General features: G+C 40.7%; 1 protein-coding gene, 1 non-coding gene and 1 pseudogene across 6 annotated transcripts; 1 reads left to right on the top strand and 2 right to left on the bottom strand.

Annotated features, from left to right (window-relative positions):
- Positions 1-33,339: 33,339 nt before the first annotated feature.
- On the bottom strand, positions 33,340-959,454 carry LOC109676529 (neurotrimin). 5 transcript variants are annotated; one of them, XM_074066323.1, is made up of 11 exons: positions 959,068-959,454; positions 689,478-689,598; positions 440,967-441,051; positions 210,347-210,579; positions 153,514-153,639; positions 55,403-55,537; positions 53,207-53,327; positions 48,822-48,973; positions 45,776-45,811; positions 40,431-40,463; positions 33,340-34,328 (listed from the first exon to the last, which is right to left on the bottom strand). In XM_074066323.1, the coding sequence occupies exons 2-11, from the start codon at positions 689,554-689,556 to the stop codon at positions 34,228-34,230; spliced, it is 1,101 nt and encodes a 366-aa protein (XP_073922424.1). In that variant the 5' UTR covers positions 689,557-689,598; positions 959,068-959,454; the 3' UTR covers positions 33,340-34,227. The 5 variants fall into 5 exon arrangements, with proteins under 5 accessions (XP_073922424.1, XP_073922423.1, XP_073922426.1 ...); XM_074066322.1 differs by lacking the exon at positions 689,478-689,598 and having other exon boundaries at positions 959,068-959,453; XM_074066325.1 differs by lacking the exons at positions 45,776-45,811; positions 689,478-689,598 and having other exon boundaries at positions 959,068-959,452.
- Positions 531,770-531,891, top strand: LOC141421119 (small nucleolar RNA SNORA32). Its single transcript, XR_012445793.1, has one exon. It is a non-coding gene; the product is annotated as a small nucleolar RNA SNORA32 (small nucleolar RNA).
- Positions 944,591-944,709, bottom strand: LOC141421185 (U6atac minor spliceosomal RNA; annotated as a pseudogene).
- Positions 959,455-975,866: the final 16,412 nt, after the last annotated feature.

The following is a 975,866-nucleotide window of genomic DNA, read 5'->3' on the forward strand; positions in this document are numbered from 1 at the left end:
ATAGATGATTTGGTGCTTCTCCCTCACAGCTTTCGATAGTCTTTGCTTCTTCTCTGTACTTAATGTTTTAACTATAATATGTTATGGAGAGGTTCTGTTTTGTTCTTGTCTGTTTGGAGTTCTAAAGTTCTCCTGTACCTTGATGAGCATGCTTTCACAAGATATGGGGAATATTTTTTGCTGTTTCTTTGTTGATTACATTGCCTATGCTTTTAGCTTGCACCTCTTCTTCAATCCTCATGATTCATAGGTCTTTTAATTAAGTCAGAGTTCTTGGATATTCCATTTGTATTTCTTCATTATTTTTCCTTTATCTTCACTCATTTTTCTATTACACCTACTTTGTTTTCACGCCCTAATATTTTGTATTCCATTTGAATCAGTCTACTGGAGAGGTTTTCAACTAAATTTTTTATTTGGCTTAAGGAGCTTTTCATTTGCAGAGCTTCAATTTTTTTCAGGCTTTCTATAACATCAAATTCCCATTTCATATCCTTCTGTGTCTTCCTTATTTCATTTAGCTGTTTATTTGTATCTTCCTTAAATTAATTCACCTGTTTACTTATATCCTCTGAACTCATTTAGTTATTTGCATTCTCCTTGATTTTGTTGAGATGTTTATATGCCTTTTTCATCTCATTAATCATTCTTATAATCATTCTTTTGAGCTAAAAATTTGAGGTTTCATTCCCTTCACTATCATTTGGATCTTGTGTTGTGTGATTTTTGATCTTTGAGGAATCATATTCCCTTGCTTTTTCATATTTTATATGGTTATATGTAGTCAATTCACCTTTAGTCAACTCATTGGGATTTTTAGTCACCTAAAGCCTTTTCATTGAATATTTTCTATGTTCTGGCAAGATGGAGTAGTGGCAGACTTAATGTGATGTTTCTCACCACTGGCTTAGAAGTATAACTCAGCAATAACAAATGAACCAATTCAATACCAAACCAGATATTTACATGAGGTAAAATACCATTGACAACATTATTTATACAATCAATCATGTTATATATGAATGGGACTAGCACTGTTATGTGTTACAGTAAAGGGTTAGAAAAATAAAATTTATTTGCGTAAGGGTAAAAAAATAGGTAGTAAAAATAAGGCATTGAGTGAAGAAATAAGGAAGAAGGAAGATGGGGAGCAGTGGAGTGAAGTGTGATGGTTGCAGCTAAACAAGTACTGGTGTGTAGGAATATTGTTCAGCTATCATGGAAAAGGGTGCAATATTAATGGACTGCAAAAGCATAGAAAGGTTATGAATAATAAAAGAAGGAGGTAGAATAAACCAACAGTAGAATTCTTGTAAACAAGAGATGAGAAAAGTGAAAAGAGGCAAAGAGAAAAAAATGATAATATATAAAAGATATAAAACAAATTTTAAAAAATTTAAAGGGCAGTATTTCTTCCTTGTTCAGGAGGAAATGGTGTGTCTGCTAGGTTCTATCTATACAATGAATGTTGTTCTCCAATCTCTGACCTTCTGTTTTCTGCCTTCAGTTCTTTTGTTGTGTTTATCCACATAGCCTCTCAGGGCCCTGGAATGATCAAGTGCAGCCTGGGACGAAGGCTGTGGATCAGGGGCAGATGCTTGGGTGAGGACGGGCAAATACTGTAGAGTAGTTACAATTTCCAGTGTTTTGGAATTCTCTGCCAGGGTTTTATGGGGTGGTTCATAATTTGTGGGGTAACAGTCTGGATCTCATGAGGGAGTTCCTAGATATAGCTAGTGGGTTAGAAATTTCTCTTCCACTCTTGAAGCCCATATGTTTCATTGAATAAGGAGCCCCCAGCTTGTCCACAGTGAGCTTCTTTCCCCTTTTCTACCTAAGCCTCCAGTTTTATGTTTCATTTGGAGGGTGAGCAATGAAGGCTTCTGTCACTTGTGTGATGTCACTTGTGTGATACACACTGTACACATACATTGCTTGGTTGGATGGTTGACATGCCTTTCCTTGTCTTGAGATAGAGACCAGGATGCTGATCTTTAGCCAGATAGTCTCCTTACAACTATGCCTTTCTTTAGGTAAAAACTCTGATACTGAGAGGCTTCACCCCCTCTTGCCAGTCTGGAACCACATGTAGGGGACTTTAATCAACCTGCTTATCCAAAAGTTTTCTCAGAGGTCAGATGTATTTGCATTGGATCTCAGCACTGTAACTGGTTCAGTCCCATGAGTTTGTTTCCATGCTGGCATTTTTGCCCTACATGGTGGGGCACAGATACTGGTTAGCTTCTGTCTGGTGGCCTGGGCAAAGCTTGTTGTCCCAGAATCTAATCAAAACAGAAGCAAATCAAAAAAATAATAATAATGGGCTTGGGAAATCACTGGGATAGAACATAAGGTGGTTTTGTACTTTTAGAGATTTAGTTAAGAGTTCAGTATTTTTAAAAAAATTTCTCTTGATATTATCTGTCCTTACAGTGGCACTGTACTCTAGCTTGCTAAGTCCCATTTCTCCTTTCAGTCACATACCTTAGGTTTTATTTCTGGCTTGTGGGAAAACTGAAAATGGCACCTGTTTGTGATCTAGCATCTTCAGAAAAATAAAGCAAACAAACAACAAAAAAACCTTACACCAAATTAAAAAAAAACTGAAAGTGGATTAAAGATCTAAACATGAGGACTAAAACTGTAAAACACTTAAAGGAAAATTTGATGATACTGGATTTGGGAATAAATTTCTGAAATGATAACAAAAGCTCAAATAGAAAAATTTTAAAAATAGGTTAATAAGACTAATCCAAATAAAAAATAATAGCCTTTAGTACATCAAAGGACCACTATCAACACAGTAGAAAAGCTACCAATGGAATGGGGCAAATATTTTTGAAGTATATATCTAATAAGGGATCAACATATGGCTATATAAAGAACTTCTACAAATCAACAACAAACAAAAAACTCAACTAAAAGAAAACTACTTGAATACATATTTTTCACCAAAGGACATAGAAAAATGGTCTAAGCATAGGATAATATGTTCAACTTCACTAATCACTGGGGACATGCAAATCAAAGTCATAATGAGATATCATTATACACATATTGGATTGAAAACAACAATAACAAAATCCTGAAAATCTATTAGTGAGGATGTGGAGAAACTGGAACCCTCCTGAATGCTAGAGGAAGAATAACATGATGCAGCTGCTCTGCAGGACAGTATGGACGTTCCTAAAAATTCAACACAGAGCCATCATGTGATCCAAAAACTCCATACCTGTGTATACATCCAAAAGAATTTAAAATACAGATCTAGCAGATATGTACATGCTCCTAACGGCATTATTCACAATGGCCAAAATGTGAAAACAACCTGAGTCCATTAGTAGATGAATGGATGAGTGACATGTAGTATAAAAATACAATGGGACATTATTTGGCCATAAAAAGGAAAGAGATCCTGATACATGAACCTTAAAGACATCATTTAAGTGACATAAGCCAGTCATGAAAGGACAAGCGCTATACAATACCACTCTATGACAAAAGTCGAATGGTCTTTGGCAGGGGCTGGTGGAGGAGAAATTGAGAGTAATTTAATGAGTAAACCTTTTAGTGTAGAATGAAATCGAAATTCAGTGTGGAATGATGACATTGTTTAGAGATGGATGGAGGTGATGGTTGTACAACAATGTGAATGTACTTAATGCCATTTAACTTAAAAAAGGTTAAAATGGTAAAGTTCATATTACATAAGGAGTATAAAGAGTAAAGTATAAAGAGAACATTATAAGCCCTAAATATTTTGAGTCCATCTTGGTTAAAATGAGATTAAATCATCAGGTGCTAGTTTCAATGTCAAGTGATGAGAAATTCAAGTAGAAGTTTTGTGGATGTAAAGATTTTCTAACTATGTGACATAAAGTTTCTAAAAATTGAATCTATTTTTTAATCTATATTTTGTCATGAAATTGCTTTATTGGTTAATTTAGTTAGAAGAAATTTTCCCAAGAGATTCTAAACAAAATAGTTCATATTTATCCCATAAAATCTAAACCTAAGTTTTAAGGCTATGATTACTATAATGCTTGTTTTTGATGTCAGTTGTGGAAAATTGTATATATTCATTTTGTATTTGTTAGAGAATAACCTTATATAAACCTTATAATATCTATCCACTGATTAAGTCCTCAAAGATCTTGTTATAATTAAACACAAACATGTAAGTTCTCTTGGAATTAGAAAAATCAACTGTGAATTGTTTCTTCTTGCATGTATCTATGCAAGTAAAAAATGAATGTGATAAGATGAAGTTTTAAAACATTATATGCAAATGTACATTTTCCAAGACAATGAAAATGAAAAAAGTGACATAACTAAGATACAGACTAGAAAATATTATGAACATCTCTGTTATCATCACCATTAAAATATATATATATATATATATATACACATATATATGTTTGAAGTACATATATTTCAAATTATTTTATGACATATATTTCATATTGTTTTGCTATGTAGAAAACGAAATTAACTCCAAAAGAAGAGCAAACTAAATATATCAATAACCATGAAGGAATTATGCCATTAGTTTAGCTGGATGCCAGTGGCTCATGCTTATAATCCTAGCTACTTGGAAAACTGAGAATGGGTGGATTACTGTTCAAGGTCAGCCTGGGCAAAAAGTGCATGAGACCCCTTTCTCAATCAATAGCTGGGTGCAGTGGCAGGTGCCTGTCATTCCAAGTTTCTTTTGGGAATTTAAATAGCAGTGCTGGGGAGAGTATGTGGGTATGTGTAGATCATGGTTTCAGGCCAGCTCAAGTGAAAAATCTTGTGAGATCCCATCTCAAAGCTGGGGCATAGTAGCCTGTAACTGTCATCCCAGAAACAGTGGAAAGCTTAACAACTTGAAATAGGATCACAGTCCAGGATCTCCTGGGCAAAAAAACAAGACCCAAAAATTAACCAGAGAAAAAAAGGGCTGGAGCCATGGCTCAAGTGGTAGAGTGCCTGTCTCATAGCCCCAAACCCTGAATTCAAACCCTAAACAAAACCACACCAAAGGAAACTAAACAAAAATATTAGAGTCTTCTCCATAAGAAAGGCAGCAGTTGAGTTCACCAAATGTGCTATTAGGAAGTAATTTCCATCTTACAGAAACTCTTTTATAGTATAGATTTTTATTTAAGGCAAGACTACATAACTAATTTTAAGTGGTAATATAATATTGACCCAAACTGGACAATGACTATAAAACACTAGAAGCTAATCTACCCTATAAACATAGAAGCAGTGCTCTTAAAATGTTAAAAATAATAGTATAGAAAATACATCATGACTAGCATTTATTCCACATGTGCAAAGATGCTCACCATAAGACTAACTAGCAATTTACCATATCAATAAAAGAAATAAACACTATAATAGCTGAATAAGTGTCAGAGAATAATATGATGTAAATTAATGCTCAGTTTTCACTAAAACAAGTTCTTAGCAGAGTGTAATAAGGAAAATTCCTTATTAGCCCTATCTTAACCAATGTCTTCAGCTGTATATAGGCCCCATTCCCTCTAACCTCTTACTTACTTGTGGACATTACTTCTATAATCTTCCCCCATTGGCCGTTTTCCACCAACATACAAACACAATATTCTCTTTCACTGTTTTTCTCCCTCTCCCTCCTGCCTGATCGCAACAGCTTTAGTTTCTCAATCTCTTTTGCAACAAAACTCAAAAGACATCTGTATTCACTGCATAGATTTCTCCCCATTCTCCCTTCAAATCTCTTAAAGTGTTGTGTCCCATCATTGTATTAAAAATGATCTCAAAGTCTCAGATGACACCCACATTATTACATCCAGTGGCTACTTCTTTGACCCATTGTTCCTGACTAGAACAATGGATTCCACTTTACTCTTTGTTACACATTTCTTCATTTGGTTTCAAATGTGTCATAGTTTCTTGATTATCCTCCAAACTGGCTGCTTTTTCTCCCTGCCCTTGTCGGTTCCTTGTATTCTCCATAACCTCATAATTTTAGAGTGCTTTGGGCCCAGGACTCAGATTAATGGTTTCATCTAATCTTACAATTATTGTAGCCTATTTTGGAGTGACACTCAAGTCATATCTCCAGCCAGTCTTCTCTTACAAACAACATATCAACACATCAAGCTTTCCAAAGTTGGACTCTTAATTTTCTACCCCTAACCTATTCACTCTTGGTTTCTCCCTTCTCTGTTGAGAGATTTATCTGTTTAGTTGCTTAGGTCAAATGTTTTGGAATATTTCTCAATAGCTGAGTTTTTCTAAAACATACACCCAAGCATACACACACACACACGCACATACACACACACACCGCTAATCCAACAGAAAATCCAGAATTCAGTCACTTCTTAATTCCATTGTTTTTGAGAACTATCTGTCTTGCCTATTTCCCCTCTGCCTGGAATACTCTTCCCAAGCTGTCTGCAGGGATGACTTTCTCATGTCCTTCACATCTTCCTTCAAATAGCACCCCATTAAGGACTATCCTGCTGATGTCATTTAAAATTGCAGACCTGGCCTTTTAAAGTGCTGTTAGGGTTCAAGACATGCTATCCAAAATATGGCACCTTGGCATACTGATTATCTTAATCTGGAGGAAATTAGAAAGTCTACAGAGGCAGGCCATAAAAACTAGTAAGAGATCCTTCTCCCCTAAGCAAATCATAAAACCTATAGGACCTTCTACCAAAGTAGGTTATTCTAAAGGTGTGCTTGCTATGCCTGGAGGAAATAGATATCATCGAGGGGCACAGGGAAACATCTGAACAAAATAGGCCTTGCCAAGTTCCCCAGGTTTGTTATCATTAGATCACACCTTTGTCTTCCAATCACACTTCTGCACAACTGTCTCCCAAAATGCAATTTTCCCTGTTGTTTCAAGTCTTCATTTCTGAAGGCTCCCATATCACATAAAACTTTCAATACATGAAACTATGACTTTTCTTGCTAATATGTCTTTTGTTATAGGGATCTCAGTCATGAATCTCTCAATGATTCAGAAAAAGGAATGTTATATTTTATGTAAAATTTAATTAACTAGTTTTAGTTTGTCACCTGATATAATACAGAGTACACAAGGGAACTAATATTTACTGTTTGGTATACTGTATATTTCAAGCACCTAACAGGATCTATTATATGGTAGATTTCCAACGAATATGTGAGGTATGACTGATTATTAAGTATTTTGCACCGATGCATTTTTATTATAATGAAAGTACAAAAGCTTGGACAGAAGAAACTCATAAAATTTATGATAGTAATTGCTAAGATAAAGTAAGAAGGGGGGGAACAAATGATTAAAAACAAATCGTGCTGCTTCTGAGTTTATAGACTGTCATAGTTATGTAGAGATGTGCAATAAGCCATCCAAAAGCTGGGTAACTTAAAGAAGCCATGTATTTTGTTCAGTGGGCAAGCTGACTAGAGTCTGGACTACCCAGTACAGGTCTGGCAGTTGAGACTTGGTTGATCTAAAGGGTAGCCTGAGTGGAATAACTTAGCCCTGCTTCTCCCCATGTGGCCTCTCATTCCTCAGTAGGCTTACCGGGCTTCCTTACATGTTAGTTGTGGAGTTTGAAGAGAGCAAGAAGAGGGACCAAGTCCCAGGGGACTTTAAAGCCTTGGCTTTGTAACATTTTCTGACATGTGTTAAGTCTAAGCAAGTCCCAGTTTAGTCCAGATTTAGAGTGGGAGGGCTCTCAGGGTTACCACCTCCAGGGGAATGAATGAATATAAGAATAGAGAATAGAGAAAGGTGCCATTTTTGAAATCCATTACAGACACCAAAAGAACAGTGCCACTGATGTAAGAAAAAACACATTAAGTAAATATAAAATATGCATGCATACATGCATATACATACATTTTAAATAATAAGACAAATGTTAATCACTTATTGTGGAAGAGAGCAAAGCAATTGGCAAGGAGTGTAAAAATAAAAGCTTTTCAAAAATTGTTCTGTGACATTTCTAACATAGTTACAGGTTAGACAGGGAGTAGATGGCTTAATCTCTTTCTGTCTTCTGTTTTAACCTAGGTATTGCCAACAGTTGGCTCCTTTGGTTGGAAGATTTTCTTTGGGAATGCAAACCTAGAGCACACTTCACTTTCTTACAAAATAATATTGAAAGTAAAGCAAATTAACTTATAGTTAGCAAACTACACAGTGACCTAAGGTGGGTAGGTAGATCGATGAAAATAATAAGGTTGGGATTAACCTCAAGATCTCAAGGTCACTGTTTCCACATCTCACCCTGGATAAGCTGGAAGCAGAGCTCATTTTATACATCCTTCAGCTTCCAGGCTTCTCAACTCACTCCAAAAAGAATTCCTTCTATTCTTAAAATTTGTAATGATATAGATTTCATATCCTGCTTTGAAAACACATTCCCTGCCTCTCTCTACTCTCACAGTCAGTGAATTTTTTTCTTAGGTCTAGCCTATATTTGTGTTGCTGCCTTGTGCTAATTTCCTGTGGGGCCATGACCTCTGTGGAGATGGCAAACACAATCCTCCCCACAATATTCTTTCATGGATCAGATAGAATAGGCTGAATTCCTTTTACATTTCTGCACATCTCTCCTGAACCGACTAAGATTCAGACTAGACATAATACAAGGGTCTGACCAATAAAACAAGCACAGAAAGGATCAAAACATTGCCAGTTTTTGTGGGCAATTCATGCACTGATTAGCCCAGATGGCTTTTACCTTGGATTTTTTTCTATAGCAGTGCCATATAGCAACCTCACTTGTTACTACAGTCTCTTCAATGTCAGATGTCCTCATGGTAAGCTAGAGGCAGTGAGAGGGATCACTGTACTCAGAACCACAGATCCCCGTTTAAGTTCAGGCTCTACTGCTTATTTGTGGTATGACCTTGGCCAAGTGGCTTAAAATCTCTGCCTTACACTCCTGATTGTAAGGATAATAAGACCTACCTCTCACCTCCCTCAAACTTGATGGAGAGAATTCAATAAAATAATGTACCTGAAAAGCACCTTGTGAACTATAAACCAATAAAGTTCTACTCACCAGCTCCTCAGCACAGGGCAGCTAGCTTTATCACAGTTCACCATAGGTTAAAAAAATGTTCACAAAATCTTTTTTCCAAGGCTGTGAATTGAGTGGGTTGATAGGGTTTATAAACTCTTATCTGTAAGTTGGAACATGTTTTTGTTACATTTTTCTTTATAGATACTTCTGTGAATACAAGGATCTTAATGCATCTTACAAAACTATGATTTTACTCAGTAAATATTTAACACCTAGTGACTGTGTGTGCACTGTGTTAGTGTGGGAAGATATAAAGATGCATAGTCTTCACAGTTGTGGATTCATAGTCAAAGGAAAGAGCTGAGAAGTAAATTCTTGTATAATGTGCAAAATACTGTCACCAAGACATGCACATATGATAAAATAGTTAACTGCCCTTTATTGCCAAAACAGAAAAAGACAAAAACTGCTTAAATATTGTATTTAGACCTCTCTTTTCTGTTTTTCTCTCACCCATTTGTACCTTCCATTTCCTCTGTGTCCTGAGCTAATCAAAATGACCTATGGTTTTTTAAATTGATAAGGCAGTCTCTGGTTCCTATGAGTTTGACTGTGATACTCTGGCATGCTCTTTCCTGCATTACCTAAGTCAAATCTGAGCAGAGTCTTCCTTTTAAACGTGTTTAAATTTATGTTCTCCAGTTAACTTGTAGTATGTGTGCATGTTAATGGGGTCCAGAGTGATGTTCTAACACATGAACAAAGTGTGCCAGGTCATATCAGAGTAATTAGCATTTCCCTCTCCTTATCATTTGTTGGTATTTGGAGCCCTCACACTCCCCTCTTCTAGATTTGTATAAAATGTATATAAGTTACTGTCATATACTCATCTACTGTGCTGTGGAACATTCTCTTCTGTCCCCACTTGAGACAGCAGAATGCTGGATGACTTGTCCTCATGGATCTGGAAGATGAGGTACAGGGAATGACAGTGAAGCAAAGGCTCTGATCTTTAATGAAGGGAAATGATCAGTGGGTCGATGGATGTGGGGAACAAGGAAGAGCAGAGTGTACATCATCTCATGGCCTGAAAACAACGGCTTAGGGATTCTGAGGAAGGAAGAAGCGATTTGCAGGCAGCCACAGTGAGCAAAGAGTGTACTGTCAAACCCAGAAGTTTGGGGGAGACAGTAGGGGAAAAAAGCAAGAATCCATTTGAGAGGGGAACAAGAGAGGTAGTATATCAGGAGCAGTGAGGGGAATACCATGAAGATCATGTTTAGAACAGGAGCTCAGGATGCCATAGGATTTCTGCTGATAGTAAGTTCCAGACAAGAATGTGAAGGTGGGGGAGAGAGGTGGAAGATTGGAGCACAGGAACAGCTGTCTGAGTGACTTGGAGATCTGGTCTGGGTGGCACAGGCTTATTTGGGAGGTATAGATTTCTGTAGGTGTGAGGAGATAGGACTGTGACACTCCTTGACCCCAGTCGACTATCTTGGTGACTGTTTCTAAGAAATGTTCAACCTGGAACTTGGAACTGAAATTCAGAATCTTCTGCTGCAAACCATGTGACATGTGAGCCTTGTGGACTGCTTGCCACTGGGTCTTCTGTCATGTAGAGGAGATGGTGTTACAGTGGGAAGGGATGTGACATGCAGGGAAAGAGAAGTGAGCGTTCCTGGATACTTCAGATTCCTGGTTCTAGCTTCTGAATATCTAGCTTTCTTTTGCTTTTGAAGTTACACAGAGCTTGTAGAAACTTCCTCTTCTGGTTCAAATGAATTCAATTTAGCTATCTCTCAGTTACAATCAAAGAAGCATATTAACCGAATTTATAAGGAAAAAAAATCATCGCCAAAATTCGCTATATTATTACCAACAAATTGCTTTTGACATGCCTCAAAATGGATTGTAGCACCACTAATTAGTACAGACAGTTGAAAACTACTTGCTTCACAAAGTGACGGCTCCAGCTATGTCCCCAGATTGCTAGAGATGATACTTGGCTCTTGTCTTCTGCAGACTAGATAAGATACCCAGGTGAAAGAACAGCAGTCCTGTTTACTTGAGCTGTGTGTAATTGGTGACTATCTGATTGTGATAGATTCACTGTTTAAACTGGGTTGTGGTTTCCCCAATGAGATGTGGTGATGAGCTGCTGTGACACGGACACTGCTGCAGAGACACTTACTTTCTGCGTCCATTCCACACCCACAAACACACCTGAGCAGCCCCAACACCCTACCTCACAGGAAAACATGCTCCTTGAGATTTTGCCTTAGGGAATAATATAGAACTACTGCCATGGTTTTCATATTGTGTTTGGTGTACAGTGATGCAGGCTAACGACACTCAATCTTCCTTAGAAGATTAATTAAAATCATCCTATGAGAGAGAGAGTGGCAGTCCTCTAGTTACTCCATGAAAAAGGGTGACCCATGCTCTGAGGCAATCAACCTGCTGCCAGGACATATGGAAAGGAGGAGGATAGCACCACCAGGTCACTCAACTGAAACCAGAGGTTTGTCTTTTCCCCATGTTCCACCCTCATTTCTGGAGAAGAAATTTAAGTTCATTATCTCCACTGCCTCACTTTGCTTAGTCATAACTCATAGTCCTTGACCCTCTCATGTTGAAAGAAAATTAAATAACAACCTGTCTTCCACACAGGTGAAATGGAGACTCCAGTGATACAGTAAGTTTGGTACTACATATTAGTAATGGTGTTGCTCTGAACATCTAAATGTAATCCATGTGACTTGTTCCATCAGTTTTGATTGCAGATGTATCCATATCGCTTTATATTTTCAGTTGGTTACCCAAGAGCTATTGTGCTCAGCACATGAATGGGAAGTGCTGTCTCTTCTCTTAAGGGCTCTCCCTCCTCAATTATCCAAGATCAGAGGGATCCACTCATTCCCAAAGGGGAAGAAGATAGGGGACCAGCACTTTTCTCTAATGCCAGGTGGAGAAAGAACAGAAACTCCTTACTGTTCTTCTGTCCTTCTTTCCAGCTGCTGTATGTTGTCACTGTTAAGAATGACAGCCCTTGTCTGTGCTGCTGAGAGGTTTTTGCCAGTTGAAATTCTTGCTAGCACTGCAAGGGAGCTTGGTCTCCAACTCCCCAGGTACACACTTGGTCACTTTCCTTCAAAGCACACAGCCATGCCAGGTGGCTGGTCCCAGGAGCTGGCCATCATGGCAGAAACTATCAGACCCCTTCTTCCCAGGATTCTTGGATCTAAGCAAATATTCTGTCTAGATTTTCCTTTTCCTCAGGGTAATATCCTTCCTTGATATCCAACTGTGGTCATGTCCATTTGTGCTCCTAACTTGAGGTCTTTTAGAGGCTGCTTGTGACGTCCATTTAACAAGCACCACACATCATTTTAGTTGCAGTTCAAGAGACATTTGTTAGTTTTGAATGCCTATGAAGGAATGGGGGGTGGTAAGCAGAAGTGGGCAAAGAGAGATTGATTCAATCATGATTCAGTTGCAAGACAACCTTGGCTGACTTGGTGGGGAGCTCTGGAGGAAGTGTGGGTATTCAGTTTTCCTTCCAATGTGACCACACAGTTAGCCAGTCACCACACTGGGGCTGCTCCAGAAAGCCTTGCTAACACCTTGGGTTAGCTCAGTGAGACTGATTTTGAACTTCTGATTTCCCAAGCTATAAAATAACAAATATGTTGTGTTAAGTTGCAGTGTGCCTAGTAATTTGTTACAGGAACGATGGAAGACTATACAGCTACCTTAGTCAGAATGGACAGCCCTTGCAGAGTGGCAGACTAGAAGGCTGGCAGCCATAAAGGCTGTCTGCTCTGCACATGTGCTGACTAACAGCTTTTGTTCTGAAGGGTGTCTAGGTGATACCTCTCCTCACCTACTACTAACATACTTACTGGAAGTCATGCTGGGAATAAAGCAAAGATTTGAGTTTCCCAAAGAGAGCCACTGAGATGAGGCTTTTCTACCTGAATTCTGGCCTTTTTGTCATGAGTGGGCACATTCCTTGTCCTTATCAGAAGTCCTTCCCAAGCTCTCTGTGTCTTGAGGCTGGCAGTTGTTTTTAACATCTGAGAGAGAGTCTGGAAGCGAGTTCTGACTAGGTAAATGGGTCTGATTTACTGGACCATCTCAAGTGCCAGTCTTTAGCCATAGTTCTGGGTTTTATACCCATCTCTGTTTCCTGTGTGGCTGGAGGGAGCCCCATACCCCATACTTAAACTCTAGGCAGAGTCTACTACTAACAACAGTACCAATTACAGCGTAGTAATTCACCATTGCTGGCCTACACAAACACTGTGTGCATAGTCAGTGCACTTCTCTCTGCCCAGGTGGTCCACATCTGCCATGACCTTGCCAGGGACCAATTTACCCAGGAAAAAGACATCACTCAAGGAAGCTTTTCTGAACTCCCTTACTTGAAAGTCACAGAGTGACTTCTGTCTTGGGTCCTTCAAGTTTCTCCTCATCCTCTTGGAAGGTCATTTGCTTCAGTATCACAGAGAGCAGATTGTGCTTCAAATGGCCTACTGTGGTGAGCTGAATAATGACCCCATCAAATCCCAAAGAATTCAGAGTCTTAATCCCCAGGACTTGTGAATACCTCACCTTATTGACAAAAAGACTTTATGTGTGTGATTAAGTTAGAGATCATGAGATTGGGAGATTATTCTGGATTGTTTGGCTGAGCACAATGTAATCACAAGGATCCATATAAGAGGGAGGAGGGAGGGTGAGTGTCAGAGAAAGGGATGCAAGAAAGGAAGCAGAGACAGAGGCAGAGGAGAGCTGGAGATATCCTGTTGCTGGCCTTGTAGTGGGGGGACATGGGTATAAGGAAAGGCAGCCAGGTGTCCTAAAGAAGCTGGAAAGGGCAGGATGACCCTTTCTGAGCCTCAGGAAGGACCCAGCTCTAGCCTTACACCTGGGAGACTGATTTGAGACTTCTGACCTCCAGAAATGTGAATTAATGCATGTGCATTGTTTCAAGCCATCGTGTATATGGCGATTTGTCACAGCAGCAACAGAAAACTCATACACCTACTTTACCCAGAACGGACCGCGTTTACACTCAGAGTCTTGGTGCTTTTTGGACACATCTGTCTTTGAGAGTTAAATGGTGCTCTTTCTAGAGTTGATTCCTATAGAAGTAGCATCAAGGACACTTCACTAAAGAATTGAACCCTGCCTTCTAGAACTCTGTGTTCTCCTTTAGACCTGTCACCATGGGGACTATTGTTTTCTAACACTGCTAAAGAGTGGTTTTCTGACTCAATTGCTTGTTCTGAGGTTCCTCATAAGAACAGTAGTGCAACAGAAGTGAGTCTATGCTCAGAGAGCCCTAACCAATACTGGCTGCTGCCCTCACATAAGGCTTTCCCACTATTGACTGGCGTATCCCTCCCTCAGGCCAGAGCTGGGCTGATGTGGCTGTGCTGATCACTCCTATCACTCAGGAATCTGTCACAGGTGCCCTGCCACATCCTCCAGTATCAACCTTGACCAGTAACTGTGACTACTTAGGTCCTAGTGTGATCATTCAGAGTGCCATTTCAAGCCAAAGAATCTCTAGCATTCCTAGGCCTCTAGAACCACCCTGTGCTACCCTCTGCCCCACCTGTCATTCAACACCTGACTGATGCCTGCTCTGGCCCCTGTTTCATGGTAAAGGAAGTTGGTACACAGTTTCCTCTAGCCTTCACATGACCAGCTGCTCTCTAATTTGGCAACAGGGACTAAGGCTTTACATTTTTGAGGTCACAGATGACCTTTTGTGCAGAGTCTTGTAGGTTTTTTAAAATTATCATCCTTTTTTTTTGCCTGCCAGTCTTGTAGTATCTAAATAACTGGGGAGAATCATAGCTTAAGATTTTTCCTGGGCACAGCCACTGCACTTAATAAAATCTCCTGAAATGCCAGTGTTGTTAGACACTTCTCTGGGCTTCACAGTTGCCATATGGGACACATTGTGGTGTTCATAAAGTATAGACACAACTGCTGAGCTGGTAGCATATCTGCCTCAACCTCCCTGCTAGCTAAGCAGTCTTGTGCAGTGATAGAAACTGTGTGTCCACAGATACTGGCATGTACATTACCTTCCAGGCCCTTCCTCTTCTAATGTTTTGGAGAGATTTTTTGAACAACATTAGAGAGTTCATTAAAAAAATGTCTAGGTCTAGCCAGGTTCTAATAGGATGACCCTCTGGGACACTAATGCCACAGAAGGTAGCTCCAACAACTTGTCTCTTCTTGTTCTGTGATATGCCATAGACCAGCTGAAAAAGGTAAATCTGGGCCCCGTGAAGCCATTGGGCAGTTTGCCAGATGTAGTGGAGGAAAAATAAAAAGTGCTTCTGGCTCTATTGTAAAACTAGCATGGTGCAAATGGGTGCTGGTGCCAGAATCCCCCAAATCTTGTATCAGATCACCAAATATACAAAAATATAACCTATGATTCCAGGCTCATGCTTATGGATGCCCTATTAATTTTGTGGCAAGAACACTCACTGCTGGCAGGCTAGACATATGGTTCATGCCTGTAATCCCCAATACTCTGAAGATGGAGATGTAAGGATCAGGGTCCAATATTGACCCTGGACAAAAAGTGCAAGACCCTATCTGAAAAATAAACTAAAGTATAAAGGACTGGAGACATGGCTTAAGCAGTAGAGCAGTTTCCTAGCAAGCATGAAGCTCAGTTCAAAAACCAGTTCCTCAAACAAACAAAAAAACCCCACTTTTGGCCTGGCTGCTACATGTATGACTTCAAGTCATCACAGCCCTTCCCTGACCCATGACTCCCTGCGTGGTTTGCTTTTACCTTTCTCTTCTTGTATCACACAAAGGTCACAGCTGCTGCTGTGACCTTCTACTGTGGCTTCCTTGATAATGTTGGCAACCAGTAATCAGAGAAAGATGGTCTGCCATTTCTACTGCTCTTTGTTCCCTCTGGGACAAGGCTGACTCATTGGGGCACCTCTGAATGAAGCCTCCTTTAGGAAGACTGGTAGCCCTATTTGTCCTTCTGAAACAGTGAATAGGACCTAGTGTGTTTTATGAGGACAAAAGAGTGCTCCTGCCCAGGGTATGCTGGCCATTGGAGAGGAAGCAGGCAGGGTGCAGATGAGTTTCACAGGAACAGTGCTGGCTGGTGTGGATGAGGACCTCACAGTGAGTATAGCATTGTTGGGTGGACCAGCCTCCAAAGAGGCCACACCACAGGGAGTGGCACTGCCGGGTATCCATGGCTATGATAAGAACCAGGGCTATTCACAGCTTCTCTGCTACAAACTTGGCTTGAGGGCACCATTTCTGCTGGGCTTCCAGGACGTGTAAACCTGGCAAGAACGTCAAGGGAAGCCTCAGTCATACTGTGTTCCTCTTCAAACCAGGATGCTGGCTGCCCAGTGGGAGGGGTCAAGATGCTCCAGGAGGTGGTTCACAGTTTGTATCTGGACTGAACTCTAGCCACCCTCTTCCCAGACTTCAGAGCTCTGCATATTTGTCTGAGGACATCTCTAGTTTTTTCTGTTGCTGGTGTTTTTTCCTCTCCTCTTCACTTCTCTTCCCCTCCCCTCCTCTCCTCTCTTTCTTTTTTTTGGGCAGTGCTGGAGTTTGAACTCAAGGTCTGGTGTCTGACACTTGCTAGGCAGGTGTTTTACCACTTGAGCCATACTTCCAACCTTTTTCTGATTTGGTTATTTTTGAGGTGGGGTCTTACATTTGTGCCTGGGCCAGCCTGGACTATGGTGTTCCTATATATTCTTCCCATGTAGCTGGGTTGACAGGCATGTGCCACCATGCCCAGCTTTTATTGGTTGAGATGGGGGTTTCATGGACTTTTCGCCTGGGTTGGCCTCAAACTGCCATCTTCTCAATCTCTGTCTCCTAACATGTCAGGAGTACAGGTGTGACGTATTATGGCTAGCCTTTTTTGTTTTGTTTGTTTGAGACATGGTCTCACTATGTAGCCTAGGATGGCCTCAAACTTGCAATCGTTCTGTAGCAGCCTCCTGAATGCTGGGATTACAATGTGTACCACCGCTCCCTAATGTGTTCATTATCATCTTCACTCAACCAACCCTCCTGTTCCCAGCTCCGTGCTGAGACCTTGCTTGAACAATGTGATTCTTCTGCCTTCAGTCCACCCTGGCCCAGATTCACCCTGACTCATCCTTAACACCACCATTTCTATGTCCTTTTGTCCAGGAGGTCTTTTCTGATCACTTAGAGCACATTAGGCCCTTAGTTCTTTCAAAAACTCACACTGTACTTTTCTTTTGTGACAATTATATATTGCTTAGTTTAAGCCAAACTATTCAAAGTGCTTTAAATACAGGTGTTCCTCGCCTTACAATGGGGTTACACCCTAGTGAACTCATCATAAGTTGAAAACATCCTGTTGGAAATGTATCTGAAGCGTGTGGTATGCTAGTTTAGCCATACCACACTGTAGATACTGGTCAGTTCCCTCACTGTTGATGGCTGACTGGGAGCTATAGCCTGCTGTTGCTGACCAGAATTTGGAGAGAATCTGATACCACATTTCACTAACACAGGAAAAGATAAAAATTCACAATTCAAAGTGTGATTTTTTTTGCACTGTCATAAAGTCAAGCAATCATGAGTCGAATCATCATAAAGTCGAAACTGTCTTTGTGGTTGACTCTTCATTTAATCCTAAGAAAGCTGTGTCATAGGTACTTAGCATTTGAGTAATTATCAGAAAGATTTATTAATTAAGTATAGCCTCCTGCTGGTGTGCAAAGGTCATGAAAAGCATGACAGACACTATCTTGTTCATATTCCAAGATTTCTGGGCATGGGGCAGATGAATGAATAAAAGGATACTGTAAAGTCCTGTCATTTCTACTGTTCTTAAATGGAACATCCTTTGTGAGTAGGGCTTGGGTCACACCCACTTCTATATCCTTAATGCCCAAAAGTACTCTGAGCAAGAGGGTGCTCACCATCTGTCCTTTGGGTGAGTGAATGACCTCCCCAGAAGCCTTGAAAACAGCACCCGCTTTGTCTTTCACCTGTGGAAAGTGAGCCTGCTGAATTTTGGCACTTTGTCATAATCCTGCACTTGGTCTGCTTTTGTTTTGAATCTGGATTCTCCTGCTTTGCCTGTAACTGCTTTCTTTCACCCTCTGTGTGCACCATGTTGGAGTTAGCAGGAGGGATTTATTTCAGACAACTATCAGGGCTATTTTGAGGCCTGCAACACCCTCCAGAAGACCAGAACACAGGTGTGCATAGGGGACACTACCTCAGATCTCTGCTAGTGCTGATCAGAGACAGGTAGCTGATATTAACGGCTGGCGAAAGTCCTCTCAGGGCTGTCTATGATTATATATGGAGCAAACTTGATTCCTTATTTTGTCTGTATTTGAAACAGCAAGTGATCACACTGAGCAGAAAGCCTCCTATAGATAGGGGCCTATTAATAGACATTCATTAAATGCCAGAAACATTTAGACATTGTACCAAAACAAAGAATTAGATAAGGTCTCTGCTAGAATATTGGCTCTTCCCAGGAAGCAGAAAAACTAAATTCATTGGGTTGGTGGGGGAAAAAAAATCACAGGTAAAGAACATAAATGCAGTCAGGGTTCTGACCCTTTTGAAAGAACTTCTTACATATTTCCTTTATATGGCACGGTTTATATATAGTGTGTGACTTTCACCATCCTAAAAGAATTTGTAAGCTGTTGCCCCAAAACCCTGGCAGACAGGAAAATTGTAATAATGGGCCATTTCATTTGACCTTTCTGAGCCTTGGTTTCTTTATTTGTAAAAGTCAGACTGGAGCAGTTAATACTAAGGACAGGGCAGAAGGGATAGTGTCCACGTGGGTCAGGTGTGTACCTCAGGTGGATACTACTGTGCCGTTACAGGAGTTACTCACAGATTGAAATACTTTCACACTAGCTCTTCCCTGAATGCCCTTGGCGTATGTAGACACCCTAGCTACTCCTCCCTTAGCACCCCCTTGATATTTCCATAATCCAGCTATTTACGTAACATCTCGGGGCTTTGCAGAAGCAGGTGGTGTACCTAGGAGGGTGGTTAAAGATAGCAAGATTCATGGAAGGCTTAGAACAACGATGTGCTTGGGGTTAAGGCAAACTACCCATAGACCATGAAACACTGCAACACTGGGAAGCAGCTACTATCCCTTGACCCAAAGGGGCAAGGCCATGGAGGAGTTATTAGCATCTAGTTAGATCTGTGGCCCTGGGGAGAGCAAACTGATGGGAGCCAGGCCCTTTATAGAGGAACATAACCACTGCCGACAACTTCAGCCCAGCAGGGAGGGGCCTGAGGAATGAATAGCCCAAACTCTCTTTTCTTTCTCTTCTGATCTCCTGCAGGTGCCCCCTACCAGCAGAATCCAGCCTGGAGCTAGACCACCAGTGGCCTGGTTGAGACTAGCAGTCAAGTTCAGCCTCCTAGGCATAGAGCAGATTGGAGAAGAATGGATAGTTGATTTACAGGGCCAAAAGGAAGTCACACAAGGCTACATATTTAATGCTTGGCAGAGCAGAGTTTCCCAGGCATTATCCTGTAGGAGTGGAGCCTGTCCTGGCCCTTCGATGCCTTGCCACATCACTGTGAAGGATTCATTTAACTTCTGGCCTTGGGTTCTGGCCAAGAACTGGGTCTTGGAATGTTACTCCCTCTTCCCTCCCCCTTGTATTCCTTTCCATTATATAGCTCTTTCCTTTCATTAGAACTTTCCAATCTAACAAGGGAAAGAGAGTCAAGTTTGCCATATTAGCTCTCCTTTACCCCTCCATTTGCCCTCCCTCCTCCCACTGAGACCCATCCTCTACCAGGACCTGTTTTACATTCTTGTCCTTTACTTTTAAAAATACATACACATTGGTCAAAGATGTTTCACCATGGTACATTGTGCTTTAACCAGATTAACCCCCTCTGTTACTCTCCCTTACTCTTCCCCCCACCTCCTGTTATTCAACACACTTCTGTGCATTTCATTCTTATACAGATGCAATGTATTTTGATGTTATTCACTTTCTATCATTCTCAATCTTTCTTTCATTTTTTTTTTAAGTATGGAACACAAAAGGACTCACTGGAGATCCAGACCAGCAGCAGGGCTCAGGGGTTATAGCTGGGTGTTTGCAATCAAAGCTTTATAAGAATCACCTGAGCATACTTGCCAATGCAGTTTTCTTTGTATAATCTCTTTGTTAATGGCTGCTGAAATTGGCAATACTCTAGCAGTGCATGGGTCTCAGCCATATTTCACTCTCTCTTCTCAACTAGAGAAAGGCCTAACTGCTCTGCTCATTTTTAGCTGGGAGCCTCCCCTGCTGTCTAAATCTGACTTTTCTTCTTGCCCCTACTCCTTGCATTCTACTCAATGGCTTTCTCTGGCCCTTCCAGCTATCTGTTTGTCTATCCCTAGAATCTGTGTGATGGCACCATTTGGCATGCTTTCATGTGCTACTGTCATTTATTTTTTTAAAATTAATTGTTCTATACTGAGGATTGAACTCAGAGCCTCATACTTTCTAGGCAAGTGCTCTACCATTTAAACCATGCTCCCTCCGCAGCAGTCCTTTGACTTTTAGTTTGTTTTTCTGATAGGGTCTTGTGCTTTTGCCCAGGTCAGCCTCTGACCACAATCCTCCTTTGCTTCCAGAGCAGCTGGGTTTCTAGGCATGCACCACTGACCATGACTCTGCTGCCTTTTTAAAGCAAGTGTCTCTTTTATGTATCAGTACTATAATGAGGAAAGTGCTGAGAGGGAAAGAAAGTGAGATGCTGAGAAGGTCCTCTGAATCAGCAACACACTTGATATAGTACTGAGTATATGGTATGGCTCCCAGAGGAAGTCAAAGCCACTGGTTGGTTGTACTGGGCTCCTCTGGTTCAAAACCACCTAAACATTACATGCCAGGGGCCCTGTCATCATACCCACCAGGGTCTTAAGACTCCCTACAGGGAGAAGCCATTTCTCTTCACAATCTTCTTTTGCTAGATGTGGACAGTGAGGAAGGTCAGGTGTTAAGAACTATCTCCTTATCCCTCATCAATAGAAGACAAGTGGTGTTGTGTGGTCAAATATATTTAAGGATATTCTCCTCATCTGAAGACATAAACAAAATTTGCTCACCCTGATGATTTGCTGCATTTCATACTGCATCCTCACACTGGTGGGAAAAATGTGTGTCTGTGCATCTGGAGGAACCACAATGTCTGTGCTTATTGCCTTTTCCATAACAGACAGAAGAAACTAACCCTGACAAAAGCCGCAGCAAAGCCTGGAGGAGCTCTCATGTCAATTTCAGTTTAACCAGGTGTTGCTCTCCCTCTTTCAGTTGCCTCCCTGAGATTTTCTTTGCTTAGCAACAACCTCAACTTTTTCTAACAGCCTCTCCCTAAGCCTCAGCAGTAACTCTGGAGCTGCCAGCAGGGTGGAAGCCTCTTGGATTTAAATGGAATCGAAGGTTAAAGAAAAAAACAAAAATCTCCCAGAGGTTAGAGGCTCCTGGAGGGTCTTCCAGCCTCCGGCATCACAACTCTGTTTCATGGATGGGCTGCTAATCTGTTTCACATAAAGGGCTTGTCACCCACATTATATTGATAGGTTTTAGCCACCTGCTCTTGCTCAATAGTGCTAAGTTAGCCACAGAGGATGTGTTAGGGGCATGCACCTCATCCTGGCACTATTCCACTCACCAGGAAATCTCACTTGGAAAATTCATCTTCATGGGAGGGGGAGAGGACGGAGATCTGTGAAAGTGTTTTGAGTCCCTGGGAGACCAAAAGCAGGCAGAGTGCTTGTCAAGCAGTATTTTATTTAAGTTCCCTGGAGATCAGCAGATTATTCCTAGAAATTTTCCAAAGCCCCAAAGCTTTCCAAAGGCCTTTTAATTAGCATGGAATGTCTTGGACAGAGGTAACCACCCAATGGTGAATGAATTTTTGCATCTACGCTGCTAAAAGATGCTGGGCCCTGGGACAAAGCCACCTGAGTGCTGCAAGCCACAGCTCCTGCAACCCATTCCTAACATAGACCAGTGATAATGCCATCCCCTTAAGAGGCACCTTGAAGGATACTTGGATTGAGAGGGCCCAGGCAGAAGTTTCAATCTGCTCCCAGGTTTACCTTTTATAAATGCTAGCACACATAGCACACGAGCACATGATAGTACACTAGGGTTAATGGCCACAGGTGTTAGCTCAGGGCTCCAGCTGCCCAGGCCCTGCCCTGTTGATTTCCTCTAATGCAGTCATTATATGCTTGGGTATCATGGAACATATTATTAGTGAGCTCTGCTGTACAATGGCAGACTTACTATCACTCAGAAAATCATCTCCAGAATTTTCTCAGACTCTTGAGCCAGCATCTCCTTGACTAATGCATGGCTTTGTACTTATCTGACATTGTCATTTTAGAGCCTTGAGAATATTCATACAGAAATACAACTAAGAAGATGCAGAGAGTGGAAGGCCATGTGTCTCTCTACTCAGTTCTGGAGAGGTTTCAGTAAGATAAAATGAGGTGGTGTATGTGAAAATACTTTACAAATTGCAAAGAAATTGATGGATATAAAATTTTAATATTATAAGTAGGGCATGATTACATAGGAAGATATTCTTCACTTACCGATTGTGATGCTGCAAACCCACAAATGTCCAATCCAACTCATCCATATAAAGCCATGAATAAATGCAAATGAAAAGAAAGGCAAGTGTCATATCTACCTGGTAGAGGTTTTTTTCCCTTTTACATAAGAAAACATTGGGTTGTGCTTAGTAGTGCATGACTCACAGAGAAGAATAATAATGATGACAAAAATTAGGAACATCTAGTTCAGATCACCTACAGTGATGGAAAATACAATGAAATTTAATGCCTTAAAAAATCTCACAAGAGCAGTTTGGAAGAAATACTTGAGGGACTAAATATTTAATAGTAAGATATGTTTTAAAAGTATGAGTTATTCTAATGTAACTTTATCTGAACTTCTTTTTGTTACATAAGTTAAAGTATAATTAACTGAATTGCTAAATGATGATGGTAATGACTGCTTACATAGCTTTCTACCAATATTTCCATGGTGTTCAACATATTCTGTTTGTGTTGTGTCCTAGACACAAAGCCTAGAGTAGAGATGTCTAGAATAGCTCCCCTGACCTATATTCCGATCCATCTATTCAGAATAGTTCACCAAAAAGATAAAAATAGTTCTCTAAAAGCTTTCAGTTGTGAACCAGGTGTTGGTGGCTCATGCCTGTAATCCTAGCTACTCGGAAGGTAGAGATCAGAAAGATCATGGTTCGAAGCCAGCCCAGGCAAATAGTTCTTGAGACCCTATCTTGAAAAAACCTTCAGAAAAAGGGGCTAGTGGAGTGGCTTGAGGTGTAGGCCCTGAGTTCAAACCTCAGTACCCTCCCGCCGCCCCACCCCCCAAAAAAGATCAAAAGTTGTCAGTTGTGAGACACGACACTATTTTACATACCACCAAGGGAAAATGCTGCCAATTAAAATATGATTTGCTATTTATTGCAAGACACATCTCCAGCGTCAAAGACTTGTAAGTGAAACTATGCAGAACTGAATGAAAACCAAAGTTTTAAAGGTAGCATCCTATGCTTGCGGGTTGTATTAGACCACCTGGGTAAGGAAGGCCCTGCTGCACCTCTGCAGATGTTGAATATTCCGTGTCTGAGTGTCCTTATCTAATATTAGGATCAGGGAAACAGCGATAGTCAAAGAAAGCTGTCAGTATCAAGGAAAATAAACGGGGTTAACATCTACAAAGGACTGTGGAATGATAGTTTTTTTTTTTCTTTTAAAATGTTACTTCAGCATTTGTGTGAAGAATGTTTAGCAACAGGGACACCAGGGAGGAGCTGTTGTGGACGAGGTACATGGTTCATGCAGAGTTTCAAGCAGTAATGAGGGTTCAGATGAAGGTGACAGTAATGTTTGAGAGAACTGAATATGTATCTGATACAGATGGAAATGATAGAATTTTCTGATGGATTACATGTGGGAGAAGAAGTCAAGGACTCATCCTAGGTTTTAAAGTGAACCAAGTTTGAGGTGGTAATATCTATGAAGAAAAAAATAAGAAGAGTCACATGTCGTGTTTCTGATTTTTGTTTGTTTCTTTTTGTTTTTTGTTTGCTTCTTTCTGGGGTCTGAAGCCAGGGCCTCATGCATGATAAGTCCACTGAGATACACTCTGAGGCCCTGAATTCTCCCTGTAGCCCTCCCCTGAGTATTCTAATTCAATGGGTATCCTTAGCTGTCTGCATTAAGTTTTGAAGATAGCCTGTCTTGGAAAACGCATAGCCTTTGTATTAAAGAAGTTTACCTATAGTACATTGTGGTGTGTGAGAGAAATGGCCGTTATACTGGTTGGAATTCAACTACACATAAGGAAAAAAGTACCTGACAAAAGGAGTGATCAACTGAAATGACAGATAGGAAGAGAATAAAGTTGGGTGGGGGGATGTTTTCTCTGTCGAGCTAGTCTTTCCTTTTCAGGGCCTTTGTACTTATGGTTGTCAAGTCTTTCTGCTCTTCCCCCTTTAACGCGACCGAGCACTTCACTTCTCTTCAGCTTCTTCAGTGCAAACCTCACCTTATCAGGGAAACTTCCAGGCCTCTCAGATGGACTCTGTATGCTGCGTGTGTTCATAACATCCACACACAGCACACTTATTCTTCTGTGTGTGATGTAATTCTATTATTAACTTTCTCCTCTGCTAAATTGGAAACTTCTTGAGAACAGTAAGCGTTTTGATTTTGCTTGTCATTTTATCCCAGCACCTAGAACGGTGTCTGGATATAGTAGGGCCTCAATAAATAATGGGAAGTAAATAAACACATGTGGCTTCATATCAAGTCCCAAGTATAATTAATTTTCTCCTCATAGGTGGCAAAGTCTTGCATCTTTGATTTCTAAAATGGTCTTTTTGTGACCATGTACCAGAAATAAGAATGAAGAAAATATATTCCAGAAAAGAGATGATATGATTCAGAAAAATTTCAAGGCCAAAGAAAGTCCTTACATAGACTCAAATGTGAGCAAAACCAAAAATCTATCAAATTCCTTTTTCAACTCTTGGGGAAATCCTAATGTTCCAAAACCATGTTTTAAAGCCCTAATGTGAGGTTATTGTTGAAGAGAGAAATTTCACGAGCCTGTATTGAGAACCTCTGATAACAGAAATCACTAGCCACTGGGTAACTGAATTTAATACTACCCATTTCTGTCCTGCAAGGAACTGGGTGTTGAACTTGGGGCCTTGTGCTTGCTAGGCAGGTGCTCTACTACTCGAACCACACCTCCAAGCCCTCTTCAAGGAACTTTTGAAGTAATGCACCCCATGGATACCTTGGTAATTGTTCTGTGTATGTGACTAATATATGTTACTTGGCAATTGACAAAAGCTGAATAAATGGAACAAAAAATATGTCTCTATGTCTATTTCGGGTCCTTGAAATCTACCCAGTTGTGTAGAGAATGCATATTCCCAGGTGTGGCCAAACAGTTTTTTTCTTTCTTCCAAGTCACAATATTACTCTCTAAATGCCAGGTGTAGACAAAGGGGTGTGAAACAGCCAGGGGAAACTTGAGCGTTGTTTTTCAAGTTGGTTGTTCATAGATATCTTTGTGAAGTTAGTACTGTAAATGTAAGATATACTGGGGAAGAAACGGGAAAATTGACGAAACAATGGGAAATGTGTAGGAAATGTTACTGAACAAGATATGGGAGTTATTTAGTCCAAAAGACTTTCTCATTGACATTTCAGGGGCATGGCTCAACTCTGCTGTGCATGTTTATGTCTACTCACAAATTCCAGTGTCCTTCCCAGTGTTCTGGGGCTCAGGCCACCCTGGGCCAGAGGTTCCACCTGACTGATAAATCTTTATATTTTTTAAGACAAGGAAGAATGAGATGTTAATGCAGATGTTTCTAGGGTGCCAGTGTTTGGAAAGAGTGATTCGCTATATGGCTTGGCAAAGCACATGGATTAAAGCAAACACACTCAGGAGGCGAGGGTGTCCACAGTATTTGTAAACAGCAGTGTTGACGCACCTGCCAGGAGTGGCTGCAAGCTCCTCGTAATGAATTTACTGCCCTCGTGCTGTTGTGATGAAAGGTGATTACTTCTGACTAGTGAGTTACACGGTGGAATATTGATTTCCTTGTTCAGAACTAGGGCTGGGCAAATAGTTTGTCTGACCTTCTTACATACATGCTATGCTGGCTAGGGTTGGTTCTGTCAAATGCTTAGTAGCTGGAGAGAAAAAATGTTTCACGCTTGGAGGGGAGCAGCCACCTATTATCCAGAACATGAAGAAGAAAATGCTAGTGAAAAGGATGGAGCATCCCCCATATTCTGGAATTCTAACGTATTTTATTATGTGAATTACGTTTTATTGAATCAAATGCCTGACCTCTGTGGGCTGAACAGACATAGGAAAAAACAGTGTTGATTTGATCTCCTTGGCTAAGTGTAGGCTATGAGCTCTTTCAGTATCACTAACTTTATAAATAAAAGCACAAATGTTTGTTTTTATCAAAATTGGTGAGATTGTCAGAGTTAGAATCATCTACTGAGAAAAGCCAGTCAGCAAAAAAAGTTTGGGGCACAGACCATGTGTGGTTAGAACATTACAGACTTGATTTCTAAATGTTTGGATTCTAATCCATCTGGAACTCTCTGGGTGATTTGGAAGTACATCCTACTTGCTGTATGTTTAGTTAAAAATTAAAGCATACTTGACCAATTTTTTACTTAGTATATATGGCAAATATAAGCATCCTATGAGACAAATCCGGTGCAAAATGTCACAATAAGTGCCCTTAATTGTGAGGTCACTGGTGAAATAGTTCATGAATCTCCAGAAATTTTAAAGTGTTTTGTGTGTATGTTTTGTGTGCATTTTTTAATGTCTTAAGAGTATACTTGTATTTTTTCTTTAGATTATGAAAGAGCAGCTAATGTTCAAAGGTGTGAGAACCACAGCTTTTCAATCTTTATGCTATGCCATGTAAAAGGGCAAGTGGAGTGGAACATAGATACCTCTTGCATTCCTTCAACAGTGCATAAGGCGCTGGACTTTTCTTATTTAGGGAAATAGGTGGAAGAATGCAGAAGTCCCACAGGACATCAGATCTCAGAAGGTCTTCTGAGACCAACATGTCCAACTTTCATTTACCAATGGGGAAATGAGACCTGGAAGGTACTAAGCTTATTGCAGGTCCCACAGCTTCCTGAGCCTGGGTTTGGGTGAGGGTACTGATTTCATAATTTCTTTAAGCCTATTCTTCAGATAAATGGGAGAAAATTAGCATGCAGTAATACTATGGCTCCCGTTAATATTCAGAAAAGGATTGTGTTCTCTGAAAGTCTGTCTAGGAATCATGCCTCTTGTTACCAGTGGGCAAGTTTCCATGCCTCTTGTTACCTCTACTCTCTAGCACTCACTTCCAACACAGTCACTTAATGTATGCATATGTAGACCTTTGCACACCTATGGACTCAGTGACTATCTGGATTTCTTTTTCTATTGTATAACTTTATTTTCATTTCTCTTTCTTGTTATAACACTCCTGCATTCAATAGACAGTGACCATCACTCTGTGTCTAACTTCCCAACTTTCCTTTTTTCTTCTCTTTGTTCCTTGTCCTTTCAAGAGAAGACAAGGACCCCTCACACATGTGTATGCTTCCTGGTCTGTGCTACTCATCCCTGTCATTCATTCCTATCATTTTGTATGGTTTGCACAGAGTAGTTGGTAGCTACTCTGGTCCTTCTACCAACTCTGAAGGAGAAGCATCAGAATAAACTGAAGCTTAAAGAGTGGCTGGATGCCCACACCTGGAAGGAGGTACCTGGGCTCAAACATCTTCCACTACCTCTCACATCTCAGGCTCTTCACTGAGGAGTTATGAGTGCAGCTCTGAGTCTAGGGGGCAGAATAGGACAGTGAAAAGAATGCAGTAAATTTAGAATCCAGCCTACAGTGCACAAACATGTCAAGTGCAATCTGCACAGATATTCCTGGGCCCTTGAGCCCAAGACATGTGCAAGTGATGAGAAAGCATCATTGGAAACCTTATCTGGAGACCTCTCTTTCATTCCTATTTACTGTTATTCTAAATAAAGAGGCGTGGGGATAACAGGTGTGATTTGTTTGAAGAAATAAGCAATTAAAACCTTGTGTGGCAGTGCACACCTGTAATCCCAGCATTTGAAAGGCTGAAGCAGGAGGATTCTGTGTTTAAGGCCACCTGGGCTACACAGTGAGACCCTGTCCTAAGCAAACAATAACAACAACAAAAAACAGAATTAAGCAATTAAGTAATTAAGCAACACACGCACACACATACACTTGCACATGTGCACATGTGCACACTCCCAGTGGAAGCGCTGAGGATTTTCCTGTTCTTTTACTTCCCCCAACTTCATAATGCACTGCAGTTTATTCTCTCTTGTCTTATTTATGGCATTTAGAGGGTAGCTTGGGGCTAACATTATTTCCCGCTCCAGAAAATTCACTGTTCTTATTAAACAATGTTCCTTTCTAAGTACTGCAGAGTCTATCAATGTCTCCTTAAGGAGCCACTTCAAGTGGTTATAGAAATGGCTGACATGGTTATGCATCTTCCCTTCTCAGGAGCCGTCCTGGAAGTAAGGACACTTCATTGGTTGTAGAATTTGCCAGAGTCACACCTTCCAATTGCATGGATCAAAAGGCTGTTTTCCTATTTTTTTTCCTTACAGAAATCTTGTAAAACCTGAAATCCCTTGAATATTCATTTTCACTCCTTTTGACACAAGGTCTTGCTATGTGGACTATAGCTTGCCATCCTCCTGCTTCAGACTCCAGAATGGAGTGCTTGGAATATGGGCATGAATCATCCTGCCCAGTTTTTGAATACTGAATTTGGAAGGTACGTAGAACCTCAGCAATTTCCAATCATAACATTTTATATAAAAAATAAAGATGGGAATCCAGCCAGCTAGCTATAGGTCTGGATTAGAGTCCAATTTTACTGGTAAACAACACAGTTCTGCATCCAAAACATAGCACAAATACTCAGAAAGTCCAAAATCAAAGATTCACAGGAAACAACATAAGTGCTATGGCTACTCTGGGAAGTTTTAATCAAATAGATGATAGATGTATGGGCAGAAGAAAAATTCATTTAAAAATATTAACAACCTCCAAAATGTAGAAATAAACTCACATGCATTCACCACTGCCAGAAGAAGTTATTCATATTATTTGTAGGCTTGCCTGGGCACAAAATCAACATTCAAAACTAAAGCCAAACCAGGTCATCTTCAGAAAGGGTAATGCACCAAAATGTATCAGACATACATGATAAGAACTGAGCTTAACTTGTGCTCAGGAATTTGGGAGTCTTTTCTACAAATGGCCATGTGAGTCTGATCATTTGATATAGATCTGAAGGGAGACTCATAGAGTTGTGGGAAACAGAGATGTTAAGAATCAGGTGTTATTCATAAATCATGAGGATATGAAATTGCATTTGTTGCTTTAGGGGTGAATAGAGTTGGATCCTTATGGACATAGTGTTTGAATTAAGAGTAGAGAGGTAAGAACTGATGCTATAGAATGGCTTCACTGAGCAGTTAGGTGAGAACAAAAGAAATACTAGCAATGAACAAGGTCTGAGTCAAATTTGCTCTGGGATTTGGGTTTAAAAAAATCTTAAAAAAAAATCTTAAAAGTATAGAAAAATAGATAGTCCTTCTTTTCTCTGTCAGATACCACTAACCTAATTCACTTTATGCTGCTGATCTGATGAAGGATAAATGACTGGCTTGTGGGGATACCATTGGCCAGTTGTAGCATAGTGACACTTTGTTTTGTGTGAGCAGAGGCCTTTAGTTTTCCATATCCCTCCTTTTGCATATATTTTCTCCTTTGGTGACAAACACCTTACATTTTTCCATTGTAATACTGGGAAATCACTGATGCTTTGCTGAACCCACATTTTACATTTTTAATCAAACCAGTGCATTCAGTAGAATCTTCTGATTGATAAATGCTACTGCTTTCCCTTCTAACTTCATGGTTCAGGAGATATAAGATAAGCATGGGTCAGGGTAGCACAATGAGCTAAACCTCAATCAGCTTGTAATGTTAATTTGTTTGCTAACTTATAACCAGCTTGAATAGCTTGTCAGCTGACATTAATCATATCTGTCATCATCAACATCCAGAGAAAAAGACATAAACATGAGTGAACCTCTGGCTATGAATAAAGTCAAGCTTGGTATGTTTAGCAGATAAGAAGGCAGACCTGGGTCAGGCACTTGAAGTGTTGAGGTCGACATGCAGGGCAATTATGTCTTGCATCAGTAGGGAGAGATTCGTGTATAGGGGCTGGAGAGCCACTGCACGGCTGCATGGCTGGAAACGAGTAGCTATTCCACGGAAGATAAATGGGAGTCTACAGGATTGTTTGGCATGAGTGACTAGGGACTGTGTCTCCCCACCATCCCTCTGCACACAAGAGATTATCATGGGTTGAAAATCTGTTATCCTAATTGTGGCTCCCTTCAAGGACATCCTAATGTTAAGGGGAGTGGAGTAATCCTAAAGTATGGTAGTGACATATCTCTGAGTAACAAGGAGTCCAGTATACTTGAAATTCAGGCCAGCTCATAGCAATAGTCTCCCATTTGTGCTTGTACCAACAAGAAAGTCCCCACAGGTTCTATTCTGGTTGATTTTTTTTTTCTTTACTCAATTCTAATGAGCACTCTTTTGCCAAACTTTTGTTTCCAGCAAACACAGACCAAGAATTGCACCTTAAGCTCCTATAAAACCCTGTACTCTTGGATTGAACTTTAAATTAGATTGAAGGCCCAGGTGGGATTTGACCTTTGCCATAGGTTCCCATGTGTTCCTTCAGCATTTTGGGGATCCTGAGGCATGGTAGGCAAAAGCTGAGAGGAAACCATCCTGAGACAGGATTGGGGAGTCTCTGAGAACTTATCAGTCATGATGAGTAGAAGTTGATCTACAAAGAACATGCTCTTGTATAACCAGACCACTGAAGAGCCATGAGGCAAGAGGACTATGGAATTGATACATGGATGGAATCAAGTCTTACTCATCAGTGTCATTTACAATGTGGCCCTGAGTGAAACCCTCCTGGGAGAGTGGTCATGGGGTGACTTGAAGCATGGTTAGCAATAGTAGAGGTTACCTCTGCTAGTAGATGCTTGCAGTCTAGTTGATGCTAGAAGATATCTAGTAGCATGTATTTGAAAGCAGGAGCTCCTCTTCAAGTGGAGGTTGTGTGGACTGTGCCCTCTTATTTTAGGGAAGCCTATTAAGCACATCTTTGCAGGTGCACACCAGGAGGTTTCTGGATGACAGTTTGGATCATAGATGTCACCTGTATTTGTCCTACTGTAATAAATCATGATCTGCACATGAATCTTCCAACCAGTGTCTGCAGAAGTGCCAGGCATGGGAAGGAGAGTAAACCTCACCCCAAGTTTTAATTGTAAATAGACCCAAAGTCCCTTACCCTCAGTGGTTCTGGCACATAAGGAAAGATGACATTAAAGCAGTCCAAATATGTGGGGCTCAGCCACACCATTCCTCCAGGAAGAAGCTGGGATATCTGGCAGCAGGGGTGGGAGTGCAGTGGGATGGAAGAATTGCACAAAGAATGTCTCAGTTTTGCTAAAGCAGCTGGAAATGGTAACAGTCTTTTCTGAACATTCTGAGTTCTCTCAGGCAGAATTGACCCCTGAACTCACAAATGCAGTAATTCCTGAATGTCACTGACCCAATTTCTGTCACAGTGAGTATTTTGCTACTTAATCAATTAGAGAAAGTTAGAATTACTTGAATATTGTGCTGTATTAATATCTACATTCCTCTTTCTGGCTAGAGGTGAGCTTTGGGGGACAGGAGACAGACATGGACAAAGATAGACTAGTTGATGGGATTTGGGATTATTTAATTCCAATCACCATGAAGTTTTCAGGTGTGTGTGTGTGTGTGTATGTGTGTGTGTGTGAGTGAGAGAGAGAGAGAGAGAGAGAGAGAGAGAGAGAGAGACAAAGAGAGAATAGAGAAAGAGAGAGACAGAGTCAGAGAGACAGAGAGTCAGAAAGAGACACAGAGAGAGACAGAGAGAGAGAGACAGAGAAATAGAGAAGGAGAGAGTCAGAGAGACAGAGAGTCAGAGAGAGACACAGAGAGAGAGAGAGAGGCAGGATTATATTCTCCTTCCTCTTAGGAATCATCAGAAGCCATGGACTTGAACTTTTACCCCATGAGGAGAAAAGACGTTTGAAGATTGGCAGGTGCTTGCAGTCTTGATCAGGAGCTCCTGAAGGCATTGAAGTTGCAGTCCCTTTGCTGCTTTAAGGAGGTCAGAAGCCTCATGACCCTCCTGTCTGTCATCATAGCACTGTCCACAGTAAGCTCACCCACCCAGGAGAGGTCCCAGATTCCTTCCTCCTCCTATTTTTCAACCCCACCACCCTCCACTGCAGAATGAGTAGCACAGCAGGTGAAGAGGGACATGGAACACTTTTTAATGTCAAGTCAGAGACAACCCCTCCCTCCCCTCCCCCAATCCCAGTTTCCCTCATCACATCCAGGACCCCTCCCCGAGGCCTCTCTGTTCCCCAAACATCAGGGGAGGACAAAAAAGGTTACCTAAAATCTGCATTTTTTTTCTCTTTCATACACACTCACACAAAGGTGGAAAATTAAATAAAATAAACCAAGAGGATTAAATTCTCCAGTGGTCACAAAGGCATCAGGGATTCCCATAATGGGCTAAAACAAGCGGTTACTGGCGGTTTAGTTGGTTCAGTTGCTGTCTGTTAATGCCCCAGGGGTGATGGAGAGGAAAGCCATAGGCTTCTGCCTCAGAGAGCCACACCTGGAAAGATTCTGCGCCTGGTATTAGCTGTTGTTCTTTTCACTTTTTATAAGTCTCTGACATGTATATAACCCAAGAAAATAAAAAGGCAGGAGCTGATTACACAATAACCAGTAAACTCTATCATCTTTTAGAAGATCAACACACAGCTAACGCCATATACAGCATGCAGTAATGTCTGAGAAAGGACCCTGCTGAGAAACAAAATGGCTAGAACTCTAACAAAAAAAATATATGCATATATATACTGTATAATATATGTCATTAAAAGAAGCATAGCCAAGAACCCAAGATACAGTGCAGACCAACTTTCCATTTCTAAACAGTATGTAGACAGCATAGTACTGTCTGCATGGAATGCCAGGATAAGGAGGACTCTGACGCGCTGGTGGAAGTGTTGGTTAAATTGGATGTGTTTTTGGTGGATCTGTCAAATCCTCACCAGGTGGTTAATGCCTGGTGTGTGGTCCACCAGTTGTAAACCTAGGTAAGAAGTACACTATTCATTCTTAATGTTTAACAAACACACTTATTTTCACCCCTCTCATGTGTGTATTTTTTAGTTTTGTCTTGTTTTTTTTTTTTGCACTAAGTTCTAGACTCATATCAGAAAATATAATTAATAAAATTAATAATGAATCAGAATCCCTTATTATCCATGATGTCCATGTAGTAAAATGAAAAAAAAAGTGAAACATCTTTTGTGACTCTTGTTTGTTGGATTGTTGTTGCTGTCAGGCTGTCTTGCTTTCATTTTCTTTCTTTTTTCATTTCACATTTCATGACACTCGGCGTGGTGACACAGTCTACCAAAGGGCCAGCTACAAACGCATTTGGGCCCACATGTCCCACTCTGTGCTCATCTCTACGGACAGATGGAATTTGTGATGGCCGACTCCAGAGTGTTCCACGGGGGCACTTGGTGGGCAGAGTGGCTGAGCCCTTGCCCACCCTGGCAACTGAGAGGTCACACAGTGCAGCTTGTGGGTGGGTCCAAGCTGGGTGTGCATTCTTCCCATTTGGGAAAAGAAAGAAAACTCAGTGGTACCTAAATATCTGCAAGGCAATTTTCAATTTCTTTTTTTAAACTTTTTTCTTTCCCAAAGTATTCTTTGTTTCCCTCCCTCAAATTTCTGTCCCATTAGCTGTGATTCTCTGAATTTCATTTGATTCTGACTTGTTGCTGTCGTGTGGCCGTGCTGCAGTGTTGGAGATGCGGTAGCGGCAGCTCTCCCCAGTGGGGAAGGGGTGCTCACATCAAAATTTGAGAAGCAGGTGTAAGACCAGAAGAGGGAGGAGCCAAATGCAGCCTGCCCTCCTCGACGTCCCATTGTTCACCTCACTGACAGCTCCTGGGCCTGTGGGGAGAGAACACATGTGTCATGAGCTGCCTGCTATGAAATAGAACCCGCCCTCCCCACAAGTGGCCTGGACTATTGGCATCAGGCATTGCCTTTGCTAAGATGTCCCTCTAAGTGGAGTGTATGGTGTTTACAGCTCCAGAATTTTCTCCAGCTCCAATCCCATGGACACACATTGTGCAAGGGAAGACCTCTCTTGCAAGGAGAGACCAAGTATGTCCGGGTGGCCGTTACTTCTTTGCTGAGGCATAACATGCTAAGGTCATGGCCTAGGTTCAAGGTCAAAAAGAAAGTACAGATGAAGAAATACCCTATGTAGAGCTTCAATAAAGTTGTTTGCCTCATCACTCAGCCCCTCTGAGCTCTGCCTGCCTTAGACACTCACAGAACCCTCCAGGTGTTCAACCTGCTGTTAAGGAAAGGACCTGTTGGCCAATACAATCTGTCTGCCTCCTGCTGCTGCACTGCAAGCACAGAGGCCATTCTGTCAATCACCCTGTCTTACAGCAGGCGCTGGGCTCCACCTGGAACACTTGACCTCTTTCCCCATCCGGACAAGGCAACAGCAAACTTGGTTCATGTATCACATGCTTAAAAGGCCCAAAGCAGTCCACATAGGGTGAGGTAGGACCAAGCAAGGAAACAGGAAGCCCTCTGCTATGTGACATGGATATAATGAGGGACTTACGTGGACACTGGGGTTTAGAGGCTGCCTCAGGATATGCCTGTGGGGTAGGGGACATGAACAAGACATTTCTCTAAGGGGCACATATGGCCTGCAATCAAATACTCTTTGAGATGGAGCCAAACACAAGACACAGGAAAACTGCAAGGTCAGAAAAACTCCCCAGAACCTTCTTTATGGTTCTCAAAAAAGAACAAGGGCTACTTGGCCCTTGTGGCCAAGAACCCTCATGATAAATGGAACACTATCTAACTTTGGATTAAGGACCTAATGAACTGGAATAACTACTTGATTGGACCTATTCTGGTGTCCTTGTTGCGTGGAATTTAATGGCGATTTTTCAAGTTGGTGGTCACACTCCTTCCAAGTCCCTCACAGGGAGAGGCACGATGAACAGAACCACAGAGCCTGTCTGCCTAACTTGGAGGCTCAGTGCCTGAGTTACTTCTGGTTAAATCAAATCAGAATCAAACTGCATTTCTTTATTTCACATGGTATCACTCTGTCAAATCCTAGAACTTCTGACTGGGTTACTGCTCATAGGATTTTCTTTCTTTTTTTTTATTCCTTTTTTTTATTATATTCATATGCACATACAATGTTTGGGTCATTTCTTCCCCCTTCCCCCCCACCCCCCCGCCACCTCCCTTACCTGCTTACTCCCTCCATTACCCCCCCAACCCCTCGCTACCAGGCAGAAACTATTTTGCCCTTATCTCTAATTTTGTTGAAGAGAGAGTATAAGCAATAATAGGAGGGCCCAAGGGTTTTTGCTAATTGAGATAAGGATAGCCATACAGGGAGTTGACTCGCATAGATTTCCTGTGCATGTGTGTTACCTTCTAGGTTAATTCTTTTTGATCTAACCTTTTCTCTAGTTCCTGGTCCCCTTCTCCTATTGGCCTCAGTTGCTTTAAAGTATCTGCTTTAGTTTCTCTGTGTTGAGGGCAACAAATGCTATCTAGTTTTTGGGTGTTTTACCTATCCTCATACCATCCTTGTGTGTTCTTGCTTTATCATGTGATCAAAGTCCAATCCCCTTGTTGTGTTTGCCCTTGATCTAATGTCCACATATGAGGGAGAACATACGATTTTTGGTCTTTTGGGCCAGGCTAACCTCACTCAGAATGATGTTCTCCAGTTCCATCCATTTACCTGCAGTGATAACATTTCATTCTTCTTCGTGGCTACATAAAGTTCCATTGTGTATAAATACCACATTTTCTTAATCCATTCATCAGTAGTGGGACATCTTGACTGTTTCCATAACTTGGCTATTGTGAATAGTGCTGCAATAAACATGGGTGTGCAGGTGCCTCTGGAGTAATCTGTGTCACATTCTTTTGGATATATCCCCAAGAGTGGTATTGCCTGGATCATATGGTAGACCAATGTTTAGGTTTTTAGAAGCCTGCAAATTTTTTTCCAGAGTGGTTGTACTAGTTTACTTCCCACCAACAGTGTAAGAGGGGTCCATTTTCCCTGCATCCTCGCCAATACCTGTTGTTGGTGGTGTTGCTAATGATGGCTATTCTAAAGGGGGCGAGGTGGAATCTTAGTGTGGTTTTAATTTGCATTTCCTCTATTGATAGGGATGTTGAACATTTTTTCATGTGTTTTTTGGCCAATTAAATTTCTTCTTTTGAGAAAGTTCTGTTTAGTTCACTTGCCCATTTCTTTATTGATTCATTAATTTTGGGAGAATTTAGTTTTTTAAGTTCCCTATATATTCTGGTTATCAGTCCTTTGTCTGATGTGTAGCTGGCAAATATTTTCTCCCACTCTGTGGGTGTTCTCTTTAGTTTAGAGACCATTTCTTTTGTTGAGCAGAGGATTTTATTTCTTAAACCTTTGGCATGAATCTTTGGTCTTGGTGCGGTAGCTAAATGTAGTCCCAAGATCAACAGTCACAGGCTGTCCAACCTCACACTGGTTTAGGGTCTAGTTCACAGGATACTCAAAGCCACACGAGTGCCATTTCAAGAGAACCCAGAGAAAACTGTTGTGCTCTTTGCCCTGCAGGGGTGTGAATTCTGGACTTTACAAAACTGAAGTCATCCTTGGGGACATGGGAAAAAGGAGTATGCCTGTGAAATTCTTGAGGTCTTACATTTCATTTCCTTGCCACTTGGGACTGTTTACTAATTGTTCATGTCTTCTAAACATAGCTGCTATGTTTCTATACAAACCACCATCAGTGTCCCCACTCCTGTTATCCACAGAACTTGCCTTAGAATCAAAGGATAGAAGCCAGTCTTGGCAAGTTCAGTGGTGAGGGGCATGTTCTCTCCTCTGAGGAAATCCTTTCCCTGTGGGCCACACCAAGACCTTCCTTACCAAGACCCTGCCTGTGTTGAGGCTGAGGCTTCTAAGACAAGGACTGTGTCTGAGTCCACTTGGCCCAGCAGACTTTTGTGGGAACCCAGTTCTGGGTCTTTCCCAGACAGGAGACACATTTTGCCTTCATGTGGATGAGTCCAAATCTATCTTGCGTACCTGGCACTTGTGCTCCTGCAAGATCCAGAGATGTGGGCACATGGCTCTTTTTTTCTTTCATCTCCTCTGCTCTTCTGAACACTACCATACTTGGTTTGAAACCCACTCCCTACTCAGAACCAGCACCTCTGTCCTCTCCTTCCCAGCTCCCTGCCATGGCCAAGAAGACACCCAGTGATAAAAAATGGAAAACAAATGGTCAAGTCCCAGAGAGCACTCAGATGTTCCTGCCTTCTTTCCTACATTCCCTCCTTTCAGGCTGACCCAAAGGAGAGCCACAAGCCAGGTGCACAGCCCAGCCAGGACCCCTGTCTTGGTCACTGTGTAAGTAAAGACTGAACACCTTATTTCAGTCTGGGACTCTGCAGCTCAGGAGGTGCATGCATGATGCCAAGTGCCCCCCTGTGGGATGTCACAATGGCCAGGCAGCTCTCCCTTTGCTCAGTCACATTGCTATAGTCCCTTAGAAGCTCTGCTCCCTGCTGGGAAGCACCACAGGGAATCTGTAGACATGGGTCTTAATTCTGTGTCAGAAGACTCTTCCTACAGAAAAGAGAAAGGCCACAAGGGCCTGTGCACACACCCTCTTGCTTGTAGCCTGGACAGGCTCCTGGGGCTGGTACTCACTGTGCATGGCTATATCCAGCCTACTACTTCCTCCACCTATACATACTCCCTCACACACACTCCCACCACTCTGTCTGTCTCTGCAGTACATCCTGGACGGAGCTGGACCAAAGAAGCAGGAAACAAAGGGAGGGATTCAAGAAACCCTCTCCCCACACAGCAGGACACCCATATTCTCTCACTACAGAGCAGGACCCCACATACCCTTTCATAGAGTACAACCCTGCAAACCTTCCCAGCACAGAGCAGGACCCCCCACAACCTCCCATCACAGAAAAGAACCTCACATGCCCTCCCACAGAGCAGGACCCCTCATGCCATCCTACAGATGACAGTCTTCAGTGTCTCACCTTTCCATTCACAGAGCTCACAGGGTACGCCTGGCCACCCGCTGCCTCACCCCTCACATTTTTTCTTAGAGTAATTTTAGGGTGAGATTTCTATAATTTCAAATTGATTGTGCTGCTAATCTGAGTCCTACAGCCTTATCAGAAATGCCCGGCTTCTTGGTAGAACATAACACGTTGTGTAATCTGCTCCTTTGGGGTCTCCTCCTGCCATGCCTTCTTCTATGCCCCTTGTCCAGAGCATGTAAACGCATGTACACACATAAATTTGTGCACGTACACAGGCCAGCACCCGCTAGCCATGCTCTCTTTCTTTTCCACCCTCACACTGCTTGTGCTTGCAACTAACTAATTTCCATTCTCTGTTCTAGCTTCTATTCTGGCCTCAGTCACCCCATCCTTGATTTGGTCAGGATTGCTCTCTTGGTACCACCACCCTACATTCTAATTCTCTTTCTTTGTCTGTCAGCTGTCTTCTCCCGGGCACTCTCAAGCTTAAGAGCAGGGTCTATGTCATTGGCCACAGCAGGTATTCAATAAGTGTTGGCAGAGGACCGAGCACTGGGTCATGATGCTACATCCATGTTTCCTTGTCCTGTGCTTTTCTTTCTCTTAAGATTATACTTGGAGGAAAAAATCAAACCAAATGAGAAGCAAACTAAAAACTCTTTTCCTACCTTCTTTCCTGCTTCACCTCAATTTCCTCTCCTGGATGTCCTTACTCCATTTTGCTAACTCTATTCAGGAAAAGTCACTGAAAATTCCAGTCTCGAATGAATGTCTGCACAGAAGCTAAGCCATGCGGACAGGGGAGAAAGTGAAGTGCTTGCAGTTGGAAAGATTTATCACAGCTCCCAGTGCTACTCAGGGAGTTGCTAAGGATTACATCCCTTTCTAATAGGAGGAAATTTAACTTCAGACAGACTAAGTGGGTTTCCCACAGCCCCTTGACTAATGTCTTCATATCCAAACACACCTTTCTTCCTCATAGCTCAGAGTTGCCTGTTTGTGAACTCATGTTTTCAGGAAAGGAAGAGGGGAAAGAATGAGACTCAAGGTAGGTCCCACTGGTTAAGATGGCACCCCAGACAAGCACTGGCCTGCCCCATCCTCAGCGAGTGCTGCACTGGAGAACATTGTGGGACAAGGCCTTTTTGTCCAAGCAGGTGTGACTCACAGTTTCCTAAGATAAGAGAAAGCCCCTCTCAGAGCCAGTGCTGGCACGAGTAACAGCTTGGCCCATCTGCTTAGTGACATGGCCACCCAGATGAGGCCCCTGCTCTTCATCCAGTCACGCCTCCCCTCCACATTAGATGCCTTTATTGCCTCTATCTCATTAGAGAGCTGAAGAGGCCTAAAGAGACTAATTACAAGGACAGTTAGGGTCCTGGAGAACTGTGATGAGTGTCAATTACCCATCGTAAACATCTGTCAGGAATGAAAGCCTCAAATAAGACACATTTTATTCCTGGCCAAATGACTCACCCAAGAACCTCCCCCTTCCTCCCAGGTCCCCTCCCTCCCACCACTTCCCTTCCAGCTCCCAGTTAAAGAGAGAAGAAAGAAGGGGGTAAGGAAAGGGCAGCATGCAAGGCGAAGGTCTGAGAAGATCATTGCCTTAGAGCATTCGTGTGCAAGGAAAGAGGCAGGCCTGGCGTGGAGAAGCCCAGAGCTGGAGCTATTCTGGTCACTGGCAGGTGCTTATTAGTGCCTCCAGCAAAGATATGTTAGACTGTGTGAGTGGAAGCTACCCAAGGAGGATGTAATGCCATGGAGGGTGGGGTTAATCTAAATTAACACCAAGATGCTCAAGGTCAGGCAGGGCTCTTTCTGGGCTGCTTCCTGGGGTGAGCTGAGAAAAGAAGGCCTCTTGAAAGAAGGTGAAGAGTTTTACAAACCCCAACCCACCCAGGCAGCAGCTGCCTGAGAAATAAATATACCAACCTTGCCAAGGGGTCAGGGCTGTAGTTTTCACTTCTAAAAGAAATTAAAAACAAGCCACTGTTAAGGCAGAAAGTAGTTGGAGGCGCTTCCTTTGCCCTCACATGGTTTTAGAAATTAAGCTGGTGTTTCTGGCCCAAGAGCTTCCCCATGACTCTTGCACCTGCCTCTTGATGTCCTGATCATAGTCCAGCACTCATAGTGACCCTCTTTGGTATTCTGGGGCAGCTAGACATGAACAGCAGGCCAAGGAAGGGTGTGAATGATGGGAAGAATCGACCACAGACTGAAGCAAAGCCAGAATATCCAGGTGGTCTTAGTAGGAGATTCCCTACAGGTTTGCAGCCTAAGGTGTCAAGACAAAAATCTCTGTTTGGATCAACTTTCTATTGTCATCAGACTACCCATCAGACTAACCTCTAGTTACTAAAATTTGCGGGTGTTAACTTTAAAATGGACTGCTATAGAAGCTTGAATGTAGGTTGCCCATGCTAGGTTTGAAACCAAAATGTTTGACTTGCATTTAGCCATGCATTTTAGAAACACTGGTGAGTTTGCTCCCAGGTGCCAGAGGAAGCAGACCCTCTGATATTTGACTTCTATTGGCTAGTCAGCCAATCCCATGCTGGACCCACAAGACTTCCTCACTCTGGGCCATCTGAGGCAGGGACACCCACACCTGTGCTGCTCATTTGTACTTGTTGGCATCCCTTGTAGACATGCCAGGATGCCAGCTCCTTTGTTGAAAGATACCCAGTTCACCAGCTCCAAGCTCTTAGAACAACCCACAGAGCCTCCTCACCTTTTCTGAAGATGGCAGGTGTCTTGTCTGGCCTGAATTTGTAATGATCTCTAATCTTTTACTTCCCTTTTTAGAGCTAGGGGCTTCTGCAGTGGCTCACCTGAATCTAGACAGGGTGTGAAATGTCATAAAAGCCTTTGCATTAAAGTGATATTTTGGGAGTCTATGTTCTCTGTGCCTAAGTCCTCACATACAGAAACTCGGTCTAGATATAGGGCATCCTAAATGCAATTACAATGTTTGTTCAGAATTATATGCACTCAAACTCTAATTCTATGATGTACCTGTTGATGTAAGTAGACATTAGCAACCCTGAGAAGCCATTCTAAAGATATAAAGATGTAAGAGATCAACCGCCAAATGTTTTGCAATTGAAGGAAGGTCTGATGTGAAACTAGGATGACAATGAAAAGTCAGCTGTGATGGTACCATGTTGTCTGTGTACTTAGCAAGGACAGTTGTTCAAATGTTTGCTGGACTCTCCAAACCAACCCAGAAACTAAAGAATATCTCCCTGTTCACAGAAGGAGGAAGGACAGTCAGAGAGACTTGCAGCAATAAAGCAGTAATACAGCTTTTGCCTCCAAGCCAAAGCAGTGCAAATGTCAGGTATGCATGGTGGAGGATCACCCACAGTGGTGGTGGTGCTGTTTCAGTCAGGGCTGTAGGAAGGGCAGAGGAAAGTTTCCATTTGAAGTATAGACTAATGGAAGGCACAATGCTGCTTTAGCTTGGTACCAGTAGAGGTTTTCTATACAGCAAATGTCTAAACACTTCAGCTCAATTGTTCTTATCTAGCTTTTCCCAGAATCTCCAACACACTGTCCTTAAAAGAAGGTCAACTCTTCTGCATCCACAGAGGTAAAGAAAAATTTGACACTCTTCCTTGACCATAGTTAGAATTTATTCTCGGGATTTCCCAGGTAACAAAGTGTCAACTCTTCCTGGTAAACAAAGTGTTTGTTTTGTCCTTGCTTATCACACAAAGGGGAAATGCAGACATGATGTTCCTTCCTTCCAGCTCATTCTCTTTCTTTTGGCACCAAGAATATTGACACAGTCCTCTAGGCCATGATGATATGCTATGGGTTCAAGTTTCCAGAAGTAAAACTTGGTGCAAGACTTTAAAGTCAGTTCTAGCCATAAACTCAAGTCTTTAAGTCTTTAACTGATCATCTTAGCTGTCAAGAAAAGAAATAATCCCTGAAAATCCAAGGAAGTATTTTCTTCAGCAGGACCTTGGCTAAAATTTAACTTATCTCTTCATTAATGATACATTAACAAGAAGCCAGGTAGAGTAGGACAAAAATGGTCAAGAGAAAGACAAAAGGAAGGGAAGGAAGGAAGGAAAGAAGGAAAGAGGAAACAGGAAGAAAGGAATGAAGGAAAAAAGGAAGTAAAAGAAAAAGGGAGGGGAAGGGAAAGGAGAAGGAGAAAAAATTGAAAAAAGGACCCCTTATGCATGTTCGAAGTCTCCAGTCAGTCAATATTCAGCATCTCTGCTCAATCCAGAAGGGATTTTTTTTTCCCATAGCTGAATCTTTTCTACTCATAGCTGAGTTCAAGTACTCAGATAAATTCAGGACTACTGTCTAATGCTAATAGGCACGGGAGAACTAGGTGAAAAGGGATACTCAATCTTCAGGAAAGAGAGTAAGGGATTTATTTTTGCAGTTTGTTATTTTGACATCACATGTCATAGACATTCTAACTGCTGGATGCCTTGGTGGCTTGCCTGATTAACTATCTTTAATCCTCTGCAGGGAGGAACTGATTATCTTTTTTGTTGCAATTGTTTCTTTCTGCTATCTAGAGTCTATTTTAGTTTCCCATTCTTAGTAAATTGGTTTGATGGTCACTGTGAGGTTCACACACATTAATCAGCCAACCTTTCCTAGTCCACTGATAACATCAAATCTGATTTAATACCTAGAAGATAAAAGACAAGAGCCTGTGGAGGGGAAATGAGCAGCTCTGGAGCCGCTGAGCTTGCAGCGTGGGCCCCTCACACTTGCCCATGCAGAAGTTCTGTGAGAGATGGTGGCATAGCCCTGAGTCCTTATTTATCACTGAGAGAGACTTATGCTACCAAATATTAATACTGGTATGTGACATGCAATCTGTTGTGTTTGCAAAAGAGAAGCAGAGAAATACTTCAAGGGTGGCAAAAAATGCTGAGGAAGAACAAAATTCTCTTATCAAAATCCTTCTACACCATCCAGATATTAGGTAGCAAAATAGCTTTGAACTTCTCTTAAAACCAAGAGTTTCCTGTCAGTGGAGAGCCACATATTCACATAAATCTTTCTAGTGTTTCTCAGATAAGATGAGTATACATTGGAGGTGCTGCCTGAGAAAATAGGTACCTCTCGATTCTATTGCAGACTAGCAAAGGAAAGAGGAAAACAAACACAGTGTGCCCAGATGCAAGATTGGTTTCCACAAAAGTATTCTTGATTGTACAATGGAGTTCTGAAGCTATCCTGAAGACCACAAGAAGTCAATTGTCAGAACATTCCAGATGTCTACAATGTATCACTTCTGCCCTGACCCATTCCCTACACCCTATAAGAAGTTTCCTAGGATGAGGGATTGAATACCCAGAGGATTAGAGAAAAATGTTGGCAGAGAGATCTTCTCACAAAATGACAGTGAGGTAGCCCAGCTCTGTCTCAGCAGGTGGATTTTGATAATAACTTCCCTGGCTCCCAGTCCCATGCTTATCCACCAAGGAAAATGATCTTCTTATATTTTTGTCTTTGGTTGATTTTGTTGCTGACAACTTTGGTGTGGAGTGATGTTCCTCATCAGTTGAGTACAACCTCATTAAATATTAGCTGCTTAGAAACTGCTATCTAAGTTTGGCATGGTAGCACATGACTGCAATCCCAGTAGTCTGGAGGCTCAAGCAGGAGAATCTTGAGTTTCAGGCCAGCTGGGACAACCTAATGAGACGCTGTCTCAAAACACCAAACAAACACACTGCTATTTCCTCTTAGAACAAAGCTCTAAGTGTCAGAATTAGGTTTATATCTTCTGAAAGCCCATCCATTGAGTCATCTGTTATAGTGTCAGTCCCTCACTTCCTTCTGCTATTTGTGTTAGTACTTTTTTACTGTCTCTATTTTAGATCTGTGAACATACCTCATACCAGGGTTCAAAAACATAAGCTGAATTATAAGTTGAATCTGAATATATCCATTGACTTTCCTTTTCCTTCATCATTGTTTTATTTTCCTTTCATGGTTTATCACCATGTTACTATACATAACTACGGTGAATAATGCAGCCTTGACTCTTTTCATGACAACAGTATTTTTCCTCATCTGTCGTACAGCTCCCCCTGTAATTCATTTATTTATCTCTCTTCCTCCACCTCCCAGGTCTAATGCCATCCTCCATGATTGTCTGCACAGCCACAATGTGAATGGATGAACAGGATGGGGATTGGGTGGGGTGGGGTGGGAAGAAGGAGGTCAGAGGATAGGGCTGGGAGATGGGATGAGCCATTCCCCTCATTAACTTCATAGCAGCCCTCACACAAAGCTGTCACTGGGGTCAGCACTGTCCTTAAGAGGAGAACAGTAGCATGTAGCACAAATTTTATTCTATCCCTCAGTCCAAATGTTTTGTCATGCTCTCAATGTGTCATGTATCCTAGGCTAATAGAACTTGAGGAAATTGGAGGAGTGTCAATCAGTGGCAAGAGATTCAGGAGTCACACGTGGGTAAGGGCTCAGAGTAGAAGAGGTTGTCAAGGGGCTGGGAGAAGGATATGAGAAAGAAATGAGGTAAGGACCCCTACAGTGTTCCATGTAGGGAATGTCTAGCATGAAGGGAAATCCTTGTCTTTCAGCTTGGATCTGAAGATCCAACATGCTTAACTGGTTTCAAAACTTTTAGTGGTTTCAGATGAGTGTTGGAACAACTCTGTAAAGCATATAAGACAGATCTATTATTTTTATAAGAGGAAATTAAGTACAAATAAGGTTTAGTGAATTACCCAGGAACAGAAAAGTCCTAAAGTGTGGCTGCACGAGACATCCATAGTGGCCCCTCTGGATCATTACTTGTGGCACCGTGCCTATCTTCTTCCCTTGGAGAACCTGTGAGCAGCTTGAGACATTTGATGGAATATTTAGCTCATCATGAATGTGTCTGATGTGTTGTTGAGGGACCATCAGAAGGACTCTTGTCAGGAAACTGCTCAGTTGGTTGCAGTTGTCTTCCTAGGGGCTCAGATTTACTATCTCAATCTTTTTGCCTTCATGCTGATCTCCAGGTTTGAGATTTTAATTCTTTCTCCCCACTCCCTCATCCCCCAGCCTTCCTGGGACAGTGTGGCCAGCAGATTAGTAGAGAAGAGAGCTGTGGTTGGAGCTTGACCAGATCTTAATACCCTCCTTAAACAACCTTCTACCACCACCTTCTGAGAATCTTTACAGCTAGGAATGCTGGGTAATACACAGCAGGGGAAAGGGAGAGGAGTGGGGGCCCTGGGATTGAGGGGAGGGCAGAGAAAACATAAAGCAAGGGGGATACTGACCTTGCAACAAAGTTGAGCTTGTAGGCTCATTTAGTTCTAAATCGGGTGAGGGACATACAGGAGAGAAAAATGAAAACAAACACATATATTATATACAGTAGCTATATATTTGTCATATATAGTTTGTATACTGCCTCTCACAAGCATTTCTAGATGAATGGATAAATAAAGGAAGACACAAAACCAAAGGTGGTAGGACAAGGTGCAGCAAAGGATACAGTGAAATGCTTTATTTATACTACATGGATGGATGGCTGGGAAGGGAGGGCACAAGCCACTTAATGTGTTTTTCAGTGTAGATGGATTCACTCTTAGCTTGTGCTGAGCTGAGATACTGATGTGACAACAGAGGACCAAAGCCCCTTTCCAGGTGAGATTCCCCCCCCCCCCCACAGCCTTACCCCCATTGTTTCACCTTGGGAGACCAAGTTCAGGAATGTCTGATCCTATGACACCATGATTGGAACAAGGTCTCCCTGGAGAACTATGATTCAGAAATATGAGAACAGAAATCTCAAGTTCACTGCCAGCTCTGTGATCCCAGATATCAGGTGCTCAGAGACCCTTTGGTTTGTGATGGGAAGAACCACCCTGCTCCTGTTTGGCTTAAGTACCGCCAAAAGAAATTGATCACAATGGAAATTTCCTATTCCAGCTTCCTCACTTTTCAGTGTCATATGAAAAGACTATGTAGTTTACCTATGAGTTGGTGACAAAATGATGACAATTTAGCTGGTTTTCTTTAACCTTATGACAGAATGAACTTCATTATGAATGTTGTATATTCACATAAAATAAATGCTGCTTTCCAGTCTGCCCAAGTCTACTTGATGGCTCTTAATGGAAAATGACATGGAAAATTCCCTGATAAATTTGTATTTGTCACAAGGCCTCATTGACAGTGAGCCTCAATAATGAGCTTAAGAGCTACAGTAATGTCTGGACTAGACTTGGCTCCAGCCAAGGGGCTGGAAATGTTTATCTTAAACATTAATGGAGTTTCAATAATTCCTGAAGAATACACCCATATAGCATTTTTGTGTTGGGCTCCTCAGGAATGGTCTCTCAACCTAGACTGAAAAATGGCATTGGTTTCTGATGCATGCAACTCAAAAAATGTGTAAACCTGAATCTTAGAGATTTAGAATGTTGCAGCTCTGAGATCTCCTGCAGTAAGAATATCCCCACCATATATCCTGTTCATCTTTGTTTGACCCAGTCCTTCTAAACTTATTTGCAAAGCTACCATCACTTTATAATGCACTTTATAGAGAGGCCTGGACTCCAGAGAGCTAGCAATAGCAGGAAAATTCCAAAGATGCACAGGGTGAATGCTCTCAGACCAATGGGTGAATGAAGGGAGGAGAAGTTGTAATTGCCACACATGGGTCTGCTGAAAAGAGCATATTTGTGACACATTCTCCACTGCTTTTCTTGTCATAAATGCCAGGTATTTCACTCTTGAAATGTCTGCTGTTTCTCCCTACTCTGATCTTGAGATGGCTTAAGGGGAAGATGCCAGGGAATTAGACTGTAGTGATAACGTCAATGGCAAAACCATTTCATGCTTCCAAATCAGAAGAGAGAGATCAAAGAAGGAGGGAGGCTCTTTACAAAACTGAGGACTGAAGTAGCTGCAGAGCATGAAATGGGAGGGGGCTGAGGGATAAGATTCACCAGGCATGGGAGGATTGGCCCGTTCCTTTCTAATTCTGGTTCTCTGGGCATGCAGACAGACACATGCCCCAAATCCAAAAAGTCCTGACAAATGAGAGGAGCACTTGTAACTATCCCTGTGCGAGAGATGCCAGACAGATCAATCACTCTAATCACAGATCTGCCCATTCTGAGCTGTGGACTCAGGGGTCAAGGGCAGCCTTCCCTTTCCCAGACCTCTCAGATAAAGCTGGGCGTTATTTCATGTGTGGAATAGGAGGCTGGGAGGATGTTATTTGGAAGTAGAGATGGCAAGATAGAACATGCACTGTCGTCAAGGGCATCCAGCAAGAATTTATGTTCATGCCAGTTGTCTGTTAAATTTGCTCCCTCCACACCAATCACATTCGAGAGTGCTTCTTAACATGGGACTTTGGGGGAACTGATTTGAGAAATTCCAAACTCACTGAACTTGATGGAGTATGGAGTAATTTGCTCAAAAGGGAACCAGAAATTAATCATGTAGCCTATAGGGAGGATATGCATCCATCAAAGGATTAAAGCCATCGCCAGACTCCTGGAGTCCTGCTTGATGACAGACAGGAATGCAGGCTCACTTCTGAATAGACACTGCTCACTGAAGGGTGGGATGCAGGGATCTGCCGGAAGCTTGTTTACTCGCTTCTGGTACCAGTATTGTCAGATATGAAATGAAAGCACACAGCTTTGCTTTTACATATTAGTCCTTTGATAAATAGCTGTTTAAGGAATCAATTCATGCATGACTATGTGGCATCATTCCAGATGAGAGTGTGGATGGACAAATGTCTTACCCAGTCTCTGCATATCCACTGACACAAATGGGGGAAATACTCATTTTCTATCTTTCTTATCTTTTTCCTTCTGAAGTTAAATTTATTAAGGATACCAAGGCCTGTGATTCTACTTTTATGGATATAATTCTGATTCTCTCATGTCCCAAAGGCTGGGAAAAGTTCCAGAAAAGAGAACATGTTATATTAACCCAGTGAGCTTGTATTAAAATATTAGGTGCTCTTCCTGGCCTCTTTATTATTATACCCAATTATAATCCCCAAGTCAGTTTAGGAGACATCACCAATGGGGATAAGTGTCATTTTTGGCACCTCAAAGTTGTCCTTGTCTCCTGTTTTAGGATTTTTGTCATTATAGACTGAAATGAACATTCTTTTTCCATCCCCAATGCATACTTTCATATATGCACGAGTTCCCTTCTCTCTCTCTCCCTCCCTCTGCCTAAGTCACTTCTGATACTCTTCCTTCTAGACCCTCCTTCCCAGCTTCTCCCTTCTGGCAACACTTCCATCCCACTTCCCACTCTCTCAGTGTCCAGCTCAGGGCACAGTCTCACCAAATAGCATGATGCTGGCATTGGTGTGGCCCAACTTGTTGGAGGCCACGCAAGTGTAGTTCCCATAGTCATGTTCTGAGACATTGAAAAAGATGAGTTTTGAGAGGAAAGGCCTGTTTTCCACTTTGACTCCCTTCTTTCCTTCAATCAGTCTAAGGCAAAAAAGAGACAAAACAAAAAAAGGAGGTAGTTAGTTTCTCTCACAGACACTGGAATTAATAATTTTCTCATCATTGCCCCATATGACGTCATCATGACCATATTTCTTCTACTCAATGACACCATATGTTCATACAGGATGACCTATGACATGTATTTCTCTATTACTCTATCTGTGTCTAGTGATACTCTTTTCAAGATATCTTACTTTTTTATTCCCATATTTAAGTTCCCTGAAGCCAGGTGCATCCTTTTTTCCTTGCTTTCCAAGCCTGTCAGCCACACCACAACAAATACAATGTGCCAACTATGTGACACTCAGAACAATGTCATTCACATAATAGAAGCTAGAAAGCATGGACTTATTTGATGCTGCTGATGGTGATAATGAAGACAGTGATGTTGATGATGATGACAATGATGATGATGAAAAACTCAAGCTTCAAAGAGAAGAGTGACCTGAGGGGTTTGAAAGAACAATGTTTTGTAAGCACCTAGGCAATAAAATTTCTTGTTAAGCACTTGAGGCATTCTATCAATAAGACATAATTTTTTTGGCTGTGAAGAGGAAAAGAAGTCAGAGATTATTTTCTTATCATGAGAGCCTGAGGGGCTGGAGAAGAGTGATCTCAGAGTACCACAGGGGATCAATCTAGGAGAGATTCAAAGTTCCTAAGTATGTGACTTCATAGTGCCAGGTCAATAATCCATTATGACAGGCCAATATGCCACAGGGCTCATATTGGTTATAGAGACCACTAAAGAAATGTTATAGATAGTGAGTGGGAGGAGGGAGTCGTACTTACTTATAGAAACATGGATTTCATTCCTGGGCAGATAGAGACAGTAAAGTGAAAGGAGCAGTAGGAATCAGAAGGGCCATTTCCTCTACCTTAAGAGGTTGTTAGGTAATTATAACTATGGATCTACATTAGAATTTGAGACAAGACCTTTTATTTTTGAAAAATTCTAAATTTTAATAGAATGGACCTTAATCCAATTTTTTGCTTTCTCTGAAACAATTTGTATTCCTTGCCTAGACGCTGATTATATCCTTCAGGAAAGAGAAATACTACTGAGAGACAAAACAAACAAACAAATGTACACCAAACAAACAAACACAAACCTTCATTATGAAGGCTAGCAGGAAATATGGACAAAACCTCAGTTGCCTATTTAGGACTGGCTGGAGCAGGCCTGGCTGTGAGTACACAAGTCAAGTGGGTACATGTGGGGAAGGGCACAGAGGTGTGTGTTGGGGCAAATGGCTGGCCCTGCAATCATCAACTCAAGAAAGACGATATTTAAGGCAGAGATAGAAAGCGGAGCTAAGGAAGACAACAATGAGAAGATGCTTTGGTGACTATCAAATGTCATTCTGTGTAATGCATTTTTCTTGAGTTAGACAAGAGGACTCCTCTCTGTCCCTGGGTCACACTATGCTTTTGGCCTAGAAGACAGCTGTTTTGTCATTGTCAGAAGTTCATCTCTGTGAGATTACAGAATGGTGTTTTCCACCCCCAGAACAAAGGGTCGCCTTAATCAGAAAAGAGAGGCAGATTTTGGTTTGAGATCTTACCCTACGTGCGTCCAGGGAAGTGAAAAGGTTGGTTAGTTAGTGGGGCTTGTCACGCTTTTCATTATGTAGATTGTCCTCTGTGAGCCTTCCTCTCTCAAAAGCTAGGGGCAATGAACTGACTTGAGTCCACTGACTATGTCACTGAAACGCTCACACTGTGGAAGAAGGCACCCTACTGTGAGACCAGAGGCCACTTTCCTATTTCCAGCTTGTTGTGTAGCCACTGATCCCCTAGAGGGCGCTGTCCCCGAGCTAGGCATGTCCATTGCCACTTGGACAGCCTTTCTGAACAGGGAAGAAGCCTTCACATCAGAACCAAGCTGTGAATTAGATTTTGGCTCCACAGTGAGGAGAGTCTTACTGAAACAGGTTCCTGCTTGACAGTTCTGAAGCATCTTTATCTAAAGTCAGTGTAGGGTGGCCAGCAGTGCTTTGCAGCACTTCACAGCTCCTGGGATGACACACGGTCCTCTTCTCAGGCATTACACATCTCCCATCCTGAATTGTCACTAGGCTTCAGTTTTTTAATGAAGCTGTAGGCTTTTCAGTGCCACTCTCCCTGTTGGGTGGACGGTCGTGACTAAACATGGAATTCCATTTCCTCTTCTGATTGATAACGTGTACAGTAGCAGGCAAAGGGGTGGCATGACAATGAAGCCAAAAGGCTTCGACCGTAACCTTTGAGAATACTGCCTGTTCCCACCCCAGAGACACCTTCTGTTTCCTCCAGAAGTCTGCTCATTTCATTGAAAACAGGAAAGGGATTAGAACTGTCCTTTCCAGGGAATAAAATATGCATGCCCCTGAGACCTCTCTGGTAGAACTTGCCTGGCAGGTAGCCCTGGTGGCACAGATAAGACTGGCTGAGACAAGGACCACAGAGGCAGAGATGTTCTTCTCAAGACAGGTGTCAGGAGGACAGAGAACACAGGAAATAAGTAATAAGTGAACAGCCAATGGAAAATGGAGCAAAGCCAATGGAAAGGGGAGCAAAGGAGAAGCCAACAGAGAAACTTGGACAGGAGAAAACAAAGTAGCCTGAGCCAGGCTCTGACCCAGCACTGGGGTACCAGCAGTCTGGCTCCAGGTCCTCCTGGGGAAATGACACTGGAGACAGTGCACTCTCCTAGGACCATCATTGCTGTGCTAAGAGGAGAATTCTCCTTCCTTTGTCTTAACGTTGGCCATTTTTGCTCAGTTTTCCTCCATACATTTTGAGATCTTGCTTTCCCCCTGTGTTTTGTTTTTATTTTTCTCTCACAAAGAATTAGGATAATAGGATGCAGCTGGTTAATTTTCACTTAGACCTAGATCAATGCACAGCTCAATAATTTTTTGTTTTGTATTGTTTTGCTTTTTGATTCTGAAACTTTAAGCTTCACTTTTTCTCTACAATAAGAAGGGTGGTGAGGAAAGAGTCATTTTTGTATTCTTGAAAGAAGTACAAAATCCAGGTCTATTCCTTCTTTATTTCTCTGTGAGTTTGTTTTTCCCCTTTCTGCCTTGTCTGTAAAATGGGTGAGACAAGTTCATCACACCTTAGTAGAAGCTGTCAGATTGTGCCCTTAAAAATGAAAAGTTTCCCCACAGGAAGGATTCGATCTTATGACTAAGTGACTTGGTTCTAAACAAAATTCAGACATTGACTCAGAAACCAGAAGAGCTTTTGTTGTCTGACTGACTGCATAAGGGAATAAAACCAACATGCACTGAGCCCAGCCTGTATACTATGGGCATCACTCTGCTCACTCCTGGCTGGATTTTTCCCCCACTGTTCTTCTCAGACTGCTCTCTTTGTTGTTTTCCCTCTCAGCTTCTCAGCTTCCATCCGTCCTTCCTCCACCCACATACACCTCAGGACTCTGTCTCATTCCCACCGCCACTGCCTCCACTTTTGAAGTGAAAATATTCTGAACACAGTCAGCACTTTCAGCACTTGCACATTTATTTGTTGTTCATCCACCTTAAAATAGCTCTTTGATAACAGTAATTGCCACATTGCCTGGCTGTACTGAGCCACTGACCCTGCGCTGACATATGCCATTTGATAACTCCTTGAGATGATCATCTTGAATGACTCACATGATGGCTACAACAATGGGCAGGAAGGGAACAGTCCCGATTCTTTTCTCCTACAGAGAAAGAACAACCTGGGCACAAAGGGAGGGCTCAGTCAGGTCACGGACTCTCACAAGCGTTCTTGATAGTGACTGGAATGGCAGTGGACTCATGCTAGCTACAGGTAACTTGAGAGCCATTCCTTACTCCTTCACGCAAGCTTAAGAGTCTGTTAAAAATAGCTGCTAGCAGAACACATTATTTTCTTGGTCTATAAAATTTTACGGGCCTGACAATGGTGCTGGTGGCCTTTGTTTAGTGATTTTTGCTTTCTTAAAAATATGTTACCTTTCAGGCCTATTGGTTGGCAAGTGGTAATTCTGTATGGCAACATTAAAAACCTAGTAGAACTTTGTTCATGTTAAGAAAAGGCTTATTTGCATGTGATTCCCTCCTACAGATAAAAGGACTTCAGAAGGGCTTTGAAAAGAAATTCGTTTGCAGCCGGCTGCAATCAGGACCCTAAAAAAGAAAGCTTTCTTCTTCTTGGGTGGGCATGAGGAAAGGAAAAGAGAAGAGGGGATCTTACCTTTTGTCATCCTTGTACCACTGGAATTCTGCTGAGGGAACTGCTGAGGCTTCACACTGCAATGTCCCCTTCTGTCCCACGGGGACACCTGTACCCTTAGCCTCTGAAATATATGGTGGATCTGCAGAAAGATGTTCCAAGTGTTTAAAATTGCATTTTAAAATGAGAAAGGCTTCCTCATTCACGGATTTTGTTTCTTACTCTCTGCCCTACTTCTGTTTACTTGTTGTGTCAGCTATGCAAATTATGCCAGAGAATGAAAACATTTTCAATGCTATTCTAAGGAAAACATCATCTGCCTAGCATGTGTTGCTTCTGATCTCCTTTGTGCCAAGGTGGAATGACCAGCTATTCAGACATATTTCTTGTTTAAGCTTTTTAACTTTCACAGGATGGTGACAACCCATCAGTCCTACACCCCATGGTGTTGACAGTCAGCACCTTTAATCAGCCTGATAGAATTTCTGCATGCCAGGTTCTTGCCAATGTATATAACCTCAAACTATTCAAGTCCAATCAAAAGCTCAGTTACAAGAACAAATATTCACAGAGAAGTGCCTAAAGGGTATACAGATCAGTCATTCTTGTAGGTATTCTAAAATGGATCCCCAAATCAAGCCAAGACAAAATTGGTGAGCATTTGTTTGAAGGCTTCATCTAACTGCTCTTGGCCTTCCAACAGATTGCACTGAGAGGTATTAAAAAACAGACACAGTAAACTTGCTGGTCATTGCAGGGAAATCATACACAATGTTGTTGACTGTGTCTCAAAGAGCTCCATTTGTGGAGACCCTGAAGATAATTTCCTTTAGGGTCTTTGTCCCTGGAAAAGCAATATTTCTCCCAAGAAAAATTCTTTTTCCCTTGTGGACAACATAAGTCTTAAAGCAAATGATATCTCTCTTTGCTTTAGCAATGTAAAGCCAAATTAAGGATAGGAACCTGACAACCTGGTGGTATATATTTCATGTGCTGATTTTCACCCTTTTAAGCTCTTACTTGTCTTTCTTTTGCTTTTATTTTTCTTTTACATTTTAGGTTCATTCTGATAAACTACAAGTCACCTCAAGCACCTTTAAAATTGTGATAGGTTGAAAAAAATGTGATAGAGTAAAAATATGGTAGCATTGATATCCTATTTATTTGTTTCTTGAAGTGCTTCACATTACCTAGATTCAAATTGAACAGAAACCAAAGTACTAAACAATGAGCATCCATCTATGCAGAATAGCTTTTCCTATTCCCACCCTGAGCAAGTGCTGAAGGAGACTGGATTCCTATTGCTGTCATAAGACGTCCTGGAAAGTGAATAGCAGAGAAAACCTTGACAATGTTGTGGGGAAACAGTAAATGTTTGGAAGGAGTCAGCCGGAGGGTGAACGGGAGAGACGGGTATGAACTGGAGTAGAGTCAATGTCAGAGAGAACTGGATAGTTGATAGAAAAGAAGGAAGGATCCAGGTCAGTTACTAAACTCCTGGGATTCCATATCCATTAGTAAAAACCAAATTTTGAGATACATCTTCTCATATCAGTATGTGCATCTATTTGTATTTAAATTATGTATGTATCCCATGCATATCATCATCTGTAACTATGAAAGGATGAGATACCTTGACCATACTGCACATAGACATATTAGTATTTCCTTTATAGCTTCTAGCACACAGTTTTTGTCCCACTATGGAGATATCTGGTCTGGGGAATAGAAGGTTCTCCTTACATTGTGTGAGTAAATTATGGGGAAAACTTTGGATTTGAAGATGCATTTATAAAAATTTTGTGCTAAAAATCATTTATTGATCTCCCAGCTACATATGTCCTTTGGTATTATAGTAAATTCCTTTCAGTTCCTTCTTTTGCTTGTTTTTTTTTTTTTTTCTATTGGAAAAAGGGTCTGGATTTATGGCCTTGAATTTGCTACATAGCACAGGCTGGCCTTGAACTTTTGATCCTCCTGCTTTGGCCTCCCAAGTACTGGAATTACAGATGTGTGCCACCACAACAGCTTTCTGCTACATTTTAAAGATATGTGACACTGTAACAACTTAAGGTATCAAAAACTTGATCATGATGGACTGGTTGCCTTTGAAAGCAGAACGCAGAAAATGATGCTGCATTATGCTCTATCCTGAGTCAGCAAGTTGGTCTGCTGGTCGTGACGGTGACAGGGCGGGGAGCTGGCACGACCACTTACAGTTCACGGTGACCTTTACTCTCCGTACCACTGGTGCGGCCACATCATTGGAGGCACTGCATTCATAGTCCCCCGACTGCTCCCGGGTTATGCCCTGGATTTCCAAGTATTCATCTTCACTCACAAAGCCAACAGCTGCAAGAGAAGAAGTATGTGTAGTGAAATAGGAGAAAGAAGCCAAAAGGTATACATTAAAAAAGCGAAGTGTAAAATGGTTACATCTGCAGAGAACTGTGCCACTTGCAAGTTCAAATTCTTAGAAACTAGGAAGATTCTCCTTTCCTACCTCTCCTCCTCCTTTCACTACCAAGGCTTCCTTGGCTTCCCCATGGACCCACTGCAACGTTTATCTTCTTAACTGAGCTAAGCATGGTGTTGAGAGGATTAACTGGTTCTCGATAAGTGATTAACAATTTTGATATTTGCACGGCATCTCACCAGGTGTTCAAGCTCTGAGATCTGAGATGGCATCTTCACTCTGGTCTCAAGGTTTCATTTAGAGAGTGCTTTGAATGTAGAGCTGTTGACTGCATCCCTCAGTGTGAATCAATCAAAAGTGACGCACTAGCAGTGATGCACTGCACACACACACACACACACACACTTACTTAGTGGAGCCACAATGGCAATAGAAGCACTAATGTAATAAATGTAGCTTTGTTTTCAGGTTAGACAATCAACTGGATGGGCAGAAATCAATTTTCTAAACTGTGATTTGCTGGAGCTCTTAGCTACAGGATCCTAAAGACAACAAATCAACAATGGGACCCACACTTTATGCTGAACACAAGCAGGACAGAAAGTAAAGAATAAGAAAATTTGGATGCAAATTTTACTCCATCACTTAATCATCATGAGACTCAATTTCTTCAGTAAAAAAAAATTTGAATAATCATAAGACCCTCTACCTTCTGGAGTCTATACCTGAAGTCTAGCCTAGAAGACAAGTTTCAAGTTTCTTTCAGAACTACCTGAGCCTTAGCTTCCTTGGCAGAAGAAAATAAAGAACAAAACTAACTGCTTGCATTCTGGGATTATCCTCCCTAATCTGTGAAATGAAGATAATTAGGATGACAATATTTTTATAGCAGGATATTAGTAAAAGTAAGAGAGGGTACTATGAATAATTCTGGGACAATAACTTGAAACTGTTTCTAGCAACTGAGAACACTGTGCCAGGCACAATATACATAACAGTCCCAATACCTCACATGGTTATTTAGAGCAACAAACAAAAAATATTTGATATACATGAGGAATTTTGAAAATTCTCATGTGCCAAACACTTGCTGATGTATTTATTCATCTTAAAAACTTCCTGGAGATGCTGGGGAAGGTGGAATGAAGCTACATTCATATGGATAGTGCCAGAAAGAGAACAAAGAGACATTTCTCTCCAGGTCATAAAACTCTTCCATAACGCCACATCTTCCTGATGACCCCAAGCATGAAACTGATAATTATACCAAACTAATAAGACAGAAAGAATGAAATATGTATGTGTTAGTTGTACTGGTTCCATGACAGTGCTAAGATCACTTTTGTCAAGATAATAATAATAATAATAGCAATAAAACACTGTCCTATAAAGAATGGGCATTACTGTCCACTCTTCTGCCACTCTTTGGTCATGGTAAGTCTATGCCACCATCCAGTAATAAACTCAACCAGAGCATTTCCTCACATTTCCTTTAGGCTGTATGGAACCTGCATTCACTATATAGTATAGAAACTTTTCCTCTGTTTCTTATAGGGGAGAAAAAATTTAGCCCATACCTATTACAACAAGCAAATAAGAGACATTAAATTCACAGGAAGCACTCACATGTCAACTAGTAGAAAACAGGCCCAAAAAGTCAAGCATTTGGAGGAGACCATCAACATGAGCCCACCAAGACTCATAGTTCTGAACTGTGAGAAATTTTTGATTTTCTTAGTAGCCTTTATTAATATTGTTTAATACACATCTTCAGGGGAAAATGCCAACCTTGGTTTGAGAAAGGATGAAAGAAATGAGCAAAGGTTTCAGTGAAGAATTTGTGGATTCCTCTTATGTTGCCGTTGTTTATTTGCTACCAACCCCAGGACTGCATTTGTCAGATCTTGCCACGCTGGAATGCTATAATTACTGTGCAAAGCATCTCAGAGACCAGTGTCACACTTAATATTCCCATTAATTTTAAATGGTAGTCCTTGGTACATATGTGTGGCAATTGGTGTCATATTTTAATTAGGCTTGCCCTACACCATCTGAAATTAATAATAGCTTGAATTACCAGTGTAATTTATAAATTAACAGTGTCACAGCATTAGGAGATAAATTAGCTCTGGACAGCTGTTTCTGGATAGAGCTCCAGTGTCACAGCAGTGATCGGTAGGACCTCAGGTGTCCAGGGATTGTGTGGTACATCTCCAAATCAAAGAAACAAGAAGACCCAGGGTTCTCTTGGCCTCTTGTTCTTCTCTGCAACTAAAGTCCATGCACCTCTTAATTCTGCCATCCAAATACGCTCTTTTGTGACCAAACTGAAATTTTCAGAGGCCAACCTGTGATAACATCCAAAAAAGATATCCTTTTGATCATTCAAAAGGACATCCAAAAGAAGCAGCATTTTGGAGGATTACAGTCATAGGATAAAATGCAAGTACATAAACGTGAAAGTCATCCAAATGAAGAACTTATTATGGTTTCTGCAGGGACACAGAGGTGTATGAAGGCATGTATAACTTAATCTATTTTTGCCAGGTGATCTGTAAGGAAGGAGTTGGATGGCTTAAGACTTGGGGGAGGCATATGGTCTCTACTTATCCAGATTCCTACTACCAGAAGGAGGGGATTTACACTCAAGTCATCCTACAAAAACCAATGAGGCTTGATTCTACTGCCATATGTTCCTAGATCAAGTATAGAATTATAGAGAAGCTACAATGACTTCAGTGATCATCATTGAAGGCTTGTGAAAAGTAATTTAATATATTAAAGTGCTCTATGAATTTTGGCTTCCACTGTCATTATTTCCACCATTCTCTTGGCATACTTTTTCCTGTACTAGAATTAAAACCAGAGTGAAAGATGACCACTATCCACACAGGAAGGGAAACTTTGAATTAGCACAATGAGGCTCCTCTCGGTGCTGCTTAAAACAAGGAAATGAGCTGCAAAACCACTGAACTGAAAGAAGAATTTTTAAAGAATCAAGGGAAGGTTCCACCCAATAGCATTGTGCTCTGGGTATGAATTGATCAATGCTTTGCCACTAGTATGAAGAACTTACACAGAATATTGAAAGGTTAAAAAAGCAGCTCAAATTGCTACAGGATTCTTAGAGATACACCAGTGGAGAAGAAGCAAACAATTGATAAAACCTGATGAAAAGAACCTCTTCATGGTTCCTTTTAAGTCTGCTTTCTCTTCTAAAGGAATTGCATCCTTGGGTTGAAATGACACTTATCTTCCTAAAATACCATCTTCACCTTCGTCATGTCACTCCTGTTCAGACACTACAAGTGGCTCCTTATTTTCTATAATATCAAACACAGACTCCACTTCCTTATTATCAAAACTCTCCTTAAAGGATCCCTGATCTATACACCCAAATTCATTTAGCATTAGTGATGTGAAGAAGGCAATGGACCATCATTGTAAAGAGCAAAAGTCTGGGGCTAGATGAAGCTAATTCTCTACCTTCTCATTTCAGGAATGGTGAGTTATACTAACTCCTCTGCTTCATTATTTTATTCCTCTGCACAACTCAGAATAGTAGTATAAAAATATGGGCTGTGGCAGGTGGAGAAGCATGGGATAAGTTCTCTTAGGGGTTAGTACTGAACACATTACTATTTGAGCCACCAATACTATCCCAACTCTGCAGTTTTTCACCTGGACACATAAGATGATATCATCTTCACAGATCATTCTTATCACCTATAAAGCTATGTTTTTTCTGTCTATCTAAGGTAAACAGCACCTATATTTCAACTTATAACTTGCCCATGAAAGATCTCTAATTCTGTATGAATTGTGTTCCTCCAAAAAGATATGCTTAAGATGTAACTATCAGTACCTCAGAATGTGCCCGTATTTGGAAGAAATCAAATTTAAATGTGGCATGGGGTAGGAGAGACTTTAATACAATAGGATTGATGTCCTGTACAAACAAAGCAACATAGACATACAGAAGGAAGGCAGTGTGAAGACACAGGAGAAGATGTGGTATACTCCAACCCAGGGAAGGCCGAGTTACTAGTAAACACCAGAACCAAGAAGAACCTAGAATTCTCTCCTAACATTGTCAGAGAAAGCCTGGCCCAAACAATTCCTTGGTTTCAGACTTCTAGTCCACAGAAATGTGAGACAATTAATCTTGGTTGTTTTAAAGCACTCTTTTTTTTATCCTGTATGGCTTCTCTGGGACACCAGTACATTCCCTTTTATTTCCAACTCTTGGTGTCTCTTGCTCCCCCACCCTCCCTACATGTTGAGCTCATGGAGTCTTTAAAATCACAAAACAATTCATCTAAAGAACATGAAGGGATATTAATGTTTGCATAATCCCATAGCTGTTTTACTAGGACACATCTTAGTATGTCTACACTGATGAATTCCCCAGAGTGGTTGTTTAAGGTATGTATTTCTGGATCTTACTCACGCCTACTAAATTATAATCTTCAGGGATGAGGAATTTTTGCAATCTTACCAGAAAATTCTCATGTGTAGTCAGATTTAAGGATTAGTAATTTAGCTCAATCCCTTATTTTTCATGTAGGAAATGGAAGTTTATAAGAGTCCATGGATGCGTGTCTGTTTAGCAATAGGGCACACCAGATCTAATCCACTGTTCCTGTAGTTGTGCTGTCTATATTTTTTCATTTTTTTTTAGTTCTTAGACAATGGGAAGTGGGTCCTGGACATCTGTAACTCTCAAGGCACCTGACACCTTGGCAACTAGTTTACATAATTTAAAAACTTTCAATCTCTTGACTAGTAGACACATAACAGGTTAAATTCAATTTTAAAAAGCTAAGGACTCCATGTTATTCACCAGCCTTCATATGGCTTTATTTATAAGACAAAGCCACTTCTGGTAACTCTCCTTAGTGTAACACTCATAGTTCCTGACCTTAAAAATGTATTAGTCCTATTAATTTTCTAACAGAACAGATTTTCTTGCAGTGCTGGGGATTGAACTAAGGACCTTGTGCATGCTAGGCAAGTACTGTAGCACTGAGCTATATCCTCAGCAATATTTTCTTTAAATATGTGATTTTAAAAGGTTTATTGACTGTTTAGTATAATTTATATTTAGTCTTGGGGCCAATTACTTCCTCAGGGGGATTGAATCCTTAATTTAAAAATGTAGATCAATGAGGAAGTATGATTTATCTAACAGAAATTTGTTTTCCAGCCAACTTTTTAGGAGCACAGTTATGTCATTGAGTGGAATATGATAACCAAAGCAGCAGAATGAAGCAAATCCCTACAGGAATCTCTTATTGTCCAAAATGTAAAGGACAGTGCAAACTCAAGTTTCTGAGTTCATAGATTGGATGTCAAAAACCTCTGTCACTGAAAATAATAATAACCACGATTATCATTTTTATAGCAACCACTAAACTTGTCAGGAGAGCAGCTGTAGCTATTGGAGAGGACACAGCTGTCACTTTGCTTAATATTTTTATGGTATATATACCAGCTGAGATAAAAAAATCGATGGACCTCAGAAATTGAAAAAAATATGGAGAAAGCATAGAATCCCAGAGTCTGAAAGTTGGTAGAAATTATATTTAAAATTTAGTTCAGCTACTGTATTTAACAGTGCCAACCTAGGACTAGACCAGCACTCTAGCCACTGAGTCTGCTCTTTTCTCAGTTTGCATCAGGGTGGTCCTCTTAATCCCTGACTAGGCTTCGGGGACAGCTATATCCAGGTCAGGTCAGGTTACCTGGTGTCCCTCTCAGTGCTCTTATGATAAGTAATGAGCATATGATGTTTGGTATTTAGATTGGAGGGAGGTATTTAGATGGTTCTGATGCTGTTTCTGAGGTACACAGGACTGATATGGTAGAGGCATGATTCCTAAATACCAGTTCCTTCAAGCCTGGTAGACTGTTTCATGGCACCATGAACAAAGTGGTTGAAGCTAGACGCTAAAGATGTTTTCGTGAAAGGCTTTAGGGGTGGATCCAGACTTATGTCTACTGGCAAACGGGGGAAGCCTTCCTCATTCACGTCACTGAGAGTTCAGTGCAGTCCTGGAACTTGATTACTGTCATGTGGCATTGTGCTGGTAGACTGGATAAGGCTGGAGAAATGTGGGCTGCACACATAATCCACAGAGCAATATCTGTGGCAACAGGCTGAAACTATCAGCATTAAAACGTGTTTCCACAACATGTGTGAATGATCTACACGGAGCGGCTTCTGAGGGCTTGACAGAAGGCTGGAGCAAAATGACTGAGACGTGATAGAGACCATGAGCCTCACTTCCTTAGCTACATGTGGGGCAGCCATGGGTTCTGATCCTGTCACTGTGCCCTGTGATAGCTTGATAGCTTACATCTCTGAGCTCTGAATTCCTCTGAGGTGAACATCATACCACCTCACAGGACATTGTGAGTGTCATATGAGTAAGTAGGTGTACTTAGAACATAGTAAATGGTCAAGAGCAGGTAGCTATCACAACCATTATTTTAGTGGCCTGTACTAAGTTTGAGCCCATTTTAATATACAAAATCTTTGCTATAAGAAAACCTCAACTTAGAAATGAGAGGATTATGAAATATCTGCTTTGCTAGTAGGAATATAATAATAATAAACTTTACAAAGGATTCATCACATATCCTTTAATTAGAAAATTCTACTCCTTTTTACTTAAAATAGAATTGGATTTACAAGAAATACAAATTCTCAGGATCATTTTTTCTAAAAAACAAAAGCAAATATACTTGTATAGTCCAGGTTAGATCAGCTGAGGATTTGAGAAGTGTTTCCTGTGATTCACAAATAAGAGGTTACAGATATGCTACATGCACACACATGCATGCACACACACATTCATCCTTAATTTTCCTTTAGATACAGAGAACAGGGCTGGCAAAAAGAGAATCTGGTGATCTCTCCAACATTGTCCAAATTTAAAAGATGTCTTTCATAGAAAACATTCTGGAAGACCAAGCTTACTTTGCCTGTTGTAAACTGTGGTATAAGCCGGAAACAGATGATGAAAAATTACTGTTGACATTAAACATAGCAGACCAGACCATCTTTGAAAAAGGAAACAGGATGGATTGTTCTAGATGGTCGGCTTCCATTATGTAAGAGGAGACTTCCTTAAACAAGTTAGTGTTGGTTAGCTGTAACTCAGGAGCTAATGTAATAGTATGTACCTGTAGCAATGTCTCCAGGTCATTTCCTAGATGCCTGTCTGAGATTTCTATTTCTTTTGGATTTGTCTTATACCTGGGAGGTTATTGTATCATTTCTTGCAGAATACCCTTTCTGTTGGATGCATAAGAATTGATTTTCACTGGGCATGGTGGCTCATGCCTGTAATCCCAGCACTCAGAAGCAAGTTCACCACCAGCCTGGGCTAAATAGTGAGACCCTGTATCAAAAGAAAAAAAGATTTTGACTGAGTTCCTTTTCTTGTTGGAACTTCATTTGCACCACATTCTGCACACAGGATAACATTTCCCAATCAGTTTCAATGTTCATTAGACCTCCTCAAGATAAAAATGCAAAGTGATAGTCAAAATTAATCTGTTAACCTGATTTCATCATAAAGCAATAAATATAAATTCAAATATAAACCGATGTCAACTATAAATTGCATGTGTGTGTATTTATATAAATATACATATATATCAGCAAAACACTTAGCATGGATCCTAGCATATATTAAAAACTCATTTGATAGTTGGAACTGAATATATGTATATGTTTGAATATGTATGAATATGCATATATAAAACATAATATTTTATAGGAACAAAGGAGGGAGAAAGGGATTTCCTTAATATTTTTGACTGAGAAATTTTCTGGAAATAATAATTAAAGTGAAGCTGCAGTCTAAAACACAATTAGAGAAAAGTGAACCGTTTGTACCACACAGAGCCAGCCCCATCCCTTCCATAATGACAGGGACCTAACTTTCCAGGTAGATGCAGCTTCAGAGGCTGTTTGGCCCTGGGAGCTGTGAGCTCCTCATTGTGGGCCTTCTCAAGAGGCCTGTCAACTCAGTTATGCACGCAGACCTTCTATTATGGGTGATGATATCAAAGTCAGAAAGCTCACAGCTGGATGTTCAGAGTTCACAGCTTGATGTCTGGAACCCGGGTATTTGCAGTAGTGCAGCTGATGGCTGCTAAAAAAAATAAATACAAAATAAATAAATAAATCAACTTTTGATTTGTAAACTCAGCCAATTTGATCTGAAAGACACTGATAGGGGATAAATATAGAAGCTGGTGGTGTCATGTTACCTCAGACTCTTGGCTTTTGCTTTTCCTACTTCTGACTCTCTAGAGATGTGAAGAATTGAATTGCTTTGGAATTGCTTGCCCAGATTAATTTAAGGAAATTCCATTTACTTAAGGGGCTCCTAAAATGTGTGTGTGTATGTATGTGTTTTCCCTAAGAAATGATTCCATAGCTTACAAAAAAAGAGATCTTTTTGAGGATACAACAAGATAAATATCCACTATTAATATGGTCTTTGGATCCACTCAGTGATGGTTCAGAATTGAACCTAATCATCCCATGCCTATGCAGAACAAAAAGTCCTCAAAATATTGCTGATAATAGGAAGAAAACATTAACTAAGGTTAAAACACAGTCAAATGTATGTTTCATCAAATATTTTGTGTTGGTTGGGAAGTAAAGTAACTAATATATAATACTTTTGAAGTTAGGCATGTATTTATTTCTTTTTTAACTTAAAGGGGGAAGGTCTTTTCCCATAAAGGCCTAGGTTGAGAGGCATAGAGTATGTGAGACTCTTCCCACACCCACAGAGGCCTGTGCTCACTGGGTGATGGACCCTTTGCACAAACAGGGAGGAGAAGACACAGCTTTTCCTTCACAAGCAGCACTCTCAGAAGTGAGCAGAATGCAGGTAGCCCTGAAGAGTCCCATTACTGGTGACCATTTGAAGCAGAAACTTAATGATAATGTGACCGCTTGCAGGGGGTAGGCAAGAAGTAGGCAAAGTGGGATGGGATCATAGCTACGATTAAGATAGATGATTTACAAGGAAAGAGTAGGAAATACTCTGGAGTTAGTAGGTATAGGTAAGAACTTTCTCAACGAAACCCCAGCAGCACAGCAACTAAGAGACAGCATAGATAAATGGGACCTCATAAAACTAAAAAGCTTCTGTTCATCAAAAGAAATGGTCTCTAAACTGAAGAGAACACCCACAGAGTGGGAGAAAATATTTGCCAGCTACACATCAGACAAAGGACTGATAACCAGAATATATAGGGAACTTAAAAAACTAAATTCTCCCAAAACTAATGAACCAATAAAGAAATGGGCAAGTGAACTAAACAGAACTTTCTCAAAAGAAGAAGTTCAAATGGCCAAAAAACACATGAAAAAATGCTCACTATCTCTAGCAATAAAAGAAATGCAAATTAAAACCACACTAAGACTCCACCTCACCCCTGTTAGAATAGCCATCATTAGCAATACCACCAACAACAGGTGTTGGCGAGGATGACGGGAAAAAGGAACCCTCTTACACTGTTGGTTGGAATGTAAACTAGTACAACCACTCTGGAAAAAATTTGGAGGCTACTTAAAAAGCTGGACATCGATCTACCATTTGATCCAGCAATACCGCTCTTGGGGATATACCCAAAAGACTGTGACACAGGTTACTCCAGAGGCACCTGCACGCCCATGTTTATTGCGGCACTGTTCACAGTAGCTAAGTTATGGAAACAGCCAAGATGCCCCACTACTGATGAATGGATGAAGAAAATGTTGTATCTATACACAATGGAATTCTATGCAGCCATGAAGAAGAATGAAATGTTATCATTCGCTGGTAAATGGATGGAATTGGAGAACATCATTCTGAGTGAGGTTAGCCTGGCCCAAAAGACCAAAAATCGTATGTTCTACCTCATATGCGGACATTAGATCAAAGGCAAGCACAACAAGGGGATTGGACGTTGAGCACAAAATAAAAGCTAGTGCACACAAGGGAGGGGTGAGGATAGATAAGACACCTAAAAAAATTAGCTAGCATTTGTTGCCCTTAACGCAGAAAAACTAAAGCAGATACCTTAAATGCAACTGAGGCCAATAGGAGAAGGGGACCAGGAACTAGAGAAAAGGTTAGATCAAAAAGAATTAACCTAGAAGGTAACACACACGCACAGGAAATTAATGTGAGTCAACTCCCTGTATAGCTATCCTTATCTCAACCAGCAAAAACCCTTGTTCCTTCCTATTATGGCTTATACTCTCTCTACAACAAAATTAGAAATAAGGGCAAAATAGTTTCTGCTGGGTATTGAGGGGGTGGGGGGGAGAGGGAGGGGGCAGAGTGGGTGGTAAGGTAGGGGGTGGGGGCATGGGGGAGAAATGACCCAAGCGTTGTGTGCACATATGAATAATAAAACAATAAAAAAAAGATGGATGATCTAATGGATACATTCCATCAGATTCAGAGCAAACACTACAAGGTACCATTAATGCTAGAGATAGAAATACTGTCTGTGCATTTCTAAATGACACAAAGATGATGATGCATACTTGACCACTTGTATAAGAGAATGACTGGTGAAACGAGACAGCAGTAAACATAGAAAAGCAGAAAGAATATTGAAGTAGGATCATCTGGTCCCAGAGAGAAAGGCAAGCATGAGTGAAAACCCTTGTATCTGTTATATGTAATGACAGTCTTTGACTATGAAAAAAAATAAATGTTTTCAAACAGTTCTTAATTTTATCTACCAACATAGCTACTTCATACCAAATCGTACCTGAAGCATGTGCATGTCCCAGCCCACCTGTTTGTGAATTCCTTGCCCCTCTGCTCTTAGTTCCATTACACACAGGTGGAATTTTCAAGCACATGAAATCTGTTTCTAAAAGGAAGAGTGTATGGAAGAGAAACTGATTTACTATCAGAGGATACACTGCCAGTGCTCCCTTTCTTCTTTTCATTCATATGAAATCTAAATGTGGGCATGTACCTCTGGGTCCCAGACAAGAGCAATGTGTAAAACAAGATAAGCGTGGTGTCCTGAATCCTGGTTGTGGCTATTAGGAATGAGGTGATCTTGAGTAAGTGATTAAGCCTTGTTCCATCATTATTTGTAAAATGCTGATACTTTTCAATTACTCATATGTCAAGTTTGAGAATTCTAGAATTAGACAAATTATAGAATTTGTGCCAATCCATAGAAGAGTGATTGACACATGGAAAATAATTGAAGTTAGAAAAAACAAACCACAAAAGGAGTTAGGGATACTCGGCCCTAAACAGTGGCATCTCCTAAGGCTGTCGCCTTTCCTAAGTTAAACTTTACTTTCAATCCTGTCCTACCTTGCAAATTACCAGCTACATTCACTGTTTCTCTATCAGCATTATCATCTCAGGAAGGCCAGCTCAATACCACCCTTAACAGCCACTGAGCACCTTAAATACATGGTGCTCAGCCACTGTGGTACAGACTTACCCTCCTGCTCTCAAGTCTGTTCTTGGCCCTGTGTTGACTGATCTCTATTGGGAGTTCTGCCAACTCCCCTTTCTCCTAATATGAAACAGTCACATTTGGTGTCTCTCTTCCTCTTACTTCTCACCTTCAACCAACGGCCATGCTGTTTTCACCCCCTTCAGAGTTTTCCAATCTCTTCTTTTCTTGTCCTCATCATTTTGACTGTCTTCATTCGGGCTCTCATTATCTATTCTGGATATTGATCCTCTTCACTGACCCCCATGTCTCCAGTTTTTTTATTCACTCTATTATTGCTAAAACAATTGCCAAAAGTAAGACTCAATCTCACTGCTGCTTAAATCCTGTCTCCACTTCACTTTGCTTCTGGACATGGTATGTAAAGGCTTCTTAGGAGTTGGCTCTAGCCTACCATTCCAGATTTGTTTGTGACCAACTCTTTCCTCCCCTAAGCAACTGAAGACACCAGCAACATTCTTAAAATATACTAAGCTGTTTATTATCTGTGCTTTTGAAACTTCTTGTCTGGAATCTAATACCCCTTTTGTCCATTTCAAATGTCTATGCAGGCTTTGAAACCATCTTAGACAGCATGGATCTGGGAGCTGTGTCTTGACCTTGGAACTTCCTTACCTTCTTTCCACACAGTTCATGATTTTGTTTGTGTCTAGTCGTATATTAATCACACTACATTGTTCTCAACCCTGATTTCTAAGATGGAAGTGGATCTTTTATTTATCTTTATGTTGCCAATATTTACATAGATGGCACTAAATGATGATAAGGTCAAAGACTTAATGAATGAACCAGACAAATATAATTTTTGATAACTGATATAGCTACCATAATGGACTATTTAGAAGGAAACACCAAATATCTATTGTGTAACATTTTTCTTTCTTTTTTTTGTGGATGTGTAATTAAGGCCTGAATACATAAAATGACTTCTCAACATTTTCTAAGGTTAAAGAATTTTATTCCACATTTTCTAAGGGGAACTTTTTAAAAATCCTTCATCAAGCCAGGCCTGCAGTGAATAAAAAAGACAGGTTTGGCTATCTCCACAAATATCCTTAGTCAAAAACTCTTGTAGCTAATGTCCCTGCTTCATCTGGATGAGTTGGGATGCAGCATGCCCTAATCAGAAGTGTCGCACAGAGTTTTCTTATGTCATCAGCAGTCCTCAATCCAGTTGAATATTTTCTGAGTAGAATCAACTTGGTGATTCAGCTCTGTCTATCTGTAATTAGTAAGGGAATGATTGCAGGAATGTGATTAGGCTCTTTACCTTCCTGGGACAGGCAGGGGAAAAAGTGCTGCCGTCAACACAAAATGGGCTTCTACAGAAAAAGCGGTAGCCTCTGCTATGGAAACACTCAGCTCACGCCATATAAAACGTGGTTCTGGGCAAGGAATGGAAGCAGCCATTGGGAGAGCTGCCTCCTGTGAGAAAATACTGAGCTGGAACAAATAAGTCAGTACAATGCTCGAGGGTCAGTTCTACCCTGAACACTCTGTCACCTGATTCCAGATGTTTACAACCTGAAATGCATGGAGACCAAGCAAACGGCCACACAAAGGCATGTGCTCATGTGATACTCCTTTTAGATTTACAGTTTTGCTGTGTCTTTTCCACCTCCCCATTCTCAAGTGCTCTATTGAAATTGCATTAATGCCCATGCCCCAAATCTTTTAAAATCCTAGTAATTCTGCCCTTCCCACAATTCTAAGAGATGGGACTGAGGAACATTTGAGTTGATCAGCATCCAAATTATCATTGGTTTTTGAAGTGAAAAAATATGAAAACCTTTTACTGATGGGTCTAAAATTATTTTTTACTTTGCTCTAACTCAGTGTCAGGAGACTAATTGCCATATCTGAGACCTGATTGGCATCTTCCATGGTGCAGTGGATGGTGGATAAGAGATCATGAGTTAACCAATGCAGTAAGCAGCTGATAAGAGTACAGAAGAAAGGAGAGGAGAAGAGAGAGGAGGGGATAAGAAGAGACAATAAGAGAGCCAGAAAGTATAAATAGTTGATAAAATTACATGTCAAACGGAAAAAGCAAATGGTTGCTAAAGGCAAGGAATGAAGTGGTTGCTAAATGCAATTATCCAGTTGCTTAGGTATATCAGAAGCTCGCTCCTATGACTACTGTATTCTAAGGAAAGCTCAAAATCGTTGCCTTTCCTCAGGGAGTAGTTAGCCATAATCACTTTTGAATACACCTGTAGGAAAGACTTGCCTGAACATCATTGTAGCATTTTAGGATGCTCTGAAGACCCCAGCACTGGACTGAGTAACAATACTTCTCCAAGTGACCAGTCCTCTAGAATTAAGGTCAGCAAGCTTGTTTTGTAAAAGATCAAGTAGCAAATGTGTTAGCAACTACTGACCTTTGCCATGAAAGCACCAAAGCAGACAGAAAATATATTAGTGAGTGAGTGTGACTGCATTTCTATAAAGTTGTGTTCATAGACAATTGACACATTGTTCATAGAGACAATTTCATATAACTCTAACATGTTACAGATAGTTCAATTGACACTTAGTAACCACTGGGATTGACTCCAGGACCTCCTGAGTATCCCCAAATTCATGGAGGTTCTAGTCCCTTATAAAAATAATATAGTCACACATATTAATTGTATAAAGTGATTTTATTGTGTCACGTCCGTATGTGTATACCATATGCTTTGATCAAATTCACTCATCTATTACTGTTTCTCATTTCTCTATATTTTAAATTTTCCCTACATTACTTACAATGCCTCAGACATTGTAAATTCTATGCAAATGGTTGTTAAACTATATTGTTTAGTGAATAAGAACAAGAAAAATCATCTGTAGATGTTTTTTACAGAGACAGTTTTTTTGCCAATGTTTTTGGTCATGGATGTTTGAGTTCATAGATGTGGAACCTGTGGACACAGTGGGCTGACTGTATTCTTCTTTTGGTTGATAGTCACCTATTCAAAAATGCAAAAACCCATTCCCAGCTTGCAGGCCATATAATAAGGGGGCTGTGAGCTGAATTTGGCACATGGGATATAGTTCTCTACCCCTTGATCTAGAAGTCCCAATTTCTCTATCCATCACCTATTTCCCTTAGTCTCATAGCCTACCTACTGTTCATCTAACCGTCATCTAACTCAACTCCTCACCTTTCCCGTCCTTTCCCGTCCTTCCCAGATGCTTCCATCATGCACTCCGGAACCACGATTTCATGATCAGTAGCTCCTCCATGCCCTCCTATTTCTAGGTGATACCTGCCCCATACTGTAGGGCTGTGTCTGGGAGTACAAATGCCCCTGCATACCTGTCAAGTGGAGGCTACCATAGTTATTTTATTGCTGCTTGGTGTCTTTCATTTCAGAAAAAAACTTCAGATTCCATTTTTTCAAGTGTTGCAGTATAGAGAGACATATCTTCTAAATAATCACACAGTACTTCCTTTTAATCAGGTTTCTGTTCTCCACCGACCTCCTGACCCATTTCTCCCCATGCACTGACTGCCTTAGCTCCTGGCCTGGAGTCTCCATCTCCATTCCCAATCCTACCATTATTTCCAGTGACTCCATAAACCCAAGCAGTCAAACATCTTACTCTCACGTTCTCCTCTTCCTCCCTCCCTCCCTCCCCCCTTCCTTTTTTGGCAGTACTAGGGATTGAATTCAGAGTCTTGTGCTTACAAACTTGTGCCATGCTCCCAGTGTCTTTTCTGTTCTTAGTTATTTTTTAGCCGGAATTTCGAGTTTTACCTTTGGCTGGCCTCAGACTGTAATCTTTCCTGCCTATGCTTCCACATACTTCAGATGACAGATACGTACCACCGTGCCCAGCTTATTGATTGAAATGGGGTCTTACTAACTTTTTTGCTCAACCTGGCTTCCTGATCTCTGAGTTCTGAATAGCTAGGACTGCAGGCACAATTCACCATGCCCAGCTGTACTCTCATATTCATTTTTTCCTCAGTTTTCATTAGCATGCATTAATAGTGCAAGGAGGTTTCATTGTGATAATTCCAGAGCTGCATACAGTGAACTTTGAACAAGTTTATTCCCATCTATTATATTCCCTCCACCCTATTCATTCCTCCCAGCTTTTTCAAACCATATTTGGTGGTTTCATTGATCTCCTTATCTCTGTGACTTTTTACATCACTTACTTCAGTGACCTCTTTCACATTTATACCTGGAATTTGCTGGAAACTGGGCCACTTTTGAAGTGATGATTTTGAGCATCTCACTCTACCCATGACAAATGTCTTTCCCAAACATTTGCTCAGAGACTTGATGGTAACAATTACTTTACCTCAGCGAGGCCTCAAAGCCACTGACTGTACAGTTTTAGTCCTATTTTTACTGTTACATCCCTCTTGATAAACCTTAGCCTTTTTAACCCATTACTGCAATTGCTCCCAGGAAAATATATCCATTCTCTCACTTCTATTTCTATTGCCAGTCCTTCCTACTATTAAACAGCCACTTTCTCCTTTGTTCTATACACTCCTTCCCTTTTCACCCCCTCTTCCCTTCTCAGCTTTCCAGGGACATCACCCCACCTATTACCTCCACCTTCTCCTTCTGTAACACCATCATTTTCACCGATGTTCTTCTCTCACCTATCTGTCTCCGCACACTGTGTTCCACTGACCCAGTATTTCACAGCCTCTTTTCACAGCCAAGCTGCTTGAAATGATTGTCCAAATGTGCTAGCTCAAATTCTTCACCCTACATTCATACTTCAACCAGTCGAATCTAGCTTTGTTCACACCTTTCCACTGAACCTACCCATACCAAGGTCACCAGATGACTGCCATGTTGACAAGTTCATTGCACACATTTAGTTATTATCTTAAAAGATTTCTTAGCAGCAATTTTATAGAGCTGACAACTAACTTCTTCAAGTGACTTTCTCTTGACTTCTATAATGTCATAGTCTCCTACATGTCATTTGCCTCTCTGGATACTCCTTCCAAATCACCTTTGTGTATTCCCTGATTTTGTCCAGCTTCTATGCATTAGGAGTCTTCTGAGTTAAGTCTTAGACCTTCTTTTTCTTTTCTCACTGCCAAATCATTTCCCAAGCAATGTCATTTATCCCGTGTCTTTGAACATCCAGGTATATGGCAATATTTCATAAATTTCTCTACCAATTTTTCTTCCACTAGCTCTAGACTTACATAGGCAAAGGTTGACATGGCTGACATAAATGGGCACTTGAATGTCTCACACCACCTTAATTTTATCTGTCCATCACATAAATCTTAATATTCCTTTTCAAACTTTCTTCTCCTTCAATTATTCTCTTATTAACTAGCAACCCTCCCTATCGACCTCATTGTCCAAACAAAAGTCCTAGGAGTGGCTGTCAACAGTTCTTAACTCCAACACTATGTTCATTATCGAGGATGATAGATTCTACCTTTAATATAGGTCTTGAATCAATCTTTTTATCTTTTTCCAACCTGTATGACATTATACTTCAGGGACTACTGAAATTGCCTGTGGGACTTTCTAATTAAAAAAAAAAACCCATTTACAGATATCTATTTGGATTTTTTGCCACAATAATATTAAGTCGGTATTTATAACTGATCCAGGCAGGCAATACTCAGCATAAATTCCTACACGGCTTTTTATGATCTTAATCTCTTTCTCTCTCTCCCTGTGGTACCGAAGTTTGAACTCACAGTCTCATGCTTGCTACGCAAATGCAATACCACTTGAGCCATTCCCCCCACTTGTTTTTGTTTTAGTTATTTTTGTTTTGGATAGGATCTCTCATTTCTGCCTAGTGCCAGCCTCAAACCAAAATCCTCCTACCTATGCCTTCTGCGTAGTTGGGATTACAGGCACATGCCACCATACCTGGCTTATTTGACAAGATGAGTCTTGCTAAGTTTTTACCCCTTGCTGACCTCAAACCATAATTCTCTCTATTTCTCCCTCCTGAGTAGCTGGGATTTCAAGTGTGAGCCACCACATCCATCCTCTCTTTAATTCTCTATCATTTTTCCTTCACATTTTTCTATACTTGGTTCATATCTGGCGGAAATAACTTACAATTCCTGCAGACGCCTATTTTATTTTTGATCCCTGGCTTTGCTCATATTATCACTCAGAAACATCTCTCTCAGGTTGTCTTATGTGTCTCTCAGGTCACAGCTTAAATTTCCTCTTTTAGGATAGCCTTCCCTAATCCTTGGAGGCTCCCCAGGACAACACTCACCACCCACTCACCATATTCTGGAACCACACAGTGCTTTTTCTCCATCAGCACTTCCTGAATTATACTGAAATCATGTGGTTATTTATCTCTCTCTCCCTTCCGACTAAAGTCCATTAAAAGCTGATCATATTTCTGTATCTGTAGCATACAGTTATTTACAATATATAGTTGCTGAGTGAATAAATTAATAATGAATAAAAGTAAAGCTGATATGCTCCCTGCTCTCAATAAATTTCGCTTCCTAGGTTAACATTAATTCTTTGTCTAGACGTTCATGGACAGGGGTGATTAAAGTAATTCACTCAGCATCCAAAAGCATATTCGGAGTCTTCAAACAAAGGACATCATGCCTATTAATTTCTTTATAACTTATAACACTGTGCCTGGCTCTGGAATGGTATTTTCTGTCACTTCCAGGTCCCAGTTTCCCTGCGTTGATGACTTAGCAAAGGCAGGAGGGTGGAAGGGGCCTGCCCACTGATGTCACTCAAAATCTCACCTGCATGGTGGTACTAAGCATTACAAGTCATCTGACCTTCACTTGGTTGGACCATACTTATTTTAAATTCTCTATAGGGCTCCCGAGGCCACTTGTGATGAAGCTAGCATGCTTCGCCCCCATCCTTTCCACTTATTGCAATTGGACCAAGTCTAGGACAAAATTATCTGCAGCTTCTGAAAAGCAGAGACTAGCAGGCAGACCAAGGAGGGATAACAGAACTTGAAGAAAGAACAAAATGGTGGCAAGTTTACCTTTATTTTCTTTCCTCTGATCTGACTTAGGCTAAGAGCAGCCAGAATCCTGAAACTGTACAGCAGATGCCGACAGCAACAAACTCTAAGACAAACTCTCTTGTTGATTTGAGGACAAGGAAAGGGAAAGCTTCCAAGATCTGGACAGTGGGAGGGCATTTTGGCTTTCAGTTTTCCCCGTGGTCCTGCCCAGAGAACGAAATCTCACCTGCAAGCTGCACTCATGCTAGAGCAGTGGTAACTGTCACAGTAGCTGGGACTGCATAAAATGTAAAAAAAAAAAAAAAAAAATGTATTCTTATTCATATCCAAAGGAACTGGAAGAAGGGACCCCTGTGGTCAAAAGTTGTGTAGGAATACTCCTTACGTCTCTCCTTCTCTTTCTTCTCACCACAATTCTTTGAAGTTGGAACAAATCACAAGAAATTAGTAGCATTAAGGTAGCAAGGGTGAGGAGTGGAAGGAATGGTACTGTTGCTTTCTAAGTACAGAGAGGAAGGAAGCACAGAGCTGGAGAATGGGGGATTACAGAGAAGACAGAGCCCAAGAAAGAGATTTGTTAAAGTAGAAGATAAAGCTCAGGTTCACCCTTGAATGGGTGTAGAACTGACCCAAACAGCATGCTGTACATTCTGAGAACTGAGCTCTTTTGTGCAGCACACCAGGGTACCAGTTGGGTAGGACTGGAACAGCTCGGAAAGTGCAGCTGGTATCAGAGCCACAGTGGCTCAAGTCTGGACTTGGGTCACAAACCTAACTGGGTTAATAGGCTTCTAAAACAACAATTTCACCTCTGGATATATCCTCAGAGGACGTTAGCAGGATCTATAGTCTAGTGACAAAACCTTCTAAATGTGTATGAAGTAACAAAATCACTCATAATACAAAGAAGAAGGAGAAGCTAAACAACACATAAGAGAAAACACAATAAACAAATACCAACTTAGGGAGGAGCTGTCTGCTACAAAGTAATCAACTTAAAATCAGGTAGTTATACATTTACTCCACTCCTTATACATACATACATACATACATACATACATACATAAAGGTAAACATCCCAGGATACAAATGTGAAGGTAGAAATTCACAACAGAAAACTAGAAACCATCCACAAGGAACAAGTAAAAAAAAAAGAATTAGAACTCAGTTTTAGGTATGAACTCGATGGAGAAAATGGAGATGACAAAGAAAGGCAGTGAACTTGAAGATGAACGGAAGTGATCCAACCTGAACAATAGAGGCTGAGAGGAAGAAGGGCAGTGAAATGAGGGTTTTGGGGTGATGAAGCTGTTGTGGATTCTGCTCAGTGCTACCGGTGATGGACCTAGAAGTCTCATCACGCATTGAGACATGCACAGAAATGTGCACTAAAAAGTCACTTAGTTTAGTAGCTTATAGTGTATGGCACATCGTTGGTGCCAAACAATTTGTATTTTATGTGTCAGAATCTTGGATTTCCCTGAGTTTTTTGGCTTCTTGAGTTCTACTTGTCCTTTAAGTAAATCTGAGAAACTCAGTGTTCTTTCCAAGAGCTTGGGATGTCATGGTTTGCTCACATCACCTTGGCTTCCAGGGCTCTTGGTTTTATTCTTCACTAAAAATTCTAATCTTCGTTACGTGCTTTGTGTCTTGCCCAGGCTGTCTGCCCTCAAACTGGTTAGAAAATGGACTGCTTCAATTCCCAGAGGAACACTGACTCTAGGCCCTGTATATGTAGCAAGGTTTTTTGTCCAAAGGGGAGACTATGACTGGTGCAATGGGTCAAGTGGTAGAGCAACTGCCTAACAAGCATGACCTTGTGTTCAAAAGTCAGTACCACCCAACAAAAAGGCGGAAAAATATATTTCACAAAGCATATCAACGACCTAGAATTTTAATACTTTTAACCATTCTGATCTCCAGGAACAATACATACTGTCCCTTTCAACAACCTAATGCTTATTGAATGAGTAGCCCCAATTGTTCCTCAACTTCCTTCTAGGTAGACACATAGAAACCAGCGACATCCTGATTTTACCTCTGGTTGTAAACACCCATGTACTCTATTTGAACATGTGTACAAACTTCATGCTATAAAATTTTATTTGAGACTCACATGCATGTTCACACATGCACGTTAGCACATTTTTCTCTAACACAATACTTAGATTTGCCGTTTAAATCCATTTTCACATCTTCTATATGAGGAAACATGAAGTCACAGTCTGTGGTTCATCTGCACTTGACTCCCTGAAGCCCTATTCTTTAGGGACTGTTCGACCTCCCAGATCACTTTCCAAAGACTTTTTAGTGTTTTTTTCACACAAACCAGTTTTTTCATTCTCAATAATTCACAGAACTTCAGTCTCAAATTGCTTGTCACATGTACAGCTCCAGGGATCCCTGCTCAGTCACATGTACACCCAGTGTGGCACACAGGCTTAGTGCAGGAGGAGAGAATGCTGCTCTCAGACTGTTAGGGGGAAATGCACCTAAATGGAACATCTGGATCATTGTTCCTTTTATTATTCGTTCAATGCATTATGAAATACAAGCATTTGAAAATCATCACATACTCCACTTAGCAAACTCACAATTCTGATTCTGACCTCATTATTTCACCATTATTTGTGCATGAGAAAAGCACTCAACTCTGCACCTAACAGAAACCTTCCCTAAAGAGCTTAGGAATTGCTTAGACAGATCTGACAGGGAGGATGATGGATGAGCACTGGACAGCATATTCTCTGTTATCAACAGCCTGAGGGATCTCAAATGGTCCAGAGACTATTTTGAAGAATAAATACATGCTAAGAGAGAATAGAGAGAAGTCTTTGTTTATGTATCAAAGAAAGGACTTTCTATAGTTGAGTCATTTCAAGAGTAAGAAGGACATAGCACCAAAGAAGTAAAATATTTCAAAGAAAGATCAATAGGCAGAAGCACAAGGACAAGAAGAATAATGTGCTTCTCAGCAAGTTCATGAGCAAGGACAGAGTTTTTTCAGGTTGATGAGTCTGTCTAGTTTGGCTTTCAGTGAGATGCTATATAGATGGTGGTCAGGAGGTTTTGATACTGTGTGGGATTAACTTAAATACTAGTAACGTTCAGTGTTTCTGATCCTGTTTCACTGGAGGCCATAGAGTTAACCAGTCATTCTGGCAACCAAAAATACCTTCATGCATATGCAAATATCCCCTGGGAATGGTGCCCACTGTGAACCATTGAGTATGAGGTTCTTCAGATATAGTGATGGAGTATGAAAAGCTCTAGTACAACAGAAGAGCTGAGAGGCAAGAACGTGTGGGCCACATTGCTCAGAGGCACTGGTGGTAGTGGGGAGTAAAGTATATGTGACTGTGCTCTTTATCTAGTTGTTTCCTTACTGTCTCACCTGTGTTACTCCTGAACCTTCTTCCAATTTCCTTCCAATACGTCTTCCAAGAAAGGACTGGATACACATCCATCCCATTTGGAAAGAACTTCTAATGGTTGAAAACACTTCTCTTCAGACTGGCATAGAGTGACAACTGCTATAACAAAGAAATGACCTATGCTGTCATAGAACTGCATAGTTTAACTTTTAGATTGTCTTGTCCTTGTATTACTTTGAGTAAGTTACTTATTCTATGCTCTCTTCAAAATTGGAAGAAAATAATGCCTACTATGAAACTTAGAGATAAGCTTCCATATTATAAATAAATGGAAGTATTCTGTCAATTGTTCTCTATTGGGTAGTTTTTAGAGGTCATTATTTCACAGAAATTAGAAACTCAAACTAAAGGTACATCAGCCAGCAGCCAAGCCTCCTGGGCCAGTTTTTGGTGTAATGGGTCTCCTTCACAGCTGGAAACTTAGTTTGCAGGTGTCTATGACTCTGCCTACCTATGCAGCCATGCGGAGATCAGCCCCATTTGTCTCATAATGCAGCTGGGAGAAGTCAGAGTGGTTACATTAACAAGATTACCATCTACAAGAGAGAAGGTGGACTGTGCTCTGAATTGTAAAGACCCTGGTGGAGCAAGACTCATCTGTCAGGGCTCGGACAGAGACAGACAGCTTGGGAACCCAGCAGCAAATAGGGTCAAGGGAGAGCTGGGGAAGATGCATTTCTTTCCTGAGAAAGGGGAGTGGTGATATAAACAATAAATGATCTTTTGCATGTCCTTTGGTTACAAGAGCTAAACCTGTTTTGCAAATGAGATGTCTGGGGAACTGCTATAAATATGACTCAGGAAGAAACAGAGGTAAGCGTGTAGTGGTAACAGGTCTCATGGAAAGCACAGCTGCACTGTCATAGCCACATCTGGGTTGTCCAACAGCACGCATCTGGGTGCTCTGGAAAGAGGCAGCACACTTGATGAGGAGAGGGAGAAGCTAGCAGGGTCAAGGCTCGGAAGGACAGCTAGTAAGGCAGAGTTACAGGATCTTTCATTCCTGCATAGTGAAGATACACACACAATTACATAAACAAAAAGAGATACAAAACTCAGAGCAGTGGCTTCCCATATTCTTTTGAGAACAGGGTGGGTACAAGACTGGTGGGGCTGTGGATGAATCAGAGTGGCTCGTAATCAGTGACACTGTGACAGAAGAGGGTAGGGGCAGGACCCAGTTCTCAGAGACCCTCTCTTGAGAGGTGAAATGCAGGTGAAAGTCAGTGGGGAACAGGGAAGAGAGAGTTAGGTGGGTTGGAGAAGAGCTCTGCCCCTTCTTCAGGTCTCAAGAGGAGAACAAAGAACAAATCCCCCCCACTTCCAGCACTGCTGGAAGGTGGGCCCAACTTCTCCATCACTGACTGTGCTTTTGCTACCTTGTTGATGAGGTGGTACAAGGCCTCAGTTACTCCACGCCCACAGCATCAGCCTGATGACCTTGACAGTCAGGGTCTAAGAGTGTGTGGGAGCTATTGTATTTGGAGAACTGGAGGGGGAATGCGGTGGTAACTGGGTGTTATGGCTGAGTTTTATCCCCATCCCCTTCATATTCCGAGGTCCTACTCTCCAGTACCTTGGGGTGGGGGTATTTGAAATTGGATCTTTATAGAGGTAATTAAAATAAAATGAGACCCTTAGTGTGTACCATAATCCAATGTGGCTGATGTCCTTACAAGAAGAAGAAATCAAGACATGGACACAGACAGAGGGAGGACCACATGCAGACCCAGAACAGGGTGGGGGAAGGAGATAATCACAATGGATCCTCTGGGTGATGACAGAATGGGGGCTTGTCATTCAGCAAAGCTGAATGTGTCATTTGAGCCACAAGTATTGGCAGGAAAATTCTTACTTTCTCAGAAGCTCCTAGTTTTACAGTAAAGGCCCATTTTAGCCTTGCCCATCTTGGCCTTCCCTTCCAGCCCTTTTCACAAAGACACTGTCAGTCCCTGAGACTGACTTAGACCAGGGTGCTTTAAAGAAGAGCTTAGAGAAGAGATAAAATAACTGAGGGAGAACTGGATGTTTCTTTTATTCTTTTTCATGAATCTTTAAAAACTCATCCTCTTGGACTATAACCTTGATGCAAATATTTTTAAATGGCAATTTTCTTCCATCCAAATCCATACTCAAGCATTAATAGGCATCATATTTTGCTTGCCTCCCTGACCTATTTTATCTCTGACCAGGATGCTATCACTTTTTTGGGGGGCAAGGGAGATGTTGGGGATGGAACCCAGGACCTCCGAAATGCTTGGCAATTTCTCCAACACTGAGCTACATCTCTAGCCCATAACTGCACTTCTTGACAAAGACGATGAGACACCATGTCTTGTATGAGTCAGTGAATCTGTGCTTCACTAAAAGGTGGTACTACTTGTCTTGAGCCATTCTTCTAGAATTCCTGGGCTGGCTAAAAATAGATCATAACTTTACTAACTTGAAAATAATTAGAAATTAACAATTTGCAGGAAGTTTAGTTTATACACTAAATAATAGGAAGTGCCCCTGTTTTATTTCTCCCAGTACATATTATTATATGCATGTGCTGAGAAGTTTATGCAACTGTATGTCTACTCAAAAACTCAGTAAAAATTATACATACCAAATGAGCACACAGATATGCCACTTGTACTTAGGAAATTAAAAGTGAATGCACTGGTATTCATAGACAGTGAGAAGATTTTGGGTAGATTATATTCTCTCTTGAGTAGGCTAAATATTCAATTTATCATTTTACTTACCATATTTTTTTTCTGTATGGTGTTGGGGATGGAACCTGGGGCCATGCACATGCTAGGTAAGTGTTCTACTGCCACTGATATACATCCCCAGTCCCTATTTCTAATTCTTTGCTTTTTTCTTTTTGAGACATAGTGTTGCTATGTAGCTCAGGTTGGTCTTGAACTCTCAATTCTCCTGCCTCAGCCTCCCAAGTGCTAGGATTAAAGGTGTGAACCATCACACCTGGCTTCCTACTCTAATTTAAAACAAACAAAACAAAAAAACAACCAAACGTCAGCCGGGAGCTGGTGGCTCAGGCCTATAATCCTAGCTACTTAGGATCATAAGGATCATGGTTCAAAGCCAGCCAGGGCAAATAGTCCACAAGACCCTATCTTGAAAAAAACTCTTTATAAAAAACGACTGGTAGAGTGGCTCAAGGTGTAGGCCCTGAGTTAAAATCCCAGTACTGAAAAACAAAAAACAAACTTTTACCACTGTAAGCACAAAGGAAAAAGTGAATTCCAACTGAGTTTAAATTTCTCAAATATTTAATTAGTCTGATTGGAATGAATGATGTCTCATTGTTTTGGCAATGAACTATATTTTAGAGCATGAGCTTCTCCCATAACCTAAGCTGACCTTGGAACACATTTATGTTCAAAAAGCTGTATTGGGGCAAATAAATATCCTTTATTTGGGGGTGGGAGTTGGGGTTGTCTTCAGAAAGCTCCTAAGGATCAGCATTATACATTAGCATAAAAAAAGTGTCTTTGTGTAAACTTGGAAACCAGAACAATTTATAGCCATTTCAAGTTACCCACTTGCTTCCAGACACAAGCTGCTCCCCAAACAGCTCTAGCTCAGCTACTTGGATGACAAAAAAATTTCTGAGGAATATTTCACGGACATTTTTAAAAATGTTTACCACAATGCAAATATTGATGTCTCAGCCCAGTCAATATCACAATTTATTGTCCTTCAATATCAACATTGAGCCAGGTTCCCTATTGGTCAATATTTGCACTCAGATAAATAAATCTTTATACTGACTTCAGCAGATGTCGATAGCTACTTATTCCAGATAAGTAAAAGTAAAAACAGGAAGCATTATTTATTTTTTTGAAGTAAAATTGCAACTAGTTACATAAAGGCCCTGTGGCATTTCTGAAATATCAATATGTAGTTACTCTTGGCAATAAAACATAACGGTATTATAAGATGCAGGTTTAAAGCACACTATTTGAAATTTTAGGAGTAGGACTTAATAAAAAATAAATTTCGTCTATGTTATTAATATCACAATACATCTTTCTAAGACTTGAAAGAATTCTCAGATTTCTTATTCTTTTCATCCTGTGAGAGGTTAATTTTTGATATTATCCATAACTTGAGCCCTCCTACATGATGTGATTAACCTTTACTACAGATCTAAAGGAAAATATGTCCGTGCTTGACTTATACATGAAGCAAACACATACCATCCAATAATGCTTTGGGCTACATATTTCAGGCTTTGAAATCAGGCTTTGAGGACTATATCTAGACATCAGATTTCTATATTTCTACATGTCTGTTCTTATAGACTGGGGTTCTGTTGATGAAAGAAGGTTCCAGAGTCATTGCCCAGTAGGTACACAAAGGCACCAGTCATCTGTTAGGAAACAACACATAGCACTGATTGAAGACAAACAAAGCTTATGTGTTATTTGCATTGGTGAAACTGTGAAAAACATTATATGTATGTATATTAACAAAGTTATGTGTATATATGCATATGTATATATATGAAATGAACACTTTTTCTTTTGGGAGCCACATTTCACTTTTGCATGCATAGAATTTGTTTATATAGACACTGTCAGACATTTACTTTAAAATGATATTATACTAATAAAAGTCGCAATGTTACATCCCTGTAAGAAAATTTCAGGTTTGTGATTATGCATCACTATTTAATTTGCAGACAGAATGGACCAACAAAAAATTTAACCAATCAAAATGGAATCGTGTTCTGAATAACCATTGGTCACACCCAGAGTCATCCTTTATTGTGTTAGGAGAATTCTGTTACTAAATGAATGATGCTCAGTGTTGATGTAGCATTTTTTAAAGCAAGTGTATGTCAAATAAAATTAAATGAAGATTTATGCTCATTATAAAAAAAAGTCTACAATGTGATAGGGGCTGAATAAAGAAAATGAGGATTAAAAAAATAAAAGCTGCCAGAGGTAAGAGAGTATTATTTGTTTCAAGTATGGTTTTCCGCTCAAGGCTTTGTAGCCTAGTAACCACCCCATGAGCAATGGTGGCTCTCTGTGGGATGGCTACACATGGTAGTAACTAGGGGAACATACAGAGAAGACTTCTAGGACAGCAGATGACCGGAGATACTTCCTTGGCCTACTCTGCAGGTTCTCAGGCTAGTGTCACCTGGGCTCAGCTAGGTGACCTGCATAGCACATGTCTGATGGACATTCTTGGCCTTTCATGATGTTATGTTAGTATTTTCACCTGGGGATACTGACATCAACAGTCCTTAAGATAAGTCAAGGAAGCTTTGCTAGCAAACCTCACATTTATTTATTTACATTATGCAAGATGGTAAACCACTATTCTAGCCCTAATGTACCAAAGGATTTCCTTTTGATAGTAATTGAGATCCATGAATGGGCATTTTCTCTCATCAACCATTTAGCAACCCTTACTGAGCACTCAGGATCCTTGATAGTTTATTTAAAAATGATAAAAGCGAGAGCACACAAGGGAGGGATGAGGATAGGTAAGACACCTAAAAAACTAGCTAGCATTTGTTGCCCTTAACGCAGAGAAATTAAAGCAGATACCTTAAAAGCAACTGAGGCCAATAGGAAAAGGGGACCAGGAACTAGAGAAAAGGTTAGATCAAAAAGAATTAACCTAGAAGGTAACACCCATGCACAGGAAATCAATGTGAGTTAATGCCCTGTATAGCTATCCTTATCTCAACCAGCAAAAACCCTTGTTCCTTCCTATTATTGCTTACACTCTCTCTACAACAAAATTAGAAATAAGGGCAAAATAGTTTCTGCTGGGTATTGAGGGGGTGGGGGGGGAGAGGGAGGGGGCGGAGTGGGTGGTAAGGGAGGGGGTGGGGGCAGGGGGGTGAAATGACCCAAGCCTTGTATGCACATATGAATAATAAAATAAAAAAATAAATAAAAATAAATAAATTTGTAAAAAAAAAAATCCTGTACAAGCTTTGAATCCCTACTTTGGGTATCAGAGGTTTTATCACATACAACTTCATTTGGAAGATTCAAAATGAAGTTGTGTTAACAACAGCATTCTATTCCAAAGATGATGACTAGCATGTAGTAAGAGGTCCTCGTCATTATTTGTTGAATGAGTTAATAATTTAAGGATTTTTGAGATAGATTCCTCAACATTTGCCTACAGATAGTTATGTAATACAACACTTATGGCACAAGTTCGTATAATACAGTTCCTATGACACCATGTGCTATTTTTGTATTGGAGGTATATAGAGGAAGGAATGCAGAGTATTAAGTCCAGAAGTCACAGAATTCTTGTGGTTTTTTCATTCTGGTAGTTATGTGTATTTTGTGTGGGTTGAGGTAATTTTTCAGGGAAATATCCGCCGAAAATGCAGCACTTAAATTGAAATTTTTTCCCTTTGTCTTTCTTTCATTTTTTAAAATTAATTTATTCATATGTGCACACATTGTTGGGGCCATTTCTCCCCCCCCCCGCCCCCCCGCTTCCAGGCAGAACCTGTTCTGCCCTTTTCTCCAATTTTGTTGAAGAGAAGACATAAGCAATAATAAGAAAGACAAAGTGTTTTTGCTAGTTGAGGTAAGGATAGCTATACAAAGAGATTCCTAGCATTGCTTCCATGCACAAGTGTATTACAACCCAAATTGATTCATCTCTATCTGACCTCTTCACTACTTCCCAGTCACCTTCCCATAGTAGCCTCTGTCGCTTTAAGGTTTCTGTATTAGCTCCTCTGCAGTGGGGACATCAAACACTTTCATGTTTTGGGTTTCCTACCTATCCCCATACCTCCCGAATGTGCTCTCCCCTTAGCGTGTGACCCAAGTTCAACAACATTGCTGTATTTCCCATAAATCTAAAGTCTAAATCTAAAGTATTGTGAATAGGGCTGCAATAAACATAGGTGTGCAGGTGCCTCTGGAGTAACCTGTGTCACAGCAGTGTATGAGGGTTCCTTTCTCCCCACATCCTCGCCATCACCTGTTGGTGGTGGTGTTTTTGATGACAGCTATTCTAACAGGGGTGAGGTGGAATCTTAGTGTGGTTTTGATTTGCATTTCCTTTATGGCTAGAGATGGTGAGCATATTTCATGTGCTTTTTTGCTATTTGAATTTCTTCTTTTGAGAAAGTTCTGTTTAGTTTAGCTGCCCATTTCTTTATTGGTTCATTGATTTTGGGAGAGTTTAATTTTTTAAGTTCCCCGTATATTCTGGTTATCAGTCCTTTGTCTGATGTATAGCTGGCATATATTTTCTTCCACTCTATGGGTGGTCTCTAAAGTTTAGAGATCATTTATTTTGTTGTGCAGAAGCTTTTTAATTTTATGAAGTCCCATTTGTCCATCCTTTCTCTTAGTTGCTGAGCTGCTGGGGTTCTATTGAGGAAGTCCTTGCCTATACCTATTACTTCCAGAGTATTCCCTGCTCTTTCCTGTACCTAACTTCAGAGTTTCGGGTCTGATATTAAGGTCCTTGATTCATTTTGAGTTGATACTAGTATAGGGTGATACACATGGATCTAGTTTCAGTTTTTTGCAGGCAAATAACCACTTTTCCCAGCAGCATTTGTTGAAGAGGTTGTCTTTTCTCCATCGTATGTTTTTGGCACCTTTGTTAAAAATAAGGTGGACATAGCTGTGTGGATTCATATCTGGGTCCTCTATTCTGTTCCACTGGTCTTTATGTCTGTTTTTATGACAGTACCATGCTGTTTTTATTGCTATTGCTTTGTAATATAGTTTGAAGTCAGGTATTGTGATACCTCCAGCATTGCTCTTTTTGCTGAGTATTGCCTTGGTTATTCTCGGTCTCTTGTGTTTCCAAATGAAAGCCAAATACAAATAAAAAGGCTGGAAGATAAAAAGGGTAAATAATTCTTGACAAGGGCAATAGCATATGCAAAGGCCCTGGGGACCAAATAAATATGATGTTTTATGAGGTGTTTAAACATAGTTGGTTGAGTCTGGAGTTTAAGTTGCAATAGTGAGAATTATGGTAAACACTGAGTGTGGACAAGTAGGCAGGTAGGCTAAATATGGCAAGAAAATGGCTTTAGGAAATTCCTGAGAAACATGGAAGCCATTTGTAAAAACTGAGGAAGAGAGTAATATAAACAAGTATATGTGGTAGAGAGTGATTTCTAGGAGCAGAGTGAAGGATGAAGAGGAGAACAAGTCTAAAGACAAAGAGATTAGTAAGAGACATAGGGAAAGGATGCTAGCAAGAGACAAGATGCATCTCAGTAGATTTTAAGAGAATCTAATACAGTGATAGGAAATTCTTAAGAGTTAGTTGACAGGACCTAAGGAGTGATTGAAAAGATGTATGGAAAAAAAGGAAGAATCTAAAAATTTATAAGTTTCTTCTGAGACAACAGAATGTTGGTGCCATTCCCTAAAATGTGGAGTAGGAGACAAATACTACATTGAGGACATTGGAAAGAAATGATGAATTCCATTTGGATAATCTAAGGCTAAAGTAGCTATGGGGCATGTGTGAGGAAGGGCTAGTAAATGATATATAGATTTTGAGCTCAAGAATGAAGTCCAAGATACATAGATCTGCTTGTTAAATGTGTATTTGAGTTACATTACTGGTGATAGTTTTGGTTGGGAACTTGAATGAGAAAAAAGGAGAGAGTGTAGAGTGGAAAAAAAAAAGAATCCATCTTGGAGCCACACGGAGTTTATTAATATGTAAGTATTACATAGAAAAAGCATCTATACTATGATTAAGAAGGAAATTTCAAAGAGAGAGACCATAAACATTATGAGGCTTTGGCAGTGTTTTCCAACAATCTCTCCCATATCACATTGATTTGACAACCTACCATTGTGAAGAGAAGTCTAGCATCCCTCCCCTTGGCACTTGGATGGAACTATGACATAGTTTCCACCTGTTTTCTAGGAACCCACATACCTTGCTCTGAGAAGCTTAAATAAGATCATGCATAGGGCTACCAAGAGAGACCATGCATAGGTGTTCTGGCTAACAGAGGAGGAGCGGTCTTAGCCTGGAGTCATTATAAAAGCAATTAGGTGAGTGAAAATGCCTCCAGATGATTCTATCTCCCAGGTGTCAATTCATACCCAGGCTTCAGGTCTTCCCAGCTAAGGCCCCAGTCATCATGGATGACAGACCAACTGACCATTTGTTCCTGGTCCAAACTTCTGATCCAAAGTATCTCTAAGCATTATAAAATGGTCAGTTTTTACCAGTAGACTCAGAAGTGGTTTCATATGCAACATTAGCCAAATAGACCAGAATCCAACAGGAATTCTTGAGAAGTAGTGAGCAGTCTACAAAGCAATAGAAAGCAGCAGAAACCATGTCGGATATGGAAGAAGTGGCTACTGGCTTTGGCATCGAAGAGGCCCATAGTAATGTGTGTTCTATAAGGACCTAAGCAGTGGATGAGGTCCAAGGAAGATGAGGTAGAAGAGGCATTGATCTTCAGAGAATTTCTGTTATCCTTCAATAACTATAGGGTGACTTGTCAGTACCAATATCCTCTACAGTTATTAATAACCATCTATAAAAGGTTAATTGGCAAATGTGCTTGCGTTTCCTATAATTCAGAAAATAAAAGTCTTTCTTGTCACAAAACTCTAGCACAGGAGAATGTTTTTTCTTTGAAGATTTGTTTTCATTTGGTATACATAGCACCCATGTTTTATTATTATCAATATTCTGAAAATACAATTTTAGTTATTGTTGTTGCTGGCATATTTAAAAATAAACCCCAAACATTATATTATTTTCCTGGGATATAGTTCAGAATATCTTTGTTTTAAAAAAAACACAAAAGCAAAAAACTTTGTATTTTGTAATAGCTTTAGACTTACAGAAAAATTGCAACAACATGGCAAAGAATCTCCATCTACCCTTTATCATTACCTTTAACATTCTCCAAGTGTTAATCTTTTACCCTATTCACGTTAGTCAGAATATACCTCTTAAAGTTACCAAATATTACCAAATATAATTCTATTTGGTAATTATTATATTACCAAATATAATTAAGGTGTTTGAAGAAATTAATAATGCTTTATAGTGATTGATTTTTCATTCAAGTATTCTAAAAAGTTTCATTATTTGCATACCTACTTTGTTACACATTGTGCTAGATATATACATGGAGAAAGAAGGTAAGTTAAAGAAAAACACTGCAAAGGATGCCAAGTGGTTTCTTAGAGAAAATCATCTTTCAGCTCTTTTATACTTGATGATAGAGGCCTTCTCCTTCAATTCTTGGTCACCTGGTACCAATACAGTATGTGCTATCATCTTATCTCCTGTTTTGGGGGGAAAAAGTATCAAGTAATGGTGACATCATTAAATTATAAGTAGTTGATAAAATAAATATCAAATTTAAATGAGGAAATAAATGTTTTCCAGTTTAGATAAGAAATGAGGAAAGAATGTGTACTCTTACCATTTCCATTCAATAAAAATCTTAACTAGGGCAAGAAGACATGGTATGTAGGAAAGGAAGAGGGGAATTACAGATTAGAAAGGAAAAATGTAAAACTGTTTCTTCAGGTGATGTGATTGCTTATGTAGAAATATAAGGAATCTATAAAGCATTGCTGGAACTATTGAATGAATGTGGCAATGTCACAGAATACAAGGTTAACATACAAAAATCAATTATATTTCTTTATACTAGCAATAATGTATTGGAATGGAATAACTCAATAGTGGGTCATAGGTCCCTAAGACCACCCCAACTCCTCAGAGAGATTTGCTAGGAGGGTTCATAAACCCAACATGCAGTTGTACACTGGCTAAGATTTGCTACAGAGCCTTGTTAAGAATATGCAGATGGGTCATAAGGAGCAAGAGTCAAGGGGAGTCCAATGAACCTTCCTTATGTTCTTTTCATCACGAGAGGTTACACAGACCTGACTTTTCTCCTGAAACAAAAATACAGCAACACATGTGGTGTTTCTTCCTAAATAAGCTCTTCTGAGACTAGGTGGGCAATGTATTCACTTGGAGAGGTCACATAGATACACTCCAGCCTGCCAAATGAGGTTTGTATAAAAAATGCAAGACTGGTTGACATCTGGAAATCAGTTAATGTAATGCACCATTTCAAATGAATAAAGGACAAAAACTACATGGTCCTCTCAACAGATGGAGGAAAAAAAATCTGACAAAAATCATCACTACTTCATGATAAAAACATTTAACAAGCTAGGAATAAGAGAAAACTTCCTCAGTAAATGTTGAAAAACTGTTTCCCCTAAAAGCAAAAACAAGAGAAGGATGTTTGCCCTCAAACAGTTCTAGTCAACATTGTACTGTAGGTTCTAGCGAGAGTTAACAGGAAGAAAATAAAACAAAAGCCATGGAAATTGGGAAGGAAGGAGTAAATCTATCACTATTCACATATATGACGTATTTTTTTATACACAAAATCATAAGAAATTCACTAACACATTACTACTAGTAATAGATGAGTTCAACAACCTTCCAAGATATAGGTCAATACACACAAATCATATATTTCTATACTCTTTCAACAAAGAATCTGAAAATGAAATCACAAAACAACTCCTTTTACAATAGAATCAAAAACAATGAAATAGTGAACAATACGCTTAACAAAAGAGTACAAAACTTATTCTCTGAATGCTACAAAAAAAATTGAAATTTATGGAACAAGACCTAAACAATTGAAAAGACATCCCATGGTCTTGAATCAGAAGTCTTAACATTGTTAACATGGCAATGTTCTCCAAATTGATTTATAGATTCAGTGTAATTGCCATCAAAAATCCCAGCTGTATTCTTTGTTGCAATTGACAAGCTAATAATAAAATTTGTGTGGTAATTCAGGAATCTCACAATAGTCAAAAACAATCTTGAAAATGAAGAATGAATCTGGAGGACTCACATTTTCAGATTTCAAATCCTACTACAAACTACAATAATCAATACACATGTATAGACATGCAGATCGATGAAAGTCCAGAAGCAGCATCCCTGCCCCACATTCATGATCAACTGATTTTAGAAAAGGATGTCAAAACAACTCATAAAGAATAGAATAATCTTTTCAGCAAATGATATTGGGAAAACCAGATATCCACCTGCAAAAGGATAAAGTTGTACTTTACCATCTGCCATGCACAAAAATTAACGCAAAATGAATAATATAGGATGTAAAAACTTTTAGAAGAAATCATAGGGACAAATAGTTATAATCTTGGATTTTATTGTTAGCTACAACACCCAAAACACAAGAAACAAAAGGAAAAAAAATGAACAAAATAATTTAAAAATTTGGTGCTTCATTTATCTTTGACAAAGGAGCTAAAAATATACGATGGAGAAATAGCAGCCTCTTCAACAAAAACTGCTGGGAAAACTGGTTAGCAGTCTGCAAAAAACTGAAACTAGATCCATGTATATCACCCTATACCAAGATTAACTCAAAATGGATCAAGGATCTTAATATCAGACCCCAAACTCTTAAGTTGATACAAGAAAGAGTAGGAAATACTCTGGAGTTAGTAGGTATAGGTAAGAACTTTCTCAATGAAACCCCAGCAGCACAGCAACTAAGAGATAGCATAGATAAATGGGACCTCATAAAACTAAAAAGCTTCTGTTCATCAAAAGAAATGGTCTCTAAACTGAAGAGAACACCCACAGAGTGGGAGAAAATATTTGCCAATTATACATCAGACAAAGGACTGATAACCAGAATATACAGGGAACTTAAAAAACTAAATTCTCCCAAAACTAATGAACCAATAAAGAAATGGGCAGGTGAACTAAACAGAACTTTCTCAAAAGAAGAAATTCAAATGGCCAGAAAACACATGAAAAAATGCTCACCATCTCTAGCAATAAAGGAAATGCAAATTAAAACCACACTAAGATTCCACCTCACCCCTGTTAGAATAGCCATCATCAGCAACACCACCAACAACAGGTGTTGGCGAGGATGCGGGGAAAAAGGAACCCTCTTACACTGTTGGTGGGAATGTAGACTAGTACAATCACTCTGGAAAAAAATTTGGAGGCTACTTAAAAAGCTGGACATCGATCTACCATTTGATCCAGCAATACCACTCTTGGGGATATACCCAAAAGACTGTTACTCCAGAGGCACCTGCACATCCATGTTTATTGCGGCACTATTCACAATAGCCAAGTTATGGAAACAGCCAAGATGCCCCAGCACTGACGAATGGATTAAGAAAATGTGGTATCTATACACAATGGAATTTTATGCAGCCATGAAGAAGAACGAAATGTTATCATTCGCTGGTAAATGGATGGAATTGGAGAACATCAATCTGAGTGAGGTTAGCCTGGCTCAAAAGACCAAAAATCGTATGTTCTCCCTCATATGTGGACATTAGATCAAGGGCAAACACAACAAGGGGATTGGACTATGAGCACATGATAAAAGCGAGAGCACACAAGGGAGGGGTGAGGATAGGTAAGACACCTAAAAAACTAGCTAGCATTTGTTGCCCTTAATGCAGAGAAACTAAAGCAGATACCTTAAAGCAACTGAGGCCAATAGGAAAAGGGGACCAGGAACTAGAGAAAAGGTTAGATTAAAAAGAATTAACCTAGAAGGTAACACCCACGCACAGGAAATCAATGTGAGTCAATGCCCTGTATAGCTATCCTTATCTCAACCAGCAAAACCCCTTGTTCCTTCCTATTATTGCTTATACTCTCTCTACAACAAAATTAGAGATAAGGGCAAAATAGTTTCTGCTGGGTATTGAGGGGGGGAGCGGGATGGGGTGGAGTGGGTGGTAAGGGAGGGGGTGGGGGCAGGGGGGAGAAATAAACCAAGCCTTGTATGCACATATGAATAATAAAAGAAAAATGAAAAAAAAAAAAAATAAAAAAAATAAATAAAAATTTGGTGCTTCAAAGATTACAACCAGAAAAAATGAATGACAATCCAAAGAATGGGAGAAAATATTTTCAAACCATACATCTGATACGAGTTCTAGATAAGAAATATACATAATTCTTAAAACTCATTAAAGAAACCAGCCTAATTAAAATGGGCAGAAAATTCAAACAGAGTATGCTCCAAAGAAGATGTATAAATAGCCAGTAATCACATCAAAAGACGCTCATATCATTAGCCAACAGGGAAGTGAAAGTCACAGTGACAATGAGAGAACACTTCAATCAACCCACTAGAATGACTGTAATCACAAAGATGGAAAAGATGAAGTGTCAGGTTGAATACAGAATTACTTGGACCACAATATGCTGCTGTGAGAATTAAAATAATACGGCAACTTTGGAAAACAGTCCAGTATGTTCCTAAAAAGACTAAACATGGAGGAAGCATATAACCCCATAATTCCACTCCAAGTTATATAGCCATGAGAATATACATACACACAAAAACGTGTGCATCACAGTCAAAGCACACGACTGATGAATGGATGAACAAAATGTAGACCTACACAATAAATTGCTTATTCAGTCATAAAAAGGAATGAAGGACTGATATATGCTACAACATGAACCTTGAATATATGTTAAATCAACAAAGCAAGTAACAAGGGACCACACATTGTCTGATAGCATTTTTATGAAATGGCCCAAATAGGCAAGTCTACAGATACAGAAAGTAGATTAGTGGTTGCTTCAGGACTTAGGAGGAGTACTGGATTGGGGTAGGGTGAGGTAAAATATAACTTCTATAAAAGATTTCTTTTATGGATGATAACACTTTTTAAAAATGATTGAATTATACAACAAACCATTGATAGTTACATAGCTCTGTTAATATACCCTAAATCAGCGACTTATACACTTTTATATGGATGAATTATAATTATTAAACATAATTGTAATTATGTTTCACATATGCTAGCAACTGTATTTATTTTCTTTATTACTTTTTACTTAATTTTCACACCACAAAAGAGACACAATTCCAAAAAGCAAGGATGTGGAACAAATGGAAGGTTCATACAATTTGAATGATAAAGGGGCTCAACTGCTCTTTAAACTGTCTTTTTTCTATCTTCTGAAATTTAACATACACTTACCATGTGACACAGCTGCTTTCCTCCCTAGAATTTATTCCAAAGATATAAAAAACTTGTCCATAAAAACCCATAACTACTTGAGTAAGGACTCAAGTAGACTCAAGTAGTCATTACTATTAATAACAGTCTGAAACTATAAATCACCAAAATTTCCTTAAATAAATGCATATATTAAAAATTATGGTAACTGATCATTTATCAGATGTAGGTGGTGTTACCCAACTATAATCCTAGCTAGGCTGAGGCAGAAGGATCACCAATTTGAAGCCAGCATGGTCTATATAGAGAGATCTTATCTCAAAAAAACAACAACAATACACAAATAAACAAATAAGGTACATTATTGTGATGTAGATTACATTACAACTTGGATATATCTCATAGACAAAATGCTTAGAGAAAAAAGTTTCACCTCAAAGAATACATACTGGGCACTTACATATGCAGTACATAAAACTCTGTCTAAATTATGGAAATCACATTGGTTGTTGCCTGGAGCTGGGAACTGAGAAGAGAAAAAGTCTGCAAAGGAGCATGGAGTGTTCTCACTGCATAGAGAGGTTTTATATCTTGATTAAGGTGGTGGTTACATGACTATACACAATTTGTCAAAAGCCATCAACTTTAAAATGTTTGAATTTCTTTGTATGTAAATTATAGCTCAGTGAAGTTGATTTGAAAAAAATGGCTTGATGAAAGAAATGACCCATCTCTCAGAGGTACTTGCAGGGCTGGCTCCTGAATGATGGGATTTCCAGAAGATTTTGAAATTGCTGGCTTGCCCGGACCCTCCAATCACACGATGACTACACTTTCTTACCTGTGCAATTCTCAGGGTAGTAGTGTGTCATGCAGAAAACATTAAACCAGAAATCAGAAATCTTGATTCCAACTCTTGCTATATCATTTAAGGCTTTGAAATTTTGGTATAAAACCTAGCCTATAAACTATTCTCCTAACTTGTTGCATAGCTTGAAGTAAATGAAACCTCTATAATTGTCTGCTATATTAGATTGGGTTGTTATTGTAAAAGTATTTGATCAACACAATTCTACAAAGAGAAGTAGTGCATTCTAATGAAATGTTTGTATTTTTTATAGAGGAGATAATGGCCTGGTGGTCTAGCCCAGGAAGCATGACACCTGGCTTGTTACGAATTGTCTCATTCTTTTTCCATTGAAGCAGAAAGGGAAGATTCAGCAACTTTGGGACAACATTAAAAAAAAAAATCACTAGTATTGTCCTCTCTGTTCTTCTGCCCAATCTCTAGATTATGCAATGAAATGTAAATCGAAGTGGAAGACAAGTTGTTAGGCAAGTGAGGTACGCAGGAACTTTCCCTGATTTTAGTGTGTTTTTTCTAGGCTTCCCTGATTCAAAACAGTACCAGGTCCTTTCTCTTGAGCGTTACCCTTTCCCTCCCACAGCACTCCCTCTTGTAGTTAATTATACTAGACACGTGGAATCTTCCTTCATGTTCAGTTTTGCTTTTCTTGCCTCTATTGTGTTGCTTTTGCTCTGGAGTACAGAGGGTAAAGGTGTAGGAGGTGCAGAGAGCCATGTGACCTTTGGCTATGTGAGGCTGAGACGTCCTGACTGAGCCTGTCTGATGGTCCCTCAGAAGCATACTCCCCTTCTCTGACCTTCACCAGACTGCCCAGAGACTCTCCATCCTTTCTCTTCTTAGAACCATAGTCCATGTTATTGACCGCACAGAACTTTTTATTTATTTATTTATTCTTTTATTTATATGTGCATACAATGTTTGGGTCATTTCTCCCCCATACCTTTTCCCCTCCCTTACCCCCCTTCCCCTCCCTCTGCCCCCCTACCCCCTCACTACCAGGCAGAAACTATTTTGCCCTTATCTCTAGTTTTGTTGAAGAGAGAATATAAGCAATAATAGGAAGGACCAAGGGTTTTTGCTAGTTGAGATAAGGATAGCTATACAGGGAGTTGACTCGCATTGATTTCCTGTGCATGTGTGTTAACTTCTAAGTTAATTCTTCTTGATCTAACCTTTTCTCTAGTTCCTGGTCCCCTTCTCCTATTGGCCTCTGTCGCTTTAAAGTATCTGCATTAGTTTCTCTGTGTTGTGGGCAACAAATGCTAGCTAGTTTTTTAGGTGTCTTACCTATCCTCATACCTCCCAAGTGTGCTCTTGCTTTATCATGTGATCAAAGTCCAATCCCCTTATTGTTTTTGCCCTTATTCTAATGTCCACATATGAGGGGGAACATACGATTTTTGGTCTTTTGGGCCAGGCTAACCTCACTCAGAATTATGTTCTCCAGTCACAGAACTTTTTTTGAACTACAATATTAGCATCAGGCCAACCTGACTTTTAAAAATGATGCAAATTTACCCTAAATTAATCTCTCCATCCCAAATGCAGACACACACACACACACACACACACACACACACACACACACACACACTTGAAATAGTCATCAGCCAACCCTAGACATATGGGCGGCCTTTCTTCTCACTAAACAAGATCTTATGCCAAAACAAAAATAAAGCAAGATGCAGAAGGTGTTTGATGATTATATGTGTGCTGCTAAATTTTTATTGAACTATTCAAGGAGTCTGAATTCCTCATTTAAAAAAAGTGCTATGCCTACATTTAGATTAAAATCAAATAGCATTGTATATGGACTGGCCTGCACAGGGCCTGGCCTGAACAACACTCAACAAACATGTTCACCTTTTCTTTTATGCAGACATGGGGCTGCAATCCATGCCTTAAAAGTTGCACTTATTAGGGAAAATGTGATTCCAGACATTCACATGGAAAAACCTTGTTTAAGTGAGGCTATCACTGTCATATAGATGAAAGGTGAAGAGTCTGGTCTAAACCTGTTCCACTATATAGTTCTTATTGTACCCTAGTACAGAACGTGGAGCATTGTAAACACTCAGTGAATTCTTGTTAGATCTATCCTTTGGAAAGGTTGCAACAGTGAACACTTGGGCTAATACTCTAAGACCCACCCTCTGCCTTTGAAGAGGAATGTAGTGGCTCATGTCTATAATCTCAGCTACTCAGGAGGCAGAGATGGGGAAGATCACAGTTCGAGACCAGCCTGGGCAATAAGTTAGTGATACCCCATCTCAACCAATAGCTGGGCATACAGCCTATTCCTGCCATACCAGCTATGTGGAAAGCATAAATAGCAGGAGTGTTGTCCAGGAAAGCCCAGGCAAAAACATGGGATCCTATCCCCAAAATAACCAAAGCAAAAAAGGGCCAAGGGTGTGACCCTTGTGGCAGAACATCTTGCCTAGCTAGTGCTGAGTTCAAATTCTACTACCACCAAAAAGAGAGAGAGAGAGGAAGGAAGGAAGGAAGGAAAGAAAAAGAAAGGAAGGAAGGACAGTGTGTTCCTTGTAATATGTCTGACAGAAAAAGTCTTGTATACCAATGAGGAGGCTTCATGGATAAGGTATTATTTCCAATGAATTTTTTAAGTAACAAAAAACTAGGCATTGAGACAGATAGAAAAATGCCTAAAATGAGGGGTTGGATGTGGATTTGAAACCAAAGCCACTGGACATTGGTAAAGAAAGAGCAAGGGGGGAGATTATGCAAATTGCAGTAGATGTAAAGAGAGTCCTGGATAAGAAATGTACACATGTGAATGATAATGTACCCTCCAGTGATCTTTACAATATTTCAGTAGCATCTCTAAGTAGCCAGCTGTAATATATTGCACCGTGTTTTTCAAATTAATTGATTTTGTGCTCCTGGACTACATTTTTAGTCTTTCATCTCCTGAATCTTTGCTATGAGACTAAATGAGCTTTTCCAAGGAAACCTACTTTGATGTAGTTCCTCTGGGGAAAGGAAGAACAGTGTGTACTTATAAGATGCTTCTTGGACTTATTATAAGGTGCTTACACATGAAAACGATGACAAATGGTGGCGTCCCTTCCATCTTTCCTCTATGGTACCTGATCATCCATGGCTGCTGTTTTCCAGCAGTTTGCTGTTTGCCAGTTTTCCATGGTGAGGGCTGACAGATCTAATGGCTACACTCTTTGTGGAGATCATTTGGTTTCAAATGAAACATCTATAATCAAAATCTATTAATGAACTCCTCTGGTTTAGGAGTTAACTAAGTCATTCAAGCATTATATATACTTATTCCAAAACAGGTAATTAAAATTCATCTACTCATACACCACAGTGTTCCTCTCTGTCATTCTTCCCACCGAATCTAAATTGTTGTGAGCCTATTTGATCTGTATTACCAAGAAAAATTACAAATACAGATAATCTAGGGCACCTGGATTTTCTTTCTCAGCACCATGTCTAAACAGCCAGAAAACCCCATTCAAATCATATAATCTTTCTGGGTTACCTATCTAAAAGTTAGATTATGCTACTATCTCAGGGAAAGAGAATAAATGGCTTTCTTATCATTCCATGTGACTCCTGTTTGACTCTGAACAGAGAGATAGTGATGGAAATAATGGCTAGGTGGAAGATGAGACTTATTTTCTGCCTCTCCCCATATTGTACTGGTGGCCTATTGTGCTTCTGAGCTGTTGTGTCCTTACTCAGGGTGCACCCCACTCTGTGGTTACAAGGAGGAGGCCTTGGCCAAAACTGTAGCACGGAACAGAGACCCTGGCCTTCCCCAGAGACGAGAGACACCCATACCAGCTCCCTGGCTATACTACTCTGGCATGCTGGGAGCCTGGCTAACACTTGGGGTGTGCTTCAACCAGCCAGAGTCTGGAAATGGGGAAGAGAGACTTGACCAATCATTGTTCTTCCTTCTCACAGCAGATTGGCTTTAAGTGCAGTTCTCCTACAGTTGTCTTGAGAGTTCCAGAGACCAAGCAATCACTGTGTTAGTGAGAAACTGGAATCAGCCTGACCAAGGTGATCCCTTGTACTTGTACTCCCTCCTTCTCTGCCTTATTTCACAGTTTTCTTTATACTTCCTTCCTAGGAGGAAACTCTTCATCAGGAGTTAGCAGATAGGATTTTGGCCAAATATTCTATTTCCTAGGACAGGTGGAGAATGCTAATGGTGTTTTTCATGAACAGCAGCAGCTGGAGTCCATGGTTGAGATCTGAATCCCAGCTTTGTCACTGGCTGGATATGCTTCCTTTTACCCAATCCTTCTGTCTCAGTTTCCTTGCATGTCATTTGGGGAGAATAATAGTGTGTACCTCATTTTGTTTCTTATTAGAATTGAATGATACTACACAAAAATTGCTTAAAATAGTGCCTGATGCACAATGAAGACTGTCAGTGGCCAGTGTTGTCGTAGTAATCATCATCATTGCCATCACTATCTCCATTATTATTTCTATTCTGCTGCTTTCTGAAGTCCTCCTCAACTGCCACACTTCCTGCTTTTAGCCTAGCTTTCCATCTACCCTGTGACCCCAGCCTCCTGACAACATATTCCCTTCAGTTTCTGGTAAAGTCAGTGCTGGCTTTTTGCAAGCAAAGAATTCCGACTGGTATAACATGGCTACTAGCTTGGGTTTGGGAGGCAATGGTGAATTTGAGTGTTTCCTGCAATAAAATCAGAACAGATTTGATGTCAATTCTGAGCCAGACAGAATTTTCCCAGGATCACAGAGCTGGAAAATGGCAGAGCCTGAAGTAAAACCTAGCTTTGTCTGCAGAAGTCACATCCTTACGGTCACACCAGAGGTTTTTGGAGGCTTTATTTTTTTTTAATAATATCTGATCTTTTATGAGTGTTAGCTATGCTTATAATGGTTGAGATACATAATATCATTTTAATTCAAAATGCAGCACTAGGAATGAATAGTACATCCTGATGTCGTAGTATTGAAAAGACAATTCCTACCAGGAAGGTGACAATTTCTGGCCCATGGTGTTCACAAGAAGACACAGTGGATCCAGTGCTCTCACCTCAGCCAACAAACCTCAGATTTAAAGACCCACTTGTTACCTCTTTACATGCAGTCTCATTTCAACACTGAGCACGTTATTCAGACTCTCATGATGGAAGCGATCAGGTGCATGCTGCTAGGACTGAAGTGTGCTGAGGCATTCTCTCAGTGCTGCCCATCTGTCTGCTCTCTGCTTCTTAGCTGCCCACTTAGGGTAGCATTTGTAAACTTTCTGCCATCCATACTCTTTCCCTTCTCCTAGGTGAAGAGCTCTGAATTGTAAATATCAGGAAGAGCAATGTCAAGAAGGACCTAAAACCACTCATTAATTAATGTGTGAAACTCTGAACAACTTACTCCAGATCTCTGTCTTCATCCACGTGCTTATGACCTAGCATGCGGCTCTGTGTGGCAGTCAGGAATGGGGTGAGACCGTGCTTCCAAAGTTACAAAACTAGAGGTTTGTGTGGTCCTCCAGGGCAGGCAGCAAAAAAGTGGATGTAAATACACAAGCAGCTGTTTGGTTGTCTTTGGCATGTCTGGCTATTGGACACATTGCAAGACCTGAGCAATGAGATAATAAAGTTGAAAACACTTGGGAAGAAAAGTGGTATGTAATCGTAAGATATTACTTGCTTCACATGTGACATGCCTAGGAGGAACTCTTCTTATTTAGATTCATGCATTTCTTTATATCTTGACTTTACCTTTTAAAAGAATACAAGATAGTTTACAAAAATACGTAACACAATGTGTGTGTGTGTGTGTGTGTGTGTGTGTATGAAAGCCTGCCTAAGCAAAACATGAAATGATGAAGACATAAAAGAAAACATTGGCAGATTTTATTACAGTCAAATCTAAAACCATTGTATGACAAATTATACCACAAAATAAACTAAATAACAAGAGAGACTGGGAAGAATGTCTGTAACATATATAACAAAGGGTTAACATCTATAATACATATAACACTTCCACAAATCAGCTTTTAAAATGATAAACAATTCAATAGAAAAATGGATGGAGAACATGGACAAGCAATTCACAGAAGACATGCACATACCCAATAAACATATGAAATATGAAGAAATATACCCAACAGCTTCCCTACTAACTAGAATATGCAAATTAAAATAGGTACAATTTCTTACCTATCATGTTGGAAGAAATGTAAACTATTGAGAGTATCTTTTATTGGTTAATGGTTAGGTAAATGGCATTTCCATGCATTGGTGAGATTGCTAACTTATAAAGCCCTTTTAGAGGGCAATTTGGCTGGCAGTATAAATATTTAGAATAAACATGCCCCATTACCAGGCAACTCCATAGGAAACCAGCCTATGGAAATATACCTTGTATATACACACACAATCATTATTTTGTGGGATGTTATGCTGGGAAATACTCTTTGAAAGAGTAAAATATTATAAATTACTAGGCATCACAAAGTTAAATTAATACCATGAAGGTCCTATGATAAGCTTGGTATCTCTAAAGTAAATGCCATGTTGCTATGTGAATGTACATGAAAAAAATATGGTATATTGTTAGGTTTAAAAAGTGTGCTACAGGATTTTAAGTACAGTATAAATTCCATTTGTATGATATGATTGACATGTTATATATGTGCAGATGTTTAAATGAACAGAAAATTTAGAAAGATAGTCATCAAACTATAAAAAGAGTGAATGAGGTTTTCATTAATTAAAGACATATTAACAAATATTACGTTCCAAATGCCAAACTATAGTAGAGAATGGTACTGAGAGGGGTGATACTGTAACAAATATCTAAAATTGTGGAAGCAGCTTTAAAACTAGATAATGGTTAGAGGCTGGAAGAGTTTTGAAGTGCATGATGGATAAAAGCTGGTATTAATGTAAGGGACTATTAAGGTGCCTCTGGTGAGGGCTCAGATAGAAAAGAGAAGAGCTGAAGAGAAAGCTTCCATATCTTTAAGAGGCTGCATAGATAACCACGTGCATGGTGTTCACAGGAATGTGGATGGTGAAGGTTATTCTGATGAGGCCTCAGGCGTGTTCTCAGAACATGTTCTTGGAAACTGGAGAAAATGTCATAGTTGTCATTCAGTGCAAGGAAATGGGCTGAGCTGTACTTGTGTTCTAATGTACTGCAGAAAGTAGAACTTGTGAGTGATGGAGCTGAATATTTAGCTGAGGAGATCTCTAAACAATGTGTTTAAGCAGCAGCTTGTTTCCTCCTGGCAGCTTAGAGCAAGCTGAAATGAGACATGAATTGCAGATGAAATTGTTCAGAAAGAACAGCCAGAACATAAAAACTTGAAAAATTCTCAGTTGGTCCACATTACAAAATGTGAAAGTGTGGAAGAGAGCATGATGAGAGCGGCAGACTGGCCGCTTGAAAAGGAGATTATCCAGGTGTGAACCATGGATCTGAGCCTGAGCAGCTATCTTCACAGGAAAACTGCAGCCTGAACAACAGGGGACTGAGTGAAGGAAGTGTGTCTGCCTCTTGGATTTTGCAGGATGATACCACTGAGCTCTTTACCTATGAATGTGCACTATTCCTCAAGACAGGGAAGAAAGACCTTGAAGGTAATTCAGAGATTTGCTTCCCTGAGCAAAGGCAAGGGAAGCACCACCTCAGGTTTCAGAGAACCACAGGACCTCATGCAAAGCATTTAGATTGGGGGCCATCCAGCACCAGGGGGTGAAATGTGCCTGTGAAGAGCTATGGGAGCAGGACTGTCTCCTAGGGGGTCTGGAAGACTGATAATTCAAAGAAGGATTATTACTGAAGCTTTTGATCTCTTGGAGTTTGCCTTATAGTGTGAGCTTGCTTGGGGCCCATCACCTCTTCCTTCCTCCCTCTTTCCCCCTTTGGAATGGGAATGTCTCATCCATGACTATCCCACCACTGCACTTTGGAAACAACATAACTTGTTTGGGTAGACAGGTTAACAGATGGAAAGCAATTTTTGCCTCAGGATGAATCATACCTCATCTTCATTTAGATGACAATGGATGAAACTTAAGACATTAGACTTCCAGGCTCATTCTGGAACGAATTAAGACTTTTGAGGTGGCCTGGATGAAATGAGTATATTTTGCATGTGAGAAAGACATCAAATTTTGCAGGTTCCAGGGCAGAATTTTCTGTCTCTCAGAAATTCATTTCTTAAAGATAATCCCCATCATGATGGTGGTAGAGGTTGGGCCCTTAGCAAGTGATTAGTTTATGATGATGGAGCCCTCAAGAATAGGCTTAGTGCCCTTGTAATGCGTTAGGAAAGAGATCACCTCTCTCTGTAATGGAAGGATAAAGTCAGAACTCAGTCACCTGCAGCCAGGAAGAATCCCCATATAGGTCACTAAATGAACCAATGCCTGCATCTTCAGCCTCCCAAAATCCAGAACTGTGAGAAATCAGACTTTGTGTTTTTGCATCTCAGTCTCTGCTATTTCTAATAGCAGCCTGAGATGACTATAGTAATTAGTGAACACATTAGGTGAATGTCTAATCCTCAGGGAACATACAATTCAATGTGGGGAGACAAATATCATAAACATACAGTTTATAGGAAGTGATAGCTACTTAATGGAAAGAAACAGGGAATTGGGATAGGAGTCCTAGGATGGGAGATGAACTGATATAAGACACTTAGAGAAGGTCCATTGATGCAACACTTGTATGTAAGCATGAAGAAAACAAGAGAGGCTGTGCATGATCCCAGCCTCATGGGAAGCAGAGATTGAGAGGATTATTGTTCCAGGTCAGCTGGGGCAAAAATTAGTAAGACCCTATCTCAACAAATGGCTGGGCATGATGGTATGCATCTTTATCCCAGCTATGCAAGGAAGCACAAAGAGAAGGATTGTGGTTCAGGTTGGCCTGGTATCAAGTAAGACCCCATCTGAAAAGTAACCAAAACAAAAAGGGCTGGTGGAGTGACTCCAGTGGCACTGTGTCTGCCTAAGAAACACAAGGCCCTGAGTTCAATTCCTCATCCTCAGTACCACCACCAAAAAAAAAAAAAAAAAAAAGGAGAAAGAAAACAAAAGAAAGAAGAAGAGAAAATGATTGAATGAATCATGTAGAAATCAGAGGAGGAGAGTACAGGAAGATGGAGCTGGGTGCAGTTGACCATTAGGCTGACTGGGCATCATCCAGTGGCAGGTAAGGAGCACAGGAAGCAGAGTTAGCACATCAGTGTACTACTAGGCAGATGCTGTATCCCTGAGGCTCCTGACTACAGGGTGCAGAGAAGTCCTGGGAACCTGGTATGCAGAGAAGCAGGGGACAGAGGCCTGGATCAATAGGAGGTTTGCATAGGTGAGGAGAAGTCAGGAACTGCTAACAGAAACCCTAGTGTGGTTTCTGAATTGCTGGCCACCAAGGGACCAGCTATAGACCCTCTGCCTGCTGGACTCCCTAGATCTCAGATAAGGTTAGGTAGGGGAGGCCAATGAAGTAGACAGCTGAATGCTTATGGCATGGACTGGCGTGGGCTTAGATTTGGGGTAAGACCCAGCAATTTGGAGTCTCCTTCATTCAGTGGGAGCCTCCCTAAGGGTGCCCCATATTAGCAGCTGTAGATTGAGCCCAGCCACCTGCCTCAGCTCGGTTTCAAGTTCCTGAAAAGTTTCCCACTGTGACTAGTCAAACATGATCTGTCTGCTTTCTCCCTTCCTCCATTCACAATATTTATACTCATTTCTTTTATTGAAATCTTTCTGCTCCTGTTCTATTAAAATGGTTTGACTGGCAGCTCTTATTCTCCTGAAGCCTGAAACCCATCTATACTCCAGACAATGAGGTACAAGCGCTCTGTCTTCTATTATGCTTGGTGGCCTTCTATGGGCCAACCTTCAATCTTAAAAGGCATGTCACAGATGCCTCAGTCTAAACTAGGTCTGGGAACATGGGCAATTGAACCACCAGTTCTGCATTTAACCATTTCTGACCAAACAAAGGAAAAGATCCTGTATCTTTCCTCTCCCGAATGGGGACGCTTGCCCCATGGTCTGCCCCACTCCTCACCATACAAAAGCACCACGAAAGGAAAGAGGGGGCTGGTTTTCAGACATCAAATTGCTGGGGCTGGGTTTCTGTGTGCCTTATATGTACCAGTGCTGGCATTTCAACCCATGTCTTGTGCGTCTCCCTTAATCTTCTTATAGTCCTTGCCTCCCACCATGGGGTAGAGATCATGACTTTAAGGGTGAGGAAGCTGAGGGTGGGGAGATGAAGTAATATGTGAAGACTCCTGAGAGCTGTTTGGAAGTTTGAGTATAGAAGTGAAACCACCTGTAGTCTCTAGGCCAGCAAATGGCTCTTCTCTCTGTGAAAGGCTTACCTTTACTACAGGTGAGGAAGGGGATAGTGGCATTACCAGGCTGTCCCTAAAGAAATGAGCCACCCATCTTACCTTCATACCTAGTTAACAGACAGGCTGAGGAACACACAGCTGGGTGGGTGGAGCCAGCAATGGCAGCTGACTCCTGAGTGACTTCTGAGCATGAGTTCCTGCCATGACATCATGGGAATAGAAGCTGCAAGTGGTGCTTTGTGGCCACAAAGCACCAAACCAATGTGACCCAAAGTGGTGCTCAGTAGGAAAGAGGCACAGCTCCTATAAACCACCTTCGAAACCAGGCTGAGGCTTACGACTTAATGGTTTGGGGCCCATTTGAACAGAAGGTTTCCTGGTGTTCTACTGCCAACACCTAAAAACTCAGCTGTGTTTCAGGCCATGCCCTGGAGATGAAGGCTTTCCCATCTGTGACCCTCTTTTGCTATAGATCTTAAGCCAAAACAAGTCAGTTTGGCCAGATTGTGAATAAAATCATCCTTTGAAATATTTTATACTCTAGTAGCACATACTACAGACAAGTCCAACTCGAGGACACAGATTTTGTACTCAATGCTGTCGAGTGCCATGCTAATGGCTTTTCAGGCTATGTTTTATTCATTTTCTATTTTCTCTAGATTCTAATATCATACACATTTTAAAGCACCTTTGTTCAACATAAAACTCTAGAACTTTCTTAAAAACAAACAAGCCAAGAAAGAAAAGTACAGATTCTCAGAGCATTACAGAGACAGCATGATGTTTCAGAAGTCCATTACAATAAAAACCAAACTACTTAGATTCTCTCCTCACTTCTGCTATAATAAACTGTGTGACTTCAAGAAATTCATTTACCTTCTCTGTACTTGTGCTATCTTATCTTTAGAAAAAGGCTAAGTTATATGTTTTCTAAAACTATCTTTCAGATTTAATTTGATTCATCTATGGACTCCCCTGGTAATTAAAGAAAGAAAGAGTGTCAGTTTAATCCAGGTTTTGAATTTGAGCTTAGGGGTACACTGATCAGAGAGTCTTCGAATACCTTACATGGGGGACTTCTCCCTCCCTAGTTTCATTGCCCTATATGTTTTCTTAGGGCAAGTCTCCCCTTCTCCCCAAGAAAATTCCTTCACCCACTGATTCTACTCAAAGATTCACCACTGTCCTTGTTGACTTCTGATTTCACAGCAGCACCATACCCAGTCCGCAGTTGCTCTACCTCCTTTATTTTCCTCTGAATATCTTCTGAGGTTGCTCACTGAGTCCCAGAGTCTGTTTCCTTTAAGTTTACACACAGGAATTTAAGACTTTTTAGTGTTAATTCCATCAGAACTTCCATTCATTTTAGATGGTAACTATTGTAAAGGCACAATCATACTAGAAAGTCACATGTTTTGGGGCAAAGAAGGTTATAGATCCAATATTCGTATGTATGTATTGCTCATTTCCTACCACCTGTCCATTTGATGATAATTCTCAGAGGGATTGGAGAGCAATGGCTAATAATTCCCACAGTTAAGTCTTGGATAGTCTACATGTAGAAAACTTATGCCAGCAAAAGCCTTCCAAAAAACTCTTCAGGGTTTACTGAATTGGATACTCACTCAATTCCACTGAGCATTCAGCTTGACTCACATGCATGAAGGTTGTCTGTCACTGTCGTATTGTTGTTCCCCAGAATAATGTGCTTGTGGATTTTTGACGAGCCGTTAGCATCATCCTCTCATGTGCTTCCTGTCTGCTTGTATGGAGTGGAAATGGTGGCTCTGGTAACAGGTTCATTGTAGATCAGTTGTATCTTTACACTGTAGCCCGAGGTAGTTTTTGCTTTTCCTCTTATGGTCAGTGATGATTGAAGGATGGCCAAATTCTGTGAGCTCAAACACTTAGGAAATATGCAGACAGAGCCCTAGGTTAGCAACCACACTGCCATAGCACACAGATATCCTAACTGGCTCAGGACTTGCCCAGTTTGGGGGCAGTATAAAAAGCATAGACATTATGTAGGGTGGTGTATTCTATTTGAGATGCATCACCAGTCTAAGAACTGACCAGCTGGTGACATTGATCACCCCCTAGAAGATGGATGGAAAACTGAGAAGCCATTTAAGCCAATGTCCAATGTATTTTATTCATGATCAACTCTGAACTTGAGGAATATTCACCAGAACAGAGTGTAATAACCCATAGACAGGGAAAGAAAATGATTAACAACTGGAATGAGGACAGAACACAGAAAATTTGTCCTTCTGTCCTATGTCTTTTCCGCCTGATGAAATAATACCCAGTTGAGCACCAACAGCTACCAGCACATAAGGCTGACTGTTCTCATCTGCATTCTGATTAAAGATGGTTGGTGGCTTGTCCCCTCCTGGAAGATGGACTCATGCTGTCCCCAGCCAAGCTCTCTGCCTGAGAAGGGCTGTATTAGAAATGCCTGAGCAGCTGTCCATGTGTTCCTGCTTTCACCAAGTGCAAATGCATCTGGTGGGTTAACCCACAGTAAATGCCAGCTCCATTAGTATGGCAGGTGAGCAATCTATTAGGAAATCGAAGACCCCTCCTCATTATAGGAAAACAAATGAGCTGTGTCTCACAGGGAGCAAAGAGATGGAGGAGATCTTTTATAAAGGGAGGCAATGAGCTTTGAAGTTAGACAGAGGTGATTTTGAACCTGGCCCTGCCACACACAAATCAGATGGCCGCAAGCAATTGCTTTAAACTTTTGAAGGCCCTCATCTGAATGATGGGTAAAAATAATTCTGAACTTGTGGGAATGACAGGATTGAAAGAGATTGAATGTGAAGAACACTCAGCCCAGAAGTGAGCCAGAGTGAAGAATTGCTAACCTTGACCGCCGCCCCCACCCCCATCCCCCCAACCCGCCCTGTCACAGCCATGTCCCCCAGGAGTTCCAGGAAGCATTGCTTAACAGGATGAGGGATGAGGACCAGCCCCTCCCCCTCATCTCCCCAGCCTTGCTCCAGCTCCCTGGGCAGGATGCTGCTCACTCAGCCACACAGGCTCAAGTTCTAGTCCTCTAGGTACTCCTTGCAACTAAGGCGGTTTCCAAACTTCCCCAAGTACTTCTCCCCAAGTCCTTACTACCTTCTCCACCCAGGAGGGCTTGGGAATAGAGTCCAGCCTTGGAGAGATGTAGACTTACCCCAAGTTCTCCTTTTATTATTTCCTTCTTGCAAGGTGAGAGCGGACAACGTCTCAGAATGAAAGATTCTCCTCCATGCCCTCTCTCAGCAGAGGCCCTAATTCATTTTTCATGGCCCCTTGCAGTGACAAAAGCCGCTGCCTTCTCTCTTGTAAGCGTGCTCCGTGCAATAAGTCAAAGCTGATGTGCATTTTCCCCCTGGGTGCCAGAGTGCGCTTTGATTTAATTTGCCCTGTTGTTTGGCATGGAGCCTTTGCCAGCAACTTTCTTCACAGACCTAAGGAGGCAGGGCCCTGACAGGGATGGGGCACAGTGACAGATGGGGTTCAGTGGGTAGTGTTTAAATAATTTGCTGCAATGATAAAGGAAATATTCAAGAATGACAGCTGCTCCTGTAAAAAGGCAGACAGACAGACAAACACACATCTTGTTTGTAGAGCTGGGGCCCCATTGACAACATGGGCCCATGGAGACTGGCTCACTCTCCTTGGGCTGGAATTGGCAGGAGGCACAAGTGAGTTACAACAGGCTTTGGAAACGTGGGGTTGATGAGCCTGTCTCAGCCTCTGTAGTCAGTGAAACATGTCTCAGGCTTTTCTACAGATGCAGCCACCTCCACTTCCACACTGTTCATTCCAGAATGGGCCCTGCCTGTCTACACAGGCCCAGGAGAAAGCAACATTAACAACAGCACATGGGAGTCAGGCTGAATTTGGCAGCATTCCTGGAGGAGCAGGGCAAAGAGTAGGAACTAAACAAGAAGAAGAAGAAGAGTAAGAAGTAGGCAAGTTCATTGCTATGGTTTGGGTATGGTTTGTGTATGGAAAGCTTGGTCCTGAGTGGTGATGCTAAGAGGAGGTGGGACTTTTAAGAGGTGGAATCTAGTGGGAGGTATTTAAGTCACTAGGCCCATGACTTTAGAAAAGATTAATAGTTCCCAGGAGATACCAGTTAGTCCCTAGTCTCACTCTATCACCCCTTGCCTTCCCATGTGGTCTGTTGTGGATGCGTTCCTATCATGATGGCATCTGCCATGAGGTGATGCTGTCAGTGGAACTTTGCAAGAGCCAGTGTACACTGTTTGGACATTCAGCCTCCCAAATTATGAGCTAAACAAACCTGTTCTTTATACATTACCCAGTCTCAAGGATTTTGTTGTAGTAATAGAAACTGGACTAATACATTTATATAATGCAATGGTGGAATGTAACTTATTGGCTCAGTCAGAGGGTAAGTGTATGTGTTGTAGAGGTCCCAAACTGCAGGCAGTTAGTTTGGCTATGGTCCTGGGCTAAAGATGGCATTCTAATTCCAGCAAATAATGAACATTATACATTCCTGGTGTGGTAGCCATAATTATTGTAGGGGGTAGGGGGCAGATAAGTGGTTCCTAAATAAAGGGTCACACTGACATGGGAGGGTCACACTGGGATTTGAATATAATATAGAAAAGGTACTTGGCAAATAAGGAACAACCATGTTGGGTCCACTCCATGTGTGCAGGTGGTCATATGAGGACACCACCCCCTACACATGACCCTGACCCAAGAGTCCACATTTGCCTTCTAAGAGGGAATATGTGCAGATGTGATATAGGGAGAGAGAAGAGAAGGTAGATGTGTTCCAAGCAGAGGTATACTCATTGAGTATGTCTGTTTGGTTTCTTTTGTTCTTTTTTTTTTTTCCTCTTTTTTTCTTTACTTTTGATTTTTTTCTAGCAGATTTGGGTGTGAGATACATTTGTGAGAAAAGCATGGCAAAGATGTATTCAGGATCTAGCATGCTTATTGCAAAGATGATTGGGAAGACAGCTTAGGAGAAAAAGATACAAGGTGGCACTGGGATGAAGCAGATGAGGTGGTTTGGAAAGAAGGTGGGTAGCCAAGTGGGAAGGCAAAGCTGGGCAGGAAGTAGAGAAAATCAGACATAACTGTCTCTAGCCAAGAGTAAGCAGCTGAAAGTCAAAGGTGACCTGTATGGTATGAAAGAGGAGAGGAGTCACACAGGAATGGAATCTATTTGCTGGCTTACCTGTTGCAAATATAACAGCTGTGGCTCTCACCATCCCCTTCTCTGACTGGGCAGTGTGCTTCATTCTGACAGGTGAATTGAGATTTGCCTGTTGGCATTTTCTGGATTTTGTTTTACAGCTAATCAAACAAACATTAACCACCTGGGAATCAAGAAGCTGAGTTCCCTGGAGCAGCCGAGTGACACCTTGACCTTTCTGAAGGTACAGATGGAACTCCATCAGAGCCACTTCGGCAACAATCATTTAAAGGGCTTAATCAGAGCTGTTGTTGGCAGTCAGGAGGGACATGCTGTCATATGAGGAGGAAGTTTGGATTACAAGTGAAGAAGGCCAAAGAAAAGGCACACATGATAAGAGGAGAAAAGATCACAGCTGAGTGAGAGTCAAAAAAAAAGGCAACTCCCATTACCTTCACTATCCTTCACTCTACCTCTTTCCTGGCTATCCAATGGGCATTAGAACCCTGAACTCTGCATCTCGTTGTGAGTAGAGTGAGGTTATAGGTCGTGGGCATTGATTCTAAACTGGGGGAGATTATTTTGTCTCCCAGGGGTCATTTGGCACATCACAATTGGGAAGTGGCGTCACTGGCTTCTTGTGAACGAAGACCAAGCAAGCATACTGCTAAATACCTCATATTGTGAATGGCCGTCACAACTAGAATCTCTTGTCCACATGTCAACACTCCCAAGGTTGATGAACTTTAGGCTGCAGAATACAAACAGTAGCAACAGTGGCCCCAACAGGAACTCATCCAGATCCTTAGGAGAAAGGTTTTGGTTTCTTTTAACCCACCAGTCATTACCATCTCCACAGAATGGTGGCACTCTGGTTTCCAGCAACAAAGACAGATCAAGAGAGCAAGAGGCTCCACACAAATGACAAAGGAATTGGAGGTAGGGGAGCATTGTTGGAGAAGGAAAAATATATAAAGAAACAAATGAAAATGAGGGAATAATGGTAACAGGAAAGAAATGGTAGAAGTATCTTGAGATCAAAGTAACATAAGAAAAATGTCATTGGCAGGAAAATGAGAGAGCGATCATAAAGTGTATTTGCAGTGGATCGGTTAGAGAGATGTGGGGATAACAAGTTAGTGTTATACAAAGGGCAGGGAAAGAGAGGAGAAAACAAAACTACAGTTCTAGACATAGGAGAAGATAGAAATCACAGAAACAATGGGTAAAACATCCCAATGACAATGGATTAAGAAATGAGAATTAAGAAAGCATGAAGCTAGTCATTACAAAGAGTGCTGAAGTGAACATGGGAATTCAGACATGTCTTCAACAAACCAGCTTCAGAATCTTTAGAGTAAATACCCAGAGGTGGGACAGCTGAAAAATATGGTAATTCTAGTCTAGGTTTTTTTGAGAGACTCCCATACTGTTTTGTATAATGGCTATACTAATTTGCATTCTTAGCAACACTGTGCAAGCCTTCCCATGCGCCTCAATCCTGCCAACACTTATCTTTCATATTTTCAACAGTAGCCATTATGACACTTATGAAATTATATCTCATTGTGGTTTTAATTTGTATTTCCCTAATGATTAGCAATGCTGAACATTTTTTTCATGTATCTGTTGGATATTTGTATGTCTTTGTTGGAGAAATGTCTAGGCAGATTCTTGGATCATTTGTAAATGGGCTTTATGTTTTCCTGTTATTCAGTTATTTGATGTCATATTTAAGTACAATCCATTTTAACTTGATTTTTGTAACTGGTGTGAAATAAGGGCCCCATTTCATTCTTTTGTAGCTGAAAATCCAGTTTTCCAAACAACCAATTCTTAATGATACTCTTCTTTTTCCATTGCATATTCTTGATAACTTTGTCAAAAATCAATGGGCCATACCTATATGGGTTCATTTTTAACTCTCTATTCTGTTCCACACATGTCTACTTTCTTTCTAGTTTCCTTCAATTTTAATAAAAGAGTAATTTGAAATTAAGTATTCTTTTAGCTTATTGGTGCCTTGCATTTTTTATTATTCCATATGAATTTAAGGAATGCATTTATTTGTGACTCTCCAATTTCTTTCATGGACGTTTTATAGCTTCCAGTACACAGGTGTTTTACCCCCTGGGTTAAGTTTTCCCTAAGTATTCTATTTTATTCTTTTTAACTATTGTACATGGGACTATCCTGTTGAATAGCTTTGTTTTAGATAGTTGTTTCTGATTTTTGTGTGTTGATTTTGTATATTGCATCTTGATTGTGTTTATTAATTCTAATAGTTTTCTGTAAGATTAGCTATATGTAAGATCAGCAGACAGTGACAATTTCATTTCTTTTTCCTGTTTGGGTACCTTTTATCTTTCCCTTGTTTAATTGCTCTCAAACTTCAAATACTATGTTGAGTAGTGATGGTGATGGGGACATCCTTGCCTTTCTTTCTAAATCTTAGAGAAAGGCTTTCAGTTTTTCACTATTGACTATAATGTTTGTTGTGCATTTCCCATATATGGCCTTTATTGTTTGGTGGTACATTCTTCCTATTCCTAACTTGGTGAGAGTTTTTCTTATGCAATGATGTTGAATTTTGTCAAATACTTTTTCTTCATGTAAGGAGATGATCTTTACAGCAGTGTGCACAATAGCCTCAGTATGGAATTTTTTAATCCAAGTGTTCATCGCTGTATTAATGGATAAAGAAAATGTAGTATGTGCACACAATGGAATATTATTCAATTAAAAAGAGGAAAATTCGGTCATTTTTAACATGGATGGAACTAGAGAACAATATGCTAAGCATTACAAACCAGGCATAGGAAGGCTTGTTCTTATTTAGGCATGGAATTTAAAACAACTGAATTCATAGAACAGAATGATGGTTACAGAGGCTTGGGAAAGGAAGGAATAAGGAGATAATAGTCAAAGAGTATGCAATTTCAGTTAGACAGGTGGAATATGTTGAATTTTTTAGTTCTGTTGCACTGAATGATGAATATAGTTAATAACAGAGTGCTGTACATTTCAAAATTCCTAAGAGTAAATTTCAAATGTTCTCACAACAAAAAATGTTAAGTATATGAAGTGATGGATATGTTAACTAGCTTGATTTAATTATTCCACATTGTATTCATAAATCATAACATCACTTTATACCCCATAAATTTATACAATTATAAATTGTCAATTTATAGTAATTAAAAAAAGAAAGAAAGAGGTGTAGAGAGGTGGAAAAGGGGAGGAGAAGATGATAACATCACACTGTAGCTAGAACTGAGCTGAGCACCTAGTCTGTCATTGTGTCTGAGAACTAGCAGTGCCTGGCTGCCAACTTTAGTTAGCAGCTCAAATCTAGGAGAGTTGGAGGATTGGAGGCTGGGATTCTGGGGAGTAAAGGTCACCAAGTGAGTTTGAGATGTTCAGTTCCTCCACAGAGTGAGTTCACAGTTAAGCTCTCAAAGACAGTCTGACTTCTCCAGACTCCACATTTGAGAGACCTGGGAAATCTGGGATGATAATAGCTCACCTCTTTCCTTTTACTGCCCAGTCACTGTGCGAGGCCCTCAGCATGCACAGTGGAAAGGGCAGCCTTCATTCTTCATATGTCGAATGAGCTGTGTTAGGAGGGGGTGTGGTCCTCACCGCCATCTACACACTGTAAGGTGAGCATTTTCATGATTCTCAGCCTGACAAACTCTCTAAGCAGAGAGGGAAAACAGCTCTTCAATGGGAGACTGAGTAACTAGTTGTTGTGATCATATGAAATCTAAGACAAGCTGGCCACTTGATTATGGGCAAGTCATTTCACTTCTTCCATGTCTCAGTTTTCTCATTTGCAAGTGGGGAAAAACAAACAGGCTTGATCATTTTCAGGTTATTAAAGTCTCAGTTTTCTCATGGATGAAATGGGGATAACAGTATTTATCCTAGGATCATCATGAAGATCACAGGTAATTCGTGGAAAGAACACCTAGGAGATGTCACAGGCTTTCAGTAAATGAGGGTCATTATCATTGCCAGAGTTTGTCAGCTGCCAGGCCCTGGGATTTGCTCACAGACACCTTTCTGGAAACTTGTTGGATAGAAAAATCCCTGGATAGCAGAGAGAAAACACTACTGGCTATTACTGTACAATGAATGTTTTCCGCAAATTCTGAGTGCCATTCAGTATGTCACTGCAATCAGTACTCTAAAAAGAAAGACTGTCAAACAAGTTTGAGGAAGCTTTGGGTTCAATGGATGAAGTGCTGGCCTTTTCAGAATCTTGCCTAGGTTGGTATGTACCATAGATTTCCAGAGAGAGCACAGAACACACACCATTTCTTTAATTTGTTGACCAAGGTACATTTTCTTCCCTACAGAAATACATGTCACCTCCTGATGACAATCAGTGCCATTCTGAACACAGCTTCAGAAATAGTGGTGAACATGGACATACTCATCTTGCTTACCTAGTGATAAAAAGACCCAAGTGGCCACATATCCATACCTAAATTTCCCACTGATAACCACCAAGGAGTATCTCAAAGCTGCAAGGAGTCTCTGGCTTTTTTCAATCATTATCTCATACACAACCAGCCTGGCTTCACAACCTTCCACCTAGCACTTCTTCGTAGGCTCTCCCCCAGAAAACCGTGGTTTTGTGTCCTAGCTTTCTTTTCCTGCTGCCCAAACTCCATGCAATAGTCATATCTTGCCCTGCACCCTTTCTAGAAGTCTCTGTTGTCAGAAGAGTGAGCAGTTGGACAACCTAGGACATCAGAATGATGAAGCCAGTTCTGACTTCAGCTGGCTCTTTTGCCTGTGTGCTTACATGGTGCTTATCCAATTAAGAATTTGTTATGTGATGCCTGTCAGAAACAAATGAAAGAAGTGGGGAGCAGGGGCTGATAGGAAAGTAAGTCCAAGGGCTGATTGTAGATAAATTTCCAATTTTTCATAAGACAGAGAGCAAATGTAAAAATAAAGAGGAAAAGGTGGCATGCCAAGTCAAACTGAGACTGGTGAGCAGCCTTGGCTGAGGGGGGGAAAAAAGGGAAGAGGCTTTGGTAGCAAGGGGCTTTCTAGGCATTCCTGATTTCCAGTGGACATCCATACCAGCATACAGCCGGCAGGTCAAAATCCTCAGGCCCAGGTTAATCAGAGCTTTGCCTCTTCTCTGAGGGTGCCAAAAGCAGTAAGAGGCCTTGTCTGTGTCCTTACCCTTCCTTTGCCATTTTACCTTGCCCTGTCTGAGAAGCCAGCAAATTCCAATCCAATCCATAGAAGCAGGCATAGAACTCCACAAAGCACTTTCATATGCACCACTGAACCAGTCAAAAAACATTTTTTATTATACTTATGCTTTCAATAATCCTGTGAGGTGGGCAGTGAAAGTTATTGGTCTCATTTCACATTTAAGTAAACTGAAACTCAGAAAGATGAAAACTGTTTACAAAGTCAGACATGTGTTGCTCTTCCCCTTAAGTACGGTCATCACCACAAAGAGAAGTTTCAGTCTGCCAGTGGAAAGATGACATGGGTTATGGGTTAAGAATTCTTTTCATCTTACTTCTGGAAAGCACAGACTGGGCATTGGGGCCAGACTTCCCACTGAAGATAACTGAATGAGCTGGATGAGACAGTTCACATCTTTCTTAAAAGCTTTAGAGAGTTTCCTTCCTGGTTTGGAATTACTAGACCCTAAACTAAAGGAAAAACAGATAGCAAGAGCTACTTTGTCCCTGACCTGAAGGCACTGCTGAGTCACACACATTTCAACCTTTGTTTGACAAGCCCCAAAGGCCAGGGGAACAGGAATCAAAGCCAAGGGCCCCAATGAAGTGGAGAGTCTAATAGGAAACCCCTTATAATAGGTAGAGATCTCAGCGGGCTGAGCCCCAGGATGGCAGGAAACTATAAGCAGAACATCCTTTTCAAGAAACTGTATTATGGTTTGAATGATCTGGGCTGTCTAGGGAGCCAGAAGTCCTTAGTTTAGTTTAAAGTGGCTCTAAATAGCAAGTCTTCAAGCCATTTTACAGAAACAAACACAAGTCATTTCTGAAAGAAGGTACTTTCATCCTGGGGCTCAAATTATTTCACTTTTTAAAAAAAAATACAATGACCTTCACACAGCAAAAAATAACCAGTTTCTCTTTCTCTCCCTCCTCCTCCTTCTCCTTCTCCCTCTCTCTCCCACTCTCTCTCTCTCTCTCTCTCTCACACACACACACACACGTACAAAATAACAAGAATAAGAACAATATAAAAAAATACAACAGAAAACAAGTCAAAATATGTCAGTGAATGGAATGATGAGACATAGACAAAAACAGCTGTGATTATTTTAAAGAAATAAATGACAAAGAAATTTTCATGGAAAATAAAATAATAAAGAGCAACTAGCATATTTGAAGAAAAACACAAAATAGGGCTTCCAGAAATAAATGCATTATAAATATTATACAGAAGTAAGTATATAAAATATATTTAACTAAAATACATAATCACACAGTTTATAAAAATATACAAAAATTACAATAGAAAAATTTAAAGCAAGGTGAGACACAGCTATAAAAAGACTCAGTTAACTGAAAGACAAGTGAGATAAAATACCCAATAAGTGAAATAAAGATGGAGTCTGCAAAAGAATTCATAAGATCATAAATTGGCAGAGAAGATCTAGCCACATTTAGGTAAGGCTCTCCAAAATGAGAGAAGAAACTGAAGTGGGCACAGGAACCAATACTTGAAGAAATCACAACTGTGAATTTTCAAAAACCATCAAAATCATCAATCTACAGATTCAAGAATACCAACAAATCTCAAGCAAAATAAGAAAAGAAAAACATCTATACATGACACAGCATAGTGAACTTGAAAAAAGACAAAGATAAAGAAAAAAATCTTATAAGAAAGAAGGGTTGTTGGAGGCTTGGGAGAAAGATAGATGACTGTCCTGGAAGCAAACATTAGATGGCAGTTACCTTCTCAACGAGAGAATGGGGAGTCAAAGGCCATTATTAAGCAGAAAGAGATAACTTCAAACTGAGCATTCTATACCCAGGAAATGCATCTTTCTGGAATCTAGACAAAGACATTTTCATTGAGAGAAAATGTTTCACCAGCAGAACTACACTAGAAGAATCCTGAAAGAAAGTTCTTTAGGCAGAAGGAAAATATTACAGATGGAAGGACAACAATTCTGGGAGTAATGTAGACCAAAGAGTGTGATGGATATGTGATAAATAAGAAGTGTAAAAAACAAATATATAGTTAGTTGGCTGCATGCCAACAATGGCAATGAAGCTGGGATGGAGATGGGTTACATCAAAACATGCTGGACATGCCTAGACTATGACCTTCACCTTTGCTACTTCTGGGATACGTGTCACTTTCAGGAGTAAATTCTACTCCTGACTTCTCAGCCTATGTTATTTTCATGATACTACACATTTTAAGGGACTATTTCCATTATTCATGGGAGAGGAGAGTCCCTAAAGGATGGGATAGATTGATGACATCTAGGAATAGAAACCCTACAAGCTGATAGGAGAGACCAGGTCACCTGCCACCAGTCATTTTGGACATCACAGCCATGAAACAACCCTCTGCATCCAGGATTAAAACCCTATCACTTTCCTGCAGGGACATGACTGCCTCAGCTGATCAACTGTTGTGGACAATTGCTGGTTTCTCCAGGAGCCCCTTCTCCAGCTGGCAGAAGGACACCCCAACTTGGGTGGTCATTTTCTCCATGAGGGTCAGGACACACCTTTATGTATGCACACACACACACACACTCACACACAGACACACACACATACACACACACTTTTTTCTACCCTTCAGCCTGGACTGACCTGCATTACACTGCATTCTTGTCTTCCTTCATGCAGCCCCTTTGGGATATGCTTGCTTTACTGACACTGGCTCAGTGGGGCTCTAGAGAGCAAGGAGAGGAAGGACAAGGCCCAGATCACTCTCAGACATGAAGGTGCACACACAGAGCTGTATTGACACAGCTTGTGGGGAATTTCTGGTAGAGTTGAAGCTAGACAGACCACCAAAACACTGCTCAGCCTCTATGGCAGGGAAAATGCCAGTGCCAGACACCCTCCTTTTTGATCCCTGAAATAGATGACATTTCCCCTGGGAAAAGAGCCCTGGCCATCATCCTCTCATGTGCACTGCCCATCAGTTGAGGCGGAGATGCACACTGGTGGTGTGATTGGCAGAGGAGCTGAGGTAAAGCCTGCATAGCAACAGCTGAAAGTCTCCACGCCTGGTGGCTGACAAACATCCCCCTCCTGGCATGTCTGTCACACTGAATTTACTGCATGCTGTTGAAATTGCTTGATTTGGATCTGATGCCTGGTGGACCAAGGAGGGCCACCAGCTTGATAGGATGGTCATCTCACAGGGAAGGGCATTGGCACAACTTGGCTACTGAGGTCTTCTTACTAAAATACCTTTGAGAAAAACAAGCTACACTTCTGATTTTCTTGGCAGTACTGAAGGAACCTAGGTCCTGGGCTAGACCAGGGCCAAGCTTGCCTACCTTCCTCTGTAAGAGCAAGCAAGGCAGTGTCCCAATCAAGCAGCCTCCTGGTGCTCAGATGAAAGGCCATTTTAAATAACAGTCATGTATTAAAGCAAGGGGAAAAGAAAGGGAAAAAGCCCTCAAGGGCTATAGCAGTGCTACAGTTTTAAATTATAGTGTAGGAGGATAAAAATAAAAGAGAGAGAGAGGAAGACAGAGCAAGGGAAAAAAATTGCCATTGTTTTATGAAGCAGATGGGAAAGTTCAGGGGATCACAAAAAGACTATTATTATCTCAACTCTACAGTGACAAGCCAGGAGAAGGATGCATAGTTTTTTCCTGTCTCTCCCTGAGAATGGGACACTGGCAGAATTTATTTTGAATGCAGTTTAAGGGCAGGATTTCTGAGCAGCCAGGGGTAGAATTAAAGATTCAGCAAGCATGCATATTTTGAGAGCACTTTCTCTTAATTTCTCCATTTTCTGCCATGTTTAGATGCTCTGGGCTGTGACCACTTAATGCCATTTCAGGTCCTTTCCAGGGCCTGTGGAGAGAAGGTCAGGTTCTTGGAGAATCCCAGGATTTAAGCATTGAAAATAACCATTTCCTAGGAGTTAATTTTTCCAAATTCATGGTTAAGGGAACACAGGTGGTAAAGGTCAATGACGGAGCAGTTGTCAGCTAAATTTTCAGGTCCAATAAATTAAAGGACTCAGAAAATAGAAAAGGGAGAGAGAGCAAAAGAGACCAAGAAGGAAAAAAAGTGAGAATGAACTAAATATGTCCAAGGGACTAAACTCTGAAATTTAGAGAAAGAACAGTTATTCCTAAATGCAGGACCACCACTCCAAGTTCAGCCTGTTTTGGGAAGACCTTGGCCACACTTGCTCCGGTAATCTTTGCTTTATGAATGTCTCATATCATCAGTCTTAACCAAACAATTTTGCACATAATTACATGTTTAGTTTTTCTTAGACATTTATTCATTTGGTAAACATTTATTAGAAGAGACATTCATGAAAGACAAGGGAACACACTATTACTGAGCACTTACGTTAAGTATCTTATTGCATGTATCCCCACTAATTTCTTACAAACTGTTTTTGAGGAATCTATTATCCCCATTTTAAAGATCAGACAACAAAGGCCCAAGTAGGGCCAATAGGATTCAGCCAGCGTCTCAAAGCACATATGACAGCGATTGAATTGAGACCCAAAGCTGTCCAGTTCTAACGCTTATGCTTCTAGACTCCAAGCTGAATCCAAGCTTGAGGAAGAGGGATGCTCCACAGTCCCTGCCTAAAGAGATATCACTGTCTCTCTAGGGAACTGGACATGCAAACTGATGACAACTACTGGGTGATGAGTGCTGGAACTGAGAAGTGTGCACATCGAGTTCATGAAGATCCCTGTACTTGGGGGTGAAAATGGGTTCCCAGGAAGGTTGTTGAAAGCATAGGCCTTTCAAATGTCTCTGGAAGGGCTTCTAGACTGAGCACAAGATTTGAGGACTAAACGGAGGTAAAGGTTGGGGTAGTGGGAACAGCATCTGCAAAACATAAATGTCTGGATCTGCCAGAGGAATCTGCAGCATAGTGTGAGCAAAGATGGGGAAGGAAGCTTGGGCTTAAGCAGTGCACTCATGCCAGATGGGGAGGTTGGACAATGCCGGCCTTTGTTGTTAAGGCGTCTGTCAAGTCAGAGATTGAGGTGAGCAGGGATGCAATTGTGGGAAAAGACAGGTTAAGTTAAAAGAGACAATTGTCTCCGACATCTAACTGCATGTGTTTAGGATGTTGCCTGGAAGATTATGTCTTTAACCACTTTGCAATCTAGGTCCAGATCACTCTGACCTCCTTCTTGTCTACTCCCTCCTCTTAGCAGGTGCGTGTTTCATAAATGCAAAATTATCTGAATATTATCCAAAGCAAAGCACCCAGAAACCACAAAGAGGAAGTCACCCTGTTAGGCACAATATGTCTGTGGCAGAGGGAAGGCAAGGGTGTACAAGGCTCCAGATCAAAATAAGGGGTTCCCCTCTGTCTCTACCTCCAGGAGCTCAGCTCTGTGACCTTGGAGAAGTTACTTAATGTATTGCTGTGCTCCTGACCATAAAGGAGGGATATCAAATGACTATCCCAGTGGGCTGTTGTAAGTAGCCAAAGGCTGTGGATATTTTTGGCTTTCTATGTGCCAAAATCTTTCTATGTACAGATGAGGGCATACATGTGTACTTGCACACACACATACTTTTTCTGGGCCAGCTGGCTGAGCTGGGAGGAATCTGCACCTAGGTGGGGGTGTGGCTGGTCCCCTCTGTTTGATTCAGCACTTTAGTTGTGACAAGCAAGTTGGTTGACTCTCACCAGGGCTTAGCCAGCTTCCCTCCCACTTGCTAACAGGCTGTAGGAGACTGTGTGCCTCAGGCAATGAGACTCTACTTGCTCAGGCTTGGCTTCCTATTTGCCTCTCATTCCTCTCCAGCCTGGGGCAGCTCTCACATCAAACCCTTCTAGGACAGGGGCACCTGGCCCTGGGGGAGGAAAAAGCCTGACACAGCAGCTGGGATGCCTGGAAATGAGCTCTAGAGTCTCTCCTGTGTTCCACCTTGAGGCGCTCCTCTGGGAAGCACAGAGCGGTCCCAGCTGTGAAACTGACACAATTCTACAAATTTTGGGAAAGAGAAGTCAAGCATTTGGTGGGAGGAACCAGCTTCCTGACTGAGTATAGATAGTGGCATGAGCAGGGGTGAGTAATGATCCCTGTTGGCCAGCTGCAGCAGGCAACATCTGTCCTTTGGACAGAGCCTTGAACTTATTCCTGCCTGGCATGGGGTCTGCAGACAATGGGACAGAAACTCTCCCAATTACTGATGCTCCCAACCCATTTGTCACCTACAACATCATGGTTACTTCACTGTGTTACTGATGTGACTACAAAGACAGTGTGCATAAAATGCTCTGCCTGATCTCTCATACGCACGACAGCTATGAGCTCCACTTGGGTTGCTCTCTCCTCTGCAGTCCCCTCTCTTCCCTCCTGCCCCAGCATTACCTTGCCCTCCATTTCTCTGTACTTGAACTTCCAGTCTTGTTTTGCCTCCTGTTGGATTGTTTTCTATCGGCCTTGAGTTGCACATTCTCTGTCATTCTAGACCTTTCTGCTGCCTCTACAGCCTGTTTCCTCTCTTCTACCATAGACCTCTGGCCATGCAGCTTCTCAGCAAATGTCCCACCCATGCTCCAACAAACCTCTGTCCTCTGCTAGGCCGGGGAGGGGTTGGGAGCCTCTCTGCCTAATCCTGCAGCCATTGCTCCAGTGCACTTAATATTCACGACAGATAGAACATTTCACGGCGAATTGGACGCACATTCAACTGGAAATGAAAATTTTATGACTGTTCTCACTCGGAGCTGCAGATTACACCAGCTGAGAAAACACGGGCACAAACGTACAACCTGTGAACTGTAAAGTATATTAATAATGAAACCACAGCCTGGGAAATGAAGGCTTTATTCTGTTTATATTCTGCTCCATTAATAGAAGGCACTTCAGCTAGCTCCGCCCCATTAGCCAGCAATCTGTGCAGTGAGCAAACTGGGCTGGAAGGCTGGAGTTGGAGGTGCTGGGGGCGCCCTCCTGGCCTACAACACCATGGCTGCAGAAACTCCCAGAGAGCATGCTGGCTTTCTCCCAGTGACAGCCAAGGGTTTGCGCACCTAGCCATGCATATGGCTCCTGTGCACAGAGAGGCTAGTGTAGTTTTATTCAAAGGACTTAAGTCCTCATTAGAATAGCAGGGCTGAACGGAGAAGGTCCCCAACCCATCCAGGAGCAGGAGGGTCCATTAGAGCCTACAGCCAGGGAGAAGTAAGGTATAGTCCAGTGTTCAGAAGTTTTTAGCAGGGTGTCAGTGATGCACACATATAATCCTAGCTACCTGGGAGACTGAGATCTGGAGAACCAGGCTTGTTCAAGACCAACCTGGGCAAATAGTTCACAAGACCCCAACTGAAAAATAAACAGAGAAAAATGGACTGGAGGTGTGGTTGGAGGGGTAGAATGCTTGCTTTGCAAGCATAAAGTCCTGAGTTCAAACCCCAGTCCCGCAAAACACAAAAAGTCCTTAATGTCAGATATTGAATCACAACCTTCATCTCACCTGAGGTTCACATTCAAAATACAGATTTCTAGTCCTCATCCCTAACCAATCAGTCTGTGGCATTATTTGACAAAATCTGAGAAATATTGTCACAACTCCAGATAGATTGATGATACCGTCTTTGCCCGGTTATCTCCAATATGCAATCATTAAAACTATAGTCAGAGTCCGGCACCTGTATTCCTTCAGGTAGGGCTGCACTGCCTGAGCCCTAGGACTACGCAAGCATACATTCTGCAGGCTCACTTGGGGCAGAGTTAGACCTGAAGCCTGGGTGCCCGAATGACTCAGCAGCCTTCTTCCTTCTGCTTCTGCTCACTGATTGGGTGGCTGCCTCTGAGGCATGTGCCACAGGTGTAGTAGAAGCCCCAAGCTCAGTGTGACAGAGGGCATTTCTCCCTCCCTGTCAGCCCCAGCCTGGGATGATTTACAGATCTGCAGTGTAATTAGTGACAATTGGAAAGAATTCAAGAATCTGATGAGCCCATCATGGGAGCTCATGAGATGGGCTGGCAGATGGCAAAGACAAAAATGAACCTGGGGACCCTTCAGTGAAGGAGGATCTGAACCCTGGCAGCCTTCTTGCTCAACATCTCCTGCCTCTGCTTGGGGCTTGGGAGGGCTGTGGACCATTCTGCAGGACTGAGTGGTCTGTGTGTTGCTATGCCAGTGCATAACTCTCCTCTGGACTACTGGCAAAAGCTCCCACTCCTTCCCCTGACCCTCCAGGCCTTGTAGTCCCATCAGTAGCACAGGACTGGTCACGCTGTTGGGCAGATGGCAGTCCTGGGCAGTGGTCAAAACACTGTCCTAAGGTGCTGGAGTACATTGGAAGGTCATCTTGCTGCATTTGCTGCTTTCTGCAGAACCATCAGAAGTCAGTAAAAGACAATATCACAGGCTTCACATCCATATTGACATATCAGTCAACAACAAGAGGACAGTGGTCCTACAAGACTGTAGCAGAGCTGAGAAATTCCTATCAACTGGTGATGACATGTCCATCATAGGACAATGCATTTGCTGTGAGCTGGTGTAAGCAGACCTGTGCTGCCACTTTTATAAAAGGGTAGCACTTACAAATTAGGTACAGCACATAACACATGAACATGATAATAAAGGGCTGTGTCACTGCATTACTTAGTTACTACACTTTTTATCACTGCTTGCTATATGTCTTCACTGCATGAAGAGGCCAGTGGAGTGATTGACCTAGACCCTTTTGGTTTGCATGAGTACATATATGATGTTCAATACAATGACAAAATCACTCAGTGATGCAGTGTTCAGAGTGCAGCCCCACGTTGATCAGCATGTGACAGCACCAGCTCCCATTCCTGAATCCTGTGCACCAATGATAGGCTAAGCTCCTGCTTTTGATTTGGATTTTATCAAGGGACGATAGCCTGAGGAAGGACATTAGCTGCACAGTGACTGCTGTCCAGGTCGACCATGCAGAGAATTTTTAAAAAGTGTAAGAGCAGAGAACCAATGCATGCTCAGCACAGTGAAAGGCACATGAATCTTTAATGATGCCCCACAGCCTGTGGACATTGGGTAAATACTTTTGGACAAATTCAACCACATGAGGTAAACCACATGAGATAAAACCTTTTTATCTGTGAACCTAAATCCTCCAAGACAATTTGGGGTCTATTTCTTATTAGGCTCTTTCAGAAAGTCCTACTCACTGAGTTCAATTGCTCATGCCTATAACCTCAGCTACATGGGAGGTTGATATTAGGAAGACTGTGGTTCAAAGCCAGCTAAGGCAAAAAGCTAGCATGATTCCATCTCAACAAACAAGCCTGGTTGTGGTGGCACACACTGTAATTCCAGCTATATAGGAAGTGTAGGTAGGAAGTCGGAGACTGGCCTGGGCAGAAAACCTAGGTGAAAAATAACCTAAAGCAAAAGCATGGCTCAAGTGGTAGAGTTCCAGACTATCAAGGGTGAGGTTCTGAGTTCAAACCCCAGTACCTTTTAAAAAAAAAAAAACCCCACTTTCAGACTTTAAAACCTTGTCATGAATTTGAGCAATGACTTGTTGGTAGTGATGTGTCCTCCCAAATTAGAAGCTGCTGTAACCAGATGTCAACTGAAAACCTTCACATGTTTTTCTACTTTTTCAGTGCTAGGGATTGAGCCTGCTAAGTAGGCAAGGGCTCTACACCTTGAGCCACACCCCAGCCCACACCATCACACATCTCCAGCTAGGAACTCTGTAGGCTTTTTTTAAAGTCTGAAGGCACAGGTGGGTATTTCTGCAAACTCAGTCCCTGTGTCTGATGTCACAGTGCTGGAAAACAGCACCCCCCCGTGTCCATGTTCCAGGACAGCTGTGCTCCCTCTGCTGTACCCCAGTGCAAAACACTACCATTTATGCAGAGCACATCATGGAAGCTAAAATGAGCTGGAGCTGGATTTCTATAGCTGAAACAACCTGATGTTGACAGAATGAGGACGCATTTCCAAGCTCAAAATTCTGTAATAATACTCCAGGGAGTCATTGGCAAAGTTTGGCCAAAGTATAATTAGTTTGCACAGCTATTAGAGGCTGATAAAAGGTTTTAATTTGTGGAGCGATCTCCCGAATCCTAGATATTCTATAGCTGCTCTTGCTTTTCTTTCAAGTGGGGTGACTACTTGTGCTGTGGTCCATGTGAAACGTGTGTCAAAGCCGTCATAGGCTGAGCTGGCCTGCTGGTTTCTGAGGGGGAGAAAGGAAAGCAGGGATTTCTTGGCTCTTTTCATAACCAGGATAGAGAAGAGGCAAGCGAGGTGCACAAATGATGTCCTCCTCTTTCATTGCTTTTTTCTTTCTTCTGTTTGTGGTCTGCCCTGCTTTTTCACTAAGAGAAACCTTTTTGAAATGTAACATTTGTCTTTACAAATTGAGAAGCGTGGAGAATTTACTCAGGACAATCCTCTATTTCCAGGGAAGGAAACCACAGTCATTTTCTTGTGTGTACTTTAATTGTGAAGATGTGGTTTCCCTTGAGAATGAATAAAGAAAGATAATAATGCATAGAAAGGAGGCTGGACTTGCAGACGGTGCCCAGGATGGTGACAGTGACTGGTTGATTTGAGGGTAAGGATGGAGAGACTTGCCGAAGCCTAAATTCTTCCGATTAGCTGAGAGATAAACAAACATGATAAAAGTAACCAAGGAGATGGTATCAAACCACCACAATCTATCATGCCGCCACAAAGTGCACTTGAGCGAAGGCTGGGATTGCATCTGATAGCATAATACAGGTTTTACCCACAGCAATTTGCCTCTGAGGGAGAGGACACTGCACACACACACTGAGACCATCACAACAAAGGCTGGTTTATGTTTTTCTCAAAAATGCTGCTGCTTTGCTGAGGAGTCTACTGTGTGGGCAACTGGGCTTGATGACTGCACTGGGAACCAAGGAGGTGGTTGAGGGGCATCCAGGTACACTGGTGGCCAGAGGCTCATGTAAAACACACAAAAAGGAACAGTGCATGTTCACAGTAGCTTTTAAGTAAAGCCCCCAAGATATTCTGAGTCCCAGGAGTGGGAGACAAATCATGGACAGCTTCATTTTATAAAGATGTATGTGACAGGTCATGGCAGGAAGTGAAGACCTCTGGATACAGTCACTTAACAAAAGGGTGACATTTGTCTTCACAACTTTGGAAACTCTGATTATTTGTCCCTTGTGAATAGTTGATACATCCCAGTCGTTAATTTGGCTCATGAAACTAGACAGGGCTGGTTATTGGGAGGGGATGAGGACCAAATAATATTAACCTTAACTACATAGTACTGTATTCAACACATTGTAAAGATCCAATAAAAATGGTTAAATTGGCACCAGAAACTAGTCACTTGATTGATTATCAACCAGATATGTGTTCATGAGTCAAAAGAGAAACACATTACCTACAAGATAAATACAATATGTGTATATATTTCTTGATTAAAGCTTCTATAAAGAAAATATCTTAACACAACTAATAGATTTTTTTTTCCTGCACCAAATCTGGGACTTAAACTTGTTAGACAAGCATTCTACCACTTCAGTCAAGTCCTCATTCCTTTTGCTTTTGCTTTGCTCTTCAGATATGGTCTCAGGCTTTTGCCTTGGCTGGCCTCGGACCATAATCCTTCTACCTCCTCTTCCAGAGTCCCTGGGCTTACAGGCATGTACCACCATGCCCCGTCCTAGAAACATTTTTGAGTCTTTGATCCCTTGCATTCCTGATTAACTATTTCAATTCACCATTCTGGTGTGTCAAGTTGCCTTTTATTGATGACATCTCTCATTGTTTGGAAGTTTTCTTCTCTATCTAATTTCATCCAGCAAGCTCTCAATTGAACCAATTTTCTTCAGTGAGGTCTCCCAGTTTTGGTTGCTTGAACAAGGCCAGTAGCAAAGCATCTTCCACAGGAAAATGTAGTCTCCAGCAAAACAGTTGCTCTATCAACCTAGGCAGAGGGTTCTATTCATGCTTGAAGCAAACAATCCTTCATTGAAATATATTTTTGAGATGTAATAATGAAGTCAGTATTGTTTGGTTTTGAAATTGGGAACCTAAGACAAAGAACAGTTGTTAGGTGACTCCCTGAGAAGACTGGTACTGTCACCCTTTCAAAAGTATAGCTAGGTTATACTCCTAGTTTTCTGCTTGAATTCAGTCTTCCTTTTATCAAGAAAAAGAACAATAATCTGCACAAGGAAAATGGCTTGTGGGGTTGGGGGCAGGAAATAACGATTAGAATATGCCAATGGTCTCACAATAAATTATTTACATGCTTGCCTCTCCTGTTAAATTACAAAATCCCTGAGGGCAGGAACCATGTCTTGTTCATCTTCACTTCTGCAATCTATTTATTTTTCCAGCTTCACTGGAACCTAATAGATGCTAAGTACTTTTGCATGCATGCATGTGTGGATGAATGAACAAATGAACCAGGAAAGGTACAATGTTCCCAATCAATTCAAATGCTATTTGAACACTAATGGAAGGAAGGGCTGGGGCTGTGGCTCAGTGGTAGAGAGCTTGCCTAGCATTCATGAGAATATGAGTTCAATCCCCTGAAACACAAAAGCAAACACTAGTGAAATAGTTAAATTAGTGAAGTCCTTCTTTAATTATAATTAAAATTTAAAAGGAAAATTATTATTGTTATTCTAGTTGTATAAATAATAACACATACACATTATACTTCATAGGTATGCCCTGAGATAAGTTTTCAAGATGGATACAATGAGAAGCTGTGGCAGGTAGTTTCCAGGAAGCTTTCCTACCCTTCATGAGGAAAGACCATCTCACTGTGTAGCTGTCCCCTGCTTCTCCTCATCTGTCTGTTGTGAGATGCTATGGTCACTTTAATATGCCAACTAGAAAAGAAAAGTTAAAAGTGCTCAGAAAATGGGTTCTGCAGACGCACAACTCCTGATCTGGGAGAGGGGAAGTACATGCTCACATCTAAACCATCGTATTTCCTTTGCACCTTCTCAGGTATTTTGGACCAAAGGAACAGAGGATGTGTGCGTGCCACTCCTGCATCCTGTGGCCCACCCATTCCACCAGTCATTTGCTATTGCACACACACCCATGGGTATGGATTTTTCTCCTTCACTCTTTCCTCTCCTCTCCCCTGGATTCCAGCCCCTTCTCAAAGGATGTCTCTCATCCTTACTGATTAAGTGCACATCAAAAACAGTGGCAGATTTACAGGTTAGGAGTGATTTAGTGGAGAGCATTGCAGCCAAATTAATGCTAGCCATCATGTAGTTTACCTCATTAAACAATGCACACCAAGATCCTGTCTGCTATAAAACAATTGGTCTCTGAAGCCCAGAATTCATCTTCCAGGGTTGCTGGGAGATAATAAATGGGTAATATTCCAGTGATAATGGTAATGGAGTCATGGCTCAGAGCAAATATTATGGCAAAGTAGTAATTATTTCAACAGTAAACAAGGGGATGGTTGAACTGCTGATAGAATTCCAGCCTTTTGAAATGGTTCAGTTAATTTGCCTGGAGCCAAGGCCTAGGACTGGTGAGAGAGTAGGATGAAGTTTTCATCCACTGCCCTGGTGCTGCAAATCTCACTCTGTCCTCTGATTTCCATTGGCTGTAGAGAATCAGTGATTCCCAAGTTTCTGCTGGTGTCACTTCTGACTTTTAGGGAATGGCAAGGATGATGGTTCTGACCTCTGCCTTCAGATTCTGATAAGCATGGATGGGACTAGATATAACCTGTATCCTTTTCCAAGGATCCTCAGTCTGGGATGTTGAGACAAAGTGGGGCTTTGGGAGGGAGTTAAGATGTTAACATATCTTACAGAAAACTAGGGACCTTTACCTCACGGGCTTCTCCAAAGAAGAATTTTCTCCATTTTAATAGGTTGTATGGCCCAAAGGCAAAGTCAGCAATGTTTTAGGACAAAGCTCCAGAGTTTTGTGATTCTGGAAGCAACCAGGCAGAAACTCAGAGATCACCCTAAATTACTGAGATCTAGAAGGAAATTTTGACATCATATCATAAACTTTGGGCACTGGAAAGACCCCCATTTGGGCAAGACCTTTGAGCCTACCTTGTCTTTGGCCATAGAAAGAAAATAGAAAGGGAGGGGCGCTCCAGGGTGAGAAACTGAACAATATGAGCATTTATCATTTCCTTCCATGATGTGCCTGTTCTCCAGTCATTTATTGGTAAGTAATGGACTGTCCCCAATCAACCCAGATTTCATCAGTCTTGCAATAGGTTATGGTCAGACTGTGTTTGGGTCAGGGCCTTGACAAGGCTTCCTCATCCACAGATAATAGTAGCTGGGCTTGGGGATCTGGTCCTCTGGCCTCTTCCTCTCTCATGGATCTCTCCATATGGTAACCTCTGCACCACTGGATTTTCTGTGTGTTGGCCAAAGTTTCCCTAGTGACTGTCCTGCAAGCAACCAGCAGAAACCATGTGGTCTTTGTAACCTGCCTTGGACATCACATAGCTTCACTGTCACCTTGCTCCATAATTAGGAGGGCATCACTAAAGCCAGCTCATAGGTGAGAGAAGGAGAATAATATTTCAGTTGATGGGAGAGGTCTCAAAAGATTCTTTCACACTTTGCAAGATGAAGACAGCCCAGTGACCCAGTGTGACTTCTTTTCTGCCTTTCCATAGCAGTACCATGGTCTTTGTCTCCAATTTTGATTCAAAATCTTCTCATTACTCCATCCATCTCTAAGTTGATTCAAGTATCCAAAGGTTTCTCTTCATGATTTCATCATAACACTAGTAATCAGAATAGCTGCTGTGAGTTAAGTGCTCCTTTATGCAAAAAACTGACAGAATAATTATGTAGTCCTACATATATGTAATTCCAAATTTACAAATAAAGAAACAGGTTGACAAATATTAAGTAGAATTCCTAAGCTCCAAACAGGGCTTTTTGACTCCACAGCTCTTTCTGTGCTGTTTTCCTTCTAAGTAAAATTATTTTCTATAGATACCATATAGGCTATTGGAAAGTAGCTACCACAATTATTATTATGTGACTTTGGCTCAGTGTTTTTATCTGTAAAATGGAGATTACAATGGTACTTACCTCATTATCAAGATTAAATGTGATCATAGGTATAGAGCACTTTGCACAGGCTTGGCAGAGAATAAACACTCAAGAAAAGTTAGCTAATGGTGCTTTTTAATAACTTTAATGAGAGCAAAATCACTTTTCAAGCATAGGTTTTATTTTTGTAAACAGCCATTTGGATTAAAGTTTCATGAACTAGATGAGTGTGATAAAATTGTATTATATATATCAAAAACGTGATGGTTGATTTTTAAAACTAGCTCTAAGGCATTTCCAGGAGATATATTTGAAAGTTTCCCAGTACTGGCAGTATCAGCAACTGCTTGGATGTATCACAAAGTAGTTCTGATATTTGTCAAAAACACCATATTGTTCAAATAAACTACATAAACAAAGGTGAATATTCATTAGTTTGTAAGTTTCCCAGGGGTTCACTTAAAAAAACCCTAATGATGGGATAATAAACAAACCCATATAAAACTTTGTGGAATTGTCTTGGAAAATGCACCCAACATTTGAACTCTGTCAGATGTTGATTCTTCTTGTGTGGACAGTTCCTGGGTCTCACGTGGTCCTGCATAAATTATCTTGGCTAACTGATAAAAAGCCTAGAGGACTCTTGCAAGTACACAAGTTCTTAAGCAGTACATAGGGAGGGGGAAAAACAGAAAATAAAAAGAGAAGATAATTTTATTTTGACAGGTCTCCCACTTTAATGCTACCAAAAGTACTCAATTCTAGGCATCTGCTAATTCTAAAACATCACCACTTTTCAACTCAGTTTATGCATAACAGGAAGAATCTAGGTGCTAGAGATGCATGGGGACTAAACACACACACACACACACACACACACACACACACACACACACATGCAGTCACAGAGTATGCAATCAGCAGGATGGGTGTTTGATAGCACACTCTGCTTCCTGTTGATGCATCCTAGGAATACGCTAGCAGTTTTCATTCTGCTATGGGTTTGGAAGACGATTTGGTGATGTTTGAAGAAGATGCCAGCAGAAATGACTACCTTGGCATTAAAAACCTATGTGGGCTGACTTTAGGATCTGGGCTTTCATCCAGAAATGATCCCATTGACAACAACTAGGAAATATCACGTCTCACTTCTGTTAAGGAGATCCTTAACATGATATGGAGTTCTGCAGCATACAGAAAAAGGGAAACTCTAAACTAATAAATACAGACTTTCTCTTAAAGTTAGAAGTAGCCCGAGATATACTATGTTTGCTGATAGGTCACCCAAGGCTTAGACTTCCTGAATTCAATATCTAGTGTCTTCTGAGCATAAATTATGAGAATTCAAAGTTGAAAATATATATCTAGAGTTTGTTTATAAGATTGCTCAAAACATATTATACATTTTTAAAAGTAGAAAAGTTATAAAGAAGCATATACATGGCACCTGTCATTCCAACAGTTAGCAATAGTCACCAATTAGTGTTTTTTTTAACCAAAAATTTAAAAGTCATTTATAAAAGTGAGTGGCAAGATTTCAAAATCTATCTCAATAAAAAAGAAATTTCTATGATAGACTTATCCTTTTCTCTTGTTCGTCAAATTATTATTACTATAATATGCAAAGTATACTTGAAATTATGAAATCAAAATAATGGGCTTAGAAAGGCTATGAATCTAGGAGATACTGGAAGAATTTAAAGCATGTACTGTATTAGGAAGACTTTACTGACCATGACCTTCCAGGTAACTTGAGGTCTGTCACCTCTGCTTCACAAATCTGCTTAGTTCTACAAATACATTGTGGATAGAAATAGAGAGAAGGAGGGAAAAAGTGAGGTAGGTACTGGTGCTGGTCAATGCTGAAACCAGAGTGATATGGAGTCTCCAATTATACATTCTGGATGGAAAGTGCTGACTAATGCTGGGGTGTTCCTCCTAGGAATATGGTGCCCACTTCAAAGTCTGCTAGTGAAGACACACCCATGGGCGACCACAAAATGCTTCATGCTACAGAAGAAAAAACAAAAAATAGCAACATTTGCTACAGTTTTTGTGTCCCCCAAAGCTCATGTGTTGGAACCCTAATTCCTCACTATAGTCGTGTAGTGGGAATACAGTGGGAGGTGGAGTATAGTGGGAGGTATTTGGGTTATGGGGAAGGAGCTCTCATGGCTGGATTAATGTCTTTCATGTAAGCAGAGTTTAGCTATTGTAAGAGCAGGTTGTTTAAAACTGAGTTTAGCTTGTTAGGCTTTCTCTTGATTCCTCTCCCACTCTGAGATCCTTTTCACTTTCCACCAATGCTATGATGCAGCAGAAGGACTTGTCAGATGCAGCTGCTTGATCTTGGACTCACCAACTTCCAGACCCAAGAATTGAACAAACATTTTTCCTTTATAAATTAGTCAGACTCAAGTACTCTCCTATAGCAATGGAAAACATACTAACACAGCTTCAAAAAAGCTTCCTCATGGGTAGAATGAAAATCAGCAACTGACAAGTGAGCATGTTTTAAGCTGACAAAACCAAGGACCCAGGGTGAGCACTGAAATTTCTTTAGCCCACAGACAATGCAGACAAAAATGACTAAAAAAAATGTGGGTAGGGTTTAGAACAGTTTGAGTATCAGGTAAGGATTCATTAGGGAGTAGGCAAGAAAGCAAGAGAAGTCAGTTGTTGTGGACAGTTGTGTATATCTATGAACCAGGGAACAGTTCTTGGGAGTGGCATAGGGCCACATTGGAAGGATAAAAGTATCCAAGGTTTAGAATATTCATGAGAACCTCTGGACTGGTACATCACAGAGTGATGAGAAAGAACACCAAGGAAAGGAATTTGGATAAATATAGGAATTTCAACAAAAGTGATAAAGACTTCCAGGAGTCATTCTTCATGCAATGCAAAAGGGGGCAAACTTCTCCAAAGGATCAGGGGACAAATATTTTTTTAGTTTTGTAGATCCTAGCATCTAGTTGCAATTACCAAACTCTGATATTGTAAAACAAAAGCAACCATGAATAAATGGGTGTGATTGTGTTTTAATATTAATTCATTTATAGACAGTAACATTCTATTTTCAAACACTATTATGCTGTAATTACTTTCAACTATTTAAAAATATAAAATTCATTCTAAGCTCACAGGCTGTTCAAAGAAGTTAGCAGATCAGATTTGGCCCACCTGAGTTATTCTACCAATCCCTGGTGTAATAAAATAAGGCAACCAGAGCCAACACAGGCTTTGCATCCTTTGGAGGGCAAAGCTCCTGATAGGATTATAAAACTAGCATCAATCCAAATGTCCCTTTTGCCCTGTGATTTTCCTTTTGATCTCTGGTCTGCACATTTGTGTCCTAATGTTCTGCTCCTTTTGAACGAGTTTCTGATTCAACTGAACTCACTCTCTCAGACTGCATCCTTTGTAGCATTTGTGAAATGCTTAGGTGAACTTTCAAATTAATTGCACTGTATAAATAAATGTAAGACTTAACAAAAGATAATGAGAACAGATGATAATTGCTGTTGTTATAACAATGGTCATAAACACTGGTTACATTATTTGCTTTTTGAGTTTGTGTTGCAAAAACGCAAAAACATCTTTGTCTTAGAAGATTGCTGTGGCGAAGATAACACCTCTTCTCTCTGCCTCTTTGACTTTCTTGGCATTGCCCCAGAGGATATGCTTGATTAATGGAGACCTTCTGATAAAGGACAATGCACATAATGTCTTCCTGTTTACGAAAGTAACTGCACTGTGTTGTTGCTAATCTTCCTATTCTGATGCTATTTTACAGATGAGCTAACAGAGGTTCAGCAGGTTAATTGGTTTGTTAAAGGTGACCCACTTAGTAATTGGCAGAGCAGAATCAAACCAAGTGTTCTGATCAAAGTGCTATTCACTTTCCAGTATTCCTTGTCTCCCTTTGAACGTCACCAGTGAGCTGGGATGTTATACTTTTCCCAAGTATAGAACATGGACACGCAAACTGCATTAGTGACTTGTGGGTGATGTGTCCTGTTCCACCAGAGTGCTGTGTTCTGAAGCTTAGTACTCAATACCAGACCATTTGTTGCCAGTTCCCAGCATACTTTTTACTTTCTTTTCTTTTTCTTTTTTTCCCCCTAATGTTTCCCAACATGGTGTATATCATCAGCTGGTGAAATAACTTACATTCCCCCTGGAGAACTTGGCAAGTACCTCCCTTCTTTTATTCTCACAGTGGGACGTTTATAGTCAATATGGATTGAACAGCTCTGAAGGGCTGACTTCTCAGCACTCTCCAGCTATACAGCTCTCTGAGGCGAGACTTGGGTAGTGAGACAATTCAGCAGGAAGTTTTTAATTCCCTTTTGCATCTAACTTGGATCTTGAAAGAGACACTGCTGTGAACCTCCTGGCTTTCTAGCCTTGCCTTACTCACCCTGCAGCCCCAGAGCCCAGGGAGGGTGGCAGCTGACCTCTTCCAATGGCCACCCTACAGCTTAGCTAGGCAGAGAAGACAGAGCTGGTGTTTAAGTATAGATGAGGACAGCAGCAGCTTGACATTATCAGGCCTGTGGACAGTACCTATCCTATTTCCAAACTACTTTTTTTAAAAAGTGGGAATGGGGGAGGTTTTTTTTTTATATCAGGCCTTATATCCCAGCAAACAGGCATCCCAGCTTATAGCTAAATACAGGTAATGTGATGTGGCTAGATTGTTCCTTATCCAGAAATGACAAGACTGTATCTTAATCTAGATAAAGGATCTTTTTAGAGCAAAAGTAAGAATGTGTCTATTTGTGTTTTGTTTGGTAAAATCTGATCAAAGTATTACTCTTTATTAGATTTCAGTCACTTTTGTCACTTCATTAGTTTCTGTTTCAATCTAATTCAGATGCTGCTAGTTGTGAATTTATCTTTTTACCAGTAAAAGAAAGGATGTTAAGAAGACAGCAAGCAGGCATCTGTTATCTGCATTGAGTGAGCTTCCAACATTCATACCTCAGGAAACTGAGAATTTGGTAAAAGTTACCACATTGAAATGGGTAACCTCATATAAAGAGGCCATTTAAGAATAGTTTAAGCCAAATTATGTGTTAAACAATATTGCATTGTGGAAAGGCTTGGAGATGGGCAGAAGACACTCTCCTCATTGTTATGAGCCATATGTTCAGGTTTAGAATTATGATATTGCTGGGATGGAGGTGTATTTCAAGTGGTAGAGTACCTACCTAACCAAGCATGAGGGCCTGAGTTCAAACCTCCACTACTGAAAAAAAAAAAGATATTGCCGAGGACAGGGAGTACCTATTCTTTGTGTTACCTTGACATCACTATTCCGATGACACACTGATGACATTTATTGAGCATTTATTTTGTAACTGGCACAGAGCACATATTTACATGTATTGTCTCATATAATGCTTGTGAGTCCAGCTTACAAGCCCAGAATGTGCCTGGTCTCCACATTACAAGAAGGTGGAGAAGGTGGGAAAATGCCCATGGTGATACTGCTTTGAAAGTGGTATAATCAGAACCCAAGTCTTGATGCTTACCATCTTGGGTCTCTGTTACGTTCTGGCTCTTTCATGCGTGAAAGACAGCATGGAAATATTTACAGACATATCTGGAGCCTGAAGTTCAATTCCCAGCTCCAGTTCTTCACAGATGAATTTTAGCAAATTATTGAACATTTCTGTGCTTTATTTTCCAATTTGTCCAATATGGATAACAACAGTGGCTACCTCTTGTAGCTGTTCTAAGAATACAGTATAGATGAGCTATAATCTGGGCTGCAATAAGAATAATTCTTTTAATATTGTTTTCATAACCTTTATTAACATTATTGCCACCCTTACTTAGTATCTTCCCCTTGATCTCCTTTTACTCAGGTAGGAAGATCTATCTACCCTTAGGTCTGAGCTTCCTCTGCCTTAAAGGCCAGCTTCTCAACTGTGTTTGTGATATTCTGAAAACCAGCACAGACACAGAATTATAGTTGACCTGCTCTTGGAATTCCCCCATACAGATGATAAAACTTAGCACAGTGTTTATGAAGGCAGTTAAAATGGTATGTAGGCTGTTACTCTCTTGCCATATGGTAATAAAGAACAGTAGCTACTTGAAAAGTGAAATTTTCAGACATAGAAAAAGAAGGACAAAATGGCAAATGGTGACTTGAACAATACACTGAAACCTTCCATTTATTCCTTCTGTCGTTGATAGTGGTGACTGTTGGCAACCACTCATCTTAGATGGCTGGCTTTTTCCCAGGGCAAGATTTTGAGTCACAGGATTTGATGTGATATGCATTAGGGCATAAAAAACTATATTCTGAATGTATGCAGAGTTATAAATTCAGGGCTAGTCTAAAATGGTTTAGCAACCAGATTTCTTTGTGAAATTACTGATTTCCAGACTTTTGTTTTTTGTATAAAATAAGACTAATATAATGTAGTCAGACTAACCTCATGTGGTTGTTGGACAATAAAAAGAAAATGTTTTAAAACTTAAAGGTGGTATAAAATATAAATTATATGGATTCTAGCTAAAAAGACAATTGAAATTAGCAACTCCCTCAGTGTCTGGGCTAATTCATCTTTATGTTTATTGTTGATATTTAAACAGGACAAGTAAGAGGTTCAAAGCAGAATCTCTGGAACTGAGTTTTCTGGTTATGTCCTGGCCACATCACATACTAGTGTGTATTTTTGAGCTGATTATCTCTGTGTCACAGTTCTGTAAAGGAACAGCAATAACATCATATCATAAAGAGCTTAATAACATTCAGGAGATAACACATGTAACATACTTAGGAAAACCCCTGGAACATGGATGGAGTAAGTAGATGCTAGGATGAGGAGGAGGAGGAAGAAGAAGAGGAGGAGGAGGTGGTAACAATGATGATGGTGGCAAATCCTCTTTCAGTCTTCCCTTTCATGTATGGAAAGAACCAAACCATTTTATACGGTTGCTGTTTCTCTAATTACAGCCACTTAGATCTTCAGGTATAGACTGCTACCTTCTAGCCGTTCTGTGGTTCCTTACTGCTATCCACGTGATGGAAAAGAAGTAGTGCTCCCATCAAGAGGTCCTTATAGCCATGACAACATGTGCAACACCACTCTACTGAGGATGCCATTGCCATGACAACACCTGAATGACCCAAATCAAGAGATCTAGTAAAGTGCTGCAATGACGATAAAAGATGTACCAACACGGAGGAATGCCACCCTCCAAGGGCAGAACAGGGAAAGGCCCAAGGGGAAACTCACAGCCAAAGCCAAAGGAAGCAAAATGATGGTAAGGAAGACAATGCAATGACTCTCACTAATTTGCTCTCAGTTCTCACAAGCCCTGGGCCTGGGTGGAAAGCAGAGATACTGAAAGATGGGACTAAGACTTTCCCAATCCACTGTCTTACACAATCAAGGTATTTCTCTTTCTAAAGGAAGGAACAGCTCTCAGGTAATGGGGACAAGCAGAGTAGATTTGTTTGGATTCTGAGGAAAGATTTTGGATGAATATGCAGAATCTGACCTGCAAGTTGGGATTAGGAAACTTCTTCCAGGTTGGTCAGCTCTCTGGCATTATTCTACTCTACACACTGAGACTGTCTGCTTTGTCCCTTTCTGACACCAAGAATTAGTGACACCAAGGCAACAGGGTTGTTCACAGAATTCCTAGGGCATAGACTTGTGCAGAAATGAAGTATTTACCCAAGAACCCAGCCTCTCCAACCAGAATAGGCCCTGGGCTGTATTTGTCACTTCTGCTGTGTTTGGTCAGGCTTCCCTTTCCACTCTCTTTGGAGCTGCCTCTGGACCAGGAGCCTGCACATGAGGGGATTATTTCCCACGGCTGGTGAGGTTCCTGCTCTGCTCTTCAAGGAAGATGAATTCAAATACTCCTGCTTCCAGTATCTAGCCATGGAGGGTTAAATCCTGGGGGCTTTAAACTTTTCTGCACTGATCTCTAGGGGTCCGGAGGATAGTCAGAAATTCTATTACATCTGTACATCCCTTCTCATGCATCCTTTACCACTCTAAGCAATGTTTCACGTAAGTGCAGCTATCAGTGTAATCTTCATAGAGGAGGTAGCTGACAGTCTCAACTCCAGAACTCCTAGTGTCAGGAATGGCCAGACATATTAGTAATGATACAACTTTGGCTCCAAATTCTCAGAGCTCCCAAAAGCCCCCAAAGAAATTTATAGGTTGCTCAACAAGTAGAAGGCAATCGTGGTTAACTCTTACTCCATCTGTGGAAGAGAGACATCTGAGGAACTGAAGGCAAGAAATCACACAGCAGTAACAATGATCTTTGAGGAGCCAGGGGTGTCAGGCTGCAGATTGGGCTTTGGGGAAAAATCCTTCTCTGAACTCACATTTTCCTTCAATTACTCTTTATTCTGCTGCCCTTTATAGCAAAACTTTTGGACAAAATTTATTACTCTATCAATTTCTTCAACTTATTATCTCCCTTTCCAATTAATAATTTATCTACTGACTTTCACCAGAATCATTCTTACCAAGTGTCTTGAATTTTGTCATTTCCCAGTCTTCATTTCTTCAGGCTTCTAAGCAACACTTGGGTTGTCAATCACCCTTCCTTTTATGAAGTACCCTCCCCTTTGTGAAGCACCCTCCCCGCTTTGCCTTGCAGATTTCTCTCTTATCTCTCTTGCCACTTCTTACATGGCTGTTGCTGCATCATCATCCTCCTTTTCTTGAAATCTAAATATTGGAATGATTGGCTCAGTACACAGGTCTCTCTGCTTTCCCTCAGTGGGTGAAGATAGCCAGTCTCTGGCTCCAAATATAATCGGTATGTTAATGACTCCTATATTTCTTTTTCTTTTCCTCGTTTTTTTTGTGGTAATGCAGTTTCAACTCATGACTTCATGCTTGCTGGGTGGGTGCTCTAACAATTGATCCATAACTCAAGCCTTTTTTGCTGTGGTTGTTTCTGAGATATGGTCTTGTTTTTTGCTCAGGCTGGCCTGGAACATGATCTTCCCATTTTTATGCTTCCTGTCATAGCTGGGATGATAGGCATGCAACTCCATGTTGAGCTGTTGGTTGAGATGGAGCCTCACAAGCTTCTTGACCAGGCTAGTCTTAAGCCACAATACTCTCAATCTCAGCCTCCCAAATAGTTAGAATTGTAGGTGTGAGCCACCAGTGCCTGGCTATATTTCTTTTTCTAATTCCTATGCCCTTTGACAGCCAACTATCCACTCAGCATTTCTACTTGTATATTTCAAGTTCCAAACTCCTTGTTTCCCCTGATAGGCTCCTCTTGCTATTCTGGATGATTAGAAGTGATCACTACTTACTACCAGTCCAGGCCACATATATGACTCATGCTTCATCCCTCCTTTTTTCTTATAACCTCCATCTCATCAGTTAGGGAACTTTTTAGCTCTACTTTTAGAGTATGTTCCAGATAGAACACAGTCTTGCCATCTGCAGTCCTACCCTATAGCCCACTCCATCATATCTTTTTTCAAAATTTATATTTTTTAAAAAATTAGTTGCACACATTTATGGGGAATAGTATCATGATTCAGCACATGGTCACAGAGTGTGATGCTCAAATAGGGGCAGTTGTCATTTTCCTGGTGAAATCCCAAGACCCTAACTCATACTTCCAGCTGCCCTTCCTCCCCTCGCCCATGTTTCTCTTCAAGCAGTTGAAATGATCCCTTAAACACATTTATTAAATTGCTTCCCTCTCCTGCTTAAAATTTGCCAGTGTTCTTTATAAGAACAAATTCCAAAGTTTTAAACACGGCAGGTGCTGCGGGCCTCTTGGCACTCTTACACTGGGCACCAGTATCTCTGTAACAGCCTTCCCAGTATTCCTCACATCAATATTCCTCATGCACCCCCAACACATGCCTGACTTGCAGCTCTGGGACTAGCAGGAACAACTGTCAAGAAGACACCCCTCTTTTTAAAGGGAGGCTCATTATGACATTTTCATACAAGTATACTCTGTACATCAATCATCTTCATCCCCATCACTTTCTCCCCACTGGTTCTCCTTCCCAAATAGTCTCCCTTGTCTCCCTTTTACTTTCACATCCTTTTTAAAATCTAGATTACACATAGAATAGAAAGCATATGATACTTGTTTTTCTGACTCTGGATTATTTCTCTTAAAATAACGATATCTAGTTCCATTCATTTTCCTACAAATGACATAATTTCATTTTTTATGACTGAATAACTCTCCATTGTGGATATACACCACATTTTCTTTATACATTCATCTGTTGATGGGCACCTAGGCTGATTACCTAGCATGGCTATTATGAATAGTCCTATGATAAACATGGGTGTATAGGTGTCTCTACCCTTTGATTCTTTCAAGTATCTACCCAAGAGTGGTATAGCTACTCTATATGTATGGACCATATGGTAGCTCTATAGAAACCTCCATATTGATTTCCATAGTGGCTGCACTAACTTACATCCCCACCAACAGTATGTGAACACTCCTTTTACTCCCACATCCTAGTCAGCATTTGTAGTTGTTTATTTCCTTGATGATAGCCTTTCTGACTAGGCTGAAATAGAATCTGATTCCAGGAAATAATTTGCATTTCCTTTATAGCTAAGGTTGTCAAACACTTCCTCATGTATTTATTAGCCATTTGTACTTCTTTTGAGAACTATCTGTGCAATACATTTGCCCATTTATTAATTGGATTATTTGCTCTTTTGGTGTTTAATTTTTTGAATTCTTCACATATTCTGGGTATATTAATCATTTGTCAGATGAATAGCTGGCAAAGATTTTTCCTATTCTGTAGGCTGTGTCTCACTCTAGTAACTTTTGCCTTTGCTTTGCAGAAACTTTTTAATTGTATGCAATCCCATTTGTCAATTCTTGTTCTTATTTCCTGAGCTGTTGGAGTCCTATTCAGAAAGCCATTGCTTATGCCCATATTTTGAAGTGTTTTCCCACAGTAGTTTCAAGTCTTACATTAAGGCTTTTGATCCATTTCTAATTGATTTTTTACAGAGTGAGATATAGGATCTAGTCTCAGTCTTCCACATATGGATATCTAGTTTCCCCTGCACCATTTGTTGAAGAGACTATGGAAGATCCTTGTGATATGACCCCTCACCATTTCACTTTGCATGGGGCTCTAGGTCTTGACTCTGGCTTTCAACACCAAGGCACCCCAGCCATGCATCCTTTAACTATTTCTGTTTTACTTTTCTCCATAGCACAATCTTGGCCAATTTATATACTGAGTATGACTTTTCCTCTCACACTACAGCCCCACAAGGCCATGGCTGTGTCCACTACCCATCTAAAGCCCTTCAGTATTCACTGGCATACTTCAAATAGCCAGTAAGTGTCTGTGGAATAAAAGATGACTCATTCTGCCTATTTATCACATCTCTATTATGCTGTATCCTTCGTGTCCAATCTAATAAATCCATTGTCTTTAAAAACAATGAGCCTGGAGTAATTATGATCATTTTTGCAAAAAAGGGAGCTAAACCACAGGGATAAATATGTAGAAATAAACCTGACATCAATTGGTCCTTAATATCTTATCTATTATCATATGAGATAAAAGTCATACAGAAAACACCTAGTTCTTCCCAAGCAGACAATAAAGGTGGTCAAACCTTAAATCTAGGCTGTCTTTTCAGGTAAACCCCCACCCTCACTCAACTCTACACAAAACTTATCACCAGCAGGTTCTGGCAATTATCCCCTCCATAATTTTGAACTACACCTTCTGTTCTCTATTCCTGCTCTGTTGTGATCTTTCACTGTGAACTTTTAAAGGCTTCTTAAAAGCCACCTTCCTTGCCCTGGACCACAAGAAGACTTGACCTTATCACAGCTAGCATAGTGACTTCAGGCTCAGGAACACAGGGTATTTCTTGTCTTGCCATAGACCTGGCTGCAGCTGAAACAAGTGAGGTGCAATTCCAATGTCTTCCACTGGGGACTACTGGGACCAAACCCAACATAGTTCATCTCTCACGGTAGGGTGACTTCCTCCTCCTCACCATCATCCATGCCCTGCAGCTCCATCAATCTCATAGTGCAGAAAGATTTCTTCTAAGCAACCTCTCATTCCCCCACATTCTGCTCCCTGTGCCTTCTGGGACACCAACTACCTATGCAAACACTCCCTCAGATGCTCCCCTCTAGGCTGAACAGCCTTGATTAATAGAAACACAGCTATTTTCTGAGAGCTGTGCCTCCTCTATAGGGCAAGATTGCTGGGTCATTTTTTATGGCATTAGGAGGTTGGGGTTATGGTCCTGTCCTCTCCCCTAGATCACTTGGAGACCTTTCCTAAAACACTTTTATCGAACACCTGCTCCTTTGAAGCTCTTGCCTTCTAACAACGTCACCTCCACCCCTCACCTTCTTTGCTGCCAATGACTGATATCCCAACTTCCTCATGATTTATTGAGGGCTTTGACACTTGGTTCACAGCCATATTTGTCATGATCTTTAGTCATTACAGGGGATTACTGCAATGTTCCCTTTGATGATTTGTCAGATACCTTCACTGTCAGCTACTTGGCCTCAATTTCTCCATGGGCCATCCCCTCATTCTCAGCTGTGTGCTACCCCTGTCCTTGGCCTGAATTGCCATTCCCTGGAATCTGACATCACTAATTAAGAGATCATGTTTCTGATTCAATGCCCCTGTATCTTTCCAGCCTGCTTTCTCAGAAACTCAATCTATCACCCATGTTTGCTTTATCCGATTATGCATGATATCTATAATTTGAGAGGCACCTTGCTAAACATTGGTGCTCGGTGTTCATGGTGGTAAGGAAGAATAAATATTCTCCTTTCCCTCATTAAGTTTATAGTCTAGCAAGGGAAGGGATGAGAGACAGTGTTAAATAAATTGTCTAGAGCTACATGGCTTTCTTTCTTTCTTATCTCAGGGACATGTACTTGCTACTTCTTGAGCCATGCCCCTTGCTCTTGATGAATCTTGATCATGTGAAGAATGTCTTGATTCTTTGGTACTCAGTGTTAGCCTAGTCAGAAATTCTCCTGCTGGAACTACCCAAATGACTCCTCCCTCAGCTTGTGTGGGGGTATCTCATTAAAAAATCAGTGCCTTTCTACCTTATTTAAGACTACAATCTTCTAGCATACACCTAATAATCTCATTGCCTTTTATCCTCATTAATCATTTCTGCAATAATTAGCATACAATGCATATTATAAAGTTTACTCATCCAAGGACTCTTTCTCTGTCTTTCCCTCTATCATATGAGCTTAATGAGAAAAGGGCTATGGTATGCTTTGTCTATTCTTGTATCTCTAATCCTTAGAAAAGTTGTCTAGCACCCAGTAGGTACTCTATAAGAAATTTTCAATGAAACAATTAATCAAAATTGATTCATAAATGGGTTTTCTTGGGGGCAAATCTCACACTACCTGATCTGTTTAAATCTTTTTCTGGGAAAATGGTGTGTGATATAATAAATAAATCACTGGGGAAGAAAGCCATTTGTCTTTATTATGCAGATGACTGACCAAATAACTTTCACTATAGTAACCCCAGAAATCCATTCCAAAAAGGACAATGTAATAATGCAAGAAATTCAGAGAAAGCATGGCCTTCCAGGGCTGCAGGTCAGTTAAATAGGAGGAGGCCTGAAACAGAACTGTGTTTCATGAAGGAATGGTAAGATACAAAGACATTCTTGTTAACTCTGCTAGAAGAAAGAAGAGAAATTTGTGTTGTAGAGGAGGGGAGGGGTGAGCAAAAAAGACTTGGTCACAGTTGAGAATACATAAGGGACCAAGATGATCCTCCCAGGGGAGGAAAGGACTTCATCTTCAGGGCTGAAATACTCCACAATGGGCAGAATATGCTGTGCGGTGGTATTTGGTGAGCCAGGGAGAAGCTGGAGTCTTGTTCACAGAGGAATGGAATTGGTATTCTGCTCAGTCTCTTCCTCCTGTCCTGGTTCTGGTAGGGAAAGCATTTTACACTGCTAAGAAGATGAAGTATGCCAAATACCACAAGGACATGCAGGGAAACTGAATGGAGTCAGATAATGAAAAAACACACCCTGGAATCCGGCAATTTCTTTTCATATCTAAGGCTGTTAAAGTGTAAAACAACCTAATAATAACAATCAAAGCGGAAGACATACATTGTGTGAGTGAATGATAGTATTTAATATGAGGAAAAAATAAATCAACTCAGAAAGCAGCTGCATCAATCCTGTGAGCCTGGACCATCCAGGTGGAGAAGAGGGAATAGAGAGGGCATAAGACACACACAGGCAAGCACAGCTGAAGGAAGGGGTAGAGGAGAGGTCACAGCTCCATTCTGCAGCTACATCCTTTGCTCAGAGGTACTCATCCAAAGAAAGGAGGGATGAGGTCACAGGAAAGGATAGCTTGCTGAGGCTGAGATGAAGCCGCACCTAAAGCCTAGTGTGTGGACAAAGTGTGGATGGATGTGCAAGACTGCTGTGAAAAAGTGTACAACCCAAGGACTGCAGGCCCCAGACTGGTAGGGGGTCTACAACCAGAGACTTGACATGCCCCAGAAAGCTTGAAGAAGCAAGGAAACAGAAATCAAGCAGGAAACCAATACACATTAAGTATGGATTTGAGACTTGGTTTGTCACTTAAGATGTGTGGGCAAATTGCCCCTCAAATCATGTCTTTAGCTCTAAAATAAAAGTGATGCTCCTGATTTGGGCATCTGTAAGAATGAGGTGATACAATGATGTAAACTGAGGGTCCAGCACATAGCATACCATACAGGACTGGCTCTCAACTTGAATCCTGGTGGGCATGTTAAACCCAGCCTCCTGGACCCCACTGTAGAATTTCGAATCAATAGGTCTGGAGTGTAAGCTAAGTGATGCTGCTGGTGGCCCAGGAACCACTCTTTGAGAACTGTGCTACATAGCACAGTAGTTAAATGTGGGCATTCTGGAGGTAGACTGTCCAGAGTTGGATTCCACCTCTGAAACTTGGAGCTGTGTGACCTTGACCCGTTTGCCTGACTTCCCTAAGCCTCATTTAGCTGAGAAAACACCATCAGTTATATCTTTGGTAGAGTAGGCTAATAATGAAATCTGTCTCACATTGTTGTTGTGAAGAATAGATACTGCTATGTATAAATGTTAAGAAGAGTGTCTTAACACATTTTAAAGCATGTACAAATCATTAGCTACTGTTAGTATTGAATGATAGGGACATTGGATGTTATTTACACTCTAGGGGAAATGTAGTCATCGGAGGTCGAGACAAGATTCAGGATTCAAAATTAGGTAAAGCTAGTTCCCCATTATACACAAGGATATGTTCCAAGATCCCCAGCAGATTACTGAAACTGTACCCTATATATCCTATGCTTATTCTTATGTACACATACCTATAATAAAGCTTAATTTATAAATTAAGTACAGTTAGAGATTAAAACAACAATAAAATAGAACAATTTTAACTATATAGTGTAATAAAAGTTACATGTGATCTCAATCTCTGTCTTAAAATATCTTATTATACTGTACTTACTCTTTTTGTCTAGTGATGAGGTGAGATGATTCCATGCCTATGTGATGGATTGAAGTGAGATGAATGACATAGGCATTGTGGCATTAGGCTGTTATTGCTATTATTGATCTTGTTAGTGAATACCATGACAGTTGAACTGATAACCCAAATGGCTACCAAGTGACTAGCAGGCAGGTAGCATGTTGGACAAAGGGATGATTCATGTCCCAAGAAGGACAAAGCAGGACAGTGTAAGACTTCATCACACTACTCAGAATGGCAGGAAACTTAAAACTGTTTATTTCTGAAATTTTCCACCTAACATTTTTGGATCATAGTTGATTTTAGATAACTGAAACTGCAGAAAGGGAGACCACTGATCAGGGAGGACCACTACAGAATATCAGAACTACACAGTTGAAGTCCTAGTGACAAGGACATTGTGAACTAAGCATGACTGCAGTTCTTGGTGGATCCTAGACACAGAACTCCTGAAGCCTTTGGCTGACCTGCAATGGTGTGGTCAAGGTGGCCACTCTGCCTTCTCATTCCCCAGTGCTGCCTGTTATGCAAATCTACTCAGAAATGTCTCTTTTCCTCCCATGGCTGCCATTTTAACCAGACTTTGCATCTTACTGAGCCATGCTGATTGGCATCTGTGGGGAAGACGATTCAATCTCCTTGCTTTTGTTTCCTTTTTTGTTCCATCAAAACAGTTCTGCTTGGTAACGGTCACCAAGCACCGGCATAAATAGCTGAAGACTCAGGAGAGCATGGGGGAGTACACTGTTAGCAATGACTGAATTCAGCAGACATCTGATTCTACAACATTTTTCAAGGGTTTTAAAATAATTGGGTAAAACCACAAATAGTGTCTGTGGTATGCACTCCTGCCCTTGGTTTTTAGACTGAGTCTTGATTTCATATGTTCTCAATTCAGGCGCATTGAACTCATTAATTTCTGCACTAGTCTTTTTATGAATTTTCCCGTCTTTGAAGTAGGACGTTGCACAGCTATAAGATTGCTTTAAACCAGATCATAAATATTAAACTTACAAAACCCTTATTGACACTGGCAAATTTTATACTAACTGTGCCTATCTAGCTGTAATTTTACAGTTAAAGAGAATTACGGAGTTAAAGAGTGAACTATAAACGTCTCCCTTTTTATTCTTTCCCACCTTGCTCTGCATGTCTGTATTTTAACCATTTGTTTAACAAGTTCATGGATCACTTTTCCCTATAAGTGAGACTGTGCACTGTTTTATCTTTATCATAATAAATAGCTTTCTCAGTACAGATCAGGTTCCATACTGTATGTTCATGTTACTCTGAACAGGAGGTCACCACTTTCCAGTCCCATGAAATTACTTCCTTCCCCCACAATCAGTGACCACTGTAACATCTTTTATAATAATAATTTCCTGGTCTTTCTGGAGTAGCATCTTGGGATATTCTGGGAATTTTAATCAAACACCTGTGTTAATTAGAAAGTGGGGTGGGGTGACAGAGGTACTAATTAGGCATCTTTGAGTATTTGTCCAGTATGGCAATTGGCTGAGTTAGGCATTTGTAAAGATTAAATCTTTTCAGAGAAAGGATTCTGCTGGGTATTGAGGGGGTGGGGGAGAGAGGGAGGGGGTGGAGTGGGGGGTAAGGGAGGGAGTAGGGGCAGGGGGGAGAAATGACCCAAGCCTTGTATGCACATATGAATAATTAAACAATAAAAAAAAAATAAACCACTAAAAGCAAAAAAAAAAGAATTTGAATTTCCTCCCCGTCCATTCTTGTCTCATGAACAGAGTGCAGAGGAAGAGGTGGGTCAAGGGTGTGGAAGCTAAAGTTATGGGGCATATATACATATTGCCATGGGGCCAGGTGCTTTACACTGGTGCACCCATTAAATCCTTATCATATCCATGTTGGGAATGTATTATTATCTTTACTCATGGAGTATAAGTCTAAGACTCAGTTTGGGGTACAGACCAGTAGCAAGGGGCAGGGCCTTTCTTACAAATTCCTTTGATTGATTTGGGAAACATGCGATGATCAGCAGTCAAAAATAATGCATCTCTTGATGACATTTCTGTATCTTATTTACTCCCTAATTTTTAATGATTTTGATTTAAATTATGCACCAGAAAGTTTTCATTTTAAAAAGATTAATAGGACTGTTTTTACAGTACAGAATATTGCCTCATTCAACAATCATCTTCAGGACCTTGAAAACCCCAGTACCAGGCACTGGCTATTGAACAAAATGGCATATGGCCTATCCTTGAACTCCATAGCTCCTTAGGCAACTGGAAAGGTTAGGCACCTGTGGGTAACTGTAAGAAGTGCCACAGTTGGAAAAGAAGGCAAAGGGTTGTGGGATCTTGAAGACAAGGGTAACCTGCTCAGTCAGAGGAGTCACCAGAGGCTGTCAAGGGGGTGGCTTGGGCTTAAAGACTCCCAAAAGAAGTAGGGATCTGATGGAAGGTGAATAAATAGTGTGTGCCAAGGTGAGGACATCCAGTGTGTGGTGAATGTCAGTTTATTAGTATTACCACACTGTGTGGGGTCAATGGGGAGTGGATCAAATCATGAAAACTCTTGGTGCCATGCCAAGATGAAATGATGAAAATAACAGCAAAGCTCATCTACAGAAAAGATTACCACTATGACAGCATGACCCAGTGAGGAGTGGATGAGAACCCAAATCCAGGTGGAAGTGCTTTCAAAGCATATCCCTTTAGGACAGCTGTGTACCTTCTGCCATGGAAATGGAGTTATTTTTTATAGCCAAACCTCACAGAAGGCCCACACACTCCACAAAGCTCAGAACATCCCAGCACTGGGCTGAGGCACAAGATGGGAGAGTCACACTTCCCCTCAAGAAGCAAATACTAGGAGTAGACACCCAGGGCAGTACCCATGCCCACCTCTGGGATGAAATCACACATGAAAAGGTGCCTCCTTTTAATTACTCCCCTGGATTCTGATTCTTTAGCAGAAGGAAAGCAGGCAGCTGGCAAGTCTCAGCAGATCCCCCAGGCAAGTAGCCTTCCCTGGCAAGCAACAAAAACCTAAAATCCCAAGTTATTCCTTTTCTTTGGACTCCCTGTTTCTCAGAGATCTGGGCCATTTCCTGGTCTTGTGGCATAGCCATAACTGGGAGTTAATTTAATCATTGAATCCCTAGTTGGGTCAGTGAAGAAAAGATTTACAGCTTGTATTGGTTAATGACAAGGCAACCCAACCAAAAGGAGATTCCAAGAGTTGTCCTTTGAAAGTTCTCTCTCTCTCTCTCCCTCCCTCTCTCTCTCTCTCTCTCTTTCTCTCTCTCTCCTTCTCATCCTCTCCTGCTGGGTGGCTGCCATCTCTGAGAAAGGTTATGCCTTTAGTTCCATTTTGTTCTCTCCTCCCATCCCCAACTCATCTCTGCTGGGGAAGATTTTCTCCTTTTGCCATCCTAATGATCCCTATGCCACACGGGGCCCCTGATGCTGGTGCTGACAGGCTGCTCATTAGTGCCAGGGTGCTGCAGTCAGCCGATGGCATGCCAGAGCTCTGCTCCTGACACTTTTTCACAGAGCTGTCACTGGAGTCATGGCACCTGCCAGCTCTGGTTGAACTCAAGCTGTGATACCTCCAGTGCCAATTAGTGCCTCAGTGTCCTGCTTGCTGGGGAGAAGGCCTTGTCAGTGCTGGCAAATAGAAAAATAGGTGGGTATGTGTGTGGGAGAGAGTGGGGTCGAGAAGAGGGCATTAGCAAAAAACCCCATGTAAGAGTCATTTTGCTGTCATAAACGTGTTGACTTTCCAAAGCTTTCAGAATCAATGGACAGGACAGCCAACTGCCTTCTGGATCCTTTCAAGCAGTTGTAGAATGGGAAGAGATTTGGCCACTGACGCAGGCTGGGAAGGTGGAAATTCAGAGGCTATGTGCACATGCTGCTTAAAGAGAAAGGATTCCATTGCAAGTCCTTATTTCAGACCTCAACAGACATTTGGATCTGCTCTACTTGTGCCCAAGAGTTTTATGTGACCTTGAGACAAATGGTAAGTCTCCCACCACTTTTGTTCACACATCTGGGGTGGAGAGAGACAGGGATGAGTTAAAAATAATATTTTTCCCTTTTTCACTAATTTATTATTTTTCTTTTCTTATCCCAGAAGGAATAGCACATTTCCATGCATAGTTGCTGATCCTCCCTTTCCCTCTCCAGGACTGTCTTATGAAACAGGTTGGGAGCTATGCTTAGACATGAGAGGATTGGAAGCAGTAAGGCAATGGAAGGATCAGGTGCCCCCAGAAGGGCCACATAAGGAGCATGTTGGAGAAACACACCCCAGAACAGTGATGGCAACAAGACAATGTGGCCAACAGGAAGACACTCACAGAAGACACAAATTTAAAGTCATTTGGGAGCCTTCTCTACTCTTGCAAAAGTGAACTTGAAGAAGAATCTCTTCTTTAAGCACCAGTTGAGTCCTGCCACAGCAAGTTCCCTTGTAGGAGATTAAGAAAGGTTGAGATCCTGTGAAGACCAGGTAAATGTGGCAGAGCCTTGCCAGCAGTTTCAGGAGGAAACATATGAGGTCTCCACTGCAAACATCAAAGTGAAGAAGAATTCCTTGGATCAGGATGAAGTCTGCACTGGGAGAACAATCATGTCCCTTTGAGGTGTTTTCAAATATTAATACTGTTCACTGAGTCAACAATACTCCTTGAACACTCTACATACTAGGCATTGTGTTAGAAGATGAATTGTCCCAGGTAAGTGAAACAAAGGTCTGATCTCAAAGAATTCATGGACATGAAGGATGCAAATGAACTGCCAATCCCTGTGAACAAGTCACCAGGTCTTCCTGAATTCTCCAGTTATTATGTTGGTATGGAGTGTTCCTTAGGTAGCGTAGATGAGCAGTTACTGTGTGCTTTTGATGAGAGATAGGTAAAGGTTGTCTCCCACAGAGGGGCCTCCATTGGGCTACTCAGTGATTCCTGATTCCAAAGATGTAGAGAAATGCAAAGGTTAGCAATTGGACTTACTGCTTTATCTGAGGTCTATGGTGGGTTCCCAGGAATGTGAGAATATAGCAATCTTTGCCTTTTTCCTGACGCTCTTACTATTGAACAGAAACTGGCAACAGGGCTCTGAGAACATTTCTATTCTCAAAGGGTGAGGTCCTTATGGTGCATGTGCTCTTGGAGCTGTATGTTGACACTTACAAGGACATGGGCTAGGGCCATTGAAACCCTTATATAAACAGATGGCTTTTTCTTATGAGGACAAGAAGGTGGGAGCTCTTCTCCCTGAAAAAATCAAAACAGGTAAGAACAACATCTGCATATGCCAAATAGGTATACAGAGTAGTGACAGGAATCTTTAGAAAGCAGTGCACTTTCACTTTGAAGTCTAGAAGTGTTCATGAGGGGAACAAGTAAGACATAATGCCAGAAATAACATGGTAAACAATGTACAATCAATGGCTTGGCCAAGAGGTAGAGTGGGAGGCTCTATCTCCCTCTCCATCCTGCCTGAAGACAGCTGACATCTGATCCACCTAATGTAAAGGCCTACTTACCCCTATTGGCCTCCATTCCTACCAAGCAATCTCCCAGACTTCCTTGTATCAAATGAACAAGTGCTATCAAAACAATGGTTAGTATTTCTGAGTTACTTTTCCACACAAAAGGTGGTCAAGAATGAAAACACATTCTAAAGAGGCTATGACTTTATTACAAGGAATGTTATGTGAATTATGATGGATGAAATTAGGATTTTTCAGAAGTGTACAGACCAAATGGATGAGTCTGGAGGGAGACAAGGCAATGAAGTCATCACAGTTGCCCAAAGTTCCCTGATCAGCTATTCATTCGGGGACTTAATGAGTGTGCGTGTGAGAATGATCTTGACTGAACATGATCTACCTTCATGGACCAGCACAAAAGATGTCAATAGTATTCTACCTTTGGAGCCTACAAAGGTGCATATCTTTCTCTCTCAGGAACCCCAGGCCTGTCTTAGTTTATTTAAAATAAGCACTATCTTGGAAACATTTAGTAGGGACAAGTGAAGGCCTGACTGCTAAGGATCTCAGCTTTACTGCAGATTTGGCGGCAGCCCAATGACATCTCTGATCTCCAAATAATCAGTCACCAGGAGCATGGCACCACAGTGAGTCCCAAGGTGATTAGCTACTGCTTGGCATATCTCATCAGCTTGAATCCAGGATGGCTAATCTGGACCCAGGATCAGGACAAAGCTGTTCATCTAAATTACTCTAATCTGCAGGTAGATTCTGATCAGCCTGCTCCTCTCCCCTTGATCTATCTTTTGTTTCCATAGCAGCTAAAACCTCAGTAAAATGGCAGCATCTGGCCCAGGCTCAGGTAAAAGTCCCCTGGGGAAGTGATTCTGCTCGATGGACACAAAAGGGGAACAAAGGACTCTAAGACACAGCAGCATGAACAGCAGTAAGATGAAGGGCAGAGGCTCAGCACTAGTGGGGATACAACAGGTAAGTGTGTGTGTGTGTGTGTGTGTGTGTGTGTGTGTGTATGAAAGAGAGTGAGAACATGAATATAGAAATTGAGGCAGAAATATCTAGGAGATTGTGAGACAAAGGAAAAGTATAGAGCAAAAGGGGCAGGAAAAGGCGATGCATAGAAGAGAAAGGGGGGAAAATACACAAACAAGGACGGAGAACTTACTGGCTAGAGGAGAGACTAAGAAAAGACATCAAACAGGAGCCAGTCTCTTGGCATGAGGCAAAGGAAGTCTATCCCAGTGATAAATATTCTGCGGATTTGAAAGGCACAGCCTGCTCCAGCATCTAATAGTGCTAGAATCCTCCTTCATGGTGATGAACGGCATGCACCATGGACTTAGAAAGTCTCTCCATTTGGATGGCTCCTCCTTCAGAAGTGCCCAGATCTGTTCTTCATCACTAATGATCTCCTGCACAGCTGAGGTTCTTCCTGGATTTTGGGCCAGTCCACACATAAGATGCTTTTTTTTTGTGGCACTGGGGTTTGAACTCATAGCCTCTTACTTGCTAGACAGGCTCTCTACTATTTGAATAATTCCCCCAGCCCCTATAAGGTCATCTCAAAGGGAGAGATTGGTAGAGACACAAGTAGCTCTCACTGATCCCTTTGATCACAGTAATAGCTTAAAGAATGGTGGCATAAGTGTGCCAAGAATTCAGGATAAACACAATCAAGCATTTCACACCTCTTTGGCAACATCTATCATGGCACACTGTCACTTTTGGAGAGGATAAATTCAGTATGTGGAGACCACGATAGTACTGCATTGATTTTTAAAAAATTTCCAAGTGTAGTGGACACTATGATGCACTTGCCCTTCAGGAATAGAGAACTTATGCCTCAGTGAAGGACCATGCTGGGGTGAACAATCTTCAGCTGTTAGCGCCTTGTGGGGACTGTCTTATGTGAAGACAGACATCTGCCTGATTCAAGGTTGCAGCCCTTCTTGGCAGAGCCTAAATGCAACTGACTGCTGTGTTGATACGAAGAGCCAGCCCCATCACCTCAACATAAGACATTTAAGAAGGGTCAACCTGTTCCCAGTCTCCACAGATGTTCCTGTGGATCCCATCATAGTTCAACTTCTCCTTCCACTCAGCCTTGCTTCCTTTCCTTCCATAGGAATTAACCTCAACAGCACTTCTAATAAACTTCTCTTACCAGTCATCTTCTCAGGGTCCACTGGTGAGATACCCAACCTGTGACAAGCTAATAATCTCCATTATGGTGCTTTTGGAGTCCTTAGAGTTGCACTGCCAGCAATGCATATACCTTCACTCAACCATGCATGCAATGACATCATCATTACACACATGCATTTCACATTAGCCAGAGTAAGCAACAGAGTGAGGACATCTTTCACGCCTTTGCTCAAGGGTTATCTTTTCAGAAGCCTTCCTTCACCACCCATTCTGTCAATGCATACTGTTCTAGTTTCTCAATCTTATCTCAATGTTGTGTAATCTTTTTTCCTTTTTTTTTTTTAGTCACCTCTCTCATAACAATGTGAGTTCATGAGAACAGAAATTTTTCAGTTTGGGGTTATTGTTAAATTCCCCAGTGCCTAGAACATCCTGGACTATTGCAAAAATCAATAAATATATAAGAATTAATGAAATGACATTATATTCTTTGAGCCCAAATAAAAGTTAGCTTAATGATGAATGACATCATGTCTTAAATTGTAAAGGTTTTACTACTCAATCCATGACAGCACAAAATGCCCAGTCTGGTCTGCATAACATCTGAACATTTAGCCAAAATAAAATTTGCAATTTAGCCACACATTAAGTTATATTTGTTTTCTAGGATCAATCAGAGAAAAGCAGCAGCAAAACCACAAAAACAACTAATGATCAGATTTTTGGCAATGCTGAAGAGGCACAGACTAGGAAATTTTCCTTTTAGGAATATGGCCATTTACAGCTCTCATTCCTCATTATGTGTTTGTGTTTCCTATCTCTTAAAGCAACCAGCTGTACAGTGCCACCAGAGCACATCTTTCCATCATCAAACTTGACATATGAAGTTCACCCAGAACATCTTAACCACTATTTCACCCATAGACAGCTGTAATTAATTTCCACAGTACTGGAGAGATACTTAGGTACGAATTCTGAAACCTTAGAGGATGTGGCTGTTTTGCCGAGAACACCACAATTCTCTGCAGATCCATGAGTGTAACATTATCAGGCTACTAGAAATGTAGAACCCTTTGGACTCAGTAGCCAGAACACAACCTCCTGTCTATAACCAACAGTGTTACTGTCTCTTATAACCCAATGCAGCAAGTGGTTGGTCTTACCTTTAGGGGAGATATGTCTCCAGGTGACTGTAGGCTCTGGTCTCCCTGTGGCTATACAGGTGAGGCTGATATTGTTCCCTTCATTAATGGAGATATCAGAAGAAATCTCTACAATTTTGGGAGATACTGTGAAGATAAAAAGACAAAAGAAAAATAAAAATCCTTCTGACACTTTTCTTTCTTGTGTTAAAATGGTAGTTGACAGAATAGCCCAAAGACAGAAATATATGGACGACAGTTGTAAGTGATGAGAAATTATAGGAATTGCTTTAAATATGAAAAATATCTCACCTTGAATTTAGTTTATGTTTCTTCCTGTTTAAACCCAATGTCAAAGCACCCAAATGGGACTAAAGTCTACTGCAATGCTGCACTGTTCCTCTAGCTACACCTTCCTGTCTCTACTCCCATCCTACCCACCTCTAACACATGTCCACGACTCATTCTTCTCACTACATTCAGAGATGGTTTTACATAATGCAATTCTGATCATAGTACCTCTCTGCCCAAACAGCTCCAGTTGCTCCCTATTGCCACCTGATCATCACCAGGTTCCTTATCTTAGCATACAAGGCAGCTCAGAGTCAAGCATCAAACCTAAGTTCACAATGCCATCTCTGTGACCCCAACTCCACTTCCCCACTTTGCATCCCCATACATCATCCACTTTCAATAATTGTGCATGTGCATCTATATTGTTCCTTATATCCTCCCTGGAAATCTTCCAGTTTTCCTTTAAGGCCCAGATCAGATGACACTTTTTTAATTGCAGCCTTCATGACCTCTACACCTCTCAGCTCAAATTTAGTTCTGCTTCTTCATCCACATTCCGAGAATATATTATTCAACCTAATGAGGAACTGAAAATAGCATGTTAGCCATAACACATTCTCTTTCTCTCTTCTTCTTCTTCTTCTTCCCTAAGAGAGGAAATGCTCATCTTAATGGGTAAAATTGGAGCAAGACTCTCACTTCCTTTAGTTTTTTGTTTGGGATCCATGCTTTCTTTTTGAAGTCTACATGCTGCTATGCTCTTCCACTTGTTTTCAGAAGCAGCACCCCACTGATTGGGTGCTGCAGCCCTGTCAGTCACTACATGTGTTCACCTGTCTCAGGCTGGCATCCAAATGCAGAAGCTCATTTTATACTCCACATCCAAACCTACTTCTGAAGTATCAGCTTTACTATTAGTCAATGTGATATTGGGGTCCCTATGTGACTACTCATTTGTCGAATCTGTCAAATGGTTTATAATTCAAGTGGATAAGGTAAAGGTGTCATTTATTGAGCCCCAAACTCCAATCATATATACTTCCCCACTATGTTACATCTCTCACCCTCTACACCATGAGCTTTCTGATGGCCTGAACCATACCTGCTCATCTTTGCACCAACAAAAAAGCTCACAGATATTCATAGGATTGAATTATAATGATTATTCCCAACCTGCTCCATGTTCCCAACTGCCTCAGAGGGGGGATCATTAGTATGTATTATTTCATTCCTACTGATACTGGATTTGATACAGTTTTTGGGAAATAAAATGTCCTCTCCATCCAGTGCTCTTACGTTTCTTCATGGTGTGTTCTTTCCTTGAATGAGTATTCCTGGTCTACCTCTCAGTGCAATTCCAGAGCACATGACTCTGCCAGTACACGATGTGACCTACTCTGCTGGAGAACTCAGGGAGGCTGCATGGATACTTTATTCCAAGGTCAGACTGGTGCAACCCCTAAAATCAGATTGCTTTGGAAATTTCAATGCTTGTCTTATACTTGAAGAGCCTTCTGTTCCATTGCTCACTCATTCTTACTTGTGTTGGAACTTTTCCTCCATGACAGGAGTATCTTCTCTCGACCTTCTTTCCTATATCTCCTTCTCCATCATTTTCCTTCCCTCAGGGTCCTACTTGCATCCAAATGGGTGCAGTCATGTTCATAGTCATGTACTACATGTTTGTCTCCATGTCCTATGATCTCACTGCTGGTATGAGCTCTAAGTGCTTGTCTTTGATTGGACCTACTAGAATTGTCCAAGGCCAAGGAGAATTACCACCCCTTCCATATGCCTTCCACATTCCCAAGGGTTGTTATTTCTCTTTCCTAGGGATCCCATAGCATCAGAATTTCTTCTTTATGCATTTAAATTATTCACGCATTACATTTCTCTTGCCTTTCTTTTTATACTATAAATTATCTGACTAAGCGATGTTAAGTAAGAGCTTTATTCATCTTTTCATTTTCAGCTGTCCTGAATTGGGTGCATAGAGTAAGCACCAATTAATCATTTTTAGATTTAAGTCCACATTGAGCTTCAAATAAAGAAGCAATGTGTGTGTGTGTGTGTGTGTGTGCACTCACAGATACACACACACAAGCACACACATACTTGCAATATCAGAAAGAAATAATGGTACAGAAATAATGGACAATGGATTCAGTGAACACTGTAGAGAATCTCAGGGCTCTACAATCTGAGACTTTTAAGACATAACACTGCAAGTTGTGGTTGCATCATTTAAAAAGCTACATTGGGACTTGCAGGACATAAAGGTAATTGATGAGTTAATGACTGCTTGATTTGCTGACTTCCTGACAGATACAAATTCTAAATTCTCTTAGTTCTCTAATTGTTTAACTGATCTTGCAGAAATAAGGACTTTGATGTATTTTATTCACAGAGCTTTGACGGGAGCATTCTGTTCTCCTGAACTCTTCCCCCAACCCAGACAATTACCTGGTTCCTTGTCCAGCCCATTCTTGGCACCCACACAGCCTTGCTAACTTCTTGGAGGACAGACTGCCTGCAGTGTCTCTGATGGCCTTGCAGACATTGCTTCAGCTGTGCAGGTAAGTAATTTATTGATCTGTAAAGCACTCCAAGATGCTCTGCAAGGGATTATGTCACGCCAACGCCATGCAATAAAATAAAAAATGATGGACTTTGTGAACACAGGGTGATTTAGAGTTTGTAGTTGGAAGTGTACTTAAAGTACATTTTAAGTGGAAATCAGGCTGGGTAATGAATTACTCTTGCTTTGGAAGGGCTTACTGGGAGTTCATTTTCCTGGCTTCTTACATGATAGCTAATCTGCTAATCATACACTAGAGAACAATGGACAGTCCCCAAGTAGGATGGAAGGTGGTTTGGGGCCAGAGTTGTCAGCACACTAAATATATTAAATGAGACAATCACACCTCATGCTTGGAAGAATCATCTAGAATTGTCTCCCCCCACTAGCCATTGGAAAGTATCCAACTCACACGGTAAAAGTTGGAGAAATGCTTGCCACCCTTTCAATGCTGCCTCAGAGTAGAGCATGAAGGAGATAACTGCCCCTGGATGAACTTGAAAGGTAAGTCATTCTCATGGCATGGAGCTGAGGTGATTTGACCAGAGATCCAGTCTCAATTATCATAGGGAAATTGAACAATGATGTTAGGGGATGAAGGTACTAATTTCTAGGTGGCAACTTCTGGTACACTGTCAGTACTCAAAATTGAATTATGGGTTTGGAGTATAGCTTAGTAGTGGAACAAGTCCTCAACACAAAGCCCCTGGTTCAGTCCCCAGCACCGAAAGTAAATAAGTAACTAAATAAGTAAATCACTAGATAAAATAGAACTGATAAGGTAAACACTATGGTTTCAGTTAATTCATATTCATAAGGAACACTATGGTAAATGAGTTAGGGCTACTTATATTTTTATATTGTTTCCATGGATACATTCTTTATCTTCCTTCCCCTCACGCAGGCTGTTAGAAACATACCAGGAGTGTGTGCTTCTTTTAATGCACACACTTACTCACTCTCTTGTCAATATTCACAGATCACTCTCCATTTGCCAGCATTGTACAAACTAAGACACAGTCCTTGTCTGCAAGGATTTCACAATCCAGAGATGTAAAAACAGACACTGATGTCTAACCCTTTAAAGGATTGTGATGTAGAAGAATGGATCAGATGATATGGGACACAGAGTTTAGACTACTAAACCTGCCAGGAGATGGACAGCATGGGAGGTTTCTTAGATAGATGATGATGATTTTAAGCTGATAAGTAAAAAGAAAAGTTAATGAAGTCTGGGAAGGAGAGAAGGAGGGACCTTCTAGGCAAAAGAGACAACATAAGGAAAGCAGCATTAGTAAGACTTTTTTGGCTTTGTATAATTATTAATGAAAGTAATTTCCTTTGGAGACTGGGCCAAAAGTCACTCAACAAATATTTTGGGAATACATGCTATATAAAATTGTATGCTAGGTATGAATGCCATGCAGAAACGTACCAGCTTGCTCGGCTCTCTATGAACTTACAATCTCTCTGGGGAAAGGGTACATAGAAACATTTCAGAGAGTTGAAGACTAAATCAGAATGCATCAGAAAAGCGCATGTGAATGAATGTCAAATGAATGATGCAAACAGTAAGCACTGTAAGCTAGTAGGAGGGAAGCTCACAGTAATTGGGAATGTGGGAGATCATTTCACTTCCCATTAGTATCACTACACAGAAATAAAGGCGTTGTTTCAAGTGGGGCAGAATTATGTTGACCCAGATAGGGAGGCAGAAACCTACCAGGTGCATTAAGGTACAATGTCTACCTATTTCAAGTAGGGATTGTGTCCTGGCCCTAGTAGGTTCCAGCTGGGTGTCTTCAACTTCATTTCTTTATCTCACTGTCTCTTGCCTTCTTCATCTACAAAATGGATCTAATAATTCTACAGAATTATGGAGTTCATGAGATTTTTTTTTAAGATTTAAGAAGGTTTCTGAAATGCACTGAAAGCAGTTCCTGGCAATGTGAAGAGCTCAATAAATGCATTTTAATATTGTATGTGGTTGGTAATATGTGTTGCATTGTCAACACAGAATGAACAGTCAATAAATTTATAGGAATTGATGAAAAATGGGATAGAAGATCAATGAGGTAAAGTAGAGCCAGATTGCAAAACAGCCTGAAGGGCTAGGTCTTGGATTTTAACTTCATCTTATAGGTTATGGCAAGTATTTGAATTTTTTAAAGGAAATGCCATAATTTTTCAAAATTTATTTTAAGAAGAAGAATCTGTTAACCATGTGTCAGAGAAGTGGAATAGGGAGAAACTGGAGTCAGAGAAATATATCTATATGAGTGATGTTCAAAGTGTGGATTAAACTGTTGGCTCTGTAAAGATGGAAAGAAAGCAGTGGATTTGAGCACAATGCCAAGGAAAGCTCATGGACACTTAATGGTGTCTTGAAAGGGGGAGAAGACATCAAGTCAGGCAGGAGAACCGCTTCATTTTACAGATCCCTGGATGCGTATTGGAAATACTTTTGTGGAGAATAGTGGTTTGATTGACTCTGTTTTGATCATGCTAATGGGAAGATGGTGAGGGACATCCAGGTAGAATTACCACCCTGTTAGCAGTTGGAGTTATATGTTCAAAGGTCTAGGGTAAGATCCCAGCTGAGAACACAATTGAAAAGTAAACTGCAGAGGAGTGAGAACTGTAGCCACAAATTAAATCTGCCAAGAGTCGATGGTGCCTTCAAAAAGGTCATCTTTTTTCCCACCACATACGTGCATTTGATGTCTCCTGGCTTTTGAGCTCTGAATCTAGAAAACAAACCATTTATGGAAACAGAAAGCCAAGAAAGTGTTTAGGTTATATTTAGGAAGAAAGACTGAAGCCAACTGAGCCACACTCTTTGGATATAGTCCCCCATTTAATATATTATGTTAAGGATTAATCTGGCTATTACTGGATTTTAATTCAAATGTGTAAATAATTAAATAAGATAATTATTAAAGCAGCATTCTGAAGAACTCCTTCCTTGGTTTTGCTTCCACTGCCCAGGTGTTGAGTTTTAATAATTATGTCATTAATAAATAGCAATTTTCTGTTTGTAGCACACAGTAGATATCCTATTAAGTCCAAATTAAGATGCTTTATTAAGCACTGCATGATCCCGTAGGGCTAAGATTGCCCAGAACTGCCTGCCGGGACCAGGTGACTCCACAGGACACCACATGGATCTGTGTCTCCCCAATGGCTTCCATCACTGCCCACAGCACTTTCTCTCATCTGCTCCTTGGTGAGGATCTTAGAGGCCTGCATCTGCTCAGGACAGTTTTCACAGCCAGACTGTTTTGCTGCTAAGGCCTAGGGACCATTGTCTGACAGAATTAGAAGGACAAATTTGGAGGCCCATGACCTTCCTGGTTTCCAGACTTTGCACACACACATTTACTCCTATGTCAACAGCCTGGTGCAAATGTGCAACCTGGATCAGAAAGCTCTCAAGGATGTAGTTGATTTGTTAGAAATGGATTTAGGTTAAGGTAAAATATACTTGATTGGGACTTTCCTTTTCACATCCAGACTGAACAAAGAGATCAGTCAGCCAGGAGCATGAAGCTAGCTCCTTCTTTGGTCTCAAAGGCCTTCCAAAAAGGCCTCCTCAAAAACCACTTTAAGCACTTCTTTAACTTGCCCTTGCTCTTGATATAACTCAGTCTATTTTATTCTTAAATCTGAGCTCCTCAAAGAAGTCTTTGTTGACTACCTTTTCCAAGAGAGTTTCCACACTGGATTGTTTGCTACATAATTGTTGTTGGGCTCTTTTCTTTCCTTCTTTCTTCCCTCCCTTCATCTATCTCTCCCTCCTTTCCTTTCTTAATGGTGCTGGGAATGGAACACAGGGCCTTGAGATGCTAGGCCAGCACTCTACCACTGAGCTACATCCCTAGCCTGGAATTTTCTAAATAAAATGTAAGTGCCATTGTAAAGGAAGAGGATAACAAGCTATCATGTCTGCTAAAGGTTGTGCTCCACATATATTTTTTGAATGAATGAATGAAAATGTGAATAAATTGAAATAACTGTATATCCTCAAGATCTTTAAGTAGCCTCAAGAACTCTCAGGGCATAGAATAATGATGAGAATTATATCTGTTATATAATAGGTATTATATATATATATATATATATATATATATATATATATATATATATACATATTACCTTCATTTATTTAATTTTTCCCTGCATTAACTTCACAAGTAGATATTATTTCTAAAGAAACCAATTGCCCTGGCTTGCTTTCAATTGAAGGGTTTCCTGAGGCACAGGACTTTCAGTCCTAAAATCAAAATGTTCCAGGTAAATAGGGATACCTTATTCACACTAATTATTTCCCACATCTTACAGATGAGTGTACTAATATTCAGAGGGTTCTTAGAAATTGTTCAAAGACAGACAATTGAAAATTACAATCTTGTGTTTTCTTAAACAATGGATTTTATGGGTGAGAAAAATAACAAATGCATTTGGAATCATGAATGCATCATAAAAAATAAGCAAAGAGACACGACCACATATATATTTGTGGACACATACCCATTGTGAGAATGTGTTATCTATTAGATACTGTACAGAGAGTTTAAGGTCACTGTTGTCTTAAAAGAATCCTATGCAATAGTTCTTTTATTATTCCTATTGACAAATGAAGAAATGAAAGATTAGTGGGATTGTAGTAGTAAGAGTTAAAAGTGGGACCTGAAAGCAGGTTATGAGTGATGCTAACTCTATGTTCTTCTCATAAAGTTTAGTCCAGTAGTTGCCAGACCTCAATGTAGTGCTCCTTGAGTCCTGCTCAACACATCTACCCACATATAGGTTCTGTTCCTTTTACAACTCCATGAGAACATCTGTATGCCTTTAGAATATTTAGCAAAAAGAGCCCTCCTTAATGTTATAAGGTAATGGTATCATATCACATCGATGAGACATTCCATCAGTTTCTTGTTTGGAACTTCCCACATTTGCATACCTATCTCCTCCTCTTCCTTATTCTGTCCTTAAGACATACTAAGGACGTTCTTCTTTCAATGTGCTCTGAACCAGAGAGCTACGGCTCACAGCAGCAGTTTGATCTGAAGCAGCCTTTGTAGCCGCTCCTTCTGGTCACCCATGTGTTCATCAGGGTATCTCTATGATGACAGGGAAATCATCAATTAAGTCCATCAGGACACCCACTGATTGAGGTACCTATTTGGCCTATTTTGACAGAAAAGACTAGTCAGACATTCACTTTCTTCCTTCTTCCCTCTCTCACTCCTTTCCCTTCCTTCCTACTTTCTTTCTTTCCTTTTAAAAAAGGTATTTATAAGATACAATGTACCTTCCAATATTGTAGGATCTGTGAAGTCTTTTTTGATAAAAAGAACTCTAAGCTTCATGTCAGAAAACTAGGTATTAAGCCTAGATCCTCCAATTACTAGCTATTTAAACCTATGTAAATCATTTGACTCTTTGACTATATTAATTATATTAATATAATCTTACCTTCTCAAAATAGATATTTTGTGGATCAGATAAAAGTGGGAAAGCCACATTTTAAGCATAAAATATTACTAAGATGTGATCTATTAGGGTTACTAAAAATATGTACCTCTAGATTCCAACATGAAGAAAAATGCAAACTCTGGGTGTGGTGGGTGTTGGTTACCGCTCCTGTACCCTGTGAGCAGATGCTAGGCAACATGTCAGAGGTACTAAAGGTTTATAGACTATTGGCATCTTGAAGTGAGGGCAGGATCCAGCCTGTGATGGGCAAGAAGACCTGCTCTCCTGCAAGGAAAGTGCTTGCTACCTTCTCTACAATGAAGGGAAGGCCAGACTACAGATACTCAGAATTACAAATGAAAGCTTGAAAATGCAGAAAGCTCTTTAATGATATAACCCCAGGCAGACTGTTATTTCTTTTACCAGAACACTTTTGTCATTTCTTACATCTCATTCTTTCTCTCTCTCTCTTTCCATATTAAAACCATTCATGTTTGCTGGAAAAATCATGAAGCCCTGGGAGAAAATCTAGTGATTTATTTGGGATTAGTCATAAACCAGTGGTTCTGAAGTTTGGAATTTGTTCCTTTCAAGATCAACTGAAATGTGGAAGGAAGTTTTTAAGAGCTCTGCTCCCTGACCCAGTTTAGCCATTCCTGATGGAGACATAGAAGAATAAAGTAAACACCATTCATTCATCACTCCATGCTTCCCTGCTTCTGGGCATATTAGTGTAAATTGAATTTCACAGCACCTACCTGTAACCGTAAGTGCTCCATTATATTGGACACCAACTAGGAAATTGCTAAGAAGTGTCTCTTCATCAATTGTTTCATGTGGGAACCTAAAAGAAGTATTGATAATCATGATATGGGCCTACCACCAAGGTAGGAATGGCTGTGTTCCAGCTTCCAGAATAATGGCACGGGCTTTGGGCTGAGTGCGTGTGGCTGGCTTCCCTGGCCTCCATCACCATCTCCAAACAGACTAACTTCTTAGGAAGCAGTTCATGAAGGGAGGAGAGACAGAGTGGAGAGCACAGGATCTGGGAACACTCACTATGCTGAGCACTTTGGGTGTTGGACATTTGCTGCTTCTTTGCAAATGCCTCCCAGTAAATACTTAGCCATGAGCCCCACTGTGTAGGAAAGAGACTGAAGCCAAGATGGTCTTAGCAACCTGCCCAGGTTCATCATGCAGGTAGCCAGACACATTGCAGATTCTCTAATCAGGTGGCCCTAAAAACTAGCAATCAATATTTACACAAACCAGAATTTCTCCAAAATTAAAATGGTGCTACACTGAAAAGGGAATCAATTAACCTGATCCACTATATGATTTTATGGGGAAGAGGAAAAAAAAAAAGCAAGGATTATGTTTTTTTAGCATTCCTCGTGGAAGAGTATTCATATTTGCTGAGCAACTAAGAAGGACTAAATGTTTTCCATATATTTTCACATTTAATCCAGAGCACTGAAGCTTTAAATAGCCACCGAAGTAGAAAGTGGCCAATGTCAGACTCCAGATCTTCCTACAGAGTTTTGGGGATCAAATTAAATATGTAGATATTCTTGAAAGCACTTAATGACTATTAATCACTCTGAAAAAGAACATGATTCTGATTGAGATAATGCTGAGTTTCATAAATTAGTTTGTTGTTTGAACTTAACTGTTTGCTGGGGGTAAAAAAAAAAAAGCAGCCCTGAATTGCTGACTAGGATTTCTTTGTCCTACCTAGCAGCCTAGCAACATCTTTTGACCTGCTTGAATTCTTCACATCCATCTAGGAGACAGGAGCTGGAAAGATGTTTCTGAACCCTCCAGCTTCTAATTTATCCTCATCAGGAGTTGTCTGTCCCTGCAGCTCCCCTCTGCCATAGCCTTTGAAACTCCATTACAGGGCCTCTTTATGCTGTTTCTTTGCTGTCTTGGCATGTGACATCTTACTATAGCTCCCTCTTCCCAAAGTAAGAAGGTACTCAGGTCTATGAAACCCAGGTGGCCAGTTCAAGTATGCTATGTAATGGAAGCTTCCATATCTGAGACTCAGTCAGCTCCTCCTGTCTTCTACAGGGACTTTGTACAAGCTCCAAAATATCATTGCAGGATGGAGATGAGATCCTATCAAGCTTAGGATGCTCTATGGGGCCAACTGTGTCAGGGACTCTAGATATATTTCATTTCCAATGGTTATGGCTCCTCTGTGTCACTTTATTTTCAATAGGGGACATTTTTCTCCAAATTCAGGAATTCATTAGGTAAATCATCCCTTTGAATGTTTTTGCTTCTGTTTAGAAATTCATCTGGAGAAAAAATCCTTTTTATACAGTAGTGTGTGCCATCACCCTGCCCCAGGATGAACTTCATACTTCTGTATTTTGATATAATACAAGTAAACAGATATATAAATATGTATGCATATTTCACCATTATCTCATGGACTCCTGGCCATCCTTTGTTCATATTCTCCTTCTACCTTTAAGAGATGCTCAGGTACCAAGTATTCCTCTCTGCCAGGCTGCTTCATCTAGGTCAGACAGAGGCCAATCAGGTAGAGATGGAGCCCCTGCCCCCAGTGGTCCCCACTCTCAGTACTGCAGATGCCTGCATCTCTACTCTGTCAGTCTGCTGGCTGCCAACAGTGCCAAGCTCACTTACATTCTCAGTTGTCTTGATGGTGTCATTGATACTTTAATTCTTAATTGCTTAAAAGTACTAGTAGTTAGGCACTCAAACACAAGCTATAAAACCATATGCAGAAGGAATTATGCTGACTGCAGTAAGAAGGTCATGGCTAAGTCCTCACCAGCCCCCATCCCTTGACTGCAGTAGGATGCAAACAATTTCATAGATTTTTCTCTTTCCTCTCAAATACCTTCAAGGTTGAGTTCAGAGAGAGGGTAGTTGGCCCTTTGGGGAGTTTCTGCCTCTCTCCAGCAGTAGAGTACTGATATTCCTTATGCCAGAATGGAAACTTGAGTTATACCCTCACACATGTGACCAAGATCTTTGGGAATGTCTTATGGAAGTCAAGAAACATCTCATTATCTGAACTTGAATCCCCAAACCCTGGAGATGGTCCCACTGCTGTCCAATGTTACTTGGCAACTGACTTTTGTTCTGAGTCCTTATTGCCACTAAATCCCTCATAAAGGTTATGGCTGGAGAACAGATCAACATGAAGCTTCTTCCCCTTTCACATCAGGGGTAGAGATGCTGGCTGATGTTAAGCTACAAGTTCTCAGTGAGAGCCGCAGCTGTGTGAATCCCCTGTGAGATGTCACAGTGCTGGAGCAAGAGAAGGGGCACAGTTAGGGAAGGAAAAAATTTCAACATGACTCCTTGTTAATACAAAGCTTGTCAAACACATCACCTAGAAATACCGAATGTCTTTATTAGATTCTTTTATCTCCCCCCGAGATTGGAGGGAGGCACCAGTTGCTTCTCAGTAGAGATGTCATCATCCAGAAACTAATTAAAGGCTATGCAGGAAGCTGGGGCTCTCACACGCCTGAGAACAAAATGCATTAGCAAGCGAAGTAAAAAAAATTACAAGTGAACTTTATATCGAAAAGGGCAAGTTGGGAATTTGACAATAACTCTTCTTTCTCCCTCATCAACTCCCAGCAGGTGAAAGAGAACCCATCAGTATGTCAATGAATCTTGCCACAAGGCCATCTGCTACCAGCATGACTCAGGGAAGGATTTCTCCTGTCTGGGCACCAAGGGCTGGAGAGTGCCTGACCATTATGGTAAATGCAGTTGTGTGGGTTTCATGTTAGCATCTACTTTTATAATTGAGAACGGCCAAAGATGTGCATTTCTAAACAACATTTATTTACTTGTGCCATTCCATCCAAAATGTGTTCAACTATAGCAAAGCATACAGAAGCAGATACTGTGCCTCATGCCTGACAAAAGCTCAGAACCTAAGTCCCTTGTTATCTTTAACAGTGGAATAAACGTCTGTATTCACTAGGTGAGCATTTCTACTCTACTATGCTTTGCAATCAACAAAAATCTCTACCTGCCATTCCATCCTATTCTGCTGATGTTTTGTGATCTTTCATGTTTTGTTACTCATAGTTGTGCATACAATAAAATTCAAAAACCCAGGGTTTGCTATTCAAGAACCTTTACCATTTATCCCTAATCCCACAACCACTCTAAACTATGATGTTCCAGCAATAACATATCTTGCCACTTTCCTGACTTCATATCTTGGTTTGTAATATTTTTCTGCTTTATATCCTACACCACTCTGGCTCCTGAGTGCCACTGCCTGAATCATAAGTTATCCTTTGGTTATAGATATATGCTTATTGTTATCTACTAGCTTTTGATAAACATTGCCTGAATGACTGATAGAGAATGAACGAATGGATGCAAACATCAAATGTTTGATGGCTCCTTTTACCCAGTGAAAAAAGTTTAAAGCCTGTTTGACATATCAGGCCACCTTGCCTCTACTTACCTTTCTACTCTCCTCTGAAGGGACTCGTGATTCTTGGCCAAACAGCACAATTTCTCTCTATCTAAATGACTTAATTTATACTAAAGGCCATCTGCAAATATCCAGAATATCCATCACAGCCAAGAACTCAGGCTTTGGTTCTAAGACTCAAACTCTAGTCCTAGATCTGCTATCCATTACACACACACACACACACACACATACACACACACACATTCAACTTTATTGTGGTAAAATATACATCACAAAATTTACCATCTTTTCCATTTTAAGTGTACAGTTCAATTATTAAATGCATATTTCTGATACATTTAATTTCCCAGTGTTCTCATCTGCAAAATGCATATTATAATAACACACTAAAAGGTGATTATGATAAGTGATTTACATAGTTTATGTAGTACCTAGCATGCCAAGGGATCAAAAACAGAATCAAACACACAAACATGTGTGCTCACTGTTCTAGCTAGAATCACTTTCCCCTATCTCTGTGAAACCAGATTCAAGGTCCTACATCTGGTTCAATCTAATGAGTCATTCTCTGTCTTGTTATTATTTAATCTTTCAGCAACATTTGACCTTGACCTCCCTTTTCTTCTTTGGCTTGGTAATATCACACTATCCTTCTTTTCCTCTTCCCCTACTGACCACTGCTCCTCAGTGTCAAACTCTTAATGGCTTGCAGACTGTTATACTTCCTGACCATGGATCCTCTCCTCTAAGTGATGCTGTCTCCCACCCTACCTGTGCCTCTAACTACCACCATATAATCCTGGTTACTAAGGAGGTTATGCCCCCAGCCCTCCCTCTCCTTTGAGAGTATATACTATATATTCTCATACATAAAGTACTGGATTCCACACTTAAGAGTTATGTGGACATGGTCTTCTGAATCCCCCCCTCTGTAAAAAGGATGATATGATAATGGCTCTTCCCATAGGAATATTCTGGAGTCAGTGAATCTGTACACGTAAAGAGCTTAGAACAATACTAAGTACATGCACTTGCTAAAGCAAATACACTTACTATGTTCCAAACAGAGTCCTTGATTCCCCTTCTCCTTACCTCAACCCCCCTCCTATAATATTCCCCATCATAATAAATCACACAATAACTTATCTGATTGCTCATGACAAAGAGCAGGAGTTTATTTCTCTTTCCCTCATTTTCCATATCCAATTATTAAATCTTATTGGCTTTATTGCAAAAATAACCCTTGCTCTGACTATATATCAGTCTCATATCTCTCAATATAATTTTATTCTCTCTTATTCCCTATATCTATTCTTTCTACTGTTGTTTCTTTTCTAGTCTTCCTATGTATATAGACACTCTGCAATACATCATGAGTCAATCTTTAAAAAAGCAAACTAGCAAAAAATATATATTACAACACATCATCTTCTGTTTAAAATTCTTCTCCAATGGCATCTGATAGTACTTATTACAAAACTCAAAGGTCATACCTATGTCTCCAAGATACTGCATTGCTGCATAGCTAGCCCTGGAGGACATCGCTGACTTTATCCTGGATGTTGTCACTCTGCAACCTGATCTGCTTTCTGTTCTTTGAAAGTGCTAAGCTGGTTTCTTTCTCAGCCTTCGCAATGTCTGTTTCTTTTCCTGAAATGATCTTTCCCCAGATCTTCATATGGTTGGTTGTTTATCATTTAGTTCTCATTTCAAATTGTACCTATTCAGCACCCTTCCTGGTCATGCTGTCTAAAATAACCCAGCCCCTTCCCAATACCTGCTTCAGTCACTTTGCATGGCACACATCACTCTAGGAAATTTGTTTAGTGCTTTTTCTCTTTTCTCATTTGAATTTAAGCTCCAGAAGATGGAAGCTTTATATTGTTACCACTCCACCCACAATAGTGCCTAGCACAGAGAAGGGACTCAATGTATTTTGTTGAATACAAAAGCTTCCCTAGCAAGAATTAATTTATCCTTTCCTTATCTTCCAAAGTCCCTTATTAAAACCTCTCTGGTGAGGCATATCATAATCTGACTTAACTGTTGTTTAAGCACCAATCACCTTTACTAGAATATAAGACTGGAGTAGGTCAGCTCCTTTTTCTGTGCTTCACCTTGAACACTTCCCAGCAGGAGCAGTGTTCCTTGTAAAGAGTGGGACACTACAAAAGACTGACCATTTGCATATTTGAACTGAATCATATGCAGTACCTTATTTGTGGCTCCGTGGTATTAAAAGACATGTTTCTGGTAAAGATTTCCATGGCATGACTAGTGCCACTGGAATGATTAAACCTTTGCTCTCACACATAGCCCAGAAACAAGAAACAACACAAGGGTAGTGCGTGTGTATAACTGTGTGTGTGTGTATATATATATGGATGTGTGTGAACACGTGTTATGAATCAGAACACAGGGCAGCCATATGTCCCATTGCAGAACATGCCACTTGTCATGAAGCTAGAGAAAATGTCACCTTGCTTTTGAGAAGGCCAAGTTCAGTTTCTTCTAAGGCACTAGGACATCAAAGAAAATAATGGCCTATGGGCTGCTTTCCTTTTCTTGAGAAAGTTGTGTTGAGTAACACAGAAAAGCTAAACAAAAACTCCATCACTGAGCAATAAATTAAAAATAGGTCTGTGCTGCCAAAGATAAATCAGCAACTTTAATACTCCTCCCCTGAGCTAGGCATCTTCAAGGAACATAGGACAGGTGTCTCCAACCTGAAGTATTGGTTAAAAAGCTGTCCTTTAAATTACATTTGGGCTATTTCTTTTCTGGCTGGCTGTATTTTTTGTGATCTATCTAGAGGCTTAAAAAGACACATAGCAAAATAAATCTCAGTTCCATTAAGCACACACTATGGACTTGCATATTTGTTCTTATCTTTGGCCTCTCTTCCTATCATCCCCCACTCCCCTGCCCCTTCCCTATGCTATCAAACGCCAGCACCAGAAAATGTTTACGATTACTCCAGACACTGATACTAATCTAATTCCCTGTAATTGCTATTCATCATTATGTAGCTTTCTTTTCTGTTTTATTAAGCTCTCGTGTGTACATCCCACATATCCTATAACTCCAGATAGAAACTCCCACATGTTTCTTTCTAGAGTCAAAATGGCTGGCAAAGGAGTGGGCTCCCATCTACATTGTCAGTCACAGAATCAGGGTCAGTAGAGAGAGCCAAGGGGCGCACTACATTGGGTGCAGATTAGATTAGCACAAGTTAATGCAGTTGTCTTCATTTTCAGTTGGGCCCAAGCCCCTGGTGAGATGAATCAATATTTAATAATTGTGAGATACACTTCTGTATATGTGCAGGGGTCTCCATTTCACTCTCATGGGGAACTGTTTTCAACAACACTGCACGCATAGCATCTCATAATGCCTGGTGCTGGCTCCTCTGGCAATTCCTATTTTTATCAGCAGTACCATCCAGTTTCAAAATGCATAATAAAGATAATAAGCTAACCCCCAGAAGAGATCTGCCTAGACCAAAGTGGTTAGGGACTGGCATGAGTTCATTAAGGAAGGCAGGCAGCAGAATTTTCCTTTCTGGAGATGAGGACTGGAAAGGGGCACACTGGAATCTGGGAGAAGGAACAACTTCATCCCTGAAAAATTCCTTTTTGGTGAAGAATTCAATAGCAGGCCTGGCAGTTCTGAGGGCAGAGCTTTGAGAGAGAAAAGACACAGGCTTCTGCCACCCTGCTCTTCTGATCCCCTCTGTGTAACTAAGCCAATTGCTGTTCCCTGCCTTCAGCTTAGTCATCTAGAAAGGAAGGACTTGGGGCTAGTTGGGGTGTTTTCACTTCAGTACTGTTGACCATTTGAGCTGGATCATTCTTTGATGTTGGAGTCTGTCCTGTTCTTCTTAGGATAATTTGTAGCATTCTTGGTCTTTTTCAAATAGCACCCCCCTTCCTGTGTGTCACACACACACACACACACACACACACACACACACACACACACACACACATACATTCACAGAGTTGAGACAACCAAGGATGATGGCAGATATTAGCAAATGTACCCTAGAATATAAAACCTACCCTGTAGAACCACTATACTAGCTAGTCCTTAGGATGTCTTCCAGCTCTCTTTGACATATGTCTCATTTTCCTTCTTTGGATCATCTCTGCACAGAGATGTTAATCAGAGGCACAGACTTCAATTGTTTGAAAGTATCTCCTACATATGTCTCTCTTGTTGGTTGCCCAATCTGGGTTCACTTTCAATGCCAAGATATACATTGTCTTGTCTGAACCTTCTTGTTAGCCTTAAATGGTCCTGAGATGCCACGTGCATTGTCACATTCCTCAATCTCACCACTCATCACATAGGCTTCCTTTCTTTTTTATTAAGCTCTACTGATCTTGTCCCACAGATGCTCAGTTTCAGTTCCAGAGGCAGATGTGGTGCAGCACTTCCTTCTCACTAACGCTCTCTCCCTGTTTTGTGCTTCACCCATGTCTGTTCAGCTCCATCTCACTGCCCCCTTCTGCAGGTCACGAGTGATGTAGGGTAGCTAGCTGCTGAATGGCTCATTACCCAGGGCAAATTCGTCAGAGAGGAGCCTGAGCCTAAGCACTGTAATGAATCCTTCAATTGGCTAGGAATGAATGCATTAATCTGGGGCTATTAGAGTCTTTTATCAGGCTGCCTAAAATATACTGCCTTTCCCAGGCATACTGAGCAGGCATTTCACCCTAAAGGGATATGTGGGAGGGAGCACTATATTGGCACTAACTAAAACAGAAGAGCTAAGAAAAATATCAAGTGGTGGTAGGAGTGAGGGGAGGTGCTGTGCAGAAAAGCTTGTTATGGTCTTCCAACATACTTACAGACTTTTGATCTTGTTTTTTCAGGGCACTCAATCTTAAAATAAAATTTAAAAAAGATCACACCATCTGAGCAACTTCCTTTACAGAAGACGAAGAAGGGAAGAGAAGCAGGGTTCTCAACAAATCCTCAAAGTTGCATGTTTCCCTAAAACTGCAATGGTGAGGACAGAGAGGCCACTGAACAGATCTGACCTATTCCTGTCATGTACACAGTGGGGATTGTTAGATGGTGCAGACATGGATCCTGGTGTTCAACTGCAGATGATATTCTCCTGGACACAGAGGGAAGGCAAGGGTTGTGTTCATACACCTGTTGCTATCACAGACTCCCCCTCTGAAAGTGTGACCACAGGGACATTCCACAGGGAACCATTCAAGGACTTAAATTGTAGTGTTGTAGTGGTCATAGGAAATCCTACTAGGGGTCACTAGACAGTAACTCAGTAGGCACTGAGCCAGGGACAAGACTGCAGGAGCCCCACTTCTACATAGAGATTTTGGGGCTGCATCATTGATGTCTCAAGGCTTATTTGCTTCCTTTATAAAATGGAAACTATCACAACTGTCTTGTCTTATCTTGTCTTTTTGAGAACCAAATAAGGCACTTTATGCTAACATATTTTTCTATCAATAAAGAAAATATATGATGAATGGTCTCAGTGCTAACACCTGACGGCCAGAATGTCACAGGTCTGAAATGAAGGAACAAAGGAAGGAAGGAAGGAAGGAAGGAAGGAAGGAAGAAGGGAAGGAAGGAGGGAGAGGAGGGAAGGCAGGGAGGGAAAGGAGGGAGAGAAGAGAAAGAAGGGAGGGAGAAGGGAAAGAAGGGAAGGAGGGAAGGAAGAAAAAGAAATGGGAAGGTTGCATAATTTAGTGCCACATGAATGAGGAGATGGATATGGTGTCTTTGTTACCTGCTGCTCTATTATGAATTTCAATGGCCTGCAGATTCCTCAGGGAGCTGGTTTACTAGTAAGGCTAAGAGGCTGTAGTAGAGACCTGAGTGTGGATAGAATCCTCACTGGGGTGGTGTGGGCTGTTGAGAATGAAAAGCTGATTTATTCAAGGGTATGCTGACCATTGACTGACTCCTTAACTTTGTCTGCACTGTTTCCTAATTTGGTGCATCACAGTCTTATTATGAGGATTTATGATCCTCATAGGTAGAATATCATAATGAGAGGGAGTTGAGTAAAACTTCGGCTCATCATAGGAGGCTCCAATGATGGGAAGCGCTGCTGGACAGGCTCAGTGGTCAACTTCTGGTCTCCAGAGGCTCCTGCTGCTGTGTCTTTCTTTCTGTCTTTAGTAAATTTGGAATCAAGTGGGCTTCCCAAAAGCCTAGGATTTATTGATTTCAATCATCCTCTGAACCAGCTAAAGCAGAACACTTTAGATTTGACTTCATTCTTCCTCTAATCTCCAGTTTCTAGGGTGGAAAAGAGATTAATAGGCAAGGGCGGCAGTTATTTTTGATTGGGATGAATCAAGTCCAGTGCAGCTGTCTGCTTTTAAGTGCCTTGACCTATTATTTGCCTGAGCACAAAGCAGGGTCAACAGTCGAAAATCCAAGCCCAAAAATAAAGTGAAAGTAATTGATGCTACCGGACCCTGTGGCCTCCTTTCCTCTCTATCCTGGACTCTCTCCCAGCTTCTGTAAAAGCTGTGCTCTTGGAGAACAGGCTTCCAACCTTCTGCCATGTCAAGAGTCTAGAGCCTATTTTGATAGTTGTGAGAAGCAGATCATTTTTTAATAACTATATTAAAATCAGTATTAGATACTCAGACATTTTTTCTTAATAATGGAGATGTTTTATATTTAGTTAGCAATGCCTAAGATTTGTTTTGGAGTGAATTATCATGGACCATTTATGTAGCTATCAAAGAAGAAAGAAAATAACTACTTTGATATAACAAAATCATAAGCAATAGGATAACTGGAAGGCATCAGCCTCTAATTCTGGGCGTTGCTTCTCATTGGACAAGCAGAGGAGAAGTTTTTGTGTGTATTATACATTTAGGTATTATTTCAGAGTAAGGTGCTGTTAAGAGAAAATTTCCCCTCTTGAGAAAAAACAGTGAAAGGAGAGGTAAGCATTATGGGGAATAAAAAAGGTTTGTTATCTCTTGTAAAAAACATGTGCATAGATGTCTGATCTATGGACACTGGTGTGTGCGTGTACACAGAGCTACATGTGGAAATACCTATACTCAGTGTAGGAGTGAGAGAGCAGTCAAGAGTTAAAAAAAAGGAGAAAATCTAATGTTTAAGCATGTAATAGCTTCCAATGTTGAGGACTGAGAGTCTTGGGCTTTTCTTTTCATTTTTTTGTTCAAAAGTTCTCCTATTTCAATAGCAATGATACTTTATTTTTTACTTAGAGGAAGTGGAAGAATAACAGATCAGATTCCATCACAAGGCTGTCACTATAGATATAAACAATCTCAGCAAAAGAATCTGTTGTGCAGACAGAGTACAGTAATAACCCAAATCAGTAGAAATTAGAATAACAAAAAATGCAAGATGAAAACAGAAGTCCCAGCCACACAGTTTCATTGAAAAAACTGTGGCCTCCAAACCTGCAAATGTGACCTGAGGATGCTGTGTCACAGGTTCACAGTGACATGGTATATTAACAATGCTGTGTTATCTCAACTGAAGTTAACTGCCTAGAAAGGAATACTCTTTTTTGCCAGAAAATTTTGTATAGCTAGTTTTTTTTTTAACAAATTCATAAGGTGGAATTACCTATAGCCTAAATTTTTTTTGGAAAAAAATCAGCACTGAGATTTTTGGGAGTGAATTCGTCTCTGGCCTTTTTTTCCCCAGCTATGAACAACAGAGAGATGGAGGTAAATTTCAGAAGGGATCAGAGGGTTTCATCAGCTTCACTGCTGGAACAGGTGGACGGGAGTCAGGGCATCCTGGGGAAAGGACTTCCCATGTCCTTCTGCCTCAAGGGAGAAGAAGGAGCTCTCTGGAGCCAAACTGATCAGCTTATGCAGTAGTAGAGAGAGAAGTCTTAAAGGAGGGAGCAATAACTTTCCTCTGAGTGCCACTGGAACCCGGTCTGCTTTCCAGATCTAACCAGGGAAGTTTCAAAGAGACTGAACTGGAGGACGGAGTCTACTTTGGAGGTCGTGGCTGGGCCTTTGAATCAACTGGATCTGCAGAGGCTCATTCTGACAGATGAGAGCAGAGGGACAAAGCGAGGAAATCTCTTTCCTAGTCAGCCAAGGGGACCAGTGTTTTGGTAGAGAGTCCTTCTTTTGTGGGTGAACACAGGATATGAGGCAGGAAAACCCCTGCGGTGGCAGGATCACGGTTTGAGTGTGTCCCCCAAAGGTTCACGTGCTGGAGCCATGTGGTCCTCAATGTAGTGTGTTGAGGTGATGGAATCTTTAAGAGGTTGGGGTCCCGTTCAGGGGACATCACCCTCGGAAGGGATTAATGCCACATCCTGAGGGCACAGGGTATGAAGCAAGACCATCCCATGCAGTTGGCCCCTTCTGCAAATAGCCGGTTTCCTCCATATTTCTCTGCCACGTTGTGAGGCAGCAAAGGAGTCCTTGAGAGAATACCAGTGTCCTGTCCTTTGGATCCTCTAGCCACCAGAATAGTGAACTAAGTAAACCTCTTCACTCTATAAGGTACCCAGCCTTGGGTATTTTGTTATAATAACATAAAATAGACAAATACACCACCTAAACCCAGTCTTCTCAAGAGAGGCTCTCAAAAAACAAAAGTAAATTGTTCGAAATACACAATCATCCTAATTCTTATTTTAGTTCAACTTTATCTAGAGATAAAATTATTTTCTACAGTAATTATATAGCTGACACTCACCATGGAAGGCCCATAAGTAAGAGCTACTAGCATTGAAGCAGGTTAAAATGATGCAGGCATCAGGGTTGTAAGGCATCAATGGTTGGAGTTTGGTCATGGGGAAATGTACTGCTGTTTGCTCTGTCTGCAGGGAAGTCAGTGTAGTTCTCCACACCAGTGGATGAAAGTGCTATGACTTTGCTCTTTGTGTTCATCAGATAATGAATTAATTTCAAAGTACCCATTAAATCCTTCACTTTTGAATCAGATCACAGTGCCCAGATGGGAACAGTTCACCCCAGTATTTTCTCAGACCTAATCTCCAGAACTTGATACTCCATGGAATTCCTGAATAGTACAGTATATCCTACAAATAGAAAGGAGGTGCATGCAATTTAATAATGTTAATTTTTTCCAATAATAAAATGTGGTGAGAATTATTTTCTGAAATCATTTGGTTTCTCTGTTTCTCAGTTCCAATGAGATACTTTAGTTTTATACTGGAACAGGGAATGTTTTCAAAATACAATGAAGACAGTGGCACATGGCAGGTAGCCTGATTAAAAGATCATGACTTTATTTTATTTTGGGAAATATTGTCTAAAATTTTCATGACTTCTTGGATCTGAAGTAAAGACACTTGCCCTGGTAATTTCAAGGAACATGAAGCATTTTCAAATGACATCTGTGTTCTTAAAGGGAGGAATTTCTGTTCTGCAATATCTTGCTAGGACATACACAGTCCTTTGGCTCTTTCCTTAATGGTGATTGCAAATTTGGTTCCAGAGTCCCATAACTTTGATGCCCACTGATTTAGAGTTTCTAGTGGAATGAACATTCCTTCAGAAAAAAAGGACTGCAACTTCCCGGTATTTTATGAAAGTTCTTAGCAAGGTGCTGATGCCAAGCACAAACTGGAAATTATTAAAGTTGAGATGCAGGAGTCAAGGCCCTTAAGCACTGTGCCTTATGACATCACTACCAAATGTGGCCAGGGGGACATAATGAATGGATCTTCAATAAGTTGGCATGAGTCTCTGAGTCCTTAAAAATGTGCTCAGCATTGTATCTGTTGGCTAATAATTGCCTGAGCAACTACTTTGGGCCAGTCCTATGTAACAGACATAGGAAGGGACAAGATAGGAGAATTTAATTCAAAGTGTGGCAGCAGGTGTATATGTTAACAAAGTCTGCTATCCAGTGCTATGTGACATACATAGACAAAGTGTGACAAAACACAAGGGTGGTATCAGGAGGAAAATGCAAATAAAGTTATTATGCATTTGGTTCTTATAGGAAATGTGGAAGTTCCCAGGCACCAAAGGAAAGTGTTACAGGGAGCAAAAACAGCATGGGGGGGGGGAAAGCCAGGGCAAGTAGAATCTCAGAAATGCTAGAGGACGAGTTGGTCTTGGTTCTTCTACTATAATGTGAATGATGGGATTTGATGATGGAAAGATAATCTTGGGTCCCATTTTAGAGAAGTTTGTATCCTTTTCTAGAGTTTGGATTTTGTCTCATAGGCGATGGAGCTCCATTGAAGAATTCTAAGTGGATTTGTGCTTTGCAAAGATAAAGCTGGATGTTGTATGGATGGCACATTTGAGAGGGCCTAGTAGGTATAGTTACCACTGTGATTACCACCATTATTCCATATTCACCACTTCACCCAATCACTTACAACTTTTCAGTTTTAGAATTACCTTAATTTTATTGGGTGCCTAATTTGTGAACATACAAAAAACCAGCTGTTTCACCCCAGATTTTACACATGCATAGAGTGAGGCTGGATGTCATCTCCAAGATCATAAGCTAGCGAGTGGTAGAAGTATGATCTGACCTTGAAGCCCACACCCTTAACCAGTATGTGTAGCTTGATTGAAAGTGTAAAAGTCCTCCCTAGAAGTGACATAGGGCCAATCTAAGTGGAGAAAGTGCAGAGTGGAAACAAGTTAAGGGACATTTGGTAGATGGAATGGCAAGAGTTGATGACTTACACAACACAGAAAAATAGATGTGTGACAAGAAGTAAAGGGAAAGCTTGGGAGGACTCTGAGATTCCCAGGTTGGTTGATGTTATGAGTTGGTGTCACTTGAGAAGATGGGAAATACCTACCAAAGAAAAAGATTTACTCATGTGATGTGCATTTGGCATTCTTTTAAGCTACCACCCAGAATCTGAACCCCTCTCTATATTTAAGAAACCCTAGAGAGTAAAAGTTCATTGTGAAATCTGGTAAGATTTCAGAAGTTCCTCCTGTACTCTAGCAGCCAACTCATGGGCAAGTTACCTGGTCTCTGTTGACTAGATGCTTTTGTCAAAGATTTGCCACTACAGTTATTGATACAAAAAAGCAGAGATGGTTGGAATTCATTTCTGTTGAGAGATCTAATATTTAGAAGTATTGGCAGGACCAAGAGAGGTATTAGAGCTCAGTGTTCATTTAGTGCCAACAAGAGCTCCATTTTTAAGCCATGATGACTGTCATACCTTAGGAGCAAGACTTCCTGCTTTGTGATATTTTCTGTGTATTGACCTTCTTCCAATTCCTTAATCAACTCTCTGTCAATTCTACAAGCTCTACAATGTACTTTCAGTCAATGACTTTTTTTGTTAAGCCAACCGGAATCAATCCCTGTTGATTGAAACCAAAAACCCATTTAGGTACAATGGAATAAACAGCATTTCTAAATGCTAATACACCGAGTTTCTATGTTTTTCATTGTGTTCAAGTTGTTTGCAAGACATATGAACCAAGATGATCTGTACACAAGTTGTAATCAACTGAAAAATGTAGAAAAATAATGAGGTGGAACATGCAGGGATAACTGCCCAATTCAGTGCCTTCATGCTAATACAATGACTGAGTAGGCTCAGCTTCAAAGACAAGCAGGGAGAGAGTCAAAGAGGGAGGAGCCTAGGGGAGCACCACCATTTATGTTTCATGAGAATGACTCAGGTGCATCAACAGGAGAAACTGAGGTCAAGTTGTCAGTGCTGGGAGGAAGTCAACAGAGAGTATTTTCAGGAATGGCTGGGAAAGAAAGAACTTCAGGAAGGAGAATGGTAGGTAGCAAAGACATCAGTTTCATAGAAAGAGAACTGAAAAGACACCATTAGTGTTATCCTTAGTACAATAGCTTGTCTTATTTTTTTGTACTTTATAATGAGATCCTAAAGTTAAGTAGGTAGCCTTAATTTATAGTGTGGACTGATTGACTTTATCTAAATAATGATGAGCAATTCATCACTTCTTTCCTCTTCTTTTTCTCTAGAAGATTTTTCTAGAACCGAGTACATGTAGCTTGAAAACCTCACTGGGTTTTAACTCTTCATCCTCTAGTGGTAAGTGGACTGGAGTCAGTGAACTGGCCCACCAACAGTGGAGACCTTAAATTATAAATATATCCAGTTTTTGTGGTTTTGTTTTTCAGCAGTCATGGTAATGGACACCAGGGCCTTGCACAAGCTAGGAAAATGCTCTAACACTAAGCTGTATCCACAAGCCTTAATGTGTCAGATTTATAGTGGCTAACAACTCAGGTCTTTATGTTTGTGGAATTTAAACCCAATTGCCTAACAGAAAAGTCCATAGTGAGATCATTGTCAGTTTTGTGTGTATGTGTGTGTATGTGTTTGTTTTGTTTTGTTTTTGTTTTTTACTTTATTAGGCTTGCAAGTTTGTGAGTTTGAAGTCCTGCAATCAAGGGAAAACAATAACTACTTGTTTATGAGAAGCTGTTCAGTTGTAAAACAATTTCTATTATTTGTCCTCTTCCTTTAAGAATTTCAACAGTTTTTCCCCATTTTTCCATTCCTTTGAAGTTGCCTGCTTTACTTCTTGGCTAATCTCTGCCTTTATTAACAATCCATCACTGTTTAGTAGCTTCTTTAAAGGTCATGTTTGACTTAACATGACTGTCAGTTTCTCTCTGCCTTCCAAATGCCCTCACTAATCATCTCCAACATCTATTGGATTATTTCATCCTTTTAAAAGATGTTCTTATTCTCTTTTATCTTTTCACAAATCATGTAATAATTTATTAGACTGAATACATGATACAGAGTGAATGTGAAGTCTCATATTGAATAAGTTACCTTAGTCTCCAAAGCCAGTCAATCCCTCCTGTATATTCCAAGAGCTTTTAAACTGGTCCCATGGGGCTTTGAAGAGGCTAAAGGAAGTTGTCAGATTTTACAAAATATTTCTGAAAATTATATAAAATACCATTAATATTGTATTTTCAAATGAAGAAATGTAGGGTCAAGCAGCCAGGTCCTAATGTTGTCATACAGTGTCTGCATTCTAAAAGAACACTATGGTATACTAGCACTCAATCAAGGAAATGTCCCATTCTTCTTCAGTTTCCTCACTTACCCCCCAGACAAATCATCCAGATCCATGGATTCTCACTGGTCAAGACTAACTCAGCTTTACATCTTCTCTATCACAATGGATAATGATCTAAATTTAGGCCAAGCTCACTTCTTCCTTGAAATTATGATAATCGAGTACACCAGTTTTGTCTACTCTCCAAACCACCTTCCAAAATGATTTTCAGTGATCTTTTTAGAAATGCAAATCTCATCTGCTTATAAGATTCTAAAGTATTCATTTTCATTTATTTTACTAGTGTGTAAAATCTTTAGCAGGATAAATAAAGCAAGGACTTTAGGGTTGTACCATTTTCATCTCTCCAATCTTATTTTTCATTATAATGCATTCAAACACTGACTCTCTCTCTCTCTCTCTCTCTCTCTGTCTCTCACACTCTCTCTCTCTCTCTCTCTCAGAGTATTTGCCTACTCACTTCTATCTTCTAGCCATTATTACCTATACACTAGATTAAGATAGTTTTCTTACCACTCTCTCCCCAGAATTTTCTCTTATGTATCCGTTTTTGTTCCTTAGATTGGTAAACTATCAGTTTGTATATAACTATTTTTTTCTTCCCCTTTTAAATCTAGATTCAAATCTGGAAGCCTTCCACAACTTCACTCCAGCTTGAACCAGTTAAGATTTGAGCAGTCTTTTGTGTCTGTCTAGCATCTTATGACAGTTCATTGTGTTATATTTTAGTACAGGGTTAGAGCTTCTTGAAAACTCTTTGAGTACAATTCTCTTTCATCTCTGACTATCTAAACAGTATACAATACCTGAAACATAACACATACTCAATAAATTAATGGAAAAAATAAAATCAGGAATACAGAGTGAACTCTGCTTAATTAATGAATTAATGTAATTGTTTGAGCTAGGTAACTAAAACATCTAAGTTCTCTTTGGTTTCAATCCATTAATCCAAGTGACAAGCCATGTGCTAAATTGTTATAACTTATATTTTTACTTAATATCTGAAAAACATTTTCATTCTGGATAAAAAATATTTTCCCTTTAGATGATCTATATCTATACTACAGCAATTCTTATGCTCTTAATTTAATCTTTATTCCTCCCATTGTACTTTCTCATGGACAAATGAATACCTAAATTTTAAGTTTAACAAATGATCCATTAAAATATAAAACACAGTTCTCAACTGTCCAAGTCATATTTAACACAAGATTAAACTGTATATAAAAATCTATCAATTTATTTATAATTAAATCTCATAATTTCTCCAATATATTTGAGGAATCTTATAGGGAAAACACAAATTAAAAGAGTAAACACATATAATAAAGCCCAAGTACAAAGAGACTGTCTCATATGGTGACCATAAATGACCATAAATGTTGATGTTGTTTTGAAACTCCTTTTTGAGGTTCTTGACAGAAGAGCAAAAGAAGAATGATGCTTACTTATATGACGCTTTGTTCAATAAGAAAAAAGACATCACAGCTTTTCTACATAACAAAAGAAATAAGAGAACTTACATATTATTAAAATTTATCTTTCATTCTTTTATTTTTCGAGCAATAAGTATAAGACCTTCCAAACCCTGTGCTTAGCTGTGTGACTTCAGGCAAGTGACATAATCCTGATGATCCATAGTCCCCCTGTCTACTAGAAGACTGTGTTGGTCTTGATGTTATCTAAGACCTCTATGAATTTATGTTGTATAAGAATTTTAGGTTTGGGCATCAATATGGGTATGTATTCTTTCATCCAGTTCAACATGAGTTTTTCAGCAAAGCTTCTGAATTACTGTATTATGATTTCCCATTTCTTTTGCCATGTGTGTGAGGAGGGATGAATTTGCTCTGGAATATTTGTAATCAACAAACACTGAATAAAGAAGAAGACAGGGCCTTGGATTAGGACTGTGTCTTTATTTAAAGGGTTTTGACCAATTGCCTGAGGCACTTGGAATTAACTAGAAGTTTACCAGTCAGGGTGTTAGTCATAGCCATTATGGCAAACAGAGAATCCTGATGTTACCACGACTTTACCCAATTCCCTATAGGGATTCATTGCTTTCAACAACAAGATTTTCATTAGCTTTAGGTATTTTGTTAGTCTGTTTGGTTCGCTGCTCATGTGTGGAATCACTGAACTCAATTATGGCTTCCTGTTTAGTGTTTCAAAGTATGGCATTACTAAGAAGTTGCTTGTTAGGTAAAATTCAAATCTCTTCTGAAGTGTTCTGTATTTTATCTGATTTGTTGTGAAATAATAGCCATATTTTTAGCAACAATAATGATAGCAGTGATGATAACAATACATTATAAAGTCATCCAATCCTGTCTCTTGTTCCATTTTTTGTGGCAACATAAGTGCAAAACAATGTATTAATATCCTAGTACCTGTCAGTTGAAATTGTTAAAACCATTAAATTGGATCAGACTGTGGCCACTGGATTGGAGTGCTACTGCTGAACTATATTTACCTGTAGAAGACCAACTGAATGGGAATGAATGAGAGTTTCTGTCCATGGTGCTGAAAGCAAATAGTCTCCCAGAAGATTTGGTACTAAACAAGTTCAAAGGAACCTCTTATGTTGAATCATGAATGTATTGTAATGTCCTTTAATAAATCAATTACTTTTTGGCAGCAAAATGTCACAGTATTTAAAATTCTGATAATCACCTCCACTTTGAAGAGCCGACGCGTGTTATAATCCACACAATCCTGCATTCTCCTAGAATGCACCAAGGAAAGGTTGAGAAACAGAGAAACAATGAGAAACATTAGGCATGTGTGCTTGGCTATAGTTAAGAGGGGCTGCGATCCTTCCACACTCTCGGCATTCTAAAGAATAGATAGATATAATATAACACATCCAGGATCAGTTTGGAGGTCATATACCCCTGTGCCATATTTGGAAATTTATAGAAACCAATCCCTCAAATATTTATTATTTGTTAAACACCAGTGCTGCCTGATATCTTTTGGTACATGTGAAACCCAGTTTTACACCCTTCAAATGACAAGATATAACAGTATCTTCAGCTCGTTATGTTGCAAAAGGAAAAGAACATGCCTTCAACTTAAAAGTGTTTTATCTCCTATAGAGATGAAAACTCTTTCTGAAACACATTTTTCTGTCTTTTTGCCTTGAAAATTGCTTCTAAATCTGAAACTGACTAAAATGCTCCAAACCCATCTCTTAAAAATCTATGCTTTGTTATTACCCATCCTTTTGCAAACAGCCATACCTGAGGCACTGCACCTGTACACCTCTCCCTCAAGCAGGAGGAACTCTGTGTTTCCCAAGGACAAATAAATGAGCAAGTCTCTTGCATACCACATAGGTTGTTTTCTGCTTATAATCACAAATAACTGGAGGGAAAATTACAATATGATTTGATCAAACAAATCCTTTCATGGATTCATTCAGTGAGTCTTTCTTTAGTGCCAAGCATATGCTGGAACCACACTAAGTGGTGATGATGATATAGAAATAAAACAAATCAGCAGAAACCCTGATTCCTATGCAATGAGGGCAAGAGGACCAATCATGGCATGGATAATTATAAAATACTGTAAAGAATTCTGAAATCTGGACACAAATCAAGAGCTTTGAAAGTCAAGGGGGAACCCAGAGACTTTGCTGAGGAAGAATGGGGTGGAGATGTCTAAATGTGGCTTTTCAAAACTGGTGGTTAATTTCAGTCTTAACAAATGAGGTTCAATTCCTATTTTCATGTTAGGAAGAAAGATGCACAGAATGGCAGAATAGCTACTAAAATTTCTCAGTTATATCCCCATAACAACTCCAGATGACTTGGACTCTGAGTTTTCTGTGGGAAAAAACAAGGGATTCTTCTTCTGCTATGGTTTCTATACTCTGATAGATTCCAAATTTACACAAAGTTGGTGGGGTATACCAAAACTGGTGTTCCTATGCTGGTAGAGTAGGTTTGGGGTCGTAAACAGGAGACAGGGTATGGAGATACATAAGTAATAATGGTGTGGGTGGACTATGTGAGCTGATTGACAAGGACTAAGAATGATTGGACAGTCACTATACACTTCAGAAATCACAGACTCAAATTCCCAAGGCATGTGTCCTCTGCCCACAACTTCACTGAGAACCACGTATATCTTGAAACTTTAATTAAAAATCTTACAGGCATACAGTTTTTGCTAAATCATTTCCTAGTACCAGAACTTTATTACCCACTTTACTTGCAAAGAAGCAAACTCCTACATCCCAAGACTCATTGTTGTTTAACTCCCTCCAGCTTGTTGCAGGGGGAAAAATGAAGGACCTGTTTCCTCTGGATCAGAGCAGCCAAATCAGATAAATGTGAAGTCTTTTTACATAGTAATATTCATCTAAGAAGAGAAGAGGATTTGATTATCATGAATTCTGCTCTATATTCCTCTTCCTGCCTGACTATACCACCCTCTCCAGAGCAACAATAATCTGAACACAAACAGACATGAAGCTTTTCAAAAAATAATGAACTCTGAGGCACTGGAGCCAAAGCGATCATGGTTTAAATGCACAACTCCAGCAACCCAGAGAGGCCATCAATTATACAGCCCAGCCACTGAGGAAGAAAAAATAATATTTCAAAGAGTCATTGCCAGAAAGAGAAAGAAAATGCCACAGAAACCACACCATTCAAAGCATTCAATTCCAAGAGATGACTGAGTAGGGATGAGTAGCTAAATCCTGCTGAAAGCAGCTGTTTCTACATAGAGAGGGGACAAGGGGGGATTCAGAAACTTCCCACTTGGTGTGTCCTTCATCCAACACACCTGAATCCCAAGAGTCCCTTTTTACATTGGTTTCTGTTATCCCTGTTGCATGTAGAAAGTACATTCTTGATTTATCAACTCATGTGCAAATATGTTTGAAAGCCTAAATCAATATATCACCATAAGACAAGTGCTCATTAGTTTACATAACCAGCTCATATCTGATTTAATTTTATTCTTACAACTCTTTTAAGTAAGAAAGTGGCATTAATATGTCTATTTTGCAGATCACAGAATTGAGGTTTAGAGACGGAAAGTGACTTGCCCAAGGTCATCCAGCTTTAAGAGCCCAAATTATCATATAGAATCCACAAAGCTCTCTATAATGTTTCTTTTTTTTTTTAAATCAGGATTGTTGAGACTAAATTACTAAGTGTAATTAAATAATAAATTTGATCTTCTGGTATCTAATTAAGGGCTCTTTTCACTGCTGCTCTCTGTGGAAGGCAGTTTATTAGGGGTTAGCATTGGACTAAATAGGTTTACAAGACATGGTCCAATTCCAAAGACTGAATGACATAGTTTTTGGCTAAAACATTCTAAACTGGATGCTTTGTTTATTTTGCTTTCACTTTTTATGGAAATGTGGAGAGTAATAGTTCAAAGTTTGCCAAAAAGGCTAAATCTATTTAGACTGTTTACTTTACAGAAGGTCAAGACAGTGGGAAGAACAGCAGCTCTGTAACCAGGGGCCTGACTATTCACTATAGCCCGACTCTCCCCTTGGGATACAAGTTTCATTCTGTGAGCCTTACTTTTGTCACTTAGAAAACTGTTTGGTAAAATTAGAAATAAGGGCAAAATAGTTTCTGCTGGATATTGAGCGGGGGTGGGGGGGAAGGGGGGAGAGGGAGGGGGCGGAGTGGGTGGTAAGGGAGGGGGTGGGGGCAGGGGGGAGAAATGAACCAAGCCTTGTATGCACATATGAATAATAAAAGAAAAAAAAAAGAAAACTGTTTGGTAATCCTTGCACTAATTACCTCATAAATGAGTTATGGTAATGGACATGGGAACCAGTTTATAAAGTCAGATGCATACAAACACTGCACATGTAGTAATCTGAATAACTGTTTCCCAAGGAACCTAGGATCATTTGGTGGAGAGGAGGAAATGCCTAGTGTACTGCACATCTGGTGGACTTAGCAGAATACAAGAATTGTGACAGCAATCCCAATTCTCATTCACATTGTCATATAGCTTTGTGGTTTAAAAACATAAAGTCAACAAATGGAAGTAAAGGCATGGCATACAGAGTCATATAGAAGTCCAGAGACTCGCTTCACTATACACTCATGGACAAGCACAGAGAGATTGTTTAAGCTTTCTGGGTTTGATTTCCATAGTCATGCAGTGGAAATGGTGAGGAGACTTAATGCATAAAGTTCTTTTGAAGGTTAAGTTACAAATGTATATCAAGGCTATAACTAGCATCAGGAAAACACAGTGAGAGACTATAATAATTATGTAGAGAGTTACTCACTGTCTCACTTTTTGCAAATGTTCTGTGAACAAAGAGTTGGATCCATATACTGTTTTTTCCCCTCTCTTCTGGATATCTAGCTTCAGACACCAACTTACCTCATGCAGTATTGAGAGGCTTAACTAGTGAATTGTGGTGAAGAACCTTTGTGATGTTTAGATGCTGAGAGTTACAGGATAGCATGTGAGTTGCATGGTGTTTTATACTAGTCCTTTGGTATTACAATTGATCTTGCCTGGTTTCCTCCTACATTGATCTGTTCAGAATGCTCTTGACACAAATGCAATTTTCTGTGGCCAGCAATCAAATTCACCAATCACACATGGCAAAAGCGATCGAAACAAAGGGCAGAAGTTATGCTATTTCCAGCACAAATGATCAGTTCCTGAGTTTCTGACAGCATCCAATGGAAAAATCAAAATAACTTAAGACAGAAATAGCCTGAAGACCCTGGGTCCTCAACTCATTTGCAATATTCCTGTGTGACCTGGAGTCATCATTCCACTGTACAAATGGAAATTATGTATCTTTTGATGCTGAGGAGAATTGGGAGTTGGTATGGAACATGTCTGGCCTTTCCAATAATTGTTTCTATTTTTAATTATTGACATTTCAGTAGATTTTAATAGTTTCCTTCTTTCATAGGTCAAAGTATTTAAAATTCGGGTTATTTTCCCCAAGTCCTGTCTTTTAAAGTGAAGTCTTGTGTGTCCTGGACATATTTTTGTTCATGCCTTGGGAAAAGACACACTTTTAGTGGTGAACATATCTAGAAAAGGTCTAAGAAAAATCAGAACCATAGGAAGGGCAGAGAACATTTGAGCAGATCATCTTGGATTTAATAATTATGAGTATTGCAAAGCATCTTGGTAGATCTGCCAATTGCTAATAAATATCAGCTTTCCAAATTAGTAGAATCCTAAATATATAAATAGCACTATATATCATATGCCTTCTACGCTCACTTCAGATTATTGGGCCAAGATTGGTTACCTATTGGATTTGGACTTGAGTCATCAAAACCAAGACAGTTGGCTGTGATCAACAAGCTGTCTGTGAGCACCAAGGTAGGTCAAGTCTACATGGGAGAGGATGTTGGTCCTGAAGAAACTAAAGTAAGAGATTAAAGAGATCTCAATAAGAAACACAATAAGGACACCATCTTGCTTGACAAGAGAAACATAAAGGAAGGTTGAAGGCAGTCCCTTTCACACAGGACCGTTGTTCTTCCTTTATATGCTGCCGCAGGTATGCCCCACTCTTTTGACAAATCTTAAACTCTTTCAGTGAGTTCTTATAATTCTAATGGATATTTATCCATGTGAAAGATTGGGTAGGGAGAAACACTGAAGAGAAAGGGAAAACAGAAGTATTGAATTGTGCAAAAGGACAATTTAATGGACGGAATTTTTATCTTTCCAAAATTCAGATATAGAAAACTCCCAAGGAATTAGGAGAGGAAGTCTTTCAGAAGTGATTAGGTTCTAAAAGCAGGACACTCAGAATAGTATTCTTACCAATTCAAAAGAAGCTTAAGAGAGATTCCTCATCCCTTCTACCATGTGAGGCTATAGGGAAAAGGAACCATCTGTGAATCAAGAAATGGGCTCTAAATCCGCTATTACCTTGATCTTGAACTTGACAGCCTCCAAAGCTGTGATCAGCAAATTTATGTCATTTATAAGGCACCCAATTTACAGAATTCTGTTCTAGCAGCTTCAATGGATGAAGGCCAGAGATAAGAGGGCAGGAATAGAACATGTACAGGTAAGATGAAAATCAGCATGATATGCTTGTTTGAACTCTGTACTCTGGGGAAAAGGCAGCGAACATCTGAGGAGGGAGGTGAAGACACTAGATGATGAATTATGTAAAGAATATAAAGAAACATGAAGAATTAGAAATTCATTCAATAACATATTTACTGAGAAAAATGTGTGACATTCAGTAAATGATGCTAGCACTCAAAAAAATTACATCTTTTGGGTGATGAGACACAATATAAAGAAGAGAGTTCAATGATAGATCTAGGTGATGCTTGATCTATGTAGTCAGAGGAAGAAGAGAAGAATTAAGGAACATAATAGGCATCTTCAAACATTGTAATCCACATGATAAGGTCAGGGTCCACTTATCACCCATTTTTCTATTCCCATAGTGCTGGACATACAAAAAGTATTTAGCAAATAATTGTTAAATTGAATTAGAAAAAAACCACTAAATCCTTCCAAATTATAGGTATTTTACCTAATTTTAATCTCCTTTCACAATAAACTGATGAGTGGCTATACACAAGCTGTTATAAATGAGAAAGTTCAAACTCTAAGAGATTAAATATTAAGCTGAAACATATGCAGCTGTCAATATTCACTCATTTTGACCTATAACTTGTAGACATTTAAAGAGATAGTAAGATTCAAAATTCGTAGCTCTTAATTAAAAGCCAATCACTTTTTATTACCACAAAGAATTCAGTTTCTTCTATTTGTTTCCAGAAGAAATAACTAAGAGCTAGACATTAATAGGTTTTGGTTTTGTGCGTGTATGTGGATAGTTAATTGCTCATCACTGACTATTCAATTGAAGTGTAAGTGCTATTTACCTATTGACTTACCAATTATGGGAAGAATTAATGTTTTGGAAATGAACTGTGAATATATATAACATGAAATTTCCACAACTTTCAAAGATCATCTCTTATTCCTCAGAGGCCTAAGGTACTGGTGGTATGTGGGATCTGGTGAAACGTCACTAAATTGTCTCTTTCACTTTGTCTTTCATGTTGTTTCTGTCAAATATCCTCCAAGAATCATTGGTTCAATGCCTTCTGACATGGCTGCAGGGGCTCAGTCAGCCTTTGATCATGGCACCTGAAGATGTGCTTTGTCAGGAGTCTGTGACCAATCTGAGCTAGTTGCCTTCCTCTGTATTCCAGTGAAGAGTTAATCAAAGGCATCCCTCATCCTTCTTCTCACCAAAGGTTCTGCCAGGTCCTGGAAAAATTTCCTAACACTAGACCTCTAAAGATGCAGGACCTATTAAACATGGAGAGAAAGATGGGACGAGCTAGGGTCCAGACTGGGCAGTAGTCTCAGCTCTGCAAACATCCATGCATAATGCAATGTGTCCCAGTCCTGCCAGAGCAACTCCATGGATACTTATTTCTTCTTTGTCCACTTGTTTTTCCCATTAGCACTAAGATAAAAGCATAATCTCTTCTGCTTTTTATCTTCAGAATCATTACCTCTATTTAGTTTCAGGCCAATGACAGTGTGGGTCCAGGAAGGTATCAGGGCTGGGGAAATAAATATAGAAGTCACTCCAGCTAAGCTGGCTATTTGGAAATGTCTGGATGACCACTCAATCACTGGCCCTTCAGAAGAAAACAGAACTGGAAATAAGAATGAACCAGATAGCAGAACATGGTCGTACATACTTGAGAGATTGAGTCAGAAGAATCGTAAGTTCATAGCCTGTCCTACAAAGGGAGACCCTGTCTCAAAAAAAAAAAAAAAAAGCAGAGGGTCAAGTAAGTGAAAAGTCAGAGGCTTCTGGGATCACAATCTCTGGTTCAAATCCTTGAACTAACAAGGACTAAAAGAAAAGAGGGAGTGAGGAAGGACAATGGACTGATAATGTTAGGAGCTCCATGATGTCCAATTCTAAAATCAATTCAGCATACCATCTGCTTACTCAATAGTTCTGAAGTGTGAATCTAAAAGACCTCCCTTCTGCAACCATCTGAATCCAAATGAGGAGAGGATGCTGTGTCTGGTATACACGCAGAGCGAGGTTCTGCTTTGTACAAGTGAGGTCACTTCTAAAGTGCACTGGTAAGTCCAGCTAAACCTCATGTCTGGGCTCCTCCCTGTCTTACAGGTAGGTTTTTGTTAGGCCCTGAGTTGACTTAAAGATTCCCCTGGGGAGCTGGCCTAAAAATCAGTTCTAAAAGCCAAAAAAAAAAAAAAAGAGGAGAGCCAGATTAAAGTATCAGCTCAGAATTTATGCTTTGGACTTAAGGTTTAATAATGCAACAGAAAATCAATATTTAATAAAGCAAATGATGGAGAAAAACACTGCCCGAGAGATGAGGCTGCTGCACTGTTTTCAAATGTCTCAGTCCCAGAGGAGGGCAAGTTGGCAGGATGGATGGAGACCAGGCTGACAAGAGAATCTGGCATGCAGACAATCCTAGGTCCCATTGATTCCTATTTTGTTATCTTCTGGGCTCGCTAGCCACTTTTGTTAAAGGGCTGACACAGAATTACAATGAAAGTGGTGTGAGATACTCAATAGATTAAGGGCAAATGGGCCAAGCTAGCCTTCAATTAGCAGTCCAGAATTATCCTGATCTATGCAAGAGAGCCATCAAAGTCCACACTCTCTTTGGAGAAGTGAGGGGGGGAGGATAGGCCTAGAATTGAAGCTCTTGAGCTATACCTCAGGCAACGTCTGTTGAGTTGAACAGGCTACCTCATGATGGAATGAGGGCGTGCAGTAGAATGTACCTACTCAGTACACGTGGCATCTTGAGCAGTGGTTTGAACTCAATTTGGATTCAAACTGGCACTGAGTAATTAATACATCCTAAGAAGAAGTCTGGCTTCTCTCTGATTACTATGTGGATTTCAAAGCATTTCTGAGCGTCAGGAAAACTGTGTTTTATTATACTGTTCTCCTTAATGCATCCATTAAGAGGTATTTGAATATTTTTGGTTAGTCATTTTTTATTGGAAGTTATATTTTTGTTTGGTGGCAAAACAAGCTTCATCCTACCTATTTCTTTCTGGTATGGGTATTTGGGTCATAGTCCATCTCAGATACCTACTTGGCTACAGGAAAGAATATCCAGCCACCTTTACCTGGTTTGGAGAGAGGGTTGGACATAGTCACCTTGAACAAGTTCATTGTGTTTCCTAGTAGTGAAACAATGCATGGTGACTAAGTGTAACACAATAAATTCTTTTGAGCTGTTTTGTCTTCCCTCCATCCCAGGATCCCAGTGTAGCTGGAATAAAGTAGAGACAACTGAAGCCAAAATGTTACTCATAACATAAGAAGCCTCAGGCAAGGTACGTGACAGCCGCTGCTTGAATGGGAATGAACTCATTTATAATGGATAGATTGGCTACTCCCATTTGTTTTCTAAAGAAGAGACACACAGAATGGAGAAAACACAGTGTACTACTTCTTGTTAATGAGGAAAATTCTTTGCAAGTCCTTAATACAACTGTAAATTATGAAGAGAATAGATGCTGAAAAGGGAGGCAGGTCAAGATGAATGAGGAGAAGAAAAGAACTCAGACTCAAAAAGGATTAAGAAAAACTGTCAGTGTGGCTTAAAATTGTGCATGCAAGTCATAGAACTGGTATATAGCAAGTACTTCATTAATTTTTATTGAATGAATAGAAGAGGATAGAATGAAGTAGGACAGCATAGGATGGCATATGGCAGGATAGGATGGAGCATGTTGAAAAGTAGAAAAGTCAATTGGAAAGAAACATGCTATCAGGGATGGTGGGAAATGGAACATAATAGCATGAGTTAGTTGGAACTTAGCCAGGGAGCAATCCCAGCACAGTATCTCTGGTTTACCTTGTGAATAACTGAACATACTACTGAAATTCTATAAATAGAAGGTAGTGGTCTTCTCACATCTCTTACTAGTAAAGAGTTGTGAGATTTTGAATGTAGCCTTGATGCTAGAAATGATGGTCAGTGCCACCATGGCTCTTACCTATTCCTTTTTTTGGGGGGCTTCACATGATTTTGAGACTCTGACAAAAAAATTTGGATAAACCATGCAGTTTAGAGTTCTGAGATCTTCAGGGCCAAATAATGTTGTGATCAATTCATGCTCAGCTACAGAGTACTCTGGGAGAGATTTCTGCCACACACTAATAGACAATGAGGTCTCATTTAGCATGAGTTGAGCAAGAGGGCTGAGTCATTGCAAAGCTGACCTTACAGGTCTAGCAAATTGCATTCAGAACCTCTGGGACTCAAAAAGCTTAAAGAAAGTAGGTCATGTTCTCCTGAATACATTACATGGAACACATAGAACTTCTGCTGAGGTGCTGTGTGGACTCCTGATGGGGTGAGCCACAAGAAATGCTACAAGATCGTCAGAACTACAACCAGCAAGATAGAGTATTAAAGCCAAGGAGAACGTGGGCCATAAAGGGCTTCAGGTGACAATTTTCAACATTGAGAGTAATTGATATATTCACTAAATAGCTCAAGGGCTGCTATCAAAGCAACTGTAATAATAATTTTATTTATAAAACTCCTGCTTCTTCTGAGGTGCTCAGGGCACTGTACAATAGTACCAAATAAATTAAATTAAAGCATGAAATATTAGGAAAACGCAATGAAATCAACATTACCGAGGAGACAAGGAAACCCAAAAAGAAATAACAGGGAAAAGACTTCTCTGCAGGAAGCAGCACTTAGCAGAAAGACGCTTGGGAAAGCAGAAAAAGCTAAGCCTCATAAGGGGTAAATAGACCCATCATTGAATTTCTTTTCACAACAGAAAGAGGTGAAAGCCCCATCTTTCATTTGTGTGATATTGAGAAAGTTTTGAATCCCTCTAAGCTTCAGTTTCCTCATTTGCAAAGTGCAGATTTGACACTGTTATCTCTGCTGAAGGTTGTTGTAAGATTTCAATGAGATTTTGAAAGTTAAGCCTAGTACTTGTCACATGCTGAGGACTAAAAAAAAGTTTGTTTTTACTGTTACTTTAACCATTATGTGAATGATGCATGACACAGGACAGAGGAAAGCAGGTGAAATGGGATGAATGTCTGAACCAAGGCAGAGGCAGCAGAGATGGAAAATTAGGGATGAGGGATACACATAGGATCAGAAGAGTGCATGAGGACTGCTATGGAAAGGGACATCCTTTAGAGGACATGAAATATTATGCATGCTTTAAAGGGTAACCTTTAATCCTTTCAACTGGAGCATTGGGTATAACGTTTAATCATTATTTAAGATTGCTAATTCAGAAGCAAGAAGAATTTGGGTGGTAAGTGAGGTAGGGTAAGATGATTTGCCCAATTGTGGATATACTTTGTCACTTTCAAGAGCAAATTACCTCAGGTCATTACAGACATAGCTTTCTAGTGTTGGATATAAAGTGTGGAATTAGAATAGGCAAAATGAAGGTCCTGGGTGGGCCATTTGCTATCATAAAGTCCAAGTGAGAAGAGATGGCTTAGGTGTGGAGACCAATAGGTGAAGAGAAGCTGAGAGATTAAAACAGCCTTATTGAAAGAGTCTAGGGAGACAAGGGGAAATTTGGGGAGAGTAAATAGTGCTAAACCAACTAAAAGACATGATCTTTAGAGTGCAAACTCCATTCTATCTACCATGACTTCTTTTTCTATTATAATTAAAAGCAGTGGTGAAAAAAATAATGCCTCCTAATAAAAATCATTCCATAGAGAAAAGGTGTACCAATTTTATAGGGTAAGTGTTAACACTAGCACCCATGATCAGCATTTTAACTGTCTTTACATCTCCTTTGGTGATAAGATTGAGAACAATTTGAGGAGGCAGAACACGGTAAAACGCTAGCAGGGCAACATGGGAACACAGATATAAATGCTGGCTCTACCTAGCCAAACCACTGACCAGACACACCATCAGAAAATATTCACTGAGGCCTCATGTTGATGTCAGCTTGCTCAATGTACATTTCAATAGGTTAATGTCATTTTTAATGACTTTATAATCAAATAAAGGACCACACTCAGCTTATACAGTGCTTTTTTAAAATTCAAAGTTGATATTACTTATGATCCACCTGAGTTCATGAGAATGTCTGGAGTGACTGATAATTAATGAATGGACCTTTCCATATAACAAGAAAAAGAAAAGAAAGAAAATTACCATGTGCTGGGCTGAATTATGGCACCATTATGTGGTATCATCTCACACCATCACTCCATAAATTCACCACACAGGGTCTATTATTATCCACATTTTACAGATAGAAAAAAATCTGAAGACACAGATAACCAATTAATCAGCTAATATGCTAATGCTGTGTGTCTCAGTACAAACTCTTACTCACTGTATTGTTTTGTGTTCCCTCACACACACAAGGGAAGACATGTCTTTACTCAGGGGCAAGTAGAAAAGCCCTGGATGAGAGCTGGGTAACATACCATTAGTCCTCAAAACTCCCTCTAGCCAGTGGTATGACCCGGATTAAGAGCCAACTAACCTCTTACATTTTATGTTTTTCCATCTGTAATATCAGAATTTCAGACCAGGTTTCCAATGTGGGTGAAAAATAGAAATACCTAAGAGTTTAAAAAAATAATAATGATACTGTGGCCATACCTCCAATTAACTGAATAAAAATCTCTGGGGAGGACCTCAACGCTGGTGTTGTTTGACAACAGCCCAAGTGAGTAAGTCACTGACAAGGTGGCTTCTGAGGTGACCTTTAGCTCTGAACTGATCTGAGCCCATTGTCATGCTTGCAAAGCCCATTCCTAATTGGGACTGGGTCCTCTGAGTCAGATTAACTTGAGGCTCTGCTCCAAAAGGGGTTAGGACTTCAGACTGTGTAGAGTGAGGTAGCCCAAGTTCAAGTTCTTTCCTGCCACTTACTAATGTGTGATGTTGCTCAGGAGAGCTGGCTTCTTTGTTTCCAGTCAGGGTACTGACAGTATATATTGCACAGGGTTGTTCTGAACATCCAATGAGACACTATACATAAAAAACTTCATCTAGATCCTGGCTCCTACACAATATACTTTCAATTAAGTTAAAGCTATAAATATTGTTATCATTATATGGAAGCTTCCCTGATACTGTCTTCCTACAGCTGCTTTTAACAACTTTAGTGAGATGAGGAGATATGCTTACAATTCCCTATGACTAGACCAACCAAGGGCATCCCATCCTGGTACATAAATGCCTCAGGGCAGAGTGGGTCCAGCAGATTCATTTTTGTACTGTGGCAGCTGCTCTGCTCCATGAAGTTCCTTTCTCCTGACAGTTTTGCCCATGAACAGGACAAGTGACAGTGAAGAGGTAAGCAGAGCATCACCTGAGTCCCACTTCTAAATCATCCCAGCCCCATGCTGATTCCCTTTCTCTCTGTGGTCTCCACATTCACTCTGGATAAATATCACACATCTATTATATCCATGGCCAGTTGTGAATTATATCTGGTTTATAAACAAATGGAAACTGCTCCCAACAAACACACAAAAACATTCCTCATAAACACAACACAAACACACACACACACACCACAAATACACAATGCATTAGGAACAATGCACTCATGTGCCACATATTTGAGTATCAATAAAGAAACCCAAAGCACACCATCTTCCCTCCCTGTGCTGTACAAGGAGAAAATTTCATCTGGGAATGGAAGCAGGTTTCCCAGGAGAAATGATATATTGTGAGTGAAACTGCAGCTCAATTTCAAGATGTGCTTATTAAGTGAGATGAAAAATAAATAAATAAAAAAGCACATCTGATCTTCTGGTCCTCTTCACAATAGTAATGTGAGCTCTGAGTGTTGGAGGCAACACCAAGGGGCCAAACCGGTCCAGAGCTCAGGTTTGCAGTGATGCAAGTGTGCTGGGCCATCAGAGAGAGAGAGAAAGAACAGCAGGTTATGTAGCTGTGCTACCACTGAAGGGTGGCAAAGGACAAGGAGATATCAATGGAAGAGGTAGAAAAAGAGAAAGAGAAGGTAGAGAGGAGAAGGAAATTTCAAGCAATAGTGAAAAAGGGCAGGGACCAAGGGCATGAAGTCGAAGTGAAGAGTGGTGCTGGGGATGTAGAAGAGAACCAAGGATCAGACAAGAGTGTGCCCAGAAGAGCAAAATAGAACACAATGAAAATGAAAAAGAAAAAGATGGTATGCTACTATAGTAAGAAGACAACAAAAAGAATCTGCAGCAGAAAAAGAAAAATAATTTGCTAGTGAGACCAAATAGTAAGCATTCTATCTCAGGAAAGCAGACTGCATCTGGGCCACACTGAGTGCTGTTTTTCTGCAGGTTGCTCACTGGAACTGAGGCTGGGAGTCAGTGAGAGATGTGAACCATGCTCAAGGTGAGAATGTAGCATGGAGCTGAGCTTTGACATTGGGAAGCTCTGGGCAGGCCTGGTTGAGAGACAGATGAGAAATCCTACTGAACAGGGGCTGTTATTCCTAATTTAAGTTTCTTTTGCTCTGAAGGAAAATCCTAAAGTCCAAACAGCTTAGATCACAAGGCCTCTTGTGATGTGGCTTCTGCTCACTGCTAGGTTCTCACCTCTGTCTGTCTGTCTGTCTCTCTCTCTCTCTCTCTCTCTCTCTCACACACACACACACACACACACACACACACACACTTGCTTCTCAGCACTTATGTGGGATGCCTTTCCCTGCTCTGATGGGCCATGCTCCCATTCATTACCTAGTCCCTACACACATCATTATTGTCCTGAAGACCTCACTTTCCTCAGAGGCAAGACCTTCTCCTGGGTCCTGGGGTCCACAACCACTAGTACTTGTCCCAACTCTTCACCTACATTACATTACTTGGCCTGGTCACCCACTACTAGTTCCCAGTAGGAGCTCAATTACTATCTGCCTGGAGAGTGAATGAAAGATAGAAGGGATATTTGTTATAAATGCTTCTTTCTTCAACCAAGGCAAAGGCCAAAAGTTGTGGTAGGAGCTTCTGTGTGTGTGATAGTAGACACAGTGTTGACCTTGCCTCAGTTTACCTCCTATGGCCAACCACTGAGCCTCCTTCCCTGAGTGCTGTGGATGGGCCTCACTAACACGTTGCCATGTGCCCTACAATCACCTATGGGGCTAATCTTACTTTAATTCTAAGGACTTTTTTTTTGACATGGAAAACTCACTTGCCATTTGAGCTACAGAAAACAGTAAAGGAAATGTCTGAAATATGACTTTGTAGCCCCAGGCAAGTTGAGTGCTGCTCTGCTGAAAGTGAGAGGAAGTAGCTACCATGTGTTTGTAGGTATCAAAGAATATGGAATGAGACTGTACTGACTCAGGTATGCAGATCTTCAGTACATCTCTGTTTGTTAGTTTTCATTTGAACAACAGCAGAGAAGCAAGCTCAGAGAGATGAAAACCACACTGTAATTAGAAACAGAACACATCCACTCACCTTATTTGACACAGTTCTCACTAATGAGCATGAACATAATTTAGGATTTGATGGAAGAAATGTACCCACTTTGACCTTCAGCTCTTTCTGGTCCTCATCCAGTCTCAGTCCCAGACGTGTGATCTCCAACCCACCCACACAGGTCCCCTGAAGGGAGCTTCAGGTCCAGTTAGTCTGGGGACAAGTCTCTCCCCTGCCTCTTTTTCCTCCAGGAAATTCCTCTGAAGATTCCTAGGCTGGCAACAGGAACAAGTGGTCAGAGTCACACTGGTATGTCATTCCTGAAATTCTTTGAACTTCTTCTTCTCATTTGCAAATATACTCTCCTACTAAGGCCCTCCTGGTGCCTTATCCTACTATCCTGTGTATTTGAGGCTTTTCCCTTTGTTCATATTAACCTCCTCTCCTCTTGAAATGAAGTGATCTCATTTCAATAATCCAAAAGCTATCTTTTTAGAATTCTATGCTGAGCCACAATCTGGCACAGGGTTTTTCTCATTTGTAAATTTATAAACCTGAGCTTTTATTGAGGAATAACATTAAATTCTACTCACTTTCAGACTTAACAAACCACACATTGAGAGCAAATGTCTTTTGGAATTGGGTAATCCAGGGAAACCAGAGGCATAAGGCTGCCAGATCTTGCCTACTCTTCAGGCTTGCACACCTCTTCCTGTATGTACACTCTCTCCCTGTGTACATATCATTTTCCCTGGTCTACATCCTCTCCCTGTGAGCATACGCTCTCCATATACATATCCTCTCCCTGTGTGTACTTCTTCCTGTGTGTACACCTTCTCCTATGTATATATCCTCTCCCTGTGTGCACAGACTCTTCCTGGGCCTACATTCTCTCCCTGTGTGCACAGCCTGTCCCTGTGTGCCCACCCACTTCCTGTTTGCACATCCTCTTGCTCTGTGCACACAACTCTGACCATTTATAGGTTGCCCTGAGGGCTATTTATTTAGCCCTTCATGGAGAGGGAGATCAATTCAGGTAAGGCACACAGGATAGCATTGCATCCTCTGGGTTCTGGGTTCTCATTCTCTTGCAGTCTCTCCACTGAAGATTCTTTCTACTCCATCCTCCATTCTGATTACAAAGGTTCTTCTGAAATAATTTTTGTGATTTCCTGAATATGAAGACTATAGGAGGACCATCTTTGGGATCAGAGTAAAGGGATATGCTAGAATTAAAGAGATTTATTTTGTACATGTGAGTTTAAGATGCCACAAGAAGAAGACTGGGGATAAAGCCCAAATATAGGAACACTTTCTAGGTATCAAAAGAACATTTAGACACTTTTATCTTTAACTCAATCTCTACTTGCCCAAACCAAATATCATAGTCCAATGCTATGGTCTAGGCAGCAGTGTAGTCCACTCTTATAAAAATTATATATGGCTGAGAAGCTCTTCCTTGCCTGCACCTGTCTTCCCTTAGAGCACTGAAATCAGTCATTTCAATATCAAAAAGTACAGTTTTAGCACTAAAATTTACTTATTTGATCAACTCCTATAGATATCTCAAAGAAAAGGAAATATCTTTATTACATGTACATGACAAGGTGGATCTCCAAAGAGATGCTTTTAAAAAAGAAATACAGTCATACCTCAGTATTCTCAGAGGATTGGCTCCAGAATCTCAAGGATACCCAAGTCTACAGATATTCAAGGCCATTCTATAAAATGGTGTAGTGTTTGCATAAAACCTATGCACATCCTCTTATGTACGTTAAATCATTTCTAGATTACTTATATGTAAGTAACGCAAATGCAATTTAAATAGTTTAGGGAATAATGAAAAGAAAATAAAGACTGTATATGTTCTACACAGATTAATGTTTTCCTGAAGGTGGATAATTTAGAGGCTTTAAGCATTTACTGATTCTCATGGTTTCCCTAAGTCAGTTATTGGGGACCACCCAATATGCAGTTCCAGCTCTGTCTGTCATGAAGAATCAGGCTCATGCCAGATGAGGCTGCAGTGCTCCAAGGGCTAACTAAGCTGGGGATGGAGACTGAACTTTCAAGATGGTCCCCTCAGGGCTGAAAATTCACTCTGGCTTTTGGAAGGAGGCCTCAGTTCCTTTTCCTATTGGCTTCTCCCCAGGGCTATTGAGCATCTTTATAGGAAGAGGTAGCAAAATTTTTCTGTAAAAGACCAGGAAACAACTATTTTAAGCACTGTTGGCCAGATCAAGTCACAGTAATATATGCTTGTTTTTTAAAACAACATTTAAAAAGTGTAAAATCCATTCTTAGCTACAGAGCACAACAAATCAGGGTGGGGGCTGGGCTTGGTTCATGGGTCCCAATTTGCTGATCCTGCCCCTAGAACAAATGGTGCAAAAGAATAAAGTGGAAGCTTCCTTGTCCTTAGAGACCTAGCCTGTGAAGTCATTCACTATTCTGTGGTGTCCTGAATTGAACCCAGGGCCCCACAAATGTTAGGCACGTGCTCTACCACTGAGTTTTGGTCTCAGCTTCTATGTCTCATTTTGATTCAAGGTTAGTCAAATCTGTGGATGTGGAACTTGTATATACAAAGGGCCATCTGTAATGGCAAAAAGTCTGCCCCAAAGATGAGCCTCACTTGACTTCTTTTAGCAACAAAACCTAATTTTCCAGCAGGTTTAGAAGACCTATTTATCCCCCGGCCATCTGGGATTCAAAGTATTGAAAGTCAGTATACTAGCTTCATGTTGCTGCTGTTAAAAAAATTCCACAAAATTTTGTGGCTTAAAACAACAGAGATGTATTCCTTCTCAGTTCTGGCAGCCAGAAATTCAGATCATTTTCACTGGGATGAAATCAAGACATCCGTGCTTCCTCTGTGCCATGATTCTTCCAGCGTCTTCAGTACTGCTGACACGCCCTGACTCACCACCACATCACTCAAATCTTCAATGCCAGTATTTTCAAATCTCTCTTTTGAGGTTTTCACTCTACCTTCTCCTCTGTGTATGTCTCCGGGAACCTGCCCCCTGCTTCCCTCTAATGGTGCACACGTGACTACATTTTGGGCCCAGGATAGTTTACATATTTTAAATCCTTAATTTGATCACATCTGCAATGGCACAACCATACAAGTTATAGTCATGGACCTTAGGGATTAGTATCTGCTGTCTTCACTTGACCATTATTCAGCATACCATAAATACCGAATGAAACATAGTGAATAATCTTAATTATTTCTAAGAAGAAACTTTATAGTTCTATTCATTCTCTAACAAATAGACCCTGAATACCTATTAAGTTCCAGGCATGGGGACAGAATACAAAGTATACATTCCTCTTGTCCTCAAGAAAGCAGACCATTACACACTAAACATACATACACACACACACACACACACACACACACGGACACCCACACACACACAAATTCTCACTGTGGCAGGAATCAGGAAGTAGTACAGGGCTGCAATTCTTGGGGGAGGTGGGAGTGATGGAGGTTAACGATTTCTCTAGGAAAGTTCCTCTATGAACCTGGTATTTAAGTTAATGTTTGAAGGATAAAAAGGGTTAACTGGGTGAAAGAGGAGAGGAAGAGAATTTCAGGCAGAGGGGAGAAAATTTACAAAGATCTGTGACCACAAAGAACAAGAATATTAAAATAAACTAAAAGAAAGATAGTGAGGCAGGGATGTGTTAAGGAGAAGCCCTCAAGGTGCTATCATGTTTGAAAAGATCACTCTGACTGAACAACAGAAAAGGTGGGTGAGAGGAGCAGAGTGGGTGTGGGCTGGAGAGTTATTTTACTTTCATTCTAAAAGTCTGGAGCTGAAATGCCAGACCATCCCGTTTAAAAGACTTCTTCCTGGTCTTCAGGAAGAGCAGAAGCCCTGCTCTTAAATGTAAGGAGGCACCAGTCTGTGAGACCTAGTAGTCCCCTGAATGGCTCTGCCCTAGCAGCTCCTCTTTTCCCCTTTAATTGCTGCTCCCACCACCATTACACATCCTGATCACAGGCACAGCCTCATCCATCTTTGTAGCTGTTCCAACCTTATTCTAGTACTTGACACGTGGTAGTCTGTGTATGTGTGAAAGAGGGAAATAATAAAAATTTCTAATCTTCCTTTCTCAGGCTGGGAAAAAATGGTCTCTGGAGACAAGAGGGGACAATGTCTCTGAATCCCAAGTTTTAGGACTATAAGACCACCACAAGACATGCTCAGACTGGTGAGAAGAAAGGGTATGGTGGTGACTGAGTTTAGGGAGAGTACCAAGCCAGAGTTAGAACCAAGAGAACCAGGAGAGGGATCAGATGGGGAAATGGTCCAGGCAGGTTCCTGGGAACAGGGACATATATCAGTAGTAGATTGGATATGTATTAGCAGTGCAAAGTACTGGATGTGTTTAAAGAAGCCAGATTAAGATAAACAGAAACAAGAACTTGCAAACCTCTATCAGTAGTAAATTATTACAAAACTGAAAGTGTTAATACGCACTTGTGCTCTGCTTCCCTGCGTCTATTGGTCACCTTTCTCCAAATCAGATTATGGAATATATCAAGACATTTCCATGAAGTATTTAATTGAGAATAGTTTAAATAAGTAGGGCATTTTGCCAGGTAATTATTATCAAAAATCAGACTGGAACCCAAAACTCCTAAATCCTGAAATTCACTTCTTTCTACTAAGTATTAAATCCCCAACGGAGCCAACGCCGGGTTCATTGTGCGGACTCCCAATTAATCACAGTGGAAAGCACGACTTGCCAAGTGAAAATCCTCTATTTTGAATTCTTAATCCCCCACCAGCTGAGTTTACCACAAAGACATGAATATATAATTGAGATATAAAGAAAACATGCCACCAAATTAAACTGTCCTAATTTTAAATCAATAAATTCTTTCTCAAATAACATGAAATGAAAATGAAAAGAAAAATGAAGGGCCCCTACAACTCTAGCGGCATTGTGCCACTGAGCCGAGTTCCAGCAGACGCCAGCTGGAGTTCCCACCAATGTTAGACACTCATTCATCAGGAATGTAAGTCTTAGGATATACTCCAAGTGGTGACACCTTCAAGTTTAAGTCAGCTCGGAGATATCTGGAACAGGAAGTCCTCCTCATCTGCGTATGGCTCTCAGGTAGGAGGGAAAGGACCCCTTTCTGCAGTTGTCATTTATCCTTTGCAACATCTTCACCTGCCTAACTATCAGGATGACCCAGCAAAACCCAAAGCTGTGCGCTGTATCTGTGAGTACACAAAGCAATGCACCTTGGCTACCCCATGAGAAAGAACTGCTATGGCCACTGCAATTGAAAACAAACACCTAGACTAGCAATAATTGACTCAGTGGTATACAGGTCTTGGGCCATCTGTCCCCTTTATGTGTTAACCACATAAGGCATACAGAACATATGGAGATTTGATATGTTCTTTCCTTCTAAAACTTGTCCCTTCTTCTCATGGTTCATTAATCCAGGTGTTTATCTTGTTCTAGTCCATTGATAGCCTTTTGGATCTCTGTCCACTGCCACAACAATTTAATGTACATTTTTTTTGAGGACCACAAGGCCTTCTTTCTGAATATTAAAGAAAGCTTAGTCTGTGTTGAAAACCTACATAGCTCTACCTAAAACTGAGATGCAGTTGACCTTTCTAGCCATACCTCCAGAGATTTTATATCAAAAGCCCTGCTCTGTGACCGTGTTAGTGCCTCCACCTCCAATGTGTCATACACTGTCAGATTCTCAAGCTTTGCACATGCCAGTGATCCTACCTGGGATGCCATCTTTTCCCAGAGACCCTACAAATCCTACTCACTACTAAAGACCCTGGTGAAATGTAAACTTGTAACTTTGTCTAATCTTGCAGGTAAATTCAATCAGTCCCTTTCAGTGAATTAATTGCATTTATATGCACAAACATCCTAATTCTTGCTATTTTATAAGATAGGTATTATTTATTAAGATACCATAGAAGACAAGTATTGCTTGTTAGTATTCTGGTCTTTTAAACTAGAAGGACAGGAACTCTATCTGAATCATTATGTTCAAAGCACCTGGCTTCAAAATACTTATGGAATTGAAAGATGTCAGCTCATAGTCCTTAATTTGACAACAGGTAGGCTAAGAGCTTTCTACTCCAACTTCTTCCCAGACCCTAAGAAGCTAAGTATTTTAACTTTGTCAAGAAGAAAAAAGAAAAGAGTAGCTCAAAATTCTTTCGATCTTTTGAGAATCTAAGTCTTCTTACAACAGTCATGACACTGATTCTGCCCTTGAGATCACCGTATGTACATCATGTATGTGTGACCTGAAGAAACATTTTAGGGATATGACAATGAGGACATGCTCTAGGATTAGCAAGATCTGTACTGGTTCCTCATGGAGTCATCAATAGACCTCACAAAACCCTTAATTAAGAATATTTCAGGGACCAGGCATGATGACTTGAGCCTGTAAACCCAGTTACCTAGGAGGCAGAGGTAGGAGAATCATGATCCAAGGGCAGCCTGGGTAATAGCACGAGACCCTATATCAAATGGAAACTAAATCCAAAAGGGCTGGGGGTGTAGTTCAAGTGGCAGAGCACCTGCCTAGCAAGCATAAGGCTCTAAGTTATCCCCTTTACTGCCAATAAACAAACAAATAAATATTTCTTTTAAGTTAGCTTGAATAAATCAACATCTTCAATGTGGGAATGCGAGGTTATAGGAATGTGTCTTGAAAAAGCTGATATTTAGGATCTGATGTTTCTTCTTTCCCCAGATGAATTGATAACCTTTCTCACTTGGAAGCTGCCAATGAAATCAATATCCAGAAGAAACCAGAGCCAGTTTCTCCATTTTGTGATGATAGAATCTTGTATAGCAGAGAGGCAGTTCACACTCCCAGGGAAAAACCACCTAAAGGCTAGGAATGTCCCTAGGGAGTCCTGACTACTTACCTGGAAAGATGCTGCTGCTTGCTGTAAGTGCTAAGAAGTAGCCGGGATCACCAAAACTCTGCTTGGTTAGTGTCATATACAGTGTACAGGGTTTGGGCAGAGGAACCTGAGTGTTATCTACTATTATGAGCAAGGAGGCCCCAGGAGACAGATGGCAGGTTTTCCAAACTGCTTAGAAATCATGAGGGATGAGCCCTCCTAGCCATACCAGAAGGCACAGAAAGTGCCACTAATTAAACCACATGACTTTAATCATGGTGTTTTGCTGAGATCATGTTAGTCTCCCATACTTCAACCTGCCTGGCTGAGAAAACACAGGATACTTCAAGTGGGATCACTGAGATGTAAGTATTGGTCTAGCATTTCTGACAGTCTTGTCCCTCCATGTCCATACTGCTTATAGAAATTTAAAAACATACCAGGGGGAACCGAGTTGCATCGTCTGCATGCTATCTAAATCTTCCAAATTAACTGCAGGCAAAATGCTCTACTTCCTTGCCATTCTCCAGAGTGCTTTGAGGAACACTTCAATTTTATAACGAACTTTAATTTCCCTACTTTTCTAAAGTTCTATGAAATTTAGATTTGGAGTCTTATGATCAAACCAAATGTGCGTTTTCATCTATTTCTTGAATGGGGCAGAAATACTTGGGATCACTAGGAAGTAGTTTAAATGGCCAAGTGTTCCCTGCTGTGTAGACTACTGATACTTCAAGAACACAGGCACACGAAGAAGGTGACTTATATCTATGGGGGATTGGATGGTGATTTTTTTCCTCCACCATGAACTCAGTCAGGTACAGCTTCATAGAAATTGTTGGTAAAAGTTCTTCTCAGCTCTCCAGGAGCCTGATAGTACCAGAAGGGCATGGTGCTTTCTGTTTGATGTGTCTGGAGAGACAGAAATCTTTGCTTTCAAAGTAAGGATTAGATTACATCATTCTCTTTGATATTTTGTGTTTCAAATTTCCTTCTGTTAAGGTTCAAGGTAGGAGGAGTCTCTAGAAATTAAAAGTTATTGCTCCTGTTCTCTTAATCAAAGTAATGAGTTCAGCTTGACAAGGTCAATTAATTATTCAAGATTAGAAAGCAGCATGATTGTATATATCAGGCAGCTAAAAGGAGAGGATTAGGACCAGGGAGGCAATAAAATGTAAGTGAAAGTCAGAAGTGACCAAAGCACTATTGTTTGCAAATTACCTGCTGGCTGGTTGTCTCCCAGCCTAGTCCATTTCTCCCTGGAATTTCAGTAGCACAGGGAATGGATGAAGTGTCCTGGCTTCTTTCCCTCATTCTTGTACCATTCCGCAGACATTTGTGTTCACCTCCTTTTACCTGAGCTTCAGAACTGTTTGACTCTAAAGACAGGTAATTAACTATCAAACAATAGCAGGGATTTTCAGATTAATTCTGCTTAAGTAGAAAGAGGAAAACTCATTTTCACCAAACAAAAGGGAGGGGGGTGATTAGATGCTCTAGTGACAAAAGAGACCTAGATAGGGCCTGAAAAACTGATAAAGAAGCCAAAAGCTTTTTTATTATTATTATACTAATATCTCTGTTTTTATAAGCTCTTCATTCTACTGTTCTCTATCATGCAAATGTTTCTCTGAGCGAGATTAAAGTCCCACAGGTACACAGATCAAGGGTGAGAAGTCAGTTTTCCATGTTCCAAGAAGGAGGGCCTTTCCCAGTTTTCAGCAGACAATGACTGCACAGTTCGCTGTACCAACCCTTACAGGTTTTTAGAAACACAAATAAGGCTTTTGAGATGTGCTCCCTAGCTTCTGGTTATTTGGCAAACAATTCAGTTCCATGGAGTGTTTTATCCTCTCTGTGTTTCCCAAGCTATGGTTTCTTCCCTGGGAACAATGGAGACAGAGGCATGGCCATTTCAAATGTACAAAAAGCTTAATTTGGCAGCAGAATCAAAAAGGTGAAAGGGCTGAAATATTCAGCTAGATTCTAGAAGCAGCCACTTATTAATTAAACTAATAAAGCAGAAAATCCTAAGGTCAAAGGGATGGAAATCATTAGACTCAAACTTTAATAATGGGACTCATTTACTCTGCCCCAAAAGATTATGTTTTGGCCCACTAACTGAATGTGAAAATCCTTGAGTGGTATTTCTTCTTCACATTTTGAATGGTGTATCTCTGTCCTAGCTAAGAAAGAAATTCCAGTTTCCATAATTTTTTCAGAATTTTCAGAATTTTTCAATAATTCTCTTTTGCTTTTCTATGACCACCATCATGTTTTATTTCTATCCTCTCTCCAAAATCCCATTTTCCTTTCAAAATCATACCTGGCCCTTCGAGTCATGGAAAACAATTCTAGCTGTAACCCCTTACTGTCATTACTGGTAATTACTTATAGCACTGTCCCATAAAACTGTCTATGATGAACACTCATGTAAATGTCCCATATTTTCACTGTCCAAGACAACGGCCATTGACCTCATAAAGAAACCAAAGCACAGGAGATGGGGTTATCATGGCTGAAAAAGTGTTGAATTATATTTGATCTTTGTGAATTTAAACTTAATTTAAGATAGCCAATGTGGCAAGTAGTTACTTAACTTAGTTCTCTTCTCAATCTGCTTCCTGCTGCCTTCTTGTCTACCTTCCTTCCATACTGGCTCCAAAGTCACATTCCTCCCCAAGGCTGGCCCTTGTTCCTAGCTTCATATATTACATAAATGGACCAGTCTTATTTTTGTCTGGGTCATTTCTGAATGTTTTAAAATGTCTAATCATCTTAAGCCAAGTTATCCAGGCTCAGAAGACCAAAATTAGCATGTTCTCCCTAGTATGCGGATTACAGACCTAAAACAAATGCAGTAATATTATTGAACATGGGTCACACACGTGCACAGGAGGGATAGGGAAAGGAAAGAAAACCAAAAACCTGAGTGTGGTTGATTTGCTCACTGTAGAGGAGTGAATATAGTAACCTTAAACTGGCAGAGGCCACTATGGGAAGGTGAGTAGGCCTCACTACGAAGAGGTCTGGCAGAGATGAATCAATTTAGATTGTAACACAAACATGCATGGTAACAACATTAGGAACTCCCTGGATAGCTATCCTTATCTCAAACTAGCAAAACTGCCATGGTTTTCTTTTTATCTCTTATGGTTTTTCTTCAACAAAATCGGAGAACAAGAGGGAAGAACAGGTTCTGCTCAGAAGTGGTGGGGGTAAGTGGCCCAAATAATGTATATGCATGTAAGTAAATGGAAAAATGATAAAATTAAAAAAATAAAACAAGTGAAATAAAATGTCTAATCAGAAAACATGGAGAGTGATTTCACCAACAACATCAGTACTCCCAATTAACTAACTTGTTGGGGATGATTTGGCCAAATGTTACACAACTCCATCTTCTCCACACAAAGTGAACTAGCTCTTCAAGGGCAGCTTTTCATTCATCCTTATGTGTGCAGTGCTTGGCTAGGGTCCATCTTACCAGAGTCATATCTCAGTGATTATTGACTGTAGGAAAAATGAAGGAATGAGTTCATGCACAAATGGTGAGTGTCTACTTCTTAAGCAGATACAAAAATGGTGTCATGGCTGTCTGTAAGAACCAAACATCCTGAACCACAGCTGTAAAGAATGAGACAAAGAATGATGGGGTAAATGGGACATTTGATAGTCATGATACTAAAGCTTAAGCAGATTTCACCATACTGTGAAAATACCATTATCTTCCTTCTGTGGGGCTTACTAATATATGATGCTGACTACACCTACAGAAATACACATACACATAGGCAGAATATTGGGTTAGTTCTATGTTGTTGCTGATGTTTTTCTTTCTTTTAGTGATCATAATACCATGTTAAAAACTTAGTATTTCTGACTTGATTCCAGCAAGGTTTGGTTCAGGGTCAAAAGGCAACTTAAATCCAGTCAGATTCTGCTAGGGGAGTTAGGATTTCTGTTCAGTGTAATAAATGATCCCAAGATAAATATATGTCTCTCTTTAATTCTGGATGGTAGTGTATCTTCTTTGCAATACAAAAACAGAGGAATCTGGCTGTGTTTAGTTTGTCTGATTGCTTTGAAGAGGGGGACCAGGTTAGCTCTGAAAAAACTATGGTCCTCTATTCATTAAAGTGTCAATAATACTCAGTCCAGGCATATTGACAGCAGATTAGCTTGGGCTGAGTCTGTGTATAAGACCAATGCCTTTCTTAACCCAGCTTGTTTCTAGATCAATATACCCATCAGCATTTGAAAATTAGCCCAAGATGAGATTCCAATACTAGAAGTCGTGTGTCATACAAAGAGGGGACCTAGACAAGTCACAGATGTAAACACCTAGCTGTGGAGTAGACATTTTCCATTAGCTTGGACGTGAGTAAAGATGGATGTAGACTGCATACCCTCACACTACCCATCACCCCACCTCCTAGTTACTCAACCTTCTCTCTTGAAGTTCATATAAAATGTTAGGTCTTTGAACTATAATTCCAGCCCTTTGCTTCAACAAACATTTATTAAATATTCAATTTGTATAAGGCACTCTACCAAGTGTTTAGGGCAGGAGTATGTGGGTGCATGAGAAGGGAAATGTAAGGAAAAAATGACAAAAATGTGGTTTCTGGCTTTCAAGGAGGCAGTTGCATTTTTCATTCCTTTCTTTTTCCAGCTCCATAAAGGTACTGATTCCTAGAGCAAGCATCTGCCCATAGCTCCTAGTCTTTTATTGTTATTGTTCTACCCAAGGAAGGACTTAAAAGGCACCACTGGGTGCCCCAGAGTATCCATCAAACGTCCCCACAGAGTGGTGATTCTTAAACTTTACTTTGTCTATCTATAATAAAGATATATCTCACACAGAAAATGAATACTCATTGCAATTAAAATCTCATGTAGGAATACCTTCTCTGTGATTTATAATACTCTTTGATCATTTCTATGCTATTCTATTTAAAAATGTTGTTTGCACATGTCAGTATGAAAAAGCACTCATCTGTAGAACCAGTAAAAGAAAGAAAACATCATAATTTCCTTTTGTGAAAAAGGAACAAGGAAAAAATGTAAAATCCTAGTGTGAGCACCCTGACACAGCATGAGGCCACTACTCATTGTTTGAGTGGTATCACCTCTGACCATGTTCTCTTCTTCTAGGGTGTCCTGTTTTGTTTTTGTTTCATTTATGTACGTGTTTCTTTTTTGAGGGTGGTACTGGGGAGTCAACTGAAGACTTTTGCACTTGCTAGGCAAGAGCTCTAACACTTGAGCCATGGTCCCAGTCCTTTTGCTTTTCAGTTGTTTTATAGATAAGGTTTCACATTAACTTTTTCCCAGGATGGCTTTAGAGAGTGATCTTCCTGATTCTGCCTCCCAATTAGCTGGGATTAAAGGCATGTACCACCATACCTGGCTTTAGTATGCCCTTTCTCATCAATGTTCACCCTATCCTACTCTTCAGGACAATTTTACTTTCTCTTCTTTCTTGCAATGGCTTTCCCTTAATTCTTCTAGCTCTGTTGATCATTCCTTCTCATTTTCCTCTAACCAATCATGCCCAGCTATTTGCACTTCTCAGGCATGCTGACAAAGAAGGAAGCTGAGAGGGTCTTCATTGCCCTTCACCTGATCTGTGGCTGGAGACCAGGGGTCTTAGACCAGGCTGGGGAAGCACCTCCAACAGAGCAGCTGGCATTTCATTGCTTGACAACTTTAGCTTCTTAGACAATAAAATGAGTATTCAATCTACTATAAAAGTTGTTTAAAAGTTACAAGATAGCAGCAGTATTTCAAAAGAAAAGAACTAGCATAAAGCTAACATTTAAATAGACTTTCTGTGATCTAGGTCCTCTTCTAAATGTTTTATAAATCATACATGTAAAATTTAATCCTCACCCCAGCACTTCACAGGGACCCCACTAGCTTGATCAGAGCCTCTCCATCAGACAGTAGTCCAAGTGTGGTTTTAAATTCTTACTCAAAAATTAGGAATGTATCTCCTGTTAAGTGTTTTCTGAAAGCATTGGGACCAGTTTTGTTTTGTGGGAAATGATAAACACCAGTCAAAGGTTTGAGAAACAAAGAAAGTATAACTTAGAGAAACACACAAAGAACCAACCAACCAACAAAACTCTAAGCAAATACCTCAAAGTGCAGCAGGGGAGGAGAGTGGTGTGACTGAGATACATAGAATCTGACCCTGGTTTTAAAGAAAAGGTGTAGGATTAAAAGCCAGGGCTGGAACATGTGAGAAGCAGCACACTGGAAACAATTGAGTTGAGTGCAAAGGATGTAGCTGAGGCAGGACCCCAGAGCCTCCTGGTTGCCTCTGCTTTCTTTGAAGGCTGGTCTAGGGCATAGTACAAGAAGAGCATTAAAATGCTGGTCTTAAAATAAAGCAAGCTTGGATTTGGATGGAACATTAAAAAATGCTTAGGGGATAAAAAGCCAAGGAAAGCAATAATTAGAAGATAATTTTCTAAGAAAATACATTATTGGAATAAAAGCGGAAAAAAATCCCTAGTTCTACTTGGTGGGTCAATTATTGGAAAATTCAGATTCTTACAGAAAAATAACAATGAGAAAGGTGTCCTTGCTGAAGGGAATAAACAGGACTCAACTGTTAAAGATCATAGAAAAATTCCTTAATACCACCTTCCACAGCTACCCATTTAGGTCTCCCAGCCAAGCCCCACCCACCTTGTACAATGAGGTGGACCCGAGAGGTCTTTGGGTGGTTATCTGTCTGCACCGAGCAGGTGTATGGGCCCTCGTCATACACATCCACATTCTGGATCTCAATGCTGTATTGGGTTTGGGTGTTGCTCAGGAGGACAACGCGGGGATCCAGGCACCATTTGTCATTCCCAGCATAGAGGATTGTGCTGCGGTTAAGCCAGGCCACCCGGGTGACCCGGTTGTCAATCGTGCACCTGAAGATAAGAACAGACAGATAAGTTAAAATACCACAGAGAAAACAAAAGTCATCAGAGAAAGAGCTCTTCATGGCAAAGCTGGGATATCTTCTTACAATGACTTATCTTTCCCCATTACTCCCAATATACACACATGCATTTCCTGTGTCACGGGTGCAACTTTCTAGAACTCAGCAGCAGAGACCTTGTGGAATCATGGCCTCAGAACTTTGGCTGTCTCAGACTTTTAGGTTCTGAGAAGTTCCGTGCTTCCTAAACCACTGGAGCAAAGGATCGTCTCAAATAACTTCTCCAGTATAAGCTGGAGACATCTTGTATACTCTGAATGCTGGACCTTCCCAACACTACTGACCCTCTCTTGGCGCAAGGGCTCCCAAGATGTGGAATGAAGATTCTCTCTTGCATTACTGTTCATGTGTTTTGAGTGTACTAAGTTGTTCAATACTTGTAACAGCCATGTGGGTATGTTCTAATGGAAGAGGAATTCAAAAACAGAGAAACTAAATAATTCTCCAATTCATAGTTAATATGTGCTGGTCAGAAATCCAGCTTTTAACTACTAACTATTATTTCACTCATCTCAGAATAGCAAGTTCCAACAGAAGGCTTCTGAAGTCAAAACTAAATATGGACCACCAGCATTGCTATTTATCTTCATTATACCCAGGGGCAGAAATGTTCAAATATTGCTAGACTAAAGGCATTTTCCAAAATCTCAAAACTGTTTGCACATGTAAAAATAGATTTCTTTTCTTTTATTTTTGCATCTGGAGTTCTCAAATTGAGGAAGCTTCCTTCTCTTTTCTGTACTTTGAAATCTCCCAGAGACTCTCGCCAAGTCCTCATCATATCTTCTGTATGTATTCATTTCCCTCTCTTGCTACACCAAGTGTGTTCTGTGGCCTTAGGCTAAATTCAACGCATTGTCCTGATCCTAACTATCATGCTAGAAATAGCTGTGTTGCATGGTAACTATAATGATGCCTCACATTTAGACATTCTTTTGCAGTGTACAAAAAGCACTTTCACATTCCCACTGTTGCATTTGATTACTGCAACACATCTGGGGGCAGATGCTATCACCCATTCTCCGCTGTAAAGACCAGGACTACAGAGTTCCAAATGGCTGGATCTTGCCCAAGGTAAGAGAAAAGAAGTATTGTAGCCAGGCCTCTCATCCAGTTCTTCTAATTCCTGGTACTGTGTATGTATGCCCCAGAATGAACAAAGGTGAATTTTTCAGTGGGAGGGGTTTTTGCTTCTATTGAGTTCTCAAAATGATCTTTGACCATAAAAACATCTAAGAGCTACTCCTGAGCACAGTTACTCCACTCTTTCCAACTTTGCCAGGCAATCTCTCTCAAGATGAGACATCTAGTATTGTGCATCTTGTCACACTACCATTGGAGGCTGCAGAGGGACACTTTGTGAAGAGCTCCTAAGGAGTAAACTGCCCAACCACGGACACCTTTGGTCTGGTGTCCAGCAAGTTCTGTGCTGCTTATGGTATGGTCTCACTCCAGCATAGTGCATGGAAATGATGAAAATGGCAACTACAGAAAGGTCAATGGACTATTTTTGTCAGTGGGCATAGGCAACTTATGTCAAAATCACATGAGGGGTTCATAATCTCTACCATGCCTTATTAGCACATTCAGAATCTTTGGAATTCAGAAGTACAAATTTATGACAACAATCCAGTTGGGTCATATATATGCTGAATTTTGAAAGCAACTGGTGTAGAATAGTACCATCTACATTATTTTTGGGGTGCAAAACGAAAAGGCAAACATCTTGGTTCAAGAATTAGGAAGAATTTTGAGTTGGAATGAGCCTAACACTACACCACATGTAGGTTCCTATGCAAATCAACATAGTCATGAAGACAGGTAATGACTGCATCTCAAACTCTACTGTGCTTCTGAAATGCCTGCGGGTCTTGCTGAAATGAAAATTCTGATTCATAGCTCTAGGTTGGAGTCTGAGATTCTGCATCTTTGGTAAACTTTTAGGTGATGCCTATGATGGTCACTGGACCATTCCTGAAATACCATTTCTCTTGAAATGAATTGAGTGCATATTGACATTTGAGAAGGACCCAGGTCCCCTTCACTATGCGGATATGCAAAAGGCAAACAGCTGCTTCAATTACACCTATAAACTTGTTAGAAATTAAGATTCTCAAGCTGCCATCACAGTCAATGAAGTAGAATCTGCATTTTCTTAAAATTGTCAGGTAACTCAAGTGCACAAGAAGTTTGAGTTTGGACTACAGTATACCCCAGGCTTCTTTTCGTCTCTGATGACAATATCTAGAACACTCCCTAAGAGGAAAGGGGCACCATTCCTTCCCTTAAGCTCTGCACAGCCCCAATGATGTTCATCTTCGCCTGAAACTTGGATTTGCTAAATTCCTCAAGAAAGAGAAAACACTATACAGTTTGCTTTATTAGCAATGATCCTGGAACAACATTTACAGCAATAACCTAGTAATCTTCACTAATAATGTACCTGCACAGCATTTATAGCAAACACCTTTGCTAGGGTGTAAGCTGGGAGCTGGTAAAATTCATATTCATGGCCAACACTAATTGAACCTATACCACTGTGTGCTAGGAACTGTGCAAGCCCATTCCATGTACTGCTGGCATCTCAAAAACATGGCAGTGTTCACTTATTGTTGCCAATTTACAGATAAGATTAACTGAACCTAACAAAAATCTATATTGTTGAAGATCACAATGGTATTAATTTGTATGAGGAGTCACCCTAGTTTTTGCTTTGTTTTGTTTTATCTTTCAAATTCACTGTTCTTTTTTCTTTCTGCTTCTTTTTTTTTCTGGTACTGGGGCTTGAACTCAAGGCCTTCACCTGGAGCTACTCCTTCAGCCCTATTTTTGTAAAGGGTTTTTTGAGATAGGGTCTCGTGGGACTATTTCCCTTTGCTATCTTTGAACTGCAATCCTCCTGATCTCTGCCTCCTGGGTAGATAGGATTACAGGCTTGAGCCACCGGTGCCCAGCCAAATTCACTATTCTTGAATATTCTTACAAGGTCTCCAAAAAAAAAAAAAAGAAAGAAAGAAAGAAAAGGAAACCATCTAAATCAGTGGTCATCAAATTCAACGTCCATCAGAATCTCTGATAGCAACTGGCAGTTGCTCACGTTTATAATCCTAGTTATTTGGGAGCTGAGATTGGGAAGACTGTATTTCCAGACCACTGAGACCTCATCTCAACTAAAAAAAAATAAAAATAAAAATAAAACTAGGCATGGTGGATGCGTTTCATCCAAGCTACTAAGCCTAAAATAAGAAGATCATGGTCCAGGTTGGCCTGGGCAAAAAGCAAGAACCCATCTCCAAAATAACAAAAGCAAAAGGACTGGAAGTGTGGCTTAGGCAGTAGAACACCTGCCTAACCAGCATGAAACCCTGAGTTCAAACTCTAGTACCGCCAAAAGAATAAATAATCTCTGATAAAACAAGGATGGCAAGTTCCCTCCCCCCAAGTTTCTGGCTTAGTGGATTTGCATTTCTGTTCTAATCCCAATTGATGCTGATACTCCCTAGAGATCACACTTTGCAAAACACTAATTTCTCTTGTTGGAAACCATTTCCCATTACTTTGCAGGAGAGAATTTTCTTGAAACCAATATGTTCTAGAAGGCCATAAGCAGACTCCTTGTTATTTTTTTTCCTAGCAGCTGAAATTTTATCAGATACCAGTTAAATGTCCATGGTGCAGGAACTGCTGACCAACAGACTCTGAAGTATATGCATAGTTGTGGATTCCCACAACACGGGCATCTCACAACCTCAAGAGGAATACCAAGGGACAGTCCCAGCTTCTGTATGAGCATCTAATTATTGAGAATTGGCTGAAGCAAAAGCCTTCCCACCACACTGCACTGCATTACAGGGCCAAAGAGTTTCCCCTGTAGTCATACAAAGGCTCCACACACAGCCAATTTCCAGCACAGCTAAGAGGCCCTTGTGATATACTATGCTGAAAAGTTGGCATAGCTTCAGCTGCGGTTTTGGGCACATCCAAGGTCATGTTTAGATGTCCAAACTGTCACTACTGGATATCAGTCTTGCTGAGTCTCCATGGAATTAACGCTGGCTTCTGCAGAGATGGATCACAAAGGTAACTCGGCAGCCAACTCCTGTCACCTCTGCCTACCTGCCCCCATCTACCTGTCTCATTTATCCAGTCTCCATAACAATGCAGAGGAGACATTTCTTCTAGAATAAAAAATAAGTTGAAAATAAGCAAAATTGCTTTCTCAGATAGAGTGAATGCCTTGGTTGGTGGGGGGTGGGTAGAAATTTGGGGGTGGGGAGTTCAGTCAACAGGCTTCCTCTTTTCAGATACTGCCCTTTCTTCTACAAAATTACTCCAAACCACACATGGTATTTCACCTTTCTTTGGAAGGTGATAAAATATATGATTAACTAGGAGTGACTAAGGTTGCAAACTCACCCATCCCTGACTAATCGAGGTCAGCAAAGCTGGAGATAGCCACTTGTCAGACATCAAACAGTCACAGCTCAGCAGGATGCAGGCCAGGAACTGAGGTCCCACATGGAGAGGTTGGGACGGGCACCCACCAAACCTTGAAAACTCTCACTTCTCCCACAGTCTTGAGATAAACCAAACTCCTACTTCCACGTCCTTTCTACCTAGCATGCCGTCTGTACAAAGAACAGAAGAACAAATGTCCCTAAGCCTTCTGGATTGGGCCCTCGAACTCCCTATCCCCCCCTCCCATTCTGATAGCCTTCTGTCCTCAGTTTCAATGCCTGGACCCAGCTAAGTCCACCTCCAGTCTTTGGTGCTTCTATAAATGACTTATCCACTCCCATCAGTCCAGTAGCTCTCCCTCCTACATGTGGTCCCTAAGACAGTCCATGGCCTGGCCTATCCAGAATCCTGGCAGAATCCAGACAGAGAAAGAGAGAGGAGGAAAGTATGGAAGGGATTTTTTTTCCATTTCAGAACTAAGGACCAGTGCTCTTCTTTGGGTTTGTGCATCTGTCTACATCTTGTCTGTTTTGGAGAAGTGTCTTCTTGTAGAGAATAGATCTGTTCTATTTGAAAATGGACTACTGAGGCTGCCCCATGTATCAATTGCCAATGCATTCTCTTCAGTGATGAAAAGCCCTACATGTAGTTGGCCAAAAGGAGATCTGTCCACATGAGCATGTGCCCAACCATGCACTGGGGCCACAGACTGTGGTAGAGAAAGCTGCCACACCTGTAATTTTCTACAGCTGCATCTATTGTCCCAAAGAATGAAATATGCAGCCTTCTATGTCCTTAATTAATGGTTTTATTGCACATGATGCATTTATAGAGAAAGGAATAGCACAAAATAGTTAAGCAAACCCAGGATGTGTATTACAGAAATAAAACTATGAATGTATGGACTCAGGGCCTCAAGTTACGTTGGGATTCAGGATGAAAGAAGAAAGAAAGAGAGAAGAACCTGGGAACTGAAAGAAAACTAGAGTAATGTTATCTGTTTGGAGCCTTCTAAAGACAGGCATGCAGAGTGTTGAAAGAAATAGGAAGATTATTGAAGAGGAGAAAAATCCAAGCCTGTCCTTTCTTGATTGCCCCCACCTTAAGATCTGAGGACAATAATGGCTCTAGACAGTGTGCAACCTGCTGGTTCTTTCTATCAAATGGCCCTTTAACTGCTATTGAAAGGCGGCACGCTTGAGACCACAGCAAAATAAGTGCTTCTGTCCTTCACAGCACCTGGTCACAACCGCCTCTTATCCCGTGGAAATGCTCCAGCTCCCTCTGAGTTCTGCTCCTATGAACATTAGCTAATGCCCTGCCCCAGTTCAATCTTCACAGCAAAATATTACCACCGGAATGGCTGGGAAATATCCCTGCCATACCCCAGGGTGCACTTCCACATCTGCTTTTGTGAGGAAGGGTGTGTAGGGGTGCTTCCTCACCAAGACAATGAGAGTCAGACCAGCCAACCCCTTGGCTGTCTACAGTAAAGAGGCATCTCACTAGTGAGCCAACAGATTTTGACCCTACTGGATATTCTGTAAGGTCTAAACTTGTGTTGATCTTTACAGACAAAAACACTGGCCTTGTATCTCCCAAACATTACTATTTCTGCTTTACCTAAGAAAACAGATGTGTTCTCTGAAATTTTTCCTAACTATGGAAACAATGACAAGGCTGACCTGGATAAAAGCAGAAGATACACTTATTATAGAAAAGAAAAACTATGGGGAGGAAAACTAAAAGCAAAAGTGGCTGTGCACATACCACCTGTGATCCCCCAATGCTAGGAGATAGCTGTGGTCAGAGGGAGGGTAAGAGGAGGACCGGGGAAAGGCTCTGAAGTCTGACTGCTGTGGTGAAAGTCCCACCTTTGTTCTTGCTGCCTCTGAGATCTCGAGCGTTATTTCACTTCGCTGAGCTGTATTTAGGTCATCTACAGTGGAAATGATTTTCCTCGTGATAGAGTTAATCAGACATTCATGTGGAACCATGCATGGAAATGCATTGCTCTGTATACTACAGAGACGCAGTAAATGCTATTGTAGAGACTGCTTCATCTTAGCCCTATGTATACATCACATCCCTGACCTGATTGTAAGTTCTTGAAAGGCAAGGGCCATATTTATTTTCTTGTGTGTCCATACATAACATTGTTTAGAGTCTGAAGTACATACTAAATATCTGTCCACTGATAAATTACATCGCCAAAATCACCAATCTTTTATAAATTCCTAAGAGGAAATATGATAGGGCCTATGTCTAAGAAAGGCCCAGGTTAAAGAGGATAATTTTACTGTGCATCCCTAACACAAACACAAATGCACACACTTCCCTGCACACCTACTCAATATTTGTGGGAATCAGCACAAAGGAGCCAGTTCCCTTCCACTGGCTAATGTCTTGGAGTTAAAGCATGAAGGCTTTGTTTTATGGACTTCCAGAAAGATCCTCCTTAAGCACACCTATCCATCTCTCCTTCCTATGCAAGTCAAATAAAGTAGCATAGTCACAAGCAAACTTAGAGGAATTAGGTTGGCCATGACTTTCCTGAAGTAAATAGCACAGTATTTTGATTTTTACTGGGTAACAAACACCCAACACTAAGTCAAATCCTGAAGGCTGGGGTACTGTAATAGGTCCCATGGTATTTATAAGCCATAGCTCCCACAAGCCATTTCTTATTCGATAACTCCATTTATATCCATGCAGCAAAGAAGGACTCCACAGTCAAGTGTGAGATGGTCTGAGAAATGTGAGGGCAATTCCATCATGTCACAATATTCTCCCACCCCCAGGTGCCAGATCCAGACAACTGAAAGCTTTTCTTTCTAGTCTTTTCTCTAATATATTGAAACAAGTCTAAACATAGATGTCTTGAACCCTTTCATGGATAACAAATGTTCCTTGGGGAGAGACCCCAAAACTGAAATTCAACATGAACTCAATCTACCATTTGGTCTTGGGTTCTATGGAATGGTGTCTAAAAAGTTCTACCTCACCCTCTCTGATAGTTTATTTTATGTGTAATTTGACTGGGCTATGGGTTGCCCAGATGGTAAAGAATTATTTCTGGTGCATCTGTGAGAATAGCATTAGAACCAATGAACTAAGGAAGGAAGAACTACCAGTGGGGGCTGGAGTCATCCAATTCACTGAGGATCCCAATAAAATTATTTTTTAAAAAGGAAAAAGGGAAATTCTTAATGTCTGTTTGAGTTAAGACATTCTTCTCCTGCCCTTGGAAATTATCTCCCTGGTTCTTAGACTTTTGGTCTTGGATTGAATCTTATAGTACAGGTCTAAACCAATTTTTATAATCTCTACAAAGACAATAGATAGATAGACAGACAGACAGACAGACACACCACTGGCTCCATTTCTCTGGAGAACACTGACTACCAAACCCACTAACTCTGTACTGCTTTTGGCATGAAATGTACACTTGACTACAAATGTGTATAAATGCATGCACTTGACTACTTCTTGCTGTTACCAGAACACTGTTCATTTGTAGAATTTGGTGATACTTTGATATTTTATTTGGTATGCCCTTCCTTATTGTTTTTTAGACAAATTCCTATTCCTCTACCAAGGCCATGTTTAAATATTATTTCATATTCCAACTACCTTTTCTCTGCAAATTTTTCATCCCCTATACGTGTTCTTCAAACATACTTTATTCTGTTCTGTATTAGTAGCAGCATGCTCATGCTTCATTTTTTCACAATATCTAGAGACCTGGGAAGGCAGAAAGTAGATACAAGTTGAGCATCCCTGATATGAAAATATAAAATCTGAAATGCTCCAAACGCTGAAAGTTTTTAGGTGCCAACATAATGCCACAAGTGGAAAATTCCACACCATAAAATGTTTCGTGCAATCGTGCAAAAAAAAAAAAAAAGCATTCAAAACTTTGTATATAGTTACTTTTAGGCCACAAGTCATGTATGTGGCATGGATGAATTTTGTGTTTAGACTTGGGTCCCATCCCCCAGACATCGCATTATGCATATGCAAATATTCCAAAAAAATCTGAAATCGGAAACACATCTGGTCCCTAGCATTACAGATTAGGCATACTAAGCCTGTATTATTTGTTCTTCTAGTCCAAGGACCCCAATATAATGTTCTTGTTACTTTCAGGGCAATTTAGATATTGGTGAGTGTTAAGGCAGCTCTAGGGGATGGAAGGATTTTGCTATATGCCGAAAAGGGAGGATGAAGTGCTTCAGGCAGAGAACGAGCATGACTAGGCACAGAGGTGCTAGGAAAAGTACCGAAGAGACCATGAATGAGAATGTGGACTGTTTGGAATAGAAAACGTGGGTAAAGAGGAGAAGATGAGTGAAGCTGGTGATTCTGTGCACTGTGATCTGTGTGTCCCTCAGATCCACTGCAGACTGACCTGGGTCATGACATAACTGGTGCCCTATGTCTCCAACTTCCTTGTAGGTTCAGGTAGTGGGCAGCAGTGGAAGAAGATGGGGTATGAGAAGGCGAGGTTAGCAGGTTTCAAAGGTTATGTCGCTCAGTCAAATAACAGGAACCAGGCCAGTGGTCTCTTTACTCAGTGTTGCTCCTTGGTGAGACTCAAGACCTTCTTTCCTTGTCCCTTCAGGCCTAGAAAGAAGTATTTATCATGCCTTCTGTTATCTGCCTGACTGTCCAAGTGGTTTTCCTACACTCTGGATGCATCTTTGTAAATAATCATTTTATTAAACTTTCCTCAAATTACTCAGCTAAGCATGCTATCTTTTCCCTGCAGGAATCCTGACCATTGCAGGTAGATTGTGCAATCCACTGTGAGACTTTTCACTTTATCCTGAAGACAAAGAGCTGCAGAGTGATAAAACCAAGAATTCTGCAAAGGCTCCCTCAAAGAGTCACCAAGTTGTAAACTGCATCAAAATTGAGCTTGTGTTTTTCTTCTGTATTGAACAGCCCTCCCTAGCAAGAAAGGGGCTGGGAAGAAGAAACAAGATTCTAGGGAAAAAAAAAAAATCTTCCCACAGGCTCTCCACCATCTTTGTGCTGTCTTTTATCCTGATTTCACTAGCTGATCTGTATAAAGCCTGTACCCGAAATGGGGTTCTTGTTTTTGTCCTGGTTCTTGTCCTGCATAAGTTAAGCCCAGCCTGACGAAATGTCTACAGGGAAAACACTTCTAATTATTGTCCTAAGTGAACATATTTTACAATTATACTGGGTAAGCCAGGACTTGCCCAGACGAACAGCAATGGAAGGTCTATACCAGCACATGGTGTCACACTAAAAATGGTGGGGAGGGGGCTGGAAATAGCTTCTCTTCCTGTACCAGGACCTGCTATGGCTGAGAAGGCGGTGCCTGCCTGGCAGTCTTGTGCCTATGTATCAGCCATTGTGCAGGTGGTGTGTGTCACTTCTGATCCCATCCCTGGCGCTAAGTCCATTTCCAACTCCTTATTGAAACACACTTCCAGCCCTCCCCCAAGTCAGGATCCTGCCTCCAGCACTTTCTGTTGTCCCGAAACATCATCTATATTAGGACCTGAATATCACCAGGATGGGGAGAAGCTCACAGCTTAGGAGAACGAAGCCACAGCTCAGTCCAACTACCATCCAAACCACACCTCTTGCTTGCCACTCAGCAAGCAAGAAGCCCTGACTTGTCAGCATGCAGACTTCCTGTCTACCTTGTATTCACCTCAGTAACTGTGTATGTCTATGACCATGTATATGTATCATTTTGTATACATATGAATATATGCATGTATAACCATATCTGGGAGATGGAGAGGGTGGGAAGGAAACAATTTGTCTCACAACCCAATAAGAAAATCTTTTCTGCATGGAAAATCACAGTGCACAGAAAGGAAGAACAGGCCAGTGAAAGCTAAAATCCTAGAGTGATGAAGGGGACTCCAATTCTTTCATTAAGTAACCTTGTAAACATACCATTTCACCTTTTGGTGGTGCTCCTGGATATAAATGATTGTGGGAGGGGTGGGTGAAGGGGCAACGAGGTGAAAGTGAGGGACAGCTGGTGAGTGGCCTTCATCCTCCCAGTGGAAACGCTGGCCAGTTGCAAAGCACCATTTCTGCCATCTGAGAGGGTGAGATAGAGACAGAACAGGAGGCAGACCCAACATGCAGATGTGCCTGACCACTTGGAGACTTGCCCTTCTCCATCTATGTCCTATAAAGTACACAGCAGCTTCTGCTTTCTCCAATATCCCTGAGAAGGAAGGAGTCCCTAGGGTCTGGAAAACTAGTATACCCAAGTCAAGGGACTATAAGAACCTTTACATGCAGAAGAGCTAAATGGCACTCTTCAGATAGTTAATTTAGGTTATATGATTCCTGGGAGAGAGCAGGATTTGTCCCACAGAAAGATTAAGCTCCCAGTGGGAAGGAAATACCTTGCTTAGCCTGCTGCACCCAGGAGCTGTTCCTCAACAGGTAGGAGGAATACCTCATCATTTGCATCTTTTCTGTTGGATTTATACAAAACCAACCATGGGCAGATGGTTGTCTAAAGAAATCCTTCTCAGAGTGTGCTAGTCCTTAAGCCAGTTGTATGTGGCAGGTAGACCCAACCTCATCCTTCTCACTTCCCTTGCCTTCTCCACCACAAGTTGCCTCTAAGGAGGAGCTATAGTGAGGATGCTGCAACCTGGAGATAGGCTGGCACTCTTAGTCGGTTCTTTTTCAATCTGTCTTATGTATAAGAGCTGTGAGAACCCTAAAAGTATCTCTCTCAGGCCAGATGGATAGGCTTACAAGAATCCCATAGATGTTTACACCCAAGGGACAGGCATACCTATTGTTTTGTTTCAGTTGCTGACTAGGAGGTGATGCTAGGGAAAATGAGACTCCAGGCTGTGGTGTCTCAGGACTACAGAGAAGTCTGGAGACTCATCATTAAGAAGTGAAGCATGGAGCCAGAAAGCCCATTGGGAAGAGCAGCAGGAAGCTTCTGATTTCTGATCTTTGACTCTGTGTCATGCCCACCCACACAAGTTATAGCCTTAGTGTTCAGTTCAACTCTCTCAGGCCCCTTCTATCATCTCTGTGCTGCACCTCAGTTTTCTGTGTACTTCTGTTTTGATCAGTCCATGTTTGCTCCTTTTTACTGAGGCCTGACTTTAGGTTCTCACAGAGAGCTGAAAGTGCCCTGGTTTGCACCCCTTAAGCAAACATCAGTGCTCCCTCTGTGGGAGGAGAAAGGGCCATGGCCATGTTGTCAGTCTTTGCCTGGGACTGAGCCTCCACTGGACTTCTTATTCTGTCCTGCTTGCCCTAATCCTTCTGCCCCCTCTCCCAGGACCACTCCCTTAATATGTCATCTGCACCTGGGGGAACCAGAACAAAGACAATCTTTTTTGTAATTCTCACTTGATGATGCCTTGAGATTGGAAGGAGAAACCCTCAGGGAGAGGTAGTGTGAAGGATTTGGAAGCTGCAGAGAAGGGCAGTGTCTAAAAAGAAGGGGGTGGCTCTCTATCCAGACATTGGGAGCAGGGGTAGAACAGGTGTCCCCTGCTACTGGACAGAGGATGAAGTTATATATAGCCTGCAGCCAAGCACAACATTAGGGGGAGGTGACTCTCCTGGTTGAAGAAGAGGACTTGGAAGTCCAAGCTCATTTCTGGGTTTTGGGAACTAGAAGGGATACAATACAGTCAATCTTCAGTAATAAAAAGGGATGCCTGTTGGAGGACAGGGGTGTATGGACTAGAAATCTTATGAAGGGTGAGCTCTGAACTCACCTTGAATGAAAAATATGCCTGGATAAATTGATACCAGGTAGAAAATACAAGAATGTTCTTCCCTATGAAGATAATGATGCCTAAAGATATGGATTTGGGGTATGGGGAATATGGTGATGGGGCTGTACTGACAGGAGCAGAGCTGTGAGGACACATAGTCAGAATGCCCAGGAAGAAAGGATAATATCAGCTTGTAGAGGTCCTAGCATGCCACTCTATGGAGTTTGCTCTAGGTTCTAGAGTGAACTGCTATTCTAGAGGTCTGGGGAAGCCAAATGGGAGGATGAAATCAAATTTGGAAAATTTAAAGCAACATCCAAGAGAGAGAAGACAATGAGGGAAGGGAAGCTGACAATTGTCAGTTAAGGCTGTCTTTTCTTGGGAGGTTTATGCACTCCAAAATATCCTTGGTCTCATTCATACAATCATATATTTATCTAAATAGATATTCTCTTAGAGAGACAGGATGGAGTTAAACAGGCTGGCTAGTGGGCCTGTGTATAAGGGGTATTTGTGACTCACAGGATTCCTACCCATTCCTTTTATTTACAGTGATGTGGACAAACTGAGGTGCCACTGAATACGTTTATTTATTCATTTATTTGCCTATGTATTCACTGAGCACTTACTATTTACCATGCATTGTGTTTAGCACATAAGAGATTCAATACACAGGCAAACAAGACAGACAAAAGCATAGTCTATTCATGCAGTAGAGGAGCAAAGAAAGACAGGATATAGTGAAGAAGTCTGATGTTTTCTGACAGGTTATGGGTGTTGTGCAGGAAACAGACAGGCGTTGGGGAAATTAACCTAGTCTAATGGTCAGAGAAAGGCTTATACAAGTGGTGCTTATGGTGAAAACTTTGAAAAGGAATATAAATTCGATTCATGGAGGGACATGGGAGAATACCTACCAGTAAGGAGCCTAAAGAGGTTAAGCCTGCACAGTTATTTTGCTCACAAGCCTAAGGCTATTTAGCTATTTACCTCACAAAAGATTTGGGATGAGAGCTTGCATTTCCTGATTTCTTAACCCAAGATAAAATAATAGTGTTTTGGGGGGCTTGTGAGTTCTGAGAGCTTATGTAATGAACGTTCTGCAAGCTTGAACGTGTGCTGGGCGTTACTCAGATTTTAACAAGATCCCTACCATCTGGAAGTGGCCATGCATTAGTGTATTTTATCTGATATCACCTTAGCCAGCATCTTCATGTTTGAGAGAGGCAGCAACCAAGCCCAGTACTTTTGGCCTGATTTCCATGAACTTGAGATGTCTGGGACTTTATTTCAATATTTGATCTGCTGAGACAAGTGTGGATCTTTTTGTGATTTGGTTTCCATATGTCAAATGGGGGAAAATGGTCTGCTTCCCTCTGCACTTCAGGTTGTAAGGGACAGACGGAGTGTGCACGGAATGAAGAGTGCCAAGGTCTCTGGGAGAGCAAGGAATTGTGTTTGCAAACCTGTTTGAAAATCAGTTGTCCTCTCTCTTCAGTATTGTTTTCCAAGTACAGGCTCCCACCACCATGCTCAACATCACACATTTATTTATTGTGTTTATATGTCTGTGGAGATGCGGTACTCGTTTTTCAGAACAAAACATATTCCTTTCTCTATTTTAGCAGCTTATGATACAAAAAAGATAACAGCTACTTAAATAACAGAAATCAGGGGCCTGCCTAGGTAATTGGATGACAAACACCAAATAGATGCTGAAAGAAACAAGCCTAGTTTTAACCCTCTGTGCCCATGGCCCAACCCAAATAGAAGCAAGAAGCTCTCAAGGAGGGCTGTTTTAGTTTTTTGGGTCAGGTGTTTCTGCCCAGGCAAAAAGAGAAGGCATGGTCTTGATGGATGGGGACAGGGACAGAAGGGTGAGGTGGTGGTGAACAGGTCAGACACACCAGCCAGAGCAATCAGTCCTTCGGTGTCAGAGCAGCATCTGTCATTCTTTCCAAAGTAATTTTGTTCAGACAACATGGCAAATACGTATCTAGTCCTTTATGGGAACTCATGATGCTTTTAATGGTGTTCCCTCTTAAGCAGTCTCTGTATCAAGGGATTCCAATTTGGATATGGATGAGCTAGCTCTTTCCCTACATAAGTTCTTCCTGATCTTGAAACTTCAGCAACAAGCTCGAGTCATCCCTTAACTTCTTTTGGAAGTCCTGCAGGGACCTTGCTAACAAACCTATTTGTCACTCACTTGTTCAAACCCTTCAGTTGTTTCCTCAGCCTTGAGGATGAAATTGAAATAGTTCCAAAGAACATACTAGGATGTGAGATCTGGAGTGCTGCTCATACGTTCAAATTCACTTGGATCTACTGCTTTGCCTGGGATCCACACTAAACTGTGTGTTTGCAATTTTCCTGCAGTGTCCTCAACTGGAATGCTCTGCTGGGCCCTTTGTCCATTTCATACCATGCCCTATTTGTAGATTACTTCCACTTCCTTAGTCACACGCACCTTCTCTGCACCTGTGTAGCTCCTCCTCACCATCACTCTCATCAAGTCATATAGCAATTGCCAGGCTAGTATTTATTTTTTAATCAGTCTTTTTTTGACCTCCCTCTAGACCTGTTGTGCTTACCATGGACTCGTGGCACTGAGTCCACAACCACAGTCAGTTGGTAAACTGTGAAGTGAAGGCACAAGGTAGCAGGCTTCTATCCTAAACCAGGTGTTGCTGAGACAATAGCTGGCCTCATGCACAGCCAAAATCCTGGGCTCTCTCCAACCCTTCTCCATGGTTACTCACAGCAGGCAGACAGGAGCCTAATACGCTTGCATCTGCTAGCACATGTGAGCCACACTAACAGACGTCACAAAGCCCCACTTTGTGCCCCATGGAAGCTTACAGAATCAGAATAGAGATGTAGCAGACAGTGTTTTATTAATTAACCAGACAAATAATAGCTCAAACTTTCCTGGTGCACGACAGCTTGCAAAGTCCTTTCACATGTAATTACTGTCTCATGGAATCAACAAAATAAAGCTGGGGACAGAAGCACATCTCAAACCCTAGATCTGAGGGTATAAATATGTGACCATGAGCAAGTCACCCTCTCCCCCTAGGCCTCAGTTTTTCATCTGTGCAGACTAGGATAATGTCCAAAACTCTACCTTTGGCTCTGTGCAGGTCTCACTAGGCCTAAGCTCAGTAGTGATCTCTTTGTTGGATCCACACAGACCCAACTGCCTCCTGCCTGCCTTCAGATAGACAGGGCTATGTGTCACTCTTAGCTGTTACACTCTTTGCCAAGATGAGCAGAGAGAAAAGGTCTAGGACATCAGGAAAGAACTGTGAAGAGAGGGATGATAATTACTAAAACGCAATAAATGCAAGCAGGCCTTCACTTCTTACACAGATTCTTGGGAGAAAAAGGAGTATAAATACCAAAGAACACACTGTATTTAACTGCAGCAGAACACAGAAGAATCGAGTAAGGTTAATTAGAATATAAATGCATGTAGTAAAATTAGCAACAAGATTGCTCCTATTATTATTGTCATCAAGGGAACAGCAAGCAGTGAGAGAGATGTGAATGGGCACTTCCCTTCCTTCCACTCTTCTTCATCTTAGGACTTTGCATGACTGGTGCAGTGGTACTCCTTATCATCTCTAACAAACTTAACTGATCTCACTCATAGTGGGTTTCTCCTCAACCCACTCTTCCACTGATTTCTAGATGAAAGTGGTTCTGTCTCTTAAGATGATTTCCAAGGTGGGAGGAAGTGGTCCACAATGTATATGAGATGTGAGTAAATGTGAAAATGATAAAATAGAAAAGGAAAAAAGTAAAACACTGTTTTGCAGCAAAAAAACGATGATTTCCTATCACGGTAGGCGTTTCTTATCTGGGGCGGGGGAGATACATTCTATATTAGTTACTTTTCTCATCCCTGTGACTTCATACATGACAGAAGCAACCTAAAGGAGGAAGGATTTATTTCAGCTGTTTATGAATTAAACTGAGAAGTATCAGTTTAATTCATAAACTGGTATCAGTCCTTCTGGCAGGAAGAGGACATGGTGGAGCAGAGCAGCTCACATAATGGCAGAAAGGAAGCAGAGAAAAAGGCAGAGAGGAAGGGAACCAGGCAAGATATAGCCCCAAAGACTTTCTCCAAAGGCCTCACCTCCTATTTTTCACCATCTCCCAACAATGCCATCATAGTGTAAATCCATCAAGGGATTAATCCATTCATTAGGTCAGAGTCATTAAGATTTAACTGTCTGGAAACACTCTTATAGACACACCCAGAGGTGTGCTTTACTGATTTTCTAGGTGTTCCTCAATCCAGTCAAGTTGACCCCTAGTGGAGCCTGAAACTGCAAATAGCTCCAAGCCATATCTACACACCACTGTGTTTTTCCTATACACACAAATGATCAGTTTAATTCATAAATTACACACAGAAAAAGATAAAAATAATAACTAATAACAAAATAGAACAATTATAAAATATACTATAATAAAAGTTATGTGAATGTGATTCTCACTCCCTCAAGATATCTTATTGTACTGTACCCTGGACAAAGGGATGATTCCTAGATGGGATGGAGTGAGATGGAGCAAGATTATATCATGCTACTCTGAACAGCACACAATTTAGAATCTATGAATTGTTCATTTCTGGAATTTTCCATTTAATATTTAAGACCAGAGTTAACTGCAGGTAACTGCAATCAAGGAAAGTGAACACACAGACAAGGTTGGGTAGGCTACTGGTCAGCTGTAGGGATACCAGACTAGACTTCTTTTTCATTCTGAGAATATTTAATGCAAAAAAAAAACTTCTACCCTTGCATACTAACAGAATCTGGAATTAGGTTCTTCTCATTAAGAACAGGATGCATTTTGGTGGTTTTTAGCTTCATCAAAACCTGTTTAAAATGTTCAATGATCAGCAGAGTACTCAGAGGAAGAGAATGTCAATACGGTTATCTGCAGGAGTTTAGATTGTTCTTAATAAGAAGAGTCAAATTGCACCAGAAAGTTGGAGTCAGGTGAGATAGGTAAAAGGAAATGAGGGAAGACAGACAAACAATAGTATCAGCATCAGTAAGGCTGTATATATTTCATACTTTTGATACTCTGCATTCCTCTTTCTTGTCTTACAAATATAGGTATATAAACTCCAATCTGAAATGATTCATGGAGTAAGGCAACTCTTTTGTGTGTACTTGAACAAAAATAACAATAATAACCAAAATCCAATTTTCATTTTTTAACAAGTCTGTCCTTTCATGACTTTGAAGTGCAGTAGGCAAGAAGATTGGTTAATTTGGTCTATCTACAAAATAACCAAAACTGACCTTCTAGATAGGCACAGAAAAACCTACCTATGTTCTCTCTTTACATCTTTTGTTTCAAAATGTATTTTTCCTGTCTTAAAAGAGAAAATAGGAACCTAGAGGGTCTGAGCAGTGGATAAGTTCTGATACAGGTGCTCACTTGGGAAAAACAAACCTGAAATCAGGATTGAGGGATCTGTTTGCTCACTCTTTTTTATCTCACTAAGGATAAAGCAGATACTTTTGATCAATACATGTGCAAGACACTGGAAGACTATCCCTTAAGTTGATTCTAAAACTGTCATTAGAAACTCAATAGAAACAATACTTACATAATCAGATACATTATACAACATTGCTCTTTCTAGAAATACAAACAGGTTTGAATCCCAAGTCCCTACACCACCATCTCCAAACGCCTCTCCTATAATATATAGCCAAACACCCCCCCACACACACAAGCTGCCTTTGCAAACTGTACATTCCAGGAGAATTTTGTAAAGAAAACTCTTCATGTGACCTTCTGGGCCTAATAACACCATTCCACCCCAAAAAAAAGTTCCCATATTGTCCATGGTAATTTCTGACCTTATCAGCTCTCTGTACCTGCATGATTTTCTGACAAGTTAAGGTGGTTGAGTGAACTCCTCGCCCTGCATCTATAAACCACTGGAAGACTCTTTGCGACCTCTGTTTCTCTGTAAAGGAGATGTAAATCTGTAGAGAGTGCAGCCAGTCCGCAATGCACTGAGGATGGTCCCTGTAGAGCACCTGTGTTCTGCTCTCCATAGTGCCTGGGTAGCTTCTTAATTCTACAGATGATAAAGCAGATAGGGCTAGCAACAGCTATGATGTAACATTGTGGATGTTTATTCAAAAGACATTTATCATCTGCACAGCATTGTTCAGAAATTGCACTGCTACTTAATTTGTGATAAATGATTAGCAAACTAGTTTATTAATGTAAAAAACCCACAACTCATAGAGCAATTTCAATTGGATGCGTAGACTTTATTGTATGGGAAATCTGAGAAGCAATCATCCTCACAGGTAGGACATGGTACATCACTTGCCATATGTTGCTCTTTCCATCCCTATGTCCTCACTCTTCATTTAGGTTCCTGCCAAATGCATACTTGTGGTCACAAGGGCAGGGGCAAGTGGAGGATATCTGAGTGACATATAAGAATATCCTTTGTCCACAAAAGGATGAACAGTATAAACCTTTCAGAGAGTCGTTGTCCACATTTCTCAGTCCCTTGGATAGAGAAGGGTGGTCCTAAGACCAGAGTTAGCCTCTGGAACTTGTGGGCTATAAACTTAGATATTACTAAGCCTGGCAGCATGATATCCTTTCTCCTATTAATAGCAACTTCTTCCATTCTGCTTGCCCCAGAAAGCGGAATGAATGAGTCTTGGCTTCAAGTGTAGGAGAGAATAAAACCCAGGATGGTAATAAATTGGAGTGCAGAGTGGCAGACACTGTAATCCTCTGGAATGCTGCTCTGGCTCAAGGAAAAGAACCTCTTTGGGGAACCAGTGAAGGAAATCAATGCCCATAAAAGCATCCAGGACACAAGTAACAGCAGAAAAAACAGATATTCTTGACCAGAACATGCGGCAGATTGCAGGTTGTAAAACAAAATAGAAAGTCATTAAAATGGTGGGCAAAGGGCACAGTTGTGTAATGCAGATGTCACTGGGGACCTGTTAAGGGGGCTCAGGACTTCTCATTAGTCAGGAGGTCAACATTGTCAGGACTCCGTCTGCCGGGCCTTGGAACCCAAATTGTAGATCTCTCTCTGTGCACAAACTGGGGAGAGGTGAGAGATGGTTAGTATCTATTGTTCTTATGCAATTGGTCTATCCGGAAATACATTCTGACCAGCTTATCAGGTTATTAATACGTCACAGGCATGTTGAGCTGTATTCATTTAGGGTTCGGGTTGCTTTAACCAAAGACTTTTCTGGGAACCATGCCAGGGTATGCTTTCTGGAAGGAGTTCCCTTCTACCTCATTTGCCACATTTTGATCCACCAGAGGGCAGAGTCAACCCGTGAGACTCAGGCTTAGGGATCTGGTGGGGCAGTCTGCAGTAGGAAGATGTCTGGGAGAAGGGGCCAGAAAAACAAAGACATGAAAATATTCTTCATCTTGGACAGGGAAAGTGGATTTGCTTTCTGCAATTCTCAGCACAAAAGACTGACAACAGGACTAAAAAGGGACAGGTTAAAGCATCCTTAATGGGCTGTGCCTCTGTTTCCAAATATGCAAGCAAAAGGACAAAGACTTGAGTAATTTGTAGCCCACCCTGTAAATCAACACACATTTGCAGCTCCTGTATAGAGAACACATACCACCACAAAGATGGGGCATCTGGCAGAGACAAGCTACAAGGTCAAAGCCAGCAAGAAAAGAAAAAAGTATTCTCCTGGCTGCTTATCTCCCTCTCCCTCTGCCCCTCTGCAGGACTCACTTCTAGCACTCTCATTCCTTTTCTTTTTTGTACTGACTTGGCTACCCTCTCCAGCTCCTCCTATCTTGGGAGAAATAAAAGTAAAAGCAAAAACAACTCCTAAGGGAAAAATGACAGCAGCTGCTTCCTCCTCCTCCTCCTGCCCCCACCACGGGAGGTAGCTGTGAAGCCCCGGCACACTGCCAGCCATGGTGAGATCTTTGATTTCCAACCCAATTGCCTCATTTTGTTTGCCTCTGCATCCCACGAGCAGCTCAGCCCCCATTTATCAGTGAGAAGAAGGGGGTGATGGTAGGAAGGAAAGTAGAAGAAACACCTTCCTTTCCACAATAAGTAACTGGCACAGACATCTGTTGTCACCCTCAGCAGTGTCCATGGTGAACATCGCACACATGTCACACTACCTAGCCATTAAGCATGACACTCCAAGGCTGAACTGCAGAGAAACAGTGTCTCCCTGCTATTGTTCACAGTGTTCTTGTAGCCACAAGTTCCATCCATCAGGCACCTCTTCTGGGGAAAATGGATAGATTTGAAATCCACTTGATCTTGGTGTTTGTATTTCTGTTCCCAGCACAGGCATTCAAGGTACACGCAGATGGTCAGGCCCTCGCTTAGCTCAGTCTCTCACTCTGACTCCCCCACCTCTCACAGGGGTGCTGTGGGGACTCAAGGTGCTTACAAAAGTGATATTGTAACTTCCCTGGGCTAGAATCCTTCTTCTTCCAACAGCCCACACACATCCCTCCCCAACTTGGACCCCAACCAAGCTCTCTCATACACACACACCATATAGAATATTATCTTCAATTCCCTACACTCTGGTTGCATGAAGTTTCACATAGCTCCCTCAGTCTTCAAGATAGCATAGAAATCATCCTTTACTTATTTACTCAACCAGTCACCAAATAGTTTTCTTTTTTTTCTTTTTGCATCTGCAGTGTGTGCCACTCAGTGTGCTAAGGGAAATCAAAGATGAACAGGACAGGGTGTCTGCTCTTTGTGTGGCCAAAGGCAGAGTGTGTTTTGGGCAGTTGGTGCTTTCTGACTTGAAATGCACACCAGGTATACTTATGGAACATTGTATCTTATACAATGAATGTATTTTATACATTGTATTTTATAACTTATGAAATATGTATTTTATTAATAATTCCCCCAACACACACAACCACTATTCAAAATAAGTTTCTCAGCTCTTTCTGATGCACAAAGAATAGAACCACTATTTAGAGTGGCTAGTGAGTAAGATTAGGTTAGAAGTGGGGAATCAGGTGCAAGAAGACTGGGCAGGAGAGCAAATGCATTTTTCTGAAGGCCTTCTAAGTCACCCTTGTTCATCGGGAATCTAATGTGTAGGTATGAGTCTTCCCAGGAGAGCAGGGCTATACTCAGATCTGCCTGCTGGAGATTATCACTGTTTACTTAGGGGCACTGAGGAGAAGCAGCACACCACTCAGAAGACCACCCAGTTGAGACCACAGGTCTGAGGGACAACTGGGGAAAACGAGAGAATAGTTGTTAGGAATTAGAACCTAAGGCCCTGACTGAAAATGTGAGGGTGGGAGAGATATTAATGGAAAGGAAGTAGACTACAATAATGGTAATAATGATGATGTTTAACATTTATTGGTCATTAATGTGTACCAGGTACAATGATAAGCCCTTTGCACACATTATTTTGCATGATCCGTACAACTACTCTGTGTGATATTTATAAAAATTATCTCCACTTGCCATGCAAAGAAATCGAAGCCTAATAAATGACCTTAGGTAGCACAGTTAATATGTTATAAAGCAGGAGGTATAACTCTGAGGATCCATCTCCAGAACACACATATTGTACACAGCAAGGTGTTCTCCTGCTTCCTAGTCTGGCTTGGGTAGGTGGAGAAGTACAAGGGTAATCGAAGAACCATTTGTACATGGAGGACCTTAACTCTTGGTCATGAACCAGCATGCACTTGGCTCTTTTTTCTTTTGCTTATTCATTTATTCATAGGTGTATACATTGTTTGGGCCATTTCTCACTGTCCCGGCCCCTATCTCCCTCCCCCCACCTTCTTCACTTCCAGGCAGATCCTGTTCTGCCCTCTTCTTCTCCCATTTTGTTGAGGAGAAAACCTAAGATATTATCTCTTATAAGAAAGAGATAATAAGAAAGACACAGGAGGGATTCCAAGATGGCGGCTAGAGGTAGGAAGCAGAAAGTGAGCCTCCTATAGTGAAACCTTGGAGAGATGCTGGAGACACACTTTGCAGGCATAATCACTGAGAAAAGGCATAACTTTGACCCCTCCACACCTCCAGCCAGGGCAGAGAATCTCCACTTCACGTTAAACGGAGAAACGAGGAGGGCCCCTGGGCCGCCAGTGGCCGGCACCCACTGGGAAGACACGGACCAGGTGAGCTTCGCGGTACTGTGGTACCCCCACAGACAAGCCTGTGCCAGAGCAGCATAGCCCCCTGGACAGACTGACCCCCCACGCCAGTAAGCAGGAGCAGGAAAGCTTGTGAAAGTGGCAGTGGGAGGAAAACTGCACAGGAGAGGGGGGAAGACCCACCTCCCACATGAACTGACAACGTAGGGGCAGTGTCACCTTTCCCAGTGCTTGGAAAGGGGAAAGCCTGTAGCAGAAGCTCCCACACAGGAGAACTCTGAACAAACAAAGCCTGTGGGACCAGGTGAGTGCTAAGTTCACCCCAGAGATCTGCATAAATAACGCCACCAGCTACAGCAGGCTGAGAGCAGCAGGCAGGCAAGCCACAGTTGCAGATACCACTCTTAGAACTGTCTCCAGACACTTTTTTTTTCTTTTTCTCCCTACCTTTGATGAGAGAACAACCAAATTACACCTGCAAGCCGAAAAACTTACTGAAACTGTATTGCATTTGAACTTGGGACACTTGGTGGGGCTTTTGTGTGTGTGTGTGTGTGTGTGTGTGAGTGTGTAGTTTTGTTCTACTTTATGCATCCCCTTTGATGAGACAACTACAGAACAACATCTGAGGCACCAACTCCAGGACTGGAGATTGAGACGTACACCCAAATTATTAAGACTGAAACTGCATTGCATATAAACTTGGAAGTTTTTTGGTTTTTTTTTTTTTAATTTTCTATTTTCCATTTTATTTTATTTCATTTTTATATATAGATATTTCTTTCATTTACTTATTTTTTATTTTTTTATCTTTGATTTTCAATCCTCTCTCTGTCTCTCTAATGTCTGTTCAGCTTACTGTCAATTAGTACACTAATACTCCCTGTTTATACCTTTGAAACTCTCTTGTCTGATACCTTGTTCTGCTTTCTCCCTCTTGTCTGTATATTTGTTTTCCCCTTTTCTTTAACTTCTTGCTTTTCATCTCAGCTCACCCTTCCATTCTAAATATTACCATTGTTATTATTACAAGCTAGAAAATACTTTATTGCACACAGTACAGAGACAGTAACAACACCAAGGACAATGACAGGAAGACAGAAAAAACAGGGAAACCAGTTTCCCCACAGCAAAAAATTAGTACAGGAACCAGAGGGGAATGAAGAGAACAGAAACTCAGATCCAGACTCCAACAAAATGAAGATAAACTATGCCAAAGGACCCAATGAAGCCCACAAGAATAATTTAAAAGAAGACATACTACAAGTACTCAATGAGAATTTTATAGAGATGATACTGGATAGGGTCAACCAAAATGTACAGGAGACACTCAAGAAATTCCAAGAAAATAAAAATAGAGAATTTGAAAAAGCAAAAGAAGAAATAAAGGAAACCATAGAAGCACTGTATAAACACCAAAGTGAAAGAGAGAACACAATGAATAAATGGATAAATGAACTCAGAACAAAAATAGACAACATTAAAGAGGAAAACTGCCAGGATATGGAAAACCTCAGAAAAAAGAACGAAACAGAACTGCAAAACAAAACGGAAGGCCAATCCAGCAGAATAGAGCAAACAGAAGACAGAATCTCAGAACTTGAAGATGAAAGGGTAATTAAAGGAAAAACCAAAGAACTATTAATTAAACAACTCAAGACCTGTGAAAAGAAAATGCAAGAACTCACTGACTTCATCAAAAGATCAAACTTGAGAATCATGGGCATCGAAGAAGGAGAAGAGGTGCAAGCGAAGGTATTGTGTAATATATTCAACAAAATAATAACGGAAAATTTCCCAAATCTAGAGAAAGATATTCCCATACAGATGCAAGAGGCCTCCAGGACACCAAACAGACCAGATCAAAATAGAACTACTCCACGACATATCAGCATTAAAACAACAAGGAAAGAATATTGAAGGCTGTAAGAGAGAAAAAACAAGTAACATACAAAGGTAAACCCATCAAAATCACAGCAGACTTCTCAACAGAAACATTAAAAGCAAGAAGAGCATGGGGTGAGATCTTCAGGCACTGAATGAAAATAACTTCAACCCCAGGATACTCTACCCAGCAAAGCTATCATTCAAAATAGATGGAGAAATAAAAGTCTTCCATGATAAGCAGAAACTAAAACAATATGTGACCACAAAGCCACCATTACAAAAGATTCTGCAAGGGATTCTGCACACAGAAAGTGACACTCAACTTAACCATGAAAAGGCAGGCAGCACCAAACCACAGGAAAAGAAAAAGCAAGATGGCAGAGAGTAACCTCAACTTAGGTACACACAATCAAACCTTCAAACAACTAAGACAACTAAATGGCAGGAATCACCACATACCTATCAGTACTTACGCTTAATGTTAATGGACTTAATTCACCCATCAAAAGACACCATTTGACAAAATGGATTAAAAAAGAAGAACCAACAATTTGTTGCTTGCAGGAGACTCATCTCACTGACAGAAATAAGCATAGGCTAAGGATGAAGGGCTGGAAGAAGATTTACCAAGCCAATGGCCCCCGAAAACAGGCAGGAGTAGCAATACTTGTCTCTGACAAAGTAGACGTCAAACCTACATTGGTCAAACGAGATAAAGAAGGACATTCCATACTAATAAAAGGGGAAATAGACCAAAAGGAAATAATAATCATCAATCTGTATGTACCCAATGTCAACGTACCCAATTTCATCAAACATACCCTGAAAGACCTAAAAGCATATATAAACGCCAACACAGTGGTTGTGGGAGACTTTAACACCCCATTATCAACAATAGATAGGTCATCCAAACAAAAAATCAATAAAGAAATCCAAGATCTAAAATATGCAATAGATCAAATGGACCTAGTAGATGTCTACAGAACATTTCATCCAACCTCTACACAATATACATTCTTCTCAGCAGCCCATGAAACCTTCTCCAAAATAGATCATATCCTAGGGCACAAAGCAAATATAAGAAAATAGAAATAATACCGTGCATACTATCTGACCACAATGCAGTAAAAGTAGAACTCAACAACAAAAGTAAAGACAAAAAACATGCAAACAGCTGGAAACTAAATAACTCATTACTTAATGAAGAATGGATCATCGATGAAATAAAAGAGGAAATTAAAAAGTTCCTGGAAGTCAATGAAAATGAAAACACAACCTACCGGAACCTATGGGACCAGGTAAGGCAGTCTTGAGAGGAAAGTTTATAGCCATGAGTGCATATATTAAAAAGATTGAAAGATCCCAAATCAATGACCTAATGATACATCTCAAACTCCTAGAAAAACAAGAACAAGCAAATCCCAAAACAAATAGAAGGAGAGAAATAATAAAAATAAGAGCTGAAATCAACAAAATAGAAACCAAAAAAACCATACAAAGAATTAATGAAACAAAAAGTTGGTTCTTTGAAAAAATGGCAAACCTGACTAAAATGAGGAGAGAAAAAACCCAAATTAGTAGAATTAGGAATGCAAAAGGGGAGATAACAACAAACACCATGGAAGTCCAGGAAATCATCAGAGACTACTTTGAGAACGTATATTCAAATAAATTTGAAAATCTTAAAGAAATGGACAGATTTCTAGATATATATGACCATCCAAAACTGAACCAAGAGGACATTAATCACCTGAATAGACCTATAACACAAAATGAAATTGAAGCAGCAATCAAGAGTCTCCCCAAAAAGAAAAGTCCAGGACCTGATGGATTCTCTGCTGAATTCTATCAGACCTTTAAAGAAGAACTGATACCAACCCTCCTTAAACTGTTCCACGAAATAGAAAGGGAAGGAAAACTGCCAAACACATTTTATGAAGCCACTATTACACTTATCCCAAAACCAGGCAAAGACACCTCCAAAAAGGAGAACTATAGGCCAATCTCCTTAATGAACATTGATGCAAAAATCCTCAACAAAATAATGGCAAACCGAATTCAGCAACACATCAAAAAGATTATTCATCACGACCAAGTAGGCTTCATCCCAGGGATGCAGGGGTGGTTCAACATATGAAAATCAATAAACGTAATAAACCACATTAACAGAAGCAAAGACAAAAACCACTTGATCATCTCAATAGATGCAGAGAAAGCCTTTGGTAAGATCCAACATCATTTCATGATAAAAGCTCTAAGAAAACTGGGAATAGAAGGAAAGTTCCTCAACATTATAAAAGCTATATATGACAAACCTACAGCCAGCATTATACTTAACAGAGAAAAACTGAAACCATTCCCTCTAAAATCAGGAACCAGACAAGGATGCCCACTATCACCACTCCTATTCAACATAGTACTGGAATTCCTAGCCAGAGCAATTAGGCAAGAAGAAGGAATAAAAGGAATACAAATAGGTAAAGAAACTGTCAAAATATCCCTATTTGCAGATGACATGATCCTATACCTTAAAGACCCAAAAAACTCTACTCAGAAGCTTCTAGACATCATCAATAGCTATAGCAAGGTAGCAGGATATAAAATCAACATAGAAAAATTATTAGCATTTCTATACACTAACAATGAGCAAATGGAAAAAAGAATGTATGAAAACAATTCCATTTACAATAGCCTCAAAAAAAATCAAATACCTAGGTGTAAACCTAACAAAAGATGTGAAAGACCTCTACAAGGAAAACTATACACTTCTGAAGAAAGAGATTGAGGAAGACTATAGAAAGTGGAGAGATCTCCCATGCTCATGGATTGGTAGAATCAACGTAGTAAAAATGTCGATACTCCCCAAAGTAATCTACATGTTTAATGCAATTCCCATCAAAATTCCAATGACATTCATTAAAGAGATTGAAAAATCTACTGTTGAATTTATATGGAAACACAAGAGGCCACGAATAGCCAAGGCAATATTCAGTCAAAAGAACAATGCAAGAGGTATCACAATACCTGACTTCAAACCATATTACAAAGCAATAACAATAAAAACAGCATGGTACTGGCACAAAAACAGACATGAAGACCAGTGGAACAGAACAGAGGACCCAGATATATGAAGCCACACAACTATAACCAACTTATCTTTGACAAAGGAGCTAAAAATATATGATGGAGAAATAGCAGCCTCTTCAACAAAAACTGCTGGGAAAACTGGTTAGCAGTCTGCAAAAAACTGAAACTAGATCCATGTATATCACCCTATACCAAGATTAACTCAAAATGGATCAAGGATCTTAATATCAGACCCCAAACTCTTAAGTTGATACAGGAAAGAGTAGGAAATACTCTGGAGTTAGTAGGTATAGGTAGGAACTTTCTCAATGAAACTCCAGCAGCACAGCAACTAAGAGATAGCATAGATAAATGGGACCTCATAAAGCTAAAAAGCTTCTGTTCATCAAAAGAAATGGTCTCTAAACTGAAGAGAACACCCACAGAGTGGGAGAAAATATTTGCCAACTATACATCAGACAAAGGACTGATAACCAGAATATATAGGGAACTTAAAAAACTAAATTCTCCCAAAACTAATGAACCAATAAAGAAATGGGCAAGTGAACTAAACAGAACTTTCTCAAAAGAAGAAATTCAAATGGCCAGAAAACACATGAAAAAATGCTCACCATCTCTAGCAATAAAGGAAATGCAAATTAAAACCATGCTAAGATTCCACCTCACCCCTGTTAGAATAGCCATCATCAGCAACACCACCAACAACAGGTGTTGGCGAGGATGTGGGGAAAAAGGAACCCTCTTACACTGTTGGTGGGAATGTAGACTAGTACAACCACTCTGGAAAAAAATTTGGAGGCTACTTAAAAAGCTAGACATCGATCTACCATTTGATCCAGCAATACCACTCTTGGGGATATACCCAAAAGACTGTGACACAGGTTACTCCAGAGGCACCTGCACATCCATGTTTATTGCGGTACTATTCACAATAGCCAAGTTATGGAAACAGCCAAGATGCCCCACCACTGACGAACGGATTAAGAAAATGTGGTATCTATACACAATGGAATTTTATGCAGCCATGAAGAAGAACAAAATGTTATCATTCACTGGTAAATGGATGGAATTGGAGAACATCATTCTGAGTGAGGTTAGCCTGGCCCAAAAGACCAAAAATCGTATGTTCTCCCTCATATGTGGACATTAGATCAAGGGCAAACACAACAAGGGGATTGGACTATGAGCACATGATAAAAGCGAGAGCACACAAGGGAGGGGTGAGGATAGGTAAGACACCTAAAAAACTAGCTAGCATTTGTTGCCCTTAACGCAGAGAAGCAAAAGCAGATACCTTAAAGCAACTGAGGCCAATAGGAAAAGGGGAACAGGTACTAGAGAAAAGGTGAGATCAAAAAGAATTAACCTAGAAGGTAACACCCACGCACAGGAAATCAATGTTTGTCAATGCCCTGTATAGCTATCCTTATCTCAACCAGCAAAAACCCTTGTTCCTTCCTATTATTGCTTATACTCTCTCTACAACCAAATTAGAAATAAGGGCAAAATAGTTTCTGCTGGGTATTGAGGGGGGGGAGAGGGAGGGGACGGAGTGGGTGGTAAGGGAGGGGGTGGGGCAGGGGGGAGAAATGACCCAAGCCTTGTATGCACATATGAATAAAAATAAATAAATAAAATTTATTTTTTAAAATTTATTTATTTACATGTACATACATTGTTCGGGCCATTCCGCCCACCCCCGTCCCCCCGCCTCCTCCCCACATGGCACTGTTGATGGAAAGAACCCCACCAGGACAGTTCCTACTGCTTCTCAGGAAAGGATGGTTACTGGTTGAATGCATGTCACTGTCTATGGCTCCCTTTACCTAAACAGCTCTATTAGCTTCTCTGTGTCTATTTAGCACACCACTCAGACTTCCAGACTCCCATCACCAACACTGTTAGGAATTGTTGGGTTTCCTAGGACATGTTTGGGCTTTTAAAAGACAGATTTATCTATGTAAACACTCTTATGTGAGAAACATATATGTTTATCCTTCCTATCATCCAATATAGCCTTTCTTCTGTGTACTCCTTTCTCCCCAAGCCACCCCATGCCCTTCTGGTTCCTTCTCTGTCCTTCCCATGGACAGTGTGTTTTATATGAAACTGTAAAATGTGATGACAGCTTTCCTTGTCATTGTGGCCCTCACGCAGATTCACTAGTGATATACAGCACTGACCCTCCGGCAGTAAAGCAGCCTCATTACAAATGAGAGAAAAGACAGACAGAAAGAAGCAAAGCAGGGAGATGGGATCAAGGAAGAGTGGGGCTGACAAGACAGTACACAGGAGAGAAAGAAATGCACATGGGAAGGAAGAACAGAAGGAAAGGCACCTAAAACAGGGAGCAATGGGAGAAAAAGTAAAAGGAAGGCTTGCTGTTTTTCCGATTGTTTGGTTTCCTACCTGATGGATGGGTGAGGGTGTGTGTATTGTCACAATGCAACAGGAATCTAATTCTAAGTAGCACTGTGACAAGCTCTGAACCTGCAGAAATTCTGAATGGGGTATCTTTAAAGGACACCAACTCAGTAGCTCATGAGACTGAGTCAGGAAAGGCAAGTCATGGTGGCCAGGGGATTCCCTTGTGAAGCTGGCATAGGGAAGTCTGCATCCACTCAGGACTCTCATGAGACTCTGCAGTGCACCTTCCCTTTCCAAGGTTGCATTGGCTTCTGATATCTGTTCTGAACCACTTGAAATCAAAGGGACAAAGGCGCCACTGCTAGGGGACAAGGGTCAGCTCATTTACCTCCCCGCCGGGCAGACAAAACCCATCTGTAGGCCTCCTTAACAAACTCATGAGGCCTGGTGGTGGAAAGTGCTGGTGGAGACCTGGCAATGTGTTATAAATATTTGTTCCCACTAAAACCCTGTTGATTTGACTTAACAGCCCCAAGGGAGGCTGATTTGCTGACTACAGAGTTCCCTAAATAAAGCCAGTTGGGAGAGAATCTTTATAGAAACACTCTAGTGGGAAATTCACATCTGCTTTTCCAGGTGTCCCATACACTGGGATGTACCCCTTTTGGCTTCCCTTGTTGTTTATCTCATTCTTCCTCCTGTCTCCAGTAGGGATTAATTCTAATACTAATATGTTGTGGTCATGCATTTAGAGCCTTGGCAGATCCTAAGCTCTCCAACTCCACATTTCTCCAGAGAGAAAGGAAATAATGGTTTATTTTGAGCCAGGGCCTGCGCTAAGTGCACAATGCTGTACCACAGCTTCTCTCAAAACCCTATTCAGCACCTACAATCCTTTACCTACATTTCAAATTAATAGGCAGTTTAGGTGTTCCCCTTTCAGTCTCCTGTATAGATGCAGAGGCTGCATTGAATGCCAGCCCATGGTGTCGAGGTTATTAGATATGCCTGCAGAATGCAGGTAATTTGTGTTTCTGCTTTGTGCAATTGGCACTAATGGCACATGCATAAAACGGAGCCATCTTCCAAAACACACATCAAAGGAATATATTTACTAGGCACAAAGGCTAGAAGCAGAAGAATTGAACTCTAATGATAACATGTTTGTAGCAAAGTGATGCACTTAAGTTATTATGTATGAAAACTATTGGCAAAATTGTCAGTCTAGGCTTATTAGAGAGACAGAGGCGGGAGATGAACAGAAGGGGTGGTCTGCTAGTTAGAATTGGAGGGACATAGTTCTGTATGAGCACATAGATTATCAGTGGGAATGGAAAATAAAATAAGAATTAAGGCTTCTGAGGTAGAATTCAGAGTGAAATAGGAGGGGATTTTATAGGTCAAAAGGTTGGCAAGAATAAAGCTAGGAACAGGATCCTGTAATGGATCAGCTTTTCACTTATATTTTTTGTACTTCATAGCCCTTTCACTTAAATAAATGGAGTCAGGGCATTTTCCATTTAGTCCCTCATCTTCTGCATTTCATCACATGTCTGTCAACTGCAGGCATCTTATACATGACTCTTACTTTTTTTTTTTCAGAATTCCATGCGAGACTCTGGTATCTACTGTTGCTCCAACTTTGTGCATTCTGATTTATATTTTACTTTTCATACTTGAACTTTGATGTTGGTTTGCATTTATAGAGCAGGAAATTAACACCATGACCTGATTTTATATTCAAAGCAAATGAGGTCCTGGGAAGAAGGGCTTATGGAGGTCATTGCTTGAGAGAAGTTTAGTGATTAAGATAAATTGCACATCCTCAGGCTCAGGCAGTGAGACCCTCCCTCTTTATTTCTAAAATGGGAATAAAACCACTGGCCTTTTCTACCTTCCTCCTGTGAACACTGCATACTTGTAGAGAGTTAAATCAGAAGATCATACCAAAGAAACTGTTGAACAGATTTGGTAGTGCAAAAGGTAGTGAAGAAGTAAAATGATTAATGCAACATGTCAGATCATCAAAAAGTAATGATGAATGTACACACACACACACACATACATGATCCACATCAATCCAGCCTCTTCTAGCGTAGATGAGGTTTCAATAGCCCACTCAGATTCCACCAAGGGGTGATGTAAAGGGCAAGAGGTAAACTGGAGTGTTGATTTCTCATCTGTGGACCATCAAGAAAAGTGTAGAAGTTCTCTTTTGCTGCCATTGTCAAGCCTCTGTCTGGGAGTCCCCAGGTCATGATGCTCATCATTCCTTAAAGAACCCTGGGCAGGTAAGGAAATGCTATCTTCTACCTATTGTCAGATGAAGAAAAATGGAGCCAGTTAGCACAGATGATTTATCCAATATTGCATAGATGCCATATCTTTAAAAGTAAAGGTCATTCCTGTACGGAACAACTAAAATTTTCATCATTGCAGGTAATCTGGTCCCTGTGTAGGAGTAACTCCTAAACATTAGTGCCATACCTATGGTAGAAATTAAAAGCCACTAGCCAGGGCCTTAAGGATCTCAGTTTATTGATCTTAGAGGGATCTAACCTCAGCTGGGTAAGCTGGGCTTTGTCACCTCTCCTCACTCTCACTCTCTTCCTTCCTTTTTATCTTCTTGGAATTCTCAAATTCACCACTCCCTAGGGAGAGTGAAAATATCCTGCCATTCCTTCAAAAATCCTTTTGGTCCCACATATTGAGAGAGTTTCAGAAACACAACACCTACATTTGAAGACGCCATTAACTCTGATCAGTTTTAACACCAGAGCTGTTCAACATGTGCAGAAAGAAAATAGCAACATAAACAGGGAGAAACAAAGACAGAAATTAAAAGAAATCATCCACTGAGTTGTAAAACCAAGCTGTGACAGGGAAGAAAGGCAAGTAAGGTTCAGACTGGGGCCTGATGAGTGATGCAACAGCAAATTCACAGAATCTCATTCTTCTCTGATTTCCTATTAATTTCCCGCACTCTACAGCTCTGACGGGGCTCTTTTATAGAGGCATATATTCTTTATATAGCATATTATAAATCTGGGTCGCCTACTGAGCTCTAACACACTGGCAGCCGTACATTCTGACTCCAGTCCATGGGTGGAGACTTGTGGACTGGTAACATCACCCTGTCACTTGAAAGTTCACCTGGCATTGCCTGGGCATAGCCAGGGATTCCATTCCTTGAACAGCTCTGCCTATCTATGATGTTGGTGCACAGGAACTCCAGCCCACCAGCAGTGGTTCTGTGGTGAATAAGACTGATGCACAGGACCAGAGGCCTGCCAGCTCACTTCCATTTTGGCTAAAACTCCCATTTCAGCTCAGGATGGCAAAGGCAAACAACTTAAGTCATTAACCTGCACTAACTCCTCACCCTGCTGCTTTCCATCTTGATTGAAGGGTAAGAAGGTTAATTATTCCCAGGTTCATCCTCAGACTTCACAGACCATATCATTGCTGTTAGCAGGGGACTCTGGTCTGGCTGAACCCAAGTTTTGGAGGTGACAGTGCTAATGAAGTTGGCTGCTGTTGCTGCCGCTGCTGCTCCAATACCAGTCTTTGATATTGAAAGGGTCAGTTGTGAGGTCAAGCTTGTATATCCCCATTTCCAGATACCAGGATCACAAGGAGCAATGGTTTTGACCACTGCACAGTATGCTTGGGACAACATGACCAACCATGGCAGCGAACCCATCGCTAACGGATGGTCTCAGTAGAAAGCTTATGCAGAACAAGCATCTTCTACCTACAGATCCAGCTGTGAGGAAGACAATGAAGCTCTGACCCTTGGGAGCAATAGCTTCTGGAAGTCAGCTCCAGGATCGATAAACTGTTGAGGAGACCAGCTGAGGCCCATGAGAAAGAATGCTTAGGTAGTACAGAATGGGAGCTATGGAAGACAGCACTTCTTTTCATCCATTGGCAATTGAAGAATGAGACTAAGGAAGAATGTGGCAGGCTGGGGAGAGAGGAGCTTCTACTCTATACTATCTCTGCATCTCTGCTCCCCCTCCCCAACTCCTTCACCCTCTTGAGGACATCATCCTTAAAATATATTTCATTTCACAGCTGCATTATGGTACCACAAAATCCTGGGAATCCAATTTAAGAACAGATTACCTCCTCACTTACTTCATTTGAAGCAATTACATGTTAATTTTCATTGAAACCAGCCTAATGCATACCAATCTGATGCTGCAATCTCATTTGAATACTTAAGGGAACATCCACCAGGTTTGGGGCTCCAGAGATTTATATTTAAAGGGCCACTTCATCATTCTGTTTGTTGGTGGGCTCTCATCTATTCTTGGTGCCCTCCCTGAAGCTCCCTGGAATGGAAATTTTCCCATGGTGAAATAAGAACAGATGAGCTTTCTCCACAACTGCAAATAGCTGCAGTTATAAAGGAAGCTTACGTTCTGAGGTTCCTGTCTTTTCTCTGCCATTCATGTGGTGGGTGAGTGTTAGAAAAATACCTCCACCTTGGTTTGTCTTCCTTGCAAAGTCAAAATTCATTCTCCACCATCTGCCCGGGGCAGATGCAATGCCAAGTCCCAGCCTCTTCTCAGCCTCAGTCTATGCTCAACCCTCTCAAATTGTTGATTGCTATATATTGTATTCCCAGCCATTCACCTAAGAAGGAAATAGCTTTCTAGACAAGCCCTGTGCATTGATCTGAACCACTGGTAATTAATAATACTCAGGGACTTTGCAATCAGCTGGTCTTTAGTTTCAGAATTATGGAGGTTAAACAAAAAAAGCTTGTCTGCTCAGTTTATGCATTTGAACTAAAGAAATTCATATTTGAAGCTGCAATTTATCGAGATTATAAGACTATAAAGGACCCTGAAACTATTGAGAATATGCTATCTAAATGCATTTTATATTACAATGTGATTAATCTATGATGACATGGAGATGGGCAGATGGGAGTAACAACATTGACTTCATTCAAGATGGTTCAGAGTTTTTGGTTCCAAAGTACCCAAGTTCTCCTGTTTTGAAGTAGGTATGCCAGAAAAGGGGCTAGAGAGATGTTTATAACTTTTGGCTAAATCTTGCTTGAAGTAGGACAGTGTTTGGGATTATTATTCTGTACAGTGCTAATGTACCAAACCTCCTTCCACTGTGTGTGCATGTGTGTGTGTGTGTGTGTGTGTGTGTGTGTGTGTGTGTGTAGTGTGTGGTGAGAATGTGTGTGTATGCAAAGCCCTTGGTCTTATGGAGCATATGTAAACAAAACAAAGCAACATAAGTCAAATGCATCAGATAGTAAGTGCAATGAAGAACCATAAAGCAGTATGAGAAGGGTAGGAAGTACAGATGGTGGCACTATTTTACTGTTACTGTATGACATTGGCCAAGCAGATTCGAGTACATTGCCTGAGAGTAATAAATGTGCCTAGTAGGTCTATTTCTTGTTAGCATCAATTATGCTAATGAAAGCCATGCTTGCTGAATCAGGGTATTTCAAAGCCCTTTTCCAAATCACAGCTCTACACTTTTGATAGTAGTGATTTGTAGCTCTTTCCACCAGTAGAAACTTAAAAGAAGAATGTGATATGGCCAATAAGTCAAATAATGAGGCAGATACAGGCCAGGGAGAAGGGTCGTGCTCAGAGACAATGGTCTGCAAACTAACACACCTTTCTAATATTTTCAATCTCAATCAACAATAGAAAGAACAACAAAATGGTATTTCCTTCCTTTACGGAGATGGTTTTTGTTTTCATGCAGCAGGACTGAATTCCATTTGCATCGCTGGAGGGTTAAATAGACTGGTAGAATGTAGTGGCAATGCAAAAAGAAAGTCATTTTAAAAGACCACTCATGTTTCCTAATAGACCTTCGCTAATGCAGAATTAAAAACGAATGTGAGTCATTCAAGAACTTTGAACTTCTATGACTTTACTGGAGGCTGGTGAGGTTTTATTTTGTGTGTGGGGTTGGGAGAGGTGGTAATGGGGATGGGACTCAGACCTCATGAATGCTGGACATGCATTCTTTAACTTGAGCTACACCTCTAGCTGGAGGCTGTGTCCTGATCAACTGACCAAACTCAAGAAATCTCAGGAAATAGTCACTCTTGAAGAAAAATTGTCAGCAAAAAGCTCTGTATCATCCTCCATGGGCCCTTTTCCTCTCCCTCTCCTCACTGTGGTAGGTACTTGAGGTATAAAAAACAATCCTTGCCTTGAAGTGGCCATCGATGACATTAAGGACACAATATATGACTACTATGAAGGTTATTAAGTACAAAATGTTATGAGGGGCCAGAAAAGATTTGTGGTCCTTCATATATCTGTCCCCTTGTTTATTCCCCAACTTTGTCTGTCTTCCTCTATATCCAAAGAACCATGTTCCCACATTTCCCTGGTTTCTCTGCCCTCTTCTTTTGTATCTGCTTAGTGGGCAGATGGGCAGGGGAAGGTCTCACCCTCACCCATCCACTTCTGGTTGGGCACCATCTATGGCAATAACCATGTCTTCATGACTCTAGCCTTTCTCTACCTGGTCCCAGCTCCTGCCGACTGGTCTAGCCCCTTCACTCAAACCAGTGGCTCCTCTATGTGGCTTTGAGCCTACAGATATGTATAAATGGGAGAGTATTATAGTTGGCTATTGTTTAGTATCTTGGTTGCTTTACTATCTCCCCATTGTCTTCTATCCATCCATCACAATTTCAACCAAATCTGTCTACTGAAATGCTTATAGTGGTTTCTGGCTGGTATTTGGACCTAGTTCAGGAAATGGAGGCAAAGGGAACTACTCAGAGAGGTACAAAGAAGAGCTCACTTGAGCTGAATTTAGAGCATGGTATAGCAGCCTGTCAAGGGCTGTGCCTGGGACGAGCATTAGGAGGAGGATTAGCATGTTTAGGTTGTCTGGCTTGTCTACACTCTGCCCCAATAGAGAAAAGATCTCGTCAATCTAGAGTTGGTGAAGAAGCTGAGCTCAAAAGGCTTTTCTGTACAGCATTCTGAATGATCTGCATTTCATGGTTCCTGCTATATTTGAGTACAAATCAATGATGGGCAAGGAGTGCACTGGCATTGTTTTGTAAATGAAGTAAACACTGGAACAACGGCGTGTGGTCATGAAAACACTACGTCACAGCTTCTTCAGTGAATCTTGGGTCCAGCATTGGTTCCTAAGGCTCCTATGGACTGCACAGTTACCGATGATAGTGGAGTGGACTGAGCCTCTTTGTGTCTCCTCTTACAGAGTCAGCCATCCTCTTTGTTCAGAAATGCCTCTGGAAGTTTCTGTGCTCCTGACAGGAAAACTTATGCCCACTGTTACTTTTTTTCTTCTGCATAATGCCACGCTTTTGTTTTTTCAGCCTTATTGAGGCATAATTGGCAAATAAAAATTGTATATACTTAAAGTTTACAAAGTGGTGTTTTGATATATGTATACATTGTGAAATGATCACTACAATCAAACTAATTAACATGTCCATCACTTCACCTAGTTACTGATTTCTTTATTGTGAGAACAGAAGTTCTACTCTCAGAAAATTTCAGTGAATCTTAGCAAATACAATACAGTATTGTTAGCCATTGTCACCATGGTGTACATTAGATTTCCAGAATTATCCTTTGTAACTGAAACTCTATACATTTTGACCAACATCTCCCTATTCCTCCCACCTTCCTAAAACCATTATTTTGGTCTCTACTTCTATGACTTTTACTTATTTAGATGGTACATATAAATGAGATCATGCAGTAATTTTCTTTCTGTGTCGGGATTCTTTAACTTAACAAAATGCCTTCCAGGTTTATTTGTTTTGTCAAAAATGGCTATCATAGGATCCAGTGATCCTACTCCTGGGTATATATTCTAAGGAAATTAAATCACCATCTCAAACACATATCTTCACCCTCATGCTCACTGTAGCTTTATTTGCAATAGTCAAGATATGAAAACAACCTGTATCCATCAAGAAGAGATAAGTGTATAAAGAAAATGTGACATATATATATACATATATACACATATATATTTATATACAATAGAATATTATTCAGATTAAAAATAGGAAATGTTATCCTTGTTTTTAAGTTAACTTCTTTTATAGAACAATATAATTCAAGATTTCAGTTGCTGGAGTTGACAACCATTAAATAAATAAATGGATCAAAAGGCATACAGAACATTTCACAGGCTACTTTGTAATTAAGGACTGGCCCTAATTGCTATGTGACCTTGATCAAGTCAAACCAACTTTCTCTTCATCTTAAGAAGGCTAAACCTAATCATCTCTAAGATCCATCACACCAGAAAACAAAGATTATTCTATTCAGGGTTTAAAGAGCAAATATTAATTTCCCCTATTCTTCTCCCCCTATAAGATTTTGAATGTGTTACATGAGAATGAAGAGCAAATAGTCATGGGTTGGGAGAGTGAGGTTGGCAGTGAAGGAAGGAAGCTAAAGGTAGCCAGACGAGATTATGTTAATTAATTGATTTTTGTGGTGCTGGAGATAGAGCTCCAGGCTTCAAGCAAACTAGGCATGCATTCTACCTCTGAGTTATATTGCTGTCCAAACGTGGATTTTTATGAGTATAGTGTCATTACTTTGGGAAACTATTATGAGCAGCATGGTGCTTCTTGAAAATGGTGGCGTGTGTTGGTGACACCCAAAGCTGCAAAGCAAGTGCCCTGCACTGCCCTCTCCTGGTAGATCATATTATAAAGGAGGAACTAAGGGTGTAAGGCTGTAACTTGTGAAAGGGTACCATGGGGACAAAAATGTGCTCAGAGCACTTCTCAACTCTCAGTACAAAAGCCAGCTGTCTTAGCACATGCCTTGTACAATACTTACTCTTTATTTTATACATATTTTCAGATGTCATGTCGAAAGCAAGATTAGACCTTTTCAGTAACATTCCATATTTACACCTCTTTTATTTTTTTAAACAAAAGCCTGTGTCTGAACAGAAACACATCTTTCTAGGATGTCTTTTAAAGAATCCATGGAACAGAGGAAAACAAATGTGTTGATGAAATAAGTTCCACTGTGCAGTATGAAAAGAAGAAAATCCTTCCATAAGATCTGGAAGAATGCCATGAAAAGGGACAAACAGACTGAAGGCTGGTGGCAAAGGCCATGCAGTGGATGAACTGAGTCATCAGGATGGAGCTGCTTTAAGTGGGGCTGAAGTCTTAAGCCTGATGCTCCTTTCAGGATCCTGTCCTATCTGACTTTTGCTGGTTATTTGTCCTTCAATCCTCCTTGGACTTTAACAATGAATCCAAAGGACTGTATAGAATCATTTAAAATAGCCCTGTGGTCCACAAGGTGACTTGGGGGTCTATACATTACAGTCTCTCAACCTATTGGGTTTATTGACATCCCAAAAGGATTTTGCTAACTGCCTGGTCCCTAATGCACCTACTGGAGTAGGGGTGCTACAGTGTGGCTTTGCCTCTAACATTCAGTCAAGGGCAAAGCACTACAGTTGGAGCTCATTGGTCTGGGGTTTGATGAGTGAATGTGAGGCATGTGGGAGCTGTTGGTGCTTCCACCCCAAGGCAAAAGACACTTGATTTGATCAGTTGGGTACACAGGAATGAATGAGCAATGGAGGGAAAATGTGTGCTTGGTACACACAGGCTGGATTGCTGATGAAGAGAATTCAGGTCATGATATTGAGTTAAGATAGCTTTCCTCTTTGTGATCTCTGGATGAAAATACTATTTAAATGCAAATCACAAAGGCATTTATTACAACCATGGTGGTGATGATTCCAAAGTTATTTAAAAAGCAAGTCACTGGTTGAATATCTTACCAACCACCAAGGTGAAGTGCTGCCTCACTGAGGCCAGACCTGGGCTACACAGACAAGGCACATAGAAAAAAATGAACCAGCTCTTATCTTGAACTTGATCAAAGCAATCAGGCAGTTTGCAGTCTGCACAATGAAAACAAAACACACACACACACACACACACACACAGAGGGATGGGCCCAGATATGAACAGTAACTAGGAAGGATGACTATAGGAGCTGCTTCCAAGGTCTCACTGGGATAACCTTTCTTTCTGTAGAAAATCCTAACAGATGGTCCAATAGGCCCAGCAGGAAGGAACTCAAGTGTCTTCCAAGGTTTTTCTGGAGGTAACAAGATACCCTCTGGATATTTCCCCAGTTGTGACCAAGGAGATAATCTCTGTGATCTTTAAAATAAGAAAAGCAAGTTGCTGTTGACTTCATCCAAAGCTAGCCTGGAACAGAAGTCTAGAGATGTGTTTGCAGCCCCTTCCCCTATACCAAGAGATTCTTTGCATGTAAAGCACATGTTGTGTGGAAGGGAACAGTCCCAGTAATTGTTCACTGGGCAGCACAGACATTCAAGTCTTGCCCTGCCAGTCTGAGACACTAATGATTAGAAAGCAAGGCACCTTCTCTATAGGAAGGAAATGTCTGGGGGAGGACTCAGTGTTGTGCACACAATTCTTAGCCTAACATGCTCTTCCAATGAAGAGCCATTGACCTCCCAGTCATGTCCCCACATGAAGACTAAAACATCATTTTTTTTTCCTTTTTCTTTTATTATTCATATGTGCATACAAGGCTTGGTTCATTTCTCCCCCCTGCCCCCACCCCCTCCCTTACCACCCACTCCGCCCCCTCCCTCCCCCCCAATACCCAGCATAAACTATTAAAACATCATTTTTTATTAAAAAGAAACACAAGAGCTTTTCTAAGACGTTGCATTATTTACTAAGTGAATGGTTTCTGAAAAGGTCTCTCTTCATTTTTTCCTTTCTTCTTTTGTCATTTTTCCCCAAGAGGTTAGCCATACCCTTCTATACAACATGTCTTCAAGATGTTGAACTAGGCTAATTGTTAAGGGACATCGGTTTCTTTCATTTACCATTCAATGTGGTATAGTGCATGGGGCAAAGACACAAGATAGCTTCAGCTGGGGTCTGTTTAACGAGCATCAAGCTGAATGGCAGTGTCTCAGCCGTGTCACACACAAACAGGATTTTAAGACGTGAAGACAGTGACGCATTGCTAGATGAGAAAGAAGGGGAAGCAGAAAGTAGCTTGGCCTTGTTTTAGGACAACTGGGGATGGAAACATGAGGGGGTATAGATGACCTTTTATTGTAGGCTGCAGTAGCTATTTGTAGTCTGAGTCATCTCCAGCCACCATTCAGAAAAGTGAACTTTTCCTCTTCTCTTGCCAAAATGCCTATGTTATTTTGGTTTCCTTCTGCCCCAAGCAGACATCACTGACAACCTCTCCAGGAAAAACAAACTTTCAGTAAGCCATCTTTATTGCTACTCATTATTATGAAGACAGACTTCATGCCAGGTGACATTGGCCGGTTGAAAACTATTTCATCTTCTGAAGAAGTGAGATAGGAAGTCATTTGGAGGAATAAATCTGAAACCCAGTGCTTTATTTTTCTTCAGCTGACTTTGATGTTTAAGGCATCTACAACTCTTTTCAGAAGGTCAGTTCATTGAACTCTCACTGATCTTCCTAAAACAATTCTTATCTTGTTCGTGGAGAATGAGACACTGAATGACTACTGGCTTGTTGAGGACTGCAGAGGGCTACAGCATCGAAAGATGGAAAAAGAGCTCACACGCAAATGTACACACAGACCCAGGGGAGGGGGGGAGATCCTACCACACAAGTCACTATCAAAGAGACTTGATGTTCCATTTCCAACACAGATTAAAATGTAAACCATGGTTTTACTTCTCTTATAACAGAAAGTAAAAATTCAACATCCGTGACTAGATATGTGGTACCAGGAGCACCAACTCATGGAGAGAAGAGTACGTGATTTCTCATCCTATCATGTATTAACTTACACTAGTTAAGCACTGGGTTTGCAGTAGGTGTACTAGGCACACTAAGGTTCAGCACACAAAGAACAATGTTCTCCTTTCTGGAGCCTGTGTACTGGTTAGAGGAGCAAGACATTAAGAAAAGGTACAAGTTTACTTCAAAAGTATATATTCTGAAGACAATACACAGTGCAATGGACTGGAGAAGGGTGACATCATTGAGCATAACGTGTGTGTGTGTGTTTGTGTGTGTGTGTGTGTGTGGTTGTGGTCATGCCTTTAAGAGAGTCTGTTTTGAGGAGATAGCATTGGTCCTAACATTTAAGTAGCAATCAGGGCAGCCCAGTGAAGTCCCCAGTGAAGATGTGGGGACACCAAAGAGAACAAGGCCAATGTGTTGAAGGAGGAGAGAATGTGGTGAGTTGTAGTCCAGGAATTGAGAGACCTGTGGGACTGGACCAAGTGGTGACATGGAATACATAGCAGTTAAGGTCCCAGAGGAAAGAGGGGCCAGGTGTTACAGGTATTGAAGCCTTGGTAAGGAGGCTGGATCTTAAGTGTTTGGTTGAATTGTGTGAGGCAGAAGAGCAATGAATACACTGTGTCTACCTTAAAAATATATTTTTTACTTTTTTCTACAGCACAGTGTAAAAGGAAGCTCAAGGTGGCTGGGAGGCCAGTGAGAAAGCTCTCATAGGATTGCTGTTTGATTGTAGTGGATTGAACTAAAGGCTGTGCAAACAAAGACAGAAGTATAGGATGGGGATGTATTTGGAGGTACACTCAATAAAAGTGCTAATGATTAGAAACAAGGGAGATGGTGGGGTATGAAGGAACAATAAAAGATGAATAGAGTTTAAGCTCTGCAATTTTGGCTTGAGCAACAGTATGCAAGGTGGTGTCCTTTCCTGAGATGGAGTACTCATAATTATAGGATTTGACAGTAAAATAAAAAATTCTGTTTTCAACACGCACCTGTAATGGCACCCTTGAATTCACAGAAAGTGTGATCATTATGTTTGTATGGGACTGTCCATCAAAGAATTGATCTTATGAGTTGAGCTTAGTTGACATGTCAGGCAAAAATGTAAATTTATTTCAGAGACTTGTATATTATCTATACAAGTGTGCATGCACAGATAGAGCACAGTGGGAGACACGGGCATGAGTCTTTTGGACGCCAATATTCAAGATGGTGTAGGGGAACAAGAAGTCCCCAAAGAAGTAGCAAGAAGAAAACCAGGAGAGTTTAGTCATGGAAACTAAGAATGCTAGGAACAATGAAACATATCGTAAGTTGTTCCGGTCACAGATTGCTTCACAATAAGCTGCCTTTAATTTGTGGGGGAAGATGCAGATCTTTTACTTGACCTGTCAGTCTACACTGACACATGGTAGGAGGCAGGGTTAACAAACCCTTGAAAACAATTAGCTTTGAAGCATGTGATAGGGACTCCAATTGGAAATCAGAAGTGGACTTTGTGTAGGAGGCAGTGTATAGTCACAATGCCTATTTGCCTTTCCTGTCGCCAACAGGTTAAAAGAACAGTCTCTATTCTAGTCATGAGGGCTATGTGGTGCCTGGAGAATAGAGACCTTTTGAATGAATAAATACACACATTTAGTTTTGCAAGCATTCTGTGGATTTTTCTAAATAAAGATTTCAGATTTAAAGGATAACTCAGAAAGTCACTCTGCCTTCACAAAGATCTGCACTAAAATAATAGAGGCACACACTTCCTCACTGTATTGTATGTGTCTGTGAACATTGCAGTTCCCATCAGAGAGGTAACAATTGTCTTGGAGCTAAAGTCCTTTTGGCTTGTCCCAGTAAGGCAGTGAAGAACAACCAACAACCTCAGAGGCCTTCCCAACACATTACGGAAGGGGTGCTGTGGATGTCTAAGGTGTACTGTCGCCATCCTCAGCTTTGTACTCTTAACATTTTAAACAAACTCAGCTCTGCTTGGGTTTGTTTAAACTCTCTATAGACAGCTCCTAGGTGGGTTGTGGGCACAGACAGATGGGACGCCGGAGAGAAGAAGCTGTGTAAATGCCAAGTGGCCAGAGCTGTGGCCAACCTGGAAACCTTCTGGTGGGTACTTTCATTTACTAATCTCCTGTTCTTGGCAGCTCCTTTGGTGTGGTCACGTGGCTTCTCCACACGGAGCTGCTTAATTGCTGCCAGTGGAGAGTTTGACCCTTCTAATCCAGATGGCTCAAATCTCCCTGGCACAAATACAGCTACCCCTTTCCCACATAAAGCCCACTTGCCTCATTACTTCTGAACAGTCCCCTTTAGATGGAGCCTTCAATGACTATCACCTTGGAGAAACTAAGGTGAACTATCACACCAAAGGCAAAGGGAAGGGAAGGTGGGGGACAGGGAGCAGTGTGGTATCACTCCATATCCTCTTTCATTTCTGGATTAGTAATGTGTTTGTTTATAACTCAGCATTCAAAATAATTGTTAGCTGAAGGCTTTCAAGTGAAAATGTAGGTCAAGCAATGTTCTGTGGGATAATGGCAATTGTTTCAGCTTCAGGGAACATGTAAGTAATTGAACCTCACTATTTCACTAACTTATTACAGACCAGCATCCCCCTTGTTAGCCATGGAGCACATGATCCCAGATTAACCTCAAATGGACTGTTTTAAGGTTCCTTGGCAAAGCAAAGACTGGATTTGCAATTGAAACTAGCAGGGTGCAGTGGATGGCACGGGACATCCCCACCTCTCTTCTAGGCATGAACAGGTGCTATCTAGAACGCCCCTAGTCCATCACCTGGAAAGAATATCAAATTAGGGAGGGAATGCTGGATAGAGTGGAGGTGGCTCCAAGCCAATGTCCCCTAGCATGAAGCAATTGGATCAGCACTCAGTGGCCTGCCCATCAAGGCTGTGTGGTAACAGAAACCTGCAGTGTCAGCCATCCAGTCACAGGAAACTGCCTGGAACCCCAGCCTGGAAAGGTCAAGCCACAATAATTAAGGACAATTAGCCATGTGTCTGCTGCTGGAGCTCCCCAGTTTTATCCCTAGAGGTTGAGGAGCAAAGCCTCTCAGCTCAGTCTCCAGGTCTTGCCTTTCCTCACTGTTTTCTTCCTTAAATACAGTCTTCCATCACTCCTTCTTCCCTTCTCTCCTTTCTTTCTCTAGCTCCTAAAGTTCCTCTTCACTTTCTCTTCTCATGTTTCTCTCCTAATAGATAAATTTTAATAGCCCTCTTTTCTGCACTAGCATGAATGCATTCTTGGTCTAACTGTATGTATTAAATTAATAAACATGCATTTATTTCTCTGGAGCATACCCATGCTTCACCCCCATGAGACTTGTCTATGTTCTGAGACTCTATTCATTCTCACTAAGTGATCTCAGATTCGTGGTCTCAGATAAGGTTCTGTCAGTTGTATTCCATCAAAGGCTAGGGTTGAGAGGAAGGTGATGGGAATCTGGGCCAGACTTTGGCTGAGCTGATCATGCAAAGGCAAGATGAGGTATCCTCATGGTGAAAGGAAGAGGGAGTAGAGTTAAAACAGATTTGACTGGGCCTCCACAGTGTGGTTTGAAGTTGCTCTCTTCATTTGGCTTCCCAGTCAATCAACTTTTAAAGAGTTATTTTTGTAACCTTCATTATTATTTTTGGTTTTGGGAGATCAGGTAGGCCAGGCTAGCCTTGAACATGCTCTGTAGCTAAGGCTGCCTTTGAGCTGTGAGCCTCCTGTCTTGGCCTCCCAAGTGCTGGGATTAAAGTGTGCACCATCACATACAGCTGACCTTCAGGATTGTATAAAATGCTCATTACAGGAAAAAAAATAGATGAACAGTAAGAACACCAAAAAGAAAGTAGGAAGGCAAGTGAGAAAGGAAAGGAGGGAGGGAGGGAACAGGGACCAAGGAAGTTGGTTATCCCATAATCTTATTCAGTTATGTATACTATAAGTATTTTAGAAAATACCATCATACACACACACACACACACACACACACACACACATGTATATAGAGATATATATATGTATTCACACATGTGCAAATTATATCCATAACAATAAATGTAGTTAGGGTCTGCTGGTAGGAAAGCCATTTGCAAAGACAGTAAGGAACAGGAAAGGACATTTAGTGAACTCTTGTTTCTTGCTAGACTACTTCATCTATGTCACCTCATTTAACCCTCACACTAACCCAGAAAGAACTTTAGAGATGAGGAAATGAAATCTCAGAAAAGTTATGTCTTTCCTAGATTCATAGACAGTCAGTGATACAGAGAAGACATAGATCCAGGAGGTAAAATATGACTACTGACATTGCTGTCAGACACAAGCAAATGCTCATGGGATACAAGATGGTAGCTAGACTAGGTGTTGACTTCATTTTTACTAGCCTTCCCCCACCCCATCCATATATAACTGATTTAGGAAGAATATAAAACACAATCCAAAGCTCACTTACTAGTTTTTCTTTAAAATAAATTAACCAGACTGACTGTAGGAACATGGAAAGGCATTTTCACATGCTTGCAAATATCAAAGTTCCTAAGCTCAAGACTGAATTTGTAGCGCTGTGCTCCACAGCACCAAAATGCCTGAGATTAGAAATGCCAGCACAGAAGCAAAGGGAAAATTGGCTGAGCAGCTAAGAATCACACTCCTTCTGTACATTTTATTTGAAGCCTCAGTGGACCCCAAAGATGACAGAAAGGCCTGATTCCAATCTGGCTAGGAAGATGTGCCAATTGGTATCAGTCTGTCAGATCTGTCTTACATAAGCCTGGAGAGAGGCTGAAGTGAGGAGGAGGCGCTCTTGGTACCTCTGTGCATCTGGGGGTCACCTCTAGGAACATCTGCTGCTGGTGTTCCACAATAGGCAGGATAGGGATGAGATGAAGGCAGGATCTGGCAACGTTTGCTTTTCTATGGGGCCAATTTGCATTACAGATGCCACAGGCTCCCTGGGGCTCAAGGAACCAGTGGCCTTTACAGTCCAATTTGGCTCTGCTGTGCTCAGTTAGGAAGGAGAGTTACACTTGATTTAATGGATGGACATGAGGCACATTACGTGTGCAAACACTTGTAAGGGTGTTGGCAACTGCAGTGCCAGAGATGTGGTAAGACAGAGTCTATTCTGCCCACAGCCCTGGGAGTGGGGACTGTCATCCACACAGCAGGGCAGCCATGCTGGTATAGGTTCATGGTATACTTCTAGTATGCATAGCAGTTGCTGTGCTTAAGAATGTCCTTCAGCAAAACTAGGTTGATGATCTGATCTTAGCAGAAATGAAGCAGAGTGAAATTCCAGGAGGAAGACCAATACGAAAACTCTATTTTAGTGTGTAGACTGCAAAACTCTTCCATATTATGTTACATTTGGAATGTAACAAATCTATTATGCCTGAATTCTTTAAGATCAGAGAAAGATAATGCGTTAGTTAATTTTCTGCAGCTTTAACCAAATACATGAGGCTGGGTACTTTATAAAGAAAAGAGGCTTATTTAGCTCACAATTTTGGAAGCTGAAAGTCCTATTACACATCTAGTGAGATTCTGCTTGGCTGCTTAAACACAAGGTAGAGAAGAGAAAAGGCTGCAGAGAGAAGGGACCAAATGTGTGGTATGGCCTCACTTTATAAGAATCTACTCTTGAGAGAGCCAACTCACTCTGTGTGACCCACATTAATACCTTTCAAGAGCTTCACCTCCAAGGACCTATCCACATTCCATTCCACTTCTTAAAGATTGTACCATCTCTCAACATTAACACAATGGGGACCAAACTTCTAGAACACAAACCTTTGGAGGATACCCTCAAAGCATATGCAAACCATCGCAGATACCTTGTTATTTCCTCATTTCCAGAAGGGATATTTTCCCACCTCTTCTCCTTACTCTGAGAATAAATGAGATGGTACCTACCTCTCATTTTCAAGGCTTCCACAACACAGTATATTGTGTGCACCACAAACATATCCATTTTGACACAAAGGATGCCACAGTGGTTGGGATGCTCTGATTCTCTTCTTAGCAATACTTCTTTCCAATAAATGAATGCCAGACATTATGTCTCACACTGGAGTGAAGACAAAGAAAAAAACACAGCCCCCATCCCCAGTGAGTTCACCTTCTAGTAGGAGAGACATGCAAAAATAAAATATATCCCATTAAAATCTTCAAAGAGATCAGAAGACACAGTATACTCTGAAGGCTAAAAGGATGCTTCCTGAGAGAGCTGCCATCTGAGTTCATTCCTGAGGGATGTGAAGGGCCAGTCAAGGAGAAAAAGGGTGGAAGCTATTACAGGCAAGATTATCAAGAGCAGAGACATCAATGTAAGAGATACGTGATAAATGACAGAAACTTTAGGTAATTCCACCCTCCTGGAGTGTTAAAAAGTAAGGAGTGTTGAGATGGGGCTCAGAGGTGGAAATGAGGGTCAGGTTACAGGAGTGGCATGTGCTGTTTCCAGGAGCTTAGATGTAAAACATCCAAGGAGTACCTTAAAAGTTTTTATTTTACATAAACCTACCTGTCATTGTGTACATGATTTAGGAATGGAAGGCTGGGGTTAGGCAAGACAAGGTGGGAGGGAGATGAGATAATGAATAATTGCCATAGTTAAGAAAAGAGGTAGTGAAAAATACAATTATATCCTTGGTGTCAGAGATAGGGATAGGGTGAGAAGGGGACCATATCAAACTGGAAGGAATTGGTAAGAAGTAAAAAATAAGGTCTTGGGTTTCTGGTTTGTGTTGTATAGGACATACAGCCACATACATTCACACACCAAAAACACACACACACACACACACACACACACACACGAAACACTGAGTCCTTGGGTCTCTCCTTCCTTTATTTAGCTTGGTGACAAAGGAAGGATATTCATTCAGATGTTTACTGGCCACAGGCTGCATGGCTCGGGGTCACTTCATCCAGTGAAGAGACAGCAGACATGAGTATAGGACAGAGGAGCAGAAAGTTACTAGAACCCAGAAGTCAAGTCATCAGGTCAGCATGAGTGAGAAGACTGATGTTATGGGTGGACACCACTTAGGTATGGATGCTGCTCAGACATCTCCCATAACCCTGAGTTTTCTTTTGTCTGAATGAGCAGCCTTTCTGTGGTGGAACACAACTGTTGAGATCAATTATAATATAAAGGGTGGGGAGGGCAAAAGAGGAAGAAAACAACCACTCAAGTCCATAGAGGTAGGGAAATTGATCAATGGCCTCAGGAACAATCCATACTAATTATGGTGATAAAAAGCTGTCAGTCAATACCCTGGATATTAAATTTACTGGATTGGAGACAACAGGTCTGCTTTCATTTCCCCCACCATTTTATTTACTGAAACACTCAGATACAAATGAGCATTCAGTGCTAAGATTACATTATTGTTTCACCTGCTTTGAACTGCAAATGCTTTGATAACTGGATTGAAAAAGCTGTCACATTCCCCTCTGTAGTTTCTATGCAGAAGTCTACCTTCACCATCAGATGAAATTTCATTTTGTAAAATCTGACAGTGATAGTCGTCATTAAATCGTAGCTGATAGCTCACCTCACACATCTCAACGTAGCTCAGTGTTGGCATATGTAGGTGAGGGGGTGTGTGTGGGGAAGTATTCAGAGGAAAGAAAGGAGGGGATTCCCTCAGCAACAGGGAACACAGCTATTCCAAGACAGCAGCAAGAAAGCAGCTTGCTGGAGAAAGTTGTGTTTCTGTGAATGCAGCCATTCAAGTCAGTTTGGGACCACGTGCCTGAAGGCAGAGGAATAGAGGCAATGGGTTCATAAGAAGTTAATCCTTCAATAGGCCCACCACCCCAATTCCAGATTTTGTATTTTAATTATCACAGAGGCATGTGTTAGTGGGTACAACTCAATGGGTTCTTGCATAACACAAACGAATCTGCAATACTGTCTGGGCCTCTGTGTTCCCCTGATGTGATTATTTATTTGTTTGCTAAGGCCAGGTCCTTTGGATGCAGGCTAACCATCCCCCAAATCAAACTCTACTCTGAAACACACCACCAAGCACGTATTTTATCAACAATGCCAATCAATATCATAGCCAGGTACTAAAGAAACTCTGGTTAGGCCTAGAGATTGCTTCCTAAGTGACAGAGATGAGGCACCTGAGTGGGTTATCAACCAGGTGGCTTTCATTGGAAAACCTTTTTGAATATAATTAAATGATGCAAAAATAAGCAGGGAAATTACGAAATGTCTGTCATGGAATCCCAGGTTTTTGCTTTTGTTATTAATTTGTAATTATCATGTCCACAAGAATGAGTATTTTTTTCAGCATTTTAGTGCAGGGGCTAAAAGAGGGGCTGGCATGGAGATGAGTAGAAGCAGAATGAGATGGAGCAATATGGGTGCAGGTGGAGAAAGAGCGGGGTAGGGAGGAGGTGGGCACAGGGTTTAAGGTTTGGGTGAGGCACAGGACTGGCTGGCATGGTGCCTACTACTGCTTCAGTATGGAAATGCGGTAAAAAAAAAAAAAAAGCACCAGACCATCACCTGATGGCACATATCATGTGTGACACAGGTTCTCAAGCTGTGTTATATTGAAAGCAGCAAGATGTCTCGTTTCTTAGGGCTGCTGGTTTTAGTACATTGTAGAACACAGACCTCCTGAGAAGGAGCCAGGAGATGTGGGTTAAGAACAACATCCACTGCTAATCTACTTGGGGCAAGTCACCTCATCATTTGTCCCTTGGTCCTTAACACTGAAGCTGAGGAATGAGACAAGATTACTGCTTTCCTATCTCCATGCTGTGAAGTTTTAGTTTGTCATGAAATCAACTAATTTTTATTCAGCAATTTTTAAAATGAAATGAGTAAGACAGATTAGAAAATATCAGCATATGTTGAACACCAGAAGAAGAGCCATGTTTCATGAAATAAAACAGATTTGAACACCACTGGATTGGAAGGCCTCTACCTTCCATTCCAATGGAATAGTGTGTAATTTTATTATGCTAAACCTCAGCAGGTGCCTCCCGTCAGCATCCGCCCAACTTGGGCAGCTCAGGAGAGTCTCGTGTTCGCTATGTTCCCTGGTCAGCGGAGTTCTTTCTCCTGTATCTTTCATTTACAATTTGATTTCACCATGTTGCTACAACTTCAGTTTCGGTAACACTGAGTTAATTAAGACATGATCTCTAAGAAGCAGGTGGTTACAAGGAGATAAGCAACAGCTTCTCCCAGCAGTAAACAGCTGGGGCTCGTGACCAGCTTCTGAGGATCTGCTGCTTTTATAAAGAAGACAAAACTATCATTCCTGATTATATATGAACATCATCTTTGTGTGAATATTTACCAGACTCCTCGGACACTGCTATGGCCATGATCAAAACAATCCAGGCTGCAGGAAAGCAGTGAAGCCATGCATGGATTGCCCACATTGCTCATTGCATGAGGAGAGCTGGAGACTGAAATTGAGGTACCTTTTGCATGCTAAGCTATAAGTCCTTGGTTATGTGGCTGCATCTTCTGGTGGAATTTGCACAAAGATGCTACAGGTTGGTCAAACTTTGTACTTGAAAGGCCATGTTTGGGGTGGGGGGCAACTTTTCACTTCTTAAAAGATTCTTTGTGGGCTAAGATATCCAGACCAGATCTACTTGGAGTTGAAATCAAAGATGGAAAAGACAAAACAATGGCATTAGAGATAGGACACGGCTACCATGTGGGAGCAACTGAGATGTGTGGTCTGGGGCATAAGTCGCAATAATTCTAGTATTTTAGTAAGAAACACCCATACCTTGTGGTTCATAATGCAGAAAGTGGCTATCTTTATGAGAAAACCCCAGACACTGGATGGATCAGGATACATAAATTGTGTTGGGTGTAGTGATGTGTGCCTGTAATCACAGCTACTTTGAAGTCAGGGGTAGGCGGATGGAGAATTCAAGGCCAGCCCAGGTAAAGTTAGAGAGACCCTATCTCAAAATCAAAATGCAAACAAAATGGCTCGGCTGTGGCTCAAATGGTAGTGTCTGTGTGCTTATCATGTACAAAACCATGGGCTCCATTCCAAGTACCACCAAAAAAAAAAAATTAAAATAAAAAAATCCAACAACAAACAAAACAACCAAAAAAATCCCACCAGAATACATACATCAGTAAAGACTGTCGTAATGCAAAGATTCTTCACACAAAAGAGTCTCCTAGGAGTCTTCAAAAGAATGGACCACCTTTTTACATTTAAGACATTATTAGAGTTATTATAAATGAATCATAATGAGGGGGTCAAGACTAATTGTGTAAAGGACAGCATGTTCTTTCATGCACAGTTACATTGTTTTGGCTTTTATGTATATGAAGCAGGCATTATTGCTTTCAATTTTTGGTAAACTACCAATATAGCTACTGATATTTTCAGTTACTAAATTTAAATCACTCAACATCTCATAATTAAAGAATATCCAAGGTATTTTAACTTTCTAAAACATGTCACCTTTCTACTGGGATTAGTGGATATTAATAATAAAGATGTTATAATGAAATACTTGCCATACATCCTTACTTGCATTAATCAGACGAAAGCAGAAGAGTAGAGGAGAAATTTTGGTTCATTATCAAGTCTGTGCTACTGTGGCAAGGCTGACATGATGGTAGACAAATTTATTTCCTTACCATGACCTGTTCGCTATCTGTCCAGGTGGAGGAGGTCAACAAATGTCTGTCCCTTTCCCCCCTAGTTTCTTTATGGAGGAAGGTCCTCATCAGTCTTGTGGGTGAAAAGTGCCAGACCAGACATATTAATGAGAAGAACTTGTGCTATGCACTAGCTCATTCTTCTCTCAACTTTTATGAAGTTTCCATTGCTTCCAAAACACTATATTCACACACATTCTCAGAGAGACTCCCCAGACTGACCCGATCTGGGAGGTTACATAGGCATTATTTGCACATTAAAGTATCTCAATTGTTCTGTCAACACAATAGGAATTAATAACTCAGGTATCATTAAAGAAACTCAAGGTCTTTTTTTTAGTACTGTAAAGGACAGAAGTCATTCCTCTAAAGTTCTGACTCAGGATAGCACATGAGACATTTCCTGGTAATTTAAAACATGACCTATTGTTTCCCAGGGACAACCTGGCCACCAGTGCAACATGGTACTAGTGTGTTCCCAAGAGCTTGGCTGATGTAAGGCCAATGGCCAAGCATGGCTGACTCAGATCTGTGGTCCCCTGGGACTCCAGCACTGCTTAGATAGATCATCCTACAAGAGATCAGATTTCCACATTATGTATCCCCAGGAGAGGAGGCATTAGTGGTGACACAACCCAGCATACACACACTGCTTACCTACTCACTTGAGAGCCATAGGCCATCTCTGAACAGGAACATATGCCTTAGGCAGCCTCTCCGAACCATCAGAAAGAATCCAGTTTATGGGAAAATTGACTGACCTGAAGATGATATTAAGGATATATGTACCATCCCCATGCAAAATTTGCAGAGTGTGGTTGGGTGACTTTTTGTTGCCATCATGTTAAGGGCACTTTTTTAGTGCCTATTATGAGCCAGATATTGACATGTCCAAGATCTCATGATTCAAAATTGGGAAAAGTAGTTTCTTTCAATGCTGTCATTTGTTAATTCTGGTAGCTGATAGTGAATTTACCCAGCAATGTGGGAATGAATTATCAAAGAGAAAAACTAACTATGGAGATCCACGGAGACTGCAGGTGCACTTTCTGATGCCCCTCCTCTCAGACCCTCCACAGTACTCTGTCATCCTGTTGCTATCCTGGTGAGTAGGGCTTTCCAAAAAACTGCATGATGATTTATGGCTTGGTAAATGTCGGCTCCCTTCCAGGCAGGCCCTAGCATAAGACAGAAGGAAGATGAAGAGTGAGGAGACAGTGGGGAAAGAAATCAGTGCTTCTGCTGGCCAAGCAGGACTCAATTGCTCCTTGATGGGTCAGTAATTAATTGCTCCAGAGTGGTGGGTCTGAGACTGCAGAATTGTGCCTTGTGAATAGGCCCTGGAGGGTAGGGGGGAGTTACATTGCTTGTAAGGTCATTAAGAGAATATTATAAGTAATACTCCATGACTCTCTCATTAAATACTAAGTGAGTCATTCAATCTTGGGGTTCTATTTCTATTCCCCTTTCTAAATGCAACTTTAATGATTTAAAATCCCTTCAACCCAATTACAGCCCTGGATTCTGATTAGGAACTCTTGCCCATTGTGAGCAGGAACCATTATCCAGCAGCCTATAGCAAAATTAGCACCTAGAGAGGTTGCACTAGAAAATAAATCTTTCCTTGACATTTCAAGACCGATTCCTGGCCAATTACAACACACTCTGTTACTCTGGTAATGTGTAACTGAGTTGCTTCTTGCAATCAAAGGCCGCTGGTCAGAAAGATAGGGAAAAATCATTGAAGGGAAAAACAAGCCTGAAAGTATGTATGGGGACAAGTCTCTCACAGTGGTGTGTCAGGGAGAATCTGTCACTCAGGCTTGATCACTTTGTCAGAAAGCAGCTGTGGTAGGTTAAAGAGAGTATCAGGCAATGGGGGTTAGGAAATGATACTGCATTTCCTTCCACTGTACTAGCTACAGTGGCTAACACAAAGAAAAAATCTTTGGGGCTCAGGTAGAGTCCAATGTTCAAGGTGTGTGCTCCTGATCAGTCAAAAATACTAGCTGATACCTCTGCTGTGACACCCTTTAGTACTCACACTGGTGGGGGTTCTTCACATTTCAATATGTGTGTACTAAGATACATGTGCTATTCAACTGGCACAAAGTCTAAGAGTGACATATGTCAGTACATGGGTAAGAACCAATCACTTGAACCAGTAACTATGCCACGCCTGGACACAGGGAGGTTGAGAAGAAAGTCCTCAGCTTTTCAGTGTGCACACTATTGAAGAGGCAACATGGACTGAAATGGACAGGTCTCTGTTTCTGTCATGGATGCCCTCTTTGGGTCTCATCTTTTTGGTTCTCTACTCACCCACCTATCACAGTGGGTTCTTTTCAGCTCAGAGATTCCAAATCTTTTTGATTCTTTGCTTTTTGTGTGTGAGACATCACTTAGAACCTACAGCTTCCTAAACAATAGGTCCAAAATGAACCTGAGGAGGCAGCCAGCCAGTCCTTGCAGAACCACAGGGGAGATGGTAAATGGAGAATTCTTGGGAAAGGTTCCTGTGATGTCTGTCTTGGTGGCCTAAGATGCTAATGCTCTGCTGGACCATTCTGAGACAGGCCCTGGGCTGTCTTTTCTTGCAACCTGGATATGAGGGTAAAAGTTGAGAAAGGCAGGGAGAAGCTGAAGCAAGCACTGCAGATAAAGCCTCTAGGACTCTTGGGGCAGCAGGCAGTTGCCTTGATCACGTACCACTGAAACCACACAAGAGGCACCTGCAGTGATGCAGCTCTGATGAGAAGAAGAAGGGAGCCTGAGGGGCCCATTCCAGTTTTGAGCCACATCTTTTTCTCTGACACTCCTCTGGCTCACATTTGGAACATCTCTATCTCTGCCTTCCTTCCCTCTGCTATTAATCTGATGGAGCTGTCATTACAAAGACTCCCTAATTGCTAAAAGCTGATAGTTGTCTCCTTGTTGAGCCCAATTGCAACAAATACCATGAATAAACATCACAATTTCCCCTGACCCAGCAGTGTGCTGGAGAATAAAGTGAGGGCAGTGTGTGCGTGCAAACACACACACACAGACACACACACACACACGCACAGACAGTCTCCTTAAGCATATGGGGGCTGTCTCACCACTGTAACCTCCTTGACTTTTTTGTTCCCTAGCTCTGGTTGTTTCCATGGGAACCACAATAATAATAATAATCATCATAATAAAGGAGGAGAAAAATCCTGCTGCTCTTCTGCTGAAAGGGGCTTCTATTTACCAACACCTGGAGCCCAGTATCCTCAACGGACTGCTAAATTTGAACCAAATATTTCAGCTTTCCCAAACCTAGCCTCATCCTTCAGATATATGCCACTTAAATTCACTTTTGAGTTCTCCCTAAAGAGACAAAGTACTTAAGGTTGAGATTCTGTCAGGGAAAAAGATGAGATAATGAAACAATGGAGTAGCCAGGGATGAGAAGCCCTGCACCTGCCGGGAATGGCTAGTGCTCCCTGTGGGATATCAGAAGGTCTGTCATGGTGCTGCTGCTTTCTAAGCCCAGGACAGCATGAGGCACTAGAGAGAATGCAAGGTGTGGACCAGAAATCCAGCTTGCCAACTTGTTCTTTGTCTTTCTATCCAGCCAGCCAACCAGGAAACAAACATTTTTAAGAGAAAAAAAATCTACCGTACTTTTGAGAATTGATCAAAATCCAAGAGCGATGCTAGTGAGTGTATAATATGACTGTGAAATGGTTACTGTCACAGCCCTCATGGACCATGCCACCTTTATTGATACAGTCAATTAACAGCAATTTGTAGTGTGGTCAGTACCCAGCACAACACCTTCTGCAAGAGCCATTGAGCACGTACCTGTTGACTAAAAGAAACTACTATGATAGAAGAATTTCAAAACACAATGCAACATCTGAAAAGAGAGCTTGTGTGCATGACTGCATGTGCTGCATATTATGCAGTATGAAGGCAGGAAGGAGATAGCTAGGTGAGGGTGTTTTAGAGGAAGGAAGGAGGAGGGTGCTGGACCCAATATCTGGTGGATGAATTGATGGATGGATGGGAAGAGGGAAGAATAAATTGGTCCACTCAATCCAAAGCCTGTGATCTTCTCATGACCCATGCTCTGTGGGCTCAGAAAACATGATGGTGTACCAGGTAGAGGGACCAGTATGTGCAGAGGTCCAAAAGGAGAGAACATGAATGGAATAGGAATGGGTTCAGTATTGCCACAGAAGAATGTAGGTCATGAGCAGTATGTGAGGAGGGACAGTGTAAGTAAAAAGTTGAACACAGGAAGGGAAAACAAGGATATTAGGTGATAGAAGGTTTAAGATCCCTGGGACCAAGTTAAGGAAGTGGGATTTTATCTATTCCAACACAATGAGAAAACTAATGGAAAGTTCTAAAAAGTGAAGGACAGACTCCTATTTTTATTTCAAAGGCTGTTTCTTGTTGCAACACAGACAATGAATTGGGTCAGGGCCAGCCTCAGGTGAGAAGCTGCTATAATAATCCCAATGAGATTAAAGCAAGTAGAATCACCCAAAGTATTATGTGAATGGAGAGAAACGGTCAGTTCAGAGGTGGACATGGAAAGCAGAGATGGATTAGTTGGATGAAACCAAGGTTCTTGGCTTTGTTCTCTGTGTGAGGAATCACTGTATGCAAACAGAGACTGGGGGCAAGATAATAGGCTTGGGTTAGATCTGCTGATCTTAAAGTGTGCCTGTGTCACCACATGGTAATAGTTAGAGGACAGTGATTCAGGGATAGGGGAGAAACCTGGCTGGAGCTATAGATTATGGAGATATCAGCACAAAGGTGGCTGAATTCAACAAGGAGACCAAGGGGTGAACAACATCTTTGTTATTGTCAGAAGATGTAAAGCCTTCCCCCCATCCCTGCTCCCCCACCCCACACACAAAGAGCACTAACGAAGACCAGCCAAAAGGCTCAGGGAACCAGGGAGCTGTGATTTCCAGAAGCTAGGGGACAAATATCAAGTGACTTGAGGTCAGAGAACTGCCTACCAAGCCCTCTTCAGAAAGATACCAGAGCCTAGTGCCATACTGGTGGGTGCAGTATGAGAGGAGTGGCAGGACAGAAGCCAGGTGTAGTTAGGAAGGATAAAATGAGAACTGAAAGGTAGAGAGACTGAGTACAAGCAATGCCTAGGAATTGCTTGTGCCTGTGATGGGTAAGAGAATGAAGCTGGACAATAAATCCTGAAAAGATTTCAAATATAAAATTGATTTACTCATGTTTAATTGCTGAAAAGAAAAAGTAGAAAGTCAGAGATGACAAGCATCTGGAAGGGAAGACAAATTGTAAAACAAGGTTGCATGAAGGTAGGAATAAGAAGGTCTGAGGCTTCACTGGATGGTCCAGCTTTGTGTGGGAAAGGAGACATCTCAATCTCTGGCAGAGGAGAGAAGGCAGAAGGGTGGGGCTCACAGCATGGTGGCAGAAGTTTGTGAGAGAACTTATTGATGACATGCACATGTTTCTTCACTCATTCATACATTCTTTATTCATTCAACCATTGTTTCAACAAATATTAACTGAGCATCTAAAAAATGTGTACTTACTGGGAATACAAGACATACTGCCTGACTTCATGAAACTTACAGATAGTGGTAAAGTCAAATGTGTAATAAAAAGATAAAACATATGCTATTGTTATAATTGAGAAGTATAGGAAAATGATGAAAGGATCCAGAAGTGCATCTCTGAGAAAATGATGTTTAAGCTAAACCTAAAAGGGATTTCCCAAAAGAAGAACAAATTACAGGAAGAGTAATCCTATGGAGTAAAAAAGAACAGCAGGATTAAAAGGGTAAAGTAAAATAGGGAAGACTGGAAAGAACCATCATGGAGAATGGGAGTAAGAAAGAAGCAGGGAAACAGACTTGCTGAGTTGCTGTGGGTATAGTTGAGGTCACAATCAATTCATGGAGGTACTACAGTAAACAAGTTGTGATTTTCTCTGGCAGCACCCACTGTAAACTTTTATGATGTGAATTTTTCTGGAGTTCAGTTTTACTAGAAGAGTGTAATGTAAGGGCAGTAGGGTGAGGACTTTTTGCAATGGTACGTGAGGCTGTGAATTTTTACGTCTAGGCTGGACAGGGAAAGAAGTAAAGGAAGGAAGAAAGTAGGAGATTGAGGGAAAGGATTGTATTGAAGCTTAGGTTCCAATGAAGTCACAGAAAAGAAATAAGTGACTGGGAAGCTTGAAAGAACAGAGCAAGCTTGGTGGAAGCACAGAGAATCTGATTTAGTAACTACATAGCTGAGGATACCAGGCATGATCACAAGGTTGACATGGGATGGAATGCTAAAATGGTAGGGAGGTGAAGTTCACTAGATAGGGCAAGATAACAGATGGAGAGGGCAGGAGGTCTGATGGGTCCTTACCCAGGAGCCAGCAGGTTCTGAGCAGAGAAGGATACTATAATGTCTTGGAGAAGCTTGTTTGTACCTCAGCTTTTGTACACCCATTGTAAAACTCTCTCTGCCACAAGGAAGTTGTCAGGAGAGAGCATGGCATCAGAAGGTTATTTGTAAATGCTTAGCTACTTTGCATATTTAGATTATTTGATACATACAGTGCATTTTTTAAATGTCCATCTGCTCTTGGAGCCCAAATACCTGGTTGATAGCCTCACTCCGTCACTTATTTGTTGTTATGTCCCTTGTCTGTGAATGGGGATAATTCCTGCACTCTGAGAGTGGAAGGTGTTGTGAGAATTACACGAACCACTGTTCATGAAGCATATGGACAAGTGCCTCGCATACTCTACGTGTAAATAACAGACACGCTTTTCATGCTCAGTGTACATGCCATTGGATTACCCCATACACTGTTTTGAAGGTTATCTACTGCTAAAAGAGTTAGTAGATTTGGAACAGCCATGCTGGTTTTTGAAGGAGGTAGTGTCCATACTATGGGAAAGTAAAAGGAGGGCTGAGTAAAAGATGCCAATGCACATCACTAAAGAACCATCATCCATGGGGTTTTTCATTATTGAGAAATTAAATGAGGATTAAATGTTTCTAAGATATGTGTACATGTATAACTATAGTATATCTATCTATGTATGTATGTGTGTGTGTGTGTGTGTGTGTGTGTGTGTGTGTGTGTTTGGTTTCCACATACAAGATAAGCTCCTAAATGATCCAACCTCATTCTCAAATGTCACCTTTGCATGCACCAATCTTAATTTCACTTAGAGCAAAAGCCCAGGTCCAGTCTTTTCGTCTGGAACAATCTGCCCAACAGTAAGCATTTCCTGTTCACAGCATTTACAGCCTGTGCCAAATCCTTTATCTTCTGCTGTCTGTTCTTTAGGTACTTACATTATTTCCTTTACATGAATATTCTCCTTTCAGCCACATTAAATATTCCTTAGCACTGTACAGAGGACAGGGAAGTTTGTCTTAAAGTTTCATATTATCCCTGTGTTTAGCACAGGGCTTGGTACCTATCAGGAACGCAGGTGCTGTTGCTTAATCAATTCTCCTTCCCACTTGTCATAAGCTACCCAACGATTAGATCTCCATGTGACCACTCAGAAAAATATCTCATGAAACAAGTACATTTCACAGTTTTCTAAGATTAAAATCCAAAGTAATAACTGTTAGCAAGAGAAGAAATTTCCATGGAGATGAATTTGAAAAGCTCTTAGGTTAAGCACAAACCTGCAGAGACTGCCCAACTCGCAGACAGAATAGGTCATGGAAGCATAAACAGCTCCACAGAGCCCATGGGAATATAGAGATGAAATGCAGGTAGAATGTAAGTGGACAGATGGTAGCATCACCAGTAGGCCTGACACTCACCCCTGGGCGCAGACATTTTAGCACAGTGTCCAGCAGTAGGCAGAGCTTCCCGTTGGCCTGGAGGATGAGAGCTGCTTTTGTCAAGCAAAGCTGTCTACCCTTGGCTGCTGGGGATTTCATGCAAATGTTCAAACCCAATGATGATCTTTTTGGCATTGGGTTTTGGTATCAAGATAAGCCTGTCTGCTCTTTGAAAAGTAGTCCAGCTGAGTGGGCCATGTGGGCACAGCTGGTGGATGCCTTCTGCAGTGACTGCACATTTAGTCACTTGGCAAATTAAATGATGTCCTATGCTGGCTGGAAGCACATTCTCAGTTGCTTGCCCAATGGGAGGGCCAAACATCATTGAATTTTTTTAGAATTCTTTCATGATAAAACTTACCTGAGCTTTACAATGACTCTTCAGCATGAGGCTCTGAAGGCTTAGAATTTTGGAGCTAAGGTTTTAGTTAATATATGAACAGGAATACAGGAAACTCTTCAAATTTGACCACACCTCCACTTAACATCAAAATACTCTGTACAATGTATATTTCCCCATTAAATCCGTATTCATTTTTATTAACTTAACATGGCACATGAGAAAGTGCTACATTTCAAAATACAAAGTCAACTACAAAAGAACAAGAGATGAGCACTGCTTTAAAAACAGTCCATGTAAGAAAATGAATTTTATGAATTCATTGTTATTAGTTGGCATTAACCCTAGATGAATGAAAAGTTGTAATGCAACTTTCCAAAAGCTAATGGATTATCAGATCATATTACAGGAACATACAATACAAAATGGCAGACAGCATGATACCACTGTGCTTCATATTGGTCCCACCTCATCTAGAACAATCTAGAACATCATGCTCAGGTCAAGTCTGGTGTATCAGGAAAATGTAACAAGAGTAGGATGAAGGTCAAGAAATAGGTCCACATTAGGAGTTGGTTATTAAACTTAGAAAGAGAAGGCACATCCATAATCATCTTCAAAAATGTGAAGGTCTGTCATGTGGAAGGAGAGTCAAACAAACTATTTTAGAACTAATGGGTATAATTTGTAAGAAGGGATTTTGACACACATTCACAAGAAAGAACCCTACTTTTCTTATGATAGTAAGGAATAGAAATGGCTGTGCCATAAGACAGTGATCTTTCCCATCACCAGAAAAATGATCACATCACTAGCAACAATATCAGTAGCAGCATCAAATGGAAGCACGAACTTGGGGCATTAAGGAGCTTTTCTCATATACTACAGTTTATAAATATTGATGCTAAGATTCAAACCCAGGTCCCCAGATTCTATGTCCTGAGCGCATATCTACTTCATTTACCTCATGGAATTTGGAGGATTAAGAGTTGATGCATGTAAAGAACTGGGGAAAGCAAGTGGTAATATGGTAGTCTTCATGAGCACTGGCTATTGTTGTTATTAGTGCCATCGTTCTCATTATCATATGTCACAGATGTTACTGGGCAGGGGAAAGAGCTAAATGGCATCTCATGCTAAGGCTTTCTGGTCCTCTAACAGAAGCCTATGCCCCCCATGCCATGTTGCCTCCCTTCTCTGGGCTCTCTCACCAAGCACGGCCGCCTCATGTGTCCCCTCCATGATGCTGGTGGTCCTACTACCACACAAGGGTCCAGTGTGGTTCTCTGTAAAGTCAGCTCACATACCCTTGAGGTTCTCCAGTTAATCTGAAAGTTGGACTTTTCTTTATTCAAATCCCATTCAGAATTGGCACAATTCCATTTGCTGATTCAAAAAGGGGAAAGAGGTTTTGAAAAGGCTTATAACAAAGGCTCATAAGCCTTACAGATCAAACAGCTCTTAAAGAACAACATTTTGATGAGTTAAGTGTAAAAGAACCAGAAACATACGGATTAAATTCCCCTTGAAATTTGAATGCATTTAAAAATTAAAGGGAAAAGCACTTGGCAGAATGCATTGGGGTCCTTTGCTGAATCTAAAACATTTAGAAAAATGGTTTGAGACATTGTGCCCAAATGAAGCCAGTTTCTATCTGGCTTGCATTAAGTGCTACTTTTTTCCCCCCTGTCTCTTAGGAGACTATTTTAGATCCCCAGTTCCTCTCTGTTTCTTTTCTCTTAATGGCTAATTGCTAATTAGCAAGATATTTGTGTGCTGAAAGAAGCAGTTCATTTTCTGAAATGGCTGGAGCCTACTGCTCAGGTCATCCAGTGGCACTCACCCAGATACCCAGTGGCAAGCGTGTGGCAGCACTGGCCTGAGAAGCTCTGCAGGAGGCTAAGCCCTACTCTCTGTGACATGCTAACCCCTGTGCCATCAATTTGTTGATCGAGGGATGAAACTCGCACCAGTGACTATATCAGTTCCCAGTGACCTGCACCAGTCTCACTAGACAATGCAGCACTCATTTGGAATTCTCAATAAATTGAGTCCTGCAGGTGGGTCTACAGCTAAAGATAAAAACTAGGTTTGCCAGGGAGACAAACTATTGTTATATGCAATGATCATCTGGGGTTGTGGTCTTCAAAGTTAACGGTAAGAGGCAGGCTGGGAGTGATCCCTTCATACAGGGAAAGAAAATATGAGTTCTTTCAATTGTGTTTATTCTTCTCATATTTTTTAATGTGTCTCTTTTGTGAAAGTTTTATCATTTGCTTACTATATACCAATACATTGGTACTATCTATTGTCACTAAATCTAGTGATATTATTGGTGATAGTCAACAGTTGCTCTTTCTGTCATTTCTATGTTTTGTTTGATTCAGTTTTTCCATAGATGGATATAAGCAATCAAAATAAATTCAGAGGCTGTTGTTTGGAGTACAGAGCATTGGCTTTGGATCAAGGTAGATCTGGACTTGAGTTCTTCCTCCATCACCGGTCAGTCAAATGGCCTTGAGGAAGATAGTTGATCTCTCTTCTCCAACTCTGTAAAATAAGAAATTTACTGCCTTTGAAGGCTGTGGCAGGGAGGGTATTGTGGGCTTTAGGAAAATGACGGACTTAACACCCTGGCATAGTTCCTGGCTTATGAGAAATATCTCAGAAAGAGACAGCTGCTGTTGCTGTCCCTTTTGCTGTTCCATTCTGTGGCACAGATTTTCTAAAGAACACCAAAGTTTTCTTGAATCTTTCCTTTAGTAAGAGAAACAGAGTGTACATTTCAGATTGTCATTTTGAATCAGAGAAGGGTTAAAAATGAGAGATCTCAATTACCTAAGCTCATCACATTTATTCATAGGTAGGTATGTATACAGTTTCTAATAAGCAAGGCTAAATTCTAAGTTTTTTCACATTTTTTTCTGAGGGTCTAGCCCATTCACCCCATATGTTTCACACATTATCAAGTCATAAGATTGGCTTATGACAATGACTGATATTTCAGTAGGGGAAAGATGAAGTATAGATATGAAACACTGGATTCGCGTATCAGCAAGCAGGAAAAAAGCAACTCTATGTGTCAATGATTTAAAGAAATTCTCTTTTAGAGGAAGTAAAAAGTAAAGAACTGTAGTCCACAAGGTCTCTTTAAAGAATGTCTTTTATGTTTTGAGAAAAAAATTGCAAGCTAAGAGGGGGGAGACAATAAGGAGATACATAATAAAAGCCAGAGCACATTAATAACAAGATACAATGAACTTGTGATGGGATTTCCCGTTTTACAAAAGACACTCCAAAAATTTCATTTTATCTTCGGTGGGATGCTTTGATATAAGAATTGCTGTTTTATAAATGAGGAGATTGGGACTGAGAGACTCCTTAGGAAAATGTTGGTGTGGAACTCAAAAACATGGAATAATACCTAAAGCACCACAAGTCTCCTATTGCAAATTAGGTCCCCTTCAACTGTTTTTCTGAATCATATCACCTTTCTTTCCCCAACAGAACTAATGTCAACTGAAATTATTGGTTAATTTTTCTTATTTGCTTCTTGTTCTCCCACTCCCCACGAGAATGCTTGTTCTAGAAAATGGGAAACTTGAACAGCTTGTCCACCATGCCTTCTACAGAGTTGCTTTCAACACTTCATGGTGGGGGTCTTGGTTTCTTTCTCCAGCCTTGGATGCCAACAACAATCAGCAAATACAGCCCATGGTCCAAATCCCACATACCCACTGTGTTAGTGAGTGGACATCCACTGGGCCCCAAACATCCTGTTTGACTGCACATTATTCATTGCTGGTTCTGTGCTTTGAGGGCAGATGTGTGCTATTGTAACAAGACAATATCTGGCCCTTTACAGAAAAAGGTTGTTGACCCCTGGTCTGCAAGAATCAAGTGGAAGTTACAGATGAAGAAAAGACATATTTAGCAAGCAGGACAGTTGCTAAAAGCAGGTTACAGCTGTTTCAATAACACACACTCATTAAGTCAGATTAATGCAGCTATTTTGCATGAAATGTATGAGGTAATCAATACTATTGTGTCTGTGGCTTAAAAAAAAATAAATGATGAAAGTATGTCATTGATTACATACCCACCACCACTATCAATATTTACCTTAGTTCAGGTAAATGCCAGCAAGATAAAGGTTACTCATTGCATAAGAAGAAATAGATTTTCAGCCAATTCTCAATCATTCTGAGACAGATTAAAAGAGCTTTGCTGCACGTTTTTCCTGTCTTGATTTCTGCCTTTAGGCTGTTTCACTTTTTCTTCAGACTTCCAGAGGGTAGTGGGAGGGAGTAAAAGGAAAGAACCATCCTTTAATCTAAGCACTGTAAACCTTTCTCGAAAAAGGCAATGTGCTAAAAAAAATCTTTACAGAAAATGAATAAACACCTTATTTTTAGACTTCTATGTAGATTGCAATTATCTATACTCTCCAAGCTAATAATAGCTCAGAAAATCCAGAGTTGTTTGGTGATGACAGGAGCTTTGTTGGTACCCAAGATCATCAGAAATTTTCTTCTTACTTAGATGTGTGACACATGCATAAAAATGCCAATAAAGACAACATGCTTTGCTACCTTAACAAATGCAAAATCAAATGGAATTCTATGTTGGAAGGGAACGCTAGAGGAAATGTATGTGGGACTTTTAATGTTAGGCCACTAAAGATACAACTATACATCAGTTTAAGCAAATTGTTTTCATATTTCAATATTTCCCTTTTAAAATTTTATATTTACTGCGGAAAGAACACTTAATATAAGATAATGCACTTAATAAGAATGCTAAGTGCATGATATAACACTGTTTATGATACGTACAATGTTGTACATATGTATAACATCTTGAACTCATTCATTTTGTGAAATGAAAATTTATGTCCATTCATTTGCACCTTCTCATTCCTCCTCTCTAACCCCTGAAAACCATTCACCTCCTCTTCAGTTGTATGAATTGCTTATTTTAGACATCATGTATAAATGGATTTATTCAGTGTTTGGCCTTCTGTGACTGATTTATTTCACTTACCATAATGTCCTCAAGGTTCATCTATGTAGTCACACACAGCAGAATTCTCTCCTTTTAAAGGCTGAATCATATTCTTATGTAAGTATATACCTCATTTTCTTTACCCGTTCATTCATTAACATATATTTAGGTTGTTTCTACATATTGGTCATAGTGAGTAGTATTGCAGTTTTTTCTGAATTAGAAATGTGTCTTATAATCTCTGTTCATTTAACAAAGTTCCCACATTTCTACTCTTTCAATTGTACAAATCAACAAGTACTTTATACTCAATAGCTCTTTCAAATCAAGCAAATAGATTTTTTATATGAAGTCAAGAGTTAGAGAAATTCATTTTTCAGAAAATATCATTTCTGAATCTAATTATTTCTCCTGATGTAAAATGACCCAGATGGAGGGTCTATATATTCTTACAAGGTCTCACTTCCAGGGCAGGTTTACACACTCACTTGTTTCTTGAGTCCCCACAAAAACAGTGTGGACACTCAGAGGCAGACACAGTCAAAATCCTTACAAAAAGGCCTGTGATTCCCAGGGCGAGGGTCTCTGGGTTAGTCATTGGTTCCTCTCCCAGCATTATTCCTCTGGCCTCAAAAAGCCTACCAAGTACATTCTGAAACTAAAAGATGCCTGAGACTGTGTATTATTTTCCAAACGACCCGTTATCCAGTGGCCTACTGCAAATTAGTTGAGGGAGAATCTGTGCTGAGAGAGAAATCTTTCTGTGACATTTCAAGACTCATTCTCGGCCAATTAGAACTGCTACTGTGACAGTGGCCAGATAACGCACATTCCAACCAACTCCCAACCCTTCAATAGACTTGCAACATCCTCTGCAGGCTGGGTTCTGATGGGAGAGCAGGTATGTATGTTTGTGTGTGGCCAGATGTAAGGTGAACTGAAGAAACAAAGAAGGGTCTTGAGAAACTGCTGACACTCGAAAGCTTTTCATAGGAGGAGGGGCTCCTCAGCCACAGCATTTACTTTGGCCTCCAAATGCAACCTTGGGCCACACAGGAGCGTGGACTCCTGGACAGATGAATTAATGATGCTTTATTTCAAAATGGAATTGACCTTAATGGTTAGCTTGCTGAATTTCATCATAGAGTTCTGGCCTGCAATTTTTAAGAACTGCTTCAGGTCAGGACATGTTGAATCAGTTCCCATGTTACTTAAGTGGCACTATATTCCTCAATTATCTGTATGAAGAAAAGGTGAAGTCATTTCTGCTTCTTACAATATTCATGGCTTGCCATTTCCAAAGCCCATTTTTGTTGGAGGGGTCAGGTACTTTGCATACTTGCTACCACTAATATAGTGCAGTGTTGGGACCGTATGCATCACCAAATCACTCCATAAGCCTGGCTTTCTTAAGTCATATAACATTCTGAAGGCTAACTAGGCACCCCAACTCCCATTGTTCTGGTTGGATAAACTGAGACTCAGGGAAGATAATTTCCATGCTCCAAGTCTCTAAAATAAAACAAAATAGTTTATTTTTATTGGAAAATAAACTTCATAATAGAAACTTCATAATAGAAAAACTCTTATTGCAGTACCTTATTTTTTAATACAGAAGGACACTTAATTTGGAAACCCTTACCCTTGAGCACTGCCAAGTTCTGTTTTCAGATGGCCAAGACAAGAAAGCCCAGCGGCTTTCTGCCTGTCTGCAGGACAGGCAGAGCCAGTGTACCTCTAAGCTAAGGGACTCAGAGACCATCAGCTGTGTGCAAGCAGGCTACATTCGTAAACCAGCCTCATTTTTCAGAAATGACACCATCTTCGGATCTATTCAGGTTTGGCCATAGAGTGACTTTCAGAAAGTGTTTGCTGAAAACTTGTTCTTCCAAAACAGTTCCCAAGAGAAGACCTCTATTCTTCTCAGCAGTAAAATAAAAAGCCCCCTGCCCATAATGCACACACAATCTGCAGTGATGAGGAATTGCAAAAGTAAAAGAAAGAACCAGAGACCCGTGGAGGCAGCTGTAACTCTCTCCTGGGGAGGTTGCAGGTGGTTCTGTGCACACAGCATTCTCTCATTGAAACAGGCCTCCTGTCTTCCGTAAAACTAAAAATAAGGATGGTAACAAGAAAGATTTATCTGAGTCTGCAAGGAAGTTCTGACATTACCAGAATGGCATCTCTCCAGAAGGTCTGTTCTTTCCTTTTCATTCATATCTCCACTTAGCATTTCTCTGAAAATATAGCTAAAGGGAAAAATGCTTTCTCCATGGTTCACAACAACATGACTGCCCAAGCTAGCATACACTCCCTCCAAACTTGGTTAGATAATTACTCACCAACAGAAATACCAAAAGCAACAATCAGTTTCATGCATAAGAGTTTGAGAACCTTTATTGTTCTAAGAGACTCCTAATTATATGTTTCCTCTGGTATCTACCCCTCCCCCTCCCTACTTCCCTACGGGAGACGGAGTAACACAATCAAAGAAGATTCTAAAAAGGCTTGTCATATCCTGGGGTTTACAAGACATGGTATTCAAAAGGCAGTGATGTTAATATTGTTTTATAGTATGCTGACTGCTTGGGGGGTTTACAGCCATCTGTGTGGTTAACCCATTTCTAAGTCAGGGAAAGGGTGGGGGCTGGCTCATTCATGCAGTTATTTTGTCTCTGTTGCTCTGCCCAGTCATTGATTTCAGCAGACCTCATTTTATTTGTGGGAAATATATCTTAGTAAACTTTGGTGCAATAGGCACCTTCTGGTTCTGCCTTAGCCAATTCCTATAAGAGCAATTATCAGAATTAGTTCTGAGTTCTCCAAGAGTTGCGCCTAAGACACCTAAGAGTGTGTGGACCAGGAGCACAGAAGATTCTACTAGATCCACAATCCATAGTTCTTAAAACAGCAGGTCTTTTGCTATTGATGGTGGTACCCAGTTAACATATTAACGAGGTTGTATTTTAGGGTTTATTAAATGACAAAGCAGCAAATTTTTTTATGAATATGATGAAAGCTATGGACTCTAATCCTAGAAAATACATGAATGCATTTGTGTTCTCTCTCTCTCTCTCACACACACACATACAATACATACACACATGCACAGGCATACACACACATGCACACACAATTCTTGGAGGTTCCTGGATTTGTGAAGCTTCTATAAGTCCACCAGTCTCAAATTAGGAGATCTCAATTTATTACAAGTTTAACTTGTAAATATTTAATGTATCTTCCCCAATACTCCCATTATAACCATGTCTAAAGGATTTTAATGATTCTTTGATTTTCTTGCTCTTCAATCAAATGGTTTCCTTACTGATATGAAAGTGTCAGTCCACTACCACGTTGTCCATATACATGCACTGATAACTTGTTATGGTAAGCACTGTGGTAGATCTTATGATCAATTTTATGTGTTAAGTTGTCTGGGCTATAATATCCAGTTATTAATTCAAACACTGATCTAGGTATTTGTGAAGATGATATATAGTTGTGATTAGCATTCAAAATCCAATTGGCTTTAAGTAACAAAGGTTGTCCTAGATAACCTGGGGAAGCCTCAGTCAATCAACTGAAAAGCCTAAAGAACAGAATTGACTCCTAGGAAGAAGAAGAAATTCCATTTGTGGACAGCAGATTCCAAGGAGCCAAAGAGTTCCACCTTCCCTTTCTGATGGACTGACTTGTGAACTTCAGACATATACACCCAGTCCTCACAATCCTGTAAACCAATAAATCCCTAAAATGTCTCCTTCTATTTGTGTTTTTCCATTTAAACGTTGCTGCTATGGATTTTGTACCTGGAAATAGGGTGGTGCTGAAAGAAAGATCTAAAAAAAAAAGTACAGTTGTCTTTTGAATTGGACAATAGGTAGAGCTGAAAGCATTTTTATGTGCATGGAAGAAATATTCATAAAGACATTTCTGGTGAAGTCTCAGAAGGAAATGAGGAGCATGTTATTGAAGAATAGGAGAAAAGCATTTCTTCTTATATTGTGGCAGGAAAAGTTCACCGAACTGCATTCTGCAGTTAGTAGAATGCAAAACATGTAAGAAGTGAGCATGGATAGTAGGCTGAGGTTTCCAAGCCAAGTGTTAAAGGTGCAACCTGGTTTCTTCTTTCTGCTTACAGTACAATGTGAGATGAAAGAAATAAACTGAGGACAGAGTTGTTAAGTAAAGAGGATCCAGCCTTTGATGATTTGAGAAATTTTCAGTCCATTTAAATTGCAAAAGATGCTCAAATTAGGAGATACACTGTTAGCAAAGCAGCTCTGGAGAGAAGGCCAACTGAGTGACTAAACAAGCTGTGCTAGCGGTGAGAAGGTTAGGTGTGTTAGTTACAGACATCAGCAGGAGTCAAAAATGGCAATGGGGTTATCCTGGAAACATCTGTGGAGAACCCACTTCTCTAACGGTTAGAAAGCTTTTGAGAATGTTGTATCAATAAAAACATTGCCAGCATGGGCTGAAAGAAAAGAAATATGACAAAAGGAGACTCACAAAGTTTGGACTCACAAAGTTCTACAGGAAGGGAACAGGCTGACATAGCTGCTGAGTTGCACATCATGCAAGAAAAAGGAAAGGTGACTTCAAGTGATGACTGGGCCCCAAAATCAGACTGCAGGGCTAGAAGACAGTTTTAGGTCCAGAGGTGGAACTACGAGTCACAAAAGATTATTGCAAGGCCTTGCATCCTAATAGAATTTGCCTTGCTGGATTGTGAAAATCCTTGGAGCTGGTAACCTTTTTCTTCTTTCCATTTTCTCTTCTTTGTAATATGAGTGACTATAGCAGTTAATCTATGTGAATCCTGTCACTGAATTTTAAAAGCAGGAAACTGGCATTCTAGTTTCATGGGCCCACAGGTGGATATGAATCTTTCTTTAGGATGGATCATGCTCAGAGCATCATCTATATCTGAGTTGTTATAAAATATTGGATTTACTGAACTAATGATATTTAGGTAAGATTTTGGACATCAGGTGATGTTTTAAAAGTCCAACACTTTGGGGGACATTGAGATGGAGTAAATGTATTTTTCATGTGGGACAGACATGAGTCATAAGAACCCAATGTTTGGCAGACAGTGGTATCTTGAAAAATTTCCCTCAAAAGCAATCCATGTTTTAATGACTAAAATTTGGGTATTAGCTTTTATGGGGGGCGGTTAGAAGTGTAGTTAATTAAGGATCTTGAGGAGGGAAGATTATTCTAGGTAATTCAGATGGATCCTAAATGCAACCACACGCATACTTATAAGAAGAAAGCTGAGGGAGATTTGAACATGTAAGAGGTGATGTGGTGTGACAGTGGAACAGAGAGAGATGTTAAAATGCTGGACTGGAATAGTTCAGTGATACAGCCACAGCCAAGAATTCGGGAAGGTGGAGGAGGCAAGGGACAGATTTACTGTCGGAGCTCCTGAAGGGAGTGTGGTCCTGCTCACACCTTGGTTTTGGTTACTAAAATTGACTTTGGACTTCTAGGCCCCAGATAGTATGAAAAAATAAATTTCTGTTGTTTTAAGCCACAGAGTTTGTGGACAAAACAATATCAATCTCATAGAAAACTGAGATGAAAAAGTCATGAATCTCCCTCATCACAAAATTTGGAATCAACCTGTAGATGGATCCAGATGAATATTCTGCTAATTCCAATGCAGGAATGTCAACAATTAGGACATAAAGATACAACGGCCTTGGAACCATTCTTTGGATAGAGAGGACTGAGAGGATTTGCTGACAGAAGACCATGTGGGAGATGCAGAGGCATGAAATGGCCAGCATCTGCGGAGAGAAAGACGTGTTCAAGTGGAGGAACCATGAGACTCATGGTGTGGAAAATGGTGAAAGGGGATTGGAAATGACCAAAAGATAAAGTAGAGGGATTAGAACAGGCATCGTTCTAGTGAGAGTCTACTGATTTTCAAATTGTGCTTTATGGGAGATATAGAGAACTGTATAAAATTGAATGCAATTGTGTAGTTGAATCTCCCCACTACCCCACTTTGCATTGAAAAAATATATGCATATATATGTATTTATTGTGTGTGTGTGCATGTGTGTGCACCAGAGAACATAGGAAGAGGCAAAGAAAGGCAGGGTGTTGGCATCTGATGGACCTGGGACCGAATGAGGGAACTCTACCTACCTACTGATAAGTTCCTAAACTTTCTTATTTCTGTGTAACCATTGGAGATAAGAGCATCTGCTTCACCCAGCTGTAACATTTAACTACCATTCGTCACACACCTACATCATTACTTGTACTTAATTAAGTAATAACAGGGAGTAAACTAGTAGGAAAAGTTAGCATTCAATTCTTCCACTAGGAGGCTGGACAAATTCAGTTCTGTGCAGAATGTTTAGCTGCTGAATGACATTCCAAGGGCTTTACAGTTTATGAGTTGAAATCCACAGAATGCTTATAAAATATGTGATATCATAACTATGTGTTCTGGAGAAGATCATTATCTGGTGGAAAGACATGAAAGGTCAAAGATAAGTGAGAAGGGAACTAGTTTGGAATCTGCTGCAGAAGATTCCCTCAGAACAAGTTGCTGAGGTCCTGATTAAAGATGGCGTAAGAAGCACATTTCAATTACTGTGCCTTCCTGGTCCTAAGACTCTGTTTGAGAAAGCAGAAAAGTGGCTGGGCACATATGCTTACTCAGTGGCAGGGAAATACTGCATGTGTATGGTGAAGAGTTGTGAGTGGCCTAATTATGCAGGGTTATTCCAGAAAGGACATCTGAACTTGGCACCTCTTCTGAGGAAACTGGTTATGAAATGTCACAGTGTTCAATGGCTGGGAATGTATATAATGCTCACAAAGTCTGCTTTTCATGATTCCTAGTGAACCTAATGGCCAACTGCATATGTTTTTCCAAGAGTCACAACCCTTACACTTTTGTGCACAGAAAGGCCAGTGGAACATGCATTTTCCCTCGCCCTTTCCTGTAAGAGCAGAAATTTCAGCATACATGCACATTCTTGCAGGTGTGACAATGAATTCATAATATTGCATTGGATTTCACAAGTAAGCAGAAACAAAGAAACACATGTGCAATGAATTATGTTCTGGAAAACCAACGAGTGCAGTCATTTTACTAAACGTTCATCAATTTGAAATACTTAGGTGTGATGCTCTGACCACAGATCAAAGTGATGGTCACTTATGCTGCCTTCCCTATAGAAAGTACAGGTGTTATCCTGAAGACAAATTAAGTGGAAGGGAAACATGGGGTTCAAGAGTACAGATCTGTTAGTCTTCTAGCCTGCTCACCTAGCTGTTTTCAGGTTTCTTTTGGCACTGTGTGATCCTGGGCTTTAGTGAAGCTCATTTTAAATCATCCTAAAATCCATGGTTTCAAATCTTTCCCCTTAAAGAAGTTGCTACATTGTAGGAGGCATCACCACTAACTCTTCATTCCTGACAGTCACCTTGAATTTGTCTTTGCTCAGCTTCCTCTCATTACTCACTCTTGAACTTTTAAAAGTAATAAATGACTGTATATGATATCTATGTAGTGTTTCCATTTGTATAACTTGTACCTAACTGTGACTTAGCAGTTACACACATGGCTATGCTAAATTGAGGTTGTTAGGGTATCTATTCATCTATCTATATATCACATATATGTATACATATACAGTATATGTATATATCCTAACTTATATGTATTATAGACATATATGTATACATCCATATTTATATCCATATATATATTCCAGCCCAAGGTCCATAGCCATAGATGAACTCTGGAAGTTCAAATCATAGGCAAACACACATTTTTTCATATACATTTTTATCTTCTGGAGGAAAAAATCACTTTTACTAGACACTTAAAGAGGTTGTGCCACTCACAAAAGACTAACTCTTCCTTTTGGTATATGCTAAAAAAACCTTTCTCCTTTTCTGTACTCATCCTTTCTTTCTCTCTTGTTCTCCTTTTCTTGTGCCCTTCTACCCACTCCTCTCTTCCTCAGATGGGTGTTTTCCCCACATGACTTCCCTGTTTAGTCAACATCATTTTGGGGGGAGGGATGGCATTGGGGTTTGAACTCAGAGCTTCATGCTTGCCAGGCAGGTGCTTTTACCACTTGAGCCACTCTGCCATCCCTCTCTCCCATATTTTAGTTAGCTTTTAGAGTGAATTGTGTGGTGCCTACCATGCTCTGGAACAGAGCATCCTGCTCCTTGAATGTGCACTGCTTTTTAGAACTTACTTTTGAGTAAGTTCTACCAGGTTCTGACTCTGGGGAAAGAACATAAAATTCAGAGAAGAGGAAAATGGTGAGAGAGGCTGGTTTAATGAAAGTGCTCTGTTTGCACTCTTTTGGAGAGGAGGTGAAGTGGGAGAATGACTCACCTAAGAGGATTTCTAATTCTATTCCCTCTCTGAAGGAAGCCTAGGGGCTTTCAGAGCACTTCAGTTTCTCACCTTCTCTGGCCCCAAGAAAACTAAACCAGTAATCAAAGACAATCTGGAAAACAGGAATTTCACTTGGATCTTTGAAACATTAAAATTATGTCAAATGACTAAAGTCTGGGTTTAAAATAACTGAGCAATTAGGGCATGAATGGGGTGGTAGATTATCGAGCCCTGGTAGTTCCATATGTCTCTGAACAGGACAGTGTAAAATTGGGATCCATCATTGCTTTGATTATTCCTTATCTGCTTCTCTCTTAGACCCTCTCTGATAGATACCCTCCAATGATAGATTGAGGAGTCTCAGGAAATAATTTTCTAATCCATCCCATTGCCATTACTTTGATGCTAGGACATTTCTGGAAGAACCAAAGCCTTTCAGTGATTTACTGTGGAGTTCTGACCTCCCTTTTCTCAGACTTCCCATGATCATAGGTTTAATTCTGCCAACTTCCAAACCAAGCTTCCCCATTGCTTCTCCTTAAGGAGAGTTTGCACCCCCACTGCTATAGACAGAATGGTGTGTCCCTCCAAATTCATATGTTGAAACTCAATCACCAATGTGGGGATATTTGGAGCGTGATTAGGTCATGGAAAGTGGAGTCTTCTTGGACCCTTCCAGAAGGGAGGGAGAGCTTCCTGATCCTTCCACTAATTGAGGACACTGGGAGAAGACAATCAATTGCAAACAAGAAAGCAAGCTCTCACCAGACATGGAATCTGCTAGCACTTTGATCTTGGATTTTCCAGGCTCCAGGACTGTGAGAAATAAATATTTGAAGGTACTCAATCTATGATATTTTGTTATACTAACTTGAACTTTCCCTTCTCTCAAGCCCCAAGCTTTCCTTTCCAAATCCAAACCCATCCTGCCTGGCATCCACCCCCACAAACACACAAGCCACTGAGAGCTTTGGCCTTCTGTGTCTTTGTATAATTCACTACATGGAGTTTTTCCTATTCAATAAAGCACTTCATTTCTATTGACTTGCAAAGACCATACACTTCAAGTGCAGCCAAAACAAATCAATGTCACATGAGCCAAATAAATCTTTCTAACTACTCCAAAGAGCTAATGATTCTGAAATCCTCTCACTGTCTATATTTTGGTTAGGGCTGGTTACTTACTATGCAATCCCAAGAATATCTACAATACTAAGTTTCATGTGCAAATGAATATGCCCTAAATGCCACGTTTAGAGAGAGAATTCTTTTTGAAAGATTCCCCTCACTGCAAATATTCTCCATTTCACTCCAAAACATGACAGGCTCTTCATCCATATTCTTGAACAACTTAATTCTTAGGAAAAGTTACTCTTAAAAAATCGAAATTAGGTAGCCATTCAAGACTAGTCTATTAAAGCATTTGCTGCAGAATGAGTTTGAGGGATTTTTCACTTTGCTGTTTGGAAGTAGCTGGGTTAGCACCTGCCAAATCTATTCTTGGCTCTGGTTTGCATGATTAGCCCATCACTCTCCCAAGCTTGAAAATACAAAAACAAACAGATAGAAATTACTATGTGACACCGTTCCCTCTTATCCTTTGCTAGAATATCTTGAAGCAGGTTTACCATTACTGACCTTAGGGTAATTTTTTTGAACCTGGGTGGTAAATTACTTCCAGGTGAGGCAAAACCAGATGGCCTAAACTTTCCTGGAGTTGATTAAAATTATTGTACCTGCTTCAGAGCTCTACCAATCAAACACCAGGGTTTGATTTACCATGGTAACGTCTCAGCCAGTGGCTTCTACACTGTTAGTGGAAGATGTTGAATCTACCAATTAAAACAAGAAAATGATACCCCCTATCTGATTCATACTCTCACATCACTTCATCCTAAGTGTTTGCATAGAGCCAGCTGCTGCTGAACAAAAGGAAAATTGAAAAAAAAAATCTTTAAAAGTGGAGCTCCTGCTCAGTGACATATAGAATAGAAACACAGGTCTGTAACCTTCCTCGCACAATCTACCACTATACAAATACAGAAGGTGCTTGAACTGTATAACTGCCTCAGTCTCATGGGACATTCACCTCCGCTTGGCAAGGAAGCCCAAGAACAGAGAAGGAAGACAATTTTCTTACCCAGGAGATATCAAATGTCTCCTAAGTTAAGCATATGAATTCAACACTCAGTTATTATCTGAGTACTATTAGATTGCCGTGCATTTTCAGTTCCTGTCTTCTAATCCAATACAATTCAATTTATTTCTGTTCAATTCAATTGGATTCCATCTAATTCAATTTAATTTAACACATTCATTAGCCACATACCCTATTAGGTATATGCTGATATGGAAATTAGTTAAACACAATCCTTCCCCACAAGGAATTTAAAATAATTTATCAGCCAGGGTTTGAGAGACCTCTATAATTACAACATGAAAGATACTAAACACCAGTGGGTGTAACACCTAAGGCGTTGATAAGGACATTTAGATGACTTTGATATATTGGCCATTCTATTAAAATGTACACAGAAAGTATGCAAAGGCTGAGAAAAGATTATTTATGCATGGCAGAAAATAGTTGATACTGCTATGAGGTGCTTTACTTCTATAGTTATTTGCCTCATAGATTATGAACTTATCCTAATGTATGACTACCTTGATTTTTTAATTAAAATTGCAACTAGGATAGATATTTTTGAAAGACAAAGGAAAAGAAGCATCAGGGAAACAATTGTGATATGTGTGACAATGTATTTAAGGCAGCATTAAGAGTGAAACAAAAATCTTGCAGCACTTCTGTGTGCGTCCATAAAATGCCACCTTCAAATCACTTAGGTCTTTATTATTTTTTCAGCATGGTAAAAAAAGTAAACATGTTTAGTTTTGCAAAAGCTCAACACAAACATTCACATTCAGACCAATAAGACAACAGTTTAGTTATGACCACTAAAACCATTTATAGACATGTAAAAATCTACAAGGATTAATAACACCATTTGAAGCAAGCAGTACAGTGATTTCTAAATTATTCCGCAACCTCATGTCTAGACCCTTACAGAAATGGAGCACCAGCAGCTTGCAACTGCACAGAGATTGTGTATTTCTAAAGAAATTCAATGGTGTGCATTATGTCTGAGATTGGCCTCCTATGAGCAGTTTCAACCAATAACATGGGATAGGATAAAATGTTTTCTAGGTCACCCCAAATTTCTAGATTCACTTACTTGTTTATCAATAGTAAAAGCTAACTCTATCATCTTTCCATCAGTGGAGACAGTAGACTGAATGGTTCATTTCTTCTCGTTGTCTACCTTCTGTTAAATGTGGACACGACCTTCATTTATTCTACAATGCATTTAAAATTTAGGGATCTCTTTCTCTAAGGTAGACTTGCTTAAGGAAACAATCTGGAAGACAATGTCAACCTTCTGTGTATTTTCTTAAGACACCCTCCCTGAATGCACCCAGCAAATTGAGTTCCCCACAGTTCCACAGCCAATGCCATAACAAGGAGGAGACTTGTAATAAAACACTTAGGTGTAGAAAGAGTATCAGTGCAGAGCCCAAGTTGCTGGACACATTGGAACTATGGGAAGAAGTTTAATGCCAAGGTGTCATCATTTAAGAGGTAACACACCTGGGTGTCAGCCTGTAGAGGCAACTCTGCTCTCAACCAGGGACCTGTGTGTCAGGATGGGGAAATACTCCCTCCTGCATCTATATTGCTAGCACTATGGGCCTTTCTGGATGAAGCCTGGAAGAGACTCCCATTGGGATCTAGGATGAGTACAGGTATCTGAAGGATAAGAAAGTCTGACCTAGAAAACCATGCTGACACTTCACAATGCTTCAGGGTACTCCTTAGAACTCAGGGCAGTAAGGGAGCCCATGAGATACTGCACAGGTTCAAGTCTAGCTGGAGAATTGAAATGGGAACCCTTGACATGAATGTCCCAAATAAAAAACCAGACACAGGTTGCTGGAATTCTAAGGGCTCAGAAATGGAGTCCTGTGATGACTAGTCACAAAGCACCTGCCCCAGACATAATTGATGCTTAGTTTTTTGTCCATATCAATCTGGCTTGGGAAAGGAGACTTAGATTGCTAATTTACAGATATTCTATTCATAGGATCTGAATTTTAGTCTGGCCAGTGTCACATTAGTTGCTGGAAAAGTCAGTCGATGAATCTGGCCTCAATTTCTCCATCTCAAGAATGCAGGTGGGAAATCACACACTTACGATCCCTAGAGCCTTTCCCTGCTCTGCCCAAGCTGTTCTATGACTTAAAGAAGCCCCAGTGCACAGGGGATTGAAAAGGGCTCCAGAGTTTCATCATCCTTTGAGGAGACTGAGCTCTGCAGGGGTCCAGTGCCCTATCTCAGTAGTAGCCTTAATGGCCCTAATGGAGGGATGACTGTGAGGATGGAGGGTCTGGAGACTGTTGTTCAGATGAACTATTTGGCCCATGAACCTAAAGCATCAGAGTAGCTCATGCTTACAAAGGGGCAATAACTGGACCAGGCCCAGGGGACAGTCAGGAGGGAAACTGAAGGTCAAGGCACTGACCTTGGAGCACAATGGCTATGAGGAAGAATGGGGACAGAAATGATGGAAGGAGGAATGGGAGAGATGGAAAGTGCCAGGCTGGGATGAGGGGTTATTTATGTGTTGTTGTTTAAGTTAGAAAGGGTAATTAGCCAAAAAGAGAGTTCTAAAATATTTGCTTCTCTCTCTTCCTCTCTCTCTCTCTCTCTCTCTCATATTATCTCTCTTACTGGTACTTAGGATTGAATTCAGAGTCTTCTGCATGCTAAGCGAGCACTCTACCATTTGAATTATGCCTTCAAAACTTTGTTTCTTTGCTCGTATTTTGTTTTAGAGATAGGGTCTCACTAACTTTGCCCTGGCTGGCCTTGAACTCATGACCCTCCAGCCTCTGCTTCCAGAGTAGTTGGGATTACAGGTATGTACTTCCATGCCTGGAGAGTTCCTATTTTTGATATAAGCCAGCCCATTTAAGTCCCCCTTCAATCAACTTCTATTTCACATCCATCATATGAATTATGGGTATATTGGCTTAATTTCAATTAACTGTCCTCGGTGCACTCTGTTTTCTCCATATGAAATGCACCGATCACGTATCTGTGACATAATACCAAGGAGATGATTGGGTCACATCTGTGACACTTGCTCTGGTAGAGCTCTGGGTATCCGTATGTCTCAGACTCAGGAAAGCAGACAACTTCCCCAGTTAGATTGCAGATTGCATGCTTCCCTCCTTGCTGAATCCCCCACCTCAGTAAACCCTCAGAAAATAAGAGAAAAGAAACATAGTTGCAACATGAATTTGAATAATTTGTGAATGACATGGATGTCAAGGTCTAGGGAATGTTGCAAGCAACATGGTGGCATTAGGTATTCCATGCAGCAGGGGTCCCCAGGCAGGCTGAATCTCTATGGCAAGCAGCAAGACATGGAGTTTCTGACTGATGGCTAGAAGAGATAAAGACTGAGTCCAATATGAAGTGAAGAGCTACAAAGGCAGATGCATTGGGCAGATTAAAAACCCACTATGGCTAAGACCAAGTTCACTGACACACATTTCACTACTCTGTTATCACCAAAACCAGCACACGTTCCAAGAGTGCCACCAGTGGCAGCTCCTGTTTGCTTTCTCCATCAGAGTGCACAAAGACACACACCAATCACTGTTTCAAAGATGTGTTCAAGCCAGAATCATCAAATATTTCATTAATTCCATGAAAAGCCAATGAAGAAACAAAACAAAAGCAGCTCATTGGAGAGAGTAATTTAAATCAAGGAATCAAAACTGAGAGAGCAATGAGAATAAGACTTTGCAAGTAAGCCTGCTACTGAAAGAAAGAAATGGAAACATTGCATTCATAAATGAGAACAGGAGCTGTGAGATAAGCATGGAAGGCTGTGAAAAAAGACATAATTAAAAATCTTAGAAATGAGAAACCACTAGGCAATGGCTTGAGGTTATTTTCCAAGTCATCATGAGACTAGGGAAAGGAAGATGAAATGAAGTAAACGAACAGTGAGAGAAGTCTTTTGCTCCTGGCACTTTGAGGAAGAAACTCAGAAAGAACATTGGTGTTCTAGATATACTTTGACATTTACTTAAAATGTGTATCTAGGATCTACCATGTATGCATGGTCACCCTATACAAAATAAGTGTAACGGTATCCCCTCTGAGATAATCCAGGAGAACACAGATTTTAAGAGAAACATGAAGTCCCAGGATGTATGCAGAGAGAGAGTTAAGGTGGCTCATATCTGCAGAAAACTCAGCATACAGTGAAGACTTTATTTTGGGAGAAGCTTGAGAAACTTCAAGAATTTTTTTTTAAGGTTGTATTCCCCAAAACTAGACATTTGAGAGAACATTGTTGAAAATGTTGAAAATACAAAAACATAGCTGAATCTAGTTGACAAAGTAGGGCAAGGAAACTGTAAGAGATTCTTGCTTATGTTGGAGAGTAAAAAGAAACCAGATTTATATCTACGTTCCTAGAAAGCCAAAAAGCCCATACAGTTCCAAAGTAGCCCATTTATTTTAGGCTTCATCTTTGACAATATTTATTGCATTGTGTCTGTTTTCTTTCTTTTCTTTTTTTCCCTTTTCTTCTATAGCTGAACACACATTCAGATAGCTCAAGTGTGATAAGCACTGATTGAAGCTAACCATTTGCCCTTTTCTGCCTGCCTTATGGTTTCCCTCTTTGCCTCAATTATGTTGTTTATGAAAGCTGTGCTTTTTATCATGGGTATCAGCACTTTCATTTTTCTGTGGGGGGTAGAAAGTAACGAGATATTCAAATAATTGTACAAACACTGCTGTACTAACAAAACAGGTGGAGCTCATGGGACTAAAAGTCTGGCCGCAGTGTTGGGTGGTAGGTCACTCATCAGTGAGACATGCAAGTCCACATTCAGTGCTGGCAGAGTGGCCTCAGTGTAGTGTACTGGAGGATGTGTGGGATGGGCAAGAGTTCAACATACAAGATTGAGGATCATCTGTGCAGGTAAGACCTTGACTGACAATGAGATTAGAACCATGACAAATGAAGAAATTACAGAATTTACAGACATAAAGAATTATTAGGCTGGAGGAAGGGGTGGGGAAGAGCAAGATGGGACTGAAATATAATTGAACGTTCAAGGAAAACATTCAATTTTTAAACCTGTGTCCAGGAGAACCTGATTCTCCTTTCCTCTCCTGTCTCTCCATTCATCCATTCATGCATGCATTCATTCACTCATCCTGTATATTACAGCTTACCTACTACACACCATCATGGAGGCCACAATTTAGTGAAGAAAAGCAGATATGGAATGTTCAACAGATGGCATTTGTTAGTGGCTACCAAACTTGGTTTTAAGGTAGTGGAATCCTTGTTGCCAATGAAATCCTACATTGAAATTCAACAATGTACAAAAACTGAGCTATTCTTTAGGAGATGAGTTGGGAAGATGTTTAGGGACTCAGGTTTATAAGCTAGGGTTCATTCTCATAGCCATTCATTTCCTCTCTCCCACTCACCTACCCTCTTCTTTTCTGTCTTCTTTTAACATTGTCAAAGTTTATAGCACGGGAATATTTAAGTCATATTTTGGTGTTTATTAAATAAAAATAACATCTCTAATTCATAATTTTAGAAGAGGAGTTTGTCACTTTCTATTTCTCCACTCACTGCAAAAATGAATATTCATAAATCGTTCTATTCTTTGTAGTTTCTCACTGTCTCATACCTCTCACTTGAAAACACAACTGCCTTCAAGCTTAGGAACAACAAAAGATCAACTGTGGCTTTCAGGAATGTTCTCCCACAGAAATATAATAAGGACTAGCATTTATTGAGCAGCTTCTGTATATTGAGTCCTGAGACAGATGCTAAAATAGATCATCTCATGTGATCTGCTCAAACAGAGGCTCCTCAATAAGATGGATATCCTAAACCTGATCTAATTCTGATTGACAGACACATACTAAATTGAGGAGATCATAAGTGAAAACGTGCTTAAATTAGCTAAAGTATTGACATCAAAGTTTAGTCTCTCCTACATTACACGTGCTCAGAGCTCTCACATTAGCTTATAGTTGAGCAAAATCCACCCAATACAAAGCCTACGTCATAAAACAGTGTGGAATAGCTCATGTACACAGATGAGGATTTCATAAATAGGACAGGACGCAAGAACACAAAATACAACATCCAAAAGTCACTGACTACATGGTGCATTAGAGTATCCATGTTTCCCTTTGTGATGGCCAAGCTGACTAGTTGCTGCTGCCTGCCGCTGCCCAGCACTGAAAGCAAGTGTCTTACTACATAGCACTCACTAGCCTGGAAAAAGATCAAAATTTGAAGTATGGTTTTGAGTGCAAAGTTTAAAAACTGTAAGTAAGACTACCCTACATGAAGGGTAGGGGCCATCTATAGAAGCCTGTTAAGGAGAGATTATGATGGGATTATGCAGACAAAGAAGAAAAGACTCAGGGACCAAGGCCTTCCAAATCTTGGAAGACAGGGCACTCAGACCAACACCCACTGGGTCTCATTCCAAAGGACTGCTGCCTCCTTGCCTCTGTGCTGCTCTGCTCTCTGCCTGTGTCTCACTGCACCTCTCTTGTAGGTTCTCTCAATCTCTCTCTCTCTCTCACTCCCTCCCTCCATCCTTCCTACTCACACTACCCCCTCCACACACCCCTTTGCTTGGAAATCCCACCTCAATATGCACTTCGAAAGCCCATGTTTACTTTCCTTTCATCCCAGCCTGTTGTCCCAGGCTGCAGCTGTTGTGCCGGATGCCATGGTGGAAGTTGCCAAAAAGCTGTTTTTCTTCCACTCTAATCAACATGTTTCTATTCATTTGTGAGTTGGTGTGTTTGTTTATCTGAGGGGCTCCTGCTACTTGAGTAGGCCCAGATATTGTATTAACTCCTCCCAAGTTTGGCTCTCCAAATGTCTGCCTCAGCCCCAGGCACACAGGCTTCACTATGCTTAGAGAGAGTGCTACTGCATAGGTGGTGGCTTTGAGAGGAGAGACAGAGGTAAGGGGAATAAATGGAACATCTGCTGTCATTATCCTAAAACAAATGTAGAGCCAGTAAAAGGAGTTCAAGTGAGAAGATGGAAAATTAAGATTGACAGTGTAAGAAAAAGCCATGTTTGGTTGGGTCTTAGTGCCAGACTCACCCTTTGCAACAGGCTATCTCCATTTCAAAGCCCAGCTGGGAAACCAGACCTTCTGTGAACTAATTCATTGCTGTGGGTTAGCTTTTATTCATCAAGCCCTTCTGTAGTGCTGCCTCACTGTTTTAAGTAGTTTACAAATATTAGCTCATTTAATCCTCATACAGATGAGGAAAATGAGGCACAGAGCTACTAATGACTTGATGAAGGTTACACTGCTAGTGAGTGCCTAAGCAGGGATTGCACCCTAGGAAGCTAACCAGAAGACTGCAAGTCACTGACCAAAGGACTTGTTTTAGATGTATGCTGAGACCCATAGCCAGTTAATGGGAATTTCAAATTTTGTTTTAAATAAATTAAGAAAAAAAGGCCTGGTGTACACAGGCTCTGCAGTCCATCATTTTTTTACTATGCCACCTTGGACTAGTTACTGAATCCTGAGAACCTTCACTTCCTCATCTATACAGCCAGGTGAAGAGAACATGTTGTGAAAACAGAATGAGGTAACACAGATAAGGCCATCTACATGGTAACTACTGCAGCCAGAGTCACCCTAATTATTATTGTTATTGTTAATGGCCAACATTGAGTGTATGATGGCCTTGACACATCTTTCAAAGGACCTAGAAAAAATCCAACCAAACCAAAAGAAAAATAAACCTATGCAACATATGCATTTGCTATAGATTCAGACTCTCAGAACCATCCTTATATCTGCATTGCCAGCAGCAAGCTGAATGTCTAAATGTTCTCAGCTGTTCGGGCCTCTGAGGGAGTATCCCCAACCTTGGGAGATACCAGCAAGCAACCCCAGCAGCTGTACTCCAGAGTCTCTGGGATCTCTCTGAGCTCTGCTCCTTATCCCCAGTCTACAGCTTTGTGTGTACCCCTGACTTGAGCCTCCTGAGGATGGCCTTAGGACATCCTTTTTGTCCTTCAACTCCTCCTCTAGCCTGAGCTCCAACCCCAGTAGAAAGGGCACCTCAATTTCCACTTTCTCCACTTCAATTCCAGAATCTAAGAATTATCTACCCAGGTTTGTTATAAACTACACATACCAGTTGGGCTAACATTTGGAAGGTCACTGATACTAACTAAAGAGATTATTTTTTTTCACTCAAGTTGATAATGCTTTAAATCTCAAGTTCATAAGTTAGTGTACTCACTCTCTGTCTCTCTTTCCTCCTTCTCAGGGTCTAGGTGGAATATCCCCTATTTTGACTGTTTCTCAGCTGCCACTATAATCAAAGAGATGCCAGCATCCCTCTAACCCATTGCAATCTAACTGTGCCTCCATCCATTTGCTTCTCCCTAAAGTGAAAATTATCACTGTCACCCTCCCATCTTAAAGGAATCTTTTCAGTAGAAATGACAGAATAAACACAGAGTTTCTCAGAGTGCTTCAGAGAGAGAGTTTCTTATTAAAGTGTATTGAAAATTATTTGTCTATTTTCAGTGAATATGACTCCAAATCAAATCATCTGTGTCCATCCAGTAGAAAGTGTAGAAAAATGGCTTTGAAACTAAACCTGGCTGTGTTTAAAGGGGGAAAAACAGAACCATGACTCCAAGGTGGTAATCCTGAGTCTTCCTTGGAGTGTTCACATAGACATGTCGAACCTCGAGCTTTCAAGCAGCAGGAGCAGAGTCTGCCCAGGGGGAACAATATTTTGTCTTGTTTTTTATTTTAGTTTTCATCTGATTTCTTGATGAGTAACCACTATGTTTGCTACTGTAAATAGACCCTCAGATTCAGATACTTTCTTCTGGTGGGGAATTGGCAGCTGGCACTGGAAGGAAATCCACCAATTAGGGTAATCAGCAGGAGGAAAGGAAAGAACACATATTAAGTACCTTCTGTTTTAGGAAACACCTGGGTGGCTATAGAGAAGACAAATCCTCTATTGGAGATTTTGAAGTACGCATTTACTTAATTTTGCAGTAATTATAATTGAGAGGATGGGTATTGGGGGAGGAGAGAGTAGCTCACCTTCATATTTCACAGTACTTTGCTCCTGGTAGGTCAGCCTCCACCCCTTATTCTCCTGCTCTACACTTCCCAGTCCCAAGAGAACACCAGTCAGCTTGGTTCAGAATTTTAGAGTTACTTCCTGTTGCATTGGGAGAACAGCTAGAGGCTCCTATAGGGATTTCTTTTGGCGACTTGATGCTCTTTTCCCTTTATCTTGGCAACGTAAGAAGAGTAGCTGTAAGAGTTGACAAGAATCCCATTCCTGGATCTGTCCATCATCTATTTGTGACCTGACATGTCCTTTGCTTCATGTCCATCACCGGGAGAGTGATCATTTTATGAGTCAGGCCCTGGCATCAGGAATGACTTTGATCAAAACCACCCTCCCCCATTTGTCAGGTGGACAACCTCTCAAAGCCTTTATTCTTCGTTGGCAAATGAGGACAATGACAGTTATTTCCTTAGAGGCTATGATAAGCCTAATCACACATGCTCAGTGCTTACTTTCTTATTATTTTTGCTGTTATTGTATAGCATTGCAATTACCAATTCTGATGCAATGTAATGGAAATTCAGTATAACACTATCAAACACTGCACAAGTAAAATGGGCAACAATGCAAAAGCAGCATTCCTGTTATTTTATTGTTTCTTTAGCTCTTCCTTTAGGTCCAGGCAGAGATGACAAGAGACACCATGAGAAAAGAAATCACAGCGATTACTCCTTTTGCTTATGTGGAGCTTTGAAATTCCTAACATTGAGAAATTATATACTTTTGAAACATTGTTAAATGTGAAAATAAGGATTTAAACACACTCACACACATAAACACCACACACTGAATCTGGAAAACATGACTGTGAAGAGGAAGAATTCTGCTCTTCTCTCTGCCCCATAACAAGAACAGGTGGAGAGGAGATCTCCCAATCAAACAGCATTTTCTTCAGATATGAAACTCATAGTGAATAAGCAATTAACTTTCCCATGTGGTGCCTTTCCTGTCCGTCAGACTCCTGCCATGCCTTCCCGGGAATGTTAGTAGTTATCACGCTTTTGGAATGAACAGGCCACATTCATCTCACTCTCCTCTTCCTTTCCTTGATAAGCATGGCAGAGCTAGGACCTGTTGACAAGGTTCATGTTTTCAACCTATAAAGTGCCATTTACACTATGACTGCCAGAGACGATGGGATATGGTACTCAACATTACATTCGAAGGGGGGAAAGAGGCCTGGGCTCCCAATCCTAGGGTGAACTATGGCGCCTAAGTTAAAAAAAAAAAAAGCAAAAAGGAGGGAAACAAGGAAGAAGGGAGGGAAGAGGGCAAGTTCAATTAGCATTCATGTCAATTCTCCTAGATAAAATTGTAGGATCATAGCTTTGTGGATTAAGAATTAACAGTAAATTTGGTTTTATGACTATTTCTCCCCTGTCTATGTATTTGTTGGGGATTTAAGAAAAGCTTTCTAAACCACATGGCTATTTTCTTAAAAGGCTCAATATTTTTATTTTCCTTTAATAATTTAGTTTAATTTTCTATACAATCCTGATTTACTTTGTTTCCACAATTTTTTTTTGTTTTCACACTTTAAAGGTAAAATGTCTACTACCAATCTAATCAGTCTTCTTGCTCTAGCCCAGATCTGGCCTGGGAGATGAGCACTGGGCCAGCTCATGCAATCAGCCAGTGAACCCATTGGTTGGGTCAGGCCCATTATTTTGGCAGCTTCCAGTGTTGAATCCAATCTTCAGGGATCATGGTGCAATAAGCAATTAGCATCGGCAAGTTCCCCCAATCATTTCTGAAATAGACTCAGCACTTAAGGAAGCTATGCAGCTCTGCGCCTCACCTTCCAGATCACAGCTGGAAATGGAGGTGGCTGGATGGACAGCAAGCAGTGGCCAGGCTTAATGGGAATTCCTCCTGCACCTGCACTCTACAGGATCCTTTAGGGGAGCAAGAAACTCCTGGCTTCTGGGCCAGTCCTGCTGGCAGCTTGACTACCATCAGGAGACCCTCTGATTCCTCTACTCTCACACCAGGGGCCTACACAAGGCAGCCAGCATCACAGGGAAACTTCAAATGCTATATACAAAGAGGGATGAGAGGGAGGATCCACTCACTGAGGCCTGAAACTCCCTTCCTTCCTTTCTGGTCATTATGGTGACTTAATATCTCCAGCAATCACAGGACCCATGCAAACTGAAAACACAAGGAAGCACCATGAGAGGGCAGGTGCAATGAACATCCTGTCTTCAGCACGTCTGCCATGGTGCAACCTCTCAGCCCTCAGTGTCCTCATCTGTGCAGTGATATTCAATAGGATTTGGATGCTTTCGTATCTGTGAAACACTTAGATCAGTGCCTGGCATAAAACTGTCACTCTCATGCTCATTTTGATGCACTGTGAATGAAGAGACAGTGATTAGCTCTATTTTTCTACCAGTGTGACTAAGAGTTTGAGAGATTAAGTTACTTGGCCTAAGTCATGGCTAGAATTCAAACTGAAGTACATCTGACTCCTGAGGGAAAACCCTTAACCAAAAAGCAAGGATCTCTCTTGATCAAGGCTGGTGAGCCAGCTGGCACCAGGACATCCTTCCCATCCCTTGACACACAGCAAGGCTCAGAAGTCATCAAGTCCTATGTCTGGAGTTCGTGCTACAAGGCAGGAATAGTTATGCAAAAGAGGGACAAAACAAGGTAGTCTGCTTATTATATCCCAGAGGAGGCCACATATATAATACAAGAAGAAAAAAATTAGAAGCAGACAAATAAAGCGAAAAGAGAAGAACCACTTGACAACCCTGCCAGCTCCAACTCTGTTGGTGCCATGCTCCTGCCATACTGGCCTTGAGAGTGTGTGTGTGCTCAGTACCTTTCACTCATGGATAGTTCCACACTGTCCCCTTTACCTAACCAACCTTCTTCCTCCTCGGCTGCAATGGCACTCACTGCCTCTGCCTCACAGACTCTCAACTCCCCCATCCAGGCTTTGTCTGCATAAACCCTTTCACAGCAAGCACACATTTCTCCTCTGAAGCTCAGACATTAAGTATAGGCCATTACTTGTGCAACTATGTGATTCTGTCTGCCCTTCATATGATAGTAAGGTCTATGAAGGTGGGGGCAGTCTCTTTCTTGCAGTGAGCACAGGGTCCAGCAAACAAACAAACCATCACTGAATGCATCTCCTCTAGGGACAGACCTGCCAGCATCTTTCTGTGTTGCCAATCTATTTCAGGATTCTCCAAAACAAGGGATCCCTGAAGGGTGGGCACAGATTCAGCTGAGAATGTTCTGTGGCTCCAAGAGGGCAGCAGCTGTGATCACAGTCACTTTGGGGGCCTTGCCTCTGAGAGTTTCAGACTTAGGTTTGCATTTCTCTCTCACTTCCCTGTCATAGGCAGTAGCCCCCTGCCTTGCTGGGGTAATTATTAGCTAGCCACATTGCCATATGCACTGCATAGAAAAGAGTCCCATGCTCTCCACTCTACCTGCCTACCCTTCCTGCTCCCCTCTAAACCTTAAAGTTACCAACTGGTCACATGGCAAGCAACCTCAGATAGGTAAATGCCACTGAGCAAATTTTTGATTGCCCAACTCAGAAATGCAGAAAAGGTCAGTAGGAATGCTGGATACAAAGAGAGAAAAGTAGCATTCAGAATGGCCTGATGATGCCCTCTGGTAGACCACAAGGCTGGGGAGCTTATGGACCGAAAGCTATGGAAAGGCCACACAGAGACATTTAGAAATGGGGTGTCAGTTTTCCCTGGCTGACTTCTTCCTGCCCTGGAGTTCTTCTCTCACTGTGCTCACCTGGTTGAGCACAGCACAGGGCAGGCTCCCCAGCCAAGTCGCCAAGTCACATCCCACCAGTCACCCTACTAGGACCTAAGTGAAAGGTGAGTGAAGCAATATGCATCTCCGGCAATGCTGATGCTACCAGAGTCACAGCCCAGAGCGCACTCCTGTGCTGATGGCTGCTGCCAGAGACTTTAGTGATTTCAGGAACCATGTTTGTAGGGGCAAATTGATCCCTGCTTGCTGGCTGTGTTTCCTCCTGTCTGCTCTTCTGCTTTGTCAACCTAATCCCTGTCCCAGCCCAGCCTTTGCCCTGGGAAGAGCCTTGCTTTAGTGAAAGGAGCCTGGCTTGGATGAAAGACTTTTCTGAGCTTCCCGCGTATAACCGGCTCCAGCAGGAGTGGATGCAAAACCTTCTCTATCCCTTCGTTTTGGATATGACCTATGCAGATGTGAGTCCCACAGTCTCCATGCCTGGGCAGTGTGGTAATGACTTCCTCCAGCGGTCAATCAAAACGTGTTGCTTTATTTCCAGACCCATTTTATACTCTAGTTTTCTCCTTTCTGTGGCTTGTATCTGAGTTGTTCCTTTTGCTTTTTGTCAGAGGTAACTGTGGTGTGTAGCCCTAAAGTCAAAGGGTACATTTCCTTCCAATTATATTTTCCTTCAATTACATTTCCTATGACCTGGTCATTTGTAGAAAAACCAAACTTCTTTTCTCCTTGGATCACATTGAATGACAAAACAAAAGCCACAAAGCCAAGCAGAGGTTCTGCGTGTCAGCCTTGATTCTTCCACAGAAGAGGGATTCACTCCTCTCATTCCTCCAGCCTATACCACACAGATTAGTGAAGGGAGAACCCTGGTTGTGTATTTTAGCCTCCACTAAAAAGGAAAAACCTTGTTTAGTTCTGACTATACAGATTTTGTTAGTTTTGCTTGCTGTTGTGGTGGTGATGGTGTTTGTTTTTAAAATATTTTATTAGCACAAAATAATTGTGTAAAGGGTTTTCATTGTAGTATTTATATATATGTGTGTTCAATGTACTTTGATCAATTTTGCTTATTCTGAGGATGTCAGAATGCTAATGCCAAGGCAAAATGATCTCTGCTGGGATTTCTCAGTACATCCCTGATCATCATGGTGGCCTTCTGGATTCATGCACACACAAATGTCAAACATGGTCACTCTGCTTTCTCACACAAGACTTCAGAGGGACTCTGGAATGATGGCAAGAAATGCAGAATTCTTTGTACTCTGAATAGTAAAAAGGCTCTGTTCTTCTTCTGCCTCAAGAAGTGAACCCAGCATAACTTCAAGGGCTCTCATGGCTCTCCAGTCATCCCTAACAAGCAGCCCTGTTCTTCTGTTCTTTGTGCTAAAGAATGGCTCAACAATTCTCCATATAGAGAACAGGAACTTGCCTATGGAGTGGGCTCAAACAGCTTTACCAAGTACAAAAGATAGCCCAATCTCTCTTTGTGGGAGGATCTTGGTCTCTTTTTTGGATCCAGAGAGAAAAGGAGGATGTTGAGGCATGCCCATGTAGAGCATGTTGTTGTTCAACAACATATGCCTTCAGCCAGGTGGTGCAGTGTGTGTGCCTGTAAGTCCAGCACTCAAAAGGCAGAGCAGGAGGATTGTGAGTTGGAGGCCAGTGTGTGCTATACAGGAAACCCTGTTTGTAAGAAGGGGGAAGGAAGGAAGGAAGGAAGGAAGGAAGGAAGGAAGGAAGGAAGGAAGGAAGGAGGGAAGGAAGGAAGGAGGGAAGGAGGGAGGGGAAGAAAAAGAAGGAAAGAAAGAGAAAGAAAGAAGGAAGGAAAGAAAGAAAACAATACTTTTAGATTTTGCAGGAGAGAGAAACTTGTGCATTGGTCAGGCAGTGTGTGATTGGAGACTGTCATGCTAACCCCTACATTCTCAACTAACCCAAAAAGCAGATAAAGAATGAATGATCTTTTCCTTATAAAAGTTTAAGCATGGATAAGCAAAGCAGGCATTAGAGCATCACCCTAAATGTACATATACCAGGACACAGAGCTGCAAAATTCGTATGAACTAATTATGAATAGAATGGAAGTCAGCACAGAAATTGAGAGCATTAGGGATATAAGGACAATCCTACTCTATATTTGGGGCATCACAAGGTTGGTCTACCCAACTGTAATCTCAATGAAAGGTCTCATATAGCAAGGGATGCAATACAGTCCTCAGGGTCACACTAGAGTGTTGTGCATTGAATGGGAAAGAAACAGAGTTCTCTACGCCTCAAAATAGTTATGTGGGCAACAGTGGGGCACACAGGAAGGAAACTTGTAAAGGATGTTCATTTTTAGTGAAGCTGGCATAGTGTCCTGACAAGTTACTAGGGTCAAGAATAGGCATGTGTCATCAGTAATGCCAGTGATGAGTAGTTCAAACAGACTCATCTCATTTAAAGACTGAGAATTCAATTTGGGGAATTTTGGAATTTTTTCTTCAAAGTGACTTATGGGGGTTGAGACCAAGTATTTGAAGGAAAAAAATAGGCAGAATCTACTACCGAGCCAAATTATTTGAGACAGACAACATATCTCCAGGTTGGCTTAGCGATCTTGCTTAGAATTTGACCATGGCTTGAAAGGCTATTTACTTAATAAGAAAAGGTTCCCTACATGAGCATTCAGTGTCAGACTCCTGCTCATTCTTTCCAGAAGGACTGGTGTCTACATCAACTCCAAACCCACAAGAGCACAGAAGCCTGGTTATGGGCAAAGGAGGCTAAAGTCAAACCTTGAGAAATAGGCAGACTTGGGTTTTGATTTTAGATGTCCACATGACCATGGACAAGAAGCAATCTGTGGGCCTGAGATCCCATAGGTAAAATGGAGATAATCCAGTGAGCCTCATAAAGTTACCATAAGGACTAATTAAGACAAATCTTAGCATAACTTAGTTTTTACATTGCAAATATTCAATATGACTGGAAAAATTGCAATTGATAGGCAGATGATTGACATGTGGATAAAGAAAATGCTCAGCAGCCCTCTCCTTTTGATGGCACAAAGACTCTTCTCCTTCCTCTAAAGAGTGCCTTATATCCATTCCATAGGCTGGCCAGGAAGACACAGAGAAGACAGGGAAGTGCCATCTGGGAACAATGTATTATCCACACTTGGCATGTTCCTGGAAACCTGTTGTCCCCAGGAGAACAGGTAAAAGCCTGACTCTGTCAGAAAAGTGGGGGAAGTTTGCTGGTTGATATTTTATTAATGGTGTTAAAATTTCTTTGCATAAGTCATTAATCATTAGGTCATATGAAAGGCTTATGTTTATTCAGAGGCTATCATAACTCATAGCAGTAAGGACGAGTGGTTTCTCCATTGGCCAGCAGAAGAGCAGGGTTGTTATAAAGGAGTAGATATCTTTCTTCTTTTTCTTGTTTCTTATTTATTTATACTAAAGACACTCAGTTCAACTTCACAAACATTTGTTAAATGCCTCTGACAAAAAACAAATACAATATGGTCTCTCCTGTGGAAAAGCCCAGAATGATAGTAATGATTGAGCGGCAAGTATTCTCAACATTTATTGGGCACTTCATTGGTGCCAGTCCCCATGGTAAGCACTTCATGTCCATTATCTTATTTGTGTTATTTAACCCTCATCACCACCTTATGAATCAGACACTGCTGTTATCCTCATTTTGTAGAAACTGAGTCTTGAATGTGTTGAGTAACTCACCCAAGGTTATAAACAGTTAGGATGGGTATAGTCTGGTGAACAAGACAGACAGCAGCACAGATAAAATTCCATTTTAGATTCTTAACTTTATATAAGCAGCTATATTTCTATAAACAACCTGTATGGAGCCAGGACAGCAGTATTCACTCATCTTTTATTTCTCTGTCCACAACTCTGATAGATTCCACAGATAGTAGACTTACAGGGAAAACTCAAGGAAAAAATTGGCCAACAGTCTTGGGGCCCCTAAGACAGTCAGAAGATGAGCCAGGAACATGGAGATACAGGGCATCACATGCAAGTTGTGACATGGGAAAGAAGTCAGAAGTCCAGAAAGGAAAACCCCAACCTCACTACTATTGATCCATGATGAGAAATGGGCTTTCAGGAAACCCTTGTTGCTGACCTAGCTGCTCTAAAATGGAAGTTAAGTACAACTTATACCTTTCTTGCTGAATTATACTTAGGGAAATGGCTAAAGAGTCACAGTATAGAATATTAAATAGCCATTGATATTATGTCTATAAAATAAACAGCTCACATAGGAGATCATAATGGCATGTTTGTAAAAGAAGCTAAACGCAAGGGAATACACCAAAATAATAACTTCAGAAATCTCTAGGTATAGAATTACAAATGGAGAAATAGAAATGTTATTAATTTTTAAGCAGCATAGTCTAATTACCAATACATTCTTAAGTGCAAGCTCCATTATTGCTGTCCTCTTCTTTTCTCTTTGACTTCTTCTTTCTGTTTCTCTTCCTTCCCAACATCACCTTTTACTCCACTTCCTTTAGATCTCAACTGCCTCACAGACATGCCAGCATTTAACTCTTTAGTGAGTACAAACACATGTAACTGCTTATCACAGGAATAAAGCAGGCCACCAGAAAGCAGAGTGCAATAACCAAACTGCAATGGAAATTTGCAATGGAGTCTGTCTATCCCCTCATCTCCCTGAAGGCTCCTTCCCCAGGCAGTGATCCATGGAACCACATTAGGAGAAAGCATGGGCTTCCCTGGAACAGAGTGGCACTAGAGGACCAGATGGCACCCTGTCATGGAGGCTGAGATACCTTGTGCCCAAGGATACGTTCATGACAGCAAGTGGACAAGATTGTTCCCTCTCATTTCCCAGCCCTGGCCCTCACCATTGTGGGTCACCCCAAGAACACAGAAATAAGAAAATACCTTGAGCCACAAGAAGACACATGAAGAGACACAACGGTATTACTATATTCAAGGGAAGTAGCCTCTCTGTTGAACGTATAAGCCACTTAAGTTCTGCTGTTCTGTATCTTGTGGCTTCAAAATTTCTATTTCTGAAACACAGTGTTCCATTTGTCCAAATTTCCATGTACTGCAGCAGTAATGTACATCATATCATACAATAGTCTTATATTTTCTGGAAAGAATCCATCACAGTTATCACTTGAACTTATGAAGGGCTGACACTATATGACATTGAGTTTTCCTAAGCTCTGCCTCACAGGAGGTAGTGCCTGCAATCCAGTTCAAGTGTGTTTGCAGGCGTGTGCACACACACACTCACACAAGACTTGCCATTTTAAACTGCTAGGATGACAACATTGCCACCTACCCCAGGAAGACAGGGTCTTCTAACCAGAGAATGGCACTTGAGAAAAAGTGACACTGGCCATGTGATATACATTTCACTGGACTAAAACTTTTTATTCTTTGATCTCAACTCTCTCTCTTTCCCCTGCAGGCAACATTTGATACTTCTACACAAGGAATCCTAGAATTTTCCTGAATGTCTTATCCAGGAACTGCTTTTCCCCATGTCTAGCTATGGGGGAACATAATTGAATCACATGCTTGAATTGACCTAGAAGTAGTGGCCAAGGGACATAATGACTGACCACTTTCCAATCTTGCAGAAACTTAAATGAACCCTAATCAACAAACTGTAAAAATTGCCTGAGTCAGGGTCTGTGGCACCATGTAGGGCCCCACACTTCTGAGTCTCTTGCTTTGCTATACAATGATTGAGGGTGCAGGAAGGAGCTTAGCAGGGTCCTGAAGTCAGCCAAAAGCACGTTCCTTCATCTTTGCTGAAATACACATGGTTCTTATTTCAAAAAGTGTCCTTGTTAAGTGACATTGGTTAGAATTATTCTTCGTGTTTTTGGAAAAACAATAACCAGGAATCATATGAACTGGAAGAGGAAGAACTCAGTCAAATCTTAAAGTCAAGCTCAGGTCCTTGATCACGTAAGAGTCTGGGAAGATACAAAGCAGTAACAAGGATATAAGACTGAGCACAGGAGACCTCCACTACTACCAAAAAGAAACTATACTCAGCTAACCCCTAAACCCTAGAGTAATATAATCTGAATCCTGAATTCTGTTTTATGCTATAACATCTTAAAAGCATCCATTTAATCTAGACCTCTTCAGATTTCCACATACACAATGGAAGCATACATCAATAGTGTATGAATAAACTCAGTGAATTAAGTATTGCTCAAAATACTTCATTTTGAGCATCAACTATATGTCAGGCACAATCCTATGTACTGGCAATACAAGGGGAAGAAGAAAGGTAGGGATCCTGTCCTTGTAGAGATTTGATGTAGTGGGCAAAATAGATAGATAGTACATTCAATGCCAAGGTGCAAAGGTATAGATAATTGATGAATTGAAAGGTTACACACTGCTACAGAGAGTGGGAAGATTGACTTCATCTTGAAGACCCTACTCCTCCTTTAACAGGCCCAATCTGCTTTTCTGGAGCAGATCTAACTGCTTTCCTTCTTGCCCATGCTACTTTGTCTATACAGTCTGGTATGTAGTTTGAGGAATGCTGATGTTTACTCTGATGATTACTCTGCCATGCCTTCTGCTGTGGATAAAGTACTGTGATGTAAGACAATGAGCATGTATTTCCTACCATGGTGCCTGCCAGCTTCTGAAAACAGTGTGTCCCAGCTTAAAGCTCAAATGCTCTTAGTTGAAAAGGAAATTCTTCTGTTGGGTGGAGACAATGGAAATGCTCAACAGTGACAGCTGGTGGTCTTTCTTTTGAAGGTGCTCAGCACACTAACATTGTCCACTAAAAAAAATCAATGCCCTGGGGAACCCCAGCACTTGTGACAATGAAAAGGTGGCACTCACATCAGCTTTTTTTCTTATCTTGGTCAAAATTTTCCTCTTTAGCAAGAAGCAACTCAAAATTGTATACCTAGAACCCCTACAGAGGTGCAGTTGGCCAGAAGGAAATATAAACCTCTGTTGGGTCTTTCCACTACAGCAGCCATGTTTGTTCTAGAAAGTTCACAGGCCATGGCACTCTCTTATAGCGTAAAAAGACTAAGAATACTATTTGGTATCTAAGGTCCAGATGAGACACTCCAATTGAATTATTTGCTTTGGACCTGGAGTAAAATGTGTGAATGAGTATCTGCCATTACAGGTGCAAGAGAGAATCCATTTCAGCAATTTGCTACTCATCATCACTTAAAACACCACACAATAATTCAGGACAATTAACAACAAGTACCATAGTGATAGCTAGTGTTTTACAGTTTATTAATCTAATATTATTGTAACTCACTTGATGTTCAACAACATAACAGATATTCTCCCCATTCTACAGATGAGCAATTTAAGCCTCAGAATGGTTCAGTGATGTCAAAGTCACAATGGTAATAAAAGGGAGAGCCAGATTTGGAACTTTGTTTTTCTTGTTCCAGATCCCACAGTCCTTCCCCATCACTCGGGATTGTCTAGCGATGCTGGGGTAGTAAGAGCTATTTGCCCCAGACCCTGACATCAACTCTCCTCCTTCTGCTCCCATTTATCATGAAGAAACAAAACTCTAAATCTTGGGTTTGCTAGCAATTGCACATTCATCCCCACTGAGGGACAGAAATATGTCTTGGGGTATTATAGTTTAAAAATTCCACAAGTCAGCACATTAATACTCAGAGACAAACATAAAATGCATGACTGTCTAAACACGTTTCAGGTTATTTTGAATACATCTCAAGGAATTTGACAAACAAAAACCCTTTGCTCTGTGCACTTCCAAGGGAGCCTCTCCCTCATTTCCACTCTCCTGTTTACCTATACCTGGCTGCTCCTATGGTTTTCTCCTATCCCTTGCTTACAAATTTAAAAACAAACAAAAAAGCAAAACAGAAAATTATTTCCTTAAAATAAAACACTTCTTTATTTCCCTCTCTCTTTGTCACATACACATACAATTTTTTCAAAAAGACAAAAAATAACAAAGAGATACAGGATGGTATGTGTGTTTCACACAAAGAAAGGCCCTAGTCCAGATAATGATTCCTTAAGCTCTTTTCTTTTTAAATGTTGGGTACAGAGGGCTCCAAATAGTTTATTTTTATGAACAGAAGGATAAGACTAACATTCACTGGACACTTCTTATCTGATTTCCACATACATTAGCTAATTTAATCTTTGTAGCAATCAGGGAGCTAGCTATTACCACTTTTTTTCATAACAATAAGGAAATTAGTGCTCAAGTGACAAATTCAGTAATATATATAGCTGGGCATTCATGAACTGATATCTAAACCCACACTGGAACCCAAACACAGACACAGATGGAAATCTACTTCCTTCTCTCAAGACCTGAATGGTTTAATAAGGTCTTCTGTTGATAGAAGAGATGATTCTCAAAAAGGCTGAAGAAGAGGCAACCACAGGAAACTTTGTTCTCAAATTATATCTAAAAATTTTAGAATGAGCTGCCTCTAACCCCACCACACAAACTCACTACTGCCTGTACTTCAGCCTGGGTATGTATGTTGAGAATGGCAGAACAAGGTACCTCAGTGTAAGAAGCTCACAAAAGGCCTGGTAGGAAGACACAATGCCTAACACATGGGGGGGCCAATAATTCTGAATAATATTTCCAACATTTTGTGTCTCAGAGCTGTTCCTAATCTTAGGCCAATGACTCCAAAAATGTGCTAAGGAAGATGAGAACTGCTCTACTGAAAAGTATCACTCAAACTGGTCCATTTCCTGGTGCCTGCAACTTTTATTCTAGCCATGCCTATGGGTTATGTCTTTGGAAATTCCTAGTCAGCCTCTGGCCTTTTAAGCTACTTCATCTCACCCATGTTAACTAGATTAGCTAGTTTCTAAAAGTAATCCATAAGTAATAATGGTGATTTACAATCCAGAACTAGCCTATTTCCCACTCAATCTCCATCCTAATTAATGTCCATTCCATCCATGGCCCATTTTGCAGACAGGTAAACTGTATACAAACAGAAATAATAACAAACCAATGACACTAAAGCAGTCATGCATATTTTGTAAATTACTTTCACATGGGTGTCTTAATCAATCCTCACAAAAATGCCCATGAAGTGAATATGGTAGATATCATTATCATTTACACACAAGGAAACTAAGCCACTGGAAGCAGGTCACATAGTCAAGAGCAGCATGGCATGGTTCACCTTACTGGTATCTACACCCTGCTCCTGCCTTTGATTCACCTCTGCTCTCATTATAGCTCAGGCCCCAAAAAGGACTTGCCCTGCCCTAGGATCCTTAGCTCCACGAATCTTTGTTTGCTTCAGTTCAGGACCTCTGTTTTATTTCCTCTTCTGGTCTCTGCTAAGGATTTCTTCTCTGTATCCTAGTTCCAATGTCCTTCTCCCTCCATCTGTCTTCCAAGACTCAAGGGAAGGGAATCTGTGTTTGCAATTCACTTGGGGCCTTCTTAGGACTGAGGTCTTCAACCAAAACTCATGTATAAACAGACAAAGATGTTGCTTTCAAGGAGTTTACAGCCAAGTAGAAGGGATGCAGCAAATGCCACATTAAGTAAAATGCACAGAACTTTGAGTGGAGCCAACCACACAGGGGAAAGGAAGGTGGTTGGGCCCAGCTTAGCCCACAACAACCTCAGATACCTTGAGAGCAGCAACAGCAGCAGCAAGTGCTGACTGATCTCTAATGCCATGTCAGACACTGTGCTAAAGACACACAAAATCCCACTCTGTCCTATACACAGCTCCAGGAGGGAAATCAGTATCACCACCACATCACAGCTGAGGAAACTAAGGGAAACAGGTTCAGTGATCTCTCAGCTGAGTGAGATTTCAAACAGCCCTGCCTGACTCAAAAGAGTGGGCTGGCAGAGTGGTCTAAGTGGTAGAGCACCTACCCAGCAAGCATGAGGCCCTGAGTTCAAATCTTAGTACCACCCAAATAAATAAATAAAACCCAACCAAACAAAAACCATGCAGTTTTCAGGCACTAACAATGCCAAGTCAGAGAACCTAGTTCCCCTCCATTCCACTCATTAGCTTATTCAGCAGAAGAAAATCTTCACTGCAGATTCAACAGGAGCAAGAGTCAGCCATCTTGGAGACCTCATTGGTCATGAAATGCAGGAGATTAGCAAGTGAGGTCCAGAAAGGTGGATTGATTGAAATAACCCTCTGTCCTTGGTGAAAACAAATTCTGATTGCCTTCAGTCATCTATGATTGAAACAGAGTGACAGAACTACTAATGCCAGAAAGAAATTCAGAGAGACAAAAAAGCCAAGACAGGCAACATAGGCCACATACAAGCTCTGTCTCTTTTACATATCACTCATGTAAATAAGATGATACTTCTGCTTCACCCCATGTGCACACACACACATGCGCACACACACACACAGAGACACACGCACTATAATATTTTGCTTGCAGATTTGCCTGTTTACATAGTTATTTTGGGATCTGTTTGCAAACACAAATTAGTCTGGTGCAATTACTTTGTGCACGGACATGGAGTTATCCGCTTGAGCAGTTTAACAGCATCAAGAAAAACTGCATAGTAGCATATGGCTCTCTCTTTATAATCACAATATTACCTGCACATATTAGTTACATAGCACTTTTATAATTAGTGCCATTTTTAAGTCATTTGAAAGGAAAAAAGGTATTTTAATTAAATCAGCAAGGCATTTTGATGGGACAGCATGACAATGACTCACAGCATTCCATCAACTGAAATGTGATGTGGAGCTAGCACCTTTCTGGCTCCCATGTGGGGGAAGCATTTCTGATAATAACACTGAATATTATCATGCCGTGACTTTGAGTTTCTCTGCCTTCAAGACACTGTGCTGCTTTCTGACTCTTCCTGGCAAGCAGACTTCAGTCATGGGGACACAGATGACTATTCAAACTGCAAAGAACTGCAGTAATGGGCTAGTCTATCTGATCATTGTCCAGAGATGGGAACTGAGGCCTAAGCAGGTAAAAAGAGACTCAGAATCACATGCAGTTGAGTGGGAAACTCAGACCAGGTCCCAGGTCTCCTGGTTTGCAGTCCAGTGCTGGCTTCCACAACCCACTCATATCACTACATAGCTGCCTCATTTTTTAAAAGCAACTGAAATGTCCCATTCAGTTCATTTTCCCAACATCCACAGAAAGTAAACTGGGACCACACTTCATAATCAATTCATAACAATACATCCATAAAAATAAATACCAGAAAGGAGCTGGTCCTAGGTCATTAAGTGAACAGAAAGTAATATTCAAATATCTTCATGTGGTTTCTAGGACTTGTGCTACTAGAAGTGTGTTGCCTGCAAGTAATCATAATTCATTTAAACGTGTTAAGGTGGAAGGAGCCAGGGTGTTTCACTTGCATTCCAGACACATTGTTTGCTTGGTGACACTGGGCAGGTTACTGAATCTGCCCATGATTTCTTCATGATACTGAATTACACACTTAGATGCTTTCCTCTCCTTTTTCCTTATAAAAAAGGATTTTTTCTTCCAACAGGCACAGTGTTATCATCAGCTTCAAATTACAAGAGGCAGTGAAATAATCTTGGGGTGGATGCTGCTATCACGGCACTGGGTGGGATGGGTCAGAATATTCTTACACCCAATTTCCCCCATGCTGCCAAGTATCATATTACTTCCATCCTCTTTTATGGAGAAAATGTGAACTTGGAGCCTAGGGGAGGAAAACCACGGGATGCTGTTATTATTACCAGGCCAATTGAGGAGAACAAATAGCATTGCAGCATAATCAACATCTTATCCCAAATCATGCTGTCCCTCCTCCCCAGCTCACCATTTAACACTCTATGCAGAACAGACTAAACATCCTTAGCAGCATAAGACAGGAAGTAGAGCACAGTAGAACAGGACAAGTGATCGCTGTGTCCATCAGGAACAAATGACCATGTAATAACTTTGTAATTACATGGTAACTAGAACTGATTGAGCCTGTAAATTATACATCCTTGTCACCCCTGGGTAATGATGCAGCTCTATCTCCCATCTACAGAGAGCAGCAGCACATGGTCCATAGCCACTGAGAGATAAGGGAATTCTAGGCTGCTAAAGCAGATTTACTGATGATGATAGGTGGCAGAGAGACAGGCTGAGATCTGGGATTTAATGATCTTCCAGTTCAGGCATTACTGCCTTGCCAGCTATAGCAAGACATCTATTACCCAGCCAGCATTCCCCATCCTTGGAGGGGGACTGATTAAGGTTCCTAAAATTAGATATGAAAGGAAGATGCCTCTGAACACATACCCACAAAAATGTTGCACATGCATGTGGGCACGCCAGCATGTGCACACACACACACACCCCAATAGCCAATTTGCACTCCCTGAAACACTTAATTTGCAAACCTTTGAAACATCACTATTGTGGCATTTCACCAAATATTTTAATACTGGGAAGAATATTGTCTATTTCTATGCAACATTCTCTCTGGGACCATTATGCAGAGGCATTAAGAAATTCCATGTGGTACATCATTCAGCAAATATTGTTTGACAGCCAACTGTGCATACAGCATTCTGCTAGGTGTTAGAGGAAACAAAGAAACATAACACTCAATTCTCTCCCTCAAGGATCTGCGTCCACTTACATAGATAATATAAATACATAAAACGCTGAATTATAATGCCACAAGGCATATATAATTAACTGCCAAATGACTGGTACAGACAATGAGAGCTTTGCAAGTAAAGAAAAGAGGAAACTCACTTTAGTGTAGTGTAATTGTAAATATTGCTTCCTATACATTACCACGAGCATCTCTAAGAGCACAAATACAGTTTCATTTAAGCTCTATTAGAAAGGGACATTTCAAATTTCTCTCGTCAACAGTCCTCTCAGTTTGCCAAAAACAAACAGCAAGAACAAAAAGAGATTTTTTTCATTAATGAAAAACAGAAACTGCAGAAAGAAAAGCATCCAAAACACGGTCATACACTAGTTTAAAACTGCCTATAGGCAAGAAGCAAGGAGATCAAAAGCATGCTAATAATGGCACCATCTTTTAGAGATAGACTGCTTATACCTGCAGTGTATATGTAGCTAATCTGTCCAGAGTTGCATGAACCTTTGCTAATCAACACAAGGATTTAGTAGCTAGGCCAAAATCTGGAAAATTGCAATCATCAACTCAAGAAGCTGCAAAAGCTTTCATCAAGGCATCCAGCCACAGGGCGGTTAAATTGGGGAGCAATCCACTGGGGATCGGTAGGGTCATTTCTCCCAGACTGTGAGGGAAAAAAAGAATCTGCTCTTCTTTCCCTCCTTAACTCTCAACCCTTGGATGCTGTTCAAAACTAGGTGTCAAGGGAGCAGAAAGAGGTTAGCATTATGGTACAGTTATTGCTAGGGGTTAACCAAGATGGGCCCTGGGGTCTTATCTGGATTGGATGGAAACCCATTTGCCATCATTCAGTGGCCCACTTGAGCAAGCTTCTAACAGGCTAGCTTCTTTTCTTTTCTTTCTTTTTTTTTTTTTTTTTTTTTTTGAGGTACTGAGGTTTGAACTTGATGTCTTATGCTTGCTAGGCAGGCTGTCTTACCACTTGAGCCACTCTATCAGCCAACAGAGTGTAGCTTTCCAGCCACAGACCTCTGCTAGTGTTCCTCACTGAAGTGCAATGTGGACAGTCCCACCTGGAATAAACCCTGAAGCTAGTGATGCTGAAATTCAGGCTCCTACTGAGAACTGGCTGGGAATCAAACCTTAGTGATACAATCCAGGAGCAATCAGGTCTATTACTTGGTTTCCGGGCGAGAGGGGGAAAGTGAGAGTATCACATAGCCTACATTTATACATGGAAGTACTATAAACAGATGTTCCTTAGTCTTTGAAGCAGGAGAGAGCACTCCCTGAACCCTTAAGCATTTGCAAAGTCTCAGTGAAGATTTTCTTCCTCTAGAATAAATTAGTGCTATCCCAAAGAAAACATCTTTGCAATAATACAATCGCCAGAACTCAAGTAAGGTTAAAAAGAGTCATGCATTCCAAGTTAACAAGGAATCTCATATGTGTTATTTATCTCTGGGTCATCATTTCTTGGCTGAAGAAATAAAAGGATTGTATGAGATGATTCTCAAGGTCCTTCTCATGCTGAATATTCTATGAACAGACAGGCTGTATTGACCAGTTCTTCAGAAGCCAATGAACAATAATCACATCCTCAATCTTAGGCTATAAATAAAGAATAAGACATTCCTGTCTTAACTAACCAATAAGTCTACAAAACAAATCCAGGAATTCAGGAAGTTGACATATCTCTGACTCCTAAGACTTTTTTTAAAGAATCAAGAACGATCCAGGGACTGTGCTCTGGCTAATTACAACTGATCTACAGAGTGTTTTGTTTGACTTCCCACTTAGGAATTGCCCTTGGACTTGTCTGCTGATGGAATCTACCCATGCTACACTGAATTCATGATACATTTCTATATAAAGGCAACAGAAAAAGAGGAAGCATCAAAATGCTCCTTACAAGTGGGCCACCAATTGACTTCAGGAGACAGTTCCTTCTGTTAGCCCATCTCAAAGGTAGTGGGAGACTAGATCTCTCACTGGAGCCACAAGATCAACATTTACTTTCCTGGAAATAAAGTCTTCTATTTTGCGTTGGAATTTGTCTTCAATAGCAGCTGGAAATCGTTATCACACAATAATGTTCTATTCACCACTTATGTTATCTCTTCAGCTAGGCAGATTGCCAGGTATTTGACTGCCTGATATCAAGTCCATTTGGTGCAGGACAAAAATAAAACCTTACATTGCCCAGAAATAACATGAGGCATACTCATCATCCAGCCTGGGATGATTGTGCTACTTTCTCTTTCTGAGGAGTTGTCAGAATTCATGAAAATTATCCAGTGATACTTGCCTACAGCACTGAGTGAGGGTCTCATTATCCATGTACAGTGGAGAGGAGATAATCGTTTTAAATGGATCAAAGTTATTATGAATCCCAGAAGTGAAGCTGTGAGTTGTAGAAGGCTATGTGTCTATGGGTCGTGCTTAACTTGGGTTGGATCCATTGACCTCATGTCATTTATGTTATACCCAAACATGTTTACTGAGATCCTACTAAAATAAAAAGTACTGTTCTGGGTACATGGGATGCACTGATGAATACCTAGACCTGCCTTGAAAAGTTTAATTTAGAAAGGTAGACCAAAAAGAAGTACATATGCCAGCATAACATGAGGCATGTGACTAGGATGATAGCTTAAGTAATAAGTAAATGTACTCAAACTATGAAATCAGGGGAGCCTTTATCCCAGGATGGGATGCATTCAAAGAAAAGAGGTCAGAACAGCAGGAAGCAGCAGAATAAAGGCAGGTGAGTGGGTCACACTGCAGGAGCCACAGCAGGATAGGGCTTCAGGACAGGATGGGAGGTGAAGCCAGTGATGAAATGAGCACAGAAGTCACACTGGGCATATGCACAGAGCTTGGGAACTTTGGTCAAAACAGCATTACTAAGTGCAGCAGTCAAAATATAGGTTCCAGTTGATGGCAGAATAGAGAGACATGAAAAGCGGAGTATTTTTCAAAAATGTGAAATAAGAGAGCAGGGAGTGGGGAGTTCATTCACGTCTATAATCCTAGCTACTTGGGAAGTTAAGACCAGGAGGATCATGGTTCCAGGCCAGCCTAGGCAAAAGAACTTGTGAGACCCAAATAAATAGAATAAAGCTGGGTATGGTGACAGACATCTGTCATCCCAACTACCGCAGTAAATATAAATAGGAGGAATATGGCACAAACAAGCCCAGGCATACACTGAGATCCTGTGTCACAAAAATACTAGAGCAAATAGGGCTTAAGGTATGACTTAGGCTGTAGAGTGCCTTTCTAACATGCACGAAGCCCTGAGTTCAAACCCCAGTACACCAAAGAAGAAAAAACTCACGTAAAAAGGAAACATAGAGATAGGGAAAGAGAAAGAACAAAACTGGGAGGGCTTGGGCATGTTACATTTTGGAGGAAATTCCACTAAAGAAAAAGTTATAGAGATATCCACATACAAAAGATTACAGAATCAGTTCTCTTACAGAGAATCTCTACACCAGGGACACAAACATGTCTAAGTCGACCACAACTTTTATTCATCCCTATCCAGCCTGTTCTTCTTTGCTGATTGGGGATGCACAAGCAGTTTCTTAGGGGCATCTACACCCTAAGGCCTAATGATCCCTCAGACCTTACATGATTAGAGCACAATTCATTCCTGACCTTGTCCAGTCCTCCCTACTCATCATGCAGGTCCTCCAGTGAAAAGTCTTGGGCTTCTCTTTGATCCCTCTCTTTATGTCATACCCAACATCCAACCTCCTAACAAGTTCTGACAGCTCCACTTACAAAACCAAGACTAACTGTTACATGGTCCCACCTTATGTGCCATGCTCACAGTCGTGTCATCTTTCATTTGAAATATGGCAAGTCTCCTGGTCATCTGCTTCCAATGTGACCCTTAGAGTGTATTCTCCTCATGTTACTCTTTTTTTTTTAAGTTGGAATGTTTCATTTTATTTATTTATTTTTATTGTGCTGGGTGGAGGTAATTGTGGGATTAACAAAAATTCTTAAATGTGTCAAATACTTAGAATTCACTCCCTCCACCATTCTCCTTTTAAATGTCAGAACAAGTCGCTCTTCAATGACTTCTTTTTATTCAAAGAGCAAAGTTAAAGACTTCCACAAAGAATAAAAGTCACAGGCCCTGGCCTCACTGGCTCTTGGGGGAGGACTGGACTATTTGTCATGGCTCTTTATTTCTGTACCTCTCACTTGGGCAGAGTGTTTTAGAGGCCCAGCAGTGTGGACTGGTGCTGGCTGCTGGATGTTTGTACACAATATGTGAGTAAGCTTGATATTTTGAATGTCAATGAGTTTTTCATTCAACACTTCTGTGACTAGTAACTGACTAATTCACTAATTTAATATGGCACTATCTCTCAACTTTCATATCTTTCTCCTTCACTCTAACCAAACCAGGTGTGTATCTTATTTTTCCTGACCCTAAGCATCTCCCTGCCACAGGGCCTTTGCACATGCACCTCTTCCTTGTACTTATCCAGATACAAATGATTTCTTTCATCACTTTCTTCAAAGATCTACTAAAATTTTTTCTTAACACAGAAGATTTCCATAAGCACCACTACTTTTAAACCACCTTTAACAACTTTCCTTGGTTTCTTCTCCTGCATAGTAGAAATGACACATTATAGACTGATTTATTTTTTAACCTATAGGCCAGAACACTACTTTTGTGCATAAAATCTGCTTAGCAATTAAACAAACAATAGTCTAGGTTCAATTCTTCTTATGTTGTAGAGCAGTGTTTCTCTCGAATTATATCACAAAGTGGTGTGTGAGATTATTTTGGGAGGTAAGTACACTTACATTCATATAAATGAATTATGTTTCCTTTTATTTTTGGTAAAGTAGGTGGGCTGATTGAGGGTTTTGAGAGTTAGTGTAAAGGATGGGACAGATAAACAGTAGGAAGCTAAGCAGGCAGGCAGTGTGGGTGCAAATGGTCCCAGTCACCTCGAGAGCCCTTGAGAACAGTTTCATATGACTAGAGAGTTGCTCTGTGACTGATGTTAACAATAATGACCTGAGTAACAAAATAAGATAAATGATATTCTCTATGCTTTGCTCAATAAGACAGAGCAATAATATATTTTAGAGAAAGAACTCTATCAAAAAGGACTGTAATGTTTTAAGTTCAATTTAAAGGATGATGGCTCTGATATATGACAAATTCACTCATGTGGAACACTGCCAGTGCTGCATAAATAAGACTTTCCTATACAAACACAAGGATTTGTAATGAATTTACTGATTATTCCCTCCCTGTGAATAATATACAGAATTGATTTCATATCCACCCCTCTTCTCTAGCCACTACCTCCCTGCTTTATATGGTTTTCTGGTTATTTTTGAAAAAAGTCTATAAAAACAAATAATAAATGTTTACCCTATTACCATTTTCCTTGCCATGAAAAGTTCATGTGTGCCTGGGCATGGCAGTACCTTTAGTCCTAGATAATTGGAAGGTAGAGATAGAAGGATCTTGGTCCAGGGCCAGCCTGGGCAAAAGCACAAGCCCCTATGTGAAAGCAAGCTAAGGCAAAAGGGCCGGGAGCGTGACTCAAGTATTAGAGTGCCTGCCTTCAAGCATAAGACTGTGAGTTAAATTCTCAATACTGATTAAAGAAAAAAGTTCATGTGATTAGTTTTCTGCCAGATGGGCCTCATGGACTGAATTTGTTATATGATAACTAACAATTATTAATTATGAGCACATAAGTTCCAGTTTTTAGTTTTCAGTCTGGCCTCTGAAGAGGCTGGAAGTCATCATTCCCTTGACACAACAGTAAAGGGAGGACAAACTGAGGTAACAGTTCTTCTCAGAGTCCTTAGTGTCTCAGAGCAAACTTCTTCCCAAGACACAGCCCAGTAGCAAAACAAAAAAGCTTTGTGGGAACCAACATCAAGATAGGAAAACTCAGAGGTAATGGATAAATAGCTAGAAGCTCAGTATGCCCAGGTCTGAAAGGTACAAACTGCAGAGGGGCCCAGATCTGGGAGATGACACATGTTAGTGAGTTTTACCAACTGAAGCTCTACAAGGGTCTCACAGAAAGGATCAGAGAAAGATACCATCATGCTTCCAGCAGGTGAGGAAAGTAGTCAATTTGAAACACTCTTGCAGTATTCTATTCTTAAAAAGGCCTACCACAAGAGAAAAGTATATACCAGAGACTAACAACATGGAGAAAGGGAAATACTTAACTCTAGCTTCTTCTAGCCTTCCTGTCTCAACTGAGGGAGCAAAAAGCAAAAAATAAAACTGAAAGACATTGTGAAGATCATATAACCCAAGGGCACACATTCATTAGAATACTGAGACATAATCATAAGACAACAGAAGTCTTCCCTCCCCTTATATCTCACCTCCACATCTAACAATAGCAGTAGGATGCAAGCAAAAGAATTGTATGTATGCAAGCAAAAGAAAAAGTTTCAAGAGAAGAAACAAAAACAAGGACATCAGCAAACAATGAACATAAGCTAAAATTGAGCCAAACAAAACAAAAAAAGCTTAAACTAAAAGTGTGCTTACCACAGGTTAAGTAATACCTTTTATCCAGCATACAATGTCTCCCCTTAAACAAACAAGTACAATGCATACTAGAAGACAAAAAACTAAAACAAAATCAGTTTGAAAAACAGAGTAAGCATAGAACAAAATTCTGATGTGGCAGAGGTTTTGGAAGTATTAGATTGGAATTTTAAAACAACTGTGATCAATATTGCCAAGGGTCCTAATGGAAAAAAGTAGACAAGGTGAACTATTGTAGACAACAGATGGGCAGTGTAAGCAAAGACAGAAACGGTAATAGATAATCAAAAGAAAATGCTAAGGATCAAAAACATCACAGCATAAATAAATAATGTCATTGATGAGTAGACCGGATATGGCCAAGAACACATGAATAAACTTGAAAAACCATCAAAAGATGCTTCCATAACTGAAATGCAAAGAGGAAAAAGGATGGAAGAAACAAGGAGCAAAATGTACAAGATCTGTGGCCCACCTGCAAAAGGCACAGCATATGTTGGAAAGGAATAGAAGAAAGTAATAACAACAATGAATTTCCCAAAATTAATGGCAAACACCAACCACAAATTCAGGAAGCTCATAGAACACAAAGTAGAATAAATATCAAAGTCTACACTTAGACATATCACATTCAAACTACATAAAATAAAAGATGGTGCTTGAAAGAAGCTGAGTTAAGGGACCTAACCTATGAGGAACAAGGATGAAAATTACTTTGAACTTCTCCCCTAAAACCATGTAAACAAGAAGAGACTGGAGTGAGATATTTAAAGTGTCAAAACAAAAGAACAGTGAACCTAGAATTCTGTACCGAGCAAAACTATCTTTCAAAAGTGAAAGAGAAATAAAGACTTTCTTAGACAATCAAAACTTGAAGGAATTTGTTGCTTGTAGACCTGCCTTGTGAGAAAGGTTGAAGAAGAACTTTAAAGAGAAGGATAATAATAAAGATCAGAAACTCTGATCCACATAAAGGGATAATTATTCCATTTCCTCATTTTTATTTATTAGAGACATCTCTATCAACCAGAGGTTCAAATCAGCAAAAGAAAATTAGTATCAATCCATCAAGTCTGATGTAATCTTAACCCAGAGCAAAGATAGGTGACCTTTTAGATCATGTATGACCTCATTGAGGGGAAGTAGAGGATGATCCTCATGGCTTCTGAATGGTGACAATGGCTAGGGGACAGCAGGGGATTAAAGGTTGGGACAATCTGGCCATTCCATCTTTATTAACAGAAGGTCTTCCTCAGGCTGAATTTCTTTTGTCAGGTTCATTCTCAGTTTGCTATAGAAAAATCAGAAAGCAGGAATATGGACGTTTACTCAGTTCGAGGGTCCTATCTTATGTCCAGATCTGAGAGTTAAATTGAACACAAATATGGGACATTGACCTTTTAATTGTTCTTAAACAATTAAATAGATCTTAAAACCATTTATTTAATTTGCTTGATTCTAGTCTGTTTTATGCAAATTGATCTCACAATTCCTGCAAGCATTCTCTAAAAATGAAAACAGAAACATTCACCTTTCCCCAAAACCCTCTCCCTAGTCAAAATTCCAGCTAAAACTGGACTCCTGAAAGCCATAGCAAAAATAATTGCCTTGTTCTCAACACCAGTTGCTGCTGCTAATATCTGTGACTTGTCAGCATTGGAACCACTGGAACCTTGTAATGCTCCCCAACACAGAGGATTTTCCTGAGCACAGTTAGCACATATGAAAGCAACTGACAAAGCTCTTATAGATAAAAGACCAGCAGAATTAAAAAAAAAAAAAAAAAAACCTCTGATAAAAATACAAGAAAGAGCAGAGGACCTCTGTATTTGGGCACTTCCTTCACTAAAGAAGAGCTTCTGTGATACAAGCTGGTGGTGAGCTTACAGTCAGGGATGTCTCCCATTAAGTGGACCCAGAATGGTTTATATACATGACTATTTGCACTCCTGATGAGTTACACTTTCTGGGGAGGTGGAGAGCAATGGGCATTTCACAGCTGTTTAGCAAAACTTTCTGATAGTGGGGGGCAAGAAGTTAACCCAGAGGATACTCTAAGCTCTCACTGCAAGGCAAATGTATTAGAAGTAGCAATATTATTGGTATTAGCAATAATTACAATAATTATGAACATATACACAGCACTTTTGTATTGCAAAATGCACAGCATTCATCATAATGATTAGCATTTGTACAGTACTTTGTGTTTCCCAAACACTCTTTGCTAATTGATTAGATAATGCTGGCAACATCTGGGCAAGGGCTGATACTTTCCTCTTACAGACACAAGACACAGGGAAATGAACTGGCTCACCCCTGCCACATGGTACATCAGTGACAGAGTCCAGATTCCATTTCCAACTTCCCTAATTTGGATTTTATATTTTATTCAAAGTTGAGTGGTCAGTTCTAGTGAAGAGGGAAGTGATTAGGAAATGACACCTGTCACTCCCAAATCCTCTGAGAAGTTGTGAAGTGCCGCTGGGGCCACATGAAATTAATCTTCATGGAGAACTTCAGGGGTGACAGGTATTTCTCAAAAATCATCATGGAGCAAATCAAGGTTCACATCCATACCTCTAACTTAATCAGAATTCTCCAGGAGTAAACTCTGCTTTCAGGGCTTTTAAAAGCTAATCCTCTAGGAAATGCCAATGAGGAGACATAATGGAGTGAGACTGCTGGTACAGCACAGTACTCTCAACACTTAAGGAACATCAGAGGGCTTATTAAAGCACTGGTCTCTTGCCCCATTTTATTAGCACCATCCTAAGAACACCCACACTATTGTGGGTTCACACACACAATGGGGCCTAAAAATGTTCATTTCCCAAATGAAGCTTATTGTCATCCCACAGGATCACTTTGAGAAGAACTGATGTAAGATTTTATTTTGCTATTATTGTTTTTGAGACAGGGTCCTTCTATATAGCAGAGGCTGGCTGGAACTCATCAGCCCACTGCCTCAGGCTCCCAAGTATTGGGATTACAGTCAGGTGCAGCCATGCCTGGTGATCTAAGGTATTTTATATGCAAATATAAGAATCACTAAATTGTTTCCAAAGAGCCCTTAAAGGCCAGGCACTGAGACTTCAATTACTTTACAGACTGATATTGTTAGTTAAATTGTGGTAGATGCTAGACCACTCACCTCTAGTTTCCCTAAGGTCAGGCTGAGAGCACATGAGTGACTAATTACGATACAGGATGGGAAGAAAGGCCTCTCCCATAAAACAGCCTGTTCAATTTTCTATGCTGTCCTACTGCTTAGCTTCCCAACCTCTCTCCCTCACCTCCAGCTGGATTCACTAACTAAAAGATAGTGTGCCACACAGAGAATAGACTCCCACCTGGAATCACGGTTAGCCATTTGGGGCAGAGACAATTAGGCAGGTCTATGCAACCTCTTCCAGGCAGTAAGGGAATAAGAACTGACTTCATTTCATGAAGCCACGAAGATCTCTGGGCTTACTTCTTTCCATAGCATAGTTTAGCCAATTCTAACAACACATGATACTCAATGCACCTGTTGGGTGTGTGTTCCTAATCTTCTGGAAAGATTACTGACAAGCGAGTAAGAAAGAAGCCTATAGAAAATACCCTAAAGAGAGTGAGTGATGGCCATATTTCTCAGATATCAAGAATGTCAAGATGGAGTCAGAAACTGACATTAGGAAAGCCTAAAATACACCCAGGCTGACATAAATGCAGTCAGACTCCACCTGAAAATCCCTGAGACAAAAACTATGAAGGGGAGGGAGCAACCCTGTGTTTGCCCTACACAGATCTTTCAAGACTCAATGTTTGGAGGGAGACTGGTCAGAAGTGACCATGGGACCCTACTGACAAGCCTGGAGGTCCCACAGCCTGAAGGTGTCTGGGAAATGCTAGGAAAACTGTTTTTCAAAACACATAAACAGTCCAGTACACTCTCCTCCCCACCCTGTGTCTCTCCCCTTCAATCCAGTGTCTGTTCCCTTCAGGAAAATCCTGGGGGTGAGCAGACCCCAGGAGTCTGAAAACTCAAAGACAGATAGAAGACACTGGGGGCGGGGAGAGTTGTAAGTGATTCCAAAACAATCCAGAGGACCAGACAACCTTGCTGTCTGGCCCTATCTGGCTCAGTCAATACTCAAGCCACCAGCAGCACCTTGCCAGTTCTTCTGTTCTTCTCTATAGGCCCAGCTGTGACCAGAAGAGCCAATTTCACAGCTGTTCAGCTTCAAACTGTGCTTGTGCCACCCAGCTGTAGTGCCATATTACTTGTGTTTGTTTGCCATCAGCTTTAATTAATAGAGGTTTAATTTCTCAGCATTACTTTGGATCCTCCCAGCCTCAACACCCACATCCAGAAATGCTGTTGTTTTTGCCCAGGTTCCTCTGTGGCATGTGGAGTAAAGCTGGAGATAATGCCCCAGAGTGTTCCATGGGACATGATATATAGAAAAGCAGCGTGTGACCAGAGTCCACAATTAATGAGTCTTCCCTGTACTTCAGGAGCCTCCTAATGAAAGCCAAATCTTCCCTTTGAAAACCCAGGTTGCCCTTTTATTCTCTACAGTAGTTTGTAAAGTCTTCCCACAAGCTTCACATGGAGCAAGCCTGAGGAGCTCAGACTTGATTCCAATCTGATTATCCAACATGGCCCTATCAGCTGAGACAGCAACATTTATCACATTAATAGGAAGGATAGAAGAAAACTGGGATTCCATCCAACAGGAGCATTTTTATCACATGTTGCACTGTCTTACAAATCCAATTATCACCAGCTGAAGGTCTTAACAGCCTTTGGATTTCGGCTTTCCAATCTTAAAGACTGTAATGCACATTTTCTGAGATTCTTCCCTCTATACTTTACTCCAGCAGCTATAGGCACACAGTCTACACGGCAGTCCCAGCCCTGAAGCTTCCTGTGACATGCTTGTCCCAAGTTTAACCAGTGAGCTCCAGACAAGCTTGGGTTGAGGATACCACGTGGCTATTGTACTCAACAAACATGGGCCTGAAACTGACTTTATAGTCAGAAGCAGGAACTTGGAATTCAAACATGGGAAGAATCCTAGGTACTCACAGCAATTATCAAAGATGGGTGATAATCATTTACAAGGCCACATGGGATTATGAACATGGAAAGCTGTGATAACAATTATCAAGTGACTTTGAGGAAACATAATCCAAAACTATAGATATAAATGTCCTAGGGAAGTACTAAACAAAACCCACCAACTTCTGTATGGCAAAGAAAGGAGACTGGCAAATATTCTGTACAAAAAAACAGAGTATAAAGTTGAGCAAAATTGACAATGTCAGTCACTCTGAAAGTAGCAATTGAGCAAAGACAGAGAAACACGTATTCTTATACGGCTGTTGTACACTGGTTAAGAGCCTGGACTCTGGTTTAGGGGCTCGCTTGATTTGGGTGCTGGGGAATGCCACATCCAGGGGTAATGTTGGTAGAAGTGAGAGTCTCAAAGGCAGTAAGTAGGGCCAATGACTTCTGGAGGCTCTGGTCAGGGTTGGACAAGCGCAAGCCTACATTCATGTACAGCATAGCCTGGAAGAAGCTCAAGTTGGCCCTACACCCTTAGCTGACTCACAGGGGGCTAATAGGAATAGAAGAGACAGGAAAGGCTCCACCAGAACGCAAATGCCAGACAGACCATACAGTGGCTTAAAGTTTGAATGACCCACTACTCTTATACAAATCAATTAGCAGAAGACTAAGAGTTTCAAGGTGTTTGAGCAAAATTTCTTAGCTGACAACTCAACTACAGAGACCCAGAGGCAACCTACAGGAAGCTGAGCAAAAACCTGAAAATGATGCAAAACAAACAAGCCAGGCATTAATTACTGTTCTGCATAGTGAAAAAGATAGATTTTCCAGAGTAGCTTAGCCTGTTCACTAAACAAAGAAAGAGAGAAAGTATAGCAAACTACCACATGGGGTGGAAAGGAAGCCAGTAATCAGGATCTAAATTTTCTACAATATATCACACAAAACGTCCACTTAGAATATTGCAGAGAAACAGGAAATTGTGACCCAGGCGCACAAAACAAAGTGGGTTGATTTTCCCTACATGTTGGACTGGGCAGTCAAAACTGCAACTCAGTACTTACAAACATGTTTAAGGAACTAAGGGAAACTATGTTTTTAATATTAAAAGAAGCCTATGACAAAAATAAATCCATAAATAGAGACTCTCAACAAGCAAACAGAAAATTTAAAGAACAAAATGCAAATTCTGAAGATTAAAAGTATAATGAGAGAATGGAATTTTCACTGGAGGCTTCAATAGCAAATGTGAACCTGTGAACTTAGCAATTATAAGAAATGATCCAATCCAAAAAGCAGAGAAGATGGAAGAAAAATAAACAGAGTCTCAGAGTCCTAGCATATATAATAATGGGACTCCCATAAAAGAAGGAAAGATAGAGAGAGGCAAGGAGTAGATTCAAAGAAGCAATGGTGAAAACTTTCCAAATTTGATGAAAAACACTTACCTACATATCTAAAAAGTTCTACAAATCTAAAGTAGAATAACCATAAAATGATTCACACCTTGACATCTAATAATCAAACTTCTGAAACCAAAGAGAAAGAGAAAAGCTTGACAACAGTAAAAGAAAAATTATAGGGGAGCAGTGATCTGGTTGATGGCTGACTTTTCATCTGAAATAATGGAGGCCAAGGAGGGATGACATACTCAAAGTACTGAGAGGGGAGAGAAAAACTGTTAACTAAAATGCCATGTCCAGCAGAACTGTCCTTCATATATAGAGGTACAATGCAGACATTCCCAGATAAACGATTTGTTGGATAGACCTTATAAGTAATACTAAAGAAATGACCAGATGGTGACATGAATTCAAAGGAAGAAATGAAGAGCACAAGAAATGGAAAACATGTGGATTCACATAAAATGCTCTGCAAACATGTGTTTCCTGTGTCTTTTCTTGGCATCTTTAAAACAAAAAATTCAATAAGCTAAAATTATATTACTGCATTGTGGAATGTATAATATATATAGATATATTGCATCTGAAAATAATAAAAAAGGAGGGCAGAACTATATTGGAGCAATTTTTTCCTTATATTTTATAAAAATTTAGTTAGTATTAATCTGAAACAGATTATGAAAGGATAAAATGAACAGAATAATCATTATACTAATCATAAAACACATAACTGAAATGTGTAGCTAAAATGTCACTAAGAAGGATTAAATGTATACAAGTAATATTTATTTGATACAAAAAAGTTAATGTAGAAGAAACAGGAACTTAAAAGACAGGAGTCACAAAGCAAACAAATATCAAAATGTAAAATATAAGTCCTGTCTGAAAAGAATTGCCATTAAATAACCAATAAAAAGACAGAGTTTAGACTCAATACTAAGTAAGATCCTATTATAATTTTTCTAAATCTAAAGTACTTTATATCATTATTTTATTTGCTTGCTTTTGTTCTTTCAGTGCTGAGGATGGAACCCAGGGCCTCACCCAAGCTAAGTAAGCACTCTTCTAATGAGCTACACCTATAGACCACTGAAGTATACTATGATCTAAGGTATATATACCTAAGATTCAAAGCTATAAACATTTGGAAAGTGCAAAGATGCAAAAATACGTTATGCAAACAGTAACCATAAGGAAAGAGGAATCTATATAGGAAAGGGAGAATTTAAATATCAGACAAAATGAAATGTATTTTAAAACTAGAAATATTTCAAAGGCAAAGGGGCATTTCAGAATGATGAAAGGGTTCATATATTAGGAAAATTTAATGCTTATAAATTTATGCAAATCTAAAAACACACCTTCAAAATGCAGAAAGCAAAACCCGACAAAACTGAAAGAAATATGATTGTTCATCGTTTAAAAATGGAAGTTTCAATTTCCCACTCTCAGTAAATGACAGAACCAGAAATCTTGAGCAACATTGTCAGCCAACTTGACCTAACTTCATTCCAAGCAATGCATGAAGCATCAAGTTTGTTTCTAATGAACACATTCTCTAGGGATCATGTATTGTCAGCCAAAATAAGCCTCAATACATTTGAAAGGACTGAAATCATGGAAATTGTGTTCTTAATACTGACCCAACTAAGTTACAAATCAGACAGAATTTAAGAAATCCCCAAATTTTTGGAAATTAAACATTGCAGTTATAAATGATAACTGGGTCAAAAAGAAACAAAAATTATGTTGAGCTGAATGGAAACAAAAACACAGCATATCAAAATTTATGGCATGCTGTTAAATCTGTGCTTAAGAGACACAGCTATAAACATCTATGTTAGAAATGATAACAGGTGTCAATCAATAGCTTACCCTTGAAAGTTAAAAAATCAGAAGAAAAGAGAAAACCAAACAAAATCAAATTGAAAAATACACATAATATTGATTAGAGGAAAATAATGAAATAAATGAGAAAAATATTGCAGAAAGTCAAGGAAAAATCTTTCTTTGAACAATTGACAAAGTTGACTATATTTAGTTTCAAACAACCAAGAAAAAGAGAGGAAATGAGCAAAGTTGAACAGAAGTGGAGACATGGTGCTAAAAGACACAGCTTAGGGGAAAATACTATCAAGAACTTGGTGCTAAGAAATTAGACAACTTTGGTAATAGGGACAAATTCCCCAAATGATACTAATACCAAAATTGACTCACGAAGAAGTAGAAAATCTGAATAATATGGAATCAAGCATTTATAATAGCAATTAATCATCCACGAAGTACATTCAGGTCCATGTGGCTTCACAGATGAATGCTACAAATATATAAAGACAAAAATTGTATAAATTCTTCACAAGTTCTTTCAGTGTACAAAGATGCATCACTTCTCAAAATATTTTTGAGTTGAATATTTCTGATATTAAACCCAGACAAAGAAATTGTAAGGAAAAAAAAAGCTATGGATTAATATCCCTCATGAACACAGATATGAAATTTTCCAATAAAATACTAATACTAATAAATGGGATTCAGCAATATATATATATATATATATGGAGGATTATACACCAATGCTCAGTCGGCCTTATCAGAGAAGTAATGATTTGGTCTCTGAAAATCAATTAAACACAAGGTAAAATAGAATCAAAACAAGCCACATGGTCATTTCAACAGATGAAGAAAACTATTTGATAAAACTCAATACTCATTCATGATAAAAAAAAAAACTCAAGAAAGATGATTAAAAGGAAATAGACACAACCTGACAAAAGGTATGTATGAACAATCCATAGTTAACCTGATACAATGATAAAAGACTGAATACTTTCCCTCTATGAGCAGGAAAGAGGTAAGGGTGTTCAGTTTTGACACTTCTATTGAACACTGAATTAGAGGTTCATAGAGAAAGAGATAGAGTGAACATGAAGGAGGAGGAGGAGGGGGAGAGGGGGAAAAATATAGAGAGACCCAGGGAGGAAGGGATGAAGGAAAGACATATTCAAACTAATAAACAACTTAACAAGGTTGCAGGAAACATCATCAGTATACAAAATCCAACTATATTTCTATAAACTGAAAATAAACAAGGCAAACATGAAATTATGATAACAATTACATTTACAATACCATCAGGAGAATTAAATACTCAGTAATAAATGTCTATACTGAAATACATATAACAGTGTGGTGGGAAATTAAAACAGATCTAAATAAATGGCAAGGCATCCCATCTTCATGGATTTGAATCCTCTATATTGTCAAGATGGCAATTCTCTCAAAATTGATCTATAAATTAAAGTGAAATCCCTATTAAAATCTCAGCAGGGTGGTATAAATTGACAATCTGTTTCTAAACTACATATGGAAATGCAAAGGATGTAAAAAAGCCAAAATACTTTGGAAAAAGAAGATTAAAGTTTGAGAACGTATGCTACCTGATTTCAAACTTACTACAAGGTTATAGCAGTCAAGAATGTACAGTGTGGGCATCAACCCAAAAGAATCTAGGTCAGCATACAATAGAGATAACTTCACACCCATGTTTATTGTAGCACAGTTCACAATAGCCAAGTAATGGAATTAGCCTAGGTGTCCAACAACACATGATTGGATAAAGAAAATGTATACACACATAATGGGATTCTACTAACTCATAGAAAACAACAAAATTATGTATTTGCAGGAAAATGGATGGAACTAGAGATCATCATGTTAAGCAAAATAAGCCAAACTCAGAAAAAAAGTAAATAGTATACTTTTTCTCTTACTTGAGATACCTATTTTTTAAAAGATATGAAAGTAGAAGAGGAATTATTTAGGAAGAGGAAGAGGACCAGTGGTAATGGGAAAATGAATATGATAAAAAAACATTTATATATTTATATATATGTATGAAATTTTCATAATGAAATCCATGTAAACTGTAAAAAAAAAAAAAGAAAGAAAGAATGAGCTATAATGCTGATGGAAACAACTGAATAAATAAATAGGCACTACACACCCAGCTGTCTTACTTTGTTTCAAAGCTCTCCTAATTTCAAATAAATGATCTAAACACCTACTTGAGTACTTTAGTTTACTGAAATCTATTCTAATTCAATAAAAAATTAAGTTGTTTAAAGAATGTGTGGCATACAGTTGGTATACCAGAAATAAGTCCCTTTCACAGGAACAAATAAAGAGTCATAAATCCAATTCATGCTCAATTGAATTTACACAAAAATCCAAGATAAGTCAGTGAGAGCAAAGAATATTTAAATGAGTCTAAACAGTTGACAACTCATATGAATGAAAATGATCATAGATCCTTACCTCATATCAAACACAAACCTTAGATCAAAATAAGTCACAGGTATAAAAGTAGGAGCTAATGTGTTATGATACTTTTAGGAGAAAATCTTCATAACACTTGATTTGACAAAAAGTTCTTAGTTACAACAGGAAAAAATAATGACTTATTTCAGAAAAATGATAAATTGTACTTCATCAAAATTAAAGCCTTTTTGATCATTGCTAAGGAAATGTAAAGACAAACCACAGACTGCAGAAAATATTTATAAATCATATATCTAATAAAAGCCTTATATACAGAATATGTAAATAATTCTTACAAGGTGAGAAGATAAACAGTTCTAGTATAAAGTTGCCAACAGGTTTGAATAGATCCTTCAACACAGAAGATACATGAGTGGTACAAAACATGTGGAAAGATACTCAGTATCATTAATTATTCAATAAATGCAAATTAAAATCATACAAGATACATTTATATACTCACTAGAAAAGCTACAATCAAAAGAACGAACCATAACAAGTGTTGGTAAGGACAGAGAAGACAGAGAACTCTTAAGTTGGTGGCAGAAATGTAAAAATGTTATAATCATTTTGGGAAAACAGTGAGTAGGTTTTATCAAGTTTAAGTAAACTAAATATACAACTCAGCAATTCCAATTACAGGATTCTCCACAGAACTTAAAAAACAGGACAAGCAGGTGATTGCTCATAGTGGCATTATTCCTACTGGCCCAAGCCTAGAAACTATCTGTAGACTAAGACGTACTGAATCACGAGACAAAACGTGTTACATCTTTCCAATGGAAAACTATTGTGCCATAAGATACTATGAATATTAATACATGCTTTATCATGAATGAACTTCAAAAAATTATGAAGAAAGCCAGATACAAATTACATGATTTCAGTTGCATCAAATGTCCAAAACAAGGAAAATTCATAAAGATATATGTTTGCCTAGGTCTGGGAGAAGTGGAGATTGACTGCAAATAGGCACAGGGAAACTTTCTGGAGTGATGGAAACTGGTTGTGGAAACTGGGAGTGATGGAAACTGGGTTAGTAACACAACCGCATATATCTAAAAAAACCCACTGAATTATATATTTGAGATGTTAAATTTTGTGAAATAGTGAAGCCAATGAAAATGAAAGAGTGGGCTGAACCCTTTATCACCTCTATCTGATTCACATTTGTTTCCTCCTCTGTAGGGAGATGGTGCCATCCCTTACCAAAACTAATAGTACCACCATCTTTCTAGATCCCATTTAGTCCTTAATAGGATTCCTGTTCTCCCAACTTCTTTACTGGCTACTCCTTTCTTTGGCTAAGTATGTTTAAAGGATGCTTCATGATAGACATTGCCACTTTCTCATTTTTCATCAAGCTCTAGGTGGACTTCCTTTTCAACTAAGACTCTTAGCCTGACATCATCAGTGACAGCCTACATGCAATAGCTGGTAGACCCCATCAGTTCTTATTTCATGGACATTTCCTTGACAGCATTCTCCTTTAGTGTTTTTGTGACCTCTAGGAATACCACTTTTCAAAAATCACTTTTTAGATAAATTTCGCTGAACCTTAACTTAAACTTTTGTGGTACCTTTTCTTGTCCTATTCTCTATTAACTTGATAAGACTCGCCTGTGTGACAAGCTTCCTTTATCACATTTGCCAATGGTCCCAACACTGGTTATCTCCAAGTGACTCTCACTTCTGAGATTCAGCTCTATATGTCACTGCTTTCTGAATAACTCTAAGTAGATCTCTCATAAGTACCCTAAGCACAGTAATCCTCAAATTAAAATCCATACTCTTTCTTATAAGTGTCTTTCTCCTCCTGTGTCCCTTATTTCCTTCCAAATAGTCACCTGAGTGAGAAACTATTCTGTAATGAATTTGTCCCCAATCTCACACCAGACTGTGGACAAGTCCTGACCTCCTACTTGCAAGTCTCCACTTAGTCTCAGTCTCCTCCCTTACACCCCTTTTGCTACTACCTTCATCATCTTTACCACTGTGCAAGCTTAGCATTTTAAAACAGCTATTTTAAGCTAAGTTATGGAAACAGCCCAGATGCCCCACTATTGACAAATGGATTAAGAAAATGTGGTATTTGCTTACAATGGAATTTCACTCAGCCACAAAGAAGAATGACATTTGGTCATTTTCAGGTAGATGGATGGAACTGGAGAACATTATCTTAAGTGAAGTTGGTCAGGCTCAGAAGGACAAAAACCACAAGTTCACTCTCATATATAGAATATAGACCTAATATAAACACAGCAATATTATGAAACACACTAAGGGGAGGTCATAAAGAAGAGAGGAAGAGTAAAAGAAGGAAACTAAGAAGATGAATATATGTTGATATATTCTCTATACAAGAATGAATATAGAATTTTTAAACTGGCTGAAACCACCATAAGAAACAGACAAAGGCAGAATGGTGAAAAATAGAGGAGATGAACCAACTGGGGTTTTAATACATACATCCATGGAAATATCACAAGGAAATTCCCTGTGTAACTACCTTTATCTTAAACAAGCAAAAATATCATTATTTCCTTTTTTTCTTCTACAAAATTGAAAAACAGGATGTAGGAACAGATGAGGAGGTGGTACCTGTGGGAGAGGGGAGGTAAACGGGAAAGGGGGTAGGAGGGTGAATATGGTACAAAGATGTGTACACATGTATGTAAATGCAAAAATGATTCCTATTGAAAACATTTCAGGAATGGGGGGGAATAAGGAAGAGGGTTGGGGGAGATGAATTCAAGTGTGATATATTTGATACACTGCAAGAACTTTTGTAAATGCCACAACTTCCTCCCAGCACAATAATAAAACATGAAAATAATAGTTATTTTAAATGAATGAATGAATCATTCAATTAATCAAAAGAAAAGGAAAAGAAAAACAATTTATTCTTCCAAGCAAATGTGCTATAAGCTTAGCAAATAAGGTCCTATACGTGCATCAACAATTATGGAAGCCCTTGTTAGTGCTCATTAAAAATAATAAAATGTTTAGAAATGTCCTGTGCCTTCTTTATCAATGTATACTTTTGTCTTTAGACTTGTGCCCAACCTTGTAAAAATACTTCATTATTTCAGACTGTGATAATTAAAAATTCTTAATAATTTGGAGTTGGGCTGGGCTCAAGTCCACTTTTGTATTTATGCAAAAAAGTGTTGATTAATTACACTGACAATAACAAGACAGCTACTTGACAACATAGTGTTAGCCATTAATTAACTTAACTTTATGTTCTTGAAAGTAATAAAATTGCATTTCTTTTAAAAGGCTTTATAATTAGTCTGAACCACACAATTTAGCACTTAATTATATACTGTCTTCTATTGTTCTTTAATTCCTTTCTTTCTTTCTATCCCTCTCCTTTCTTCAAGAGCCCATTTGCCAGCCTGTATATAGAGTTACTACACTTGGAATCACATGTTCCAAGTCCTCTTGACAGATACAAAATGAATTAAAGGGTTTCAATTCTGCCCTCAAGGAGCTTCCTATGTGGGAAGGAAGAAAAAAAATCAGTACATAATTGCATACATGATTGTATTACAAGGATGCAGGCAATTTCTTGCATTAATGAGTTTGAGATTTAAAATCTAAGGTCCTACGAGAATTCACAAGAAAGCAGTTATTACTTCCAATGTGGCAGAGAACAGCATTTGGGGACAAGGAAGGACATGGACATGGTTAGAGAAATGGAATGTGGAAAGGCTCAAGAATGAGCATGCACTAAGACACAGATGCAGTACAGCTATGGCACACATAGAAATCTGCCAGATACATGAGAGAGAACTGCAGCTCCAGAATCAGGGGGTCTCAGCTGGAATACTACTCTACCATTCAGCAGTTGCATGACCTCAGCCAACTAATTACATGCTGAATTGTAGTGTTTTCAACTTTAATATGTGTATTATAATGTCTAGGTCATAGAATTGTTCTGAGAATTAACTGGTATAATGCTTGTAAAGGTCAGGCACATAGTAGGTAATAAAAATGTAAATCACAAGTGCAAATGTCCTTTTGTTTCATGCTAAAAAGTCATGTTAGACATAAACACCCTTTCTGAAGACACTAAGCAATAAATGTTTAGTAAGCACTCATCCAGTTCAGGATGAGTACTGACCTAATTGGCTCCTCTGCCATCATCTGTTTTGCATTTCTTAACAGAGACTCTGCAGGATCCCTTTCATTCCAGAGCACCACAAGCATTCAGATGAATTCAAAGAGAGATCCATGTATTAAACTCCATCTATTTGCACTTCAAGTTTACATGTAAAAAACAGAGTGACAATCTTGTCAGGTAGTTCTTCATCTCAATTTATTTTTTTTTCCAAAACATAGTATCATTATAAAATAGAGTTTTTACTAGAGGTGGTTTTATTCAGATCTTCAATGATATATTTATGGAACAAATTTTACAATCAATAATACAAGAAATGGTTTCATGCTTGCTGAGGCTTATAATTGAACATGTATACAAACCACTCAGCTCCAGAGAATATGTGTGTGATAATGCCCATAAGATATATGTGTATATATATATGTATGTATCAGGTCACTTCCTATTACTGAATTAAGATCAAGGGAACTTAGTGATTTCATATACAAAAAAGTAACTGAGACCAAGGGGAATCTAAGTGTCTTCCCCAAGAGCTGGGAATACAACCCGAATCATCTAGCACCAAATAAGCCTTACCAATTTTTTATTCAAAATAGGGTCCTTTTTCTTTCTTTTAATAACAATTCTGAACACTAGTTGAGCAGCAAAGGAGTATTTTATTCTTGTCCAAGAAGAGTAGGCATAGTAGACAGACTGGCAAATGAACTTCTCCACAATTTGGTGGTCAGGAGGTTATAGATATAGGGTAAAGGAAATGAGGGGAGGGACAAATTAATAATGAAGGAGAAGAATATTCATGTACTTTCTGGAAACAGGAGGAGATTTCCCAGGAGTTCGGTTGCTGACTCCATTCGAGACTGGCAACTGTCATGGGGGAAGGTATCATTTAGCATGCAAATGAAATTATAAAAAAGTAAAAGGGTCACTCTGGCAGCATTCTTGGATCCAGTTGGTCTCTACTAGCCTACCCAAAAAGAGACTTCTTGCCTATATGCATCATGTCCTTAAGTAAGATTAGTGGAGGAGGTAGGCATTCAGCTGGGTCATATAGGTAGTACATGGGACAGAGTAACACTTCAATCAAAAAATTCTAAAGGAAAGTTGCATGTGGCTATGCATTAAGAGAACTACATAAATTTGATACACAAAGAAATGAAGAATGGAAAAATTTTACAGAAAGATACTGACAACTTCCCAAACCTGAGGAAAAATATAATTAGTCCTTCCATGGTAGCTGGTCAAACCACTCCATGGCTATGAAGAATTTGCAGCCATATCTAATAAAAGATAAGCAAAAAAAAAAAAAAAAAGGTAGAAAAATGGGTCACTTAATAAAGAACTTCAAATGCAAGGATAAGACAGGAATGGCATGGGAAGAAAACTTCATTGAAGTTTGCTCAAGGGGAGAACAGTCTCCTAGTACAAAGAAGTATAGAAGGGTACAGAGCAGAACATTCAGGAGCTAGCTAGGAAGCCATTGTGGTGTACAAGAGCAGAACCACCAGTCAGAAAACTGACCTTTCGACTATATCAGTCATCCCTATAACCTGTTATCTACATCCTAACATAGCTGGTCTCAACACAGAGAAATGAAATCCTTAACGGTGACTTTTTTCACATCTGTGTAAATGAAAAGACCTAAAGATTTGAGGCTGCAGCTACCATTACATACGAATTGAGTTTCCAAGACTCAGTTTTGAGTTCTACATATTTTACAAAGATAAAAGTCATTTGTGAAATATTTAGATCCGAATAGACAGTCAATAAGAAACTATAGGAACCAAAGAGCTGTGGTGAGGATAAGCATTGGGATTTTCTCAAATTTCAAGAACAACCGCCATAGAACAATCCCTGGCTTAAGAAATCAGACCATCCAGTCCACTTTTTTCAGTCCCTCTGTGCAAAACCAGATCGTTCAGTGCCCTCCTATAGCCACTTGACCCACAGGGTCAGCAGCGAACTCAGAAAAGTTTCCTTAAATAACAAAACACGCTCTGTTTCCCATCCTTCTGTCCCTTGGAGAACTGGAGTTGTGATCACCTTCTAACAAAACCAAAAAGCAAAACATTCTGATGACGGATGTTTTTAATCACAAATGTAATAACGCATCATGTCTGATGAAAAAGAAAGAGGGCATCAGGAAGACAATTTGGTCCAGGAGTTTAATGACAGCATGTTTTCCAGGAAGGAGTCTCAAAATACCATCTGCCAAGTGCGGTGTGCTAAGCAGGGTTCATAAGTCAGATTTGGGACTCCAAAGACGTCACTGGGTGCTTGTGTTCCATCCTCATGACAGGTAGAAGGTTTTAGAGCCTCAGGAGAGCAGAACCACAGATGACTGGGCACAGTATCCATGCCTGGTAAGGGGCATCCCTTTGTACATCACCCGCTGCCAGGGCATCTGAGCCCCAAACTTGCTCTACATTAGCATATGCAAATTCATGTCACAGACCTACACAGGATGTGGTGTTCCAATCCAAAACTGTAACTGTGTTTAAAGACAGCCAGGTACACAATGAGGAGTAGGTCAGTGAAAGTCAGGGGAAATTGGGACACTTCCCTGGGTGATCAAAATTAACTTCTAGGCACAGGCGATTTCAGGGGAGCACACGGTGTGTGTTTAAAAATGCTTGACAAAAGCAAGCATCCAATTGTAGCTTTTCCTTACAAAAGACAGGGGACTTCAGCAGAGGTAAAGCTTCCAGGATGATGGGCAGAGGGAGGTCTGGGCAGTAAGTCAGCAGGAGGCAGACCATGTGTAGAACACATTACCTACAGCGCTGATTTAGTGTCTTTGAGCTTTTCTTTTAGGATGTGGATTGCTGCCTTGATGCCCTGCTGGTGAATTCTCCAGTTACAAAACATTTTGTAACTTTCATTCGCTTTTAATTAAAAAGGAAAAGGAAACTCCCAGGGCTTCAACAACAGAGAAAGAAATAAGGAAAGAAAGAGGAAAAAAAGAAAAGTAAGAACAGGGAGAGCCAGTGGAATTGTTGGAATCAAATGGTTAGAGAACCTGGATAGGGCAAGGCAGAAAGGATTAAAAAAACAAAACTTGGAAACACTGAAAACGTTTTATTCTTTCTGAGCAATGTGGATTTTGTGAAACAGACATGTTTTTAAGAAGAAATGGGGGCATTTGTAATGTTGGGGAAAAAAGACAACTGATTTTCAGAATGGCTCACTGCCCTTTAGTACTGACATCTAGCTAACACTCCCCAAGCTCAGTGGGGTGTTAGATGATCTATTCTTTCAATACATATCTATCAAACCCATAATGGACTTACACTACACTAGCACTTTAACATTTAGAATATTAAGAAAAAATAAACAAGTGGGGCATAGTGGTGCATACCTGTAATCTCAGCTATGTTGAAGGCATAAGTAAGAGGATTGCTGTCTGACACCGGCCCCAGACAAAAGCAAGACCCTAGCTGAAAAATAGCTAAAAGCAAAAAAGGGCTGGGAGTATGGCTTAAGTGGTAGAGCTCCTGCCTAACATGTGAGAGGCCCTGAGTTCAAACCCAGTAACACAAAAAATAAATAAATAAAAAGAAAAAGAAATATACAGTCAACTATATTAATAGTTTTAATACCCTGAGTGCTACTGGAGGTCAGCTATAAAATCAGGTCCTGAAATTCACAGGCTGTCGTTCCTCACACCAGCCCTGCAAGGAGGGATCATGATCTTCAGCATATAGATGGGAAACTAAGGCTGATAACAATGAAAACTACTGATAACAAAATGTAATCAGGACAAACCTTGCCCAACAGCTTGCTTCCAGGATATGGCAAGTGACAGGGCTGGCTTGAATCTCCCACCTGTCTTAGACAACAGCACATGTTCTCTCCACAATTTCAAAACCCTTTATGGAGGAGTTAAGGGAAAACTAGACAAATCTAAACTCAGTCCTCTGCTTAGTCACACAGTGAGTCAGATGTATTGCTTGCCTTGCTTCTTAGGGGGCTTAACAGAGAGCTGTGTATGTTTCCCCTAATTTCTACACTAAGCTTATTCTAAAATGCTGTCCTGCCTTCTCCCCATATTCCTTCTCTTTGTTGACCTCTCTTACATTAAATGAACCCTGTTCAGGTGTATTTCCATCATCTACCTTATCCCTCCATTTTCAAATGGTCGGTAAAAATTCCTACTCAGTTGATCCCCTCATTCAGCCCCTCCTATTTCGATGCCAAGCTATATGCTTTAGTTTACTAACCAGGATAAAAATGTAGTTTTGCTGGACTCTGTTTGATGCTATGTATTATGATGTTTCCCAAATTCATAAGAACTTTATACACAAAAACCAAAACATACAAAGCAAATGCAAATCAGGTAGATGATTACTCCCTCACAAAAGGATTCAGACTTCTTTAAATAGTAAAATCTGTGGATGCACTTGGGGATATATCCTTTGCATAACTAATGCAAAACAGACAGCAACAAAAGACATTACCAGAAACACCAGTCTGGAGACCTGCATCAGGGATCAATTCATTTAGTTTTCAGTTGGGGCCAGGACCTAACATCTCAGATTGCTGTGCCTCAGATCCTTGAGCCCTCCTAGCGATCCTGTTCTGGTAACAGATTGCCAGTGTTATCTGTGTTCCCAAGTGGTCCTGGGTGTGACCATTTCTTTATTGCTATTTCCCCAAACTTCACTGCAGGTTAACCTTCAAAATGAAAATAAATAAATAAGGAAAAAGAGGAGAATAGAAAAAAAAAAAAGACTGTTGGGAGTCAGGCTTCAATTGCTGCTTATTTTTGAATCAGTATTAGGGTGGGTTAAGCTATGCTGAGACAACCAACATCATCACAGGTGGGAGCGAGGGAGGCATGAGGGGTAGATTCTTTTCATCCACTTACTCAGGGTCCTCCTGAGAAGTCACAATCTCAGAGGGAGGGATTGTTTGTCATGAGAGAAAAAGAGAGAGCTCTGAAGAGCAGACCACCCACCAAGTGGCACGTTATTCCTACTTGCTTCTCATTGGCCGGCTCTAGTTACGTTTTTCCCCCACAAGGGAGGACATTGCAATTCTACTGCAGGAAGTACTCAGGATGAAAAGAGCCCAAGAGATTCAATGAGCGGCACCAGTGACTACCCAGGCTATTTCGTAACTACAAAGGGCAAGGACCTGCAGATTCTGGGACTATGGAGAACAAATATATCATGGGAGCTTTGGTTGACCTAGTCTGTATTAGTTCTTTGAAAGAGAGAGATTCCTACTTGCATCCCTGATTACAACAGCCCCTTAAGTCTTGTCCTCAAAGGAAAGGACAGCAGTGCTTTCCTGAATTCAGAATAGGTGCCTAGTCACACCTGCTTTGTGGGATGCCACCTTCGGGGCTGTCTTCAAGGGTGAGAATTGGATGTAATACGCCTTTCTGAGCTTCTCAGTCCCACAGAGATGACTTGGTCCTAGGAAATTCTTGCAATACAGCCTTTAATCTATTTCAAAAGGAAACTACCTCCTCACACTGTCTTGGCTTTTCTTGTTGTGGGATTCTTTCCCCTTTTTTAGGTAGATTGAAACATTTTCTATTTCCCCAGTTTCTCCTCCCACCACTAGCTTTTTCACATAGAAGAGGAAAAGAAACACAAACAAAACTGTGTTCAGTCAAAGGCAATCCCTCTCCCCTCATACTTTCTTGCCATTTGAGGTTAAGAGATGCAGGGGCTAGGTTCCCTGGGTAAAGTGGTTTATTTTCAAGCCATGAAATGATTGCAAGGTACATTTTTGTCAACTCCTATACATACTTCAGTGCTAATGCCACACACTTTTACTAAAGGAAGTATCAACATCTATTAGTCATGAGAGGGATGAGGCTTCTGGAAGAAAGGAATGCCAAATCAGATAAGTAGAAGGGAACAAGGCTTAATCCTGGCATTATAATAATGGAGAGATCTCTCACTTATTTCCATCAGTGGGGACACAGGGAGAACACTAATAATTGAAGTACATAGATATGGTTAATGTATTTTAACGTTTTTAAATATTCTAGAAAAAAGCATCCTTTTTAGGGGCACAAGGAGGATTGGAGTCAGCAAGGTAATTTGCAAATGTAGGTGAGCTAAGAATATATACTGAAGGATCTGCTGTGGGTAGATCCAAGTGAAATAGAAAACAGGAGGAAGAAGAATGGAATATCTCTTTCGCCTTTCCAAAAGAGGAAAGAAATTAAGGAAAAATGAGAGCAAAGCCACTACAATCAACATGAGAATACAAAAATGGAAAAGGGAAAGAAATATTTGCTAAATCCTCACTACATATCAGGAATATTATGCATGATTACTTCATTTAATACAGAGGAAATTTATAAGATCTCATCCATACAGCTTTCCTTCCAACCTTCATCCATTCATTCATTTAATTCAAATTATTTCAATTATCTGGCTGGCACAGTACAAGGAGTTGGTGACAGAGAGAAAATAAAGAGATCCTACTCTCAAGCTGTTTGCCACCTAATAAAAAGCTGAATAAATACACAACGACCACAGAAGGAAGAAACTGGGGACTCAGAGGGAAAATGTCCTGCTTAAGGTTTAATAGATATAATTGTCCAAGAGACAATTACACCCAAATTACCCACATCTGGCCAGCTGTCAGAATCAGTCAATGGAAATCCATCCGCAGATGTGCAGAAACAGAATGTGTAGTCTTGGAGTCTGGAAATTTGTATTTTTGAAAACCTTTACTGACCTAATCTAATAAGCAGCATGTCAATGCTATTAATGCATAGTGTCACTCCCAGTCCCTTTAATGTCCCCATATTAAATCTATGGATTTAATCTCCCTAGAGATTCATCATATCTATGGATGCTTCTCCCTAGTATCTTGTCATTCTGAGTGGTAAGGTAGAGAAGCAGCAATTTTTGTGGGTGGGCTTATACATCACCAATTCTAAATGTGACTATTAAAATTGTCTTCATTTAAGACCTTAAATATCTTTCCATGCTGCTCAGCAGAGGACAACCAATAATGTCATTAATTAAAAGTCCCCAAGGAGAGCAGTCCTTTTTATCTTACATTCACAGCTATTTGAAAGCTGAATCAATCCTCAAGGTAGCCTGAACTTCACAGGCTCTAAGTGATGGAATCCTACCACAGATATGCCATTGTTCACATAATACAACACATTTGTGTGTGTGTGTGATATGTGCATGTGTGAAATTTCTTTAAGACAAAACTATAACATCTCTGCTAGCATAATGCAGAGGACACTAACCATGGGAAACCAGGTTTCCAAACTAATAGTTAAGCAGCATACACATATCAATGATTAGGTAAGGAAAACAACTAGATAAGGGTAAAGAGACCTTCCAAAGACAAACCATAAGAGTGTGTACTTTCATAGAGTTCTGACTATAAGGAAGAAACAGAAGCTAAAGAAACACACCATGGTTGTTACTTAATAAATGAGACACATTTTTGGCAAATTTAATGATACTAAAAGGAGAGGACTTGAAGCAATTCAATGGAATCTGATTTTGAGCACACATTCTTAACGAGAATAGAACTAATAAGAGCTGTAGTATAAAGTGACAACCCAAATTGTCTTTTCCCTTCTCCCCTAACTCCAATAACCAACTAGTCTCCATACTGTTTAATACATGCCCATTCATATTCTCTTTCCTTTCTTACCTTCCCTCCCCTATAATTCTCCCTGGTGTAAACATTCTAAATTCTTTATATCTATATTGAAAGCATCCTTTAATCTGACTGAGACTAGAATAATCAAAAAATAATTTTGATTTTATATATATATACATATACTGATATATATCCACCAATCTTTTATTAAGGAGATTATGTGACTTGAGAAATGAGGATATGAGGATATGAGCAAGTCCTGGGCCATCCAGAGGGTAAAGGATGCCCAAGAACATGAGAACCTTGAGATGTTAGTGAAACTGGCTGGATGAGAAATAAACTCTAAAAGAGAAACAGCTCAGTGAAGCCAGCTTTGTAAATGGTAAACAAATAAACTTCAGGTTAGGGGCTTATCTACAGAATCTGAAATTAAGTCATTTTCTGGCAAATGGATTGAACATATCATCATGTTAAGTGAAATAAGCCAGACATACAAAGACAACTATAACAAATTTTCTCTCATTTGTGGAAGCTAGAGGAAAACAAAACAAAACAAAACAAAAAAATCATGAAAGTAAAAGGGAGACTACTAGGGAGGTTGATGGGGAAGGAGGAAAGAAGGATAAAAAAGGATAATAGAGGAGGTGAATGTGATCAAAGTACATTATGTGCATGTATGGAAAAGTCATGCTGAAATATATGACAATTTTTAAAAAATCAAGAACATACAGAAGCAGTAGAAGTAAGATTAGATCTTGTGAAAAGAGGAGATTCATTCAGAGCTTGGTATGATCTGAAAACAAACCTACTAGGAGAAACTTGTTGTTTTTGAGTAACTAGCGGGACTAAAAGCACAGTCTCAACGTGTTTCTCAGTGCACACTGATCAGTTAGGGACTTGTTTAACATGCACAGGTTGTGGTGCCAATCACCTCCCTCTGGAGTGAGGTCCAATAGTCTGTACTTGTACAGTAGTCTGTACAAGGCCTCCAAGAGGTTCTAAAGTCCACAGAATGAGAACCACGAGCACAGACCTAAGTCATGCTCAGAATGGGGTTAGAATTAGGGCAGGGAAGGAAATGGAACAAAACTGACTAGGAAAACCAATTACTTAAACAACAGTGGCAGGACACTTGATTGCTCAGTCCACCCTTCACCTGTCTTACGTGGTACCTTCCTAAACTGTCTCTCCAGCCAGAAGACAATCCTTCGGTCAGGAACTTTGACAGAATTGACAATAAAAGCTCCTCAAAGCAAAGCTTTTCCTATCTCCTTTTAAAAAAAGAAACTAATTTCTGTCGTTAATAATTAGTGATAATGGTGACTAACTCTGCTGACCAGCTTGCTATGAGCAGGCATTGGTCAAAGTATACATCATGTATAATACTGATATAATCGTCACTGTTATGAGATTGTTCCTAGTATTTTCCCCATTTTCCAGATGAGTTCATTGAGTCATAGTACCAAAATAATTTATCCAGGATTGCAGAGCAAGGAAATGGAAGAATTTGGATTCAAAGCCAGAAAAATCTGGTGTCATAAAATTTAATACACTGCTTGAAATTCCTAGGGAGAGGAATGATTCAGAAGCATGGATATTAAGAGAAAAAGGTGAAAACAAATCAAAACATAACATAAATTTGTGGATATTGATAGTAGAACACTATGCAATCAAAAACCAGAAATATCCTATTTTGGGGACAAACAAAAAGGCACCATTTCAATTTTCTGTGTAGTGTTTGCAGAGTATTAATTGTATTCCCTTAGAATAACTTGATACTGTAAGGTTAGTCTTGGATCATTGCCACTCAAAGCTCCCCTTCTTATCCTCTTCAGCCCAAATTTTCCCTTCTGGTATCTTCCTAATTCACTTGCTTATCAGCACCTCCCATTCCTGAATTCCTATTAAAAGATATGACATCCTACCAGAGTAATGTTCCAAGAACTGAAAAATTATTAAATTTGATAGCTTTTGTACAATAAAGCTGCTACAGAGAGCCTATAAGAGAAGTCTGATCAATACCATGTCACTTCCCTATTCAAAACATATAGTGAGTTCCTGGTATCAATGGGGAAAAGTTCAAGACCCTTCATCTGGCATTTGAAGACCTTCGACCATCTGCAGGCACCATACCACTAGTCCCAGCTAGGATGAGCACCCATCAGCTCTCCACAGGCCCATTTATTCACTGTCTTCTGTTTCTGCTTTTCATTTTCCTGTCACTGCACTTTGATTCAAATCTTTCCACTTTTCTATATCTTGCACATTCTCCCATGTCTAGTTTAAATTCACCTCCTCTGTGCAGACTTCCTTGATCAACCATGTCTATGCAATTATTCTCTTCTCTACTTGTACAACTCACTACTCATGTATATTTTGTCATCTCATTTCACATTACAGTCATATTCTGAATCTGTGTGCTCTGTGTGTGTGCGTATTACTATAAGTCAGCTGTTTTATGTCCTATCTGCATCAAACATTCTCATCCTTAGAAAGCTCGTATTAAGATCCACCTTTGTTTCCTCTTTGTATCTCTTCCACACCTGATATACTACTTTGAACACAGTAGGCACTGCCCTCAGTAAGTAACTGCTAGGTGGTAAGGGCTGAATGTCCCACACTGCTATAGAAGCATATGATGCTGCTTTTTTCTTTAGTGATCTAAAGTCTCTGCTTTGTATCTTGCAACACCACCCCCCAAATCTGATCCTTGAATTCCTCTTAAACCTCTTTTCTGTTCAAAGTCCTCTCCCGCCTATTCTTCACTAGAGAATTGGGAGCACCACATGCCTACCAAGCTGTTCTTTGTTTCTGTGAGTTTCCTATGCTGTTCCCTGTGCATCAATGCCCCTTCTGTATTCTCAAAGAAAATCTAGGTAAGATTAAACACATCCAGAAAGTCATTTCTTACCCCTACTTCCTCCTGATATTTCATTGCATTTTCCACAATGTTTTGCAAGCAATTGATTACATTTTTCCTGTCCTATTTGTTTATGATTTCCAAGAGGAAAGAGATGGTTTCTTATTTATCTCTGTGTCCCCAGGCACCAGCATACTACTCAGCACAGAGCTATGTTTTGTGTGTTGAATGAGTGAATAAAGTAATGAATAATGAAATAGAGACAAAAGACCAAGGTAGACTTTTATAAATTTGTGAAGGAGTCTATCATTAGCCCAGTGGAGAAGGAGATAAAATTATGCCACACAATGGGATACAGAGGCACGTTAATATGAAAAATGTACTTGTATACATTTACCCTGAGTGCTTTCCACATTTAGGTCATATTCTCTGCAATTCAGCACTGAAATCCACTGGGAAAAATGGTTTATGGTAAATAAACTGAAGCAACCTCCACAAGAATGATAGCATGGAAAAAAATGAAAGAAGGAGTAGCAAAACCAACATTGAAAGGTGAGAGTTTGCAAAGAGATGGTATGAATTCTGTGTTGGCATGAGATTTTATTTCCCCCAGACCTGAAAAAGGGGTGTCAGATATGTACCTGTCTTTGGGAGGGGGCTTCTGAGAAAAATCAGTAGGGTCAGCCTAGACACCAGAATTTTAAAGAAATATACAATGAAGAAGGAAGGACTGGCATGGGGCTTGCCCAGTGGAAGGTCCTCTCTACCTCCTCTTGGCCTGATGGCTTCTCTAAAGCTGGCTCAGCCACAGTGCTTATCCACTGGACACACAGCCTGACTCCCAAAGATGCCTTGGCTTATGGTTCCCTTGATGCCTTAAAAGATTTGATTAAACCAGGTGGAGAAGAAAAAAAAAGAAAAAGAAATATGTTAGAAATCAGCAGTACGCAGAAAGAGGAGGAGGAGAGGAAGGAGAACGAAATCAACCGTGCAAAAGAGAAGGGAAATATAGCCAGAGACATATAAAGCCTGTCAAATCTCTCCACACTGCAACAAAAGCATGGGAGAGATAGTTTCTCTTTAATGAATGCTTTGATCAGCCACAGTTGATATAATAATTATATAAAACTAGAGCAAGACAGAAATAAGATGTGTTTTTCTCTCATGTAGCCTGTAACCTTTGTGATTGGTTCATTTATTGAAGAAAAGAATAAGGCCCTTCAAAACAGAGGCATATGTCAGAAAAGAACTTGTTTTCTCCCCTGACTTATGCAGGAAATTTGCAGCAAAGCCTGCATCCCTTTTCCTCCCCGCCCTGGAAGGACCGTTCTGCCAGCCATGACTCTGAAAATGAACTAATGATGGTAGGGTTTTCCTCACATGTATCGTGCCCTTATTTCTCAGGCTAATACTGCCCCTTAATCCACAGCCTAACAATAGTGCCTTTACTTCCCTCCCTACCCCAAGCCTTTCTCCCTACTTTCGCTGTCTCTCCCACCAATCTGCACTTAGTTGGGCATTTCCCAAGTAAAAAGATACCTCATGCTGCTGGAGGTATTGATTTGGCTAATCTCCAGAAAGGGAGGAGTAAGCATCAATATTTTTTTTAGAATGATACTCCCACAAGCACGTGCTTTATAGAAATAGCAGAGGAGAGAGGTGGTTGCCATGGGAACAGAGGCGGACACACAAACAGGAGGCGCACATTTCTCCTGAGGGGGCACGAGCCAGGGCTCCACCTTGCTTCCTCACCATCAGTGCCTTTCTTGAAAGCTTTCTTCCCTTAACAGAAGAGTCCAAAAATGGGGACGGGTTAGTCCTTTCCTTCTAACTTCCAAATGACAGTTAAATAGTCTGATCGATGCTCAGGTTGTCAGCATCAACCGTAATCATGCAGCTAGCAGTTGTTGAGTCTGGGTCTGAAAAGAAAGGGAGAAAAAAGAAGACCTGCTTCCCCAATCAACATCTTGGGGATCTTAAGACTCATGATATATTTGAGCCACAGCTAGTAAAAAGTTGACAATGGCACAAACTGATCAGCTTCCTGCAATATCCATGCTAGTTTGATTCTCTATCTGGTAGAGCCAATAGGAAATTAGGATGAGTCTAGAGGATGACAGCGCCACTGATCATCTTGATGCACCATCTTGGTTCATCATAGGAGTATGATGGCTTTGTCAAGAGAACTGTACGTAGGAAGAAAGGGAAGAAAGGCAGGGCACACCTGGTGAGAGGGGATATGAGGAGACGTCTGGGTCTCCTCAAGTACGTTATCCTCAGTGGGCATTCTGCAGCCAGATCAACAAGAGTCAGAAATTGTGTCTTTAACACAAGCTGATTAAAAAATAAGTCAATCTGTTTTTAAAAAATTGGGTTTGTACAAATAAAGCCAATCACCTATTTTATAAAATGCATAAAAACAGCCAGTGGATTAAGTAGTATTTTTGCTGCAAGAAATGGCTTCAGGGAAAGATGGCAGGCAAGCTTGTCAGGGGTGGCCCAACCACAGTCTGGCCCATGCGGTGGGACAGAGAGGCCACGGGATGCGGCAGAGCTGGAAGCCTTCCCCTGCCACATGCAGGATGCTGATTTATTGGGACTGGAACAATTTGTCTAAAGCTGTAATTTTAACTACCTCCGTGCTGAGCAGCCAATCAGTGGGCTTGCTCCACGCAGCTTTTACGAGTCCCCATAAAAGCAGCAAAATGAAAACTCAGGGGCCCTTAAAATATACTCCAAGGGTTTCTGCAGTGCAATTGGAGGCTTTTATGACTCCTGTCAGGACTTTTATGACCCCGTAAAACCAGGCAGCAGCCTGGCTTGAGATGAAAAGTGGCCCCACTGTCTTAAAGTCTAAATGGTCTGTACATTTACAAGGCCTCCAGGAAAGAGGGGGAACAGCGCTGGGGCAGGGGGTTCCTAGAATGAAGTCAGGCTGCAGGATAGAAGGACCAGGGTGAGTGGGGAGAGCAAGGGGAGGCAAGTGGGGATTAGAGCCGTGTTTGAGCTATGACCATGGTGTTACAGTTCTTCAGCATGTCAGCACCAAGAAACCAAAATCCTGCTGTTGTTCCCACATGCAATGGTAACTGACAGTAACAGGGGAGGGACAGAAGGTGCCTTCACTGGAAAGATTAAAAAAAAAAAATGAAGCTGCGAGGGAATCACAGACTCCAGAGCACTATTTCAAGGGCATTTTCCTATTATTACAACACCTGCATTACAGGAAGGGGAAAAAAAGATAGAAAGAAACAAAAAGGAAAAAGATCAGAGCCAGAAACACAGCCAAGAGCAATGTAACTATTCCTTCCTGCTCAAAGTGTGTCCATTAGGGTGACAATGCTCATCCAGCCAGCCAGAGCTGCACACCCATGACCCTGCCTGCCTCCTACACCTGGACCCTTTTTGGGTCATTGATTCTGAGAAAACCTGATCCTGTGCCTCAAATAGGAATCTCCAGTCATCCAAGCTTGTTAGCCAGGTTGTGTTCCAGATGGACCCTTTGAGAAGCCAGTGTTATTCTACAGAAGTCCCAGGGAGAGGGACTCCTGAAGTCATATAGTATGATGGTTCCAAGACTGAGGACACAGCGGAGATAGCTGCTGTCTGGGTAGGGAGAGGGACTGGATTCCCTGAGCAACTCCTGGCTGGCTATCAGCCCGCTCCCTAGAACCTGAGGAGGGAGAAGAGATGGAAGCTTACTTCAGACCTCAGAGCTTATTAAAGAAATCAAGAAGAGCTGTATCAGGTTGCCAGCAGAGCATCCACACCTGGTGAGGGCCAGGATGAAGACGACCATGTTCACAATGTGTGATAGGTTGCAGATTCAGGGGATCCCAAGGGTAGGATTGAAAAAAAGACATGAAAGAAAATGATAGTTCCAATGAGTGAGTGTGTTATAAGTGTCCATCTACAGGAGCAGTTCCCTCCATCTAGACCAGCAGGTATGGTAGAGCCAGGAAGGAGACCGTGTCGCAACATCACAGGCTTGGGAAGGTACCAGCACACACCAAGAGAGCTAAGTTGACCTCAGGCTGTAGCAACAACACAGAGCCTGCGATTATTTCTCTTTCATCACTTATGCTCTCAGGAACCTTGAAAGGTGGGGAGTACATGGACTGAAGATGACCAGATCTGGTTATAAATCCCAAGACACCATTACGTATCCCTGAGCGAGGCCTTAATTTCTGTGAGCCTCTTTTTCTTCATCTGTACAGTCGAGATAAAATGTTCACCTCATATAGTCGCTCTATGGATTAAAGGAGATAAGGGGTATACGGGTGGCATTTAAGCAGTGTTCACAGAGAGGGGCTGAAATTATAGGTAGAGGGAGCTGTGCAGTGGCAGCAGCTGTGAAACCACAACCATATTTTAGGGACAGTCACACATCTACTATACCTAGTATGTCAGTCCCTTGTGGGGAATGTTTAACTTTAAAAATTACATATTGTCTAATTGTAGCTGTACTTATTTAGGGTGTATAAAGAGATTTTATGATTTGTTAATACAATGTAGAATGAGCAAATCAAGCCAACCAGCCTACCCATCACCTCAAACAACTGATTGACTTCTGTGATGAGAACATTCAAGATCGTCTCTCACAGCGACAATGAAGGGTGCAGTACTCAACTCTGAGTTTTAGTCACCATGTACTGCAGCATATCTCATAAAATCCAACTGAGGCTTTGTACTCTTTGCTTTGCATCTCACCATTCCCTCCTCCACCCAGCCTCTGGTAGCCACCATTCTATTCTCTGTTCTATGAGGTACGCTCACCTAGGAGCGAGATCATGTGGCATTTGTCTTCCTGTGTGTGGTGATTTCACCCAGCATAATGTTCTCCAGTTTCATTCATGCAAGTGGCAGGCAGAATTTCTTCCCCTTGTAAGGCCAGATAGTATTCCATTGCATGCATTTTTCCCTTTGTTTATTAATCCTATGTGAGGATGAAAACTTAGATTAATTCCATAACCTGACGACTGTGAATAGTGCTGCACGCCAAACATGGGCATGCAGCCATCTCTTCAGTATTCCGATTTCAAATCTTTTGCATAAATACCCAGAGTGGGAGTGCCAATCCTATGGCAATTCTATTTTTAGTTTCTTGAGGAACCTCCATACTGTTTCCATAATGATCGTCCTAATTTACATTCCTACCAACAGTGTGCCAGGACTCCCTTTTCTCCAGAGGAGAATGCTTGGATATTAATTTGCTCACTTGATAAGCGTGTCAGGAATGTATTGAGTATGTCAGGTGCAGTGTGATAGTCCTTTGGGGACAGTAGGCTGACCTACAATTCCTGCCTTAACTCCTGGACTTTCTCATCCATTCTCTTCACAACATCCAGAGTTCCTCTTAAGACACAAATTGACCAAGTCACTGCCATGAAACTTTCTAGGCACTGTTACCACCCACAGGAAAAGTCCATACCCAGAGACAGTTCTTCCAGGCCCCTGTGACCAGCCACCTGCTGAACACCCATCTTTGTTCACATTCTGGCTTTGATCATCTGCTCAGTTTCTCCCAGCCACACACTCCACCTTTCTCCCTTCATGTTCCTGCTAACTCGGGATCTTGGCATGGACCATTCTCTCTCTACCCCTGCCTGCCTGACTCCCCCTCACCCTCCAGGCATCAGCCCAAACATAGCTTCCTTTGAGAATCAATCCACTATGACTTGATGGGGCCAGCTTCTGACCCAGAGCAGCCATCCACTCTCAAACACTTGCATGATTCTCAATTTCCCATTCCATTTCTGTCACCAATACCAGAACTGGAGACCCATGAGAGCAGTGACCTGTGGTCTCAGCCATTGGCCCCGTTCCTGGAAGATAATATGAAAAAAGAAATTGGGAAATATCATTGAATAGAGTGAGACTGGGGAAGGAATCAGGAAATGTTCAGATGGTCAGCCAAGCCTAACATGAAGCTAACAATAACTGAATCAGGGCATTGGCTTAAAGGAAGTTGAAGGACCAATATGGCCAGGCTGCAGAGGTACTTTAGAGGGTAGAGGAATCTGAGGCTGGAATCCTGGCTGACTTTAATAATGCAGTAGAGAAGTGGCAAGGGGAGGGACAACAAACAGTGACAGTATAATACTGCTGACAGATAAAAGTCTTTCAAAAGTGAACTCAAGACCAGAAGTGATGTCTTATGCTATAATCCCAGCTATGTGGGAGACAAAGATAAGAGGATTATGGTCTGAGGTCAGCACAGGAAAAAAGTGTGAGAGCCTATCCAAAAAATAACTAAAACAAAAAAGGGCTGGGGGTGTGGTTCTAGTGGTAGAGCTCCTGCCTAGCATGTGAGAGGCCCTGAGTTCAAAGTCCAGTACCACAAAAAATTAAACTCAACAGATATATGCACGAAGGAGCCCTCGGTGGCTCTAAGTTATCTGGCCATGTGTCTGACAACCAGGTGCAAAGTGGGTTTGGGAATAAGAATTGAGAATGTGAAGGTGAACACAGAGTTCAATTTAGACCTTATTAAATATGAAACCCATGTGAGACAAACAGCAGGAAATATCCAATGGGCAGCAGAAGAAACAGATGCCTATCCAAAAAATGCCAGGAAAATAAACTGAGGAGGTAGTTTATGAAACTAACTCCTAACTGAAATGGCTGAAGCACTGGCTGATAGTACACAGTGCCTCTATGAGAGCCAGAGGAGAGAAGTGGGCTTATGATAAAACCCCGAAAATCAGGAGCATTAAAAAAAGAAAAAAAGAGCACACAGACAAGGAGCTGCTATCCTCAGTAAACACTTGCCAACCCACAGCCTCCATTTGGTGGTCTTGTTTTTGTGCATTCCCTGGTGCCACCACTCATTTTTTTTTCCTAGTTCACTCCTTTTTTTTCATTTATTCATATAAGCATGCAATGTTTGGGCCATTTCTTCCCCTAACCCCCGCCCCCTCCCTTTCCCTCCCTATGCCCTCGCTTCCAGGCAGAAACTGTTCTGCCCTTATCTCTAATTTTGTTGAAGAGAGAGTATAAACAATAATAACAAAGATAGCATTTTTGCTAGTTGAGATAAGGATAGCTATACAGAGAGATTCCTAGCATTGCTTCCATGTACAAATGTGTTACATTCTAAGTTGATTCTTCTCGAACTGACCTTTTCTCTAGTTCCTGGTCCCCTTCTCCTATTGACCGCTGTTGCTGTAAAGTTTCTGTATTAGTTCCTCATGATCAAAAACTATCATGTTTTTTGGGTTTCTTACCTAGTCCCAAACCTCCCATATATGCTCTTGCCTTATCATGTGACCCAAGTCCAATCACATTGCTGTATTTGCCCTAGATCTAAAGTCCGCATATGAGGGAGAACATAGGATTTTTGGTCTTCTGAGCCTGGCTGAACTCACTCAGGATGATGTTCTCCAGTTCCATCCATTTATCTGCAAATGATAAGACTTCATTCTTCTTCATGGCTGAGTAGAATTCCATTGTGTATAAATACCACATTTTCTTTCTTTTTATTATTCATATGTGCATACAATGCTTGGGTCATTTCTCCCCCCTGCCCCCAACCCAAATTTGCCACCCACCCCACCCCCTCCCTCTCCCCCCACCCCCTCAATACCCAGCAGAAACTATTTTGCCCTTATCTCTAATTTTGTTGTAGAGAGAGTATAAGCAATAATAGGAAGGAACAAAGGGTTTTGCTAGTTGAGATAAGGATAGCTATACAGGGAGTTGACTCACATTAATTTCCTGTGCATGTGTGTTACCTTCTAGGTTAATTCTTTTTTTTTTTAATTTTATTATTCATATGTGCATACAAGGCTTGGGTCATTTCTCCCCCCTGCCCCCACCCCTCCCTTACCACCCACTCTGCCCCCTCCCTCTCTCCCCCACCCCCTCAATACCCAGCAGAAACTATTTTGTCCTTATTTCTAATTTTGTTGTAGAGAGAGTATAAGCCATAATAGAAAGGAACAAGGGTTTTTGCTGGTTGAGATAAGGATAGCTATACAGGGCATTGACTCACATTGATTTCCTGTGCGTGTGTGTTTAGGTTAATTCTTCTTGATTTAACCTTTTCTGTAGTTTCTGGTCCCCTTCTCCTATTGACCTCAGTTGCTTTTAAGGTATCTGCTTTAGTTTCTCTGCGTTGAGGGCAACAAATGCTAAGTAATTTTTTAGGTGTCTTACCTATCCTCATATCTCCCTTGTGTGCTCTTGCTTTTATCTTGTGATCAAAGTTTAGTCCCCTTGTTGTGTTTGCCTTTGATCTAATGTCCGCATATGAGGGAGAACATATGATTTTTGGTCTTTTGGGCCAGGCTAACCTCACTCAGAATGATGTTCTCCAATTCCATCCATTTACCAGCGAATGATAACATTTCGTTCTTCTTCGTGGCTGCATAAAATTCCATTGTGTATAGATACCACATTTTCTTGATCCATTCGTCAGTAGTGGGGCATCTTGGCTGTTTCCATAACTTGACTATTGTGAATAGTGCTGCAATAAACATGGGTGTGCAGGTGCCTCTGGAGTAACCTGTGTCACAGTCTTTTGGGTATCCCCAAGAGTGGTATTGCTGGATCAAATAATACCACATTTTCTTGATCCATTCATCAGTAGTACCACCACTCATTTTTGTACCAACATGTATTCCATATTAATTTAATAAACATTGATTGAATACCTCCATGGTTAAAGGAACAGATATCATTCCTGTGGGCTCCCCTAATACTTCATTTATACTTCCACCATATTTTATCACTTTCTTCTATGATCTTTTTACATTAGCCCCCATATCTGGAGGAAGCACGTTGCAAGAGTCCCAGTGGATGCCCAAAACCATAGGTAGTACATACCCCTAAAATATACTATGCTTTTCCTATGCATGTATACCCAGAGTAAACTAATTTACAAATTAAATACATGAGGAGATGAATGACCACAAGTAATAATAACATAGGAAAGCTGTAACAATGCAGGCCTTATCTTCCCAGTAAATTTTGTGCTCTTGGATATTACCTATGTCAGAATCCCCTTCCCCATCCTCAGAATGTTTACTCACTGAATACAGAATGAAGTTTAATTTGAAGGTAAGCAGGATACATATATGCAAATGATAATTAAGAATAAAACTGTTCTCTTCAAGCGTTGACTTGTTACTAGCCAAACCCAGAGGGTGTGTTTGACATTGATGTTTCATACTATTAGCCATCCTGTCTTCTTTATTTTATTCAATTTTTGGTGGTACTAGGGTTTGAACTCAGGGCTCAGTGCTTGTGAGGTAGGCACTCTACCATTTGAGCCATTCTTCCAGTCCTTCTGTCTTGTTTAGACTAGTTCTCTTCTAAGGAGGACATCAAGTCTCCTTTCTCTTATTATGTTGCTATTTATGATTCTCCCTTATGCTTTTCCCTAATCTTCTCACTCCCTGTAAATTTTTCTATGTCTCCAAAATTCATAGGCTTCTTCTCTGTCTTTAATTATAACTACCCTAGAAAATCTGTACACACATGTCTTCATCTATCATTTGCAAACAATGATTACAAAAGCATTATCTTAACTCAGAATCCCATATATCCAACTGCTTCTGGGACTTGAACAATTGGAGCCCCTGTAGGCATTTCAAACACAAGATGTCAAAACTCAGCTCATCATCTTCTACCACAAGCCCCACTTCTCCTCTTCTATCAGCTAATTATCTCATTATCCAAGCTGAAAATATGGAAACTGTTCCAGATGCATTCCTTGTCCCCTAGATGTAACTGGAAGCTACAAATCGCTATTCCACCTTCTAAATATCTCTGCTCTCTATTTGCGTTACTCCTGCCTCACAGGAGACATTTGATCACTCCTGGATGAAGATAGATTTTTCTTTCCAAATTATCTGCCAGACTGGGTCTACCATGATACAAATCCATTTCATGTGGTCTCCTTCTTCCATCTGAGGTGGCCTCTTTGAGATAGAATCTAAATTCCTTAGAATGTTTTCGCATCTATTAGAATCAGTTACTGAACTTTTTTTTTTAAGTTCCCAGATTTTACTTTAGATCTACTGAACAGAATATACTAGGTCTGTTTCCAAAACTCCAGAGGCTAGAATGACAGGCCTTATGTGTATGTTCCTTTGGGACCACTTAACAAATGGTTATTTTTTGTAAAATTCCCGGTCTCTTTGTCTGAGAATATCTTGGGCAACCACTTGTCTCCAGTCTCCTGTCATAGAAGCAAAGCTCACAGTACAACTTGTGAGATGGCCATACTCAGAGGAGAGCACATGTAGTCCCCAGACCCAAAGTTCCAAAACACAAATCCTTTCAAAGAGAATTTGTAAGTGGAACACCAAGAGGAACCTGTTCTTTCTGGGTGGGTACATATGTAAGTCCTAACCTTGGAAGATCTTACCTCTCTGTATTTTTTCATGTGGATTCAAGAGTAAAATAAGCAATTCTGCATAATGAGAAGAAAAAGAACCCATGGAGAGAACAGAATTGAAGTCTGATGCTATTCCTGTCTTTGGTGCCAGTCCATTAGTATTTTTGTTTGTTTTTGTGGTGCTCTGGATTGAACGCAGGGCTTCCATGCTAGACATGCATTCTATCTCAAAGCTTTATCTTCAGCCCCAATCTATTATGGAAGACAAGCTGCAGTCCTGTGTTTGTATTCCAGGAAATCATAATACACTTTTCAGCAAATTATTTTCTTGACTAAGCTTTGGTTTCCACACATGCATCCAAAATCATTCAGATTAATAAAAATGGGCATGATAGCTTCATGCATTTGACTTCAAACTTGTTTACTGCCATCTGCAACATTTCTTCTCCTCCAAAATGTCCCATACTTCCACCGTATTTTTGACATCATGATGACTTGCACATGTCATTTCTTGTCTATCATTTTTTTGGGCATGCTACTGCATGGTACAACATGTCTAGGATGCTCTTCTTCTTTTCTTTGTATGGATAATTAGCTTTCTCATCCAAGAAAATTTATTTCAAGTTCCACTTCCTTTACAGACCCTTACCAGGCCCTTTAAGTCTAGAAAATATATTCTTGCCCTGTGTCCAAAATCAGCTTGTGTTTATAGCTACTGTGGCTTTGGTCACATGTCATTGAAATTGTTGATCCATCTTTCTTCTCTGCATTGGATTTTAACATGAAGAATATAAGGGTTCTACTTATAATTTTGACTCTTCATCATTTAGCACAGTGCTAACCATATAGAATGACCTCATTAATGTTTGTGAAGTGAAGGAGTGAACTAATTAATTAAACATCTATTAATTACTAATCAGAAGAAGGTGTTAAGAGAGGAAAAGGACAGAAAAGTGACTTTCTACAGCCTCTAATGATTCAACCTCTGACTTCTATACAAGACCAACTTGTTATGGAAATACTGTTTTATGCAATGTAGCAGATGGATGTTTTATTTTCTTTTGTCTTTTGTTTTTCCCATTGTAAAGAGAAGAAAGCAGGTCAGAAAGAAGCTACTCTTTTCAATCCTGCTTCCAAAGCTTCTAAGATCATGTAATATCTCTTAGTAAGAATTCCTCAGGAGCTAAACAGGTGTTATACCTTCTTTATAGTACATGCTACAATGGTATATGTACAGCAAACATGAATTGAACTTTATGAGTCAGTTCAATTGTTCTTGTTCAGGATAGAGTACATATATCTCATTCAGAGAATGAGATTAGCAGGTAACTGGGTTCAGAGCCCATCACTATAAAACCAGACTAAGATTCTAAATGAAATAGCGATTCTTTCTCTCTTTCTGTCTTTCTTTATTTTTAGTAGAGCAAGAATGTGAAAAATAGTTTATAAGTTCAGTCCCTGCCTCACAGGAGATGAAAATGTGATCTTTGCTAGCTCAGACAAAATCCTCCATGCTACATTAAGCTTGATAGCAAATTTTGTACTTGCAAGCTTTTATCAAAACTGTGTATCCGAAATCTTAATGCAGGAAGGTGGATTATGTATCTCCTCTCTGTTCAGGTTTACATCAACAGAAACAGAACTAATTCCTGATTTGAAACTCGGTAATTTTAGCAGAATTTATAAAGAACATTGTGGAGGCCCTAAAGAAGAGTGAAGGAACCTGACTTTGCACATACATACAAAGGCATGTACTCCTGAGCACCCAAATGAGAACTTTGCTGCTATAATAAAGGTCATGGGCAGAAATGTACTTTGTATGTGCAAACTAAACGTGAACAATGAAATCTGTTGAAATTTTTTGAAGAAGAGAGGATGTGCAAGAATGACAAAAGGGGGTGAATCTAATTAAGATATACCTTAACCACATATATAAATGTCACAATGAAAACCCTTTGTACAATAATATTTGCTAATAAAAAATTTCAAAAAGCCAAATTACATTGAATGTTCATTATTGGTCACCTGAAAAATTTAAAAGACATATATGAAAATCTGAAATCAAATGCTCTAACATTCTACACCAAAAGAATCTTCATTGTTCATTCTAGTTCCTGGCATCATGTAGACACATATGTAGTGTGGCCACATCAGGAAGAGTACCAGATTTAGATTTAGGCTAGGAAGGAAGATTTACACTTCAATTCAAATCCAGAGTTCTCCATTTATCAGCTATGAGTAGTGAAAATCTTTTTTTTTTAAAATGCTTTTTAGCCTTAGGTTTTCTTGTCCTTAAAATATAGTGAATAAAATCCATTCTGCTAAACTTACTGGTTGCTTTTGAGATCAAAATCAATAAGATTGATTCCTCTACCCCAGATCTCAACATTCTAGCTACATATAATAACAGTACGGGGTGTATTGTTTATTGTTCCAAATATTTGCAGCTTCTCTCCAGGAAAGGATTACACTTTTCAACCACTGACATCAGTTTTTGCCATTTGACTTGCTTTGACCAAAATAATCTTGTGTGTTAGCACAGAATGAAAACTTTCAGAGCATCTATGTGGTTCTGCCATTCTTTCTCCTCTGTTGCACACATAAATATATGTGAGTATGCAATTGCATGTGTATGAATGTGCATGTGTGCAATAACACACCTTTGTTGATGCCAGACACTGAGATATTGCACACAGTTGTTACTGGAGCAGAATTTATCTGAAGCTTTCAATCAATCTTCACTTATATACCACACATGATTAACGGATGCTATTTCCTCTGGAAAACATACCAAAATCCTACAGTTACTTCACTAATACTTAGTGCATTAGCACTTCTCTGATTTCATGAGTTAATTGAAGAATTACTATAAATCAATTTACTTTATGCTGTATATAGCTATTATTGTAATATCATATTGTGATTTAATTCTATGTTGAGTAGAAACACTTTGATAAGAACAAACCACTAAATAAATTGCTGCTGAGTTTTTAAAACAATGGTGACATGTGTATGAACAGTGTTTCATAAACTGAGATGTGTTGCTATGTTAGTAGATACTAATTTGCTGAATTAGTATATTTTGAGAAATTGGTTTTTTGTAAGCTACCATGCTCAGGATAGCATCAGAGTTATCCTCCGAGACTTACAACGTGGAATATCTTACAATGGAATGAGCAGCAGTGTGTCTGGCAACGTATCTCTGTGGTTGAGTACAATACCAATGAATTCTACTACATCTATTAAAACAAATATTAAAAAATAAAATGGTGCAGAAGATTCCAGACCCACTGCAGCTATAGTAGCAGAAACAGGAAGGTGATGTCTCTATTTTATTTGGTATTGATATATTTTAGTTTGTCTATTTACCCATTCCAAAATAATAGACTCATCATCACTATGGCTTAAAATAATGAAATACAGTATTAATGTTTGGGGTGTTATGTCTTATTCATCTAAAGCCTGCTTAAATAGGTGGTTCTTGTTAGATGCTTTCTTGTCAGAGGCCTTTTTTTTTTTTTTTTTGTAAGCTCAGCTGCTTAACTGGCTCTGCCAGCAATCAATTCATCAGACCCAGAAAACTGTCAAAATGAAGGCACTGCCCATGGAGTCACATATATCAATCTCTCTGGAGAACCCCTGATTTAACTAAATGTGGCAATGTTCATTTCACTGGCTTGGGGAAAAACCTAATCTCAGGAAAAAGAGGTAATGACAAACCCCATAGACCTACCTCATAGCCATCATTCATAGGGGCTGCTTGTACAAAGAAAATCCAGGACTGCCAATCAATGTGTCACCAGGCCACAAGGAATAGCTCCACTTTTTCTTACAAATCCCATTTCAAGACAGAGGAAAGGAGAGAGAGCAATTCAGTATCTCTGGAATTGCCAAGCAAGAAGAATGCCAGCTCCTCAGGGACAGTGGAGTAGCGTTAGATACCCCCATGAAAAGGGCTACTTGTCAAGTCAACTCATGGAAAACTAAGTGAATAGTTACCATGACTCTTTTCTATGGCATCTTTTCATTATGCCAATTTATCTTTGTATGCAACAACCTTTAAGTGAAATGCAAATCTTATGGCTTGAATGTTCTTGTGTCCCCAAAAGTCATTTATTGAAACCTAATCACAAGTGTGCCAGTAGTAAGAAATGAATGTTGAGATGGTGTGGTTAGGTCATGAAGACAGAACCCTCATGAATAGGCTTAGTTCCCATACTAAAGATAACCTAGAGCACTGCCTTGTCTTTCTCAGCATGTGAGGACACAGGAAGAAGGCACTCTTTATGATACAATAGACTTTCATTAGACACCAAATCTGCCAGTGTCAGTCTTAGACTTGCCAGCCTCCGGTTGAGAAAAGTAAAATTTTGATGTTTATAAGCCATCTAGTTTATGGTATTCTGTTAGAGCAGCCTGAATGGAGTAAGAAAACAAATATGTTCCTTAAAAGCAGCAACTGTGCTTGAGTCATCCCTCAGCTTTCAGCATGTAGCCCCTCCTGGCAAACGACAAGTACTCAATACTGACTGCATAAGCAAATGACTAATCATTGACTGAGTGACTGTCCAAATGAATAAAGCAATGCATTTGAGTAGCATGACTGGTCTTCAGCATCATCATAAAATACCAAGCATCTGAGGTATTTGACAGATGCCTGGATTATGTGAGAGCTACTGCTTTAAAGGGTGAAAGTTTCATGGACTGTATGATTTTCCTTCTACTGAAATCACCATGCTAGCCCTGCCTTAAACACCGCCTCCTCCACCAAGCACTTCCTTGTCCTCAACATCTGATCTAGGTCTCCAGGATTTTCCATGCAACATGATGAAAAGCAAAGACTTTCCAACACTACTCTGAGCCCATTGGTTTTGTTGTGAAAGTCAAATTAAAATATAGGATACAGTGGGATAGAGTAGAATAGAATATTATGTTTTGCATATAGCAAAGTAAACACTTCTGCTCATACATACAGGCAGTGTGCATGCACAGATGTGCATGTGTATATATGCTTTATTATATTGTGTTACACTTAAAATATGCTTATTTAAATGGGTATATTCAAAATGTTTGCAAATCATTGATATAGATAAACAAGCCAAGCCAACCTAGTGAATACATATTTCTGGTACTTGTTAATTATATGTAACTTTGGACAGATGGCTCTGCCTTCTAGAGCATCTATTTGCTTGTCTATAAAATGGGGATTTTCCTCCTGTTTTTCATGATTATTATATGGGTTAAAATAAATGCAATAATGTAAACAAAGTTTACTTGGAATAAAAAAATCCTCCACAAAAATTATCTGTTTCTCCTTTCACCTTTTACTTCTTGTTTAACAGAAACATACTAAAATAATTAGCAACCTTCCTTGAAGTATAATTTTGTTGGTATGTGTCAGATTTCACCAACTAGAAATTAGATTCCTTAAGAGAAAGGAATAAGAATTAATTATCCATTCTGTGAATACTTACTGAACTCTTTTTATTGCCAGGCATTGATCTAGGCAGTAGGAATAAATCTGTAAACAAGAGAAATAAATAGGACTGGCCTAGTGGCTCAAGTGGTAGAGCACCTGCCTAGCAAGTATGAGGCTCCGAGTTCAAACCCTAGTACCATGAAAAAAAAAACCTTAATAAATAATCCTGATCTCATAGAGCTTTCATTCTATAGAAGGAAGAAAAACACAAAGCAAATGAGCAAAGTACTATTAACTAAATGTTTAGGTACTCATTAAAATAAGTATGTACAACAAAAAAAGTTCTGGTTGTAGTAATGCAATTGTAGACAGGACATTCAGAGAATGCCACACTGATGAATTTGTGCATAAATACACCCCACACATTCCAAGACACACTAAATGTTTAATTAATTAGTTAACTGAAATGATAAAATGGAGGGCAAAAGAAGCAAACATTATAAACAGGTGTTGAAATGAAATGGAACAAAAAATAGATCCTTTCAAAATTCTTTCTGCAGTGTTCCAGTTCCTTTAAAAACTGGAGACAGGAAAATCAAGCTTTTATAGAAAGCATGTTTGAAAGTGGGTATGTTGAAAGAGGATGCAAAATCCAAAACAGTCGACGGTTGCCATCCAATCTCTGCTGTGCTATTTCATGTTAATTGCCAGCATAGACATGTCCCTCAGGGCTGCATCTTTAGTAGCCAAAGGACCTGTCAGGGTTGATGTTTCAACTTTGAAACAGTTTCCAGTAGACCAGATGGGGTTCTGTGGAAAATAGTGTAGGTTTCCTGAGAGATGTTTCTAATTCAAAGAAAAAGCAGACCCCATAGAGATCCAGTGTCGTTCCATCCAAAACAGGGTCAGATTTCAAAGGTCTTCAACTCAGAGGAGAAATGACTGAATACTGGTTCATTATTCTATGTTTACTAAGTGCTCATTGGGTACTTTGGGGCTATTGAGAGTGAGGAGGGAGGTAAAAAAACTAACATTTGTCAAATACACATGCCTGTCAACTTATCATGGGTTTATGTTTCAATAATGCCTTCCCAAGTTAAAAATATCATACACTGAACATGCATTTAATACATCTAACCTACCAAACATCATAGCTTAGCCTACTCTACATAAAGCATGCTCAGACTGTTATAGTAGCCTACTGCTGGGCAAAACCATTTAACACAGTACCTATTTTATAACAAACTATTGGATATTTCACTTAATTTACTGAATACTGTACTTAAAGTAAGAAATATAATAGCTGTGGAGTGCACTTTTATACAACTGCAAAACAGAAAAATCCTAACTGTAGCCATGATAAGCCAGGGACTGTCTACACCTATTATTGGTTGCATCATACTAACAGGCTCCTTACCTCCTTACCAACCCGATTTCAATACAGCATTAACATATGGGAGGAGTTTGTAAAAGAGATTGCTTGTTATTTACCAATAGTTGATTTCTCTTTCTTAGGGACCCCCCTGGCAGCCATTTTCCAAATGCTGTGGAAATTTCATGTGACTCTATGACTGGATTCTGTGCAGTAGAATAAGAGTAGAAGTGACAAACACAACCTCATAACCCTGACCCTTTAAGAACTCTTCCCCTAGGAAAATGTTGCTCACGGCGACCTTGGAAGTCACATATTAAAGGTGGAAAACCATCCTGGAAGCACGGTCCTTAAGTGAACACATGAGGCAGAGCATGGCACCATTAATAACCAAAGCATTACACTGAGATGAATATTGATTAATCCACAAAAATTTGGTAATTTATTTGTTATGAAAACTAGTGTCTTCCTAATTAATACTTAAATTTGTACGAGGAATAGAGAAACTGGACACAATTAAACAAAAAAATGTGTTAATGGCTTGTACTTGGGCAATGAAACAGACAGGATGGCTACAAAACTGAAAATATCTGTTTTGAAACAGCAAAACTTTTGGTGAAACTATCACTGGTGATAACGTCTGCAGTTAAGTCAATGTCTACTAAACCTGTAGCTCTAGAAGTAATGGATGCAAAAGACCAAAGTGTTCCTGTATTGATTATTTCTCTCTCTTTACACCAATGGTTATAAGAGATGATCTCAGGGAAAAAATGTTTCAGTTTTCAAGGAAATGTGTATGTGAGTGTGTATATGAAAGAGAGAGAGAGAGAGAGAGAATTTGAGGTTTTGGGGGGCAATGATCAAATCAAGTCTCTTATCTTCCTTACCAATCCTTTTCTTTCAGATGATCTCAAAGCAGTCACATTAAGAATGGCACAGAAAGAAGGAAGTGATATAGACTTAAGAGTTATAGCTAGTATGTCTTTGATAGTTTGCACATGGCAAAAGGAGCTGGATGAAATATATAGAAGCAGAAGCCTATGACACTTTTGAAGGAATTTGTACCCAAAGAAACTATGAATATACTTCAGAAGAGCCTGTGACTGTGCAATAACTGCCAAGAATCAACACACATGAGCAGAAAATGGGCAACATACACCATTCATTCCCCATGGCTGAACAATAACCACATCTGATGTGGCCATGAATGGCACAAAGTACAAGAACTACTTAGTGGGTGGAGACAGGGGGCCATGGGGAGTAGGAACTTTCTTCCAGGAGAACAGATTCAGGGGTTAAGTAAGGAACTTCTGTAACTGGCATGATAAGCACACCACCACTACCATAAACACTAATTGCTTTATGTCTACAGTTCCCCTTTTTTGATAATCTAGATGGTTTATTGTGATAATCACGCCCTCTTACCCCACTTAAATAGATGTGAAAATAAAAAGTGGCAATCTTTGTATCTGTAGGTAATTTTCCCAAGGAAATCCATACTGGGCACAAAGAATAGAAGCAAAATATCACCAAGTGGTCTTAGTCTTGGACCTGGAGGCAACAGATGAACTGGAATTTTCTCCACTGGGATTGTGTGTGTTCTGTAATATGGGAAGAATGTTGCAAATGAATTTTATAGTCACAATTGCTACATGTACCAAAATCCAAGTCCTACTGTGTTCTTGGCATTAGTCTTTATTCTTTTTTCTAGGCTCTGCTTCACACCAGTGACAGCAAGAAAGAGATGACCTCCAGGGTAAAAGAAATGTTTCCATTTTCAAGAATATGAAGAAAAAGAGAAAGAAAAAGCCCACCATGCTGGACCTTGTTTGTAGGCAGAGTAAGTATGTTAACCAAAAGAATGAAAAGAAAAAAAGAACTACATAACATTATGACCCTTAAAAATTGCCCACAAATGGTCCCTGTGCACTTTTCTCCTTGTCAGAGAACCTTAGATGTCATGCTCTCACAGGTGGCAGCTCCTCTGTCAACTGGGATCCTGAGTGACAGTGTGGGGACAGCCTCTCTTGTTGTCAACAATCAGAAACACTCATTTTATTCTGCTTATTGTATTTACTTGCTTTATTGTCATTATTATTATTATTATTATTATTGTATATATGTGTTACTGAAGATTAAACTCAGGATCTCGCACTTGCTAGGGAGCTACTCTATCAGAAACATTCATTTCAGACTGTTGAGTGAGTAAGACATCAACATATATCATATTAACACAGAGAATTTTGTTTTTTGTAATAGTAAATACAGTATTATAAGTTCCCTTTTGTAGATGCCAAGAAAGGTTTTAAGGACCTAATTTACATAACCTAGAGATCTTAAAAGTGACTAAGGTTGGACCAAAACCTGTGTCTCCCCAATTCTAATACATTCTTTCATTATATCAAACTGTCTTTTACAATTGAAGATAAGAGGATGTACCTGCTCAGTATAAATCACCCTCCATCAGACTACCATCGGATATTGAGCACATGGGTTCTTTCCATGTAGCATGGTTAAAAACATTACTTTTCTTCAAATAGCTAAAAAAGCAGCCAGGACTCAGAGTAAAGATACTAGCTTTGATTATGCCCTGAAAGCTAATGAAGACACCCCTTCCCCAACTGCTGATTCCAGAGGGATTCTTTAGGTAAATGAAAATCATAAGCCATTTGATCCTGAAAGTTTTTCTGCAGAAAGGCAAGATCAGGATTTTTTTGTGTGTTAAATCTTGCCTTGATTAAATTGGCTCTTTTTCTTAGTGAGTTTCCAGAGTACTGAGATACTAACAAGAAAAGGTTTTAATAAGGTCCTAGATTTTAAAGCCATAGGCAACACAGCCTGGGACCTTTATGCTGTGTAATGAATAAAAGCCCCAAATCACTGCTTTTAAAAATCATCTATCTAAGAATTATAATAATTTTCCCCCTTTATTATACCTTCTCTTCCTTTCATTTTAAATGTTCTCAATGTTGCTTGCTCTGAAGGGCATATATTAGAGAAATGGAAACTCTGCTCTTCCAGGAGATGGCCCTGGCTGAAAGTCCCCTCTGATCCAAGTTTCTCTTGCAATTGGCCAAGATCTGTCGATTATCCATCTGCTTCCCCACGCCTTCCTCTTTTCCCTCTAGCCCTGCAACTATAAATCCTTTTGCTTCTCTGACTCCTCTTATCCTTGGTCTTGCCCTTTTTTTCTCTTTCCCTCTCTCACTATTTTGATCATTTTAACAAGGAAACACCACACTGGGGAGCATTGCAAACTTCTCCAATCATGGTTGTTCCAGGGTACAGAACAAACAGAAAGAAGTCTTCCTTTTGCAAGGTGACAGTTTTTACTACCTCAAACTTTCCACCCCCTCAATACTTTGGTCATCGACTTCTTTACCCTTAGGTATATGGCAGTTTATGACAAAATTTCTAACTTCCAGGTGGGTTATGTTTTTTCTCTTGTTTTTTGTTTAGTTTTTGTTTTTATCTCTCCTTTTCTGGACCCTGGAGTACATGCTGGATAGTCTGAACTGAAGTAAAGCACTTTTCAGATCTTATTCTAGCATGGAAACATTAGATAGTCCAACCAGGGAGAAAAATACAAGATGATGTGTGTCCCCTCTGGTCCTCTTTTGCCTCATGCAAACAGCAGAGGTGCCTGGGAACACAGGGCAAGCAGAACGTTTTCCATAAAAGTATTTTATTTTAATCGTGGTACAGCTTCCTGCCAATGAATCATCTCTCAGTTAAGGAAGAAGGGTCTGCAGAGAGCACCAAGACCACTCCAGTTCATGATGGGAGAGGGAGAGAGAGAAATGACTGTAGAGAACTGGGGAACTTCAAGCTATCTGTCACTTGGCTAACCAGAAAGCTATGGGAGTCACACAGAGCCACTTTGTAGGTTCTTAGGTGGGAAATTGGAGCCTACTTAAAACCTAGGCAACCAGAACACAGTGTCAGGACTCTAATTCTTTCTTCTCTGGTCCTCATCAGGCAGCATTATAGATTTGAAAGTGGTAAGAAAACACACACACACACACACACACACATACACACACACACACACACACACACACACACACACACACACTGCATTACTCACTGCTTCAAATGGTTCAGTTGTCTTAAGACTCAAGTCATATTTGCTGAACACCTACAAGGTGCCAAATTTCATCTTGATCCCTTCTGTCAAGATACATAAATATCAATGGGGATTAGTGAAGTTATAAAAGCTTAAAGTTTTTTAAAATTTTTCTTTTTTCGCAGTACTGAAGTTTCAACTCAGGGCTTCACACTTACTGGACAGGCACTCTACCTCTTGAGCCACTCTGCCAGCCCTATTTTGTGTTGGGTATTTTTGAGATGGGATCTCACAAGCTATTTTTCCAGGCAGGTTCTCTTGACCTGCTTCCTGAGTAGTTAGGATTACAGCCATGAGCCACCAGCATTTGGCAAGTTATTTAAAATTATCACACACACACACACACACACACACACACACACACACACACGGGTCCATGCTCCAGAGTGTTACATTAACTGGATGTAATGATAGGAAGGTAAGACTTACCATAAATTATGGAGAATCTGATTTGAATCCCTAGTGTATAGACACACAAGGCTACTTTTGCTATAGGTCATATCCTCTCATGGCATGCTCATATTTCTGTCAGAACTGATCATGCTGAATTGTTCTTATTTCTCTACCTTCTTTTCTACCAATGGACTCTTAAGGACCACATTAAAACCTTTTCTGTTAACACATTCAGAGCTCAGAAAGATTTTTGGCACATCATATGTGCTCAATAAATGCTTGGAAATAAAAGATTATATGAATGGGGTAGTTTCTACTATGTTTGAAAGGATAGTGAAAACTCACTCTGTTTCTACAGAGAACACTGTAAAATTTGGGTAATTACTTAATTTTAAATTTCTGTTTTTTTTTTTAATCTTTAAGTAAGCCATCGTGAAATAATTTGGGGGAATTTAGAAAAATCACCAGAGAGAATTCACTGTAGTTTCCTCTCTTGAAAATTTTTATTTTCAAGTTAGTGTTTGAAAAATAGACAATAGTTGTTTCTAGCAGGATCAATGCAATAATAATATCCAGAGTGAATCTACTTGCCAGTAAAATTCAACATTGTAGAGGACCTACAGGGAGAAAATAAATCAGCCTTATTCTAGATATACTATATGTGAGTTTGTTGAAAGCTTACCTATTTCTTCAGGTCTGACCATGACTAATTCCTGTCTTTGAAATGTATGAATAGAAGTAGTAAAAATTCAGATATTCAATAATATTTTGAATTTTCTTTTGACATCCATTACCCACAATTCTTTTTCTTTGATTATTTGAAAAAATATACCAATTGGAGGCCATCATGTTAAGTGAAGTAAGCCAGGCTCAGAAAGACAAAGGTCGCATGTTTTCTCTCATATGTTGGAGATTGACACAATACAAATACAAACAATATTGTGAAAACCAGGTTACTCTAAGGGGAGATCACTAACAGGAGAAAGAGTAAAAGAAGGAAGTTAAGAAGGTGAATATGGTTGATGTACTTTCTATACAAGATGAACATAGAATTTTTAAACCTGTTGAAATCGCCGTAAGAAGGGGACTAAGGTAGAAAGGAGAAAAATAAAGGGGATGAGCCAATTTGGGTTACAACACATATATACATAAAAATGACACAATGAAATTCCTTGTGTAGCTATCTTAAGCAAACAAAAATGTCTTTCTTCAAAAACAGAGGCCAGGAAGGTAAAACAGGTCCTGTCTGGAGGGCACCAGTAGGAGAGGGAGGATAAAAGGAAAGGGTATAGCAGGGTGAATGCAGTTTATGTACTCATGTATGAAAATGGAAAAATAAGACATGTTGAAACTATTCCAGGAATGGGGACAGAGAGGATATAGGAGAATGATGGAGGGGGTGAATCCAACTTTGACATATTATAAGAACTTTTATAAATGTCACAATGTATACCCAGTACAACAGATGATAATAAAAAATAATTGTAATCCATTTCATTTCAAATCAGCAAGGAGTTGTTTGTCTAGAAAGGGTAATTTAAAGATGACTTAAGGCCAGGCATGGTAGTTTATAACTGTAATCTCAGCTACAAGGTAGATGTGTGTAGGAAGACTGCAGTTGGAGGTTGGCCTGAGACAAAACTACGAGACCCTACCTGAGAAATAACTAAAGCAAAAAGGGCTGGGGTAAGGAGTGTGACTCAAGTGGTAGATAGCTTTCCTTGTAGTCATGAGGCCCTGAGTTCAAACTCCAATACCGCAAAAAACTCAGTTTACCCAGCAGCAATAATGCTATTATCTACCTTTCTGTCACTCCCTGACTGTCTACATTAATTAATATGTGCAAAGAGCAACGAGTTCCTTGTAGAGAACAGTCCTATATATTCACGAAAGGCTATTACCATTAATTGCCATATAGTAATTATGTCCATTATCATATCTATAGACTTGGGAATGCCTGAGTCATAATGTTGGAGTTTAAGTATTATTGAATGTGGATGTCATATGTCTTTCAATGTCACGTCCTTTTCCTGGGCAGAGAGAATGACATATTAATGCTGTCTTCTGGGCAATTTTGAGTTAATAATGAGGCAAGTGGTTCATGAACAGTTTTAAACAATAAACCCGCATTGGATTAGTAGGCAATGAATTGATGGTCACAAAGAGACTGGCTGATCACATCTTAATTATTCAGGGATAAGTTGAGGGGGCTCCATAACTCCCTTTAATTGTATCTCTATAGCCCATATGGGCTGTACGTCACCTTGCCCAGAGGTTTGCCCAATCTTCCAATGCCAGCATATCAAAACACCTTACATCATCACAAAAGGTTCTGAATGCAAATACTTTTCATTCAGCCTTAAGAAATTACTATGTCAATTGTTACTAATGCCATCACAAACTTCCTTTAGTTTAAATCTCAAACTTAGATCTAAAAATTAAATCTAATGCATCCAATGAATGCATTCATTCGGAGATAATTAACACTAAGATTGAACATATTACCCAATAAGCAGACCAGGACATGGTAGAGAGAATGATACTCCACTTTGACTGGGTGACCTTGTCTTTCTCAGTTTCAGTGTACAGCATCGACAAACAGCATGGTGGCTCTCTGCTCATAGACATATAGAATATTAAAGAGTCTTTATCTGTAAAGCCTCTTAGCTTCATGGATTCAAAAGTTCTATGCCTGTTTCCTAAATAGGCTCCCAACTGTGCTCTTCACCAGCTTTTTTGGTAACTGGTAACACAAGGGAAATAGCCAGAACCCAGAGGAGATTTGTGTTTTCAAACTGCATTTCAGTGCCTTGTTTGCCACAGGATATACACAGGTGTTTCTGATGAAAGGGTTTGCAGGCCAGGTATACTTAAGGATGCATGTGAAAACCAGATCAAACATGTGATAGTGCACTTAAAAACTCAGGGATTAGTCCTGCCCTTCAATGTGCAATGTGCACTGCAATTCTCCAAACTCTGGTTATATAAGCAACATTTGACAAACTTGTTAAACTAAGGAAACACGCTTTTGTAAAGCCTGAATAGTTCTACTTGTGGAAAGTAATACCAGGAAAAATTGGATTCCACGGAGCCCTGGGTTCTGCTGTGGTGGCCTCAGGGACAGACATAGGCAGTGAGGGAAAAGACCCAAATGTTATCAGCTCTTTAGCCAGAGAAAGTAATATAGCCTTTTTCCCTCTGATTTTGTTTGTTTTCTTTATTCTCTGACCACAATAATTTCAAACCCACTTGGACTCCATGTTCTAAAATCCCTGCCCTTAGAAACCATTTCTCATTAAAAAACGTGGATAAAATATTATCACTAGCTTCCTTGAGTTTTCTAGATTCAATTTCTGGCAGTTTTCATCCAGGTTTTCATACTCAACAATAAGAGATACACCTTTATTTTTGAAGCAGTCTTTTTACCACACCAAATAAATAATTTGTGCTCTCATCCTTAACATCACAGAGGTTAAACCAAAGCTTACCTGATTTCCCTTGGCCACCTTTTCTGCTTCTGACTATAGAGGGTCCTTGAAGAAGGACCTCTTCTTGGGGCATAGCTCAAGCTATTTAATTAATCTGAGCAGTGTTTTTCTCATTAGCTCACTATTTATTTTCTCCATATATTATTTTGGGCTGTTTTTGCATATCATAGGCCACATGAAGAGTCACTGTACTACATTTTTAACATTTCCTGAGAATGAAGATGTGTTACCACCCCCAGCTTTTTTTTTTCTTAGAACAATTTATACTGCATTGAGTAACAAAATTTCCTGCTTTAGATCTTCTTTGGACATCAGATTTTTATAATACCTGATAAAACCAAATCTCTTCATTCTGATTTTTTGGATGATGAGCCTTTAACCCACATCATACTAGTGCAATGCACTAGTAGCTTACTGCATTCAGGGTTACATGTAAATTAGTTAATGAGTTGGCAAAACCTTGAAGTCAAACCTCTGTTTCCCTTTATGGTAGGGAAGCAGTTTCCCATGAATGCTGTGACTTTGGTTGCCTAGAGCTGCAGAAGCAGTGTGCACCTGAGCGTTTGGTAGAGCCCAGCCTGAGAACAGGGTGATTTGGCATGGGTAGGATAGGCCTTGCACAACACACCAGCTCATTGTTCTCACAATAGGAAGAGCAGATGCTCTTGGGAAATTTGGCAGTTCGACATGTGGAAAACAAAGCCCAGCATTGAAGGAATATATGAAACCGTTAAGCTTAATTGTTTTTGCTTTTTTTGTCATTCCATTAAAATGCAACAAAGTATTCTATCATTCCCCAAATCTACCAAATGGCAGTGGTGAGTGGGGTAGCAGAGAGCAATCTACATACTTCTGAAGAAAGTGGTTCTCAAGGTTCAGTATGTGATAAGCCAAATATATTTGATTTCCAATATGCATGCATGCAGAGAAAGCTTCCAATGGATAGTGCTGACATTGATCTTCAGTGTCGAGGACTGGTGGGGTTGGTCACCCCTGTGCTCATGAGTGAAAGTAAATGTCAGAAAAGATTAACAGCCGTGTACACATGGATATTTTTCATTCTTTGTGTATTCCTCATGCAGCTCTTCATTGTGGTAGCAGTTGTGAGAAATTAAATGTACCTGTGTTCCAGACGGAGTAGAATTATGGAAACGTGTGCTGTGTTACACTGGGGACCTTCATTGGGAATATTTTCAATGCAAAATACTACTCCCCAGCCTGTTTTTCTCTGAAAAATGGGAACAGGACCATGGCAAGACTTCGTATTCTGAGAGTATGTCCTTGCCCTATAGATTATGGAACTCCAGAGAGCATTGGACTTTACTATTTGTACTATTAATTGGATCCATTCATTTGTGAATGTAGCTAGTACTGAACTGAGTGAGGGTAGGGAAAGGGGACTTGACTCTGACGTTCATCTAAGTTATCTGAGTGTAAACTCAGAGGTAAAAATGATACACTGAAGTAGGGAAGAATGAAAAAAAAAGCCACATGAACATTTACAAAATTTCTTAGGACAGAAAATGTGAACAGAATATTGAAAACCTATCACATATAAAACTGTACTTAAAAGCAAGAGCTGTGAGACATCAGTCCAGTGGACCGGACTGCTCCCACCCGATCAACTTGGGACCAGGCAAAACAAAACAAAGACAATCAGAAGATTCCTTCAAAGCTGATTATATGCATGTATGGAAATGTCATGATGAAACTCCTTACTGCATACAATCTATTAGATGCAAATATAGATATGAATTAAAAAAAAAAACAAGAACCCACTGCCTGAATTAAGTCCTCCTTGGGTCCACACCTCATCCCTTCAACTTTACCAACCAAATACACTGTACTACTTTATCCTATTAAACATACTGTTCAACCTTATTCTATTAAACACATTGGAAACTGAGCTTCACCATATTTAAGAATTTCCAAATCAAAAGAAAGCAGCTATCAATTGTTCCAATTGCACACTTCAAATGTATTCAAAAGCCACTTATTTCTGAAATGAAGGACAACAGAACCCCACAGAAACCAGTAAGATCTTCCTGGAGAAACTTCACTTCAGCTGCTAGAGGTACTTGGTACTCTGATGAGGCCCACAGACTTCTCAGCCAGCAATTCACACCTCTGATTCTGCCCAGAGCACAACACAGAGCTCTTCAAAATAAAAGACTAGGCATAACTTTTTTCCTTTTCCTGATGACCACAGACTTGAAATTTCACTCTAGAAATCCACTCTCCTCATGATCCTCTTCTGGTCAAGTGGAAAAGAGGGAAGCTGGGGACTCTTGAATCCAACCAGAGGGTTCACTCAGAAAAGAAAGCTGTTGAGATGGCACACACTCACAGACACAAGTGGAACCACACAGAACAAACACAGGATTAAATGGGGTGGCAACTCCAACACCCTCAACAAATTTATTCTTGTAAAGGTCTAATTAATTAAATTCTTTGTTGTTGTTGTTTTCTTAACTTCTTTGTGATTTATGAATTTAGGAGATTAGACACTTAACCTAAGACAGGATCCTCTTTTTTGGTCCCACCTACTACTTAGATGCAAAAAATTTTAAAAAGGCAGAAATCAGGGAGAGCAAGACGTTATATATTTGAATATTTCCCAAGACATAAGCTGAATCAGATTGTGTCTGAAGAACACAATGTGGTAGCAGAAAATGCACCTATCCATGTAGAGAGAACCCTTTTAGGACTCTGCAGACTAAAGCAAGTGAGACTGAAAGAAGTGTGCAATATAAGCAAACACAAAACATTTGTGATGCACTTCATTCAGCCTTTCAAAAGTTTAATCTGTTTTAGACTATGCTTTATTTCTCAATCAGAATTTGAAGTTTTTAGACTATAAAAACACTCATGTAATTATGGACTGTTAAGAACCTGCCAGGTCTTGTGTATATGTTATTTTACTGAATTTCCATATAACCCTATGAAAAAAAGTGTTTTTTTACATAAAAACACTAAAGTGAAGGGCATTTTAGTGACTTACCAACATCATTTTCCTTATAGATCACTGAATGAAAATTTGAACCCAGGCAGTCAGATCCAGGCACCATATTCACATTCCTTTGTCCTTTCTTGTATTGCACATATCTTTGTGCACCTTAAAAATGTTATACCATGTTCATGGAATAACTGAGAAATGTGAGATTAAAAGCATGAGTACACATTGAAGTAATAAATATACTGCTGGTTACTGTTCAAATTGCCTTTCATAAGACAATTATCCTGGAATATAACACAAGATGAGAAAACATTCCTACCTTAAAAAGTTTTAGACTACTTGTATTTGGGGTAAAAAAAGTTATCACATGCATGATTTGATTACAGTCCACCTAGTCAACCATTGATTCACCCATTTGAATATAAATGCCTATCTATTGTAATCATTATAAGTCTCTATGTTAATCATTTCCTTTAAAGTCAGGAATGAGACAAAGGTGCCCACTCTCTCCATTCCTATTCAATGGTACCGGGATTTCTAGCCAGAGCAATAAGTCAAGCAAAAGAAATAAAAAGGATTCAAATAAGAAAGAAAGAAGTCAAATTATTCCTATTTGCAGATGATATGATTCTACACTTAAAAGACCCTAAAGACTCTACCAAAAAATTCCTAGATCTGATTACACTTTTAGCAAAGTAGCAGGATATAAAATTAACATACAAAAAACCCAAATACCAAGAAATAAACCTAACTAAAGAGGTAAAAGCCCTCTACAATGAAAGGTATAAACTTTGAAGAAAAAAACTGAAGAAGACACCAGAAGATGGAAAGACCTACCATCTTCTTGGACTAGCAGAATTAATATCATGAAAATAGCTACACTACCAAAAACAATCTATAGGTTCCATGCAATCCCCATCAGATTACCAAATTCATTCTTCAAAGATATTGAAGATTCAATCCTAAAATTTATTAGGAAGCACAAAAGAGCCTCAATAGCCAAAGTAATATTGAGTGAAAAGAGCAAATCTCAAAGTGTCATAATATCGGAATTCAAATTATACTACAGAGCCATAGTAACAAAAACAGTACGGTACTGGCACAAAAAACCAGAAACAAAGACCAATGAAACACAATAGAAGACCCAGAAATAAATCCACACAGCTACAGTCATTTGATTTTGACAGAGAAACCTAAAACATACATTGGGAAAAAGACAGCCTTTGCAAATGGTGCTGGAAAGACTGGTTATCTACAAGCAAAAGACTGAAACTAGACCCTTTCTCTCACCCTGTAAAAAAAAACAATTCCAGTTGGATTAAAGATCTTAATGCAAAACTTGAAGCTTTGGTATTGCTACAGGAAAACGTAGGGGAACCTAATGAAGATATAGGCACAGGCAAGTATTTTCTGAATATGACTCTAATCAACCAAAAAAATAGGAATAAAAATTGGCAAATGAGACTGAATCAAATTTGAAAGATTCTGCACATCAAAGGAATAAGGTTGTCTCATCAAAGGAAGAGACAACCCACAGAATGGGAGAAAATTTCTGCCTGTAATTCAAAAAATAAAGGATTAACATCCAGAATATACAGAGAGTTCAAAAAAATCAAATATCAAAAGAAAAGTAATCCAATTAGGAAATGGGCAAATGAATAAAACAGACAGTTTGAGAAGAAATGCAAATGGTTAATAAACACAAAACAAAGTTCAACACCCTTACCAATAAAGGAAAGATAAATCAAAACTTCATTGAGATTCGGGTCACTCCAGTAAGAATAACTATCATCAACAAAGCCAACAAAAACAAATGCTGGTGATGTGAAGAGAGGGTGAGAAAAACCTTCATGTGCAGTTAGTGGGAATGTAAACTAGTCCAGTCACTAAGGAAACAGGTTTGGAAATTCATCAGAAAGTTAAAAATAGACCTAATTTATGACTTACTATACCATTCTGGGGCACATATCCAAAGAATTGTAAATCAGCACACAGTAGAGACACCTGCATGCCCATGTTTATTGCAGCATTATTCACAATTACCAAGTGATGGAATCAGTCTAGATGCCCAACAACAGATGAATGGATAAAGAAAATATGGTATATATATGCAATGAAGTGTTACTCAGGCATAAAAGAAGAATAGAATTATGCCATCTGCACCAGAAATTGTCATACTGAGCAAAGTAAGTCACACTTAAAAAGCCAGCTATCACATTTTCACTCATGCAGAATTTAGGATTAAAATGATAAAATAATGATAATGGCACTTGAGTGCAATAGGGACAGACACTGTTGTGGGTCTCCCTACCCTTTCTGTTTCTCCTTTCTAATGAAAGGAGAAGGGAAATGGAGAAGGTAGTTGGGGGTAAAGTGGATCATGTTATGTTACTTATGTGTGTATGGAGATAGCACAAAGAAAGTCACTAAATATTGTTTTTAAAAGGGAGGGAAGAAGGAGAATGTTAAAGGAATATAAAAGTTGTTCAAAATACACTGTATGCATGTATGCAATTTTCACATGAAACACTCTTATACTATTAATGAATCCTAAATAAACTAATAATAAAAAAAATTTAATTTAAAATGCCTATCAAGTGCCAGTTTCTTCTTTGAATAATTTAAGGTCCAGAAGAACCTTAAAGGTCCTTATATAAGGCTGCTTATAAGGGTGTCAAATGGACTGGAGGAACAGAGTGGATACTTCATAAGGGAAGTGAAAGATAGAGTGAGGAGTCTCCTCTGGGATGGTGAGGAGTTGAGCTGATCCACATGTTGTGGAGTAGGAGCTATTTGGAAGCCTCACATCTAGAGTTTTAGACTTGGAATTCTCAAGGGCTCTGACTTACTACAGTAGTTTTGTGCTCAATACTCCTCACTGTATCGTACTAGATAAATCAAAAGGATTAGAGCAGATCTGAAATCTGGCATTGTTTCCCCTCCTTCTCTTTCATGTACTCATCCTTGGTGACATGGTTGGTTATAAATGGGAAGAGGAAGGAAGAAGCCCTAGTTAGGGGAGTACTCTGGAGAACTTGGATTCTCTTCCAATAAATGTAAGAGTTCTTCATAGCTTCTGAAGAATGAATTGTTCCTTTAGTTAGGCAAACTAATAAGAACCTGGTATTTATTTTGTTGCTGTTAGTGTGCTTACTTATTTAATAATTTGTCTGAAATTTTGTTGGCTTGAACATTTTCAGCCTATTTAGACGATACAAGTGATTTAAACCTCTTTGAAGGAGATGAGCTCACACTGGTGAAGTTGACTCACAATTCACTCAACAAGTCACAAAATTATCAGATTTTATGTAGAATTAAATGTGAGATTTGTTTGTGTGTGTGAACTTTTTAATTCTTTAAAAACATCATCATTAGATCAGGCATGATGGTATATATGTCTGTAATTCTTGCTACATGGGCAGTAGAGACAGGAGGATTGCCATTCAAGACCAGCCCAGGCAAAAGTTAGCAAAATCTTATCTCAAAAACGAGCCGGTCATGGTGGTACACATATGTAGCAGACACTGGAAGATCAGGCCAACCCATGCAAAAGCAGAAATCCTATCTGAAAAACAAACCAAACCCCTAAAACCAAAAGGCCTGGGGGTGTAGCTCAAGTGGTAAAGGACTTGCTACCTAAGTTCTATCCCCAGTACTGAAAAAAAAAAAAATCTTCATTAACTGTCTGACATTATTCCCGGCAACTTACATAGAAATGAAAGATGAGCCAATATTCTAGTTCTTAGAGGTTTATAATCTAAGACTGGAACAGCAGCATGGTCAGAGTACTTTGGTCCAGGGTGTTTTCTGAGAGTTTTATGGCAACTACGATGGCCATATCACAGGATGTTCTACCAGCACAGGTGGATAGAAAAGTAACACAAGACCCAAACAGAAACCCAATTATAATAAACAAAACTGAAGACAAAAAAAAAAAAAACCACTATCCTATTAAGTAGAGAAGCTAAAATAATCCAATAGATCTAATAGAATGGTAAAAGTCCAGGGATAAGAGATCAATGTCATAGACAAGAAAAAGAACCATGCATACACAGATACTTGGTACATGAAAAAGTAGTCTCACAAAACAGTGTGGATGATTGATAATTCAGTAGATGAACCTGGAAAACTGGCTCACAGCCGAAGGAAAACAAAGTCAGATACACATCTGTTGTTATATTAAGATTATTTTATATTATGTTTAGTCAGATTTCATCTTATTTATCTAAATGTAAAAAGAAAGATTATAAAGCTAAAATATTAAATATTTGTTTCCATTGACAGGGATACTTTTGAACACATGCTGTTAGGTAATTCTGTCAGTGGGCAAATATCATGGAATGTATTTACACAGACTATGATGGCTATGATGTCACTAGGTGACATGATCTTATGTAATTCCCATTATTTATGCAGTTTTTCATTGATCAAAATGTCATTGTGTTACATGTGACTGTACCTGGCCAAACACTATTGTAAGCTCTCTATAAATTTCAACTCATTTAATCCCAGTAAAAGTCACAGACTATATCCTTTCCACAGATAGAAAACTGAGCACCATCACTAAGGCTAGAAGAGGTGGAGTTGGGATTTGAACTCAGGCACTTTGGCTTCAGCATATAAATTCTTAGTAATGTACAGTATTTGTTATAGATAAAATATTCTCTAGCATCAACATCTACATCTAATCAGTAATTAATGTAGAATACATTACAAATTCATTCATATCAAAACAGATCTTTCCAGGGGGTGGGTACCAGTGAGAAGAAGGTGGGCAGAAGAAAAGGCTGAATGAGTGTGAATATGATGAGTGTATTTTGTATTCATATATGAAAATAGAAGAATGAAACCTGTTAAAATTGTTCTAAGAAGTGGGGTGAGGAGAAGAGGGAGAAAGATAGATGGGGTAAATCTAATTCAGATATATTGTAAGTACATATGTAAAAAACACAATGCATCCCCCTATATAACTACCATATGCTTCTAAAAATTTGTATGAAAAAGTCAGAAACTCAATCAAAATGTATGCCAAAGAATCATTAATGCACAGAAGAAAAAGCCTTGAAAACAAATTCATGAAGAGTTCAAACTCACCAGTAACCATAGAAATGCAAATAAAAAATGATAAAGAAATAATAATATTTAAATGAGATATCAAAGGCCAAGTGTGGTGTTTCATAGCTGCAGTCCTAGCTACTCAGGAAGAAGAAACTGGAAAATTGTGGATCAAGACCAGCTCACCTCACCTCATGATTAAGACCTATGCCAATCAATAAAATCTGAGGGAGTTGTCCTGTGCCTGTCATCAGAGCTACTCAGGAATCTTAAATAGGAGCACTGCTATCCATGCTGGCCTGGGCATAAACATAAGACCTTATTTGAAAAATATCTAAAAGCAAAAAGAACTGGGGACATGGCTGAAATTCAAACCCCATTACCACAAAAAAAAAGGAAACAATTTATCCCACCAGCAATAGTGTTAAGAAACAGTAATCAGGAATTAGATAAAACTTACGGTTGCTAAAGACTTGTGCAGATGGATACAGCTGCACTCCACTGGGGAGTGCAGACTTGTAAAGTCAAATTGAAAAGCAATATGGTCGTGCTTAATACAATTACGCATGTGGGGTACCATTACCCAGCATCATCTCTATGACTGCTTCACAGTGAAATTTCACATGGATTGTTTCACATGAGGCATTGTTTGTCATGGAACTATTTGGGATAGAGAGATATTGGAAATACACTCTTGGGAAATCAAAGAATGGATGCATCAGTAACATATACATGCAATATACCAACACATTTTATAAAGATTACATACATTTAGTGAATTTTCTGAAATGCATTTGCATGAGCATCCATAAAGAAAGGGGAATAGGAATGAAACTGAAGATGAAGAAGAACGCATTTCTCACGGATCAATGTTCAACTGTCAGGGTGCTACTGTTCCACTGTGCATTGAGGAATGTGATTAACTCAACCCTCAGCAAGGCTGCATTTGCAGCAAAAATAATGAAGAATAAAGTGTGGGACAGGGATGTAGAATGAGGTAATAGCCCAGGTTTAAGAAATGTAATGTCAGTCATGGTCAGCCACGTGGTAGGGCCAACACGCTGCTGACTCCAGCGGCAAGCACGTCAACAGTTGAGATAAACGCTGCTCTAGTCTGTGGGTCCTGGGAGTGAGAGTGATCCTTCAGGCATGAATCAGATGCCCCAGCTATGGAAGCATGATGTCTCTAGAAGAGGACTGGTACCATCAGCTTGACAAATGATTGCCACTTGGGACCAACAAACCAGTGTAGCATTGGTGACAGACCCAAAAGGAAAATTAGTTTCGCCCCAAGCCCACCAACAGGTAGAACATGGAAGTCAGACAGGAAACATAGTTGAATCTCATGAACACAAGCAGCTGACTTAAGGTAAACACAGGGAAATAAGAGCCATGACAAGTGGCTTTTAACCCTGCCATGGTTGATGATTATGATTTGGTCATGATAAGGTGTGACTAAAGTTTCTAACCAGATTACTTTCATTGTCTTTGTGTATGAATTATCATGATTTGTTCCTCATACTAAGATAAAGACAGAAAGAGGAGAAAGGAAAGGTTACCTTGTGATTGCAAGAAAAATTTCAGGCTAGAGGCCAGTTTGTCATTTTCAAAATTTACAGAATATCTATTCTGTGTAGTACTCAAAATTAGACATACTAAGAAAACTTCAAACATAGTTCTGTTCAAGGTCTAAAGTGCTTTCATTCACAATGCAGTATCACCAAATCCCAAACCATGAAACCCTGACATCTACAATGTGGCTTATTCCACAGAAAAAAGAAATGGAGAGCCAACCCCACCTCCCTTCACTCAGCCTCCATAGTGAACAGATTGAAAGACCCTGCTCTCTAGAGTAGACAGATAAATAGCATATGTCAAGAAGACATGGCTTTGGATAATTACAGGAAAACATGAACAAGTACATATAACTCTAACAGAGTACAGCTAAAAGAATGGAATACATTTGAGGATAAGAAGACAAACACCAGGCAGGGGGGAGAAATGAACCAAGCCTTGTATGCACATATGAATAATAAAAGAAAAAGGAAAAAAAAAAAAAGAAGAAGACAAACACCATGAGATATCTCTGAAGAACGTGGTCAGTCTTCAAAAGTCTTTCTGTTATGGAATCCACCATGAATTTATGGTTAACAAAGGCACTTGGGTAAACTTTCTATACTTCTGGATAAATATTCCTGCAAAGATTTCAGCCTTTGTTCTACTATTCCTAAAGCAGCCTACCACATAAATGGAAAATAGAATTAGGACTCTTCTGTTTTTAATCTTGAATTGCATGCTAATTGATTTTTAAAAGCCCTGCTGCTGTATTGTATTTGCCCTGTAATTAACTGTGTTTGATTACAGAAGTTTCAGGTATAGCAGTAGCGTCCCTTTGCCTGCTGACAAATTAATCCATCAGGTAATTCTTAAACACCATTGGTCTTCACTAAGCACAAAGTGCAATAAGAAAAACAGTCAGTAGGGAAATAGTTGAAATAATCATAGGAGAATTAAATAGGTGGAAGGCTGTTTATATTCAGTCACCAAAATGCCCAATTCGAAATGCCTTTGGGGGAAGATATGTGGGATTCACGAGAAACAAACAAAAGAACCCCCTCACCTGGGTCTGTTAGAGATAAATTATCTGCCATAGTTTAAATAAGGTTTGAGCATGTCTCTGAAGGGTTCATGCATTAAGAGCTTGGACCTCAGTGTGGAACCTTTTAAGAAGTTATTAGTTCATTGAATGCACTGCATTTTGAAGGAATTGAGATAGTTTTTGTGAGACCCTGGTCAGTTCTTTTGATAGGTTTGTTATAAAAAAGCAAGCCTGACTACTCTCTGACACCTCTCTGGCTTCCTGTCTTACCAGGTGATCTCTCCTTCTCACATGTGCTCTATCATGATGTAGCACACCCACAGGGGACCTTGAAAGAGGCTGCACCATGTTGTTTAAACTTTCAGCCTCTAAAACTGTAAGTTAGATTAACCTCTGTTCTTTATACCTCCAGTATTTCATTGAGCCAGAAAGCAGACCAATACAATAGCTTATCAATAACTTCACAGAAAAAAGCCTATTACATTCATATTATGACACTTGGGACATCCAGAAAGTTCCAGAAGCAGAGAATAGATAGGAAGACATGGATCCTAAACAGGTAAATGAGGTGACTGACAGATAAGAAACAGAAATGAGCAGCCATTCTGATTCTCCTTTGTGAGCCCTTGAATTTACTTTTCCTGAGTACAAAAGATTTTGGATGATGACAGTTGCATGGCAATCTTTAACATTAATATTTTCAGTAAACAGCTGCTTAGATGGCACTGAGTTTAGAGGAACTTTTTTTTTTCATTTTTCTTTTATTATTCATATGTGCATACAAGGCTTGGTTCATTTCTCCCCCCTGCCCCCACCCCCTCCCTTACCACCCCCTCCCGCTCCCCACCCAATACCCAGCAGAAACTATTTTGCCCTTATTTCTAATTTTGTTGTAGAGAGAGTATAAGCAATAATAGGAAGGAACAAGGGTTTTTGCTGGTTGAGATAAGGATAGCTATACAGGGCATTGACTCACATTGATTTCCTGTGCGTGGGTGTTACCTTCTAGGTTAATTCTTTTTGATCTCACCTTTTCTCTAGTACCTGTTCCCCTTTTCCTATTGGCCTCAGTTGCTTTAAAGTATCTGCTTTAGTTTCTCTGCATTAAGGGCAACAAATGCTAGCTAGTTTTTTAGGTGTCTTACCTATCCTCACCCCTCCCTTGTGTGCTCTCGCTTTTATCATGTGCTCATAGTCCAATCCCCTTGTTGTGTTTGCCCTTGATCTAATGTCCACATATGAGGGAGAACATACGATTTTTGGTTTTTTGAGCCAGGCTAACCTCACTCAGAATGCTGTTCTCCAATTCCATCCATTTACCAGCGAATGATAACATTTCATTCTTCTTCATGGCTGCATAAAATTCCATTGTGTATAGATACCACATTTTCTTAATCCATTCGTCAGTGCTGGGGCACCTTGGCTGTTTCCATAACTTGGCTATTGTGAATAGTGCCGCAATAAACATGGATGTGCAGGTGCCTCTGGAGTAACAGTCTTTTGGGTATATCCCCAAGAGTGGTATTGCTGGATCAAATGGTAGATCGATGTCCAGCTTTTAAAGTAGCCTCCAAATTTTTTTCCAGAGTGGTTGTACTAGTCTACATTCCCACCAACAGTGTAAGAGGGTTCCTTTCTCCCCGCATCCTCGCCAACACCTGTTGTTGGTGGTGTTGCTGATGATGGCTATTCTAACAGGGGTGAGGTGGAATCTTAGTGTGGTTTTAACTTGCATTTCCTTTATTGCTAGAGATGGTGAGCATTTTTTCATGTGTTTTCTGGCCATTTGAATTTCTTCTTTTGAGAAAGTTCTGTTTAGTTCACGTGCCCATTTCTTTATTGGTTCATTAGTTTTGGGAGAATTTAGTTTTTTAAGTTCCCTGTATATTCTGGTTATCAGTCCTTTGTCTGATGTATAATTGGCAAATATTTTCTCCCACTCTGTGGGTGTTCTCTTCAGTTTAGAGACCATTTCTTTTGATGAACAGAAGCTAAACTAATCTAAACTAAATTTTCCAGTAGCATATAATGTGGCCTAGGATGTTCAAGAACCAGGGTCCAAAGTATTCAGTAGCACAGTTCCAGACCTACACATTATAGAAAAGCACACCTCAGGTACAGCACTTTGATTCTTGGCTCTATTTCTTTATGAGATTGTTTAGACTTTAGTTTCTTTATTCCCAATAAAATGGGAGAAAAGGGCCTTATTTAATTCACAAGATCATTTAAGAGTGCATTGTGACAAAACGTATAAAACTGATTTTAAACTGTACCCATTCTTGTTTGGTAAAATGCTAGCTACCACAGTGTAGGAACATGGCTTGGTACCTGACACATCCTGTCTCTACTACATTCCTATATGAGAGATAGGTTTGCAATCAATTAAAAAGTCAAGGAACTTTGGGGAGGGTGACATTTCCCTTTTTATCAGAATGCATTCAGATCTGTTTGTCTAAAAAAATGTCTCCCAGATTGTAAAGATGCCAAGCAGCTAATGAGAAGAGCAGGCTCCTCACCCTACACTATTCAGGCAGAAACTAGTTTTCTGAAATACTGAAAACTCTGTCTCTATTTTCTTTCTCTACAGCTGTCAGCTATACCCCCAGAAAGCAAAGCATTTTAAACCATAGCCATGCCCCAAGCAGTAAACACATACGCACATACACACACACACAGAACACACACACACACAGAGAGAGAGAGAGAGAGAGAGAGAGAGAGAGAGAGAACAAAGACCTTTTTTAGGCTTAAATTATGTTTTCTTTTTTATTGATCTGGTGATTCCTGTTTTGAACTGAGTGAAAGGAAAATTGTTTTTACTGACTTTTCCCTCCTTTACTACATCGTTGCCTCCTCCCTGCTCCCCTCCTCCTCCACTGCCTTTGTTCCGGATTGGTCTTCCTTCCTCCTTCACCATGGCTCAAGCCACCAGCCCCTTGCCTCATCTCCCCTGGGTATGACCCTCAGAATGACATCTATCTAAAATAGGCAAACAAAGGCACCAAAACAAGCCCAGCTGAAGCTTTGAAACTCCTATTTTCAAGAAAGAAATATCAATAGCTCCCCATTGATCAAGAAATAAAGTTTTAGAGCTGGGGATTTAGCTCAGTAGTAGACTGCTTGTTCAGCATGCATGATCCCTGGCTTCAATCCCTAGCACCACAAAAGAAAAAAAAGAAAAAATTCAAGCCATGGACATGACACTTGAGACCACCTGTGATGCTCAGACCTCCCCTCTTCTCTGTCCACTTGTCTCTTGGTATTCTAACCTCATGGTTTTAAATATCATCCATGTGCCAACAACATTCCAGTATAAATCTCCTGCCTAGACATTGCCTCTTCCCACTTGGTATCTCCATTTTATGTTTAATAATCACCTCATTTTAATACACAGAATAACTCCCAATCTCCTACGAACTTGTTTGTCCACAATATATCCTATCTCAGGTATTGGCAACTAAGATAAAAATCCTTGAAGTTATCTTTGGGCCCTTTATTTCTCTCATACACCACACATAGTGCATCAGCAAGTCTTGTTAGCTTGTTTTTTTTTAAACCTATCCAGAATCTGGCCCTAGTCAGCATATGACCTAAAGTTACCTTCCTTACCACATGTGTGACTGGATGGAGGCAGAAACTTTCTAACTGGTCACCTGTTACAACACCAGCCCTCCACATAGCAGCCAGAGCAATCCTTTCAGAACACGTCACATTCAACCACTAGTTTGCTCAAAGCTTTCCAGAGGCTCCTATCTCTCATGGTGAGATATTCCCTAGAGCTGAGCTAATCAATCTCACCTCTCTAGCTTCGAACCTTACCAAGGCACACTTGCATCTCTGGCTGTCCCATTCTTACACTTCTGTCTGACAATCCTTATAAAGCCTATCTCTGCTGCCTGGAATTAATTTCCTAGAGAAATTCATCAATGGTTCCCTCATCCTTTTCAAGTCACTGCTTAAATGGCACTTTGCTAATGGTTAACCCCAAACATGCTATTTGGACCTGCACCTGTGTTGTTCAGTCCACCATTCCATCTTTTGCACCTCAAAGCACAGATCTTCTTTAGCTTAGTGTATACTGTAGTTATATGTTATGTGTATTGCCTCTCATCGCACTGGATTGTAAGTTGCTTCAGGTTGACAGAATTTATCACATTCGTTCAGTGACTTATCCTAAGCCCTTTGAGCAGTGCTTATCCATAGTAGGCACCCAACAAATATTTGTTGAATGAATGAATGAATGAATGGGGACCTATTCTGCTTCAACAACCTTATCTTCTGTTTTCTTCTGTCTAGAATCTTGCTGCAGTGAATGATGTGTCATTCTTTTATCCCATAAACACAAACTCTGTATTTTGATTATGTCACTAGCTCAGCTTCAAGTGCTCTTCCTTCCACTGCCACCACAAATAAATGAATCCCTTCTGGATTCATCTCAGATACCGTTCCTCCCTCCTTTACTCCTCACAGCCTTCCTGCCTCCCCACCTAAACTCCATCTTTTCCTTTTTCCACAGGCATTTTAACATCATTTGTGCAGTATTCACTATACTAGCCAAGGCATATTTGAAACATGAGACACCGTCCCACCTTCAATGAACTGATAGTCCACTAAGGTTTTCACCAATTCCTCTCAGTGATTGAATCACTGTAATGCAAGGTATAGAGTTGTAGGAAACTATTCTTGATCTTAGTGTAAGGATAATAATTCCTACCCTAGAGTGTCAATTGATAGCTACTCTAAGGACTACTTAATAAGTAAATTATATATGGTATCATGTATAATAGTAATAAATAAGCAAATTAAATCACATGCAGATGCTGCATTAGTATAGTTGGTGTTGAGCATTAAAGCACCTTTCCTTTCTCTCCAGTGACCTCATCCCTTCATTACAGCCCTCATTTTTTTCTGCATCACTATAGAAGTTATTTAGGAGGCTGTCTCCTATGACATGTTTAGCCCCTTAGGACCTCCTTGTCATGTATGGCTTTGCAACCATAGAATGCAGTTCAGGAACCAATCACTTCTCCTTTCCTGTGTGACCCTCATTTGTCCCCTTTGTTTCTGCCTATGATCCTCTGACGCTCTTCCCTCCCTGGAAACCCCTTGTTGTGCATTTCATCCTTCTAAAAACTTTCTCTCACTCTCAATGCACCCCCCCCCCGTCACTCCAGCAACCCCACCCCACCTTACATGCCCTTCCTCTTCTCCTTGTTCAGGTTATGGTGTGATCATCCCTTCCTCTCCTACTGATCATCACTCTCTGTCAGCTTCCTGTCCTCACAGACCAGCCAAGGGAAATTTTATTGATCTCTTGGTAATGCCTGAGTACCTCTGAAGGTTAAGGTCAACAAGAGTAAAGCATCCTGCTGAACCACAAAACCTAGCTCTCCTTTAGTAGGAGGGAATCAATTATTCAGAGCTGTCAGACTGTGGGGCACTCTCAATCTGGTGATGCTGAGTAGGAGAATGTAGGATGATCATGTAGAAGGTTAGTGTGGGGAGACCACTACACCCAGGGATGTACAAACCAAGGATTCTCCTCCTGCTGCTGCAAGCTGACAGTGACGACACCACCAGCCACTGGTCAGAGGAAAAACGAAGCCTAATAGAAGCCATTAACATCAAAAAAGTCTTCTAGGCTTTGAATCATGGTCTCTTTTTTCTTATTTCCCACAATCCCATGTGTAGCTCACCTTAATTTCCTTACTTGCACCTGAGGTCTATGAGTTCTGTATAAATAAAAAAAAACCATAGACAATCATGAATTTCACTCATCATTTCTCCTACATCTTAGCTTATTTTGCTAACATTTTAGAAACTCCTTTGTCATTTCAAAAAATATGCTGTACTTCAATTAAACATACATAGGAAATAAAGAGCTGTGAATTAGAAGTTTGGTGGAAATTTTAATGATTTACTCATTCCAAAGAAATATGCACCTTTCAGCAAATGACTCATTCAAGTGAGGTTACTATAATGGGCCCCCCAACTCACCCTTGGGCCTTTCAACTGGTTAAGACCTACTCCCTCAGGACTGTTCTTAAATCTCTCTTCCTCTAGATAGTCCTTCAGTCTGGCTCAGAAACTCCTCCTAGATTATCTACTCTTCTATTATAAAAATTATTGAAGGTTTTAGTATTTCCACTAGAAACAGCATATGATATAGTTGTTAGATAAAGTCAAGAAAACCCTAGGTTTGGCTCCTGACTCCATGGCCCTCCCTTTCCGTTTTCTGATCTATAAAAATGGGAACGATATTAACACTATCTACTCAAATGGTTGTGTTGATGATTAAACAAGCAGGAACATGCAAATCCCTTTGAAAAGGTCTAGCACATTGTGAGTACCACACAAAGTATACCTCTCCTTATTATGTTGCCTAACAAGTGCTGTCAAGGCAGAAATTGTTTACCCAGAACTGGGCACATTGTACTAAGTAGTTGTTAAATCAAGGGATGCTGCAAAGGCAGGGGTAGAGCTCCAGCACTCCCCTGCTCAGGGCCTTTGGAAAGAATCCTTCTTTCATAGTCCTAGGAAACATTCTCTATGGGTGTCTTGCATTTCAAGACTTACTGTGAGCAAGATCTTTGCAGAGAGAACACCTTGAGTGTCTCCCTCCAGAGCACAGGACACATTCTCTCTCCTTTCACTATAATGTTTTCCTCCCAGACAGCTTTGATTACAGCCCACTATAAAAGATTCAGGGTCCTTAAATTTAGGGTTACTTAGCTCTAATACAAATCCAAGTCTCTGCCTGGATTTCTCTGGGTCATATCTAAGTGTTGGGGAAATATGGGAAGCTGATGTGAACTTGTGTGTCCCTTGTCATTGACACTGGAGTCTTGACAGGTTATTCCATTAGCTAGAAGGTAAGGTAAGTTCTCAATTCTTTCACATTTCTGGATAGGTTCTGGTGATGAGAATGGGCTATTGAGAGACATATGGCTTTGTGGAACAGAAAGAATGTGATATTCATAGGCTACATTAGAAGATATGAAATGACTCTATGGGACTCTGAAGCAAATGCTATTTCACACTGGTGGCACAGTAAGTAAGAGTACCCCCTGCCCTACCTATAATAAAAGTTTGGAGGCTGAATGGTGCTAAGAACATAACTTTGAATGGTTTGAAAACATTAGTGTATTAGCCAGTTATGTTATTATAACAAATTGATGTAGACAGAGTGGCTTGAGGGACAAACTTTAATTTCTCACAGTTCTAGAGGAGGCTGGGAGGTCTGAGATCAAGTTGCCTGTAGATCTAGATTCTGATGCAGGCCTGCCTCCTGGTTTTAGATGTCATCTTCTGTGTCCTTATTTGCTGAACAGCAGTGTAAGAGGAATCTCTCTTGAGTCTCTTGTAATAAGAGTACTAATCATATTATGAAGGTCCAACCTCATGCCCTAATTACCTCCTGAAGGCCCCATTGCCAAATGCTATCTCATTAAGAGATTATAAAGTTCTAACGTATGAATTTGGAGAGGACACAAATACACAGTCCATAACAATTAGGATTGTATTTGGCTGAGTGTGGCTTGCTTATTAGCATGTAGCTGCTTTGTCTCCACACCCTCTGAGCCTTCCCTTACCCTCACCTGGTCATCACCAACCTCAGGTGCTTTAGAGGCAAAGATGATGGGTGGATGATGGGTGGGCATGGGACTTAGATTTTGTGGTGCCCAAGGGACCATATGTACCTATGTGAGTAGCCTAGAGAGTTTTGAGGATGGAAAGGGCTCAAAACACTGTGGATCTGTTCCACAGTCATTCACCTGCCCCACATATAGAGGTAGTGGGGTTTGAGCAGAATCCAGAGTGGGGGAAGGAAAGTGAATGTGAACTTGAGCTTTAAGCACTTTAAGGAAATTCAATGTGATTTTTTTGCTTCTATATCATTAGGAACTGATGTATTATAAGCTTTTACCTGTACATCCCATAAGTGGCTCTCTTCTTCATTAGGGAGAGCTGCAGGTAGAGAAGTACTGATGAGACTGCTCCGGCGTGTGTCACCAGGGGACAAGTCAGAAATTAGCACTAGTGCCTTTACACTCTAATGTCCAAAGCTTCTAACCTATAGAGAATGTCCTGTTGAAAAGTTAGAAGCCTTAGTTTTGATGACCAGAGCACAATTTTATCACATGTCCACCAGCTGGCTGCTAAACCCCTGTGAAATGCAATGCCTGTTTGTGAAGTAAAGTTTCTTTGGATTATGTAGATAGCTTTACTGTATCCAACATTCCTGGCATTCAGGGGAGAACTGATATCTCTCTAGCCCCTTGCCACCAAGAAGAAGGCATGGCATTTTAGTACATTCTCTGAATAATGGAGACTAAAGTTGCCTTACTTTCACACTTCTTTATGGGCTCTCATATGAGCAAGCTGGAAACTCTCCAGCAACTTGTAGCAAATGACTCCTAAGACCCCACAATCCTAATGACTTGTATGAGCTACAAATCTCTATGATTGATGATTTTCCAGACTGAAACTCCTGGCAAAGATAGGCAGCCTCCACCCAGAGGCATCTCTGGTGGTTTGGACTTTGCCTACCTGACATGGCTATCAGATACATCTCTTTTGAAAAGCAGCTGTTAGCTTGCTACTGGATTCTTGTTGAAACTGAACACCTTACTTTCAGAGATTTTTAGATTCTCTGGCTTCATATTCCCATTTTGAGATTGCTCACTTAGTACCCAATGAAGGTCAAGATGGAAGAGCTCAGCTTACCATCTTTGCTTGTCAAACAGAACTGGTCCATTCCAGAAGTGCCTAGCTCAGTGGTATCTTAGATTTACATAAAAAGTGTCTGCTATCCCCCTGGGGGAACTTTATCATTCATTCCATGGCATGAAACCAAGCTGACTTAGGGGACCCTCAGTTCCCAGAGATTCCCTTAAACATTCTCACCTGTCCCCATACTATCTGGTAGGCTGCTGGGGCTATCAGCCTTAGCAGCAGTAGAACAGAACCAAAATTGAGCAGTTCATTCTGCTCAGTGTGCAGAACTCAAGGCCATTCAAACAGTTCTGGCAAATACTTCCCTTGAGGAGATTGTTACATGTTCAGTGATTTTTGGACTGTAGTCCATGGCTTAGCTGCTTGATCTGCCATTTAGAAAACCATAGATTAGAAGATCAGAAATCCCTCCATTGGGCCATGAATGGTGGATTGAAATCAAAACAGCTAATCAAACTGCCTGATGCCACATCAAGGGACTGTCCTATCATTAGACTTGCTAGAGTCAAGTTGCTGATGAACACACACCACCCAAATCAACTCCACTAATGCCAGGATCCATCACCCTAGGCAATGTGGCAACAAGTCCATCATCTATGCAGGGCACAGAGTAAAGAACTCTGTTTTAATGCAGAAGCTGCTGTGATATTTCAGACATGGTGACTCTTGACAACAGGTGATCTCCTTGTCTCATTGGGCACATTGTATGGGGCACTGCCCTGCCCACTGCTGGAATATTAATTCCACCTGACTTTTGACCTGAATGGTGCTATTAATGTTACCTTGATTTTGTGGACATTTTTTCAGAGTACCCGGTTGCTACTCTAGTGTGATATGTTTATTATAATGATACAGTTGTAAGTCTTGCAACTAATCTGTGTCAAGCATTGGGTTTTCCAGAACCTTTGCAGTCCACCAATGCCTTTCATCACAGAAATTATTCAATAAAGGGCTGAGAGTGGAAGTGTTTAATGGACTTTCTTTCTTTCTTCCTTATCATCAGGCCTTCAGTGTCATTAAGCATTAGAAGAGTCTCGGAAAAACTGAATCAAAAAGATTTCTGACTCTATTTCCCTCACATCCTACCGGTCCACACATCTTAACAGGGCACTTTGGTCCCTGAATGTGGCTACTCCATGAAAGAAATCATCTCATCTCAGCCACTTCCTAGGTAAAGAATGGAACAAAATAAATGGGGAGGGTTATATAAGCACTTTCTGAAAATTCTGGATTTCTCCCCTGACTTGTTCTGAGCATAATGTCCTTTCTTTCCCCTAAGAGTAACCTCAGGTAAGCATGGTTAGTTCACCCAGAGAAGTCCTTTATATGAAATGACAAGTCCATTACATAAAAAGAATACATAACCTAGGCACACATTTTCCTGTATACTTTAAATCATTTCTAGATGACTTATAATATCTAATACAATATAAATGCTAAGTAAATAGCTGTTAATACTATATTAGAGAATAATGAGATGGAAAATATCTGTATGTATTCAACTTTTTAAAAAATATTTTCCATCTGCAATTGGTTGAAACCACAAATGTGCAGCATGGGGGTACAGAGGGCTAACTAACTAGACCAGGCAGTCCCTGCAAAAACAGGGACTACAATCAAATTTTCCAAATCACTCAGAAACGCTAAGTCTTAACAACCATCCAGGAGAACACAACGAAGCTGTGGCCAACCTACGATCCTGGATTGATAGAAGTATTACTTGGAGGACACAATAATTACGATCAATACTTTCTATCCAGGAGTCTCATATGCAACTTTGAGATTATACTTCTTTAGTGGAAGTCAGAGATTAATTTTCCCTTCTTCTGAACACACTGTGACTTTTTTAAACTGAAGGTTGTTCAGAAAGCACTTTCAATTCTTTCCATATTTAGGGAGACATCACCTTCACCCTGGAAAGTACTTAGATCAGACGTAATCCACTAACAAGAATGGATGACAGAATTTCCCCAGACTGGCATTTTGCACGCTAAGGTAGGGTCTGTAAAATCTCTAGCACATACCACAGTACCTGCTTTTACTCCTTGGATAAGTGGAAAGGTCAGTATAGAAACTTGAAGAAAATGTTTCTCTTTCTTACCTGGGCCCTGATCATTTAGGCCTTTGTTCATAAGGTGAAGCCTGAGACCCAAGGGAACAAAGTTGGGGTTAATAATGTGAAATAGCCTCATTGCAGCATGGAGCTCTATTGATAGTGACTTTAATTAAATTTTGTTAGAGATAAACTGGATGGTCTTGATAACAGCCTCTATCAGCCTGATAAATCAGAGTGGCTGAGGAAATGGTATACTCATGAGAAAATTTACTAACAGCAAACAAGGGGTAAGTACTGTTGGGTGTTATTCTTTATGGGCCTTAATTCTTGTAAATACAAACTCAGACATCTTCCTTTCAAAGGTATTTCTATAAGAAAGAACCTTAAGACGGAGATATCATACTTCTATATGGCACATGGCAGGTTCTTTTACATACAGTGTGATATGGAGTCCCACCAGGTAAATATTTGGCAAGTTTGCTGGTAGTCCTTTATGAAATATGTGGGGTTGCTAAACTTGGGGTTACTCAGCGTGATGCAAGCTAAGAGAGGATACATCATCAATCTGAGCCATAGCTATCATCCACTTGGGACTTGGGGAACAAAATGGACTGGTATATGCATGAAGTTCCTACTGCAGAAGTTCTTTGTCTGTGACCCTGGAGTCTCATGTCTTTTTCTGGCATCTCTGAAGTAGAAACAGCTAACTTGGTAGCCTGTGCTCTGCTTTGGATGAATGTCTCCAAATGTTAAAGGCTTTGTGCCCTGTGTGTACTACTGGGATGTGGTGGAAACTTTAGGGAGAGAGGCCTAGTAGGAGGTCTTTAGGTCATTGGTGCCACACCCTTGAAGGGGATTGTGGAATCGTAGCCTTTCCTCATTTTTGTTCCCAGGCCATAAATTGAGCAGTTTTCTTCTACCATGCACTACCACTACAATGTGTTGCTTTGTGACAGAGCCAACTGATCTTGGGCTAAAACCTCCAAAACTATGAACCAAAATAAGCCTTTTTTCTTTATAAGTTAATTATCTCAAGTTTTTCATTGTAGTTCCATAAAGTTGGGTAACACTTTATGGTAAAAAACAGGGTAAAATTCTAGACCATTCTCAGTTCTTAAATCAGTCACTATGAGGTCGTAGAACGTGTAGGTTTCTGCTTTTATTCCAAAAGGCATAACTCATACTGTTATGTTGAACAAAAATCTAACAGAATGTGCACATTAAATGAGAATGGTCCATAGTGGCACCAAACTCAGCACACACAGTAAGTGATGGGCTCTTCTAAATGTTCAATTGTCTAGGGTTTGTGGACGCCAGTAGGCTGATTGGTTTGCAGCATGCCAAATTTCACATTATCAACTGCATCCTGACTCATCGACATATACCACAATTTAATTTATCTTCTTCAAAGCTCTATATCTTTCTTCAAAGCTTTCTATATCTTTCAGATATAGAAAATAAGCTGAGGAGAGGAGAGAAGTGGGTGTGTAGGTTTCCCTTAGATTAAAGTCATTGATTTCAAGTTGACATGGGAGCTACTGGTGCAAATAAATTTTTGGTTCTCCCAAAGTTGATTTTTTTCACTGAAAATTAGAGTTCTGTGGGGAAAGTTCTTGAAGTCAGTGCTAAATCATGAGTTTGGATTTAGTGCTCACAGTTTTGGCTTACTTCCATGGTATTGTGTGTGACCAGAGCGTGTCTTCACTTTACCCATTTACCACTTATGAAAGAATGAAACATGTCTCAAAGCATCGTGGTGAGCAAAGTTCCCTAACCTGTCCTATGCCCCTTTCCCTAAGGCACTGAGGCATCCAAGACCCTTTCTGGGTGCTTTGATGTTCCATGTCTCTAAAGAGTGCTAAATTGGGTCGGATGTGTGGGATTAAGCTCACCTCATAAAATTTGCTTGAGAAAATCTCAGATCCATTAATGCTTCATAAAAATTTTACAAGGTTTCTGCTAAAGGAAGGAAAACAAACAGAGGTGGTGTCGGCATCTAGGCGCTCTTTAAATCAAACATTCTCTCTCTAATGCATTTTTTTATGGCACCAATCAGAAAAGCAATCAACTGTGAAGCCTGCGGCTTCTTCTACTTCCATTCCTAGAGCAAAATTTTTAGTATCTTTAAGCATTCTACATGAAGCCAAAAGGAAAGTGTCTCTATTAATATTCATATATATATATAATACAAATACACACACATATATATACATATACACACACACATCTCTACCTATCTATCATCCATCCATCTTTATACCTCTTAGAAAATTTCTATCATGCTTAAAATGCTTATATTTATATTAAAACTGCCCATTCTATAATTTCAGATCAAGCAACTAAGATAAGTTGATAAATTAATTATATACCAAAAAGCTCCAGGGTAGGAGAGGGATAGATAAAAACAGTGTACATTTATGACTAATAGGGTAGTAATTTAAATAGTCTTATATTTGCTGCTTTTGTTTTTATTTGTACTGCTTATGGAAATAAGTGACAACAAAATAATACACAAAATAATAATAAACAACTTGACTCCAGGGTTTAAAAACACACTAGTCTTGCGATGGTGGTGCAGACATTTCAGAACGATGTCAGCATGCATGAACGTAAGGAGAAAGGGCAGCTGAGCCTCATCCATAACACCCTGCCCTCTGCACTCCCAAGCAGTGGGATCAAAACTGCCTGTGGCTGGACATCCAGTTGATAAATAGACCTGCTGGAGGGACACTGGAGGGCTCAGGGCTGATTTCCTGAGATGAAATGAGACTGTCCCTCCAGCCCTTATGCCTCCAATTCTGTTACTTTCTTTCAAAGCCAGGGTCTTTGCAAACTTGCCTTTTCATAAGAGACAAGTGACTAAAATATAGAAACAATAATAACACTACCAAATATTGCTTAGACTTTTTTCTTTTATCTTTCATATATATTATAATTACCTGACCCTCAGAACAACCCTGTGAAGTAACTGTAATATCTTAGAAAGAAAACAAGATTTACACTCAAATAAAATATGGTGTGTAGAGTCTAGCCTGGCCACCTGGTGTCTTATATGACCACAGACCTTGAAAAACCTGTTTTCACATATGTAAATTAGGAATGATATTCTCTACCAAACAGGTGAGTAACAGTGTTATGGCTAAGATCCTAAACATCCCCCAAAAGCTCATGTGTAAGAGGCTTGGTATCCAGCTGATGGCACTACTGGGAGGTGGTGGAACCTTTAGGAGGTGGGGCCTACTTGGAGTTACATCATTGATGTCCTGCCCTTGGAGTGGATATGGAGATCCTGGACTCTCTCTCTGTCTTTCCTTCACTACAACCTCTTCACCATTATATTCTGCCTCACCATAGGCCAAAAGCAACAGAGAGAGCTGATAATGGGCTGAAACCTCTGAAACTATAAACCAAAATAAACTTATTCTCCTTTAAAGTTGTTTAACTTGGGTATTTTGTCACAATGATGAAAAGCTGATCAACACAAACAGGATTAAGTAAGAGAACATCTAAGAAACTATCTAGACGGCTTGAGTAATAAAGTGTGTCCACTCATCCTTTTGTACAGAGAAGAAAATTGATGAATGATATGGCGTTAGAAAGGGGCAGTACCTTGAATTCGATAGGTCTGAATCTTCTACAGTTTTTGTTCCATTAAGCAAGGCTTTCTAGCTGTGGCTGTGGTTGACACACAAGTAGATATTGACCTTAGAGAGAGGGGAGAGGCCACTCTCTTTCATTCTGTTCCCATCAATTAGTGGTGTGAGTCCTATCTAGAAGAGAAAACAAGATTCTGAGGGAACAGAAAGGATGTTAATACATGAAACAAGAGCACAACGTCCATGAGCAGGAAGGAAGGGTCCCAGTGACAGCCCTTCTGCACTGTGGCCCAACCCACCTGCAGACAGGAAAGGGACTCCATGCGCAGACAGCGCCTGAAGTGCACAACACTTCCTCAGGTCTCTGCATTCCTAAGAGCGTCGTTGCTTAACACAACTGAAAATCTGCTCAGAGACCCAAAGCAATGATAAAGCATGGCAAAGCGTCTGGGAAATGCTGCTAAAATCACCTCTGCTGAGAAGAAATCAATCCAAATATCAAGCTCACTGTCTGTCTCCATTCTCCGTGCTCCTGAATGCCTTTTTAATGTAGATGACTCTAATTGTATTTAATAACTAAGACTTTGAAATGCTAGAGGTCATCATTCTGCCTTAGATGTGGGGGTACCTGTCTTCTCCCTGCCACTCTGATGTGGCAGAGGAAAGAAGCAAGAGTCCGGAGCAGACTGAAATTAGTTCACTACATACCCCTCTCTGCCTGGTTCAGACCAGGTCTCTATAGTGCTGGGTAATGTAGGTCTGTGGCACTTGCAGACAGGTTTGTTCTAAAGAAAATCAATGGCAGACTCCCTGACACCGGGTATCAGACATCCGAGAGACACTGACATCCCCGCCTGGTCTGGGAGTTCTTGAGCATGTTCAGAAAGAAAGCGCATTCACTCAGCCTCTGCTCCCTCAGGTTTTGTAAATAATTCAGGAAGACAGGACTAGCTATCTTAAGAATAGGCTTCAGGGGCTGCTTTGCCCCAGGATTCTTAGACATCACCAAGTGACCCTCTGGTCATTTTCTGCTGATATTTTTAAAAGCCAAAGAATGGACTTTATATTTAGAAGATGGATATTTTGGTATCAGTGAGCTGAAGTGTGATGTGTCCACAGTGGGGACATTAGCTCCAAATCCCACTGTTGTTAAGTCATAATGGAGCACTGTAGGTATTGGTGGGTGGAGTACCAGCAGGGTAAGATGGGGAATTTTTTATAGCTTTTGTGATGAGCATAATCAGCATAGGATTGTCACAACATCAGTAGATTTTCTAACACACTGTGTTCTTTCATCATTTATGCATCTTTTGAGTTTTTGCAGTTTCTAAAAATAATATAATTGCCCTGAGTTAGCACTTTGTCTCTTTGGTCATCTATGTTCCCCCTTATTTTAAAATCAGTTTGAATGCATTCAATGAGGCATATTTTCTCCCTACTGCCTCTTCAAGAAATGGAAGACCTAAAGGTGGCCATATTGGTTCTTTCCAGAGCCTATCCAGGATCCATGTGTGTAGGTAATTGGGGGGAAAAAAAAGAAAAAAAAAACCACCAAGTAGCCTATCAACACGTGTGAAGAATTTCAAACTCATTACTATTCAAAAAGATGTAATTTAAAACAGTGGCATGGCATCTCCACCAATCAAAGTAGCAAAGCTCAACAAAATTATAATAGTCAGCATTGGTGAGGGAGTGACCATGTAAAGAAATGAGCAAGGGCAATTTGACAGCAGATATCGAAAAGCATTGGGTATTTGCATATTCTCAACCACAACTCCACTGGAGAATTTATCCTACAGAAATAATCATGGCTATGAACCAAGACATTAAAATTAAAACCTTCATTTAAATCATATTTCCAATAGCAAAATAATTGGTAATAACCTATGTCACCAATCACTTAAATTATTACTTAAATAAGTGATAATATTAAAGAGAACATTTTGTAGCAATGAATTATCACTTATAAAGTATTTAATGTTATGAAAAGATGCCATTATACATATGCAATTTATATGACTACTCAACAAAAAATGGTATACATTTTGGTAAATAAAAATATAATTAAGTATGTAATTACATCAAACAACAACTGAAGTGTTAACAATGATTAACTGTGGGGGATGAACTACAGATTTTTAAATTTTTATTATTGTTGTACTTGGGTTACATTGTGACATTTACTAAAATTCTTACAATATATCATAGATGGTTTGAACTGGTCTGTTTTGTTTTAGCTTACCACTGCTTCCTAAAATTTTCTGCAACAAATAGATGATGCATTCAGTTTAAAAAACAACTTCACATATCCTACACACATAGACTGAGCACACTTTGTGCCAGTCACTCTGGGGAAAAATTACTTAAATGCGCAGGCTCCCTGGAAGGTACTGGTGGAAAGAGAAGAGTGTACACAATCCTGGGGTAGCATCAGGGGCCCTGAGGAATCCAACTTGTTGGCCCAATGTGGACAATGTGAAGTACATAAGAAAACAGATCATCATTTCTTTTCAGAGAGTGGGAGCCTGTGAACGTGCCCAGGTGAGGGCTTGGCCTGTGACCTCAGTGCTGGAAGCATAGGAAACTCAGCCACGGCATCAGTCTCTGATCCCCCGGTATCTGAAGGAGAGCTGCAGGCTGGCCCTGTCTCTCCCCAAATCTTGTAGTAATATGGAGGCCCCCTGCTTTGTCTGGTGATCAAGCATCCTGTGCTATTCACAATGCCTATGTTTAGCTCCCCAAACCACTGACCTCTGATTCCTAAAGGACATCCAGTCCCAGGGACATCCTATCAGGTGGCTATTTGGAGAAAAAGGTCTTAAGTCATAACTCTGGTGGCATATAGCCCTGGGGAGCAGCGTTTGAAGATGCTTCTGTATCTCTCTGATTTGACTTATTTAATTGTAAGCCACTAAATAAGATTTCACCTTGTTTATCCCACACCTGGGCTTGAGCACAGTGCTCAGGCAAGCAAGGACCAGACCCGCTTTCTCCATCTCTCAACGGTGGCTTTGTTAGTCAGATTCAGTTTCCAGGTCTATGGTCTCTTTGTGGAACACCATTTATTTTTTTTCCTCTTTTCCTCATTTCCTTATATTTTCTCCTTTTGGTTTATTAAACTCTTTTTACTCTACAATTTTCTTTTTTCCTACTATCTTTTCCTCCTTCCTATTTCATTAAAAGGTAAATTGATATACTACAGAAAGCTAGGTGCCTATGACAGTTTTATATTTTGTCCAACGTTGGACCTCATCCAGATTTAATGCTGCCCAGGCCAGTAATATCAAAGAAATCAACCATATAAAGTCACTAATACCAAAGAAATCAACCATGTGAAGTCACCAATTCAAAGAAATAGCTTGCCTAAAGAAAACCCTGTACATTTGGATTATGTGGTATGAATTACCTATATTCCCAAAGATATTTTTTTGGGAGAAGTGGTACTTGCTATGTAGGTATCTATCATACCCAGTTTTTACTAGTTGAGATGATGACTTTTTGCCAGGACTGGCTTTGAACTGAGATCCTCCCAATCTCTGCCTCCCTCCCAGTAACTAAGATTACAGGCATAAAGCAAAGCACCATGCTTTCCTCAAAGATTTTTATTTGATTTTATAACTATCTACATTTCACTTTATTTCATGACTTCTACATAGATGTGCTGATCTAGCAAAGTCCTGACTCAAAATTGTACACATGCACAAAGTCACACAAACTTGGCTTCTGCCATTCCAAAAACCTCATATACCATCTGCCCTTATGCCGATGGATATCAATTTTATTCCTAAAATGTATTGTGAATATGTCTTATAAAATTATGAAAAAACTATAGCATGCCTCTATTTTTGGAAGACTTAGCACCTCATTTTCCATGCCTTTTGCAAAATACAAAAAAAATGTTACCACGACAACAGACCATCCAGTCTTTTCCTGATGCCTAACAACCAGCCAGTGCCTGACTTCTCTACCCCATGCTCTTCCTTGCCAGTAGCAGTAGGAACTTGAACCTGATGGTTTCTATCCAGGAACAGTGATGACTGGCAACCTCCTGATTTTTCAAAGTTGATAAAACTGCCCCAGATAAAGACTTTGATAAGCGTTCCTACCACCAAAGGCACTAAATCCACATGATCAGAATAACAGCAACAAAATAAGTCTAAAATGCTTCTCCTGTCTGTACTTTATGGGATGGAGGTCTAACATGATAGAATCTGTAGCAAAGCTAGGTAGAGGTAAACAGACATGAAACACTAGCCACTATTGCCATTGTAACCTGAGACCCAGGTCTGTTTATTTATTTTTACTTATTATTTATTTATTTATTTTGCTTTTGAGACAGAGCCTGGATATGTATCCCAATCTGTTCTCAAACTTGGAATCCTTCTGCCTCAACTTTGCTAAGGCTTGGGATTACAGATGTACAGCACCATGTCCAGTTCTGTCTGCTTATTTACAAGGTATAACTCTTGCAAAAAGCATCTCTGTATTGGAATGGTGAATGTCCTCTTTTTAGTGAAAATTAATTTAGTTTGTTGCCTTTGATTTCTACCAATCTTTAAGGTAAAATGGAGTCAAGTATTTATAGCTCATAAAGATATTTTATAAGTACAGAGAGCTATTTGACTGCATGCAAAAAGAATTTGAGTCACAGTGAGTAGCTGAGAGAAAGAAGATAATCACCAAGTTCAACTGCCATGAGTTTGCCTACTTTGATTCATAAAATACTTGCTGAGAGTGCATACCTTTACATGAATACATACCTACATCTTTGTTCATCTATGTACACACAGACCCAGCTCAAACAAGGTTAGATTTGTAGAAAGTACATAGATGAGCAATATAGAGTCCTTACCCTGAATGAACTCAGATTCTGGTAATGAAGCACATTTGCAAGCATTCATAATACAAGTTTGAATGTAGTAAATACTACTAAAAAAATCATGCTCAGATTAAATGTAAGGGGTACTCAGGAGAGGATGTGGTCACTTGAGGAAGGACATGAGATTTACAATCAGGAGTGCTTTCATGGGACAGGGACATTCATTTAGACTTCCCTTGAATGATGCTCAGGATTTGGGGTAGAGATGAAGTACTTCTGGAAAAGTGCTATATAAGGAAAGACACAGATGCAAGAAAGAAGGGTGAAAAGGAGAATTTATGATCAGACAGTTTAGAAATAAGATCAGGGTGTTAAGTTTCTTGCTATGAACTTTTATGGGTCATGTAGAATCTGCTAATACAAATGGCAGCTCTTATGTAATCAAAGCAGAAATCATATTGTGATGCCTTTGGGTAGAAGCTCTTGTGTTCTTCATAGTTCGCATGAGGAAGTCAGGTGTGAATGGGAACTTGGCTTTTACATATAGGATTTTTCCCCAATCTTTGGCACCTAGATGACTCTGCTCTGAGCCTCTATCTTTATTCATATGAAGAAGGGCCCTTACTCACTGGACCAGGATAATACGACAGAGAGGGAGCATCTGCTTCAGAGAAGGATGTCAAGTGAAAGGCAGTAACACTGTCTCCAAACCAGTTTTTCATAGGCTCTTACTTATTATTTAATTTGGCTGCAGTGTATGGAATTAGACTAATGGCTGTTAAGTGGCTAAGGCACAAACATGGTCCATCTGCCGAGAAGGCTCCAGGCCATTGTCTATTTCAAAGGCTACGGAAAAAAGATGAGTGAGATATACTGTTACACTAAGAGCCTCATCAAATGCCTTTTTATTCTCCCTCTGATCTTATTTCTTTCAACACTAGTGATTTTCATGGTGCCATATTAAGAGCTCAAAATCAGGGCCTAGCTGCTGAGCCATTACCAAAGTGGAAATGGCCTATCCTTACCTAAGCTGCAGGATATTGTACCAGAAATCAGCCTCAGAAGCAGAAAAATGATTCAGTCCATTTCAAAATATAATTATGGAACAGTAGCAATGTTCAGAGTACTATGGAGAACATAAGGGAGGATCCTGACACCAAAGTGCTTCCTGTTGTGGAAAGAAGACAGAATATTGGAATGAAGAGTTTTAATATATGGCTGACCTTATCCTAAGCACCAAGAAAACTATAAGGAAGAAGAGCTACATGTCTATGAAGATTAGAAGAGGGTTCATGATGGAGAAGTCTTTTTGATTTGGGTTTTTAGTATATATAGTAGCTTATATTTGTGGAAAATTTACTCTCTGTCAGACAGTGTATATACAGCATCTAAGTGAGCTCTCCTCAGTATCCAATAAGGCCATGGTTTCATTCCTCCTGGACACATTAATAAGCACAGGTTTAAAGAAGGGCCTTTATCCACTGGCCAAGATTTCATGAGACTGTGTGTTCTATCTAAGTTTAAGGAGAACCTAAACATGCAAAGAATGCAGGATTAAAGGAGAGAGGGTTCTGAATGAACAAGGTATGTGAGAGAAAATAGGTGGATATGGTAAAGGTGAACTGTCTTGTTTGGATGAAGCAAGAAGAAAAAGACAGGAGAGTTAAGAAGGAAAGGAAAATTGAAGCCAATGTGCTGGATGCCCAGAAAACTAAGCAAGGGAATTTGGATATTACTAGGTAAACAAAGATTTTTGGTGCAGTGCGAAAAGGAGGAAGGTGCTTAGGGTTACATCTCAGAATGTCCTCTGTGACCTACAGTGTTTAAGGCACATTGCAAGCTGAAGATCCAGTAAGCAAGTGAGGCAAGTGGCACCGAAGACACATTTAAAGGTGTGGGCACAGTTGGATGTGATTTTGGCGGGGGAGACAAGTCAAATTACCAGTAATATTCAATATTTAAAATTGAATATACTTTTGAATATTTAAATATTCAAAAATTACCAATAAATAGTCTCTGACTATCGTCAAGCCCTGGCCTAGGTGGTGAAGACAAGGTGGTGAATAAAACAAACAAGGAAATGTTCTTCCTTTGAATGAGAAAAACAACAATAGAGTATTTAAAATAGTACATGTAGTATGAAACCAAAATGTTGAAAGAAGTATGGGAAGCTAGGAGAGTCTCAGCAGAATGGAAGGAAATTGGAGCATTAGAAGGACAGGATGTACCCATCAAACCTCACCGTGACTCGGCTCTTCAAAGACCTGAAATGACCTGCCAGGCTCACCATGACAGCCTTTGGTGGACCTGGACCTCCAAGCAAAAAGAGGCTTGAGAGTGACTTTGGACTGATAGAGGACATTTTTCATGACTTAGAAGGATGGGCCTTGGAGACTGTGGGAGTGTGAGTCACTGTTCTGGGTACAGAATCAGTACTAAAGGTATGCCAGACCCAAGTCCCTAAATCCCCAGAGGTGCCAAAAATGGTATGTCTCCAGATATGCTGGGGTTTCTTTTTGTGTATATCCTAAAACTCGACTGAGATTGTTTTCCATCTTAGTCAGTAAATAAGGACAAACAGGTGATAAGATTTGAATCTAGGACAGTGTGTTGTTCTTGATCCTGAGGATGCAGCAGTGAATAAAACAGAGCTTCTACTTCATGGAACTGATGTTCTAGTATGAGACAATAGGCAATAAACTGATAAGCAATAAATGCACAAAATATATTCCAATGTTCACTGCAGCATATCCACAAAAGCTAAAATGTGGAAGCAACCTAAATGTACACTGCTGGATGAAGAATTAAAGAAAACATAGCACATTGCAATATTCAGACTTTAAAAAAAAGAAGGAAATCCTTTCATATATGACAACTGGATGAATGATGAGGACATTAAGCCAATCACAGAAGGACAAATACTGCATAATGCCACCTACACATGGCATCAAAAATAATAAAACTCGTAGAATCAGAGAATAGAATGGTAGTTCCCATGGGCAAGGAAGAGAGAGTAAGGCAGAGTTCTAATCAACTGGAATGAAGTGTCGATTGCACAAGATGAATACCTTCTACAGTTTTGCAGTACAACACTGTACCTATAATTATGAATGCTATATTTTACACTTACCAAATATTTTAAGACCACCATGAAACAAAGTGTAAAAATTTAAACAAACATGGACACGTCTGGTGAGAGTAAATACTATGGAATTACAGAGTTGATATGGTACTGCTGTTTTATAGTGGTGGTCAGTGCAGACCTCCCTGATAGGTTGCAATCTTGAAAGAAGAAAGAATGAAACCATTGGGACATCTAGGGGAAGACCTTTCCAGGCAGAGGGAAGAACAATTCCAAAGGCTTTGAGGCTAAATAACTGAACAAAAGCACTAATTTTAGTTTAAGCCATCATTTTTTCTGCAGGAAAAACAAGTTTTCTTTCTAAATAATGCTTTCTCCTTTAAAGCACTCATAACAGTGATTAAAAATAACAGAAATAATATTTGTAGGAGTTAATATTTCTTAGAGGCTTATTTCAGAGGCTCTGCATGAAGTGCTTCCAATGCATTATCTCATTTAAACCTCACTACTAATCCAAGGGGAAAAAACCTCAAACTTAAAGATATAAGTTGACAATCACAAAATGAATAGGTTGTACCACCAATATTCAGATCTGACTGGTGCCAAAGTCACTCCAATAACTGGTACAATGACAACACACACTCCAGGTAACTAAGTATCCATATATGAGGAAAAACGTTACCAAAGGGCTAAAACACTAAAAGAAATTGACAAAATCAGATCAGTAGCAAGGACAGATCTCAGGAGACTTTGTTGCCTTGTAGATACTCTGTTCATTCCCAAGTCTTGATACATATTTGCATGATCCCATCTCTCCCTCCCTTCCTTTGTTTTTCCTTCATCAATCACTTTTGAGTATATGTGGCTGGCACCCTATAAATGCAGAGTCAATGAAGACAGGCAGTGGAGATGTCAGGCTGGTAGAAGCACAGTCTCACAAACTGTGACAATAGATACTAACCTCAAAGGCAAAGGGGTGACTCACAGGACCCAAGAAGTTATCCCACAATTATGTGTAATATAGGAAGGACAAACAATAAAATCAGCTTGGAAGAAAGTCTTGTGCTCCAGTGACAGGCAGAGGAGATGGTGATGTAGGAGGGCATCCTATAAAAAAAAACAATAGTCAAGACTACCATAGTCCACGAGCTGGATCTGGCCAGCTGTGTGGAGTTTGGAGGGAGAAAAAAAAAGCCACAAAAGAGTGCTGCTTTTTGAGCCCACTATGGCACCTCAAAAACTCATGTTGAAATGTAATAGCCATTGTCACCGTATAAAGGGGTGGGACCTTTAAGAGGTGATCAGGTTAAGAGGGCTCCATCCTCATGAATAGATTGATGCAGTCACCTCTGAAGTCTATTCCTGACAAAGGCAAGTTGGACATTGGTCTCCAGTGCTCACTTGCCCTTCTGACACATTATAAAGCAGCATGTGCCGGCATCATGCTCTTAAACTCCCCAGCCTCCAAAACTATGAGTCAAATAAACTTCTATTGCTTAGAAATTACTGGGCCAGGATGGTGGTCATTGGTATAACACATGCTTAGTGAAAAGGAAGAAGAAAGAAAGGAAGCAAACAGACTAAGACAGAACTCTCACACTTTTCCAATCATGAAGACCATGTTATCAAGAAAATCAAAGAAAGCTTTTTGGAAATCATCAGACAAACGTCCACTGTCCCAGATGGAAGGGAGCAAGAAAGGACAAGAGGAATATCAGGAATACATTAGGGCACCTGCAGGGAAAGGTCTCTCTAACTCCTACCATCAGCTGCATCTCAGAAGTCAAGCAGGGAAAATCTACAGAGGATAGTTAATTGGGGAAATATAGAAACAGTTTACAAAATACATGTGTGATGAATTTTTAAATAGCTTACAAGACCATAATACTCAAAAGCAGCATAGTACTGGCCAAACAACAGCTGCCCAATCAAGAGAATCTAGAATTTGATCCGGGTGCTATCGCCATTGTTGCAGGATAAAGAAGGAACTTCTATTAGTGAGAGTAGGTAGATGATGTAATAAGAAATGCTGGGACTATGACCCTGTTTATACAGAAGAAAAATTGGTATCTCCTCCTTTCTTCAAACAGATCAACTATTTAAACATAAAAGTAAATGATTAAAACCATTAAGACCTGGGACCAGTGACTCACACCTGTAATCCTAGCTACTCCAGAGGTGGAGATCCTTCTGATCAACAGGCCAGCCCAGGCAAACAGTTAGCAAGACCCCATCTCAACCACACACTTATCAGACCAGCTACAAGGGAATCCTAAATAGGAAGATCACTATCCAGGCTGGCCTGAGCATAAATATGAGGCCTTATTCAAAATATACCTTTAAAAGGGCTAGAGGTGTGGCTTAAGTGGTAGAACACCTGCCTACCAAGCATCAGGCTTGAGTTCAAGTCCTAGTACCATCAAAAAACAAAATAAAGAAAATAACTCAGGACTAAGATGGTGGTGCATGCCTAAAATCCTATAATCCCAGTACTCTGGAGGCTGAGGCAGGAGGATTGTAAAATTGAAGTCAGCCTGGACTACACAACAAGATGCTATCTTTAAACAAAAGTGGGGAGAAGAAAAGAGGGAAGCAAGGGAGGCAAGAAAGAAAGACGGGAGAGGAAGGGAGGGAGGGAGAGAAAAAGAGTGGAAGGAAAGGAAGGAAGGAAGGAAGGAAGGAAGGAAGGAAGGAAGGAAGGAAGGAGGAAGGGAAGGAAGAGAGGAAAAGAGGGAGGGAGGGAGGGAGGGAAGGAGGGAAATAATTCGTATTGTCCAAAATCTTGAGATAGTATAGAGCACAGATACCATAAAGGCAAAATAATGTTGTATGTAGAAAAATGTATATGACAGACAAAATAAGACTACAAACAACAAATTAGAAAGTAATTTACAGAATGCATGATAATGGTTAAATTACTTTAACATATGATGTACTCTTATAAATCAATAAGAAGAGATGTGGAAAAAAATAAAAACAGGAGCTGAGTGTGGTAGCCAAGCCTGTAATTCTAGCTACTTTGGAGGTGAAGATTGGGAGAATCTCCTTTCAAGGCCAGCCTCAGCAAAATGTTCCCAAGATCCCATGTCAACCAATGGCAGTGTGTGGTTGTACATACCTGTCATCCCAGGTACACAGGAAGCCCAGATAGGAGGGCCAAGGTCCAGGGTCCACCCATCTTAAATGCAACCAATGCAAAAATGGCTGGTGGAGCACCTGAATAGGAAGCTCAAGATCATGAGTTCAAATCCCAGTATCACAAAAAAAAAAGAAGAAAAAGAAACACAGGTAGTTAATATAAGCAAGATGTATCTTAAAAAGAAATAAGCTTCCTAATTAAAGGTATAGGAAATTAAAATTCCTCACCTGCCATCTGGCAAATGTAAAAAAAAAAATTAGAAAAAGCCATTACTGGCCAGGTTTTCAGAAAATTCTGTACAAACCTGTGGGAGTTCACATTTCAATAACCTTCCTGTTAGGTAATTTTATAATGATTCACATACTTTTAATATGTATACCATTAGTCCTCATAACTGTATAGCCAGGAATCTGCTTTTAGAGAGATGTGTATGTCTACATCAAGAGGTTCCTGATAGCCTATTTGGCAGAGCAGAAGAACTGAAAATAACTTGTACATGAATTTATAAGAAACTAGTGAAATACATTGTGGAGCCTTAGAAAGTAGAGTATTATTCATCTAGGTAAAAGAAATAAGCTTAATTTATATGTAGTGGTGCAGGAACATATTGCTCTTACACAGTGAATAAAAGAAAGCACAGATCGATGTGTGGAATATATTTCCTTTGTGTAAGATTCATATTGTGTGCACTGCATATGGTTGGAAATGGATGGAAATGTACCTGCCAAGCTGTGGACTACGAAGGAAAAGTCCCTTCGAGGAAACTTCCTTTCTACTTCAAATTCTGAAGTCTAAGTTTTACCAGTGGGCATGCTTCATTTTCTGTTTTCTTTTCTTTTCTTTCCTTCCTTCCTTCTTTCCTTCCCTCCTTCCTTCCTTCCTTCTTTCCTTCCTTTCTTCCTTTCTTCCTTTCTTTCTCCTCCTTCCTTCATTTCTTCCTTTCCTTCTCTTCCTTCCTTTCTTCCTCCCTCCCTCCCTTCCTTCCTTCCTCTTTCCTACTTCCTTTTTTCTTTCTTCCTCCCTCTCTTCCTCCCTCCTTCCTTTCTTCCTCCCACCTTTCTTCTTTCCTCCCTCCTTTCCTTCCTTCCTTTTCTTTCTTCTTTCCCTTTTTACAGCAACTTTTTTCATTTTCATTTTCTTTTAAAGAGCAACACAGATCCGGAAATCACCCATTCAACCTTTTAGGCAATTTATTTTACTGAGGTACTAACTCTTTATAAAATAAAGGCACTGGTATAACGTCTAACGTTTTCTCAGATGAATGCTTCTAGGATTTGGAAAGAAGATTCTGCTTTAAAAATCACATATGACTGCCTAACCCAAGCTTGCTAAGGATGAGAGGTGCTGAAGCATTCATCAGGAGTCCATTTCCTCATTTTTGCCATCTCCTGTGAGTCTCCCATGCTGCCTGTGTGCCCCAGCTTCCCAGGCCTTTTAATAATGTCTATCTACCTGATTTATATCTCTGATACCCCAATTCCCTGGATCACTTTCTTGTTCTCCTCTGGCCTGAATCTGACTATAGACTTCTGGGTTCTATCTGTCTTCCTCTTACATAACTATCCCCAGTTCATTAGCTGTATACAAAGTATAGATATATTCAATCCATCATCCCACACGCTGCCGGGACTGTGCATGGAATACAGTATCTGCCTGCACCGGGAGACACTAAATAGGCAAGATTGCTTATCGCTGGCAGGGAGAGATTCGCCCGACACTATACTATCTATTTATTTTAATACCTGTGTCTCCTGGAGATTTCAACGTGGATATATCATACTGAGCAATTACACCTAGTTTTCCAAGTGGGACTTCAGGATGGTATCAGGAAAGGTCGAGGAAGGTCATGGAGAGGTCACCCTACAATTCTGAGACTGTGCCACATGGGAAATTAACAAATAATATATGCTATTTGCCCTTTCTTTTTGACAAACACAGACTTGCTGATGACTACCTTTGGGTTACTTCCTTAAATGATTGTGGACATATTGACAATTTAGGTGAAAACGTGAACATCTGGTTAACCTTTTAGTCTGGATGTTCCACTTAGTATTTTCAGCTTATGTATGTGTTAGGGGCTCATTCTAGATTCCTTCCCTTCAATCTTTAACCACCAATTGAACAGAAATGAGGAAGTGAAAACACCAGGAAGTCAAGAAGCTGCTCTTAGCCACACCTGGTAACATAAGCGATTGTTGTTGTTCTCGCTGTTGCAGTGCTGGGGATGGGACCCAGGGTTAGACAAGCGCTCTCACACTGAGCTACATGCCCATCCAACACAAAGGGTTTTAAGTAAATGCAAGGTTGGATAGACCCAGATATGACAGTACTGCAGTGTTCATGCATCTCACCCTGTACTACTTCAAATTAATTACCCAAATGCATCCTTAGATGCTGCAGCACAGTTGTGTGTGCACATGCATGCATGTGTATATATGTGATAGGAGATGTTAAGAAAATAGGGGAAAGAGAGACTTTGTTTCACATAAATAGTTAACAATTGGACTTGATTTATGTTATTTTGTGAATCTCCCTATAAGAAAAATGCTGTAAACCTTTAAAGTACATACTGCTGTTTCCCTGGATTTGTGCTTAGTAAAAGAAGAAAACAAAACACCAACAAAAACAATGAAATCCGACTCCACACCCAATGGGACTGTGCTTAGTTCAAAACTCCAGGCATGAAGCCCAAATAGATCTAGGCTGGGCTTTATCCTTACACAACAGGGAAGATGATAAAACGCATTTACTTAGTCTTGCATCATGAGAGCCAAATGATTCCAAACTGAACTAATCCTGTTCTATCCCAGGAGCAGTGTTTTGGTTCTCTGCACTACATATGTCAAAATGGTGATGCTGTGGCATGATACATTTTCACAACACCCCTTCAAGTGTGATCAGGCATATACTCCAACACATAAATGCTCTGTATACATTTGCTTAAATAAATAATTCATGAAACTACAAATACCTATCCCTGAAGCAGCTTCTAACTCTTAAACACTCGAAGCATGCTCAGTCTCATTTAAACAGGAGGAGATGAAGTACACTATGCAATTCAGATGGAGGGGATGCCAATCCACTGGGATCTATTTCGAATTAGTGAGGAGTTTGCTACTGGATATCAACTCAGCAGGCAGAATTTTATTTCTAGGGTAAAACGCTGAGATAAAATACCATATCATTGGTCCTCACAGAAGCAAACATAGGACAACAGTGTGGACATTCAAGCTGCTGCCTACATCTTGTGCTTGGATCCAAGAATTTCCAGAGTTCTCTCCCACAACACACCCAGTTCCCAAACGCAGCTCATTAAGAACTCACCTCTAGCCAGGCATGGTGGCACATGACTATAATCAGTATAACCAGAGTTCAAGGTCAGCCTGGGCTGCATAGTAAAATCCTATCTCAAAAACTTGCCTCTAACCAGCAAACCCTGCCTCCTGTGTCTAATGCAGTATGAGTGGAAGGATCATGAAGTCCAACACAGAACTCAAGAGGTGCCTATCAGTGTCTGATAATTTTCTCTTAAACATTGACCAATTTTGCTGTATGCTTACTAATTCTGGATTTAAAGCACTTCCTTTTTTTGCCAGGCAAACTGTCTTCACACCAGCCAGTGGCACTTATCTGCTACCAAAAGTATATCGATCCCATACTGATGTTTTAAAATTACCAGCCTTTTCTAAGCTCTCACAAGAAAGGGGGAAAAGGGCATTTTAGAAAAGATTTGAGCAGGATGCATACAACTTTCACATACAAATAATGCCAAAATATGGCTTTTACACAGGATCTCCAGCAAGGAATCTTCTTGAAGGAATATTAGTCCAATAGTAATTTTTACCCTCTTAGGAAAATATGAGACAGAATTTGAATGTCTGTCAGGCTCTGATGCTCCCAGAACATGGAAGAGTGAGGGGATGACCACATTGTGAAGTCATGCATTTGATGATCACCATTTTGAAGGCTGTTCTTGGTTCATTTGGGTTCTAATTTGTAAGACATTCCTAATAACAGAAGTAGCACCAAAGAGGAAAACAAAAATGAAAGTTTTGTTTCTAAAGTTCATTGCCCATGGGAAGTAGACAGACTTGTTGGAACTGAGAATAGGTGCTCAGAGGGTAAAGGGGGAAAAGCCAGAGGAGGTACATTCTAAAGCCTCCCACAGTGATTATCCCACAGAGATAAGACTCTCATCTTAGCTCTGAAAGTCTGTTTATTTGTATCCATCTTCTTCTTTTTTCTACTCTATATTTTTGATGTAATACACACAGTTCTTTAAGTTTGGTCCTTGGACCTGCATCATCCATACCGGTTAAGTATCCATAATTCAAAGATCCAAAATGCACCCAAATCTGATGCATTCTGAGCAGGTCATGACGCCACAAATGAAAAATTCCACCCCGACCTCATGTGATGGGTCACAGTCAAAATACAGGTGTGCTAAAATATTGTAGAAAATTACTTCCAGGCTAATGTAAAAACAAATTTTGTCTTTAGAACTGGATCCCCTCCCCAAGATATTTCATGATGCACATGCAAATATTCCAAAATTTGAAAAAATCTGAAATATTGAGACTTGGCGCAAGCATTTTAGATACAGGATACTCTATCTACCAGAATGTCTCAGAAATATAAATCTTTAGGCCCCAGCCCAGACCTAAGAGTCAGAAGGTTTGGGGTAGACTCAATAAGGACAGAGTTGTGATTCTCACTTGCAGTGAAAATCTGAATCAACTGCAGAGTTTCTTAAAGAACAGATTACCTGGTGATGCTCAGAGAACTGCAGGACAGAAGAGCTAGCTCCAGACCTAACCTCCAACCACCCATTCTGTGCTGTGTCTCAAGCCCAGAATTTACATCTTGAATGTGCCTTTGCTTTAGCTGAATCTCCATCATGTGTGGTTGGCATACCCAGGTTGGCAGGGAATGAGCAATGTAAATAAAAGAGGGCTTCCATCATGGAGATGGAACCTCTGACAGGAAAGCAGTCTCTATGTCAAATACCATTCTATGGGGGAATCTTCTCTAGATTCCCCCATAGCAAAATATATTCCCTGTGCAGAGACAGCACTACATGTCCACCAAGCCACTAATATTCATCTAGACCCAGAGTAAAGATGCTTTTCCCAGTCCTCTTGCAGTTAGATAGAGACACATGGCAGTCCTAGGCTCCATTTGCAGACCTGGCCCCCCAAAATACCACAATAGTTTCTCCCAGAAGAGCTATGCTACATGCATAGTTATTGCATGAGTGAAAACATGTATCCTGGAGGTTTGGTAGGATTTGGAGGTTGTTTATTACAGCAGCTGTCAATAATTACCCCACTAATCCATTCCTCTGTTTTTGCATAGCAGGTCTCTACCTGCCTCTCTTACACCTCACACCATGTACATTACAGTTGGTTGTTTAAGCATCCACTTTCCCTTGAGATTACAGCTTTTTTCACTCCTTGCATTTTTTAAACATCCTGGCCCCTAATAAAACTCTGGCATAAAAATGGATAATTAGTAAATGTCTACAGAAGGAAGGGGAAGAAAGAGAAACGAAGTGAAAGAAGGAAAAAGCCATTATATCATGTAGGGTGAGAGGCTCTTTCCTATGGATTATTATGCAGCCAACATCTGCTCTTTTGAATGGGTCTACACTTCACCTAGAGTGGAAACAGAAAAGTGGGTGGGAGCGAAAATCCATTATTTGATGGGTTTTGTTTTGTTTTTGTTTTGATCACTCCAAATGAATATCTGCTCCCCAATAATAATAAAAACCTGTATTGATTAACTTGTGTGAAGTGCTTCACAAGTTCTATCTGGATCCTCTTAACACCCCACAGGGTTATGGTAAAAGTCAAATAAAATTCTATCAATCATTTAGCCTGCTTTTGTTCTACAATGTTTTGGGCAGAAGTCAAGCCAGTCTCAGGACACTGGAGAGATCAAAGGCACACTCCCTGCCCTCCATGTGCTTACAGTGTCAGAGACAGGGCTAAGTGAAGAATATAGGCCTTATCACTAGGAAAGCCAAATACAGACAAAGTAAACAAGTGATTTAAGTAGCTTACCATGGCCACTCACAGCCATGGAGTATGTGAGGCAGGACTTGAATTCCTATATCATCAGTTCTTCTTGTGCTATTTTCACTCTCCCAAAGGAGATGGTGGCTGGACCAGGATGGCAGAGAAGGGAAGAGTGGCCATGGATGCCATCTATAGACTTGTACTTTTCACTGGTAGACTAACCCCAGGCTAGCTGGTTTCTACTTTGCTGTTTGTAAAAATGACAGCTAGTGAGCGACATCAACTTAACAGATTTACAAGTTACCCATTTACTTTAAATGCCCACACAAATCAAATGTGCAAGAAACTGTGATGTGCCTCTCACCTCATTATGCTGCAGAGTGTCCTTCCACATGCTTTGTGGATGCTCCACATTAACTTGCCCTTTACTCAAAAGAGTCAACTGGGAAGAATCCTTTAATATAGTTTGAGTGATGGGTTCCCTTAGATAAGATATTTTAGTAGCTTGTGCCCATATTTAAAAAGGACACAGACTTTATCAACACATAAAGTATGTCATCAAAGCAAGGTTGGTCAATTTACTTAAATAATCATCTTGTTTCATGGAAGCAGCAAATTTGGAAAACACACAAGTCTCAGCAAATTTTTCTTCTTTGGTAATTATTATTCTCTGGATACATGGAGTGAGAGATCCAGGGTGGTGGCAGATACTCACATACTCCTTTCTACTTCAACATTAATAGGAAGAGAATAGCTTCACCCAGAAAAATACCTATTTTTTCTGAAATAGCTAAAATAAGGAAACATAATAAAAACTTTGGGACGATCATCTGTAGCAAGTGTCTATAGCTCAGGTTAACAGGACTATGTCTATAAGGAATCCCCTGCTGATAGAATGGCAAGCTGTCATATGTACATTGTGCATGCAAACTTGCTTGTGTGTATACTTTGTATTATTTGTAAAACACTGGGGACAAGCAAGTAAATATAGATTCCCTCCAGTAAACTTTAAAATATTTATTCCTCAATTTACACCAATTAGTGTCTTTGCTTGTTTGATATCCAGCAAGCACTTCCTTTGCCTTTCCTTAACCTGGGAGAAATTGACAAAATTTCCTTGCTGTTCCATTATATTATACAGGTATGGAACCACACAGGAGTTGCACATAGCACTTTTCATTAGGTCAACAGCAAAAATAAGAAATTCCTATCAGGGTAGTAATTCAGTAATGTTCTCAGTTTAGAGATTTGATTAGAAATACACCAGATTTACTGCATAGTGGTATCAGCTACACTGAGGTTAAAATGAATGAGGAAAGCTCTCAAGTGAAACTTTCTACCTAGAGTTTAAAATAGATTTCTTCTGTATTATTTTCCTTCTAGCTTAGCTCAAATCTCTAAAATAAAGCCACTTAGACAAAACAGTGCATACAGATAAAAGCCTCAATTATAATACAGTGGCTTATATTAGGGTATGCTCAAATTAAACTCCATCTCATTCTCACATACCTATTGACTACCACATTGCTTCCATCCTACTCAGATTTATGACCACCTCACTTCTGCTTTAGTTTCCCCTATGCCCACATGACATTGTATCATTCAAGGGGGAAAAAGAGAAATTTTGGAAATCTACTTCTTTTTATGCTAAGTTTCCCATACTCTGAACTGTCATGTTGTAAAATTCACAAAAATATACAGAAGGTTCCAGCTGAACAGTTTACAATAATCAGGGTGTTGTGAGAGTAGAAAAAAATAAAAAGGAAACAAACAACAGAAGCATCTTCACACCAGAAAGATGCCTCTGCTTCCTGCAAAGGCAGCCCTCCTTGGCTCTGCCTCTCACCTCTGCCCTCTTTCATCATAATTACTCCATCTCTACTGGAACTTACTCATCTGTATGAAATCATGCTCTAGATAGTGAGTCTCTGAACACACACACACACACACACAACTCACACACATATAATTATCTGAACCTTGATTTATCACTCCAATTACCAACATATCAAAAATTTTGCTTCACTTCTCTGCCACTCTCCTGTAACCCTACTGCCAAGACCTACTGCCAATGCTCATCTCGGTCATTCACATGGATATTTCTCTCTTCTCATTTTCTGGCAGCATCTCACTAAATTGGTGACTCCCTCCTTAAGACATTTTCTTCTCCTGTGTTTTTTTGATACCATGCTCTCCCAGCTTTTCTTCTGCCTTGCTCACTGCAGATTCTCTGCATTCTTTGTTGGCTCCTCCTACCCCACACCCCAGTCTTCAAATATTACAGAGCCTCCAGGCACCAATCCTTCCCCCATCTTTCTAGCTACACTCTCTCAAAATCTTGGTGACTTTATCCCATTTCAAGATTTTACCAACAAATAGAAGTGTATCTTGTTCACATTTATGTCCCCAAGTCTCCTGGCTTTCCCAATTTTCACAATCTATGTGATTCTAAATTAACATCTTCAACTTAGTCAATCTAAAATGGTCCTCTGGTTTTCTCATCCTTCCACTTCTCCTCATGCTTTTCCAGTCACTCCACGTTGTTTAAAAAGAATTCTAACTAACCCATTAGGTGCTCACATCAAATCATGGGAGCCATTCTTGATTCTTTCTATTCTCTCATCCCAAATTCCAGCATCATGTCCTATAGATTTCCTCAAAAATATATATGTCCACTCAGTCCGTATCTCTGTACACTCACCGCAACGCTTTTCGGAATGGCATGGCCACTGCAACCTATTCCCTCATCACCTTATATTTAATATCAGTGAGGGCATTTTACAGATACAAGCAGGCTATCCTTTTGCTGGAAACCACTAATGCCTTCCATGGCACTCACACAAAGTGCAACTCTTCACCCTGTCCAGAATGCCAGGCATGAGTGGGTCCTTGCCTACCCTCTCTGACCTCGTCTTGTTGCACTCCTCACACTTGGCACTGTGCTTGCCGATGATGTCTTCTTTTTTGTTTCCCAAATGTTCCAAGATGGCTGCAGCCACACAAGCTTCGTACTTGTTTTCACTCTCATTAGAATTCTGCTCTTCCTTCCAGGCTCTTTGCATGGCTGCGTGCGCCCAGCCCTCCAGGCTCAGTTTCACTGTCCACTCTCCACAGTCCATTCATGACCACCCTACACCCTACTCGGGGTAGTTTCCATCACATCACCCACTCCTTTTGTTTTCTTCCAAACTTCTTTGTTTAATTATATGTTCATCGTCTATTTTCACCATTAAAATGTGAGCTTCCAAGACAAACAAGAACTTTCTCTCGCTTCCCTGTATACCTGAACAACTTAGAGTAATGCCAGCACATAGTGAACATTCGATGGCATGTTAGATAACTGAAAAAATGAACAAAAAGTACATGCTAGCTAAATTGATACAAAGTGTGCTTATTATTGTCACATAGCGAATATGATCTTGAAGTTCAGCTCAGTAATCTTACACAAGAAGCAGTGAAGTTCAGAAGACTAGCCATATGTAACCTAAGATAATCTCATCTTTTATTTTCTCTTGAAGACATTTTGTTGAATATCCCTTGCAAAATAACTTTAAGCATACTTCATTATAACTCTGTAACATGGTGGCTGTCTAATGGAATATTTTGTAAATATCTACTACTACAAATAAGAAAATATGATTTACTTTTAGAGTTAGACCCAAGTTAAAGTTATAATAAGCATAAGGAAGACCTATGACTAGATCAGTCTATACTTAGAAAAATGGGAATACCCTTGGTGATTCCAGAAGTCACTTGCATATGAAAAATTTTGTGTCTTATATATGACTTTACTATTTCATTCATCTCTGCCCAAGAAATTATCCAAAGAACTACAGTGTTCATGGCAATGACTAGAATGCATCAGAACATCTCACAGCCTCACCCTACTACATGTACATGGTTAATAACGACACCTGTCAGTGGCCCATGCACTATACAGAAAGCTCCATACACTCAGTCTCCGTGAGCCTCACATTTTATCTCCCTGCCGTATCTGTCTAATGAAAGAAGAAATAATGCACAGAATATGGAAAAACATTAATAGTCAGAATAAATTATTAATTCAATTAAAGTATGAATCCAATAACAATTCTTTTTCATTGAATTTATTAAAGGGAATAATTAATTGCTAAGTGAGTATTTAAAAAACACACATAAACTGCTGACTCTACTCCTGAGTGAAATTGCAAAGCTTCTGTTTCTATAGGAAGAATAGTCAGAGAGAAGCAGTGATGTTCCCTCTCACTTTTTCACATTTTCACTGAAAACTACAGAGGTGAAATAGTAGGCAAGATAGACTTTTTCCTTTGGATCTAAGCTAAGGATTGCTATGGCGTGGAATGGAACCTTTGCTTTATTTACTAGCTTTGTTTTCTTGAACATGTTATTTAGCTGTTCTCAGTTTTATTGCCTGTACAATGGGAATCCTAACAATCTGTCTAAGAAATGCACGTAGGCACTTGGACCAGTGTCTGATACACACTAAGGGACTATCTCCCACTATTAATACTGTGCAAGTTCTGTGTGCTCCTCAGATCCATCCATTGAAGAATCATAGGTGGGACCTTCCTCTCAGGGCAGTGGCCAATCTTGAAAATCAGTTTCTGTTGGCCAGTGGTTTCATAACCCACCATTTAGCTATGCCCACATCTTGATTAAAAAGAAAAAAAAAAAGCTACCTGAACAAACTCCATTGTCTTTGAGGACTCAAAATTTAAGATGGGTTTAAAAACACACACTTTACAGTGATAGGTCATTTTTCTGGTATTCTATGCAGAAATGTAAGGTAGTATACAATTAATTTCAAGACAAATTGAAGCTTAACCCTAAAATATATGACTCACTTGAATGTTTTAAGAGACTGAGCATGGTGGGATGTAATTTAATATATTTTAAAATGCTGATGTCTCTGGTTCATCATTCTGAACACAAATTTTTATACTGATATGCTTAGAAGGTAATGAGATATCTACAAATCTGTTCTATGAACACACACACACACAAACATGTAAATATATGATTTGCTTGATTCCTGTCTTTTTTATCACTACTAGTTATTGAAATACCTGATCAAAATTACAATGCTGGTACTTTAGCATTGATCTAACATGAGAACAAAATACCAGTATTAATGATAGTGAATGACAGTAATTATTTAAAAGTGAGATTGATCCCTGTCTTTCTCTGCCTGTTTCTGTCCCTTATTCTATGTGAGAGAGGTTTGAATCCAGGGCTGAGATTCTTCTGCATTTTGGTCTAAAACTCTACAAGGAAGAAGACTACAGAAAGCAGTCCTAACTAAAATATAATATTGTATAGACAAAGAAATCAGGACAACAGAGAATCTATCGGGCCCTGGAAATAAGTGGGGGCATGGCAGAGGTGAACCAATGAAACTGGCTGGAACTCTACCTTTTTTCTTCTCTTGACTATTCCCCCATCACGCCCTCCTGTTGTCCTTTTGTCTGTGGTCAGCATGAATTCGGGCATGCATGCAGAAGTGCAGGCACCACTCCATTCCCAAATAACTCCACCAGGGATCTTTGGACATGGGCCTGCACACAAACTGGTTCTTAGGGAAAATATTTATGACTAGTAAAAACAAGAAATCAATCTCAATCTCATAAGCAAAGTAGGAAAAGGGAGTTTAAACAAAAGTAGGCATCCTGAGTGGGTTTTAAGCAGAGGAAGTGGGTAGTGATGCTTTCTACACCAGAGCATCCATGTTTGATTCAAAGTAGTATTGTGGAAAATTCTCTAAGTACATCTCAAGATGAAAATAGTATAATATGTAAATACCACAATAATGATAATATAGCAAAACACCAATGTTCACTTATTTCAAAATAGCCCGGGTTACAAGAATTGCTTTCACCCACACCCCCTAGATTAACAAATTCATTTCATCTGCTTAGTTTGCTTTACCATGAAGAGCATCTGTAAGCACCTCTCAGTGGTTACTGGCTCAACCCTAATCAAATCTATTACCACACCTAACCTGGATTCTGCATAATCTATAGTAGTTGCCAGTATTCAGTTCTCAGCTGTATACACCACTTCAAAGGACCACTCAACTGCATCTCATTGTGACCAGATAGCTCAGATCACATCACTGCTCTATGCATAAGGCTCTGAAAAGTTCCTGGGTCATCATGAAGCAAAGCCCAATTCATGACCTGCCACCTAGAGCCCTGCAGGTCTGACTGCTCCCACTCCCCATGGTAGATGACTCTGCTCCATACACAGTGGTCTCTTCTCTCCTTCTTCAGCACAGGAAGTCTGCTCCCTGTCCCTGCAATGTTCTCCTCCAGCTTCCTCTCTTATTTAGATCTAGTTCAAGGTCACTTTCTTTTAGACAGAATTTCACTTACTGACCAGCAACCCAGGTGGCCTTGATCACAGCATTTTGTCCTACCTCATATGCTTGCATGCCTTTCTTCACCTATTCCCCATCTCCCTCATGTGACTATAAGCTCTATGAACATACCATGACTCTCTTATTCACTGAAGAGTCATGGCCCATCATATGCACTTACTAAATGAATCAATCAGTGAATGAATATTTACTCTGAAATACTAAATGCTTTATGTGATTCTTTTATTTAATTCTCAAGACATCTCCACAAGTAGAGCTTATTAATTACTATTCTTATTTTAGTCTCCATGGATTGCAGAGCCTATTCTCTTAATCATTCTTCTTTATTCTCTGTATACTACACTAAGCTATGCTCTATGAAATAACATCCCTGATGGTCTGCCACAGTACTATAAAAAGTCTTTACCACCATCAAAGAATAGATAGAAGTGTTTTCTTAGTTTTTGTTTGTGATTTTATTTTATTGTGTTCAAGCTTCTTAAAAATTGGTAATTTCATGCCCAGTGCACAGGATAACTATAAATGGGAAGACTAGTGCCATTGTTAAGAGCACAGACCCTGGAATTGAGCTGTCTAGGATCGAATCCCCATCCAGTCACGCACTAGTCATAAATGGGATAATATGTGAAGTACTTTGCAGAGCAATATTCCCTCCTTCCCTACAAAAGAAGAGTTCAATAAATGTCCACTGGAATTTTTATCATTACTAAACATATTTCTGACTGCACAGTCACCCAGTACATACTCTTCCTCCCTAAGATAGATTGCATATATTTCAATAACCCAAATTTATTGCCTATGGGGCATTGGTATGAAAATATGCTTCAGTTTATGAATGTTAAGAAACAAAGAGAGAGAGACTGACTAGACTGACTGATTTTAGAAAGAGGGAACACTATGGTACTTACTTAACAAAACTTAAAGATTAAACCTGGGAGAATTAATGCACGGTCCAGAGCCACTCATCTTACACTTGGGAGGAAACCAGAGCACAAGGAAGCCAAAGCTACAGTACCCTAATATATCATCTAGCAGCTAGAGAAGGAAACAGTAAGTTTTATGTTTTTGCCCTAGATAAACAAATGCCTTATTTAAATGAGCACATCCACTGGAGGAAAGTAAAGGGTCAGGGAGGTGGAACTCCTTGCTAACACCTGAAGATGACAAAAAACAACAGTCTTGGTTTTAACTTGGACCAAGAGCAGCACGTAAAGGAAACATCTTAAATTGGTCAAGTGTCCCAGAAAGAGCAGAGCAGACATAACCTGTGGATGCATGGGACTCAACATTCAGGCACCGGCCTCCCCAACCTGAGTCCCCATGCTTTCCCTGACAGTCCCAGGCCCAGAAGCCAACTGGCAGTGCCACCACACTTGCAGCAGAAACACAGCAGCACTGCCAGTTTTCAGTGACAAAAGAAGTGTTTACAGCAGGCACAATGACAGCTGTCCGAGTGCCACATTTATTTACAAAATGTTAGTTAAATTACTGACAGTTGGCGCTGTGGAGGAAAAGCCTAGAGAAAAGCTGACACTTCTTGATCTAGTGGTGCTCAGCTCCCAGCCCTGGCTCTACTTCCCTGTCTATTTATTAATTCCATTATTTGCTTGTTAGTTTATCTATTTATGACTTCTGGCTTATTCACCAGCCATTGCTTTTAGGAGGCTTCCTGTGTCAAGGCAGTTCAACTGCTCCATGCAATTTGGTTCCAAAGACCCTATGGCTAAAAGCTGCCCTGAACATCTCTGTTCCGACTGCCTTGCATCCGGTGCCTCCTGCAGTGTAGACTCAGTCTGGGAAGCAGATGGAGGTGTCCTGTGGGCTGGGAGCCAATCCTAGGCCTGTCCATTGCAACACCTACTGACCACAGAGAAAAGTGCTCCAGTATGGACTGTCTCCTCCATCAGGACATCTCCTGATGGCTGTGCTTTGATCAGAGACAGGTTTTCCATGAGGGAACAGATTCAGTGCTTCCATTTTTTATTCTTTCTGACAGAAGCAATTAAGATAGAGGAGGAAGGATTTGGGTGATAAATGAAGATGAACATCAAGCCTCTGCAGGGTTTTAGACACTGAGACATAGTTTAGATACAGTTGGTACTAGCACTTTTCTTCAAATGTTGAACAAAACATATATTGCCATAAACTGTTGTCTTTAACTTTTTTCCCAATGTATCATCATATGTCGAAATAATGCATGTTTTGTTTGACAATTTAGAATAGACAGATAAGAGAAGTATAATTAATTTGGCCTTCTGTAAATATCCTTGTTGGAGTTGGTGGCTTCCTGTGCCTTTCCTGTCTCTACACTGTCTTCATTCTTCTTTATAGCATGTGTCACTCAGTAATGCTTTCTGGGTTCTTCATGAGTTTTGTTCATTGTTTGTATCATTCTACTGCAAGGTAAGTTCCATGATAACGGGGATTTAACTATGTTGCTAAGTGTTGTTCTTCAAGTGTAGCACCTGGCACATGCTTGACAATCCATCACACTTGCTAAATAGAATGGAACCCATCACAACCACCTGGAGCATGCACTTTCCAGTCTTGTCTATTCCAGGCTGCTCTAGGTTCAGGTTAATGGAGGCATGGCTACAGGAGAGGGAGCAATCCAGTGGCCCAGAGCCCCCAGGCCCTTTTGCCCTCCAGAAAAGGATCAGCATTAGTTAGTGACCAGTCCAGTGTTGTGTGGTGGCCTTGACAGCCCAGTCCATTTAGTCCTAGCAGACTCAGGCTCCTTCCAGTGTTGTGTGGTGGCCTTGACAGCCCAGTCCATTTAGTCCTAGCAGACTCAGGCTCCTTCCTGTTGTGACCTCCTCCAACCCCCCTCAGTGCCCCTCTGTGGCCTCCAGCATTGCCCTCACAGATCAGATGACACAGTGACCTTCCAGATCAGCAGTGGCTCCTTCCATGTCTCTCTCTGAGGTCCTGTTTCTAAATGTCCTCCCTAGCTGTTCTGCAGGCTTATTGAGGGTAGGAACATCTGGCACAATGTCCTACACATGGGGACATGCATGCCAAATACATCATGACCCCCATGTAGCTGTAGAGGTCCCAAAAGTCACCTACCCATATTTCTCATATTTCTATTAGACTTTATGACACTAATATCATCTGATTATGAAAAACAAGTCTTAAATTTTAAAAATTTAAGAGTCGTATAAAACACAAGATCACATGACTCATAAATCCACTACCCAGAAACTTCATGAGCAATGGTATGTTGACATAAAATCATTTCTGCTTTTTTAATTCTTAGCAGGCATTTGCGTGCACACACACACTCATGCTCACAGAGCATGAAACCACTTTTGACTCGATGGGATGTGCACCAGTTAATTACCTGAAATGATGTAGAGAAAGCTCTGCCTTTGTTCCTATCCAGGATTATATTAATTTCAAACCAGGAGAACATGCAAAATGTTAAATGAAAAGTATTTTCAGGATAATGTATATAATTTGTTTTCAAATAAAGAGAAAACAATAGACAATACTGGATAATGTAATGTTTAAGCACTGCGAAATACAAAGAAAGTTATATAGGTGGTAAAACTCCAAAGGAAATAAGAAATTAGAATGCTTAAGGTGGTGGTCAACTTCTCCTAGGAGAAAGTGTACAAAATAAGTAGGAACTGAGGTTTCACAAGGAATGGAAGGTTCTATTTCTTAGATTTGGAAGAAAGGGACAGGGGTAGTCAATTTATTACCTTTAATATGAGGTTATGTTACATATATTATATAAAACATGAAACTATGAATGTGTTTCATATGAAATATTTCATGGTAAAAGAAAAGTAATACACATTGGCTCTAAGCATACATAAAATATTGAGCTCCTCAAGTAAGCATTTCATCAAACATCTGCTAACACCTGTGTGATGATCAGGCCCATTGTGAAGTGCTTGCAGGTTCAAAATGAACATGGAGGAAGAAGAACCAGTCACAGGACAGTAATTCTTCCTCACCACCCACCCACTTGAACCATAATGTGTCCACCCACGGGAACTGGGGAAGTAGCTCAGGGGTAAAGTTAATACCTAGAAGGTGTGAGGTCCAGGGCTCAACTGCCAACACTGAAAAAATAAACAAAAAATATTAATAAAAATTTCATTATATCTGGGAATTATATATTTATATGGCCTTTAAAATAAGGGTAATATTTTATCAGCAGTTTAGTGTAATTATTGGGAAATACAGACCACAAATCACTAGTGTGTATGGTATGGTTAACAACCCATCACTAATCATGGCAATAACATCAAAGTTAAGTGAACAGAGCCCTAACCTTTGTGATGAGAGTGTTGAAAATCCTCTCTTGGTCTATTTAGAAATATATAACATACCAGAGTTAACTACAGTCACCCTATTGTGTTCTATAACCCCCAAATATTCTTCCTGTCTAAACGTAATGCTTTCTTTCACTATTTTTCTTTTGGGGGTGCCGGGTTGAGATGAAGTCTCACTAGGTAGACCAGGCTGGCCTCAAACTATTGATCTTCCTGCCTCTACTTCCAGAGTGCTGGGATTACTGCCTGGACTGCTATGCTCAGGTTTAATTGCAACTGAGTACCTATTTATAACCCATCTCTCCACTCTCTTATCCTCCTCAGTCTTTGGTAATCACTATTCTATTCTCTATTCCTATGAAGTTGACTTTTTTAAAAAAGTTCCACAGAGGAGAGAAATCATACGGTATTTGTCTTACTGTGTCTTATTTCACTTAATATAATGTCCTCCAGGTCCATCCGTGTTGTTGCAAATGGCAGGGTTTCATCCTTTGTATGGCTGAATAGTATTCTCTTTATTAAATAGCCACATTTTCCTTATATATTCATCTATTCTTGGACATTCAGGTTAATTTCCAATTTTAGCTATTAAAAATACAGCTTGAAAGAGCATGAAGGTACTGATAGATCTTTAACACACGGATTTTATTTCCTTTGACTATGCAGACTATGCACTCAATAATGGAATTACTGAACCATATGGTAGTTTTGTTTTAATTTTGAACAATATCCATACTATGTTTCAGAAGGGCTGTACTAATTAACATTCTCACCAACAGTGTGCCTTTTTTTCATATCCTAGCCAGCACATTCCATCTTTGTCTGTTTGATAATAGTCATTCTAATGACCTTGATTTGCTCATGAGACCATATATACATGTATTGAAGCATCACATTATATCCCATAAATATTTATAATCGATATATATCAATTAAAAATTTAAAAAACTAAAAAAGTAATTATTTTTCATTTAAAAAGTTTTTAAAAGTAAGCAACAAAGTAAGAATAGCAGCTTATGGCCTCTTTGCCTAAGTATTCATCACACATTATTTCTTTTGGACATTTCATCAATTTCAATCATCATAGGACCATAAGCAATAGGAGCCTGGCAATGTGACTGAGCCTTTGATCATAAATGACAATAAAAGTCTAGAGATGGTCATAGTGTTGATTCATCCAAGAAAGCAAACGGACTGGTACTCCTAGGGAATTTCATGAACCATCAAGGGCATCTTTACAATGTACCAGTTGGAAGTGGCTTCATGCTTTGTGAGTCAAAGTGAGCCTAACAAAAGAGAAAGACTCCCAAAAGGAGCCCTTTCCTCTACAATAGGAGTGCTAATGAGATGGAGGCACAGATGACTGTGGGACACAGAGGAGATCCCCAGGAGGACAGTATCCTGTAGGCCACACAGAGATGCAAATAAAACATGGTCCTTGCTTTTAAAGAGCTTAAAATTTTAACAAGGGTTGAAGATGTAAATAAACATTAGTTATCAAAAAAATGAAAAATACTGTTAATATCCAATATCTAAAATTATCAACCTCAGCCAGTGGCTTTCCATATTACTGAGCATAAAATCCAAAGCAGTCATCGCAGCCACACATCCTGGCTTGGGTTTTGTCCTCAACTCTTCTGTCTGTCCAAGCCAAGGAAAGCCCTGCCTCAGCACTCTTGTCTTTGCTGTAGCTTCTGCCTGGAGCATCAACCTCTCCAAATGTGCACAGGTTCACCCCACCAAACATCACATCTCACTCAAGACCCCTCTGCAGAAAGACCTCTCCTACCTAACAAGGGCATCTGAAATCAGACATACTTCCTCATTTCCCACTCCCTCCTCTTGAGCACATCCAATCCCACCAGAGATTAAGCTGTGTGATTGCTTATTTGCTACTTGTCTTCTAGTCTTCTGGTCTAGAACAGTGTTGGCCACTCAGCAGAGTTGAATAATTATTTCATGAATAAATAACTGATTAATTATAAACAACAGAGTATGGGAGCATGAGAGAGTAAAAGGTGTGTACTTATGGAAAGTTCAAGGAAAAGTGAAATTTATGCTGTCTGTGGGATTCCCAGGCACTTGGGTTTCAATAGCAGAAAGAAAGAGCAGGGAAGAAGGCTATAGAAACTCACAGAGGCTAAGCAAGCCACAGAGGAGGGTGTCTTCAAACACTGAAAGAACATGACTGCAGAGGGACAAAACACACGTGAGACATCACGGAAGAGATTTTGTGTCTGGAAATTTTCTAAGAACCAGAAAATGGATGGGAGAACCAACCTTCCATCATCTTCTATCCAAGCTAAATACTTTTTGCTTCTGCTTTTAAGATATTTTAATATATTAATAATATAAAATGACATGCTTAATACCTAAAAGATACCAGGCACAGCCCTTGAGAGTTTGCATGTTATTTTATGTAATTATTATAAATAATTATGAATAGTAAATGAAATGACCCATGTAAAGTATTTATCACATAATGATAGGTTCTCATTAAATGCTGCTGCTATTTTGGTTTTTGTTGCTGTTATTATTATCATCATCATTCTTACAACAACTTTGTCAGGTAGGATTAAAGATATAATATTCTCCATTATTCCCGGGGAATCTGTTACAAGACCCCACTGGATGCTTGAAATTGCAGATAGTACTGAATCTTTTCTATACTATTTTTTCTATATATAAATACAAAATGTAAAGTTAGGCACAGCAGGAGACTTAGAACAATAACTATTAGTAAAATTCTTTAAAAAGTAATGTGAATGTTCTCTCTCTCTCTGTCTCTCATACACACACATACACAAATATCTTATTTTATTGTACTCAATTTTCTTCCTGTAAGATGTGCAATGATACTCAAATGAAGCCCTTTATATTTTCTCTTTGCCATATCCAAATTGCCAGCCTCGCTACTTTTGTGCTTTGAAACCATTATCAAGTAAAATAAGGGTTACTTCAACCCTGGCACTGTGATGCCATGACAGTCTATCTGACAACCAAGATAGCTGCTAAGTAACTAACGGGCAAGCAGTGTATAGAGTGTGAAAACACTGGACAAAGGGGTGACTCCCACGTGGGCTGGGATGGAGTGGGTCAAGGGGAGATTTCATCATACTATTCAGAATGGCATGCAAGCTAAAGTTTATAAATTCTTTATTTCTGAAGTTTCCATTTAACATTTTCAGAGCATGGTTAACTATGGATAACTGAAACACAGAAAATGAAACTGCAGATAAGGAGTGAGTAAGGTATAATTTAGTCTAAGTACACAGATAAGAAAATAAAGCTTTGGTGGATTAGGTTAATCATATCCCTGCTCAATTTAAGTCCCAACTTAAATTTTACCAATATCACAGTCTGTTTTTTCTACTATGGAATACATTCTCAATTAACATATTTTATGAAGACTTGTAAGAGTTGAGTACATATGTGTAGAATAAATATTTATATATTGTACCTAATCAAGCTGTAAAGAACAGACAGAGAGTAAACACTTGGCCACTTGAAGCTGACTATGTGTGAGCCAATTCTTGTTGCTCCCTTGGAGACCTATGGTTTCATATCTCTGTTACAGTGTCAAAAGCTCAATCCTTCTCTGGGCAAAACACTACACTATCAAGTATCCCACCTTTCCATCTCTTCTTTTTAGTTAGTAGGGGAACTGGTGCTGGGAATAGGAAATTGAAGGTCTGTTGAAAAGTGTATGCTTAAAGGAGCAGTATGCGAGAGAGTGGTGATAACTAAGTACACACAGGCATCCATAGGATGGTCACTCACCCTATATCTTATGTGAAAAAAGGTAGCTTCAGGGGAATTATTTGTGGTGAATAAAGATTATACATAATATATAAATATATTTTATCTATCTATAGCCCAAATATATATTAGGAAATGCATATAATACATGGGTATATGTATCCCAAATCCAAAATCCACCACCTCTCATTTCAACTTAATTCTCTATGTCTCCCACCCACTGCATTTTGAACATCAGACCTGTGTCTCCCAAAGACTGGAAGGAGCTGAGAGAGGAGTAAGATTTTGTGTTTGATGACACCCACCACCTGCACTGTGGCTAGTCCAGCATCTTTGTGTGGTCCTTGGAAGCTGACACTAACTACTAATTGCATACTAATGGTAACTAGGAAAGAAACTACCTTTCCAATATCAAAGGTAACCCCAGGGGTAAGGAAATGTCAAATGCCTAATAAACTTGGTGCAAAATGCTCTAGGGGAGCAATGTTAAATTCTCAGACACAGATAGAGATGATCTAATGAGTGAAAAAAGTATAAAAAGAAAAGAAAACTCCCTTTATAAGCACACACAGTGTACAGGTTTGATTACTGAATAGAGATATGAAATATGTGCTAAATAATTCTCCTGAACAGCTCATTAGGCCTAATCTATCTCTGATTTCTATGAGTCCATTAATTCCAAATATGTGCCTGCTTATCCATACACGTACATTCACACATGAGCATAAAACGCTGGCTTAGTCTCACAACATGATGTGCTGGAATGGCAACAGGTAAAACCTCAAGTTGGATATCATGCATATTTTAAGTGTTTGTAATGTTCAGATAGGACACATAAAAAGGCAAAGAGTAGGGGACAGTAAAAGGTGACGATCTCATAGAAAACAGTAAATCCTCATGGCATAGGGGTGGGAGGTGGTCAGGGCTTCGGATGTAAGCTGTCACAAGACCACAAAGCTATGACAACCAGGGCAGTATTAACAGGGTAATTATCAGGCATCTACACACAACAAATAAAACTGACACAGATGTGAAGCTCTGTATGTATGGGGGATTGTTGTTTAATTTTCATTTCCTAAAAATCAATACTCCTGTCAGCAATTGCTCCTTCGTTTCTAAGTTATAATAATTCTTACAGACACTCAACATCATGAGATTCCATGTTTAAGCTAAATTTATTTTAACGGATATATAAACATAAAAATTATACATATTACTGGGGAATCCTGTGATGCTCCAATATGTATATTCATTGTATAGTGTTTAAATCAGGTTAGCTATCACTTTATTTATCATCTCATTATAGTGAAAACATTCAAAATTCTTTCTCCTAGCTTTCTGCACTGTACAGTACATACCTGTTCTTCTATGGTCACCGTACTCTGCAATAGCACCCCAGAACTTCGTGTCCCTGTTGACTGTACACTCTTCGTTCACTGTATACTCCTCCACTTTTGTGACTTCCTTCCCATTGCAGGCAATGGGAAGGTCATTAAACCTTCTATCTTTCTGTCTAATGTTTCCTCCCATGGGTCTTTGCTGAGCCCTCCCCAACTGTTTATAGTCATGACCAATCTGCAAGCACTGTCCTCTTACCTGTATTTTATGTTCAATCAATTCTTTCTATTATTTATTTACTTATTTATTTACTGACAGCTGAGTACAATTGTACATGTTGTTTACTGTCAAGATTGTTAAGGGGTCTGCAGAAGTGATCAAAATGCAAGAGTACTCTCTTTATCCAACCAGGGGCTCCCAGGAACCACTTTATCAGCCTGGAGGAGAAGCACCTATTCCTAATTGTACTATGCACATTACCACTGGGAGAAGACACTTGTTCTAATGTACACAAAATGCAGCCCTGGTCTCCCTTCACTAAAGAGCATTCTGTAAAAGAGGACTTGAGCTCCTGGAACAGTCCCTGGCTCACAGAAGATGCACAACCCAGAAGAGCACATTGATTTGTTCTCCAAGGATGTACCAAGCCCCTTCTACATGCCAGAGCTACACAGCTCACAGAGGAGACAAGGAAAGGAAGACAAGAGTGTTGGCCCTGCATTGGGAAATCTTGCAATCTGCCACTTTTAGTCAACATTCCTCACACTGCCTCTTTTCCTTACAGACCCTCCCCCCTTCCCACACCTTCCCTTCTTTGCTCAGACTCACAGGTATGTGACTCACTCACCCAGTTGCTTTTCAACAATTTGACCCTGACAGTGGTTTTCTCTCCTTTCTCTTCAACATTTTTAAGAAAATGTCTACAAACCATCCCATCTGTCTCTTTACTGGGTGTCAATGAAAACAGAGTGTTAGAATATCTCTAGCACAAAAGGTTACACTAAATAAGAAACCTCCCGCCATTAATGAGCCATTTGTCATCTGACAGGAATTCTCACTAATTACAGTATGTCTCAGTTATATCCATTATGGAGATGTGCTAATTTGCTTCAAGGTAAAACTTTTCTTTGTCACTGATTTTCACAGGCTTGCAGAGTAAAGCAGACATTTTACTTGTCCAGAGATGTAAAGAGTCAAGCAATTGAAAATCAAACATTTGAGGTTTCAGTTTGAAAAGGCCATGGTTCTCACTTTCAGACACATGCAAAAATCACCAAAAGTCTTGCCAAGAAATTTTAATAAGTGCTTAATTTTTGAATAAAAATACTTGAATATTTTTCTACGTGGCTGAAATCAGAAAATACGAATTATAGCTGTTGAAAGTTGAATTAGCTAGAGTAAAGACAGCTACTCTAATGAATGAACTTCACAATCACAGAATTCTAACTAGACAAAGGCTCCAGATCAACTGGCAGGCAGGTAGGAGCCCAGCTCTGTGCAGCCATTCAGAGACTCAGTTGAAGGAGCATCTGCCACAGAGGATGCAGGTTTCCAAGGTAATTTTGGACATCAACATCCAGATGGTATAAGGAAAAAGAGCATGATGAATTTCACATGAGAGGCTTTTATGGGCCAATCTACACATAACTTTTGCTCACATTTCTTTGGGTAGAATTGTCATGTGATCATACTTAAGTTCAAGAACAACCTGTTAATGCAGTCAAACATTGTGACCAGGGAGAAGAATAAACAATTTGGGCAGTGAGAAGTCTCTTCCTCAAAAGTAAAAAACTGAACCAAGTAGGATGCAGGATGGGACAGTTCCTTCTTACAGATGGGGGAAACTGAGGCCTTGAAATGCTCATTTTTTTAATAGCCTCACATGGGGAGTTGTGAAACAGTGGGGACCAAAACTCAGGTCACCTTGGTCCTAGACCACCATCACATTGCAAGAAAAACCTTGTGGAGACTTTTTTGGAAGCTAAATCCAGCACCAAGATGTCTGTGGAGCTACAGAATATGCCAGTGTCAGGCGCAGCCCCAGTGTGCTATGTCCTGCACTGTGCGTACACCTTGCAATTCTCAGGATCCCTACAGGCTGAGCACTTCCATCTATCCACAGCAGACCCAGTTCATGCTGGGCACCTCTCCTCCATATCAGTACCACTGGACATGTATGAAATGCTGAAATGCCACTTCACTGATGACTCAGAGCACTTATTATAAGGCCCCTCAAATGATGGTAAACTGAGGAGCCGCAAGGTGAGCCAAGGATTTGAAACTAGAGAGGTGTCTCACTCCAGACCCTTCACTTAGCCATTATTACTATAACCATAGGGTAGAATTTCCTTAAGAAACAAAGCTTAAAATAAAGAGCATTGAATAATTTGTTAAATTTCACTTTCTCAGTCTGATTTCTGTCTGCCACTTCTTTGCCTTCCCTCCCCCAAGTTTGTAGACCTTCGGCTAAAAACTAATCCTTAGTTTTCCAGTGTTTATTAGATTTTCTATAAAACCCCCTGGAAAGTGGATATTTAAAAAGCCTTTAGTTTCCACACGTGCCAACTTTATAAAGTATGTCATGCTGCCCTGGTGATTTTTCCCTCTACTTTGACCTAGAAGACACACTCAACATCTGTTCTCAAACCCCTCCCCCCCATTTCCACAGTTTAATAACACCCAAACCTGTGCCAGTACAGAGTTCTCCCTTTCTAATAAAAGATAAGCAATTTTCAATGTTAATAGCCTACTATTATTCCTAATAAATGTTTCATTCACTCAACAAATATCCCTTAATATATCCCATGTTCCAGGCAGTAATTTAGTCACTATAAATGGGAGCAATAAACTCAGTGGCCTGGTGGATCTTACATTCTAGGGGAAGATGCAATAAATAAGTAACAGAAAAATAAACAACAGACTTTTTTAAGTGTTCAGGGCTATGAAGAAAATGACAGCTAGGTATGAGGATAGAGTGATGGAGTGACTGGACATAGCTATGTCACATAGCATGGTCGGAGAATGTTCCTTGAGGATGGGATGTTGGAGGAGGTACATGAGTCCCTTCAGGGCTCCAGCCACACATTAATGTAGCAGATCCTGGCAGTGGGATGGATTCCATGGGTTCCAGGAACAACAGAGAAGTTCAGAAGGCTGCCTCCATACCTAGGAGGAAGGAATGACAGGAGGAATGACAGGCACCAGGAGGTTAAAAAGTCTTTCACTCCACCGAAGTATCTGCACTTCATTTGAAGTATAACTAGAAGCCACTGTAGGTTTTTGAACTATCTGTTCAATTAATGTTCTTAAGTGGTAACTAGAATTAGTTGATTAATGTTCTTAAGTGGTAACTAGAATTAGTTGGAAAAGGGACTCAGGGAGAGTAGAACAGAAGTAGAAAGATGAAATAAAATGCCACCAGAGTAGACCAGGAGAAAGGATGGTGACTTTGATGAGAAAGCACATTTAAGATAGTGAAAAGTGGTCTAATTCAGGATATCTCTTTAAAGTAAAGATAAACTGAACTTACAAATGGATTAGATGTATCACAGGAGAGAAAATAAACAAAACAATTTCAGCTGAATGGTGGTACCAGTTTTGAAGATTAGGACCAACTGAAGAAAGAGACAGTTGTTAATGGCCAGTGATGGGTCAAATCAGGCGATGTCTAAGAGTTGGGAGGCATCTAGTCTGAAATGTCATTTAGTGATAAATGTTATAGGTTCATAGCAGACAGTCAATGTAGGATCAGAGGGCAAAAGTGTGATAAGGATAGAGTGGATGACTGCCAACAGGAAAGGGCAGCAGGGAATATGGCTTTATGGTGTGTGCTCCATCATTACTTTAGATTTTAAGAAAGATGGGGAAGGAAACATTCAGAAGAGACAATGAATATAAAAGAAGGTAAAAGGATATGGGGGGGGGGAAGCAGCCACTATTGAAATGACCTGAGGAATGGAAATAAACCAAGAACAGTTATGTTTCAGCCTAAGGGGGTAGGAGGAATGATGGAGCATTCAAAGAAGTAGCTGGAGACAAACATTTTGCTGGTGACAGATCATGAAGTCCAGAGAGTAGAATGTTTGGGGTATTAGGGAGAGGTTTGTCATTCGTTCTGACTTTTTGGATATACAGGACCATGCGATGGTAAGAATGTACAAGATGATACATGGCCCATGAGCTGGGGATATTTGACTCCAAGGTACTTGATTACAGAAGATAAAAGAGGTCTGCCCTGATGGCAGGAAAAAGAAGGAACCAGTTCCAATTATATCTCTACTCCCATTGGCCTCTTTGGCATTTGTAATGGGAAAGGTGGAGTTGTAACAGAGAAGCAACAGCAGGTGGGTTCAAACACTTGCTCTGTGACTGATGTGGCTCATATCATGTTGGGGGACTGTGCAGTCTGACCAAACCTTCCTCTAGTCCATTATGTATGGTGGTTATTATTTAATAAAAGCCTTTCTTTATAATATCCAAATGTACCAGTTTCTTAGGGCTGTTATAATAAAGTAGCAAAACTAAATAGCTTCAAACAACAGAAACTGTAATTTCATAGCTCTGAAGGCTGGAAGTCTGAAATCACCATGTTGGCAAGGCCACTGTCTTTCTAAAACCTATAGGGAATATCCCTCCCTGGTCTTTTTCTAGCTTTCTGGTTCTTTGCTTGCCATCTTTGGCATTCCTTAGCTTCCAGGTATTAACACTCCAACCTCTGCCTTTGCTGTCATGTAGCATTCTATCTGTGTGTGTTCTTTGTCTCCACATGGTCATTTTTTCTAAGAACACCAGTTACAATTGGATCAGGGACCCACTTTGCTCCAATATGACTTCATCTCAAAAGTCCAAAATCTATAAGGTTCCAAAATCTAACTATGTGTACACCAACATGACACCACAAGTAGAAAATTCCATCCCATGAAACTTTGTTTCATACACAAATTTATTACAAATATTTTATAAAATTACCTTCAGGCTGTGTGTATAAGGTATAAATGAATTCCATGTTTGACTTGTATCCCATCCATAAGATATTATATGCAAAAATGTTAGAAAATCCAAAAACACCCCAAAATTGGAAACGAAAGTCTCAGACATTTTGAATAAGGGATATCCCACCTGTATGTCTGCATTGACTCTGTTCACAAATAAGGTCATATTATGATGTATATGAGATTAGGATATCTATATATCTTAGTTATTTAATTACTTGTTTTGGCAGGGAGAAGGGGAACAACTCAACTCATAACCCCACAGTATGCATGACAACTGTGATAAATTAAAAATAATTTGCATCATTCTTTCTTACTCATAGGTTCTGATGGGTTAGAATTGTTTTAGATTGAGCTTTCCTGAGGAGTAAATTTGTTGAAGGTGATTATTCCAAATGTGAAAGCATTTTTCCACTCTTCTACTACATTATAGCCTGTCTGAAAGCCAAAGAAGATCAAGAAATTATTTTCATACAAACACATCTTCCTTTGACTCCATGGGGCCAACAAAGCTTTGTCTAAAGGTTGACTTCAGTTTTATGATTTTCCATCAGCCCGTTGTTTGATGCTGTTTTTATTAAAAATCCTATTTTAAAAAAATCCATCAGTGAGCTGGTAAGATTAATTCATATGTTCATTTTATAAGACAAAACTCACCCTCTAAAAGCTTTCTAGGTTAAAACATTTCACTCTGACAAGACAGCAAGTTGGCCAAACACTCCCAAATAAACACAAATAACTTGGTCGTGTGAAGGAATGATTTGAGAAAAACAGATTATGAAAGATCAAAACAGATATCTCTATATATAATAGTTCACTGCATTAAACTAACTTGAGCCCTTTGGCTCAAGTTGATATTGGCATTGCGGCCCACCAGCAAATTCTAAAATCAGTTTCTGTTGCCTAAGGTGCTGTTCTTGCCCCAGACTTAGCTAAAAGAAAAATTAGCAAATTCAGGAGGATTACATCTCTATTTCTGCCATCACCATGCAAGCTCTGAGCCTGCCTCCAAATAACCAGGAGATGTGAAAGCAGAGAAGAATTATCCCCAGAGAATGCTAAAGCTGGAAATCCCGTAAGACCCCACAAGAGATGGCATGCCATCACATTTGGCCAGCTGACTTCAGTAGATTATCATGTAAAGATCAGTCCTCCAAGGAAAAAGGGTCCATCAAGCCTGGTCATGAATTCCTGATAACCTACTCCACAGTACATTCCATATGACTTTTCTGGTGTGAAATTCATCTTCAGACCCATGAACTGTCACAACTTGCTATGCAACCATCATGTTAGGAAAAATGAAGAGACACTTTTCTTATCACTCCTTCTCAAAAGTACAATATCTCAAGTAGTGACTTGAACTGCAGATCTGTATAATATAAACAGATGCAAGAAAGAAATCATATAAACACACACACACTCCTCAATTATAGTAGCACAAAAGGGATTTCTCTCTTTATACATCATTCAGGAACACAGTACATCTATCAATAAAGTATAGAGACATGGGTGATTAAGCTAGAATAGTTTATAATGAAATTCATAATGTATGTATATCATATATACTTACATGTACTTAAACATACATTTATAGGCATATGTATATTCACATGTATATGGAGAGAAAGACAATTACAACTATGCGTGAAATAGTGTACATTATTTCATTGTAATCCAACACTTTGGGGTAGGAAATAACTGTCTTTTTTAAACGGAAAGATCATAAACTTTGCCCAAGGAGAATGTGCCTGAGCCAGGGGTAGTGGGCTCCTGTTTCCCAGTCCACCTTTCACCTAACACAGCACTCTGTTTCCAAGCATAGGCCTGCTGGAATATGTCAGTAAGGTTTCATCTGTTGGAAACTTTGTCTCCACCAATTGAACCCCATTAAACTTCTCTACTATTTCTTTCTCTCTTTGGCTCACACATGCAGCTTGAAATTGTATCCTAAACCCAATAAATTCTTGGTTTCCTAAAAAATAGCATTATTTCACCATCTGTATGATGTTAATGGTATTATTTATTGCTGTTGTTATTTACCTGTTTTACAGTGGTAACCCATAAAACTGTTCCTGAGGACACATGACCTCAGTGGAGACATTCAGTCCCAAAGAACAAATAGGCTGGTGTTACACTATTAATTTGTATTTTTTCAGTATACCCCAAAAGAGATGAGAATGGTCCTATCACTATTATAAAAAAGCAAAAAAACAAGAAGGAAACATATAGGTCCAGGCCCATCCATTCTGTCCCAAGGTCATGGCATCCTGATACATTGGCTTGTGGAATCTACATAGAATTGCTTTTACCTAGATTTGCCCAATCCCCATTCCAGAGAAACATGTGGAAATGTTTAAACAATTATGAGTTTCTTGTGTTGCTGATACCTACAGCAACAAGTTGGTGGGCGAACTTGGAATAAGTCTTCCTCTGAACAAGCTCAGGTAGTCCTAGGTGTCTCTGAGAAGAGACCTGCAGAAGCAGGCTGGGTCTCTATGTTTCTATGCTACAAACTAAGAAAACCCTCCATACTTCCAGCGCACTATTCCCAAAACACTTCATGAAAGGAGTTTCTGGCTAGGCATGGTAGAGAATGCCTGTAATCCCAGCTACATAAGAGGCCAAGCTAGAAGAATCAATAATGGTCTGTGACTGGCTAGAGCAAAAAGCAGGAGACCCTCTCTGAAAAATCACTAAAGCAAAAAAACACTGGGGGGGCATGGTTTAAGTGGTAAAGCACCTGACGAGCAACTGCAAGGTCTGAGTTCCAATTTCAACACAGCCAAAAAAGAGGAGCTACTTGAATCCCTAGGAGGAGAGAAACAGATACAAGTGACTGTGTCCCAGGCTCCCCTACCATCTGAGCATGGAATCCAGGAAAATGCCTCATTTGCAGTTTGATTTGCTGGTCCCTCAAATCAGGATAACAACTGTACCCACCTCATGGAACTTCACTAGGATTAAGTAAAGTTCTGCTGGTTAAATGCTCAGCACAGGATCTGACACAGAATAAACACATGCAGAGTCAGAGTTGCAGTATAAGGAGGCAGGTTCTGGGCTGGATGAATGCAACAGTTAAGACAGAACATGGTCAGGTGTGTTTCAGTCACTGCATTACTAGCACCTCGCTGGACCGGCAGGATGCTTTTGCACTTAGTAGGAAGAAAGACAACCTGCCTTCAGGCATGAACAGCCTTCATCTAGAACCCAGCCCATAGCCAGGGACTGGATGTCAGCCCCTCTCACCATTCCAGAGGCATCCTGAACAAGACTGATGATCACTACCTTCATTATATTTGAAGCCATGTAGGTGAACTTCCTGGTCTCTGCCATCCTTTTAAACTCCAAAATGCTCTGCTCTCAAAGGAATAGGAAAGAAGAAACATTTCTACAAAGCAACTGCAGTATAGGTAAAAAGGGCTAGAGAACTCAGCTGTCCCTCAGTACCCAATTCTGGGTTCCAGTGACAACTGGCATATTCCTATTCCTTCTGCCCCAGGATTGGTTGAGTTTTTAGTTTTCCCATTTTAGTTTCTGGCTCTCTAACAGGATCTGTGTGCTTCCTGGAGCCTCCTTCCCCAGGCCCATCTGTCCATGTGCCTCAGAGCCATAGGCCCACCAGCTGGAGGTCTGGCAAACCCTCTCAAGGTGAGGGGAAAGTGGTAGACCCTGAGAGGGGGCGGGACAGCTAGACCAGCACATGCTTCCTGAGTGGCATTGCTATTCTGAAGAAGTGAACTTATGAACAATGGATCAATAGTTCCACCATGAGACAACCACTGCCAGAAGACTCTAAAAATACAGAGGAAGAAGAATGGACAAATTGGTGCTTTACTGTGCCCCTCATCATGATAAAAATGCCAATTTGCCTGACGTTTTCCTGGGGTTGACCACATCATCAGGGAGGAGCATTGCTTCAAATGCTTAAGGTCTTGATAGGGCAGTGATCTGGCAGGAGAAAAACATGTCATGGCACAGATATCAAATAGCAAACAATTCATATAATCCATCTGTATGCTGAACAGAAAGACACCAGCTCAAAAACTTAGGTATATGTGGTGTATTACAGTGCAAGTGGTAGCGGTTAGTTTGATCTTGGTGTCAGGAAAGGCCTCAGTACAAAATTAGAGATAAGGGCAAAATAGTTTCTGCCTGGTATTGAGGGGGTGGGGGGGGAGGAGGGGGCGGAGTGGGTGGTAAGGGAGGGGGTGAGGGCACGGCAGAGAAATGACCCAAGCCTTGTATGCACATATGAATAATAAAACAATAAAAACAAAAAAGGAAAGGCCTCAGTGAGAGGCTTTCCACTTGAGCTTGGGCCAAACTAAGATATAACTGTCTATTGAGACCTCTGGGATAAGGATGTTCCTAGCAGGAGGGATGAAGAGAAGAAAGGCCCTGTAGCTAGAAACTGTTTTCTGGGTTCTTCAAACAGAAAGAAGGCCAGAGTATCACAGCAGAGTGAAGGAGAAGGAAAAGTTAGGAGACAGTCAGTCAGAGTGGTATTGACAAACACTGATGGCCAAGTCAGGTGCTCAGTTTTGGGTTGCCAACATAAAGGAGATATAGTTCTGCCTTTCAGAGGCCTTGGAGCACTGCAGGGCAATCCATCTGCTTCGAAAATAAATTGCTGGGTGCTTTATGTAGTAGGCACAAAGTGCCACAGTGTCCTAAATCTAGAAGACTCTTTGGGTTTGCTCAAGTCTCAAAAACCACTACATTCTGTGTTATTCCATGGAGTTCCCATATCGATACTCCATCTTCATCTTGCACATTTCTCAGACCTTTTACTTTTGAATCATTCAAGAAAAATATAATTCAGTAACAGAGCCTAGAGTCTAGACACATGACAGAAGGGAGAGTTCAGCCTTCAAAACACACAGCACACAGGAAAGGACTCATTTTCTTAGTTGCTGTTTTATTTGGGGAATCTCTGAAATATGAAATGCATTCAGTGCAATTACTGAGGGATGCGCCAACCCTGAATGAAGGCCTCTATCATGCGGTAGGTCATCTCTGGCTCTCAGCTGCTCACTCATGCCTCTGATTGTCCCTCTAACAGGAGCTAGTCCTGCCCACAGAAAGCCTTCCACCCAACATGACACTCAGCACAGGCCATGCAGATCACCATAGACCACCCATATGTAAACGAGAGCACACTTAGCCTCACCATCTTTATTATATTCTGACTTTTCCAGTGTCTTTAGAGCAAAGTCTATACCTCATACCTTTTACATCCCAACACCCAGTTCAGCATCCTTCTTTAAAGAGTCCACTTGATAAACCTTTGGTGGTTGACCACAGTTGAATTATAAAAATAAAACAGTAAAGAAATGTGAATTGAATTTAGGCTGGGGGGATACTTTTGCTTTGTTTTCATTCATTTGTTTAGTAAACACCTGCCAGCACACAGTGATCATGGCATTACAAGGTGTGATCTTTGCTTTGAGAGATCTTCTCAGCCTACACCAAGAAAGACAATTAAACGTTGCAAAAAAAGGTCTAAGCCAACATGAATGAGCAGACATTAAGTACCACTGAGGAATTAGGGGAACATAGAATTCAGTGTGTCGGGAGTTGTGGAAAGAACTCCCAAATCAGCATTCTAGACATGTCACTTGCACTTGTGTGACTTTAGGTAAATTCTTCTTTCTGGGCCTCAGCTACCTCATCTGCAAAATGAGTGATAATTAAGTCAGTTTCAGAGTGAATGATGATTAAGTGTTACTATATACATAAAATGTTTAATAAAATAACAGACCAGTAATTGATAGTATTATTCATCATATTAACATTATCAGTACTTCCTAATTCTAGCTTCAAAACTTCCTTAGTTGTGCCACCTTAGACAAATGATGTTAACTCTTCATATCTCCATTTACGCATGTCTAAAATGGGGCTGAAAACAGCAACTATACCATCGGGTTGTTATTAGGGCTAAATGGTGTTAAGATGTTGAGTTAGATATTGTATAAAACACTTGATACTCTGTAACACACACGAGTGCTCAATAAACCTCTACTATGCTGTTGCATATTCCATTTTATGTAACCTCATCTTTCTTAAAAATATACATATAGAATATTAGCAAAAGGGCAGAAAGAGTGGGACACTGCAAAATGTTTGTACTTCTTTTCATACCGTCAATGTCAATGTCAGGTAAAAGGTTCCCATTGTCTCCACAAAGATCATTAAAGCAAATTGGGCAAAAATAAAACATTTTTTAAAGTTCTGGCATATTAGAATCTGCTACTGAAGCATTTATTCTTTGGGGACTATAAAAGATCCTCAAAGAATGATGCTGGTGAGAACAAAGCAGAATAAAATGAAATTAGAGCAAAAAGTCCTCTGCTGGTCATGAAGAAAATTACAACCCCACAGCAAGGTCTGTTAGGGTGACCATCAGGACACAGCACAGGTGCTCACATCTTCCTAGCTGTAGTTCCTTTTAACTTGGTCATCTGATTAAGCAAGAAGGTGGGGTGGGGGATGAAGACTGCTCCATATTCCACACACACAATAAAAAATAAAAATAAAGTAACTCAGGATTCTAAACCACTAGACTGATGCAACCTGGAATCAGGTTATGTGCAAATTTGCAATTTTTATGAAAACAAAATGCATTCTGAAACTCCTATTTGTCAGTCTGCACACAGATTTAAGAAAATGTAGAGCCTGTATTTGAGGTTTCAAGGCTTCCACTCCACATCAATGGCTCCCCAACCAGGCAGCCCATCCATGTCTAGTGTATTACAGTCTGAGAAGAATAATAAGAATTCAAGGAGATACAAGTGCCCTACACACAGTTTGCCTTGTTAAAACTAGTGCCAATTCCCATTCTAAACAGGCCATTGTCAGTGGTTGGTGTCAGTCAGACCCTGTCCTGTAGGGTTCCAACCAATGAGAGAGTATTCTTCATGCATGGCAGGAAGACAGACAGGCCCTAAGGTTGACACAGAATAAGAGGATATGCTCCAAGGAGGTCTTTTTGTACATGACTGCGTTGAGACCAGCTCTAAAGTCTAAAGAAGATGCCCCATCATATCTTCATTCCTCCATCTTAATTCAAACAAGACCACAGTGGTCTTGTTGGAATATGTGAAAATGAGAACAAATACTAGCACCTGAAAGAGACAGAAAGAGGGACCTCAGGGAAGGGAGAGGAGGAAGCACGGAAGGAAAGACAAAGAAAGAGAAATCAGCCAGTACATGATAATGTGACTTGAAAGAGAAGCTGCTCCCTCCCAGGCCTGTCCCATGGCTCATGGCTCAGGACCTGCTGAATGCAGCCACTCTCTAGAAAGTCCTGGTTCTCAGGAGATTCGGAGCTACCCTCTGGAGACCAGATCTTCCTCCCTCATTTTTCCTACAATATGAGTCACTGTCGAGGCTCATTTTCTATTTATCTTCAGATCTCTATGGAGCTGATTACTTTCCACTTCTCCTTGGGGGGAAAATCCCATTTGTATCTAAAATGTTACCCAAATGATTTTGTCTTTATTTGATCCCAGAAGAGCTCCCCTTGTAACCAAGTGTTAGGGACAAAAGCTGCATTCAGAAAACATTAAATTCTCTTGTCTATATTGCTTTAGAGGTTCATTTCTGTTTTTCTATTTAAGTAGTCTGAAAAATCACTGCATATTTGCAACTACCATGAAATTCCTGCATAAAGGAGATAGGCAGTCATTTGGGAAAGGATACAACTGGATGTTTTACCTTGGTCCAAAGTAGTCCCTAAAGAACTCAGTGAAGGAGGTAGGCTTCCTGAGTTCAGTGGGACTCCTCAATGACAAAGGATCTTGGGATACTTGCAGTGTTGCATAGTTCCTTAAGTCACATATTTTGGGGGCAATGCCCTGATAATTCAACTCTGGCTTACCATGCTGCCTCCTCAAAATTTTGTATCCTATGGTACCAGTCCTGTCAGATATCAGAAGAACAGTCATCGGGGGCAAAACTGTGGACACCAGCACCAGGGTTATCTTCCCAAGAATCTTTATGTGAAAAGGATGAGAATATAGTCATGTTGCCTGTGGTCAGTTCAAAGGCCCAATTTTAAAAACTTTATTAAAGGGGACATACTAAGTCAAAGAGAGACAGCGAACTGGTTTCCATGAAGCTTTTTAACTTCTACTCCATGCTTACTCTCTTTAAAATTCCATAGAGGAAAATTTCCCATTACAATCATTAGGTGTGTGGCCCTCATGTGAGTGATGTAGTTTGTCCACACTGTAAATGGAGTTAGTGTTTCTATAGGCAATCAGGAAGATGGAAAATTGTCCTGCTTTCTACAAAGCATAGCCAAGAATTTTCTTTCCTCCCCTGAGACCAGCAAGCCTTCAACTCAGAAGCCAATCCAGACCCAACACTACATTGAAACCCAGTTTGTGTTCCATGATGAGTTTTGCAACCTACTGCTTTGGGGGACAGCTGGAACAGAGCATAAACCGCCAGAGTCAATGACATTTTCCACGGACAAATCAGACTCCATGACTTCAGCCTCAGAAAGCCACGTTGAGAAGGAGAAAGCATCTCTGCCCACCAGCACATGGCATGAAGGCAGCCCAGACAAATGCTATATACAGTCAGGCCCAGGAAAACAGAGGCTCTGCAGAGCCCAAGAGCCCTGACTGGAAGCTCCTCATGGCATGAACAGAGTAAGGGCATTCACACTACGCCAGACACCTCCTTTGGGACTCATTAACTTCAGAGAAGACTGTCCATGCTGAATTTCAGCCAGGTCCCTAAGCTCAGTCACCAGGCTCAGGGACAGTCAGTGCCAGGACCACAGGCACTCTGTCTCAAAGGTTCCCTGGCCGGCCACACTTCACCTTTACCTAGTCCCTCACCCAAGGTAGCCAGTTTTGGGAAAACAGCTCAGCACCAGAACCTCTGAGCATTTCCTTATGACTGTCACATTCCCAGGCAGAACACCCAGCTCTTCCACAAACCCTGCAGCCCAGGGAACCAGCGACCTCTCTGCTAGCCCAGGCAAGCTACAGTGCACACACCTGCACCCCTGCTCCTCACCCCCAACCCATACAAATCGTCAATTAGTAGAATAGCAGCTCCCTACCTGAGGGTGGCGCTCTCCCCTTGCCGGACCGTCACGTTGTCCATAGCTTTGGGGAAGGTGGCATCTCCGCTGCGCACGGGCACTCCTGTGGGTACAAGGAACAGCAGCCTGAGAGACACGACCACGAGGCACTTCCAGGGCAGGAACAGGTACCCACAGACCCCCATCCTCGTCAGCCACAACTTCCCAGAACTCCGGCAGCCTCGCGCACACGCCCCCCGGGCGAGCACAGGAAGTGGGTGGGGTGGGGAGCGAGCTCAGGGACTGCGCGGTGAACTAGCGGCGACCGGGAGGCGCCGGGAGGAGAAAAGCGCGCAGACTCCTCCAAGTCTAATATTCCTCCCCCAAATCCAGCCTCAGTCTGCCAGCGTCGAAGAAGCAGTTTCCACGGAAGACATCCAAAAGGGGCTTTCTGCTTGCTGCTGCTTGAGCCAGGAAAGGTGGCCGAGAAAAGGGGACGCGCAAGGCAGGCGCACAGGTGCACGTTTCAGGGGCCGCTTCTTCCCATTAACAGTTCAGACATGGCACTTTGGAGAGGAGTAAGCACTTTGGTATCGGAAGGGGATGAGGGTGGGTTTCATCCAGCTTCCCAGACAGGCTCTGCTATTCCCTCAGTTTGAACCAGGGGAAATCCAGCACTTTGTTTTTAAGTTTCGAGGAAGGATCACCACCAGGAACGATCTGTAACAACAGCTGATGGAAAGTATAGCGCGCGGGAGGTGACCAAGCTTGTGCGAGGAGGCGATGGCTCAGCCGGTTTCGTGCAATCCGGAACCCGGGGATCTTGCCGCAGGGCCTCGGTCAACTTCCTCGGAGCCCAAACGCGCGCTGCAGCCTCCGCGATCCTGGCGGTCTCGGCAAGGCAGTGGCCGCAGCGGCGACAGAGACAGGAACGGGCGGGCAGGAACGGACCTAGGTGGCCCCTCGCTCGCTGGCTTGCTGGGGAAGGCGAAGCGCAGCCGGCACCCGAGCCGCGCGGACGCCAAGCTCAGCGGCCGCCCCCGGCCTCCGCGCCGCCTTCCTCCCGCGAGCTGCCCCGACGCGCGCGGGCCCCGACCGCCGGGGTTGTCATGGCAGCAGCTCCATCCCTGACCGCCACTTTCTCCCCGTGCAGACTCCGAGCGAGCGGGCGGGCGGGCACGGACTGTAAGCTCATCCCGGCGGGTGCGGGGCGCGGGGCGCTGGCGCCCACCTTAACCCCCGCCGCGCCGGGCCTAGGCGGTGCACAAGCCCCGTCCAGGCGTTTAACCATTTCCGCCTTTGAAGAGAGGGCACTTCCAAATTTGGAAGAAAGACAAAGTTAACATGCAGACTTAATAAGCCCGAGACATCTTAATAAGGGTCACAAACTAATCGACTAGGAAAGGAAGCCCCTGCAGCATGCATACGTGCACCCTTAAAATGATCACATTAATTCCATTAGCATTTGGAGTGCTGGGAGATGTTTTAAAATAATCTCGTTTTTACTCAGTAATACACCACCTCCTTCAGCCCCTCCCCTAAACTACTTAAAACCCCATAGACTCCGCACCCCATTCTAAATGAATGTCTTCCATGCAGAAAACAAATGTGAAATCACAGAAGCCTAATCTTAGTGCGTGAAACAGGCAAAATCTCATCAAGATGTTGATATAACTCAATAGTGACTTCTTACTCATGATTTGTGTACAATAAAAAGTGCAAATCCTGGAAAAGTGTGTTGGGATGGACAAGTGTGAGTCCTTCCTTTATATAGCAGATTCTGAAGTGTTCTGAGCTTCACACTGTGGCAGCCAATTTCATATTCAAGGTTTTTTTTTTTTATTCTTGAACTCCAGAGAAAGACTAGATGTGCCTCAGTTCCTGTTACTTCTCTCTAGCTGCTGTTGGTCCCTCTATGCCTGCACTATGGTTTCTCCCTTAACATCAGCTCTGAAGGAATGTGGTGTGTTTCCCTTATGGAGCCTAATCCCTGTGCAGGGGGACAGAGCAAGCCAGCTGGCACAGCCATGGTATCACTAATAGGTTCTCTTCTCAGGGATTCCCAGATATGAGCCCCCAGCACTGACCTAAATTTTCCTGGGGATTGAAAAGAAGCTACAGTCAGTGACTTTGCTTTTTCCCTGGACTTACCATCAAATCCAATCAGGATGCTATTAAAAATATAAACTATGAAATTACAGAAAAATGTTCTTCTGCAAAGCCATGCATCATCAGAGACTGGACCATCACAACTGAACCATTGTAACTGTCAGGATCCTGGTGCCACACAGGCCCTTCCAACTATTGAGCAATACCAATCATTTACATGTATGACACAAGCACACTTCACCCACCATATCCCCCTCACACTAACTACTGTGAAGACTAAGGCAGAGATAGACTTTGGAGTTGTGGAAGCTAAACTTCAGGGCTGCAAAGGGAGACTGAAAAGTTTGCCTTTCTGTTTTAAAAGCTGATCAGACAGTACGTACTGAAGTACACTGAAGGTGTCCAATGCTTTGCATTAATTCATCCTGTGCTCATTTCCTCCTTGTCTCCTCTGGTGACTTTTACCGATATTAAATTCTCAGGGAAACCCATGTGCTACCTTTGGCCACTGGGGACCATTTGACATATAGCACCAAATACACCTATTGTCAACTTACGGCAGCAATGAATGACTTCACTATCAAGAAGTAGGGCCGAAAAACACATCTATTGGGAATAGAAAAATGTCATTTATATTTTTGAAAGGGAGGAGGAGAATTAACCTATTTTAGCACCAGTCCATTCTGGCAAGAGCCTATTATATCTCCATTTTCCAATGGGAAATTGTGGAAATAAGAAATTGAATGACTTCACCAAGTTAAGTTATTATGTGAGAGCAGACAGAAGGCATGAGATTACCTGTGCTGATTTTCTGACTGCAGAATTTTTGCTTTTCCCCAAAAGACAAAGAGTCACCTCTAATAACCCCTCAAACATTCTTCCTACTCTCCCATCACAACCCCTCACCTTAAGCACTATCATACCACGTCACAAATGCTAGTCATGAGAAAGAAGAGGGACTCATGGGCTTTGGTGTCATTTTCATACAGGCCTGAGAAAGGCAGGGATGATTCCTTTCATTATAAATTCTAATTCTGTGTCTTGCTCTAATTCCCAGGTAGGGACAAATGAGCATAGTTTTTGCATCTAGGAATGTGGATAATGACGACAACAGGCCCTCCTCAGGGGCCTACACACATGATTAACTCTACAGGAAAATACTTAGAAATCCATTTAAGATGGAAGATGCTTTATTAATACATTTTTCTGCCACTGCTTTATTATTATGTCTAGGTGGAAAAGTAATTCTTCCAAGCTCTTAGGATGTGCAGTTTATAATGCATGTACTTCATCTAAGGCAGCAGAGCATCTTTGTCTCTGGAGGAGAGGAGGAGTGCTGACCTGAAGTATCCCAGCAGTTGCCAGCAGAAAACCCAGCAGAGATTGGGGAACTCTCAGGATGGACAAAGAAAACCACTCACAACACTACATACCTGTTTTGTGGGCCCAGAGATCCGAACTTTATTCATAAATGGCAGTTAAGAAAGTGGTGAAAGGTCAGAGACACCCATGCAATTAACAAGACAGAATCTATTTTATTCAAGCCTGCTATTGAAGTAGTTTGAAAGATGAAGATCAAAATCACATGTCAATTGCTTTCCCATCCCCTAATCCCTAAATACAACCAACACTTAGTGGCTTATCTTATATCCTGTCTCTTGCTTCATAAAAACTGCTGGATTTATTTTATTTTTCCCAGCATATCTGAGTTAATGAAAAAGGGATGACAGTCAGAGCAATTTCATTATTTGTGTTCTTTATAGAAACAACTTCCTCTCTGCCTCCTGGAAAGCAGATTCCTAATGAGCACCACCTCCACCTTCTTCCCCCCATCTCCCTCTCCTCTCCTTCCTCCCTTCTTTCTTGCATACACATAGACTATACACATAAATCAACTTGTCACAGCTTGTCTCTATGCTGACAGCTGTAATTGCTTCAGGTTATAAAAATATCTACAGGACAATGCCTTTGAAGCTCACAGACACACACATGTGCACATATACACACTCCCTGTGCAAAAGAAAACAATCAGAGTCCTTTTAATAATCTTGGGATGCAAGGGAAGGTGGCAGAGTCTGCCATGCAGACATGGTAAGCTGGCAAGCAGGAGTCTATGGAGATCTTCTGGCAGTTCTGGCACCTACATACTGAGGCAAAGTCGAAATGAGAAGAATTCCCTATGAAAGGGAAGTCAGGTCAGCTGGGTTTCTTTGTTTTACTCTGTGTTACCTACTGCCAGATGGAGAAAGCTAAAGAGCTGTGACTATTCCAAAAGAAGAGCACTGGCTTAAGAAATGCCAGTTCTACTTCTTTTCTACAAAGGCGAAAGGCCCCCCTCTCCTGGTGGAGATTTCAAATAGAAGCACTGGCAAGAAGATGAGAAATGCAGGGCAGTTAAAGAGTGGTGTGACATCAAATAGATATTGGGAGATTTAATCAGAAAGAGCAGAGTAAATCTGGATAAAGAGATGCCTTCAGGGGTATAGGGAAGGTCTGGGCTTTGGACAAATTCATGCTATTTTTTGCTTCTCTCTGAATATCAGATCAAAATAAAATCACTGCTCATCTGGGCTGCAGTCCAGATGATTTCAGCAGGAAAAGCAAAAGGGCAATTTGAAGAGGGGAGAGAAAAGAGGTCAGAAATAGACAGAACTGAGAAGGAGGGTATGAAGAAAAGGCAGAGGTGTGGCCATGTGTGGACTTTGAAACCCATAAAACTTTATGAGAGATGCATAACGCAGAGAGATGGTGGGAAGAACAAGAGGAGTTAGACAGAAAAGTAATGAAGAGCAGGACAAAATGAGTCAGAGCAAAGAGCCAGGAAAGCAAAAGGCAGGTACCCCAAGGGCACATCCCAAAAGCAGGAGGCTTTGGGCAGAATCTTTGCTTATGTAGTCTTAGGTCATAGTAAAACCTCACACACAAGGAATAACAGAATGATATATTCCGAAGTGACTTTAGAAGATATTTGATATAGCCCCTGTATTTCATAAGAGAAATATTGAGCCCTAGAAGGGCATAATGTTAATAACAGACAAAGCAGGACAAGAGCTTGGAACTCATGATTCCTGTCTAGTGTTCTTTCTATTACACTTAGCCCACAGACTAAGTAAGGTGTCTGCTTCTACTTCTTCATCTGTGGGTCAGAGAAAGAATTACAGAGGAGAGGATGGTAGCACTGTCAGAATACCTCTGGATGTCCAGTTGTTCACTTGATGTTAATGTATTCAATAAACTAGCAAGGAGATGATGAATGCCTCATGTGGACCAGGGACTGTACTGAGAGTTAGGAAACAAAGAGAAAAGACATGGTCCCTGCCTTCAAATTGCTTGTAGTCCAGCACTCTTGGGTTTGGTAGTGGTTTCATTTGTATTATAATTCACCAGTGCTGAGGTTATAATAATCTCTATCTCACATTCCCCAATAAGCCATGCTGGCCTTTTTCTGACTTTTGAGAAGACTATGTCACTGATATTTGTCCAGATTTCCAGGCACCAACCTGGGTGTGCCATCTTCATGCACAAGATATTAGGATGGAAAGGGGTTCTCTTAAGGACATCTAAACGTAAGAAGAAATCCATCTGCTCAATAGATACGCATTTAGTATGCACTCATGACCCACTGAAGGTTGCGAAAAAGAGAGATAGGAACAAGAGTCACATGTGCCTAACCCTCATGAAGCCCACTCTCTAGCCAGGAAGGAAGATATACAGCAAGCAAAGAATTTCACAAAATAATGGACACATTTGTAATAAATTCTGTGAGGAAGAAATAGAGGAAAGCTTTTGTCAGGAGGTTCATATTGAATCTAGATCAAGAAACATTTCCTTAAGGAAATGATGCTATGTTGATCCTTACTGGTGAGGATGGGATGAAGGGCAGGTGATGCAGGCAAGACTCATAGCAGACAGATATCACAAACTCTATCTGACCCAAGATCAGAAAGAGCCTGAGTAGAAGCTGCCATTTATCACCTCAGATTGTGTTCATTTAAATGAAGGAGGGTACTTTAGAATGCTCTGTCTCCTTCAACACTGACCATACATTCTGTCATCCATTCAGTACATGTGATTCACTAAGAACATAGGTGGGCTTTGGAAGCAGACACAGTAGAAGTCCAGTCTTCATCCTCTCCATTACTAGTGTGGGACCTTAGGAATATAACTCAACCTTGTTTGTAAGCTAATAGCCTTCCTGGTACCAACAGAAAGGGATGCTATGAACCTGAAATGAAAGAACAGGTGTGAAAATTCAGCCCTGGACCTAACCACCCCTGTATTTCTCAGGCTGGGACCAGGAGTTGCTTTTGGCCTGAATTTTCCCATTCCCACTCAGCCCAAGCAGGATGTTCATTTGGGAACCCAAGAGTAGCCTGTGAAGCAGAGCACAGGCCCTGTAGTTCTCACTGGGAGCGGGGCTTCATTTCAAAGACAGAAAAGAAACTTCCTGCTGGGATGTGGTCAGAAAGAGGAAGTCACTCAGCCCTTGCACCACCCACAGCAGGGAAAGTAGTGACCCCATCCATCACCCCCATCCTTGAATGCATAGTCCTCAAATGGCTGTAGTCTGCACACAGAATGCAGTCTGTGGGAAACAGGCTGCACTTGGGAAAGAAGAACAGGTTCTCTCTAGCTGTAGTAGTCTGTGAACTCTGGTCTGTCAATATTCCCATGTATACAAGAAAGGCACAGAAAGAACCAGAAAAAAAGATAAGAATACCTCAACCCACCATGAAGTGAGCCACACACTCTGACCCTCTTCCAAGAGCCTATGAGCCCTTCTCTGCTCCCATGTGCCTGGTGCTGCAGCCAGAACTTCTTTGGTCTTCAACATTTGGTGATCATATAGTGTGTTTGCCTCCTCTCTCCTAATTTCTACATCTCAGGGTAGCATCTCAAGGTTAGCCTCATAGCTACTGTAGAAAAGTTACTTGTGGACATTGACCTGCATGCACATACCACCACCACCACCACCACTGAGTCTAATGTTTATAAGACACAGCCTGACCCTCTGAAATCAGAAGAGCCCCAGGAATGGCAACCTCACCCTGAAGTTTATAGCCCTAAGTGTACTGTCAGAGGAATTTGTCTTGCCTCTGCCTCTACACCCTTTCTCCCTAAACGGTCACCTATTACTCATGTCTCTAGCCTTTCTTGAGGTTTTGTTTTTGTTCCCTAGCTGAAAGCAGCAAGAGAAAAGGCACATTTAAAAGAGATGAGAATTTGTTCAATAATATATGGTTTCAATTATACTTTTTACTGGTGGTGACCTTCATGCAAATATTTTGTAAATCAAAAGACCTCAGTCCTACTTTCAACTCAGCTTATTATTTTATCAGCCCAGATAAGTCACTGTTTTTTTGAAAAAAATTTCTCCTTCATTAGTCAAAAGAACCAACATCTTCTTCATGAACTATGGGTAATTGTGAAGATCTGGCTAATTTACTCCCAAGGACTAATGTACATCTGAAGATTCCAGAATAATTCCAGAGCAAGATGACAACTTGGAGGGGAGGCGTGGGGTCCAGGGCCTGGAATCCCAGCCCCTTGTTTGCTACTTACTGTCTGTATGGAATTACCCACACAGATACCTTTTGCCTTCTGAATGAGGAGTTGGACCGTATGGCTTCAGAGGGCCCTTCCAACTCTAATATAACGCTTCTCAACTCTCTTTTCAGAAGCAGTTTACCCTTCAGATTTACTTATCTGTTCCTCCTGTGCAGACATGGCCTCTTCCTCCTGCCCTTCAACTCTCCCCATTCACCAAGGTAACCACTTCAGTACTTTGTACTCTTGCACAAAGTAATTAATGAGCTGCCCTGGATCTAAGGCAAGCCGTTGGAAGAGTCAAGATGATTAAAAGTCTTCTGATAAAGGGTTTCTTTAAGGAAAAGGAAGTCCCACAATGCAACCAGCAATGTTAATCTTCAATAAATATGCTGTTAATATTTAACTGGCTTTTATTTAAACTTACAGTCACTGTCCTATTAAGTCTAAATTAATTGCCCATTTGGGAATTTTCCCCTAAAGCCTAGCTGGGACAAGGCTGTCTAAAGCATAGTCTATGCTAGCCATAAAGAAAATACTTAAACCATCTTTCTAAGACTACACTATTAGAGTAAGCATGGTCAGAAGAGTCATTACAGATGAAATGGACTAGCCAGGCATGGTGGTTCACACCTGTAATCACAGATACTTTGAAGGTGGAAATTGAAGGGTCAGGGTTTGAAGTCCAGCCAAGTAAAAATTTAGAGATCTCCTCCATCTCAACAAACAAATGGGTGTGCTGGGACACATCTGTAAACTCTGCTGTATTGCAGGTGTGGAAAGGAGGATCTTAGTTAGAGGCCAGCTTCAGGCAAAAATGCAAGACCCTAAGTGAAAAGGGCTAGAGTTGTGGCTCAAGTGGTAGAGTGCTTGCTTAGCAAACTCGAAGGCCCTGAGTTTAAACTCCAGTACCACACACACACACACACACACACACACACACACACACAACTTGACTAGTGAATTGCACAACCTGTGTCCTTTGACTTTCTGGGTCTATATTTTCTTCATGTCTGTGCTGAGGGAGTATTCTGTGTTTCCTGTCTCTACTTCTTTCTCTCTTTATATAACTTCTCTCTCTCCCCCCCTCCCCCGCTTTCTCTCCCATCCCATACTTCTACTTCTACCTCTCCTTTCTATTAATTTTTTCTTAAATGTTGGACTTCAAGTTTTAGACTCACTCTGCTAGGTTTTTGTCTCCTTCTTTCCTGGGTTTTTAAAATAAGCCTTTAAGCTTATTTAGTCTTCGAGTAAGTATTGCACACACGTGTACATGCGCATGTATTTTTATGTGTCACAAAACACATTTTATAATGGTAGTTGTATATAAAAGACTAAGAACTACAAACTAATCTCTGAGTCACACTGCTTTAGAAGGAGCAGTCAGAGTGTAATTGGGTAGAACTGATCTTTGCTACCCCTGAAATCAATCAAGATTTTTTATTATAAATGTGATCCTGGTTGAACCTCCATGATGTTATTTTGCTATGATTATAACACATTTACATTTGCACCACAAACCCACCACAGACTCTCACTCACTCTCTGGTTTCATAAGATCAGTGGCCTAGTAAGACATGTGGATTTCTGACAAACCCCTAGTCAGATGGGTTAGTGCTGTGTCAACTTCAAACCAATGCATCAAGGCTGAAGAGAATATGAACGAACTTTCCTCAAAGAAAGAGGAACTGGAGAGACAGAAAGAGTTCAATCCAAGGTTTCTATAGGTTTAGTTCACTGGCTTAGGTTTATAAATGTTCACTGTTTGCCTTGCAGAACCTGGGGGTGGGGAGTCAGAGATGGGAATGATGGAGAGAAGATATCAAAGAGAAAGTGGACAGGGGGAAAGGCACCCACAGGTTTATTAGAGGACTAAGCATATTCTCAACTATTTGTTAGGGAGGCTTGAATTTGTACTGCTATGGAAGTCAAGTTTTTCTGTCATTGTTTTCCTAACTAAGCTAATACACAATTCACTTCCTTTTTTCTCCCTTACTTCAATCACTGTCAAGTAAGACGAAAGATGCTACCAGATCCTTATAATGTTTTAAATAAATATAAAAAAATCCTTTTGTCAAAGCTTCTTTATTTTACGGATACTTAGAAATTGAAGAATTAATTAAATAAATTTCTGAGTGCTTCTGCATCATTCTGACTTTTACCTTATTTGATCATTTTTATGTGATACCTTTAGGATCAGGGCCTCTCCCCGTGAAGTGACAAATGGTGTGGTTGAAGAATCCTAGCCCTAGGTGTTCTTCCTAACCTGGGAGTCAATCTACTTGGTTTTCCTTCTGGAAAGGAGAGATTCCCCTAAATCTTTTGTGTGCTTCCTCCCTCTAGCTTATCAGAAAGCTGCAAGAAGTTAGAAAGTCAGAGCAGCTTGTGAATGACTTCAGAGAGTGGACTTTTGGTGGAATTCAGTTGGCTTTGAACCTGGGGGAGGGAGAACAGGGAAAATGTTGTGAATGTGCATGTGAATAAGGTAGAATAAGGTACAACATATGAAAATAATTTACTTCAGCTTTCACAACAGTTTTGACAAGGTGTCAGGATCAAAGACGCTAAAAAAAAACAGTAGTTGAGAAGACTATCTGGTTTTTCCCCCAAGGCAGAAAATTAGCTTAAAGCTAAGAGGCAAATCAAGCACAGATTGACACATTTCTATATGGAGAAGTATTAATACTATTATTCCCCAAAGCACTGTTGCTAGGACAAATCAAGTTTAATATTTTTACCAATGATGTGTCAAAGGAAATTCACAGAGGATTCTCCCAAGTTTGCAGAAGACATTGTTTCCTTGAGTAATTAAGTCTTCAGCGGGCACAGATGAGCTACAGATAATCCAAAAAGTTATGTGAATGTACACGAAAGTGGACAAATCCTATTTATAACATGCTGTAGGAAAAATAATCTAAAGGGTGCTTATGAGATATTGGTCTCTGGATGATGGAATAAGAGACAGTGATGTGGAGTGGATTGAGCATGGATATTGGAATTAATGGCCTTGACTTTAAGTCCAAGGTACACAAATTGCCAGTTTGACCTTGGAAATTTTCTTGCCTCTCAAAGTCTCAATTTTCTTCTCTACTAAAAAGGAATATCACCTTCTGATTATATTTGCTGTGAGGATTCATTGAGATAATATGTTCAAAGGATCATTGAAGTGCCTAAAATGTAGTACCAATTCCACAAATGGTACAGTGATTATTCTTTTACAATCCAGGAAAATAACCTTGTAATCAGTCATTGTCAGTGACTCCTGAGTTATGGTCCTTACCACACATTTTAGAGAAGGATACTATAGAATATTTTCTGCAAGTATCAGGATTTTTTTTTTTTTTGCCATAAAAGGAATATTGGGCCAAACATTTTTTAATGAAAGATATTAGAAAAACAGAACCAAAAAAAGAAATACTACTGTTGCTCAAAAATGCTGTATATAAATTCTTCAACTATTGCTTACAATTATTAGCATTGTTGCTCACAAATAATAAAGGAACTTCATGCTTCCAGTTGCTGAAGTCAGAAGTCAAAAGTCACTTTCATTTATTTATTTTTGAGAACTCAAGATCCTTTTGCCTCTGCTTTCCAAGTGCTGGAACCACAGGCTTGTGCCATAACATCAGGTTCAAATATCACTTTCAATCTCTCCTCTCCACCAATTTCTCTGCCTCTCTGTCTCTCTGTCTCTTTCTCTCTCTGTCACACACACACACACACACACACACACACACACACACACACACACACACGTCTACACAACCCCTTCATTCTTCCTCTAAATTATATCTCACATCCACTCATCCTTCTCAATCTTCTCTGCCTTTCTCTTGCCTAAGCCACCATATTTCCTTACTTCTTATCTAGATTACTGAAATTTCCTCTTATATGGATGAGCACCATCAGCTCTTGTCAGATCTATTTTACATCAAAAGGAAGGTTTCCTGAAATCTGACCAGGTTGCTGTCCTGATTAAGCCATTAGTAGCTCCTCACTGCCTTTTGAAAAAAGCCCCACAATCTTTATGCAGCTTCTGAGCATGCAAAACGGGGCTTTTGTGTGCTTTCAGCTTTATCTCCTGACATGTAAGTTCCTACTTCTTGTTATGATTATTTTGATTTCTCTCAGATCTTCTTGCCTAGCTCTGGGCCTTTGAATATGCTGCTCCCCTATCTTTTCTTCTTGCTAAGTTCTACCCACCTTTCCAGTTCTAACTTCCTCATAGAGGGAAGCTTATTCCATCAACTACAGTGGATCAAAACTTTTCAAAAGTAGTTCACCCTATTTACAATTGTTAATTTGTCTTTTTCTCTGTTATTGTCTTGAAGCCTAACACAGTGCTTGGGACAGACTAAGTCTTGATGCATATCTGTTGAATATAAGTGGCTAGCACAAGTGGAGAAAATTCACAAATTAAAATGATTTTATTGGAGGGGTTTCCAGGTTAAGGAGCATTAAAAAGATGAAGATACTTGATATTCATGAAATATGAATATAACATAGTGGCAACACACATTTAGCTGTCAATATCTAGCTAGAAATTTGTTTTTAAATCCTAAGAAGTAATGATAGCAGTTTGAGCATAAAAACAATCATGTCTGTATAAAAGGTTATGCAGGAAAAAATAATAACTACATAGGATAATGGAAGGTTTGGATGAGTGAATGGGTGACAGACCCACACTGGTTTATTAAGTTAGGGGTGTCTGATGTATATCTCTAACTTTTGAAGTATGACTTCCATGTAGAATTGCCACTGTCCAAAACAGGTAAATAGGACATTTGAATTGATGTGACCTGGTGTGACCTTTCTAATGTCAGATTCCCATCTACCCAATAATTCAATTGTCTACATGGATAAGGATAATTGAGTTATGTTCATCTTCTCCTGTGCTTACCCTCTATTGCAAACTGTTTTAGAATGTTTGTGGACACTTGGTAAGGGCGTACCTTAAATGCTTCAAGTATGCAGGAGATCTGTGAAAGCCCAGAGCAGGGGAATCCAGCCTTAGGCAAGACAAGGTGAATGTTGGCTTTCCTCTTCTTCACCCTTGGGCAATTTCCTTTTTGCCTGAGCTTGACTTCCTCTCTTGGCTATTGCTAGGGCCCCCTGTTCCACACCTCACCACTATTTCTTGGACACTGTTTCCTGGTTGACCCCTTGACACGCTTGGCTCCCTCCTTTCAGAGATTCAACTTCTAACAGGAAGAGCTGGTTTATAATATACGTCTTTAAATTCTTGGTCTTATGCTCCCTGCTCTGCCTCATTGTTTCCCTGGGCCAGCCTACTTTCTAGGGTATGATGGGAAGCAATTGGTCGTCCATAGATTTCTTCATTTTTCATTCCAGTAGAAGAGAATTATGACAGCAATCATCTTAAACAGTAGATATCGCACAAGGTTGAGTTCTCAGTTTTATACTCCAGACGATTTGCTTCATAAGGAGGTGTTTAACTATAACTTCATTTGGAAAACTATGGCATTCACTCTCATTTCCTGCAGACACAGCTGAATAACATGCACAGGGCCCCAGAGACTCCACGAAATGGCAAGCCCAAGACCAGAAAGACGAGTTTTAGAAAAATTTTCCTCACATCAAAATTGAAGAAAGTTCATAGCAAAGATTGTTTCTGCTTTGCCCACATCTATTCAATAGGTGTATATTAAGATAGGTGATATGATATAGCACAGACTGGCATACATGGCTACAGACTCCTGGAAGAGACAAGTGGTAGAAATAATTATACAGATAGACAGCAGTTTCCAAGTGAAATGAATTTACAAAGGGAAGTAAGTGTCCAATTATACGAGGAGAGAAGAAAGAGGGCAGTGTCTTATTCATAATTGCTTTATCTTAGTACAGAAAAGCAAAATATGCTCCATAATAAATAAGTGTGAGAAGGAGGAACGAATGAGCAGAAAATGTAAAAAAAATAAAACATAGAACCTGGTATCTCCCATTTTTCTCTAAGGCCCATTGATTGTACCTCCCCACAAGCAGACACCAGTTGCCAAGCCCCTTCCTTTCTTTTAAGAGGCAGTGGGATCCAAAAGAACTGGGATGCTTTTCCCTTGTTCTTCATATTCATAAAACCAAAATAGGAGAGGTTTCTAAATCACATTATGTAAACATTTCCAGGACAGCCATTTTGCTCCTGGGATAGCTAACTACACTCTTATAACAAATCCACTTTAATCCCAACATCCAACTCTGACCTCCTAGCACTTTCCATTCAAGAATAACATTAATACTAATCAGACTATTAGCCAGGGTGCTTGGTTTGAATCTAAAAAATTTGAGAAACAATCTTATAAATTATTTTCCAAGGATATCATCTTTAAGTATTAACAGGCATAACTGACTCTGAATTCTGGGAATTGAGCATAATTACATGGAAATTGACACGACACAAATGCCAAGAATTCTGTTAACCTTTAATATCTTTTAAAAACTCTCCTCTTGTAATTATCGCTTTCCTTTGTTTTAAATGTTACTGATGAATATGTAGAGGCATAAGCAAACAAGAGAGTAGATGGACTGTAGAATCTTGGTCTTTGGAAACTTATAGTTTTCCAGGTGTTCCATAAAACAATAGATGTGAAATAGAGTGTTTGGAATTTGGCTATTTCCGAAAGTTCTTTCTGCCTTGATATTTACTCTGCTCAGGTTCTCTGTTTATAATTCTCTAGACTGAGTGGGAGCTCCTTTGCATTAGTAATTAAAGTGGAAATGAAGGTCCAAGGCTTTGGGCATCTAACGCAGTTCCTGACCTGTTCTGCGTCTTTGTATAAGTTGCCACACCTTCTCAGGACTTCAGATTTCCTTTCTGTAGAGTAAGTGTGATGACATTTATCTCCAACTGCAGCAATATTTGCATAGTGCCGTAAACTTTGCCTAGGACATTTCCATTCCTTATCTCACTGGTTTACAGGAGTCTTGTGTGTTTCTCGCTCCTGTCCAGACCTCACTGCTGCCTCCAAGATTCTTTTGCTTTCTCCTTTTCTCTCTCTACTATTTGCATTAAATCTGAACTCATCCCTCTGTCTCCAACCCTGGCTGTGCATCAACCAGTGCTCTCTTACTAGGCAGGGCAGATGCCTTGGGTAGGTGACAAGGGGATGGAAAGTTGGGTAGGTGTTGGTGATCACCATAATTGGGGAGGTGGTTTATCATGCAATGTGGGTAGCCTGGGACGTTAGATGCTTGGGAATACGCCCACTGTTTACTCATGGATGTCACGTGCCTGTCAAACATTTAGGTGAGTGAAATCTTTTTCTTTCTTTAATCTAAGACTTCAGGCATACTCCACTTGACAAATAAACACACATATCTTGCAAGGTTTTAGTGCTTACTAATTCTCCAGGAATATAACTATCTTGCAAATCAAGGGAAGATTGTTTGAATTGTTCAGATCTTTACCAAGAAGTGCCACTACTTTGGAAAATCACAGAACCAATGGGAATGCATCTAGCTGTGTTTGAGTCATCTGTCGGTCTACAACATAGTTCAGCTGCCCCATTCATGGTGATTCTATATACAGATGCAGCCATGGTTCACTCCCTCCTGTGGTGTAACGGTGCTTACAGATTTATTTTACACTTATTAACAATCATTTTCTATTCTTCTTCTTTTTAGATCCAGTTAGGGTGCTGCATAGGTCATTTTAAAAGTATGTATAGAAATAGCTTATTTTACTTAAGGACCTAAGTTTTGCATAATAATGAATGGTATCATAAAATATTTTAAGTTTTGAAAAAGTTAAATAATAACTGATACTTATGATAGTATGTATACAAGCCAGCTTTATTTTTCTGACATAGAGCTTGTTAATGTCCCTACCTGTTCAGGAAATTTCAGAGGCTTCCCTGCCTCCCTATCCTGTCTATGACATGAACTCTAAACTCCTAAATTTTCTGCTTGGCAAGATGCACTGGAGATCACAAACTAGGTATTTGCTCAGACTTTTGCCTCACAAGGATGCTCTTCTTCCAGTCATAGCTTTCTAAATTCCATTTGAACAGGTTCAGTTCAAATACCTTTTCCTCCATGAAACATTTTTTTAATCCATGTGTCCTGTGCCCCTGTCTCACACTGACGGAAATTGATCCTTTTTTACTACAGACACACAGGTCATGATATAGAACTTAATAAGTATATACACACATGCGTATGTGTGTGTTTCTTTTTATTATAGCAACAGTATATTTGTCTGACCTCACCTACTGTAAGCTATAAGCACTCTGAAGGCAGGTGCTGTTATTTTTGGACCTTTCTGAGACTGAGAAGATTTTGTGTGACCCAGCGCATAAGTTCAATAAATATTCATTGAATTGAATTGGCCTGTCAGTAGCTGAGATGGTCTAAGTACCATTATCTTTATTTTGTGCAAGAGGAAATTGAGCTCAAAATGAGTTCTGAAAGGGTATTTTATGTAGAGCATCAGAGAAGGCAGGCTGTAGAGGTGAAGCATATTATTATCTTCAGCTCAGGCAAGGCCCAGATTTGGTCCTAGGAAAGATCTACGGAGATTAACCTACATTGTCACTGAAAAAAAAAAAATCTTCATTTCTAGATCAGCTTTTCAACAGGGAGGTGTGGGTTAATATGACTTTTGCATACTGTTAATGACAAGAAGTCTTCCACCTTTGAAAGTCTTATGCCCAAATACAGTTGCAGGTTTCCTGGTCTTAAGATTGTGTTCCAATAGAATTCAGCCACATATGCCACAAGTTTCCTGGGAACTTCTTCAGGCCCATGTGATGGTAGAAGGGTCAAGTTCAGCTGTGTGCCTTGGCACAGCGTCAGACTTGGCGGGACCATCCATCACCACTGAAGCCTGCCCTTCTCTCACACTGCTTGAATTGGAAATGGAAGTGGCCTTTTAACAGAACATTGTCTCAGGATTGTGTGAGGCAAGGCTGACAGAGAAAGGAAGATTCATTCCTGACACCAATCATACTAATGTCTGTCACCAAAATGACATTTTCCCTTTAATAATGAAAAATGCATCAGAATAGAGGGAGAATGAGGGACAGAACCACAGCTGTGGTGGCTGCTCCTGGGCTGCAAGTCAGAGGTGGTGAGGAGACCAATGGTCAGTTGCTTACTAAGCAAACCCAACTGCCACCTCGTTTGGATGAGAGGGGTGCAAGCAGATGGAAGTCTGTGGCTTAGGCAATGTCACTACACATCTGAACAATTTCCCATTAGGCCCTCTGCCTAGTTTTCTAGTAGATTTGCCTTCCTTTTTTTCAGACCCCAAACTCAGCACTGCTTTTTAGGGTGCCATATACATATTTCACCGGATTCAGTTTTCCAGAGCTAGTAAACCTCACAAAAATGCAAAACTGCTAAGGGTTCCCAAGACTTCATTTTCATTTTCTCCTATATGTAAGAGTGACAGTTGGGGTTCCCTACCTGCAATGCTGGTCCCTGTGCATATCTGTGGGGATTCTGTTGTTGGGAGTGATCTACAGAAGGGAGAAGACATCATAAAGTCAAAGCTTTATAGACCAAACCTGAATACACCAAGAGGGGAGTACTGCAGAGAAATCAGCTCCTGTTTCCTAATGAGGCAGCCATATTGCTGGCAGTTACAGAGAAGTGACACAATTGCCACAACTGCTCTCAGAGTGACTATTTTCCAACAAACATCAGATCTCTATCTAGAAGTCCACTGATGGTGACATCTACATAAAATCTTTTGTCCTCATCTTTCTTTCCTACTGGTAGAGGGTGCTTCCACAAAAGAGGCTCAAATCAAGAAATATTTCTTGTCTCTTTCGCAGATATGGATGGCCACATCACACAGTAGAAGGACTAGATATTCCTCCCTAATCAAAAAGAAGCAAAAGAAGTATGTACCATCTTCCAGGCCCCCATTATTTTTGTCTTTGATCAAAGTCATGTGACAGTGGGAGAGATGGAGGAAGGTAGCCATCCTCCATCCATGAAATGAAGATGCAAGCTGATAGACACTAAGTCTTGGTTTTTCATACAGGGCCCATCATTGAGGATTTGTATACCCTACCTGGATTCTTTGACATCCTTATTTTTTAAGCCTCTTATAGTAAGTGGCTTGATTACTTTCAGCCAAAACCATCCAAAGTATTCCTTACTATTTCACTGGGGGGAAATCTTGTGTTAACTTGGGAGGACAGTATTTTCAGATTCTTTCATCCAGCTCTAACTGGTGCTGCTGTGTGTTTACGTGGGTTCTCCTGTCTACTGTCAGCTTTCTCTTATTCACTCATTCTTATGAATACTGAAGAATCATCCAACACCAGGGTACTTCTAAAGTTTTTATACTTTCACAACTCTTTGCAACATTAATTAACACAACACCTACTCATTAGCTAGCTTGCCAGCAAAGTGACTCCACACCATCATCTTCTTTATGAAGAAGGAAACTGAGTCATTTATAATCCCTTATTTGCATGAGTGGGCTTCTGGCTCCCTCCTTCCTCCTACATTCTCACTTTCAAATATATTTTAGTCTAGCAATGATGAGATATTTTCAAAGGACTTTCACCTGAATCATTGAGCCCTCAAAGTAATTGATACACAAACACATATTTTTTAAGCCTCTAGCCCTGACACGAATCCCTATAAATAATCAAGACTACACTGTCCTCACCCTCTGTTGGGGTCAAATATGCTTTCTCTGATGTTTTTGGCCTCTTCTGTCTTCTTGTATCCTTTTAGGCAAGGTGAAAACCCCCCAACAAGAGCTCAGAGGTCCAAAATGACTTCTGAGCTCTGCAAATGACACAAAGGTGCTCCTTCAGCAGAAAGAAAGGACATGCCAAGCTGCTCCCAGGGAAGATCTGCAGGCAGCAAGAGGAAAGCTTCCTGTCTGGAAGCTGAAGGGCTGCCCAGTCCCTGCTGTGGGTCACCTGCAAAGTGTCATGGTGAGTCTTGTCAGGAGAAACATACTCTTGGTCCTTGAGGATCCCACGCAGGCCTGCTGGCCCCACTGGCAGAGCAGAGCAAGGACCAAGCTCTCCCTACCCTCCTGCCTGTGATGCCATCTGCTTCCTGGGAATAGAACAACTGAGCTTGGACGAGACAGGATCCTTCTGTTTCCTCCTTTCAAGAGTCCATTCACAGGAGGGCAAGACTTGATAGCCTTTCACAACAGCTATGCCACCACATGCTCACTGGGGGTGCTATAGTAAGCCAACATTCAGCAGACAATGCACTGAGCAAAGTAGAGGAGAAAACACCAAGAAACCTACTTACTTTAGCAACTGGCCAGCACTTCTTAAAAGTAAACAGCGTTGCACACTTCTTGCAAGGAGTTATGCAATATGTGCCCACAATTTTAATTCACATTACTTTGTTTATGGAATGAGAAACTGTTGCAAATGAGAAAAATGATCTCTGCTTTTAGAATTATAATAACTACAGTTGACATCAAAAGTTGGGTATGCATAATATATTATATTTTCTTATGTAGTTTAATTCCCCTTTGTCTACTTTGTCCAGCCAAACCATTTTCCCACTTGACAAATGAGGTAAGGTAAGTTGATAAAGTTCCCACCAAAGAATGCAGAAGATCATGGTCTAAAAATGCACCTTCTAACTTCAAATTCAAGGCTCATTTGCACTTAGTAGCAGTGTAAGGGATGTGGACTCTACCCTTCCTTGAGGAGTACCCTCTGCTGCAACTCATTTGAGGGGATGGGATGGGCTTAGACAGGATGGTGAGAATATTGAGAATGAGAACCACCATCAAGGCTGGGCATAATCATACACATCTGTAATCTGAGCTACTTGGGAGGCCAGAAATAGGAAAGATTGTTACTGGCCTTAGGGAAAAACTTGAGGCCCTTACCTGAAAGATAACCAAAGCAAAAAGGGGGTGGGTACATGGTTCCAGTGGTAGCGTGGGCAAGACCTGAGTTTCAAATCCCAGTACTACAAAAAAAAAAAAAAAAAAAAAAAAAGACATCATCTACAAGTGGGCTCAGTGAAAAAATGTGACACAGAGAAGAAAAAAGGAAGAAAGTCCAAAATGTCTGAGCAATGCAACAAGCCTGTCATTCATCTCACAGCCTGTCACTTCTGAAAAAGCAGCATTTGTTGTCCACAGAACAATAGATGGGACTTATTGACAGCACCAGCCTGAAGGAGCAGGGTACAGGTCCTGGCATAAAGAGCATCATGGGGTGGCTTCCCAGGTGGCCATTGGCGGCCCAGCAGGGCCAATCAGTTGGACTCGAGGCCTGCTGTCTGGGAGCATGTTCTAACGGGGTGTGATGGCTGGCTTCCTTGATCAGGAGGCAGCATGTAGCCACAAGAAATGCTCTCCTCATTCTGAAAGAGGTCTCTTTCTTAGGGATTTAAGTCACAGCACCTTTCATACTCTCTATTCTCCTGGGCAACATCTTCACAAATACCTTTGTCAACTTGTGATGCAATCACCCACCTATGGTACACCCTGCTCCCCCCCATCTCTCCCAATCAAACACTATCCACTCCTCAAGACAGACCCCAATTGATCCTCTCTTCCCCACAGTCCCTTCTGTCACCCAAGTGAGGAAGGTTCTCTCTCTTCTGTATCCCTGCTACAGCACCTAGTGCACACTGCCTGTATACAGCTGGGTGGAAACTTCAGGTATCTGCTGCTAAAGAGGTAAAGTTGTTACTGAGGCCTTGGTCTTTTTATTAGATCAATTTTATGAATGAAATGAAACAGAAACTAAGAACAAAGTCCTAGAGAGCGTGTACAATTGGAAGGTATTTGCGCCCTGGACTCAGTGAAGTACTTGCTTACTAGAATGCAAGAATGAAGGAATGAACAATTCGGACAAATCTTTGAGACCTACCATCCCATGGCCAAGAATCATCTCGCTAGAAGCACATACAGTTGATATGGAAACCTCAAATGACCTCATTTTAGAGATAAACCTCTCATAGAGCATGTGTCTGGGGCGATAACATCAGCCACACACAGTGTCTTTTCCCATCCAAAGCGCATTCTGAGCTTTTTGACAAGCAACTGGGTGATGTGGTGTTTTTATTCAACTGTCCAGGAATGAAAGTTCTTCAGATAATTCTGTATTTATACATAAAAAAGAAATGAACAGAAAACCAATCTAGCATTAATAAAAGATGATTGAAAATTTCTAATATAAGGCCAAAAGTGTAACTGTGCTTTATAGAAAAGGAGAATGCTGACAGATTTCCTTGTCTCCTTTACTGTAAACACACAGTGCTCAGCTCCCACCACCTTCACTCCCTGAACTCAGCAGGCTGCAGGTGGTTATTGCAGGCATGTCGCCTTACGATTAGCATGGCAACACCAACTAATTGCAGTAGTGAGCAAGCTTCACATTTAAGGAAACTCTCAGCCTGATTTCCAGCAGCATTTGTAGGTTCAAATGTGTTTGGGAAGCACTGCTTCCAGGGAGCATGGCCATGTGTGTCTCTACAGAGAGAAAGCTCTGAGGGTCAGGACCATGGTGCATGTGTGCGCCTGCACATGCATACACACTTTTTAGCTAAGCCAGGTGTGTCTGCCTTTGGAGAAGAGATTTGGGTCAGGGAGGAGGGCTGAGTGAAGAGCAAACTTGGCTGGAAGGATGGGCTTTGGGTGTGACCAGAAGGAAGAGTCTGTGAGCAAGTGGCATAAGACTGAGTAAGGGGTTTAGGAAAGATGCTAATTTCATGTTGAACTAGGGAGTTTCCCAGGGTGGAGGGAGAGGGCTCCTGTAGAGACATCCATCTTTGGTTTGGAAAACAATTCATCTTGCAAAATAGGTGAGCTACAGTGCTCTGAGTCCTTTTGTTTCCCTTCTAGGTTCCCATCCTATTTATGAAAACCTCTACCTGGGCCCCTCTCTGCCTCTCCCATTCTGTGTTCTTTTCTCTAGTTTGTGATAGACAATGGGGAGTGGACTGTTGTCCTTAGTAGGGGAAACCAGGCTCTGGGAAGCCTGTGGTATAGAAGCCCCTGAAATAAACCCCTAAAGAATGCTGTTTCCCCTTAGGGACCTTCTAATGTAAGGGGGAAAAAAAATTCCACACAGTGAGACATCAAAGTCACACGCAATGTGACAAAGTGGGTAATTATGTTTTACTTAGCACACATCAAAGGAACAAATGGCTGAAGCGTGGTGTGCATGTATGTCCACCCAGGCATGCCCATGGGAACCTAGTCTGGCCCATGGAAGCTGGAGGTCTCCATTGGGGCTCAACTTACTTGCAGATCTTCTGCCTTAAAAGGAAGATAGGTGGGAACCTCATTTCTGTGAAGTGGAATCTGCCTGGCCATTCCCTTATGTTCCTTTGTTTGGTTTTCATGGAAACCTGTGTTTACGGGGGACCCCAGGCATGCTGGCTACAGACAGATGTTGCTGATCTCTGTCCTTCATCATCTTAAAAATGTGCCTTTTGGGAGTTTTTTTTTGTTTTTTCTTCTAGCAGTACAGGAGATGGAAATAAATTACCAGCATTTCCTAAAATCCAGACACTCCCTTTGGGTGCAGGCGGTGACTCTAAGAAGCCTTTGACAAGGGGCCCATTTACCCTTCAGAGTTTGCTGCAGCTACAAGGAAGAGGAGGTAGAACTGAAGGCACAAATTATGTCCACAGTTCTTGTCACTGCTAAAGAAAAAAAAAATGGATTAAAGCTGGATTCTGTGGCACAGAAGCAAAACCCAGCCTTCTCCCTCACCCATAGGGTCCTCATCCAATCACCCCTTCCCTCCGCCTCCCCACAGGCTGGAAAACTTTGTCACTTTAAAATTTAATTATATAAAATCCTGCTCCCTTTACCCCCTGTGGATGAGCAATTGTTCTGCTATTTCTATAAAACGCCACAGGAAATATGAAAATAGGAGGCAGGATTTGGAGCAAGACTGTTCCTGAATGCCTGTGGTTAGCAGCATCAGAGATGGTTGCAGAGATTTTACATCTGTCACAGGAAAGTGGAAGTGGGGGTGGGAGAGTTGGAGAGGGAGAGAGAGAGAGAGAGAGAGAGAGAGAGAGAGAGAGAGAGAGAGAGAGAGAGAGAGAGAGAGAGAGAGAGAGAGAGAGAAACAGTCACAAAAAGGGAGCCATGATGACAAGATGCTAAAATTGACATTTGACCTGCAAGAACTGAACTTGGGGGCTGAACCAAAAGTAGGGCAACCCCCACCTGTGTCATGCTCGATGCTTAAGGCAGGAAAGCTGGGCTGGAAGATGGGTCAAAGATGAGTCATAAGCTGGAAGGGAATGGATGGTACCTTTCCCTGTGTTACCTGATATGCTGTCTCCCAAACAGTCTGGACAATATCCATAGCCACCTTTGTACTTTAAGCAAAACGCCTTCTGGGAAGCAGTACTGAGTAACAACTAAAAGCAGAGGCAGTGAAACCAGAAACCAAGGTTCCCATAATGGCTCCTTCTCCTACTGTAGGTAGAAATGTGGTAGGTTAATCTCTTCTTGCCATGGTTCCCCCAAATGTAAACAGTGGAGGACAGTAACAGTAGTTCCTTTGCATAAAGTGCCTAGAACAGAGTTATTGTGATTATCTAACAAGAATTCCAGTGCAGCAAGCACTGTGCTAAATATCTCCCTTGCCCCAACATGTTTGATGCATGTTTGCATTGCAAAATTGTTGCCACAAACAAAACAAGGTATCAATTGTATCACATAGTTACCCGTGTTCATGTGGTGAGAATGCAATCTACAGACTCTCTTAGCAATTTCAAATGTACTCTGCATAGTGGCTGGTGACAGTAACTACACTGTACACTAGGTCTCTAGAACTATTCATCTCATAACTGCAAGTTTGTATCCTTAACCAGCACCTCCCCATTCCACTGGAGCTTTAAGAAAAGACAGAGGCAGGATCCAAACTACAGCAGAACAACACCAGTGATGAGCAGTAGTGGATGATTGGCAGGGTTGGTGACAAGAAAAATGGGCCCTGCTTAGAGACCTTTATAGGGCAACAAAGAAAGTTAGGCTCTTTGTCCACCCAGGAAAGGCTTTCATAGCAGATGGTATCTGAATATGGCAGACACTGCTATACTTGCTATCTTTCCTTTCTCTATTCAAACATCTCTGAGTTGGTTTAGGCCTAGCTACAGTCCTGTCCACACCAGCTCCTGATACAGTTGGGAGTGGCTACAATCTGAAAGTGCAAATGTTTTAGGGTTCTAAGACAGTTTTGCTTTTCTTCATCTGGCACCATTCTCTTGCTTCTAACATCCTTTTCTTCTTTCCTGGAAATTAAAGTGAGAATATTTTGAGCACAGGGACAAGAATCTGACACTAACCATTGGGAAGAGAAAATAGAAGAATATTCTGAGATGCCGATGACGTTATGGAGCTGCCCCTGAGCCATACACTGCCTGTGGCTGAGCTTCATGTATAAGGTTGGGTCCTGGACTTGGGATTTTTGAAAGCAGCAGTGGAATGCAGGAATTAGAGACATTCAGGTGTTCTGGCAGCCTCTCCTGTCCATGTAGAAACTCTCTCCATTGCCAGTCAGGAGTGTGGGGGCTTGGTTTTATTAAGAGGGATTTATGGTTTCCACAAGGTGAACCGTTAATACGTGTAGATACATGGCAAGTATTGAGGGAAAGAAAGCATATAACTGGGGCAGAGTGAATTGAACAGATTTTAATCAAACTCATGCTTTAGCTCCATGGAGACCTGCTTGCCCTCATGCAGTGACAAAGTTGAAACTGTGCTGGTTATCAGGGCTAGCATGGAAGAGAGATGTCTCTTGGAGGAGAATGAAGAAAGACCGAGAGCCAGGTGCTTAATCTCCAAAGGAGTGATCCCCCAATTTTCTCCCCTACAGGTGGGGAAGAATGAATTCAGGAGACTTCCAACCCAGAAGTCAGACTGCTGTACACCACTTTTACCAACTTTATCTCTCTGATCTTCAACTGCCACCATGTGCAGACTTTGAAACCTGTAAACTTATTCACTCTTGAATAGGAAATCAGGGGTCCTCGGCCCATAGGGAGCACCATCCCATCAGGGAACTTCTTGCATGAAATCTGTCTCATTTTCCATCATTTAACTACAGCCTGAGTACAAAAAGCTCTTTTGTTATGGTGGCTGATAATGCAATGAGGCTCCATCCCCTCTGTGAGCTAATGACATTTGTGGGGAGATGACAGGTGGGTATGAAAATGAAATTGGATGGGGAGGGGACAATCTCTGGCTCTGTTCCTTGCTCTTTGCTGTTTGTCACTTGGCTCCTCAGGAAGAGCGTGGGATGCTATCTATTAGTCTGTGCATCAGGATTTTCATCTAATTTCATAATGACGATGTTACTCCATCAGATCCTGACGACATGTCAGCAGAAATGCAGAAGGCCATTTTTATGTGTCAGCTGGCTCTCTCTGAGGACCCCACCTGCCCAGAATGGTATAAAACATGCTAGTTCCAGGGAATAGCTCTGCCAGGCTAGGCTAATCTCCATCAGTATGCCAGTTCTCTGACCACTTTTCCTAATAACCAGTTCCTCTCCAGCTGGAATCTCTATGAAGGCAGCACTCTTTCTGTCTATTCGTTGTTGTACACCTGTGCTTAGAACATAGAAGATGCTCAATTTGGATGCATGACTGAACCTTCTTTCTGCTGTCCAGGCTATGTGTGAAACCAAGTCTTTCAGTCACGCTAAATCTTCAAAGCTGAGACTCCATGAAATCTGCTCTACCTCTGAGTTATATTACTTACCTCTTATTAGAGCCTTGGTGTTTCATTTGGACTTCAATGCCTACCAGCAGTACACCAAAAGATAATTTATTTGTGGGAGTTCTCACTTTTCTCAGGAGATCTTTTCTCTAGATACCCAAAGCTAAATAAGACCCATTGGGTAAAAGATATATGCTTTGGTTCAGAAGCCACAAATCTCAGCTCTGACATTTTGAGCTACAAAACTCTGGTAATATTAAAAATGTGTAACACTTTAGTTCCCCTACCTATAAATAAGGACACTGATAGTATCCAGTTCATAGGATTGCTGTGAAGATTAAATGAACTTATTGCTATGAAGAGCTTAGAATAGCTCCTGCCTCATATCAAGCAAGTATTCAACTCAATAGATGTTAAATATTATTATCTGTAGCTACCATATGACCACTACTTCCACCCACAAAAAGGTTCATCCACTTAGGTAGAGATTGAGTACTCCTTCTACTCTCTGTTATCTGGCTAAGGATACCAGATCATTCCCATATGCAGAGTTAAGATGCTGTCATTTCTTTGGTTTTGCTGGAGAGTTGAGGTTTACCTTGAGGCTCTAGCCCAGCTCTGCCCCTGTGGCAAAATAGGAGGAAGCAAGCCTTTTCTTTTGGCTATAGACTGTCATCTTCTCCCTCTTCTCCCTGCCACCTACTTCTTTAATATTTCAGATTTTGAACCTCAGCCAAGAAAAAAATGTGTACTTGCCTAGCACTCATAAAAACAGAATCCTAGTCTTAATTCTGCCACAAATTAATTGTGTACCAGAGAAAATCACTTTTCTTAAGACTTCGGCTTCCTCATCTGAACAATCATGGAAGCTATTCTAGTATTTATTTCTCTTTGAATTTGAAGACTTTCTAAATATGACCAGAACTTTGCAGTCTCTAAGAATCTCACCATGATTGGGACAGGATAAGAGAAGGTATATACTGTGTACACAGGTAGATGTGATTTTTATTTCTCTGATGGGGAAGCCCATAAATTGTCTATCCCTTGCTTTGGAAAGGAGACTGGAGATATCATGACCTTTGAATATGGACTATTAATGTTTTGACTTTTCCTTTTTAATTACTTGAGATGCACTGTAATTGGCATGCAAAGGTTATGTGCTAATGTGTTGGTCTTGACAAGTAGCAAACAGGCAAAGCAAAATCTCCAACTTTCTCCTTTGTGGGGACTATTTGGGACATTTTCTGTGTATGAGGACAGGGGGCAGAGAATTCCTTTATTATTTCTCAGTGGCCATCTCATCTATCCTCAGTGCGAATGTATACTCAGAATATGACACAGGTTTTACTTCCTGGGGAGTATGGTTTTGTGCAATTTTTTGTATATCCTTGCTATCCTATTTAATCCAGCCATTCATGATTTTTCTGAACTTTTTTGACCTACTCTATTTTCTCAGGAAAACATATATCATAAAACAAAGTAGAAATTCCCAACTCTTACCTATTGCTTATTACATGAAGCCTAAACATTTCAGCATGGCATTCAAGACTCTCTAAAATTAGACTAAGAATTGCCTTCCTTAGAACCAATCACAAATTAGCAGGAAATACTAACTCTATCTCCTTTCGTTTTCTGCAAATATGTACTTCCTCATTTGAATTGTGAATAGACTTTGTCCTCATTTATCCCTATAACAGAAGACTTGACCCACTCTTTCTGTGAGACACTCTAGGACTAAAGTGAGCAGTATTCAGAACAAATGTGATAAAGTAACTTTTCTATAATGTTGCAATGATTGTGCCATAATATCCAGATATTAGATCAAATATTGTTCTAAATGTTGCTGCGAAAGTATTTTTAGTTGTGATTAAGGTTTAAATCAGTACTTTGAATAAAGAAGATTACTCTCCATAATGTATTGGATGCAGACCTCATCCAATCACTCAAAAGACTGACCTCTGAAGAAGAGAGCAGGCTGCTGTAGATAGCCTTTGAACTATAGCTGGGACATCAACTTTTCCATAGGCCTCTAGCCTACTGGCCTATGCTGAAGATACTGAAGTTGCCAGTCTCCACAACTTCATGAGCCAATTCATTAAAATCTCTCTCTTTTTCCACACACACATACACACACACACACACCCTCTACTGCTTCTGTTTCTCTGGAGAATTCTGACTAATACACGTGTATAGTCTAACATTGACCTTTCCTTAATGGCAAGACATTCTCTCGTGTACTTTATTGGGATGGATCCTTCCTCTGTGAAGCTTTTCCTAGATTTCAGTCCCTTTTCTAAATCACAGTTAATTTATGTTAGGCAAAGAGAAGAAAGCTATGGCATTATTTCCTACTGGTGAAGGAGATGGCATAGTGCACTGTTCCATCATAGCCTGTAGCCTTTCGTCCTGCATGGAAGTAGTGCAATGCTTACATTTTCACTAGCAATCCCCATCTCACAGCCATGTTTTTTAGGGCTTCTCTCTTTTACCCACTGCATCTCTCATTTCTCCTTAGTAGAGAATAATAGAACATAGGCAAGTACTCAGCAATTAGAATAAATGAATTGTGGGTTGAAAACATGACAATCCTAAAGCCTTCCTGGTCCCCACTAAATGAATGCAGGAATAACTTTTCCTCTAAATTTCCTTAGTGTTTTTTTCAGCTTTTAAAATGGGATTCTCAAATGCATCCAGATATTCTTGCTGTTTGTAAATATTATCCAATGTGTGTGTGTGTGTGTGTGTGTGTGTGTGTGTGTGTGTTTAATGTGGTTTCCCTGTGTAGCCCAGACTGGCTTAGAACTCAATATTATCCTGTCTCAGTCAAGTACCTGGGATTATAGGTATATACCACCATGACTGTGTCTCCAATGTGTTTTGAATACTAGTGCCTAGTGTATTTTGCTTCCTTCTCTGTGTCAGAGGCTGTGTGCCTATGGATGTAGGATGGTGTATATAATTGAAAACTCACAATTGCCTCTTAGGTGGATTTTATTATCCCCAAATCAGAAAATTATCAAGATCAAGCAAATTACCCAGGATCATACAGTTAAAGAGCATCCATATGGGATTCCAACTCAGTGTTTCTGATTTCAAATCTATGCACTTTCCACTACTTCAGTCCTTCGTCAAACCACCAAGAATGGGGTTGCCAAAAAAGTGAGATTTGCCCATGCCCCCTATTTTCTTAGTTTACATATAGTAAGAACTCAGTGTGTATTAATGAAAACAATGGAATGAAAAAAAAATAGCAAGCAAGGGAACACAGACTTGGTTGTACAGCTGAGCATGGGCCTTCATAGGAAATCTGAAAGTAATTAAATCGAGGCTGTAAAATATAGGACATCTGTGTAGAAAAGCAGATCATATGGGAATACACCAATTTCTTTCAGTAAGAAGATTCCTGATCACTTCTTCAGAGATACTCAGAAAGCAGTAAAGTATTAAATTAATTAGTGATAATTAGTACTAGAATGCTCTTTCTGATATTCCTAACATATTGTAAGCCTCTTTTATTTTATTGTTTTAATTGAAAAATAATGGTTGTACATTTTTATTACCCATGAAATGTGATTCAGGATCCCAACATGTTTGCATATGTGGTCAGCACACATCAGGAGTTGACACTGATGCCCCCAGCTTTGGGAGCAGAAGGAAAAAAGTGAGTCTTGGAATTTGTCTTCACAGACACCATGGGAATTGAACAAGAGGAATTTGTTTCCTGAACAGCTACACTATAAATTAAATGCCTGAGGCAAAAGAATTTTTGTGGATGTCATCCTAGGAATACAGATAGCAACTAGAAAGTGGTGGGTTACCCCCACGACCCTTGAATCTGGCAGGAAATTTTCCTTATGCCTATTATCATGCATCTGTCCCTGGTACCTGGCACTGGACTCCAAAGTCTAGAGCCCTGGGCAGGAAACTCTCTGTGTGAGAAGCTTTACTGCTAATCCCCAGCTTAGATTTTCTCTTCCTTAGCTCCAGGCTAGTGCTCCTTGTCCTATCACCTGCTGAGCAAATAAATAATTCCCTTCCCTCATTTGCATTGTTACCTGCAAGGTATTTTAGTCTGTGATCATCTGCCTCCTGAGTCTGCTCTTTCTCCAGACTATAATTTAGCATTAGACCCAGGTTTATTTGCTGTAGAACTGAGCATGCCCAGGAATTCTATTCTAGTGTCAGCAAAGGCTGGAGTCTCCTTAAAGCCTTCCCAGTGGTTCAAAAAGAGGAGAAAATGTCATTTTCAGAACCGGTCTTCTTGGTTCTCTTTATTGAGAGTTTTATGACGTGTCTGTTGGGTTGGAAGAGGTTTAGAGATTTGCCCAGATGGCTTTGTGTGTGTGTGTGTGTGTGTGTGTGTGTGTCTGCGTGCTATGCATGTGGGAAAGCAGAACAGAAAGAGGGAAGGTGATTTTCCTGTGTCTCCTGTCTCTATCTCTCTGAAACACTATGTCTTTACTCACTCCTTTCTTGTAATTCTTGAAGGTGACAAAACCAAAAAGCAAACAACCCCCCCAAGATAAATTAACATGTGACATTACACACACAAACACAAATCTCTGAAAACTCTCCATTGTAAGACAGATAATTCTTTCAGCTTTTCAAGATTCTGAGGCCACAGACCATTGAAACATAAAGACTATATATGGAATCCAGGGAGAGGAAGGGAATTCAGGACAAGTATTTAAAAGACTGCATGAGAAGAGCTACAGTGTGAGCCAAGGATCTTTTGGGAAATTTGTCTGGAAGATGTCAAGTAGCTACATTAAGCTCTTTCTATGATTGGGGGATAAAAAGCAAAATAAATACTTTTAAATATTTTTTAAACAAGTAGAATTAAAAAAAAATTTGAACTCAAAGCCAGTCACATCACTTATATGACACATTCCAGTGGTAACAGGCTGACAAGCAAGAGTTTTTCTTGTCCCCTTTCCTAGAGTGCTCTCTTTTGCACTGTATTCTGAATTAACCTAATTAAATTTACTTCCATTTAATAGCAAGAGTGTTGAAGATTGGTGTTTGGGAGTAGGATTGTGGCATCAAGATGACTCCACATTTTGCTATTTAATGCTGTTTCCAGGAAAAATTGTTCATAGAGTGGAAAACTCTGGCAGATATGAATTTGACCACAAGTGAAGTTTAACAATATTGGGGTGTGACAGATGGGCATGGTGCTCTTGATAGGATGTACTCAGAGAGTGTGGCATCATTTCTGTGATATTCCTGCCAAGATGGAAAATCTGGACTACCTGTTAGGCAACTTCAGACAGACCCTGGGTTAGGGGTCATCCTCCAGAACATGTGGTCCTGATGTACTCAAAGGTCATCAGTGACAGGAGAAGACGAAGTCAACATTCTGGACTGAAGGAGATTAGGTATTATGATAAACAAATTTAATGTGCTGTTCTTGGGATAAAAGCCTAGACCTGAAGGAAAAAGAGTCATTGTTAGGAAAGCTGGCAAAATGTGAGTGAGTTTGGAGAATCAGAAGGTTGCATTGGCATTGCTATTTGTATTTTGATTGGGAACGGTAAGGAAGATAGAATTCTTATCTGGGAGATGTAAACATTAGAATATTTAGGGGTGTTGGGGCTTCCTATCAGGCAAAGATCTCCCTTTCCCTATCCTTCTTTTAAGAGACTCTGGATCCAGAAGCAAAGAACAGAAGTTCAACAGGACAGTTTACTAGCAAGTAAAATGAGCAAGTATGCCAGCTTCACCCTGGTCCCCAATGCCATTGATTCTCTCCTGAGCCCTCTTTCTTTCCCCATCTGTAACCATTTACCTCCAGCTCATAGGATGTCTCTGTCAGTTGGTTATTTTGAGGAGGAAACCTGCCTCAAAATCACCAATGGCAGGTTTCCTCCTAAGGACAGCAGAATTATTACAGAAAGGTTTGAAATAAAATGTCTTCATGTGCCAAAGGAATCAGAACCAAGTTCAGAATTCCTAATACTGAAGTTGATGATGAAGTCTTGACATAGCCTGCATTATAGTTGTAGTGAGAGCACTTGCCATTGGGAAAGGGCTAGCTCTGCCCTGAGAACATGAGATTTCTCAAATCACCTGGCAGGGAGCTGAGCTTTCTGACAAAAATTGGGTACCTCACAATCAAAAGGAGACTGTTCCTTTTTGGTGCCAAGGACAGGTTGATGCAGAAAATAGAAACCATTTAAATAAAATTCTACAACAGGGTATTAGAAAGATGTGATAAAATACACACAACTTATTAAGTATTGTCATCAAGATGAGTTGTGAATCAGACATTTTATGATTTCTGATTATAAATTCCATAAGTGTTTAAAGAAATAAAAATGGAGATCCAATGAAGATTTAAGCATGCTTGAGATGGGTGAATTTCATTAGTGCTTTATGGCTAGTACTATACCTGTGGGCAAAGACAAGAAAAGTCCTCTCAGGGATAGCAGGTATGAGTTGCTGGGTCTCTGGGCTCTGTGGGTGAAATCTTTCTCAAGTAGAACCTTCCTATGGGTTTTTTGAAGCCAAGAATTTTGGCAAGATTCCTTCTGGAAGTATGCTTAAGATAATTGTCTTTCAAACCCCTAAATCACGCCATGGGAAAAGCAGAGTGAGGAAGTGCAATGTGGGGCACACCATGATGTTCCTGACGGACAGCCCTGCTCAGTGCAGATCCTTCACAGAGAAAGGTACAACTAGTCAAAAGAGCAGCTATTGTAGGTTAGATAGGGAGACCCCATTCCAGTAAATAAAGCATCAGTTCAACAGACATTATGCTTTGTGTTCCTATAGCACTTTACAGTTTATATGTTACTTTGTTAAGTCTTGTATTACATCCTCTGGCACAGCCATTGTTACCTTCATTCTATATACAGAGAAAACGAGCCTGTCTCACTCACAAAGTCTGGTTTTTCTCAGCCCCCATTGATGCTGTACTCATAAGCAGTATCTCTTTAATGGTGGTTCTAATACACAAAGAGAAAGCCTTCACAGTGTTAGTATTTGACCTGCTTTTGGCTCTGGAATGTTTCATATGATATTCTTCTCCCAGATTTGTCTAATTATGTTTTGCCCAGGCTAAGATTAAAATTAATTGGTCTTTTCATGATCAGACATCAGGAGTATAATAGGGCCAGGCACCTGGGAAGAGGCTAGGGATAAAAGATTGGCTGTGTATAACCCACAAACCAGTAGTCTGAGTGTGGAGAGAGGTGAATTGGCCTCTCAATGTGTGTCTAGAGGCGTGTTTATTTGTTAGGATATTTATCACAAACTTTGTGTGACAGCAATGGGACAACAGCTGTTGCTTCTCATGCATACACATACATGTATGTGCACAGGCAGCCCCACAGATGGAGAAGCACAAGTGTGTATTCTTCTACAATGCTCATACTGTTTGCTAGATTCAAGAAGTGTTGACTTTTGAAGAAAGACTAGATAAATCAGATCAGAGAGGGAAAAAGAGAAAAAATACCATGAAAGGAAAAAAATCTACTTTCTCCCCCTTTCAAATGCCACAAGAAAATGTCAAGGAAATTGCTTTACGGGAAATAACAGAGAAGTTCAAAACAAAATTGTCAATGTCACTGCCTTGGCCCGACTTTCCTATGTATGAAACTCTTCTTCCCTTGCCTATGGGCTGCTTTGCTTCCTGTGCCATCGTTTGCCCCTATGATGCCTCTTCTGCATCCTCTAAAGGAAATGGGACTGAAAAATAGCCCTTGGAAAACCTTTCACTAAAGGGAATAACAGGGAATCACAAAGGACACAGAAAGGAGTGGGGAGGAGGTTTTTCTCTGCCAGCTGGCCACTTCCTGCTCCAAGACCATTGTCAATTGTCCATGAGAGACCACAGAAAGGGGCGAGGGTCATTGTTTCAAATGCCATCATTATTTTTTAAAAACAATCCTCATTGAATGATTCATTCTGCAAGGCTATGTACAGGTCACTGTAAGTAGGGAACTATGTAAGAATTCTTATGGTTTCCTATTACTTAAAATCCCTTACATTTCACAGTCTTATAAAGGGCTGCCCTGATTTATTTAGGTATAGCTATTTGTTTTTATTTTAAAATTTTCCATCCCACCTTTATTATAATGGCAACCACAGCCGTGCTTATCTAAAGGATATGGAAAAAGAGATTTTCTATAGATTCTCTCATTCCTTCATTCCACATTCAAAAACAAAAATTCAGAGACTGTATAATATACCAGGACATCAACTGGGCTTTAAAGACAGAACAATGGAAAAACCACAGATACTGCTCTCAAGGAGCTCATACACTATTACAAGGAGTGGTATTCAACTCCTCCCACCTTGTTTATCTTTTTAAGTGTAGGGAAATTTTCCTTACATAAAATGTACATATACCCAGTGTATGAGTAAGGAAGTGTGTGTGTATGGTAAAGAGAGAATGTTTAAAGGAGAAAGTATTAGTTCCACTATATGTATGATGAAATAGGCTCCAGCAGTTCTTCCTTGGAACTGTGAATAGACAGAGAACCCAGGATGTGGTAAGAGTTCTGTCTTAGCATTTGTCATTTGGAGCTGCTGCTCCAAAGTGTCCTGAATACAACAGGCACTGGCAAAGTAGTCTCAGTTGCTGCCTCACTGACCTTATTCTTTGTGTACGTAGCTAAAAACAAATTTCTCTCCAATTACAGTTCTCAACCAAGATTCTCATTTCTTTAGATCTCTCCCTGTCACCAAAATCCCAAATTGGTCTGATAATTGATGTTATTATCTTTACACTAGATCAGAAGATCTTTCACAATAATTATGACTCTGATTAATTATTTGGTATATTAAGAATAGCCAACCCCTCACCCCCAAAATAATCATAATTAGTCCTTGCATGTAGATGAATTAGTATAGAGCACAATTTAGGCAGTCTCAGAAGTAATGGAGAAGGATTTATCCAAGAAACAAATTTTGTATTGAATTAATTGTTAGGTTTTGACTGAGAATATACAAGAAATAATAAAGTAGTAAATATTTAACTACTACCCCCAAAATCAGAGTCTGAAAGACTTGAATATGATAAAAAAAAAAAACAACAACTTCATTAGGAATCACGATGGAAAGAATTCATCTTCAAAGAAACCAAAGTCAGTATGAAATGCATGGTCACATGTGTCATGCCCTCATTCCACGCCTTGCTGGAGTTTTGGTCAAAGTGACATCAGTCACTTTGGGTCTGAAGGAGATGTGATGGACCTTTTTTTCTCCAATGTTCTTATTTTCAGACCTTGAACTCTGGGAGCCTAGGTGAGTACTATATGGCCTTTACCTCTATTTTCTTTTTCACATTAAAGCAACCACTAGGTTAGGCACTAAACAGTGTTACTAGTTTTGCATATCAGCATTGTCCCCTGTAAATCTGGTCTAATACCCTACAGCATGATAGTATAATTCTGTCATAAAATCTTAATGGTAACAGCTTTCAATATAGTCACTTTCATCTGATGTTATAATATAAATAGCCAAATTAGATGTGTCCTTAAAATACTAAAATTACACTTATACTCATTGAACATATCATCTTCATACTCTAAAGTATATGTGTATAATTATATACATATGCAAACTCTATTGAGCTTTTGCAAAATGTACTAAAATTTAACAAAAGTAGTTAGAAAATAAGTAACTCTTTGATAATATGAATAGGATGAATGTTTACAAAGAGAACTGATGGACATAGATCTTGGTTGAACAAGCCAATATGGGAGAAAGACACTGGCCCTTTTAGAGAATAAGACAAATGAAAGAGCAAGCCAGAAAGACACCAAGAAATTGACAAATCTGGGCATCCATAAGTATGTCAATATCTATTTCTCCTGAAGCATAATCTTGCTGAAACTTCCAATCCAAACCCAGATGCTGCTGAGCCATAGTAAATGTAAAGAAGGACTTTCCCAAGGTTAATGAAGGGCTGGCCCAAGCTCCTGAACTCTGCTTCCTCACCTGTTCGTGATAATCTGTGCCAGGTCTACCTGGATCTTCTCTCTTTTTGCTGGAAGACATCTGGGGTTTGGTGGAATTGTACCCAATAGAGAATGACTTGGTAATAAGATGTCTTAGGTGCACTAAAACACAATCCAGTAGTACAGAAAAATGAATGAAGCCTGTGAATGTGCCAAGGGAACTCTGTGTATGTATACAGCCTGTCTTTATGAGGAGCTTTGAAATCCCTTGAAGGCACTGACAGTTTCTCCAAGTTTTAGGACTGAAATTGGCCGAAGCTCTTCAGTCTTAATTAGGAGAAGCTGCAGGGAAACAAGAAGGAGAAGACAAAGGTACATGAGGAGAGAGGGAAGACCTAGGGGACCAGTAGTTACAAACACACAGAGAAAAGGGACACATCTTCCCCAGAGAGCCAAGGGCTAGGCGGCCCTCAGGAACAGCAAAGGTGATGAGTCTCCATAGGTGGTGGAGGAGGAGTGTGAGGGAGGAGTTAGGACCGTCACCATGCTTCTCCTTGGATTGATAAAGAGAAAACAAGCACACACATGCAATGTATCCATATTGATAATATAAACAATATTTCATAGCTAATAGCTATAGTTTTTTTTCATCAAAGTAGAACAACCACATTCTACTAACATGCAGTCCTGCTGTGTCAGCCTGCCTATGATACCTCCACTTTCCCAGAAGTCACTCATTGCTTCAGTAGCTTTATTTATTTACTCATGATTTATATTCCATCTGCTTATAAAAAGTGGTCTGAGACAGTTTGTGATGTTAAAATATATATAAAGCAAAATAGGTACAAATGAAAAATAGGGATACAAACCAGTTACAAAAAAACATGTCAAGCATCACCTGGGCTGGGTGACTAAGCACCACCAAATACTACATCTAGCTCTGAGCTGCCAAGTCCAAGAAGGACAGCATATGTTTCTGCTCACATTCTCATTGACAGACACTAAAGAATTCTAGGTCACATGATCACATTAACTCTTTTCTAGTAGTGTTTAGTAGGTGCAGCAATAAATAATTACCTTTATAACAGTGTCAGCTACAGCTTTACAACAAAGAGATGATGATGCTTTTAGATGGACTTTTTTACTTTTGCTCCTTCTGTGGCCAACTTGCAGATTCAGCGCTTACACTAGTTCAGATCTTTAAATAGACACCGTCTTGGCACCTTCTACTACACCTAGCATAGAGGTTCTGAAACAGGGATATTTTTAAATATATATATCCAAGTCTCCATCTCAAATATTCTGAATCATTGGGGAGAAAGGGACTGAAGATTATTTTTCTTAAAAAAGTAAGCATTTGCCAATTTTTGTGTTCATTCTTGATTAACAAATGCAATACTCTAGGCCAAAAGGCTTTTATTTTGATAATTTGTTCTCTGAGAACTGTCTTCTATAATGTGCAAGTTGGTATCTCTTTATGGTCACTTTCTCACCCTGAAGGTTCAAGGGAAATAGAAAGCTTTGAACCTGGACACAACTTGCTAAAAGACCCCAGACTCTAGTCAGCTCCAGACTAGAGACTAGGACTGGAGTATCCCCTATATCAAGTGAGGGCTTCTGAACTTTCCACTCAAAGGAAAGATTCCATCATTCTGAGAGCACTTAATATTCCCCAGGATCCGTTGCTAGAGATTGCAAAGATAGAATTTTGGCCAGTTCACTAGTTTTTGCAATTGTATGATTATCTCATTTCTCAAGAAAGAAACAAAGGCTTAAAAAACTTAAAATGACTTTCTCTAGATATCATACAACAATTAAATGGTAAAATCAATTCAGCTCTAACAACCTCCATTGTCTTTTCACCCTTTCCTGGGAAATGTTTTTCCTTCTCCTGGCCTTTTTCCTTCAAAAGAATGCAAGGAAATGGACTAGCTAAAAGCAAAGCCTTCATCTCAAATATTCTGAATCACTGGGGAAGGGGGTTGGGGTTAAAAATTCTTAAAAAAAATCCAAAAAAAAAACTATTGAGCTGTGTGCAATGATCCCTGGTATCTTAGCTTCACCTCTTGAAGGCTAGGGGCATTAGTCTTTCTGTCAATTTCTCATTTTATAAGATTATTATCTAATCTGTAGAGTTGTGATGTGAATAAAAAAGAAGCCTCTGAGTAACACATTGTCTATGTTCTGGATATACTACTGATCCAAAGCTGCAACAACAATGAAGCCCTTTCAGGTATTGAGTGTGAGACGATGAGCAGCAGTAATCCCACAACAGTCATAACTCAGAGCTGAATGGCCAACCACCCATCCCAACAGGAATCCCAGGAGTCATCTTGGAAAGACATGGGAAAGAACAGAAGTGACGACACAGCAGCAGCTGACTTGGGACCCACAATTAAATTGTCTTCCAAATTCTCACTGAAGTTTTCCTTCTGTTTCTAAACTCTATAATCTTACTAAGAATAAAATAAAAATGAGAGCATAAAACTTTAGAAATAGCATTTGGAAGGCATAGAGCTGGCATTGACTAAGCCATCTGAAGTAATTTTAAAATTTATTTGGGACAAAAGATGAGCAAGGGATGCACAGGCCAATTTCTTGGGAAGCCAGATGTCATAGGCAGAAGAACATCTCAATTCTGTTTTGCTTCTGCATGTGTCCTGAAGGAGAAAGTGAAAATCTCCAAACTATGAAAGGAAGAAAGCAATTTTAGAATTATACAAAGAGTGCCTGAGCTGGGAATTATGCTTCCTCTGGAACAATGGTGTTCCAGTGAGATGTAGGTGAAGATAGGTGGCAATAAGATTATATTGGGGACTGAAAGCCAGTTTTCTTCTTTCAGCAGCCTCTGACAGGACAGTCCCCCTCCAAAAGTGAAATTCTTGCCACTAGGGGACAATGTAAAAATTTAACAATTGGAATTTAATAATCCCAACTAATGCCCTTCATTAAGCATTGTGGAAACAGGAGTCAGAGTGAAGACTGAACACTTTGGCGTTATAGTCAGTCAGTGCAAAAGACTGCGACCCCTTATCTCTAGTTTCTGAGTGGGGAAAAGACTCCTATGAACTATCTTACACTGATGCTTACCTAAGAAAAGAGAAAGTTTAATGTGTCTGAAGCTTGGTTGCTGGGTGGCAAAATTAAGAAGTGGTGGAACCTTTAAGAGGTAGGGCTTGGTATAAGATAATTAGGTCATTGCTTCAGATGTCCTTGGTTCACTCTGTCCTAGACCCTCCCTGGTCTATTTCTCACTATGTGATCCCTCTAGTAGTACTCTTGCCATGATGTGATAGGGCCAAGGGGTAAACAGTTACCCTTCAAAGTGTAATCTAAAGAAACTTTTCTTAATAATGTGAATAAAGAAGAAGGTGAACAACAGTAAAAGGAGGAAGAAAAGGAAGAGGAGGAGAAGGAAAAGGAGGAAAAGAAAAGAACAAGGAGGAGGAGGAAGAGGAGGAGAAGGAAGGATAAACAGTGTATTGTGAAAAGGGGCAAATTATAGCAGAGAGATTCAAGTGAAATGCTGGAAAGACAGGAGCAGAAAATAGATGTTTCTAGTTGATGTTATCAGGATGGCTACATGAGAAAGGAAGCACATGTGAAGGAAGACAGTGGAAAAACTGGAACATTTGGAAATGAAATAAATGAAGGGCAAATGAAAACAGAAAGCATTAACAATGGGACACAGACAGAGCTCAAAGTATACAGAGGAACTAGTATGGAGCTTAGGCTGTCTCATGAAGAGAAGGAGCAAAAGAGCTAAGACAGAGTGGGGCTGGAAAGGTGTGTTGTTTCCAGAGTGAGCTGATCCCTAGGTTTGGGTTTAACTATGGAGCTGGAGATGGAAGAATGCTGAAGTGTCTGGATAGACCCTGATAGAATCAGAGCTGTGCAGAGAAGATTAACCTCCTGGCTGTGTAAGATGGATTGGAGTGGGAAAGACTGCAGGCACACAGGCGAGTTAGGAGCCTGTTAAGTGAGCTCAGGTGCAAGGTAATGAAGGACAGCACTGGAGGGGAGGAAGTCAGAGACGGAAGAGGTGCTTTGATAAAACTTGGCCTGAAAGACAAAAAAAGTGTTGGATGAGCAAGGGAGAGGAAAGCAACAGAGAATTAAGCTCCTTTTTCTCATCTGTAAAACAGGGCGATGTCTTGTACTCTTTAAATTTCATCCAAACTACTACATTCACATTCTCATTTCTACATGGGGTAGGCACAGGCCACAACAGTAGGCAAAGCTTGATCACACAGCTTCATAGTGGAGGAGCACAGCTCTGCGCTCTGCTCAGGGTGTCCTTGCTGCAGGCTGATGGGGTGTTGGCTCCCCAAGCTCCCTCTTTCAATACATTAATTCCTGCTGACTTCTCCAGCAAACCCAGTACAGCCACAGTAGGCAGGATGTCCTTCAAACTTGTACCTCCAGCTCCATCTGCTGGTAGTGGAATCCTTGGTCTGTGGTTGCCTGTAAACCCAGTCCTCATCTTGTGCTCCAACTTTCTCTTCTCACACCTCATGCTCCACACCATATATACAGACACACATAGAGACACAGATACACACACATACAGAGACACACACATACAGAGACACGCACATACAGAGACACACACACACAGTTATACACACATCCAGATAAAAATAGACATCCAGACTTACGCAACAGACACAGATACAGACACACGTACACTTCGGCAGACCTGAAACAGGCACAGACAGACACAAAGTTGTCCACAAACCTCTACACAAACATTTTCATACAGACAGACAACTATACAGACACACACATAGGCACATGCATAGACATTCCATCCTGACCCCCAAGACAAATCAACACACAGACCCACATATAGGTGGAATGTCCCTCACTCCCTCAAGCATACAAGTACGCAAAGGTACACACACAAGACACGTATGTATGTGTGCCCACAAATGAACACAACACTGTCTCCCTCTGTGATGGGATGGTTCTGCTGAGAACACACAGTCTCCCAGCTGTAGCCTGGTGGCTTCTTGCTGCTGCTTCCCCCACTGCTTTCGGGTTTCTGAGACCCAAGCATAAGTTCAACCGTGTTCCCTCCTTGGCCCCGTGCAAAGTGCAAGCAGCAGACTGGCAGGACTGCAGTATTTGAGAGGACACGCAGTTGGACATCTGAAAAGCCAATTTGCTGGTTAATTTACTTTTGTGCTGCTAACTGATGCTGCAATTCCATCCTGCCCTCTCCTCCAAGTTGAAAAGACAAGAGATGGGAAGGTAGTTACTCTTCTTCCCATCCACCTGCTCCCAGTCTCCATCTTGGCAGCAGCACACAGAGCCCTGCTAGCAATCCACAAGAGCTGGGAAGACAGGCTGTGTCCTCCAACGTCTCCCATTAACCTACTTTCCCTGGAGATACTAGTTTGTCTAAGGAATCCTAAGTTCAAATGAATTTTATTTTTAAACCAGAAAAATCACGACACTGTAATGAAAATAACCACTTTTCTTTTTAACCTTTTAAGAAAAATGCCATTCCTAGCCACATCTCTTAATAGCTGCCTCCTGGCGGCTGCCTAAATGATGAATCCACCAACCTGTTTAAAATGTAAGGGAGGTTACTTCAAAAGTAATCTGGGTGCTTCTGACTGCAAATGCAAATGCCTTTGTCAGCGATCTCTGGCGCCATGCAGTGCGCAGGTATTTTTAGTCCACACAGACTCTCAGGGGGACACACGTGCACACTCTGAATTATGTGAGGTGGGTTCTGAATTCTGAATATTTATTCCTTCGGGATTAGAGGCCCTGAAGGTGTGGCCTGCCTGTCCCTGAAGATGAATTGGTCCTGGTCCCTGGTGCCTAAGGCCAGCCTTGTGCCTAGATCCTGTGTCTGAGGAGCCCAACTGAGAAGTGGCCTCTCCATGGTAACTGGCCAGCCTTGCTGTTCCAAACAGCCACTCAGCAACCTGCTGATGAAACAGAGCACACCTCTGTGTGCTGTCCCTCACCCCACAGGACTCAGCTTTTTTGTTGTTGTTTTATTTTTTCTCCATCTAAATTTGGGACACAACTGAATACTGAAAGAAAAGTGAAAAGGCAAATGTCTCTGGGTGTGTGCAAGTGTGTGTGAATGTGTCTGAGGTATTAGTACGGTGTGTTCGTGTTGTAGTGTGTGCGGATATTGTGGCGAGCATGTGTGTAGTACATGTATAGTATATATTCGTGAGTTTTGTGTGGTATGCGTGGGTACGGTATATGTGTATGTGTATGTGTGTGTGGTATGTATGGCTGTAGTATATATGTATGTGGTGTATATGAGTGTAGTATATGTGTATGGTGTTTATTGATATGTGCATAGCATGTGGAGTATATGTGTGTTGTGATATGTATATGTGTTATATATGTGTATTGTGTTGTGTATGTGTGTGTGGTGTATGTGTGTGTGGTGTGTATGTGTGTTTTATATATGTGTATTTATGGTGTGTATAGCTGTAGGGCCTGTGTATGTATGGTGTGTATTGGTATAGTGTGTTTGTATGTATGATATGTGTGTTTTATTTATTTTTTTCTCTGTCCTTTTATTTTATCATTTTTACATTTACTTGCATGTGTATGCATTGTTTGTGCCCCTCCACTTCCGGGCATAACCTGCTGTACCTTCTTGTTCTATGATTTTGTTGAAGAGAAATGTAGGCGATAATAAGAAAGACATATTGTTTTTGCCAGTTTGAGATAAAGAAAGCTATACAGAGAGATTCCAGCATTGCTTCCATGCACTTTTGTATCGCAACCCACACTGGTTCATCTCTACCAGACCTCTTTGCTACTTCCTGGTCACCTTCCTATAGTGACCTCTGCCAGTTTAAGATTACTTTATTCACCCCTCTACAGAGAGCACATCAACCACATTCAAGTTTTAGGTTTCCTTTCCTTTCCCTATTTCTCCCACATGTGTTCTCCCTGATATGCGTGTTTTATGTATGTGAGTCTGTGTGTGGGGACAGCAGGGAGGGCAGGGGACAGGAAAGTAGCCCAGGAGACCAGGGCAAACACATGCACATGACTGTTCTCAGACTTTGCAAGCATTGTTTGGTTTGTTTGGTAGGTCTTGGTTTTGATTTTTAAACAAGCTCGCGTGCAGAGAGCAAGATCATTGTTGGGCTGGGTAAGCAAAGTTTAGTGCTTACCTTTTAAATAGCTCTGGTGCTATTCAACAATACAGACCACAGAAATACAAGTTTGGTGTATGTCTGGTCCCTCCCAACTTCAAACATTGATTAATATTACACTCACAAGCCTGCTCTTAACCAGCAAGCAGTGTGTTCTAAATTCTTGCTTGGCATAGCATGGTAAAACACAATTTGGAATCTAACAGTCATGGGCATTTTTGCTGTTTGTCAGCGTGTGAGCCTGCGTGTGAACCTGCGCAAGGCGCTGGAATTTGTATGCCTTACTATTCTTATTGGAACAGGGTACCAGTACCTGCCTACAAGGTAGAGCACATATACAGTGTCTCATAGCAGAGAATACAATGAAACATGGTAAATGAAGCATGTGGCATATGTCTATCTGCTCATCCAGCACAGGCTGGGTGACTGGAGGAAGAACCTAGTACCATCAACACAGCATGGCCCTCAGGCTGGTGGATCTACTGGGCCTGTGTGGGAGCACAGTAAAGAGATGATAGACAGGTTTTCCTCTCCCCAAGCTCTGGCACTGCCAAGATCAGTCAACCACAGGTTGTCCAGGTCCAGAAACTTTGAGCACAAGGCAGAACTGAGACTAAAGCATGGAAATTGGCAAGAGGTAGATGTCAGCTCCATAGTAGAAGACACATCCTGGTGCTGAGAACTATCCAACAAAGGACCAGGAGGTAATGAGCTCCCTCTCCCCAGTTGTGTTCAAACAACTCCAGGTACTCCTGGTCAGAGGTGGCATATGGGGATACTCTTTCATGTAGTAGCAGGTTCAACTGTATCAAAATCAAAATTGAATGCTCTCCCAATGCTAACAGGCTTTGTTTCTGTGAAAGAGAAAAAAGAGTATTGCCACTCCTGTTTTCCCTTGAAACCTAACACTCTAGAAGTCCCTGGTCTCTGCTGGAGGCAAAGAAATAATAGGAAGCCCCCAGTGTTTCATAGCCTTGCACTGGGGCCATTAAGCAATCCATCAGGGGGAGAGACAGTGAGTCCGAGAGTAAAGTTTAACATGATAATTAGCTTTTGTGATAGTCTTAATTGAAAATGGTTAGTCCAACAGGAGAATCTCTTGGGTCATCCATGCTCATTACACTCTCCAACAGTAGGAGAATGATGCTGTCACGTGACAAACTTCAGTGACCAGCTGGAAGCTGTGCACTAGGCAGAGAAGTCATTTAACCCTCTTTCCCTCTGGAAGTATTCAGCCCATGTTGATTTATGTTCTATTTCAACAATGATCTTGCTCTTTGCACGCGAGCTTGTTTAAAAATCAAAACCAAGATCTACCAAACAAACCAAACAATGCTTGCAAAGTCTGAGAACAGTCATGTGCATGTGTTTGCCCTGTTCCTTTTCTTCCCTAACTCTTTACTCCCAGGGTAGACACATATCATCCTAAACTAACTAGTCCTTCCACTTTGACTTAGGTTAATTCTCTGATTGACTGATCTAACTCAAAATTTGTCACTTTTCATCCTTCTTCCCCTCCCTTCTTATTTCCTTCTCTAGCTCCTCTGAGTTTCTAGGCTAGATGAACCACACATTGGGTCCTCTTATACATTTAATTTCTGGTTCTGCCAATCCCATTCCTAACCCATCAGGTTCACTCTTAGGATCCTCAACTGGTTTATCTGAAACTTGATTGTCTTAGATTACCCAGGAACCATCCCAACTGCAGCTATCCCAACTAGCTCTGAATTTTTTTAACTATGAGTGAATCAAAATTATTTGTAATTCTAGCCAAGCCCACAGGCAGTAACCACTCCTCCCAGGCCATATGTCAGCTCTCACACCTGTTTGATGGGTGGCAAGAGATCTCAAACCTGGGAGACATTTTTAGGAAAGTGAAGGGAGGTGGGAGGATGCAATCTATGACTGTATTTGTACTGCCCCATATTCTGGCCTTGGAGAAGTCAGACAGGGAGGCTTTTAACCTTTTCAAAAGTTATGGCTTGCAGGTAGGAAAAGAAGAAACCCTCCCTAAACCACCCTCACGCTCCAGCCCTGGGTTTTCACACTGGTTTGTATTTCTGCTGTTCCAAGAATAGAATGCTTAGTGACAGCTATGCTAAGGTGTGTCTGAGTGACTTCAATCGCCACTTTCTGGACCAAGGCACTGTGCTTGTTGGAAACACTCTGAATAGGCTCAGCTTGCTGTCTAGGAGAGTCAAAGGAATTCCAATAGCATCTGCTAACCTCGGATTGGAAATAAAGGACCAGGATGTGGAGGCAACAGGACATGAAAACAGAACTATCAATAGCACATTAATAAAATCTTTCCAAGAGACAGGCTCTGAGGAGCACAGGTACAGCAAAGAGAAGCACCATACTAGTCCATTTTTCATTGCTATAATGAAATACTCAAGGCTGTGTATTTATAAGGAGAAACATTTATTTAGCTCACAGTTCTGGAGGTTCAAGGGCATGGCACTGGCATCAGCTTTGCTCTGATGAGAACTGGATGGCAGATGGCATCACATGGAGGGAGCATGTGGGGAGAGATCATATCTCCAGACAGGAGGCCAGAGAGTGAGGCCAGAGTCCCACAGTCCCTTCTGACACTAACTAATGACTTCACACTGGGCCTCACCTCTTAAAATGATTTCTCAACATTGTTGTCACACTGGGAACCAGCTACTAACACATGAAACTTTGGGTGACATGCTCAAACCAGATCCAAGCCATAGCCAGCACCATCAGGTTATCTCTGAGGGAAATATCTGGGGTTTACCCCTGCCCCTTACCATTTGATTGGTTGCCTTCAAGACATATCCTGATGGCTTACGAAATTGTGTTTCCATCTTCCAGAATACTGTGTACACAAGAAGCGTGATTTTACAAATGGAAGAAGTCAATATGGTACGAAAAAAAGAACTCTGGGTTGGGGATAGGTCACTGGTAGAGTACTTTCCTGGCATGTGCAAGGACCTGAGTTACATCCCCAGCATTATCAAACAAACAAAATAAAACAAAACAAACAAAAAACCACTTCTCTGCAGTTTAGTGAACCCAAGTGAAGGATGTCTCATTCTTGTACTAAGTACATGAGAGAAGCCTCTTCAGTTTCCTCATGGTGGATGTGAGAAACCTTGATGTAATGACTTTGCCATACTGTCAGTGCTGAAATTCTAAAATCCTACATGAATCTTTGTGAGACACAGAGAATGAATGTCTCAGGCTTCCTTTCTCTTCTCTGAAAGGCCAGAGAGATTGTCTCTGTACATTTTAGTCAGTTCAGCTAGGTTTATGCTTAAGCCCAAAGACAGACATTCAATAATTCATATTTGGGAGTCTGTAGTCATCTTACACCCAAATGAGTACCAGTTTACATTTTCATGCAAGCAGAAGAGCCACAGCCTTTGCTATCTGGGGAATATGAAAGTTACCCAAAACTCTATTGTGAACAAAAACCTTAATGTAGGGCAGGTTTTAAAATTGTAAATGTAGATATAGAAACTCCTTCAAAATAACATGACCTCATTTAAAAAAAAAACCCTCAATTCAAACATAATAGTTTGGCTATGTGCTCAAACTGTGGTCTTACATTCATTCCCAAAATTAGTGTTAAGATATGAAAAGAAATATGAAGAATGAATAGATAAGTGAGTGAATAAGTGAACCTTCTACCTGAGATCTGAACTCCATGGACAGACATTTTGCCCCAGGGCTAATATGCTCTGTTGATGATGTCTTCAAGGATGAGGAAGTTACTATTATGTCAGGTCTGGTGGATCTTTGTTTTTGTTTTGTTTTGAGGTGGGGAGATCAGTTAAAATTTACTTCCTTAAGCTGTGCTCAAGTTTAGCTTTGTGTTCCCTACATCTTTGGCACCAGTCATGCCCTCAAAGTAACCCAGCAATGCGTATTTTGCTCTTCACATATCTAGTCTTTATTTGGTGGCTATGATGTCATCACAGTCAGAGAATCCAGAGCTCACTGAGAACTGGCTTTATAACAGGTACCCCATCCAGCAGTGAGCCTCATAGATGTAGCTGAACTGGTGTCCTTTGAGCCCACACTAAGAGCAGCCAATGGGGAGGAAGGTGACCTCCAGGCCTCACCTGGGGTTTAAGATGAGTTCTGAGTCTGCAGAGGGGACAGTGACAACAGTGGGCACTTAGGAAATGTGAACACTCCTAATGTGGAGTGGACACAGGATTAACTAGTACCTGCTTGTCTCAAACCACCAATCTGTGCCAGTGATCTGCACCAGCCAGTAATGCCAGCAGCAGATGCATGACCTGCAACGCCTTTTTTTTTTTGCATCCTAAGACATATTCATTAGTGAAATATCAGAAACCTCAGGGGCAGCATGTGCTTCTAATTCATTTTCCAATTGTATAATGAGCCAGGAGTGAATTTTTTAGGGTGAATTTAATTGACCTTTACAGCAACATCAGGCAGATTGGCTTAAATGCTATTAAAGCAAAATGTAACCCGGCGAGACATTCTAGAAGGTTATCGGAAAATCTATCAAGTTGTTTTTTCTTAATTTTCATCAAGAAAGGAAAAGATAGATAGAGGACAAAGAAGGGTGAACAGACAGAGGGACAGAAGGAAGAGACTTAAAGCAGGCATGTGATGGGAAGAGAAGAGAAGAGAGAAATGAAATGCCAGGGGAGGGAGAGGACAAACTCCAGCATCTTATTGCTGGGGGATTATGTTTTAATTCAGAAAGGCTGCTTGAAAATGTGCAATTAAGTACAGGTCACATTGGCCTGTGTCTTTTCAACACTTGGGACTAGGACAGTACAGCCCTCTCTTTATTAATAATGTGATGTTGGTATTTAGGCCCCTTTTAGCTCAACATAGGAGCACTCTTATGGAATAGAAAATGATGTCTTCTTTTGACAGCTGACATGGGTCTTATTTCTGTATCCATTGTCCCCATCACAAGATCAGAAAGCTCGAAAGCCAAGAGTGGGGACTGAAGAAATCCTAGGGTACAAAGGTCATATCCTAAGGGAAAGGGAGGCAGTCAATGACTAGGGCACAAAAGCTCATAGCAAATTGTGCTCAATTCTAGAATCACTGGCATTAGTCTGACCTCTTGAACCCAGGCCTTTCTCCCAAGTATGCTGCAGGTAAGATATTGGAAGATAAGTGCGTGTCTATTTCCATGAACTTTGGAAAAATCAGCAAGAGAGGACAGCTGCATATCACTTTGGCCAAGGAAGTGTAGATTAAGGACTCAGGAGGGAGTCAAGGTGTATAACCTGGACCTGCTACCTGGGAAAGGCTATTTGCAAGGGTTTCCCTTGTCTGTTGTTGGGAAACTTGGATTTTGGGAAGGTAAGGAGAGAGGTTCCCTGTGCCTAGATTGTTTGCTTAAGTAATGTAGTTTATGCAGGATACCTATTTTCCTTCTGGGAATCTGGAATTTTGGTACATGCTAAGCTGAGGTGCCTACATGACCAGCTCCCAGTAAACACCTTGGCCACTTTGTGTGGTGGGGTTTTCCCAGAAAGAAACATCACACATGTGCTGCTACATCATTGTGGGTGGAAGAAGAGTGAGTGCCATGCAACCCAATATGGGAGGCAGATGGCATAAGGAAAGCTGCACATGGATTCTTCCAGACTCGAGATGTGTCTTTATCCCTTATGATACAGCTATATATCCTTACCACAACACTAATAAGTCTTGGAAAGTAGTACAACTGCATGCTGAGTCCTGTGGGTACATAAGGTGGTCTTGGAAATCCCGGACACACCGTCTCACATAGAAAACTGTCCAGCTGATTCTTGTCTTACTCTCTATCTTGAATCTCACATGTGCTTCTGAGATTTCTTTTTGATACTGATGAGCCATGGCCCAATATAGATACATCAGCCCCCAGAAGTGACTAAGTCCTCCCAGTACTATGATGATGCTAATAGATTATCAGAGTTACTCATATACAATAAATATAACAAACACATCTTTCTTTCTGCCCAGAAACCTACAGAGGAAGGGGAGTAGGGAGGATGTGAGAAAGGGGGAAAGTCTACCCTTACTAATGAGAACAACTTTTAATAGTCTCAGATAGAAGGAGAAGAGTATGAAAGGGAAGGGGGACTTCTAAAGGGAAATCTAAAATGTTTCAGATTCTATTTTTGCTTTCATGATCAACATTTCTATCTTCATCATTGCTGTTTGATGAACTCCTATAAGTTAATTAAAGCAAAGTTTTGAGAATCCCTTTATATACATCAGTTTTAGCTAACATTCACAATAAGATGTGGTTTTTAGCTGTTATTATTATTACTAATAATAGCAACAGTATTTCTATTTTTTAAATGAGGAAACTAAGAAAGAAGTTATATAAGATGCCCAAGTCACATAACTGGTAAGCTAAGGAACCAAGATCTCTTTCTGGCATGTTCTTCAGGAAGATAAGGAAGGTCTCAGACAGAGACCTCATATAGTCAGACTTGCAGGGCTGGAGGTGTGGCTCAAGCAGTAGAGCACCTGCCTTGCAAGCACAAAGCCCTGAGTTCAAACCCCAGTTCTGCCAAAAACAAAAACAGATCAAAACTCATATAGTCAGATTTATGAAATGTGATTAAAAGGTGTGGGGAAAGATAAATCAGCCTCCAAGGGACTCTTTGAGGTGGAAAAGAGGCATTCTTATTTCTATGGTCACTTAACACAACTGGATTCCCAGTAGCACATACGGGGGGAACCATCCATAATGAGGACCTTACTAACTCCAGATTTTCAGTCTTCTGCAGTTTTAAAGAAATAAGAGCTTTCTTAAAACCCTAATTGTCAATATCATTTCAACTGGTCAGGATTAATAGATTTTAGAGTTTCTCGAAGACAATGCAAAATATTTACTAAATCTTGAACTGTATAAACATATCTTTGATTCTTAGAAACTTATACTTGGCACCAGGTAAGTGCCCAATGTGTCTTTTGGGTGGGCGGTTCGATGGATGAGTGGATGATGGATGAATGGATGAATATTGAGGGGGAAAATGGACCTTTAAGGAAGGAAAATGATTTCCTAAGAGCAGAATGCCAAAGCCCTGACTGGTACATGTTATGCTGTCTGTGTTCCCAACTTTCTGGGCTGAGAATGAATTAGATTACAGGAATAAAGGTGCTTTGTGCTCTCCCATCACCTTCCACATTTAAAGAACCTGAAGTACTCCCAAGTGAAAGCAGGGCTGGAGAAACAGTGGGGACAGGAATGAAGTTGTCTAGATCCTTTCTAATCCCACAAAATTTGGGGATTTGCAAAGAAAGATTAAGTTCTACCAATTATATGCTACTTTTTCTCACTCTAAGTCCTTCTTCCTCCAGAAGGAATGATTCAAACAAGATAATTTCCAGGTATGGGGCAGATAATAATATCACAAAACACCTTATGCTTTCTAGAAGCTCTAAGGGCTCTCCTTGGGAAGGAGGGGTAAGGAATGGAGAGAGGGGAAGAGATAAGAGATGTTAGACCAGACAACTAAGGGCCTTTCATGGTACATGAAGGAGTTGGAGTTCTTTCCTGCAGATGATGGCACCATTGGAATAAGTTTATCAGATTTCTGTTTTCAAAAGGTCATCCAGCAAGAAGGGGGAGGATGATTGGAGATGGGTGAGCCAGGAGATAAGGAGACCGGTTAGGAGACAATAACATAGACAGACATGAAATAACAGGCCAGGATTAAAGCTTCAGTGATGGGAATAGAAAAGATGTACAAATTTGAGATGTCATTTAGTGAGGGTGAGGGAGAAAGAGAAATCCTGACAGGTGTTCAGATTTCTCTGTTTTACTGACTGCTTGCCCTGTGGGAGTGATAAAGAACAAGACAAGTTTCCTATCTCTGGGAAAGGACGTGGGAGCAGACAAAGATAACTACCAGCAGGAGGTAGCGCATTTTCACTACCAAATGAAAGGAAGAAGCTGTAAGTACCCCTAGAGAACAGAAGAAATGGTCTCTCCCAGCTGGACCCATTGGAAGGCACTGTATGCCAAGCTCCAAAGACAGACAGGTCTGAGATGGGTGACACCTGCAGCAACCCAGGACAGAGTGTGAGAGAGGTTGAAGTTGTGGGAAGCAAGGGCAGTCCTAAGCAGGGGGTTAAGTAACTCAGCTGTTGGACTTTGAAGAGGATAGATAGATGGAATCAGGGAAGATAAAGACAGAAAATAGAGGGTAAAATATTTAAATGACAAGTAAAGGAGTGGGAATTTTATTATCCAGGCCAGTGTTGCCCTAAGTCTGTTCTGGGAAAGGCTTGCATCCCAGGAGATGTTGACAATTGCTTTGTGAAATGAGAGGATTGTGGTTAAATTACATTTGGAAAAGGCTGGATTAAACTAAGTTAAATAGGTTCACTGCTAATAGACTTCTTAGATACTTTAATATTATATATAGAGATGAAGAATAAAGATGATCAAAGGCTATGGAGTAATGAAAATAGAAAGGGAAGAAAAAAAGCACAGAATTGGAACTCTACATGTGGGTTCTAGCCCCAGCTTTATTTTTGCTTGGATGTGTGGTTAGTAAACTATTAAAATCTTCCTGGATTGGCCTAATTGTCCTTGTCTATGAAATGGGCTATTAGACTGACTTCACATCTGGGCATTCCCTTGGTAAATTAGTCTCTGAAGTTGTTCATGCATATTTTATGTGTCTTGAAAATATACATAACAGGATACAATTATCTACAAAGGGAATTAAGGGAATTTGAATCTTAAATGAAATATTTCCTTGATTTTTTGCTGGTTTCATCAGTGACTACTAGATGTTTACTACACTAGATCTTAAGGTTGATGAGTGAAAGTTCTCTGTTTTGTCTTCTTTTTCTTCAGTTATGGAGTTTGAACTCAGGAACTTGTGCTTGCTAGGTAGGCTGTCTACCACTTGAGTCACTCCTCCAGCCCTTTTTTGTTGTTTAGTTTATTTTTAGGTTGGGTCTTACACTTTTTGCCCAGGACTGAACCCAGACTACAATCTTCCTACTTTACCTCACATCTACCTGGGATTACAGGAGTGATTAATCACACTCAGCTTGTTTCTTTTATTTTTTTGAGGTAGGGTCTTTGTAACTTTTGTCCCCACTGGTCTCAAACCTCAATCCTCCCATCTCTCTTTCCACATAGCTGGGATTATATGTGTGTACTACTGTGTCTAGCAGGACTCTGAGTTTTGTTCATCTTTTAATTTCTGGTGTCTAACACAGCACTGGGAACACAGTAACTCAAAACTGATTTGTTCAGTTCAGAATAAATGTGGTCAGCAGTGTGATGGAAAGTATACATGCCTTTATTTAAAGGACAAAATGAACTACTTCTGGATTTAAATTTGAAGGGCGATTTTTGGAAGTGATTTTATGGGGATTAAGAATATTTATTGAAAAATCTAAATATTGTTGGAATCAATGATGTCTAATAAATCTGTTAACTATGAAATTATATGTTATTTTCCCACAGTCTAAGGAAAGGCATTGTACCTGCTATTTCCAAGAACTTTACTACACTTTCGGCAGCAGAGAGGTGTAGGGGAATAAAACATGAGCATTATAAACTGCTAAACAATGGTGAATGGGACCTGGTGGAATGGCTTATGTGGTAGAGCGTCTGCTTAGCAAACGTGAAGCCATGAGTTCAAGCCCCAGTACTACCAAAAAAAAAGAAAAAACACCAAGAATGGTGAATGGATGAGGAGAAAAGTGATACCACACATATGTGATACTCACTTCACCCACCATGGCAGCACCAGTGTCCCTAACACACCATTGTACCCCATTGACAGGGAATCAATAAATAGGCTTTCAGTGTCTAGACAGTTCGAAAGTTCTTCTACTCACTCAAACATTTATTGGACACCACTGTCTGCAAGGATGGGGATCTGGAAGCAAAATGAGAGATCAGTTTAAATATAATCTAACAAAACATTCCACGTTTAGCACTAACCTAGCTACTGCAGATGCAGAGATAAATAGGCAAAGCCTTTGTCCCCACAGAGGTCAAATTCAATGAGGGAGTTGAGGGTCTCAGATAGATATGGAGCTCAAAGATTTCCCAGTGCTTCAAGGGAGACAGAAGGGATCAAAAGAATGATTCTATTGCAACTGGTATCAGGGAATTTGGATCATTCTTGAGAAAGGCATTTAAATAGGTTTTAAGAATGAAAGTTAAAAGGCATTAGTTTGAGGAATAACAGAAGGTAACAAAATGGAGGCTAGCAAGTGTATACAGCTATTAAAGGAACTCAGCACGGCAAGAAAATGAAAAAAACGATTTGGTAGTTTGAGGAAAGGCAAGTGTCAAAAGAAAGGGTTTGTGTGTGTGTGTGTGTGTGAGAGAGAGAGAGAGAGAGAGAGAGACAGAGAGAGAGAGAGAGAGCTGTTTTGTTTAGTGTGTTACAAGAAACTGAGCTTGTTGATATAAAGTGGGGAATATGAAACATTAAAGTTGCCAACTAGAGTTCCATACACAAATGCTCAGCCCCCATTGTTTCTGAAGTTGGTTTGGACAGACCCAGGTAACTTTCCTTCAAATTGATATCCAAACAGTATGGACGTATCCAAAATAACCTCGTTTCCCTTAGCAACTCTCTTCATTCACCTCTTTAGATTGTCAGCCTGTACCATGTCTCAGAGTAACAAGTTTCATGTACTTGCTGCCTGCTGGGGAAAGAAGTACTTCATTTTAATTGTTCTAAATTTGCCATTTCAAAGCTGCAAGTCGTGCCTCCTCATTCTGATGATCTAGAATTGCCAAATCACCTGTGCTCCCTGCCAGCCCTGGCAGTCTGGCTGTGCTCTGTCCCTCCCCAGCACAACGTCCAGATGCTCTGCCCAGTATGGGGCTCAGGCAGTGCCATCTTTTGGCTTGCCGCCCTGGCCATGTGTATCACAGTGGTTTACAGTGCCTCGATCCTACTCTCTCTCCTCCTATGCATTCTCTGCACAGCAGCTGGAGCAATCTTTTAGAGACAGAAATCATGTCACTGTAATCTTCAAAGGTAGGGAAAACATATGGCCCAATTTACTTGGACACTCAGTTTATGCCCATTGTCCAGGTCTAGTTGTTAACAGTGCCTCTTTTACTTTCATAAGTACCCCCATTTGGACAATAAGTTAAATAGTTACTCTACTTAAATTTCCCAAAGTCTTTCCAATGCTCTTATGATGAAAGCTGAGCTACTTACCAGGCCCTGATCTTTTCTTTGTCTACCTCCCAACCTTACTTCTGTCCTCCCCTTCACCACTGGGCTCTGACCACATTCACTTCTAGGTTTTCTTAACACATTGAGCCCTTGCGGATGTTCGAAGACTCAAGCTCGTGCTATTTCCTCTGCATGGAATATAGTTCCTTCTGCTCTTTGCAGTACTGGCTTCCTCTTTTCCTTCAGATCTCAACTCAAATGTCACATAGTCATTCTGAGGATTCTATTGCAAAGTTAGCAATCCTCCCCCGGTAATCACACAGAACTCATTGCCTCTCCAAGTGCACATGAGCAACAGAAATATTCTCTTTTTCTCTTTTCTTAACTTGGTGTTATTTTATGGTTGTGTCTTTTCACTGAAATGGGAGCTCCCTAAAGGAAGGACTTTGCATGTCTTTCTATTAATTATCACATGCCTTATGTGACCCTTATGTGATCTTACCATAAAGGCAGATCAGAAAGCCTCTGGGTGCCTGGGAGTAAGAGCCTCCAAGTCTTTGCTCATGGAACCGCTCCTAAAAACACTGTGAGATGATTCAAGCTGTGAGATTGAAAAACTTTTAATCTGTGCTTTATCACAATGTGTCTGGGTTTGCTTTACCTACTTCCGACAGATTAGGTATGCACCTGCTCCAGACCCTTCTTCTAGTGTCTAACTTGTATTAGTAACTTTCTATACAATTCTGGCAAAAATAAATACTCTATTTATTCAGAACAGGAGTGTATAACTTATTGAGAAAGAAACCACAGTTTAGACATAGTTTTCTGAAGAACTAGCTTAAGAATATCTTTGAAGAAGGGGCAAAGACTTACTACACCTATTAAATGGATGAGATACATTAAGTTCCAAAAGACTAAACTACTGATTTACCATCAATTAGTGCCCAACTTGTGAGACCAACCTGGTTTTCAGAGTCCTAGCCTGGTATGTAAGCAGCTCTCCAAATATTTTCTCCAAATATAGCAGGGCAAATACTGTGGAGACTTTGTACAAAAGCTTTGTAAAAATATAGTCTGGAAATGGAGATAACTGGCCAGGCAGCCCACAAAGGACTTATTGCTGCTTTGGTCTCTGTGTATACTGCTTTTCTGGAGGAAATAGCCCCATGCTACCCGATGTGTCTGGTAAAACTCAGCTTTCTGTTGTTGCCTAAGGACTCCTACCACCATATCTAATTTACTTACTTATGTACTGATGCACATATGCATTGTTGTTACTTCAGTGGACATGGTATTACCATCAACACCTGGCTATGTTTAACTTATTGAATCAACTAGTCAATCACCTAGTAAGATGCTGAGAATCTCTCAAGACAGAAAGGCAATGATGGCTCAGAAGTCAGGACCAGTTTAGGATAGACTCATCTGGGGAGCTTGTTGAAACATAGACTGCTGTGAAAACTCTGAGAGTTTTCAGTTGAATAAGCCAGGGGTGAATTCTTAAAATGTACATTTCTGACAAGTTCCCAGGTAAAGCTGAGCCCTCCCGGATGGAGGAGGGTGAGGCTGGGTGCACATTGAGAACCATTGGTTTGGAATCTGAGATGCCAGCAGTCAGGAGATCAGCCATCCCAATTTGCCTGAGACTGAAGAGTTTCCTTAGAAATGAGATTTTAAGTGCTAAAACCAGCAAAGGAACAAAGGAATATGGGACTTCCTATGGAAAAATATGCTCGTGAAAGGCAGGACTACACATTATTCTACTTTTATTGCCAGCATGAGGCATAATTCTGGGCAAATACTAAGTGTTCTAAAAATATATGCAAGTTTGCTATCTACCTGACAGTACAAATGGATGAATGAGTGGATGGATGGATGGATGGATGAATGGATAGATAAATGAGTGAGTGAGTAGACAGACAGAAAGAAAACACAAATGGATAGATGAAGGGTAGGCGGATGGGTGGGTGATGGATAGATTGATAAATGGATATGTGGGTAGGTGGATGGAAGACTAGATGAATGGGTGAATGGGTGGGTTGGTAAATTATATCTCCTTCCTATATCTACTCCAAGGTGAGCTTGTCTACTCCAGAAATCAAATCAACCCAATCTTAGGGTATGTGGGTTTACATCCAGGTAAGAGGCAGAAGACATGATCCTGACCCAGCAGGTGCTATCTCACAAAAGGACTGCAGATGCATCCTTCTGAGGACTGCTGGCCACTGCCAGGGCAGTGAAAGTATATTCACTCTGCCAGGCCAGCTCTTTCCCCAAGACTTGCTCTCTTGGTAACCTTGCAAAACCCAGAGAAAGGAATGGTTTGAAGTGAAGCAAGGAAAGAAAAGAGTTAAAATTTGAAATGTAAGCTTTTTCTGTTTCAGAAAAATTAAGAATGTAGGAAACTGTTGTATTAAATGTTCAGTATGTTCAGAAAGTAAATACTGTCAGTGAGCAGGCAGGAGATTAAGGTGACAGGAAGAGCAGTTTTTAAACCTGTTAGATATTAATTTCCCATAGATCATTTGTCTGTCCTCTCCTTGTTTGAAGTTCCCAAGGCTGGCGGCTTCAAAGCACACACTGACTTCCATTCGCACACAGCTCATGGCTCCATGGGGAGCCGCCTCAGCAGGTTATAACACTGTCCCTGCAGGAGCCGTCCTAGCACTCTGTCTGTCAGTCTCTGCCTTTTTCTCTATTCCTTAACATCAAGGACAATTCTATCAGCGAGTCCAGCAGCTGGTAATGCAGCCTGCTCATCCACAACATGGTGTGCGTCCCACACTCTGGCTACAAGCAGGCAAATTGATTTAGCAGATGAAATGAGAAGTGATCAAAACCCTTCCTCAGAACTTAAGCCAAAATGACAACTTTTCCTCCTTTTCCTTCTCCACCTTGATACATTATTTCCTCCCTTTTGTTTTACCAAAGTTTTGAGTAACGGGCCATTTTTAGGTTCATCATTTGACAGTTATTTTAATTGTTAATTTGTGGCCATTCAGTGTGCACAATGAAGCAGCTCATGTGAAGAAAGGAAGGATGACAATATCCTAAAAGACGTCACAGAAGAGATGGTATCAGGATAAAAGGTACAAAAGAGGGATGCTGAGCCCTAGTGCAAAGAACAAGAAGACTTACAGAGAGGAAGGGCTTTCTCTGGCACCAGACACAAGAAGCACATTCTTAGAATTTTGACGGTTCTAGGCCAGATGAAATTTGAAATGTCATTCCTTAGATTTACAAAGGGTAAAAACACATTGAATGGAAATGATAGCCAAACAATAAGAGTAATAAAATATTTTTCACTAGAAGTAGGACTGAATTGTAAACAGGGAATCATTGGATCCCTTGGGTGTGTGCTGCTCCATGTTCACTACCAGACCAATAATCAAGAGATCTATGATTCTGAGTATGTTACTGTGCTATGGTACCAAATATTTTGAACATTGGGATCTTCACTCTAGCTTTTCCCTACTTTCATTTAATGACTTATCTATATCCATTTGATACCTATAATTATATAGAACCCGAATCTGAAGACTGTCCTTTAGATTTGATAAAGAAACCAACTGGTTTCTTTTATATATACATATATATATATATATATATATATATATATATGTATGTATATATATATCTTTATAATATAGTCCAAGTATTATAATTTGGACTATAGCAAGTATCAATGCAACTTAGAAGTGGACACCTGTAGCATATGTTCTGAAGAGCCTAACAGTATCAGGATGGCAGTGACAAGATAAGAGTCTACAGAGATGGGATAAGCAGGTAGGAAAAGGGGACATCTCTGCACATAAAACTCGCTTGATAGGCATGCCTGTTGAAAGAAGTCAAAAATAACCCATTGCCTATTCTTCTAATCAAGAAATCCTATGGGTCAGTACCCTCTCCTCAGCACACACCTGAATTAAAGATGGTGTGGTTTGTTTTTAGTAATTTCCTGCAAGGTCATTTATTGACTGAACAATCCCAGCCAAATCCGATGGCACAAGTGACCTGCTGACCTTGTCACCCCCTCCATTTGAACATCGATTGCTGTTGTTCACCTCATTAGATCATTCTCCACAGCAGCCACTACTTGCCCAGAGGAATTTCAGCTAATCCTTTCTTTTTGTTTATTTCTTGGTTTTGCTTAAGTGAATTGAGGGCATTGACCTTGTAGTTGGAAGGACAAGGCAAACTTCTGTGTAAAGAAAAGACACCTACAGTCATTCTTCTGCTATCCTCCCCGCTCTGTTTCTCCCTCATAGAAATGCATGTTCTTCAGGGGCAGAACTCAGCTTCAAAGGGAAAAGGGAGACTTCCTGGAGCATTCAGAGATGCTTGTCTTAGATCCAAGCAGGGCAGGGAAGGTGAGGAGATAGTGCTTGCTTTGTTTTTGTGGTCACAATGGGTTGATATTCTATAACACGCTAGAATGCAAATTTAGCTAATGAATAGGCTAAGTGACTACTCCTTGTCTGTTGTTACTTGTGCAGCAGTCCTTACTTCAAACATTTTCATTGTTAAACCATACACCCAAGGCTACAACTGAATGTGAAGTTGCATTTTAACTGTTAATGGACTGATTTCAAGTTTATATTTGAACTAACATTACCAAACCATTAAAGCCAATCCTGGGCTTTCGTCTGTCATTCATGGTCACTGTAACCTACACTTAGCATCTTAAGCAAATCACGAACTTCTAGATCTGGGGTCTTAACTGGCAGCCCAAAATGAATCTTAGCTAATCTGTAAATACTGCTGAAACTTCATGAAATGTTTTTTGTCATTGTGGATTTTTCAGGGAAGTGCCATTGCCCTCAAAGAACTAAAAAGTTCTATTTGAGTTAAAATGTACTAGAATAACTAGTACATTAAGTTATTGATATAAGTTACAAGTAATTCCAGATATATGATCTAAATCACCATCTCCCTCGAAATTTGTCTAGTACTGAGCTTTACTTCAAACATGCCATTGGAAAGGCAAAATAATGAAGAATAAACACCTAAATATAATGAGCTTATTTACCTTCATAGCACTATTATTAGGTGGAATGATTATTTTCCTATAGATGAGCAACCCTGAATTTTCTAACAGCAAAATAGCTTGTGTAAGTGATGTCACCCACTTGGCAAGTAATTATTTTTAAGGCATCCTTTCCTAGAAACATTGCGGGGTAATATAATAAGGGAGTGGCTCAATAGCACTCCTTAACTGATGAAAACATACAGTGTTGAAAGTACACAATGAACTGTGATGTAATTAAAAGAGCAGAGATTCAGAGGAAGAAGACTTGGACTTTAGCTCTGGCTCTGATCCTTCTTAGGCATGTGACTTGAGGCCAATCTGACATCAGCATTCCAGAGCTAGAATGAGAACCAAGGGTTATGACAGGTGTGAAAGCTCTTTGTAAAATGTAAAGACTATTGAAATGTTAGCGGATAATAGTATTTGTGAAAGGAACATGTACATTAGTGTTGCTATCAAACATCAGAGGGAGGTATATCTCTTCAAGTAGCATCAGCGCAGAGGCAGATATAAAATGGGAATGCTTTGTGGGAAGCATGAGTTCCTTGTAGCAATATCCACCATGACCTTCGTAGCCTCAGACAGCTATAAGGTTATATTACTATGGACCTTACCACATCATCAGGAAAGAAACTTTCATGTAGATGAAAAGGATCTCAAGTAGTCAGTTTCACCTTATCAGATGAGAAGAAAAAAGGATTAACTATTTAAAAGGAATAATAGGGGAGACTCCAACATAAGAGTTATGTCTACTTTGGGATTCCATATGTTTGTTTAGAGCTATTATATTATTTAACAACAATCCAAGAGAAATATGCAGGTAAGGCCTTCATAAAGGGAATTGGGCTGAGAGTTAGAAAAATATATTTAGAATATTTTTTACTTTCAAACCAATTTTATACCTGAAGTTTAGGAATCCCTTAGCAAAATTCCATTTAATGACATAGCATATCTTTATGATATTCAGCAAACTCTATTGTAAAATGATAATATAAAGAATATGAAAAATAAAGTGTTTCACTCATGCATTAAATATTGTACTAATAATATATATTGGATATGCTTCATATGTGGTAACAAGTCTGCAAAATGGTCCCAATGGAAGACCACTCCTGCTTCTTCATATTCAGGCACCTCATATAAATTTTCTCCCCTTCAGTGAAGGCTGGAACTCAGGAGTTGATTCTAACAAAAGAAAACTGCAAAAGTTTTGATATTAGCATGTAGAAGACCATGCATTTCATCTTGTTCACCATCTCTCTCCTGCTCTTTTTATTGCTTATTCTGATGAAAGGAGCTGCTATGTTGGAGCTGCCATATGCAAAGGTCGATCAGGCAAGGAACTGAGGACAGTCTCTGGCCACTAACTTAAGAGGAACCAAATCCTGCCTCCAACCACATGGGTGACATCAGGTGGATCCCTTCTAGCAGAAATGTAAGATAACCATAGCACTGAAGGCACCTTGATTTCAACCTTATGATAGCACCAGAGTCAGAGCACTGAGCTAAACTGTGCCCACCTCCTGACCCAGAGCAACTATGAAAAAATGTTTGCTGCTTTTATTCATTGAAAATTAAGTAATTTATTGCCCAACAGATAATTAATACAGCATATCATGTTATGAATATGTTATGTTCATGTTGTACATGAACATAAGAGCCCTAATATTTTTTCTTAACTGATATTCTGTCCTAAAATTATGACAAAGTTTTTAGAACATGCACACTTTCCATTTTATATTTCCTTGCTCAGAATCTACCCTGGTTCTCTGTTATCCATAGGGCAAAGTTCAAACTCATTAAAATGATCCAAAATCAGTTAGGGGTGACTTCTACCTTCTTCTCCAGATCTATCCACACGACTGTAGTGACACTTTATGTTCTAGCAACAGTGACCATTTGTGATCCCATAAACAAAAGAAAAATTTAGACAATCAGCCTTTACTCTAAACCTTCTGACCAGCTGGGTTTTATTCACCTGTCTCTTGATCTCCTTCTCTACATAAATAAAGCCTGTGTATCCGTCAGGACTCTGATCCAAGAAGCCGTCCCCATTCCTCATAGTTTGAGTTAGGTGTCAGTTTTCTGGCTGCCAATATAACCATGGGCTCATCATTGTTTTCACATGTGCTACTTTTACAGCAGCTGTATGTCCGTGTCTATCTCAGTGCTTAAACTCTTAAATCCTTGAAGATGGATCTGTATCTTATTCATCTATCACTGTGTTTAACAATGCAAATTATTGGGTGAACATTAAATAAAATTCCAAATAAAAGTACTGAACTAATCCCAAAGCTCATCGTGGATAATGGTCAGTTGGAGATAATTTCTGTAAAGCAGAGAGAACAAATTACAATAGGAGAGGGAGGCGACTAAGCAAATAGAACAAACTGCAATGGGAGAAGCAACTAAGCAATTTCCAGCTGAGGTGGCATGTTCTGCCACTTGGAAAACTATTAACATCACACAATTTCTGTTGGGCCATGAAAGAACTGTTCAGACAGAGATTAGTCCATTAGTTGGCTAACTTTACTGTAATAATTATATTTCTGTGGTTTTTACATGGAAGACCTCTATGAATAGAGATTAACCATGAATTCATTGACTTCCCAATATAGGTTCTTGCCATATAGACCTAGATATTACCTGGGTACTAGGAATGCATTCAACATCCCATCTCATCAGACAAGTAAATAGGATACTTTCAGAACTAGGAGCTATATGACAAACAAGTTCTATACCCCTGTTCTCAGTTTATAGAAATGACAGTTTAAGCATGCTTGCCACCTGCATATGGTCACCTGTCTGTAGAAGTCAACACAGGCAAGACAGAGCTTGCTGCCTGGTTAGATTGGTGCTGATAACACAAACAATAGCAAAAACCTCACCTAGGAGATAAGAATAATGACAGTGGAAATAAGAAGACATTGCCTGTGAGTAAAAAGGCAATACACATAGAAGGCATTGTTCAAAATGATTTAAATCTCATCAACTGGCCTGAGATGCAGCTAGAGTAGTGGCCTGCATGCATTTGAAGGATGATACAGAGAATTGGTGAAGTAAAGGGACGACCTTATATGCATGTCTTCTCTTGCTATCATAGATCATAAATACCACTCCCCACACACCCACAATTTTGTTTTTAGTCTCAAACATTTCCCTGGTGCTTGGCTCTGGGGCATGACTTTGGGATCAACTGTACAGCTAAGAAATAGTTCATCAACTCTGGAATGATTTCTGACCTGATGCTAATGCCAGAGCAAGTGGAAAGAAGGGGAGCAGGGGATAATGCTGAACTTCAAGTACATAGGAAGCAAAGAGAAATTATTCTGTTCATGAAGGAACTGCATAATTCCTATGTATTCCTTCTTCTCTGTGATAAGCTACAGTCCCTGACACCTGCAGCTTTGGCCATAGTCGTAGTTTTGAAATCAGGTTCTATTCTTGCTCAGCAGCGGTGCTCAGACTTATTTCTACACCTTCTCTCACCTTGTTTCCCTCTTTGCCTCCTTATTATTTTTAAACAAGTACAAGTATTCTTATTATAAATTAGCATAATTAAAATAATTTAAATATTCAATACTAGCTAATTCATTGAGCTCACCACTGAATAATCACTGTATTTCAAAGACTAAACACTTTATTATTTAATTTTCACAATAACTCAGTATGTTGAATCTCCTTATTGTTTTCATTTTATTGAAAACTATGGTTCCAACAACCAAATGAAAGATGTAGATTTGAAATAATTCTGCAATCACAGAATCAGAAACCACAACCATTATTTGATGATCAAGTTCTTCCTTTATCTCTTTGATACTACAAATACAGTGGCTGAGACTGGAGTCCCTTCCCAGTGCAGATTTTGTTCAGTACCTGGTTGCTCTATGTCTGGCCATACATTGCTCTTCTGTACCTCATTTTAAAAAATCTTATTATTATCTTCATCCCAGATACCGAAGTTTCTGTCTGTCAGTCATAAAGTCACAAGTAGGGCCCAACTTGTACATCTGAGAGACACTGTCAATTCTTCTTCCTCCTGAGTCATGTCACAGTTCCTGAGTTCTATTAGTCCCTTGGAGACCTGTACTATTTTATTATAAAAAATTTTATTAGGTATATTTGTTATACAGGGGGGATTCATAATAGCAATTCCAATTAGACTTATATTACACATTGGTTAGATCACCCCCATCCTCTCTCCCCCTCAACCTTCTCCCTGCCCCACTTAAAGCAATTGCAAGAGGTTTCTTTTTTCTTTGTTCTATTTCATATAAGTATATGAAGTCCATCACCCATATACCCTCACCTTTATCTCCTTCATTCATTCTCCCCCTCCCACTAGTACCCCCCATACACACTGTACCTATTTTATAGTCCTGTCTTTTCTTATCAATATTTCAATTGATGTCAAAGGGGTTTCTCTATCTATCCCCACTGTGGGTATACTTTATTTTGGTCTTTTTATGTACATATGGAATATTTACCACAAATCACTATTTAGGCCATAATAAATGAATCATAACTTTGGGGAGTGTGTGTGTACATGTGCAGATGGTCCCTGGCTTATGATGATTCAACTTACAACTTTATTATGGTGAAAAAATGAGATGTTTGCAGTAGCAGCCATACTTGGAATATTGAGTTTTGATCTTTTCCTGGGCTAGCAATTGCTATCTGAGCCTCTCATGATTCTGGGCTGTTGCAGGAGCCATAGCTCCCAGTTGGCCTCACCATCATGACAGGAATCAGCTGATTCCCTAGACTGCTATGTTGCTAAACTAGAATGTTCAATAAGTTGGATGGATTCAGTGTGTTTCCCCTTATGAAGGGTTTATCAGGAAACAGCTTCATCATAAGTTGAATAGCATCTGTATTTCAACTTTCATTCATAATTAAATTTCATATATGTGAAATACAAATAAAAATTTTAAATGCTTAGAAGTAAATATTAATGGGCTATCAAATGTCAAAATATGAAGGTTCCAGGTAAACAATATATTATGTGATGGATTTAAAAATATGAAGATACAAAAATCAATTGTTTGGGCTAGGTGTGTGACTTAGAGCATTAGCTGAGCATGTACAAGGCCCTGGGTTCCATCACCAGCATCAAAAAAAGAAAAAACAAATCAGTGAGTAATTGTCCACCAACATTGTTAGAGAAGAACAACAGAGGAAATCCAAAGAACATACAAAATAAAGAAAATAATAAAAATAAGAGAAGAAACTACTAAAATAGAAAACAACTAATTTAGGAAGATTAACAAAGTTGGGAAATAGTTCCCTAAAAAGACCAATAGGACACTAAAATCCCTGTTAACATAGGTTAAAAAAAGCCGAAGTAAGCACTATCAGGACTACTATAAATTGGCATGTAACAAATTCAGCAGTCTTTTAATTAACATGAATGATAGTTGCTGGAAAATTTGAAAACAAAAATATGCAAAAAAAATGACTACAAACATGAAAAATAAAATTTTACAGATGATGTTCAAAACAAAATTTTACCAGAAGTTTAAAAACCTAATGATCAGTATCAGGCACAGAAGAATTTACAGATAAATCCTAAAAATAGCACAGCTATAGATAACTCAAAAGTCAAATGAACAAAAATAGCAACCACTCCTTAGACTTGTAACTGAGCTAGAATTGTCTTGATTCCAAAATCAGAAGAGGAAAATTACAGATCACTCTTACCTACAGAGATGGGAAAATCCTAAGAAAACATTAGCCAACTAACTTCAAAGTTGTATTTCTTTTTAAAAGTAAATGCTGGAACATCTTTATTTTTTAAATGATCAAATCATTTTTATCCTAGGAATGCAAAGTTGGTTTAATTTCAGAAAATGTGTTAAATATATAAACATTGTTAGAGAAGAACAACAGAGGAAATCCGAAGAACTTACAAAATAAAGAAAATAATAAAAATATTGCATGAATGAATTTTGGAATTTGAGGACAATGTAGAATAAGGCTTCTCAGACTCTAGTGTGCACGAGACCTAGTTAAACACAGATTGTCATTTCCTTGGTCTGGGCTGAGACCCTGTCTGCCTACCCTGCTCTACCGTAATGCAGATGCTGCTGGCTAGTCCGTTACTCAGTGAGAAGCAGTTCTATAGAGGACTGGTATTAAAGGTGCTGGTTTCCATTTTAGTCAGGAGCCACTCCCCAACCTCATTTTAGAATCTGAATACCATGCTACCCATCTATTTTTCTTGATATTTTCCTTGAGCAAAGTTCTGGATGCCAACAGTACGTTTATTCACTGAACTCCTGGAATGATTGGTCAACTTTTGGGATAAAAAACCCCAGCATTTCCCATTTCAAAAAATACAGAAAAACTATTTTATAAGAGATGATTTGGTTTGATGAAAACTCAAAGAAAATAATGTGTAAGGTATATTTTTAACTTAGAAAAGGCATTTTCTGAAAATATATGATGAATTTAAATATTAGAAGCAAGCACTGTAAAGTCGAGAGCAGAGCAAGAAGGATGCTTATGGTATTGCTTTGATACAGGGGTGGGATGGAGGTCGGCATAAGCATGGTGAGACAAGAGGAAGAAATAAAGATGATGAAGATTAGAGAAGAAAACAATAAACTGCCCAGCGAGATGATTATTTGTATTGCAAATCCAACTGAGTTAAAATATTAGCTACAATTAATATGGGAGTTTAGGAAAGTCGCTCAATATAAGATCACTACATAAGTATCAGTTAAATTTTGAAGTACAAGTGACACATAAATAAAAAATTAATTAAGGAACACTAGCTACAATCACAATAAAAAAAGGTTTGTGGGGAAAACTGTATATAGCATGTATATGAGATTTACAGCAAAATTATAAAACTTTATTGAAAACCCCCAAATGAGACCTAAGTACACGGAAGCACGTAACATGTTTATGGGTGGAAAAACTCAACGTCATAAATAGGTCAAGTCACACGAGATTTTCCTACACATTTTATTTAATGGAACTCTGGTGAAAATCCCAAAAGAATTACGCATGCTACTAGACATTAATTTGAGAAGCATGAACAAAGAATCACAAATAACCATGATGAATCTGAAGTGTAAGATGGAAAGACTCATTCTGCCACATAGTAGGAGGTATTTCAGAGCTACAACCTCTTAGGGTAGTGTGGTAGAGGTTCAGGAAGACAATAATGGACCAGCAAAACAGGATAAAAAGTCCCAAATAGAATCATACCACATGGAAACTGGATTTTGGAAAGAAACAACATGACACATTTTGGGGGAATCAATAAATAGTGCTGGGACCTCTGTCGTGCATCACACACAAAAATCAATTGCAGATAGTTTTTTTTTAAATGAGCAGAATGCAAAAACAACCCTTACCCATTTTTACAGTACAAATAGGAGGGCATTTTTATTTCCGTCATGTAGGAAATTATTTTTTGTGTGCACACATGTATACACATACACTTATAAAGAAAACATAATTTCAGTTCATTAAAATAAAAGAACCTCTACCAAAAAACTCAAACCAAAAATATGAGTACTCACTGAGAAAAAATTAGCTATTGCAATGCATATAGCTAACAAAGAATTAGTATACAAAGTGTGAAAAAAAAGACAAAAACATTTACTAACCAAGAAGGGAAAAGAAGAAGAAGAAGAGGAAGAAGAAGAAGAAGAAGAAGAAGAAGAAGAAGAAGAAGAAGAAGAAGAAGAAGAAGAAGAAGAAGAAGAAGAAGAAGAAGAAGAAGAAGAAGAAGAAGAAGAAGAAGAAGAAGAAGAAGAAGAAGGAAGAAGAAGAAGAAGAAGAAGAAGAAGAAGAAGAAGAAGAAGAAGAAGAAGAAGAAGAAGAAGAAGAAGAAGAAGAAGAAGAAGAAGAAGAAGAAGAAGAGAGAGGAGGAGGAGGAGGAGGAGGAGGAGGAGGAGGAGGAGGAGGAGGAGGAGGAGGAGGAGGAGGAAGAAGAAGAAGAAGAAGAAGAAGAAGAAGAAGAAGAAGAAGAAGAAGAAGAAGAAGAAGAAGAAGAAGAAGAAAACCTTGGGAAAAGTGGGTACTTCGCTAAAAGAAAAACCAAACAGCCAGTAAGCATGTAAAACAATGCTCAACCAAAGTAGTAATCAGGAAAACACACATCAAAACAACAGCGAGGTATCATTACAGGCTCACAAATTGCTGACAGTAACACCCTAGTGAAATGGTAAGTTGGTAAGCAATTTGTCAATATTTGGAAAATATACACACCCAGTAATTCTGTCTCACATGTGCACAAGGAGCCACATGTAAGAATGTTTATTGCAACATTGTTCAGGATAGATGAAAAAAATCAAATGTCTTGCAACAGTAAAGTCAAACAATGATATATTCATAACATGAAACACTATATTGCAATTAAGACAAATGACTGGTTTGTGTATATGTATATATACATATATACACACAAATATACATACATAGATAGATACATACATACACACATACATACATACGTAGATAAAGCAAGGTGTGTTTGTGCACACATACCTGTAGTCTCAGAACTCAGGGGGCTAAGGCAAGAGCATCTTGGCTTTGAGGTCATCCTGGGCTACATAATTAGAGTCTTTCTCACAAAACAAACAAACTACTCAGGAACCTGTCAAACTCAGAAACATGAAGTTGCATAAAGTAGGAAGTAACTGAAGAATATTTGTAATAGTAATGTCATGGAGGAAATGTTATACTTTATTTAAATACATATAAGGATATGAGGAAGGAAGCATTCCTAAATCCATAATTATGGCTACATTTGGGGAGCAAAGAAAGGAGGGAGAATGGACTTACAGAAGAATGAACAGGGGATTCTGCTGATCTGCAATGTATTTCTCTAATAAGGAGGTCCAAAGTAAATTGGTCAAGAATGTTAAGATGTGAGAAAAGTGGATAATTATTATATTTTTAGTATTCATAATGTTCTCTTACATATTTGGGATGTTCATATAAATTTTAGTAGTTAGCTTAAGAGAGTGTGCCTAGAAATGTGCAAAAGTTTCCTTCTCTATGGCCGATGCCTCAGGTACTTCTGTTGCAATGTCTTTTAGGAAAGATCAGTCCCCTGCATTTCCCTGTATGCTCAGCAGATGCTCCATGTTGAGTGACCCCCAGAAGCTGCAGGTTGCAGACACTTCATTGATAGGAAACTCCTGCAGCACTTCCTGTGCTGGATACTCATTTTGTAGCAGTACTAGAGTTTGAACCCAGGGCCTTAAGTTTGCTAGGTAAGTGCTCTACCACTTGAGCAATGTATCCAGCCATTTTTGATTTAGTTATTCTTCAGATAGGGTCTCATAATTTTTGTGTGGGATGGCCTTGGACTGTGGTCCTCCTACCTATACCTATTATGTAGTTTGGATGACGGTTGTGAACCAATATGCATAGCTTGTTGGACAAGATGGGGTCTTCTTTTTTGCTTGGGCTGGCTTGGGAACTTCAATCCTCCTTGCCTCTTGAGTAAATGGAATTATAAGTGTGAATTACCATGTCCTGTTCCATATATTCTTAATACAGCAAATTGTGAGAAATCAAGCAGAAACCACAGCTTGCAAAACTATACGACTAACAAAACAGATAAATTCTGCCAAACCATGACACACAGCACAAACCATCCTAGCTCAAAATATTTTAATACTAGTTCATTCAGACCATTATGTTTCACAGAAAAATAACAATGTATCCTCATGGAACGTGTTCCAAAGAAAAGACCCTAGACTGTTCTAACAACTCAAATTCTTTACAAAGTATGGCCAAACTCTCCTCAATCCCTGCTTACTAACTTTTGCCCTACAACCACTCCAGGGCTTACTCCACCCCTCAGCCCTTAGACAGAGCCTTTTCCTTTGTCTGTTCTAGCCAAGACTCTCTCTAGATGCTGCTTGCCCACGCTTAGCAAGTTCAATTAATACACTTTTGTATGTTCGAGGGATTTCTGGTCATCTCTGAATGAGGAAAAAATAGTGGTGTGGGAAGAGATACAAAATTCACCCATTTCAAGGGGGGAACCCCCCCTACTGGTTGCTCAACTACTTTTTTTCCCATGTGGTGCCTCAGCTCTGTCCCTACAGAACCACTTGCAGATTTCTCAATGGGGCATATTCTTTGATCCCTGTGTCTTTGGCAGTCCTCCCCCTTTAGCCACCTACCCACAGTGATACCCAGGCACCCCTTACTCAGCTCAGCTGGCTCTTTCTCTGAGCTCCTTTATTTGGACTGCCCCAATACCTTGTGTTTCTACATTTAATAGCATTTATTACGTCTATATTTCTGTTTTCTGGGTGTTTTTTAATCTGTCTCGTCTCCTCAATCAGCAATTCTCTTCCTTGACTGCAATCAGAAACAATGGGGAGCAGTTTCTCCCCATTTGTTGGTATGGGGCAGTGCCCCCGTGATTCTAGTTGCTACTGATTGGGAAATCATCACATTGGGCAGTGAGCTCTCTGAGAGCAGAAGTGGTCCTACCTGCCGACTCAGCATAGTGCCTAGCACAGTGCTGGACTCGTACGTGAGTATCAGGGAAGGGGAAGGTCACTGTGGAGAACTACATTCTGATTCTGATGTGAAGTACACCACCGGCTTGCCTTTTCACTGTATCTGGCACAGCACTTGGCAGTGTTTCCCCAAACAATAAAGATAATTCAATTATAGAATGATTGCAATTTATTATCGTCATTGGTTTCCTATTTCAGTCTCTTACTCCAAGCCTGTGAGCTTGTTGAGGGCAGTGACTATGTCCTATTCATCTTTACATCTCCAGAGCCAAAAAGAGTGCATGACCTATAAAATGTCTTGAAAGCGTGTACTTAATTCACTTAACTGACCATAAATTGAGTGATCTCTCTGTAAATGAATAATGAGATTCTCACAGGGGCCTTATGTTGCTGAACAATACTTTCCCATTGGTTCATTCACCATTCAACTCCCCAAATGACTGTCTCGCACCCTCTTCCACCACTAACTCATCCTTCACCCTCAGTTGTGCCAAATGCCCTCACTACCTCCTTCCATGAGAAAATTAGAGGAGCTCGGAAGGGTGCTTCCTTGGACTCCTCACTCCTGCATCTTCCACCCCAACCTCTAGTCTGTACCACCTGTGCAGCAAATCAGACATCCCTTCCCGTGCCTTACATTCTCTCGCTGTGTCATATCCCCTCCCCTTGGGATCATTCCCATTAAATTTTAAACATGTTCTTGTTTATTCCATTAAAACATAAGCTTTTTCTTTTAAGCTTCTGTTGTTTCCTTGCTCCTATTTAGAGGGAAAAGATAAAGAAAACCAATTCTTCATAAAAGTTGTCTCTTTCATTTTTTTCCCATTTATCACTTCAGCATCTTCCTTAAACTCACTTCAGTCAGGTTGTTCTTCTCCTGTACGTCTGAAATGTTCCCAGGGTTGTTGTTGACCTCCCTGTTTTCAACCCAGTGATCTTCTTGGGGGATCATATTTTGTCATGTGAATTTAAGCAACATTATTTGTCAACACAAATGTAGACTTCTGGGAACAGCAATTGTTGCTGGAGTGTGTATGCAATTGCCTGGTCTTTGCCACCATAGGAGTCTAACAGATACAACAATCATTAAGTCCTCCAAATGGAACTCTTGCCCTGAACTCCTAAACTTGCACATCCTTCACCCTTTCAACTGACTGCAAATCTGACCTTCAGTTGTCAGGTTAGATGCTCTGGAGACATCCTTGTTCCCTCCATTTCTCTCACATGACAAATTCAGTCTATCAGGAAACCATGTGCCTCTACCTTGGGTAATACAGGAACTGAACTCAATTGATCACTTCTCAATGGCTTCACTGCCACCACAGTTGCTTATACCCAGTCAAACATAGTCTCAACATAGAAGACAATAAGTCATGGCTCTTCTTAAGCATAAGTTCAGTTCTATGGCTCTTCCCTGAAAACTCTCCAGTGGCTGTCAATCTCTCACAGTAAAAGCCCCCATTCTTATGATGACCTGTAAGCCCCTCCTTTTCCAGCATCATTTTCTCTTCACTTCCTTATTTCCTACTAATCTCCCAAGACTTAGTCTCAACCATACTGTCCACCTGGCCACCCACTGGACATACGAGTGCCCTTCCTCTAGTTCTCGTACTGGACACATTTTCCCCGATGTCTACTTGATTTTGTTCCTTCTCTCCTTGAAGTATTTGTCCTAATGTCATTTTATAAATAACACCTTCCTTGAATACTCTTAGTATGCTAGCCTGCCCTATCCCTGAAACTCTCAATTCCTTAACCCCTTTCTGGTTTTGCATTTTTTTTCCTGCCTAAGTATTTACCTTAAAACATACAACATGAAGCAGACACTGGTGACTCACACCAAAAATCATAGGTACTTGGGAGGGTGAGATTGGGACGATCATGGTTTGAGGCCAAACCTGGGCAAATAGTCCACAAGACTCCATTTCCAAATAACCAAAGCAAAATGGGCTAGAGGCATGGCTAAAGCAGTAGAGTACATGCTTTGCAAGTGTGAAGCCCTGATTTCAAACCCCAGTCCCACAAAAACAGCAACAACAAAAAACATACATGATTTAGTTGAATATTACATTTAGCAGTTATTGTCTGTCCACTTTTCCTTGTAAAGAATCTAAGCTCAAACAGGGAAGGAATAAATTTGCTTTATTCATAGACAAGTGTAAAACACCTGAAAGAATACATAGTAGGTACTTAGTACCTACAGATACCTGTTGAATGAATGAGTGATGGAATGTTTTTGTATTTTCCAAGGCTCCCTTTAAAACTTCATAGACACCTTTGTTTTGTCCATCCAGTTCCAATGTCTTCTATTGGATCAGTCTGAGTGTACATATTATATTACATATAAACATATACACAAAGCCATCTGTGTTTAACTTTCACCTGTTCTATATTTTCCATTGATCAATTTCATATCAACCATGGATACCAGTGCTGAACTGAGCACTTAAGCCATATTATTTCCAACTTCACAATGGCATGGAAAGGTGGCCATAATGATTTACATTTTTAAAAATGCAGAAAATGATGCTCAGAGAGAATTTAGTAATTTGTAAACCATCTATTCTGCGACATGATCATGAATACTGTGGATTTGAATCCAGTATTTTTCACTCAAAGCCATAGCTCTGACCTTGTCCTTCTGCTATTCCTATAAGAATGCAAAACACAAACAAAACCAGACCGTCAGCTTTATTATCCTGCCACTTCCCACCATTAATTAATATAATATAGGACACTCCTTCAGGATGGTTGGCAAGCTAAATGTCTACATGCCTAACAGCTATGACAAACCAGACTTCCTAGAGAGGTAGACTGAGCATGCTCACAGCCCTGTGCAGGCGCCATCCGCCCCCTGAAGCAGCTATGCAGGAAAAAAGTCATCCTTCCCACTTTTTACCTGATGTAAAAATAAATAAATAACTGTGAAAAAAAATCCAATCTCTGTTTGGAGGCACTAAATCCCCTCTCCTTTCCAGATGGCTGGGAGATTTCTCCCAGGTGGTAAATATATTATTAAGAACTCATTTCACCGTGAAATTGACTATTCAAAACACAGACAGAAGTTAATATATTAGGACAACCTGTCTGAAAACTCACGTTAGAGAAAATTTATTTTTGTTTAATATAAAACCTGATATTATACACAACCTCTTCCTAGTTCAGGCAGTTAAAGTCATCTACAGTTAGAACATGTGTCCCAATGTCAGGAATGCTCCCACCAAGAGTCATATGTTCCCGTGAGCAATTGTTGATTACTCCTTCCGCGTGGAATTCATGGCAGTTAAAGATGATGGGCCTCAGACGACACTGGCATAGCCCTTGGGTACACAGTAACTATTGCCATCTGGTAGTTAGGGCCAGGTCAGAAATCCTGAGTTGGCTTGTTCTAGAAGGGCCTTCAGACTGATGGTTAGGGGCCATTTGAGGGAAATGTAGTGGAAGAATTATCATGACTTAGGGCTAATCTGTTTCATCCTTGGTAAAGACTGTATTGATTACAAAACAGAAAAAAGCCTGTGGGAGAGAACCCTGTTGGATATGATTCTACTAAATACTAACTCATTCATGCTTTGTTGATTCACCATTCAATAACTAGACCACTTGCTTAGATTACTCAAGCAGCTCAGTCTATCAGTTTAAAACCTATGTTTTAATGAAAAGCATGTTTTCGGATTTACATTTGATTAGAGAAATCCAGCATGAAGACTCACTAACTATCGAATAAAAGGTTTGAGGGTTAGAGAAAGCCTGGCTGAGCAGATGCCTGGAACATACTGTATCTGGAGGAAGGCGTGAACTTGGTAGAGGCCCCGGTGGAAATGCTTATCTATAAACTGGCTCCCCTTGCCCCAGTCTTTACACCAACATGTATTCATTCCCCAGGATTTTGCTCATAATACTATATACGTTCTTCTCTAATTACACTTACTTTGAGTATTATCAATAATCTAAAGTATAAAGGCAAAATACAAAATAGTTCATAGCACTATGTAATTCATGTGGGCTCTCTTCAGGGTGCAAAAGAGAATTTGTTTCAGAAAGGACTGACAGACTTATTACTAATCACCCAATGAATTTGTTACATATCACCAGTAGAAAACTCTAACTGACACCTAAATAATGTCTATTAAATAATTTCTTAATTTAATTATTTTGATCCAACTTATTACTTAATAAGAATTTGATCAAATAATGCCTAGACTTCTTTTTAAAAAAGGTTCAGAGTAATTAGTAAACCAGTAATTAATAATCCCCTGAGTAATGAAAGCAGTTTTCACATATTTAAATCAATCAAAGAGAGTGTCTCTTGTTGGGTAACCAACTTCTGCACCCACTCAGTAACTGTCCCACCACTTATGTAACGTAGATCGAGCCACCTAGTGAATATACTCAATGCAAACCACTTAACTAAGTTAGAATGTCCAGGATCATATAAACTGAATACTAGAATAGATGTTAAACAAACCTATTAATGTATTTAGAAGACATTAATTCATCCCTTTAGCCTTACATCAGGTATTCCCTGTCTACACAGTGTTCCGAGCAGTACACTTGCTATGGAATATAGAAATGAAAATGTCCTCAACGATGCTTTCAATCCATTCCCCTGGTTATACCTAAGAATATTTAAGGGAAGCTAATAACATGAAAAAGCAAGCATTTTGTCCCACAGAAGCTCCCAAACTAGTTTAACAGAATATGAATTCACTGAGAAGCCTTGGAAAACAGAGTAATAACCAGGAAATGCATAGTGGTAAACATTCTAATCACTTTTATGAAAAGCTGTGTTGGAATATAATACATCTATAGAAAGAAAACTCATCCTAAGTATACATCTTGGGTAGTATTCACGTGGTCAAAATGGTTCCATTACTACCACCAGTTGGAGAAATAGATTACCAGTGCAAAGAAGCCATCATTCTGTCCCTCTCTCCACTCTCCAAAGTAACATTATCTTGTCTTCTATGTGTAGGTTAGTTTTGTCTGTGATTATATTCTACACCAGTAAAATAACTTGTTATGAATTCTCTAGTGTCTGGCTTTTTTGCTCAACATGATATATGTGAAATTTATCCACATCAACTTTTCATCATTTGTCTCAGTGCTTCTTTTGTTTTTTGGTACTGGCAGTTGAACTCAGGCCTTAAAACTTGCTAGACTGGTAATCTATTGCCTTAGCCATACTCCAGACTTTGATGACATGTTTTTGTTTTTGGCTGTCCTAGGATTTGAACTCAGGGTCTCTCTCTTGCTAAGCAGGTGCTCTACCACTTGAGCCACTCCATCAGCCCTTTGATCTCAGTATTTTATAATAACACAATTGGATGAGTATGTACCAACTCAAATTTGTGTTGCTTCCAGTTTGGTGATAAAACAAATCCTGCAGCTATGAACACTTCCATAAAATATCATTTTACAAATCTATCCTTAGATAATGGATCCTGCAAGGAATAATGTGAATAAAAGTTCTCGAAAATTTTGCAAAATGTTTGTACCAATTTGGACTCCCAGGAGCAAGCAACAAGAGCTCTGTTGCTCTGTCCCATCGCCAGCACTTACCATTGTCAGCCCTTTAATTCTAGCCATGTTGATGGATACATAATAATACACTATTGTGGTTTTAATTTACTTTATCTAATGATCAGTGAGCCTGAGTCCCTTTATAGATTTTTGGTTACTTTGGGAAATGTTTGTTTAAAATTTTGTCCATTTCTATTGGACATTTGTTCGCTTATTTTTGAACTGCAGGAGTTGTTTACACCCCTAGAGGTAAGTCTTTTATCATTTACATTTAGTAGGAATATCCTAAGTGCTTGGACAGAAAGTTAAAATCACTGTAGCAGTATTCCAGGTGACACATGTGTATTGTCCTAGAATCTAGGAACATATATACATTTGTACCTGACAATTTTTATTTGCCATTGTGAATGGTTAAGTTGGGACATTAATATTTGCACTATCAACTTTAAAAAGAGAGAAATGGTTCCAGATCTGAGATCAAAGACAAGAGAGTATAAGAGATAAATATTCTGCCATCCCTTAAAACCTCCTGTTCTACTGAGGATACATCTAATCTGAAGTCTGCAAGCCCTGTGAGGGCTTGGATTTTGGAGAGCTTGTTGCTATTTCCCTCAGGGTTGAAAATAATATGGAGCATATAGTGAGAATGTAAAAGATGTGTATTGAACGAAAGAAATAATGATCAGAGTTACAATGGCAGTGGTCTCATTCCAAAGATTTCAGCTTCCCAACACCCACCAATAATGAACAATAAGTCTGCTGTACTTGTTAAATAGTAAAAAAGCAAACATGTTAAGTGACTTATGCCCCAGGATAGACAATATAGTGAGGCGATTTAAATCACAGGCCATAGATAAAAACAATACCCTGGTTTGGATTCTGGCTCTAATGCTAGGTAGCTATGTGCTTGTGATGAGTGGTATAATCTCTCTGCTCCTCAGATTCCTTATGTGTAATGTGAAGATAATAATATTCTATATCCCACTGTGTTGCTGAGAAGATTAAATAAATTAAGATATGCAAACTATTTTAAGGATGCCTGATCCACAGTAAGAGCCAAGTAAGTAGCAGAGGTGTTGATGATGATGAAATGGTGATGATGATGGTGGTCAGACCTCATCCTAATTACTCAGAGCTACAACTCCAAACATAGTGCCTGCCACATGGTGATGACTCAATAAACAGTCGTTGGCTGAATGAGAGGTGGAGGAGTAATCAGATACAGAAAGCCTGCAATTGGCTCAAGAGGGCCATAGGAGTAGAAGAAAGTGAACAGTGAGAAAATACAGAGTAAGAAGGGAGAAGGAAGGGTCAGATGTGGTGCTTTATCCCTATAATCCCAGCTATGCAGAGGCTGAGGTAAGAAGATTGAAGTCTGAGACTGGGCCCAAGGCACAAGACGCTATTTGAAAAATAACTAAAGCAAAAACAGCTGGTGGTATTGTTTAAAGGATAGTGCACTTGCCTAAAAAGCACTGAGCTCTGAGTTCAGACCCCAGTGCCACAAAATAGTGGGGAGTGGGGGAGAAAGTTCTAAGCCATAAGGAATTTCAACCTTTAAATGCTTGCTAAAGTAATGTGAGTGTGGTGGTGTCTGAAACCCTTGCTCTGAGTAGCACAAAGGCAGAGGCATATGGTGAGATTAAACAGAGGCCAACAGAGACTAGAAATCAATGAGCAAAGACAAGACAAAGGGTATCAGGATAAAAAAGAAACCATCACACACCAAATGTTTTTCCTGCTTCTACCCCATCCCCATGCCATGAGGCTGTGTAAATTTTCCAGAAGCTAGATGAATGCCAAACTAGATGAAATGGGGATGATGGTGGGGTGGGGGAAAGAACAAGAAGAATTCATAAACCTTCTGAGAAAAAGGCTTGGTAATAATTAGATGAAGTTTTTTGTCATTGGGAAAAATGGAGTTTTAAAAGAAATTGCATTGTTATAGGAAGAAAAACAAGTATCTATTGTGCGTAACAATTTGTGCCTTGAATGCTGTACCACTTCATCTAACCACCAGGCTCTACTACCTTCTCAGGAGAAAGGAGACAGAGCCTCCACTTTAGACAGAGGGGTTAATGGAAAAAATGGTGGAGCAGGAGAGACAACCAGCAAAGAAGCAAGTATGTGTTCATGTCACTGAGTACTACTTAAAAAGGCCTCTGGCCCTCAGTTAGCCTCAACAGCTGACACACAGGTAAAGCTGGAGATGGCTTGAGTCTCCTGAGCTGGTTGTGTCACATGAGTTTGAGCAATGGCTCCAGTCCCATTGTCCATCAGATGTCCAGAGGCACTCACTCTCTTATTGCCCTGGATGTGGATTTGAGTTTGACATCAGCATCACCTGGTCTTTTGGAGTTTTTCTTCCTGTAGACTCTCATCGCTGCACCTAGCTGTTGTCTTCCATAGGCACTGCCTTCCCATGCATCCCCAGCAAGCCTTGGCCTGGCTCCTGGAATCTCAAATCAAATGACTCTAGATCCAGCCTATGCAAAAATGAAGTTGTGATGCTGAGAACTGAGAGTTTTACCGATACATGGAGCCTGGAGTTCGGGTCCATGAAGGTTTGGGCCACAATCTTGGCCCTGAAAGGTGACCTGTGGAATTGGGCAAGTGTTTTGGTAGTAACATGTTAACTCTCATTTTTTCTCATCAATAAAATAAATAAAAGTATATCTTTTAGAAAATTGATATAAGGATCCAAAATGATCTAAAGCACTAAGTGAAGTGCCCGGATGTGCTGGTTTTCAGGAGTAAAGACAGTTGATAATGGTAGTGGCTGAAGTTGTAGTCACAGTACAACAAAACATCTTAACAACTTCCCTTACAGTTAGCAGAAGGAGTCTGGGATCCATTAGGTCCAAAACATCCCATTGTTACTTACTAGCTGTGTGACCTTGGGAGAGTCATATAAACCTCTCTGTCCTTTAGTTTCCTTAGTAGTAACAAAGGGATAAAATTAGTACCTACCCCTTTGGACAAGCTGAGGATTAAATGAGACAGTGTGTGAAGCACTCACCACATTTCCCAGAGCATAAGGGTCACCCAACATTAGTCATTGAGAGCAATCATAGGAACAGAAAATGGATTAGGTGCATTGAGATGCCTAGTGTGAGTGGTCAAACTCAGGCATCTGTGATGGAAAGCTACAGTCTTCTCACTGTTTCACAATTCTACAAAAATCAAGAGGCTATCCAAGGAAACCATGGGAACAGGTGTCATCTAACACATTTGGTAGGAATTATATTTATAAACTCTGGCTCAAAACAGAGCCAATAGGATAAATTTCGTGAGCTTAATATTTTCTGAGCTAGGTGCTATTATAGAGAAAACTTTATTTTATGGATATTAACTACAACTTGAATCCCTTCATCTCATAAATATGCTGTTCACCCTCTGAGCAATAGCAAATTAGTCTGTAATTATTAAAGAAAAAATTTCATTAGGACAAATAACCTTACAACAGAGGAGCCTAAATTGAATTTTAAAATTAGCTTAGCATTTGGATAGAACTTAGTTTCTAGAATATCCTCTTGTATTATGCAGCTAAATGCATATGTGTATGAACATGCATATGTTTACACGTATATACATTTCATACATCTATATGCACATACATATGTATAATCTCCCTCAATCTATTCCCAAAATACCCCAGAGAAAGAGACTCTACTATTTACCTCCTTTTAGGGCCAAGGAAACTAAGATTTAGGAATTCTTAGTGACTCGTCTGTTCAGTGTTAGATGCTGAATTCCAAGGCTAACTCCTGTCCTGGGCTATCCCAAACTAACCTGCTTTATATCTACACTGAGGGTGAAGTAAGATTAATTTTCAAAGTCCATTGGGGTTTATCGCAACAAAATTTGTCCTGTATTAGGTTTAAAAATAAAGCTCATGGTAAATTCTTTATTGCCTGTGAGTCTATAGAATCATGGTTCCTCTTTAGCATCAAAGAACAAATATACAGGTCAAAGTGTCCTCAGGGCATCCAGGATTTTTTCCTTAGACGTGAGGTTTCTTTGTAATGATTGCTTTGCCAAACATCACATGCTCAGTCCCCTGGCTGGTGAGTCTGAATTCCATCTCTCAGACTCTGACATTGAGTTAGCAAGTGAAAAATTACTCTGTACCCAGAGTGGAAAGAAGAAGCATCATGCATACATATGACCTCTGCTGTTTTGCCTCTTCTAATATCCAGAATGTGGCCTGAGTGTTTGTGCTTGTGGATGAGTGTGTGTGTGGCTTGTTTTGATGGGTGATTTGGGAGTTTGGCAGGTTGTGGAACAAAGTGCGTTCTCTTTGTTCATCTATCTGTACGCTGGAAGATTTTCCTCAGCAGGAGCACTGCCTATTATGGGCTTTTCACATGTATGGATGTGGGGTAGAAAACCAGACCTCTTATTCTGAACCTTCAGCATGTAGATTAATTTGGGGATCCTTATACCTTCATGAATATTTAAAGGGCTTGCATCAACCCTGAGACAATCTGAACACTGAGTTTCTTGGGTAAAACTCAAACTCTTTCATTTGAGTTTAGAGTCAGAGTACCTGCTACCTAATTTTTACTGAAAAGCCATGGTTATGGATGTGACTTCAGACTGCTCTCCTTGGGAATGCAAGGAGTGGCTTGCCAGGGGAAGTGAGATGGAAATAACTTTCTCTACACAGCTGCGAGGCTCTTTGAGTAGTTTACACATTTATAAACATGGGAGTGGGAAGTCTGTAATAGTGGCCTGGACCTTATATAGACTGCATGAAGTTCTGCCCTCCTTGAGATCTGAGGAAAGCTCCAGATGGGGCACGACTACCTGAGCACTCACACACAGTCTAAGCTGGACCTGGGGGCATGGAAAGCACAGGCTGGGGTCAAGCCTCTGCCTGGCCATTTTCCAACTGTGTGGAGGTGGGCTTGGGCACCTCATCTATCTCATGGCAGAGTTTGCTAATCAGTAAAATGGAACACTAGTGATTCCTCATGACCATGCTGGCCTTCAGAGAAGATCAAATTCACTCCTATGCTTTGTAAGTAAGGGAAAAATCTTAATGCAGTTATTAATTTTCAATAGATGTAGACATGGAAAAGAATGCTCTAACCTCTAGGAAGCCACTGTTTTTAATTTTAGAAAAATCTCAACAAGAAAAATTTTCTCTGAGATGATAGGTAGGATCAATGTTGTGGAAATTCTTATCACTAAAGTTAGACTTTGGTAATGGGGAGATTAAGGAGGTTGCATGACCTGGAACTTTGCATGTAAGCATTGTGAATGCATATATATATATATATATATATATATATATATACACATATAAAAAAAGAGATAGAGAAACATAAACATAAATGGTCACATAGGGTGGGAAAAAGTAGTCATGAGGCTAAAAGAAACTTTTTGTTGGCTTTAACCTTTTATGACCATTTGCATTGAATAAAGAATTTCACATGTAAAATTAGGCTGTAGATATTCCAATACTCTGAAAGTGCAAGAGATTCGCTAGTAAGAAGACTGGTGGGGAAAGTGAGCTAGGGAATACAAAATTGTGTTCATTGATTTAGAGTGTTGAGGTGCTGTGAAACACACAGAAAGAAAAGACAATTCATAATACAATTGGAGAGTAATAGTAATGTTGGTGGAGTTGGTGGTGGTGGTGATGGTGGTGGTAGTGATGGTGGTGGTGTGCTGATGGTGATCATAGTGATGGTGGTGGTGGTGATGTGGTGGTAGTGGTGGCAGTAGTGGTATTTGTGGTGTGGGTGATGGTAGTGATCAAGGTGATGGCAGTGATAGTGGCAGTGGTGGTGGTGGTGATGGAGGGGTGAGGTGATGGGTGGTAGTAATGATGGTGGTCATGAAGGTGGTGGTGGTGATGATGGTGGGAATTGCTATTGTTGGTGGTCTGTGATGGTGGTGATGGTGATGGAGGGAGTGGAGGTGATGATGATTGTAGTCATAATGGTAATGGTGCTGCTGCTGGTGGTGGTGGTCATAGTAGGGGCGGTGGTAGGACAAATAATAACAGCTGATGTTTATTATGCACTTGCTGTGGTCACCTCACTTAGACTTAAAAATAGCCATGTGTTGTAGTTGCTTTCACTCTCTTCATCTATGGATGAGGAAAATGTGTTATGGAGAATGTAATTGCTTTTCAAGGTCACATACTTAGGTGTTAGCTAGATACTGGAACTCAGGTAATTTGACTCTAGAGTCATAAGCCTAACCATTTTGCTCTGCTGCCAAGGAAGTGTAGAAAAGTCAGGCTTGGACACAGGTTTATTCCATCACAAAACTGGTTCATGTGCCAATACCTGGGGATGAGAGAACTGGGAATATTATCAACTAATGATGGCAGGGAACTGTTTAAAATACAAAGAATCATAATCTTAAGAGTAGAAAAAGAATGACTTAGAAATTAGAGAGGCAACTGACCACAAAATCTGATCATTTTCTTAGAATATGACATGCTAAATTGAGTAATGATACCAGATAGCTATAATTTACATACCTGTAGGCAACTTGAGCTTCAAGATAACCATTCAATGTGAAAATACACTTTCATTTCACTCCTAGCTGAATTCCTCATCTTGGGTTATTCTGAGTAACCAATGAGGAGAAGAATGATACAGGGAAATTCATGTCGTCCCAATGTTTCAGATTTTGGAGAAAACATGGTCATTGAGAATGGACCCACAGAGGGATAAATGACTAAAATGTTGCTTAATTTACAGTGGGATACATACACAGGAACTGTTAGATATAAATCCTGGGCACACCTAACACTTCACACATCCCTCTTTTCCCCCTTCACAAGCCTATCTCCCCAATATAGAGCGATCACTTGCCACCACCAGTATGTGCGACCCCATGATAGCTCCACGATTGCTTGGTCCTCAACTCCTTGATGGTCAGATCTATCTGATTCTTGCAAATATCAGACTTTACAGACCAGAAATGTCCATGTAACTATGTCTCTTCTAATTTTCTATCATGGAATCTTTCTTTTTCATCTTCATAGTAATTTTCCAACATAATTACATTTTATGTTTGTTGCCTTTTTGCTGTTTATTTTCTCTTTCTCAAGTAGACATTAGGAAATATGGAGGAAGAAATAACATCTTCATTCATCAATATATAACTACACTTTGCTACAAAATAAGTACTCCAAATATTTGTTGAATGAATAAAGGAAATAATGGGTATGCATATGAGTGAATAAGTAAATGTACTCCCTGGAAGCACTACTTTTTCCAGTCTGAACTAGAGGGGCAGAGATTGTCATATTTCTTCTGCACATAGGCTAACTGAAATGTCACTTCCCTGTGTCATGTGAGCATGATAACTAACCTCACACCTAGGTTTGTAACAGCACTGATTCTAAAGGCAAGGCTGATGCTTGCATTCTAGGAACTGTAGAGAGTCAATGCTGGTTATTTGGGGCAGGCTCACATCTTCCTATATTCTTGAGAATATTAAGGCTCAGCCATAGCCACCTGGTTCTCGACCCTTTTTATTGCTGTCAATATCAAAATGAAAAGATCCATTCCTTGCCATACCTCCCTCTGCTGCCCTCTGATCCTCTAGATCCTATTTTCCTCCCATCCATCATGCCATCCAGAGTATTTCCTCCATAAACTGCTCAAGATGTTATGACCCATTCCTTGACTTAAGTGACTGTCTAAACCTGTAGTGCTCCAAGCACCCTGCTGTCTTTGCAACCCCACCTTCAGAAACCAGGGGAGGCGTGGATGTGTCTTTCCTGGTTGTCACTGGCCTTTCCACACTCATTCCCTCTCTGGTTAAAATTGCTTCTTTGAGACTCATTCCATTTGTCACATCCACCTCTATCTCTCCTTGTTGCCAGCTTCCCAACTCCCTTGTCACTTCCCTATTCATAAAAGACTGGAACCTGAATAACTTAGAACTCTGGGTGCTCAGTTCTTGACTTCCTAACTATGAATGACCCTTTCCCAAGTCCATCTCAAGAATCTCCTTACACAGACACCACAACATTTGACATGACCTGTAATTAATCTATTTTTAAAATTGATGACTTAAGGTTCTAGTTTCCTGCCATAATGTCTTCACTATCCAATTTTCTTTTTCAACAACTTCCACTGGAAACCTTCTTCAAATTTTCTGATCTCTGGGTTCAGAATTCTTCTTCTTCCCCCAACTCTTCCCAATCAGTATCCATTCTTTCCACATTTTTCTCCAAAATCATTCAGATTCTATGAACCTTCTTGTCAGTTGTAGTTTTGCTACTGTCTCAAGCTACCTGGTTCCTCTCTGTCCCCTTGTACTATTCTTGCATTTTGAACTGGGTAGGAATTCAAATGTGTGTTTATCCATCTTGATTCTGAATAGCCAAGCATGGCTACTAAATGTCACACAGTAGGGCAATTTGATCCCCACACTAATTTATTTTCACTAATCTCTAGTGAGCTCTCATTAGTATGGGGAACCCCCTTTGTTGCCTGTCCTAGTTATATTCCAACCTGTCACCCTCTCCCACCCATAACTTCCTGTTACTACACCCGTAGAATGAGATAGGATATAGTGTTAAGCAGGACTTTCTCAATTTTTCCAAGAACTGTTAATCACTGCCTACCCCACTTTCTCAGATCAGAGAAATGGTGGTTGTGATCCAATTACCTCTCCCTAAGGATCTACAAAACCTCTGCTCTGACCAAACAGAGAAGGATAGGCAGGATCAGAAGTCACAACTTTGGGGGAACGTGGGATTTGTGATGGAGGGTAAGAAAAAGAGGGAAAATGTCTCTCAATACTCCTTTCTGAAGCAGAGGAGCAAGTATTGCTCAGAAGTTGGTGACTGTCTGCAACAACATTGTAAGTCTTGTAATTGTGCCCTAGTTTATAGTCTGTTGGGCTGTAAAGCCTGCTGACCTGGTGTACATTATTGAAGCAAGGAGAAGAACAATAAGAAATGGAATGACAAGTAAAGGGGACCATGCATGGCTACCTCATGTTCCAGTGGTCCTGGAGACTCAAGCCTGATCTATTCAACACAGCCTATGAACTGCAAAGGAGTATAAGTGCAGGATTGTGGGGTTGAAGCTTACTGTAGATTTCAGCAAACTTAGGCAAAATGTCCAGAGCATCCAAACAAGCGGTAAATTGCCATCAACTGAGGATCAACTGAAATAAGCAATTGTTCTCCGGTTATCAAGAATCTAACATTAACTCAAGGCTAAGATTCCACTAGCTGGGCTACCTAGAGACTCTGCCTGCCCTTCCTGAGGCTGCAGATAGTAAGTGGGATCAAAAGTTAAGAATCACCACCTACAGTGCAGTCAATTCTTCTTTTCTGTTCTTTAGAAAAGACTGTCTTTTTCTATATTCTTTCTTCTTGCACAAACATTATCTATCCACCTAAGGTGGAAAGGTTTATAGAGTGGGTGAGAAAATCATATCCTTGGCCCTATTTGTACTCAAGATATTAAACCAAAATCTGAATTCTTGTGGAGAAGAGGACTTTTAATAAAATTAAAAAAAAATTAATACCAAACCAGACTGGTCAACTTTTTAAAAAAGAAATTGAAAAGTTATGGAATTAAACAGGTATGAAGACTCTCTGTTGGCATAGGGAAAAGGAGATTTTACTTTTCAGAAAAGTTTGAACACCTTTCTGAATCTATTCTCAAAATGAATATAGAACCATCATATCTAGGTTAGGATGTATCCTTTTTCTCTCCCTACTGATGCAATATAGGAGTTGATGTTGCTCTGAGCCAGAACTTTTTTCATGATCCTTCACTTGTATCTCATCCCCTCCTGGACATCTGCAGAATCTCGTGGTGTTGATTTCCCCTTCATTCTTTTGTGTAAGTGGTAATTTCCTACATCAATATAATGTGCTCAATCTATCCATCTGCAGGGTCTGTCCTTTGTCTCCATATCCCTTTCTACTCATAGCCTCATTTCTCTTCTAGCTTTCACATCAAATATCTCAAAAGAATTGTGACAATTTTACCTGTTTTCTCTCCTGTCATTGACTCCTCATTCCACCACAATAAGTATTGCCTATGTCACCTAACTAAGGCACAAATTGGGGGGTACCCCTTCTGCTCCATTTCAAAGTTTTAATGAATTATTTGGTGGTATTTGGTTTGAACTTATGGCTTCGCACTTGCTAGGCAGGTCCTCTACCTATTGAGTTATGCCTCCAGACCTTTTATCTTTGCCTAGTTTTAAGATAGGGTCTTACTTTTTGCCTAGGCTGGCCCAAACTGTGATTCTCTTATTTTATGCTTCCTGCTGTTGGGATGACAGGTGTGTGCCACCATGTCCAGCTTTTTTTCCATTGAGATGAGGTCTTGCTAACTCTTATTAGGGCTGGCCTGAAAACATGATCTGCCCAATCTCAGTCTCCTGTAGAGATGGAATTACAGGCATGTGCCACCATGCCAGCTATTGGTTGAAATGTGGTCTCATAAACATTTTGCCCAGGCTGGCTGCAAACTAAGTTCCTCCTTATCTCAGTCTCTCAAGTAGCTAGGATTACAAGTGTGAACCACTGGTACCAGTCTCCATCTCGATATTGAAATATTTTCTTCCTATGACTTGTATAGCTGTTTTCTTTTACCTCTGTGGCCACTATTCTTCTTTCTCCTACAGGCTTATCTTTCTCTTACTGTCCTGTAAGATTGGCGATTATCAAAGCCCATCCCTGGCACCCTTCACTTAATACTGTCCTCTTCATAAGACACTATTCAACTATGCACAAGGTACATAGTTTAATTTCTGAATGAACTTAAAGAGCAACCATCCCCAAATTTAGATATTCATCCCAATCTCCTTTCTGAGCACCAGAGTCATCCTCAATAACTCCTTCAGATTGCTTAAAACATACCAAATTCTACACAGCTAAGGTTAAATTCAAGACATTCTTGCCAACTCTGGCCCTATGTCAGTAAATGATTCTGGCCTGCATCCAGTTCTCCTCTTTGACCCTGTTATTTCCTTACAACCCAAATCTACCTGCCATTCCTAGTAATTCCTACCTTTTGAAAATAATTCTGATCTACTCTCCCTCTCTACTGTTATATTCTCCATCTTAGTTCACTTTCATCCATCATTTCTCCTACAGATGACTGCAATAGTCTGCCACAGACCTGTCCATACTCAACCTTCCCATAGCTGATCCCTCAGAGTAAAGTCAGGGGCAACTTTTTGAAATGGAAAATTGACCACTATATCCCTCTGTTCAAAACCATAGGATAAAGAGGCAAATCTCCAACATGACCTGTCAGTTTCACAAAAAGTCAAGTGCCTAAAGTGCCATCCTCACTTCTAGTCTCGTTCTCTGCAGGTATTGAAGTTTGTTCGCCCTTAAAATTCATATGCTGAAGTCCTAACCCCAGACATAGACATACACATAGAGAGAAAGATTGTGAAGATGAAGACAGACATCAGGATGATGCTTCTACAAACTTCAACGCCAAACACTGCCAGAAAACCACCAGAGACTGCACAAGAGGCATGAAACTGACTCTCCAACCTCAGACGACCTACTCCTGCCAACACTGTGATCTCAGCCTGATATGCTGCAGAACTGTGAGACCTTTCTGTTGTTCTAGGACACCCAGTTTGTGGTCCTTCACTATAGCAGCCCTAGAAAACTCTTTGTGAAGGTCAGCTGAGCTGGCCCTGTGTCCTCAGTAACTTGGATTCTGCTTCTTACAAAAGAACTTTACAAATGCCCTCTTGTCTGTCTGGAATGGCTCTCATCTCTCTTACTTTGTTAATCTCCTATTAATTCCCCTGTTCCATGGTCAGAGGAAGAATACAGCATAAGTGAGCTCCATTTATTATTCAACTCATTTCAGCTTATAATTTTGCATTATTCAAGCCATTCTTTTACTAGTGCAAGGTCTGTCACAGTTTAAGCAAGCAAACCACATTTGCTGTTTGAATGAATGAATGAATATTTACATAAATACATATTCTGGATTGATTTCAATGCAAACCCAAGCAGAATTAATTGCCTACTCATCCACTTTCTCCTAGTGATTTATGCTTTCCACTATCACAACATTCGCCATATGCCTTCGATTCATTTATCCTGAGTGTCCATCTCATATACTGTGACCTCCTTGAGTGTAGGTTCCGTTACTTCTCGAGTCTTGTGTTCCCAAACCCTGCACCATACTGGGAATTTAGTGGGTGCTCAACAAATGTTTGTGAAACTGAATTATGTTGCAATTGTAGGGCTGATGGATGGCAACACGTCGCACCAATGGAAGGGATAATTACTACCAAATGGTTAGGATTATTTTCTTCTACACTAAGAAGTTGTTAAAATTTGCTTCTCCTAGTAAGTACAGTTATACCCTGTAAGTTCTTCTGTTCAGCCTCAAGCTTATGTAGAAAGAAATTAAATGTCTCTCCCTCAGATTCATTTATAACTTACTGCTCAGCTGATGTGCTTCACAATGCCTTTTGAGAATTCTTTTTAATTCTCTTTATTCCCTATACTCCCTCTTCCCTTAGATGTTTGTAACCCAAGGGAAAGCAAAACACTTAAATGCAACTAACACTGTAATCATACACGGTGTTGAATTGCACAAAGAACAAACAGAAACTGGAAAGTCTTCTGTTGCTCTCATATCTCCCTGATCTAAATTCTTGTATTTGAGCACTTGAAATGCAAACATAAGCCAAAGCAGCCACTTTTTACATTTGGGGTTAGCCATCAAAATTCATTTAGTTCTAGCTGAAATAACATAACCACAATTATTTCTCTAACCCAAAGTTAGGTTTTTAATTTTATGCAATGTTGATTGAGGTGACTAGAAGAAAATATAGAAATCTTGTAAATATTAACATAATAAGAAAATGTTCCTTTCAATTAAGCAACGATAACATAACTATTAATAATAATAATCTTTGTTTCTATATTTCTTTTTATCTGAAGTTTCCAAGGCACATTTAAAGATTGTATTTTATTATACTAAGGTCAAGGAAAAAGTATTATCTATAGTTAACAGACAATAAAAGACATAAACTTGCTAAGAAAAATCATTTAAATGGTTCAAAGCAAATTTTTCCACTCATCCAAAGATAAACTATGCATCTCTTTTGGGCCAAATGAATTAAATGTGTTTATTACATAATTTTTCCCACTACTAATTTAATACTCACCTAATGCCATGGTTGTTTAATCTTTGTGTGAAGGACAAAACTAAGAGATTTAGATAGATTCAAAGAAACTGAGTAACTCAAGAGTAAGAACTGCTTTAGAATTTGTTCTGCTTCCAATAGGTAGCAGAAGAAAATAACCATCTAAGAGTTGTTGAGAAATCTCCATGGTCTTTGGGATGCCCTATGGTGATCACCATTGGTTTATTTTAACTTTCATATTCTTAGATGCTTCTATGGAAGAAGAGTCCAATTTGATTAAGGATCTAGCACATTTGTCCCCTGCATGTTAGCATCAAAAAAAAAAAAAAGAATGTAGCAAACAAAAGAGAAAAGAAAAGGAAAGAAGGAAGGAAGGAGGGAAGTAAGAAAGGTTGGAAGGAAGGACCAGGCAACTATTCTCCATCCAATGGATACTGCTTTTAAGTCTATTCACAGAGACAAGATATTTCCTTGTGTGGTGTATTTATTTGGAATGAGAACAGTCCTTGAACACTGAAAACCCACCTCCACTCCTACTTTCATTTTCATAATTTCCCTTTCTTGTCTGCCATATCCTATGGAATATCATCGAGTCAGTGGACAGCAATGAGCTCTTCACTCAGAACACATCTGAAGTCAACACAAACGTAACACATTATAGTAACAACATGAAGGATGACTCATTGGAGACTATCCTACCTTCCTTGCCTTTATCAGTTACTCATTCAAGACACTAAAACCAGCTGTTATGGTGGGTTGGTATTTGCTTTACAAAAGAAGAAAAGCTCCTTATGTGCACACAATCCTATTCTTCTTATGATTCCAGCATTAATAGCATTTAACTGGTTAGTAATTTTCTTTTTTTAAAAAAATATAATTCATTTATTGCCATTCTGCTTTATTTCTGTACATTTTACACATTGGCACATGGAAAACATCGTTGTATTCCTTCCAGTAATCATTCATTCGAGAGAGCTGCAAGAGAGTTTTTGGGGATGGGGGTTGAGTTGTGGAAGTGTCAGGAGGCCATGAGAATGAAGAGAGAGTGAGAAAGGAGAACGTAGGGTGGGAGAGATGAAGACAGAAACAGAGACAGAAGAGATAATTATCTGGGAGACAGCTGCATGAGAAAACAATGAGACTGGGAAGAAAAAATTGCCATTAAAGTACTGTAGCTTTTTGCCCGGTAACATACAATGAACCTTGACCCCCAGCTTCTCTGATATACTTAAGGGTATATTGATATTGCCACATTTTTATTGAGAGTGAGAGAACAGCTCTTCTTTCTTCCTTCAAGTAAAATTGCACAAATATGCAGTAGCCTCACATACATTTTTGAGTCTTTTATCCACAACGATACTACAGTTAGCCCTTCAAATCCATGGATTCAACCAAACAAATCAAATCTACACTTTTAAAAATTGGGCTTGGGTGTAGCTCAGTGACAGAGCATGAGGTTTTCAAGCGCAAGGCACTGGTTTTAATTCCAGCACTAAGCACAACCAACCAAACAACCAAACCAAACAAAACAATAATGACCAAACCCTTTGTGTCTGCACTGAAATGTATAGATTTTTTTCTTATCATTATTCCATAAACAATAGATTAGAAAACTATTCACATAAGCATTTACATTCTATTAAGTATTAAAGTGTATAGGTATCTGTATGGTGGGACACACTTACAAACTTAGCAATCAGGAGGCAGAAGCTGCTGCATAATGAGAGGCCAGCGTGGTTTACATAGTAAGACCCTACCTCAAAAAAACAATGTATTCTTGAGGACGTGTGTAGGTAACATGCACACACTACAACAATTTATATAAGAAACTTGATCATCTACAGATTTTGGTAGACTTCTGGGATTGAGGGAAGCAATCTCCCGGGGATAGTGAGGGATGTGTGTAATTCCACTAGCTTCTCTGGTCAAGAACTGGTGGCCTAGGAAAGCTGTTTGAAGTCAGCCTTCTTCCCAACCTGTTTGGATGAATCAAAGATGTAAGGGCCAAGTGACTGCCAACTCTCTTTAGAGTCCAAACAGAAGAAGACAGTGTGTTCACAATTCTCCCTGTGAGGAGCTTGCCTCTAGTGGGGCATTCTAGCCATCTACACCAAACATGCAGATCCCAGCATGAATTCTAAAATCAAATCTTCCATTTACTGGAGGACCATTGAGAGTCAAGAGTTTTACTTTATGCTTTGCTTTGCTCCCCACTCATTATGACAACTTTTCTACAATGTATTACTCCCACTTATTGATTATTGATGAGGAAATAGTATCTGAGAAGTTAAAAATTCAATTATGATCACAAAAGTAGCAAAAGTGACATCCCAAATTCAAGATAGACCTTATTATAGAGCCTAAAGGTTTTGCCATTGTCACTACTTGGCTCATTGAAGCTCACACAAGAATTAAAGGAAGGAAAACCAGTCAGCTTGCTGCTCTGGATGACTAACCAGAACATCCTTCACAGAGCAGAAACCATCCTTACTGGGCTACAAAAATGAGTAGGACTGTGATTAGGATCTCACCTATCAATGGCTCAAGGATGAAAACAAAGTCTCCAGTGAAGATAAGAGTAAGTGGTGAGTCCCACGTCCATTAGGATAGCAGTGATCTTGTATGATAAGAGATCAAGGAGGGATTGTGAGGGTAAGGGGTCTTCCTTATTCCAAGGTTTTTGCCTTTCTGACCAAACTAAGGGAGAACTCATTTCTCTATGTTTGGATATCAAATGGGATTAACAACCCCTACATTTCATCTTTTTATACCTTTCAGAGATAGTATCCTTGGAAGCACTTAATGTTTCTGACTGCAATTAAAGATTTAAAATCCAGCAATTCCACTTCTAGGCCTGGGCCTAAAGAGAGGCTTGTGAATGTGTTCAAGGAGGAGTGGATCCAAATATCTGTGGACATGTATAACAGTAAAATTCACGTAGATGGCCTAAATATCCTCTAACAAATGGATTGGTAAGTACATTATTATGATTGATCATACTATGAAATAAGATATACAGTACTGAACAGTAAAAATTATGGAACTTTAGCTAACTTGTCAAGTGGCAGAATGTCATAAATCAGCTTTCAAATTGTGGAATATCCATGGTATGACCTCTGCTTAAGTTTAAAAACAAGGCCTTTTAGAATGCAGTTTCTCGTCTACAGCCACACCACCCTGAACGCGCCCGATCTCGTCTAGAATGCAGTTTCTCATTTGCTGTGGACATGACCATAAAGAAATTTCCCACTAGGTTTTCTATATGCTACTTTGTTAGCAATCAACCTACTGGGGACACTACTGCCCAGTAAAATAACCACGCAATGATTTTTCTAATGGTAACTTCATTGCTAATGAGATTTTGTAATAGTCAAATATTGTGCAACATTGCAACATTTGTAATTGTCTTTCTTGGTTATGTTTTTGTCATGCAGGACAACTGGATTAAGCATCTTTTAAAGAGGGCTATCCTGGAAGAAAAATCAACTTTAAAGGTGACCTTGATGTGCAGTAAAACCAACCAAAATATGTAAAATTATTAAATAATTTATTGACCTTAAATAATTTTGCCTAAAAAGAAAAAAACAAGGCAATCCTTTCTGTGGTTGAGTGACATGTGTTTACGTGATGGAAATGTCCATTAATATCTGTGGGGTGATAGATAGCAAATTCAGAATAGCGAACTTTGTGGGTGAAAGGGTACAGATATGCTGATCAGAGAAGGACTCTCAGGAGGCCTCAGCAGGGTTGCTCATATTTTTCCTTAATCTGAGTAGAAGATGCACTCATTTTTTAATGTTTTTATTTTTGTATGTCTAATATATTTCATAGGAAAAAATTTTAATTGAAAGAAACACAAACACCAACAGGTGGCCATCATTGGGATGGGCAATAATGCCAGTCCCTAGAGAGATGAGAGAACAGACTCCTGACCATGTGGGGATCCTATCACTAGTGGGAACCCAGGTGGCTCCTTTTTGCCATGGACCACTAGCTGTTCTGGTGGTTCACAATGGGGGAGTGTCCAGAAGCAGACAGAGATGTAATGGGGCAAAGACAGAGGGAAATGGAAGATGGAAGAGGGAAGATGAGAGCTGGGGATCCAAGAGATGGGAGAGGGGAGGTGCCCTTGTTAATCTCAACAAGCTGTTGTGGTTAAAAGGACCCATTTCACTCCCAAGCAGCCGCTTATGTGATTACTTCTCTCAGCAGGTTTCAAGCTGCCTGCAATTCTCTGTTAGTTAATAAGAAAAGTGAGAGATGCAACAATTGCCTTTGCTTGGCTGGCTTGTAAAGGCTTTGTCAGTCAAAAATGGAACAAAAGTCCTAATAACACCCTGTACCATGAAGGTGAGTGTCAAGGAACAGACCGAAATCAATTATCTAGGTGAAATTAGGAGGCAAGAGGATCAGTGTACACGTGCACAGAGGTATCCAGACCACATAATCCCATTAACAGGATGCTGGGCTCTCATGGGAGGGCAGAGCCACACAGGAAAATTATAATTAAAAGTAAATAAAGGAAAATGAGTCCCTGGTGGCCTTCTGTCACAGCCTTCAATGCGATGTGGTACCATCTGAAGGTGGCAAGGCTCTGGATGGCTCTTAAGTGAGGCAAGCTTGGAAAATGGGGAGCTGCAAGCTCTCTCACTGGAGTGCTAGTTAATCCTGCTTGTAAGCAATGTTTACTAACTAGGTATGGCATTTGGAAAGTGCCTGTGGTGTGCCGAGAGCTTGGCAAAACCTTCCTGACACAGAATATAGACTGCTCTGGAGATTTTTTATGTGCTTCACTCTTGCTGAAGTATCATTGAAAGAGATATGTAAAAATAAATGAGTGGATGAATGAGTGAGTGAACATGGTGAGTGAACATAGGCGAGTGAGTGGTCCATTGAGTTTTCCCTAGAACCAATGAAGAGTCATCTAGAATGTCTTACAGAAGTCAGATTCCAAACATCTAGACATGGCTCCAATCCAAGTAAACCAGGATCCAGTATATTGCTTGCCCCTTCAGGGGACTCTAAACAAGTAGCTGGGGTTGAGAATTTTTGGATTTCATTTGGATGCACAAGTTTTTGTCACAGACTTACAGAGAGAAAGAACAGTGAGAAATCATGAGGACAGATGGGATCCAATCTCACTTCCACCAACAGTTTTTAGCCTTATGACTTTTGTCCAATATCTGAAATTTTCCAAACTACAGTGCTGTCAAAGGTTTAAAAGAGGAAGGGTGATAATCTTTGGGTCTAACTGCTCTAGGACCTGGAAACCCCACAACCCAGAACTATAGTATAACAGCCAGTTTAATGTTTGCTCTGTGGGAAGATTGAAGATGTGCATCTGATAGGAGGCAGAGACTCAACCCTGTTATTCTCTAAATAGATGCTGGATAGAGGGACAAACCACAGACTATGATAAGTCTATAAAAGTGTTATAGATAATGCTCTACTCACAGTCTTTGACATATTGTTTCTAGCCATATCTCCAGTTACTGAGTGATGGAATGAATGAATGATAGGTACCACTTTGGGGTGAATCAAAGTGTGGCTTTTCTTTGGAAATTGAGTATATCTACCTCATTAGATGTTAAACAACCATCCTCCCCACAACATTCTAAGAGGCAAACTGCTACATACAACTGTGTTCAATGGTTTCTGATATCATACTCCAGCTAGAGTCCCTAGAATCTATCAGTATATACATTTATGGTTTTACATATGAGAAGAATAAGGCCCCTCTTCCAGGAAGGATAAATTCGCACCTAGGGAGATCTTAGTCTATGTTACTAGGTTGAGATCTTTATAACTCCTTTAAAAACTCTCTTCCACTTTGTGTAAGTGCTTTTTACCCATTTACTAAAATCAGTAGGCAAGAATCTGGACTGACATCCAGCGGGGCTCAGGTAGTGAAGCCCTGCAAAGAGATATTGAAAGGTTAGAAGAAATTAATTTTAAATTAATTCCTGGAAGTCATCATAAATGATGCACTGCAGCATGAAGGTGGGTTCTGGAGCAAGAAGGGTGATTTCAGGCCACTGTTCATCTCAGACTTTGTCAGCTGATGACTGGTAGGTGCTAAAAGCTGCTAAAGTGTCTAGAGTGTGCACAGTAAACACCCGGCTCCCAAGCCTATCATCTCCACTGTTGTTGGAGTGAGAAATCTGTTTGGAAGAACATGCAGTCAGGGGATTCACCCTTATTTACAAAGACAGCAAGTGGTACAATTCAAACCCAGCAACAGCAGCTGGCACCAGCCCCAAGGCCTTCGCTTCTCCTGTGAGGTTAGGGAAACATTGAGATTCAGTATAAAAAATGACACACAAGGCAGCAGAGAGCCTTGAGTCCATTATGCAAGGGCTGGTAATTATTGGTAATTGGGATGGAGTGGCAAGAACTCAGTTCTGAACAATGTGCTAACTCAGTTCTGAACAATGTGCTAACTCAGTTCTGAACAATGTGCTAACTCAGTTTTGAACAATGTGCTAACTCAGTTCTGAATGACGTGCTTACTCAGAAAGGTAAAGCCAGAGGAGTGGCATGGGAGAGTAAAGTGCTTCAGCACATTCCCTCACAGGACCCCTTGTCTGGGGACCTAAGTACATGCTGCACATAGATGCCAAGTGTCCTGGGATACTCAGGTTGACTGTCTTTGCCAATAAACATGAGATGACATGCAGCTGAGAGATGAAATGCAGCAGCAACAGCAAATGTGAGGGTGGCACCTGTGCTGGGAGTAGCCACTGAGATGTCCAATGGATATCAAGGCAACTTCAAGGTCAAGCTGAAGAAAAAGACTGAGAAAAGCAGTTTTAGGGTCAAGTGTTTGTTTTTAAAAAATCAGTACTATCCATTAAATTCTCACTTTTCCATATTTCCCTGAAGATGATTTCACTTTTTAAACCAATCTATTCTATGTCTTAAATGTCATGTATAAGCTCTGTGGTCATATTGCTTGGAGTATGGTAGTAATGAATCAAATACATTATTAATACAGAAGTATAATGGTACACTAGAGTGTTTCAGTCTTACAGAGTACTCAGAAAGCCTGGATATGATTGCAAAAAAAAAATGAGACATTCAGAGACAGACTCACCTTAATATTAAGAAAATTAAAATCTAAAATAATAGAAGCAGTGTAATCAAGATTAGGAGATAGAGTCCATGCATGATGACTTTCAGATTTTCACATACCCTATTGCCGTAGTCAAAAATAAAGGTAATCAGGTGCTGTGCCCCAGGAAAAAAGAAAACAGTTAAAAATTTCAGGGAAAGTAAATAAAATATTTGGAAATCCCAAGCACTCAGAAATGTACTCAAAGTTCCTGCAAATTAGACAGCATGAATTCAACACTCATGCGATCAACATTCCTTGAGTGCCTCCTGTGTTTTAGATGAGGTTAACTATGGATTCTTGACCTGAAACTTCAACTCTAAGTCCTCAGGCTGAAAGGAGGTTCAAATGATGCACAGCACAAGTTCACTCTGCAAAGGGCTCCCAGCAAAGTCCTAGAACTGAACATCTTTAGCTTTTTTTTTTTTTCTTTTTTGGCAGCACTAGGGATTGAACTAGTTGCCTCATGCTTGCTAGGCAGGCACTCTTAGTGCTTCAGCCACTCTGGCATCCCATAGCTTCTAAAATTTCTAATTTGGTATGGCAAAAAGTAAGCTCGATCAAGTTCTACTCCAGCTGGGCCATTGTGGCATGATATGGGAGCAAGTCTCTAACAAAGGCTCAGATTCTTCACCTAGCAATGATGAGTTGAACTTCATAACTGTTCATTCCTTTTCTAACTTTAATATCCCATTAACTCTTTGGCTTACTCAGATGTCAACTACTTTTGTCTTTAATCCATAATAAGAAATGCAGTATGCAAGATTTTATAAAAATACCAACTCTCACTTTTCAGAGCATTTAAACTACCATGCAGTCTCAGAGGGTGACTTTCCGCCAGATGCACATTCTACACACAGACCACACCACATGACTCATGATCTGAGATGCATTTGTGAGGAGCCTCTGAAATTTCCCTCCATGGCTTCACTTGGTGTGTTCCAGAAAAAATTCCTCTTCTTCTTCTGCATCTCTGAGTTTTGCCTTGGTTGCTATATAATCCACAACTATAAACTTTTTCAGTGACTAGTAAGAACTCACATTTAGAGATGTGAAAGCTTTCTGAATGGAGCATTAAAGAGAAAAAAAGGAAAGGTAATTCATTTGGGTTCTTAAAACATTGAAGTGGAAACTGTTGTCACACTGATCACTCTTTCCATTCCCCATGGCAGGAGGAAGGCTTCCCTAGCTCCTGACCCTGGCTGAGCCTGAGGCTCTACAGCCCAGCCCTGCATACACACTGGAATCAGCTCCCAGGACTGCCTCCCAGGAGGAAGCAAGATTAAAGGCAGCTGCTTAATCCTCCTGCAAAGCTTCTTAAGTATTTCTATCAGGGTCAGCTCAGCCAATGCTTACTCAACCTGCCTGCAGAAAATGCCCCAATTTAGGCCCTTCTGCTGACTGTCTAGTTGAGAGAATGAGAGACTGGATCCTGATCAGGAGATGAGCTGAGGTGGCAGGAGGGCAGGCAGGAGGTGAGGGAGGGTGGGAAGAGGGGGAGGCACCAAGCCATTCATTCCCATTCAGGATGATTTTTGTCTTTGTGGATCTCATTTCCCCCTCAAAAGGAGTCTTCAAAAATTCTAACACATATTAAAGACCTAATATACTCCAGAAGTATGCTGGGAGATTGTTGTGAGCAGGAGGGGTGATGCCCAGAAGGCAGTCACATATATGCTCTAATGTGACAGACAAATTGAAGTTAGCCAGTGCCAGCAGAAAGGTAGACTGGGAGATGGAGAGGCAGGGGTATTGCGGATGAAAGGGTCATTAAGATCAAGAGGATCCTTCTAAGCTAAGTTCAAGCCTTATCCTGAGGGTAATGGAAAGCTATGCAAGTATTTTTTATTTGGACAGCAATATAGTCACATGTGTACTTTGAAAGAGTTGATTGATGAATAGAAAAAAAGACTGGAAAGAAAGCAAAAATGAAGAAAGATCAAAACTCATTGCCACAGTGGAACTGAGCGGAGGTGGTTGCCTAGGAGAGATAATCAGGATGCTGGAGCACCAGGTTTTATTTGGTGGTTGTTTGGATATGACGTTGAGGAAAAGAAAGGAATCCAGATGAAAGTCCGGGTTCTAGCCTGGGCACTGCATTGGCTGTAGCAACACGGATTGAAGGGCAACTGGAGAGGCGATGGGTTGAGTATACAAATCCAGGCGAGGCATGGAGTGTAGGCAAAGTGCAGAACAGGTAACAAGAACTTGGAGTGGCTTTAAAAGGGATTCCCTCCCACTTTCCTCTCCTACTTGGTTAATGTTATTTACTATGAATTGATTACAGACAGGGACAAATTTAGGAGTCCATTTAGGATGCAGACAATTGATAATTTCTTTACTTTTTTTTTTAAAAAGGGGGCAGAGTTGAGTGAAAATGTACTATCGTCTGAAACTGCATGACAGTGTTCCAGAATCTTTGTTTTCACAATGGCAAGGCTTATGTGTGATAAGAACCTATTTGTGTAGACTCACAGACTGGCTCAGCATAGAACCAGCTGGGGGTGGTACCTAGAGAGAAGCCGGAGGAGGAGCGCCAGGTGCGGGCTTTCACAGCAGCTTCGTTAATGATCTGGAAGAAGAAGTAAACTGCACATTCATGAAGTTTTCAGCTGAGTAGCCAAAACGGGAAACACTGGGGAGAAGAACAAAATAATTGGAGTAAAACCCAAGTGGCAGCAGAGAATAGGGGCCATGTGTACCCACTTTTAAGTTGGTGATTTATTATAAGGGTACCACATTCTTTCTGAAGAGGGATAGGAAGAGTGCTCTATTAAGTTCTTTAGGAGGCACATTAGCTCTACAAAGTCACTAGGTTATGCTTCATTCAATGCTTCATTAGGTGTTAAACGACAGATAGTAATAATAATATTAATCATACATGGCTAACATTTATTTAACTCTTACTGCAGACTTAACACTGAGCTAAGTACTTTACCTCTTTTAATACTCTGAATTCTATGAAGTAGGCACTGTTACAAATGAGATGAAGGTCAAGAGGGCTGAAATGACTCACTCAAGGTTTCAAAACTCTTAAGTGATAAGGACCCAGATCCCTGAGAGTCAGAGGCTCTGGTCCTAACCTATATTACCAGTAGCATTGTAGAATTAATTTGCAACCAAGTTGAATGAGCCCAATGGTTATAACATTGTTATGATTATTAGGGATTAAACTCTGTGTGGGCATACTATCAACATCAGAACTCCCTAGCTTCCTCATCTGTAAAATCTGCCCATGGAAAACTCTTAACCATCCTTGCAGATAAAGCTCAAATATCTCTTCTGTTGAGCATTTCAGACTCACTACGACAAAGGACATAAGTTATTGTATTCCCCAAAGCCCTAGTTCATCCATTACAATAGTGTCATTCGTGATGTTTTGGCAATCATTCCATATATGTGTCTACCTCATTACCTTATGAGAAAGAATCATATTATTCATCTCTGTCTCCCTAATACCTAGCAGAGTACCTTGAACATAGTGAGTTCTCAGTAAATACATTTTGAAGAAAAGGAAGAATGAAGTGATCATACAGTATGAGTACTATTCACTTATGAATAAAAAAAAACTTGGTGTCATGGCAGCAATCATTTGATTACTGAAGAAGTGCATCAAACCCAGCAACTGAATTGATGAAAAGTGAAAAGGTTGGGTAGATCCTCAATTCCTAATACTTAATTACACATAGTGAACACCCACAAAGACATGACTTGAATAATTTTATGATTGCCAACATCTCTTCTTTACCACACAACTGACAAGAGTGTGGAGAAATAAGGCCTGGATTATTAAAAGCAAATGCATAGATATGACAAATCTAAAATATTGTCATATGTACCAAAGAATCTTGTCCTGCACAATAGTCAACACCTTTTAACAGGTGTAGCAAGGCTATTAAGGATGCTGATGATTCTTTAGTATTATCCCCTGAATATCCCTTCTCATTGTTCCTTCTTATATACTCTTTTTTTTTTCATAATAGTTCCTAGAGCCTGTCTTGCTATGGACACATGCACCATGTCTTCTTGGTATAATCTTGCAACCCCATGTTGCCCTCCTTTGCTTTGGTATCTTCTACTCACCTTCAGGCTTGGTTAAGAGGTAAAGCCCTCTGAGAAGTCCTCTCCATTTATCTGAAACCCCAACTCCTTTTGTCCCCTAGGAATACTCTTGGGCATTTTTATGTCACCTCTGTGGCACAGCAGCCATCCTCAAGTCCCAGCATTTAGTTATTTCCTGCTATGTCCTATGCTCTGACCTAGCATCTCATCCACTGCTATGTCCCAAGCATCTAGCATAATGCCTGGTATGTGTCATATGGAGGAGGCAGGAGGAAAAGGAGGGGAGGAGGAATGGGGAGAGGGAGGAAGACAGGCAGGCTATACTTTCCCTTATGTGGGTTGACGAATATGAAGTGCTCTTTAGCCAAACAACTTAGTTCCAAGAGTAAATCCTCATGCCTGAACGTTGAACTGGAGTTGAGCCAAACATCATTATTTGTTGAAAGGATACTTCAGTTTCCCATACTCTCTCATGTAGTAGATATTAACCCATACATGATAATGACAGCCTTATTAGAGTAGAAAATAAAGGGGAGATGGAAGGAGAGGGGATTTCTTTTCCTGGAGAGGCAGAGAAAACCATGAGGGGCCCATGTGATGGGTGGGGAGGCAGAATGGAGTTTTATAGCCAGTATGCCAATCTTTCCTAGTATCACTGTACATACACTGTGAGGTTTTGGGACTGGGAGTAGGTTAAAAACTATGGCATCTTGGTTTGTTGACACCCTCCATTTATGTGAATTTCATACCAGCATTATCTACTGTAAACACTTGATCCAGGGATGGTATGGCAACTTTTAGCAAACCACATTGAAGATGTAGATTTTCTCAGGGGTAAAAGGTGAACGATAACTATAAAGACGATTGCAAATTCCAGATGCTGGCACAGCTGTATTTTAATATTCCAGTACTAGAACAAGAGTGAATCTTGCTATGTGCTTCTTATCTTCCCCTCACATAGCAGTGCTGTCAATGCCATTGGCAATTTTACATGTAAATGAGCCCATCCATCACTCCTTACTCTGCAGCAACTCACTTCTGAGCCTGCCATAGAGTTACACCATTAAATCTCCCTGCTTTACAATATACATCATGACATATTTGACATCAATCGGTGGTGTCAGCCTGCTCACTGTAAACCGTAAACTTGCTCTGCATCCTTCCCTGCATGGGATGATTACACCTGCTTGGGGTAGCTTCCTGATTACAGTGACAAATGGTGACTCATTTCTGACTCATTCTTCCTCCACCTGTTCCCTGCCTCTGCTCCATGCTCCTCATGCCTGCCTGCTGGAGGAGGTACTGGTCAGTGGAAAGTGCACACTGAAATGGCGATTTATACACTTGAGTTGTGACTTTGGCAATTACTGCTTGGCTTTGGTTAATAACTTAGCTCTTTTAAAATGGAAATAGGAAGCTGCATCCTTCATTAAGCTACAAGGAAGTAAGAGATGACTACTGTACTTACAGTTCTTTTGAAGACAGTCCTCGTAATTGATATATTTAAGTATTTCATTTGCAAACTTCAGAATTTTATTATTAGAAGGAACATATTACTTCTGATATGCTGGGATGTATCTCACCACACAGTCAAGTGCAATACACCCAGTGTATCATGGCAATGCACTTGAAATCCACCAGATTGCATATTCTGTGCTTTTATCCAGCAGAGAAATCCAAGAGGATTTTAGCAATATTAAGAGATACTCCAGTGAACTGAGTAGGCAATCCATCTGATCATTCCAGAAGTCCTTTTGCCCTTCCTTCTGTTGGGTCTGAGAGAATAGCTACTTCTCTTGGTTTCTGGCATGAGGACCAAGCCATCTGCTGACCAGTGGAAGCTGCCTCTATCATGTGTTCACTCCAGAATATCTCCTAGGCAATAAATCAGAAAGCTCTTTGGACACAACAAAATATGGAGTAGTAAGCATTCTTAATTCACAGTTACCCTACTCAGATGCAGACCTAGGACTGTCCACTGCTGCCTGTCCTGATTTCTATCAGTCTGGCTGTTCAGGTCTCCTTTTTCAGTGATCTAATTCATTTGCTAGCATTGATAGTGGTTTGTGGAGACCAGAGAGTACAAACCATCTGAAAGACTCAGAGTGGAGGATGTGCTATTGATACACAGCCACAGATCAGAGTGAATGTTGGGATGTTCATGACATGCAGTGTGTTTTGGGGTGGGTGGCAGGGAGTTGAAGAGAAATACAAGGCAACATGACAGAGGTTAGGAAAGGGGATAATTTTGTTTAGGGGATTTAGATGATCTCATGTAGTCATAGGTGGGGTGGTAGAGAAAGAAAGGGAGGAGAAAAGGAAAAAGCAGAGGAGGGGCAGGAAGGGAACAAAAGGAGAAAGTTAGCTTCTTGCTTTCATTCTTGGGACAACCAGAGTAATGAAGCCTCTTTCAGGAGAAGATAAATGGGCAGCTGTAGAGATTATGAGTGAGGTTTTATTGCAGATCAATAAATCTGTGTCACAGATTCCCATCTGGAGGGAGTTTTAATTTAAAGGAAAGAGTGATGAGCTCACAATGACAATAAATCAAAAAGTTGTGTATTCACGTATGCATTAACCTTCTATCAAAACACACATCGATGTCAAAGCAGGAGTTTGGAAACAAATCTTGCAGGTGATTTTAAAGGACAGCCACTGGAGCCCAATAGCTCACCTTCTGTGGGACAGTCAGAGAAGCTGCTGTCTCACTTGGCACCCTGGCTCATGTCTTTGACAAGAACTGCAGGGGAAGCTGAGGATTTATATTGGTGCTGTTAACAGGAATTGCTGGTTGTCAGCAAGCGACAGCTGCCTCAGATCAAAATCAGGACGAGTTCTCCAAAAAGGAGAAAGGAGATTTCACAGCAACAAAACTGAGATAGTAGCTGACAAAAAAGGGGATAGAGGAGGAACATATCTAGAAAATTCTAAAACCTGTGTTCAAACAAAATTTGAAGTAGTAAAACTACTCTATTATTCCTTCCCCATACCACAGACCCCCAGACTTATACTGATGGCCTCATGTGATCATAGCAATGAGCAGATGCCACACAAGGCATGGCCATGGTCTGCTGGCAGAAAGTGCCATGAGATGGGAGAATGTGGATGCATGGTGGCAGCTCTGTGACTTGAAAGAGTCAACCAGACACATGCAGTGTTAATTAGCTACCCAAGATGTTGCAAGAAAGGTGGTGGTATGGGAAGGAGAGATATTTATTTAATAACCAATTGATACAATTATTGCATAGTGATTTTTATGAGTATACATACTTACAGACTTCTGAGTAGGAACTAAAGAAGTTAGTCATTTATTGTCCACCACAAAATCAATCCACCGATGAGTACCTCACTCTGCATACATTCCCCCTTATTCCAGATTCTGTATCCATGTATTCAATCAACTGCTGATCAAAAATATTTTTGAGAAGAAATTGCATCTGTACTTTTTCTTTCTTGTCATTGATCCCTAAACAATAGATATAGTAACTATATACATAGCATTTACATTTTACTAGCTATTCTAAGTAATCTATGGATGATTTAAAATATGCAGGGAAATCTGGGCATGACACACATCTATAATTCCAGCACTTGGGGGCTGAAATAGATAGATTGCAGGTTACAGGCCAAACTGGCCATAGCAAGTTCAATGCCAATCTCGAGTACATAGAGAGACCCTGTCACTAAATACACACATATATACCTACATAAATTATATTAGAGGATGTATTTTGTGTACATTATATGTAAATACTCTTATGTTTTATACAAGGGACTTGAGCAACCCCAGGTTTTGGTATCCATGAGAGGAACAAATCTCTCAAGGATACCAAGGGAGAACTGTATGTGTAAAATTTTATATGTACATGTACTAATATTAATATGTCCACATACCATATGTAAGCACTAATTCCTTTACATTCTATTTCTTTAAAGGTGTGAGACATCTCTATTCACGTCAGCACTGCTACATGGAACATGATCGATATCCCAACACTGATGAGAAAACTGAGACTCCAAAGAATCAGAGAGCTTAGATTTCAGCCTAGATCTGTCTGGACTCACTGAGCAAGCTGATTCTTCTGACCCACCTGCTTCCTGATGTGTGTGTACACATTCATGTATCTAACCCCTGCCTTCCTTTCCAACCTAATTCTTAATATCCACCTTCCTATGGGAACATATTCACAGTGATAAATTTGTACAAGCTTTGCAGTGCTATTTCTCACAACCGAGGTACCCCACTCTCCCCTGACCCCTAGGTTATCCACCTCTCCTTTGGAAACCATGCCCATGACCCTCCGCTGTGATGTTTGCCCTGGCAGCACCCATTCTACTGCACAGGGCTGATTCTTTTTGTTTTCTCTTTATTGGACTAAAGTTTTTATTATAGGTATGACAGCTTAATGTTCACAGGGGTTGTGTCTTATTTATACTTGTTTGCATCATGCTTAGTACAGTGTATGATCCACAGCAGGTGCTTTGCAGAGGGTAAAAGGAAGAATAATTTTCACTAGTGATGCTCAATGAAGAGAATTCAATTCTGACTGAACAAATAGGTACATTTAACAACAGAATTGCAAAGAGGACTCCAGTTCCTGAAGACTTTCAGTTGGACTGCCATTTCCTAATTATTAGGAATCTGTGCATACTTTATAAATGCTCTCTACTATAGCCTTCATGACCCTTAAGCCATCAAGATGGATTCACTCATGAACACAGAATATTTTACCAAGTCAGTTCATAAATCCCAATTCAAAGATCAGTAAAGTGAGTCCTGGAGAGAACGTGGCTTTTTATAACCCAAGGGGTCAGCCCAGCAGCCAAAAGAGAGCCTTATACTTAAGAATTATTGCAGCCGAACCTTGGCTCACTGATCTTCTAATTCAAGTTCAAGGCATGACCCCTCCAGAGTATTCATCTTCAGCCAAAAAAAATCTACTTACTGAGATCTCTGCTGAATACTTTGAAAATGATCATCATTTTAATAAAAGTTTTAATATCATTAATAATCTTCTTTATATCAGTGCAGACTATTTGAAGACTCCAGTTGGAGTCCTTTTGCAAAGAACAGTGTATGAAATCTTATCTGAGAGGTCTAAAAGGACAAAATACAAAGAAGGAGACATTGACAACGATAGTAAAAGCAACAAGTATTTGTTATTTATAAATTGCTTGTAAGTGCCCCATAACACTTTGCAATTGCAGTACATTGAGTGGCCATGATAGCCCCACTGGGCACAGAGAATTAAGTAACTTGCATAAGGATAAGAAAGGGGCAACCATGCTGAATCCAGAGCCCAAGCTGCTAACTATTCTCCACAGGATTGTTATATTTTCTGTTTATTCTTACACTTCCCTATTTGTAGAGAACTTTCTGAATTTTGAAGTAACCTTGCTCTCCTTGTTTCCAATCTCCCCACCCTAATCCTTCTTGGGCCAGAAAGATTTTCTGAAATGACAGTATCCATTTTCAAATACTTTCAAAGGCTCCCGATCACCTGTCAGAAAAAGTCCCAGTTACCAAACATGATTCATGAGCCTCAATTATCTAGATACATTTACATTTCCACTCTTCATCCTGTAATTCCTACTGTGATCACAGCAAGTCACACACTTCCTTGGGAAAGACTTGGTCATCTTCCTTTGTGCTTTCCTATGCTCAGACTGTCCCCATCCTTGTTTCTTTCAAATAGCAACCTAAGTGCCATTTCCCATGAATATCACTCCACAGCCTTCAACTTTGCACAGCCTATAATCTGCCTTAGTAACGCCATTCACAGGCAGCCTCCAGCACTTTCTCTATATCCCTATTATGGTATTTATTTCCTAATAAGTGTTTGATAATGGTTTATGTGTTCTTCTTCTCCATACAAGTTTATGGACTTAAAAGTAGGGACTGTGAAGTTCAACTTTCAATTCCTGTAGTCTTTAGCCTCATTCCTAGAACATACTAAGATCTTTATGAACACTGGTTGAATTTAATTGGTTCTTTTTAATATTAGACAGTGTATGTCATCTGTGGAACACCTGACACGGTCTGATGTGTGTGAGGAGAATTGCACCAGGAAACGCAAGATCTGAAGCTTGCTTCTTGCTGTGCTACTAACTTTGTTGTTGGGCAAATTCCTAGACCTGTCTGAACCTCATTCACTCATTCAAAATGAGAGGGTAGCACAAGATAATATAAATTTGGTTATGTTATGCTTTAAAATCATACCAATTTCCCCATAATCATCATGTATTCAATTGAGATTTATTGAGTACTTTTTCCCACTACAGATGCTGTGCTAGGCTTCAGGGATGTGGAAAAAAACCAAGTTAGAATTGAGAAGTTCACATGAAATCTCATATCAACTTTGTGACCTCAGCAAAGCAATTGTTATCAACTTCACTTTCTTTTTCAAAATAAAAGAAACTAAACTTCAGAGAGCTTCAAATTTGATGATCACTAAGTATTTTTTAAGATTCTGAGTCACAGTTATTTATTAAATATAAGCAATTATTTATAATTTACCATATAGCTTCTTCAATAATTTCTTCAATGAATTTTCATCTAAATTTATAGAAAAACACTATATGGAATTCACCAGATAGTTTAATTAATTGACCACCTTTTAAAAGAATGTTGTCAACTCAATACTGCTTCATTTTCTTCAATGCTTGAATGAAGATGTAACAAAAAATAAGCAACATTTCTGTTAAAGACACAAATTGAAATGATGGATGTCTAATCTGATTTTCCCATAGAAAATATGTTATCATGTAGACTACATTCCTCACCAAAAGTGTGATGTCCATTTTATAGGCATAACCATAAACATCATATTTAATTTTACACAAATAATAAAACCATATTATTTTACACTATAAAGCTTTCTAAATCAGTTTGCTCCATTACATTCAATGAATGTTAGAAGCAACAAAATTATATAAGGTTCTCTGATAGTCACTGCTCAGAAAAGAGATGTGAATAAAATATTGTTCAGTCATTGGGAATTTTGTTCTATTATTGACATTAGGAAAAATACATAAATGTACTAAAAGTCATAAAATGGAAATGCCTTAAAGAATGAAAAACATGAATTAATATTTATCTATAATTTTCTATATTCCTAATGCAATTGTAGACTCTATTGAAAGTATTATTGTACTTGCAAAGTGAGTTATGGTGTTAGAGTAGTATAAACTTTCCAAAATTAAGAAATAAAGGTCTATTTATCTGGGCCAATATTCTATTATAGGTCTACTAACTATAAATTATTCTCTCTCCATATTTTAGAGTTTATGCACACACAGGCACACACACTTTTACATTTGATAAAAAGAGATCAAAGTAGGCATCTTATGAGAGATAATATTTACACTGAATTTTAAATATGGGTAAAATTCTGGTGACTTGGTAATAGAAGAGGAATTCCAGCTTTAAGGAAAGACCAGAATGAAAGCATGGTACACTCATTCATCCCTCTGTATTTGTGGATTCAACCAGCTGCAGACCAAAAATAATTTTTTAAAAGTGCCTGTACTAAACATGTTATCATTCCCTAAACAATACAGTATAATTATTATTTATATAACATTTATATTTAATTGTGCATAAAAGTATATGGGATTATTTGTGTAGGTTATATATAAATATTATGGCATTTTTCACAAGAGACTTCAGCATCTGCAGATTTGGGAACTAATTCCCAATGTATAACAAGGAACACTGTATAACCCCATGCAATAGTAAGCATTATAGATTGGTTGGAAGGTGACAGTTTTCAATGATTTCATGTTTATTCCACGTTAAATGCTGGGGCTATGATGAATAAGGTGGTCAAAATAGTTTGTGCTTTATTGAAGCTGATGTAACATAGATGTCTTAGTCTATTTGCATTGCTATAACAAAATACCTAAGACTGCATAGGGAACTTATAAAGAACAGAAAGTTATTTCTTGTGGTTCTGAGGGCCAGAATTTAGAGATTAATGACCCAGAGGTTTGGTGTGTAATGAGAGTCCAGTCTTCAGTTTAAGGTGGTGCCTTATTGTGTAAGGTGGTTCAAATGGGAGAACACTATCCTCACATGGCAGAAGGGACAGAAGGGGTGGAAAAGGGCCTCAGCTGGTTCCCTCTGGCCCTTTAACAATGCACTAACCCATTCATAAGGATAGAGTCTCATGAATCAATCACTTCCCCAAAGCTCCCACCATCCAACACTGCTACAATGGAGAGTAAATGTCAACACATGCAATTTGGGAGAACATAGTCAAACATCAGTGGTAGAGGTATACAAGGCACTCTGGGATTAGAGTGAAAGAAATGGTTAATACTCTTACGTTGGGTTAGAGAAGACTTTGCAGAGAAATAATCTTTTACTGAGTTTTGAAAGATGATAATGATGTCAGGTCAGCAAGGAAATGGAGTGAGATACTGTAGGACAGGGAAGGTATTATAATGTTGGTAGAGGGAGCAGCATGTTCAAATTTAGAGACATCAGGGAGTATGACATGTCCTAGAAACTATTAAGTATCCAGTGTGGCATAAATGCTTTGTGAATGCAAGAAAAAATAAGGTGAGGGCTAGAAGCAGACCAGAGCAAGCACAAGGAACTTTCAGTGTCAAGCTTAAGTGTTTGGCCTGACTCCTCTCACTCATGCCTGAAAAGATAAGTTGGACTTAGCTTTCCTGGCAAAGAAGGTATCATTAATGGTTTCTGATTATGGAGAACCAGGGTCAGAACTGTGCTTGGGAAGATTAATCTAGAAGAGGTCCAAAGAGTAAGAGACAGAGGGAGAGAGATGAATTAATTGATTGTTCTGATAGTTCAATTGAGAAGTAGTGAAATGCTGCAGTAAGCTGGAGGTGGTGAGATGGACAGGAGCAGTGGGAAATTTCATTGTCAGCATCAACAGATCAACAGAACTAAGAGACAGATTTCATGCCAGAGCAAGAGAGAGAGCTGGTAATATCTGCAGACAGCTGAATATATGGGATTAGATTTCAGGATAAGAGTCAAAGCTGGAAACAGATTTAGGCATCATTCCCACAGAGGTGATAATTGGACAGTGAGAGGTGATGAGGACACCAGGGAAGACTATGTAAAAATAAAAGGGCCAGGGACAAATTCTGGAGGACACCTTCACTTGAGAGTACTAAAAGGCAGGAGAACTAAGCAAGGGGCAGAGACCAGCAAACAGCCAAAGAGGTAGGAGAAGAGCAGAAGGGACATGTATGGAGGAGCAGAAGACAGATTTTGCAGCACAGAGCAGTAGATGGCCAGCAGGGAAGACATGCAGACAGGAGTAGGTTGGATTGAGATTCAGCCAACTTATTTCATAATTAATAAGTTAGTGATAAACTTCAAGAGAGAGTGAGAAAAAGTGTTAAAGGCAGAAAACAGGTGGCAGAGTATGGAGGAGCACAGAAATTGTGGTTAACACTAAGTGCAGAATATTCTTTCACAAATTTGTTAAAGGAAAGAAAATACCACAGGAAATGAAGCTCATTCTCCTGCCATAGGAAAAAAATTATTTAAATTTGCCTTATTTGCTACCTTGCAGCCCTGAGAGTTTTGGAAACTGAGTATGCCTGTAACTAACATGTTCGAACTGTTTGGGAGCGTCATAGCCCATGCCCTTTCTGAACAATCCAGAGCTGCGTCTGAATTGTTCTGAATCTCTCATTCATGTACTCAATCCATCAGATGCTCGTTCAAGTAACAGACATTCTTCCAAAATCTCAACAGTAGCTAAGGCTGGCTGCCGCACCACAGAATGGATTAATCTCAATGCATCATGCAATGAGCAGTTTTATAAAGTGGGTGAAGAAAATAAGAAGGTTTTCATTTTTCAATTTCTTTTGCATCTATCAGGCTATGAGTTAGCCATTTGCAGTGAAGGCAGGAAAGTTAGCCCCATATGCTGTGGGCACACGTACTAGCCATTGCTGTCTGCACTCCCAAATAGACCATGGATCAACAGGTGGAGAGCAGACCTGCTCATGCCACACACACCCTCAGCAGCTCACCTCCTGCACCCTCAATCCCCCACTTTTCTCAGTAGTCTTGTCTGTCCTTGGCAGGGCGATCTCTGCCCACAAGCCTTGGGGGTCCCCAAAGAGAGTGCTGTTCATGGGCACCAACAAGAGTCACCATCCTGCTTGAAGGTTTCCCAAGCTTGGTGGGTACACAGATGGAGGTGATATCGAGGATTATGAATTCTGAGGGAGAATAAGTGGCAGCAGATAAAGGTCCAAGCTGCTGAAGTGCTGTTTTCATGCAAATGACACTAAGTAAAATGAAAAGAGGTGGGGCCTGGCAGGAGGAAAAGGAAAAGGAAAGAGATGCAAGAGAAAAGCTGAATTGATTCTAAAATAGGAGAATTTTCTGTGAGGCATTAACCACTCTTGAAGAAAATGAATAGGCTTTCTCCTCACATTTATTCAATTTCCATGATTCTTTAATTCAGAAGTCTTTTATTTTCAGTTGAAAGATGAAAAACTTCAGGTAAATTTCAAGAACAGAGGATCTCTTTATGGATGTATTGTAATGCTCAGAATGCATTTTGAAGGAGAGGGAGAAGGTGAGGAGAACTCTCTTGAAGGGGAGAGAGGCATCTTTGGAGGTCTCTGTGGTCATCACAGAACTGGATTAGTTGACTCTGTAAAGAAAAAGACACACTAACTCACACACACAAACAAAGGGGAGTGAGAGAAGTTGCAAGTCCTCAAATAGTGTTATGGAAACTGCAATAAGTTTGTAGTAAGGTGGCCTTGTTCTAGTGACATCAGTAATTGGATATATCACTTAACTCTAGTTTCTTTATTTGTGATATTGCATTATAAATAGTTCACATCCCTTCTTTACAGTGAAAACAAGATGGGATTAAAAACATGAACGTATGCAAGAAAATGGTCATAATGGCTTAATATAAACACAAGATGTTAATATATTCAAAAGAGGAATAGAATGTCCCTTGATAAGGACATTTTTTAAGCAACTGTGCTGTGGGAAGACTGCCATGGGATCTCTCTCCATGTGCTGAATGAAGCATGGTCTCTGTGGAGATGCTGAGGCTTTCATGGGGGAAATAAAATGTCTGAAAGTTTCCACAGCAGTGAACAAGAGAAAGGGTGAGTGCAAGCTACCAGATTGTTTCTTGACTCAGGGAGGATCCAGACGTCTAACTGGGCTCTGCCTACCCAGTGTAGCAACTTCAAATAAGCAATCGATCCAAGTGGAATGCAGTATACTTCAGCAGGACAAAAGCATTCTGCCTGTTTCTGCTGTGCTCTGATTTAAAATCTGAACTTCAGAAAAAGGCATTCCTCTGCTTTTTCTCTGTGACTTGGTAAAAATAATACATGTGGCTCACAATGGATTTGATTTGATGCAAAGATGACTCTTGAGTGCCGTGTAAAAGTGCTAATCTTCATCCAACCACTTCTGAATTCTTTAATTTCTCAACATATTAATGTTAACCTCAGTCCTCAAAGCCCCAACATCCTTGAGAATCCCAGAACAGAAATTATAGCAATTTCCTGTAACCAGAATCAAATTCCAAGGTTGAAGAGCATTGGCCAAGTCCTGCCATTGATTCAAACACCCATGTGAAAGATTACGGTGGGCAGCTGTGATTCCATTAAAGGGCGCAATTTCAACTCCACTTCCTTGATAAACAGACACAAGCGCACCCTAAATTGGGCTGGATAGATCTGATTAGGGTAGAGTTTTATGTAGGTTGTGATTTCTACAGGAAAATTGCTGTTTGATGTGCAAGGCCAAATTGCGCTGAAATCTCCTTGCAACCATAGAGGGAAAGAAGGAAGAGGACAGAACACCTAGCCAATTGCTATCATTCAAGCAGCAGGGGAGTCAAGCTGTTGTATTCAAAATATCTGTTAGGTGTGCAGCCAGTGTGTGGCACGGCAAGCATTCCATGCTCAAGGGAAACCGTGATTAAAAGCAGCAAAACCAAGTGTTTAAACAAAGCAAAAGGTGCCCATCTGATTTCTTTAGCCCATACCAATCTTTTATAGGGAGAAGGAAAGATACGGAACTGCCCTTGGGGACTCCTGTATTTCTATGTTTCATAATTCCCACTGAGAGCCTAGGGACTAGGAAAGGATGGAAGTTGCAGCTCACAGCTTTAAAACACACTCTCCAGTCACATGCACAGAATGATGGGCTAGATGAGAGCTAAACCTTTCAGTCTATTTAGTTTGTCTTTAGTAAAAAGGGAAACTGCTTTTGTAGGTCAGCTCTACCAGAGGAGACAATGACAACTGTAATTATTTCTTTAAACTCTGTACTAAGAATTCAAAAATCCTACACCTCTGTGTTGATATATCTGCTTGCTTTTTAAGGGTAAGTACTAATAGGAGTGTTCCATTTCCTCAGCATTGCCTGTTCTTCTTGGCCTCATGCCAAGTGAGAAGAGAATTGGGATTTATTGAGGGTCTAGAATGTGCCAAGAACCACACCAGCTACTTTACATGCATAATCTCATGAAATCCTCCAGTAACCTTGGAGGTGGCTACTGTTTCCCCACTTTCAAATAGTGGTAATGAGTTTCATAAATGTTAAAAAAAATTAAAAAGAAGTGGCCAAGATCATGCAAGTAGTAAGAGGTACAGTAGGATGAAAACTAAAGATCTGTCACCCACATTGAAATTTATGCTATCCTACAGGACTGACACTAAGGCATTACAGGTAAAAATAAAGAATTAAAAGCAGGTCAGTTGAATTAGAATGCTTCTAATCTCTGAAAGAGGCTTCTTAGCTGGAAGGACAGAGTCAATATGAAGACTGAATGAATGACAACAGTACATCATTTAAACTACAGGAATTTAGCCTATGTAAGGCAATAATCCGGTCAGCTTCTGTAAAAAGAAAAATGAATTGACAGTGCCTGTTCAGAGCTTCATAAGAAATAGAAAAATAACTCTAAGGGAAGCAGGGGCTCCATGCATCCTTCTGTCAGTTGATGCAATACTCTATACTATATCCTTTGGGAATGTAACAAATATAGAAATTCATTAAGCATCATCTTGAATATGTCACTAGGTTTTAACTGAACCACTCTGGCACCCCAAAGCAGAGATGTCTGAGAATCCAGGTCCCAGCCACATGAATCTACTGGTTATAAAGCAATAGATTTCTATCTTACAGCATTTCCTCCATGTAATCCTATAACCAGCCAGGAGTAATAGAACCCACTCCAATTATAATTGTGAAACTTTTCTGTGGTGTTTCCCAGGCTCCTATGCATTCACCCATTTACTCACTCAAACAAGCTTTCAGAAGTGGAACAAGTGCTTAATTAAGAGTATCAGAACCTACTTTGCCTACCCAGCAACAGAAGCACTCTTACAACTATACAGGTCTCTGATTTCTTTTCTCCTTCCTCCCTCACAGGTCTCCTGCTGTGTCCACCCCAGAGAAGGACTCCACACGGAGACAGTGTACTTTAGACTACTGCTTTGAGCAAATGGCGCTGGATTCAAAGCTCCAGAACCTGCCTCCCTACTTCTCACAGACAGAGGACACCAAATCTCCAATGACTCAGGCTGAACACCAAATGTGAAGCATTTGTCATTCCCTTGTTGTCACCAAGGACCTTGAATAACCATCCCCCTTCTTCAACCTACACTACTTCACAAATCCTACTTTTATGTTTGGCCCACACATGATCTGAGATATAGAAACATTTAATAAAATTCTCTTGATTCTGATTGGGTACGTGCAGGATTCCTTTGTAATGTAAGGGTGAAGATATCCTTTAGCTCAAATAAGACTATGTGCAGGAGATAACACCCCAGGCATGGGCACTGGCATGGGTAATTTGAAGCACACTCTTTATTAAGAGTCATATAAGATGGGGCTAGGCTGGGTATAGTGTTGATACTTCAAGAAAGATGTTCTTAATTAATTATAAAGGGTGGAAGTTATCTGTTATGAGCAATGAACTTACTTATTAACCAATTAAGTAAACAACTAAGTAACAACAAAAAGCTTTACTAAAAAAGTTCTTGATAATCTTGCTGTCTGCACTTTTTGCTGTTTCAGGATTTTAATCAGAAATTAATTGAATAAATATTAACCCTGGCCTAATTGCTGTGGATGCATTGCTGACGTGGACTCTGCTCCCATGGAACTTAACCATCTAGAGGAGGAGATACCTCTCAGCAATCAGTTAGAAGTTCACTGGGTGTTACCATCTGCTTCCAGAAAACACCTAAGGCAAGTGCCAGTACAGATGGCCATTATCCACCCACAGGGAAGGACTAGCAGGTACTCTAAAAGACCCATAACAATTTCTCAGAACCCATAGGCAGAGATGATCTATCTACATCATATCTGATGTTCCCACCTATGCAGAAATGGACAAAGAGCACATTCTGTTTAATGGAGATAAATTAATAGGTCTTAAATTGTTGGAGGTGAAAGAATAAGGAAGTTAATTGTCTTTCTTTTTAAGATACAAAATCTTAAAGTTAACCTAGCACATAATAAATGCTCGATAAATATTTGTTAATGCTAAAGAATTGCAATCTGCTCTAAATTAATCAGGATTTGGACTTCTCATTCTTGGTGCCCCTACTACTGTGTCCTTCTGGCAAAAGCTAGCTATAGGAGGACAGAAGCAAAGCAGCACTTGGAGAATGCTCCATGTCCTCTCCTCCATAGACATTTTTTTCCTAGCAGAAAAAGGAAAGGAAATTACACCACTGTTCCAGTCCTCTGATATATATTGTTGACAATGCCAACGAGGAGGATGAATAAATGGTAAGAGGAATCCACATATTGCAGTCATACATCCACATGCATCATCAAAGTGAGGAGCACAAGGACCACTCACAGCAAATCCTTATTCATTTATTTTACCAGGACACCCATTATTGCTACCCTTTCCTTGTTTAGGTCTCACATCAATATGCTTGGATAATTTTCTTCTGCTCAGCTGCCAACCTTGGGCAGCAGGGCAGTAGAACATCTGGTATATCCCTAAAGGGTATTAGCCCATTAAGAAAGGTAAATTGATTTTTTAAAAATGTTATAAATCAGCAGTCAAATGAAAAATGTCATTTTAAATTACAAACACAACCGAGTCAAATGCATGACTGCTACTTGTGCACAATTGGAATTATTTATGACTGTTTAATATTTGTTGGGGGGTACATTGTAATTTTAATTATGTGATACAAGGTGAGATAATTATTTACTGGTGCTGACATGGAATTGCCAATAATTACTTAATATTTGTGGGGAAATTATTCAGCAGTTTTTAATTAGTGATACATACTAAAGGGATTGTTATTTTCCAGCAAATATAAAAATCCATCTATGAGAAAAGACACCTGGGACTTACATTAGTAATTGTTCTTAAATGCATTATTGATTTATACACATTATCATACTTGTGTTATTACTTTTCAATGTTTGAGGGATTTTTGCTTTCATCAGCAAAAGAACACAAAAGTAAGGAACAACTCCTAGAGTGGGCCAGCACTAGAAGAAAAGGCATCTATTGGAATAGGCCCCCAGGTATCATGTATTTCCTTAGGTTCTATCTGAAATAAACACATATGTTGCCATAGGCACACACAAATGCTCTTTGTCTATTTAATCTCTTCATTCCCATTACAAATTCCTAGAGGGCAGGAGCCAGGTCTTTTTCTAGGACTTGCATCCCATCTCACTTATAGAATCACACATACAGAGTACACGTTCTTCAAAAACATGTGAACATAGATGTGGCCCAGAGATAATCATCAATCTGTACAGAATGCCTTTCCCTTTTTGGTTGAGGTTCTTTTGTGCCCCTTTGGAAACTACAAGTTAAAAAAAAGTGAGAAAAAAACCCTATCTCACTAACATCTAATAAATGATCTTAAGCCATTTATGTGATATAAAGATTACACAGCAACACCATTACTTACTAAATACATTATTCAGGATCTTTTTTATGTTAAAAAGCATTTAATTAGAATTACATTATTAGAGCCTGCTAAGAATTTCCTTTAGTTATTCATTAAACAAAGAAGTGCTTTGCTAAGAGACAACAAAAGGAAAAAAGTTATTTCCAGTTCATCATTTGCTCAATATTTTGGATGAATTACTAAGGATCACTTCTAACTATTTGTAAGTGTAATAACTCAATTTCTCCCACGCTGACTTGCTTTACCCCCTCTGGGAGGAAGGGACACAGGAATTCATCTTACAGACAGAAAAGGAATTGTCATTGGGCCATACATTATAAGGGCGGGGTATGACCAAGCATTTTCTCCTCTGGGCCCTACCTCACTCCACCTCCATACTGTCTCCTCATCTACTACTGATGCTAAAGCCAGCCCACGATCTTCCAAGCCCCTGTGTGTCCTAACTCCATACACATCCTCTGTGTTCTGCTTTGTGGAGCTGAGGCTCAGACTCCACAAACAGAATTTCTTCTTTGCCAACTGAATTCCTGTTTGGTTCTTCAGTGGGGTCATTAAAAAAGGATGGACAGCAGAAGAGGGGATAAGAGATTGCCCTTTCCAGTTGATCTGTGCTACCCAGCAATGTCCCCTCACCCTGGAAGCAGCAGTTAGTTGCTGCCCTTTCCAGCATCTTATCAACTGCCCTCCCCATCCTCATCCCAGCTTATAGTTGGCTATCTGAGAAGCCAGCAGCATTCTGTGTTCCTTCCCCTAGGGTCTCACTCTAAAATGTGTGCTCCTCTATCTGCTCTTGTGACACCAGGGGAGGTAGCACTACCCCGCATGGGAAGGTCATGTCTCAGCTCTGAGACTCCTGTTCTACAGGTCTACACTGCCTAGTTTCTGACAATCCTAACTTCTACCCTTGATTTCCCTAGCTGCAGAAGAGCTGCCTTTTGCCTTTTCAATCCTCTGACACCCTGTGGCCCATTTCTTCAGATCAGATCCTCTCTGGTAAAAATCTGTGGTGTGTGTTGTTTTCCTGAAAGACACTCATCATCACACTTCTACACATAAGTTTTGACTCATGCTATGCACTTCTGTTCACCATTTCCTGTCAAGGTGAAATATCTTTTCCCTTCTTCCCATCTGGAATGTGGTGGTGCAGCTCAGGCATCCTCTACTACAAGAAAGGTATTCTTCCAGACTCCAACAGGTAGCCCATCTTTCTAGTGCAGAGCACCTTGTGTGCTCTGACCCCGGTGGCCTTCTTTCTCACTCTGAGAACTTGTGGTCCTTTGCCCTCTGTGAACTGTTCCTACAAGGCAGCGTCCTGGTAGATTACTGCATCCCCTGCACTTTGGACCACACCCAGGAGACAGAGGAAATAATGTGCAGATGTACTGTTTGCCTGGTATTCATGTCTACTGCTATTGTACAAGTCTAAGCGGGAATGAAACTCATAAAAGTGTATCCTGTGATCCTGCTCTAGAGGATTAGATTGTCATAAGGAATCTCAGGATGAAAATGTCCTTGCTGTAACCTGACACAGCAGTGTTTTTCCATGAGACAGAATATAGAAAAAGAGCAATGGAGGTACCAGCTTAGGGACAAGATGATCTTTGGTATTAAGTTACACCCCCAGCATATGACCTTATATACCAATAGTGAATTTAATGATAGCCCTAAAATAACACTGTTCCTTTTTTAAGCGATGCTAACATCAACCACTTACTGTGTGAGAACACCCGGATGCTTTGCTGTTTCATTAAATCCTAGCAACATCCCTCTAAGGGAGACACCATTATCTTACCCTGTAAGTGATGAAAAAGAGATACCAAGAGGGCTCTGAGTAGGCTGAGGTATGTGAGACCATCTCCTAGGGAGTAAAATTTAAAGGAATAAGAAATAACTTAGTAAATGAGGGACATGATTTAATGCAGTATTTTTAAAACTCAAAATTAATGGGGAAAAATTGATGATAAACAAAATATGAAAAATTAAAATAAGACCCAATCAGTGTTACCATCTTTGTTCCTTTGTCCTTAGGGTCTGATATGGCAGTGCTGCCAAACACTTCTGCACCTTGCCTCGGCTTGCACATCCAGTGAGGAAAGAAGCTTAGATGCAAATTCAAGATTCCCTCCACTAAAACCTGAAGTACCTGCTACTCACTCCAATGAATGGGTGATCATAATGTATTTTCTATACTAGGCATCACTCATTGCAGCTTTATGGGATTTTTCTTTAGTGTACAATCTAGGCAGGGGCTTCCAAAGCTCATAAATACTTTTCACATGCTATACGAAACTTTATTTTTTCTAAATTCTATGCAACATATCTCTGATTTTAGATGTTATGCACTCTAAGCCAGTGTTTTAAAAAATAACTGCTAAAGGATACAGTTTTGACTATATAAGTACTACCTATTCATGCATCTATTTACTCAACAATAGCTATTAAGTACTTATTTTTATCAATCTATTATCATGATTTATTGAAGCACTTGTGCAATTCAGCTAATGGATGGGTAAAATGTAGAAAGGAGTGAGTTTCTATTTTCCTTAGGAAACTCCCAAGGAACAAGCAGCAAACTATGGATGAGGAGTAAGGGCAGACCATCTATGTCACGATTATGGTGTGCATGTATACAGAAATGATAGAGCAAGGACATGGAAGGTCGGTTTTTGACTGGTGATTATTATGAATTTGTCACCTGCCTTCCATAACTCTACCACTAAGTTAGAGCTCCATTGTCTTAAGTTAGGCCATAACAAAATGTTTACCCTGTGCTAAAGATGGATGTGTTCACAAAATATTACTGTGACTGCCCACCCCGAGAGGCAGAGACAGAGCTACCCACCCACATACAGATGGAGAGAGACCCAGGACATTCTCCTGGACGTATGCATGAAGTTGCACTGTAAACCTCCCAACTCCCTTTTGTGTTTACTGACAAGCACTATCTCTTGCCTGGAGAGTCATCTATGGATTCTGTAGGCTGAGGTGATCACACCCAGCATGTTTTTGTGGGTGGTTATCTTGTCTGTCTCACAGTCATAGCTCCAACAAATGATAAACATTAAGGTCTTTTAATCTTATCTCCCCAGTTAAGCCCTCCAGCCCTCTAATCATTCTTATTGCTCTATGGTAAGATCTTTCCATGTAGCTACCGCTCTCTGATTCAGAAATAGTCAGAAGCAGTACCTGTCACAGAGCCTGGAAAGTGGAGCTGGATCTCCGTCTTATGTCCTGCTGTTCAGATGTATCCATAGGGTCAGAACAAGGACACTTAATATGATCTGCTTTAGGAATATTCTGCCAGGATCTCTTCCTAGCACATGGTTCCTATGTTTATCTTGTGCTAAAGACTTGATGGGATAAGGTTTGCATAATAAAGGAATTTCAGCTATTCTACAAAGGTGTGCCATTGCAGAGCAGTAGAGCGTGCTGCACAGTTGCTCAAATCAGACCACCAAGGATGCAAACACTTAGGTGTTACATCTTTTATAATTTGTTCAACATCTCTGCTATTCAGTTTTAAATCTGTAAAATGGAGATCATGCTTCCTATTTCACAGTTTTTTCATGTTAAAGGAGATAACACAGTCTCATATTATGCATAGAATCTGTCTTTCCTTTTTTCAGTCATTCAATGGCATTGGGTCCCTAGTTTGTTCCAGATATTAAGTGCTAGGAGTAGGGTTCCAAAAAAAAAAGAGACAGTTGTTCAATTCATGAAGCTCAAAAGGTACTTAATAAATTATTGTTATTCTTTTCACTATCATTAGTAATGGTAATTAAAGGCATAATACCTAATTAATAGTGCATTACTATTATTACTAATATGAAAATTACTTTGCAAACATGGCAGGCTCCCTGTTAACCTGTCAAACTCTATTCATAAGTAGCTTTCAATGTTTTGCAAGTTTTTGGATGTAGATGGATAACAGAAATATTAAAACATCCTTCTAATCCATTTGGCAACTCTCACTAAAGCGAGATCCCAGGGCCTCTTTTTTAATGGAACTGCCTCCACTCAACTCCCATATGTTTCTCTGTGTTCTGAGGAGACCAATTCAGATTACTTAACATAGTTAAATGATAGTAACATAAATTAAGCAACTTAATTCAAATAAATCTAATTCATTCTAGAAGTATGCATTTATCTTCTGAACAGATATGTGACTTGATCAGAACAAAGCATTTTAAAGCCTAAAGTTTCTTCCTGCAAATGAAACCCACTTCATCCATGTTTACTTTTTTGGTTTGCAAAATTAAAAGAAAACAATGCCAATTCAAACAGCAGAGACTATGAATGGCACTTCAGGAGGATCTGTGTAAAAATGGCATGACCATTTGTTATGGAAACCTTAGTTACATCCTTTATGTCACAGTGATGTGAGGAACTGCAAGAAAAAAAGTGATGGTTTGGGTTGAAGATGAGCAAGTGGCAATTTTATGAAGAGGTGGTGGCAGCAGTAAAAAGGAATGAAGAATGTGAGTCAAAATGCTGGAAGTCACATGAAGCTGGGATTATTGTGTGACTCAAACAACCAACGTGCAGTCTGGGAACTTGGATTTGAACTAACACTAACTTAAATTTTACCAAGTGTGTCTGGTGAGCTACCACCAGGAATAATGCAAAACCTGGAGGGTCAACAATCTATAAAAAATTTTTATTGCCCAGACGACATGATAGGCAGAGGGACAAAAGATCTTGACCTAAGCTTACTCTAGGACACGCACTTTCTTTACTTATTTTGTGGTGTGTGTGTACCTATGATGCTAAGCATGGTTGAACCATTTCTTCTGTATTAAAATTTTGTCATTTTGAAAGGATTTGAATGCTTTTTAAGACAGAAAAGATCATGGCAAGGGTATCATGCCTAAATCTAGACAGCTGGGTCTCTTTCTCATCATAATAACAGTTGTTAAATATCAACAACAGCCTTCTAGGTGTTAGGTGATGTTTATGACATGTCTATGAGATAGACGTTGGCATTTCTAATTTTTAATAAATACCCCAGAGCTAGGTGAGATTAAATACCTTGTTTCTAATTAAATCAATTAAATCCAGGTCTTCACTTCAAACTATGGCCTTGTTTCAACTCCTAAGGTTTTATCATTTGATCATTGACTCACTCAGTTATTCACCAATGAATTCATCATTTACTTTCATATGTCAAATTCACCAAACTCTCTGGATTAAATGCTGGTTGCCAAATGGCAACTCCTGTTATCCTTGCGAAAATCTTTAAGGCTATCAGAGTTTGGGGTCATGTCCCCCTTGGAGAGTGAGTAATGCTTGTAGAGGAGCATGAAGGGGTTCCTTAGATGTGTAGAATGCTATTGCTTGATTTGTGAGGTAGCTACAGTTTGAAAAAATGAAAATTAAAATATTCGGTTTGGAAAATTTGACTTGTATATGCATGTGAATTTTTCTGTATGTATATATCTATGTATACACATTCAGAAATTACTCTTAATAAAAGTATAAACATGGGGATCAGGCATGGTGGTTCATGTCTATATCCCAGCTAATTGGGAGGTGAAGATAGGAAGATCACAGTTCAAGACCAGGCAAGAAGTTAGCAAGACTCTGTCTCTTCAAATAAGTCCGTGTGGTCATTCATACCTACAATCTCAGCTACCTGTAAGCAGAGATAGAAGGGTTATGGTCCAAAATCAGCCCTGGGCAAAAACAATGCCTTGTTTGAAAAATGAAGCAAAAAAGCCTGGTGATGTGGTAGAGCAGCTTGACTAGGAAGCAGGAAGCAGGAAGCCCTGAGGTGAACACTCCCCACCAACAAAAAAAAAACAAGCAAAATACACACTGTTCTTGGACTTACTGAGATATCAACACAGTGAATAGAAGAAAATAACTTCCTTAGTCATAATGTCTAAAAATCTTCTGTCCATGTTTGGTAGGAGTTGCTTGTTACATACATTATAACTAATTTTATAAGACTTTATTGTGTACTTAGCTTAAACGTGACAGGATGAAACTAAGTCTTTTTTTTTTCATTTTTCTTTTATTATCCATATGTGCATACAAGGCTTGGTTCATTTCTTCCCCCTGCCCCCACCCCCTCCCTTACCACCCACTCCGCCCCCTCCCTCTCCCCCCCCTCAATACCCAGCAGAAACTATTTTGCCCTTATTTCTAATTTTGTTGTAGAGAGAGTATAAGCAATAATAGGAAGGAACAAGGGGTTTTGCTGGTTGAGATAAGGATAGCTATACAGGGAGTTGACTCACATTGATTTCCTGTGCGTGGGTGTTACCTTCTAGGTTAATTCTTTTTGATCTCACCTTTTCTCTAGTTCCTGGTCCCCTTTTCCTATTGGCCTCAGTTGCTTTAAGGTACCTGCTTTAGTGAAACTAAGTCTTGACTTCCTCTTGTTTTTTGAAAGATTTGGGGAACGGTCAATGCACTTGTAGAAAGAAAACCTTAGTTTTACATTTTTCTTCCTCAACTTGTAAATGTAAGCATTACACTAAACCACTTTGAACTTGTTTCCTCACAGTAATACCTAATACACAGGGTGATTTTCAAGATCAAATGTGTTTTGTGAAACTGAAAGCACCAATATCAATTAGTGTCCTTGTTTCTGAGGCTGCTTGCACTCTGGGTTTGCTAGAGATCACTTCAAAGATATTTCTAAAAGATGAAAACAAACTTAAGTGTCATGGTGACCCAACTGCTTCTCTTTTTGCCTTATTTCGAGCTTTAATCAGTCCTCTTGACACACACCTGGGTCTAAAGGGCAGTGTGATGCTAGCAGCTCTGCCTCCATTGCTGTGAAGAGAAGTTACGCAGAACTTACTCCCTGTGTGCTGGAAAGAAAATAGAGATAAGCCTCAGGAACAGAAAGTGGCTCATTTTGGAGTAAGCCCGTCACACAGTGCCCAGTGCAACCTTAGGGGAAGATCAACACCTCAGTATCTGCCTAGTTTGACAGAGCATTTCTGGCAGGTCCTCAGGAAGTCTGAAGGTGCTCAATAGGTGGATGAGCTCTTCTTGCTCCTGAGGCCAGGAGAGTAAGAATGTGCGTGTGTGTGTGTGTGTGTGCTGCCTCACTATTTCTACACTACTGTCCCTGGGGAGAAAAGAACACTTCACTTTTCTCACTTATTTAGTAATTTTATAAGATGACCTGTATCCCAATGTTTTGACAAGAAAATTAATGCATTTAAGAGGGTCTAGCTGTTATAGAATTAGCATATCAATACAAGGAAGACACATGTCAACAAAACAGACTTCTTGAGTTGATGTTGTAAATTAAAACAAACAGGAGTTTCAAATACACCACAGATTTCTGAAGTGAAAAACAATGCTTTCGCAATGAAAAAATAATAATTCTATAGTTGAATAATAATTCAACTATAATTCTAATAATAATATATTATTAGAATAATAATTTGAATAATAATATTCAAATAATAATTCTATAGTTGAATGCCACTGGTAAGATTCAAATTAGTTGCCTAGAATTTCAGGGGCAGAGTATATTTCAGAGCAGAAATTAATGGGGTAAAAAGATGATAGTCATGGGGAAAGGTACAAAAGTTTAGTGTACAAATAAAAATGGTCTCATATGGAGAAAAAACAGGAGAAAGAGAAAATGATAGAAGAAAATGTGGAGAAGCTGAGGTTAGATCTAAGTCTGAATATCGAGTTGGGTTCCCTTTATTTGTGTGTCATATTGTATTCACTTCACTGCATAGGCTTATTGTAATATTGGAATGAAAATCGTGAGTTCTGTATACATACAAAACTTTAAATTCCTGCACAAGAAAGAAACCAGTTATTTACAAAGAAACAAACTGGCATTATACTCATGACAACACAGGCAGTTAGAAGACAATGACACACACACACAGATGACTGACAGAAAATGATTCAGTGTTGGAATTCAGGCAGCGTGCCATTCACTTGCCAAGGGAAAGGAAAGACATTGAGAATATGCAATAATTCAGCATTGGATTCATGCATGCACCCCACCTGTATTAAATGTTCAAGAACAATCCAGCTAGGCCATCCCAAGTTGAAAAGATGAGCCAGACACATTGGTGTGAAACCAGTACCTCTCTGTTTTCTTCTAAGCGTGCCCAAGAATGTGCTTAAGCCCACCCTTGAAAAGAAAGGCATATACTCAAAAACAAATTCCAAAAATTGTCTACAACACGGCATCAAAGCCTAGGACTTCAGGTTGGTAGAAAATTCAGAGGGAAAAGCACCTAAAAGGACACCAAAGATTTCCAGAGGTGGAGGGGCGGGGGAGAGGGATAAAACTTCCAAGCTTCATATTCCACTGAGGAGAACTGAAAGGAAGATGGAACTTTTGATGGGCAAAAGTCAACCATACTGGAGGTATTATATTTTATATAGTTTTTAAATAATTGAGAATAAACATGTGTCTGACTGTGTCAGAAGAGTGTAACTATTCATAATGTAGAATGGGATTTCTAAAAATAGAGAAAGCAATAGAATGAGTGGCAATTAAGGTGTAATAGACATAAATCTCTCTATATAATACAATATGTAAGTCAATTATCCAAAGGAAAATTATTCATAATGCAAGAAGAACTAGAGAAAAAGAGTTTTAATGAAAAACCATGATACAACTTCATTACAATTTGGTGCATGAACTAGACAAAACTGGTAAAAAGGTAGAGGTATTAAGAATATAATTAATCATTTTGTCTCAAATGTAATTTTGTGTCCTTTTATTATATTTATTTGTAAACATGTACTTGTATATGTACAAGAGACAGTTTTAAAAATTGATATTTCACTGATATTTCAAGGAAACTTGAAGAAATTTTAAAAATTAGAGATATTATAGGTAAAATGTTCTGATCAAAATTCTATAGTTTAGAAATAAATAATAAAATCATGATGGAAAACCTTTACTAGAAAATAAGAAACATATCCCAGATTACCTTTGGATAACAAAAAGAAATTGCAAGTTACCAAAGAAGTAAATAAAATAAAAATATCTCACATCTAATCCTTAGAAATCAGGGTTATTTATATTCTTAATTTTCTTCATTATTAATGAACCGAGAGGAAAACAGATGAATTAAATATTCATTCTAAGAAATTAGAGGAAGAAAAACAAAATACACAAACAGATCTAGGAAAAAAGGAATTAACATTGATACAATCATTAGTTAATTAAAAACAAACAAAAGGGAAAAATCCAATAGCTAGTTCATTGAAAAGCTCTTTGGGAGCCTGAGTTAGCAGAAAACAAATTTAGACATGATTTGGAGTGAAAAAAAGAGAAAGAACACAAATAGAAAACACTGATTCTGGACAGATTAAAATATTTTAAGAGAATATTGTAAGAAACTCAATAGGAATGTAGAGAAAACAAATGCTATCCCAGAAAAATGTAAATTACAAAAATTTACCTAGGAAGTGGAATCCTTGGATAGACCTCGTTGAGCACATGCTTTTTTCATAAGCAGTAGGACCAGAAAGGTTCACAGTTGAGGTTCAACTAATGACATTTGAACTATTCCAACCACAGGAAAAAAATAAGACTTACAAATTTGTTCTATAAATCCAGATTATATTAACACCAAAACCTCACAGAAATACTACAAATTGATTTCAAGTTTGCATCTAGATACAAATAATTCTATCATTAATTCCATTAATGATAGAATTGAGCAACTAAAAAATATGCAATAATAAAGTATTATCCCATAGGTAGAGGAACTAGAAGCAAAACAGCAAAAGAATCAAGAGATCACTAGCAATTCAAATTGGTTGAAAGTTATTTCAACTCGGGATCCTTGAAAAGTTATTTCTTGACCTTAATGAAGCTAGTTTCTGTAATCGAAGGTTTGGTCTTGCTTATCAAAGACAGTAACAGCAAGGAAAGATTTAGTATATCAATGCACACAGACTGGCATATCCATGGCTGTTTACAGAAGGACAGGGTTTATAGAGTTCCATTTGCATGATTTCTTCTTTTTACAATTGTTGATATATTACTTTTTAATAATGTTGTTACATATAATAGTTGTATAGGAGGATACATTGTGATATTTACATATGTGCTTGCAATTCATCTTAGTTAGATTTACCCCAACGTATTCTCCCTCATTCCCTCCCTCCGTTTTAGAAATATTTCAACAGGTTTCATTCTTCTATTTTCATAACGAATACAAAATACGTCCACCGTATTTACCCTCATTCATCCTTTCCTTATGCCCACACTCCTCCCCCTGATACCCACCCTTTTGAAAGACCTATTTTACCTTCCTTTTCTTCATTTTCTTTGAGTGTATACTGATGGTCCAAGAGAGTTTCACCTTGGTACTTCATGCCTGTGTACGTCATGTTTTAATCAAATTTTCCTCCCTATTACTTTCTCATTCTCTATCATCATGCTCCCCTAACATTCAATAGATTATGGTGCAATATATTATATTATATTCATGTATTATATTCATGCTTAAATATAATTTCATCACAAAAACTGAAAAAGGACATGACAAAGTTAAGTCTGTTTCCAGTGTTCATTAACCTGGCTTTTTGCTCAATGGACAGAAATAGTCTGCTGCCCACAGACCCTACTGTGTGAATGCCTCGAGGCTATATATAAATTCTTACGAACTGTGTTCATGATGGAGATAGTGTCCTGAAGATACAATCTCTAATTTAAATGTTATCAGCTGGAGCTGGACTTCAGCATATTTTTCTAGTTCTCCTTTCATATCAAAATAACATGATAAATTTAAAAGATTAATCATGTCTTTGTACATTTCAGTCTTTCTGAAACTGCCCTACAGAATATGTACCTTATTGTTTCTTTATCTTGAGGGAACAGGAAGAGATGCTCAGTAATCCTCTGGGTCATTAAACAATGCTGAATTTAACTGCTGCCATTCCCCAGTCTCTGCCTGACTTCAGTCATGTTTTACCCTCAAGAAGGAGCTGGACTTGCTCATCTCAGTGTCACTTTTATCCACACTGTCAACACTACATTTGTAAGGACTTCACGAGCATGCTCAGGGTGAAATACACAGAACGGCACTAGATTTCCATTACTATAACACACACTGGAAATAAGTCAACTCATAAGGAAGAAAGATGTATTTTGCCTCAGGATTTGGAAAGTTTTTGTCCATGACTGATTGGCCCCATGGTTTTGGGCCTGTGGAAAGCAGAAGTGCAAGGTGGAGCAAAACTGCTTACCTCATGGCAGGGAAGTTAAAGAGGGAGAAGGGAAGGGGCTGTGATCCCACGATCCCCTTTAAGGGGATGCTCCCAATGGCCCAAGGACCTCTCACAGGGTCATAGCTCTTAATGGTTCCATTGCCTCCCTGTAGCTCCTTGCTGGAGACCAAACCTTTACACATGGAGCTGTGGGTGACATTCCAAAGCCACAGCAATAATCCCAAATCACAGATGAAATTTACAGCCTCCTTAGTAGCTTATTCATCCTGGCAAACACATCAATGTTCAGTCTTCCTTCAGTGTTGACACTGAAGTGCCTTTGATGAATGAGGGGGCCGGTGATAAGACTTGTCTTAAAATTTTTCAATCTGAGATCATTTTTTCCCAGATTTTCTAGAACTTTGGAAGCTTAACTGAACCCTTGCTTAAATACTTTAGAAGGCAGAAAGCTCCTCCCTGAAGAAAATGCTGGCTCTACCTAAAAGAAACCCTGCTGTCCCCACCTGCTCTGCAGTGAGATAGCCTTCTGTCTGGCTTCTCAACCTTAACAGTGGAATGACATCTTCCTTCCCATCTGGTGTCTCAAGCATATGGCCATCACAGCAACTAATGCCTGCACTACAGGTACCTGGTAGGGAATTCAATCATAAATTGTCGAGTCCCCACACTAGCCAAAGGTTATCATAACATACCTGATATTTGAGAAAGACTGTTTAATAGGTATATCCATAATTGCTTTTCCTTTATTCTCTTCTACTCCTACTAGATGTCAGAGAACAAAATGCCATAACCTAGTGTCTCAAATGGACAATATCAGAGCTCCTTTTATTGGCAGTACTGGGGTTTGAACTCAGGGTTTCAGACTTGCTAAGCTGGAGCTCTAGCACCTGGTCCATGCCTCCAGCCCTTTTTGTTCCACTTATTTTGGAGATAGTCTTGCTTTTTGCCCAGGCCAGCCTGGACCACAGTCCTCCAATTTTCTGCTTCCTGCCATAGCTGGGATGACAGCCACACACAAGCACACCCAGCTGTTAGATCTCTTCCTTAATGACAGCTCTGCCATCTTGGTCATGAAACCAGTGTCTTGTAGAAGAGTTTCTGTTGTTTTTAAAATTCACTTGCAGATACCATTTATCTCATTACTCAAGGTACAGTGTCCTCATAGTAAATTCTGTCCGAGTTCTACTTCAAAAACATATTCCCTATCAGATATCTGGTATGCTGTCTCTCAGGGGAAAAGGGTAACTCAGTGATACTACATCGTTTCTTTGCTAACCTTGACTGCCAAAGGTCCACCTGCAGAATTATCTTTCCTGGACATTTTAAAGAAGCAACTCTCATTTTTGAGAACATTTCTGATCTATTTTTATGCCTGTCTCACTTTACACAATGTTGAACTTGTTAAATTTCATATCATCTTGATTTTTGCTTTTGATCTGACTTTGGCCATGCAGGACTCAAGTGTTCTTCTGTGAATGGTCAGCTTGCTGGACTCCTGCCTGCCAGTGCCCGTGTCCTTATGTTAAAAAACAAGACACCATACAGGTCAGTTTCAAAGACTGTCAGGGAAAATTGCAAATACAAAGGCTGTTTGTCTCCCACTGTGCCTTTCTTTTTTCTTTTTAAATGATGAATCCAGTGAGTTCTTTGGTAAAAACAAAAAAAAAACAAAAAAAAAACCTACAAATATATACAATCTGCCATCCATATCTGCAGGTTCTGCATCCATGAATTCAGCCAGCTGCCAATGGAAAATATTTGAATAAAAAAGTGTTTGTATTGAAAATGTATCTACCTTTTTCTTGTCAATTTTCCCTAAATAATGAGTATAACAACTTTGTATAGTATTTCTGTGTGTTATGGAGTATTAAAAATTTAAAGATGATTTAAACTATGTAAATTATGTGGAATGGTGTGTGCGTTTATATGAGGAACTGGGTCATCTGAGGATTTTGTACCTGTGGGAATCCTGGAACCAAGCTCTATGAATACTTATGGACAACTGCATACACTGTGAGAAAGATTTAAAAGACTGGTTTTTGAAGAGCTAGATTCTATCAAGTAGAGTTGACTAAGTTGCTTATACAGAGTACTTATGGAATACTTTTTTTTTAACTTTGTAGTGGTAAGCAAGAGACATGCATTCAGCAGAAATAATACTTCAAGTTTAATTTTTGATCATTTTTCAGGCTGGTGAGATTCAGTCTGATTGTGTCCTGTGATATTAGGCAGTGGCAGTGAGCCCAGCTCCCAGCCAACTATACTACCATGAGAGAAAATGAGCAACACTCCATGGTACACTGTATTTAAAAAATTACATGACATAATTGATGTTTTTCTTATAAAATAGGGTTTATGTTAGATGATTTTGCCTAACTGTAGCCTAATGTAAGTATTCTGAGCACATGCAATTTAGGATAAACTAAGCTATTATGTTCCATAGGTTAGTTGTATTAAATGCATTTTCTACTTCAGATATGTTCTTTTTTTCATATTTTTATTAATACACACTAATTATACAGTGGGGGTTTTGTTGTGATATTTCCACACATTAATATAATATATTTTAATTATTTTCAATTTATGCAGGGTTTATGGGGATATAACCTCTTCATAAGTTGAGAGACGTCTGTAATGTTTGTCCTTATGTCTAGTTTCCTGGTTCCGAAAAATGGTCTTTTGATTTATTCAGTTTTTATATGAAAGTTTCTTTTCACTATTCAATAGGATTTCATTATATGAATATAACACAAAATTTTATGCATTCACTTTTTTGGTGGATACTTAAATCATTTCTAGTTTTGGGGATATTATAAATGAAGATATTATGAATGTTTGTGTACGTGTCTTTGTGTGGCGGGCATGCTTTTCATTAACCTCAGGTAAATTCCTACAGATTGCTGGGTCCTATGTTGATGTGTATTTAATTTCATAAGAAACTCAAAGTGACTATTTTTCAAAGTGAGTGCTCCATTTTATCATTCTTGCTAACAATACCTGAGAGTACTTGTTCCTAGATTCTCATTAACACCTTTTTGTTATCATTCACATTTTATCTATTCCAGAAGGTGAGAAGTTTCTATCCTGATTTCTGTTTTCTGTTTGCATTTCTTTGAACATTTTCTTTATTTTGAGCTTTTATCATGTGATTCTTGAATCTTTTTTATTGTTATGCTGGGTGGGTGTACACTGTGGCATTTGCAAAAGTTCTTACAATATATCAAATACGTCATACTTGAATTCACCCCTTCCACCATTCTCCTTCATTCCTCTTCCCCACTTCCTGGAGTAGTTCCAACAGTTCTCATTTTTCTACTTACTGTGGTGTATTTGCACCATATTCACCCTCTCATACCCTTTCCCCTCCTCCTCCCCACTCCCACCTTTTCAAGCAGGACCTGATTGTTGGCCTTTTTGAGAAATATTTGTTTAAACATTTTCCCATTTAAAAAAATGTGGTGTTACTTATACTTTACTATTGAGTTATAAGATTGTTTTATAGGTTATGGATAAAAGTAATTTGTCAGATACTTATGTTAAGAATATTTTCCTTCCATTTTGTAACTTGCCTTGCCATTTTCTTTACACATTTTTTTGAGACAGGGTCTCTGTATGTAGTCCAGGCTGGTCTTGAACTTACAATCCTCCTGTCTCTGCCTGTCAAATACTGGGATTACAAGTATGTTCTACCAAGCTCAGCAAGATTTGAATTTTAATAGGTATGTCAGATTTCTCATTGCTGTGATAGAATGACTTACACAAACAACTTAAGAAAAGACAAGATGTGTTAGCTGATGCTTTCAGAGATGTTAGTCCATCCTGGCAGGGAGTGTGTGGTGGAGCAGAGCAGCTCACCTTATGACAGACAGGAAGCAGAACAGAGCAGTACCAGAAAGGGGTCAGAGCAAGACATAGCCTCCAAGACATGACTCAAGATCTGCTTATTCAAACTAGGCCCCACCTTTTATAGTTCTACAACTTTCCAATAGTCTATTCAAATTTTGAGTCCATCAGTGGATTAAACCGATCATTAAGTCACAGCCCACATAACTTAACCATTTCTGGAAATGCCCTCCCATGCATACCCAGAGGTAGCTTTACTAATTTCCTAGGCATCTCAATCCAATCAAGCTGACCACCCAATAAAGATTATCTATCACACACACACACATACACACACACACACACACACACACACACACATCACACACTCTCTCTCTTTCTCTCACATACACACACACACACAGGGATGAACCATTACATTGTGGTTTGATTTCTTATTTTTTCTCTTTTGGTTTGTGCATTTTATGTTGAATGTAAATAATATTTACCTACCAACAGTCAAAAATATTCTCTCTGATTTTTTCTATAAATTTTACAGTTTTTGCACTTATGTTTGGATTTATGATCCATTTTGAGGTGAGCTTTGTCTAGGATATAAGGTAAAAATAAGTGTTTAATCTTTTCCATATGGATATACAGTATTATTTGAGTAGCATACATTGAAAAGAATCTCCCATCCAAACACTCAATTACTGTGGTCTCTTTGTAGAAAATCAGTAAAGCATATACTCGTGGCACTTCTCAATCATCTTCCTGATTTCTACCAAAGCATGTTGAGATTTTGATTAGAATCTTTTTTAACCAATGTGTAGTGGGAAGTGTTGATGTGTTAAGGATATTATCTTTCAATCCATGGATGTGGTATATTATTTCTCCTCTTATCCAGATTTGCTTATTTAAAGAAATGCCATCAACCAGGCATGGGGGCTCATGCCTATAATCCTAGCTACTTTCAAAGTTGAGATTAGAAGGACTGTGTTTCCAGGCCAGTCCAGGTAAAAAAAATGTTTATGTGACTTCATCTCAATTGTAAAAAGCTGGACATGGTGGTGCACAGCTGTCATCTCAGTGAAGTTTGGAAGCTTAAAATTGGAGAACTGTGGTCTAGGCCACCCTAGATAAAAGTGAGACCCTATCTCCTAAATAACCACAACAAAAATGGCTGAAGGAATGACTCAAGTGGTAGAGTGCCTGTCCAGACTTCAAATATCAGTGTAATGCTGGCCTCATAAATTTGAGAACTAGTTTGCTCTTCTGTGTTCCCTAAAATTGTTTCAATAGTCTTAGTATCATTTTTTTCCTTAGCTGCTTGGTATAATTAACCAGTAAAATCACATAGGTCTGGAGTTTTCATGTAGGAACATTTTGATATATGCATATATGTATATATATATATATATTCAAATTTTCTATTTAATTTTTCTGTCAATTTTGGTAACTTTTCTCTTCCCAGGATTTTTCCCATTAAACCTACGTTTCAAAATTTCTTCATACTCAGCTTCTATTACACACTTATATTAAACCTTCAGTGTCTATAGTAATAGCCTTTCTTCTTGCTATTCTCTGCCAATTGTGATCTTATCTGTGTTTTATTTGTCAGTCTTGTTGGGGCTTATCAGTTTTATTGATCATTTCAAAGATGAAAACTTTTGGTTTTATTTTTTCTTTTCTGTTGTGTTCACTGAATGACGCACATATCCAGCAATATGTCTCCACTCTGGCTGGTCAAAGATTAAGGATCTCCCATCTGTCTTGATTACTCAATGTAAAGATCCCTGGCCTGTGTGCATTTTCGCTCTATATGTGCATCTCTTGAGCCTTCACCAATAGAGCTCACAGGACCCCATGACAGTTTCTGTAGCTCTTTGTACCTGCCTCCAATCCAGTCTCCTCAACTCATCACACACTGATCTCTCTGTATTCAACTCAGCAAGACTGATGGGCTTCCAGAATGTGCTTCTAGGCAGAAAGCCAAGTGGGCCATAGGGTTCACCTCGTCTATTTTCATTTTCTCAGGGACTGTAGTCTTCACTGACTGTTGTCCAATGTCTGGAAAAAACTGACTCATATTTTGTGCCATTTTTAGTTGTTTACAGCAGGAGGAAATTCTGGTACCAATTAATCTCTCATGACCACAAGCAAAACTCTGAGAGTCTCACTTTTAACATTCTGATGCTTGCTTTCTGCTTTCTTTTATTAATTAATTCAGCAGAATCCTATGCAGTATTTGCTATGGTGGCACACATTTAACAATAGTAAATTAGTACAAAATATATTTAAATTGGTTTCATACATCACTTTGTTCTTTTTTTATTTATTTCACCTGGTGTTTACTCAATATTTTCTACCTATAAATTAGAATGTTTATTCAACTGAGGAAATGCTTATGTATGTTTGAATATTGTTCCCACTTGGTATGATTTGTTCTTTAAGAACACAAATACTCCTTAAGTCAGAACTGTCATACTTTATGCTTTAATCCATTCAGTTCTTTGTTCTTTTTAAAAATTTTTAAAATGAAACATTCTCAAATGTGTTCTCTGCATCACTGAGTAAATTTTACATTGCTATTTCTGTCCTATACTTCTTCTCTTGCATTTTTGGTTTCTTTAAGTATTCCTTGATATAATGGGACTCTCTTTTATTGTCAGTTTGCTCTTGCATCATCTTTAGCTTTCTCTTCTTCACAAAATTAGGATTTTTTGTCTTTATGAATTATATATAAAATGCTTACTAAAGTTGCCTTCTGCATTCTGTAGTTTAATTTTTTTAAATGTGTTTCCTTCCTTATACCTTGAGTGTCATTACTTATCTTGAGAGTAATGACAGCAGAGATTCTATCCAGTCTTTTTACAAGCCTCTTGTAGCTATTAGCTCTTTCCTTGTATTTATTCATGAAGGAGAAAGTGGGTGAAAATTGGTGGGTGGGTGAATTTTACTCCATGCCAGCATCACTTTCCATCAGAGCCATCAGTAACTTCTCAAATCATAATCTAAAGATCTACTTGAATGGATCACCCATTTCAACCTTGTTAATATTAGACATATTAATGTGTTTTCTTAAGTGCTCTTTTAACAAGGTGGAAGAGGAACCAAGTGGAAATCTTGAGTACTACTAAAAGTGTCAAAAATCTTAGAAGAGAACATTGAACAGGAATTAGCAATGTAGAAATACCTGACTACTCACTATCTGGCATCTGCTAACTGAATTAATGACTCAGACTGTCCTAGTGACCTCAGACCCACACACCCACTTCTTCCAAATATGATTGCCTCAGTCCCACAGGAGTCTTAAGCTCAGCGTGTCCAAAATGGAACTCATAATTTCTCCTGTATTTCCTACATTTGAAAATGACCACTCCATCTCGTAGTCTCAGGCAGACACCATAGATTACTTTTAAATGACTTAGGGTCCCTCAGTATAAGCTTTAGTCTGTTGTTCAAATTCTAGTTTATGTGCCTCTTTTGAGTTTGTCTTATTTATTCCATCCTTCCCATGTCTGCACATTCACTTGTCTGGACTATTAGGATCATGTTCCAACTGGTTTCTCTGCTTTCTGTCCTACCTTTCTTTAGGTAGTCCTTCCACTTCTTCCAATAGTTTTTCTAAGAGCACTTTGATTATGTTAGTATTCAACCTAAGACATTTCAATGCTTTTCCATTCTCTGAGAGTAAAATCCAGATTCACTAATCTCATGGCTCCCAAACATAAAAATGTACCCATGACTCCTGAGGGGATATAGTAACTGCATAGAATCTGAGTCCCCAATATGGGATAGAGCCTGAATTCTGCATGTCTAATGTGTTTCCAGATAATGACCACAATGCTACGTCTTGGACCACACTTTGAGTTGCACAATTGTAAGATATCCTATTCCGATGTGCCTCTAGATTCATTTTCTCTCCACCACTGTACCACTTCCTCTTCACCATTCTTACCTGTTTATAATTCCTAGAGAATTAGTCCTATAATGTCTCTGTTCTGAAAGTTCTTCTCTTTTCCACTTGAAATACATCTCTTCTCTCAATCTTTCATCCAAATTACATTTCATAATAATCTTTCCTTTATCATCCCTGACACACAGGTAGACTTATTTACTTCCTTTTAGCACCATGACTGTGTCAGGCAGCGGCTACTCTTAGAGTATGTGTGATATTTTCATATTTATAAACCTGTTTTTCTCACTAGCATGCAATACTTAAAGGGCAAAACCCACCTCATATCACATGTTCCTAACACATCATCTGCCATATTGCACACACTTCATAAATACCTTTTGTAAGACAGGAGAAACATAAAATAAAACATAAGAATGAGTTGAATGCTAATTGAAAATTTGGGGTATAGCTATATTAGTTTTCTATTACCATACAATAAATTATCACTAACTAAGCAGTTCAAAGGAACAAATATTTATTATCTCATGTTTCTATGGGTCAGAATTCCAAGAGTCCTCTACTCAAGGCCTATCCAGGCTAAAATGAAGATTTCATCATTCTCTATAATTCTCTCCTCAGGCTCTTGCCATTTTCCATGCTCACTGTGCACAGAATCTGTTTCTGTGCTTGTAGAATGGAGGCACCCATGTTCCTGGTAGGTGCTGGCAGGTACACTCAGCTCCCAGAGGCTGACCTTGTGCTTTACAACATAGCCTCACAGGCAATCCACAACACTGCTGTTTACTTTCTGTCAATTCAGCAGAAACTCACCTCACTGACTCCCTGTCACTCCCCACTCTACTAAGATGAAAGTGTGTATGATGTCATGCAATCATAGGAGTGACTATCTAAACAACATTTGCCACCATGGCTGGGCCCAGGGAGTAGCAATAAATAATCCCATCATATTCAGAGGTCCTGCCCTATCACAAAGGCAGAATATCATACCTGAATGTACACCAAAGGGAGGAAATATTGGGGGCCATCTTAGAATGCTCTCTACTGTAATAATTGACTAGAAAAATGGAGGTGCTCGCTACAAGATTTAAGGAGATGGGAAAGGGAGTCAAGATTGAAGAAGAAGACAAATAGAACAGATATTCAAGATATGAGTTTTACTACATTATATGCTAGAGCGAGTTTTCTGTTTAACTTCTTCCTTTTACAAATGAACACAAAATTGAGAAACTTGTAACTAAAGGTAGAAGCAGAATTCCTGACTATCACTAAAGGGTCTTTCATCTGCTTTATAATTCCCTTTTACTCCAACTCATGAGAAAGAAAGAACAAGAAATGGTCTCTAAACTGAAGAGAACACCCACAGAGTGGGAGAAAATATTTGCCAATTATACATCAGACAAAGGACTGATAACCAGAATATACAGGGAACTTAAAAAACTAAATTCTCCCAAAACTAATGAACCAATAAAGAAATGGGCATGTGAACTAAACAGAACTTTCTCAAAAGAAGAAATTCAAATGGCCAGAAAACACATGAAAAAATGCTCACCATCTCTAGCAATAAAGGAAATGCAAATTAAAACCACACTAAGATTCCACCTCACCCCTGTTAGAATAGCCATCATCAGCAACACCACCAACAACAGGTGTTGGCGAGGATGCGGGGAAAAAGGAACCCTCTTACACTGTTGGTGGGAATGTAAACTAGTACAACCACTCTGGAAAAAAATTTGGAGGCTACTTAAAAAGCTGGACATCGATCTACCATTTGATCCAGCAATACCACTCTTGGGGATATACCCAAAAGACTGTTACTCCAGAGGCACCTGCACATCCATGTTTATTGCGGCACTATTCACAATAGCCAAGTTATGGAAACAGCCAAGATGCCCCAGCACAGATGAATGGATTAAGAAAATGTGGTATCTATACACAATGGAATTCTATGCAGCCATGAAGAAGAACGAAATGTTATCATTCGCTGGTAAATGGATGGAACTGGAGAACATCATTCTGAGTGAGGTTAGCCTGGCCCAAAAGACCAAAAATCGTATGTTCTCCCTCATATGTGGACATTAGATCAAGGGCAAACACAACAAGGGGATTGGACTATGAGCACATGATAAAAGCGAGAGCACACAAGGGAGGGGTGAGGATAGGTAAGACACCTAAAAAACTAGCTAGCATTTGTTGCCCTTAATGCAGAGAAACTAAAGCAGATACCTTAAAGCAACTGAGGCCAATAGGAAAAGGGGAACAGGTACTAGAGAAAAGGTTAGATCAAAAAGAATTAACCTAGAAGGTAACACCCATGCACAGGAAATCAATGTGAGTCAATGCCCTGTATAGCTATCCTTATCTCAACCAGCAAAACCCCTTGTTCCTTCCTATTATTGCTTATACTCTCTCTACAACAAAATTAGAGATAAGGGGAAAATAGTTTCTGCTGGGTATTGAGGGGGGGGAGCGGGAGGGGGTGGAGTGGGTGGTAAGGGAGGGGGTGGGGGCAGGGGGGAGAAATGAACCAAGCCTTGTATGCACATATGAATAATAAAAGAAAAAAAAATAGAAGAAAAAAAAAAAAAAAGAACAAACCTCTCAACCTTGGAATAAATATGTGGAAAAGAACTTGACTTTGAAATTAAGTCTGATTAGTCACTCTTAAATTTCTTGCTCAATGTTATCAACTCCAAATGGAATCTTACAGCTTCAGAGAATGGAGTTGATGGCTTTTACAGTAAGATTGGCAGTCTATCTTTTGGTAAAGCATCAGTGTGCATAATCCAGTTCCATTAGTTTCTGCTTAACCTTTCAGAAAACCAGTCACCAACCACCACTATAGGTTTTGGCTCTTCACAGGGGTACCTGTTTCTTTGCTACAAATCCATCTGTATCCTGGGATTTGAGTGACAGGTGCTTAATGTTACTGAATATGCCAGGTTTACTTTTTCATCTCCTGCATTGAATAGGATTAAACTTCTGAGCTGTGACAGGTGATGAGATGACAGTATTATCAGTTTTCAAAATTTTAACACTTGCTCACTCATGGCTTATTCCCTTAGGACAGCTACTTTTCTCTCTTGAAATCCACCAATGATCTATGTATCATAATTCAATATATTCATCCCTCACCATGCAAGCATAATTGGGTCAAACATTTTAGCTCATAGGTAAAAACTCCCACAGGCAATTATCAATTCCCTTTATGATTAATGTAAAAACTATGGTGCTCTATTAAAGGAAATGTATGCTGCAACATTCACAGTCATATACTGTAGATAAACTCTGTCATTAAACTAATACAATGCAAAAATTCCTGAAGCAACCAGGATTTGGTAGCAACTTTAATAACCGAGCATGTCAATTTGCTAGAAAATTAGTGAACTAGCAGTGTTATAAACACTGTTGCTGTTGTAACTCACTTTTGCAAAAATTAGGACAATTTTTGTGTTTTTAATATCATATTTTGAAGCAAGATCATACAATGAGGGTACACTGTGCACAATGGTAGCATTGGTAAAAACCCCATACTTCGTGCTTCAATGTTGACTAACACTAGGATTGCAGAAGGCTGGGAAATTTTTACTCATTAAAATTAGGTATGGAAATGCATAGCTTTTACATTTCACAACTTAGTAAAAATATAAGGATTAATATAATTTGAATGTTCATACAAAAGATCTTAAGGTGTTGTGTGTGTGCATGAATGTGTATGTTTTCTTCCCTGAGATTAGCATTTCTTCTTAACATTAACTTATGACCAAACCAAGTTGTGTAACTCAGGCCCAAAGGGAGGGCACCTTACTAAGGAAGTAGTAGGCATTGGCGAGAATGTTACATTAAAGGTACATAAATATAGTCATCTCCCAATATCTGTAAGGGATTGGAATCCACCTCCTTCCCTGGAAAACAGCAAAATTCAAGGATGCTCAAGTCTCTTATATAAAATGGTATATTATCCGCATATAAACTACATACATCCTCCCACCTCCCACACATTTTAAATCATCTTTGGATTACTTATAATACCTAATGCAATGTAAATGCTATGTAAACAGTTGTTATACTGTATTGTTTAGGGAAAAATGACAAGAAAAAAGTCTGTACATGTTCAGTAAAGATATGACTTTTCTGTGAATATTTTTATCAAGATTGCTTTAACTCATGAATGTGGAACATGTAGATAGGAAGAGTCAACTGTATACTGAATACTTCCTTCATTAATAGAACTCAATAATTTTCTCCAAAGCATTTTTCCATGTGTGTCAGACACATCTTTCTGCCACCAAAACTCTTATTCATCCTTTTATTGGGTGAATACTGTTGTTGCTGGGAAGATGCTGCCTGGACAGAAATATCTTTACAAGAACTCTTACAAATAGGTGAAGCATTTCTTGAGTCTGGAGAAACAGAATCTGGGCAGAGGTGAGATGTACCACTTCAAGGATAGTCCACAAAAGTCTCCTACCCTTCTTTCCTCTGCTGGCTGCTTGCTGAGGACTCAGAGGTCCTAGAACATAGTAGAGTCACAGGACAGAAAGAACCTGGACCTCTGCGTCACCATGTGCAAGGAAGTTAACCTTACATGCTCCAGGAATACTTGAACTAAAACTTATGCGAAGGAAAAATAAACTTTTACTTTGTTTAGGGTATTAAAATGTAGGACTATTTTACTGCAACAGTGAACATTACCCCATCCAATAAAAAGTCAGGGCCTGAAGCACATGCTGTCATTTTTTCAAAAGTCTAAAATATCTGACACCAGCTTAGCAGTTTAGTGGTAGACAGTGAGGAAACAGACCTAGCAAGCTGGAAATCCCTGCTCTGCTGTAGTGAAACATTTGGTAAAACTGTCACCCTTGTTAACATGGAAGACAGACCAAGTGCCTACTGAGTCTGTGCATCTCGGGGAAGTGGTTGGAAAGAGGCAGAATGCTAGCATATGTTGATCTTCCCTTGCTGTGTTTGGCAAGGTATTTTAAGAAAGATGAGAGCAAGTTAGAAATAACTGGTTTACACACAAAAAGAAACAGAATTAAAGTACCAGAAATTTAGTCACACAAGTTTGAAGCTGCTCCTAGAGGACAAGCAATGTGAAACAAGACTGTAAAAAGCCTTTGAGCTACAAAGGCACATTAAAAATTCTCAATTAAACAAGGTGACAAAGCCCTGTAGCTTGGACCAGATTAAAGCTGGAGCTTCCACTCAAGACCATTATTCCAAATAACCTAAAGCTACCTACCATCATCTTGATAGAGAAAGGTTTAGGGGATGGAGGTGTAAGCAGAGAAATAAAACAGGCACCACTATTGTTCCAGAAAAGAAATTCTGATGTGATTTCTGACCTATAGAAAGCCTGGGGGGATAAAAGAACACTGTGTCTTTGTCAAAGCACTTATTCTGTCCCAATGAATATGCCATCCCAAATAATTGCATATTATGCATAATTCCTATCACAAGGGCTCAATGTCCATTTCCCATTATCATTGCTATTTGACAAGGAAATCTTCACTTGGCTATAGGCATTATATAGACACAGTTTTAAAAACTCCTAGATAAAATAGGACAAATATATGGAGTTCTTTTCATGCCATGCCTACATGGATCAGAGCTAGAATATGTACTGAATACTCAAAGGTGCTTAATGAGAGCTACTTTTGAATAGGCGAAATGATGGAAATTAACATGTGGAAGAGATATTCCCTGATGAATACCTGAAGGTGGTGTCAACAGTGGGAGATGGATGTCAAGGAGCAAATATTTTCCTTTGGGGATTTATTAGGTAAGAATAACTAACATGACACAATTTTCATTTATGTTGATTCCTGCTACCCCAAAATCACCAAAACTTCATTTTGTCTTTGCCTGGCAGAGAAGCCCACCTTCAAAGAGGAAGCACACAATTCTCTTTACTTATTAAGCAGATGCTATCTATGCACAGCAAAATATGAAACCTCAAACCAAGTGATTAACAAGTTAAAAGACTGGCTATAGTTGAGCCATAAGGCTCTGGATCTAACAAGGCTCATGCAAGGGCATTTCTACATTTGTGTTTGAGACACAACTGACTATGTTTGGTAAATTATAAATTAGCTATAGGAGTGGCATCTGCCTGATGGAATGCTGTGCTGAGTTACAAGCCAGGGACATTGAAATAGGAGCAATGGTAGGTCCAATTGTCAACTGGACAAGCATTCACCCTTGGAATAGTGGTTTCTAAATCTGATGAACGCAAAACACCAAGAAAGAAGTACATTTGCTAACCCCCAAGAATCCATTGCCATAAAGGAGAGGAAGAGAAAGGGTCAGGGAACATATGGACTCTGTTTCTCTCATGAGACATCACAGGATTTTTCCAGCAAGCTGAGGGAGGTAATCAGCAGTTTTGAAATCTGAATCTGCTTTGAAAACCACAGGCATCTAGATCATTAATGGTACAGTCATATTGAATGTTGAGGCAAATTATCTTCACTTTAAGTTTAATGCATTCCTGGAAACTGCAAGCAGAATGGCTCTGAGGAGTGTCCCCTAATGGAAAGTTGTAGAAAAAAAAAAACTCTTTCAAAATTTCTTTGCGGCCACACAGTTACCTAAAATGGAGGAGGAAAATTTATATTTGGAACACCCAAAAATCTGACATCCTCACTTATTCTGCACGCATTGGCAGCACATAGTTTCTCAGTTGGCCTAGGTGAAATGAAACAAAGTGAAGATTATTCCAGAAACAGAGGGTAGGGAAATGTGTATTATTTTGTCAAAGTGAATTAGGGTGGGATGGCTTTTGAAAATGATTTCTCTAACTCCTTAAGAAAGTGTGTGTGTAATTGTGTAAAAAGTCAAGGGTTAGTGCAAGTGATAAGAATGGACTTCCCCAAGGGGAAGACAGAAATGGGAACAAGGAAGAAATAAAGAAGCACGTCCGCTTTCTCCCTGAGATGTTGCTGTGGAAGAAGAAATTGAGGTTGTACGGGGCAAAACTCAGTGCCTGAGGAGCAGGAAGTGCAATAAAGGCTATTGAGAGAAAGGAAAGCTTTTAGAACAGATGGGATTTCCACTGACATTTATGAAGAATTCACTGACGATTAAGTACTCTAAGCTTGGTGGAAGGTTTCAGAGCAATTTTGGAAGAACAGAAGAAGGCACAGTCAATGACACCAGGGCTATTGAGTATTTTGTTTAAAAATGGAATGATGGAAAATGTCAGGAACTGGAGGTCTTTAACACTATTGAATTCAGGCTTTAACACACTTGTGGGAATCATATAGCAGACAGGATGATGCACGAGGACCCAGACCAACTAATAAAAGGAGGAAGATCACATACTGCTTAGTCACCCTTGGTGAAAACATGGGACAGACTAATGTTGGAACATAACCAGGGTACTTTCCACACTTGGATAAAAGCAATGTTTTTGACAATAAAATGTGTGGCTTTGGTTTGTTAAGGTTATAAATTTGAACTATCATGTTAGACATGTAGCAATGTGGTAAACAGAGGAAAGAAATATGGTGGGTTCGGATAAGGATATCTATTCAACATTTTCTTGTGTGCATGAGTAATGCATTTCTGATTCAAAGGTGCATCAGTATGGGGCTAGTATCGAGAAGTGGGACAGAGAAGATGCAGAAACACAACATCTATGTGGGTCAGTAATGTGAGATTTTTTCCCATGGAAAAATCCACGAGTGTAATTGTGAGGTAGCTGTATTAAGAAAGAAGAAATGTGAGCACAGGTACCTTTCTGCCATGATTTGGATGGATGTGTCCCTCCAAATTTCATTTGTTGCTCTTAGTCACTAAAATGATGGTACTGGGAAGTGGGCTTTGGGAGGTGATTCAGTCACGAAGGCTCCATTCCTGTGGATGGAATTAATGTCCTTATAAAAGAGGCTTCAGAGAGCTGCCTGTCCTTTTTTGCCTTTTGATTCCTTCTGCCATGTGAGAACAAAGCCTTTGTCCTCCTCAGAGAATTCACCAATAAAGTTCTATCTTGGCAGCAGAGACTGGGCTGACATCTTACACTGACCTATTAGCACCTTGGTGATGGACTTTCCAGCATCCAGACCTGTTATGAATAATTTTCTACTATTTATAACCACCCAGACTTAGGTATTCCATCATAGCATCAGAACACACTAAGATACAGCTAGAGTTTGGATCTAAAATGTCCCCCAAGAGTCCGTGTGTTAAAAGCTTAGTCTCTCACTTAGTGCTATGGGAGGGGTGGAGATCTTAAGAGGTGAGGCCTAGTGGGAGGTCTTCAGGTCATGGGGTTATAACTTTGAAGGGGACAGTAGGACCCCAGATGCTTTATCTGAGTAAGTCAATGCCTCAAGAATTCTGCAAACATATCTTCTGTGATATCACAGTAATACACATCACAGCCTTTGGTCTGTCTAACACATCCCTACTCTTCCTTTAAGTGTCACCTCAGACATCACTTCTTCTCTATAACATCCTCATACCTTCCTAGATAGAATTAACCACTCCATGATGCTTTTGTATTTAGTATAAACTCCATGTGTAAGTGTTCTATTATTGCAAAAAAAATACTAAAATAAACTTAATAGCTTGAAATAACTCACATTTATTACCTCATGGTTTCTGTGGCTCACGATTATTCTAAATTAGCTTAGTGGTCTCCTTGGGGTCTTATAAGGATGAAATCAAGTTGTGAGGTGGCCATATCTACATTTAGAGTGTTAAAAGTAGAAAGATATCTACTGTCAATCTCCCTCAGGTTTCTAGAAGAATCATTTCCTTGTAACTGTGAGACCAGGTTCCTGTTTTCTGTCTGGGGTCACTCTCACCTCCTAAGGCTGTCACCTGGGTTCAACCCTGTGACCTCTTCCTTAGGCTATTTTTCTCCAACTCCACAGAGAATATCTGTCTGATTCATTGCCTTCTTTTAGTAGGGTTATCTGATTAGGTTCAGCCCATGGGGTAATCTCCCATTTGATTACAGCCAACTGGTTATTTACCTAACCACAGGGGTGATATCCCATTATACTCCCTGCCCCACTTACACTAAAGAGGAATAGATTACATAGGATTTGTATAAGAGTGAAGGAAGAAGGAGGGGTGGTCTTTAAATTCTGCCTACCGCACTCTAACAAGTCAGCATGTGGCATAATACTCATGTATATTCTAGTTAAAAAAAGATATATTCACACACGATCTCCTCAGAATATAAGCTCTTCTACACTGGGGACCAAGGAGTTTTCAAATCCTTATCAGCACAACTAGCATAATGTCAAGAATATAGTGGATATTTAATAATTTCTCAGATCGATGTCAAAAGAAAAACAACAAGCAAACAAACAGCAGTGAACCTTGGGATTAGTTTTAGAGAAAATATACTTGGAATATGGGAGATGTCTTCTGGCAAGGAGTCCAATCCAGTTTACCATATTTCACTCCGTATTTCTTCAGAAAGCATATGCTTGCTGGGCACCAGTGGCTCATGCCTATAATCCTAGCTACTCAAGGGGCAGAGATCAGGAGGATCACAGTTCTAACCCAGAACTTGGAAAAAACCCATCACAGAAAAAGGGCCGATGGAGTAGCTCAAGGTATAGTCCCTAAGTTCAAGCCCCAGTGCTAAAAAAAAAAGTGTATGCTACTGCCAATACAATTACCAAACTTTCCAAGGCAGGTTGTCTCATGCTTGTGATCCCAGCTACTTGGGAGGTAAAGATAGGAAACTGTGGTTCAAAGCAAAAATCCCATCTCAATAAACAAGCTGGGCATGGAGGTTTGCAGCTGTAATCACAGCTGCACAGGAGGCATAGGTAGGAGGATCAGAGTCTGAAGTGGGTCTGGGCAAAAATCACAAGACCCTATCTGAAAAATAACTAAAGCAAGAAGGGTTGGGGTTGTGGTTTCAGTGGTAGAATGCCTGCCTAGCATGTACAAGGTCGTAAGTTCAAATACCAGTACCACCAAAAACAACAACAAAATTACCAAATGTGTTCAAATATTTTTCCTTAATAATTTAGTTTTTAAATTAGCATACATTAAAAGTACAAGGGGGGTTCATTTTGATTATTCCGTTTGTGTGTACACTATACTTTGAACAAATTCACCCTCTCTATTATATTTTCATATGTGGGAATATATATATATATATGCACACACACACACACACATATATATATCTCAAAGCATGATAAATATACATTGAACCTCTTCAGAAATAGCTGTTTATGTCAGAAATGCAGGGATGGGCCCTCTCCACTCCCTCCAGCGCTTTGAAGTGCTTCCATGGTGCAGAGGTGGCTGTAGAAGGAAGTGTGAGAAGGAAGCACTGAGCCCCAGTGTGGGCACAGTTGGTGCCAGGCACAGCTAGGTCTGAGACAATCTTCTTCAGTGGTTCAATCAGAGTCACCGTTCTTGAAAACATTGATATCTCTGACTCTGAAGTATGAAAAACTTATGAAACAATATGAATTTGTGCCCAAAGATATCCTCATAACATTAGCCTACTGCCGGGTTCAATCGGGCCATGAAGGTGCTCAGAGGCCCTGAACATGTCCCATGAAGCCCTAAGAGGCACAACTGGACAGACTGTGGGATTATCATCTACAGATTCTGGGGCAGTCGTGACTGGAACCCTGGTATCTTCATTTCCAAACTTGTCACCTATGTAATGAACACAGCTCAAAGCCAGACTCTGAGACCTTCATGTCCACCAGTGGACTGAAAGAATCACAGAAAAAGCAAACTGTATTTTATGCAGTCATGAACAGCAGCAACATAACTGACCAAAGCTGTAAAGCGAGATGGATGTGTGGTTTTGAGAATTTCCAAGATGCCCTGTATCAAGAAACTACATATTTTTATTGCCAAGCTTGGGTGTGATAAGCTTTACAGCTGCTGCTGGTGAAACTTTACAGCTCCATCATAGAAGGGGATCCTGGTTTTGCTATGCACATGGGTAGGGAACCTCTTCATGAGAGTCACTAATGCTGTGGTAAATTTAAGAGGCAATGTCATCCAGAGGCTAAGCCTCTGCAAAACCCACTGTCCAGTACAGCAGAAGAACAATGTGTCCTAGCACCAAAAGCTGGGGACTTTGGATATAGAGACAGATATAGACAGTGTCTCTTCAATGATTGACCTTTCTAATCTGACCTTGATATAAGAAATATTGCCTGAAGAGAAATGAGGAGGCTAGTGGTAATACCAATGGTGCTGACTGTGAAGTTACACAGCCAAGTTGCAAAGGGCCAGAGTTTCCCATCATTCCAGGTATCAAGGGCAAGGTAAGGGAGGAGAAATGTCCATGAGGAGACTTCAACTCCTACTCAGCCTCATGCAAAGCAGAACTTGGGGATTTGAGAAACTTGAAGCTATCACTTCCACCTACAGGCTATTGAGTTAATTTAATATACTTTTTCTTATTATGGAATCTCATAATTCAGTGAAGGTAGGGCTCAGAAGTGGTCATAACCTTGGGGCCTTAACACTAAACACTTAATTCCCCTCTGACTTGCTGAAGAACTCATTCAAAAAAAACTGCATTGATTGTCTTTGGGAGCCTGAAAGTTATGTTTTATGATTTGCAATGGAGTATCTTTGCAGCTGAAAAATGGAAGACAGAGAGGGTCAACTGGGTTGGCTACTTCAGACCTTTGGGCTAGACTGGGGCTAGAACCACATGCCCTTATCTTCCCTTTGGCCTGAACCTTCTGCCACTTCTGCCTTCTGTGCAATGGGGAAGTTAACAAAAGGCTGGGCTTCTGCACGTGGCCATCTGGTCTTCTCCAGAGGGGAAATAAAGTAACTGGGGACATGCTTCCTGCTACCTGTTAGCTGGTGGATGAGTTTAATTAAAAAAAACAAATAAACAAAATAGCAATATAGACTGTTTGGAAGGAATGTGTCACATAGTCCTCTTACTTCTGTGAAGGCATATGAGGAGCAAGCACACTCATGTTCCCTTCTTGATCTCACTGGCTCTACACCTGAGAGCAGGAGACCTGTCTGAATGGTCATTGGGACACTTGCTGAGCTGTGAACATCTGGGCTCTAGCAGGAAGGGGACTCTGGGGTATAGGATCCCCTTTTTCCAGGTGCTGAGCAGCCTGCAAAGGAATGGGAGGGGGACAGAGGCTGTACTGCTGGACTGTCTGAGTCTGGATAGTATTTATTGCCCGTAGCAAAGCTCATGTTGTCATCCTTTATCTGACTTCTGAGTATACTTTGCAATTGGTTCAGAATATGTAGACAGGGTGCTCCTGTCCTCCCTCAGGGACCAATGGGAAGAGCACAGCATTTGGACCAAAAGGCTTTTATTCAAGTCATTGACTGTGTCACCTTGAGCACTTCTCACCAATGTTCTGAATCTCCCTGATGCCTCATTTGTGAAAGAAAGTTAATGATATTAGCTCCATAGGCAGGCTTGTGTGAGCTCATATTCAACAGCATTATCCAAATGTCGGTAATTAATGAACTCAACATATCTTGATCTTCCAGAGGAAAAAATGGGAAATGTTTGGTAAATACCAGAAGAATTAGTTACTGATGAATGCTCATTTTTGTTCTTTGCTCTTTAATTTCTTTCTCTTCCATTCCTTCTTGTCTCCTCTCTCATCTTGTTTTTGCGCTGGGGTTTCTCTGCTATTATTTTCAGAGGCATAAGGCTTTAAGATCTTTTGAGTGCTATTCTCCCTAATTGAAAGAGTACTTTCCGTAGGAAACTTTACAGCCTTAAAAGAACTAAAAATACCAAGTCATTGGAGAATAAAATAAGAGCTGATAGAAGGAAAAATGTATAGGGGAGTGTGGACTGGGAGTGACATACTAAATCTAAGAAGGCCTTGGCAGTGAACCTGGAGAGATCAGCACACAAGCATCGGAAAGAAGCCATTACACTCATCCCTGTGGGTGGCTGAGAGGACTCTCCCAGGGTACATGGCTTATGCCTGGCCTTTGTAGTTGGTAACCTCTGTCAAGGCTTAACAACTTTTTTAGATGCTCCCCCCCACCCCCCATATTAAGTTTTACTCTTATTCAATAAAATCAGTAGCTCTTAAATCATTTTATAGCATTACGCACAACAGCAATGGCACACTTTCAAAAATAATACAAAACTGTGTAGGGCATATTATTTATCTAGTCCACACTTCCCTAGAATCTGGGTCCCACAGGTTAGGATTCATGGCATACTCTCTCATTGTTAGTATCAAAAATGCTTCTATTATCTGTACTACAAATAATAAAATAGGGTTGAGATGTATTGAGAAATTACTAAGCATTTCACATGGTGCCTTCATCAGGTCAGACAGCTACAATATTAGATAGTACAGGTGGGTGGGTTAAAAAGACAGGAATTTCTTTTTCCTTTGACAATTTGTATTAATGTGTACTCATTGTATAAAGCAATGGGTTTCATTATAACATATTCATACATGCATACAATGTACTTTGATCGTATTCATCCTCTCTGTTACTTTTTCTTATCTTGCCTCCCCCCTTTCATTTTCCACACCCTGAATAATCCCCTTTCAACTTCCAGGCCTTTTTAAAATCCAATTTCTGCTTGTGAGAGAAGACATCTGACATTTATCTTTCTGAGTCTGGCTTATTTCACTTAACATGTTCTTAAAAGTTTTGTTCATTTTCCTGCAAGTGACAAAATTTCACTCTTCTTTTTGGCTGACTAATAATCCATTTGTTATATATACCACTTTTTTTTCTTTTATTCATATGTGCATACAATGTTTGGGTCATTTCTCTCCCCCTTCCCCCCTGCCTCTTCCCCCCCACCCCCTCCCTCTTCCCCCTACCCCCCTGCTACAAGGCAGAATCTATTTTGCCCTTATTTCTGATTTTGTTGAAGAGAGAGTATAAGCAATAATAGGAGAAAACAAGGGTTTTTGGTAGTTGAGATAAGGATAGCTATACAGGGAGTTGACTCGCATTGATTTCCTGTGCATGTGTGTTACCTTCTAGGTTAATTCTTCTTGATCTAACCTTTTCTCTAGTTCCTGGTACCCTTCTCCTATTGGCCTTTGTCGCTTTAAAGTATCTGCTTTAGTTTCTCTGCATTGAGGACAACAAATGCTATCTAGTTTTTTGGTTATCTTACCTATCCTCATACCTCCCTTGTGTGCTCTCGCTTTATTGTGTGTACAGAGTTCAGTCCCCTTGTTGTGTTTACCCTTGATCTGATGTCCACATATGAGGGAGAACATATGATTTTTGGTCTTTTGGGCCAGGCTAACCTCACTCAGAATGATGTTCCATCCATTTACTTGCGAATGATAACATTTCATTCTTCTTCATTGCTGCATAAAATTCCATTGTGTATAAATACATTTTCTTAATCCATTTGTCAGTAGTGGGGCATCTTGGCTGTTTCCATAACTTGGCTACTGTGAATAGTGCTGCAATAAACATGGATGTGCAAGTGCCTCTGGAGTAACCTGTGTCACATTCTTTTGGGTATATCCCCAAGAGTGGTATTGCTGGATCATATGGTAGATCAATGTTTAGCTTTTTAAGTAGTCTCCAGATTTTTTTCCCAAGTGGTTGTACTAGTTTGCATTCCCACAAAGAGTGTAAAAGGGTTCCTTTTTCCCTGCATCCTCGCCAACACCTGTTGTTAGTGGTGTTGCTACTGATGGCTATTCTAACAGGGGTGAGGTGGAATCTTAGTGTGGTTTTCATTTGCATTTCCTTTATGGTTAGAGATGGTGAGCATTTTTTTCATGTGTTTTTTGGCCATTTGAATTTCTTCTTTTGAGAAAATTCTGTTTAGTTTATTTGCCCATTTTTTATTTTTTCATTAATTTGGGGAGAATTTAGTTTTTTGAGTTCCCTGTATATTCTGGTTATCAGTCCTTTGTCTGATGTGTGGCTGGCAAATATTTTCTCCCACTCTGTGGGTGGTCTCTTCAGTTTAGAGACCATTTCTTTTGATGAGCAGAAGCTTTTTAGTTTTATGAAGTCCCATTTATCTATGCTATCTCTTAGTTGCTGAGTTGCTGGGGTTCCATTGAGAAAGTCCTTGCCTATACCTATTAGTTCCAAAGTATTTCCTACTCTTTCCTGTACCAACTTTAGAGTCTGGGGTCTGATATTAAGATCCTTGATCCATTTTGAGTTAATATTTGTATAGGGTGATAAACATGGATCTAGTTTCAGTTTTTTGCAGACTGCTAACCAGTTTTCCCAGCAGTTTTTGTAGAAGACACTGTCTTTTCTCCATTGTATATTTTTAGTGCCTTTGTCAAAGATAAGTTGGTTATAGTTGTGTGGCTTCATATCTTGGTCCTCTATTCTGTTCCACTGGTCTTCATGTCTGTTTTTGTGCCAGTACCATGCTGTTTTTATTGCTACTGCTTTGTAATATAGGTTGAAGTCGGGTATTGTGATACCTCCAGTGTTGTTCTTTTTACTGAGTATTGCCTTGGCTATTCGTGGCCTCTTGTGTTTCCAAATAAATTTAATGATTGATTTTCAATCTCTTTGATGAGTGTCATTGGGATTTTGATGGGAATTGCATTAAACATGTAGATTACTTTTGGGAGTATAGACATTTTTACTATGTTGATTCTACCAATCCATGAGTGTGGGAGATCTCTCCATTTTCTATAGTCTTCCTCAATCTCTTTCTTCAGAAGTGTATAGTTTTCCTTGTAGAGGTCTTTCACATCCTTTGTTAGTTTTACACCTAGGTATTTGATTTTTTTGAGGCTATTGTAAATGGAATTGTTTTCATATATTCTTTCTTGGTTTGTTCATTATTAGTGTATAGAAATGCTAATGATTTTTCCATGTTGATTTTATATCCTGCTACCTTGCTGTAGCTGTTGATGGTGTCTAGGAGCTTTTGAGTAGAGTTTTTTGGGTCTTTAAGGTATAGGATCATATCATCTGCAAATAAGGATATTTTGACAGTTTCTTTACCTATTTGTATTCCTTTTATTCCTTCTTCTTGCTTAATTGCTCTGGCTAGGAATTCCAGTACTATGTTGAATAGAAGTGGAGATATTGGGCATCCTTGTCTCATTCCTGATTTTAGAGGGAATGGTTTCAGTTTTTCACCATTAAGTATAATGCTAGCTGTAGGTTTGTCATATATAGCTTTTATAATGTTGAAGTACTTTCCTTCTATTTCTAGTTTTCTTAGAGCTTTTATCATGAAATGGTGTTGGATCTTATCAAAGGCTTTTTCTGCATCTATTGATAGGATCAAGTGGTTTTTGTCTTTGCTTCTGTTAATGTGGTTTATTATGTTTATTGATTTTCGTATGTTGAACCACTCCTGCATTCCTGGGATGAAGCCTACTTGGTCATGGTGAATGATCTTTTTGATGTGTTCTTGAATTCAGTTTGCCATTATTTTATTGAGGATTTTTGCATCAATGTTCATTAAGGAGATTGGCCTATAGTTCTCCTTTTTGGAGGTGTCTTTGCCTGGTTTTGGGATAAGTGTAATACTGGCTTCATAAAATGTGTTAGGCAGTTTTCCTTCCCTTTCTATTTTATGGAAGAGTTTAAGGAGGGTTGGTATTAGTTCTTCTTTAAAGGTCTGATAGAATTCAGCAGAGAATCCATCAGGTCCTGGACTTTTCTTTTTTAGGAGACTCTTGATTGCTGCTTCAATTTCATTTTGTGTTATAGATCTATTCAGGTGATAATGTTCTCTTGGTTCAGTTTTGGATGATCATAAGTATCTAGACATCTGTCCATTTCTTCAAGATTTTCAAATTTATTTGATATAGATTCTCAAAGTAGTTTCTGATGATTTCCTGGACTTCCATGGTGTTTGTTTTTATCTCCCCTTTTGCATTTCTGATTATACTGATTTGAGTTTTTTCTCTCCTTATTTTAGTCAGGTTTGCCAGGGGTCTATCAATCTTGTTTATTTTTTCGAAGAACCAACTTTTTGTTTCATTAATTCTTTGTTTTTTTTTGGTTTTTATTTCATTGATTTCAGCTCTTATTTTTATTATTTCTCTCCTTCTGTTTGTTTTGGGATTTGCTTGTTGTTCTTGTTTTTTAGAGGTTTGAGATGTATCATTAGGTTATTGATTTGAGATCTTTCAGTCTTTTTAATGTATCTACTCATTGCTATAAACTTTCCTCTCAGGACTGCCTTTGCTATGTCCCATAGGTTCCAGAAGTTTGTGTTTTCATTTTCATTGACTTCCATTAATTTCCTCTTTTATTTCATCAATGACACATTGTTCATTAAGCAATGAGTTATTCAGTTTCCAGCTGTTTGCATGGTTTTTGTCTTCATTTTTGTTGTTGAATTCTAGTTTTATTGAATTGTGATCAGATAGAATGCATGTATACCACATTTTTTATGCATTAATCCATTGAGAGGCACCAAGTCCAATTCCCTGATTTGATTTTTGTGAATAATGCCCAATAAACATGGGTGTGCCAGTGTCTCTATTTATGCTGACTTAGATTCCTTTGGGTCTATAGTTCTTTGAGGACCCTTCATATGGATTTTAATTCTTTGAGGACCCTTCATATGGATTTCCATAGGGGCTATACTAATTTACAATCCCACAAAAATATATTATGGTCACTTTTTACCCTGCATCCTCACCAGCATTTGTTGTTGTTTGTTTTCTTGATGATAGCACTTCTGACTGGGATGAGATGAAATTTCATTGTAATTTTGATTTGCATTTTCTTTATAGATAATGCTATTCAGTATTTTTTCATATATGTATTAGTGTAGTGTTTCTTTTGAGAACTTTCCTTTCAATTCATTTGCCCATTTATTGATTAGAATATTTGCTTTTTTGGTGTTTAATTTTTTGGATTCTTTATATATTCTGGATGTTAATCCCCTGTCAGAAGAAATAGCTGGCAAAGATTTTCTCCCATTCTGTAGGCTGCCCCTTCACTCTGCTGATTGCTTCTTTTTGTGTTCAAAAGCTTTTTAATTTAAGGCAATCCCACTGTCAATTCCTGCTATTATGTGCTGAACTATTTCTCCTAGTTCTGGAAGATGAAGTCAGGCTGTAAGCAAATGCAGGGTTAGTTGGGGTCTCTCTTCTTTGTTTCCACACATCGTTCTGGTCTCTTCTCATAAAGACAATAATCCCATCATTGTACTCCACATTCATGATCTCACCTAGATCTAATTCCATCCCAAAGGCCCAGCTTCTTAAGGTCATCTTATTGTGGGTATGGATTTCAACATAAATTTTGGCAGGGGAGTGAGGGGTATAAACACATGTCCATGAAACATGGATTATGTCTATAAAAGGTCAGTTATGGCACTTGACTTGCATTTTAAGGTGCTCAGGCTGGCTGTTCTGTGGAGAATGAATTAGAATGAGGCAGAAGGGGAAGGAAGGACTTGATTCTTTCTGGATGGTGTTCAGTACTCACATAGCTTCTTTAAGCTACTGATACTCAGATCTGTGGGGGGACACACAGTACAGCTGTAGACTGCTAACTGGGCCCCACATAGGCACTGCTACCAACAATCCCATGAGGTAAGATTAGATAAAGGAAGTATATTAAGTAATTTGCCTTAGGTACTTAGTAAATCAGGAAGCTGACATAAGAACTCAGGGATTGGTTCTAGAGCCTATTAGCTTTTACATGATACTCACTGCCTTGCCATAGCTCTAGGTACAAAAGAAAATACATGCAGAGAGATGACTTGAATAGCTAACTGATTTCTACTTGATCAGGTTAGTGAATAATTTGAAAATAAAATGAAGCAAAGACTATTAAGGAAGATAGAGTTATGGTAACAAAGTTACTGAGAATAAGGCACAGGAATAGCCTCATGAAGGTGTAGTGAAAGAAAAATGGGAACTAAAAGGGGACAAAGAGGTCTATAGATCTGAATATTTCTGTGCCCTGTTAATCGTGTGGAAGTGACTAAAATGGGATGTTTAAGAATGAAGAGAGTCTGATTGAAAAGAAAAATAGTCAGTGGAAAGGAGAAAGAACACATTGCTATAAATAATGTCACTTATATTTTTAAAATCACACACACATATATATCCCAAGAAAAGAAAATGCTTCAATAAAATGATAATAACCAGAGGACAGTTGGAATAATGGAGGCTGCTCTGAGTTCTTTGGTTGATCATTGTACAAATGAAAGATATTCTTGATAGAATGGGTGCCTGCTGTGTGGCTGCTGGAAATGTAGCTGTTCTGAGTTGCAGAGTTCCCCCTCAAATGTCAAGAAAGGACCTTGACCAGACCTCCCAAGCTTTCTTAGTGATGAAGAGCTGCTTCTGCCTCAGCCACTCAGGGTATCTGGTATAGATGCCCTTCCCTCCCGTGCCCTCTGCACCTAAGCTGGCCACATCATAGTCCTGTGTGCTCATAGCTTCTGGTCCCCAATGACCAAGATACCCTTACCTGGATTTAAGCTATACCAACTCCTTGGATGTTCATAACTGACTCCTTATAAGAAAATGCATTAGCCTTTGCTTCCCATTACATATGGACTATGTAAGTCCTGGGGTACATATGACCACACAAGGACAGATGGACATTGTCTCCTTAAGCAAACATTTCCGAGTCCTTGCTTGTGCCAGTGCTGAGCCAGGTGCTGGAGAAGGGGTGGGGCCATTTAGAAGCCAGACACTAAAGACTTCCTGAAGATTATATCCTGATGATGACATAGGTCAAAACCAAATTACCAGAAAACAAGAAAAACAACTGCTCAGATAGTGGAGGTTATACATGAAACAAATAGGACTTTTTCTAATGAAAAAAGAACATGGGGATGGAGTTCATTTAGATGGAGCTTTAGGGAAACATACAGGATAAGAAAAAAGAAGCAATCCCAGGAACAAGAACTGAGTGCAAAGACCTGGGAGAGATGAGGTAGAGCTCTGCACAGGAATGGGGCCCAGCTTGGGATGGTAAGGGGACAAGGGGAGTATAGGATATTAAGCAGAGGTCAAAGCACAAAGACATCTAGATTTAGGTCAGACAGGAGTCTGGGCTTTATTTTTTATTAGTGTGTATTAGTTGAGCTTTATTTTAAGAGCAATGGAAATCCACTGGAGAGGTTTAAAAGGGCAATAATGGCACCTGATTTGCATTTTTAAGGATCTCAGGCTGGTTGATCTGTGGAGAATGGATTGGAGTAAGGCAGAAAGGGAAGGAACTTGATCTTTCTGGGTGTGGACAGCACTCACAGAGCCCCTTTGAGCTATTGGTACTCAGATCTCGGGGGTTGGTGGCTGAAAACCAGCTGGCTGGGCCACACAAAGGCCTTTGTGTGGACTTTGACATGTCCCTTAATCTGTCTGTGCCTCAATTTCTTCTTCTAGATGATAATAATCATAGAGCCCTTTTAAAATGTGCTGACTAAATCAGGAAAGGCACATAACAAATCTGGCATATAGTGGTTCTCTCACTGTGTAAAATAAATAGTTCTTACTGTTCAGGTGACTTTTGGGGGTCTGTCAGAGGGAACTTTGGTCATGAGTTGAGGGAAGAACAGGGGATTCACAGAAAATAACAACTTCATGTCATGTTCTTTTTCTTAATCTCTCAAGCACTAGCTCCAAAGCAATAGTTACCCACAAGCATCAACTTTACAGTGAGTCATTGCACACATTATTGTATTTGAATCTCACAATAGTCTTGTAATACAGTTATGATTGTGTTGTATTACTATTCCCAATTTGTATATGAGAAAATCATAGTCCATACGGGTTAGGTAACTTGCTCAAGGTCATCCAGTTAGCAGCAGAGCCAGAATTCAATCCAAATCTGTTGGAATCCAAACCCTGGGCTCTTTCCACCATAACAGCTCATCAACCACACAACACCTGCATCTCAAACACACTTTGGATTCTTGGGATTCCAGAGCATCTTATCTCTCAACACAGAGTATCCCAGTGATGGAAGGTCCCCAGGTGACATACGGAAGAAAGAAATCTGCCCACTTCACACTTTATAAAGGACAAAATAGGCCTGTTCCATCTGGCATTCTATAAAATACAGTTTTGCCAGGTAAAGTCTGGAAATGAGGTTGCACCCACTGCTGAGTACCAAATGTTATATAGCTAATTAACCACAGAGACTTGGGAAGGAACCTGTTAAAGAGACCAAATACAGCATGAAGGAAAAGCAAGTGGCAATGTTGCTGCTTATTACAGTTATTGCCATTAATATTAATATTAATACTATTATTTAGTTTTATTATTACTCCAATACATCATTATTATTGCTGTCTCCTAACATCTTCCGTATAAATCTATCACCAAATGTTTTAGAGGTTTAATATTGTTATAGTTATGTAATTAAACAAATAGAAATAATAGTTGCAGAATTGCAGAGTTACATAATTATTGGTCTGCAATGGAAACAATAAATAAAAGTTACATGCCTCAATAGCAGTTACATTAAAAACAATAGAAACATTGAAGGCTAAAGCTGAAGAATTATGTAATGGTTACATAATTAAATAATAAATTATCCTAGAACTATAGGGACATGCACTATATAAAGCAGCTTACAGAATGAAGGAGAAAGGAAATCATTAAGCAATGTAAAAAGAAAAAGAAAAAGATTTGCTTATGGATAGGAAGAATAAAAGCAGTTTGGGCTCTAGAAGGAGGGGTGCTGACAACTCTCCAGCTTCCCATTCTGGATTCAGACATGTATGTAGACTTTATCACCCCCAAAATACAAAGTCTATAAATCACTTGGATGATTTAAAGCCCTTAACTGTATAAGCTTGTCACACATGATACACACTTAATCTCTGTGCTTCAGATTGTCTCAAAATTTTACTTTACTTTTGACTAAATATTACATAACTCACAACTCTTCAAGTATTTGCATTGATTCAATGGCCAGTGAGTGAACATGGATGAAACACTCACTAGAGGTTAAGGATGATGTTATTTTGAAAATTATTGAAACTCAATCACTACATTAAGCCATTTATTTTGTTGTATTACCATGATATTAACTTACCCAAATATTTGGAAAGATTAAAATATCTGGTATTAAATCAAGTATCCAGATGACTGATTGACTTGCTAATATATTTGATCCCAGAGTTTTGCAGTCAGGCTGCCTAGATTTTATATAAAGTTATATTTATTGAGGTCTGGAGTGATGGACACTGTCATCTACCTGAGGACATAAAACAGGCACCTGCTCTAAAGACTGAACTCAAATGGAGAGACTAGAGTGATAGCAACACATTTTGTATTCTGAATCCACCTGTCTCCCTGGATGTCAGCAGTCTTGAGCCCATTGTTGGAATGAATGGCATGATGGGATATTCCTGGGATGCCAACAGCAGGCAGTATGAATAAGCACATGGCATCGCTCAGCAGTGACAATAGGGAGGCAGAAGGCTCCTGTCCAGAGCCAGCAGGGAACGGAGCCATAGTCTGCCCAGTCTGTCTGTAATTCACATTTGAAGGAAGCTCTCATTCTCCATCAGGCTTATTCTGAGAGCAGCCAGGCTGGGCCATTATCATAATGGGGTCACCTGGGAGGCTAGGAATAGACAGGGGAACAGTCTATTGGGGAGAACTAATTGACTCCTGTCTCGTTATTTGGCTCAGCTTGACAGGCAAACCTAATGATTGGAAAAGTACGACCTCAGAAGAGACCTATGCCAAGGAAGGGCCAGGAGGCCACCACACCTGCTGGGCCTGGGGAGGCTGAGCAGACTGCCCAGTGTCAGTCCCATAAGCTTGGGTCACAATTTTCCAACATGTAGCTCCAACATGTCCCTGGTCTATGGGGAGACTGTGCTGCCATCTGCCTGTGTCCTACACAGCCATACTGATGAAGGACACTTAGAATTCAGATCCCTTGCCATCTTTGTGTCCCCATTTCCCAATACCTCATCTTTAAGTCCTGTGAGCAAGAAGATCCTTTTTACCTTTCCCCAAAGGAAGGTGAAAACTGATTCTTGTTCAGGAAAGCAGGGAAGTTAATGTGGTCCTAAGAGCACAGGAGCTTTCTAAAGGGCTCTCCTTGCCATTAGTCCATTGAGCCATGGAAGAACCTGGGCAAAGGATGGTGATGTTCCCTGAGGTGTATGGTGCTCTCAAACTTCTTAGGACTTTGAAAACAAGTAAACCTAATGCATTAGTCAGCTAAGACTGCCATAACAAAATGTTACAGTCTTGGTGACTTAAACAAAAGCACTATTTTTTTTTTTCTAATTGTGAAAGCAAAAAGTCCAAGGTCAAAGTGCCAGCATAGTCAGGGTCAGCCTTCTTGTCTTGAAGACAGCTTTTTCTCGGCATCCTCACGTATTGGAGAGATTTCTCTCTCTTTTAAGCACATTAAAAGGCCCCTCTCTCATAACTATATTTAATCCCTCCCAAAGGCCATCCACAAACGATCATATTGAGGATTAAGTTCACAACATATGAACTCATACAGACAGAGGCACATTCAGTCCCTAATATCTTGCTTCTAATTTCTTCTTCCCCTTTTTGTTAGGTGTAAGCTCCATAAGACTTGATCCCTGACTCTCTATCACCAATCCTACAGGATATGAGTAACAATACCTCCTGCATTTGATGGCAATGAGGGACTAGTGAGTGTGTAGCCTCAACACACTAGTGGCTACTCTTGCTTCTCTCCCCTCCTGTCTGCTCTTTCAAGGGATCTGGATTTACTGTAGCATGATTTTCATCAGTTCCTGTGCTGTGCCCCAGCCCTCATGGGAAACTCCTCTTCTTTTGAGGCTCCCTCCATCCTGGTAGATTTGGCTGGGTTGCACCCATTTTCCTGGAAACAACACAGTCATAAGAATACTCCAATCCCTGGGAGTCAGGACACCACTTCTAGAAATTCTAGGAAGAAATAGGTCACTGCTGTAGGTGCTTAGGACGGATGGTGATCATCTTCCATCATCATGGACACTGGAATCTCCGCTGCCCTGATTTCCCCTGGAACAGGTTTCTCTGTTCTCTCAGCACCCTGGAGTGGTCTTGGGGCCCCTTCTAGGCTTGCTTCAAAACCCCTGTGCCGTGAGACCCAGCGTCCACAGCCTTTCCTGGAGATGGGATCCCACGGGCCCAGCCTGGTCCCGCCGAGCCCACAGACACCATTGCCTGTCTGGGCAGGGCTGTCTCTATTACCACTGTCTGCAAACCGTGCGGTGAGAGGCACTTCCCCTGACGACGTCTTTGTACTGAGCGGGGGAATCAGAACGGAACAGATGTTTTAAGGACTCATTAATCCGTGAAGATAAAAAACCACCCACCCAGCACTTTTTAACAATGTGCCGTGCTGATGAACCAGCATATCGGAAATACCAAAATAAATATAAAATCCCACTGAAGCCTCAGAATAAATCTTAGGTTTTTCTTTTCTTTTTTTTCCCTTGTAACATACACCAGACATCATTTTTAATAGTCAGTGAAGACCCCAACTGGGAACAGGAAGTCTATAAAAACTCACTAGCTTCCTTCTGAAGTGACCCGATGATCAACCGCAATGTGCGTGAATCACCCTCCAATTGGTTCCTGAAAAACTCATTTCGCTCTCCCCAGAACCTTTTCCCTCTCCCCAGAACCTTCTTGCTCTTCCAGCCCCAGCGTTGTCATGTTTCCTCTCCTAACTCCTTGCTGAATTCCAATGAGGTTTTCTAATTAGCCTAATTAATTTTCTGCCCAACTTAATAAGACTGTCTCTGGTTCAGAAATAATTGGACTTCCCAAACACCATTTTCCCTCCCTCCATTTCTCAGTGGTGAGTTGTGATCCAGCCTCCTTTAATAATTCAAAATGAGCTTCTGTTTTTCAGATGATGGGTTCATGTTCAGAGAGTTATTTAGTTTTTTCATTAACACGCTCACATTTCTGTCTCCCTCTTATGAAGAATACCTTAAAAAGCACCAAATTATAAAAACTTGGATCCCTTCCTGCAGAGAGAAGTCCATTTGGGATCAGGGTTTCTATGAATGCTTGCTTTCCATCTTATCAATTGTAGAAAGGTAAATTAATGACCTGGATGAAACAGATTCTGTCCTGCAAAGTTTGGTAGATGCTGTGAAAATGAGCTTTACCAAGCCAAGGGCTAAAATCATAAAAGAAAAAAAAAAGGTTTTGAATACTTTCAGGTAATTGGCCTCCTAGGAAAGAGCAACGTTCGTTCTAACCTCTTATGAATTTGTTAAATATGGCTGTGAATTTGTTACGATAGGAAAATAAAATTGGTGTGTAAACATAAGCGTGTGTTCTCCAGACAAATGAGTTGGCAAAAAGAGGAAAGCAAAAGGGAAAGAGAGAGATGAAAGAAAAGTTGGTAAGCCAATGAAATGTTCCTGTGCCAATGCATGTTTGAATAAGATGGGGAAAGCTGTGTAAATTGCATATTGTCTTCTGTTTGCTCTCAAGTTCCAGAATGGCAGGCAGTCTTAGCCTCTATAGTATTGGTTTTGCAGCCCCAGGAATACTTCACTTGGATCCATGAAGGTGGAATTATTTTCTCATTCCCTAAAAAGCCTCAAGCAGTGTTTAGAGGACTTATAAATATGCCAGTGAGTTGTGCTGGGGTATAGAGAATGCAGGAAGATTGTGAGTTTGCAATCCTCCTTGTGCCTTCTCATTATGACCACCATGTTTGAAGTGGAGTATAAAGATGTGAGGGCTTTGGAAGAATCTCTTCCAAACAATCACTATGAGGGTGCATCTCTTGTTCTTTTCTTTGGATTATCCTAGGGGAAATTCCTCAAAAATGAAATACCTGGAGACATTAAAGTTAGATTCTTATCCCAATGAAAATACTTATTGGAAAATACTTATTTTCCAAGAATCAGTGTTTCAATTAAGACTCATTGAACCATGTAGGTGCTTTAAGAAAAGGTGGTTTAGAAAACTAAGTGAAACGTACTGGTAAACTCATGTATAATAATCTTATATTTAAAATTATTTTTTCTCTCTGTGTCTTTGTCTTTCTCTCCCTCCTTCTCTTCTCTGGAGATGTTTCTCCAGAGACACTATTTTGTAGTGAGTGTGAAGTATGATCCTTTTTTTCAAATGTAAATAACATTCAATTTCAGAAGTATGCCTCTATTATAATCCAACATGATCAGGCTTAGCTACAACTAGCAGGGGGGTAAGAAGACAGAAGTTGGGTTAAAGATTCGAAGTAGAAAACAAATAGTATCATTTGTAGCTGTATGTTTAAATGACATTCACTCTTTGTCACTAAGTAGGATCTTGAAAATGAATACAGTAGTCCATACTGGACTTGAAACCTTGAACTTCCTTCCTTGTTGCTTAAATAAGGCTACTTGCTCTTGGCAGAATCTGTAATGCCCATTACCATTTGAGGATTCTTTGAAATGTGGCCCATTTAACAGCATAGATTTTCCAATGAAGCAGTAAAATATCTATATCTATCTATCTATCTATCTATCTATAGATATAGGTAGATATATCTATAGATATATCTATATAGATAGATATATATCCTATATATAGGCCCTATATCCATGTTTTTTGGTGGTGCTGGGATTTGAACTCATTGCTTGTGCTTGCTAGGCAAGTGCTCTACTGCTTAAGCCATGTCTCCAGCCCTTTTTTGTTTTCAGGTTATCTTTTGTAGATAAGGTCTCTCTTTTTGCCCAGGTTGGATTGGCCTGGGACCATGTTTCTCCTACACCTACCATGTAGCTGGGACGACAGGCATCTGCCACCATGTAGGGCTGGGCTTATTTGTTGAGACAGAGATCTCACTAACATTTTGCCCATGATGGCCTCGAATCAAGATCCTCCCAATTTCCACCTCCTAAGTAGCCAAGATTACAAGAATGAGCCAGCACACCTGGCCCCTAGATCTACATTTGCCCCTAGAATGTACTTTTCATGGTGGCTCTTAAAAAATATTCTCTGTATGTTAATGTTCAGGAGGGTTTCTGTTTCAACTTGGGTAGATTTTTATTCATCTTTGCCCCACTACCCCTACTCTGGTTAAGCTGTTTGGTAGCATAATTAAATGACCCTGTGTCCTGATGTTTATGAATTTCTTAGTGATAATGTCTTGTTAAAAAAAAAAGAAAGCAAAATAACAATAACCACCTGAGGATTTAACTTCAAGTCACCCTGGTGGAAGGGTCAGAATGAAGCCCTAGCAGAGCCTCTGTGTCTCTCCAAGTTAAGGGAAGTAACTTCTGACTCTTCCCCTGTTACGTGGCCTGAATATGGACTGAGCATACCTCTGGTAATGTTTCTAAAATGGTAACAGGAGATCAGTCCCCAAATATTCTCCCACTCACATTTTCCCTGATGATGTACGACAGGTCAAAGGAATGCATCCATCCTGTTGAGATGGGTGTGACAGGCAAAAATTCCTGGGAAAAATGGCACTCCCAAGTGCATCATGAGGGACCAGGAAGGCAGAGTTATGTGTGGCAGGTCTCCATCAGAGGGAATTTATTTATCCTAAAGGTTTTGGAAAAGTGGGAAGGGAGAAGATAAGGGAAGATGTGGTTCTCTATTAGACCTAGAACCGTGGGACCAAAAAAAAAAATGCTAAGGACTGGAGCCTCCTGGCAGGAGCTAGAGTTACCTCCATGGCACTTTTAGGTGGGAATTAAAATCCCAAAGGACACAAAGCTACTTCCAGAGATGCCACCCCTTCTCTTGAAGGACAAATGCCCAGGGAGTTATGGACAAGCAGGGGCTTGTCTGAAGACAGCCTTCCCTGGATGAAGGCACCTGCTGTCACTCAGGAATCCAAGGGGAGCATTTTCACACTGGCTCTACGCTGCATTACCAGCCAAGATTTGATGGATCATAAAATTGCCAGGTCCCCTTCTTAAACATAGGCTGGGTTCTGCTTCAGTGACCTCCCACAGCAGTCAACTGCCTAGCAGACAAAGAAGCATTTCCTTGTAATGGCTGGGAATTTACTGGCCATAAATTTCACCCAGTACCCTCAGGTCTCTGTGTTATTGTCAGGTAAAGCAAGTTAGAGGAGTGGGCAGTTTTCACAACTTCCGGTGAACAGTCTTTCCTTTGTTTCTTGAGATAAGAAAACCCAGGTTGTAGCAATTCTTTAACCTAAAGAAACCCCTTTCAGTTTCTATAGAGCAGGTCAGGATCTTTTCCCTATTCCTTCTCCATTGGATATTGCTTTTCTTTTCCTGAAGAAGCATGAGGAGACAATAGAAGTGACATTTTAGACCCCTTCTTACCCCTGCTGCAACACCTGCCACTTCAGGAACGTCAATGAGAATGTGGATACTGATGGTGACAATCCATCCCCCTTTCCGAATTTGATCTAATGCCAGCGATGAGCTATTCTAGCCTCCTGTCTAAGCGGCAATGTCATAGAGTTTCTGGGAGTTGAAACACTCTTATCTACTGGTGAAAGTACGCAACAGTGGGAAAAGAAAGAGTTCTGTAGGTTGCAGCAACAAATACCCAATCCTTCTATTTGCCACTCCTCACAGAAAACTTTAAATTAGACAATATTATCCCCATTTTGCAGAGATGTTTAAGTAATTTTGTCCAACCTTCAAAGTGAGGAAGACAATCTGGAATTAGAATCAAGACCTGATTTACTCAAAAAGCTACATAGTAAACTTTCCAACTTTTCTTCTGAATGGCATCAGAAAATACAAAACATGTTCAAAGGGAAATCTTTCCGCATATGAGTTCAAAAGCATTCTGTTAATAGTATGACATGCTGAAAAAAATTGCCAGGTTTAGAATATAAAAATACAGGATTCATGAATATGTTTCAATTAAAATGTGTCCCCTATGCATGGGACATATTTATACTAAAATTACTTAGTGTCTATCAGAAATTGGAATCTAGCTGATCACCCACCATTTTTTTCTGGTAACTCTAAGTGCAGTCCACGTGTATCCTAATGCACGAATCCCCCGGCTTCACTTTGCTGTGACTGAAAATGCTGTCAAGGAAAATATAATGACTCTCTCTTCTGCTGTTTTTGCCAGTCTTCATTCTGAGGGTCACTGGACCCTTCTGGACCTTGAGAAAAATGCTATCTAACTATATATACATTTAAAACATGTGGAGTACTTTTAGTTAACTTCATTGAGAATATAACTTATATACATTAAATGTAGCAATTTGTAAGTATGGCTCAAAGAGTTTTGATGAGTGTATATATTGGTGTAGCCACCACCTCACTCAAGATAGGGAGCATTTTCATTGCCCCAGAGTTTGTGTCCTTTGCAGTCAATCCCCATGTCTGTCCAAGTGTCAGTCAAGCAACCACTTGACTGCTTTCTGTATCTATGCGTTTGTTTTGCCTTTTCTGGAATTTCATATAAATGGAACCATTCAGCTTTACAATCTATATTTTTCTGTGTCTGGCTTCTTTCACTCATCATAATGACCTGAAATTCAGCCATGTTGTTGCACCTATCAGTAGTTTTTATTACTCAGTCATGCTCTATAAGTTGGATTTCCCATAACCTGTTTATCCATTCCTACCCTGATGGATAATGGATTATTTCCAGATTTGACCAGTACATGAAAAGGTGCTATTAACATTTGTGTAAAAGTCTTTGTATAAATATATGATTTATCTGTCTTTAGACAAATGCCAAGGAATATAACTGGGTCATATGGTAGATATACATTTAACTTTTTAATGGAGTGCCACACCATTTTTTTAAAGTTGCACTAACATTTTACATTCTTACCATCAGTGCATGATAGCTCTAGTCATTCCACGTTCTCAGCACACATGGTTGTGCTCAGTCTTTTAAATTTTATCCATTATCATAGTCATAAATAAGCTAATCACAGTAAGAGAGAAATGTACTCTGTTGAAGAAGACTATATAAAACACAGTACTGAAGGGTGATTGGGACTTGAGGAGGTAATGATGGTTTGTAGAATAGGGAAGTCTTTCAAATAGGTGTGGAAATCCTGAGATGAAGAGGGCAAAGTGCAGTCCTCTCTGGGCTGGCAACAGGCCCTTGTGACTGAGAATATTGAGGCATTGAGACATTGCAAGGAGCCACCAAACCCTTCAGGTCATAGAACACATTCATGGTGGACTTGTAAGTGGAATGGAAATTCACTGCTAGGTAAGTGAAAATGGCACAAGTAAATTCATGCTTTCAAAATTTCCTCCAGGCTCCAGTGGTGATAAGGATTTGCAGGAAGGTTCTTACCCTGGCAAGATGCTAGTCGGGCTACTGCTATAGTTCAAAGGTATTGTCCTTGATAGGAAGAGTGGAAATGTAAGAATTCAAGATTAATTCTGGAGGTGACATCAATAAGCTTGTGAAAAGGAATGGTCAGTAGGCTCCCAGGTTTCTGGCTTGAGCAGGTAGGTATAAGGAGGCACAAGATAAAGGAATAATAGAAGATGGATAGGCAGAGGACTGCAAGATGAACCAGGAACCTAGTGATGGTTGTAGTGATTTTAGAGCAAGCTGGAGCTGCAACCTGCAGGAAGAAGGTGATAAGCTTGTTGCCAGAGTAATATTTCTCCTGACAGTATGTGACAATGAGTACTTGACTGAATGTAATATCTTTGGGGTCACTAACTAGACACTGAGAACAATTCAGGGCCACCACACACAGAAGTGCAGATTGTGTACTGTCTTGCTTTAACAGCTGTGTACAACAGCCATGGAGAAAGTTGAATATACCTAGTCTCAGGAACAAAAGAAAAAGACATCTTATCAAAAAATAAATTCAAAAATGTCAGGAATGGTGGTTCACACCTATAATCCCAGCACTGGAGAGGCTGAGGCAAGAGAATTGAGAGTCCAAGACCAGCCTGGACTTCATAGAGAGACCCTGTCTCAAAAAAGGTGTTTAAAAAGATAAATTTAGAAAGAAATGTGAGCATTAGGATGACTGGGGTTTTTTCTATGTCAAATTTCAAATAGGGCCCCATTGGTTTGTCAGACAAGGTCAGTGGGACCTTACTTAGACAAAACAAGGCACATGATGCTCTTGAACAACTTTCTTTCACGTGGCATCCATGCAGCTAGTACTAACCAGGAATCCAACTAAACATGGGAAGCAATGGGATATGAAATTTCAGTGTCTCTCCTATAAAGGTGCCAGGAAAAAGCCTCATGATCCTGAATGTAAAATGATGACAGTACAGGGGACTATGTCTAGAATAGAGATGCATCCCAGGGGATAAGAGGTCAAAGTAAAGACCTCAATCTCATAAGTCAAATTCCTGTGATCATAAAAAAGGAAGCAATGGTTTGCTGATACTATTAATTGTGGAAATCGAATCATGGTAACTTCCATTATTCTGGCCCCTTTTGAATGTTCACTGTGCCAGACCTAGCTCTGAGTACTTTGCAAACTTTGTGTCATCTAATCGTTTTAGCAATCCTGAGAGGTGGAGATAATTATCTTCCTTTTATTATATGCCAGGAAACTGGGGCTTCAACATGTTAGTGTGGACAAGGTCATATTCTTAGGAAGTGGCCTAATTGGGGTGCAAACCAGGTCTGTGTGATTCTTAAGCCAAGGTTCCTGATTACTTCAAGATATTTGATGTTGAGTTGAGAACAAATTCACTGGGAATTATGTTGTTTCATCCATTCTGCCTCTTCAGTGCCCACTCCTGTTTCAACCATGGATTAGTTGCGGTGCCTAAAGACTGTTTAGTATTTAGGATCAATGGTCATGTGCTTCAATAGTCCTGAGGACATGTGCTGCTCTGTGCCCTTTTGCCCATCTAAACAGCGTAGGGAGGCAGATATCAGAGGTTCCTCTGCAGAGAAAGGCTAAGTGAGGTGCCTCTGATGTCAACAACTCCGTACTGCTGGAGAAGCACTTCTGCATCGGATAGTGGTCCCCAGGGCCTCAGCACTCCAGGTGAGTGGGAAAAAAAAGAGGTGGAGCTCCCTCTCCCTGCAAGTCTGTAAAAACATGTCCAGATAAATAAATTAAAAGAATAGCTCCCCTCCCTCTGCTGGAACATTCTAAACACAGAAGTCATTTTAACTCATGCAAAATTCACTCAGAATCTCTCTGCTTATAGGAAATGAATACAATCAAAATAAAAGTCACTTCATGGAGAAAGAGGCAGTAAATGGGCACAGAGAGAAGGGGAGCAGGTCACAGGAGGCAGTGTTTACAAAGCCATTAAAGGAGGATGAATAGATCTAGTATGGTCCCAAAAGGCAAAGACATGTGAATTTTCACATATAAATAGAAAATGTGTAGAATGGTATTAATTCAAGACAGAGCTCCTAATGCATGTTAGCTGTTTGGGTGTCTGCTTAGCTGCACTGCCCCCTGCTGGTCGGAATCTTTCTCTGCCGCTGCTATTGCTGTGTAGACTGGGATACAATTGTGTGGCAAGCCTATGCCCACAATTACATGGGGCACACCCAGGACACCTAACCAAGAGCACTTTGCCCCTGTATTACCTAGAATCTACTACAGTATATGGCACATAGTAAACCCTTAACAGAGCTTGTGGAGAGACTCTGAATAAACAGGCTCAGCACTAATACAGAATTGAATGAATTAAGCTTATGCACCTTAATCTTGTATGTACAGTAACATCAAAACTTCTTCAACCCAATAAATTTATTCTGCTAAGAAATAAGTATCAGGTAAGAGTAACATCATCATGTGAGGTGGCATGTGCCAGGGGCTGCCCTGAGAGCGAGTGCCATGGTGAGGCCCATCATCAATCACAGTGACACACACGTTGGCTGTGTCCTGGTGTAGGCATGCTTGGCATCACAGGATAATGAGGAGGTCACCAGGTAGAGAAACAAGGGAAAGGGATTCTATACAAAAAGAATGGAATGTCAGTGGCAGAGACTTGAAAAATTGCAAGGGGTTTTCAGGAAGTCCTGTGGTACTGCAGGACTGGAGGTGGACTGATGCTTGAGAGTCAGATGATACAGAGCCCTCTGGATTCTGATAAGAAGCTGAAGACTATCCTATGTACCATGTGGACGGGTAGAATTGCTCTGCATCTAGAAGTGGCATTGTTTGTGTTTCATTTACATACATCACTCTGGAAAGAATGTGGAAGATGATTTCAGGGGTCAGGAAGTAGAAGAAGGGGACAGAGCCCAGCTACAATGTTATTGCATTTAATAGAGACCCAGGAAGTACTTCAGGGAGACGTCAGTAGTCTGAATAGCAAGGTGAAGACTGAAGAGAGAAAGATTTAGAAGGCACAATCTAACAGCACAGATATTTATGCAGCAACTGGAAGACAGGACAGTGTCTGCAGGGAAATCTCAGGAGAAGGGATAGATCTGCAGGGAAAATTCAAAAGAGATGCTGGGCGTGGGTAGCTTATTAGTAATTCCAACAGCATTCCAGGGATTGAGCCTTCAGTTCACAGGACAGTTTAGACTGCATGAGTAGTTCCAAGAGTTGTTAGTTTATAGACTATAGTAGGAAAAAGTACATTTTCCATCTGTGCCTTGGTTTCCCTCTGGCATATTAACATAAAAGGCAAACTGTTTCTGAGGGATGTGCTGGCTTCTAAGAATCGTTTGTAATAATCCTATCCTATTTGTATACAGCTTTATAATAAAACAGGTGTTGCTTTTTTCCTTACAACAACCCTATGTTAGTTATTTTCATTTAAATTTTGAGTTTCTAAATGATGTGATTAAGACTACTACAGCAAATCAGTAAGGATGAATCAAGATCTTGACTCCAAACCACTAATTCCTTTCTGATGCATCATTAACTCTTTGTTATAATAATTTGTTGACATCATTGCTACTGGTTACTTTTTTCGGGTGGTACTCTATGCTGAAATGGAATGCCAAGCATTTGAAGCAGGATTTAAAAAAAAAAAAAGCAATGTCCCATCATTTATAAAATGCTGAGCTCCTTGGAAGATAAAGGTTATTTAAATGCATAGGCTTATTAATGTCTGCATACTTACAGTTCTATCCATCTGAGCACAACCTGAAACTGCAAATTGTGCAAGAGGATAGAGACAACGTGTTTCATGCTTATCTTGATCTGGAAAATTATGCCATAAGGATGAAGAAAAGCAAGCTTAGTGCCTGGTATATAGTGAAGAAATGCACTCAGGAGCATCCACCTTCTTTCTCTTTGCAGCTTCCTCCTTTCCTGTCTGTAAAATGTCCACCACGTCAATTTTGCTGCATCATATATGGACATACAAGTCAATGGCATGCTCTCCATTGGGCAGTGTTTCACTTTTCTGGGGTTGAAAGACAGCAGCATGTGCCCTAGTCTTTCCAGCATGAAAGAAATGTACCCAACCAGCTCTGTGAAAGATGTCTGTCCCTGATGGTTGCCACAGAGAAATAAATTAAATCTCGTCAGCCCTGAAAGTCACCTTCTGAGAAAAAAATTTTTTCCCGTTCTCCACCATATCTCCTCTACTCTTACCTTGATCTTCCAATTAACCATAGGAGTAGAAGGGTATGAAGACCCCAACGAGAGGGCAAATGAATATCCCCCAATGAATGGCAATGCAGGTTGAGTGTGCTAGAATCACCCGGTTCACCTCACATGTCCTGTTCTGCTGTGAGCCCTACACCAGCCCTAGAGTTACAAAATGCAGCAGAAAGAAAGACAGACTAGAGAATGAGCATGCTTTCTTGAAATGCCTCCTTTGTTAAATTAAAGCAAAACATGGGTTCATCGCCCACTGGGAAGTACTTATCTCAGTGCTACGATTTCTTTTACTAACTGTAACGATAGTTCCCTGAGAGTTAGAGATGTTTCCAAAGAATGGTTGATAAAAATTCTATCATCTTAATATAATACTTTATTATAAAATAAGCATCTTATTTTTTTCTTCACCACAGCCCTATAGCTTAGATGTTTTTGCCCCAACTTTACAGGTAATGAAATTGGGTTTCAATTATTAAGTAACTTGGCTAAGACTACCAAGGCAAATCAGTAAGGGGTGAGCCAGGACTTGGACTCCATTCCTCTGATTCTTTTTGCTTATGTAATTGGTTCCTTGTTAATCATAATTTGGAAATCCAGGCAGATAAGGGTAGAGCAGAGGAGTGTAAAGTACTATTAAAAGGGAAAATGTTCTGATAACAGAAAAAATAGTGATTCTCAAACCATAAGGTTTGTGTGGGGCTTTTAGACTTCTAACCCCTCCTAGTTATTGTATCTCTTCAACGTCATCTGGTAAAGCAGGCAGTCAGTAACAATAACTCTCCCCACTTGCAAAGTAAAGGGATTGGGCAAATCCACTAATATGACTTAGCCCAGACTCCTGGGCTGTCACTTCCTAATTCCCAGAGCAAGACACAGACACTGTTCTCCTTAGGAAACCTTGTGAGTCCTACAAGGAGAGCTCTAGGAAATACAGCCCCAGTAATATAGTCATGATCATGGTCACCCAGGGCCAAAACTCTACACAGTAGTTTCCGGTAGCACCAGCAATTAGAGAACATCAGTGATCTCAGTGGCAGCCCCTGCTTTTGGATGTCAGGCTTTGTTGAAGAATGCCACCCCTTTATACACAAGAATTGACATAGGTTGCATCATCACCATTCATGGACCCACCTGACCCTCTGTTTTTCACTGTGTAAAGGGATTGCATTTACTCAGAAGGTAAACACACGTGCAGCTAGCAGCCCCCAGCTGTCTAATACTTAGCATTCAGTGATCCAAGCAGGTGAGGAATGCTCACGCTGACATACACACAGGGTGATTATGTCAGAAGGACTTAGGGTGGCTAGAATTTGAGTGTCTTTGGCCTTAAAGAAAGTCTCATCTGTCCCATATTCTGTCCCTGTGTCCTGAAGCAGAGGGACTTAGAGTAAGTATGTAGTCTGCCCTTGCACAATTGGAGAGGACGCTTGTGCCTCTTTACAAAAAAATGTTAGAATCTAGGAACAGAACAATCAGGAAATTCTTCTCTCTGTTTTTAAACATTAATTGTCTAATTCATTTCCAATTTTTTAATAGACTTCTCTCTTTCATTTTCTCCTACAGGTTTTCTGCAGACTGTTTGCCAGCAATGTTTGAAATTGAGAGACACTTTCCCTCAGGATACTTAGTTTGCTTCTAATGACAATCATTTCTTTCATATTTTTACTAGTTTAAATAGGAAGGAGAGTTTGATTTCCATGTTCTGTGTTACAAATAATAATAATAATCTCTGTGCAAATGTTAGATGGATAAAAACCACATTTTTGTAGATTTGCTAAATAAAGTCAATTATTAAGTCCCTCTAGATTCCAAATTGCAATTTATTTGTATGAAATGTAGTAATGCTTAGCACTTTACATATCTAAAGTACTTTACAACTACTAACAAATTAATTCTCTCCATAGCCCCTTAATGTTAGAAATAATTAACTCTTATTCACAGATGGGGAAATCAGGAAAGGTTACGAGACGTGCTTCCAGTTGCAAAGAAAGTCTGCATCTCCAAAGACAGGGAGCAGAACATGGCCTGCTCTTCAACTATGGGCTAATTTTAGAGCATCAAGAGCTTCTAGGGTTTCATCTTAAGAGCCAACTGGATACTGGTACTTTATTAGAGTGAGTCAGTATACTCCATAAAGACAGTAGAGAGGGCCACAGGGCTATATGTAGATAGAGTATTAGGGTGAATAGATTAACAATAAAGTACTCTATGTGTTGGGGAGACACAATGGGTACAGCAGTTCTGCCCAAGGTACTGGACAGTTCTAAAACCCAGTTTGTCTGTGCTGTGCTGAAAGGTATATCTAATTCCAGAAAAATAAGAAAAGCCAGTTCCACTACTTCACATAATCTCATAATCTTATTTTGTCTTGCTTATTCTTCTTAAGTTATGGAAGGGAAATACGCAAAGGCACAGTGGCCTGCCAGTGTATTTGGACCTCTATCTGTGTGATATTCCTCACTTCAGGCCAAGCACTTAGTAGAAACCCCACATATGGTAATTCAGCCTAATTGAGTCTGTGATCTGAGCTTATTTTAAATTCACGTAGCAAATTACTCCTTTTAGGGAAAATACTACTAAAGTTCTCATGTTATAATTTGTTTTATTTTTGTTGTTGTTTGTTTGTTTAACAGTATCTACAGAAACTTGCCACCCTGGTTTCTGGAAAATAGCACATAGAGTTTTCAAGGAGGATTTTGCAAACATAAATATTTTAATATGGCTTTTACATTTTATTCTTTCTTCATTTTTATCAATATTATTTCTTAAATAGTCACTAGACACTAGACATGGATATATCCTAGCAAAAGAAAGTGTTTTCAAAATTTGAAAAAAGTCAATGTTAACAATAACCAATGAAGCACAAGTCAGGAGAGGGTTAATAATAAGGAAACAACTTACTAAGTCTTTGTTAAGTGTATGCCCTGGACCATGAAATTTCAAATATTTTTGAGACAATGGCATATACTGTGCCAGAGAAACACAGATCAGGAAAGATGACTTTGAATGAGCAATCAAACAAGGTCAAAGACCTCAGATAGTTCAAACAAATATATAAACAACTGAAAAAAGTAACATGGAATTTATGTAGCTTCAGTGCCAAACACTGGCGATCCCTCTTCACACATCCCCTCCATAGAATTTCCACACTTTCACATTCAATTCATACAAATTTAATTTCTACACTTACCAAATTGCAAAACAAAGTATTATTTTATTTCTCTGTTATTGTCCTTCACCTAGATTTCATTCTACTTAAATATATGGTCCTTTCTATTTTCCTGGCAATCAATTCTATTTACATTGGTTATTCAATAAAGGATCATTTGACTTTTACCTGACGAGTTTTTACCAGACTTTCCCTGGTTTAAATGGAAAAAATAAATGTAAAGAAATAATTATGCTTGCCTCCAAGTATCTGACACATAAGCACCCTTTTACCTAATCCTGGAAATGGCTTGCCTAAAATCACAGACTGAAGGTAATTCAGTTAACTGGCTACTTGTCCAGCCTAGGAAGAAAACAATATCATAATTCAGATTACAAATACCAAAAGATACTCCCACGCTCTTTAGTTGTACTAGCGCTTTCTTTTAAAATAAAAATCATTTCCACTGTCTTTATCACATTACAAATATTTGAACCAAAGGATTGCAAAATGAATAAAATCTGAGCACAGGCACTGAAGTAAAGATGCAAATTATGGAATGAACTAGCAATTTATTACTTGGAAGTATTTTCTAAAGGCCACCAACAATTTTCCCAGGATTTACATTGGTTGGGTTTGTGGATTCAACTTATAGTGTTATATGACTATAAATTCTTATCTTTTGTTTAGCTTTACTTCATTCACAAATTATGCAAACTGTAAGCTATCATTCTCTTCATTCATTCATTCATTCATCACGCACTTATACTCTCTTTGAGTTTCTTCCTTATTTTCTGCTTTCAGTTTGCCATTCCACTTGCAAAGAAATTGTTCACACTATTGAAATATTAAATTAGTTCAAAGTACACAATTTATGTCACACAACCAACTGAGAGAATGAAGAAGGCAAGTCAGTGTTTAGGACCAAAATCCTAATTACCAAAGGTGACCTGAAAGAATGGAGCCACATCTGTGGCTCTGAGGTTCTGGAAATGAGGAGCAGAATCATCAATGGAACCCAGGAACTTCTCAGAGCATGATGAGTCCACTGCTACAGGAGTGTGCAGAACACAAGCCCTCGAGGCCGTCAGCCATGTGTCTCCTCCGGCCAGCCCAGCCCCTGCTGGGCTAGGTCCGTTGCCCCTGGACTCAGCTATTTGGAGGGGCTTGCCAAGCTCCCTCCCCAACACCTTGTCTCTTAAAGGTCACAGAAATGATCAAAGATGATCAAAGCTCCATTGTGACAATTATACTCCTCCCGAGGCCGGCTGCCCTCAGTTCCAGCTGCCACATTCAGGGTCAATAAACTATTATTCTAACCGCTTTTCACAGCCCACTGACTCAAAATTGACTGCCTGCAGCTCTGTTTTACTGCATGGGACAGAGAGAGATAGAGAGAGAGAGGAACTCATGGATTAAAAGGAAGGAAATCTGAGTGAAGAAAAAAACTGCAGGTAATGTACATATTCCATGGATTTTATACAAGCCATTAAAAAAAGCACAGTTTAACTAGTGTCCCATTCTTGTCCAATTAGTAGATAAGAATTATCTATTTTTGTGGATAATAAGCTAAAGTCAATAAAATAATAATGTGAACAACCATTTAGTAATGAAGAAGAGAAATACTTGTTGAGTAGTCATTGTGAGTGTTCACCAGGTATGCCTTAGCCGTCTCATGTGTTTCACATCTAATTCTCCAAACAGGCAATCCTTACTTACTGTCCTCATTTCACAGATATGGAAACTGAGGCACATAGCACCTACTGTCCTCATTTCACAGATATGGAAACTGAGGCACATAGCTGTGGCCAGCTTTCCCAAAGACCTAGAAGTGGGAACTAGCAAGGCTGGAAATTGAAGTCTTACTCCCTAGCCCATGTTTTTAACCACGTTGCCACATTCTCATTCATCAGCCTCGTAAGGAGGTATCCTGCTACTGTAAATAAGAAAACAGTCGGTGACAGAAATAACTTACTCAGCACTCTGCAGGGTGAAGTGTCAGAGTGAGGCTTCAAACCCATGTTTGGCTCCGAAACCATTGATTTTTCCATTAAACAAAAATGTCAAATAATCACTCCTGGGTCTAAGAGACTGCGTTCAGCTCCCTCATTATTGGTGATTCCCTGTCGTCTTGAGGCCCCCTCACTCACAGGACCTTTACCTTCAACTAGCTGTTGTAGATCTGTCTGCATCTGAACAAGCTGGAGAAAGCAGAACCTGAGGCAGACTTAAGCAGCTGCAGATTCCCACCTGGGACTTTGTACAGCACTGCAACCTCCCCTCTCTCCTGCTGGCACACAACCACTCCGATGAGGAGAGAGTCCTGATGTGACACAGCAATGTCTTTGCATCCATCCAATGGAAGCAATGGACTGGCTACTCTGAGGCTTGACAAATCCCAGTACATGGCACTGAGCTCCCTGACTTTCAAAGCTCTCCTCAAGGCATCACAGAAGGACAGGAAAACAAACATTGGCAGCAAACTTCACCCAGTGTATGGTGATAGGGGTTTTCCATAAGGTCAAAAGGCAGCTAGGAAACAAAAGCCTTCCTCTCAATGTTGGAACTTTACTGATACAACAATGGCAACTAATTATTCCTGCAGCCTTTTAAGGCAGACATTCTGATCCCTACTTTTTAGATTGGTAAAATAGAGTTCTAAGATAGGGAGTCACAATAATAATCCATGGTAACACTATGAATACTGTTGTCTTACAAAACAAAAGTTGGGGAGCTGGGAGCCAGTATCTCATATCTGTAATCCTAGCTACTTGGGAGGCTGAGATAGCTGGGTGCAGTGGCACATGCCTGTCACTCCAAGCTACAGGGAGGATGACATTGGGAGGATCACAATTCCAGGCCAGTTGGGTAAAAAAGGTTCACAAGACCTCCTCTCAATGAAAAAAGCTGGACAGATTGGTGCACATCTGTCATCCAGTTACAGTGGGAAGCTTAAAATAGGAGGATTGCAGTCCAGGCCATCCTTATCAAAAAGTGAGACCATATCTCCAAAAATAACCATAGCAAAAAGAGCTGGAGGCAAGTCTCAAGTGTACAGCACCTGCCTAACAAGTGCTACCCCAGGTACCACCAAAATAAATAAATAAATAAATAAATAAATAAATAAAAAGCTGAGTAATGAGGGTGTGAGGAAGAATTTAGATGGCAACACTTTTCCTTTGGAGAGGCCTTATGGCATTGTATCTCAGTCATCTTTACATTGCTACCATGAACTTGGCAAAGGGAGGGATGGTTACTTTACTTGGAAGATGGAAAAACTAGATGAATAGCTACTCTGGGCCAGTGGCAAGGCTGCAGAGATGGAAGCACACATCCCTTGGCCCCCAGTTCAATCTGAGAGGCCATATAATCTCGTTCTTGGACTTTTGCTTATTTGATGCAAGTTATCCACACGTCCAGGTTGATACGGTAAAGTACAAACTAGGACCAAATACTCCACACAAAATCATTTGGCTTCAACATATTATGGAGGCATTGAAGGAATTGAGTTTCATTTGTGAACAAAGATTTTGCATTTACCTTTTGATGTCAAAGCCAAATAAACTGTTTCAGAGAGCAATACACAGCTGATTGGCAAAGGGTAGATGTCCACCTGAGGGCCATAGATCTTAGTATCTAATTATACCAAACAAACATATTGAAGCTATGAAGCAATATACAACCAGTTATGTGAGTTGGGAGACTATGGGGCTATGGTTTTCCTAGTAATTTCTCTAGAATTCACAAAATTGAATAATACTGCATAAAAGCCACTTCGAGTTAGCCTGGAAAATTTTGCATTGGTTCTGCCCTATTTCACAAGTTCATACCAAGACACTAATTCACAGTGACCCTTTTTAGCAAGTGAACACAGACTTCTGGTATTAAGGATGATACAAGCATGACAGTGTCTCTTCCTCCGAGACTCAGCCAACAGGACCGGGGGGCCCTCACCACAGTCCCATTCACACCACACTCTGTGGCCCAAGACTTGAGACATGATTCCTGTGTCCATCTGTGTTTGTCTGGATTGCATGTGTATAATCCAGGAAAAGAATTTGAGGCGTGAGACCTAGGAATGATGGCTAACCCACACCATCCATCCCCATCCCCTCGCTCTGCTGCTAATGAAAACTGCTGCTGCCGGCGATCCTGGCAGCTTCAGGGACATCAGAGAGGGAAAAAAGCCACCGAAAACGAACACGTCAGTTTGATCTACAGTGTAATTACAGCCGTGCTGGGAGACAACACAAATTTGGCCCCAGTGCAGGCATATTTCTTTTTGTCCTGAAATTAATTTTCATATCAAAAAAGAAACCATTTAACTTCTGAAACCAAATAGGACAAAGGAAAGAAAATGCCAAGGATGGCAACCTGGGGCCTGGGTGTCAGCCATGTACTGGGTATTAATATTTTTGACAGAGTTTGAGGAGCGTGGGAATACTTCCCATCCTGCTCAATCCAGGGCAGAAATCTTCCAAGTGGAAGATCTTCGCAGAGGTGAGAGTAGGGGAGACAGGGAGGCCCATAAGAGCAAAAGAGAAATGGGAGAGAGAGCACAGCTCAGGCATCACAAATTCCAGATCTATTATTCTTACCCCACAACCAGGAAAGCAGCAGTAAGATGATGTCTGATGATCTTTTCTGAATTCTGAAGGACAAATGAAGTAACAAATAAGAAAATGATGGACAATCAGCACTGTGGATAGCAGATAAAAATAGATGTATAGTAGAACTGAATAGCATGAATGATTTCTCTTCCATGGAGAAGTGGAGCAGAACAAATACGCTAAAGTCCTTCTGGATCTCTGAGGTTTGATGGCCCTGGCTAAGGGTGGGTCTTCCAAGACAGAGAGGCAGGACCCATCCTTTCTAATATGTAGCTCTACCTCAACTCTCCCAATTCACTGAACTCCTTCCAGCCATGTTGTTTCTTCTCTTAACCCTTCTTGCACTGAGTAGCTGGCACACATCTCACAAAAGCAATTTCAGGAATAAAGGAGCTGTCTGTCCCAAGTGGATGTCTAACATGCTGACCTTGATGCTGCTGGCCTGGCAGCATGGTATCAGGAAGTAGCAGCTTCTTAAATATATGTATAACACCACCATGGCTGTTAAGGAACAAGTAGGACTTTACACTCCCTGTAGACAGCCACTGTGTGCTGGAATCTTGCAATGTCACTACTCTCAACCTGTGTATTTCAAAGTAAACACATGTCACAATAATGTTGACAATATGATTGATTGACACTGAATTCTCAACTCAAATGGACAAATCTCCTTCCAGGATGGAAGCAGGGATGACAAGTCTCTTCTCATTTGTCCTTATCCTCCTGTTGCCCTCTTCTCCCCTTAGGCTACCCTTACAGAAGAGGTGTGATTTCTGTAGTACTTCACAGAAAGTTGATTAAGTTGATCATTGCACCTCTTTTTCTCTTCCTTACGGTGTCCTTGGCTGCCTTGCCAGTGGATGAGAGGCATTTGGCAGGTATGGAGCTGACAGAACGCCACCTCAGAGCCACTTTCAGCTGATAAAGTGTCAAATGAGATGGAACGGAAAGTGAAATGCATTTGAAGAAGCTGCAACACTGGGCTGATGGATAAGGAAGGCGTGGGTGGGGCTGGCTTGCTGCTTCTGCCAGAGCCTCAGAGCTCAGAAAGTGGACAGTTTGTGTCTCAGACAGATAATGCGGTTTTCAGAGTCATCTAACACACTGTGTTTGCTAAGTACTTAGGAACTCATGGACTGGTAGGATAGGCTTAGAGGGTACTTGAAAGACTGGTAAAGGTATGCATGAGTCTGTAAAGAGAGGTATATTTTTTTTCCTGACATTTTGGATACAAAGTAGTTTGGTGACTTGGAAATAACACTAGATTCTAGAACAAGCTATACAGAGATCTAGAAGCACAACATCAATCAAGACCTATGACTTTGGACGAGTCACCTTTTATGGGTCTTAGTTCTCATCTGTGAAATAAAGGTTGCAATGTCAGAGTTGGAAGGAAAGCTTTATATGTACATGAGAAAACAGAGGCTCGAAGAGGGATAATTCCTGGAAGGTCATACTGCTTTGAGTATTTTCATAGCAGTGGTTCAAGGCATTCAAGGATATTTATCTCACAAATGAAAACATAAGGATTTGCCATGTTCCCTGTGTCTGTCAGTTTCCCATTACTGTAATAAAATATCTGAGATGATCTCTAACAAAGAGAAGAGGTATTTTCACTTACAGTTTTGGAGACTTCAGTCTATGATTAGTTGTCTATGTTGTGTAAAGCACATATTTTGCCTGGCTTTTCTGGGATTTCTTAAAAATGTCCATATGCTTTTGGTCTGTAGTGGAACATCATGGAGGAAGCACATAGAGGAGCAAAATTGATCACCTTATGGCTGAGAGTTGAAAGAAAATGAAGAGGAGGGGCCAGGGTCCCTTTTGGTTTATGCCTCCAATGACTTAAAGACCCGCCTTTTTAAGGTCACACCATCTCCCAATAGTGGCACCCTGGAGAACAAGCATTTACAACATAGACTTTGTGGGTCACCTGATTCTTGCTCCAGTGCTCATTCCACACACCTGTAAATTAGTCATCCTGATTTTTGTCACATGATCAAGTTAAGTCAAGAAGCATAAAGGGACCCCCAAAAAACTGCAGAGCACCTGTTAACATATGCAAGAATTCAGCAACCATGAAAGGCAACATTCAGTCATATACTCTTAGTTCAAAGTCAAACACCTGGTCAAGGCATACATGAAACAAAACTACCTTGCTCTAGCACTCAGTTTTGCTTCCAACAAAAAAAGCCATATGTGCCCTGGTTTTTAATACCTATATGCTACATCACAATGACTGCTACATTTCTATTATCAGTTCTGTGTATATGCAGACACAGTTTACTTGGCTTTTGTCAGTAGCTGTGTATCCAAACATTATATCCATTTTTCAGGTACAGAAACTGAGGGCCAAAACCTGTAAGGGACCATATAAAACTAGAGAAATGAAGTATGAATCAGCCTTAAGCTCCACAAAGCTTTTACAAGGTCTGGGCAGCTGTGGTGAGCTCCTGGGAGCTCTGCCAGCAACTAGCCAGAGGGGAAATACTCTTCAGTGTGGCTCACATAATGAAAGAGTTTTCTTTTCTTCATCTTTTTCCCCCTTGTAGTACATTTTTGGCAGCATCAGCTAAATAAGTGTGATACAATCTAGCACCTCTTGAGACCTCTGTGGCAGAAAAGCCATGGAGGAAAAAGGAGAGAGTTTTCAAGTTCTCAGGATTTTGTAATGTATTCCTAGTTGATCTTATTAACACCTGTCACTGGGAACTTAGCCCTTTGGTTAAGTTTTCTTGGCATTTTCAGTATTTGTCATCTCACTACTATTGTTCTTGGTGTTATTTTAATTATTCTTTACTCTTGTTATTGAATTTTAATTGTCTGAGTGGCTCCTGGGTAATGGAGGGAAAAATAATAAAAAGAGATATGGTAATAATGATTGTGAATGGTGGCATGGGAGATATTGTGCCGTTGGTAATACTGATATTGTAACTTGGATTATTAATAATGTTACTAATAGTAACAATATTGAGAGAAGCATCAATCTTCAAGACTGAGAGTATTTTAGAGAAATATTAACTTGTGTCCATTCACACATGTCAGAGTCATGCAAAAGGGAAGAGGCAGAATTCTGATAGTTCATTGATCCTGAAGTACAGGAAACTCAGTCAATACAAGCACAAGGAATAGCTGGAAATCACTATGGATTAAGAGTACAATTAGGGACAGAAATGAAACTTCTTGACCCTGCACCCTGCAAATGGTATGGACCCTCTTTGAGCTTCATGTCTGGACTCTTCTACCAAACACATTTGACCCACAGTTCATACTTAATGAAAAGGTGGGAAGTAGGAAGGCAGGAATGGAGTAAAATAGTAAAAGAAGAAGAGAAAGAGGGACGGTGGGAAGGAGAGAGGCAAGAAGGAAAGAAAGGAGGAAAAACTCACTAAAATAGCTGTAAGTCAAAGGCAGAAAGGATTAACATCAATATGCTTGATGCTAAAGTAAGCCTTATCAAATATTCCAGCTACATTACTATGATACAGTCTATTCAATCACTCTAAACAGGACTCGGTTTACCTAGGGACTCAGCTTCTGTGATGGGGGAGGTATAAAATTCTGAGTTGGAAGTTGTTAGCTAATAAACATATTCCCTGTCTTGCTTTGTTTTCCCTTCCTGCGTGGCTGCATTGTAGTACCCCTTTATTATCAGTTACAAGCTGGATAGGATCTGTCATTTGTTGTCATTTTAAGCATACTTTTAGGTTGTCACTAAGTTTTCCCAAAAAAACTATCTATTGAGGTAGACAAAAAATTATGAATAACACTGTTCTTTATATCATTATTCATAATATCTGATAATTGAAAATTAATTTAATGATCAACAACATGTTAATGTTAAATAAATTACAACATATATTGTTATGAAGCTATTAAAATAACATTTTAGGATAATTTTAATGTCACAGGAAGATGTTAATACATTAAATGGGGGGAGGAGGAGGTGGAAAAGGAAACGGAAAACCATTCTCCTTTCTGACGGAACAATGAAAGAGGCAGCTGGATAGGTCAACTGTAACACACCTTGAACCCATGGAGGGGGATTTGGGCTAATTCACAGAATTGGAGGAAGCATTGTCATTTCTACATGGATGAATAACAGCTGTTAGCTGACAGAAATTTTTTTCATTAAAGCAAGGCTTAAATATTTGGTTAATAATTATATTCATCAGGCTAATGCTGCAAATTAATAAATGATTATCACTGCAATAATGTGATGTAAACATCATACCAACCAGAATCATTCAAAAAATTTAACTGAAACATAATTGGGAACAAGTTACTAAGCACATGAAAAATGCATTAATCATCTCTAGGCCAAGGCCATGCCACGGGAAAGAAAAGTGTCCACACAAATAGACATTGCTAAGAACACAAATAGACTTTCTCTAAGAATACATAAAGCCAACAATGTAAGCATTATGGAATGACATAGCACTTGGGGCGAAATGAGGGGGCATTCTGTAAGCAAAAAGATCCGTGAAAATAAAAATTATAATAGATAAATCACTTTAAAATTTCCTTTGTCTAAATCTCACATTGAGAAGGTTAGCTATTCAATTTGACACGATCAGTTCTGAGTTTTATTATTTATTTACTGTTGCTGTTCTGGAGGTACATTGTGTCATTTATAAAAGTTCTGACAATGTATCATAGCTGAACTCACCCCCTCCATCCTTCTTCTTTATCTTCCTCATCCCCACTCCTGGAATAGTTTCAACAGTTCTCATTTTTCCATTTTCATACACATGTACATAATATTTCCACTATATTTACCTTGTTAGAAAATAACTCAGATGAGGCTGAGAAATAAAGGACAGTCCAGGGAGTGGAGGGTGGAAGGCAGAACCTGTAAGGCCTAAACTGACCAGTGACAGTGGGAAGGGACAAAGGATGATGGATCTTAGAGATTTCCTATGTTCAAATGCACAGGAAAGCTAAGCATGGTGTCTCATACCTGTAATCCAAGTTACTTAGGAGGCAGAGATAGGAAGATCACCATTCCAGGATGGCTCTGGGCAAAAAGCACAAGACTCTATCTGAAAAAATAACTAAAGCAAAAAGGGCTGGGGGCATGTCTCCAGTGGTAGAGTGCCTGCCTAGGAAGCGTGAGACCCTGAGTTCAATCCCCAATACTGCCAAAAATAAATAAATAAATATAAATAAATAAATAAATAAAGGCAGAGAAAAAGATAAGTGAAATACAGAAAGAAGGAATGCAGAGGGAGGTGAATATTTACAAAGTCTAAGCAGTTCTGGCTTGGGCAATTGGGGGGATAAATAACAAATTAGGTTAATAAGCAGCACAATGCAAGTTGGGCTTTGTGCTGTGCTTCCTATCAAACTTGCTTCAGTTTATCTCATTAATTCTCATGACAGCCCCAAGAAAGAGGTTCTTTAATTATCTTCACTTTCAGGTGAACAAGTAGAGGCCCAAGAGTCTAAGTAAAAATGCTCAAGATTGCCCAGTTAACAAGTGACACAGACAATTGAAAACACAGCCTTATTCCTAACCATTGTGCTAACTTAAGTCAAGTAGTTCACAAGATGGACATGCATATGCACAGAGATCAGCACATGACAGAGGCCTGCTGAGGCCACTGCCTGGGCACAGGACAAATGGCAACACTAACCAGCATACCCAGCCCAACAGGCATTGTTCTGGAAAAGAAGAATTCTCTCTGAGACTAAGCTGAGTGGGCTCTTTCCTCTGCGAATGGGTTTTGGTGAACTGAGTCCTGGAGTTCAGCCAGCCAGCTGTCTGAACTTGGTGAATTGCTTCAAGAAACCTTTGCAGTCAACATTCAGGGTCAGTTCTGCTCTTATTGCTTCCACTAAATCAAGGAAGAAATTGAAAAGATTGGCATATGCATGCATGGGCCCGTGTGGAAGTCTAAACAGGTGAAGATTGGTGCCCTAGCTATGACCTTAATTTTCCATTAATGGACCTGGGTGAGGGTCAGTTGTGTTTGAAGTTTAACGAAATGAACTGGGATAAGACAGATAAACAGCAGCAGTTAAGAGCCTTTTCTAGAGGAATTCAGAGTTGATTAAATAACATCATATACAAGGAAATGCTTTGATCTCTCTCACAAATGGAGGATCAGCATCAAACCTAAGTGTTGACCTTCCTGATGAAACTAAATGAGTTATTTTAAGCAACATGAAAAGTAGAGCTGATCCACATCTCTTAGATCTAAAGGAACCGGTGTACATAAGAAAGAGAAAGATTCACAATGCTTGTGATTTTTCATTTGATCCTGTAAGTAGAGCAAAATTAGGGTTAAGAGTTTGTATGTGAAGAACACAGGGAGAGTTCACTGTGAAAGAGAGGGAGGTGGGCCATGCAGAAATTTAGAAGTAGCTGTCAGATGGCTTCTATAGAGTTATGTCTGTTTTTTTTCTGACTTGAAAAATTATAAGGTAAAACAATTGTATTTTCTTAATAAGTTAAGTATTTCATAGATTTTTAAACAAAGAAAGAAGCAGACTTTTAGCTGGATGTACTGAAGCATTGGGTAAAAGTCCTTTATCTATAATTCCTTCTTATAGCAGAACCTGGTAAGAGTTTACTGTCCAGTTTCTGGAGCTGGCAATGACCTTCCTGTGGATTGTTTTATATCAGAGAGGAACCACTGATCTCAGACAGGTTGCTGATCCCAATAGAATTTCTGGTATCTGAAATTTGACCTAGATACCCTAGATCCAGAACTGATTTCTGCAGAAGCTTTTGTTTTCCTCTTTCCCATTCCTTTCTCTGTTTTATTGTCCCAATAGGTATAGCTTAGGAATCCTTAGCTCTTCTCTTTCAACTAGACTTCACAATCACCTGCACAGTTACTGTTATAAAAATTTTAGCCCTGGCCTTATTTGTTTACGTATTTTATTTAGGTCTGTTACTCTGATCTCAAATATAGCATGTTAAAAATTAAAGAGCCAAAAACATACAAATGCCCAATACACATATGAAGGGATCTCAGCGTCATTAACCATTAGGGAAATGGAAGAAAAACACAATGAGACACCCATTCCTATCAACTAGAATGTGAAGGCTGGTAATAATCAAAATGACAGAAAGATGCTAGCAAGTGTTGGTAAGGTCATGGAGACCCTCCTACATTGCTGGTGAGAAGGTAAAATGATGAAGTTACTTTTGGAAACAGTTGGGAGTTCATTAAAAATGTTAAACAGAATTGTCATATGACCCAGCAATTCCATTTCTAAGCATAGGCCCAAGAAAAATTAAAATACATGTCAAGAAAAAGATGTACATGAATGCACATAACAGCATTTTAGTGAAAACCAAAAAATAGAAATATCACAAATTTCTATTAATTGTTCAATTGATAAGCAAAATATGGTATGCCTATGGTGGAATATTATTTGTTAATAAAAGAAAACAAAGTACTGACTCATGCTATAACATGAATAAATCATTAAAATATTATGGTACATGATGAAACTAGACACAAAAGGCTATATATTGGATCATTCCATATATGTGGAATACACAAGTTCTTAGAGACAGAATCCATAGAGACAGAAAGTAGATTGGTGCTGCCCAGGAACTTGGAGGAGGAGGAATCAGAAATGATTGTTAGTGCGTACAGCATTTCTATTTGGGAAATTAATATGGGAACAGTTCCCACCAAAAGTTCTCATCACGCAAACAATGGATTCAAACATGCAGAGTCCTGACTGGTCAATGTCAGGTTCTCCATGTCAAAAAAAAACCCCAAAAGTATTCAAGCTTGTGGACATTTCTATCCCCAACAGGTCAATATCCAGCTCTATTGTAGGCAATTCATTGGTCAGCTTTCACCACTGGAATTGGTGGTAGCCGTTGCCCACCTAAGCTAGCAAAGACTCCCGCTGTGTTAAGATGATCTTACTGTCCCACAAATAGCCCCACATACTTTGCTGTCCCTTTCCTATGAAGTCTAGGGAAAGCCAAATTAGTGTACTGACTTCATCTTATTTTCCTACTTTCATTTCAATCCATCCCCCACTTTTAAAGATATATTTCAGATATATTTTATCTTGCAATATTGTGTGTAATTAGAAGGGGAAGAAAAGTATTCCTGTATAAATTGGCTGCTTAGGAAAGCAGATTCCCCAGGGGGAACATAGAATTTGTCTGCCTAAGGGAATACTGCTTTATCTAAGGTAAAAGATAGTGAATGCTAGGAGCTGACTGAAGAAAGAGTATGAAGAGTAAGGAAGCTTTGCTTACTCTTAGTAATAGTGTAAGAGGGACTTAGGAGTTGGCCTGACAGGATGAAGGGCAGCTTCAAGAATAATGGAATGATGAGTTCTTAGGAGAGAGAGATGATGGTTACAAGGCGTGAAACTGAGGCTGGAGAAATTCCCATGGTCAGGGATGGCTAAGGAAGTTATAGGTTATTTGATAACCAATTTTAAGTTCTTTTATATTCCCTACTATTATCTGTCTCCAGACCCAATAAGCCTTAGGTAAAAGCCTATCACTCACAGCAACCTTGGGCTAGGGCTCATTTGGGCAACTGAGGAAAGGGCTTGTTGCTCTTGGAGTTTCTAGAATGTTGAAGGCTTGCTTCTGCCTCAACACCTTTGTCTAAGGCTGCTTCTTCTGCCTGGGGCACTCATCCCAGGAGATCTGCTTGGCTCATTTAACTTGCCTTCTTCGAGTCATTTCTTCTTCAAAGCTATCACTAGTCATATTACTTGTAACTAGGTTCACCTTCACCAGACTCCAAAACTGAGAGGTGCCAGGAGACAGAGAGAGCAGGCAGACTGCAGGGTAGACCAGGGTAGACATTGATTTGTGAAACCATCCTCTTTCTTTAGACATAATACAAACGAGTGAAACTTGGAAAGGCACACCAGGGAGGCTGGAACTTACCACAACAAATGCAAGGTCTCTAGAGAAAGCGCTTAGCAGGTAATTGTGTAGATAAATGTTTTATACAGCTCTGTACATTTTTCTCCAAAACCACCCTCCATTCTTTCCAGCAGTAGGTAGAATCAGAGAGAGGAGAAAAAGAAACAACACTACCTTTCTGCTTTTGCTTATGTAATTTCTCTTTTCTTTAATGGCTCTAACTTTTCCTGTACAAAATTATTTCTGTTCTTCAGAACTTAAAATCAACCTGCCTCTTTTAGGAGGAACTTATTCCTCATCACTTTCCATTACTTCTATTAGAGCAATTATTTTTAAAAATGTTTTTACTTTTAATTGATGCGTAATAGTCATGCTTATTTATGGGTTACAGAGTGTCATTTCAATACATGTATGCAATGTATGATAATGAGATCAAGGTAATTAGTATATCTATCACCTTAGACATAAATCATTTCTTTGTGTTGGAAACAATTCAAATCCTGCCTACCAGCTATATTGCAGTATTAAACTAATTATTGTCAACCATAGTTATCCTACTATACTCGATAGAGCATTAGAACTTATACCTCCTACTCACCTGCACTCCTGTATCCATTAACCATCCTTTCTCCATCCTTCCATCCCTCACACCCTTCCCAGAATCTGGTTATGAATATTATATTTTCTTCTTCTCTGAGATCAACATTTTCACTTCCATGTGCAAGTGAATATGCATCTTTCTGTGCCTGATTTATTTCAACTAACATAATATCCTCTGGTTCCATTCATGTTGTTGCAAATGACATAATTTAATTCTTGTTTAATGGATGAACAATATCTCATTGCATACATGAACACATTTTCTTTCTTCATTCATCCATCTACAGATAGCTAGGCTGACTCCATATCCTGGCTGCTGTGAACAGCTGCTGCAATAAACAATTTAAAGCAATTCTTGGAGTGAGGTCCTAAAGATCAGTAGCAGCAGCAGCAGCAGCAGCAGCAGGAGCACCTATACTTTGTAGTAAGGTAAATTCTGCAGGCCTACCTCAGATGCATGGAGTCTAGGGGGAGGGCATCTCCACAGCTCTCCCAGTAATTCTGATGCACACTGAAGTCTGAGAACCATTACAGAGAGCAGAGGCATTCTGTCATGGTCTCTCTTCAGCCTCAACACCACCCAAAGGATTCTCATCTCACTCTTAACAAAAAAGAGTATTTTTAGTGACTTGGAGGCTCTACAGGTACATTGGTTCATCCTTTTTCTATAACCATATTTTCCCTGGATCCACAGTGTCCTTTTGCTCACTGTGGCTTCATTGGTGTTTCTAAAATGTATAAGCCTTGCTTCTGCTTCAACATCTTGGTCTAAAACTGCTTCCTCTGTTTGGGGTGCTCTTCCCAGGAGGTCTACATGGCTCATTCTCTCACCTCCTTTGAGTCATTTCATCTTTAAAGCTTTCCCTGGTTATATTATTTGTAAGAAGTCTAATCTCCACCGAGACTACCTACCTGCTTTCTGATCTCTTTTTCTCAACTTATCTATATATATCATGTGTATTTTAAATCCTCAAATTTCATACTTTCTGCATTGCTCTGCTAGAATACAAGCTCAACAGTAGACTTTATGTTTTCCTATGTTTTATTGACATATACTATTTGATGCATGCTGTACTGCATAGCCAATAAATATTTGTTGAGTGTGTGAATTTTACACTCACTTCCTGTTCTTTTTTTTTTTTTTGCTAATGAACTACTGCATCCATTGTAGCCATCATCACCAATTAGATTGTAAACTCCATGAAAAGGGATATCCCATTTTTGATGTCCGTCTTTTCCACTATACCTTGCGCTGATGGAGAATTGAAGATAACAAGATGCTCCTTGATTATGGGACAGCCTATATTTCCCCCTGGATGTTGGATTCCAGAGGGAAAACCTACACCATATCCAATGAACATCAGAAGTTCCCATCCCACCTCTTCCAACATACAGTTCATGTTCTAATCCTGCTTCTTCTTCCTTTTCCAGCCATAATTTCCAGTCATTTGCCCTGTCATGCAAAGAATCTACCTCTCACTGCCTGCTCTCCTTACCCTATGCAGGTCTTGCTCAGGCAGCCTCCATCTGTCTCTCACCCAAGTTCCAGCAACCTGGCATGCAGCTGAGATCTATAATTTATTAGTGTCCTTCTGCTGGGCTTTTGCTTTGTTTCTTTTCTTTGGGCATCATTGGTGCACAGGCCTCAGTCAGCCCCATCACAGGGGCTGCAGGCCCTCAAATGGAGGTCATCTGAGCCCAGCATTGGACTAAAACAGCAACTAGAGATTCTTGAACATGTTGTGCACAGGGAATAAGTTTTATTACTTTAAAAAGTGTCCTGGACTCTCTTCACTACCTTCTTATTTGTGTTTTTCTGCACATATAGTAAAAACACACTTTGTTCTTTGTAGAAACTTGCACATGGCCCCAAGAGTAGGGCCAGACAGCATGCATGAGTTGTCTTCTCAAACCTCAGTAAGCAATATGTGGTTTTAATAATTGTCTGGCAATTAACAGCTGTGATTCAAAGCCTTTCACTTGGAAAAAATAATAATAATTTTACCTCCTGGTTCCAGGAGCCAGATGGGTAGCCAAAGAAAGAAGCCTCCAGCTATGTAACAGACAAGTAGAGAAGGTGAGGTCCACAGGCTCCCTCATCACCTTGCAGCTGGCACAACATCTGGACAGGGGAACAAAGCCACAGTCCAGACACCTGCACACCACCCCCTCAACACACTTGTCCACTTAGTGCTAATTACAGGATCCATTTATAATCTCTGCTATAAAAAGAACTGTCCCTCCCTCCTCTGACTTGTACTAAATGACCTCTTTTAAAAGATGCATGGCCTGATAAGTAATGTCAAACTGGGAAATTATTTTGAAATATCACATGACTGAATTTTTTGGTTTTTTTGGTTCTAAGAAATTGCATTGGCTCTTCGACCTATCTTGCTGCCCCTTTCTCCTGCTGAGCCCCTCAGGGTCAGTGAAGAGCAAAGCACATTTCAAACTCTAAGTGTCTTTAGCAGATATTCTCAGTATTTTCAAAGCTTTCCTCTCTTCTCCTCTCCACTCTTCTCTTCTCCTCTCTTCTCCTCTCCTGTCCTCTCCTCTCTTTCTCTTTGCTGAAAATATCAAGGAAGATAAGATAAAGGAAGAAGTAGATAAGACACAAACTGTCTAGATATATGTGCATTACATTTCTTATTAAGCCCAGTGTTTAGTCTCTTTGAGGCTCAAATTTATCTGCTTGGTTGAAATATACATGATAATGATTTGGTGACTCTTTTATCCTTCAAATATAAAGAGAGATAAGAAGGAAAAATGAAGGAAGGAAGGGAGGAAAGAAGAGAAGGTGGAAAGAAAGAGGGAAGGAAGGAAAGAAAGAAGGAAGGAAGGAAATGAGTGAAGGGGTGAGTGAAAGATAGAAAGGAGGAGGTTAGAGATGATCTATAACCTACCAATTTATCCCTGTTTTAATTTGCTGCATGTATAACATGAGACCATCTTGGGCAAATACCATATAGTGAAGCCATCATGGAGACGGCTGAATTCTGGTCCAGCTGTTGTGAAATATCCATCACTGAGTACAGAGTATCAGTATAACTGGTCCTTGGTTCTGCACTTTCTTATCCAAAGCCAGGAACAATAGCAAAACTGCAGTTGCCTTCCCAACCCTGCTTTGAGGAGCTTAATGTGTTGATGGTTGCCATGGCAAAGAAGCTTAAAAACATCACTGGATGATGTGAATAGCAGAAGATAATGCTTCGTAACTTTCAATGCCTAGACTGTAAAGAGGATTTTCATATTGCCATTGTGTAGCGGGAAGAACAGAAAAATGGGGATCAGAAGAACTGGATCTCAGTCTCAGATCAGCCATTAAAAAGTTATGTGGCCCTGGATAGCATGTCACTTAGCCTCTCTGGGCAGAGTTGTTCCTCTCCTAAAAATCTAAGAAATAGTAATAAATGTAATAAATGTTGAGATTCTCAAAAAAATACTAAAATGTAAATTTTGGACTGAGAGTTGGATTCTGGTCCTTCCTCTCCATTAACCAATGAGATTTTAGATATGTCACTTAACCTTTGAGGATCACCATTTCCTCATTGAGAAAATTAGAGATTAAAGACATGTATTACATGGCTTGTGTTTGTGTTCTGACAATAAATAACAGAAGAGCTGGCTTCAGACTAGAACCTCATAGTGCAAGGTAATGTTCAGGTTCTGCCAGGCCCGAACATTCTTGCTTGCAGTCTATTCACTCGTCTCGTACACAGGAGCTCTCTCCCAGTGTACTGAAGCTTGTCCAGATGAATCATGTATCTCACTGTGACTGTCACTGTGGTCCTCTTCATCCCTAAGTCTATCAGACAGCAAGAGGTAAACCACTAATATCAGCATACTACTCTCATCAGTAGTTTGTCCCTCATCTTTCTCCTTCACTCTCTGCAGAGATTAGCCAAGATCTTGAGTAGTCACTCTGCATGCCCAGCAGTTTGCTGTTACTGACTGTAGTTTTCAGGAAAAATGATGGGCTAGAGAAACAGAATATTCTCTCATCTAAGTGCAGCAAGCTATTTTGCATGTCTAGAGCCCTGAAGAATATTATTTAAGCACATAATGCTATAGACATGATGGGGACCAGATGAATGAAAGAATAATAACAGTGATTATGACTCTATTTGTATATATTGTTTATTGGACACTGTATGCCAGATATTATACTTGATGCTTTTATCTATTCAAACCTCACAATGACATTAAGAGATAAGTAGTGCAATTTTTACCCTACAGATTCAAAGATGGAGATGAGATTTAGAGAAGCTAAGTAATTTGAACAGCATCATTTACCTTTTTGGTAATTAGAGATAAAATCCAGATTCAGACATAGGGACTCCAAAGTCAATACTTGTGACCATTGTGCATATTGAATATTTTTTAAGCACTTAGGATACCAGGTAATGTAGAAAGTCTATTATAAATAGTATCACATTTTATGATCTCAAAAACCTCATGAGAGAGGCATTGCTATCTCCATGTTATGACTGAGAAAATCCAGCTTTGGAAGTCTCCGTAGCTTGCAAAAGGTCATCTAACCATCTAAATTAATCAGAAATCTTGTTCCGTATCTTCTTCACACAAAAGCTACTGTGCTCAAATGAAATGAAAGAGTAGCAAGGGTAGTATTGTATTAAGAAGAGAAATCCTGTGGTCTCCTGATTTCTAATACAGGTTGAGCATCCCTAATCTGAAAATAAGAAATGCTTTAAAATACAAAACATCATGTTTAAGTTAGTCTGTTTTGTGTTACTATAACTAATGCCTGAGGTAAATCAACTAATAAAGAGAAAAGGCTTATCTTGCCTCACAGTTTTGGAGTTTCTAGTCCATGGTCAGTTGCCTTGCTTGCTTTGTCCCTGTGGCAAGGCAGCACATCATAGTAGGAGCCTGTGATGACACAAAATCACTCAGGAAGTAAAAGAGAGAGAAAGAGGGAAGGGCTAAAGTACCACAATCCCTCAATATTCTAAAGACCTCCCACTAGGACTTCTAAAGATCCTACCACCTCCCAAGAGCATCACACAAGTGACCAAGTTTTTAACACATAGGCCTTCAGGGGACATTCAAAACCCAAAGTATAGCAGTGCTCAAAAATTTTTGAATTTCAAAGCATTTGGGATTTTGTATTTTTGAGTTAGAAATGCTTAGCTGGTAAAGCCTATGCAAATAACCCTAAATGCCAAAAACTTTAAAATCTGAATCCCTTCTGGTCCCAAGCATTTCATATAAATTTACTTAATCTGCAGTAATATGACTACTAATCAGCAGAATTACCAGGTTTCCTGGGGTCACTTGTCATAGTTTGAGAAGAAGTATTTTATAAGGGCAACAACAATAAGTACTTAAAAGGAACTTTTTATTGCTCTTTCTAGTTCTAAAATTGTTGATTGAATATGCCATAATTTTCCAAAGGAAAATAAAACAATTCCAATTAACTCTAAGTAAGAAAGTCTTTCTAGGCATAAACAAAGAGGAAAAGAATAATAATAAATAATGACAATAATAATAATTTTGTTACTTGTCACACCAAGTACTCATCTAAGAGCTCTACTCACTTAACCCTCATAAAAGCACTGTAAGGTAAGTATTTATTATAACTTCCATTTTTACCAGTGAGACAATTGAGGCCAAGTAATTTACCCAAGATCTTACTGATAGGTGGCAGAGCTGGAATGTAAACTCAGGCAATATATTTCAAACTCCACATTTTTAACCACTATCATACAAGGCCCTAGAGTCAATATAGTTTATTAACCTACCAGTAGTCATCGTGATGCTAAATTGTATTAGGAATGCAGAATAGTGTCATGGAAATTGTCCAGGCCAAGATATCAAGAAAAATAAGTTTTGAACCTCAACATTGTCACCATCACTAGATTGCCAGCTTTATTGAAGTAAATCTATTAATTTATTCCCTAACCTCCTTCATCATCTATACTGTATATCTGCTGAATTAATGAGCAGATAATTTTTCAAGGTGGAGCTGGTCTTCCAAACTATGTGTGCTTCCAAAGACCAACAACTTCCTACATTCCAGAAAAGTCCATCTGAAAGAATAAATTAAGTATAGACCTGCCCAAAGGTAAATAGTCTTTAGGAGGCCTACTCAAAGACCTATCAAAGATAGACATACTGATTGGAAAATGCTCTATGGTATCTCTGAGTCTACCATTTTCTTCTCTAGGACTGGAGATCCTATTGTTATATAAGCTTATATGAGAATTAAAAGTAATGCCATCCATCAAGCACATAGCACATTACTTGGAGCAAAGTACTTGTTATCTTTTCAATGGCTTTTCTAGAAAAGTGTCAACTGAATTGGTACTAACTGGAGCCTGGTCCAGTTCTCCTCTGCATCACAGTGCCTCTTTGCTCTAAGGAAGAACACACTGGCACACCAGGGATGTGGGTGGGCCCATCTTTCCTCCCACAAAAGTTTCTAAGGCAGCTTACAGCAAAAAATGTGTGAATGGTGAGCATAAACCCAGTCCACAAATGCCACCTTGCAACAAAGGAAGTCCACCATCTGCGCACAGCTAGGCCAAAGTAATTTCCAATTATATTCAACTTGCACCCTTGTGAGTTTCGCCTACAGTTGAAACTGTTTTACTCCTCCACTTAGATTCTAGAGAGGGAATTTCCCAGTGGATGTAATGCATGATGATTTGGCTTCTCAACCCCCATTAGCATTGATGGAGCACAACAGGACTCTTAAAATAAACAGGGCCCCCTTGGCCTCCATAAATGCCTCCACTCTTAGCAAATCAGTGGCGTGGTTAACTTGGAATCACAGGCTTGAATGGCTTGTTGTCAAGTTCCTACAGCACCCAGAAGGCTAATCCAAAACCCATCATTTCTCTTAAGTTGGTCCTCCTGAGGCATTGCACCCTCTACCCCATCAAGCCTGCATGGAGATGAGACCTCCTGCTTTTGATGTGAGCTCTCTCTATGGCAAACTTTATCCAAGCATTCGCAGTCATGTATCCAAGCATTCGCTCCATCTCCACGCCTCTGCCTGAGCGTCCTCTTTGACAAACAGAGCAGGCACTGCCTTGCAGCTGCCTCTCAAGGAGGATAGATACAGGATTTCCTCCAGATTCAGAAGCAAATGGTGAACTTTCACTTCCAGCCAATGTGGAGTAATAGGGTCCAACTTAGCTCCTTACCCCAAACAAGGACAAGAACAACAAGAGGTACTAAGGTTTTTGAGACACTGGCTATCAGGCAATGAAATATAGTAATTTCTGAGAAAAGCAAAACAAATGAGGTGAGCCTGAATTGTCCCAGCTAACTCCTGAAGGACTGCAGGAGGGTAATCAGGCAGTAAGATTCTTGAATGAGCATCTGAGAATCCAGGTAATCAAGACAGAGTTCCTACACTAGAACATCAGCAAGGGAATAGAGGGTCGGAGGTCATAGTGCCCAGCACCCACGTGGAACCAAGAACACTGCTGTTCTGACCAGACAGATCAGACAGACCTCATGAGTCACCAAATTCATGAGGTATTGTGTAGGACACTCTTGAATAACTTGTGCTATAGCAGGCCTGACACTGAATATTGTTCTGATCCCACCAAACAGATCTTAAAGGTAATATCAAAAAAGAAATTGAGTTTTTAGGAAAAAATCTCCCACAAGAAAACATGTAGGCCAAAATGGCTTCATTGTAAATTCTATCATATATTTAAGGAAGATTTTCCAGAAAATTAAAAAAGGAAGGAATGATTCTCAATTTATTCTAAAAGGTCAGTGTTACCTTGGCAACAAAGCAGCAAAGACAGAAAACAAACAATAAAACTACAGACTAATATCCCTCATGAACATAAAGAAACATAAACAACATATAAAAATATATACATTAAGGTCATGTAAGTTTGAGCCCAGAACTATAAGGTTGTATAAGGATATTTTACAAAAAATCAATGCAATTCACAATATTAACAAACTAAGAAAAACATTTGACTATCACAGTAGAGAAAAAAATCACTTGATGAACTCTAATCTATTTATGATTTTAAAAATTTTCAGTAAATTAGGAGAATCTCCTCTATCTGATAAAGGACATCAATAAAAAAGGTGAAGGACTAAAGATTTTCTCTGTAAAATCAGGAACAGGGCAAGAGTGCAGTCACATGACCTTTATTCAGTATTGTGCTGGAGGTTCTAGCTAATGCAATAAAGCAAGAGGAAGAAAGAAAAGGCATCCAGATTGCAAAGACAGAAGTAAACTGTCATTTGTAGATTACAATGTTGGCATTATAAAATATCTGGTGAAATCTACAAAATACTCCTAAAACTAATGACCATGACATGAAAAAATCAATTGTAATTCTACCTACCAACAATGAGCAATCTGAAATTGAAATGAATACAAAGCTATACCAATTTTAAAAAGCATTGGAAAAATCCAACAAACAATACCCAAGGCCTGGGCACTGAAGATTACAGAGTAATAGTACTGAGGGAAATTAAAGGGAACAAGATACAGACTGATATAATTAGTCATGAGACTTTAAACTGCTAAATTCCATTTCCTCCAAATTAATCCATGGCTTCAATATAATCCCAATCCAAATTTCAGCAGGTTTCTATAGTAGAAGTTGACAAAACTCATTTTAAAATCCTTGTGGAAATGCAAAAGACACAGAACAGACAAAAATTTCACAAAGAAAAATAAAATTGGAGGTCTAATACTACGTAACAAAGATTTTGCAAAGATTTGAACAGACACTTCACCAAAGAAGATATATAAGTAGAAAATAAACACCTGAAAAGATGCTGAATCTTATTAGTCATTTGAGCAATACACAATGACATACCACTACACAAATTTCCTATAAAATTCTAAGGGTTGGCAAGAATACAGAGGAACTTACACTTCATATACTATTGATGAGAATGTAAAGTGGTACTATCCATTGTAGAAAATAGTTTGGCAATTTCTTAAAAAGCTGAACATCCATCTACTATGTAATCTAGCTATTTCACTCCTGAGTATCCAAGATAAATACCATAAGCTGTGATACGAATATTTGTGTCTTCCCCCAATTCACATGAAATCTTAACTGCCAAAGTGATGGTTTAGGACGTGAGGCCATTTGGGAAGCAATTAGGTAATAAGGGCAGAACCCACAGAAATGGTATTTGTGGCCTTATAAAATATGCCCAAAGGAATTATTTGTCTCTTCTCCCATATGAGAATGAGGCACCATGTACTAACCAGAAAACACTCCTTAGCAGACACAAAGTCTGCTGGCACCTTGATCTTGGACTTCCAACTCTTCAGAACTGTGGGAAATAAGCCTTTGTTGCTGATGTGCTGCTCAGTTTATGGTATCTTGTTACAGCATCTCAAGTGGACTAAGATGTTTACAAAGATGGCTTGTGAATGCTCATAGTAACTTTATTATCAGTAACGAAAAGCTGGTAAAAACCTGTTTTACTCAGCTTTCTGTCACTGCAGTGAGTACCTGAGATACTCAACTTGTTTTGGCTCCCAGTTTTAGTGATTTCAGTTCAGCAATCATTTTGGCCCTCTTAGCTTTATATCTATGGTGGTGCATCATGGTGGGTGTCACAGAGCAAAATCTCTCACCTCATGACCAGGAATCAAAAAAAGAGAGAAAGAATGGGCTGGAGTCTCGCTATCCCCTTTGAGGACACACTGTCAATGACGTAAAAGCCTCCCACTAGCCCCCACCATTTAAAGTTTCCCCCATCTCCCAAAAGTGCCATTCTGGGGACCTATCCTTTAATACATAGACCTTTGGAAGACATTCAAAATCCACACTAGAGTATAACCCAAATTTTCACCAATTAGTAAATACGTAAACTCATTGCAGTATATGCTTACCATGGCATATGCTTTTATTTGGCAATAAAAATGGATTATTGATACATATAACAACAAGGAAAAATCTCAAAATAATTGTGGTGAGTTGAAGGAGCACACAAATGTGAGTACATGCTATGAGATTCCAAATATAGGAAACTCTAGAAAGTACAAGTACAAAGTAACTTTTGGTTACAGAAAGTAAACCAGAGGTTGTCTGGATGGAGGGCAAGAGTGGAGTAGAGGAGCTTCTAAGAGAGAGAAACTACAAAAAGGCATGAGAAAATTTGGGGGTTAATGGCTATGTTCTCTATCTTAATTGTGATGATTCCACAAACATACACTTACATTAAAACTTACCAAATTGCAGGCTTAAAATGTGTATGATTTATTGTATATCAACTGTATCTCAATAAAGCTTTTAAAATATATAAAGTCAAGAATAATGATTGGTGGAGGGGACAGTCTGAAAAGCTAAAAGCATCTGTGTGTTTGTCCCTATTCACTTTTTATCTAGGTTTTCCCCTACCTCTTCAAATTGACATGCCTTTGGGAAGTATTGATATACTCATTGTGATTTCCCTGATTTAGTCTTATAACTGGGAATAAGAATTCTGTAATTGTTTCTCCCTGCATGGCCTTTCTCCTGGTATGAACCTATTCTATAAAAATGTTTGCATTTACTTTTTACATAATCTGCAGGGGATTTCTAATAACCTCTAGAGTGGGTTGAATTGTGTCCCACAAAAAAAGATACATGTAAGTCCCAACCCTGATACATGTTAATGTGACCTTATAGAGTCTTTTCTGATATAAGAAAGTTAAGATATAGTCTTATGGTTAATTATACCACCTCATATGTTTAAACCCTAACACTCAGTACCTCAGAATGTGCCTATAATTCCAGCACTCAGGAGACTGAGGCAGGAGGACTGTGAATTTGAGGTCAGCCTGGGCTGCATAGACAGACACTGTTAAGGAAGGAAGGAAACTTTGAAAGTAGGATTGTATTTGAAGTAAGTGCCTTTTTAGTTACAATGAGGCCATTAGAATATGTCCTAATCCAATGACTGTTGTCCTTTTAAGAAAACTAAATTTGGACATAGAAAGATATTTCAGCAATTTGCTTTCACAGAGGAAAGACCATGTGAAGGCAAATTGAGAAGGTAGCCATTTGTGAGCCAAAGAGAGGCCTCAGAAGAGACCAAACCTCCTGATCACTAGGACTTTTGGTCTTCAGAACTGTGAACAAATGAATTTCTGCTGTTTAAGCCACCACATCTGTGGCATTTTTTAATGGAAGCTTTAGCAAGCAATTACATGTAGTTATGATGGATTAGGATGGTCCTAAACCTGAAGGTTGATATCGTTGTAGAGAAAGTAGAGGGGAATTTGCTAGGAACACACAGAGAAGAGTCATAGGCAGAGACTGGAACACCAAGGGTTGCTGGTAACTACCGGAAACCAGGAAACAGGTTGGAACAGATTCTCTGTCATAACCCCCAAAAGGAAACAACCCTGCAAGCACTTTGACTTTGGACTTTTAGCTTCCAAAATGAGGAAGGAATAATTCTCTGGATTTTTTATATTATGTGATTTATGGTAATTTGTTTTGGCAGCCCTAGAAATTAACACACTGCCCTGAAACCAATTTTCCCTTCTTACTTTTGGTAATTAACAACTTCTCATGTCTCCAGCTTTAACTGGACATCCAGCTCTGCACACATGCACCACAATTCCCAGACTTCTCACAGTAGGTATAGCCATGTGACTAGGATTAAGCCATTGGCAGGAGAACAAAGGAGGGAGACATTGAGTGCCCTACATTCTTCCCTTTCCTTGCTAACTGGGAATTGGTGGGAAAGGGGATTAATCATGAGACCATTTACTGGAGATAACAGAGGTTCTGTGCATTCCTAGCCCATTTACCTCTGAATGATCACGTAAGAAATAAATAGAACTCTAACTTATTTCAGCCACTATATCGGGGGATGGCCTGTTTACCATCTAATAGCCATATATCTAAAATCATCCTTTTCCATGTCTTGCATCATAAAGTCCTGGTGATTATTGTTGCGAATCTTCCAGAGGAAGCTATCACAGTTTTATAGGCTAGAGGATCTTGTTATTTTCAATTATTAAGCACATGTGACTCTAGGACTGGTTCAGTTATAAAATGAGAATATGTCAGCTGAAATAGCACCACTCTGACCCTAATACCTTGTTTCTTTGTCATGGAAAATAGCAAATGTTGTGAAAGTTGGTCATGTCTCTATAGAGGGACAGGAGCAATGAGGTATCAAATATAGCACAGAGTGCATAAGGTAAAACTGGGCTACAGAGAGACAACTGTGATGAAGATCTAAGATATGCATATTACCTTTGTGGTACTCCAAATGATGACATTTGTTTAACCTGTGTGCTAGGGTAACCTCCAAAATTCATCTTAAAATTTAATCCCAGAAAATAATGTGTTAATAAAATTTGGAGATGGGACCTTTGAGAGGTAAGATTACATGAGGTCATGAGGGCTGGGCACATATGATTGTATTAATGGCTTCATAAGAAGAGGGAGGAAGACCCAGTTTAGGTCTGTCTGATCTTGGGATGTCCTCCACCACTGGAGACTCTGTGGAGTCCCCACCAGCAAGAAAGCCCTGATGATGCTTTGGAACTCCCAAACTCCAGAACCATGAGCTAAATAAATGTTTATTCATTATAAATTATCTGGTCTATGTTATTCAGTTATGACAACAGAAAATGGACTAAGACACTATGATTTGGGGCATTTAATTTAATTCAAAAATGAAAGGGAGCTGGTCTGAGCAAGACTTGTAAACCCAAAAGAAATAAGAAATGTTTTCCTACCCACTTGTGAAGATAAAAGGGAAAAGTGAAATATGCAAAAAGGAAGAGAGGAAAGTTTTTCAAAGACTATTTCTCCAAAAAAATAGAAACGAATGGATTGGGCTAGAGAAGTTAAAGAAAATCACTGGAGACACAATTGCTCCTGGTGACAGGAAGTGTTAATGAGGCATTTAACATTTGGACTTTGCTTAATAGCTGAGAATAAGTTGAGACAGACTAGGCGGAATCATGTAGGTAAGAGGAAGACAATGAAGCAAATGGCTAGAAACAGGGCTTTATCACAGGTGAGTGGCAACAATGCCCTTTGGCACTTAGTGCAGGATTGTTATCTTTTCTCGCTCTTTTTTTTCTTTGCATGCATGGCATTGTGTAGTTTACATTTAGAACTGTACTTAACTACTTGCTTTTTGTTGTTCTAAAAATTACATTTCTTTATAATTACATACCCAGTGTATAGCATGACATCCTTATTTTCCTATACAAAGACAGACTAAATTCCTAGCCCTCTGCTGGCACAGCAGCAGAGGATGAGATGGCATAATCTGGGACACATACCCAACCATGAACATGAACATGACTTAAACCTGCACCCTCTGACCAAGCTTGGCTTCCACTGTGACACTCCATGAACCCTCTCCCCTGTAGTCAGGCCATGATGCCAAAAGTCTATTGAGAACCTATTGTACTCTATTTTTCCTTCCTTCCTTCCTTCCTTCTTCTCTCCCTTCCCTCTTTATTTCTACCCTTTCCCCTTTCCTCCCTTCAAGCTTCCTTTCCTCCTTTCTCCCTTCTTTTTATTATTGCTGTCATTAATCTTTTCAATTTTCACTTGTTTCTATCAAACAAGTAAAATATATCCACTGAAGAAAATTTGAAAAATTTAAAGAAATAGAAGAAGGATGAAAAGGAGAAGAAAGAGGAGGAAGATGAAGAAGACAAAAACATCTATTACTTTCCCCAATTGTGGATAATTGATCACATTTTATTTATAGATCCATATGTGCATATACATGATGATTACTCTATATTTTGCTTCCACATATACACACTTACACATTTATACATATGCACACAGTGTACGACAAGAAATTCATATGAACAGTTAACTACAGAATTCCTCCACTGGAGGTGGGCTGTTTGCCATTATTTGGGAAGATATCTTGAGGGGACAAGTGTTAGAAAGAGAACAGACAACAGACTATGTGCAGTTAAATAGCTCTGCAAAGGGCAATTGCTGCCATTGTTTCTACTCCTGAGAGGGTGAAGAATGGGAAGAAGAAAGAGAAGGAAGGAGGACTTGGAGAAAAGAGAATCAAGGTATAAGTGGCCAGAAACACTCGTTAATGGGACTAGGGATGAGAAGGATTTCTAGAAAGAATATGTATTCATCATTTTTAAATAGTAGGGCAACATGAGATGTTGTCCACCTGCACTTGCTGTTCTTAGGGTCACCAGTGACCTCTTCATTACTAATCCGACATGCAGTATCTAGTCCTTGACCCTTTTCCATATTGTTGGGAATCTCTACAGAACACCTTCTGTTTGTCCACAGTCTCCAAGGTTTTGTTCTGGTTTGCCTTCCATTGCAAGGATTGTCCCTTCTCAACCTCTTTTGCTGAGTGCTCTGCTTCTCCCTGTTCTCACCATGCTCATGTGCCTGGGGCTCACCCCTTGGAGGGATTCTCTTTTGTGCCTAAGTCACTTCTTCTTCTGCTTTCATCCAAGGTCTGTGGCTTTAAATGCTATTTGTCTGAGTTGATTCAAGTTTATCACTTCTTCAAGAATTCTGCCCTAAACCGTCCAAGATCATATACACTTATTAATACAAAAGGAACTTGAAGAGTCTGAGAGCAACTGTTGGTCTTCCCTAACCAAAGCTTTTCCATCCCTGTTAGGTAACTCTGTCCTTCTAAGTGCTAGGACCAAGACTCGTTAGGTCAGCCTTGACTCTTTTTGCATGCAAGTGTTGGTAGTATTATTCATAATAGCCCAAAGTGGAAACAACCCAAATGTCCTTCAAGGGATGAATGGATAAGTAACAATATTTTATGCATACGAGAGAAGGATACACGGCAATGAAAAGGAATGAAGTACTACTCCAACATAAGTGAATGTTGAAACACTACACTATGTGAAAGAAGCCAGTTACAAACTACTACAGACTGGGTGATTGTTTATATGGGAAAATGCCCAGAACAGGGAAATCTACATAGAAACAGAAAATAGGTTAGTAGTTGCCTGGAGCTGGGGTGGATGATGGGTGCTGGATGCAAGCTTTCTCTTTGAGATGATGAAAATTGCCTAAAGTTGCTTGTGATATGGTTGCACAACTATGAATATGCTGTCAATGAATTGTACACTTTATTTTTTAATTCTATTAGAATATATTCATTATATGAGGAGGATTCATAGTGACATTTCTGGTGAGACTTGCATTGTACATTAGTTACATCACCCACATCGTCTCTCTGCCTCATTCCCATCCCCCACACCCCACTTATAGCAATTGCTCTATTTTATAGAGGTATATGAAGTCCATCAACCATGTACCATCACCTTAATCTCCTTCATTCACCCTCCCCGCACTAAACCTCCCATACGCTGTAACTATTTTATAGTCCTTTCTTTGTTATTAATATTTAAGTTGAGTTCAAAGGGGTTTCTCAATGTATGCTTACTGTGATTATACTTTACCTTGGTTTGTTTAGTTCCTTCTGTTACTCTCCCTCACCCCTTTACCTCCCACCCCCTTTTGTCATCAGCTTTCAATACACAGCCTTATAGCCTCTACCTTCATAAATCTTATGTTTTACTATATTACTGATGCTCTATCATTCTCTTTAAATTTTCCTAAGTTCCATAGAGTAGTTCCGCTATTACAAACATGTTCTACATATGAGTTTGTATATAGTCATGCTTATTTTTTAGAATTGATGACCAATACAATAGGAAATCTTGTTGCCTTTGCCTTTAAACTAACCCTGTCTTTTGGCTTCTACCATCATCACTGTCTCCCAAGGAACCTCCTTCCTTCCACTCTTGCACCCTAGAGTTTAAAATCAACATTGTAACCAGAGTGAGCCTTTGAAAACATATGCCATTTAATGTTGCTCCTCAGCTCAGAACTGGAGTAAAGGCAGGTGACTTTAAAATACTTCTCTTCTAAAAGCGAGAGCACACAAGGGAGGGGTGAGGATAGGTAAGACACCTAAAAAACTAGCTAGCATTTGTTGCCCTTAACGCAGAGAAACTAAAGCAGATACCTTAAAGCAACTGAGGCCAATAGGAAAAGGGGAACAGGTACTAGAGAAAAGGTTAGATCAAAAAGAATTAACCTAGAAGGTAACACCCACGCACAGGAAATCAATGTGAGTCAATACCCTGTATAGCTATCCTTATCTCAACCAGCAAAAACCCTTGTCCTTTCCTGTTATTGCTTATACTCTCTCTACAACAAAATTAGAAATAAGGGCAAAATAGTTTCTGCTGGGTATTGAGGGGGTGGGGGCGAGAGGGAGGGGGTGGAGTGGGTGGTAAGGGAGGGGGTGGGGGTAGGGGGGAGAAATGAACCAAGCCTTGTATGCACATATGAATAATAAAAGAAAAAATAAAATAAAATACTTCTCTCCTTATCGCCCTCTGCCTGTCTGAGGGCTCTGCACCAGACACATTAGCCTCCTGCTCTTCGTGAACACACTAGGTGTACTCATGTCTGCAAAAGGACATTGCAACCCTTTCCCCTCCACTGAATGTATTTTCTCCCCAACAAAGACTCTCCATCACTACTTTTGTGTATTTGTTCAAATGCTGCCTTCCAAGTGAGGACAAGTTAACAATCCACTTTAAAATCCCAATCCTCTAACCTCATCCCCTGCCATTCCCATCACCTGCCCAGGATAGTTTTCTCCCTAGCACTTGTCTTACAACACTTGCTATAATTTATAAATATTGTGCATTATATCTATTTCACCTTCACAAAAATGTAAGTGTCCTAAGAGCAAAGATTTTTCTTGTTCAGTTAATTGATTCATTCTAGAGGTGACAATTATTCTTCCCCCGTAGAAAAACCACCAATATATTTTAGCAAATAAATAAAAGAGGTAAATTTTAGCTACCTCATAATACTTGTCATATTTACTATGCCCCTCAGCATCTGAGGAGCACACACCATAGATACCAAAATCAGTAAATGCTAAAGTCCCTTATATAAAATGAGGTAGTGTTTCTATATATCCCATGCATACCATTCTGTTAAATCATCTCTAGATTACTTATAATAATTAATATAACATAAACACTATGCAAAGAGTTTTTATACTACATTGTTTAGGGAATGGTGACAAGAAAAGGGTTTGAATGTGTTTAGTAATTTTTTTAAGTACTTTTGATTCACAGTTGGTTCATTCCATGGATGATTATCCCATGGATAGAGGGCCAACAGTATATCCATTCTTTTAAAGCATGGTATTTAGGCTATTTCCACTATTTTTTGCCATAATATGGAACATTGCAATGAATAGTCTTTCACAAAAATGTTTTACTTAGTTATTTTTAACCCCCCTAGGAGATAATCCTATAAATGGGAACAACAGGTTTAAAAAGTGTTAGTATTTTAATACTTTGTTACATGCAGCCGATTGCTTTTCAGCTTATTTATCCTCCAGCAGTGTTTGAAATTACCCTCTAAAGATGTAGAATTAAAATTTTTCCAACATTGCCAATTTGTGAATCAAAAAGAGACCATCTCAATTTTATATTAATTTGAATTACTTAGTGAAAAGTAATAAAAAGTTTTGGTTATGTTTCTTGCTCACTCACATAATTTTTACTACCTATTCAGATTCTTTATTTTGCTATTATAGTATTCATGGTTTTCTTTTTGATTTTTGGAAGTTCTTCAGATATTCAAGATATCTGTAGCCCATTGTATTGTTAATATATTTACCTATATTAATTGCTTTCTTAATTTTTTTTCAGATAGTTCATTGTTAAGGAGTAGAAATACAAGTGAATTTTGTATATTAATTTTGTATCCTGGAATGTTATTGACCATGTTTATTATTCCTAACAGATTTTTGTTGGATTCTTTAGGTTCTCTCATATGTAAGATCATGTCAATATAAGTAGAAAATTCTACTGCTTTCTTTGTAATTTGGACATCTTTTATTTCCTTTTCTTGCCTAGTCTCTCTGCCTAGGACTTCCAGTACTATCCTGAATACAAATAATGAGAGTAGGCATCCTTGCCTTATTCTTGAACTTGGAGGAAAATCTTTCAGCTTTCACTATTGTGTATGATGTTACTTGTGGACTTATCATATATGACCTTTCATACTTTGAGGTACATTCCTTTTATCATGAAAAGATGTTGAGTTTTGTCGAATTCAAATACTCACACCTGTTAGAATGGCTTTTATGAGAAAAGATAAAATATAGCAGCAAAAATATGGAGAAAAAGAACTCTCTCATACTGTTGTTGGAAATGCACATGAGTACAGCTATTATGAGAGACAGTATAGAAGTCCCTTAAAAATTTTAAAAATAGAATTACTATATTATATAGCACCATATTGAAGAGCTATTTATTTCTATGTTCATTGTAACATTATTTATAATACCCATAGTATGGAAGCTGTATTTGTATCTTTGATGGATAGTATTGACTGTTAATTGGATTGGACTGAGAAATGCCTAGGACATTGGTAAAGCCCACAATAGGATGTGTCTGTGATGGTGTTTTCAGATACAATTAGTTCATGAGAGCTCTGACCTAATGAATCAATCCCTTCGTGGATTCATAATATGATGGCATTATTGAGAGGTGGTGAAATGTGGGAAGTAGTGCTTAGTTGGAGGAAGTAGATCACAGTGGACATGTTTTACCCTGGCCCTTTCCTGTATCTCTTCTTTCTGCTTCCTTTCTGCCATGATGTGAACCATTACACTCTACCATGCCCTCACTGCCATGATGGATTGACATCTCTGAAATCACTAGCAAAAATGAATCTTTTTCCCCTCAAACTTTTTTATGTCAGATATTTTGACCATAGAAATGTAAAGCTAACTGTTCAAGTATCCATCATGGATGAAAGATTAAAGAGAACATGGTATATGTACACAACACAATAGTATTCAGGCATGAAAAAAGAAAAAATTGTCATTTGTAACAACATGGATGAACCTAAAAGAGATTATGCTAAATGAAATATGACAGACACAGAAAAGCAAATGCTCAACACACTCCCTTATGTGTAGAATCTAAAAAGATTAATTTAAAGAACTATAGGAAAGAAATGATAGATACTAACTCTTAGAAGGGAGAGATAGATAGGGAAAGGAAACATGCTGGTCAAAGGGTACAAAGACTTAGCTAGACAGGAGGAATATTTCAGTTAGACAGAATAAGTTTCGGTGATCTATTGCATAACATAACTATAGTTAATAATGAAGTTTTGTATTTTTTGAAATTATCAAAAGAATAGATTTCAAATGTTCTCACCATAAAGAAAGTATATGAGGTGATGGATATGTTAATTAAATGTATTTAATAATTCCATATGCAGGATTGGGTATTGTGGAGCATCCCTATAGATGTGGAGATAGGAATATGGTGACCTGGGACTGGCTGGGGTACAAGTGGGAGATAATCCAAAAAAAAAAAAAAACTAAAGCTAAAAGTGGCTGAGGGTATGGCTCAAATGATAGAGCATTTTCCTAGAAAGTATGAGTCCCCAAGTTCAATCTCCAGTACTCTAACTAGTAATAATGATAATGATGGTGATAATAATAATTTCACATGTATCAAACATTACATTGTGCCCTATAGGTATATATACTTATTATATGTCAATTCAAAATAAGGTAAAATAAAATGTTGCATATCTTAAATTTTGGTGTGTTATTTCCTCATATTTTGTTTGCTTATATCAAGTTTTAAAAAATTTCTTTCGGCGGGGGAGACGGTGGGGACAAGGGGCAGCAGGAAGAAATGATCCAAACAATGTATGCACATGTGAATAAATGAATAAAAAAATCCTTCCGATTACTTCTTTGATGCCTAAGTTGTTCAGAAGTATGTAGTTTAATCTCTACCTATTTGTGGACCTTCCTCCTCTTGTTGATTTGTACTTTTAAACTATTGTGGTTGGCAAAGATGCTAGGTATGATCCCCATTTTTAAAAATTTATTAAGATTTATTTCCAACACATGTCCAACCTTGAAGAACATTGCATGTACACTTAACAATAATGTGTTTTCTGCAGCAGCTGCTGTGTGAAATGCTCTTTATATGTCTCTCAGGTCCATGTGACCCATGACATTGTTCAAGTCCAGTGTTTCCTTATTAATATTCTGTCTGCATGATTTATACATTGCTGCAAATGGGTTATTTAAGTACCTTACTATTATGGCATTGCTATTACTCCCTTAAGTTCTATAAGCATTTATATATTTAGGTGCTTTTATATTGGGTACATATGTATTTACAATAGTTATATCTTCATGAATTGCTAGTTTTATGATTTTGTCTTTTTTTCAGAGTTTTTGATGTGGAGTGCATTGTGTCTGATGTGAGTGTAGCCACTCTTGTTCAATTTTGAATGGCATTTACATAGAGTATCTTTCTCTATTCCTTGTTTTTAGACTATATATGACCTTAAAACTAAAGTTAGTTTTTTGTGTGCAGCATATAGTTGGATCTTGATTTATAATCTATTCAAACATTCTATGTCTTTTTACTGACTGAAAAATTCAATTTAATACATTTATATCTGATATAATTATTAACACATAAGTATTCTGTATGGAAACTTACTGATTACCTTTTTGTTGTTTTTTAGGTTCTCTCTTGTTGCAATGGTATGTTTTGATTACTTTATCTTTTGTATATCTAATTCAGGTGTTTTTCCAGTGTTTACTCTGTTTATTTTACAATAGTATATTTTAAGCTGATAAAAACTGAACTTCAGCTGCAAACAAAAACTCTACATTTAGCCAGGTGTGGTGGTGAATACATACAATCCCAGCACTTGGAAGCTGAGGCAGGAGGATCACAAATTTGGGACCTGTCTGAGCTACATAGTAAGTTCCAGGGTAGGTTGGGCTACATAGTGAGACTCTTTCTCAAACAAACAAACAAACATTATAAACTTTAACTTATTTCACAAACATTTGTTATTGATGCCATAATTTTTACCTTTGTAAAACATATTGTATATCTATAATATGTTATTGTACTTACAGTAATTTAATGCTTTTATAGTAGAGTTAAAACTGGTTTATGCACCATCATCTTCCATATCATTTCATGTTAGTGTCCTTCCATTTCAGCTTGGAGAGCACCCTTTAGCATTTCTTGTAAAGTGAGAGTAGTGGTTTGAGCTCCCTTGTGTTTTGTTTGTCTAGGAAAATCTTTATATCACCTACATTTGTGAAAGGCATTTTTGCTGAGTGAAGAATTCATGTTTAATAGTTGTCTTTTTCCTGCAGCTCTTTGACATCCATTCTCTCTGCCTGTAAGAGAGAAGTCTGCTGGTGATCTCCTATATGATCTCTTAGGTATGAGAAATTATTTTTTTTCTTTTTTTTTTCTCTTCAAATTGGGAAGTTTTCTGTTATTATTCCTTGAAATAAACTTTTTGCCCCTTTCTCTTTCTCTACTCCATAGGATTCCAAAATGCACAGTCTTCTTCTCTTGAGGTTATGCCATCAGGCCTGTGAGCTTTTGTTGCTCCTTTTCATTCTTTTCTCCATTACCTGTCTTTGACATTGATGATCTTTTCTTTTGATCAACAGCTTGATCAAATCAGCTATTGCACCTTTTTATAGAATTTTTTAGTTTAGTCATTGTGTTCTTCAGCTCAGAACTTGTCCTTGATTCTTTTTTGCATCTTCTCTTTGTTGAATTGTGAATTTGTTCATGTGTTTCTTTTCTGATTTCATTCAGTTATCTACCTGTATTCTCTTATAATTCCACTATTCTTTAAGATTATTAGTTTGAATTTGTTAGGCAGGTTTTATGTATAATTTCTTTTTTTTGTTCTTTTTCTTTGGCTTTTGGGGGCAAAGTCTTAACATGTAGTCTGGGTTTACATTGACATTAATCTTCCTACCTCAGCCTCACCAGTAATGGGATTACAGTCATGTACCACCATGCTTAGCTTTTATAAATCAATAAAAATTGATTTATAAAAATCCTAAAATTTTGTTCTTTTGGTCACAAGATGCGTCCTTGATTTTTGTGATTCTCAAGCCTTGCATTTGTTTCTGCACTTAGGCATCTCTTCTAATTTTTAAAGATTGGGTTTGTTAGATAAAGCCCTTTGCCAGTCACCCTGTACATAGATGCTGGGCCTATGAAGTTGTGCCTGGAGCCTGGTCTTATGAGGACTAGTCTGGAGCCTGGAGTCATATTGTCTGCTCTGGTGCTTGGGCAGACTGGACCCTGAGTTCTATGGGGATAAGCATAGATTTTAGGTTTGTGGGTGCCATCTGAAACCCAGGGCTATAGGGATCACCTTGGTGTTTGAAGTCACCAGAGCTGGTCTAGTGTTGAAGTGAGCCAGGAGGGCTACACAGACAGGCTACTGGTGCCAACCTAGAGCCTGGAGTACAGGGATAAGTTTGGTATTGGGGTTCTCTGGGGCTGGTCTGGGGCTGGTCTGGGTCTGGTCTATGGTGAAATTGGGTGCAGGGTCTCTGTCCTGTCACTGGCATGCCTGGGTTTGGGGAGGGTGGGGAGGGAGAAACCTTCCTTTCCATTGTTCTCAATGAATCTTTTCTTATTTCTGGGATTTATCCAGTTGTTGTTGTCCCTCAGCTCCATCCCTTAGCTCTTGTGAAGTGGTTATCATGCATGTCTTGTTTTTCAAATTAGTGTTTCTATTAGGGGACAAGTGCTGGGAGTTCCTATTCTGCCATCTGACTGATGCAACTGCTTTTAAACTTTATCACATTTGACATACATTTGGATTTGATCTTAATGTTGCCCAAATTCATCAGGTTTTCCTTCAATAGTTACATTATCGCTCTGGAGCATGGACAGACCTCCATCCAGAATCCCTATGAAGATTTGTTTATATTTACTTCTAGTTTTACTAGCTTTGTATTTTCTACTTCCTTCTCTGTAATCCAATTACAATCCCAGAGTTGGACTCTATATAAGTTTTTCATTAGCAATCAATATTTAGTGCAACACTTACGAATATCCCCTTATTTCCCAGCTGATTTCTCAAATTGTCACATTCATACACAAAATTCTTACAGTGCATAAATGTGTTTCTGGGAAATCTATTCTGTACCTATTGATTCTTGTTCCTGAATTTCAACAGTTTGTATCATTGTAGCTTTGTGAAATGTTTTAAAGTAGTCGGGGTTGTTACTCATTATCTTCTATTATGTTTCTTTTTTGCAGTTTTCTTGCCTAGGGCTAAAAACATTCTCCCTCCATATGGTCAGTTCAAAAAAACAATATTTTTTTGTTTGTTTGTTTCGGATTGCTTGTAAACAATAAAGTCATTTAAGAAGAAAACTGATACCTTGACACCATTTAAACTTCTAGTCAGAAATATAGTTTGAACCTGGCATGGTGGTTCAAACCTGTAATCCTAGTTACTTGGGAGGCAGAGATAAGGGGGAATAACAATCTGAGATCAGCCTGGGCATAAAGTTCATGAGACCTCATCTCAACTCATGGCTGGGCATGGCGATATATGCCTGTCAGCTCCAGCTACTCGGGTGAAGCTGGGAGGACCATGATCAAGGTCAGTGTAAAAAGAGATCCTATCTCAAAAATAACCAACAAAAAAAGGACTGGTGGAGTGGCTCAAGTGATAGACTACCTATCTAGAAAGTGTAAGACCCTGAGTTCAACCCCTACTAATTCCCCCCCAAAGGAAGAAAACAGAAATAGAGTTAATTTTCCCTTTTTTTGTTTATTTGTTGTTACTGTCCATTTCTTCTTATCTCCCATCTCCTCAAACTCTACAAGTGCTCTTCCCTGCCTCTGGAAGAGCCTAGGTTGTAAGCCAAGCTCTACCATCTGCTCACTGTGTGGTCTTGGACTCCCCCATTCCAAATCTGTCAATTCATCTGTAAAATGGAGTTATAACCACATCTATTGATGGTATGGTTCTAATGATTAAGTAGATTATGTAGAAAATGTTTTGTTCAAAGCTGGACAAACACTCATTATAGGCTGACTTCCAGGATTCCATGCAATCTTCGTCACCACTATCTTTGGACCAAAGGGCATCGGAGAAGCACAATCTGATAAATACAGGATTCAAAGAACTATATGGCCTTTTTGAAGGGGAAACCAGAGTCTGGTGACAGAGACTCTGTTTCTTAAAAAGACTTCCTAATGTCTGAGTTGAACAGAAGGGGAAAGGACTGTGCCATGTCCAAGGAAGAATGTTTCAGTATTTAAGAGTATCCCAATGAAGAACACAGGGAGTTGGTGAGAAGGAAAGCCAAGTCATTCCCACCAAGGGCCAGCTTTATGGGTATGTGAACCATGCAGTCACAGAATGGCCACATGTTTGCTTCAATACTCAGTTGCTGTTACCTTGAAATACCTAATAACTTTTGAACAAAGGCCCTTAAGCATTTTTAGTTTGCTCAGGGCCTCACCAATGATACACTCTGTGCATCTTCCCCCTTTCTTGGTTTGCCTTGCCTTCTATCTGAGGGATAGCCCTGTATCCTCATCTACCAGGGCCAATGACACACCATTAAATTAAGATATAAGATGATACTTAGCACTGTCAAGCCTCAAGTGTACTTGTTGTAAAGAGGATGTGAGAGCAAAGAATATACCTTTTCAGAAATGTGAGTATTCAACATTGGTATGGAGTTAAAATATAGTTTGCAATTTATGAGTTGACTGGATTGTCAGCTCTTAAAATGAAAAAAAAAAAAAAAAACAAGGCTAAAAGCTAGAGCTGGAGCTGTTGGAATTCAATTCCTTTCCATGATTCTGGAGTCTGAAGTTCATAACAGCTGATAAATCAAAGTTACTCACTCTTTCCTTCCTGTCTACCTTGCCTAGATCCTTCTCTGGCAACTAATTATTTTCTTCCTAGGAGTGAGTGAAGGAGTGTAAGAGCAGGAATGGAAGAGAAGTAACAGCAATTGTCCTTTCTGTGCCAGGCATTGTACCTGGGGCTTTGCATATCTTCTCATTTATGCCTCACAATGGCCCTGTGGGGGAGGTAGAATTAACTATATTTTATGGATAAAAAAACCCCAAGTTCAATGAATTAACTAACTTGCCCTAGTCACACACATAGCAGGTGGCCAAAAAAACCAAACCCCCCTCCCACCGATTCCAGCAAAGCAATCAGCAATTGGTGATTGCTCTTTAGCAAAAGCTTTCTTGTTGTTGCTTTCTGCTCTTTGTTTTAGTGTAATATCCTGTTCACAAACCAAAAACTGAGAAAGATGAAGAAACATGTGACTTTTTCCCAAAACACTGTTCTGAAAATCTTCTATATTTTAACATATTTTTTTCTCACAACAAAGCAGGACTTGGAAACTGTAAGTAATGTAAGGATTCATGGCTATGAATTGGCAAAACTAGGATTCAAACCCAAGCAGTGTGACTCCAAATCTTTCACATTATGAGGTGCCACCTCTCTTAGGAAAAATTGGAAGGAAAAGGTTTTGCTGATTGAAGATGGAGTGAATATAGAAAGTATCAAGTACCATTTGCAGGTTTCATGTTTGAGGACTTGGCTGAAAGATGGCTTCAGTTAATGGACTGTGAGTCACAGAAGGTTAAGTTGAAGGTTCTGGGTATTGTGAGCATGAGCCTGGAAAAGCATTCAAGTGAACATGGTTTGATAACCACACCTCCTTTAAAACAGGTTGCAAAGATTAAATGAATTAATACATGCAAGGTGCTTAGGATGGTGCATGGCACAGGGTAAGTGCCATGTCAGTGTTTGTTATTATTATGACCCAGTTAAACAGCTAGGTTGTCATGGAGCCAAGGAGATTATTACAACTCAGTAAGCAATTGGGTCAAATGGAGCTAAGAAGAGAGATCTTGGCTAGAGATTAAAAATCCAGAGTTTATAGATAACTGAAGGAAATGTCTGTTAATTTATAGATAATAGAAGGAAAGAGGATGTCTTACAAGGACTAGAATGAATGAAGAGAGCCCTTGGAAGCAAGCATCAGGATAAACATACAAATTATTTCTGAGGTATTGAATAAAGGCATAACATAAGACATTTTCTGAAGTGTCAACAAAAAGGGAAATTTTCTTTGTATTCTCAATAAAGCCTGAGTTTCTGGCTAGGAAAGACAGTTCTTTGGATTGCAACCAATGCAATCAAAAATAAGAAATGAACCGAGATTACACCAAGGTCTAAAGAAAGGGAATCACATCTAACCAAACATTTTGTTTAGCTAGCATCAGAATTATTGCCTAGAATCATCAGACATGGACAGTTTCTCAGCATCTCAGCTACCATACCCAATAGTAGTATTTAACCCAATTGTAGTATTGTGTGGTGAGGAACCTGGTTTTTAAGTGCTGTGATTTACTTCAAAATACGGAACACATACCCATACCCCTCAGTGTGTATACATATATATTTTTTCCTGTAAACATTGTTGAGGTAGAGTGTACCAACATTAAAATGCAGATTTGCCAAGTGGAACGGTCAACAGATTTTAACAGTTGTGTATAATTATGTATTTGTATAGCCAACACCATAACCCACACCCTTTGGCTTCTTAGAGCCAAAAGGAAGCCTGTTTCAGATCCTTTCCTGTCATATCCAACCTTTATATCCTAAGAGTAGCAGGACTCTGGTCGCATCTTTTTTGCCTTGTCCAATCTTTCTTTCTTTGCCCAACATGGCAGTGCTGGGGATTGAACCAAAGACTTTGTACATGTGAGGCAAGTGTGTTACCACTGAGTTACACCCAAAGTCCAGTCTTCTGATTGCTACTTTGGCTAATGATCTTGGAGGACTCCTAATCTCCAGGGGTCTATGCAGACTTTCTGCAGAAGTTTTTTGTGTTATTTATCTGTGAGTGATGCTTCTCTTCAGAGACCCACTCTTACCACTACTATACACAAAACTTCCCTTACTAAATTTAAATTTGCTACCTCTCTAGCTTCCCAACTCTAGTATAAGCTTATAACAGAGATAGTTTCATCCATAGCCTAAGGGTCTGGCACAGTGTCTCACTGTTGTAAGTTCTCAAAGCTCAATTTATAATTTATTCCTAAAAAGTACATTTTTAATTACAGCCCCATTTCTCCTCCTAGATTAGGCTCAGAAAATCTGAGGCTTTGGTGTTCAAAGCCCTTCTTTGTCCAACATGGAGGTTGGTTGATTTTGTGCTTGCTATTTCTAGTCCACACTGCTGAAGTACAGAGTACTAACATCAAACGTACACATGTTCAGGGAAACAGTCAATCAATTTTAACAATTGTATACTTGGATAGCCACCATCACAACAGAAGATCACCTGTTACAGACCTCCCCCTGCCTTTATTCTCTTATCCAACCTTCCAAGGGTCTTCCATGTCCAGTCGTCTTCAAGAATAGAGTGGAAGTAAGAATTCTTCAGGACTACAAGGCAACGGAGGAGTTCTACACTTCCACATTGCTTTTACCTTTGAACTATATTTCCCTATTGAAACAGTAGTATGATTTGAAGACACAGTATATAGATACTGTTTAGTCGACCTATCTAAACCTCAAAAGCTAGATCATTATTTTTTTTTCTAAACAACTCATTAAGGAAAGGAATGTCCATCAACTTTAACACTTTCCACAGAGGGACTTCTTTTTACCTGTGTTTGGAGGAAACACTCTTTGCTGGTCAAAATTTGACAGCCAGCTTTTTTACAATCCTGTGTTCAGTTGCTACAATTCCTTTTGATCTTCCCAGCACCAAGGTAGGTTAGAAAGATCAGCAGCAACATAGAGATCTGAAAAAGTGGTCATGGTACTTTATGAAAGGAATGCCTTGGTCTTTCTCTCAGCAAATCAAATCTTAACTACAATATAGGAAATAAGTTGAACTTCATAAAGGAAGACTCCTAACAAGGAAACCTGGCACTGGGCTGGGAGTAAGGACACAGGGTGCTGCTTCTGACTTTGATGGGAACTAGCTGTGTGAAAATCATTTTCCTTTACAAATCTGACTCTTCTATAAAAATATTCTTTAGGAGGTACATTTTTCCAGTGGGGAATGCCTGTTCTTTAAAGGAAATCACAATTCATCGTCTGCACAATGGGAATGATTACAGCACCTGCCCTGTAGTGTTGTAATGAGGGTAGAATATGCAATTCTAGGAACTACAGGAAGAAGGGACAGCAGAGTTTATATACAATACATAACTCAACAAACACTAGTCATGATGGTGGTGTTGCTAATGATGAAGGTAATTTGAAGAAAATAAGGGAATTGTCCAAAGACTCCTACAAAGAGGCAACTTAATAGAGAATGGAGAGAGACGAGTTCAACTTCTGGTGATGTAATACCAGTACCAGGTTTCAAAACCAAGGGAAAGAACTTGATGGTATTGACATATAAGGTTGAAACATTTGATAGCTTCTAAAAGTTAGATTAGAAAAAAATGCAAAATTATCATGAGGACAGCAAGAAAATTTGTCTTGACTTGGGTTATGCATGGAGCTTGGTCTCCAGGGAACTTGTAACTGCAGGCCTGGCTGCAAACAGATTTGAGATTCAGAATTGAATTTCAGTATGTTGATTATAATGCTACAATCACCCTAAAGAGGGCAAACATAGAGCTATTCTGGAAGCAAATGCCCTCACCCAGGCCACACAGGTGTTCCAACTCCCACATCTTCCTGACAAAGATGTTCTCATAGTCCAAATTACCAAACACACCAGGAAACAGCTGAGCATAAGCAAGAGTCAGAAATGATATGCCTTTGAACTCCAAGCAATCAAAACACTAAGTTTAAACTGTGTTAGTTAGACTTTTCATGATGTTGACAAAATACCTGACAGAAAAATTTAAAAGAAGGAAAGATTTATTTTGACTCTTGGTTTCAGTCCATGGCAGGATGGCACCATTGTTTCTGGGAATGTCAGGGTGGGAGGAGCAAAGTTGGCCAGCTTAAGGTAGACAGATAGCAGAGAGAAAGAGAGAGTGAGTCAGAGAGAGGTCTTGGACAAAGTACAGACCCCAAGGACAGGCCCCCATCTCAGTGACCTATTTCTTCCAGCCAGGCCCCACCTCCTAAAGTTTCTGGAACCTCCCAAAATAGTGTCACTAGCTGGATATCAAGCTTTGAGTTCGTGAAATTTTTTGACCTGATACTTCATATCCAAACATAACAGAAACTAGGAAAAATTCTCCTTGAAATACTTCAAAAAGCAGAAATCAAATACATCTGAAATAAAAAAAATTTTAAATGTAGAGCCTTAAAATCTACAGCGTTAGGAAATAAACAATCAAGTGCTAAAAATTTTAAAATCTCAATGAATAGTTAAACATTATCACAGAAGACAAAATTACTGAGATGGAGGGTAAATCTGGGGACATTATCCAGAAATAGAGATAGACAACAACAAGTAACAGTTATAGGGAAGACCCAATGCATACCCTACAGACCTTAGAGAGAGAGAGAGCTAAGAAGTGATATTCCAAAGATAATAGATGACTAATACCTCTCTGAGATTACTAAAGGACCAAGCATTAAAAATAACAGCCAATATGGAAAACAATCAAAAGTGGAGTGCGTTGGGTGAGACCGCAGTAGTAGATACAAAATAAAAGGTCTCAGAATTGCCACCACACCCACAGCACCAGCACAGTCCCTAGGGAGGCTGAAAAACCTTGAGAAGCTGTCTGCTTGGCTCTGGAATCATTATCCACACTTTCAATTTCATTCTGGAATTTCAATGACTGTGATCTCTGTGTTTATCACATTCACTGCCATTTTACCCTGTAGTTTCATCCTGCAATGAAATCTGAGAAATTAACAAGCACGGAGCCTGACAACTAAACTAAAAGGCAAGTCCATTGTGCTCCCAGCCCCAGCAAGTCCACTAGAAGCTGCTGCAGCCCCCTCCCTGCTGTGAGCTGAGGGCTGGGCCGCCATTCTCCATACACTCAAGGCTATTACACTAACGCTTTCTGCTTCTTGTCTTCAGTGCCAGGGGCAAGGTGACATTCCTTAAGATTTATTATTATTGTTTTCCATAACCTGAGGAATGTCAGTCCTCTAAAAGCCTTTGCACTGCGTTGATTTTCTAAGTTAACTCTGACTTAGCGTAGATTTATTGGCAAGGTTTACAATTTGCCCTGTGTGTGCACATGAGTGTATCTGTTTGCAACACAAAGGTGAAACAAGAAAGAAAACCAACATTTCTTTAGCTTTAACGTGTGCCATTGCTTGAGTTAATTACTGTCATTGATACCAATTCTTCCAATTCTCATAGAAGATACATAGGAGAGTAATATCATTTATCACACGAGGAAAATGAGACAAAGAAGCTGGGTACAGGGAAACAGTCACTTAGCTAGCATCTAATCCAATGGGAAAGGAAAGAAAAGTGAGGTAGAGGAAGAATAGCAGGCTGGAAAGAACCCAGAATCCATGAGTAAAACAGAAGCACAGTGGTGGGGTGTGGTCAGATCCAGGATTATGGGTAGATAGAAGGTCCACCTTGCTTTTCTAGACCCTAGCAAGTAACTGTGAAGTGTAACAGGCAAGAGTAACTAAAGAAACACCTAGCATTCTAAAGAAATCAACTAATGTGCATCCATAGTCTCAGCAATGCTGTCTTTCTGGGACTGCATTCCACTCTCACCAATGGTCCCATGATATTCCTCTAGTGGGTGCTGTACTATGCTATCCTTCTCCAGTCCCCACGGTGACAAGGGACATCCACAATGACCCAGCAGTCCTTACTGCTGAGGACATTTGCCTGTTCCCTCTGAGATCAATAGCTCTTTTTTTTTTTTTTTTGTCTCAGGAAGAATTAATCTCTTTCCTTGGCTTTGGCTTTGGATTATCCTGGGTCTATTTCATGAACAAGATTTTCTGTTGGGAAACTAGTGTATTGGAATATTAATTCAGCGTGCAGTTTCCTGGGCCACAGTGCAGCATTTCTCATTAACTTCAGCCTCCTTATTCTACTGAAGGCACAGAATGCAGCTCCTGCCAATCTCAGGGCAAGAGCAGTGTACCGAGCACAGATCTGGAGGCTGCAGACCTCTGCAGCTCTGTTGCCTTGGGAAAGGAAGCCTCTCTGAGCCTACAGTCTCATTTGAAAACAGGGTAGCAATCCTGCCCCTGCAGTTGCCTCAGGATTCAGTGGTAAGTGTCCACATAAGCGCAATTGTGTTCGGTGCTCAGAATTTTTGCATTCTGTGATTTTGCATTCCTGCTAAGGGGACCCCCATGGTTCTAAAGGTGGTATGCAGGGTAGGCTTCCTACCGACATTCAGCAGAATCTGTACTGTTCTTCAAAGGGAGGGCAAAGAAGATAGAGATGACTTGGTAGACCATAGCAGAAAAAGTCTGTGCTCTTAAGCCAAAACTTGACTACATCATTTCTTGGCAAATCATGTAGCTTCTGTGAATTGCATTCACACCTGTTGGTCTGCACCTCCTCAGGCTGCTCACAATGGAGCAATTCATGTGAAGATACATGTGGATAAGGAAGTTTGTTACAGTTGTGCTGTGCAGAAGTCTTGCTGGGCTAACCCAGCTCAATCTCCATCACCATCACGGGAGCTACCGTCCTAGCAAACCTGATAACATAACCACCAGCCCACAGCAGATCAGCAGGGTCTGGGTGTCCAGGAAGGAGCATGAATGGCATATCTGGTTTCTCAATGGAGCCCAGATTACATCTTGTCACGTGGTTTTTTTGTTTGTTTGTTTGTTTTAGGGAGGAGGGCACTAAAACCCTTGGTCTGACCGTGTCCAGAACCTTTTAAGGAGACAACATCCTGTTTTCTTCCATCATACAGCACTGCCCTCCACCTCCGTGGTAGTTGGACGTGGAGCAGGTAGGTGCCTGCCTGCATCTCATCCTTCTGTCACTGCCCCCTGGTGGTAGGAGATTGCAATTTCATGGCTCTCCTTGACTGACCCTCTTCGATGGGCTGGTCCTTTCCCAGCATCTCCTCAGCACTGAACAAGCCAGTGGAGTGTACAGTCATCTTTCTGTATTCAGGGGTTCCACATCTGTGGATTCAACCAACCATGGACTGAAAATATTTGCAAAAAATACATCTGTACTGAACATGTACAGACTTTTTTCCTTGCCATTATTCCCTAAACAAAGCAGTACTGAGAACTATTTATACAGCATTTGCATTGTATTAGGTACTATAATATAACTAGAGATGATTTAGAGTGAATGTGAAGATGTATGTAGGTTATATGCAAATATTACACTTTTATATAAGGGACTTGAGCATCCACAGATTTTGGTATTCATAGAAAGCTGGATCCTGGAACTCATACCCTGCAGACCCTGAAGGATGACTGAATTATAATATTGCTTTCTCATCCACCCTGAGGCCAGCAGTTTCTTCCCTGCCTGTGGATCTCTGTACTGTCAGCTGGCCTTACCTCTCCATTTCTGCCCCATCCAATCCTGAGTGATCTTCTAGACAAGTTTGATCCTATCACTCTTATTTAAAAGGCTTTAATGGTTTTCTCTGCCCTTCAAAAAGCTCATGGTCCTTGGCAGAAAATAAAATATGCTCTTTCTGTGACATCTCCTTTGTCTATATTGTCCATTCTCAGCTCTGGAGTGTCATCCTTCAGGGGTACTTTGGCCTTGGAGCTTTCCCAGGGGTCCCGCTCCTTGTCCTCCAGTGTTTACTGAGTGTAAGTTTCCCTTCTGCTTTGAAGGTCCTTTTGTCACCCCAACTTAACGGGTTAACCTCTTCTCCATCCAGACTGATGTCACTGTCCCACTCAGAACTGTCTCTGGTAACCCTTCTCCTACACTCCAAGTTAGGTGCAGGCCTAGGTCCCCTGTGAAAAGACTTTCCCACAAGACTGTATGCTCCCAGACCTGGAAATTACATTTTGTTTGCATTTTGAAAACCTCCATAACCCTAGGACAGAATACAATACTGGCACATGGAACTAGCTCAATAAATGTTGAATGAAAATCATACCTAACTTGACACCTCAAAAAATGGCAAATGCCTCAAGGATAAAAAGTAATCACAATTATTTATATTTGCATATTAATAATAATGACCCTAACTGACCATTTATTATGTGCAGGGTACCACTGGGGACTTAAGTTCATTTTCTCATTTAATGGGCCCCTGCATTATTCAGGGAGCTTCTTCATACACTATCTCATTTAATCTTCTTAACACCCTGGCAGGTGGGAGGTGAGCAGTTGGTAGATCTATATTCCAGATGAGAAATCGGAAACTGGGAAGAGGCAGGCAGATGACCAAGCATTCAAGGGAAACACAAGAGCCAGGGCTTGAGCCCAGTTTTTACAACCTCTCTCTCAGTGACAGTCTGCTATCTTTTATTAATATTCTGCCACCTCTTCCTGACAGAGGCAGGTCCCCAGAGACAAAGCCAAACACAGAAATGTGTTCTACCTGCAGAGCTGAGCTGTAAAAGCAATCATCATTGCTTCTCCTCTCTTGCTTCCAGTTCCTAATCAATTATGGAAGAAATGACAATAGAAAGGGGGATAAGAGCCACTGAGGAGAGACTGCAGTTCATTGAAGAGATCCTGAAGGCTTTGTTCTGTAGCCCCAATGCCCAGCTGGGAACATCCATGCACATATACATGGGGTTTGAGTGGATGACATGGAGACAAAGGAAAAATGACAAACCAAGTGAATTAGTGAAGGTGAAATAAACGGTACTCAGCAACAGATGGGGCTGGTGCTGGGTAATTTTCTCCTGTCACCTCCTCTCAGGTAATAGATAATCCTGCAGCTGCTGGAGTTCCTGGGCAGGCAGTCGCAGAGCCTCAGTCTCCTTTCTGTTGGGAGCCATGCCCCTCATTCCTTAACCTGTCTCGATGATAAAAATCTTAAGAGCCCAAACTTTTTGCAAGACTTATAGTGGCGATTTAACTCAGTCCTAGCTAAGGTTGCTATCTGTCAGGCTGTCATGGTGACAGGCAGATTTGTAAATGCTCTGGCTCCAGTGTCAGGTTGAAGGTGACATTTTTCAGCTGGAGATTTTTCCCCCCATCCCTCACTGAGACAGAACAACTCTGAACTAGGAAAGCAGTCCCCAAAATAAGCATCTGCCCCACAGTCATCCTGACCCGGCCATGGACCCCTGAGCTCTGGGATTGTTGCTGAGTTCTCTGATCCACCTCTGCCCTGACCCACCAGGCTCAAAACTGATTCCCTGTAGGCCAAACATCTAGCCCCACTTTCCCTCCACATCCCACATAGCCTACTTGACTCTGCCGTATATTGATTTCTCTTGGCTGGTGCTGGCTCTGCCATTCCCATTATAAATACTTACATAGATTCATTAACCACAGTACGAAACCCAGAATTTCAACTAACTTCATTTAATGACCTGCCATGCTATTTCTTGGCTGAAGCATCTAAAACTCACCCTGAATGCTCAGTGCCATCATCTCTTTGATTCCTTCCTGGAATCACTAATCCTTTACTGAGTTTCCTTATTAACCCCTTCTCGCCTATGTCTTCATTCTCAGTGTGAACTTAAAAGGTGCCCCATTGAGCTTTGGGTGACCCTGCACTTAGCTGAAATCCTTTCTGAAGCTTGGGAAAGCAGACTCTGCCCCATGCCCTACTGAAGCCTCATTTCTTGGCCTAGACAACAAACACAATGTAAACTTTCTACTCTCGTCTCCTCTCTCTTCTCTCTCCTTCTCTCTTTCTATCTTTAAAAAGGCACTAGCATAAACTGGAGTCATTCAGAAATTGTCTTCTAGTCTTCTAGAGGACTCACTACTTACCCCTGAGCTCTGGGGGTTCATAGTAAATCCTGAGGGAAGGCCTGGGACCCAATATGGAAGGACAGAAGAAAGAGAACTTGTGAAATCTGCAGACATGCGTGCCCGAGACTTCCTGGCCTCCTCTTGGGTTTTCATCCCCATCCTTTGGTGCTCTTCACTCAGGTTCCCTGTGTTCCCCTAGGAAGCCATTCTCAGCAACACAAGCTGTCCACAGGTCCACTCAGAGGGGCACTGGCTACATGTCATCATCTTCAATTTCTTCTTATAAAAAATTAATGCTATCTCATGCTGTGATTTTATTTTGTTTATTTTTTGGAGTACTGAATAAGATAATGTTAAGAAAATCTCCTAATAGGTGTGAGAGCTCAGAGGTTAGCCTTGAGGAGCTCTGTAACTTCAGCCAAATTAAGATGAATAAATCGAATAAACCACACCTTGTGGAGCTGGGAGAGAGCTCAGTATGGTCATTGCCCCACAAAAACTTTGGGTGGGGAGCTGAGCTCTGGGTATGCGAAATTTACCTTACTCCCCTTTTGAGTGACTTACATTACAGAAGTAGAAGAAGTGAAGGAGGGGATAGAGATGAGAAAAAGAAAAAGAAATGGTGGAAAGTTGGGGGTAGGCCTTTCAGTGAAAATAAAGCAGGTGAACTCGGGGCTTCTGGAGAAAAAAAGTGAGAGGGCTGGGTAAGATTGGAAGATCAAACTGAATGGATATTGAGCATCAGTTCAGCCAGGCAGGGGCCAGGGTCCCTCCTGCAGTGCATGCCAGAGAACCCCAAATTCATTTTGCCCTTGTTGGCCTCCCTTTGTCTTGGGTGTGTCTGTGCCACTATTTCCCACACATTTCATCACTGGGGCACTGATAGTTTACCTCTCAGGGAAATGGGGACACAACAGAGCCATGATAGCGCCAAGGAATCAGCAGCCTGCCAGGCTTCACTGGGTAATTCTAACAGTTCCTGCTATAAGCTGGGCTACGTGGGCTGACCCACCTCTGCTGAAACTAGATGCTTTTCCAGGGACAACTTTCCACTTCGTGCCTTAGTATTCTCATCTGAAAAATGGAAGCAGGAGTGGCATCTACCTCTTAGGACAACTGTCATGAATGTCAAGTTCCTAGCACATTACCTTTATGGAGCCAGTGCTCAGGGCCTAGAAGCTATTTTTAGTTGCCGTATTCTGTGTTAGATTTTTTATTTGAAGGAAAACCAGAGTATAAGGTGCTGGCGACTCTAATGACGTCACTATTTCTCTCACCTCATGTCTTCATTCTCACTTCTGCAGTAGGCAGAGGAAGCATCTGTGTAATGAGGTTAGGGAAACTATCCTGGAAGATGAACTTGCTGTCTACAGAAGAGGTGATGTGTTCAGAATAAGCTTCCTCAAAATGCTAGCAGGAGCACCAGGAGCTGTAGGCAGCCTGCCTGCTGCCTAGAGAAAGAGAGAAAATCAAGGAGCCAAGACCTCCCTTCTGATGAGGCCTCTGTACCCTGCCCCGACCTTGCTCAACTCACCCCTTCTAGGCCACCAGCCCCTTCTTGTGGACGTCACCTTCGTGTTTTTGGAGGTCTCTAGAGGAATCAAGTGCTTTCAGGGGAACAGGACTAAAAGCAGCATTTGTGGGGAAATTGAATTCTATAAGACAAACCTTGTAAGTCTCCTCTGGAGATTGAGCTAGCCTTTGAATTAAGACCCTGAGAGTTAGGGAACAGAGTTATTGTCCTGCACTGGGATTAGAAGACACATAAATTCACTGTCCACCTGCTCTGACACTGTGCCTTCTTTGTACCCCTTCCCCATCCTGAGCCAGGCCTTTTAGGACTGTCATGCTTCTGAGGGCTCAGACTACACAGGGGAGGACAATGGAGGGCCAGAGCAGCTCCCCTGCCTCCTGCTTCCCTGCCTGGTCATGGTGCTGGGCCCTACCACACCTCTCCACACTGAGTCCAGGCTATAGCCCAGGCTCACTAGAGAATGGGTTCACTTTTTGCAAGTAAAATGGTTCAGGGTACAGAGGCTTCCCTGGAATGTTCCTTCCTTCCTCTTCCTCCTCAGCAGCCACAAGGCTAGCTGGGATTATCCTTAGCAAACATCAAATTAGTTGGCTGGCACTTTACTGAAGGATATTCATATTTAAAATTAAAAACAAACAAATTCATTTAAAAAACCAATTAACTGGGGTAATGGTACTTGTCTGTAATCCCAGCTACTTGAGTGGCAGAGATAGGATCACAGTCTGAGGTCAGCCCAAGCAAAACCACTAGACGCTACCTGAAAAACACAAACTAAAGGCAAAAGGACTTAGAGTGTGGCTCAAGGGGAGAGCATTTGCCTAGCAAACTCAAGGCCCTGAGTTTAATTCCTAGTACCTCCAAAAACCAAAGAGCAAAACAAAGAGACTACAAGTGTACCTTGCAGAGCTCATGAATGGTCTAGAAATCCTAAGATGGTATCTCCAAAATGAATTGGGGTTCACAGGCCTTGAAATTGGGTGAGATCATTGCTTTCTGGCACTGAAGGCCATGATTTCTGATCAGAGCTGAGTCACATGGCCTGGCAACAAGAATCACAATTTTGTTGCCCTGTCCTGGGGCAGTGGCTGATATTCTCCACACAGGCACTACCTCCACCCCTGGGAAAAGCTCAACTCACATAAATTAAGTCCTGCTGTGGGGCAGACACAGTACAGGCACTGGGGTAAGAACACGCTCCACAGAACAGGGCAGGCAACCAGACAATGAAGAAAGCAACTGGAAGGCAGGGGCTGAAGATCACTGGTCTTGCCTTCGGGGTTTTATAGCTCAAGTCTGAGACTTCTCCAAAAGAGAAATGACACATTCATTGCTACGACTTGAAAGCACTGTTGGAAAACAACCATCTACTTGCTGGTTTTGATGTAGTGATTTGTGCTACACACCCTCCTTCCAGTTCTGCTTTGCAAGCCATTTTGCAAACCCAGGAAGTGCTACAGAGAGGCCAGGACTGGCTGATCCCCTGCCCTGTGTGGAACCTTCTGAAAGGAGCCCTTTCTTGCTCTGAAGCTGAGTTGTCAGCAGAGCAGCTTCCTCAGCACAGGGAGCATGGTGCCCTCTGGTGGCTGTCCTCTGGAGCTGCAGGCACGGCCAGCAGCCCACATCTGCAGATTCTGATCCAGATGTGAGAAGGCCTCTCAGCATGCATTGCACCCCTCTGGGGTTTATTAGCCTGCTGTAACGTCAATGCAATAATAGCCCCAGGGAGGCCATTACACCACTGTTCCCATCCAGAGGAGGTGAGTCCATCACTGACTCCAGAGGCCCTCTTGGTAAATGAGTTTTCTTTTAAAAATACATTCACTTAACTGCTTTGCTAGAGTACACTTGACACTGAGGGAATGCCTGTGTGGGGATGGAGCACACACTGAGGGCCAGGAACCATCTGAGGATCAACAACAGAGGCCAGGAAGGGGCAGGGCATGTCACAACTTTTGCCACCAAGCCCTGGTGGCCCCTTTCCTCCCTGTGGCCCTTAGTGGTGTAGCACTGCAGTTGAGTCATTTTGCTGTTTGGGGAGAAGGTTCCTCAGGAATTCATCTTTGTGTTCACCCCCTCCTACTTCAGCCCCTGCTTCCATCCCAGGGGTATTAATTCATCATGCCAGGCCTACTCTGCAGTCACACCCAGGGGACAGGGAAGACACAGACTATCAGAAGTGCTGATTCTGTACAGGATGTGACAAAGCCCTTCACTCCATAAGCAGCCTGGCAAGTGCCTCAGGTGCACAGCACCATAATTAAGGACTCCTAGGGACTAGAACTGGCCTGTGTCCTTCCAGAGACCCAAGTTAAAAAGGACAAACACTTGAGGTGGGGAAGGGGTCCTGGGAGAGGCAGACCCTCCACAATTCCTGCTCCCAGCAGGTCAGAGGTTCATCAAGAGTGACTGGCTGAACTCAGGCACTGCCACGGGCCATGTTTTATCATGCTTCCTGCAGTTGCAATTTTTATTCCCCCTACCCCAGGGTTAAAGAAATGTCGTTCTTTCTTTTTCTTTCTTTCTTTCTTTCTTTCTTTCTTTCTTTCTTTCTTTCTTTCTTTCTTTCTTTCTTTCTTTCTTTCTTTCTTTCTTTCTTTCTTTCTTTTCTTTCTTTCTTTCTTTCTTTCTTTCTCTTTCTTTCTTTCTCTCTTTCTTTTCTCTCTCTCTCTCTCTCTCTCTCTCTCTCTCTCTCTCTCTCTCTCTTCCTTTCTTCTTTCATTCCTTCATTCCTTCCTTCCCACCTTCTTTTCTCCTTTTTTCTTGTGGTTCTGGGTATTACACTCAAGACCTCACACTTATTAAGCAAGTGCTCTGCATTTTGACAAATAATAGCAGAGGGCCAGGTCATTTTGTGATGTAGGGACATATTGACTCAGATCTGTTCCAGAGTCCAAGCCTTCAAAAGGAGCATCTCCCATTTGCTCCCTTCCTGCCCCAATCCACACTTTGACTGCCTGTCCTGGCCCTGCAGTCTGCTGCTACTCCAGCCCTGCCACCCCATGGCTCTCTGACCCAGCTACCACAGCTCAGCCTGCCTCACTTTCGTGCACCAGGCAGGTCAAGTCTGGGCTATAATTGTTTCTAATTAGCATCTCCTACAGTCAGAACCTTCCCCAACCTCCAGCTCACAGCTAAGTGGTTCTAAGAAGTGGACAGAAATTATTTTCTACCTTTGAAAACATCAAAGGAAATCAAAGGCAATTACTCCATTCTCCCTGTGGTATCTGAGTGGGGCTGAGCCCTTAGAGATGCACAGAGGAGACTCTGAGTCAGATAATTCCTGATTTAGGACAAGAAGAAGTCCCTAGACCTGGTTGCTCTCAGGGGCCGAGCCTCCCTCTAGCCTGTGTGCCTTTCCCCATCCTGGGGGCTAGGGTGGTGGTCTGGTTCCAATCTACCCCTGGCTATTGAACACTCTATGTGTATTACTACCTTCTGTTTCCAATGTAAATTCCTGTGGAAAAACACAACATCTAGCATTTTATGTCAGCCATAGCACTACTTAAATAGGATAACACCAAAGGATTCCAGAGTTGAAATGACTCTGTAGTTACCATGACTAGACTTCAAAATTTTATGTATTGATCACCTTTTTAGTGCCAGTATTCTAGACGGTGTGGATGAAGAAGAGAACAAAGTCCCTGTGGCTTTTGGTTCCTCTCTCCCAGTGGCATTAGGTTGAGCCATTTTGCAACTTGAGAGAAGGGTCCTTAGGTATTCATTTTTGTGTCTAGCTCCCTCCTTCTGCATTCTTGTGTAGACCACAAAGCTGACATCAAACTAATAGGTAAATGAGTAATATGAGCAATATGTCAGGTGTTGAAAATAGCCAAGAGAAACAAGTAAGCAGATTGAATGCTATGCTTCTGTTTCTCAGTGAAGGATAAGGCAGAATTTCTGATAAGGGGCATTTGATGACAGGATTGAGAGAACTGAGGGACTGGAACATTACAAACAGAAAAACAGCAAGTGCAAAGGTCCTGAGGCCAGTATGCTTGGAGCATATGAGGCCAGCTGAAAGATGAAGATCAATGCGAGTGCAGCAGAGTGGGTAGGGGAAGATGAAAAGAGATGAGGTTAGAGACATGGTGACTGACAATGGCACAAATGTTACCTTTTGACTAGTCCTGGGAGATCAGGGAGCTGTCAACCTGCCAGCCCAACCCTGCTCAATCCTGAGACACCTCCTCAAAGTAAGTGTAAGATGGAGAGTCCTCCATCTTAGCTTGCATGTCCTCAGGATCAGGTTGTCTGGGAGGGCTGAGTTTGGTCAGAGAGTACTGGCCTCTTCCCAAGCTGGGTATTCTTGTTATGGTGGCCACCTGCAGGGCTTCTGATTCCACATCTCTAAATTGGGTGGCATCAATCCCTTCTCACTGATATTTTGTAAAATTAAATGAGACACCTCTATAAGCTTACCCCCTGCCCTATAATTTCCAGAAAGTTCTCTCTTGGGTGCAGTCTTCTGCCTAGATGGGTTCCACTTCTGCCCCCTGCACTACACCAAATGGGTCCTCCCCCTATTCTCTCAGCCACTTTCAGTAGGAGGTGACATTCTCTCCTGAGCTCAGGGGCTCCATCAGCCTTGAGACTCTACCTGTCCCTGTCCTCTCTCCCATCTCTGACTAGACTATGGCTATGGTGGTTGTTGTTAGGGGCAAGTTACCACTGCCCTCAACACAGCAGGGGGCACCAAGTCTCTGAGATCCTCTTAGGTCTTCAATGGCTGGGGTTCACATTGCTGCCTCTAGACATGATTGTGGCAATACTGGGGAAGAGCACTCCTCAAAGAAATGAGCAGTGACAGGGAGAAAGGCACCAAGACTATACCTAAGAAGGCCATAGAGCCTCCCTCTGGGGCTAGGCAAGCTCCCACTGTCCATGTGCAGGCCCCAGGACAGACCCATGGGAAGTGAACACTTGGCATGAAGCAAGCAGCAAGCCAGCTGGGTCTAAGACCATGGGAGAGCCCCTGCTAGGGAGCCAGCCCTTTTCTCCCTGCCCACTGCAGCTGCTGCTGAGGGCACTGGAGGAAGAAAGGCAAGCTGCACAGAAGGCTCCTGAGAAAAGGTTTGCCAGGAAGCAGCATTTGCTTTGGGAACCTGGAAGCCCCCCTACCAAGAGTGAGGTCAGCCTACAGTTTTACAGTCTCAGAGACCTTACATGCCACCCAACTTGAAAGACCTTCCAAGATTGCTCTGGACTCGTGGGTGTATTGTCCTGGAGACCGTATCACCCTAAGTTTCTCATCCTCTGCTTTCACTGTGCCTCAGGAATGAGTTCACCTAATTCTCCCAGAAAAATCTGTAAATAATTATTCCAGCATCGCTGATGGGAGAAATAAAGTTGGATTAGGTGAAGTTAACATGAATTCTCTGTCACACAGCCAAGCCAGCAAGTATAGAGTCACAGTAAGAACCCATTTCTGTGGAACTCCTAAGAAGAGGGAATTTGGTTTCATCATGGAGCCTCTTGCCATTGCTTACCCTCCCTCCACATCACTCCTAAGCCACGCATACAGGCTACCTCCCTGTGTGTTCTTTCCTCAACACCAGCATGGCTGGGAACTGGTGGAAAACCACCAGATCCCATCACAAAGGAGAACTCAGCAAGTCCTCCAGGGGACCTTCTCCTAAGACATCCAGATCTTTAGGGTCACTCCGCAGTTCCCAAAAATGTGAACAGTGGTTCTGGCTTGGGGTCAGGCTACCTGCATTCACACTGTAACCTCTCCGTGGCAGTAGCAATAGGGTTTGTCCACTCATGCCCCAGCCAGCCCCGTGATACTTTGCTGAAAGCATTCCACAAGGTGAACCTCTGACACATCCAGGGCCTTTCTGCAACTACAAACCCAACCTACGAAAGATAATTGGGTTCCATTGTGCCTCACTTGGTGATGGGCCTCACGCACTACATCTCCTGTCTGTGCTCAGAAAGCAGCACCCCATCAGTTGTGACCCAGTGCTCCAGAACAGGTCATTTCCCCTCTCCCCTTCACCCCAGGGTACTTGTCCTGGGTTACTCTGCCCAAGTGGCTTGTGTAATGTACACATCCTTGGTCCCTTTCTGGTGGGCCTTAGGAGGCGCACAGACAAGGGGGAGGAAGTTGGGGTGCTACTTAAGTGCAGAATGACTTCCTGCTTAAGAAGATGTTGTGACCATTCTTTTGATTAGGAATAAAAGTGCAGACCTTCCAACTGGGGTTTGCAGTGAGGAAGGGAAGCTAACTTTCAGAGGGAAAGTTCAGTTTTATGAGGAATAAGAATTGTGCAAGTAACTGGGGGATAGAATTTGCACCAGTAGAATTTCTAGAAACTTCTATAGGCCTGCACAGGTGAGAGGGAGTGAGGAGAGGGAGCTGGTGTTGGGATATCTATGGCATTTAAATGTCTATGTAAGCTCCTTCTACTTCACCCGGTACCTCTGCTGGCTGTTAGTCAAATGGACAGAGTGCTGACCACAGGTCCATCTCAGCTGCTCCCGCAGTGACCCAGAGGGGAGGGGTCTGCCCTGTCTTCGCTGCAGGAGCCAGAAGGGATGGGGACAAGAAGAGGAGGTAGGTGAAGAGCTGGAAGGGAGCCCTGCGGACCGAGAGGGAGCGGCAGGTGTTTCAGGTCCAGCAATCAGAGCGCCCTTTCACTTGTGGATACTGGGCAGACTGGAGCAGAGATGAACTCAGAATGGAGCGCAAAGGAAGAGCCCTAGCTCGCGGCAGTGCCATTCAGAGGAAGCAGGTGGCTGTGCCATCCCCCTCCCCCGCTGCGGGGTTTCCGCGCTGAAGGGCCTGCAGGCTCCTCGGTGCCCACCAGGGGGCGCAGCCCCACTACCGCCGCGTCTCCAAGGAAGGCGGAGGGAGCAGGACAGAGCCACTTTTACTGCTATGGCCCCGGAGGCCAAGGGAGTGATGAAAGCAGGAAACTTCCCACTTGGTCCTCTGTGGCTCGCAGACTGCCCTTAGACGCCATAAATTGCAGTTGCTAGTTTATGTGGAGATTCTCAGATGAGCCTTTACACCAACAATTGCCGTGTTTTCCAGGTGGGAAAACTGCAGCTCCACAGATGAAGCAGACAGTGATGCAGCTGTCAGGAGCTGAAAGGAGGGACAGAGATCAAGAAAACACTGAAGCAATCAATGGCACTAGTGTCCCGCATGCCAGGGAGCCGTCTCAGAGCAGATCCAGCTCGGCGCAGAAGGACGTGACAGAGGGGTCTGCAGGCGTGTAGGTTTTGGACCTTCCAGAGACCTGGGACTGTGAGGATGGAGATTTCTGCCTGCTTACTCACATCTCCCCTCCATTTTCTAAACTCAAGTGTGGTGGGCATAGGAAGGTACACATGCGGACACACAGACACACATGTGCACACACAGACACACATGTGCAGTCACACATACACACACACATAGATATGCACAGAAACATCCAAAGAAATACACACTCACACACCCAGAGACACACAGACAGGTTTACACACAGATGCCCAAATGCATGCACACAAACACACAAACATACACAAAGGCACACGTACACAGCACATATATAGACACACATGAACAGATAAATACATAGACACACAGGCAGGTAACACACACATAGATATACATAGAGAAACCCAAAGAGACAGAGACACGCATAGACACGTACAGAAATACACACAGGAGTTCATGTCATTAGGTAGTCTCATTTTCTGCTAACAGCCCAAATCTGGTATCTTTTCTGATTCATTTCAGTGAAATCCAAAATGCCAATTTTATGAGCAGGCTGACACAGGGTAAGGGAAGGCAAAGCGACATGGTGGCAGACGGGGGCATAAATACTGGAAAGGGATGGAGGGTCGAGGCTCCCAGGGCCACCTCTGTCTGGGTTCATGTCACACAATCACCCAGAGAGCTTCATCCTCTTCTGTCCAGGAGGGATTTACTGAATGAAGCGCGATAAAATCTGCCACTGAATATTGCTATAAAATATAGGTTTTTCTCCAGTGCTTCGCCCAAAGAATCCTAAACGGGTAGAGTCACCTTCCCATGACTTTGTTTAAAAAAAGTTGGTCAAATCCAGTAGTAACCTTCTCCAGTTCAACTCCCTGTCTATTATTTGGTCTCATGCAGAGGTTCTCACATGCTAGCTTGTGCTGAAAAAGCCTGGAGCAGCACCCCAAAAGGTTTCCAAGTCTATATATCTGTGTTGGAATTCACAGTTTTGCATTTCTATGAATTTTGAGTGATACTAATGCTGTGACATTTTCACAATTTTTCTTACTACCTTTGTGGGGAAACTAAGGCCCAGAAGCTGTCAGAAGAAGCAGCATAATCAGAATATACACAGTGGATCCTGGCAGAAGAACTGTAGAAAACCTGGATTGTAGAAAGCCAACATTTCAGCATCTGTACTGTGGCGGACGTTGTCAATCCTGGTCTCATTTCCTAGTGGGCCATGCTTGACTTCAGTCAACCTTCCTAACAGCTCCTCCAGGAAACCACTGAAAGTGATTGGATTGCCTATCCCAATCAATTCCAAGTTGATAGTTCCTAGAATTAGGACTCTAAACTTGCAAGTCCCCTACTTTTCCTCCATCGGTCTCTCTCATTTTGTGCATACAATTTTTTCCTGTGATTTTGAGCATGAGGAAACATCTGGACCCAAGAGCACACTAAAAGCAGGGTGAAGGGCAGCAGGGAACATGGGACATGTGAAGGGCACATGGGACATGTGAAGAAGGGCAAATGAGAGAAGGGAAGTTGTTAACATTCATCTGTGAGCAGATCACAGAGGCCACCTGTGGTCTGGGGGAATTCTGGCTTGAGTGGTTGGGTTGTTCTGCCAAGCACTTTCCAAAACTGAATGTTTCAGATATATATTGGCATTACTGGGGTTGAACTCAGGGCCTCACACTTGCAGGGCAATTACTCTACCAGTTGAGCCATGTCCCAGTCCTTTTACTTTTCATTTGTTTTTGGATACAGTCTTGCACTTTTGCTCAGGACGGACCACAGACCAAGATCTTCCTATCTCTACCTCCTGAATAGCTGGGACCACAGATTCATGCCACCATGCCCAACTTGTTCTTTGAGATGGGGGTCTTGCTAACTTTTTGCCCTGCCTAACTTCAAACAACAATCCTCTTATCTGGATCACTCCAGCTTCAGTGTAGCTTGGATCACAGGCATGAACCAGCATGCTCAGCAATAGTTTCCATTTTAAGAGCAATCATGTAACAGTAACAACTGTGAAAAAGAATGTCAGAGGAAGCTGAGTACAAGAAGATGAGTCCTGGCAGAAGGTGGTCCTGGCCAGTGGGTGCTCACTCCCCATTTGTTGCTTGGAGGCCTGGTCCCCTGATAATTTTGCCCAGCGAGCTGCTGGCCAAGCTTCAGCCAGAAACAGAAGGATCAGTAACAGAAAGTGGACAGATTCAGTGCCAATCCCTCCCCCAAACTGGAAGAAAGGAAATAGGCAACCCAAAGTCTCTCGTCAAAGAGCAATGGGACATAAGGATTAAAATAGAAAAAGAGGAAGGAAAACAAGAGCAGTATCTTTAAAGAAAAACTGATATGAGGAGACATCTGGACAGCAGTATGTCTAAAAATCCCAACTCTGTGAGCCAGGTCCTTCCTGCATGGGATGCAGGGCAGAGAGACGAGAAGAGAAGTCCTTTTACATTGCTTTCCAAGCTGCAGAAGACTTTGTCTGTGGACCCAAACTGTCTTCATTGCTCCTTGCTGAGCTGAAAAGGGAGATGCTGGAGAACTGAGTGCTGGTGCACATGAGGTCAATGCCACTCAGAGGTGCCCTGGCCAGAGGGCTAAGCCACCTGCCCATGGAAAGCTGTGACAGTCCTGTCTGCTTGGCCCTGTTGAAATCAGATGGGGACAACTGGTCAATGCTTCACAGGAAGATACCCAGGGCCTCTGCCAGCCCAGGTTGAGGGCAGTTGAGTTCTCTGCCTCCCCCAAATCCTGGCTGGGGTCCAGGCAAGGCCATGGAGAAAGGGACTTGTCACCAGGAGCCCCAGGAAGCTTTGAGGCTTGCTAATTCCTTTGAGAGTTCTCCAGGCTCACCACTTTACCAAGTCAACAAATAAATAAAACGGAGAAGGTCATCAAGTGAAGTGTGGAGCCAGAGTTTATTAGCATACATCTGCATATCAATGAAGAAATAAGGGCCTGCCTAAAGAGAGTTAATAATTCACAGATTCAAATACACTGTGCAGAAGAGCAGGACCTGCTGACCAAACCCTTGTCATAAGGCTTTATGTCACTGGACCACAAGGATGGCTTAAGAAGAGTGGAAGGACACAGCCTGGGCTCTGCCCCCTTCCTCTGCTGAGGCATTGGGCATGCTTGGCTCTGCCCCTTCCTGACTGTGGCTTCCAGTGAATAACCTAATGTCTCTGAAACTTTCTCTCTGCATCTTGACATCAAGATCACAAGAGCATTTATTGTTATCAAGAGAATGAGGGCTTCTCTTGGCAAAGCAAGTGACCCTCAGAAGGTGCCCAGTGAAACATGGCCATCCCTGGTGATGGAGCCCTTGGAAGTGGTGAGGGGGGAGACACCATCTGAAACTTGGAGGAGGACTCTGAGCACTATGTCTGGCCACATGCTCAAGCAGTCCTGCCTGGCCAGCCCACTCTTATTTTCTCTATACTTTTAAAAAGTCTTTTCAATCTCATTGCTCTTCTAGCTCTGAGTTGTCTTGCTGGCATATAAATAATAGCATATTGCATCTGTCTAGCACTTGGCTACTATTTACTAAAGAGTTTTACCAATTGTGTACCACTTAATTCTCATTTCTGTCATGTGAGGGTTGTTGTAGTGGGGAGGAAGTGGGCATTCTTGGGAGGTGGGTGACAGAAGCAATTTCAAACCCAGGGCATCCCACCCCTGGTCCATGCTATCTCCCATGTAAGTCATGAGCCTAAGGCAGGTGTGGTTTCATGGCCTGTGGCCACCATCCACAGATCTCCTCCCAACCGACCAGTATTACTTAATGTTTGTGCCAGACACAGAATGCCTGCTGGTTGTTTCGGCAACATTTGAAAAGCACACAGCACTACTGAACAGTCTGTCTGTCATTGCCAAGACTGTCAATGTCAGGGGAGACAAAGACCGCAGCTCCGGTCCACATTAAAGGAGTCTAAGGGGATGTGACTACCGAATACAGCTAAGTGGATAGGTCAGCAGTCAGGTACAGATGGAACAAAGGACATTATTGGGACAGCTGGAGGAGCTCGAATGCAGACAGCATGTGAGATAAAAGAGGAGATCAGCATTAAATGTCCTCAACTCCACCATTTTGTTGTGGTTATGCAAGTCTACCTGGTTCTTAGAAGTCACATGGTGAATTTGGCAGAATGTTGGTCAGTAGACTATTCTTATTACTTTTTTGAAGGTGTGAATTTTTTTTAACAAAAAGTATGCAAGTAGTTAGAAGACTGAGGCAGAATGATCATGAGTTCCAGCCAACCTAGGCTACAGGGCAAAACCCTACTTCAAAAAATCAAAACTAAAACCCCAAACCAAAAACAAAAACAAAAACAAAAGTGCACCAGGCAGACTTCTTTTCAAACATACCTCTCTAATGAGTGGTTGAAGACCCATTTAAAAAGACTGAATTAAAGAAGTCCAAGAGATATGGAATTATATAGGTAACCTGTCTTCTATGAGCCTCTTCCCTTTTGCATTAGCACGCATGCAGGTTCATACTCACATATTCATACATGTGTGCACAAATGCATACATGTGTACTCGCACACATGCTATGCATACACACATATGCATGCATGTGCACACACATACACACATAATTCCAGTGTTAGAAAAAGTGACACTTATCATTACTTATCAAGACACTTATCATTTATTTTATATTGAACTAATTGTTCCCAAATAACTTCTGCCCACTGGTTTTGTTTTTTCTTTATGTAGTAAACATGTCATTCCTTTTCCACCAAATAGCATGTAAATATTTCAAAGCAGTTTCTCTCCTATGGATTCACATTTTAGACACAAAATGAATCTTTGAATCTTCCAATAGTGCCTAACAAAAAAATCAAATTCTCCCAAAGAGAAAAACCAAGGGTTCAAGTTCAAGGTTATCATTATAAATTTTAGCTAAGTATCAATCCTCTCAAAACAAGTATTCTTAATCAAGTTTGTTAGAGTCAAACCCTTATTCCTGGTGGTTTACCCACCCATCGTCCCCAGCACTAACTTTAAAAATTATTATTATTCATTTATTCACATGTGCGTACATTGTTTGGGTCATTTCTGCCTCCTGTCCCACACCCCCACCCTCTACCATCCACCCCCCTCACTTCCAGGCAGAACCTGTTCTGCCCTTATCTCTAACTTTGTTGAGAGAAGACATAAGCATAGTAAGAGAGACAAAGCATTTTTGGTTGTTGAGATAAGGACAGTATACAGAGAGATTCCTAGCATTGCTTCCATGTACAAATGTGTTACAACCCAGGTTGATTCATCTCTAACTGATCTTTACACTGGTTCCTGATCCCCTTCTCATGTTGACCTCTGTCACTTTAAGGATTCTGTATTACTTCCTCTGGAGTGGGGACATCAAACGCTTTCATGTTTTAGGTTTTCTACTATTAAAAAGGAAGAAAAGACCTCCATAGATTATGTCTGGACCCTAGGCTCTTGTCCCTGGAAGCAGAGTCGTGCAAAGGTCTGAGCTGGTCTTCAATCTAGGGACAGGACCATTCTGGTATAAGGAACTCACGATTTTGGTGGGAGAGGTTTGGTACTGGGGATTGAACTCAGGACCTTGTGCTTGCAAAGTAAGCACTCTACCACTTAACCCAAGTCCCCAGTTCTTTTCTTTTTCATTTGTTTTTCAGATAGCGTCTTGTGCTTTACCTGGGCTGGCTTCGTAGCATGATTTTCCTACATATACCTCACATGTAGTTGGGATTGCAGGTAAGAGCCACCATGTTTGTACTAGAGGACTCACTCAACTAGAGAGAGAACTAGACATCTCTCTCAATTTGAGAGAACACATAAATCCACGGGCAATATGCTGGCTGGTGGATCTTCTGAATCAAGACACTATTGGAATTTCTCACAGAGATGTCTGAGGAAGGAGCTCCATAGTGAGGAATGCACAGGCTTTGGAGTCAGAGCTGGGTGTGGGATTTCATCTCCTCGAGGATTTGGTAGCTATGACAACCAGAGGATGCCACTCAGCCTCCCTAAGACTCAGGGTCTTCATCTGTTCAAGTGAGATAATGTTATACTACCTTGCTCCAGGGCTGCCACGGGAAGAGGAAGATCCCAAAGCCCAAGTCTCTCTGCCCACGGTAGGCACTCAACAAGAAATCATCATTAATTCATGTGGCCACCCTTCGGAAAGGTTATAATGATTCATTTGGCAAAAGTCTAGTCTATATTATAGTCAGTGTAAGATACAAATGAATTATAATAACATTAGTGAAATCATATCACAGCCAAAAATAAGAATTTAAGAATATGTTGGGAAAGCAACCCATGATATATTGGGATAGGGCCAAGATAACCAATCAGCACACTGTGGCCAACAGATACGCCTCTTGGCTGTTTAATACACTTAATAAAACAGTGTGGCTGCCTGAAATTGGTGTCTTGTTAAATAGACATATCCCGAGGACTTAAGCAGGAAAGACAGGTGACTCTTTCAGTCTTATATAAGAACTTACAGAAAGATGAAGGTGGCAGTTCAAAGTCCGGCCAGGCTAAGGAGGTAAGGGTGCTGGGTGAGGGCTGTGGTTCCCACACAGGCTAAGCATCTGAAAAGAGACTCCACATATGGAGGGATTACTGCAGAAAATGGTACTTTGGGACATGGCTGGCACACTGGAGAGCTGTCTTTTCTAGTAGTGAGTGAGTAGATTGTGTGAAGATCCAGATGAAAAGAAAAATAAAAGAGCAAATGCCACTAGCGGTGAGCACCACGTTTTGATTCTAATCCAGAGCTCAGGGTGTCTTCTGCTCACAGACCCTCTGTAGGTGCACATCCCAGGGCTGCAATGTCTTTAGATCCTGATGGCTTACACCCCGAAGGGAAGATTTTGTGTCTTTCAGGGAATTTTAGAGAAGCAGTGTTGCAAGTAACCAGACAGGAAATCAGGCTTGCAAATGAGAAATGCAATAGTTTTGTAACAGTAAATGGAAACAAAAGGGCTGGTTGTGTTACATTGAGCTACCATTAGATGCATCAGAGCTGGAGAAAGACTACAATAGCCCTGAATGAAATTAATGGAAATGAAGAATCCTGTACAAGGTTCCCCTGCCAGACACACACCAATGACTTGCCAGCTCTCTGATGCTTCAGTATTTCTCAAGGGCAGACTATCCCAGCTGTGATGAAACAACATCAAGTTCAAGTTTATTATTTTATAGGTGATAAAACTGAGACCAACAAAGGATGTGTCAGGGGTACTTCACAGACAAAGATCAAATTGAGCTTTAGGACTGAGTCTTCTTCCTTTTACACTGACTTTCCTCTATTAGAATGCCAGCCTTAGTAGGGAGGGGGCAAGAATGCTCTGGGTAGAGAAGGGAGACATTTATGAACTGCTCCACTTCTCATTATCTCTAGAGCACCGTCTAGTTTGAATTCAGGCAGCACCCAAACTCTTCTGCAACATGTTTGTCTGTCTGGGAAGGGGAACACACAAATGTGGTACTATTTATTATGGCCACAAGAGGGCGAAAGTACCCCACGCTAGGCCCCTTTTTCCTGTCTACCTGCTGCCCCTACAGTGTGTGTATATTTATTTTCAATGAGGTCAGGAGTATCAAGGTTGTAAAATAACATATTTTCACTTGTTTTCTTCCTCCATCTCAGACATAGCATTTCCGAGTCAATTATCTCCCTGAGATGCTCTTCTCCCTCCTTCTTCCTTGGTGCTGCTTTTCAACCCATCAGAGTCTGACACCAACAGACTGGGCGAGTGGAGGGGGGCACAAAAAGATCCTCCTTTTTCCCTGACTGGGATCTCAAATCTGTGCTCTGGTATTTTGCTTTAATAGGCTGTCTGAAAAATAGAATCTCTGTTCTCCCATCCTGAGGAGAAACATAGAGAGGGAATAGGACTCCCAAGGTACCTATGCGGGTTCGGATGTCGTCAGGGATCCCAAGACACAGGTCCTTCCAGTACCATTTGTCCAGTACTACTTCTTGTGCAGGACAAAGAACATTCGTAGAAAAATCCCAGTAGAGGAGTCAATGGGAATGACTGCCAAATGGCATCACTGCATCACAGCAATATGGGGTTTCATGATACAATGGAGGCTTTGTCCATGGAACAAAGGCAACTTGGGTGACAAAGATTATGAGGAATAGAAAGAAAAACACTCACATTCATACACATATGGGAGGATTCAGGGAAATATTAGTCCCACAACCTACACACCTGGAGCCTGGCAGAAGCTCCCCAGTCGGAAGGCCACATTGTCTGCACAGAGAAGGCCACTGACTGCCCTGTGTCCTCTAGAGCAGGTGTGTATCAGGTTGGTGGAGATTCTGGTGAATGGCAAGCCCCACTCACCCAGTCAGAAGGTGTGGCCAGCCACAAGCCCTTCTAGGTTCTCCCAGCAGTATCTCTAGGGACAGCTCAAGGACTTTGAAGCCACTTCAGTCTTCACTGCTGTTCATGACCAAAATGTCAGGGTTCTGACCTCTCACCTTTCCCAGCCATCTTGTCAGTCTAGATCAATCCTGCTTCAGAGGAAATCATGATGAACACAGGAGCTTCTATCCCCAGAGCAGAGCAGCCTCCTTTGTCTGAGGGAGAAGTTTTCGCAACACCCTTTGTCGAACTGTATTTCAATTCCATAAGCCTCCTTAAAAACCCTACTATACCCCAGGAATGCGCCAAACCTAAGTGGAATGGTGCTCCTCTCCTACCTGTGTCTGCTGATCACTTTACTATCTAATTAATACATTGTAGAGCTCTGAGAACCAAGATAAGGGGCAGTTTGCACCAAGTCTTGAAGGATGAAGTGGCAGGAATCACAGGAACACTGAGTAGGAGATGGGGGATGCCAATGGTCTATGTGGCCGGTATGTCCTCTGGGGTTTCTCCTGGGATGCCAAGCCACGTGGTCCTCAGCCAACAAGTGACCCATGTGTGTGTTTGTTAAGAAAGCATAGGACCACAAACAGTGTGCATGCCTTCAGAGAAGGTTCATTTGTTCCTCTCTGTCACCATCCTCATGGCCTCCCTCCAGCTGGCCTGCTCATGGACCTGACTACCTGTACACTTCTTGCTGCTGCTCCTGGCTTGCTGATGGGGAGTGAGGGGCTCACGCATCTGTGGCCTGTTCCTGCCACATCTGTTCCTGCTCAGACATGCTCCCCCGGCCCCACTTTTGCCAAGAAGGCCCATCATTTAATACCATGGTGTGGAAAGTACAGTTCACTGTTGACAAAGAGAAAGAGAAGATGGAGAAGGCAAAGAAGAAGGAAGGGGAGAAGAGGAGGGGGGGGGAAGAGAAAGACACAGGTAGCTGAGAGAAGTGCAGAGAGAGAGAGAGAGAGAAAGAGGAAGTACTGCAGGTCCTAGCCATCTGCTGCTGCATGGCTCCTGAGGGGTCAGCCCAGAGTTCTGAGGTTGGGCCGCGGAGAGGGTCCTCTTTATTCCTGAGCTGGGTACCTGCTCCTATCACAGGGCATCAAATTCTGGTGGCCCCAAACCTAGACTTAATCTTCAAAGGGGCTTCAGGCCCCCCAGTATGAAATACCATGGCTTCCACCAGGCTCCCAGAGTGGAACACTTTCCTTTGTCATTTTTGGTGCCATTTCTTTGATCACTTATTTTTGATGGGTACTTTGTCACAATCTCTGGTGACCTGCAGATTTTTTCCAAGGCCTCAGCTTCTCATACAGCTGATTCTTGGCTCTTCTCATAGGGCTTTGAGACATATGTCAACTCTGCCAAGTTGCAGCTATGCCCAGCCCAGCATGGGCTATAGAGAAGGTGGGGGCCCTGCTAGGCTCTACCAGACTCAGAGTTAGCATCGATTCAGCCCTGTTCTCTTTGAGTGCAGAGTTAATAAGGCCAATGCAAGCAGGAGCCATGGATGATCCCCTGAATTTGTAGGTAATTTAGATGGAAGGAGACAGGTGCACTGGGCCTCCATAAATAAATTTTACAGCAATGGGGTGGGTAGGAAGGATAGAAACCAGATAGCACCCCAGGGAGTCTAGGGGTGGAGCCAGCCTTTCAGGCTGATTATGCCTCTGCCCTAGGGGGATGGAAATGGTCCCTTTGCCAGCATAAAGTTGCTGAGAGTGAAGCTTACCTAGAAAGGCAAGAGGCCAAGAACCACCCAAGCAAATTCTTGAGATGAACTGCTGTGGAGAAATTCCTCGTGCTTTTTTCATAGAGAGGAGCAGGAGTGGCATGGAAGGGTCAGAAGAATGATGAGAAGGGAGGGGCAGAGTGTGGAGTGCTGAAGTGAGGAAGGAATGAGGAGGAAGGAGAGGGAGAGGGGCAGTGGGCTGTGTCCTTTGTTCTGTGGAGCCTCCAGGGCCCAACCTATCAACATGTACTAAATCAAAATTTAGAGTCTTGCAGGGCAGGAGCTAAGGCCAGGCTTAGGACCTCACTGCCACTCACTGGGCCATGTCATAGTAACTTCAGCCCACCTCTTCCACCTCTAAGAGGGAACCTCCCATACACAAACAATGGGAGCAGCAAAGGTGGATGGGATGGAGAAGGGATAGGGCAACTGGCTTAGGCACCCTCCCTCCTTTCCTGTCCCCTTGAGTCTCCCCATTATTTTTTTTTTCCTTACTATGGGAGACTGAAGTCTCCCATCCAGGTAGCCAGTGAGCCAGTGGAGGAAGGTATGTCCAGACCAGCCATGTTATTCCCAGCAACCTCAAATGTGCATGTAATGAGGCCCACAAAAAATTCTGACGGCAAGATTTTTTTCCCCTAGTTTTTCCCATTTTTAAAATTCTGTTTAAAACCCAAGAGCTTAGTTTTTCCCAAAGGGATGAGGATGGAGCCAAGGCCAGAAGGGCACTTTTAGGGTGTCTTCTGCCGTCTCACAGTGAGGCGTCTTCATGGGAGAGCATAATGGGAAACTCAGTTTAATGGCCTACAAATAAGAAATCTGAAACAATTAAAATTCATTCCTAATTAATTGGATTCTTTTTTCTTCTCTCATTACCAACAATTGCAGTCAGACGACAAGACTTTAAAAACAAAAGCAGCTTGCAGCCCCCACTTCAGCCAGGTGCCACCCAGAAGGAACTGGAGTGATTTTCTACAGCTTTGCCTCAAACCCCGCTCCTTTCTCCAGATCACTTCCTGACCCTCCCCAAGCAGACAGGCGACACAATCTTCAGAAGCAAAGACCCTTTAAGTCATGGAGTCACGGATGAGTTTATTACCCCAACATTGCAGAGTACTTTTTTTATAGTTTTTAATTCTGGTTTATTTACTCTCCTGATGAACCGTTTCAGCAACCACATTTCTCATTACCGATGCAGCCGTCTCCACTTGGTTTGGAATCACGTCCTCCTCCCTCTGCTCCTCCTTGCCTTCTGGGGCTGTGACCCAAATTCCAAGTGACAGAAAGCAGCAGGAGATGACAGAACCTCAGAAGAAAAATGTGAGCATGGAGCCAGGAGGCAGGAGGCAGGAGACCCAGGGACTTGCTCTACCTGGGCTGCGAGCTGCATGACATTGTTGGCCAACCTTGTACCTCTGTGCAACAAGAGAGCTGCCTTAATGCCGCCCATATGCCTTCCAGCTCTGCATCCTTAACACTACATTAAAAAAGAAGAAATTGTGGATGACATCCATGGAACTAGTCATAGATGCCACGTAATGCTCATAAATGGTTTTATTAGCCACACACCCAGCATCAGCATTTCTTAGACAGGAGACAGAAAAGGAACTTTCCCAAACACAAGGTGCCACATGTAAGCCTGGCTGACTCCACAGTCTTATCTTTTAACCACTATTTCCTCTCAGGTTTGAACTCTGACCCACCTTTTACTATGCTCAAGTTTCAAGTTGTGTGTACAACCTCAGCCTTTCTCTTTCTTTCTTTTTTGTGGGTAGAACGTTCTTGTAGAACCTTTCACCTCACCTGGGTCTAAATGAGCCAGAGTGGATGACTCTGATTGACCCAACTAGAAGGTAAGCTACTCTACACAGCATATGGAAGCAGGGAATAGTCCCTTTCTTCCTACTGTAAAATGAAGGGACCATGGCTGGTTTGCCCAAGGATCAGCCCCTTATAATCAGAGCTGATGCCCTATGTTCCCACCACCAATGGAGTCTCCCGGGGACAGGAGTTCTCCCTGAGACTTTATTTTATTATTATTATTTTTGTCTGAGATGCCTCATAATAACTGGGATAGATTTCTCAGGAAACCAAATAATGGGATGCATTTCCAGCCTGGCTTTATAATTAATGTTTGCATCATTTATCTTTCGTGGAAAGATTATTCTGACTAACGAGGTTCTGGGCCACTAATTCATTACACTGCCTTGTCACTTCCTGCTCCTTCTTATTACCCAGAAATAGACTCATTAGTCAGAGTTCAATGACAGGGAGAAATTGTGTTCGTTAATTTAATTCTCTCACTCACTTCTGGGCCAGTGTTTGTCCGAAATTGGGGATGAGAAGGGGTAAAAATTAGTCATCTTCAGTCTTGACTTCAGTCTCATTATACCTTCCACCTCACCCCTGTTCAACAAGAAAAGGGCCAGAAGGGCTCCAAGTGGAGCCACATGGGTGCTGCCCTTTTTCAACTCAAAGCTGTAAGTGGTGGGTGAAGGAACATAGTCGAGGGACTTAGGGACTTGTAACATATAATAGGTTTTAACTTTTTTTATCCTCAGCTCTTAATTGGTAGTATGCTGTGGTATGAATGTGTTCCCAAAGTTCATGTGTGCACTTGATCTCCAGAGCAACAGTTTGGGAGTTGGACCATTAAGCATTGAAGGAGTGGTGAAAAGGAATTTTAAAAAGTACTGAAAAGGATGAGTTTGTCCCCCATAAAAATGCATTCATGCACAAACATGCATGTGTGAGATGCAAAGTGTTCTCCACGTCCCAAGCACTGGAAGGTAAGGTGATGTATATATACATATATACATATATATATGTATATATATATATAGTCTAGGCTCCGGATGGAGTTAACCTAGATATGAGTTCCAGTCCTGACTCTTCTTCACGTGTGCATTGCATGACCTTTCATAAGACACTTAATCTCCCATGGCTGCGTTTCTCATCACCAATAGGAATGGAAAAGTCTCCCTCTCCTTATTATGAAGATCAAGCTGCACAAGGCAGTAGCAGCCATCTGTACCATGTGCTGCAGCTAGGACTATGAAGAATTTAGAGAAAAGGGGCCTTGGAATTAACACATCAAAACCCGGGCAGTGGGAAGATGGGATGTCTCTGCGTATCAATTCTGGCAGCACCGTGCAATCACCTGGATGCCTAGACCCACTCAGATCATTTCAGTTGGAATCTTTAAGCATAAGGCAAGGACGTCAGTGTATTTAAAAGCTGCCTGTGGGAAAGATCAGGAGAATTGCTATTAAAGAAAAAAAAGCTGCCTACCGTTATAAGGTGGGGTCAGGACAGACAAATACTCAAGTCTTGGGGTCTCCAGTGAGCTTAGGAACATTGATCAGTTACAAGGTAACCTAGCTGGGTGCCGTCTTCCAGGACTACCCAGGGAAACAGGCTCAGAGACATTTCAACCCTGGGCTGTCCCTGTTCAGAAGAAGGGGACACTGAGTACTCATTTCCTCCTGTGGGCAGGGTCATTTCCCTGGGTTCTTTCTTGACTAGGATCATTACGTACATTGTTCCAGGATCTGGGAAGCCCACTGGGAGCAAAAACAGAGTCATCACCTATTGTGAACCGGAAGCTAGTCTCTTGGGGAGTTGGAACCACATCACCAGTGAATGCTTAAATACAGAGCCAAACAAATGCTCATGGGCTGATTGAGCCTGGGGATAAGGAAGGCTTTCCCAAGGAAGCCTCTTGGGTTGAAGAGGGTACACAGGGTAGCCCAGATACAGAAGGAACAGAAGTGGTTTCTAAGTAGTGTGACCAAAAAACAGTACCAAATCTGTGTGGCTGGAGGGAGGACAGCACAGAGAACAGAGAAGCTGGACAGCAAGCCTCCCGGCAGTGTTTCCTAGACTACCCTGTGCAGGATCTGTGTCCTTCTCTTTCAGGGCAAAGGGTAGATCTTATGCTGCAGAATTTTAAGTAGGACAAAGATATGCATGGTGAGATAGATTAAGTCATACCTGAAGCCCACTTACTTCCCAGCACTGTGATATTAAGGGCCAACACCAAGGCATGTGACAAGGGACCACTTCATCTCTGTGAGGTTCTTTAGCCCCATGGTCAGTATCTTATGAAAATTGTGGTAGCTCCAGACTCCAGTGGATAGGGACGAGTTCTCAGCTCTATTGGGACAGGAAAAATCAAGGAATCTGTGCTCTAGATCTTTATCCACCAAGGAATTGATCAGTAACTCAGTTTCTAGAAGTGTTGATAGCATTAACCACTGGGAAGGAATATCCTCCTCCATGATAAATGAGTCCATTAGAACTGTAGGATGTCCATCTTCCTTTTCTGTGTAACTTTATCACCAGAAGACTGGCCATATATCTGTACTGATTCTGTCCAGTATGGATGGAGAGGCTGAGGACACAATAAGGATGTCACTAGAGCTTTTGGCATTTAACCAGCTTCTGACTGGAGATCATAGACTTCTTTAATCTTAGGATGTGAGAACCAGATATGTTTGCTAAACAAGTTTCTTCATTTTGGTATTTGCCATCAGGGAGGGCTAGATAGAGTCAGGGCTCCCTGTTGGAGAAAGCCAGAATGGGGAAGGACAAATGACACCCCCCACACATACCCCTTCAGTATCTTATGTGTTTGCAGAAGATTACGTGTATGTTCGTGACTGATAATCTTATCATGCAGAGGTGAACCATTGCACATACATCATTAGCACTGGCCACAGTTGGCCATCACTAGTAATCTCTTGTGATAAAGAAGCACTCTCCAATGCAAGGAGGGAGTCAGGACCAGGGGCCGGATGGGGAAGCTTTGTGAGGATTGTGGATTTCCTTGAAATCCAAGGTGGTCCTTCTGCCAAGAAGGTCTCACTCAGATCCTTGACCCATTGGTTGAGAAATTCAACAGTCCTGGGGATGGAGTCCTGAGAACAAATGTATTATCTTCAATTCCCAGGAAAAGAAAAGGTCAGATTAAATAACATAACCTTGGTGATTATTTAGCACCATGCCTAACATATACCACATAATACAATATTACATTTACTATTGATATTTATTTTTATAACTTTTAAAAGAAAAAGCAAGAGTTAGACAACTCAATCTTGAGTATGATGTGACTTAAAATATTTATGATTTATTATCTCAATTTTAAAATCAACAGTGAGAACTATATTATACCCATTGTAAAGATAAGGAAGCCGAGTATCAAAATGGTGACTTCCCAAAGATCAAGCAAAATATGGCAGAGCAGGGATTTGACTTGTAAGGCTGCCCAGCCTCTTGGGCTGAGTCTTGATGAGCTCATCTGTGATTGCATTCATCTTCTAGAACTGCCATTCAAAATATCATAGACTGAGTAGGTTACATGACAGAAATTTATTTCTTCACAATTCTTGAAGGTAGAAGCCCCAGATTTAGGTGTCTGCAAGGTTGGTTTCTTTCAGCTGTTCTCCCTGGATTGTGCATGGCTGCCTTCTCTGTGTGTCTTTCTTGGCCTTTCCTCTTCATATCCTATTCTCTTCCTTTAAGGACACCAGTCATTGGGTCAGGGTGAAGCTGTATGTCCTTTGCTTAACTAATGACCATTTTAAGGGTCTTGCCTTCAAATACAGCTACATTCTGAAGTCCTGGTGGTTAGAATTTTAGCATAAAAATTCTGGAAGGACATAGTTTAACTTACAACAGTGACCACGGAGTTTGGATAAAGCTCTTTATCCATTACTTGCCATGGGAATCTCTACTTGGCTTTTCACATTACATCAGTTACTCTACCCCAGATATCTTTCTCCCTGCCATACAAAAAAGTTTTCTCTGAATGGCTGGAAAAATGTCAGGATTAAGAGAACTCTCTCCAGAGAGGAGGTATGGAAAGGATAGGTAAGACAAGGCAGCTGCTCCAGTTGTCAATCTTTAGCAAAGATCCCTTATTAATTTCCCTGAGGGACAGAATGGAAGGGGTGAATGTCACTGACAGACACAGGAAGCATTTAGAGGGAATTTTTGTTATAGGTCATCCTGTACCCACCGAAGGTCTGCAAGAAGCATTTGCATGAGTTCTGTCTTACTGCTAAATGGATTCATGAAGATCATCCGTTTCAGGAGTTCAAGGTCATCCACACATAAGGATCTGTTGATTGGTCCTAGTCCCTTTTGTTAACTTCTCTGAGCCACAACCTTCTCTTATTTCTGTCTGACATTAAAGGATCGTTAACAGAAAGACAAGGGTAGCTTTTAAATGTTGCTGGAAAAAGAAAATGTTGAAATCCAAAAGAATGATGAAAGGGAACAGTAGACATCTTACCAACTGCATTCTATAACCTTTTGACTTTGGGGATAATGAACTATATTTCAAATGTATTTGGTTTGTTTTGCTAAAATTATCAAGTTAATCCATAGGAAGAAGAGACAGGGTAACAGAAACATGTGGTAAGCATATTTGATTGGTACCTGGCAGTTGGGGGTAGACAGCTGGAGAGAGGGGGAATTTAATTTCCTGGGGCCCACACGTTTCTGAGTGATTGGCAGGCTAATTTTGCTCTCCACTAGGCCTGGTATTGAAAGGAAGTGAAGATTCAGAAAGCTGCCAAGAACTGTTCCTTGCTTTGGCAAAAATTCTAGACTTCATCAGAGAAATCAAGAACTGCATTTAGGGATTTGGAAGGCCAGGCCGAGAGGAATTTTCCAGGTAGTGATAATGGTTACAAGTCATTGAACATCCTTTCAAAGGTTGTATTTTCTATTTGCTCTCTGATTAAGCTTATGAAGAATTATACTTGATATGCCTTTGCCATCATGTAAAAGACTCAGTAATAAGTTGCCTGAAGATGCAGTGAATTAATGACAGATAAAGACATCTGAGTCTGGGTCCAGTTATCTTTTATCTATTTGTACTGGATCCCCTAGAGCTCTGTTCAGAGAATACCTATGTAGCCAAGAGTTTGGATGATCTACAGAACCAGAAAAAAAGAAAGATTACTGTGGTTTAAAGACTTTCCTTCCTCATTACTCTACAATTCTAGATGTCTAGATAGTCCATAACCAGTTCAAAGCATGAATATTATAGTCAAACAGTCACAAGTTCAAATTCATTCTTAAAGGTCAGGTGACCTTGGGTAAATTATCTCATCTCCTTAAGCCTTGATTTCCTTGTTTGTAAAAACAGGACAATAAAACTGATCTCATAGGATTGTGTGTGTGTGTTTGTGTGTGTGTGTGTGTGTATCTTTGTGTGTGGTGGGTAACAAAGTGTCTGAAACCTAGTCGGGGTGGGTCTTAAAGAAATGTAACAAAATTCTGCTTGCACATCATAGTATTGCAGCAGTGAAGCAGGATTTGCAAGGGGTACCACAAGCCTTAGCTTGTTGTGGGAAGATGACATATTTCTTTATTTTGGTCTCTTCTAGAAGTTCCTGCATACATTCCTCTCAAGGTCACTGCTGCCTTCTAAAACCCAGAGAGGCCAGAACCTAAGAATGACAAACTTCATCAGACAGCCAGGCCCTCAGTCCAGTGGGGGATTGGTACAAACAGACATAGTGATCAAGGAACGTCACAGGGACCTGAACTGGAGAGAAGAATGGAGAAAGATCAATGCTGGACCCAGAATCATGAACTGTGCCAACCTGGGGTACTGAATCTGGGAAGATGGTCGGATCGATGGATTCCAAGGATTCCAGATGAATGGATTTCAGCAATGCTGAAAAGTTAAATAGAGTCTTGGGCGAGGTGTTTGGAGTGAAGGGACAGATGAAACAGAACCAATTCTGAGAGGACACATCTGATTCTGAAAAATGTCTTGGCTTCTTGTCACCTTTCAAAGACAAAATCACAGCTCTGTGATTATGCATCTAAAAATAAACATGCACATGTGAGAGCATGTGCAAGTGTCTGTGCACAGATGGGTGTGTGTGTAAACTCTGCCCCTGTCCTCATATTCCACAAGCACGGTAATGCTGGGGACGTGTTGTTTACGAGGTAGGTGCAAATAGAATTCTATTCTCATGGTTCTGAGAATTGTGCTTTAAAAATATTCAAATATATCCCATGTACTTCTATGCTCTTTAGAGATTTTTCTTGTAATATTAACATATACTCTATTACCTCCTTATTAATAGGAAATTCTGAGACATTGACTTCATCCATCATAATAAGCTGAGACTCCTGTCTCCTGCCTTAGGGCTGACAAGGCAGGCTATGGTGTCCAAAGGACCCCAAAGAGCAGACTTCCCTTTCTCCATCCTCCCAACTCTCACCCTATGCAGAAATGGCAGAATATCAGGCAAGGAATTATGCTACAACCCTTATTCTGTGTATATATTTTTTAAACTCTGAATTTTCCCACTAAGTCAAGGATTTAATCAACCTTGATTGTGACAAAGAAGATACAGAGAGCCTGTGGATATGAACCCCATCTTCAAATCAGCCTACCAGGCACAATACTGGTTACAAGGTTTCTTCATTTTCAAAGCAGGGTAAGGCAGAGCCCCTGCATGGGTTGGGATCCAGTTTAAATTTCCCCATCATGCAACAAGAATATCAAGACTTTCTAAGTATGCCCATAGCCAGGAAAACATAGCACAATTCACAGTGTCTTTTAGAAAAAATATGACAAAATACCATGGGGTTGGGATAGGCCATCAAGAAAAGAGATGTTCCATAATTTTCCATACACAATGACACTTTTCCCAGTTTCCCAGCTGGGTTTCAGACTATTTTTTTTTCTTTCTGTCGATAACAAGGAAAGGATTTAAGAGTATCTGTGTATTTCAATTTTAGAAATGGTAATAAACACTTTTAATAACAAATTCCTGGCTCAGTTGTAGAGTACTTGCTTAGCATGCATAAGGCCCCTAATTCAATCTCCTCCACCTACAAAGAACAAAAAAATTATTTTCCCAAATTCTCATATTTTTACTTTTTCCTAAAATTTCCAAGGTCTACAAATGTGTCCCTTTTCAGATTGTTTCCTTTGAGGTCTTTGATATATATTGAAGTTGTTTGTTCAGTTCTTTCTTTCCTACCAACCCATCCTCCCTTAATTGGGCATCAGATAGGACTGCATATTTTAGATATTTTTAATTGAATTGAGTTTTATGTTCTCATTCTAGATTTATAGACTATTAAATAGGATGTCTTACATTTTTCTCTCAAAGAAAATAAAGAATCAGTGTGGGACAGAGCCACCAGTCAATTATATCAGTGAATCATCGACAAAGAAACTTATCCCCTTCAATCTTAGGAGAAAGCAATTGGGTTCCACAACAGTGGAAAATTCCCACTGGCCTGGAACGTCACTGTGCCTTTTGTGAGTGACTGAGAAGAGGTCCAGAGATTATAATGACAAATTAGCCTGCAGGTATATTAGGAACAACTGTGCTCCATGCTAAAGAGAAAATCAGAGGTGTTTCAGCTTTGGTGATCAAGTGGGGATAGAAAATACATTGGCAGTAATGAAATAGACCTTAAAATTAAGTAAACAACTCTTATAAAGCAGCTCTCGGTTTCCCCACATCCTCCTTTTTGTACAGAAATCTCTATACCATTTACAAGCCTTTCATAGCAGACACTTCAGTCTTCCAAGTTCCTAATTTTCCACATTGTTACCTGACCTTTCTCTGGCACCTGTGCACAGCAGAGTCTTGGGACACATAGTCCCTAAGCATTCCCACTTGCAACTGCACTAGGAAACTATCTCCTCAAACAACCCAGCCAGCCTGCTACCGGTCCCTTTCAAAGAGCAAAGAGATGGCCATCACAAACACCATAGCCATGACCTTGAACTCCAGTCCTGGAGAAAGGAATTGCCACTGGTTCTAGGGGAAAGGCCCCCGTAGTCTGTGCAAAAAAACAAAGAATGGAGTGGGCACCTACCTGTGCTGACCCTCGACTTCCACCTCTTCCCACCTTCCCCGTTTCTTTTTCCACTCATTTTTTTCCACTTTAAAAACATCCAACTTTGCCTTGGGGATGAGCAGAATGAAATGTCACTTACCTATAAAAAGAGAGACAGAAGAAAAGACACGCATCACATTACACACAAGTTCTTTGAAATCAAGGCCAGCTTCTGACTTTGAAACTGTAACAATGAATGAATATTATTTTTTCTTCCTACCTTTCTATATTTAATGAAACTCAGGATTTTGCAAGACACCCGCCTTCCTTCGTGGAAGAAAGGTCAGAAGGAAGCCAGGGGGGGATGAACAGACTGCAGCAATCAAGGATGACTCTCAGATGGACTTGGGCACTGAGGTTGTGGCCTGTCTCTTTTCTCACAGGCAGAGAAAAGGCGGCAGAGACCCAGGGTCAAGGCTGGCATAGCTACTCAGGAGGAGAGGGGCAGACAGCTCCCCACAGGCAGGGTGACCTTCCGTCTGGTGGCTCTGGAACTTTTTCAAGTCATTGAGACTCTGGGTCTTTCTTGTGTCTTCTCCTTCTCCCTTACCCCGCCTCTTCATTCAGCTTCAAATGAACTCACCCAAGGTCTCTATTCTCCTGTCTGTCAGGGAGCATCCATACTGCTCACCTTCAGAGATGCTTGTCCCCAAATGCTTATTATTGCAAGGCTCAAAGGCCAGTGTACCACCTGTATGGGCTATATTGTTCAGTCCCCTGCCTCAGGCAGGATCCAATCTGGGCCATACAAGATCCAGGAGAACGTTTTTCTGAGACCATTATTCCCCTCCTTCTAAGGACACTGAGTGCACATCTTGCCTGGCTTCTGGTCCCCAAAGCGCCCTTTTTTCACAAAGCAAGTTCCCCACAGCTCTGACTCAGTTTTCCTCAGCGGCAGGAAACATGGACTCTGCGCCTTCTATTTTCAAGAGTTACCCCCTCACCTCACCCCACCACGTATGCTTCTGTATTTCAAAATAGATTTCAGTGGCTGGCCAGGATCTTGTTGTTGTATCTAAATAACTCAATTCTACTTAGCATCTTCCTAGAAATTTCGGGCTTCTACCTTCTCTCACCTTCTCTAAGACCCTTGGCCCAGGGCTGAGTCCTGAGCAGAAAAGTGACCACTAGCCCCCTCAGTCAGTGATGATTCTGCATTCCCTAGAGTTTTCCACTCACCATGCTCTGCCAAGCAGGCAATTCTCACCACGTATGTTTGGGAAATGTGGCATCTCTTTTTCCTCCGGGAGATTTACAACCATGTTTGTGTATCAAGGACTTGGAAGAGGATTAAGGTGAAGAACTAGGCTTAAGCTTTTCCCAAAATTATTTGACACAGAAAAATTCCTTCCTACACATAAACTTAAACACTTTACTTCTGAAAACCGGTTTTGTTTCATTGTTCTTGTTATAGATATCAAATTAAAAATAATTGATTTGGTTTTATCATAGGTCATGACCAGAAGACTCTGAAGTTAATGTCTGGCCCTACATACCCAAAAGGAAAAGTGGGCTGGGAATTTTCCAAATCAGAATCAGGGATCAGGGTTGACTCTAATCTTCACCTAATATGAGAAGCCAGGGCTTCACCCCCTGCAGCTTCCTCCTTTATAAGGAGGGAGAGTCCACAAACCCTGTTTAAACCAGTAAGATGTTATAATACTGCAGCAATCCTTGAATGTGCTTGGTAAAGTTTAAAGTGCAAATAAGTCGAAGTGCTTGATGTGACCAAGCTGTCTTTGGGACCATATTCATTGACAAAGGGAGTGCTTGGCCTCTGTGGCCCCTGGGAACTGGAGAAAGGTGTGTAGTTTTTTTCCCCCAGCTAAGGAGGAATCAGAAGCTCCTGTGCCTATGTTACTTCCCTCACTAGGACCCCAAGGGACGACACTGATCTCATAGGTCATTTTCCATTTTTAGTATGTTTGCCTGAAAGTTTCCTTATGTCGCACAGGGTGATCTCTCTGCCTTCACACTGTTTGCACCTTTGGAAGCCTGTAATTCTGCTCCATCTCTGCTCTGTAGCTTTGCAGTTGGGAAAATTTCTCAGTAGACCAAGAGACTTGAACTGTTGTGCCTCAATTCATTGTTACTCTTAAATCAGAGATGGCATAAGGACAAATGGGCGTTCAAATCACAACCTGTTAACTCAGGCTCAGCCATTATAAAAGATACCACCCTACTACAGCATGTTGGTGGCTGGGTGGCTGTGTGAGTGAGGACAGGCATCTATCTTTCCTGCTTAGAAATGTTAGAACCTAAAACTGTTCTAATAAACAAAGTTTATTAATTTCAAAACAATCATCACCTGTAAGTTTTCACTCATTCAAAAAAATGTTCTTAACAATAATCTGTGTGTAAATTCCAGGATTATTTGTTACAGAACAGGAGAATTCTGAGAGATGATTATATTTTCTGTGCATAGTAGAAAGAATGAATGAAGTGGAACTAAAATCCCAGGCCTGGGAGAATTTGAAGACTTCTTTGGAAGAAAGTGATACATCTATAATAAGTTGGGAAAATACTCAGAAAGCCATAAATGTGGTTCTACTTTGGCCACCGTACCCACCCTCTTTCTGTAGAAGTCTTATTTCCCCAGAATCAATGCTTGGTCTCCAGGATCTACACAAAGCTCCCCTCAGAATGTGTCATCCTATCTTTCTCTTCCCTTCATAGCTGCTAGAGTTTGGATGTGGAATGTCCCACAAAGGCCCATGTGATGGTCCCCAGAGTGGTGCTATAGACAGGTGCTGTGGACCTTTAAGAGGTGGGCTCACAGGAAGTCCTGAAGGACTTGACCTACATGTGGAACATGAGACCCTGGTTCTCAGTCTTTCTCTGTTTCTTGGCTCCATATGTAGGCACCCACTTCAACATCTGTTCCCACCATGACATGCCACCCTCACCAGCGACCAAATTAATGAGGCTGTTCAGTCTTGGTCTTAAACTTCCAGAACTGTGAGTCAAAACAAACCTCTCTTTACCTCATAGGTCTCCTGTGCCAGGTATTTTGTTATAGTGACACAATACTTACTAATATGGTTCCAACGCAAAGCTTGCTCTTGCTCCACCCCGTTAGCCCTCCTTCCATTTCGCCACCTATTACAAACTGCTGTTTCTATTCTACTATTTCATTTTAACTTTTTGTAACCTTGACAATACCTAGCCTAGGTTTGCTGCAAAGTGAGTTATAAGAAAGCTTTAGGTTTTCAGACCTTTGTGAATTTGGAATTGCAGATAAGGGATTATGGATCTATACATACTGTGATATACTGTGATAGCACTGGGGCTATAGAGATGAAAGATGTGACCCCTGTCTTCTTACATTTCAGAGGAGAAATCACGTGATGAGACAATGAAATATAATGTAGCATCACACTGACAAGCAGAGCAAGATACAAGGCTATGAGAGGACAGAGGACAGGTAGTTTCCATGGGTGCTGAGAAAAATCTAAATTAAAAACTCTGGGATTAGGTGTCGACTATCAGGGAACACTTCAAAGAAAAGGCTGGACTGTGTGAACAGCTCCCTGCTGAAATGCTGCATTAAAAATCTGTTGACTACTTTCTACCCTACAGCCCTCCACAGCAAAGGGAAGCTGGCTTTCCTCTTCAAATCTTTCACAGAAGCCATTCTGCAGTGGAATTCCCCACTGACCTGCCCCCCAATCTAAGGCTGGCCTCAGATGTTTGGTTGTCTGAAGGACTCGGAACCCCAGATGGGAGCTGACTCTGCAGATGGGGACTGCGCCAACCTGACCTTCAGTCTCCATTCGAGGCACTACAAGTTTGACCCATTTCAGTGACTTTTTGGCTCTCTTAAAGGTTCATCTTAAAACCACAAGTGGTGACAGCCCAACTGTTCAAAAATGACTTCAGCTGAAGAGCATCTCCTCTGGTTCTCCTTTCTTCATGTTAACACTGAGTATCAAGAAAAGCTCTATTAACAATCCTCACCCCCTCAACACAAACACACACACACACACACACAAACACACACACCTCTTCCAGAGCCAGGACCACTCCTCTGCTTCTGAGGGCAGCAATGATACTGATACCCTTGGTGGCTCTTACAGCATGTAAGACTCAGGCAAATTTGAAATTTGAAATAGACAGATTCCAGTACTTCAAGTGCTTTCTCCAGACACGGTATCTGTGTTGACAATTAAAAGACAGGTCCAGACTTGGGCTAAGACTAGCTCTCCTTAAACATTGTCTTTACCTTTGGGCCTTGAATAAAATAAAAGAATAAAAATGGAGGTTCAGGCCCAGGACTAGGCAGTGTCCTTTCCTCCCCATCCATACCTACTTCTGTCCAAACTGGGAATCTGAGAACCTACCAACGAGAGCCTTGGCCCCATATCCACATTGCTGTGGTCTGCGAGGCCAGCTCTGTGACATGGTTTATGGTGACTGAGTCTCCACTTTCCTCTCCTTAGCATCCCAAAAGGCTGATGTCAACACGCCCATCCACCAATGCACGGGTGGGAGAGAGAGTGGCTCCTCAGTACCTACAGTTATTCACTTGATTAGAAGTATGACACCCCAGCCCTGTTCTGGAGTGCTGGGAAGAAAAGAAGAGACAGTTGCTCTGGCTCTCTTTCAATGGATAAATGAAGTTAGGCCATCTAAAAGTACAATTAATTTTAGGCAGGTGTTTGAAAAGGCTGAGGGGTTGCTAGGTAGCCATCAACTGATGAATGGATAAAGAAAATGTGATATGTATATATGTCATATATACATGAGTATCATTCAGCCATAAGGAAAAAGGAATGTGTCATTTGTAGGAAAATGGGTAGAACTGGAGATCATTGTGTTAAGCGAAATAAACCAGACTGAGAAAAATAAATATTACATGTTCTCTATCATCTGCAAAATCTGGAAAATACACACAAAAAAATGAATGATATGAATATAAAATGAGTCGGGGGACTGTTTGGGAGTAAGAACCAGGAGAAAGGTGAAAGGGCAAATGCCGAGGTGAATATGATCTAAGTGCTTCATATACAGGTATGGAAACAGAATGTTGAAACATGTTAAACATCCTTTTAAAAGGGAGGGGATTAAAAAAGAGTAATAAAGGGGTAACTTCGATTAAAATACAGTACATGTATATACAGAAATATCACAATGAAACCCCTTTGTACAATTAATGTACATTAATAAAAAGAGATTTAAAAGATCTTATTTCTTTAAAAGCAAAATAATAATAATAATTAATATAATAATAAAAAGACAGTGAGATGGAGTGAATGAGGAATGGAACCTCCCACTTTCTATTTGGTGCCTTTCCACATGTGGAGCACTGTTGATGTGCATCGTCTTCTACCTTTCCTGGACAGGGGCCTGGCACTCACACTCCACTGTTGGGGAACATTGAAGCCCCAGGAAGTAGCTGGCTTGGCTAGAAGTTGGGGAATGCTTCTGGAAATAACAGAGGGGCAGAGGAGAATCCACACTGTCTGTCTCTTGTTTTCCTCCGTGTTTTTTCCTAGGTTGAAGGAGGAGGACTCCCAGAAGATTGGCCACACATGCAACTGTGGAGTGGGGCAGATATCAAGAGGGCCTGTGGACTTGGTTGGAGCTCCATCGGAGGAAACCACTGCTCTGCTTCTCTGAGGCTCCCGAGGGAGACCAGAATTCTTTTGAGGACTTTTTTTTCTCCATTGCCACACACACAGCTTTTTTTTTTTTTCCAGTGAGCATATTTATTGATGTTTGCAACTCAACAGAAAAATTTGCTAAAAATCTAGGACTCTCTACTGTCCTTCCAGCCCTGCCCTTCTTTCTCTTCTACTAAGTAGGAAGGTGAAAGGGGGAATCTGAGCCAAGCAGAGGCTATCCTCCCAGCCCACTAACTGCCTCCAGGGACCAGCCTCTCCTCTGTGTCTCTGACAGTCAAGTGGCCGAAAGCAGCCATCTGCACAAAAACCACTAAGCCAGCCACTTCTCTGTGTTTCTGGAAGCCTCAGGAAGTATCATTGACCTTGCCTTCCTTCCTGCTCTCTGTTTTTCTGTGAGGTGTCTCTGAGGAAGGTGAAGGGTACAGTTTAGATTCTACTAATTAGTGTCTGTTCCTTAATGACTTGGTAAGTGTCTGGAAATTGCTAAAAATTCCAGAAAACAAAAAGAATAGTAGCCAAGTCCTAGGGTAGGGTTAGGACAAGGGCACCTTTTTTTAATAGCTGATTAATAGACAACTAACTAATAGTAGCTCTCAATTTTGACTCCACATTAGAATCCTCTCAGAAGATTTGAAAAATCTCCATGTGCAGGCTACATCCAACCCAGTCAGAATTCATAGGAGTAGGGGCCAGGCATCTGTACTGCATTTCTAAAATCTCTATCAGTGATTCCAACAGGTCGACAGATTTGTGAACTGATGGGCTGCCACCAGAGGGCTGGTTAAAACACAGGTGCTCAGTTTAAGGACATGCACTACTGTTTCTTCTTTCTCCCTCCTCTTCCCTTCCTGCTTCTCCTTCTTCTTTTTCTTCTTCCTCTTCCTCTTTTTGGTACTGGGAATAGAACTCAGGGCCTTAAGCTTGCTAGCAAGTACTCTATTACTTGAGTCACACCCCAGTCCTCTTGCTTTCTGATTTGATGTTCAGATCACTAACTTTCCCTTAACTGGCCTCAAACTACAATACTCCTACTTGTACCATTTGGCTATCAGGGATTACAGGAGTATACCACCATGCCTGACCAGGGCCAGCATTTCTGAATCAGTAGGTTTGCAGTGTGGCCTGAGATTTTTCATTTCTGAGTCTCTGTGTGATGCTGTTGTTGCTGGTCTGGGACCAGACTTTCAGAAACCCTGCATTAGACAGTCCCCACAGCTCTTGGAAAGAAAAATGGTCCAGGGTAGAAGAATTATTTGCTGAGATGCAGTTTTTATGGTTGTGAGGCTCCCTTACCTCCTTCCTGCCAGAGAGAAAGGAGGTCCACCTGGGTTTCCCCTGGCATTCTAGGACTGCTCCTTGTGTCGAAGCTTATTTTGAAAGGAGCCTCCACAGCCCAAAGTAAAGGATGACAGTATTCCCCTTTTCTACCTCTCCTACAGCCAGAAGATTCTTCAAAATAAAATTCTAATCCCTTGATCTCACCAAACTACTTCCTGTGAACAGGAGGGAGGCCTTCTTACCTATTACCATCACCAGAACGGTCCTCTGCCTGGTATATGTCTGTTGAATCAATCAATAAATGAACTGCTTAGGATGTTTTGCTGTTGCAGATAGAGGGGAACGAATCCTATGCTTAATTAACAAATATTTGCCAAACACTTTCTATGAACACCCATCTGCCTATTTGATAAACCTGGAGGTTGTAACAACATAAGATAATCAGAGTTTTGACTGCCATAGAATTGTGTAGTTCACATACCTCTTTCAGCAACATGTCACCAAGAACCTCAGTCATCCCACCAGTCACTTCCAAGAATAGCATAGGAAAGGGCCAGAGAGGCCAAGCTCTTCTAGCAGTGGTCTGGGAGGTTCCCTTTCTGTATTCTCTTCCTGAAGTCCTCCAGGACTGCACACTTGTGAATGCCCTGCGCTCTAACCAGGACACTCAAGGAGGAGCGAAGGGCTGGCCCCATCCTCCCATGTGCTAAAGAGCTTGCCTGGTGCTTTGCACAGGTGAGCATGAGGGGCAGCTGAAATAGGCTATGTGCTGATTGCAGGGCACTTGTTCAGGACTTCTCTTTCTGAGCAGGACCTGCTCAAGGAACAGAGGCAGATGTGTTTCTGTGTGTCCTGCACTCAGCCACATGGCTGGAGCAGGGGAAGGAAGGAGGGTGAGGCCTGCATTCACTCTTTCCCTCCCTCTAAACTTGTTCGTGTAGTAAAACACAGAGGCCCTGCTGTGACTGTTGATCACAGCCAAAGCAAAGGCAGGTTTTGAAATTCATCAGAGACTTTCCCCACAGCTGCATTCAGCCAGGCTGGAGTCTTCCTGAGGGCCCTCTGGCTGAGGCCAGTCCCCAAGTGGGAGCAGGGACAACTGTCAAATTGCCTTTGCAACATCCTGCATTTGTTTCTTGAGGCTTAAGAGAGACAGTAGGTGGAGGGAGATGAACAAGACTAAAAATATCAAAGGGAGGGGGAGAAAAAGAGAGAAGGAACACCTTCAGAAAATGAAGGGAAGAAGAGAAAAGGTAGACTAAGAGGGCTCTTTCATCTTTCTTGCCTTCTCCTTCCTTCTGGGACTGATTGTGTGGTCCACACAGGCTGCATCATGGGTACCTAGTGACTGAGGCCTGTGTCCTCCAGTGCCTGGGGAGTAACTGTGGCAGCTCCTCATGTAGGCTGGTGAGGGCAGAGCTGCAGCCTATGATCTATGGGTTTTATGGGGATTTTTTAGGAGGTTGGTAGTAAGGTTGCTCCAGTGAACAGTCTGCAGGGCAGTAAAAGATGAAGGCACTCAGCAATAGCACAGGTTGCATTCCAAGTGGTTGCCTGAAGGCAAGGGGCCACCAGCTGTTACCTGTGCCAAGACCTCCATGATCAGAGTGTTGGGAGTCTCTCAACAGGTTCAGATTCCTGCTCATTGCACCAAGGAGAAAATACATGGTATCCATGTTCTCTCTTTCGCTTGCTTCTTATCAAGGCAGAGGGTCTGGTTCCCTCTGCCCTTCAGGCCACCCAGCAGCCAAGGAGGAAATGCTGGACCAAGTCATACTCTAGAGCTCCTAGCCCCACATTTCTGACCCCACAAGAGTCACTGTGAAGAAGTAAAAGATGGCCTCCAGGCTCCCCACCTCCAGGCCCTGCTCTGCACTTTTCAGACTAGGGTGGGTCCACTGCTATCTGTCCCTAGTTTTGCCTCTACATATTTCACAACACTGCTGGGGGGCAAGCTTCCAAAAAGATCAACAGCAAGAGTGGGCTGAGTGCTTGGGGAGGTGAACCTGGAGCCTCTTATCTATCACTTATGTGGGCCTGGGTCCGGGCACTAGAACAACTGGAGCACCATCTTGTTTGGTTCTAGTTTGTGACCTATAGGAGTGTGAGCAGTCTCTAGATATAAATATGCCTAACAAATACATCTGGCTGCCAAGGAGCCCCCACCAGGGACTGCAGGGTATTATCTCAGGCCCTTCTAATTGAAGAATCATCACAGTAATAACCTCTCTATCCATGTGCTACACCGTGTCCTTTCATATCTCTTCTTATTACGGCTAATCCTAATGGAACCTTGCAAGGTACATGGTCTTTCATAGTCTCATTTTACAAGGGAGGACACTGATGTTAGCAAGGTGGTCCTTAGTCCAGGGTCAACAGATTACTCACAGATCTACAATCTGGGGGTAGGGCCCCATCCCTGCATCCAAACTCGTAAGGATTCTGATGGAAGAGTACCAGCTTCTAGGACAAAGGCCAAGCTCTACTGGAAGCCACCCTTAGCTGCTTTGGGTACTGACCTTCTCAAAACAGCACAGCTGATGAGCTGAACTAAGCATCCTGTCCTAGTGGACTCCATTTTGTCTTTTATGTTCTCTTTTCTTATCCCTAGCCAAGGAAGCAAAAATTTAAATTTACTAGTCCCAAGTTGAATGTATATCCAAGAAACCTACCAACATCAGTAAATAAGCTTTATTCAACAGCATCTGCCAGGAAATCTCATTTAAAATTCACTGTTGCTATGTCCAATTGATTTCAGTGACGATAGTTACAAGTCGTTAGTTTTCCATAAGTATTTTTAATAACTGGTCAATCTTTATTCAACTTGTTTTTCAACTAGCTAAACATGAATAGAATTTACATGGTGGTTGCTGAGCATTAGATGAAAACCAAATGATTATTAAAAACATATTTATTGAGGATTAATTTACAATAACCACTTACACAGTATCTATCAAAGTAAATCCTCTTAAATGCATATGTGGGAAGCTTAATTTGAATTGTTTTTACAAAGCAAACTTAAAGAAAATACTTTCTAGAGAAGTTGGCAGTGGCAAAAACCAGGAATTAGGGCTTCTTGTTCAGCCAACTAAAAAATGATAGCACTCTTGATCCTTCTCATCTATAGATTTGTAAGTCACATGCACCAAAAAACAAGAAGCAAACAAAAACCTAGGAGTCCTGATCAGTAGATTAAATTTGCATGCACTTTATTGATGATTAATAGTATCTAAACGCCTGCAAACATTTGGACTTGGCAGTGGAGTCACCCCATCTCCAAACAATAACTCATTTATCACCCCAAAAAGGATAAGGCACAGTGGTTTCTCTTTATTTCCTTGAAATTAAATAATAGAACTCCCTAGTAATTTATGTTTTTGGAAAATGAAGTATTCTTTTCTATTGCAGTTCAAACTTACCCCCTCTAGTAAGGCCATGCCAATGATATAAAACAACCAATTACTCTTCCTTTTATACCCCTCAACACTAACACAGGTGTTGAGGTTCTCATATGGGTGGTGATGATGACTGTTATTGGGAGCTTTTCATGAGTCACGCACATAGTCTCATTTTATTTCATAAACATACTTTTGATGGTCTTGGTAATTTTGCTGTTTTTTGGGGTTTTGTATGTTTGTTTTGAGATGGGATCATACTATATTGCCCAGCCTGGCTTAAAATGTCTGGGCTCACATAATCCTCTTGCATTAAATTCCTGAATTTCTGGACTAAAAGTGTGTGCACCATGCTTGTGTTTTTTATTATTTATTTGGAATCTAGGGAAGCTTAGATTTGAAGGAAAGATTGGGTTCTCAGAGGCTATGGAGAACAGTCAGGAGCACCATCGGAATAGAGGCCTAGAGAGAAGATGGATGTGGTCCACCACCATCACTGAGGACAAAAATGAAGAAGCCACCATGGGTCCTGGGCCAGCTGTAATCTCTAAGACTATACCTCTTGACTAACACAGCCATAAGAATGTGACCCCTACATTTAGGAGGACCTGTATTTAGTATCACTGAAGATACACAGATACTTCATCTTCAAGAAAGGAGGTTTGCTTCTGGCTTTCCCTAGCAGAGAATGTCGCCTGTAAGTGAAATGACAGCCTGTGCTGTCTCTGGTTCTTGCTGTACCACAAACAACTCATGTGACTTTGGACAGAGCTATGCCTCTCTGGACCTTGTTTTGTCATCAGAAAGCCTGAAGAGGTAAGAATAGTGACTAATAGTGACTACCTATCTGTGGTTTATTTCATCAGGCCGATAGAAAGAAGACTGTCTGCTCAGATTCTAGGGCCACAGTCTCTTCTCTGGTTGACCCATTGTCAAGAACACTGGAGTTTCATACATTATAATGTAAGGAGGGCTTCTATCTGGGAAACACCAACTTTGCTCAGCAAGCCTGCTTAACAATTAACCATAGTGCAGAAGATTTTACTCCACAAATTAAAAAAGAAAAGCATAAAATGACTGATTATTTATAGACTATCATATTCCTTTCACCCAGTGGCCACCATTACTCTGGCCCTGGAATCTAGGAAGATTTAAACCACATGCACGCACGCACAGTTTCTTATCTATGGTGCTTCTACTGAACGAGGTGATTAACTCTTTGACCTTATGCTGCTCTAGTGTGACATCAGAGAACAGATAGAATCTTGTTATCTTGTAATGAGTTTTATGGCTTCTTTCAGTACATTCCAGCCATGTTTCTCTAGTGATTAAGGTAATTATCGGTCGATGCATTTCAGGATTATGAATGATGGAGCACTCTCCCGGTACTGAAAAGGGCTTGGGAATTTTCTCACCACTTCTTATCCTATTCACTACTTATTCTCACTCTTCCACTCCAACATAGACAAACAGCTAATGCATGGTTTCTGGAAATCCCACATACCCCCTCGACCCTATACTTGCATATGGTTATCAAAGCAATGAATTTGAAATTTAATTGATTTAAGTAAATCCTGTACTTACCATCAATTGGTGTCATGCACAGTGTTTTAATTACTATCATTATTACTTAAGATTTAGGGAAAGGAACTGCTTGATCTGAAAAATTTTGACAACATTACACCTTGAGTGGCAGTGCTTATCTGAACACGTGTGGTTGTAACATGGCCTACCTATCACCACACAGTAACTTATGTCCACAATGTTGAGCACAACATCAGGGGGTGACATGGGGCTCCTCTCTGGCTCATATTTTGTTACTTGATAGGTTTTTATACTTTACATTCCAATCCACATGACCTAGGGTGATTTCTATCCCTTTATGTCCTCTCTCTGGATGTACCATAAGAAGCAGATCATGAGAGGCTATGGATGAGTCTCAGTGGCGCCTAGCATGTTTGAGGCCTTGGGTTCCAACCTCGGAAACACAGGCACCATGAATCTTCCTGAAGAAGATATCCAGGAGAGATGAGAGTTGTGCAACATATGTGACTCTATATTCTCACACCACTTACCAAGTATAGTGAGGGGTAAGTGGGGTGACTTTGCATTCACTATCCACATTTCCTTTCATAGTGTGAATACTTAAGGTATGTTGGTGTTCTACAGAGGTGTATGGGGGTTTAGTAAGAATATAGTACCAAAAGTACGAGATCCAAACTGTATTTAGGATATAATGCATGCCTGAATGAAATTACTTAAAATAAGTTTGAAAACCATCATTTTATTGGATTCAAAAACCTTTGTTTGTAAGGAGCACATATTGGTTCTTGTTTTCTCCCAAAATGTATGGGACAGTAATATTTTTTCACTCGGCACAGTGTAGTAAAAAATCAGGTATGAATTTCTATTCTAGTCCTATTGTTCAGAAACTATATGAATTGAGAAAGTTTTTATTACTGCAAAGCTGACTTTTATCACTTATTAAATGGGCATTATTTATGGAGTCCAGAAATCTGGCAATTACACTGATCAAGCATAGAAAACTTCCTACCAGACTTTGTGGCCTAATGTCTGATTGATCACCCCTCAATTGTTTTTCATTGCTTATTTTTCCTTGTATTAGAAGTTGAGGGCTCCCAAAATAGATCTCTCCGATGTGATATTTCACATTGTAGCCTACAAATGGGGTGTGGCTGCCCTTTGGAATCCCATTCTCAAAGGTCAGAGACGCACTGCCCCTTCCCTAGCATGCTTTAATAGCCACTGATGTCCTTCCATGCACTTAGGAAAATCCTTAATGGTGAGGCTCTTAAGTTTGAAATAAGCTCTGAATTTTCTTTGCTCAGAGCTCAGATTTCCCCTGGATCAAATGCTTCTGAGTCTCAAGGACTTGCCTTGCTATTTCTGGAACCCTTTCCATGATCCACTTGACCTTTAGCTAAGGGAAGTTGATGGAGGACATAATCCCACTGATAAAGTGTATAGGCTTTAAGATGAGTTAACCCAAAGTTATCATGCAGGTCTGCTAATGCTCGAAAGGCAAACTTTTTATGCACGGGCTAAAGCCTGGGAGCCCTGAAAGGTAGCATATTAGTTCCATCTCCGCTTTTGGAGATGCTGGGCCCTTGTAGTTCTGCATTTAGGGCTTTACACATTCTTTAGCAAACACATCATAGTACATCTTTGAATTTCTTCTATAATGTAAAAAATCTATTATGAAAACTGGGAACTGTGTCTTACTGGGAATAGCAGGTTAAGATTGAAACAGAACTCCAAATGTTGAAAAAGATGAGATTAAAACCCCCTCTAAAGTTCATTTCTTTTCAATTTCCATCTGTACATTTCTGTCTGGAGGTGTCAAGAACTGTCTGGTAGTTATCACATCTCCCCAGAAATTTTTTGCCAAATTGCAGGATTTGGCAAGGAGATTCTAAGTGTGAGACAATGAACAAAGAATGCTAGTACCGTTTTTGCTAAAATGTATAAGAAAAAAGTAAAGTACAATAAAAGTCTGCAACTTCAGTAAAATTGGCATATGAGTGACCATGGCATTGAGCATTCTGCAGAAATAATCCATGTACAGAAACAAATTCTCTGAGCATCTTCTTTTCAAATTGATACTTTAGAAGGTGTTTGTAAGAAAGGAAAGGGGGGAGAAACTAGAACTTTTGCAACTATTTCAATGTGAAATTTAGAAGAAAGTTGTATGCATCAACTGTAGGACTTAATGAACCTAATTCTTATCCCCCTTACCCTAAGAAGATGGGGATTGCCCCTGGCTTTCTCTTCTTTGTGCCTTTGGTCCGGGGTGTATCAACTCCTTCCCGTCCATGAACCACCTTTGTCTCTGCAGTCTCATTTTTTGAAAGTTATTTTTGTTGATTTCTTACTTTTAGCCCTTAATAGCAGAAACAAGAGGAGAGGTGACCTAGAAAACCACAGATTTCCCATTGAAGATTGGTGTAGCCTTTGATTTCAGCCATATCAAGCTTTTGCTCAACAGCATGTGGTTGGAATTTTGTAAAAATCTCATCCTGATTAATCTCAAAGTGAGGTTAATAGGAGGAGTGAGTGGTGAAACTCCTTCCCTATGCATTAAAATTCTTTACTTACCTTTTTTCCTTTCCCATTTCTTCCAACTCCCATCCACCCTTCTCAGCATAAAGGAGGCTTTTGCTCTCTGTGACCCTCAGAGCACACTGCACAGGGGAACTTGTCCCCATGAAGAACTGGCTCCACTTTTGGTTTCTCTTGTTATCCTGTGCTCTTCCTGGTATCCTTTTTTCTTGGTGGGGTATAAGTAATAGAACAGCCATGAGCTTTGGGGGACCTTAAATTGTTTTTCCCTCTTTCATTTATAAAAACACTACACATTCAATTCCAAAGAACCAAAAATCCCACCTTCCCATTGTACGTTACTATGAGACATGTCTTCTGCTCCATTCCTTTCCTCTTTTCTTTCTCTCTTGATAATGCTTTCCAAAAATGATTTTTATATATAAATAAAGTTTTTAAAGTATGAAAAAAAAAAAAGCAGAGGAAAGGGTACCTGGGTAGGCTGATGGGCCTTACAGTCTCTGACCCAACTATTCAACTCTGCTGGCACTATGGTTTGAACCTGAAATGTTCCCTGAAAGCTCATGGGGTTGCCAACTGATGGGCTTTGGGGAAGTGATAGGATCATGAGGGCTCTGACCTCCTCAGTGTACCAATCCATTGATGCATTCATAATTTGATGGCATTATTGGTAGGTGGGGGAAAGTAAGAGGTTTGTAGAAGAATAGCATGGCTGTGTTTTTTATTTATAAAAACAGGTGATGAGCCAGATGTGGCCCATGGGACATAGCTTCCTGAGCCCTATCTTAGATGATCAACTATGTAGGTGCCATTAAAGCCAGCTCATGAAATAGGTAACTCTCTTATCAATTTCTCTGAGCCAAGAAATTACAAGTGCACTTTTAAACCCTTACTTATATGCTTTTGTAAATATCTACGGTTAAGATTGATTTGGGGTTTTATACTCAAGTTTTCTAGTAAGAATCCAAGCCTTTACAAAGACTGAGCATCATGGACATCTTGACGGTACAGAATGATGTTGAGGTCATGACGGAGCCCAACATTAGCTCTTCATTCAACATTCTCCTTGTAACTCAGTGCCTAGATTCTCAGACTTTATTAAAAGAATGATATGAAAGGCAGACATTTCACCTTCCCAAGGATGGTCTTGGACTGTATCCCTTGAAAATAAGTGAGGACTATTAAACACACATATTTAAAAAAACACATACTAATGTATAAAAATATATGTAAGTATACCTCCACACTTAGTTACGTAGACCTAAATTCACATGACTAGTATATAATTTGAATTTAGAATTAATTGGAATGGCAGAGGTGGATTATAAAACTGGGTGTCTGTGAAAAGAGTAAGATCAGATTTGAGAGTAAAGAAGGGAAGATTTCACATGGTTTAGTGTACTACTGGAATTCGTCTCCCTGTTTACCATTAGGTCTGAATGTGAAAGGCTCTATAGCTTCTTTCCCCAGAATGTTGGCTGCTTTGCCCTTTCTCTGGTCACTGGTATCTGAGGAATCGCTGTGGGCTGTGTAGTGAGACTGTGAGGAAAACACACATTGACAAGAGAAAGGAGGCATCTTCTGGGTAGAGAGCCCACCAGCTCTATAGCACTATAGCATTCTAAAGCAATGTTGTTGTCATTGAAACAAAACCATGTTGTTTTCCTATCACCATGGGGTAGCCTTGTCACTTCTCTGGTCCTCAATATTCCTATCAGTGACCTGGATAAAAATAGTATCAAACTTGTGATATTATTGCGAGGTGGATTTACTGGGTCTGGATCATAGTCAAGTTCAATTCATGGTACGTTGTTTTAGGGATCCAGAATATGGGAAGTACAAACATGAATCCTGTAGCACTAGCAGAGTGTACATTTGCTGATCTTCCAAACCTGTCTACTTTATTTATTTATTGGCAGTACTGAGGTTTGAACTTGGGGCCTTGTGCTTGCTAGGCAACTGCTCTACCACTTGACCCACCCACCACTTTAGAAGAAGCATTTGGTATTTGGGGATAACAAGTATAACAATATCAGATAAATAATGAAGTTCTAGTTCCTAAACCTGAGTATAAATGAGCATATTGCCCTCCTAAATTATTCTTCAGGGAAAAAAATAAGAATGAAAGAGGAAGAATGAAAAATAGAAAAGGAAAAAAGAAAGAAGTCATTTCCTTTTGTACTCAAATTAGCAAAGAAACATATATCTTTTAATCTTCTTAAGACAAATCTACCATGTTAATAAGACATTTAGGGAAAGAAATAGAGAAATCCTATAATCTGAGCCCCTTTTAAGTCTGTACCATTATGAAGAAAGTCCTTATATAAAAGGATTTATCAATCCTTCTGGCATACTGCACAATTGTCTTATATAGTATTTGAGATAATAAGCTAATAGATGTGGGCATCTCCTTCTAAAAGCACACACTCAGTAATAGAAACCCTGGTACAACTTGCTAGCCATGAGGCTGAAACTGAGGGGAACACCTGGCTAATCATAAAATGAAGGGAGTAGGAAATTTCCTAGGACAGTGGAAACCACAGCTCTACACTGAAACTTCTCAATGTCTAACTACATCTGTGGGACCCAGAAGTTCTGTATGATCACATATATTTCATACTCGTGTATCATCATATCTATCCAATATTCCTTATGGGTAGGTAAATGGCTAGATACTCAGTCTAACAGGTATCTCTGACTACCTTGAGCCTTCCTTGGGCCTTCCTTTCTTCTCCTAATATAGCACTGATCTTGGCTGGAGGGAAGAGAGAGGGAAGGCCTGAGAGTAAAGGGAAGGAATTTCCCAGGGAGCTTGCATGCAACTTCCTTCACACTGGGCAAGAGCTATAGCACCAAATTTACAGCTCCTTGGGCTCTTCCCACTCTGCAATGCCTGGGAGGCTTGCAGGGGTAATCTTAATGTACATGGTGATCAAGGAGTTCAGAATGTCTGCAGACACACGATTATGACCAACTGCAAAAGTCTACCCCAGCACCCATTTTGGGGCAGTGTCCACCTTCAGGACACACCCTGGGCTCTAGTCAGAGAATCCCTGAGTCTACTGTCACAGGTCTCCTGCACACACTCAGAATGAGTTTGGTCAAGCTCCGTGTTCTATGACCCATAGGTCTGCAGGCATGGTGAAGGCAGCGCCCATTTCAGTCCTTTACTGTTTTGTCTTCAGCAGTCAGACAGTAAGTAGTGAGTACTCAATTTTGAATGACTGAAAGGATAATAATCAGGGTATGGAGTGGGACCATGAGTCCAGCACCTTCACATGGCAGAGTAGGCTCATTGTGACCTCACAATGCATGTATCCCCAGCTTCTGTGCAGCATAGTGAAGAGGGAGCACCGAGCAGAGTCCCAGGGAGGGCCTGGTCTAGGGGAAAGAACAGATCCTTAAAGGGAACCATATGTCATTAGCAGCCTTGATCTCTTGGGTCTTCCATCCTCAGGGTGAATACACAGGCTTGGATTGCACCACTCACATACATACTTGGGTACACCATGTGCTTCTGTGTGCTTCTGTACCCCTTGGGTCAGGAAAGTATTGCCAGGACAAAGCAGGCACATGGAGAGCATCCTTTCAGCAGGTGTCTGCTGTTGATAGAATCATCCCTTAATTCACTCTGAGCTGTGCCATTTAATTACCTTGATCCATGCTTTGTTTTGCTAAAGTGAATGTCACAGATTGAGTACTACTTGCTGAAAATGATGACAGAAGCTTGAATGTCTCTGTAATGGGAGTTGAAATATGATCTCTCTTTTTCCCTCAACCATTTTCTCATTCCTCTCTTCTCAGATTCCTTTTCAGTCTCTTTTGTTTCTTTTAAGTGCAAAATGTAAAATATTAATTTTGAGCAGAAGTAAAATTAAGCCCTCTGGAAACAATTGTGGGAAACGGAGCCATAGCTTGACTTAATTAAGAAACGATTATGCTGAAGGGCTTATATTAAAACTTCACATTGGAACTGACAGAGTTGCTGTTAGAGAAGTCAAGTCAGACAACAGAGGGGGACTGAAGGAGAGGACAGGAGGATAATTGGATAGATGGGAAAAAGCAATGTTTGTTGTAGTGATGGGGAAAATAGTAGAGAAGATTTTGTAATTGGTTTGGAGGTTTCTCAACTCCATTTTTCAGACAGGTTAAGACGAGGACATGTAAACAGTTGTGATGTACTCTAAATGCTTTGGATGTCCCCAGGAAGAACCATCTTTACTTTTCTCCCTTCCTTCCAGCCCAGGTGTCTGAGCAGACAGGGGAGAACAAGCTGCATGTGTAACAAAACTCCAGGGAACATGGTTAGCCCCCCACTGCTCTGGGGATGGCAACAACTAATTAGTCCCACAAATTTATGGACTCTAGGGATGTGAGCAGATGGGTATTTAAGTTAACAGCAGATCCAATTTGTCCTCCATTAATTCCAGAGTGATACCTGTGTTTATTGGTGTTTTATATTGTTTCATCTGTTTCAAAGTCAGTTTTCCCACTTCCCCAAATTGTTATTCTTTTGACAAGCAACTCTGGATCTCTCTCTAGTTTCTGGAATGAAACACTGACTACTACAAACTGCTTTGTTATATTGGGCACACAAAACACCTAAAACACTGGCTGACCGGTCTTCCACTATAGCTGGTTTCCAGCCCTTCACATTTTTAAGGCTCCATTTTGCATTATTCATCACTGTCCGTTCAACCTGGTCAATTGCTCCAAAGGGCTATAGTTTATGTCATCAAATGGCTGTGTCTAAAAATGACCAGAACTCTGATGGGTATCTCTTTTCGTGCTCTGCCTCATTGAAGAGTCATTTTATAGACTAGCAGTTAAAAAACAAAAAACAAAAACAATAACTTAGAATATCGGAGTTTTAAGGAAGCTTAGGGATTATCTACCTATTGGAATAATTATCAAGTGGGGTACCATTCACACAGTCACCAACACTATATTTATTTCTTTCCCTCAAAAAGAGGATGTGACAAGCTACAGCTCACCCTCCCCCCAAGAAAGTAGGCAGGTTAACAGTTGAAGGCACACAGAAAGGTATCAATAGATGAGATTCAGATCTTCTTCTCTTTCCCAGCTGGATCCATCAGATCCATGAACTGTGGTGATCTCAGGGAGGCCTCCACTCCTACCAAGTCTCCTGAGTGCCTGAGAAACTCCCTTTCGGCTGCTTTATTTTAAAAGTGTTCCACTGTGAAATAGCTTTGATCACCACCAATCTCGTCTAACCCTTATTTTTATAAATGAAAAAAATATCTAAGGTTCTGTAAAGTTTGTGAGTTAGCCAATGTGAGCAGAGGAGTATCAAGTAACACTCTAACTTTCCTTCATTGTCATGCCTGCCATCTCATAGAACTCAGCAGTAAAGCCATTGTCATTACCACCACCATCGTCATCATTGTACTGATCTAGATACAGAATGCAAATCTGACCAGAAAAGTTACAGATTGGGCATTCCAAATCCGAAAATCTAAAATTCAAAATGCTCCAAAGTTCAAACCTTTTTGATCTTTGACATGACACTACAAGTAGAAAATTTCATATCTGACCTCAGGTGATGGGTTGGCAGTCAGTCAAGATCCAAGGACACGAAAAATAGCATATAAAGTAACTGCAGGCTAAGCATAAAAAGGTGTATATGAAATATAAATAAATTTTGTGCTTAGACTTCAGTTTTCTCCCTAAGATATCTCATTATGTATATATGAATATTCTAAAATCTGGAAAAAAATCTAAAATCTGAAACACTTCTGGTCCTAATCGTTCAGATAAAGGATGTTTAACCTGTAGTAAGTTGTGTAAATGTGGATATGCATTGATTAAAGTGGCAAGTAAACACAGAAAGACTGCTCTAAGAATATACATTTTCTTTTCTTTTCCTACCTTATTTTATTTCCTTTCCCTTCCTTCCTTCCTTCCTTTCTTCCTTCCCTCCCTCTTTTTTTGAAGCAGTGTCCTGTATGTACCCCAGGCTAACCTCAAACTTGCTATTCTCTTACCTTAACTTACTAAATGTTTGGATTACAAGTGTGCATCGCCATGCCTAGCCAAGAACATTCATTTTCTTTTGTAGACCTGCTTCGGGTCTCTTGAGCAATGTAGTCCCATGATTGTCTTGATATTTGTACTAACAGTAAACATAGAGTGCTGATTTTCCTGTTGCAAGAAATGTGCTTAATGGCATAGCCTGGAAGCTAAAGAGAAGGTAGACACCAACTACTTTGGTCATCCATGAGGAAAAACCTAGTGTCTGACTGAGACATGCTTCACCTACACAAGACATCCATTTCCCCTAGGAAGAGCCTGTTGCTGAGGCCCTACCTGAAGACTCTGATTTAGTAGTTTTAGAGTGAGTAGGACAATGACATCACCAAAAACCTTCACAGATAATTTCCATACCAAGGAAGGTAAAATGGTTGGCTTCAGAGTCACAGCACTTAATTGAAGCCACCAGTAGAGTGAGACATCATGCAAATCTGGCCTCTGGACTCCTAGTGTCACATGTCACTGCTGCTGGTAACAGGGTACCTGTTCCAAAGCAGTGGGGTAGAGTTAGCCTCATTAGCAAGACAAAAAGTGGCAAATTGGGTCAACCCCATGGTTTATGCTGCACCAAAATGTGGCTTATCAGAGCCTGCAGAGAATCCTCTACTGGGAAGAAATAATTTCTTTCCTGAACTTCTCCTTCAAAGCATAAGAAGGAGAAATGCTGTACCAGTTCTTGCTAATAATCTGTTTTAAGATATGTGGATCTAAACCTTTCTTGAATCTGTTTTTACTTTTAGTTTTTGTCTTTTTGTCACAATAATAAGTTGCATGTGTTTATCCTTCGAGCATCAGGAAGCACTGTTTCTCCAGTTTGGCCTTTACTTTTCTGAGGCTTAAAGAAATCTTTTGAAGATTATATTCTCCCCAGCTGCCAAGGAAGTTAGAGAAGCAGCATGGCATCACAGAAAGAAGAAAACAAAGAGACATCTGAATCAAGTCAGACCTTTCCTGTTTCCATCCTCTTCTGGGAAGGATGTTCCCACCTTTCTGTGGCTTAGTGGAGCCAGAGGGAGAGTGGGGCTACCCACATTTGAAGGGCTGCTGACCTCTCCAAAGAGAGCACCAGCAGGGTCTGTGCACTGCAGGGCAGGGCAAAATGTGGGTATTGGATACAGACTTCCATTTCTTAGTTGACTAGAAAAGTAGTTCTTGCAATTCCCAACTATGCCAGAATTGCATATCTGACCACTAAGTAGGGTGTCTGTTTGGGATATGAAACACAGTGCATGTTATTTTTACTTTTTAGACTTATAAGACTTCACTGAAAATAGCATTTCTATTTAAACTATTGAACCTGCATTTGAGAAAATAGTTTTCTTGGGGAAACAAAATAACACCAGCAAAAGGAAGATGGTCTTATCAGCAACTTAGTAAATTCTCAAATCAGAAAAGAAAAAAAAATGGTGGCACTATCAATTCCTTTCTAAATGATGTGTCCGCGGGCTGGGATGTAGCTCAGTGGTACAGTGCTTGCCTAGCATGCATGAGGCCCTGGGTTGGACCCCAGCACCAAATAAATAAATAAATAAATAAATAAATAAATAAATGATGTGTCTGCAATGATCTCTGTGGTAGTAGACATACTAAATGTGTTAATATTCTAAACTACTTTCACATGTACTACTGTGGCTTACATGTTCTATTTGGTAGAGAGGTAACATGAAGTAGTAGTAATAGTGTGGGATTGTACAGCCTGGTTTTAAATCTCAGCTTTGCCATTCACCAGCTGGGTGACTTTAAAGAAGTTACCCAACCTCTGTGTCTTAGTATTCTCATCTGTCAAAAGAACATCATGGCAGTTACTGGCCTTCCATGGTTGCTGTGATCAATGAACAAGAAAACTCATGCAAAGTATTTAGAAGACTGTAGACATGCCCTGAGTCTAAACTATTATTTTTGCCACTTTTATCATTATTGCAAATTTTAATCTTTTTTATCTTTTATTGTTGTGATGGGTGAGGGTATGTTGTAACATTTAAATAGATATATATTAAAATCACCCCTCAACTATTCTCCTTCATCTTCCCTTCTCCCAATTTCTGGAGTAGTTTCAACAGGTATTATTTTTGCATTTACTTACATGTGTACACATTTTATATGGTATGCAGGGAGAATTAAACTGATTCTATTCTAGAGATAAAACTAATTTCAAAAAGATTATTCAAGACGCTTAGGCTATTTAGTGGCAAAGCCTGGGACTAAGATCTAAGTTTACAGAAGGCTATCCTTAACAATGACTTTAAACAAATGTCACTGAGAATGGGACTTCAGATAGGTCAGAAGCTAGCCCATCAATTTTAGCCAGAGCAATTCCAGAATAATGCCTTCTTTATCTTACTGACTCTTTAGGTACCTGTTTTTGAATAAATTTTAAAAATTTTTAAATCTTAAACTTAAAGCAGTTACAGTGTTGTGTCTGACTCTTTTACATGAAGATATGTTCCTAAACTTATCAATAGGGCTCAGTGCTCTAGAGTGTAACCATCAAGAAGTGATACATCAGCCAGACACTTATGGCTCTTTCACATGTACTACTTTCACATGTACTATTGTGGCTAACATGTTCTTCTATTTGGTAGAGAGGTAACATGAAGTAGTAGTAATAGTGTGGGATTGTACAGCCTGGTTTTAAATCTCCTATAATCCCAGCTACTTCGGAGGCTAAGATCAGGAGGATTGAGGTTTCAGGACAGCCCAGTGGTGAAAGGTTGGCTGCAGTGTGTATGTCTGTCACTCCAGTGATGTCAGGAAGTATACTATAAAATAGGAGGAATGTGGTCCAGGCTGGTTTGGGCAAAATGTGAGACTCTATCTCCAAAATAACCAGATGGACTTCATACACTTATATGAAACAGAACTTAAAAACCTCTTACAATTGCTTTAAGTAGGGTGGGGAAGGGGCTGATGGGGAGAGATGATGGGGGTAATGTAAATAATGTACAATATAAGACTAATAGGAATTATTACTACAATATATTACTATTATTAGACTAATAGGAATTTTTACTACAAATCCCCTCCCCATATAATGAATATATCCTAATAAAATTTTATTTAAAAAATAACCAGATTAAAAAGGACTGGGGTATATCTCAAGTGGTAGAGTACCTGCCTAGCAAGTATGAGGCCCTAAGTTTTTCAAACCCCAGTACCACAAAACTTCTTCCCAGAAAAAAGTTCTGTCCCACAAGAATCAGGATTGGTCAAATGCAGGATCCCATACAGTGGTTGTGGTACTACCTCTGAGAATTGTGTGGAACCCTCAGACAGACATAGTTATTGAGAATAAGTCCCCTAGAGGGTGATTTTGTGCTGATGGTCATCAGCCTGGATAAAAGATATAGGAAGAGACCAGAGTCAGGGTTTGGGAAACAAACAGAAAAGGCAGCCATTGAGGAAAGTATATGTGCATTTTGACTTTTGTCTCATTCTCACATCTCTGCAAGACACCTCCTGGGCACTGTCAGATTGTAGAGACAGCTTGGCTTCAGGCAGACATAACATTGTGTTATACACAATGTCTACTTAAGGACAGAATGTTTTTGTTCTTTTTTGGCTTAGGTACAAGAACTGGGAAGAAGGGAGGTGATGGAGGAGGTAAACAGGGGACAGGATTAAGGGCAGGTATATACTCCTCTGGGATGGTAAGAGGGGCATGTCAACAGCCTTGGGCATGAACAAGCTTCTCTCATTAGCAGGACAGGTGGGGCAGTAGGTAAAACAGCGGGCCTGATATGTGGGGACTGCCTAGACACCTTGGCCTAGACATTGGGATACTGGGAACGACCTGAAATGACAGGTAGCTCCAGTGAGAGCAGTTTTCTAAATTATAGTTGCATGAAAAAGACCAGGAAAGTATACACAGCATGCCAAGAAAGTATATACAGCATGCATGCACATCCCTTTGAAACAATGATATACTTCCTGGTTACTGGGGGGAGGGTGAAGTTGCTCCTGTGAGTTGCCATCCCTACTCCCCCATGGACAGTGACTCTGGTCTTCCCTGGAGAAGACAAGCAGAGGAACAGTAGCTGCAGGCACTCAGAGATGGGTGTCCTGGTTGTGCCACGCAGGCCTTGCTGGACTCACTTGGAAGGGAAGAGACTACAGGTCTGTGTTGCTGGCCAAGAGGCAGGGTGGGCAGCTTATACATCCGCACTGGCCTCCATTGATCCAGACAATGAAACAGATGCTCTGAGAGAATTCGAGAGGGAAACGAGGTCTTTAGTCACAAAAGTAACCAGCTTTGACAGGCAATTGAGAAGTCACCATGAAAAAGTCAACTCCAAGTCCAGCTCTGCCCCAGCTTGGCCCACAAACTTGATGTCAGCTAAGGAGATAATGCCAACCACCTGTACTATCTCCATAAAGCCCCTGCATTACTCTGCAAGAATAATGTCCATTTTTCATGCTTGGGGACATGGTTTCGCAGAGGAGGTGCAGTCATCTGCTGAAGGATCCTCAGCCTGTTAACTGAAGAGGTGGCAGAGCTCAGATCTGTATCACTCTGTTTCCAGATCAGAGCAGAAACGGTGCAGACATGGCTGTTGCAGTTGCTACTGTAAGAAAACTCTTAAAAAGAACTTCATAGGTGACAGTACTCAGCATTTATTTGAATTTTATAGGTGGGAAAAATGAAGCTTAGAGAGGTTAACATTTGGGCCAGGATTGAAACCCTGGTCTTTCTGTATCTAAGACAGTAGTGTTAAATGTCTTATCCTCAGTGGTATCTCCTTTGCAGTTCTCCTACTTAATTATTGCGTATATGTGTGCAGAATTGGGACAGAATTAGAGGCTTAAGTATTTAAGCAAGAATATGTATATTATGGCTAGACACGTCTACAATCCTAGCTACTTGGGTGACTGAAATTGGGAGGATCTCAGTTCAAAGCCAGACCAGGTAAAAAAGGTTTACAAGACCCCATCTCAATGGAAAAAAATTGGGCATGGTGGCTGGCATGCACCTATAATGGGAAGGGTAAAATAGGAGGTTTGTGGTCCAGACTAGTTTGGGCAAAAAGCAAGATCCTGTCTCCATAACAGTGAGAGCAAAAAGGGCTGGAGGCATGGCTCAAGTGGTAGAGCACCTGCCTAGCAATCACCAAGTCCAGAGTCCAAACTCCAGTACCACCCCCCAAAAAATACATGCGTATATGACTGAACATGCATATGCATATGCTCATGCATATGCAAACCCATCCACAATCATTTCTGGAATGTGTCAATGCTAACTGTGTGCACAGTTACTATTCATGCAAAAATATTATTTGTAGTATATACAAAGCAGGGAAAATTAAATTGTATTATCAAACCCATTTTACACTAAAGTCAGGAAAAAAATTGTCAAAGTCACAAATTAGTAAAGACTGGAACAAAGTCTCAAACCTAAGGATGTTTGATTTATAAAGCTCACACTTTATTTTTTTTTCTGCTAGGTTGTCCTCATGTAACATGATCCTTTCCTTCAAAGGAAAATGAAAAAAACTTCCCCAGTTAAAGAATTGGGAAGCACATCACAGAGTAAGTCTACAAGTGTTCAATATTGACACTTTTCAGTCAGTGCATTCAGATGTCAGAAAAGCTAGGTTAGGCTTAGAAGAGAGCTTATTTTCATTACTGCATTATGCAGAGGAAGAGTCTCTTTGAGAAAGAAGATTTTTTTTTGTTCGGGGGGCTTGAAATTTCCTCTGAGCAGCTCTTTCAAGAAGAGTTATTAGAATTTATTTTCAATTATACACAAGAATAAGCTGTCTGAAGTATAGTTAACTTTCAATTTCAGCCAATTTTAGATGCATTCAATCATAGATGCCTCAGTGATTAAGAATCTATGTTGCAAAACAATTCCCACTTTGCAACAATGCAATCAAACAGATCTACAACTCATAGCATATTATCCAATGCTTTTTCAGCTCACTGGTGAAGTGAAATAGAATTTACCAACCATCCCTGCTTACCCAGTGTGCTCTGAGCTCATTTACAAACAGATCTGCAACTCAAAACAGTTCACAAGGGGAGTTTGGTTCAACATAGCCTTGAAGAGATAGACGGGCCACTTCATGACTTTGGGCTGTCTCATTTTCTACTCTGCTAATATTCATTGACTGAACAGATGAACAGAACATACCATAAGAAACAGAATCCCTCCCCATGCAATTCTGAAATCATTCTCCATGGGAGGAGTTTTGATTCATTAAGAAGACAAAAACAGGTTTTATGTCCAGCTGTTTGCTCTTTTAAATAGCATGGCTCTTTGTGTGTGTGTTTTGAGGAGATAGACACACACAGAAGGAGAGAAATCCAGAAGAATATGTAGCAAACTTAAACTTCTTTAAAACTTGGAAGATAGGACAATCCTAAAAATTTATTTTAAAAAAATAACTCTCGATTCAGAGATTGAGTCAACCCACAGAAATTCCTTGTCTCAATTTTACTTCAGTGTACCAGTAATGCAGTTCCATTTGGGGTTGAGGGAACAGAAGGGATTGGTAAAATGGGTGAAAGAGGAAGGGGACACATTTTTGACTTTCTGCTGAGTCAAGTGAAGTCTTTGATATCCCAAGATGAAATGAGAAAATACCCTACAATTTAGGGTAGACCTTTGGGAATCAGTATTTAACAACATAAATGAGGATAAATCAGAGCCTGGATATTAAGAAATGTTTCCAACAGACTCAGTCCATCTATCTTCCATTGCATGTTCTCAGGTCATGTAAAGTGGATTAGAATCCCAAACACAGGGATCTCTGCAGCTTTCAAATGCAGTGGGAAGAGAAAATGAGAACAAATGGGCAGGTGGTCTGAATGAAGTTGTCCTGTCTTAGCTGAGCTGTAAGGAAGGGCTGAGCTACTCAATGAATGTTGTGGAACAAAAGAACAAATTAGAAATAAGGTAAGGAACTTTGTTTACAAAGGTCAAATGAAGAGCCCCTGTTAGATTTTGGAAGAAAATCTTATTTGAAGTGTAAGGTAACCTGCTCCAGGAGTGCTTTGTGCCATTTTATGACAAGCAGCCTGGTTGTGATATAAAAGAACACTTAAAGAAAAGCTTGCAAAAACAGCAAACTGAGATGAAGAAAGGAGGCCATGGGTCCAAGGTGTAGAAGAAGGATCACTTCAGGGCTAATAAACTGGGAACCAGTAATAAGAGAAGAGGTAAAAGAGAGAATTTGAATACTGGCATAAATGATAGTCTTAGTAATGATGAGAGGGGAAAGACAGCATGATAAAGAAATCAAGGAGAAGATAATGTATATTAAGGAAATCCAACACAAGGAAAAGTATTCTTAAAGCAAAAAGCCTAATAAATCCCCTGAAAAGGTGTTCACTTGCTTAAGGCAAGAGAATACTCTCGAGATTAAGGAATAATTGCAGCTGAAGATCAAGAGCATGCCATAGCCCTTGAAAAATTGCTTTAGAATGATTGGTGCTGAAACATATCCTTACCAAGTGATACAACATTGAAGAAAAGGTCAGAATTCTCCAACATCTCGGGAAAAAATAAAGAGGAATCACCAGGAAGAAGTGAAATAAATAAATAAAAGCTAAGTCACACTCCCCAAAGGTAATATTATTTGCTAGGTGATGTTAGAGCAGTGTCTACCAGGACTTGAGGAAAATAAAATGTTATCCAAAAATATTATAGCATCCAAGTTGTCTTCAAAGCATTAAGTATGCAAAAGTGTATAAGCCAATCAAAATGGAGGAGAGGGAGGCAAAAGAAATTTTTTTGGATGTAAAACTGTAATGCACTAAAATCTAAAATTAAGACAAAACAATTATGGAAATTGTAGTAAAAAATGAATAACAATGGAAAAATAATAACATAATTAGCAGGAACGTGGCAGGAAGTATTACAGTGCTTATTGCTACATTCTTTCTGTTGTGAGTCAATTGCTACTATCTGTATTGAAAACACATAGCTTAAAAAATGCTCCAACTCTTAATGGCATTAATCTCTTTTTACTAACATTAAAAGGAACTTTTAGAAAGCAATATACATTGTGATCTAAAAATCTGTCATGGCTTTGATAATTTCTAGCAATTGTATGGACAGGGAACAGAATCTGAAACTGAGACATTAGGTTGATTGAAAATTTTGTCAGTTCAATTATTTTCTGTGATTTAAGTGTTTTTTTTTCCTGGAAAACACACACACACTGCATTTATTGAATTCCTAGTAAGATAAGAGCTTTTTTACATTGTCCATAAACTTTTCCTAAGGCTTCCACCCTATGTAGAATTGCTACTTTGCAGGTGAAATGTAAAAGTCAAGATTAACAAATTGCTAGGAGGAACCTGAGCCCTACTGAATCTATATATTTCCAAACCTTACTTTGGTGCCAAACCACTATGTTCACTTCCTCAATTATTTGATTTAACTCTTTATCAATTTAGCAGATTAATAAAATGCAGGCTCATCATTGGGATGCCAATAAGACAAAACTGAGGCAAGTTTTTGTTTAAGAAAGCCTGATTTTGAGCCATAACAATAAAAACAGCATGCTACTGGTTAAAAAAAAAAAAAAAGAAAGGATGACCAGTGTAGCCTAACAGAAGACCCAGATATGAATCCATGTGGCTATGTCCACCTTATTTTTGACAAAGGCACCAAGAACATATGATGGAGAAAAGACAGCCTCTTCAACAAATGTTTCTGGGAAAACTGGATATCTGAAACTAGATCCATTCCTTTCACTCTGTACATGTATCAACACAAAGTGGATTAAGCACCTTAATATAAGACCTAAAACTTTGAAGCTAGTGTAGAAAAGAGGAGGGAATACACTGGATTAATAGGCATAGGCAATGACCTCTTAAATAGAACTCAGATGGCTCAACAACCAAGAGAAAGGATTGACAAATGGGACTACATGAAATTTAAAAGCTTCTGTACAACAAAAGAAGTGGTCACCAAATTGAAGATGCTGCTCACAAAATGGGAGAAAATCTTTGTCAGCTATACATCTGATAAGGGATTAATAACCAGAATATACAGAGAGCTCAAAAACCTCTACCCCCCCAAAATCAATACCCCAATGAAGAAATGCGCAAATGAACAGAACAGAGCTTTTTCAAAGGAAGAAGTCCAAATGGCCAAAAAACACATGAAGAAATGCTCAACATTCCTGGCCATAAAGGAAATGCAAATCAAAACCATGTTAAGATTCTCCCTCACTCCTGTTAGAATGGCTACCATCAAGAACACAAACAACAACAAATGTTGACAAGAATATGGGGAAAAAGGAACCCTCATACACTGTTGGTGGGAATGTAACTTAGTACAACCACTCTGGAAAACAGTGTGGAGGCTCCTAAAAATAGAACTGCCGTATGATCCAGCCATGCCACTCTTAGGGATATATCTGAGGGAATGTGAGTCAGGTTACAATAAAGGCATTTGCACACCCATGTTTATTGCAGCATTATTCATAATAGCTAAGCTATGGAAAGAGCCAAGATGCCCCACTACTGATGAATGGATTATGAAAATGTGGTATTTGTATACAATGGAATTTTATTCAGTCACAAAAAATGAAATTTTGTCATTTGCAGGTAAATGGATGGAACCAGAGAACATCATCTTAAGTGAAGTTAACTAAGTTGAGAAAACCAAAGGTCACATATTTTCTCTCATATGTGTAATACAGACCTAATATACCTAAAAGCAATATCATGAAAACAGGTCATGCTAAGGGGAGGTCACATATGAAAGAGGGAGGATTAAAAAAAGGAAGATAAGATCATGAATATGGTTGAGGTACTTTCTATACAAGAATGAGTATAGAATCTTTAAAGCTGTTGAAACCACCATAAGAAAGGGGATAAGGTAGAAAGGAAAAAAATAGAGGAGATAAACCAATTCAGGTTATAATACATATATACATGGAAATGTCACAAGGAAATTCCCTATACAGCTGTCTTAGACAAACAAAAATATCATTTTGTTTTACAAAACTGGAGAACAGGTCCTGTCTAGGGAATTAGTCCTATCAGTGGGAGGAGGAGAAAGGGTACACAAGGGTGAGTGTGTGCATGCAAATGGAAAAATGAGGCCTGTTGTAACTATTCCAGGAATGGGAGGAGTGGGGATAAAGAAGAACAATGGAAGGGGGTAAATTCCACTACGATGTATTTGATGTATTATAGGAACTTTTGTAAATGCCACAATGTACCACCACCTAAATAAATAAATAAATAAGGAAGTCTGATTTTACTTTTAGTGTATTTTAATCCAAACTGGTTTCCTTGCTCTGAAGAATAATATTTCAGATACAATTAAAAAGTCAGATTTGTGGGAAAAAATTCTAAGTCCCTAAAAGAACTCTAGTTAAAATTTCATGTAATATTGCAAAGATAATAAGAAGAAAAATATTTAATAAAGACTCACATTGCAGTTCAGATACCTAATTAGTCTTCCACCAGGGTGATTATGATCTGACCCAGGAAGGATCCAGCAAGGGGGAAACCTGAGCTACTGAGACCCTACTGAATCTTGGTTGGATGATGCATCAAGAATTCTCAGCTTCAGACTTGTCTGGCTGCTCATAATGGTTCCATTCCTGTACTGCAAGGACTCTGAACAGAGGAGGAGTGCTGAGGGATGAGGAAATAACTTGTGCCACTGATCATCAGTACCAGGCAGCTCTTACTACCTACAGATTCTTATCCAATTCAAGCAGAAGATGCAAAAGGGAAACACCAATAACATGGGAGCATCAAGCAAACCAGAAAATTTCCAGAGTCTTCCCTAGATTCAATCTAAAAGGGCTGACATAAATCTTTAAGGCCAGGATTAGTCACAAGAGATTAAGTTGGGGCTCCACAGAGCGCAAATGTATTTGTGAGGAAGTTATTCCTGAGAATATCAGATCTTTGGTATTAAATACAGTAGATTTCTTCTGATCCAAGGCACAAGTTGCTAACTTTCTGTCCAATATCCATTTTCACCTTCACAGAATCATGAGATTTTAGAGGAGCCTGTGGCCTAAGCTCCTTTGCAATTAAACGAAGTCATGTGATTGAGTTCTAGCCACCAGGAGGGCTTACAAGAATTTTCATAAAACATAATTGGTTCATGCAATTTGACCTTTCCGCTTCACTTTAAACTGCTTGGAAGGAGAATCGTGATGGCTGGAGCTCCAGCTGAGAGCATGAGGTCAAGGGTCACAATGTGGATGGTGCAGATAGGATTACTGGTTCTATGTAGCTTAGAGCCATCACACCAGCCCTGGACACATTGCATATGAAAAATGGATTTTTTATATTATTTAAGCCATTACTTTCTGGGTTTCTATTACTTTAGTTAAACTTAGGCCTAACTAATATATATCTTTCAGCAAAATACTGAAAGCTTGGAACCTTTATTCTTGCACCCAGATTGTGGGTAGAATAGAAAGCAAATGAGGTTTGGCCCTCTGTTCAGCTGAACAAGTCAAATGCAAGAGCTCTCTTTTGAAATTCTGTGCATGTATCTGTGCACCCTCCAGGGTGATTCTTGTAAGTGAGCTGCCTTCTTCCTGGGGCGTCCATCAGTAGAAGCAATTTTAAAGAGTTAAGTGTGAGCAGGAGGCAACAGAGTGTCTCATTCTCCCCAGCCAGCCTGTTAATCAATGTATGGACATTCATGTCTGTGCATTGCCTACCCTATAGCTGTCCGTTGGTAGAGCTGTCTGCTCAGAAAGGAACTGTCTCTCATGTAAAGTATATAAGGCTTTTCCAAGTGTAAGACCACTGCAGAAGCTGGCTAGCCATGCACACTTGTACTGGTGGTGGGCAGGGAACAATAAAGCTTTCTTGGGCTTAGATTGAAGTTTAGCTTCATTTCATCACAACTAGAAATTGCCAGACTAAGAAAGCCTTGTATGAAACCACTTAGGCATTCTGCATTGGTTCTACAGATTTAAAAAAAAAAATCTGTAATGTATTTGCAGCCACACAGCTTTACTCTTCATTGAGTCTGTTATTAAGTCCCTGGGAAGACCTCTGTCATCTTCATTTAAAGGGATGATAGAAAAATTCTGCCAACCCTTGTCACAGGCTTCACAAGGGCACTGCCCAAAATTGCACTGTTCTCAAACCATGTGCCAAAAGCAGAGCTAACAGCACACTCTGCCTGTTGCTGATGCCTTTGATTTGTTCCTGCCTCACACTCCACGTGCACATTCCATACATCAGATGATCCCCCCGATGTGTAATCAACTGCCTCTTTGCTGGACCTGCATCTGTCTCATTCAGCTTTGCTTGCCTTTGCTTGCTACATCCTTGGCTCTTGAGTCCATGGCCTGTCAACATTCTATCCGGACACTTGCTGTGCTTCGAGGGTATAGCAACTCCTTTGGACGTTTAAAAACTGAAACAAAAAACTTTGGTCAATATTTCAGCCTAAGTTTTATGTCTCTTAATGCAAAAGTCCCTTTCCCTGTGTTCAATTCAATTGAGACCCTTTGGTCTCAATGGACTACTAACACTCCCAAAGACAACCACTTCCTAGAGACCTGGATCATTATTACTGAGAATGCTGATGAGAGAGATATGAGTATTATTTGTACCAACTCAAGGCCACCAGCACACCCAGTGTCTGACAGTTAGTTCCGATATGCTAGTGTGCATACATGCCTACACACAAACACTCATCCTGCTACCTAAAATATTTTAAAATTCCTGTGTGCTTGGGCAAAGGATTAAAATATTTGTGGTAGCAACCATGTTTGTTAGGCATTTATTTCATGCCAAACATGTGATAGAGACCAAACACAACATTTTGCTACACTAAGATAGTCTTTGTGAAGTAACAGTAAATTTTATTTTTTTCACATTTTGCAAGTGTGAAAAACAAAACAGACTTAGTCAGAGAGATAGCAGAACCTGGCCAAGAGGGTCTTTGCCTGGCCATGAAGAGTCAAGAGATAAGAATTTTAGTTCCTTCTGGTTTTTTATTACATTTCCCTTTATCTTGTCTCAGCTACACTTGCTATTAAATAATGTCAACTTCATTTTCCTCAAATGTTGCCCTTTTCCTAAAAAGGTAATTCATATCCTCCCTGGCATCCGGGAAGATGCCACTCCTACTCACTCGCCCCTAAATCCACTTCCCCCATAAAAAATTTGCAGTCTGCTTTATTTCATGCACACACAGCAATTTTTCACCAAAAAAAAACACCTGGGAGAGTCAGGGCACTAGTGGTAAAAGATAATTGGAGATTATTATAATCAAAATTTCATTGCCACATCAAACTGTGTCTTTTAGCATTAATTAATCTCCCAGCCCAGCCCCTGAGCCTCTCAACTTGCCTGCTGGAGAGACCAGCTTGTCAAACACACCCAGCTCTGCATCTCATTATCTTATCATGGAGTGAAAGGGGGTGAGATCAGCACAGAGCTTCCTCTCATCTTCGCCCAAACAGCTGGAATCCACAAGGTCATCTCCCTGGCAAGAGGCAGATGGAATAAGCAGTTTTGGGGACAAGGGCAGGCTATTTTTTTCATTCATTCAAGCATTAGTTTTTGCTTCTCAGAAAATTAAGAAACAGAGTATGCCAATTGCTTCCTTGAGGAAAGTGGACCATGTAAGTCTGATCACAGTTCATAGATGAAGGATAAATGCAAGTTGTCTGCAAGCCCTCACTTTCTGGCTCTCCAATTCTACCCTCACCATTTGAGTAAGTAGAAAGGTCTCTTAATTCATGGCTGTGTCCTCTCTATGTCCACTGCCTCCTAGTTTGCAATACTTGTTATGACTTTACTTATGGAATGTCAAGACCAGTATTTTAAAGGCTGGTTTCTTTCTATGGAGGAACCCATTGTTTGCAACTGAGGTTAGCGGCCAACATTTGAAGAACCAAGTAGCACCTGTAATAGTTAACAGGGGTTTTTTTTTGGTGGCACTGGGGTTTGAACTCAGGGCTTCAGGCTTACTAGGCAGATGCTCTTACTGCTTGAGTCACTTCACCAGTCCTTTTTTTTTCTGATGGGCTTTTCCCAGATGGGTTCTTGGGAATTATTTCCCTGAAGGCTGGCTTCAAACCACGATCCTTTTGCTATCTACTACCCGAATAGCTAGGATTATAACCCAGTTATAATAGTTAATAGTTTTATATGTATTTGTAGCATTACTAATTATTACTATAGCAACAACGACTACTACAAAAACACATTTGAAGAAATATAAGTGCCTTGGTCAAGTAGATGTTTTTCTCACTATACCTCTTGAATACCTCTACAGAGGTATTTAAACTTCCCAAGCTTTTCTTCTCAGTCTTTTATGTAATAATCCCAACATTTATGGTTTCTTGGATTCTCAAAATTGAAGTGTATTTTTCACTCCATACAAAAACATATATTCACCATAGAAGGCTTATACAAAAATGTACGTAGCCACTTTGTGTCATGGATAAAAACTGAGAATGATACCAAAATCCTTTAAAAGGACAGTTGATAAATAATGTGCAACAAATTCACACAGAGGAGTATACTCAGATTGAGAATGGCAACCACAAATGCAGGACACTACACACACAAACCTCACAAACACAACGTGGAGCAGAAGGAGGGAGCCATGGAAGAAAACAGGCTCCATGACCATATGAGTTGAAAAGCAGGCACACTTTATTCCTCACACTAGGCATAAAGTTGAAAGTCAGCTTACAGACAAGGTCAGCTGTGACTGTAAAAGACCTGGTGATTCTGGTGGGCTGTGTTCTGTTAATTTGCCTGCTGACCATTTGGGCATGCTCAGATTGTGACAACTCATTGAGCTAGCATTCTGTGCACCTGTCTGTATGTTATTTTCAAAGAAAATATTTCAAAACCAAAAATAAAAAGTATTTGAAGCCTTTCATCCTCCCACTGCCCTCCTCTCCTCTGTCTCTTTCTCTCTTCCTTTGTGTAGGTTAAGTATCCATAGGACTAATTTCAATTGATCCCAAGAAGTGACTGAATTTCCTTTAAGTCCATTTGATCAACTCTGAATCCTGAAGATTTTAATCCTGTGTCTGCCAAGAAAGTGACCCTTGCACAGCAGGCTCCCTAGAGCCCCCCCAGGAAGTCCCTTATTAGGGTGAACCACCACATCTGCATCTTGGACTCTGATGAAATTATGTGCTTTTGAAGAACACACCGTCTCCAAAGAACATGATAGTTTAACACATTTAAAATAGAACAAGGACAATTTTTAAATTAGGTGGTTTCCTCTGCATGGTTAATTTCTGTATAAAAGACAAAACAAGATCCATAGGTAGCTCAGGGCATCAGACATGGTGGCCGTCTCCAGTTTAATGCCAGGTAAACACAAGCTGATGCAGGGTATTATTCACATGCCATCAAGTTTGTCCAGTTGTGATGATCTCTAAATACTTGGAATCATTGGTAATTTCTTCTTTTTCTTTTCTTGGCAGTCTGGGGGTTGAACTCAGATCTTTGCACTTGCTAGGCAGGCACTCTATCACTTGAGCCACGCCCCCAGCCTTTTTGGATTAGTTATTCTTAAAATAGTATCTTTCTTTTAAATGCTCTTATTAGTATATGATAGTTCTACAGGGAGATTCATTGTGATATTTCCATTGTACACTGGTTTGGTTCATTCCCCTCCATTATTCTCCCTCTTCCCCCACACCCCTTCTTAAAATAACTTTTGACAGGTTTCAGTGTTCCATATTCATACATGTATAGAAAGTACTTCAACCATATATTGCTTTGTGCCTGGGCTGTGAACCTCTTATTTGTCCTTCCCTGAGTAGGTGGGATGACAGGCATACACCACAACAACTAGCCATTAGTTGTGATGCCATCTCTCCAATTTTTTGCCCAGACTGGCTGTGACCCACGAACTTCCTGATCTCTTCTTCCCAAGTAGATAGGATTGCTCTTTTTTGAAAGAGCAAAAATACTTAAAGTAGAACATGACAGAAGCCCACTAAACTGTGTGTTATGTGGAGACAGAAACAGGCTGCCCTGTTCAACATCACCACCTCCCAGATTCCTGACATGCAGAAGGCACATGAGTCAGACTTAGTGAGAGAATGAATGAATGCATCCACAAACTGAAGCATGAACCAAGCATGTACAGAATGGCTTGTCCTCTGCATAAACCATGGATTCCTCTGTGATTAGCATGGGTGGGCGTTCTTGACTTTACTAAGCCACTCTTCACAAAGCAAAATAGACTTGTGCTAACAAACCAATCATTTGTTAAATGTCCATCCTGTGCTCAGTAAAATGCTAAGTGCTACAAGTGTTACAAAACTATGCATGGGCACGATTCCTGTCCTCCAAGACAGAAACTAATGAAACTGCAAATAATACAAGGAGCTCACAAATTTAGCAGAATAGGCAGCAGAGAAGAGCCTGGAGAGGAAGGGACCAGGTAGACATCTTGTGATAGCAATGGTTTATGAGACAGAATCCTAGCTTTGTATTCATATTAACATTCTTATTACTCAGAGATGTTCTGTGAGGTAAACAGTACTGGGCCCATTTTACAGATGAGACTACTCAGGCGGCATTCCTGGCATCAGAGTACTGTGCAGTGGCGTAGGTGCAGAGCCATAAGGCTATCCACACTACTGCTGTTGGAAGATGCTGGGAAAGTTGGTCCTTGTAAAAGGTAGGATGTGAATGGATGGGATTCCTGGGTTGGACCTCACTATGGTACCTCCCACGGCATTGCTCCCATGAGCTAAGCCCTGCCATCACTTGCTTTTTCGGTCACAAGGACACAGTGTCTGCATAGAACAAGGTACCCCAGGAAGTGGCTGGGGATGGAAGTATCTTGACATGGCCAACGACTCCATTTACATAAGGAATTAAGTGTCTTCAGCTATCTTTGTCAAGGCAACCACTTTGTTGGACAGGAGTTGAGGTATGGGGTCGCAGGATGTAACCACCAGGGTAGACCCTCCATTCCATCCTATCCAAATAATCATGAGGATTATCCTTGGCTGACAGCAGAGGAAAAACAGGATGCAAAACAGGAAAAGTTAAACAACAAATATTTACTGTTAGCTCCTCCTCACTCCCTACAGACACACCAGGTGCATTCTGGGCAGTGTGGTGTCTTCTTGGAGAGGCAGAGTAGGTTCTAGCCCAAGAGGGACATGTTGAGACCCCAGGACTATCATCTTATATCATTCCACTGGGACTCTTCAAGTGCCTTCCATTCTTGCTTCCATCATGTCCTAATCCATTGCTGATTGTTTATTTAGTTACCGCTGTCTTGCTCCAAGCATGCTGCTACCCAAATGAATTTTCATTTAAATATGCAGAGCAGAGGAGGACAGGATTTGAAAATGGAAATACTTTGGACTCTCTTGCATAATTTGGTATAAAATGAAATTTTGCATACAGCATGATGTCTGTCCTGGATGTTAGTTGAGGACTTTTAGCTATCAAATTACCCAAAAGATCACATTTTAGTGGTGCCCGGTATTCATCAACAGTTTTACCTGGTGCAAAGCCTTCTCGAATAGATTTCCACTGGGTTCTTGAAACAGTTCCTGGAGTCAGGGTTGCCATCTACACTGATAGTAAAGGAAAGGAGGCCCAGAGGGGTAAAGTGGCTTTCCCAAGTTTACACAGTCATCACATGGGAGGATCCAGGCTCTACCTCCATCTTGTGATTGCAAACTTCATACCATGTTACCACTTAATGGAGTCTCTCCTCTGCATAATAAGCTCTTCTCAAAGGAACTTACAAAGTAAAAGTCCAGTGCAGAGTAACCTGTGGACTCCTGGGGCTTCACCCCAAGGGTGCCACGTGTGTTTTGAGGAGGAGCATCTGAGATGCTCAGAGATAACTTGTGTCTTCGGAGTCACTTCTGTCCCCTCTCTCTTTCTCTTTTTTTCTTTCTCTCTTTCTCTAGCTCTTGCTCTTGTTCTCTCTCTCTCTCTCTCTCTCTCTCTCTCTCTATCCTCCCCCCTTTCTCTCTTTCTCCTTCTGGAGAATATCAAGGCCTATTTATCAATGAGAGTACCTGGGCAGCACGTAACCAATGTCTTACAGAACAGAAAGAAGGGCACAATTTTAGTAGACAAACTTAGAGGATGAACACTTCCCCAGAGTCTGTGTGGTTCTCTGCTTTGTTACCTCAAGGGCTGATGCAAGAGTTGCTCAAGTACAGGTAGGGGTGCCAGAACACTTCCCTACCATCTCATTCTACCTGAAACTGAATGTGACAGAAAATCAGAGCCCAGAGACAGAAATAAAGCTTATTTATGGCCCATTTTTCCTATTTGGCTTCACTACTTCCTTAAGTGTGGTTTCAGAATAGATACAATCAATTTATATTCTGTTTGTACAGCAAAATTTTGGATACCAAGTAATGGTTAATTTAATAATCTGGCCAATTTAGAGGTAATAAATGGAATATTAATATAAATGAATTAACTTTCCAAGCAAGAAATAAATGATTTGTTCATTCTCTCCCCAAACGGTGTTGAACACTAGGTGACATGAAGCATACGGATGACTGGCTGTTTCTGAGCTCCGATGTCAATGATAGAGCATGGATGCACTTTGGGGGTCTGAGTATTTGTTTTTGTTTGCTTGTTTACTTGTGATTATGCAAACTATGTGGTAAGTAAAATGTATGCTTACCGATTTTATTTCTATTCATCTTTTCCCTGTCCACACCAGCCTGTGGGTACCCATGAGGCCATGTTATTTTTAATAGATAAAAATTGCTGATTCTTCACCACTACCACATAATTATAGGTACTTAATTTCCAGCCCCCTGATTGCCATGGATTGGCTTGGATCCTTATGAATGTTCCTCACATCTTCTTCCTTCTGGTTTTCTCTTAGTATCCTCTGCCTGCATGTTTCCAGAGCATGGTGCCCACATTGAACACAGTACAGATGCCCTTCTCAGGTCTTCCAAAAAGAGATTGAAAGGTCATTTTGTCCTTGACTCTATACATGTTGCCCCAAGTATGGGCAAAATACCTCACAGAGTCCTCTCCTCTCCTGTCTATAACTCCCTTCTTTACAGGGGGACACTTGATCTATGGTTTGCATTTAGGGGCAGACAACACACTCTCCCTTGTATTTGCCCATGACTATCCTTTAGATATGCACACACAGGCTTCCCCCAAGGCACCCTGTGGACATCCCCTTCTTCCTCTTCATCTCTGATCATTCACTACACTGTTGCACATGACAAAAAAGCAATTAAAGTGATGCTTTACTCTCGTTTCTAATGCTTAGAGGATAAATACCTTGCTGTATAAACAGGTAAGACTCTAGCTATTGACTACAGACACCAAAGCTGCCTCCTGGAGCTCATTTACTAGTTCTTTGAACTTGAATGAATCATGAAGCACTTTTGATTTTTCATGGGCTCCATTAGCTCTGAATTCTCTTCCTACTATCACAAGTTGCATCGTGGCAGTGCTGTGTGTTCTCACATCACACAATTATAAGCTTTTTGTTCTGGCAGCATCTAATTACTGCTAGCAACTGGTGGCACAATGGTTAGCATAATTTTTAGTTGTTTCATTTGTTCATTCATTTCACAAAAAGTTATTGAACATCTACTATGTGCCAAGTATACTTCCAAGCATGGAGGATAACTTAGGGACCAATGGAACAAATTCTGCTATCATAACAATTACATCTTCATCTAAGAGATGGATAATAGGCACTAAACAGACATATCAGACTGAAGTCAGATATCCCTAAGTGTTGTGAAGGACGGAGGAGGCCTGGTAGTAGGTACACTGCCTTAGGAGGTAACAGGTGAACGCAGACTTGAATGAAGTTCATGTTGCAGGAGGAAGAACAACAGCTTAAGGCCTCAAGGAAAGATTATGATGGGGGATTTGAGGGACACCAAGAGCCCCAAGGAGCTGGGGCCGAGTACCCAAGTGAGGCATGGCAGGCACAGGGCTTTAGGATATCTTCATCATGAAAGGTTCTGTGAGCCAGAGTGGACATATGAATTGTTTTCTACATGAAATGAGAAGGCACTGGTTGATTATAAGTGGGGGAGGAACCTAGTTACTCAGTCACATGAATAGCAAACAGAAATGGGAGCTGGATGAAAGGATGACACTGAAAGAGTTTTTGCAGTGGAGCTCCATGATGCAGTGGACAAGGCTAAGAAATCAGAAAAGATGCATGTTAAGAAAACTTCACTGCAACTCATCCCAATGGGGTCAGACTTAGAATCACACAAGTTAACAAGTTAGGTAAACTCTCGCATTACCTTTATTTCCTATCTACATTCTATGCATATGTACTCAAGCTAGACAATGCAGTTCCTATATTTGTCCCTGCTTTCTTGTCACTTCATCTGGGACATTTCTTTCTTTATCACACCTGCTTCCCTCTGCTAAGGTCTAATGCTAGTTTCATTTGAATTTGTTTCCTTTCCCCCAAAATTTTGCTTCATGACCTTCTTAACTGTGTGGCAAGTATCCTTTATTCTCTCCTTTATGTGTTCATTGTACCTGTTGCTGACTGCAGCCACTTTAAGTCTCATGAACTATGGTTTTAGAAACAAAATCCTGTGTTGAGTTTCTAAGCACACAACTACTTTTTGTTTCATCTCTTCTTCTTTTTCTCCCTGAGTATCAACTGTTGGAAAGGCTAAGCATACCATCTGCACCTCAACAGTCACTGGTCTCTTCTCCAGACTTTAATGTTACTAGAGATATGACCATGTTGAGTGTTTTATAAAAAATATCCTGAGTAGCAGCAGTTGAGAGATTGGTGAGCCTTGGTTGCCTTCTTTCAAGAATATGAATCTGGACTGTTCCCCAAAGGCCCTTGTATTAAAGTTTTTGGTTCTCAGCTTGGTGGCTATTGGGAATTGGTGGAACCTTTGAAAGGTGAAGCCTACTGGGAGGTCTTCAGTTCATTGGGGCTGACCCCAAATGGGGATTGTGGCACTCTGGTCTCTTTCTCTTTCGGTTCTGAAGGGAACAGTTTTATTCCACTGTGTGCTTCAGCCATGATGTGTCACTACAGCTCAAAGCAATGGAGCTATCCAATCATGGACTGAAGTCTCCAAAACTGTGGGCAAAAAAAATATAATTTCTCCATTTAAGTTGATTATCTCAGGTATTTGTTATATCTGAGATAATCTGAAAGACATACTCTCCATTTTATTTTATGGCCCAAGAAGAAATTCAACTTCCTAAATAGCATAATGAGTTCCCATTTAGTCACCTCCATTTTCCTTATTACTTCATGCCTACTACTGCCTGACAGGTCTTGCTTTGTCATGAGAAGTTTGTGCCTACAGATTCTCTTTTGAGCTCATTCAGTGTGAGAGTGCTCCCCTATCTCTGAAACTCCAGCTATGCTCTCCAAGGGCAAAACTGTTCACATTTGTTCTTTTCTTTTTCCTATACTTCTTTAGCCAGCATTAATTCTTCCATTCTCAGAATATTTTTATTCACAAGATTTCTGTGCCAATTTCATTTAGCAGGCTTTAAAAACATTGCAGATAATTATTTCCTCTACTCTTTCACTATCAACTCTTTAGAAATATCTCACATAGTAGCACAAATAATTGGTGATTAATACACACGGGCAGTCATATACTGCTACTTGTAACTGCTAGCTCATTGGAGAAGATTCTTCATATCAATGAATAGAACATATACAAAGCCTTCTGTTTCCAGAACCCATTGACTCTTCAATACTCACTTATTCTCTCAACTTACTAAAATGCAAGCTTTCTATGGAATACTTGTAACTAGCATTCTATAGGTAACTTGTAAATTTAGCTTCCCTGACTCATCTGAGAATATGGACAGAAAAGTAGTGTGCAAATCTTAATGTTACTAGAGCAAAAACTTCTGCCCATGTCTCTTCTTTGAACCAAAATGCTGCTCCCACCAGAATGCATAAAGTGTCAAACAAGAGCCCTGAAAAACATCAAGCTAATTTAATTTAGAAGATATGTCACCAGAAGGCACAGAGAAGAAGTATATTGGCACATTTGTTGACTATCTGACTGCTTTTGCAGCATCTGTATACATCTTGGGTTGCATTTGGCCATAGTCCAGAGAAAATTTGGTTCTTTTGCTGCTAGGCTTTGTTTTGGTACCAGTCTATTAGGGAGTTTATGAAATATCCTTTCTGAGAAATACTTAAAACCAAACATCACTGTTCTGAAATGGTTGTAGGCACAGACCTGATTGGAGGAAGGGGCTGCACTATGTAACCTCTGGGGGCCTTTTGAGTCTTGGATCTGTTGAATTTGCTGTAACCAGAGTTATACCTAACTGCTGCTTCTAGAAAAAGCACTCCCAAAGGTCTCCCTAGCTGGCAGAGATATAAGCAGCATGCAAATGAGCAGCATCAAGCCTTTCTGGGATTGTTTTTAGGGCACCAGTCCCTCCTTGTCTAACTGCCCAGCCCTCATTCCCAAAGCAGCAGGCTGGCCATGGCAGAGTAGCCCTGGCTCAGCCCCCAGCTCTGCTTCTTGTAGGACAGCTTCCTCTGTCCTGCTCACGGTCAGATGACACACTGGATGGCTCTGTGTTCCCCCTCCTCCTGCCCATCTGCCTTCTGGTCTAGACTCAGCCCCATAATCTATAAAAGGCATCTGGTCATCTTTGCAGCGAACTGTTTCATTGCTTCAGCCTCAACAATGACAAAAACCCCAGAGGAAAGAACTTAGCTTCACCAATTGTTTGTGTCGTGGATGATGAAAATGGGTGGAGGACATTTTTTTTCTGTGCCCAGGACCCTGTTTTTCCAGTTCCATTTCATCGATTGGTCCAGGAACAATGTAGCACTCAGATACATTAAAGCAACTAAATTGCCTTTAAATTAAGCTGGGCACCTGTGCTGTTCAACACTCAGACACCAGCCTCGAGCACCCACCCACTTCCTCCAGAACACCAGTCATCACATGTGACACTGTCAGCTCTGACTTTTAGTTGAAAAACATTTTTGTCATGGCCAGGGTCATGGCTAAATATTTGTTGTTTCTGATTCTGATATAACAAAATCCCTAAATTACAATCTCAATAGAGTAAACCTGATATCCTATTGATACAATAAAACAAGTTAGAATGAATAAAGGTTGAGACTCCAGCCAAACCAAGACAAAAATAACCTACTTCAGTGTAAGCACTATCTAAATTTTGGCTTCCATGTGTACACATATGCACCCACATAACACCCATTTTCTTTCCAGAAACATATTTGGTTTCCCTGTGACATGACACATTGGTGAGCAGAGTTTCACAGTCACTTAACCCCAGATTCTTTCAGCTTCCTACCCTCCTCACCGGCTGCAAATTTTCCAAATACAGGCAGGACCTCAATTATAAATGTGTACATGTGCTTGCAATCAGAAAGGAGAACCAAGGGAGGCAACACACCAAAGGTCCTGTAGCCCCAGCCCCGCAACAGCATCCAGCCCACAGCTCTAACCTTGCCCATCAGGTTGACAGAATGCAGTGCCCCCCCACATCCGCCCACCAGATTCATGAGATAGCGGCAGCTATCTGCTGAATGAGCAGTCTGCATTCCAAACCCAGCATCTGGGGTGTAAGAACTCAGATCCTGGAACTTATTTCAAGGTCAATTTGCTTCAGAATCAAAACCCATTTGCCATAAAGTAGAGATATGCTAGAGAGAGGAGGAGGGCCTCCAAAGGGGAAGGCACATTCATTAACAGAGCTGTAGGCAAACCAAACCCAACAATGCACGCATACAAACGCACTCAGGCACACATACACACACACACACACACACACACACACAGAGGCAAATACTCACAACCCCTCACTCCGAGAATCTATGTGTTTTTAAACTCATCTTGCTCAGAGTGTTCCCTGCATATTTACTCTGTCCCAGTGGCTCTTCTGGTGGATGTGCTCAGCCACCAGAAGAGTGGGGTAGGGAAAAGAACAGTTTCTATATCCTGTAATGTTGGGTTAAAAACACTCTCCTTCCTGCCCTCTTTCCCCCAGTAGGCCTGCAGCCTCCTGTCTCACTCTTCTCATTCCAAGTCACCAGGCCATTACCAAACTATTACTAGTTCCTGGCAGACATTTTCCCCCAGCCTGTGGGGGCAGGGCAAAATTGGCAGGGGTGATTTTCACACTTTTGTTAAGTTGCCTCCTTTCTGTTTCATGGCACCCTGCTTCCCCCTGGCTTTCTTTTTGTCATTTCCAATTCCCCAGCTTTGAGAAATGTTTCTTGTCCCTCTGCCCTTCAACTTGTAAACCTTGTTCTGCATCTGAGGTAGGGATCTATGTTGCCCAGATGCTACCTTGGGCAAAGACAAAATGACCTACTATGCTTGGGAGACACTAGTTAGCAGAGAGCAGGCATCTTAGGCAGTGCTGTGTCCTTTCCCCTGAGTTGACTGTTGCATCTATCCCTTGCTTCTGTGTCTCGTATAAGAGACTCCAGCCCCTATTTGCAGATAATTTGCTACCCCTGCTGAAATAGGCTCTGTAAGCTCAGGAAATGCAAAGCAGGTGGGAGCAGCAAGGAGCACTGCTAGCTAAAGATTCTCCCTAGATTTGGCTGGATCCCCAACAAAGTCACATTCTAAATACACTCAGCTGTGTCACTCTTACCCGTCATGGCAGACTGAGGTCAGTGTGCTGTAAATATTGTCAGCTTTCATTCTTGCAATGGGCCCTGGAGGGGACTCTAGGCCGTTCCCCTGCCACTACCCAAGGGAAACAGAGGTCCTGCCAAATTCGCTGGCCACAATTATGAGTTGTCTGGTCCATTAGCCATTCCATAGGTACTCAACAAGCCCCTGGCACAAATATTCTCAGCACAGCACTTGGTGCAGTGCTTACTAAGGACAAAAATCACTTCCTGTTAGGAGCTGCAAGCTAACAGGAGTTATGGCCTGGATGTCCCCTGCCACATACAGGGCTACTGTTCATTAAGAACTTGTGGTGGTGAACCAGACATCATAGTAAACATTTTATATTAACACATATTAGTTATACACTTTAGTGGGTTTCAGTGCAATATTTGAATGTATGTGTACAGCATGCATAATGCCCCTTCACTTTATCACTTAACCCAATGACTCAGATGCTATGAGCATCGCAATATTGCTGAGGAAGAAACTGAGGTTCAAGAGATCCAGTCCAAATCCCAGAGTCAGGCTCTGAAGAGCAGGGATTTGAATCCAGGCCTCTCAGAGCACAAGTTCTCAGTCAAGTGCTTCAGCATTGTGTCTGCTGCCTTGGGGAAGACAGGATGATGCATTTGCTAGAAATATATCTGCTTGCCAGCCCTTTGGGATGGAGAAGATACTCAAGATGAAAAACTGGCTATGCTGGATGAAGGACCACCTGCTTTCAGCAGATCACAAAAGTCAGGTGGAGGATAGAGTGGGCAGCTTGAGGATTGGAGCCAGATAGTGCAAGATAAAGAGCAAGAGTGCAATCAGAGGCAGGGGTCCAGGGCCAGCAATGCATCATGGGAGGCATATCCAGCATCTTGCTTTCAACTAAGCACCTTCCAAATCCAACACATTTTCCAACTTCATAGTCCTGGTAGGCAATATGCAGAACAGCTTTGTGTGTCCTCAGACCTTGGACAGACCATAGCAGCTCTATAACTTAGGGGACTTTTAAACTGACAAAACAGTGACAATCTCAGAGAAAACTCACCCAAAACTGGCCCCAGAAAACTGAACCAAATAGCACAGAAGAGCTCCAGCCAGCTCTGGCCATGGGGATTTACCCAACAACTTCTGGGCCACTGCCCCAGGACTCCCCCTGGGGCTATTGTCATTCCCAAGGTGGCTGCAGGAACAATCCATCTCCACTACCAAGAGAGGCCCTCACTTACTAACAGATTGTCAATGCTTCTGTCCCCTTTGGGAGGAATAAGTGATAAAGAAAAAGATCTGACCTATTTGGGGGGAAATGTTGATTTTTCCTGTGTAGATCTATATTTGCTAATAATAGCCAAGGAGCCAGGAATTTGTCTGCATGGATTATGGGGCGGGATTCTTTCTGGCCTTAATGCAGCCCTTCTGGGCACAAGGGCCTGCTCTCTGTGTGGGTCACACAAAGACATCTCCAGAATTAGAACCTTGCTTACTGCACTGGCAGACCTCTGTAGCCTCTACCTGGGAAGAGGGAGCTCCCACTGAGAAAGGCAGTTCTCCATACAAGTCTCTAGTTCTACAGTGCCACAGTGCCTAGAACCTGTCACACTGGGTACTCCTGATGTCTGTGAGCACTGATATCTCCATGTCATTGGGCACCAAGGTGTTCAGAGGCCACTCTAAATCCTTTTGTGACACCAGCATCTGAGGTGTTCTGTCAATCAGAAAGGGAAAGGCACAGTGCATGCTAGTGTGGAAAAGGGGTGTTGGCAGACAAAGGGAGGTGGGAGTTGTAGGAGAAAGCAAAGGCTTATAAGTCAGAAACCAAGGCACCCTTCGTCCTAAGGTACCAAATCAAGGCTTGTAGGCATTGCTGTCTCAGGTGTAAATAAAAGACTGTGGGTCTTACAGGCCATATGGCTATAGGCTGATATCTTCTGTGCTTCAGTTCTTCTTCTTTGACCTAGGAATAATGCAATGACCCTGCCATGGCTGGTGAGTAAATGCCATCCCACACATCACCTCAAAAACAGTGCCTGGTTCTTCACTCACAATAAATAAGCAAGGCTATAGTTATTAATATTTGAACATTAAAGTATTGAACCTGAGCCTTGATAAGTTTTAAATTTTTACTAAATTGAAAAAAGTACCCATCCTATCATGGATTCCCTCCTCAGACAGATATGTCAGGGTCAGTGTGAGAAAGGAAGGGAGAGCATACCTCAGCCAAACAAGCTGAGGAAAGAGGGAATCAGAATTAGGTCTCAACTATACTGGCTGGAAGAAAAATGTGCTCCATGAAAAGGACTTCAAGGGACTTTGGAATCACTGCAATCGCTATTTCAGTGTCCTCAGTGTGAGGCCCAAAGTATGGGCAAACCAAGAAATCTGACTTTGCATCCACAAAGAAGAAATGGGTAAGGGACCATTAGGGTCTGCTTTTAGGAATGACCCATAAGCTTCAAGGCCAAAGCCAATGTGCAAATCTGTGACCCAATGACTGCTCCTCAGACAAAAGTCCCCAAGTATAACCTTTCTTGCAAGAAGTTGTCCACATGGAACAACGTCCTATAAGAAAGTCAAGATGGAGGAAAGGAGTCAAGAATGAAGGCCACTCTGGGAGGGACAAGGCAGAGGGGTCCTTGCATATAACTGAGGCTATATCTTCTAAAATGTGCCTGGTCCCAAGGCGTTAAGCTTTAACCTGGGGAATGGCAGCAGATATAGATAAATTTCCCTGCTTTTGCATGAGCTGGAGCTGCATTGCGGGTGTCTTGGAGCCCAGCTTCTGCAGGACACGGTGAAGGAGAAGGGGTAGCCAGGACACCAAGAAATATCTGTGGGGATTTAGGACTCGGCTTCCTGTTGTTTTGTGCATGCAGCTGAGCCAGCGAGAGGCAGCTTATTCCTTCTTATTAGTGGAGCCCTGTTGCACATCTTTCAAATAGTGTGGCTGGGTAAACTCATGTTCCACCACGTTAAGTTTAACCACGGAAGCTTTCCACGGAGTACACTGATGTCAGTAGTTCAGCATTTGATAAACATGTGAGGTGCCAATGTAAAGTGCTTCATCTGTAACTGTCTGCAATTTCAATTCAGTTTAGCTCAATAAGCACATATGTGACATTCAGTATGCATCCATTTCTTTTCCTGAGCTTGGCTTCCCTCCATGAAACTTTGCACACTTTTGGATAGAATTTCAGTTGAAAATATTTTATTCATTGATTTCAATAGGTTGGTGACGCATTCCAGCAGCCAAAAATCTTTTTCACATGAAACGTTGTGAAGAGATAGGCTTGGTGGCACATGCCTATAACCTAGCACTCAGGGGACTGAGGCAGAGGATAGCAAGTTCCAGGACAGTCTGAGCTACATAGACGTTATCTCAAAAAAAAATGAAAACATTGTGAAGAGCAGTCTATGTTCTTCTAGTATGTTTTGTGAAACAATAATGTATCGGTTACCTATTGCTGCTTGACAAATTGGCCCACATCTTATTCTGCAATAAAACCTTATTTTTGCTCATAGTTCCTATGGGTCAGGAATTTAGGAGCCACTTGGCTGGGAAGTTCTGGTTCAGTACAGGTGTAAGGTTGAAGTCTAATGCAGACAGGGACTGAAGTCATCTTTGGGTTTGACGGGAATGTGATCCACTTCCAAGGTGGCTCACATACATGACTGGTTGTCAATGAGGAAGGAGGGTTTACTACAGAGCTGCAGTGTGAGCTCAGGGCAAGGTGGCTAGCTTCTTGCCAAACAAGTGATACATGGCAAAACATGATAATGCCTATATGACCTAGCCTCTGAAGTCACATACTATCACTTCTTCCATGATCTGTGAGTCACATAAAACCAACCCTGGTTCTTTGTGGAAAAGGTCTATGCAAAAATCTAAACAAAGACCTGATGTATTCTAAGAGGTATGAGCATCATCTTCAATGGATGACTATCACAACCAGCAATTAATCATTATAATCTACTTTTGATCATCTTTAGAAACATGGATTCACATACACAGATATATGAGTAAATAAGGATAGCCTCATATAGGAAAAACTTAGTTTTTACCACCTGGGTTGACATGTCTTAGTGTTTTTCATTGTTTCTGGCAGTTTCTAGTCCACACTAAATTGCAGTCCAGTTCTAATATGAAGCGATCTTTCTTTGGCCTGCATTTTCCTGTTAGTGGCATTCTGCTCCTAGTAATAGGACCAGTATGTGTGTTTAAGTCCTCGACTCCTTTTAAAGGAGTTAGAAAACTTTTGTCTTTCTTCCTTGATCTTTTCTTTCCCGATTTAAGAGGATTCCCTTTGATCTATTGTTCTCTCAGTCCCAGAGCAATATGATCCTGCAGAGAGGAATCTGAGAGGCAAAGAGCCAGAGGATTTATCCTGTAATTACCAAATTCATGAACATACTCAGCAAGGGGCATATGATTATAAAATGCTATCATACATACAGAAATCAGGAATTAGTTCTGTACAGATCCAAGGTAACATTTAAAGCTCAAGTTCTAATTTAGTTTTTCTATCTTTCAACATCCTGTTGAATACCTTGTTATTACCTAGTACATAACATGTTTAAGTAATGACAAATTTATCCTCCTCTGAAAAGTCAGCTCTCCCTGTGACTCATATTTTCTTGTCCATAACGCCACTTTTCCCTCCCTCAAGTTCAAAAGCTAACACCTTAGGCAAACCTTAAGTAATCGTGATGACTTCTGCCCAGTACATATACTCAGGGATGAATGCCTCAACTCCACCCTTCTTTCCCACTGTTTTAACCACATCCAGGTTTTGCCACCTCTCATTGGATTATTTACATTGGTACCCCAAGTCTTCCAATCCTTTCCAGGACAATCAATTCTGCACACTTTCACCACATCAATATTTTTTAAATGCCACTTTTATCACTTCATTATTCTCAAGAAAAAGCTTCCCAGTATTTCTCCAATTATGTTACAATAAACTCTAGACTCTGTTGTGGCATTTGTGATCCTTGCCTTTCATCGCAAAGTTATATTTTGACTTATTGTTCCCTCCTATCAAACATGAACATCCTCACCTTATGCTGCAATTCATGCCCATCTTCATTCCTGGTGTGGTCTTCTCCCGACCTGCTCAAATTATATCCTCTCCATGTCCCACATCCTCCTATAACAAGCTTTGAGGGCTCTTGCTCCTCTAGGGCTCTTCTTCTCTTAAACATCAGTTTATTTTATTGTCTGCTCTGTTCACTTGCCCCAGTGGGAAACTTTGTATTAAAAGCAAGCACTCCTCGCTCCAGGTGCATAGCTCTTTAAATGGTAGTGTTCTTGTCAATGAGGCTTTACACCTTCCCCACCTATCCAGCTGAGTGGAGCACACTGTTTTATAACACAGAAAAATTCAGTACTTATTTACTAATGAGTTCCATGGACCAAAACCTCCAAAAGAAGCTCTAGGAACAACATTTTAAATGGATTCCTTTCTTCTTCTGGCTCAGTAGCTGCCTTGGGTGGAAAGAACTGTGTTTCCTATCATAGTTTAAACCCAAAGCATGTGTGTCTGCATCCAGGAGGGGGACATCGCCTCCTGTCCTGCAAAGGACACCCTTTATTTTTTCTACTGTCGCTGATACACCAGTTTTGTTTGTTTTCTTATTCTAGGTTTGTTTTCTCTTTCCGTTTACCCTGCTCCTTGTTTGACTTTTTAATGAACGTTTTGGTGCCATTGGCAAGTGTCCTATTTAGAGCTGCCCACTGAGGGAAAAGAGAATAATTTGTGCTGGTACATTTTTGTTTTCCACAAGATTCTGCTAGGGTGATAATGCTAGGATTGTGCAAATGACTGCAAAGAATTGTATCTCTCCCATTGCCAAAGGCGGTGCTCTTGCCCTCTTCACTGGCTGGAGGGATGGAAGCATGAGAAAGACAGGCATCCTGAGATATGCCATCCTTTAAAATAGGAAAGCCTGGCTTTGGTGACTTCTCCCTGAGAGAGAATAATAAACTTGAACCCATATCCTAATTAGCATTTATATTAAGTGAACTAGAGACTGGGAAGAAGAGTCAAAGACAGAAGCCTATTTTGTTCTTAAGGAGTGAATGAAAGGGTATCATTCTTGGGACATCAAGCAAATAAGGATCTATTAAGTGCCAGGCCCAGGGTTTGGCATTGTTATTTGTACAAAATACATCAAGAAATAAACAACCTCAAAAGTAAAACCACAGTCCACTTTTCCAGGGCTATGAAGAAGTCCTCAATCTTCTCAGCATTAAGCCAAAGCCTGTCAATGGAAATCCAACCTGAGACATAGTCAGAGAAGTAGATTTGGGGGAAACCAAAAGAAGAGCAGGACAATGCTAAAAGTTATAACTTCCATCGCCCAGTATGAGCACCAGACTTCCCTACAGCCTGTTTTCTCCAACTCTAAGCACTCTGGGTTTAGATGACTTTAATCATGAGACCTTGATCATAACTCTAAGGTCTATTATTAAGCAAGAAATAATCATGAATACTCTGTGAAGCAGCCCAAGCCTAAGCTTGCAGTGCTGCCAAGATAAACCAAAGTCACAAAGGTTGTCAGTGCCACCATGAGCCTGAGAATGCAACCAGCAGTCACCACAAATCCCCATCACATTCAGAACCTAGAGGGAGGAATGCCAAGAACCCCAGGTCTCTGCATAGATCAGCCTCCCTGAGGTTCATAGGAAATTTGAATGGGAATGTTTCCTGCTGGCACCTTGACCCCAACACTCCCAGCACCCTACTTTCCTCAGTATTAACTTTCAGATATACTCATAGTTTCATTTCAGAAAATACTTCCTCCTGGCTTTTAAAGGAATATTCTAAACTATTATTTTAACTAGTATTTTCAGCTACTATTAAAACATATACAAGAAAGCCATTAGGAGGGCTGGATGTGGTGTCTCATTGCTGAAATCTCAGCTACTTAGGATGCAGAAATAGGAGGACTGAAGTCTGAGGCTGGCCCAACAAAAAGTGTAAACTCTATCTGAAATAATAACTAAAGCATAAAGACCCTGGGTTTGTGACTCAAGTGTAGAGCACTTGCCTAGCAAGTACAAAGCACTGAGTTCAAATCCCAGTACCACCACCATCAACAAATAAACACACAAATAAATAAACAACACATACACACACAAAAAAAGCCAATAGGATTACAAGTTCAATACCACATCATGACTCGTTTGTTGTGGTGTACAACAGAAGGCAGATGGTCCTAAGGATGCTCCTCATCTGACAGGTGAGCCCCTGGAATAGATAGAATCAGAGGCGGTATACTTGAAAAGACAGAGAAATAGAAAAAAGGCAAGATAGAAAAGGAGGGTAGAGAAGGGGGGGGAGTGAGGAATAAATGATAGGCTGAAAAGGAGAAAAGGAATGGGCACAGTTTCCCTGGAGTTGGTCCAAGGAGAGAACCCGGGAAAGCAGAGCAGCCACTTCCTCTGCATCTGATGGAGCACAACCCTTCAGGTCAGGAGGCATTAGCCTGTCAGGTCCATCACTTAGGGAAGACAGTGTGACACTGTCACATGGAAATGGTGTGGCACTGTCACACCATTATAGCTTTGAAGGAAGGAACTTTTCTAACCTGAACATTTGTAGAATAATCTGAAGAATATGCAAAAAGGAATAATTATTTTTTAAACACCTATCTGATGTCACCTAATACTTTCCTATCTAGTCATCTTCAGAAATGACTATTAGGTAAAAGATATGTACAAGGTTTTGGGAACAGAGGAAACACAATCAAATAATTCCTGCCTTTGTAGAGTTTACAGGGTAGCGTGGAGCGTGACAATAAATAAATTAGTATAATAGTCACTAGTTGTATTCTCTTTTAATACGTTCAACATGAGCATTAGAGTCCTCATTTTATAGGCAGACTGAGTTTTGAAAGTCTCAAATACCTCAATCAGTATTTATAGCTAATAATCATTACAAGCAGAATTTAAATAAAATCTGCCAACCCCAAACTGATACTATTTCAACTGTACACACTGCTCATGTCTCTTCCTTGAAAGGTCATTCAAGAGTGCAAGAAGAAATGGGGAAATGACAAAGTTGCAATTATGGGTCACGTCATGATTAGGTCTAATTGGCCCAAGAGATGTTACCACTTGTTTGTGTAAAATTTTATAGTTATAATTTGGCCATGAAGTGACCACCATAACCTACTAAAACAAGCTTGTATGGAAAACAGATGAACTGTAACCACAAACACACCCACACAGTTGGGAGCCAAAGGGCTCCCTGCTCTGAGGAAGTGAAGAGAAGGCAGGCCACAGCTTCAGCTCCTGGGCTGTCCTCAAAGGCAATTTCACTCACAAATTCTTCAAATCTCCAGCTGTAAATGTGTCTTTTTTGTCAGCTCCTGGCTGGTGGCAAGTGACGCAGACAAAGTCATTTAGCTGCTCAAAAGCTATCAGCATTCGCATGTGAGGTGTGAGCGAGATGGATCCTGCCATGCTCAGGGCATCAAAGGGGATTACCTAGAAGCTGATAACAGATTTTAATTTAGATGATCATGACGGGGGCTCTGGGAAGGAGGCTGGGAAATGGACAGATTTAACTCAGGGGTGGTAAAAGGAATGAGATGGAATGGAGGATAAAGATGCATTTAAAGGTCTATTTAGCCAGCTATCATGTGGTCTCTTATGCCATGGCCTCTCCTTTGTGCTACACAGCTGGCTGGGGTAGAGGATCTCCCCAAAGGAGGTTGGCCCAGTGCCTAGGTTTCTAGACTGCCAGTGAGAATTTAATAGCTATCATTGCTCTTTGTTACCCTGGAAAGTAACAAAAGCTACAAACTTGTTAACAACCCAGACTATTGAACACAATATATCTGGTTTTAGGTGGGATATGAGTGCATCCCACTGTGACAGAACACTTTCTGCAGTTGACTTCCACAGGCTTTACTTATTTACTTATTGTCTTGCCTACTGTTTGAAATCTTCTATTTTCCAAACCCATCACTGCTTAAAGTCTAACCATTGGCCATTAGTCTTTCCTACTTCTGTTTATGAGGGATTACCCAACACCTGCTGTCTAGAACAGCATACATGTATTTATTCAATTGTTCAGCCATTGTTTTTTGACTGATCAACTCTTATCCACCAGGAACTGTGATAGATGTGGAAACATAGTGGTGAACAGGATAAATTCTGTCCCCGCCTTTCTGGGGAGGGATTTGTTCAGTGATGTGGCATGGGTAGAAAAAGGAACAGAAAGATGTAGCTTGATTGTAGAGTGCTTGCATGCTAAAGGCCCTGGTTTTGATTACCAGCACTGAAGGAGAAAAAAGAACAGTGTAAAAGTATTTGCAATTTTTAATAACTAAGGTAAAAAAGAAAGCAAGGGGTTAAAAGAAACAATGATTAATAGTGAGGTGAAATAGCTTCAGAACGGGCTCAAAGGCAGTTAAGATAACTGCTTTCTAAGGAGAGACTATTTAAGCTGATTTAGACACCTTGCATGATAAATTAAAAAAACACTCAGCAAACTAGGAAGAAAAGAGAGCATCCTCCTCCCGATAAAAGACACCTATAAAATTGCCTTAGCTCTTATCATATGTATTGTGGATAGACTAAAAGCTTCTCCCCTAAGATCAGGAACAAAACAAAGATGGTCACTTCTGCCACCAGCATTCAACATTGCATTCTAGACAGCCAATTAGAAAAGAAAAATAAATAAAATGCATCCAGATTGAAAGGAAGAATAAAAACTATCTCTATTTGAAGAGGCCATGATCTTATATAAAGAAAATTCTGGGCACACCACTAAGAAACTGTTAGAACTAAGAGAAAGTTCAGCAAAGGTGCAGGGTGCAGAATAAATGTACAATTAAACTCTACTTCACACTCTATTGATGAACTTTTAGAAAGTGAAATTAGCAAAAAAAAAAACCCATTTATAATAACATTAAAAAGAATGAAATATTCAAGAATAATTTTAATGCAAGAACTGTAAAATTTGTATTCTGAAAACTACAAAGCATTATTGAAGGAAATTTTAAAAAGATCCAAGTAAAAGTAAAGCCATTCCATGTTAGTGGATTGAAAGGCCTAATTCTGTGAAGATATTAAGTTTCCAATTTAGTTCATAAATATAGCATTATCTATATCAAAATCCCAGACCTGTTATTTTGCAGAAATTAGTAAGTTGATCCAGAAATTAATATGGCCAGGGAACCCAAAACAGTCACAGCAACCTTGAAAAAGAACTAAGTTGGAGGTCTTAAGTTCTCTGACTTCAGAACTTACTGCTAGGCTATAGGAATTGAAACATTATGGCAACTGAGCTAAGGACAAACATACAGACCAATGGTATTTCATTCAAAACTAACACCCTCACATTTATGCTCAATTAATTTCTGACAAATATGCTAAGAAAATTCAATGGGAAAAAGAATAGCATTTTTGCAACAAGTAGTTCTGGGATGGCTGGATATCCACAAGCCAAAGAATGAAGTTGATTACTTCCTTCATATCAAAATAAAAATATAAAAATAAATTAACCAAAACGTTGATCATGGAGCTTAATATGATTGCTAAAATGATCAAACTGTTAGAAGAAAACATAAAGGTAAATATTTGACACCTTGAGTCAAGAAATAATTTCTTATAGATGACAAGGCACTAGTGACAAAAGAAACACCAGATAAATTAAACCCCACCAAATTCAAAACATACTATCAAAAGATACTATCAAGAAAGTAAAAAGAAGGCTAGAAGCAAAAACTCTCAAAGTGGAAGAAAATATTTGCAGATTAGATATTTATTAAAGAACAGAACATGTAAATAACATATTCCATCTGAATAATAAAAAGACAAACCAAGTGTGGTGATACACACCTGTAACCCCAGTACTCCTCAGGAAGCAGAGGTAGCCTAGGTTACATAGTAAGACTTTGTCTCAAAATAATAATAATAACAATAATAACAATTTAAAAAATGGGCATAGGATCTGAAAGACATTTCTCCAGAGAAGATATGCAAATGTCCTATAAGCACATGAAAATATGTTCAACAAAATTAGTCTTTGGAGAAATGAAAATACCACAATGAGCCTCAACTTCACACCCACTCAGAAGGTTCTAATGAAAAAAGATAGCCATAAAAGCTGGGGAAGATGCAAAAATTGGAATCTTCCTGCATTACTGATAGGACTATAAAATGATGTGAATACTTTGGAAACTAGTCTAGCATTTCCTACAAATTTTAAATGTAGGTTTGCGTATGACCAGCACACCATCCATCCAGTATATTTCAGCATATGTAACATGGAGTGGTGGGGAGAGGAACACCTGGGATATATGTTTCAGGGCCTTACAGACTAGGGAATGAAGTTTGGATTTCTTTGGGATGGGCAAAAAATTTATGCAAAGAAGTGGCATTATCATTATTGCTGCTACATGGAATATTAATTGGGTGGAACAAGAGTAGGGGTTGAGATATTGGTTAGTTGTTGGGTAGAGAGATGTTTGTGTCTGAAACTATTACAGTGGTAGCAGAAATACAGAGGAAAGTTTGATTATAGGTATATGATGTAGATAAAATTGACAGAAGTTGCTGATGATTAAATATGAATGGGAAATGAAAGGAAGGATTTAGGGGTGATTTCTGGTGTGGGGAGTGTGACAATAAAAACTAAACAGATGGGGATACCACTTACTGACATCAGGGACAATTGGATGGAACTAGATGGATATACAGTATAAAAAGAGAGTTCAATTTTGGGAATGTAAAACTTGAGTTTTCTGAAAGGTGTCCAAGTGGAGATGTCAAGTAGACAGATGAACATGTGGGTCTAGAACTCAGAGATGTTTGGGCTAGAGATATAAATTTGGAGTCATTAACATAAAGATGCTATTTAAATGAGATCACTTGGGGGAGAGTATAGAGAATCCAAAGCAATTTGAAAATGCCAAAAAGAGATGTGAGTTTCTGACTGTCAAGCCAAGAAAACACCAGGAACTCTATGGGGAGTGAATATTAAGTAGAACCAGTCTTTTGAGAACATAGAATCTAAGGAAGCATAGATAGTGACTAAGAGATGTGAGTTTCTGACTGTCAAGCCAAGAAAACACCAGGAACTCTATGGGGAGTGAATATTAAGTAGAACCAGTCTTTTGAGAACATAGAATCTAAGGAAGCATAGATAGTGACTAAGAGATGTGAGTTTCTGACTGTCAAGCCAAGAAAACACCAGGAACTCTATGGGGAGTGAATATTAAGCAGAACCAGTCTTTTGAGAACATAGAATCTAAGGAAGCATAGATAGTGACTGACTTTTTGAGAAGGGTATGTTCAATATACTTAATAACTGGTGAGGTCCTCACACTGACAACTCTGACCTTGCTCTGGCTATGGGGCTGTGGAGTGTGGGAAACAGCTCCCCCTCTCCCACTGTGTGGAAGAGTAAGCAGATCAAGGGAAAGTCAGAGGTGACGGGGTTCAAGGTAACAGAAGAACAGAGCACACTCTGTGAATTCTGGCCGGGTCTGTTCACCCACCCACAAGGACGTATTTCAACACCTGGGAAAGCCATTGGGCTTATACTGACTGAATAGCAGTCAGTCCTTGATAGAGACCTAGAGGATAAGACAGAGACTTTGAACTAACCAAGTGGCCTTTGAAAAGAATGAACTATAGAGATGTTTAGTTATTTTCTTTTAAAATCTAACTTATAACTTTTACCTGCAAAAAAATATGTCTTGTGCTTTTCTGTATTTTAACTACATAGCAAGCTGGTTAGAGGCCTGCTCTATTAGAGCAAAGATGTGCCCTACACACTCTATATTCAAGCAGTGCTTGCTTCAATATTCTAAATGCAAGGCAGGCACAATTCTCAGTAAATGTTTGTTGACTAAATGGCAAAACATAATGATGTCTCTAAATAAGTAGGAGCAAAAACAAGGGCAGAGAAGCCATCCTTTCATCTCGACTCCTCAGACACAGGTCACAATTTAACTCTAGGAACACATAGCTGGAAGATATCTCACATATCACCCGATACTTTGGTTTCACACTGTACTGCAGGAATCCATATGGAATCAGAGCCCTGGGGTTCCTGGGGATGCCTTGAAAAAGGGATAGAAAATGAGTTTGAGGTAGGGAGCAATTTCTCTCCTAACTCTTCTTCACCTAGAGAAACAATTTCATGTGATTCCTACTGAGATTTCATTGGAACAAATGACTTAATTATTGAAAAGGAGTTTAAGTAAAAAATTTAGTTACTGTGATGTGATATTCTCCTTTTTTGGTTAGTAGAACTGAGATGCAGAGAGGTTGGTTGATTCTGCCAAATTTTCACAGTTAGTTGGGCAGAGGGCACAACTATGAAGGTGCTGTCCATAACACCCATGCTGTTTCTGCCAAATTCCTACACCAACCTTTGGGATGACATTGTGTACACACCGCAGTCCATCATATGTTCACCAAAGTCCCATGGGCCCCAAAAGCTGCCCAAGCCCAATCTGAACTTGAGGTGGGTGGAGTGTGTCTCAGATCCTGTCCTGTCACCTGAGAGTTCTCTAACTTAACTGAAGAATATTAATATTGAGCCTCAAACCTCCCTGAGTCTGCAGGACCCAGCTCTGAATGTGGCTGATCAAACAGATGATCTTCAATCTGAGGAGATTCCTCTTGCCAAAACGCAGATGGAAATCAGCTGATCCCTGATCCCAACTAATTCATTATTCAGAAATGTTTATAACATGCCCCAAAGTAAGTCATGGTTAGTTCCATTTAGAAGAGTGTTCACACTTTCCGTTTGGCAGGGGCCATGGGCCTTTCATATGAAGGCTTTGTTCCTCGTTGTGTCTGGACCAGCCGATCCATTTCCCACCCTCTCTTCTTTCACCCCCTTAGTACTGGTCAACAGTCAGGTTGCTTGCTTGGCAATTGACATAATAAATGTAGGCAGGATATTTACATTCCCTATTATATGTTTTAAATTTTCCTTGGCAGAAGGACTGTGAATGCAATGCAATAGTATGGTTGGGAAGCAGGGGGGCATAATTAAAATCCCTTTTTGTTTTTTAAATGGCTTATTAAAATGCTTATGAAACCTGCTACACAAAGCAGCAGCCAAAACGCCATTGCTGCTAAATGGAATGAAATGGATTTTTCAAATGTCATGCTAGTATCCACTTAATAATACATTTTTCTATAGACAGGACAATAATATATATTTTAATCACTTTTCTACAGGCAAATAGACTGCACAGGGGCTGCCCTTCACTGGCACTTGGAAATTATGAATTTTTCAATAACCTTTTCTATTATTCATCCTGTGTTATTCTGTAACATTTCTGCATGAGGAATGTGCTTCCCAGATACTTTATGAATCTCTTCTATTATTTATTAAACAGTAAGGTGTCTCCCTACTACCCTCACCCCAACCCTGTAGGGAGGGATGCTTGGGGGAGGGTCCAACATGGGTAGCTACATCCTGGCTTATTAATAATTTCATATCTAGAAAAGATTCTGGTTGAGAAGGTCCTTTCACATGGTTCAACTTTGGCTGCCAGAGGTGCACTGGCTCAAAGAGGTGGTGTGTGTACTATTTGGAAGAAGGCAAGGAAGATAATAAGCCGAAGGGAGTCTGTTTATGATGGGGCTGTGTTCTCTACTCCTGAACTACCCCTATCCTGGAAGACAGCCATTGGTGTACAACTGACCAGGGAGGGAGGATTCTTGCGTTATATTTTAAGCTATAGGTATAAGGATCTGATTTGGAGAAAACTTTTTTTTTCACTACCTTCATCTACATACAATATTTTCTTTGCCTGTATAACTCCAACTCATTCTTCATGTCTTAACTGTAGCCTTGTGTTCCCTGGGAAGCCCAACCCTTCATATCCACACACACTCAAGCACATGAACTCTTTCTGTGCCCACAGGGTGCTTTGTGCTGTCTTATCTGGGCATTTGTCACACCTTATTTCACTTTTGCAAGCTGTAGAGATGGACAAGTTCTCTCTTGCTCACCATCCAAGCCTATGGCTAGAAGTAGAGTTTGCATAAAGTAGGTATTCAGTCATTATTTAGAAAGAATTAATGGAGATAAGTAATATGGCCAACCACAGGCTCTCTCTAAAGCCACCGTTAGCAAGGTCTCAAAGATGCACAATCTGAGTGGCAGGAACACCGTTAAACACCATGTACTTCCACATCACCCCTTTACCTTGAAGTTAAGCAAAACCTCATGGGGAGTTCCAGTCAAGACACTGGGTGCAGAAATGGCCAAGAACACTCAAGGGTGATGCATTTAGAATGAGAAGACAGCAACAGTTCAAGCTTCTGCTGCTGAGTGACATTGTCTCAGATGTTCCAGCTGTTCAGTGGGGGACTCTCCATCACCAGGGCCCTGAGTGGCTCATGCAGAGAGCATGAACACACACATCTGAGGACACAAGCTACAACTTGCTTTATTAAGCCATGCTTAATCCTACCTAGCACACTTGACATTACCAGGATAGCACAGAAAGAGAAATGTGGTGGCAGGGATGGGGGTGGGGGAAGGATTTGTAGTTGTTTTCAATCTCTTTTGTTTATCATTTCCAAATCTTTCCACTCTGGGAAATAAGAATGTACCAGAGTATTACCATCTGGCACCACAACTAAGAAAGAAGGCAGTACTGGACAAGTTTCCAGAACCCAGAAAATCTGACCTACTTTTAATATGCCCTTGAGGAACTCCCTGCAAAAAAATAATTGTTATGATAGTTTTCTTGCCTCCAATAGTCTGTTGAGCTATTGTCCTCTTAGGTTGGTTTCCTCTTTTTTGTATCCTCTCCTTACAGCCTGCTGAGGGCAGGGTCTGGGATCCACACCCCTGCAGATCTTTCCCATGGGGCCATTGGAGGAGCTGAGCCAGCTCCATGGCAACCAAGGGGATGGAAGCACATGACTCTCATTACTGGCTCCCAGGCCACCAGGGATGGCGTTTGTGGCCTGTCCTGCACTCTAGGATTTTCTGACTCGATTTTCTTTACTCTAGGTAAACGGACCCTGTTAAATTCTTCTTAAATCTAATAAGGCTACAGTAATTATGTGGCTGCACTTGCCAGGATGTATACTCACTCACTTGATCTCCGTGAAATATTATCTTTTGTTGGCATATCTTCCCTGTGTTCTGACTTGTCTCATCTCCCTCAATCCAGGTCAGCATGAAAAGTAGGATCACTGTTGTTGACTAATGAACTCAGGGAATCAACCATTAAATTCAAAGGCCTACCTGTGCCACTCCTGCCCCAGAGTAGGGAAGAAAGCCAGTGCAGCTCAGCAGAAGCAGGAGAAAAAGAACTGATAGGCACTGGGGCCTGATGTCCAGGTGGGATGGCAGAGGAGCTCCGCCAAGAATGGAGGAGCTGAAGTGGATGCATGAGAAGGCAGAGCTGGAATCTTGTTCCCTAAATGGTATTTACAGCTTCTGTAGATGCTTCACCACCAACCAAAGGGTAGAGGGGAGGTCTTGAAAGTGAAGACAAATGGGAAAGACAGAGATAGAAGAGAGAAGGGGATGGGCCTTGTGGTACAAAGGTAGTGCTTCTGACTCCAGAAAGAGAAAGGGGAAGGAAAAGAGGAAGGAAAAGAGGAAGGAGAGGCAGGAAAAAGAAAGGGAAGAAAGATAGGAAGAGGGGGAGAAGGTAGATTGTGAGACTGAAAGAGGGGCATAAATAGAGAGAGGAAGACAGAGACAGAAAGGGAGAGACCACAGTAGACAGCTGGAAACTTCCATGTGGTGTAAAGGGGCACCTACATTTCCTGAGGGTACAAACTCAGTCCCAGTCACTGGGAGAACAGACCAAGGTTGTAACCCTAAAGGAACACTGACAGAGCGGGGACTATACCCCCAGAGATGCAGGTGGAAAACATCTGGGGACTTGGGGAAAGGGTTAGCTCCTCCATGGTGTCCTCAGACATCTACTCTGATCCAGAGAGTCCCAGTGAAACCGCCCTGTCTCTGCCAAGCACAGCATTGAAACAGGAGGGCATGAGGAGGTGGAAGAAGTCCTAGATAGAGAAGCCATGTCAGTGGTCAGCTGACTGTGTGTCTGGGGATGAATGTTTTTATGAACAAGGCTCTTCAGGAACACAGCCTTGGGTGTCCACATGGCCACAGGCAAAGTCGAGCATTTGCACTGGCCCCAGTGCCTGAAATACTCACTGACCCTAGGGGTGAGTGCTACTAACCACATCTTTCTTAATCATTCAGCGTGTGGGGACAGGTGAGTGGAACACTTAGACTAATTTCATGGTCTTTTCCCTCCATATGAGCTGTTTGGTCCTCTTGAATGTGGACTCTGTATTCCTAACAGGATATTGGCAAAGCCTTCTGGCTGCCTTCAATTGTGGAAGTGTGGCTCAGAGTGGAGGGAGGGGACAGACATCAGCAAGTGATTAGCTGGTAGGCTGCATCTGAGTGGTGGTCTTCTTCTCTGTGGAGCGCTAAACAGCATTGATAACCTCACACTGAAACTCACCTTTAGCCACCCAGCCTGAATTAAGTCACTGTCCTTCTTCCCAAACTGGCTAAAACAGCAGCAATGGTATTAGGGACCACCTTTAATTGAAAGCACTGTACATTACACATTGTGCTGAACATCGCGCATACATTTTATCAGGTAAACTCAACAAAATCTTATGGGGCAAAAGCATTAGCAGCCCAGTTTTAGAAGCACAGAGAGGTTTAGTAAGTAGCTCAAAGACACACAGCTAGTGAGTGGCTGAACAGATCCAAAGGTTAGGCAGAGGAAGGAAGGAGAAATGACTGTGGTGACATTAACAGTGTATAATGATCTGCTGTCCTTTCCTTCCTGTTAACTTCTCTAGGTCTTAATGCAGGTCAATAACCCAGAGCTCATTCCACCCTCTTCACTCCCTGAAATATTTTCCTGAGAAAGAGGATTGCCACCCATCTTTTTTAAAATTAATAAACTTTATTTTTGTTATATATGTAACATGAGACCATTACCTATAAGATTGGGGGAAGGAGAAGCAAAATAGCTGCTTAATCTATTCAACTAGCATAGGTACTGTTTGTTAGTACTCTCTACAAGAAAACTTTATGTATTTCAAAAAAGAAATCTATAGGACCAAGAAAAAAATTCTTTCCACATTCTTTCTTCCTGTCAAATTGTAAAAAGTAGCAAATAAAAGGTATTATTAGTGTGCTTTTTTTTTTTTTTGCTTGAATCTAGTTGCCATGACACATGGACGGACTATGGAAATCTTCTGCCTTCTAGCATTTAAAGGCAATATAATAGAGCAAATAAGTCTGGTGCAGACTTTAGCAATCGCCAGGCAGCAATGGAATCTGAATTTCTCAACAAATTTCTGTAGGAGACCCACCAGGAATTGGGCAAGGTGCTGACTGCTAAAGGGAGGGGATTAAATAAGACAGGCCTCCCCTTGAGCCTCTTACAGTCTAATAGCAGAAAGATAGGTCATCATAAAACAACAGACTGTGCACAGAATTGAGTGTCCCAGAAACACACAGTAGCATGCTCCTTATCAGGACACAGATTTGTGGTGGAAAGCAGCACCACAAACATAACACAGCACAACACAAGGGGTTTTGGAACTAGAAAGAGCAATTTTTACATCTTGGCTTTTCCCATATTCTCCAAGATGGGTGTCCTTCCATAGGTACCTGGGTGTGCTTTTCCCTTCTATGAACCAATCATAAGGATTTTTTTTAACAGAGATATAAGGAGATTCAATCTTGTAACATGTCAAGAACAGTGTCTGGTATGGGGTGAGTGAGGCTTTGCCCTTGCCCTGGTTCAGACCCAGAAGTGGAGATGCTAGAGCCTGTAGATTTTGGTATGGCTCTGTCGCCTGCCATGACTGATGCATTGGGACCTACTCTCCAGCCATCTGTCTTCAGAAGGTTCCACCATCCCCTTGCATGGAGCTTGACAAGGAAATGGCTTAACAGAGATTAGCAAAGCTGCAATTCCCCTTCTCCTCTCCAGATTTACTGAAGCAACAGCTGAGGCAGGAGCCCCAGCAGCCATTCCAGAACTGGTGGCTACTGGGAAGAAGAGGTGTGGGGGTGGGCAGGGGCTGCATGAGGGGCAGCTCTGCTCCTGGCTTATTTCATCTCTGCAGTGGAAAGCAAGACAATGAAACACAAATAAAAGTTTGCTCTTTGCTGAATGTGGGGGCACATTTCCTGCCAATACTACCTATCACAAGGGCAACCGCCTGACACTTAGGCAAGGGAGTAAGCAGAGAGAACAGGACAAGATAAAATTACAAGTGACAGCCCAGCCTGTGTCTGCAATTACAATGCATTGTAAACAAGGGGAATTGCAATTCCAGCTGCCAGGCATGGCTGGGATTGACAGGGACGGCACCATCTGAGAAGACGAGAGGCTGCTGTACAGCTGCTCCATACCCAGCATGGTGAGGAGGCAGGGGACAGGCAAAGGGGACCTGGAGGCTGCACCACAGCAGTATGGCAAGCTAGAAGACCAACAAGAGCCAGGGAGCAAGTGGTGGTGGGAGGAAGGAGGTGAAAGCACCCAAAGGTCAACTTTGAAGAAAGGTGTGTGTGCATACTTGAGCTGTGTGCAGTGTTGCAAAGGTGGGTAAAACACAAAATTTCAGGTCCTGGCTGCATGGCTCTCACTACTGCTGTACAACAAAGGAAACCAACTTTTGAGAGAACTGAGATGCCAAGTTCTGGAAGGCATTTGTGATATGTTATTTCCATGATTTGTATCACATACATTCAAGCATTGGCCTGTTTACTGAACAAGTTATTATTGGGCACTTAAAATTTCTAGGCCCTGGACTACATTGTGAATTTTTGGTTAAAAGGATGTAACCCCTGCTCATTAGAGGGTACACAATGACACCATTTTAAGGGGTGAGGTGAGATTGTGTCTCAGAGAGGTTAAATCATTTGTTCAAGTGTTCTCACTAGCAATGGCAATAACCCAACCTAAGTTCAAAGCCAATGCTCGGTCTGCTCTATTGCATGAGAGCCCCACTAGTCTGTCTTCCACTGTAAAAGCTATTTTGGTTCTTTGTCCAGTGCTCAATTAAGTAGGATAAAATAGGATAAGAACACAGTAGATGCTTAGTAAACAATATTATTTTCACTTCTTTGGGCACTTGAGCAAGACCTGTCAAAAGAAGAGTCATTATTCAGCAAAGCCAAAAATGCTACTTATACAAGTAGAAGAAAAGGTGTCTTAGATACATAGTAGAAAAAGCCCTGGATTGAGCAAGTGTTGATCTTCCAACCAATGAGTGGTTTCGCCCAGAGCAGAACACTGGGGCTGCTTTTCCAATGAAACCAGAGTGGAAAATGGGCTCAACTTACAGCAGGAGGAATTTAGATTACACACATTACAGCATAATTCAGCTGTGAACAGGATATCCCCTTCCCATTCTGGGCTGGTACTCCACGGCCAGGAACAGGTAGTGGAACTGCCCCAAGATCTTCCCTTGACTCCTCCAGCCTGTTCGCTGCTCTCCTCTCCTGGTGTTCCCTGGAACCCTTTCCTAGGGCTTTGTGTGCTCACAAAATGAGCACAGCCCTGCTTGCAGTCCCCACCAGAATAGGGTGATGGGACTCTGTCCATTGAACATCTACTTGCCTTGTCAACCCTTTCTAGGAATGTGGGGACCACAGAAATCTGTGGTTAAGAGAAATGGATTCGGATCAAATCCTGGGTTTGCCATTTACATGGTACACCATGAACAAATCTCTTGAGCTCACTCAGGAAGCTTGTTTCCTCATCCATAAAATGGGAGACAGACCTTCACATCGATGTGATTGTGCACACATTCATTTGAATAATATTATAAAGCTCTTGTACAGTGCCTAGCCTCAAATAAGCATTCAAAGGAGAAAACTTACTATAATAATCCATCAGTGCTGCCAGTGGCCTGGTATTGGGACATTAACAAGCCATCCAGATGTCTTCATGCTTTGTGGCTGGGCATTCCTCTTGGATCCCAGTGACCAGATTCCAGGGCATTCACCCTCAGCTACATCTTTGGGATCTGCTTTGCTATGTTTTCTGCCCCGTTCTTCAAAAGAAGCGTCTGATTTGCTTTCCTCATTTATAGTCTCATGTTTGTGTTTCCAACATGACACTTGGTTCTGCTCTTCTCACATCAACCTATTTGCTGTTTTTAAATGTAATGAACACTCATTGATGACCTTTGGGGCCATCAATGCTGTTGGACAGTCCTAACTCTAAAATCACAGAGACACAAGTTATGGTCAGTAGAGGCTGGACAGGAGGATCGCCATCTCTACCTCCTTCATGGACATGAGCCCCATAAATGGAAGTGAGGTCAGGGGCTAGGGGTAGGGGCTGAGCAAAATAATCTGAAAGACTATGGAATTATATTCACAAATCATCTTGAAAGTAACTTTCCCAATATTAGTTGGAGAACATTCTAATTCCTTTGTGACATTTTTATTTGTTAGGATCCTGACCTGTGGCTGTGGGAAGGATACATTTCTTGCTTGTTTGCTGGGTTTCAGTTTGGGAAGAACATTCTTCCCTGTTTTCTGATATGTATGACTTATCTGGGGATCAGATCCACCACTCCACTACATCTTCAGCTAAGGAGACTAGATAGGGGACAATAAATGCCTGGAATGTTGGCTTTTCTCTCTGACAGTGAGACCAAGGCAGGAATGTCAGTGTGCTCACCTGACATCATGTGTGCTGCATATGTGGGGGTGTGAGTGAAATGTTTCAACAAATACCATGAGGAAGGGGTAGGGTTGTGCCTCTTCACCAAGTATATGTCACACTGAGACCTGTTCCATGGAAGGTACCAAGCACACAATAGCAAATGGAATTTGGGATTAAACAACCTGGAAAGGAGAAAAAAATGCTAGTTTCATTATCACATGCAAAGAAAAGGGAGATACAGTTTTGCCTCTGCAGAAGCTGTTGCTGGAAGCCCTGGACTGCAGTTGCAGGACAGGGAAAGGACATGTGGATGGACATGCAGCTTCTGATGACTAGTCACTGAGGGAGCATTGGTGTGAGCAATCCAGAATGCTAGCACTGGTGGGAACTGCAAGGTAGTCATCTTCACTTCCATCCCTTTGCAATGAAGAATGTATGTCCCAGAGAAATGAAATGTCTGCTTAAACTCCCAGCAGCTGGGTCATCTGACTTCTAGCCTAGCACCTTCCAACTATATAACGACACAATACACACACAAACTCACACACACACACATATACACATAATTCCCAAGGTTAACCATGTCATGACCTCCTATATAACTCTGCTTTGTCAATCTTCAAATACTACTTTCCTTATATTACCTGTCTTTTCAGAAACATTCTGCAACTCTCCAGAACCTACAGAATGAAAAATAACCTCTTACTCCATTTAATGAAATAAGTACACATTGCCCTAAGTTAAATACATGTATCTAGTGTCTTCCTAAACAGATACCCACAGCACCCAGCCTTATGTCCTTGCTCTTAATGGACACATAAGAAGTGTTAAATATTTGATGACTGGTAAAGTTCTACCAAGACTGAATATTTGTTCCCAAACTTTCCTGTTTCTTTTGATGATCTACTCTAGTTCTAGTTAAGATTGGCTTACCAAGATCGCAAACAACTCTGGCTACAGTTTGTTTCTGTGCTCCTATGCTACTGAGGCCCAGAATCTATCAAGGTTCCAAAAGATAAATTTCCTTATTCCCCAGTTCAAATTTGCTTTGCAACTTTAGCTGGCAACTATATTGCTAAGAACATTTAATGCAATGGTCAAGAGGAGAAGTTTTGGATTCAGGCCATCTTGAATGTGAAAGGATGTCTGTCACTTACATGACTAAGACACAAAAAGACTATGGCTTTTATCTTGGGTAAGCTCTGTACTGTCTCTTGGATGGCTTACTCTGGGGTGGCCAGCTGCCAGGTTGTGAGGAAGCCTTGTGGAGAGGCCCAGATAGCAAGGGTCCAACATCTGCTAACAAACACATGAGTGTGTGTTCAGCAGATATCCCATTGTGTCCTAGTCCTATTTGGTACTTGTAGCTTGGAGTTAATAGTAATCTCTCCGTGCCTCAGTTTCTTAATTTATGAAATAGGGATGATTTTAGTGACCACCTCTTGGGTTGGCATACCCAAGACTGAGACTATCTGTGTAAATCTTTTTAGAATAGTGCCGCCACATAGCAAGATTTCTATTTGTATTCCATTACTAGTTGCCTTTTTTGTGGCCTAGCCATAATTCATTCCCAGTTTTGGATCACTTTTACTCAGCAACCTCCTCCTATAGTTGGTGGCTTGAGTTTTCTCTGTTTCACTTTATATGTTGCTGAGACTGATCTCAATTCATCTCTTCTTTAATGCTGTCCACCACAGTGCATGTTTTGGAACTGGCCCCTGTGGGCCTTGTTTTCGCCCATTGTTACATAGTTGGGAAAGAATGGAGCCCCATACGGGGGCTACAGTACTTAAAGCACAATTCTACTCACGTAGGTTTGTGTTATGACTGGTGAAATGGGGCTTACAAACATGGGATGGAATTTAAAAACATGCAGCATAGTATCAAGTTCATTCCACATCTAGAAATTTCATCAATTTTTTTTTTTCATCAATTTTATGAGCTCTATGATCTGATTGTGTTTAATAACTTCAATTTGTCTGGGATGATAAGGCAGAATAATTTGGGGTCAAGGGTATGGACTTTGAAGTAAGATTTTATTAGCTGTATAACATATGAAGATATATTCCAGCTTACTGTGCCTTAGCTACCTTGTCTGTAAAATGGAGATAATAATAGAACCTGTGCCAGAGGATAGCTGTGAGGATAACGAGACAATTCAGTGGAAACCAGGTGGAATAATGCCTGGGCTTAGTCAGCACTGTGTAGTGTCCCTCTTCTGCTGACTCCATAGCCTCCTATCTGAACATTTTCTTATTTTTTAAGTCACGTCGCATTATTTTGACAAAGTTTATTTCCTGACTCCTCTTTCAATAACTGAAGTTGCTCAAGGTTCAGATAGTCAGTTGCAAGATCAGTGATATAGATTCTTCCTTCCAAGGAGTTAAAAATACTTAAAAAGGAGTACCTTGGTGCTAAGCAGCTGTTGTACATTTTCTTTTTGAGAATCTATAGTCTTTGGCTGGAGGTGTGGCTCAAGAGGTAGAGCATCAGCTTTGCAAGCACAAAGCCATGAGTTCAAATCCAGTATCACCAAAGGGGGAAAAAAAGAGAGAGAGAGAGAGAGAGAGAATCTATACTCTTTTTTCTTTAAAACTCCTTAGGAGGAAGGAAGAAGTATTGATCTCAGAACCCACTATTGCTATGTAACGAAGATGCAGTTTAAACGACAAACTGCTATTATCTCATGGTTTCTGGGTGAGGAATCTGGGCATAGCTTAGCAGGGAACCTCTGGCTCAAGGTTTCTCATGAGACGATAGTGCAGCTGTTGACCAAGGCTTTGGTCTTATCTTATCCAAGGGCTCACCTGGAAGGGAGAGGGAGATCCACTGCACACTCACTCATGTAGTTTTGGCAGGTGTTGGTCCCTTGCCAAGTGGGCCTTTCTGCAGGGCTGCCTCACAACCTGGCAGCTAGCTTCCCCTAGGGTAAGTGAGCCATCCAGGAGAGAGTGCGAGAGCTTGCCTAAGTTGAAAGCCATATTCTTTTTATATCTTAATCATGGCATGACATTCCATCATTTCTGCTATTTGTTAGAATTTAGTGAACAAACACAGGCCCTATTCAAAGGGAGGGGGCTGCACAAGGGTGTCAAAAAGGAGGGTCTTGGGGGCTGTCACAGTGGCTGCCTGCCAACCACTTATACAAAAGGCGACCTCTGAAGGGACTTTGGTCTGGTAGCTTTAGGAACCTGAGACAAAGACCTAAGATATTGTTTAAGAACACTAAGCTCTCTCTCTCTCTCTCTCTCTCTCTCTCTCTCTCTCTCTCTCTCTCTCACACACACACACACACACACACACACACATACCCAGGACCTCACTGACCTTTAGGAATCGGTTACTATAGGCAAGGCTCAACAGTTGGTAATTACAATTCCATTTCCTTACCAGAGAGTTGTGTGGGATGTAAGCCTTGAGTTAGATATTACAGAATTGGTGAGAATTTGCCTGGCCACAGAGAAGAAAGGAAAGACAGTAAGAAAAAGTATGAGCAAACTGAGTAGTCCTGAAGCCAAGGCTGGCAAGAGGAGGAACCAAAAAAAAGGTGAGAGGAGAACGAGCTGGAACAGAGATGCACCAGTCAGCACTGGGCACGGACTACAACCACTTGGAGTGGGTAAGAACTTCACAGTTCTGTCTCGGTGTTTGGATGATATGTTCTAACTGGAGACTGAGAAACAAAATGTGGATTCCATAGCCTTTCTAGACTGACTCGGACTTTGGGCGTCAGTGAACCTGCACTGAACGGCGGACTGATTAGCTTTATTTGGAACATTCTGTGTGAACAGCTATGTTCCCTGTGTCGAATCAAAGTTGCGGTGGTGTCTTGGGCGGCCCCTATAGGCAAAGAGGATTCAGTCCTGGTGGGAGGGCCCCTTTGCTCTTCTTTTTTGCAGGCATTCAACCCCAAAAAGAGGGTCTAGGGGGTGTCTCCAGAGGCAAACATCCCCCGCACAAAGCCCAGAGAACTTGTCAATGGCAGTAGCCGCCAGCGTGGTTCCCCAGCCAGGCCAGCTGGCAGGAAGGCTGCCAAGGCAGCAGATCTGACGAAAGAATTCTCAATCACATTTCCATGTGCATGGCGCAAAAAGGGAAAGGAAGGGGGGAAGGGAACCCCTCCGGAATCCAAAAAGAAAGTCACTAACTAATCCACACAAAAAAAGAAAAGAATCAGCCACCGATTTGTCTCAGATGTTCTCAAATTGCTGTCCTTAAAAGCTCTGCTTCCCCATCTTCCTCCTCCTCCCATCGTCCAATTGCCCGAAGAAAGTCTCTAATTTTGCCTTAATTTGTGCCTTGGTTGCAAGAACAAAACAGAACGTCACTGCGGCTCCCCGCCCCTCCTCCTGGCCCTCAGCAGCTGCGCTTCCTCAATGGCCTGATGGAGTCCTTTCTCTGCCATCATCCCCTATTCTTTGCCAAGCGGATCCTCGGGGCACCAGGCCCAGTGCAGCACCAGGAAGGGGAAGGAGAGAGCAGCCTCCCACCTGCCAGACATCCAAGGGTCATATTTATACCAGCACAACCCTGGCCTCTCATGGAGCTGGGGACCACAGGCTCTGGGACAGGGAAGGGCACAAAATTCAGTGACTGGCTCTGGGGTGACACAGCTGAAATCCCTCAAAATTACAGATATCTTGGGCATCTTGCCAGCACCCCGGGAGTAGTAACAAATTTGGATATTTACATCATTTTTCAAGTGAAAAATAAACACACACAGCCTCTTTATTTCCTCCCAATTGAATCCTTTTGGAATATCCAATGACAAATTGTTTTTCTTTTGACTACTAATGGAACACTGGGTTTTAGTCTCAGAGACTTCCCTGGCTTGAACCAAACAAGTCTTCATGGACAAGCCTTACTTCCCACCCTCAGAGTAGGCTAATTTACCTCCCCTCTAGGGTCCTGCATCCCTACCTCCTGCAAGGAGGAGAATTTTGAGGTGCTTCTAATTAATCTTTGTAAATTGCTCTGTGATCCTGGGAAAGAAAGGCAGAGTGTTACTAGAAAATGCAGACTAGGTTAGTGGCTGGCCATAAAAGTTGGATGCTGATCAGCTAACTTTTCATGCTGTAATTACTGGGAATTTTATGTGATGGGCACATCATAAATCCTTTATATAAAAAAAAAGTACAGGACAGGGATGTAGAGACATACATTTGTGACTTGGGGCTGGTGTCAGCAAAAAGGTTCATAGGGAGTTAACCTCTGAACTGTTTGCTTTTATTAATCTTAGTATACAACAGTCCTGCCTTAACTCCAGTTTTGTTTTCAAAGGTTTGGGTTATTCATGCTCAGTCACAGTATTATGATAAAATGCAGAGAGAGAGAGAGAGAGAGAGAGTATAGTCACAAAACTTTCATTCTAGTATATTGTTATGCTTATTCTATTCTATTATTAGTTATAGTTGTTAATCACTTACTGCACCTAATGTAGAAATTAAATTTTATCACAGGTATGTGTATGTGTAGGAGAAACACAGTATATAAAGGGTTCAGTACTATCAGTGGTTTTTCAGGCATCTGCTGGGGGTCCTGGAACTCAGCCCTGTTGGGGTTACTGGGTTGGTTATTTCCTGTTCTGCCACTGTAGCCTTCTTCTTTCTATCTTCCAGCATGTAGAAAAAACTCACTTGTGGCTAAAATGGGCCCTCAAAACCAAGGAGTCCTCATATGTTGGTTGGCGAGGGAGTTCACCAATAAAATATCTCCTAGCTGAGGACTTGGGACAAGGGAACAGTCCTCAGTAGTTCATCCATGGAGTTCTTGAAAAGCAAAGAACAGAAGCAGCCATATGTATCTTAGGATAAATAAGCCTTACCCCTACTTTGTGCCTTATTTCTTGTCCATGTGCAAGAGTTTAGCAAATCTTGTTGTCTTGAAATTGCTGCATGATGTAAGGCAGGACACTGCTTGCCTCTGTCTTTTGAGTCTCCATCTGTATTTAGCAGTTATTATCCACATTTCCTAGGATATTTGGTGGGGTATTAATTAATGTTTAAGGAATGCTCTTTAATGGTGGAAAAGCCCAGTGTTTGAAGGTAAGGCACGGTTACTCCTCTGAATTGTGCATTCACCAGGGTGATTTTTCTAGAGGCATATGAAAAATACCCAATTACTACAGTTTATTATTTCGTGTTAAAGCAGACATTTCGTGTTAAAACACAGACATTTTGCCTTAATATTTTATGAAGAGGATATCTTAGATTTAATATTTTAATATCTATTTACCATGAGTACTATAGAATTAGGTAATGGAAAGTATGTATAATGTGTTGAAAGAGGTAGAATGAAGACGTACTGCTGTGAGGTTCAAATTTCTCTGAAATGAGTTAAATTCAAGGTACAGAGAGAGGCTTTTCTGCTCTCCAGGGCTAGCAAAATGGTATTTAGTGTAGGGATCTGAATTCAACTGGAAAACCACAGAACATAAGCTGTTCTGTTTGAACTGACAGCTCAGAAACCAACTTCTACCACAGCTTCCAAGCACTGTGCAAATAGGTTAGTGATGCATTTGGATGATCAAAAGGTGCAAAGGAGACTGGTGTCCACATGCAAGAGAGCAGCCCTTTTATCAGCCCATCCAGCAACACTTGGAGTTCCCTTCCTTAAGAAATTCGATTAGATTTCCTTAAACCCTCAGTTATAAAAAAGTCACAGTATAGTAAAAGCTGGGTAGTCAGAGAGCTGAAGAGCATGGCAACCACAAGTGCCCAGTTCTGATGCTAGAGCATTGTCCTCAGACTCGGGTAAATCTGAGAATAAGTTGTTTATTTCCCAACAGAAAGGTAGTGGTTATGAGGAATGTGGCATTGGTAATTATCCGCACAGTCATGCCCTGCATAACTACGTTAAGGTGAACCATGGAAGCACACGTGGTAGTGGTCCTGTGAGCTTGTATGGCGTTGTGATGTCTTAGTAGTCTTAGTTTGCATGATTACCTTGTATGATCTTTGCACAGCACAGAATCACCACAGGATGAATTGCTCAAAATGCAGCCCGGTTGTTAGGCAATGCGTGACTGTAACATATTATAGAAAGTACCGAGTGTTAACAGCATACCTAGAACTGACCTAAGTGCTTTGAAGGCATTGACTGATAACTCCTTTCACCAACCTTCAGATTTTTTCAGATAAGAAAGCAGAAGTTCATCCAGAAAAAACAAAACTGTAAAATAAAAACTAGTAAGTGTGAAAACCTATATTTAAAATGCAGGCAGTCCCAACTCTGAAGCACATCTTAACTACTAAGTTAACTCTAGCAGTATATTACTTAAATTTAGAAGTGCTACTGCCATGGCTCTAAAAAAAGCCAAGAGATTCATTTACATATGGTTAGCATTCTGGAAGGGGGAGGCCGACTAGGAAGCAGGAAGAGCTAGACTTTTTCTGCCATGTTTCTCATGCACTGCTGAGTGCCAGTCAGTGTGGATTCTAGTCCATATTTTCCCACTTAAGGCTATTCTTGTTGTTCATGTAAACCAGGTCTCATGGTATGGAAAACTTCCAAGGGTATAGTTTTGAAAGCAGCCGCCCCTTCCTGAATTCTAGGAGTTGGAGACCAGAACTCAACCCAGGGAAGCTATCTCTTTTGGGGTGTGAGGATGAAGCGTGGGTGGGTGTGGGAAGGTGAGGACCACTTTAGCAAGGTCCTTGATTTGCAGAGTGAAAACTCAAGAGTCTAGTTGAAAAGGACTTTTTCTTTTTTACTGTCTGTGGGGATGGAAGGCAGGGCTTCATGCAGTCTAGACAAAGGTTCTATCACTGAGTCACCTCCCCAGGCCCTAGAAGAGGATTTTGAGTTCTACCAGATTGGAAAGGTTCTACAAAATAATGTCAACACCAGTTTTCTTTATGGTAGAGAAACATATACAGAGATTTAGGATGGTTAAGGAGATTGGTTAGTTTCACTTGAGAAAGGGCAGGGAGAGTGAGGGACAGGTTAGGACCCTAGAATTCAGAGAATGATCAGGGTACCAATAGAGGGAGGACCCCCTGGCAGAGGCTGCTAGGGTAGGACTTTGGAAGTGTGCTTTAGGGATACCTAACATGAAAGAAAGTTTATGGGAAGTCATTGTTTCCATCTCACCTCCTACACTAGGCTCCAACAGAGCAGACTAAACCAAAAAGAATCACTCATTCCAGTAAACCTGCATCAGAGTAATAATGAAGCACTCCTGTTTTAACGCTTAGAGAACCAGTTTACTTCTTTGTTCTCTGCTTCTGCTTTCCTTGCTCCTTTATTGCCCCAAAGCCAACCTCCTCTGCTCAGCTACTCAGAACACTCATTTCTATTTTATAGAACAATATGTCACCTAATTCTAGAATTACAAATAAAAGCCAACTAGATCTTTCAGGTGCATCTGTGGGAATTTTGTCTTTGACACTGATTGAACCTCTGACTGCTCCCTGAAGCAGTTCTCCTCTGTCAACACCCAGCCTTCAGTAGCAATTTGAGGCCTTGCATTTTAGGGGCTGGAGGAAAAGAACAGCTCCCACAACTGGGGATAAAGAGGCCAAGAGAGGTAGAAGGACATGATTAGGGTGAAAAGACCACCAAGATGCTGGGGACTGAGACCTGTGGGTCTGAGGAAAGTCTCAGAAACATGAGGTCCTTCTGTGATCCTGTAAATAGTGAGAATAAAACATGGCCAAACAAAGGCTGACAAAGTTGTTTATTTCTAGAATGAAAAAAAAATTCTTTGAATATGAGAGTGGCACAACTCAAATTCCACTCCCTACTAGCAATGACCCACAGTTCTATAATCCTCTAAAATTTTACTGCCACATCCCACTTGTTTTGTGTACTTACTCACCAAGTAGAGCTCTTATCTCTCATCTTGGGTGGCCACTGTGACTTCCATGAGAAAGAATTTGTATTTCCCCTGTGACTGTGGTTCCAAGGGTCCATTTGTAGTAGGTATAAGAACCCAAATTCAGGGGGACAAAACAGTCTTTTCCCATGTCTGTAAGAAGAGCAGTCTTATATGGGACAAGCATGATGCAGAGGGTGAGAAGAAATCCTAACTTAGGCTCCTGATTTCAGACATCAGATAAAAAACGTCAATGGCTCATTGTAGGCTTGAGAACTGGGCTAACTAGGAAGGTCAGTTCAACCATAGAGTATCCTTCTTACCCGTCTTTTCCTCCCATTACCTTTCTCCATCTGTCAGGTCCCTCTGCCAAAAGAATTCACCTTGTGAGTTCTCAGCCCTACAGAGTGGCCCTGGCCCACCAAGAAGGCTGGTGGATGTTTGCTTAAGCCTTCATTCTCTCTCTTATAGATCCCATTTTTCTGTGTCTATAGCATGATCTACAGCTGACGTTGGAGGGCAGAGAAGCAGGTGGAGGGGAGTGGGCCAAAAATCACCGTCTGCAGCCTCGAAGTCCTGATGTGTAATCACAACTCAGCCATAGACTGTAATGTGGCTATAAAGATCTCAGAACCACAGTATATGAGAGTTATGCCTGAAATGAAGTCCAATCTGTGATAAAGCAGCCAGCATTAATGCCACAAATATGTGACAGCGGGCAGAGAAATGACTGATTAGGGATGTTTATAAATATAGGAAGTGAGTTGCTCATGGCATCCAATAGAGGGGGTTAGCAAAATGAAGACAGATGGCGGGCGATTAGCTCTCACATTCCTTTATGGCTGCCATCCACACAGATAGCTAGCTGCTCAACTCCATCACACAGCCCTCCCGATGGGGCCCTCCAGGTACATTACTGGGCCATCTCCACCTCCTGGCTCAGCAGAGAACTACAGCTTGCTTCTTGAGAATGGCTTCAGCCAGGACTGCAGAGTAGGATGTTACCCAGGGCAGCCATTTGAAAGATGGAACTGATAGGTTAGAACTACAGCCAAAATCCTGGGGCTTGCTCAACAGTTTCATGGCAGTTTTCACAGAAATATAGAATTCTGTGTTTGAGAGAGAAGTTTAAAGATTCCTACTACTTTAAGCAACACTGGAATAATTCTAAACCTCTTCCCAGCTTTTTCCCAAGGTGGAACCCTCCACCTTTGACATTGCAGTGACTTTGGACTTAAGAATTAAAGTTTTATTCCATTATTTGGTCCTTGGAAATTTAATGAGCAAGGATCAGCCACTCTTCCCTCCCAAGACAGCCCTGCTAGTATCAGAAGAGGTCTCATGGCCGTGTATGTTCATAGCCTTGGTTCCCTCAAAGAGACCCCAAGAATTCTATTATTCTTTGCTCCCAAATCATGCACTCCTGCAAGATTACCCTCCTAGCTAGCTGGGCCACGACAAGCCTTCTCACACCATACTGCAAAGATCATCACATACTCTGTGTACTGCCAGACTGGTTCATGATGATGCAACACTTTCAACTGTTTTGTTCAGTATAAAAGGAAGAAGGAATCTCACTCTTGTATCTTGTAAGAAATTTATAGTCAGTAAAAACAGTCTTCTCTCTTTTTCTCTTTCTTTCCATCCTACTATGACTAAGTGCTATTTCTTCAATCTGTTAAGCTCTTCCTACTTTCAGCCTCTGTGCTCCATTGCTTTGGTCTCCATCATGCTTTTGACTTTATAATCAGTCCTGATCTCAAATGCAAGAGATTTAAAGTGCACCAATGCAACACCTTAGGATCTCCATCAACTGTTAGCCTAACTTGAATGAAACTTGCATTTCTTTTAATCACTTAAATTCTATTTTAATCCCCAAATTCAGCTTTCTCCCTGTTGTGCAGATCTAGTTCCTGGCTCCCTGTCTTTCCTCTCCTCACTGTCTTGCTGAGCTTCCAAGCCTTGGACATTTCCAACACAGGGTACTCTCCTTGACTCTTCTTAGTAAACTGCCCTCCCAAGAAGAAAGGTCTTTCCTCCTTAGTCTAGATGTATACCTAGTGAAGAGCAGTCAGGATAATAGATAAAGGTAATCTAACAGGACTGCATGATTGGAAGCCAAGAAAAATAGTGCTCCTCTGAAGGAACCAAGGTCATGGCCACATATGGTCATGAGACCTCTTCCAATCTAGCAGGACTATTTTGGGAGGGAGAGTGGCTGATCCTTGCTCATTAAGCTGCCAATGACCAGAGAATGGAAGTCCTGTGAGGTTGATAACTATAAATATACTCCCATTCCATAGATGTAGACATTGAGGAACAGAGAAGTTAAGTAACTTGTATACGAGTACACAGGTGGTAAAGAACAAAGCCAACTTTTAATTCCAAATAATCTAAGTCTAGGGTCTCCATGGCCTCATGATGAATATTTTTAGAAAGAATGAGTTATTTTATGTACTTGGTTCCCGGTATCTCTGTTCTTACCTGGAAATGGTTGCCTATTCTGACCCACCACCCTTTCCTACAGCTATCCACTCTAGAATTTATATTGTCCCTGGTGTACTGAACTTCTCTCCCTACCTCATGAACAACCCTTTCAATAAGCCCCTACCTCCAGCATTAGCTAGATTATTCCTGGATAATGATGTGAACCTGTATTTGAATAACTTGCTTTGGAGACTTAATTATAAAATATATTTTTTTTCCTTGTGAAATTTCATCGTCTTTCAATTCTTCCAGCCTGATGAGATCTTTCTGGATTTCATCACCTGATAGATTTGGTTCTCCTCTCAACTTCATGCCATCCATAAATTTGATAATTGTCATCTGTATCTTCATCCAAGTTGCTGATGGAAGTGTTTAATCATACAGGACGCAGCCAGCATCATTGTATCCTGGCAGGTCACTCTTGACATTGATCAATGTCAATCATTCAGCACTTGTTGGTGATAGTTGTCCATTCACTTACTAATCTGCCTGACTTTGCTAGTAGTCAGTGTAAATTTCTTTATCATCCCAACAAAGGTGTTACAAATGGCCTCTTAAGATGCATTCCTTAAATACCAATACACTCTGCCTGCCACACTTCCTTGGAGAATGCTGTCAAAGGAAGAAATGAGGTTGATCTGATATGACTCCATCTTAATAAATCTAAGACAGTAGGAAATCACTACTAATCTGTACTGTGCATTGTAAGAGTCTAAAGAAAGTTCTATGCTTAAGCATAGTGGTTTTAAACTGTATCCTGGGAGCCCTGGGTTTCCTTAGAGGTCCTGAGGAAACTCCTACATGGGACAGAAGAAACAGAGCAGGCATGCTCCCAGCTACCTTCATCCTCAAGAGCTCTACTATTTTGTATATTACAATAACATTCTATTTTAGGTCCTACTTGAAAAAGTGAGATGCAAAATATATTTTGAAAACTCCTGCCTTAAAAGAAGCAGCAATCTGTTTGACTGGAGTTGTATTTGATTGCTATATTGACTGGTACTTGGGACACTCACTTTGTTAATAAAATCAAGACACCATTACCCACATTTGCTATGTGTCTCACAGAAGTGCTATAAACATTGATAGAAAGCCTTAGGACAGAGAGACTAAGCAAGTCCATTATTGAAAAGTACACATCCAAATACCCAAAAGAATTCTTGTCATTTTTTCCAAGTGATTGGCTCAAAGGATGTTCCTTTATCCTCAAACAGTTATTGATGACTTCTAGCTACAAGGTATTTTCTAACACATGACTTCTTCAACCTTTATAACACTGATAATGAGTGAGATAGAATTATTCTTGTTTATCAGTGAGGAAACTAATACTAAAAAGAGGTTAATTTTTTTTTTTTAAATCACACAGCCAGTTGTCAGAAAAGTCAAATTTCACACTCAGATTTTATTGATCCCAAAGTCCGTGAAATTTGACTTTATTCCACATGGTCTTATATTACTGTCAGTAGATTCAGAGTTAGTGCATTTTAGTGTCTCCAATGGGCTAGGTACTTACAAAGCATTTACAAAAATTAACTCATTTAATCTCATGATAACCATGCCATTGATAATATTATTTATTATGCTCTATTTTGCAGAAGATTAGGAACTTCTCCAGGGTCACACAGTAAGAAACTAGCAGAGCTAAGATTCAAGGCCAAGTCGTCTGGCTCCAGAGACTTAACCTTAGCAATTATATTACTATTTACCTAACATTTCTCTTCTAACAAACTTAACACTGCTAGACGCCATTGGCCATTCCTTTAGAGGTCTTGGAAGCTTTGTGTGTTCCACTGAGTTATTCTACATGATATACCATTACACAGTATCCATTTTTTTAAGTGCAGAAGAAAATAACTAAATGTTTAACTATTTTCGGCAGTCATTGAAGGTTTGGTGTGAATTAGATTCTCTCTAATGTGTCTGGTTGACAATAGAACATTGAAAGAAAGAAGTGGAAATATAAGCAAGTGGTAACCATTTACAGGGTAAAGAATAGTGCAAAAGCTTAGACAAAGACCCAGACTGGTCTGAACGACCACCCTCAGAAGCAGGGGATGGGCACTGAAATGGGAACAGGAGTGTACTGAGGCAAGCTTTATCGTCAGTACATTTAGCTATGGACCAATCATGGCTCTTTTGAAAGATGACCTCTCCAATATCCACATCCTGCTGTTTCCTCTCCTCTCTTTCCAACTGTGCTGGAGAATAGTTAAAAGGGATGCATGCCTGTGGAATATGTCGCCTATGTGAACAAAGACATGCTCTGAGGCAGGGGAAATTCAGTAGTGTAGTTCTTATTTATGGCCATGGGGCTAGCTCCCTCCTTCCTCTAATTGGCAGGAGCAGAGTGGAAGGAAGGGAGCACAAATCACAATGACTCCCTCCTTCCACCCCATCTTCTGGATACAAAGTTGGAGGCTGGATTTCTGCCGACATATATATTTCTACTGCCTATTGAGCATAAAGGAAGATAACAGTCCTGAATAGCATCAGACAAGAAATGAAATGGAATTTTAACCCTGGTAATGTAAGATGCATTGCCCTTCTCTTCCTTTTAGAGTATTTTTGCCACTTGAGATAATTCAGCAGGAATCCCCAGAGTTTCCAGTGGGCCTAGAGACAGCAAGAGATAAAGGTAGCACAGAAGTATTAACTGGAAGGAAATGGGTGCCAGGGAGGACCTATAAAATCTTGGACTTTTTCTGAATTGGGGAAGGTTAAGCCATCACTGTTGTCATAGGCATCCTCTTCCCCATCATTAAGCTGTTTCCTGGAAGACATTCAGCTAAACCCTAGAATGAAACGGAGTTAAAATAAGAGGACTAAGGTGGGAGTTATAGAAAGTTAGATTCTCACTCAGTTGTATGGACTGTCAAAGTTACAGTGATCTAGCAATGGTGCAAGATTTCATTAAATAAGGCATTCAGTTAGACTGAGGTAGTTTTTATTATTTCACCTTACTTCCATGCCCTGGTGGGAAGGGCAACACTGAGCATGTTTATATGTTGTGTACTATGACGTACATAATATGGTATATAGTTCTTGTGTTCCAGAGACATTGCAATAAGGACAGAAAATAAAGTATATGCACATACCCAAAGGCATATATCGTAAGAATACTTTGGGAAGAAAGTTTCAATGGAACAGTCCCTGTCATTAAAGTTATTGAAACCGTGTCTGTATAAAAGCAATTGGTCTTCTCACAATTTAACACTGGGATCCTTGTTGCAGAATTTCTCAGAGCCTTTATATGCTAAAGGTCATTGTGAGTCTTTCAGAGAAACATAGGTATCCAACAATTTCACAAACCAGTGGACGATATAATGTTCTTTCCCCCTTTTGTTAAAAGAATCACCAAAGGGACTGTTTTTGTCTTTGAAACAATTTTGGAAATAACTGTTGAATAGGATATTCATTCATGAAGCAAGGGTTAAAGATGTTAACTAAAGTTTCCTCCGGGCGTTGGAGAACACAAGAACCTATTTTGCAGAGGAATGGGTAATCAGGGAGGCCTGCTGCTATTCAAACTCTGGCTCCTGTGCCAGATCTTTCCTAATGGCAGTGGTGGGAGGTGGGTTTCCTCTTGCCATGGTGAGATCACCACTCATGAACAGGAGGGTGTTTCTGGGACTCTGTGGAGACAATTGACTTCCTAGGAGGGTGATACTGCTTCGTTTTCAGGGTCTGGGCTATCTCTCTTCTTTCCCCTAGCATGTTCTCCTAGTACCTTCTCTTATCTTTTTCGGCCATGTAACTGTGTGCCTGGCATTGGCTGTAAACCATGGAAAGGGACCCCAGCTCTCACTATGTGAGTTTAAATGGGTATACACAAGTGAATGCATGAACTTGAGCACACACGTGCACACACATGCACACACACACATACACACACTCTTACATTTCTTGGTGGATCCGTGTATTTCGGTAGGCATTCTGTAGGCCCAGGACTCTGAAGGCTGCCCTCATACTGCAAAATCAGGGAGAAGTCAAGAGGCCATGTACAGGCCTCAGCAAACACACAAGTGCCACAGAGAGCAATCCTTTCATCTTAGGGTGCTGGCAGAACTGAAGGGAGTAGGCAACAGAGGGGACTTTGAGAATGCAGCATCCAACTCTCAGGAAACCTGTAAACTATGACTCAGGAGACTCATAGGGAACAGCAGTGGCCTCATTTTCTCTATTACAGCCACCACAGAAGGGTTCACCTGAAACTACTATAAAGAAGAAAGTTTGTGCTGAAAAATGGTTTGGATTTCAAAAGCCAAACCAGACCTGTCTCTCAAAGCTGGTTACCTACCACCTTTTGGCATAATCCCTTCCCCCCCGACACTGCTGCCTAGCTTCCCATACCCACAAATTTGAATTCAGTCCCAACACCCAAGCGGTAAACCACCAGAAAGAATGAGCAATTTGCATTAAAGAAGAAACAAATAAACCTGTTAAACCTTTCTCATCTAAGCTAGTGTGAGCCTGCATGGTTCCTATGCCAGGCTATGTGCTGTGGCCGAGAGAAGAAAGCCCTAAGGATGCAAGTGGCTCCAGATACTCCAGAAGAAACCCACAGAAAGGAGCAGACGCATTCAAATCACCAAGATCCAAGAGATGATTGAGTGTCTGCCTTTTCTAAGGAAAAGGACCCGAAGTTCTTATGAAGAGGCAGTATTGGATATCATCCTGATTGAGATTTCGCAACAGGAAAATATGAGCAGGAGAGAAAGTACTCATTACTATAACAAACACCTGAGACAATCAGCCTATAAAAAGGAAGGATTATTTTGGCTCACAGTTTTAGAGGTTCAGGCTATGATTGGTGGGCCCTGTTGTTTTGGGTCTGTGGTGAGGCAGAACATCATGACAGGAGTACATGGCAAAACAAAACCACTTACCTCCTAACCAAGATGCAAAAAGTGGGGAAAGGGGAAGTGACTGGGGTCCTCTTGTCTGCTTAGAATGTATACCCGCAGTGATCTGAATACCTACAAAAGCCCCTCTCTTAAAGGATCCACCACCTTCCAACACCACTACTTCCCAACCCTTTAACACATGGGCCTTTGAAGACACTCAAGATCCAAAGAGTACCAATATTGCTCTTGACTATAATAATCCTCCTTTTTTTTTTTTTCAGGCAATTTTAGGAGGAAGTCACTTTGGAAGAGGGAACTTGGTGGGGTTGGACTTTTCTGGGAGAGGTAATAATCTATCAGGTAAAACTGAGAAAGAATAGAAATTCTTTTCTTATTCAACAATTGGAAGAAACTGAGGTTATGTTAAACGGAGTTTAATCTTAACCTGCTAGTTGAGAGTCTTGCCTTCGTTTTTTTGCCATTTGAAAATATCACAGAGGCTAATTTATTTTAGCTTCTATTGTGATGTGCTTGATAGAAGACATTTCATCTTTCCTTTCCACAGTCTTGAAAGGCAGGAAATTCACAAATGAGAAAACCGAAACTCAAGGACACAGTAAATCAGCAGGTCCAGAGTATAAACCGTAGTTGTCTTGAACCCAAAGCTACTTTGCATGGGTCAAGTTTTTTTCTAGAAATGATATAAAAAGACATGGGTCCAGGCAGAGGGTTGGGACTCACCAATAGCTCTCAAACTCTTATCCAGCTGCAATAGCTTGTGTCTTAAATGTCCCAAGAGGCTCATGTGTTAAAGGTTTCCAGGATGGTTCTGTTGGGAGGTGGTGGAACTGTTAAGCGTGGGGACATTGGGAGTATATCCTTGAGGAAAACTTTGGAGCCTTGGCCCCTAATTTGTTCTCTTTGTTCCCTGGCTCATCATATAAATGATTTTACTCTGCCATGTGCCTCTGCCATAATGTATTGTGCTGCTACTGGCCCAAAGCAATAGAGCCAACTGGTCATGAACTGAAACCTCCAAAACTGTGAACCAAACTACATCTTTTCCATTTATCTTAGGATTTGAACAGTGAGAGAGACTGACTGACATACAGGAGATTATCATGGCAGTTGCATTTACAGGTTTATGTCTAGGACATCTCTGGGCCGGTCAGGAAGAGGCAGGGTGGATGAGGAGTGTTGCCCCTGTCTGGGCCCCAGTTGAGATTTTTACTGAGTCCTGTCTCCAGCCCCTTGCATTTGCTATCCAGGCTGCAATGGAGTGAACAGCAGGCAGGCAGAGGTGATAGCTAGAGGCTGCGAGCTCAGACAGGGACTGACTATGTGCAATCCTGCTTGGCATTCCACCTGCATACAGGCAGGTGTATCTTCTCCTTCATAAGCATGAGAGTTGAGTATCTTGAGACACTAAAGTTTTCATCTGCTCTTGATTGGGCTCTACAGCGCCTTGAAAAGCCTCTGACTGAAAGTGAGAATTGTGTCACACCTTAATAGCCTCATTTCTCTGGCAATGTGGGCTTTTTCAACTCCCAAGCCTTGGTGAGATGTGGAGCCCCTTGCTCTGTTGTCTGGCACGCATTTCTATTCTGGGAGTCATCTCTGCCCAGACTTTCATTGAGCCACAGTTATCCAAAGGGAAGGAGAGACATGCTCGACATGAATGTTAATGGCAGCTGAAATTCATCTCACTCAAGATTAAAAAGCACAGCCAGGTGAAGGAAGGCAGAGGGAAGGAACCAGGAGTGGAGACATGGTACCACCAGACTGGGTGGGGGACTGGGATCACAGTGATGTTGGTTCACCTTTGCTTCTTCTGGATAACAATGTACATAAATATGACCTGCCTCTGCCGTGAATGTCTTCAATTGCTCTGTGTATCAAAGGACGTCTGATTCTGGGAGGAGACCCTTGGAACATATCTATCATATGTCCGTGAACGTCAGGGTACCTCTGAGGCCTCCTTAGGTGATCTTCAGGCCAGCAGCATCCTTTCTGGAAGACAGAGAGATTCCCCTGCATTGTGTTTACACATCTTTCTGCATGCCAGAGGCCACCTAAGTCCAGCAAAGCACACTGATTGTGGCTGCATGTGTTCTTAGGCACATTGTTGTGAGTTTGAAAATGTCTGGTATTGGTCAAAATTATTTTAAATGGGCCCAACCTCATCTCATGATTATTTTTTAGTTGTTTTCCTGGCTGCAGTATCCTGCTCAAGAAGCTGGAATTGTAGAAGACACATTTCACTCATTTTTGTATACGTTCTCTTCCCCTTGGAGCTTATTTACTAAAAAGAAGTCTCTCGGCACCGAAGCACATTTGTAAACTACTTCCGAAAGGAAGTCCTGTGTTGTTTAATTAAATAGTACAGGATTCACATGACAGCCTTCTGTGCTGGGGATCTATTGTAGAGAGAGGTCCCCGGATCCCCTTTGTCTTTTTCATCCTGTGCTTTTCAACAATCTAAGGACACAGCAGATTGCCTCCCTGGGTGCTGAACGGGTCCTCCAGCCCCAGTACCAAAAGGCACTGTGAGGAGGGCGCTGTTACCCCAAATGTCTTGTTTCCTTCCATAACTAATCAGGGGGATTTCCTCTCCGCTGGAGTGCTGTGGTAGGAGCTTGCATGGGCCTCTGAGGGGGACCCAGGTCCATTTTCAACTCTACTGGCCTTCGGCAAGATGCTCAAGCAGCATGTCCATTTCCCCTAGGTAAGTTAACCACAGGCCCAGGTCCTACTCTACAGAACCTCGTAGACTTGTGTCAATATATGTAACTCATCAAGAACAGTGCTTTGGGGCACCTGCAACACCATTTCATCAGAGAGGGTCTTCCAGACCAAGTGGAGAGCTTGACTTCCCTTCCCTCTCCCTTGCATTTATGTAAAATATGTTTAGTTATCTAATTGTTAATACCTGAGCCTATAATATGTAGTAGGCATTGTTTGAAACATTTCACTTCTCATAGCAACACTGAGATACTACTATTATTCCCATTTAAATAGCAATAATTTGAGGCACACAGTGGATAAGGGACTTGACCAAGGCCACCCAGTGGACATGGAATTTACCATTTTTAGGTTGGAAGTCATTTCACTGCACTGCTCTGCTGCCTCATCTTGTCTCCTTTTGTGTTTGTCTTCTCTTCCCCAAATACTCAGGAGAAGAGTAGATGTTACTCTTGTTCATTTCTGAGCCTGCATTGCCTGTCTCATAATAAGCAATGGTGTCTGTTCTTTGTAAATTTTTATTTTAACCTGTACTGTTTCCCGTGAGCAAAGGGTTCTACAAACTGGTGAGTTACTAAGTCACTCCTCTTGATTTTTTTGAAAGGCATCTCTTTCAAGGTTATATGTCACTGCTATTTTAGAATTTCTCAGAATTCGAGAACAAGTGCAATTTACTCTGCTCTTCAAGTGCAATAGACTTCTTTCCTTTGTCTTCTCAGCATCCACCCTCCATGCTGGATGGTGGAATAAACTTAGACAGCCCTCAGTCTGCTCCATTGGGTCGGGTGTTTCTTTCTGCTACCTCGGATCCATGATTCTTACTAAGTGTGCCCATGATCATCACGTGCAGCAAGACATCAGTAGAGAGAAGTGTTCCCACTGGCATCAAAAGGAGACCTTAGCTGGGAGATGGGGGCTGGGCAGAGTCAAGGGTTTCCCCTCACTGTGCCTTGGCACCTGGCAGGTTCTTTACCCTAGCCCTTGGCGTTTTGCACTGGCCCCACCATCTCCAGGACATGCTCTTCCTGCAGGACCTCAAGGATGAGCTGGATTTTGTTCCTTGTAGGCTCAGCTCCCCCAGAGGACTTTCCTCAATCCTTCTCTTATGGTTTGAATCTTGAATATCTCCCAAAGACCCATGTGTTAAAGTTTTGGTTCCCCAGCCTGTGGTGCTATTGGGAGGTGGTGGAACCTTTAGGAGATGGGGCTTAGTGGTAGCAAGTTAGCTCGCTGGGACCTTACCCTTGAAGGGGTTATTGGGAGAATAGCCCCTTCTAATCTCTCTTTTTTGCTTCCTGGAAGGTGTAAGGTGAACAGCCTCCTCCATTATATGCTCCCATCATGATGTACTATGTCTCACAGGCCCAAAGCAACAGTGCCAAACAGCATAAACTGAGACCTCTGAAACTGTGAGCCAAAATAAGCCATTTTCTTTATTAAGTTGATTATCTTGGGTATTTTGTCCCCTTATAGCCTTCTTAACTTCCTCCACTTTACTCAACTTCCTGAACGTATATTATTTATTTCTACATTGTGTCCTTCTTGTCTAATCTTGTATCTCTTATACACTGCTGTTGCTCTGGCATTCAAGCCATGCCTTGCATGCAGTAGACATGTCATAAATAGTGAAAGAATGGATGGACATGTGAGTGATACACTGGGTCTTCCTAGCAGGGAAGCTCTTTTGGCTCAAGGTCATTGATATTTATCTCTGTAGGCCTGTACCTCACATCCTCAAGTTTAGGAAATGCTTAAAGAAAGAAGGCATGGGTCCCTAGATTTTTAAATGTCAACATGGTAGGAGAGGGAGGAAAGGCCATGGTGAACTAGATGGGAAGCAGACATGGTCTCTAGAAAGCAGACAGGACCAATGAACAAAGAGGGCTCTGGAGCTCGAGTAAGGAACATATTACAAGGTAATTTGAGTTTTTCCATGCAAGACCCTAGGGCCACCCAATTCAGACTTTCCTGGGGATCTTGTGAAAAATGTTGATTTAGATGAACACAGCAAAGGACCCTGCAGCTGAGGCCTGAGAATCTGCCTCTTCAAAAAGCTTTGGAGATTCTGAGCACTTTGCCATTAAAGAACAGGGGTTAGAAACAAGAGGATAAGGAAAAGTGAAACAGACAGATTAAATGACCTCTGTGAAGAATGCAAGAAATGATAAGGGAAAGAAGAGGGGAAGATGAACTGCCAGGAGTCCTGGAGTTGCCCTGGGCAGAAACCATACACCCAGTTGGAAACTCTGCTCACTTTAACAAGACTTTCTGAAGCTGGCAACTGTGAGCTTGGAGCCTGAGTCAAGAAGGTCTACCTCTTGACATAGAAAAGTGATAGGAAAAAAAAAAGCTGGATTTGTAAATAGAAGTAGGGAAATCTCAGTAAAAGATATTGGCCAGTAGAGGGGAGGAGGAGATCTAGTTATAAAAAGGAATCAATTATTGAAATATGCTACAATATGTATCAACCTTGAAAACATAGTACATACAAAGTGAAAGGAGCCACTATAAAAGACCAAATGATGTCTGACTCTAAGTATACGACATGCCCAGAATAGGAAAATTCACAGAAAAAGAAAGAAGATCGGTGATTGTCTAGGCTGAGGGAATGAATGAAGGGATTTAGGAGGGGACAGCCAAGGGAGGAGGGTTTTATTTTAGGGTAATGAAAATATTCTAAAATTGATTGTGGTGATTGATACAAAACTGAACATTCTAAAAGCCAAGTATTTGTAAATCAAAATAATTTAATTTAATTCATTGTTTAATGAATTAAACAATTCATTAAAGAGGCAAATTGAAAGATATGTGGATTGTATCTCAATAAAGCTACTAAGAGAGAGAGACTGGAGCTGTGATTTAATGCTTATAACTGAGCTACACAGAGATGAGTGTTGAGTGTTTGCAATGATTACTCCCGCTAAGATTCCAATGGGTGGAGCTGACTTGATGGGTGCTAGGTGTCCTTTTCTGCTGGCCATAGTGGAAAGAGGAGTGGAGAAGGGCTGGGGGAGAGGTGAGCAGGCCAGGCCATGTGGGAGAAACCTCCTTGTTTACTTGTGCTAGGCTGGATAGTCTTGGTGGTTGGGCTGAGCATCTCTGAAGAGAAGGGTGGTGGCAACTTGCCTGGGGGGATGTCTTCCATTTGAGGACAATATTCTTGCCGTCTTTGGCTGAACAAAATTGTCCAAAGGTCTCTACTGGACAGTGACCATGGCATCATACAAGGAGAATGTCTTACTCTTGTTCTGGGTCTAAATCTGAGCAGTACCTCCTTTCTGTCATTAACTTTGTGACTATAGGTAAGTGATTAACCCTTGCTCCAAACTTAATTTGCATATATATAAAATAAAAATACCACAGAAAGTGGAGATTATCATACCAGTTAATTTCTTAATCCGTAGAATTCACCTTCTTGCAAGATTACTGTGAAGTCAAGCCTGAGCTTGGCTCTTAGCAAGTGTTTTATTATGGTATTTGCTTATGCATCAATTATAGATAATTTGGGCAATTTAAACTCAGTTTCCTCACTGCTGAAAGAGAATTTCCCTCCTATGGTTCAGGTTCATATTTACAACTACATCTATGATCAGCTTTACAAAAAGAAAGAACCATTTTCTTAATTTTTGGGATACTTTGTAACTCATGAAATGCAAGAGTTAATAGAAGGGGCCCCGAATGCTTCCTAAGGGAGAGTTTTATTGGATTACAGCGAGATAATTAGACACATGTATACAATATGTAATGATCAAGTCAGTGTAATTAGCATTTCCATCTCCTTAAACATTTATCCTTTCTTTGTGTTGGGAACCTTCAAATTCCTTTCTTCTAGTTTGTAAAATATATAATAATATGGCTGTAAATTATAGTTACACTACTGTGCAGCAGAGCACTGAAACTTTCACACGTATGAGTGACAAAAGGCAGTATTTGTCTTTCCATGCCTGGCTTATTTTACTTCATGTAATGTCTTCCATGGGAGGTTTTTTGAGCTTTCCAGGTCAGAATAGAACAGGACCATCTTTCAAGCCTGCCCATCCCCCAGCCTTCCCATCCTCCCAAGCCCCCACCCCCAGCTCTGTCCACATTGTGGATCAAATTTCACTTTGAATATGTGTGGCTTCTCTGAGGGACTGCTCTCGCTTCTAAAGCCTCTTCAGCTCAAGGTAGTACCTGGCAGGACTTCTAATCACAGGCAATTGGTATTCTACTGAGCATCTTTGGAAAATAATCTGCAAACAAGAGGCTGCACGCTATAAAAGTCTCTGTCTCTTTCTCGCTCCCTCATCTCCCACTCTCTTTTTAGAACATGGCTTACAGCTTAATAAAAATACTGCCTGAGTGAGAGCAGAAAACCTTAGCACTTTGCCCAACAATATTATCCTTTTAAGAGTTTTATTAATCGGTTTAAAGTTGTGCCACATTTGGCTGAGAGGTGCAAGGTGCTTTCCCCTGCTGACAAGATTGTCCTTGCATTTCAGGAGTTGGCATGGTTGGCTCAATTAACAGAATGGCCAGGGAAAGAGGGTCAGCCTTGGGAAGCTCAAGACTCACACTGCGTGTATGATGAGTTGAGCAGCAATTTGGTTCTCCTGCTGCATCCAGCCTGTGCAAGCACATACACACGTGCACACACACACACACACACACACACACACACACACACATGCAGAGACACACACACTGAGACTCCTTCAGGAGAAAGCAGCATCGAGGTAGAATAAAGGAATTCATGATTTGTTTTATCTCCTTGCCGTTCAGGAATCTGTAATAAGTCCTGCTAGGAAGACTGACCAGCTTACAAGAACAGGCAAATGCACCTGTCAATTTAGCAGCTTCATTTGAGCTCAATCAGTTTGATGCTGGAGGAGTTCCCTAAATGTTTAATTTCTTCCAGCATCATAAGCCCTGTGATAGGTCTTATCAGGATTGTATTGACTGCACAAAATGAGACCTGGTGTGGAGCAGAGTTCTTGAAGGGAGAGATGTTGAAAGAACACACCAGGAACCCATTTAACAGGTTTCTAATAACATTCTATATCGACATCACATTTTCATTCCTAACAGCCTCAGTCCTGATGTGTACACACAGATTACTCATTCTTCCCTGCTTGAAAGTTCCTAGCTGGGGCCGATAAGACTGCAGCAGAACAAAGGTAGGACTTCCTAGGGATGTAGATTGGTCAGCTCAAAGGACAAGGTCTTCTCTGGAGAATGGTGACTGATAGAGCAATCACAAAATTACAGGAACAGTTTGCTTATGGACATGGGGACTGTAGGTAATTTCAGCAAGAGGCACTGGGCCTGGGGTGATCAGAAGTCACATGGCACAATTCTCACAGGAACTCAGAAATTTTTCCAACACATATGCAAAATGAATAAAATGTAGGGTTAATTTTGCTCTGAAATGGGAAACATAGAAGCAATAACCTACTTGCTCATTCACTCATCAAATATTTATTACGTACTGAGAGTCAGGCACTGCTCTTAAGGTGCTCCTAGACTAGAAAGCCAAGGAGATACACAAACCAAAATGCTCAAGCCAACATGCAGGACTCTGGTAATGGAGGTACGCACAGGTGTGTTGAATGGCCCATTCTACCTGTCTGGGAAGCAGAAAGTAGACGTGGAAACTTCCCGAAAGAGGAATTCAACCTGTCTGTCTGTCTCCAGACAGAAAGTAGATTTAATGCCATTCCAGACAGAGAGACAAACACTGTCAAAGATAAAGAAGAATGAGACAAAAGGTGTCAGGAAATTATTGATGTCACTGAGGCTGGGTATAGACTGTGAGGCAAGAGACACCAAGAGGAAGCTGAGAAGTCAACCCAGCAAGTAGGAGTGACCCTTTGCCAGTAGGGACAGAACTGGGTCCACTCGTCACTCAGAATTATTGTCATTCTTCCCATGTTCACCATCATGTAAAGGAGGAACTACACATGAGTAAGACCTGAGAGGGGCACATGGTATCCAAAGACACACACTGTGAAGATACAACAAGTGATGGGCTCCAGGGATCCAGCAAAAGACAGGGCACTAGCCTGAAAATGCACTCATGGAAGGGACCTGAAGAAGTTAGATATGTTGGAAGAAAATCTGTGTGTGAGAGTGTATTTGCAAGGGTGTGTGTGTATAAGGGAGATTATACGTGTGTGAGTGTGAGTGTGTTTGTGTGTGTGTGTGTGTGTGTGTGTGTGAGTCTGTGTGTGGCTGTGTGTACATGTTACTAAGCTATTCTTGCAGACAGCCAAGCCTGTAGAAAGACTCCAGGAGGCAAATGTGTGTGGAAAGCCTGGGTGGTTAAGAGGATGGATCTCATGTCAAGTGTTATGACCTTTAGATAAACAAACAAACAAATAAATAAGAACAAGGGAAAGAAACCAAAGGGACACAAACTCTTGGATGTGATTGGTATATTTAGAGCCTTGGTAGTGGTGATGTTAAAAAGAGCATACACATGTGTCAAACTCACTAAATTGTATACAATAATAATGTGCAGATTTTTGTATGTCAATGATCCCTCACAAAGATCACAAAGATGCCCTAGTGAGCATTCTTTCTCTCTCTCTCTCCTCTTTCTTTTTCATGTAAGAGCAAAGGGAAAAGCGACCTTCTGAAAGCCAAGAAGAAAGCACTCCCATGATCTGTCATGATCTCACAGACTTCCAGCATCTAGAACCATGAAAAGTACATTATCTGTTGTGTCAAAGTAAATAAATAGTACAGGATGGTGGGGCATGCCTGTAATCCTAGCACTTGGGAGGCTAAGGCAGGAGGATCATGAGTTCCGGGTTAGCATGAACTAAATAGCGAGACCCTGTTTATCAATTAATCAATAAACAAATAAATAAAATAAAGTAAGTTGGGGGATGGCTGAGGGACTAGCTGTCCTAGGAAGAAAGAGGGAGCGAAAAGCTGCCTCTTGGTTAGCCAGTCTCTTCCTTAGCAAAATGGTCTCTGCCCTGAATTCCTAATACCCACAGCACATGCAAGAGGCAAGGGATATGCGCTATTAACAGCAAGAGACTTTCACAAAATGTTTGCTCCTTGGATGAAGTTGACAGGCAAAGATGGTGTTCATAGAGAAACAAAGACTCAGGTGGCTTCCCAGCTAGCTGAGATCAGGCTATGGCAAAGCCTGGAGCAGGAAGCTCTGTGCTCAGTAATGCAGACACATAAGCACTTGCAGGCAATTGGAGGAACCAGGGAAGATATATACAAATTTGCTTTAGGGGCTAACGCAAAGTTAACTTGGGGATCCAGGCAATTCATGGGGCTTCAGTGCAGGAAAACGAAAAGCGCAGAGACTGCCAAGACCTTGCTCTGGTTTCATCCCTGCATGGAAAACACAACCTTGGCGGAGGTACTTGATTAGACATAGTAAATTAGTCTGATGTTTTTAATAGGGAAGGTGCCCAGTTATTTGAACTCAATCCAAGGATATTGTATTAAGTTTTATTTCTTGAAAATATTTGGCATTTGCCTTCTATGCTGAGTCCCCCAGTGTCTAGAGTTGGAGGGAGGGCTGCTATAAAAGGAGTCTGTGGGGACCCCCAGAAGAAAGGAAATAAAAATCAGTCAGCTGGGGTCTTGGCCTGGCCCATCCAGGCTAACAGAGAGCAACCCCTGGGGAGAGACTGACGACAGGAATAGGGGAAGGGGCACAGGGAGATGCTTAGGGAAGATGGTGAAATAAGAAGATTTTTCTCACAATTTTCCCCAGGGAGGGGCTTTGGGAATTTCCATTTAGACAGTAATGTCCTTGACAAATGGAAATTTTCCCCCCACTACTGGATAAATTACTTGGAGTTAAATTTAATATTTTTTTTTCCTTCAGAAAAGAAATAATCATTAGCCTGGGAAGGAAAATTGGAGTTAAGGCTCCAGTGATATAATAATAATAATTTGCACTCACACAGATTCTTTCAAGTAAAGGTCTCGGAAGCTTTGCCAAACATTAATTAATTAAGCCTTGCAGGTCTCCCTCAGGAGGCAGGTAGCTATTATCTTGGCTTTCCAGATGTGGAAACTGAGTCTCCAGGAGGTGAAAGCAATTTGCCCAAGGTCACTCTGGGAATGAGAAGCAGGACAGAGATTGAAATTGGGGGAGGTGGTCCCCAGAGCCAGAGGGGCATCTCTTGCTACATCCTCCCCTCCTGTGTGCTGGGGGCAGGGATGGGTCTGTAGACAGTGTGAGGAGTGCTGCCTTTGGGCTGAATGCACCTGCAGGACCAAGAGAATTCCAGTCCACTAAGCATGGTTAAGATAACAGGGAGGGGCTCCCCAAACCATCTATTTTCATTTGCAGGGTTCGGGCTGCTTGGGATTCGGCAGAGCACTGTGATCTAAAAATGAACAGGGACTGCTTAGGGAACATTTGTTTGCAAAAGGTTCCAGAGAGAAAGCACAGTATTCCACTTTTCACGGGATTATTTATACCTAACCTCTTGTGTTAGAGCTCTGCAGACACTAAAATTAAGTAACACAAAGGAGTAGGGTGGAGAAAGTGAATTTTAAATGGGAAGAAGGGCCACTGATCTCCCCATTTCCTACACCACTACTCCTCTGGGCTCCCCCGGGCTTCAGGGGGAATTTTGTGGGAAAGGCTGTTGGCAAGGAGGCTGAGGAAGCTGGGCCTCTCCCCTCCATGCCTGGTCGAGCAGCTGACAAATACTATGGGCCAATTCCCTGTACCCCTCCCTGCCTCCCACCCTATCTTGGGCGCCGCTGACATAGATTTTGATATTTCCTAGCGAGATTATACTTCACATAATGAATTTGATTCTTCCATTCATTCTCTCTTCCCCTTACAAGTCTGCAGCATTTGAGGGTTTATCTGCTGCAAGATGAATCGCCCAGAGACTCCTGGTGCATCTTTCTTTACACTTCACCTCCCCCACTGCGGATGAGAAATAGACTTCTCTCTCATCCATCATAAGTCAGCGTGACAGGGCTGTCAGTCCTTGGGCCTGACCCACTGCATCTTCCTTTTCTCCAGCCCGCTTCAGTGTGTGACCTGCTTCCTCGGGATCAGTTGAGACCTTTATAAGAAATTTGAAATCACTCGAACTAGATCCAAAAAAATTAAAATAAATAAAGTAGAAAATAATAGTAAAAGACTGAAAAATGAATTAAGAATTCTTGACTCAGTGAGCTCTTCTGTTTAAATAGGACAGTGGGAAATTCTAATAAATCCAGTCTTTCTCTTGACATGTTATCAATCTTTAAACTTCCCTAGAGGGCAAAGGGTAAATCCTGTTTGCTTGATTTCACAGGTTAAGAAAATGAGACAGAAGGAAGTGGAGGGGAAGGTTGTAATAAAGGCCAAAGGAATTAGGAAGAGAACATGAGGAAAATGCGATGAAGGCCTCTGTGTGTTAGGAATAACAAATATAAGTCAGACTAGCACAAATTGTCCTATCATTCTACCTCCTGCCTGTCCCCCAATGGGGACTGAAGGAATAAAAATAGATTCCGATTTGAACACAGGAAAAAAATCCACTTGTAATGCTGAAGTGAAAGCCCACAGGACTAGTTGTGAAGAGACCTAGGTTTCAGGCCAAGCTGGGATGAAAGCTACTGAAATGCACTTCAACACTTTAGCCTTTGTGGGGAAGGAGAAAGGCTCAGGTTCTCATCTGTAAAATGGGTTAGTCCAGGTAGAAGACTTCCAAATCTCCCCTAAGACCAAGGCTCTTTGATTTTCATTATTAATAGGGTTCAAATGAAAGCAATGTTAGGAATCTCTTTGTATAGCTATCCTTAATTCAACTAGCAAAAACACTTTATCTTCCTTAAAAAAAAATTGAAAATTATCAATGAGAACTAAGACAAGTTTTTAAACTGAATATTTTTAAATTGAAACAAGCATCTGTCCTGGGAAGATTTTAACAAGGGTCTCAATGACTTGGGCAAACTTGGGAGGAATTCAGATGGCCCAGACTGATGGCTGTCCCTATGACATGGACAGTAGGGGCAGGGCAGGAAAGGAATCTTCTAGAACTGTTTCACCAATTGCCAAGGCTGATAAGTTGGGTGGTCCATCCAGTCTCATGAACACCATGGAAATAAGCAAGAAATGTTCAGGTGCCTCTGCCAACTGTGAGCTGGCTTCCCAGACAGGCTGCTGCGGATCAATTCCATTTAAAGGGTCGAATTGTAGGGGACACTGCAAGGTGAGTGACCATAGCATTTGTGCCTGGTGTGGTCAGCAACAGCAAGTCCCTCCAGTCCCCATCCACTGTCCTGTCACTTTTTTTCTTTCATGGATGACATGGGCAGGGTCAGTGAGGACCTTTGCTTTCAAATGTTATTGGAAGATTTAATTAAGCACCATTTGAAATTTTTGAATGGAAATTGCCACATTACTCATGATTATTACCCATTTTCTTTAAACACAGGGCCAACTGCTAAGCTGTTAGGCACAAGCATGGAAATTACAAAAATATTCAAATATCCATTATCTGGGACTGTGTTTGCCAAGCAGCCTATCTAATCAGGGGAAGCTTGCTGGAACAGATGGGCCTTACATTGGGCCCTTCTAACCCAGCAAACTTGGACATGTTGGGACTTGGTGAGTCCAAGTGCCAAATGCTGCTGCCACTGTAAAGAACACATTTCTACTTGGCAAATGCTTATTCTCTTCAAAGAGTGTGTGGGCCCACCTGCAGCTCATCTCTGACTTCTCTGAGACAGAACTAGGAAGCTGAGCCTTGACCTTTCCAAGACAAAGGCTCAGGAGGGCATTGCATGTAGCCAGGCATCTTACTGGGCTGTTTCCGGGTGGCTTGGACTGTCTACATAGGGACGAAGGGAAAACAGAGCCCACTTTCAGGAGAGGATTGTTCAAAGCTGTTAACGTAGGTGCTTTGACATAGAAAAAGTACCTTCACTTCAACTTCCTATTTATGAGTAGTTTACCGAAAGCTTTGGAGCCAAAGGAAACAAATTTGGTAAACACAGTAAGTAATAGATTCAACAAATACAGCTAAGGATAAAGGACTAATTTACATTTAATGAGACAGCGATTGTTTATTAAATAAGAAATGGTTGTGCTTATGAAGATGGCCTTAAAGGTTTTTCAGAAAGAATGCATTAAGCTCTGAATATAGCTTTTTCATATTCAAAAGATGTGACTGGGGGAGTGGGGGAAGGGGAAAAAGCCTGCAGAATGAATAAAGAATGAAGGGAGCTGATAACTTCTTCTGGAATTTAGGGCACTAGACAAAAAACTGTAATGGAAAAATAAATTCCACAAAAGGTTCCGTTCCATGGGTGTTATACTGCAGGCTGACCCCAAAGTATTGATTTTTTAAAAAATAGTATATGATTACTAGAGAATTGATGACATGTTGGAACATATATTCTGGCCTTGACCTTGTATAATGGATTTTTGAATCAAAATTTCTTCAACTGTGTTTACAACTATGGGGAACTATGTTCATTGCTGCTGTCTTTGTAATTTCCAAGTGAGGAAAAACTCTCTAGCCTCCTACAAAAGTCTCCTCTGTTCTGTCTACCAGCTGTAAAGACCAACTGAATCATAGGATTGGTTTGAAACTTTCACCTGCAGCATCTCCTGAAGGCATACACAGCCATTGTGTTCATTAGTTTGGGGACAAATCATTTTTTAGAGTGCTGTTTCATGTGTTAAATTGCAGCATATGCAGAATCAGAGCCCCTGTATTTTTGTTCTGGAATGTCACCAACTACAGAAAATGCTGATTTTCACTAATACCCCTTCCTGTTTTAATAGCTGAAGACTGTGTTTCCCAGCCACCAATGCAGTTAGATGGACTGTGTAACTCTAATTCTGTGTTCTCTAATTCTTTCCTGTGTCTGGGTCACAGATGTGATGGTGAGTGCTAAAATAGCCATGGTGGAGCTAGAGTTAAAAGTTGTGGTGTTCAAGGACACACCACCAGCCCTTAATCCATCTACCTACTTGAAACAGAAAATATATTTCCATCTTCATGAAGCACCTGTATTTGTGGTGGCCTCATTCTTCAGCTAATATAGAACTCAGTTGTAATGGGCTTTTAAATTAAGAAACTATTTTGTGCATTGTCCCTCTATTTTAAATGCAAATTTCTTAAGGTTTGGGACTATATTGAATAAATTTGAGACCATGAAGTGAACATCCCATTCTTTTCCCTACGGAAATTAAGACTAAAAGTGAAAAAAATAAATAAATAAACTAAAAGAAGCAAAGCAGAATACTTAAATGTGAAAAAAAGAAATTCAGTTTGTGTCTTCATTACAGAAGTGTCAAGAAACACTGGATTGACAGACACATCAGTAGCAGTTAAGTATTTTTTTCTCTCTCTTTTCTTTACCAAGTGATAAGGTATTTGTCGTAACAAAAGGAATAGAAGAAAAGTTTTAGGTCAGGCCTTTGGGCACTTGGCTGAAACTGAGCAGACATGGTGGTTGTTTTGTCAGAAAGAATTGAATCAGTCAGAGCAAATGCTGGCTTTGTAAAACAAAAATACACTCCGTTCTTGTTTCCTCACAGATGTATAAAAATCATAAGAAACGTGATTCCTTCAATTATATTTTGAATTTGATTTTTTGTTAAGAAAATGTTCAAACAAAGGCAGGTGTGGTGGGGATACCTGGAATCCCAGCACTCAAGAGCTGTGGTATGACAATCAATCTCAAGGCCAGCCTAGGCCACACAGTGAGACCCTGTCTCAACCCACTCTCCTGCCTCCCAAAAGGCTAAAATGTTCACACATAATAGAAAATGGTAAAATGTGCCTCTATTTCTAGCAGTCAGCTTTAACAATGATCAACATTTAGTTGCATTTGGTTATTTGTCTTTTGATTCTCTTTCTTATTTATTTATTCATTTTTCATTTTCTGAGTTAGACACACATAGAACAGTGCAACAGAGGCCTGCATTCTCCCCTTGGCAGGGCTAACTCCTGTGTGAATGGCGCTGCTCTCAGAGAGGCAAGAAGGGGAGGGCACCGTCCCTTCTGCTTGTACTCACCTCTGCCCTCCTGAAGACATGAAGTGTGTGCTCAGTTCTCAGGTAACACTTGCTTGGCGTTCAAACACTCTGCTTTCAGGCCAAAGTGTCAACCGCTTGCATTGTTATAATATTGCCAATCTCATTAGCAGATGATATTCCAAAAGTCTCAAGGAATCTCCTGGGGTAGTTTAATAATAGGATGGGCATATACACTAAAAGGGAGGGAATCCCCACAAAACTTAAGGGAAAAATGGACTTACAAGTCCAGGCAAAAGAGAAGAGGCAGCTGAGCATTTTGGAATAATAAATCAGTAGCATTTTTATATAAAACTCTGAAGATTAGGGAGCCATCCTCACTGATCTGTCCTTTAGTTCCCTGACCATCTCAGTAATCATGGGCTACTGGCTATTATGAGTATTTTCAGTTCCATGTGTCTTAAACCAACCACAATGGGTATACCAAATATGTACATGGCCATGAGAACTGTCAGGGGACAAAGGGTCAGCACTGGGTTGAGTCACAGGGAACACTCTGGGTCCCATGCTACAAGAAGGACAATCAAAAAGAAGAAGTTCACTGTGGTTTCAGTGCAGACCATGTTTCCTTAGTGTCCCATCCATGCACAGGGTGGTATCTGTGCCTCCAGTGACTTGACCCAGGGTGCCATCTCAGTGTGTTGGATTCTTAGCAGGTTCTTTGTGGTGGTTCTTGCTTGTGCACAAATGTGTCAATGGAGGGCAGTTAGGAGGGGATTTCACTGGTAGGTAGATTTCTTCTTTTCAATGATCTTAATGCAGAATCTCTGGACAACAGTAGCATTAATGGCCCTTTCAGCTCAGCTGCAAGCTGCAGGAAGAGTGGGATGTTGGCCTCTAGGACTTGGTTCCTGTCACATTCTAGTTGTAAGCCCACATTTCACATTGTCTCAGAGAAAGAGGCTTTGGCAGGCCACCGTTTACCTCCCATTACCCCCACCCTCACTGGCCATATCAAAATTCTCTAAGAAGCATCTAATTTTGTAATGCACAGGCAGATCAACAGTAGGGTTCCCCACGCTCATGGAGCTAACAGTCCAAAACAAAGACCCTTACAATATCGTGTATCACGTAACAGAACTGATAAAACATGACAAAGTTCATTCAAAAATGGATCTTCCAGGTTAGAGATAAATCTGCATAAAATAAGGGCATGTCCTGATAAACCCATTATACATGGAAAACACTGACAAATAGAAAATAACATTAGTGCACTTAATCTACACCATCAGAGCCTTTGGCATGCTCAGAACACATATATCAGGTAGAGGTGGGCAAAACCATCCAACATGAAGCTTATTTTCTCATCAAGTGTTGACTAACTCATGAAATTTATTGAATCCTATACTGAAAGTGAAAAATAGAACGGCTGTGTGGCTATGCTTGCCCCCCAAGCTGAAGCTTAAAAATCACTAATTAGAGCCACCATAACTTGGGGACTACTGTATTGATTTTTGTGAAGAAATCTGGAATTCCTGAAGGAAGATGGCTGCATGGGTATTGAAGTGTGAAGGATCTTGGCTCTTTAATTGCATTATGATGACAAAAGGAACTGAATTCCCTTCCCATCTATAATTGTGAACTCTTATCTAGACTCTGCTTTCAAAGGAGGAGCTTAAAGCACAGAAAATTGAGGTTGGTGACAAGGCGAGGTCATGGCCATTTGCCTCTGTTCATTCATTCATTCAGTTAGTTTTTGAGACAGGGTCTCACTATGTTGCCTAGGCTGGGCTCAAACTCATGATCCTCTTCTTGCCTCAAACTCCCAAGTGCTGGAATTATAGGTGTACACCACCATGCCTGGTTTAAGTAATTTCTTCCTTTTCTTTCTTTCCTTCTTTCTTTCTTTCTTTCTTTCTTTCTTTCTTTCTTTCTTTCTTTCTTTCTTTCTTTCTTTCTTTTCTTTCTTTCTTTCTTTCTTTCTTTCTTTCTTTCTTTCTTTCTTTCTTTCTTTCTTTCTCTCTCTCTCTTTCTTTCTTTCTTTTTTCTTTCTTTCTTTCTTTCTTCCCTTCCTTTCTTCCTTCTTAACACTCTCTCCCTCCTTCCCTTCTTATCTCCCTCCTTCTCCCCCTCCCTCCCTTCCTCCCTAACCTCCTTCCCTTCCTTTCTTCCTTTCACCTTATGAATTTTAGGCAAGCACTCTATCACTGAGCTACATCTCCAGTCTCTACTTTTCCTTCCTCTGAGCCACATTTCCCAATTCACAGAACAACTCCTTGTTCACAGAGCATTCCAAGCTACAAAGACATACACAACAACCTCAGTTATTCTATTTTAAGTAGAAGTTCTCTCTCCTCTCCAAGATAAGGGGCTTAGTGGGGAAGACAAGATTATCCTAAATGCTTCTTTCAAAACACTGGAATGTGTTGCTTCTGTCTGTCATGGAACACCGAATATACAAATCACCTGGAATCCCCTTTGCAGTCACACACACACACACACACACACACACACACACACACACACACACACAGATACCAAGAAAATGGGGAGAGAAACAAGAGCTAACATTTACAACATGGCCTTCTAAAACATGTTTTATTCACTTAACTATTAAAATCCCCCATATGATAGGTGCTACTTGTAGAGTCTCTTTACAGAGAGAGATGCTGAGGTGCAGAGTTTAAGTAATTTGCCCATGGGTTCACAATTTAGAAGTGGCACAACCAGGCTTTAAATCCATATACCCTGACTTATCCACTATGAAATATCATTTCTTGTAAGAGTGTAATCTGAAAGTTTGAAATTTAATACTCTGCCTTTCATGGACTCTGTAGAGAAGATGTTGTTTTGCCAAATGTATAGTGATACTCTGATACTGGCTTCCTTCTAGGGGATGAAGGAAGAAGCTGGTGGTAGTGTTTTTGGTTTTAAAGGCTTCATTCTTGATGCAGGAAGGTGACTTCAGATTGAATGCTAGGTTGACACCAGAGACATCCTGGTTTCTAATCTTGCCACTTGCAATGGGTTTTTACTCTTGTTCCCAATCCACCATCTCTGTTTGAACTCACCCCTGAGAACTCCCAGAACACACACTTTCATTCCCCAAATACAAAACTAGTATTTCCTGGCAAATGCAAGAGACTTTCCTCTGACATGGTTCCCTTGGACAATGCTGGCTTCCTCTGGATGCACAGACACAGAGCTGAAAGCCTCCAACTATTACAAAAGCAGTGGTTCACCACCTCTGGGGCCTGAGTCTGGGGGTTCCATGTGCACTGTAACTCCTAGGCATTTAAATTTTTTCTATTAAGTCAATTCCTGCCCTGGGAAGCAATGCTAACAGAGAAAGTGTGTTCTGTGGCCCACGGGGTTGTCAGCCTCCTGGAGGACAATTCTGGCAAAGAAAAGAGAAAATAGGAGCAGGGGCCTTTTCTGCCCAGGTAAGAGCTAGAAACATTCCTCTCCCCAGACATCACCTGAAAATAGAAGCTGCCAATTGATTGGGGACCAACTGATGGAAGTGAAAAAAGAGCCAAAAAAATGCTCCCAGGCTGCTCTGTGCTTTACTTCCTCCTAATCTACCTGCATCCCTGTATTCTTCAGGCTGAAAAAGCTAGGAATGTGCCACAATTCAGGACCAGTACTTACTTCTGGGGCGGGCAGCTCTTTTCTACCATCATCTCTTCATCATCAAGGAAAGACCTGGGAACCACTCATGGGGTCCAAAGATTTTTACATTTACAAGACGGTCTCTAATTCAGATTTAATCATAAGGACCAAAGGACCACTTTATCTATGGAATTCTGCTCAGTTTATACTGTCTTCCCCCTAAGAGCCAACCAAAAAGGAGCCAAATAAAATGGCACAAGGTATAAATTGGCCTTGGCTACAGATTGGCAGCAATTTTTCTATTTATGTCATATTGATAATGTGTATGAAATTAGCTGTGTTGAACACATATTAATGATTTAGGAAATTTTTAGGTTCTTTAAAAGAGCTAAGTTCTTTTGTCTAGCTGTGGTGGTTTCCCAGAGAGACCTTGAGTGTTTTAATTTAGAAAAAGCAGCTGTCTCCATCCCCCAATCACAGGAGAGCTGAGAGATGGTACTCTACAGAAGACAAAGAAAAGCAAAGGCAAGTAGAGGTTGAGTATCTTCAGAAATTAAAGAGAAAAAGTCCAGATGGTGTCAAGAACTTTATTTCAACAGAATCGCTCTTGGTCTATAGCAAAGTACATTAGCATATAATTTAAACCTGGTGGATTCTCTCACTTATGAATTCTCTGAGATAGTACGTCTAAAGTAATAATAATAATAATAATAATAATAATAATAACGGTAAAAGTCAAATCAGGAGAAATTAGTAGGCTGAACTGGTAAAAAATGTAGCATTAATTTCCCTTTGTGCTCATGAGTTATTCTTTTGTGCGTGCATGCATGCATGTGTGTATATTTGAAGGTGGTCTAAGTGACATTTGTATACCAAGAAAAAGTATTTGTAGCAATACTTCTTTATAAATTATTACATCCCTGAGAATAAAAGTCTTATGTAGCTAAAAGTGTTTTTGAGCAATTAATACGCCACTAAATATGGGAGAAACTTAGCTTCTTCAGGATATAGTTAAAGCTTTAAACTATCACTGGTTCATCAATGAAGTTATCTATTGCTCACTCATTCATTCAATAACTTTTATTGAGGGCATACTTTGAGACAAGCATTACCCTAAAACCATGGACACAGCAATAACAAGGCCATGAAAGGGACTACCTGATCCTGAAATTGAGACAGATATGTCAACACATGATAACTAAAGAGCCTTAGAAGTAACAAAATCAAAATAAATAAACACAATCTGTTGAAAAGGTAAAAAAGAAAGCAGAATCAGTCCCCACAGGGTTTAAAGGCAGGAAGGAAAGCGTCCATAGGGGAAGTGCTTTTGATTAGGACCTTGAAGAGTTAATAAATGAGTAGGATTGATCAGCCACAAAATAAGTACAAAAGTACTGTTAGCCACCGAAGAAATGGCAAATACATGGGTTAAGAGGACTTGAAATAGCAAGTGGCCAAATTCCCTGGAAAAAATTGTAGGTGACAGATGGTAGATGACTATGGGTAGCATAGGGAGAAGTAAAAGGTAGATTTTACAGATGATGGAGTAGTGGTGATGATCTTAAAAACTGTGATAACCACAGGGAGTAGAAACTTTAGCAACACAATACTGGGAAGTACAGCCAAAAAAAAAAAAAAAAAAAAAGAGTGCAAAAAACATAGAAAAGCAGTTTGATGAAGTATTGTAAACTGAAGACCCAGGTCAACACCCTAGAGTTTCTCAGGTCCTCTGGATCCCCTTTCCCATCATACACTGCTCTTCCTCACTGGCATAACTGTGCTGGCTAATTTTGATTATCAGCTTGATTGGATTAAGAAGGGAGTAGGAGATTAGTAAAACATACCTCTGGTTATGTCTGTGATGCCATTTCTAAAGACAATTAGATCACAAGGACTCTGACCTAAGGAATGGATTGATCCCTTCATGGATTTGTAATATGATGGCATTATTCGGAAGTGGTGAAAGGTAGAAGGTGGGGCCTACTTGGAGGAAGAAGGTCACTAGAGATCTTTCCTTGGGGGCTGTATCTTGGGTGGCCTCTTTCTGTATTTCCTTTCTCTTCTTCCTGGTTGCTATGATATAAATTTCTCTGCTCTGCCACACCCCCCCCACTATAATAGACTGACATCTCTGAAACCATGAGCAAATAAATCATGAAAAATAACTAATACAAATACATGAAAAATAACTAAGACAAAAAGGGATGGGGTATGACTTAAGGGGTGTAGCACCTGCCTAGCAAGCATGAGGCCCTGAGTTAAAACCACAGAACCACCAAAAAATAATAATTAATACAATAACCCCTATCTTAAGTTTTATCATAACCACTTATTTGATTTTTATTTTCAGGTTTTAGTATCTAATGTGCATTACTAAATATGAATTTAATTTTGTCTGTTTCAGAATGTCAGATAACCTGTGATTTTTGGTAGCTCAATATGAGTCACCCTTACTGTGTGAACTTGGAATTTACTAGTTTTCAATGCTGTTTGACATTCCATTCATGAGTGTACTGCAAGGTGTGTCTTCACTCTACAGTGATAAACACATTGTAGTGATCCCTGCATAGGTTCTCTAGCATATTTATATACACATTTCTTGTAACTAGGACTTTAATTTCTGGTGAAAGGGTATGTATTACTTAAACTTCGATAAACAAAGGCAAACTGTTCCTCAAAGGGACAGCATCAATTTGTACTCCCTCTAGCTGTGTGAGACAATTACCAGATTCCAAACCTTGTCACCACCCAGCTCTTTTCTAGATCCTCTTTTTTCTTTCCTGACCTTTCTCTCCTCCCTCTCTTCCTGTCCTTCTTTCTACTTTTCTAGTTTTTTTTTCATTGTGGTAGGTGTGAGTGTTTTAGCATCTCAGTATCTTAATTTTCCTGTCACTGCTCTTAACACTGTTAAACTGGCCTTTGGGGTCCTCTTATCGCATGATACTTGCTCCCTGATATCTACTGGTTTATCAAATGGTATTTTCAGTTGGGGACCCTAGTCAGCAGGAAGCTTCACTTCCCCTGTCTGTTGTGTAGCTGCTGTGGATGGCCAAAAAGGCTATGGCTCTGATATACCACGTCCATGTGTGGTAACCTGGACATGGAGGTGAGAGTTTAACCTCAAAAACTAATTTTTTTTTTTTTTTGCTAAACTTCATCACCTGATTGACGGTGGCTCCCTGATGCCTTCCTTACTCCAGTAGTATTGTCCCTCTCTCCAGTGGCCTGCAGGAGGTCTCCTCAAGGGCACCTAGTCTTCTAAAGGGCAGGACAGGAAGGAAAGACATCATGGGGATAAGTGATTTACCAGCAGACCTGACTCCCTGAGAGAGAGTTCTTGCACATCTGCAAGGATGCTAACAGAATGCATAAAGGAAACATGGTGGAAGAATGGGCCTATGCTATCATGTGTTTAAAACACATTGGTTTTAACAAAACCACATTGATTTCTCAGCTACAAGATTTCCTGGGGTCTCTATGTACACTGAGAATTTTTTTTACTGGTACTGGAGATTGAACTCAGGGACTGATATTTGCCTAGCAGGTGCTGTACTACTTGAGCCATTCCATCAGCCCTTTTTTTTTGGATGGGATTGGGTATTTTTTGAGATAGGGTCTCATTAACTTTTGCCCAGGCTGGCTTTGAAGCGCTAACCTCCTGATCTCTGCCGTCTGAGTAGCTGGGTTTAAAGGCATGAGGCAGAAGGGCCTGGCATACACTGAGACTTGAATTTCCAAGAGGGAGCTAGCAACATATATCATGTTCTTCACCTTTTTTTTTAACCAATGCAATCATGAGATCTTTTCCTTTTTCTCAGGGAACATCTCACAGTATTTCCACACTAGCTGTGTCCCTTCATAGTCAAAGCTTTTGTTTGGGCAATTCTGACAGATTAACTTACTTTCTTGGATACCCCAGAAATCTTTCCTTTCTGAGATATTATCTTCTTCCAAAGCTATGGCTCTGTTCTCTAAAGGTCACCTTGAATCCCTCCTATCTCGTTGACTCCATGAAATGATGAGTAGATTGCAGTTAAAAGCAAGGGCTCTGGAGTCAACAGCAGAAGTATGAATTCAGCAGTGTTTTTGCCAGCTGCATGGCATTATTGAGTTACTTCACATACCTAAGCCTCAGCTTCCCCATCTGGTAAAGAAGCAGAACAGTGTCTATTTCTTAAGGAATGGGGGAGGCTTAATTAATGCATTTCCTATAATGTGTTCAGAGCAGTATTGAACTCATAGCAACTATTTAATGTAGGTCCCATTATTATTGTTCTTATTGTTATTCCTGCTTCTTTTGTGAGTGTGGCTGGACCCCTGATTGCTGGAATCCTAGCCATATACCTCCTCTGGAGCAATGCATGCATGAGTCTGCCCTGTGGAGACATGAAACAAGTCATCACACTGTTGACTCTAGCAACATCATACACACATGCACACACATGCACAGGAAAAAGACATTACCTTAAAGTGTGGGTTATCATTTGAAAGATGGATCCTCATTGTTAGTGTTATGACGTTATTCATCTTGGGGCAGAATTTAATTTCCTCATGTGAATATTTTATTTTTCCCCAGATTTTCCCTTAATGAAGTTTTTTTTTTAAAGTCATGTGATTGCTTTGAATAACCTTCATTAGAATGAATCTGAATTGGCCTGCAAACTCTTTCTTAGTGTCCAAGATTAAAAAAAAAGCTTTGAGTTCCAGCAAACACAGCCCTTTGTGATTTGAAGCAGACTACTTCCCTTCCTTGGATAGCAGACTTCTGTTTTCCTTTTCCTGAGAAATTGGGAGTTGACTCCATGTGCTCATTGTGGTATAATATAGATGAAATATACTAGCTTAGCTCTTGGCATCTTACAAGCAGTTATAACCCTTTCTCTCCTTCTTTCCTTCAGACTAAAATATTTTAGGACTCCTTTGAGTCTGGAGTTTCTTCTACACAGAGTGTGAGTCCAGATGAACCGTACATTTTCTGACTTACCTTATTGCAATATGCTGAGCAGTTCTTAGAGGTATATCATAGATAAATATAAGTTTCCTTCATTATTAAAGGCTGCAGCCTCCATGCTCTAGTCCTAAAATCTAGAATGAGTTGCAAGAATATTCCAAAAGAGTTACAGCCTCCTTCTCCAAGCTACTACTGAACTGTTACTGCCATTTCTTGCTATCACTTCTTGAGCACAAAATGAATAGTGAATGGTGGAGATGAGGAACTTTTCTGCCATTTGTCAATCACTCCATCCATCCATCCTTCCATCTATTCTTTTAACAGTGGCATACACATAGCACTATAAATAAAATAATGATACACATGTTATTAATTCTGCATTCAAGTAGTCCCAATTTCGAGGACAATAAGAGGCTATAAAGCCTCTTTTTATTGCAGCTTCCTTACTACTACCCATTCTGATTCTATGTCCCTCATTTCCTAGTATTTAGTAACTGAGCTTAAATATTTGGCTCATAGTGAAGGTTTGTGTTTCTTTTCATTTAATGTACATGCTAACTGCTCTATTTAAGTATACTAAGAGACCTAAAGGCAATGAGTATATTTGACACATAGCATATAAACAAAGCAACATATGTCAGCCTCAAACTTTCCACCTCTCCTTCCCCAGGCAGTCCTTCTGGATCAGAATAGAGAAAAGCCTCGAAGGGGAAAGCAGACTTTGCTATACCCATTCCAGTGGGAATCAGCTAACTTTTGTTTCTCATGAAACCTTGTTAGCATCACATTTAATCTAAATGTTATCATAATTATTATAACTTTACATTTATATAGCACTGAGTCTCTGGGGAGAAAAAAAGCACCATGAATATAAATAAGATGATCAAAACTTTACCCCCTCCCTTCTAGGGAGATAGAAGGTCTGGTTTTCATTCTTTTCTGCCATCTCCTGACTCATGCCTTGAGGCAACACCTGAATGTATTGCCTGGGAGTTATTTTTTTTCCTGGGTGGGACTGATGTAGAAAAGTGCAGAGGGGGAGGGTACTAACAGAGGCAAACATGATTGTGGGCGAGGGGAAAAATTCTTGCAAAGATTAAAGAAGGAAAGGAACTAAGATTTATTAACTACTTAGGGAAACTCAAGTTCTGAGCTACTTGCTTACATATCTAATTTAACAAGCACTAAAATTCCCAGAGAAGTGTTATTTATTTCTATTTTACAATTATGGAAAGACTACTTAAATGAGTTTGTGGTAGATGTTGACTTTAAGCCTCTCTGTCTCCTTTCAAGATTCTTGCTCTTCTTGGTGTGATTGGACACAGGTTTGTGATCCACTGGATATCTCCTAGATGTGGGTCTGACCAGCCAGGCCCTGTGCTTTGAGGTTTCAGAGATGCCAAAGACATATATCAAGACTCTTCTTTCAAGGATGTTCAAGAAGTGAAATAGGATTGATGCTCAGAATCCAAGAACCACACATCTGTAGCATAACATATGTTCCTTAATGGTGAGATCCTGTCATGAGGGCTCTTGAAGTTGAAGGGCAACGGGGAAGATAAGAGCTGAGCTCTTTGGGAAGACTTCTTGGAGAAGGAAGGTGGGTGGGAGTGGAGCTTCACAAAACAGGAATGCAGGGGTATAGTTTTGTGGAAATGGTGGAGCATGACCCAAGGCCCAAAGGAGCACTGGAAGGATGAGAGACAGGGGAAAGGCAACCCTTCCTGGGGAATAAGGCCAGCTGATACCCCTGGATGTGACATCTCTTGAGGCTTGATAGTTGGATCTAGAAGCTGATGAGAGATCCAGTTTGAGGAGCAATGGAAAGGAGAAAGGGTTCTTTGGGCCTTGTGCTGTCTTCACACACCCCAGGCTAATGTAGTCCTCTCTCCCTCCCTGGTCACTAGATGCTTTGTGGGGGTGCAGTGTAGTATACTGCTTGTCACTCCTGGTTAGGTGGTTGTTCCATATTCGTCTCCCAGTGGCCCAGGCAGCTGCACTGACTGTAGGGTCTCTCTTGCTCCCAGGGAACAGGATGACAACAGACAAATGAGCTGGGAAAGAGGAGCCAGACAACATAAACAGGCTTCAACCAGTGCAAGAAGGTAACACAGGCTACCTCCCCACTTCAAAAAAAAATGACATGGTTTACTGCAGCAAGGAATTCAGGGACAAGTTTCCAGCTTTAGCAGAACTCTCTGCTGTGTAGAATGTGAAGGAAAACCCAGTTATCTTGAGATAAGATGACAGGGAAAAGGGAAAATGATGAGAGACAGTGTGTAGAGTCCTGCCTGGAATGTTGTTTCTACAGAGAGACACCAGTTAACAGAAAAAAGAAAATCAACAAAGCAGTTTGGTCTAGTCTGTTATAGAAACATATACAGAGCCTGTATATCATGTATTTTAGAGTGAAGGAACAGGAGAAATATGACTCTCATCAGTGACATGACTCTCATCAAAAGACCTAATGTTGTAATTTGAGGCTTTAAGTAATTAGCGTAAATAAAAGCAAAACATGCTTATGGTGTACAAATTCAAATATAACAGCATTATATGAGATAAAATGTGAGTGCTCCCCTCCCCGCTCCCCAGCTAACTACTTGTATGTAAAACTTCATTTTTCTGCACTTGTCAGGCTCCTGATGATCCATTGCAGCAACCATTGCCTAGTTTTTATCTCATTGCCACCCTTCCCAGCCAGGTTTGGTCATATTCAGTTTTTCATATGGTCATTACCTGGCATCAAGCTTTTGCTTGGCCTACTCCCTCTGTCTAAAATCCTGTCCCTTTTCCAGTCACTCACTCTCTGCTTGCTGACAGCTTTGACTCAGTGTCATATTTAACCAAACGTCACTTGCTCTGTGAAGTTTTCCTGAGACACCTCCAGTCTTTCTTAATTCGTATAGTCCCCTGTGTGAAGTCAATAATGTTTTTGCTTTCAGCTCTTTCTCCCCTGGCTGATTCAGTTGCTTGAGAGCTGGAATCTCTCTGTTTTGAGAACCTGGCTAGAGGACTGAATGCCAACAGACACAATTTAGGAATGCTTTCTAATTCCTTGAACAAATGAAGGAAAGAGACTAAAAAGATGAGAAGGGGGAAAAAAGAAGTTGAATAGAAAAAAAATGCAGGAAAAACCAATAGCTACAAAAGAAAGATACATGTAAGAAAAAAGAAAGACTGGAACAAAAAGACAAAAAACACAGAGAAAGGTCCCATGTATTTAAAATGACAATATAAGCCATTCTAGTCACACTCAATTATTTACTTGGGTCTGATTATTATCATTCCTCAAAATGATAGCACTTTTCATAGTTCTTTACATTATCTTCATTCTTAAGTGCTCAGAAAAGAGTTCTAGGTAGATTAGATTGAACAGTCCATTGAGAAGGAAGAATTGTCTGAACAGCAGTGACAATGATGGAAGAAATGTTATCATAAGCAAAAGAACTAATTTCTTTAAGAAGGGGGATGGTGTTAACAACACTGTGACAAATTGCAAGGGGTCTGGGGTAGTGTAGATAAGATTCTGATGGCACAGCTGCCTGCCCCGTTCCCCAAATTGCCTCTGCCAACACCATAACATAATTTCATAATCTTTTTGGGTGCCTACTAGTAATTTCTATAGTTAGTTTCTGGGATTTACTCAGAGAGCTCAACTGTAGATTAAACAACCTCCCCCCCTCAGCAGAGGACCTCTTAGACCAGTGGGCCTGCTCTGTGCAGCTCCCTGTCTACCCAGGGTCATGGAGTCATTTTGAGAAAGGTAAAATTAGATTTGCACCTCAATGAGAAGATGTTGGTGTAATTACATGTGGTTTCCACAATCCCTGGAATTCAAGAAGGAAAGCAATCTAAAATGAGGTAGCCTCTTGGCTCCATGGAGCTGGACTCTTCCTCAGTTTGCCTTCTTGAGCCAGGAAAATATAATGGGAAGACTCCTTGAAATATAATGGGAAGAAAAACCTCTATGGATATCTGATGCATAAAAGCTTTGCCAAATAAAGAGTAAAGGGTTTATAGCAAGGATAATTTAGTAGCAGGATGAAAGTATCTGCATACCTGGAGCAAAAGAAAATCAAATCTTGGTAGGAACTGGTGGAAGAAGGAGAGCTGGGAGAATTGGGAAAGGTGGAGAGCCCAACCAGGGACTGGATCTTACCTCTAGTAAGATGCAGGGAAGCTCTCTCATTCTTCCTAAAATAGTTCTATAATATTTTAACTTTACAAAGCAAATTGTATTACTTTGGAATAAAATTAAACAAGAAAAAATTTTTAAAAAATTGTTTTCTTCCAAATGCCAGGGAATCCTAAAGACCCAACATCCTCCTTCCTCAATGTTCTGGTCTCAAGGGCGGAAGAAATCCTTTCCATGTGACTTTCCTTCTGCATGGATCTTCTTGGCCATTTCCTGTGTGCTGGGAAGTAGGCTGAGAGGTAACTCAAGATCTGCTGAATGCGGGCTAGAGGTCTTGGGAGGCAAGACATCTCTGCAAGAAACAGACCCAGTCTCTTTGCTGGAAGGGAGGAGAGGCCACCTGCCTGGCGTGTTTGCTAACACGCAGGAGCTGTGGCCTGTAATCATCATTAGCTCTCTTTGGTGTTTACTGACTGTTATTAATTAGAATGAGCAAACTTGGCATTAATGTGCCTGCCATAAGGATGAAGGCTCTGACTGCACAGCCATCCTGCATAAGCGGCTAGACTGGGACTCATTTACCAACTGTTACCAGGAAGATGTAGGGCCACAGGCGCCAGCTGACAGAGAGCTGGGCAAAAGAGGGGGCGTGGACCTGTGATTCTCTGGAAGCTCAGAATTAGGGGGAGCTATGCAGAAGCAATGTGGATCACAGCCTCTGCCCAGCCTCATGTGGGAGCTCCTGGCAGGCTTTGGGTATCCTCCAAAACCAGTGCAGCCAAACTCCATGGATTTTGGTCACCAGAGGAAGCTTTCCTTTGGTTGTGGCTGCCACAACAGTAATCAAAAAGTCACTAAGCACAACTTCCATTACAAATTAGGGGGCCAATGTCTTGTTGTTCTTCGGGGGAGAGCATGCTCCTCAATGAATGGTGGGAAAGAGGTTGGGGATATGCCTAGCTGCCAAGAAAGGGAAAACATTATCCAGTGATCTGATTCATCACAAAATATGTATACCTCGTGTTTCTCTGGAAGCAAAGCTTTGCTTGTGTATTTTCTCTCTATACAAGATTGCCCTTCAAAGAGAAGTCTGTCCTATGTGAACCACAGAAGACAGGGGAGGTAGAGGATTAATTTCCTCCTGTTTTGTTAGGCGGCCTGGGACATAGTCAGGAGTCTTTAGAGAAAATGGCCACATTTCAACTGGCTCACAAGTAGAATGAGCGCAGGAGGCTTGAGGTAGGAGGTAAGTTCATTCTGTTCAGAGAAGTCACATGCTCAGCCTCAGCTTCCCTGGCAGAAGCATGATCATCAGCAACTGAGGGGTACGACCAATAAGGGGGAGGGCACCAGGCCATGTCATTCAAGCCCTGGGTCCCATAGTTTGGATGGTTTGGGGAATCATTATTATTTATCCCAAAGGTCTAACTCAGGTCAGACACAATGCAGGGCTCAAGTCTAAGCCACTGGGGAAGTTGGTCCCAGCATCCTTGTGGAAGCAAGAACTGCCAAGAAGCAAGGCTGCTTCGTCCTCACCCACAGCCTCCTTCTTCTTTCTTTCCACTCTGGCCACCACAGACTCTGCTGCCTGTGGAGATTTATGCTCTCTGAATTGAATCATGGGTGAGAAAGAGGGGAGTTGTGAAAAGTAGGGAGAGCAGATAGATGAGGTCACAGATTTGGGTAAATAGGAAATTTTTGGAAAGGATGGGATAGGATTCTACATCTGCACTTGTCCTTTTCACTGTTGTTATGTGTCAAACACAGTGTAGCCCAGAAGAGGGGCTAATTTTTGTCTTCCTGCTAAAGGATCTGTTGGAAATCTAGCCACCTATCAGGCTTTTGGAGAAACTTGGGCAGCTTCAAGGTTCAACTCAAAAGCCACCTCCATCAGGCCTCCCTGGCCTTCCAAGCTGAGCTGGGTTTCTCCATCCTCTATGGTACTATTAGACCTTTTACATCCCTTAAATGGAAAGAAAGCATGGAAATAGAATGGATGGTCTTTCCCACTTTGTTGTGATCTGTTCAAGGTCAATACTTATGTTTAATTTATTTTTAATCCTGTACAGCCACTGTCTGGCATAAATGAGGCAAAAGTCTTCTGGAAACTGTTTTTTCTATCAAAAATGCACTGGTGTTCACCAGTTAACTTCATCCAGTGTCCAGTGTGTCAACAGATCAGGAGTAAGATAGGCATTTTTTGGTGGTATTGGGGTTTGAACTCAAGGCCTCACACTTGCTAGGTAGGTGCACTGTACCACCTAAGTCATTCTACCAGCCCCAGAAGTAAAACTTTTTAAAGAGCATTTAGATAGTACAGTGTAATGGAAGGCAAGGGGAAGAGGTGACATTACTGAGCAACTACTTCTTCCTTTGTGCACCAACTCTGCACCACAACCTTAAGGGTAGGTACCATTGTTCTCTTGCAATCATTCCTTAGATGATTACTTTACTTTTATTCTCTGTAAGTCTGTTCCAGAAGATACAGTCCAATGATGCACAAGAAGCATCTTAACTGGCTTTATGTAGTTTTCAGGGATTCAGTTGGAACGTCTAATCTATATGACGGTAAGATCTACTTTTTTTACATATTCTAGGTGACAGAAGAGTTGGACTTAGGTATTCTGAATTTCCATTATGTAATCAACAAGAGTATCCTGGAAAACTTAACAATTCTGGGGCATTCTGGGGCCTCCAAATAGCCTTTGGTGATGTTTAATAGATTCCATAACTTCATTAGTCAGCACAAGGCTTGGGATCAGGCATTGGATGGGGAAGGAACAACGTGCTTCTCTGTCCCTTTAAGTCCTAAATTGTTTTCAGGTGTTTGTTTAGAAACAGCCCAGGGAGGTTGACTGCCATGCAGGGAAGAGGGTGGACGCGGCAGACCTCTCCTCATCAGAGTTACTGTTTTGAGTAATGAGGAAGCACGGGAATTGATTTGATGCTAATGAATAATCAGCTGCCATCAATAATTGTAATCACTAATCTGGTGCAATTAGAGGCAATTATAATAAATGCAATTTCCTCCCGAGCCACTAACGAACTACAGAAATATGAATTGACTTAAGGGGGCTGGCAGTGATTTATGTGATTGTGAGATCATGAATTCCATTACCTTGATAAAGAATCTTAAAGGGACAGGTCCTATTCTGATTTCACACCTACCTAAGGAGAAGCTAGAAAATATAGTTCAGAGATGATAAGCCTTGAGGCTGCTGTATTTCTATTACAATTAGCTTTAGATAATCCTAGAGACAGACAAAAATCCATTTCCACTTTCTTGTGAAGGTTGGTTCTTTTAAATTCCATTTACTACAGAGATAATCTAAGTTTGTACTAGAAGAATGAGGAATAAACATAGGTGGTCCAATCAATGTCACAAGAGAGGATGCTGCAGGCACATTTGGATGGAGATATGGTATGACCTTTGTTTTTGATCAGCCATGCCTCTTGGTTCATGACCCTCTCCACATCCAAATGAATCACTAAAGTTCAACAGAAAGGTATCTTTATGTAAACCAAATGGCCCTAGAGGTTGTCATTATCAAAAAAAAAATGCCAAAGTGGCTTTAACTATTATATTAGCTTTGTTCTCAGAAACTGTAAATGACCATCTATTTTCTAGTACATCAGACATGTTTTTCTTGCCTATTTAGGAATCCACAACGGGGTGCTAAATAATTGTGTGACAGCACCTTCGTCATCAAGAATGAACTAAAAGGTAAGGTGGCCATCTGCCTGCTTATAGAATTGACGGTGTTCACATGATTCAGGACTTTGATTGCTAAAACCAAAACATCATAGGCAAACAAGAGATGATTTGTTCCCATAGAGATGAGGACCGAGAGAGGCAGAGGCCAGAAGATGGAGGGAGGTTATATTTTATTTCCATAGCACTTGGAATACACTTCAGCCTCCTTGCCGTAAGTTTCAAGGCTCCTAATGATCTAGCCTCTAATCAGCTGCCCAGCCCCTCCCTCTGAAAGGCTCCACATGAAATTGCACAAGGGCTCCTTGCCCTGGCCTCAGAGCCTGCCATTTGCCTTGAGTGCTCTCTAACCCTGACTTCCCTTGGGACGGGATTCTCTTTGTCCTTCAGGTCTTAACTCAAATGACCACTCATCAAATTAGACTTCTGGCACTGGTTGTCATGGCATAATCTATATCAGGGTGTGTGCTGCCCACCTTACTCTGTTTTATTGGCTGCCAAGACTCAGGCCTGCAAAAGTGCCACACATGGCAGACCCTAATAAATATCAGATCAGGAATGGCTAACCCTCATTTCTAGACTCACTTCCCACCATCCGTGCACTTCTTCACTCAGTTCATATCTTCATCCTCTTCAGCCTGAAATGCCTTCCCACAGTGATTCTCAATAGAAATTCTTCCAGAAGTTAACTTTTGCAAAGCTTTCTCTGGCTCCTTTATCAGACACTTTTTTCTTATCTTTGTTCATTATTTGTAAATAATAATTGCACAATATTTATGGGTACAGTGTGATGTTTAGATATATATATATTATATATATATATCAGAATGACTAAATCAAAGTATTTATACACCCACATGCACACTTACCATTTGCTATGGTGAAAATATTTCAAATTTATTGCCTTAGCAATTTTGAAATGTACAGTACATTATTTTAAACAATAGTCTCATGCTGTGCAATAGATCTCAAACCTTACTCTTTTGAGCGAAATGGAACTCTACCTTTTGATCAAATCAGTCTCATCTTGTCCTTTAATGAGTATCTACCATTGTACTGCAGGCCAGGCACACTGTTCCTACTGTATTGAATTCATTCTGTTTCTTCACCTCTACCAGAAGGCGCAGTCTTAGTGGCCGCCTCTCCCTCACCTGTGCCTCACCAACCATAGCCAGGCACTGTAGCAACTGAAACAATGGAGATAAATCCTAGCTTATTGGGCAACTGTGAGGGTTCCAGCAGGCAATGTGCAAGATGCTTGCACCATCCCATATCCAGACCAGGATCTCCTACACATCATAGGATTTTTGACTTGAATAGAAATACAGCCCATTTGGTGCAGTGGTAAGAAAATAAACTGAAGATTTTGCAGACATCAGTGCTAGTTTCTGGCAGCCACGACCAGGTGTGTGGCATTGACTAAGTCCCTTTATCCCTGGCCACGATTTTCTTGTGCATAAAATGAGGCAATGCTGTTTAAATTTCTCAAACGCTCAGCTCCAACATTCCACAGCTCTATGCATTGCTGGAACTGCAGGGGGGATAGTTGAGGGAGGTAAACCTCACAAGCTCATGTTTAAAATTCCAAATGGAGGAAGTTGTTGTTTTCTCCCCTTCCCTTCTCCCTAGTGGTAGCAAACAAGCAATAAATATGGAAATCCTAAAAGCCAGAGAAAATAGTGAGTGTTCTCCATCTTGCTGACAAAGTACACAGAGGCTGCGCCACAAAATGAATGGGTTTATCCCTCCGCTGCGCTTGCATGAATTCCTCCCGGCTGAGCATGAGTGGACAATTCACAGGACATGTGTCCTTTGTTCTGCGAACACCAGGTCCCCTGCCCCTGCGCCAGCCAGAGCTGCACTGTGAGAACACTGTGGAGTGGAGGTGTGTGTCCTTCACCAGGCAGCCCCAAACAGATGGGATCCGTGCTTTGGGAAATGACTCTGGGGATAGAAACAATGCGGGTGAATTGGGAGGGCAGGTCTGGGAGAAAGTGGAAGAAAGGGAAAAACAAAAGCAAGACAGAATGTTCCAGCTGCAGGCAGCCAAATCCTCTCCTGCTAAGGGACAGGTAACTGGTTTTCAAAATTGTGCAAAGCACTCAGTAATTGCTCTACACCTTCTTTTGTCTGCCTTTTAAGCACAGCCAGGCTCACGTTGGACTCCCATTACCAGCAAATGTCCAAAGAAGGACCTCAAGAAATAAGAGCCTTTTAAAGGAGATCTTTCCAAGCCTCTTCCCAAGATGGAACTCAGAGTGGAAGCACTGATATTTAGCAGATCTGTCTCCTCCTGCTCCACATCTGCCTCTGCCCTGCACTTCTGCTTGCTGTATTTTTTTCCAGTGGAAGACAGCAAGTGTTCCTGTGGCCACACCTTAAGCTGTCAGATCTGTGCTACTTCCCTACTCAGAAGGTAGCACAGACAAGATCTCTGGTCTTCACCACTATTGTCAAGATGGGGTCCTTTTTTTAACCATTTCTGAAACTCCAACTTTCTACACATAGTCAATTCAATCCTTTTCTTGAACTTCATTCTAGGTGAAAAAGCTTATCCCTCTGGATCAATCTCTTGAATTCTACTAGGAGTCACTCAACAAGAAAGATGTACATCTCCCTCACAGTCTAAAGCTCCTTAGAGCTCATTACATTGAGCTTTGGTTCTCAATGGTGATACTGTTCAGGATGATGGTGGTACTGTGTCCATTGGCCATCAGAACAGCATCATCCAGGAATGTAGGGATGTTGAGACACTAGTCAGAAAATAGTAGTCACCTTTTCGCAAGAGTGTATCTCCTCACAGCATTACTCACGGGATTCCAGCTACCTAAAGTCCTCTTCCTTTCCAAATATTACATATGCTTTCAGGTCCACCTGAATCTTCAAGTTCCCTCATCAAACAGTCTCAGAAAAATTCATTTTTTATGACTGATCACCTTCTCAACTCTATCCAGATGTGTGTCTATGTCTCATTGTTTAGCACTGTTCTGGGAAATATTGAGTAATAGTTTCACACACACACACACACACACACACACACACACACACACACACACACACACATATATATATATATATATACACATACATATAATATTTCCTTAAGTAGAATGTATCCTTTATAAAATCAGAAGTGTCGGGTAGATGGATGAATGACAGATAGATAGATGAATTTCTGGTAAAGAAAATTAAGTAAAATTTTAATTGTAGAATTTGCTGACAGGTTTATGTGTACTGACTGTAAAATTCTTCCATCTTTTTTCTGTTTGATAATTTTCATATAAAAATACTGAAAAAATTCAAGTTTATTTTCTTCTGCTACATTAATTCATCTGTTTAACATTCTTGTGACATGCTTACTATATTCTAGATTTCATTCTCTATGTGCCTATCCCCTGAGATGACCAGGTTGATGCTGAGAAAATAGAGTGGATGCTCAGAAAATAATTGCAGATTGTGGGTTCTATCCACTCATGTGCCTCACTTCATTTACTTTCTGATTTGTCTTTGGGTTGGGCAGCACTTACATTGTAGGTTTGGGAAATCTTAGGGGTTCCAGACTATACTGTACCTTACTGCTTTGGATCACCATCCATGCCTTCTGCCCCACCCTGAAAAAGACCAGATCCTCCATGGCTGCTGGGATGCAAGTGACCTGCTCAACTACTGCACCTGCCTCAGGAAAGGGGACAATATAACAGCACAGATCCCTCCTACCAAGTCTTTGCTCCATCAAGGAAAAGAGGAAATAGGATGAGTGCGCCTACCCAACCACCCAATCTATATCCATGCTATGATATTAGCTTTTTGACAATTCTACCACAGATATCAGATATGCTTGGCAGTGGCAATACATTAAGTCAGTAGAATTCCATAAACATTGACTCAACCATGTGTTGGGAGTAGCTGCTGGTGTCAGTCAGGCTACTAAGTAACAGGGAAGCTCCAAAGCAAATGAGCGCAGGCCTAGGCTTTGTATAGTTGATGATGTCAGGAGGAAGGCAGATATATGGATGTGACAAGCCTGTGTGAGAGCTATGCTGAGGGAGATACACACAGTTTGTGACGCATAGATCTAACATTGGGAAACTGAACTCCTTGCCTCCTTCCCTCTGGCACTATAGCATTAAGTCTGTGCACCTGGAATGGAGGGTATGTGGTATCTGATAAGAACCTTCGTGCCATTTCTATAACATTGCACAGATGAGGAGACAAGGGTGGGGGTCCTAAGAAACATTTGCTTGTTTCATGGTCAGAGGTTTGCAGAAGGCAGTTAGTAAATCCACCCTGACTGATTCCTTCCCACAGCACCTAATGTCTTTGCCATTTGGCAATTAATCATGGACTGGAGTATTGTGTGACAGCTCCTATATTATTCAGTTGAGATTCATTTATTTCATATATTGCTGTTTAACCTTTTACATGTGATACATTATTACCTTAAGCAAGAAGGATACCAGAAGTCAAGTCTGTGCTTTGTTTTCTATTCCCTACTGTGCCTAACACAGAGCCTGGCTCGTGGTAGGTAGTCAATCAATGCATGGATGAATTAAGTCCTTTTCCTGCCTGGGGCCCTGCTGTCCCAGAGAGCAAACGGCTGTCACCTGGACTACCATGGGCCACAGGGGCATGCAGATAAATGAGCCTGTCTCCTTTCTCTTGGTGAGCAGCATCAAGAACCCTGAGAGGCAAGTCCAATGTGAATTTTAAAAACATGTTCAGTGGTGGTTGCAGAGCAAACCTGCTTGCAAGGAAAGGTCTTTTTCTTTTTTCCCCCTCTTTCTTCAGCACCACTGGAGCGGCACCTTCCATTGAAAATACAGGGATTTGTGCCGCAAGATTGTGCAGCTGGGGGCGGGCTGAGTCCACAGTCATCAGGGGCTCAGCACGCTCGCTCGAAAGGGCTTTGTGCTCCGGGCACTCACTCAGGCAGGGCGTCTAGCTCAGCTGAGCGAGCAGAGCGAGCAAGTGCTCCCCTATTCCTGCAGAGGCCACAGTGCAACCACTTCTGCAAGGGACTTTGCAGAGATGGCTCTGCATCCAAGAGGCACACCAGTGTGATCAATGGGAAAGTTTCTCTTTTTCCCTCCCACAACTGCCCTCTCCCCAGAATATCATAATGAGGATTGTTATTTGGAAAAAGAGTAAGTGCATGCTTTTCTTTTCTGTTGGATGAGGAACTAAGGAACTATCAATTATTGAGCACCTATGATCTGCCAGTGAGCTCACGCAGTTGCAGTGGCATCTTTAATCCTAACAGGGGATCTTTGGTAAAATATTATCCCAATTTTACAGTGAGGGGACCAAGATTCAGAGGTGCCTTATAACTGCTTAAAGTTTCAAGCTAACAAAACTTGACTCTAAAGCCTGTGTGTGTATGTGCCCATGTGTGCATTTTGTGTGTGTTCCAATGGTCTCACCATTCATGCAAGCTCTCCATGAGTATCCATCTATCTGTGTTTCAAATGACACAGAGACTGTTCACTCTGCAGAATGGCCAGGTGGTGGCAGAGGCTGAGGATGGCAGCTTCGATGCTCTCAGAAATGTTGTAAGCAGTTCACTTATTATTCAGGGTAACATCTAACAAAGTGACGACTTCTTTCCTTTGCTATCAGTATCTACTGCCAGCTGTTCACTTGGATTGGGGATCGGAGGGATTTAATTCTGAATTCACAAATGCAGCTGAACCTCCCTCCCTCCGAGAGGAGCTGTGGGGATTAGTACTTACTGACGCAGGGCTGCTTGGCAAGGCACAGGCCTAGGGAAGAAGGAGAATCTTTGATTGGGGGGAAATACATGCCTCTGGGGGCCCCAGCAGGGTCTGCATCATGAGAAAGGGGCTTTCAAATCTACAGGGAAGCACAGCAAATAAACTTCTGGCTATTTGATGACATCTGCTTTGGTTCTGGACAAAAACTGCCAAATGTTTTCCTATGTACACTGAGTATGCTGGTGTCACCTTTCTCCCTTGTTCTGAGCTTTTTTGTCTTCTATGGGATCTCTCAAACTATTTCCTGTCAGATGGATCATGCATGCAGAGCATGAATGGCTTCATACAGATTGTGTAGCAAACCTGCATCTTTAACTCCTGTCTCTGTTTTGCAGAGGGGAAGCTGAAGGACATCCAAGAAACATGGACAGGACTAAGGTTGAAACCAGCAATTCTGACCCCTAATCCTAGACTACATTCAGTAGAACAGGCGGCTACTTTGCTTTACCTGATTATGCAGGATCAAGTTAGGGCTGAGTAGAACCGCTCACTCCTTGCCCAGGCCCCTCGTTGCTGTGATTGTGGACACCAACCCCATTGTTCTCCTGGGCTGGTGTTACAGACACAGGAAAGCATTTATCAAGACAGAGCTGGATCACCCTTTTCCATTTCCTTAAATGTCAAGGTGTAAATCAAACTTGAAGCTTACTTGGAACATGTGGGTGTTAGCGAATCAGACAAGGATAATGTGTTTCTAATCCAATGGTTTTCACGATGTATGATTTACATCCTAAGATTGTTTCGCAGTGGTTTCTCTGGGGTTTTATTTAGCTTGGTATTCTGCGTCTGCTTTGGGTTTTATTACCTCTGGTCATGGGGGACTATGAAAAAATCACTTATTCCAGAAATACAAGAAAATGCATAACAACACCAGAAACAACAACAGGGCTACTTAAATATTTTTCCAGACTCTCATCTCAGCAAGGAAGAGCTGTGTTTTTATTAAACTTAAAAATGAATAAGCCTGCACGTTTAGTGGTGACATTTAGCTCCAATTCCGGAGCTCCTGATACTCAAAAAACTTACATATTCAACAACAGCAAAATCAAACAACTCAAAAATGGCCCAAGAAGTTAAATAGACATTTCTCAAAAAAGATACGTAATTGTCTAAAAAGCATATAAGAAATAATTCAATGTCACTAATCACTAAAGGAATGCAAGTAAAAACTATGACCTCTAATTTGTCCCCATCAAATACCCTGAAAGACTCCCTATAATCCAAATGCATGCTATTCCCTCTGTTTGGAAGGTCTTTCCCCACCTTGCCCTCTGCTTGGCTAATTTACCTCACATTAGAAGACTTGCTGTTCCCCTACTTGTTTTCTTAAGGCATTTCATACCTGCCTTATTAAAACCTCTACCATGTTTAACCATGATTTCTTTAGGAGAACTGAGAGTCTCCTATGTCTGGGACAGTGTTTTCCTCATGTCTCTATCCCCAGCTCAATGCAGCATTCTTAACTCGTATAGGAGTGCCATAAATATTTAATTTTACTGGTTGGTGTTAGAGGTGTTTTCATTTTGTTCTGTTTGGGTTTGTTTTAATCTTGTGCGAGGGAACAGGCAGCTCAGAGAAAGATGTTACAACTGCAGTAGTGGAAGAGAAAGATCAAAGAAGGTAAAAGAAGGTGTTTCCTTTCTTTCCACACTTTCTGCTTCAATACATACGGCTGTGGCATCTGACATGTGGGGTTTTCAATCCTGACTATGTGGCAATGGAGTCTTTATCTTGTTATTTAGCTTTGCTGAAACCTCAGCTTCCTCATCTGTAATGTGAGGGGTACATGTTAAATGGGAACAGTGAGGATTCTATGGATAACACATAGGAGGCTTTTTTCCCAGCAGATGCTCAGTGCACACTACATAGGCCCCTTGCCATACATTTTCTCATTGTCCATCTCTATCCTCTACTTTTTCCCTTCTCTGTCACCCCCAACAAGGAATAGCTCATATTTCTTCCTGAACTGCTCTTGCATTTTTGTATGTGTGTAAGTTATTCCAACAGCAACACAATCTTGGTGCTTCTAGTTTAACAATTAACTCTTTCATTTCCTTCCTGTAGTGATTAGAAGGGAAGGGAGTTCAAATGAGGGTGAGGCTAAGGGTTCTTCTCCAAAATGGCCCTCTAGCACAGCTGTTCTAAGGTCACCATTTGCTGCTAAAATCCCTTTCCTTGGCTGCATCAAAGGGCAAGTGCCCCCCACATGAGCTGAGGTTGGCAAGCCCTCTGGTGCCTTGGCATGTAGTTGGAGTCCGTTAAGATTCTATTCTTGGGTGAATCATAGGGCTTTGTTCATGGTCCCAGCCCTCTCTATAATGGGAAAAGTGCTTTTCCTTTCCCTCCTATTTTCCCACCCTCTTTTCTCTTTTGTGAGCTTTCAAGTCCCCCAATTAAATAACTGGTAAGTTTTCTTTGTGAAAGGCACTAAACTTCACTGGATAACTTACACAGTAAATGTATTTCTTTTTCTTTTTCTTCTTCTTTTTTTTTTTGTCCTTAGATTCTTATGCAATCAATTTTCTTGCAGGGGAAAATAAGTGAAAAAAAAAAGATATAAGGCAGAATCCCAATAGTCCAGGTATATCTCAAACCAATCTAGAATTGTTTTCATTTATATATTCAGTCAACATGCCCTGAGTACCTATTATAAGACACCAGAAAGGTCCAGCTCAATAGAACACGGTCCCTGCTCTGAAGGAGTGTCTAAAGGAATATCTCTGAGCATATCATTGCAAGGTGACTTGATCCTGATGGTAGAGGAATTTCAAGATACAGAGTGCTATAGTTTGGATCTGGAGTGAACCTCAATGGCCATGTGTTAAATGCTTGGACCTCAGTACTATTGGGGGGTGGTGAAACCTTTAAGAGGTGATACTTAGAGGTTATTGGGGTGTGATGTCAAAGAGGACACTTGTCCTTCCTTCTTTCTCTCTTTTGCTCCCTCCCTCACCATGAGATGAGCCATTCTCTTCTATCATATGTTCACCATGATATGCTATAGGCCCAAAGCAGTGGGGCCAATTGTTCATGGATTGGAACCACCAAAACTGTGAGTCAAAGCAAACCATTTTTCTTTATAAGTTAATTATCTCAGAAATTTATTATGCTGGTGGAAGATAATAATACAGAGAGTCACATGTAAACAAATCCATCTTTCTTAACTGGGTCCAACAGAGTTAAATGAATGATATAGAATGGACAAATGCTTAGGCTGATCTCCTTTCTAGAAGGCACCATCATACACTTGAAACTGTTTTTATAATGTGGGTGGAGAAGTAGAGTACATGGTATATAGGTAGGGAGATGAGTGGCTCTGAGTTGGATAAAACATCCCTCCAAGGATAAATCATTCATGGAATTGCAAAATGAGAATGACAATATCTAGTGGTTAAAAACATCAAGCTACTAGGTGATGGAAGGATATCTAAGGATAGGTGCAGACTTTCCCCATCTTCCTCTTAATTTTTCCCTTAATGACTTTGTAGAGGATCTAGGATCTTTGTATAAATACAAAGCTTTGGTATGAAACCAAAGCTCTGCTCTGGAATTTCGGTTGCTGAAGGAATTGGCAATTAACCTCCATAGCCTTGACACTATAATGGCTCTTGGGCATTGATGAGCCTATGTACATTTTCTCACCCTTATCCTCTCAGAATGTTTTTGCTCCAGGACAGAGCAAGGTTGAGAGTCAGTTTTTTCCCACCAGGTTAAAAGTAGCTAAAGAATCAGAAAGAACTGAGGTTGGTCATATATGTGTGTGTATATACATGTCTCAGTGGTATATGCTGTGTGTAGGTTTTTACAGCCATCTAAAGGCACTGTTTATTCAGTTAAAGGAATTTTATCAGTTACCTTGGGGTCTAGCTGTTATATCACTGACCTTTGGATTTACTAAGAATGACATAAACACTGTTTCTATCTGGAGACCAGCACTTACAAGCCAATGGTAAGTATACAGTGGCAGTATGTCAAATTGTGCCTGAAGCCAGCTGCCTGGATGCTGCTCCCTGACTTGTCAAAAACATCTGCTTAGCAGAAAACACATGGTAGTTTCTCTAAAGACTAAAACCTCAGTCTAGAAGGCTACTGTAATTTCAGGACTCTTTTGGGCTTAAAGTGTGCTGAAGCAAAACTCAGATGCAAATGCAACTGTACATACTGAGTATTCCTTACAACCTGGAGCTGGACCAGACACTATGGAGAACACAAAGGAAATATAATGCAATTAGTTATGGAATACAGTCACACACATTGAACAGTTAGAAACAATAAACAATGGAATAAGTCTGATGTCTACATAGAGTAGGGCATAATAGGTCAAAGAAGAAAGCAATCAACATAAACTATAATGTACACTATTAGACTAGAGGAGATTTCTGGATCACCTCTTCATCCATTCATTTATTTAGCATTTATTTATAAATATTTACTAACCACACACTTTGTGTTGGGATCTGTGGAAAAGGATAGATTAGGAGAATGCAGGTCAATTATTTAGAAGAAATTGTTCAAGCAAGTACCAGGACTAGAAGCAGAATCCATGCTTTAAATCACCATGCATTGAACAAATAGGAAACTTGTACTTACTATGTGCCAGGCACTGGAATAGATGCAGAAAAACTGTATTCTATGTTAGTTAAGCATGGCTGGTCCTTTAGTAGCTGCATGAATCTGCAAAAGTTCAGCACTTCCTAGTTTCCATTTCCTTAATTATTAAATACAAATAATAATAATACCTCCCTCATAGAGTAGATACAAACATTAAATGATGTAAACATGTAATGGGCATTACACAATCTCACACAAAAAATAAGCATTTAGTAAACATCAACTATTGTTGTTGTTACTATTATTGTTAAGCAACCTCGGTGGATAAACCATGATACCCATCAGCTGAAAAAAATGATTTCCCAAAGAATCAACAACCCAGTGAATAAAATGGGCAAATGAACTGAACAAACAATTCTCAAAAGAAGAAGTACAAATGGCCAATAAATATGTGAAGAAATGCTCAACATCCATAAAGGAAATGCAAATCAAAATGATATTAAGATTTCATCTCAGCCAGTCAAAACAGCTATCATTAAGAAAACAAACAACAACAAATGTGGGTGAGGAAGTGGGGAAAAGTAACCCTTACACACTGTTGGTTCGGGAATGTTAATTAGTTTAACTTCTATGGAAAGCAGAATGGAGGTTACTCAAAAAACTAAAAATAGAACTCCCATATGATCCAGCAATATCACTCCTGGGCATATATCCAAAGGAATGTAAGTCAGGTTATAACAAAAACACCTGCACTCCCATTTTTCTTGCAGCATTATTCACAATAGCCAAGCTATGGAAACAGCCTAAATGTCCTACAACCAATGAATGGATTAAGAAAATGTATTTATACACCGTGGATTATTATCCAAATATGTAGAAGAATGAAATTATGGTTTTTGCTGGTAAGTTGATAAAACTGGTTCAGAAGTTGAAGCCAGGTTCAGAAAGACAAAAGCCACATGTTTTCTCTCATATGTGAAAGGTATGCCCAAAACATAAACATATACATAGATACATACATGAGCATACACACAGATGTATATATACATGTTTGTAATAGTGGGACTGTTTGAGGGGACTAGAAGGATATGGGGGAGGAAAAGATAATGATAGTGAATTATTTTAAAATGTATTGCATCTGTTTAAAAAGATAGCATAATCAAACACACAGAAAGTTGTTGAATCAGAGGAGGGTAGGGAGGAAAGGGAGAGAGATTAATACAGACGGGATTAATCTGATTAAAGTACTATATTCATGTGTGAAATATCACAGCAATCCTGTGGTATTTGAATACCACAGCAATCCTGTGGTATTTGAATACCACAATAAAAATGAAGGACAAGAATGTGAAACAGATCCCACTTGGGGATGGGTACTAGTGAAAGGGGAAGGGTGAATGATGAGGGTGAATATGGTCCTTGTAGTTTATATACTCATATGAAGATATAACAAAGAAACCAGTTGAAATTGTTTTAAGAAATGCAGTGGGGAGGAAGATGAGGGAGAATGATGGAGGGGGTGAATCTAACCAAGGTATATTGTAAGCGTATATGGAGATATCACAATGAACCCCCCCAAAACTAATATATGAAAATAAAATATTTATGAAAGACCATAAATAAAGAAGCTTTATATATACAAAATTTATAGAGAAAAATAAAAACTTTGATACCCATAATCTGCTACTGTTTGAATATCCCCTGCAAAGTTTATGTTGAAATTTAACTGCCATTGTGATAGTATGAAGAGTGAACTCTTTAAGGAGCCCACTTATGAATGGATTAATGTGGCTAGCACAAGAGTGAGTTAATCCTGGGAGTAGGTTGTTAGAAAGAGAGTCAATACCTTCAGCTTCCTCTCCTGAATGGGCTTGCTTGCCTTTCTGCTTTGCAAACAATGGAATGACTCTACCCAAAGACCCTTACCAAACACTGGCCTCTTGATTTTGTACTTGCTCATTTCCAGAACCCCTGTTCAACAAATCTCTATTCTTTATGAATTACCTATCTTGTGGTATTCAGTTATAGCAACAGAAGGACTAAGTCACCGTCTTTAAGAATCTGATATTAATTTTAATGGAGAAGAAAGGCATATTTGCCACATGAGACTCCCTGATAGCAGAGTTTTGGGGAAGTCATTAAAAAGTAAAATAAAAACACACAAAATAGAAAGCCTAAAGACAGAGGTGAAAGTATATACAATGGAATGGGCAGCATGTTATCAACAACCATTTTATTTTTGTTACTTTCCAAATCTGTAGAAGAGTCAGATCTTTAAATCTTGGAAATGAAAACATTCAGAGGCCTCCACGCTGTTCATGCCCCTGCCACCCATTTTTAATGTATTAAAAACACTAACTAAAAACCCATTATCTACCTGGTGTGGTGGTATATGCCTATAATACCAAATTGGGAGGTAAAGGCAGGAGGACTTTGGAGGACACATAGGGAGAATCTGCCTTAAAAATCAAAAAATCCCAGAAAGTCCATTTTCTTCTAGTGAACATGTGATGGTGTTGCTTCCAACATTATCTGTGGTCTCGTGCCTCTAAAGTGCTAGGGAATGATGGATTTTTCAAAATATCCAGGGAAGAAAGAAATCATGCAAGATGGGTTTTGCTAAGGATGGTTTGGGGAAGCTAATTCAACAATATGCCGTCTTCTTCCTTCTCTATCCCCAACTGGGGCACAGTAGAGTTTGAATGTCAATATTCAGGAGATAAAGCAAATCTTTATTCTTACTCAGACCAGTAGCAGCATGGATGGGACTAATGTGGGGACGGAATAGCCATGGCAATGGAAATGTCCAGGTATAAGTGATGCCCATAAAATGCAGAAAGGAAATTGTGATCATTGGTTTGACCAAGCTGATACAGAACTAGTAATAAAGTAAGGAGATTAGAAAAGATTACAAAATCTAGCTCCAAGGTGGGGGAGTAGAATGTATTTTGTAGAAAATAAGGTAATTGACTAAACAGTCTAGGGTTTGGAATAGAGAGATTTTCTAGGAATCCAGAATAAGGTTTATCATCCACTTATCCCAAGCACAAAAATAAGAATAGTTGGTCTGCTCTGGGTGGCCAGAGGGCTTACAATAAGCATATCAGCCATGGTGGGGGACATAATTACTCATATTTTACCCATTAGGATGCACAAGCCTTCAAAGGCATGGTCAAACTGCATTATTATTGCTAAGAAGTAGCTGAACTGAAAACACCAGTATTATTAACTGTCCCTGGTGAGCACCTGTATACAGCTTAGTATGAACAACAATGTGCACAAATGCACACCTTGAGGTCCCTTACACGATGGTTAGTAAATCAAATGGTCTTCCCATTAGAACATGGAGAAAAATACGAAGTCCTTTGTCACCTTGGCAGCAGCCTCTGTGACCACACCCATGCATGAGACATTCTGCTTAGCTCTGCTCCAGCCCCTGATTCAAATCAAATGCTGACACTAGTTAATATTGCTTTAAATGTCACTGCCATAGAGATGACCCTCCCTCACATTCTTTCCTGCTCCCAAACCACCCCCAATATACTATTGTTTTTAAGCAGCTTGTCTGTTAATTAAAAAGCAGGAATCAATTGGCCTCATCTCTCCATTCCAGGCCCCTGTGCACACAAGGATTAGAGCTGCCTCTACTTAAGTCAATTAGAGATAAGGAGGAGCTGACATTTCTACAACCTGCCATATCACACTGCTCAAAATGGCTCAGATTAAAATGTACAAAGATGATTTCTTTAGTCCTTTCCTTCCTCCTTTACTTTCTTTTAATTATTCTGAAGAAAGCTGACAATCTAAGATGATGGTAGAGATGCATGCTCCAGCCCATGGTGATTAGACCTCCTGAAACACACACCTGACCTGCCCAGGTGTGGGCACCATCATAGACCGGAACCTGCCCACTAGCCCAATCCTGCAACCTAAATGCTGAGCTACGGAGACATCCTAAGTCTGTGCTTGCATGGAGGGCAAGATAATGGTGATGGAGTCAAAAGACATGGCCTTGAATTCTGGTTGTGCCACTTAAGGGCTGCCTATCCTATTAGGGCCTTAGCTCCTCTGAGCCTCAGTTTTCTTATCTGTGAAAGCAAGCCGTAATGCTTGCCTAGCAGCATTGCTGCAAGAACACACTTGAGCAAGTGCAAATAAGAAACCATTAAGTTGAATGTAAACGCTCTGAAATTCATCTTAGGGAATTTCTGAATGGAGGAAGGAGGTGCTTCATAAGGGACCCCATGTATCATAAAAATGTCTACTTGTTGATCCAGACATATATATATATATATATATATATATATATATATATATATATATATACCTACAAACACAATGCACCTCCCCCCACAACTTGTAAGCAACCTTACAAGCTTGTTATTTTGAATTCTGTTTTAAAATGAGGAGATTGGGGTTCTGAGAGATTAACTTGCTAAAGTTCACACATATGGGGAATGGCAGAGCTTGGATCTGAACCCAGAGCCCATTATCTTCCCATTACCTCATGCCCCAGTGATGCTGAATAATCATGGGAAAAGGAAGTGGTGTGGTCCAGTGACCTCTTCCTTCATTCACACAGTGGTGAGAGTGCTACCTTATTGACACTGCTCTGTGAACATATTAGTAATTTTCCAAATTTGCCCAGTCCATTAGCTGGGCTTTTTCTGGCTCCCTTTGACTTTACCCACTCAGACCCTGTTAAATGCTGCTGCAGCCCTTATACAGCTTCACTAGCCACCTTCCAGTATTTTTCCACATCGTCATTCAGCAAGTGACCTCTCTCATCTAGCCTAGAAAACCCTTTATCAAAACCACTCCTGGCAAACAGCAGCTGACTTTCAAACAGTGCTTTCAATGTACAAGATGCTGTGATGGAGCTAAGCATTACCATCACCCCAGGGTGGACTCTAGGCTGCACCAATAGTTCCTTCTTCAAGGAGGGATTGTTGCTCCAACTGCAAGGACTACTAACAGAAGACACAATTGTGCACTCAGCACTCAGCTCCTTCAGGGATTGCCTCAGATGGAGAGGGACCTCATTCATGTTCACGTCCCTTCTGTAGGTGGTCATGTCCAATGACTAAGTACAGACCTGGCAATCTCAGCCTACTCAGAATTACTCTGAAGGGCCATTCTCACTCCAGAACTCCCTGTGTGGTAGGAGAAGGTAGTTGTTGACCTGCACCATAGTTTTATTTGTTTCTCTGTCCAATCTTGCTTCCTGCCCACCTTCCTACACATGGTGCCTTGATTTCAAGAGCACTTTGCAATCAGCAACTTATTTGCTAAATTATGTCTCAACCTCCGTCTCCTGAAAAACCCAATTCAGACTCAGGTAGATCCTATTATTAACTATACTACACAAATGCGAAAACAGTCCAAGATTACTTTGCAATATGTGACTGGGGTTAGAAACCAGGTTAGTAGTAAACCAGAACCTCATGCATTCTTTTTCTTAGATTCTTGTTTTACTCACACCCACAGGTCAGTTAGTAAATATGTATTTAATTTTCACTATTTTATACCTCAAAATTGCTCTTTCTACATTCATTTTTTTCTTTTTAGTGAGTGATAGAATAAAGATGGCCAGAATTTATTTGATAGTCCTGCCATTGAGAGGTGGGTTCCATCTCCTCTCTTTCTGAAACTGGGCTGGCATTAGTGCCTTGCTGGACCAATGGGGTAGAACAGAAGTGATCACATCTGGTACCAACCCCAGCCTGAGAGCACTAAGAACTTCCACCAAGGTTTCATGAATGGCCAGTGTTGCACCAGAGGGATGACTTGAGAAAAAGTAGCACACATGAGCATGGCCTTCCATTGCAACAAGGCATGCAAGTGATGCTGCCTTGGAAACTCCAAACTGACCCAGCCACCACCATCACTGATGCTAACTAAGACCACATGAGCAGAGAATGACTCAGTTGAGTCCTCCCCAAACGCCTGACCCATAAATTAGGATGGTTGTGTTACAAAGCTAAATTAGATGTGTAACACCTGAATTGCACTGGAAAGTGCCCTGCCAGCCCTGTGTCAATCTTGTTTCCCTCAGCTATTCTACCCTGCTCCCCATCTTGACCCTACCACACACATCTTCCTTTGTGTCTTCAAATCTCCATAGAGAATTCTTTCACCTCCAGGTGCACCTTAACCATCTTTTCCTCCTTTTTCCTCAGAATTCATAAATGAGAAATTGACATATATTACTTATACTCCTATACCCACCTTCTGCCCCTTATCTTGCTAACTTTTGAATTTTTTCTTCTAGCTCTACCACTCTTTGGTATAGAGGTCTTGAAGTTTGGTAGGTGTTTTTGAATCACAAATCCTGGTGTACCATTTTCTTACTTTAAGCTTCACTTGCTTCGGGGAAACCATTTCCAAACTCCATCTCACACAACCAGCATTACAAAATGTGAAGTGCTTTTATTGATCCATCTTGGCATTCATTCCTTCACTCACCCATTCAATAGATACTGACTCAGAAACTATACTAAGATACTTTCTGTGACATCAACCTCCCAGACCACTTAATAGCAGAAAGAATGGCAAATTCAAAGTGAGGACACTGAGGACAACAGATGCAACCAAAAACAGCTGGCATAATCATCACTAATCCTGCTCAAATTTGACACACCTCATATAGCATTCATGGCTCTGGGACTCATGTGCCAGGAGTTCCATTCCTTCAGTCAACCCAGCAGGTCTCAGCTCTGGCTACATATTGGAACCACCAGCAGAGGTTTAAAAAACACTAATCATTGAATGTCACCTCTGGAGATGCATTAGTCTAGGGTAGGACTCAAGAATTGGGATGTTTTAAATGGCCACTAAGTGATTTTAATGTGTCACTGGGGCTTGAGAACCATTGACTGACCTAAATCCCTAATAATTCAGCTTAAGATCATTTTACCTTTTCTATCCTCTTTGGAGACAGAGGAAAACATTGGTAGGAGAATGTTTTGGGCAAGTGAAGCTTTATTGAAATCTCTGTGCAGCTTTTTGGTCCCAGGTTGAGCAATCCAGTTCCCCCAACCTTTCCATGTAGGCTGTATTTGCAGCAATTTAATCACTCTTTAATCTTGTTTTGATTTAGCTCAAATAGGTCTGTTTCCCTGGAGAAAGCTTTTCCAAGTTAGATGTCTCTGTTTTACAGAAGCATATAACCCTGATAACTCATCAACTCAACTGTGAATTGCACAGTGGTTGTTATGAAACACATCTCGGTAAAGATTTCAGCAGACCATTTCATTTTGTTTCTAGACTTGCGTTAGCTAAAAGTGAAATACCACACATATCAACAAGGAGGACTTTCTCTGTCATTCTCCAAATACTGTTAAGTCACCTAATTTAGAGCTCAGCTGAGGATGTACATGGATTGATCTTGGTCTTCCTAAATCTTTTCTCCTCCCAGTAACTACAATTACCGATAGTCCCAAAGAAAATCAGACATGCTTAAAAGTCAGTCTGTAGATGCTGAGCCTGGAAAGGAGGATAAACCCCACAATTAATCCATACCTACCCACAGGCTTGATAGCAGTCAGAAAACTCCTTATGTCATTATTCTAGGAACACAGGGTCTTTTTTCATTGTTGTCTTTTCATATATATGGGCATGGCTGTCCTTTCATCTAAATCATATCAATATAAATTTTAATTTATTTATAATTCCAAGAGAAGTTTGACCTATTATTATATTGGAAATGAGAGAAACATGGCATAATGGTCTTCAGAGACTGCAAAGGAAGAGCAGAGGTAGTGGAAGTCTAGAGAAGGGTTTCTTTTGTGCTGAGAAGTGCATGTTTCAACTCATACATGGACAGATTCCTTTTGGTATTGACTTGGAAGGAGGGGTGCCAAGTGGTCATTTTCAGAGAGGTTTTCTTTTCCCTGAAGCGTACTAGAGCATACACATAAAGCTTGTAAGTCATCAAGATAAAGTAAGGGTCCAAGGCATGACAGCAATGACTGGCATAAGACACAAAGGATAGAATCAAATTTAACCATCATAGATGAATTATATTTGGAGGGAGTTTTAAAAGCTTCTCCTGCTCCCTGAGTTTAGTCTAAGAAAGTGTCGGATGGAAGAACACTCATAAATCAAACTGTATTGTGATCTTGGGCACCACCTAACTGATGTGCAGATACTGAAAAGAGATATCTGTTGACTCCTACCTCTGTTGGCTTGGAGGCCAATAGACTCCTGTTTTCAAATACCAGCTCTAACATTTGTTACCTTTGTAGTCTTAGGCAAAATTTGTAAAACTTAGTCTGTTTATCTAAAAATTATTAGAAGAACTCAAAAGAATCTCAAGCATCCAGAATAGTGCCTCCACATGAAGGATATTTAAAACAAATATTAATGAATTAATTTTTGTGATACTAGGGATTAAACCCAAGGGTCTTTGCATGCTATTGTTTTTACTTTTGCTGTTCATTGTTGTTATTGAGACAGCGTCTTACTATGTAGCCCAGGCTGGCCACCAACTTGAAATCTTCTTGCCACAGCCTCCCAAATGCTGAGATTGCAAAGACATGAGTCATTACAGCTAACTATTATTATTATTATTATTACTGAATGTCCCTACCTTACAAAGATAAAGGAATTCCAGGTTACTTGGAAATTTTATGTTTTATTATATGGTTTTACAATGCAGTTGTAGATGGGGATAGAAGTTGACTCTGTTCACCGCCTCTTAGGTATTAACACAGAAACAAAAAAAAGCAAGTTCCTATGAAGGTTCTAACTGACTCCCTGTCCCCAACCAAGCAGGGTTCCATGTTCTATGTTCCAGGTCCCAGTGAGCCTCAAGTGGGAGAAGAGGGCAGAGCAAAGGAAGGAAGCATATGTTCCTTGGGTCACATTTTTTTTTTTGTGGTAGCAGGATTTTAAGCTCTGGGTTTCCCATTTTTCAGGCAAGTGATCCACCAATTAGTCAGACTTTCAGCCCTTTTTGCTTTAGCTATTTTTAAGGTAGGGTCTCACATTTTTGTTTAGGGCCATTCTTTGACCTAATTCTGCTATGTAAACCTCCAATGTAGCTGGAATTACAGGTGTGCACCATCAATACACAGTTTGTTCTTTGAGATAGGGTCTTGCTAACTCTTTGCCCAGACTGGTCTTGAACCAAAGTCCTCCCACTCTCTATTTCCCAAGTAACTGGAATTATAACCATGTACCTCCATGGCTGACCTCCTTAGGTCTCAGTTTTGAATTCAAAGCTTCTCCCTATGAAGAAATCTTGGAAGGAGCACATCTTATTACTGTTCAGATATGCAGGTGAGGCACAATATTTACCTAACACTACTTTAAAATATCAAAAGGCAAATCTCCTCATTTCTATTCATTTAGTCTTTATTAAAGGCATCCCAGATTATTTATTGATGCCACCAAAGACAAATAATAAGAAAAATATACTACAAACAGGACATTTGGAGTATGCTGCACCTAAGATGCCCCTGAAATAGGCTTTGGAAAAAAATGTAGGTCTAATTGGTTATTATGATCAGGTATCTATGGAAACAGTCATATATTTGTCCTTAAGCCAGACAAGCGCTTACTCACTTAATAGCACACAATCCACAGAAACTAAGCTGGAGGATTATACACATTAGCTCCTTGCATCATGTACGAAAAGCAGAGGAAGCAAAAAACAACAAGGAAAATAAACAAATGGAGGAAAGAGAACCTGCTACATGGGGACAATGCCATGCGTACAGTGAGTAATTCAGGAAATCCAAAGGCCAAAAGGAGATTTCATTCACATACCATCAGTTTTGAATAAGCCCCATGAAATTCTTTCCCAATGGTTTAGCAGTGCAGGGAATTGCCCTAATAACAGCTCGTTTCAGCTGCATTATGGGTTAAATGGGTTAACTAGGCTTTTGTTGGATGGCCTTGTAACACAGTAACCATTTATAACATAATTGCTATGGGAAAATGTGGTCTGAATTCTAACTACTCAACTTAAGAATGCACTTGTGAAATGCAGCCCATGTACTCGATAAGGATGTCTCATGTCCTCTGAGAAACACCAAGGAGCTTAAAGACAGTAAGCAGCAGAAGATCCAGGTCCTAGTCCCTACTCTGGCCACTCAGTAAGTACCAGAGGAGGGTTTCAGTTAGTGTGACAGTGCAATAGAAATTGTATTGTCTATTTGGTCTGGAATGTAAGCCCTACCAGGACAGGAACTGTGCCTGTCTCAATCAACTCGACATTTCCAGCCCCTCAATAAATATTTGGTGAGCAAAAGAATGAGAGAATAATTGCCTACCTCCCAGCACTGTGAGCAGAATCAAATGGAATAATGCATGTGGAAACAATTCAAGAAGCTGTAAAATAGAATACAAATGAGAGACATGATAATTATAACCTATTGTTACAAACAGAATGTCACCTTCTGTGTGTTCCATGTAAATGAGGATGTTTGTGTTGGTGCTAATTCGAATGGCTGAGCCAATATCTAGAATTCTGAGTGGTACAGATGGGCCACGCAACCTAGAAGAGCTGCAGGGGCTGGAGATGGAAGGAGGGGCAGAAATGGATAATGAGAGAAGTTAAAAAGAGTAAGTGCTGACTGAAAAATGGACTAGCTAGATCCAAAGCTTAAAGGCAGGTTAATTCAAACACATGCATTTACTTTAAGATTTGTCAAGGACCATATCAAGGGCAGAAGGCCATTCTGCTTGAGCCAGAGCAGAAATAAAGAAAACTTAGACTAAAGAGTCTGATCCACCTGTTCAGCTAAAAAATAAAATATAATAAAGAGTAATAAATACAAAACAGAAGGGCTGGGGATGTAGTTCAGTGGTCAAGTGCTTGCTTAGCATGTTCAAGGATGTAGGTTTGATCCTAAGCACTACAAAAAAACAAACTAGAGTGGTGCTTGAGTAACCAATTAAAAAAAATATAGAAAGGCCATCTCTTAAGACATAGGATTTTGTCGTAAAACAGAATGAAGCTGAGCTTAATCATTTGCCAGCCTGAATGTTGTTGCCTCATAACAATCCCTCTTGTGATGAAGCCTTCAGGGTACACAGAGCTGCTACTCAGACTGACATCATAGGGAAAGTGGGTTTCTGAGTTGGTGGTCCATAGTACAGTATCCCTAGAGTCTGTGTTTGGCATGTGATTCAGGCAGACTCTGGATATTCTCCACTCTGGTCAGAATCTTTCATCAATTCCTTTGGTGCAGACACAATCAAGCATGTCTTTGGAGGGCATGATTGAGATAGCTATAAATTTTGACTCAAATCAGCCGCTCAGTCCTGGCTGTGGCATAAGCAATGAGAAGTCACTTTCTGATCACATCCAAAAGATTCAAGTGTATTATAAAACTGGGGAAGATTTCCTAATCAGGCTGCTTATCTCACTACAACCACTTCCAATGGTGTCTCTTTTCTGTATCCATACTGTCTTATCAAGACAGATAGCTACCCCATCTGTAAGAATCACCTTTCCAGCTCTGGTAACCAGACTGCAATGCAGTCTAAATGTCCCAATATCCTTTTCTTTGGAAACCACTTCAAAATACCCAAAGAGGAGGCAAAAAGGTCTTCTTTACCATTAAGGAAAAGAGCAAGAGAGAAGAAAAGAGCCATCTCCCCTGAGCAGTCACATAAATTCTCAAGGGCATTTTTCCAGATCCTCAACACCCAACGCAAGTTAAGATAATGCATATTTTCTCATAATGCAGAATGTACCTTTTCAAGAAGGATGCCATCCTGCTTAATGAGCACAGGTTTGAGAATCAGAAAACTGAGTTCTACTCCTAGCAATGTCATGATGTCCCCTGAATTAATCACCTAAGCATCTGTTATATGGAATAAAATAAGACTTGCTTCTCTGATACACAAGACCATTGTGCAAATCAAGTGAGATAATATATGTAAAAGCACTTTGAGAAATTAAAAGCATACTCCAGAAATAAAACATTGATTAGAGGAAATCTATTCAATCAAGGCATGCTTTCCCTATATGTAATATATTTATTTAAAAACACATGAATACATGTGGTTATCAGTGGAATGAATAAATTCTATTTAGCTCATTGGAAAAATGATAAAGTTTAACAAGTTGTCCATATTTTCTAAGCTCAAATTCTATACAGGTCCCTGGGCAGTTTTTCTCTTTATGACTATTTCTCCACCTAAAATCCGAGTAGAGAATGGACTCTTTTCTTCAGCCCTTCCATAGTGATGCATATGATAATTCAACAAAAATGACCATAAATTAAGCTGGGCATTCACAGGAAGCTTTATATGTCCAGTATCCCTGAAACATTTCTCATTTCTATGCTTAAACATCTGACGCAGCCAAACTGGCCAAATGAACAGGAGGAATCTCTGATCCTATGGCCATAACTCTGCAAGTTCATTACGTGTGAATTATGGTTTTGAACCAGGCTTGGCTTCCAAGACCAGAATCACACATTCCTAAAATAATGTTCCTGACACCAGCAAAAAATGATCTTTACAATTCTCACCTTGAACTCATGTACAACTCCTACTTCATTTGTTACCTGCTCTCTGGATAGGAGACTCTATAGAGCCCTGTGCCTTTGCCTTTAATTATCACCAACATATAAGGGCTCCTGTTCATGGCAGAGGAGAGTAGAGAGGACCAAATTGCTTAGCAGGTGATTAAATGCTCAAGTGGAGGCAGAAGTGCCATATACTGTGGGCAGAAAGCCATGTCCCTTCTGATGTTCTCTACTGCCACAGACTTCCCCTAAGTCATGCATGGGAATGAAAGAGAAGACAGAGACCCTACTGAGTGCTGGGTGCTGTACTGACTGTTGGCACGTAGCAGCTAAATGAATCCTCACAAAAACTGTGAGTGAGGCCACTGGCTCTGCATTGGTCTACAAATTCAGAATCACAAGTAACCCTAATTAAAACACAGATGTCTGAATTTCACCTCGCTAGAGATTCTGTGATTCATTTTGGGGTAGGGTCCTACATCTGCATTTTAAAATCATCAATGGATGATTCTGAGGCTTTTCGAAGACTCTCAATAATGCCAATATTAATAATAGCTAATGTCATGTGAGAATTATTGTGTGCTGGACAGCCTGCTGAAGGCTTGACATGTCCTTCCTATTTCAATTTTCTGGCACTATGAGATAGATGTTAATATTCTCTACATTTATTGATAGGAACATGAGCCTTAGAGAGGTAAGAGATCTGCCAAAGACAGCGCAGCTTGTGCTTATCAGGATATAGCATCACATCCCTTTTCCCTGACTCTGAATCTGTGGTCTCTCTTATTAGCTTTATCAGCACTTTATCAGCTGTAGCAGAATTCCAACTTAGGAAATTAAATCAAAGTGTTTATATTAGGGGCAATTTTCTTATGCTTTCTCTCCTGGGACATTAGTGATGCTGTCAGCTGAGTGACCATCATTATTATTATCATTATTAATAATTTCGCCTGCTGAAGCCCGAAGCCAGGGCTTAGGAGCATAAATTCCAGAGGCAGGAGCCAGAAGAAAATAGCACAAAGTAATAGGATCCACCAAGAGGAAGATGGTCTACAGAGAAGAACACATTTGCTTCTATGGTTCCAGGGCTGTGGCACAGTAACCCACTTCCCAACACATAACTAAGATAAAACTTAACCTTGGGCCCTCCATTACCTTTATAAATCTCTTTCTGCATCTCAGTTTGCTGAGGACCTTTATACAACAATTCTTATAAATACTTTCAGCTTCCAAGGGCTCCATGGAGCAGCCAGAGACACTTTACCCTGCCCCCATATGGTCAATTTTATCACTCTGTTAAGAGATAATCATAATACCTCAGATCCTTAAAGCTCCTTTGAGCCTAAAAAGTTCAAAGTACTTTCATATTGGTTCTTTCATTCTATCTTCACATCTGATGGAGGAAGGAGGACTTTGGAAGGAAGCTGCTCTCATTTCTTGATCCCATCTCCTACAATCTTGAAATTGCTGGTCTTTCCCCTCACCTCACAGGCTCATGAGAAGTTGACCTTGACTTTGATCAAAAGTCTTTTCTGATATTTGTTCAGTATTTCTGGTTGGCCTAGTTTAGTCATCTCTAGGATCTATGAACATCTCCCTTGTCTCCTGTGGAAACTTTAGAGGGTGGACACATAAGGCACAAATTCTTCTTACAGACTCAGAGAAGCCTCCTCCACAATGTCTCCTTCAACCTGTGGGTGAAGGGAGGCTTTCTGGTGATGACCAGGACAGGTAATGATTTCTAGCATAACCTAGAAAGGGATGCTATTAGTACAAAGTTTCTACCTCACTGTGCATTTGCATTCAGACCCTCTGCTGTGGAAGGGACCCTGCTTATGTATTTACATGGTATAGATTGTGATGTCCAAGGAGGGAGAAGTCAGGAAGCCTTTTTTGAGAAGCCCAGGAGGGTGCATCATGCCAGGAAAAAACAAAGCAGTTGCAAGATAGAAAAAGGAATTGATGCAGCTGGAGAAAGCAGGGCTGGACAGAACAAGAGTGGGCACCAGAACCTGCCTCTAGACCAGGCTTAGAATAAGGCTTCAGATTTTCAGCTGTGTCAAATGCAGGGCTGAGCAGTGGAATTCTTAGTTGAGCAATAGGTCAAGGAAAGGGAAAATGTTGCAGAGAGCAATACTTGGTCAACATAGGGAGAGGACAGAGGGTATAAGGCCATCTCTCCAGGAACCACACAAGTGTCCAGGGATCTCCCTCCACCCACTGTGGAGTCTGAACTGGTAGCTGGCAAAGAAGGCAGGAGAGGAGACATAACAAAGCAAAGTCAGTTAGCACACACTGGGTCAGGGAGAGCAAATGAATGATTCATTCTGTTCTTTCCATTCTTCTCTGTTGCCATCAGCTCAGAAACCCAGCACCTGGCCTGAGCCTGCTGTAGCAGGAGCCAGAGATGACCCGATGAGAGAACCTGAAGGCAACAGAGAGGAAGGAAGGAAAATCCTGGACCTTTTTCATTAACATCCTTGAAACCAGAGGGATCTTCCAGGAAGTATCTGACTTGGCCCTGGGGCTCAGCATTCAGGTGAGATGGCTGTGGTCCTCTCTCCCAAGGATGTCTTAGAGACATACCTGCCTGGACAAACTGGAGCCGGGGCAGTGCAGAGCAAGTGTAGCTAATCTGGCTTACTGAGATTTTGTAACAAGAGCTGCAGTAAGGACTCACACAGAGATTTGAAATATATTCAGAAAGTGAACAAACACAAGGCAAATGAACAAACGCATAACAGATTATTTTCATAGAGTAGTCAGTGCATGTCTTGGTGTTTGTGCACTGGGTGGCATTCTAGCAAAACAAGAAGTTTGATCCATTATGGTCTCATGGCCCCTGGTGCTCTTCCCCATGAGCAATCTGGTTATCAGGACTGGGATTAAGAGGACTAAGCAATTTAGAACTCGTGGGTCTAGATACTCAAGTGGGTGGTCACTCCTACAGGCCCTATTCCCTTCTGTCATCAATGGTGATCATCTAGACAGCAGGTGGCTCTAGCTTCACTGTGATGAGAAATCCTGGACCATAGGAAGCTGCTAGACTCAGTGCCTGTCACCCCAGGTGGGGTCAGGCTCTTTTGCATTCACACTTCTAAAGGTCACCTTCCGTCATACGGATTGGCTTTGTAAAGTACTCCTAGTTCTAATGGGCTTTGGTAAATGCCTCTACTAGTGCTGTAGGATTCTGGGGACTGAATAGAACTAGATGCTGCCGATTTAGTAGGATGCAGAGGGAGGAGGTGGAGGACACAGCTGCCAGGTGCCACAGTGTGATTGCCCAAGACAATAATCCCATCTCTCTGGCTTCCTGCAATTGGGAGCAGAGAAAAATGAATCCTAAGCAGAGATTGGGCCCAGTCATGCAATATACATAACCTCAGGGTTTCTGTTCTCTTTTATTAAGAGTGGTCTTGAAGTCAGGCTTGCTTGAGGCTGTGGGCTTCAGATTGAAGTTGGGGGCCATTTGCATTGCTGTAGTTAGACCACCTTGAAGCAAAAGGAAAATGTGGTAGTGTGCTGGAGTTTACAGGTAATAGAATATTCTGGAAGCTTTGGCCAGAGACAGGCCAGGACCCAGTGTCACTGGCAGCCAGCTACCTCCATCTTACTTTGATTCAATTAGGGAAACTCTCTGCTCTGCTCTTCCCACTGGCTGCTGTCCTGGCCTTACCTGCTGGGCTCATGGCCTGCCTTAGACCTTCACAGGATGGCTGAGATCTTCCTGAATGCCTTGGAACCTGCACCTGCTTTCCTGCTCAGGATCATCAACATGTGTGGTACATCTCTGAAGAATTTACACTGGGCTCTTAAAAGTACTACTCGTAAGACCCCATGCCTGGAGCTCAGGGGTATATTTGTGGTAAAATATGCTAAGCATCTCTCCCTTGATCCTACCAAGATCCCCAGAGGTGTCTTAGTCTCCTTAGAATCTGTTTTCAGCCTGAAGGACTGGTGCTCTTGAGAGGTTAAGTGACTTCTGACATAGTAGTCAGTTGGGGCCAGATCTAGGCTGGGGTACAGCATCCTAGTTTCCTTCCTCATGGAGGCTCCTGGCTCCTTACAGAGATTCAGAATTCACAGGCTGCTGGAGACAAAGTCCTCATGGCCAAGTGGTCTGTATAGTACAGACAGCCTGCCAGCTACCTCCATGGCCCCCAGTGACTCTGACTGTGGCACAAACTTGACTGTAAGGCCAGGCATTTGCCACACAGGAAGAAAGGGGCACAGGGCTATCTGAGTATTACTCTCTGAAGTGGCAGAGACCCCAGGAATTTTAAAAAGTTCTACTGACAATAAAATAAGGCAATAATCATCAAATGATAATAATGAAATGGCAAGTAGGATTTGGTTTTCAGATTGGAAAAAAATAAGGCTGGATTTGAACAATGCTCTGTCAAGAAATAGGAGAGTTTGATAAGTGACCTGCTCAGTCCCCATCTATGTCCAAAGAACCAAACAGAGCAAAGGTCAGGTTTTTAACTCATCTTGGGCAGGAGCTTTAAGAAGTAAAGGGCTCTTATGCCAGGGAAGAGAGCAGTGAGCCTGCTGGAAGTAGTCTGCCATAGAGATAGGAAAGAGCACAAGGCTTGGTGCTAAAGATGAAGAGAGCTACAGAAAACAGAATCTACCTCCAAACAGGAATAATACATGGAGCTCTCCCTAAGGGGGAAAATCTGGGTTAGTTTTTACAATATGTGAACTTTTGACACATGACAACCTGATCTGACCCCACAAGTTACCTCCTTTGAGAAGACTTTTCTAATCCTCCTTGCTTAAGAACTTCCTTTTTGCTTTGATGCCCTGCTGTATGTGTATTTAAATATAGCAAATTAGCTGCCGTATTCTACCTACCCCATGCTAATTGAAGTAAATGATGCAAGAAAAGGAAGCTTTCATTAAACATACTTCTAGCTTCATAAATTTGGACAAGTCTCTGTTTACATCTTTGAGTGTCTAGTTCCTTATTTCTAAAGAAGGAATTAGCTTCCCTAACAGGTGTGAGGCCTTGGGTTTGATCCCCAACACTGCCAAAAAAAAAAAAAAAGAAAAAAAGAAAAGAAAAGAAAAGAAAAAGATAAAGAAAACCAAAAAGTGGAATCATAGAATTCCAACCTGAACCACAAACTTAGATTTTTAACTTGTGGATAGAGCCCACCTCCCTGGAAAATGTGTAAACCTCTTGAAAACTAGAACCAGATCCTCCATTACTTCCTTCTTTCCTAGTTATGTGAACATAACTTCTAGTCTAGTTATGTGAGCATTATTTACTCAGTGAGTGCTTATGGAAACCTGGCCCTAGTGAAGCTTCTTGTATCTTGGTAAGGAAAAAAGTGCATGCAGGATTCAATGTGAGGCCACAGAATGATAATTCTTTTGTTCTCTATTACTGGGAGAGGAGGCAACAGGCAATCAAAATTAGGAAAAGAGACACAAGGCCAGTGAGATTTACAGATGTACAAGGACAGGGTTAGGGGACACCAAAATAAAGTATGAAATGAGCCCAGGCACTGAGCCACCGAAACTAGATGGTCCCGGGGCAAACATCCAATCATAAGCAACCACAAACCCCAATGTTAGAATGAAGTTTTTCTCTGAGGAGGAAGTGTGCCATGCTAACTGGTGTCAAGCTAGAAAAATTTGCATCTGCAGTGGGGGAGGGGAAGATTGTGTTCAAATATATGCTAATAAATTTATTTTTTTTTTAAAAGGCACAAAATCCAGTCAACGTGTCTTATAACAAGTTATTTGGCTTCCAGTGTTATTTTTCATCTCTAAAATGGAAATTTTATAACTGCTGTATCCATCTTTCCCATGTATCCTGGTGATCAAATGAAGGGTTGTCTATGTACAATGTATTGATATAGGACACCTGGTTTCATAAGGAGTTCTGGCTTGGAGAGTAATTAGCCTGAACATCAAATATCTATCTAAATATCTACATTTTTAACAATTATTTTACTCTGGGGCATCCATTTCCCTCCAATTGTAGCCACCATGAGCTCCATCCTGAGTCCTTTGAGACCTATTCCACTAAGTTTAAAAGAGGAGAGATACTTGCTTTTCATAAACCTCCTTAGGTCTGCCCACAAACCTTCAGAAAGCCAACCACAAAGGGAAAGAGGCAGAGTAAAGCACATTTCCTACAGGCCCATTGCCTCATTCCCATCAAACTCCATGTGGTTTCTTTTACCTTGGGACTGTGAACCCTACTATATTTCCAGGGTATGCCTGGGCTTTGAGGTATAGTCAGTAACTCATCCTAAGAGCTACATCTGGAGCAGCCTCCAAGGAAGATCCACCATGTGGCCAGCACTGGAGTTAGCCATCTCTCCCTGTGGTCTCCTCCTTTTCCTCAGACTGAGTTGGCAGGATTTATAGGGCTGTCCCAGCGACACACCATCTCAGTAACTGCAGAATGGCAGTTGTAAAAAATCCCATTTGCCAGGGTATTAGAATCCCATTAGCACTCCCAGTGGAGAAATAACCCCGACCCTTCAGAAGGAATTAAAGATATGCGGGCACCAGCATTTGGAGTGTTATAGGCCCTTCCCCAGTTTGGCTGATCACACCAACAGACATTAAGCCTCAGGCACCAGATGTCCTTGGTCCATAAACCCCTTGAGAAAAGTCCTAGTAGTGATGTATGAAAAGACCTCTAGTTCCACAAACCGGGTATAATCAGCAGAAGTAATTGATGCCGAGCCCCTGATTTGTCTGTGCTAGAGAATGAGTCATTTAAGGGGAATCAAGGTTTAATTCAACCATTCTTTTACATTCTTTCCTCTCTCCCACATCTTAACTCCATTGCCCAAGTGGTAATTGACATCAAGCAGAAACACTGGCAAACATCTCATATATATGATTGTCAAAATAAAATTACCTGCAAAACAAATGGGCCATAACTAAGGCACATTGTTGCAATATCTAGTTAAATCATCTCACTTTATAAATAAAGAAACAGAGACTCAGAGAGGTGAAATAACTTGCACAAGATCACACAGAAAGTTATATCGAAGCCTCCTCAAACTTGATCTATCTATAGACAGAGAATCCTTAGCTGGCTTTGACCTTCTGAATTCTGAGCACCTGTAGGATCAATGGATCTGAGAGCACTGAGTGGCACCACTCACTCTTTCTGGGAGTGAGTGTGTGGGTGGGTGTATGAAAATCCTCACAGCACACCAGACCATGGTGGTGAAGTACCCAAGTCAAGAAAGCCTCTCTTAGAACCCAAGATTTGCTGTGTGTTAGGCATGTGATGTAAGAGAAATTATCTAGGCTTGAGCTTAGTTTCTTTGCCTATAAATGGGGATAAATAATGGCACTCTTCCACTTGCAATACCTTGGGCACCTTGTTAAATGTCACTTCTGATGCAAAAGGAATGTGGTAGAGGCTGAAGTGTGACATTTTTAACAATCCCAGGTGATGCTGGCGACTCCACTTTGCTGATCGAAGTCATTAACTTTTGTAAAAATTAAGCACAACAAATCATGTAAAGGTCCTTGCTAACCATAGCGAGAGCAAAATCTCAGTAAATACACGTTGTCACCATTACATGTTTGAGTTTTAGATCCTATCCCACAAGGCATTTCTAAAGACCTGCAACATACTGTGAACTGAGCTAAACACACAGAGCAAACTTGTAGTCTGAACCTCAGACCATAGGTGAAATTACTCAAATTTCTTAAATGGAGAATGAGAGACAGAGAGATTAGTTACATCACTCATCAAGTGATGGTAGTCAGGTGGGAGGTAAGGTTAGTGCCATTAAGACTATCACTCTTTCCACTGCATTGTGGCTAATAGCTGCATCCTGCAGTCATGCCAAAGTCCTCTGCCTGTTGTCCAGGCAGAGATGATATTGCCTAGGAGAGGTGAGTTGATTCCAGTAAGTATATGTGGATCCTGATACATGACTGCCAATTGCCCAAAGGAGAAAAGAAGACTGCCATTAGGCAGGAGAGGGGGTGCCAGTATGTATGTATGCGATGGAGATAGTGGAAGGGGATGGATGGCTGATGGATGCACAATGGCAGGAAATTTACCAATCAATAAATAGACAGAGATCCAGGGAGTTTGATAGCTGACAGACGTGTGGGGGTGCACTGAAACCCAGATGGCCATGGAGCACGCAGAAGAGTGATCAATCTAGGTCAAGGCAGACAAGCCCAGAGACAACAGAGCCCAGCACACATAGTTTGGCAACACCGTCTGTGAGTAAGAGAATCCCAGTGCCTTCTGAGACGGAGTCTGAAGTCTGTTTGGAGCTGGAAACTGGTGTTATGATGACACTCAGTCATATTAAAAATCTCCCAGTTCTGTCCCAAGAAACTCACCCTGAGTGCTTAACCAGAGCTGAGCAGGGTGGATGCAGGTTCCTCTGGCTTATGGAAGATGTGGGCAGCCGAGAGCCACCAAAGTAGAGGGCATCCTCTTGTTGAGAGAGGGGAGGGGGACCTTGGTATTGGTCCCTGAAGTCTGAGTCTAGGGAATCTACATTCTGAAGTTAAAAGTTGTCACAGGCTGCCACAACAGGCCACAGCCAGGTGTGTGACTGTTCAGAGCAGAGTGAGGAAGGGCAGGGACAGAGGCAGCTGTGGGGGGTCAGGGCAGGCAGTCAAGGATGCAAAGAGACACTTGATAGTGACTGAATATTGTAGAATCAGAAGCTGGTAGGGCTACGTGTTCTTGTTTTGGTAGTTCTCAGGGTTGTGGGTCAACGTGAGCCAGGCTAGTGCCTTCACTGAAATCTGATTCCCTTTTTATCAAGTCCTCTGGCCCTCTTGCTCACACCTACTAGGTAGGGCTATGCTTTGAACCATTAACAGTCCTCATATTGTTGATGCATGGTGTGGTTCTTGATGACAAACTAGTTCCTCTTTATCCAGTTATCCTCACCTCTAGCAGAGGAGCTAAATGAATTCAGGGGAAAAATGGCCTAAGGTTAATGAGAGTCCTCAAATGTCAAATGTGCCTAGTGGCCCAATAATTCTAGAACAAATGCTTATGAATCCATTCTCCTTTTCTCTTAAACTTTCGAATTTCTCTTCTACTCTTCCCACTCAGGTGAGGACCTTGCTTCTTATCTCACTGAGGAGCCAGAAACAACCAGTGGACACTGTAACACTTCATCTTTCCCACTCACATCCTCTACTCACCTTTCCTCATGCTTTTGCCCAGTGAGCCATGTCTGCTCCAACTCAAGACCAGCCCTTACCATGTTCAGGCCTCACAGACATTCCCCTATACTTTCTCCTGCTCAGGAATTGTTCCTTACCCCCTTGATTCTTCATCAACAATGGATCCCATCTACATGCAAGCTCAGCCAGCAAATATCTTTATTATCTCCCATCTGGACACAAGGTGATACACATCAATCAGACCAAGGTCTCTCCTAACTCCTCCGCCCTCTCTTTTCTCTGGTCCACCAACCATTGCTGGGACTATACTTTCTCATCTCACATCTTCTCTGGAACAGAATGCAGTCAGGCTTCATCTCCATCAACCCCTGGGAGGCAGAACTCTCTCATCAGGAATGCAGTGATTTGGGCTTGCCAAGACCAGGGGTCAAGTGTCAGTCTTCATTAACCTCTGCATTCAGCAAATATTTTGTTCTGCTATACAAGAACCTATCCTGAGTGCCAGGAATACATCTCTAAATGAGACAAAATTCCTGCCTAATGAAACTGTAGGAAAAAGTATAATAACCTCAACAAATGCCTACAATATGAATGAAGATAAGGAGTGACATGGAGCAAAAGACAGTAGGGAAGTGGGTCAAGGAAAGTGAAGTCCTGTGATCAAGGTCAGCCAGGTCTTGGGAGCAGAAACTTGCAAGGGGTTTTGTCCAGCTGACTGCTAGCCTTCTTGTCGCCCTTCTCTCTACCTCTCTGGCAGCATGTTCTTCTGCAAGTCCTTCTTCCTCTCTACCTCACTTACTAGCCTCTATTCTTCCATTCCTCCCAGGAGTGCAGGACTTCCCTCCATCCTTCTCTTCCTGGCCCAAGTCTAAAAAAGCATACCATAATCTGGGTGGCTTAAACAGAGGACACTGGCTTCTCACAACTCTGGAGGTTAGGAAGTCCAAGATCAAGTCAGTAGCAGATTCAAAGTCTGTCAAGGAATCTCTTCCTGGTTCATCAATGGTGCCTTCTCACTGTGCCCTCACAGTAAAAGGAACAAAATGTTGTTCTGGGATCTCTTCTCTGGAAAACTGTCCCATGCCTCCCAGGCTACTTGGAATAGAATCTAAGCTTTCCTGACACCATGTCCTGCATGTTCCTCTCTCTCATGCTCCAGTTCAAGAGCATCCCTCAGACATGTGCTCCATCCCTTCTTCACCTGGGGGATTCCTCTTCCATCTATTTTCAACACCTGTTCTTTTTCATCTGCCTACAAGTTATTTCTATAGAGAGGCCTTCATGGACCCCTCCACCATCAGTTCCCACCTCCCCAGTCAAAGTCACCTAAATCCTCTTCTTCACAGCACTCCCTGCTCTCCAACAAACCTGGCTCATTTCCTGTCTTTGTTTACTGATTTGCTGCCTGTTACCCTCAGCAGCACATAAGCTCCATGAGGGTCACATTTTGCTTGCCCTCATGGATGGTTGAACCGTGGTTATAGAACTAGGCATGTGTGGAAGTCATAGAGTCTGAATTTGATTTGTAGCCCCACCACTTACTAAGTGTAGGTCTCAGGCAAGTGACTTCTTCATGTTTCTGTGCCACAATTATCTCTAAAGTGAAGGTGATAAGTTCCAGGGATAAAGACTTTATGTGTGCCAGCAAAATTTACAATGTGGCCAAAGAAATAAAAAAGTGTGGAACCCTCTCTCAGCAGGAGTCCAAATAGATCACAGTGTGTGAGGGTTCTCTCTCCATTCTCTACTGCAATAAGGAGGGGACAGAGCTGCTGTAGGGACTGGGGAATTTGGAACTCAAGATTATTCATGCTGTGCTGGGAATAAGCAAGCATGCTAGTCCTGTACCTCTCAGAGTCAGTATGATACCCCTGAAAGGTGGGCAGGACTGGGGAGCTGTGCACACTTTTTAGTGAAGTCCACTGCTCTGGCCATTTCCAGTGACACTCAGCCCTCTGTCCCTTGATTTGTTCTAAGACACACAGAAACCAGGGGTTTCATTTCCAGAGGGTAGCTGGTCAAAGAGTTAATGTTTTGCAAAACAAAACATAAACACAGTAACAGAAATATGTATACAGTTGACACAGAGGTACACATCAATATACAGGGTACCTAGAAAGTGTATTCATGCACAGGGAGGAGAAAAATATGGTTGGGAGGACTCAGGGAATTGCTTTTTGCCTAAAATAGAAAGAAGGTTGCAAACGTATTAAAACAAAATCAGGAATGCCTGTGCAGCTGGAGGATTGGTAGCAGGGATGAATGTGAAATGACTGGTGGAGCACAGAGACTAAGCAAAGGATTTCTGAACTTTTTGCCTCAGAAAGAAGAGAAAGCCATTTTAGAGCTTAAATTGTAAAAGGAAATTCTAGTGTGGCATGGGCGATGGCTAGGAAAGAAACAAACTCCATGGGGGCCCAAGACTTTGCAAAGAGGTGGCTATGGTGGCTGAGTATAGTGGCTTGGAGATGGCCATGGAGGCAAAGGGCTTGGATGGGTGTGAGCAGGTCTGCACCCATTCCGATACTTTCCCAACCTTGTGAGGTCATCCTCATTAGACTTACGTTAAAGATGAGGAAATTGAGTCTGAGGAGATGAGTGCCAAGGCTACCTCTCTGTTAGGTAACAAAGACTGATCGTATTTGAGCCTATGTCTATGTCCCTCAAGAACATTTTCATTATACACAACATCACTTACTCCAGAAAGCATGAGTAGACCCATTAAATCGATGTCTCCCGACATTCTCCTGTCACATATGAACACTGCTTACTGATCCCAAGATCATCCAGTACTCCATAAGGTGTCATCATCACTGAATCTCATTGTTTAGATTGACTGGATTCAAGAGCTGCCACCAAGTGCTGGAGTGGAATGTTCCAGGGGTGCTTGGACAAGTGATGCAGTTTCCCAGATGGCAATGTCAGCACCAGCCTCCCGCCACCAAAGAATGCCCAGGTCACATCTCCTGCCTGGAACCAACTGCAAGATGATGCCAGGCAGGTCTCTGTGGCATGAGCCAGCACCCTCCTGCTTACCAGCAGGTGCCTCCAGAGGAGGGCAAGAAAGAACAAAGGAGATCAAAGATGGAGCCCAGAAAGTGGCTACCCCCCATTCCCCACTCCTCCCCTCCTGGCAGGGTCTGGCTTCCCTCATTCCTTTCCAACAGAGCTCCCTTTCAGGCTCAGCTTAGCCCAGAGGCCACCACTCCAGAATAGGAATGAGTGCTCATGTATATGCAAATGCAGAGATGGGAGAATTAGCATTTTTAATGAAACAAAACCACAGAGAAAGAGCAGATGTAATGGGCAATAACTTGCTGTGTTTTTTCTGGAGCAAAAGAAGGGAAAGGTCATGGGCTTGGGTAGAGGTCAGAGCCATGGATAAGTCTCAGAAGAAACTTAAAATCCTCATGATAAAATCAGGGACAACAACAGAAATAATAAAGTAATGACACAAAATGTTTAATACTATTTCAGTAACTCTCAATAAGCATTCATAAATGGTAGTTACATGCCACACAGCTTATATATCAATCTTTCCAACCACTCTAGAGGGCAGCGAATACTATTAACTATTTTACAGAAGGAAGAAACCAAAGCTCAGTTGTGTCTGAAGTCACATCATCAGTGTGTGGTGCAGACAAGGTTTGAACGTGGATTTGACTGCCAAGTCCATTCTTCTAACCTCTAATCAAAGGTGCCTCTATCCACAGGCTCTTTGTACTGTGGCTGACCCATCTAGGTGAATACTGCACAGGTTCCTAGGAAGAGGCTCCTGGAAGCAGCACTCTGTGGTGTAAATGATTAGGTGGTAGGTAGGAGACACAGGCTTCATTTGACAGATGTCTTTCCCTAACCAGAGCAGCACATGAATCAGAGCTCTCCAAAATCTGAACAGCCTCACCACAAAACAAAACACAGGCTAGAGTTCTGGGCTCTGGATCAACTACTAAAGAGATTTCAGTGATTTCAAAACCCTTGGAGGCTCTCAAGGGAGAGGGCGAAGTAGGAGCCTGGCCTGAGGTCCCTGGGAGTGGTCAGACTATCTGTTGACTGAAGTCAGCCTCCTGTGTTTGTCTCCAAGTTGCTATCATTATTCCACTATTAATGCTTAGGATGTCAACATTACCTGGCTTTCATTTGCAGGATGTGGGGGTAGGTGGTGAGGCTGGTTGGTTAGGTGGGACAGCCATGTACCAATTTGGGATTCACATCAGGCACTGACAGCTTCATTGAGTGTATTATTCAACTTAAACTAAAATGCTCCCAAATAAACTTGGGATGTTGGGTCAGAATGAGTTCCCCCAGCGAAGTGGGAATTGCTCCTCTTTGCTCACTCAGCATGCAACTCCCAGGATCTTCCTATGGCTCCTTCAGGGTGGGAGAAGTAGATGGGTATGTCTGGGGCTGTGTACCCTTGGCCTTGGCTGTAGGGCCCTGGCTTGCCCAGAGATTTGTCCCCATCAGAGTCCTGCTGTCTTGGGATAGCCCCTTTTCCAGAGAAGCAAAATAACCCAGAGGGCAAGGTAGAGTTTGCAGAAAGGTTGAGGAGAGGAAGGGCACAGCTGCAGTCACCAGAAGGCCCCTCTTTCTCAAACACCAGGATGGACCCCTCTTGCTATCAACAAAACCTTGAAATCATTGGTCCTGGAGCAAGAAGGGGGTAAAAGCCCATGCCTAGTATATTCTCATCCATGACTCTTAATCATAGGAAGGAAAGGACCCCAAAATGCTTGGTTGTCCTTAGCCCTGCTGTGGGGACTTTACCCAGAAAAGAGGCTGCAGGAGTTGTGGGAAGGAAGGGAACTGTTTATTCTGAGCTTTTTGGCCAGAGGTCCAAAGGTTCATTCATTCACTTCCACAAAATCAACTTTCCTTCTAACCTAGTGAGTTCAACTTTGAATGCAGTCCAACATCTGATGTTTGCCTCTTTCAAGGATTGGAAGACAATTCAGATTTTCTGCAATCACTTTTCAAATTCTCAGCATCCTTTTTGATAAATTGACACCTCTCTCACCCTCCAGCAGTCTTTTTTTTTTTTTTGCCAGCAGTACCATCCTGGGAGTGAAGTCAAATACACCATTGTGCGTCCTCACTACTGACACATTCTGCTCACGTGCAGAACTGACTGGGAGACAGCATGAAGCTGACTTTAACCTGGGCCCTTGCTGATCCAGGAGAAGGGCCTGCTCCTGTGACTGGAATAGTACTTTGAGGCTTGAATGTTTGCCCTGGGCTTTTGGGAGGGGGGGCTGGTCTAAGAGCACCCTAAACCTGCCCAGCTGCCTTTCCATGTCAACTTTTTCTGGCTGTGCTCCCAGGCTACAGTACATCTCAGTTCCTTAGGCAAGAGAAGAAGGGAAATACATTCCCAAATATCTACCACCCAGCTCCCACATGGGCAAGTGGGTGGAAGTTCAAGGAACCTTCATGGAAGAGGAAAGCTTGTAAAGCAGAGAGCCCTAATGGAACCCAGACTACTGAGCACAGGCAGTGTAGAGCCACCCTGGCCCACAGGCTTATTCTCCCAATCAACGTGATTGCAATCAGCTCAGAGAGCTGAATGCATTCAACAGAGCAGGTAAAAACAGGCAATCTGCAAAATGCATGTCAAAAACTACAAAGATGACAACAAAAAACAACAGAATAGGGTCAGTATGGGGAGACAAGAAAACATGAGTGACCTCTAGAAGCATACAGGCTGCCATGAGGGCCCCAGGGACCAGGGCAGGGACTTTACAGCCAAAGACCTAAGAATCACTGTAAAGGAGGGGGAGAAAGAGGGGCAGAGCCCAGGAACCCAGAGTAGGCCCACGTCAGCCCTTCAATCAGTCTCTTTTAATACTAATTTTTCCTCATGTTTTTTAATTTAATTCTCAGCTTCCTTCAAATACCAGTCAATGAACCATCCAAATTTCCTCCAAATACCCTTGAAAATGTTGAATTATGCAATTAAGGATGGTGTAATACAATAATATGAGGAGAAATGTTGTCATACATATTTTAATGAAGCACACAGGCTCGGGAGGGAGAGAGAGAGCAAGAAAGCTATTTCCAGAGCTGTCTTCACCCACCTTCTGGAGACAGCTTCATCTTTTTCACTGTTGAAATCCTGCCACGCACATGAACCCAAGCTACACTATCACGGTGGACAGAATCCAGTAGCATGCTGCTGACAGTCAGGCCAAGTTTAGTTTGTACATATTCTGAAGGAGGTCAGTGATAGGGAATTACTCTTTTCATGATTAGATGCATCATTTATTCATCCCCTCCCTCCCTCACTCACTTATAAATACTTTGCCAGATTCTCTTGCCTCTAGTCTTTGTACATGTAGTTTTCTTGAGAGTGTATCTTTCTCTCTCTCTCTCTCCTTCCTTCCTTCTTTTCTTCCTTTCTTCTTTTTTCTTTTCTTTCTTTTTTTGTAGGACTGAATCCAGGGTCTTGAGACTGCTAGTTAAGTACTCTACCACTGAGCCACACCCCAGTTTTAACTGAATATTTCATGTTTCACAAAAACACTCAGTTGTAACACATGAGAGCAATTGACCCCTCTAACATGGCAAGTTGCACTTGCTTGGATAACTACCATGTTCATGAGTCAACTGCTAGTACCTCTGCTGGGAGACGTTCGATGATAATGTGAAAATGGAGTCCATATTCCACAGTAATTTTAGTTATTCCTGCCATACCATATTGGGTGTTACTCCCTGTTTGTTCCACCCATCTTCCTCCCTTCCCCAACCTCACTGTGGCTCTGCGGAGCAGCTTAAGGAAAAATAATCTAGTGAACTGTGGGGAAAAGGGAATTCTCCACCAAAGAAGCCATCCTTTAATTTATGGTTCTAAGAGTCTAAAACACAGTGGACTTTATAGTAGTTTTATTTTAGGGTATTTACCTATTCTTTCATAAATACTTCCAAGATGTGGCTTTTTATATATATATAAAATATATATATGTGTGTGTGTGTGTATATATATATATATATATATATACACATATATATATGTGTATATATATATATATGTTTATATATATGTGTGTGTATATATATGTTTATATATATGTGTGTTTATATATATAATGTTACTCCTAGATCAGATGCCAAATAGATTGCCACTAAAGACTAACCCTTTATTTCTTTAATTTATTCACGCAGCATTTAGTTCAGATGTGGGTGTACTCAGTGTTCATTCTCTGAAAAGTGAGTTTTATGTTGTGGTACTCTATACCCCCTCATCTGACCCCAGTTTTTTTCAACTTGATATTCATCTACTCTGTTCTCCAAGCACATTGATCCACTTAGTGTCCCTTGAGCCCACAATATAATTCCAAGGTCAGAGGCATTGAGTCCATCTCCTTTGTCTGAAGCATCTCAAGGGCCAAGCTGTGTTCAGTATTGGGTAAGCAGACTGAGGACAGAGCTGCTTGTGATGGAGTGAGTGCCACTTGAGAATTTGGAGTCCAAAAATCAAGGGCTCAAGAGTAATCCACATATTGTTTCCCTGAACCAACTATTTCTCTGGTAATACTGGAATATTAATAGTACTTTTTTATAAATCTATAGAAGGAACTATGTTAACATTGCACAAAAAGACAGTTTATAAAGTAAAGAACACAAATTTTATTAATACATGGTATGATATAATGAAAAGCACACAGAAGTTGGCTTTTGATTCTAATATTACCACTTACTAACCAGGTAATCATGAATAAGTCATTTTGTAATTTTAGATTTCAATTAATCCTCCAGAAATGAGAGTAAAAGCAACTGTCCTGCCAATTTCTCAGGGCTATGAGGATAGTCAGTGAGATGTTCTATGCAAAATTGCTTAATAAACTGCACAGCATTATGGGAATGCAAAGGTGCCTTGAGTTAAGTAAGCCTCCTCTGGAGCAAGTGGACTCATTAGAAACTCTCATCCCTTCCAGGGGCAGGTGGAGTGACCTAAGGTAAGTTCCTGAATATCTCTGCCTGCTTTTCCTGTTTGCGAAATGGCTACAACCACAGAAACTATCTTGCATGGAGTTTAGGCAGATCAGATGAGTTAATACAAACGAAGTGCTCAAAATAGTGTCTGGCACAAAACTTAAATAGCTAAGTTAGGCTATTATTGTTGGCATTACTATAAGCAGTATTATTATTACTCTCCCTGGGCCCCCAGATCATCACCACATCTGCATGTGTCCCATGGCCTGAAGGTAATGTCCTCATCTCTGTCTTTGCAATACAAGATACGATGACATTCTTCTTTACTTTTCTCATTCCTCATTTTGCCTGGTTTCTTTCCAGCATCCTCTGATTCTTTATCCTTCCCAGAAATTCAACCCAGATAAATAATTTTACACTGAACATGATTCCTTTATGTTGCAAGACAGTACCAACTCCAGCATTGTATTAGTTAAAATGCTCACGTTGCTTTTAGGAGTGAAGACTCTATTCTAGGTACTGACACAGCCCACATGCAGAGGGACCTGAACCTTATGCAATTTCAAGGTGCTTTATAAGAAAAAGAATACGCAATTACAATAGTAAGATTAAGCATGAATGTGAATATTTATTTAAAATGATAAATCATAAGTGGCAAAATTTTAAAAGCTGAGAATACAAATATCAGAAACTCTTGCAAATAACATATTGTTATTGAATAGCTCTCCAGTGCATTTCTGTAACATTTTTCCTAATTCTTCGCTATATACCTTTAAAAATCATTTTCACATGCTAACAATTTTATATTACTATTTTCCATAGAAAGAATAGGAAGACAATTTGGTATGTATTCTCGCATGGATGATTGATTTCTTTTTTAAAAAAATTGATAGCTCAGGACAGTTTCTTTCAGCTTCCCAAATCATGATTGGTAATGTCATGGAAATTGTTAGGATTTTGTTCTGGAAAGCTATCTGTTGAGTCTCTTTCATTTATGTGCTATGATATTTGGAAGAATTTTTCACAGAGTAGCTTCCAGCTCCTTGCAATTCAAACCTTATTTTTCTTCCACTCCCCACTGATGCCCAATGCTGGACCCTAGGGGACACATTTGTATTATAGTGGGACTTCTGCAAGACACTGGTATGTTCACTGAGGATGGTATGCATACTTTTAGAAAGCATCAGAGCAACTTGCAAGAGTTTAATCATTATGGATGTGTTGTGTAGTCCAAAATGTACATCAGACTAAACCCAAACTCAAAGGATCCCAAATTCAAATTCCTCTTAGGCCCAAAATGCTTGTGACTATTCAAATGCAACCTGAAATATGATGAATGTTGTATCAGATTAAAAGTAATAGAAATCTTGATTGACTTCAGTTAAAAACATCTCTCTTGAATGCAATCTACAAAATATGACCAGGTGATTATTTTCTTTTTTAAAAAAATTTTTCGAGATAGGGTGTCACTATGTAGACAGGCTGGTCTGGAGCTCCTGATCCCTCTGCTCCAGTCTTCTAAGTGCTGGGATTACAAGTATGCATTACCATGCCTAACCAGATGACTATTTTCTTAGTGCCTCTTCCAGGGCCTTGTTGGTAGCTAGTACAAGCAACGGACACTTTTCTGCTATCTCCTGTGTCATAACACACTGTCCTAAAGCACACTGGGTGGAGGTTGGGTTAGATGTTCCATCCTCAGAGCAGCATCAGCTAAATACAACCACATGGATGATCCCAGTCATCACTATTGGAACAAGTTGGGTCCTGGGTCATCTCCCCTAAGCCTTATGCAAATGGGAAAATCATGAATAAATAGGAGGTGGTGCTTGTTGTAAGCCTCTAAGTTTGGGGAAGGTATCTTACCAAGCAATAGATGATAAAATAGCAACAGGCATCTAAATTTCACCTACAGTGTATGCTGCCATAACAAAAAACATAAGACATGGGTTTTGGCTTTGGGATCATGTGACAAGCTGGAGAGGCAAGGTAAGTGAACACATTATGCTCTCAGCTAAGCCAGGTAAAATGTTGAAGATGCCAACTAGCTTCTTTTAATTGTGTATGTTAAGGTATTGCAAAATGGAGGAGAGCCAAAGAATTGATGAGTTTTCGTGTAAAATTTGAAGTAAATATAAGGGCCCTAGGATGGTTTCTCCACATGGCAAAAGATTCTCAAAGGATGGGTATTAGAGAAAAAGATCAGATCAGGGCTGTGGATAGAGGAATTCTTATTAAGATGGCTAGAAGATTTAAGGCAATGTTCCCTGCAGCTCTGAACAGACTAAAGGACTCCTAGGAATCATAAGGATGCTGACCCACAGCGGCTTCACACACCCAAAGAAGAGAGGTCAGTTGCAAGAGTTATGCTGGGGCACAGAGCATGGAATGAGCCCAAATAAGATTGATAGATAGAGTACAGTTAGAATTGTCCTTATCAGAGAATGGTCAGGTTGGATAAAAGGACAAGAAAGTTCAAGGTAAAGAGGCATATGAGCCCCCAGGTCTCTAGGGGAAGAAGTCAGGTGGAAAAAGCCATTTCTTATGAAAAGGGAGGAATGAATCAGAGGGCAACACCAAGAGTCCAGAAGGTGGAACACAAAGCTCAAGATTACAGTGGAGTTGGGAACACTCACAGAAGCAGAGCTTGACACTCATCAAAGAAAGTCATTTGTCCCATGAAAGATGACTGGTTAGCAAATGCCTTGCTGGATCTTAGAATTGCTGTGGACTTATAACTGTAATATACTTCCTGTTCTTTTTGAATGAGTGTTTATTGCAATTATCCTGTTTCTGTCTTGGTATTGGAGTGACTATGAGTTGAATTTGGAGAGATTTGTATTTTCAGCTCACAGTCCTTTATCCCCAAAAGCTGTCACATCCACATTTTGACCCAATACAAGTTAGGAGATATTGGACTTCAGCTTAATATCATAATGGCATGAAAAATTTGGATGTCTTAGGAAGAGGGAAATACACTTTCCATGAAGGAAGGGTATAGGGTATGGATTACTATAGCAAGAAGGCAGACTGTGGTGGATTGGCAAAAATGGCCTCCCCAAGAATTCCTCCTACATATGCATGCTGCTCCTCCATCAAGAAGCGTAAGCTGTATTCTCTCTCCTGAAACATGAGCTATCAGCAACTTTCCCTGACCAACAGAATGAGGCACCGTGATGTTGTGCTGGTTCCTGAGCTAGAACTTAAGAACTGTGTCACATCTTTTGCCCTTCTGGAAGTCAGCTGTCATGAAGGAAGTTCAGACTAGACCATTGACTAATGAGATTCTGTGGAGAGAACAGTATTTGTACAGTGGAACTGAGGACCTCAGAGATGTGAGTGGAGTCGTATGTTTCAGATCCAGAGGGGCTCCTGAAAAGTAGAGACAGGGGTGACCCAGCTGATCCCATGAGAATGAGAACCACCCACTTACCCATGCAAATATAAGAAACAATGAATCATTCTTATTTGAAGCCCCAAGTTTGGGTTATGCTGTTGTGCACAAAGTCATAATGGAAGAGACTCAGAAATCTACATCTATCAGCTTCATGGTGAGTTGACCTCTGGCTATAGAGCTTGGGGAGGAAGGAGGTGACTCCTCTGTAGGTAGCCATTTGATGAAGTATTGATCACATGCTAGCTTTACATGTTCTCCATTGTCCCACCTCTCACAGACCATTCTTCTCCTCTGCTTTTCTGTATCTAAGGAAAGCTGACTCCACGAACTCCTGACAGGCTGGTTCCAAAGAGAAAGCAAGCCTTTCCTCTGTCCTTCCATGCTTCAGGACTGTGAATGGCAGTGGCTAAGCCTTCCAAGCTACAGAGCCCAGCATGCTGAGCCTCTTCCACGACTCCAGTGCTTATTTGATTTCCAATACATATGTCTTCCCCTTTTCCCTTTAGACTGGAGGTAGAACAACTTCCTTTGATTGTGAATCCTGGCTGCCTTGGTATCTCTTTGGGATTTCCTTTACCTTGCCTACAATTTCTGCAAATTGTCTGTTCCATATGGTACCTCCATTTGAAGCAAATGGAATTATGTTTTCTGCTATTACCCTGAAAGATAAACTATTTTGTGCTTGTCCTAAAATTCTGAATCTTGCTCAGCAGAAAGATGGAATGACTATGGAATAGGAAGTCATGATACTGGATTTTAATCTTGAGTTTATAACTTCTTAGCTCAGTAACCTTGAACTGATCAATTAGTTTATCTGAGCCATAGTGTTCTTGGCTGAATGAGGAATGAATAATAACATATTTCACAGGGTTATATTTTGGGCATCCAATATTCATTAGGCATTGAGTCCCTGAATATGGGACTTTTTAAGCACTATGTTTAAATACATTAGAAGACTGGATTAGAGGGTCTTCATCTTTTCCAAAGTTCAGCAAGTATTAAGACATGAAGCTTATAACATGAGTTTAAAATAAAGAAACATAAGCCTTGAACTGAAATCAACCAGGTCTCCATGAAGGTGGATTCTCAGTGACCCAGGGAATGGCACAGGCATCCTAAGAGGCTGTCTAGTAGCCTCCTGGTTGAGTAGCTGGGGTCAGACACCAGCCCTTTGCTGGGTTTCATATTGATGAGCAAGTAGATGTACACCTGTGCCGAGTGAAAAACTGGTGGCATTACAAAGAGTAAATAGGATAACATGTTATCAAAAGATCTTCTCTTTGTAATCAGAGGGCTGCTCTGGCTGCTTCTGTGCGTTATGCATTATTTATGGACCATCTTTACTGGCATCCCGCTATTTGCTTTCTGAGAGGGGTGGCAGGAAAAGGAATCTTTGACACAGCAGTTTTGAGTAAGTCTCAGTGAGAGGGAAAAAAGAGGACAGGGGAGAAAGAGATGTTGGGGAACTTTGGGGATAAAAAGGAAGAGGCAGAGGGTAATGATCTGACATGGGTAATAGGGGCTTGACTTGACTATGATGGAGTTCAGTGCCTTAGGAAACTGCCTCTAAATTCCAATGGATCAGGATAGAGAATTCAGTTACTGACCAGTGAAAGTCAATCTGAGAAATCCATTTCTTCCAGGCTCAGTGGGTTAACTCAGGGCAGAGCTGGTTGGCTGCAGATCAGGAAATTGAGACACAACATCTCTGAGAGCAATGCCACTACTAGGAAAAGACATGAACAGGAGGTTAGCCCTTGGGACCTGAGGTGGAGAAGACTGAGCAGAGTGAGCTGGTATCTGGATGAATCTGTTTCCTTGTGTATATGATAGATGGTTCTACCTGGAATTGAGGTATCAATGGTCTTGTGATAGCATGAATCAGCAAAGCTCCATCCACCCTCACTTGCATTCCTAGCCCCCAGCTCACTCCCAGGCTCTGAAGGCAAGAGACTTCCATGTTTGCCTTCAGTTCTGCACATTCACAGTGATGCTCACATTATCATTACCATCAACAACACTAAATCTTTGCCAAGTGTCCTTCATTCTGCATTCAGTGTCAGGGAACTAATATTATCTGCGTCTTCAGTAAATAGGGGCTGCTCTGCTTGGTATTTAAATTGTGTTGTCTAAATTAAGCCTTACAACTACTCTGTCAAATGTTACAATCCCCATTTTTCAGAGGATATAACATACTCAGAGAAATTAAGTGATTTACCCCAGGTCACATAGCTCATCATAGACAAAGTGTAGGTCATAACCAATGCCTAGGATCTCTGAGAAATAGATGCCAACACCTCCCCTTCTCTTCCTTACAATCATGTCTTTGAGGCTGCATTCAACTTTGGAGGTCATCAGTCATTTATAAGGTTTCCAGCCATATGTGCACAGTAGGAACTGGTGTCAATATATTCAAGAAAAGTAAAACACCAGCTTTGGCAATGGCACACAGACACATTTAGACAAGTTTAAATTAAATTCTAGGTTCCCATGTGGGATGGTTGGTGGGTAACCCATTTTCCCTGGTTGGACACATCTTAACGGTCAAAGGCCAAAACTGAGCATCTTGGGACACTGGGATTCCTCATTTGTCTCACTGAAGACATTTGCCTGGACTTGTTGAGATCACATGGGGTGGGAATTCATACCCACATGCCTAAAAGTAATCCGCACAGATGCCTAATATGATACCTGGCACAGAAGGGTCTTTCATCTGTCCTTCTTGATTTCCTTTGGGAATGAACCTCAATTCCCTCTGTCCTACAATAGATGCTACAGTCTTCATCCTTTCTTCTAGATTCTTGAGATTTGGATCCATTGGCCTGGAGGAGGGGAGCCCTAATGGTTGTAGGACACATGTATCCTTAAGACAAAAAAAATAAATAAAAGAGGTTCAGGAGTCAACTGAGAACTAAGAAGAAGAAAGAAATGTTCTCCTCTCAATGCTCACATAACCAGTGAGCACTGATTTGGCAACAGGCTCCCAGGGGTTGCTTTAGATTGTGTTATTTACTGTCTCCCATCGCTCTCTGAAGGAGCTATCAAGAGTCCCCTCCTACTGTCCCAACTAACAAGTATAAGGTTTTAATTTAGCTATTCAAGGCAAGGAGAATTCGGGAGGAATTTTCCATTCATGTTTCTCTGATTTCAATGCCTGTTCCCATCTGTTTGGCTATGATGCTGTCAACTTCCTTCTCTTATTTGCATTTTTTTTTTATTTCTCAAGGTGTGACCACTGTTTATAACACTAAAAATGCTTAATAAATTTTATAAGATGGATAGAAGAGAATGAATGAATGATTACATAGCATACAAATGCCTTTAGTTCTTGAGGCCTAGATTGGAAGACAGAGAAAGAGAGTGTCAATGGAGTGGCTGAGGTAGCTGTCGTTACTTCTAGGGAAGGAGCAGAGTAGAGGCAGGGAAGAAAATGTCCCTCCCATTCTCCTGTGATGATTTGGGAACAGCCCAGTTCACCAAGAGCCCATCAACTGCGTTCCCAACCTCAGTCTGTCATCAGGCTGTCTTGCCAGAGAACTAAATGTGTTTGGCACAAGGCAGAGCTGTGTCTTTTTACAGCTAAAGGCTTGGACCCTCTAAACCCTTACCTGGCAAATTCACAGGACAAGTTCCCTTTGCCTTGTCCAATATTTGCATTTAAAAAGGAAAATCAACTTGTAGATAAGCGCCAGTCTTATATCTTTTACTGTTATCCTGATAGCTTCACCTTTAAATTGAAAAGCCTTCCTTCAGTCTCCTTTTTTTTTCAATATAAAATTTACCAATAAAAGCAATTCAGTAAAAAGATTTCTGGCATAAAGCAATTGTCGTTTGTGTAGACTCTGGGACACTTAACATAATGCAGGCAGAAAATTAGCCTGTAATCACTGCTTTCTTGTGGATTTGCTTTAGATGTATTTAAGCCCGAGAGACTCCCCCAGAGAGTGGGCCCCTGGGACTCAGTCCCTCCTCCTGCTTATTACCCAGGGTTTTGTTGTCTCCGACTAGGAAAATTAGGACACGGCAGCTATTGAGATGCTTGTGTTCAACCAGTGAGATATTCACACAGAAAAATGTGTGAACCTCGTCTGATTTTAGATACTTTAATGGCTTGAATTACCTTGCAGGTGTGTGGAGAAAATACCAAGGCTGGCAGTGCCATGAAGATTGCTTCTTCTTCTGCCCTACCTGGTCATTAATTGCCAAAGGCAGAAGACAGGCTCTGCTTCCCCCACTTCCATTTTGTTCGCTCCAAAGAAAGGGCCAGGGAAGTGGAGGAGACTGCCAGCTCTGGAGGCCATTCTGCAGGATGAAGAGTGGCAGAAAGAGTGAGAGAGCTCTGCCCTTGTGCTGCTTTGCTCCCTCTCCACAAAGGGCTGAAAGTCACCAAGTGCAGAGAACCATCGAAACGAACCTGGCAGGCAGAGCCTGAAGAAGAGCCCCATAGTGTTTCTTGAATTGCCACCTTTTCTCAGAACTTAATTTCTGCTTTCACATGTCTCCTTCTTTCTCCAGCTTTCCTTTGATGAAAAACTCAACTTTCTATTCTGCATTGAGTTTCTTCTTATTAACTTCATGACCATGAACTAGATGCTCACTCTGTGCCTCTGGGCCTCAGTTTATCTACATGCAATTGGGAATGTGATACAAACTCCTGAGTTCATGTAAGGAGTAAATAAGAATATGTGTGAAATTCATATGCAAACTACAGAGAAGCCCATATAAATACATGCCTACAGGAAGCACAGGGCTTCTTGGTATTTAGTGATTTCTAACACACTCCACTTGTTAAAATGCATTAGGAGAGGTAGTGCCACAAAATGTGTTTCCCATGCTAAGGTCCTAGGAGTAACTGAGCTTTTCTCGATGCTTCAACTTCACCTTTTGGTTGACCAAATAAAATGGAATATGAACTTCACATGCCCTATGTTGTTAGGGCCCCTCACACCGGAGAAACACTCCAATAATCCGGTGTAATCCAAAACTAATGCCAGTATTTATTTGTGTCTCACTAAGAATATCAAAATATCTGACTGATGACTTAAAAACCCAACTTCTTAAAATTCAATTCCTCTTATTTTTCTTACACTTTTCCTCTCTCACCCGCAACATGGCTGCCTGAAGCTTTATCCTTTCTGACCCCCATGTCCGACTCCTATTCACAACTTATGCCCACATTAAATTTCACTCTTCTTTCTCCTGTGCCCTGTCTCTGCTTTTCCCTTCTCTCCCTGGAATCTATGCCCTCCTCTCCCTATGACAGTTCTGTCTTTGTCTAGCCACTTCTCAATTTGCATCACAAAAGCTGATCACAGAAGATTAGTTTATGGCAAAGGTAGAATTCTCTCTTGGAGAGTAAAGAGAATAAGCAAAAAAGAGTGGACAAAAATAGCTTTCTTTTTGTCAATCTAGGTGGGCAGAGAACTGTGAAGATTCACATGTTAATGATTCTTGTCCCTGCCATCAAATAAGTCAAATATGACTGAGGACACATTCCAGAGTAGCTAAAGATTCTATTCTAGCTCACACAGGGAGTGTGTAGAAAAAGTAACACCAAACAGGTGAAAGCAAGAGGATGTCACGCTTTTGTCAGTCTGTTGGAAGAAAACCTAAAACAATTTTGCCCATGAATATGCATCATGTATGTCTTAGCTATCATCAGCAGTGCTCAGCAGATGGCTGGTATGTGTCAAAATCCAATCGACGCTCTACCTGAATATTATGATGGGGAAGATCAAGCGCTGGACAGAAGCTGTCAGAAAGCATAACACTTCATCTGGGGGAGTGGCAGCTCTCCATTACCCTTGGTCTTGGGGCCAAAGGCCATGATCTTATAGAATCTAAAAGATAGCTCTAATGAGTAAGACATGAAAAGGGGCCTGACCATTAGTGGCATTAATGTTCCCATTCCCAGGGCCATTAACCCTGGTTTTCTCTGCCCAATTCCAAGTAGGTTAATTACAAACTGCCTTCTCAAATTCCCTTTTGTCCTGACAGCTGTATTCAGTATGGTTGCATGAAATGTTAGCGGTATCCGTCTTCATTATCAACCTGAGAAAGACGCCTTCATCACTGACTTCCATACTTTAGCATTTTCATTATGATTAGGGACTTAGTGGAAACTTACAATGCTACTAAGGAAATTCGTTTTATTTACCACTCCTATTCCTAACCAGTATCTGAAAGAGGCAGATAAGACATCTTTTACCTAAAGTAAGGCTGCATGGCTACATTTCATCCATTTCAAAAGCAGAGGAATGCTGTTAATGATGCAGAGCTCATAATGATTGAAGGTGACATCAAGATCAAAGAAGACAAAAGAAGAAGGGGAACAGGAGGAGGAAAAGGGAGAAAGAGGAGGAGGAGGAGAAAAAGAAGAAGAAGAAAAGAAGGCCTCCCTCCATTTGTTCAAAAGTACTATGTGTCTACTTATGCTGACCAGGGGCTGATTCTGCTAAGACAGGCTCCTGTTATCATATAGATCCCTTGAACACTTCCAGTTTATGAAGCTCATTCATAAAACTTGAAAACTCAGTCTCATCAGTCACTGCCCCTAACACTAGTCACTTTATAGTTCTCCTTCTTTAATTCTTCGCATGCTTTTCATACTCCTGACCTAGGATCAGTGCTGTCACCCACCTTCTCCAAACCTTGCCTAGAAGGCTAAGCACAGACATAAACATAAATATCACAGGACCACACAGTCTGTAGTCACTCAGACTCCAGTTCAGATGGTCCACAGATTTTCTTGCAAGTTGATTCCCTGACTCTGGCCAATTGTCTCTCCACTTCTCTTTCCCTCCAGTCTCTTGATAAATAGTCACCTTAACCCATGTTCTTAGAACACAAATTTCCCCAAGAAAAGTGGGACTATTAGGTATTCTCTCCACAAATTTTCATCCACTTTCCATCAATATCAAATTTCAATATCAATGTCCATTCCTGAGCACTCTATCACTTTCTACACCTAAGCTTGAGTGACAGTCTTCAAATGAGAAGTCCACTCTCCTCTCTCTTCTGCACCATTCAATGCACACCATTTGTACAGTGTCATCAGTTAGGAAACCCTACTCACTTCTTGATTTCCAAAGGCCACCCACAATATTTTTAAGTCAAAATTTACACTGCATCAAGATAAGACATACAGTGAAAAGAAAGCTCAGAGGATGGAGAAATGAGTTTTCCCTTACCAAAGAAATGAGGACATAGTTCTGGCAGGCTATGTTTTCCTCCCATCCCACCCTTGCCCGTTAGGACTCTTTCCCCAGGTTTCCATGTTGGTGGCTCACTGCTATTTCCCACAATCTGCTCTATAGGAATTCCTTTTATCATACTGATTTATTTTAAACCACTCCTATTTTAGAAATTGCCGGAGCTTAGAAACCAATTTCAATGTTTATTCCAAAGCATATGTGAGTTTCATCATGGGAGATCCAAACTCAGTTTACCCCAAAGGAGGAAATAGGTGGAGGTCTTCATTTTCTAGAAATACCTAGAGTAGAAGGAAGCCTTTGATGGGCAGAACAAAGATACCCAGGGAACAAAGTTACTTTTAGGAACAGAGTCACACTTCAGTGCAGTAAGGCACCATGGTGTGCATCAATGCCTTCTACCTGATATTACTCTTTCAATCATTCCTGATAAATTTACCACTCTCTCTTCCCTAATCTGTTCCTGGGCCAAGAGAAGGATGATATAGCTGAGGTACTGGCTTTGGTGCAAAATTTGAGAATGCCAATAAAAATCCCTCAGTAATCAAAATAAATAACAATGTGATTCAATATTTTTTAAATTAATGCAAAAAACTCATGATAAACAATATATCAAATGTTTAAATAAAGCCCAGATCAGTATGATATCAGGTCAAGTCATATTGGAGCCAGAGACAAAAGGAAAAATCAGTACTGATCCTGTCTCTATGTAAATGTGTGATATTTGTTAATCATGTATTTTAGTATTGATTTTGACTTTTAAAGTATCGCCTTAAATATTTTTCATCTTTCTTCCTGAGCTTGTCAGTGGCTTCAATTCTGTGCTGAGCTGAGTGCCTGACTTGCCCTGCCATAGCTCCATGCTGCTCTCCTCCCATACACAATCATTTGTCATGACCTTCACCTTCATCTCCCAATTACCTTCTCCTTCCTTCCTTCCCTGCTGCCATGGTCCCAGCTTGTTTCTTCACCATATTGTTCTTATGTAAATTCAATAGTGTTCTACTTTGTGCACCAATTTCCCAAACTACCCCTTTGCATGCTGCAGATTCTGTTTAAGATTTCTAAGATGCTTCCTGGGAACTAAGGTAAGAAATTCAAATCTTTGCCTCCTATAGCAGTCCATTTTCCATTACTATAACAAATTCCCCAAGGCAAACTAACTTTGTAAGGTAAAGTGGCTTATCTAGCTCAGTTATGGTGGCTGAAAGTGCAAGAAAGGGAGTCCCACTGGTTCAGCCTCTGGTGAAAGCCTAATAGTGACAGCATCACAATAGCAGGAGTACAGGTGGGAGAAGTAACAACACCCTGAAACAGGAAGTCAGAGAACTGTTCAGGGACTGAGCTTGCCCTTATAACAAGTTGCTCTTGCAGGAGCTCAAAGGAACCATAAGATCTACCTTAATCCTTTCTAAGAGCAGCTTCCCAAAAACCTAAGGAACTTCTAGTCTCACCACATCACCTTCAAACAACACCATCTTTGGAATCAAGACACATCTAAGCCACAGCACTTCTTAGTTAGCCTCAGCAAACTTCTTTCTCAACACCCCCTCTTCTAGACTCCACAAGTAACACATCAGCACTCACTTTATGATGCATTGAACCTATTTTCTAACTTCCCATGCTCCCCCAACCCTCCCATGCTCTTCTCTTCTTCTCACATTTTATATTTTCTGTTCTTTCTGCATGTAATACCTGTCCCTTCCTTTTTTTCTGGAAAACTTGCCCTTTGTGTAGACTTTCATTAGTATACACTTTCCATTGTATTATAATTGGATGATGCTTCATTTTCTCCTCTGCCATGGTCTAAAATGCTTTACAAGGGCAGAGAGGCTCTCTCTAATTCATCTCTATATTGAAGGCATATAGCAGGTGCTCAAAACAAGTTTGGTGGCTATAGAAATGAATTAAGAATAATTGGATAATTGAATCAGCATGGACAGAAAGCTTCTAAACAAGGCTTTGTTAAGCTCCTGGTTTTGCCAGGTGGCAAGCAGGGCACTCACACTCACTGCTGCCCTCAGCAAGTGAGTGTTCACGCTGAACTCCACAGCCCTGGAGCAGCCTGAAATGCACCCTTCATTTCTCCCACCCAACATGTGCATGGGATAGATAGACCCATAGTAAAGAGCCCAGGTGAACTCAAATGTAGGTTGCAGGTTATGTGAAGAAGTAGTCTATGGCTTTCATAAGGCTGAGATGCTCAATTGCAAAACAAAACAACAAAACAAAACCAATTTCGTTGGATAGAACTGGCTGTCTTTGAAATGCAACTATTTCTGGTAGGAACAACAGAGTTGCGAGTCTTTTTTATCATGGAGTGTTATCTGACAATGTTTAACAGAAACGTTATTTTTAACAATTATAACCATAGTGATCAGCATGATTACGAGTGCACTTGGAATTAGATGACTAGGCTGCTGGCCTGCATTTGTGGCATGCCTTAGTTCATTTAACGATTGTATTGTTAAAATCCATTATGGCAGGCAATACAAGATGTAGGAAGAAAGATTTTTATAGTCTGTGGAGGAGGCAGACAAATACAGTGAATGTAGACTTACTACAACAAGATAACCACTGTGACAGAAATATGCACAGATACTCTGTATCACAGAGGAATGGTACCTGTCTTAAGTAGGAGTCCAGAAATTTTCTACACAGATGCTGATTCCCAATGTGTGCCCTAGAGGGGATAATTCCTAATTTTATAATAGCTAGATAACAAAATAATCTAGACAGTAGGGGCAAAATGTTCAGTGCAAGAACAAGATAAAGGAAATTTTCATGAAAGAAATTGCAAGAAAGGCAAAGAGAGTGGGGCTTAGAAAAAGATAACACTTGAACAGTGAATAATTGCTGGATCATAAAATGTCTTGTATATGTGCAAAGGACTTACCCTGAAAGGTTTGGGATGTATTCGTAGATCAGATTTCTTTTCTTTTTCTTTTTCTTTTTTTTTTTAGGAAGGATTATTCTGAAGGCAGTAAGAAAATATGAAGGAAGGACCAATAATGAAGGTGAGAAGTTCAGTTTAGGGTTCCCTGCTGTGGTGTAAACCAGAAAGTAGTTGTGTGCTATCCTCGTTGATGGCAATGAAAATAGAGAGCTGATTCCATTGGTCTGAAGGAAATAAAATGTTCAGAGCTTGGTGGTCAGCTGAAAGCTGTAGATAAAGGTAGAGAGGAAACTAGAGAGTAGGACTCCTGGTGGAGGAAGACAGGAAGGAGCAGGGAGCAGAGATGGTATGTCCAGTTTTTATCACTTGCATTGTAGGACTTTGATATGTTTAGGAAATATAAATAGCATCTGTCTTGGAAATAACAACTTGGGACTCATCAGCAAATAGTTTTATGAAGAAGTCAGGGAGGACGTAAGGGATTGTTCAGAGATGAGGCACAGCACAAGAGTAGGAGGAGGAGGTTGGGGTGTGGCTAAGTGGTATAGCACCTACCTAAGAAGCCAAGGTCCTGAGCTTAAAACCCATTGCGTTAAAAAGACTAGGAAGAGGAATATGGATTCAGCAGACACTAACTTTGAAGAGGTGGACGGCAGAGAAGTGTTCCATGAAGGAGACAGAGGGACCACGTAGTGGAACAAAAGAGCATGTCACAGAAAACCAAAAAAGCTGCCCTGGATTTACAATGAGTCCTCTGTTCTCTCTCACCTCCTCTTCTCTGTTGGTCAGCCACAATACTGGAAGAGGCTCTGGTTCAGATAGGTATTCTGGCCACAGAGAATAAGACCAACCCAAAGAAAAAGGTGAGTAGAAGAGAATGCACAAGGATTGGAATTAAGAGATATAAATTGAAGTCTTTCCTGTGACCCTGGATAGCTGTGGAGTAAGATAGGCTACTTCCCTGCCTCCACTCCCTTCCTACTTCATGAACCTCTGTTGAGATGACTAGGATGCTTTGAGGTTGTCTATATTGATCACATCAATGCAAATATAGCATATCATTATTATGAGGCTTGTCTGGAAATCAGCATTAGCTTTCTACTTCAAACACACCAGATTCTAAGAGTCTGAGTCAATCAGACCCTCACTGAGGCCAAAGCCCTGTGTACCGAGCTTAACCTATCATCACTGTTAAAGTAAGGGGTACAGGGCAGTCATAGCAAGAATTCCCAAGTCACTCAGTTGCACTGCCAAGAATCCCCTAAGCAGGAAAGTCATATGTAATGAAGCAAAAACCCATCTGATGCATAGGAAGTCATAACAAAAAATGTCAATTGACTATAGTATTTATAGCTTGAAAATGAAAATTGAGAGGTCTTCTGCTATGCAGAAGGAGAGATCTCCTCCCTGGGTTAGGAAGCAGAAATGTTGGGCCAAGGAAAGTATGGTTATTGTTCAAACATTCCCTTTTAGACTCTTATAATCTAAAAGAGTTATTTTCACTAGAGGATCTCTAAGCTCTTTCCTCTCTCTTTTATTGTCTTGGTAAATCCTTTATTGGGACAGCTGTCTTTCAAAACTGGCCCAAAACACACATAACCTGGCTGATGGCAAGTTATAAACCTACCCCTTCCCCCACTGCTCCACAGCCTGTAAATAATCTAAACTGATTAGGGATGGAGGCCTGACCTGCCCCAGCCCTGAGCACCTCCCATCTTTCTTCTTCCCTTGTAGGTGAGTACCAGATGGTGACCCACTAAGTGGTCTAGACAAGAAGGTAACTTTCTCTAATTCCAAGAACTGCCACAGGCCCTGGGGGAGGGAGGCATCAGCTGGAGTTCTGTGGATACTTGGATTTAGAAACCCAGCTCTACCCCTCACTAGCTGTCTGTTTTAATAACTCATCAAATTTAATTGCTGAATTGACAGTCAATAGCTGTCCTGATAGATTGTTCCCTTATCTTCATGGTAAATGTACATTTTCTAGAAGATCATACCATGGATAGGCACATACAGTGGGTTAAAAGCTAAACAATAAACTATTAATTAATGCACAGTAGGTTAACTTAAGCGGTCCTAAACAGACAACCAATTGGGTATGTTTCCCCTTTTCTTTGTTCCTTAGTTCATTCTTTCTTTCCTTCTTTCCTTGAGCATTTACCCTGCATACCTCCCATATACCAGTCGTTACTGAAAGCAGAGATCACGTTTATCCCAATGACCGTCAAAGTCTCAGTGCATTGTACAGTGTCTGGTGTTCAATGCATGTTTGCTGAGTGGATTTTTCTCTTCCTGCTTCTTTTCCTTCAGTTCACAGTCTTTTGATGATAACATTACTTCTTCACACTATCTCCATCAATCTGTAGGGTACTGAGTTCAGTAACTTTCTGTTTCATTTCCAAATCTCTACCATACTTTAGCCTATCTTATAAGATCACATTAGCAATGCATCTCTGGCAGCTTTTTTTCTTTAAGGAAATAGCACACGGCTACATGGTAGAAGATTTTGTGTTATTTGGGAAACCATTTTATAATTTTTTTTTCCTTTTTAAGTGACTTGGGCATGAACTTATGTTCTAACTTACTGGAGTTGTCTTCATGATTCGCCCAAGTTCAATCTGTGATGTATACTCTTATATTTGGCATTTTCTCAGTTTTCTGTTTCAAGTCTCCTCCTCGCCTAACTGCAACTTTCGATCTCGTGTTCCATTTCACCAAGAACCTCACCCCCAGCCGTTGTGACCCTCTTCACCTACATGGGAACTGGTAAAAAAATTTATAGAGGACATGCCAAAAACAGCCATACAAATGAGATAAAAAGAAGGACTCAATGATAAAATGATTTTGAGTAATGAAAGTTAACTAGTTATAAGCTTCCTTAAGTCTCACCATCTAAACCATGGAAGTAGACACCTACACTGGTTATTTATAAATTTGTCTTATTTTGTCAAAGTTATTCCCTTATGACTATAACTTATTCCCTTATGACTATAACATAAGGGAATAATTGAGTGGTCTTAGTCAACTGAGAGAAGAGACTAAAGAGCTAATGGAACCAAAAAGATAATGCAGAGAGGAGTGGAGGGTATTCCCAGATGAGGGAACACTGTGAACAGAGGGGTAGAAAGCATTTAGCCATGATAGGCTGGGATAATTATAAGTAGTATTATACAGTTTCACATAAGGAGAAAGGGGGCCATGAGAAGAGAGAAGTGGTCTGGGTTCAAAACTTTCTATGTGACATGAAAAAGCTTAGACTTTAGTCCTTATGTGGTAGTGCAGGCCTGTAATCCCAGTCCTTGGGAGGTGAAGGCAAGATGATTGTGAGTTCCAGGTAGAATATGGGTACCCAAATGGCATCTCAACATTTTGGAAACATTGCTTGTGGGAGCAGTGTAGAGAAGAAGTTTGAATAGGGTAGGGGCCAGGCAGAGTGACAGAAGGAAAATAGATAAGAAGCTGTGGCAGAAGGACAGTAGTTCAAGCTATAATGAGAAGCTGTACTAATAGGGCAGTATCAGGGATGACCCTAAGGGGTATTTTTAAAAAATCAGAACTGATGACTGTTATACATGAATATCTGGAGAAAGATGAATACTGAAAAGTCCAGGTTCCTGGCAGGACAACCGAGCAGATGGGAGCTGCTACAAATAATGAAATCAAATTGAGAAGAAATCAGGGTAGGAGATAAAGATGATAAATGCAGTGTTGGCAATAAGGACCTGAAGCATATGATGCCTAGGAGGCCTACAGGTGACTCTGCTCAGCAGAAATTGGGTACTTAGGTGTAACTCATGGGTTTGTGGAATGCATCAACATGTGCATGAGTGAAATTGCCAAGCAGAACGTGTAGAATAAGACATGACCTGAGGGTACAACCCAAAGAAGCCAATCACTTAGAGGACAACTGGGAAAGAAAAGGAGGTGCCTCTGAAGTCAAGGAGGAAGCATTTCAGGATGGAGGGATGGCTAATTATGTCAGCCATTACAAAGATGTGAGATGTGAATATGTTCATGAAAAGAGCAGAGAAGTTCTGAAAGAGCTTCATGGTTTTTGTCATCTAGGCGGTTATTATTTCTGACTTTAACAAGAGTAATTTCAATGGAATAATGGGGCCAGAGGCCAGATTACAGTTGGCGGAGAAGTAAAAATGAGGTAGTAAGGTGAAAACAGCTGTGGTGTTGACTCCTCTTTAAGAATCTGGATGAGGGCTGATAGCATGGTTCAAGTGGTAGAAGTGCCTGCCTTGTAAGCATGAAGCCCTTAGTTCAAACCCCGCTACCACCAACAAAAAAAAGGAGGGGCGAAAAGAGAGGTAAGGCGATTGTTAGAAGAGGACATATGTTTAAGGTTTATTTTTATTCTTAAGGTTTAAGGAAAACTTGACAAGTTGAAACAAAATTAGCTTTAGAAAAAGTTTCCAAAGGGAAAGTGGCTGAAGATGCTAAAGAGAAAAGGAAGAAGGATGTGTCACAGCTCTGGAGGCTGAAGAGGCAGGATGTTCCCTTAGCAGGGTGAGAGATGCCTTATCCTCTGAAATGAGAAGGGAGGATGGTTTGGTTTGGAATCACCCTGGAGGTATAAGAGAGGGGCCCTGCATGCTGCACCACACTGCTGTGACATACATCAGCAGCCACCGGCTCAGTTTAGCTTCCATTTTCTCTTCTCTCTCTTATGCTTCCTAGTGTCTCAAAAACCTTCAGGAAGGAGATTTTAAGCAAAGTCTCATCTCTAGTTCTTCTGATGATTCAGACTCTGCCTATCCCAGCCTCTAGGCTGAGAGGAAGAAGGACTTCATTATCTCTGGCATTCCAGGTGCTGAGAGGAAACCTGAGACCCTAATAGGGCATGGAATAAAACCTCAGAGTGTCTCTGAACTGACTCACAGCCCTCTTTCCTTCATACCAGATCCCTTGGGAAAACTTCTTGGGGCAGTAGTCAGCAAATACAGAATGTATATTTTGGTAAGGAGTCACTATATCACAGCCCAAGGTACCCTTGCCCTCTGTGGCCTCTACAGTGGGTAACAGTATTCTTTCTCTTCTTGTCTGTTCTCCAGCCCTGAATAACCAGTGAGAGGCCCACTGCTCAAGGGCAGAGAGGTGCTATGTTTGGTGGCCAGTTACTTGATGTGGGTATCTCATTAGATGAGTTGCTATTTGGAAAATGTTGTAAACAAAATAGGAAAAATACCACGTAAATATCAGTAATTATTGTTGTTAGTATTATTACTGTTTTTCATATTCCCTACAGGACCAAAATCTACCATGCACACAGTGGAAACTCAATTAAGATTTTACAGAGTAATTAATCAATGTGGTATAGAAGCAGTTCAAGAAAGGATTGAGGGGTGATTGAATCCCAGGGTTATAGTGAATTCGTATGCGGTTTAGAGTCAGATAGACACGAGTTTAAATTGAATATCTACCACTTATTCACTGTTTCCTGAACCCCAGGGTCTTCATCTGCCAAATGGGTATGTTAAATTCTACCTTAGAGGGATATTTTAAGGAGTACAATTACATAGATTCATTGCCAAACTCCCATCAGTTTAAGAAAAAAAGTTAAATTCCTTCCCCCCTCCACAGCCATCTCATCCCCATTTTCTTCTTAGACAAAATAAGTGGTGCTGAAGTTAACATTTGCTATCTTGTATTTTATGATTGCATATATTTTTCAATGCTTTTCTGTCTCTTTTATCAACCACCTTACACACACACACACACACACACAAAATGTTACATGTAGAACAAGTGAAATTCACAAAGCAGGGCAACTGTGTCTTTTCAACCCTCCTTCCCTTTTTTTTTTTTTTTTCCCAAACACCTGGCCTTGTCCCCTTGTCCCTGGTCATCCCTAACATGTTTGCACTAGTTTCCTTGGGCAAAAATGATACCCAAGTGCCCTTCCAGAGGTGGGTGCTGACACCAAAGCGGGGACACCCAAGACAACTAAACAAAGCAGGCTGGCTTTCCTCATGTGTCAGGCAATTAAACAGCCACACTGCTTAATTCCCTCACTCCAGGGAATCCCGCTGATGTCAGCAAAGAAGAGACTCAATTACAGCCTTGGACTAGGCCAGCTTATTGTTATTTGTAATACAACATTCTGGCTTGGATGCCAGGAAAAAGAGAGATGATCTAGTTTGAAGTGCTGCCTGTTAATTTAAATGTCTTGGTTTCAGGAAGCTGGTTGGATTTTTCAGCCATTACAACAGTGGGCAGTGGGAACTTATTTAGGTTCCCATTGAAATCTGTCCATATGCAAATTTTCATTTTCCCCTCTTTGAGTCATTGATGAGAAGATCTTATTTCCTCATGGACTCCATGGAATACATAAGCTGGAAAGACAAGCACCAGGCAATCTGCATAAATTCTCACAATCAGACTAGCAGATAGAGCCTCCTCATCATCTATCGTTTAACACTGGAGCAAAGGCAAGCTGTCTCGAATGTCTTTGAGCCTGTATTTGCCTTTAGAACAGTGTTGATTTACTGCCATACTTCATACCAGTTATGACCACAGTTAAAAGAGTCCTCAAGAAATGCAACATCATTTTAACTTTACACCTCAACCTGGCTCTCCACCCAAAGTTTCCTGGAATTCTCTCACTCCTTCCTTAAGTCTTAACATAAATATCACATTCTCAGAGAATCTGACCTTACCACCACCCATGGTACATTAGGGCAAGTGTCCCCATTATATACTTTTAAAATCTTCATCAATCCTCATTAGCACACACAACAACTTGGATGAGTATCATGTAATATCCATCTTTTCCCTGTATGTGATAAATTCCAAGTGGGCAAAAACTAGGGATGTCTTCATCACCCTGTACTGACCATTATAGTGCTAGGCACACAGTGTACATGACATGTATTTTGGTTGAATGAGTAAATGAGTGAACCAAGGAAGAACTTCTTTGGGAAGGAGAATAGGAAAACAAAGATGTGCATTGTGTCTAGAGAAACCATAGATAGAATTGACTTGTGGACTTGTGGACTAGCCACCTTTCTAAGTCATCTGAGTCAAGATTGTCAGGAAGGACTGACAGCACTCTTGAGCAGGTAACATATATGGAGGGTTTATTGTGGTCATTTCCTTCCCTTTTTAGGAATCCATTGAACACCTATCATGTTCCCAATATGAAATGAGATGGCAGAGGAAGCAAGCACAGGGCAGATTTCCTACCAACCCTTAGCTCCTGGTGTTTGTACTCAGTGCCATCATGCAGCTCAGAAAAGGTTTACTCGTCTAGATAATAAAGGCCACCAGACCTTGGAAATGCAAGCGTGAATAAACATTACTTCTCTCCTCCTTGCTTAATAAAGCTCCAAGAATATCTGCTGCTTTCCTTTTTAAGTACATAGGTCTCCAGCCTCTGCCTTCCCCCACAAAACCTTTGATCACCTTACTGCATGTGAATGAAGACCAGCATTTTTCATGGTGGTTTGACTAGTGCGCTCTTGCCCGCAAGTCGAGGGCAGTGTGTGCAGGTGTAGAACTGACTCCTGAAGGACACTCTCCAAGTAAGGAGGAAGCATTGGGGCAACTTGTACTGGTTCCCATTGGCCAGGCTTTGAACTTTCCAGTTCTTCTCCACTCTTCCTTGCTGCTTTTGGGCTATTTCACTTTTCTATCTCCCAGTGAATCATCTGCTTTCAAGATATTTGCAATGTGTGTCAGTGTAATGGCCTAGAGGAGGCAAGATTAATTGCTGTCTTGTCAGAAAAAGTGGAAAATCTTGATGTTTGGAGAAAGGTGCGCTGGTGAAATACAGCCAGGATGTTGTGCCCAACCTTTTATTTTGGAGTGAAAAATTCCTAATATAGTTATACAAAAGCTCATTTTCTAGGGTACCTCCTTGCTTGGAGTTTAACTTGGAATCTCAAATCCCTCTGTTTTGCAGACAACTGAGAATTCTCTTGAAAAAGACACATGGATCTGAGTTCTTCTTTCCCCTTAACTTTCTAATCTTGGGCAATTCACTAAACAACTTAAAATAGGGAAAGTAACCCTCACCTTACCTGTGAAGGATTTTGAGGGTCATCAGATCATATGAAATAAGATGTAGACATGGATAGCCTTTGCCAATGTAGAAGAAACTTAATGTGCAAGCTTCATACTGCTCACAGTCATTCCATTTTGGAGAAATTCCTCTAATTTGCTCTCCTTGGCTTAACATCATAAAGGGTTATAGATTTTTAAGGAAGTAGAAACAGCATATTCACAAAGCTTCCAAACCAACCCAGATATTAAAGATCATTGACACTAATCCCTTCATGCTATAAATATGGAAATAAAGACAAAAACTAAATAGTAGTAACCAACACGTATTAAACATTTACTATGCAAAGCTTATCTCTAGATATTCTGCATGTAATGACTCATGGAATCAGCAAAACCATTCCTGTTATGGAGCTGCTATGGCAATCATCACCATTTTACAGATGAGGAAGCCTAGGTCAGGTAGCTTCTTTAAGTTCAGGTTGTAGCAGCACCAAAATGTAAGTCCAGACAACCTAGTCTTGATCCACCTCCTCTCTAGTACAGGGAAGATTGCCTAGCAACTGAATTTCAGGGAGGTATAGACAACTTGCCTAAGAAGCAGCCCAGGTCTCCTAATCCAGGAGTCCAAATATCTGTTGTCTAACTGGGATGGTAGTACAATGTAGGGGACAAGATATTGGGCTCAAATACTGGTTGGATACTTAGTATTATTTAGAATGACTTTGAATAAGACATTAGCTTACTTGGGATTTTTTTTTTTTTGACAGTACTGAGGTTTGAACTCAGGGCTTCATGCTTGTGAGGCAGGCATTTTATTGCTTGAGCCATCCCTCCAGCCCTGATTTCCTGATTATATGAGTGTAATATTGGCCAGGTGTGGTAGCTCAAGCCAATATTCCCTGCTTCTTAGGAAGCAGAGATAGGAGAATCACAATCCAAAGCAAGCTCTGGGCAAAAGCATGAGATTCTATCTGAAAAATAAATCAGGCAAAAAAGACTGGGGGCATGGCTCAAGTGGTAGAGCACCTGCCTAGCAAGTGCAAGGCCCTGAGTTTAAACCTTAGTATTGCCCAAAAAAGAAACAAAAAGACCCCAAAAGAGTGTAATGAAATATGTCCATTACAGTTTACTGTGAAACTTAAATGGGACAGTATACGTAAAGCACTTGGAGAAGCCCTGGTATGTAGCTGCTTAGCAAATGGTAGCCATTATCATCATATCCTCTGCTTCCTCCAGCAGAGTGCACAGAAAGGAGATGACAGCCCGAGTGACTTCACAGAGGCATGGTTGTAGGACCCGGAGGGACTGGCTATGGAAGGATGGACACAGGGGAAGGATGCACTAGACACTTGAGTTTGCAACAGAGAGAAACGGCTGGCACTTCTAGGCTAAAGATGGAAACTGTAACACAGATAACCCAGCTAAGGCTACAGACACTGGTAAGAACTACCTAACACTTTCCTCACTCATTTGCATATTTCTTCTATTCCCTTTGCCTTAAATGAACAATTAGCTGATTGGGGACATGTTCTGCCTCACCCTTCCGATAAAGGCACCTATATCCTGAGCTATCTGCTCCTTTTCATCCTGTGCAGCCAAGTTTGGCTAGCCAATCAGCTGCCAAAACACACGGTTCCCAGCCAGGGAAGAAGCTGCCTGCTCCTCCCCAGGGAGTTCTGAAGATATGCAAACTTTTGCAATTGCTTCTGCCTACTCAAATCTCTCTCCCTCTGTTAACAACTCGACAGACATCTTGTCTGTGTTTGATAAATAAGCTTCTCTATTTATTCAGGGGAGTGAATTTGTACCTATTATTATTCAAATGACATTGACATGATATTTTCTCTTCTTTCTTTCCCCTGCTGTTGAATCAGAAGAAAATCCATAGGAAAAAAAAAAAATCACAAAAAACCAAAAGCAATTACTCTGCATATTGGTCCATGAAATAAATAAATGCATAAGCTAACTCTCTTTTGGGGTGGAGGTAAGGAAACTGATAAATAATTTAGAAATTGCTGCTGCTTCTTAGTTCTGCGATGCAGCTGGCATGTGCTAATATGAGCACATGCTCCATTCATTAGGCACTGAGCAACGTTTTAATTCCTCCACCATTAACATTATCTGTGAGTAAGGCTGCACGCAGAGTCAGATCCTGGGGATGTCAATCAACCCATTACACAACACTGGCTTCCTCATACAGAGTGCTACCTCTCAGGGGACTGCCTGAGTCAGCTAGTCAATCAGAAGTGACTAGACCAGACTGTCAGGAAGGGGAGGTAGGCAAAGTGCAAGCAGGTTGTGCACCACTGAAAAGTGAGGTCTGCAGTGGCAGAAGTCACGGTGCTAACTGTCCTTCCTGTTACATCAGCTCCGACTTATCCTGCCCCTCTCTCCAGCCAAACCTCATAGGAACCTCAAAGAAATCATCCCCACAGCTTCTCTAAAATTTTGGTTGTCCAGAATGTGGTCCAACTGCAAATTCCACCAACAGAGGAACCACAGGAGGGTTTGTCATGAGAAGATTTCTGGCCCATATTTTCTAGACACAGGCGGTCTGGGAAGCAGCTGAGTTAGATGCTCACAGACTCTTCTGGGACTCTCAGGTCATCTGATCCCAGGGCTGTCAACCTGTTTGGATTGTGACCCACAGGAAGAATTTCACTTCACATCACAACACTGCACACACAGGTATTACACACACATTAGGCGTGGAGCGACGTTCTAATCCCTCTACCATTAATGTTATCTGTGCAGGAACACAATGTTCCTATAAAATCCTCACTATATACCATAGGCTTCAATAAGTCTATTTCACTTTTTAAAAAAATCACAAGTAATGACCACTAAAGTATTTAATAACCTCTAATGGGTAGCTGCTTGCAGATTGAGTAACACAGGGCTGGGAAAATAAGCAGACTTGATGCCAAAGCAGGCTTCGGCCTAGAAGAGACAGTACCAAAATATCTGGGGGGAAACTTGTAACAGCTGGTTCTAAACTCAGGCCATAATTGAGATGTGAAGAGCAGTTGAATATTTCAGGCTGTGTAAACCTAATACCTTGAGGCAGAGTGGCTGGGTTGATAAAATGCAGAGCACTCCTGGTGGGAGATGGTCTCCTGACTACTATGGACTCGTAATGGGAACAGAGAAGTGTATATATCTCCCTTGTGACATGGGTACTGCTAAGCACATGCTTGTTGAGATTGTTGGCTTCTGTGAGTTATACCTTATACCCTCCCAGGATTTCCCTCCTTCTTCTTGGCCCCTCTAACTCCATCTCTTTGCCCTTAGCTCCTTTATTGTGCTCTCTTTTCCCTCCTTCCCGCCCCATGCTTCCTTTGCCATTAATAAATATATATTCAAACATTGCAGTCTTCATCATTCACAGTCTGCTGAAACAATTCTTCAACATTCCTGTAGGCCAGAAAACAAAGGATTGGGTTGAGCCTTGTGTGGTTTGTTTGCATGCACATGCATGGGCGTGCATATATGTTCATGGGTGAGTGTGATGAGACTATGATTCCATATCTCCTGTACAAGGGGTTGTGAGAGATGGCATTGGAGGAGGAGTAAGCTTGCAAATTCCCCACAAGAAAATAAATTAAAAGGAAAGAAGAAATTATTGCTTTGTCATTTTGCTTTCAAGCAGCTGTCTCCTTTCTATGTCTACTCATGATACATTTGATTCTAGCAGCAACTGCATTGATTTTAAGCCATGTTTTACCCAACCACCCAATTTCAAAGGTCAAGAGGGAAGCTTTGGAGATAGTCACTGTGAGGTGAGCAGTGCTGTGAATTCAAGGTGGAAATGCTGTGGATCTAGTTAAAATAATTCACTGTGCCACACAATATCCTAGACAGAGAGATGAATAATCATCTCAAAGAGAAACTGAGGCAGAGCTAGCACACAGCCTGTACTCCAGGGAAGGCTTAGTTCCCATGACATAAGATTAGACCTTAGTTATCACTTTCTCCAGACTTCTTAAGCTAGTCTCATGTATGTGTCTTAGGGAAAGTCATTGAACATTTAGAGTAGGATTCTTCTGTTATAGGATGGAGTTAATAAAGGTACCTACTGTAACAAGATGGCTGTGAGGATCAAATAAGATACATTTTGCACACACCTGGCCCTTAAGAAGGTACTCAGTGAGGCCTGTCTGCATTTTTAGTTTGGGCCAGCTGTCTCTTTAGGTTTCCATCTCTATCTTCTCACTCCTTTTTTTTTTCTGCTCTTTCTTCCCTCTCTCTCTCCCTTGCTTTTTCTCTGGGGCTCTTTCCTTTTGCATAATCCTGACTGTGAAGACTAAGCAGGCATCTGGAATTGGTGATATTTAGGGAAAGGAGGGGAGAGGTCAGGTACCAGTTCCCTTGTTGCTGTCTCTCTACAGAATGTGCTAGAAGATGATGGCTTCAGGCAAAAAAAAGTCCTACCAGACACACACATCCCCTTTGCTTGAAGCCTCTGCTGGGTGAGAGCTCCTACCCTGAAGGGCAGTTCAAAGGGCCATGCCCCCTGGTGGTCATTGCCATCTGTTGGATATTAGCAACTATCAAGGCATCCTGCTGTGGCTTTGGAAGACAGAGAGGGGCTTTATGGCTCCAATAATAACCTAGGAACAACCACAGACTCTTGCTTTTAAGCCTAGCTACAATTCCTGCCACATAGCCCTGCTGTGGTACATTCAGGAGAAGATCTCCTTCTGTCTTTCTAGGCTAATGATAGCCTGGTATGGAATTCTGCAATAGGAAGAGACGGTGTTCACTGTAGAATTCAATACATCATTGACTTTCAATCAGAGTTTGTGCTCTGCTCTGAGATATCAGAGAACCCAGGAAACCTCGGTATTCAGGGCCTGGGGACGAAAGGTCCCACCCATGTCGGGGACTTTATATTTTTTCTCTTTTTCCTTCTTTCATATTCTTTAAAAAATACTTTTATTAGTATGTGATAGTTAAGCAGGGGGGGTTCATTGAAATATTTCCATACATACTTATATTATACTCCAGTTTGGTTCATTCCCTTCATTATTCTCTCTTATACCCCATTCCGCTTCTTAAAGTATCTTCAGCATATTTCAGTGTTCCATATTCATACATGCGTAGAAACTATATCAACCATATTCATCCACTTTTACCCTCTTTATTTACACCCCACCCCCCAAACGCACACTCTAGTGCCCTCTCATGTCAAGGACTTTAATTGTCTATAGGACAAGTTGTAGGAAGCTTGCAGCCTGGGCAAAATCATAGGAATGGCTTTTTCTTGGTGGGCTGTTGCCTCTGTTGCAGCCTCCTGCTCTGCAGGGTCTATTATTCCTAGATATGAAAAATGTGCAATGGATTTCTCTCAGATCTTAGTCTGATTTAGTTGGTAGCTCCCTCTTCTAGTCTGGACTGTGCTGTGTATATGGGAGTAACAGTCCCAGAGAGCTGATGATCCAGCAGGTTGCCCAGGGTTATCTGTTTGTAGTTCACCCTGAGTTGCTCACCACCCTCCTGGTGTGTACTCAAGGAATACAAACACTCATTTGTCAGCCATGCAAAACCCAATTAGGACAGCAATGCCATTGTGCATTAATTGCCCAACATCCACCAAAACCAAATATAAATCATTCTGGATTCATCTATTATTGGGGTTTATCCACCATTGGGGAAAAGTAGGAAATAGCTAGACTCAAGGTAGTGTGCATATTGTGGTAGGGGAGAGTGCAATTGCCCTGTAGACTTCAATACCCCATCAAGGTTCTAGAAACATTGAGCAAAAATACAAATTGGAGACCTTGTCCAGGAGAAGTTCCAACCCATTCTGACATGTTCAGTGGCTTGGGATTTTATGAGCAGCAGTTGCATTATTTGACCAACTTTTTAAGCATTATTTGTGGCCACCCTTGACCTCTTGGCACACTAGTTGGACATTGATCGATGAATTTTCTGCCTGAATCTTTGACAAAATGTGGTTCTTAGCTGGCAGAAGGGCATCCTGGCCCCTCAGAGGCCATGCAAAAGATACTGATTTGTGAGCTTTTGTGGAGTGTTACAGCATCTGAATCTGTAGGACATTTGCCAAGTTGAGAGTAGGGAAGTGAAAACAGGAGACAGGGAGCCAGGAAGAGAGAAGGAAACAGAGGCAGTGGGAATTCTGTTAGAGAGGCCAAGTTTGCTGTGGGGCTTCTGCTAATTTATAACCTGAGAAATACACCACTCAGGATAGAGATCGCTGCCAGTGAGAGGGATGCAATAATGAATTTATGATGTGGCTTTCTCTGCCTTCTCCATTGCTGCAGACTTTGGGAAAAGATGGTAGCCCTGTGACAGCTAGCTCTTTGTCCTCCTAAAGTTTCCAGGCTCAACAATATGTTTACACCTCCCTTCCATATTCTCAGAAAGTCTCCAAACCACACTGGGTCTCCAAGGACCTGCTTTTCCCTGACACTTTAATTAAGGACAGCATCCTGGAGCAGTGTCTATGCTTCCCTCTCCCAGCTCCCCTGGAGGGAGCGCCTTCTCGCTCTCAGCAGCACCCAGAGAGAGCAAACAGTTTGTCCAAAAGTGGGAGATGGGAAATTGCCTAGAAAGCCAAGCACCACATAAACATCTTTTAAAAAACAAGAGCTGTTACTTTAATTATGGCTAGCACTGCTTTATCACCAGCGCTGTTTCTCACACATTCATCAGAAACCTGGTGATAAATCAATCTCTGCAAGGCAGAAGCTGCCAGGGCCACCCCCCTGGGCTCCAGCCTCACTCCTTCCCAGGCTTGGCTCTCCTGGAGCCACGGCCTAATTGGTATGCGGCTTGGTACTGCCAGGACTCCGATTTCATGGCGGCTCTAAGCTGTGGCTGGAGTTGGGCTAATGCCCTCAGTGTAGATTTTATTTGTACAGTTTCTCCAATGAAGAAGGGGTCAGAAAGGGAAAAATTAATGCAAAAATAGTTAATGATAACATTAGTAACAATAAAGAATAAGCATATAAAATCAAATTATTTTAATACATTTATTTAGTAAGTATATAATAAAATATTTAAGGGGTCAGAAAGGAGGATATTGTAGGGGCCAGATTAATGCAAAGGTATTTGATAACATTAATAACAATAAATAATGAATACATTAAATTGATTTGTCTTAAAAACATTTATTTAATAAACACAACAAAATATTTAGCACATAGACTTTTAAATGAAATATTAGCAGCCATCATTGATTCAATACTTAATACAGGCCCAGCTAATACTAAATATGAGTCACCACGGACTCTGTGCTACAGTCTGTGACAGCCTAGTGACACGTGTGCTCCTGTTTAGGGATCCTGTCTATGTACCTGGTGACAAACACCATTTAGAAGGATGCCAGAAGCAGGATCAAGAACAAAGCTTGTGCTTAGACAGAGCCACCTGTGGGAGGACAAGAGGATAGCAGTTGTGCTAGGAAAGGACCCAGGCATCTTCTAATCTTTTTATAATAATGTTTTTCCATAAAAGAAGGCTGAGACTCAGGGAAATGAAGTCACTGACCTCAGGGAAAAACCTAGGGTGGAATCTAGGTCTCTTAATAGTGCTGGGGAGAGCAGGAGGGCAGGGGGAAGTTCTCTATTGGGAGAGAAGAGGATTATATTGGAACCTTCAAAATCCATCTTTTTTCTTTCCTGTGTGGCTAAGTGACCTTGGTAATTCAAGGTTAATCTCTGATATCATGTCTGTTCTGGGAGACTCATAGAACCCAGGCTCCCAGACATGCCTGCTCCAGAGAGGAAGGGGGACCTTTGTGGAAGTTGCTGTCCAATGCGGGAAAGGGAGAGGATCTGCCTGGTGTTTGTCCCTCAATGCAGGAGGACAGGAAACCACTGAAATAGGATATCATTCCTTCAACCCAAGCAGCAGCTATTTTAAACCGAGGAAGAGGAAACAACAGACAAAGAAAAGCAGTGTTTAAATCACAACCCCAACCACTCTACCAAACCAAATTCTCAGCTTGAAAAAAGCCCAATTTGTATCCTTTCAGCCCTCAGTAACCCCTCTATTTTGTCATTATTGTTTATTTTTAGAAATGAGGCGTGATTTACATCCAGCAAAATTTTAGCATGAGTTCAGTAGTAAGCATCTTCCTCCAGAATCAAGATTTAGGGCATTTCTTTCACCTAGAAAGTTTCCTCAAGCCCATTAGCAGTCAACCCCTCCCTCTCCCCCTCCCCACCTGTGTTCTCATACTTCTAGTTTGTTCTTTTTTCCAGGTCATTCTACGAGTGGAATCATACAGTATTTAGTCTTTTGAATCTATATTAGAAGTCCAACTATGGTATTGTATTTATAGTTCCTTGTTTTTTATTGCTGAGTAGAATTTCACTGTGTGATGTGTCTAATTTTTTTTTATTCACTCAACAGGTGAAGGGCATTTGAGTTGTTTCCAATTTGTGGAAATTGTGAATAAAGCTGCTACAAATATTTACATGCATGGTTTTTTTTTTTTTAATGGAACTGGGGTTTGAACTCAGGGCTTCATGCTTGCTAGGCAGGCACTTGACCATGTGAATCACTCTGCCAGCTACTTTGTTTTTGTGTGTGTTGGTTATTTTCCAGACAGGGTCTGTTGAACTATTTCACGGGGCTTCGAACTGTGATCCTCCTGATCTCTGCCTAATAAGTACCTACGATTACAGGTGTGAGCCACTGATGCCCAGCTTGCTTACAGGTTTTTGTATGACTAATATTTTCAGTTTTCTTGGACTTGCTGGAGAGTAACATACGGGAAATTTTAACTTAAATCACTTTGTGTTATCTCTCTTATCTCTTTTGTTTCAGCTTTATTAAAGTGTAATTAACAAATAAAAATTGTGTATATTCAAGCTGTACAATGTGATGTTTTGATATACATATGCATTGCAAATTATCAGTATCAAGTTAATTAGCAATATGCATCACCTCACCTCAAAGCTACTACATGTGTGTATGGTAAGAATTCTTAAGATCTATGCTGTTAGCTAATTTGAAGTGTACAATACATTAATTATTCACTATAGTCACCCTGCTGCCTAAAGTCTCCAGAAAATATTCATCTTGTAACTGCAGGTCCATATTCTGATCAACATCTCCCATTTCCCCAGTCCTCACCCCTGTTCCATTCTCTGTTTCTATGAGTTTAAGTTTCTTTAGATTCCACATATAAGAATATATCTCACCTCTCTCTCTCTCTCTCTCTCTCTCTCTCTCTCTCTCTCTCTCTCTCTCTCTCTCTCTCTCTACCTAGGACCTTGTGAACACTAGACAAGCACTCTACTACTGAGCTGCATCCTTAGTCCTTTGTTTTATGAGACAAGATCTTGCTATACAGTCCTAGCTGAATTTGAACTTATAATCTTCCTGCCTAGTTCTGAGATTACAGGTGTGAATTACTGGGGTGTGAACTCCTGCCTTTGCCTCCCTAGTTCTGAGATTATTGGTGTGAATTACCATACTGTCTCATGTATCTCTTAAGGTACTTCCACAGTGATGTTTTCTTTAGATATTTTTCATTTTTTCCTCCATCAGTTAAATACTGTTGTAGATAGGTACAAATATGTAATACACAGTATACTAAAAGCATTTCTAAGATGTGTGCATCTCTATGGCACCAAACCTGATGATGAAGAAATAGACGTTCTATCTTAGCACAGGAAGGGAGTTGGAACCATAATGCATTGGCCAATCCAAGTCACACTGGCACAAGACTGGTTACAAACAACTGACACATTATTTACAAGCAGTAGAATAACGGTAGGATAGAATTTTGCAGTCACACCCAAAATTATGGTTCATGTGCCATCCCTCACTCAGACCCATGACAAGCATAGATTCTTTAACCAATGCACTCATCTTCACAATTCCTCTTATACTTGAAATATTTCAGAGAAATAGATCTAAAGTATTTGAAGAATAAAAATATTTGGTACTGATAGTTCTTTCTGTCACAAGCCTTAAAAAGCATGAGGCCACTGTACTTTTATAACATAAGGTCATTTGTTCAACTTCTTATCTAATGCTTGAATCTCCTCTCAAGATCATTGTCAGCCAATGGCTGAATTTCCCCAGTGATATCAAACACACTCTTCTGATAAGTATGATGAATCAAGTACAATATTTCGAGTAAGATGTGTTTTACAAACTGCATGATTTATTATAGCTTTACTACCTTCTTTTTTCTTCCTCCTTTCCTTCATCATTATTTTAATTATCAATATTGCAATTATTTCACTTATAGACAATTCTGAATACTAAAAATTTTTTCTTAATAGTAAGTCAAAATTTGTAACTGTATTACTTCATCCATTGATTTTCCTTTTGGTCTTTGGGGCCATTCAAACTAACCGGAATTCACATGAGTCTTTCAAAATATTTGAAATCTTCAGTCTTTTCCTCTCCAGACTGAAAGCTAAACCCTGTCAGTTCCTCTGCCTCTCATCATAAGACACATTAGCTGTCCAGTCTGTTCATCAGCTGGGCCATGCAGAACACTCTTCTGTTTGCCTATGAATCCCCAACTGCTTACAATGTCGCAAATGTAGTTTGTTCTGGACACTCTTAGTCTATTAACACAGTCCCATATATCAGCTTTTGGGGAAGTTACATTGGACTAACAACACACTGTGCTTTCCAGTAGCTGAAATTCCTAAACATTTTTTGAGTTCTGCTACTGAGCCTTGGTTCTTTTAATTGCTTCTAAGTAGTGCTTCATTTAAAAAGAACAGCAATGACAATAAATCTGGCCTACTTTCTGAGCTTGTCAATATCCCTTGAAACCTAGTTCTGTCATGCTGACTGTTAACTATCCATCTCAGCTTTGAACAGGTGACCAGCAAGCCCTGGGTATCTCTGTTTTGTACTAATAAAAATGTTAGTAGGACAGGATCAAAGATGAGGGCTTTGCTCTAGGTCGACAGAGATCCATTACTCAGAACACTGTAGAGACAACCATTCAACTGGGTACAAATCCACCTGCTATTCAGGAACTATGCCTAAATTAAAAAAGTGATGTCTAACAAGTTTTTCTGCAAATAACTAGGTATAAAAAAGGAAGCAAAGTTGGATTAGTAGGACTTAGACATAGTAATGTTACATGTTGCCATTGAGCACAAGCTTCTGTTTTAGTACTTGCAATCATCATATTCAGACTATTTTCTATAGACCTTTTCCCTAAAATCAAGCACTGTAAATTAGCCAAAATTCTGAATGTTCAGAATAAATATTGATCACCTTATAGAAGGACATTCAGTGATGCGCGGTGAACTCATGTATGTGATAGTTTGAAAGTATCTTTGGGGATCACCAAACCCTTTCAGGGCCTGGCTGATGAAACTGTAGAGAAGCAGGTGAGGGGAATCTGCATCTGGTTCTTTGGCACCTTGCTGGTGAGTGCAAGAGGCCCATGGCCCACAGCCTTAGCAGGTCCAGAGCAGCAGCTGTCTGCTTATTCTCTGATAGCAGTGCAGATGTCTGTCCCTGTTCCATGACGGAGGCTCACGCATGGTGCCATGCTGGCATTTAACAGCACAGAGAGGTGGCATTTGCATTCTCCCATGCAGCCAACCAGATGCCTCTATGCACAAAGAAACACAAGCCAGCTTCCCCAGGGAGCCAAGTAACGGACATGCTTGAAAGAAATCACTATGTGAGATTCTTGAACTAGAAGCCGCAGTAACAACTGAAAGCCTGTTAGAAATGCAAATTCTTGAGCCACCTCAAATCTACTTAACCCAAAAACCTGGGATGGGACTCAGCAACATTGTTTTAAAGGGCCCCTCTAGGAGATATGACACATACTAAACTTCAAAAAGCATTGTGCCAACATTTGACAACCCAAAGACTCCTGGGAAGTCCTGGGAATGGGTGACCTAAAGTTAGTGGCAAGTCTTAAAATTCAATTTAGCAAGCATTTTCTGTGAAAGGCCATATGTTATGTTCTAGAGATGAAATAAAGATATGCTTAAGATGGAAGCCAAGCCCATGCTTAGGTTGATGGCAATTTAGACAGGTACAAACAGGGACAGATAGCAAGTTCCACCATGTGTTAAAAGGAGAAAGTGAACCAGTATAGTTGGTTCAAGAAGAGCAAGAGAGATTCCTGGGGAAGATGGATTTTGTGATGGCTGGAATTTTGGTAGGCAGAGGTAAGCATGGATGAACACTCTCTTGTGTACCCAACAAGTGCATCTGCTCTGGGACTTCCCTCCACCATTCATATGAAGGCTGTTGTTGGGTCATCAATGATGTTGACATATCCAACCCAACATCCTTTTCCTTTCCAGCAGCATTTGTAGAGTTCATCAGTCTCCTGCATAAGTCACTTGGTGGCCAAAAATTAACTCCCCCACCTCACTAGCTCTTCATTCTAATCTGAATATTGGGGTATTGGAGAGTTCAAGATTAAAACCCCTCTCCTCTCATTTCTACCTCCACTTATCCCCTCATTGATCCAGTCTCAGAGTAATGATATCTATACCCAGATGTCTTAGTCTATTCCAGCTGCTATAATAGAACACCATGGATAGTGTGGCTTATACACAGCAGAAACATTTCAGAGTTAAGTCAGAGATTGTGTCATCATGGGTGGGCTCTGGTGAGGGCTCTCTTCCATGTTGCAGATGGCTGTCTTTTTGTTGGACCCTCACATGGTAAAAAGAAAGAGAGAAATCTCTCAAGGTCTCCTTCGGAAGGACACTAATCCCATTCATGAGGGCTCTACCCTCAAGGGCCTAATCACCTGCCAAAGACATCAGCTCTGAATTACATCTCATTGTGGGTAGGACTTCAGCATATGAATTTTGGAGGGACACAGACATTCAGGTAGTTCCTACATTTCCAACGTATGCCTCCTTGAACTCCAGAGTATCATGCTAGCATCTACTTAATAGACCTACTTTGCTACCTCACAGGCATCTTAGACTTACCATGCTTTTGTAGAATTGTTTGCCATTTCCAGCACACCCTAAGTGCTTTCATTTCAAGAAAAAGAACTTGTTTTTTCCAAATCTCTGGTTAAAAACTTGGAGTCATCTTTGGTACCACTCTTCAAACTACACATCAAGGTCAGCAAATTCTGTTTGACCTTTACAATGGCAGAATCTGTACACTTCTCACATCTTTTACCTTGACACTATCCATCTCCTCCACTCATAAATCCCAGTGACTTCCTATCTAATTCAGAATAAAAGGCAAATGTTTCACCTCAGCCCAAGTAACATAGTCTGACCCTTCCCTTCTCTCTGACATAATCTGCTATACTTCTCTATTCCCTTATTCTTCAGCCTCTCTGGTCCCACAGCTTGCACTCACCTCAGGGTCTTTGCACATTCAAGTGCCTACTGTATAACATGTGCCTCTTTCATAGCTATCTGTTTGCCTTTCTTATGTCTCTTCTCAAATGTCACCTTACCTGAGAAGCTACCACTGGCAATCCCAGCTACTCCTGATAAAGTTTGGATCTGAAATGTCCCCAAAAGGCCTGTGTGCTGGAGGCTTGGTCCCAGCCCATTGTGCTATTGGGAAGTGTTGGAATCTTTAAGGAGTGGGACCTATTGGGGAAAGGTTAGGTCCTTGGAAACTTGGAAACGTGTCCTTAAAGGGGACTGCTGCCTCTGCCTCTCTCTTTAACTTCCTGGCTTCCTCCCCTCTTAGCCTTTCAAGTGGCTGGATCACAAGCTCACACTGCCACATTCAGCTCCAACCTGCTATATAATGGCACTACAGCCATTTATGAGGGCAGAGTCCTTCTGGTTTAATCATCTCCCCAAAGCCTCACCTCTTAATACTTTTTTAATGAGTATTGGATTATAATACATTAATTTCCTGGGGGGGGGGAGACCAGGACAGGCCATAGCATGTAAAATATGTACTCTGAAGTGAAATGAATTGTCTAAACCTCATAATCTCCACTTCCATGTCCATCCTGAAAATATGAGCCATGTACCATGCCTAACATCTGCCAGCATTTGCTCCAAGTCTCTGTTTAAAGAGGACAGTGTGACAATTGTAACACCCATGTGTCCTTGGCTCACCAGCACATGGGTGTGTCCTTCCCACCATGGGGTGGGCTGTGGAAGAAGGGCTGTAGGAGTCCATGTAGGGTGATGCACAGTGGCACAGTGACCAGAATTATAGGGGTCAGCTGAGCTGATAAATCTGTCTCCTCTTCTTGCCAGCCCCAAGCCTTCTTTGGGGGATGCTTCTAATTTCTACCTATCTTCATCACATACTGCTCCCATATTGAGGCATATGTTATTGTCTTTCACTTTGTATGATCAGACATCCCACAGTTTTTCTGTAATAGGATTACTCTTTTCTCTCTTACAAACAAAACTTTGCCTTTTTCCTCTCGTCCCTATTTCTGAAAGGCTACACGTGGCAGTGAAAACCGTCCCCTTAATGCACCATTCCTCTTTTTGGGTCTAGACAGATGCACTGCTGCCTCTTACCTGTGTTGAGCATTAGAGCCATGGCTAAGGATTGTGCTGGCTGAGATGAGGGAGGTAGAGAGACAGAGAGTTACACCCATCCATGATACTATAAACTGAAGGATGTTGTCTCCACAGGCAGTATGTGTGGGGCAGGAGGTGGGAAGCAGGAAAGAATGGGAGCCAGAGATCGAGAAATTAATGACACCTGCAACAAGCCTCCATATCCTGATTTGGTATGAAGCTGGGGCCACAGAGAGAAAAATCACCTGTGCACCAATCTTGTATTTGGCATAATTTAAATAATTTTAAATGAAACTGTCAGCCTTAAGCTCTGAAATGTGCCTCCAGCAAAAGATAAACACAGAGAGAAGGCAGGGAGGGGGGCTGAAAGGAGGGAGAAGGCATCACAATCTTTAATATTTTTAATCAGCCTGTCTTCCTCCAACAGGAAACCTTGTTGCAGATACCCTTGCAGACTATAAATTTTCTGATTTGGTGTATGTTCTTTTCAAGGCAAGCTTGATAGTTCCATTTCAGAGACTCAGCAAGACTTAAAATCTCTGCTAGGCAGCTGCTGGGCCCGTCAAAGCATCAGGTGCTGTCATTGGGTGACTCAGTAATCGACCTGAAATCTGCAAATGGAAAGCAGCAGCTGCAGCCAGCCCCTTGGGTGCACACAGCTTGGCCACAGATTTGGAGACAGGGTGGTACTGTGCACAGGCAGTGTAAGAAGAGGCCTGTCCCAGTGCTCAGTCATCCTGATAGGGCTGCTATTAGAATTTCTACTGTCAGAGTCAGACCAGTGAGCTAAACTTCTGCTTCCAAATGTTAACATCTTCTGCAGAGCCTGACCAGAAAGGAATAAAACCACGTGTCAGGTTAAGGTCTACAAAGATCCCATGAAGGATCTTTTCTGTGGGAGAGCACTGGTCCCAGAGGTAGGGGAGGAGACTGAGAAGAATGGAGGGAGGGCCTCAAAATGATGGGGAGAAGGGTTTAACAATGGTGCTCAAAGTCAAATAGAGCTTTTCTAAGTTCAGGCTTCAGTGGAGGACTGAGTCAAACACTGGTCAGAGGAGAAGAAAGAAGGATGTGGGCTGTATGGGTTTGGATTCTGAAGCAAAGCAGTATGGTGCTAGTGGGTGCGCCTGGAGGAAGGAGATGTTAGCAAGGAGGGACTCTTTGAGTTAAGTACCAGGCACACTTTTACTTGGCCCACAGTCTTTTCTGCTCTAGGAGCTGAGCTGGTTCTTCCCTCCTTCCCTCCTTGGTCTATATCTAGCACACCAACATCAAGCCATCCTGGCATAGCTCCCAATGTGGGCACACCTAGAAAGCCAGTGCAGCTCTTTGCACCAGGAAGTAGCGCTGAAGGGAAGGTAGTGTGAAAATCTACAAGTTTAGCTCAACTTCAAGGGAAATGGGACTAAGAAGGGAAAGAGGAGTAAAAAAACACCAACTTTAAAATCATGCATAACATCAGCTTGTGACCAAAGAACTGTAGGGAAAATCTTGTCTACTTTTAAGAGCTTGTGGATGATGACTTTGTAAGTTGGGGCTACAGTTGATGACCCTAGCCTATTTCTATAAGGCATTTCAATTTTTTCTCTCCTATATGAGCCTCTGCTCTGTCTTAACTGGGATCCCTGTGCTTTCCTATCTCAGATTATGTTCAAACTCTTTTCAGTTCATTCAGTCCAATGTGTCAGGGGCCATGTTGAATGCTAGAGGTTCAGCATTGCATAAGATGCTTCAGTCACACACATGGAACTAAGTATGTATATTACAAATCCATTACTCAATGAACATTTGTTGAGCATCCTCTTGGTGCCAGGAGCTGTCCTTGGTGGGAAGGATTCAGAAACAATGGCAGAGTTGCTCCTCTCCAGGAGCCTAGTCAAGGAAGAAGGCAAAACAAACTGTGCATGAATTCTAACTGTGGAAGAAGAAAAATGGAGGATAAGTCAGATAAAAAGTGGAGTGTCATGTTAATCAGTTTTATATCTCTATGACAAAACATCTCAGATAAATCAACTTATAAGGAGGAATGGTTTATTTTGCCTCACAGTTTCGGAGGTTTCAGTCCATAGTTGGTTGACCCCATTGTTTTGGGGCCTGTGGTGAAGCAGCACATCATAGAAGGAGCATGTGATGAAGGAAGTTGCTTACTTCAATCTTCCATCATGTAAGACTACGTCAAAAAGGCACCACCCATGAAGTAGTGAGCCCTCACCAGACACTGAATCTGTTGTCTTCTTGATCTTGGACTTCCTACCCTCCAGAACTGTAAGGGATGAATCTTTGTTGTTTATAAGTTACTCAGTCATTTTTATAAAAAGCAGCCAGACACACCAAGACACAACTAACATACAATACATGAAAAAGGTAGGTTTTCTATAAGGCCATTATAGCCTTGCTAATTCCCAGAAAAACAATTTTCTTTTGCACACACATTTTGTTTGGTTTTTAATAAAACTTATCTTTCCCTTATACTTGTCTCTCTCCTTTTTCACTTTTAGAGAAGAGAGTCTCTACTCTCCATGCAGGAAGTAACAGTGGCACCCTGGCTCATAGTGGGATTGTTAGTATAACTAATGTCTATGCCTCAAGCCTCCTAAAACTGAAAAGTGTTCCATAGTGCTCAACATCATTGATGGTCATCACAGGAGCTCTCCCCTCTTTGAAGGTACATGTTAGGAAAATGTAGAGATTGGTTTTCTATGAAGGGTTTTTCTTTTCCTCCTGTCTATTCCCAAACTGATGGCTTTCTATGGGCACCTTAGTAGAGGTCCCCCTGCCATGAATTCAGGGGTGCCTCTTCTGCCTAGGCAACTGAGGGCTGATGACCTAGATTCCATCCTTTCCCCCCAGTGGTTCTGAGAGGGCACTGTGGGCAGGAAGGGAGGCTAAGAGATTGAGAAGCACCAATAGCCCAAAATAGGTCTGCCTCCTGGACAGACAGAATCACTGAGCCATAGCCAGAGGAAATATGTTTTGGGGAAGCTGGTTCCAGAGTGAAAATAAACCAGAGCACCAGGTGCTTTTACCATGGGGGACATTGGCAATCACATAGCCCCCAAAATGTTGCTCAGCCAGGAGATGGTGATTTTCCTAGCTCTTGAGGTTCACTGAACAACAGAACAGCAGTCTCAGTCATCAAGGTGATAAAAATTCCACCCAAAGGTATCCTAGGGCCTTTCCTGGCACTGTCTGTGCAGCAGAAGAATGTAGGAGCTCTTGGGAATTTCAGAGTTGCTGAGCTCCTATCAAAATCCATGACCAGGTATGGGGCCATGGGCACACCAAGAAGACCCCAGGCCTCTGTGCTTTCCTAGAGATGAAAATGAACATCCAGTGGCATCTACAAAGCATCTACTAAGCGTGGGTATTTTCATATACCACCATTGCCTTCACTTTTCTACACATTAGCTCCTTTCTGCAAATGAAGACTTGGGTCAGAGAGCTTCCCACTGGCTCATTTAAGTTCAGCAAACACCAGAAATGTGCAACTCTCTACTGAGGTTCCAGGCTCAGGGAAAGGCAGAAATGTCCTTGCTCAGGTCTTAAGAGGAGGATGTCTTCCAATATGAGACCCCCCCTGACAGCACCAATGGACTGAGGGAGAATGAAAAATGCACTTGTTTCCACAGAAAGCTCTGACAGCTGCCCCAATACTGTAAGGCAGTAAGGCAAGGCAGTAGGCTGGAAGTTCCGCCACTGCCAACTGACTGCCTTTCCATTTCTCAGTTCATTAAACTCAGAAAACTCCAAGCATTCACAAGACTTTGATGGTGGTAAAATGGCTTCCATAGCTATCATACCCCACCCTCGTCTCTTCTAAGAGAAGTGTTACCCCAGGTGCAAATCCAAGGGCTCAAATTTACTAGGAAAGAAAGGATGCTTAAGACTTCAGAGGTGGATGACAGCCTCACATCCTAGGTGAGAAGAAGTGTCAGAGAGGCCAATGTCTTGGGCATTGATGGGTGTTGTCCTGAAAATGCCAAGTTTCTCACAACCACACATTTCTTGCTCCACTCCCACAAGGTGTCGGTGCTCAAGGGGTATAAGATGCCCCTTATAGGCCAATGCTTGCAACTTCTTCTCTGGTCCATCTTTCAAGCATACTATAGTGAATTAGTTGTAAAACTCATGATCATCATAGAACCCTGGATCACATACCACCAGCATCTCCCATCATCTCTAGCCTCTCTCTCATCTGCTGGTTCCTCAGAACCTTTCATAAATTGCCTTGGCCTTCCCAAACACACAGACTTTGTTTTATTATTATACTATTGTTGCACTGGGGAGTACATTGCAACATTTACAAAAGTTCTTACAATATATCATAGTTGAATGCACCCCCTCTATCATTCTCCTGTATCTCCCCCACCCCCTATTCCTGGGATAGTTTCAACAGGTCTCAGTTTCCTATTTTCATACATGAGTACATAATATTTCCTCTACATTCACCTTCCTACACCCTTTCATTATTGCTTCCCCCTCCCACTGGTACCAAATCCCAGACAGGACCTGTTTTACTTTCTTGTCCTCTGTTTTTTAAAAAAAGGCACTTTTGTTTGTTTAAGATAGCTACACAGAGAGTTTCATTGTGACATTTCCATGAATATAGGTGTATTATAACCCAAATTGAGTCATCCTCTCTATTTTTCTCTTTTCTACCTTAGTCCCCTTTTCATGGTGATTTCAACAAGTTTAAAAATTCTATATTCATTCTTGTATGGAAAGCACATCAACCATATTCACCTTCTTGACTTCCTTCTTTTATCCTCCCTCTCTCGTAGTGACTTCCCTAGCGTGATGTGTTTTTCTTTATATTGCTTATATTTGTATTACCAAACACACAGAACTTGTGTTCCTTCCTCCGAATGCCTGCTGTCCCAGTCAGGCTTCTCTCTTTAGAAATTTCTGGGTGCATATACCATTTCTGGGTTAGCATGGATGAATCCTCTGTCCATGCAAGGCTTCCCTTGACCCAAGTAGAGTCCTGTGGGACTGTCCCTCCAGCCGGAGCTCAGAATGGCTCCTCTGCAGAGCCTTCTCAGACATGTCAGCCCACAGTGACTTCTCCTTCCTCACACTTCTTTTACATTATTTTCTGCCCTGTATAATTAGCACCTGATGCTATGCTGTCTTCTTTTCTAATTATCTGTACCAAGTAATGTACTCCTTAAAAATATCCAGAGAAAATACTCATCTGTAAATTCTTGCCTTGTGCATCTGCTTGGCTTCCTCACCCAGAGTGAAAAATCCAAGCCTTCTTCATGTCACCCACAGCTCCACTTGGATTTAAGTATGTAGCTAGCATTCAATAAATGCTTATATTAAAATACTTAATGAATTATTTATTCTTTCTTGGCATGGATATACTTATTTTTTCTAATTTTGAAAATAGAAGAAATGGATTTTCTGCTAAATTTATAATACCAATTCAAATAATAATTTGAATTATTGTAAAAAAAAAATGGATACAGAGCAATTTTTATGCATAGAGACCAGGTGAGATGGGCATAACCTATCAGGGGACATTTCAGGACGCTAGCCAGAGCCATATGGCTCTGCTCTGTCTCCTCTGTGTTCTGAAATTCTAGAAATTAAGTTTATTCCTTCAACAAACATTTCTGAGGCATCTACTAGATTCATTAACCCTGGATGAATATTTGACTTTCAGAAAAATATCTGAACTCCCCACTCAGAGATCTTCATTCAATTATTTGGAAGTAAAGCCTGGGAAGATACATTGAAAGTTCTCCTAGTGATTCTAAGTTACAATCTCTGTGAAGAACCATTGATCTACTATATGAAGTGTTATGTTAAAGACTGAAAATGCCTAGAAAATACCAAAGAAGACTTGAGCATCTTGTGATCTAGTGAGGGAGAGGGATGGGAAAGGTCAAGGTTGAAGGCACTAAGGGTGGTGCTGGATTCAGGGAAGCTCCCATAGGTGAACCCCAAACCTTACCTGGAAGCTGATGGAGTAGGGATTAATCATTCAGATGAAAGGGGAAGAGGTTCCCTAAGAATGGGCCCAGCATTAGGTGAGAGGCACTGAAGTAGGCCTGATTAGTGGGTTCTGACACTACCCTTCCATGTTGGCTTGTGAACCCTAACATGTGAACCTTCTTCCCAAACCCCCAACATGTTTAATTTCCCATCTACCAAATGACTAATTTTAAAGGAAGCTGGAGGAAGCTGGAAGGACAGATTCCCCATGTGGGAGCTTAGAATTTAAGAAGGTATTTGGGGGAGCCAAATAAATGATGGCAACTTAAAAAACAAAGCAAAGTAGTCTACTTTGGGACCTGCAGAAAAGAAAGAAAAGAAGTTATAACCTCCAGCCAGGGCCTTCCATGGTTGGAGCACTCACTCATGAGGTGACCATTACTTCACTAAAGCAAGCTTGCACATCTCAGATGCCAGGTTTCTTTCCAGAGTGACTGGTGCTCATTGGGGACAGTGCTGAGAATGAAGGAAAGGGTGGAGACAGGAGGCAGGAGAATCTTTCTTTGACAAACACAGTCTCCATCTAGCAACCAGAGCAGGTTGACAGTGGAGCCCATTTGTCAGGACAGGCTTTCCCACATGCAGAGTTCCACATATGACAAGCCTGGCTTCCAAGGACATGGAAGTCCCTCCTGGGGAGAACATGATCGGCCAGCACACCTGCGTCTCTCATGCTTCCTCACACTCACACATACACCTTACACACACACACACACACACACACACACAGGACTCTGAAGGACAGCTGATAGAAATTACCACAAAGAGAGAGAGGGGGGAGGGAAAGAGGTACAGAAAGAGAGAGAGAGCAAGACAGAGAGAGAAGGGAGGAAGGGAATGACAGAGGAGAGAAAGACAGAGGGGAGCAGGGAAGGAAAGGAAGAGATGGATGGGGGGGAGAGAGAGAGAGAGAGAGAAGAGTGTTAATTCAGACAAGAGAGGTTTGATGGGAAAAGACAAAGGAAGCACAGATCTGGGAGAAGTTAGAATTACCATCTGGCTGTGCAGCCAGTATACACACTCACCTCCCTGCTCTGATAATCCCTCTGTAGGCAAGACCAAGACGACAAATGATATTACTGTGAAGGTCTCTGCTATTAGCTTGCTGTGTACCCTCAAGCAAGTCTTCATCTCTCTGGGCCTCTGCTTCCCATTTTTGCAATGAGGAAGCTGGACTGTGAGTATCTGGAGAGTCCCTTCCCTGTCTATAAATTCAGAATATAAACCCAGTTTCTGCACCCCTGCTGGAGCCCACACGAGTGAGCAGGCACACCTGGCTAGCTGCCCTCAGGTCCCTCTGACCCATGATCCCTCCCTGTCCTTTCACTGTAGCTAATATCATGCATGAGTTACTGCACGGCAGCTCCATTACCAGCCAACAGCAACTGTGCTGATGAGAAAAAAATAAATGTAAGCACCTAATCTGACTGTGCTGATTTATAGCTCAAGACCACCAGAACCCCTCCCTCCTTTTCCTTCCCTGGGAGCGTTCTTGTTCACTAATGTGTGCAGCCATGCTCTTTGCACTAGGTATGTAGGCCTCACTTCTGTCCCCTAGAGGGTTTCTGGTGGAAGAACAAAACCTCTTCCCAACCCGAAGCAGGAGCCTTAGAGATGACCTTGCATGGCTCCCCAAATAAATTTCAACACCATACTTCCAGTACGGTCATGGCCTTATCTAACCGAGGCTAAAGACCATTAGCATTCAGTGGCATTGTCTTGCATCTTCTCCATCACCAATATCACTGGCCTATTAGCAGGAAGTCTCAGCCCTCGATGAAGCTTCTAAACTCAGAGGTCTGCTATTCTTCATCACCGTGCCCCAGAGGAACAAGGTAAGGACAGAGTGGGCATCTCTGGCTTACAGAAGACCTCCTTCTCCATATGGCCTGATCCAGCAGACTGGGAATATGGACAGAGAGGGAACTATCAGAAGAGTGGCAGCCTCTGCTGGTCTTGTCACAAAAGTCACCCCCATGAGGTCATGAGGTCTTAAGGGTTCCCAGCGAGGGCAAAGTCTGACTTCTTTCTCAGCTATCACATTCTATCAGTCCATCCTGGGAATATCATACTTGGTGGCACTGGAAGGGTCACAACATTGTGCCCAGCAGTGTATTCAAGACAGGGACTGCCTCTTGCCATCCTACTTACATCCAACTTTGAGCTGGTGTCCATGAAGCAGACAGAAGACCTGGTGAAGATGAGCCCATGTGGCAGGATGATTACTGGTGAGGAGGACAGACTGTGGAATGCACACACTGGATACCAGTTAGAGGAGAAAATGATAAAGCACTGATCATGGCCCTGGTCCTCACTTGGGGCTAGAATAGGACAAAGGTAGCCTAAACCTAGGGACAACTTAGCACAGAGAGGTCCTTTCCAGCTGCTTCCCTAGGACAGACCAGCCTTTTCAGCTCCAAGGTCTGGGACTCAACTGGGATGTCCACACCCCCATGTGTAAAGCCCAGTCACAGAACTATTGCAAGCAGGAGAAACCTGATTTCAGCACAGGATGCCTGTGGTCTGATGTTCAGCCAGGTGGGGGGCCCATGGGGAACAAAGCAGAGTGGGGGTACATCCATCTGAGGAATAGGGACACTTGTGCTCTCTAGGTTCTATCTTATCTGCTTTCCAGCACTTGCCAAGAATAGGTGTGAAACCAACTGCCCAAGATCCAGAAGTACAAGAAGAATAAGTGGAACAGACACAGAAGTAGGACAGGCCTGCGGAGCATCTGGATAGGATCCGTCTCCATCCTAGGTGCAGGGATGCTGCTTTGTTTGAGGTCTCTGCTCCAGAGGCCCGAATGGAGATGCACAGTCTCATAATGAAACATCTGTCTCTCTTCTCCTTTCCCTTCCCCCAACTCATCCAATTACCACATCTCACATTATCCATCATCTCATCTTTGTGGCAGCCAGAATCAAAGAGCAAACGGGGAAATTAATAATAATTGTGGTGTCACGGAGCAGGATGCAATCAGAATTCAGCATGGAAGAAAATACAAATACAAACAAACCATATTTATTCTTCTGAAAGATTGCTCAATTCTCAGTTCCCCCTCCCCCAAGAGCTGTCAATAGATGATAGAGCTCAGGAAAGGGATGAATCAGCGCTAATGCAGGGATTAGGAAGTGATTCTTCAGCCCCAGTCAGCTCTTGGTCCACCACAGAGAGCACTCTAATTGAAATTAGAGCAGGGATTTGGGAGGCTCTGAAGAGACAACCAAAATCCATCAGGGCCCAAGTGGGAAGTTATGGGAAGGGACGTCTCTTTATTTCACTGGTTAGCACATGAACTCTGAAAAGATAAAACGAAAAAAACAGAAGCATCAGTCCTGGAAAAGCCAAGGAAAGAGGTAACTCTCCCATCCTTAGTCTTTTGGGGTCTAATAAACGCATCACAAGATCCCCAGTCTGCCCTCTAGGTCATTTGGAAATCAAGCTGTGCTATTCCCTTATGTGAAGCCTCAAGCCTGGAAGCATCGCTAAATGAGAATATGCATCCACCTACAAATACAGACAACCCAATGCCCATGTTAATGAGGGGAGCGTCGGCACAGGGCATATAAAATAGCAGCATATTTAAAGCAAGAATAATTATTTTTGGCTTTGATGTGCATTATACATCCATATACATATCCGATTGCTCTCTTTCCTTCCTGACATTTTTTTTTCAGTGAGGCTAAAGGCATTTGCTTCCTGTCAGCTTCTGCTCCCAGCCACATTTAGAGGTGGTCCCTGCTGTCAGGCATAGTTCCCACAGACCACGTGGATGTCAAGGTCTGGAACGAGGCCTGCCTGGGCTGAAGACCTTCCTTCAGCTTTTACTCTTGGTGGACTTTGGACATTTGGCTTAACCTCCTTGAGTCTTTGTAGTATTGTACTCTTCAGAGGTCTTTTCTGAATACATGAGGCACTGTGGGGTAGTGCTTGGCACAGGGTATAAGCTCAATAGATGCAGCCACCAGTAACCTATGCAAAGTCCGATCCCTTTGTGGCCAGGCTCAATGTGCTGTTTCCTTCAAAGACAATAGAATTTCAGAGGAAAAGGATATGGCATAGTAAAGGGGGAAGGAGGTGTGTGGTTACACCCATGTAATATAGTGACATTTCCTTACAAATCCTGGTGAGATACGGCTTCTCTCACAAGTGTCATATTCACATCACCTTTACTGTGAAATGTGATTCCTTTACTGTAAAGTGTTTTGCCACCACCACCCACTAAGCAAAACTCAAGGTCCTGCTATCTGGAGTTTTTGCCTGTGCATAGTAGTCTCTTGGGAGAGTGCTGAGGTCCCCCCTAAACTGCTTTTCTTGTTCTGAGAAGCCTAACTATTTCTGGTGTGTAATACCTCTCCTTCTGCCACATAGCTAATGGAAACAAGGAGCTGGGCACAATACCTGCCACATAGGAGGTGTTCGACAGATGGCAAGCCCACATTTCATGCATGATGAGTCTAGAACAGGTGCTCCCATGCATATATCCACAGGAAGTGCTGGAACTTCCTTTCCTCCAGGCCAAGGCAGTAACTGCTTTAGGAGTAGGCGAGGTTTAAAATGAATTGCTCTGTGGTTGTTCGGAGATGCCTAATGGGAGTCTTGTAAATTCACATCATCCAGCAAGTCACACCTTCTCTTAATTCCCCTTCAACAGCCTAGATGGGCAGTTGCTGGAGATCTTCCCTAACTCCAGTCTGATTGGATGGTCTAGAAGGTGACTGACACTGCCTGAAACTCTGTTATAAACAAATAAATTTCCTAAACCAGAACATGACTATCTGTACTCCTGTTACTGACTCTCTGCATTGGATTGGACTTCTGTGATTTTTAAAGTCACCACAATTGCCTGAATTTGCCACTTCCCATGATACAATTAGACTGTTGAGTGTGAAGTGACTTTTAGCTTGGGTTCTTGCTGATACTGGGCCCTATTTAAATTACTACAGGCTTCCTGGGGATACTCCAGATAACAGTAAACATAGAGGCCCCAAAGTATTAGACATCGCAAGTCATAAGCTACATTAAACACTATGGACCATAGATACTTGGCATTCGCCATGTGTACATGTAGGGCCTAGAATTGACTTGACTATAAACCCTGAATCACAGAGGCATTTATGACTAGAGGAAGGCTCAGGGGTGGGGTGGGGGGAATGTGAGATGCAAGAGCTATGGGGAGGTTGCAAGCATTTGCTTCAATCAGCTCCAGGGGCTCTGGATTTCAAAGGCAAAGGAAAGGGAGGTGAATATATGTCTAGATGGGATAGATGAATCAAATCTCTTTATACGGAAAATTAATTTGTTTAAAAAATATACTATTTCTGTTTACAATTTGTACTGATATTCAAAGAAGAGAAAAGAGCAAAGTTGATCCCAGAACTCTGAGAATGCTGCTTGGAAGTTGGAGAAGGAAAGAAAAGTGAATTTTGGAAGATGGCAAACAGCTGGGAGGAATGAAAATAGAGACCAAAGTCTGTTTCCCAACAGGAATTCTTAAAACTAGAGAACTGGGTAATCTACTGTAGGGTTGAGCAGGATCTAGAAAGTTATGCTGGAATGCTAAGTATTTAAGTACAGGTAATTCTATATGCTCACACCACCAAATTGGAGGTGCTTAGGGTAAAGGTGGGAATCTCTTAAGTGTAAGATAGCTCTCTGCTCACAAGGCTTGAGGAGCTGGGCTAAGAAGTGTGCTGTTTTAAAACTGAATTTTTGAAAGCTGAGAATTGTTGAAAAACAGGGGTGATCTGCAGAAATTGCTTGGAAGTTTTAGCTTGTGAAACTGGTCAATTTAGAATAAGGGTTGGAAAAAGTCTTCCACAAGCAGTCAGTGAGTAACTGTTTAGGCTTTTTGGATCACAATTACTCTCATTGGTTCTGTGAAGAAGAAGCAGTCATGAACGGAAAGTCAATGAATGAATATAGTCAGGCTCAAATAAAACTTTAGTTAGTAAAAAGAAATGGTAGACTGCATTTGACCTGAGTTTGCTAACCCCTGATCTAGAAGAAAAAAAAAATAATTGTGTTCGTAATAATATATATGGTATCCCCCAAAAGCAAATTCAGATGGATAGAGTTTAAAACTCTCATCTTGCAAGAATTATTTATATCCGCCAGGTCCATCATTTGGAAAAACTAGGCAAGTCAAATGTTTCCTTGTCATTTATATTATTGCATTTCTTAACACTTCCATCGCTCTCCATCCTACTCCCACACTCAGGGACTGATTACCATATGCCATCCCTGCTGGCATATTGGGGATCAGCTCCTCCATCATGCCCACGAAGGCACAGACAGCCTCTGGGACATCAGAGAAGCCTAATTCGAGCAACGCTATGGCAGGTTTGAGATAGTTCCCTCTCCGCTTCCTCACTTCATGTCCTCCTTGAGAAAAGTTTCTTTATTCATTTACTCACTTGATAACGTTTAGTACTTTCCAAAGTGACCATTGAGAACCTCTGGAACCTCAAAATCCAAATGCAGAAACGTTTTGGTGGGTGTGGTTAATTTAAATGCTGAGACTCTTGTACTGCTCCATAGGCACCCTTAGGGTAACAGTGTACTGTGCCAAAACAAACATGCCAGAGGATAAATACATTGCAGCTTCAGAAGCATAAATTACATGCGAATAATTCTGGAAGAAAGTTAATTATTATAAGTAATTTAAATCATTTTACATTAACACATGGCCATAAAAGGATTATAATATAAATAGCATATATTAATAATCAATTTGGATTTTGTGAGCTTGTTTTTGACTAGATTGTGCTGTGACTTCAGATTAAAATATCTATTTATGTATGCGTGTATGTATGTATTTATTTTATTTACTTACTTATTTAGAGAGTCACTCACTGTGTAGCCCAGGCTGGCCTGGAATTATCTGTATAGTTCTGGCTCACAATACTTATGCCTCAATCTCCTGAGCACTGGAACTACAGGCATGTGCCACCATATCCAGATACCTGTTAGTTATCTATTGCTGTATTATAAATTACCCAAAAATGTAGCAGCTCAATCCCATAAACAGTCATTAGCTCACAGTTTCTCTGGTTCATGAGCCAGGAAGCAGCTTAGTTAAGTACCTCTGGCTCCAAATCTCATGAAGTTTCAGCCAAAGCATCACATGGAGCTACAGTTTCATCTGAAAGCTCAAGTGGGGGTTGAGGGGTTCTTCCAAGCCCATTCACATGGAGTTTGCAGATCTTTGTTTCTTGTCACGTGAATTTCTCTTGATGGAAGCTAAATTTTTCCAAAGTGAGTGATCCAGGAGAGACTGGTAAAGAGAGTCCAAGATGGAAGTCACAATTCTTCTATCACATAATCTTGGAAGTGAGTTTCCATTGTTTCTGCTGTAATCTACTCATTAAAAGTGACTCAGGAAGTTGAGCCACACTTAGGAGGTGGGATCACATGGGCATGATAATATTAAAGGTCACCTACCATAACACCTGTGCATTGATGGTTCCTATGTGTACCTCTCTATCCCTAGACATGTCCCTTGAGTTCCAGACTCAGGCACTGACTGCCTTCAGGAAAATCCAACATTGGATGATTCACAGGCATCTCAATCTCAGTATATTGCAAGGAATATGTCATGTTTTATTCTGTTATATGAATTATTTTCTCTTATTCCCCAAATATTTTATGATAGCAGTCCAAGTCCTAGCTGGAAACTAGGAAGGTAAACTTCATCTTTCACTGCCTTTTATTCTATTACAATATAATCAGTCTTCCTTCACGAATTTCATTGCTAAATAGTTTCAACCCATTTTGTTTCTTTCCAGTGCTTTATTTACTCAGTTGAAATGCTTGCTGTGTCACCTGGACTATGGCAGCAGATTTAGCTCATGAGTGCTAGTCCAAGGCACCCTGACCCAGAGGCACCATGTATAAGATGTTCTCAAGCTCTGAGGACAGAGATGGACATGGATAAGATTCTCACCAAGTGCTGAACTCTACCCTCAGTTGTAAATGTCATTGATGAGGATGATGACAATGACAGTGATGTTAACATGGATTAGTTTCACAACCTCTGTAATAAAATGCAAGGTTCAGTTTCCATTATGGATGCAAACAAGTTTTCTCTATCTACTGAGACTTTCAGCCCTTGTCAGAAACGCCAAAACCATGGGTTCCAATGGCAATGTCATCATCTCTGCTTCTGCACCTGGATGCTCAGTTAAAACTCAGTCCTCAAAATAAACTCTGTTGTGAATGAGGAAATCATCATGGTATAATTGGACTGCTGAAGAGCGTGGGCTGTCATTCCAATTGAACACTATTCTGAAGTTTCCCCGAAGAAACCCCACACCTAATCAATCACCTAATCAATGATTTCAACCATTGGAGTTGTACCTCCACGCAAGCCCTCTATGTACATTTTTTCCACTGTCTCCTGTAAGGACAGCCTTATTCCTCAGGAGTGAATATGCTGAGTTACCATCACCAGCCCTAGCACAGCAGAGAAAGCTATGTGGAGAAAGCTGTGAGACAGATACCATCACCCAGCAGCAGCAGCCAGCCCTACTCTTGCCTGTGAATTCTATGGACTTCCAAATGCAAAAAGGCAGTTGGTGCCTTAGGACAAATTTAGCTGTGGCTGGGCTACATCATGGATGGTTACTAGCATGAAAATTCATTCATATGAATTTGGAATATAATACCTGACACAAGATATATCGTGGCTGCCATGCTCCAATCCCAGATAAGAACACGGCAGTAACAGATGGAGGAACAAGGCACTTATCTTGTTAGTTGATGAATTTATCTTTTTTCCCTCTTCCCTACATATTCCATAGTGTTTAGTGAGTGGTGGTTTTTACTGTGCAGCATATGGAGAGTGAATTGATTTCTTTACTCCTGCCTTAATTCAATAAAAACCAGAGCAGAGGATAAACAGCTTGTTGTGTTAGATAAATTTCCAAACAGTCAAGGAAATGTCAAACTACCTCTTCTTTTTTAAGGTTGGAATTTTAGTTCTGGGAAGCATTTTTTCCTCAGCAGGAATAGAAAGGAGAGGACCCTGTGTGATTAGGATAATGGTATATTCGTGGCACATCCTGGGTCTTGCCTTTGGACATCATCAGCTCATTCTGATAAGGCCAAAGAGAACTGTGTTTACTCTGGGGAAAGGAGGAAAAGTTTGTGATCAAAATAATCCCAGACATGACTCATTATAGTGGCCTGAGAACATGTTCACTTCTACTTCCTCCAGATATTCCTCTAAAAGAACAGTAGAGGAAAAAATCCATATAGACAAAATGAAAGAAAACGTCATCAGATGAAAGATGCTGGCAGAATTGTACAGGCTGGAGAGCAGACAAATGGATAGTAACAGTCAGGAGCAAGGGAAGGCTGTCAGAAGAAGCAAGTGCATTCAGGCTGCAAACCCCCAGACAGACTCTTAAGTCTGTCCATGCTTTTACAGAGACAGAGGTAAAGCAGAGCAAAAAAAAAAAAAACCCAAGATGACTGTTGGAAGTTATCTATGAGGAAAAGATCTCTTGGCCAAATCCATTTCCAGATAGGGGGACCAAACTATCATCCTAGGAAAACAGGGGTTTGGGGAGGTTATGCTCTATAGCACTGATTTTTAAAGACCAGCAGCAGCAGCATCACCTGGAAACTTGTTAAAGATGCAAATTCATTCTGAACTCTGGGGTGGGAGTGGGCAGCAGGTGGGTTTTCTCAAGCTCTCCAGGGGATGCTGATGTGTGCTCAAAGGTAAAAACTACTAGGGAACAAATCCCAGTAGTGTCAGAGAGGAGGACTTGAGCAGATTGTCAGGGTTTTCTCTGAAAAAGACATGCACAAAAGTAGAGCAAAAATTATTGAAATTTGAGGACTCACCAACAGAATGTCTGACTTTTCACCCAACTAAAATGAACCCCCACACATACCATGCTCACATAGAGTGCTTCCAAAATGCTTCTTAGCAGCTCTCTAAGGAAAAACAAACAGGAACCAGAAAATAATGAAGAACTCTTAGAAATTAAAAACATGATAGCTGACAAAAAGTTAAAGGATATTAATTTTAAACATAGGATGATAAAGTTGAAGTCTCCTAGAAAATAGAACAAAGAGACAGAAAATAGCAATGAGAGAATATGACACCAATTTAATTTAATTTTTTCCAAAACCAAAAAGAGCATATTAGTCAGAATTTTCATTACTGCAACCAAACCCCTGGCAGAAACAACATAAAGGAAGAAAGATTTAATTTGGTTCTTGGGTTCAGAGAGTTCAGTTCATGGTTGCTTGTCCTCATGCACTTGGGCAGAACATCATGGTGGCAGGAACATGGGATAGAGGAGGTTCTTCACCTCATGGTAAAGAGGAAGATGGAAAGGAAGAGGGAGAGAAAAAGGGAGAGAGAGAGACCAAATAAACAATCTTCAAAATTCTGTCCCCAGTGACCTAGTTTATCCAGCTAGACTCCATCTTGACAAAGTTTCTACCATCTCCAGAAATAGCATCACCAGCTGGGGACCTGCATTTAACCCATGAGCCTGTGGGGACACTGCAAATTCAAATCATAACAAAGAAAGGAAAGAAAGAGGAGGAAATTAAATAAAAAGCAAATGATAAGCTTTCCAAACTGATTGAAAGGGAATTCATCAAGTATGTAGAAGAAGATGTTAAATGGAAATATGCCAAGGTATTGTATATATGTAAGGAAATTCCAACATACCAGAGATGAAACGAATTGTTAAAAACTTCTCAGAGGAAAATATATAGAGATCACATAAAAGAAGCAAAATCAAAGTTGTACATGTCTGAACAGACACCATAAAGTTTAAAAATGATAAGGACGTTCCAAAGAAAAAAACATTTTGTGGTGAGAATTCTATACCTAACAAAATTATCATGTGTGAAGAAAGATATACAATAGTCTTTATCATGCAACTTAGCTAGATTTTCCTCAGGAGGTAACCAAAAAGCATACTTTTGAAAAAACACAGGAGAAATTAAAGAAATCAAAATAAAATGAAATCACAGGGCCTTGGAAACAAAGGTTCCAAAATGGGAGAGAGGCTGGGAAAATTGTGAAGGGAAATCAGATGGCAGCCATGAAACAGGCCTACATAGTAACTAGCTCATGTGGAACAGGTTGGCCAGAGTTCTAGAAAAAAGACCTTAGGTTCAGCCCTCACAGCAATGATCGAAACTGCTAAGTAGCTGAGATCTAAAACTCAGAGAAACTCTTTTATAGTATAATGGGAAGAGTTTTGGGGGAAAAGGCATATATACACAGAAAAATAATTAGCTCCAGCAAAAATAGGTTGTATAGGAAAATAAACCTCATTGCAATTCACTTTGCTTGATTTACAATAAATTTAAACATTGGCTATTGGTTTAACCAACAACTGTGAAGTAAAACTACATATTGGGAAAAGGGGAGAAGTAAATGTGGCTCTTCTGTTGCAGATGTGCATTTAGAATAGCTTTACATTATATTATTTAGAAATCTGGAGGTAAGTATCCAGAGCTGAAAATGGCTGCCTTTGGAAAATGGATTCTCAGATCAGAAGAATAAAGATGATTGTCTTTTAAAAATTGTACTTTTAGTACTATTGATAATTAATTATTTTCATAAAAATTAACACTCTCTTTTAAAGAGCAGACTTAAGGTCCTCTGACCCTTGGTCGTAATTCTGTGTTCCAGGTATCCTAGTTACATGGACTTCAACAATTCATTGACTGCTTTTAGCTAGGCAGGATTTGTCTGTCATCTTGGTATCTATCACTTCCTTAAAGATGTCTTTCCTGACATCTTCCAATGTAATGATCTTTTGCTGGTTTGTGTCTCAGAAACTTATTCTTCTTCAGAATGCTCATCACAGTTTGTAAATGAGATGATTATCTGTTTACTGTCTCCACCACTAGACTGTCCAGTCCATGAAGGGATGGGTCTTGATTTGTTGACCACTACTCATACAGTGCTAACAAAGAGTACGGAAGGAACCACCTGCCTACCTCTGAGCTCATCCTCAGGACTTTCTTCCTACAACATCAACAATGGTAGTTCTCACCTGAGAGGATTTTAGTGCTCTCCCACTAGGTTGACTATCTTGTTATTAGCAGTAAGAATTCACAGTGGATAAGACAGGGATCTTGGAAGTGTAGAAAGCTCAATCTTCCTTCGATTGTAGGTAGATCAAAACTCCCCTGCATGCATTAAATATTTTAAGCCCTCAGACTCATTTGAATTTGATTGATTCTTAATCATTAACTATAAGAATGTTTCTTCCTTGAAATGTTATTTTGTAGATAACTTTTATCATTCCTCCCTCCACCAGTAAAAACAGGAAAGTTTGGGTGTGGTGGAGAGTTGTCAGGTTGGGAATAGTGGGGACAGGCAGGTGTAGGGAAAAATATAGTTGTAGGGGTGGGAGGATATGGGAGAATTGTGGTAGAGAGCGGTTTTATGCTGGACTCTGGCCTCCTCAGGGTTCTGCTTACTGTTTGGAAACTCCTTGGGAGGCTGGAATAGTGGGGGCAAGAAAACTTTCCCCTAGTGACTGATATACCAGAAGATTCTCACTTGGATCCAAGCTGTGTGTAACCTGTAGAAAGTCACCCATTCATCTGAGAAATGAACATAGAAGCCAAAACCAGATCTCAGGGTAGTTGTGACTATCAAATTAACTACTTCCCTAATTAATGAGTGGACATGATAGACTAGCTAAGAGTGTGGGAACTGGAGATGGTTCGTGGGTGGAGGTTGAGGATGGTATATGAGCACCAGTCTCTCTGACCCCAGCTCCTGGTCTGAGTGGGGAGGCAGGGGACCAGGTCATTGGCCTGGGGACTCTGTTTATCCTAAGCTGTGGAGGTGGAGCTCTGCCTAGTGGTTTTGGCATCTTAGGTATGTTCTTAGTTCTTTTATCTTATCTGCCTGTCTTCTCATCCATTCCTCTACTACCCCCGACACAAATATAAGAGTGAAAATATGAGGGTTATATTTGGCTAGGAAGGAAACATCAAGGGCTAGCGTCTTGACCAGGACAGCAGCCTTCCCAACGTTGAGTGTGTTCCCCCCAGGCATCCCTTTTGCTTTTCTTTCCTCAACCACTGCCTGCAAGATCTCCAAATCAGAGACCCACATACCTGGGGAGCGATTCGCATCAGGAAAGCTGAAATCCTGAGCTTAGCTTAGGGGTGGCTATAAAAACAGACAGGTACCACTGATAAACAGCAAAAGGCAAGCATAAGAAGACTGTGGGGATTTTTGCAGGCCTCTGCAACACTCAGCACTGAGCGGGCTGCAAATCAAGCTAATATGAATCACCATAGCCTATCTCCCTGCAGCTCACAGGAGACTGCAGTGCCTGGGGTAAGGGTGGGAGGGAGGGAAAAGCACAGTGGTTTGAAAAATACTGAATAGGATCAGCAACAGGTGTGGGGGGCCAGTAGAGAGACAGGCTATTAGGTGGCAGCCTACAGGACCCTGCTGGGAGATTGCATTCTGAGGAAGCAGGTTGTTCAGGATGTATGGCCCAGAGAGGCTGCTGTCACCCTGCAGGGAGAACTTCTAATAGAGGAAAATGGGCATGGCCCACAGTGGGGTGCAAGGGACCTGTCAACTCCATTTGAGCACCAGGATAAGGTGCTCAGGACAGGCATCAGGGCTTAGGAAGAACAATTTAGTCCGATGAACATGATATGTGACTTTTAGGTTGAACTTGCCATTTCCCTTCTGTGTAATCAGTCTGGATCTCTGCTCACTGTCATTCTTAAATTGTTCAAGGCTTCCTCTCATTTTCCTGACCACAGCTGTACGCTCTGCAGTGTGGCCTGGGAGAAAAACCTGTGGCTTCCAGTCCTTACGCTACTATTAATGGAGCAGCCCACAAGAGGCAAGTACACTTGTCTGCCTGAGTCTGGGTGTCTTGTTGATTTAAAGGTCTACACACCTTCCTATCCTAGGCTTCCCACTGCTTGTTTAATCCGGACTGCTCCTCACAACCATCCATTCCCACCCCATTCCTTGCACTTTTTTTTATGGATAACTCCTTATTTTTATACTTCAATAACATTTCCTTAAAGAAGCTGATCCCTCACACACACTTGGAGACCCTTATGGGTTCTCCTAGCACATTGTATTTTGCTTTTATTACAATTATTGCAATTTTAATTAAATAATTCCTTATAGCTGAGTCCTGCCAGTCTGTAGTTGCTATGCGTGACTTGTGGGGCACTGCAGCTGCATTCCCAGCACCAGGCATAGTGAGAGGCCCTCCGTAGTACGTATTTAATGAATGAAGGAAAGCTAGAAAATATCTCTCAAGCATGACTTAGAGGCTCCAGCTATCTTGGTGTCAGCAGGATAGTGATCAAGATACGGTTCCTGTCCTTAAGAAGCTCAAATATTATTTGGGACAGACTAAGAAATAAATCAACAAATGCAATGGCAGTGCACCATGGGACCCATCAGAGGGAAATGCAAGCTATTTCAGGAGACCAGGAGAAGTTTATGGCATGAATTCATAATTGCATTATAAATCCTACTGAATATGGACATTACTGCAATACCATGCAAATAGGAAACCCTGATGATATGGAGACTAGGGAAAATGCATTCTTAATCATTTGTTTACCTGAGAGACCCATAGGTCAATGTGCTCAAAGTATGGAAACACAAGAGATGTTGATCTAAGTGGCTTTCTGTTCGCCAATATTTCCATTTATGTCAATATTCCTACACAGTGTTATAGTAACTTATTTTTGAGTCACTTCGTGTTTTTATTATTCATACTTCTCCATAATCATCATGAGCATTTGCACCACTGATGATTACTCTGAAAAGTAATGGCATCCAAATCTGGGCTCACAAATGGCTCTGAAAGGTTAAGACATTCAGCGAATGCTTACAACCTTGTAGTCTAGGTCTCTCATCCTTATTTACAAAGAGAAACCTGAGGCTTGGCAGAGTGCTGGCTCAGGGTCTGCTCATCTCTCCTGGCTCTTTGCGTGCCCTTCTTATTTGGCCATCTCTCCATCGTGTCTTAGGAAATCAACACCTTCATTTTCAGAGGCCCTCTTAACTGCCTGCCTCTCAGGTACTTAGAAATCAGGCACAGAGTACTACCTGCTCTGGGTTTCCTATTGGGACTTTTTGACAGAAACATATACAGTAGTGCCCCCTTGTCCCCAGTTTCACCTTCTAAGGTTTCAGTTAGCTTCCAGCAGCCACGATCCATGGTTATTAAATGGTAAATTCCAGAAATAAACAATTAATAAATTTTAAATTGCCTGATGTTCTATAGCATAAAGAAATCTTGCAATGTCTCACACCAGGACATGAATCCTTTTGTCAAGTGTATCCATGCTGTTTATGCTACCCACCCACTAGTCACATAGTAACTTTTGTTATCAGAACAACTGTGGCAGTGTCACAGTGCTTGCCTTTCACCAAACCTTATGTGGTAGCTTGATTCAATGTCACAAAGCCTATTCTATTCACCTGACATCATCTCATTACATGGGCATTGTATCATTTCGTATCAGCCCAAGAAGAAAAAGAATGAATATAGTAAATAAGATATTTTGAGAGAGACCACATATACAACTTTTATTATAGTGTATTATTATAATTGTTCTATTTTATTAGAGCTACTGTTAATCTCTTATTGTACTTAATTTGTAAATTAAACTTCATAAATATGTATGTGTATATATATATATATGATACAACAGTATAGTGTTCGGTATCATCCTATGTTTTGTGCATCCACTAGAGGTCTTAGAATGTATCTTTTTTGTGGATAAGGGGGACTATTGTATAACTTCATGATTTACCTATAAAAGAATTTATTCTCAATCCAAGTATTTGTTTAGTCATTGGATCAAGATGCATTAAGGTTTTACTGTGAGTTAGAAATTGTGCTAAAGTGTAGGAGACTTAAAGAATTAATTTTTATCTGCTCTTTCTTCAAGTCTGGGAGTTGAGGACAGATGTGTCATTTCATAGTTAGATTCTTGCAGAGGAAATATATTATGAGAAATCCCAGGAGTAGGTAGCCAATCCATTTGAGAGAATAGAGACAACTTCACAAAGAAGCTAGCAAGCAAAACATACCTTGGAGGATGAGACACTGAAGGCCTCAAAGTGGGAAAGGCCTGACACAAGAATTTTTTATATACATAAAGGCATAGTGAATGCAATGCAAAGCCAAGGAACTGTAAAAGGGCCTATTGTGGTAGAAACTGGCCCCAAATTGATGGAGGTATAGGCCTAGAAATATAGGTGTGGCCAGCTTATGGAAACCTTCATGTGCTAAGTTAAGAAATTTGGACTTAAACCAAATAAGGAAATGGTCAGAGAGAAGAATAAAGGGCATATGACAAGTTGTAGCTTGGGCCACCAGGTGAATGAGATTCCATTGATCCCAATAACGACACCAGGAAAAGGAGGTTTGAGAAAATAGATTTTTTTGTACAGAACTTTAAAGAACTGTGAAATATTCAAGTGTGCATTTTTAATTGGGATCTGGAAATATGAACACAGATTATTGGGAAGAGGTATGATTAAAGATGTAAATTTAAGAGTCACTTGTGTAAAAATGAGAGTAGAAGCCATGAGAATAAAGAGATCACTCAGGATGCAGAAATGTGAAAGAGAGTCAAGGATGATACCTCAACAAAAATTGATGAGAGTTAACTCTTTTGGAGAAATGAAGAATAAACAAAAGTAGAGGAGGAGTAGAACAATGTGGTACTCTCAATGCCAAGGTTGGGATATACTTCAGGGAAAAAGTGGTCCATCTTGCCAACCCTCTGAAGAAATGTTGAAGAAACAATGAAAAGACTAGTCAATGGCAATGCCATGGTTGTCCTGGTGAAGGACATGCAATGCACTGAGAAATACACAAACACTAAAGAATTGGAGACCTACTTTGAAGAACTTAAGAGAAGTTAAATGGGAGTATGATCAGAGTATGGAGGTGCAAGCAGAATAGAGGTGATATCAAATCCTATTTACTGCTCAGTGATTTCAAGCCACGAAGCAGAAAAATTTCAGATTCTCCTGTCCTGTGAGTCCTTCTCTGCATGGTTTCCTGGAGACCACACAGCTCAAGGGGTCTCAGTATCTCATCATTGCTCCTAGATCTGAGAAGGTTAGCTAGGAAGCTGAACTTTTAAGACAATCTAACTCACCAACTAGATCTTTCTCAAGGTAAATGCCAAAAGATCTACATTTTTTAAAAGAATTCTAGATGTTCATTTGGCTCGCTTTGGGGAGTATGCTATGATCTCTCTAACAACTCTACAAAGAACAATTTAAAAATCCCTAAATTAGAAACCTTGACCTCTCAGGTGCTGGTCTTCTGCTTCAGGACTGGACACAGCAGTGGGAGTCTTGCCATATCTCAATTGCTTCCCAGATACAAGCTGAACTCAGAGAAAGCTACGTGTCTAGTTTATTCAAGGTCAACATCTTTCTCCTCTTGGGCAAGCCCCCAAACACCAGGCCTGCTGTCCTCCTCCCCCTTTACTTCTGAAGGTCAAAGGGGTAAAGACTAACTCCAGGGAAGATAATAGAGTGACAGCAGCTCATAAAAAGGAAATATAAGAATTTTGAGGTAAAGTGCTGGCGGCCAGATTAGGTGCTTCTGTTGATATGGTGAAGAGGAATGTTGACCCTGTGAACTCAATTTGCTCCACTGCTTTATGCTTAAGAAAATATTCCAGTTCTTCCTCTATCTTTTGTGCCCCAAGAAAGCCCAGTGGCCACAGCTCTCTGCAACCTGCCACCTGACTACTAATTCAGTCGTTGAACAAGGAGCCCAGTTCTAAAAAAAAAAAAAAAAAAAAAAAAAAAAGGAGCCCAGTTCTGACAGGTGGTCCTTCCGACAGGGGGAGAATGGATATCAGGGTCTCTGGCCTTTGAGTCCCAGCCTGGGCTGATTTCATTTCAGATTAAGAGCCACAGAAATGCAGCAATCGATAACTCAGCTCTTTTGTTTGCTTGTTTTTTCCAAGTCCCCAAAGAGATTAGATCTGATTTTGCAGACCTTTAGTAAATTTAATTGTTTTTTATTCACAGTTGCTCAATACAACTCCCCAGAAGCTAGAAGCAGACAAAAATCTTCCCTTGCATGCTGGGTTCCTCTTAGCTGAGAAGCCAGAGCTCCTCAGGTGTGCTGTAGAGAATGGGGTCATGTCATCATGGCACTACGCTGGCCTCTGTGGCTCTTCACTATGCACACACCCTTCTTACCAGCTTATGAGCTAGGATTTGTGTCCTCTGTACCCACAGCACCAACAGAGAAATGTGTGTGGAAATCAAGAGCTTGCATGCATGTTCGGTTCCCAGACTCTATCCTGACATTCAAATTATGGCCAGTAAGAGTCTTCAGGAAGGTTGTAAAGAATCTTAAGGAGCAGATTACCTCACGGCCAAATCAGGAAAAGGAGGAAAAGAACATGCTCCAGGTATCCTCAGGGCCCAGTGACATTTTCCAAGAGGTGACACTGACAGTCTACCAACAGCTATGGTCAAGGGTCACCAACTCCAGAGACTATCCCCATAACTATGAGCTTTGTGTGTCCCACCTAGTAAGAGTCCCAACTTCCCACATACCTCACTGTGTAGGAACTGGTTTCACTATTTCCCTGTCTTCCCCAACACACCACTATTGGCTGGGAAGAAAATAGTTGCAAAAAAAGAAACCCTACTGTTTCTTCCAAAGACGTTCTGAAAAATGCACTAAGCCATCAATAGAAACATCAAAGGAACTTTCACATCATGATCTCTACCATCCTAATCAACCCCTTCCCTAGCTCCTGCACAGAAAGCACACCTTAAACCCCATGGCTCAGCTTTACTTTTCTCTTTCAGAGGCTTTACTAAGACTATGTAGGAGAGTTGCTCTGCCTAAACTGGAAGAAGTGAACTAGGCTGTGTCTTATCGATAGATTGTATTAGTGATTTTGAACAGGAGCCTGTATTAGACCCTGGCTTCAGGGCAGCCTTTAGACTTTTTTCCACCTGGATTTCAAATTCCTTATCAAGTTGTAGGGTTGTTAATGTATATTATTTCCTTTAGTATCTTTGGGCCTTAACATAGAGAGCTATTGTTGATTGAAACCCCTGACCCAAACTAGGCCTAATGGCATATTAACTCTCAGCTATGGTAAACTTTTTGGAAGCTATATCCTTAGATTGTCAAAACCTTCCAAATAAATGCAAATTATTTCTCAATTTATTCTCCAAATAAACCAACCTCACAGATAAGAAAACTGCGTCCCCCAAAAGTTAAGTGACTTACCCATGTTATGAAGATGGGAGAGAAGATTAGAACTTCAACTATTAGGTTTTTCCCTTCTTACTCTAATGATACTGACAATAAAGCACACTTAAATTTGAGAAGATGAACACGTGAAGAAGGAGGTTAAAAAATTAAACAACTAAGCTATTGCAAACTAGACAGTAAATTATCAGGGTGCTCCTGCTGAGAAGACCATGCTGCTTGACAGGCCAATTAGAAACCTCAGGCATTTATCTGTAATGACTAGAGGAAGGTACATCACTCAGCTTGCCCACCTGCCAAATGGGTCTAAGTGATTCATTCATCCCCGAGAAGTTAAAAATTTGAACTGGCAAAGCCTTTGCAGGGCAGAGAAAGTAGAGGAGAGAGGCGGGCTCTCTCTCAGTGCAGTGTGAGTGGCTGTGCTCCTGACAGCCTCTACCCAGGCCTATATGCAAATACCTTAGCAGGACACCGGGATCCAATGGCTTTCCCATCTGCTATTTTCTCTTTTCCTCTTTCTTTCCTTAGGAAAAAAAAAAAAAAAAAGCAGAATTTCTTCCCCTTCTGCATTAGTGCTGGATGTAATGGTGCAAAGCATTTTTCATTTATCATCCTAACGCCAGTTAAAGGACCGCCTAATAATGTAATGCAGGAGGAAAGCCATTAGAGTTTATTTGCATGGCAGCTTGAAGCTCATTCTTCACTCAGGGTGTGAAGTGGGACTCAAATGGCAGGGCTACACTCCTAACCAGCTGGCCAGGTGGGAGCTTCATAGATCCTCTTCCTGGGGAGATCTGGAGGCATGGAAATGCCCCTCCTGTGAACTGAACTGCAGAGCCTGGCTGCTGACTTCCCTGGTGGAGCTCTGTCTGCACCTCCCTTCCTGAATGAGAGGTTGAAGGCACTACATTCTGATGGCAATTTAGACAGAGCCAGAAACTTTATTGCCTGAAAGTAAGTCTGGGTTGGCTGACCTCCAGTCAGCCTTCCATTTTTGTGGACTCTAAGTTGACATTGAAAGCACTCGTGGTCTCCAGGCTGCTTGCCTTTTCCTGACTGCTTCAAAACAAACATTCATCCTAGCCAGACACTGAGCCCCTTAGTCTTTGTACCCCTAGAATTGCATTCTGCCAAGGACCAGGAGAAACTCATCAACACTGCATTGAGCAATGAGATTGAAGATGGTGCTGGCAACTCTTTAGGTATTTTTGTCATAATAGCTTTATCCCAGCAATTTTCAAAACTTAGGGAACTCAGGCATCTTTGGGCACTAACTCTTTGCTATAAATGGTTTTTCCTCTAATTCATCACAGGAGAACAGAAAAGACATAGAATACGGAGACAGAAAATTAAAATTTAAATCCCTTATCTGACATGTGTTTAATAGATAAGAACATGGGCAACTTAAATTTTCCTAAGTTTCAGTTTTCTCATCTGTGAAATGGAGGTAATAATTCTCACCTTCTAGAGTTACAGTAAGGAATGAATGAAATGATGCTGAGCTTACCTAGGCTACAGTGTGCATGTGGAGTTCATGAAGATGTTGTTCAGATGCTGAATTTTGTTCAACTGTCAGACAGGGTCTGTGAGTCTGTCCCTCCCATAATGAACATGCTGATACTCCAGGAAGCACACTTTGTGTCGTAAGGACAGAGTGTACTAAATGCTGCCTGGTGCATAATAAATGCTCTGCAAATGTAGACCTTGCTATTGATTATTTAGCACTTGCTGAATACTTCATTCATTGTTATGAAGTAGTAACAAAATCAAGAAGAGATATAATCCCCCATCTTAAGATGACAAGTTCTTCAATATTCAACAACTATTTAAAATTTTGAAAGAGAAATAAATTTCACATGTAAAATGAATCAAATAAGCAAGTGGATTTAAAGTGTAGGAGGAAAGAGTAAAATTAGCCATTTGCAATGACTTCCTGTACGCTGACGTCTTGTTTTATACTGGGGCACAGTTCTTGGAAGGGGGAGGAGGAGAGGGGCTCTGATGAAATTTCCTGCCCAGATACTTGTCCAGAGGCTCACAGGCTCTGTAAGCCTTGGTGACAGAGGATGGCCCATTTACTTTGGAAGATGCCTGCTAATAATGGGGGCTGTGAGATTTACCCAAGAAATCTATCACAAAACAGGCTTCAGAAGGACCTCCCAACTTCTGATTTTCTACTTAATTTGTGCCTGATCAAATCTAATGGTTTTCTTATAGACACAGGTACTTGACAGCTGTTTCTTAATCTAACACTGATTTCCAAGAACCTAGTTCCAGTGCTAATGTCCTGTAACTTGAAAAGTCAAGGCAAACTGACAACTTGATGATACTTGATAAACTATCCTTTCTCCAGCATTTTCAAGTAAAAAGAGATTCCTATCCCTCTCTTCACATTTTGATCAATTTAATTTGAATTACCCTATGGAGAAATCAAGGAATAGAAAGTTAAGACAAGTAGCATTCTGTGGCAGTAAAAACTTTGCTTTGCAGAATCAGATGGACTGGCATTCAAATCCTGACTCTTGATATTATCTCTGTAACCTTGAGCAAATTCAGTTATCTTGCCAAAGATTTAGTTCTTCCTTTCTATAAGAGACAATTTTTTTCAACATTTACATTATTTAGTTCTTCCTTTCTATAAGAGACAATTTTTTTCAACATTTACATTATGGGGATTGTGGTAGGGATTAGAGGGTGAAGCCCCTAAGATCACACCTGTTACATGTAAATTCTAATCCGTGTGATCATTCATAGTATTAGCAGAGCAGAGAGGTCAGCAGAACAGATCCAGGGTTTAAATCCTGTCTCTACCATTTACCTGCTGAATGTCTACACCAATGAATGATGCTCTTTGTGCCTCAAACAATAAGGAGGAGGGTTGTGATGCCTACCTTGAAGGGTTGCTATGAAGATAGAACAAGATCATTCTTTCATGGCTTCGGATAATGCATGGATTATAGAAAGCACACACTGTGCTTTAGGAGTTGTTGTTACTATTGCCACATGCTAGGTAGCAAGGTATAATGAACAGCTGCCTAGGGGTGGTGTTATGGGGTGATAGGATAAATCCACCCAACTGAATTTATATGCTGATGCTCCAACCCTCATGATCTCTGAATATGACTGTCTTTGGAAATCTGACCTAAAAGCAGTGATTAAGTTAAAATGAGATCATTAGAGTGAGTCCTAACCCAATCTGGCTTGTGTCCTTACAAGAAGATATTTAATTAGGATACAAGCAACATACAGACCAAGTGGCAAACATATGAAGACACAGTAAGTTGGTGGCCATGTGTAAGGCAAGAATAACAGTCTCAGGATAAAAACAAACCTGCAGACACCTTGATTTTATACTTCCAGTCTCGAGAACCTCAGAAATAAATGTCTATCACTCAAGCCACCCAAGCTGTGGTCCTTTGTTGTGGAGCCAGAGCTGATGGAGATAGGTGGGTTACAGCTTTGTCATCTTTCAGCACTCCCCTAGCCAGTATGGCACAGGAGTGGAAAGCTATAGCTCCTGAGTAACCATTATGGAGGGTCAGCGTTAACAAAAGCCTTTAGCTCATGTTCAGGGGTCTGAAGTGAATCCACCGGGACTGAAGTTACCATGGGAGTGCTCAGAGAAAGGAGGCAATAAACATGGCCAAGAATGGGCCTTTGGGGCACCTTTCTTATCCGGGTTGACTTGGCGAGGGGCTAAAGTGGAGAAATACTTCCAGACACAGAGGACAAGAATCTAGATAGAGGTTCTGGCAGAGGGGTAAAAGGAGGCCACTAATTGGTGCCAGGTACATGTCAAATTCTGTAATATTTAGTAAGAAATATTCAGATGTGGCTGTTCTTAGATGTCACAGCAATTTCTCAAAACAGAATCCTTAGCTCTCCAGTGCTCAACCAAAATGGAGCACACATTCTCCTTCACTCATCACAGCAAAGCAGGCAAGATTCCTACTCCAAGTTAACTACGTTGTGGCCAAGACATGGGGATTAGATCTGAACACAAGAACTCTCCGGGTTATTCGATCTACTAATTCTTCATTAGCTTATGCTCCTGACCATTGCCCACACAGGACATCTGAACAGTTAATATCTCTGGAGAGCATTTAAATCTCAGTAATTATGGAAGTAAAATGCATTTATAGCCACAACCCTTATTAGCAAGGCAGTCACCATAACAAAGTTAGGAGGAAAAGGAAAATCCTCATGTGTATTCATAAGAAGAAAATAGCTAACCCTCAATAATCACAATGCTAAGTGTGCATCTCTCTGAGGCCAAGGTGGATAGTTCTTAATAAAGATAGATAGGCTAGTCAGCAATTGTTTCCTTTAAATTTGAGGAGGAGCCTGAGAAGCCAGAGCCATGCAGGATATAGGAGACAGTTCTGAGAAAAAAGGAAAGTCTAAATCTTGACCCATGTCACCTCCTGTCATCTTTTCCTTGAGCCCTTAGGGAAGCCAACTGGAACTGCATATACAGTAACTTCCTAGAAATGAGTCCTAATTAAGCCCCTGTCTGAAGGGTTACCAGATCATTACTATTGGTTTCAAAGAAAGAGTCCATGTAGGAAAAAGGTCAGGGGACCCGCCAGAACCCCCAGCACTTCTTCCATGCCTTCTTTCAACTCTAGACAGGGCTGCATACTAGCTGCCCAGTAAGGAATGGGATGTTAAGTGGACAGGAATCTAGGATTTTCTTAGAAGCCTTTCTCCTCTCCTCCACTAGCAAACTGTGTGGTCTTCACTGAGAAAAATGTCAACTTAAAGGGTTTGGTGAGCCAGGAAAGGAAGTATGTAAGTCACCCTGGACTCAAGTGGCAGCTGCAGTCCTGCATGGTAGGTGCCAGGGAAGGAGTGAGGTGCTAATTCAGGTTTTGGTTTAGCTCATGGCAGATGCTTGCTTTCTTGAATCAAAATAGAAATTAAGTGGGTATACACTTGCTTCCTGGTGAAGCCCTTTTCATTCCTCAAGCCCATTGCACTCCATACTGGGATCCATGTGTTCATCTCCAGAGTCTGAAAGGCAGATAGACACTTCATTGGCTCAGGATGGAAAAAGACTGGAAGTAGGTAGCAACACCACAAGGCAGAAAGGCTAATGTGGAAAATATGTAGGATATTCTAGGATATGGGCTGGCATAGAGGAGAGAAAGCTTTAAATCATTGAGGGTCATCAGACAGGACATTTGCCCACAAATACTCACTTGTTCTCAAAAGCTATAATTCTCACCATTGTTCCCTATGTTTACTAAAATTGACTTTCATAAAACAGAGAAAGAAATAAAATAAATTCATTCCTCCTTTGCTTTTCTGGGTTATATTTCCTGAGCCTATTTAACCCCAAATGCACAAGGCCCAAATTTCCTCAGTTGGCTGCTGTACTACTGGGAGCAAACTTCAGAGGCAAACCTCAGACTGGCCTCAGGCTAGCGGGCCTCCAGTAGGGCAGAGGATGAGGGTACTGTAAGGGATGCCAAGAAAGGTCCAATCACAATACACATTAAGTGAGCCTGTGTCTCCACAAATTCATCATTATTGCTGTCGTATTACTTTCCTATTTCTGCTACATGAAATTACTATCACCTTAGTGACTTGAAAACAACATAAATGTATTGTCTTACAGTTCTGGTGGTTAGAAGTCCAAAGGCTGTCTCAATGGGCTAAGGACAAAGTGTTGGCAGGATTGGCTTCTTTTGGAGGCCCCAGGGGAAGATCTGCTTCCATGCTTTTTTGGCTTCGCAAGGCAACCTGCACACTCTGGCTTGTGGCCACTAGCAGCATCGACATAATGGCTCACACCCATCATTATGTGTCCTGTCTCTGCCTTTGATCTTCTTGCCTTCTTCTTACAAGGACACTTGTCATTGCTTCAAGCCCATCAGAATCCTTAACTTAATCACATCAGTAGAGGCCATTTTTTCAGGTAAGATGGTATGTCCACATGTTCCTAGGACTAGGGTTTGAACATCTTTAAGGGCATTATTCAACCTGCAACACTGTCATACCTAAAATTCCATTTCTCATGCTAAGTGAGAGTGGAACACTATTTCTGGTTCTTATCATCTTCATAGGGGCTTCCTTATAGAATCTTCCAGCAACATGCCTGGAGACAGGCTTAAGCTTCCAAGAATGCTATGCCATCAGCTCTGACCTAGATTCATGCTACTTCAAACCACTGGCAGCTCTTGCTCTTTACTATGACAGTCTCCACACATCTGCCATTGCCCTCCTCCAATTTCATCCCCACACAGTAACTAAAAGAGCCCTTTCAGATCTTCATCCCTCTCAGCAATGTCTTGCCATTGCCTTTAAAATAAAATCCACCTACTTGTTATGACTTAAACCCCTGCAAGTTCTGGCTTCTGTCCCCTTCTCTTTCATTTTGTTCTATTTGCTCCCTCACCTGCCCAGCCCAGCACAGTGGCCTCTTTCAGTCCACTGGAACATGCAGAGCTATTTCCCACCTCACAGACTTCTTTCATTCTCCTCCCTCTGCCTGCTCTTCTTTCCTCTGGTCCCTTCTCATTCTTCAAGTTTCAGCTTAAATGTCACCTCCCCAAGAGCCCTTCTCATCATTCTCCCTGTGCTAATCTTCCCTACTCTTGCCTTATGATCTGTTATTTCACCTATTCCATTGCCATGCTTACCACAAGTTGCAATTTAATGTTTATTGAAGGTACTAATGCATTTACATGTATGTATATAGTAAAACAATTGGAAAAATAATTCACCAACAACTTAACTGTTCTCTCCAGTTCTGATGGCTCCCCAACTATACTGTAAGCTACTGTCAAGGGCCAAGTCCAAGTCTGTTTTAACCTTCAATGTATACAGTGACTGCTACATGGAGGCTGATGCATCCATTAGATGAATGGATAAATGAATGGAAAGGTAGGTGCATGAGTGGATGGATGGAAAGATAGTTGGATTAATGACCATTTATTCAAAGGACTCAACTGTCTCCTTTCAAATGGTGGAATCTCTCTCAACTGGTATAACACATGCACACCTCGGTTATTGACTTTCCCCATTTGATGATGAAAGTATAAAATTTGATGCTCCCCTGAAGTATATCCTTATTTTAAGATGTGTGAGGTGTAGGGGTGGGTGCACAGAACTTCCTTACACAGAGATTTTGTCTATATATTTGCATACATGGTGCACAAATAACAGCAGACAATCTACCAGAACCTTGGTGATCTGTTTTTCTTTTCTTAAGTTTAATAGAGAATCAATTTTGGCTTCATAGCTCTTAACCTTCACAATGACTACTGCCAGGGTAAAAGCTTTACAGAGAAACATAATCATGGCTGGTCTTGGAGAAGACCAACATAATATGGCCCATCTAACCATTATGCTAACCTCTGCTTTCTTGCTGTGCTGGTGGTGAGCTCAGACAGAGGTGTTTGTTCCTTCTGTACCTGCTGTCAGTTACTCAAAGCCTATCTTTGAATGAACTGTTATCAACTCCTTGATGAGTGGGACATGGGAAACATAGGAGATGTGGATATCTTTAGATGGTGTCTAGCCTTCACCAATACTGTGATAGATATTTGGGCAGCAGCTCAGCATTGTTTCCAATGCAGATGTGTTGATAACGCTGTGGTAAGCTACAGCCCATGCAGAATGCCCATCCCAACCCATTGGGATGCAACAAGACATTTGTTTCCTTTGATTCCTCTAGCATAACAGCTCTGATACTAGTTTCCTAGTGTGCTCTGAATTCTATTCAAAATTGCTTTGTTGACATTTAAAGGTCTCCATCAGTCTAGTCATGTGGCAAAAAGGATTGAGTAGGATCACCCAGCATTGCTCCCTCCTAGCTAAACCTAAGATAAAATGACTGCTGTTCGGATGGCAAGCCCAAGAGTTCTTTCCAGCTCTAAAATTCTATGATCCTATGATACCTCCTGCTCAGCCAGTTGTCTGAACCCCTCTGACTGCCAATAACTCACAGAAAATCCAATTAAAACAGCAAATGAAACCAGTAACCAAACCTGTTAGGAGACTGCCAAAAGCCTAGGGCATTTTCCACCATGGACAGTTTGTTTTCCAAAAGACTTACACTGCCAAAGGGGAGTATTAGGTGAGGCATAAAATACAACTTTCTAACTGTGTGTATAGTGGATCAAAGGACAGAAACTGCTGGCCAACCAGGATAGGATTAGGCCCTATCTTTCTATAGGAGGATGGATGGTACGGGTAGATTTTGAACAGTGATATTATTTACCTTCTTTGATCCTATCCTCGATAACTTCCAACCTCCCATTCCAACTGCCAAACTGAACATTTCAAATAAGCTAATGAACATTCCATTTTCCCTCTAGTTTAAAATTTTCAGCCTGGAACAGTAACCCTAATGTTCCTTAATGTGCAGTCCCTGGAGAGTTATACAAGACTCAGAATAAACCAACCTCCACATCAGAACTAACTGCTGGGTCCTTTCCCTACAGAAAAAGAGTCCCAGGTTGCTTACAAGAATGAAATATTGATCTGATTACACATGAGCTGGAATTTAGGGTTAATGCAGTTATGAAATGCCTTGTCCACCCACTTCCACCTGTAGGAATCTAGCCAGCCAACTGCCTAGCTAGGTGCAGAGCCTGCTTCTGCTTTGCAGAACTGTTCCAGAGAAATCATGCACAAGACAATAGGCCCAGCCCACAGCAGCTGGCAGGGACTCACCACACCAGCTTTAAGCTCATCCAGTCACACCAGCAAACACAAACACACCTGCTTCAGTCTCCTGCAGAGTCTACTACATCAGAACATGGTACTCAGTGGAAAACAAAAAAGTTTTTGTTTTATTCATATTTTGTTCCTGCATTGATTCAATTTTTCAGCTACTGACAGGGAGCTGCATGCTGCCTTCAAATTTCCTTTAGGCCAATGAACCTATCTTTCTCACTCAGTAATGTCAATTAAGAAGTCCCTTATTGATTAGTTTAATAAAATGCAGCTGTTTATGGAGGCAGGAAAGCCTTTCTTTTTAAGGAGAGGTGAGACTGATCGGATCACAGGGGTCCATGGTTCAAAATCCTATTTCATTATGACTTCCCAGAGCCCACAGTTATGTAACTTTCACTGTGGAGGGTAAGGGGGAAATTATCTGGTGTCTTTTCTCTTTCTTTATGTCCAGTGTGTAAACCTTTGTTTTCAATGGATGAAACAAGTGGGATTTGATCACCTGACAACTTACTCCTCATGAGTTTCCCATGATAGCAATGAATTTAAGTTACAATTTAGGTAAGTGTAGGTCTGGGAAAGAATTTAGTATATTTTGAGAAAAAATGAAACAACTTGTTAGCCACAGAACTAGAGGTTGTCTAATTTCACAAGTGCTCCCATTTTACAGATAAGAAGAGTGAAAATATATTAGGACTAACCCAAGATCATACAACAACACTCAAATAAAATAAAACTCAAGTAGAAAACAAGCATCCTGACTTCCTGTCCTAACTCTTTCTGTCACCAAAGGATATCAAACAAGAAACATATGAAACTTTTTTTTGGTCTTCTTTTTGCACTTCTTTGCCAACCTTCCTCCCAATCTTCCAACCCACTCCATAATTAAAATTCTGTTTAAAGGGCAGTATATCAAAAGTAGGACTGTGCATCTGTTTCCTCTGGTTTTCAAATAAAGTCCTATTGGAAGTTGAAGTTCCTTTGGAAGATCCTACAGTGAGATGAACCAACTGTCCTTTCTTTACCCCCTCCAAGGAGATGTCTCTATCCCTGTCCCTATTTGCAGTGGATGCTGAAGACTGAGTCTGTTTGCTGAATCTGACTGTGACCTACAAACTTAGACTTGGTATTGCTGTTAAAGTCTAGTGGGGTCACCAGCAGTCCATTCATTAGCTAGGTGAGGAGAAAATGAGAAGTCATCAGACAATGTTAGAGAGGTAGACAGGCTCTGGTGCTTGTTCAGTTGGAATGGAGGGCAGGAAGAGGCAGTCATGAGATTGTGAAGAGGTTTTCTTGCCTCTTACTCAGCAGTTCTCATAATGCAGTGAATGTGCAAGGGAAATAAAAACGTAAAAATGATGAGCTTGAAGGTTAAGTTCCTGTACCATTTTACACTCTAGTTTTTCTCTCTCCCTGCTTCTCACCAACATAGAAAGGAGTTTGAGAAATCAGAGTACAGCACTGGGATATATGCCTGGCTTTGGATGTAGAGAAAGAAAGAGGAATAAACCTAATAAAAAGAAGAGAAAAAGACCAATAATTCATGATCTGTTCTAAATAGAGTTGCCAGATAAAATCAGCATGCCCACCTAAATTTGAACTTCAGATAAATAAACAAATAATTTTTAGTATATTATGTCTAAAATATGACCTGGGGCATACTTGTACTAAAATGTGAAAAACAAATTTAAATGGACATCTTGTTACTTTATATGCTAAATATGACAAACTTAGTCCAAAGGAACCAATACAGGACATGGTATAAATGTTTAATTTGCCCCTCCCACCTCTTGCACTCATCATCCAAATAAACAAATGAAAACATCCAGGAGAGCCCCTCCCCTACAGACCTTAACCCATAGACCACTAAGGAAGTTCTAAATCAATGGGAAAATTCAAGAGTAACCATGGATTAGACCATGGCAGTTATTATTAGACTCCAGCAAGTATTGAATTGTCTGGAGGCTTTTTGAAAACACAGATTCAGTAGTGCTGGTGTTGGGTCTGAGAATCTGCATTTCTAGTAGATTCCTAGGGTTAGTGTTGGCAAAGGTCTGGACAACTGGTTTACAGGAGGGGGTACTGGCCTAAAACTCAGGTGTTTACATATTTGGTTTCTCTTCTACTCCTTACTAGATATGCAATTTGGGATACATGATTTAGTTTGTTTCTGCTTTATAATGCAGTACATGACTATATTCTCAAGCAATATGGAAATAAACAAATTAAATAAGCAGTGTCCATAATGACCTCATCTGTAACAGAGTTTACCAGTATAAATGAAGAGCACTGAGAATGTGTTTGCAAGGCTTGGGCTCAGAGTGGGTATGAAGGGCTGCTATGAGGACAAAGCACAACAGGCTCTGTGCTGAGCCTGCTTCCACCAGAACAGACTGCTTTATCTTCTTCATATACTGGGAGCTGATCTGAGGTTCTCTGTGTAAAAAGGTGCTCCAAGTTAAAATAAAAAAGTTTGAAACCACTGATTTAGAAAACCATCTAGCATCCTTCCTAAGCACTTGCAGTTATTGTTCAACCCCATTCCATCCCCATCCCTAGAGTCTCCCCAGAAGGCTTGCCCATGAACTCACTACCAATAAATGTTCTGCCAATCTCAAGAGGAGAATCTCTTCCTGACTGATGGCCGATGAACACCAAAGTCAGCAGGATTGTTCAGAGGAGACAGGTCGGCAACCTGGTGGGTTTAGGATGGGCAACTTGCTTGCTGCATTATGCAATCGTAATTGGCAATGGAGGGAATGAATGCAGGCCTGTGAAGGGTTATAATGAGCCTACAAGAAATTAGGGAAATCCGAGCACATTGCTGGGAAGTCAGAGAGTTCTAATAGGCACAATGGGCATGCAGATATGGCCAAGTTAAAAGAATGGGGAATCAATAATGCACTGCCATCCCTCAATGGCAGCAAACAAATGCAGATTCCTGCAACAACCCATGGAGTTGGGCAAAGGACTGGGGTGATGCATGGGAGACCATGAGGTATATGTCCAAATAACTCCCAGAGATTTGGCCTTGCCTTTCCTCCTCCAAAGGGCTTGATTCACTTTTGAAGGCACCTGAATCTCAGAACAAGTGCTAGTGAAGTGGTTGGCTCTGTACTGCTCCCCTGGTCTGCACTAAGTATCTCTCATTGAACTCTGGCCTTTGGCATGGGCCTTTTTACAGGAACTCAGCAGAGGTTAAGCTCAGCAAGGCAGACCAGAGGTAGGAACAACAGATAGACTATCCTCTCCGTCCTGGGCAAAGAAGAATGAAACCTCAGCACACCAGCCCCTAAAGAAAGCAATTGTGCACTCCCAAGGCACTTTTCCTTGCTTCATTTCCCAGGATTTGGGAAGGGAGCTCCTGGTAACCTGTGTCTCCAGAGTATATGTGTTTTATGTTACACCCACCTTTGACCAGAACGCCTCACTCCTCCCTTTTGTAGTTCAAAAATGGCACCATTGGAAGAAATCTTAAAGATCTACCTTTTCACATCTAAGGCAGAAGAAATTGAGATTCAGAGATTTTGGGCTTGTTCAAAGTTATAAACTTGTTAGAGTAAAACTAGGCCAAAGAAGCAGGTCCCCAACTACTTCATCAGAATTTGTCCCAACAGCTTTCCTCCAATTCCTGCCACTGGAGGCCACAGCATAGTAACCATAGTGCCTCATTTTTTTCTCGTCTTTTCATCCCCATAATTTTTCCTGCCTGTCCCCTTGGGGCTGTGCCATCGGGAGCCTGCTGCTGCACTGCAGGACCATGGGTCTCACGTGCACCTTCAAAGACAATGCTGCTGTAAACAGTATTACTTTTAATAAATTCCCTGGGTTTGGTAACCCAGTTGTTCATTCGTCAACTTTAATTTAATCAGATTACTGGTTCTTCCAGGCTGAGGCAGAAAGGAACCAGCTCTGAGCTGACATAGATTCCTGACTCGAAAGAGAACAGGGACTATCTCACAGCAGGATGGCAGCTCTTCCCTGTGCTCTTGACAGCCCAGCTCTGGCCTAAGGACAGAGTCACAAAGGGGCACTTTCTAAACTAGAGGGTTCAGCCAGCTGTGTGGTGGATCCAGTACCCTTCTCAACTAGAACCCCATGCACAAACAAGCCACTCTGGAGTTCTTACCACTCTGGGTGTGCTAGAACTCCAGAAAGCAGAAGGAAGCATGCTTCTGTTTATGACTGAAACAGAATAAAATGCTATTTAAAGGCAATCAGTTGGAATTGCTTTCAATACATAAATATTTTGGGAAATGATTAGTTCATTTTAATTACTTCGCTCACACAGATAACAATATTTTTTGCAGGCAGTGGCTTCTCACAGGAGGTTGCAAGGTGGCATCAATTCTATTCTGGCACAATCATTCTTTTCCTTGGAAGACCAGCCATTATCTATTCAAGGGACCACAAGTGGGGGAGTGAGGGCAAGGAAGGGACCAAAGAGTTGAGTAGACCTCACCCAATCAGCTGTACAAGGTCTGTCTTGTTTTCACCAACATTCAGCACAAAATCTAATTAGATCTTAAATGTTTAATGTTGTTCTTTGGCTTAAGACCTCCGTAAATAGGGCCGGCCCAACCTCCCACTGGAATCTCAAACCATGGATAAGGAAATGTTACCCTGCCATAGGTAGCAAGTTAACAGGAAGCAAATACCTTCCCTTTCTTATAATTAGTAATGATTAAGAAACATATACACTCCCTAGAAACAGGGAGTTCTTTTGGCCAAGCATTGAAGTAGAGCACACTTTTTTTTGGTCAAAACCACTTTGTAGATTTTATTAACTCAAAAAGCTAAGCACAAATACTGTACTTGTTATAAGAGAGCAGATCACACACAAGTGTTGTCAATAAGCCACATTACTCAGCAAACAAACTCATTACTATCAATTATGTGGGGAATTAAACTCTTTCACTTCTGCTAAGTATCGAAATGTGGAACTAGATAGAGTGGGGAGGGGAAAGAAGGAAAAATTTCCTTTAATATCCCAGATTGTTACTTGGAAATCAAAGTGGCAGAGATTGTAGTGGTATTAGGATTACAAATGTATACCTTGGACTGAAAATGCAGACAACCAATTTTTTGCTTTCCTTCCCCATACCATTTCCTAAGTTCTTCCTCCTTTCTCTCTCTCCCTTCATTCTTTCCCTCCATCCCTCCTTTCATTCCTTCCCTTCATCCTTCTCTTCCTCCTTTCCTCTCTCCCTTTCTTCCTCTCTTCCTTATTTCCACAATGTATCACTTCCATGAAACTGAAATAAATATCCCCAAATGCTGCTGGAGCCTCAGGCTTGGACTTTCCTGAGAAGTTTTGTCACTGTTTATATATATATGTATATATATATATATATCCTTCTTGGCAGGAATGTCAGGCCAACACATAATGGGATCAGGGTTCCTTCACTGAAGGGAAATTTGCTATTTCAGTTCTCCACTGAAGGACCCTTTCCCAGGCTGGTGTCTCGCCTTCAGCTAGGGTACATGGTAGGTCTGAGCCCAGGAATCCCAGGCTGGAAAACAGAGGGGACCAGCCAAGTTTTCAGATGTAGCCATGCAAGGGATTTTGCAACAGTTGTAGAATTCACATAAGTAAGACAAATGCTGCTTATAGTTTTGTTCCATTCCCTGTATAAAACTCTCCTCAGGGCTCTGTTCCAAACACATAATTGGGAAAAGAATAAAAAAAGTGACAGCCATGTGCTCTGATTTGCCTAAAATGCTTTATGTGTGCTGCAAATCTGGCATGTTGAGTATATAGGTATCCCCAGCTGCAACTGAGACTCAGTGTCACTGGGGGTACCCTTCAAGTTTGAGAAACGAGCATCACCTCCCCCTGATTTCAGGAGTCCCTGGAGAGTGGTCTGCAGTCTCCATGCTAATTGGCTTCCCTATCTCCCAACTGTGAACACACACAAATGCTCACACACAACCCCACCTAACCATCCAGCTGGTGTTTTCTCTCCATTTCTCCTTCTTGCCCGATGATATGAAATCACTTAAATCCAGAAGCCCCTTTCTCTAGTTTTTCTTCCTCTCTTTGAGTGTCGGGAGTAGGTTTTTGTTTTATATGCATTATATCTTTTGCTACTTTTAGCTTAGCTATGTGCTCAGAGTCACTGAGGTACTAGTCATTGTGCTAGAAGAAGGATAAGACATGCTTTTGTAAATCTTGTGGAGATAAAAATTGCACACATAAATCATTACAAGAACATTTCAAAAGTGCAGTATTAGTGGTGCACATGGACTTCCATGTGCAAGCTTGCAGGAGAAAATGATTAAAACTTCCACAAAGAGCTCATGAAACCTCAGCAGAGGAAGTGATATTTGAGCAGAGAGTTAAAGGATGGAAGGGGATTCTCCAGGTTGGGGATAACAGGAAAGCTACTGTGGTTACAGTGATTTTCGGGTCAAGGTCCTCTCGGAACAAGGCCAGGCCAGGAGAATGGCATGTGAAGAAATCTGGCCGCAACCAAAGATGAAAACCTTTTATGAAACATGGGACCTGGGAAACGAAACCATACTGTAGTGTTTGGACTTTTATCCTAAGAGAAATGAGGAGCCATTGAGGGCTTTTAAGCAGGGTAGAAGCTTTTTTTTTTTTTTAAAGAAATATAGTCCTAAAGTAAAGACCATAACCAGAAATGTGGAAAATATAAATCTGTTTACAACAGAGTTGAAAAATGTCCCCTTGAATGACAGGTAAAATAATTACAGAAAAAATTACACACACAAAAAAAGTACAAAGGATGGGCCCCAGGAAGAAGAGGTCCAAAGGTTATGGCCAACTCAAATTCCTCCTTGAGGGTGAGTTCAGATGTGCTGGTCACATTCTCAGACTTGCATCCAAAACCTGAACCTAATAAGCACCATTCTCTGAGGCCCATGAACAGTTTAATCAGCACCTCGCCACATCCTATACCTCCCTGTGACTGTTCCCAGCTACTGTGACATGCAGCCACCCCACCTTCCTACCCCGGGTTCTTCTGCTCAGCAGGTCCACCTCTTCTACCCGTGTCTCTCTTGCCCTCCTGTACTAATTGCTGAGATTCTGAGCCCTGGGAAGCTGTTGCTAACAAAAGATTAGCCCTTTTTACAGGAGGAGGCGATGAAAAAAGGAGAGATTTTTGTTTTTAAGGCAGATGAAAGAAAGCCCAAGGAAACGTGTGTTTGACCCTCCAACATGCTTCTCCAAGCTTCCCTTCTTAAAGGCACCTCCAAAGGAAGTCTTTATGAATGCAAAATGAAGTCTGTGCCAGTGTCTGCTCCAGAAGAAAGGAAAGCTTGGCTTTTATATACAATATTTCCTTTAAGGCTCACACTGCTCCCCCTGCCCTGGTGCTGCTGCACCACTTCAGACGTCTGCTTGACCTTCTCAAGGTCACTCTACTCAGCAGGCCCCCTGTGCCTCTCCCAGGGACCAGCAGAGAGCTGAAAGGGCCAGGTTTTGTTTTCTGTTTCTCCTCAGTCACAGTGGAGTCCTTGCCCAGGGGCAGAAACACCTGAAGTTCCCAGCAAGCCAGTCCCAGTTGGCTACTGTAGGACTTATGAACCACTCTACTAGAAGGAAGCCCGAAGGCCGCACCTGACTGGCTTCTTGTCCACTCCCACACCTCTTTGTACCACAGACATGGGCACTCAGGGGAACTCCAATAAGCACTCAAAGTGCAAGCAGGTAAGGCGCCATTCTCCGCCTCCATTATAAACACTCCTGCTTCTCAAGCCGCACTTGATGATAATTCTTTACCGTCTCTGTTTTACTTTTAAATTAGTATCTGGCTGTATACTGACTGTTTGCTATCTTTAGTGATTGCTGTCATGGCTTGCTGTAGTTGGTAAGGGACAATGCTCCTCCTCTGGATATTCTGATATCTTTGGAGGGTATAGTTCATGTCTCAGTCACTCCTGTGTCTGCCACTGTACCTGCCTGGTCCTGCCCTACCCTGCTCAACATAGACACTTGCCACATGCTGATTTATTTCCTTTTTTCCAAACTTAATTTCTGGTGCACCATGGACAAATCTGTTTTGGGATGTTGACGTGATCCCACTGGAGTAAACTTTCTATATAAAGGAATTGCCTCACTTACCACTAGAACATAAAGACACTTGTGTGGTAAGAGAGAATAGGTTCCCTGACAAAGATTCTGCAGACAAATCCGAATGCTGGTGTGAAGTCTGAGGGGCAGAAGGGATTTAGCTGAGACTATGAAAAAAACAATGCTACTGAAGACATTGGGCTTGAGTTAGAACCTTTGTAGGCTCCAAAGCCCTGTAGTGTGAGCCAGGTATTTCCATCTTGGAGGTCCAGTTTTTTTCATCTGTAAAATGGGAACAGTACCTCTTCAGGTTATTGCAAAACACTTAATGTCTGTTTTCTGATAAGTGCCCAAAATTAGTGATTGTTTTTCTTCAAAGTTGATCATTATCTAGTAGAGAAACACAAAACTAAAATTCTACCTGGGTTGATCTTCACATCTTCTGGCCTATAAAAATTAGGTGTTTTGCAAGACCCTGCTTAGTGTTACTGCCTTCTAGAAGTTTCACCCTAGCTTCTTCTCCACAGAAGTTCAGGAATTTAATAATTACTTTTTTCACAACACTTACAACTCTCTCATATATATGAGTTTCTCACAGACAAGAGAGGGATTTGCCCATCTTAGTAAATATTTTCCAAAAATGAACGAAAAGAAAAGGGGCATTTTTTTCTTTCTTTCTGCAAGAAAGGGTGCTTCTATGAGCCCTCGGGCCATTCCTAGTGTTAGCCATCTCCTTTATAAGTCCACATAGCACCAAGTGACTCAATGATTAATAACTGGCTTTTAGTTTAGGGTAGGCCTGGAAATGGCCATTAAGAGGGGTGTTGAGCCATTGCACATTAATCCTAAACATTTCCCCTTAAACCCAAATGAAATAACTAACTGTTGTATAATTCAATAAGAAGCCCAGGCTGGGGGCCTTGCTCCTTTCAGAGTAACCAGTGAATAAGTACCATCCACGAAACTATTAAGTTAATTTAAAATCCTGACAATTTAGCACCACTCTGGCGAGATAAGAACCATTTATTAAAAGGCACAGTTCATTAACCCAAATGCTGCTGGCATGTTTGCTCAGAGAAAGGGGCGGGTCTGACTTCATCAGAAGTCATCTTCTCTCCTTGCCCAGGAGCTAACCAGGGTCCTGGCTGTGAAGTCAGGAAGTCCAAACCTGTGTAAATGAACATCAGGAAAGCATTTCCCCCATGGTATTTCTTTTGCTCCATTTCCAGTCCACTGGGGATGACTGTGCAGTATTGGAGTTAAGGCTAGAAGTGTGACAGAGCAGAGCAAAGAGCAGAGAAAGTTCTCAAAGCTTTCTTTTCCTCCTTCTAATCCTCCTGCCACTATTCTTCACCTCAAGTCTCCTTTTCTCTTGGCTGCCCTGCCACTCTCCCCTGATCCTAAAAGAATGTTTCCCACATAAATTTTGCATGTCACATTTCTGTCCTCGGTCACTGGGCTTTTTGAGTCTGCAGCCTGGGTACTGCTATAAAATATTTCACAATTCCACAGTGGCATTGCTTTCTAGGGCATTGTGTGCAGCCCTTGTATAAAAACTGACAAGCAGAGGACAGTTCAAGAGCTCGGGCTGCCTTTGTGACACTCTTTTTTTTCCTGGCCACATAACAGATCTACTAAGGATGAAAACACACTGAATCCCACATCAGACAAACTGAGTCACCAAGGTCCTCCTGAGAGCCTGGGGTTTCTTCTTCTTTTTTCAAATACAGTTTTGTAAGAAGTCTCTAGAGACCCTTAGGCCACAGTGTAGACAGAAAGTGGAAGGGCAGGGCTCTGAAACCAGTACTAGCAGTAAGTGGCAGATTTGGGTTTTTAATATTTAAAACAAAATGCTATTCTATCTCATTAAGTGTAGAAAGTGAACATCTTAACATCCTAAGTTATTTAATCACCTTGAGAGACTCAATGTGAACCAAGTAAAAATTAATGTTTGTCTGGGGAAGGTGCCATTACTTGTGGTCTTTGGAGCTGTTCAATTCAGAATTAGTTATGCATATACATCTGTGCACTTCCTAGAGCACATGCGTGCACACTGGTAGCAGGAAAAGAGCTTTTATCTGAATCTCAAGAGACAAATAATAATGTCTCCCATTTGGCAAGATTGTTTATTTGCATAAATTATTTCATTTAATTCTTTTAGGGGAGTGGTGGTAGTGGAGTTTGAACCCAGGGCCTCACCCTTGCTAGGTATGCAGGCTCTCTACCACTTGAGCCACTCCACCAGTTCCCATTTAATTCATAAAATGACCCAGGAAGATAAAGATTTCTATATGACCACTGTACAAGTAAGCAACCAGAGGATAAAGCTTAATGAATCGTCCCAATTTCTAGATAGGAGAAAAGTATAATTCATGTTTTAGAGGAATGATATCACCCTTGCATTCAAAGGCATTGTATCCCAGAAAAATGGTGGCATTTTCTTCACTCTGATAGCGTTAAGTAATCATCTAATATTTACCAAGCGCCATCTTAGTCTTAAAGAAACAATGATGAGGGAAGGAATTTCCTGCCCTCCTGAAATTAGTTGGAGGAAGTAAATAATAAATATAAACAAGTGAACATGACAATTTCAGGACAATGAGAATGACAGGACAAAGAAGAGGTGGGTAAGGATCTGAGATTGGTGTTGTGGAAGCAGCCATCACAGGAAGATCTTGAGGATGAGGGAGTTTCAGGCAGAGAATATCACAAATGTAAGGTCTCTGAAGTAAGAACAAATTTAGGAAATTTGTGAAACAGAAGGACGGACCAGGTTCTTAGGTGGTGATATATGAAAATCTCTGAGAGGTAGGAGAGGGTCAAAAAATGTAAGAACTTAAGGAAATTTTTAACAGGGAAGTATGTATTTCATTCTAAGTGTAAAAGCAGAGGGACTAAATCGGATATCTGCTTGGTAATATTTAGGCTGCTATTTGGAGAGTGAATTATTGGAGGCACAAAGTAAAAGATGAGTAGGAAATGTGGAAGCAACAAGTCAAGCAGGTGGCTACTGCAATAGTCTAGGCAAGTTGTCATGATGCTTTAGAATAAATATGAGTCAGATGTATATTTTGTATGTACAACTAACAAGAAATGCTGATGTATTTGATTTTAAGGGTAAAGAAAAGGGAGGAACAAAGATAATTCTTAGGTTTGGGGCTTGAGTGGTATGTCTAGAAGTATGCCATTAACTGAGTTAGGGAAGAGTAAGGGAAGACCAGCCTGTGAGTAGGGTGGGAGATGGTAGACTAACAAGTTGCATTTTGGACATGAATATCAGATGTAGTATATTCTAATACACAGAATTAGCCTAATTATAATAGAGAAAGGGCTGGGGCACTTACAATTGGTCATACTAGACTGTTGATCTGAAGTCTTTTTCTTTTCCAAGGGATTTGGAAAATTCCCTCTGCCTTGAATCAAGGTATGTCAAACAATCTTGCACATATCTCCAAAACAAGACTGTCAGCCATGGGTATCTTTTCTATCCTAGGTTCCATAAAGCACATACTTCTTGTTTGGAAGAAAATACAGAATTGCAGTCATTCTTCCAGAGACAAATATGTACTTCTCTATTATCAAATTTACATCCTGCTGTTTTGTTTACATGCTTTTCACTGTATACAATAACTTTTGTTTCAATGGTGTGATTTGAAGAATAATGTTTTGAAGAAATCTTAAATGGCAATTAACCCTAACACCTGTAGTATCAACAATGCACATCACTCAGTGAAGTGAAGGAAGTGTGATCAGGTTTGTGTGGGTGAAGACAATGGCTCTAAACCTCTCCAAATGGCAGACAGAGACTATAAGATGCTATTGATTCAAAGTTGCATCCCAATTTCAGACATGCAAAAATGTGAGAAAATGTGGGTAATAGAAGGAATGACATGACATTAAGTTTGAGATATATTTATAGATCTGGAGTTCCTGGGCAAAAACTGATCTGTAGGCACAAATTTGATTGCCCCCAATATACAAAGGTTATTAGGAAACAGTTCTGGATGAGCTATCCCAGAAAAGTGACTTGATGGAGGGAATTCCTGAGAACCAAACCCTTGACAACTCGGCATATAGAGATCAGACAGAGGGGAAGAAGGAAGAAAGGGATACGGGTGTTTGGTGAAGCAGAAAGCAAATCAGAAGAGTATAATGCTAGAGAGCACAAGAGAAACTTTCTCAAAAGAGAAAGAAAGTCAACTATGTCAAGTGGAGCTGAGAGGTAGATTGGAAATGGACTACTGTGTTTGCCAATATAACACTTGCCAATGACCATAATGATCTCAGTTTCAGTGGAGTGCAGTGGACTAGTGCTGGAGTTCAGGAGTGAGAGTTGAAAAAGTAAAGTTAGTAAATAAAGATCATTCTGTAGAGAAGCTTTCCTTGGGAGAGAAGCAGACAAATGTGCCTGTCTCTGAAGCAGAACATGATGTAAGAGAGGTTGTTGATGTTAGAGTTGTTTTTTAAAGATAGAAGAGAAGACTGGTTTTGCATGCTGATGGAAATGATCCAGTGGAGAAGAGGAAAGTTATGATGTAGAAGAAATAAGATAATTGTAGGACTGAATTCCTTGATGGGAGAGGAGACCCTCCAAAACATAAATTGAGGAGTTAAACTCTAAAACAAGGAGGGATATTTTTTCCATTATAACAGGAGTGAAGTATAGTTCTTTAAACAATAAAGCAGGTGTATTGGGAAAGTTTGTATCTGGAAGATAAATTAGCTTCTGATTGCTACTATTTTCTCAATGAAATAGGAGTCAATCGCCACACATTTTGGGAAGGTTATAGAAATTTTCAGGAGAGGCAAAAAGAAACAAATTAGATGTCTTGGGGAAGAAAAGCACACCTCCTAAGCATTCATTGGAGGAGGTCTTGGCAGTAGGAGATGCCCATTTGCAGTGTGCTACTCTGGGATTTAAAACGAAACCAGGCCAGGTATGGTGGGACACACCTATAATCCCAGCTACTGGGGAGAAGGATGCAGGATGATCACCAGTTCAAGCACAACTTGGGCAAAGTTTAAAAAGTTAAAACAAAAAGGCTGGAGTGTAGCTCAAGTGGTAGAGAGCTTGTGTAGCACATATGAGGCCTTGGGCTTAATCCCCAGTGAAAGAAAGACAGAAAGAGAGAGAGAAGGAAGGAAGGAAGGAAGGAAGTCACTCTGTTTGATGTGACTATGGGACCAGTGCATGTATAGTCAGGGTGCAGCGACAACAGGAGGGGAGTGAAAAACTCTGTGGCCCATGGTGTAAATAATGTGCTGTGACCTCTGTGCCCCAATGAGCCATTGCTCACTCCCTGAGTATCTCAGTATTTCACAAGATACAGGCAGAGACACTTCAAATAAGAAGGAAGTACATTCATCTGAGACTGGCTTGTGAACCAACATGTCACTTCTTACAGAATGGTGACAATCCAGGTGGCCTAAAGATCTCAAAACATGGAAGAAGTAGTAAAGGGATAGGATGGCTTTTCCTTTTACTCCATCTAAGCGCTTCCTCCTGCAATTAAATTAAATTTAACCTTTTTTAGTCCCCAAAGCCTAATGAAGAGCAGCTGTTTGTCATCCACATGAAGTATCCTTTATTTTAATTGGGAACTTATGTTAAGTCACCTCTTAAATTTCTTTCTTCTGATGAACAGACTGTTTTACCTCATGACAGTCTTCATAGGTCCTATGATATGGTCCTTTGATCATTTCCATTGAGCACCTTGGGGTACTATAGAAAATGCTATACAAGATTAAGAAGGAGTTTTATAAGGTTCAATAGCACGAATATGACAGAAGGATACCCCATTCTGCCTATATTCTTTACCCCAGATCATATGCTTTCTTTTAATAATTACTTTTTAGACACCAACATTCTCTGGCAGGCTTATGTTTAATTCCTGGTTGTTTCTGATTACCTTTTCATCCTACATGGGCAAGTACTTGCATCTAGATTGGCTCTACTCATTATTTGCTTATATTGTTTTTCCATAACTGCCTCATATAGTACATCTCCTAGAGGTAGTCATGCAACTCCTTGTTTTCTCTTAGTTTCTTACTTCTTTAGCCTTTCTCAGGGAGCTGATCTGTAAAACTCCATTTGGTCACTGGGCAACCAGGATGCTCCAACATTTGGTTCTGTTTTTCCTATGTGCTAGTTACCTCTCTCTGTGGAAAGAAGTCATGTTTATTGATCATTGTCTTCTAAATATCTGAGAACAAGTTTCTGAGGCTGAGTACAAGATGCTCTGTGTATGGAACTGAATGTTATAACAGAGATCACCATAATTGAAAAGTGTAGATACAACATTTTATCATTGATATGACACAATTTCCATGGTGTTTCATTCATAACATGTTCTCTAAAGCCATATGCTTCCATCCATTAAACCAGTGAAGACCTTCTGCCCAGTTCCTGTCAGCTGTCTTTCCACAGTTGTTAATACATCCAGAAAGTATTTTAGAATGTCGCCCAGATCACAAAACACTGGAATTCACTGGAGCAAGCTGCCCTCTGCCAAGGTGTAAGGCACAGTCAACAGTTCCTGCATATGCAGCTAAGAGACTAAGTATTTGTCATTGTCACAGTTTGGTGCCTCCTTAATGAAACTCCTTGTTTCAAAACATGTATATCCAATGGTCCAACTTAGACAATGAAACAATTGTAAGGTAATAAAAAATTTTTTGATGATAAAAAATATCTAAAGGAAATTCTTCCAGTTTACCCTTTATATTTGTCTCAATTAGAATATCTTGTCCAAAGGTCCAGGGAGAACAGGGTCAGTGGTGGACATTAAGGACATCTGATAGAAGATGAATAAAGAAGTAGCCACTGGTGACAGATCTGAATATCAGCTACTACCATGCGATGCCATATTACTTCATTCATCCCCATTCCAGTGTTGACAAAGATATTACAGCTCCATTTATGAGGTTAAATAATGTACTCGGTTCATACAGCCAGCAGAGGGCTCGTCAGAGATTCAATGCCTTATGGTCTTGTTTTTAAAATTCATGCTTTAGCCAAAGAGAACAAGAAGGGGCATTCTAATAATTTATCCTGAGAAAACATACTTCCTCAAATGCTGCAAGTCTCTTGATGGGATTTGGACCTTTAGTGTGAATAGATAAAGACAGATGACCAGGAGCTGGGTGTGGTGGTGCACACTTGTTATCACAGTTACTCTGGAGGCAGAAGTAGAAAGACTGAGGTGCAAGGAGAGCTGGGGCAAAAGCACAAGATTCTATCTGAAAAATAACTAAAGCAAAAGGAAGGGGCAAGTGGTAGAGCACTTGCCTAGCAATTGTGAGGCACTAAGTTCAAACATCAGTATTGAAAAAAATAGACCACCTGGGAGTTTTCCTTTTGTGTGCCATGAGGATACTTTGTAAGACTGATGAGGATTTTTTTTTTCTAAAATGCTTGTCTGATTACCAAATATTTTTGGTTGTTGCAATTCTAAAGATTTTATCTCTGTATCTCCATCTCTACTTCTCTCCCTGCCACTTCCCCTGTCTCTTTCCCTCCATGTCTATCTCTAAGTTTCTGTCTTTCTTTCTGTGTGCTTCACTCTGTTTTTATTGTTTCTTTTCTATTTCTGTATAGCAAAGAGGCCAATTGTTAGGGAGGTTCAGTGTAAGACTCCAAAGTTAGGCTCAAAGTTCGGCCAAGAGGGAGAAAGAAGAAAAGTGGTTTTGCTCAAAACTCAAGGGAGAGAGACTGAATTAACAAAGACCACATAGATTAGATTCCTTGTTTCAAATGCATGAGGTCCACTGTCTGCTTAAGCACACCTACATTTGTTGGTATTTAGGTGCCAGTTACATTGCAACATAGGATTTCTCTGTGAAAAGTGAAGTTTCTGATTTCCTTCTCTGGGTTCCACCCCAGTCAGCAGATTCAGAAAGGAAGGGGATGGGCATTGTGTTCCATGTCTATGATGCATCAACACGCCTACACATATTCTGCAATTAAATCAGAATTATCATATTGTTGACAAAGCTGAAGCCATGAGAGAATGAGTACATTGGTCAAGGTGACAGAGTCAGTGGTAGAATCAGGATGCTAATCTATCAAGGTCTCTCTAGTTCTGAATTCACCGCTTCTGACTGATACTATTGGAAGGTAGAGTAGAGACACATTTGGGGGATAAAGGTTGTAGAACTGGATGGCGCTCCTCTGGTGCCTTGCATTCAGAAAATAAGCCTGGCCTTCAGCACCAGAAGATAAGAGCCTTGGCACTCAGTCCTCACAAGAGCTAGGGGGCTGAAACTGGCTTGGATTTTCTTGAGGATAGCTGGCAAACTGACAGGATATGGAGAGAGATTGAAGAGAATGGACAGGTGTTATCATCTACAATAAGTTTTACATGGATCATTTGCAGCTTCTTGATACTGCTTGGGAATGGACAGAGTGGTGCTAGAATTTCACCTTCCTCCTATTATTACAATATGAAAACAACCAATGATGAGTTTTCTTAGGGCAATGAGGCCCCATATATAGCATATGTCAGAACAAACCTCATGAAAATGATGTATTTTTGCTTCAAAGTGATTGAACATTAGCAATTTCATGTGGTCCAATCTAATACTATTACCATAATCTATGCACAAGTCTTTTCCTAGTCATGTCAAGATGCATAGGTCATGGTCAAAAGAGGCATCTAATTGGCAAACCACCCATCAATTTCTGTGCAGGACAAATAGCCATCTCAGTGGGCTAGAGAGTCAAGTAGTGAAGGTCCCAAAGTCCCACATTGTCCCTCCTCCTTAACTGGCTTCTGAATGAGTGATAAGGATTAGAACAAGAGCTGACTGACCACCCAAGGTCAGTGATGTGCCTCATCACACTCCTTAAGTGTCTGGGGACATGGGTGAAGGAAGATCTGTGTGCCAAAGGGAAGAGTACAGAACCATGGCCATACTTCCTGGACTCAAATCCCTACTTTCTCACTTAGTTTCTGTGTGAACTGAATTGTCCTCTTCAGTCCTCTCATCTGCAAATGCATGGTAAATGCAGCATTCACATCACAGCAATGCTGTTAAATGTACAGACAATACATATATAGCAATTAAGATTGCACTCTGCACCTACCAGGAAGTCAGAAAATTGAAATTATGATTACCCCCAAAGATGTCTTTTTTGCTGTAAGGCCCTAAAATCTGCACATGAAACTCAACACAAGCCTGTTCTAGTTCTTCATGTTCAGAAAAGTCATGCCATCTCTCCTCTACTTCTCCTCTACCCACTTGCAAATTGAGGAGGATAGGAGTTCAGAGGGAAATAACCGTAGTCGCCATAGGTTCTATCTTGGGTTGAACATCCTAGCAGAAAGGTAAGAATGCCTTCTTTCTAAAGGACAATGGACCTTGGAGGACAGATGTGACGAGGGGATGTTAAGAGGGGCTTAGGATCCATGTGTACATCAGACTTAGCCAGAAGCTGGCATGTATAATGTGTGTTTCTCAATATATGGTGCTTATATTGCTTCTAAATACACACACACGCTACTGTGTTTAATTTAATGTACATTATTTAGAAGTGCTACAGAATTTATAGTTATTTTTATTGTACTTTTTTTCTCAATCATTGGGTACTAAAAATCAAATTACTTTTATGTGGAATCTCAAGGCATTTTTTCAGCCCTTTATTTAAAAATTCTGAGGATCACCATGCAATGAGAGCATTGTGAACCCGAGAGGAAAGACCTGACTTTTGGTCTGCGTGTTGCTTTCCTGACTGTAGGGCCTGTTGTCACATTGTGTCCATGTGTCTCAGTTTCCTCTGAATAAAATAAGAATTAGTAGAAATATGATTTCTAGTCATCTGGTCTAAGAAAATCATAGAACTGGAAGAAGGCCATAATAATGGAGATGTTCACAGAAATATTATTTATAACAGCAAAAAATTAGAACAACATAAATGTCCAAACATAGGATAATAGCATTGTACATCTACTCAATATAATATAATGAAAACAATTAAAGTGATCTTCACTAATGCTATGTAACGACATGGAAAATTGCTTCTGATCTACTCTTAAAAGAAAAAATGAGATATAAATGATATGATTACAACTATATAATAAAAACCATGGCAGAGAATAAGAAAAAAAATTGGAAAGAAATACATTAAATGTAATTGTGCATGAGTGACTTTCAATCTTTTTAAAGCTACTTTATATGGTTCCCAAATTATATTTAATAAGGATACATTACTTAAACTAAACAAAATATATCAATAATAATCAGCTGCGAATGTTGGGTTAAATGTTTTCCAAAGGCCTTTAGTTCTCAAATCCAACTACAGTCATAAAGACTTAAAGATATAATAGATTTGTGAAAGCCTTTTCAAACATAGACAGCACTGCATGATTAGAAAGTCTTATTGTTATTAACTTGGTATCAAGCAAGAACTAACACAAATCCACTAACAAAGCAAAAAAGCCAGAGAAGAAAGAGGCTGAGGACACAATACACACTCACTGTTAGAGCTCTTTTTGGCCAGAATATTCTTGATGCAACCTTTGGAAGAATGGATTTTACACAGCTTTTTGACATGCAGTCCTCACTGCCCTTTGTACTGACATAATTGTCAAGCAGATTTTATTGCATTCTTAAGCGTAGGGCAGAACAGATGGCCAAAGCCCAGCTTGGGGACTTGTGTCTACTTAGAGTATCAGTGATGCTTTGCAGAGAAGGAGAAAGATGGTATGATGTCCCCATAAGGAATGGGGACAGGTTGAAAGACTCAAAAGGAAAAGGAATGGGTGATAGAAAACCCCTAAGGAAGCTCGCTTGTATACACTAATGCCGAAATGAGCTTGGACACAATGAAGAATCAATCCAGGAAGTATGTTACTTGACATAATTTATGCCAAAATAGGAACGATGGTTATGGTACTTGAATATGTGGCACCCAAACATTCATGTGTTAAAGACTTGGTTGCTAGGGAAGAAATTAAGAAGTTAGGTCTTTAAGGGTGTGACCTTGAAGGGGATTATGGAGCTCCAGTCTCTCTCTCTTTCTCTCTCTTTACTTTGCTGCCATGAGGCAACAGTCTTTTCTATCAAGTGCTCCTGCATGGTGTTCTGCCTTGCCACAGACCCAACAGCAATGGTACAAACTGACCATACACTGAAACCTCCCAAACTATGAACCAAAATAAATCTTTCCTCTTCTTCGGTTGATTATCTCAGATATTTTGTTACAATAATGGGAAGTTGAATAACAGAGTGGTTTCATTTCAGTATATTACTTCATCCCCCCTAAAAGAAAATGGGAAAAGTGACCCAAAGATGAAATAATGCAAAATTTTATGCTTGACTTAAAATTCAGGAGATGTAGGCTTGACCTTTAGTCCCAAGATACCAAAACTACATAGACCTTGGATTGGCTACATTACCTCTATGAGCTTCCGTTTAGCCCTGTGTAGAATGGGGTTAACCTGCTCTAAAGTATTTGATGTAAGACATGAGGTGCCTGGTACCTCAACTTAGCATGTAGGTAGGCTTGAAAATAAATTCAAGTACATGGCTCCAGGTGCCTGGCACAAAGTTGGGTAGTACCAAGAAAAATAAGTGAATCAAAAATAAACTTAAAATACATTTTCTACTTGCCCCATCTTTTTGGGTTTGTTTTTGACAGAGCCCTAAGCAATAAAGCACATTGCTTGATAAGGTAAGGGAAATTATAAAGCTCAGATGGTAAAAGGGATCAAATTTTCCAGGTTAGTCCTGACTCATTGCCTGAATTTCTTGGGAAGATTCATAGGCAAGCAATAAAATTACAGGATTTGTTAAGTTAAATGTCTTAAAAATATGGAGCCCCAAAATAAAAGAAATGAGGCTCAGAGAAGTGAGTTAGTTGCATGGAGTTTCACAGAGCTGGTCTTCAACTTTACGTTCCCCATTCCCAGTTTAACATAGTTTCACCACATATATTGTGATGATTCAAAATACACTTTCTGGGTTGAGAAATAAGACATAGTTCTGACAGACATAGGAGATTTGAAGGCATACACATCCAGCTGTATGGAAGCTAAGGACAGGGTGCTGACACAGTGGAAGGTTAAAATCTGACCAAAAAGAGCAAGATATGATACTAATATTGACACTTTGCATTTAAAAAATCAGTTTTAAAAGTCTAACATACTTTTAGTTCCATCTAATTTTTATAGATTTAACCTTTTTAGTTAGGTAAGACAGATATAGCCCCAATTTTGTAGGTGAGGTTAAATGTTTTGGCTAAAGTCTCACAGCCCATCAGTGTCAAAAATGAAACAAGTAGCCAACTTTTCCAGTGGGATGAAGGTAATTCTATATGTGGCCCTTTTGGCCTGCTCCTCTGAGGCATATTCTCCAGTATTAGAAAATCATGAGAACATCTCTAGTCTACCCTTACCTCTGGAGCTCTTTTTGTGGCAATCACTTTTTAGGAGCTACAAAGCCATCTCATGACCCTGGGTCTTAGTCAGTTACATGGAAACTTATTACAACTTGCTGCATGAGCACTGGGACTCCAAAGATATCCAAATATAAAGTTAATTTGCCCAGAACTTTAAGCCACTGGGTATTTTAAAAGATAAATATAGGCAACCAAAAAACAAACAGGGATGACATCTGTAGTAAGGATGGGAAACAGTACAAGAGAACAAAGTCAAAAAACAACCAGACTTTATCAACGGCACCAGCCATTCCCCTGTGGACAGCAGGGAGTCACTAGCTACTTTCCCCTTTATGGTTTTAACTAAAAGTAGCGTTAGAGAGGTGAATTAACATTTTAAAAAGAATGTAAAAACTCAGAGCTGTTCTAATGATGATTAATGGAGAGCTATAAGGAGGCCATGACCTGCTAGTGTCATTAAATGGATTGGCAGGTTTCTGAGCATTAATTATAAATAGCCACAGGAGTTCTCCAGCTTAACAGAATGATGATAAATCCAAGTGTCTGAGAGAGAAGAAGAAAGGAAAGGAAAATGGGAAAAAAGTTTGCATGTGAGTGTCTGCCTGTGTGTTGTGGGGAGCAAGACAGTGTGAGTGCAGAAGGAATGAGATAAATGATGAATTAGACCCTGCCAGTCAATCACATTTTCTAAATGTTTTATGTCCCCAAAGCTATAAAAGCAATATTCCTCTCTGCCCTTATTGGAACCATTTCTGTACAGCAATCACATCAGTTTCCTTGGGGATTTCAACTGAAATGTGCTTTGCCTTTTCTTTTTTATACTTACTCTCCAGCCTGTGACCAAAAAAGGGGCAGAGTTGGCATACAAATGGACAAGAGTGAAATCCAGGGACCAGAAAAGGCAGGTGGCAGGAGTGAGAGGTGCTAGATGGCAGAAACACACGGAACAGGACCATGTGGAGGGAATCATTGCTCCTGCTATACCACAGCAAAGTGAGCAACAGTGAAGGTGCTGTTTGTTGCCATGCTGGATCAACCTCAGAGAAAGGGCCAGTGATAACACAGCAGCTATAGGGCTTCCCCAAAACTTTGCCAATTCCAGAGACTATGGTGTCATGGAGGCAAAGACTCACTTTTGTAGTTGTTTTATTCATTGTTGTATCTCCAGAGTCTGAAACAGTACCTACTCCATCATGGTCACCCTGGGAATATCTGTTGAATGAGAAGTTAATAGATGGATTAATCCATTTCTAAGGATACAATTTGAGAAGCTGAGATACCTGGTTTCTGTAGAGCCTCTGGATAGATGAACATTCTGGTAATGAACACACAGCTTTACCAGGGGCTCTTCTTCCTAAACTGCTTTTGTTGATGCTGAAATGACAAATACCAGCTTTCCTCTTAGCCTGCTCTTTGCAGGCTCTCTGCATCTCAAAGTGGAAGTTCACTTGCCCATAAGAATCCGAAGAGGGGAAGGATCCAAACTCACTCACCTAACTGGCTGAAGGTCCAACATGGGGTTCCTTCCAGCCTTCCCTCCATTGTGCACCTTTATCTGTCCTTTTCCCTGGACTTCCCAAAAGGTTGGATGAACCATCTCAGCCCCACTCATTTGAGTGGGGTTAATTATCAAATAAAAGGCTAAGGACCAAGGAAGGTTGGTCCTTAGCCTTTCTCCTCAGAAAACCCTCTACAGGTAATGGGATTCCTTTGGGTCTTGGATATTGACTGTGGTGGAGAAGAGATAAATAAAGAGGGTGGAGCAGGAGAGAAAAGGAGAGCAATCAGGAGAGAAGGGATGAAGAACGAAACTCCAAACCAGGATTGGGAATATGGATATCCCTGGACCATGTGGTACTTTTGAGTGTGTTGTTCTTTACAAGAAGACTTGCCTCTGCAAGTCATTATTTCAGCTGATTGGAAAATGGTGTTGAAAGACCTGCTTCTCTGGTACAATTTTCTTCATATCCTATTAGTTGCAATACAATTACAGAGAATACATCAATTCCTGGTCTGCCTGCTGCTGCTGCCAGAGCCACCTATTAAAAAGCGGCCTTATTAATGGAATTGTACATCTAGGATTAATCGGCTTGCGTTGGCCATTTACATTTCTCATTCCCAAGCACTTTTGTTTGCTTAATAGGCTGAAGGAGGTAGGAAATGACACAACAAAGCCTCTCCCAATTGCCACGCGTATCACTGGTAGATTTAATATCCCCTTCCTCCTTTCATCCTGGAGTGCTGCACAGGGATAAGATCTGGCACATGCCACCAGGGAAAAGTGAAGCGGCTGTTAGACAGTGATTGGTGGAAGAGGAAGGAAGGAGGGGGCAGAGAGAGCCTTAAGCCCAGGAAAGCTTGTGCTTTTGAGAAAGAGCTCACACCCCTTCTGTCTGTCACTCTGACAGCAGTAGGAGACAGGGGGATAGGGGACAAAGGCCCAGGAGAACCCTCCGTGGGAGGGCAGAGGAGAGGACTGAGGTATTGCCTGGCATTAATGGAAGAGGCCTAGTTTCTCTCTAGCCATGAGTGGCTTCTGTGAGTAGCCTCTATCCAGGTTGAGCTGGAATCCTGGTCCCAGTCCTCCATCACCTCCCATCTGTGATTGTGGCTTGCTATGGTTCCAAGTTGCTTTGCTGGTGGGGAGAGGAGGGCAAGCAAAACACAATTTGCCAGGCCGCATGGGAGGTAGGGGGAATCAAATCACATAAGTCCACTCAGCTTTCTTTGCTTCTCTTTTGGCATGGATACCAGAGAACTGACAATTTGGGGGTTCTCATCAGAATTTCAAGAAGGAAAATTCAGGGTGTCACTGCAGAGTCCTTGAACCTGTTACATTCCAGGACATTAGTTGACAGGTAGCTGTCTCTGCAGCAGCAGTCTTCCTAGGAGAGAATGTTCCAGACAGAGGGAGACCCCAGCCCCACCCTAGCAGACCCAGCATGTTTTAATTCATCCCTCACTGCAGGGGAGAGATGTGGAAAGTAGGGAAGGTGGGAGGAGAGGATGCTCCAGGCCTTTCCTGCTCCACATTGCCTCTCTGGAAAGTGTGAACACACTTAGCTATATACATACCACTATTTACTCCATCATTAATGAAGGTAAACCCCAGATTGGCCTGTAGGGAGTTCCCTGGGATACTGGAGAGGCACTGGGACACTAGGGAAAAGTTGTTCCAAAATAGTCTTTGGACCTCTTTCTCAAATTCCAGTCTCCAGAGAACTCAGCTTTTCAGGCTTCCAGAGCAGTGCAGGGCTTGGGAGAAGAGAACATAGACTCTCCTGTGGAGTGGAGCTTCATCACTAAAGGAACAGGTGTCTTGTCTGGTGAAGGACAGGAAGCAGAATTCCTGTTCCCAGGCAGGAGCCAGGTGTCCACCTGCTCATCAGCATCCCTCACATTCTTTGCAATCTGATCCGAAAGGCAATGTTTGTTAAAGCAAACCCTTCCGAAAACAATGCTCTGTTGAATTTGCTTCTCCTTTTTCCCTACGCCACCAATGAGCCAAGCTGAAGCCTGGGAAGCCTAACTCCTTGCTAGACAGGAGCCTGTGGTTACATAGAGGGCTCTGGTGTGCAGGCTATAGCCACAGCAGCAGAGGCAATGTATGTTGGAAAACTGTAATACTGTATGACTTTTCCCTTTAATGGAATTTTCCTAGACCACTAGGACAAAAAAAAAAAATAAGACTCCATTAACCACACTACAAAGCCCTCTACTTATTAGTATTTTAGAACAGTGGTAAAACATTTCTTGAATCTAATTATTGCTGACAAATATGAAAATTGAAATCAAAGTTAGATTTTCAGCTATGCGGCCTCATATGCTAGGATTCTCTGACTACAACTATTACATCAATACATTTATGTTTCCAATGGTTTCAGCAGAAGATTGGTTATTTTCCCTGTCTCCTAATACCGCCCTCTTTCCTCCCTCAGGGCCCCCACTCCCTCCCCAGCTTGGACCCTATATATTTTGAAGCATTAAATCTGACATACTCATCTTGGTGGCTGGCAGTAGGTAACTAACTTTATGTTTACCTGTCACAGATGCAAAAATGAGCTCAGCAGAGAGCTGGGGAAGCACCTTCTCTATCCTTACCCTCTCTACTCGCCCCCAGTCCTAGCCTTCTTTTTTTTTTTTTCAGATAAAAGTCATTTGACTGATTTCAAATTCCTTGTGATATCGGGACAGAAAAAAAAAAAGGACTTGTCAACACCTTTCTTTCTTTTTCCCTATTAAGCATACTGTAAAAATCAATCCCTTTTGTCACTTCACTCTGCTTGCGAGAATGTTTAATGGATGTCAAGGGAGCTAATGATCGCTGGTAGAAAATTCATTTTAGATTTGCTATTTATAAAGTACTCAGTACTCAGGTGGGAAATTAACATGAGGCTAGGAGTGGGGTGGAGTGAGGGAGTGCTGGCGGTGGAGGGCTGGGGCTCTGCCAGACTGCCAGTTGCTTTGTAGAGGTGGCACCCAAGGTATCCTGGGGACAGAGGGCACATGGGATAGGGAGGTCATGTGGGATTGGGCAAGAGTATAGGCTCAGGAGCACACAGGCCTGGGAAAGCTCACCTTTACTGACCAAAATTTTTTTAGCAATAAAATAATAACTAGAATACATACTTTAGAAGGTGTGGGAAAGATTAAATAAAATATCACACATAAAACATTTACCAGTGCCTGGCACATATTGCGTGCACATATGTGTAATAAATGTTATGTATATTACCCATAGCCTTTGTGGTTAGGAAGACTAGGACTGGGATTAACTCTGATAGGCTCAGGAGCTCACCTGGATCTGGCCATAGATGCTCATTCACATGAGTCATGCCCACGTATGGACCTTCAGTACTACTGCTACCTGCAGCCTCTGGGTCATGAGATGAACTAGCAGTTGTCAAACTTCAACATGCATGAGAACCACATGAGGGCTTCCCCTCCCCCGCCCCCCCCCCCCACAGCCAAAGGCTCTACCATTTGAGCCACATCCCCAGTCCTTTTGTTTTTAGTTTGTTTTCAAATACTGTCTCATGCTTACTTTGCATGAGCTGGCCTCCAACCATGATCCTCCTGTCTGTACCTTCCAAGTAGCTGGAATTACAGGCATGCACCATCATGTTCACCTGGAGGGCTTCTTGACACACAGATCGCTAAATTCTAATTCTCCACATTTCAGCGTTAATAGTGCTCTAGGAGGACTCAGATCCTGCATCACAAACAAGTTCACAGGTGATGCTGATGGTGCTGGCAGGATCCACACTTCCATAACCACTGAGAGACATAAGCAGACTGAACTGCCTCCCTGAAATACTGGTGTACACCACTTTTCCCCAGGCCTGAGCAATTATTTTCTACCTAGCACCTCCTGGCCAAAACAAGCCTTCTCCACTAGAAGACTCAGAATTTTGAAGCAAATCACTAAAAGCCAATTAACTCCCTCCCAAATTTTCCATCACTTGCTGAAGAGGCAAATGCTAATTTTCTGGTTTTCTTGGAAATGTAGCTGAGTCTCAGTTTCCTCCCTTCTGGATGGTTGGATCCTCTGATGCTCAGATGGATCAACTTCATGGCCCCCAAGTTCATGAAACTCCAAGTCAGAGAGTGTTGGTGTACCCCTTGCCCTTTGGCTGGTTTCTCCTTTTCCTGGGCTTCCCTTGGATGCTTCTCTGTTATATTTGGATTAACTGCAAATCTCCTTTGATTACTCACTCTGTTGAAACAGACAACCTGTTGCCACGTGTTTGATTACTGAAACCCAGGGGAGATCCTATTTGTAATGCAGCCAGTTACAGTACACTCAGCATTACACACACCGCCACTGAGCTGCTAATTCATTGTCTAAGAAGTTGCTTTTCAGTTTCTGATTTTTCAATAATAGGCTTCTCACGAAGCTCTTAAGCTCCAGAAATAAGCTGAAAACTGCTTCTCCAGTCATTTACATAAACACAAGTGGATCAGAAGGGGGGAAAGAAAGGGGATAGTTTTACAAGGTATTCCTGTGACTCTAGAAGCCTGGATGGGTAAGCATGTTAAGGTTGCTGGTCTGCAAAAGTGCAATGGGAAGTGGAGAGGTTCCCAGAATGCCTGACGGGCACCAAGGCAAATGATAAATCCTGAAATCTCTCCTGATGCCGGGTCTTTGCCAATGCTGGGTGGATATTCTGGACACAAGCAAATTGTTCTGTCAGCAGGCTGCTCCCTCAGCCGCATCTTGTCAGGAAGCTTATTACTCATTTCCCCTGCCATGGTGGCATGGTCCACCCTCTGAGGAAACATATGTCACCTGGGACAGGTAAGGGGATGGCTGTAAGAAACCTGGTTAGGTCAACCAGGAACCAGGCCCCAGAGAGAGGGAGTTCAGTCTCCACTGAGATTGCTTCATACTGCTGTTGAGGGGCACGTGGAATGAGGGCCTGGTCCATAATGGCTTTTCATTATTTGAACTGAGGAGAGGAACTTTCTAGAATGTGGGCTTTCAACCACCGTTGAAATTCTCTTTCTCTGTGACTCTGTCTCTTTGTCTTTCTCTGTGTGTGTCATTCTCTCTCTCTCTCTCTCTCTTCAAGTCTCCTCCTTACCTCTCCTCTCTCTCTCCAAATATAGAAATTACAAATAGCACAATGAGCCCAAAATAATAGCAGCCATTCATTTTCTTTACTGACAAATCATATACATGCCCATTAAAAAGTAAATACATAGGCTATTAAAATTCATTTCTACCTGTAGACAATGATTCTAATCAGACTATTTTCCTATATACCTAATATTTGCAGGCAAAAGGTAAGGAACTAGATTAAAACAAAATGAGACAAAATAACTGAAGACTCACAATTAAATATGAATTTCAAAAATTAACATAATTTTCGATGTAACTATGTATTATGCATAACAAAAATTATTGTTGATTTGGAATTCAAATTTATTAAGTATCCTGGATTTTTACTTGCTGAATCTGACAACCCTAGCAAAAGGGACTACACATTTGCTTACATAACTTGCATATTTACATTGTTTAATACCACCAAGCTTCCTTTGTCCCAGTGGTTCGGTGGGATTTTTTTCTAAGGTGAATATATTTGAGAGAAACTGAAACGTCTCCTGCTACAGTTGGGTATGGTTTGAGGGTGTTCTCCCGAAGTCTCATGAGCTGGAAGTTTGGTCCTCTGTGTGGTGATGTTGAAAGATGGTAGAGTCTCTGATAAGGTGGATCCTAGTTGGAGCTGGTTATGTCATGGGGGATGCTGTCCTCAGAAGGGATTAATCCCTGTTTTACAGAGTGAGTTTTCACCAACGTAGGTTGTTATACAAGTGTGAGCGTGCCTCTGAATGGCTCTGGTTTTCTGTCTTGCTATCTGATCTCCCTTATCTCACATGCTCCCAACATGATGCCATCCTCCATGATGTAAAGCGGCCAAGGGGACCTGCTAGAGGCTAAGTCAACAGAACCACTCAATCTTGGTTTTCAGCCTCCAAGCTATGAGATAAATAAACCTCTTTTCTTTTGTTATAGAAACAGATGTGTGCTAGTACATCTCCCATGGTACAGGATCTATGACTTCTACTTCCTCTTATCCCTTGGTGCCCAGACTTGCAAGTGGTTCTTCCAGTGAGAGCACCCTCCATTTGTGCTTCACAACTGTTTTAAGCAATGGTACTCAAACTTTAGTGAGAATAATCTGAAGGACTTCTTGAAATAGAAATTGCTAGGGTCCAGTCCCACACTTCCTGCTTCAGAAACACAGTTGAGATCCAAAGTCAAATGCTGATAGGTGTCACAGACCATAGACCTCTCCTCCTAGGGCAGGTTAGAAATAGGGATCTGTATGAGGGCTAAGTATAAAATGGTGGGTTAGAGAAGATTCTAAGAAACTTTTGTGTTTTTAACCTTTTAAATTTTTTTCCTGGCCTTACTTATTCTATCTCCCTCAGCATTGAATGACCATGCATTTTGGTCCACTGTACCAGTCCTTCAGAAAGAACATCAGTAACAGGAATGCACCATGTACAAAGGCACCGAGCTGTGGAGGCTTCAATTTGGTGTTCATTGGTACTGAGGGTAGAGTGACAATAATGCTGGGAACAGGGACTGGTAACACAAGGAATGAGATGAAGATAGCTCTGAAAGGAGATGCAATCATTAATACCTGCCCTAAACAACAAAGCTTATACAGTGCTGGCTGTTCAACTTCTAATATGTACAGTTTGGCAGAATGTATCACAAATGAAATTCAATTCAACATTAAAACTACAATCCAAAGAAGTATAAATATCCCACTTTGCAGATGACGGAAATAAAGGTTTGGGGGGAAAACTCAATTCTTGAAGTTAGAGTTGATGATAGGACTGAAGTGAGTATAGGCTATTGTGATTGATGTGGATACAGAAACATGTTTTATGTACACATGATGTATAAATTATAGAGATAAGAACATAGTTTTGTAATTCCTTTGAGAGTTCACATAAGAAAGCGGTAGGTACTGAGCTCTGGACATGTTTGGGAAATGGTACAAGTGACCAAAATTAGAAGAGATAGAGAAAGAAGGCAGGGAAGAGAATGGTGTGAGGAAAGAGAAATTGATCCTGCATGGATTCCTATGGCTCACTCGTCACCTCTCCCCCATTACACAAGCAAATATTTTAGTCTTTTTGTGCTTTCTTGAAAATCACCTTGTACATATCTAGACACACATGCAGAGATCTGTACACATATATGTGCAAACACATACTGTTTTCCCTGCCTTATTTTCAGGGAAAAGAAAGACCAATAAGTGCTGACTCCTTCAACTTTCTCTCACCAAGCTTGAAAATTCACCTGCATCCAGACTGGGCAAAGGATAGAAATCTATTTTTCTTTTCATTTATCTTCACATTAAAATATGTTTAACCTCATATTTCCCATTTTAACTATTTTTCAATGTACAATTAAGTGCCATTGAGTGTATTTACAACATTGTGTAATCATCACTACCACCCATTTCCAGAACATTTTAATCATTCCAGACAGAAACTCTGTATCCATTAAAAAAAAAACTTCCTATTCCTCTTCACTCTCCCTACCCCCAGTAATCTCTCTAGGAATTCACCTATTCTAGATACTTCATGTAAGTAGAATCATACAGTGTTTGACCTTTTGTGTCTAGTTTCCTTCCCTGACCATAATATTTTCAAGGTTCATCCATGCTATAGAAGACTTTTTCCTTTTTGCTAAAAAAGAAGCTACTTGAAATAAACATTCTGAATGGGGTTATTAGGATGTCTTCCAGTCTTGTAGAATCAAGCAGCAACATTGGTGTTTATTAGCTTGTAGATAGCAGGGCTCTCATAATTAGACCTAAGGACTTCAGTTTTTTAAAATTTTAATCTTATCTTTGAATATGTTGCCTAGAGACTCAGTTACTACCCAGTCTGTGGTTTCTTGGGACAAATGTTACTGACAATTTTTCAGCTTTGCAGTGAAAAAAAAGATACTTAAAAAAAAAAGTCTTCCTTTTTAAGGCCAAATAATATTCCATTGTATGCATATCTCACATTTTGGTTTTATATTCATTCATTGATGGGTGTTCTACCTTTTGTCATTATTTCAGTGCTATGAACACTTGTGTACAAATATCCACTTAAGTCCCTGTGTTCAGTTCTTTGGGGTATATACCCAGAAGTACAATTGCTGGGTCAAATGGAAATTCTGTTTAGCTTTTTGAGAACTGCCCCACTGTTTCCACAGAGACAACACCACTTTACATTCTCACCACAGGAATGTAAATCATTGGCAACACTTGTCATTTTCCTTTTTCTAATAACAGACATCTTAATGAGTATGAAATATTACTTGACCATGGTTTTCTTGTGTTTCCTTCATGACTAAGAATTGTTTTATTTTTTAGTGGTACTAGGGCTTGGATTCAGGGCTCTATACTTCTGGGCAGGTCACTCTGCCAGCCCTCCTTAATGACTAAGGATGTTGAAAAACATGGTTAGATTCCACAAAGAAGGTGGCGATCCTTTATCTATGTGTGTTCAATGGCGGCCTCTTCCATTCTGATCAAGGGGAACATTGACCCTCTCTCCTTTCATACAATACACAAAAGGTCTCAGCATTTATTCTTCCCTTTTCATGGTGCTGACTTTTTCTGGATATAGCTCATCCAAAGTGAATAATGGATTTCTCATACTTCCTTGCATCTAGATGTGGCAATGGGACCATGTTCTGGCCAAGGGTACATGTGCAAGAGTGTCCTGTGAAGGCTCCAGGAGCTTTCCCTTTCCAGGAGACTTGTACATTCTGCCCCCTCATATCTTCCCTCATCCTATGCCTGGCTCATAGATTTTGCCATCTTAGACCAACCAGTCAAAGCCATGAATAGCAGACCCAAGTGACAGAAAAGCCTGGGACTCTGAGTTTTAGGAATACCACACAAGTCTGGAACAGACAAGGTAGAGTATTTTTATAACCAACCAGAAGGATAAACTTATATCTTGTTTAAACCACTTTTATTGTGTAAGAGCTTAACCTGATCATAATGAATATTCTCAAATACATTTCTCCTACCTTACACTAAATAGAAGTGGAATCAGTCTTTCAAGACATGTTCTTTCACCTGTGTTCAAGATATGCACCTCTTCCATATGCTCATATCCCCAAAGGACTCACTTGACCAGGTGTCTCCTGAATCTTTCATTCTGCACTCCCTCTCCTGGCCCTTGATAAGCATCCAAGTAAGCCTTTTTTCATATTACAAAAACAAAAATCTCCTCTCCTTTAAAAAAGTCTCCTTTTATCTCCTTCCTTCCTTCCTTCCTTCCTTCCTTCCTTTCTTCCTTCCTTCCTTCCTTCCGTCCTCTCTCCCTCTCTCCCTCTTTTCCTCTGTGCCTTCTTGGCTTTCTTTTTTTCTTTCTTCTCTTTCTTTCATTATAGAAATTCATTTAAAATAACTCAGATTTTCTGACTCTACTTCTTCAACCCACTTGATCTCCAACACTTTGGCTCCTCCTTCACAACTGTTCTCCAAAAGGGGACAGGAGATATTCTTGTGACTAAGTAAAATATCCCTTGGTCCTTTAGATGCATTTGACCTAATATTCTTACCTTCCCCAAACTTACATTGTTTGACCTCAATGATATCATGGTGTTCTGATTTTCCTCATATGTTTTTGGCCACTCCTTGCCAATCTGCTTTACCAGATCTCGCCTCTTGTCAACCTTTAAGTACCAGTGCTCTGTCTATATAATTCTCTACTCCATCCCTGGGTAATTAATTGTATTTTTGTTCAAGACTATCTTTGTTTAAGCACAGATATTTCTTCAGAGGTCTAAGTCCAGCTGGCTCACTTCACATTGGAGTGCTCCTTGGAAACCCATAATGATCCAAATTACATCAGTTACCATCACTGTTAACCCACCTGTGAGCCATTCTCCCAGAAACTAGAGGTCCTCAAACACTTCTCTTTATCACTCATAGTCCTCTTTCTACTCCACCTCCAAATTTCAATCTTCTCCCTCCATAACTCTTGAATATGCCATTTCTCCAAGTCTTATGCCTAATTGGCTATAACATCCCCTAAATAGCTGCCTTTCCTCTGGTCTTGCCACCATTTAATCCATTTCTCACATTGTAACTAGACTGTCAACTTTTTCAACAACCCAAAAATCTGATCATATTTCTGTTCAATATATCATGCATCAACACATCCTCTTCCCTCAATGTAAAATCTTTAGTAAAAGCCCTATAAGTTCTGACTCTGCTGGCCCCTCTACCCACACCAATGGTCTTTCTACCCACATCCCTCTTCTCCACAGGCCATCCTCCCAAAACCATGGAAACACACTCTAGCTAGCCAGATTCTTTTGGCATCCTGAATTCCTACCATGCTTATTTGCCTGTAGCCTTTGGCATGTAGAATTTCTTGCACTTATAACTCACCTCTCCTTTCACCCAGTTGTGATTATCACAGCTTTAACATCTCCTCCTTGCAGAAGGCTTCTCTGCAATGAAAAAATCTAAATAAACTTAAATAAAATCTAAATGAGCAAATCAACTTGCTTTTGTTTCAGCACTTATATATTGTATTGAATTGTCTGTCTCACTGAGTATAAGAATTATGTCTGCCTCATTGTTTTGCCTAGTACACAGTAGGGTCTAAATAAATAATACTGGAGTGGATGAAATATAAATCTAAGTAAGAATGTGCCCATTCCCTCAGATGTATCATGTTGCCTTTTAAAATCATAAATGTAGACGATGTGGAGATGGCATGTCTATATCATTTGACACAAAGCTGATGGTGACACCTCATCAAGATCCAAAAATAATCTTGATGGATTTAAATAATGGACCTGAGCTTCAATAAAACTTCAAATCTTAAAAAGAGACATTTAAAGGAAATGAGCTGTAAGGAAGGATGGGGAGGGCTTGTGTAACACCTCATTTGTGAGAAGAATGAGGACAACCTTGATGTGAGCCAATGACAAGATGTGCCTTAAAAAAAAAAAAGAAAGAAAAGAAGCTAACACAAGAATTTAGTCAACCTGTGAATTTAACTATAAAGGCCACATTTTTCAGGTATTAGTCCTCTGCCAATCAGATTACATCAGGAAGAGTCTGCTGTGATAATAACCTTGAAGTTGATCCTTATCGATCAGGACATGTTCGGAAGATAAGATCAAGATTAGAGGTGCAGAAACTACGCCTGTGATGATCACAAGAAGGAAGTAAGGAGAAGATAAGTAGGACCGTGACAGTCATCTCTTAGAAAGTAGAGCACACACTTTTTTTGTATTCTGAGAGCTCTAACAGGCAGAAGTAGGGAGATGACTTCATAAATTCATTAGGATTGTTTTGGGCTGCAAGTAAAAGAAGCCTAATTAAGTGAGTTTATTTCACAAGTGATAATAAGTGTAGAAATATGTATTCCAGAGCTGGTAAAACTGTTGTCATCTTGAACCTGAAGTCCCTCATTTAGAGTTAGCCATATGAAATTTCCCATACTCAATTATTTTTGATTTACTAAAACAGCAAGTCCATGTGGTTTCACTTGAAAGCTTCCTTCTCTGCCATCTTTGATGTGTCCTTTTGGTCCCCCTGTTTGTATGTGAGCTCCAGTACCACTGGGCAATGTTCCTGTGTCCCAGTCAAAAAGGGGAAATGGTAAGGGTCAGAAATCACGGACCATCTTAAAACCTCACCATCCTTCAAACCTCCCCTCAAAATTTTGTACTTATGTTCTGTTGGCCTGAATTGCATTACAAGACCAGACTCAGATAACAATAGCTACAAAAGGACTGTGTATCCATAGTCATGTATAAGAGAATCTTGGAGATGAGTATTTTAAATGGCACATGACTACCCTGAAAAATTGAAGAGCATCATTTGTAAAGAGAGAGGATAGAATTGATATTGAGGAGAACTCCCAGAATAATAAAGTGTCTGTACACAGAGTTTATCCACAGTGCAAAAGGTGTTAGCACCAGTTATTCTCAGCTACACTTGCACAATAGACCTTCTATTGTTCTTTCTAAACAGAGGTGACCCTGCATTGTTCTGGCCTAGCCACAGGAATTGGTGCACATCATCCAAATGGGATTGTTGCTCTGGGAGATAAGGCAAGTAAAATTCCAAGGTATCTCAGAACTCTGAGAGATGGCAAAAAAGCTTTTGAATTCAGTGATTAAATTGTTTTGACTCTGGACAAGGTTTTAACAGTGTGCAAAAGTAATGAAAAAATAGCAAGGCATTTAGAACCTTCTATCAAGTTTTCAAAGAAAAGGAAGGAGAAATACAAAAGCAACTAGTTAATTCTTATTTCTTTTCAGCATTACCAAAGTGGTTTATTCAATTATGGATGCTGCTTATGCCTCACCAATTGTATTGAGGAAAAACCTGTCAATCTTTTCCAGGTCTGGGCCAAGTTGCATGTAGGCTGTTCGGAAGTTTGCCAGATGCCCTAGTGGAAAGCCTTGCGGGAGAAGGGGAAAGAGAGTAGCTGTGAAAAAGCCAGAAAGAAACTACTTCATCTACCACTTCCTCTTTTCCATTTGAATACATCGATTTAGTTACTTTTTTCTTTTCTTAGATTTGGCCTTCCCTGACCCTGTTGCTCCCTCTGATGCTAGCACTCACCTAAATGTAGGACAGAGGTTCAGGCTTCCTTCCTCCCCACTGACCCAATCTAGTCACCACACAATGGCTGCTTTCTGCTCTTGTGTAAGTTTTACCTAAAATGTTGAATTCCACAAGGATGACTACCTAGTAGCCCATAACATGTGGTTTTTTAATTGGTTAAAGCGAGGAAGGATTACTCATAAGTGGGATAACACATACTATCCAAAAAATAGTATCAGAAAAAAGAAATAAGTTGAAATTTACAAGAAGACTTTTCAATCTCTTGTGTCCACAGTGAAACAACACAGGCATAGGACAAGGAAGGGTTGAATTTACACCTCACCATAGGTTCAGGGAATTCTATGGCCACCAAACTGCCCAACAGGATTTCAGGTCTTCTCTCTCTCTTTCTCTTTCTCTCTCTCTCTCTCTCTCTCTCTCTCTCTCTCTGTCTCCCCCTTCCTCCATAACACTGAGTGTCATTTTTGTCTCAGCTACTGTGCTAAGTGTGCTAGGAATATTACGACAAACAAGGCAGCCCTTGCCTTTCTGGGGCTTACAGTCTGGGAGGGAGGCACACATGTAAATGGGTGACAACAAACATTAGCATCCTATGGATATTAAGAATGAAAGTAAAGTACAGGTGCAGAGGAAGCATAAAGGATGAGGGGTTTCAAATGGTTGCTGGGCCTCAACTTTCTTTCTGGAATTATGAAAATCATTTGCAATGTAGACAAGAGAAAGCAGGGACTAAGCATAAGCAGGAGAACAGTGTGAGTATGTGCTAAAAGGAGAGAACCACAGAAAACCCAGGGTTCCATGGACTGGGGAGGGCAAAGAATTAGGACAGAGTAGTAAAGGGAAGCCAGACCTTGTGGTTTCCCACACCTTGCCAAGGCATTGATGCTCCATTCTGCTTGGATTTGGAATCAGTATAGGCCACATTCTGTAAAAGACTTGATGGCTCAGACACACTGGCAGAATATATTAAGGATCACAGAGACTAGCCAGAATGACTAGAGAAGAACAGTATGGCACCCTTTCTGTGGATGGTTTTATAGAAAATAAGAAAGAAATCTTAAAATGTTTGGGGGAGATATGGAGGGAATCATGTTATTGAATATCTGAAAAACAGTCATATTGCAGAAAAATTGGACCTGCCCTATGAGTAGTAGAATTGAGGCAATCATAATGCTATTAATTCATATTTATTGGGTACTTACTTTGTGCCAGGCCATATCTAAGCACTTTATCTGCATTAATTTATTTAACTGTCTTACAAGGTAAGTCCTATAATCGCCCTTATTTTTTGAAGAAGAAATCAAGTCACATAGAGATTGATTCAATTGTCTCAAAGTAGGAAAAAGCCAACCCAGGTTTAGAACTCAGATCAGGCCCTGGAGTCATAATGTTATGATGATTCACCAGATCTAGGGAAAATGTCAGGAATCTGTGAGAAGTCTAAAGCTTCTCCTACTTCATCTCTTTCTTCTTCCCCTTTTTTGTCTTCCTGAAATCCAACAGTGCGATATAGTGAGCTATCTTAAGAGATTCGTGTGTCCCCTTACTAATGATAGAAGCTGGGAACCCATTGTGGACATATGAGAACTCAAAAAGAGGTGTTGAAATCAACCATCTTGGAAGTCTCTCTGGGCCTGACTGGTTGTGATTCTTGGGTTGTCTGACACAGCAGGGTGAATTCTTTGGGGAGCCAGATGGCTGTGCGGGTTACCCAGAGACTAAACTTGGCACAAATCTGCACAGTAGCTCTGTTCCCCATGTGCCTTTCAGATCTGATGACTCCATCAGAAAACAAACAAGTTTTCACTCCTGCATGCACTGCAGGAGTTTACCTGGCATGGAGGGTGAAGCCAGCATCACTCTGCCCAATGCAGAAGGTAGGGTTATTGTCATTGAGATGCTGTATGCAAGTCTTTATTGACCCTGAGAAGAAAAGCAGTGGAGGCAATACAGCCAGCTAACTGACTCCTGGCAAGTGGGAGGCAAAACTCAATAAGAGAAATATGCATTCTTCACCATTAAGGATGGAGCTTTTTCTAAGATTCACCATCACTTAACATTCTCCAAATTCAACCTCAACACACTCGTTCTTGACCTTTACTCAAAGGCCTCCTGAATTTCTCCAGAAGGAAGCCTTAGAGATGGATCAATTAAGAGTCACTATTGCTAGATGTGATGACATACGCCTGTAATCCCAACTACTCAGCAGGTAAAGGTAGAATTGCAGTTTGAGACCAGCCTGGGCAAAGTTAGCACAAGCCATTATCTGAAAAACAAACTCATCCCAAAAGGGCAGGGGAGGGGGGCATAGGCAAGGCTCAAATGGTAGAGCACTTGCCTAACAATCCAGTATCCAGTATCATCAAAAGAACAAAGAGTCATTTTCATTCCTCATTCTCCCTGCCTGAAGTGCTATTACTAGTTAATCCTTTCCTTCCTCCCTAAGGATACTTTACAGATAAATAAATATATGCATATGTAGATACATGATGTCGTATATGATACACTTTATAGTGTTTGCATGCACACACACTTTCATATTCTGACTGTTCACCCGTCTGTGACTGTGTTTATATTCTTAGCTTCCTGCAGGCAGAAACTAGCTCTGAGTATTTTCTTCTAGCCCCACTACTTATCAATAACTATATTCAAAAAGACTATTTGCAGTATTGCCAAATGCAGAACTTGGAAGAAAACCTCAAAATCTTTCAGTGCAAATGTTTTATTTTAGAGTAGAAAAACTGAGGCCCATACAAAGGAGTTTGTCCTACCCAAGGTTGCAGAACATTTCAGATGGTTTTTTAGGTATGTTTTTCAACTTGGTTGTAGATTAGAACCTCTAGAAGAACTTCTGAAAATACAGACATAGGGCCATATCACAAGAAGATTCTGACCTAACTGATCTGTAACAGGGTCTGGACTTTGACATTTTTATAAAGCTCCCCAGGTGATTTTATGAAATCACTAGTTTAGGACAGACTGGCTTAGAGATGGACAATATCACAAATCACATAGACCGAGGACCTATCTGAGCATCTATCTGCTGAGAGCCTGTCTGACTTCTGAGATTGGGTCAAGAGAAGTAGAATTGCTCTAGTCTGCTGGACTTGGAAGAATTATAGACTCCTGAAAAAGGTAATTACCTGCTCTTGCACACAAGAAAGCTAAGAAAAATTGCCATCATCACCATGGAAGATGGGAATGCAGATAGAAGCAGCCTTCCTAATGCACTCAGGATGCTCCTGTATTGCACAGTGTGAGTGTACAGGAATATGCCTCCTCTGGGCACATACAGCTGAAAACACAGCTGACATTAAAAGAAGATGGATATATAGAAAAACAACTGCGCGTGATGGTGCCCAAACATTAGATAACACCAGAGAACAAAACCTTTCTATTGTTAATGAATTACTTATGTTATTCTAGGAACCCTAAATTATGAGATGATGAGTAGGTACCAAGGAAAAGGGGTTCTCAGAGGGGAGGCAAGTATGAGATCCACACAGAGGTCAGTTGTATAGCATTTACCCAATTGGACTAGCTGACTGAGGCAAATTCCTCCTTTGTCTTATCTCAAGTGCACTCCCTTTATCTACTTTGGCCATCTCGTGCTGCAGAAGCCAAGGCATAAAAGAGGAGGTGAGGCTGGGTTGAACAGCAGTGGTTTTAAGAATCACCAATTACTCATTGATACAAGACAATGGTCATGAGACCAGTCGACTCTTACCAGCTTTCACCATCCTGCGTATAAATAACTGAAGATCTATCAGACCTCCAGACTTTTGTAACCTCTCCTTCTTGGCAAGAGGAGATGTGAAGTAGTGAAGACAGTATCTGTGATTGTCTTTATGGGGATCCAGGCAGTATACAGCTTCCCCGTGCTCCCTACCTCAAAACATGGACTGAGGGCCAGGACTGATGCCATCCCATCATTTGCACAAGAGACCAGAGGCTGCCATTGTGCCTTTAGCCTTGCTTACTTCTGCTTTAAGCCAAGACAAATCTGGGAGATCATGTTAGGTATTTGGTCCTATCCCTTCAGTTGTTTTTATTCACCATTGTATCCCCAGCACCTAAAACAATACACAGAGCATAGTAGGGATTCAAAAAAGTATTTGCTGGTGCGTGAACCAATAGATGCAAAAGCAGCTAGATAGATTTCTGGATTGGGGTTAGAATTTAGTGACACTTCTAAGACAAGCGAAGAAAGCACCACTAGAGAGTGAATTTGAATGAGCAAGTACAGCCCAAACCAGCTGGCCTTTTGATCGGTCTTTTATTACTGCAAAGACCAATACTCTCACAGAAGCTTAAAAAAAAAATCAAATTTAGTAACATAAGATGTTCTCAGTAACGGAACTGAAGAATGTGTTTTCCAATATTTGATTCCTTAGCTTGACAGTCTCTCTTGAAATACTCTCTTCTGGACAATGAAAATGCGAATTTTTGTTGGTTTGTTTTGCAGTTTGCAAATGACTTACAGAGATATCCTGCCAGGCCTTCAGGTTTTCCTCTTGCAAATATACAAAAGGCCATTTCTCCAATATGACTTAAGTGGGAGAGATTCTGTGATCACCTGTCATGATTTTGGAAGGAGGAGAAAAGGAAAGGCAAGTAGAAAGAAGGAGAAAAATGGGAGCAAGCAGAATAGAAAAGCTGAGGGGAAAAAAGCAGAAAAGAGGCACAGATAAATTGGGTATGGAAAATGAGAGTGTCAGGGAGACCAAATGGCGAAGACCTTGTAATCAATAGGATCCCAGACATCCTTGCTGGGGATGAATTCACCATGGTCCATTGGCTCTCCCTCCCTCCTGCTCCACCCTGTGGCCTGGGCTCCTTGCAAGCTGGGAAGAGAGAATTTCCCCTCCTTCTAGGCAAGCTTGGAACAGAGCAACCCCTGCCAGCTTGACCTAGATCTGTCAACTGATCAATTATTTCTCCCATAAAAGAGAAGGGGAAAGGAAAAGAGGAAAGAAAAGGGGAAAAAGAAAAAAAGAAATGGAAAGGACTGAGATGGGGGTGGGGAGAGCAGGAAGAGAAGGAGGAGGGGGCAGAAAATGAGAGGGGAAGTAAATGAACTCCCATATCTGCAAGTTTCAGCAGGGCTAGAAAGAAGGAGCTTAACCCAGAGGTTGCATAAGTAAGTAAATATACATATAAAAGAAAATACAAAGCTCTTAGAGGTTTCTGACCAAAATAATAATCAAAGAGGAGATTTATTTCTTGGCAGCATTGGGTTTTGGGGTTTGAATTCAGGGCCTCCTATTTGCTGGGCAAGCATTCTACCATTTGAACCATTCCCTAGTCCTTCTGCCTTTAGTCTGGTTTGTAGACAGGGTCTTACACTACTTTTGTCCAGGCTGCCCTTATACCGAGATCCAACCATCTCTACCTCCCTAGTAGCCGGGATCACAGATACAAGCTACCATGCCAACTTGCTGATTAAGATGGGGGTCTCACTTACTTTTTACTCTGGCTGGACTCAGGCCACAATCTCCCATTTCTACCTCCCAAGTAGCTGGGATTAAAGGTATGTGCTGGCCCAGAGGAAATTTCTTTTTCCCACCTTTTGCTAATCCAGACTAGAACTGTATTCTCCCACACACACACTGAAACTCCTTCCTCTAGCTCCCACAACCCATCAAGTCTTCTCCTCTCTACTGTTCACACTGCTGCTGTTTCACCCCATTTAAAGTCTTCTTTTACAAATGATTGGGGTGTGCTCCCCGTACATCTCCTCTGAAACCCACTGGCCCTCCCCTCTGTGCTTCCCAATGGAATGGCGTACCCACCATCAGGACAGAGGACATGCTGGGGAGAACTACCCTGCCCAGTCTGTAACATCGACTACCTTATGTTTGTGTGTTTTCATTTTTTATGTTTAATTTGTTTTTATTGAATTTCAAATGACTATAGACATAAAGTAAACATGTAACAAGCCAATAGAGCAGAAAGGAAGTAAGCTGCATAAATACAACCGGTCTCAGCATGGAGTTTCACTTAGCACCACATGTTTGGAGTGTTACAAGCATTAATGAGTCTTTATAACACCCAGGGGAGTCGCTCCCCGGCCTGACGGGCAGGTGGGGAGACAGGATCACAGAGGGAAGAATTTTTCCCTCTAGAAAACATAGGAAAATTTAAGCTCAGATATACACGCATTCCCCACTGAGCTGTGTCCAGGCCAGTAGAACTGGCTTGTCACCTGAAAGCCAAGCGTACGGGGGATTTAAAGCACTTGAATAGACCTTGGCTGAAGCTAGGTGTAAAACAAGTTTTGGATTCTAGCTGGTGGACAGAAGAAGGCCATAAGCTCCAAACCCAAAAGAAGTCTTGGAAAAGAATCAAATTCCAGGCTTACTGCTCCAGTGCAAAGCATGTTTCCATCAGGAATGGGCAGCAGGAGTGCTGGAAATCTTTCTAGCTGGTGCTTCTTGAACATGGCAGATTCACGGGTCTCACAGTGCTAATTCACTCCTTGCAATACTATGAGAGCTTATTTTATCCCAAGGGATAGACTGTGGGTAAGGCCAACACCAGGTAATCTGGTTCATCCATAATAACACACAGCCAGAAACAGTGCTGTGTTCTGCCAGGCTGCATGCATGCAGAGAAAAGCTCCCCCCTCCCCCATTGCTGGAAGACAATCCAGATCTGTACCACCCACTGGGAACCAAGAGAGACATTTGAAAGTCACTGTTCAGGACTTCTTAAATTAATGCTGGGGCTATAGGAGAAGCTTACCAAGGAAAACAGGAAGTCAGGAGCTATATGTCAGTTCTTACACTAATATTTGACTTTAAAAGAACCAAAAAAGGAAGAATCAGCACCAGGACCAGGCTACATACCTGTTAACTAAAGCTGCAATTCCATGAATGGCCTTTGCACAGTACGGCCCTCCTCTCTCTGGCTGGCATTGCTTGGTACTCTTGAGCAAATGCTCAGAGGACCAGTGCTGCTGGTAGGCCAGTATGCATGTGTAGCACTCAGCATACCTGGCTCATACTTACCCCCAGTTGGCAGCTGCAAGCACGACAATAACGTACAACTTTGTAAGTGTCCCCTGTTCTCCCCACCTTTTTTGTTCATGCTTCTAAGTATTCACAATGCCCATAGCAAGCCCCGGGTCCCATCACTCCAAACTGATTATTCCACAGTGCCAGTAAATGCTATTACAGTCTCATTGCCTCCCTCCCATCCCAGAACCACCCAAGGGTCCATAACCTCCCCATACCACTAGCCACCAGGAACTTGGGTGGTCTGCCCAGCTGAAAAGTGCCATGACTTCAGGGCTGAGCAAAGGAAAATGAACTTAGCCTCCTTTTCCTTCTACTCTGGTCTGTCTGTGTCTCCAGTAAGCAGATAAACCCATGGACTTGGGAGGAAAGAAAATTATAAACATATGAGAGGAATCTCGTCAAGCTGATCAGATGTTAAAAAAGAACAATGATGCCTTGAAGGAGGAATGGTCTCAGGTTTCTAGAAAAAGAAAAGCCACTGCACACCCAACCTTCCTTTCAGAGCCTGTCCTGGCAGGAGGGGTGGGCGGTGAGCTGAACAGGCCAGCACCTAATCCAGCTTGCTCACTCCTGTTCCCAAGAAAGAGGTGCCTCTAGTTAATCAGTCCTGGTGAATCTCAGGGTTAGAGCCCCAGGGAGCTAATCACCCCCTCCAGAAGCTGCAGCCACACTAATCAGCGCTGATTCCCTGCAAATTCCCTCCTGCCTTAAGCTGGATGGTTGTTGCTGGTTGGGTGGGGAGGGGGAGCAGGCCAGAGAGGGGTCCATAACCTGCCCTTAGCGCCACACCACACACCTTTTCAAGAGGCAAGAAACCCAGGAAGTAGCAGTCCTGGGAAGAGCCAGCTTAAAACAAAAACAGAGCAGAAGAAAAAATTGCCTTGGTATGTGTACTGCATTCTAACTAGTCCCGCTGGGTCAATGCAATAGGGGTGGATTATTGCAGGCAAGACCTGGGCTGCCTCAGTAATTCTGTAAGTTTGATAAGAGATAGCTGGCAGACTCTGCTTCCTTCCCCTGGAAGAGAAAACAGATATCACCTTTGCTGCCTCCAACTGGCATGTGGTATGGGGGTCTTTGGGGGTCACTTTGCCTTAAAATTGAGCAGCCTTGTTCTCTTATGACACATTGAAGCCTATTTAGAGCTGACTGAATGTGGCCAGCACAAATAAAGCCATCATTCTTAGGAAATTCAGGATTTAGTAGAATGTGCCCAGGTCTGAGATAACCCCCATCACTCCCACCACTACCCACCCCAAGAATGGCCCAAAACCCCAGAAACAGACGTTGGCAGTGCCACTTTCTACTCATCAATGCAGGAACAGTTCAGAGTATCAGCAAATACTATGCTTCCCTGAATTAATTTCTGATGAAAAAAGTGACATATTACGCTAATTTATATACAGATTTGTATTGGTCCTGGGGCTCCCGGCATGCAGCTGGTAGGGCTGTTGATGGTGGAATTTTGACCATTGTCTCCAGGTTGATACTATAGGTAGAAGAGACTTGAATCTCAAGACAAGGGGTAACGATCTGGCAATTATGGAGTACTTAGGACTCTTCCTTTCCCTCCTTCTGATCCCTCATTCCACACCTTGCCTAGTTATCTGCATTTTTGTGGTTAGGATGCAGGGATCTGTTTCCCTGAAGGTGCCTGGTCCTGAACTCGGTTTCCCTATTGCCAGTGTTAGGGCTCTGGTCTCACTGCATGTGTCTCTGGGCACCTAAATAAGCAGGGGTGCGTGCATACAGCACAAGCTGATGCCAGCTCCAGATTACGTAAGAAGAGTCAAGCAAGGATGCCTGTAAGTTGACTCCCTGTACTCCTACACCCACTAGTGCCCCCAGGGCAGAGGAGAGCCTGAGGCCTGTATACCCTGGTAGTTGCGTACAGCCGGCAATGTCATGGGCATCCCTGCCTGATCCTCCACCCTGGACCTCCTTGTCATTGATAAATTCCTCCTGACCCCCTTCCCCTCCTTCTTGGGCCCTGGCCAACGTGCGCACACATTGGATTCTTTCCATACTGGTCCCTCTGCCTACCTTGTATGGATCTGTAGAGGATAGTGGAGTCCCTAAAGCCTGACCTCAGTCAGGGGTCAGCAGGACAGAAGCTCAGAACTCCACACGATCATGGGAAGTCAACATTGCAGTGGGAGAAAAGAAGGAGGCAGTGGGACTTGCATCTTTTTTCACTCTGCCAGATAGAAGTTTCCTCTGGGAATACAACTGTATAGGATGGAGCTTCACCTTCCTCCCTCCCTGCCTCAGCCTCACTCTTCCTGGGGAGCTCTGATGGACCACCCACTGAAAGTTCCTTTAATATGAAAGGGGCAAACTGAAGCCCCCAAAAGACAGGGTGAGTGGGAAGAAGCAGGTTAGAGTCTAATTCTGTTGTTGGAATGAAGGGGAGTGCTGGGGCAGGGAACAGGGGCCACACAGTGCAGCAAATGGACTCAAGGTGGAGGCAGATTCCAAATACACTTGAACCCAGCACAGCAAACCTCTTGGCGCGCACTGGCCTGAGAGCAAGCCTGGCCCTCAACTGCAGCCCAAGCTCCGCTTCCTGGCTGACAAATAGACAGAAAATTAGCATTCGGTTCTTATTGCCTCTTTCCTTTCAACTTCGAAAAGCTTTCCTGAATTTCAGAGCCGGCTTCTGCCTCCACTCCCTTTTATCTGCCCGTTATCCACAACCCTCACCCCACAGCCAGCCCCTGCCACAAACACACCCCCAAACACATTCCGAACTAACACAGTTGTTCACCGCAGCTGCAAATTGATTCATCCCCTGAAGCCAGATCGCTGACCAGCACCTCACAGGAAAGCACCTCATTATTTCCAGCCTGCATTTTCCCATTTGCGCCTTGCTTTGCAAGTTCCCTGGCCGATATTTAAAGTTCCCTCTTGTAATTTCTTCCCTGGTCGCACAAGCAGCACATCCACAACCCCGCCGCCCTCCCCATCTGTAATGTTCCTCTGCGTACATGTGTGCTCTGTTGTGTAAGTGTGAAGAATGTGCATAAAGCCGGGAGCTAGCACCTAGCCACAGACCTAAAGAAGAGCACCACAGACACATTTTACTTATGCATATACATTCCCCTATTCCGGTAGCAGCCAGAATCAAATCAATATTCTCCCAGCCTGGCTGTAGAAGGAAGTCCCAGCCATGCTGTTTAAACGCTCTCTTTTCCACCTGCAAACCGCGCAGCAGAGCCGACTCCGGGAGTCTGAGAATCCTATAAAGCACTCTGAATAATTCCCGGGTCTACCGCAGGCAAATCAATAGCAAGCTCTTACCTTGGAAGAGAAACAGAGCAGCCAGCCCCGTGAAGACTGCCCAAGAGAGAGAATTGTGCATTTTTGCCTGGATGGTTTTCATGATTTTTTTTTTCTTCTTCTTTTTCTTCTTTTTTGTCAGGTTCGGTTTTTTCCTCTTTCTTTTTCTTTTTTTTTTCCTGATAGATTACGTTGCTCTCAAGCTTGTCCGAGGAGATTTAAATCCACTGTTTGCTGAAGGACACGAGAAGGAAGCCGAGGGTGTGAGAGTATGACTTCTCCGTAATTATCTCCACTCATACTCTGGCACCGAGGCACATTGTACAATCTGGCCCTGGACAGCCCTCCTACAAGCTGCAATCATTGGTTCTAATCCAAGGATTGACAGAGCTACAACACACGCGCGGGGGCACACACACACGCACACACACACACACACACACTCAGGAATCATTTACTGGGCAAATCAGGCTAGCTGATTAAAGAGACAGGAGCCTGGAGAGATAGAATGATAAATGCCACTTTGCCCCTTCTATATTACTTTCATTTTTTAAACTGACAGTCTCAGAGCCCCAAGCATCCGAAAATCTCTTTCCCCCCTGGCATTCCCTGGCCTCCTGAACTTAGATTCTTTTGCTCTGGAAAAAATCCCATAGCCAGTGATGGTTTGTAGGAAATTTTAAAAGAACATTTTTTCATGCTTAGTGAAACTTGCAAGGATGAGTCAAATTCCATTTGTTGACAAAAAACTGTGACAGTTTTTTTTCTCTCTCATCAACCTTTCCTTTAGTCACTTTGATAATAATAAAGTTATTATTTTCTTCACCTGTCACTCTTGTTTCAGAATACCTGTATCACTCCTGTTCTTCATTATGTACTTCCTAAGGTCATCCATTTGTACATGATACCATGGAAAGCAATAAAGTGTCTGGGATTTGAGAAGAGGATTCATGGTTTGAATACGGATAACCTTCTTCCAAAGAGGGAGAGTTTATTCCACATGTCTCAGTCAAATGACATGCAGTAAAAAGAATCGCATAAGTAATTCTGATTAAACTGTAGCAAGACAGATTGAAGTTAGACACCCTGAAGGACTTTCTGAATCTGGACTTTGTGTACAGTTATTTGTCCTAAGAGAGTTGTAGATATTTATGTCCTTGGTGATACGTAAGAATGGAAACCAGACAGAAAGAATTCAATAGATATAATGACTTCTTCAGAGATCTAATTCTAAGGCCTCAGAAGATGATAATTTTCATTTTGTGTTTCCTCTTATGAGAAGCAAGTTATATGATGTGAACAAAAGTCCTAGAAAACAGTACCTCCCAGAAATTTCCCTAGCCATCCTGACAAATTTATACCCTGACACACATTTTTAAATATTCTTCCAGACTTCCACAGCTAATTACTATACTTCCTTGTGATCCCCATAAAAATTTTAACATACATATTCTCAACCTGCATAGAACCAAAGTACTGGTTGTCTGTTTATATTTATGGGCACAAAGGTGAAACTGAAACAGCACTGCAATTTTGCATGCATTTGAGAAGCTCTGTTCATCTTGTGTCATACGTGAGTGCAAGCAGCTCCTGCTAGAGATGTGCGGCCTGGTGACTCTGAGTGCAAAGATCCTGGTGCCTGGGACCAGGAGACTCCTCCCAGCTCCATGCAAATCAAGGGACTGAGGGCCTGTCCTTTCCCCTCTGTGAGCCTGGGTCTCTTCCCTGTAAAATCAGAAGAGTGGGGTTATTTTTAAGGCCTCTGCAGTCGTGGTGTTTTAGTTAACTCCTGCTTTCTTTCCTTTTTTCTACCATTAAGTTCTAATTCTCATGTCCATCAAAATTTCCTTGATAATGTAAGCTCCCGATGGACAAGAATCTTATCTGTAGATAGGTCTTTTTGTGCATTGTTCATCATAGAGCAGGTATAATTAAATGCTATGGGATGACTGAGACAGCAGGTGACAACTGTGCAGGACAGACAGAGGGTAGTTTCCACTTACCACCACTTCAATTCTCTCCAGTGACAACAGCAGTAAGAATGAATCATCACGTCAGTATTTACTGAAAATTTGCTATGTGCCAGGCATGGTACTCATCGATCACATGGGTTTTTCTCTTTATATCCTCACAGCCTATGAAGTGGTGCTGCTGTTATGCCCAATTTATAGACGAAGAGATTGAGGTTCAAAAAACTTGCCTGAAGCTACACAGCTCTGAAGGAATGAAGACAGGGTTAGAATCTAACCCTCAGATCAATCGCAAGCAATAATAACCTACACTAAATACTGTGAAGGCCCCAAATCGGTATCAGACATCCTTACATATAAACTTTTTGCCATTTCTAAGGGCATATGAGATTACAAATAGGTGTTTTGCAACACATATATTGATACAGAGGACCAAAATAAAGTATACCCGCTGTGGGCATACGTTGAGAAACCCCTTTGAACATCAACTTAAATATTAATAAAGAAAAACAGGAATATAAAATAGGTACAGTGTGGAGGGGGATTAGTAGGAGGCAGGAGGGTGAATGAAGGAGATTAAGGTGACGATACATGCCAGATGGGCTTCATATGCCTGTATGAAATAGAACTAAGAAATCTCTTGCAATTTCTTTAAGTGGGGTGGGGAGAGGAGAGATGAAGGGGGCAAAGTAAATAATGTACAATATAAGCTTAATCGGAATTGTCACTGTAAGTCCAATCCACCATAATGAATATATATTAATTTTTTTAAAAAAAAGAAAACATAGGAAGATCCATATACTGCTCTTAGTATTAATTGAGTTGTCAATGGTTAGTATATATAATTAATTATATCAGATAGTGCGTGATAGATGGTCGTTTTCTACGATAGTTTTTTAAAGTTTTTTAGAGATGGTGGGTGGGAGTCATGCTATGCCTTGAGAGTGACATAGAAACTACTGGATTTTAGGCAGAGGGAAAAAATACTGCAGGCAGAGGATTCCATAAATTAAAAATTAGAGTTGGAGACATACAGGTAAATTTGGAGTCCTAGAGACCTGGTTCAGATCCTCCCTCTTACCCTGCTGTGTTGCAATGAAATTTAAAAAATTTAAAATAAAATGAAGCCTGGTACAATGTCTGATCCTTAGTAGTTCCATTCTGTACACGGATAATGTCACCATGGCTGATACGGGGACAGGCACACTGAGCAGACACTACCTGTTATAGGTCTGGTTTGCTGACTGAGCACATAGATTGGGGCTGTATCTCCTTGGGCTCAAACCCCAGCTCTGCCCTCTACAGGCCATGGGACTTCAGGGGAATTTTTCCAACTCCAAATGGGGAGAGCAATTACACCTTCATCCAACCATAACCAAACATCACAGCTATCAACTAATCTTCATTTATTTTGCTATTTTAACCAAATTGAGACTGATGTGGCATGTCCCATGTGTAGATAGGAGAAGCTATCTGGGTTTGGGAACTAAGCCTTCTGGAGGCAACAGTTTCAGAATGGTGCTTTGTGCATTCACTGAGGCAAAATCCACCCTCAGGGACTGCAGAGCAGAGTCTAATTTGGGTCTGAGTGCTGCTAAATGCTAAAGCATCCGGAGAGCTATATCTCCTTCGATGCTTGAATTTACCACAGTGCCCTTCATGTTTCACAAAAGCACACAGTTAACCTCTGCCTACACAAGGCGTCTTCTCCTCTCCTTTGTCATGGAGTTTAGCTCAGTATCACCAGTGCAGCCTGTGGAATCACACAGCAGCTCATTGCTGTGATTAAAAATGGCAAAGCTGATCCTGGGCTATTTACAGAAGAATTTTACCCCATTAGACTTCACCTAATGGGATGGGTCACATTGGTGAAGTATGCATCCTCTTTTCTGTCTTCCATTTGAGTCTTGTAGTCTATCAGGCTTAGAAACATGAATGTCTATTGCTGCAATTGTTCAAACAGAGAGTAGCTTGGTCCTTCCATTATGGGGTGACCCATGGCTATTGTTCAGGATTTCTGTGAGGAGAAGTGAAGCAATGACTAATGAGTCCTTGATTGGGAGAAACTGTGATTGGAAGGGGACACTTGGAAGCCTTAGTTCCTTTCTTCAACAATCAGGGCTCCTTCCTCTGAGTTCAAGTGCTTCCCCCTCATCAGGTCCATGGGACTCACGTTGTCCCTTGGGTTAGCCAGATTTATGCTATGCACCATTTACTTCCCAAGTCATGGGTCAGCTAATCTGCAGAGGAGAACAAATGGCCCTGAGACAAAATTAATGTCAGGAAAGGACCCTTAAATTCTAGGCAGAATGGCATTCTCTTGCTATCCACATGCCTTGAAGTTTGGAGAACTTTACCATTGAAATGATTCTACTGTTTTCAGATAAAGAAGAAAGAAGGGGCAGAAGGAATCAGGAAGGGGAAACAGATGAGGTTTTTAACTTCGGAGGAGAGGGCAGCCAGGATTGAATTTCGTAAACCTTTCATCATGGGTAACTAAAGATTCCGCCCAGTGTGCGATGAGCTAGTACAAATAGGGATTGATTCTCTGTAAACTGTCTCCATGCACACCTGTCACCTTACCCAACAGCAGACAATAAGTCCAGGAAGGTCACTGTAGGACCTGGCTGCCCTGCTGTCCAAATCCCAGCTGAACCCTGACCAGAAGGAGGAACAATTGCCTCCATGTGGTGGGTCTGTGAGGGCTAGGTTCAGAATGGCACAGAGAAGAGGAGGAGGAGGAGAAGGAGGAGGTAGGTGTGTGTGGTGCGTGTGAGGGAGGCAGGAAGGAGTGTGCAGGCAGTGTTTTCATTTCTCTCAACCATTATGGAATGAACTGCGGGAGCTGAAGTCTAAAGAGCTGCTCTGAAATCATGTTCAGGACTTAACAAAAGCCGCTGCTCCGCTCTGCAGTCCGCCCGCTGTGGCCTGCCTCTGCCGAGGCTCCGTGCAGTGGGTGAGCTCACAAACCCTGATGCTTGGATGAGCCCTGGCTCCAGGGGAGCTGGAGCTGCCTGCCCTCTGCACATCTGGGGTTGAGCGGGGCTCAGCTTTGACTTGCCATGTCACTTCAGGGAGGGCAAAGCTAGAGCAGGAGGCAGGCAGACTCCTGCCTTTTGCAATGACTCTCCATGGACAGGGGCAGCCAATGTGACCATCTCAGATGAGGCTCCCACACATTGGTCACTTTTGATGTGAGTAGAACAGGTCTAGGGACAGATCATGTCTGAATTACGTGAATTATGAGCAGCAGATTTCTTGATTTATTGGTAATTTGCCTAAACTGATATTAAAATGAAAATGAAACTCTTAGCACAGAGATTATTGACACAGATTTAAATTCAAAATCCTACAAAAGGAGAGTTTTCCAGAGCTATAGACATGGTCATTTTGCCTTGATTTCTGCAAAGGATCATCAATATCTTAAAAGAAATGATACGATAGGGTAGTATCAGAAGCCCTAGATTTGAGTGGAGTTTTACGTGTAATTTCAATCCTGTGGTGTTCAGCGTTCTCTTCTCCTTCCATTTCATGCTTAAAGAGGAGATCACGATATATACTTCACTGCCTCACTCACAATTGTGCTTTCATCACTATAAAGACTTTGAACATCCTAGTACAATGGTTAGAATATACTTTCATTGGCTCCTGTAGTAGACTGAGAGGCTGCTGTTTTGGGTGCCAAGTGTGATGAACATCAGTCCCATGAGGCTTGAAGGGCACTGCTATATTCTCGGTATGAAAGTGAGCACAGAACCCTAGCCTAGCCAATTAGTGTCTTCTACAGAAGAGTTTTCTAGGGGCTTTTGGGAAAGAGGTACTGCAGCTAGGGGGCCATCTTTCCTAATATGTAGGGAGTGTCCCCAAGAAAATGAAACCAACAAAAGGAAAATGAGACCAAGAGAAGAACACATCATTAAATGTAGAACTGGCCATGCCTGAGCCACTCACACATCCCTATGGGGTGTTTGCTGGAGCTCTGCACTTGGATAGCTGCCCACCCTGTGCGTCCTTTAGCCCTGTCGGGCAGACTGTGGGATGGGCATGGGAGGAGTTCATCCCCAGTGACTCCTGAGCTCTGAGCAGGTCACACATACAAATGACTCTGGTATATAAAGACCCCCAGCAAACCTCTCCTTTGCAGTCTGCTGTCCCCTCAGACAGATAACCAGAGCATAGTAGAATGGGGGAACCAAGCAAGTGGATGGATTCTTAGGGTACCTGGGGAAGACTCACACCGAGAAATGAGCCTGTCTGATAATAAACTATCAGTGTTCTGCTTTTTGGCCACATCTCTCCATGCACATATCTGCTTTGAAGACTTTATGGGTAGGGACAGTCTGATCTGGGGAATGATTTGTGTATTTCTCAATCTTTTGGCCTCATACCATCATCATACTATCTAAAAACACACTGAGCTCTACAGCTGAATTTGGAGGGAGGCTTTTGGGGAAGAAGGGTTTGGGAACCCTCATGTCACTATCCCATGCTGTCATTTTATACTCAGAAGTAGGATCCAGACAAAAGTCATACAGGCAGGACTGGGAAGAGAATCCATGTGTCTGGCTCCTTATCCAATACTGTTTCTTCTATTCTAAAATGTGTCTGAATGCCTTAGTTCAATGTTTGATTAACAGACACTTATGAAACCTCTGGTCTCCAAGAAATTCACTTTGACTTGCTTATTTACTACCCAAATTTGTGCTCTTTAACTGAAAGTTCTAGGGGTTTAAAAATGGGACTGTACCTGGAAAGGCTAGATATATTCAGCTGTTGTCTTTCACTGAAGGCTCAGAGTAAAAGGGTTTCAACTCCTTTACAAAGCATAGACCATGACAGAAGAGGGAATAGTGACACCAGAAGAATCCAGGGACCCCAAACAGGATGTGGATTTGTGGAGTGCAGGGAAAGGAGGGGACAGGAAAATGGAGACCTGAGAATCAATGCTTGTCTTGGTCTTCTTAATGATGCCTTTCCAGAAAGGAGACAGGAGATCTGGAAGTGGGAGGGCACAGTATCTTACAGTACACTTGACTTATCTATGTGTTATTTCACATAAGCTACACTTATGACTTTTACTGGGGATAAGATCCTTTGAGGAGATATCAATAGAGTCTGGATGGGAGGTGACTAGCCTAGGCAGCAGTAGTTATTTATCATAGACATTTGACTGATTCTAACCCACAGTAGGATATAGAAGAGACATATAAGGACTTAAAATCAAATCATGTATCATATTGAAGAATAATGGTAATTTTTACTATATATATTATATGTATAATTTCTGAGTGAATTAAGTGCCTATAAAAGGTGTTGAAATGGCAGCTTAGAAAGCTAGATCTTTTGATTTATGCCCAGTAAGGAAAAATAAAGACAAGTTGCCTGAATCGCTTCTGAGTGCTCTGAGCCATCTACCCATACATTCTGCCCTTTGTGTTACTAGCAGCAGTGATCCGCTGTCCTTGGAGCAGACCCTTCCCACCATTTTGCATGGTTTTAGATAAGGACTTTACCAGGGCTAAATGGTAGGGAAATACAATAAGACAATATTGAGGTCCCTGTCAAACACATTCTGTGAGTATCTTTCATGAACAAATGCACAGCACAAGCCGGTGTATATCTTCCTCTAAATTGTATTTTTATTTTTAAAACACAGATGCATATTTTATTTTATAATCTCATAAAATACATTCATCAATGCTTGTTATTGTCATTTTTCTTTTGGAATGGGAGACTGAGGCACAGAAAATGGTAGTACGTTAGAGCTGAAAGTTATCTTAGAGAAATGGATAAGAGGACAAGACCCAGATTGCCTGATTTTCAGTGAGGACAGAAGTTTTCAGTCAAAAAGGAAGAAATGCAGTCGGGGTGGAGCTCGATCGCAGGTGATGCAGCCCCTGCTCTCTTCCCACTGTTCAGATTGGTCCTCATAACCTCATAACCTAGTGCAGAGTGAAAGGAAGTGCACACAGATAAGCAAATGAATATGATAAAAATATTAATAAAAATAACATCTTCTGAAAAAAAAAAGTCTCTACTAGATAGATTAGAAGCCTGGAGAAAGAAGAGCTAGTGTGGCCACGAAGGTGAGGCACAGCTGGCTTCTTCTGCTAGGTTCCCACTTACACATGGCTTTTATTTACAGGATACTTAAGCTGTCTTAGCCTCAGATGCCCATTAGTGAACTGGGGGAGGAGAAAGAGTCTCCCAGGATTAAAGCAGCACATGTATAAAGCCAGTAGTTCTCAGCAGTCTTGGAGTATTTATTAGGTCACTTACTAAAGGAGCATTATTTCTTAAACCAGGTAGAGAAATATGATAATTTGGGGAGAAAGCCTTTTGTTAAGGAAATGAAAGGTTGATCTTACAATTTTGATTTATACTGGCTCTCACTTTGCTTTCATTTTTGTTTGTTTTAATTAAGAGCTCGGTGTTCATTTGATAGATGAGTTAGGTTTCACTACTTCTTTATTACACTTAGTTCAGAAATGCTTCCAGCAAGTTGTATGTATTAACGAAATACCGAAATATATTTAAATTGGCTACTAAAATATAGGAGAAAAAGAGATCCCAGGTGCCATGTTGCCCGCTGCATCTATTCCATTCAAAAGGGACATTTGTTCATGGAAGAATGGGTCCTTCTGGGGTCTTCATTGAACAACCTCTGCCACTGTTAACAGCACTGTGCACACACTCAGACATGGCTCATGCCTTCCATAGCAATCTAGAGATACCATCGTGCAACTGCAAAGGGTGCTGTGGGGAAAAGTGGCTTTAACGAGTATGTTTGTGTTTGGTGTTACTAGAAATGAAATGTTTTTAGAAATGTCACTGTTCAAGTCAGGTACTTACATGGGGCAAGGAGGTGTGATTCTCAATAAAGATTGAAAATACAGTCTCTTTCTTTCTTTCTCTGTCTTTCTCTCTTCTCTCTCTCTCTCTCTCTCTCTCTCTCTCACACACACACACACACATACACACACACACACACACACTCTTTCTCTTCCAACGATATGTTCTCCATTTATAATAGCACTTTAATCAAAATCACATGTGGAAGTACTAAAAATGCATCCAGAATTTTCATGTGTACGTTGGTGATTAGTCTGCTTTACTCACCTTTTTCTTCCCCATCTTACAGATGGAAAAAGTAAGCAGCAAAATGATGAAGGAGTCCTGCTGTGATCAAGCCAAAGGGCAACTTGTGAGGTCTGACCATCAGTCCTCATGCTGTCAGTACTGACTCCTCACATTGGTCATATTTCAAAGATGCTGAATGCTTTTACTTCCTTTAAATTAGCATAGTAATTTACTGTCTCTCTGACAAGTCAAAGAGATTAAATTGTGCTATCACTACGTATTTATTGAGCTCCAGCTGTGTTCACTGTCCCATGCATTGTGATAGCTTCTGTGTTTATGTAAACACAGTAACAGTGCATCCCTGCCATAGAGGATGACACCAGGTATAGCATCATCTGCCAGCTACAGTGATACACTTACCAAATACTATAGACACACTGATAGTAACTTTTTCTCCTGAACTTGTCATGGTTCAGTGAAGTAATGATCAAGAGTTATCAATATAATGGTATTGACACAAAAGAAGAACTCTAGTATCCCAGCAGTTTAAAGCAAAACCTTTCTTTAGTCCATGTTAAGTCCCATATGGGAGCAAAGAGACCAACTGGGAGGTCATAAAAGAGCAAAAGTGTGAAGGCACCAAACTCAGGCAGGGAGAAAGCAACAGAATCTGGCTTTCAGCAATACCACGCTGAAAGATTCCTCCCACTAGACACTGATAAATATCAGCACAATTTTACTGAACATGGTTATTGCAAAAAATAGTCAAGGAGATAAGGAAGCATACTCTGAGTGCTGAGAAATACAGGTAAAAATAATAGTACAGCAGAAGAAACCAGTGCTATTTATAGTTCAATTTAGATGGCTGTCAGTGTGATAGTTTTGTGAAAATAAGTAATACTTGACATCTAAACTCAAATATTGGATGTCCTTGTCCTGGGAAAGACCACTGGACAGCAGTGAAACAGGAACCAGGAAATAATAACAATAATAATAAAAGCCAAGATTCTGTGTTTTCAAGGAAACGAAAAGTATAATGACTAAACTCTAAATATTTTTAGAAAAACATGTTTGAAGCTAGGCCTGGCAGCTATTGTCTATAATCGCAGCTACTCAGGAAGCAGAGATCAGGAGGGTCATTATTTATGCCAGCCAGGACAGAAAGTTGGCATGACTCCATCTCAACTAAAACAGCTGGGCATGGTGGTACACATGTGTAATCCCAATTATGTGGGACGCATAGTTAAGAAGATAACAGCTCATGCTGCCTTGGGCAAAAAATACAAGACACTATCTAAAAAAGAACTAAAGCAAAAAGGGTTAGGGGCTTGGCTGAAGTGCTAAAGTGCTTGAGGGAAGAGCAAGGCCCTGGATTCCAAAGAATAAAGGAAAAAAGAAAAGAAAAATACATTTAATTCCATGTGTTAAAGCTATATAGATTATCTGCAGAAATGTCAACGAAAATGACAAACTTCCAAACTATTGAGAAAAAAATAAGGAAAAGTATAAATAAAAGGAACATAGACAACTTAAAAACTACAGCAAAAGATCTGAGAGGGCAAACACAACAATGGGATTGGACTTTGAGCACATGATAAAAGGGAGAGCACACAAGGAAGGGGTGAGGATAGGTAAGACACCCAAAAAATTAGCTAGCATTTGTTGTCCTTAACGCAGAGAAACTAAAGCAGATACCTTAAAAGCAACTGAGGCCAATAGGAAAAGGGAACCAGGAACTAGAGAAAAGGTTAGATCAAAAAGAATTAACCTAGAAGGTAACACACAGGCACAGGAAATCAATGTGAGTCAACTCCCTGTATAGCTATCCTTATCTCAACCAGCAAAAACCCTTGTTCCTTCCTATTATGGCTTATACTCTCTTCAACAAAATTAGAAAGAAGGGCAAAATAGTTTCTGCTGGGTATTGAGGGGGTGGGGGGAGAGGGAGGGGGCGGAGTGGGTGGTAAGGGAGGGGGTAGGGGCAGGGGGGAGAAATGACCTAAGCCTTGTATGCACATATGAATAATAAAGGAAAAAAAAAGAAAGAAAGCAAACAACTACAAAGAGTAAATAAAAAATAAAATAAAAACATAGAGCCTGATGATTAGGAAAAGACCTATCATTTTATTGCTCTCAGCAGATGAATGCATTAGCTTTGTCCATTAAAATACACAGACATTCTGGTGGAGCGGCTCAAGCGGAAAGAGCACCTGCCTTGCAAGTGTGAGGCTCTGAGTTCAAACCCCAGTGTGCAGATTGAGGAAAATATCTAGTTTTAGGCTATTTGTAAAGATACAATTAAAATAGAACAATTCAGAAACTTTAAATAATATGCCAGGGAAATAATCATAAAAAAGCAGACAGAGTGGCACTAATGTTGAAAGAAACTGAAATCAAGATAGAAGGACAAATATAAGAAAAAGAGGTAATCATAGTATAAAAGAATAATCCACCAGGAAGAAATAACAGTCATTAGCTTTAGTGAAACCAACAAAAATTTTACAAAGCAAAAACTTGTAAATGTAAAGGGAAATGGACAATTCCACAATGCAAGTAAAAAATAATTCAACATACAAAAAATGAGAACAAAAACAGGTAAAAAGGGTACATAAACATTTTAATAACCATAGTAACATTGTGGAAATAAAAAAAATAAATACACTAGATGATAGACAGATCATACATTAATAAAGACGGATGAAGAGAACTGTGAATTCAGCAAATAGAAAATGGTCACCCTACCCAAATGCAATGAAATTTTCTCAAGTCATCTATCTCAAGTCAAAAGTCTCAATACTCTTTTAACAATTAGAGTGCTATAGACCCCATTCTTAAACTGGCATAAAATAAACTCAGAAACTAAAAAAGAAAAAGGGAAAACTATCTGAAAAGAGAAAAATCCTGGTTTAAAAAGAATTCAAATGAAAATTACAAATATGTATAAAAGAATGAGAACATTATGTATTAAATCATATGGAATATATCCATAGGACAATTATAGACTTAATTGGCATTATTAGATAACAGAGTGCATTCAAAATAAATTCTATAGGCATATGTGACTGTTAGAAATAATTCTACAAATAACAGCAACAACAAGTGTAGTTCCCGAAACAAAGAGAACCAGTTGTTCTTCACTGAAAGGAATTCTGCAAGTGACAGTTACAAGCATTGGTTCATTGGTTAACCAAACCTAGGGCCAATGGTTTTGCTATTCTTTCTGTCTTTGCCATATCTTTCAGGATACCCATTGGTTCTCCAGACAGTTACATTCATTTTTCAAGCAGGAAGAAGGAGAATGTGAAAAGGTGTATCAGCTTTTGTCCATCCCATTTTATCAGGAAAGAAAAATTTCCCAAGGAAATGTTGGTCATTCTCATTAGCTAGAACTATAGCAAATGATCAACCGTGGCTCAGAAAACCTGGTCAATAAAAATAAAACCTGGTTATTTGAAAAGACCAATAAAATAGATAAAGCTCAGGCTAGTAGGATAAATAGATTATACAAGCAATGTTACAATAAGAAAGAAATATGAATTAAATTTTAAATATTGAGAGAATTCTAGGCACAACTTTAAACCAATACTTTTGATAATCTAGATGAAACAGAAGTTTTGTTTAGGAATATGGAATTGCCAATATTGACTCAATAGGCAGAAACCCAATTTAATAACCATCAAACACACTTTAAAATGTATCCATTAACATGCTGAAAGAATACAATGGAGTCTCATGCAAAATCATTTGTGTCAAAATTATTTTTATCAATCTGTTTAGAGTCCATAATAGCCATTAAAAAAAAGAACTGAAAGTGGTCACTGGATTTTATTTTGTATTAATCAAAAAATGCAGTAGCATGCTTGACCTTAGGGACTCTGTTGTCTTTAGACATTAGAATCACATTGACCTTCAGGAAATGTAGATAGGAATAGAAGACAACTGAGGGGGTAATATATACCCCATCGCAGCCTTCTCTGGAATAGAGTTGAGAAAAAGATTTGTGCATCTATAGGAACTTGGTTTATAATGAAAATAGAATTTTAAATCAGTGGGGAAAATTAACTATAAAATAAATAGGGTTAGGAAAATGGTAATCTTCTAGTCAAAAGGGGGGGGAGACTGAGAGTGAAAAAGAGAGAGACTGAGATTGAGAGAGACTCTCAAAAATATTTTATAATAAAAATTCAAAATGTGTCAAAGAGCTTATGGTAAAGAACAAAATTTTAAAGTGAGTGATGAAAGTATCAGAGAATATATTTTTAATTTATATATTGGGAGGCTTTCCTAAGATTCAAAACCTAGAATTTATAAAGGAAAAGATTGACAGGTTTTGCTGTACAAAAAATTATCAGTGTCTGCATGACAAAAGACTCCATAAACAAAGTTAAAAGACAAGTGAAAGAAACATCCACCAATGCAGTGAATAATATTTTGATATAATGCCTGATTTTCCCCTCACCTCCTGTTATACCCACCCCCTGTCCCCATCAACCGCCCCTCCCCTAGCTGGTAGCAGGCTCAGAGGGTAGATGACACAGCATAACACAGAGAACAAAGGAGTCAGTTCTCAGCTTTTGAATTTCAAAAGGCTAGGATATGGCATAGAAAACCATGGGGAAAAATGTGTTTGTAGCATTCTCAAGTTTAAGATTTGGTTATCTTAATTCTCAGACAAGATTCTATAGAATTGGGGAAGAGGTTGAAAAGGAAGTAAAGAGAGCTGAGAAAAAAAAAAAAAAGGTAGACGCATTAGAAGGAGATTCTGCCCCCAGTATCTTGCTAGGGTCTGAGGGTTCAAGCATGTGCATGTGTGCACAAGTTACAGAAACCTGAGAAACAAAGCAGAGACCAGGGAGGAACAGACCCCAGCATTTCCATTCCTTAACTTTAGTCCAGTGCTATGGAAGAGAAGGTGAAAATGCTTGTGTGGTGTGCCATAGACTGGCTCAACATGTAATAGTTTTTCCCCAACCAGCAAAATTACCTCTGTGCAACCAGTAATGATGTTGAGGAGCAGGTAAAGTCACCTTGGATGGGAGACTAACACGAGGAACGAAAGGCATAGGAAATAAGGACGTGCCAGTGTGAGCAGAGGTGACTGAGGACCAGCTGCATCCTGTCCATCCCAGGAGCTTGGCCCGAATCCCAGAAAAATGGTGATGAAGTTGGGTCTGAGATTCAGTTTCTGCCACCTAGTGGAAAGGGTTGAAATCAAATTAAGTTAGAAAAAGAGTTTCACTTCTACCTTCCTTCCTAACCTTTACACTTCAGAGTACATCTGGAGCTCCTACAGATCATGAAGATAAAGATATACAACGTGCTACAGGCTGGATTCTCTGGGAAGTCAACTCTGAGATGTAGCTAAGAGGACTGGATGCTGTTTAGAGAATCAACACACCTGAGGAAAGAGGAAAGAGGTAGCATTGACCAGAGGGTGATGCTATGGAGCAGGCCAGCACCATTTGTGCTGACACCATGGTGAGTTCTGGATTCACCTGCCCCTCAGAGTTGTCAGGAATAGGGCTGAAATTTCCCAGCCATCACACTTGCATCTCTGTCAGACATTGAATGTAGTCTGATCTAGGATGGACATGACTTTGGGGAAGGAAACTGTCAACAGTAAAGGTCATCTCTGACAGGGCTGACAGCTCTGCACAGCTGTGCAGTGCATCTGCTTGCCCCAATATCAAAACAAACAAAATGACAGACAACATACAGAAAGGAAAAACAAACAAATGAATATATAAACACATGAGATGTTCAAGCTTCCTAGTAAGCAGAAGTATTCAATGTTAAATAATAGTAAGATTCTCTTGGCATAGATTGACAATATTTTAAAAATATTGATAATGCCAAGTATTATAGAGAGTAAAAGAAAAAGAACATTTTCACATAGTATTGGGTCGTGTGAATCAACATTTTAAACCTGTGCTTTGTGAGAGTCAATAATTCTACTTTCAGGTGTTCTACTTTGGAGAAATATCAGAATACCAAGAGCCATTTACAAGTGTATTCCCCACAGTCTTGAATATACTCATGAGAATGAGGACCACCTACATGTTTCCAAGAAGGGACATCTTGCAGTACACTTTTGTTCTTTTACTCTATGCAGCGCTACACAGTTTTCGTAAAGAATAAGGTGTATTTGCCATGGGAGAGTATATGTTTCCTAAGATGGAAATTTCTCTGAATCGTAGCATTACATAAAATAAATAAAAGAACCATAAGTTGTGTCCCATTTATTGATGAGTGCATGTATTTCATAAGTGCACATGTCTATTGAAAGGGAATTAGATGTGAATCAGACAGCAGAAAATAGGGACTTTCATATTTTACTTTGTGTATTTCCATATTCACTTACTCTTTTGACAATGTGATCATGAGATATTTGCAAAGAACTGAGAAGTTCACAGGAAAAAAATTAAGCAGAAACTACTTTGCTTTTATTTGAATTATTTTTTTAAAAGGCACTGAGTTTTTGTATTATTTAATCCCTCTGCACTTGCTTCCAACTCCTGACTCATCAGGACACCTGTCCCAGAACTGAGCACAGTGCACGAAGGATGAAATCCACTTCTCTTATTCATCCTCAGGGAGCCATCTCCTGACTGCTGGGAAAGGCAGGGCAGGTGAAAGGCAGAGACGTGTTGTGGGAGCAGAGGAAGCTGAGAACTAAGAAGCTTCCAGAAAGACTGTGGGCCTGTTGGCCTGAGAGAAAAGAGAAACTAATGAACAAAAGCACCTGCATAGAGCACTTTGGAATCATAGACATCCTTTCCACTTAAGAGTCTGTCCTGTGTCAGAAATTCTTTATCAGTGTTGCAACCCTGTATTCCAACTCAAACGGAAGCTACCAAGGACAGTTTTCTATGTTCCCAGCACATAATAAATGTGTGGATGAATGGATCTGTCTTAACATTTTCTCTGTTGACCAAACTCTCCAACATACAGGTACCCCAGGATTATGTAATAGAATGACAAGAGTTTCCTCCACTGCAAACAGCTGCTCTAATGTTACATAGCAAAGTCAAAAAGTAGCCATACTTAATGAGAATGTACTGCACAGGATTTATTTTGAGAGGGAGTTTCATAAAAGTGATGTTGCTGTAAGGTGAGATGCTGTCAGAGCAAACTTCCTAAAGGAGCTTAATTTGAGAGGCAGCAGGTGTTGGATGAAGTTGGCATGTGTTCCTTGTGTAACAGATGCCTTACAAGCACTCTTTGAGGCATGAATTGGGAATACATGAGTGGGAGAAACAGAGGAAATGGACAAAGAGAAATTTTGCTGAGCTTTAACAAAACCAGAGAAGCCAATAGAGGAAGACAGACTGGGATAATAAAGGAAATTCAGGTCAAAGGAGTCAGCTCTGACAGAAGACGTGATACAGAGATGAGAAAATGTAGGAGAGAAGTGGTTGGTGGGGACCAGTAAACCACTAGGGAGATAGTTTTTGTTCCTGGCATGGCAATTGGGCATAACATGATCCACATGATTGAGAGGCAAAGATGAGGCACCCAGAAGATGATTGGGCCCTTGGAGAAATTCCAAGGCTATCTGTGCTGATAAAGCATGCTGTATGAACCTTATCCAAATCCAGACCCTGCCTGAGTGGTTATAGCTTGGGTTTCATTCAGAGTTGCTGAATAAGGCCCTTCCCATGCCCGAGAAACTGTGTTTTCTTGGCTGCTCTGGAAAAGCACCTTGCACTTCTAGCTCCTCTATGCAATTCAGTAAATTGCTCTTTCAACAATTGGTAAAATCCTGGTAGC

The sequence above is a fragment of the Castor canadensis genome, chromosome 2 (assembly GCF_047511655.1).
Source record: "Castor canadensis chromosome 2, mCasCan1.hap1v2, whole genome shotgun sequence".
In the NCBI taxonomy this organism is placed as follows: Eukaryota; Metazoa; Chordata; class Mammalia; order Rodentia; family Castoridae; genus Castor; species Castor canadensis.

Excerpts from the sequence above, each read along its gene's own strand:
- LOC109676529 (XM_074066322.1), bottom strand. The coding sequence starts at position 959,149 with ATGAAAACCATCCAGGCAAAAATGCACAATTCTCTCTCTTGGGCAGTC. Across the intron at positions 210,580-440,966 it reads GGGGAGAGCGCCACCCTCAG|GTGCACGATTGACAACCGGG; the intron begins GTAGGGAGCTGC and ends TCTTATCTTCAG. Across the intron at positions 55,538-153,513 it reads GAGACATATCTCCCCTAAAG|CTGTTGGCTTTGTGAGTGAA; the intron begins GTAAGACCAACC and ends CTTCTCTTGCAG.